Consider the following 1,153,433-nt stretch of genomic DNA (forward strand, 5'->3'; position numbering starts at 1 on the left):
TTTACTTGACACAACGACGGGATCTAATAAATACAAAATAAAGTTCTACACTTTTATAAACGCAGTGCGCTTAGTGCGGCATCATTACTCGTTAAAAAGCAGAATTCTCGAAGTTTAAGAAATCTGTGTAACAGAAACAAAATGGTGTACTTATTAACTGCCATTTTGCTTTCACGTTTAATTCCAGGAACTGCAAAAATGGAGGTCCTTTGTTTAAAGTTGCACGAATTTCTATTATTTCGACGGAACCAACAAGGATAGCGAATAGCCATACAATAAGTGTGAGTGAGATAACATCATAAAATAAATACAATAGGAAGATTGGTATATGGGATGGGCTCGGCACCAAGAAATCCCCATTCAACCCTCTGCTGCCTTTTTAGATCAAGTTATTATTTCTGATGAAGAAGAAGATTGATTGTTGAAGAAGAAGACTGATATTCATTATCCTAATAGGTACGAGTTTGTATAAAAAAAGCTTATTTGTTATAAATATAATTCGAGGGTTAAAAGGCAAATAGGTTTAAGCGAAATTTTGGGCGAAATTGACTTATATAATATATTCGGAATCAGCGATTTTTTCTGCGTCGCCTGATCTTGGTTTCAGATCAATTGGAGCTACTTTTTGGTACCTCAACCAATTAGCACTTTGGGTACATTTTTAAAAACCCGTTGTTTAACCGACAAAAAATGCACAAAATTCTGGGCGGGTGGCATATCAGTCGTATTCCAGGGTATGAGTCGATCACTTAAGCTGTTATGCCTTATCATTTTCATGATTCGAAGTCTGTTAAAGCGTTTTCGCTGACAGTGTTTTGTTATAGATAAGTTTGGTTAAATCATTTGTCCTTAGACGAAACGAAAATAGATTTGGCGCTTGAATCTTTTTGCTTTAATCCAGATTTTATAAATATTGTCGCTTCGACCGTTTTGCCTTCGACAGTTTAAAAGTAAAATTGGCAATTAAACTGTTTTGCCTTTACCAAAAATATTCATAGAATTTGACTTCAGCTATTTATGCTGCATTTTTTTATGAATTTTGTCGTATAAGATAACTATCATTTTCTTTTGAAAGGACTTAAAACGTTTTTCAAGACAAAATAGAAATAATGTTAACATTTCAGTCAACGCAATTTTGTATGAAACCTGAGTTTGTATAACCAGTTATTAATGTGTAGGCATATTACATAGTTCAGATGGCATTTTTGATGTGTTGGTATTCGTCATCCTTCTTAGCGCGGTAAAAAGTTCTTCAAAGGTCGGGGGTGACGCCGTATCTTAAGCGGTTGGTATTTGGTAGACTCCAATGTACAACAAACAAGTCAGTGGTATTACTATTGGGATTCAAAACAAGCTTAAGGTCCCGTTGCATTGAAGGCACAATGGGGTGTGTTTATACGACCTAGGTATGTTCCATACACTACTGTAAAGTAAAGTAGTCCTAAAAGCGAATTTTCACACCCCACCTGCTTTCACTGTGATGAGACATTTACGCTGCCTTTCATTGAATAAACATAAAAACTCTAAAAATGTGAAATTGTTAGACAGTCATAGCAAATAACTTTGAGGCTGAGTACCACGAGAACAAGTCATGAGCTGTAACATCTCACGACTACTCGTTTCTGGATTTCTTTTAAGTTACACACAAAAGTAAGTTATAGATACTTATTTTATCTTTCTTTTTATTTATTTTTCAATAAAGTTAATATGTGGTATATTAAACACTAATATTCCATGCACAATCACTTAGTCACTATATTCCAATTGCATATAAAAGTAAAATCGATTTGTTCATACAACACTTTTCGGAACTTTCAAGCTAAATATCTTGAAAACGTGACGCTTTAGAGCATAGGTTCATTAAAGCTTTTTTGTGCAGAAAAGTGCTCCCTATCGATATGCACAGGTTTCACCGTGCGCCATAGTTTTAAAAAGTCCACCAGGTGGCGCCACCAGGTTATATCAGCCTCCATAGTGAAATGTTCGATGCCCTTTAAAGCTATCACTACCGCCATGCCGTGCCATATCATTACCATGGCAACCCCACAATTATTTTTGCGGATGGCAATATAATTTCATAATATGTCAAATCAAGTGTCAAACTCTAAATTCTGAGGCTTTTTTGTTTTGTATGAGAGACGTCCGTCTGATGCGACTAGCATCTCTACTTGGTCTGTGGTTTTGGGAACTCAGGGAACTTATTCTATTTATTTATTTTGTGAATATGTCGTGATCGTGATATACTAGTGATTTCTGTGTATTCATTCCGTAGAATTGCAATGGGCAGTGGAATAGATTATTCAATTGCCAATCTATTAGACGGTGAATAAATAAATAAATAAAAAATGATATAAAAACGAAAATGTGTAGTTCGTGGTATTAAACAAGTGTTTATGAAGAAATTAATTAAAACGTTCTGTGCTTTCTCTCAATACATTTAAAAGGAGTGCCTTCTGTATTAATATCATTACAATAGTGCTCGTTACACCCTCGCCTTGACCCGTTGAAGGGACCTCGGAGGTTCAGCCATGGAATTCGACCAAGAAACGTCTAAGAAAAAAGTAGACAAAAGTGACTCGCCCACAGAAGGTAAAAAGTCAGATAGGAAGAGCGACGGGGAAGATCCGAAGCCCCGCATAGTTTTAACATTTCGCTCTGAAAAACCTGGAGCTAAGAGCAGCAACATGAAAATAGTTCATACTGAAGAGAAGCACGAAGAGATATCGCCCCGCCGTTCGAACAGGACTCGCGCTGCTAAATGGGACTCTGATGATGATAATGAACTATTGATATCACCTAAAAAGGAGAAAACTCAACAACTGTCAGAGAATGATGATGCTTCTGATAGCTCACATACAACTGTGAAACGATCCACGCGTCGCCAAAGTAAAGAGTTTGATAATGTCATTGCCAATGCTATAGCTAGAAAAGAGAAGTCTTACAATGAGCCACCAGCTCCAACGAGGCCTTCACGTCGTATCAAGCCTACAGCAAAAGCCCTGGCTAATGAGGAGATGAGGATAGGTCTGGAGTCACAGAACAATGCTCGTTTAGGAGTGCAGACTGAGAAACAAGAAGAAGGAGTGAGAACTAGACGGTCTGCTCGTGCTAGCCGTTACCCTGTTCAGGAAGAAACACCTCCACAAGTTGGTAAAAAAGGGAGTAAGGCCAAGGAGATGTCAGGAGATGAGGATGAAGGGGAAAACCAGAACCAAGTGATGAAGCTGAAACACTTGTGTGAACTAGGATTGAAAGCTATCAACCCTGATGCTGAAGATTCAAAAGATGAAGATGGGTAAGTAATATTTTAAAGTAGAGGCAAGAATATAATAAAAGTCACTAATCACTTTGTGATCCCTAGTTAGGCTAGGACATTACAGGCTGATCACCTGATTGTCTAAAAGTAATATGATCCGTGCTTCAGAAGGCACTTTAAGCCGTTGGTCCCGGTTACTACTTAGTGATGTAAGTACATAGAATCATGTCGGAGGCTTTTGGTGGCTCACTAATAACCCTGACACCAGGGTTGCTGAGGTTGGTAATTCACTTCATAATCCACTCGATAGAAGAAGAAGAGATAAAAAGTCATTACTTAAAATGTTTCTGCCCTTACAGTGAAGCTGAAGGAGAAGAATCAGAGGCGATTGAAATTGACGATGAAGCTGAAGATGAAGAGATTGACGATGACACAGAAGTGATTAGCAAGTTGTTGGAGGCTGACGGGGAGTCCAGTGACAGTGACGGGTGTGATGAAGACTTTATATGTGAGGGAGGCCGTCAGGGCCGGCCACGACGCTCCACAAGGTTACGTTCTTATAGTGTTAATGATAGCGACACCTCCCCGACAATGAGTGATGACGTGGGGTGAGCAACAGTTGTTCATTCTTTCAGTTCCTTTAGATTGCAATGTTGTAGACCGTTATTTTGCAGTCTTTTGCTCCTTATTCTTAGTTCTTTTCTCCCTTTCTCCAATGTCTCATTTATAATGAGGCCCTAATTATCCTCTATCTTTCTCTATCTTTTAGATGTCAGGATGGCTGTTGACAATGCAATACTTGTCCCTACCCTGAAGTACGGTAGTGAATGTAAAATAAGAATGAAAGTAGTGATAAGAGAGAGATGTGGTGTAAAAGACGATATAGTGACTAAGATTGAGAAGGGAATGTTAAGTTGGTTTAGACACAGAGCAGATGAAGGATTACAAAAGCAGTATATAAAAGCCAAGGTCGGTGGTAGGGCTGGCAGGAACCTAGAAGGACAAATTGGAGATCCTTACAAAAGGTTCAGTACGATCTACTCTAAACCGGCGTACGTGTATGAAACGATTGATGAATGTGAAGGGAGCAAGAGAAGTGTGTCAGGCATTCTATAGTCTCTGCTTACCCCAGTGGGGAATAGGCGTGAGTTTGTATCTTTCAAAAGAACCTCTCTGTTTCCACCCCTAATCCCTTTCCTTTCGTCATCTTTATTTCGTTCTGTTGGATGTGTCGCTTTCGTAACTCTGCACGCATTTAGATTTTTTCTTTATGTCTATATATTATTGGAGTACTTCGCTATTTACCAGTGTTATTAAAACGTTTGTTTATTTTTATAGCGCTCCGCGACGATCGTCCAGAAAACGAAGACCTTACTCAGTCTATTCGGAAATACTTGAGTATGTATTTAAAGCTTCATTCTTTAATCACTAAGGAATAATTGATCCGTGATACTCGTCGTCGAAACATAGTAGATTTTCACTATTTTTTATTTTTATTTGTCGCTCATAATGGGATAGTTTCCAACAAGTCAGTCCAACATGCGACGTCATAGAAAAACGTGTAATGTCGCACTAATTATCACATTCTTCTTCATTTAAAAAAAAATGATAAATAAGTTAAACAGAAAAAGGAAATTGCTTTTTGACACCTTTAGATCTGTCTTTATTTAGTAATCAGAATTTCATAATTTATCTTTAATCTAGGAAACTACCCAATTACTTTGCTCATAATAAGTCTGCTCAAAGTATAAAATCTCAAACAAAGAAAACATTTGTCAAAAAAGATACATACCAACTCTGAAGTGTTGCAACACCATCTTCTGATACTTCTTAACGTCAAACTATAATGGCCAGGGGGATTAAAATAGCCACATCGAATTCATCTAAGAAAGCAATATTGATATTTGACATTTGTTTGCATTGCGCACTTACTTTTATATGCGCAAATGTCAAATTGCAATATTGCTTTCTTAGATGGATTGATTCGATGTGGCCATTTTAACCCCCCAGGTATTTTTATAAGATCTATATCGACGTGTTTGGCAAGACGTATCGCGGGATATTTGTCCCATAGTGAAAACGAGGCTCAAATTGTACAAGGTTTTGTTATAATATACAGTGGAATAACCTTTATAATGTATTTATGAATTATACAGGAGTTCGAGACCCCAGCATAAGATAAAGAAGACCCGTTCGACTGTCGTTCAAGAGGAGAACAATACGCCGTCGGAAGATGACGTGGGGGAGGAGATTGAGTAAGTCAAAGTTCCCCCCGCCACTCCTCCTCAGACACTCCATACAAAACTCTCATTCTTACCATGTGCCGCCTTACCGCATTAGTGCGAGGGAGATAGATAGTCCGCGCGCGCACCCTTTACTCCTTAGCGACTTAAGGCCATTTAGACTAAACCTAAAAACGACCAAACACTGAAGTAACTATTCGTAGTAGACTGGGGACTAAAGTAAGACCCAGAGGGCCACTTCATACAAAAAACCTCGTTTTACACAGACACTACACATTGACGTTATAGTACACGGGCATGTGTGTCTGACGTCTGACTCACTCACTAACACTCACTCACTCACTTCACTCACCAACACTCACTCGCTCACTCACTCAATCGCTTCACTCACTCACTTCACTCTCCAACACTCACTCACTCACTTCACTCACTCACTCACTTCACTTTCGGAAACTGCGAAATACTGGGCAAGATAATAAACCACTTGTGTGACAGGGAGCCGGCGGGTGGGGAGGAGGGCTCTGAGGCGGCGTGTCCCCCGGAGGAGTCCGCCATCATCGGCACCTGCTTTTGCGAGGCGCCCAGCAAGGTGTACGCCGCGCCCACAGAGCTTGTTGGTAAGTATAGCCATTATGTATTGTGTATTGTAACGACTTCCGTGGCGCCTGTTGAACAACTAGTGCCTAAGATCTGTGAGTAAACCACCTGTAGTTAGTGTGCGGTCTTCAATGCATACTATTACTAACTACTACTAAATATTACTAACGACTTCCGTGGTCCACTGGTTGAGCATTGGTCTCACGATCCGGAGGTCCCGGGTTCCTTCTAGGTCTTCCTCTGCCAGCCCTACCATCGACCTTCGCTTTATATACCGCTTTCGTTATCCTGTTCTTAACATTCCCTTCTCTTCTGTAATGTTGCATCTACTTCTTCTAATCCTTTTATCTCTTGTTAGGATGTAGGGCTCGAATAACAGATCTCCTCGCGATCTATTGCAGCCTCTGTAGCTTGCTCCCATGACATGCCGAGCGTTTTTAACTCTCGGTCAACCGAGCGTCGCTAGGTCTGTTTGGGTCGCCCCCTTTTGCGTTTTCCACGCGCACACCAGGTCAGAGCTCGTCGGGACGGATGCTCCACAGGTCTTCTAAGGACATGGTCACTCCACCCCATTTGCGTGTGCGGATGTCAGCCTCCACAGTATTCTGCCCAGTCAATCTCCATAGTTCTGTGTTTGTAATAGTTTTAGGCCAGAAGATCTTTAATATTTGCCGTAAGCATTTATTAACAAACACCTGCGGGCCTAGCACCGTAAGCACGCGACTCTTTCTCGCCGCGACAGAGATCATCTGTCTCTCTCTATGCAGTACCGTGAGAGAGTGACGGGTGACGTATGTCGAGGCGAGAAAGAGTCGAGGCGAGAAATGTATGTAAATAATGCGTATTCTTTTGTTGATTCACCAGAGCCGGTGTTCTGCCAAGCCATCGAGCTGGTGGACGGTGTGAGGGTAGGCTGTTCTCATGGCGCGGCCAAGCAGCCTGACGGGTCGTACGCGGCGCTCATACGCGCTGGGCCCCGCGCACCCTTCCTGTTGGCCTGCACGCTGCATACCAAGCAGCTGCGCAAGCACATGTGTTGTTGCACCTGCGGACTGTTCTGTACACAAGTGAGTCTTGTGAAGGCGATAACTGACCTCATCAACTCTGGTGTCATGGTTTGAATGAACCACACTTTGTAGCCCATATGCACTATACAGGGTGTTAGTGACATCGTAACGAATACTGAATTCAGGTTATGATTCTGAGTCACTATCAAGTGGAATTTTCCCTCGCAAAATTCATGTTTTTTTATTATTATCATTATCACTTCTATATTTTTGCACAGAATGATTGTCTGAATTATCCCCCTCCGTGTTACGTTGTCAAAGCGGTGAAGGAAACCATCGTGAAGAAACCCACATTCCCGAGAAATGTATTTAAACTCAGAGGTATGTGATGGGTTGGTTTTCCCTTTGCGAGTCGGAAGGTTAAACAGGCAGTCGCTTCTGTAAAAAACCGGACCTGTCAGATCTTCAGTTTAGATAAGTGGACCCTGGAGAAACGGGATAATGCTAGGGAAATGAATCGTCATAAAATCCCGGTGGGAAATAGGCGTGAGTTTATGTATGTATGTGTGGCGGTTACCGAGCACAGCGGCCATGAGCGGCACATTCGTCATTCATCAATCGTTTCTTACGCGCACGCCGGTTACATGTCTTAAGTTTGTGTAGGGCCCTGCGCAGACGACAGACTATCCGTGACGCACTTTTTAGTCTGTGAAAATATAACCTATGGAATTATATGCAGTAACGCACACGACGCGCAAAAAGTCCGGCGCGTTACTGCATAATTATAATTGCATAGGTTATATTTTCACAGACTAAAAAGTGCGTCACGGATAGTCTGTCGTCTGCGCAGGGCCTAGTTGAATAAAATAATCTGTCAATTTCTGTCCTGAGTTTGGAAGCCGTGGTAGCCCAGTTGGTAGAACGCTTGCCTCTCACTGAGGAACCATCAGGTTATGTTATGTGTTGTTCCCAGGGCATATTCTACCAGTGCTCGTCTGGGCACCTGTTCCACGTGGAGTGCGGCGTGCCCTGCAGCGAGGGGGCCGGGGCCGGGGCCCGCGGCTGCCCGCACTGCGGCGTGCGCTCGTACGGCTGGCAGCCCGCCAACACCGCCTGCAGCCGCGTGCGCCTGCGCATGCACTGCAGCAACAAGAGGATCTTCCTGCCCGACCAGAGGGAGCAGTGGTACGCACTCGTAACAAGCTCACACAAATAAACAAAGAACAGCGTGTTACTAACCCAGACAGTCGATATTTTTTTTTTTTTTTTTTCAAAATATCAATGAGGACGATTGGAGTACTCTAATCCCTTTGTGGAGGACGCATAGCGCCAGTTAAACGATGCTCACTGTCAAAAATTACTTTTATTGGATATTCTCTGTACGGAGTTCGACACAAGAATGGTACAACTCACACACACGTTTTCTTCTCTCACACACACACCAAGTATGTGTGGGGAAACCTATTGGGGCCCTTAAGGTGTTCTACGCCTCCCGTAGCTACGGAAAGGTCCTTAGGTGTTGGCCCCGTCTTCGCGGTCTAGCCCACCGGGTAAGACCCCGTTGGGGGAGGCCCAGCGTTTGAGCCGCCTGCGTTTAGGCGCGGGCTGGACTTCGATGTTGCGCTATCATCTATTTATTTTACAGCACTCAAGCTTACCTGAGCTTCTCGACCCTGGACCCGTCCAAACTGGACCAAGGCCCGATCATCCCGGCTGACCTGCTGCCCTCTCTGCCCGACCTGAAGATCCTCTGCGAGAAGCCCGACATAGAAGATGACCCCGTCGACGCCGCGCAGGCCCTCTACGATGCTATAGTTGCCAAGGCGCCTATTGAACAATTAGTGCCTAAGATCTGTGAGTAAACCACCTGTAGTTAGTGTGCGGTCTTCAATGCATACTATTTTTTTTATTATTTTTTTGACTTATTGTAGATTTGCCGCAGATGGCATTAACTACTTGGCCGGACAAATGGGAGCGTTGAAGGCTCTCACTCGGTACAACGTTTAAGACAACAGGCCTGAGGGTGCCCAGTTGGGCGCGAACCTCGGCTCATGGCGTCGTCCGAGAGGAAAAATATTTGAAAGAATTAATCGACCCTGGAGGGTCATACATACTACTACTAAATATTACTAACTACCTCCGTGGTCCAGTGGTATGAGCGTTGGGCACACGATCCGGCAGTCCCGGGTTCAAATCCCGGTAGGGACATATCACAAAAATCACTTTGTGGTCCCTAGTTTGGTTAGGACATTACAAGCTGATCACCTGATTGTCCGAAAGATGATCCGTGCTTCGGAAGGCACGTTAGGCCGTTGGTCCCGGTAACTACTTACTTACATCAGTAAGTAGCCACGAGCCATGTCAGGGGCCTTTGGCAGCTTAATAGTAACCCTGACACCAGGGTTGATAAGGTTACTCCACCTCACAACCCTCACGATAAAAGAAGAAGAATTCACACTACTTAATACCAAAAATGGGAAAGTGTCTGTCTGTTTGTTTGACTGTCTAAGACTGATATTAGGCAGCTAAACTACTCAATTGTATATCAATATTTTATGTTTATTTTTATTTTTTTAAAGAACGTCTAGGGCCCTGTGCCGAGGTTTTTCTTGCAGCTTCTTTTCCCCGGCTATACAGGTTTTTTAGGCGGATGAGACGTTCGTTATGTAAAAATTGACGATTCAAAGTGTAACTATGTTACCTACTGAATAAAGATATTTTTGAATTTGAATTTGTCCGTCTTACACGGTAAAACTTTATTTAGTAATCAGAATTTCCTAGTTTATCTTGAACCCAGTACACGAGCCAATTGTGTGCGATGCATAACGTTAGCTTCGCCCGTGCAGTGTCGTGCGCGAGCCTCAACACGGCGCTGGCGGGCGGCACGTGCGCGCTGGCGGCGGCCCGCGGCGGGCGCGCGGCCGCGCTGCACGTGCTGCGGGCGGCCGGCGCCGACCTGGACGCGCCCGCCGCCGGCAGGACGCCGCTCATGGCCGCCGTGCTCGGTAAGCGCCACGCACACGGTCACGAGCATTAATATCTATACACTTTGGTACCATGTCACATTAACTTTTTTGACAAATTGAACTGTAAGTTTCACTAAATGTCAAGTATGTTAGTGCGACAGAGTCCTTAAGTGGGTACATTATATTGCTCATGACTGTACATACATACATAAAACTCACGCCTATTTCCACCAGGATAAGCAGACTATCGAATTCCACTTGCTTCGTTGACACACTTCCCTTGCTCCCTCCACATTCCCCAGAAATCAGAATCATTTATTCAACGTAATCATCATGGATAAACTTGTTGAAGGTCAATGTAACATTTTTGAATCTACGTTATTTCGCAAGGTGTTATGGCTGAGGAGAAGAAATGACAAGAAACTGCAACAGTAACATCAATCGTTACATACACGCACGCCGGTTACATGTCCTGTTTGAAAGCTGTGGTAGCCCAGTTGGTAGAACGCTTGCCTCTCACTTCGAGGTCGCAGGTTTGAATCCCAGCACAGGCCTAAACCAATGATTGTCGAATTTGTTTTCGAATTCATGTTTGGATCATAAATGATAATCACGTGCTCAGCGGTGAATTAAAACATCGTGAGGAAACCCACATTCCCGAGAAATGCATTTTCGGAGGTATATGACCTAACCTGTATTGGGCTGGTTTTCCCTTCGCGGGTTGGAAGCTCAGACAGGCAGTCGCTTCTGTAAAAAACCGGACCTGTCAAATCTTCAGGTTAGGTAAGCGGACCCTGTAAAAACAGGATAATGATGGTGATGACAAGTCCTAAGTTTTTGTTTTTGTGTAATAAAGAATTATTGTTTGATTGATAGAACCTCCTTTCTTGAAGTCGGTAAATAAAGCTAACGATTTCATTACAGCATTACTAGACAAATCGGAAACGAAAAGTGTCAACAAATCGAAATGCAATGGCGAAAAAGAGACAGAGGATATGGAAGAAGACGAGAGTAAAGAAGACGCCACTGTTGACAAAGACGCCACAGTCGATAGAGAAGACAGGACTGGGAAGGAAGACGGAGTAGAAAAGGACGACAACAAGGAGGGAGATGAGAGCGAGCAGGACAGAGCTAGTGACGAGGATTTGTTGAAAGTTATTAGATACCTGGTGGCTGCTGGCTGTGACGTCAATATTCCTGTAAGAAATCCCTTTTTTCCATAGATTACTTGTTTTTTTTAAGACAACAGGCCTGAGGGTGCCCAGTTGGGCGCGAACCTCGGCTCAGGGCGTCGTCTGAGAGGAAAAATATTTGAAAGAATTAATCGACCCTGGTGGGTCGATAGCGATAAGCGCTGAATGAGGGAAATCGTCGCCCACGCCGGCGGGGTCGGTATCGGGGTCCTGAAGTGTTTGGTGTCGCGAGCTGATTGGCTGCCAGTGATTGGCTGCCAGTGATTGGCTGCCATAGATTACTTGATAACTTAGTCAAATGTATATTTTCTTGGCTGGATTCAGCAATGGGATTGGGCCGGATATGTTTGTCGCATGCACCCTGTGCGGTGGGCACGGATCGTCGGGTACAAGCGTCGTGGTAGACCTCGAAAGAGATGGCGTGACGACTTGGACGCTTGCCGGAGGGACTGGCCGGAGTACGCACGGGACCGCGAAAAATGGAAAGAGGAAGGGGAGGCCTTTGCCCAGCAGTGGGATCTTGTAGGCTAGATTAGATTTAGGATTCAACTTTGCTTGGCTGGCAAATAGTTATAGACACGCTCGCCGCTTGTTATTTTGTTATTGATAAGGCGGTTGTTTTCTTTACGTCGCGTCGTTGTGTGGTATGTTATGCCGTTCCGTTTGTACGGTCAGGGGCCAGACGGTATGACAGCTCTGCATATGGCGGCGCAGCATGGTGGCGCGGCCGTGTGTGGTATACTGCTGAGTAGTGGCTCAGCGCAGGTGGACCCGCGGGACCAGGGCGGGTGGACCCCTCTCGTGTGGGCCGCGGAGAACTCGCACCACGACACCGTCAGGTTGGTACGACTCTATATACTGGGTGTTAGTGACATAGGAACGAAAACTTTGACGGATGATGAGTTGAACAAGTGAAATTTTCCGTCGCAAAAGTATGGAACTGAAAATAATTAGAAATTCTAAAATGTTCATGAATTTGTCGACAGGAAATTCCACTTGATATCAACTCGGAATCATGGTGTGAATCATCCCCCTCAGTATTCGTTTGTATGGCTACCTGTACGTAATTGTATGGGGTGTAAGTGACATCTCTTTTAGACATAAGTCCACCTTTTGTACCTATTTTTGTGTCTTATTGTCATTGATTTTGTAGCGGACCCAACTAGTTGGCCACCTAGTTCCGCTCACATGCAACAGATGGCGCCACATTCAATAATGCAGTCTTCAAGCGGTCGTGAAACGCGGTATCGAAGTTTACACGGCAAGACGCACATATACAACTTCCAACACAACACTGTTGGATCGTCGATCCCTAGTCACACTACCAACTTGTGGCTAGCGGGGTACTATGCTCAGTTCGGTACCCCGAAAACATCCTTTGGCGGCAGCACACCCTCGCCGCCAAAATTTAATAATGTCAATAAAGAGTTTAATAAGAATTTGATTTTTACAATTTACAATACAATACAAATACACTTTATTACACTTTGTTTTGTGTATTCCTGTATTTCTTTTTATTCTTTTTAATTTTTTTTATTCCATTTCATCTCATTTTATCAGCTGTTTTTAATTAAGTATAAGTCTTATGTATTCGCTCTTATTATAATGTAAAATTTTATTTTTCATACTTTCTAATTGGCCAACAAGAATTTAAGCTATGTAATGATATAAATTATGTTAGCTGTAAAGTATGCAATAAAATAAAATAAAATTATTGCACGAAAATAAAAATAAATTATAAAAAGGTATAGGTTTAGGTTTTTTAAAAGGTATAGTTTTGTCTATAAGGCTATGAGGCGACTAAATTGTGTGGTACCGGCGCTAGGTTGCTGCTGGCCAACGGCGCGGACGCGGCGGCGTGCGACAGCGAGGGCAACAGCGTGCTGCACTGGTGCGCGCTGGCCGGCGCCGCGCGCTCGCTGCAGCTGCTGCTGGACGCCGCGCCCGCCGCGCTGCACGCGCTCAACGCGCACACCGACACGCCGCTGTACGTATGCCGCCCTCCGGCCTGGCCAACATCATCATCATCATCAGCCCATTAACGTCCCCACTGCTGGGGCACGGGCCTTCCCTATGGATGGATAGGGATATCGGGCCTTAAACCATCACGCGGGCCCAGTGCGGATTGATGGTTATTAACGACTGCTAATGCAGCCGGGACCAACGGCTTAACGTGCCTTCCGAAGCACGGAGGAGCTCGAGATGAAAACTTTTTTTTTTGTGGTCACCCATCCTATGACCGGCCTTTGGGAAAGTTGTTAACCGACGAACCGCTGCGCCACCGAGCTCCTCTGGCTGACCAACTATGTAGTAAGAAAGAAACAATTATTGGTCCCGGACACCACAGACGCAGACACACAGGTACTTAATATAAGTAAAATAAGTAGTAGGGAAATATATAGTAAGTAAGTATGTAGTAAGTATAAAGTAAGTAAATATGTAGTAAGAAGTATAAAGTAAGCAAGTATGTAGTAAGAAGTATAAAGTAAGCAAGTATGTAGTAAGAAGTATGAAGTAAGCAAGTATGTAGTAAGAAGTATGAAGTAAGCAAGTATGTAGTAAGAAGTATAAAGTAAGCAAGTATGTAGTAAGAAGTATGAAGTAAGCAAGTATGTAGTAAGAAGTATGAAGTAAGCAAGTATGTAGTAAGAAGTATAAAGTAAGCAAGTATGTAGTAAGAAGTATGAAGTAAGCAAGTATGTAGTAAGAAGTATGAAGTAAGCAAGTATGTAGTAAGTATAAAGTAAGTAAATATGTAGTAAGAAGTATAAAGTAAGCAAGTATGTAGTAAGAAGTATAAAGTAAGCAAGTATGTAGTAAGAAGTATGAAGTAAGCAAGTATGTAGTAAGAAGTATAAAGTAAGCAAGTATGTAGTAAGAAGTATGAAGTAAGCAAGTATGTAGTAAGTAAGTATGTAGTATGTAATTATGCTTAAGTAAATATGTAGTAAGCTTGTATGCAGTATGTAGTAAGCAAGGTTCGATCATTCAACTCACAACCGGTGATATGCAGTTCCCGGGAACGTTACCAAAGTGGGAATGTTTCCGTTGTAAAAACTATAGTAAGGACACTGCCTGTTTTGTTTCAAATTGTTCTTTATTGTACTCTGATCCTGTTTACTTAAAGGAAAAAATAAGAAAACATTACAGACAAACAATTATATTAGTACATAAGGCGGACTTATTGCTAAGGTAGAAATTTCTGTAAAAGCAGGACAGACGGACGGTGCAAAATTGCCTTACGCGTACAGTATAATAACGCGTTTAGGATGCTGTTGGGGCTGCCGAGATCATTAGAAAAAAAACTGCCTCTTCACTGCACCGGGTCCGGACTAGCTCCAACAGTCTCAAACGTGGTCGCGGACAGAATTGACTGTCCCATTGTGAGGCATTGGATTGACATCCATGTCTCACACTAGGCTTTGTGTCGAGTTCATTTAATATGTGCTTACTAACATAGTATAAGTCCCTTACTAACCAATATGGATGTACAAATGTCCGAAATAAAGTTTTTATTTTTATTATTATTAAAATAAATTGAATTAGATAAATAAATGTACTTACATAATACGTCCTTTTATTCATATCTTTTTGTTTACAGGCACGTGGCCGCTCGGCAGGGCCACTACGCGTGCGTCGTTATTCTACTGGCGAGAGGAGCTAAGGTAGGTGACGCCACGTTAATATATATAACTAGCTTTTTCGTGGCGTGTTATAAAAGAGAGATCTTTGTGTGCGTGGGAGTGCATATCAACTCGCGTTTAATATTTTTTATCTCATCAATTAGTGAAGGGAGTCCAGCGAGTTGCTCTTTAAGACCTCGGATTTCCATCAGTATCGTATCTAAGGAGGAAGAAGCGGTGCTAGTGGTCGGCGTAGGTGTCAGTGGCGGTCCCAGCGATGGTGATGGTGCCGGGGACGTAATTTTGCACTGGGGACATTTCCACTGGGATCTTCTATCCGATCCTAGTTTGCGGTAACCTGCCTCCGTAATTTGAGCACAGCCAAAATCGAGGTGCCTCTTACACGCACTACACTGCACACCATCATTAAAGGCTACCTTACAAGAAGCGCACTGCATAATTTCTTTTAATTTATATTTTCAAACAAAAAAGGTTGTTAACCACGGGGTATAGTGTGCACCACCGATATACGCGTGTTTCCGATGCAAGTGCTCATAGCGGACTGAAGCAGTGTTCTCCGATCTTTGATCTTCTTTTTAGATTATGTTGCTAAATGTTGTCAAATTGTGTTAGTAAATGTATATGTGTGTCGTTTGTCCGAAAATAAACTTATTTTTAATACAGGGTGTAAGTGACATCGTAAAAATACTGCGAGGGATAATTCTGAGTTAATATCAAGTGGAATTTCCATCGCAAAAGTGGAGAGTTGAAAATAATAAAAAAAAAATACAAGAATTTTGTGACGGAAAATTCCACTTGATATAAAATCGGAATCATGGCCTGAATCATCCCCCTCAGTATTCGTTACAATGTCACTAACACCCTATCTACTTGTACTTGTATAGGGTGTAAGTAACAACGTAACAATTACTGAGGGGGATGATTCAGCTCATTATTCTGAGTTAATATCAAGTGGAATTTTCCATCGCAAAAGTATAGAATAGACAGTAATAAAAAAATAACAAAAAAAAAACATGAATTTTGCTTGAGAAAATTCTACTTAATATCAACTCAGAATCATGGTCTGAATCATCCCCCTCAGTATTCGTTACGATGTCACTAACACCCTGTATTTGTATATCGTTTCCATATCTCGGGCCTATGGAGTCCTGGACTTTTGGAAGGCGTGTGTGGGGCCGTAGTCAACACGTGGAGGCCCCTTATAATCCAAGGAGTGCACCCAGAGACAATCCCCGGTCCGCGTGGGACTTGCATATTTATTATTGAGGATTTTTTGTTTTTTTTTTTTTTCAGACGGACGTAGAGAACTCAGCGGGGGAGTTGCCAGTGGACGTGTGCTCCGGCCAGTGCCGCGCCACCGTGTCGCTGCACATGCAGATGACGGCCGCGCTCGGGGACAAAGTGTCACATAAGCTGCTCTCTAGGTAACAATATCATCATCAGCCCATTAACGTCCCTACTGCTGGGGCACGGGCCTTCCCTATGGATGGATAGGGAGATCGGGCATTAACCACCACGCGGGCCCAGTGCGGATTGGTGGTTATTAACGACTGCTAATGCAGCCGGGACCAACGACTTAACGTGCCTTCCGAAGCACGGAGGAGCTCGAGATGTAAACTTTTTTTTTGTGGTCGCCCATCCTATGACCGGCCTTTGCGAAAGTTGCTTAACTTCAACAATCGCAGACCGTGCGCGTTTACCGCTGCGCCACTGAGCTCCTCTAAGGTAACAATATAATATTTTTTTTAAAATCATTTCATTTACTTACGCCCTGTAAACCTACCTGGGTCCTACCGGCTAAGAGGAAGCCGATGCAGATTGTAGCAAATCGAACATCGATTTGATTTTGTCGTACCGCATAAGCATCCAAGATGGCGATCCCCGATTCGTGACGTCACATGAAGTTCGGCAAGCCGATTGAACGAATGATTTCAGTACTTTTGACACTAAATCGGTACCGGCTCTGGTTAGAATGACAGAATGAGGTATGTAGACGCAAAATTCATGATAGTTTTTTTAATGATTTCCAATTTTATACGTTTCAAAAATACGTTGGAAAATTCCACTTGAAATTAACTTAGGATAATAAACTGAATCATCCCCTCAGTATTCGTTACGGTGTCACTTACACCCCGTACAAGTACATACAGGTAGCCATACAACTAGGTATGGGTGTTAATGACACCGTAACGAATACTGAAGGGGGTTGATTCAGACCATAATTCTGAGTTGATATCAAGTGGAATTTTCCGTTGCGAAATTCATGAATTAAAATTTTTAGTGTTTTTTTTATTTATTTTTTAATTTCCGTACCTTTGCGACGGAAAATTCCATTTGATATCAACCTTGAATCACGATCTGAATCATCCCTCAAAGTTTTCGTTACGATGTCACTAACACCCTGTATGTTTTATTCATCATCATCATCTCTCTAGTATTATCCCATTTTTCACATGGTCCGCTAACCTAACCTGAGGAATTGACAGGTCCGGTTTTGTACAGAAGCGACTGCCTGTCTTATCTTATACTAACAAATTGTGTTGCTCTATGTTGTGTTATTTTCGAGGTTCAATCTTTACCATTGGACTACAAAATTATATTTTAATGTTAAGTATTTTCTCTTGAACCTTGACGTTGCGTTGGCGGAATCATCGTTTCTGAACGATGCAACTACAAACAAGAAGATAGCCAGATAACCAGCCCGATACGTTGTACAGTCATGAGCAATATAATGTACCCACTTTAGGACTCTGTCGCACTAACATACTTGACATTTAGTGAGTCTTACAGTTCAATTTGTCAAAAAAGTTAATGTGACATGGTACCGAAGTGTATACATATTAATGCTCGTGACCGTATGTTTTATTCAACAGTGACATATCAAAAGGCCGCGAGGCCTACCCGATACCGTGCATCAACGAGGTGGACGACGCCCCTCTACCGGATAACTTCACATATGTCACGAGACACGTGCTGCCGGAACATATACAAGTCGACCATACCATACAGAGCCTGCAGGTCAGTATTCAAACTAACTTTTTGTTATCGTGTTTGTTGTGAGGTGCCCGGACTGTGACAACAAGAATAGGGTAGTTTCCAAGTAAATAGTCAAATCAGTTAATTTTATTAAACATCCAGTGATTTATTGTAGATTTGCCGCAGATGGCATTAACTACTTGGCCGGTCAAAAAGGGAGCGCTGAAGGCTCTCACCCGGTACAACGTTTAAGACAACAGGCCTGAGGGCGTCGTCTGAGAAGAAAAATATTTGAAATGAGAGGAAAAATATTTGAAATATTAAACGTCAAAACACGAAATTACTATGGAATTTGTATGAAAAAGCACACTGTAACGTCATAGAAAAAGTGACAAAATGTCACACTTATTAATACATTTTTCTTTATTCATAAGTAAGTTAAATAAAAAAATAAAACGTTGTTAGTCACCTTTAGATCTGTCTTTATTTAGTAATCAGAATTTTATAATTTATCTTTCACCTAGGTAACTACTCAATTCTCGCCTCCTTATCGTGTGGGTTGTTAGGTGGATTACCAACCTCATCAACCCTGGTGTCAGGGTTATTATCGAGCCGCCAAAGCCCCCTAACATGCCTCGTATAACGACTACGTACTTATATCAGTAAGTAATAAAGTTCTGAAGCACAGGTCATTTTACTTTCGGATATTTAAGTGATCAGCCTGTAATGTTCTAACCAAAGTAGGGATAACAAAGTGATTTTTGTGATATGTCCCCATGTCAAAGATAAATTATAAAATGCTCATCTAGAAACAAAAGCCAGTCTAAGATGATCAAAAAACAATCTCATTTTACTTTTCGACTTATTTTCGAATTATATTTATGAATTTATTTGACCGATTTTATTGGTGATGTCACAGGACAGTATTTCCATACAAATTTCAAAGAAAACTTTCGTTTTGAAGTTTCGTAAAAAGTATCTAATTTGACTAGGTTGTCAAGTACTATTAGCTTTGTATAGGACAAAGCGGTTTATTGCATAAGCAGAACATAATCTTTCATAATTCGTAATTCATTTATTTGCAAAAAAATGGTACAGCTTGCAGTTGGTCAGCATTTAACATTTGGCCTTTTCTCTCATTCTGATTGTGACTCCATGTATTTATTTTCTTCCAGGGCTGTTCATGCGACGATGAGGAGTGCGGGCTCTCATCCTGTTCGTGCAGCGTGCTGAGTGTTAAGAAGTGGTGGGCCCGCGGCCGGCTGATCCAGAGCTTCCCCTACCACGACCCGCCCATGCTGTTCGAGTGCAACCAGACATGCAGCTGCCATGCAGTAAGTATAAAATATACTGTACCATGCTGTGAGTATATCCTGTACCATGCTGTGAGTATATCCTGTACCATGCTGTGAGTATATCCTGTACCATGTTGAGAGTATATCCATAGCATAGCCTCAAGTGTCCAGAATACAACTTACAGTCCCATGACGAATACCTTATATAATTAGCTTTAAAAGGTGCTTTTCTTCTTTCTTATCTTTGATTTGCTATCACAGTGAAAGGACTTGCCAACCCGCATATGGTACCTTCAACACTTTAATAGTCACTTATTTGTTGCAGAAAAAATGCTCAAACAGCGTGATAACCCGCCTCACTGCGCAAGGCTCGGTGTTCACCCGGGCGGTGGTGTTCCGTGTGGGCGGCGCGCGCGGCTGGGGCGTGCGCGCGGCGGGCGGCGTGGCGCGCGGGGCGCCCGTGGCCGCCTACGTGGGGGAGCTGCTGGCCGTCGGCGCCGCCGACACGAGGCCCGCCGACCAGTACATGTTCGCGCTCGACGTCAAGCCCGACTTGCTCGAGGTTAGCATACGTACTGATAAACTGCTGGACCACAGTCCAGGTGATGCCGAGAACGTGGTACAGTGAAGTTTATACATATAAGAGCACGCTTATTTCCCGTTGGGTTAGGAGGAGCACAAAATTTCACTTATTACGATCCTGACACACGCACTTTGTGCACGTTTGATTAGGAGAATTGCCCATGCTTCCTTTTTATATTTATTTTTATATAATCTCAATGCATTTTGACGTTGAGTTGACTGTAACGTTTCTACCCCACAGCAATGCTCGGACAAGACCCAATTGTGCGTGGACGCGGCGATGTACGGCGGCGCGGCGCGGTTTATGAACCATAGCTGCCGGCCCAACCTGGCGCCCGTGCGCGTGTTCACACACACTAGGGACCTGCGCCTGCCCATCGTCACGCTGTTCGCGGCTAGAGACATCGCGGCCGGCGAGGAACTCACGTAAGTTAACATAAACTTTAACACCACAATCCATCCGACATGGATTTCTGCCAAAAAACCGATAAAGTAATGAATTTTTCTTTTTTTAACAGGTTTGACTACGGAGACAAGTTCTGGTCTGTGAAATCGAAGTGGATGCGGTGTGAGTGTGGGACGCTAGACTGCCGGTATCCCGCCAAAACGGACGAGACTGAAGCGTCATAATGTGATACATAACATTTTATCCTTCATTTTAATTAATTATAATCAATCATTTACTATTTAATCATACGCCATTTTAATATTATGTATCTATTGTAAAATAATAATGACAAGTGAAATGTAATTCGTAATCTCTACAATATACCTATTAAAATTTTATGACAATTGGGAGGTTATTTTATTTTCTTACTTTAAAAATAATTAAAAAATAAGAAATAATTTTCTTTTTCCAAAGGCAAGATAGAGAATATAAATTCTGCTTCTGCGATATGTATAGTATTCTGACAATATTCTGATTTGAGCCTAGATTAGAATGAGAAATCGGTATTTTTATCGATTCAGCTTTACCGGTAAAGGAACCTCTCTAATGTAACCTTCGTTTCATGGCTATATTGATCGAAGAAAAAAATGTCTGTCACAAATAAAATTATATTGGATTATTCAACATTTTACAGTGCTGATCTAAATATGTGATCATTTTATGTATGCATTTCATAAACTATAATATAACGGTGAAATATCGCAATCACATTTTGGATTAGGTGTTTGAAACGAACATGCACTTGTACGTCAACAAACCCTTGCAACTGTCAAATTTTCAAAAGCTTTTCAACGGATTTATGGGAATTGTGTCAAGGAAATATTGTTTTTGTGCACAAAAGTGTTATAATTATTCAAAAAATACTTCATATTTCAATAGTGTTAGTTAAGTAGATGTAAATAATACGTTACAAACATGAGTGGTAATACAGAATCGACGTCGAACAGCATAAAGTTCGCGCCGATGCCGATGTCGGCGTTACTTGCAAATTTGATGCCCTTGCAGACACAGCAGGACAGTCCTGACAACAGTGACGGCTCAGAAGATGAAAGCGACAATTCCACGGGCAAGACTGTTGCAAAGAAACCCTCTTCACCGGTGCTAATTAAAAAAGAATTCTCGACGCCTTCTCTCAAAATTTCACACCCTAAAGACATAAAGGCCTTCGCTTCTGAGAAGAAAATAACGAATCATGACAATAACAAAGAAAATTCCGACGATATCTGGTCTTCCAACCAGACTTACCCCAGTAAAGAGAATATTATTTCACAAAGTGCTCATAAAAATGTCGTGTCTAATCCTTATCCAAGTTCTGAAGTTAAAAAACGTAGCGTGCTCATGGCACACGATAACAACGCAAGATTATTGCAAAGTATCACAAATTCTACACATAAAAAGACGCCTGAAGCTGCTAAGCCACCAAGCAGTAGTATTAAAATGAAGACTGTTACACCAAAAATTAAGTCAGGGATCAGGAAGTTTACACCAGGGTCTGGACGGCAAAGTAGTAAGAAAACACCGATGAATAGTGTTATACAGAATAGGGATAAAGTGAGATGTGAGTTGTTCACTAAGAGTAAAAATGATGAGCCGGCTAGGAGCGAAGCTCTGGTGCCGGTGCCCGAGACTCCGATGAATAGGAAGCCACTGCCTGCCTCGTACGCAGCCACCCCTTCATACCCACAGGGTGTTGTCGGCGGGAACTCCAAGATTCTATTCAAAACTACAAGCATAAAGGACAAAAAGTACATGTTTATAAAGAAATTAGGAACTGGGGGCTCCAGTGAGGTATATAAGGTAAATTGATAGCATTTGTAATATATTTCTTGTTTATAAATCTGGTATTTAGAACAAGCTGTGAATATTTTTTTATCATCTTGTAAAATGGATTATTTACAGAAGTTTCATTATTAAAAAAAAAGATGTTTTTATATCATATGAAATGTACTTAAGACAATAGTCCCAGTAACCAGTTCCAATTATTTAAGGATTATTATTATTATTTTTAATCTAATTTTTTAGGCTTGAGCCAGTCTTGGTGGCCAGTCTCATAGTTTAGAGTGTTTAATGATGATCAAATAATCACTTTACAAAAGAACACCATTACAGCACTACACCATGCTGTTCAGGGATTGTTATTCCTAAGAGACATATTTTTATTATTTGATAAATTATCAATATGATAGGAGGCTAAATCATTATTAACGTAGGTGATTGAAGAGTGAAAATTTAGAGAGTTAATCTCTTACTTACATACCTAAACTCACGCCTATTTCCCACCATGGTAAGCAGAGACTAGAGAATTCTATTTGCTTCAATCCTAACACACTTCTCTTGCTTCCTCTACAGTCATCAATCGTTTCATACCTGCTAGCTAGTTCATAGTAGATTGTACTAAACCTTTTCTAAGGACAGCTCCAATTACGCAATGTACGCCCTTCTAGGTCTTCTAAAATCTTTTATTAACCTCTTATTCAGGTGCTAGAAGTGGGCACATCATGTGAGTATGCAGTGAAGTGTGTGTACCTGGCGACTGACCAGGAGTTGGCACAGGGCTACATCAATGAGGTGCGGCTGCTGAGAGAGCTGCAGAACTCCGACAGAGTCATCAGGTTATATGACTAGTAAGTACTCAGTTATACATACATAAATACATAAAATCATGTCTATTTCCCTGAGGTAAGCAGAGACTATAGTATTCCATGTGCTTCGATCCTCACACACTTCTCTTTGCTTGTTCCATATTCATCGATTGTTTCATACAATTCCATACTTTACGACAGAAAAATCTACTTGATATTAACTCAGAATCGTGAGCTGAATTATCTGCCTCAGTATTCAGTATGGTGTCACTCACCTGTATATCTCATATTCATAAGTGATAGGGCTATCACATCCAAAGAATGCGTGACTTACATGGTAACCTAACCTCGTATATCTCGTGCTCTTCCCGCCCACAGTGAGTACGACCGCGGTAACCAGTTTCTGCGCATGGTGCTGGAGGTGGGCGAGACGGACCTGTCCTCGTTCCTGAAGGCGCGCGGCGCGGGGCTGCCACCCGCGCTCGTGCTGCACTACTGGGAGGAGATGCTGCACGCCGTGCACTATATACATGAGAATGGTGCGTGTTTCAACTCATATTTCAACTTTTGGAAAATATAACTGATAAAAAAGCATCTACACTCACTCGCGGACTCTGCCTAAAGGTATAATTTACGCGATATAATTATCGCAATCTTACCAATGATTGGGAAATAAACTTTTCATTTTTATTAATAACATCAGTTGCAACAGTGTTGAAATATGGGGAGTCTCATATCTTTTGTTCAACGCAGTCATAGCCTGACATTTCATCGAGCACTTGTGCTATAAGATCTATACCACCTTTCAAAATTAACATTCATATAGCTTTTAAAAATTAACATTCAAAGTGAAGGTAACTACTGTCCTTAGTTTCAAGTTTTAGCATTAATAAAAATATATATTTTTGTGGTAGGTGTAATCCACGCGGATTTGAAGCCGGCGAACTTCCTGCTGGTGAGCGGGCGGCTGAAGCTGATCGACTTCGGCATCGCGTCCGCTATCAGTAGTGACGCGACCAGCGTGGTGCGCGCGCAGGCCACCGGCACATACTCCTACATCAGCCCCGAGGCGCTCATGGGCGGCGCCGGCGGCTACGGCGTCACGCACGGCGACGCGCCCATCAAGGTTAGGCTTTGAAGCACCTTGAGATTTGTTAACCTCCATCTACTCTGCAGTTTTCACTAACACAGCTCCCTCGACTACTATAGACGGCGATACGACTCACCAACATCACGTTGGTTTAACAGAAAGCTCGGTGAGGTGTAGGTACTTAGATTTAGTTTATCTTGCGAGGGATGTACCTTCTGACTACCTCAGTCGTGAGTTTATGTTTATGTATCCATGAACCGACGTGCGTGCAAGAAATTATTGATGAATGTGGACGAAGCAAGAGAAGTATGTGAGGATTGATGCGATCTGTTTTTATTTAGTAAATCAGAATTTCATAATTTACCTTGAACCTAGTACTCGACCGAATTCATACATCTGATTATCAGAGTATTGTAAGTAGGCTTATAGTCGTAAGACCGAATTGTGTCTGGAAATCTCGGCGTTAAGAGGTTATAAATAATGATAATCTGTATTTGTTGCAGATCTCTTTTCGGTCGGACGTGTGGTCGCTGGGCTGCATTCTGTACAGCATGGTGTACGGGCGCACGCCCTTCGGACACATCCCCAACTTGGCGAAACTGGCCGCCATCTTGGATCCCAACCACAGGATCGACTACCCGCCTGTTGAGCGTAAGTACTTTTAAATTAAGAACTACTTTTATTCAAAACTGCGTGTAAATAAATACTCAATTTAAAACACATAATAACGGGTTCTTACTGCGTTTTAAGGGATATGAGACTCCCTATATTTCGACACTGTTGCAAGTGTCATGATCACGGGATGACTGATGAGATTGGAGTGGAGTAAGTAGATCCATAATTTTCTACGGGCAAACATATCTGTCTACCCTCTTTCTTTGCCGCTTGTTTATGTATTTGATATCGGAATGTCCCTATCATATCCCTGCTTTAAACGCGGTAAGAACCCGTTATTAAAACAATCTATATCGTCATTTATCTTGATACATTCAATTATTCGTCCCTTTCCGTTTCGGCGGATAAGAAAATGACAGATATAAAAAATACAATTAGATGATACAGGAATCAGCACCATTATGTTTTTCCATCAGTCGGCAATGATACAAATGTGCTTACTTTTTATGCATTGTACCTTGTTTTTTTTTTGTGTTTACCGAAATTGTAAAATATGTAATATAAATAGTGATTTTGTAGCTTGCTGTTACTACAAAAATAAGTTGATCTGTCTATTGAACGTAAATTATATATAATATATATTTGAACGAAAACTGAAGACAAATAACATGACATAAAATAAGGTCACGACTATTCCAATCGGGGTAGTCAGAGGTGCAGCCATCGCAAGATGAACTAATTACCCACAGCTCACCGAGCTTTCTGTTAGACCAACGTGATAGGTGGCGAGTCGCATCGCCGTCTATAATGAAGAAGACAAATTAACGTGCTATTTCGTCCTGATAGACCTCCCTTCTTCACTGATCTCGGCGCTGAAGTGGTGCCTGACGTACAACGCGCGTGCGCGGCCCACGGTGAGAGAGCTGCTGTCCATCCCGTACCTGCAGCCGGGCGGGCCGCGGGCGCCGCTGCCGCAGCCGCTGCTCGACAAGCTGCAGGCGCACCTCACGCCGCAGGAGTACCGGCTGCTAATGCAGCGGCTACAGTGAACGGCTTGTATGGAACTGAAGGAATCAACTCTGGATCATTCGGTTCTGTAGATCGAGTGGTGAAGGTCGGCGATTGGTGTGACTAAACAACTTCAAAATAGAGGACTCTGACAACTGGAGTTAACGCCTGCACTGAAATTGATGAAAAAGTGGGAAATTTCTCTTTCCGTCCACGTAAAATCGTGTGGAATTACACGAAAATATTACGAGTGAGTGCGGGTGATGTGTCTGTCTCGTTCCCGCTCTTACATTTTGAATTGGGCCGTAGTCTGACAGAAATGTTCTCTGCCGTGGCTTACTAGCCAATAATGAATCTTCGCCAAAGTAATTATGTAAATAATTGCATACACATTCGTATGTTTTTAGTGACTTTCTAGAAATGTGTAACAAAGTATTTATGTTTAACATTAGTAAAAAATATGGAATAATCACTCCCTGAATAATATTATTTGAAATGTATATTACTTATAAATAATTATTTGGATTTATGCTGCCAATTTTTAAGACTAATTAATTAATGACCATTAGCAGTTTTAGTTTATAATGTAATTTAATTTGTATGTAAAATTTAAATAGTCTAATGTTAAAAATGTATATAGCAATGATCTTCAAATATAAACATGCAATATTTTCCGGTGTTTTAGTAAAACGAGCGAGATGAAATAAATGCGTTTATTGTTATATAGATTTAAAGGGATACAAAAAAATAAATAGAATCTTAGCATAGCAACTCTGATTTGTTAATTATATAATATAATTGAATAAAATACCAAACATACTTAACTTAGATAAAACACTTTTGCTTAACTAGCAAAACAATTAGCCGAATGGAGTCAGTAAGTAAAAAGTTCGAATAAGTTCGTACGATGAAAGCTGAAATGTGAGTTCGAAGAGGGAGCTCCGTATTTCTCTGCTACGGTCAGAGAAAAGGAATTCTTTCCCAAGCTGCGGTGTACATACCGACGGTACAGTACTACACTACCCAAGTAGCAGGACACTAGCAGCTATTGTTCGAAGACGTGTTACTTCACATAGAAGGTAGCACATCTTCCGAACTAAGACACGACGTCAGCTTCGCCCAAGCTACAGGCCAACTGCACTACGATCTAAACACGAATTTTGAAATGCAATATTTAGTCTAGGCATAATGGAATAGCAGACTCTCAAAGTGAGTTATATAAGCTTGGAGCTGCCCGGGCAGTACGCGCGTTACACGAAGGTGGGGAACTGAGTCTGTAGAATATTATCACAGTAATGTTTACCCTCTCTTTCAGTTCGATTATGTCCCCGGTACGTAGGCTGTATGGCTATGTTCCTTTGCCTGCCCGCTATCGGGGAAAATGTAACCAAAAACATAGTCTACGGTACTTAGACATGGGCAGAATCAGTTGTCATTCTTGACAGTTAATAAAGACTTCAACGAGGGTATTTTGTGACAAGATTCCACAGAAACTTAGAAAGTTTTCTTAGAAGTCACAGAATAAAAAGACGATATAAGCGAGTGTAGTTTATATTAGTGCGCGGATATTGCGCGGGCGGCGGCTGCGCGTGCGCTTAGTTCTGGAAGAGCGTGCGCGTGAAGTCGATGTAGTCGAGTGCGTTGGGGATGGGCCGCTCCGTCTTGGTGTCCGCGTATGGCTTCATGCGCGCCACGCAGTAATCCGCCATCTCCTTTGTTAGGTTCTGTCGACCAAAACACAAAGTTAGTAGTTGGACTTGAATTACTGACTAATGTATTCAATTACTATTACTTGTCACATATATAAAAATCATTAAAACTAAAAGTAAATATTTTACTAAAAGTAAATATAAAAACATTGGTTGTGGGTAAATTATTTTTTACAAAATGGCAACGCAGGTTAGGATAACGTCAACTGGGCTAACCTTGAAATGTCAGCTGTCACTTTTGAGCATACGAAGCAATTTATCTAAGAAAGCAATATTGCAATTAGACATTGCGCATATAAAAGTAAGTGCGCAATGCAAACAAATGTCAAATAGGAAAATTGCTTTCTTAGATGAATTGCTTTGATGTGGCCATTTTAACCTCCCTGGTCTTCTTATACCATGGCTGTGACCCTCAGCTGAAATGCCAGTCGTGCGGACGCTATTCGGTCGTATTGGACTTCAGCCATACATGACGTTGTCATAGAAACGCTATAACCCTGACACCAGGGTTGATGATCAAGATGGGAAGGCCTATGATGTTATAGTCGTGTATAGAGGTGCGTATACTAACGGCGTATAGCTCGTCCTTGGTGACGTAGGCGCGGTCCTGGTGCGCGGTGATGGCGCGGAAGGCGTTTTCGATCTCCTCGGACGAGTGCACGTTTTCCGTCTCCTTGCTGATCATGAACGCCATGTACTCCTGCAGGGAGACCTGCCCGTCGCGGTTCGGGTCCACCACGTCTGAGGAACGATTAGAACGTTAGTTCTTGATAACATTTTTGCTGAATTCTTGGTTAAAACAAAAATAAGTAACCAGAATGCAACTTGCAGCTAGTTTTGATACGAAATCCTAAGACGAATGGGACAAACTATGTGCTGGCAGCAGTGCCCGATTGTCCGAAAGTAAGATGATCCTTGCTTGGGAATACACGTTAAGCCGTTGGTCCCGGTAACTGCTTACTGATGTAAGTACGTAGTCGTTAAATGAGCCATGTCAGGCCTTTGGCGGCTCAATAATAACCCTGACACCAGAGTTGATGAGGCTGGTATTCCACCTCACAATCCACACGATAAGAAGGAATGCTTGAAAGCGGTCAAAGTTATGCTACCATTATTATACTATGTTACTATATTATTTATTCATTAGGGTAGTGGTATAGGTTATTATAAGGTTGGTGATAATTTAGAACTGTCTGCGAACTGATAACACATTTGTTTCCATCGCGCACTTGCTTTAAATGCGCAAATGTCAAATAACATTATTGCTTTTTTAGATAAATTGCTTCGATATGGCCTTTTTAACCCCTCTGGTCTTCTTATAAAATTCAAAATTCAAAAATATCTTTATTCAGTAGGTAACATAGTTACACTTTGAATCGTCAATTTTTACATAACGAACGTCTCATCCGCCTAAAACTACTGCAGCTTCTCACAACCTGTATTGCCGGGGAAAAGAAGCTGCAAGAAAAATCACGACACAGACGTTCTTTAAAAAAATAAAAATAAACATAAAATATTGGTATACGATTGAGTAATTTAGCTGCCTATCAGTTCCCAGACAGTTAATCCCATGCATTCATATCTTCTAGATAATCACTAACTTTATAATAACCTTTTTTGTAAAGTTTTTGTTTAACTACTGTCTTAAAACAGTTGAAAGGCAAATTCTGAATGTCAATGGGAATTTTATTGTAAAAACGTATACATTGCCCATTAAAAGATTTTGTAATCTTATATATACCATGGCTGTGACCCTATATTGCCGCTCTTGTATTGGACTTTTCAGCCAGCCAGGGGCAAGGAAACTTAAAAGTGGGCAAAGGTAGCTTTAGTAGTTGAACTGTCAAATTAAGTTGGTGTCTGTCAGAACCGGCACTTATAACTTACTGAGTATAGCCTCGAACTCTGGGTCGGGCTGTCCCTCCTCGACCATGGGCAGGTCGTAGCCGAGCGCGCGCAGGCACGACTTGAACTCGTGGTGGTTGAGCCGCCCGGAGCGGTCCTTGTCGAAGTGCTTGAACATCATCGAGAACTCCTTCAAAGCGTCCTCGCTTACACCTGCCGAGGGGAATTAATATTATATATTAGATTCTTTAAAAATACAAACCCCAATATTTTTTTTTTAGAAATGCTACTTAGGTTCTATAACGATTTTGTGACGTAGCGAGTAGGCGCCGCTACTTCAAAAGCGCACCCCTGATGCCGGGCAGCAGCGGTATCAGTACTGGTTGGAGGCCGAGAAAATGGATTCTGGTAGGGCTCTAGCTAGAACATCACCGATAGAAAAATAGGTCGGTGTACTGCGGAACGGAAGGCGATTGGGGCAACCACCGTTCTACACGCCCTATCTATGGAGTAATGGCGATTACTCCACCGACAAGAGCGCAGCTCTTACATAAGGAGAGAGAGATTAGATTCTTTATTGTACACATAATAAGGAAACATAAAAAAGAAAAAGTACAGCAAAACGTGGGATTATATCAAAACTGCATGGTGGGAAAGGTAATATGAATCAATGAGGACTGTCGTGCGAGGAATTGATGTGATTTTTTAAGTGGAGATAGTTCAAGGGATGGAGAGTGACATAGTCTCTATTTTGTCTCTTTCTAACCCTCCACTTCCCTAAAATGGGGGGTGGAAGTTTGAATGGTGCAACCCGCAATTTTCAAGATAGAATGCCAAAAATTGTTATGCGGACTATTTGTAAATAACGAAAAAATCGTGCATGTTTTTGTTTGGATATCTGTCCCCAACCCCTTCAAATAGAGGGTGAAATTTTATATGGGACTTTTCGTTTTTCAAGGTAGAAAGCTAAAAATTGGTACATTAAGAAAGGGGAAACTTGTTATCCAGAATTTAACGCGAGAGAAGCCGCGAGCAAAAGCTAGTTCTATTTGAACAAAAGTTATATGAAACTCGTTTGTCCAAAAGTAAGATGCTTCATACTTCTGAGGACACGCTAAACAGTCGGTCCTGCCTATTATTATTTAAATATGTCGTTACATGAGCAATGTCAGGGGCCTTTGGTGGCTTAATAGTAACCCTGACACCAGTATTGATGAGGTCGGTCATTCACTTCAACCTACAGGATAGAACAGATCATAAGAACTGTGACATTAAGCATAGTACTACTAGAAGTGCTAAGCTTAATATAACGAAATGGTTATTAAATCTTGACTATAATCTCACTGAGTCTGATCCGTCCTGACACTTAAGTTCTTCAATTATCTTTATCTCTCCCAACACTTATGTACATACGACACACAGACACACACACACTTACTCTCACACACATTCATAATCACTCTCACTTACGCACATAACTTACTTATTATTTATATTTTAAATTTCCTGTGTTTATTATTCATCATCATCAACCCATAAACGTCCCCACTGCTGGGGCACGGGCCTTCCCTATGGATGGATAGGGAGATCGGGCCTTAAACCATCACTCGGGCCCAGTGCGGATTGATGGTTATTAACGATTGCTAATGCAGCCGGGACCAACAGCTTAACGTGCCTTCCGAAGCACGGAGGAGCTCGAGATGAAAACTTTTTTTTTTGTGGTCACCCATCCTATGACCGGCCTTTGCGAAAGTTGCTTAACTTCAACAATCGCAGACCGAGCGCGTTTACCGCTGCGCCACCGAGCTAGTCCCAGGATACAAGCTCCACCTGGTTTGGGAACCTCTGTACATATTGTAAAACTTCATTTCAGGGGCCTTTGGCGGTTCAATAGTAACCCTGACACTAGGGTTGATGGAGTTAGTGATCCACCTCACAACCCACACTATAGAAGGGAAGAATTATTTTTATTATCAGAAAGCTCGACGAGGTGTGGATACTGAGTTCACCTTGCGGTGAATGTAGCTCTGACCTAATTGGGATATAATGAGTTTAATATTTGAAGGTCTGAAGGAAAATACGTAATTAACATGTCTCGACTGAATAATCGACTGATCGATAATTATTGTACCCTACCTCAAACATATACACCATCAACGAAACAAGATTTATTTTTATTTATTTTATTCGGATAGCTTACAGCCTCTTTTCTTTTAATGAGGAGCTCGGTGGCGCAGCGGTAAACGCGCTCGGTCTGCGATTGTTGAAGTTAAGCAACTTTCGCAAAGGCCGGTCATAGGATGGGTGACCACAAAAAAGTTTTCATCTCGAGCTCCTCCGTGCTTCGGAAGGCACGTTAAGCCGTTGGTCCCGGCTGCATTAGCAGTCGCTAATAACCACCAATCCGCACTGGGCCCGCGTGGTGGTTTATGGCCCGCTCTCCCTATCCATCCATAGGAAAGGCCCGTGCCCCAGCAGTGGGGACGTTAATGGGCTGATGATGAAATGAACAGCCTCTTTTACAAAGTAGATATTTATATGTGTAAACAAACGCCAATTACAAAGCTACCACAGGTGAACTTAAAACATTTTACATGTCAAACGGGCTCAGTTACCTAACCTAAAATTAAATAAGGTTCCTTGTTCAGCAAGGTTTTTAAACTTTGAGTACTACTGCAGAACAGGTCAAAGCGAGAATCAGTTTTGAGCTTATTAACTAATCTTACATAAGATACATAATAACAAGTCCGTGTACGTACCGGAGTGGTTCCTGGCCTGTATCTGCTGCTCGAGGTTGTGCTGCATGCGCATGGAGAGCTGGTCGAGCTGGTCCCACTGCTGCGCCAGCCCCACGGTGCTGTGCTCCGTGTACCGGTTGTCCAGGATCAGGTGCTCCTCTAGCGCGGCGCCTGGCCAACGGAAATATACAAGTTAGTTTTTTCAGGGCGTAATTTTCTATCAAATTCAAAAATATCTTTATTCAGTAGGTAACATAGTTACACTTTGAATCGTCAATTTTTACATAACGAACGTCTCATCCGCCTAAAACTACTGCAGCTTCTCACAACCTGTATAGCCGGGGAAAAGAAGCTGCAAGAAAAACCTCGGCACAGGGCCCTAGACGTTCTTTAAAAAAATAAAAATAAACATAAAATATTGATATACAATTGATTAATTTAGCTGCCTAATATCAGTTCTCAGACAGTTAATCCCATGCATTCATATCTTCTAAATAATCACTAACTTTATAATAACCTTTTTTGTAAAGTTTTTGTTTAACTAGTGTCTTAAAGCAGTTGAAAGGCAAATTCTGAATGTCAATGGGAATCTTATTGTAAAAACGTATACATTGCCCCTTAAAAGATTTTGTAATCTTATGTAATCGACTGACTTGTAAAGCAAGTTTATTTTTATTCCGGGTATTAACAATGTGCCGATCGCTATTTTTTGCAAATAATCCTATATGTTTTTTTACATATATTAAGTTTTCAAAGATATATTGTGATGCCAAAGTTAAAATATTAATTTCTTTAAATTTATTTCTAAGTGACATCTTGGGTCCCAATTTGTAAATCGCCCGAATGGCCCGCTTTTGCAGAACAAAAATGCTGTTCACATCTGCAGCATGACCCCACAGCAAGATGCCGTACGACATTAGACTGTGGAAGTAGGCAAAATAAACTAATCGCGCGGTTTCTACATCGGTTATTAAACGAATTTTTTTGACCGCGAATGCTGCTGAGCTGAGCCTATTTGGACAACTTATCAATATGGGGACTCCATTGCAGCTTAGCGTCCAAAGTAATTCCCAAAAATACAGCAGTATCCGTGAGGTCCAATTCCTTATTTTTTACAATAATAGAATCGAGGGGCCTACTAACATTCGATAACCTTCTCTGTCTCGAGCCATCTCCCTCCGAAAGAATATAGAAAAGTAGTATACATATTTAGATTAGGTTAGGTTTAAAGAATATTTATTTATCAACACAAGACTTACAATGTCACTTATATGAGAAAAAGTTATAACAATGACTTGTAGGTGAGTCAAATAAAAAAAAAAACTACATGTAAAAACATACATACATGTATGAATTTATTTATACTTATATAATAATGCACGCTACAAAAAATTACAGGTCATTCAAAATAAAGCTCTAAAAATTTCATTTAATACTCCTTTTCGAACCAACTTAAAATTATTACATATTGAGATAAATTTGCCTACACTAATAGATTTTATTCTAAAAATAACTCGTAAATTTTACTTTTATAATAACTCACATCACACCAATCAACTTATTAGCAAAATCGGAACCACACGAAATAACAATTTACCTTATATTGATACCTATAACAAGTATCGCTTACCACATCACTACATTCTCAGTCTTATGCCTGATGAATCATAGTTTGTACCGGCCGCTACTAATGTATTGGGTAGTGATTATATTTTCTTACCCTGTGCTTACGCCGTCTGACGCTAAATGTAATTACTTACCTACCCGACATATTGAGTTAAACTCAATGATATTTAAACGTATTTGATGCCAAAAATGTGCCTTTCCTAAAGTGTACATAAATTATATGAATAATTAGTTATCTGTATTATTGCTATGTTATTTTGAAATGTAAAACTAGTGTTATAAGTTTCCATAAGGTTCAACCGGCGAAACATTGTAAATTATACGTAAGTACTATGAACTTGACTGTGTCAGTTACTTAGTGATTTAATACTTATATCAAATAAAGAACATTGAAAAAAAAAAATGCACGCAGTTGTTAGCAGCCGATGTATCTCGCAAGGTGCAAGGCTGTTCACAATGCAGTACTCGTCCCTACGCTGAGGTACGGTAGTGAATGTTGGGTATGGCAGAAGAAGCATGAAAGTAGGAGAAATGAGGTTGTTGCGTAGGGCACTTATAGAACGATGCACACTATGCTTGTTGTACAGTCATGAGCAATATAATGTACCCACTTTAGGACTCTGTCGTACTAATTGACATTTAGTGAGACTTACAGTTAAATTTGTCAAAAAAGTTAATTTGACATGGTACCAAAGTGTATACATATTTAATACTCGTGACCGTACATATAGAGAGGTTTACAGAAAAGTGTTACACCGTTTTAATTAATATGTTTTAGTTGGTGTGCCAATAAACACCTCTTAGACGCAGAGAAGGTAGAATCAGGCCTAAGCGCAGAAGTATTTTTATTGAGTTTTTTGATTCTGGATGATAATAATTGATTAGGTCGTTGGTTAATTCGCAATTAGTTTATAGCAGAACTGATAATGTGTTAAAAGTCAATACACGTGAATTGAAATAAACAATTATTTGTTCGACATACCTAATTCTTCAAGGCGTCGCAGGTCAGCCCTCCTGGCGCGGACCTCCCCGGCGCGCTGACGCAGCGTCGCCAGCTGCTGTTCCAGCGAGCCCGTGCCTTCCATCATGGAAGTGCTGTAACGTACACATCTCATTATCACAGGGCATTTCTCTTCTTCTAATCCTTTCATCCCCTGTTGGGATGTAGGGCTCGAATAACAGATTTCCACTCCTCGCGATCACAGGGCATTCAGGTAATCTTAAAAAACCTGCCCGCCGGGCTTCGTCATCTGCGCAGGCTCTTATAGCGAGAAGTTACTAGTATTGAATGTGTTCCTCTAGTTATTAAATAACTTGTAATGTATTATACCCTCATTGATTTAAAAGATACAAATACAACAAATACACTTTATTGCACCAAAATAAAAGGAAAGATGTGTTCCTGTTGCAGTTACTTGTCATTTCTTCTCCTCAGTCACCTTGCGAAATGACGTAAATTCAAAAATGTTACATTGACCTTCAACAAGTTTATAAGTGATAATTACGTTGAATAAATGATTCTGATTTCTATCGCCTGTACAATTAATCTTCTCTCATGCGGTTTATGAGATCAATGATAGACCTCATCAACCCTGGTGCCAGGGTTACTATTGAACCGCCAAAGGCCCCTCTCATGGCACATAATGATAACAATGAATCCATCTCAGGACAATATTTTGTAACGTCAATTTTGTATAATTGTCTTACTAAAGACTGGTTAAAGATTAGACTGGTGATTGGTAGCAGTTTACAACTAACATTTTGCTTTATTTTCGCAGTGTTTTGAATTTAGTAAAACAGTGAATTAGTATTACAACACTCAGATTAAAAGTTAACTTGGTTTATTTACAGTTGATTTTATAGTAAAGTTTTAGATTGAAGCTGCGGAACATTGAAAACGTTTGGAGTGCATACAACAACCACGGCAGCTTGGCAGAACTTACCGATCTTTGAAACTATTACATTTCTCCGTTAGAAAACAAGGAATATGGTTTTAGAGGCACGAATATTGAGCACTGACCTTCACTTGCACATTATGATTGATTGATTTTAGGGCCAAGTTTTGCGTTTAGAAGACTTAGAAAAAGCGTCAGATCGTCTATTGATATTTCCACGTGTGTACACGCGATTGCACTAGATAATACTGTTTTTAAAATGTTTATGAAATAAATCGCGCCAGACAGAGTACTGCGGGGCGGAAGGCAAGAGGGAAACCACTGCCCTATTTTTCGCTAAAAAAGTAGCATGGAAAATGCTGCACCGTCAAGAGCGTGGCTCTTAAATTGATGATAATGAAATAAATAGCTGCGACCGAGAAGAGTATCGATAGAGCAATGGCCATTCCTCTCTTCTCTCCGCCAAATCCTTCACCTCCTGATACAACGCAACCTGCACCTTCGTGCAGAGAAAGAGAGGAGAGAGAATGAGAGAGAGAGGGTCATATGTAGAATATTAGTTACTCAATGTTTCTATCATCAGGTCACGTGTTACATGTTGAGCGTGGAATATTCCTGCTACTGCCACACAGTGCTCAATATCCGTACCCGCACCTTATTTATATGCATAATGGCCCCGTTTCCTGCAGACACCTCATAATTTTACTTTATTTATACCTGTCATTTTCTTATCCACCGAAAAGAAAAGGGACGGATGATTGACAGCTCTTAATTTTAGGAAGAATTAGTAAATAAATGGATAACCCGGGCGAATCAAAAAGGTATCTCGCTGGTATGCAAACCGTTTGACGTGTGTTGTCAACATAATTCTGTCGGGTTATTGGCCTGTGTAAAATTTTTAGACGGTTGTTTTAGATTTGTGCTTAAAATTGACGTGTGTTCCATAAATTTTATGCTTGTCGATTACCTGTCCCTTTCCTTTTCGGCGGATAAGAAAAATAACTTAAAATAAAATTAGATGGTGTTTACAGGAATTAGCACCAATGAAGACGAAATTGGGCTTGTGCACATGAAATTCACTGGCAAATAGAATCTTTATATTTAGTCGTATAGAACTTTTATTGCGTTTGCCGAGACAGAAGCGTTTACATGTTTAGTACAACACTCGACATTCGGATACGTTACCCGTCCCAGCCTAGCAGCCGGTACCTGTACATCAATGTTCGTGTCAAATAACACTAAACAAATAATTTGATTATATCGTAAAGCTGAGTATTTGTTCTTATCGCTCGAATTCAAATTCAAAAATATCTTTAATCTGTAGGTAACATAGTTACACTTTGAATCGTCAATTTTACAAAACGAACGTCTCATCCGCCTAAAACTACTGCAGCTTCTCACAACCTGTATAGCCGGGGAAAAGAAGCTGCGAGAAAAACCTCGGCACAGGGCCCTAGACGTTCTTTTAAAAAAATAAACATAAAATATTGTTATACAATTGAGTAATTTAGCTGACTAATATCAGTTCTCAGACAGTTAATCCCAACGACAAATGCCTGTCGACTGTGGCTGCTAAAATTGACTTTGAAACAAAACATCACGCCTGAAACCCCGAAGGGGTAGGCAGAGGTGTATAGTTTATACACCTACTCCTAGCCAGCTATGTTAACATTAATGTCACAATTTGTGTATAAAATCGTGAATGCGTCATATTGCTAGCAAACTACGACAAAATACAATATAGTTGTAATCCGGATAAAGCGTTTACCGGTTTGTGCTACCTAGTACAGTCATGAGCAATATCTTTAGAATCCTGTCGCACTATCATATTTGACATTTAATGAGACTTACGGTTTAATTTGTCAAAAAAGTTAATGTGACATGGTTTCAAAGTGTATACCATATTAGTACTCGTGACAGTACTTGTGTCCTTAGAACTTTTTGTGTTTTTTTTTTTACTAAATATTTTCATTTTAAGAATATTCCGTTTGATATTAACTTAGAATCTTAGCTGAATCATCCCCCTCAGTATTTGACACGGTGTCAATTGCACCTTGTATAACTAGTGTGTAGTTTGTACTGACCGTGTCTCGGTGAGCCACTGGTGGAACGCGTTGGCGTGTTTGGCGAACTCCTTGCGCAACTTGTCATTCTCCTCCTGCCGCTGCGCCTCCTTCGTCAGCTCAACGTCGCGCTCCGCTACACGCACACAAACATGCATTTTATGCATTAAGTTTACGCGGTTATTATCATAATTAAAACACATAATAACGGGTTTTTGTCGCGTTTAAAATAGCAAAGAGGATAGACAGATATGTCTGCCCGTAGAAAATTATGGATCTACCTACTCCAATCTCATCAGTCATCCCGTGATCATGACACTTGCAACAGTGTCGAAATATAGGGAGTCTCATATCCCTGCTTTAAACGCTGTAAGAACCCGTTATGATGTTTTAATTATGCATTTTATGATCATGGCACTTGCAACAGCGTTGAAATATCGTTGGTCTCATTACATCAGTAACGGTAGTTACATCAGTAAGTATTAACCATCTTAAAATAAAATTAAGATGGTGTGTACTGGATCAGCACCATTATCATAATCTTCTCTTCTATCGTGTGGGTTGATGAGGTTGGTAATCAACCTGGTGTCAGGGTTACTATTGAACCGCCAAAGGCCCCTGGCATGACCCATGTAACGACTACTTTCTTACAACAGTAAGTAGTAACCGGGACCAACGGCTTAACGTGCCTTCCGAAGCACGGATCATCTTACTTTCGGACAATCAGGTGATCAGCCTGTAATGTCCTAAGCAAACTAGGGATCACAAAGTATTTTTTTGTGATATTTCCCCACCGGGATTGGAACCCGGGACTTCAGGATAGTGAGCCTAACGCTCTACCACTGGACCACGGAGGCCTGTTGGTGTGAAAAGGGACAATAGTGAGCGCTTCTGATAACCATCCTGACTAATGACATAATGTAAAAAGTAATTCCAACGTACCGATGATCTTGCGCAAGTTGCGCCATGTCTCCTCGAGCGCTTCCATAGTGAACCAGGTGTAAGGGTTGGCGCCGACGTTGAAGCTCTTGATCTGCTCGTCCAACGCCGCCAGCGCCTCGAAGTCCGACTGCGCAGAGGACAGTGAGGCCTGGAACTGCGCATGCGCGTCGCGCAGCGCGCGGATCTCCTCGATGGAGTTGCAGCGCACCGGGTCGGTGAGGTCCTCCTCTGCGTTCTCGAACCACGAGTTGAAGGCGGACGCCTGGGGGAGAAGATGCGTGTTACGAAGGGTTTCTTTTTGTTGGTTATTTTTTTTTTGTTCCCGGACATTTCATACAAAAATCTCGATCTTACTCCGCACATGCGAAAAAGGAACATTTCGATAAAAGACATTACGAGAAAAGGCCATTTTGCAAAAACAGCTAAGCGCTGATACGCACGTATTGTTTATTCTGTGTCTATACCCATGAATTGCATGCCATATCACCCTGGCTCGTGTCAAATTTAAAAGATACCATCCGGGACAACAAACACTTCGGAAAGCCGATACCGACCCAGCCGGCGTGGTCAACCATTTCACTCATTCAGCGCTATCGGCATACTAGATCGATTAATTCTTTCAAATATAATCCTATCAGACGACCTGACCCGAGACTCGCGCTCAACTGGGCACCCTCAGACCTGTTGTTTTAATTTTTATACCGAGTGAGAGCCTTCAACGCTCCCCATTTCTCCAGTCATGTAAGTAATGTCATCTGATGATCTGAGGCAAAGCTTACAATAAACTAAAAAAAATCTTCTAGTTCAACATCCGTCCTACCTTCTTAGCGAAGGTGAGATACAGCTCCTCGATCTGGCGGAACTGGTCCTGCAGCTGCAGCAGGCGCTGCTTGCGCGCGGCCGAGTCGGCCAGCAGCCGCTGCCAGCGCGAGATGACGTCCGCGTGGCGCGCCACGATGGCGGCCGACTGCTCGTGGTTAGCCGCCACCAGCTGCTCCTTGAGGGCCGTGATGTTCTGAATGCCCTCGTGTTCGAACGCCGCGAGCCCTGACAACGGAAACACTTGTTACAATTTTGTCTGAACCTCAACGAGCAAATTCAAATTAAAAAATATCATTATTCAGTGTGTAACATTGTGTGACCTAGGATAACATTTATGAAACAAATAAAAGAGAAGGTGCAGGTCGTGTCGTATCGGGAGGTGAAGGTTTTGGCGGGAAGAAGAGAGGAATGGCGGTTACTCCACCGACAAGAGCGCAGCTCTTAAATAGAGAGAGAGAACATTATTACACTTTGAATCATTTTTACATAAGGCACGTCTCATCCGCCTAAAACTACTGCAGCTTTTCACAACCTGAATAGCCGGGGAAAAGAAGCTACAAGAAACAGAGAACAACAGTTACCATATCTTTCCTCGTTGATACACTATAGCTTGACTTAAAAATATTGAATAGAGATATTTTTGAATTTGAATTGCAAGCGTAAATTCCTGGCGCATTGTTAGGTACAGATGGCAACAAATGTTCTAAATAACTTTTAATTTGGACGCTAACTTCTTCACGGCTTAAATATTTATTTAAAGGTACACACCGGCGTCGAAGGTATCCTGCTTGGTGAGCAATGTCTGCACGGTGGAGAGATCTCGTCCGAACTCATCGGAGCGCACGTGCGTCTCCTTGTCGGCGATCCAGGACTCCACAACGTCGGCCTTCCACAGCAGCTGCAGGTACGCCGAGTTGTCCACCAGGGCTGCCTTGCGACGAGCTGCCAGCCCCGTCAGCTTCTCCAGTTTAGCCTGGGAAGAATTATCGTTGATTAAGATCGGGTTTCTTACAATATTTAACACGTAATTGCAAATGAAAAAAGGGGGGGTGGGTGTTAAAAAAGCAATATTGCTTTTATAGATGAACCGCTTCGATGTGTCCTTCTTAGACCCCTAGTACTGAACAGATTTTGCAATAATCTAAAGCAATAATTATAAAGTAGATTGGATTTTTAAGACATAGTAAATATCCTTCGAGTTTTGCTTTTACAACAAAATCTCTCCCGCCCTTGTACTCTCTCTGTATGTCGTTTTATTATTGATATAAAAACAATTTAACATAGAACCACGCCTGTATCCCAAAAGGGTATGCAGAAGTGTATATATTCACCCGCTCGCTATGTTTAAATTCCATGTAATAATAGGGGACGGGCCTATTCCCATTAACCAGGCACAAACCATGGAAAATATCAATATATGATATCAATTATCTATGAATTCAAACTCAAATCGAATTCCATGGTTTAGAGATCGAGCCAGGATTCGAAATTGTGACTGTGCAAGGGAACTTGACAAGCTTACCTGTAGAGCTCTAATGCGGTGGCTGAGCGCGTCGGCGTGCAGGTTCCCCTGCTGCAGCAGCTGCTCGCCCTCCTGCGACAGGTCCCGTACGCGGTCGGCGCGCGCCGCCAGCTCCGCCTCCAGGGCCTCGTGCTTCTTCAGCAGGCCCTGCACCGCGGCCATGCTGTCGCCGCACTCACCCACTACCACCAACTGCTGTTTCTCGCTGCGGAGGTTAATGTCAAAATTAGAAAGATAAAAATAAAAACGAAAAATATCTTTATTTTCTGAGAAATACAACAAAGCAAAACGTAAGGCACAATGAGTAAACAAATACAAAATGACATTAATTAGTAGAGGTTCCTAAACGTAATTACCATGGATAAACTAGTTGAAGGCTTTTTTGAATCTAACTGTTGCAATAAAAATAAACTTGAATTATTTTTAAGAATTGAATTAAATGAATTTGTGGGCACTCATTTGTCTTCACTTAAGCTTTAAAATTATGAAAAAAATAATTATGTTGTTACTATCTGTTGTCTAAAATAATCCTCATTTCAGCTTTGCCACAGTAATAGAAATAAAAAGTGCACACAAACCTGATCCAAGCCTCCTCCTCGTCGACCTTGGCCAGGAACTGCTGGTACGCCAGCGACTGCTGCAACTTGGTGCCCCGCTCCGCGGCCAGCGCCTGCAGCTCCGACCACGCAAGCGCCAGCGCTTTCAACCTGCATATTAAATGAAATATATTTATTCGTTCTAGAGTGAAACATACAGATCTAAATAAATATTCGTGCTAATTCCGGTAGACACCGTCTAATTGTATTTTAAGTTACACCTGTCATTTTCTAATCCGCCGAAAAGTATGTTTTCCTTCACCGCAGAGCATATGATAATCATATGACTTGTAAAATAGTTCCATAAAATTCCGTGGGAAACTTTGGTTGCACGGACCATATCTCGAACCTGGTATTATTAGTCTTCGTTATTTAATTTAATCCCTCTAATTTAGCCTAGAAGATCCCACTGTTGGCAAAGGCCTCCCCTCCCTCTTTCCATTTTCCGCGGTCCTGTGCGTACTCCGGCCAGTTCCGGCAGGCGTCCAAGTCGTCACCACATCTCTTTCTACGTTTGTAATAAGACGGCATATTACTGTGCTGCTGTCAACTGTATAATTATCATTACTTTTTGTAAAACTCAATATCACTTTTATTTTTTATTTTATTACTTATTATTTTAATTCCCAATTGGTGCTGTTTGTACAAATGTAAACAGTCTTCTAGTGGCGTGATGTTTGTTTGTGAGTCGTGTGTATAATTAGTTTAATTAACCTAATCTAAGCATATTATGTTTTTGTATGAATAATTATATCCTTGTGATGCTTATATTTTTAATAAATATGTGTAACGCGTATCCTATATATTAGATAATAAGGTTCTGTTTCGGGTACTATCCTGTATTATGTTTATATTATGCGGTCTACTGTTCCTCTTCTTATTAATATTAAGTACTACTACTCTAGGGAAACCTATAATTGGCCTATGTATAAGCACCATTACCACTGTTAAAATTTAATTGTAAGCTGTTGGTTTTCTCAATAAACAATAAAAATAAAAAAAATAAAAAAAAAATAATCCCCTGTTCCTGAGGCTGATCACTTGATTGTCTGAAGTATGATCCGTGGGTAGGAAGGCATGTTAAGCAGTTGGTCCCGGTTACTACATACTGATGTAAGTAGTCCTTATATGAGCCATGTGTCAGGAGCCTTTGGCGGCTCAATAATAACTCTGACACCAGGGTTAATGAGGTTGGTAATCCACCTCACAAACACGATAAGAAGACGTGTAATCCTATATTGAGAGAAGTGTACCTCTGTTCGATCTCGGGAACACCCAGGTTGGAGACGTCCATGAGTTTCTCCCCTGCTTCCTGCACGGCCTGTATGGCCGGTTCGTGGCTGCCCAGCTCGGCTTCCAAGCGCTTGTGCTTCTTCAGAAGGTTCTGGACCCCGGTGAGGTCGCGCCCGTAGTCGTCTGACGCGACAAGGAGTTTCTTCTCCCTGGAAGATAAAGGATTGGATGACATACATACATAAAATCCGCCTAAGCAATCAGAAGGCAACTTACAGCCACTGTGGACTGTGTGTGCGGGTGTGTGGATTTGATGAATTTGTTTGTTTATTTCAACTTCAATAGACTTATCATCATCTCTGTCGTTAAAAAGTTAAGTTCTCTATGACAGGAAAAACGCTAAGACGTAAAATGTTTACTATTGCATTGAATTAGGTTTCAAATAGAAGTAATATTACGTTTTCGTTACGATTACAATAGCATCTATAGTTTTGGTTAGTTGATTATGAATATCGTTTACAAAAACAAGCAGCCGATTGTGTTTGATTTGTTATTTTGTATTGTTTCTTGATATTATGTGTTTGTGTGTAGTGTGTAACCGTATAATCTTTTTTTTTACTCAATCCAAACTCACTTAATCCAGGACTCCTCATCAGCGATGTCGCGGAAGAACTGGTGCAGGGTGTTGGCCTCGTTCAGCCTCGCGCGGCGGTGGGCGGCGAGGTTGCGCACGCGCTCGAACCTCTCGTTGATGGCGGAGCGGCGCGAGCCGATGCCGGCGCTGTCGAACTGGCCGCTCGACACCAGGGCGTCAGCTTGGGCGTTCATGTCAGCTATGCGGTCCTCGTGAGCTTGGATGTCAGCTTCCACGAGCTGGTGCTTCTTCATCAAATTCTGGACTGATGCCAAGTCTTTGCCCGAGTCTTCCGAGGTTAGAAGGCTCTCAACCTGAAAGAATAGAAGTCGTTTATAAACGGTTCTCAGTTGAAATATTGGAGATAAAAAGAGTAGCATTAAAATAGCAAAAACAGTCGCGAGTGGGTGTTTATATTATACACCTCTGCCTAACCCCTTAGGGTTACAAGCGTGATGCTACGTTATGCATTAAAATAGTCAACAAGTCAAATATCAAAAGTTAAAAACAACATTTTAAAAAAAAAGAACTAAAACTTCTCAAATCCACATAAAATCTTGGACAGTAAGTCAGAGCTGATTTCTAGAAGTAGATTAATGTACCACATAACCTCTGATCTGCTCTACAGAGGGAGACCCGTGCCCATCAGTGGTACATAATACATTCAAACTCAAAAAACATCTTTATTCATTAGGTGACATAGTTACATTTTGACTCGTCATTTTTTTACGAAACGAACGCCTCATCCGCCTAAACTACTACAGCTTCTAAAGAAAAAGTATTTTATTAAACAAACTGTCACATCACTAATTTAAGAGCCACGCTCTTGTCGGTGTAGCATTCTCCATTCTTGTGGCACAAAGGACAATTCCTTCACTTCCTTATAAGACACGACGTTCGCCTTCTCTTTAATCTGTTCCATGTAAGCTCTACAACCAACCACCTACACAACCTATACAAACTGTATATGATGATGATGATGATGATGTGATCCAGCCGATTTCGGCTACGGCGACTGCTTCAACTCCAACGTTCATGTGCTCGCATGTGGCTTATATAGCCAATCTTATTGGAAAAGATCCTCGCACATAGTGGGCATGTGAGTACACCATTTAAATATGCATAATTGATCGCCGTAAGCGGTCGGGCTTTTAATTCATCGCGCTTGGCGTCAAGCTCTAAGCGCCGTCGATGTTCAAATTCATAAACTTTGGTGTGAACCAAAGCTCTCCATTCCGGGCGATTAGCGGCTAGATTTTCCCACTGACATGGCTCAATGCCGCACTTTTTCATGTGCCGCTTTAGCACGTCTTTGTACCTAAGGAGTTGTCCGCCATGCTTGCGCTTGCCTTCCTCAAGTTCACAATAAAAGACGCGCTTCGCCACTCGCTGCTCAGTCGTTCGTGACACGTGTCCGCACCAACGTAGCTGCCGCCTCATGAGATATAACTCAATGCCACCGACGTTATCTCTGCGCAACACTTCGGTATTCCGTACGCGATCAGACCATCGAATCCCTAGAATCCTCCGCAGACATTTGAGGTGGAAGCGATCTAGCATACGGATGTGCCGGCGGTACACGGTCCATGTTTCAGCTGAATATAGGATGTTAGGGAGCACAACCGCCAAATACACCGATATCTTGGTTGCCAGCCTCAAGTCATGTGAGCAGAAGACCCCGGAATTCAACTTACCGAACGCTGCGGCTGCAGCACCAATCCGGCTGTTGATCTCTGCATCAAGGTCGCACTTAGATGACAATGTGCTACCCAGATATCGGAACTTGTCGACCTGCTTCAGCTCGTCCTCGCCAAGTTTAATGGTCAGCGGCTCGTGACCGTCGATGTCCAGAGACATCACCTCCGTCTTCTTGACGCTGATCTTCAGGCCGAATTTACGGCAAGACTCGTCGAAATCGGACATTAGCTGTTGCAGGCCCTCTGGGGATTCCGCCACAAAACACAGATCATCTGCATACAAGATCTCAGATACCGTGGTTACAAACTGTATAGCTGGGGAAAAGAAGCTGCAAGAAAAACCTGGGAATAAAGGTCAGTATAGTGTTATATAATTATGTAGATAAACGTGTACCTCTCCGAGCCAGAAGTCGAGGTCCTTGACGGCAGCGATGTAGGTGCGCTGCTTGTTAGCCTCCTTCAGCTTGAGCGACTTCTCTGTTGTCTTCTGCGTCAGGAACTCCCACTGATCCGCGATCGATGCTAGGCGAGCCTGTTACAAATATTTCATTTTAGTATTAGAGATCAAATGTCGAATACGACACTGCGGTCTTGTGGTACATGAGCAATATTATGTACCCACTTTAGAACACTGTCGCACTATCATATTTGACATTTAATGAGACTTATGGTATCAAATGCCGAATAAAGGTCCGATTGCTTGAAGAAATTGTGAAGTAAACAAATAAATGATAATCACTGTCTTATTGACGTTGATAGTATTGGATTGCATCGAATGCGCAATTGGTGCAGTGCCTGCTCGGCAACGCGGACGGCGGGCGACTGGATCTTATCTATGCAACCATTGCAGACATAATAAATAATGCTTTGTCCCTGTCGATCTGCGGCCGACCGGTGCGGGACCACTGCCTAACACACACACACGTACACACTCCTACATCTTATTCGTTCAAACATTTGTTTTATTAACCTGCTCACGATTGTTTTTTACTTGTTTTTCTTTATGAGTTTGCACAATATATAATTAATACTATACTATACTTATTTACATCTATATTTTATTTTATTTGTAATTATATTATGATAATATCTAAGTAACCTATAATAGTATGTAAGTATATGTACATATGGTGGCGCGATGTCCGTACTTCACTCAGTACTCAGGCCTCACAGAATACCAGCGTCGCGGCTCACGCCGCGGCATAAGCTGAGTGAGGACCTTTTATACGGGACACCATCCACTACACATGGGTAAGCCGACATGACGTCACATTTTAATTTAGGTATAAGTTTCTGTGTTCGTTTTCCATGTTTCTATATAGAAAATATTTCGTGTGTGCGTTAACTTCTAATGTGATGTCATTATAATGTATATATATGTAATCCGTGTCTGTGGTGTCCTAAATAATAAATGTTTCTTTCTTTCTTTCTTTGCTTAGTTTTACTCATAACGCATCACCCTCGCGGGCATACGAAAGGCGAGGGAAGATTTTTATGTATTAAGTTTTCGGCCGAGAGTAGATGTATGTACTAACATCTCCGTGGTCTAGTGGTTAGAACGTTGGACTTAGGATCTTCCCGATGGACACATTATCGAAATTTCTGTGAGACTGTCCTGTGTTTGGTAAGAACATTGCAGGCTTGAATCACCTGTTTGTTTGAAAAAGTAAGACGAGTCCGTGCTTCGTAGAGCACGTTAAGCCGTTGGTTCCGGCTATTAGCCGTAAAACACCTCCACCAACCCGTGGAGTAGCGTGTTGGAGATGATACATGCCCCCTCCGATTGATAGAGGGGATGTCTGTGCCCAGCAGTGGAACGTATATAGCCTATTTATGTATGTTTCCGTGTACTAAGACAACTCGAAAGAGTCCTTTACGCATCAACGGGATCTTCCAGCGTAGATAGTGCCTCACCTGCACGGCGTCTTCGCTGCCGCTGCACTGCCCGCGCTGCACCAGGTTGCCGCCCATAGCGAGTACGGATTGGATGCGCTCGGCGTTAGCTGCCAGTTCCGCTTCAAACGCCTGAGGGAGGGGAAATATTTATAGTCATCAAATTGTCACACATTACATACAGAACGCCAGGAAATTAGGCTGGTTTCCCTTCGTGTTGGAAGACCTATTGTACTCTTTCTATTTCACTTTTGTTTTGTATTTTCCTGTTTGTGCAATAAAGTATTTGTTATGTTATGTCAGACAGGCAGTCGCTTCTGAAGACAGGACCTGGCAAATCTTCAAGTTAAGTAACCGGATCCCGTAAAAACGGGCGATTATGATGACTTTTATATATATACCATAGTATGTGTGGGCTATGTTCAGGGCCCCTGAACATATTGAAGCTATTCGAAGACCAAATAGTAAGTAAGTGCGCAATGCCAACAAGTGACAAAAAGCAATATTACTTCTTTATATGAATGGGCGACTTGACAACCTAGTCAAATGAGATACTTTTCACGAAACATTAAAACGAAAGTTTTCTTTGGAGTTTATATGGAAATACTCCTGTGACATCATCAATGTAAGCGGTCAAACGACGTTCTCATTGTCACTTAATTTATAAATAAGTCAAAAATTAAAATGAGACTGATTTTTGATCACCTTAGACTGGCTTCTATTTCTATATTAGCATTGTGACGGACCCAACTAGTTCCGCTCACATGTAACAGATGGCGCCACATTAAAAATGTAGTCGTGAAACGCGATATCGAAGTTTACACAGCGAGACGCATATACTCAACGTATATATATGTCGATCCCTAGTCACACTACCATCTTGTGACTAGCGGGGTATAGTTCCCGGCAAACTTCTTGAGCATCGACCTTGACTGCGCACAACCGAATTTTAGATCTCTTTGGTGGTGCGGTACGGGGCGCGGGGGCGGGTGAGTACCGCATCGACCGGCTATTGGTAGATCAGTCGATACTTCCCCCGCGCACTCTGTCTTCGTCCCTTTGACTCCCGAATACACTTGCGTGCAATGAAACTGTCACGTTTTTGTTATTGCTCTGTTGTTAGTTTTTTTTGTTATTGCTCATTTGTTTAAGTTTAAGAATTAGTTACTAGCACGAGGTCTATGTCTACAGATCCAACACATAGCACTAGCTATGGTTTTGCTGGTTTCAACCTCATGGAAGGAATATCATACTTACCTGACGATTAGTTTTTATTAAATATAATAATATAATATAAGTTGTAATGAACTATAATAATATAAGTTTAGTTTTATTTACATAATTAAATAATATAATAATTGTTTTTTTTAATGAAGTTAAGAAAATAATCAAAAGTTCATTTTTTTGCACGGAAGTGTACGTGCGCGAACTTTCCCCCACTACGACAGTCGATGCTCAAGAAGTTTGCCGGGAGTTATACTATGCTCTGTTCGGTACCCCGAAAACATCCTTTGGCTGCAGCACACCCTCACCGCCAAAGCATTTTATAATTCATCTTTGACTCAGTCAAATATGCTATTGCTTCGATGTGGCGTTCTTAATCCCCTTATTCTGTCCGTGCAATAAAGTATGTTTGATTGGAAGATATTGTACCTGGTGTTTCTGATGCTTGGACTGTATGTTGGCGGGGTCCTTGTAGCTCTCCTCGGTGGCCAGCTGCAGCTTCTCCGCGATCCAGTTCTCCATCTCGTCCGCGTCGCGGGAGAACTGCTGCAGGGTCTGTTCGTCACCCAGTCTGGGGGTAAATTTAAGTATTTTAGAGTCATGCGGATATGAGCAAAAACAAAACTAAAACTATGGTTTCTGGCTGGTTTATCATTGAAACAAATTAAATACGACACAAATAATCTGGGACATGACTTATTTTCAACTTCAAAAAAAGAAGGTTCTCAATTCGGTAGATTTTTTTTAAAATAATTTTGTTAAATAATGAAAAAATAAAAGAAAAACTAAAACCATGGTTTCACACTGGTTTATCATCGAAACAGAAATTAAATATCACACAAATAATCTGGGACATGATTTCTTTTCAATTGCAAACAAAAAGATTCTCAATTAGGTAGATTTTTTAAAATAAATTATTTTGTTGTGGCTTATCAAAAAACTTCTGACTTGATCTACGATATTGTTGAACAAAGAACCATCGACCTATGTCAATTCGTTGTTATTATATATTATTATCAGCATGTATGTACCTGGATCGCTTCTCGATGAGGGCCTCCTTCAGATGGCGCCAGCGGTCCAGCACCTGCTTGCGCTTCTTGTCAATAGGATCCGCGGCGTAGTGATCCGACGCGATCAGCTGATCCGCCAACGTCTGCAGCTGAGCAATCTTCTCCTCCTGTACAGTAGGAAGTGTAAACGTTATTCTTTGACTTGAGAATAAAATTCATAAAAATACGGTGCAAAGACAAAAGGCACTTTATTATTTACACAATGAGACGTTATTCAACCTGTCAATTTTGCCATTCGACATAAAACAGTGCATTATGGCTAAGCGGTCTTGGATTTAAACATTGAGAGCACTTAGGTGCACGTTCAGAACACTGTCTATGTTGCATGTGGTTTCGTACATGTATATGAAATTTACTACCAACATTTTAATGAGACCGATGTGAGACCGTTAACTGTAAGTTTTATGTTCTATAGTGGTGCTATAAAATATATTTGTATTAATAATTCCCCTCTTTTAATAACCATGCCTTACCTCCTCAATGATGAGGATTGGGGGGATGTCTGTGCTTGTGTCCAGCAGTGGGACGTCTATAGGCTATTTATGTTATAACTAGCTGGTCGAGGAAGGCGTTAAGCAGCACGTCTCGCGATGTATTCAAACACATGGCCATGTAGGAAACCGTTCACGCGGACGCGTTCCACACGTCAGCATGGAATAAAGAATAATATACTACGTATAGAATGCAATCCTTACATGAGCATTGATAGCCTTATCGAAGTCCTCGTGCTTCTTGATGAGCTGTTCGACGTTGTCGGTGGTGGGCTGGTCGGGCTGGTCCCCGGGCGGCGCCAGGAACGCCTCGCGTGCCCCCATCCAGCCCTCCGCCTGCTCACAGTCGCGGTAGAACAGCTGCAGCTCCAGGTTCTGATCCAGCTTCATGCGGCGCGCTACCCACGCCCTGTGACACACACATACACACTGAATACCCCATACAATAAATACGTCAACCTATTAATTATAGGAAATTAGACCTATTTACAACGCATTTTTTGTGCATTTTCTTTGATCATTAATTTAAGAACCACGCTCTTGTCGGTGTAGCATTCGCCATTCTTGTCTATCAAAGGCCAATTCTTACTTTTCGAGCTCCTGCCTGGCGTCGCCCATGTTGTTGAGTTTCTCCTGTATGTCGACGCTGGCGTAGTGGCCGCCTTGCAGTAGCTGCTGGCCGAACAGCTCCAGCGCCTGGAACGTGCCGGCGCGCGCGTCCATCTCCGTGCGATGCTCCTGTATATATCACGGACAGTTAACGTACTGGACTGAAAGTGGACGATAATGGTCACTTTTAAAGATTCACGCACTTTATCCATAGTCGACTATTTATAACGGGTTCCTGCAGACACCTCCTAATTTTAAGTTATACCCGTCATTTTCTTATCCGTCGAAAAGGAAAGAGACTGATGATTGACAACTGTTAATTTTAAAACGAATGAGTTAATTAATGAATAACCCGAGCGAATCAAATATATATCTCACTGGTATGCAACCCGTTTGACGTGTACTGTCAACTTAATTATGTCGGGTTATCCGCCAATATAAAAGTTAGGGAGGGTTTTAAAAATTCCTGGCTAAAATTAGGCGGTGTTTGCAGGAATCGTGCCAATATATGGATTACTGGAAAACGTGGATGACCCTCACAAAGAATTGAAGTATTACGAATTGTCATGGAGTAACTATTTAATGTGTTGTAAACATCAGAGCAAACGGTTACTTTTACATTTTTTCAAATATCCTGTCATCAAAATTGATGGAATATTGATTGCAAGTTCAAGTTCTTCACTCTCATTACGTGCTTCTATTTCCGAAATATAATAATATCAGATCTTGTTTTCCATACTTATTCTTCGATAAGTCAACATATATCACCCGAAAGATTATTCAAATATAGAAATATATTCTGTGGGATCTGCACAGCAACCGCACCGCGTGGGTCTCGATTTATATCAAGGGTTTCGACCAATAGCCGTACGACGGTTATCTACGTAGATAGCATTTGCTGCGTCTATTTGTCGAAGCCCGCGATATAATTCGCGGTTGCGCGGTTGCTTCAGACTCCGCAGATTCTTATAAAACGGTTAAAAATACACCGAAATTACACAAATAAAGTAAATAATTACATATAATAGAAAGAATAGAGAATTCACAAAACACACGAAAACCACATAAGACAGAAAAAAATACTTTTTTAATTATTAGAAAAAACACACATAGAAATTATCAGAAAGATGCGTTTAGAATCCAAAAAGGGACTTTCCAGGCTACGTTTAGCAAAAACAAATAGATGGCGAAGTACAGCTTTAACGTGATCACCTATTTTCTCATTCATCGGGTACATAATTATTCCAAAATACAATGTAAAGGCAGAAGCACATATAAAAATAATTGTTGCTTGATATTTGGATCAGATACGTATGTTGCTATAGGTCTCGGCAAACCTCTTGAGCATCGACCTTGACTGCGCACAACCGAATTTTAGATCTCTTTGGTGGTGCGGTACGGGGCGCGGGGGCGGGTGAGTCCGGCTATTGGTAGATCAGTCGAGACTTCCCCCGCGCAATCTGTCTTCGTCCCTTTGACTCCCGAATACACTTGCGTGCAGTGAAACTGTCACGTTTTTGTTATTGCTCTTTTGTTAGTGTTTTTCTTGTTATTGCTCATTTGTTTACGTTTAAGAATTAGTTACTAGCACGAGGTCTATGTCTACAGATCCAAAACCTAGCACTAGCTCTGATATTGCTGGTTTCAATCTCATGGAAGGAATATTATACTTACCTGACGATTAGTTTTTTATTAAATATAATAATATAAGTTTTAATAAACTATAATAATATAAGTTTAGTTTTATTTACATAATAATATAATAATTGATTTTTTTTAATGAAGTTAAGAAAATAATCAAAAGTTCATTTTTTTGCACGGAAGTGTACGTGCGCGAACTTTCCGACACTCGATGCTCAAGAAGTTTGCCGGGAATTATACTTATATTGCTTCTTTATCTTTTCTTTATTGGATGATGATGTAATTATGCCTGGGTGTAAAAAAGGGTCATCATTTATACCCAAAAACAAACATAAAAGATGCATATGTCTGTTATCTGTGACATTAGAAGGTTAAAAACGAAAAAATATGTACAGCGCCATCTATTGTTTTTGAGGAAAATAGCCCTCATTGAAATACATCGATTGCGAATAAAGGTGTTAGGAAATTTTGAAAAAGTGTTTCTGTTTACGATACTATATTATATTATACTATCTGAGAAGAGATGTTAAAAGTAAAATGTTATAAAGAGAAGTATACCCTAACTTATAATTTAAAACACCAAAATACTTCGTGATTGTATCCTCGTGTAAGGTTAGTCAAACTATGATTACTTGATCCGGATCTATGTACCTGACTAACCCACCAAACTAACATGTGTTAGTACACGTGATTTAGTTCTAAATAACGTAGGAAGTATCAAAACACATCGAGTGTAGTGTGAATAGATTTAGAATATGGACAATTTACAAGAGCGTAGTATTTGTTGGAAAGTATCCCTTTAATTATTTCTAGCATGGACGCATAACGATGCCGATTCCTGCAAATAATATGCTAGTTTCCAACTAGTCAATACAGTTACTTTTTAATAAACGTCAAAACACGAAATTACTATGGAATTTGTATGAAAAAACACACTGTGTCGTCATAGAAAAACGCGATAAAATGTAGGACTTATTGTTACGTTTTTCTTGATTAAAATTCATAAATCAGTTAAATAGAAAAAAGAAAATGTTTTTCGCTAGTTCTGTCTTTATTTAGTAATCAGATTTTCATAATTCATTTTGAACTTAGTACTCGACCCAATTCAGTTTGACGGTTCTAAAACTAGCTTTATGTCTATCTTGCACTCTTCGTAAGTGAAGGACGTACGTTTTTAAAGCTCAGGTTAAAAAGATATTTAAGTTTTGTCTGCCAGAATCGGTACCCATTATAAATTAGATAAATTCTTCAGAAGATATTAATAAAATAATAGTAAAAAGAACAGTAATAGAAAGAAAATAGATGGAAAACGGAGAAGTTGACGAAGGAAGATAAACTAGCTGGATAATATAAAAAAATAGATTGAAAACAGGGGCGTAGTCACGCTCTCTAGACTGGCTCAGAAAAAGGAAGACTTTGCGGTGGTGTTAACTGACGCCCGATAGGATATGCCAGTTTTAGATAAAGATTTATATAGTATAATTAAAAACAACATCGAATGCATCTTGTAAAATGTCCATAGTAAGTTATGCTCGGAGCACACATGCGTGCAATCTGACCTGCGGCATTATGCCGTACCGCGCGTCTATCTCCAGTCGCTGGGTCTAGAAATATCACGCCACATTACTATTTTGTACACCTCCAACACTTCTCCATCAATCCTCGGTGTTTGGTGATTGTCTTACTCACCACTAAGATATTAGGGACGTCACAAAATGATTACATGAATAAATGTTTTGGGGAAATTAATATGAACTGACATTTTATTGCTGGCTTTCGAAATGGATTATGCAAGATGAAAAAATGCAACATTAAAATATTGTAATATAACACAATTCTCCTTATTCTCGAAGGGGTTGGCAGAGCTGTATAGTATATAAACTTACGCCTTGCCAGATATGTTTAAGTAAGACTAATGCCATTAACAGGGCACAAATCCTGAAAACTACGTAATATCAATTATTTGTGATCTAAACATAAATATTTTGTAATATTTTGATACACTTTTAAAACTTGACTTTCGTCTTGAGAACAATGGATTGGCGAAAAATTCGACAATCTTTTAAAACTAGCACTTATTCACACACGTTTTTGTCTTCTTTCACCCATTTCAAAACCCAGCACAATACAACTGACCAAATCTAACTACTTTAAGACAAACATAACGTACTGTCTATGGACTAAATCGTACTGAAGATAACAGATCCGTACCTGGTGTCTTTCAAGAAGAGCTTCAGCGCCGGTGACGTCATTGGCGAGTTCGTCCGAGCTGACCAACGCCATCATGGAGTTGATCCACGCCATCAAGTCGCGGTAGTCCGAGAGGAACCTGGGCGAAGAGAGGAGAATCAGAATCATTTATTTATTCAACGTAATTATCATAAAGAACTTGTTGAAGGTCAAAATAACATTTTTGAATCTACGTCATTCCGCAAGGTGTTATGGCTGAGGAGAAGAAATGACAAGAAACTGCAATAGCAACACATCTTTTAAGTCAATGGTATACATAACAAGTTATTTAATAACTAGAGAAACTTAATTTATACCAGGCATTTTTTATCATTTAGGTAATCATTAATCTTATAATAAACTTTTTTACATAAAGTAAACTTCACATGAACTTTAAATTTGTTTTCTGACAGATTCAAAATACTGTCTGGTATTTTATTGTAAAAACGGTAGAGGTAATGGATGTTGTTTAACTGGCAATCAATACCTCGTATATATTACAGATAGGGCCAAATATGTATCGAGGCAGAGGCCCGAGCTCTCCCCATTTGTTGTAAGTAGTAAGTATCATCTGAGATAAACCCACAATAAGTAAAGTCCTAAAAAGACTGAACATGACTTTGTATCGGAATGAGAAAGCGGAATGTTGGCAAGAGCTAAGGTTTAGAGAAGTTTTGTGACTCCACTATACTCCACTACTATTAAGCCGTTGCCCAATTAATCAATACAAAGTATGAAATGTATACCTCTGCAGATCGTAGGAGTCAAGCAGCTTCTCCTTGCGCGCGTTGGCGCGTGCCTGCAGCTGGTGCCAGGCCTCGTTGATCTCCCGCTGCTTGCTGTAGGTGGCGTCGGCGGAGTCGCCGTGCGTCGACATCAGCCGGTTGGCAGTGTCGTCCAGCTGGCGGATCTTGTCGCCGAGCGCCGCCAAGTCGCGCTCCAGACCTTCGTGTTTCCCTGGGAGAAAGAGTTCGTTATATAAGTGTTTAATCACACCCGGTTTAAGTCACCTGTGTTCTTTTTTAAATGTACATACATAATTCAAATTCAAAAATATCTTTATTTAGGAGGGAACATAGTTACACTATGAATGGTCAATTTTTACATAACGAACGTCTCATCCGCCTAAAACTACTGCAGCTTCTCACAACCTGTATAGCCGGGGAAAAGAAGCTGCAAGAAAAACCAAAACTAAACATAAATTTTTAAAAAAATAAAACATAATCATACATCTATTTCCTATCGAGGTAAGCAGAGACTAAGGAATTCCGTTTACTTCGATCCTGACACATTTCTCTTGCTTGATATAACGTGGTATTCAGAATTTGCCCGGTTTATGGTAATAGGCTCGCACCTATTGGGACTTAAACATAGCTGGCGAGGAGTCGGTGTATTATATACACCTTCGTGATGCTATGTTATGTTACGTCTATTAAAAAATTAAGAATTATAAAATGAATATTCTATGTGTCTGATAGAGGTCAGTGAGGTACGAATACTTAGTTGATCTTGCGATGGATATACCTTTGACTATCCCAATTGGGATATAGTAGTAAGCCATGCTTATATTTTAGTATTTTCATGTCAATATACGTACTCTGTAGTGGAGATGGGCGGATGAGCAAAAAAAAAAATATGGACCCGGAGATTATTGGAGTGGCGCTCACGAGCATTCACAAGACCGAGAGGAAGACCACGAATGAGATGGAAGGACGACATCGTACGGCACGCAGGATATGGCTGGATGTCGATAGCCCAGGATCGTCGGAAGTGGAAAATCATGGAAGAGGCCTACGTCCAAAATTGGATATGAATTTAGGCTGATATAGATAGATAGATACGTACTCTGTAAGGTCTGCACGGAGCGCAGATCCTTGCCGAGGTCGTCGGTGGACAGCGCGGCCTCCTTCTCCGCGATCCAGTCCTTGGTCTCGTCCACGTCGCGGTGGAAGCGCTGTACCTCGTGCGCTGACCCTAGCTGAGCTGCTCGTTCCGCTGTCAGTTGCTGCAGCGATGTCCACTTCGAGTTCAGCTCCTGGAGAATAGTTGTTAGTGTTAGAAACATGATTGAGAATAGCCCTGTTCGGAGAGCGCGTGACTTATATTGTTGTAGCAGAGCGCAAACTCTGCACATATTGGCCTCTCCATTTTACCGTCAATCATTTTAAATTTCGAAATTCTCATGCCATTTCACTATTCCTTTTATTCTGCTCTGAGATTACATCCTCGACCTTGATAAGAGTAACATCTATATTGCTTAACTGTGGCCGTGTCCACTATCTTTAAATGTGATCAACGTGTATCTACTACTCCTGTCGTACTACTCTGCCGGCACGTCGGGACTCCGGGCCTCCTGGAATTCCAGCTGGTGTCAAGGTTATTATTGAGCCGCCAAAGGCTCCTGACATGGCTCATGTAATGACTACCTACTTACATCAGTAGTAACCGAGACCAACGGCTTAACGTGGCTTTCAAAGCACGGATTATCTTACTTTCTTTTCCTTTCATATGAAGTCTGCGACCTATATTAGGTCGTTTGTGTATGGAGTGAATGAAACTGACCTGCATCTGTGTCTTGATCTTCAAGGCGGCCTCGGTCTGTCCGACCGTCATGAGCTGCACGGCTATCTCGTTCATCTCGGCGAGGCGCACTTCGTTCGCTCGCAGGTCGTTCTGGAAGTCGTCGAACTTCTTCTGCATCACCTCCACTTGCTCCAGGTCCTCGCCCACGTCTTGCACTTGGGCGTGCATCTCCTAGAATGTGGGGATTTGTTAGATTTGATACTTTCTTTTGTTTACAATGTTTCTGGCGATAGTTCAGAAACGAAACCAATTTGAACAGGGTTTAAGAGCGGGTTTTGAATAGTACTGGATTTTCAACAATTTACAAAATCGGTACTGAAACACCCTTAGTTAGCACACTTCCATGCCTGAAACTTTTATGTATACAGGGTGTTAGTGACATCGTAAACTTTGAGGGATGATTCAGGCAGGCAATGATTCTAAGTTTACATCAAATGGAATTTTCCGCCGCAAAAGTGTGGAACGGAAAATAATTAAAAAAAAAAACACAAAAATGTTCATGAATTTTCCGGCAGGAAAATCTACTTGATATCAACTCAGAATCATGGTCTGAATCACCCCCTTCAATTTTGTTACGATGTCACTAACACTCATCTACATGTATGTACTTGTACATGGTGTATGTGACATCGTAACAAATACTGAGAGGGATGATTCAGCTTTTTATTCTGAATTAATATCAAGTGGAATTTTCCACTTTATATTAACTCAGAATCATGGCCTGAATCATCCCCCCATCCCCCTCAGTATTCGTTAACTGGCATGCCTGTATCTGGCAAGCAACTATACTGGACGTACAGTTTCCACGTTTAGCTTGAAAATGTGCATGTAATGTTACTGGTCCGTTTTACTGGCATATGTCTTCCAGTCTTATACTTGCCTTATCCTTGATCCAGGTGGCGAGTTCCGCGGCCTCCCGCACCAGCACGTACGCCTTGACCGTCTCATTGAGCTTGTTTTGACGTTCGCGCGCCAAGCCCAGCAGGTTGTCGTACTGAGCTTCGATCTGTTAGGAGACATTTGTTGTAATATTGCTGTTATACTTAAGGATCGGAGGATAATAATAAGAACACAGGGGGTCCAAAGACACCACATTGAAGGAAATCATCAATATCATCTCATCCCCCTAGCATTATCCGGTTCTTCACAGGGTCCGCTCACCTAACCTGAAGATTTGATAGGTCCGGTTTTTTACAAAAGCGACTGCCTGTCTGACCTTCCAACCCGCGAAGGGAAAACCAGCCCAATACAGGTTAGGTCACATACCTTCGAAAATACCTCACAATGTTTTCCGGTGTTTGATTGAAGGAAATTATCTTTAAAGCAATATTGCAATGTCACCCGCTATTGACCTGTTTTAATTTGTCAACTGGTTCATGTGAGAATGTAATATAATGACCTGGTTCTGCCTGGCGGCGATGGAGCTCGAGTCGGCGAGGTTCTGCTGCGAGGCCGTGAGTCCAGCCTCCAATTTTTTCACGTAGGCGGCTGGGACGAACCCTTGACGGTCGTTCACCTCCACCTTCCACCAGTCCTGATGGGAAATAATGCCTTAATACTAAACGTCACGGAGACAGAATTATTGCGAACTTACCCAGAGTACTGATATGAGGCATAAGCCAAGAGGGAAACCACTGCCCTAATCTTCCCTAAAAAAGTAGCATGGAGAATGCTACACCGACAAGAGCGCGGCTATTATATTACTACATAAGAGGAGAAGGAATTTATTAGCATTTCGTTATGTTGTAAATGTCCTCTAGGAAAATTTTGCGCTTTTTCGAGCTATTTACTTATGTATTTAACAGTTTAGTGTACACAGAACAGGATATAAAGATAATTCGACTAACATAAGTCAGACAAACACTGTATTCAAATATGACGCGCACTGTCTGGGAATACACTACGGGTGGTTAGCGAGTGTAAAAGGTAAAGTAACATAGTATGGGTGCGTTGTTAAACGTACGCTTTGAGTACTTATCATTTAAAAACCTGTTCATAACAACAGTTTCATCGCATATCCAGTACTTATACCGCAGAGAGGTATCACGTTTATATTTAGGTACTAAAGCTGGCCCTAATTCTACTAATTAAAGTTCGATATCCATTTTTAAGAAATTTGAAGAAGAAGAAGAAGAAGCTGGAGAGACTGGCCGGAATACGCACAGGACCGCGAAAAATGGAAAGAGGCCTTTGCCCAGCAGTGGGATTTTGTAAGCTAGATTAGATTATATCCATTTTTGGACTTATTTTTTGATTTACATAGAACATATACACTTCTCATCAAAAAAATCGAAACACCTTGCAAGTTTACGTTTTGTCAGGATTATCAGAAAAATGTGTACATTTAGGAATAAATGTTAAATGTCGTTTAATAGTGAGTAATATGAGCTTATCAAATCTTAATGTTAATGTTCTAAATTTAAATGAATTTTTCATAGGTTTCGTATTTTGTTAAATGAGTCATTTTTATTCCGTATGGAGTATAAAGGAAATGGATAAAACAACACACGTAAATGAAAAAAAAAGCTAAAAAACGTTTATTTAATAACTTGTATTCCCTCCCCGAGCTCTAATTACTGCTTCCATACGGTTCTTCATCGATCGGATGAGAGTCACGATCACATGCTGTGGTATATTGTCCCATTCCTCTTGGATTGCATCTTGCAGCTGGCTAAGTGTTTCTGGGGCAGGATCTCTTGCTCGAATTCGTCTCTTTAATTCATCCCACAGATGTTCAATGGGATTCATGTCCGGGCTTCTTGCTGGCCATTCCATAATAGAGATATCGACTTCGTTAAGATAATCTCGTACGACGCCCGCGGTGTGAGCCCTAGCATTGTCGTGCATGAATATGAAGCCGTTGCCAATAAAATGTGCATAGGGCATCACATGAGGCTCGAGACACTCTTCGACGTACCGATGACAGTTTAGTGCAGGCAGACGTGGCCCAGACACGAAAGCAAGCTCTGTCTTACCGTCGGCGCTGATTCCTCCCCAAACCGTCCACGAACCGCCACCATAGCTGACCTTTTCTTCAATGCAGCATTGTGCATAGCGTTCTCCGTCTCTTCTGTAGACCTTGTTCCTTCCGTCGTTACCATACAGCATAATTTTACACTCATCAGAAAAGAGAACTTTGCTCCACTGTAGGTATGACCAATTTAGGTGCTCACGTGCAAAGTTAAGGCGCGCTCTTCGATGGTCTGCAGTTAATTTCGGCCCATTTGCTGGCTTATGCGGTACCATTCCACGATCCTTCAACCTTCTTCTAATTGTAGAGTCACTTACAGCCACCCTTCGTACAACACGAAGCCGCTGCTGCAGTTGAAAAGCGTTAAGGCGTCGATTTCTTAAAGAAGTTGTTACAATAAATCGATCATCTCGCTCAGAAGTGACCCGATTCCTGCCAGATCCTGAACGGCGCGTGAACAAACCAGTCTCCCGATAACGTTTATAGACTCTATGAACAGATGACAGGCTTAGATGCAGTCTTGCAGCCACAACACGCTGACTAAGGCCAGAATCCAGCAATGCCACAACTTGGGCGGCTTCTGTGGGCGAAGTATCCATACGTTTTAGAAAAAAAACCTTTTTTCAGACGTCCCAAAGTCACAGTATTGAAATAAAAAACAAAAAGTTTAAGGATAGGCGCCAATTTTTAGTTTTTAAACGCTAAATGTACTCCAACCCTAAACACACATTTGTCTCAAAACAGTGATTCATTTCGTTTATAAGATAAACAAATGAAATTCTAATTTTGAATTTAGAATTTTCGCTTATTACTGTAATGGCCAAACTGCCAGCTATACATTTATGTTTTTTTTTTCATCGTATGAATTCTTTTTTGTGTTAAATTCGGACAGAAACAATGAAAACGGAAGCGTTTCGATTTTTTTGATGAGAAGTGTATTTGGATCTGTACTAAGAAAGTGTCCGTTTTACGTTTTAAATATGTTCATAAACATTCATAAATGGCTCACTTTTAAAAATAAATAGCGAAAGAAACTTACATAAAACAACAATTTTCTCTTGTCATTCCGTTTAGCAATAAACACGTTTTTCGCTAACAGCACACACAGCCAACTAAACACTATCATTTTGTATCACTAACTACTAGGTAAGTATCACTTTCTATCACAGATGATTACTTTACTACTAATTTATTTTGTATTTAATAAATACTACATTTTGTGGCGTTCGTTCGCGATGATCACTCGGTTCGACGTATGTCGTGTTAAGAGATCGTTACGTAAATAAGCGGCACGAAGCAGATACAATAAGGAGCGATGATTGTTAGGCCTCATTCATATCTGCGTCTACCAGATTGAATACAAGAGAAGACACATTTGTCTTTGCAATTTGCATGTATAATATCACGCAGTTTTGTGAAAACATTCGAGAATGTTACCGATTCATAGTTTCCATAACATACTATTTATTGAATTGCCAAAATAAATATCATCTTATTAAACATCCGGTAAAGTTTATATGCAGTACATTGAATAGCAAAAACAAAGGTGACGTCTCAAAATAAAATCATTCAATTTAGGCCGTCGACTGTGTGTGTAATACGTATGTATGTAGCCTCATGTAGAGTACATACTTTATCATTGACATTGAGTTTGGTCGCGCGTGAAATGGAGTAACCACGCCTGTTTATCTGTAAGGGGCCTGTAGCGGAACGCACTAAATTATTCAGGATGTTTTATGCAACATTTACCAACTTGAGCCGTATTTTATCGTATCTTGTTATTGGTGCTAATTCTTGCAGTCACCATCTAATTTTAAGTTATAGGTGTCATTTTCTTATCCGTTGAAAAAGAAAGGGACGGGTATACGATAGGCATAAAATGTATGGAATACACGACAATTTTAAGCAGAAATCTAAAACAACCGTCTAAAAATTTTACTTAGGCCAATAACCCGACAGAATTAAGTTGACAGCGCGTCTAACCGCGCGCATACCAGCGAGGTGCTATTTTACTCGCACGGGTTATTCAGTCATTTTAAAATTAACTTGTTGACAATCATCCGTCCCTGTCCTTTACGGCGGATAAGAAAATGACGGGTATAACTTAAAATAAAATTAGGGGGTGTCTGCAGGAATCGGAGCCATTGTGTGGTTTAAAATTCTTGCCAATTATTTCTCAACCTTACAGTTTACTAAAGAATCGCTTTAGATAAGAAACACGTGGTTCCTAAGTTATTATAACACAACATAATGTAGTGTATGTGACACAACAGGCGTATTACTACTGACAATGTAATTTTATTCGCAGATAAACGTTCAGTGATAAGATAATGATGAGTTACTAAATGTTAGTCGGTTTAAATTAATTGCTTATTTACGTATTTCTTTTGATACGTTCGTAATACTGAATGAATTATTGGCCATTACGTTAGCGATAACATCTACCACATAGTTTTGTGAAATTATAGTAATAGGTTAGACGATTTTGTTGAATGGATGGTTGATGGATTGGAGCTCGAGGACCCAGTGGTGTAATGATTATTACACTCATGGTACAAAACACCAGGTACGCTCAAAACTGACAGCTAACATTTCAAGATTAGCCTAGCTGACGTCATCCCGCCCTGCGTTGCCATTTCGTAAAAAATAAATTACCCACGTCCAATGTTTTTATATTTCCTTTCCAAGAAAAGAGTTACTTACAGTTTTAATGATTTTTATGTATGTGATAAGTAATTTCAATTAAATACATTAGTCGTTAATTCGATTAATTTTTAATAATAAAATTTACGTCCTTGGAATGTTGGAGATACCAATGTAATGGTAACACAGTGGTAACACATACGTCCAAAGGGCTAGCAATGGCGGCTTGTCATAGGATTGAGTATATCTGGTTTCCTTATACCATAATTACACTCGTCCCGGCTTTAAAATAGCTGCGGGTTCAAGTCCCTTGTATGTGTTGGAGTGCATCTCAAATTTCAAGCACCTAACTTATGCAGTTTAGATTTTTTCATACAACATTTTTCCCCGCTAACTCCCATTTCTCAAAATACAGCCATAACTAAATTTTATATTTACTAAGGTATGCATGCATGCTAGATTGAAAACATCTACTCGTATCTTACGCGGTTCAGATTTTTTCATACAAATGTTTTGTCCTGCTAACTCCCGTTCTCGTGGGAATTTTGCAATATCCTGTTGCAACTAAGCTTCAAGTTTACTAAGGTACCTGCGTGCCAAATTTCAAGCGTCTAACTTAAGTGGTTTAAATTTTACATACAAAAGGATTTTCCTGCTAATTCCCGTTCCTTTCTTAGTGCACCTCTACGGTACCTAAGCTACGTCCCTTCGAAATTTCAAGTGCCTACGTTTAGCCGTTTAGGCTATACGTTGATATGTCAGTCAGTGAGTCAGTCAGTTTCTCCTTTTATATATTTAGATGTGAAGCACCGACCTTGTTGTTAGAGTTCAGCAAGGTGAGCACGTCTCCCCGCTTCATGGACACCTCGCGCGGAGACTTCTCGGCGTAGTCGTACAGCGCCGCCACCACCTCCTTGCCCGACACGTCCACCGCCGGGGACTCTTGTTGCTGCGTACCAACATTTACTTATTGATAACTGATTGATTGCTTTTAAGATTAGAGATAAGTAAATGCTTAATGTGTACCATGTGGCAGTACTTTATATAAATAACTGTCTTTGGAACTACACACAACTCAACTGGCTGACAACTGTATTGTGTGCCATGTAACCGGCTCTTCAATTTGAGTTTCGCATGCTACATCGGGATCTTCTTCTATCGTGTGGGTTGTGACGCTTCTAAATTGGAGAGCAAAGCTTCGTGTTTCCTAAGCCTGCGTACTGGTCATGGGCTTCTCGGTCACGACTCCTCATTCTTCTTCTTTGCGAGTCGATGGCGATCGATACTAAATTTTTGCTGACCAATAATTGGCCACGCTTACGGCATTGTCAGTGGCTTCGTAAAGGTCTTTAATAGTGCGGAAATACTAATAAAAAAACAAAAGACCCTTGCACTGCCCTATTTTGCCTAAAAGTAGCATGGAGAATGCTACACCGACTAGAGCGTGGCTCTTAAATTAGTGATGTGATACAAAAGAGACTTACCCGGCAAGAGTCGGCCTGCTCACGCAGCGCCTTGATAGTGTTGCCAAAAGCTTCCAAGTCCGACAGCAGAGCTTCATGTTTCTTGAGCAGAGCTTCGGAGGAGTCCTCGTCCTTGCCATAGTCCTGGGTGTTGGCCATCGGCTCCTTCTCGCGCATCCACGACTCCGCTTCGTTGGCGTCCGCGAAGTACTGCTGCGCTTGCAACGAGTCCTCCAAGTCTTGCTTGCGCTATGATAAAAAAGTAATACAGTAAGAAAAACGCTTAAGAGTTTGCACGTGAACTGGACTTCAAAGATTCAAGTGTTACCCCATACCTGCAGAGCCTTCTCCTGCAGCTGCGTCCACTGCGTGTGCAGCTGCTGCAGCCGCGCCGCGATGTCGTCGGCGGCGAAGTGCCCCGCGTCCCGCAGCGCGGCGCCCGCGGCGCGCACCGCCTCCACGCGCGCCTCATGCTGCGACATCTCGCCCATCACCGCCTGGTGCTTCTTCATCAGGTTCTGCACGCCGATGAGGTCGCGACCTGAACGAACACGTTCATATATTATTTATATTAGACATTGCGGCTTTAAATACCGAATCTCCTTTTAATATCCAAACTATATTGTTTAACTATTGTGTTTGGAAATATCGGCCTTAGGAGGTTAAAGAAACAAATACAACTCCGGCAGGTTTTCTTGCTAGCTTTATATATTTTATTCTAACTAACTGTATCCCCGAAGGAGTAGATATACTATACACACACTCCTCGCCAGCGAGGTTTAACTCCCATATATGTTCGCCAATAGGGGGAGAGCCTATTGCCATTAACCGGACACAAATCCTGGAAACCGCGTAATATAAATTATCTATGATGCAAACTTGAATTCAAAATCTTTTTTTCAGTGGTTTAGATCCGGAATACGAACCTATGATCCAACGATTTAAGTCACCCGTTCTCCGAAGAGGGTTATCGCAGATTCCAAAGAAATAAATTGGTTATGTGCAAAGAAGCGCATTTGTGTAAAACCCGTATAATTTGTAAAGGAAACATACATAAACACTGTTTTCTCTGTATGATGTTCTATCTGTCCTATTGCGTACAACTAAATATATAATGAAACTGATACTATCGTATGCTATGATAAGTCAATGAACTTACCTCTGTTGGTAGAGGCGATGATGGGTTCCTTCTCGCGGATCCAAGCGGCTTCGTCGTCCAAATCACGGAACAGCTGCTGGGCTTGCAGCGAGTCTAACAGGCGACGCTTGCGGATCGCCATCGGCTTGTCTAGCGCGGCGTAACGCGCCACCAGGGCATCCTACAGAAGGAATAACAGTTAATACACATAATAACGGGGTTCTTACTGCGTTTAAAGCAGGGTTATGAGACTCCCGATATTTCGACACTGTCCGATGTTTCTATCTACTCCTGTCCAATCTCATCAACAGGCACTTGCAACAGTGTTGAAATATCGGGTGTCTCATATCCCTGCTTTAAACGCGGTAAGAACCCGTTATTATGTGTTTTAATTATGATAATAACCGCGTAAACTTAAAACAAGGAATAACAGTTTACCGCTATTGTAATACATACATTCACAAACTCACTCCTCTAATGGGGTGGGCGGAGCCACAAGGCGTCAAGGACTACTTCCAGCCACTGTTGAATACGAAGTCGAAGAAGATGAGCCTTATGGTGTCCAAATGGAAGTGGAATCCAAACTAATATTATAAACGGGAAAGTGCGTGTCTGTTTGTTTGTCCGTCTTTCACGGCAAAACGGAGCGACGAATTGACGTGATTTTTTAACCTTTCGCAACCCGATGGCTCCTGAAAGAGCCAGCGTCAAAAACAACTAACTCCCGCCGGCTCCCCAAAGAGCCAACCCTACTGCGCTCCGATTTCGCGCTTATTTCTTGGTTATTATAGCAGATATTGGCTTGTATTATATATATTTGACAAGGTAATGAAGTGAGCAACATAATGCTACCAAATACGAAGAACTTTTCAACTCTACTGCTAAAAAATTGGAATCGAAAAGTCGTGCTGCGCGTGGTGCACATTTTTGCATATCTTGTGAATAATATTGTGTTTTTTGGATTTCCTCGGGTAAAAAAGGTAAGTATTTATTATAATTATAGTTTATTTATCAAAAAAAACCTGAAATTTCAAAGGAATTACCAAAAAATAACTCAGTAAAATTGGCGATTGGGCATCGCGTTTTCGCAAAGTGATTATTGCGTATTTTCAATGAAATTCTTATAACATTCTAGCTTCTTTTTATCTAAAATTTATCCAGGAATCGAATTATGTAATTAGTTCATGAAAATATGTACGTATTAATTTTATTTTAGTTGATAAATCAACCACGGAATAACTGACGCCGCCATTTTGGTTTATACAGGCTGATATTTTTTAGAACTAATGTCAGAAAATCCGTCGGCTCCCCAGGGAGCCACGTACTAAATATATGTATGTATTTTTTACACGTGCGATGTTATCATTTTAGGGATTGAAATGAGTGATTCGGAAGAAGACCCGGTACAATCTCGGATAAATGCGGTACCATTATCCCTCGCCTACCCAGTATCGGTAACTCCCGGTGGGTCTGGCCCCATACCTTACCTTAGTTTGATTTTAGACTTTATTGTGAAAAGTAATTATGTGAAAACAGATAATCACTTCCAGACCTCAATCATACCTAGGTATGTCATCAATAACTAAATATGTTATTTGCCTTTTTAGACCTGGGTACCACCCACGACGCCAACAGTGGTTACGCCAAGGACAGCTTCCCCTGCCCCGAGAAGATATCCGATTGCGCTAAAATTTTGCCAAGATATGTACGTTAGATGACAATTCAATATTTTGGTGGCAGTGAGCTGATCTGATGAATGACGTAATCGGATTGGGTGATCACTGGAACTTGATGAAGGAACAACGTAAACTTATTGAATTTGGGTTCATCTGTTTGTCTTGACGAGCATTTTTATAAAAGCATGCTTTAAAAATATATTTTTTAATTATAAATAAAATAAATAAAAAAGTAAATATATGTTTACACACAGACACGTAATTTTACTACGTATTATATACCTACTTCCAATTATTTACATTACATAATAAAAATTGAAAAACAGCATATTGACAGTTATCTAATCAGAAGTAGTTATAAAATAAAAAATATTAAGATTTATTACTGAAAATAGTATAATGAATTGGATACAATAGGTGCATCTAGCTAATAAAATTATTATAATCGTCTGATTTTGTAAAAAAAGAATCAACCTGTACATGAAATCCTGAACTCCCCAGTGGCTCCCCAGGGAGCCACCTCGAAAGACGCGAAAAACGGCCGGGTTTTGACGGTTTCCGAGCCGCGACTCTCGGGTTGTGAAAGGTTAAGTGGAGATAGTTGATGGGATAGAGAGTGACTTAGGCTATATTTTGTCTCTTTCTAAACTCCTACTTTCCTTAAATGGGGGGTGGAAATTTGTATTGAGCAAAATTTTCAAGGTAGAAAGCTAAAAATTGGTATGTGAACTATTTGTGAATAACAACTAAAACGTGCGTATTTTTTTTTGGAATCTGCCCAAAACCCCTTCACAGAGGGGATAAAATTTTATATAGGGCGGTAAGAAGCTAAATTTTGATACTTTAGGCAAGGGGAACCGTGATACCCTGATTTTAACGCGAGTGAAGCCGTGGGTAAAAGCTGATACTTGTATATAAGCTGCCATACCCTCTTGGCCCGGATGTTGTCGGCGTCGAAGTGTCCGCGCTCGATGAACTGCTCGGCCTGCGCGCGGATGGCGTCGATGCGCTCCGCGTGCGAACTCACGTCCGCCTCCAGGAGCGCGTGCTTCTTCTGGAGGTTCTGCACGCTGGTCAGGTCCTGCGGAAGAACATGTGTTTATTTATTAACTAAGTATTAATTATTTTATATTATTTCAACTTTTGCTTTAAATGTTAAGGGCTATGAATGATATTTTTAAGTGGACATAAGCCAGTTTAATTTTTTTTGTTTATTGACATTTTAATGTTATTGTATTTGGGAAACATGCTTGTAATGAAAATAGTTTGGTCTGCGTAAGATGAAATAAATACCTAAATAAATGTTACTGAACCTTTTTTCGACGTTACTTATTTCAAGTTTGCTTCGGATGGCATCTACTTGGCCGGACAAATGATCTGCGTATGTGTGTGCAATAATTATTTAATTTAACAAATGGGGAGCGCGGAGGGCTCTCATCCGGTTACTATTTAGATTACTGATGTAAGTAAGTAGTCGTTACATGAGCCATGTCAGGGGCCTTTGGCGGCTCAATAGTAACCCTGACAAGGTTGTTGCGGTTGGTAATCCACCTCACAACCCATACGATAGAAGATTGTGATATAGACGTGAGCTTATGTTACCTTGCCATAGTCCTCGCTAAGCAGCTGTCCCTCCAGCTCGGACAGCCACAGCTCGATGTCCTCGACGCTGCGGTTGTACTGCTGCTGCTGCGCCGCTTCCTGCAGCTTGCTGCCCTTCAACTCGGAGGCGGCCACCAGGCGTTCCCATAGCCCCGCCAGTTCACCCAACCGGGACTCGATTTGCGCTGGGAAAAATGGAATTTATAAATGTCTGATGAATTCTTTTTTATAAATAATCGATAGAAAAAAAAAGATAAATAAATAAGTAACAGAGACCGCGCAGCATTAACTAGTATTCCGTTGCGAGAGGTGGAGAAGGTTAGTTTCCTAATAGTCAAGTAAATTACTTTTTACCAAACGTCAAAACACGAAGTTACTATGGAATTTGTATGAAAAAGCACACCGTGACGTAACAGAAAAATGCGATAAAATGCCGGACTTATTATTACTTTTTTTCTTGATTAAAATTCATAAATAAGTAAACTAGGGATCACAAAGTGATTTTTGTGATTAGTCCCTACCGAGATACGAACCAGGGAGTTCCGGATCGTGAGCGCGCAACCCTCCACCACTGGACGACGGAGGTCGTTAGAAAGGTATAATATTCGTACTTACGTTTAGCGAAATGCTCTTGCTCCAGCAACTGTGTCCCTAGCGCCGTGATCTCGTCAACCCTAGGCTTGTTGGCTTGCAGTTCTTGCTCGAAGTTCTGATGCTTCTGCACCTTGCCGTTCAAGTTGGTGGGGTCTAGGTAGGAGTCGTCTGTGGCGAACTTGAGCTTCTCATTGATCCAGCCTTTGGTCTCATCGCAGTCGCGTTCGAATTGTTGATATTTGTAAGCGTCTTCGAGAAGGGCGCGGCGTTGGTTCGACTTCTCGAGGAGAGCGGCGCGGCGTTCTAGCAGCTGTGGATGACGGAATTTATATTGTATTAAAAAAAAAGAACATCCAGACCTCTGTGCCGAGGTTTTTCTTGCAGTTTGCAGGTTGTGAGAACCTGCAGTAGTTTTAGGCGGATGAGATGTTCGTTATGTAAAAAAATACGATACAAAGTGTAGAGTAAGCCCACTGAATAAAGATATATTTGAACTCAATATTAGATTATGATTGGTTGGAGTCTGGGGAAGACAGTCGAAATTCGGTCTATATCCTATTTAGCATGATTAGAATGAAAGCAGGAAAGATGTATATACAGGCGGAGTTACCGGTCTCTACTTAGTATTATTCTTTCTTATATTGTAATGGTTACAGCGCTCAGAGATCCAGTATTTTATCTAGTTCAAGTCAGAATTTTTTCGACTTTTGTCTTGAGTTTTCCTTAAGTCATAGCACTTAAATAAAATGAAAAATAGCTTATATACATTGAGGCATCAGCTGAAATATTTCATAACTTGCCTCTTACTTATTTTGTAACTTGAAAAATGTTGTAAAATGGCTTTTTATGGAAATATTTTTAAGCTATTGCATAGCTTCTATCGCGGGCCTTGAGCGTGGAGACCGAATCCAGAAATTTCGTAACGAAAATAACCTAACACCCCTAACTCCGACCGGCACAGCGGTGATACTTTTTTATTATTACATCCCACCGCTGGGCACAGGCTTCCCTTTAATCAACCGGAGGGGGAATGGAGTACGCTCCACCACGCTGCTCCACTGCGGGTTGGTGGAAAATAAAATAATTAGACATACCATCTCCCTCCTCTGCGCGACGTCGTCAGCGGCGTAATGTTGGCCTTCGATGAGCTTGGACGCGAACTCGTCCAGAGCCTTGATCTTCTCCTCCTGTGCTGCCAGAGACTTCTCAAAGTCCTCGTGTTTCTTCAACAACGCTTCTACGGAGTCCAGGGAGTCGCCAACGTCCTCGTTAGCTAGGAACGCCTGGTGAAGAAAAAAATAACATAAAAGATGCTATTTATATTCTATAAATCCAATATCGAATTTTATGTAGGTCTCAAAACTAAAAGATTGTGTTAATTTGACAAGCAAAATTTCAAATTTAAATCTAGAATTCGAGAGACAGACAGTGTGGTTGACAGTATTCTAGAAAAGATGACAAGGAAATCAGGAGGACTGAAGACAACATACTCCAGAACACGGTGTGATAATATACTACCCTCGGAAGAAGCATGACTCGATTACAAGGGGTTAAAAACACCACATCGAAGCAATTCTTCTTATAAGGAATATTGCAATTTGACATTTGTGCAATGGCAACAAATGTCAAAAAGCTATATTGCTTTTTAGATGAATTGCTTCGTTGTGGCTTTTTTAATCCCTCTTACTCTAGTCATCGAGTCACGCTCCTTTTTTTGACGTGACTTATTGTAGATTTGCCGCAGATGGCATTAAGTACTTGGCCGGACAAATGGGGAGTGCTGAAGGCTCTCACCCGGTACAACATTTAAGACAACAGGCCTGAGGGTGGCCAGTTGGGCGCGAATCTCGGCTCAGGGCGTCGTCTGAGAGGAAAAATATTTGAAAGAATTAATTGACCCTAGCGGGTCGATAGCGATAAGCGCTGATTGAGGGAAATCGTCGATCGCGCCAGCGGGGTCAGTATCGGGGTCCTGAAGTGTTGTGTGTTCACGCTCCTTCAGAGGGTTGTATATTATCACACCATGTTCTGCAGTACTTTTTATACGATTAGTGGCACAAGGGCCTACGGTATAAACATACCTCCTGCTTGTGCATCCAGGCGTCGGCCTGCTCGGTGTCGCGGTAGAACAGCTGCAGGTCCATGCACTGCAGGTACAGCACGCGGCGCTGCTCCCACAGCGCGTGGAGGGCGTCACCCTCGCGCTGCAGAGCGTCCAAGGCGGTGGACACTTCGCCCGCAGCGCGGTGGCCGCCCTCTACCAGCGCCTGGCCCGCCGCCGCGCAGCCGCGGATCACATCTGACCTAGCGTCCATCTCGCCCTGGAAATATGGTATTACTTAACACACTGTTTATCTTACAGCTTTTCCCCAGCTACACAGGTTGTGAAAAGCTGCAGTAGTTTTAGGCGAATGAGACGTTCTACACAAAAATATATTTATGTAATTTACGATTCAAAGTCTAACTATAACTATGTTACCTAATGAATAACGATATTGAGTGTGAGTTTCAAAAGTTTCCAAGGAAATTGAAGCAAAATTACGTAACAAATACGGATGGATCTAACGTCTTTGACACTAAAACAGAAAAAACTGTGTTAAACTGTGTGTGTTTGTGTTAAAACAGAAGTAAACATTTTGATTTTGGAAGTACGAGAAACCTACTCCAGTACAGTTCCAGAAAAAACTGTACTTTTAATGATACCACGAAAATTGACCAATGAGTTTTTAAAACGGTTTAGAGTCTCTTTTCATAATTTATCTTTTATAGGATCACTTTTGTTTTAGTAAAAAAAGTATATATTCCATACCTTATGCTCCTGATGCCTCTCAAGCAGCGCCTCTGCCCCGGGCACGTCCTTGGCGAGGTCATCGGCAGCGATAAGCGCGCGGATGTCGCTCATCCACGACATGAGGTCGCGGTAGTCGGCCAGGAACCGGTGCAGCGCGTACGAAGACTCCAGCTCCGAACGACGCTCCTGGCAGGGTACGAGTGGTTAGTTCGTTGCGCACGTATAATGGCGCCGATTCGGGCAACAACCATCTTAGTTTTTACTTTTGACAGGACTAAAACTAGCTCTTTCTCTTTCTTACACTTTTTGTAAGTGAAGGACAGCACTAACATCAGAATTCAAACTAGATTCAGGCTAAGTTTGTGTCTCCTCGAACAGGAAGCAATGCCCTTCATAGACGGTGACATCAACTGTTCTCCCCGCTTCGCCATGGGCCCCATTGAGCGACCTAAAAACGGCCTCCATAGTCCAATGGTCGAGCCTTGGGCTCAGGATCCGGAGGTCCCGGGTTCAAATCCCGGTGGGGACATATAATAAAAATCACAGCTAGATGTTATAAGAAAGTACTAACAAGGCGTACCACAACTTCTTGGCCTGAAAACTCCTGGTAATGTCCAACGGATAGTTTTCTAGGAATACATACGACGTTTCCGAACAATGCTGTTATAAAATAAGGAGTTAGGTTACCTTGGCTTTCTGAACGAGCTTCTGCCAAGCCAGCGTGATTTCGTCGCGCTTGGCGTGTATGGCGGGCGCGTGGTCGGCGTGTATAGCGGCCAGCCGCGCCGCCTCGCCGTCCAGGGTCGACACCTTGTCTTCTAGGGCTGCTAGGTCGCGCTCCACGCCCTCGTGCTTGCGCTGGAATATATACCTTCATTACTACTGCTGAATTATGAGCTAGTTCCTCAGAAAAATATTTGAGTGAGAGGTAACACAAGTGTTAAAAAAGGGAAAGACGAAATGTTTAAGAACTCTTAGCATCACGCCTCTATCCCCGAAGGGGTAGGCAGAAGTGTATAGAATACGGTGTATAGACCAAAAGCACCTACAAAAACATAAATTTTACAATTATGACAACTAATGGTTCATAATTTCACCATTGTTTACAAATAATTCGCTTGGCTCAGTGACTCAGTTTAAAGTTAATTTATTACTTTGCAAGAAACTGATTGGACCTTTGCAGCTTATCGTACCTGCAAAGTCTGGACAGTAGCGAGATCGCGACCATAGTCGTCAGAACCAAGCACGACATCCTTCTCGGAGATCCAGGCGATGGTCTCGTCGGCGTCGCGGTTGAAGCGTTGTATCTCGTGAGCGCCGAACAAGCGCTCCTGACGCATCAGCGCCATCTGGCGGAGACGCTGCCATGCTTCGTTCAGCTCCTGTAGGGTAAAACTATCGTTAGCCACGGGTATATGTTTACTAGCGTCTATAACGACAAACTTCAAGATTGCCTGTGTAGATTTTTGAGACTATCTTCGTCCATAAAAAAGAAGGACGAGAAGAGTGGGGTGCAATAATTACGTAATAACAATATTTGTATTATCAGTATGGACATATTATGGACTAAAAATAAAGTTTTTTTTTATTTATTTATTTTATTAAATCTTAATACTAAAAATACAATTATCAATGCCCTGCAAAACTGTTTAAACAGTTTGTCTGCAGGAAAGAGTCTCTACTAATAATATGAACTTATATCTAATAGTCAATTAATAACATACAATTATAAGTTAGCTAGGACACGAGTCTAGATGTGTTACTCGATGTGTTTTTTTTAATTTTTAACGAGGCTTTAAACACCCCGAGTGATCATGTCAGCCTCATAGGTGCTTTCGTGTACCTATCCCTAAGGTCAACCAGATAATATATACTGAAAGCTTTACATGAAAGTGGCTCTGCCAACCATATCAGCATATTAGAATATGCAATAAAAAGTCTCCCCAAATGACGCATTACAAACATATCCGTTATGTCGCCAGTGGCGATACTTAACTAATGCTATCGACGCGAAGGGAGAAAAATCTACTTTCTATCAAGAGCGTGTAATAAGGTAGTTTCCAACTAATCAAATCAGTTATTTTTTACTAAACGTCAAAACATGAAATTACTATAGAATTTGTATGAAAAAGCAACCTGTGCCGTCTTAGAAAAACGTGACAAAATGTCGCACTTTTTATTACATTTTTCTTTATTAAAATTCATACGTAAGTTAAATAGAAAAAAGAAAAAGTTTTTAGTCACCTTTAGATCTGTCTTTATTTAGTAATCAGAATTTCATAATTTATCTTTGACCAAGGAAACTACCCAATTCGCGCCGAGTGCGGTATGGCTACCGTGCCGCGAAGGCTAGTAAATTACTTACATCCTTCCTCTTGACGATGGTCTCTCGCTCGGGATGGCCCTCCAGCACCAGTCGCTCGGCCAGCTGGTTGACCTCGGTCACACGGTACTCCTGCGCCGCCATATCCTTCTGGAACTCGTCGAACTTGCGCTGCAGCACCTCAACATGTTCCAAGTCCGAGCCGAACTCATCCGCACATACGAACGTTTCCTGAGGATGGAAAGCACAAGATGAATTAAGCAATATTTCACTAAATAAAAATACACTGTATAAAACATTTGGAAAAGATGTACGAAGCCTGGGGAGTTAAAAAGGCCACATCAAAGCAATTCATCTAAAAAAGCAATATTGCTAATTGACATTCGTTAGCATTGCGCACTTACTTTTATATGCGCAAATGTCAAATTGCAATATTGCTTTTTTAGATGAATTGCTTCGATGTGGCCATTTTAGCCCCCCTGATCATGAACTTTATAATATTTGTTAGTGACATCGTAACGAAAACTTTGAGGGATGATTCAGACCATGATTCTGAATTAATATTAAGTAGAATTTTTTTGAATTGCCATCATAAAAGTGTATTGAACATAATTGAAAAAAAAAAACATGAATTTACTACGGAAAATTCCACTTGATATTAACTCAGAATCATGGTCTGAAGCATCCCCCTTAGTATTCGTTACGATGTCACGAACACCCTGTATAATAAATAATAGCAGATATTACAAAGCTTACTATACAAGTAGGTAAGTAAACTAAAGTTGACGAGGTTTGATATGATGGCCTTTGTTACAATATTCTTAAGATACAATAAGTAATAAGATCAGCAAAGCAGATCGACCAGATCCGCTTAATGTTGAAATCAGAATACAAAGTAAGAGAGAAAAAGGCTCACCTTGTCATGGATCCAGAACATGACTTCATCGCAGTGCCTCAAGAACTGCACCAGCACGAGAGCTTGCTGCAGCTTCATGCCCTTCTCCGCTAGCCGGGAGAGCAGCAGCTCCCATAGGCGGTGCAGCTCATCGAGCCGCTTGCGGATGGTCTCCGAGGCGAAGTGCCCGCCGGTGATCATCTCAGTGCCGGTGTTGTCCAGCACCACGATCGCGTTGGAGTGAGCGGCCACCTCTGCTTCGAAGGCCTGGTGTTTCTGGATCTTAGCCTGTGGGGAGTGGAAGGAATTAGAATGTGTTTTACGAAAGTTTTACGACAAAATTGTCAATTTTATCTACTCTTTGATAACTTTATTGGTGGGTTAAATAACTGATTTTCACTTTCAGTCGTTTTTCAATTGTCTTTTACTGAAAGAGATTTGTTAAAATTTCGCCGTATCAAAGTTTACTTGTTTAAAGTTTAATCTCTAGAACCTTCGCTGTGATTATGAGGGTAAGTCAAACTTACAGAAAATGTATCAGAAATTATGTGCGTGTATGAAACGATTGAAGAATGTGGAGGAAGCAAGAGAAGTGTGTCAGGATCGAAGCAAATGGAATTCCATTGTCTCTGCTTACCTGTGGTGGGAAATCTATGTATGAACAAATATGTACAGACCTGGAGGTTGGTGGGATCCTTGTAGCTCTCATCGCTGGCCGCCTGCAGCTTCTCCTGGATCCAGGACTCGAGCTCGTCGGCGTCACGCTTGAAGTACTGGAAGCGGCGGGAGTCCTCCAGCTTCTCACGCTTGGCGCGCGCCTCCTGCTTGAAGTCTTCATAGCGGTTCAGCACCTGGTTGACACAAATTGGTTACATCCAGTATACATAAAATAAGCTATTCACTATATCCCAATCGAGTAAGATGGAACTAGGTACCCACAACTCATGGAGCTTTAAAACCAACATGATAGGTGGTGAGCCGTATCGCCGTCTATAATGATTCAGTATATATAATTTTACGTACATTTACGTACAACATTTAGCAATATCGCTATTTAAAAATCAAGATTATAACGTTCCCAATTAGTGTAGTCATAGGTACATCGATCGTAAGATGTACTGAGTACCAACGTGGGGGTCTAAAAGGCCGTGTTGAAGCAATTTATTTCAAAAGCAATATTGCTATTTGACATTTGTTGACTTTTATTTGTGCAAATGTCTCTTTCTGTTGCTTTTTGTTTTGAAACTTTTTCATTTTATACAGTTAATAGTTTCAGGATTTATGGCTCTGCCTGTTTGGCGGACCAGAAACTGCGCAAGTAACTCATTTAAAACAATGGTCAAATATTGTTTGCACGAACTATTAAAGTTCGCTGCCAATCCCAGTGTCAAATAATAATGATTTATTGAGACATTGGCCCCGATTCCTGCAGACACCTCCTTATTTTACTTTAAGTTATACCTGTCATTTTCTTACCCGCCGAAAAGGAAAGGGACGGATGATTCACAGCTCTTAATATTAGGAAAAATGAGTAAATTAATCAATCACCAGGGCGAATCAAAAAGTTATCTCGCTGGTATGCAAACCGTTCGACGTGTGCTGTCAACATAATTCTGTCGGGTTATTGGCCAATGTAATATTTTTAGACGGTTGTTTTAGATTTGACCTTAAAATCGACGTGTGTTCCATAAATTTTATGCTTGTCGATTACCCGTCCCTTTCTGTTTCAAGGGATAAGAAAAAGACAGGTATAACTTAAAATAAAATTAGATGGTGTTTACAGGAATTAGCACCATTGAAGGCTCTTGTATATTCTAAATCAACACGGGGGATTATTCTCCCTTCTATTACTACCCATTCCTTATTCCTTTATAAGGGGGGTGGGGGGGGGGGGGTAATTATTTCTTTTATAAGGGAGTCAAAGTATTGGCCTTGGAAAAGCCAGTTCTTGCGCGCCGCACCCCACATTCAATTCGGGCCGAGCCCTGATCCCTCTCGTCTATTTGAACAGAAAGTTACAATGTGTTACCTGTTCACGACGCTCTTGAATGTCCTCCGCTGTTTCGAGGATCTTCACCTCCTTCGGGGGTGGGATCTGCTCCATGATGGATGCGTCAAATCAACTGTCAACAATATTTTAATATTTAGAATTATGATTATTTGTTACTAAATAGGTACAATGATGAATGTGGAGGAAGCGAAGTGTGTCAGGATCACAGCTAATCGAATTCCATAGCCTCTGTTTACCTTGGTGGAAAATAGGCGTAAGTTTATGTATCTATCTATCACAGCAATATAGTTATAATTTAATACTAAACTTGATGAACACAATGAAGTAGAGCTATTTTCTCCATTAACATAGTTGTTAATAATAACGAAACTAGATGGGCGGGAGAAAAGCCAAAACGACCATCGTAGTGTGCTGTTATAATCCCTTTCTGATCAAAGTTTTTATTGCAATTAGTCATACATATAGGCATAGAGTATTCATCCAAGATCCAACATCTAAACACAGCATACCTGTTATACATACATACACTCATACATAAACTCACGCCCGTAATCCCTAATGGGGTGGGCAGAGCCACAAGTAATCAAAGACAACTTGCAGCCACTGTTGATACGAAGTCCAAAGATGGATATGATGAACCTTATGGTGATAAGGGATCAGCCTATCGCCCATAACATTAGTCCATCATGTTAGATGACACAATCCCTCTGTTATACTTAACGCATTTTTCTGTAATAACTCTTTCATTAACAAAGACATGCTAATTATACCCCCAAGCTTGCTATACTGAACATTCTTAGAGTGAATGCATCCGTTTTGCGCGCGGAAATAGGGCGATCAATCACGGATTGTTCTTGTAATAGTGAGCCACGCCCGCCTAGCATGCAGGCATGTGTAGGCGTGTGTGATTGGTACACACTAGTGATGTTCCGAATATCCGTATCCGTGTCCGTTACTTTTCACGCGGATCTTTTACGGATCTTTTTCGGGTGATTAAGTAGAATTATTAAATAAAAAACTATAAAATTCCATTCAGATTGTTTTTATTTCTTAAAATCAAATATTTGGCACCTTTATATTGCAAACATTTAGATAGATAGATGTTTATAATTAAAGCAAGATAAAATATCACTTTTATAACAATGAAATAACTAAAACTTTAATCTTTTTTTTATAATGTTAATGAGGTCAATATTAGCAATTTATAACATTTTTTTATGACAATGAAAAAACTAAAACTAAATCTTCTTTTTTCGCGCCCGCCGGCACCAATCGAATAATATCGAATAAGAAAATAAAGATCCGTATCCGTATCCGCGGATCTTTACACTAAATATCCGTATCCGCGGATATACATTTTTAACGATCCGGCACATCACTAGTACAAACTATGTCTGCCGTACGATTGTTACTAGCCGCCTAATGAGGTACATCCTCTTGTGTAAATGTTTATGAGAATTTCATTTTTGACAAACGCGATTGTTCGCGATTCTTGAGACTTCTTAAGCAAGGTTTACGCCGATGAACATTTCTCTTAGCGACCCCAATAGGAATGGTGATAAGGTTCATATCAATCACCAATAGGTTACCATTCATGACATAGAGTAGAATGGTGTATAGGCTAGTTTTCAACTAGTCAAATCAGTTACTTTTTAATAAACGTCAAAACACGAAATCACTATGAATGTATGATAAAGCAACCTGTGACGTCATAGAAAAACCTGACAAACTTTCGCACTTATTACATTTTCCTATATTAAAATTCATATACAGGGTGTTAGTGACATCGTAACGAATACCAAGGGGGATGATTCAGACCATGATTCTGAGTTCATATCAAGTGGAATTTTCCGTCGCAAAATTCATGGTTTTTTTTTAGTTTTTTTAAATTATTTTCAATTCTATACTTTTGCGATGAAAAATTCCACTTGATATTAACTCAGAATAATCAGCTGTTTCATCCCCCTCAGTATTTGTTACGATGTCACTTACACCCCGCACAAGTACATACTGTACCCATACAAGTAGGTATGGGTGTTAGTGACACCGTAACGAATACTGAGGGGGATGATTCAGACCATGATTCTGAGTTGATATCAAGTGGAATTTTCAGTCAGAAAATTCATGAAAATTTTTGTTTTTCTTTTTATTATTTTCTGTTCCATACTTTTGCGACGGAAAATTCCTCTTCATATCATCTCAGAATCATGGTCTCAATCATCCATCAAAGTTTTCGTTACGACGTCACTAACACCCTGTATAATTTAAATAGATAAAAGAAAACTTTTTTTGTTACCTTTAGATCTGTCTTTGTTTAGTAATTAGAATATCACAATCTTTGACATAGGAAACTACCCAATTATCATCATTGCCCACTATATAATAATAATAAAAAGTTTTTATTAAAGGTACTGCGTATGTGGACAGGCCTGCTTCTGTCAGGGAGCTCATAAAACACTGTTTCTGTGATAAAGTCACATAAACTCTTTATTTTTCACTTTCCTTCCACTGACTGTAATTGGAATACCATTGTATTTAAGTCTATAAATTATATAATACAAACTGGATTTAAAAAAAAAGAAAAGAAAGGAAAACATGAAACAGTAGGACTAGGGCCCTGTGCTGGGAGGTTTTCTGGCCACGTCTTTCCCTCAGCGTTACAGATTCCGATGTGGTAGTAGTATTACAGGTAGTTACATAATATGTAATTTAATTTTTTGACGTTCAAAAAGCGCTAACTTTGTAAGCCAATTTTGAAAAATATATTTTGTTAGCGCCGTACGCTAGGCAACACTGCTTCCGCCCCTCCCCCCCCGACCAGCGGATGTTCGCGCCCCGCGCTACAACGTTCTCTCCACCGCGCCACGCCCGACCGCAACGACGCTCTCGAAATACTACGCGATTTTAACCTAACAACGACCTTGTAATTGATATATATTCAAGCATTAAACGATTTCTATCTAAGTGAATAAATATTTTATTGAAAATTCATACATAAAGTACATGAACCGCCAACCAGCGCGTTCATGTTGGCGACCGTAAACTGCACGAGACCTGCACGAGTCACGCCAAGAGGGCAATCTTCGGAAGGCTACATATTACAAGCCACGAGCGTCAAGCAGTTGGTCGCGGGCAAGTCAAGATATCCAGCAATTCGAGTTTCACAAGTAAGCGGTGGAGAGCAGAAGCCACGTGGACGCACACATAGCGGCGCCACGTGTTACAAGAAGAGGACGCCACGCGAGAGCCACGCATCTGCAAGAAATTGTCTGCAGCTGCGCCAGAGGCACAATTAGATTCCACTTCAAGAAGAAAACCACGTGTCTAGACGCCTTCCCAGTCGGTCTACATACGTCTAGCATCAACCAGTACAAGATACCAGGTCCCAGGTCATCGGCAGCGGAGCGCCGCGTCGGTGGCAGGTCATCACATCCAGCTCGGCTCAGCACGTCGCGGCCTACACGGGCGTCGAGACAAGGAACAGCGAGCGAGCGAGCGAAGGCGAAGAACGTCGGGAGGAGGCGCCGTGGTACATAGTGGAATGCCAAGGAACGTGAGCCCATCCTTTTATTTCCTATCTTTCTATCCTAGTTTCCGTCTTTACTTGTGCGAACAGAATAGGCATTTCTAGTGTCCCTATCGTTCAAACTAATATCTCTAGTTTTCTATTTCTTTTCCTTCTATTAACAAGTCAAGTCTAGTATTCCCTATCAAAAGTTGTGCGTAATCATTTTATAATTGCAAGTCTAGTTTCGATTTCGCACGCTCATTGATTAGGGCCAATTATTATTGAATACCTACTGTCTAGTATGCAGCTCAGGTTCAATTGCCACTGTCTAGTCATGCAGGGCAATCCAGTGTTTTAGACCAAGTTTCGTTTATTACTGTCAAGCTATACAGTATAGACAAGATCAAGTATAGCCTACTGTCTAGTTATGCAGTAGGCACAAGCTAGTATTCCTAGTTCTAGTTAGGTTCTCTTATTATTGTCTAGTATGCAATACAAGTGACCAAATATTTCTAATTTTCAAGTCTAGTTTCTCTTGTTATTGTCGAGTATGCAATACAAGTGCTTATATGCCTATCTAGGTAATTACTAATTAATCACAAGTCTAGTTCTAGTGCATCCTTATTACAAGTCTAGTTAAGTACGTGATCCTAGGCAAGTCTAGTGAAATTAGGTGCGTACATACGCTTATCTGATAAGGATTGTCATACAAGTTCAAGTTTTACGTAAGTTTTTACGAGTTTAAACTACGTAGGGATTCCAAATAATCCAAATAACTATTTTCAAGATTCATACAAGTGTCATAAAACAATCGAGGTTTTAGTTTATAATTGAATAATTCAATTGACTTCCATTTTCAAGTCTAGCGAGCGAGTGAACGAACGAACAATCGAATGATATAGTAAGAGTGAGTGAAAGGAAGCTATAGCTAACTCCACGAGTGTGACGAGTCTAGATATACCGGCGTCCACGCCGGCGGCCATTTTGTCATTACCTTATTTTTTCTTCTAATTCTAGTAAACGATAGTTCGTTTCGTATTTTCGAGTGAAATATTATTGAAATTACAGTGATTTTCTACAGAGTTTTGTGCATAACGTGTAGTGAAGTTAAAAGGTGATATTTGTAGCTAGTTATTACAATTTTATAATCATGAGTGTCGAAGTAAACAAAGAGTTAAACGAGTTAACAGTGAAGCGTCGCTCTGTAAAGGGCAGAATTACGAAGTTTAGCAAGTATTTAAATTCTTTACCGGCTGGAGACCTATCAGTTCAGGATCGCAGCCAGTTATGCACGAAGCTCGAGAAGTTTACTGTGATGTTTGATAGTTTTGACGACTTACAATCACGTATTGAAGTCTATAACGAGGATAATTTGGATGACGAGTTGCAAGAACGTGAGGAAATAGAGGACAGTTTTCATAGCAACATAGCATTCGCTAAGGTCAAGTTAGGCACAATTTCCCTTGCCGAAACGAGTGGACAGGCAGAGCGTGAGAGTGCAACATACACTCCCAATGATTCACAATGCGCTCATAGCTGCGGAGGTCAGCAAGACCTTGGTTTCCGTCTTCCAGTCATTCAAATCTCAAACTTTGATGGTACGTATTTCAAATGGCTTGAATTTCGTGACACATTCGAGTCGTTAATTCATAACAATACGCGGATTAAGCCGATCAACAAGTTTCATTATTTATGCTCGTATCTGCAAGGGGAAGCTGCGCGTGTCATTTCAAATCTAGAAGTTTCTGATAAGAATTATAGTGAAGCATGGGACTTACTTTGCGAGCGATATAACAACAAACGCCAATTGACAACTAATCACTTAAATTCCTTGTTTAAAATTGATCCTATCTCACGCGAATCTGACAAGTCACTCAGGTTTCTAGTGGACCACGTAACTAAAAATTTACGTGCTTTAAATAACCTTGGGCAGCCCACAGATCAGTGGGACACATTAATCATCCATATTATGTCCTCTAAACTAGATAATATTACAAGTTTGAAATGGGAGGAGCATAGGTCAAGTTCTAGTAAGGAAATGCCGTCTCTTGATGATTTCTTCAAGTTCCTCAAGGGTCGAGCAGACGTTCTAGAGTCAGTACAAAGATCTAAACAAGATAAACAAGTCTCGAGTGGCAACAATAATACACATAACAAGTATCAAAGGGCTAACAAATCTGTGAATGTCATTTCAGCTAATCCAGTAAATTTCGAACAAGTCAATCGAGGTCTGCATTGTTTCGTCTGCAAGGGCAAGCATAGAATATACGACTGTCCAGCGTTCCTGTCCATGAGCATCGAGGAGCGGATACAAAAGGCTAGTTCACTGAAGCTCTGTCTGAACTGTCTGCGGAGCGGCCATATTGCAGGCGCTTGCAGGTTAAGTAGCTGTCGTATTTGCAATGCACGTCACAACACAATGCTTCATAAGCCACACACACAGACCATCACAGCCACTCCTAGTATTGACAATGTCATCCCTACAAGTACCACAAGTACAAGTACTCCCAATTCAGTCACAAGTGATGCAAGTACAAGTTCTATTTCTATGTCTGTCACTTCCACTAGCCAGGTTGTTCTTTCTACAGCACTAGTGGACATTGTCAATCCAGATAATAATCAAGTGGAAACAGTAAAGGTACTGTTAGACTGCGGAAGCATGTCTTCATTTATTACAAGTGATTTGAAGCAACGGCTTCAACTAGATACACAAGTGCTAGATGCCACTACTATAGTAGGTATTGGTAATTCTTCTCTTAATTTTGCTCCGGAGAGGGGCACTGTTACTGTCAAGTCTAGATGCAATCCATTTAGTGTCACATTGTCATGTCTCGTATTGCCTGAGATCACAGCCACATTACCTAGGCGCCCTATAAACATGAAACAATTTAGCTTCCCTAGTAACATCAGCTTAGCTGATCCCAGTTTCAATGTCCCAAGCAAGGTGGACATGCTTATAGGCGCGGATCTATTTTGGGATCTTATAGGCCCACGACAGCAGTCGTTGGGTGCTAATTTACCCACTCTGCGAGAGTCCAAGTTAGGCTGGTTCTTAGCAGGTCATATACGTGACAAACAAACAAGTAATTTACAAGTGGACAATTCTAACACAAGTATTCAATGTAATTTTTCAGCACTGGAGAGTCTGCACACCAAACTGAGCAGGTTCTGGGAGCTAGAGGAGCTTCCGACGTCGCAGAAGGCTTCGGAGGCGGGAGTCGATGCAGGGAACCCATGCGAGACACATTTCATGACACACACCACCCGTTTAGAAGATGGTAGGTTCTCTGTCCGATTACCACTAGTAACCACTCCCGACTGTCTCGGAGACTCTTACAGTGTCGCTAAGAAGCGATTTCTCAATCTAGAAAAGCGTTTTGAACGCCATGCCCAGTTAAAGTCTATGTATTCCGACTTTATGAAGGAATATGAAGACTTAGGACACATGTCCGAATCCAGTCTATTCAAGCCACCAGTTTCTTATTTTATTCCTCATCACGCGGTGATGCGAGAGAAATCCGAGTCCACCAAGCTGCGAGTTGTCTATGACGCCTCATGTCGTACGTCGTCAGGCTTTTCCATCAATGACCTTCAAATGATCGGTCCTAATATTCAAGATTCCCTTTTTAATATTCTAGTTCGATTCAGGGAATACAATTACGTCATGACGGGCGACATTGAAAAAATGTATAGACAGGTACAAGTAGATGATTGTGATCGCGACTTACAGTTGATACTGTGGAGAAGCGACCCTTCTAGTCCATTGAAAACATATAGGTTAAATACAGTAACCTATGGCTTCGCTAGTGCAAGTTACTTAAGTACAAGGTGCATATGGCAGTTGGGCGAAGAGAGTTATGATCCATTAATTAAAACTATTTTACAAAATGATTTCTATGTTGATGATTTGATTACAGGGGCTCAAACTGAACAAGAACTGCTCTACATACAAGATTCTGTGGTCCGAGCCCTGTCATCGGGTTGTTTTAACTTACGCAAGTTCAGATCGAATTCTAGGGGTGTGTTGCAAAATACGCTAGCTAGTTCTCATGACAATTTAACTCTCAGCCAGACATATGACACCTTGGGACTTAACTGGAACCCTGATACAGACACTCTACAATTTCCAATGTCTGTACAAGGTCGAGAATCCAATGTTACAACAAAACGCTCTATATTGTCTCAAACATTTCAAATTTTTGATCCTCTAGGTCTACTTAGTCTATGTACTATAAAACCAAAGATCTTAATGCAAAGACTTTGGGCTAGCAAGATTGAATGGGATTCAGTTGTTCCTTCCGACATACAAAGGTCATGGAAACGATTCATTGATAACCTATCATTTATTTCACACATTACTATTCCAAGAAATGTAATTAGAGACTTACCTGTTTCAGTCGAGCTTCACGCCTTCAGTGACGCTTCCCAGGCTGCCTACGGTGCTTGCATCTACGTCAAGTCTATCGATCAAGCAGGAAACACGAGCATTCTTCTCTACTGTGCTAAGGCACGCGTAGCACCGTCTAAGGCGGCTCTCACCATCCCGCGCCTGGAGCTGTGCGGCGCGCTACTCGCGGCCCGCCTGCTGTGCGCTGTAAAGAGCGCCCTCCGCCGGCAGATAAGCAAGTCTTACCTGTGGACGGACTCCAGCGTCGTGCTAGGGTGGATCGCCACCGAACCCTCGAGACTTAAAGTCTGGGTTTCCAATAGGGTTAGGCAGGTTCAAGAAATGACAAGTACTTCATCGTGGCGGTACGTCCCTACCGCTCACAACCCAGCCGATCTAGCATCCCGCGGCGTAGACCCACATCAAGTTCAAGACTCCACCTTATGGTGGCAAGGTCCATCATTTTTGTCTAGGCCTGAATCCGAGTGGCCTACTCTCTATTCTCACAAGTGTGACAACCTTCCAGAGTTAAAGGTACACACTACTCTAGTTACGGACTCTATCAAGGCTAGTATCGATATATCTAGGTATTCAAAATTGCAATTCTTACAACGAGTCATTGCTTACATTTATCGATTCATACATAATTGCAAGAACCCCCATGATAAGCACACTGGCTCGCTAACTGTCGATGAGTTAGAGGGTGCATTCACATGTCTAGTTAGAATGTCACAACAAGACTCTTTCCCTCACGAATTACAGACTTTACAAAGACAAGACAATCTCAAGCTCAAGTCTAGTATCGTATCATTAAACCCATTTCTAGATTCCCAGGGCTTGCTCAGAGTTGGTGGAAGACTGTGCAATTCACAGTACGAGTACGAGAAGAAGCACCCAGTTTTATTGCACGCGAAACACCACCTCACTAAGCTCTTATTTACACAAGAACACCACAGGCTGCTGCACGCGGGACCACAATTGTTGCTCGCGTCCATACGAGAACGCATCTGGCCGCTAGGTGGTAGAGAGTTGGCTCGTCGTACAGCGAGAAGCTGTATCAAGTGTCGGCGTATCAGCGCTCAACCTCTACACAACATTATGGGTAACTTACCGGCGCAGCGAATCACACCTGACTACCCTTTTAGTACAGTCGCCGTTGATTTCGCGGGTCCTTTTATGATTACAGACAGGAAGGGTCGAGGCTGTAAGATAACAAAGGCATATCTATGCCTATTTATATGTTTCAGGTCCAAGTGTGTCCATCTCGAGGCGGTGAGTGAATTGTCGAGAGACGCATTCATGTTAACACTGCGTAGGTTTATCGCTCGCAGGGGTAAGCCGAATGACATTTTTTGTGATAATGGGAGGAATTTTGTTGCTACTGCTAGGGAGCTAGGTACGTTTTTATCTAACAATTCTGACCTCATTGCGCATGACGCCAGCACTCATAACATAAATTTTCACTTCTCCCCTGCTTACGCACCTAATTTTAATGGACTTGCAGAGGCCGGAATAAAATCTGCTAAATTCCATTTAAAACGCATACTAGGCAATTCTCATCTAACGTTTGAAGAGATGTCTACTCTTTTTGCACAAGTCGAGTCAATCCTTAATAGCAGACCCCTGTGTCCCTTGTCATCATCCCCTAACGACTATACCCCCCTTACTCCGGGACACTTTCTGATAGGCAGACCACTAATGTCACTGCTATCGCCTTCTCTAGAAGACGAAAATGCATCCCGCCTGAACCGCTACCAGCGCATCGAGCAAGCTAGAGAACATTTTTGGCGCCGGTGGCAATCCGAATATATCTCCGAGCTGCAACAAAGGCTTAAATGGCGTATTCGTTGCAGAGATCTGAGACCTGGTGACTTGGTGCTCATCAAAGAAGACAACACGTCACCACTCCAGTGGCGCTTGGGTCGTGTACAACAACTCTTCCCGGGCGCAGACGGCATTCCGCGCGTCGCTGACGTGGCTACCGCCAGGGGCATCGTGCGACGAGCTCTATCGAAGATCTGCTTGTTGAAAGCGGACGCTTCCAACGGGGGCGACGATGTTAGCGCCGTACGCTAGGCAACACTGCTTCCGCCCCTCCCCCCCCGACCAGCGGATGTTCGCGCCCCGCGCTACAACGTTCTCTCCACCGCGCCACGCCCGACCGCAACGACGCTCTCGAAATACTACGCGATTTTAACCTAACAACGACCTTGTAATTGATATATATTCAAGCATTAAACGATTTCTATCTAAGTGAATAAATATTTTATTGAAAATTCATACATAAAGTACATGAACCGCCAACCAGCGCGTTCATATTTTTTTTTTTGTAAAAACCCAATAATTACAATGATTAATAATGATATTATTATAAATATAACTGTATAACATAATAATATAATACAAATTACTTAAAGATACAATAGTACCTACCGTCTAAAACACAAAAAAATAGAACAACACAAAATAAATGTGGTGCGATCTATAACTTTAAATTCAAATTCAAAGGCAATTTATTTATTTAATTATAATTTATTAATTGTAATGAATTGTATGGGCCTGGTTGCCTGAATAAAGAATTTGAATTATTATGAATTATTATTATTATTAAAGTGCTTTATTTGTAAGAATATAGGTACAAAATGATCTTATAAACGTGTAGAGGTAGGGGCCGACCCAAGAAAGTTTGGATGGATTGTGTGAAGAAGGAAGTATTTAAAAGGCGTAAGTTCTGAGGTGATGACTGTCCGAGATGAATACATGTTGTATTTACCCACTTAAAGTGGGTTAAAGGAAAGATATAATGATGACTATTAAGTATTGCCTTACTTTTCTAAATCATCATCTCCCTAACATTGTGGAATAAGCTCAATATGTGTGATGTGGTTGTACTTTTTTTAAATAAATAAATAAACATTATCCCGTTTTCCACAGGGTCCGCGATTTGACGGTTGAAGGCTTTTTACAGAAGCGACTGCCTGTCTGACCTTCTAACCCGCGAAGGCAAAACCATGTGACAGGTTAGGTCACATACCTCCGAAAATGCATTTCTCAGGAACGTGGGTTTCCTCACGATGTTTTCCTTCACCACTGAGCATGTGAGAATCATTTATGATCCAAATATGAATTTGAAACAAATTCGACAATCGTTACTTTTTTAAATATTAAATACAGTTTATAGGAGTTTTCCATTATATCATTTAGTACTATCGATTAATCTTTACATGAATAAATCTTATCTGAATTTAGCCCCATTATCTACATTAAGGAGGAGCTCGGTGGCGCAGCGGTAAACGCGCTCGGTCTGCGATTGTTGAAGTTAAGCAACTTTCGCAAAGGCCGGTCATAGGATGGGTGACCACAAAAAAAAAGTTTTCATCTCGAGCTCCTCCATGCTTCGGAAGGCACGTTAAGCCGTTGGTCCCGGCTGCATTAGCAGTCGTTAATAACCACCAATCCGCACTGGGCCCGCGTGGTGGTTTAAAGCCCGATCTCCCTATCCATCCATAGAGAAGGCCCGTGCCCCAGCAGTGGGGACGTCAATGGGCTGGTGATGATGATGATCTACATTAAAACAGTATTATATACTGCATTAGACTGAATTATAGACTGTATTAGTGGATATCGTCGCATATCCGAATGGGATTAGATTTTTCTTAACACAACCTCGCAATCTTCTCTCATGTAGGTTGAGAGGTGGATTGGATTACCAACCTCATCAACCCTGGTTACTATAGAGCCGCCAAAGGCCCCTGACGTGACTCATGTAACGACTACTTACTTACATCAGTAAATAGTAAACGGGACCAACGGCTTAACGTGCCTTCCGAAACACGTATCATCTCACTTTCGGACAATCAGATGATCAGCCTGTAATGTCCTAACCAAACTAGGGATCACAAAGTTTTTTTTTTATATTTCCCCACCGGGACTCGAACCCGGGACCCGCGGATCGTGAGCCCAACGCTCAACCACTGGACCACGCAAGGCCGTCAGGCCACGGAGGAATCTCGCAATAGACAAGCTAGTGTCAATCCAGGTAATAATTTGTAGTACATACATACATAAACTCACGCCCGTAATCCCTAATGGGGTGGGCAGAGCCACAAGTAATCAAAGACAACTTGCAGCCACTGTTGATACGATGTCGTAAGCTGGATATGATAAACCTAATTTGTAGTCTCAATTTATATCCGGATTAAAATTAATTGTAAGGTAAAATCGAGGTTTTGTTGATGAAAATCACATATGATTTTACAAAAAAACGCCTACGCCTCATACCGCGACGTTATGTGTCATAGACACAAAATACCAAATACACTTAAAAATCCATCTGTAGTGAATGCTAGACCTGTTGTGGTATGGAGGTCATCATTTGACTTCACACAATGATGTCACGCGACCTTCATGACTCACCACTTGTCTATTGTAAATAAGATAATCATGATTTGTGAGCCTTTACTAAGGCTCCTTCTGCTATTGTTATCACTGCATTGTATTATGTCATTGATACGAGTTATAAAAGTAAAATATGTGCTAAACAGTTTCAATTCTTACATCCTTAAAAAAAAACTTTTTTTAGGAAGATGAATCATTTTAAATTGATGTTTAATTGGTAGTTTTAATGAAATTGCTCATTATGTAGTATTATATATAGCGTATTTCACTTGCGGTCCAGAGAGGCAACGCTGCAAGAGTAATGGGTACGTTCGGGCGGGGCTCGCTTTAGGGAGGGCTTTTTGACGCCTGATATTGTTTTCTATATATTTGTGTGTTTTGGCGTATTTTTGTGTAGGTATTTAATTTGACTATGTTATATAATGTTAGTTAAATAATAATTAAATGAAATGAGTATTATAGATGATGATTCAATTATAATTCATTTATTGTGATAATTAACTCATATATTTAAAACCAAAACAGGTCATTGGAATGTTATCACAGTCAAATAAACAATTATAATTTATTACTTTGTTATTTATATAACAGTAAATATTTGAAGTCTTTTTATATTCATCACATCACTAATTTAAGAGCCACACTTTTGTTGGTGTAGCATTCTCCATGCTACTTTTTAGGGAAAAATAGGGCAGTGGTTTCCCTCTTGCCTTCTACCAAACTCCTTTTCATATTAGTAGACTAAGATGTACATAATTTTCTATTATAGAGATAGAATTCACTGTACATATTTAAACAGAAGTTGTCGCAAATAAAGAGTAATTAGGTAAATATATTTTGTTTGTCTCTCCTTAAACATAAACATAGATAACTTAAACAGGCTATATGTATAGGTCCCAGTGCTGGTCACACCCTCAATCAACTGCAGGGGTTATGGAGCATACTCCTTAAACATGTTTATTAATTTATCTCTTTCTGCAATACAATACAAAAACTCTTTACACACTGTATGTATTGTACTTTCTAGTCACATTTAAGACATATATTTTAAAACAAATAACAGAATAAAATATTTCCAAAATAGTTTAACAACAAATAATAAATGCTAAGGAGAGAGAGAGAGAGAGAGAGAGAGAGAGAGAGAGCTCTTTGTCCTATTATTATTTGGTGATATGTGCAATAAAGAGTTAGTGTTTGACTTTATATTTACAGATACATAGTTTCCAATTTAGTCTCTGTATTCTAGCATGGCAACAGTTACAGCTGAGTGCAGAGCACATGCAGACATCCTGCCTGTAACCAATACTGGCCACTGCAACATGATTTCATATACAATTGCAATCACTCTGTCACGCATGGGTGGGGCTGGCACCATTAGGTTTCTATTCTAACAGACTTTTATTGACTATTAGTTGATCAAGTTGAAGTATTTTTTTAAATAATGAGTACTGAGTTTGGAAGTTACAAAATAAGAAATATTGATTGAATGTTGCATAGTCTGCATTAGAAATATAAGTATTACATTGGTCTAAAAGCTTGGCTATGTGTGGGTACTTAGTTCATCTTGCAGTGGATGTACCTCTGACTAACCCAATTGGGAGTAGTTGAGCTCATGTAAAAGTAAAATAGTTACTACATTTAAGATATGATACTGTAAGCTTGCTTATCATTATACTGCAATAGTAGATATTATATTATGTAAAATTATAGATTGAAAAGAAATAAAAGTATAAATTATTTTGTTAAATTAAATCATAAGGCAAATTAAATTGTTTATGCATAATAATCACTTTATAATATTTGTATTGATCTATCTAATGAGTTATTGTTAATGTATTTTTCATTACTTTCATGCTTGTCAGTATATATATACAGTAATTTGTATTTAAAAGCTGTGAAGAAAAATTGAATAACTAAACAAATTAATTGAAGAAGAGCTCAGTACACTAGGTTACCATGAATTTACAATCAGGTGATCAATATTGCACAAACTACTGCAGTGCACTCACATATCAATATTCTGCAGGCATTCACTGTCTGATGTGAATCGTCAATTGTGGAAAGAGCAGTCGACTGCGACACGGTACTATGGACGCAGGGCGTCGCGACACTATCCGTCCGGTGCCACGGATTTCTACCACCGACGGTTACCTACCGCCGCCGGCTCTCCATACATACCTATCACTTCCCTCTTATACACAATGACGTAATGCTCCAAAATAAACCTAATAAGGATAACGGCAGCATACAAATTTAGACTTCCGCTGGAATGGCACGCACGCCAACGTCTGGAGAGACTAATTCCAACTCCCATTCCCATTCACAACGGCCTAATTTCTTTCGAGAAACCGAACAAAAAATTGGAATTCGCCGATACATGGGTGTGTCATAGATAAGAATAAACACTTATATGGGATATAATTTGCTATGAGAAGTAAGGCAATGAATGTGTTTTGAAATTATGATTAAGAACTGACCTGTAAAGCTGAAGATAGTATCGAAAAAATGCAACTTTCACCACTTATTTAATTAATTTTCATGAAAAATCGTTCGTTCGACATGCACTCGCGTCACTCCTAATTCACAACTGTGTTGCCTGAGTAAAATATAAATAAATTGACATTGACGTTTTGCCTTTTTTGCTTGCATCTTCTTTTCGAAATCTGATTTTCATAAAAAAATATATAAAATACTGCAGAGTACACGATAAATATTCACAATAAAAAATATAAAACAATATGAAAACTGCTCAGGAAAATCGTGATAAAGCTACCTCTATAAACGATTGCTTGTAATATATCTATCTTTATAAATGCTGCTCATTATATTTTCTCGTGTTACAACACAGCAATTTAGTTGTCAAAGAATTCTTGTTCTTGTTGGCTGGTCGTGTTTGTTGTATCAATTTGTATGTCAATTATCAATTAACCCTTGTTAATAATGGCCCGTTGATTATTAAAAAGCAGTGCTCAGTGCTGATACTATCGATGTGAACTGTGAAGTGCATGTAAATCATGGCGGCTGGTGGTGAGGAGCTGTGGCGCGAGTGCGTGTCCTGGCTGACGAGATGTGAATTGCTGCGTCCCGACCACAAAGCTAACTGGAAGACGAGCACGATCCACGACCTGGCGTACACCCTGCGCGATGGGGTGCTGCTGTGCAACCTGCTCAACGTGCTGCACCCCGGGTGCATCGACATGAAGGACGTCAACCAGAGGCCTCAGATGGCGCAGGTAATTGGGCTCTCATTCGCGACCTTCACTCTAATTACTACGAAATCATCGTATTCGCTCGTACGAACGACACGCATGTTAAATAGAACTAATTCCATGCCTACATCCTTTTCATTGTCAACACGTTTAAAACAATGTTTTTCTCATTTAGATACCGAAACATGTTCATAAATAGATGAAAAAAAAATGTTTCGATATTTAAAACGAAATAAAAAATCGTGAATGTTAACATTATTAACAGTTATGTTTTGTATTAAATATATGTGTATGATATTATGTATAAGTTAATTCATGAATTATGCATGCAGTAATGAATGGCACCACTGTAACATAGTACCAATATTTGAATACTATAAATATATTCCTGCCATTATCTGTATCATAAAGTTGTTGTGAATGAAAGGGTCCTCGGCGCTCTTTACTTATACATTCAGTTTGGTTTAATGATTGTTCAATTTTAATGGATTGCTCTGTGTGCTATTTGAATATTTTTAAGGAAAACAGGATATTATTATATAAACATATATTTGAGGAGCTCGCTGGCGCAGTGGTAAACGCGCTCGGTCTGCGATTGTTGAAGTTAAGCAACTTCCGCAAAGGCCGGTCATAGGATGGGTGACCACAAAAAAAAAGAGTTTTCATCTCGAGCTCCTCCGTGCTTCGGAAAGCACGTTAAGCCGTTGGTCCCAGCTGCATTAGCAGTCGTTAATAACCATCAATCCGCACTGGGCCCGCGTGATGGTTTAAGGCCCGTTCTCCCTATCCATCCATAGGGAAGGCCCGTGCCCCAGCAGTGGGGACGTTAATGGGCTGATGATGATGAAACATATATTTATTTATTTGAACATGTAAATTATGGATAAGTTTGAGCGTTGGTCCCGTTACATGAGCCATGTCAGGGGCCTTTGGCGGCTCAATAGTAACACTGACACCAGGGTTGATGTGGTTGGTAATCCACCTCACAACCCACATGATAGAAGAAGAAAATAATGACAAACATTTACTGTAACTTACTACACTTATCAAATAGCCTTAGGGTATGTGATTATGTGACGAATTGTATTATTATAATAAAATTTATATACTAACTTTAAAAAAAAAACAATATATAATATGAATAATAATAATTTTGCCTTAGGGTGGTATTAATAGACTAATCTCAGCTTTGAGACTGCCCTCAAGATCATGTCAATGTGACAGTTCTCATATAAAAACAGAGACTTGAACATGAACTTAAGGGCAGTCCCAGCTGAGATTAGTTTATTAATACCACTCTTAATTAACCTTATACTACGTTGGAATGAATATAACATCAAACCCATGTAATCCACAAACACATAAAAGGATAAATAACTCTTAAACTGACACCCACACCTATTTCAGCTCCGTCTAGTTCATAAACATAAAACGTAATGGCCATTTAAAAGCTGTAGCTTAATATACCGAAGCTTTTATTACATCTCCTGCAGGGCTAACATGCGCAATGTGATAACATTATCAATGGAGTCAATAAATTTTGTTTAAATCGACAAGTTTGTCAAGCCACAAGTTTCCCAAACATGCATATGACGGTCGATAAAATTACCGTCACGATAAACATTTATCACGTCAAGAAACCAAATAACCCATTTTGTAAAATAAAAAAAAAAAATTGCGACATGTACACTTTTCGTGTTAAATCCTTTGTCAAATCCACGTCAATTTAAGCTAAAAGGCTGTAATCTTTTTTATTATTATTATTTATTTATTTACTAAATTAAATATAATGCCCTGCAAAATTGTTCAAAACGGTTTGTCTAAAATATCTTTTTTCTCATTTAAAAGATAAAAAGTGACAGTATTACGTAGATGTGTCAAAAGTCCACAGAATCTGATAAAAATATGGCACCTTGTTAGGGTTCATTGACAATTTATCACATTGTGGTATTTTGTCAGAATGATGTTACATTTTGGTTTGCCATGTTAGCATCAATCGACAAAACGACATATCATCAGAATCAATTAAATGACCGTGTCAATTTTTTATCACATTGCGCATGTTAGCCCTGCTGAAATACTTCGTTCTTCATTCTTCTCTCGTGTGAGTTGTGAGATGAAGTACCAACCTCATCAACCCTGGTGTCAGGGTTACTATTGAGCCGCCAAAGGCCCCTGACATGACTCATGTAACGACTACTTACTTACATCAGTAAGTAGTAACTGTAACGTGCTTTCCGAAGCACGGATCATCTTACTTTCGGACAATCAGGTGATCAGCCTGTAATGTCCTAACCAAACTAGGGATAAAATAGTTTTTGTGATATTTCTCCACCGGGATTCGAACCTGGTACCTCTGGATCGTGAGCCTAACGCTCTAGCACTGGACCTCGGAGGCCGTTTTTCATTATTGAACACTGAGTTTATTACATAAATAAATGGTCATGTACATCCCACTGCTGAGCACAGGCCTGCCCTCAATCAACCGGAGGGGGTATGGAGCATACTCCACTATACTGCTCTGCAGTGGTGGAGGCACTTGGGCTAGTAGACAGTGGTCTCTGTCTGCTAGCCTCACACAGCTTAACATGACGAAGCATGCAATCAACTTACTTTTTAGGACAATTAGAATAGAATAGAATATAAATAGTTTATTATAAAAGGACGCCATATACAAAAAAATAAAAGACAACATCATCATATATCAAATTTCCACTAAAACAATTACAAAAAAAAAAGCAAGACGGATGTTTGTCGAAATGACCATAAGGTGGTGGTGGACGTCCTGAGATAAAAGGGCCTCACTCAGCACAAGTCGCGGCGTGAACCACGACGCTGATATTATGTGGACCCTGTTGGGTGACGCACGAACATCGTGTTCCATAGACATGTGTTAATAGTGTATATACATATTATAATATATACCAAATTATTTCAATAGAATTAGAGTGTACACAAACAAATATTATCGCAAAGATGTATACGTAAATACTTAAGGTTACAATTTAGTCAGGACAAAGCAATTTTTGACAGTATACCCATCGAAAATCGAACCTGTACTACCAGATCGGGAGCCCAATGCTCTAACCACTAGGCCTTGGACGCTGTTATTACTAGAAAACAAATATATCATCAAACATGACTTCATACATATATTAAACTCACGCCTATTTCCCACTGGGGTAAGCAGAGACTATGGAATTCCATTTGCTACAATCCTGACACACTTCTCTTGCCTTTACATTAATCAATCGTTTCATACACGCACGTCGGTTCAGATCAGATTTTTTTTTGAGGTGACTTGTTGTAGATTTGCCGCAGATGGCATTAACTACTTGGCCGGACAAATGGAGAGCGCTGAGGGCTCTCACCCGGTACAAAACTTAAGACAACAGGCCTAAGGGTGCCCAGTTAGGCGCGAACCTTGGCTCAGGGCGTCATCTGAGAATTCAGATCAGAGTAGATCGTACTAAACCTTTTCTAAGGACATCTCCAATTTGGTCAATAAAAATTACTCCATAATTCTTTATATTAGAATTTAAGAAGAACAATTAAGTAAATTAATGGAAGTGAAGCTGTGATGATGGACATTTAATTACATTCTCCATTATAAAGATATAAGATGTGGCACATTACCACATAATGATTTGACAATTTGAACAGCCTCCGTGGTCTAGTGGTTAGAGCGTTAGGCTCACGATCTGGAGGTCCGAGTTCGATTCCCGATGGGGACATTGTCGAAATCACTTTGTGAGACTGTCCTTTGTTTGGTAAGGACTTTTCAGGCTTGAATCACCTGATTGTCCGAAAAAGTAAGATGATTCCGTGCTTCGGAGGGCACGTTAAGCCGTTGGTCCCGGCTATTAGCCGTAAAAACACCTCCACCAACCCGCAGTGGAGCAGCGTGGTGGAGTATGCTCCATACAACCTCCGGTTGGTTGAGGGGAGGCCTGTGTCCAGCAGTGGGACGTATATAGGCAGTTTATGTTATGTTATGATTTGACAATTAATTGTCATTAACTGATTTTGTAATAAAGGAAGCGGTCACTCCCGCCACTTATCGAGGGACTGTGATAAGGGAAGCGCCACACTGACAAAGTTTTCTACTGTCGTGTTTAATGTACTTTGCAATACTTTGCCCCTTGGCATACTATCTACCTTTGACTAATACTGTCATATTTTTCGTAATCCCTTAATTCATATATTTTCTTCATAATTATATTTGCTTATTTTCTTATTTATTGTAAGTAAATCCCGACACTTTTTGTTGGCACGATAGTTCAAAGTATTTATAAGCGTAACTTAGGTACTGGCAGAATATCAGTGTTGCTAAGAGTGGTATTTCTACTATCCTTCGCAACAACATGCTGAGTCAGTCCCTTTTCCCTGGCAGTGTATTTTTGATTTGTATACTTATCTTTATCTTCTCTACTATTGTACTGCACTGTTTTGGGAATAAAGTTATTCTATTCTATTCTATTCAATAGAAAGGAAATAAAATAATTCTTAATGATATTGTCCTCCGTAGTTCAGAAGTCACGAAAAATTATTGCTCCTGGCTATTGACAAATGTACCCCTTACACACAGCCTCCGTGGTCTAGTGTTTAGAGCGTTGGGCTCACGATCTGGAGGTCCAGGTTCGATTCCCGATGGAGACATTGTCGAAATCACTTTGTGGGACTGTCCTTTGTTTGGTAGGGACATTGCCGGCTTGAATCACCTGATGGACCGGAAAAATAAGATGAGTTCGTGCTTCAAAGACACGATAAGTTGTTGGTCCCGGGCTATTAGCCCAAACATCTCCACCAACCCGTAGAGGAGTAGCCTGGTGGAGTATGCTCCATACCCTTATTGAGGGAACGCCTGTGCCCAGTACGTACACAAGCTGTTTTATGTTATGTTATGCTCTTACAACATAGCATGCATAGAATAATAGCAACATAGCAATAAGTTCATCGCCTAACACGAAAGAGACGAGAGATATGTCTCTTACGCACTTACGTTACATACAGCTTAGTACGAAAGGGACGAATGATATGTGATAAGTAACTCCAGTTAATTGCTAATGTTATAATAATAGGAAACAGTTGCAAACCACAGAGAAGGAATTTAAATGTGGTTCCAATAAGGTAAACACTATAATAATAATCCTCCCAAATATAAACCTGTCGTAATTCATGATTAAATATACTTTTGCGCGCAATTTCGTCTGCGTTGACTGCGGTTACTGCGCGCGGTATGTTTTTTTCCACCCGCATTTGCATCCCCTTAAGGGGTGATTACCGAGCCAAAAACTATCCTATGTTTTTCCTTTGTTCTTAAACTATCACCGTACCAAATTCCATCTAAATATCTCAAAAGGTAACCCCTTCAGGACAGACAGTTTACGGAAGTTGACAGCATCTGTAGTAATTATCTCGTCACGTAATTAATCTTCTTCTCTTCTTCTATCGTGTGGGTTGTGAGGTGGAGTACCGATCTTATCAACCCCGGTGTCAGGATTATTATTGAGCCGCCAAAGGCCCCTGACATGACTCATTTAACGACTACTTACTTACATCAGTAAGTAGTAGCCAGGATCAACGGCTTAACGTGCCTTCCGAAGCACGGATCATTTTACTTTTTGGACAATCAGGTGATCAGCCTGTAATTAATTATATTAGCCGCTGTTACAGAACAAGTCAGGCGTGCCACTAGCTTACCTCATTAAATTGATACATAATCTAAAAATAATTGTTTTTTTCTTAACAAGGTAATAGATAAGACATGAAAATTTTATTGTTTTAAATTTCAAACAAAGCCTATTGTCTTTTCTAGTCGTGGTTTCCGTAAGGTACGAGACAGACAGATGACATTTAAGACAAAAGCGCGTCGCGTTACACAATAAGCAGCCTAATTGCGCTGCAGCAATTTCTACCAGGCAACATATACAAATATACTTTATTGCACCAAAATAAAAATAAATAATAACAAAAAGACTCTTAACTAGGTACATGGCAAATGGCGCTTAAACTGATTTCTTCCAGACTACCAAAAGGTGAGGAAAAATTTAATAATTGAAAGATTGCGGGTACAAACTATAAGTACAACTTATCAATAAATACATACAAATATATATACCTAACCTATATAGCTATATACTATATATATATATACCTACTTATATAAATAGTAACCAGTGTAATGTTTTTTTAACCTTCTGTATGTTTTGCGTCGCGATACTTCTATCCGTTTTTCTATAAAAGTAGATACACTAACCTTTAGGCCTCAAACTGGATGACAGCGGCAGCGGCGTGGCGGCGGCGGCGGTGCGTTCAAATGCTAAGATTTATATTGAAGTGTTCTCGATGGCAGCGGCGCGGCGAGCAGGGTACGAGCGGTGCGCTCTAGTCGAGCGGTGTCTCTGCGTTTGAAACTCTCCTTTTTGTTTCCTTTGTTCATTATAGGGATTCAGATCTTCTTTTGCCCATAATAAATCATACGAAACAAAAGAACTACAATCGAAAATGCGTTGTCGCCGTTTCGACATCGCATTAATTTGAGACACAACTCTATACCGCCGCAACACCGCGCGATTTAGCCGCTGGCATCGAGAACGGAACAGCGGCCGCCGCGCCGCTCCCCGCGCCGCTATCGCCGCCGCGCCGCTGCCGCTCTCATCTAGTTTGAGCCCTTACGGACGTCAGTTTCGCACCGCGTCTTTGTCTTAAGTCTCATCGGCCTGTCTTGCATCTTAAGACTCTTAAGGCCCTTTCAAACAGCGCCTATACGATCCACTGATCCAATCATACCGTGCGGTGGAAATGTACCCACTTTGGGAACGTTCAGTAAAAAGGCGCAAAATGTATGTAAAAAGAGCTTTATTACCTAACCTTTAGGCCTGGTTTCCACTGACGCGAAGATAGGCGGAGAAGAGCGGAGATGTGCGGATTTGACCAATCACAGCGTTCGGGAGAGCGAAAAACGAAGACGCTCCGTCACTCTCTCCCTCACGGTGATTGGTCTATTCCTGCACATCTCCGCTCATCTCCGCACAGCTCCGCGTCAATGGAAACGCAGCCTTAGGCAGAAAAGACCAAAATACAAGAAAGAACAATTTGAAAAAGAAAAGGAACCAGTCTCCTATCGTGTGGATTGTGAGGTGAATTACCAACCCCATCAACCCTGGTGTCAGGGTTATTACTGAGCCGCCATAGGCCCCTAACATGACTCATGTAACGACTACGTACTTACATCAGTAAGTAATAACTGGTAAAAAAAAGTAAAAAGATCCGTGTTTCGGAAGGCACGTTAAGCCGTTGGTCCCGGTTATTACTTACTGATGTAAGTACGTAGTCGTTACATGAGTCAAGGAACCAGTGATGTTACTGTTAAAGAGTTTTTACAACGGGAACATTCTCGCTTAGGAAACATTCCCCGGGACGGCACATCGCTGATCACTTCACATTGCGTACGGTAGATCGCTGCGTACCAATGATCGCACGCCGATCGGTTCGTGATCTGTCGCCGGAGGCAGAGATCGCTGATCGCCGGCGCGTGTTAATCTCATCGACCTAGCGATTTTGTATGATATTTTATTGATAGGACAATAGGATCCCAAGCTCGGCGCAAACGAAATGTTGATATTGAATGAATAGTTTAATATATCGCGCTATCCGCCGATCTCCTCTCGTGTGGGTTGTGAGGTGGATTACCAATCCCATCAACCCTGGTGTCATGGTTACTATTGAGCCGCCAAAGGCCCCTGACATGACTCATGTAACGACTACTTACTTACATCAGTAAGTAGTAACCGGGACCAATGGCTTAACGTGCTTTCCGAAGCACGGATCATCTTACTTTCGGACAATCAGGTGATCAGCCTGTAATTTCCTAACCAAACTAGGGAACACAAAGTGATTTCACTGATTTGTCCCCACCGGGAATTGAACGTGGAACCTCCGGACCGTGAGCATCTTGCTCAACAACAGAACCACAGAGGCCGTCACCTCTTTGAAATTCCCCAATATCAGTTTCGACGTAGACCTTCCCTTCTATAGTCTGAGTGTCGTGTTTGTCCCCAGTTCCTATGCATGCGCAACATCAAAGTGTTCCTGCGCACGTGCCACGAAGTGTTCGAGCTCCGGGAGACGGACCTCTTCGACCCCTCCATGCTGTTCGACCTCTCCAACTTCCACCGCGTGCTATGCACACTCGCCAAACTGAGCCAGTGCCCGAAAGCTTTGGCTAAAAATATCAAGTGAGTGGTTTTCTTTTCACTTTTTTTTAAATTTATTATTTAAGTTTTTATACCAGAGTTTCTGAGTAACTACACACAGTGACAGTGAGTGTGTTTCTGTGTGTGTGTTTGAGTTACTGGTCAGCAAAAATTTAGTATCGATCGCCATCGACTCGCAAAGAAGAAGACCAGAGTTTCAAACAAATTGTGTAATACGATGAGTCATAAACCGCTGTATCCTATAAGCAGATAGAAGCAGAGTTCAAGAAAGAACAATTTGAAAAAAAAAACAGCCAACAACATGGACAATCCCACTTTCAGGACATTCCCGTGAATACGGCACATCGCTGTCTGGCACATAGATTTTTAGTAAAAGAAAACCCTTCTAAAGCAGTCGTGTACAAAAATATAGAGTCATCAGTAAAAATGTTTACGTCGCTCCGTAACACGTGTTATCTCGAGCTTATTGTATTTTATATTTAGAATAGATTTAAATTCAAAATAAGAATAAGTAGAGAAGGGCGAGATCGAGGACTCGTACGACGTACATACCCGTATCTCGCCAACTAGAGGATTCGATCCCGGGATCCCGGTCATATTTTAGTCCCGAAATTTTCGTGATTGAATTTAACGAATCCCGGGATTTTCGGTATTATTTATTTTTCAGATAAGTTAATAAAATGTGCGTGTAACGAAAGTGTAAACGTGTGTAAAATATCCGCGTCTCGTCGTGTAAGTATTGATAGATTTTTTCTTAAGAAAAATGACGATGAAAACCAAAGAGTGTTATTTTCTGTAGCATAGTCTTAAGCATAGACTTAAATGTTTTTAGCATATAGTCTTTTTATAGTATAATTAAACAAGTTTTAAGTAGATGACGTGTTTTAAGTTTATTGGAAAATATATAAAAAAAAACTAGGTAATTATCAAACTATTTCATAAATTATTTACATAAATAATTGATTTTGATATATTTCACTGTCTTTTTGTTACCATTTTCTATTACCAATACAATCCCGGGACTATCCCGGGATCCCGAGATTAACTTTAGATAATCCCGAAATCCCGGGAATAGAAATCACGACCGGGATCGAATCCTCTACTCGCAACAAACATTAACTTACCTAGTTAATATTATGTGGTAATAAAAGAATCAGGTGCGCATTTTCCTCCGCTCATCGGAAGATTACGTCGATTCTGAAATTATTCCGTTCATAGTATCAGTATCCGTTAGTATTTGTTTTCAATAACCTGCTTTGTTTACGTTTTACAAGTTGTTTATCTTGTAAAATTCCGTTCGAAATATATCCGGAGAGTTACGCAACGTTTACCTGCCGCCCGTTATTCTGTATTTTTGGAATGTTCAACGCCTTTTGATTATTTGCAGGCCATTTTCAGCGCACAGGACACAATCAGAAGAAGACATCTATAAAGACTTGCAGTCTGTGTAAGTATACATCATACAGTTCTATACATAGCTGTAATTATCCTTATGATACAAGTTCATAATTAAGTTTATTCCTTGGTGTATAGGGGAGCTTAAGTATATTGTCAAAGTTTCTTCATTAGGACAATGGATGTTAGGAAATAGATCACGTCTGATTATTAAGTTATTACATTCAAGATAATAGGGAATATGTTTAAAAGAGGAATTAGGAGTTTGAATATGAAATGTATTTTATTGTACACATACTGTTTTCTATTTCTAAATAGAATATAATAGAGCTTCACGGTTGATATCAAACATTTACGAATAAGCAGACATCCTTGCAGCACACGTTCTAAGTCCAATCATCACATAACTCATTTAAGAGCCACGCTCTTGTCGGTGTAGCATTCTCCATGCTACTTATTAGGGAAAAATAGGGCAGTGGTTTCCCTCTTGCCTTCCGCCCCGCAGTACTCTGTCTGGCGCGAGTGGGATGGCGCCCAGAGTGGCTAATTCCAATATCATTCTCAAAACAAAGACGTAAAAAATGTAAATACGAATCCCTGGACACGATTTCATCGTAACAACAAACACCAGCCCTTTACGACCAAGCAGCCAGTCCACCTAAGTCCAACGTCCGTTTAGTAGCGCGAGCGTATCTCTGGAGGCGCCATCATACGGGGAGGCGTTGAGCATGGCCGAGCCCCTGGAGCCCGAGGTGCCCGAAGTGCCTTGGGTGCAGTTCACCATCCCGAACGCCAACTGCGAGGAGCGCGTCGAGGCCATATACGAGGACCTCTGCTACGTCAAGCTACCTACCTCCGCCAATCCTGAGGTGGATACATCACCCTTGGTCCACAGTACTGTTCTTTGCTTACCATAAATGGATCAAGATGTGCCAGTCTTTCTAGACTCCTGCGAAATTTGAATAATGTGAGCCTCATATCCCTATTTTAAACGCGGTAAGAACCCGTTATTATGTGTTTTAATTGTGATAATAACCGCGTAAACTTAAAACAATGTATAATTCGAATAATGTATTATATAAGTGTTGAGTGTCAATCAAAAATGGAATAGAATAATCATTTCTTGCATAAAATGTGGTACGTAACTGGATAATGTAGTAAATAAATAATTATAGTTTCACACATTTCGCTAAAGTTAGCATACCAACATTTTTCGTAGTTATTGGTAAACTTAATGGGGATCAAATTCCGTTGTTGAATGTTTGGACGTACCAATGTTTATCGGCTGAATAATTCATGATTTATAATCGGAAAAACTTATTTAAATCTAAAATACACCTTTATCAGATCTATCTATATCTTATTTACCAATCCGTAGCATCGAAAAAAGTAAAATCAACATGCCTTCGTCGGATTCCGAAAACGAACGTGACCAATTTGTGAATTTTAAACGTTGCGTAAAATGTTTCGAAACGTATAGTTTTAAATACGAAACCGCAGCGCTTCAAAGGAGCAACTCAAAACGCATACAATGCCTCTCCTTTGAGTTTGAAATGACTCAATGCATTATCTTTAAGATGTAATTTACTTACGATACTGATAACCGTTTAATGTTTCGTGGAAGTTATATTGCGGCCTTCCCTTTATCTGGCAAAGAACAGTACTGGTCTGAGTGTACCAAGCTAGGTGATTAGGGGTTGACATGTTATAGAGAACGATGTTTATTGTTATCTTAGCCTGCCTAAACCGACATTCGTCACGTAGAGTTGCGCCTTTTAATAGTAATATTTACACAGCAGGGAAACGTGTCCAATTTACTTCCATACGATTCCAAAATATACCGCCATTTGACAAAGTTACGGTATATATTAAAAACTAGTTTTTAAAATACACTTCTCATTAAATAATTCGCAACATCGCGCAAGTTTATGTTTAGGAGTAACTTCCCGCTTACCTAACCTGATTTGACAGATCCGACGAATATTAGAGGAATAAAAAATAAATGGCCTTTTATTGTGGTTTTTTAATATTAATGTTCTGTAACAGAAGGCAGTTTAGTTCCACTATCCGACAACAGATGGCGCCACAGGGAAAATTAGAACGCGGTAACGATGTTGTCACCGCCAACATATAAGTATTTGAGAAAACCAATGCTTCTGTATGGATCGCTCTGTCCAGTCGGATGCGCACGGAAGCCGCTTAACTCGTCCAACTACAACCTGCTGCCTGACGAAAAGAAGCTGGGGGGGGTACTTTTATTTTAAAAGTACCCACCATATCCACGGTTCCAAAAGGTAACACCGTTATCGCTCCCATCCACCCCCGGCCTCCCACCAGCGGGTCTCACCGGGGAGGGAGTGATAGCGTGTGCGCTGCCTGGCGGACCGCTTGGCTTCGCGCAACTGGACGGTTACGTCACATCGCGCCCACATCAAAACGGGGTGAGCAGAGCAAGAATGGCTCCCCCAATCGCCGCCGGAGTGACGAAGCGCAGGGCGCGTATCTTCGTACGCACCCGCGCCGTAACGACGCCCATCGCCGCCCAAATGCCGCCGCCCCCGCCACGCCTTACCGGCCTAGGCACGAAGATGTCCCCCTTCCCGCTGCCCCTGCCCCAACTCCCGGGAGCAGGAGTTGCTGCAAGGACCCAAACGCCGCCCGAACATCAGCGACACCCACCGCAGCCCGCGGTGAGGACCACGCCGCCTGCCGCACTCTCCATGCCCTCACTGGACATGGAGACAACACCTCCGCGTTCATACGCGGCGGTGTTAAACACCAATCCAACATCGCCGCCGCACGTGCCCCCGCGCTCGATCTTTTCGACGACGCCGACCCCACCGAAGCCTGCACGCCCCCAGCCGCCGCTCGCCCCTGCGAGCAAGAAGCTGCCGCCGATAGTGGTAGACCAGCTACCCAATTGGCCGCACCATCTCCGCCAACTGCGGGAAATGCTGGGCCACGTCCCCAACGCGCGCCCGTACGGGAAGGGTATTCGCTTCCTGGCGAAGACCGAAGAGGAGTACCGGCTCTACCAGCGCTACCTTGCCAGCCTGGAGAGAGCGTCGGGACTCTCTTGGTTCGCCTACGCCCCCCCGGCGGAGCGCGCCTTGAAGCTGGCCATTAAGGGCCTGCCAGTAGACACCGACGTAGCCGCCCTAGAAGAGGAGCTGCGTAACCGCGGCTACGAGCCGACCTTCATCCGGCCCATCCAGGCTCGAGAGGGGAGACCGGGCTGCATCTTCTTCACGGAGATCCGTAGAACGCTGGGATTCCAGCGAGTCTACGAAATCTCCGAGCTCCTCTGCATGCCCGGCGTCAAAGTCGAGGCGTGGAGGGGAAGGAGAGGTGCAGCTCAGTGCCACCGCTGCCAGCAATTCAGGCATAGCAGCCACAATTGCCACCGTCCCGCTGTCTGCGTTCGCTGTGGCGAGAGCCACACGGCGAAAGAGTGTCCGCGCCCCCGGGACGACCCGGCAACATGCTGCAACTGCGGGGGACCACACCCAGCAAACAGCCCCTCCTGCCCGGTGAAGATGCGTGAGCTGCGCAACACCAGGGCGGGCACCGCTCCCACGACCGTGAGAAGACCGATGCCACCAGCAGTCTCCATCGTGGACCCCGGTAGTGAGCCGACTGCGCAGGGCTCACTCATGGCCGCGGCAAATGGCCCAGATGGGCCCAAGCCGAAACGCCCACGACACCGCAGGAGAGAGAGCGCGAACCCTGCTCCCACCGCTACCACCACTGCCGAGCTCATCGCCGTGGAACCAGTCCCCCAGCAGCCCTCTACATCAGAGACAGCAGCCGCCGCCCCTCCCAAGGGGAAGAAGGCGAGGCCCCGAGCGGAGGCTCCCCCAGCTCCCTCCAGTGAGAAGCTGGAAGTCCTGGAGGAGACCATGCAGTTGCTGCACAACATCTTGGCCGCCATCCGTACGCAGATCGACCCAGTGCCCATCATCGTGGGAGGCCTGGCATCGTTGCTAGGCCAACTCACCGGTGGGCACTGAACACCAACACCGGACTGGACCGGGGCTGCCCACATCCACTACTCCTCGCCGAGTAGTTAGGATCGTGGCCACCCCCCGGGGGATGAGTTGACGCTTCCAGTGGCAGTGGAAGCAGTCCTCTCCCCCCCTCCAGCCGACATGACACCAGCTGCCCCGGCGACGGAGCAGCTCACCGGACAAGACACCACCGCCAGCTGACGGGCGCTCACTGGGCCTCCCCCAACGGGGAACCACCCGGTGGGCTCGACCTCGCTGGCGGCACCACGGATGTAACATCGGGCTCACGGAGGGGCGTTCTCGCCCGCTGTGTCCCAACCCCGTGCCACGCCCGTTTCTGCGGGCGGCGACTGCCGCCACATTAGAGGGGCTACGCCCCGTGAATGTCTCCCCGTCGCAGGCTTCGCCCGCGACGAGAAGAAACCACACGGTGCTTCTGTATTCCGATTAGTGATAGCTGCAAGATCTAGCTTCCGCCTCTGTGGAACTAGATTTGAACGCTACCTATATCGCGCCTACTCCATACGGTTGGCATACGAAGTTGCGCTTCTTCTTGGGGCCTACTTTCGTTGAAAGACCGTAACGTGTAGACACGATCCTCTCTCCGCACTCTGTAATTCGTACGTTTGTACCGGAATAAACTCGTCCACGTCACTTGTCGTTTCCCTTCTCTGCCCGCTCAACCCCCACCTTACTACATTGGCGCCCAACGTGGGGCCAGTCAGTACGAAGCTACAGCTCCTGCAGACCTCACGCCGCGGCACTACGGGTTAATGAGTGACAAGGAAGACAACGACAAATTCGAAGGCGACGACAAATTCGAAGATACTATCGAATTACCGGGTTCCACGCGTAGGGTATCTCCTTCCCCTGCACCAGCTACGAGAGGCTCCTTCACGAACTGCACTTGTACTTATGACGGTCGTCCGAGTCCTGAGTTGGTCGAGGCCTTTTTAACAGCGGTCAACATTTTCAAGCGCAATGAGAACATGCCTGACACGATCGCCCTGGAAGAGCTGCCTTTGCTCCTTAAGGAAGAAGCTGGAATATGGTGGCAAGGTGTACACAAGCAAGTCCATACCTGGGATGACTTTCAAACTCTCCTGCGTGACAACTTTGCACCTAAAAGAGAGGAATGGTTAGTTTATATGGATATTACGCAGAAGAAGCAAGAATCCAGGGGGAGGGCGAACAGGAACAACCAGTTGAGTACGCAAGCAGTCTGCTCACTAAACCAGAAAGAATTTACTCAACCACAGTCCTGCCTTATTTGTCGGGTCGACGGCATAGGCAGAGGGGGAGAGTTGTAACAGAAGGCAGTTTAGTTCCACTATCCGACAACAGATGGCGCCACAGGGAAAATTAGAACGCGGTAACGATGTTGTCACCGCCAACATATAAGTATTTGAGAAAACCAATGCTTCTGTATTCCGATTAGGGGTAGCTGCAAGATCTAGCTTCCGCCTCTGTGGAACTAGATTTGAACGCTACCTATATCGCGCCTACTCCATACGGTTGGCATACGAAGTTGCGCTTCTTCTTGGGGCCTACTTTCGTTGAAAGACCGTAACGTGTAGACACGATCCTCCCTCCGCACTCTGTAATTCGTACGTTTGTACCGGAATAAACTCGTCCACGTCACTTGTCGTTTCCCTTCTCTGCCCGCTCAACCCCCACCTTACTACAGTTCCAAATTTAAAATTCAATGAGGGACTTTCCGGGCTACGTTTCCAATAAAATAGAGATGGCGCTGTCCTGATTTAACGTGATAAGTACCATTTTTTTCATTGCTCCGTGTATATGATCTTTCAAAAATGTAATGGCAGAATGTAATGGCAAAAATAATTGTTGCTTGATATTTGGATCAGATATGTATAGAATTATGTTGCTACCTATATTGCTTCTCTTTATTTTGATCAGAATAATAATGGCTGGAAGATTTTTTGTGCCTGATGTAATCAACAAGAGTCTTTATTTATATCCAAAAATAAAGATAAAAGATGCATATATTTGTATCCATGAAATTATAAGATCAAACGAAGGCAAATTTGTACAACTCCATCTATATATTTTTTGTGGAACGTAGAATGGAAAATCCCTCATTGAGCTCATGTTTTGTTGAACAAAAAATCTGAGGTGTTTCGATTTTTTTGATGAGATGTTTATTTCTGTGAAATCCACGGCACATAAATTTAATAGTTAAATAACTGTTAAATACACCCACTAGCCACTGACAATGCCGTAAGCGTGGCCAATTACTGGTCAGCAAAAATTTAATATCGATCGCCATCGACTCGCAAAGAAGAAGAGACTGTTAAATAAACGTTATTCCAATTTGTATTCTGTTATTTTTTTTTAAGTTCAGTCAAGATTAGGAGTTACTAAGAATTTCACATGACAATCTTACACATCTGATAACTTTTTAGATAAAAGGTATCCGTTCCTTGTGCACATATCTTGTTTCTATAGAAATACCAAATGTATTTGTTAATGTCGATACAACTGATAAATTGTATACTTTTTGATACTAATGCAAAATAAAAATACTTAATATAATACTAAATACTAAAACGTACTAAAGTATGACACGAAAAAAGAATAAAATCAACTATTTATTTTTCACCTAAATTGTATTTTACGATCTAAGTTCTAAACATTCCATGTTCTAGGGTTATTTATTTTTTACTTTTATTATATACTCAAAGTCAATAATATCTTTATTCATAAGGTAACATAGTTAAAACTTTGAATCGTCAATTTTTACATAAATATATTCTCATCTGCCTAAAAGTACTACAGCACACAAACAGACTATACTTTTATGTAACTCTATTACCAGTATTAAGTACTTATCCGTAAGCAGGCGGTACATTCACCTATAACTTGTCAACCTTTATTCAACTATTTGTTTGGCGTGTAGACAGCTTCTAGAACTGAGCGTGTTTTTATTTGCAGTGGTCATTTGATGTTTTTTATTCGACTTGTAGAGTTATATCATAGTGTGTAGCCTTCTTTACAGCTATTTAATACAACTTGCATAATTTCATTGGATTTATGATTTTATTTTTAGAAACTTAATATGCTTTTAATTAACCTTTCGGTTGTGTTTGATAGATTTTTCTTTACTTTAACATTGGCGGCGGAAAGGACGGTCTAGTCGACCGTAGACCACAAATCTCTACATTTTCAAATCGCTCATGTAACAACATTAGTTTTATCATTTTGGACTTTGGTTGTTCATTCATAATTATTGATGTTATTAATCATAACAGACGTCCTGAATCATTCCAATTACGAGTACCTTCTAGAAACATTTCTTGGCCGACTTTTAACGGCGTTTTTAATCCTGATACTTTCTGTGTATCGATTTCTTATAGTACGCGTTTGTTATATATCAATGACGCTTTACGATTATCGATAACTTTCAATTCAAGAGTAGTAGTGGGATTCATATCCCATAAGCTGCAACCCACATGGGTCATCATCCCCTAGTATTATCACGTTTTTCTCAGGGTCCGCTTACCTAACCTGAAGATTTGACAGGTCCGGTTTCAGGTTCGGTCCGGACCGGGCACCATCAGACAAATGCGCCTATTTTTATACCTATCTTACTTTTTAAGGGAGAGGTACATTCTCCTATAACTTGAGAAGCTCACCAGCGCTTACCACTCAAACAATAATTACCCTTCTAAGATGTCAATGCCATCGGTTATCCGGTCCAAAAAAGCCAAAGTACCTACCAACTAGTACCAGTATTACCACCCCAAAGCCTGAATGACCTGAATGGGGTTGTCCTTCCCGCCGCTAATAACGCTGGGTGGGTCGCAGCGGCGGCGGCGCGCCGGCGGCGGCCGAGGCGGAGTACGCTAGCTACTGCGCGCGCATCCACGACGAGGAGATCTACCACGACCTCTGCGCCGTCAAGAGCAGCGCGCGCGACCCTCGCCTGCCGCTACACCCTCCCGCTTTCAACACTGTACGCGGTTTTACTTTTTTTGAATTTGCTTTTTTTTAATTGGCTCGGAATCAGTTTTCGCATGTCGGGTTTTAATTTGTATACGGAAGCTGTATGAGATTTATTTGTGGGCGGTTGATTTTGAGAAAAATATATTTTATTTTCTAAAAGTACTCAGTTGACTCGATCATTGTACACAGCGATACGGCTCACTACCTATGCTCGGTGAAGTAGTTAGTTCGTCGTATTCGGCGATGGATATGCCTTTGACTACACCAATTGGGATATAGTCGTGACCTTACGAGTGATAAAAGTTTGATATTTGATTTTTTTTTGAGAAGCTCGGTGGCGTTGCGGTAAACGCGCTCGGGCTGCGATTGTTGAAGTTAAGCAACTTTCGCAAAGGCCGGTCATAGGATGGGTGACCACAAAAATAAAGTTTTCATCTCGAGCTCCTCCGTGGTTCAGAACGCACGTTAAGCCGTTAGTCCCGGCTGCATTAGCAGTCGTTAATAACCATCAATCCGCACTGGGCCCGTGATGGTTTAAGACCCGATCTCCCTATCCTTCCGTAGGGAAGGCCCGTGCCCCAGCAGTGGGGACGTTAATGGGCTGGTGATGATGATGATTTGATTTTTATCTTTATGTAGAAACTATCAAGAATTTAAACGTGCAACAAGTATACCTAATCACGCCTTTTTTGGCTCACAACCACAACTGGCTCGCGGTACTAGAAGGAAGAGCACGTTACTTCCCCCACTGCCGTGTCCGAGACAGATTTCACGCGCGGCTTCAACCCAAATTACGTTGTCTACAATAAAAAGTTTCATACAGCATTCCGAACACTTCCTGAATTATTCATTGACACGACATGCGTAGCTCGTTCCGAACCGAAATGTTTTCACCGCCAGTTTGCAGTTTTTATAGCATTTGACATGTTTTTGTAGAATTAGTTTATTTGGTCAATGTGGCTTGGGTTTCGTTGGTTAATTGAAAGGCGACTAGACGGGTTTCGGCTGTCGCGTCCGCGTCATGCTGCTAACGGTAAGGCTCATCACGTTATCAATTTCGCTCAGCTGTGCGAGCTCTGGACACGCTTACGTTCTACTTGCCGGCGATATTGCGGATTTCTTTTTTGTTTACGTCGTACGGTAGAACGCGTCGGCGTTCCTCTTCAAGTCTTGAAATACTCGTTCTGTCTTGTCCGAACGGAGTTAAGGGCTTGATTCAGTTCAGTACATGCTGGTAATCTAATAGACTATTCAGAAGTTATCCGGTACCATTTGGCGGATATGTTTTGGATAATCTATCAGACAATGAAACGCCTTTTTTAACGTCGCCCAGTTCCGCAGACTCTTCAACCTTAGCTTTCTTATTCTCAAGCTCCTTCGAACTCCAGCACATTTTAGCGAAATTGCTCTAAACGCGCTCCGTTATCGCCAGTCTGTCGTCACCCCCCCACTACAAGCCTTCATCCCCTCCTAAAATTGCAGCTAGCGACATCTTCGCACAGTCTCGAGAAGCGTGATTACGTCATCAGGGAGCTGGTGGACACTGAATGTAACTACGTGGACGTACTCAGCAAGATCATAAAATACTTCCTTCGACCCCTCACTCCGTACCTGAAGCCGCAGGACCTACAAGTCATCTTTTTTGGCATAAAGGTATGTTTGTAATTTTAATTTTACATTTCTTTGAAGTTAGCTATTAACACTTTCATTCCGATTTTCGATTTATTTCTACCTGATTTTAATAGTTTTATTTGTATGTATTTTTGTGAATATTAGGTAAATATATGACAGCAATAACATAGAATTGTTTTTAGGCTTTGTTCTATTATTTGGTACTTATTTTAAGAAATGTTTATGGCCGTAAGTCTTCCTTAAAATAAATTAGAAATAATTCCAAGATGCGGAAAGTGTAGCGTTTGTCAACTCCTTTCAAAAAAAAACTGTCAATATTAATAAAAGCATAATCTGACGCGGCATCTATTACTAAACTACCGTACCTTTCCGCTCCAAACTCTGCTTTAAATTAAAAAAAAAATACTATATCTATCTCTACATAATTTAATCAGCCTGCGTCGTCCCACTGTTGCGTATAAAATGGGTATAAAATCAACTTTCTAGACAAGAAAACAGCAAACTACAATCCTCAAATTCCCCCGTAGGAACTCCATGACATCCACACAGGCCTGCTTCGGCAGCTGAAACTAGCAACAGAGGCGTGCGTGCCCGGTAGCGGGGCTCCGCGCCTGGCAGACGTGTTCCTAGCGTGGCGGGAACGCCTGTTGCTCTACGGAGACTACTGCTCTAACCTCACACACGCTCAGGACACGCTCAAGACCCTCGACCAACGGGACAACACATTCAGCAAGCAGTTGGCGGTAAGTTTCATTTTGCTCACTAGATGGCGTTACTGAGATGGGAGGTCTTTATAGCTAAGATGAATTTTATTTTTAACGACTTCAAAAAAGGAGGAGGTTCTCAATTCGACCGTATATTTTTTTTTTAAACAAGACCTGTTAAATCTGCAGGTTAGGTAAGCGAATCTCGTGAAAACGGAATAACGGGAAACATTTACTCTTTTTTTTTTTCAATTCTGATGCGACATCCTTTACTATATTTTATCTGTTATTCATGTTAACTATAGCGTACATACCTATATTACGTATCATGTTCACTCATCAAATTCATAATAACGAATTGTTCTACCACAATTCCTTTAGATAGATGCGGTTTTTTACAGAAGCGACTACCTGTCAGACTACAATTTCGATGTTTTATTATTAATTTTGGTGTGGAGGTTTTAAACGAAGAATTAACACCGCGGGTTTTACTCCACCAAGACAAATAGGCGCCTTGGCAGAAAACAAATTGTTTGTCAAAATGTCTTAATTTCCTCTAGATGCTGATATGCTGATCTAACGACAGATAGCTACTTACTAATAAACAGAACGTCTAGTTTAGTGCAATTATTTCAATATAGCGTTTCAATACGCGGTACATGTTAGATCTGTCAAAGTGCAAAGCCAGTGTTGTGACGACCATTAGCATAATGATGTATCAGTCGAGATTAGGCCGTTCGATTCTGTTCTAACAACACCTATGTTGGTCGAGCAGTGGTCACAGAGTAGTGTAATTGCAGAAATGTCAGAAGGAGCACAGCGACGGGCGCATTCAGCTGCGAGACATCTTGTCGGTGCCGATGCAGCGCGTGCTCAAATATCACCTGCTGCTTGACAAGCTCGTGTCTGAGACACAGCCGGTTGGTATTTTTGTTATAATAAAAATAATATAAAAAAAATGTCACATATCACTAATTTCAGGCTGTGGTTCCATTGACGCGGAGGTGGGTGGAGAGGAGCAGAGATTTGCAGGAATCAACCAATCACCGTGAGGGAGAGAGTGAGAGAGCGTCTTCGTTTTTCGACTGTGATTGGTCAAATCCGCACATCTCCGCGTCAGTGGAAACCCGGCCTAAGAGCCACGCTCTTGTCGGTGTAGCATTCTCCATGCTAGTTTTTAGGGATAAATAGGGCAATGGTTTCCCTCTTGCCCTCCACCAAAAAAAAAATGTACTTATATAAAAAGAAACTTAACTTTTGATTCTTCCCTATTTTTTGTATGTATAGTTTTTCCAGGTTTTTGGTTTCCTTTTTCTTATGAAAATAGTATTGAAAAAATTTGCTATAATTTTTATTTAAAATACCTATATTTTATACATACATAAAATCATGCCTATTTCTCACGGGGATAAGCAGAGACTGTGGAATTTCATAAGAATTTCACAAAAAAAACATGTAATTTGTTTTTTTTTTTTAATTTACGTTAATAAAGAAAATGTACCTTCTTTATTATTTTCCATCATAAATATTTGACTGAAAGAGTTTTGTCTTATACTACTGTCGAAGGAACATCCCATAATAAAAAAAAATCAAGCTATTTAAAAATGCTTGTTTCATTGATCCATTTATTGCAGAATCACGAGGAATTCCGCGGTTTAGAGCGCGCGAAGGAAGCGATGGTGGACGTAGCGCAGTACATTAACGAAGTGAAGCGCGACAGCGAAGTACTGGCGTTACTTGCCAAAGTGCAGGTCAGTTCAATTATTACAGTGTGTTATTACAGGTACCAACTTGTAACGGCCTCTGTGGACCAGTGGTTGAGCGTTGGTCTCACGATCCGGAGACCCCGGGTTCGGACTCCAATGGGGACATATCACAAAAATCACTCTGTGATCCCTAGTTTGGATAGGACATTACAGGCTGATCACCTGATTGTCCGACAGTAAGATGATCCGTGCTTCGGAAGGCACGTTAAGCTGTTAGTCCCGGTTACATACTTACTAATGTAAGTATGTAGTCGTTACAAGAGCCATGTCAGGGGCCTTAGGCGGCTCAATAGTAACCCTGACACCAAGCTTGATGAGGTTGGTAATCCACGTCACAACCCACACGATAAGAAGAAGATTACGGGTGTCTTAGAGCTCCAAGTTTGATCCTAAATGTTCATTTTTGACCTCTCCAATATAAGGCAATATCAAAATTGACTTATTTAAAAAAAATAACTTGTTTTGTAAGGTGTTGGTTTTCCTTTTTTTTTCTAAAATTATCGGTACAGGTAAAGTCGTATTTGATATTGACCGTGAAAATATATTTACACGTTTTGAGTTAGGAACTGAGTATACTAACCATTATCTGAATCGCTGTTTGAAATCGCAGTGAATTAATAGTTTTCACTCGCGATATAGAACATAGCTTTAGGCTGCGTTACACTTACACAAGCGGAGCGGTAAGATTAATATGCAATCCTGCAAACAGCAATAGCTCGAAATTATGCTTTATTTTCCTTTTGAATAACTATCAATTTTCTTCTATTCCGTGGGTGATCCCATAATGAACTATCGCATTATACTGAAAATGATACGTTCCCCCTATCGGTTTTTATTAAGTTACGAGTTTTTCCCGTTCGTCCGATCGGTCGACCGATTAATCGGCCCAATGCGCAATGGCATTTATTGTCCCTTCTATCCGAGGATTGTTAGATAAGTATGAACGAGAAAGAAGAAAGAAGTCTCACTGGGTCGATTAATCGGTCGAACGGGAAACACCCTAAGTTACCTCTACCCTTATTCTTCTATCGTGTGTTGTGAGGTGGATTATCAACCTAATCAATTCTCGTGTCAGGGTTATTATTGAGCTGCCAAAGGCCCCTGACAATGACTGTGCTTACGTAGGACCCTTATTGATATTATTTGAATGGTCGCGTCAGGAGAGCATAATAGACTGGGAGGGCGGCGCGCTGGGCGCGGGCGGCGCGGGGCTGGCGGCGTACGGCCGCCTGCTGCTGGACGGGGAGCTGCGCGTGCGCGCGCACGAGGACCAGAAGCTGCGCTCGCGGTACGTGTTCGTCTTCGACAAGCTCATGCTGCTCTGCAAGCCGGTCAAGGTAAGTTACTATACAGTTTCTTTTGTCTTTTTTTTTTATAAGAGCTTGCTTTTATGTCAGGTATAATAATGGGTTAACCTGTGGCGGGGAGCTCACTAGTTGACTAGCTAGTTCCGTCCACATGCAACAGATGGCGCCACTATTCAATATGCAGTCCTGAAACGCGCTATCGAAGTTTACACACACAGCTTGACGCACGTACAACTTCCAACATAACACCGTTGGATCGTCGATCCCTAGTCCCACTACCACACACACTAACTTGTGTCTAGCGGGGTACTATGCCCTGTTCGTTACCCCGAAACGAAGCATCCTTTGGCGGCAGCACACCCCCGCCGAAAAAAGCTATAGGTATTACGTGTGTTTGGGTTTTTTCTTGGGGTAGTATAATAAAAGGTATTTGAATACTTACTGTAGCCCTGTTCGGAGAACGCATGACAAAATGACAAAGTGTAAAATTGGTCTCTAAACCACTGAAATCAACTATTTGTGCGTGAATTTATTTTTGGATCGTAGATAATTCATGTCTCGCTAGTCCACATTACTTACCATCATTGTGGTCAAACGCGAGCCTATACTATTTTTGTTTTTTAAAAGTTCTACAGCTGTCTTTGCTGTTTAAATACTTTGCCAGTGAATATATGTTGTCTTTTTAATTATATTGCCTTTTTAAGTTTGTGATGTACTATATTAAATATAAAAATGTACTTTTCAATTGTTTATAATAAATAAACAAAACCGACTTTAATTAAGTAAGTGGTTATTTTTTCTATTATCAGTTGATCAAGTCGGCTACAATTTAGATTCGATTCGAGATCTTACGAATTTATCAATAAATTTTCATCAAATCAATTTCTATGACGACCGATTCGCAGCTAGCGTGCGCACTCCCATAGTACTTACTTGGAAAACGCATCAAAGTGTGAGCGGCCTAAGGGAGAAGTTCGCGCGCGGGAAGGCTAATTTGACTAGAAGTAATAAAACCACATGGTGAGCGGGCTTTATCGGGGATTTCAATAAGTCAATCTCTTTTTAAGTCAGTCTTAAGGTAAATAAATAAAATAATATAAATCAAGGTTACTAGGCATACGCTGAACGGCGGTTGGCTGAACATTCATTTTAAGTGGGTTGTTTAATAGTGTTTGTGTGTTTTCATAGTGATTAATCAACATTTTCTTTTTCTGACTAAATCTGCAATTAGTATATTCTTTATTATACATGTAAGCGAGAAGAGCACCGCAGAAAGACAACAGAAAACGAAAAAAATATAAAAAGATAAAACAAAAATGTAATTTCATGACAGGCCGGAGACCAGCCAGTCGCTGCCCAACTAAAGAGTGCGACAATACATTAATCAACATACATACCAATTTTTTGTAGCCTAATTTGTATCCCACTGCTGAGCAAAGACCTCTCCCTTTACCAAGCGTCTCTAAAAACCGCCTTGCGATTTCATAATTTTCATTTCACATGTAATATTGTTAAATGTAAAATTTGCATACATAATACCACGCCTATTTCCCATTAGGGTAGGCGGTGACCACGGCATTCCACTTTTTTTTAATAATCCTAAGGTTGTCTAGTAAATATTGCTTTTTATATTTTATTTGGGTAACTTACAGCTTTTTTTTTTTTGACGTGACTTATTGTAGATTTGCCGCAAATGGCATTAACTACTTGGCCGAACAAAGTAACTTACAGCGAAAGTATACTTAAATAACAGAATTACTTAAAAATAGAACAGCCTTTACAAGTTACCACGTACTATAAATTGGTAGGTATCATTAACAATCTCAGTAATTAATTATATCATAAGTAAATTAGTTTAGTAAGAAGACCCATATCCCGCTTTGGGACGGTACTGAAAAGTATCGGCTTCCGAAGGACGTAATATACGATCCTGACGACCCGATTACTCTAGCCATAGAAGCAGCCAATCAGCTCGTGACACCAACCACTTCAGGACCCCGATACCGACCCAAGTGGTTGACGATTTCCCTCAATCAGCGCTTATCGCTATCGACCTACGAGGGTCGATTAATTCTTTCAAATATTTTTCCTCTCAGACGACGTCCTGAGCCGAGGTTCGCGCCCAACTGGGCACCCTCAGGCCTGTTGTATTAAACGTTGTACCGGGTGAGAGTCTTCAGCGCTCCCCATTTGTCCGGCCAAGTAGTTAATGCCATCTGCGGCAAATCTACAGTAAGTCACGTCAAAAAAAATATATTAAGAAGAGTATGTAAATGCAAGAAGAGGTGTGTGTGTGGAGTATGTTTGTGTACAGTCATGAGCAATATCATGTACCCACTTTAAAACCCTGTCGCAATATCATGTTTGATATTCAATGAGACTTACGGTTTAATTTGTCAAAAAAGTTAATGTGACATGGTTTCAAAGTGTATACATATTAGTACTCGTGACCGTACAAGTGTATGGATACAGGTGTGTGTGTGTTTTAGCAATAAGTCCTATTTGTGATGGTTATCTTTCTTGTCTTGTTGTGCAATAAAGACTTTTTATATTTGTAAAATTATTAATCACAGTAACACCTAAACTGTGCTATTCATCATCATCAGCCCATTAACGTCCCCACTGCAGGGGCACGGGCCTTCCCTATGGATGGATAGGGAGATCGGGCCTTAAACCACCACGCGGGCTCAGTGCGGATTGATGGTTATTAACGACTGCTAATGCAGCCAGGACCAACGGCTTAACGTGCCTTCCGAAGCACGGAGGAGCTAGAGATGAAAACTTTTTTTTTTTGTGTGGTCACCCATCCTATGACCGGCCTTTGCGAAAGTTGCTTAACTTCAACAATCGCAGCCCGAACGCGTTTACCGCTGCGCCACCGAGCTCCTCTATTCATAAATGTCTGATATGTACTATTCATAATTGATTTATTATGTTAATGCTACTCCATGCAAAGCGATTGAGACTGTCGTCAAACATAAATTTCCAATCCACGCCTCGCGCTGAAATCCCAGGAAATCAGAGTAGCGGCAGTGATTCGCTGTATTACCTAGACTGCACCGTGTGCGTCCTGCGCCCTACAGAAATCAATAACTGCGCTTCCCTAGATCCTATTTATAGCGGCAATGAAAGGTCACTCTGTATTTCTGATAGACACTCATTTATATGCAACATTTTACCAACTTTTCTGACGCGAAAAACAACTGCAATCCACAAAAATAGGCTCTAAATTACTATCTCAACTCAATTAGACATGATCGCAAAATAATAATTTATTTAGAACTTATCAAAAACACCTTATTTCAATGTCATAGAGATGTAAATCTGCGCACGTATCTCAATGTCGAATCTGCGGACGGTGCATCGCCATTTGCACCCTTACAGTTATTTACATAGAGGTGTTTATTGGGGAGTTTTCTAGATGTTTCTAGGCATAGGTAGGTACCCTATAGTATTGGATGTTGGGTGGTGCAAGGGATCAATAAAGCTAGGTTTTGCGTCGTAACGTTTGTCATTTATTGTAAACTAGCTAAATGTCGATCGGGCTTTTTCTACGCCGACTTCACCTGTTGCGTGTGGCTATTCCTTGTTTATCCAAAACAATGTGCTAACTTAGATGGTAACATACCAGGCATCACGCCTGTATCCCTGTAGGAGTAGGCTGAAGGTGCATTGTATTTATTGGATATGGGCCAAAAGAAAACATCTATTTAGTATAAAAGACGAATATGTTCTTATAATCCTACTAAATTAATATTCACAAGGAAGCCACAACGTCTGACTTCTAGTACAGAGTAAATCAAGAGTGAAGGTGGCGTCTCGATCGTACATTATTACTCGATTTCACTATAAAATTGATAACATACAGTTATTAAATCGATCACAACCCACAAGATAAGATGAAGAATTAATTTTAGAACTGACCGCACGTTATTATTGGCAATAATTATTGAGCGGGAAAAGTCAAAGCAGCCACCCGCTAGTTTAGTGACCCAAAAAGCCCCTCATTAACCGGAGGGATCTCTCTTTTCTATCGTGTGGGTTGAGAGGTGAATTACCAACCTCATCAACCCCGGTGTCAGGGTTATTATTGAGCCGCCAAGAGCCCCTGACATGGATCATGTAACGACTACTTACTTACATCAGTAAGTAGTAACCGGGACCAACGGATTAACTTGCCTTCCGAAGCACGGATCATCTTACTTTTTGGACGATCAGGTGATCAGCCTGTAACGTCCTAACCAAACTAGGGATCACAAAGTGATTTTCGTGATATGTCCCCACCGGGATTCGAACCCGGAACCTCCGGATCGTGAGCCCAACGCTCAACCACTGGACCACGGAGGTCGTTACCGGAGGATATAGATCATAAGTACTCTACAATGCCGTTCTTTTTGCTCGACAAACTGAAAAATTCTTACAGCATTCAGAATTTGAATTACATGTTCTATCAAACTTATCGCTTCGGCATTTACCTGACCTTTCCTTGAAACGTCAATAATGTAGTTTTGCATCGTTCCGTTACACTATTTCACTCCCACCCAGCTTCCAGTTCCGATCTCCACCGAGGCTATAAATAACACATCCTACGGCGCATTTTATTGATTTCCCTTGCACCGACTTGTTGAACACGCAGGACACGAGATACTGTGATGACTAAACAGATTGCGCATTTACATTACTATCTTAACGCTGGGAATACATTGTTTTAAGTTTACGCGATTATTATCATAATTAAAACACATAATAACGGGTTCTTACTGCGTTTAAAGCAGGGATATGAGACTCCCGATATTTCGACAGAGATTGGAGTGGAGTAGGTAGATCCATAATTTTCTATAGGCAGACATATCTGTCTACTCTCATCAGTCATCCCGTGATCATGGCACTTGCAACAATGTCGAAATATCGGGAGTCTCATATCCCTGCTTTAAACTCGGTAAGAACCAGTTATTATGTGTTTTAATTAACGCTGGGAAGTTCGGAACTTATAGGCAAGAACTTATTCTATACCGTAGCTGAAGACTGAAAACTGTTTTCATTTATCTTAAATTAGATAGATAATATAGTTTGGTATAATTATTTAAATATGAGTATTTTCGAAGTTCATAATTATTAGGCGACATTCGCACTAACAATTCCGTTGAATTTTGCAAGTTGTGTAGGTACATACTGCGACGCGATGCTTGGGGTCGTGCCGGTGCCCCGTATGTCGAGCGACGCTTTTTTTGTGGCCACACACGGGCGGTGTGTTCGTACGGGGTGCGAACTTACATCATCTCGCTGAATTGTTTTCGTATTTATCGTCACGTTGTTGAGCTTGGAGTACAGAAATAACTAGAATGCGTTCAGCTGTTTACCATGTACCTGTCTTCTCCATCACGATGAATTTCTTTCTCTATTCCTTACTCAGCCTCTTTTTCGCTCTCAATCTTTGTCAGATCCACCTTCATCCGCTATTTTGACGCGTTTTTTTGGCATTAACTACTTGACTGGACAAATGGAGAGCGCTGAGAGCTCTCATTTTATTTTCTCTCTTTGTCCATCCATAGTTATCCAAAACTCAAAGACGACAACTTTTGAAACAGACAGGAATTATTTTACCATTATCTTTATTATTTTTTTTCGGTTAATCCGCCCTCCAATTCCAAAGACAAAGATATTATCTATTTAAAATTCCTTAAATTGTTCCAGGAGAACCAATACTCGTATCGTGTAGGTGTGCGTTTGGCGGAGTACCGAGTTGAGGAGGGTTGTGGACGCCGCGCGCTACGCACTGATGCGCGCTGGGCGTCACACTTCTACCTCGTGAGGCGGACGAAAGATGCTACATTTACCTTGTACGCGCGCACAGATGACTGCAAGCGCAAGTGGGTGAAGGCTATCCGGGACGCTATGTGAGTTTTTCTTATTACGCATTTCATCATCTTTCTATCTCCCTTTAATTAAGAGCTGCGCTCTTGTCAGTCGAGTAATCGCCATTCCTCTCTTCTTCCCGCCAAATCCTTCACCTCCCGATACGACACGACCTGCACTTTCTCTTTTATTTGTTTCATAAATGTTCTCCCAGGTCTACCCCTTCCTCTCTTCCCTTAAATTTTTCCTTCTATGATGTTTATTATAAATGAATCGTGTAGTATCAGGTGGCCAATCATATTTCCTCTCCGGTTCTCTATAGTCTTCATTATGGTTCTCTTTTCGTCAACTCATTACACATAAAAATAAAAATAATACATTTTGCATTTCATTATACATAAAAATAATTCTTTTTATCAACACTTAATTTTGTAATACCAAATATATCTGCAAGTTTACTGATTCTTCTTGTCTTTCCTCTATATCTGTCCTAAATTATCTTTTATTCGATTTCTAAAATGAAGAAGGTTATTAATTAGTTTTCAGGTCATAATTGCTTCAAATTAATCCGTGTATTTGTGTCTTTTAGTGACAACCTGGAGCCGGCCGGCTGCCGCAGCACGAATCATAAGTTTGTTCTCCACACGTTTGACAAGCCCGCAACCTGCCATCACTGCTCCAAGTTCCTCAAGGGCAGGATATTCCAGGTAAAATATAGTTGTTAAGCATCAGTAGATGACGCTTTTAAGCTCTACAAATTTTGTTCTTAGTACGTAACATTCAATAATGTGCGTTAAGGTGCGTTAGGAATAGAAGTGGACCCAATATTGAGCCTTGGGGTACACTTATTTTTAGAAGCCTTCTTGCTCCGTTATTTAAAGTTATTGAGTTCTATTTACTTTAAGAGATTTCGTGTTATAGTGTAGCTATAGTGTAACTCCGTAGTAGTGTAGATACACTAACAACATTTCAATTGTGTTGATATTTACACAATCAAATGCTTTAGGGTAAATTTTCATCTTCTAGAAGTATGTGTACTCGTCCTACTGAGCACATAATAAGCAAGCATTTGGCCACAATCTGACCTGATGGTAAATGACGATGTGGCCGAGAATGACATGCTTACCTAGAAAATGCTTATTCACTCTTGCCTTGAAATGGCCCAGATTGTACTTATTGGAGAACGAGATTCGCGGGCAAAGAATTCCAAACCTTGGCTTTTTGTAATAGAGACGACGAAGCTAAACGCTTCTTACGAGTTGGTGCTTCATGCATGCAAGGCATGGAAAGTACTTAATGCTTCCCTACTTGTCGTGGCAGGGCTACCTGTGCACGGTGTGCAACGCGTGCGCGCACAAGGACTGCATCGCGCTGTCGGGCCGCTGCTGCGGCGGGCCCGCGCCCGCGCCGCCGCTGCCGCCGCACCACCACCAGCCCGACCAGGCGCTGCACTACTACATGTGGTACCTATACTAAATCATTTCATAAAACACAAACGCGTTGAATTAAGAACCTCCTCCTTTTTGAAGTCAGTTAAAGTAGTGTCTAATTTAGATGAACAGAAATTTTATGTTTAGATGGATCGAGTACTGGGTTGAAACATTGGGTGCTTTTTCAAGGACATATTTAATCAGCGAAATAACCAAATTCCACAAACGACTACAAATTGACTAATCATTTCAGGAATAGTGTCCGAGACGATTATTTTGACACTCAAGTAATTACCTAAAGTTGTAGCAGAGAGGATAATTGGGACACTCAAATGATTAAAGTCTACTTTGACTATTACGAGGTACGAGTGTACGTGACAGTGACAGATGGCGGCAACCTTTTTATTTCCCGACGCTGTAGTTGTAAGCGTGTGTGGTGCGCAGGTACGTGGGCGAGATGGGCCGCGAGACGGCCACGGCGCGGCTGGAGCGGCGGCTGGACGGCACGTTCCTGCTGCGCGTGCGGCCCGCGCATGCGCGCGCGCCCGCCGACTCAGACACGCACTACGCGCTCTCGCTCAAGTACGCAGCGCTGCTTTACATTACACAAAAGCTTGGCTTACCTAGTCAGCGGTTTCTTAACGTCAAAAATTAAATTACATATTATGTAACTAGCTGTAAAACTACTACCACTATATCCCAATTGCGGTGGTCGGGGACATCCACCGCAGGATGAACTAAGTGCCCACTCCTCACCGAGTTTTCTGTTAGACCAACGTGATAGGTGAGCCGTATCGCCGTCTATAATGGTCGAGCCAACTGTATTAGTGAAAAGTTTACAGTTACATGTAGAATTTTTTTATCGTAAAGATGACACCTTAGCTATTTTTTAATTTATTTATTTGCTTTTCGGAAAACCAACAGCTACTTTAAATATAATACATATAAAAATATATAGGATACAGAAGAGCCAATTATAGTTAGAATATTCCAGAAAAGTCCTCAATATTCATATTCATTTATTTCGTAATAGTTATATTACATGTCATATGGATAATATAATAATACAATACTAACTGGTACTTATACTAAGTGGTAAATTTTAAAGTTAAAAATTCTTCAAAGCTATTAAAGTTGTGTTTGAGTAGCCAGCATTTATGCCTACTTTTGAAACATTTCAATGATAGCGCGTCAACGATTGATTTAGGCAATCTGTTATACACGGTTGGCCCAGTCACATGTTATGTATAATAAACTCCTCTATGATAATAACCACCAGCAGCACTGACTGTCCTCCCGTGGTTGCAGGACGGAGAACACAGTGAAGCACATGCGCGTGTGCCGCAAGCCCATCGACCAGGTGCCGCACTACTACCTCTCCGAGTCGCGCTTCTTCCGCAGCATCGTCGAGCTCGTCTCCTACTACGAGAAGACCAGCCTCTCGGAGAACTTCGTCGGGTAAGTCTATATGTGACGTCATTATTTCAGAGAAGGGTATTTCACTGGATCAAAAAATCAAAAGCTGCAGTAGTTTTAGGCGGATGAGACGTTCGTTGTGTAAACGATTATATTTGTATTTTATTATATTGACGATTCAAAGTGTAACTATGTTACCTACTGAATAAATTAAAAAAATTATATAATAATTTTTGAATTGGAAAATAAATTAGAAAATGCTTATCCAGAAATAGAAGCCAATTTAATATAATCAAAAATCAATCTAATTTTATTTTTTTATTTATTTTCGAATTTTATTTATGAATTAAGGCCATCCATCACAGTCACAGGCCTAAACCAATGATTGTCGAATTGTGTTTTCGAATTCATGTTTGGATCATAAATGATTATCACGTGCTCAGTAAAGGAAAACATCGTGAGGAAACCCACATTCCTCAGAATTCCATTTTCGGAAGTATGAATATTGCTTTTTATGTGAATAGCTTCGATGTGGTCTTTTAAACCACCCCCTCCCCCCATTTATAATTCTAAACTGTATGTACATATTACAGCCTAAACTCAAACCTGCGCTGGCCATTCCGCCGCTTAGTAGCGACAGTGATCCACGACTTCAGGCCATTGGAGTCGTCACAGCTGGCGCTGAGGCCCGGAGCCAAGATCCTCATCCTCAGCAAGGAAGGAGACTCGCGCGGCTGGTGGAAGGGACGCACGCTCGACAAGGTAATGTCCTCTAATTCTTCTATCATATGGGTCACGAGGTGGATTACCAACGTCATCAACACTGGTGTCAGGGTTACTATTGAGCCGCCATAGGCCCCTGACATGACTCATGTAACGACTACGTACTTATATTAGTAAGTAGTAACCGAGACCAAGTTTTAACCTGCCTTTCCAAGCAGTGATCATCGTTCTTTCGGACAATCAGGTGATGTGCCCGCAATGTCTCAGGAACCAGGGCTCACAAAGTGATTTTTGTGTTATGCCCCGACCGGGTTTCGAACCAGGGACATAACATAACAAATACTTTATTGCACAAACGACGGCATTATTGCTAAGTAGCAATCTCCTCCAGGCAGCCTTTAAGTATAGGGGATATTTAATATTATACAATATAGCGACCTCCGGGTTGGACCACGGAGGCCGTTAGAGATTCCCTAATGACGGCTAATCATTCAGGTCATTATGGTCGTCGCAGCTGGCTACAAAAGTCTGAAACCCACGGTACAGTTCAGACATTCCATACAAAAATCTCATTCGTACCGTGTGCCGCCTTACTGCGTAAGTGCGAGCGAGATATATAACGCGTGTGCTCGTGTGAGGTAAATCAAACTCGTCGCCCGCTACGAATTCTGTAGTTCTCGCGGTTAGTTCAAAACTTGGGATTGAAGTTTTTTTTTTTATCAGGGCAACTATGTTGGCTCAACTATGCCTGATGATAAACATAGAGAAGCCCTAATTGCAGGAGCAACTGAAAAACAACGCAATAAGTCAGTTTCAAATCAGTTGCGACTACCATACTGGCCTACTAGGTGCTTCTTCACGCTTCGCTTAAAGGACTCCATGTTGTAAGAAGGAGGGAACATTTGAGCCGGCAACCCGTTCCATCTTTTAATGGTGCGGCAGAGATAGAAGTTTGGCTTTATCTTCGCTATTGATGTTTTAAACATAACGTAACTCAAAATCACCATGTGTTCTTCAGGGAGATTACCGCTCGGGCTACTTCCCCAAGGAATGCGTGCGGGAGGAGCCCGAGTGCATCGGCGCACTGGACTGATGTCAGCTATGTCTCGCCGAGCGCGGCCTGATCTTCGTGCCGCAGCCGCAGCCGCGGGACTTGCGGAACAGGCGGGACGACCGCGACGTCCCCCACGACCCCGCCGACCTCGTCTAGCTTGTTATGTAAGTCTGCGGGACTTCCTGCACTGGCGGGAGGACTTCAGATCTTGTCTAGGTCAATGACCCGTGAGTCTCAAGAGTGAAGCGTGAATTTCTGCACGTGTACGGCGAGAATTAGCAGGTTGTGTGGATTGTGGATTGGTTTTGTTTACATAGTAAAGGCATTTAATATCATAAAGAATAATAGGTATCCTTTGAAAATCGAATGTCCATTATTGATACTGCGAATAATCGCTAAGGCTTGAATTTCGTAACAAAAGAGTACCGTCTTTTATCGGCTGTACTAGTAGACATTCCATCATTTTTGCGAAAATATTCAAGTCGATGTCTTTACTATAAACAATATATCGAACTTGGTAAATGCCCTTGACAAAGTCTCATCTTCTAGGTAACATTGTCTTATAGAATATGCCAATATTATGGACTAAAGGAACTTTGCCAGGTCTACCAATCTGCCACCTATCAGTAGTAAGATTGTACATAGATATTTTCAAAAAGAAATGTGGATAACCCTCTCGCTGTTTTTATGAACTAAATGTGTAACCAGTGAATAAACTGAAGGCAGCGAGTAGTTGAAGAATAGGAGATTGTATATAAGGATAGTGTTATATTTTGCTAAACAGAGAGCTTTATACAAAGCCGAGTCAATCTAACGCGAATTAACGTTAGTGAGGTTGAAAGGTACGCGTTAAGTAGTCAAGAATTTGCTTAAGGTATTTTGGATAAGTGGAACCATGCTGGAACCATACTTTTAGGGCGTTTTCGCACTCAAATTCAAAAATATCTTTATTCAGTAGGTAACATAGTTACACTTGGAATCGTCATTTTTTACATAACGAACGTCTCATCCGTGTAAAACTACTGCAGCTTCTCACAACCTGTATAGCTGGGGAAAAGAAGCTGCAAGAAAAACCAAGACACAGGGCCTTAGACGTTCTTTTTTTTAAAAAAATCGCACTACTTCGTTTCTTATCCGTCAAATAACGGATCTAAAGCAGCCGTGGAAATATTTGTACGGTTGCCTGCGCTCTACATCCATCCGATATCTCATAACATGAGCTCACAACTATATCTCAGTAAAGTAGTTAGAGGTACATCCATCGCAAGATGAACTAAGTACCCCTCACCGAACGGTGATATGGTGAGCCGTATCGCCCTCTATAATGCTCGAGCCAACTGTATGTGATAATTATCTCATAGTAATTTTCTATGACTCAGAGTCGAACCATTCTCGGACTCGGTATGGATAAGAATCGGATGCAGTTCGGAAACGCCCTCTCTCGTTAAATAATGAGGATAAAAGCTGCCTATTTCTCCCAACAGGTGTCGCTACTGTTGAGTATCCATAAATTTTGACAGTTCCCCATACTATTTGAGTAAACAAACATATTGTTTTGGTTATATTTTTACACTATAACCTTTTGAGCAGCGTTTGACTGCAACATCATAGTGTTATATTTATACCATAAAGATCGGAAAGCTTAGAAAAACGTATTTTTTTCCAACTGATGGCTGCTTTTCTTCAGACGAGATACACTCCACTGCTCGTCACATTTTATAGCAACTTATTACGAATTTTAGCTGAACAGTATGGGAAACTGTCAAAATTTAGGTACACTCAACAGTGCTGCCAACATTTGAGCTTCTAGTTCTTATCCTCATTGAAAATAATATAAGATTTTTTCGTGTACCGGTCTTGTAACAGACATTCTCACATAAAGTATATTTGTCGGTTTACTCTCTACGGTCACGAGCATTAATACGTATACACATTGGTACCATGTCACATTAACTTTTTTGTCAAATTGAACTGAAGTCTCACTAAATGTCAAATATGTTAGTGCGACAGAGTCCTAAAGTGGGTACATTATATTACTCATGACTGTACATGTGTATACCCTATTTAACGCGTGATTCGAATGACAGCAGGACAGAGATATAGGACATTGCCTAGTGCGAAAGAGACCAGAGATATGTGATTCTATACGTGACACGTTAAATAGGGTATAATTCTGCACAAAGCAGCAATTCTCCTGTATTATCGTACTCTCAATGTTACAAATAATCCATTTTAAAATCCGATTCTCATTGTCTAGAATTGAAAAATATCCAAATTACATTAAATGATGAGAAAAGGAATTGATGTACGTAGAGTTAAGCGTATATTTGTTGTTGTAAGTAGAATATTTGGATTCCTCAATACATCTGTTGGCGTCAGATATGGCAACCGTTGCGTAGGTTTGTTGGCTATATGGCGCATAACAACGGGGTGTTAAGTAAGGCTTTTATATTATTATAATTTAATAATTAAAACACATAATAACGGGTTCTTACCGCGTTTAAAGCAGGGATATGAGACTCCCGATATTTCGACACTGTTGCAAGTGCCATGATCACGGGATGACTGATGAGATTGGAGTGGAGTAGGTAGGTTATTATAATTTTGTGTTCTTTTACTCTTTATTATACATTAATACTGAGTTGGTCATCTTTGATTTCGCTCGCTAATATCGGGCTCGAAGGACCACGAACATAAAAAACCTTACTTTAAACCCCGTTGCTATGCGCCATATAATCAACAAACCCAGATCGACGCCAACAACATCTGATACTTTGCGCAAGTTACTGAGTGTCAAACTATGCTCAAACGTGTGTGCCACATTTTAACGAAGCAAACAATAATATATAAATACATAATGTAAATGGGGTGTTTCATATGTGTTGTGTTTAAACTTGGAAAAATATTTAAAAATGCTAAGGGCAGATTTTTCATTAAACCTATAAATTATGTATCAACGCAAAGTTTTGTATGGAAAAATTCAAATTTGGAACACTTTATTTTACAAACAGACGCTATCTGGTTATTGAGAAATTGCCCCTAAAGCAATTGTTATAGTTCCTTTAGACTTACTATGCTTGTAGTGGTCCTGATTCCCGCAGATTGTACCCGTCATTTTCTTATCCGATGAAAAGGAAAGGGACAGATGATTCACAGATATTAATTTAAACATAAATGAACGAATCAAATAGGCATCTCGCTGGTATGTGTTTACATACATTTGACGTGTGCTGTCTACTTAATTTTGTCGAGTTATTGGCCACTGTACTTTTTAGAGGTTTGTTTAAGTTTCTGCCTAAAACTGGTTTTCGACTACCCGTCCCTTTCCCTTTCGGCGGATCAGAAAATGGCAGGTATAACTTAAAATCGTAAAAAAAATATAAGGAGCTCAGTGGTGCAGCGGTAAACGCGCTCGGTCTGCGATTGTTGAAGTTAAGCAACTTTCGCAAAGACCGGTCATAGGATGGGTGACCACAAAAAAAAGTTTTCATCTCGAGCTCCTCCGTGCTTCGGATGGCACGTTAAGCCGTTGGTCCCAGCTGCATTAGCAGTTGTTAATAACCACCAATCCGCACTGGGCCCGCGTGATGGTTTAAGGCCCGATCTCCCTATCCATCCATGGGGAAGGCCCGTGCTTCATCAGTGGGGAGGTTAATGGGCTGATGATGATGATGAACTTAAAATTAAATGAGATGGTGTGTATTGGAATCAGCACCATTGCATTCGAAGTAATTCTCCTAGTTTGTGTAAGTTACGCAATACGAAGTTTCCCGCGGTACAAATTGATGTTATAATATTTAAAGAATCATCCCAAATGTGTCACCAGACTCAAAGCAACGACATGTTATTAGTTAGGTAATTTATTGTCGACCTTATGCCCTGCCTGTGTGAGTTCAATTCACGGTTCAAGTGTTCTATGCTACGGTCTACACACGGTACAGTCATGAGCAATATCATGTACCCACTTTAGAACCCTGTCGCACTATCATATTTGACATTTAATGAGACTTACAGTTTAATTTGTCAAAGAAGTTAATGTGACATGGTTTCAAAGTGTAAACATATTAGTACTCGTGACCGTACTAGAGCACGTCATAAATCTACAATGCAATCTCAGTACGAGGCGTGTGTTTGTGTCAATGAATAAGGGCCAGTTTCTTGTAATGAATTTTGTATATGATTTTAATTTATAATACCATAATTATTAAATTTATACATATAACAGCACGGTCAAAAAAATTGACACAAAAAATAGTTATAAAAATAACACGATACATTCAAGGTTAAACTTAATGCATTGCATCGCACTTTCCTACACGTCTATACTTTTCTGTCATTCAGAACCGTTATTTGCTAGAGCGAGATAAAGAGTACGATGCTGAGTGACAGAAAAGGATAGACGCGTAGGAAAGAACGATGCGGTGCGGCCAGCCTTTCTAACATGCGCAACGTGATAAAATTATCGATCGAGTCGATAAGTTTTGTCAAAATCGATAAGTTTGTCATTTCCCCTAACATGCGTGTCGTGTAAAATTACTGTCACTATAAACGTTTATCACGTCGAGAAACAGATGTAGCCGTTTTGTAATTCGAAATTCAAATTCAAATCATTTATTGTGACACACAGGTACAGTGGATAGATGTTACAAAGATAATAATAAGACCGCTGTGATCTGCCGGTAGGCGTACAAATAAATTAAATTAATTTTATTTTAATGTCGTGTTGAATCCTTTGTCAAATTCATATCAATTTAAGCTAAAAGACAAAAAGATAAAAAGTGACAGTATGGACATATTACGTACATGTGACAAAAATCAAAAGTCCACAGAATCTGATAAAAATATGGTGCCATGTTAGGCTTCATCGACAATTTATCACGTTGTGGTATTTCGACAGAACGACATGACTTTTTTGGTTTGCCAACACATAATAACGGGTTCTTACGGCGTTTAAATCAGGGATATAAGACTCCCTATAAATCGACACTGTTGCAAGTGCCATGATCACCTGATGAGTGCCTGATTTAAACGCGGTAAGAACCCGTTATTATGTGTTTTAATTATGATAACAACCGCGTACACTTAAAACAACACATGACATATATCGTGAGAATCGATGAAATGACCGTGAAAAAATAATATCTCCTTGCGCATGTTAGCCTGATGTGGTTCAACCCTTAATCAAACCTATAAAATATGGCCCTTGTTAATTTTTTAGTAGTAAGAGTATAAATTATAAATGTTTGTCTACGGTCATACACAGACACCTTGTAGTATTACAGTAGTGTATATGTGTTAAGTACTAGTTAGATGTGCACGGTACGGTCACGAGCATTAATATGTATACACTTTGGTACCACGTCACATTAACTTTTTTTGACAAATTGAACTGTAAGTCTCACTAAATGTCAAATATGTTAGTGCGACAGAGTCCTAAAGTGGGTACATTATATTGCTCATGACTGTACGTGCTTTAAGTATTACTGTCGTTGTCTCTATCCGTTTCCTCGACACGGGATCCTAACGACATTCGTCTCTCTCCTTCTATCAGAATCTATTGTATTGGCACTCTAAAATATTTTTGATGGTGCGTAAAAATGCTTTAAAACTAGAATAAGTAGGTAAACATACGGTAAGCTTATGATGGATCGAAACCAAATCTTGGTTGGTAAGGAAGCAGTATCTAGTTTTATGTACGTGCGTAAGTATTGTATAGTCAAATTGTAGGTAGGATTTCTATGAAATTTCAACACTTCACGCCATGACGAATTGTTGTGCTCAATCGACTTCTATACAAAATGCACCTTTTGGAGTTACTTACTTTGATAATTAATTGTTTCACATCTACGTGTTCACTGAACTGTTGGTTCACATTTTTTCAACTTGTTCACGTTTTTGAAAGTTCTACAAGACTATGTACGGTGTTATGTGCCAAACACTTGATGTGTGCTAGACACTTTTCCTTTATAGATTCATACATGCATACTTTCCAATCGTAGTCATTAGTGAAATCATGGTACAACAAAACAAGCTATGCTCAATCCTATAAAAAGCCGCCATTGCTAGCCGTCTGATGACGTAAGTGTTACATGAGTGTTACCATTAAATTGGTATCTCCAACATTCCAAAGACTTAAATTTTATTATTGAAAATTAATCGAAGTACTGACTAATGTACTTAATGACTATCATTTGTCACATATTATATGAAAAAAAAAAGTTCAAAATTTCTTTGCAAAGTAAATTAAAAACACTAGTCTTGTATTTTTTATTTTTTTTTTACAAAATGGCAACGAAGGCTGAGATGACGTCAGCTGGGCTAACTTTGAAATGTTAGCTGTCACTTTTGAGCTTACCTGGTTATGTTGTACCATGAGCGAAATATCGTAACACTTATCATATCATTCAGCCAAATACCTCAACTTGCGTCTACATTCCAATTCACGGTGGTCGCTAAATATAATTAAACTTATACTAAGAGTACAAAACAGGCCTAAACAGTAGTTTAGTCTTACAAATAACGAGCTATATGTGACACAGGAGCGCCACCTATCACCACATATCATTCACGTAACACGTATGTATTATACATTATTATTGTGATTTTATAAGTGTTACAACAACGTTTCAAACTATAGACAAACTTGGGTACAAGTGTTGACAATACAGCAGGGAACTCCGTTACATACTGACAAATGTTTACGCAGTTCGATATGAAGAAGCATGGTTTAAAAAGTAAATTATACTGTGTGTTAGTGACACCGTAACGAACATTTTGGGGACGATTCGGAACATTCTGAGTGGATATCAAATGGAATTTCTTGTCGGAAAATTCATGGATTTTCTTTTAATTATTCTCAGTACTATATTGTGTTTTAAGCTGCATAGAACCCTTTAAAATAAAAAATATAAATGCCAAATTATTATAAACCATCAATGTATATGGGCGCGGCAAAAACAAATGTTAATGAGCTCCTTTCCAGACTACGCTTGAATCATGATGCTACTTATGTTGCTTCTCTTTACATTGATCAGAATAATAATGGGTGGAACGTGTAATTGTGGCTGGGTGTAATAAAAAAGCGTCATCATTTATACCCAAAAACACAGATAAAACATTGCATGTCTGTTATCCATGCAATTAGAAGGTTAAATGAAAGGACCCGAGCCCTGGTGCGTTCAAGGTCAAAGTGAACAGGCACCTTCTGGGCGAACTCCATCTTAGGCCTTGTCAATACCTTCTGGCAAGTCTGGGGCCAAGAGCAAACCCATAAAAAAAAAAGTGATTATCCATGAAAAAAGTTAAACGAAGGAAAATCTTTATAACGCCATCTACATTGTCTTTGAGGAACGGAGCCTCGAAATTCCCTTATTAAACATTTCCGACAAGAAAAACACCTACCCTCGGTTTATGAATATTCGGTTTATCAATTTTTACCGACTTCAAAAAAGGAGGAGGTTCTCAATTCGGCCGTATATTTCTTTTTTTTTTATTCGTTAGAGTGTCACTAATGCAGTGTATCTCTCTTCAATCTCTCTAGTTTGAGAAGCTCTCGTCTCTCTACTCTACCTGGTCGTCACCTGGGATCTGTCTGTGCATCTGTAAATACTGTTAACTTATTATCGTCGTAGGCTAAGCACGTGTTTCTAGTGGTAGTATAGCTAAGGCTCTCAATCTGCAGGGCTAACAAGCGCAACGTGGAAAAATTATCGATCGATTCAGTCAATTTTATCGAAATCCACAAGTTTGTTTTTTTCCCTAACATGCATGGCACGTGATTTTGTTCGTGTTTTGACAGAACGACATTACTTATTTGGGTTCACTTATTAGGACCAATCGACAAAACGACATAATCATATCGTCAAAATCGATAAACGTTGCACATGTTAGCCCCACAGGTCACCAATATTATCCTTCCATGTTGAATAGATTAATATACTTATGAATTTCTTGTCGGCGCGACCACCCGCCGATTTAATCGCGTAAACACATTGTAATTATATGAAGTGGCATATTATATATGCAGCGTAAATGTCTGCCACTTCATTTTCTAAAATGTCATAATAATATAAAAGATAAAAAGTATTTATAAACATATAATTAAATGTAATTATTTAAACTTTTAGTGCCACTTAAATGTAATTAAATAAATGTTAACATTACCACGTAAATAAATGTACACGTAATATTATCCACCGCTTATACTCGAGTTGTGAGAAGATAAAATGGAATATATTTAAATGGAGCAAATGCATTAATGAATGTTTAAAAAAATATAGTTTCTTGTCCGACGTGACAGGGTTTGTTGATATATTACGAAAAATATATTAATAATATAAATGCATATAGAAATAATATGGTTGTTGTAGAATACAGATGTATATTTTTTCTATTTAGTTGGTCAGTCGAGGGCGGTATGTGACGCTGAGGTCACAAGTTGGACGTTACATTGTTGGGTATCTAAACGGTGGAAATTTTTATACATTCACTTTGTTTGATTACACTTGAAAGCAGGTTGGTGCCAAACGGTTCTATGTACGCCTAGGATATACGCAGTTTCTATGATCTCTTGATTGTACTAACACTTACCCGTATACTAAGATGTTGACTCGTAACTTCCTCCACTCGACTCAGCCTCAGCTAAGAATTTTGGTAGTTTTCAGTTAACATTTGCGTCCTAAAGTCGCGACTTTACTCAATTGAGTCGACCATAACATACTACCAACAAAAAATACGAAAATTATATCCAAACGAAAATACGAAAATTTATACGAAAATTATTTGTGCCTCCACTCACCGTCACTGGAGCAAACTCGAGATAATGTTGAGGACACGTCTCAACTGAGGCTCAACTATCTATAGTAAAACAAAAAAAAACGATTTAAAACGTTTTAAACCACTGAAAACTCGCCTACAACAATAAAACACAGTTCGTGTTGTGTTTAAACTTATGGGCAATTTTTGGTCACTTCACGTCACGTTTCGTATTATTAGTTTATAGATAATCAATAAAAAGTACCTATAGAATTAAACACGTTAAGTATATTTTTATCAATAACAGTATGCTTACCTATTACACATTCAAAAATTCTTTACACAGTTTATAGGTACTCCGTTATATCCCTACCTCGGTAAAATCAAGAAAATGTAGTTATAATTAAGAAAAACATAGTTATCAACACCAGCCGTTTTAAACCGAAATAAATGGTTGATTTCGGTTTAAACGGGTTGGTTTAAATGGTTTTAAACCGGCCTTACATCTATAGGCTCAACTGCGGACAAAACGAGGACGCTTCGAGTTAACATCTTAGGTTAAAGTTAGACGTTTTGTGTTTTTTTAATAAATACCAGTTGTAATGTGCAGTGCACCGTGCACGTTTATCAGCCAATGCCGGCACTACTGTATGTTTTAAGAGCATCTGTGACTATTGAAGCACTTGATATGTATACAAATTGCTTACGTCACTTTAATTTTAGATTTCTTGTATGCAGGTCGATTGCCTCAATTTACAATGTGTTAACGATTAGGACAACACCAATTTTTAATAGTTTTTATTAATTATTGTATTTTTATGATCTAATTTATTACTTAGAAGGAAATTGACGCACATATTTTATTGCAATTATTATTAGATCATGTTAGCACGTCCGGGCTAAGTTGGTGCTAACATTATTTTGTGTTCATTACTTTTGTATTGTCGAAACAAAACGAATGGAGGACACTGGCACTGGAAACTAGGGGTATTCTACTTTTGAATGTTTGTTGTTCTATGTTCGAATTTATTTTTTTTACTTTTAGAGAAATAACATAATCGTTATAAAAAAATAACACGGGGTTCTTCGCTCAAAATCGGAAGTGCTATTACAATGACATTCAGTTAAGAATCAAATCTCCGGACTTTCAGCCTTCCGTCTGGATTTTGTCCGGCTTTTTAATTCATCCGGAGTTTTGACTTGTCTCCGCGTGCACTTCTTGTACTATTCCTATACAAAGTGCACACAGTGCGTGGGATTTGTTAGAAATTATACCAGACTTTTGTCAAAACTTTTTGGGTCCGGTTCCCTTCTTACTGTGAATTTTATGTTTAGCAATGTTTCCAGTCGACGTGTACCGCCCAAAGCAGATGTGTGTGTATTTTGATATTATTTATGTTGATGTTTGTAAATAAATTTTACAGAAATGGCATATCTCATTGTTCTGTAGCTAGGTAAGATCGGCTCCGCAATAAATACACGTTGGAGATTAACTTGTTTCATTTTTATATACTTAAAAACATCTTATAACAGTCTTGTCATCTTGTAAATACATCAAAAATAACGTTAAGGCCTCTTAAAAATATTGAACAACATTATGTACAAGTTTGATAAATATTTCGCTTTTATATGGTTAAGTACCTACAAAATGTTCACGCTTTGTTTCAAACTATTAGTCCGTTACAAATGCAACATTGGTGCCAGTTCCGGCACAAACTTAACGCTAATTTCAGTTTGACAGCTCTTAAACTAGTGCCGTCCTTGGCTTACAAAAAGTACAAGAAAGAGACAGACTAGTTTTAGTCCTGTAAAATTAAGTTGTTGCCCGAACCAGCACCTCTCTCGTACATCTAAACACCATACCATTTCTTTTTATTGAGCACTTTGTTCGTTCATTCGTAATCAGTTATTTCTTGTATCCCACGAAGAGACATAAATAAATTTGTTGCCTAACTGCCCACCCATCACAGACGTCTATGCTCAGCTGTGGCATTGTAGACTATTATGTTTTGTATATTTTGGACTTTTGGCCCCGACTCCAGCGGACACAACTAATTTTATTTTAAGTTATACCTGTCATTTACTTGTCCGCCGGAAAGGAAAAGGACAAATGATTTATAGCTGTTCATTTTAAAATAAATGAATAACCCGGGCGAATCAAATTGGCATCTCGCTGGTATGTAACCCGTTTCACGTGTGCTGTCAACCTAAGTCTCTCGGGTTACTGGCCAATGTAAAATTTTGAGGTTTGTTTTTCTGCCTAAAATTGACTTGCGATCATTTTTATGCCTGTCGATTACCCGTTCTTTTTCGGCGGATGAGAAAATTACAAGTACTTACTTTCCGGCGGACAAGTAAATGACAGATATAACTTAAAATTAGGAGGTGTATCCGCTGGAGTTGGGGCCAAAAGTCCAAAACACACATAAAAATAATAGTCTGTGATGGGTGGGCAGTTAGGCAACAAATTAATTTACGTATATCTCTTCGTGGGATACAAGAAAAAGTAAGTTATACTTATAACTTAAAATTAGAATGTGTGTACTGGGGCCTGTTTAATAAAACTTACAATTGTAAATTACAATGACAATTTGATGTACATTGCAGAGTGTGTGATCACGAATATTTTGCACTTTCATATTAGCTACGTAATGAACACCAAATTGTCGTTGTAATTTACAATTGTAAGTTTTATTAAACAGGCCCCTGGAATCAACACCATTGGCTCCAAATCTTCACAAGATACAAGAACAACTCCACAAACTCAAACAAATCCTATTCAGTCACTTCAAGTCCGGCGTGCTGCTTCCAAGGTAAGTCCTAAGGTCGGTGACTGTGGAGCGGATCAGCTTGGCCGGGATGGTGGGGCGGCTGAGGCGCTTGTACGCGGCGTAACGATGGCAACCGCCGAAGCTGTAGTAGTAATCCCCGCCTTCAGACCCCTTGATCCAGAGGATGTCTATCGGAGGAACGTAACCCGCTTCTTCTTCTTTCTAGAAAACAAGAAAATGCAGAATTAATGAATGTATGTAGGTTGGTTGAGAAACAGTGTGATAAGAGAGAGATGTGGTGTAAAAGACGATATAGTGACTACGGTTGAGAAGGAAATGTTAACTTGGTTTGAACACACAGAGCGGATGAAGGATAATAGTTTGGCGGCGAGGATGTGTGAGTGCGAAAGGATGTTTTTCGAGGTACCGAACAGAGCATAGTACCCCGCTAGCCACAAGTAGGTATTGTTACTAAGGATCGACGATCCAACGGTGTCATGTTGGAAGTTGTATAATATTGCGTCTCGCTGTGTAAACTTCGATAGCGCGTTTCACGACTGCGTCAAGACTGCATTATTGAATGTGGCGCCATCTGTTGCGTGTGGGCGGAACTAGCTGGCCAACTAGTTGGGTACGCCACAATAGGATTAGTATATAAAGCGAACGTTGGTGATAGGGCTGGCAGAGGAAAACCTAGGAGGACGTACTTACCGATACTGCGACACTTGGGCCGTGACACGGACTCTACTTTTAACTTCTATCAAAAGTAAATAAAGAAGTTTATTATCTAGTCGTAATATGGTTACCGAAAAGATGAAACTACCTACATACCTATTGTTTAAAAATGAATATTATGTAATTCATATCAATATTTATAAACACAAGTTGTAATGAGACCAAGGTCTTCACCTCGCTATCTGGTACCTACTGCATTTATTTTTAAATTTGGATGTCCGATAATTTTGTGAAAACATGTTTTCTCTGATACGCAAAAAAAAATATCAATGTAGGTAAGTTATCAATAATCATTTTGAACGGCATCAGTTATGAATAAGTTCTAGAACTTAGGGAGGTAAAAGTAAGAAGTAAAATAGCACAGAAAATTAGAAGCACAGAATACATATTTATTAGGTAGAGACCGCACCACGAAAGAAGTCCCGCGGCCACAGGTCGCAGTATCTGCATAGGATTATTATGACGTAAGTACCAATAATTCTATACATAATGTGATCCAAATATCAAGCAACAATTATTTTTATATAATGCTTCTCTTCTGTTCCATTACATTGTATTTTGGAATAATTATGTACCTGATTAATGAGCAAATAGGTAATTATCCCCGGCAATTAATGTCCCCGGGACTTTTTTCGTGACGCGTACTACAACTTATTAGGTAAGTATTTAAATGTACTATTAGGTAGGTGTATCTTTAAATGTATTCTGTAATAGACTCCAATAGGTAATCCAATAGATAATAAAATTCCTTTGTTGTTATGTTAAATAGAATACATACTTATGCAAAAAGTTGTTTATACTATTTTGCATAATGAGTATGTAACTTGATTAGATAGGTATGTATGAACTGTAGGTAAATACAGTCCGTAGTTCGTACCTACCCCCAGCGTAGGTAATCAATGATAATTACGATAGTAGCATACATACCTATCGTATGATATTATTGATTTACGCTTCAGTTCTATATTTCTACAATGAGGGACGTTTTAGACTACGTTCACCAAAAACTTAGGTAGATGGCGTTGTACAGATATACCGTGATTATTACCTATTTTCTCGTGTCTCGGGTACGTAATTATTCAAAAGTATATCGTAATGGCAGAGGCATATAAACAAAATAATTGTTGCTTGATATTTCGATCCGATATGGTACAGGTACGTTGTTGCTTTGCTTCTCTTTATTTTGATCAGAATAATAATGGGTGGAAAATGTATTTGCCTGGGTATAATAACTAGGGTAGTCGTTACATGAGCCATGTCAGGGGCCTTTGGCAGCTCAATAGTAACCCTGACAGCAGGGTTGATGATGTCGGTAATCCACCTCACAATCCACACGATAGAAGAAGAATAACAATATTTATACCCAAAGATAAAAGATGTCTGTTATCCATAAAATAGAAGGTTAAACGAAGGCAATTCTATACAGCGCCATCTATATTTTTAGGGTGTCATATTTTTACTACATGCAACACTGACAAGTAATGTCAACGTCAAATGACCTTCCTCTCTCTCTCTATTGTCAACTGCACTAGGCATGGCACATTAATTTCCTATTGTTTTTACAATCAAAATAAATCCGTGTAATCATGTGAAATTACGTTTCCATTATAACGCTCCCTCCCTGCGGCTTCACCGCGCTACACAATTACAACATAGGGGAACGTAGCGTGGAAAGTCCTTCATACCAAAAAAAAAACAAATTAGAACATTCCTCGGTTAAATGTACTTGAACGGCAGAGTAGATTATTATCGCCTAAATAGGCCAGCACTCAGCATAGACGTATAAGTAGGTACTCGAGTTATAATGGGTACGCGTTGTTATTTACCTACATTTTAAGATTTGCTATTGGTTTCGCTTTATATATTTCATATTTGGGACACCAACAACTCTTAAATACTATAGCAAAAAAATATACTTACTCAAAAACTAAGCTAATGACAGATATACACCTACTTATGTGCCACCTACATAATTCTATTGTATTTTTTTTAGTAATTAGGTAAGTACAGTTATAATTTAAAAGATACCTACAACCCAGCAGATTATGTCAGGGGGATGACCAGGTCGCCGACAGCCTCTCCGTAGAGAATTATATTATAAAATTGCAGTAGTCATACATGATCCGCCCTTAAGTAGGTATGACCTAAACATACCTACTTATATAAAATTGGAGTATCGTCACGGAATACATCATCGCCATCATCACTAGCCCATTAACGTCCCCACTGCTGGGGCACGGGCCTTCCCTATGGATGGATAGGGAGATCGGGCCTTAAACCACCACGCGGCGCGGGCCCAGTGCTGATTGGTGGTTATTAACGACTGCTAATGCAGCCGGGACCAACGGCTTAACGTGCCTTCCGAAGCACGGAGGAGCTCGAGATGATTTTTTTTGTGGTCACCCATCCTATGACCGGCCTTTGCGAAAGTTGTTTAACTTCAACAATCGCAGACCGAGCGCGTTTACCGCTGCGCCACCGAGCTCCTCCGGAATACGGAAAACATAACCAAGTCTAATCCATAAATGATAGATAAAACATAAATCTTGTCCGAGCCATATTTTATCATACGTTTTCTAATAAAAAATGCTAATTCGACAAACGCACCTAACTTTTAACATATTAAACACTTGTGCAAACAAATAACTTTTCTAAATCCGGCTCGAATACCTACAGATCACTAGAGTCGCTTAAAGAGTAGCAATGAGTAGATCTTCGAACACTGGTTCAATCTCATTAATGTTGGCGACATGCATCATCATCCCCCTAGCATTATCCCGACTTTCACAGGGTCCGCTTACCTAACCTAAAGATTTGACAGGTCCGGTTTTTTATAGAAGCGACTGCCTGTCTGACCTTCCAACCCGCGAAGGGAAAACCAGCCCAATACAGGTTAGGTCACATACCTCCGAAAATGCATTTCTCGGGAATGTGGGTTTCCTCACGATGTTTTCCTTCACCGAGCACGTGATAATCATTTATGATCCAAACATGAATTCGAAAACAAATTCGACAATCATTGTGCTGGATTCGAACCTGCGACCTCAAAGTGAGAGGCAAGCGTTCTACCAACAGGGCTACCACGGTTCTCGAATGTTGGCGACATGCATATAAGTTCTAAATGGATAGATTGGATATTTTAACGTTCACGGGCTTCCGTTGTTCTAAGAACTATACCTAAAGCTTTTCATAAACTGAATATTCTTACCTGAATAGTTTCCATGAGGGACTCGACTTTCTTCTCATCCAGTTCTGGTTTAAACGGCCTGATGATAACGGACATTGGCACTTGATGCACCTCCTCGTTATACGCGCTATGTATACTGGTCATCTTCGCCGCTGAAATCGATAATGCCACCAACAAACTCAAACAAAAACCAACAGACATTTTTCCCGTCTTCCTGTGCTAAAATTACTAATAATAATGTTTTGATCACATTACATTACGCTTTATCTACCGCTTGGTTAACTCATTACATCACTAATGACGCAACGGATGTAATACAAGTATTAATGAATGGGGAAACATTGAGCAAGACACTTTTATGATAAATTGATATTTAGTTACCTAATAGAGATGCTTTTAAAGATATAAGACACCTATCAAGGATTTCTACTTACAATGTCTTAGTGTTGACACTGAACTGGTTAATTTAGCGATTGATTTTAACATAAGTGAACGCTGGCGAGTCAGTCGAGTGACTTCATAGCACTGGCCTGAGTAGGTAATGAGACGTACCTGATTCACGCTACTCGCATGAAGGTCATCGCACCGCATTGATAAAAATAAACACAAACAATATGGACTCGCAATTATTTAATTCTTTTATCGTTATCTTATCACCTGACAAACAACGCAACTTAGGTATCGGACATTGTTTATGGGTTTATAAAGATTAAAATACCGTGGCAACTGGCAAGCGTAGAAATTACTGTTTTCAGTTTACTGCTAACAAAGTAGACGTAACGGCTTCCGTGCTCTAGTGGTTAGAGCGTGGGGCTTATAATCTGGAGTTCCAAGTTCGATTTCCGATGGGAACGTTGTCAAAATCACTTTGTGAGATTGTCCTTTGTTTGTTAAGGACATCACAGGCTTGAAACACCTCATGGCCCGGAAAAGTAACATGGTTTCGTGTTTCAAAGGTACGAAAAGCCGTTGGTCCCGCTCCAACCCGCAGTGGAGCAGCGTGATGGAGTATGTTCCATCCCCTCCGGATAATCGAGAGGCCTGTGCGCAATAGGCTTTTGTTTCGTATGTAGTAAAGTATGGCATCGGTACGGCAATGCAGGACGGAAGGGGCAAATCGGACTGTAACCTGGAACCTGACAGAGGGCAGCAGTAACTGTCAGGTACTATTCAGAGGCGAAGAACAGGAGTCCCAGTATGGCTTTGTAATAGACTACTCTGGGCGCCATCCCACTTGCGTCAGACAGAGTACTGCGGGGCGGAGGCAAGAGGGAAAGCACTGCTCTATTTTTCCCTAAAAATGTAGCATGGAGAATGCTGCACCGACAAGAGCGTGGTTCTTAAATTGATGATGATGTAGTAAAGTACACGTAAAAATGATGACCCCATAATCAACGTATCTAATGAAACTTAAGTTCTATACTTACTTACATGCAGTTTGTTATGTTCAGTCAGTTTACAAAGAACAGGTAGAGTTGGTCGATATCCAGTTATAATCCAATTTGAACTCTCTCTGCTACCTGGGCCACATTTTCCATCCCGATAAGACTCGTAAACACAAACCTGTTTCGTGGATAAATGTTGTGCAAGTACGTACTTACATACGGCGATCGACCTCTACCACACCTCCCGGAATATATTAACGTTACTTATATTTTATTTTGCGTCCTTGTTTACAAGTAGGTACGGCTTGATTGCATTAAAATGTAACAGAATATGCAAAAAGTTGCGGTGACGATTTTTTGTTTACATACCGTTTGATAACAAAGTCAAATTAGTGATTTAAATAACAGCAAAATGGTCACTTAAATACACTGGCGCGCAAAACTAAGCACTGCAATTAAAATTGCTTTTTTTTCTAAACTATAAAAGTTAGATTTTTTAAATTAAAAAAGTTTGGTAGACAATTTTATCAGCTTTCTTTGTAGTTACAAAGAACAACAATTAAACTATACTTTAGTAACATTTCGCGTACTTTTTATTTCGAAAGTTTATCTTGTGTACAAGTAGGTAGGTAAGTACTTCAAGTGAAGTTTTTAAAATTTTGAATATCTAGTGTACTAAGTTTTGGATGCCAATGTACTTGAATAAGGAGGTGATAAGCCTACAATAAAGAGGTACGTAATGGTTTGCCTAAAGATGGCAGTCTTGCACTGTACTTACTGGCGAAGGTCCGTGTTGCTCTATGACTGTATTGCGTCGTCAATCTGATAGTATTTAAAAAAAAAACGTGGGACGTTGGCGCCATCCCGCGGCTTTTTGCCGCGAAGGGTCATCACGGAGCTGTCATTATGGCGCGATGGAAAAATATTAAAATAATTATTACAAGGGAGCTCAAACTTCAAAGGAGACTATTGTGTTAACGAAAGTACTAGAGTGAATTAGGTAAAGTAATAAAGTATTTTATGGTATTAATAAAACAACAAACATTAACTACACAAAAATGTATTTTATTCAATCTGATGGTCGCAATAACATTGAACTCGTCGTCGTATACATGGTGTCCACGCCGCTGCTTCAGACTTATTACGTGCTTCGTATTATTTATTATTATAATTTATAAACTCTAAACAATCGGTATACTCTGTGTATCGTGAATGTGGCGCGGCGTTGCGACAGCGGCGCTTTACAATCTCAATGTTCCACAGCAATTTTAAACATTTTTCAATTTAATTTTCGTTTTTTCGTATACTGTTTCAGATATTTTGTTTTAGAACACATCAACTTAATGCTAGCAAAATTTTACATATTCAAACTATCACTAAGTGGAACTAATCATACGTTAGTTTTGATAATAGATAGATCTGCTAATTTCGGTCAAATCAGGACGACGTAAATAATAATAATATGTAAAATGATTAACATTAACTATACGAAGTATTAACTTATGACTAAATGAAAAAATAAATTTTTGTGCTACAAACAGTATAGCACCACAATAAAAATATAAATATTTTTGTTCTGATATTCACAACTCCTGTTCTAAAACGAAAATCGATTTGAAGACGTGATTATGTTTGTATGTAGGATTTTCGCATTGACATTAGTTCGGAATACTTAGTGTGCGCGGGACTAACACAACCGTTAAGAATAAAATATTAAAATTGCACACAAGAGGCGCGCCGGGCGGGCGCCGGCGCGGCGCAGCCGGGCCGCTACTGCTCATACTGCACAAACTCGGATATTCCATATAACTTTGACAAATATACAAAGGAGCTTCAAAGGATATGCAAGATTAAAGGAATGGAGTTATCTACATTGTACGAAGTGAGCAACTTTGATTTAAAAATTTGAGAATAAGAATATTTATAATAAATAAGTACATTTTATAACTAGACGTATACATGAAGTGCCACATCGCCGGGTCCCGCGCCCGCCCGGCCGCGCCCGTCTAGATACTAGTCAGCGCAAAATATCTGAATACTTACATTTAAATATTACACTAGATTAGCTTACAACTATCGTATATTTATTTATATCCACCGCAGGGTAAGACGAATAGGTAGTGAACGTTACAACGAGATCCTGCCAAACATGTGATGCTTTATCATTACTATAATACTGCCAAATTATACTTCCAAATTATAAAATTATCCAAATATCCACTGGTCAAAAATAATACTTTAAACAGCTGCCGCATTGACAATTTGATTCGATTAAAAACAAAAGTAAAATATTAAAAACAAATACTGGGTACAGTCAGTTCGGTAGTAATACGTGAAGAAATTATTTATCTCAATTACATGTTCTTCCAAAAATACGCTAAAATATGTTTAGTGTGTAGTATAGTATACATGTCCTATGTCCTAAGGCAAAGTCGGGCGCCCGCGGCCGCGTGACGTCACGATGATAGGAGTTCCTCAGCTACTTAAATATAGTATGTAATGTAAAATGGCAATTCAGTGGAAGCTGCACAATTATGTGTTGACCCGTCACCTGCAACCAACCAACACGCGCCCATTAGTGCGCCGCCGCGCCGTCAAACGCATTAGCCACGCGGCGATTGAACACGTCTAGCCGGTAACCACCAAATCAGGAGTTTTAAATTAAACCAGTCGGGTCTGCATGACAACCGCGCGGCGTGAATTATATTGAGCGCTTCGACTAATAAACGATACGAATGCTATCTACGTAGATGGACGTCAAACGGCTATTGGTCGAAGGCCTTGATATAATTCGCGCCACGCGCTGCGTGGTTACCGTGCAGAACCTACAGGTGGCCGAACAAGTATTAGGTATTAACTTGGAACCTTTTTGTGGCTTGCGATTGGAACGCTTAGTTTTTAAGATTTTCTTTTTTTGCATTGATTGCTGATTCCTGTAGACACCATCTAATTTTAAGTTATACCCGGGTAATCGACAGGCATAAAAATTATGAAACACTTAAATTTTAGGCATGAATTTTAAAAACCCTCCCAAATTTTTATATTGGCCAATAACCCGACAGAATTAAGTTGACAGCACACGTCAAACTGGTTGCATACCAGCGAGATGCCTATTTTATTCGCCCGGGTTATCTATTATTTTAAAATTAAGTTCTAAATCACCCGTCCCTTTCCTTTTCGGCGGATAAGAAAACTAACATAAAATAAAATTAGGAGGTGTCTGCAGGAATCAGGGCATTACGTATGACCTAATCTAATGTGAAGATCCTATAAATTACCTCAAGGCCGGGGTATCGGCGGAGCCTACGGCGAGAGGTCCTGGTGCATAGGATCGTAGCCCATGGAGCCGTCGTAGCCCGGCTGCGGCTGGTCGTAGGGCGGGGCGGGCAGCGAGTAGCCCATGGAGTCCTGCGTGGGCGCCGGGGACATCATGGGCGTGGCCGTGCCCGACGCGGCGCCCATCGAGTACGGGGACGCGCCTGCAGCTAAACGCACACAGCACGTTACTTCCATACAGTTTAATTACCTAAATTATTTGTAAAAAGAATTGTGAAAGCCTGGCTGGAATTATAAAAACTGCGATTTGCGTTTTGATATTGGAATTGTTTCTTGATAAAACTTGATCGCAGCGCCATGAGGCGTTTTCATATTTCTTAACAGGCTTTACAGTGCGTCTAGTATAAGTTGGCAAAGTGAAAAACCAGAATTATGTAGTAAAAGATAGACTGCCTCCATTTTTGACAGCTTATTTTAGATGCACTGTATGTATGAATTATAAATTGAATTCCATTAACTTCATTCAAACGCCTGTTAGATCTGGAGATCCAACCCTAGCTTTCTGAGAGCCTAATATAATTGAATTTAATATATTTATAGTGCCGATTCTGGCGGTCAAAACTAAATTTTATTTTAGTTTGACAACACTAAAATAGTGTCGTTCTTCACTTTCTTTGAGTGCTAGAAAGAGATAGAGCTACTAGAAGTACGATAGCACGGCCGTTATGAACTGAGTCATCTGTCTGATGATTTTTTGTACGGAGCATCCAGGGCGTGGCATTCCTCGTCTACGCACGCGAAGAGTCCAGGGCGGTTATAAAGCAACATTGCTATTTGACATTTGATTGCATGGCGCACTTTTATATGGGCCAATGTCAAATTGCAATATTGCTTTTTAGATGAATTGCTTCGATGTGGCCTTTTTAACTCACCAGAACGTATAGCGGCCCTAATAGTTATGTGCTTTTTTACGTGACTTATTGCCGCAGATGGCATTAACTACTTGGCCGGACAAATGGAGAGCGCTGAGGGCTCTCACTCGGTACGGTCACGAGCATTAATATGTATACACTTTGTTGGTAACTTTTTTGACAAATTGAACTGTAAGTCTCACTAAATGTCAAATATGTTAGTGAGACTTACAGAGTCCTAAAGTGGGTACATTATGACTGTACGACATTTAAAACAACAGGCCTGAGGATGCCCGGTTGGGAGCGAACCTAGGCTCAATAGTTACGTGCACAACTCAGTTCGGAAATGACGACCGCACTATAGTCACAGCGCCGTCAAACTAGAATAAAACAAAGTTATGTCCGCCAGAATCGGCAGTTGTATATTTGTTGTAACTATATAATATGTTTACTGTAATATGCCGAGGCTCTCGCTGGCGGGGAGCTAGCCTCGCGCCTGCACGCGCCAATCCATGGCAAGTCTGTGTACGGAAACGATATTGCAGTATTTGCAGGCCGCGGGAATATATTGTATTTTATTTAGAAGTCGACAACTAACGTCACTGAGTCTTATTAAATGAGAATCGTAAGGTGCATCTACATCGGAATTTCTTTATGAGCAATGCCTCTAAATTAAAGTGTGGTCGTACCTGTCACTTTAATGTTTCCAAATCATCTCTTCTCTCGTGTGGGTTGTGAGGTGGTTTACCAACCCCATCAACCAAATGAATGAATGAATGTTGTTTCCAAATGTTACTGAGTAACATCTGATCCGAAATAACTTATTGTTTCTATTTTTTAAATTGTTAATACATCAATGTTGCCAGTAAAAGTGAAATTAAAAAGCAACAATCAGTCGCCAAAGTTACTATACATTTTAGTTCACGTTTTACTCAAAGTTACTCAACAAAAAGTAACTCCGGTGTGGATGCACTAAAGGTCTCTCTACACACAGGCGGTACCGGCAGCGTCCCCGGGTATACAAACTAAAACAACACAAACTCACGACTATATCCCAAGTGGGGTAGTCAGAGGTGCATCCTTCGCAAGGTGAACTAAGTACCTTATTTTTTTTGACGTGACACAAGTGGCATTAACTTACTTGGCCGGACAAATGGGGAGCGCTGAGGGCTCTCACCCGGTAACAAAGTACCCATACCTATTTTAATACAATAAACGTTTAAAAAAATACATTTACAAACAATACCCTCATGAGAACGCTCCCGACATCGCCTTTGTGTGTGCAGACATATACAAAATGTAATGCGCTCAGTAAGACAGTGTTCCTTACCGGCTGCCTTCTTGGCGGCGTACAGGTTCGCCTCCTCTTGCGCCTTGCCGATGTTCTTCTTGTAGCGGATCCGCTTGTTACCGAACCAGTTAGACACCTGTGGACAAAGGTTGCGAATCAAAATCATTTATTCAACGTTAGCTAGTGTCCAACCAGTCAAATCAGCTACTAAAGACCTAAATAAAGATTTTATCTATCAATCTATCTACTTTTTACTAAACGCCTTCCTCTCTTTTGTTGTAGCTTCCCTTCTATGATGTGTTTAATAAATTTGTCGTGTCTTATTAAGTATCCAATCATCTTGCCTTTTCAATAACTCTCAATATTTGCCTCTTTTCCCATACTTCCTATCATAATTCCGTTTTTCATAGGGTCCGCTTACCTAACCTACCCAGGTAGCACACTGGCTGATTAAATGTCGAACCTGCCTCTTATTTAAGTGTAAAAGTGTTATATAAGATGTTTAATGGATTTTTTAGCTTCCATAGGCTGTTATGAAACTTTGAAATAAGTTAGTTAATCAATGGTTGGTAAAAGGTACATCTAAAATACGTAATTAAGCTGTGGACTGCATACGAGTTCATAGTTAGTGTTTTATAACGTTTTTTGCTGTTGAATGGCTGAAAAATATTCTTTTATAACGGCAGCTGATTAACGGTACGGCCCAGTGGTGTTCTAACGCTTAAAGCTGGTGAAGGCATCTTTTATCAAGCTTTTACACTACTTGTGGTCTATTTTGAAACCAATAAACAGACTTCTGGTTAAAGCTGTAAAATAAATACTTTAAACAGCCTGCAGCTGCTTAAAATACGTTAAAGTATAATTTAATTACTCCTGAAGCTGTAAAAGTGTATCGAGTCGTATATTTTAACAGCTTGGATTGCAAAGCTGTTTTGTGTAATTTTACGTGTCGTGTAGTGGCTTATAATTCTTGTAGAAACGTAGTGTCATTTATGCGTACTTTTATAAAGATCATCACATTCCGGCAAACCCTTATGGAACTTGTTGCTCTTGATGACTCCGGTTTGGGCTCTGATCCGCCATTCAGGACAAAGGATTTTATACATATATATATATATATATATATATATATATATATATATATATATATATATATATATATATATATATATATATATATATATATAGATATATATATATATATATATATATATATAGATAATACCGGTTTAACGGTTTTTATTATTTGCCAAAGGAGCCCTAATATGCTGCATAAAGTAGTTGCTGAAATACGATATACCTCATTAGTCATTAGAACTGCGTACCCCAAAACCTTGTAAAAACTAAAAGTGTAATTGAAAGTATCTTATGCAGAACATAAGCAGCCTGTGGCTGATTATTGGTATTCTTTTCAGCAAATAGAATCACAAGATATTTTTTCAACGACTTAAGCTGAAACCTTATGGACGCCATAACTAACCTCAAAAATACAGTTTTTATCAAATTTTAAATCCTAAATTCTTCAAAACTACACATTTATTTCACATAATAACTATGTTTAAACTTAAAGTACGTTCATAAAAGGGTATTATATATGATTACAAGTAAAATTGTACCAAAAGCTTTTTCACTCGAAACTTATCTACACATTTATTTCAATATAATTAAATAATTCTAAGGGCGCATCAATTATTAGTTATAAATTAGTATATACTACACGATAAAGTTGCACTCGCAATCTGAACTTATTATAATAATCACTTGTTCAAGTTACCATAACTCGAAGCAGTAATATTTTAATTAAAAATGGGTGCCATGTCGCTGTTGAATAGAAACTTATTCTTCTGTCGTTAAAAATTTAAAAATATTAAATATTTTTATATGGAAAGCTGAAAAAAACGTTTCAATTGGATACCGGGTACGTCAAAAGCTGCGCAAGCGCTGGATATGTTAATCTTAAACAGAATGAAACGTTTCGAAAGTGTTTATTGCAGCTTTAATTAAGCCTTTATTAACGTAAACCACAGCCTATTTTCAGCCATTATAATACCAAAGGCTGGTTAATTTGGGGCCCTTTTTGGCTGAAAAAGCGCTTTTTCAGCTTTAATACAGCCAATTTAAATACCGTCATACAGCATTGATATTCTTAACCAGCACTTGTTCAGCGCTTATGCAGCAATTTTGTGCTACCTGGGTAAAGATTTCACATGTCCGGTTTTTTGATCATTTATGATCCGAACATAAATTGGAAAACAAATTCGTCAATTATTGGTTTAGGCCTGTGCTGGGTTCGACCCTGCGACCTTAAAGTGAGAGGCAAGCATTCTACCAACTTGGCTACCATGGCTTCTCTTCTTTTCCCTTACTCTCGTGATAATTAGGTAGATAATTTCCAAATCAAAGATAAATTATAAAATTCTGATTACTAAATAAAGACAGATCTAATGGTGACAAAAACATTTTCTTTTTACGATTTAACCTATTTATGAATTTTAATAAAGAAATACGTAATAATAACTACGACATTTTGTCACGTCACAGATTGGTTTTTCATACAAATTCCATAGTGATTTCGTGTTTTGACGTTTAGTAAAAAGTAACTGTTTTGACTAGCTGGAAACTAGACTATTACACCAAACAAAGTGAATTAAAACACATTCTAAAAACAATAAAAAGCATCATTTACCATGGGAACGACCATGTGTCTAACCAGTAACCATTACACGACTAGTGTACCTGCGACACGCTAATGCCGCACTGAGCAGCCAATGCCGCCTTCACCTCTTCACTCGGATACGGGTTAGCGAGATGCGAGTAGAAATACTCATTGAGGAGCTCCAGAGCTTGCTTCGTGAAGTTACGTCGCTTACGGCGCGCGTCCAGGAAGCTGGAAATATTTTCGTAAAAGTGTTAAGGGGTAGGTTTACCTGCGAGACAGTAATGCCGCATTTACGGGCCAACTCCTCTTTCGCCTCTTCACTCGGGTACGGGTTCGACAGGTGCGAGTAGAAATACTCGTTGAGTATCTCCGAAGCCTGCTTGCTGAAGTTGCGACGCTTTCGGCGCGCGTCGAGGAAACTGCAAGCGGGAATTTCGTTTAGAAATTTTTGAATTTTGATTTTCGAACGGAGGCCAAAGTTGAGCTGGCGTTCGGAGAAAATTTGTACATATGGAATAAATGTTAAAAAACTTAGTCTCATAATTTCTAATATACATAAATATGGAATATTAAATTTATGCTTTGTTTTTATTGCTTTACGATTGCTTGTTATGACTTTTATATTGTTTTTGTGATAATATTCTTGGAAGTTGCATTGCTATAAACATTACGCATTTGCGATGAGAGTTTTTATAAAAAGGCTATGTTTTATGAAGTATTTTTAAAATTATAAAAATTACAGAATCCAAAGATTGGTAAGTACTTAGTAACTATAAAAAAAAAACATTTTTATAAAGACGTCAACGATAAAAGGAATATATTTTTAAGTACATGTATAATAATGGTTTTTCAATAGTTTGGTGATCATGTCCAGCAGTAGAGGTGCTTCGCGTAACCCTTAGACAGGAGTGATCAATGAGATGATATAAACTTTATTTGATAGTGTCTCTGCCAGGGCGCACAAAATCAAGTTCAAAAAATAGAAAAAAAAACCTTGGCGCGTGACTTACCGTGAGCGCAGGATCATGACGGCCTCGCAGGTGGACTGTTTCAGCTGCATTTGGATGGAGCTGAACTTCTTGTGGATTATCTGCACCATGCGCTCTATCTCCTGTGACAAACACATTTACAATTAAAGTATTTATAAAGATAATTATTTTCTCGAAAGGGAAATAGTGTTAGAAAAAAAAAAGAAAATATATTGATTATACTGTCGGTGTAGCATTCTCCATGCTACTTGTTTTAGGGACAAAAAAATTTTTCCTTCCGCCCTATGATCTATGGTATGATATGGATATGAAATCGCTTTAAGCGATAAGGCCGCCATTTGCCATGTACCTAGTTAAGTCTCGTTTGTAACTATTTTCTTTTATTTTGGTGCAATAAAGTACATTTGAATTGAATTGATTTTTAAATTTGTAATTGTCTGTTGTACTAAGACAATAGACAAGTGTTTTTTGTCGTAAATTGTATGTAAGTCAGATATAACACAAATATCTAATAATTATATTTTTTGTTGTTTACATGTTGGATTGAAGATATAAAAAATCTGTTATTTTTCCAGGCCTATATGGCTTTTGTCGGTGGTAAATACGCAAAGCGCGTCATGCCAAAACACAAAAAAAGTTCGTAAAAAAATAAAACTTCTGAATGAGACAAGTAACATGTACATATTCGGGACTGACCTTAGGTGTGATGGGCCTGGTGCGGCTCTGTTCGCGGAGCAGGTTCATGACGTGGGTGGTGAACTCGTTGCAGGCATTCTCGTACTTGTCCAACTCCTGGTGGTATATCTGCCGGATCTGCGCCAGCTTGGCGCGGTAGTCCGAGTGCTCGATCGCGTTATCTGCTTGAGCCACAGTGCCTTAAGTTGCAGCGAGGACAAAAATTTACACATGCAAACACCTTCCCAATTACTGTTACCACACCAGACAGCCATTTGCAATTTGTTTATTTTTTTGTGCAGATTTTATCCACAATTATTTTTTATTTATTAATATTTATTCAGAACAGTTTATTTTTAGGTGTTCATAGTTTCTTAGAACAACTTCTGTAATAGATAAAACTGCAAATGCCTTTATTTGTTAGTATTTAATATCTAGTTGAATCACACTACATGCTATATTATTTAATAATTCGGATTCAAATTTTGTAAAAAATTCTTCTTCTATTGCATACTACGAAATAATATGATAAGCATAATGTGTGACTTCTTATTTTTCTTCATTAATTGTTATAATTTGTACTTAATGAGAAAAAAGCGAATTAAGTATTGATAAGTTGTAAGTACACAGCTAATAGTACTTACAACATCTATAATATCTTACATAATCTATAAGTTGTTAGCTGGTAAACCCAAAAACATCTACCTACTAGCAAAAACTCACAGTATTTCTAACTAGTACATGTTCAATTTTGTACAATACAGATGGCATTGTCCAGATTTAATGTTAATCACCTATTTTCTCATTGCTTGAGTACAAAAATATAATGTAATGGCAGAGACATAAAATAATTGTTGCTTGATATTATTATCACATTATGTATAGAATTATGTTGTTACCTATATATTGCTTCTCCTTATTTTGATCAGAATAATAATGGGTGGAACATCTAATTGTGCCTGGATGTAATACTAATTACTAGGGTCATCATTTATATCAAAAAGCAAGGCTAAAAGATGCATATGTCTGTTATCCTTGAAATTAGAAGATTTAATTTAGGCAACTCTGTACAGCGCCATCTACATTTTTTAGGAGAAAATGCCAGGGTTGATGCGGTTGGTAATCCACCTCACAACCCACACGATAGAAGAAGAAGAAGGAGAAAATAGCCCCTCATTTAATTAAAGTGTCTTAACCTACCTACATTTTAGTTTTATTGTGATAGAGGGAAGTGTTCATATATTGTTAAAAATGAAAATTCAAGCAAATTGCATGCAAGCAAACAATCACCAATAAAATAAATTATTGTATATTTGTTGTGTAATACCAATTATGTATGTAGAGAGATAGGAAACAGGTAGAAACCCTTCAGAATGTAAATGTTTACCTATTATACACTATATTTTATTTATTACTGTCTCAATATTATGATATAATAAGTAATAATAACATGACATTATAAGCCAATATGCAGTGTAAGGTGCAAATATATCCATCAGCAACAATTTACCCCACTCGCCAGCCGCAGCGGAGGCCGAGGCTGCCGCACCCGCCCCACCGCCCTTCTCGGGGCCCGCGACTCCTTCCGCGATCAGCATGTTGTCCAGCCGCATCAGCTGCGGGTCTGGGGGCTCCTCCTCTTGCGTATTGCGCAGGGACAGAACTGACAATAACAATTCAATATAACATATATCCACGCATTAACACATACATAGAAATAATAATTACCGTAGGCGTCGAGCATACCTGTCTTCTCTTTAATTTCACACAACACTGAAAATAGGGCAGGCTTCATTCTATGACAATTGAGCGTATGTTTTCTAGCCTGCGCCTCGTCCAAACTCTGATCGGTGATGTTCATGATTTGTTGCAAGATCTCCCCGATGTCTTGCTTACGAGCTTCGCCCTCACCCGAGGCGGGCGCGGCTTCGCCACCGGCTAAGCCGTAGCCCTGCGGTCCCATCAGTCCGCCGCTATGCGCCATCATCCGATTTGGATCGTCCATTTCTTCTCAATCTCAACACATAAATCTCCCTAAACTTACACTAACAACGTATACAGATTTGTACGTAGTGAAAACTGTGATCTAGTAAAAATAAGTCGATAAAAATACAATAAAGCTTTGCTGGAGGAAAAGCCACAGCTTCTCCCTCCTCTCCAGCAAGCAAGTAATAAAATGGCTGCCTTCTTTGTGCTGTCAAAGCTGAGATATTCGAAAAAGAAAACAAATAATTAAAACTATTTCTATCACATTTCAACACATGTAATTCCAATAGCAGGTGAAAGCGATAGAGAATAAATGTTGCCATAGGAAAAGGAATGATTGATCGCCTTGTTATCTGTTTGCACTTGCGACTTTGTGACTATTTTGCGTCGCTTCGACAGCGCTGCAAGTTTTTCATTTAGCAAAGGCAGGCGCATGCTTGATGCGATAGAAAATAAGCCTAAATTTTTAAATAGAGTGATATATACTTCAAAAAGTTAACCAAATTAACAGAATACTAAATAAAATCAAGTAAACTATCAAAATTATGCATAAACTGAATGTTTCTGTAATCCATAGAGCACACGTCATCATTTTGACGCAAGAACTGTCACTTGACATTTTTAAAGATTTCTTCACCACGATTTTCAATTTCGTCAGCACCACGCGACCAATATTGCCGGCCAACAGATGTTTAAGTAAAGAGTGCAGTTTACTCATCTAGTTAAATGAGAAACTTTCTTACTTTAGTGTATAAATGTAGTGTATTTAGTAAACATCTGCCAGTTGCGTGTACACAGTTGAGACTTTCACACAGTGTCCCACAGTGGGGGAGTAATAAAGTTCATAGAAAGATCAAGATCCCCAATCCTCAACGAGAAATAATCATGGCTGATCCCAAGATCGAGGAAATCCTAGCGCCTCTGCGTGCTGCTGTCAAAGAGCAGGGTGATATGGTTAGAAAGCTAAAAGAAGAGAAGGCTCCCGAAATCGATATCAAGAAAGCAGTAGCAGAGTTGAAAACAAGGAAAAAGGTGCTAGAAGACAAAGAACTAAGTCTCGCACCAGCCGAAGAGCTCTTTGATCGCGCTAAAATGGAAGATTTAATTAAGCGGAGATTCTTTTATGACCAATCCTTTGCTATTTACGGAGGTATTACTGGACAATTCGACTTCGGTCCTATGGGGTGTGCTCTCAAGAGCAATATGATCCAGCTGTGGAGGAAATACTTTATCCTTCAAGAGCAAATGTTGGAGGTGGATTGCTCCATACTCACCCCTGAACCTGTACTGAAAGCATCTGGACATGTGGAAAGATTTGCTGACCTCATGACCAAGGATGTCAAGACTGGAGAGTGCTTCCGGCTAGACCACCTCATCAAGGCGCATTTAGAAAAAATAAAAAGTGAGAAAAACACCAAGGCAGAATTGAAAGCAGAGATTGAAGATATCATTGTTAAACTTGATGGCATGACTGCTGATGAGATGTCAGCTTTGATGACGAGATTCAACATGAAGTCACCAGTGAGTGGCAATGATCTGACACCACCTATTGAATTCAACCTTATGTTCAATACTCAAATTGGTCCCTCTGGTCTTGTTAAAGGTTTCCTTAGACCTGAAACTGCTCAGGGCATCTTTGTGAACTTCAAGCGGCTATTAGAATTCAACCAAGGTAGGCTGCCATTTGCAGCTGCACAAATTGGAAATTCTTTCAGGAATGAAATCTCACCCAGATCTGGACTGTTAAGAGTGAGAGAATTCACTATGTGTGAGATTGAACACTTCTGTGACTCGAAGGATCATCCTAAATTTGAATCAGTAAAGGACACCCAAATGCTGCTATACTCTGCTGACAACCAAGAACAAGGCAGACCTGCAGAAATCATGAGCATAGGAGATGCAGTGTCTAAGGGAATCGTGAATAATGAGACTTTGGGATACTTCATGGCAAGAATTCATTTGTACTTGTTAGCTGTTGGTATAGACTCCAAGAAGTTAAGATTTAGACAGCACATGGGTAATGAGATGGCTCACTATGCCTGTGACTGCTGGGATGCAGAGTGCCTCACCAGCTATGGTTGGGTAGAATGTGTGGGATGTGCTGATAGGTCAGCCTATGATTTGACTCAGCACACAAAGGCCACTGGCATCAGACTTGCAGCAGAAAAGAAACTCCCAGCTCCCAAGCAGATTGAAGTAGTGGAAGCTGTAGCTAACAAGGCTGCCATTGGCAAAGCATTTAAGAAAGATGCTAAAGTTATCAATGATGCCCTGGCAGCAATGGATACTGCAGCTCTAGAGGAATTACAGGGCAAGTTAGACAATGATGGAGAATTTGCTCTGTCCACTCCCAATGGTGAATTCAAACTCACTAAAGACCTTGTTAGTGTGAAAAAGAGTCAAAAGACTGTCCATGTGGAGGAAATTATTCCAAGTGTCATTGAACCCTCCTTTGGTATTGGTAGAATTCTTTACTCAGTGCTGGAACATAACTTCAAGATGAGAGAAGGTGATGAGCAGAGAACCTACTTCTCTTTGCCAGCTACTGTTGCTCCAATGAAGTGTGCTGTGCTGCCATTGAGCAGCAATGCTGAATTCCAGCCATTTGTGAGACAGCTCAACCAAGAATTAACAAATGTTGATGTATCCCATAAAGTCGACGACTCTTCTGGTTCTATTGGGCGCAGGTACGCCAGAACTGACGAACTGGGCGTTCCATATGCTATCACAGTGGACTTTGATACTCTCAAGGAGCCTCACACCGTAACATTGAGAGAAAGAGATAATATGGGACAAGTTCGACTAGAAATTGCAGATGTACCAGCTGTGGTCAGGGACCTCTCTAACAGCAAGATATCATGGGCTGATGTGGAAGTCAAGTATCCCAAGTTCGAACAACAAGAGAGCAAGGGCGCCGCGGCATAGATGACGCAAATAGGTTTATTTACACAGCTGCATTGATCTTGCATTATACTTCTATTTATTGTTAGCTGTAAGCTTCAATGTATAAAATCAATTTCTAGTTCCAACTAGTTTTGAGCAAATATTTTGCAATACACTATTGATTTTATGGCTCATCTTTTATTTTACTGTGCTTGAAAAATCATGTAACTACTTTGTAACTGGGTAAATGATATACAAAGTCTGTAAACATTAGTCATTATATTTTAAAGACAATTCTGAACAGTTTGCATTAGATAACATTAAATTAGCGTGTTATCTGTGGCGGCGGTCTCTGGATCGCGACCGCTGGCGGTGTCGGTCACGGGAGTGCTCCCGGTGACGATCGCGGCGGTCGCGTTCGCGGTCCCTGTCGCCCCCGCGGTCGCCTCTGTCACGCCGATCCCGATCTCTATCCCTTTCGCGCTCGCGGTCTCTGTCCCTATCGCGGTCTCTTTCTCTGTCATCCCGCTTGAATTTGTCTTTTGGGTACCTGAAAGTAGAATACATACATGAAATAAGAACAAAGACAGTTCGAACAAACGATTTTGAATTATCGAACTTAGAATGTATGTATTATATAATAAAAAAAGAAGAACGAGCATAGTTAGTTGTTTGTTGTCCCTCTCTCACCATACATTTATGTATGAATGAAAAACTGTCAAAACATACTTGTCCTCTCTGTCTCCATAGTCGCGGCGGTCACGGTCGTCGTGTTCCCGTCTGTCGGGCTCTGTGCGCGGGTTATAGCCCCCGCCGCCGCCACCTCCGCTGCCTGCGGTGCTGGCCCGCTGATAGTTGTTCGCCACTGGTTTCGTGGCCGCACTCTGCCTGCTATGCTCTGCTAGCCTAGTTCACAATAGAATTTATTAAACAAACATAACATTGACCATTTAACTCGGCAATCCTTGACAATGATGGAAAAACAAGACCAGTCAAAAGACAGCACATTTAATACATGATTTTATTAAGTACATGTACAATTAATTATAAATATCAATATACAGGGTGCTAGAGACATTGTAACGAAAACTGAACAATGATTCAGTGTTGATATCAAGAGGAATTTTCCGTCGCAAAAGTATCGAACAGAAAATAATTAAAAAATCAATACTTTCATGAATGAAATTTCCGACAGTAACTTGATATCAACTCAGAATCATGATCTGAATCATCCCCCTCAGTATTTGTTACAATGTACTAACACCATACAAATTTGTATGGCTACCTGTACAGATTTGTTTGGGGTGTAAATGACGTCGTAACGAATACTGAGGGGGATGATTCAGCTCATTATTCTTAGTTAAAAATTCCACTTGATATATAAACATTTTCCTCGGTATTCATTATGATATCACTAGTATCCTGTATTGAATACAATTTACATATATTCTATCTTTAGTTCTCAGCCCTTGGTAAAAATTGGGTATTTGGAAGTCTTGTGTAAACATAACAACATAGGTGTTGGCATGCACCACTGCCAGGAACAGGAAATACAATACCTGTTATCCTCTCCACCTCTGTGGGTAGGTGCTGCTAAAATATGGCTGAGGAAAGCAGCTGAAATGAGAACAAATAAACAAGTTTGGAGGCTGTAATACACAGCCTATTTAATTCCCACTGTTGCACACATGCCTTTAATAGAGGTGGTATTTAATTTTAATGACGAATCTTTGAAGATCCAAATATTGGAAAATTTTATGCAACAATCAAGAGGCACATAACATTTTGAATCTACACTTATGTTATGTGGCATAAAATACCATAAATAATTTAGGATTAATTTCCGTTAGTTCCGAGAAAAAGTCCCGTAGAAAACGTTACCTACTTCTGCTCAATCTGCTTCTGTATGGGGACGGGGATGCGGGGGAACAGTGTGCTGAACCAGTCGAGTTTCACCAGCATCTGCCGGACGAGGGTGCCCATAGTAGTGGGGCCGCCACCGCCGGCGCGGGGGTCCACTTCCTCCTCGTCGTCCAAATAGTCTGCATACCAGTCGAACAAGTCTGCCGGTGGTTGTGTGTACCGAATGTACATAAAGCCTGGGAAACCAATTACAGGGTCGTTAAGACTTGTATGATCAAATAAAGAAATGCAACAGCTATACTTTTGCTGTAAGCATCATCTAAAGTTGTTGCTGTATATGGAAAAAATTAATGTCTTGTCTGCAATATTTTATCTATGAAAATTACATCTCTATGTATATATTATTTTTTAAAGGTGATAGATAGGTAAGGTAACCCTAATGGCTCTAAAGATACCTGTAGACTTGCAAGAACTCTTCTTCAGTAGTTGTTGCAGAGGGTATTACTTGTAAGAAATAGCAGAAAGTTTAAATGTGAAGGGTATAGGGAATAGTTTAGGTAAGACTAAGGTCATATAGTTTCTATAATTTACCAAGAGCTCTTATATATGGAGAGTCAGTGTGCTGCAGGAGTCCGTTGACCTGTTTCCGAGTGAGACGCAGTGTGTACAGCTTGTAGAGCAGGCAGAATGCTGTGGACACAATGCCACCTGCACCCACTCCACGCACCTGTAAATAACACATGTGTGGCACTTTAATCCACATATTGAAGTGGAGTTTAAGAATAAGTTCTCAGGTCACATTTTATTTCCAACTTCAGTAGTAAAATGCTGAACAACATACTCACGCCGCCACACATGCCAGTCTGGCCGGCCGTCTTGCGGCTGCCGCGCTCCCATGGCTCCAGGTGCTTGACCTGGTAGTAGATCTCGTCCACCACCTCATGGTATGTCTTCAACTTGAACAGATGCACTGCAGACAACACAAATCACATTAACATCAATCCATCCCACTCCCCAACGCCAACCAACCAACAAAATAAAAAAATAAAATATACAAAAATACAAATCCAAACTCCTGTGCGTTGGTATGTTTGCTTACCTACCTTTGAAGTAGCTAGAACCTTGGATATTGGCTAATATGAGAGGGTTCAGATTCATAGTTTGTTCATTACCCCATATTGGTAATACATTATGCTGCTTGCTCGTTTTCCCAGGCTTTTGCTGGTTGAATTCTGCAAAATAAATAATGTTAAAAACGTATTCCTCAAGAGGCCGTCGCAAAAAACTGGAGCAACACTCACCTTCGGCTTCGGTCATATTACCGACTTATACTAATACCTATTGTATGATTGAGTTTAGAAATATTAGTAGCACCGTTTTCAATACAATTCTACAAGATTTTCTTTCACATTCATTTAAAATTCTAAAATGTGTAATGAAAATGAACGCTTGACAACAACGACAAATCACAAATATGGCGGCCGTTCTACCATAGACAATATAGATGCTTAACGGAAAAGCGAACGAATGAATGAATGATATATTTTTCTGTATAGGTAACACTATAGACATAAAATTTTATTTTTTTTATACAATTTTTATAGCAAAGGTTTTTGTAAAACAGGCTTATTTAAAAAAGTTTTTCCAAACAAGCTTTTTCCGGGAAAACATACCCATTACCCACTTTGCCAATAAAGTTTACTGTGTAGGCAGAAATCTACTGACAAGGAAAATAAAAGTACAAAATAACTTATCAATGGTCTTATAATGAAACGTAGAGTAATTAAAACTTATAAATTACAATAATTCTATACATTCTACTGGTAATAGAGTTCCAAGTTCATGCCGTCATGGATTTCATCTGAAGTAAAATTATATTAAGGAAATTAGTGACTAGAACAACTTATATTAAAAGAGCATGGGGATGACGGCTCTCCAATAAGCACTGTTTGTAGTGAAGGAAGATATATTTTTTAAAAGTTATGTTAGGCTTCCAAGAAATCATAAATTCAGTTAGAATTTCCCCCAATAATAAATAGCCTATATTACCTAGTACTTTCGTACATAACTAAGCCTGGGATAAAATGTTTAATTAAACCACTAGTTTTTAAAAAAAGGATACAATCAGACAGCTTGATGTGATCTTTGAAGACTGTGTACCACTTCTTGAGCACTATCTTGTCGTATCTTGTGCCTGTTTGCGCAGCAATCAGCTTCTTAAGATCTCCCACGGTATCGTCAGGGTTGCACTTCACACGGACCTTTTTACCAAGACGGTCGTTGCAAGTTACTTCTAACATTTTCTAGAAATACAATAAGAGGTTATTTTATAAACTGCTAACAAACACTAGTGTAATCTATTAAATAATAAACTTACGTTTCAATGAAATGTTTATTTGTGCTTTATGGAAGTGGAAAGTCTGGATATCTATATATTTTGCCAAGAAAAGCAATATTTGGTAGCAAAACAACAAGTCAACAAGGTAACTTCAACGGCGTGACGTTTGCGACGTTTTATATTTGCTATTGCGGCATACAATAAAAATGCATAAAGTGAAAATTAATAAATAGTTAAATAATCTTAAAAACTCTCATTTATGTAATATATTACCGTAAATATAAAACTAATAAAAAAAACACAGTTGTGAAATAATATACTTCAATATTAATAATACTAAGTATTTGCTTTACAGAACATCGAAACGTCATTTGACACTTGTATACTGTCATTTATAATCAGTATAAAAACATCCGGTCTGTTTTACAACTTTATAAGTACTATTGAATAGCTAATGAAATTATTTTTAATTGTTCTCATTAAAAACCATATTTTAATTATGTATGTCCTAATATTAACAATTTGTCTAAAAAATTTTCTTCACTAACAAAAAATTTTGTCGTTTGAACCGGAAGTAAACTCCAACTATCCACACGTCATTCGTTTGACTGCCGACGACAGACGTGACGAGTTCGACAAGTGAAATTATTTCGGTGATAGTGGTTGTGAATTGCCGAGAAAGATGCAAATTCCAAATGAATATGTGTCTACTGCCGAGGATATTGCAGACCAGGTAAGAAAGTAAACGTTTACTAGTTTATAATTACAGTAAGTTTCGTACCAAAATGATAAATGTTCATGCACTTTGGAATGGATTGTCACGTCACCGAACTTATTTTCTTCTTGGCGCTTACTGTTGAATGAATTTATGAGTGTAACTGCTGAATAGTAATACGTCTAATATGCGGCTGCATCGATGCCAACAAATCTATTCTGCCAGTCATCGTATGCATTGCATTTAACGGCGTCGTAGTGGTCATGTCCATCTTTACAGATGTTACATCCTTTAGCATGTTCATATCTCTCGATTTTCCTGTTACGATGTATAAAAATTACATATAAGTGCCTGTTTACTAAACTGACTAGTTATTGTGAATAAGAAATACAAATACTATTGTTTTTAACACAAAAAACAAAATAGTTAAATTTACATGTTTAACTTTTACTTCCATATCTAATTCATAAATGGAATTTAACTTCTTTAGGTATCTTATAATGATCTCCAATAATATTAGCTGATAAGGGCTTACTAGGAAGTAGAAAAATCAATATAATTATGTTAATAATTATCATAAATTATTTACATAGGTACCTGTAAATAAAAGTTTTTTGAATAACTAACTTTAACTTTGAATGCATACTTTAAAAAGTACATTTCATTATCTCCCATTACTAATAATAATATATAATATTTGTCAAACATCATTAGACTCGAGCATTTCTTTAATGAACTGTTTGATTATTTTATTTATACTAATGAGTATATGTCTAATTTACTAATTAAAAAATAGAGTTTATACATTGAGCGACTAAATAAAAAATATAAAAATGTACTTGAAGTAAGTGAGCATTCAATGGTGGAATAATCTATCTAAACATTTGTTTGATTTGCAAATGGGTAATTGAGTTTACTAAATCTGTTTAACATTGAAAGAGGTTTTATTTAATTTCCTAAGAAACCTTTATTCCAATGCAACTTGTTGCTTTCAAAATATCTATTATCTAGGGGAGTGTTGCTAAGTAAGTTCAATAGTTGTATGCTTAAAGAATACATACTTTAAAAGTACATTTCATTATCTCCCATTTATAATAATAATATATAATATTTGTCAAACATCATTAGACTAGCATTTCTCTAATTAACTGTTTGATTATTTTATTTATACTAATGAGTATATGTCTATTTATTAACCTTACCTTCACCACCTTCAACTTTGCACTGGGAAAATGTTCTTTTAAAATCCAAACTCCATTGTTTGACTATTGTGCCTGGAAATCTCAGTCTTAGAAGGTTCTGGAGCGGAAACTAATATTATAAAACTAAAGAAAGAAGAATATTTATTCAGCAAAAATAAATAAATACACATTGTTTTGTGATAGTAATTAACAATTGTATTAATAAATAATGCCGACGGCTGCAGTCAGGAAATGCCATAGCCTAGCTGTAATAAGAAAAAAAAAATACTTCCTTAAGAAACAAGGATGTCAAATAACACATAAGACATAACTAAGATTATTATTAGTTTTCACAAACTTAGAAATACATGGAAGTTAAAAACCTGTTGAATAGAAAACTTTACAACTTTCAGTCAAACATTTTCCAAATAATAATAGTGAGTCTAGAAAATTCTATCAGAAAGGATGTCTCAATTTGTAGTATGGACATTATTATGTCAACCTGGCAACCAAATGTAGTTGGTTTCACTGAGCCCCAAGTACTTTCACTTTTATGTTGCCATGCCTCTTGTGCTCTTACATAACTTAGGCTTTAGGCTGCTTTGTTACTATTCTTCTAATGTTAAATTAGTGGCTACATTTTTTTTAATAGAATTTTAGTTGTAATTCAATAATTATTCTTTTTAGTAAAATGAATGGGAATGTTATAAGAACATAAAATATTAAAAATACATTTCTAAATTACATGTATTAGTTTGTGGAGTAATTTTTATTATACTATTTATTTATATTGGGGAAGACAGTCATAAATAGTTATTAAGTAATTAACAGATGTTACTTAAAGGATAATTAGAAGTCTCCACCTAATAGTGAATAAGCTAAATTCAGTAACTTGTGTTATCAAAGACTGTTTTCGAGTATTTTAATGTTGGCTTCATAACATAACAAGCATCACGCCTGTAACCCCGAAGGGGTTGGTAGACATGTAACACGCCAGCTATGTTTTAGTGCCATGTAATAAGGGGCAAGCCCATGTTATTGGCTGCATGATTAAAAATATATGAAGAGAAATACTGTAATATTGTAAAATTCTTTTTAACACAACAACCACATTGGTCATTAATATATTTTAAAATAATTACATCATGAATTATGATTATCTGTCAGAGTAGTAGCAATTGATATCTCACTTGATATAGGTAATACTTTGACATTTTGTGTCTTATCATCAATATTCATTATGTGTGTACTTTATCATATAATTTTTAAAGTTACAACAAAGATAAGCGATATAAGCATGTGGCAAGCAAGAAATTACAGTTTTCCAATTACGTCAGGGTACATTTTACATGCACTTGTTTCTTTGGTAATGTAATTAATCATAGTACTGGACAAATAATCTAAATATATAAAAGGAGAAACTGAATGACTGACATATCAACGCACAGCCTAAACGGCTAAACGTAGGCACTTAAAATTTGGAAGAGACGTATCTTAGGTACCGTAGAGGTGCACTAAGAAAGGAATTCCCGGAATTCTCACGGGAACGGGAAATAGCGGGAAAATCGTTTTATATGAAAAATCTAAACTGCTTAAGATAGACGCTTGAAATTTGGCATGCAGGTACCTTAGTTAACTTAAAGCTTAGTTGCAACAGGATATTGAAAAATTACCACGGGAACGGGAGTTACCGCGAAAAAACATTTGTATGAAAAAATCGAAACCGCATAAGATAGATGTTTTTAATCTAGCATGCATGCATACCTTAGTAAATATAAAGTTTAGTTATGGCTGTATTTTGAAAAATGGGAGTTAGCGGGAAAAAAATGTTGTATGAAAAAATCTAAACTGCATAAGTTAGATGCTTGAAATTTGACATGCACTCCCACACACACAAAGATCTCTCTTTTATAACACGCTACGCGGACGAAGTCGCATACAATTTCCGGAACACGCGTCAATTTTCGGCAGAAATTTAAACAACCCTCTCGAAATTTTACTTTGCCCAATAACCCGACAGAATTAAGTTAACGGCATACGTCGAACGGGTTGTATATGAGTGAGATGCCTATTTGATTTGCCCTGGTAACTCATTCATTTTAAAATTAACAGGGGGGTTAAAATGGCCACATCAAAGCAATTCATCTAAGAAAGCAATGTTGCAATTTGACATTTGCGCATATAAAAGTAAGTGCGCAATGCAAACAAATGTCAAATAGCAATATTGCTTTCTTAGATGAATTGCTTTGATGTGGCCATTTTAACCCCCCAGTTGTCAACCATCCGTCCCTTTCCTTTTCGGCGGATAAGAAAATGACGGGTATAACTTAAAATAAAATTAGGAGGTGTCTGCAGGAATCGGGGCCATTGTGTTTGTACAGCTGTTTCAAAGGTTTATGACATTTTGAATATAAAGGACTGGCTTTCACTGCCATTTAATTTGAACATCTGTAACACAATTTTATGTAGCTTCTATAGTGATTACTAATAAAAATAATTAAATAAATGATGGAAGGCAAGAAGTAAACCACTGCCCTATTTTTCTAATTTTTTTTTCTCAACTTTGTACTTTGTTTCTTCCTGTTCATCTTTAGTCCAACCTCAAGGCTCGTTGTGCTTAGATCTTGGAGCATTTGTTGGAGCTATTATGTTTTAAACGGATAAATTATATTATGATATTATGATATTATGATATACAAATTATGTTGATAGTGTTACTTGCAAAAGAGCACGGTCATCTTAAAATTACTTGATAAAACGCTGTTATGTATTGCGTATTTAAGATTATAACTTATCACAATATAAAGCAAACTATATTAACTTCACAATCAATGTTTTAACAAAACTTACTCCAGTAGTAGTCACCATCGGATTTATCGAACAATTGTTGTAAAAATAAAACATAAGCAACTATAAAAATATTAAATCCAAATTCTAATAAAATATTATATATATTGGTCACGATAAGACTTAAGGGCTGTTGCACACTGGTCGCTAATGGCCATAAGCTGCTAAGAAAGGGGAGGAGACCGCGTGGACTGTCTCGCTCCCACTTAAGCGTTAGACTGTACAGTAAGAATTTGTTTTTTTGCAATGTTCGTGGTGTATCTTGTTGTGCGCCAGCCCTAAACCATAATCTCGTAAAAATCGCGCCGTACACAAAGTCGGGATGGGTTGCCTTGCATTTGTCGCCATTTATAGTTCTCTTTCCATAGATTAGACGGCATAATTTATTTTTGTGATTTTTCCTAAGCTTATTTCGGTGATAGAAGTGGTCGCAATAGGTCTTATAAAGGTGCTGAGGGTTATGAACCGTGATCGGATATTCGGGCGCTTTACCTAACCTTTACCTAAGGTTCGAAAAAAACAAAAGAAAGTAGCAAAAGTGTCAGCCATATTTTTTTTTTTTGAAAAATTCCCGTGGAGTCTAGGGCGATAAGAAACGGTTTAAATTAATAATTTGTTATAATAAAACCTATACAATTTTAAACCATTGTAACTTTCATTCGATCCCGGGTTTTTTATTATCTAATTAGTTTTAAAAAGCCGCTTCCATACTTTCATAGCTTTTGTTCTATTATATTTTTCGATTAGCCCGAAGTTTATTCCGAATATCCGATTACTGATTATGTGATTATGAATCTCTAACGGTATTATAATTTGTATCTATTTGATAAAATAATTTAAAAGTCCAATTAAAATATAACTCCGCGAAAGCCTGAAGATTATCAAATTACTATGTTCATAACTAGACGTGTGAAGGCTGTGAAAACGACGTTTGAAGATGTTGTTCTGGTAAATGTTCTCTTTAACCTCTAAGGTGATGTGCTGAAAGTTTATCACGTTTTTATTAAAATACGAAGCTCGTTAAGCCGTTGGTCCCGGTTACTACTTACTGATGTAAGTATGTAGTAGTTACATGAGCCATGTCAGGGGCCTTTGGCGGCTCAATAGTAACCCTGACATCAGGGTTGATGAGGTTGGTAATCAACCACTCAACCCACACGAGAGAAGAAGATTAAAATACGAATGCCAAAAAATGCAAAAGGTATTATATACGGCGACTAGCTTTTGCCCGCGACTTCGTCCACGTGGCGTGTTATAAAAGAGAACTATTTTTCATACAAAAGGATTTTCCCGCTAATTCCCGTTCCCGTGGGAATTTCGGGAATTCCTTTCTTAGTGCACCTCTACGGTACCTAAGCTACGTCCCATCCAAATTTCAAGTGCCTACGTTTAGCCGTTTAGGCTGTGCGTTGATATGTCAGTCAGTTTCTCCTTTTATATAATATATTTAGATACGGCTCACCACCTATCACGTTGGTCTAACAGAAAGCTCGGTGAGTTGTGGGTACTTAGTTCATCTTGCGATGGATGTTCCTCTGCCTACCCGAATTGGGATATAGTCGTAAGTTTATGTTATGTGTTCTGTTATGAATGCCAAATGCTCTTTTTTACGACATAGAAACCACACTAATGTTATAAATGCAAAACTAACGCCGTCTGTTACCTTTTCACGCTTAAACTGCTGAATCGATTTAGATGAAATTATGTATGGAGATAGTTTGAGACATAGGGATGAATATAGGATAGTTTTATTCCGGAAATCACCCCCTCAGGGGATGAAAAGGGGATGGTAAAAACGTGCCGCGCGTCTTACTGGTTTATTTATAAAAAGTTAGGAATAATAATACTTATCTCCTTTTCATTATAATTAATTTGAGTATTTCATTCGGTGCCAAGTCTGCGCAAATTCAAATCTGCGCAATTGTTCAGCATGACTTTCTGTTTTATAGCTCATATTTTTAATTCGTTGGAATAATTGCAAATGTTAATTAATTATCTGCTTCCTGTTGTTCAAAACATCTGAAGTGAGAGCATCTTTACTCATCATTCCGAGCAGGTGAAAGTATGTCCTCTCGTATTCTAGTTCATAGATCATTACACTCAAAAAGTTACTATACTCAAACTGAAACATATCTTTCTTCATTACGTAACATAGTTACGTGATTATTTGGCGTATTTTTTGTCGAACGTCTCATCCGCCTAAAACTACTGCAGCTTCTCACAACCTGAATAGCCGAGGAAAATAGCTGCAAGAAAAACCTCAGCATAGAGTTTGCTTGTATGCTGGACGGGGGTCTGAGACCGAATAAACTAAGAAAAAAAAAGTGTAAAGAAAAACAAAAAGTGAAATGAAAACAAAAGTTGGGATGCATTATCAGCTATAAGTTCGTATGCTTTCGTGACGTACCAGGACAGTTCTAACACAGGGTCTCTTCGCAGGTAATACGCAAAGGCAAGAATGTGCTGCCGACGGTGGCGCGGCTGTGCCTCATTTCAACCTTCCTGGAAGATGGTCTCCGGATGTGGTTCCAGTGGAACGAGCAGCGGGACTACATGGACATCTCGTGGGGCTGCGGCAAGTTCCTCGCTACCATGTTTGTGGTGAGTACTCACAGCTTTTGCAGTACTGAGACTTGAAACAACTAGGTGGTGGTGGTCTAAAAAATAAAAATGCTAGAGGACAAGATATTTAAAAGACGTCTGAAAAGTTGGCTAATAAGTAATTCATAAAAAAAAGTAATTCATTAAGCAAGGAATTTTACGACTTAAATGAGTATTTTAAAAACATTAATATATTAAATTGACTAATGTACCTATTCTTAATCTTATTCTTATTCATTGCGATTATTCTTCGCTTTCTTGTTAATACGGCACATTAATTATAAAGGGAGGTGTATTTGCAAAGTATGTAGAAAAGGTTCAATACGATCTACTCTGAACCGGCGTGCGTGTATGAAGCGATTGATGAATGTGGAGGAAGCAAGAGAAGTGTGTCAGGATCGAAGCAAATGCAATTCTATAGTCTCTGCTTACCCCGGTGGGAAATAGGCGTGAGTTTATGTATGTATGTATGTAGAAAACAACATTGTACTAGACGGAATAGAAGAAAGACGTTGGAAAGGCCCTATCGAGGATTTTGTATGACAACCGCTGTCGCCGGTTCAACCCCTCTTTTACTAGGTACTACTCCTGCAAACAGATAACTACGATAGCTCTACTGATTCTCAAATTCCATGGACATTTTACCAGCAATGTGTATTTTATCAAACCAAATCAAATATACAATGCGGTAGGCTGCAATTTTATCATTACTTTTCGTAAGATACTGCGTAATTGTTTGATAAGTAGCCGATCATACTAAGGTTTTTAGCTTTCCTGTGATAAGGAGGAATCTCCTTGCATGATAGTCGATATATATTTTTTTTATTTTATATCCTGTAAGTTATAATGCACAAGACGACCTTGTAATACACTATCGCGGAGTTGCGCGTCGTAAAGTTTGCGGAGGAGCATAGTTGAAGTATGAACTATTTGCTCATACTTGTATGGCGCACGTTTTCAATTATACATAGTGTCATGATAATTTGTTTCAAGTTATATTGAAGAGCAAAATAGAGGGCAAACGGTGTAGATGAAGGCCAAGAAGATACAAAAAAAACTAAATTTTCAGCTACATTTTATTATAAGATAGACACTCTGATATTACCATTGTCAATTCATTCAGGAATAATGTATTCTGATCTTCCCACGGCGATCGTGCGAGGGCTTCGTTTGAAAGATCTGTTGATAAGTCTATTATAGGGGTGAATTGTGTGAGAAAAATTGCTACATTGTACTCTTATAGAGATTTTATTGATCTAACTTTAGTCTCCGTAGGTACTTAATCGGAGTGATTGAATTGTACCTAATTACAACTTCTCGTGCTTTAACTTGATAAGACTGGAAGAAGCGAAAGTGGTGTGTGAGGATCGTAGTAAGGGGCCGTCCATTAATCATGTGATGTTTTTTTTTGGCATCAGTCGATATTAGGTCGATCGATTCTTTTCTATCTAACCTTAAGGAGAAGACGATGAGGGTACGTAGTTTTAATACAGTCGTTTTGTTTCAGATAATAAACTTATTAGGTCAGCTGGGCGGCTGTGTGATGGTGCTGGGCAGGCTGAAGGTGGAAATCGCGTGCGGGATGCTCTTCTTCATCGTCGTCTTACAGGTCAGCTCCTCATACCTGTATTCTACCATACAATACAAATCTTCTTCTATCATGTGGGTTGTGAGGTGGAGTACCAACCTCATCAACCCTTGTGTCAGGGTAACTATTGAGCCGCCAAAGGCATGACATGGCTCATGTAACGACTACTTACTTACATCAGTAAGTAGTAACCGGGACCAACGGCTTCACGTGCCTTCCCAAGGATGGATCATCTTTACTTTCGGACAATCTGGTGATCAGCCAGTAATGTCCTAACAAAACTAGGGACCACAAAATATTTTTTGTGATATGTCCCCATCGGGAATCGTACCCGGGACCTCCAGATCGTGAGCCCAACGATCAACCACTGGACCACGGAGGTCGTTACAATACAAATATACTTTATTGCACCAAAATAAAAGAAAATAATTACAAAAAACTCTTAACTAGGTACATGGCAAATGGCGGCCTTATCGCTTAAAGTAATAAGGAATACAATAAGGAATTACTACGTATAGAACGCCAACTCTCCGCTCCCCACCTGCGGCTGAGTCAGGTTTACCTCACCCCCTCGGTCTTTCTTTAGTCTTCAATCGGGCGTCACTCGTCACTAACACATATGCGCGGGTACGATAACGTCAATGTGTAGTGTCTGTAAAACGTTGCGTTTTGTGTGAAGTGAGGTGTTTTGGTGTGATTCTACTTAAAAACAACTTTTATTTAATAGTTTTTTAATAGCAACAGCCTTCATCATCATACATCCAGAAAGGGTAGGGAATACTAATATAGTATACCAACTCCTCGCGAGGTCCGTTTAAGTCCTTGTAATAGGGGGCGAGCCAATTCCCATTAACCGGGCACAAATTCTGGAAACCACGTGATATCAATTTATCTATGATTCAAACATGTACGTACATTGTACTTATTCCAACTCATAAAGTTGAATTCAGTGGTTTAGTTAGATTTCGCGCCGGGATTCCAACCTATGATACTACATTACGATATAACTCGCGCGCAATGAGTTAAGACTGTTTCTATACTTACTTTTATAGCACAATAAAGAAAGAAAGAAATTGTTATAAGTTCATGTACATAACCTACATGTGAATAGTATTTTTTTTTGTTTTTTGACGTGATTTATTGTATAATGTATACTTATTGTTTGTGTATTTATTGTTGTGTATGAATGTACGGTCACGAGCATTAATATGTATACACTTTGGTACCATGTCACTTTAACTTTTTTGACAAGTTGAACTGTAAGTCTCACTAAATGTCAAATATGTTAGTGCGACAGAGTCCTAAAGTGGGTACATTATATTGCTCATGACTGTATGTGTATTGTAGATTTTCTGCAGACGGCATTAACTATTTGGCCAGAATAGTTTTTCGATGTTCCCAAAGTTATACAGGGTTTGCAACATTGTGAACATTGATAGCCCGCATAATATTACGATCAGCATAAACAATTTAATAATTAGTCGTGCGTATGTAGTAAAATATAATTATCGTTGATAATAGTATAAATAAATTAATAGTCACTAAAAGGCGATAAGTTTTATGTATTATTATTTAAGTATTCGAACACGACTATACGACATTTAAAAATAAACTACTGTCTTCGTAACCTGTTCGATCTACATAATTTTATTTCATCACTAATTTAAGAGCCACGCTCTTTTAGGTGTAGCATAATTTGATTTACAACACGGAAAACTTATAGCTTTTCCGTGATTATTAATTTATTTATGGCCCCGATTCCTGCAGACACATCTTAATTTTATTTTAAGTTATACCTATCATTTTCTTATCCGCCGAAAAGGAAAGGGACGGGTAATCGACAGACATAAAATTTATGGAAAATAATACCGTTTACTACAATTCGACGGGTGAGAGCCCTTAGCGCTCCCCATTTGTCCGGCCAAGTAGTTAATGCCATTTGCGGCAAATCTACAATAAGTCACGTCAGAAAAAAACTACAACTCGGCTGAGTAAAACGAGCAACTATATAATTACGGACTACTTGAACGTCTATTCAATTGACGACAGAGTAGTACATCGTCCGATTCATTATTATTTGATTGCTGTGACTTCTGACACGCTCCGCAAAACAGATTATTCATACCACTGACATGACTGACAAATAGTAGTTTTACAGCTAGTTATATAAAGGCCCCGATTCCTGCAGACACCTCCTAATTTTACTTTAAGTTATACCTGTCATTTTCTTATCTACCGAAAAGGAAAGGGACTTCCTTTAGGGATTCCTTTTACAATGTCAGAACACAGATCTCCTTTAGATATTGTAAGAGTTAAAAGCGATTTTCTTATTATGCCAAAAAACCGATCTTCACATCACTACATAGTATAAAACAAAGTCGCTTTTTCGTCCCTATATCCCTATGTACGCTTAAATCTTTAAAACTACGCAACGGATTTTGATGCGGTTTTTTTAAATAGATAGGGTGATTCAAGAGGAAGGTTTATATGTATAATAACATCCATTAAATAGTGTAGAAATACTGTTTTTTATGTTTTTAATGTGATGTAGTAAATAATTTAATTTTTTCCTCAGCATTGCACCCGAGCGAAGCCGGGGCGGGTCGCTAGTTAATAATAAAAAAAAAACTAACCGAACCAATTATTATTTACAGACATTCGCATACAGCATATTATGGGACGTCCAGTTCCTTCTCCGCAACCTGGCGCTCATCGGAGCCCTATTGCTCGTCCTGGCGGAGTCGCGGGCGGAGGGGCGGAGCCTCTTCGCGGGCGTGCCCTCCCTCGGCGAGAACAAACCGAAGTCCTACCTGCAGCTGGCGGGGCGTATCCTATTGGCGTTCATGTTCATCACGCTACTTAGGTTCGAGGTGTCTTTCTTACAGGTAAGACGATGATGATTTAAATGGCTTTTAATGGAATGTTTATATGTGACTAAGTATTAGGTACTTACTTATTTCCTTGATGCTTAATAATGACATTATTTGTAATATTGTACGTCCGACATGGACATGCTGTTGAGACAATTTTATAATGTTTGACACCTGCATGTATGTACCTACACAGCTTCTCAATAAATGTTTCTTGTTTCTTGGCTTTTTACTGAAAGAGAAACTCTGCTTAATACAAAAATAATTTCCTAAACTGTCCCAACCGGGAATCAAACCCGTGGCCAAATATTGCCAAATGGAAACTTGACTTAATACAAAAATAATTTCCTAAATTGTCCCAATCGGGAATCAAACCCGTGACCAAATGTTGCCAAATGGAAACTTGACTTAATATTAAAATAATCTCTTAAATTGTCCCAACTGGACGAGATTTTTTTCAGATGTCACACCTAGATCAAATGCTAATTTTTCACGCTCATAAATGCTCGTTCTTATACTCATAAATGTAAGGTTTTGACGTGTGTCGACTTCTGTTATCGACAATGTACGATAATAGTGCTTCTTAATTACTAATCGTTTCACAAGTCATTCGCATTTATATTACTTCGTATTTTCATTCGTATCGCGCTATAAAACCTATACTTCTCTTAATATTAATGCTTGTTTACTGAACTGGGAGACTAAGTGATTATGTCCTGTCCATCATGGGGCCCCGATACCGACCCCGCCGGCGTGGTCGACGATTTCCCTCATTCAGCGCTTATCGCTATCGACCCACTAGGGTCGATTAATTCTTTCAAATATTTTTCCTCTCAGACGACGCCCTGAGCTGAGGTTCGCGCCCAACTGGGCACCCTCAGGCCTGTTGTCTTAAACGTTGTACCGGGTGAGAGCCTTCAGCGCTCCCCATTTGTCCGGCCAAGTAGTTAATGCCATCTGCGGCAAATTTACAATAAGTCACGTCAAAAAAAAAATGTCCATCATGGTGAAATGTCTAATAATGGATGGGCATCAGATAATGGTGCTGATTCCAATACACAATGCACCTCCTAATTTTACTTCAAGTTATACCTGTCATTTTCTTATCCACCGAAAAGGAAAGGGACGGATGATTCACAGCTCTTAATTTTAGGAAGAATGAGTAAATGAATGGATAACCCGGGCGAATCAAAAAGGTATCTCGCTGGTATGCAAACCGTTTGACGTGTGCTGTCAACATAATTCTGTCGGGTTATTAGCCAGTGTAAAATTTTTAGACGGTTGTTTTAGATTTGTGCTTAAAATTGACGTGTGTTCCATAAATTTTATGCTTGCCGATTACCCGTGACTGATATAACTTAAAATTAGACAACACCATCTAATTTTATTTTAAGTTATATCTGTCATTTTCCTATCCTCCGAAAAGGAAAGGTACATACAAATGTAGTAATTTCGTGATTTGTCGTTTATTAAAAAGTAACTGTTTTGACTAGTTGGAAACTAGCCTATTTCACATGGACAGGAGGAGGACTCGATGGTGTAATGGTATATTATCTTCTATCGTGTGAGTTGTGAGGTGGATTACCAACCTCATCAACCCTGGTGTCAGGGTTACTAATTTACTACTGAGCCGCCAAAGGCCCCTGACATGACTCATGTAACGACTACTAACTTACATCAGTAAGTAGTAATCGGGGCCAACGGCTTAACGTGCCTTCCGAAGCACGGATCATCTTTCTTTCGGACAATCAGGTGATCAGTCTGTAATGTCCTATAACCAAACTAGGGATCACAAAGTGATTTTCGTGATGTGTCCCCACCGGGATTTGAACCCGGGACCTCCGGATCGTGAGCCCAACGCTCAAACCACTGGACCACGGAGGCCGTCATGTCATGTTCTAAAATTGGTCGTCGCCGTTTATGCTTAAAATCACTTGTGTGGCTAAATTGTTAAGACGTTCGTATCTCGTCTACGAGACTTTCAAATGAGTTTACGATATTAATAATTCATTTTCCGATAATATTTGCATATGACGTAATGGCGGATTAGTTCCAGGTTTCGCTGAGACCTACTTACGTAAATAACATACACGGTATATGCATATAATGCTTCAATTATAGGAAGCAGATAGATTACTTATTATCGTTCATTGTTTGTGACTAAAGTTTATCATATATTATACCGGGTGTTAGTGACATCGTAACGAAATCTTTAAGGGATGATTCAAACCATGATTCCGAGTTGATATCAAGTAGAATTGTCCGTCGCAAAAGTATGAAACTAAAAAATATTTTCATGATTTTTCCGACAGGAAGTTCCATTTGATATCATCAGAACCATGGTATGAATCATCCCCCTCAGTATTCGTTACGGTGTCACTAAGACTCATACTTGCTTGTATGGCTACCTGTACAGTCATGAGCAATATAATGTACCCACTTTAGGACTCTGTCGCACTAACTTATTTGACATTTAGTGAGACTTACAGTTAAATTTGTCAAAAAAGTTAATGTGACATGGTACCAAAGTGTAAACATATTAATGCTCGTAACCGTACGTACTTGTACGGGGTGTTAGTGACATCGTAACGTATACTGAGGGGGATGATTCAGCTCGTTGTTCTGAGTTAAAATTCAAACGGAATTTTCCATCGCATCCATCGGCGTCTACCGGTTGTCGTCGCACCACTCCCATCTTCTATCTATCGGTTGTGAGGTGGATTACCAACCTCATCAACTCTGGTGACAGTTTTCAGTTACTATTGAGTCGCCAAAGGCCCCTGACATGACTCATGTAACGACTACGTACTTACATCAGTAAGTTGTAGCCGGGACCAACGGCTTAACGTGCCTTCCAAAGTACGGATCATCTTACTTTCGGACAATCAGGTGATCAGCCTGTTATGTCCTGACCAAACTAGGGATCACAAAGTGATTTTCGTGATGTGTCCCCACCGGGATTCGAACTCGGGACCTCCGGATCGTGAGCTCATCGCTCAACTCACGGAGGCCTTATCAAACTCCCATTATGAAATAGAAGCTTTTTTTAATGTTTTTATTTTCGTCCGCTTCCAGATCGTCCAGGACCTGCTGGGCAGTGTCCTCATGATCCTGGTGACGGTGGGCTACCGCACCAAGCTGTCGGCGCTGATGCTGGTCCTCGTATTGAGCGTGCTCAACCTGTACCACAACGCGTGGTGGGCCGTGCCCTCGTACAAGCCACTCCGCGACTTCCTCAAATACGATTTCTTCCAGGTGAATATCTTTGCTTTTATGTAGTCGTCTAACATCCGCATTCTGTTAACCCAAAACTTCCTGCACTCCACTCGGCCTCGAGTGAGCGTTTTGGTATGTTAAGCTGACATTTACGTCCCCTACTTGAGAACAAAAAAAAATGAAAGAAAAGGAAAAAAAGAAAGAAAGGGAAGAAGAAAAGGAGAAAGAGCTTACATAGAACAGATAAAAGGGAAGGCGAACGTAGTTTCCAGGATATATGTGCCGAATTAATGACAATTACCCCCCCCCCCCCCCCATTACATGTAACTTAAACATAGAGTACTATACAATATATACCTCTGCCTACGCCTTAGGGGATACAAGCGTGATGTTACGTTATGTAATAACAGTCAATAATAACATTTAACCATAACCGTCATAATTAAAGCACATAATAACGGGTTTTTACCGCGTTTAAATGGGGATATGAAACTCCCGATATTTCGACACTGTTGCAAGTGCCATGATCACGGGATGACTGATGAGATTGGAGTGAGATTGGAGTTATTATGTGCTTTAATTATGATAATAACCGCGTAAACTTAAAACAACATAACCGTCATGTTTATTTTTTCATCTGAACGCAGGAATTTCAGCAATATGTACATTATATGTAAAGAAATGTGGAGGGTATATAACGGCTTAAGTAAATGAGAACGAATCAAATTTTACTCTTTATCGACACGTCATATATCGCCGTGGTAGATAAACGTGTGCGCACAGTCAAAGGTTAAGAATATTTCTGTACGTGTTAATTTGAATGATTTACACAATTGAAGATCAATGAATTTTAGTAGATCACGACCTTGGTTTAATGAGCTCGTGTGATAATAATTATACTATGTATAGGTATGTGATATTGTTATGAAGTACGGAGGTGAGTACAGTCATGAGCAATATAATGTACCCACTTCTGTCGCACTAACATACTTATTTGACATTTAGTGAGACTTACAGTTCAATTTGTAAAAAAAGTTAATGTGACATGGTACCAAAGTGTATACATATTAATGCTCCTGACCGTACTGTGTAGATGGTTGAATAAATAATAGTGCTGCAAAGGACTTTAGGCTTTTAGTCCTTATTTTAAGACTAAGCTGTTAAATAAATAGCTTGGAAGGCTAAAAAGCCATTTAGTACTAGCGGCTAGGCTAGGGTTAAGCCTATTCAAGCCTTTTGGTTATAAGCCTAAATGCCTTAAAAAGGCCTAACCTATCCTCCGCCTCTGAACAGTACTGACAGTTACTGCTACCCTCTGTCAGGTTCCTGGTTACAGTCTCTGTGACTTGAGTCTTCCGAGCCGTACCGATGGCTCCAATCTCTCTCAATCTCTATCTCTGCAACAGTTCAGGCTAAAATGTATCTTAATAAAAAAATAATATATCTTATTACAGACATTATCAGTGATCGGCGGTCTGCTGATGATCGTGTACCTGGGCCCCGGCGGCGTCAGTATGGACGAACACAAGAAGAAGTGGTAGGAGTGACGGCGCGCGCGCAACCATATCGCGCATAGACTCTTGAAATTACTATAAGTTGTTACATGGTGCGAGATCGTTCCCATACAAGAATACATTCACCGGCGATATTTCATAACCAAGCTCATCACTGTTTTAACGCCCCATCACACTCGCCTCAAAAAGAGCTCAAAATGCGCCGTCCTAATGATGTTCGGTCACGAGCATTAATATGTACACACTTTGGTACCATGTCACATTAACTTTTTTGACAAATTGAACTGTAAGTCTCACTAAATGTCAAATATGTTAGTGCGACAGAGTCCTAAAGTGGGTACATTATATTGCTCATGACTGTTCACTTGTCGTTTTAAATATGGAACACAAAGTGGTGGGGCGTTAAAATAGTGACGTCATTTACTAGTCGCCGACGGAATGAGGATAAAAACTAGAAGCTCAAAAGGGGGCAGCACTGTTGAGTGTTCCTAAATTTTGACAGTTCTCCATACTGTCCAGATAAAATGTGGAGCAACGTGGAGCGTATTCCACCCATAATAATAATAATAAAGATCTTTTTATTTGTTCTCTACAATGTACATAAATGGGTTTCACAAAATAATGCACAATTGAAGGGTATGTACGAGTGGAAACTGGCGCCCGAGATAAGCCAGAGCCTGTGTTTCGGGATCACCAGTGCTCCAGATGTACTTCCCGGATGTCTTAACATTATAACCCATCTTAGGGATGAGTTAACGAAAAAAGAAATTCGTCAGTTAGAAAAAGGCAGTTTTTTTTTAATAAGTTTTTCGAAGTTTCCCTCTTCGATCTTTAGGGAATAAATATAACACTATGATTTTGCAGTCAAACGCTGCGCAGAGGGTTGTAGTGTAAAAATGTAACCAAAACAATATGTTTGTTTACTCAAATAGTAAGTATGGGGAACTGTCAAAATTTATGGACACTCACCAGTAGCGACACCTCGGGGGTTAAAAAAGCAATATTGCTATTTGACATTTGTTTGCATTGCGCACTTTTATATGCGCAAATGTCAAATTGCGATATTGCTTTTTTAGATGAATTGCTTCGATGTGGCCTTTTTAACCCCCCTGGTGGGAGAAATAGACAATTTTTATCCTCATTACAATCATTGGATGTTGTAATGCACTTTAATATTCGGTCTGTTGTGTTTGGAGTGAGGACAAGAATCGAGTGGTTTGGCGGACTAAATCCACAGCCTTATGCGAAACATTATTTTTTAGTTTTCACAGGCTGGATTTAGATCCTCGGGTTCATATTGAAGGGATCATGTTTTTATTACAACTTTATTATTCTATACCTATACTTATATAAGTAAACCACATGAGCCCTTATTATGAATCCAAGAAAATGAGGTTGAAAATTTTATCGACTAGCATTTGTAAAGTGTAAATTCGTGAGCTTTAGTGCTGTGATTACGTACAACATCGACGGATGGTCGGATTTGTTGATGAGTATTAGACGCACAGTTTTAAGTACGGTCACGAGTACTAATATGTATACACTTTGAAACCATGTCACATTAAATTTTTTGACAAATTAAACCGTTAAAGTTTCATTAAATGTCAAATATGATAGTGCGACAGGGTTCTAAAGTGGATACATGATATTGCTCATGACTGTACAGTCATAGAATAAAGAATAATACTACGTATAGAACGGTAACTCTTCGTCCCGCACCAATTTGTTCCTCGCGCCGAGCTGGATTTACCTCACCCCCTCTGGATGTTACTATAGTCTAAACAGGCTAGATTCCAACTAGTCAAATCAATTACTTTTTACTAAACGTCAAAACACGAAATTACTATGGAATTTGTATGAAAAAGCGCACTGTGACGTCATAGAAAAACGTGATAAAATGTCTGACTTATTGTTACGTTTTTCTTGATTGAAATTCATAAAGAAGTAAAATAAAAAAAGAGAATGATTTTCGTTAGTTTTAAATCTGTCTTTACTTAGTAATCAGAATTTTATAATTTATCTTGAACTAAATAAATACACGACCCAATTGGCCGTAAGTCGCTGAAGAGCAAGGGAACGCGTGAGGACTCTTATCTCGCTTGTTGAGTAGACGAGTGCGTGTTGATTATTAAATTAAACAAAGCTAAGTAAATTATAAAACTATATTTAAAAGTTACAGGGACTATTATTAAACGGATATAATAGTATGATGAATTAATTGACAAGCGCGCGTGCGGCGGCGGCGATGTCGATCGAGAAGTGGGGTGGGGTCCGCTTCTGTCATTCCTTTTTATTGTATCGCGCATGCGCGCGCGTGCTGGTGTTGCCAACATCGCTCGCACGTACATAAGGCGGCATAGGGTAAGAATGCGATTTTTGTAGTGTCCGGGGTGTTAGTTACAATATGTTGTTAGTTTTTTTCGGCGTGGTGATCGCCGTTGATGTTGTCGCCTTCACACAAACACTTAGGGCCTAGTTTCCTCCAGTCGCACAGATGTTATTCCTAGCTTAGCGGAATGTTATTTGCATGTAATGTAAGCGTATGTTCTCGGACTGACCTGAGCCGATTTCGTTTGTCTAGTGTGTTACATCTTCATTCCGAATTTTTTCTACCTGTTGTGATGTCAATGTAAATATATTATATCTATTTTGTACTTATTGACTGATAACCGACTCTGTGGGATCTTCAAAGAAGGTGTAAATTTTATGGCCGTGTGAGAAATCTTTGTATTAGAAATAAATATTCCAATAGCCATAAGTTTATAGGCTGATATTAAAATATTGTTTCCAAGATCAATTCTTTATTCTTCCAAAACAAATTTTCCTCTATCTGTATATTATTATAAAACTATTTAAAAGACAAATATTTTTATAGTACCTTTTTTTATTTTTTATTAAGCTACGGTTCGGCCATAGAAGTTAAAGGTGGATTCTAATTAAATCATTTTGTTCTAAATAAATTTTGACATAAATATTAAATGTTTTATTTTCGTTGGATTCTCCGTGACTGGGATAGCTGTGTGGTTTGCCATAATATTTTATGTTATTTGTAAGTGAGACGACGTCTTTTTTATATAACAGATTTATTTGTAAAATATTTAAAATAAAGAAGATTCAACAACTACGTGTAGATATTTTGTGCGCTCCTGTCTGTATAGATTATTTATGTCACGTGGTTGCCAGGATATGTGCCTTTTTATTGGCAATAGACTCGCCCTCTGATACATGGGACTTCAACATAGCTGGCGAGGAGCGGGTGTATACATAATAGTGTTGCCGAAAAATCGATAGTTTTACTATCGATAGTAAACGGCCAAAATCATCTACCCAACTGATAGGCCTATCGATAGTATCGATACTGTCGATAGTATTGATAAGCAACGATACTATCGATAGTTACAAGATGAAAAACTATCGATAGTGTCGATAGTTGAAAAACAAAACACTATCAATACTATCGATAGTATCGCTCTTCGATATCGAGTAAGCTATCGATAGTATTGATACCATCTATTAATTATCGATATTATCGTTTGTTGGTAAACTATCGATAGGGCGCTATCGAGCGGCAACACTAATATATAATATACTAAACAGCTCTGCCTGTATTTGGGGATACAGGTGTGAAACTAAACATAGCATAAACAATGTTTACTGTCCTTTGGCTTTGACCGTTTGGTTGTCCTTATCTGCTATGTACTTGAACACTTTGTTAGCAAGTTGCCGGTACTTCTCCGCGTGTATGCTGTCTGGGAGCGCGTATATCGCGGGCTTACCACTATTTATGCACTCCGACATACTCTGGTCCACTTCAAAGCTTTCAATAATTCGTAGGCCCATCTGTGCTGCAGTCTGCTTAGTTTCAGATCCGAACACGAAGTTTTTACTGCCGCATTGCTGGCAGACTGCATGCGACATGTTTTCCACCATGCCGATTATAGGAACTTTTAGTTTTTCAAACATGTTCACGCCTCGCTTCGTGACTTGTAGAGCTGCGGACTGGGGCGTCGTCACTACAAGTGCGCCTGAGAAACAATACAAACAATTACAACAAGAACAATTACAATTTATTATTCACAATATCACTTGTAAATGGACTAAGTAGTAGAAGTTAAAACGCTTTTCAAGTACTTTCTTTCATATTTGTTAGCCGGATTGACATGGGCTTCGACCAATACACTTTCTGAAGACTTGAAGTGCCTGTGCGCATGTATGGTCACGAGCATAATCCCACTAAATTCGACTTTATGAGTTTGAATTTGTGGTTGGATATCACTTGGAGTTCAGGGTTCGTGCCCGGTTAATAACATGTAATAGACTCGCCTATTACATGAAACTTAAACATGGCTAGAGAGTGTGTATAGTGTAATGCACACGAGCATTAATATGTATACACTTTGGTACCATGTCACATTAACTTTTTTGACAAATGAACTGTAAGTCTCACTAAATGTCAAATATGTTAGTGCGACAGAGTCCTAAAGTGGGTACATTATATTGCTCATGACTGTACATAGTATACGCATCGTTCATTGATGTAATAAGAATCCAATCAAAAAAACATAAATGTGAAATGAGAGCCAAGCTCAATATTATGATAAATGCCTTGGTTGTTGACTTCAACGATAAAAGAAGTGAGATCTAAATTGGTGCCAAGTTCAATGGTCAGTCCTGAACCTAACTAGAACACTTATGTATCTCGGAAGTCGTATTATATGAGCCTTTGATACGTTTATGTGAAATAGTTTTTGTTTTATGAGGGGGTCAAAAGTGGCTCCAAATGGTTCGTGTAATATTACACACGGTGCGGCTCGCCAGTTCTGTTTCTTGAACTTGGCTTGACACGCTGCCGCGTGTCTAGATAATATGAGCTGACACGCGACATTTGTACATTAGAATAAAAGTTCCATGCCATTAATAGACAGGTTTTGTGCAAGGGACAGATGCGTGTCGCCACATACATCCCATTGCTGGGAACAGGCCTCCCCTCGGAGGGGGTATGGAGCATACTCCACCACGCTGCTACACTGCAGGTTCGTGGAGGCGGATTAGTACCCCGGGATCAACGGTTTAACGTGCCTTCTTCCTTTCATCAATCAATTTACTAATTTTTTTTTTGGGGTTGGTGAAGTTGGTAATTCACCTCACAACCCACATGATAGAAGATTATTTTACTTTTTCGAACAATCAGGTGATTCAAGCCTGCAATGTCCTTACCAAACGAAGGACAGTCTCACGAAGTGATTTCGATAATGTCCCCAGAGGGAATCGAACGCGGAACTCGAAATCGTAAACACAGAAGCTCGCTCTCGTTATAACTGCTTGTAACAACCTCCGTTCTTGTAACGACCTCCGTGGTCCAGTGGTTGAGAGTTGGGCTCACGATTCCTGGTGGGGACATATCACAAAAATTACTTTGTGGTCCCTAGTTTGGTTAGGACATTACTGGCTGATCACCAGATTGTCCGAAAGTAAGATGATCCGTGCTCCGGAAGGCACGTTAAGCCGTTGGTCCCGGTTACTACTTACTGATGTAATTAAGTAGTCGTTATATGAGCCATGTCAGGGGCCTTTGGCGGCTCAATAGTAACCCTGACACCAGGGGTGATGAGGTTGGTACTCCACCTCATTACCCACACAATAGAAGAAGAAGACTGCTTGTATATATACACAACACAGAGGTCACTATTAGATATCTAAGTAATTGTTAATAGTTAGTTAGTTATGATGTTTCTTTTTTTACTTATCTTTAGCATTGTTAGTATTTATAAAGAAAAGGGATATAGATTGTTAGTATTATAGATATAGGTATTGTTTACATAATGTCGCAATAGGCATGTACCTGTAATGACTATGTGTATTGATACTTTAGTAAATAAATAATAAATAAACACATACCATCAATAGGCAGGTTCTGTGCGAGGGACAGATGCGTGTCGCCAGTGCCGGGCGGTGTGTCTACTATGAGGCAGTCGAGCGGCCCCCACGCCACGTGTCTCGTCAGCCGGTCTAACGCCTGCATCACCATCAGGCCGCGCCACACAACTGCGTTCTCACCTGACACCAGGAGACCCATTGACATGCTGCAACACGTTGATTATATTTTTAATAGTAATATATAGGCATACTCGGGTTGTGGCTACAACTTGTATTCTAACAATGGCAATTGGGTAGTTTCCTAGGCCAAAGATCATCATCTCCCTAGCATTATCCCGTTTTCACAGGGTCCGCTTACCTAACCTGAAGATTTGACAGGTCCGGTTTTTTACAGAAGCGACTGCCTGTCTGACCTTCCAACCCGTGAAAATCCAGCCCAATACAGGTTAGGTCACATACCTCCGAAAATACATTTCTCGGGAAAGATTTTCGAAGGTCAAAGAAAAATTATGAGTATTTATGAGGTTCTGATTACTAAATAAAGACAGATCTAAAGGTGACAAAAAACCTTTTCTTTTTTCTATTTAACTTATTTATGAATTTTAATAACGAAGAAAGTAATAATAAGTACGATATTTTGTTGTGACGTCACAGGTTGCTTTTTCTTACAAATTCCATAGTAATTTCGTGTTTTGATGTTTAGTAAAAAGTAACTGATTTAACTAATTGCAAACTAGCCTATTCTGGGGGTTTAAAAGGCCACGTCAAAGCAATACATCTAAACGCGTGCAATAACAAATATTGAATAGCAAAATAGCTTTCTTATATGAATTGCTTCAATGTGGCTCTTTTAAGCTCCTGCTCACCCAATAAGTGGCAAAGTACTCAAAGCACAGACATCATTGGAGACACAGAACTCATAAGACTGAAAAACCCAGCAAACCAAACATTCTTCATTAACTTGTCAATGTTCACTTTTCAAATACATTTTAGTAACAGTAAAAAGACATACCATTTAACTCCATAGTTGAGTAGTGGTTCTATCAAATGATCATCATTGAGCATAGGTTCACCACTTATATTCATCATGAGAGGCACTGAAGGTCCAAATACGTCTGCGTCTAGCAATCCTATCTGTTTGTCCGGCTCAATCACTTTCATTGCACATGCCAGATTTACTGAAAAATGGAAAACCCATAATTGTTATACCTATAAGCCTACACACCCCGTTTGGGATAAAATAATTAATTTTAATTTTTAATTTTTTTTGTTTAGTATCTCTCAATGCGTCTTATCGGGTCTTCGGGGGATGCTAGGGCTGGTAGTTATTTCTGTCTGAGAATTAGTCTGGCGATTCAGAGGTAATGCTGCCAGCCTGTTGGGCACCTTGCCTCGATGTGACGCATTGGAAGAGGTGTTTTATTTATAAGATGTGTTTGTTTTGTTTGTAATTGTTTGAATAAAATATTCGTATTACACATTTATATTCGAATCACACATTGCATGCTAATACAATTGAGAGGTGTTTTATTTATAAGATGTGTTTGTTTTGTTTGTAATTGTTTGAATAAAATATTCGTATTACACATTTATATTCGAATCACACATTGCATGCTAATACAATTTTAAATTTTAGTGATAATTTTAATTGGGTAGTTTCGTAGGTCAAAGATAAATTATCAAATTCTGATTACTAAATAAAGACAGAACTAAAGGTGACAAATAATATTTTCCTTTCTCTATTAAACTTATTTATGAATTTTAATAAGTGCAACATTTTGTCACATTTTTCTATGATATCATAGGTTGCTTTTTCAAACAAATTCCATAGTAATTTCGTGTTTTGATGTTTAGTAAAAAAAACATTGGATAAGGTAATCTGTTGTAATAAATGTATTTATTTATTTATACAATAACTCTCATGTTTGCTGGAAGGAATTTCTTTTAAAGACATAAACTGTAATCTTTGTTTTTTTTTTTGTTTACCTTGCCTGTAATAAATAAATATATCCTCCATGCATTTAACCCTCCAATAATAATTAGATGATTGTAAAATCAAATTTCATTACATCAGCAAATAACAAACCTGCTGTAGTAGTCTTCCCTACTCCACCTTTTCCAGATGCCACAAGGATTATCTTTTTAACCCCCCGCAGGGGTTTCTTCTCTGGCAACCCACGTCCCATGACTTTAGCCCGGTGTTCATTGACTTCCTCTTTACTATGTTTCAGGCGAACTTGTAAGCTGCATGATTGTGCGGCCTGAAAGCAAACAATGTTAATGTTTAAGCACTTTTAGTACAGAACAAAATAAGCACAGACTTTTCAAATAAACTGCTGTAATAAAAATTACAAAGTTATCAACTCGTGACATTCAATTAGCTAATTTAAAAAAATATATACATACCACACCAATGTTAGGCGCCAATAACTGGCTATAAACCCTATGTAACACTTTTTGAACTCTCATATTTGACGACTCAGAAAATATAAGACAATTTTTTATAAATACGTCGTTTAAAAATTATTTTTCGGTAATATTTAACATAAATAAGCGAAAACTCCTCTCCAAATCTTCTCAAACGTCAAACTGACGGCCGGGCCGGGCGGTGTAGGGCGAAGGGGTTTTTTTTTCGCGGCGAGGGTATTGGTTACTACACGTGCGGAAATTTTAAATTGACTTTTTTCACTGAAATTGGTTATTTCTCAAAGGAACTGTGTTGTTTTTGTGCTGTACTGTGCTGTTTTTGTGCTGTGCTGTGAGTATTTAGTGTTTTCTGTTGGTGATGGATGTGGAGGAGCCCCCAGATGGGGGCGGCGATTCTTCTGAGGAGGTGCGTAAGGGCATCAAACGTCCTAAGGATACATCAGGGGAGACTCCGCCTAAACGAGTTGGCGTACCTCCTGCGGCCTCAATCCAACATACTTTTACCCACCCAGATTTTGATCATGGGTCAAAATTAAAGTTCAGTGAACACGATGCTGCCCCATTTATAGTCCACGTATCTCGAGTTGAAGAGGATCCCTCAGCTGGTCTGACCATAAGGCTGCTTAAATTTGCGCAATTTCTATATAAAAAATCCGTTCAAGGAATTGCTAAGGATGGAATCAGGTCCGCCGGTCGCAACCGAGTCGTTGTTCAATTTGTTGATGCCAAATCCGCCAATGATTTTTTAGACAATTCATTGCTCTCCGAGAATAAGTATAAAGCAGTAATTCCGTCATACCACATTACCCGCATGGGTATAGTGAGGAACATTCCTATTGATTGGACCCTGGAAGAGCTTGTACTTGCCCTGGAATGCCCACCTGGTTGCCGGGTTGTTAAAGCGCGACGTTTGAATCGGAAGTCCGTGAAGGATGGACAAACAGAGTGGGTCCCGACCCAAACAGTTGTTCTAACATTCCTTTCGCAAACCCTCCCAGAGAGAGTATTTTGTTTCTACACCTCCCTGCCTGTAGGTATATATACTTTGCCTACTATCCAGTGCAACAATTGCTGCCGGTTTGGGCACATAAAGTCTCAGTGTCGATCAAAACCTAAATGCTTTAGGTGTACCCAGCCACACCCTGGAGAATCTTGCACAGTCCCAGACGAAAAAATTTCTTGTTTGTTTTGCTCTGGTTCTCATCTTGCTACATATGCAAATTGTCCCGAACACTTGCGACAGAAGTCTATAAAATTAGTTATGTCCGAGGAAAGTATTCCTTACTCAGAAGCCTCTCTTCGTTTCCGTCCGGTTCGTCGCACTTTTCGTGACACTGCTGCTGCAGAATCCACTCCTCCTCGCCCTCCTATGAGCCCCTTGTCTCCTACTTATCACGCCATTGAATCCCCTCCCTCCACTCCAAGATCAACTACATACAGGAAAACTGTGGTCCGCAACCGCTGGTCCCCGGCTCCTGTAATTAACGGGTATAATAAAGAATTTCATTCCCAAGCTACAGCCACCCCAAAAGTCCAGTCAGCCTAATGGCTGTGCACTTACCAACTCGAATCCAGAAGTTTCCTTCACTGACGACGACATTGAATTAATGTGTAAATCATTAATTCACATTCTTTCTAGAAAGGTCAATCATTTACCGAACAATATCGCAGTAATGTTGCAACACTTAAGAACTCTCTTACCTTCTATTTCTTCCACTCAAAATGGCCACTCTTCTGCAGTGGAACAGCAAGAGCATTAATCATAAGAAACATGAAATTATCAGTTTAATAAACTCTTTTAAGCCTTCAATTCTAGCCATCTCGGAGACATGGTTGAAGCCGGGTTCTCGTTTTAGACTTCCAGGCTACTCATGTCTCAGAGATGATTGTGACAATGGGAAGGATGGTTGTGCTCTCATTGTCAAATCTTGTGTCACGTATTCCCTTATTTCTCTTCCTCCTCATTCACCCTCTTTTAATATTGTTGCTGTAAGAGCTTTGAATGTTTCTTTTGTCTCTGTATATGTTCCCTATGCTAGATCTCCTATTTTCAAAGAAATTGATTCAATTCTTTCCAACTTGCCCCCTCCTCTGGTTGTGGTGGGAGACTTTAACTCTCATCATACAATGTGGGGTTCTAGATCCTGTGACTCATTAAGTTTTTCTCTTCTCGACGTGATGGACAATAATGACCTATGTCTTCTCAATGATGGGTCTCCGACTAGGAGAACTTCCCCTCTTCAGAACCCAAGTTGTGTTGACTTGTCCTTTGCATCACCTTCTCTTGTTCCTGGAACTTCTTGGAGAATCCTTTCTTGTTCTCATGGTAGCGATCATCTTCCAATCATTATTTCTTTCCCTCATTGTGTCTCTATATCTCCCTCTCCTGTGCCTCCTCTCCTAAAGTACCGCCTTTCGAAGGCAAATTGGCCAGAATTCTTGTCCTCTGTTAAACTTGGCACGGATTTGATGCCAGAAGTATCAGAACTAAATTATATCCAGCTCTATTTTGATTTTATTAATATATTACTTACTAGTGCTAATTCCTCAGTCCCTATTAAGAAAGCTCCAAAAGATTATCTCCCCTCTCCACCCTGGTGGGATTCAGATTGCACAGAACTTATCATAAAACGGGATGAATCTGAGGAGTTATTCTTAAATCAACCGTCTTACGAAAATTATATGTCTTTACAAAGAGCTAATGCTATAACTAAGAGAGAGTTCTCGCGAAAAAAACATGGGGGATGGAGAAGCTTTTGTGAAGGCTTATCTCCGCGATCTCCTCTTTCCTTGGTTTGGAGAAATATGAACAAATTCCGTGGTTCTTTTTCTAATCATTCTCCCTCCTCCAACGACTGCTCTTCTTGGTTGGATGACTTTTTAGACCATTTAGCTCCCTCATATGTACCTTCAGAAGACTCTTTTCCATGTTTTGCTTCTATCTCTTCTTCTGATCCCTTGGATAATCCTTTCTCTCTTTCTGAACTTTCTTCTGTATTAAAACACCTTTCTGATTCTACCCCTCGTGTGGATGGTATTCCATACTCTTTCATTATTAAAATATCTGACTCTTCTAAAAAAGTTCTTCTTTCAATTTTTAATAAAATTTTCGAGACAGGAATTATTCCTGATACTTGGAAGCAACAAATTATTGTGCCAATTTTAAAGCCTGGCAAGGATCCCAAGGTTGGATCATCATATAGACCTATCGCTCTGTCTTCCGTGCTCTCAAAGATCATGGAACATCTCATCAAAAACAGGTTAGAATGGATATTAGAAAATAGAGGTATTTTATCTAAAACACAATTCGGTTTCCGTAGGGGATCTGGAACTCTGGACAATCTGAGTATCTTTTCGACTGAGGTTCATTTAGCCTTTTCTAGAGGACAGCACCTAGTTGGTGTTTTTTTGGACATTTCATCAGCCTACGACAACGTTCTTCTCCCGCTACTCAGGCAAAAAATGCTCAATCTGAGTATTCCAGCGAGGATGGTGAACTTTATTTGCAATCTTTTCATGGCCCGTTCCATTTTTGTCCGCATCCAAGGTGAACTGTTACCCTCTAGAACTGTTTGGAAGGGTTTGCCTCAGGGTTCAGTCCTGAGCCCTATATTGTACAGTTTATATACATCTGACTTGGACAAATCACTGGACTGTTTTTGTAGCATACTTCAATATGCAGATGATATAGCCCTCTATTATGCTTCGGATAACATTTCGGAATGTTCGGTTCGCTTAAATGCTGCCATCCGCTATCTCAATGAATGGCTTTCATTACATGGCCTTACTCTTTCAGCATCTAAGAGCTCTGTTGTGGTGTTTTCAAGAAAGAGAGATATTCCTTTTATTGATATTGTTCTGGAGGAAGAAAGCATTCCTGTCTCAGATAATGTTAAATTTCTGGGCTTATATTTTGACTCCCGCCTTTCTGGTGTCGAACATCTAAATTATATTAAAAATAAATGCGAGAAAGGTGTAAATATTCTTCGGGCCCTTTCTGGAGTCTGGTGGGGGTCTCACCCATATACCCAGAAATTGTTATATAATGCTGTAATACGCAGTCACTTTGATTATAGTTCTTTCTTACTTGAACCTTGTAATAAGAAAGCCCTTGCTTGTTGGGATAAGATTCAAGCCAAGTGCCTACGAATTATTTCCGGAGCGATGAAATCCTCTCTTATCAATGCCCTTCAGGTAGAGTGTCTTGACCCTCCACTGCTTCTCCGTAGACAGTACTTATGTGACAGATTCTTCTTCAAAATTGCCCAAAATTCTTCCCATCCTCTAATTTCTTGTCTCACACAACTATCTAATCTTATTTGCTCTTCCAGGTATTGGTCTCATAAACAATCTCCATGTCTGTATAATAGTTTTAAAAAATTTAATGAAGGTCCAAAAATGTTCCAATCTTCCTCCAACCCCATGTTTGGTTTTGATTATGAGGCTTTAATCTTTCAACCTCAAATCATTCTGAACATTGGTATTGTCAAGGGAGACCCTGCTGCAAATGTACAGTTTAATAAAATTGTAGAGGATAAATGGAAAGGGTGGCTTACAATATTCACCGATGCTTCTAAGGAGTCTGAAGAAGAATGTGTAGGCTCAGCAGTATGGGTCCCTCAGTGGAAATCTTATTTAAGCATTAAATCCCCACCAAAAACTTCCGTATTCACCGGTGAAGCAATTGCGATTTATGAAGCAGTAGTCATGGTTAAATCTCATCAGCTCAATCGAACTGTTATCTTTTCCGATTCTCGTAGTTGCCTTGAGGACATTATGAAATTTCCATTCCGTTCAAAAGAATTACTTCCAATTAATTTGAAAACTCGTGAAGCATTATACAATTGTCATGTACTAGGTATTGAAGTGGTCCTTGTTTGGATACCTGGGCACTCTGGGATAAAAGGGAATGAACAGGCGGATTTATGTGCCAAGTGGGCCATTCGCTCCAGCGGTGAGTCGTACGATTTTTGTTATGCCCAAGATTTACGCTCCCGTGCCAAATCCGACCTCTCCGAGCAATGGAATGTCACATGGAATACTTCTCGACTTCGTAAGGGAAAATACTATGGCGAACTACAACCTGATATCCCAGTTAAACCTTGGTTTTTTAAGTTCCGCGAAGCAAGTAAACGCACTACTTCTACTATTATTCGTTTGCGACTTGGTCACAACTGTTCTCCATCTTTTTTGGCCAAGATAAGGGTGCGGGACCACTCATTGTGCGAATGTGGATATGAAGAGGGTACCATTGATCACATTTTTTTCAATTGTCATAAATACCCTCTCTCTCTGTATGATTTCTTGCCCAACTTTATCCCTCGCCCTACTAATATGTATAGTGTATTATCTTATGTAGATTCCCCTTTTATAGATATTTTAGTTAAATACATTGAAACTTTTAATATTAAACTTTAGTAATTGTTATTTATTTTATAATATGTAGTATAATAAGTACTATATCTACTAACTAATGTGTTTATGTCTGTTTGTTCCTAGGTTACACAACCGATCATTTGGCCTAAACTTCTGGAGCTCCTGTACACTGAAAATGTGTATTTCCCAACCCTGACGCTGGCAAAATTGTCCCTGTTGACAGAAGCCATTTAGGAGAAAAAAAAAAAAAAAATAGGGCGAAGGGAGGAACCATGAAATTTTCTTTAGTATTGCTATTTCTTAACTAAGTTTTCACCTTATCTTTTTGGTTGGCGTTAGCTTGAATTGGCAGAATAAAATAAATGCTGTTGCCGTAACAGATGTTCTAGAAATTAAAATATTAATCTGTCATGTGCGGTGCGATATGTCGGAATTTTCTGCGAGTCTATTTTCGAATATTTTCCGAATTCTTTGCTTAACGGAGTGAAATATAATCGATGTGAAAATGGCTATTTGTTTGCGTACATTTTCCCACAAGATTTTACCAATAAATGGAATCGTTTCCACCAAAAACCATTCCAACCGTTTATCGCGAAAGATCCCTATGCGTACGCAATTTCTGGAAGATGTGAGTATTTTCCCTATCTGTTACAAAACCGCTTTGGCTTTGCTTAGCTAACATGTTTCCGCATTTAAAACCTAAAATATCTATGCAAGTGCACGTTTTACTTACGAACACCGCATCTTTGACATTGAACCAATTAGAGTGTACGGAATATCTGACGATACACCTCACGTGTTCGTTGCATGTTTATTTACATAATAGGTATCACTATCACTATTAATATTTTTTTTTTACGTTTTCAGTTCTTAAACCGGCGTCGCATATCAAGTTGCCAGCCAGCACCTAAATGTACCACGGAGAGTAGCATTGACGACATATACCTCCACGAGTTCGCGGTCTCCAACAGTTTACAGTCTCAGGAACCCAAACGTCGACCAATAGAGAGTTTGGATGGTTTGAGAACGGATAGCGATAATTATCGTAATTATAATGGGGATGGAATAGGAATCCGAACACTTGGGTTGACGTCCGATGACTATATTGAACCAAGAACACCTCCTTACGCATTCAGTGATATAACCAGCAACAGTATCAATATAGATTTAACAAAGTTTAATAATGAGGTAAATCCGGTTATTATAATTACTAAAGATAACATAATTAGCCTGTTTATCAATATTTTACTGCAACACAAGAAAATCGAGATAAATATATTGGTGCAACTTTTTTATAAAATTGTGTAAAATAGAATGCAAATACTATTTCCATTTTCAGAATATAGAACCAACCTGCCTGTCTGATTTTGAGAGAAATGCCGTAGCATACTGTAGCAGTCCATCACCTGTGACACTGCAGAAGGAGATCCCCTCTCCATCCCCAGAGCCTTCGAAGGAAGGCAAACCCAGTGAGGAGCAGCTGATGAATGTGTATAATGTTCTCTCCACTACAGTATGTATTATTTATGTAATAAATAGATTCCAATTCCAGTCTTCCAAAGGATTAGCCACATCAATTTATAAGGCATAATTTATTTGCTATTTACAAAATAGTAGTTTATTTCTGTCCAAACAAAACCAATTAAGTCTTTTTTTTATAAGACAAATAACCGTTGCTTTTCTTTGGTTCTGAAAAATCTCTAAACAACTATGTATATTTACAATAGAATAATTTACTCAATATTCCTTGTCTTTCTTTATTTCAGATGCCAAATCTGTTCATAAAGCCACTGGATTACTCTATCTACCATCCAAACCTCGTTTTTGTCAACAACATTAGGGGAACTACCACTGTGTAAGTTGCATGATTTATATTCTTAAGAGCATAGTTTGATAATTGGTCGTGTACTAGGTTCCAGATAAATTATGAAATTCTGATGACTAAATAAAGACAGATCTAACGAAAAACATTTTAATCAAGAAAAACGTAATAATAAGTCACCAACATTTTATTACGTTTTTCTGTGATGTCACATTATGCTTTTTCATACAAATTCCATTGTCATTTCGTGTTTTGACGTGTAGTAAAAAAAAGTAACTGATTTGACTAGTTGGAAACTAGTCTGTTATTGTAATGCAAGTCAGATTTTGGTGAAGCTGGGAATGCCTAAATTTTCAAATTAACTGTACTTTAGTACCTTTGCCTTAAGTTCTTAAATAAATATCTTTTAATTTCAGAGGGTTGTTCCACTATGTGAAACAAATTGCACTTCTCCGGACAATTGGGCACATCAAGTTTGCGTACGTCAGGTTCGAAATCATGAAGATTACTGCCCACCCTGAGGACTCCACTGTCAAGTAAGACTTGATTAATGCCACGCTCACGCCTATTTCCCGTTGGGGTAGGCAGAAACCACGGAATTCCACTTACTACGATCCTGGCACATCACTTTCGCTCCTTCACATCACATCACTTGCGCTTCTTCGTTTCGCTTCTTCATGCATGCTCGCCGGTTTAGAGTACTCTTGACCTAAATTATACTTTTATTTTTATACTTTCATTTATATTCTGCGAAAACAACAACCCTCTAATGTGTCATACTTTTTTCTCTTCAATGGTAATTGTTGTCTCGCCATTACAGAATGCGCTGGCGCGTGCGAGGCATATCCGGGTTTAAAGTGTTCTTCATGTTCTGGAAGTACAAGCTGTGGAACATGAAACAGGTGTGGCATGACCAGGAACTGTGAGTTTATTTGAGTTCATAATTATTTTATTTATGGGGGGGGGGAGGGGTTAGAAAGACCACTTCTAGAAGTAATTAAAAAAAAACGTATATAGCCACATTTTGAATATTTAATTTTTTTTTTAATTATTATTTTTATATATTTAAGTAGAAAAAAATACATCTAATTAATTTTTATTTAATTTATGTTCACAGGTGGTACGATGGCTTCTCTACGTTCTATATTGGAAGTGACGGTCTCATTCACAAACACGTTTGTGACAAGGTATGTACATTCAGTCAAAACTTGGCTTCCCATGACACCTACTGAAAAGAGACTAGTATTTTTATAGCTGGGTGAACCACAATTGAGACATCCGTTATGCTTGTTTATAAAAGGGGGTGTCCCTAAACAATGTCTCAAGATTTCAAAACTAAATTCATATTTTTTTTTAGGTGATGCCAGACCAAGACACCATAATAGATGATGAAGAGAAGGCTCCGATAGCAGCTAAGTTAGCGCTCCTCATTGGCTTGCTCCCGCGCAACTACCTGTCAGATGTGTCGCCCTACTTCAGCTCCTCTGTCGGTACGCCCGACCCCACGACGCTACCCTTCAAAATCATAGAGTAGCAGTGTTGCCATATGAACAAATCTTATGCGCATAGAAAATGTTACTGTTTGGTGATCTCTCCGTAAAATAATCGAAAGTTTCCGTGATTTCACCAGTATTTATGAATGTTATCCAAAAAGATTTACATTGGATGCTCTTGGAAATTACATAGGCTTTAGCGTCACTTTAAATATTGTATCGAAATCATGTCGCTTTAGTCGAACATCTTAAAAGATACTCAAGACAAATATTGTTATGATTATGACTTATAAAAGGTTGGTGCAAAATATTATATCAAACACGACTTGCATGTTTTGATAATTGTTATTTATTTATAATTATAAATTCATTTTGCTTTCAATGAGATGTTATTTTTTTCACAGCTTCTAATTTGTATTTGTAGGCAATTTATTTGGCGTAGTGATATCTATAACTGTGAACGCCTTGTAGACTAATATGGAAAAACGTATTGTATCGTGGTACAATAAAGTTTTAATAACATTATTTGTGAGGTTTTTATTGTTCGGTATCATTCTTTTAAACCTGCAAGCTTTAAAAGCTAGCTACTCTCATTTGCTAGTCCTAAACAGTCCCAAGGCAATCCAAGAGCACCTCACTCAACAAGTTTTAACAATGGTTTGTGTGAAACATCACTTTGCACTTTAGTATTTTGTGCTCTATGTGGACGTTATGTTATTATATAAAAAAAAATCCACGGTGCTCTCTTTCCTAGATTGTTCCCATGCATAGAGCACGAACCTCCGCAAACGGTTCCCATGGGAGAAGGTTCAAGATGATAATAGCACAAGCATGTTAAATTTAGTTAAAAAATAAACATTCAAGTATTGCCCTATTAAATTGATATCCCCGTTATTTGGGAAATTAAACATAAGCTTCATTATTTAATGTTATATTCTAGGAAGTTAAAAAAACATTTTTGATTATATTTTTTCTTTTGAATTCATTCTAACGTCATCGTACGAAACCAAGTTTATAAATGAGTATAATATTGTTATTGATTAATTATTTTCGATTAGATATTTTTTTACTATAGCAACATTATTAATTTCTGCAAGCAAAATACTGTTGGACAGATTTTTGTTGTCAAATATTTCTGAAAAAATCCTAGATTTTGTCTCAATTTTACATTTATAATTCTGTCTCAATTAAGTTAAAGTATTTAGCTATCACATGACAGAAATATACTTTTCCTTTGTGTCAATTTTCTTTTGAAAACACGTTTCTCATATGACTGCTCATTGTTTGCGAAATATTTGTGAATAAAGAGGTCTAGGCCTCCGGAGACTGCTATTTGCTGCTTGTGATGTCATGACGGTGAGTATAATCACTTATCTCCCAACATAACGGGGAACTAATGAAATTGTAGCAAGCGGCACAGGTCATTGTTCGATGAATCTCGAATCGAGTGATCTCGGAACTGAGCAATTGGTTCTAATTGCTTGTCGTGCATCGTCGGCGGCGCACGTTCAAACGTATTTACAACATGGAATTCTGCCAAGTCGGACGTTTGTCGCTTTGCCATTGAGTACAATACCGTAGTATGTACCTATGTGAGACTGATTTTCAATGACTGCAAGTGTTGGACTGTGTAACTGTGGTTGCGCCGTTCATTGGAAGTGTTTGTTATTAAATTGGACTTGCATCGAATTGTGTCACAGGTTTGTGTTATGATCTAATCAATTCGGATTTTATGGAATTACTGAGGAATTTCTACAGTGGGCATACACTGTACCTATTGCAATGTGCATTCCTAAATAATGGATGTAGGTATATAGAACAATAGAAACTAACCTTTGATCATTTTGAGAATTCAAAAGCCAATTAAAACATCTTTTATGTGTACTTTGCTAAAATATTGGAATGTCCTGGCTTTTAATTTCTTATCAATTTTCTTTCTTATATATTCAAATGTCTGCAACAGCTGATAATTTTTTTTATAAAAAAGAACATTCAAATAAAGCACCTACCTATTATTATTTTTTTTTTTTTTGGTTTGGTTTTCCCCGAAGGGTAAGGCAAAGGGAACTATGCCCATACAGCCATGTCTGACGTATTTTTTTTCTTGATGATTAATGAAATGATGAAAGGTGATGATGATGAAACCTAAGCCCCCACCCTCGGAGTAGACTCCTACTCCGAACCCCAAACGAATTAACTCAAAAGTCCGCATAAACTTTTGAGTTATGAAGCGGCTTCCTGACACGAAGCGAAAATAGGCAGATACACTTTGTTTATTGAATACTCCAATATAATAACACTCGCGAATGTCTTCCGACTAACTTAATGCGATCATTAACCACAAAACACCACTTCGTATTAATTATTTAGATTATTCAATGAAGAAAGCAACTGTCCCGTTCCCGCCTCCCGCCAAAAAGCCCTACCTATTATTATTTTGCAACTTTTGCCCATTTTTGAATAAAGAACATACTAAAAAAACTTAAGAAATATGACTAATGCATTCTCACATTCTGCCATAAAACAGTTATACATCTTGTCTGTTGTAGTGGGCAGTAACTGTTAGAATATAAAGTAGGTTAGTGAGTAATTAACATGCTGTATCTTAGAGATGTGGGGCAGGTGCTGGTTTGGGTGGGTCTATGCTTGCTAATCTTGCTATAAAATACTTTTGGATCATTGAGACAGACAACATTTACTAGACTGTAATAGAGTCTATAATTCCTATCATGTATTATTTTTTATCAGTTATTTTCCTATTAGAACCTTTCCAAGTTCACTTCAGGGAACAGGATCAACCATGAGGTGGTGGCAGTCACTCATTCAACATACATGCTCACGACTATTGTAGAGTACACCTTTTGTATACTGCCATGATTTGGCTCGCCAACACACCATCACTCTGTACAGGCAGACCGTCCTGCATTGACTCACTGTTTGTCTTGCTCTGTATTCAGATGACGTATGCGCCCGAGACAAGGATAGCAATATCAATACACTACATCCCTTCCTTATTTTAATTTTATTTAATTATTCTTTAAAACAACAATATTTAAAACAAATGCTTTAATTTTGTTCTATTTTACAACAACAATATTCAAGACATTTGCTAGACCACAAAATATAAGTATTTTGAATATTTGACCCTTAGCCACTAACTATGCTTTCCTGATTTCCATCACCTTCTTTCTCTTCTCTCTGCTCACTTTCATTTTCATTACAAACCTTCCATTGCCCTTCTACTCTTTTCAAATGTACTATGTTTCTTCTACATATCTGTCCTGTTTCGTCATTTTCAACTAATATATCTCCCCCCATGACTTTTCCTTACAGTATGAGGTGTAGAATCATAATTGAGACTCAATTTATTATCCTTGCTCATCTGTTTGACATATACTTTATCACCAGCTTCTAAAGTACATCTTTCTGCTTTTCTCTTCCGGTCCGAATATATTTTACCTTTCTCTTTATTTACACGATCCCTGTCTCTCATTTCCAAGTCTCCTTCCTGTGGTTTTCCATGAATGTCATTAATCATGGGTAACTTATCTCTAAATCTTCGTTTAAAAAATAACTCCGACGGAGTTTTTCCGGTCACTGTATGTGGTGTGCTATTGTACATCATTAGGTAATCCAGTAATGATTCTCGCCAGTTTTTCTTTTCGACTTGGCTAATTTTGAGCCTTTTTAAAATGTCACGATTTTGGCGCTCAACTTCTCCATTTTGTTGGGGCCAGTAGGGTACGGTGTTGAAAAGGACTATATTTCTTTGGGTACAGAAAGACTTGAACTCCTCACTACAAAATTGCTTGCCGTTATCGGCAGTGATCGAGGCTGGATTCCCTAAACGACTGAAAATTTCTTTCAGGTGGGTTACCACTTCCACGGTGGTTATTTTCCGACATATTTTAATTTCTTTATAGCGACTGTAGTAGTCGACAATGACGAATAAATAATCACCACTAGGAAGTGGGCCCATCAGATCCACCGCTACATCCATCCATGGTTCTTCTGGCAATTCTCTTCGCTTTAAAGGATGCGGCGGATTTGGTCCTGATACTAAAGTGCAACCTTTGCATGATTTCACCATGGTTTCAGCATCTTTGTCACATTTTGGCCACCATACTTTTGTCCTTAGCCTAGCCTTCATTCCTACTATGCCAGGGTGTCCTTCGTGGGCTGCCTTTAACACTCGTTCACGAAGTGACTCCGGAACCACGATTCTCGTTCCTCGCAGTAAAATTCCCTCGTAAAAACAGAGTTCGTCTTGGAAGATTTTGAACAATTTGACATCCTCGTGCCAGTTACTATTATAAACACCATCTTTTACTTTTAAGATCTCCTGGTCCTCTGAGGAGCACCGCATGATTTCTGTGAGGGAAACTGCTACTGGTAAACTATTTTCCACGATTTGGTGAACGTAGTTGTCCCTTGTAGCAGTGTGCCCAGACTTTGGTTCATTACACAATCGTGAAAACGGATCGGCGATATTCGTTTTGCCCGGACGATAAACCACCTTATAATTATAAGATTGCAAGCGCAAAACCCATCTTTCAATTCTCGCACACGGTTTTGATCTGATTCCAAATATCACTTCTAGTGGCTTATGATCTGTGACCAATTCAAATTGTTTGCCATACAGAAATATATGAAAGTGTTCGATAGCCCATACGAGGGCCAAGGCTTCCTTTTCAGTCTGACAATAACGGCGTTCGCAATCTGTCAGAGTTTTATGGCCATAAGCAATGACTCGTGGGCCGTGTCCATCCACTTGAATCAGGACACTTCCAAGTCCTACTGAGCTGGCGTCCGCCACTACAATTGTGCGGTCTTTAACGTTATAATAGCCCAAAGTCGTCACGTTAGTGAGTGCAGACTTTAAAGCATTAAAGCTTTGTCGCTGGTTTTCCCCCCATCCATTCGTAATATCAAAATTATCACCGTGTTTATTTCTCAATAATTCTTTCAGGGGTTCGGTTAATGTCGCTACATTGGGTATCCATTTACTGACAAAATTTATAAGTCCCAGAAAGCTACGAATTTCTCCAACAGTTGTGGGGGGTCTAAATTGCTGAACAGTAGAAATATATTTTTCTAATGGCCTTATTCCATGCTCTGACAACTCATGTCCCAAAAAACTTACTTTCTTCAATCTATAACGACATTTATCTTTGTTCAACATCACATTATTTTCTTTCAATACCTTCATGACTTTTTCTAATCTTCTATCATGCTCGGCAAGATCTTTCCCGAATATTAAGATGTCGTCGATAAAGTTAATAACTCCATCGCAACCTACTAATATTCTTTCCAGTGTCTTTTGAAAGATTTCTGGAGCGCATGATATACCAAACATCAGACGTTTGTATTGGTATAGTCCTTTACTCGTGATGAATGTCGTTATATATCGAGAATGTGGATCAATCTCAATCTGGTGAAAAGCGTCTTTTATATCGAGTCTAGTGAAAAATTTTGCTTCTCGTACTTTTGGTAGTAATTTATCCATAGTAGGCAAAGGATGATTTTCACGCACAATTGCTTCATTTGCTCGCCGCATATCGATACATATACGTACATCCCCATTATCTTTTAAAATGGGTACTATTGGAGAGACCCATTTAGAAGAACCTCTAACCTCTTCAATAATATCTCTTCTAGCTAACTCGTCTATTTTCGCTGCAACTTTGTCTTCAATAGGTATCGGAATCCTCCTAAGATTAAAACAATAAAAATTAACAATACGTTTTTCTTTATTATACTTAAATCAAATTGAACAAAACCACCAAATTAACTAAACAATCTATCTTAGCATTTATTATTAATTATTATATTTATTGTTATTTTATTACAATTATTTTAGGTACCTGTATGGCTGAGAAATAGGTGTTACAGAATCATCAATTGGCAGTTCAATTAACACGTCCTTTAACTTAGGAAATGTCGAAATGTCTAGCTGATTGATTTCTTCTAAGTTTAATCCAATTTTGAGAATGCCCAAAGCCATTGCCGTCAACTTTCCTAGCAAATTCCGTGTTCCGTTCTTGATAACGTAAAACGTTGCTTTTTTCGTACTGCCTCCAACTTGTATGTTTGCTTCAAAAGAACCTTTGATTTCTAATGGTACATTGCTACCATATGCCATAAATTTCACATCAGGATTCGGAATCTGCTTATCCACTGTCACTTTCTTAGTTTTCATCTTATTCCAAGTTTCCTCCATAATAAGATTTTGTTTACAGCCGGAATCTACTAGCATAGTAACATTGACTCCTCCAATCATACATTCAAACTCATCGTCATCATCTATGTGGAAAACATAGTGAGGTGTCTCAGATTCTATATTTTTTGATATTTTCTCTAGTTCATCTACCTGGTTTATGTCATCTTGCTTATCATTCACTTTAGCCTTTTTTTTTCCTTCAGTATGTCGTTCCGCTTCAAGTTTCCTTTTCAATGGCTGTTTAGTTTTGCAGTACTGTCTAAAATGTCCCACAAGACCACATTTAAGACAGTCTTTATTTCTAGCAGGGCATAATGGACTGCTAGGTCCGTGGTTTCGATTACCGCATCTCCCACAATTCGTCTGTATTTTCAGCTTTGTTTTGTGCATAGTGCTGGTTCCATAGGTATTATTAGCTTTAGTGAAGATCTTATTGATACCTTGCATTGTCTTGTTTACTGAATCAAACCCTTCTAACTGCATGTTGACTGATTCTAGTGAATTAGCTTCTTTAATAATTCTTTCTAGAGTCACATCATCTCCCATTTGCAGGATTTTCTTTCGCAGTTCAATAGATGCACACTTCTCAACAATTTGATCAATTATATTGTCATTTCTGTCTTGAAACTGACATTTGTTGGCTTGCTGTCTCAATCTTACTAAAAACTTTTCAAATTTCTCATTGGGCTCTTGCTTGAGCAGCCGGAACAAATGCCTTTCATATACTTTATTTTGTTTTGGAGCAAAATAATCATCCAGTCTAGATATGGCAACTGCAAATACATCCGTACCCCCTCTAGTTGTCACATTGGCATCTGGTATGTTGTAGAATATTTCTTGTAAATCTAGCCCGCCAAAATGCAACAAGTTTGCTCTTTTTTTTTCAGTATCTGTGATATTAGCGGCTTCCAGGTAGATGTATAACGCTCTCTTCCACCGCTCCCATCTGGATACTACGGAGCTTGGTTCACCATCGCAATCAAATTTGTCCAAAGTCAAAGCCAAAGCCATTTTGATTGTGGACAATCTGAAATCAAATGCCATCTAATTACACATTTGAATATAAATACAAATGTTATGATGATGGTCACCAAAAGATTAATTATCTAAACCGAAACTTTGTCATAAACAATTTAATGTACACTTTTCTACTCCAATAGAGTACTCATATACACCCATAAAATATAAGGTCATAGTTCCGTTCATGTATATGCTATGCTAAAAGTCAATTTAATGAAACACCACAGCCTTTGCTGACAATCAATTTAATGATATTTACTCATACATGAGGTTACTTCCGTTTGTATTAAGTCTTTGCTAATAGTCAATTTAATGAAACACCTTAGTAAGTCTTTGTTGACAATCAATTTAATGATATGCACCCATTCATGAGGCTACTTCCGTTTGTATTAGTCTTTGCTAATAGTCAATTTAATGAAACACCTTAGTAAGTCTTTCTTGACAATCAATTTAATGATATGCACCCATACATGATGCTACTTCCGTTTGTATTAGTCTTTGCTAATAGTCAATTTAATGAAACAACCTTGTCTTTGTTGACAATCAATTTAATGATTATGTACCCATACATGAGGTTCCTTCCGTTAGTCTTTACTAACTAAGTTAATTCAATAAAACACATTTAAGTACTTGTCTACATGTATCAACCATTTTCAAGTCCGAAATCCGAATGTCTTCAGATCTAATTCAATTTAGGAGATAAATTTATACTGATCAATTCAATGATAGGTGCCCATACTAAAATAATTAGTAAGTATGTCTGGAAAATGTTTCCAATAGTTGATCTTGTTTATTTAATTTATACTTTGTAGTGAATTACTATTATAACATTAAACTTAAATTACATACCCTAAATTACTGCAAAATAGGGTACTTAATTAGGTAGGTACTTCAAATTATCTTTATTCAAAGTTTCACAATGAGAACTCCACAAAACCCGTTTCTCAGTTTTCATGTGGGATTACATTTTGTATAATATATTTGATACATATTAATTATTATCTTACCTGGAACACTCGTCGGAACAGGATTCTTCACAGAAAACACCAGTAGTAATCAGTTAGAAATATAATTAAAATTCATTCGCTAAGAACACATTTACATTCAATTTGAAGTATTTTGGAGGGAAAAGAAAACATGAAAAAGGAAAACCAAAGTTATTATTTTTTATTATATATTTCCCGCCCGAATGTAAAAAAAAAATACAAAATTAAATTAAATTAAAATCACGAGTTTTAATTCATCAACTGTCATGTGACACAGGTCAATTATAAATTAAAACACAAGTAGGTACTTATAATAATTTATTTATATACATGTCATTATTTTAAAATTGCGTAATCCAGTAACCGCCTAACCGGGTTATTTTTTCCACTATATCTTCCGCAACAGAATAGGCTGTATATACTCTAATCTCATGCCCTTCCATAATGGAATAAATTAAAGAGCAATAACCCTCATCTCTATAATGCAGAATCGTAAAGTTTTCACTGTTTCTGGACAAATATAGTAAATCCACATACCTTTCCCTCCTTTTTCAAGGTTTACTTACGGTCTTTATCCTCGTCGCCACATATGTAGAGTACACCTTTTGTATACTGCCATGATTTGGCTCGCCAACACACCATCACTCTGTACAGGCAGACCGTCCTGCATTGACTCACTGTTTGTCTTGCTCTGTATTCAGATGACGTATGCGCCCGAGACAAGGATAGCAATATCAATACACTACAACTATATCCCAATAGGGGTAGTCAGGGGTATTACAAGCTTCAAAAGTCCAATCAGTTTCTTGTAAAGTAATAAATTAACAGACTGTTTGCACTTAAGACTTTCTGATGACGTGTCATTTTTGTAATTCTGACCACAACCACCTACAAAATAATAATTTAAAATTATGACAAATAATAGTTTATAATTTCACCACTGATTACAAATAACTCCCTAGCTTAGTGACTGATCTTTTGCTCTTTGATTGTACATCCATTGCATAATGAACTAAGTACCCACACCTCACTGACCTTTTTTTTAGACAACATGATAGGTGGTGAAAAACCACATCCATATACTCGTAGATACTAGTGTATATAGTCATGTTGCTGGACACTTTATGTACACATACAGAGTGCTGTTTTAATAGTTATAAGATTAAACTTTTATTGTGGTAAAACCTTTTTAAAATGTACCCAAATGTAACAGAATATGAATACATTTGGCTTAATACTATCTCTCTTATTATACAGATTAGATAGTCCACCTAGTTGTTGAATACAAAACATATGTATGAACATGCGTTTAAGTTGTTGTTGTTTAAATTCGCCTTACATAATGCAGGCACATGGGTTTAAGTATTTGACAGCGAAACAAAGTTCAGTCGAATTGTATGTTAAGTGTATTCAATTTTGCTTGGCTGTCAAATACTTAAACCCACATTCATCCCTGGTTTATTTTTTTTATTTGTAAGGTGGATATTGTCAGAGTTCAAACAACACCTTGCAAGTTAGTTTTTTGTATGCCTTTCGTGGTTCTGTTTGCTCACCAATGATATATTTTTGATGGGTTGGTTATATTGTTTGTAATATCAATCTCAAGACTTTAATACCAAGTGTGATGGTGACTTATGACTCAATATTTACTCTAAAATATATAGCTGTATAGCTAAATCCTATTTATTAATATTGAGAGATGTGCCATTCTTGTGAAATGATTCATACTTTGTAACTCTTTGTGGCAGATAAAACTCTGTGTCATTGCTTTATCATCTAAATAAAAAAGTAAACAAAGCGGTTTTGGCGCCTAATATTGTACCAGTCGTGGTTCGTTCTATAATACACATTATTTTATGCTTTAGATACAAAAAGTGTTTTTTGGAGCAACAGGTTAGCATAGCAGGATGATTCAAGAAAATGTGGATGGATAGTGTAAAAAGGATATGTGTGTGAAAGGTGTGAGTACTGAGATGACGACTGACAGAAATGAATAGAAGAGGAATACATGTTGTGTCGACCCCACCTAGAGTGGGATAAGGGCAGGAGGATGTATGATGAGATATATAAAGAATGCTTTCGCGGCCAACGGGAAAACCGCTAATAAATATGGGGTATAATTACCGTAGTAGCATCTGAAATGCTGGATTGGACTGGACTGGATTGTACCGCTGTCCACTCAAATAGGAATGTTGGGTTAATTACCAACTGATGTAAGATATAAATGCGGCCAAACAGTTCGCGACGACAAACTGTCTAGGACTCCGATACCGACAACGCGTGGTCGACGATTTCCCTCATTCAGCGCTTATTGTTCGATAGCAAATAATAAGCCTGTTTCCAACTAGTCAAACCAGTTACTTTTTACTAAACGTCAAAACACGAAATTACTATGGAATTTGTATGAAAAGCACACTGTGACGTCATAGAAAAACATGATAAAATATCGGACTTATTATTACGTTTTTCTTGATTGAAATTCATAAATAAGTTAAATAGAAAAAGTAAATGTTTTTCGTTAGTTTTAGATCTGTCTGGTGTCCAATAAGGTCGATTAATTCTTGCAAATATAATCCCCTTAGACGAAGGCCTGAACCGAGTTTCGCGCCCAACTGGACACCCTCAGGCCTGTTGTCTTACATTATTATTGTACCTACTGAGTGAGAGCTCTCAGCGCTTCCCGTTTGTCCGATCAATTAGTAATGCCATCTGAGGGAAAACTATAATTAGTCATGTTAAAATAAAGAAAAAATAAATGACGTAAGTTGTAACTGAAAATGTGCTAGAACATAAATGATTCAAAAATATTTTTGCGATATTGACTTCCGGTACTCTGAAATTCTAATGGAGGAGCTCGGTGGCGCAGCGGTAAACGCGCTCGGTCTGCGATTGTTGAAGTTAAGCAACTTTCGCAAAGGCCGGTCATAGGATGGGTGACCACAAAAAAAAAAGTTTTCATCTCGAGCTCCTCCGTGCTTCGGAAAGCACGTTAAGCCGTTGGTCCCGGCTGCATTAGCAGTCGTTAATAACCACCAATCCGCACTGGGCCCGCGTGGTGGTTTAAGGCCCGATCTCCCTATCCATCCATAGGGAAGGCCCGTGCCCCAGCAGTGGGGACGTTAAAGGGCTGGTGATGATGATGATGACTCTGAAATTCACTCAGATTGGCGGGAGTTCTATGACTGGCGCATGGCTTCTCGTCTAGTCTTATAAAACCATCAAGGTTGGCAATGTAAACAAATGAAGCATTATTTGTGCGAAACAATGGAGTATTTACTTGTTGTTCAGTAGAAGTGTGCACGCAATTCACGCAACCGCTGTTAGAACAATGGACGCGGTATCACATGGAGACCTGGATTTAAAACAATGCGTTGGTTTTCCTTAAAACCTTCCCCAAATACACTATTCATTACTAACTGGAAAAGTGGAGGAAAATAATGCTAATAATAATAAAATGTCTAAATACATAAAGGCCTCTCGCTGATAACATAACATAAATCGTATAAGCTCACAAGTACTCACTTTCCAATCGACGTTCCCCAAACACACGATAGATGGCGTTGTTCACTTTTAACGTGATAATTACTTATTTACTCATTGCTGTGGTACATAATAATTCAAAATTATGAATCGCAGTGGGGAAATATCACAAAAAATACTTTGTGATCCCTAGTTTGGTTAGGACACTACATGCTGATCACCTGATTGTCGGAAAGTAAGATGATCCGTGCTCCGGAAGGCACGTTAAGCCGTTGGTCCCGGCTACTACTTACTGATGTAAGTAAGTAGTCGTTACATGAGTCATGTCATGCCTTTGGCGGCTCAAAAGTAACCCCGACACCAGGGTTGATGAGGTTGGTAATCCACCTCACAACCCACACGAGAGAAGTTGTTTTTGATTACTTATACTCTGCCCACCCCATTAGGGATTACGGGCGTGGCTATATTTATGTATGTGTTCATCAAAAGTAAATATTTTGTGCGAAATTAAAACACAATGACGCATTGATGATTGGGTCCTTCCTGTCCTAATTAGATAAATTACTAATTACATTGTAAATTAAAAACCGCATTTGTGATGCGTGTCATGGTGGATCTGCGACCTGGTAAATCAGGAATCAGAATCATTTATTCAACGTAATTATCATGGATAAACTTGTTGAAGGTCAATGTAACAAGGCTGAGGAGAAGAAATGACAAGAAACTGCAACAGCAACACATATTTTAAAAACCAATGAGGATATACATTACAAGTTATTTAATAACTTATTAAATCGTCTGGTAAATCTGACCTGATTCGTGTAACGACTACATACTTACATCAGTAAGTAGTAACCGAGACCAACGGCTTATGAGCTATGTTAGGTCACATGATAAAAAAGGGTGAAATTTCGAAAGTATTTTCGTAATTTCGCTGGCAAAAGTGTTTACTCTTCTTGGCATTTATTATTCCCGGTTTACAATAAGTATAAAATTGTTACAGGTACAAAACGACTGAAATCCAAAACAGGAGAGTGATATAAGAAAGACTGAGAAGGATGACATAATCGGACGCGATGTCTAAGGTGCTGAGTGCGCTGGGCGGGGCTTTGCCCGACGAGCGGCCCCTGCTCTCCCTGCAGATCGTCGAGAGCGTGGCGAAGTGCCCGGCGGGGTACTGGCCAGTCAGCAGGACGTATGATGAGGACTCGGATGCTGGTTTACTACGACAAAATGGACTCTTCGGCAAGAAGCCCAGCCATTATATTTGCTTGTCCAAGTCTGAAGGTGAGTTGCTAGCTTTACAAAAGTTTTATAAAAAATTGGTAGGTATATAATGGTGCTAATCCCTGCAGACGCCATCTAATTATATTTTAAGTTATACCTGTCATTTTCTTATCCGTTGAAAAAGAAAGGGACGGGTAATCGACAGGCATAAAATTTATGGAATACACGTCAATTTTAATCAGAAGTCTAAAACAACCGTCTAAAAAGTTTACATTGGCCAATAACCCGACAAACGGATTACATACCAGCGAGATGCCTATTTTATTCGCCCGGGTTATTCATTCGTTTTAAAATTAACTTGTTGACAATCATCCGTCTCTTTCCTTTTCGGTGGAAAAGAAAAGGACGGGTATAACTTAAAATAAAATTAGGTGTCTGCAGGAATCGGGGCCAATATTTATATACATACATAATAATATCCGGATCCTGACACACTTCTCTTGCTACCGCCACATTCATCAATCGCTTCATACACGCGCGTAGGTTCAGAGTAGATCGTATTAAACCTTTTCTAAGGACATCTCCAATTTGGTCATCGTAAGTCCTTCTCGGTCTTCCTCTGCCAGCCCTACTATCAACTTTCGCTTTATATACCGCTTTTGCAATTCTATTATCCTTCATCCGCTCTACGTGTCCAAACCAACCTAACATTCCCTTCTCAATTATAGTCACTATATCGTCTTTTACACCACATCTCTGTCTTATCACACTGTTTCTCACTCTTCACTGCAAATGCTACGCAAAGACCTCATTTCTACGGCATTAATCCTACTTTTGAGGAGCTCGGTGGCGCAGCGGTTAACGCGCTCGGTCTGCGATTGTTGAAGTAAAGCAACTTTCGCAAAGGCCGGTCATTGGATGGGTGACCACAAAAAAAAAGTTTTCATCTCGAGCTCCTCCGTGCTTCGGAAGGCACGTTAAGCCGTTGGTCCCGGCTGCATTAGCAGTTGTTAATAACCATCAATCCGCACTGGGCCCGCGTGATGGTTTAAGGCCCGATCTCCCTACCCATCCATAGGTAAGGCCCGTGCCCCAACAGTGGGGACGTTAATGGGCTGATGATGATGATGATGATGAATCCTACTTTCATGCTTCTTCTGCCATACCCAACATATTAGTATGCATACTTAACAGGTATGCATACTTATGTACCAGGAAAAGCCGATATGGATGAACTAAATAAATGTAGAGTTAATAGAGTAGGACCGTAGACGGATATCTAACGAGGTTATTAGATAGCTCAGTGAAATGTATATTGGCGCAACCACCCTCGTACCTTATTGCGTCTAACTATGTAACCAGTTAGAAAGTCACTGTCGTCGACCTGCAATTGTGCAGTGTCTGTGCCGAATTTAAACTCTACGTGCCTACTATTGGTTGTTTCTGAGGTCTGCAGCATCTGGTCGACGTGCCTCTTGCAGGTCTCACCATCATCCGTTCTCACCAGGGGCCTGTTTAAGAAAACTTACAATTGTAAATTACAACGACAATTTGGTGTTCATTACGTAGCTAATTTGAAACTGCAAAATATTTGTGATCACACACTCCGCAATGTACATCAAATTGGCATTGTAATTTACAATTGTAAGTTTTATTAAACAGGCCCCAGATAGTGCACCGGCCCCAGCACTCTCACAACCTCGCCAAATTTCCATCTCTGGGACTGGTCCGTCACGCTTTTTTTTGCATTTTTATCAATCATATTTTGACATGACAAAAAACCATAAGTTAAAACATAGATATACCACAGACTGCTTCTTTCATAGCGCTGGGTTCTGCCCGTACCAATATATTTCAATATTCTTTATTTGCATACTATGATGGTGTACAAGTTTGTAAGTTACATATAAGTTTCATATCACAGACCCTTTCGGGCACAACAAAATAGAAGTTTAAAAGAGAGAAGGAAGCTTTTCAAATAGTAACATCAGTATCATCAGTACCAACGTAATATATTCTGTAACATGAGTCTATGTACAGTTATGAGCAATATAATGTACCCACTTTAGGACTCTGTCGCACTAACATATTTGACATTTCGTGAGACTAACAGTTCAATTTGTCAAAAAAGTTAATGTGACATGGTACCAAAGTGTATACATATTAATGCTCGTGACCGTATATATTGATTGTTTATACCTTATCTACGTCCGTAAACAAACACGGCACAGTTTTTATCAACGCTATTATTGGAAATGTCAACACACATAGCGTTCAATAATGAACGTTTAGCGGTGCTTGTCAATAAATCAATAGACAGATAAGGCGGGTCACACATTGATAAACAACGGGAGAACGATTCTTTGTACCGTAAGCGTTCTTTTATTCAATTATCAGTTAGTTCCTGCTTCAAATGTACTTTGCTTTTGAACTGAGACATCCTATTTCGAAAGTTGTAAGGAACAATTGTTTGTAATCATCTTCCTGCCTTTTTCTTTGAAGCAGTTCGTCTTTCTTTCGTTATCTTTGCTTCAGATATTTCTATAACATTCATCTTTGTCGTCGCTAGACAACTGGGTCAAAGATGAATTATAAAATGCTAATCTGGAATTAGGTTTCCTAGATCAAAGATAAAATATTTAAATTCTAATTTACTAAATAAGGACAGGTCTAAAGGTGACACGTTTTCTTTTTATATTTAACTTATTTATGAATTTAATCAAGAAAATGTTTTCGACGATGTTTTCCTTCACTGTTGAGCACGTGATAATCATTTATGATCCAAACATGAATTCGAAAACACAATTCGACAATCATCGGTTTAGGCCTGGCGTTGAGGTCTAATCTAACTAGGCTAAAACCGTGGCCTAAGTAAAAAAAATCTGCTTTCACTTTCAATACATCAAGAGTCAAGGTCGCTAGATCATGACTCAATCATCGTAACAGTGAATGCTTTTTTTATATCGGTCATGGTTTGAAACCACAATGACCGGCATTTTAATGCATATTAGGAGTGAAAAAAAAAAACCGATTTGCACCAGTCGATCGAGTTTGCTATCAAGGCCGTTCTCTAGTATTGGTGAGGTTATAATCTTATTGGTTTCTTGGTTTTCATCCGATATTATGTTGAGTGACAAAAATAAAGCGGCAGGTGAAAAAGTGCGGCATTGAGTCATGTCAATGGGAAAAGCTAACCACTAAACACACGCACGCACAAACACACACACATACACCAATGCTTATATTTTTATATTCTTGTTGTAGATTTATCCATTTAGATTAGTTTGTAAAACCATAATGTGGTTAACTATAATTGGTTTCACAAAAATTGTACCCCCTTAACTATACATACCTATTATTACCTATAATAAGGAACTGTTGTTAACCCGAATATGAAAAATAAAATAAAAATAAACGTACAAGAGAGCTTTGGTTCACACCAAAGTTCATGACTTTGAACATCAACGGCGCTTAGACCTTGACGCCAAGCGCGATGAATTGAAAGCCCGAGCACTTACGGCGATGTGGGTTAAAATGGCCACATCGAAGCAATTCATCTAAGAAAGCAATGTTGTAATTTGACATTTGATTGCATTGCGCACTTACTTTTATATGCGCAAATGTCAAAATGCCCGCTATGTGCGAGTATCTTTTCCAATAAGATTGGCTATAAGGGGAAAAAAACACGTTACTTCGCTCCCTCCCCCCCCCCCCATCTCCTTGTGCTAGTACCGTAAACCTGTAAAGGCAATACCTGCACAGCTGTCATTCGATGCACGTTCTAAGAAAGTCAACAAAATTTCTAACTAGCAGTTAGTCATCTTTTACACTGCGTTATCTTAGAGAGATTTGATAATGAATGTTTGTAGAAATGAGTCATATTTACCCTCTTATCTATATTATGTGGTATTTTATTTACATTACGACATAATTATACATACATATGCACCGGTTAAGTATATACCTACGAGTGCATAATCTTGCATCCGTTGTGTTTGGTAGAAGAACGCCACGTTTAGATTCAGTTTTAGCTCCATCCTAAAGCCAGGGAGTGGAATTCTTTGCCGTCTTCTGTATTTCCGAATGCATATAACCCGGGTGCTTTCAAGGCCAGAGTGAACAGGCACCTTCTGGGCGAGCTCGCTCCATCTTAGGCCTCGTCAATGCCGCCGGGCAAGTCTGGGGCCAAGAGCAAACCCATCAAAGGTAAAAAAAATAATAAAAAGAACAGTTAGTACTTTTCAAGCATGCTTCTATGCTGTTCTGGGAGTTCAGCTGCTTCTCTTCCCGGGCATGTCGTAAAAACCGACAGAGGGATTGTGTCCTCTAACATGATAGACTAATGTTATGGGCGATAGGCTGATCCCTTATCACCATAAGGTTCATCATATCCATCTTTGGACTTCGAATCAACAGTGGCTGCAAGTTGTCTTTTATTACTTGTGGCTCTGCCCACCCCATTAGGGATTACGGGCGTGAGTTTATGTATGTATGTACTTTTCAAGCACGTTTTAGTACCTAACGTGTAGTGGCTGAGCAATGAGAAAGCAAATGAGAAAGAATATCCTCAGTAGCAATAAGGGCGCCATGTCGAAGAAGTTCCCTCCTCATTCTTGAGATTATAAGCAACCAAATCATCCTTCCAGGAGTCCCAGGATACGTGATGGACGGTGTCGTGGTAGTGGGGGAGAGAGAGGCCGCGCCGGCGGGGTTCAGTGTGGCTGGGCGACTGGGCAAGCGACGACTGTGTACGCGCGTGTCCCGCCGCGCTGCGCCTGTGGGGGCCACGCCGCCTGTTACTGACGTCATCGTGTGCTCGAAGATGAGGACTGCGCCGCAAGGGTTCATATTGGCTGGGTGAGTATCACAGTTATGACGGTCATTGAGGGTGGCCACTGCAATTTTATCTGATTCTCTACGGAGATAGGTTGTCTGTGACCTGGTGACAGAGATTCCTAGTTTCATTAGGAGATTACAAGCTGATCTTTCGATTGTTTGAAAGTAAGATGATCAGTACTTCGGAAGACTGTCCTAAACAAGTTTAAGAACACATCCGAAGTGCGACCGTCCTAAACAAGTTTAAGAACGCATCTAAAATGCGACCGTCCTAAAAAAGTTTAAGAACGCATCGGAATTGCGACCGTCCTAAACAAGTTTAAGAACACATCCGAAGTGCGACTTTCTTAAACAAGTTTTAAAGCATCCGAAGTGCTATCGCCCTAAACATGTTTAAGAACGTATCCGAAGTGCGATAGTCCTAAACAAGTTAAAGAACGCATCCGATGTGCGGCAATCCTAAACAAGTTTAAGAACGTGTCTAAAATGCGACCGTTCTAAACAAGTTTAAAACCGCAACCGAAGTGCCACCGTCCTAAACAAGTTTAAGAACACATCCGAAGTGCGACCGTCCTAAACAAGTTTGTAATGGACCTCCTTAATTCCAGCGAGATCAACGGCAAGATGGTGTGCTACAAGGTGAGCGGCGGCAGCACGGAGACGTCGCCGACGCACCGGCCCAACGAGTACGAGAACGTCGTCACCAACATCACGCCTGATGCTAATAGGAGGTGAGCAGCACCATTCTTGTTTTAAGATTTATTAGTCTCAAATACTCTTTAAATTGAGGAGCTCGGTGGCGCAGCGGTAACCGCGCTCGGTCTGCGATTGTTGAAGTAAAGCAACTTTCCCAAAGGCCGGTCATAGGATGGGTGACCACAAAAAAAAAAAAGTTTTCATCTCGAGCTCCTCCGTGCTTCGGAAGGCACGTTAAGCCGTTGGTCCCGGCCGCATTAGCAGTCATTAATAACCACCAATCCGCAGTGGGCCCGCGTGGTAGTTTAAGGCCCGATCTCCCTATCCATCCATAGGGAAGGCCCGTGCCCCAGCAGTGGGGATGTTAATGGGCTGGTGATGATGACTCTTTAAATCATCATTGTAGATTTGTTTCGGATGGCATTGGTGCCTATTCGGGAGGACGCAAACTTATCCTAATTTTAGTTTGACAGCTCTTAATTTAGTGCCGTCCTTCACTTACAATACTTGCAAGAAAGAGATGGTACTAGTTTTATTCCTGTCAAATTAAGTAGGTGGTTGCCCGAATAGGCATCACTGGCCTCTATTCCTGCAGACACATCCTAATTTTATTTTCAGTTATACTTGTCATTTTCTTATCCGCAGAAAAGGAAAGGGACGGATGATTGACAATTGTTAATTTTAAAATGAATGCATAATCCGGGCGAATAAAATAGACATCTCGTTTATACGCAACCTGTTTGACGTGTGCTGTCAACTTAATTCTGTCGGGTTATTGGCCTAATTAACATTTGGGAAGGGCTTTTTAAATTTCTGTCTAAAATTGACGTGTGTTCCATAAAATTTATAGCCCATGCCATGTGTACAGAGAGCTTCAGTTTTTTTTATAATTAAGTTTTTCTTTTGTATTCGTATTTTTTTTGCTTGCTGCTCTTTATCTTTAAATATATGTATTAGAATACACATTTATCAATCCTTTTAATAATGTAATTTATTTTCTTGTTGACAATTTAATTTTACAACATTTCAGTTCAATGGCAGTTCTGTACAAAGAGTTCAAATTGCGGTGGAATGGGTCTAGGTACCAAAAGTGAAGTGGTTTTAGCATGAGTTTACATCTAAAATGAGTTTTCTCACATTCTAATAGAGTTTTATTTGCCGTTTGCTTTCATTATCACATAATAGTAACTGAACAGTTTTTGTGTTATTCCATAGATTAAAAGAATCACTAGTCATCATCATACATTCAGTGCCATAGATCAGCGCCACAGTTAGTAATTATAATATTTGCCTTAAGACGCGTCTCTCACGGGGTTACCGGAGTATTCTAGTAACTACAATTACGTGTGCGAGTTCCGCAAAGGAAACCGGTTAGTAATTTGAGTTTAACGCCTCAGGAAACTAGAATACCCCCGTGTGAGACCGCGCGAACACTCTCATGAGACTTTTTCATAATAATTTGTAAAACACTCATTGCGTTTTGCTTAATTATGTTCCTATGTTATTTCTTATAATAGATATGTTTAATTTAGCCATGGGATAAAACAGACCATTGTACTATTATTAAAAGGGCAAAACGCGGGATACTTTGGAGCGCAACTGTGTTGCCAGGGAAAATATACGAATGTCATTCATTCATAGTTTGAACACGGTAGTAGATAGATAGATAAAATCTTTATTTAGGTTTAAGACGTTACATTAACTTCTTAGTAATCAAAGTTAATTATGTAGGCCATAATAATTTAAAAAATAATAAATATAGTTGATTTTATGTTTTCCTTATTTGATGTCGTTTTTGAGTTTCCTAACAACTATTACCAAGTTTACTTTCCCTGTGTACGGTCACGAGTACTACTCTGTAATGTTTTATACCATGTCACATTAACTTTTTTGACAAATTAAACCGTAAGTCTTATTAAATGTCAAATATGATAGTGCGACAGGGTTCTAAAGTGGGTACATGATATTGCTTATGATTGTATGTACGCCTCTGACTTTAAAACTTTGACGATTCAACAAAGTTGAACTAACTCAATAATTTTGTAATTTTTGAGAATGGCTACTAGAAACCACGTTTGCCCCATTTTTTAAATTTTCATACAAGCCACTTATGCCAATAATTGTTTGTAGAGTGCATTAGCTTTAAAACTCTAATACTATCTAGACAAACATTAACACATGCTAATTTCTTCAACAGATTACGACCCGTCCCGGAGCGACCGCCGAAACTCTCCCCACTGGTCAACGAACTCAACAATTTAAACTTGAAGCAGTCTCCTACAACATATCCTAAAATCGAGGAATTCCAAACTGACCAGGACTACGAGGTCTTAAGTCCTTCATATAATATTAAGCCCACTCGACCGGCGCCCAGGCCTCCGTCAGCGGTGTCTCCGATCCCTCACGGGAGTCCTAACCCAAGTTTGCAAGGTCCGACGTCGCCTGCAGCGCATGGTAAACTCAAACTCAAAAATATCTTTATTCAAACAGTTAGATTTTGAATCGTCAATTTTTACATATATTTTTTCTCGAACCGTCTAAAACTATTGCAGCTTGTCACAACCTGTACATATAAAGCCGGGGAAAAGCTGTAAGAAAAACCTAGGCACAGGGCCCTAGACGTTCTTAAAAATAACAAGAAATGTAAAATTTGATTTTAGTCATTTGGCTGTTTAATATTGGTTTCCAGGCAGTTATTCCCATACATTTCTAACTTCTAAATAGTCATTTCATTAACCTTATAATAGCCAGTAACCAAAATAATAAAGTTTTGTTTTATCACTGTTTTTGAACTGTTGAAAGGTAAATTCTAAATGTCAATGGGAATGTTATTGTAAAAACTGCCTCTGTGGTCCGGTACTTAAGCATTGGGCTCACGATCCGGAGGTCTCGGGTTCGAATCCCGGTGGGGACATATCACAAAAAACACCTGACTGTCTGAAAGTAAGATGATCCGTGCTTCAGAAGGCACGTTAAGCCGTTGGTCCCGGTTTCTAATTACTGATGTGAGTTAGTAGAGCCATGTCACCTTTGGTGGCTCAATATGTGACAACAGTGTTGATGAGGTTGGTAATCCACCTCACAACCCACACGATAGAAGATTGTAATAAGTAATAACGTATACATTGTAGGTAGGAAGAAGGGTCCCGCGCCGTTGCCAAGGAACACGATATACTCAACTCTTGGCGGCTACAATGGATTGGAAGGCGTCCCTTTCGTGCTGAACCCCAAACTGCGAGGGCTACCTAGCGACGCCCTGGTGAGTCACAAATCTAATCAAATAAATTTGTTTGCGAGAACCCATCGAATACAAAACAGTGGTAAAATTATTTTATATACAGCGCTGCTATGCATTCGGCCTGCATGATTATGTGATTTGTTTTTCTTTAAATACCCAATAGCAGGTATTATTCTTTGGTGAAAACTTGATTGGCTATTGTACTACATATATGTATTATAATTATAATGTTTTATAAAAGCTGTATGTTTTCCTTAAATAAATAAAATAAATGAAGGAATACAAATATTTAGAAGAAAGTAGACAAACAAACGTATTTTTTTATATTTAGTTAATTTTAATAAAGATAAACGTAATAATAAATTTGACATTTTATCACGTTTTTCTATGACGTCATACAAATTTCATTGTAAACGAAATTACAATGGAATTTGTTTTTCTAAAGTAAAAAGTAACTGACTTGACTAGTTGGAAACTACCGTATTGCGTCAATGTGGCTTTTTAGACCCCCGATCTGCCTAGTTGGTGTCTATTGTGTGACAGATCATACAACGCCTTCAGGACCAGATTGAGACTCTCGCGCATACGCCGTTTTATAATAATTGCTTCGTTCCAGACACAGTTCCCAGTGATAAAGCAGCGCACGCGCTTCGATTTGGATCGCGACTACTCGTACAACTTCACAGCTGAGCGACAGACGTGAGACTCGCCAACACTCTTACGTCCAACGCGGTAAGGTCGCGGATCCTACGTATGTTGTACGAATTTAAAGTTTATGACGAGGAATGAAATGAATGTTATCTAATGTCGGTTGTACACCCTCTGCGAGACGCCCGCGCGGCGAGTGCGAGAATGTAAATGGTAGTTCTCGCTTCACCTCGGCATGCCTCGTGGTGTCTCGTCCGCTCTCGGCGAGACTTGACGAGAGCGCTCGCTCGAGAGTGTACGCCGCCATAATTGTGTTGTAAATAATGAAATGTGACATATGGAGTAGTTTAACACGATTAATACAAAATGTTGCCATTTATAGATAAACAATAGATGTTAATACCTTATAACGTTATCAAGTTACAAACAGCTATGTACTACTACTAGTTAATAAAAAAATACAATAAAATTATGGTGTCGATTCTGGCGGTTTGACAGTACTAAAAGTAGCGCTGTCTCTTTCTTGCACTTGCTGTAGGTGAAGGATGGTACTATTTTCTGAACTGTCAAATAGATAAGGTTCCTACGCCAAAATCGACACACATTTTACTAACTTAACAAGAAAAATGCACTTGAAATATAAATACCTGAATGTAGTTACGGAATTGGCTCGAAGGAAAAAGAAAAACAAATATTCGTTTTTTTACATATAATGCTGCATAAAGCAGTTTATTCGTAATTTATGAATTACAATTGTAATCAATTAAAAATTAGTAATCAGTATTTGGTCGAGTTTCAATGTAATCGTAATCTTATTTAAACGGTTGTGTATTCACTCTATGTGGCAAAATTAATTAGATTTAAAATTCCTGTTTGAATGAATTGATTGCCCCCTATTGTGCGAAAGAAAATTTACATTTAACGTAATTATTGTGTCTACATATCCTTTTTGTAGATTGCGTGATAATTGGATCGTGAGGTTCAAGATAAATTATGAAATTTTGATTACAAAATAAACAGATCTAAAACTAACGAAAAACATTTTCTTTTTAACTTATTTATGAATTTTAATCTAGAAAAACGTAATAATAAGTCCGACATTCTATCACGTAACTATCAGTATATAAAAATCTGTATCAATTCTTTGAAGTCATAATAGGCTAGTTTGCAACTAGTGAAATCAGTTACTTTTTATTAAACGTCAAAACACGAAACTACTATGGAATTTGTATGAAAAAACGACCGATGACGTTATAGAAAAATGTGACATAATATCGCACTTATTATTACTGTTTTCTTGATTAAAATTCATAAATAAGTTAAATAGAAATCATTTTTGTCAGTTTAAGATCTGTCTTTATTTTATTTGACGAGGTCTAAATCATAATTACAAAAAGTCAAATAACCTAACTTAAAATTACTTAACCTAGAACCCACTCCGTGTCAAACCCGGCCCAAAAGTGCCCATGACACTAGCAGCGTTACGCGCTGGATTGCCACGGACAACCTCTGAGCCAAGTAAGACCCGGAGCGGGGCTCAAAGCCCTGCTCTCTAAGGCGACGGCCCACGTCCGTAACCAATTGCTTCGCCTCCTCCCCACCTCGTCTCTGTCTTTATTAGGTGATCGGAATTTCATAATTTATCTTTGACCTAGGAAACTGCCCAATTCTTGGAGTCTTTGTCCAATTTTTTAAGTATTTAAAAAGTATAAAAACCTTCGATGTAAAACAAAGAGTTGATGGTTTGGCGTTTGTAATGGTTGGATGATTACAAGGAGTAGCGTAGAGACACGGAGGCCTTGACCGAGTTAGACTGATTGTTGTCGAGTTATATGCGTGTTAGTAGACATGAAACTATTGTATATATTTCGTGACTATATATTAATTTATTCATCTTTGTTTAATCCGTGATAGCCCAGTTCGAAAAACGCGTGTTATACATCGCAGTGTCTCGGGTTTGAATCCCACTAAATTCAACTTTATGAGTTTGAATTCATGGTTGGATATCACGTGGGGTCCAGGGTTCGTGCCCGGTTAATGTCATGTAATAGACTCGCCTATTACATGAAACTTAAACATGGCTAGTGAGTGTGTATAGTGTACGGTCACGAGCATTAATATGTATACACTTTGCTACCATGTCACATTAAGTTTTTTGACAAATTGAATTTAAGTCTCACTAAATGTCAAATATGTTAGTGCGACAGAGTCCTAAAGTGGGTACATTATATTGCTCATGACTGTACACTATACACCTCTGCCTACCCCTCCGGGGATACAGGCGTGATGTTGTGTTATGTTTTTGAACTACCGATGTACAGTCATGAGCAATATAATGTAACCACTTTAGGACTGTCGCACTAATATATTTAACATTTAGTGAGACTTACAGTTCAATTTGTCAAAAACGTTAATGTGACATGGTACCAAAGTGTATACATATTAATGCTCGTGACCGTACCTATTCAAAATCTTCTTCTTAGTTTCGGAAGTAAGATTATCTGGTTTAGTAGACAAAGGACTGATTTGCAAATAGACCTGCCTTATTTGAATTCTAACGTATGTATTCAGGTCTCCTAACACGCACATATAGGTAGTTTGTATGAGAAGCAATACTATCATGTTCCACTGTTTTTATACCTTAGTTTCCTTTTCACGTATGTTGCGTAGTTTATTAATAAGATTTTTTACTAATTTGAAATGAAATACACAATTGTATAAGAATTATTTGGCAAGTTAATAGAGAATGTCGATAAAAATAGGGTATTTTTATCATTTATATTGACTGCATCGTTATAATTATTCATTGCTGTCGCAGGTTACCTTATTCAACTCTTAAGAAAACACAAAGGAAGACTTAATTGTATTGATTAGTTAATAATACTTACGTCCGTTATTTAAAAAGTCCAGACGTCGCCGCTGAGAGAGGGAAAAGAAGCTGCAAGAAAAACCTCGGCACGGTATGTTTTTTACTAATTTATTGTAGGAGTCTTATAGGTCGATGATACTGGCCCTGTGTGGCTTAGTTGTTGTGAGATAAAGATACCATAGACAAAATGTCAAAATGAACTAGGCTTATAGTACAGAAATAGACTAAACAAAATTTGTGATTGATTCTCTATTAACTGGTCAAATGAAGAACCCGCAGTGCCAATACTAGTACAAGGTATACAATTTGTTACCGGGCGCCATTCGCCAGCCAATTTACTAGTCAAGAGTATGTAAAATCTTGGTATTAAAACAAGTGATTATTCAAGATCTTCCTAATACCGACATGAAAGGCTTTGGAACTTTAAATCGTGAGATTTCCCTCGATTATTTACACAATTATTTAGCACAATTTATTTCTTAGGGTGAAAATTAACCGTAATTATTGGATTAGGATTTGTAAAAGTTGCTGATAGATATGTGTATAAAATAAGCTCGAATTGGATTCCTGTTCTGTCAAAAACAAAGACCGTTTTATACCAAAAGTGGCGAACTAACAATCATTCATTCGCATGCGAGTCTCGATTACACATAGTTCGCAAGTATTACAAATTCTATGAAAACAACGTAAAGATAATTTCTTTTCGGGTGCTAGTTATCGATATGATAGATGTTTATTGCAACATCTCCGTCGATAACCCCAACCCAATACGTTTGTCAATTCCTGTACATATCTAGCATATTATTTTACATTTTAATGTTCTTCGCGACTGTTATTTATTATATTGATTATTAACTTTAGTTAATCGACTCCTTCGTAGGTTTTACGAATAGCTATTTTATTTTTTTAAGACTTATCGAATATGAATGTTGAAGGGTAACGATATCGACAATAGACACTGAATTTGGTTTGGGTGGTTGGATTTTTAGCTTCTGGATTTTCTTTTTTTTATTTGTGTATTTTTTAATCTGTTGATATTTGTGCCCTGTACTGAAGCCCTTGTTCGGAAATAACTCATAGAAAAGCAGTCTCAAATTATGCTTCATAAAATATTTATTAGCAATATTTGTAAATAATTTCCTTTTGTATAATGCAAAATAGACTATTATTAGTACGCTTTTTTACACGTTAGACTCGTATTTCATAAACAATTTGTTTATAGATTAATGATGGAATAAATTTTAAATTATTGACTGACAATTGTATTTTATTTTGTGATCCACATTTTAATTCTTATTTCCATACTATAAATATATTCCCTTGGGGTAATGAACGACGATTGATCGGTGAAAGGGCCGGGTCTCGTCATAGTACGTCGAGAAACTTGCAGAAGGATCGACAAATTTGGAGGAAAGAGCTTCACAGACAAGAGCTTAAGTCTTGAATGAATGAATGGGGTAAATTTAAAACGATTATTCCATCTATTTCTACCAAAGTATTTCCTCCAGGGGAAATTGAATTCCATTAATTTCTACTACTCTAATCCTATGCTTTATGTAATGGTAATGGTGCTAATTCCTGCAGACACCATCTAATTTTAAGTTATACCTGTCATTGGCAGGCATAAAATTTATGGAATACACGTCAATTTTAAGCAGAATTCTTAAAACAACCGTCTAAAATTTTACATCAGCCAATAACCCGATAGAGTTAAGTAGACAGCACGTCAAACTGATTACAATACCAGCGATCTCGCCTATTTTATTCGCTGGCGTTATTCATTCGTTTTAAATTTATCTTGTTGACAATCATCCGTCCCTTTCTTTTTCGGCGGATAAGAAAATTACAGGTAAGTATATATAACTTAATATAAAATTTGGAGGTGTCTGCAGGAATCGGGGCCACTAACCGTAATAAATCAACAGACTTTATGTAAATAAATGTCGACATGACGGTACTTAACAAAATAGAATGTTCTAATGTAGTAGAATGAATGGAAATTTAGACCCCTGGGAGAAATAAAGTGAAATCATGGTATTATAAAACCAGGTATGCTCAATCCTATGAAAAGCCGCCATTGCTAGCCGTTTGATGACGTAAGTGTCACTATTAAAATGGCCAACATTCCAAGAACTTAAATTTTATTACTGAAAATGAAGCCAATTACTAACGTAATTATTGTCACCCTGAGTTGTCACCTGTCATATATATAAAAATCTTTATAGATGACGTCACCGCGGTTAACCTTGCAATGTCAGCTGTCACTTGAGCATACCTGGTTTGACGGGTGAAATAACCAGATTAAAACAACCAAATTATTTAACAAAAATAGCTTTATTACAAAATATTGTTTCACAATCGTTACTTCAATTTATTTTCACTTAAAATAAACAACAAAAACATGCTTATAATAAAGCTTTATTATTTTACTAGTAAATATCGCACTATACACTTCGTTCTCAAAAATATCATTCACTCATTCATTCACACACATTGACCTAAACCGTGGTACCGCTCTGCCTTTAGCATACCGGATACACACACAAGAATTAATTCATAAATTCGGATACATCATCATTTGTCAAAATTCTGCTTCTTGGACAATACAGGTATGATATGATTGATGAAAAGTTGACTTGAGCAAGTCCCGTACTTTCATTTCTTAGCAATAAACTGCAGTCTTATCCGCTTGGAGCAGTTAGCGCTCTGACAATCTAAATCACAGCCTTGACGCAATAAGTTTGATGGTATTTGAAAGTTATACTACATAGGGTGTTAGTGACATTGCAAAAGTTTGAGGAATGATTGAGCCCATGATTCTGAGTTGATATCAAGTACAATTATTTAAAAAAACACAATATCATGAATTTTCCCAGAGGAAAATTCCATTTGATATCAACTCAGAATCGTGGTCTGAATCAACCCCTTCAGTATTTGTTTCACTAACACCCATACATACGTACTTGTATTGCTACCTGTACGGGGTGTAAGTGACATCATAACGAAAACTAAGGGGATGATTCAGCTCATTATTCTGAGTTAATATTAAGTGGAATTTTCCATCACATAAATATAGAGTTTAAAATAATTTAAAAAACCAAGAAAAACATGAGTTTTGCGACGGAAATTTCCACTTGACATTAATCAGAATCATTTATTTATTTATTTGTACACAATAAAACAGACACAAGAAACATACAAAGAAAACAGATAGTACAGGCAAGCTTATCCATAAAAGAATCATGGTCTGAATCATCCTCAAAGTTATCGTTACGATGTCACTAACACTGTATAAAGCTTTAAAAACACTAAGTACATTTCATATATACATTTTAACTAATATAGACCGATATTTACTAGTGAAACAAACTGTTTAGTTTCATTAGTTAAAAATTCACATTTACGAACGTTACATTTTCAAATGAAGTGATACCGAGCTGTAGGATAGTGAGAATGCTATGTCAGGATAATGAATGGGAATTTGATTGTTTATGGTGTGAAAGGAGGATGGTTAATGAATGGGTAAGGCAGTTTTAAAAAGTAAGAGAGGAGAGTTTTTGGTGCGATGTCGGTCGGGTGAGAGGATTTTGTTTTAATATAAGATGGTGCAATGATTTTTGTAAAATATAAGGAGTAAAGACATTTAAAATATCCCGTGTTATTTCTATATCCCACAATTTTTAAATTACACGAATGCAGTTCATAGGAACCCATTGATTTGGAATATTTGTAATAATGCCGCTGACGTTTAGGAGACACATATATGCAGCACATATATTGCACTTAGTTTATTTTTTAACAACAGGTATACACGAATTTTTTTCACGGCCTTAAATACAAGTTAGAGTTTACGCTTATGCAAATCTTTTGGGGTCAAGTTACAATTTTATAAAGCACTTGTTAGGAGTCTTTGAGAGTGATATGGCAACATTGTCCAATGCCAAAAACAAAAGATCCGTTCTCTGCCTCAAATAAACGTAAAATTTTCAATATATCCACATCACGAGCCAGTTTCGCTTGAAACTGCGAAGATATCGCCGACAAGTACAAAATGCATCTAACGTCTGTAACCTGAGATTGTGTTATGTACTAGTATCGAGGACTATAAATCTGGAGGCGTACCATGAAGTCTTTGGACCCACTTTAGATTGTCAACGTGAATAACTAAGAACTTGTCTTACTAGTTCATGTAAAGCAGCAGTTGACAGTAATAGTCGATTAGTCGTCGGATTTGTCGAGCTGGTGTCCTGAGCAGAGCGATTCAAACTCTTCATTAGTTGATAAGGTAATGGTAGGCTTTGAGTTCGAGGTAATTGTCGATTAGCTCGCGGATTTGGTCGAGCTGGTCGCGGCGGGGGCGGCGCCCGGTCAGTGCGGCGGGGGCGCCGGCTTCATCTGCTTCTGCTGCTCCAGCAGGCGCTCCAGCGGGGACGGGCCCGGCCCCGACCACAGCGACTGCGACTGCTGGGGGAGAAAGCATAACATAAACATAAACAGCCTATATACGTCCCACTGCTGGGCACAGGCCTCCCCTCAATCAACCGGAGGAGGTATAGAGCATACTCCACCACGCTGCTCCACTGCGGGTTGGTGAAGGTGTTTTTACGGTTAATATCCGGGACCAACAGCTTGACGTGCCCTCCGAAGCACGGAATCATCCAACTTTTTCAGACAATCGGGTGATCGAAGCCTGAAAAGTCCTTACCAAACAAAGGACAGTCTCACAAAGTAATTTCGACCATGTCCCCATCGGGAATCGAACCCGGACCTCCAGTTCGTGAGCCTGACGCTCTAACCACTAGACCACGGAAGCGGTGGCTGTGTGAGGGAGAAAGCAGTAAATATAAAATGAAAGACACATTTTAGTGAAGGTATCTGGTGCCTATTCTCGCGCGCGCTTAACCCAATTTTAGTCGGACAGTTCAACTAGCGCCGTCCTTTACTTACAATAAGTGCAAGAAAGAGATAGAGCTAGTTTCAAACTTGACAAATTAAGTCGGCGGTTGCCAGAATAGGCACCATTGCGGGACTCAATATCGGAGTTCCTGCTTTGTAAATTTACAAAAGTAGTAGACGCAGGGGGTTTAAGAAATAAACAGATTTACATGTATAGCTTATACGTTACAATGCTAGCATAGAATAATGAATAATACTACTTATAGAACGGCAACTCTCCGCTCCCCACCAGCGGGTGAGCTAGATTTACCTCATCCCCCTCGAACCAATGTAGACCAAATGTTAAATGCTGACCAACTGCAAACTGTAATACCATTTTTATTGCAAATAAATGATTATGATTATGAACATACTTTAGCCTTCAACCGTATGGCGTCAGTCGTCACACACAAATGCGCATGTATGATAACGTCAATGTGTGGTGTCTGTGTAAAACGAGGTGTTTTGTATCAAGTGTCCGGGGTGTGTTACTGGGTGCGATCAAAAAACAATGGTTAGTGATGACGGGTGCTTTATGTGAAGTAGTGACTCAAAATTTAGGAAAGAACGCTCTTAATCCATCAGCCATAAGAATACTATATACGTCCCACTGTTGGGAACAGGCCTCCCCTCAATCAACCAGAGGGGGTATAGAGCATACTCCATCACGCTGCTCCACTGCTAATAGCCGGGATCAACGGCTTAATATGCCTTCCGAAACACGGAATAATCAGGCGATTCAAGCCTGTCTCACGAAGTGATTTCGACAATGTCCCATCGGGAATCGAACTCGGACCTTCAGATAGTCTAACGATCTACTAGACCACAGAGGCTGCCATAAGAACCCCGCCACATGACTGTAGTGGTTAGTTACCTGTTGCGGGTGCCTCTGCGCAGCGCCCCACGCGCCTGCGTCGGGCGCGCCGCTGAACAACGAGTACGTGTTACCGGAAGAGCCGCTCGGGGGGTCCACACCGCCCTGCTGGAAAATTCACATAATTATACATTTACTTAGGTGCCCCATACACCTACAATAATATTGCACAATATATCTGAATGCACAATATTATTGAACGTTTAGGGATAGTATTGAAACATTGCACAATGATTGAACAAAAGATATAGCGAGCTTTTTTATTATTTTTATTGGGCAATATTTTTTTTCTTGCACTGTGTAGGCTTAACATTGCGCAATATTTTTCATTTTAGTTTTGGGAGCGATCGCGATCGGTCAGTCACGGTATTATTTTTGCCGCCAAAACTTCGTCGTCAGACATGTTGCTCGCACGAAAGTATTGTTCAGACTGGTTTGTCAATTTTATTGAGAGAATTTATTGAACGTGGAATCAAAGGGGTTATTCAATATTATTGCATAATTAAAGGATTGTACAATATTATTGTAGGTGTATGGGGCGCCTTACACAATGGTGCTGATTCCCGTACATACATAATATAGACATAAACAGCCTCTATATACGTCCCACTGCTAGGCACAGACCTCTCAATCAACCGATATGAAGCATACACCACCACGCTGCTCCACTGCGGAAAAGGACGGAAAATCGACATGCTTAAATTTACGGAACACACGTCAATTTTAGGCAGGATTAAAAAAACCCTCCCAGTCTTATATTGGCCAACAACCCGATAGAGTTAAGTTGACACGTGAAACGGGTTACGCATATCAGCGAGATGCCTATATAATTCGCCTGGGTTATTCATTCATTTTAAATGCTCCGCATCGGAAAATGGGGTGATCAGCCTGTAATGTCCTAATCTTGAATGTTGTGGCTTATTGACATTGCACACTTACAATATTGCAATATTGCTTTTTAGGTGAATTGCTTCTATGCAGCCTTTTGAACCCCTCAGATTTCATACAAAATAGTACTAGAAGACTTTCATAAATGTATATATTCATAACAAGGTATTGAAGTTATCTTGTAGAATTCCACTTACCCCCATGTGATCCAAATTCTTAGCACCTCCCATTTCGCTGGCACCACTCATGGGGTCGTTGAAGGTCATGTTCAAGTTGCGCTGCTGCATGTCGAGCACGTTGTTGCCGAAGCCCAGCCCGCCCATGTCCATCAGCTCCTTGCTCTGGTAGCTCTGCGGCTTGTCCATCATCTTCATCTGCAACGGCTGGTACCCCAACTTGTTATTAAACTGAGGGTACATCGATGAGTCATATCCAACTGCAGGCGCATAAGACCCAAAATTGTTTAATGAAGAATTAAAATTCGGAGACGACACCAAATTCTGCAGCGTCTGCATCTGCGGCTGCCCGATCGCCGTCTGCATGTAGTTCGGCGGAGTGATCAGACTCTGTGCCTTATCCTGTCCTATGTTAGGGTTTGGCATCTGATTGAAAGATGACATGTTTGGGTAGGGAGTCGCCATGTTCGTGGCCAGGTGCGGCGAGTAGAAGTTGGGCTGGATGTTCATCGGGGCGGAGAAGCCCGCGTTGAAGTTCGGCGGCGGCTTCTCGGGCGTCCACCAGGGGTTCGGCTGCTGGTACGTCTCGGGCACTGGCGTGCTAGTCATCCAGCTGGGCCGCTGCTGCGCGTTGAACAAAGAGTTGTTACTTTGGAAGTTTTCATCTCTGAACTTGTTGTCATTGAACTGGTTGTCCTGAGCGGTCTGCCAGTACCGGTACTGGTTCGCGAACCGCGGCGGCAGGTCGTTGAGGAAATTCTTCTTGTCGCCCGAAACCTGGTACTTGTGGTTCCCGAACTTATGTCCGTCTTGGAACAACTCTTGTCGCGAGTTTTGCTTCTGTAAGGCGGCAGTTCTGACGTCGATTTCTTTAGGGTTGACGACGGGGAGCCTGATTCCCTGGTTGTTGATGGTCGTCGCTTGCGGGTAGTTTATGCCGGGATTGTACGTCAAGCTGGGGCTTTGTATGCCGTAGCTCTTGGGGAAGTTCATCCTCGGGCCTTCGACGTAGCCTTGCGCAACATTGGCGCCCCAGTTGGGCGACGGTTGGTCTGGTCGCTTCGGGTACGTCTGCTGCGAGTTCTGACTGGACCCTTGACTGGGTTTGACATCTTTCTTCTTTTCCTCCTCTTTCTTGGGCGGTTCGGGATCCGTGTTGACTAGATGCGGGTATCCAGCGGACTTGTCTTTAAGTGAAAGAATGCCGCCTGTCTTCCTACCTATAGGCAAGTTGGCGAGGGATTTGATAGCTTTGGGTTGGATCATTTTTGGCTTGTCCGTGTCTTTGTCAGCGGTTTCTGAAGTCGAGTCCGGTGTTGGTGGTGGCGTCACGAACTTCACCTAGTAACAAAACAATGATTAATAAGCATCAAAATTGCTTTCGTTAGCCCATTGTGTTGGGATTCCGGAATAGTTAAGGACTCTTTACTGAACGCGGTTTCTAAAGGTTTTTCAATTTCAAAAAATATTCGTCTATTGTCTGTATTTATTCTTAGTATTTGGCACATATGACGCGAAGATTGTCTACTTTTCGGGGTAAATAATTCGAATACTAACTTGTTTATTAGTCTCCTCTTGTTTCCTCATGATGGCAGCCATGGCGATGTTGACGCGCGGCTTACGGGCCTCTTTCTTGTCTTCGCCCTTCAACTCCTCGCTGGTGTCTCCATCCTGTAAAAGATGCAATTACTACAGAGGTTGGAGGCGAGGTGGTGTCCATCGGGTATCGAGAAGATTCGCGTGCCTCGACTTTTGTACCACGAAGGTCTTCACAGAATGTAGGGACGTTTGGTAGAGGCAGCACATGTCATGTGAAACGAGCGATGGTTGCGTAAGGAATGCATATTCTTTTTGATACTCTGTCATATTTGTAGAATTTTCGTACACTTCGTCGATTTCTTTTGAAGCAAAATCAGTACCGGCAGTTTTACTGAAGCTTACTCTCCTATAATACAAACCACCCCCCTAAACAACGGGGGTTTATAACTTACATATTTCAACAACTTACATCATCCTGAGTGTTGGCTAAGGCCCGTTCTTCTCGCGCCCGCTCCAAAGATCCTTGCGGTTTCAGGATACCGACGCGTTTCTCGCGAACTGTAGATTTTAAAACAATTATTATATCCATATGGAGACAAAGTGTTAGGAAATATAGACGTTATTAACTCTGTCTTCTAATTCAAAGCAAAAAAGTTGGGACCCAACATTGGGAGACCATGCGGTCTAATGGTTCACAATTGATTGACGCATTTCCCCAGAAGAATCTGAAGTTTAGTTCGCGGATCATTCGAACCGATGTCTACAGTCTTTCATTTGAATAGGCTTATACTGCTGCGTATACCCCTGAGGGTATGACAGTCTGACCTCTTATTTAGAGTGGAAAGGAACCACTGCTTAAGAACCTGCCGAAGTCATAACTTTTGCATCGAATAGGGAGACGAGAGTACAGACAGATAAAGACATCCAAACATACATGCGACATTTAGATAAATAGACACTGCTTCCATTTAACGGCATTCCAAGCAAATTAAAGGGAAGGGAAGGAAGTCGGTCTAAGTACTCCATCCAGAACAATCTAGAACAGCGAGGGACAGAGAGCATTGAAGTAAATATAACGGGGTGGCCACTTAACCTCATAAAGTCGACACTTCTAGGCACAATAGTTAAACAAATGAGTTTGGATTTAAAAAGGACATTCGGTCTTCCGACATTAAACCGAATCCAAAGTAACGGGCATAAAACAGGATATTTTTTTGCTTTTCCTCCCTTGCTTTGGAATGGATTATCCATAAATAATGCGGATACGTTGAACTTTGTCCTGCTTGATGCTACCGCTACTTATCGTGTCTAATTGAGAATCTAAACCATCCGTGCATAGATTTACTACTACCGTAGATTGAACATTAGCGCTCAAAAAGTGGGACGCAAAGTTACTGTTAATATAGCGACGTTGGCAGTACTTTACCTCAGTGCGCAATTAGACGCCGAACTGGCAACACGGGGAAGTGCGTGGTACAAACTCGCAAAAATAGAAGCTCAAAGCGAAAAGAGAAGGATGGAACATCATATTTCGAATAAGTAATGACATTGTGCATTTTATCATAGTATAAAAAGTTTAATTTTCGCAGTAAAACCCACCAACATTATTATTTTAGTTTAAAATACATTAAAACAAGTACTCCCGGTCAATCCGAGTTGCAGTATACGTATTAAACCGATGCGTACTTTCTTAATTTGACACGATTTTATTGAATGTATATACCGCTGTGTACGAATATATACCTAAACAAACGGCAAGTTTTCGCCGCATTTTTGTATCAAGCGCTGCTTCTACGGTAGTGGTAAATCTATGCATCCGTGGGCCCACTAAACGCACAGAATTTTGTTTACCAATATCCGTCGTGCGAATTTCGAGTGATTGGGAGATTTCTAGTGGCCACCCTGTCATAACTGTATCCGTGACATTCATTCCTTCCATAGACGAAGACAGACCTGTATCTTGGCGGTCCAATGTCCTCGAATCTGTCGAATCTGCCGAACCGAAGTAGCGGCATGAAAGGTAAAATTATGATGCATTACCGCATGTTAGACAGCATTTTGGATCGTTGTTCCCTAGTCACACTACCAACTCGTGACTAGCGGGGTACTATGCTTTGTTCGGTACCCCGAGAAACATCCTATGGCGGCAGCACATCCTCGCCGCAAATAAAATAAAGGTTGATGAGGTTGCCCTGATGCCGGGCAGCAGCGGTATCAGTACTGGTTGGAGGCCGAGGAAATGGATTCTGGTAGGGGTCTAGCTAGAACATCACCGATTGAGAAATTGGTCGGTGTACTGCGGAACGGAAGGCGATTGGGGCAATCACCGTTCTACACGCCCTATCTTTGGAGTAATGAAGGTGATTACTCCACCGACAAGAGCGCAGCTCTTAAATAAAAGAGAGAGAGAGAGACAGCATTTCAAGTACGCTGTTATCCCTTATCTTATATCTTCGACTTTTTCGAGGAAAATTCGATTACGTTGGTCTAACAGAAGGGTCGGTGAGTCGTGGGTACTAGTTCATCTTGCGATGGATGGACCTTATATTACGTTGAATTGGAATATTGTTTCTTTTTATCTCATGTGAGTTGCTGTCAAATACCCTTTTGAAGTTTTCAAGGCTAGAGTGAATAATTTGCTGGGAGAGCATGTTCCGCCTTAGGCCACCTGAGATTGTGGTCAAACGTGGTCAAAGGAGTTAGTGACACCGTAACAAAAACTTTGAATGACAATTCAGACCGTGACTCAGGGTTGATATCAAGTGGAATTTTCTGAAAATAATTTAAAAAATAACTATAATTGTCACGATTTTTCCGTCAAGAAATTCCCCTTGATATCAACCCGGAAAGTTTTCGTTACGATGTCACTAACACCTATACATATCTGTAGGTACTTGTACGGGGTATAAGTGATATCGGAACGAGTGCCGATGATGAGCTGAATCAAAGCTTTCGTTGCGGTGTCACTAAGACCCTGTATTTTAAAAAAGGGAAGAAACAAGTACCTTTCTCCCGGAAGTCAGCCTCTGAGATGACGATGGGCGGCGGCGGGTGCGCGGCGTCATCGTCGCTGTCACCCTCCGTGTCCCGCGGCGGGCTGCGCGCCTCCGCCCCCTCGGCCTCCGCTCCCGCGCCCGCCCCCGCCGCCTGCAGCTCCGCTAGCGCCAGGGACAGCTGCTCCCCGCCGATAGATGTCGCTGTGAAGGTGGTCTTGTTGTCTTCTTGACTGTGAGGAGATATTTATATATTTAACTTTGTGTTTGGAGTTTATGGTAAACTAATTTGTTTGTGTCCAGCAGCGTGGTGGAGTATGCGGTAGCCCAGTTGGAAGAACGCTTCACTCTCACTGTAATGTCGCAGGTTCGTTTCGACATCGTTTTTCGGATTTTTGTTTGGAACATCAGCGGTGAAGAAAAACATCGTGTGGAAACCCACATACACGAGAAATGCGTTTCGGAGGTATGTGACCTAACCTGTATTGGGGTGGTTTTCCCTTCCGTGTTGGAAGGTCAGACAGGCAGGCGCTTCTTTAGAAAATCGGACTTGTCAAATCTTCACTACCTAATCTTCTGCAGGTTAGGTAAGTATAATAGTATAACCCATTCATTGACTTCGCTTGTGTCAGGTAGTTGGTATATTAGGATGCCTCACGTGTAGGAGAGGTGGTCGGGGCACATGTCAGCCAGCTGGAGCCCCAGCTGGTGCAGGCGGCGCGCCCGCACGCGGGCCTCCAGCTCCGGCTCGTTGCTGAGGCACGTGGGGGACACCTCTATACACCTATGAACACAGTTTGAAAACTTATAATAGGCTACTCGTTCGCGCGCGTAATAAGTAATGCGCGGGCGGCGACAGGGGCGGCTGAGGCGCGGGAGGGCGGGACACATCACGTTCCACACAGCCTTCGTAGTCTAGTGGTTAGAGCGTTAGGCTCACGATCTGGAGGTCCGGGTTCGATTCCCTCTGGAAACATTCTCGAAATCACTTTGCGAGACTGTCCTTCGTTGGGTAAGAACTTTTCAGGATTGAATCACCTGTTTGTCCGAAAAAGTAAGATGATTCCGTGCTTCAGAGAGCACGTTAAGCCGTTGGTCCAGGCTATTAACCGTAAAAACACCTCCACCAACCCGCGTTGGAGCATCGTGAGGAGTGCTCCATACCCCCTCCGGTTAATTGAGGCGAGGCCTGTGCCCAGCAGTGGGACGTGTATATGCTGTTTATGTTTTACACATCACGTTCATAACCTTTCATTCCCATATGTATGTACAGTCATGAGAAATATCATGTACCCACTTTAGAACCCTGTCGCACTATCATATAAGACATTTAATGGGACTTACGGTTTAATTTGTCAAAAAAGTTAATGTGACATGGTTTCAAAGGTATACATATTAGTACTAGTGACCGTATGTACTCGAGGAGCTCGGTGGCACAGCGGTTAACGCGCTCGGTCTGCGATTGTTGAAGTTAAGCAACTTTCGCAAAGGCCGGTCATAGGATGGGTGACCACAAAAAAAAAGTTTTCATCTCGAGCTCCTCCGTGCTTCGGAAGGCACGTTAAGCCGTTGGTCCCGGCTGCATTAGCAGTCGTTAATAACCACCAATCCGCACTGGGCCCGCGTGGTGGTTTAAGGCCCGATCTTCCTATCCATCCATAGGGAAGGCACGTGCCCCAGCAGTGGGGACGTTAATGGGCTGGTGATGATGACCGTATGTACTCACTCTGTATCGTCCTTGTCCGAGTGTCGTGTGTCCCAGGCGGCGTGGTTGGGGAACCTCAGCACAGACAGCGCCGGCTCCAGCGGCAGGAAGCCGTGAAGCTCTTCGTCTTCCGGTAGAGGGACTGAGTCGTCTGTGACATATACAGGGTGTTAGTGACATCGTAACGAAAACTTTGACGGATGGTTCAGATCATGATTCTGAGTTGATATCAAGTGGAATTTTCCGCCTAAAAGTATGGAACTGAAAATAATTTAAAAAAAAAACATGTATTTTCCAGGAAAAACTCACAAAAATAAGTGACATCGTAACAAATACTGAGGGGGATGATTCAACTCATTATTGTGAGTTGATATCAAGTGGAATTTTCCATCGCAAAAGTGTAGAATTGAAAATAATTTAAAAAAAAAAAACATGAATGGCTGCCTTTTATGCTTTTCTGTATATGCTGTCCTTATATCTGTATTTTGTGTCCATTGTGCTCAATAAAGTATTTTATCTATCTATCTATGAATTTCACTTGATATTAACTCAGAATCATGGTCTGAATCATCTCCCTCAGTATTCTTTACGATGTCACTAACATTTACAACAACTTGTATTTCTTTTGTTAAAAAGGCTACCTCAAAGTAATTCACTTAAAAAACCAATATTGCACACATTTATTTGCATTGCGCACTTGTTTTTATATGCGCAAATGTCAAATTACAATATTGCTTTTTTAGATGAATTGCTTCGATGCGTCCTTTTTAACCTCCCTGGTCGTTCTGTGTATACGTAGCGACTCACACTTGTCCGTGACCCTGGCGGCCTCGTCGGCGAGGTGGTTGAGCGCGTGCGCCAGCGCCGGCCACAGCTGCGGCCGCGCGCGCCACGCGGCCCCGCCGGCCACCTCGCCCCGCGCCGTCACCCACTGCAGCCACACCTTCACTGCGGGGGACATACATTACTCTAGGAGGGGAAAAGTAACGCTGACAGAGCTGGCTAGTCGTAGTAGAAGAATCTTCAATTATCTATTACATAAACGATATACGTCACGCATTTTAGCATCGATTGGAGTATATTCTCTCAAAAAAAAAACCTGCAGCAGCAGTGAGTGTTCACAGTAGCCCATGTTAGACTCACAGACGGGCAACGTGTGAACGGCAGCAGCAGTGAGTGTTCACAGTAGCCCAAGTTATACTCACAGGCGGGCAGCGTATGAACGGTAACAGCAGTGAGTGTTCACAGTAGCCCATGTTATACTCACAGGCGGGCAGCGCCCGGGACGGCGGCGCCGGCAGCGTGTAGGCGGGCAGTAGCAACGCCAGCACGGCGCCGCACGCCAGGGACTCGGCTAGCGCGGCCGCCGTAGCCTCGCCCTCGGTCAGCGCCGCCGACTCCGCCGGGAGACCTTCGGTTGATGACTGCACCAGCCACATTATCACTACCGCCATCTGCCGGGGTGAAAAAATATGTTGACGTTACGTAGCTTCCGGTAGATTAAAAATCGTATATTTTCAATGACAACACTTATTAAAAGTGGAAAACAATGGACACTAATCCGTGTAACCCGCGTGTTTCTATTATAATCCATGTTCGAAGAAAGTGTGGCTTATTTATTTTTTGCATGTCACATGGTAAGAATTACAGGGGGGTTCAAATGGCCACATCGAAGCATTTCATCTAAGAAAGCAATATTGCTATTTGACATTTGTTTGCATTGCGCACTTACAAATTTGACAAATTTGACATGCGCAAATGTCAAATTGCAATATTGCTTTCTTAGATGAATTGCTTCGATGTGGCCACTTTAAGCCCGCCAGTTCTTATAAATAAATATGCACAAACATGAGACACCCGTACATCGTATGGTCACGGGTTCGAGCCCCGGTTCGGGCTTTCAGTTTCAACCAATTAATGCGACTGTAAGATTACTTTATGTAAAAAAGCTTATTATAAGATTAATGACTACCTAAATGATAAAAATGTCTGGTATTGAATGTGTTCCTCTAGTTATTAAATAACTTGTAATGTATATCCTCATTGGTTTTTAAAAGATGTGTTGCTGTTGCAGTTTCTTGTCATTTCTTCTCCTCAGCCTTAACACCTTGCAAAATGACGTAAATTCAAAAATGTTACATTGACCTTCAACAAGTTTATCCATGATAATTACGTTGAATAAATGATTCTGATTTCTGATTTGGAAATCATGTTTTGTTTTGATATCACGTGTCTTCCAGGATGTATGCCCGGTTAATGGCAACAGGCTCGACCTCTATTACATGGGACATAAACATAGTACAAGTGATACTGACGAGTAATACCTCTGCCTACCCTTCCTGGATACAGGCGTGACGTTGTTATGTTACGTAAATTAACACGATTTTGGATTAGTAATTTGTGATGTCGAAATCACTTTGTGTGGAATAGAATAGAAAAAGTTTATTATAAAAGGACGCCACACACAAAAAAAAAGACAACAACATCATTGTGAGATCATCTCTGTGAGACTGTCCTTTGTTTGGTAAGGACTTTTCAGGCTTGAATCACCTGATTGTCCGAAAAAGTAAGATGATTCCGCGCTTCGAAGGGCACGTTAAGCCGTTAGTCCCGGTTATTAGCCGTAAAAACACTTCCACTAATCCGCAGTGGAGCAGCGTGGTGGAATATGCTCCATACCCCCTCCGGTTGATTGAGGGGAGGCCTTTGCCCAGCAGTGGAACGTATATAGGCAGTTTATGTAATTTGTAAATCATGTTATATAAAACAAAGTAGGTCAAAGGTCAAGGCCAGAGTGAACAGGCACCTTCTGGGCGAACTTGCTCCATCTTAGGCTTCGTCAATGCCTTCGGGCAAGTCTGTGGCCAAGGGCAAACTCGTCAAAGTTAAAAAAAAAGTAGGTAAACGAAGCGACAGTGAGTTATTACAATGTGTAACATACCTTGATGAGCGTCATGGACTCGAAGCTGTCAGTGGCCACGAGCGCCGTCAGAGCAGAGTTAAGGGAATTCACTAAACTCGATGCCGTCTCCAGTCTAGAACATTACATACACCGATTTTACATCATTCGATCATTTGTCAATCATGACTTAGGATTCTAGCATCGACCTTATCATTAGTATACTGTGATCGTTATTTGTAAGATCGTATGCTGTTTGTCAAAATATTGTCGGAAGATTGACCACAAACCAAACAAATGTCAATTTTTTAGATGAATCCTTTCAATGTGGCCTTTTTAACCGCTCCAGTAGCTGTAATGGGCTAGTTTCCAACTAGACAAATCAGTGACTTTTACTAAACATCAAAACTCGAAATTACTGTGGAATTTGTATGAAAACCCAATCTGTGACGTCATGGAAAAACGTGACAAAATGTCGCACTTATTATTACGGATTTTTTTATTAAAATTCATAAATAAGTTAAATCGAAAAAAGAAAATATTTGTCGTTAGGTTGAGATCTGTCTTTCTTTAGTGATCAGAATTTTATAATTTATCTTGATCTTAGTATACGACTTAATTCTAATCAAAGTATAGGGACTTAGTCTTCTCTTCTTCTATCGTGTGGGTTGTGAGGTGAATGACCAGCCTCATCAATCCTGGTGTCAGGGTTACTATTGAGCCGCCAAAGGCCCCTGACATGGCTCATGTAACTACTTACTTACATTAGTAAGGAGTAACCGGGACTAACGGCTTAATGTGCCTTGCGAAGCACCGATCATCTTACTTTTTGGACAATCAGGTGATCAGCCTGTAATGTCCTAACCAAACACTTAGTGGGATTGGGAGGTATAAGTAGAATACTTGTTTAACTGTAACAGAATACTCACTGTTCGACGGTGTGTATGAGGTGCAGGGCCCGTATGAGCTCGGTGACGTAGGAGTGCGCGTCGAGCCGCGCGCAGGCCGCGGCCGCGGGCGCCGCGCGCTGCGGGCTCACCCCCGGCAGCACCGGCAGGTCCTTCGCCTCGCGGCTGCGGGCACACCACGCTATCTTCTATCGTGTGGGTTGTGAGGTGGAGTACCAACCACATCAACCCTGGTGTCAGGGTTACTATTGAGCCGCCATAGGGTGACATGGCTCATGTAACGACTATTTCCATCAGGATGTAGTAACCGGGACCAACGGCTTAACGTGCCTTCCGAAGCACAGATCATCTTACTTTCGGACAATCAGGTGATCAGCCTGTAATGTCCTCACCAAATTAGGGACCACAAAGCATTTTTTGTGATACGTCTCCACCGGGAAACGAACCCAGGACCTCCGGATCGTGAGCCCAACTCCCAACCACTGGACCACGGAGGTCGTTAACCACGCTATTATACTATTATATCATTATCAAAAATTATATTAAAACCTGTGAAAGCCCTGTTCGAGGCATGGTATAAGAAAACCAAGTATGCTCAAAGTGACAGCTAACATTTCAAGGTTAGCCCAGTGACGTCATCTCACCCTGTGTTGCCATTTCGTAAAAAATAAATTACCCACGACCATTGATTTTATATGAACTTTGCAAGGAAATTAAGAACTTTTAGCAAAAGAGTTTATACAGTTTTAATGGGTTTTTTTTTTAAATATATGAATATATGACAAGTAATAGTAATTAAATACATTAGTCAGTAATTCACTTAATTTTCAATAATAAAATTTACGTCCTTGGAATGTTAAAGACACCAATTTAATGGTAACACAGTGATAACACTAACGTCATCAACGCCCAACTGGGCACCCTCAGGCCTGTTGTCTTAAACGTTGTACCGGGTGAGAGCCTTCAGCGCTCCCCATTTGTCCGGCCAAGTAGTTAATGCCATCTGCGGCAAATCTACAATAAGTCACGTCAAAAAAAAAAAAAAAAAAAAACAGACTTATATCGTAGTATCGTGGGTTCGGGCAGCGTGCAAGCATCCTAGGAACTGGGGCCCTACTGGGTAAGACGAAGCCTATTCAGATTGGAGCAAATCGAACATTGATTTAGATAGATAGAAAAAATCTTGATTTGATTTTGTCGTACCGCGTAAGTAACCAAGATGGCGATCCCCGATTCGTGACGTCACATGAAGTTCGCTAAGCCGATGGAACGAATGATTTCAGTACTTTTGACACTTCATCGGTACCGGCTAAGAAATCGATGTTCGGCGCCCTGTTTAATATGTTTATACGCCAGTACGAAATCATATATCATCATATATGTGTTGTGTTAGATATTTAATGTATGATCCTTCGTACATACATAACTCACGTCTGTTTCCCAGTGAGATGTGGCGGACCCAGCTAGTTGATCAGCTAGTTACGCTCATAACCAACAGATGGCGCGCTATCATTCAATGCAGTCCTAAAACGCGCTAACGAAATTTGCATAGCACGACACATATATACAACTTTCGACATAACACCGTTGGATCGTCGAGCCCTAGTCTCAATAGCAAATTGTGGCTAGCGGGGTACTACGCTCTGTTCGGTACCAAAGGGCCCACGCAGCGATAGGGGTAAGCAGAGACTATATATATATATATATATATATATATATATCCTCGCTCCGGCGGATCTGGGCTGTCGGAGCCTAAAATGAACGGTTAATTATTGTGTTCAATAGAATTGTATATTCACCGCAACACCGTTTAGTTGTATATTTAGCGTGAATTTATTTGAAGAGAAGCGTTTACAAGATCTCGACGCAAATCCTATACTCAATTCGCTATATTGTGTGCCGTGTGACCGGACCTTCAAGTCCAAGTTCGGTTTCGCCAGCCACATCAGAGCCCACCACAACAACGACCCGAGATAGATATTTAGGAGTCGCCGTCGCTGGATACGGTTTGGACGACATGATGATGATATTCACCCGGCGCTGGCGGCTTGCAGCGTGCGCTGCAGGTTGGCGGGCGCGGGCGGGAAGGGCGCGCGCACGAGCAGCGAGCGCACGTGCCAGTACAGCGCGCCCAGCCGCCGGCCGCGGCGCCACGACACCAGCGCCAGCTGGTTGTACGGCTGCCCCGAGTGCGCCGACACCACCAGCGCGTGCCTGCGGGCGGGGCGCACTTGGTATCATTATTCCGCATGGCAAACAAAAATAAAATATCCTGAGTGGATCATATATCCAGCTTAAGCTCCCTTAACCAAGTTTCTGCCGCATCCGTCACACAATGCAGCCCGGCTATGCCATCTGGGAACCGGTGCAGAGGGCACTCGTTCACTATGTGAGGTAGGGTTTGATCCGGGTGACCACATTCACAGTATGGCGACTCCTTGGAGCCCCATTTATGTAAGTGATGGTTTGACTTTCCATGGTTGGTCCTACATCGGTTCGCAGGGCGCACTGCTTCATACGCACATAACATAACAATAGCGTACATAAGTCTCGTCGAGCATAGGTACTCCACCACGCAAGTGTTTTTACGGCTAATGGCCAAAACGGCTTAAAATGCTCTCAGAAAGACTAAATCATCTCAATTCTTCGGACACTCAGGTGATTCAAGCCTGCAATGTCCTTACCAAACAAAGGAGAGTCTCAGAAAGTGATTTCGATAATGTCGTCACCGGGAGTCAGATTGCGAGCTCAACGCTCTAATCACTAGACCACACAGGCGTCATACAAAATTATTCAAACTCAAACCCAAAAATATAATCATTCAATTGGTAACATACTCGAAGTTGAATTTTTGGCGAACGTCTCATCCGCCTCAGAGTCATACTTTAAATTCTGTTCTAAACAGACAACACCAAAAATACTGATCGATTAAATCGTTCGTAAGAAATAGGTACATTCATTCACATGCACATTTGAATACAAACTTACCTGTAGAAAGTATGCGCGACCCTCAGCTGCTGGCGATACCGCGCCAGGTCCCCGAGGTGCACGAGGCAGTGCTGGCAGATGTACCGCGCCGCCGCGGGAGCCCCGGGCGCCGCCCCCGCCGCCGCCGCGCCTGCGCTTGCGCTCCAGCCCTCCACCCAGCCCAGCAGAGACGCGCGACGTCTAATGATACAACAAAATGTTTGGACTAATCTATCTTTTTATGTTTGGACTAATCTCCAGAACCACATTACGAATTAGCATGAGGTTTTTACTAAAACTCGGTGAAAATGGGTATTTAGTTCAGCTATCAATGGATGTATTCTGACTACTATTCCAATAGGCTAGTTTCCATCTAGTCAAATCAGTTACTTTTTACTAAAGTCAAAACACGAAATTACAATGGAATTTGTATGAAAAAGCACTCTGTGACGTCATAGGGTAGCTTAGAGCTTGACGCCAAGCACGATTAATTGAAAGCCAGACCACCTGCGGTTAAAATTGCAACATTGCTTTCTTAGATGAATTGCTTGTATGTGGCCATTTTAACCCCCTGATCGCCGCAGGTGGTCGGGCTTTCAATTCATCGCGCTTGGCGTCAAGCTCTAAGAGCCATTGATGATCAAAGTCATGAACTTTGGTGTGCACGTGAGCACACCATTTAAATATGTATAATTGATCGCCGTAGGCCGATCGTCGTGGTAGGCCGTGGGGTGGGTAGAATACAAATAACACTTACCTAAAAGGCAAGTCTAGTTTGAATGTGGTGCAGATCTGATGCAGCAGACAGAGGTAGAAGCCGGCGGCCGCTTGAAGCACCCACGAGAGCATCGCCTGTCCCTCGCCGCGGAGAGGGTTCTGCACAACACACCATATTGCACATAATTTTATAATAGGCCACTTGACAACCTAGTCAAATGAGATACTGTTCACCAAATGTCAAATCGAATTTCTTTGAAGTTTGTATGGAAATACTGTCATGTGACGTCATCAATAAAAGCGGCCAAACATCGTACTCATAACTTAATTCATAAATAAAATTCGAAAATAAGTCGTAATTTAAAATCAGATTGGTTTTTGATCATCTTAGACTGGCTTCTATTTCCAGTATTATAATTTATTCTTGTCCCAGTCAAATAATAGGGATTATTCATCTTCAGAAGAAGAAGAAATAGGGATTATTAATTTTATGTATTTGTTTTTTCTTTCTCTTGATGTCATTGTATTGTTGCTGTGTGTAACATACTTTAATAATAAAATATTCTTATATCCAATTATGTAGCAACTCATAAATGGGTGCTTCGAGTTGTAATATAGATGAATAGAAAAGGAAAACATACACATATTGAAACTACTGTAAAATATTATCTTATTGAAATATAATCATTTATTGTTCTGAACTGGTTGTTCTATTTAATACATAATAAAATAAACCTTTATTGCTGTTACTTATGTTATTTACATTTTAATCTAATTACCAGTACATTATAAAATAAACTTAATCTGTTATTTAAATCAACTGTATCGGCGAACGGTTGATGATTTGCGTCAGCTTGTCTTTCGACAAAGGCCTCCTCTAAAGATTTCCATCTGGTTCTATCCCTTGCTATTCGGGTCCATAATGGTCCCGCCACTTTTTTGATATCGTCTTCCCAACTTGTCATCTGTTTACCTCTACTTCTTTTAGCATTTATTGGGTACCATTAATTTGGTCCATTTCTCTTTCTCATTTAATTTTTACATAATAAATTTAATACATAATATAACATAAACAGCCAATACACTCCCCACTGCTGGGCACAGGCCCACCTCCTCACGCTGCTTATTTATTAATAGATATATTTACGTAAATAGTAATTAAATCCTAGGATGATGAACCACAACTCGGTTCCTTGCTTTTGTCTCAGGATTTGTGCTGTGATGGGTATTTATAAACGTGAGTTGAATCTGCTTACCTTTCTGTCCTTGGATATGGCTTGCAGCGCCTCAATTTGCTGTTTAAAGCCGATGTTCCATAGGTCCTGCTCAACTTTCTTGTCCAAGGCATAGTCCAAGTCTAGCACAAGAACCTTTTGATAAACCTAAAAAAAAGTTTATGTGAAATGTAAGATACTTTGTGATTGTCAATATTGTAATGATATGCTGGAATATTGTAATGATTGTCAATATTGTAATGATATGATGAGCCTTTCCCAGGTATTCTCACCAAAGAAAAATCAAAAGATAATACATACACAGTCAATTAATATATAAATGATAAACTAAAATGAATAAATTTTAATAATATTTTATAAATTAAATCATAATAAACATATAAAACAATACTTAAAATATAAGTGCAATAATATTGTTAAAATATAGTAAGTATAATAAATACAAGTTGTATCGCTGACTAATAATTAAGTATGTTGTCCTCTCTACCAGTTGCAGTGCCCTTACCGGGTCCATGTTGATACTAAAATACTTACTTCTGTATTTTTATAACACCACAATTTGTACGAACATATGGTCGCAATAAAACATTTCTATTTCTACATAAACTCACGCCTATTTCCCACCAGGGTAAGCAGAGACTATAAAATTCCATTTGATTCAATCCTGACACACTTCTATTGCTACCTCCACATTCATCAATTATTCAGAAATTTCTTCTTCTAGGCTGCCTTTACCTGCCTTAGAATAAATTTTCCCTGTAAATGTCTTGTGAATGTGTGTGTAATAAAGTGTTTTAGTATTATTTAAGTTTTTAAATATTTACTTATTACATAAATGACTTCATAATGGTAATATTGAAACATGTATTTTTAGCATCCTTTTTTCTTTTGTCTGAGTATTAAACTGCTACCACACTATGTAGGAGTATTTTTTTTTGTCATGATTCCTGCATCTCTCCGATAATGGGTGAGGGATGAAAATCAGTGTTGCCTTATGGGCAAATAACTTTTATGAAACAAATAAAAGAGAAGGTGCAGGTCATAACATATAAGGAGGTGAGTTTGGCGGGAAAAAAATACTCTCTTCTTCCCGCCAAACTCACCTCCTGATATATTACGAGAGAGAGAGAGAGATGCACCTTTTGCAACTGTTGTTGTGTGGCCCAAAGACTGCGCTCTTGTAGCATTGAAGTTCCACTCTTGAATTTCAATATCTTCTGTTTCAACTCATCTGCCTCCCTGTAAGTAAAATTAATTTAGTTTTAATGAATACAGTGGATTTGAAAAAGATAACTATAGAAAAGATAAGATACACTACAGAAATGCAATTATACAAGTAGTTCCCAACAGGCAAAGGTATAGATTATTATTTATTTAATTTTTTTAGGTTATGGCAATGGGTCACTGGAGTATAGATTTTCTATAGTAAAAAAAAGTCCCGGATTGATGCAGAAACGCATTCAAGGATGTTATTGGACGTCATAAGTTTAATCAATATGCTATTGAACTTTGTCTAACAGGGACAAGAACCAGAGGTCAGAGATAGAGTCTTGACCTACTCCTAGTTACTGCAAGGAATATGGAATTACGACAACGTCAAGAATATGAATATTGTGCCAGTTTACATGCAGAATGACTAATAAAATAGTCACTATTTTAAAGGTTAAGAAAGTAAATATAAAAGACAACAATTTATTATACTAACCTTAACATTTGTACAGCGGCGTTTAAAACCATTTTGATAGAGGCTTAGAGCCTCAATATTTGTCATAGCATTAGGGAATAATTCAAAACAATATTACGGAATAATGGAAGAAGGAAAAATTCTAAAAACAATCGAGATCCATGCACTGCTGTCAAATAAACTGTCAAAGTTTTGACATAACAAAATCGTTGCCTTTTTCAAAAATTAGAATTACAAAATCATTCATTCATACTTCCGGTCTTATTTTTTGTTAGCTCGATAGTTGTAAAGCGCCCTTTTATTGACATTTATGCAATGATACCAACATAGTTAAATTTAAGTATTTGTGATTTTTTTTGATGTTTAGCTAGTTTATCTTGAATTCATGGAAATTGGAAAATAATTTACTTTTTTGTAATTAGAAGGATATAAAATATCTTTGGAAATTGTGAAGATGTCAGCCATGGACGAAGGAAATAAGGGTCAAGAAGCGATTTCGGTAAGAACTTCCTAAACTCTGCTATATCGTTTGTGTATGACTAATAATATTTAGAACTAGTTATTTTTATTATTGTGCAATACTACCATATGTTTGTCTATTTGTGCAGGATGGAGTTGTTTTCGGACATCGTGTTTGTCAAACAAAGGACGCGCAATGGCTTTGCCTTGATAACATGTACCAGAAGTTCTACAGAAACAATTTATATGATATTGGCGGTACATATATAGAGGATGTCTCAGACTTCTGGTTCCTATATAGAACTGAAACTGTTGGGGATATATTCCTGCTCCATCTGCTCGTGAGCAACCGGCACGAGACCTCTTTCAACATATCTGTGAGCTTTGGTAATGAAATGAATATAGACAAGAAGAATGGGATTGTGTACTTACCTAAAGATCTCAAGGAATTACAATTTTCCAAACAAAAAGAGATGTCTCAGAATTATATAACCACTTACAGCTTCACAGACCTGGATGTAGATGCGCTGATGGATAGGAAATTGTATATTGCCGTTTCATTTTCCGATATTGAAGATAAAGGCATCAAGCAGGAGGTTATTGATCATGTCAAAGTTAACCATGACTTCAGTATCTTAATGACAGACCCAATCTGTACAGATTTTGTCATAGAATCTGCAGATGGAGATAAATTTAGAGTACACAAAGTTTTACTGCTAGCTCATAGCGAAGTGTTCAAAGCTATGCTGAAAGAGGACACTGCTGAGAGCCAAAACAATTACGTGAAGCTGGTTGATGTCTGTACTGATGACCTTCGTGGTATACTGGAATTTGTGTACACTGGGACCATCAAAGATATTGACGCTGCAAACTTCTTCAATTTACTCATGTTAGCTGACCAGTACAACCTGAAGGGTCTCCGTGAGCTGGCTCAGTACACACTCTCCCAGCAGCTCTGCACTGACAATGCACTTGAAGTGCTAGTAGTAGCTGACATGTACAACTCAGATATCCTAAAACAAACTACCCTCAAGTTCATCAAGAAGAATGTTGCCTCTCTCAAGTCCAGCACATTCAAGGAAATAAAGAATGCCGATTTAATTCGAGAGCTATGTGAATACATTGTACCAAAAGATTAAATTATTATTTATATAGCATTTTCTTTATCTGTGATTAATATTTTTTATTAGCCTTGTAAGTTTCAATCAAATGTAAAACATTTTAATCATAATTGTAGTCTAATAAAAATTACCTTGATGTTTGAATATGTTCTTATTTTTGGGCTTAAACCAAATAAAAAACAAAATACAGAAAACGTAAAAATAAACTTTATTGAATTTAAAACATAACTGTTTGTTAAATAAGGAGTAAATTAATTGTTTAATAAATATTATCATTAGTTTAAGTTACAGCTGGTAGATACATGAAGCTTGCAAGCAAGCGTCGCCGTCACTCGGTCAGCTCGCTGTGGGAGTGCTGTGGAGGCGCACTCGGTGGCTATTTAATCATTTTGGAATGTTACTGGTAGTCTTCGTCTCTGCGGCAAACAAACATTTTATTTCATTAAAATGTTAGCTCTTTAAAATTTTGAAAAGCATTGCTGGCTGTGTTAGAGACTATTTCTGAGTTTACTGTCCCGAAGGCCTATTCACACCGTACTGTATGGCCAGCAAGCCGCGACCGGCGGCGGGACAAGCGGAGGCAGACGCAAGCCTGCGTGACAAGCCATTTAAGTCTCGTGCTCAATTTTTTCGTAACCTATGCTCACCTGGTGCTGTGAACGGCTTGGTTCGTTCTCATGACAATCTACAATACTGTGAGTGGTGTGAATAGCCCATGATGTATCAATGTACACTATTACAACATGATTGCGACTCTCGGCTAGCTAATGAACTTGTATCTCTTCTCTACTTCTACTAGTAGAGTTAGCAACTTAGTGAAGCTAATAATATCGCGAGATCCATACGTTACAGTCTACGTGTTATTTTGTCAGATGAACACTAATCAAATTTGAAAAATGCCGCTTAAAATCCATTTTAATTTCATTGCTCACAATAAAGGAAACACCTTGGTTAGCATGCAGGATAAGCAAGAAAAAAGGCCAATAATTGTCATAATATTTATTTATAATTACTGAAACCGATACAGAAACGAGTTAGGATACTCTTTCGAAACAAACGCGCAAAATCGTGAAATTACCTTGGATTAACGGATATAAAAATAAAAACTTATATGTCCCTATTCTTATTTTAAAATGTAATAATAAATGGGAACTACAATACATTGGCTATGTCGATCCTTACCTGTAAACGATTCCAAAGTAACTACTATACTATTTCAACAGACACCAGGTCTAGGACAATAAGAATACGTGGATCCGACCCATGGGTTCACTTTACTGTCTTGATTAAGTCTAACATGGTGAGGCAAACGATTGTGGGTGGACTGTTGCTGCCGCCGCAACCGATCTCGGCCCACTACACCCCTTAAAACGTAGCATGAAGAGTGACATCTCTTGTCTCTTTCGCACTACGCGATGTGCAATATGTCTGTCCTCCTCTCACTCTAACCATGCTACGTTTCAAGAGGTATATACTGTCTTGTCTTTCAACAGTTCAAAAATTCACGTCGGTTCTTAGGTGCAGGAGACAGCCACGTGTGGTGCGAGATCTGTCTTCCGTTACGTCGCGAACAGCATCAGTCCACGATGGTAAATGCTACGACTCAATTGTGCGTCCCGGCAGTGCTTGATACCACGACAGTCGCGACACTGACTCCTACCCCGCGTCGATACTCCATGATTCGTTATTTCGCATTAGACACAAACAAACTCGTCGAACCGAGAAGCTTATTACGATAAGCGAGAAAGTTAGATTTAGAAAAGTAGAAACAAAAATTCACGTTTCGCCGCAAACCAATTTTTACAAACATGCCAACAAAACAAACATTTAGAAACAAAAATTTCGAAATTCCGATAATGCTCGGCGGAGTCACGAACGACAGAGTCTGGGAAAATATATGGTCTGTCAGATGTGAGTCGTTGGATTTTGCCTTGTAATGGCGTTGCGTGGTGAGCGGCGGCGAGTGATCGCGGCGCGGTGTATCGAGCAGGCGGGTGAGGGCGCGGGGCGCGGGGCGCGGTCTAGCGTTTACCGTTGTTGTACGAGAAACTCCGCAGCGGCGCCTTGAAGTTGGCCGCCGCCTGCTGCTGGATCTGGTACGCCAGCGGGTGGATCTTGAACCCGTACAATCTGGACACAACACATTGATTTATTTGCCGTCGGCCTTCAGCTGTGTAAACGTATCTGTATATATGTCACACGGACATAATCGTCTAAACACAACCAAAGGCCGACTGCTTTCTTTCATACAGATAAAATTCATCAGTAGCAGAAACTATGCAAAATTTTACACTTTAGTCACGCCTAAGGTAACACGTATGTTTATAACTCCCTATTAATAATGCATTGTGAATTTACAGTTATGTGATAATTACATTTTAGATTTGCTTCAGACAATATTCTGCATAGTCTAACCAGACTTGGTTACTCAGAAAATGCTACAATTTCTGTATTTATTTTGCATCTTATTTATTCGATGCGACGTAAGCTGCGTTGGCGGCTCAATAGTAACCTGTCAGGATTGATGAGGTTGGTACTCCACCTCACAATTCACACGATAGAAGAAGATGCGACGTAATTATCACAGTTGTCGAAGGTTAATTTGATTGATGAACCACCCAACAACAACCCAATTTAAAAAGTATTATAAAGAAGTTTTTCTTTATACGTACATGCGTACATATACTGCTGGGCATATGCTTCCTATGAATCAACCAGAGGCGGCATAACGCATACTTCACCATAATGCTCCACTTTGGGTTGGTGGATGTGTTTTACGGCTAGTAGCTGAGCCTAAGGGCTTCAAGATACTTCAAGTGGCTTCCGATGCACAAACTTTTACGATCGGTTACCGAAAACATCCCATTTATTAAAAAAATCTTAAAATGTTGGGTTACCTGGGCACGAACTGCGAGGCGGGGCGTTTGGGGCGGGACTCTGGGTGCACCATAAACACCATGTGCGGGAAGCCAGTGCCGAAGTAGGCCCCGTCAGTGTGGTGGTGGCGCGACGACTTGGGCGTGTACACGTCCGTGCAGCGCGGGCAGTACAGCTTCACCATCGCCTCGCCCGGCACGTCCGACAGCCCTGGGGGCATGTCACGTAACATAAGCTCACGGCAATTGGGTACATTGTAAGAACTTTCATTTTATTATATTTTGACATCTTGTTAACCTACTACAATGGCAATAAATATATTCGACCTATATACGTCGTTATGAGATTCACGATAATAGGGGACTCACGACATAGCTGTGAGCAACATGTCCACAGTATTTATTTTATTTTGTTTTTAATTTATAGACAAACATCATTTATATACAAACATCAGGATAAGTATATTATTGTTACTAACAGAAATGAGTCTTCTTACTTCAATAATACATTTTATTATTTTTACTGTATTCCCAGTTAATCACATGATGAACTAGGAACCCACTCTGCATCCGCAAGACATTTTATATGTGCGTTATTATTATATAAAGTGTGACATATATATGTGGGACATGAAATTTTACACATGCGCACAGATCCCATGTGTGAGAAAATTAGCTCGACAGTAAAACTGCCCAATATAAATACCAATACCTATGTACTTACCAATTGGAAGCAAGCTTTGACATTCACAGTAGACACGCGGACAGTGTCCAAAGTCATTGGATTGAAATTTCTCTAACATTTGCCCGATACCACTGCAAAAAGAAATGAAAATAACCTCAAAGTTACACTATCTATTACATTCAAAATTGCAATTCATTGCAATGAAATAGTGCCAAATTACAAAATGAATTGATCATTAGATGACTTAACTACTATAATATAATTAAATATAGAAAGTAAATTGGAATAACTGCTCATTATTCACCAACTTATAGACCAGAATATATTTTATGACTCATACAAAATTATGCATAGCATAATAATTTTTGCAATAAATAGATATACCTATTAAAACACAGAAACTCATTTGTATTAATCAAATACCATTTTTGTATTTTGTCGTTATCTGATATGTGAACATTTGTTTAAACACAGATCTTTATTAGAACTACATAGAAAAAAAATATTCACTGCCTATTGTGCCTATTTCTGTTTAAGTATTAGCAAAAATGGTGAATCATTAATGTGAATTAGGAAATTGCCATGGGCAAACCACATTCCGATGTAATTTTTAAACAATTCAGCAATTTATTTAATTCGGGGTATAAATTGAGATGCAATTTTTTTTTTCTAGATTGAAACTGGCTTGTCTATTGAGAGGTTTTGTTAACAAAAATTACAAGCAAATGTTATTTTGGTGATTGTCACTATAAGGTGATGTAACGTATGTTTAGTTTTGGTATTGACGGACCTTATTGATGTTAAGAGCTAATCTGGACAAATAACATGTTTACGTAAATGCCTGTCCCACTTTGTAAAATGCTCCCCCAAAATGTATCGGATATTTTACACACATTTAGTATCTCTGCTCCCCCCATTTGAGATTCCAGATACGAGTCGTGTAATGTGTTAAATACTGACCGGTTAGTGAGTATGTAGCGGGCATGGATCAGTCCATATAGTATCTCGGAGGCCTGCTCCACCAGATCGGACTGGTTTGGGTTATCATCCAAGTCATCATCTGAAAGAACAGGTTAAGATATAAAACAAAGGTTTAATTCAATAGTAATAATGCTGAATACTTACACTCTTATCTTTACATCCAAATAACTTTGTATAAAGAAGTTTTTGTTGTGAAATGTCCTACTTACATTCATACGATTTTCTTTGACATGACTAAGTAAAAATAATGGACAGTGATATGATGTATACAATCAATTTTCATTGAAATTTGACTATTTGAATTCTGTTGATTGTTACAGCCTAGAACTTTCGTTATTGATCAATTATGTTTATTTACTAATGTTAGTGAACGTGACATTTTAGTGAAGCATTAAGACGCCATACTAGATGTGTTAGAACTCACCAGGCTCCAGGTCTAGGATCATGTCCAGAGCTTGTCTGTAGTGCGGCACCTGCTCATTGAGCCCCGTTAGGTTGAACTTGTCGTTTATATAATCCTCGTCCACCTGAAACCATACAAGTTGGATCAATATCATTCTTTAAAATGACACAAAATCACGTAAAACAGGCGTTACTCACTTCACAAAAAAATTCGTTTCCTCGAAGCCCGCAAAACCATGAAATCCATGATACCTCCTCCGAGCTGCTCATTTTCCTAAAACAAAAGACTTCTATCAATACAGACCGCTAATATTGTAGCTTTGATTGTAAAAAAGTCCAACGCCTTCAAAGCGCACACTGCTAAGGAAATTGTAATGCATTCCTATGTTTTCACCTGTTTTTTCAACTTCTTTTGATGATTTCACGCTAATTTGGACACAAATTACTAATTCTAACACAAATATAAACGAAATACTGAGCACAAACAGAATAAAAGCCGAAAAAGTTACGAGAAAGCTCACCTTTTGGTGCCTTGATTAGCCACGCTTGACGGGAAGGAAGGATCTACTTCCACAGAATTTTCTGTTCTCTGTGGCACTTGGGTGTGTCTTTTGTCTATGGTATAGAACTATTTGTTGCCATAAAATAATATTGAAATCATTCATTCATTCTTTCTCAAAAGATTTGAAAGTGAAAATTGCGGGGCGGTTCGGGACGAATAATAAAAATTCGAGAGTGTTAATTTAAGTGAAAATAACAAACATTGAAAATGTACAACGATATTTCACATTGTACTAGATAAGACATTATTATTCGATGTTTTGTTACGCATAAAATTAATGTAGGTATATGTTATTATAGTAACGATAGCTATAATATTGTTATAAATATTAAAATATGCGTTACATTCAAAGACCTTGTTACATTGCTGTCTGTGTCCGTACCTAAACGGTTCCATCTGACGATCGGATATCCAGTCACTTGACATCACTAGGCGGGAATTTCTTTTCATTACAAAAACTTTATTGTAATTTTAATAATAGAAAAAATAAATATGTAGCGACAAGATTCCATTTATTTATTACTGTATAATGCACTATAATGTTTAGAAAATAATAATTAGTACCACAACATTCAAAATTTTAATTACATAGTTTTACTTACAATAGCTTATCAAATACCATCTGTGTTGCAGGTATTACTATTACATATATTTGAAGTAGGTATTTAATTGATTTCTTTATAATTAATAGCATACGTACCTAAATAATATTTAAAATATCTACAATACGACAGCATATTAGCAGACATAAAATGTTTCATCCTATTATAAATATTATTTACTTGGCGCTATTATTTTTCATACCGTCTTTATCTTATATAATCATCACTTTACATAAATTGAATTTAATAATTTTGTTTTTATTATGTGTTTGTTCTTATTTTTTCTAATTCCTAACTTATGCTGTTAAGTAATAAAAGTAGTCGTCGTAAATACGCTACTGAGAATATTCTTAAGTTATATTTAAATATTATTGAAGCATGGAGCATATAAGTTGATGCTTTGCTTCTTTCACATATATGTGGTAGAAAGAAATATGTATATGAGGAGAGACAAGCAATAATGAGCGACTTTCAAATCGAAAAAATATAGTTGGAGGTTTAATGTGATAATTATTAATAACCTATTTTCTGATTGCTCGAGTACATAATTATTCAAAAGTTTACGTAATGACAGAGGAATATATAAAAATAAAATAATTGTTGGATATTCTACATGTAGAATGCTGTTGTTACCTATATTGCTTCTCTTTATTTTGATCAGAATCATAATGCGTGGAAGATGTGTTATGCCTGGATGTAAAAAGGTCATTATGTATACCCAAAAACAAAGATAAAAGATACATATTATGTATGTTATTCATGGAATGAGAAGGTTAAAAAAACAACAATTTTCGGGGAATATAGCCTGGAAAGTCCGTCATATGAATAAAGACTAGAAATGACGTTTATGAATAGTGATTATTATGAAGAAAAATGTATGGGCCACATGTTATAAACTCCAATAATACTTTAAAAAACATTATGTGAACAAAGAAGCACCCCTACTACACTACACATACTGCTATACAATCATCCTCATGTAATATTGCAATACATATTTTATAATATTTTAAGACTTCATCTCACATGATATCTAAAAAAATACAATCTAACTGGTGTTTATAGACTCAATAGTGCTGATAAAAGTACACACCTTTTTATTTTTTGATTTTAAGCTATACCTGTCATTTTATTATCGGCGAAAAGGGATGATGACAGGTATAATAAAATATAATTAGATGGTGTCTACAGGAATTAGCACTATTATTTGACATAATTATTTTAATTCGCCTTTGCACAACGGTTAACTATAATATTCAAATTGTTTTAGTGAGATGTGTTGAAGCTCAATACTCTTAAGAGCCACTTTACACTGCTCACAGACTCTAGTCAGTCTTTCTTAGTGTGCATGAACTGAAAGAGCTTCTTTGCCAAGTTCACATCATCCAGATCCCTCCAGCCATCAGTCTCCAATACCTTGGGATTATTCTTGATAAAGTTAAATACCATAGACTGTAGTTTATCCAGCTTATACTTCTCTGCCATGCAAGCTATATGTACAGCATTGTTTACATTGATCTGATTGACTAGAGCAAATTGTGTCAGGAAAAATAGATTGTGCAACTGAAATCTGTCTGCAATTTGCAACAGTGTAAGGCAGTCCTTTTTAAGAATGTCTTTGATGGTTCCAGTGTAAATGAATTCCAGAAGCAATTCCATGTCATTATCGGAAATATCTAAAAATGCCTGCTTATCTTCAGTTTGATTCTTTATTATGTCTCTCAACACTGAACTGTGAGCCGCTAGAAATATTCTGTGGACTGGAAACTGCCTCTTGCTTGCAGATATCAGTGTAAAATCTGCTTTTTCTGCTTTCGCAAGAATATCACTGAAGTCATGGTTGAGTTTTATTTGCTTTATAACATCATTGTTCAGAGTATTCATTGTGTCCATGTCTATCCGTATTGGTATAACAAGGGTGTTATTCTCCAAGTTTTTCAGGTCAGCTTCTGAGAAGCAATATGTTTTAATGTGGTAGTTCTCGTCAGGTTTCGAGGTTCTATATGAATGCCAAGTTAAAGTGTCAGGCATCCATGAGTGTCCGGGTCGGTCATTTGACTTTTTCTTATGAACCATTTCACCACTGTTGGCAATACCAATAGAGAAATTACCAGCTCTCCTGTGACAAACAAACAAGTTGAGTAGGTAGTTATGCCCTGGACAAGTAGTTGTAGAAAAGAAGAACCATAGATCTGGAACCAAGTGTGGCTTTGTATCCACATCTGTGTAAGTCCCTCCAACATCATAGATCTCATTGTGTTTCAGTTTAAATCCAACATCATATAAGTACAGTCTCTTAGCACGCTTGGTTGTTATTCTGTTTATAGCTGATATAGCACCGGGTCCAGAATGATCCTGAAAAAGATTGTAATTTTGACCCTAGAGGACATTTATAACTGACATTAATTTTAAATTATGCAATATCAAGTTGATAAAAGCTATTAGAGAGTATCTTACTTCAGATAGAGGCCTCTGATATTCTGGTGGCGGCGGCCGAACGTCCTCTTCAGGCATAGGCCCTGGATACTCTCCATCGCCTATCATCATCTTGCTAATTTGTCAAACAGCCTTCCCAACTTACAGACAACTGTAAAACATTAGAAAATAAACCAAAAAATAGTCAATCAATTATCCAAATGAGTCATCACAAAGATAAAAATAGGACTATTGAAAAAAATATATGACTCACATTCATATTGATTGCATCACAATTTAAAAAAAATATCAAATAATTGATAATTAAACTAGAAATTTAAGATTTTTGGATTTTAGTGAACTATTTGTAATATACAAAAAGGAATTTATTTATATTATTTTGTGTAGGTATAAGCGGAAAATATGAGAAAAAATAAAATGCAGTGATATATGCACTTACGTGTTTATTCTTCTACTTAACAATGCTTAAATGCCTGGTACATATCACAGAGTATTATTTTAAAAATAAGTCCACTATTTCTAATAATTTTTGGTGAGTATAACTAAGCTGAAGCAAATATTTTAATTATTCTTCGTGTTTTCGTGACATTGACAATTAACAGTAGGTAAATACACAAAAGAATGAACGATACAAATGTCGGGAACGAATGGAAAACGAATAAGGGACGTCGTACATTGATGATTGTGACTCGGCTTCGGACCAAGTTTCTACAACCACGTTGTCCAAGTTATTTTTGGTACTTTTATATTTATTCCATTTTATAAGTAGCACAAAATATTTGCAAAAAGGTTTTTTAGGAAAAACATATTAATTTAGCGTACCTGGGTCCTGTTAGAGCTCCTATATATCAATCTAAAAAATACTGCAAAAGTAAGTAGTAAAAATGCGCCAGAATGTGTCTTAGAACATTTCATTAATTAAGCAAGGGTAGTGCTTTTGCAGGTAAATGAATACCACGCATGCGTGGGCCCCGGTCCAGATTCACCGTATCGTCTGGACCATGCAAACATTATTAGGGATGCTCTTTTACATTATAAGATGAAGGCGATAATGTTATCAGCGTCATTCATGTATTATTTTAATGATAATTATATTTTTTACCATCAGATATAAATGTTACGAATTATTCAGAATTTATTATTTTACTATAAAAACATAAAATAATACGCCTGAACAAATATAAAAGCAATGACGTCCAATACCATTGACTTAAAATTTACACAGGCGCTTTACCAAAACTGCTGAGGGCATTGATAAATAATTTAATACTTGCTCTTTATCTCACACCAGCGCAGTCCTACACTACGCTGCAGCATTTTCAGGGTTACGTATCTCAGTGGGCTGCAAGCAGCCGGCGGGAGCGCACGATGTCCGCGCTATGACGACGCCACGGGACCGTCGAGTCGACGATACAGTTGAGCTTTTACCGTTGAAATCTGCCTTAGTGAACAACAATTACAGAGAAGATGAGGCGTATTATCCTTCGCCGCCGCCCATCATCAAGAATCCGTCGAGCTCCAATCTCTACGACTACACTCTGCTCTCGAAGAGGACACCGGCCTCTAAACGGTGAGTCTTTGTCTATTTGTTTTTGATGCTGCAAGGCCAAATGAGGGAAATCGTAAGGTCACCATAATTTCGACCTGGAAATTAATTTAAAAGGACAAAATAATTGTAAGTAGGTACCTATGCACTTACTAAAAGCTATTTTTAATATTTACACCAGTTTCCGATACCTACCTATTCGTGCTCATGCTACTTGAATTCTGTTGGTACATTTACATTTATTTGGATACTTATCGATAATAAGTTCTAGAAAACCTGCCTACTTCATTTTATGGTGGCAGTCATAATTGAGTGGTCATAATGTTCTATACTCCCTCTTTTTCTTTCTGATAGAGGGAAATCCTGCGTCCAGCAGTGAAACGTGCATAAGTAGGTTGTGAACTGGTTTTTTCATATATAAAATATATTTTTCGCAAAGGAACTCCGGTAAACCAATTAGGTAGGTGTACTCTTGTGAGCATTGAGAACTTATTTATTTTTTTAATACCTAAGTAAATAGGTATGTCATTAACTTTCTATTTAAATAGGTACTTATATAATAAATGGGTAGGCATTTCTTACTATGTCAATAATATAACTTAGGAAGATGTAATTATAACAACTTATCGTTCCTTTAGAAATTATTACCTAGGTATTTAATTTTTCTTTTCTTTTACCGTGTGAGTTGTGAGGTGAATGATCAACCTCATCAACCCTGGTGTCAGGGTTATTATTGCGTCGCCAAAGGCTCCTGACATTGTGGCTCATATAACGACTAAGTACTTAGTAGGTACTTCAGTAAGTACCTAACGTTTAAAAATTCCCAATAGGGGAAGGAAATTCCCAGTAGTTCAACTGGTAAGACTACTGGAAATAGGGGATCCTTACCAGCTTACTTTCTGACAATCAGGTAATCGCCCTGTAATGTCTTACCTAAATACCAGGGGATGACACCGGGAATCGATCCCGGGCCTTCTGGATCGTGAGCTCAACGTTGCCACTGACAGAGGCCTACTTACAGAGCTGACTTAAAATGTGGTTGTTTACGCAGGTTGCTGTCATCATCTCGTAACACGCAGCCTGCGCCGACGCCGCTGGTGACACTATGCGGGGCGCCACCGCCGTCCCGCAAGCGAGAGGAGCTGACGGCCCTCGCCAACCTTCGCAAGAAGGTGGCTCCGGCACTGCTCAACAATAACAAGTGAGTCATGCACGACCCACCATTACCTGCATCGTTTTTACCCCCTTTTCTAAATTCAAATTCAAATAATTCATTTCAGAAAATATAAATTCCATAGTTGTTATTTTTTTTTTTTTTTTTTTGACGTGACTTATTGTAGATTTGCCGCAGATGGCATTAACTACTTGGCCGGACAAATGGGGAGCGCTGAAGGCTCTCACCCGGTACAACGTTTAAGACAACAGGCCTGAGGGTGCCCAGTTGGGCGCGAACCTCGGCTCAGGGCGTCGTCTGAGAGGAAAAATATTTGATTTTTCCTATTTTTCCTGAAATTAATCGACCCTAGTGGGTCGATAGCGATAAGCGCTGAATAAGGGAAATCGTCGACCACGCCGGCGGGGTCGGTATCGGGGACCTGAAGTGTTTGGTGTCGCGAGCTGATTGGCTGCCTCTATGGCTAGAGTGATCGGGTCGTCGGGATCGTATATTACGTCCTTCGGACGCCGATACTTTTCAGTACCGTCCCTAAGCGGAATGTACTCGGAAGCCGCAACTACCAGGGGATTTGGGTGGTGCGGAGCAGAATCGAAAAAACGTTTGGAAGCTAATTTGAGATAGTTGTTAGTAATATAACTTATTCTATGTTAGTATCATAAACTTTGAGGAGCTCGGTGGCGCAGCGGTAAACGCGCTCGGTCTGCGATTCTTGAAGTTAAGCAACTTTCGCAAAGGATGGGTGACCACAAAAAAAAGTTTTCATCTCGAGCTCCTCCGTGCTTCGGAAGGCACGTTAAGCCGGTGGTCCGGCCCAACGGTTTAAGGTCCGATCTGCCTATCCATCCGTAGGGAAGGCTCGTGCCCCAGCAGTGGGGACGTGAATGGGCTGATGATGATGATGATCATTTACTTTTATGCGATTAGTAAAAATACAAAATGACACAAATAAATTAAAAAAATAATTATTTACATATTAATAACATTAACTAGCCTACATACCCCCGATCACCTGTCACTTGGACAAAAAAGAACTTAATCTAAAAAGCTAACTAAAACTAACTTAAACTTAAGTACTTAACTTAAACTTAAAAGAACTTCTAATTAATAAATGTTACTACAGCACTAGTGAATACCTTAATGATACTGATGTTACAATTTGAAAAGCTTCCTTCTCTCTTTTAAACTTCTATTTTGTTGTGCCAGAATGGGTCTATGATGTGAAACTCATATGTAACTTACAAACTTGTACACCATCATAGTATGCAAATTAAGAATATAGAATACAATAACAAATGAGTCTGTCATGCACAGTGATGACGCAAAATTTACGTAAAAAAATCTTACTAAATATTACTTAACCTTTAGGCAGATAAGACCAGAGTACAAGGAAGACCAATTTGAAAAAGAAAAGCAGTCAGTCTCCTTACAATTAAAGAGTTCTAACAACGGGAACTTCCCCACCTTGGTAACATTCCCAGGAGCGGGTCATCACTGGTCATGCACGACAGCACGACCCACTATTACCTACATGGTTTTTTTACCCGCTTTTACCTAACTATATTTATATTTTCTTACTCAATATTACCTCTATCTTTATTCTTTACTACGACTGAGAATTCCACTTGATATCAACTCAGAATCATGGTCTGAATCACCCCCCTTTGTATTCGTTACGATGTCACTAACACCCTGTATAGATTCTGAATAATATGGGTAGGTACCTATATTTGTATTCTGCAGACTATGAATATAAATTCCCAAGTTTATCAGTCGACTTCCTTGTGTCAGCCTTGAAGTCCGTCACGCACGGAACTCCGCAATATATTGTTGGGTGGAACGCTTACTCATTGGTACCGTAACCATGGGGTAACCATTTGTGATCCCTAGTTTGGTTAGGACATTGCAGGCTGAACACCTGATTGTCCAATAAATAAGATGATCCGTGCTTCAGAAGGCACGTTAAGCCGTTGGTCCCGGTTACAACTTACTGATGTAAGTAAGTAGTCGTTACATGAGCCATGTCAGGGGCCTTTGGCGGCTCAATAATAACCAGGGTTGATGAGGTTGGTAATTCACCTCACAACCCACACGATAGAAGAAGATGGCAGAAGCATATATAAAACTAATTGTTGCTTGATATTTGGATCTCATTATGTATAGAATGATGTTGCTACCTAAGTATACCTATTGCTTCTCTTTATTTTGATCAGAATAATAATGGAGAGAAGTTGTAATTGTACCTTGGTGATATAAAAAGGGTCATCATTTATACCCAAAAACAAAGATAAAAGATGCATAAAATCATCAAATTATCACCAAAAACATATATGTTTAAACGAAGAAAAATCTTAACAACGCCATCTATCGTGTTTTTGGGGAACGCCGATTGGAAAGTCCGTCATTTCATTAAAAAAAAACTCCGTTAAAATGTCGGCCGGGTGGAAACTTGGAAAGTGGGGGAAATAGAGGAAATGAAACTACAAACAGGAAGATTGATTAGCCCACGGTGACTGGTGTTTTGTAGATTACACTGGATTTGAACATTTTTCTTGCGTGACTCGAGATATCTACCGCCGGCGTGCTTTAACGCGAACAATGCAAAGCAATCTGTGGAAAATTCCATGTAGTTTGATGAAGATTGCCTTAAAACACCGAATTGCCATAACGTTAATAGACCATAATGATTAAATATGAAAACACAGTAGCAGGTATCGGTACTACTATTTGCAATAGGTTGTTATGACTTAATTATGTAAGTAACTAAATTATTTGATTTGATTATTATAATGATGAAAATGAAAGACAAATACTGAAAATTCTTGAGGACAGAAAAGGCAAGATGATTGGACACCTAATAAGACACGACGAATTTATTAAAAACATTTACTATGAATTACTGTGAAATTACTATGGAATTTGTATGAAAAAGCTGGCAACCTGCAACCTGGGACGTCATAGAAAAACGTGACAAAATGTTTGCATTCATAAAAAAGTTAAGTAAGTAAGTACTTAAATAGAAAAAGGAAAACGTTGTTAGTTTTAGATCTGTCTTTAATTAGTAATCGGAGTTTCATAATTTAACTTTGACCTAGGAGACTACCCAATTACGCTGAATAAATTAGGTACTGTATTTCTGTTTTGTAATTATCGGCGGCCGAAGGACATAATATACCATCCCGACGACGCGATTACTCTAGCCATAGAGGCGGTCAAGCAGCTCGCGACACCAAACACTTCAGGACTCCGATACCGACCCCACCGGCGTGTTCGATGATTTCCCTCAATCAGCGCTTATCGCTATCGACCCGATAGGGTCGATTAATACTTTCAAATGTTTTTCCTCTCAGACAACGCCCTGAGCCGAGGTTCGCGCCCAACTGGGCACCCTCAGGCCTGTTGTCTTAAACGTTGTACCGGGTGAGAGACTTCAGCGCTTCCCATTTGTCCGGCCAAGTAGTTAATGCCATCTGCGGCAAATCTATAATAAGTCACGTCAAAAACGTGTTTTGTAAAAGTAAAGAGATATTCTCTAAGGTAAAGTTTTGTTCACAGGAACTGTGCCAAGAACGACAACGATTCAAAAGACGACAACGAACCTGAACAACTCGACAACCGACCAAAACTTCTACAGAAGGTACGTTATTATCTCTTATTTTATTGATTTAATATAACGAAAACTTTGAGGAATGATTCAGGCCATGATTCTGAGATGATATCAAGTGGAATTTCCTGTCGGTACCCCGGTACAAAAGTATAGAATTGCAAATAAGTAATCAAAAAAATAGATAGAAAATACTTTATTGAGCACAATGGACACAAAATACAGAGATAAGGACAACATATACAGAAAAGCACAACAGGCGGCCTTATTGCTCATGCAGCAATTAAAAAAAAAATACATTAATTTTGCGACTTTTTTCGGGAAATATCAATCTAGGTACCTATTGGGTAACACTTGCCTTAGGAAAACTACATACTACCAACCTAACGAACATCCGCTCCTAAAAACAAAAATTGAATATAGAACGGAATACTGCGTAACAGCCAATCTTTATACCCACAGCTGCTGGCAATCGACTGTTCTGATACGAGAGAGAGTGTTACTAAACGTCAAAACACGAAATTACTATGGAAATTGTATGAAAAAGCAACCTATGACGTTATAGAAAAACGTGACAAGATGTCGCATTTATTATTACATTTTTCTTTATTAAAATTCGTAAATAAATAATCTAAATAGAAAAAAGAAAACGTTTTTTGTCACCTTTAGATCTGTCTTTATTTAGTAATCACAATTTCATAACTTACTTTGACCTAGGAAACTACCCAATTGTAAGGATACCTCAGGTACCCATAGTACCAACCTACAAAATATTATAAGTACCTAGTATTATTTTACTATTATAGTAGGATTAGCGTTAGGCTCACGATCTGGAGGTCCGGGTTCGATTCCCGATGGGGACATTGTCGAAATCACTTTGTGAGACTGTCCTTTGTTTGGTAAGGACTTTTCAGGCTTGAATCACCTGATTGTCCGAAAAACTAAGATGATTCCGTGCTTCGGAGGGCACGTTAAGCCGTTGGTCCCGGCTATTAGCCGTAAAAACACCTCCACCAACCCGCAGTGGAGCAGCGTGGTGGAGTATGCTCCATACCCCCTCCGGTTGATTGAGGGGAGGCCTGTGCCCAGCATTGGGACGTATATAGGCTGTTTATGTTTATGTTATAGTAGGATTAAGTAGGATTTGAGATTTAGCAGGGCAGCCGCAGCTTTGATGAGGGTTTCTAGTTTCTACCAGGCATCGAAGTGACAATTCTCACCACGTTACACAATAAGCTCCCTAAAACAGGTTTGAAGGTCGTGAAGATCACGTAACAGGTTCGCCAGCCTTCCGCTAATGTTGCCAAGGGCGGCAGAGGAGCGCCCTTGACCCGTGGCGCCCCATTTGTACGGAAATGCCTCTACATTGTCATTCGCGAGCCAATTTGGGCGACGTTGGAAAGTCTTATCTTTATGTCCTCAACAGACTAGGCGCTTTTGGGTAGTTTCCTAGGTCAAAGATAAATTATGAAATTCTGATTGCTAAATAAACAGTTATCTAAAGGTGACAATAACGTTACCTTTTTCTATTTAAGTAATTTATTTATGAATTTTAATCAAGAAAAATGTAATAATAAGTGCGACATTTTGTCACGTTTTTCCATGACGTCACAGTGTGCTTTTTCATAGATTCTATAGTCATTTTTTGTTTTGACATTTAGTAAAAAGTAACTGATTTGACTAGTCGGAAACTAGCCTATTGGTATTATACAGGGTGTTAGTGATATCGTAACGAATACAGAGGAGGATGATTCAGACCATAATTCTATTGGTCCCGCCATTATGATGCTAATAAAAACATGCCTGAAACTTTGTAACACAAAGGGCCTACTACGTTAGTACGTAGTAGATCTCACTCATTATTTAAATTTTTCTAAAATTCATAAATACGTTAAACCTAGTAAGTACACGACCCAATTGGGTAGATTCCTAGGTCAAAGAAAAATTATGAAATTGTGATTAAGTAATACTAAATAAACCCAGATCTAAAACTAATGAAAAACATTTTCTATTTAACTTATTTATGAATTTTAATAAAGAGAAACGTTATAATAAGTCCGACATTTTATCACGTTTTTCTATGACGTCACTGTGTGCTCTTTCATACAACATAAACACATGCATAAACAGCCTATACGTCCCACTGCTGGGCACAGGCCTCCCCTCAATCAACCGGAGGGGGTATAGAGCATACTCCACCACGCTGCTCCAATGCGGGTTGGTGGAGGCGTTTTTACGGCTAATAGCCGGGACCAATGGCTTTACGTGCCCTCCGAAGCACGGAATCATCTTACTTTTTCGGACAATCAGGTGATTCAAGCCTGAAAAGTCCTTACCAAACAAAGGAAAGTCTCACAAAGTGATTTCGACAATGTCCCCATCGGGAATCGAACCCGGACCTCCAGATCGTGAGCCTAACGCTCTAACCACTAGACCACGGAGGCTGTGTGGAGGCTGTTTCATACAAATTCAATAGTAATTCCGTGTTTTGACGTTTAGTAAAAAGTAACTGATTTGACTAGTCGGAAACTAGCCTATTGGTATTATACAGGGTGTTAGTGACATCGTAACGAATACTGAGGAGGATGATTCAGACCATGATTCTTAGTTAATAACAAGTGGAATTTTTCGTCTCGTTTATTTAAATTATTTTCAATTCTATACTTTTGTGATGGAAAATTCCAATTGATATAAACTCAGAATAATGAGCTGAATCACCCTCAAAGTTTTCGTTACGATGTCACAACACCCTGTATTGTTGAAATTACTTATTATTAGATGTAGTACCCATCCAGTACTATTTGGTACTTAAACTAAAAATTCTAGTACTTACCTTTCTCATTCAAACGTTAAACTGTGTTCCCGACTTTTGATTTTTGGCGTGTCGATTTCGTAAGTTGTCGTCACACGGAATTAATTGGCTGAGCTCTTGTAGCCGTCACAAAAAGCGACGTTTTTTACGACGGGAATAAATAGCCGTAAGGGATTGCTAGTTGTCCCATCGTTTTGTGTGAAACATTCCTGTTCTACACGTACACATACACGCACAATACAGACACACATATAGATAGCAGCTGTAATTTACAACGGCACTTGTAAATTGCACTTTTCTTTTTGACGTGACTTATTGTAGATTTGCCGCAGATGGCATTAACTACTTGGCCGGACAAATGGGGAGCGCTGAAGGCTCTCACCCGGTACAACGTTTAAGACAACAGGCCTGAGGGTGCCCAGTTGGGCGCGAACCTCGGCTCTGGGCGTCGTGCACTTGCAACACTTGCAAGTACAGTCATGAGCAATATAATGTACCCACTTTAGGACTCTGTCGCACTAACATATTTGACATTTAGTGAGACTTACAGTTCAATTTGTCAAAAAAGTTAATGTGACATGGTACCAAAATGTATACATATTAATGCCCGTACACAAGCTTTTTGCTTGCTTGCTTGTTTGCACTTGTTGTTTAATTGTTGTTGTTGCTGCTATCATAGCAGCTTCCGACCCCAAGACTGTCGTAGGGGTTACACACACACACCTATATACACATACACACCTAGTTCAGACGCTGGGAGCGGAGCGGCCATTCTATACGTAGTATTATTCCTTATTCTATGGTACAGGGTTACTTAGTCCAGCACAGGCGGCACAGATTCCCCGAATTATATCGAGGGCTTTGACTATATATACGCAGCGAACGCTCCTTCTATCGTGTGGGTGGGGAGGTGGAGTACCAACCTCATCAACCCTGGTGTCAGGGTTACCATTGAGCCGCCAAAGGCCCCTGACATGGCTCATGTAACGACTACTATACACAGAATTCACGTATAAACCAACAAATTCAACTCTCACTGTGACGTGAAGACCTTTAGAGATTTTTAAGAAAGTTTTTTAGATAGTTAAAAGTATATTGTAATTTGTCCCTAGGGATCCAATCTAAATGTAATTACCGTTTCCCTCGCTTTGAAGTTTCAAATTAAAAACCCCAACCCTCTCTCAAATTGCCAATTATACAAATTAAACACGGTAGCAACACATAGTCTAGGCATTGAACAAACAATAATGGGTTCTACCCACTACGAACCAGTGGTGTTAGTTGAATGGATCATTTATTTTTTATTTATTTAAGTAAGTACATATTTTTTTTGGACACGACTTATTGTAGTTTTGCCGCAGATGGCATTAACTACTTGGCCGGGCAGACGTTGAGGGCTCTCACCCGGTATAAAATTTAAGACGACAGACCTGAGGGTGCCCAGTTGGAAGCGACTTGTGCGCGAATTCTTAAACCTAAATAAAGGTTTTATCAAAATTTTCAATTTCTAATGAGGGACTTTTTTTTTAAAAGTATATTTGATTTGATTTGATTTGACTTTCCAGGCTACGTTTCCCAAAAACAATACAGATGGCGTTGTACAGATTTAACGTAATAATTATATTTTTTCTCATTTCTCAGGTACCTACATAATTATCCAAAAATATATTGTAATGGCAGAGGCATATAATATAAAAATATTTGTATCAGATACGTAGAATTATGTTGCTACCTATTGCTTCTCTTTATTTTGATTATAATAATAATGAGTGGAAGTTGTGACATGTCTGGGTGTAAGTAAGCAATTTTTTTTTGTTTTGGTTTTCCCCGAAGGGTAAGGCAAAGGGAACTATGGCCATACAGCCATGTCTTACGTATTTTTTTTCTTGATGATTGATGAAATGATGAAAGATGATGATGATGAAACCTAAGCCCCCACCGTCGGAGTAGACTCTTACTCCGAACCCCAAACGAATTAACTCAAAAGTCCGCATAAACTTTCGGGTTATGAAGCGGCTTCCTGGCACGAAGCCAAAATAGGCAGATACACTTTGTTCATTGAATACTCCTATATAATAACACTCGCGAATGTCTTCCGACTAACTTAATGCGATCATTAACCACAAATCCCGTCCCGTTGCCGTTTCCCGCCAAAAAGCTCGTAAGTAAGCAATAAAAATGGTCATCACTTATACCCAAAAACAAAGACAAAACATGCATTATATCTGTAATCCATGAGATTAGAAGATTAAAGGAAGGGAACTCTGTACAGCGCCATCTCTACTTCTTTGGGGAACGTAGTCTGGAAAGTACCTCATTCTTATTTCTCACCCCTGTTTGCAAAGCTCGAAGGCGAAAATATATTTCAATTTTACCTTCCTTAATCTAACACTACCTGCTGAAATGGAAGCCATCTATCAAACTGGAAGTACTGAGGTACGTTTATTCATTTATCATCCCTTTTATTCCTGTCAGAAGACCCTTTTGTTTCGTTGGCGGGGCGGAGTCGTCGTCCTTCACTCGCCTTTAACTTTTCACCCTGGGATTATTTATGAAGGACGCCGAAAAAGTATTTTGTCAACGTCCAGCCAGCTGTCATAATAGTAAATAAAAAATCCGCCGTAGGATTCCGTTACAAAGTTACTAACTGACTGAGCGATCGAAACGCAAATTTGCGTTTAGTGGAGTCAATGAATGGTGTCAGTTCACGTAACGTATTTATAAAGTAAGTACTTATTTGTTTTATATTAACTTTTCGTAATAAAACAATACCTATAAGTACCACATCGATATGATTCTTATAAACCATTGTAATGATTGTAGCAAGTCAGTTTAAAATACACTCCTTGACTGAGAACACGTCTTTTCGTATAAGCAATTCCCTGCATTCTCAAGTAAACCTTAGCGCCCTAACAAACTTACTTATTTAAAATTAGAAACATCTTTTAGTGACAAATATTTCGATCATAATTAAACTCTTTCAATTGGATACGAAACTTCGTTCAAAACATACATTACCTACCTTTTAAAAGTACGGTGTGAATTTGACCCTGTGAAAAACGGGATAATGCTAGAGAGATAATGATGAGATAGATTTTGAAGTCGTCTCTGGTTACGTTGGACGACATGATGATGATGAAGATGAAAATTAAGTACTTAGTAGGAAGCATATACATACATAAACTGCCTATATACGTCCCACTGCTGGGCACAGGCCTCCCCTCAATCAACCGGAGGGGGTATGGAGCATACTCCACCACGCTGCTCCACTGCGGGTTGGTGGAGGTGTTTTTACGGCTAATAGCCGGGACCAACGGCTTAACGTGCCCTCCGAAGCACGGAATCATCTTACTTTTTTTTTCGGACAATCGGGTGATTCAAGCCTGAAAAGTCCTTACCAAACAAAGGACAGTCTCACAAAGTGATTTCGGCAATGTCCCCATCGGGAATCGAACCCGGACCTCTAGACCGTGAGCCTAACGCTCTAACCACTAGACCACGGAGGAGTAGGAAGCATATGACCTGTTTTATCATCACAAAGAAGCTTAGTGAAAATAGAATGCACCGAGTTATATAAAGGCTCTATTTGTGAATGTAGTTATGTGCGGTGGTTGTGTGGAGCACTAAGCCTTGAGCGCCGGGCTAAAAATAGACCAGGCTATAAGTTGGATGCTTCACTGGTTCAGCGGTTCCACTTCGGGAAATACTTGTATCTAGAAAACAGAGGCGTATTTAGGAATACTTTTCAGATGCCGATTAAATGTTCACAGAGCTGGTTAGCTCGTCATCAGTGGCTGAGCGTTGGACTCACAATCCGGAAGCCCCGGGTTCGAATCTCGGTAGAAACATATCACAAAAATCACTTTGTGATCCCTAGTTTGGTTATCACATTACAGGCTGATCACCTGATTGTCCGAAAGTAGGATGATCCGTGCTTCGGAAGGCACGTTAAGACGTTGGTCCCGGTTAGTATTTACTGATGTAAGTGAGTAATCGTCACATGAGCCATGTCAGGGGCCTTCGGCGGCTCAATCATAACCCTGACGCCAGGGTTGATGAGGCTCACAACCCACACGGTAAGAAGAAGAAGAAGCAATATTATAAATTATAACATAAATTAACGACTGTATTCCCAATTGGGGTAATCAGCGTGGTACAACCATCTGAAGATGAATTAAGTAGGTACCCACTCTTCACCGAGCTTTCTGTTAGATCAACGTGGTAGGTGGTGAACCGTATCTTTGTCAGGCCAAGTAGTTAATGCCACCTGCGGCAAATCTACAATAAGTTACAATAAAAAAAAGGTGAGCCGTATGGTCGTCTATAATGGTCGAACCAACTACTTATTATAAATTATAACTACTTACCACTATATGATTCTAAGTTAATTTAAGAACATCCGTGCAAATTTATTATCTCATTCCCGAAGCCACGTCCCAGTGATGCTTGTGGAGGGGCTTTTTTAAGTACTTACTTAAGTAGGTGTTTTATAGGATGTCAGTGTTTACTAGTCATAAAAATGTAGTGTACTTACCTACATATACAGGGTGTAAGTGGCATCGTAACGAATACTCAGGGGGATGATTCAGACCATGATTCTGGGTTAATATCAAGTGGAATTTTCCGTCGCAAAATTCATGATTTATTTTTAGTTTTTTAAAATTATTTTCAATTCTACACTTTTGCGATGAAAAATTCCACTTGATATTAACTCAGAATAATCAGCTTAATCATCCCTCTCAGAATTCCTTACGATGTCACTTACACCCCGTACAAGTACATACGGTAGCCATTCAAGTAGGTATGGGTGTTAGTGACATCGTAACGAATACTGACGGGGATGTTTCAAAGCATGATTCTGAGTTGATATCAAGTGGAATTTCCTGTCGGAATATCATGAAAATTTTAGTGTTTTTTTTTAAATTATTTTCTGTTCCATACTTTTGCGACGGAAAATTCCACTTGATATCAACTCAGAATCATGGTCTGAATCATCCCTCAAAGTTTTCGTTACGATGTCATTAACAGCCTGTAGGTATGTATGAGGCAATTGACATTTCGAGAACCACGGTTTGAAGTACCGGATTAGCGACTATGGGCTACACTTCACTAGCCCTAGTTTGAGAACATCAAATGTTTGTACCTACCTTACTTAACCTGCTTTAACCTACTTTACTTAATTCTTGATTTTTATGATTGTAAAAGGGTAAATAACTTAGCCACTATTAGGTGGAGACTTGTAATTAGCCTTTAGTTATTGTCTGGTTATTATTTTAGAAAATGTATATGGCTGTAAGTCTTCCTCAAAATAAATAAATAAACAAGGCCGGAAGATCGAAGGAAGCGGAAGTTTCCTGTTTCTTTTTATTTTGGTGCAATAAAGTGTATTTGTATTGTATTGTATTATAAAATCCCGCGCTCCTGCCCATGTCACGCCCTTTTTTGTTGTACTCTCGTGTGTTGAAGTTGTGCACGTGTAAGGCTCTAGACAGACGGACCGCATTTCAACTGCAATCCAACCGCAAATTGCAGTTCAGGTGCAGTTTGAATGCACACGACTGCAATAGAACTGCAAACCAACTGTGCAGCACCACTGCACATCGACTGCAATTGAACTGCAATCGGACTGCCCGTTTGGTTTGCAGTTCTATTGCAGTCGTGTCAACTGCATCGGAACTGCAATTTGGCAGTCGGATTGCAATTGAAATGCGGTCCGTCTATCTAGAGCCTAAGGGAATAAGAAGTATTCCTTACTTTTAATTTCAGTAAAGTTCCACGAGTAGGGCGGAAGGAAAGAGGGAAACCACTGCCCTTTTTCCCTAAGAAAGTAGCTTGGAGAATGCTACACCGACAAAAGCGTGGTTCTTAAATTAGTGATGGTGAAAGTTCCACAGTCAATATCTCCGCTTTACGGCGCTGTCAACGTACAAATTCACGGTGTCGGCGACGTTTCAAAACAACAACGTGAATTTCGACCTTTTTACCTTTGATGGATTTGCTCTTGGCTCCAGAATCAGAATCAGAATCAGAAGCAATTTATTTCTCTAGTTATTATTAGTACATATCACTTAAGTAAAACTCATTTTACAGTGTGTCTATGGGTTACATTTTGTCCGCGGAGTGGGAACTTTTGAAACCTATCCTAGTCGTGTCCTCGTATTGTGTGTTTATAATATTATTGAGGATAACGATAAAGCAGTGGGGACTAACCCCAGCGGCTAGCCGCTTGTTACTTAATATGTGACTCTACAGTCAGAGCCTGCGCTGTCGGAAGGGGGCCAGTCGTTTGAAGAGTGGCTTTTCCCTCTCCTTTTTATTGATGTATTCAATGTCACCTACTCTGGTAGCGAATAGGAAGGGATTGTGTTGTCGATATTGCGTGTACACTGGTCCTTGTTCTCGTAGACCCTCGATCGACAAAGATTGGCTCTTTGGCTCCAGACCTACCTACCACCATACCTACCTTACGACGCCATGACGTCGATAGCGCCAAGGAGGGACTTCCCATGCTACGTTCTCCAGAAACAATATACATAGCTGGCGTTGTACAATTTTAACGTGATAATTACCAATTTTCTCACTGCAATATGAATGGCATTCTTCATAAATATATTTGCATGATTTAAAATTATTTATATTAGATCAAAAATATATTGAAGAACCTACCATCTGTAACTCTCATTGAGGGCATGCTTTCAGTTTTATCATTCGCGTGGTTTGTTCGTGTCACATAAAGTCATAAATGAACATCAATGCGTAAAAAAAATTTCTCATTACTCGGGTTTTAGGTTTTCTAATTACAGTAGAATTCATATATAACGACTTCGCTTATAACGACTAACCGATTTTAACGACGATAATGTTTACTCAAGTTTGGTTTCATAGTTAGGTGCTGAGAAAATATAACCGTTTAGTGCGACTCCGGTTTAAACGACCAACTGCTTATAGCGACCATAATTTATGATAATACGTCCGGTTAAAACGACGCGCAATGTTTTGTTTATACAACCTACGCACCAATACTTCGGCGCCCCAACTTCATCCCGCCCCGCGCACTTCACCTTTCCTTATTGGCGCGCGTAAATCACAGTTAGTGTTTGTCACTTGTTATGAAAAGTTCTTAACGCTCGATAAAATGAGTTGTATTCGTAAGTTTGGTACTTATGTACTTAAGAAATAATCCTGCCGTTTTGTACGTCGTCCGGTTAGTACGACATAGTATCGCCGGTCCCTTGAAGGTCGCTATATCCAGATTCTACTGTATTCCAAAATACAATGTAATAGCAAAAGCATATATAAAAATAATTGTTGCTTGATATTTGGATCACATTATGTATAGAATTATGTTGCTACATACATTGCTTCTCTTTATTTTGATCAGAATCATAATGGGTGCCTGCTGGGTGTAATAAAAAGGGTTATCATATATACCCAAAACAAAGATAAAAGATGCATATGTCTGTTATACATGAAATTAGAAGGTTAAAAACGAAAAAATATGTACAGCGCCATCTATATTGGTTTTGAGGAAAATAGCCTAAAGTCCCTCAGTAGGAAATAAGTGTAGGTACCAAACTTTTCGTCTAACATTGGAAACTAGACCGCGGTTGCCACTACCTAGGTATACTGGTAGGCATTTCGGAGGTATGCGACCTAACCTGTATTGGGCTGGTTTTCCCTTCGCGGGTTGGAAGGTCAGACAGGTAGCCGCTTCTGTAAAAAAACCGGACCTGGCAAATCTTCAGGTTAGATAAGCGGGTCCGGTGAAATACGGGATGTTCTTTACACGTACATAGATGATCTTTATCAACCTTTTTTTTTGACGTGATTGAACCTGTGTGGTGATGGGTGACCACAAAAAAAAGAAGTTTTCATTTCGAGCTCCTCCGTGCTTCGGAAGGCACGTTAAACCGTTGGTCCCGGCTGCATTAGCAGTCGTTAATAACCATCAATCCGCACTGGGCCCTCGTGATGGTTTAAGGCCCGATCTCCCTATCCATCCATAGGGAAGGCCCGTGCCCCAGCAGTGGGGACGTTAATGGGCTGGTGATGATGAACCTAGATTTTCCGGATATGGCATTGGCTACAGAGCCGGAGCTTTATCAACCGCCCTACATAGCTTTTCTGGTTGCACTAGCACTGTTTCAGCGGTTATGTAAGTGTTATAGGTAATACCTAGCTAGATATAGTTACGTTAGACTGCAAATTCCGTCGAAGTCTGTGCACATCTGTTACCCCTCATCTTTTATTCAACGTCGCAAAGACTGAAATACATTATTCGGACAAAAGATTATTTTCCCTCAGAATTCTAAAAGAAATGATACCTATTGACATTCAAAGGTCAAGTCGCGGCTTCAGTAGTCTGAAATAGTCTGAATTATAAAGCCGTAGAGTTAATATTGAAATAGGGTAATGAATAAGATTTTTTCTTTTAAGGATTTTTGAATGAAACGTCTTCAAGACCCCGACACCAACCCCGCTGGCGTGGAGGACGTTTTCCCTTTTTAAACGCTTATTGCTATCGGTCCACTAATAGGGTCGATTAATTCTTTCAAGAGGAGCTCGGTGGCGCAGCGGTTAACGCGCTCGGTCTGCGATTGTTGAAGTAAAGCAACTTACGCAAAGGCCGGTCATAGGATGGGTGACCACAAAAAAAAGTTTTCATCTCGAGCTCCTCCGTGCTTCGGAAGGCACGTTAAGCCGTTGGTCCCGGCTGCATTAGCAGTCGTTAATAACCATCAATCCGCACTGGGCCCGCGTGATGGTTTAAGGCCCGATTGCCCTATCCATCCATAGGGAAGGCCCGTGCCCCAGCAGTGGGGACGTTAATGGGCTGATGATGATGATGATGAATTCTTTCAAATATAATCCTCTTAGACGACGCCCTGAGCCGACGTTACGCCCAAATGGGCACCCTCAGGCCTGTTGCCAAAAATATATAAGTAAGTACCTACATAAACAGCCTATATACGTCCCACTGCTGGGCACAGGCCTCCCCTCAATCAAACGTAGGGGGTATGGAACATACTCCACCACGCTGCTCCAATGCAGGTTGGTGTACTAAGTATATAACCTACTAAGTATATAAAATATAAAGAGGGATATCTATAGGAGAAATAAAAGTTTTCTGTTAAAATTTCATGGACAGTAACCTACCGATCTAGTTTTTCACACTTCCATGCGCCATTTTTCAAGAAAGAAACGACCTAAGTTTTAAATTGTTAAACTTTGAGTTCGCTACATTTCAGGAGTGAAATATGGTTCCGTTCGGTCGGAAGCTTTTACGTAGGGTTTTTATAGGTACATACTACAGTACCTACCCGTTAAGTCCCTAGCTCATTTGCGAGTTTTTATTTCGCGTGACTTATTTGGACAGCCGTCGTTTGTTTTTGTTTCGCTCAAATAAGAGTATCAAACAGACTCAGCGAAAGCCCAGCGGGCTTTCAAAAAATGCTTAAAGTTTTGAGAGGAAAAATAAAATAAGTAAGTACGGCAGTTTTCACGGTCCCTTTTTTGTTAAGACTTATTGTTATCAATAAGTCATGACAAAAAAGTCATGGCAAATCATAAGATTATACATTGTTTGAACGCGGTAAGAACCCGTTATTATGTGTTTTAAATCATAAGATTTGCTTCGGATTCGGATAAACGAATTCACCTTCCTACTTGGTCGGGTTTTTCTCATGGTTCTGGTATTGAAAGTAAGTACCTACTATTTAATATACTTAGTAACGACCTCCGTGGTCCAGTGGTTGAGGTTCGATTCCCGGTGGGGACATATCACAAAAATTACTTTGTGGTGTGGTCACCAGATTGTCTGAAAGTAAGATGATCCGTGATTCGGAAGGCACGTTAAGCCGTTGGTCCCGGTTACTACTTACTGATGTAAGTAAGTATTTAGTCGTTACATGAGCCATGAGACACTAGGGTTGATGAGGTTAGTACTCCACCAAACCATGGCAAACCTCATTAACGCTGGTGTCAGGGTTTCTATTGAGTCACTAAAGTATATTAATACCTCATCTATGTTGATTTTCTTTACTATGTTTACCAGATTATTATGATTATGATGTTACTTGATTGTTTTACGTACGGTCACGAGTACTAACATGTATATACACTTTGAAACCATGTCACATTAACTTTTTTTACAAACTAAACCGTAAGCCTCATTAAATGTCAATATGATAGTGCGAGAGGGTTCTAAAGTGGGTACATATTATTGCTCATGACTGTACGTGCCGCTGAGCTTTAAGCAGTGGGTACGTACTTTGTAGAAACCCTAAAGCTTTATAAAAGTCAGGAAAATAGAAAATTATGCTACGTTTGACGTGACTCCAATGTATAATCTTCTTTTTTTATTCAAGTGCGGAGATTTTCAGACAAAAATGTTCTATAAAAGCTGATTTTTATTTTTTTAAGACGCAAATAAGTTTAAAGCGTCGTCAATGTCGTTAGTTAACCCTCACCTGCTTTTTTTTTATGACGTGACTTATTATAGATTTGCCGCAGGTGGTATTTAACTACTTGGTCGGAAACCCTAACCTGCAGGGACCTACCTAACTGAGAAGGGTTTAACAAGTTACTTAATTCAAAAGAGTTGATATTTATGCTTTAAGCCTGTTTTAAAGACTTTTTAAACTGGCTTTACAGCGGCGTTCGTCTAAAAAAGCAGTATTAGGTAATAATCGGTTAAGTACATACATACATTACATACATTTTGTTGACATTGCGCACTTACTTTTATATGCGCGAATCAGCAAATGTCAAATTGTAATATTGCTTTTTGAGGTGAATTACTTGAATGTGGCCCTTTTAGGCCCCCCTGTTCAAGATTAGGTACTTACTTACATATGATTTTTATGAGCGTGGAAAAAGCTAAATAGACATATGGGCTATTATTTTATTCTGGGTCCCATGGTTAACTTATTCGCCAAAAAAAAATTTTTTTATTTATGCTATTGTTTGTTAATATTTCTTACTATTATAACAATAATAATATTTAAATCACATTTTACAGGACTTTGCAGCGATGTTTAAAAATTATTTTTCACTTATTTTTATATTTATACTAGGGAGGATGCAGAAAAACAACAACTGTGTTACTTTGTTACATTATGTAGTTTTATTATTGGGAACGTTCACATTAAATTCAAACCTTTTTTTTTTTAAATTAAGATAAAAGATTTTTGAACTTATATTATTAAATAACGAAACATTTCAGTCTAATACATCTTTTTATGATTAGGTTTACCACTTCGTTACCTAATTTTGATTTTATGAGATAAACTTTTTTAATAAAATAGAAAGCAATAGCAGTTCAAGCATTTTATTTATGGAGGCCATTTATATATTAAAAATAATCAAAAAAAGTCAAAAATTTTAAAACATACTTACGTAGTTTTAGCTATAATTCTGAAAATGTCTCCATAAAAATGGGGGACAAAAAAGTAACGCAGTAGTTTAGTAAGTAACATAATGGTAAACTTTCCGCATCTATGGTGTTTAACTTACTGAAAACAATTAAAAACAGAATACAATTAAATTGAAACCATGACAAATTAAACAAAACTCTCTTAGAATAAAATAAAATCAAAACTTCTCTAAAAAACAGTATTAAACATACATTAGTTTCTGTCTGAGTCTCTATTCAGTCTTATTTTTCAAATATATTTAATGGGACATCAAATTCATTCAATACGTTTTCAGCAAATGGAATTCTATAGTCTCTGCTTACCCCGGTGGGAAATAGGCATGAGTTTATGTATGTATGTATGTCATCATCGTCATCAGCCTTACGACGCCCACTGCTGGGCATAGGCCTCCCCCAAGGATCTCCACGACGATCGGTCCTGCGCTGCCCGCATCCAGCGGCTTCCCGCGACCTTCACCAAATCGTTGGTCTACTTTGTAGCGGGCCTATACTGAGCGTCGTCCGACACGTGGTCGCCATTCTAGAACCTTTCCGCCCCAGCGGCCATCGGTTCTCCTCGCTATGTGTCCTGCCCACTGCCACTTCAGCTTTGCAATTCGCCGAGCTATGTCGGTGACTTTAGTTCTCCTGCGGATCTCCTCATTTCTGATTTGATCGAGCAGGGAAATACCGAGCATAGCTCTCTCCATTGCCCGCTGAGCGACACAGAGCCTCCTCACGGGATCCATAGTAAGCGGCCACGACTCACTGCCGTAGGTCATCACTGGCAACACGCAGTGGTCAAAGACTTTCCTCTTGAGACACTGAGGTATTTTGAACGAGAAGATATTCGCAGCTTCCCGAACGCTGCCCATCCGTGTTGGATCCGACGAGAGATCTCTTTCTCGAAGTTGGACTTACCTAACTGGATTATTTGTCCTAGGTAAATGTACTGGTCTACAACTTCGAGTGTAACGTTCCCAACCTGAACTGGAGTGGGTGCGACATGGTCGTTGGACACAAATGTTCGTGCTAAGACCCACTCGTTGGGATGCGTTACTGAGATGCTCGAGCATGGTGTTCTGGTCTTTCAGGGTCTCAGCCATTAGGACTATATCATCGGCAAATCGAAGGTGCGTCAGGTACTCCAATCTCAATCTCCCTCAGGATTTCGGGAGTCGACGAAATGACTCTGCCGTCCTCAGTTTTCAGTCTCGTTAGTTGACTTTGCCCAATAGACAGATCTTTTGCGAACACCTTGGAGTCCTTGTTCCGCTCTATAGCCACTTTAATACGTGTAGTATTAAATTGGCGAAGGTCGCTCGTCAAAGACTTCGAGATCTGTCTATTAAGTTGTCTATAATGTAAGACATCCGCTGAGTCCTGCAGCCTCATTTCGTGTCTCTTATCCATGAGTTCGAGTGTGTGTGCGAGAGTTTCTGCGTTTTGGTACGGCGGGTTCTAAAGTGTTTAGAACCTACCGTACGGACAGCATCCACCATCAGGTCGTTTATATCGTCCACTTCTGCGCAGTTATCAAGGTACTCGAACGGGTTTTGAAGCTCGAGCTGAAAGCGCTCGGGTTTTTGGATCTGGGCTGGCGCCGGTCGGAGCGTGGATTTTATCACTCGCGATCTTTCTAGCTTGATATTGATATTCAATGTGCCTCTTACCATGCGGTGATCACTTCCCGTCTTAACGGCATTGATCACAGAGACATCATTGAATATGTGCTTTTTTGTCGACATGATAAAATCGATCTCGTTTTTATAATTTCCACTGGGACTTATCCAGGTCCATTTGCGGGTGCGGGCTTTCTGAAGAAGGAGTTCATCATATAGAGGTTATCCTTCTCCATAAATTCCGCCAGCATCCGGCCTCTGGTGTTCCGGACCCCAAATCCAAATTGCCCCACTCTCAGCTCGTTACCGCAACGCTTCCCCAACTGTGCATTAAAGTCCCCTATCACAATCGTGTAGTGGCTTTTATGGCTATGCATGGCTTTAGAAATCTCCTCATACATAGTCTCCACTTCGTCATCGTGGTGTCCCGAGGTCGGAGCGTATGCCTGGATGACAGTCAGCGAATATCGAGATGATATTCTGAGTATCAGGCACGCTACCCTGCTCGAAACACTACCGATGGTCAACACGTTGTTGACTAGGGACTTGTGGACGATAAACTCGACACTCTGTAACGAAATAATTATAAATTAAATTATTAAAACCATTAAATTTGTAAATATTGAGCAAAAACTTTGAGTATTTCCACTGCGTTACGATTGCTACAACTGCGTTACATTTCGCAGTAACGCAGTGCATCGGTAACTCAGTTGTAGAAACCACGTGTATTCTAAAATAGCACTCATATGGTAATTCATTTTATAAAACAGATCGTGTACAATAAATATTTGCTCCTTTTTTTTAAGATATAACGTAAAAGATTATTCAATATTCAAAAAACTCACCTATCACAGCGGTCACTCAGCGGTCTCCCAATTAATACACGCACCTATCCCGCCGGCGTCCTCGCGACTGACTCGGCGAATTTCAAAGCCACGCACTCCCCCCGCGCCCCAATAATATTTGAATATGTTATACGACTTTTGGCGCAAATGCATACAAAATTCTAATTTTAAGACTCAGTTTCGTATGGTAACATAGTGTTCGTAATTTTTCGGTTTGCCGCGGGGACACAATAAATATTTTGGAATAATTAAAAACTGATAAAGGAAAATAATATTTATTATTGTTAAAATAAAGATTAAATTACGTGTTATTACCGCAAATATTACATTTTAATAGCGTCTTGAAGAGTTTTTAAGTAATGTATGTTTATATGGAGTAAATATATGAGAGGGACAGTGGAATTTTGTAGGGAAACAACTGCGTTACTCAAAAGTACAACTTAGTTACCGTGTTTTTGGTTAAATTCAAATAATTTTGATAAAAACGTGGAACATAAAAGCACGAGTATAACATCAGAAATGTACCAATAGTGTAATTATTTAAAAAATAATTGTTTGCTTTAATAAAAATCGTGTTTGAACGTGAGAGACAGGTTATGGGACCCAAAATAAAATAATAGCCCATATCACAAAAAATACTTTGTGGTCCCCTGTTTGGTTACGACGTTACTGGCTGATCATCTGATTGTCCGAAAGTAAGATGATCCGTGCCGTCGGGAGGCAAGTTAAGGAGACTGGCAGCTCAATAATAACTTTGGTTGGTAATCTACGTCACAACCCACACGATAAAAGAAGAAAGACTGGCTTGTAGAGAAATGCTTTTACAGCGTCAAAGAATATTTAGATTGTAAATTTTGATGTTTAATTTAGATTTAGATTTTTTGATTTTGGTGTTTTGTTATTTTATGAATATGGGTAGCTTAAGGTATTTTATTAATTGTTATTTATTATATAGGCAGTAGTTAACGTAATGTAACTTGAAAAAGTAGAATTTGGTGATACTTACCTACTATTTTTATGCACTGTAATTTGCAATGTACCTAACCTGAATTCATGCAATAAACGTTTATTATTATTAGAAGGATTGTAGAAACTGGAATTCCGTGGTCGCTGCCTACCCCAATAAGAAATAGGCGTGATCTTGTGTAACTATGTGTACGATCGGCGATAAGTCCCTCTTACCACATTTCAGAAGCGATCTGCATTAAGTTTCAACCGAGCGTTATTTCTTACGAAAACTCCGCCGGTTTATTTCTAAGAGAAGTGAGTCCTCAAGTGGAACTCTCCACTAATTGGGAGGCTGGGTCTGCTCGAGGAGAGGTCTCTGGATAGTTCCGCCCTCATTCTGTTGTCGCCGAACGAAGTATAAATACTCCTTTGACCAAAACTCTATAGTGAAATTCTGTAAAAAAGAAACATAATGCCGGTCATTTTTAAAAAGAAAACTACTTATAATAAAGAAGGTGGAAAAGATTGGTCATGGTTGAACACGTAAATTATTCCTTATTCTACGGTTGAACTATATAATTAGATATTTAATTTAGTATACTAGTTGTATAGAATAAATATAGGTAAGTAATTGATAGATAATCAAAACAAATGTAGGTACTTACTTAAATGTTGGATAGTATGGATCTTCTTCAGTAATTCTGCCTTTAAAATAATTGGAGAGGTTGCTTATAGCGTTGAGAGCAGTTTTAAAGAAAACTTTCAAACGTTTAATTTATCTAGTTCTTTCGATTTAAAATCTAGACAAACTTCTATATAGGAGTTGAAAATAAGAGTAAAAGTTCATCGTTGCACACAAACATTGATGTAAATAAGTAAGTCTAATAAATATGTTAGTAATTGGTCGGTAATTTATTTTGTATACTTAATGCGTTCTTTACAAATGGCATGGTCACATTATTATAAAATAAAATCTAGGTATTTAGATGAAGTTTTAAGTTGGGTAGTGGCATTCGCAACTTGGCCAGACAAACAGTGCAGTGTACCTATCTCTGTTAAAAATGGCCACATCGAAGCAATTCATCTAAGAGAGCAATATTGCAATTTGACATTTGTTTGTAATGCGCACTTACTTTTATATGCGCAAATGCCAAATTCAATATTGCATTCTTAGATGAGTTGCTTCGATGTGGCTATTTTAACCCCCCTGTTCAAACGCACTCTGGTTCTCTACAAAACGAGAGCTGAAATTAAGTTGTTCTCAAGAACCTCGTGCTACAAGCTTACACAACTTGTGTTCCCTGCACTGTATGCCATCCAAAGTTCCTCTACCAAGTTCTCCAATTAGTAGTTCCCCTGCTGAGGTACGGGGGGCTGTATAGGGCAGTGGTTCTTAACCTTTAATGTTCAGGGACCTCTTGAATGAATTGTCGATATGTCATGGATCACCAACTGAGCTATAAAACTAAGAATATATTGTACAGGTTGTGAGAAGCTGCAGTAGTTTTAGGCGGCTTTCAAATTCAAAAATATCGGAATAAAGATATTTTTGAATTTGAATTTTACTAAATGTCAGTAGTACCACGGGTAGAATTTTCTTTCCGTAGTATCTACCACCACGCACCGTAGTAGTACCAGGGGTAGAAAAATTTGCCCGTGATACTACTGGTACGGGCAAAAAACGCTTCCTACTTACTTATTTAATGGTAATAAACATTACTTTTCTTTAAAGCATTATTTATTAGCAAAGCGGACCCTGTAAACGTTATAACGCTGGGGAGATGATGAAACATTATTATTATTGGACTTCTGAGGAGTTAAAAAGGGCACATCGAAGCAATTCATAAAAAAAAGCAATATTGCTATTTGACATTTTTGTTTGCATTGCTTCCCAAATGTCAAATTGCAATGTTGTTTTTTTTAGATGAATTACTTCGATGTGATTTTTTAACCCCCCTGTTCTATGAATAAGACATGAAATTATTCATAATCAAAAATATTAACACTTTAACTGCTAGACCCATGTGACAAATACATTTGGAACCTCGAGGCGTGCGCTACGCACACGCGTACAGCTATCACGAAAGTTGTACCAACGAATATGCTGCCAACACGCCAACTATGTCTCACTGTCCACACGAATGTGCGCACCGGTAACGCGTAGTGCGTTCATACAATGCATCGAGACGGACCGGCCGACGCGCCACGCCGATCCTAACAATCTCGATACATTATGTTGCAAATTGGAAGCAACGATGGTGAATGTCGGTGTACGGACAAACCAAAGTTGGTTTTTGTTGCACCGTCAATTGTAAAAAAATGTATTAAGTATTTACTGTACTTATTTTTATTAATAAAATAATAATACGTAGGTACTGCGCGGCCGTCTCGCATAACATTATTAAGTACTTAATTGCGAAAATAATTGAAAATATATTTTTTAAATTGCTGCAATTTTTTCGTCACTCAATGTCACAAACAATATTAAAAATTCAAATTATCAAGATAATTTATGACTTCGCGGACCACTTTGGGAGGTTTCAGGGACCACCAGGGGTTCACGGACCACTAATTAAAAACCACTGATAGGGGAACTTGAACAATTTCCAACAGACAACTTCCTGAATCTAAAATGAATTCGCTTTCTCGTTACATACCTACCGCCTTGGCAGAGTTGCGAATTTATGCGAGGAGCTACAGACAGAACCCTTTGAGAATAAAATGAAATCAAAAAATGTTTTCATTTTTCAAAAGAATTCTCTAGGAACTGCGCCGTGGGGCGTAGGGAGCTTTTTCAAAGAAAACAAGTGTTCGCTTCGACGAGCGTGTCTAATTTATTCTGATAAAATAACTATAAGTAATTTTTTTTTTTTTTTTTTTTACGTGACTTATTGTAGATTTGCCGCAGATGGCATTAACTACTTGGCCGGACAAATGGGGAGCGCTGAAGGCTCTCACCCGGTACAACGTTTAAGACAACAGGCCTGAGGGTGCCCAGTTGGGCGCGAACCTCGGCTCAGGGCGTCGTCTGAGAGGAAAAATATTTGAAAGAATTAATCGACCCTAGTGGGTCGATAGCGATAAGCGCTGAATGAGGGAAATCGTCGACCACGCCGGCGGGGTCGGTATCGGGGTCCTGAAGTGTTTGGTGTCGCGAGCTGATTGGCTGCCTCTATGGCTAGAGTAATCGGGTCGTCGGGATCGTATATTACGTCCTTCGGGCGCCGATACTTTTCAGTACCGTCCCTAAGCGGAATGTACTCGGAAGCCGCAACTACCAGGGGATTTGGGTGGTGCGGAGCAGAATCGAAAAAACGTTTGGAAGCTAATTTGAGCCATTGGGCAATGGTTGGCAGACCTAGGTCAATGTGCAGATTTTCATTGCGAAGGAACCACGGAGCTCCCGTGGCTTTCCGCATGAAACGATTTTGTATTACCTGTAGACGGTGAATTTGAGAGGGACTCGCGTGAGCGAAAACTACCCCTGCATAGGTCATGATCGGACGGATGCAAGTCGTGTAGATTTTCACCTTATTCCTAAGGGACAATTTACTTCGCTTGTTAAGGAGACAATGAAGACGGCCCATTACAAACGCGGCGCGATCGCGCACACGTTTGATATGGGCCTTGAAAGTAAGACGTCTATCTAAGACTACGCCGAGATATTTGACTTGCTCCTCCCAAGGGATCGGCTTGCCAAACATCGTGATGACTTTAAGTTGACGGCGTGACCGTGGCGTGTTATAATAGCCCTTTGAAAAGTACACCGCTGCACTTTTCTCCGGGTTTACCTCGATCCTCCATTTGCGAAACCACTTGCCCAAGGCATTGGCCGCGCGTTGGAGGATTCCGGTCATCATAACTCGACCACGGCACGAAGAATAGATGGCTGTATCATCCGCAAATAAAGCTAATTCGGTATTAGGAGATTTGGGAATGTCACTAGTATATAATGAAAATAGTAAAGGGGAGAGGACGGAGCCTTGTGGGACTCCGGCATGTATCGGGTGCGGTGACGAGAGCGTCCCCTCCACGCGGTAGCGAAAGGTTCGATTTGAGAGGAAGTCTCGTATGATGTGCACGAGACGGTCTGGCACTCCCAGTGAATAAAGCTTGTAGATCAAGCCGTTGTGCCAGACTTTGTCGAACGCTTTCGCCACATCGAAGAAGAGCGCTCCCGTAGCGACAGGTTTTTTTAAGTTTAATCTACTAGAGATATGTTCAACAATACGGTGCACTTGTTGAACGCAGGAGTGTTTGGTTCTAAAACCAAACTGCTCTGGTGGAATAAGACTATTGGATTCGGCGTAGTCCCGTAATCTAGCAAATATGAGCCGCTCATAAACCTTCCCCATGGAATTGAGGAGACTTATGGGGCGGTAACTCGAAGGTTCGTTTTTAGGTTTCCCAGGCTTTGGTATACCAATTACAATTGCTTCTTTCCACTGCTGTGGAAAGACGCAGTTGCTCAAGGCGACGTTGAATATTGCCGTTAGTAAGCAGATGAGGGGAGCACCGAAGTTTTTAAGGACACGATTCGTGATACCGTCTGAGCCAGGGGCTTTTCGGGTATGAAATCTTTTGATAATACCTAGTACCTCTTCCTCAGTTACCTGTGGAAGAGGAGGATCGGCGGGAGGTACTGAAGCCCTACGCTGAACTTCAGAGTTCACCGTCGAGAGGTGCCTACGATCGATAGGGAGAGTGCTGGGCGAGCATTGGGCTTCGAGACTGTCGGCAAGGCATTCAGCTTTTTCGTCATCGTCGAAAGCGGGGGGTTGGCTAGGCCTATTGAGAGGGGGAGTAGGAACAACCGTATCCTTTTGAAGAGACCTAGACAGCTGCCAGATGGCCTGGTGGTGGGGCTCAATGCCGCTCAAAAGATTATCCCACCGATTCTGTCGCATGTCATTAATACGTTTTCTTACAGTATGCTGCAAGAGACGCAAATGACGGCGACATTCCTCGGTGCGATTGGAATCATATGCGCGGGTGGCTGCGTTTTTCTCCGTTAGCAGATCACGGATGTCGGTAGGCAGTTTCCAGCGATGGTCTTCCATCTCCGGAACCTGTTTTGAACTTTCGTTCAAAACCGACCTCACGTGATCCGTGAGGGAGTTAATAGCTGTCGAGGCCTCCTCTAAGGAGGTTATTTCTACTGGGATACTATCTAAGTACACTGAACTGGAAGACTGGAGGCCTTCGGCCACCTTTTCCCAGTCCAGCACTGTCTTAGGGGGTGCTGGATTATCAGGGGCGTCTAAACGGGAGCCTAGTTTTAATATAACAGGTCGGTGGTCGGATTGTAACTCGTGTAGTACTTCTATAGAACATAAACGTAAGTTTATGTTCTTTAGAAGCGCCAAGTCGAGTATTTCTGGTCTGTGATTCAAGTCAGGGGGATATCTAGTGGGCTGCAATGGTGTTATTATATCATAATAGAGGGGCTCGGCTAGAGTTTCTAATACCCTGCCTCTTGTGTTTGTTGTTAAGCAACTCCAAGAAAGATGTTTAGCGTTAAGATCACCTGCAATTATGACTGAATTACTGAGATTAAAGAGGGCTTCGAGGTCACTTCTAAGTAACCTCTTGGAGTTATTAGGAGATAGATAAGCCGACACTAATGTGATCGGCTGATGTCCTGTCATTCCTACTCGACAGATCGAAGCCTCAATGTCAGTGAGGTCAGGTGGGTCTATAGGGATACAGTGAAGTGACTTTCTATAATAAATGAGAGTGCCCCCTTTGGGCGCACAGATCCTGTCGTTTCGCACTAGATTATAATTTGCCATCTTGGGGTCGCGGTTAGAGGGTTTGAGGAAAGATTCCTGCACTAATAAAATATCTACCTGATGATGTTTTACAAACTCGTGAATCTCTGCACGTTGACCTAAGATGCCATCAGCATTGAAAAAACCTATTGTAAGGGAACGCGGTTTGACTCTACTTTTATTCGTACAATCCATTATTAGGTTTAAATTGGGACAGGGAGTCTAATAAACTGTCAAGTTGACTAAGGGCCGACTTAAAGAGAATACTAAATTCCCTAAACTGGTTGACAGGAAATGCAGAGGCCTGAGGGGCCATCGCAGGAACCGGACGAGGCGCGAGAGGGGCTGCAGGAATACCTAAATTGCTACTAGATTGGGCGCGGGGCGGATTTGTGGCTCGGACGATAGCCGGGGGACGAGTCCATGCGGATGGACGCTGCGGCGCGAGTTTGGTCTGCGTGAGTGGCAGAGCCGGGAAATCGCGAGTAGAGTGCGAGGAAGGGGCCATATGGGCTTTAGTGGGACCGGGTTGGGAAGCTGCAGCGCGGGCTGCCCTTCGTTGGGCTACCTTGTGGTGGGTGCGTGGAGCCTTGGTGCATCCGCGATAGTTCGCAGGATGACCTTGCTGACCACACAGCACACAGCTAGGGGGTTCTACCTCGTTTTTGCCTCTAAGGCAATCCGAGGTAGCGTGATCCCCTAGGCACTTTACGCACCTAGGCTTGGCATGGCAATGCCTACTAGAATGCCCGTAAAGTTGGCATCTATGACACTGCGTTGGGGGGCCTCCCTTATGGGGAGTTTCCACTTTAAGGCCAGATAGACCGCAACAAGTCTTCAGGTTGAAGATCTTCTTGCCCTCATCCGTCCTTTCTAATATGACTGTGACCATGTCATACGGGACCTGGCCACGACCGCGATGCATACGGTGCACCTCAAGCACCGGAAAACCGTTGTTAACAAGGTCCTCCTTAACAAGAGTGGTTTCCCACTCCTTAGGAATTCCCTTTATGATGATACGGAGGATACGTTCCTCCGGGAGGGCGTAGGTATGGAATTGTATTCCTCTACCTTTCAGAATTGTAGTGAGCTTTCTATGCTCAGAAGATGACGGGACTTGAATTTTGATCCCATCTTGGGTCGTGCGGGCGCTGGTGATTACGATGTTCTCCTCTTTCGCCCGAAGGGAGACTTCGTTCCACCTATTTTTGTCCCTCATATACAAGGGCGGAGGGGTGGGACCTTTTTGTACTTGAGTGCCGCTGATGGCACTTTTACAATTGAGAGCCTTAGAAGGGCTGGAAGGGGCCTTACGGGCCTCGGGGATGGAAGAGGGAATCGACGTTCCCGAGGACGTCTTCTGGACCTTAGCAGGCTCAGATTCGCGGTGACGGCGGGCTCGTTTTCCCTTACGGCCCTCCACGAGCGTGAATATGTCCTCCGAAGAGGACGACTCCACACACTCCGACGACGAATCGGACTCGGCAACGTCCATAAGAACATCGCACGATTCCTCATCGTCACCGGCGAGGAGGGTAGCAGGGGAAGGGGAAGACGCGCGCGATTGGGACAATGCAAGAGACGCGGCGGGGTGGGCAGACGCAATAGGCCGGGCAGTGCCGGGAAGCGACGCGAGAGAGGCGGCGGGGCCGGGGGTCGCGGGGAGACAAGGTGACGACGCGCGGTCGGCACGAGCACTATCGACGCGGGGCGCGGAAGGCAAGGTTAACGCCGCAACTTGCGGTACTAAGCGGCATATCTCAGCGTAAAGCGCGCTGCTTTTATCCGCTAGGATATGCGTCAAAATGATTTTACCGATTTCGGCCCACAGCTCGGAGCTGTCGGCCATTTTTAAGGGACGGCCAATCTGCTATATAATAATTACAACCGCTTCGCAAAAGCGTTCCTCAGAGAATAAGCGGCGCAAGAAACTCTGAGGCGATCGCTCGCTAACTTTCGCAACTCAAGTGGGATTGCTCGAGGGTGTGTAAGAGTGAGTTTTGCCTCTTTGCTTGGGGTTAACAAAGAAGATGTGTGCTTATGGTGTGCCCTAAGCTGGTATCCCTTTGCCGATCTTAATGTGCAAGAGGGTTCCTATGCTCTAAGTGCGGAGGGTTTTTACACCCCGAAACACGAAGAGAAAAATATAAGGGGTAGAGATTGGTCACTCTACCCCGGGTGACAGCTAGGGTCGACTAGGGTAGACCCCAAGGCCGGTGGTTCTAGCCCCGTCCGGGTAATATGCCTGCCTCAAAGTGAGGCAAGCGGACGCCCCAGGGCCACGTCCCACTCAGCTTAGTTAACACCGCAAGGTATCCACTGAGGACCACGAAACTGTGGTTTTAAAATTAAAATCGATGCAACTGTAAAATAACAGTCGTTATTTTATCCTTGAAACTTAGATAAGCCAGCAAGTTCTGAAAAGAACTATTGTTGACTCAATGAATGGCGGCAGGGTCACGCCAGCAGGTAGCCGGCAGACAATGGCGGCACGGGGCGCGGGGCGCGCGGCGGGGGGCTGCGAGGCGCAGCGCGGGGGGCTGCGGGGCGCAGCGCGGGGAGCTGCGGGGCGCAGCTCGGGACCTCTGAACAAACGACCGTTCGGGACGGCCGCTCGACGCAGAGTGAACTATAAGTAAGTACTAATTAAAAATGTATGGAAGGTGTACGGTCAGGAGTACTACATGTATACACTTTCATACCATGTCACATTAACTTTTTTGACAAATTAAACCGTAAGTCTCATTAAATGGCAAATATGATAGTGCGACAGGGTTCTAAAGTGGGTAAGTACATGATGTTATTCATAACTGTACACTACAGGGCTTCTGATAATTTAATAAGGAAAATTCCACTTCATATTAACTCAGAATCACGGTCTGAATCATCCCCCTTAGTATTCGTTACGATGTCACTAACACCCTGTATAATCTAATAATAATTAAGTACTTAAATAAGTTATAAAATAAAAATTACGAGCCGTAACAGAGCCTACCCAGTAAATATACAATGTAAAGTAAACCGTTGCATGTTTAAGATTCGCCACTTAAACCCTTTTAAGTGGGGGTGGTCTTTCCAGCCTTTACGTGACGTAGCAAGAGAAAGGCCGACCCAGGTTTATGCAAATCTTGACTCTGTTATTATGAAAATTTTATGGCTCGCAACTTTTAGCACGCGACGTTCACGGTTGCACTCAAAATATTACCTCGGTACCTTGTTTATGCTTAAAACCTTTCGTTTTTGAACGTAACACAAACTCACGACTGTATCCCAATTGGGGTAGTCAGAGGGACATCCATCGCAAGATGAACTAAGTAACCACGCCTCACCGAGCTTTCTGTTAGACCAACGTGATAGGTAGATATTTTGTTTTTAACGTGATTTAAATATGTAATAATCTATAATTTACCGCAGATAGCATTAACTACTTGGGCGGACAAGTGGGGTGCGGTGTGGGCTTTGCTAGTTCACCTGTTTGCTAGTTTGTTTTTTTAAATAATAAATAACCTCGGCCCCACACCACACACGCCTTCCAAAAGTCCGGGACTCCATTGGCCCGAGATATGGAAACGACATACGAATAATAATACTACACACACACACACATAAACAGCCTATAGGTATACGTCCCACTGCTGGGCACAGTGGAGGCCTCAATCATCCGAAGGGGGTAAATAATAACAAGTAATAATAAAGATGTATTATCAGACATTAACATTAACAGCCTCCGTGGTCTAGTGGTTAGAGCGTTAGGCTCACGATCTGGAGGTCCGGGTTCGATTCCCGATGGGGACATTGTCGAGATCACTTTGTGAGACTGTCCTTTGTTTGGTAAGGACTTTTCAGGCTTGAATCACCTGATTGTCCGAAAAAGTAAGATGATTCCGTGCTTCGGAGGGCACGTTAAGCCGTTGGTCCCGGCTATTAGCCGTAAAAACACCTCCACCAACCCGCGGTGGAGCAGCGTGGTGGAGTATGCTCCATACCCCCTCCGGTTGATTGAGGGGAGGCCTGTGCCCAGCAGTGGGACGTATATAGGCAGTTTATGTATCAGACATTACAATAGTAGTCGTTAATTGAGCCATGCCAGGGGCCTTTGGCTGTTCAATAGTAACCCTGACAACGGGCTAATGATATTATTGATCTCACAATGAGAGAAGAATTAGGTACTTACATAAAAAAAATGCTTTTCGCGTCTAAAATCTACGGAAGTATTTCAATAACATGCAATGAAATTCAGCCAGTTAAAAGTTAGATGTTAGTAGATCAAATAACGGATAGGAAAGTGCCAGTAAAACTATCGTAAAAACTTAGTACTTATCGAATCTCTGAACGCTGCGGCTAACGGAGGAAGTAATGTCGCGGCTTATTGCCTAAAAGCTAACTTCTGCTTTATGGTTTATCTTAACACGTTCATTGTGTAACTGAAAATTAGATATCAACCCCTTACGTGAAATGTTATTTTTCGATAATCATCATCATCATCAGCCCATTAGCACGGGCCTACCCTATGGATGGATAGGGAGATCGGGCCTTAAACCATCACGCGGGCCCAGTGCGGATTGACTGCTAATGCAGCCGGGACCAACGGCTTAACGTGCCTTCCGAAGCACGGAGGACCTCGAGATGAAAACTTTTTTTTTGTGGTCACCCATCCTATGACCGGCCTTTGCGAAAGTTGCTTAACTTCAACAATCGCAGACCGAGCGCGTTTACCGCTGCGCCACCGAGCTCCTCTAACCTAACAAACTATTATTACTACTATTATTACCTAACTAACAGCCTCCGTGGTCTAGTGGTTAGAGCGTTAGGCTCACGATCTGGAGGTCCGGTTCAATTCCCGATGGGGACATTGTCGAAATCACTTTGTGAGACTGTCCTTTGTTTGGTAAGGACTTTTCAGGCTTGAATCACCTGATTGTCCGAAAAAGTAAGATGATTCCGTGCTTCGGAGGGCACGTTAAGCCGTTGGTCCCGGCTATTAGCCGTAAAAACACCTCCACCAACCCGCATTGGAGCAGCGTGGTGGAGTATGCTCCATACCCCCTCCGGTTGATTGAGGGGAGGCCTGTGCCCAGCAGTGGGACGTATATAGGCAGTTTATGTTATGTTATGTTATTACCTAACTACTATTACGTAATTTACCTAACTATTTCAAATAACGAGGGTTCTACGCCATGTTCCCAAAAAATTATATAGATGGCGTTGTATAACGTTGCCCTCGTTTAACCTTTTAATTTCACGGATAACAGACGTGTGTATTTTTTATCTCTGTATTTAGTCATTTATACCCATGACTTGGGGCTTTGACTTCATAATGTAGATCTGGGGGCCGTGAGGGCGCGGTAGTGCCTCCGCCAAGACGAGCAAAGCGAAGCGCAAGGGCAGGGGCATTTTACCTACCTTTTCTTTTCTAGAAACGTCTCGTCGATTTTTTGAACCCAACTCTGGTTTGGATTATACCAGATAAACCAAATTCTTAGGACATGTTGTCAGCAGTGGACTTATTAAGTAACCATCACATCACATGAGCCGTAAGGTGATGGTAACAATCTTTTTATTGTCGTGTGGGTTGTGAAGTGGAATACCAACCTCATCAACCCTACTGTCAGGGTTATGATTGAGCCGCCAACGGCCCCTGACATGGCTCATGTAACGATTACTCACTTACATCAGTAAATAGTAACCGGATCCGAAACACGGATCATCTTATTTTTGGACAATTAGGTGATCAGCCACTAATGTCCTAACCAAACTAGGGATCACAATGTAATTTTAGTGATATTTCTCCACCCGAACCCGGGACCTCCGGATCGTGAGCCTACTATTATTTATTCTGGGGCCTAACACTCAACCATTGGACCAAGGGATTACAAAGTGACTTTTGTGATATCTTCCCACCGGGAATCGAACCCGGGATGGTAACAATAATAGATTGTCACTATGATAGCTGCTCTAACATACCTCATTACCATAAGTAACCGCCTGTACTTGCTTCAAGTAAAAAGTTCATCTATGACGAAGATTAGATAGCCTGGTAGTCTCACTTACAAGAAAACAAATATACAACTATCTAATCAAAGTAGTGCCACAGAAGATTGCTAATACTTAGTGACTATTCCACATTTGTATATAGTTCTTGTAGTAACGAAACGGCCAAGCCCCATATTTTGCCTAACGTGTAGAGTTTGTGAATTTAGTCCTGTAGAACCTTTTCTCAATTCTATATTTCTGATTTCTATATACTATCACGGCCATGTAGGTACGGATCGGCTTAAGCTATCGAGCCATATAATTTGGCTTCGCTCCAACTTCCCAAGCTAGATCGAAATCGAAGTGTGCGTTGGCATGCACAAAGTACATTACATTCGTTGGTAAATAAACAAATAGCTTTTAAGATCTTTTTGAATTAAACCAATACATTCTTTGCAGACGACGACGAGGTCAGACAGGCAGTCTTACATCCCCCCCCATATGACTTTGTCGCAAATGGCATTAACTAGACGTACTTGGTCGGACTAACTAATTGACCCTAGTGGGTCGAAAGCTTTAAGCGCTGAATGAGAGAAATCGTCCACCACGCCGGCGGGGTCGTTATCGAAAACTACGTACCCCTGCCATACAAAAAGCGCAAGGACTTAGGCTACATGCTTAATTCTCAATTCAATTCTCAATTATTTATTGCATTCCATGTAGTACAATGGGGTGTTACATAGGCATAGGAACTAAAACATGGACCCTGTAGGGCACAGCAACGTTAAAGGGAAGAGAGGAAGTAAAATTAAAACTAATAATTAAAAAATGCGGCTTAACATATCTCACAATAGAATTATGTTCTTTTTTGGGCCCTATGTTTCACACACTCATTCCAGTCCTGTTTTTACCATACATTTTCACATTTATACCTCTCGTACTTTTTTTTACACTAAGACACTTACCTGATGGTAAAACCTATTGAATTGAGTCAATAGACTCTTGCTATCGACCGACAGCGGAACGACCTGTCTGGAAATGGGGGAGATATCAATCTAGTCGGAATAGTTCCCATTCCTCTAGCTCTATTGAAATAGTTTTCAGATAGAATTTGTTTTTATCACTTGCCGCAGAACGCTGTGCAAAATTGGAAGCGCCGAGAGCTTTCGCTTGGTTCATTGGAAAACATTGGAAGAACCGAAAAGAGAGAGTTTGTACCTTTTTTTTGTTTTGGTTTGCCGCAGATGGCATTTACTACTTTGCCGGACAAATGGGGAGCGCTGAAGGCTCTCACTCGTTACAACGTTTAAGACAACACGCCTGAGGGTGCCCAGTTGGGCGCGAAACTCTGCTCAGGGCGTCGTCTGAGGGGAAAAATATTTGAAAGAATTAATCGACCCTAGCGGGTCGATAGCGATAAGCGCTGATTCAGGGAAGAGATTGTACCACACACCGGACACTTCATTCATAAAACCTCGTTTTACACGGACACTACACATTGACGTTATCGTATATGCGCAACTGTGTGTGTGACGTCTGACGCCCATACGAGCGTAGACTAAAGTAAGAAACTTAGTTCAGCCGCTGGTGGGGAGTGGAGAGAACATAAGCTTACGATTACTTGTCAAGAAGACAGGTATTTCCACAAGCACAAAGGTGAACATGCATAACCTAAAATGAGTTAATTGTACTGATCATAGATATACTGGGTGTAAGTGATATCGTAACGAATACTCAGGGAGATGATTCAGACCATGATTCTGGGTTAATATCAAGTGGAATTTTTCGTCGCAAAATTCATGATTTCTTTTTAGTATTTTTTAATTATTACTTATTTTCAATTCTATACTTTTGCGATGGAAAATTTCACTTGATATTAAATCATTCCTCTCAGTATTCGTTACGATGTCACTTACACCCGGTACAAGTACATACAGGTAGCCATACAAGTAGGTATGGGTGTTAGTGACAACGTAACGAATAGTGACGGAAAATTCCACTTGATAACAACTCAGAATCATGGTCTGAATCATCCCTCAAAGTTTTCGTTACGATGTCACTAACACCCTGTATGTTATCTATTACTAAAATAGTTAGGTAACCAGAACCTTTTCGACCCTTTCCAAATCGGTCGGTGGTTAATTTCGTAGCGACAACCACAACACTTTATCCGCACTATTAAAGCGATCTACTTGTGCCAACCCCACTTGGGTAGGTAAAACATATCCTGTTTGTGTAACTTAATGACTTTAATGTTGGTAACCCCCAATTAGTTGTCCGAATGACATACATAACGCATTTACAACTTTGCTGACGTGACTTAATTACGGTTGTTTTTAGAGTGTATCTAGGTAAGTATATAAGTATAAATTGTAAATATTTTACTAGTTTACATTTTTATATTATAATTGTAAATATTGAAATAATAATTTAAGTTTATATTAACTTATGTGTCTAAGTTACCGCCTTGGGCATATGCCTGTATGGTAATTACAACTTACCTAGATACACTCTAAAAACAACCGTAATTAAGTCACGTCAGCAAAGTTGTAAATGCGTTATGTATGTCATTCGGACAACTAATTGGGGCAACTTATAGTTGTAATTATTAGATAAATAAATAAATAAATAAACTGTTAGCCTATATATGCCGGTATAAATTACGGTACCGATTTCCTATTGGTTCGTAAAATCGGTAACGATTTTAGTGTTCGTAAAAACGGTACGGAAAGCGAGACAAGCGGACCACACGGGCATCTAAAAATACAATATTTCAACTTGAAATATCGGCATAAAAAAGTATTTTAGATGAATTGCTTTAATGTGGTCTTTTAAAATACCCAGAGCGCGGGATTTTCAACGAATCGCAATCAAAATCTTACGTCACAGCCCGTTTTCGTGGTTCTGTCTACACCAAGCCAAGCTTAAACTGTACATTTGGCTAGTGAAATGGATTTCTGACATCCGCCTGACACATCATCCGCCTAGCATTATCCCGTTTTCCACAGGGTCCGCTAACCTTACCTGAAGATCAGGTCCAGTTTTTTACAGAAGCGACTGCCTGTTGTCCTTCCAACCCGCGAAAGGAATACCAGCACAGGTTAGGTCACATACCTCCGAAAATGCATTTCTCGGGAGTGTGGGTTTCTTCACGATGTTTTCCTTAACCTCTGAGCACGTGATAATTATGATCCAAACATGAATTCGAAAACAAATTTGACAATCACAATCATTGGGTTAGGCCTGTGCAGGATTCGAACCTGCGAAGGAAGCGTTCTACCAATTGGGCTACCACGGCTCACATAACCGGCTAATTAAAGTCCTCCCACTCATGTTGTGCGGTGGAATACTAATACCTCAGAGTTCGTCAGTTTGCTAATCCTTGGCCTAATTGTGGACTTACAAGGACATACATTTGGAGATGTCCTTACGAAAGGTTCAGTACGATCTACTCTGAACGTCGGTTCAGGTGCATGTATGAAACGAGTATTGAATGTGGAGGAAGCAAGAGAAGTGTGTCAGGATCGAAGCAAATGGAATTCCATAGTCGCTGCTTACCCCGGTGGGACATAAGCATGAGTTTATGTATGTACTTATTTATGTGAAATAAAAATGGTAAGTACATTTAAAAAAAGGATGCACCGAATGGAGGTGTTAATAGAGATTAACAGTGGCTGCAAGTTGTCTTTGATTACTTGTGGCTCTGCCCACCCCATTAGGGATTACGGGCGTGAGTTTGTGTATGTATGTAATAAAGATTAATGGAAAGGTAGAATAGATTACGTATCTTCGAGTCCACATATCTTTTTCTTATCGTGTGGGTCGTGAGGTGGAATACCAGCCTCATCAACCCTGGTGTCAGGGTTACTATTCAGCCACCAAAGGCCCCTTACATGACTCATGTAACGACTACTTACTTACATCAGTAAGTAGTAACCGGGACCAACTTCGGTGTCTTCCGAAGCACAGATCATCTTACTTTCGGACAATCAGGTGATCAGCCTGTAATGTCCTAACCAAACTAGGGATCAATTTTTGTGATATTTCTCCACCGGTATTCGAACCCGGGATTGGGAGCCTACTTTATTTATTCTGTGGCCTAACGCTCAACCACTGGACCACGGAGGCCGTTAGGCTCTTCGTAATATGATGGTTTGTATCCTCAGGTTTCTTCTATGCTGTTCTGGGAGCAAATAAAAAACATAGAACACGTTCCGCTGCTTCTCTTTCCGGGCATGTCGTAAAAACCGACAGAGGGATTGTGTCCTCTAACATGATGGACTAATGTTATGGGCGATAGGCTGATCCCTTATCACCATAAGGTTCATCATATCCATCTTTGGACTTCGTATCAACAGTGGCTGCAAGTTGTCTTTGATTACTTGTGGCTTTGCCCACCCCATTAGGGATTGCGGGCGTGAGTTTATGTGTGTATGTTGTATCCTCAGGTGCTAAAAACGCGGCCAGTGAGTATGGTGGTGCAGTGGAGCGAGGTGCGCACGGCGTGGCAGGACAGCGAATTCATCACCGAGTGTTTGTGCTGGCACAACGTCTACAGGCAGCGTCACGGCGCGCCACAACTCTACATGGCACCCGAGGTAATCCATACTAATATGGTATGGCGGAGTATATACTCGCGGAGTATACATATGGCGGAGTATACCACGACACTACTATGTAGTAGTACCGTAGTACATTACGAGTATGGTGGTGCAGTGAAGCGAGACATTGCGCGCTGCAAGTCTATTAGTGTCCGCGGTTACATAAACAGCCTAAGTTGGTAGGTATATAGAATCCAAATAGAGTGGAATAACGGCAGGAGCATACATACATAAACACACGCCTATTTCCCATCGGGGTAAGCAGATTCTATAGAATGCCATTTGCTTCGACCCTGACACATTTCAAAGCAGGAGCATAGAATAAGGAATAATACTACGGATAGAACGGTTACTCTCCGCTCCCCACCAGCGTCTGAGCTAGGTTTACCTCACCCCCGTCGAACATAGTTTAGACTTGAATCGTATGGTGTCAGACGTCACACACACAGATGCGCGTGTACGATAATGTCAATGTCTATGTAAAACGAGGTTTTATGAACTGTCCGGGATGTGGCAAGAAGGGCAAGAGGATGATGATGTTAATACAAGTCAACGCTGTTTTTAACTCATGTGTAGAAGTCCTTAAAAAATATAAACACACCGCTATGAATTGTAAGTACGAAAAACATCAATGATCTAGTAACTTATCTACATGGCGACATTTATGACCGGAGCCGCTCGTAAATAATATTAAAGGTTACAAATTGCTATATATACATACATAGTGAGAAGGTCGATTTCATCTGTCAAGTTGAAATAGTTGGCAAGGAGCCCGGTATGAAGCCTTCAGCTGGTTTGGGGTATAATAAATCTCCCCTCCGTGGCTTGTGGAGGAATGTTTTCACGTTTGATTAAGTTCAGAAATCAGAATCATTTATTCAACGTAATTATCAATGGATAAACTTGTTGACGACGTCACACACATAGACGCGCGTGTACGATAACGTCAATGTGCAATGTCTGTGTAAAACGAGGTTGTTTGTATGAAGTGTCCGGGGTCTGGTGATAGTTTTAGATGTAAAGAAGCGCGTGAATAAAATGTTGTTCCAGCTGTGCGACTACGCACAAGCGTGGGCCAACCATCTGGCGCACACCAACAAATTCCACTACCGCAACGACAGAGACGTCGGGCAGAACCTCTACCTGCGGCCGGTCAGCGCCTTACAGCCTGATATTACAGGTAACTTAGCTTTAACAACAAAAAAATCCAAGATATAAAATTATCCAGCTCTTAGGAACAAATGAACACATACTAAACATCGGCCTCTGTGGTCCAGTGGTCGCATAAGGCCCCGATCCGGAGGCCCCAAGTTCAAATCCGTGGGGATATATCATAAGAATCACTTTGTGATTCCCAGTTTGGTTAGGATATTGTTGGCTGGTCACCCGATTGCCCGAAAGTAAGATGATCTGTGCTTCGGAGGGCACGTTAAGCAGGTGGTCCCGACTATTATTTGCCTAAGTGAGTATATAAGTAAGTATGTATGTTTATGAGTATATAAGAAGTCGTTACGCCCGGAAGCACGGAATCGTATTACATTTTAGTCAGGTGATTCAAACGTGCAAATTCCTCACCAAACATAGGACAGTCTCGTAAAGTGATTTCGACAATGTCCCCATCGGGAATCGAACCCGGACCGGTAGTTCGAGAGCCCAACGCTCTAACCACTATACCACGGAGGCTGTTGTGCGCGTGGATGCTGTTTTCTCCTTCTATCGTGTGGGTTGTGAGGTGGATTACTAACCTCATCAACTATCAACCTCATCGCTTATATACCTACTAAATTAATAAGTATCATTTTCAATAATTTTCTTTTCAATGTACTATTTCTTTATTATTATTATTTTATGTATATTTGTACGCATGCATGCAGGCCGAACACATCACATTGTTATTTACAATTACTTCCGCACAATATCTCAGGAAGAGGAAATGACTGAAAACCAGCGCTAGATGGCGCCATAACATGGCTCCATCGCAGCACAAGCTGAGCCATTTCCTTTTGCCCGTATTCGCAATATTCATAATTAAGTACTTAGTTTATATAGCAAATGTAAATTGTTACTGGCAATAAATTTATTTCATTCTTATTCTTATTATTTGAATTATTTTACCACCTTTTTTGTATTCTATGTGTTCTCGCAAATAAATTGATTTGATTTTCCTATACTCAACTCACCCAAGGCACTGGTTTCAGGTCAAGAAGTATCCTCCTACTGGTACGCAGCAGTGCGGCAGTACAATTTCTTCAAAGAGCCTGACGTCCTTCACGCCAATGTCAACGCAGGTTAGAATAGGCTAGTTTCCAACTAGTCAAATCAGTAACTTTTTACTAAACGTCAAACACGAAATTACTAAGGAAACTGTATGAAAAAGCACACTGTGACGTCATATAAAAACGTGATAAAATGTAGGACCGTGTACAATGTAATTATATTACTTTTTTTTTAAAATTAAAATTCATAAATTAAATAGAAAAAATATAAAGTTTTTCGTTAGTTTTAGATCTGTCTTTATTTGGTAATCAGAATTTCATCATCTATCTTGAACCTAATACACGACCCACTTGTTGGATTATAGTCTGATCTTAACCGCATAACAGCCTCCGTGGTCTAGTGGTTAGAGCGTTACGCTCACGATCTGGAGGTCCGGGTTCGATTCCCGATGGGGACATTGTCGAAATCACATTGTGAGACTGTCCTTTGTTTGGTAAGGACTTTTCAGGCTTGAATCACCTGACTGTCCGAAAAAGTAAGATGATTCCGTGCTTCGGAGGGCACGTTAAGCCGTTAGTCCCGGCTATTAGCCATAAAAATACCTCCACCAACCCGCACTGGAGGAGCGTGGTGGAGTATGCTCCATACCTCCTCCGGTTGATTAAGGGGAGGCCTGTGCCCAGCAGTGGGACGTATATAGGCTGTTTATGTATGTATGTGTAACCGCATAACCTAATTATAACACATACAGGGTGTCAGTGACATCGTAACGAAAACTTTGAGTGATGGATGATTCAGACCATCGCAAAAGTATAGAATTGAAAATAATTTTAAAAAACGTGAATTTTACGATGGAAAATTCCACTTGATATTAACTCAGAGTTATGGTCTGAATCATCCCCCTGAGTATTCGTTACGATGTCACTAACACCCTGTATTGTCGTAGTTACTACATTACAGGGTAGATCTTTGAAAACGGTGGTCAATATCAATTTTAGAATCTTTGAACATACATAAAAGTTCTAACTGGCTATATGCAAAAGACAAAAGATTCTAATAATATATATTTTTGTGTTCACGATAATGATATACGTTATAATGATATACGTTGTTGTGGTTTGCTTTGTAAACACAATATTAAAATACTAACGATGAATGTTTGCAGCATAAATCGCAATTTTGATGATTTCACTGTTGTTCTAAATAGGCTTGGCGTAAGAATTGATATAATTATACTGACGGAATGCTGGATACATGAGGCTTCTTTTATTAATCAACTAGACGGATATGTTGAATTTCATAGCTCGAAGTACGTAAACAAGTCAGGAGGTGTGGTAGCGTACGTCAGAGATACGCTGTTACCGCGTTTTTGCGAACCCGAACTTGAGGATGCACAATGTGTAGCGATAAAAATAAAAGGATTAATAAATATTCTCGGCATATATCGATCGCCTTCTTTTAAGAAACGGGGCAGGTTTATTAGGTCACTAAACGACGTAATAAAAAATCTGGATAAAGAAGCGCACTTCGTTTTATTGGGTGATATTAATATTAATATAAGCAGCACGACGGGTGACCCTGAAGAAATGTCGGAATACTTATGCTTAATGGCTGAACTTGGAATGCAGGCTGCGGTTGATAAGCACACCCGAAAAAACTCCTGTCTGGATCACATTTTCTTCAGAGGAAAAGCAACTATAGAGTCTGTCGTTTGTACTTCTTCAGTCACGGATCATGAAATAGTTATCGCTGGGATCTCAACCAAAAAACCTAAAACTGTGAAGCCGAACATAACTGGGATTAAATACAGCTATGACGATATTATAGCCGAGTTTAATAATGTAGACTGGACCAAACTGAATAACATTCAAAATGTTACAGAACAGACCAATATTTTTGTGACTATGGTATTAACCATAATGAATAATAATTCCAAAGTCATTAACGTTAGGCGTCGTCATACTATTCTCCAACCCTGGATGACTCGCGGTCTTATAAAATGTTCTCTAGTAAGAGACCTTTTGCACCAAAAAGCCAGAAATGTGCCAAAAGATGACATTAATTGGATTATTTATTCAAGGTACAGAAATTTCTACATCAGCTTACTACGAAACAACAAAAATGAATTCGATTGTAATCTTCTAAAAGTAAATCAAAGGGATTCCAAAAAACTCTGGCATACAATTAACAAGATAAGTAATAGAAAGAGCAACTCAAACCGAAGTACTAAAACAACAAACATAAGAGAATCTGTTCAGGAATCTGTAGAAACTTTCAATACCTTTTTTGCTACTGTGGGACAGACCCTCGCTGGTAAGATTTTGCAAGACCTTGCTGTTACCGAAACTTATTTGGCAAGCAAAGTAAATACCCTTGACTCCCCCGTTGACTCCTTCTACCTGGAACCGACAGATATATCGGAAGTCACGACAGTAATAAACAGTTTAAAAACTGATAGCGCACCGGGATTAGATGGAATATCAAATCGACTCTTAAAAAAAATAAAACAATGTTTCTTAGAACCTCTTACTACCATAATTAACCGAAGTTTGGAGACCGGTGTCGTTCCAGATGATTTTAAAATGGCAGTTGTCATTCCAATTCATAAGGGTGGTGACACTACGTCTCCTGGAAACTTTAGACCAATCTCTTTGCTCTCTGCGTTTTCCAAAATATTGGAAAAAATAGTTAACATAAGACTTATGCGGTACTTGGAGAGCAAAGGAATATTGGCAAATAACCAATATGGTTTTCGAAAGGTCAGATCAACCGAAGACGCTGTTAAGGCATTGATCGAGACTGTAGCTTATCATCTGGACAATGGTCAACGCTGTATCGGAGTTTTCCTAGATTTAGCTAAAGCTTTCGATACGGTATCGATTCCAATCCTTCTAAGGAAGCTTGAACGTATGGGTGTCAGGGGCGTAGCACTAAATTGGTTCGAAAGCTATTTAAGAAATCGGAAACAGCAAGTAAAGCTAGATGACTGGCTAAGTGAACCCAAAGAAATTGATTTTGGCGTGCCGCAAGGCAGTGTCTTGGGCCCTTCACTCTTTCTCATCTATGTCAACGATCTTGTTCTCCTTAAATTAGAAAATGCAAAAATGTTCTGCTACGCCGATGACACAGCCGTTGTTTTCAGCAGCAAGGACTCTTGGGAGAATTGCCTAGCAAATGCGGTACGTGGAATGTCCACTGTAAGTAAATGGCTTTCAGAAAACCTGCTAACACTTAACACTATAAAAACGAAATTTATGTGTTTTCATAAAACTGCTGCATCGGCACCCAAGACTCTAGTCAATGACCTGGTAATCCACACGTGTATATCCTACTTGAATATTAATTGTCGCTGTAACAAAATTTCACGTACGCAGTCCATAAAGTATCTAGGGGTCATTTTAGATGACCGACTTACCTTTGAACAACACATCAAAGCCGCATCCGTGAGGGTGAGAAGACTCATATATGTTGTAAAACCATTGAGATATGTTGCCCCCGCTGATCTTCTAAGATCAATCTATATTGCATTGTGCCAGCCCATACTCACCTACTGCATTGATGTGTGGGGGTCTGCTGCAAAAACGCATATGCTAGGCTTAGAAAGAGCTCAGCGGTCGCTTTTAAAAGTCATGTTGAGGAAGCCTTTTAAATATCCCACGGAGAGGCTGTATGGCGAGGCGGGTGTGCTTAGCGTTAGACGCCTATATATACTTAAAGCAATCGTGACTGCTCACAAACAAGTACTGAACTCGAATGATTTTCACACACTCAGTAAACGCAGAGTTTTTAGAGCACCGGTTGCATTGGTGAAAACCGCTTTCGCGAGGCGATTCTCTTCCTACATGTTTCCATTTCTCTATAATAAAATATTGAAAATAGAAGATTTTGGAAACAGATCGGTATCAGAGGTTAAAGCAAGAACAGGTGAAATTATAAAATGTCTGAGTTACGACGAGACGGAAAACATGTTTGCGCGGATTGAATAAATAATTGGCTGCTGTGCGCAAAACACCAATCACACACACACGCACACTCAAACACACACACACACACACACACACACAATTTTTTGTTCTAGTTTTGTGTCTACGATTTATTTAGTTTTTTTTATTTTTTTTTTGTTCTCTCTTGTTTATTCTTTTCGTTTATTTATTTGTATGTAGTTCTGTGACAGGTATAGTCCTAGTAAACAGTTTTTCTGAAGTGATACCCACGACACAGGCATGCCTAGTGTGGATATCGCAGTGTAATAAGCATTGTTATACCGTGTCTTTTTTTTTGAATAAATATTTTTTGTATTTGTATTTTTTTGTATTATTATTATTAGTACATAATTTTGAACCTAAGAAATTAATCGACTATTCGCATTTTTATTACACCACATAGCATGGACACCGCCTACGTACCCTAGCCACATATAAACTAATAAATATCTAATCTCCCCACAGGTCACTTTACCCAAATGGTATGGGTGTCGACGCGGTTTTTCGGCGTCGGGAAAGCGCGGTCGCGGGCGGGCAAGGTAATTGTCGTCGCCAACTACTCCCCGCCAGGGAACATCTCCGGACGATTCGAGACTAATGTGCTCCCCCCTCTGCCGGAAAACTTCCCCGACCTGCCCCCACCCCCGGAGCACTGACGACGAGTCTCCATTCGTGGCAGACGGCTTACCATCGACGCTACGTGTCGGAGGTAAGCCGTCCCGTTGGCGGCACTATAGAATGGTACAGGAATGTTCGAACAAAATGCTTGATACTGGTACGGTCACGAGCATTAATATGTATACACTTTGGTACCATGTCACATTAACTTTTTTGACAAATTGAACTGTAAGTCCCGCTAAATGTCAAACATGTTAGTGCGACAGAGTCCTAAAGTGGGTACATTATATTGCTCATGACTGTACAATACGATCGCGGGAATGGTACGACCGATTAGACCAGTCTTATTGGCATCAATTTCTTATAACATCGTAAATAACGACGAAAGTATAACAAATGGTACATTTAAAAAAGGATGCACCAAAAATGGAGGTGTTAATAGAGACTAAATAATGGAAAGGCAGAATAAATTACTTATCTTCGAGTTCACATATCTTCTTCTTATCGTGTGGCTTGTGAGGATACCAGCCTTATCAACCCTGGTGTCAGATGATTGAGCCGCCAAAGGCCCTGACATGGCTCATGAAACGATTACTCACTTACATCAGTAAATAGTAACCGGGATCAACGGGTTAACTGCCTTCCGAAGCACGGATCATTTTACTTTCAAAGATCACAAAGTGATTTTTGTGATATATCCCCACCGGGATTCGAATCCGGGGCCTCCGGATCGTGAGTCCAACGGTTAACCACTGGATCACAGAGGCCGTTAGGTCGTTAGTTCACATATGAAAAGACAATGATGCAATAAGTTTGGTTGATCTTTGTCGATCGAATGAGAAAACTACAAGATTCAAGTTCAAAGAGTAGGTTTAATGGAAACAGGAAGGTATGACGGAAAAGTACCTACAAATATGACACGTATTGGAAATAAAAATTTAAATATACATATTATTGGAAACCCCTAAAAAGAAAACTGTTAAATGGTAGAAAATTAACATTATGCGCCTAGGGAATATGACCCCGGTTAATAATTAGGCCTTTATAAACATTACCTCATACATGTAAGGTCATATTTATACAGTATTGTTAGTGAAAAGATCTTCCAAAAACGTACTTATCCTTAAAAGAATGAATCCGGTCCGTTAAACGTCGACATATGACGGTAGGTAGACTTAGGTTGAATTATGGTATAAGAATGTGAGAAGACCAGCCGGGTCTGCATGACAACAACCGCGCCGCGCGCGGCGCGAATTATATTGAGCGCTTCGACTAATAAACGATACGAATGCTACCTACGTAGATGGCAGTCAAACGGCTATTGGTCGAAAGCCTCGATATAATTAACGCCGCGCGCGGCGCGGTTACCGTGCAGAGCTTACAGGTATGCTCAATCGTATGACAAGCCGCCATTGCTAGCCCATTGATGACATAAGTGTTACCATTCGAGTGGTATCTCCACAAGGACGCGAATTTTATTATTGAAAATTACTGACTAATATATTTAATTACTAATATTTGTCACGTTTACAAAAATCATTAAAACTGTACGTAAATCTTTTATTAAAAGTACAAAATTTCCTTTCAAAGGTTGCTGCAAAGTAAATAAAAACGTTGGATGTGGGTAATTTATTTTTTACGAAATGGCAACGCAGGGGGGGATGACGACAGCTGAGCCAACCTTGAAATGCTAGCTGTCAATTTTGAACATACCAGCCGGGTCTGCATGACAACCGCGCCGCGCGCGACGCGAATTATATTGAGCGCTTCGACCAATAAACGACACGAATGCTATCTACGTAGATGGACGTCAAATGGCCATTGGTCGAAGGCCTCGATATAATTCGCGCCGCGCGCGGCGCGGTTACCGTGCAGAGCCTACTGGTCTTCTTATAGGTACCATGGGTTGAATGAGATTTTTTTCACGCTTGATGTGGATGTGTCGTGTTAGAATTTTGAATAGAAACGCCTGGCGTTGACTAGTATACGTTAGAGGTTAGAAAACAGAGTTTAAGTTAAGAGAAAAGATGCCACGGATGGACATAAATACGTAAAACAACAATTACAGTAATTAAAACCTTAAGGCTAACGCCTTAAAGACTTGAAGGTGATTTTCTAAAGGCTAAGTCGCGTAAAAGTAATTTAAACTTTGGTAACTCAAGAAGCAGTCCTCGCTCCAATAAATAATTTGGTTGACTTGGAAGAAAGATGGAATTTCCGCACCTATATTGTCGTTAGAAAATCACCTACAATAGGGTAGTTTCCAACTAGTCAAATCAGTTACTTTTTACTAAACGTCAAAACACTATGCAAATTCAAATTATATTATATTGAAAATCAAATTACTATGGAATTTGTATGAAAAAGCAACCTATGACGTCATAGAAAAACGTGAAATGTCCTACTAAATTTTTTATTTATTTTTTAAAATAAAATAGGCTCGCGTTTGACCGCAATCTCACCTAATGTTAAGTGACGAGTTTATTATTACAATTATCTTGATTAAAAGTCATTATAAAGTTAAATAGAACAAAGAAAACGTTTTTTGTCACCTTTAGATCTGTTTTTATTTAGTACTTAATCAGAATTTCATAATTTATCTTTGACCTAGGAAACTACCCAATTCTTAATAAAACCGTTATTAGACAAACGCCAATTAGAATGTTAAATGACCATTCGGTACAAGCTTTTGAGCCTATAGAATATTAATACCAATAAGTTTATAATCTTACATTGAAACACCAAACACTTTGTCCAAATTGCGTAGTGCTTATTTAAAGTTAGAATATTATATTAAAATGGTTGTTTTGCCTGAGCTTAAATTTGATAGCATTTATAGCATTATAACTATGATAAAAGGAATATATCCATACGCACAGACTACAGATAGATATAGAAATGCCTGCCATAGTAAATAGTCAAATAAATATAGCTTTCATTGGTGCTTAGGTCCATGGAATTGTAATAGATAGAATCCTTAGAGTAACTGAAACTAACGATACATCTACTCATGTGTGATACGACTTGAAAAGTTACCCTATAAAACGTAATATGATTAGACTGACGTATCTCTCGTCTCATTCGTACTAAGTTGTATACCGTTTGTGCAAAAGAGACGTATATCTTTTGTCACTTTCGAGTTAGGAGTTGTACGGTCACGACGAGTACTAATATGTATACACTTTGAAACCATGTCACATTAACTTTTTTGACAAATGAAACCGTAAGTCTCAATAAATGACAAATATGACAGTGCGACAGGGTTCTAAAGTGGGTACATGATATTGTTCATGTCTGTACTATCTGTTATGTTGTAATTCTAATCATGTTACCTTTCACAGGGTAGAAAATAATAAGTACTCATCAAATAAATATTCCTTGTACCTTGACTTTTATCTAACTTGGTTTATAGGATGTTGTAGCTTCACTTCAGCACTTAACTCACAAATAAATATATACAAACCTCTACCTTCTCTTACATCCATCGTATAAAAGCAGAACTTCACACAAATAGCTTTAAGTATTAGTCCAATATATAAGCACAAAAGTCTGTGTTAACTTGCCAAGATGTATATTTGTATATGTTAGTTGCAAAGGTTAGTTGAATACACTAATGCAATTTTGAATTGATGGTATTATGTGGTGTATGAAGTATTATGTAGTAGTATTAAGATATGGTTTCACTTTGGTTCTCCTAAATCCCGTCTTCCTAAAAGGTTGATGATATTATAATTATGTACACTTGTTATAGAAGTTTGTAATATAAGGTAAAACGGCTTAAGCTTTTTAAGAAGAAATTGTAATTTCAGTATTATAAACTAAGTATTTGGATAGGCAATGTGGTAAATTTACATCAAAACTACATGGTTCATTTTAAAAATGTTATAATCATTGCCAAATATTATGCAATTCCAATTCCAAACTTCTAGCTCAAATTAATAACCTCCTTCCTTTTTGAAGTTGGTTAATACAGTGAAGGGCAATCATTTAAAAATTCGAAAGAGAATATTGTTGGTCACCTTTATAATTGACTAAGTTTTTACAGTAATGGTTGAGTAATGGAGAAATGAACTATGGAGTTATGAAAGAGCTATTTTAGATGAAATTACAGTGTAAGCTTCTTTTAGACTTATCTACATTCTAGCACAAGCTTTTTAGAGCACAACTTTGATATTAGGAGTGTCTTTACTGTTTAGATATATTGTTACCTACTTGTAACTGCTTGATGTTGTGAATTTTTTGTTATAGTGTAGTTAAAAGTTGAGATCTGTAGTGACACTGAAACAGTGATTTTTAAAGGAATTTTGTCACCTTTTAAAATTTTATGAAAAATATGGCAGTCATATATAATTGACAACAACAAATTGAGAAGTGGTAACAGTGGGTGTGTTGCTGGCCATCATCACTGGGTACATATAATAAACATTAATGGTATTAATATCAACACACAGCTCAAAACATGATTTTTAATTTTGTGAACTGTTTTTCTTTGTTAAAAGATGTTTACTATATGGTTAAAGAAACACGGCTACCCCTTCTCGGCTATTTTAGCATCCCACCTGTATCCTGAAGGGGTAGCCAGAGTTATACACCCAATCCTTGCCATAGAGGGCGAGCCTATTGCTAACAAATATTAAAGAATTATAACATCCTTCTTTTTTGAAGTTGGTTAAAAATTAACTAGTTGCTGCTCCATGAAGATCATGATTATAAATGACTGCCGATATACTTCAATACGAAACTGAGACAAAATTCTGTTATAATAATTTTCCTTCATGTGTAAGCATTTAAACACAGTGCCAAATTAGAGTTACTAATAAAGAGCCTAATTATTTGCTTTTTTTTCAAATCATGTAGTGTATGCATTTTAGTTGAAGGTTGACTATGCATTTTAGTTTTATAGTTTATATTATTAGAATTAAATCATTTTATTAAATATGTAAGTTAATTGAAATTGAAGAAATAATGTTTATAAAACAAAAAAGCTGACGAGAAACATGACATTTCATAATGCATTACTTTCATAAAGTCTTTGTAACACTCATAATACCTAACTAATAACGAAAATGTAACAGAAAATTGAACATTTTTGGGGCATCATTGATGTTGTGTTGTAAATTTATATGAGTTTTATGTTACTTAATGTGTAATATAGTCTATATAGTCTTTGACCAGTGCGTGTTGCCAGTGATGACGTACGCCAATGAGACGTGGCCGCTTACTATTTGGGGGTCTCGTGAGGAGAGGAGGCTCGGTGTCGCTCAGCGGGCAATGGAGAGAGCTATGCTCGGTATTTCCCTGCTGGATCGAATCAGAAATGAGGAGATCCGCAGGAGAACTAAAGTCACCGACATAGCTCGGAGAATTGCAAAGCTGAAGTGGCAGTGGGCGGGACACATAGCGAGGAGAACCGATGGCTGCTGGGGCGGAAGGGTTCTGGAATGGCGACCACGTGTCGGACGACGCTCAGTGGGTAGGCCCGCTACAAGGTGGACCGACGATCTGGTAAAGGTCGCGGGAAGCCGTTGGATGCGGGTAGCGCGGGACCGATCGTCGTGGAGATCCTTGGGGGAGGCCTATGCCCAGCAGTGGGCGTCGTACGGCTGATGATGATGATGATGAATGTGTAATATGTCTCAGACATTTTGTAGTTGCAAAGAGATAATCCTCCGACTTGGACCTCCAACTTTGATGGGATTTGAACCCACAGCTGTAGTCAAGCTGCAACAAGTGTTTTAACCACTATGGTCTTCATAATGTCCATGCGAATTTTTTCGGTCTATATTGTCATGACATGATGATGATGATTAGAAATGGGGAGCTCAGTGGGCTGTTACCCCATACACATTTATATCTCCTGCAGCGTTATTAAATTAAAACATGAATACTTGTACATGAGACATAAAACTAACAAATTATGAATACCTTTTCCATAGAGTTGTACAAATAACAAATGTAACAGATGTCCTATGTTACAGTTCATAAAGACATAACATTTTTATTATTAATTGATCAATGGCTGTGAATTGTTAACTGTTATATTAGATTGAATATGGCTTGGCAATATTTTAGTTACCTAATAAAAGATAAAAGAAACAGTTTGTTTTATTAATACCAACTTTTTTACCCTAATGAGATTTAGATTAGTATTTTGAATCATAGATATTAACATCAACATAACACAAACAGCCTATACATGTCCCACTGCTGGGCACAGGCCTCCCCTCAATCAATCGGAAGGCATATGGAGCATACTCTACCACGCTGCTCCACTGTGGTTTGGTGGAGATAGATATTATTATAGAAAATTTAAAAATAAAGATTATTACGTGTAATGAATAATAAATTTGTGAATTTCTCTTTTCTATTTAGTCTCGTAAGGCAATGGAACCATGAATATTAAAATAAACAAGATAAATAATGTAGGTACTAAATAATCAGAGCCAGTATGAAATAATTATCTGATTTATTCTTAAAATTAACCTTACAGTAAATAATTGTAACATTCATTCAGTCCATCTGTGTTTGCAACTTGTACACACATAGTACAGTCTCATCTCCTCTTCAGCTCGCCGCGTCTGTCCCTGGAAGAATACCGCCTCTCGATGGTTGCACTTCGGGCACACGTGATCCTTCGTACGAGGCAAAGTCGGGTCACTCACAACATCAGGATTTATATGGGTCAATTCATCGACTTCGTGCATAATTTTGTTCACGTACACGCAGTTGGAATCCGCCAGTTGTTTGTAGTCACAATTTCTACAGGCATACAGCAGAACTTTGTTATTTTTATCTTCGCGCGGGTAAAGCATGTTATTGCACTCGGTGCAGAACTGAATGCCGACATAACCGGGACCCCCATCCTTTCTTGCAATATTCATAGTGGTTTAATGATTATGTTACAACTAACTGAGCGATAAAACGAATACAGTTTAGTTTATTATCACAGCAAAGTTGTAATATCTATAAAATCAGTATTTGCACACATAGCCAAGCCAAAGTTCAACAAACGCCAAAATGACATTGACAATATTGACATGCCACACATACCACAGACAATAAACTAATGAATGAATGATTTATGTCTATGGCTTTATGAGACCCCCATTCTCTGTGTTAATTCGTACCATATAAAACTTAACAATGGCAACATTAATTCGTTTTGTAACGTTGTCAGTATTGTAGAACCAAAGCCGATTGGCTGAATAGACCGCTGACAATTTCTTTTCCCATCCGTAGCCGATCGGTGTCGTGCTATCAAAATGGGTAAGAAATTGTTTTGTGCTTATTTTATTGCACAAATTTAATTATTTTTGTTTCCGTTTGTGTGATAAAGTGTTAGAAACGAAAATTGAATGTGGAAGTGATAATACACTAGTATTCTATACTGTAAAATCAAAATTGTGTTTGCACGCATAGGTGTCGGCCATGGCGCAGACATGTTTCTCTCGTGGTGTAAAATTGAATCGGTTTCCATCTCGTAGTCGCTACGTTCATTACGAGGTGCGATAAATGTTTTCCCATTCATGATGAGTTATCGAACGTGTAGTGTGTCAATTTTAGTGTCTGATGTAAACATTGGTGGTAACCGGCGACATCAATGTTTCAGGTAAACCCCGTGGTATACGCACAGCGCGTAAACACGTGAACCATCGCCGTGAGCAGCGATGGGCTGACAAGGAATTCAAGAAAGCCCACATGGGTACAAGGTGGAAGGCCAACCCCTTCGGTGGAGCTTCTCACGCCAAGGGCATCGTCCTGGAGAAAGTGTAAGTACGTTTCACTTTTCTATTAAATACCTAATAACGTAGTGCCACAGTGACTTTGTCAATATTGAGTGCAACTACAGAAAAGTCAAGAGTCAAGACATGAAGTGCTTCGAAGTTGTATTGCGGGAGGTGTACGTGACTGTCAATGGGCGTGGAATGATGACTTCCACGCGTGGTATTATGCCTGTGAATGTGTTCAGACTACAATCACAGGATAATACTGCGAGTGGCGGCGTCGTATCGACTTTACGAAGATATATGAGGAGGATATCGCTATTATGTAGCTCACGCACGCATGGGTCAATGAACTCTCAAGATTGAGGTTATGCTGAATGTGGTGTTTACATAGTATACAGAAAAACCGTTATTTACAATTTCCATAACTAAGAAGTTGTAGTATTGGCAGTTTTATGTTACTAAAGTTGATTGTGGTATGAGAAGTGTAGTCTATTATTGTTACCTAACATTCTAGTGTAATTATAACATTAATTGTTTAACTCTTGTTTTGTAGTACTATGCTTCCAATTTAAGTTATTAGCAAGTTCACCAATGCAACTACTGTTGAGAGTAGTTAGTATCTGTGTACATTATTAATATTTATGTTCCATTCCACAGAGGTGTAGAAGCCAAGCAGCCTAACTCTGCTATCCGCAAGTGTGTGCGTGTGCAGCTGATCAAGAACGGCAAGAAAGTGACAGCCTTCGTGCCCCGTGACGGTTGCCTCAACCACATTGAAGAGAACGACGAAGTGCTAGTTGCAGGATTCGGTCGTAAAGGTCACGCCGTCGGTGATATTCCTGGAGTCAGATTCAAGGTGAGCATGATTATATTAACCCAAAATGTGATGTGACATGCATGTGAAGATAAAAAAGATAATGGGATGTCAAAACAACATGCTGTATTACTTTCATAGACAAGAAATGATAAAAGTACAATTTACCTCCACTGGCAAATTTTTGTTGTAAGATTTTATTAGTATTAGCTATATATTTCTGGAGTATTTCCTACTCTGAAAACCACGTTGCAGTCAGAGCAACTGACTCCATTGATTCACTGGTTTTTGTTTGCATCATAGTAATGATAATCAATCATTTTTATTTGCTTGCAGGTCGTCAAAGTCGCCAACGTGTCCCTCCTAGCCCTGTACAAAGAAAAGAAGGAGCGGCCAAGATCATAAGCTTGACACTGTGATAAGGTAATTATTCATCATTTGGTTCAGCTACCTAAACTCACCTCATTAAAATAGAAGTTCCCCACTTAACCATACCTCTTAAATGATGTTATACATTTCAATGTATTTGCTACTCCCGATTGCCATGACGTCAAACCTTATTTCTGATTAACTTGAGGAAATATCCTCATTGTGCTGGTGTGTATACAAATCTAATGATAACAATTTCTTTGTTTCAGTGACCTGGTGTTGTTATAAGTGTACTAAAATGTAAAATCAAGTACATAATAAAGCTTGTGTACGCCATTTTGTTGTATCATTTCTAGCACCTCTAACTAGAATATTATGTTTTCAATCTTCTCATAAAAGAGATGGACAGTTAAAAATTAAACTTTATATTGGGTCAGAGTTCTGCACCCACTGTTAGTCTGGCCTTTAATAAAGCTGTCTAACGCTAGTTAGATAATGTACAAAAAACTACAAGACAGTAGTATCGATTGAGGTACATTCTGCTGGAATTCCATGAAGGGAAATTATAATTACGCTCGTAATAGGGATCGGCAGCGGTCTTCAACAAAAGCAATAACAAAAAAAATTGCTCATTGTACATTAGATCGATCGTCGCCATTTCAGACCGTATCGTAAAAGTAGTTGAAAGTTGTCTTCATATTGCTTGATACATCACCCCATTAGGGATAAAAGGCGTGGGTTTTTTTGCGACCAAGGAAATTTTGAGCCTCAAGGATTCTCAAAAAGACTCGATGCAAGATTTACTGAATACAATTTGTGTGTGCAACTGTATTATCTTTTTGAGAATTTCGATCCCGTCCTTATGTTAAATATAGTCCTCAATGTATCTGACAACGGCGACCTGTCTCTTCTCTCGTGCGCTCGAATGTGACTGGCAAAGCCAAACTTTGTTTTGAACACCCGGTCACATTGCAGGCAGAATAGCTGTCCATCCGAGTTGAAAGTAGCTATTTATGAGTTTGCGTGTTTGACGTTTTTCGTCGAGCTCTTAGACGATTTTGCTCGAAGTTGGCTACCCCTGTTTTGACACAGTGACGCCACTCAGGTCTTAAAACAGCAAGGTCCTCCCAGCGCTCAGTGGAGATATCGTAGGCGGCCAAGTTACGTTTCAAGACGTCATTGTACCGCAAATATTGTCCCCTTATGTGAAAACCGCGAAGGACTTACGATGTCCAAATTGGAGATGTCCTTAGAAAAGGTTTAATACGATCTACTCTGAACCGGCGTGCGTGTATGAACCGATTGATGAATGTGGAGGAAGCAAGAGAAGTGTGTCAGGATCGAAGCAAATGGAATTCTATAGTCTCTGCTTACCCCGGTGGGAAATAGGCGTGAGTTTATGTATGTTATGTGAAAAAAAAATATTTTGGAAGAGACCATTTAAAGAGCATTTACAAATGCCAAGCCCAAGAGCAACACGGGCCTCCGGTGAAACCCTGTCTTATACTATGAGACTGCGCCAATGAAACAAAAGTTGTAGACATGATTATTTATTGCTAAATACAATATTCATTGCTCCGATTACATTATATTTTACGTTACAATATAGTCTAGACTATGCCGGTTAAAATGTTCTATACTATAGTTACATTTTGCAGTCTAGTTCAAACAATACCTAGGCAAGACGAAGCTTACTACAATCCTGTTACACTGATTAAAATGCATACAATAAAAGACCACGGGAAAATCCTTCATGATGGTGACGTAAGTAAATCCATTGTGGGTTCAAGAACGCCTGATAACGAATATTTTTTGGCCTCTGTAAATACTACACTTTATATTTAGTGGTGTTATGTATTAGTGTCTTTTGAATAAGTGCGAAATAAACTGGTGCCACTTAATCTATTTTATTAACATTTTAGTTCTATTACAAAAACAAATATTTTCGTGAAATTGGAGCTGTGGGTTCACAGTTAAGACATAAAATTCAAATGTATTTAAACATACAAGTTTATTAGGTAAACTATTTGCTGCCTTGAGATTCCACGGCATAATAGTTTGATTTGTTTTTCATGTTAATACGTTTCTATAGCCGTTATAATAATACAATATTAAAATAAACGTTTTGTACACTTGAGTATATAGTATAAACAAGTGATTTTACATAGACACATTTTAGGTTTTTTTACACAAAATATGGCTCTATACGTGTGCCTTATCTTGGCACTGCTACCAAAACATACTACACAGAAAAAAACCTGAAAGAAGCCAAATTTTGGTGATGAAATTAGATCTACGCTAAGTGCTGTAACAAAAAAGTGTTGCTGGGGAAAAGCTTATTCTGGCATTGTCACCAAAAAATGCTTGTAACTTCTAAATTCTGGTATTTGGCGACAAATTAACACATTTTTTTCTGTGTAGTCAGTATCCCGATCCGTTATGACGGCAATGCCAAGATAAGGGACACGCTCTACACTGGCACTCACATGAATTTATGATTTATATAAGTCCTGTAAGTGATGAAGGAACGTTTTAACGCTTAATTTTTGCTACCATCGTTTCCTTATCCTAAATTCGTAACTGATTGTTAGCTTATAAAACTATATATTTTTTTCTTCAATAAATTACATCCACATTCGGCGACGATTCAATATCATTTACGTTAAATATCACACATTTTTGAAACGTTCTCAAAAATACACCTTTATAGCGAGTATTTCGTATCCAACTCTAAAATCACAGTCTAACGAGACGACACGAGGCGCCACCGGCGCGTGGACACAGAAATGATCAACATTCATTTACTAACTTTTCTTAATAATGTAGAACTAGACCCTTTAAAAGGTAGCATGATTAGAGTGAGAGAATTCTGTCTACTCTTTCATACTAAGTTGTATACCGTTTACTAACGAGACGTATCTATCTCTCGTGTTTTTCTCACTAGGCGACTATAATCTCTATCATGCTCCCATTCTAATCATGCTTTAAGCCGGGTATAGCTCGTACAATGGTGCCTATTTGGGAAACTTAATTTTAGTTTGACAGTTCTTAGATTAGTGGCCTCTTTAACTTACAATATGTGCAAGAAAGAGACGCAGCTAGTTCTAGTCCTGTCAAATTAGGTTGGTAGTTGCCCGAATCGACAACAACGCACCTACTCGATATATACCTTATGATGGTTACACCTCGCGTCGCATTCGTACCTTCGATTCGCCCCAGTAGTACAGTCAGGTGCAAAATCTTCCACACTTTAAGGAAGCCCTATACTAAAGCCTCCAGTTCCCCAACTGCCTTTAAGGTGTTCACACATCAGCGAAATGGACGTACAGAAAATTTTGAGTGTTTGAAACATGAAAATTTAAAATGCAATTTTATATCAATTATCTGTTACTTCATACTAATATTCGATACAAGAATAATATATCTGAAGAACTATGCCTATGCATATAATATACAAGAATAGTACACAGGTTTTTTGTAACATATCGCTATCTACATTAGAAAAATGCATAACAAGCCACTACTAAAATGTTCGATCATTTGAGAACTCGATATTTCTTATATTACTTGTGACTTGATATGCTAAATTAGGGTTATTTTTTACACAGTAAGTCCGATTTTGGTTAGTTAGCTATAAAACATTCTAAGATGATAACTCGAACCATCACTCGACTCAGCCTCAGTTGAACATTTTGGTACTTCAAGTTAACATTTGCGTCCTCTATTTGAGAACTTTACTCACTGGAGTCGAGCATATCATACTGCCAACATAATAAATCGAAACTAATGACGTCATGCCTCAATTCCGCCCCACTGGAGTAAACTCGAGATAAGGTTGAGAATACTGATTTTGAGGCGATTTCGAGGTATTGCTTAATAATATGTTCTTTAATTCAGACATCACAAGGTCCATATTTTGGCAGACAAAAAACAATGGTATAAAAAAACCAGGTATGCTCAAAACTGACAGCTAGCATTTCAAGGTTAGTCCAGCTGACGTCATCCAACACTACGTTGCCATTTTGGTAACAAATAAATTACCCACGACCAATGTTCTTATATTTACTTTGCCAGCAAATTTTTAACTTTTAGTAATAGATTTACTTAAAGTTTTAATGATTTTTATTTATATGACAAATAATAGAAATTAAATACATTCGTCAGTAATTCACTTAATTTTCAATAAAATTTACGTCCTTGTAATGTTGGAGATACCAATTTAATGGTGACACGTCATCAAAGGGCGAGGCCTAATTTTTGAACAAAACGTCAAACGATAAAAACTAAGTAATATGCTCAATTAATGACAGGTTGAAAAGGCTACTAGGCCAGAGCCGTTAAACCCTTTCAAAAAAAAAAACAAAGGGCGAGCAATGGCGGCTTGTCATAGGATTGAGCATACCTGGTTTTCTTATACCATGCAAAAAACATCAATGGCTGAAGTCGTCCGACCCTAAGGTCACCTCAACTGGGGACGGAGTACAGTAAGGTTCGAGTTAAGATCTTAGAATAAGGGTGTAAGTAATCGTATAAGCAGTGTGCAGTATTAACTAATCAGAATCGAGTTTAATGTATTTACGTATATGCGGCTTATGCGCTAAAGATATTAATTAGCAATGAATCCAAGCATGATGTGTTAGGCTGGGTTTCCACTGACGCGGAAATGTGCGGATTTGACCAATCACAGCGTTCGAGAGAGCGAAAAACGAAGACGCTCTGTCACTCTCTCCCTCACGGTGATTGGTCGATTCCTGCACATCTCCGCGTCAATGGACACGCAGCCTTAATATTAAGTTAAATATCGTATGAGATGACTATTTTCGTGTTTTCTAGGGCATGTTTACAGCGAGATACTAGTCGATATTGTGTAGAAGTAGGGTGGTGCTATACAGATGATTTGGTCGCTAGTGTGATTAGATAGTGTACCGCCGTTCGCGCCGCGGAGCGGGGTAACCGAATTTGGATTCGTTGACACGCGCTGATATCTGCGGAAGAAACACTCAATGTAAAATTTTATCTACATCTGAGGTGTTAAAATGGCCACATCGAAGCAATTCCTCTAAGAAAGTAATATTGCTATTTGACATTTGTTTGCATTGCGCACTTACTTTTATATGCGCAAATGTCAAAATGCAATATTGCTTTCTTAGATGAATTGCCAGACCACGGAGGCTGTGTGTTGTGGTTAGAGCGTTAGGCTCACGATCTGGAGGTCCGGGTTCGATCCTCGATGGGGACATTGTCGAAATCACTTTGTGAGACTGTCCTTTGTTTGGTAAGGGCTTTTCAGGCTTGAATCACTTGATTGTCCGACAAAGTAAGATGATTCCGTGCTTCGGAGGGCACGTTAAGCCGTTGGTCCCGGCTATTAGCCGTAAAAACACCTCCACCAACCCGCAGTAGAGCAGCGTGGTGGAGTATACTCCATACACCCTCCGGTTGATTGAGGGGAGGCCTGTGCCCAGCAGTGGGACGTATATAGGCTGTTTATGTACCTTATTGCACAACGACATTTACAAAGGACATAAACATACGAATAAAAACATAAGCACAATAGACGGCCTTATTGCTAAACAGCAATTTCTGCCAGATGATCATTCTTCTTCTTATCGTGTGGGTTGTGTGGTAGAATACCAACCTCATCAACCCTGGTGTCAGGGTTATGATTGAGCCGCCAAGGACCCCTGACATGGCTCATGTAACGTGATCATTATGTTTTTTCATTTTTAAATTATATTTTCAATTATTGTTCTTTTTATGGTGGAGTATGCTCCATACCCCCTCCGGTTGATTGAGGGAAGGCCTGTGCTCAGCAGTGGGACGTGTATAGGCTGTTTATGTATGTTTATGTTATGTAGATGAATTGCTTCGATGTGGCCATTTTAACCCCCCTGACTGTGCCGCATCGCATTTTCCTATACCTCTATCCATTTCTGTCACTCAGACCAGTCATTTCCTAGAGCGAGTGTGTGAACGCACTTCGACAGTTTCGTCAATTCTGGTGGGTGTGGTCGCATTATCTCACTCTAGCAAATGAAGGTTCTGAGCGACAGAAAAGGAGAGGAGCGCAATTGGTTGATACCAATCAACAAAGTTAGGAAATGTCGAACTGTGGCTCACTCGCAATGACGCTTGTATACAAGGTGTTTAACATCGTAACGAAAACTTTGAGGGATGATTGAGACCATGAGTCACGTGGAATTTTCCGTCGCAAAACTATGGAACTGAAAACAATATAAAAGAACACTTAATATTTTCATGAATTTTCCGACAGGAAATTCCACTTGATATCAACTCAGAATCATGGTGTGAATCATCCCCCTCAGTATTTGTTACGATGTCACTAACACCCTATCTACTTGTATGGCTACTTGTATGTACTTATACAGGGTGTAAGTGACATCGTAACGAATACTAAGAGGGATGATTCAGCTCGTTATTTTGAGTTAATATCAAGTCACAGTAATACTATCATACAGTATTGTAACTCGGCCGTGTCCTTGAAATAAATGCCTACACCCGCGCGGTACGTAAACATGTGATAGGGCTGCCCACCTACAGAATTTTAATTACATCTGCCTACTTTGAGTTTCTATCTAGTTTTGTGATTGTAAATTATGATTTTTTATTTAAACAAATAAAATACTTTGTAATTGGAATAGGAAGTGTTTAATAAAAGTACACAGAAGGTACCAAATAACTGCAATATATTTAGGCTGATCTGAGAAATACACCCGCGATCCTGATATACACTTTTTTTTATTCTTAGTTTTAATTTAAAAAATATTTGTTTGTCTTATAAATTTGCGACCGAAAAATATTTGCGCCTCGATTGAGACGTACGAAATGCCTTATTATTAAATTTTAAAGTAAGTAGCAACCAAATACAGCACAATATGTCCTACTCGTCATATTAAATATGCACTTGTACTTATTTTAACTTTAAGTTTAATGAAAAATCGCGCGGTTATCTTTTAAAATACAACACACCGTCCGTTCGTCACTGTGCGACATTCGCGACTGGTTGCATGCCGAGCGCATGCTGAGATCCGAGCACGTAGGTATAACTCGCGTTTCGCCCGTTTGTATGGAGTTGGAATACTGTATGATAGTATTACCGTGATCAAGTGAAGTATAGAATTGAAAATAATTTAAAAAAACCACTTGAAATCAACTCAGAATCATGTTGTGAATCATCCCTCAAAGTTTTCGTTATGATGTCACTAACACCCTGTATGGTATAGTTACCAGGCGTGTGTGCTCGGGCTAGGAGTCGGGGTGGTGGTAGTCCATGGTCTTGATGTAGGCGACGGCCGAGCAGAACTGCGTCCACCAGTAGAGCGCCTCGCCGGACAGCGCCGCGCCGCCCAGCGCGTTCACCAGCTCGATCGTCGACAGCAGCGACGGCGGGTTCACCTGCACAGTTATGTTCACTTCACTTATTGTACGGTCACGAGTACAAATATGTACAGTCATGAGCAATATAATGTACCCACTTTAGGACTCTGTCGCTACAAAATCGTTTCATGCGGAAAGCCACGGGAGCTCCGTGGTTCCTTCGCAATGAAAATCTGCACATTGACCTAGGTCTGCCAACCATTGCCCAATGGCTCAAATTAGCTTCCAAACGTTTTTTCGATTCTGCTCCACACCACCCAAATCCCCTGGTAGTTGCGGCTTCCGAGTATATTCCGCTTAGAGACGGTACTGAAAAGTATCGGCGTCCGAAGGACGTAATATACGTACGATCCCGACGACCCGATTACTCTAGCCATAGAGGCAGCCAATCAGCTCGCGACACCAAACACTTCAGAGCCCCGATATCGACCCCGCCGGCGTGGTCGACGATTTCTCTCATTCAGCGCTTATCGCTATCGACCCACTAGGGTCGATTAATTCTTTCAAATATTTTTCCTCTCAGACGACGCCCTGAGCCGAGGTTCGCGCCCTACTGGGCACCCTCAGGCCTGTTGTCTTAAACGTTGTACCGGGTGAGAGCCTTCAGCGCTCCTCATTTGTCCGGCCAAGTAGTTAATGCCATCTGCGGCAAATCTACAATAAGTCACGTCAAAAAAAAAAAAGGTCTCTGTCGCACTAACATATTTGACATTTAGTGAGACTTACAGTTCAATTTGTCAAAAAAGTTAATGTGACATGGTACCAAAGTGTATACATATTTATGCTCGAGACCGTATGCACTTTGATACCATGTCACATTAACTTTTTTGTCAAATTAAACCGTAAGTCTCATTAAATGTCAAATATGATAGTGCGACAGGGTTCCAAAGTGGGTACATGATATTACTTATGACTGTACATCTGTCGCAAATGAAACTGGAATGGAAGTGTCTGCCGTCGTCTGTTTTTCCAACTCGTTAATAATCTGGGAGTCTTCAAGGCTAGAGTGAATAGGCATTTGCTAAGTAAGCGTGATCCATCCTAGACCACATTGTCACTTACCATGAGGTGAGATTGTGGTCAAACGCGAGAGAGAGAAAATGTCAGAGACTATTTTATTTTAAAAAAAAAATAGCATTGACTACTTAGCCGGAAAAATGGGGAGCGCTGATGGCACCTGGATACAAAATTTAAGACAACAGGCCTGAGGAAACACAATGATTCGCCTGCACAGGTACTTCACGATATTACGAGTATTAGAAAAAATAACCCTCCTTTTAGCTTCGCCGATGTCGGATAAAAATATTGTACAGAGGGTATTATAAGGCTTAATTGTTAATATCTCTTATTCTATCGTGTGGGTTGTAAGGTGAATTACCAACCTCATCAACCCTGACTGGTGTCAGGGTGGTGTTATTGAGCCGCCAAAGGCCCGACTTGGCTCATATAACTACTACACTTCTCATCAAAAAAATCGAAACACTTCCGTTTTCATTGTTTCTGTCCGAATTTAACACAAAAAAGAATTCATACGATGAAAAAAAATACATAAATGTATAGCTGGCAGTTTGGCCATTACAGTAATAAGCGAAAATTCTAAATTCAAAATTAGAATTTCATTTGTTTATCTTATAAACGAAATGAATCACTGTTTTGAGACAAATGTGTGTTTAGGGTTGGAGTACATTTAGCGTTTAAAAACTAAAAATTGGCGCCTATCCTTAAACTTTTTGTTTTTTATTTCAATACTGTGACTTTGGGACGTCTGAAAAAAGGTTTTTTTTCTAAAACGTATGAATACTTCGCCCACAGAAGCCGCCCAAGTTGTGGCATTGCTGGATTCTGGCCTTAGTCAGCGTGTTGTGGCTGCAAGACTGCATCTAAGCCTGTCATTTGTTCATAGAGTCTATAAACGTTATCGGGAGACTGGTTTGTTCACGCGCCATTCAGGATCTGGCAGGAATCGGGTCACTTCTGAGCGAGATGATCGATTTATTGTAACAACTTCTTTAAGAAATCGACGCCTTAACGCTTTTCAACTGCAGCAGCGGCTTCGTGTTGTACGAAGGGTGGCTGTAAGTGACTCTACAATTAGAAGAAGGTTGAAAGATCGTGGACTGGTACCGCATAAGCCAGCAAATGGGCCGAAATTAACTGCAGACCATCGAAGAGCGCGCCTTAACTTTGCACGTGAGCACCTAAATTGGTCATACCTACAGTGGAGCAAAGTTCTCTTTTCTGATGAGTGTAAAATTATGCTGTATGGTAACGACGGAAGGAACAAGGTCTACAGAAGAGACGGAGAACGCTATGCACAATGCTGCATTGAAGAAAAGGTCAGCTATGGTGGCGGTTCTGTAGGTATGACCAATTTAGGTGCTCACGTGCAAAGTTAAGGCGCGCTCTTCGATGGTCTGCAGTTAATTTCGGCCCATTTGCTGGCTTATGCGGTACCAGTCCACGATCCTTCAACCTTCTTCTAATTGTAGAGTCACTTACAGCCACCCTTCGTACAACACGAAGCCGCTGCTGCAGTTGAAAAGCGTTAAGGCGTCGATTTCTTAAAGAAGTTGTTACAATAAATCGATCATCTCGCTCAGAAGTGACCCGATTCCTGCCAGATCCTGAACGGCGCGTGAACAAACCAGTCTCCCGATAACGTTTATAGACTCTATGAACAGATGACAGGCTTAGATGCAGTCTTGCAGCCACAACACGCTGACTAAGGCCAGAATCCAGCAATGCCACAACTTGGGCGGCTTCTGTGGGCGAAGTATCCATACGTTTTAGAAGAAAAAACCTTTTTTCAGACGTCCCAAAGTCACAGTATTGAAATAAAAAACAAAAAGTTTAAGGATAGGCGCCAATTTTTAGTTTTTAAACGCTAAATGTACTCCAACCCTAAACACACATTTGTCTCAAAACAGTGATACATTTCGTTTATAAGATAAACAAATGAAATTCTAATTTTGAATTTAGAATTTTCGCTTATTACTGTAATGGCCAAACTGCCAGCTATACATTTATGTATTTTTTTTCATCGTATGAATTCTTTTTTGTGTTAAATTCGGACAGAAACAATGAAAACGGAAGTGTTTCGATTTTTTTGATGAGAAGTGTATTTTCTAATATTAATGTTCCAAATGCAAATTTAAATTTTCTTCGACTACAGGTTTGTTTGAACAATTATTCAAAATTGAGAAGTTTGTTTACCTTGAGTATGACGTAGACGAGTACGGGCGTGAGGTCGTCCGCGGAGGGCGTGGCGCCCTCTGAGAGGCCCAGCACGGCCATGATGGAGCGCACGCACCGCATTATACACGACAACTGTTGACCAACGGAGCCGGTAAATAACTGGGTCGTGTACGGTCACGAGCATTAATATGTATACACTTTGGTACCATGTCACATTAGCTTTTTTGACAAATCGAACTGTAAGTCTCACTAAATGTCAAATATGTTAGTGCGACAGAGTTCTAAAGTGGGTACATTATATTGCTCATGACTGTACTAGATTCAAGATAAATTATGAAATTCCGATTACTAAATAAAGACAGATCTAAAACTAACGTAAAAACCTAATTTTTCCTATTTAACTTATTTATGAATTTTAATCAAGAAAAATGTAATAATAAGTCCGACATTTTATTACGTTTTTCTATGACGTCACAGTGTGCTATTCATACAAATTCCATAGTCACTTCGTGTTTTGACGGTTAGTAAAAGTAACTGATTTGACTAGAACTGATATGTATCCTAGTGTTGCCACACGTAATTTGAAATCTATTTCAGATTCCCCAAGCTCTTTTGTTAAGTAAATGTTATGAAAGATATGATTCATCAACACGTATTTTTCTCTAAAATTGCGAAGAGAAAACCTCCAATTTGACAACATTGTATATTTCTGAGAAAATTCAACTCTTTTTCTATTTATGGTTGCATCGTTCAGAAACGATGATTCTTCAACGTTCCGGAACAAAATACTACATATTAAATTACTTTTGATCGGTAAAATTAAAATAATCGTTGAATAGACCAATGGTGCAAATCGAACTTAAAAAGTAAAACGAATCTCTAATCTTAATTAAAAAAAAATAATCTTTGACATCTGCGCACAAAGGTCAAATAATTATTTTTTTCCGTCTGGATTTTTTTCTCGTCGCGGGCGAAGCCGAGACATTCTCAGGGCGTGGCCATTTAATGTGAGTGCTCACGCTGTCCGCAGAAACAGCTGAGCACGGGGGTGGGACACGGCGAGCGAAGGTCGCCCCTCCGTGTACATGTCAATCCGGTGGTGCCGCCGACGAGTCAGCGCACCAGGTGTAAGCAATCTCCTCGGAGTATAGTCTGCATGGTGTCACCGTACCTTGTCCCGGGGCGTGCGGTAGACGGGCAGGTGGCGCAGCACGGCCTGCGCCCGCGGGAAGGGCGCGGCCCACACGTGCGGCGCGGGCACGCCCGCCCGCAGCGCGCTCGTGCACGCAGCCAGGCGGCGGATGTGCTCGCTCAGCACCCTGCACGCACACGCATACGGCTCACTCGCGACCGACAGTCGACAAATACGGTATTCGACTGGGTCAAACATAGATTATAAAATCCTAATCAAGAAACAGAAACCAGTCTAAGATGGTCAAAAATCAATGTCAATTTACATTTCGACTTATTTTCGATTTTTATTTATAAATAAGATATTTGAATGGGTCGAAGAAATAGAAGCCAGTCTAATATAATCAAAAATCAATCTCATTTCATTGTGACTTTATTCGAATTTTAATTCTGAATTAAGTAACAAGAAATGCGACTTTTAACTGCTTTTATTGATGATGTCACAGACCAGTATTTCCATACAGGTTCCATAAAAAAAAACGTAGTGACTGACGTTTGACCAGGCTGTCAGTAGCCTATTATGTAGTTAAGGAAATAAAAAATTAATGCAAGATTATATAATATCGTTGCCTTATAGTTTTCTTCTTCTATCGTGTGGGTTGTGAAATGTATTACCAACCTCATCAATCCTGGTGTCAGGGTTCCTATTGAGCCGCCATAAACCCCCGATATGACTCATGTAACGACTACTTACTTACATCAGTAAGTATTAACCGGGACCAATGGCTTAACGTGCTTTCCGGAGCACGGATCATCTTACTTTTTGGACAATTAGGTGATCAGCCTGTAACGTCCTTATCAAAGTAGAGATCACAAAGTGATTCTTGCGATTTGTCCCCACCGGGAATCGAACCCGGGACCTCCGGACCGTGAGCACCTTGCTCAACAACTGGACCACAGAGGCCGTCACCTCTTTAAAATTCCCCAATATCAGTTTTGACGTAGATCTTCCCCTCTATAGTCTGAGTGTCGTGTTTGTCCCCAGTTTCTGTGCATGCGCAACATCAAAATGTTCCTGCGCACGTGCCACGAAGTGTTCGAGCTCCGGGAGACGGATCTCTTCGACCCCATAGCCAGGGGGTAGGGTAGGGTTATTATTGAGCCGCCACAGCCCCTGAGATACTCACTGGTCGCGCGCGATGTCCCCGTCGCCGTTGGGGAAAAGCACGTGGAGATACAGCCGCGCGAAGGCAGCCCGCTCCACCGTGATCTCCGCCATCTCCAACAAGTTGGCTGATGCACCTGTTACGTGTTCAACAGGAACTGTTGTTAACGACTCAAAAGTACATTATATCCTCATTATATAAAGGGTGTTAGTGACATCGTAACGAATACTGAGGGGATGATTCAGAACATGATTTCCATTGGATTTTACATACATACACATACATACATAAACTCACGCCCGTAGTCCCTAATGGGGTGGGCAGAGCCACAAGTAATCAAAGACAACTTGCAGCCACTATTCATACGATGTCGTAAGCTGGATATGATAAACCTTATGGTGATAAGGGATCAGCCTATCGCCCATAACATTAGTCCATCACGTTAGAGGACATAATCCCTCTGTGTCGGTTTTTACGACATGCCCGGGAAGACAAGCAGCTGAATGCGTTCTATGTTTTTTATTTGCTCCCAGAACAGCATAGAAGCTATCAATTGGATTTTCGTGTCGGAAATTCATGAAAATTTTAATATTTTTTTAAATTATTTTCAGTTCCATACTTTTGTGACGGAATAACAAGTGGGTCATGTACTAGGTTCAAGCGAAGCGTTGGAAGCGTTTGAGATGTGGTGTTGGCGAAGGATGGAGGGTATAAGCTGGACTGAAATGGTGTCAAATGAAAAAGTGCTGGAAAGAGTTGAAGAAAAGAGAACCATATTGAAGACTATAGAGAACCGGAGAGGAAATATGATTGGCCACCTGATACGACACGATTCATATATAACAAACATTATAGAAGGAAAAAATTAAGGGAAGAGAGGAAGGTGTAGACCTAGGATAACATTTATGAAACAAATAAAAGAGAAGGTGCAGGTCGTGTCGTATCGGGAGGTGAAGGTTTTGGCGGGAAGAAGAGAGGAATGGCGGTTACTCCACCGACAAGAGCGCAGCTCTTAAATAGAGAGGAGGAGGGACTAGGTTCAAGATAAATTATAAAATTGTGATTACTAAGTAAAGACTGATCTAAAACTAATGAAAAACATTATCTTTTTTCTATTTAACTTATTTACAAATTTTTGAATCAAGAAAAACGTAATATGTAAATGTTTTTCTATGACGTCACAGTGTGCTTTTCCTAAAAATTCCATAGTAATTCCGTGTTTTGACGATTATTAAAAAGTAACTGATTTGACTAGTTGGAAACAAGCCTATTGGCTTACCTTCCCACGAAGGGTCCGCTTTCACCTCGGCAGTAATGGCCTTTATGCTGGCCGTCAGTCTTGTAGCTTTCTCGTCCATTAGCTCGCTTCCTCCTGAAGACAATATAGCTATTTAGAAATTAGCTTCTAAAACAAAGCGTCTGCAAATTTGTCACTGTGAATAATTGAAATAGTGAAGATAGTAAGAGGAAAATTATTAAGATTATTTGTGTACCTATTAAATATTACATAAACATAAACAGTCTATATACGTCCCGCTGCTGGGCACAGGCCTCCCCTCAATCAACCGGAGGGGGTATGGAGCATACTCCACCACGCTGCTCCAATGCGGGTTGGTGGAGGTGTTTTTACGGCTAATAGCAGGGACCAACTGCTTAACGTGCCCTCCGAAGCACGGAATCATCTTACTTTTTCGGACAATCAGGTGATTCAAGCCTGAAAAGTCCTTACCAAACAAAGGACAGTCTCACAAAGTGATTTCGACAACGTCCCCATCGGGAATCGAACCCGGACCTCCAGATCGTGAGCCTAATGCTCTAACCACTAGACCACAGAGGCTGTTATTAAATATTATATGCCATATTTTATTTGAGAGTGCTGTTTTATATATTTTTTTGTTTCTGTCAACGATTATATTTATTACATGTATTCATAAACTGATTCTCTCTGATCTCTGATTTTGACTTTCTGTTTTGTTCTCAAAAGAGGGCGTTATGTAGTAAAATTCGAGTAGACCGCACCGCAATTTCGTAATAGTAAACTCACCTACAATCAACTAAAGTCGTCGGTGAAATGACCACTAATAATCTGAAAAACTGGCAACTCACCCACTGGGTGGTGAGTTTACAGTAGGTGAGTTACCACCTAAGCCTCCCACAGCTGTATGCAAGTTTCAATGAGGATAACAACTATAAGCTCAAATGTAGGCGGCAGTATTGTTGAGTGTCCCTAAATTTTGACAGGTTTTTTTCTTTTTTTTACCTTTGATGGGTTTGAGTTCTCCATACTGTCCAACTAAAATCCGTGATAAATTGTTGTAATTTGTGGAGTAACGTGGAGTGTACATGTACCACGTCTGAAGGATGAGTTACGAAAAAGAAAAGTGGACATCAGTTGGAGAAAGGCAGTTTTCTTCTTTTCGATCTTTAGTGAATAAATATAACACTATGATTTTGCAGTCAAACGCTGCGCAAAGGGTTGTAGTGTAAAAATATAACCAAAACAATATGTTTGTTTACTCAAATAGTATGGGGAACTATCAAAATTTAAGAACACTCACCAGTAGCGACACCTGGTGGGAGAAATAGGCAGTTTCAATTCGCCAGAGACCCCGGACATCACATGTAATGACTATATATTCACTTCAGTAAGTAGTAGTCTGAACCAATAATAATTTTGTAATATCCTAATATTACAAGCTGAATCACAATTATCTGATGAATAAGATGCAGCTTTTGGTGCCGATTACTATTTATTAAAAAACAGAAACTCTGTTTTCTTTTCTTTTTATTTCGACAATATCCCCGTCGGGAATCGAACCTGGAACTTCACCACTAGACTGTAGGGCGCGAACTGAAAATCCGAGCGAGCGCATCATGACGTGTAATAGTCTTTCACCTTATATCGAGGGTGTCGCCCAATAGCCGTACAAGGTTTATCTCCGTAGATAGATAACATTCGCCCTGTCGATAGGTGAGAGCGTTGGAGGTGATTCGCGCCGCGCCAACCTGCAAACCCTGCCGGATAAATGATGTCGCACGGCCTCTGTGGTCCAGTGGTTGAGTGTTGAGCTCACGATCCGGAGGTCCCGGGTTCGAATCCCGGTGAGGACATATCACAAAAATCATCTTTGTGATCCTCAGTTTGGTTAGGACATTACAGGCTGATCACCTGATTGTCCGAAAGTAAGATGATCCGTGCTTCGGAAGGCACGTTAAGTCGGTGGTCCCGGTTACTACTTACTGGTGTAAGTGAATAATCGTTACATGAGCCATGTCAGGGGCCTTCGGCGGCCTAGTAACCCTGATACCAGGGTTGATGGGGTTGGTAATCACCTCACAACTCACACGATAAAAGAAAAAAAAATGGTGTCTCGTACCGTTGTGCATGGCGTGGTTGTTGTGCGCGTGGTGGTGCTTGGCGAGCCTCCGCAGCGCGTTGCCGCGCTCCAGCTGCTGCAGCACGCGCGCCGCGGCCGCCGCGCGGGCGCACGCCTGCCACTCGCCGCTCACCACCGCGATCTGACTGCAATCACACGTCATCTACTACATACCATTCTTTAGCTTTCGTATACAGGATTACTGGACGTAATATTAATTATCTATCCAAACATTAATTTGAAAACAAACATGAATTCGTAAATGTAGTTTATATGCAGCACATTGAGCGCTGTCTTCTGGCTTGGACCTTAGAGTAGCGGTAATGAGTACTCACGTGTTGAGCGCATGCAGGGTATGCGTGAGCGCCGCCCGGCAGGAGGCGAGGTAGGCCGCGTAGGGCCTGCGGGCGGCCAGGTCGGCCCGCAGCGCCGCGGCCAGGCGGGCGGCGCCGCTGCCGCCGCTGCTGCCGCCGCCGCCGCCGGCGCCCGCCAGCGCCCGCGCCAGCTCGCCCGCGTGCGCCGCGCCCGCCTCCGAGCTGGCGCACGCGGCCGCCGCGCGGATCCACTCCACTAGCGACGAACTTGTGCAACGCTAGATGGACAAGTCGATGTTCACCAAGATTAAGCCGATCGGAGTGGAGGCGTTCGGAGAGGTGACGCTGGTGAGGAAGATCGATACTAGTCATCTATATGCCATGAAGACTCTCGAAAGGCGGACGTGCTCCAAAGAGTCTTCATGGCATATAGATGACTAGTATTGATCTTTCTCACCAGCGTCACCTGTTTGGAAACATTGCAAGAATTCAGTTTTGGTGTCTCAAAAATTAACATAGGCTCACGAGCATTATCCCAATTAATTGGGGTCGAAGATGAACCAAAACTCGAAAACTATAAAGATGTTATTTATTCATTTATTTTGTTGACTTTGGGGTTTAAAAAGGCCACATCAAAGCAACGCAATTGCAATTTGACATTTATGTGCATTGCGCAATTACTATTATATGCGCAAACGGCCAATTGCAATATTGCCTTTCAGATAAATTGTTTTGATGTGGCCTTTTTAGCCCCCTGGTCAATGATCAATGATAAAATGGGAATCTAGAAATGGAACTTAGAAAATCAATCTCACTTTTTTTTTATTAATCCACGAGTTTTATTTAAGTATTCTCTTCTATCGTGTGGGTTGTGAGGTGGATTACCATCAACCCTGGTGTCAGGGTTACTATTGAGCCGCCAAAGGCCCCTGACATGACTCTCTCTCTCTCTCTCTCTCTCCTTGGCATTTATTATTCCCATCTGATGGTGGGGTCTGCCTTCTTCGTACTACTTTTCCACTTCCAAGACTTAGTATTGTAATTCGTACTCACATTAGGCACGTATTCTACGCAGTGTAGATCCGAGTTGGACAACACCATGCGCAGTTTCCTCTTCATGCTGTTGAACACTTCAGGGTCGTTCAGGTCTAACACGCCTTCACATCTGCGAATATGTTATAGTTGGAGAAAGTTGCAGACTTAATGTGGATACATTCTTCTCATTTAAATAAGTACTCATGATTATTATATGTGGTGTGGTGTTTCCCCGGTGGGAAATAGGCGTGAGTTTATGTTTGTATGTGTATGTATGATTATATGTCGTTTCCAAATCTCAGGCCAATGGAGTTCCGGACTTTTGGCGTGTGTGGGGCTGAAGCTAACACGGAGAGGCACCTTAAGACAACTATTATGACTTCCCTTGACTATGTAACTGAGTCGCTGTTATATAGATCGTTATATTACTGTAATACTTACTGGAAAGACGTTCTACTCCTTTAAGTAGTAATTAGAGGATAGCTGTTATTGGCTATGGTTTAGTCAGTAACATTGTAAAACATTTAGATTAAGCTGTTGTTATCCCAAATAAGGAGGAGCTCGGTGGCGCAGCGGTAAACGCACTCGGTCTGCGATTGTTGAAGTTAAGCAACTTTCGCAAAGGCCGGTCATAGGACGGGTGACCACAAAAAAAAAGTTTTCATCTCGAGCTCCTCCGTGCTTCGGAAGGCACGTTAAACCGTTGGTTCCGGCTGCATTAGCAGTCGTTAATAACCACCAATCCGCACTGGGCCCGCGTGGTGGTTTAAGGCCCGATCTCCCTATCCATCCATCCATAGGGAAGGCCCGTGCCCCAGTAGTTAATGGGCTGGTGATGTGATCCCAAATAAACATCAATAAATAAATAAATACCTGTCCAGTTCAGCGTCGGGCAGGTCGGAGAGCCGTCGCTGCGCGCGGCGATGCTTGCTGGAGTCCGTGGAGGTCTTGCGGCGGTACTTGGCGAGGATGTCCTCCGAGCTCTCGGCGCTCGGCTCGCCGCGACCACCGTCGTCGCTGCGCGCCTCCTCTTCTGATACTTTTATATCTGAGTTTTTTTATAACCATTTGAATAACAAGGAAAAGCAAAGCGTATTTGAGACTCAAGTAACAACGATTTCGTCTAAGTAATGATGTTTTCACCAACCCGCATTGGAGCAGCGTGGTGGAGTATGCTCGATACCCACTCCGGTTGATTGAGGAGAGGCCTGTGCCCAGCAGTGGGACGTATATAGGCTGTTTATGTAATGATGTTTTATATTGGTTCAGATTCGGGCAACCACCAACTTAATACAATACAAATATACTTTATTGCACACAACATACTAAACAAGTTTTACACACATGGATGAAAGATACAGCACAATCTGGCGGCCTTATTGCTAAGAAGGAATTTCTTCCAGGTAACCGGCGGCAAGAAAACATTTATCACAATTTGGTGCGCCACGGTGCAACATCTTGTATAAAATAAATACTTACAAACAACTACCTACAAACATAAAATACACAAATAAAATTAATTTGACAGGACTAAAATTAGCTGTATCTTTTTCTTGCACATATCGTAAATGAAGGACGACAAACTAAAACTAAGTTAAGTTTTTGTCCGCCCGAATAAGCACCATTTTAGATATGTTTATGAGCCAGTGGCCGTCAGACCTTCATTTTGGAAAAGCCCAGTTTCTATGCGCATAATCCTCAAGCTCAACACATGTAGCAACGATCAGCAACTGCAAAGTTTGGATTGTCGTGGCTTTAGCAGATAACTTGTGTTTTTTTTATTTATTCAATATAAAAAAAAAACAATTAAATCCTTATAAATAAAATAAGACGCTCCTCTAAACAGAAAACCCGTACAGGTTTATGCGAGGAGTGAATGAATGCGCTGAACTCGCTATACTTAATTGGTAGGTAGGTACTACATAGTTTAACATGCGCCCAGATAATACTTCTTTAATTCTATTTTACATTGTTTAGTTCCTACACATGTGTGTAGGACATGACACCATGACACAGACATGTGTCTGTGTGTAGCCCACTAGGCAATTTGTTTAAAATATCTGGTAGTAAGTATTCCCACTTCCTCATGCCATACACTACACATTAATATATTTCGGTAGTTGGTACAACGGTAAATAAGATAGTTGACGCAAGCGACTTGATCTACTGGTCTTGGTTAGCATTTCAATGTTTTTAAACTTGTCAAGTATTATAGCCATATTAACTTTACTAAAAACCGGCATCACCTTAATATTTGAAACGTATGATTCCCTATGTACGTTTACACAATACTCACCGTTGTGGTGCGTATGCGAGCGTCCCTTTTGCCGGAACATCTTGATCTTATGCAGCAGGTTGCCGCCGGAACGTTTCACATTGTTCTTCAGTTCATCCAAGTTCCCTACCAACCCTTCATCGCCTACTATCCGCCTCCTATACGACAAAGAAAACGTAGCATGATTAGGACATATCTCTCGTCCCTTTTGTACAGTCATGAGCAATATAATGTACCCATTTTAGGACTCTGTCGCACTAACATATTTGACATTTAGTAAGACTTACAGTTGAATTTGTCAAAAAAGTTAATGTGACATGGTACCAAAGTGTATACATAATTAATGCTCGTGACCGTACTAAGCTGTATACCGTTAGTGCGTTTTCTTTCCGCCTGGAAAGGACCATTATTAGATGGAAAAGAATCGATCTGCCTAATCTCGACTCACCACTATGGTAATGAACGTCACAACACTGGCTTCTGTACTTTGATCTAACTCGTACCAGCATTGAAGCTACTGTCAAACATTATCTAACTTTATTATCGAACTAATTAACGGCCTCTGTGGTCCAGTGGTTGACCGTTGGACTCACGATACGAAGGCCCCAGGTTCGAATCGAGATATCACAAAAATCACTTTGTGATCCCTAGTTTGGTTAGGACATTACAGGTTGATCACCTGATTGTCCGAAAGTAAGATGATCTGTGCTTCGGAAGGCACGTTAAGCCGTTGGTCCCGGTTACTATTTACTGATGTAAGTGAGTAATCGTTATGTCAAGGGCCTTTGGCGGTCCAATAACCCTGACACCAGGGTCGATGAGGCTGGTATTCCACCTCACAACCCACACGATAAGAAGATTGAACTAGTCGTTCTGTTAATATTAACTTTACTAACCTCTGTGACTTCTCAGCCGTAGCATCGAAGCTGATGCTCTTGGGAATAGCTCCAGTGGAAGCAGTCTTTACCGGAGGCGGGCTCACTCGGCGCTCCGTCACATTCTCAGAGTTCACGTCCTGGCTGGAACTCTTGTCAGAAACCGACGTCTCCGCACTATTTACTGACAACGTACTCAGTGACATATTACTCGTCCCGTCCCGCTTCTTCTCAATCCTCGAAGAGCTTATACTGACTATACTCGTCCGAATCTCCGATTTGACTATTCGTTGCGTCAGGTTGTTGACTAAGTTAGCTGATGTGGAGATAGTCGCTGAGGACATACGAGTCATTAGGTCCGTTATTGTTGAGCGTGACTCTTCGGGGCGTTCGGTGTCTATTCCGGAATCGAATCTCCTGTCATATTGGGAGACAGACAGAGCGTTGAACGAGCTCTCGCTAGAGTTGAGGCTCCGGTCCATGTCGTTGTCGTCGTAAGGTTTGGAGGTGGAAGGGAGGTCGTATTTGGAGGGGTATGTGCGGTGGTGCGGCTCGTGGGAGTGGTGCGGTTGAGGGAAGCTGTCGTCCACCCACTGGCTGGTCGCATCTGACTGGCTGTTGTTGCCGCCGTCTAAGGTGGATTCTGTTGCCGCGCTGTTGCTGTTAGGATAAGTTTTACTGTAGTAGTTGAATTTACAAAGAGAAAATTTAAATCGAAAAAGTTTCTGACTCGGACGGTTCTTGAAGCAGCACTTCTTAACCTATCCATGCGAAATTCTTTCGATCTATGTATCGTCATTAAGCCAACGCCGTAATTGAACTTTCATTGTGGTTCAAACAAAGTTAATAAATACAGTAAAAGAACTGTGAAAATGGAAGAGAATTTGATAAAAAATAACAGTAACATAAACATACATTTCGATTTATTTCAACGCAGATAATTTGCATTGGATTGGTGACCGACACAATGAAGTTTTAATTGACCATGTGAACGAATGCCCTCTACGCCGGTGCCCAGGTGGCATAGCCGAGCTGCATTGTGTTACGGATGCGGCAGAGACTTGGTTAGGGGAGCTCAAGCTGGACATTTTATTTTTGTCTGCCATACGCAATAATAATAACTGTGAGATGAATGTAAATGACTTACCCATTTTGTGGCACGTAATCGAAGGCATCACTCGGTAACGGCACGGGCGCCGACGTACTCGGGCTGTCGGGCGCTGAGGTAGCATAACATGTCATTACCTGCAAGCGAAGTATTTATTGAGCAGGCCGACTCCAACACAAGTAAAATCCGTAAACCCTATTGCAGTGGGAAGATTTGCAAGTCCACAGGAGGCAAGTATCTGGTATCGACGTCCTGCCAGAAGGCGACTTGTATCTGGTATCGAAGTCTAATGGACATGAAGAACCGAAAGGCGACAGGTTACCAATCCAACGCCCATATTAGATTAGATAGTTCATCATTGTCGTAAGAGCCTGACCGGTATATTCAGGCATACTCTTTATTTTTTTAATTTATTGTGCGGGTTCTCGCGTTTCACCGATCGGCGTGAGTTGAAAATCAGTGTTGCCCTCTGGGTAAATTTTCACTGAAACCTGGCCTTTTTTGGTGAGCTGCGGCACCCATATACCTTTATGTTTTCCAACTATATATTAATGTGTGTATATTTTAATGTTGTAATCAGGGACTGTAACCTGGAACCTGACAGAGGGCAGCAGTAACTGTCAGTACTATTCAGAGGCAGAGGACAGGAGTCCTAGTATGGCTTTGTAATAGACTACTCTGGGCGCCATCCCACTCGCGTCAGACAGAGTACTGCGGGGCGGAAGGCAAGAGGGAAACCACTGCCCTATTTTTCCCTAAAAAAGTAGCATGGAGAGTATTTTACAGAAATGCTGCACCGACAAGAGCGTGGCTCTTAAATTCATGAATGAATGAATTTTAATGTTGTAAATGTATGTGTGTCGTAGGTTTTACCTAAATAAACTTTTTTATTATTATTAAGATGTGGAGATTGGGTTTTAAAAAGACATTGGCAGCCAAGAAGGTCTTTTACATGGTTTCTGCGACTTGCTCCGGGATGATAAGCAGCTGAATTTATTCTAACCTTTTTTTTACTCTTATTCTATATATTTTCTTACAAACATGACTGCTTTTACAAATTTACATACCGGGTACCCGTTGACAAGGATGCTCTTCCTGTTCTCCATGGCCAAGTGCTGCGGCCCCTGCGACGCGAGATCCAGCTCGCCGCCGCGAGACAGTGCTGCTGTCGCACTCAGGTAGCCTCCACCAGACCTAAAGCAAAGCAATATCATATTATCATCATTTTCATGGGTTCTCTTCACCACAGCTATAAAGATGGACAATCAGCTCGAGACAACAATGGCTTCAAAGTCAAAATTTTCCTGTACCCAAAGGTTGCGACGCGACTCATGTAACGACTACGTACTTAACGTGCCTTCATCATCTTACTTTTGGACAATCAGGTGGGCAGCCCAAAGTCAGCCCTGCACAAAGTGATTTTTGTGATTTCTCCCCACCGGGATTCGAACCAGGGACCTCCAGATCGTGAGCACAACGCTCAACCACTGGACCACGGAGGCCGTTAAAGGATATTTATATTTCAGATAAATATCCTAATATAAATAGATAAAACGTACCTGTTTGGTAAACTAGGGCGCGCCGTGTGCCGTGGGCTGTTAACGTCTGGTCTTTTGGCGTTACCATTCTGTGAAACAACAACAAATTAGTGTTTAGTAGTGGATCTTTCAATATTGGCCTCGATTCCTGCAGACACTTCCTAATTTAAACCGAATACCATCAAAAAGATAAGATTAAAAAAACTGTTAAGGGCTTATTACACCTACCTGTCGGGAAGGTTAGATGCGTCAAGGTCAGGAGTGGTTACCATGGTTACTCCCCACCAACTGCCGTTTCCCGACCAGATGGTGTAGCCTAACAGCAAATCGGCGGGGCGTAACCATGGTAACCACGATCTCGAGCGAGTTGGTGGGGAGTAACCATGGCAACCATCCGTGACCTTGACGCATCTAGCGTGTCAAACAGATAGGTGTAATAAGCTCTTTAGAAGGGAATTTTAAGTGTACTTTGTTTCATGGTTTTTTTTACCATAGACAAACTCTCTAACTTGGGTAAATGCTACCTGATGTGATGTTTTGACGGGCGTAGATTCTTCCTGGTTGGAGGGTCGTCGTGGCCAGGAGGTGTCTGAGCGAGCAGCTACCGACACGCAGTCGTCTGTATCCACCTAACAACGTAGAAAGTGTTATATTGGTTTTACTGATGTAATTAATGAGACGAATGAAAATGTTAGTCAGAAGAACGCGTGCATCTACATACAGTTCTGGATACAAAAATGCGGCGAAAACTTGGCGCTTGTTTAGGTATATATTCGTACACAGCGGTATATACATTCAATAAAATCGTGTCAAATTAAGAAAGTACGCATCGTTTTATTACGTATACAGGATGTTAGTGACATCGTACCGAAAACTTTGAGGGGTGATTGAGGCCATGATTCCGAGTTGATATCAAGTATTTTCCGTCGCAAAAGTATAGAACTGAAAATAATTAAAAAAAAAACACGATTTAGGTATATATTCGTACACAGCGGTATATACATTCAATAAAATCGTGTCAAATTAAGAAAGTACGCATCGTTTTATTACGTATACAGGATGTTAGTGACATCGTACCGAAAACTTTGAGGGGTGATTGAGGCCATGATTCCGAGTTGATATCAAGTATTTTCCGTCGCAAAAGTATAGAACTGAAAATAATTAAAAAAAAAACACGAAAAATTTCATGAATATTCAGACTGGAAATTCCAGTTGATATCAACTCAGAATCATGGTCTGAACCATCCCCCTCAGTATTCGTTACGGCGTCACTAACACCCATACCTACTTGTATGGCTACCGTATGTACTTGTGCGGGGTGTAAGTGACATCGTAACGAATACTGAGGGGGATGATTTAGCTGATTATTCTGAGTTAATATCCAGTGGAATTTTCCATCGCAAAAGTATAGAATTGAAAATAATTTAAAAAAACTAAAAAAAAATCATGAATATTGCGACGAAAAATTCTACTTGATATTAACTCAGAATCATGGTCTGAATCATCCCGCTGAGTATTCGTGACGATGTCACTAACATCCTGTATTAGCGCGTGGTGCTTCGTAACGCGTTGGCCGAATTGGCCGGGAGTACTTGTTTTAGTGTATTTTAAACTAAAATAATTATTATGGTGGGCGGCTGCCAAAATTAAAATGTTTATACTACGATAACATGAATCCTTCTGTTTTCGCTTTCCACGCACTCCCCGGTGTCAGTTGGGCGCCTAATCGCGCACTGAGGTAAAGTACTGTCAACGTCGCTATATTAACAGTAACTTTTCGCTTGGCGACCAGGGTGTTGATGCCGCCAAGGGATGTTTCGAGGTATTGTTACAGGTATCGACGGTCCAATCATGGTACAACAAAACCAGTTATGCTCAATCCTATGAAAAGCCGCCATTGCTAACCGTCGTCGTACGTATTTCTGACGTGACTCTCCTTTACGTATGAGAGCGCAGCTGTAACAGTTTACCTCTGTGTTGCGGTCGCTGTCCGAGGCGAGGACGTCCATGCTCCAGGCAGACTCGCTCGCCGTCTCCGACACATCAGGGGCGTTCGTGTTGTTGGCAGTGCCTGAGAAAATAATTCATAAACATAAACAGCTTAAGTTCTAATCTTCTATCGTGTGGGTTGTGTGGTGGAGTATCAACCTCATCAACCCTGGTCTCAGGGTTATTATTGATCCGCCAAAGGCACCTGACATGGCTCATATAAAGACTACTTACTTATGTAAGTAAGTAGTAACCGGGACCAACAGTTTATCGTGCCTTCCGAAACACGGATCATCTTACTTTCGGACAATCTGGTGATCAGCCAGTAATGTAACCAAACTAGGCACAACAAAGTCATTTTTGTGATATGTCCCCACCGGGAATCGAACCCGGGACCTCCGGATCGTGAGCCCAGCGCTCAACCACTGGACCACGGAGGTCGTTAAGTTCTAATTAGTAAGATGTACGTTCTCTAGTGTGGAACCCTGGTGTCAGTGTTACATTGTCATGACTCTTGTGACGACTACATACTAACTTAAGGAAATAGCAATTGGCCCCTTGACAGTTTTCGGATAAGTATTTTAAAAATTACAAACGGTTATTTCATAACTCATAACTCTAAAAATAATTTATATTCTCGGAATAGCTTTATATAATAGAAAAAAAAAGACATATTTTTCTTCATTCATTTCAAATTTCGCGCGAAAACGGTTGCTCACGTGACATTTTTTTAAGTGCGTCACATTTCAATAAACAAAGAATTTGTAAAACATAACTTGAAACCTGACAGATAGTTTTTGTTTATTTTGTGAAATGTGACGTCACACGAAGCTCAATCATGGCCGCCCGTGTTTTGGTCTCGTAACACAGATAAAAAAAATGCATTTTTATTTTGTAAAAATAAAATATTTAAAAATAATCTTAATAAAAAACCTATGGGATAATTATTGTTAAATTATAAACTACCATATCCGACATATTTCATATTTTATTGTTACAATTGTCAAGTACCCAATAGGCTAGTTTCCAACTAGTCAAATCAGTTACTTTTTATTACACGTCAAAATACGAAAATACGATGTTTCATTTGTGTTGGCTGTTACTTTTGATGCTGAAGGAAGGTGTGAAGGACTACTCTTGGCCTTCATGCACTCATCGCACACCTCGTTCTGTAAACAATGCTTTGGCAAACACTTTTTGTGAAAAAAAGCTTCACAAGTACCTTTACACTTCACTGTGTCATCTTTATTTGTCGAAATAAAAAGCTTGCACTTTCTACACTGTACCATCGTGATAACACGTTAAGATTTCTTTGGCGAGCAGAAATTAAATTACGGTTTGCACCGCCTGTACACACACGTCCGTACGCCAAGCGCTACGCGCGTGACTTGAAATCGCACACTGTGACGTCATAGAAAAACGTGATAAAGTGTCGGACTTATTTTTATGTTTTTCTTGTTTAAATTTCATAAATAAATTAAATAGATAAAAGAAAATGTTTTTCGTTAGTTTTAGATGTGTCTTTATTTAGTAATCACAATTTCATAATTTATCTTGAACCTAGTCCACGACCCAATTGTTACCTTGGTTGGCAGCAATCTGCGTGTGGTCGCAAGAGTCGCCGATGGTCTCGGAGTCGGAGGCCAGCACGTCCGTGCTCCACGTGTCCGACATTATGCTGATGGTCTCGTCGCCTTCCAGGAGTTTCTGGCAAATATAAGGAGTAGGGAATGCAATCCTGATCTCGCGGGATCCCGTCAAATTTTTCGGGATCAATCCCGAAGCATAATATAACGAGATCCCATTCGAAATTGACGGGATTGGGCGAATCTCCTTGAGTTATACTTTTTGGTTTGATTACGCTGATTTTCAGAGAAAACTTAATTATTTAGTTAGTAATATAGAAGAATACGACAATAAACTTGCTTTGTGAGAAGCTGCAGTAGTTTTAGGCGGAAGAGACGTTCGTTATGTAAAAATTGACGATTCAAAGTGTAACTATGTTACCTACAGAATAAAGATATTTTTGAATTTGAATAAAGGTTTTTGTTTTCTTTCAAAAAATATTTTGTTCTAATTAACCTCACTATCACAAACAAGGTTGTTTTGTATGGTTTAGCCATACTAACTTTACATTTTTTTATGAACTAGATGAGATCCCGAAAGTTTATTTCGTGGCTGACTTTGCTAACGAACGAGTATCTGTAATTTTTTGCTAAAGTGATTTGTGTCTTATTGACAATCGAAAAAGGTTCAAATCAGTTTTGGCAAACATCAGCGTCCATTTGTGTGACACACTTTTCATATTCAAGTCAAGCAACGGGCAACGGGCTTAGCACCGTAAGCGCGCGACTCTTTCTCGCCTCGACATACAATACAATACAAAAACCCTTTATTGCACATATAAATACAACACAAAAAATGTGACAAGAGCAGTACAATCGGCGGCTTTATAGATAGATAGCAATTTCTTCCAGGCAACCTTAGGGTGAATGAACTTGCTAAATATTGGAGTCGGGGACGGTGTAATACAGATATAAGAAAATAATGCAATATAACTAAAACGATCTACATAAAACATACATACATAGGCATACCACACCGACATACGTTACCCGTCACTCTCTCACAGTACTGCACAGAAAGAGACAGATGATCTCTGTCGTGGCGAGAGTCGCGTGCTTACGGTGCTAAGCCCGCAAATGGATGCGTGAACGAGGAACCTTAACTCGTCTGGCAAAGTCAACTCGCGCTTGGACATTCACTCGCTCTACTCGCGCCCTGAGCGTGCTAGGCCCGCAGATATATCTTTACCTTGATTTCAAATTTACAGAATTTGTCTTCGATTTCGTTTCTCGCCTGCTTCAGCAGTTTAGCTTGGGCGCTGCTGTTGGCTTGGCTCACAGGTGCGTTTTGTGGAAGACTGCAACAAATAATATCAAGTTAGCATTTTGGTCTTTTTCAAAGATCTCCGCTTTAAGAAGAAAAGTTTTAAGATAATATTTTTAGATACGTTGGCAGTGCCTTCGAAAATAATTCATAAACATAAACAGCCTAAGTTCTAATCTTCTATCGTGTGGGTTGTGAGGTGGAATACCAACTTCTTCAACTCTGGTGTCAGGGTTACTATTGAGCCGCCAAAGGCCCCTGACATCGCTGATATAATGACTACATACTTACATCAGTAAGTATTAACCGGGACCAACGACTTACCGTGCCTTCCGAAGCACGGATCATGTTACTTTCGGTAAATCAGGTGATCAGTCAAAGCTAATACCAATGAAAAGGTAGTTACCGTCTGGGCGGCGCGTCGCCAGCGGCGTCGCCGTCTGTGACCTGGGACGACGGGGTCTCCCTGCCGGAGATGTTGGGGCTGCCGCGACCGCTCACGTTGGCTGACACCTGAGGAATTCAAATTCCTTAATTAACAAGAAGAATCTTCCACCAAACAAGAGGTCCCGGGTTCGGTTCCCTTCTTCTCCCGTGTGATTGTGAGATCAATGTCAGACCTTAGCAACCTGGCAAATCCGCTAATAGTTGTTTCGGGATACCGGGCAGAACACCACGCTAGCGACATGTTGGGTATGTGCTGACGTTGGAATAATAATATTCATTTATTTCCTCATAAATCATTTTAAATCTTAAAACTACACAATGTTTAAATTTGTTAATAATTTAACTTATACGCACGTCGCGCTGTGACAACTACTGTTGACGACAGGTCGACATGGCAATCGGGGCATGAGGTGAGCCGCGGAGGCGGGGTCGCCCCGCACACCCGCACAGTCCCCGCGGCGTCTTAGTCTTAGTGTCGCACGAGTCCGTATCGACCGCGTTTATGGATTATAATCTCGCACACATAATTTATTACTATTGTGTTTTAAAAATGGCTACGGTCGCATCTTCGTCGCGTGTTCAAACAAAAAAACCAATAATTCACTCTCAAGCTCGAGAACTAGCTAGAAAAGTGTTAGAAAATTGTGACATTGAACGGAAAAATAATTGTTTTTGTAGCGATACGTTAGATGATTCAGATGAATAAATATTAACTTAAATGAAAACGTGGTATTATTTTATTCACATTTTGTTACATACATAATAAAAATATATCGATATTGAAAACGTCACGTCACTAGAGAATTGCCATGTCGACCTGTCGTCTACATTACGTTAGCGCGATTCAGGCCTCGATGAGCGCCATCTATGTAATATGTGCGGTACTACTTGTTCCCGAGGTGTACCGTACCATATCTGAGAGGTTGTCGTTCTGGTCCTCTGTCTCGAGCTCTAAACTGGAAGTGACGCTGTGGTTGGAAGCAGCCTCTGAGACAGCCTCCAAGTTGTCCGACGTGTTGCCCAGAGAAACCTCGTCGTGTGATACTGAGAACCTGTGGGAAGAGAAAAAAAAATACTATGTTCTTAATAGTACTATGTCATCTGGCGATTGATGTACAGTCATGAGCAATATAATGTACCCACTTTAGAACTCTGTCGCACTAACATATTTGACATTTAGTGAGACTTACAGTTCAATTTGTCAAAAAAATTAATGTGACATGGTACCAAAGTGTATACATATTAATGCTCGTGACCGTACCTCTGATTACCCCTGTTGGTATATAGTTGTAAGCTTGTTATATTATATGAGTTATACCCCTTAAAACGTAGCATGATTAAAATTATAGCAGGACAGATATTCAATTAAATTGATACAATTAAGTTTGCAACAACATTGTCTACAGGTAGAGTCCCAAGGCAAGGATATACATATATCGTTTAGCGCGAAAAAAACAGAGATATATCTCTTTCACACTGACGCTATTCAGCTTAGTACGAAGAGACGAGAGATATATCACTCTAATCATCATCATTATCGTACGCCTCATACGTCTGTTTCAGACGATTTATGACTATCATTGTTGCGAAGTGATGCACGTTTTTCTGTTCTGTTGGCTATGCTCATGTTATAAATGACATAGATCCATCATACCTTCGACTAGGTATATAAAAGCAATAAGATTAGTCGTATACCTGATCCACTTTACTTACTTGTTTTCGAATTCATGTTTGGTTCATAAATATTTTTTATCAGGTGGTCAACAGTGAAGGAAAACATTGTAGGAAAACCCACTTTCTCGAAAAAATGCGTTGCGATTTGCGAGGTATGGGACCTAACCTGTATTGGGCTGTGGGCCCGGATCAAACCATATCTCACATAGTGAACGAGTGCCCTCTGCACCGGTTCCCAGGTGGCATAGCTGGGTTGCATTGGGTGACGGATGCGGCAGACTTGGTTAGGGGAGCTTAAGTTGGATATATGATCCACGCAGGATATTTTATTTTTGTCTGCCATACGGAATAATGCTAGGGAGATGCTAAATTGATTTGATTTGATGATATACCTGGTCCTCTTTTGTACGGGTGCGCCAGGTCCGGCCACGGCGAGAGCCGACCCGGTGTCGTCCGCATCGCCGGCCTCTGAACCTCCATAGTAGCACTCCAGCACCTTCGACTCTGGCACTAGACCTGTATAACGATAAACACCAGTCATTGATTAGATGGAAACTGTTAACGTATTTAGCAACAAAGGTTGGTCCTTTAGGTGGTGGTGAGTTTTGAAGGAGGAAAATAGTCGAAGGTTGCCGTAGACACTTTGGTTTTACAGCGACCGGCTGGTCTTCGGACTCTCATTAAATGACATATTTAGAAGTACAATGACCAAATTGGAGATGTCCTTAGAAAATATTCAGTACGATCTACTCTGAACCGGTTGTATTATAGGATTGATGACTGTGGAGGAAGCAAGAGAAGTATGTCAGTATCGGCGGGAAATAGGCGTGAGTTTATGTATGTATGCATGCATGTATGAATTTCGACAATTTGGACTGAAACATAGAAACAAAGAAACTATGATAAAATACAGGAAGTTTCTTTCACGCGTCGATTGGCGAACGAAGCACGGCAAATTATAAAAAAAACAGCATTAATACGACGAAGAGGATTACGAAATTACTTACCAACATAATCATGTTCTTCCAAGCTGGCCAATTTAATGATGAGCACTTCTTCCTGCTCCGGTGTTATGTCGTCTTTATCGCTTCCGTTGACTGGCTTATCATCGCTCTGGGATGATGTGGAATTTGAGCTCCCGCTCCGAGGAAGCCGTGGCTTAGGCACTTTGGCTAGGATGCTCTTCTTAGGTGTGTGTCCGTTCTCTATGCTTTCTTTGGTTTCTGATGAGGGAGATGGTCTGGAAAGAAGATATACGTGAAATATGAACAAAGTTGAGTTTGATCTGAAATAAAGAGAAATAACATTCAAAACTCATAATTTCAAATTTACAATCTGGTTTTTCAGCGGTGAAGGAAACCATCGTGAGGAAACCCACATTCCTAAGAAGGTTTTTTTCGGAGGTATGTGCCTAACTGCATTGGACTGGTTTTACCTTTGCGGGTTGGAAGGTCGGACAGGCAGTCGCTTCTGTAAAAAACCGGACCTGTCAAATCTTCAGGTCAGGTAAGCGGACCCTGTGAGAAACAGGATAATGCTAGGGGATGATAATGAATCTGGTTTTACATTACCTCTTCAAGAAAATAATAATATTGTTTTTGACATTTGGTCAGACCAAAAGACCAGAGTCCTTGGATCTCATTTAGATAAATACATAAATATGTTACCTGTACTTGGTCATATCGGGCACCTTCCGCAGCAGGTCGTGCAGCCGGCTGCGGTAGTTGGGTTCCAGTGTCTGTAGCAGCGCCGCGAGACGCGCCGCGCACGCCTCCGATGCACCTTCGCTTGATGTGTCACTATTTAGAAAACATACATACATAAACATACATAAATAGCCTATATACGTCCCACTGCTGGGCACAGGCCTCCTCTCAATCAACTGGAGAGGGTATGGAGCATACTCCACCACGCTACACGCTACGCTATTTAGAAAACATTATTACAAAATAGGCTAGTTTCCAAAATAGGTTGAGGAGCTCGGTGGCGCAGCGGTAAACGCGCTCGGTCTGCGATTGTTGAAGTTAAGCAACTTCCGCAAAGGCCGGTCATAGGCTGGGTGACCACAAAAACGTTTTCATCTCGAGCTCCTCCGTGCTTCGGAAGGCACGTTAAGCCGTTGGTCCCAGCTGCATTAGCAGTCGTTAATAACCATCAATCCGCACTGGGCCCGCGTGGTGGTTTAAGGCCCGATCTCCCTATCCATCCATAGGGAAGGCCCGTGTCCCAGCAGTAGGGACGTTAATGGGCTGATGATGTAAGGCTAGTTTCCAACTAGTCAAATCAGTTACTTTTTACTAAACGTCAAAACACGAAGTTACTATGGAATTTGTATGAAACATTGTGACGTTATAGAAAAACGTGATAAAATGTCGGACTTATTATTACGTTTTTCTTGACTAAAATTCACAAATAAGTTAAATAGAAAAAAGAAAATGGTTTTCGTTAGTTTTAGATCTGTCTTTATTTAGTGATCAGAATTTCATAATTTATCTTGAACCTAGTATACGACCCAATTGTTTTGAAAACAGATTTTCTAGTGACTTTCCGCTCCAGTCGTAAGTGTACTATCAGACATCATGACTGACTTTTTTTTTGGCATGACGCGGTTTGCGTATTTGCCACCGACAAAACGAGGAAACATTTCATAAAAATAAAAGGAATTTAGTGAAACAGGAATTTAGGAAGAAGGATCAGAGGATGGGGATATATATTATAAGATAGGATTATAATTTTATATCATTAACACAGATAAATATGGATAAGAATTTATATATATCAAAGTTATTATATGAAAGAAGGATAGGGGTACTAGTAGGTAAAGGGATATTTATAGAAAGTAAATTACGATATAAAAAAATAGTGTGTCGCTAACACTGACATCCTATAAACAAATAGACTCACATTCACTAATGAGTTTTTCGAAAAAAGAATTCGGACCGTGTTGTAAATACATACACATTAAGTTATATAGACAGTATAAGTTCGTTCCCTCAAATTAAGATGGTATGGCTGTTCAAATAAAGTACATTATCGGTTGTACAGTGTCGTTACACGCCGTCGCTTGTGACAAGATGCACCGCCGACACATTCTATAAAGTTGTCTATTTGTTACACGAGATCTATGGTTGCTTGTGACGAATTTATTAAAAACATCATAGAAGGGAAGCTACAAGAAAAGAGAGGAAGGGGAAGACCAAGAAGAGCTTACATGGAACAGATTAAAGAGAAGGCGAACGTCGTGTCTTATAAGGTGAAAGAATTGGTCTTTGATAGACAAGGATGGAGAATACTACACCGACAAGAGCGTGGCTCTTAAATTAGTGTTGATGTAACCGATAGATTTAACTCGCCTGAGCAAAAGCGTGTGTACGGTCTCGAACCGCACAGAATTTACCTACGTCATGCACAACCTACTTTCAGGCTGCGTGACTATTTCACTTACTTAGTAATAATCTTTAGTGTAATAACTAATCTCAACGTAAGCGATACTCTACCTTAATTCTATCTTGTAACCTAAATAACTGAATAATTATCGTCTTATATTGCACTCGCATCTTTCATTAACTTACCTTATCAACTATATTAAGGGAAGTGGGTGTTCAGTCTTAAACTAAGAACGGGCTCCTACAGCGTGCATAGGTCATGATGATTTTCAGACAATCAGGTGGTATGTCACGTGATAGTTACTGCCTTCTGGGGTAAACCTACAAGTAACGTCTAAAATGTCTTATAAGGAGGTGAAGGAATTGGTCTTTGATAGACAAGAAAAGACCACACCGACAAGAGCGTGGCTCTTAAATTAGTGATGATGATGATGGGTTGTACAGTGACAAGATGCGGCGCGGACACATTCTACAGAGATTGGTTGACTATTTGTTATACGAGATCTATGGTTGCTAAACTCAAGTTACCGTTTTTTGTTAAAGAATCTTCTATCGTGTGTGTTGTGAGATTAATGACCAATCTCAACCCTGGTGTCAGGATTACTACTGAGCCAAAGTCCCCCCAGTCAAAAGCCCCTGTTCGGAGTTACCGTTCTATAATCAGTATAATTCTTTATTCTATGGTAACACTTTACCTATAAGCGCCTGCGCCCGCTTCGGTGAGGGGCCCCGAGCTGGAGCTCGACTGCTCCTCTGACGTCACACTCGGCGTGTTGTTGTTCAGCTTCGATGAGATTCGCTTCAGGAATGTTATCTGTGGACATACGGTACCATTAAATAAAACGGCCTCCGCGGGCCAGTGGTTGAGCGTTAAGCTCATGATCCGGAGGTGATCAGCTAACGACAAATGCTAAAAACAAAATAAAATGAATATTTAAGGGGGGCTCCCATACAACAAACGCGCATATTTAGGTAGGCAATATCATATTTATGTACCTACTGTTGTTTACCCAGTTAAAGGTACGAAACCCTTCGGTGTATTTGCAGGTATTTTTATGAGTAACTGACCAGCAAGGCGACGTCGGCGGGCGCGTAGAGCGCGCAGGTGGTGGCGCGGTCGGCGGGCGCGGGCAGCGGCTCGGGCCGCGCGGGCGGCGCGCCGGCGGCGGGCGGCGCCGGCGCCCACGCCTCGCCCGCCAGCGCCTCCGCCAGCGACCACACGCACGACCGCTCGAACTTGTTGTACACGTCGCGCACCTTGCTCTCCACCTGCCGAGCGCCCAGTACGGTCACGAGTATACACTTTGGTACCATGTCACATTAACTTTTTTGACAAATTGAACTGTAAGTCTCACTAAATATCAAATATGTTAGTGCGACAGTGTCCTAAAGTGGGTACATTATATTGCTCATGACTGTACCAACATATCGGTACAAAAAACAGAGCTGCCAACATTTTAAGAAATGTCATATTTGACATCCATCAATAAGGTTTTGCTTTATCTATCTTTATCCTGGTGAAAGAATCCTGGAGAAATGGAGAGGCCTTTGCCCAGCAGTGGGACACCTTAAGCCAGACAAGACAAGATTAAACGATCCCATATTTAAGGATGCAACAGGTTATAGAATCAGAATCATTTATTCATCGTGATTATCATAGATAAACTTGTTGAAGGTCAATATAAAATTTTTGAATCTACGTCATTTCGCAAGGTGTTATGGCTGAGGAGAAGAAATGATAAGAAACTGCAACAGCAACACATCTTTTAAATCATTGTAGGTATACTTACATTACTAGTTATTGAATACCTAGAGAATCACACTTAATACCAGACATTTTTATCATTTAGGTAATCATTAATATTACAATAAGCTTTTTTACTTAAAATAAGCTTTACATGAGCTTTAAAATTATTTTCTGACAAATTCAAAATACTGTCTCATTTCCCTAGAATTACCCCGTTTCTTACAGGGTCCGCTTACGTAATCTGAAGATTTGACAGATCCGGTTTTTTTTACAGAAGCGACTGCCGGTCTAATCTTCCAACCCGCGAAGGGAAAACTAGCCCAATACAGGTTACGTTACAAACCTCCGAAAAAACCTTCTCAGGAATGTGGGTTTCCTCACGATGTTTTCCTTCACCGCTGAGCACGTGATAATCATTTATGATCCAAACATGAATTCGAAAACAAATTCGACAATCATTGGTTTAGGCCTGTACTGAATTCGAGCCTGCGACCTCAAAGGAGAGGCAAACGTTCTACCAACTGGGCTACGACGATTCAAAAATACTGTCTGTTATTTTATTGACAGCCTCCGTGGTCTAATGGTAAGAGCGTTAGGCTCACGATCTGGAGATCCGGATTCGATTCCCGATGGGGACATTGTCGAAATCACTTTGAGAGACTGTCCTTTATTTGGTAAGGACTTTTCAGGCTTGAATCACCTGATTGTCCGAAAAAGTGAGATGATTCCGTGCTTCGGAGGGCACGTTAAGCCGTTGGTCCCGGCTATTAGCCGTAAAAACACCTCCACCAACCCGCATTGGAGCAGCGTGGTGGAGTATGCTCCATACCCCCTCCGGTTGATTGAGGGGAGGCCTGTGCCCAGCAGTGGGACGTATATAGGCTGTTTATGTTATGTATACGTATAACAATCCACTCACCTCCTGGTACCGAGCAAGGCAGAGCATCTGGATGATCTGCGCGATCTGTATGAGATTGAACCGCGCGATGTATGAGACGGGCACCTCCACCACGCCGTGGGCCTCCGGGTTCACAATCGCCGGGCAGATGAAGTGGTTGAACACCACATCTGTGCATATCGCGTGGAGATCACGATCTGTCGTCCTGTGGAGGAAATATCTTATAAGCACACCCCAAAGAAAGAAAAAATATTTATCCGACATACTTATTGTTTTCACATCATTACCACAGCCCATTAACGTCCCCACTGCTGGGGCACGGGCCTTCCCTATAGATGGATGGATAGGAAGATCGGGCTATAAACCACCACGCGGGCCCAGTGCGGATTGGTGGTTATTAACGACTGCTAATGCAGCCGGGTCCAACGGCTTAACGTGCCTTCCGAAGCACGGAGGAGCTCGAGATGAAAACTTTTTTTTGTGGTCACCCATCCTATGACCGGCCTTTGCGAAAGTTGCTTAACTTCAACAATCGCAGACCGAGCGCGTTTACCGCTGCTTGCTGATAATACAATTATGAATGTATGCCGAAACGGTTCCACCTCAGCATAATGCTATAGCCTACACTATGACGCTGATTTTCAGTTGGAACCGATAAGGTAATCAGGTAACACATCAAACAAAAAATGGACACGAAGTCTAAGCACATTTTGAATTTTCTAATTAAGTACATATTTTAAATAAACGTGCTGAAAAGTAAAATATATTTTTAATAAAAAAAACTAAATAAAATAAAAGGTATTCACTTACAAAAAAAAGTAAAGGTAAACACTTAAAGGTGGGTCCTGACTGTTGTTACGAGGCGTAATGTAATGTGTTACACAGCGAGCGTTCGTGCTGTCAGTACAGGGAAATAAGGTGCGAGCATCAACACTGATCTTAAGTTCATGACGTAACATATCATGCTCGCTGCGAATGGCACAATACGCCTCGTAACACCGGTCAGGACCCACCTTAACACCTCGTTTTACACAGACACTACACATTGACGTTATCGTACACGCGCATCTGTGAGACGGTGTGCGGTAAACCTAGCTCAGCCGCTGGTGGGGAGCGGAGAGTTGCCGTTCTATAAGTAGTATTCCTTATTCTATGTAGGCAGTAGACACAACCACACACAGAACACTCGATACAAAAATCTTATTGTTAACATATAAAATAGTAATCACTCCTGTAACCAGAAGGGGTAGGCAGAGATGTATAGTATATATGTACAGTCACGAGCAATATAATGTACCCACTTTAGGACTCTGTCGCACTAACATATTTGAAATTTAGTGAGACTTACAGTTCAATTTGTCAAAAAAGTTAATGTGACATGGTACCAAAGTGTATACATATTAATGCTCGTGACCGTACACCCACTCCTCGCAGGCTATGGTTAAGTCCCATGTAATAGGGGGCGAGCCTATTGCCATTAACCAGGTACAAAACCTGAAAAACATGAATTCAAACTAAAAAACGCGGCTAGTTTGATGGGCACCTTTGCGCCGGGAATGACGCGACATAGCTTATTTTAGACACGACGCATGTGCATATAGACAGTGTATTAATTCATTAATTTTGGATTCATTTAAAAATCATTTAATTATAATTAAATGTTATATCTATGTGTAATTAGACTATGTTTTTATTCGAACTCATAACTGTTGTTATCATAATCATGACTTTTGCGACGGAAAATTCCACTTGATATTCATTCAGAATCATGAGCTTATTATGAGTGAAATTCAATTACACCCCATTAAACATTTATTTTTGTTTTGGGGTCTTATTTTCTCGATCCATTGAATGTAATATTACTCACCTAGAATGCTGTTTGAGCAGATGCACCATCTGCTGTACAATCCAGGCAATAGTTGCGGGGAAGTTGGGCCAGTGTTCCCTTAGCGAGGCGATGAACTTGCTGGTTAGGTTGTACAGCGACTGCACGATCCACTTGCGGTAGCGCGCCACTTTCGCGTTGTACTCAGCAGAGTTCGCCTGCCCGAACTTCTTTAGACGATCTTGTGGGGAAAATCTGTTAGGAAGAACAAGAGGGTTAAACAGGGCATACTAAAGCAATTCATCAGAAAAGCAATATTGCTATTTGAATCTTCTTGACATTTTTTTTTATATGAGCAAATATCAAATGGCATTATTGCTTTTTAGATGGATTGCTTCGATGTAGTCATTGCGCGGTGGACAAAGTAAGTGCGTAACGCAAACAAATGTAAAATAGCAATATTGCTTTCTTAGATGAATTGCTCCGATGTAGCCATTTTAACCCCCGTTATGAAATGAGACATGGTTAAATGTGTGAATGAATCAATAACCCAGACGAATTAAATAGGAATCACCCTGGTATACAACCCGTTTAACGTATGATGTCAACGTAATTCTGTCGAGTTATACACCAACCTTAAAAATTTGAAAGGTTTAAGATTTCTGCCTAAAATACACGTGCTATCCATACATTTTCCGCCTGTCGACTGCCCATCTCTTTTCTTTGCGACGGATAAGATAATGACAGGTTATAACTAAAAAATAAAATTCGGAGGTGTATGCTAGAATCAGCACCATTGAATACGTATGTGATCGGGATCGAAAATGGAGTGTCACAATCAGGTCTTTGTTTCTGGATATATTTGAACTCACTACTGCATAGCCTTGTCAGGGTCGATGTCCAAGAAGAACACATCGTGAAGCTATTACATTCCCAGCGACGAAGAACCAGGGATGTTATGGATATGAAAGTTTGGATACGGATTTAAGAATGATTATCATACCGGATACGGTTACGGATACGTATAATAAATTATTTCGGATTATCCGTTAGTTTCGGATAATTTTGGTCACGGATATTATTTTTTTAAGGAATTTTAAAAGTAAAATACAAATAGGTAATAAAGTGGTTTTATTTATAACGACAAAAGTTACAACGACAAGTTATATAATGTTATGACGACAAAAGAAGAAAAAAAAAACAATGCGCGCGACTTGTGTGTCGGCACTGGCAGCGGCCGGCCAATCAAAACAACTTGTCATATAACGTGTATCAATTAGGCTCCGCCCCTATCCGATTTTATCCGAAACCTTTATTTCGGATTCGGTTACGGTTACGGAGATCCCTAACATCCCTGCGAGGAACTGTCGCGCCGGCGTGTGACGTCACTACCCACTATATACAGCGACGCTAGTGTACAGAGCCCTGTGTGGAATGTATACTCACCGCTCCATAGCCTTGTCAGGGTCGATGTCCAAGAAGAATTCGTCCTCGTGCAGCACGGCCATTACAGGCCCCTGCAGCGCCGCCACTAAGAACTGTCGCGCCGGCGTGTGCCCGTCACGAAACACCGCGTACAGGGATGCTAGTGCGCAACGCCCTGTGCGGAATAACCTGTTGACAATACAAATTGATTAGTTATTTTTTTTATTTATGTGGGATATAGAATTAAAAGGGATATTTTATTTATCTTCACTCCTATTCTCTCCTTTTTTACAAAAAACAAATGCACCTTTATACTCCGACCCCAAAATCAAATCAAATCAATCATAATAGAGAACCCATTTTATTTTTAAAACAAAAAAAAATCATTCCTTAACCATTCTAAATTCATACCAAAAACAACCAAATCCCCATTCATTATCCTTCCATAGTATTCTCTCTTACTTTATCAATCCTACGTTCTGTCATAGAATAAGGCATAATATACTAGGCATAGAACGGAAACTCTCCGATCTTCACCAGAGTTCAGACTCAGATGCGCGATATACGATAACGTCTATGTGTAGTGTCTGAGTAAAACGAGAGAGTTTGTATAAAGTGTCCGGGGTGTGCTCCAACGCTTCGACCAATAGACGAAGCGAATGCTATCTACGTAGATACGTAGATAAACCTTGTACGGCTATTGGGCGAAACCCTCGATATAAGGTGGCTTGCAAGAGAAGGCCGCTAACTGGATAACAGCAAAGCGGCGGCGGTAGCGACTATTAAACGCCATGATGCGCTCGCTCGGGTTTTCAGTTCGCGCCCTACTCACATTCCTACATTTATTTAATAATTTATTGTACATAGAATAACAGAAACACAATATGACAACATGAAGAAGAGGATTTCGGTTATCGCGCGCGGAACGTTTATTCCACTGCTACACAATATAAAATATATCCTATGTTCTTTCCTAACGTCTAATCTATGTACCAAATTTCACCACAATCGGCTTAGTAGTTTTGAAAAAAGTGTCACAGATAGACAGAGTAACTTTTGCATTTATAATATTAGAAAATGTTTTTCGTTAGTTTTAGATTTGTCTTTATTTAGTATTCAGAATTTCATAATTTATCTTGAACCTAGTAGACGACCCAGTTGGCTTACTTGCTACTTACTTTCTGGGATCGCTGCTGGGCGTCATCTGGTGCTTGATGAGCAGGCGTATGACAGCGAGCAGCCGCGTGCGGTCAGCCGCCGAGCGGCAGCTGCCGTACAGGCCGGCCACCAGCGCCGACGGCAGCGTCGCCGGCATATGCTCTTCTCCCAGCATGAGCGACAACGCCACCAGGTGCGGCGAGTCTCGTAGCCATCCCAGCAGCTCGCCTAAAGCTGTTGCTTCCTGTAAAAAAAGTTAACATTACAATAGCGTACTTCGGAAGGCACGTTAACCCGTTGGTCCCGGTTACTACTTACTGATGTAAGTAAGTAGTCGTTACATGAGCCATGTCAGGGGCCTTTGGCGGCTCAATAGTAACCCTGACACCAAGGTTGATGAGGTTGGTACTCCACCTCACAACCCACACGATCATGTACTTAGAAGACCTGTGGTACCGTCCCGACGGGCTCTGACCAGCAGGGCTAACATGCGCAACGTGATAAAATTATCGATCGATACAATAAATTTTGTCGAAACCGAGGTTTAGTAGACAAAGGACTTATTCGCAAAACGCCTTATCCCTAAAAAAAAGGACCTATTCGTACAATGCCGGATAACTTTCTTTTCCCTAACATGCGTGCCACGTGATTTTGTTCGTATTTTAACAGAACGACATGACCTATTTGGGTTCACATCTTTCTTTCTTTCTCTATATATATAGAGAGCTAAAAATTGTCGGTATGTCATGGGAGCAAGTTACAGAGGCTGCAAGAGATAGCGAGGAGTGGAAATCTGTTATTCGAGCTCTTCATCCCAACAAGGGATACAGGTTTAGAAGAAGAAGAGAAAAACTGCAGCCTACACATTGTGTTGCAATCTTAAAATGGATATGATGTAAAATATTAGTTGACATATTTCTTGTGTGCCTTGAAATATGTGTGTGCCATAAAGTATTGTTGATTTTGATTTGAAACATGTTCCATGACAGGTACGTACATTCAAATATATCTTTATTCAATAGGTAACATAGTTACACTTTGAATCGTCAATTTTACATAACGAACGTCTCATCCGCCTAAAACTACTGCAGCTTCTCACAACCTATATAGCCGGGGAAAAGAAGCTGCAAGAAAAACCTCGGCACAGGGCCCATTGAAATGAAACGCCTATTGCTGTTCTTACAATACTACATACCTACCTACCTATAGCTAAATACATGTTAACAATTCGTCAGTTGTAACACGAGCCTTGCAGCCACATAATGCACTAATCTCAGTCATTGTTTGTGTGCAGCCTCCATTGCCACTCCACAGTGATTATAATACAAAGGACATTAAATATGCCAGTTCATTCTCCATATTATAATAAGTTCTTTAAGTGATATATTTTCAAAGCCTAGTTTCGTTAGGACATTGTAGGCTGATCTCCTTATTGTCTGAAAGTAAGATGATCTGTGCTTCGGAAGGCACGTTAAGCCGTTGGTTATAACGGCCTCCGTGGCTCAGTGGTTGAGCGTTGGGCTCACGATCCGGAGGTCCCGGGTTCGAATCCCGGTGGGGACATATCACAAAAATTACTTTTTGATACCGAATGAAAGATCATCCGTGCTTCGGAAGGCACGTGAAGCCGGTGGTCCCAGCTACTATTTACCGATATAAGATGACTTTGTTGGCTAAATAATAACCCTGAGACCAGGGTTGATGGGGTTGGTAATTCACTTCACAACCCACTCGATAAAAGAAGAAAGCCTTTGGAAATGGCAATGTAAATTTATTATTCTTCGCCATTCCTCAAAAAGCAAAGAATATGACACCACCTCACACTGTGGTGTGTGTGGGGGGATAATCCTTGGTTCGAATCCTGGCTCAGGCTCTCAACCACTGAATTTGTCTTAATGAGTTTGAATTCATGTTCGGATCATAGATAGTTCATATCACGTGATTTCCAGGATTTGTGCCCGGTTAATGAATAGGCCCATCATCATCAGCCGTACGACGCCCACTGCTGGGCATAGGCCTCCCCCAAGGATCTCCACGGCGATCGGTCCTGCGCTGCCCGCATCCAGCGGCTTCCCGCGACCTTCACCAGATCGTCGGTCCACCTTGTAGCGGGCCTACCCAATGAGCGTCGTCCGACACCCAAGATAAGCCCAAGAGAAGGCAAAAGAAACCGAGGAAGACCATTCCGACGATGGGCGGACGAAATCGTCAGAGTGGCCGGCAGAACCTGGACTAGAACGGCTAAATGCAAAGAGGAGTGGAATAGATTGGGGGAGGCCTTTGCCAATGGGCACACAGATACGTACCTAAACGTTACCGCCGAATAATGGAATTTGTATAAAAATAAAAGAGATTGCTACTTAGCAATAAGGCCGCCTATTGTACTCTTTTGTTTTGTATTTTGTTTTTTCCTGTTTGTGCAATAAAGTATTTGTTATGTTATGCTATAAAAATATTGTATCTGAATTTATGGCTAATAAAATAAAAATAAAATAAATGGATAGGCTCGCCCCTTATTACATGGGACTTAGACATAGCTGGTGAGGAGTGGGTGTACTGTATACACCTCTGCCTACCCCTTTCGGGTTCGTAAAAAGAGTAATAATTTATGTTGAAAGAATACTGTTTTAAGACAGTAGTTAAACAAAAACTTTACAAAAAAGGTTATTATAAAGTTAGTGATTATTGAGAAGATACGAATGCATGGGATTAACTGTCTGAGAACTGATATTAGGCAGCAAATTTACTCAATTGTAAACCAATATTTTATGTTTATTTTTATTTCTTTAAAGAATGTCTAGGGCCCTGTGCAGAGGTTTTTCTTGCAGCTTCTTTTCCCCGGCTATACAGGTTGTGAGAAGCTGCAGTAGTTTTAGGCGGATGAGACGTTCGTTATGTAACAATTGACGATTCAAAGTGTAACTATGTTACCTACTGAATATAGATATTTTTAAATTTGAATTTTCACAGTTTTTTGGATGTTGGAAGCAAAACCATAAGCATTATTATGTAATTATAATAAACCTAATTAATGTAGCACATCTTATGCATTTTTCATGTATTACAAAAATGTTGATCTTATATGAACATGTTTTATAAACACCAGCATACCAAACTGTATGGTATTAATTGTAACAAAAGAGAACATTGGGAACTTATTGTAAACATATCTTATTGTACTTAATGTATTCACATTGGGTGATATTTTTTAACCATTCATTAACAAAAAAGACACATTTTACAACTATTTAGTTTAGTATACATATTCACTTTGGTTTTTTGCCTTCCTGTGATAAGTAGGGATCTCCTTGCATGATTGTCAATATTTGTTAACATACAAGTCAATCTTTTAATAAAACTCATTGGGGCCTTCCATTCTTCTATTCCATGGTCCATGTTTACTTTGGTTTCTTGTAAAACAGGCACATAATACATCCAGACTTCCTACTGGGGAAGGCATAGCCAGAATTAACTACACTGTTTTCAAGGTACAAAATGTGGTAGGTACCACAGAACAGAATTATACTAATTCTGTGTTTAACATATTCAACAAACCTAAAAGTGTTTTTAACTTCATTACATTTGTATTATTCAAATCAGTATTTTGAAGGAATGCTTTTTGTTAATATTGTTGTGTTTTCAAGTTGACTTCATCTTCACAGCATAAGCATAGACCTCTGAGACCCTTATTTGTTTCAAAGAGGTTTGTTTTTCCATAATCTCTGCATACCCTGGTGGGAAATAGGCATGAGTTTATGAGTGTGCAGTGTTGTTATTGACCACAATTCCAATTGGTAAGTGGGAATAATGCGGTCTTAAGGGGCAGCTTGCTTAATCTATTATATCCTTCTAAGGCCCAGTTTAATTATTATTATTATAGATATTTTTCTTTTCATTGTTAACTTGATATTATTTATTTCAAATTTTAAGTATTATTGTCTGAATAATACAATATTCATTGTCAGCACCCTCATTTTTGGCTTTTTGTATACAACTTTCGGTATCCTTAGCTCAGTTTTAAAACTTTTAGGGATAACAGCTGATTCAATAATTATGTTACAGCCTGTGACAACATACCTACTTATACATGTAAACAAATATTGTCATATATTTAAGGCTTTAATAGTACAAATAAAGATATTATTATATATATAATATATTTCGAGACATGATAGTGAAATAATGGGGTTTGGATTTTGGGCCTTAAGACCATATTATTATAATACATTCACATACTACATCTCAACTGGGGCTGGACAAAACTATATACCTAGCACTGGAAAACCAACTTTATGATAAATAAATTAAATGATGTACATTATATGTTTTGTTGTGTGTGATATGCAATAAATACTTTAAATTTTAATTTGACCTGTACAGTTTTAGGTCACTAGTTTACCAACAATAACAGTGTTATTTTGTCAATTTGTATATCTTCCTGAATACATAAATAGAATAAAATGCTTATGAATGGATCACATGTCACTAGTTTACACACAACCATTTTACAGACCTTCTGCATTTTACTAAATCAATGGTTGATACCTAATAATAGATAAGCCAGACACTTTTTTTATATCAATGATTGCACAAGAGATGCTAATAAAATAGTGAATTGATATCTATGGCACTGTGTTACTAAGTACCTTCATGAATGTATTCAAATCACATCATGCTATGATGTCACAGAGTGGTTTTACATTTCATCTTATATGCTCTTGTAGCTACCTACTACAAAGTATGCAAACACGTGACAGACAATGTTTACATTTTTTTATCATATTCTTTCTATTTTCTACAGAATTGACATGCTTTTTTTTTCAAAGGAAACTCATAAAGTAATTATTCAGCAAATTTAAATGAGGTCCATCGCTTTCTGAGAAAAATAGTGAGTAACCAATTATCTCACAAAAGTGGGCGGATATTTTGACCATGAAACATATTGCACTAATAGGTACCCACAGTTTTAATATTTTTTACTGTTTCTGAGGAAAATTCACGCTCATTTATTAATCATTAAACCTGAAACTGTTCCAACTCGTTATATCATAGCAGGTGCAAACTTTCACCCAATTTCATCGGTGAAACTGACTTTTTACTTGTAACCAGTAAAGTTATACAACTTTTAATGATTAGATAGAAGTGCAATTACCATTATTATAGGATTACCTTATACTTCAGAACCTTGTAGACGTCGACGAAGGTTGTGGCTTCGAGCAGGCTGGCTCGCTGGCAGGCGACTATCGACTCGGCCTCGCATCGCGTCGTTATCAGGTTGGTGAGGTTCTGCCGCTGCATGGAACATATCCACGCCGTCTGCAGCAGCTCCAAGGCGCTCTTCTCCACCTCTTCATTGAGATTCTGCAGCAGCTGTCGCTCAGAGTTGATAAATATCTTCTCCCGTCTGAGCTGATTCGCCAACTCGGCGATATTCATACACCCCTCAGATGTCGACTGCATCATGCTGGTAATATCAACAGTACATTTCTCCGTAATATAATGTCTACTGAAATACGTTTTCACGTCATTTCAATACGAGATACACAAGTTTTTGACACCATAATAACACACTTGATTACTGCCTGTTGTTGGAACTATCGAACAACCACTTTGAAACATTAAATTCGTATTATCACATTGATATTACGAATAACACTCAAAAATTGTAAGGAAAAATATATTTCCTGAATGAATATTCCACTTTTCACTTTTCGACTTCGCCTTCAATATGCCTTCCTTCAATTCAATCGGAAATATTCGGAAATCGGAAAGGAAAGGAAACGAAATAAGCGAGCCAGCAAGCGAAAAAAGAGCGAAAAGCATGATGAACGAATGATTCCGAGTAACTTCGTCCAGAAACAAAATTCGAGTTTAACAAAAAAAGGTTAGTCCGAAATTTTAAATGCACCTCGCATTGACCTTGCATTATGAAACGCAGATATTGGTCGGGACAATTGGTCTTTGGGTCGGGATGTGTAATAATCACTGGATACCTAGAAAAATAAAAACGTTATATACCTATATATTTTTTAAATACTTGCTTTCATATTCTTGAACGATAAATTTTACATTGGCAACTCTGTATGCTGTTATCTAATCAAATTTTAAAGTCCACGAATAAGGTGAAAGAAGAGCGCACAGTTATGTACGAGACAGAGATAGCAGCTGGCTTTCTTATTTGTTTACATAATATGACCGAACGAATGAATAATTTAGTCCCAAAGATTAAAAATGAATGAATGGAAATGGTTAGCGAGCAAAGAAACCCTTGGACTGCTGCTCCTCAATTTTAATTTTTGTGTAAATATATTTAGCTGCTTAGAAATAAATAATTAGTACTTAAATGTGATTAGCAGATATATTCAGTTGTTATCATGTCAAATAGTTCAATAGAAGGACGACTAAAAGGCTTGCAAGAGCGTTTCGAAAATGAAATGCGTATTCGGAGAGACAGTAACATCCACAATCAAGGTGGACTTCAAGCTTCCAGGCCGGGGAGCGGCAGGAGGCCTAAGCGTGAGTACCTCGATCATCGCATCCACCTATCTGACGTGTTATTAATTTCTAAATTGGTCATTTACAGTCTGGCTCTTTATCTCTGTTTGATTACAGTGTCACCTGTTTTTCGCAATTCTAATGGATTGGCTTTGTTTTTATCCTTTAGTTTTACTGTCCATCACGTTTTGTTTATAAATAAAACTTGATAATTATTGTGAGAAACGGGGAACTCTTTGTATATTTCTTCAACTGTGATGATTATGAATGTGTGAATGTTGAAGGCTAAATTCTTACTAATCGTTATGGTGTTGTTTATTAGTGGTCCTATCAAAATTTTCTATAGAAACATTGCAATTGCATGTGTTTTTAGTGTTAATGATCAAGTTATCTATCTAATTGTGCTAGCATTCACTGGTGCCTAAGCCAGGACATCATGGTTACTTAATATATGTATGACCACAATTTTGTCAGTAAGATATTCCAATTGGCAGCTTCTCTATAACATGCTTATTGTACAGAGAGTATTAGCATATGCTGACATTGGCGGGTGGGTGATATGCGGGACATTGTTTTTGTGTCCACTAGAACCTTGCATGTCTTGTGCATTGTCTGAACGTGTAGTTATATGGTGATGAAGTTACAGTTATCTATTAGGAGATAAATGAAATACACCTGTTATTGGTGTATTGCTTATCTGACAATACTATTTTATACATTTTATAAGTTGTAACAATATTTGAATTCTGTTGATAGCTGATAAGGAGGAACTTTTATGTAGCCTTTTCAAAGGCACATAAAGAGTATTTCTATGTTAATTATCTGTTATATATCAGATACATATTCTAGGAAAGAACCCAGAATAGAAGAAAGATTCTGCCATTCCTTGCCATGCATGGTAAATAGGACAAATTTTCCAATTATCGGAACTTAACATAGGAAATGGAATACCGTAATATCCGCCTACCCCAAAGGGAGATAGGTGTAATCTTACATAGTATAGGTGTGTTATCAGAACTATAATAATACTCCGTCAATATACTCTACTATGGAATTCTATAGTCTATGTTTACCCTGGTGGGAAATAGGCGTGAGTTTATGTATGTATGTATCAAAACTATAATTCCACTTGATATCAAAATCATGGTCTGAATCATCCCTCAAAGTTTTCGTTACAATGTCACTAACACCTTGTATATATACCTAAACTGGAGATTCAAAGAAGAACCTAGAACCTAAGAAGAACCTATTGTGTATTTTCCTCATTACATGATACTGGCAGATTTGTGATCACACAACAGCTATTAATCAATAATTGAATTGTATTTGAGTTACCAAAATACCATGTGCCATTTTGTACATAATTATTACTGGTTATAATTTGCATTTATAGGTGATATGATAAGTGATAAGGAAATTCACGAATGATGCGATTTGTATGAAAGACTTCTTCATACATACATAGTCTCACATCTGTTTGCCACTGGGATAAGCAAAATGCAAATGCAAATAGAATGAAAATATCTGCTTACCCCGGTGGGAAGAGTTCCTCATGTGTTCTTTATTAACACAAATGTGGTTCATTACATTACTCACTTCGCTGCAAACATTTTATGGGTTCTGAAGAAATAGACAATGGACATGCGTTTTGTTGATAAATTTATGATCAGTGACTTAACTCTGTGAGTCAATTTCCTGACAAAGAACTTATTGTTGATATGGTCTAGAATAAGATTATATACCTACATGTATAACCTGGTCTCATTCCTCTTATTGTGTGGGTTGTGAGGTGGAATACCAACCTCATCAACCCTTGTGTCAGGGTTTTTTAAAACAATTGTTATAAAAAAAAATATTTTTCTACAATTTCTTTTTGTGTGAGTTTATATTAATAAGCTCTCGATTATACCCCAATTGTGGTAGTCAGAGGTACATCTATCGCAAGATGACTTACTCACACCTCACCAAGCTTTCTGTTAGACCAATGTGAGGTTGTGGTGGATTTTTTTTACACATGATAGATCAAAATAATATAGGTGTTTTTTTTATGTCTCAGCCCTGTTCTCCAACCGAGAAATACCGGCGTATCCGCCGAGGTCACCACAGGCGACGGAGACGGAATCTAGAATGCGGGAGGTGTATAAGGTGATTAAGATTATATTATTATGTTTTAATATGTGTCCTATGCTGAGCGAGGTCCATTTATTAAGGACGTCCACATCGCCACATAATTGTTACGGCCAACATTTTGCTTATATTTTTCTGTTTTCTTTACGTTTCTGTTAATATGTAATTTCGTGTAAGTTTAATATTTTTCCTTACTGTTTTGGTTTTGTTACTGTGGCGTCCTCTAATACATATATATATATATTAAAAATAAGTACAGTACTTAATACATTTTTTAATAATAAATACTTTCTTTCTTTTTTCTTTCTTCTTTCTTTTTTCTTCTTTTTAATACTATTTGGTACGTGATCCAGGTGAGCGGCAAGCTGAACGTGGACGGCGTGGAGTACCGCTCGCACATCGACGAGCTGCAGCACTTGGGCGAGCTGGGCAGCGGCACGTGTGGCCACGTGGTCAAGATGCTGCACAAGCCCTCCGCCGCCGTCATCGCTGTCAAAGTCAGTTTATATATACAAACACGCTTCTCGGGTTCGAATCCCGGTGGAGACATATCACAAAAATCACTTCGTGATCGCCAGTTTGGGTAGGACATTCCAGGCTGATCACATGATTGTCCGAAAGTAAAATGATCCGTGCTTCGAAAGGCACGTTAATCCGTTGATCCCGGCTATTAACCGTAAAAACATCTCCACAAACCCGCAGTGGAGCAGCGTGGTGGAGTATGCTCCGTACCCCCTCCGGTTGATTGAGGGGAGGCCTGTGCCCAGCAGTGGGACGTATATAGACTGTTTACGTATGTTATCTCTCTCAAGTAACGCAACCTATTTCCAGCAAATGCGACGCTCCGGTAACTCGGAAGAGACCAAACGCATCCTAATGGATCTGGACGTGGTGGTGCGCTCCCACGACTGTCCGTACATCGTGCGGTGTCTCGGCTGCTTCGTCACCGACGCTGACGTGTGGATCTGTATGGAGCTGATGGCTTCCTGCTTTGATAAGCTGCTGAAGCGGCTCGGCGCGCCCATACCGGAGGAGATTCTTGGGAAAGTCACTGTCGCGGTGAGTTTGGAATTATAACTGGTGCTAATTCCTGCAGACGCCATCTAATTTTTTTTTGGGACGTATATAGGCTGTTTATGTATGTATGTATTTTTTTATTTTAGTTATACCTGTCATTTTCTTATCCTTAAAACCTTGCAATAACAAAGATCTTTTTTGATGACATCTTCCCATCTCGTCTTGAACATGATGGACAATTGTTATGGGCGACAGGCTGATCCCTTGTCATCACAAGGTTCATCATATCCATCCACTTCGCATCAACAGTGGCTGCAAGTTGTCTTTGATTACTTGTGGCTCTGCCTACCCCTTTAAGGATTACGGGCGTGAATTTATGTATGTTAAGTTTGAAGTTTATAATCTTCCTTCCAGACGGTGAACGCCCTATCCTACCTTAAAGACACGCATGGCGTGATCCACCGTGATGTTAAACCCAGCAATATACTGCTAGATGAGCGTGGGAATGTCAAGCTATGTGACTTCGGCATCAGCGGTCGCTTGGTGGACTCCAAGGCCAAAACGAGGAGTGCAGGCTGCGCGGCCTATATGGCGGTGAGTCGTTTATTTTTTTAATATAAGCACCACCAACCCGCAGTGGAGCAACGTGGAGTATGCTCCATACCCCCTCCGGTATACCGCGGGGAGGCCTGTGCCCAGCAGTGGGACTTATATAGGCAGTTTAAAAAAAAAAAAAACATGAGCTCTCGACTATATCCCAATTTGGGTAGTGAGAAGTAAAAAAAAAACAAACACATTTTAAAAACTCAATAAATAAATAAACGAGTAAATAAATGTGAAAGTTATGTTATGGTCTCGTCAGGAACCAGGTGATTCAGCCTGCAATATCCTAGCCAAACAAAGCACAGTCCCACGAAGTGATTATGTCAATGCCCCCATCGGAAATCGAACCCGGACATGCAGATCGTAGCACGCTCTATCCAATAGACCATGAAGGTTGTGAAATGGAATTCTATAGAATTTTATTTGGGATGAAAAACAGCAGTTCAAAAGAACAAAAGGATTATTGATTATGTTCAGGTCGCCGGCTGTCAATGACAGCTCTCTTAAACTTAGGGGTGTTTAGGTAACATATAATATCTAAATTAATAAAAAGACTATTATAAAGTCGTGCGACCCGGCGCAGGGGCACTCGTTTACCCGCGTTTGTGCGACAGTGACCCAACGCAAAGAACGGGTGGTTTCGTGCCGCTCGCCGCGTCGCACGTCTTGGTACGGAATAAGTTAACCTATTTGTGAGGTCAATACAGTCAATGTTGTTGTGACAAAGAGAAGGAGAAGAAGTAGTATATTTTATTAACTTTTAAAAAAATATCGGCAAAGTAAGCGGACCCTGTGAAAAACGGGATAATGCTATTTATTTACATTTCGCGACTTTACAGTGCAGAAGCGCCAATGCGCCGTGAAACTTTAAATATAAACAGTATAATAAAAAACATATGAAACTTAAGTTTAAACAATATAAAAAGATATTTAATTTTCACACATCATTTATCATCTCGCAGAACCTCAGACACTCGCGACACACATACGTCCACTCACTCACAAACAGATCACACTCTGGTGCTGATGCAACGAGTGCATTAAGCATGTGCACGGCACGGAGGAGTGGCGAGTGTGTGCGCGCCGCCGACATGGCCGGCAGCGGGTGGCTGCGCGGCCGCAGGTTGTGTGTGGGCACGTTGGGGACGTACAGTCTCACCAGCTGCGTCACCAACTCCGGGCAGTCCGAACCACCACGTAACGTGCTATGGAGATGATGATCTTTTATTAACTTTCTATTTTGTCAACAGCCTGAACGGATAGACCCGCCGGACCCGACGCGGCCGGACTACGACATCCGCGCGGACGTGTGGTCGCTGGGCATCTCGCTGGTCGAGCTGGCCACCGGCGTGTTCCCCTACAGAGACTGCCAGAACGACTTCGAGGTGCTCACCAGGGTCAGTATAATGTGGTCACAGCATGTCACTTGTAAGGAACCACCAGCTTTGCTTGAATTGCGACATCGGCGCGGACCTGTAGTCTCTAGGCATCTCGCTGGTCGAGCTGGCCACCGGCGTGTTCCCCTACAGAGACTGCCAGAACGACTTCGAGGTGCTCACCAGGGTCAGTATAATGTGGTCACAGCATGTCACTTGTAAGGAACCACCAGCTTTGCTTGAATTGCGACATCGGCGCGGACCTGTAGTCTCTAGGCATCTCGCTGGTCGAGCTGGCCACCGGCGTGTTCCCCTACAGAGACTGCCAGAACGACTTCGAGGTGCTCACCAGGGTCAGTATAATGTGGTCACAGCATGTCACTTGTAAGGAACCACCAGCTTTGCTTGAATTGCGACATCGGCGCGGACCTGTAGTCTCTAGGCATCTCGCTGGTCGAGCTGGCCACCGGCGATTTCCGGAATGGCGAATGTCTAGGTACACCTACGGTGTGTGGTAAAAATGTTATAAACTATGTCGGAGCTCAATTTGTTATGTTTTATTTCCATCCCACATGATTTATTTTGATCTTCTTTACAGGTTATAGCGGACGATCCTCCACAGTTACCAGACGATACCAATTTTACACCTGAATTTAAGTCATTCGTTTCACAGTGGTGAGTTACTATTTGTCTATTATGTTTTCCGACCTCTATAGTCCAGTGGTTGAGCGCTGGGCTCACGATCCGGAATCCCGGTGAGGACATACCACAAAAATTACTTTGTGATCCCTAGTTTGGCTAGGACATTACAGGCTGATCACCTGATTGTCCGAAAGTAAGATGATCCGTGCTTCGAAGGGCATGTTAAGCCGTTGGTCCCGGCTATTAGCCGTAAAAATACCTCCACCATCCCGCAGTGGAGCAGCGTGGTGGAGTATGCTCCATACCCCCTCCGATTGAAAGATGGATTCTGGTTGGATTGGATCCTGGGGGATGGAGGTCCGGACCTCCAGATCGTGAGCCTAACGCTCTAACCACTAGACCATCCGTGGTCTATGGTCCTCCGGGCCACAGAGGCTTTCTAAGGACATCTCAATTTATTACTCTTTATTAATTTCAGCCTAACAAAGAACTATAGACAGAGACCAAAATACGTGAAGCTTTTAGAGCACCCGTTCGTGGTGAAGTCAGCGAGGAGTTCCGTGTCAGTTGGCGCGTGGTACGCCTCGCTGCCCATCTCGGGGCAGAGCACCCCCAGCAAGGCCGCGGCCGCCAGCCCCGCGCCGCACGCCGCCGGCTCGCCCGACAGCCTGGAGGCGCCGCTCACGCCGCAGCCTGTGCGGAACTTCGTCACCAGCTCGCAGCACTGGACGCCCGACCAGGTCACTCCCACGCCCAGCAGGTACATAAAGCCATACTCACCGATCACCTCGTAGTTCAAGCAAAACTGGGAGGTAAAATAGGCCATTGAAACATTGCTGTCATTGCGCACTTACTTTTATATGCGCAAATGTCATTATCATTTCCCTTGCATTATCCCGATTTTCACCGGTCCATTTACCTAACCATTTTGGGTAGGTAAGCGGACCTCTGGATCCTGGTAAAGGCTGGTTTTCCTTATATGCGCAAATGTCACATTGCTTATTTGCATTGGTCTAGGTAGATGTATTTTTTGCATGATACCTCCCAGTAGCTCCTGTATTTCTGATTAGGGAGATGTCGCACTTCAACCAGAGCTGGTCTCGATGACGACCTCCGTGGTCCAGTGGTTGAGCGTTGCGCTTACGATCGGGAGGTTCCAGGTTCGAATCCTGGCGGAGACACAAAAATCACTATAGGACATTGCAGGCTGATCACCCGATTGTCCGAAAGTAAGATGATCCGTGCTCCGGAAGGCCTGTTGGTCCTGGTCACTACTTACTGATTTGTACTTACTGATAAGTAAGTAGTCGTTACATGAGTCATGTCAGGGGCCTTTGGCGGGTCAATAATAACCCTGACACCAGAGTTGATGAGGTTGGTAATCCACCGCACACCCCACACGATAGAAGAAGAATATAGATGGCACTTGTAGTAACTTCTGTACTTTACTTGAGCTGTAGGCCTGGATCAAGTACAGAATAACGTCTACTACAAAGATATACCATGACAAAACGCCCCACGCTTTCCCCAGGCTGTATGCTCTGGGTTCCGTATGGAGACGCATTGTCAATAACATCATTTATAGCGCGTTTAGGTACACAAAGATCAATAATGCCATAAAACTTGTAACCATGAGTTGACCGTAAGATAAGTATTCTACTCTTAATCTGCTTCGCTAATTCCAACCAAGGCCAGTGTCCACGCGCGTGGTATAACCTATGGTATAAGCCTAACGGTCGACAGACTGCTCCTGTGGTGTCCCTGTTGTTGCTATGCTGAGCAACAACATTTCCTTGACACCGGCGGATGCAGGGGCATAATGCCCCCACGGTGACCTCCTCCGACCCCTTAGTCACGCCCCTGTCTCCATCGAATCTTGACGACCGTTATCATTTTCCAACATGCATCCTTGGCTCCCTGGCTGGTAGCTCGAGTTACGCAACAGCCTACGCACTCCCCGCCACTTATCTTAGCCAGGGAGTCTCCTGCATATTCTACGTTGGTCTGTTTCCTTTAGCACGAGCTGACATGATTTATGGAAAGCGGCATTTCCTCATAGTTACATGTCTCATAGCTAAAATAGTCTACCAGGGGTTAAAACACTCACCCGATTCCAACGCTGAGGGTCTTACATTATAATTTCATCCACCGTGTAGTCGCCGTAAGCTGACTGTCGAAATAAGTCACTTACCGCTACGCGGCATTTTCCGTCATTAACTACCCGCCACTTAAAAGTGCACACACAGCCAAAAATCTGTCAAGTCCATGTCAAAGTCATATTGTCAAGTCAATTCTAGAGTTGCCACAGAACAATATCAGTAGTGTGCACTTACCATATGGCTAATGTCCTCGCATTTCGCGACACTCCCACGAGAGAAGAAGTGACATCATTGCAGCACAGTAAGTAGGTGACGCGTCATCTCTCGGATCCGCTCCGAAGCTCGAATGGCCGCGCCTCTTCTACTCCTCAATGCACCATCCACTGCCGGTGGATCCACTACTTCATCTCTCGGAGCAAGGGTATCCTGCTCAGTGTCAACACTTTCATCATCTTGCTTTTCAGATATTTCAGTCGCATCAATATCTTGTTGATCCAGTGCATCAGATGAACCATTTGTGTCGCTTTGAGACGTTTCGCCAGTGATATCTGTTTGGTCTCGGGATTCAGAGCTTTCTAATCCTTCTTGAGATTCCTCACGCTCTTGCAAGTTTGTGGGAACTACGTCTGAACTCAAATTCGTTGGTTTAGGATCCATGCTTCCCTCCTCAACGTGACTATGACTATCACTGTCATCTGCTTCCAGCGGATATAGATGTCCAATAGAGCGTATGAGGACAGAATCCTTTTTTGACTTCAATGTTTCAACCTTCGTATGAAGAGCCTCTGTTGTAACACCTATAGCTATTTTCTCATCAAGTTCTTGCATAGTCCCTGCCATTCCAGACTTTTCCATAGCTGATACAACTAATTCTAGTGTTTCTCGTACCTGTGCCACAGTCGGTTCTTTTCCCACACGAAGGTTGACTTGATACATGACCTGATCCGGGAATTTCTCATTAATAGTCACTCTGAGGTGGTTTCCTTCTATATTTTCACCAAGAGTCTTCAACACCCTCAGGTGGGTTTCGATAGCATCTAGCTGGTATCGGCACTCTTGGAAATTATACTTGGCTGGAGGTAATGTTGACAAGAACTTATAATGTGCATCTATCACTCGAGACTTAGCTCCAAATCTTTCCTTAAGTATTCTTACCGCAACTGAGTAGTTATCATTAGTAATGGTAAGCCCTGCTATAGCTTTCAAGGCCTCTCCTTCAAGACATCCATACAGATATGAAAATTTATCTGCCTCGGGCAAGGGCTTGAGGTCTATGTTTGCCTCAAATTTGTCCCAGAACTCAAACCATTTTGTCATATTCCCATCGAACTTTGAGAGTTCAAGCTTAGGCAATTTAGTGCTGCAGTAAGAGGTGGTTGGTGTATTTTGCAAAGTCAATATGGTATCCTCACATCTAAGCTGCACATCCATACAGTCTTTGATTACATCTTCATCTATGGATTTTGATGTAGTTAAATAGAACTTGCTTTCTGTATCCAGTTTATCTGCGAGGTCCTTCAATTCGGATGCGTACTGTTTAATCCTAGATTCTAGTATGCCAGTTGTACATTCAGATTCTATGGCGTCCAACCTCGTCGCTAGGCGGTCGCGACGTTCTTTCAAACGGTGCCTAAGTGAATTTTCCATCGTGCTACACACGTTTGGCTTCGACGATTCGTTTAAAGGTATATATACCTTGGATCCCTTGAAGCCCCAGAACTTTCCTATTGCCACCGATGAATCTCTAACGTCGTTGACGCGGTTTTCGACGGTTACCATAAAATATTATACTATCTCTAAATAGAAACTCGCCCTTCACGTTCGTCAACACTTAATCAGAGCAAAATTCACAAAATTATTCACTTTTTCACAATTGTAGAAAACAACTAGCCGGAAAATTTTCACAAGTGACAAGAAAAAGCGCGCGGCGTTCGTTACTTTTTTATAGTGTTGTCAATTTATCGACATTTTTAAATTTATAATTACGGGTTTTCAAATGTCATCGTTAAAACCAACCATCATGCAGACATATTATTATGCCTTACTTTTGAGTATAGAAACAAAAACTGTAACGGACAAACGTTGCGAATTCGGAACAATGGAAATTATTCATCGCGACTTATGAGAACTATATGCCTTTAGATACTATGCGATTAAACAACGCAACAACTCGGATTTAGTTTTAATTTCTAAATTCTGTTACCTATATTATAATAAGTATTTCCACTTAAATAAATCAAAAATAACATAATACTATTATGTATCAACATTAATCATTCGAGCACAGAAATAAAAAAAACCGTAATCCGATCGAATTATATCGACAGAAAAAAAAAATAAACGGAAGTGTGTTCGGCACTATTTTCCATAGACAACAAAACCACTTCTGCCAACACAACCACCCAACGAAAAAATAAAGGTGGCTATACACCATCCAACTAAATTACAAAACCGGTAAAAAATAAAACGAACAGAAAATATTCGTATAAAATTCGGATACAAAATAAAACAAAACAAAACAGATTTATTTCAAAATAATTTAGTATATAACAACTTTATATTTATTAAATAAAAACACAATTTGATAATTGCGTTGTAATCTAAAGCCTGAAAAAATAAAAACAAGCATCCATTTTTTCCGCAGCATCTCCACCATTTTTGTAGTAACTTCTGTACTTTACTTGAGCTGTAGGCCTGGATCAAGTACAGAATAACGTCTACTACAAAGATATACCATGACAAAACGCCCCACGCTTTCCCCAGGCTGTATGCTCTGGGTTCCGTATGGAGACGCATTGTCAATAACATCATTTATAGCGCGTTTAGGTACACATAGATCAATAATGCCATAAAACTTGTAACCATGAGTTGACCGTAAGATAAGTATTCTACTCTTAATCTGCTTCGCTAATTCCAACCAAGGCCAGTGTCCACGCGCGTGGTATAACCTATGGTATAAGCCTAACGGTCGACAGACTGCTCCTGTGGTGTCCCTGTTGTTGCTATGCTGAGCAACAACATTTCCTTGACACCGGCGGACGCAGGGGCATAATGCCCCCACGGTGACCTCCTCCGACCCCTTAGTCACGCCCCTGTCTCCATCGAATCTTGACGACCGTTATCATTTTTACCGACTTCAAAAAAGGAGGAGGTTCTCAATTCGACCGTATATTTTTTTTTTTTTTTTTTTTTTTTTTTTTTTTTATGTTTGTTCGGGCATATCTTCGTCGTATATGAACCGATTTTGATAATTCTTTTTTTGTTTGAAAGGAGATATACCCAAGGGGGTCCCATGTCAAGGAAGTCAGGATCTGATGATGGAAGACCAGAGAAATCGAGGGGAATTTTCAAAAATCGTAGGAGCGACTAGTGCGTTTGTAAAGTCATATTGATCGGATCGATCTTTAGGCTTCGGGAAAACTTCCCGGCCTTCGAAAACTGGTCAGCATCAGGGAGATACCCTATGGCCTGGCAAAACTATACAACCTGGAGCAATTTTTCTTTCACGAAACGTATTTAAATCTTGATCAAATCCAATCGCCGTTGCAAAAAAACAAAATGGCGGAAAAAAAAGATGGCCGCCATACAAAATTTTGTCGATTTTGGAAGAAGCCCGTTTGGGTAAAAATAATGTATGGGGCGCTTACTCAAAACGTCATGTAGAGTACGGAAATACTTTCTGATCACCAAAAACTGCTCCGCATCAGAGAGATACTCTACGGCCTGGCAAAACTATCGCACGTGAACCAATATTTCTTTCAGAGCACTTATTTAAATCTTGGTCAAATTCCATAGCGCGTAAAAAAAAAACAAAATGGCGGAAAAACAAGATGGCCGCCAATTTTGTTTTTTCAGAAAATGTCTCGGGATATAAAATATATATCGGGGTTGTGGTCGGATCGTCATGTTAAGTATGGAAATACTTCCCGATTTTCGAAAACTGCTCCGCATCAGGGTGACACCCTACGGCCTGGCGAAACTATCACACCTGAACCAATTTTTCTTTCACGAAACCTATTTAAATCTTGGTCGAATTTAATGGCCGGTGAAAAAAATACAAAATGGCGAAAAAACAAGATGGCCGCCATACAAAATTTTGTTTTTCCAGAAAATGTCTTGGGGGTAAAAATTATATTATTATATATGAATATAAATCAGAAAATCTGTCTGTCTGCATCCTTGCTCGGTCTAACCATCACTTAAAATCGTAAAATAAAATAAAATTTTTAACAAAAAAAAAACCGACTTCAATCGCAAAACTAAAAAGCAATAAATAAATTTACTTCGCACAAAGTAATTAGTACGTATTTTCAATTAGTTAATTATTTTATAATTCTGAAGTCGGTGCCAAGTAAATGCTACAACAACCCTACTACAATATCAAATTACTATGTACACACAATATTGTTTAATACCTATATCAAAGCAATTACAAAACAATGTCAAACAAAAAATTACAAAACAATCAGTATTGAAAAATATATGAATCGGTACTTCGTTGTAGCATTTCCTTGGCACCGGCTTCAGAATTATAAAATAATTAACTAATTGAAAATACGTACTAATTACTTTGTGCGAAGTAAATTTATTTATTGCTTTTTAGTTTTGCGATTGAAGTCGGTTTTTTTTTTGTTAATCCAACATGCATCCTTGGCTCCCTGGCTGGTAGCTCGAGTTACGCAACAGCCTACGCACTCCCCGCCACTTATCTTAGCCAGGGAGTCTCCTGCATATTCTACGTTGGTCTGTTTCCTTTAGCACGAGCTGACATGATTTATGGAAAGCGGCATTTCCTCATAGTTACATGTCTCATAGCTAAAATAGTCTACCAGGGGTTAAAACACTCACCCGATTCCAACGCTGAGGGTCTTACATTATAATTTCATCCACCGTGTAGTCGCCGTAAGCTGACTGTCGAAATAAGTCACTTACCGCTACGCGGCATTTTCCGTCATTAACTACCCGCCACTTAAAAGTGCACACACAGCCAAAAATCTGTCAAGTCCATGTCAAAGTCATATTGTCAAGTCAATTCTAGAGTTGCCACAGAACAATATCAGTAGTGTGCACTTACCATATGGCTAATGTCCTCGCATTTCGCGACAGCACTGTACAGTTGGTGTTTCCTTCGTTTGACCTTCTAATTTCATGGATAACAGACATATGGATCATTTATCTTTGTTTTTGGGTATCATTGATGACCCTTGTTATTACACCCATGCACAATTACATCTTCCACCCATTATTATTCTGATCAAAATAAAGAGAAGCAATATAGGTAGCAACATAATTCTATACATATGCAAATGTCACGCAACAATTATCTTTATATATTCGTCTGCCATTTATATTGTATTTTTGAATAATTATGAACGCGAACAATGAGAAAATAGGTAATTTAAAAAAGAGATGATGACGTCGGTAAACCATCTCACAATCCACACGATAGAAGAAAAAGAAGAATTGGCATATAGTCATGAGCTTGTGTGTTGTCAGGACGTCTAGAAGTCCGACCTTCGGGCAGAGTTCGCCGCAGCCTGTACGGAACTTCGTTACCAGCTCACAACACTGGACGCCCGACCAGGTCACGCCCACGCCTAGCAGGTATGTGATAAACTCACGCTGATAGGGCCCTATTGCGGGCATATTAGACAATAAAAGTAGTCAGAAGATATGTATGTAGCTGTAAAAACGTCCCTGCCCATCCTGTACGGCAGGGGGACGAGAAAAAAAAAACTCACGCTGATCCCTTACTCCCCCCTTCACCCCCCCTTCACCCCCCCTTCACCCCCCCCCCCCCTCCACCCTCCCCTCGTACCTTTACTCCTACCTAATTAGGGTGTGTAGATCTACGGCTTGTCAGAAAAGAAGTTTCGGTTTCCGCGCTCTAATACAGAAATATGATGAGTTAGCTCATTTCTGTTCTTAGCTTAAATGTTATTCCATAACTCAGCAATGATTACCCCGTTTCTTCACCTTCTACCGGTTGCGTTTGTGGCAGGCTATAAATAAGTCTGCAAAGTTAGAAAACCTGAAACTTTAGTCCGATTTCACGTTTAGAAGCCCGAACTTCGGGCAGAGGACGCCGCAACCTGTTCGGAACTTCGTTACCACATCGCACTATTGGACGCCAGAGCAATCGACCCCAACGCCGACAAGGTGCTGAATCAGTTCATATAATTGTGACTCGTGTGGTTTTGAGCTTTTTTTTTGACGCGACTTATTGTCTCTCGGGCATTAACTACTTGTCCGGACAAATGTGGAGCGCTGAAATTTTGCAAGTGATTGTAGTTCGCATGACAATGCAATCATTTGGTAGCATGGCATTGATAGTCTAAGACACTCCGTGATTTTGGGTGTCATTTTTTCTCCATTGCTGACAATACGTGGTATGTTCCTAGGAATTCTAGAAGCCCGAACTTCGGGCAGAGGACGCCGCAACCTGTACGGAACTTCGTTACCACGTCACACTATTGGACGCCGGAGCAAGTCACTCCCACGCCGACAAGGTTCATTCATTTTGGAAGCATTTCGTTCTGTTTTTTGTCTTGTTGTTTGGATTTGAGCCGTCTGTTTTACTCGCATGCTTATAAATACTCACTCCCGTAATTCTCATTGCGGTGAGTCGAGTCACGAGTAGTTAGATGTAAAGCGTTTATCAGGAGGTAACTCTCAAAAGACGGTCTGACAGTAGCGCAGGTCACTGAAAAATTGAGAGCAACAGGTTAGCGTGGTATGGGCATGTAATGAGGAGGGATGAAAGGCATATTACGAGGAAAGTTATGAGTATGAATGTGGATGGATAGAGAGGACGATCCAAGAAATCCCAACGACCCAATTTGGGTGGATTGTGTGAAGAAAGAGCAGCGTATTTCACTTGCGGTCCAGAGAGGCAACGCTGCAAGCATAATGGGTACGTTCGGGCGGGGTTCGCTTTCCGGAGGGCTTTTTGACGCCTGATATATATGTGTGTGTGTGTATTTTGACGTATTGTAGAAAGATATGAATGTGCAAAGTGTGATGACAGAGATGGAATGGAACGGGGGAGTTAAAAAGGCCACATCAAAGCAAAATGCTATTTGACATTTGTTTACATTGCACACTTTTATATGCGCAAATGTCAAATTGCAATATTGTGTGAAATACATGTTGTGCCGACCCCACTTGGAGTGGGATAAAAACAGGAGGTTGTATTAATTATCTAAGTAGACAATATTGTCCTACTGGTGGGGATAGGAAATATACCCGGCACTTTGGGAAAATTGCCAATTAAATTAAACGGATAATTATATGGGTAAAATGGGAATTTACCTAAAATACCGCGTATAATGCCCTTCTATAACCACTGTTGCGCCTCGTAGATATGTAATAGCATATAATAAGTGGGTGTGTAATTTTTGAAACAATAACAGATGTCCAAATTTTGATTTCACCAACACACATGTGACATAATTTTCATTTGACCTAAAATCACTTAATCTATTTTCATTTCATATAACATTTGTTTAACATAATAATTATTTGATCTAAAAACATTTATTCTAACATTTGCAGATCAAATAATCATTATGTTGTCGTGTTATTGTGTCCTTTTTTGAAGTCTGTAAAAAACATTTATTCTAACATTTATGTGATATAAAGTTCTCGTGATGCAATGGTCGTGTTTTTTGGAAATTATTATATTATATTTAAGAGTAAGAGTACACAAAACAAATACGAAAACTGTCAAGTAGCCATTAGAAATTTCTGTAACAAATGACTGTTAGGGTAACTAAGTATTAGTTTTAACGAAAACTAGAGGAAATGTTCATTGTGTAATGAAATTAGGTCAAATGAAGTTATGTCAAAAAACATTATGTCATTTGATCCGTTATGTTAAACGAAATTATATATAATTAAATTAGGTTTTGTAAATCTTAGTACATCTGTTATTGTGTCAAAAATTACACACCCATAATAAGTATGTAATTATATTAACACGTTTTGATTGGATTTGTAATGTAGGCACGTTTGAATTTGCGTAATTTGTAAGTAACTTAAGTAGGTAACTAATATAATAAACAAACATCTAGAAATTATAACTCGCTTGTGATTGTTCTGTTGTTTTGATATTTGCAAAGTGTGCGTAATTCGCATGATAGTAATCGATTAAAATCTAATAATAGTTAGATATAATTGATTATATCAATTGTAAAATAATTACAATACTATATTGCAATAATCGATTATACCGACGTAAAGCTGTCAACCAATACGTCGATATAATCGATTATTGCAATAGAATCGATTTGATTATTCAATGTGACAACAACACTAATGTGACGAATTATTCCTGGCTTAAAATTGTTTGTAACCAGGAAAAAAAGGCTACAAAAAAGTAATTATTCCAGAGCGTGGTGGGCGTCGAGCAACGCGAGCGCCGGCGGCAGCAGCTCGCAGCCCACCAGCCTGGAGCTGGAGCTGGGCGCGGCGTCCCCGTTCGGGCGGCGCCGCACGCTGGACGTGGGCGCCTCGCCGCCGCCGCCGCCCGCCCGCCGCGTGTCCGCCGACAGCCGCTGGAGGGCCTCGCCCAACGTACGTACGCTACTGTATGGACCATTGTAGAACAACACCGTTCAGCTGCCTTCGCCTCCCATTGCAACGGGTCTACGTCACATTGTTTCATGTGACGCTTAAGCACATCTTTGTACCGCACAATTTTGCCGCCTTGTTTTTGCGCCTTGCTGAACGGCCGTTATGGAGGCGTACAGTGAACACTAAGGTGGTTGACTTCGAGAAGGAGAGACTTCAGAAGCTCCATACAAAACGAGACGAGCTCAAGGCGCGACCACCTGCTGCCATAAATTATAATTATTTAGGAGGAGTGCTGACGTGGATTGAATACGGTCGTACATTAAATGCTAAGATCGGATATGTCAGTCACTTGAGAGAACGACGCTCTCATTAGTTGTCGAGTCGCTGTGGCCGAATACGGTCAGGAAAGATTGATTGATAACAACACCAGCCGGGTCTGCATAACAACTTCGCCGCGGTGCGAATTATGTTGAGCGCTTCGACCAATAAACGGTACGAATGCTATCTACGTAGATGGACGTCAAATGGCTATTAGTCGAAGGCCTCGATATAATTCGCGCAGCGCACGCGGTTACCGTGCAGAGCCTACTGGCATGCTCGAAAGTGACAGCTAACATTTCAAGGTTAGCCCAGCTGACGTCATCCCGCACTGCGTTGCCATTTCGTGGTGTCTCAGGATCGAAGCAAATGGAATTCCGGCTTGCCCCGGTGGGAAATAGACGTGAATTTATGTATATAGTTCTGAAGAAAAAACATTTTTATCACAGTAATTCACCCTTGATTTTGTTTCCAGAGTTCCGGCAACACGAGTCCTATAGTCCTTCAAAGGTTCCAGCACCAAAGTAATCAGAGGCGGTCGCGAGTAGACCTGCACTCTACGCCTAGACATAGAAGGTATACTTGATAAATCTATTTTTCCCTTTCTTTCTTATAGGTTAGCAATCTGCTTTCTCTTTCTTATATTATATACTAGCGACCCGCCCCGGCTTCACTCGGGTGCAATGCTGAGGAAAAAATGTAATTTGTTGTTTACGACATCACATTAATAACCTCAAAAATAACAGTATTTCTCCACTATTTAATGGATGTTATTATACATATAAACCTTCCTCTTGAATCACTCTATGTATTAAAAAAACCGCATCAAAATCCGTTGCGGAGTTTTAAAGATTTAAGCGTACATAGGGATATAGGGACAGAAAAAGCGACTTTGTTTTATACTATGTAGTGATATGTGTGGGAGGGACCGAGAAAATAAACACTGAACTGTCTTCATAACCCACTATATTATCTTAAAATGTTTTTACAACACAGAATATAATATTCAAATTAGAGAAAATGAAAAAAGCCTTCAGCGACACGCACCACGTCGTCCTCCATTCCTCTTCTGTCTCTTTCATTCTCATACCTCTCTAGCTGGATAAGGTACTTAGTTCATCTTGCGATGTATGTACCTCTGCCTACCCCAATTGGGATATAGTCGTGAGCTTATGTTATGTTATAAAAACCTTTATTTCGGGCAAACCACGTGATACTAATTAATACACACTAATTTCCTTTCTATGTCTAGCTAATTGGGTAGTTTCCTAGGCCAAACATACATAAACATACATACATAAACTCACGCCCGTTATCCCTAATGGGGTGGGCAAAGCCACAAGTAATCAAAGACAACTTGCAGCCACTGTCACTGTCTGTATGTTTGTCCTAGGTCAAAGATAAATTATAATAATAATAATAAAATTCTTTATTACTCAAACAAGGTACAATTTAAACAGTTAACCCTGCTCTGCACTAGGGATCACCCTATATCGCAGTGGCTCAATGAGATACAATTTTCGCTTAATATTAATAAAATTATACATCAAGTCCGGTGTAAACTTAACTTACTAGTAGAATAATACAGTTCAAAATTATATTAAGAAAGATAGGACATAACAAATCTTAGAATCTAAAACATTTAGAACAATCTTAAACCTGATATAAAATGATATTGAGATCAAGATGAAAATACAACAAAAATTATAAAATGCTGATTTTACTAAATAAAGACACATCTAAGGGTGACAAAAAACGTTTTCCTTTTTCTATTGAACTTATTTATGAATTTTAACAAAGAAAAATGTAATAATAACTGCGACGTTTTGTCACGTTTATCTAAGACATCACAGTGTGCTATTTCATACAAATCTGGGTACAAATTCCATGTTTTGATGTTTCGTAAAAAGTAGCTGATATGACTAGTTGGAAACAAGCCTATTCTCCCAGACGGCGCCCTGAACCGATGAATTTTAATAAAGAAAAATTTAATAATAAGTGCGACGTTTTCTTACGTTTTTCTATGACGTCACAGTGTGCTTTTCCATACAGATTCCATAGTAATTTCGTGTTATGACGTTAAGTAAAAAGTAACTGATTTGACTAGTTGAAAACTAGCCTATTGAAGGTGTGTGCATTTATTTACAGTTTAAGTAAAGAACACAGTACGGGCCGGTCGCCTGAGCCACCTCCGCGGATGAGTAGACAACACCATATGTTGGGCCATGAAGGTAACTATCAGCTTTTATTGTCGATAGATCGTTAGATTATTTCGCATAGAATCAATTTTGTAAAGTAGGTGAGGAACGGAAACGTTGATCACTCAAGCATAATAGAGCGTGTTTGGACCACGAACAAAGGGTAAACATGTCTATGGTTTTGGTTACTATAAAAAAGGTATTGTCATAGTCAAAAATAGACACTTTCTTCTTAGCATCAAAAATGGACGCATACTGAATATCTTCCTGTGTTATTTCCTCAATTCTCAATTAAATTCTCAATTATTTATTGCATTCCATGTAGTACAATGGGGTGTTACATAAGCATAGGAACTACTATAACATGGACCCTGTAGGGCACAGCAAAGTTGAAGGGAAGAGAGGAAGTGTGTATTGAAATTAAAACTTATCATTTAAAAATTCGTCTACAGTATAATAGCTCTTTTTAATTAGCATTGTTTTTAGATTTTTTATAAATAAATTAGTTTTAGTTTCATCTCATAAGTACTTTGGGAGCCCGTCCCCCTGTCGCTATTCATTATAATTACCAAAACGGTGTGCTCACGTGCCCTCACTGTGCGCGGGAGTTCACTGTGAAGATAACCTATCACCGTCGTGCGAATTAGGAGTCAAAGTGGTCGCCATGGCCGAAATCGGTCGGAGAGATCATCATCATCTCTTTGGGAGCTTATTATATATTCCTTAGGCTAGAATGAGGTTTTTGTATGGACTGTCCGGGGTGTGACTATGTGTCCATAGAAAAGTGTTAAGAAGGGAAATTTTCCGGTTTTTTAGTAAAAAATAATTTGTTTCAGCGAATGGCAGTATCGGCAGTATGGAGTTGGAACCCCCGGCGTTACATGAAAGATTACACCCACCGTCACCCTTATTACTCCACGATAGGTAATATATTTAATGAACTTTATACTTACATACATACATACATAAACTCACGCCCGTAATCCCTAATGGAGTGGGCAGAGCCACAAGTAATCAAAGACAACTTGCAGCCACTGTTGATACGATGTCGTAAGCTGGATATGATAAACCTTATGGTGATAAGGGGATAACTTCATACTTAGAAAAATAAATAAATAAACACTGAGGTCTTGAGTGCTACCGGCTGTGTCCCAAACGGGGAGCGCCAGTTTCACCCCTGAACTGAGCTATTTAAGTGCAATTTTCACTAACACAGTTGGCTCGACCATTAGAATAGAATAGAAAAAGTTTATTATAAAAGGACGCCACACACAAAAAAAGTCAACAACATCATATCAAATTTCCACTAAAACAATTACAAAAAAGCAAGACGGATGTTTGTCGAAATGACCATAAGGTGGTGGTGGACGTCCTGAGATAAAAGGGCCTCACTCAGCACAAGTCGCGGCGTGAACCACGACGCTGGTATTATGTGGACCCATTATAGACGGCGATACGGCTTGCCACCTATCACGTTGGTCTAACAGAAAGACTTTTGCAGTTTAGCGCTGCGCAAAGGGTTATAGTGTCAAAATGTAACTAAAACAATATGTTTGTTTACTTGGAGTATGGGGAACTTCTTCTTGACGCTAAGCGCGATGAATTGAAAGCCCGACCGCCTATGGTGTACTCACATGCCCGCTATGTGCGAGGATCTTTTCCAATAAGATTGGCTATATAAGTCACATGCGAGCACATGAACGTCGGAGTTGAAGCAGTCGCCGTAGCCGAAATCGGCTGGATCGCATCATCATCATCATCATCATCAGGTTGTAAGGTGGATCACCAACCCCATCAACCCTGGTGGCAGGGTTATTATTGAGCTGCCATAGGCCCCTGACATGACTCGTGTAACGACTACGTACTTACATCAGTAAGTAGTAACCGGGACCAACGGCTTAACGTGCCTTCCGAAGCACGGATCACCTTACTTTTTGGACAATCAGGTGATCAGTCTGTAATGTCCTACCTAAACTAGGGATCACATAGTGATTTGTATGGGGAACTCTCAAAATTTAAGAACAATCAACAGTAACGACACCTGGTGACAGTAACGACACCTGGTGAGATGGGTAGTTTTTTATCCTCATTGTTTGACTAGTAGAAAACTAGCCTATTGGAAATATAGCCGTGTGCTTATGTTATGTTAATATTTATTAGGTTACAAGAAGGACGTAGTCAGAGTCTGACGCGCGCGGAGCTGCGGAACGGCTTCAGAACCGAAGTAGCTGCGCCCGCGCCGCCACACAAACACCACCACGATGACCAGGGTAAGTCATGTACGAAGGTGAAGTTTGGACGGTATTTAAACAAAGTTATAGGAATAACAACTTTAGAGAAAATGCCTTTGATAGGTACTTTATTAGGAAAAATAAATAAAATAGTCGGTTGAAATTACATTACGGTAAAGATTCTTGTGAAGGTACCACTATTAAATCTTACAGTGTAATGGTGTGTCCTTTCATGTGATTTGTTAAAAGAGGATCGAACGACAGAATAAACCGTCGTGTGAACGAGACAAAAAATAAGTTGAGAACACATTTTTTATGTCGCGTTTACACCTCGGCTTTTATACTTATCAATCTATTATAGAATCATAGCAAAAAGGCCCTAAAGTTTTCTTAAAAAAATTGTGTTATGGTGTCTAATTACAGATTTTATTTAAATTTCGAATGATCTCCGTTCAGTTTACTTACTTAAAGTGCAAACGAGACATTTAAAAAAAGGGTTCTCAGCTTGTTATACTTATCTATTAGTGGTGATTCCAGTAAACACCACCTAACTTTATTTTAAGTTATATCTGTCATTTTCTTATCCGCCGAAAAGGAAAGGGACAGGTAATCGACTGGCATGCAATTTATAGAACACGCGTCAATTTTAGGTAGAAAAACAGCCCTCTTAAAATTTTACATTGCCCAATAACCCGACAGAATTAAGTTAACAGCACGTCAAACGGTTGCATATGAGTGAGATGCCTATTTGATTCGCCTTGGTTAATCATTCATTCACTCGTTCATTTTGAAATTAACAGCTGTCATCTGTACATTCCTTTCCTTTTTGGCGAATAAGAAAATGACAGGTATAACTTAAAATAAAATTAGGCGGTGTCTGCACGAATCGGGGCCATTGTAGAATATAAGTTCAGGTCCCGAAATGTTCTTAAAAAATAATAGTAATTGATTTAAATTTCGAATCTTTGAAGTTTAAATTACCAACTGGATAAAAATATAACGCAAAATTAATGAATAATGATGATGTTGTGTTGTATTGTATTGATGACAGAGGGCAGCCAGCCTGTTAAAGTCATAGAGAAAACTTCTATAAAAGCTGCACTTGCCACTCTTTGCCTTTCATGGTTTTCTAATTCGTGAAACCACTGTCGCTATACATTTTGTTTGTAATGGTCTACTGTGCGTTCACGTCCAACTATGCACCCTCAGGCCTGTTGTCTTAAATTTTGTACCGGGTGAGAGCCCTCAGCGCTCCCCATTTGTCCGGCCAAGTAGTTAATGCCATCCGCGGCACATCTACAATAAGTCACGTCAAAAAAATAAAAGGTCTGTAATAAGGCTGTGTATTGCACTACGCAGAAAATGCCTGTCTCACCACTTGCTGATAAGTGTCTGATAACCTATCTGGAACTTATCTAGCGTATAGCATACTGTTTAATTATGCCTGTTTGTCAGAGCTAGGGGGTTAAAAAGGCTACTTTGAAGCAATTCTGTTGACACTGCGCACTCACTTTTACTTGCGCAAATGTCAAATTGCAATATTGCATTTTAGACGAGTTGCATCTTTTTTTTTTTGCCGTGACTTATTGTAGATGTGCCGTAGATGGCATTAACTACTTGGCCGGACAAATGGGGAGCGCTGAAGGCTCTCACCTGGTAACCAGTTGCATAAATGTGGCCTGGCCCTCTCGTCATGCACCTGGTCTTGCCACGCATAAATAAAATAAAGTAATGTCGTGGTGATTATATACCACCTTACCAATATAAAAATAAACAAGCGGTGAAAGTGCTGTATAAGTAATTGACAGCCAAGCAAAGTTCAGTCGAATAAATCTGATAGTTGGGTTCAATTTTGCTTGGCTGTTGAATACTACAGTCGAACAGGTGGTTAGGCTACAGTGCATCAACGAAAATGATGTTAAATTAAATACGACAAAAAGTACACAAGCATATAAAAAAGGATCAAACGAATTCAATATGCATACATTTTCACTTTTTGTTTTGGTTTCAAAAAGAGACAACTATTTTTGATCTGTTAGAATTGTATCTACGGTAGACGCGACAAATACCTCAAGTCCGTTTAAAGACGCAGCGTATTTGTCTACGTAGATAGTGAAGACCTACATAAAAAAAAAAAAACTGTTACCAATTTATTTGTGTAAAAAATGGTACATTTGGGTAGTTTCCTAGGTCAAAGATAAATTATGAAGTTCTGATTACTAAATAAATACAGATCTAAAGGTGACAAAAAGCTTTTTTTTTTTCATTTAACTTATTTATGAATTTTAATAAGTGCGACGTTTTGTCACGACACAGGTTGTTCTTCCGTACAAATTCCATAGTAATTTAGTGTTTTGACGTTTAGTAATCAGGACCCCGATACCGACCCCGCCGGCGTGGTCGACGATTTCCCTCATTCAGCGCTTATCGCTATCGACCCACTAGGGTCGATTAATTCTTTCAAATATTTTTCCTCTCAGACGACGCGCCCAACTGGGCACCCTCAGGCCTGTTGTCTTAAACGTTGTACCGGATGAGAGCCTTCAGCGCTCCCCATTTGTCCGGCCAAGTAGTTAATGCCATCTGCGGCAAATCTACAATAAGTCACGTCAAAAAAAAAAGACGTTTAGTAAAAAGTAACTGATTTAACTCGTTGGAAACTACCCTAATTTCGCAGATGGTAAGCAATTGAGAATAGGTGTACGTTCATACAAAATGTATAGTTGCAATCGTTTCACATTTCATCCGACATCATTCCATGTGTTGTACCTGTCCTTTCATTGTGTAAATATTAGAATAGAACCACTACAGAACGATGGGAACGCTTTGACGCAACTGTCGCTTGCCAGTACCTACTGTGCTTCCGCCAGAGTACTTCATATGACGAGAGCTTCAAAGAGAGATCACGTTCACTGTGCAACTGAAAATTACATATCGTCACTGGAAAGGCAAAATTACATAAGCGCCAAAATATCCTAAAATAGTAGTCCATCTTATGACGTCTATTGCTAGACATAGAAATTGAAAAAACATTGGTGCTAATTCCTGTAAATACCATCTAATTTTATTTTAAGTTATATCTTTCATTTTCTTATCCGGCGAAAAAGAAAGGGATGGGTAATCGACAAGCATAAAATTTATGGAACACACGTCAATTTTAAGCACAAATCTAAACCAACCGTCTAAAAATTTTACATCAGTCAATAACCCGACACAGTTAAGTAGACAGCACGTCAAACGGATTGCATACCAGCGACGTACCTTTTTGATTTGCACGGGTTATTCATTCATTTACTCATTCTTCCTAAAATTAAGAGCTGTGAATCATCAGTCCCTTTCCTTTTCGACGGATATGAAAATGACGGCTATAACTTAAAATAAAATTAGGCGGTGTCGGCAGGAATCGGGGCCATTGTAAACTTACGTTGACGTCATCAAAATTGGATAAATGGGTAAAAAGTTATGATAAAAAACGAATAAAATACTTTAAACGGATTTTCTTGAAATGGCATTTTGGCGCTTACGTAATTTTGCCTTTTCAGTGACGATATCAACCCGTCACGTGCAATGTCATTTTTCGATAAACACGTGGAAAGAAAAAATGTGCCCCACATATTTTATGATACATCCGCGTATGAGTTTCTATTGCCTCATGTGTGGTTTATACACAGTGAACGTGTTAACATCGACTTCGCACGGTATGTCTTTGACTTCTTCAAAAAATCACTGAAGTTTTGAATACACAAATCTATTCTGTCACTTTGAGCTAGTGCCTCCTACATTATTTGGTCGGTAAAGTTGTATTGAATTAGTGATTGTACATAAGAGAAAATTCATTTAAGGAATAAATTATCAACATGTCCCTACTGTTATCCGTTTCTTACCTAACCTTAATATATGATAGGTTACGGTTTTAAGGACTCCATTGGCTACTTGACAGTTGTAACAATAACATATGAAATATGTCGGATCCAATACACATACACACACATAAACAGCCTATATACGTCCCACTGCTGGGCACAGGCCTCCCCTCAATCAACCGGAGGGGGTATGGAGCATACTCCACTACGCTGCTCCAATGTGGGTTGGTGGAGGTGTTTTTACGGCTAATAGCCGGGACCAACGGCTTCACGTGCCCTCCGAAGCACGGAATCATCTTACTTTTTCGGACAATCAGGTGATTCAAGACTGAAAAGTCCTTACCAAACAAAGGACAGTCTCACAAAGCGATTTCGACATGTCCCCATCGGGAATCGAACCCGGACCTCCAGATCGTGAGCCTAACGCTTTAACCACTAGACCACGGAGGCTGTTAATTATCCATTAGTTTTTTTTTTTAATAAGATCATTTTTATTTATTTTTTTTACAAAATAAGAATGCGATTTTTTTATCTGTGTATTACAAGACTCGAAACATGAGCGGCCATGATTGAGCTTCGTGTGACGCCACGAAATTTGAAATTAATGAAGAAAAATATTATTTTTCTCTATTATATAAAGCTTTTTCGAGAAAATAAAATATATTAAGAGGTATAAAATAAGCGTTTGTAATTTTTTTTAAAACTGTCAAGTGGCCAATTACGGTGAATAAAATTGTTGGCGTCATGTCTACCGTAAAAGTGTGCAGTTTGCGCTAGCTCATGGTAAATGTGTCGAAAACAACGTCATTTATTTTACCTTTTTTGCGAATTCGATGTTGTCTGAAATCCAAATACTTATACCTGGGAAAGGTAAATAGTTAATATAACAAAGGTAGGGTACAGTCATGAGCAATATAATGTACCCACTTTAGGGCTCTGTCGCACTAACATATTTGACATTTAGTGAGACTTACAGTTCAATTTGTCAAAAAAGTTAATGTGACATGGTACCAAAGTGTATACATATTAATGCTCGTGACCGTACGTAAAGCTTGTATGTTATCATGTATTTCCGTCATTGAGTAATAAACAGAAACCCTTGCTTAAATGGCGGAATTTATTTTTTCGGGTTGTTCTAGATTACAACTAAGATGTTTTAGGATATCTCAGACTGCTTGGTTATACCACAAACAGTTTCACAGTACGATTTTGCAAGCTAAACTAATTTCGACCTATTTGAATATCATATTTTGTTAGTAACAATTTATCTTAATAATAGTAATTAAACACATTAGTCAGTACAAACACTGCAGGTCAGTCTAAAATACCGCCCCCTCTCGTACCTGGTTCAAAGGTGCCCATCAAAATCATCATCATTTGAAAATTGAATTTAGTTTTTCTTGTCTGTCATTCTTAAAACCGTCTAAATGTCAAACTGCACTTGCGCGACGCCGTAAAAGGTAGACTATTTCTTATGAATTAAAATGTGCTTAGTCCGACGCGGCGCGACAGTGTTGTCTAGAGGGCATAGAATAAAGACAACTACATATAGAACGGTAACTCCGCCCGCACAAAATCGTTTCGGGTGCCAATCTCACCCCCTCTGTCTGTCTCGCTATCACTTACGTGTTTAGTTGTACATGGTAAAAAGGAGGTGTTCGGAAAAACCATAAATGTAGTGACCGGCCCCTAGAGAATATTTCGTCGCGCCGCGCAAGTGTGGTTTGAACTTCAATGCTAAAACCGTTATGTGGTAGAGCCGCTTTTGTTAAGCAGTTATTTCAGGATGTACGTTGTTAGTACAGTATTCTAAGCGAAGTCAGTCGTGGATGTAGTGTAGCTGGAAGCTCCACTAACTTACCAATGCTTTCGGAAAATCTTGTCAAAATTGTTTGTTGTCTTACAGAGTTGTTTCGTCGACATATAAATGTGTGCGCTGGTAGAATGTATTGATCAGAGAGTTATATTTAAATAGGCTATTTGACTTACAGCTGTTTAAATAATGTGCGGTTTTCGCGAACTAAAGTATCTTTTGGACCCGAAGGTGCAGACAGAGGTGTACAGTCATGAGCAATATAATGTACCCACTTTAGGACTCTGTCGCACTATCATATTTGAGATTTAGTGAGACTTACAGTTCAATTTTGTCAAAAAAGTTAATGTGACATGGTACCAAAGTGTATACATATTAATGCTCGTGACCGTACAGTGTAGACACCCAATCCTCGCCAGCAATGTTTAAGTCCCATGTAATAAAGGACGACGTTATTACCATTAATCGGGCACAAATCGTGGAAACCACGTGACATCAATTATTTATGATCCAAATATGAATTCAAACCCATAAAAAGTCGAATTTTGTCGTTAAATTATTTTAACGAAGTAATTGATCAATATGTTCTAGCAGTAGTTTACCTGTGCTTTGCCGCTGTCCCACGCCCCACACATCGCCTGCCCTTCGCTGTCACATGCCTCGCCACACTAAACACGACCTTAACACCTCGCTAGTAAAGGGGTATTGCTTTGCCAGGGTATTATTGGTCACACTGCATATCGTCGTCTTAGTGAAAGGGTAAGCGCATTTTTGGTAAATCACATTCAGGGTGGTTAAAAAGGCCACATCGAAGCACTTCATCTAATAAAGCAATATTTGCAATTTGACAGTTGCGCATATAAATGTCAAATAGCAATATTGCTTTTTAGATGAATTGCTTTGATATGGCTTTTTTAACCCCCCTGATGTGTTTCTTCTGGTTTCAATCCAAGTAAAAAACCCGGAATTAATTCAAAGAAATTACATCAGAATGTATATTTTCAAAGAGGCGCTTAAGTTTTCACTATAATATAAAGCGACAATATCATAATTGTTATCATAAAATCAAAATTATTACTTCTTTTTAATTATTCATTTGGATTTGGTAAAATTCATGTCAGTTACAATCAAGATAAATTAGGAAATACTCCAATGTTCGAATTTCAAATTAATTTGAAAATGTTCCAATTCCAACTTTCCAAATTTAAAATTGATTAATATTACCACCATTTTTTTCTTATTATTGAAAAACTAATAAACATTTGAACTAATTATTTGTACATTGATAATAAAATTCAACTTTTACACTTGAAAGTAAAATTTAAAATGCAGAACGCAGTCGTATTAAAATATTGACGTCATAAAATTTAACAGCTGCGTTAGAATAGCAAGGTGTTGGGTCATCTGATATACTTACGTTCGCCATCAACTGTCATCATCACATCATCATGGCTTGTACTTCGCTCTTGTAACATAACACCAGCTAGGCATATGGCAAACTGGCTCTTTGGTTGAATCTAGAGTAATATGCTATTCACCGCAGTATCAGTGTGTTATCTTGAATAATTGCGTTCCGGAGTTATAAACATTTGTTGTTGTTGTTGTCTCGGGTCGGGTTTAAAAAGTTAAACAATTCTCATCAAAAAAAAAAAAAAAAATCAAAACGCCACGCGAGTTTACGTTTCGTAAGGATGTTCAGAAAAATACTCCACCTCACAACCCACACGATAGAAGAAGAATTGTAAAATTCAACATTTACTTTTATATAGCATAATATGTATCGCACAAGTAGATTTGTCTGGCCACGTAGTGGCAGTCATACGAGGCAAATAAATAAATAAAAAACCCAAATAGACTTTCAATAGTCTTGTTGTTAGTTATTAGCGAGTATAAAATGTTTGCTACTTCACTATTCATTCATCATTTATTAATTATCCCTGTCTACTCTGAACGTGACATAACATCACGCCTGTGTCCTAGAAGGGGTAGACAGAGGTATAGTTTCACTCCTCCATTGTGATATAATAATAAAATTTCCTGATGCAATAAGTGATTTGATTTTGATTCATTGATTGATACATGTACTTATGTTTTTTTTATTTAGTATCATTTAAACAGATATGTATTTTAACATTAAGAATACTATAAATATTCATATTTGATATTATTATACTATTTTTTTATTATTATTGTGTGTACTTATATTCTTCTTGTCGTCATTTCAAACAATATTTTTTCATCAAAAGTGCAAATCTAGCTGTCAGCTACCACAGATTACGTAAATTCTCAATTCAAACTTCTCTTGAAGTTTATATTCTGCAAAATGAGGATATTATGTAATTCAAAACTAATACACTTCTGTGTTAACTTTTATTCTTTAACTTAAGACGAACATACTTGTAGGATTTACCATTTTCATATTTTTTTTACAAGAATTCTCTCTATTAAAGAGCTGCGCTCTTGTAGGTGGAGTAATCGCCATTCCTCTCTTCTTCCCGCCAAATCCTTCACCTCCAGATACGACACGACCTGCACCTTCTCTTTTATTTGTTTCATAAATGTTCTCCCACGTCTACCCCTTCCTTTCTTCCCTTATTCTTTTCCTTCTATGATGTACAAGAATTACTTAAGGTATATTTGACATAAACTTAACCAAAGCCTAAAATTTAAGAACCGACTATGTAAAAAACCTTCGCGAACGATATAGTTTTTTTACTCAAAAACCATTTTAAATTCGACCAAAGCCACTAACGACAGACTGCGTAAATCAGCAAGCAAAAGCTTTTTTAATTCTAAAAATTCAACCAAAGACCTATGATAGAGTGGGCAGAGCGTTTACCTATAGACGGTGTATGTGGGGGGTAGGTTGGGTAGTGGACACACTGTGTTCTGTAGGCTGGCTGCACTCTCTGGCCGGGCTGGTGAAGCGCCGGCTGAGCGGCTACGTCAAGTGGCACCACGTTGCAGCGCGCGACCGCCCCGCGGCGCATGCGCAGCACGGCGCTGCGCTGCACCACCCGCACCACGCCAGGCACAGGTGAGTTACTGCATCTACTGGCCCAAACGTCTCCAACAGGCAATGTCAGCGGGATGGAGTACGCTTCAACCTCTGGTTGAATCAGGGCCAATGTCCAGCTGTGGGACGTATATAGACTGTTTATGTGAATGAAATCGGCTCACGTAACATAACACAGCATCACGCCTGTATCCCCGAGGGGGTAGGCAGAGGTGTATAGCGTACACAATCACTCCCCGCCAGGTATGTTTAAGTCCCATGTAATAGGGGCGCGCCATCTTTTCCGTGGCCTTCCCCGACGTCTGACAGCACTTGCAGGAACCCACTCTGTAGCTTTTTTGGCCCAGAGGTCATCGGGCATTCGGGCAACATGTCCAGCCCAGTCCCATTTCAAGCAGGCAGCCTTTCTCGCTACGTCTGCACCTGCAACATGAATTTAAAATAATAATAATAATAAAGTTTATTTAGGTAACACCTCAAAACACACACATACATTTACAACATTAAAATAGTATAGTTACACACATTAATATTTAGTTGTAAAATATAAAGTTATATGGGTGCCACAGCTCACCAAAAAAGGCCAGGGTTCAGTGAAAATTTACCCAGAGGGCAACACTGATTCCACCGATCGAACCAAACGGATCGGATCTAATTCAAACTCAAATGTCTAAATCAGTGGTTCAGAACCCGAGCCGGGATTTGTACCTGTACTAAGATGTATACGCTCGCGTTTGGCCCTTTTCGCCTGATGATAAGTAGCGATGAGGTTTAACGTGGAACTCGCTTGCTAAAATCACGCCTATTCACTCTTTATTTTATTAAATGGTCACACAGTGTAAATTTACCTGTCAGGTGGAACACCAGCGAGAGCTGGAGCGTGCCGGCGTCGCCGCTGCCGCCGCGGGCGCCGCCTCCGCGCCCCGCCGACTAGCGCTCCGCCCCCGCGGACCGCGCGCCCGCCGCGCTGCCCGCGTGACCAGCCTACTACACCACCACCTCAAATCTTACTTAAGTTTTCTTCAAGAAGATCCGTAAATAAAAGCGGAGACAACGCCCAATAGAAAGAGTTAAGTTTCCTGATTTTTCCTAAAAAAAACTCATAAATAAAACTGAAGGCGGTACTCGGAATCCCTGCGAATAGAATAACGGTCTATAACGCTAAGTAGTGCGGCACGATGGGTGGTGATGGAGACCCGACGAGCCGGCAGAGTAGTAGCAGGAGAGTGGGATGAGTAGTAAAAACGACGAAAATAGTAACACCAACAGTTTATTAATTAGCACTTCACAAACAAGAACTTGACGAAATTATAACGAAGCATTATGATCACAATCAAAATTAGAGGGCACGGCCAGAGCTAAGCAGTATATGTGTTGTCTTAACAAGGTCCGGGATGCAATGCGCCAGCGTAAAATGAAAGCAATTGCCGAATGAAATGAGAATTTCGAAATTTTAAATGAAGAAGAAAAGGCCAGTATGTGTAGAGTTTATACTCTGCTACAATAGTAAGCGTGGTGTCTCGCTCGCTCTTACGTGTTAGGCGACGGTAAGAAAGAAAGAGATTTTTCTATGCAGTGACCGGTGCGGGCCTTTAGTTTTATTTACAATTAACTATCCAACTGCCGGTGACGGCTGGTTTCAAATTGTAGCTCAAATATATTCAGTGAGAGACTTACAGTGCCTGAACAAATCGAACTCTTAAGCAGCAACGACCCTGCCTTATTCTGCCATTAAATTTTGTCAGCGAATAAAAACATAGCTCAAGAATTGTACAGGGTTATATTTTATTCACCCCTGATGTAATGATTTACCACCTTACAAATAAAAAATAAACCAGGATTGAACGTGGGTTTTTGACAGCCAAGCAAAGTTCAGTCGGATTGTATGATAATTGGATTCAATTTTACTTTGCTGTCAAATACTTAAACCCACGTTCATCCCTGGTTTAAATTTTTATTTGTAAGGTGGTTAGGGTTTAACGAACAATATGAAAACCAACAAATAGAAAAAAAAGACCTAAATAGATATCTTTAAAGAGTTTCCTTGATTTGTTCCTTGGGAATACTTGTACAAAATATTTGGCATGTTAATCCTTGAAAAAAAAAATTATTTAAATTTAAAAAAACAAAACAAACACATTTCAAAGAAGTCTGGCGATTCAGATGGGCAATGCTGCCAGCCTGTTGGGCACCTTGCCTCGATGTGACGCATTGGTGGTATTTTATTCACAAGATATGTGATTGTTTTGTTTTGTAATAAAAAAAAGTGATTAAAAAAATAACCCTGTATAAATGACTTGTAAGGAAAAGGGACTCCCAAGCTACGTAGACGCGACAAGCAACGCGGATCGACCAATAGACGCAGCGTATAGTTACTGCGTAGATAAACATCGTAAGGCTATTGGTCGAGCGCGCGATACTTGCCGTGGGAAGGGTTACACCTGTAGTACTATGTACGTACAAACATATTTTTATAGATATATTCTGTCATTGATAGAGATTTCAATTTAATAGTACCAGATAATAACCATATAAAGGATGCAGTGGGTCTAACATAATTTAAAAGAAAAACTAGCCCTACCTCTTTCTTGCACTTATTGTAAGTGAAAGACGACACCAGTTTAAGAGCTGCCAAACTTAAGTTTGTGTTGCCAGAATTAGCACCAGTATACTGTGGGGTTAAATGGCCACATCGAAGCAATTCATCTAAGAAAGCAATATTGCAATTTGACATTTGCGCATATAAAAGTGCGCAATGCAATCAAATGTCAAATCGCAATATTGCTTTCTTAGATGAATTGCTTCGATATGGTCATTTGAACCCCTCTGTTTTCTGCTTGCCTCATGCTTCCAAACGAAAAAAAAAACTTGTACTCTTCGTAAAGACATAACGGAACCAATTTGTAATGGCTTATTTTTGGTAGAACATAGATTTCTATATAATATATATAAAATCAAATGTAACTTATGAATTGACGACTGCTTAATGTAAATAGATATTGATAATGCCTTGCAGTATTATAAAGGTAAAGCGTACACTGTAGCACTTTTTGATGAAATTAAAGTTCACTAGTGACATACGGTCTTACCACAAAATCAAAAGTGTTTAAGATTATTGAATAAGTGTTCAAGAATTGACACAAAATTGTCTATTCAAATTCATTTAAATTGTCTATTCATTCATTTTTAACACTTTGAATTTGATTGCCAAGTAAAATTTAATTTAAAAGTCAAATCATTTAAGAGTTAAGAATACTTAACTCTGTCCTAAAATACACGTGGTTATGGTGATCTGTGGGCAGAGAGCGTCGATCATCATAAAAGGCTATTCACACACGTGGACTACTTTCGCCCAATAACAATTACGATTTTTCGACGTCAGGAAAAGCGATATGTTGCACTCTTCACTTTGGTCACAAGAGCTATCCATCTAAAAATTGAGAACTGTGTATTTTAGGACAGAGTTAAATATTCTTAACTCTTAAATTATTTGATCATTAAATTAAATTTTACTTGGCTCTCAAATTCAAATTTTCAAAAAAATGTGCAAAGTTACCTACTTTAATTTTGTGGTAAGACTTTAAAATTCTGTATATTTAAAATAGAAAATTTTTGACATAGGAAACGTGTAGTTAGATAGATCTTTTCGCGTGTTACAATTTATATATTTATCAAGAGTTTAAGCAAACTGTGAATTAGTCTTGAAATGAACGAACGCACTGAATTTTATATGGACAAAAGCTTGTGAAGACATCTGTATGAAAAATGTGTGAATCTAGTAAAGCAATAAAATATCTATTGTTAAATTATTAAGAAAAAAACATATTTTTATAGACACATTAATTGTTACATGAAGGTAGTATAAAATATGGCTGTTCTCAAATTACAGAAGGTTAAAAACTAAAAAATACCGGCAATAAAAATCTAGTAATCAGATTTGTTTTGGTCTTAAAGCTATTGACACCTAGGGTCTAAAAAGGACATATTGAAGCAATTTATCTAAAAAGCAATACTAAAATTTGATATTTGCGCATATACAAATAGCAATATTGGATTTTTAGACGAATTGCTTCAATTTTAACTCCGTGTATTGTTAAATTCAAATTTGAATTGAATCTCTCTTCTCTTTTTCTAGTTCTGCGATTTCGAGACGGTAAGAGAAGTAAAAGCCAAGTGTCTAATCAAACAACTACGTAAAATAAGCTGCAAAAGTCCAATCAGTTTCATGCAAAGTAATAAATTAACTGGTTGCTTTTAAGACCTCCTGGTTACATGTCGTTTCTATAATAGACCAAAACACCTAAAAACCATAAATTTTATAATTATGACAACTAATGGTTCATAATTTCACCACTGTTTACAAATTATTCGCTGGGTTCAGTGACTGAACTTCTGCTCTTATGCCCTACGAAATTACTCAGTTTTCAGTCTCAATTTTATACTAGCTTCGTGAAAGTACTCTACGTAACGTGATCTCAAATATAGTCGCAATTTAAAGAAAATTCAATAAAGCACAAAAAAATACAATAATGTATTCACGATGTATTAAAATATAAAATATATGTGTAAAATTGTATTGTAACATGTAATCTGCGGTGTGGTGTACGGCTTTTGATAAGTATCTGTAATGAAATGGATGGGCAGCATTGCTAATTGTCATTGAGTATTTGGACATAGGCGTAGCAAGGAGGTTGTGGTTCGCTGAAAATAACAACTGAAAATGAGAGATTTTCCAGGCTACGTTACTCAAAAACAATATAAACCATGCAAAGCCGAAATGAAAACATAATGTATATGTCGTGTCATCATCACCAGCCCATTAACGTCCCCACTGCTGGGGCACGGGCCTTCCCTATGGATGGATAGGGAGATCGGGCCTTAAACCACCACGCGGGCCCAGTGCGGATTGGTGGTTATTAACGACTGCTAATGCAGCCGGGACCAACGGCTTAACGTGCCTTCCGAAGCACGGAGGAGCTCGAGATGAAAACTTTTTTTGTGGTCACCCATCCTATGACCGGCCTTTGCGAAAGTTGCTTAACTTCAACAATCGCAGACCGAGCGCGTTTACCGCGGCGCCACCGAGCTCCTCATATGTCGTGTATTACACACATAATATAAAATATATAATATGTAATGGTCATCATGTTGGTCCCGGTACTACTTTCTGATGTAGTCGTTACATGAGCCATGCCAGGGGCCTTTGGCGGCTCAATAATAACCCTGACACCAGGGTTGATGAAGTTGGTAATCCACCTCACACCCCACACGATAGAAGAAGAATATAGATGGCACTGTACAGTTGGTGTTTCCTTCGTTTAACCTTCTAATTTCATGGATAACAGACATACATAAACAGCCTATTTACGTACGACTGCCGGGCACAGGCCTCCCCTCAATCAACCGGAGGGGGTAACAGGGGGGTGTCTGTCATAACAGACATATGGATCATTTATCTTTGTTTTTGGGTATCAGTGATGACCCTTGTTATTACACCCATGCATAATTACATCCCACCCATTATTATTCTGATCAAAGTAAAGAGAAGCAATATAGGTAGCAACATAATTCTATACATAATCTAATGCAAATGGCACGCAACAATTATCTTTATATATTCTTCTGCCATTTATATTGTATTTTTGAATAATTATGAATACGAACAATGAGAAAATAGGTAATTTCACATATTCTTCTCTTCTTCTTCTATCGTGTGGGTAGTGAGGTGAATTACCAACCTCATCAACCCTGGTGTCAGGGTTATTTTCATATTAAAACTGTACGTCATATTGTTTTGGGGGACGTGGCGTAGAAAGTTGCTCATTGTTGAAATTTTAGCCAACAGAAAGCCACTATTGATATTACGATAGATGTTGAAGTTAGACAACGGTGTCGATTCAGGCAAAAATTAGTGCTAATTCCTGTACAGACCGTCTTAATTTTATTTTAAGTTATACCTGTCAGTTTCTTATCCACTGAAAAAGTATGGGACAGGTATGCTACAGGCATAAAATTTAGGCCCAAATCTAAAACAACCCTCTAATAATTTTACAACAGCCAATAACCCAACAGAATTAAGTTGACAGTACACGTCAAACGGGTTGCATACCAGCGTGATACCTATTCGATTCGCCCGGGTTATACATTCATTCGATCATTCATTTTAAAATTAACAGCCGTCCGATCATCCGTCCCTTTCTTTTTATGCGGATAAAAAAATGACAGGTATAACTTAAAATAAAATTAGGTGACTGCAGGAATTGGGGTTATTTTAAATTTAATCTCTTGTTATATATCTATCTCATTTTGGCACTTAAGAATGGCTCGATTTTTACAGCTGTCAAATTGAAATTGTTGTTTGGCTTCAAAATTAAATAAATCTTAGCTACGTCTATGTCGTAAGTCTCAACTTACGAGAATATTGCTTCACCAAGCTCGATAGTGAAGGGAGCCTGATTGTAGATCGGACAGATTGTAATGGTATTGCAACTTTATGCTTTTTTCATTCTCAATTTTGATATTATAGTTCTTGTAAGTCATGAAGGTAGGCTTTTGGTTATGGTTAGGTATCTATTTACGTATTAATATACATATAGTCATACCCTGCTTGTACGGTCACGAGTACTAGTATACACTTTGAAACCATGTCACATTAACTTTTTTGACAAATTAAACCGTAAGTCTCATTAAATGTCAAATATGTTAGTTAAATATGATATTGCTCATGACTGTATACTTGCCTAAAAAAAATAAAAAAAAACATTTATTTGCAGACAAAAAGTCCATAGATGGTTAGTACAAAAGAAAATCTTACACACTATACACATCTAACCACAGCTAATGACCCTCATGAGTTGCAAGAACTACTACCTAGTATACAGGGTGTTAGCGACATCGTAACGAAAACTTTGAGGTTTGATGCAGACCATGATTCTAAGTTGATATCAAGTGGAAATTTCCGTTACAAAAGTATAGAATTGAAAATAATTTTGCGACGGAAAATTCCACTAGATATTAACTCAGAATCATGGTCTGAATCATCCCTCTCAGTATTCGTAAAGATGTCACTAACACCCTGTATACTTACCGTTAGCTTTTTTTCTTTCACAATTATCAAACATTGGAAGTAAATTCTGAATTTAAAGTTTATTTAAAAGTAGGTGTTATTCAAGCTACACGCACAATAAAATAAACTAGAACTTTCTTTTTAATTCATTCTACTGTGGGTAGTTTTTGTTTACATTATTAAGACGATTATATTGATTTCGTATTACGAGTAAATAGAAGGGAAATCCTTGTGATAACTGTTATTTTTGCATCAAAGGTTGTGCAGCGCTGATTAAAATCATTATTATAGGAATAATTTATATAAACTAATATTATTTATTGCACCACGTTAAATAAAGTTCGATTGGAACAGATGTCATGTGCATCGTGATAAAATTTTGTCACGGTCATTTTATCGATTCTTGACGATATATTGTGAACCCAAATGAGTCATGTCGTTCTGTCAAAATACGAACAGAATCCCATGGCACGCATGTTAGGAGAGAAAATAAACTTATCGATATCGAAAAAAAAAAATGTATCGATCGATAATTTTATCGCGTTGCGCATGTTAGCTCTGCAGGACAGAGATATACAATTTTACCAATAGGAAATAAACGTTGAACGTTTCGAAATATTTTTTTTTGTTGCAAAGAAATTCATGAACATAATACCTTAAACGCTAAGAAGCATTGTTAAACCCGACATGGGTTTGTCTCAACGCAAAATATAATCTAAACATCAGTTAGCAGTTGATAATTAGATTCAAATTTGATTGGCTATCAAATACTTATGGGTGAATCTCAAAATGTGTCAAGTTTGGTGGCGACTGTCATATAATTTTTTCGTGAAAAATTGGGGAAATTGGGAATTTAAAAATTCCTTTTTCATGTCGGAACCGAGGATCCTTTTCATGTCGGAACCCAATTTTTCACGAAAAAATAATATGAAATTTCGCCACCAAACTTGAAATTTTGAGATTCACCCTTATATACTCATTCCCCGCTTGTTTATTTTTTATTCGCAAGGCGATAAGTATATAGCCTAGTGAAAAAGAGATATCTACCGTCTCTTTCTTGTAAACTATATTTATCTCCTACTGTCGTTTTAATCAAGCTCTATTTAAATGAAATATAGAGTTTTATATCCAATGAAGTCGATACGCTTCCTTGTAAGCGTTCAGTTATAATTTTTAATACAATAATTTACAAACCTTATTATATAATTTGCTGACATTTTCACTTTACTATGGGTGTCGATACTCTGTTGATTAAAGATTTAGTGGTGATAGTGCAAACGGATTGTAAATAACGTGTAAAAATAATTGTAAGCTACAATAATGCAATAGTCAAAGCGAGACAGTTGTAGATGGAGTTAGATTTTACTTTTGTATCAAGAATTGGAAGAGGTTTGATGTGGCTACGTACAGTCATAAGGAATATTATGTACCCACTGTAGAACCCTGTCGCACTATCATATTTGACATTTAATGAGACTTACGGTTTCATTTCTCAAAAAAGTTAATGTGACATGGTTTCAAAGTGTATACATATTAATGCTCGTGACCGTACTGGCCGTGTCGACTGTTGATTATAGTTGACATAAAATAACGTTATTGGAAAAAATATGCAATGTGGCAACACTGACTAAATTTAAAATTTGGTTCTTAATTTGAAATAGTCGCGGTATCTTAAAGTTGTGTAGTGTTCAAAATCAGTCTGAAAATGTTTATTTTTTTTAAACTCCTGGGTTTGCTCTTGGCATCATTCAGCCTCTTAGAGAGGTATATTTTGGATATACCGCTTATTTTGTCTGTAAATGTTTTTAACTATTGCATATTTTTTCCCATAACGGCATGTAGATATTATACTTACCGCTTATGTTTTTAATTGTAGAGTGATTTGTACATTATTTGTTTTAGCTCGTTCGACCAAATGTATAGACAAAGGATTTTTTTTTGCTTTGAGTGCGATCACGTTTTTACCGCGTGGCTTTCGACTCGATAGTTTGGAAGTATGTAACTGAATAGTATTTTTTTTTAATTTTACATCTTTATTTTTCAATTTTGTGTACGAGATGTACCTTTATATTCACAAGGTCACACTTTTAACCACAGGTTTCTCCGCGTCGATTGGAGGTATTGAAAATGATTTGTCGTTTGGTACATTTTTTTAAATTTATTGATGACCTTAAATTTTCTATGTAGCCTTTTGAAACAACCGAAGTTTATCAAATATTTGTATTTTTATGTTTTTCCTATTCTGATAAATACTTTTAAACTATCCAAAGGAAACCACGCGGTTGTGATTTGAAGCATCGCGTGCCCCACTCTGGGCGCCAGGTGTTAGCGGCCTATTTTTTGTCTCACTCACACAATAAATTGGTTTTTTGTCCGAACCACTTTTTCTCAGCTTATTTATAAAACGATTGTGGGCATTTTGTCAAAGTTCGTCCGACCAAAGGATTAATCATGTAACTTTAGTATCTATCAGAATCGAAATACCCTAAGTTTTTGATTGGTTGAAAATTATAACTCTCGTCAGTTTATTTAAATTATACCCAATCACAGGGCAGGATTTCTCCCTTTCGAGATAGAAACTAAGTTACAACACTCGCCTCCAGGATTTCAAAATTGAAAAACTATAGATAAAATGCTCCTGTTAAAAGGCCGCTGACCCCTCGTACAGCGCCCTCTAGTCCGCACGCAGTTACGTGCAAAAGCCTTAGACTAAGACTATATTTAAACAAATCTATTTAATGAACAACGATTAACTTGTTTTACGTCATTATCCTCATCATTATTATTTTAATGTGTATTGTAATAAATGCGGATCAAATTTTATTTAACTGACTTTTATTTTTTGTTTGTACAGAATGTTAGCGACCCCGTACCGAATACTAAGGGGGATGATTTAGCTCATTATTCTGAGTGGAATTTCCTGTCAATTCCTGAAAATTTTAATGTTTTTTTTAATGTTTAGTCCCATATTGTATTTTAACTTGCATATAGCCCAAACTTAACATAAAAAAGACAAATTATTAAAATCCATCAATGTAAATCGAACAACGCCAATAGACGCGTTCGTAAAATTCGAAATCTTTCTAAACATTTCCGATACAAAAACGCCTACCAATGTTTATTGTAATCAAGTACGTTCCAATTGTTTTTTGTTACGGTGTCACTAACACTCTGTATACACACACCTCTCGCCTGCAATCCTGACTAGCGCCTGGTCTGAAAAAAAGTATCTAGAAAATAACATCCACACTGACACCACAGTCACATACACACACACACTTGCCATAGAGTAATATTGAATAAGGACAACAATTATCTATGGTACTATTCAAGAAATCACATGAAGAAAAATTTCATTTGACCAGGCTGTATGGCTATGTTCCTTTGCCAAATTTAACAAAAAAAAAAACTTTTTATGGTAAGATGTACATAATAATACAAGATACATACATAAACTCACGCCTATTCCCCACCGGGGTAAGCAGACTATGGAAATCCATTTGCTTCGATCTTGACACTTATCTTGCTTCCTCCACATTCATCAAAAAAAATAAATAATACAAAATATTAAAATAAAATAGCTTTATTGTTTAAAAATAATATTCTTTGTACAATATTTCGTGTTGCTACACAGAAAATATATCCATTATATTAGCGGTGAACGATTACAATACTTTATAACAACAAAATCTATACTACAAAATAAATTATGGAAAGTATTTACAACGTCGGCTATTCATTAGTTGTATTTAAGTCTATACCCCTTATAGCACAGCAATGATTAGGATTACCACAGGATAGAGATACGTCTCTTTCCCACTAACGATGTACAGGTTAGAACGACAAAGACGAGAAATATATCCTCCTAATCATGCTATGTTATAAGGGTTATAAATTATAATTAGTAACCGTAGTATGCTGCACGTATGTCGCGCGCGTCGCGATAAATAAGCTTAGTCGCGTAGTCAAAAGCGTTGCAGCATGCTATGGTATAGGTATACAGGGTGTTAGTGACATCGTAACGAATACTGAGGGGGATGATTCAGACCATGATTCTGAGTTAATATCAAGTGGAATTTTCCGTCGCAAAATTCGTTTATTTGTGTTTTTTCATTTTATTATTTTCAGTACTATACTTTTGCCACGGAAAATTCCACTTGATATCAACTCAGAATCACGGTCTGAATCATCCCTCAAAGTTTTCGTTACGATGCTGCTAACAACATGTATAAAAAAAAACTGTAATATTTAAAACAACCTTTTCAATTTTTTTATACACAGGGTGTTAGTGAAGTAAGAAATCTTTAAAGAAAGCTTTGGGGGATAATTCGATAGAATAATACCGACCATCGTTTTCAGTACAATCACATAGATGTACCTACTTACTAATTTTTTTTTCGTTATATCACTAACAACCTGTGTCTGGCTAAGCTTACAATTTATAAAAATAAATAATTAGTTGCAATTTGAGTATCTAATATGATAAAACGTTAAAAACAAATTGGTACACATAAATAAGGCAATAAATGGTATAATTAACTACCCTTTTTTTACAATAATGCATTCTTTGGCAATTTAGAAGACTAATTTTCATAATTTCTAATCATTTCATATAACGCTACCGATTAAAAATGTGAAATAATCACTCACAAAACAACAAACATCAAAATCGAACTAAGTGGTGTAAACATGAATTTTCTATCTTCCAAAAAAATGTATGAGGAACAGCGCCGCCAAGCGGTTGCAAATGGAACTAGTTAATCTCCCATACAATTTTACTCTGTATTAATTGTATGATAGCAAATTCGTGCTAAAACCACAAAAAAGTAAATAAATAACTCCAATATAAATAACATAACGGCAAACTTGTAAGAGAATTTACTAACCTTTGGTATAACGAAGGTAAAATTACGTTAACTGTAATGTAATCACTATAAATATTGCTAGAGTTATCAGCTAACAAGTAAATTAGCTGTGTCTCGTCTGGCTAAGTTTTTTTAAAAATAAACAACCATTTTATAGCCGTTTTTTCTCCTAGCATAGCATAGTTCAGTTTTATTTTATTGAACGGAGAACCGGCATTTGTTTTTACAGCAATTAGCAGCCTTATCGCTGAGAATTGTCTCCGCCATCTTACCGTTTTCACAGTGAAATAGCTAATGTAATAAACAATATAATATTCGTTCCCATAATGATCTCACTCTCTGACAGATAGTTCGCCAATTGGGCACCCTCAGGCCTATTGTCTTAAAATTTTTGTACCGGAGCCCCCAACGATGCCCATTTGTCCGGCCAAGTGCTTAAAGCTATCTGAGGCAAATTAATTTACAATAAATCACGTCAAAAAAGTCTGACTGATGACACAGTTGAAAAAGTACAATGCTGTGTGTGCTTATGTGCATAGGCTTATAGAGATAAGGTACATTAATTTGGGAAATAAACGAATTACTTTAATAAATAAGGTAAGTCAAACAGTGTGCGCGAAATATATTAATTTTAAAATTATTATAAGCAGACCCAAATATATCTCCTATAAAATACAGGAAGAACCTTAAAGACACTTCATTCTTATTTTGACTAGTATAATTACAATATGAATTTAAAACAATTTTGAATATTAACCGTATAATAATGGGTCTGGTAAGCGAACCTCTTTAAAAACCATTTGTAAAAGGATTAATACAAAGAGAAAATTAAATTGAAAAATTCTGACTCGGGCGGGATTTGAAGCCGTGGCTCTAGTCAAGTCGCGACGAGCGTGTTAACCATTGCACCACCGCGGCGGCTATTAGCCGTAAAAATACCTCCATCAACCCGCAGTGGAGCAGCGTGGTGGAGTATGCTCCATACCCCCTCCGGTTGATTGAGGGGAGATTTATAGGCTATTTATGTTTATGTTATGTATATGTTTATCGTCATTATGCCAACAAAAGGCTCGAGAATTGATGCTACATTTTTTAATTAATATTTTAAATAAATACCAGGAGAAATTTGCCCCATTCCTAGTATTCTGAATAATAATTTCAAGGAACATTTATAGTATTAGCAGGAACATTCTGTGTTAAGTTTTATTTAAAAATAAGTACTTGCGCCATTCAGTTAACAATATAACCAACGCATTTTACATTGACTAGTTTCGTCATAAAGTTTAAAATGTTATTTTCTACCGATAGATATGTTGTAGTGAGATTATTTTTAATTCTAATTTTCTCATGTACATATTGTTAAAAGTGGGAAATAGCAGGTGTTAGGCCGGGTTTCCATTGACGCGGAGATGGGCGGAGAAGAGCGGAGATGTGCGGATTTGACCAATCACAGCGTTCGTGAGAGCGAAAAACGAAGACGCTCTGTCACTCTCTCCCTCACGGTGATTGGTCGATTTCTGTACATCTCCGGTCCTTTCCGCACAGCTCCGCGTCAATGGAAATGCAGCTTTAGGCAATATTCGTTAATTTTACACAATACATAAAAAGCACATTCTAAATACTCTAATAGTGTATGGTAGTGGGCTCTATTATCCGCATTTAGACACGTAGATGGCCCATTATGTGTGTTACTCTAATAGTGTACTGTACATGTGACATTAAGTTAAATAATTTTCCTATTAACGTCGTCGAATTGCCTTTAGTTAGAGTCGAATGCAAAAATCTTTAAATATAGACATTAGTGTCAATTCGGACACCCACCAACTTAATTTGGCAGGACCTATCGTGAGTGAAAGATGGCATAGTGTAAGAGCTGTCAAACTAATATTAGGTTAAGTTTGTGTTCGGCCGAATAGGCACTATTGAGTATTGATGCACTCTAAAGGCAAACGATAACCATTTAAATTTGTGAATCATGTCGTGGCTAGATCTTAGAATTGATCATCTCATGATGTGTTTGACCATTTTATGAAATGGTCATATTTCATGAAATATCCAATTTAAGTTGACCATACCGTTGAAACGTCAACGTTTAATGATACTTCAATCAACGTTTGGCCATCTTATTGTAGGCGGTGTCCATGGTATGTGGTGTAATAAAAATGCGAATAGTCGATTAATTTCTTAGATTCAAAATTATTTACCTAATCAATATTATCGATATGGAAAATTGTACAATTACATTGATTCATCGATTATAATATCAATCAAGTTTTAAACATGTTACTAATTTTACGATATGATTGCCAACGTTTGGCCATATCATGAAGTAACCATGTATTTAGGTGCTCATGTCGTTAAACGTTTTGTATTCATTGATCTGGCCAAACTACATCCAGATGTGGCCAACGTGTGATATTCTATTTCATGAAATGATCGAGCACATCATGAAGTGATCAATTCTACGATCTGGCCACGACATAGATAAAGACACGAATCTGAGTATGAGAGCTTGTCTATATTAATCGACAACCTAGATCGATTCGATCGGCGATCTAAAGTCGACTCTTAGAGCCAACTGGCTAACACCTAGCGCACATTACGAACTTGAAAGAAGCCGAATGGCCCCAATCTATCGACATTTCGGCCAACCAAACCTTATAATGTGCACTAGTTCACAATAACATCACAACGCTAAACAGTCGCCTATTGAAAATACAAAATTAACTTCAACAGACGACTTTCTTTCTACTACAAAAAATATGAAAGATCTTTTTACCTTGCTGTGTGTGTCGTATGTCGACCCCTATAAATTGTCTACTACGCAATTGACTTGTAGGCACAAATATTGAGCTAATGTGGTCTGCCACTCTTGCCAGTGCGCTGTGGACTCCCAGGTACTGAGGTTTGTGTGGGGCGGAGTCCTGGGTACTCGTATGGTAGGGATTTGTCGGTCGGCTGCTTTAGGTAGTCCGATATATGCTGTACTATAAGGTCGATAGCCACTGGAAAAAAAAGATACATAGCTGTCAGAAGTGTTAGTGGTATGCAGCATGTCTGCATACAGATGAAGTGGTCAGCAATAATTGAGGTGGGAACTAGTGTTGCCTATCCATACTATTGATAGGCTACCGATAGTCTTAAAACTATCGTTAGTTCTTGCAATAGTCAGAAGCAATATTCAAATTCAAATATATCTTTATTCAGTAGGTAACATAGTTTTGAATCGTCCATTTTTACATAACGAACGTCTCATCCGCCTAAAACTACTGCAGCTTCTCACAACTTAGACACACTACAATACGATAGTATTGATCTAAATGAGCTATGGAAAGTACTATCGAACTATCGATAGTGTCCCACTCGCGTCAGAGTACTGCGTGGCGGAAGGCAAGAGGGAAACCACTGCCCTATTTTTCCCTAAAAAGTAGCATGAAGAATGCTACACCGATAAGTGCGTGGCTCTTTAAGTGATCTATAGAATAGATGATTTGCAAGGCCGCTTGTTATGCTCTTTCTATTTCTCTTTTATTTTGTAGTTCCCATGTGTGCAATAGTTATGAGCATTTGTTATGTTATTTTTAATGTCAATTATCGTTCGTCAAACTATCGATAGTTCGGCAACAGTAGTGGGAACCAGGTGAGAAGTAAGTTTAGGAAAAGCGTCTTAAAAAGATGAACTCTTCAAGGCTAGAGTTAATACGCATATGCTAGGTAAGCCTGATCCACCCTAGACCATATCGCCACTTACCATCAGGTGAAATTGTGGTCAAACTCGAGCCTATTTGACGATTAGGTCTTGTACTAACAGTACAAATGTATTGCAGACTGATAAGGGACATATCCAAGCATAGAAGCAGGAACGTGTAACAGTAAAACAACAATTTGAGGGCAAACACTTTATTTAATCAATAATCACGGGTCAAACAAGTTTACAAATACAAAGTGAATTAAAATTTAATACAAATAATTGTATTTTGTGCTGAAAATGATAACAAACATAATACAAATCATAATATTATGACGAAACGAAAAACTGGAATTTTTGAACAGAAATATCACATTTTATAGGAACAAAATACACACGTATTTGAGAGAATTACTTTTTACAACTTAGCAGCGAGCAATTTTTTTAGACATCAAATCAGAAATGAAAGGTCTAGAGTACGCGCCACGAAACAAGTCCCGCGGATTTTAATGGAACAAATTGAGAAGTCACAATTTTTCTATGCAGATTTGGCAGATACTGCAACGCCGCCGGCCGTGGGACTTCGTGGCGCGGACTCTACTGCTACCGTTTAAAAGAGTCTCGTCTGGAGACACATTGTAGAACTGTGTCGCGGTAACATATTTTACAATTAGTGAGATTTTAGATGTCATTTTCACTTTTCAGATAAGTTTAACGCGACATGGTACTGAAGTGTTTGAAATTTTAAGCAAACTTACATGCTTAAAATTTCTGTTTACTTCAATATTTTGCAGACAGTCGCTGCTAACTTGTAGCTTACCATAAAGAATCAATGCATGCAAATTCAGATACATGCATGAAGAAAAAAATACTAGAACAATTGTCACTTGAATTAGTAAGATAATAATAAGTCCATAATTTGTAAATTATAAGAATTATAAATGCCATAAAATGCGGAAGCACTATATGTTATGATATTTTTTCATAATATTTCGATATACACCAGCCGATTAGCCTATTGATGTAGAATTTTAATTCCCACATTCCTGTATAATCCAATATATCTATAATTATACACATATAATATCAATTTTAAACTTGACCAGACGACAAAATATTACCTTCTGAGTGAGAAAATAAACTTTTTTTGCTTGAGTAGGGGAATATGATGTTAACAAACTTTACCACAATATAGTGCGTCCATTGTAAAACGGCCTCTGTGGTCCAGTGGATGAGCGTTGGGCCTCCAGAGGTCCCGGGTTCGAATCACAGTGGAGACATATAATAAAAATCACTTTGTGAATCCTAGTTTGATTAAGACATTGCGGGCCGATCACCCGATTGTCCGAAAGTAAGATGACCCGTGCTTCGGGCACGTTAAGCCGTTGGTCCCGGTTACTACTTACTGATGTAAGTAGTGGGTACTTCAGTCATGTCAGGGGCCTTTGGCGGCTCACTAAAAAACCATGACACCAGGGTTGATGAGGTCGGTCATCCACCTCACAACCCACACGTTAGAAGAATTATAAGTTGACCTGAGAAATAGGTGTACTAACTAAACAATTTAAGAACACGAATTTGAATCCAAGGTTCATAATAATATGTGTCTGGTCAAGATACACGACGCATCAAATTTTAGCACATATTTTTTATTAACTTTTTTTTATAAACTTACATTATCACATTCAATTATAGGTGCAATCGCATTTTGCATTTATGGGGCATTCTGGCGTGAGGTACGTAGTTCTAATAAATAGTCTAAGTAGGTTTAAAACATCCTAAAACTTCTCTGTTACATCGTATAGCACCTATATAACATGGACCGTTCTAACTTGTAAGTCGATTGCACCTTTTTTATTTTTGGTATTTTTTTTTTAATTGCTTCTATACATTGACTACATTACATAAAGCAGAATAAAGGATGACAAACATACAGTTTAGTTGCAACGCACCGAAAATCGATTATGAACAATTTTTTTTTCAAGGAATTGTAAAAATTGTTTGTTGACTTGTAAAAAAAAAACAAAATATATCAATACCATTGGTTGGCGAGTCTGATTTCTAAAATCGTCAGTCTGATTGATAACATGGTATAAGAAAACCAGCGGGCTTAGCACCGTAAGCACACGACTCTTTCTCGCCGCGACAGAGATCATCTGTCTCTTTCTGGGCAGTACTGTGAGAGAGTGACGGGTGACGTATGTCGAGGCGAGAAAGAGTCGCGCGCTTCCGGTGCTAAGCCCGCTGGTATGCTCAAAAGTGACAGCTAACATTTTAAGGTTAGCCCAGCTGACGTCATCCCACCCTGTGTAACCCTGCATCCTGCACTTTTAGTAAAAGTTTTCTTTACAGTTTTAATGTTTTTTATATATGTGACAAGTCATCATCACCAGCCCATTAACGTCCCCACTGCTGGGGCACGGGCCTTCCCTATGGATGGATAGGGAGATCGGGCCTTAAACCACCACGCGGGCCCAGTGCGGATTGGTGGTTATTAACGACTGCTAATGCAGCCGGGACCAACGGCTTAACGTGCCTTCCGAAGCACGGAGGAGCTCGAGATGAAAACTTTTTTTTTGTGGTCACCCATCCTATGACCGGCCTTTGCGAAAGTTGCTTAACTTCAACAATCGCAGGCCGAGCGCGTTAACCGTTGCGCCACCGAGCTCCTCATGACAAGTAATAGTAATTAAATACATTAGTCAAGAAACAAGAAACATTTATTGAGAAGCTGTGTAGGTACATACATGCAGGTCATGCAGCCAGTAATTAATTAAATTTTTAATAATAAAATTTACGTCCTTGGAATGTTAGATACCAATTGAATGGTAACACAGTGGTAACACTTACGTCATCAAAGGGCTAGCAATGGCGGCTTGTAATAGGATTGAGCATACCTGGTTTTCATATACCATGATTGATAAGACGCTGAATCTACATATTACTGACCGTTAAGGGCGTTTAGGGCGTTGTCTCACTATCCCATTCTTATCCGATCTAAGTGACCATAGAACAATTTATGGTAGCTTGTGGTCGTGGTAATTACACAGTTATTCAAAAATATAATGTAACGCACAGACATATATAAAAATAATTGCTGCTTGATATTTGGATCAGATATGGATAGGATTATGTTGCTACCTATATTGCTTCTCATTATTTTGATCAGAATACTAATGGATGGAAGATGTACTGTGCCTGGGTGTAATAAAAAGGGTCAATCTATACCCAAAAATAAAGATACATAAACTGCCTATATACGTCCCACTGCTGGGCACAGGCCTCCCCTCAATCAACTGGAGGGGGTAGGTAAAGTAAAAATAAAGATAAAAGATGCATTATGTCTGTTATCCATGAAATTAGACGGTTAAACGAAGGATTTTTAAGTCATCTATTTTTTTACGTAGCCTAGAAAGTCCCTAATAGTCTATTACCGTCATTCTTGGCTTCGGATCGGATGAGAATCAGGTTTACTGCTCAGATGCCCTTAGCGGAGGTACTAACAAATGTCATCCAAGGCAGTTCTTGTTGAGTGCAATGTGCTATCCTAAAAGTGTTTGGGGCACGGAATTTTCGTCACTAGTCTTTTCAATTGCGTTCAGTCTGTTTGGAAACGAAATACGGTCTACTAAAAGGTCATAGCAAATGTGTAAATTGAAAGGACAATGAGTCAAAACGTCAAGAGATTCCAGACATATCTCATTCGAAGCGTCTTAGCGAGTCGATATTTTTGTTTTTGAATTTTGTTCTATGGCGACTTTTTCGAAAAGCGTGGTTTAGCCGGAATTCGGGGTTTTAAGTATGATTTTGGGTATTTTAAGTATGATCTTTTTTTAATTATATTTCTAAACCCCATGGATTTTGAAGCTAACACTAATTGTTAGTTTTTTATAGACACTAATGAAACTACTTACACGTATAAAGTATGTGTTGGAAGGGGGGACAGGTTTCATACAGTTACGGTCATTGTCCTTTGACGCTTGCAACGTTGAGGTGAATGGATTGTAACATTTTAATAATTTTTAACAGCCTCCGTGGTCTAACAGCCTCCGTGGTCTAGTGGTTAGAGCGTTAGGCTCACGATCTGGAGGTCCGGGTTCGATTCCCGATGGGGACATTGTCGAAATCACTTTGTGAGACTGTCCTTTGTTTGGTAAGGACTTTTCAGGCTTGAATCACCTGATTGTCCGAAAAAGTAAGATGATTCCGTGCTTCGAAGGGCACGTTAAGCCGTTGGTCCCGGCTATTAGCCTCCACCAACTCGCATTGGAGCAGCGTGGTGGAGTATGCTCCATACCCCCAAGATCGAGACTTAAACCATCACGCGGGCCCAGTGCAGATTGATGGTTATTAACGACTGCTAATGCAGCCGGGACCAACGGCTTAACGTGCCTTCCGAAGCACGGAGGAGCTCGAGATGAAAACTTTTTTTTTATGGTCACCCATCCTATGACCGGCCTATGCGAAAGTTGCTTAACTTCAACAATCGCAGACCGAGCGCGTTTACCGCTGCGCCACCGAGCTCCTCCTCACTTAAGTAGTAATATCAGCTTATCTCCGGGATTAGCTGACAATTTAAAATGAAAAAAAAATAAAAAAAAAATTAGGCTTTATAGATAAACATTTATAACGTAACATTTCGAAAAACTGTGCCCACCCATCATATTTATTTAAGGAAACTGCTTAATTTACTAATTTAATTATATTTTTTATTTTGCGAGATTTAGAAATGAAAAAAAAAAGTCAACAAATATACACTAAGCTATTGATAGATCATTGTCATACATACATTGTCAGTCATATATATTTTATTTAGAATTGTTTCTCTATTGTCTATTATCCATTTATCATAATGTATAATGTTCTAATAGAAACACAAAATTGTGCGTGAAAATGAATCCTATCCTATGAGGTCAATTCTGAATTCTTAAGCCAATCGCTGTTTTGAACGAGCGAGCGCTGTTTCAGTAAAGCGTGCGGCGAGTTGAGCGGACGCTGTTTTAAATGAGCGAGCGCTGTTTCGATAGAGCGCGCAGAGAGTCGAGTGGACGCTGTTTTTAATGAGCGAGCGCTGTTTCGATAGAGCGTGGAGCAAGTCGAGCGGACGCTGTTGTTTGAATGGAGCGAGCGCTGTTCCGGTTGCCGGGGCCGGTTGAATCACGTGGGCACTTGTAGCGGAAGTAAAATAGTACAAAAGTCAAATAGTGGCTAGTCTGATAGGGAGTGTAATACTATTGATATGCAATATATACTAAACAAATACTATACTATATGTTACATACTACTTAGGATCGGTTTGTAATAAGTATACAATTATATAAACCCTGTGCTACTGATGGCAGTGGCGTAACTAAACCCCTTACAGCAGGACATCTCTGTCTGTCAAGCCTGTCTATGTGCATTAACGTCTCTTTCGCACTAACGGTATACAGCTTAGTATGAAAGAGACGAGACATATATCACTCTAACAGTTTTACTATTTACTTACTGTTAAAATTAAACAGGCTCTTAAAAAAAGTTTTAAGATATTCCAACTTTTGTTGTTCAATACGTTAAGATTTATAACATTCATATTTTGATATTTATCTCCCAAGCAGTTAACGGTGTAAGGATTTTTTTTTACAATACTGTATGGTTACGCCACTGAACAATGAACAGAAAAATATAGGAAGTTAACAACAAATGACGTTCCTATACTTTGCTTTGGCGGTTGTACTCCGTTAAATACAACTATATTTGTTTGACAGCAGCGCTGTCTATTGTGAAACATAAAAAAAAAACGTACCATTCTGACAGCTGTCAAATTCATAAAGATATATTTGAAGGAGTAACTGATTCTAGTTTTAAAAAAAAGCATGTCCGTCAAAGCAAAATATTTTTTTAGAACGTCACGTTGGGAAAATACATTTTTAAAGACTAAATTAATACTTTGTTTGAATTGTCCAAATCTTCGAACGACGATTGGTCAATACCACGACGCGATTGGTTGGCGTCGCAACTCACTGCATACTCCGCCTTTCAGACATAGAAAGAGAAAAAAAGACGCATTGGCAACGATAACTGTAGTATGGAGCCCGGATATCTATCATATCGCGCGCGACGCGACATTTGAACCTAAAAATTGGCTTATTTATCGCGTAGCCTGGTAATAGTACTGGTTTCTATATTGCATCGCGCGCGTTATGCGGGCTCCATGCTGCGGCTACAGTTCTATATTTCTCTGTTCATTGAGGACTTTTGGTCGAATCTAATTTTATATGATATTGTACAGAAAGCTTGATAGCAGATGTAAGGAAAGGTGAATTTCGCTTGCAATTGCAACCTAACACTATGTAATGTTGTAATAACATTGTTTTATGTACATTTTGTACAAGAATGGCTTTTATGGCGTCTAGTTACTTTTTATCTGAGCATTTTTGGAATTGGTAGAAATAGATTTTAAATCAAAATGGCTGAAAATCTGTGATTAAAATTGAGATCTCTTTATACTATTTGCAAAAATCACTTCATATCATGATTTGGCAGTTAGTAATTTTGCTTTTTAAATGTCATTTAAACCATCATTCTCAAGTAAAAGACAGCAAAATGCTTAGAGTTGTCAAACTATAATAAATTTTGTCGTGTCTGTTAGAATCGACATAAATGTAAATGCTGGTAACAACTTGAGATTTTTTTTAAACCTATCGACCATCTGTCTGTCAGTATTTATATATAAAATATATATCAAAGTTTTACTTTAAAATGCTCTGCACTTTATAATACGTTGTCTAGTAAGACATACATATATAAATGTATTATATAAGACATTACACTGAGTTCCTCCGACGAAATCGTTATTAGTCTAAACAAAAAACCCTTATCTTAACCTATGCTTTGTAAAAGCGTCTCAGCCTTATACATAACAGTTTAACGTAGTTTTGAACTTAACTAAACATAATACGTAAAGTACAACACATGGGTATAAGACGGTCTGAAGATTAGAAGGCAATGGCCCCAATTCCTGCAAACACCTCCTAATTTTACTTTAAGTTATACCTGTCATTTTCTTATCCACCGAAAAGGAAAGGGGCGGATGATTGATAGCTCTTAATTTTAGAAAGAATGAGTAAATGAATGGATAACCCGGGCGAATCAAAAAGGTATCTCGCTGGTATGGAAACCGTTTGACGTGTGCTGTTAACTTAATTCTGTCGGGTTATTAGCCAATGCAAATTTTTAGACGGTTGATTTAGATTTGTGCTTAAAATTGACTTGTGTTCCATAAATTTTATGCTTGCCGATTACCCGTCCCTTTCCTTTTCGGCGGATAAGAAAATGACAGATATAACTTAAAATAAAATTAGATGGTGTTTACAGGAATTAGCACCATTGGCACGGTAATTAAGCACTGTTTTTCATAGAACGGTAACTCTTCGCCCCGCACCAAATAGTATCGGGCGCCGAGCTAGATTTACCTCACCCCCTCTGGGTTTTACTTTAGTCGAGGGAGAAAGAGAGCGCGAGGACTATCTGTCTCGCACGCACTTAGCGTTACACGGCACACTGTAAGAATGAGTTTTTTGTATCGTCGTTGCTAATTTAAAATCTATTATGTGCAATCGGGACAATTTTACAGAAATTAAAAAAAAAAAAACTTTTTTTTTTATTCTTATTTTTAACGAGGCTTTGAACACCCTGAGTGATCATTCCAGCCTCGTAGGTGCTTTCGTGTACCTATCCCTTAGGCAAAGGATTGGTCAACCAGATAGTATAAACTAAACGCCTTACATGACAGTGGCTCTGCCGACCAGCAATTGACTTCTCCGTTGCCAAGGGAAATCAGACTGGGTGTTAAAAATATTAAAAGATAATTGATATTTACGTACATAAGTGTTTGTACTGAATGTTTTAGGAGCAAAATACTATTAAATTGAGAGCTTTTAAATTGGCAATGACGGTATGAAGTGTCTTGGGTGCCACTGTTTCTCAGCGCTCAATATGCACGCGCTAGCCTACTTTATATTAATGAGAAAAGGTTTACTTCACGCATATCGACAAGCAATAACTGCATTAATATTTAATACGGTTTTTCTAAAACCAATACAAAGAACCTTCGATCATACAGGTGTTAGTGACATCGTAACGAATACTTTTGAGGGATGATTGAGACCATGATTCTGAGATGATATCAAGTGGAATTTTCCGTCGTAAAAGTATGGAACAGAAAATAATTAAAAAACAAAAAAAACATGAATTTTCTGACTGAAAATTCCACTTGATATCAACTCAGAATCATGGTCTGAATCATCCCCCTGAGTATTCGTTGCGATGTCACTAACACTCTGTATAAATATACTGGTAGATGCACTGTTGTCGCCTAAACAATGACAGCGTCAAAGGCGTCAAATCGAGGCGGTTACCGTATAACAGCGGTGCGCCTCGTTTCGTTGTTATTCACGCGACGTTTTTTTTTTATCACAGAGCCTGAATATGCCCAGCAGTGGGATCATATAGGCTAGATTAGATGAATTTCTTCATCAATTTAACGCCCATAGCATACGGCGAATTTTAAACGCGCAGAAGACGCGCGTCTTCGGCGCTGTAGTGCAATGCCGTATTTCTTTCAGCCTGCGGAGTTACGGGGGACCCGTTTTATAGTTTTTTTTGTGTGGTATTGGACGCAGCGCCATCTCGGATTGTTCAATATAAGGTCCGGGACCATCGACTCGCTATCGTTAGGCCTCGTTGTCAGCGACTTTACACCAAGAACCGGAAGATGGCTTTATACTGGATTTATACTTATTTTACTTCTGTATTACCTATTGGTTTTATTTCATTGTTATTCCATTTACTTAACATCTTCTTTATTAAAAAACATTACAGTAGACACTGATTGTTGCGTTTGCATTGATGATATATGCGCGCAGTTGTAGCGCGTTTCCGTGTGCATAGGTTACAAAGTTGCGGTCGAATCGCGTATACGCGCGTAATCTGCGCGTTTGAAATACGCCGTGTGCTATGCTATGGGCCCAAGAGCCACGCTCTTGTAGGTGTAGAATTCTCAATTCTTGTCTATCAAGGGACAATTCTTTGACTTTCTTATAAGACACGACGTTGGCCTTCTCTTTAATTTGTTCCATGTAAGCTTGCATAGATGGATTTATAACAGATTCTATTTATACAATATTAAATTGTTAAGTATATACTTAACTAATTGCAATTAATTACGAGTTATGTCACAGGACATGCGTGAAGTTATGGTAACGTAATTACATTTACATTACAAAATACACATACTGTTTATAAGACGTTGCGACTTATACCCATGTTGATTCGAGAACAAACCTGTGACTTCCAGGTCAAAGGGGATCTTTGGCAACTACCGAGCTATAAGTATGCGATGGCATTCAAATTCCAAGGGATGTAGTATGCTATTAACCGGAACATGCACTATATTACCCCAGCTATTAACTGCCTATTAGCGAGGCTAAACACCTCCTCAATTTTTTTTTTGATATGGTTTAACAGCTCTGGCCTTAGTAGCCTTTTTAACCTGTCATTAATTTCCTCAATCAACTATGGTTAGTGTTGCCAGATAATGGACTGATAATTGATTAGTTTTCAAGCCACTAAATAAAATCTATCGATATATCTATCGATATTGGAAATTCTACAATTATATCGATTAATCGATTATTGCAATGTAGTCGACTTAATCGATAGTATTTTTCAATATCTAGAAGATAGACTGTTATTTAGATTATTTAGGGGTAAATAATTGATTAATCGATAGTCGATTATTCGACAACACTATGGCCCTGATTCCAGCATACATCTCCCCATTTATATTAAGATATACCCGTCGATATCCGATCCGGTTAGTGAAGCGGACTTTTCTAAATTGACTTTCGATACATTGAAAATATTGGTTTGGCAAAGGAACAATACTTTTGAGGAGTGTCTGGAACTTATATTCTGTCTACTAGTGCCCCTGCGCATCCTATTGTCAGATTACGGGCATCGAGTGCGTTTATCAGAAATATAGCTTTGGTTTCCCCTTATCCCTTGAAGTCACAGATTTACCACAGGGGCTGTATACCGATATATTTATTCTGTATGACTTATTCTGCGTCCTTTTAATTTGGGGCAACATAATTTACTACAGATAGTAAACAGCAGGGTATAAGAAGACCAGGGAGGTTAAAATGGCCACATCGTAGCAATCCATATAAGAAAACAATATTGCTATTTGACATTTGTTTGCATTGCGCACTTACTTCTGTATGCGCAAATGTCAAATTGCAATATTGCTTTCTTAGATGAATTGCTTCAATGTGGCCATTTTAACCCCCCAGGTATGCTCAAAACTGACAGCTAGCATTTCAAGGTTAGCCCAGCTGACGTCATCCGAATCTGCGTTGCCATTTCGTAAAAAATAAATTACCCACGCCCAATGTTTTTAATTTACTTTGCAAAGATATTTTGTACTTTTAGTAAAAGATTTACGTACAGTTTTAATGATTCTTGTATATGTGACAAATAATCGGTTTACTGTATTTGTCCCGGATTTACTTTTATTTTATAACATATTAAAATAACTTTAGGAATGGGAAATATCAGTACCTAAGTACGTCCAGTATAGAATTTTTGTACTCATATTTTTACGGCCCGGATTTCCAGACGCCGTATTTAAAAAAATAAGGTTTGGATTTCAAAAGGACTCTAGTCACTGGTTTTAACCACGAGGTTGGATTTTCAAAGGACTTTGGACTTTATTACCATACAGATAGTTTACACCGATATACAGCCCCTGTTTTACCAGATACACCACCAGCACTATCGGCTGAGCGTATCCTCCGAGCTGCCAGACATCCTCCTACCGTTGGTCTCCTCGTCGTGTCCGTTGCAGCTCCCGTTGCACGCCGGCGGGGCCCGCTTCTTATACATTATGTCCCAAATGTGGTGAACGATTAGGTCAATAGCCACTGCAACAACGGAGAAACGTGTCAGAACGGCAGCTGCGGTGGACATAGCCGCTGCAAGAAGTGTTTGGTTGCAGTTCAATTAGGTAAACAACTCGACTTCAACTGACACCAGTTTCTGATAAACTATCTGGCTGGGTCTGCACGGCAACCCTGCCGCGGGCGGTGCGAATTATGTCAAGAGCTTCGACTAGTAGACGCAGCGAATGCTATCTACAGTAGACTTCGCAGGGCTACCGGTCAAAGCCATCGATATAATTCGCGCCGCGCGGCACGGTTGCCATGTCGCGAGGGTTGAATAGACTGTCAGATAGTATCAGAATATGGAGAAGCAAGCCCCTAGTATTTCTGATGGGAACATTTAAGACCCGCTGAACGTAGAGACGTTTAGTCCGTGAAAAATAGACCATATCACTGACTTATTCGTTGCAGAATAAAATAAGGGATTTAGTCTATGGCCAGGCAAAAAAACCGTATCTTATAATCGTGATGATACCTTGGACTTGAATATTCTTGGTCCCAGAACGATATCATTGTTCATCACTTCAAACTAACCAAATCTTTCTGTCCGATTACGGCGAAGCAAAAAGTACAGTTAAAATATATTATGGTACAGTTATTTTCAGCCATAGACTATAAGACTATTTTTCACGGAGTAAAATATCCACCACGTGTGCATTAAGCCAAATGCGAGACACTATTCGATATTTTTTAAGTGAAACAACGAATTTCGGCAATGGCGCCGAATCGGGCAACCACTAACTTAATTTGCTCTCTTTCTTGCGCGAGGTGCCAAAGAAAAAAATAGGTTAAGTTTGTGTCCGCCCGAATCGGTACTAATCAATATTTCCATCAGAGACTATACTAACAGCAGCCGGGTCTGCATGACAACCGCGCCGCGCGCGGCGCGAATTATATTGAACACTTCGACCAATAAACGATACGAATGCTATCTACGTAGATGGACGTCAAACGGCTATTGGTCGAAGGCCTCGATATAATTCGCGCAGCTCGCGGCGTGGTTGTCGTGCAGAGCCTACAGGATAGATGCAAGGATTAGGATGTAAGGAGTGAGAAGGAATACAGGTGCAAGGAGTAACGACGCGAAGTGAGTTGTTTACCTATAACTATATACCTTGTTGCAGTGGCTATGACCTTTGTAATGCTTACCTTATAGCTTATTCATGAAGGATTATTTTACAAACACTTTAAAATAAACCGTAATCGCGTGAATATAATATAAAATATTCAAATCTCGCGAATGTTTGGATAACGGTAATCGCTGCGGACGTGTAGAACAGTGGTGTTGTTTCTGGCAGACAGGATGAAAACTAGTGTCATCCTTTACTTACTATAAGTAACAGAAAGAGACAGCTAGTTTTAAAACTGTCAGATAAGTTAGAATTAAGTTCGCGTCTGTCAGAATCGGCAGTAGTTCCCAATTAGTGTACTCAAGGGTACGTAAGGTTGCTTCAAGAATCATCACTAACTTAAGAGCCACGCTCTTGTCGGTGTCGCATTCTCCATGATACTTTTTTAGGGATTATAGGGCGGTGGTTTCCCTCTTGCCTTCCGCCCCGCAGTACCCAGTCTGACGCGAGTGCCGCCCAGAGCCGTCTATTTCAAAGCCGTACTAGGACTCCTGTCCTCCGCTTCAAGAATAAAGAGTAATAAATACTACATATAGAACGGTAACAGGGTAGTTTCCACCTAGTCAAATCAGTTACTTTTTAATAAACGACAAAACACGAAATTACTATGGAAAACAACCTGTGACGTCATAGAAAAACGTGACAAAATGTCGCACTTACTATTAATTTTTTCTTTATTAAAATGAATACATAAGTTTAACAGAAAAAAAAACAACTTTATTGTCACTTTTAGATCTGTCTTTATTTAGTAAAAATCAGAATTTCATAATTTATCTTTGACCTGGGAAACTACTGAATTCTTCGCCCCGCACCAACTCGTATTGGGCGCTTAGCTAGATTTACCTCACCCCCTTTAGGTGTTACTTTAAGAAGGAGCGCGGTATGTCTGTCTCGCTTGCAGTTACGTGGTAAGGAGGCACAGGGTAAGAAAGAGATAAAAAACTTCTAGGGCCCTGTGCCGAGTTTTTCTTGCAGCTTCTTTTCCCCGGCTATACAGGTTGTGAGAAGCAGCAGTTTTAGGCGGATGAGACGTTCGTTATGTAAAAATTGACGATTCAAAGTGTAACTATGTTACCTACTGAATACATTACATACATTTTTGAATTTGAATTTGAGATATTTGTATGTACTGTTCGGGGTGTGCTTGAAAGGGGTGCATATATCTCTCTCAGCCGAACCAACGTCTCCTCTTCACCTTATTAGGCTTTTATCATTAAACAGTTTTTTCAACTCTTTTTTTAAGTGTAAGCAGGATAAACGAATTGGGAACCACTAGTATAGTATGATTGAATGTAAAAATAAAAACACGCAGGTGGAAACACTCATTAAAAAAACTCGTACACCCAGACGATATACGAAACGTGAACAAAAATCCTACAGATAATAAAACATACTGTGTAACACTCAGAGCGCTGTCAAAAGTTACCAATAGGGTAGTTTCCAACTAGTCAAGTCAGTTCTTTTTTTTTTTGATTATTTTCAATTCAATACTTTAACATTCACATTAACATTCTTTTTTTGTACCTATTTTTAGTGTTGTAATCCCAACCTGTTTTGTGAGCCAAATAAATAAATAAATAAATACTTTTGAAATGGAAAATTCCACTTGATATTAACTCAGAATAATGAGCTGAATCATCCCTCTCAGTATTCGTTACGATGTCACTTACACCCCGTACAAGTACATACGGTAGCCATACAAGTAGGTATGGGTGTTACTGACATCGTAACGAATACTGAAGGACACTTATACCTACCATTTTTAAGGTGAATAAATGAATTATGAGTTATGACGAATTCAGACCATGATTCTGAGTTGATATCAAGTGGAATTTCTTGTAGGAAAATTCATAAAAATTTTGGTGTTTCTTAAATTGTTTTTAGTTCCATACTTCCATGTGATGTCAACTCAGAATCATGGTCTGAATCATTCCTCACAGTTTTCGTTACGATGTCATTAACACCCTGTATATGCTTCTGCCATTACATTGTATTTTTGAATTGTGTACCCGAGTAATGAGAAAATAGATAATTAACACGTTATATCTCGACAGCGCCCTCTATATTATTTTTGGCCAACATAGCCTGGAAAGTCACAGTTTTATGATCTGTAGGTTTATGTTTAAAACCGAACCCGTTGCATATGGTTACGTTTTAATAATCACATATAATCACGTAGTCATGAGCAATATAATGTACCCACTTTAGTACTCTGTCGCACTAACACATTTGACATTTAGTGAGAGTTACAGTTCAATTTGTCAAAAAAGTTAATGCGACATGGTACCAAAGTGTATACATATTAATGCTCGTGACCGTAAAATGTAAATAGAAACTATTAAACTTACCCAGATTATCGGCTCCTCTGGGTATGATGACGTCAGCAAACTTCTTTGTCTGAAATGAACAAGTTAAACTTGTTTGGAACTGATTTTGGAAAGTCGCAGATAGGTAGTGTAAAGGATGTCTGATTCTGATGTTTTTTTTTTTTGTGTGTTGGACCATCTTATGTGTATGTTACACATTAATTGCAAAATGTAAAATAAGAAAAAACAAATATGTCAAAGAAAAAGATGAAGGAAAGGAAGAGTTCTAACCACTTGCGCTGTCCCTATACCTGACAATAGCGCAGCAAGAAAAAAGGGAAACACTCTAGTTTACCTTTTAATTTTATATTTGTAATTTTTCATGTTATTTATAGTGTTATTTTTCTTCTTTTTTCATTCATTATTTATTTTGTATATTAGTTTATATATTGTTATCTCGTCATTCAGTGCATTAGGTTACACTGTAATGTTGTATATACCTTAGTAAATAAATAAAAAAACAATAATTGCCCTATTTGGAGGCACTGGAATGCTATTCACATGGCCTTTTAAATTTTCTTGCGATGTCCTTCTACGTGTCTGTGTGTAATGTTTTTATGGGCATCTCCTGAAATAAATTATTTTTATTTTTATTTTAAAAAAGTAAGGAGTTTGAATCTTCTCGATATTCTCGCTACTTGACTCGACCTTGCCAAACTCCGTAGTAAATGTTGGGAACCCTTTTGTAGTGTATGCGTAACTGTGTTGGCCATTGATTTACCACTACCGTAGTAGATACAGCGTTCGATACAAAAATGCGGCGAAAAGTTGGCGCTTGTTTAGCTATACAAAGCGATATATACATACATTCAATAAAATCGTGTCAAATTAAAAAAATATTATTACTTATTACGTATATTAGCGCGTGGTGCTTCGTAACGCGGTCGGGTTATATTGCGACTCGGATTAACCGGGAGTACCTACTTGTTTTAGTGTATTTTTAACAATTTCGGTGGGTTTTACCGCGAAAATTAAATTGTTTATACTATGATAACATGCACAATGTCATTACTTATTATGATGTTCCATCCTTCTTTTTTCGCTTTGAGCTTCTATTTTTGCAAGTTTTTACCACGCATTTCCTCGTGTTGCCAGTTCGGCGCCTAATCGCGCACTGAGGTAAAGTACTGTCAACTATAAATATTAACAGTAACTTTGCGTCCCACTTTTTGAGCGCTGATGTACAATCTACGTTAGTAGTAAATCTATGGTGTTGGCCAATAAATGTATGTTGAGTAAGTGGTGGGGGTAGCGCTGTCTGCTCAGTACTAACTTACCGCCTGTGAAGGACGGACGTGCTGTGGTAGGTGGGTGGAAACATTTTATATACCTCTGCCTACCCGTTTCGGCGATACAGGCGTAATGCTATGTTATGTATATTGTCGCTTAATAGAAAACCACGGAGCACTTTTTTGGTAAATCATTAAAAATCTTCATTTCATTCAATATAATTCATTCTCTTCCCTCGTGTGGGTTGTGAGGTGGATTACCAACCTCATCAACCCTGGTGTCAGGGTTACTATTGAGCCGCCAAAGGCCCCGCTTCATTGATAACATAAGTAACTTTACAAGGAAGCGCTTACGTGGTTTTCCTTGTAAAGCGACGATATGATGCTATGCATACTCACAGGTAGGCAGAACTCTTCGAAGGCTGGTTTGACGAAGGTCATGTACTGGTTGAGCACCTGCTCCAGGTCGCGCCCGCGCTCCATGATGTCGCGAGGTACTGGATACATCAGATACATAAGTCATATTTAAAAAGAAAGAAAAAAGATTTACTGATATCTAAGCTACAGTAATTGTAGCTTAAAAATATTGTTTACAAGTTAGTATAGAATCCAACAACACATATTCTTTTGTAAACAGATATTTTCTATATTATCACAGATTTATTTTTAAAAAAAGTCGCCCGCGCGCCCGTAGCAACACAGCAGGGGTCACAAGTTAGTATTTAGTTTTAGTACTGTCAAAGTAAAATATCAGAATAGGCTCTATCAAGAAAGTAAACATACATACATACGTAAACTCACGCCTATTTTCCACTGGGGTAAGCCAGAGACTATGGAATTCCATTTGCTTCGATCCTGACACATCTGTCTTGCTTCCTCCACACTCATCAATCGTTTCATACACGCACGCCGGTTCAGAGTAGATCATACTGAACCGTTTCTAAGGACATCTCCAATTTGGTCAATATACATCCTTCTAGGTCTTCCTCTGACAGCCCTACTACCAACCTTCGCTTTATATAGCGCTTTTGCAATCTTATTATGCTTCGACCGCTCTACGTGTCCAAACCAACTTAACATTTCCTGCTCAATCTTAGTCACTATATCGCTTTTGCACCACATCTCTCTCTTATCATACTGTTTCTCACTCTATCACTCAATTTAATAACGCAGATGTTACGCAACAACCTCATTTCTACGGCATTAATCCTACAAAGTAAACATACAAATATATACATACCTCTCCTAGCTAGGCTGGTGTCAGAGTCAGTGTCCACGAACAGCTTCATGTGGAAGAGTTCCCTCACCTCCGGAAAATAGAACACAAGGATCCCTTCGATAAGCACCACATCTGCTGGGTAGATTGTGTGTGACCGGTGTGGGCTGGTGGGGAGACATGACATTATAATTTAATTGATTTAATAAAAACATACGAGTTGAAGATATCGAGTGTATTTAATTTTCTGTCGTAAAAGTATGAAACTGAAAAAAAGTTTTCATAAATTCTTCAATAGAAAATTCCATCAATTTTTACCTATTTTAATGGTCTGCAAGGAAAATGAGCTATGTAATTAAAATTATTAATTATTTGGTCAGCATAATTGTTCCAGTCAGCCATAAAAACAAACAAAATACATTTTGGGAACTGATCATATCACTGTTATTTTTAGTTGCTTAGTTGGCTTTTGTTGGCTGTGTCTAGACACATCTTATTTTATTTTTTGTATGCATTATAGGTAAGATTTTGACCACAATCTCATCTCTCAGATGGTAAGTGAAGATGGGGTTAATTTGCTGACAAAATACATATATTTATTAGCTGACTAAAATGCAGCCCAGCCAGTAGTTATTATAAAATAAAATATTAGAATGTTGGGTTTATTATAGCATATTTTGTTTGTCTCATAGTGATTTCCTGTTATTGTAACCTTAATAATTATTTACCACTCATAGCATTTACGCGTCCATCCATCACTCACTAAGATAATTTTAATTTACGGTATTTTGTATTTCTCTAGTTAAGTGAATTGTATTCTTTTGGAGAAATAAATTTCTTAAACCATAAACTGTACAACCACTTATTCTGCTGACCGTTTAAATGATAGCCATAAAATTCACTTACTGAATAGCATTACTGATGTAATCGTATTCTGGAACTTCCACCTTCTTCCCAGCAAGGATATCTTTTAACACAGCTAACAGTTTCTTGTCATCAAACGCATCAGGGTGGTCGAAGTTGAACTGTCCTCTCTCCGCACGGAGCCTCTCAGCAGGAGTCAGTGACCGGTAGAACGAGTCTTGGCTGATGCACACCACCCGCCTTTCTGTCTGCTCCTTGTGTTGCTGACCGAGCTTCTCCATAATACGTTGGCATACTGTTGACTGGAAATTTTGGTGGCACATTAAAAACCAGAGACAAAACATAGTTACGAAAAACATAACCCTTTTTAGTTATGTACATAAACATTTGAAAGAAAGAGACAGAACATGTAAAAGTAAATAGTGATATACATATGGTAGTGAAAAATATTACATATATTAGGTATTAGCAATTTTTAATAATTGGGGTAGGGGTATGGTTCTATAAAAGGAATTCTGGTAAACAAGTTTCATTTCATTGCTGGTTCTCCAACAGTGTGCATTATGCTCGACGAGTCCAGTGCGGTATTGTTATGTTTTTGTTATAGTTATTTACCTGTTATTCTGTTACTAGTCAATTGTTTCATTGTGTTATTGGAAAAGTAAATTAAATTATCCATTTTTGGAGCTAATAATATTATGATGATTATTCTATTTGATCTGTAATTTTATGTTTAATCTACATTTAGGAGTAACATTATTCATATTTACTGGTGATAACAACCTCTATCTGTGTATTTCTTTCAAATTCACATGAAGTATCTACTTTTGGGCTACCTATTATAAGTTTCTATTGTTATTAAAAGGTAATAATATCATAAGGTTACATTTCACTCCTGATACCCATGTGGTATGCTGTAATCGGATTGTTATCGTATCGACACCTCAGAGACGAATTTATATATCAACTTCATATTGTTCTCGTGTGCAATGCGGAAGTTTTGACTTTCACGGGCATTTACGAAAACAACACCTAGTTTATTGATAGTTAAGAGGTTATCATATTACATTGCAAAAAACAGACTTTGAAATACCTGTTTCAGCTATTTATATGCAATGTGACACTAAATTTAGGCACTTTCATGTCTTTTTAGTTATATAATTAGAAATTCAGGGGAGAAAATCGATAAATTTGCGACGAATCACAAGGTTACCTTGCCACTTGCTGTGCCGCCCGCCACGCCGATCAGAAACGGAGTTTTACTCTCAAATCCATTTGTGCCTGTATGGTCTGCTGGTTTATCAGTCATTTTGTGAGTAAATTTACACCTATAAGATATTCTTAACGCTAAAACACCACAATACGCAGAAACCCCAGTCCTCCGCAAAAACGTTGACACTGACATTTGTGACGATGTTGCCAAATGAAAAAAATATTAATATTCCGTTTTACACATACTGTTCTTATGATAAGAATTTAATAAATAACGTGTATTTTACGTCTTTGCCCTAGTGAAGCTGACCGAAGAAGAGTCAATCCCGTAGCAATCCATAATTATATAACATTTTCATGTAGTACTATCATGGAAAAAAAAATATCGCCACAATATGGATAGGGTTTCAAAGTTTATGTGGATAAATAAAATAATAGGTCTAAAATACAAAACACAGTTTTATTTAACGGAATGTACAGCTAAAATGTAATGGTGCATTGGCACTGTAAAGTCGAGATTGCGTATAGCACATAATACAATAACAACATAAAAGCTTAACTCTTAATACTTATAATTATAAAAAAATAAAGCATTCAAAAAGAGTTTCTAGAATTTCAGGTTTCTGAGCTTCTGGTCGGCTTTTCTGAGTGAGGCGGCCATTTCTAGTTGCTTGACGCGGAGGCGGGCCCAGACGAGGTAGTCCTGCAGACCGATGATTTGTGCAGCCATTAGGGCGGCGCTGTCCGGGTAGATCACGGTGGCGCAACCAAGCCCGGATGGCACGGATAGTGACGACCAGATGTCCTGTAAAACAGTTAATATTAAATATAAACAGCCGTCTTCTGTATTTCCGTATGCATATAACCCGGGTGCTTTCAAGGCCAGAATGAACAGGCACCTTCTGGACGAGCTCGCTCCATCATAGGCCTCGTCAATGCCTTCGGGCAAGTCTGAGGCCAAGAGCAAAGCCATCCAAGGTAAAAAAAAAATAAAAAAAAAAACAGTCTGCTATAAGTTGGCAACGATATTAATACTCCTAACAACTGGCTATTATATGATTGGTTACAGGAAGACCCAGAAGGACGTACATTGACCAAATTGGAGATGTCCTTAGAAAAGGTTCAGTATGATCTACTCTGAACCGGCGTGCGTGTATGAAACGATTGATGAACGTGGAGGAAGCCAGAAAAGTATATCAGGATCGAAGGAAATGAAATTCCATAGGCACTGCTTACTCCGGTGGGAAATAGGCGTGAGTTTATGTATGTATGTATGTGATTGGTTAAAGTTTACATAGCATTTGTAGTCAACTAAAAATCAGGCGTGAAATTAAAAAAAATATTTAAAGTTTTCGATCTTTGTGAAATTAATTAAAATTAATTTTCGATCTTTGTGAAGTGAATTATTATTATTTTATTTTATCTTCGGAGCGCTAATAGCTTCATTTACAAATGAAAACAAAGGTACAAAGTAGAAAACCGAGCATGTACACCGTATACATAGAATCCACACTACAGCATAATACATATTCTCATTTGCCTTATGGTCGTATCGCCGACAGTCCCTTTAAAATCCAAACTCCATTGTTTTACTATTATGTCTGGAAACCTTGGTTTTACGAGGTTAAAAGCCTGTTTTGTAAGATTCATTATTCTTTTTTTCAAATATGTACATATTGAAAAAGAAACTTTCTTATTAAAAATGTGTTGCTGAGTGCATACCTGGACAAGTTTATCGGAAGGCGGTGGGCAGTTGATGACGGGGTAGGAAGTGTTGCCAGACAGCACAGGCCCGAGGCCGTTGGAGCGGCCCGCGACGGCGATGAACACCAGCGCTCCGTGAGTGTCTTCGTACTGTTGCATGATACGTAGTGTCTCTTCGGTTGCTTTGTGAGCTGACGTCACGCGGAGGTCCACGTCCAGGCCAAGGTCGCTGGCAGCTGCAATGAAAAGAGATGTTATATGATCAATCAATAATACCTTATTCCGTGTCTAGTGGTTAGAGCGTAAGGCTCACGATCTGGAGGTCCGGGTTCGATTTCCGATGGGGACATTGTCGAAATCACTTTGTGAGACTGTCCTTTGTTTGGTAAGGACTTTTCAGGCTTGAATCACCTGATTGTCCGAAAAAGTAAGATGATTCCGTGCTTCGGAGGGCACGTTAAGCCGTTGGTCCCGGCCATTAGCCGTAAAAACACCTCCACCAACCCGCAGTGGAGCAGCGTGGTGGAGTATGCTCCATACACCCTCCGGTTGATTGAGGGGAGGCCTGTGCCCAGCAGTGGGACGTATATAGGCTGTTTATGTACCTTATTGCACAACGACATTTACAAAGGACATAGACATACGAATAAAAACGTAAGCAGAACAGACGGCCTTATTGCTAAATAGCAATTTCTGCCAGATGATCATTCTTCTTCTTCTCGTGTGGGTTGTGTGGTAGAATACTAACATCATCAACCCTGGTGTCAGGGTTATGATTGAGCCGCCAAGGACCCCTGACATGGCTCATGTAACGTGATCATTATGTTTTTTCATTTTTAAATTATATTTTCAATTATTGTTCTTTTTAAGCTAACTTTAGTTTAGGTATACTTTTTATTATCAGTGTTGTGTGCGTCTATAATTGGCAGGCATACCGGAACTTTTCCTATGTGTATTTTATATTGTGTGTTTGTGTATGTACTGCTGTTGATGTACCATAATAAATAAATAAATAAATAAATCATTGACATAACATAAGCTGACGACTACATTCGTTATAATCTGGGAGTCTTCAAGGCTAGAGTGAATAGGCATTTGTTAGGTAAGCGTGATCCAGCCTAGACCACACCGTCACTTACCATCAGGTGAAATTGTGGTTAAATGCGAGACTAAATTATTAAAAACTTATAACGGGTTCGAATCCCGGTGGGGACATATCACAAAAATCGCTTTGTGATCCCTAGTTTGGTCAGGACATTACAGGCTGATCACCTGATTGTCCCACAGTAAGATGATCCGTGCTTCGGAAGGCACGTTAAGCCGTTGGTCCCGGTTACTACTTACTGATGTAAGTAACTAGTCGTTACATGAGCCATGTCAAGGGCCTTTGGCGGCACAATAATAACCCTGACACCAGGGTTGATGAGGTTTGGTAATCCACCTCACAACCCATACGATAGAAGAAAAAAAAATGTGGCCCTTTTAGCCCTCAGCTCTGGAACGTATATATTTTATAGGCTGTAAAATTACCTTTAGCGATCTTCTGGCAATGCTCCTGATCGGCAGGCGAGCCCATGAAGACGACAACCTTGTGGTGCACGGTGGGCTTCAGATGGTCCAGTTGGTCCTTCACCCAGGAGAAGTTGCGCTTCACAGTGTCCAGGTCCGCCGCAGTTACGTTCGCTAGGTTTCTGTATACCTGGGGGAACGGTAAAGGTTGTTTCAAGAGATCTAGACTGGTGATGCTGTTATAATAAACTACCTATAACTTGTTATTCAAATTCTAAAAATATCTTTATTCAGTAGGTAACATAGTTACACTTTGAATCGTCAATTTTTACATAACGAACGTCTCATCCGCCTAAAACTACTGCAGCTTCTCACAACCTGTATAGCCGGGGAAAAGAAGCTGCAAGAAAAACCTCGGCACAGGGACCTAGACGTTCTTTAAAAAAAAAAACAAAATATTACCTTGCATTATACCGCGTTGCTGATTTTATTAAATAAATACAGGGTGTTAGTGACATCGTAACGAATACTGAGGGGGATGATTCAGACCATGATTCTGAGTTAATATCAAGTAGATTTTCCTGTCGGAAAATTCATGAAAATTTTAGTGTTTTTTTTTTAATTATTTTCCGTTCCATACTTTTGCGACGGAAAATTCCACTTGATATCAATTCAGAATCATGGCCTGAAGAATTTGGGACCCTTTTCGAAAGTAAAGAAAGCGAATTGGAATATAAAAGAAAAACACTTACATTTTTTACTAAGTACCTATGAACCCATTTATAGGTAATCAAATACAGCATAGGTTTTTTGTTTTTTGGAAGTGTCGCAGTTATCGATAATATAATGGCGTAGTATATGATATGCCTTGCAAATCTAACCTTCTGATAAGATTCCTGATTTGTGAAAAAAAGTGTAATGTGCCCGACGAAAATGTTTTGAGAATAAATGTGTACAAATACAAAATGATTTATTTGTGAAACACAGGTAGAGAAAAATTGGTGTGAGAGAAATTGTGGACCCTTCGGGTCCCCCCGAGAATGGGGGCCTTGGGCACGAGCCCCGTGCGCCCTTATGGTGAAGACGGTACTGGCTTTGAGTGGTTCAAGCCTTCTTGAACTGAATTGGGCCATCAAACAATGTTAATGTTAATATTTTTCTGCCATTTCGTATCCATTTTTATTCGGGCTAGGAATGCGTACACATTTGATAATCGGACTAAGATACTACGCTAGAGATCTCGCGGCGTACATGCCTGTGCAAGGTTGGAGTTATCTGTGACCTGTGACCGCCGTATCTTGCTATAAATGATGTAACAGGTCGCTGATTGGCAACAGGCTAAACATATGGTTTTTGATCTTTCATCATTTCACTTTAATTTGTTGTATTCTTACTACATGACACGATGACCTTCGTATCAGCCTTTTCCATATTTTCTCATCGTTTAACCGTCCGATCTGGAGGTCCGGGTTCGATTCCCGATGGGGACATTGTCGAAATCACTTTGTGAGACTGTCCTTTGTTTGGTAAGGACTTTTCAGGCTTGAATCACCTGATTGTCCGAAAAAGTAAGTTGATTCCGTGCTTCGGAGGGCACGTTAAGCCGTTGGTCCCGGCTATTAGCCGTAAAAACACCTCCACCAACCCGCAGTGGAGCAGCGTGGTGGAGTATGCTCCATACCCTCTCCGGTTGATTGAGAGGAGGCCTGTGCCCAGCAGTGGGACGTATATAGGCTATTTATGTTTATGTTATGTTAACCGTTAATGTTTGTCATAATCATAACAGACATTTCAAAACCATATTCAGCTAAATCGTCCCAGCTGTTCTCGAGTTCTCGAGCTCTTTAGCGAGACTAACGGATTCAATTCATATGTACAGTCATGAGCAATATAATGTACCCACTTTAGATAGGACTCTTCATGATAGTCGAAATATTGTAGTCTCTATCGAGGTGGGTCTAACAAAACCACTGAAGTATTGAGCACTGGACTCATGATCCGGAGGTCCCGGGTTCGAATCCCCGTGGGAACATATCAAAAAATCACCCGATTATCCGAAAGTAAGACGACCCGTGCTTTGGAAGGCACGTTAAGTTGCCTTTGTTAGTCCTGGTTACGTAGTCGTTACACGAGCTATGTCAGGGTCCCTTGGCGGCTCATTAATAACCTTGACACCAGGTTTACAGAAGTTGATCCACCTCACAACTCATATAGGAGACGAAAATAAAGGGTACTGGTGGGCTCGTACTATGTCAAAATTAAATTCGCTTTTTACCTGCTTGTCCACCATAAGACGCTTGTCTCCCGAGGGCCACAGTCGCCAGGAGTCGGAGTCAATGACGTCAGCCAAGAGTATGTTACCTGGAAGAAGAAATTGTTTCAGTGTCCTTGTCAGACTGACCCTGGTTTGGAAAGTTTTTTGTTTTTTGACGTGACTTATGTAGATTTGCCGCAGGTGGCATTAACTACTTGGCCGGACAAATAGGGAGCGCTGAAGGCTCTCACCCGGTACAACGTTTAAGACAACAGGCCTGAGGGTGCCCAATTGGGCGCGAACCTCGACTCAGGGCGTCGTCTGAGAGGAAAAAATATTTGAAAGAATTAATCGACCTTAGTGGGTCGATCGATAGCGATAAGCGCTGATTGACGGAAGTCGTCGACTGCTTTCGTCGTTGCTTGATATTTGGACCACAATATGTATAGAATGATGTTGCTACCTATATTGCTTCTGTTTATTCTGATCAGAATAATAATGGGTGGAAGGTGTAATTGTACTTTGGTGTAATAAAAAGGGTTCATCATTTATACCGAAAAACAAAGATAAAAGATAAATTAGAAGTTTAAACAAAGAAAAAACTGAACAACGCCATTTATCGTGTTTTTGGATGACGTAAATTAAAATGTCTCAGACCAATATTTTACTTTTAAGTCGTAATAAAGTGGTTACCCTCAGTATCAACTCCAAACTCGATCTTCATGTCTATAAGCGCGCAGTCGCGGAGCGCCCATGCCTTCTCAAGGATCTCGAAGACCAGGATCGTGGATCGCCTCATGTAGTCCACCTCGTCCTGACCTGTACAATTGTCACGTTGGGTAAGTAAATGGTGTATACAGGGTGTTAGTGACATCGTAACGAAAACTTTGAGGGATGATTCAGGCCATGATTCTGAGTTGATATCAAGTGGAATTTTCCGTCGCAAAAGTATGGAACGGAAAATAATTAAAATAAGCTCTAAAATTTTCGTGACTTCTCCGACAGGAAATTCCACTTGATATCGACTCAGAATCATGGTCTGAATCATCCCCTTCAGTATTCGTTACAGTGTCACTAACACCCATACCTACTTCTATGGCTACTGTATGTACTTGTATGGGGTGTAAGTGACATCGTAACGAATACTGAGAGGGATGATTCAGCTGATTATTCTGAGTTAATATCAAGTGGAATTTTCCATCGCAAAAGTATAGAATTGAAAATAATTTAAAAAAACTAAAAAAATAACATGAATTTTGCGACGGAAAATTCCACTTGATATTAACTCAGAATCATGGTCTGAATCATCCCTCTGAGTATTCGTTACGATGTCACTAACACCCGTATATCGGGGTACTTTTATCAAAAACTAGCGACCCGCCCCGGCTTCGCTCGGGTGCAATGCTGAGTAAAAAATGAAATTATTTACGACATCACATTAAAAACCTCAAAAATAACAGTATTTCGCCACTATTTAATGGATGTTATTACACATATAAACCTTCGTCTTGAATCACTCTATCTATTAAAAGAAACCGCATCAAAATCCGTTGCGTAGTTTTAAAGATTTAAGCGTACATAGGAATATAGGGACAGAAAAAGCGACTTTGTTTTATACTATGCAAGTGATGAACTACTCGTATGTACTCACCGATTTCAAGCCCGTTGATCTTGAACTTGGCAGAAACGATCTGCTCCTCAGACCACTGAGGGTCATGGTTGGCATCGTCCTTGAAGAAGGTCTCCTGCTTGGGCGGTGTGAAGCGGAATCCTTCTGGCACGCCAGGGTTGCGCTTGAGGAAGGAGCCAGTGGCCAAGCGACGAGTCACCCATTCAATTGGGATCATGTCGCATTTCTTCGAGAGGAAGGCAGTCGGGGATGCCATCTTGACGAAAGCAGTTTTGAGGCCTGAGGAGAAGATTTATTTTATTAAATACTTTAAATTATTCATCACTTCTTCTTCTATCGTGTGGGTTGTGAGGTGGATTACCAACCTCATCAACCCTGGTGTCAGGGTTATTATCGAGCTGCCATAGGCCCCTGACATGACTCATGTAACGACTACGTAATTACATCAATAAGTAATGACCGGGACCAATGGCTTAACGTGCCTTCCGAAGCACGGATCATCTTACTTTCAGACAATCAGGTGATCAGCCTGTAATGTCCTAACCAAACTAGGGATGAAAAAGTGATTTGTCCCCACCGGGATTCGAATCCGAGACTTCCGCGCCGTGAGCACAACGCTCAACCACTGGACCATGGAGGCCATTTATGGGAGTGACTTAGATAGAAGTTGAGGATAGATTACTGCCAGGTAAACACCTATTCAAATACAAACGTATAAACTATTGCTAGGCTGATAATTCAGCCAATCGAGTTGCGGGGAAATACATTTCGAATTGACTATGGTATTATTACAAATGTTAGGAAAGCGGACCCTGTACTCAAACGTTTTTTCGATTCTGCTCCGCACCACCCAAATCCCCTGGTAGTTGCAGCTTCCGAATACATTCCGCTTAGGGACGGTACTGAAAAGTATCAGCGTCTGAAGGACGTAATAATACGATCCCGACGACCCGATTTGATAACGCTAGAGAAAAAGTTAAGAGATTTTTTGGAAAGGTTAGATGTGCAACGGACTTGGTATTTCCAAATAGGCATATCTAACCCGATGAAGTTAGTTTGCGGCCAGGGTGGAGCAGTCTTGGTTTATTTTGCCCCCCAATTATAATTACATCTCGCACCGCCCTAGGGCCGCCACTGATTATACAGGATGTTAGTGATATAGTTACTATAAGTATAGAACTGAAAATAATTTAAGAAAACTAAAAAAGAAAACATGAAATTTGCGACGGAAAATTCGACTTGATATCATCTCAGAATCATGGTCTGAATCCGCCCTCAAAGTTTTCGTTACGATGTCACTAACACCCTGTATAATATGCCAAATCGAGTTGCAACAAAACAATCAGTGTCATCACTCGTTGATTATGATTAAAACCAACAAAACAACTTGTTATTTTCAAAAGCAACATGACCTTGCGAAGCTATTTCATAATATGTTGCTCATTATCTACAGATTGATAGTCAGGTCAGGTTGGATCAGCAAAATAGTTTCGGTAAACAGTGAACAATAAGCTAAAAACAAGTTGGAGAATCCACCTTTAAAAGGATAGGTGGATGAATGAATGCTTTTTCGAAGAGTTTGGTACACACACAGTAGGGTTAAGTCATCATTGGCCACAACATTATGACAGATGATGGTAACAGTGTCAGTGGTGCTAATTCCTGTAAACACCATCTAATTTTATTTTAAGTTATATCTGTCATTTTCTTATCCGTCGAAAAGGAAAGGGACGGGTAATCGACAAGCATGAAATTTATGGAACACACGTCAATTTTAAGCACAAATCAAATACAACCCTATAAAAATTTTGCATTGACTAATAACCCCACAGAATTCAGCACACAGAAACAGCACACGTCAAACGGTTTGCATAGCAGCGAGACACCTTTTTGATTCGCCCGCGTTATTCATTCATTTACTCATTCTTCCTAAAATTAAAGGCTGTCAATCATCCGTCACTTTCTTTTTCGGTCGATAAGAAAATGACGGGTATAACTTAAAGTAAAATTAGGAGGTGTCTGCAGGAATCGGGGCCAGTGTAGCTGTTACGTTTTGCTGCAGGATCCCTTGTGACTTACCAAGCCAATAGCAGCACGGCACCTAACACACCTAGGGTTAACCTAGGGTTTTTTTTGACGTGACTTATTGTAGATTTGCCGCAGATGGCATTAACTACTTGGCCGGACGAATGGGGAGCGCTGAAGGCTCTCACCCGGTACAACGTTTAAGACAACAGGCCTAAGGGTGCCCAGTTGGGCGCGAACCTCGGCTCAGGGCGACGTCTGAGAGGAAAATATTTGAAAGAATTAATCGACCCTAGAGGGTCTGAAAAAAAAAAAACAAAAAAAAAGACGTTTAGTAAAAAAGTAACTGATTTGACTACTTTTTCAACTACCGTATTGAGTGTTAATCTCTGAATTGAGTGCGAGAAAGTTTATAAAGTAGGCAAGTACGAAATAGTCGAGAGGTTTGCTATAGCAAACCGACGGTACGAATTGATTTAGTTAAAGGTTATCATCAGATGTTTGACCTCATTAGTTTTTAATTTGATATATCAGTTGTATGACGAAAGAGATAAAACTTTTAAGAAACTAATAGACTGTTTGACGTTATGGAAAAGGGAACAGTAAAATAGAGGACCTAAACATGATTATGTGCGCTTATCTTAATGATAGAGCATAAAATGTGCTGTTTTGTGTACAGTTGGAACCTCGTAATGTCTTGTTTTTCTGTTGAATGTATTTAAGCCTGCTGAATGTATTGAAAGCGATGGAGATACGACCTGGATGCGTTTCAGACGGATTGGAGAGAGATCGTTCAGGACAGGCAGAAATGGAAGCTCAGAATGGAGGCCTTTGCCCAGCAGTGGGACAATCCAGGCTAACTAAAAAAAAGTATTTAAGCCAGTCCAAGGACGGATTCGGGGGGGTGTCACGAGGGTCAAGGGTCATGGGTGCATACATACATAAACTCACGCCTATTTCCCATCGGGGTAAGCAGAGACTATAGAATTCCATTTGCTTCGATCCTGACACACTTCTTTTGCTTCCTCCTCATTCATCAATCGCTTCATACACGCACGCCGGTTCATGGTTGGGTCATGGGTGGCCACTGCAATTTTATCTAATGAGAATAGGCTGTCTGCTACCTGGTAACCTCCCCCCCCCCCCCACCTTACATAAAAACTGGACCCGCCCTTGAGCCAGTCTACACAAATTACTTCTTTGTTTGATTGATTGGAAGTGAGGAAAAGTCATAAACTGCCTATATACGTCCCACTGCTGGGCACAGGCCTCCCCTCAATCAACCGGAGGGGGTATGGAGCATACTCCACCACGCTGCTCCACTGCGGGTTGGTGGAGGTGTTTTTTACGGCTAATAGCCGGGACCAACGGCTTAACGTGCCCTCCGAAGCACGGAATCATCTTACTTTTTCGGACAATCAGGTGATTCAAGCCTGAAAAGTCCTTACCAAACAAAGGACAGTCTCACAAAGTGATTTCGACAATGTCCCCATCGGGAATCGAACCCGGACCTCCAGATCGTGAGCGTAACGCTCTAACCACTAGACCACGGAGGCTGTTAAGTTGAGGAAAAGTTATCCAACGTGAATTGTTACCAGTCATGTCGTGAAGTCGTTACATGAGTCATGTCAGGGGCCTATGGCGGCTCAGTATTAACCATGGGGGGTTGATGGGGTTGGTAATCCACCTCACAATCCACACGATAGGAAAGAGAAGAAACACTTACCAGCAGCCTTGAGGATTTCGAAGACTTTAGCATTGGTCTGGTTGGAGATGGCGGCCTTGCCCTCCATGTCGTGGGCCTTGACACCATCGCCGGCGGTGATGCGGTCCTTGTTGAGCAACAGGCAGTGTCCAGGCTGCTCTGGAAGGTCGAAGACTTGCTTCGTCTTACCCTCGATGATGAGCTTACCCAGCTTGTAGCTGCCGACTGGAAATACAAGCAAATAATGTAGTTATAGGAGGAAATTGCTGTAGAGCAATAAGGCCGCCTAATGAGCTGAATTTTGTACATACATATATAAGATCCTGCCTATTTTCCGTTGTGGTAGATTGACCACGGAGTTTTTGTATTTATAAACTTAACTTTTGCTCGGAAGGACTATCGCGATAGGTAGATTTTAGATACCTACTCTAAAGTAAGTAAGTAGGTACTGTTTTGGTAAATACCTAACGACTAAAGTGTAGCTTTCAATTTCGATGTATTTATGAATTAAGTTTATGTAAATTTTCATCCAAAACGGTCAGAGCTAAGTCTTTAAGTCTAGAGTGAGCCAAAAAGTTCGGCAAATCGGTTGGTTGGTTCGGTTCGGTTCGGTAGTTCGGTTTGATGCCTACAGCACAGGCTTAATTCTATTTTAGGCATCAGCTGTAAAGTTTATTTAATAACATGCTTATTACTTATTTTGTAACATCAAAGCTTTTTGTGGAAATATTTGTTGTATACGTCACTATTAGTTACGCACATCACTACAGCTGTCGCTATTGTTTATGTCATTCTTTTTGGTCGTCTCATTGTACTTACCTTGTGTTGTTTATATTAATAAAAGATATTAATTACATTGAAGTCGTCGTATGATTTTATAACTAAAAGGACCGGCCAACACGCTACAATACATGGTGTCAGAAGTGTAAGTGAACTGGATTCACATCGTCGTGAAATAAGTAATGTCAACAAGTCGCCGCCTCGCCGCTAACAAACATGTCGGAAGATCAAAAACCCAAGAAATTATCGGGAATGTCATGTCCGCAGCCCATGTTGATGACTGGTAATTTAGCACAACAATGGAAGAAATGGGTGCAATCCTTCAAATTTTACATGCGCGCGTCCGGCATGGATGAAGAAAGCGATGGCAGAAAGGTAGCTTTATTTTTACATGTCATTGGGGAAAAAGGTGTGGATGTATTTAACACGTTCGGAAAAGACGAAGACAAAGTTAAATACGACGAGCTCATCGAGTTGTTTCAAAATCATTTTGCCCCAAAAGCTAACCTAACTTATGAATGTCACAATTTTTTCACATATAAACAAAGTGAAAACGAGTCGCTGGATGATTTTGCATGTGCACTAAAACTAAGGTCTCAAAACTGCGAGCTAGGAAAACTGCAGGAACGTCTTGTCAAAATAATGTTCATATGCAACATGCATCAAAAGTACAACTATATCCGAGAAAGACTTTTGCTTGAAGACAAGCTAGATCTTGACAAGGCCTTAGAAGTGGCAAAAGCCATGCTAGCTTCAAGACATCAGACAGATGCATTGACAGCAGAACAAAGTTCAGTCATGTATAATAAAACTCAGTCAAGGTCTAAGTCAAATACAAGAAATAAAAGTCAACAACAACAGTCAAAAAAGGAAGTCTGTACAAAATGTAATCAAGTCCATCGTCACAAGTGTCCAGCATTGTCTCAAGTCTGCAGAAATTGCAATAAAGTCGGTCATTTTGCAGTATGTTGTCGGTCCAAGTCGAAGTCAGTCAAGTATGTCGAGTCAGATAACAACACCCATCAGGTACAGTCAGAAAAACAAGATTTATTCATTGGTCATATACAGTCGTCATCGTCAAGTGAGTGGACAATAAATATAAACATAAATAAGTCACAAGTGAATTGTATTATTGATACAGGCAGTGATGTCAACATAATGTCAAAAAACGTCTATGATTCACTTAATATCAAAAAGGTATTGTCTAAAACTGATATTAAAATTAAGTCATACACTGGTAATAGTCTAGAAGTACTAGGTCAACAAAATTTACAATGTAAATTACAATTGAATGGCACCTACATGACAAAACAAATTAATTTTGTTATTGCAAATGTGAATTCTCCAACTGTGTTAGGTAAAATTACTTGCTCAGAAATTGGATTAATAAAAAGAGTTTTTTGTGTCGAGTCTACAAATAGTCACATGTCAGAAAATAATGATAGTCAATTGTCATTTGAAACAAATCAAAACGAGTCAAAGTCATGTCATGTAATTTGTCCTGAAGCCATGAAAAGTCAGTCAGTACAGTCAAGTCAGTCACAGTCAAGTCAGTCACAGTCAAGTCAGTCACAAGATATAAATTTGTCTAAACTAATTGAATATAATAATTCTGTTTTTACCGGTCTTGGATGTCTTCCTGGTGAGTGTGTCATAAGTACAAATCCTGATGTCAAGCCAAAAGTCGATGCACCAAGGAAGGTACCATTCGCTCTACATCAAAGGCTTCAAGAAGAATTGGAGAAAATGGAAAACATGGATGTCATTGTCAAGGTCACAGAGCCAACTGAGTGGGTGAGTTCTTTGATTTTAGTCGAAAAGAAGAATGGTCAATTACGGGTATGTCTAGACCCCCGTAATCTAAATCAGGCGATTAACAGAACTCATTATCCTATTCCGTCCGTAGACATGGTTCGCGCCAAGGTCGCTGGTGCAAAATTCTACTCAACTTTAGATGCCAGTAGTGGATTTTGGATGTGTAAATTGAGTGAGAAGAGTTCTTACCTCACAACATTTAATACGCCATTTGGTCGTTATCGCTTCAAACGTCTTCCATATGGAGTCAACTGTGCCCCTGAGTACTTTCATAGAATAATGACAGAAATATTTGGTGACATACCAGGAGTGGCAGTATACAGCGATGATATTTTAGTCAGTGGACAAACACTACAAGAGCATAATGAACGCCTTAATATGGTATTCAACAGAGCCAAGGAATACAATGTCAAATTTAATAAAGAAAAATGTTCATTTGCCAAGGAGAGTATTAAATACCTGGGTCATATATTTTCAGCAGTCGGAATCACAGTCGATCCGGATAAAGTCAGAGCAATCCAAGAGATGCCGTCTCCTACTTGTCTAAAAGATTTACAAAGATTTCTAGGCATGCTTAATTACTTAAGTCCTTTTATTAAAAATATGGCATGTGAGACAGAAATTCTACGTCAGTTACTAAAGAAGTCTACTGATTGGCAGTGGAATGCTAATCATGAAGCAACATTTTGTCGTCTAAAACAATTAATATGTCAGGTCCCAGTCTTGTCACATTTTAATGTCAATGATCCTATTGTCATACAAAGTGATGCTAGTAGCTGTGCTGTCGGAGCAGTGTTGTTACAAAATCAACATCCTGTCTATTATGCGTCAAAAACCTTAACGGAGTCACAGCAAAGAATGGCTCAAATAGAGAAGGAACTATATGCAATAGTCTTTGCCTGCGTCAAGTTCCACCAATTTATATATGGACAAACTGTAATGGTCGAAACAGATCATGCTCCATTAATAACATTATTTAAAAAGCCTTTAGTCGAAGTCCCAACACGTCTACAGAGGATGATGTTGAAAATACAGTCATATAGTCTAAATGTAGTCTACAAGAAAGGCAGTCACATGTATATTGCTGATACATTGTCTAGAGCACCACTGTCAGAAACAAGCACAGATGAATTAGATGATGATGTGGTCGTGCATGTCAATTTACTTATTAAGTCATTACCTGTCTCTCCAGAACGTCTACAATGGCTAATCAAAGGCACTAATGAAGATGAAAGTCTACAGATTTTGAAAAAATACTGTAAAGAAGGATGGCCGTCGAGTAAAGCTCAAGTTCACAAAGATGTACAGGAATATTGGCAATATAGATTTGATCTACATACAGAAAATGATCTAATCTTCAGAAGTAACAGTATAGTCATACCTAAAAAATTAAGGCCAGATATCTTGAAAATAATACACAGTGGTCATCTAGGAATTGAAAGGTCTAAAGCGTTTGTCAGAGGTCATGTATTTTGGCCATTCATGTCAACAGATATAAAAAATCTTGTCGAGTCATGTCATACTTGCTTATCACATAGAAGCTCAAATGCTCCTGAACCGCTTCTTCCACATGATGTCTCATTGCTTCCATGGGAAAAAGTTGGTGTTGATTTCATGGATTATAAGTCTAAAAAATTCATAGTCGTCCAAGATTATTACTCGAATTATATTGAATTGATGTCAGTGGCAAGTACTAACGCCAAAACAGTAATTGTCTGTCTTAAAAGTATCTTCAGTCGACATGGGATACCAGTAGAGTTATTCTCAGACAATGGTCCACCATTTAACTCTGCAGAATTTAAGAATTTTATTTTTGAATGGGGAATACACCATAACACGTCAAGTCCATACATACCAAGGTCAAATGGATTGGTAGAGTCAGCAGTCAAGATATGTAAACGTTTTCTTACTAAGTCAGACGAATCAGGAACAGACCCATATCTTGCTTTACTTCAATTCAGGAATACACCTAGAGGAAATCTACCATCTCCAGCACAACTGTTAATGTCACGTTCGCTGAGAACACAATTGCCTACAGTCACAAATAACTTAAAACCTAAAACAATCAAATTTCAAGATTATGTCAAGACAAAGGAAGAAAATAAGAAGAAAATGAAAGATTATTACGACAGAAAGACTAAAGTATTGCCAGAACTTAAAGAAGGAGATAAAGTCTATTTTAAGAAAATGCCAGATTCGCTATGGACTACAGGCACCGTCAAGTTTAAATGCGATCAGCCTAGGTCCTATACAATTGAAGGGTCTGATGGATTTATAGGAAGAAGAAATAGACAGCATATTTTGAAGCCACCACAGATACCACAAATGGAATTTTCTGAAGGGTCACAAAAGAGTCCAAATGTCAGAACGTCTCCTGTGTCACATACAGTAGCTCCGTCCATTGAAGAGCATACTACCCCGGTTCAAATGCGCACTCGGAGTGGAAGAGTCATAAGACCACCAAGACAGTTAGATTTATAAAAAATATACATATATATATTTGTTATGACTGTGAAGGACTGTCTGTAAATTTAGCTGTCTAGTATTAGTAGTAGTATAGACTAAGTTAAACATATTGTGTCTTAATTGTAATTACAAATTGTCTGTCTTAGCTGGTCAATAAGCTACTGTTAAACTATAGTGTTAAGTCAAGTCAAGCTGTAAAATTGTAATCATTTTACTTCTTTCTGATAAGGGGGATGTTGTATACGTCACTATTAGTTACGCACATCACTACAGCTGTCGCTATTGTTTATGTCATTCTTTTTGGTCGTCTCATTGTACTTACCTTGTGTTGTTTATATTAATAAAAGATATTAATTACATTGAAGTCGTCGTATGATTTTATAACTAAAAGGACCGGCCAACACGCTACAATACAATATTTTTTTATTATTTATTTTATTATAATTTATTTAAATACCAATATGCTGTTAAACACATATTTGGGTCGTTCTTCTTTTTTATCGACAACAAAAAGACATTTTCTCAATTTATCGGATTTAACATCTTTAAAATTATAACGGGAATAAATATTTTAAAACATCATATAAAGATGTGTCTGTAGAGGACTATTTTGTGGTTCTCTTTATCATGGTAACATACTTTTCTTTGCAGGCGCATTCAAAAAGATATTGTGACAGAGTGGCCCTTTTCATTGGAGACAGCATTTCAATTTACCACTCTGTCACAGAATTTTGTAAAAACAATCAAGCTACGTTAATCACTAATTGAGGAACCGATTAGTATTTTGCTAGTATTTTGAGTATAATAAGATTAGTATATTTTTGGACAATGGAAACATTAAATAAAATTCTAAAACATGTACCTAACTTATCAGATCGAAGGACAGATCATTGTCGATAAAAAAGAAGAACGACCCATTTACACATTGCACATATTTACAAAACGTAAAGCTCTTAGCATGCAATTCCGCAACCTATATTGGCTAATGGGCCGAAAATCTCAACTTTCAATGGAAAATAAATTAATATTATACAAATGTATTTTGAAACCCATTTGGGCGTATGGAATACAACTCTGGGGAACAGCCGCACACTCCAATATAGAGATCCTACAGAGATTCCAAAATAAGACCCTCCGCATTATCACAAATGCTCCATGGTACATTACCAATAGCAGATTACACAAAGAGTTGGGAATCCCAACAGTAAGTGAAGAGTTAAAAAATGTAAGCTGCTCCTACAAAAACAGAATAACAGCCCATTCTAATATACTGGCCAGGCCGCTCATGGATGAGCACACACAACTAAGACTAAGAAGGAGGCTGCCGCAGGATCTAGCCAACTAAGGCCCAAAATAGGAAGCGACACTGGTCGCTTACCTAAAATGATACCTATACACCACAAGAAGAAGAAGTGCTTATTATCCAAGGGTGATAGATTGCGCGCAAAGGGGGGGTTAAAAAAAAAAAAAAAAAAATACCGATATGCTGTTAAATAAGTACTTCCAGTATCATTTAACATTTCGACGCTACTCTTTAGGTAATTAGGTATATTTTATACCACTACATAGGTACAATAATATTATCCGCCACACTACACTATTATCGCTACAATAGCGCGCTACAAGTTAGGTAGGTAGGTATGGAGGTAATTAAGAGTTTGATTGGGGCTTGTAAATCTACAAGTTATGTAATAGCTCTGTGTAGGTAATTTGTGCCTTACAACGTACCTACCTACCTAATTTAAAATTAAATTAAAAACAACATAAAAAGTACGTACTAATATAATAATTATTTTGAAATTATCAAATATTTACAATGAATTGACCAAATAAGTACCTAAGTATATTTTTTAACTTTAGGTACTACCCCCATTTCATTGAGGTGTAAAGTCTGAGTTAACTTATTTCAATGCTTCTTGTCTAACCTTGAGAATGGCATAACTTCAAGACAAACCACCATAAATAAAAGCAATAAATTCATAAATCAAATAATGCTAACAAAGAACACAAATAATCGATAGCCAAGGCCGTATGTGTAAATTCCTGTTGCGTTTACAACTGGCGCGCAAAAAAGCCGGGTATAATGCGACTATGAAGAAAGTACGCAATGTTGCAAAGTGACATAAACCATGTAACGCGATTTTACTTAGTCGGTTTATAAAGGCATAATGAAGTGAAAAAAACTTTACCTTCTTTTGGGTGAGCCATTTTTTTTGAGTGAGAGGCGGAGACCGACAATGGAGCGAGTTTGCAGGACAGAGGGGATCGCGCGACAGGTCTGCAGCACAGGAATGGCCTTTTATAAAGTTTTCACAACCAGCATCAGAAGAGACCAACCACGTGTTTTCCTACGCACTCGACTGGTTGACTTTTGATAACAAGTTGCTGCGGTATATGTGGACTTTGTGATTTTGGTACTGAGAATATTTATCTGATATCTGAAACGAGTCTCAAGTGATAAAATACTTGCGATTATATGCGTTGGAAACTGCGGTTTATTACCTATTTATTTCCTATTTATTTATAAAAAAATATTTATTAATTGAAAAAAAAAAATGGATAGTAAAGTTATACAAAATTAAATAAATTGATATTTTCTATAACGACCGGTTGCCATACAACCATAAAGTTGAAGTTGAAATTGATATTTATGGATAAGGCCGCCGGCAATGATACTACCACGTTCTTTTGTCTTATTAATTTGTAAATTGAACTATTATACCTAAGTGGTCACATAAATACTTGTTTTATCAATAACAAACAATTTAAAATACACTTTTAACTTTTATTTTAACGAGATCCATAATTAATAATAGAGATTTATGTTAATTTAAAATGCAATAATCTCATATAATTACTTTTTTATATACTTTAAGTTTTTATATACTTTACTCATGAAAGTATCAAAATCAGTCGCGCAGGGTATATTATCACTATTTCACTCGCACACGTCAGTTATCTCTTTCTTACTGTTTAACTTCAATCAAATTCAAATACGGCCATTCAATTATTTCTTGATACTTTACGTTCGGTGTCGCTTCGGCGGTGGACACGAAGCGGGAATTATCAGCTAATTCAATCGAAATTCCAATATACGGGTCACCATTTGTCATATCAACACATTTTCAACTCAGGTGAGTGTTTTAAAAATGTAAATAATTCGTGTACAAAGTCAGCTGTTACCTGTTCCGAATTCAAGATGTAAAACACTTGTTAACACGGAAGAATTTCATAGCTGCATGTTTCTGCGCAAGTACAGGAAGAATCAGGAAGTTTAAATTTTACTTGGTTATAATAATTCGTATAACTTTGCCCCACATGGCATAAGTTTATTTTAGGTTGTTCTTTACTTTTGGTTTCTCTTTCATCTGACTTTTGTTTACATTTCATAATTATTTACATAAAAGTTTGAATTACAAATTATTCTAATATAGAAACTTCTGTAAATTAATTGTATAAAGATAGTTCTTACATCATAGTTCAAACAGTATCCCTTGTATTCGTTGAATTGTAATGACATATATTGATAAATGAAACATAGGTGGTTACTTACTAGTGAATATAGTACCATTATGTATAATGTAATATGCTTACTATAATAGAATTTAATTGAATGTTTTAAACTGCCTTGTTCAACCAAGAAGAAGACTCATCGGAATACATACCATAAAATCTATTTTTTTTAATTTATCGTTTGAGCTATACCTCCTTACAATACTACCTAATTTCATACATAAATAGTACCATTTCATACCTACAGACATTGATTGGTAGGTTTAATATAAAAAATAATATATTCAATTTAATTTTTATTATTAATTCTATATTATGATTGATGTATAAATGTTACTTTGAACATAAATTCTAATTTAATTTAATTTTTTGGACAGATAAATCTATGGGTATAGGTATCTGAGTAATTTATGGGTTTTCTTACCTAAAAAGTTTTTTTTTTTCATATTTATTTTTAATATAATTCCCATCTGAATGTAGCTTTTGGCACAGGCCTTGCTTGCGTCATATAAATGGAGTATAATTATATATACTGCTCCAGTGTGGAATATACCTAGCATTCTCACAAATATCACTGTTATTAATTTGATAAAAAACAACTTGCTAAATACTACATAAGTACTATGCAACATAATAGCAAAACAAGTAACTGCTGTCATCGATAAATAAATCACTTTTTATTACAATAATAACTATTATTATAATAAGAGGTTTATAATAATAATGCGTAAGCAATACAGTTCTGTTATTCAGTATAGGTCAGTACAATTAGTTATCTAGCCATATCTAGCCCACGGTTAATGGCTGGTATGTTATTGGCCCAATCGCTTGTCCTTACCCCGCAGTCAATAGGTCTAGATATTGCAGAAAATAACTAGATTTATCACCTGAACTCTGCATTCTAATATTAGACTTGTAGATAATTTTACAGCACCATAGTGATATGAATATTTAGACTAGCTTTTATGGTTAATAGAAAGCTTGGTAAAGCAAGGATGTACCTCTGGCTAGCCCAATAGGGAATTTAGTTGTGAGCTTAAGTTATATTATTCTGTAGCTATTATTTTAATAAGGCTACAATGGTGCTAATTCCTGTAAATACCATCTAATTTTATTTTAAGTTATATCTGTCATTTTCTTATCCGCCGAAAAGGAAAGGGACGGGTAATCGACAAGCATAAAATTTATGGAACACACGTCAATTTTAAGCACAAATCTAAACCAACCGTCTAAAAATTTTACAACCGCCAATAACCCGACACAGTTAAGTAGACAGCACGTCAAACGGATTGCATACCAGCGACGTACCTTTTGATTCGCCCGGGTTATTCATTAATTTACTCATTCTTCCTAAAATTAAGAGCTGTGAATCATCCGTCCCTTTCCTTTTCGACGGATATGAAAATGACGGATATAACTTAAAATAAAATTAGGCGGTGTCTGCAGGAATCGGGGCTAATGTCTAAGTACTTCTTCTATCGTGCGGATTGTGAGGTGGATTACCAACCTCAGCAATCCTGGTGTCAGGTTTATTATTGAGCCGCCAAAGGCCCCTGACATGGCTCATGTAACAATTACCCACTTCCATCAGTAAGTAGTACTCGGAACCAACGGCTTAACGTGCCTTTTGAAGCACGGATTATCTTATATTCGGACAATTAGGTGATAAGCCTGTAATGTCCTAACCAAACTAAGGATCACAAAGTGATTTGTCCCCACCGGGATTCGAACCCGGGATCTCCGGATCGTGAGTGAACGCTCAACCACTGGACCACACGGGCCGTTGTGTCTACTAATACGGACACATGTTTTTTGTATCATTTAACCAAATCAGATGGAACAAACCAAATAGTAACATAATATTATACATCAATGGTTCAAACCACTTTGACTTTTGACTTTGAAGTTGATGGCAGATTAAAAATGGAAATAAAAAATAAATAAATGACAGAAACATTTTAACTCAAAGATGTTTTGACTAGTCTTTGTAAAGTTGTCAAAATATTCAAAGTTCAAAATGTACTAAGTAATGCGATTAATAAACACACTAGCTATGTTATTACTTCCCGTTAGTACTTTGCAATAATAAAAAAAAAATAAAGACGCCTATTAAAAACACAAGTCATAAAAGCTTATAGGTTCTACGAAATCGAAGGCCTGTGTTGCTGTATTGTGCGAAATAGTCAAGTGCCAAATAAGCGAATTCCTTAACTATTTATGGCACCTAATGGTAGTTATTAAACAGCGATACGGCTCACCACCTATCACGTTGGTCTAAGGCTGCCCCCACATTGGGCGTTGGCCGAGCGTACGCGTTTCCTGAGCGTGCTGCCGGCGTCGGCGCGGCGCGGGCGTCGCGTCAGCGCGCCGTCTGTGGGGCGCGGGCGTCGCGCCATCGAACGCCATGCAAGCGCTGCGCAAGCGCCGCGCCGACGTCGCGTCTTAAGCCCTCGGCCGAACGCGCCGTGCCCCTCGCACTCATTGCCCCCGTCGTCGCCCGCTAGGGTCAGTCTGTCCGCCTGCACAACACTGTCCGCCTTGTGACTGACTGAGATGCTAGCGGGCGCGGGGGGGAATGTGTGCGGGGGGCACGGGCGGCCGAACGCCCGTGGAACGCGACGTAAGCGCGGCGTCTGCGCGGCGTTCACGCAGCGCTTGTGCGGCGCTGGACAAGGCGAAGCCCGCGCCCCGCAGACGGTGCGCTGACGCGACGTCCGCGCCGCGCCGACGCCGGCAGCACGCTCAGGAAACGCGTACGCTCGGCCAACGCCCAATGTGGGGGCAGCCTAACAGAAAGCTCGGTGAGGTGTCGGTACTTAACTCATCTTGCGATCTGACTACACCAATTGGGATATAATCGTAAGCTTATGTTGTTTTTTAAGTAATTAAACTTCATATACGGTCCATACCAATATGAACTTTAATAAGTTACTTTCTATTCCGCCCTGCATGACGCAATTTGCACGCACATCGTTTGAAATAAACACTCATAGATTACGCAACATAGATCTGCCACTCAGTGCGTAGTGTAACATGATATTTTGATCTGTGACACGCAAGAAAGTAGGCTGCGTCGGTTAAGCCTCGTATCTACTAGGCAACAATTAGCGCGCAACACACAACATGTATGGCAACGTTGCACAACAGCGCGCGACGTTGCCAGCTGAAGAAGTATTATTTATTTATTTAAAACAATTTACTCTTTCTCGCCTCGACATACGTCACCCGTCACTCTCTCACAGTACTGCACAGAAAAAGACAGATGATCTCTGTCGCGGCGAGAAAGAGTCGCGTGCTTACGGTGCTAAGCCTGCTGGTATGCTCAATCCTATGACTAGCCGCCATTGCTAGCCCATTGATGACGTAAGTGCTGCCATTCAATTGGTATCTCCAACATTTCAAGGACGTAAATTTTAATATTGAAAATTAAGAGAATTACTATTATTTGTCACACATATAAAAATCATTACAACTGTACGTAAATCTTTTACTAAAAGGGCTAACCATGAAATGCTAGCTGTCAGTTTTGAGCATACCTGGTTTTATACCATGAGTTGAGCATCAATTGTTGTCGGATGGAGACGTGACACGCAACAACACTAATTCCTCTGGCGACATTTTGCCGATTACTGACGTGTGTTAGATGCGTAAACAGACAACGTTGTTGAACATGTTGAAATGAAATGAAATGAAATTTATTGCAGTAAATGTGGTCATACATAGTGATGGAAGTAAATGTTATGGTTCAGCACATTCAGTCATATTCTGACATACAATAGGTAATTATTATATTATTAACCTAATCTTACTCTAAATTAACTACTTATATTTACATCAAATTTACATAACATTATTAGGGTGCAATAACTCGTTCAAAGAATAAAAGACCTCTCTTAGCCACAGCTTTAGCTTTATACGGAAATGTTTTAAAGGAAGTTCTCTTAAATGGCTGGGGAGGGCATTGTACGTCCTCACACATACTGAGTAACAATTTTTATAAAACACAGCTGTTCTAGGCACATGTTGAGCCTAGAACAGCTGTGTTTGACAGGTTGAGCAAAATGTCGCACGAAATGTTGCAAAGTGGAAACGCGGTTTTATTGATACATTCCCACTATCTGTGCATACTTCGCACTTCCTTTAGGAGTAGATCAGCAAAATACAAGTTGCCGCTTTCACACCTTACCTAGCCCATTGTTGGTCAAAAGACTCCATTCCTTCCACGACTCTGTATCCTATGTTTCTTCTGGGCATTGACATTAATGGTCTGGCTTTCTGGCATATGAGCTGCTGACAGGTCATTCATACTCCTTTTTTCTTATGGAAAATTGATGGTGAGATAGCTTACCGAGAAAGTGCCTATTCACTCTTGCCTTGAAGAGTCCCAGATTGTACTTATCAGGATACAGATTCGTGGGCATGGTTTTCCAGACCTAAGCCGTTGGTAACAGAAACGAGGAAGCGAAACGCTTTGTCCTTCTGTCCGTGTTTACGACATGCCCCAGGAAGATAAGCATCCGAATACGTTATATTCGCGCCCAGCTCTTTCCTTCCCAGCATTGGAACATGTTACCTAACCTACTTCTGAGGAACGTAGTTGCGATTAGGTATAGCGGAACCTGATCCCCCGATACCGAACTCGCCGGCGTGGTCTCATTCAGCGCTTATCGCTATCGACCCGCTAAGGTCAATTAATTCTTTAAAATATTCTTCCTCTCAGACGACGCCCTGAGCCGAGGTTCGCGCCCAACTGGGCATCCTCAGGCCTGTTGTCTTAAATTTTGTACCGGATGAAAAAGTAGTTACTACAATAAGTCACGTTAAAAAAAGAACCCGATAAAGATATAAGTACCCATGAAAGTAGGTTTAGAAGCCGTAGTAACGCGTAGTAGTATGCCATAGAAAGTTTCCATACTACGAAACTCATTAGTGTTGTCATAGGACTTTTCCGATGTCCGAAGTGTGATGTGAAATACATCTATTTTGGTCTCCAGCCAAGTGAGATCTGAGGCAAATCTGCAATAATAAGCCAAGTAAAAAATACGTACTTACCTATTTTAGTGTTTAGAGAACCACATTATTCTCGGCCAGATTGAGGGTAAGCGTGCCAGAGTTAGAGGATAAGCACCGATTAAGGTGGGTGGACCAGGTCAAGCAAGGGGCCATACAAAGAGCTGTACATATGGCACAGGACCGAACCCAGTGGAGGAAGATTACATATAAGTACGATCCTCATACAGTGTAAACACAATCAAAGGGTATGGCTTACCGGAAGGGTCTGCCCGGAGTACGCATAGTACCGCTAAAAATGGAAAGAGGAAGGGGAGGCCTTTACCCAGCAGTGGGATCTTCTAGGCTACATTCGATGAGAAAGGTATGCGTATGGCCACACCTCTGACACTTCATACAAACAACCTTGTTTTACACAGACACTATACATTGACATTATCGTACACGCGCATATGTGTGTGACGTCTGACACCATAGGATTCAAGTCTAAACTATGTCCGAGAGGGATGAGGTAAAACCTAGCTCAGACTTTGGTGGGGAGCGGAGAATTGCCGTTCTATACGTAGTATTATTCCTTATGGTCATCATCTTAGGCCTTTACATCTTTATCAGATGATTCAAACAGCGTTTCTGTGGCAGCTTTAAAAATGGCTGTAGTTGAGGGTTATTAGATGGTAATGATGATGGTAATGATGAATGGTGATGATGAATGAATGATGATGATGGTAATGGTGGTGCCATGGTGATGGTAGTGGTGATGGTGGTGTGGTGTCCTTCTATGGTATGTCCAAAATAAAAGTACTCTATAGTTTGGTCTATGAAAACCGCTGATACCGCAATAGATTTCCACAAGTCACAAACCAGCTAACCCCAGCAAAATGATGTAAATAATCTCGTGTCACCCATTACAATAATTATTAGTCGTTAAGTTATTATTGTCTGTCAATTTCCATTCCGTTATCGTGTGTTTATAACGCCGATTCTCGTGGAAATGTACTCCAGCGCAGATAACCCCCTCGGGAGCTGAATTTATGACGACATAGTGGTCCAAGTTGCGCGTGTTTACGTCTTACTATCTGCTATCATCAACTGACAGGTCGAAAACACTATTGTTATTTCACTTTTTCGCGAGAGTCTTGCGTCAGATTTGCTTATAAACGAGCTGATATAAGTTATATTGAGCACTGGTCATTTACTCACAACATAAATTGTTTAATACGTCTCATTTCTGTGTACTTCCTTTATCGAACTTTAATTCCGGCCAAAAAGTTAATGACCGAGAAGGACTTACGATGACCAAATTGGAGATGTCCTTAGAAAAGGTTCAATACGATCTACTCTGAACCGGCGTGCGTGTATGAAGCGATTGATGAATGTGGAGGAAGCAAGAGAAGTGTGTCAGGATCGAAGCAAATGGAATTCTATAGTCTCTGCTTACCCCGGTGGGAAATAGGCGTGAGTTTATGTATGTATGTATGTATGTAAAAAGTTAATGGCACATAAATCTACAATAAGTCAAGTAAAAAAAATACTTTAGGGAGTGAGGAGTGTATTTCACCACCCTGATCTATGGACAAATGCCGAGATTGGTAACATATTTTGGTTTAGTGGTCCAGAGATCTAGCCATTACTCATTAAGACTTGAATATGAAAAGGTATGAAAATACCATTTCATTTACTAATAATATTAGTAATGCCCTAACCAAACTAGGGATCACAAAGTATTTTTTGTGGTACGTCCTCGCCGGGATTCGAACCCGGCACCTCCGGATCGTGAGTCCAACGCTCAACCACTGGACCGCGGAGGTCGTTAGTGGGGAGCAATCAGACGCTGGTGGGGAGCGGAGAGTTGCCGTTCTATACATACGTATAGTATTGTGCCTTATTCTATGACTGTGTTTAAAAATGCTACGTAGTAGCGGGTTTGTTTATGCCATTTTTTGCCTACACTATTATTTATAGACCGGTTCAAGACCTACGGCCTCGCTACATGTTATTGTAAATCTGATTTAGATGATTAAATGGCCTAAGTAGATATAAATATAGGTACCTATAAAGTTTACTACGTCGCTGTCGCAAGATATCCAAATTAAGCATATGACTAGTTAACAAAGAATGTTCTGAAATTGTCATCAAAACATGTACTAATAGCTTGTTTCATAGACTAGTTTAGTATATTATGAGTGTGAAGTTGGGTTAGGTCATAATTTATATACAGGGTGTTAGTGACATCGTAACGATAATTTTGAGAGATGATTCAGACCATGATTCTGATTTGATATCAAGTTGTTGAACTGTAAGTAAATCTTTTATTAAGAGTTCAAAATTTCCTTGCAAAGTAAATATAAAAACATTGGTCGTGGGTAATTTATTTTATACGAAATGGCAACGCAGGGTGGGATGACGTCAGCTGGGCTAACCTTGAAATGTGAACTGTTACTTTTGAGCATACCATGGAAGCAATTTATCTAAGAAAACAATAGTAATATTTGACATTTGTTTGCATTGCGGACTTACTTTTATATGCGCAAATGTCAAATTACAATATTGCTTTCTTAGATGAATTGCTTCTTATACCATGCACTTAACTAAACGAGGTTTTATGTTTGTTTACTGCATTTACAGTCACGTGCTAGATTTGAGATACTTAGCTACCTATCACAACGACGTCCTTCGTGAGCCGATAGCAACAGCAATACAATTTCGCTATGTTATCGTGACCCCTGCGCTCTCGTTCACTCCGTGACGTCAGAGGCCCCCAAATAGCCCCTTTATCGACTACACTTCGCCCATAATGTTTTCTATTCCCTTACGTCATCAAAATTATAATCGTTTTAGAAATAAGGTCAATAATTTTGTTATTCGGAAGAATTCAGGCTATCGAAACTGCCATCAAAATATGAGATAGTAAGGCGATATAACCGAGAGGCCGAGGGATTTCTGTTTAGTTGCTTACCAACTTTTATGTGATAAACTTCGGTCATTTGAGAGCTCCTCAGTTTGGTTATCGGACTTCGGAAGTAATTTAAAACAGCTGTTGAGTGCACTGCGCGTGTTGGTAAACAAAACTAACTCTCTATTGCTACCTGGAATAACTCATCTTTCTTGTTTTAATTATTTTGGATTTACACAATTTATGTACAGTCATGAGCAATATAATGTACCCACTTTAGGACTCTGTCGCACTAACATATTTGACATTTAGTGAGACTTACAGTTCCATTTGTCAAAAAAGTTAATGTGACATGGTACCAAAGTGCTCGTGACCGTAGGTATAGTATGGTGTATTTTGGTTTTATTTAAGGACTTTTTGGAGAACGTAGCCTGGAACGTTCTAAAAAAATAATATAGATGGCGCTGTTGGGACTTTACGTGATAACGAGGGGCTTTCTATGCTACGTTCTTCAAAAACAATATGTGTATAGATGGCGCAAGGGTCACCATTTATACCCAAAAACAAAGATAAAAGATGCATATGTCCGTTATCCATTAAATTACAAGGTTAAACGAAGAAAAATCTACAACGCCATCTATGTTGATATTAAAGAACGTACCCTGGAGAGTACGGTCACGAGCATTAACTTTGGTACCATGTCACATTAACTTTTTTGACAAATTGAACTGTAAGTCTCACTAAATGTCAAATATGTTAGTGCGACAGAGTCCTAAAGTGGGTACATTATATTGCTCATGACTGTACCTCCCTATTATACATTTGCCTTTTTAATTGTTCACTTTGTGATATGAGCTTGATTCTTAAATAAAAGTTAATAATTTTATATATTTTTTAATAAGTGACATTATGTAAAAAAATATCGATTTTGAATAAAAGGAAGGGGTATGGAACATACTCCACCACGCTGCTCCAGTTCGGGTGGGTGGAGGTATAATAAAATAATTAAATTGATATTTGAACATTGAATTGCAGATCAAAGATGGAGGGTCCACCAGGACCGTCATGCGACAGGCTGGGAGAAGGCTGTCAGTGCGAGCCAGAAGTCAAGGTCAAGAGCAAGCGGTATGGCAGGGGAGCCGTTGAATCAGGTACCACATCCAGGATGACGTGAGAGGCACTTTCTTCTGCCTTCAGACAGCCTCGACAAAATGGGCTGTCTGTAAGGCCTATGGAGAATAGATGTCTGTTGAGTGGGCTGTAACCAATCCGCACTGGGCCCGCGTGGTGGTTTAAGGCCCGATCTCCCTATCCATTCATAGGGAAGGCCCGTGCCCCAGCAGTGGGGACGTTAATGGGCTGGTGATGATGAGTGGGCCGTGGCCAGCGATGGTGCCCACTATTCGGAGGTCTTTACAGTTCAAGCTGAGCAGTTTTCTTGTGAAAGGCTTGAACGATATTTTTCAGAAACCAGAATCATTTATTCAACGTAATTATCACGGATAAACTTGTTACATTGACCAATGTAACATTTTTGAGTTTACGTCATTTCGCAAGGTGTTATGGCTGAGGAGAAGAAATGACAAGAAACTGCAACAGCAAAACTCATCTTTTAAATCAATGAGGGTATACATTACAAGTTATTTAAGTAATAACTAGAGGAACACATTTAATACCAGACATGTTTATCATTTAGGTAATCATTAATTTTATAATAAGCTTTTTTACATAAAGTAAGCTTCACATGAGCTTTAAATTTATTTTCTGACAAATTTAAAATATTATCTGGTAAAAACGTATACATAACCCCAAAAACGATGAATCTAATTTACTTAATCTAGAATTTTGAATAGCAAGTTTATTTTTATTTCTTGTATTGTAAGTATGCCTTTCACAGTTTCTCGGAAGGAGAGATATATTATCAAGTAGTTCAAATCAAAGCAATTAGCCCACATTTAATCACAGGTCTTTTTTAAACATTCAGTTAGCTACAAAAATGATTAGGCACACAGTTTACATAATATAAACTGGCAATTTAACGTAACTCATAAAAAAAATGTTGATATTAGTTGATAACAGGGACTCGGCCCTGACATACACATTATGGTCTTTTAATACGCAACTTGCCAATATCTGTCTGACAACGTAAAGTATTATCAGGATCTGATAACATAACACAGAGGTCAGCGGTGGAAGAAATGAATATAAATTCTTGTATTTAGGGTTCTATATTGTTAATATGCTTTAAGACGATAGATGGCGCTGATAGAAAACGTTTGTGATATATGGATTTTGAGAAAAGACATGTACTTCGATGCGTTCAGCGTCTTACCCGCGTAATCGCGATAAAATTCTAAGTATTCTAATATTTACTGCCTGTGTGCGTGCAGCAATAAAGTTCATCATATCCATATGTAAGAATAATTGCTCGAATGGTATCTCCGCCCCGCACTAATTCGGATCGGGCGCCGACCTAACCTTCTTTAATTTTTAATATTTATAAACAAAATTATATACATTGTACACTTTAATACTATCGCCAAACTGCAACAGTAGTTTGTTAGCGTGGCGCTCATTCCCTAATTTTGTTTACCAGCATTTCCAAACATTACACTACCCTTAAACCACTAAAATACTAAAAATCTAACTTATACAACACACAATAAACTCCTCTTAAGCGCGCATAAGTCTGTCTCGCTCACACTTACGTGTTAAGCGAGTTTTATTGTATGGAGTCTCCTGGGTGTGCTGTCGCTAAGGACTAAGGGGGAGCGCGCATAAGTCTGTCTCGCTCACACTTACGTGTTAAGCGAGTTTTTTGTATGGAGTCTTCGGGGTGTGCAGTGGTTACAAAAAACTTGGTTAACGTAAGTGTGAGCCAGACAGACTTATGCACGCTCCCCCTTGCTCCTTAGCGGCTTACGGCCATTTGAGACAAGTAAGACCCAGAGGAGGTGGAGTCTCCGGGGTGTGCTGTGACTCTACTAAAGTTCGGAGTAACGTGCTGTGCGCAAGGTGTGTTCACGAACCTTTTGACTATAGATCTCTAAAACAATGATATCTGCTCTCCATTTCTGGAAAAGAGTTCAACGGAGTTATCTAAATAATTAGTTTGGTTAATTCGTACACGATGGGTTAATAATAATATTTTCACACGTGTTGGATAATGACACGTTCCGCTATCTCGTGCTGGCTGAACACGCGACGAGATATGACCAATTTAAACGACCAATTAAAAAGGCCACATCGGAGCACTTCATCTAAAAAAGTAATATTACATATAAAAGTAAGTCAAAGTCAAAGTATTTATTGCACACCATATGGTAAACAGTCATATGGACCCGGGAGGGTGTAGCAAAAATAACAAGAAACTAAATTAGGCCAGAAATACAAAAAAAAAATAATAATAAGTACTTAACATTAAACAAAATTAATCAAAAAATAACTAATCTTAAAAACTATAACAAAATCTACAACACTTACAGTCTATTTATCATGTAAGAAAAACTCTTGCAGTGTGTAAAAACTTTTCTCAAATAGGAATTTTCTTAAGTTAATTTTAAACTTTTTTATGTTTAAATCTTCCTGTAGCACCTTTGGAATCCTATTGTAAGTCCGCAATGTCAACAAATGAATGAATTCATTGCTTTTATGTGGCCGTTTTAACACCGACCTCGTCATGTGGTCTTTTAGCCTTGTCTATTCTATTCTGTCAACATCGCGTTCACCTCCGCAGGTCTGACTCACGAGTGCGGCGTGTTCGGCGCTATCGGCGCTGGGGACTGGCCCACCCAGGTGGACGTTGCACAGGTCATATGTCTCGGTCTCGTGGCTCTACAACACAGGTAACAACTCATAGAACCCAGAAATAATCACCCTACCACCATTGTGTACCGCGATAGACCATACAGACGGCGATACGGCTCCACCACCTATCACGTTGGTCTAACAGAGAGCTCGGTGACGCGTGGGTCCTTAGTTCATCTTGCGATGGATGTACAGAGAGAAAATGAATGAATGATGGATGTGTTTTTAAAGAGCAAAAGTGCAGTCACTGAGCCCAGCGAATTATTTGTAAACAGTTGTCATAATTATAAAATGTATGTTTTTGTAACTAGGAGGTCTTAAGGGCAACCAGTTAATTTATTACGCAAGAAACTGATTGCACTTTTGCACCTTATCGTACCTCTGACTACCCCAATTGGGATATAGTCGTGAGCTTATGTTGTGTGGACATTGCAGGCTAAAAACCTCCATCAATCCGCAGTGTATTCAGCTCATTATTATGAGTTGATATCAAGTGGAATTTTCTATCGCAAAAGTATAGAATTGAAAATAATTTAAAAAGATAAATACATGAATCATGGTCTGAATCATCCCCCTCAGTATTCGTTACGATGTCACTAATACCCTGCGACGATGTCATTAACGTTTCTTTCTTTATTTCTATAACGGTGACCTTGCTCAACAGAGGGCAGGAGTCAGCTGGCATCACGACGTCTGAAGGCAAGAGCGCGTTCAACACTCACAAGGGCATGGGGCTTATCAACAACATATTCAATGACGAGGCAATGAGGAAACTCAAGGGAAACCTCGGCATTGGACACACCAGGTATACTTTTCATATCACTCACATTTTCTAAAGCTACAACAAACAGACTTTAGGACGGTCAAAAAGGCAACATCGGAGCAAAAAAATAGCTTCATCTAAAAAGCAATATTGCTATTTGAGAGGTGTGTGCGCACTTACTTTTGCCGTTAAATTGATTTTTAGTCCGTAAAAAAAATAAAAAAATCGTAAATAAAATATAACAAAGCTAAAGAAATAATAATCGATTCCTTCATGCCATATCTCACAATTAGATATTCTACGTCTGCGGCGTCTGAGGAGGTGAATTGCCAGCCGTTCGTGGTACACACGGCGCACGGTGCGCTAGCTGTCGCGCACAACGGGGAACTGGTCAACTGCAGCAGTCTGCGCAAAATGGTAACTTAACATAACAAATACTTTATTGCACAAACAGGAAAAACAAAATACAAAACAAAAGAGAAATAGAATGAGTACAATAACTCCTTCTTCTATCGTGTGGGTTGTAAGGTGAATTACCAACCTCATCAACCCTAGTGTCAGGGTTATTATTGAGCCGCCAAAGGCCCTTAACATGATGTGACCATGTGGTGACTCATGTAACGACTACTTACTTAAATCAGTAAGTAGTAACCGGGACCAACGGCTTAACGTGCCTTCCGAAGCACGGATCATGTTACTTTTTGGACAATCAGGTGATCAGCCTGTAATGTCCTAACCAAACTTGGGATCACAGTGATTTTTGTGATATGTCCCCACCGGGATTCGAACCCGGGACCTCCGGATCGTGAGCCCAACGCTCAACCACTGGACCACGGAGGCCTGGTATGGGATGGTTACTCAAATTCAAAAATAGATTTATTCTGTAGGTAAGATTTCGTAAATTTTGCTTCAGGTGCTAGCACGTGGAGTTGGTCTATCCACGCATTCGGACTCCGAGCTGATCACGCAGGCGCTGTGCCTCAACCCACCGGAGGGGGAGACCAATGGCCCTGACTGGCCCGCCAGGATCAACCACCTCATGCAGTGAGTCTTCTCTTCTATCGTGTACCTTGTGACTTAGATGACCAACCTTATCAACCCTGGTGTTGGGGTTATTATTAAGCTCATTGACATGGCTTATGTAACGACTACCTACACAAATTCAAAAATATCTTTATTCAGTAGGTAACATTACACTTAGTAGGTAGGTTACACTTTGAATCGTCAATTTTTACATAACGAACGTCTCATCCGCCTAAAACTACTGCAGCTTCTCACAACCTGTATAGCCGCGGAAAAGAAGCTGCAAGAAAAACCTCGGCACGGGGCCATAGACATTCATTAAAAAAAAAACATTAAATATTATTATACAATTGAGTAATTTTACTAAACTTACTTTAGAAAGTAACCAGGATCAATGGTTTATGGTGCCTTCCGAAGCACGGATCATCTTAATTTCAGACAATCAGGTGATGTAGGCAACATCGATATTTTCTCACATTCTTTTACAACTTGTAAGTTAGAAGGTAATGAGTCATACATGCATAATACATTATATGAAAAAAAAAAGAATAAAAAAGTAAGCAATAAATGCTGAGAATTGTATCGATAAAATCTAAATGCACATACATACACTCACGCCTATTTCCCACCGGGGTAAGCAGATACTATGGAATTCCATTTGCTACAAATTCATTCGAAATATTATTTATTTCAGATTAATATCCATAATTATAAGTACTTACATTAGATTATTTGCTACGACCCTGACACACTTCTTTCTTTTTTTTTTGTCATTTTTGAATGTCTAAATACACAATAAATAGAATAAAAAGTTAAAATTCCTTACACCTATGGACTAACTAAGCGTTACTTTAGTATTTATTGGTAAGGAACTCTTGCGTCATTCAATCTTTCATTAACCAGTGACCATCTCCAGGTTGGCTCCCCTGAGTTACTCGCTAGTGATAATGCTGAAGGACAAGATATACGCCGTGCGGGACCCGTACGGCAACCGCCCGCTCTGCATCGGCAAGATACTGCCGCTCGGCTCCTCGTGTGAGTACTATATGACTGCACTTTTCATCCTTGCTGCTATTACCCACTTTAGAACCCTGTCACGCTAAAGGGCTTATTACACCTGCCTGTCCTGTCGGACACGTCAGAGCGCCTGGACCGGCTGGACGCGTCAGAGCGCGAGTCACGTTGCTATGGTTACTCCCCCATGGCAACCACCGTGACCTTGACATGTGTAACTAAATTAAGTCAGAAAACCAAAAAATAAAATAGAATAATAAGTAGTTAATATCAAACACAAATAACAAAAAAAAAAACAAAATTTAAATAACAAAAAAACAAGAATAAATAATATAAGAACCTAAATTAAGCCAGAAATACAAAAAATAATAAGAATAATTAGTTAACATCAAACAAATTATCAAAGTTGTTGTGATAGAGATAATTATTTTAGAATCACTCATATCCTACCATGAATCGTATTGCATGATTTGTAAGTAAATGGTTAAACTAATTGCAGCTAAGTTATGTCACATAATCCATACGCACGATGGATGCATCATTATAAATCATATCCAAGGATGCATGCCACTATGGACACACCACGGACACTTCATACAAGCAACCGCGTTTTACACAGACACTACACATTGACATTATCGTACGCGCGCATCTGTGTGTGTGACGTTTCAAGGAAGCCGTCATTCAAATCAAATCAATTTATTTGCGAGAACACATTAAAATACAAAACGGTGGTAAAATAATGTAAAAAACAGTGTTGTGATGTGTTCGGCCTGCATGCAGACGTACAAATATAAAAAAAATGGTACATTGAAAATAAGTTACTTCTTCTTCTTGAAAATTATACAAAATTATACTTATTACAAAATTTATCAATTTTTGTATTTAAAATACTAATGAAATTATAGTAACACAGTATACATAAGCCATTTCTTTAGGTTAATTTTGAACTTGTTTCCACTCAAATTTTTAAATCATTTGGCAAATTATTATATATTATAATTCAATGTACATATTTGATGAATTTCTTCTATGCATGTTATTACTTAGGTAGGTACTACTTACGAAAGAAGCTTTTATAATCATCAGTTAAGTTTCCTTTGGCAAACTATGCGCCAATATCCCATGTACCCTTTTTTACGGTTTCTCAAGATACAGGCTCCGCTTAGTTTGGGAACCTCTGTTCATTTGGATATATTTTTAGTACCCATTCTACTTTATGTGCCTCATTGTATTGTTTTCTGGTAATAAAAACATTTTTCATTTTTTATAATGTACTTTTCAGATGTCTACAAACAGTCTTCGGCACAGCATGCATCGGGTAACGCATGAGACATTTTCATTTCTTAATTACATTCTCATACTAACATAGTGTTAAGTGAACAGGGGGGGTTAAAAATGCCACATCTAAGAAAGCAATATTGCTATTTGACATTTGTTTGCATTGCGCACTTTTATATGCGCAAATGTCAAATAGCAATATTGCTTTCTTAGATGAATTGCTTCGATGTGGCCATTTTAACCTCCCAGCATTCAGTACGGTACATACATAAACTCACACATTCATAAAGTTCCGATTGCAATCCCTTATGACGTAGTCAGCCCATGGCAAATGGAGGTACATACATACAGGGTGTTAGTGACATCGTAACGAAAACTTTGAGGGGCGATTCAGAGCATGTTGCCTTGTGCAATAAAGAATTATTGTTTGATTGATTGCTTGATTGAATACTAAATAGGTACTATATTTTTTTCGTGCTCTCATTCTAATCATGCTATGTTTTAAGTGGTATAGATTGTATCCAGCATATCAAACAATCCTTAAATTTAATCAAACAAACTATGATGTACTCAAGTAACGCAACATAAAAAAAATAAATAAAAGTATTCTTTATTTCACTTTAGTTACATGGTGCCGAGACTTCCCATTAAGTAATCCTAGGATACTTGTGGCGGGAATGTCTCGCAATTCCCAAGGGGTAGGTACAGTTTGTGAGTTAAGAAAAGTAATAACAAATATGACTTCTATAAAGAAAACTCATAATTAAGTAGGTGTAATCTAAAGATTTTCAAAGTAAAATAAAACTAAATATCTAATTTTGCCCAAAGCACTATGAATGTGTATATATATGTGTTGTGTGTTACATATAGTCCAAATTCTTTTACAGTCCTGATGAACGGATGTTCAAAGAATGGCTTAGAAGACAAGGCGGAGGGGTGGGTGGTGTCTTCAGAGTCCTGCGGGTTCCTGTCGATCGGTGCCCGGTATGTGCGCGAGGTGAGTCTCACAGCTTTAACACTTATTTATTTATTTATTTAGATAGGTATACCAACAGGGGGCTTAAAATGGCCACATCGAAGCAATTCATCTAAGAAAGCAATATTACAATTTGACATTTGCCCATATAAATACAATTTCTGTTGAAGTTTTATACATATTTACATACATACATAAACTCACGCCCGTAATCCCTAATGGGGTGGGCAGAGCCACAAGTAATCAAGACAACTTGCAGCCACTGTTGATACGATGTCGTAAGCTGGATATGATGAACCTTATGGTGATAAGGGATCAGTCTATCGCCCATAACATTAGTCCATCATGTTAGAGGACACAATCCCTCTGTCGGTTTTTACGACATGCCCGGGAAGACAAGCAGCTGAACGTTTTCTATGTTTTTTATTTGCTCCCAGAACAGCATAGAAGCAGTTTATTTATATATAATTATATACACCTAGATATATACGTTTTGTTGTTGTAATTGTGAATGCAGTGTGTACCTGTAATGGGGGCGCATATACAAAAACTAACATAAGACTTGCATTTTATAACTTTACAATGTGTACTGGGGAAAAATGGCCACGTCGAAGCAATTCATCTAAGAAAGCAATATTGCTATATGACATTTGTTTGCATTGCGCACTTATTTTTTTATATGCGCAAATGTCAAATTGCAATATTGCTTTCTTAGATGAATTGCATCGATGTGGCCTTTTTAACCCCCTAGTTTAAATGACCAATTAGAACAGGGGGGTTAAAAAAACCACATCGAAGCAATTCATCTAAAAAAGCAATATTTCGCATTTAAAAGTAAGTAGAGGAGCTCGGTGGCGCAGCGGTAAACGCGGTCGGTCTGCGATTGTTGAAGTTAAGCAACTTTCGCAAAGCCCGGTCATAGGATGGGTGACCACAAAAAAAAAAGTTTTCATCTCGAGCTCCTCGGTGATTCGGAAGGCACGCTAAGCCGTTGGTCCCGGCTGCATTAGCAGTCGTTAATAACCATCAATCCGCACTGGGCCCGTGTGGTGGTTTAAGGCCCGATCTCCCTATCCATCCATAGGGAAGGCCCGTGCCCCAGCAGTGGGGACGTTAATGGGCTGATGATGATGAAAAGTAAGTGCGCAATGCATGTGCGTGTGTCGTTGTGGTCTTTACTGTGGGAAATATGCGTGAATTTATGTATACAGGTCCTTGGAATGTTGGAGATACCAATTTAATTACAGCAGTAGTTTTAGGCGGATGAGACGTTCGTTACATAAAAATTGACGATTCAAAGTGTAACTATGTTACCTATTGAATAAAGATATTTTTGAATTTGATTTTTTGAATGGTAACACTCATGTAACACTTACGTCATCAAACGCCTAGCAATGGCGGTATAGGATTGAACATACCTTGTTTTATTATACCATGATATTTGATGGTTGCGATGAGTGCGAGTGTGGAGTATCACCACAAACTATGGCTCACCTTTTATGCTGTCCTAAGTGCCCTGACACCTGCACTATTAAAGAACTTCACGAAGCCACTGACAATGCTGTAAGCGTGGCCAATAGGCTAGTTTCCAACTAGTCAAATCAGTAACTTTTTACTAAAAGTCAAAACACGAAATTACCATAGAATTTGTATAAAAAAGCACACTATGACGTCATAGAAAAATGTGATAAAATGCCGGACTTATTATTACGTTTTTCTTGATTAAAATTCATAAATAAGTTAAATAGATAAAAGATAATGTTTTTCATTAGTTTTAGAGCTGTCTTTATTTAGTAAACACAATTTCATAATTTATCGTGAACCTAGTACACGATCCAATTACTGGTCAGCAAAAATTTAATATCGGTCGCCATCGACTCGCAAAGAAGAAGAAGATTATACCATGGATGTAAAGAAACGGTTTTCCTTCTAGGTGTTGCCAGGTGAGATAGTGGAGATGTCTCGGCATGGTATCCGCACGGTGGACGTGGTGGAGCGCCCCGCTGGCAAACAGCAAGCCTTCTGCATCTTCGAGTATGTCTACTTCGCTAGGGCTGACAGCATGTTCGAGGGTAAGTACTTTTTGGGAAAATAGGCCAGAGTGAACAGGCACCTTCTGGGCGAGCTCCATCTTAGGCCTCGTCAATACCTTCGGGCAATCCGGGGCCAAGAGCAAACCCATCAAATAAAAAAAAAATAGATGAATTTAAAAACATAAACGTTAAAAACATAAACAGCCTATATAAGTCCCACTGCTGGGCACAGGCTTCCCTTCAATCAACCGGATATGGAGCATACTCCACCACGCTGCTCCACTGCGGGTTGCTGGAGGTGTTTTAACGGATAATAGCCGGGATCAACGGCTTAGCAAAAAAAAAAAAACATTAGTAAAATTTTACATGCGCAAATCTTTATTGAGCTTCCACAATAATTCCTTAATAAAATAATGGTCCCGATTCCTGCAGACACCTCCTAATTTTATTTTAAGTTATACCCGTCATTTTCTTATCCGCCGAAAAGGAAAGGGACAGATGATTGTCAACAAGTTAATTTTAAAACGAATGAATAACCCGGGCGAATAAAATAGGCATCTCGCTGGTATGCAATCCGTTTGACGTGCTGGCTACTTAACCCTGTCGGGTTATTGGCCGATGTAACATTTAGACAGTTGTTTTAGATTACTGCTTAAAATTGACGTGTGTTGCATAAATTTTATGCCTGTCGATTACCTGTCCCTTTCTTTTTCAGCGGATAAGAAAAAGACAGGTATAACTTAAAATAAAATTACATGGCATCTGCAGGAATTAGCACCAATACTTTATTCAAATGTTTGTGTCTCCCCCCCCCAGGTCAGATGGTGTACTCGGCGCGCATGCAGTGCGGGCGCATGTTGGCCCGCGAGTCCCCCGTGGACGCGGATATCGTGTCCTCCGTACCTGAGTCCGGCACCGCAGCCGCGCACGGCTACGCCAGGCAGGTAACGTTACACCACCATTTTTTTTTTGTTTTTTTTTTTTTTTAATTATTTATTTGTACACAATAGAACCGACAAAAGAAACATACAAAGAAAATAAACGGACAGTATTGTTTGGGAAAATATAGTTTTTTTTTTTATGGAAGAAGGGAATGTTAAGTTGGTGTGGAAACATAGAGCGGATGAAGGATAATAGGATTACGAAAGCGGCATATAAAGCGAAGGTTGGTGGTAGGGCTGGCAGAGGAATATCAAGAAGGACGTACATTGACCAAATTGGAGATGTCCTTAGAAAATATTTAGTACGATCTACTCTGAACCGGCGTGCGTGTATGAAACGATTGATGGATGTGGAGGAAACGAGAAGTGAATTGGGCACAGGTATATAGTACACCTGAGGAGCTCGGTGGCGCAGAGGTAAACGCGCTCGGTCTGCGATTGTTGAAGTTAAGCAACTTTCGCAAAGGCTGGTCATAGGATGGGTGACCACAAAAAAAAGTTTTCATCTCGAGCTCCTCCGTGCTTCGGAAGGCACGTTAAGCCGTTGGTCCCGGCTGCATTAGCAGTCGTTAATAACCATCAATCCGCACTGGGCCCGCGTGATGGTTTAAGGCCCGATCTCCCTTATCCATCCATAGGGAAGGCCCGTGCCCCAGCAGTGGGGACGTTAATGGGCTGATGATGATGATATAGTACACCAACTCCTCGCCAGCAATATTTAAGTCCCATGGAGCGAACCTATTGCTATTAACCGGGCATAAATTCTGGAAACTATGTTATCCAAACATGAATTCAAACTCATAAAATTCAGTGGTTTAGAGCCCGAGTAACAATAATAATAAAACACTTTATTACACACAAATTCACAAAACATTTACAGGATAAACTTATTCTAAGGTGGGCAAAGGCGGCCTTATCGCTAAGAGCGATCTCTTCCAGACAACCTTCGGCAGAGGATATAGTACACTTGTACAGCTGCAGTGTAGCGCACAAAAAATAAAATAAAATAAGAGAAAAAATAAATAAATAAAAAAAATTATAACAATATTAGTGATTTGTGCCAATTTTAATAAAATTTTACCATCCACAGTCCGGTATCCCGTTCATGGAAGTCCTCTGCAAGAACAGATATGTGGGCCGTACGTTCATCCAGCCGTCTACACGCCTGCGACAGTTGGGGGTGGCGAAGAAGTTCGGAGCGCTCTCTGAGAACGTACGCGGCAAAAGGATTATACTGATTGATGATTCTATCGTGAGAGGGAACACTATTGGACCGATCATTAAGCTGTTGAGGGACGCCGGCGCGGCTGAGGTAAGGAATCTTTTTGTGTTATTCATTTTTTTTTTAGACAATTGACAACATTTCATTTTTACTAAGGTGCCTTAAATCGAAAACCATTTCGAGATATTTCTATGATTTACACAAAACACATTTTTTCAGATTTTTTAATTCAGTAATAATAGAAATATATTGAAAACGAGGTCAGAAGAGGAAGGCATAATAAGTTCAGACCTTTACATAAAAATTATAAAAAATGTAAATGTCATACATAACATGACACTTTGTTTGCGACTTGTTTTAAATACGCATGCAAAGGTACATTACATTATACTGCCTTCATTCTATCAATGGCAGAATCCAATTTTCAAAAAATATTTTTTGTAACTTCTAGTGGAAAAATCTTGAAAAGGTAAAATACGTGTCTTCTATTTAAATAAGTACTTTCGAAATAGCACAAAAAAACCACGGCTTAAAAATTTTAAATGTTGTCAATTCTGAAACCAGTATGGACCTACGGCGTTGAGCTGTGGGGTACTGCAAGTAACTCCAATGTGGAAATACTGCAAAGATACGAAAACAGTGTTCTAAAACGAATAGCCAAATCACCTTTGTTTACCAGAATGTTAGAACTTCACGAGTACTTGGGAATTCCAACCATAATGGAGGAAATAAAGAACCATGAAGTCAAATACCGAGCGAGACTAGAGAACCAAAAAAAAAACTCCTACATGTTGGTAACAACAGCAGCAGAATCAAGCGAAAGAACATTCTTTTAACATAAGAGGACAGAAACGGGGGCCATGTAATCACAGGATTATAAACGCCCACATATCCATACCTTAAAACACCTGCTTATGGTCGAACGACCGATCGCAAGTAGAACGAAATTGAAAAAAAAATCTTTTTTTTGCTTAGACTGACCAATGGACGTCACACGAAGCTCAATCATGGCCGCCCGTGTTGTTGTCTTGTAATACGCAAAAAAAATCTTTTGTAAAAAATAATTATATAAAAATTAACTTAATAAAAAAAGGTCCTCAAGGCAACATCGTTTTGTTTCGCTCCGTTATTATTTTTTTTAATAAATAAATAAAACCTATTGGATACTTCGAATCAGAAATGAGGAGATCCGCAGGAGAACTAAAGTCACATCATCTTACTTCCGGCCAATCTGGTGATCAGCCAGTAATGTCCTAACCAAACTAGGGACCACAAAGTAATTTTTGTGATGTGTCCCCACCGGGATTTGAACCCGGGGCCTCCGGATCGTGAGCCCAACGCTCAACTACTGGACCACGGAGGTCGTTCGGGGCTAATGACCTTTTTTACAAAGTTTCTGTTTTATTTAGTTAGCGGCCTGCGCCCAGGGTCCATTTTTTGAGTACTGGACAAAGGCTCATATATTGCCTAAACCCAGCTTTTATAAGTAAATTATTATGATAACATTAGCTATTAAGTTTCCTTTCATACTAACCCCGATGTGTTAATGTCTGAAATAAATATATTTGAATTAATTGATGGTTTCCAGGTCCACATCAGGATAGCATCCCCCCCGCTCAAGTACCCGTGCTACATGGGTATCAACATCCCCACCACGGAGGAGCTGATCGCCAACAAGCTCGACGCGTACAAACTCGCCGAGCATGTCGGTAAGTACCTACACATTGGTGCTAATTTCTGCAGACGCCATTTAATTTTATTTTAAGTTATACCTGTCATTTTCTTATCCGTTAAAAAGAAAGGGACGGGTAATCGACAGGCATAAAAATTATGGAATACACGTCGATTTTAAGCAGAAATCTAAAACAACCGTCTAAAAATTTTACATCGGCAAATAACCTGACAGAATTAAGTAGACAACACGTCAATCAGATTGCATACCAGCGAGATGACTGTTTTATTCGCACAGGTTATTCATTCATTTTATAATTAACTTGTTGACAATCATCCGTTCTTTTCCTTTTCGGTGGATAAGAAAATGACGGCTATAACTTAAAATAAAATTAGGAGGTGTCTGCAGGAGTCGGTGCGAAAAATTCTAAACCCATGATAATTACGCGCGAAAAATTCTTAGTCTTTTTTTTCTTTTTCTTGAATGGATTGGCCTTCGCATTTAGCCAATCATCAAAAGTCTAGGATAAATTACACGCGAAAAATTCTTAGTGATAATTACGCGCGAAAAATTCTTAGTCTATGATAATTATAGGATGTCTTTCTCTTCCCAGGCGCGGACAGTTTAGAATACCTAAGTGTGGAAGGTCTAGTAAGCGCGATCCACTACAACATGAAGATGGCTCCGAGCGACGGAGTCGGCGGGCACTGCACGGCCTGCCTCACCGGGGAATACCCCGGGGGCCTGCCCGACGACGTGGACTGGTGATCACACAGGAGTTAAAATAATATTGTGCTTATAAAATCAACGTCTTATCAAAAGGTTGTGGTTCGCGCTGGTTTCAAAGCCCGTCTCACACGGAGTTACTCAAAAATCACCAAGTTAATAATTACGATTAAAAATTACAGACGATGCTACTTTAATTGCAAGGTTTCTTCCTATATTTAACGTTAGCTCGTTCATTTTTACTAGAATAAAGTAGTTTCGTTTTGTCCGGCCAAGTAGTGGATGTAATCTGCACGTATGTCACGTCAAAAATAAAAAAAATAGTTTGTAACTATTAGGTGACGATATGTCGCGTCACTCATAACCAGTTAGTAACTATCGTGTGCGGATATTCTATGCGCAGGTTCTATGAGAATTTGTTAACGGTGAGAATTAAGCAGCTCGTTAGCAATTTTAAGCTTGTAACTAGTTCCTTTTGAGTATCTCCGTGTGAGACGGGGCTTGCACTGTAACTTTGGGCTCGAATAGAATAAAAAGTAAAAACGTACAATAGATAGTAATGTTTATAAACTCATCTACAACTAAACGAGGCTGCCAATAAAAATCTCGTAACAATAACCACGAATAATATTGTAAATTAAATTGTTATATTTTCCATTTTTATCTTTTTTGTATACCTACGTCGTCGTAATATTGATTTACACTTTTGAATCATTCCTAATTATTGATGCTCGAATGTAATGAATCATGATGTATTGAAGACAGTTCGAATGTTAATAATTAAGTTATAACCTGTAAGTGCCTTAGTTGTAATTATACCCTAGTTGTAAGAAAAATGTATTTTTACATTATTTTTAAGTAAACTTAGAAGTCGTGCTGGTTTCGACTAATGAAATAAATATTTTTTATTCCTATAGTTATTAATTATAATTTATAGAAATATAAATCTTATTAATGGTCTTAGGGGAATATAAAATGGCTCTGTATCCTTGAAAGGATCGATTTTGTACATATTATTTGATTAACAAGTAAATCGAGGCATCTTAATGACAATACATAGATCGAAAGAATTTCGCATGGCCAGGAGGACCCGGTGGTGTAATGGTTAAAGCACATAATAACGGGTTCTTACCGCGTTTAAATGGGAATATGAGACTCCCGATATTTCGACACTGTTGCAAGTGCCATGATCACGGGATGACTGATGAGATTGGAGTGGAGTAGGTAGATCCATAATTTTCTACGGGCAGATATATCTGTCTACCCTTTCTTTGCCGCTTATTTATGTTTTTGATATCGGAATGTTCTGAACCATCTGAACTCGCACGAAACTCACTACGACAAACCGCGACGAACCCGTTATTATGTGCTTTAATTATGATAATAACCGCGTAAATCAGAATGAAATGTTGAAGTTTTATATTGATTCTAGATAATTCTAGATTTCGCATCGATTCCACAGACCATAATAAAATTTGAAAATTAGTTATTTCTCGAATATTTAAGATCTGAGAAGTTTCTGTACAATTTAGTAGGTATATTTTTTGATACTTTACACGTACATTCCGATGTCTTCTTGTGATTGAAATGTGCCTTCCTAGAGTATCCTTGTCTCTTTTACTCTTGTGGGTAATGTGTGAGCACGAAAGAGACGTACTGTTGTATCCAGCGTACATACTGACTGTAGAATAGATGTATGTTGTTAATTTGTACCTCTTAGTACAATGTGGCAAGTGAAGAAAATATATCAAGTATATTTTTATTTACATCTGTATTTTTATTTTTAACCTCAGTTTTTCACGCCTAAGTAGGGTAGGCAGAGCCACAACTCCATCTTGGACATTTTATACAATTAAATCTCTCGCTCGGTGAGGAGCTCGGTGGCGCAGCGGTAAACGCGCTCGGTCTGCGATTGTTGAAATTAATCAACTTTCGCAAAGGCCGGTCATAGGATGGGTGACCACAAAAAAAAAAAGTTTTCATCTCGAGCTCCTCCGTGCTTCGGAAGGCACGTTAACCCCTTAAATGCCGGAACGCGGATCTCGACCAGACACAATGTAAAATCTATTGTGTCTGGTATCTCGGCATATGAGAGGTTAAGCCGTTGGTCCCGGCTGCGTTAGCAGTCTTTAATAACCATCAATCCGCACTGGGCCCGCATTCTTAGTTTTTGGGTATGAATGATGAATTGATGACCCTATTTATTACACCCAGGCACAATTACATCTTCCACTCATTATTCTGATTAAAATAAAGAGAAGCAATATAGGTAGCAACATAATTATAAATAATGTGATCCAAATATCAAGCAACAATTATTTTTATATATATGCTTCTGTCATTATATTGTATTTTGGATTAATTATGTACCCGAGTAATGAGAAAATAGGTAATTATCACTTTTAAACTGAACAACGCCATCTTTATTGTTTTTGGTGAACGTAGCCTGGAAAGTCACTCATTCTTTCACTTCCCGTTCGCCTTCTCTTTAATCTGTTCCATGTAAGCTCTTCTTGGTCTTCCCCTTCCTCTTTTTTTCTTGTAGCTTCCCTTCTATGATGTTTTAATAAATTCGTCATAAACCGTTCTATAAAAGCATCAGCTTTATGTAAATAAATGTCACTTTTATTTGTAGTCCTATTATCTTTTTGAAATATATTTACAATGGCCCCGATTCCTGCAGACACCATCTGATTTTACTTTAAGTTATACCTGTCATTTTCTTATCCGCCGAAAAGGAATTCCTTTTCCTCTTAATTTTAGGAAGAAAGCACGATCAAATGAATGAATAACCCGGGCGAATCAAAAAGGTATACCGCTGGTATGCAAACCGTTTGACGTGTGCTGTCAACTTAATTCTGTCGGGTTATTGGCCAATATAAAATTTTAGACGGTTGTTTTAGATTTGTGCTTAAAATTGACGTGTGTTCCATAAATTTTATGCTTGTCGATTACCCGTCCCTTTCCTTTTCGGCGGATAAGAAAATTACAGATATAACTTAAAATAAAATTAGATGGTGCACCATTATGTAAATCAAACTGCATTAAGTTTATAACAAAGAGTCACTTTTATTTGTAGACCTATTATCTATTTGAAATATTTATATTTACAATGTCGGAATTAAATGTTAATTAAGTACTTTTGTACAACAACAGATACCAGAAACTAATATTACCAAATAAATATTAATATAACTCAAAAATAATTTAAATAAATATAACTGCGGTACTAAAATTCGTTGAAATATTTGTGCTAAATTAACAGTCTTACATCTAATCTCACTTATGATGGGCATATTACAGAGTTGAATTATGTAAAATGAAGTCTGAATGTTTTCAATTTATATTCAGTCTTCTGTAGAATCTTCACTTCCACACAGGGTTGTATTTTCCTTGTAAAACATTTGCTAGGATATTTTTTTGGTCAAATGCAATTTTGTTATAAATTTCGTACTCGGACTTTCCACTTTTAAATTGCATTTGTTTTTTTTTATTAAACATTATAGAAGGAAAAATTGAAGGGAAGAGAGGAAGGGGTAGACCTAGGATAACATTTATGAAACAAATAAAAGAGAAGGTGCAGGTCGTGTCGTATCGGGAGGTGAAGGTTTTGGCGGGAAGAAGAGAGGAATGGCGGTTACTCTACCGACAAGAGCGCAGCTCTTAAATAGAGAGAGAGAGAGAGAGGCGGTATACATGGCGAGGCATGTGCCACGCTCACCACAAACATGAACACACATATTGCGAGACGTGTGCGTGCCTCGTAATGTCAGTATCCGCCTCAATATTCGTAAAGTCATGAACAATATCATGTACCCACTTTAGAACCTTGTCGCACTATCATGTTTGACATATAATGAGACTTACGGTTTGATTTGTCAAAAAAGTTAATGTGACATAGTTTCAAAGTGGATACATATTAGTACTCGTGACCGAACTTCGTAGTAATTGTTAAAGGTTTAATACTTGCGCTGAACCAAGTAACACTTAAAATTCTGATTTTTTCACTATAATACGCCCATAGGTACGGTCTTCTATCCATCATTAAATTGAGACTACAATTCACTAGGAACAATTTAAGTTTTATGCACTGAAATTCTCAACTGTCAATGGGTTCTCAATCTCAAAAGCTGGGGTACTCAACTGTTAATGGGTTGACAATCTCAAAAGATGGGGTACTCAACTGTCAATGGGTTGACAATCTCAAAAGCTGGGGTACTCAACTGTCAATGGGTTGACAATCTCAAAAGCTGGGGTACTCAACTGTTAATGGGTTCTCATGTCAAAAGTTGGGGTACTCAACTATCAATGGGTTCTCATGTCCAAAGCTGGGGTACTCAACTGCCAATGTGTCAATGTCAGAAAGTCTGGTATTCTCTGGCCTATCTAAAGATGGTGCCTGCCGACAATAGCCTCGATGTCGTCGACCTCCTTGACGCAGGACTCGGTGAGCACGAGCGGCGTGTTGTCTGTGATGAGCACGTCGTCTTCCACTCTGATGCCGATGCCGCGGAACTCTTCCGGGACTGACTTGTCGTTCGGGGAGATGTATAAGCCTGTTGGAGTTGATTAGAATTAGTTAATAAATTTTGGGACTTTTTTTTCACGTTGACAGTCCAGTCGTCCATATACGGATCGTGACGGACTAGCTCCATACATCGGTGACCCATATATGGGTCATTAAGAAACGACCAGTTCTCCTAGGTCTACCCCTTCTTCTCTTCCGTTCAATTTTTCCTTCTATGATGTTTGTTAGAAATGAATCGTGTCGTATCAGGCGGCCAATCATATTTCCTCTCCGGTTCTCTATAGTCTTCATTATTGTTCTCTTCTTCAACTCATAACCTATAATTTTAGTTTGACAGTTCTTAAGTTGTACCGTCATTCACTTACACTAGGTACAAGAAAGAGATGGAGCGAGTTTTAGTCCTGACAAGTTAAGTAGGTGGTTGCCCGGATCGGCACGATGGTTTGCTTACCAGGTTCGACAGTAACGACCATGTTGGTCTGCACGGGGATGCTCCGGCGCACGAGCGGCGCATCGTGCACGTCCAGCCCCAGGTAGTGTGACACGTGGTGCGGACACAGGCGGTAAGCTTTCTGTTAGGGAAATACATAGAATTTTTAATTTGAACATAAAGACCAGTAACCACGACAAACTAGATAGTAATTGCAAACAATTTCATTTTAAATAAAACTCGTTTCATTCGTAAATCAAATCGGTCATTGGTCCCGATTCGGACCTGTCAAATCTTCAGGTTAGGTAAGCGGACCCTGTTCAAAATCGGGATAATGCGAGGGATATCTAAGTAAAGCCAACCCAAAGCACGTGATAATCATTTATGATCCAAACATAAATTCGGAAATTGGTTACGGCCTGTATTGGGCTGGTTTTCCCTTCGCGGGTTGGAAGGTCAGACAGGCAGTCGCTTGTGTTAAAAACCGGACCTGTCAAAACTTCAGGTTAGGTTAAGTTAGGTTATCCTGAAAAATCGGGATAATGAGAGGGATATAAGTAAAGCCAAATAACTCACTGCAGCAAGTTCATTTCCATCGATGTTCTTAGGCAGGATCCCCTCTTGCTGGAGATGCGTGCCGAGCAGCCGGCACATCTGGTCGAACAGCTGGTCTAGAGGCTGCCGGTGCTCGCCCAGCAGGTGGATGAGGCGCTTCTACGGGACAAATTATCATTATTATTCAAATTCAAAAATATCTTTATTCAGTAGGTAACATAGTTACACTTTGAATCGTCAATTTTTACATAACGAACGTCTCATCCGCCTAAAACTACTGCAGCTTCTCACAACCTGTATAGCCGGGGAAAAGAAGCTGTAAGAAAAACCTCGGCACAGGGCCCTAGACATTCTTTAAAAAAATAAAAATAAACATAAAATATTGGTATACAATTGAGTAATTTAGCTGCCTAATATCGATTATCTATTAACTCAGGCAGGCAGTTTTTCATTGATAAGTGCCTGTATTAGACTATTCAGTAGTTGTGTTTTCCTTTCTCTGTTTTATGGTAATTGTCCAATTTGTTTCTGAAGGTGTTGACGCTAGAAGCGGAGACCACGTCCAAATGCGCGATTGGTGTTCCGTGAAACAGAAGAACTGGAGTACGAGACGCCTACGATGAATAAATAAATAAAATAAATAAATAAAAGAAGTAAATAATAAATAATAGAAGATAATTAATAAATAATAGAAGAATTGCGTCAGAGGGATTGCGTCCTCTAACATGATGGACTAATGTTATGGGCGTTAGGCTGATCCCTTATCACCATAAGGTTCATCATATCCATCTTAGGACTTCGTATCAACAGTGGCTGCAAGTTGTCTTTGATTACTTGTGGCTCTGCCCACTTCATTTGGGATTACGTGCGTGAGTATGTATATGTATGTATGTATGTAATAGAAGAATCTATACGTGGTATTATTCTTTATTCTGTGTCTACACGAAAGACACTGATTCATGTCGTCCATATTTTAGACAATATAAATTACTAACTTTGTCAAGTCTTTACATTTTAGATGTCTGTATTTGCGGGTTAGAAACTCAGACAGGCAGTCGCTTCTGTAAAAAACCGGACCTGTCAAGTCTTCAGGTTAGGTAAGCGGACCCTATGAAAACGGGATAGCGCTAGGGGGATGACCATACTCGAATCAACTTACTTGTACTGACAGCACTAGTTCGTACAGGATCCTGTGGTAGGTGCTGAACCGTCCTGACACCGGCCACGTCCGGGAGATGTCCGAGTTGTACAGCCAACGTTGACTGCCTACAACAACACAAGCTCACGACTGTATTTGAGGTAGGCAGAGGTAATTTTATTCTTTTTTTTTATGTGACTTATTGTAGATTTGCCGCAGATGGCATTAACTACTTGGCCGGACAAATGCGGAGCGCTGAAAGCTCTCACCCGGTACAACGTTTAAGACAACAGGCCTGAGGGTGCCCAGTTGGGCGCGAACCACGGCTCAGGGCGTCGTCTGAGGGGGAAAATAAATGAATCGACCCTAGTGGGGCGAAAGCGATAAGCGCTGATTGAAATCGTCGACCACGCCAGCGGGGTCGGTATCGGGGTCCTGAAGTGTTTGGTGTCGCGAGCTGATTGGCTGCCTCTATGGCTAGAGTAATCGGGTCGTCGGGATCGTATATTAAGTCCTTCGGACACCGATACTTTTCAGTAGCGTCTATCTAAAAAAATACTTACCAGTATCGACAAGCAGCAGGTCGTTAGCGGTGAGCATCTGATTGTTGTTGATGTAGTGTATGTGTGTGGCCCGCGGGCCGCCCGCCACCACCGGCGGGAATGACAGGTGCTCCGCCCCAGCCTGACGGGAGGTGAACTCTAGGACCGCGTTCACCGTGTGTTCCGTTATACCTGACATTATTATCAACTATTAACATCGCAAAAAAAAAAAACAAAAAGCTCGCAAAAAACTTCGGTGACTCGTGGATACTTACTTTAATTACTACTTATTTTACTTACTTTCTCTTTATATATGTCACCGTAAAATTTTAAAAAACGTTAGATTATAATCTATCGATTTGAATCTCGAAAAGATTGTGAACTGTCGAATAATTATGAATCGTATCATATTGCTTACAATTTAACGTATTATTTTTCGGTAGATTATAATTTATCGAAGTGAAACCGTCAAATTGTGATACGAAACGCACCTCGCGTGCTATACCATAGAGTTACAAAACTATTAGAGTGAGCATAATGTTAATTTGGGATTCTCTTAAAATGCATAAATGTTTTTGTCATAATTTTAATTATCATAATCCTTTTTGCATAACGTTTTTTAGCATAATAGTTTTACTTTCCCATAATAACATCTAGGAATACTGGTTTGTTAGGTATAACTTATTTTTGGGATTAATAAATAGATATCCATAATTCTTTTTTAGAATAATAGTGTTTTGTCATAATTTTTACAAGGCATAACAGTAGGTTAGGGTGCGGCGGGGGTGGCCCTTGGGCCACCCCTATGCCGCCAGCATGTTTATCTTACACTCGAAAAGTATACTGAATGATACGTTTCAGATTTTTTAATTTTGATACATTTTTTCTTACCATGTGATGTCAGAATTATTGATTACTTACTAAATAATTAATAAATACGTACTTGATTTCACAATCTTGAAGAGCATTTATTTTATTTGACTGACACCTGTGTTTTATTCCTAACTCTATGGACACAGAACGGTCTACTGTAAGGCCGACCAATCAGGGACAGCCGTCGGACAGTTGACAATTTGACAATTGTAAGATTGTGATTTAACAGTTTTACTTCGATAGATTATAATCTGACGAATAATAATACGTTAAATTGTAAGCAGTATATTACGTTTCACAATTTTTCGACAGTTCACAATCTCGCGAGATAGATTATAATCTATTTACAATTTTACGGTGACATATACATATACAGGGTGTTAGTAACATCGTAACGAAAACTTTGACGGTTGGTTCAGACCAGAATTCTCAGTTGATATCAAGTGGAATTTTCCGTCGCAAAAGTATGGAAATAAAAATAATTAAAAAAAAAACATGAATTTTCCGACAGTGCATTGCAGTGCAAAACATGAAATTCCACTTGATATCAATTCAGAATCATGGTCTGAATCATCCCCCTCAGTAAACGTTACGGTGTCACTAACACCCATACCTACTTGTATGGCTACCTGTATGTACTTGGACGGGGTGTAAGTGACATCGTACCGAATACTGAGAGGGATGATTCAGCTTATTATTCTGAGTTAATATCATGTGGAATTTTCCATCGCGAAAGTATAGAATTGAAAATATTAAAAAAAAAACAAAAAAATCATGAATTTTGCGACGGAAAATTCCACTTGATATTATCTCAGAATTATGGTCTGAATCATCCCTCAAAGTTTCCGTTACGATGTCACTAACACCCTGTATATTTATATTTTAATATTGTCCATCTCACCAGGTTTAGTGCAAGCCATGGCCATATTAACGGACTGGGAGCCGATGTAGCAGGTTTCCTTCATCAGCTCCACTTCGGCCGCAGACTTGATGACCCTCATCGAGTGGATAGCGCGCTGCGGGTCCGCCCAGCCTGTTACAACGTATTTACAATCAATCAATCATTTATTCGCGCAGGACTCCAAGTTTTGTCAAACAGTTGGTAGGTTTTATGTTATAATAATCACATTGAGGAGCTCGGTGGCGCAGCGGTAAACGCGCTCGGTCTGCGATTGTTGAAGTTAAGCAACTTTTCCAAAGGCCGGTCATAGGATGGGTGACCACAAAAAAAAGTTTTCATCTCGAGCTCCTCCGTGCTTCGGAAGGCACGTTAAACCGTTGGTCCCGGCTGCATTAGCAGTCGTTAATAACCATCAATCCGCACTGGGCCTGCGTGATTGTTTAAGGCCCGATCTCCCTATCCATCCATAGGGAAGGCCCGTGCCCCAGCAGTGGGGACGTTAATGGGCTGATGATGATGATGATGAATCACATGATATGTAGCGGATATCATCATCATCATTAATTTAAGAGCCACGCTCTTGTCGGTGTGGCTTTCCAAGAAATGTAACAGAGTAATTTCTATACATGGTGTAAATAGTTATAGATGTCGTGGCCAGATCGTAGAATTGATCATTTCATGATGAGATCAACCATTTCATGAAATGGTCATATTTCATGAAATAGCCAACTTAAGTTGACCATATCGTTACTGTAGGCAGTGTCTATGCTATGTGGTGTAATAAAAATGCGAGTAGTAATTTCTTAGGTTCAAAATTATATACGTATTCAATATGGAAAATTGTAAAATGACATTGATTCATCGATTATAACATCACTCAAGTTTTTAATATAATCGACACCAGCGCCACTACCGGTGGATAATGTTATAAATTTTACGATATGATCGCCAACGTTTGGCCATATCATGAAGTAATCATGCATTTAGTTGCTTATGTCGTTAAACGTTTTGTGTTCATTGATTTGGCCAACGAGTCATATTTTCTACTTCATGTAATATGATCATTTTATGAAATAATCGAACACATCATGAAATAATCAATTCTAAGATCTGGCCATGACATAATATCATGTGGTTTCCACGCTTTGTGCCCGGTTTATGGCAATACTCTTGTGGCGGACCCAACTAGTTGGCCACCTAGTTCCGCCCACATGCAACAGATGGCGCCACATTCATTAATGCAGTCTTCAAGCAGTCGTGAAACGCGCTATCGAAGTTTACACAGCAAGACGCATATATACAACCACGCCGCCAAACACTCTTAAACATAGCTGGCGAGGAATGGGTGTACCTATAAAGGGTGTTAGTGACATCGTAACGAATAGTGAGGGGGATGATTCAGACCATGATTCTGAGTTGATATCAAGTGGAATTTCCTGTCGGATATTTTTTATTCTTTTTTGTTTTTTAAATTATTTTCCGTTCCATACTTTTGCGACGCAAAATTTCACTAGATATCAACAAAGAATCATGGTCTGAATCATCCCTCAAAGTTTTCGTTACGATGTCACTAACACCCTGTATACTAATACACGTCTGCCTACCCCTTCGGGGATACAGGAGTGGTGATGTTATGTACCGATATTGGTGTTCTGGTGGAGCAACCCGCGGATGGTGGGGTTCAGCTCTGGGTTGGCGGGGGTCTCCGTGTGGTACCACAGCACTGTGGGCTTGGGTGTCGCCGTTCTATAATCAACAATGACAATTATATTCAAATAAATAATAATTTCTTGGGCCAGTGGTTGAGCAGATTCCGGTGGGGACATATCACAAAAACACTTTATGAACCCTAGTTTGGTTAGGACACTACAGGCTGATCACCAGATTGTCCGAAAGTAAGATGATCCGTGCTTCGGAAGGCACGTTAGGCCGTTGGTCCCGGTTACTACTTACTGATGTATGTAGTCGCTTAGTAATAACTCTGACACTAGGGTTGATAGGTCTGGTAATCCACCTCACAATCCACACGATAGAGAAGATTAAAACTTATACAAAATGACAGTTAAAAAAGAAGAAAGTAGCTGGACTCACTTGGCAAGGAACTGTGGTAAGGTCTCGACGGGGCGTGACTCGTTGACGGCAAAGAGTTTGGTGGCTGCAGAGCAGCCTGTCCGCGGGCCCTCCCACAGCTCAGCGTGACTGTCTTTGTCATTGACAAATAATATTGCCTGAGAAACAATAAGTGTAATCAGTGGAGGTAATCTGGCCTAAACCAATAATTTTAATAACGGCCTCCCTGGTCCAGTGAGCGTTGGGCTCACGATCCAGAGGCCCCGGGTTCGAATCTCGGTGGGGACATATCACAAAAATCACTTTGTGATCACTAGTTTGGTTAGGACTTTTCAGGCCTGTTAGTTAATGCCATCTGCGGCAAATCTACAATAAGTCACGTCAAAAAAAAAGTTAGGACTTTACAGGCTGATCATCAAACTTTTCGAATTCATGCTTGAATCATAAATATGATTATTATGTATTCAGCAGAACCTACATACCTGAGCAATAAAATAAGTCCATTACTTATGTTTAAAATTACATTACAGTCACAAAAATAAACTTACATTATAAGTACTTTGTTGAGCAGGTTTAACCATCACAAGCACCGCACATGGCTCTAAGCATCCGGTCAAGTAGAAGAAGTCTGAGTTCTGACGGAACGTATACGGGATCTTGTCGGACATGAACTGTTTCGCTGCTGCTGGGATCACTATCTGCAATTGTCATGAAAATTATATTATTTAAGTGTTACATGCATGTCTTTCATTACTTTTATGTTGTGGGATAGCATGTAGCAATCTAGGCAGGCATACTGCTTAGCAAAAACCTGCTTATGGTTGGAAGACCGATCGCAAGTTAGAGGAAAATAGAAACAAAAAAACTTATATTGTTGTTTGTTGTGTTGTGTTTGAAGGCAAGAGGGAAACCGTTCCTCTTTTTTGCCCTAAAAAGTAACATGGAGAGGAATGCTACACCGACAAGAGCATAGCACCCATGGCCTACTGGTTAGAGCTTTGGGCTCACAATTTGGAAGTTTAGGTTCTATTCCTTACAGTGAAAAGACACTTTGTAAGACTGTTTTTTGTTTGGCTAGGACACTGCAGACTGAATCACCTAATTGTTTGAAAAAGTAAGAGCCATTGGTCATGGAGTACTAGTCTAAACACCTCCAGCAACCCACAGTGAAACAGATTGGTGAAGTATGCTCCATATCTCCTCTGGTTAGTGAGGGGGGCCTATTCCCAGCAGTGGGCTGCATTTAGGTATATTTTTGTTATTTACATTTTTCATCATGATTGTAAAATTTATATGTATCAGGAGAAAAAAAACATGTTTTTATAAATAAGTAAATGAATGAGGAAATGTTTCTGCAGGAGTGGGGCAACTAAATAACAGGCGAGGAAAACAAGTAAATTAAATTTAAAAAAAAAATACAAAAGAAAATCCTCTATTGGTACATTCTCAGTGTGAACTGAATTGAGGTAGATATAAGGAAGACAACGTTGTGACCGAATTTAAACACCTGCTTTTATCAATATTTATAAATATGCTGCCTTGCCAACTTCTTCCATACATAATACAACACTATGCTAAGAACAGTCAAGGCCACCAAACTAAAAATACTTATATTAGGTATAATAAAGTACAAAACCGTTTAAAGCTCACTTACTAAGTGGTTTGTGTTCTCATTCTCAATTTCCTGTGTTAATTTGGTAACCAACATGTCTCGTCTGTCTACGTACTCCGCCTGTGTGATGCCACAAGTGAGGTAGCCTTCCTGCACCATATGGGGGTGGGTGTAACACGTAGGCTGGCCCATTACTCCTTTAGGAATAGCAAACTGAGGCTGTTTAAGACGCTGAACTTCGCCTGGCGGGGGCTCCATAGTACTCAAACATCGCGAATTCCCGCTCAGAAGCTTCAACACTTGCCTCCTTGAACGTCTCGAGACTGAAAAAGTAAAAAAGTTTTGTAACTTTCCATCATACAAACCAAACAAAATACATACGAAAAACAACCTAAAAATTTACCAGTGTGCATAAGAACTTTTCGCAGCTGATACATTTTATAGGCCAATTAATACAGTGAAAAGGTTATGGCTATTGAATTTAGCGGAAATAAAGGGAAATCGGATTCTATTTTTTAGGTCAAAGTAAGAAGAAAACTGTAATTTTGATGATGTTTTGATGTTTATTTCTTCTAATTTGACATTGACATGTTCTATTTAGATTGCTATATTTTTTATAAATGTCCTCAGTGTTTATTTTTTAAAACATCTACCGATTTTTAAAAGTCGTTTTAAATATACTAAAAATCGATTTGGAGTTTATTTCTTACAATATAGTTTCATATTTAGATCTTAAGTATTTACTCTTCCTCCTTGAAGTTGTATTTTCGTCTTTAACTTTTACGTTATTTATGGGAAAGTTTAAAATATGGCAATATTTTATATCTTACATTCCGTTACACGCAAATATTTTTTTGTCAATAATAAAAAAACAAGAGCCGCTTTATTTAAAAACATGTAAAAACTTTTTGAAGATAATTAGTTGTAAAGATCACAGACATTAAATGAAATGTAAAAATTTGAAATTATTGGAATTTCTTGCAATTTAGCTTGGCGGTAATATTAATGTGCCTACAGATTTTAGCTGTTTCTGTTAAATAATATAATATTTTAAATGTTATGATAATAGTACGGAAATTAGTTTAGGTACATTATATTATTACTATTAGGTATAAATATAAAATACGACTCTTTGTATTTATGTATATTGGTAATTGACAGCTTGAACTTTTGATCCTTCGAGCCGGATAGATCGAACAACTTAGGAAAGGGTATCTCCTTTTAAATTTCCTGCAAGGCCAGACTTTTCGGGGCAAGTCTCTAAAAGGAAAAGAGGCTCTGCCTGGCTCCGTGGGCAGGAAGGTCATGCGACGTTCACCAGCTCGGCAGTCAGCGCGGAACGATCGGCGCGCGCGCACGCCGCTTCCCCCACCACCGTACGCGATCGCGACAAACTTCACCCATACGTGCCCGTTACCAAATAGTGTTTCATAACAGTTCAGTGTTTGTTTACTTTTTAATTTCAACCAGCAATTGGACGCACGCAGCCAACGACTCTGCAAAGAGGTTTGTTTCTCAAATTTTTCAATAGTTATAGTGCGCCGTCTCTGTCTTCTATATTGTGGTCTAGTCGATAGTTTACTTCGGCCACTTGCAGGTTCATTTGCATCGTTTGTAAGCCATTCATTAATGTTACGGTCGGTTGCAAGGATTACTTAATGTGTGACCTCGTGATACTAAAGTTGATATTTTTTCAATGTTTTCATAGCAAATGTTATAGTACCTAGTCGTCACCGTTGTGTGGGCCAAGGAAACGAATAACGGACTGCTTCAGTGAATGATTTAATGTCTATTTTGTTGCTTTTTGTCGTGTTTTGTCTCCATCACAAAGTAATAAAACACGCTAACTCAAACTATGTGGAAAGATTTTCATACTTTAAGTTAGTTTTACCAAGTTAAGCGCTTTTTATTTGTTCATAGCAATATTTATGTTATAAAAATAGTTACTTATCTACTACATAGGACCTACATACAAGTCTGCTTATACTTATTAGCTTCAGCGTAAGTTTGGGAATCTATTTATAGCTACTAGCATTTATTTCCTATATTTTTATGACTATTAAAGTGCTCTTTACGAAATGAAAATATTTATAAAACCGATTTTATTAAAGAATACTTACTGACTTACTCATCTAATGTAGGTACCTAACCTACCCAATAATCCAAGAAAACTGTAGTTTGCTGTGTAAATGTCTAACTCCACAACATCCTACCGAATTACGAGTAACTTTTTAGGTAGGTATTTGACGAAATAAATTCTATCTTTTTTGTCCGTATAACATTATTACGCTTGTAACTTTATTGCCGTATAATAAACTATTAAATACTCGTAAATAAACATGGTAAGTAGCATATGAGCTACAACATAAGACGATCCAGGAGGTTCCTGAACTTAAACCACAGTCTATTTTCTAACGTTCTCAGCTAGTTGGTAGACTTAGCGAAGTTTAGACACGGCAACATAAAATGAGTATTGGGCAAAATAGTTACATTTCGAATCGTAATCTTTTACAATTTTTTTTTGTCGTACGTCTCATTCGCTTAAAACTACTCCGGCTTCTCACAACCTGTATAGTCGGGAAAAGTAGCTGCAAGAAAAACCCCGGTTTAAATTATAGGTAGTTAGTATTTTAAGGAAAATAATTTGGCTACTAACCTCTCTCTCTAACTATATGGCAAAGTGGTAAAATTATCGATAAAATATAGTGCGATGCGAAGCGATATCGCACGTCAAAATTAAATATCGTAAAGGTACTAAGGGGCGACACGATTATGTCGCAGGTACATCCTCATATCTCTTTATTTTAACATTTTATCTTCTATTAATATCATTCATGAATTTCTGACAATCTCTCAAGAAACGTATCAAGAAACTCGCAACACAACATCTTTATTTTCTTTCTTTACAAAAAGCGTAGAGAAACCGCGTGTATTCGATATCTTAATTTATTTTACCACAACTTAATGATGTCTGCATTCATGCAGTCAGGTCTGTGCATCGTTTAATAGCAGCAGAGAATAAGATATACAATTACGCATAGAAAAATATATAAATTCAATGTATTCACGTTGCTTTAGATTGGGGTTGGGGTTTATCACGTGGTTTCGCAACGTGATGAAATTATCGATCGATTCAATCAATTTTGTCTAAATCGATAAGTTTGTTTTTTCCCCTAACATGATTCGATAACTAATATTGTTCATCCCGACGACCCGATTACTCTAGCCATAGAGGCAGCCAATCAGCTCGCGACACCAAACACTTCAGGTCCCCGATACCGACCCCGCCGGCGTGGTCGACGATTTCCCTCATTCAGCGCTTATCGCTATCGACCCACTAGGGTCGATTAATTCTTTCAAATATTTTTCCTTTCAGACGACGCCCTGAGCCGAGGTTCGCGCCCAACTGGGCACCCTGTTGTCTTAAACGTTGTACCGGGTGAGAGCCTTCAGCGCTCCCCATTTGTCCGGCCAAGTAGTTAATGCCATCTGCGGCAAATCTACAATAAGTCACGTCAAATTAAAAAAAAAATAATAATAATATTGTTCGTATTTTGACAGAACGACATGACTTATTTGGGTTCATAATTAGCACCAAGCGACAAAAGACATAATTATACATAATTCAGAATAGATTCAAAAGACCTAGACAAAAGATTATCACGTTGTGCATCTTAGCTCTATAGTGGCCCGGATTTCTGCAGACACCTCCTAATTTTACTTTATACCTGTCATTTTCTTATCCGCCAAAAAGGAAAGGGATGGATGATTGACAGCTCTTAATTTTAGGAAGCATGAGTAAATGAATGAATATCCCGGGCGAATCAAAAAGGTATCTCGCTGGTATGCAAACCGTTTGACGTGTGCTGTCAACTTATTTCTGTCGGGTTATTGGCCAATGTAAAATTTTTAGACGGTTGTTTTAGATTTGTGCTTAAAATTGATGTGCGTTCCATAAATTTTATGCTTGTCGATTACCCGTCCCTTTCCTTTTCGGCGGATAAGAAAATGACAGATATAACTTAAAATGAAATTAGATGGTATTTACAGGAATTAGCACCATATCCCTGTTACTTGGGACCTACATAGCTGGCCAAATGGGTGTATATACAAACTATACTATACACCTCTACCTCCTTTTTTCTAACACATCACGCTCAGTGACATGCCGGTCCCGGGAATTTTCCCAAAGTGGGAATGTTAATAGTAAGGACTGGCTGCTTTTCTTTTTTAAATTGTTCTCACTTGTACTTGTCTTATAATAATAAAGATTTTTTTTCTTTTTTTTAATAATAAAGATCTTTTTATTTGTTCTCCACAATGTACATAGGTGGTTTACATAAAATAATGCACAATTGAAGGGTATGTACGAGTGTAAACTGGCGCCCGAGATAAGGCAGAGCCTGTGTTTCTTATCTGCCTAAAGGTTAGGTAAAAAGCGCTTTTTTACTTCAGGGCATATTCCCAATGTGGAATCATTATCGGGAACGCACATCACTGATCACGCCTGTATCCCCGAAGGGACAGGCATTAGGCGGAGGTACAATAGTCTAGACACTCACTCCTCGGAAGTTTTTTTTTTCATTTAGTTACGCTCGCTAGCTATTTAGTTTTTTTTAATAAGTAGGCATTTTTTTGTTTTTTTTTTTATGTCACTTACCTGTGTTTTGCTGTATGGTGGTTGGCAGTAAATAAACTAATTACATCTCGTTACATGTAATTTATTTATTTATTTTATTCGGGACAACAACAGGTCGTTTTTTGTTTGTTCCCAATAAATAAATTAGGTACATCTGTATGCAATTTACTTATCTATAATACTTATTGTAAGTAAGTAGTTACATCGTAAGTTAGATACAGTGCCGGTGACAAAACACTGCTTACCCCTTAAGAGGTATATCGACTTATGTACTTAAATAAAAAAAGAAATAGAGTAAATACTGATTGTCCGAAAAAGTAAGATGACTCCGTGCTTCGGAGGGCACGTTAAGCGGTTGGTCCCGGCTATTAGCCGTAAAAACACCTCCACCAACCCGCATTGGAGCAGCGTGGTGGAGTATGCTCCATACCCCCTCCGGTTGATTGAGGGGAGGCCTGTGCCCAGCAGTGGAAAGTACCTTATAGGCTATTTATGTATATGTTGTAAAGTAAATAAAGATACGTGTGCTTTTATCACCGGCACTTTAGCTGGTAAGATATATTATAATATGGCTTCGAAAACCATTAGGCACAGAGTTCCCCGCCGCGTAATGAACGACAATGCACAAAGAAAGTGCCTACATACGTAATAATACCTTTATTAGGTATGTTTTAAATTTTCTATATTTTTTTTTATTTTATTGGAATCTGGGTGCATGGCCATTTGAGCGAGTGTGAGATTGTATTTTTTGATTTTATCTACTTATACTGATTTTATTGATGAAAAGTAACCAGGCCAAAAATTCCACTAATTGGCTTGGCAGTAATTGGCTTTCTGTTGCTATTTTTAAGTCAATTTTTTTTAAGCTGTTGGTTACTTTAATTTATACATTCTAAAAATAAAAATAAAGTCTTACTTTAATACATTCAAAATGCAAATCTACATTCATCTCAATCATGTTACTCAGATCTTTAAAACATCTACTTAAATAAAGTTTATTTGTTTCAAGTTACATAAGATCATTTCCGTGATTCTTTTCGATGAGATCTAGCGATCTACGACCATTCTATAGAGGTTCACAGGCTGCGGTGGAATGCGCGGGCGCCATTACTCGAGTTCCGCCTCTCGGTGCGTCTGCGCAGCGACGGTAGAATGGCGGGAATCTTCTAATGCAGTCGCGGGATAGCGTGTCATTAGAGAAAATATGCATACTTTATGGTGCTTGAGTTCACTTTAAAACATTTAATAATTCTAATAAATCTTAAATGTTAAGTTTGATATTGACATAGCAATACGCTTGTATTACATAAGGGTTAGGCAGAGGTGTATGGGTATACAATTACTCCTCGTCAGCTAGCCTACTTATAGCCATTCATTTCATTAATTTTGATTGTCTCAAATTTCATGAAGATTAATAAATAAGTGATGGTACGTATTTTAAAATACTTAGGTACTTAAGTACCTATTCTATTTTTGAATGAGGGACTATCCAGGCTACGTTCCTAAAAAAACATAATTATAGATGGCGCTGTACAGAGTTGCCTTCGTTTAACCTTCTAATTTCATGGATAACAGACATATGCATCTTTTATCTTTGTTTTTGGGAATAAATGATGAACCTTGTTATTACACCCAGGCACAACACGCCTTCCACTTACCCTTATTACTTATAAACTGCCTATATACGTCCCACTGCTGGGCACAGGCCTCCCCTCAATCAACCGGAGGGGGGTATGGAGCATACTCCACCACGCTGCTCCACTGCGGGTTGGTGGAGGTGTTTTTACGGCTAATAGCCGGGACCAACGGCTTAACGTGCCCTCCGAAGCACGGAATCATCTTACTTTTTCGGATAATCAGGTGATTCAAGCCTGAAAAGTCCTTACCAAACAAAGGACAGTCTCACAAAGTGATTTCGACCATGTCCCCATCGGGAATCGAACCCGGACCTCCAGATCGTGAGCCTAACGCTCTAACCACTAGACCACGGAGGCTGTTACTAGACCACGGAGGCTGTTACTTATTGCCCTTATTACTTAAGGAATGTAGGTAGCAACGTAATTCTATACCATATCTGATACAAATATCAAGCAAAAATTATTTTGACATATGCCTCTGCCATTACATTATATTTTTGAATTATTATGTACCCGAGCAATGAGAAAATAGGTAATTATCACGATAATTAAATCTGTACAGCGCTATCTATATATTTTTTGAAAAGTCGCTCGCTCATTGTTTTTCCCGTAGATTTGAAACAGCATGCGCATGACCATTGTAAACAAGCCGGTGAAAACTTAAGTGCCTATAGTATGCTATTTGCGTTTGAGTAAAAATCAATTAAGTTCTTAATCATTTCTCCATTTATTTATATCTACATAAACCTCAGGAGCAGGATGTAGATCATTCAAAGATCGTTACAACAAACTTCATTTAGTTTTAATCGAATCAATTATTTGTACATTTTGTACCATCGAATGGTGCCGTAAAACGGAACGTGATAGGCCCCGCATTGCCTACACCCGACTTTAAGGCCTATAAAAACTCAGTCCCTTATTATTGACGAAACTAATTTCGAACAGTCACTTGTTAACGCAGGATTGAAAGGGTACTTTTTCCTGTGTCAAATGACTCATTAAGCCCCTTGTTTTATGAGCCATCTTTGGTTTATCGTTCGCCGGCCGGAATGACACAACTTATGTAGGTAGGTACTGACTTTACATTTAAAAATCCAATCACAACTTCGATTATCGCCGTAAGTAATTATATTATCCTCACGAACAAGTTAAAAGTAACAAAAGCAAATAATAAGGGTCCATAAAAACATCTTTATTATCCTGCGTATAAGTAAGTATGATAATGATAACCGAACACACGCTGGGACCAATCGATATTTTTGCTTCAATATTTTTTATTCGCGCGTCACTGTCCGATTCTGCGGCAAAACATGTATTATGCCACGTCTAAGTCTTAAAGCGAAAACCAGTAAATTATCATAACGTTCGTATTTTTTTTAATATACTAAATTCGGCTGCACGGTCGAGTGCCCACCCCACTATTAAGTTCGTTATTAAAAAGTACAAACTGTGGATTTGAAAACTGCATGGTAATTCTCTTCCTGAAGCTATGCGTATTTTATGGTGATTTGCCCGTAGGAGATTAGACCACATTTGTGTTTGTTGCCGACCATTTTGCCTCGAGGTGTCTCGCCGCAGCGAGGCCAGACAAAGGTTTTCGTAACCTACGGCTATTCTTTCTAACTTATTATCCTGGATAAGGCCACTTAGGCAAATAACACGATGGTCGGTAATGGATGCTGATGCCTTTGGTGATTTGTGGAGCATAGGCACTTTTAAAGATACAGGCAAACTGGAACAGTTCTTTGTTCGCCGGCCAGATTAGGCAATATACCATTATGTTAGCAACACTTGTTTAAACAGCGAAACACGTCCGACTCCGAACTTGTCTTTCCCGTAAGCGTCTGGTCGGCGTAATATAAAAATTTTACGAAAGCATAGAGAGAGCGATGACCGGCGATTAGCTGCGCCTTTTTTATGGGCAGGCGCAACTCAGGATGTTTGGGCTCCGACGTGACTTATTTATTAGATTCAGCTCTTTCGCGATTTGATATACGACGACAAAAAGTTAATGGTCCCCTTTGAGTGCAAAACGCGATAAAAATGGCACTAAAAGAGCCGTTCATTCGTCTTTTTAATCATATTGTTCGGTGTCAGTTATTAGCTCATAGGTACAAAATGTAACGTAACAGTTGCATTAGCACAGTTGCTGTTTTGACGCGAAGCAGTATCGGTGCGTGGGCGCTCCCACTTCGCGCCCCGCTCGAGCTCCAATTTATTAACCTATTGGCGGGAATTGTCCCGTTCCGTTTTACGGTCATCGTAAGGTGTAACTCTAAGGGTTTATTTTCTTTTGTCATTCTCAAATGGAGGCTTGTCCACACTCATAAAAAGTTGCTAGTACCTAATTTAAAACTTGAACTTTTTGCTCTTAAAATGTTATTGCAGCAGAAATGACTATTCAAATCAATTTTCCACTTCTAAGATTAAATGACAAAAAAAACTACAAAGAGTTAGAGACCTTGCGTTAAGTAAATAATCACGTATTCTTGGAGTGACTAAAATGTCGATCTCACGATTTCAAATGTTTTACCATAGTAATATAAATGCGAAAGTAATTTTGTCCGTCTGTTACCAATGGACTGACACATAGGTAGATAGATTCGAACTTAGGGTTGGTACTTTTCAAGAACAGAGTTAGGGTTTTGACATTGAGTTTTTTTCCCAGAGACGTACTTGAGAGTACTAACTTTCAAAAGACGAAATTGACTTGTCGCGTCGCGCTATAAATATTGCACGCACACGAAGTCGCGGTAGGAAAACATACAAGTAGATTTTATATAAGTCGTCGCCGGCGCCGGAACCAGCTTGTCACAAGGCCTTGTCCAGTCGGTTGGCATTTGCATCATGACGTCATTGCGTTGTGACTTAAGAACAGCCACATACAGCCTACATAAAATAGCTTGTTTAAAAATTAAAACTTGCGGCCCAAGTTGTTTATTCTGTTCCCAAAGTTCGACTTCAAGTTGTTTACTTTATTTAGAAAGAGAAAAAGAAGGAAGAAAATCGTTTATTTTAGATATTTAAACTTATCTAAAAATGGAGACACTCAACAAAATGTTGTGACATTCACGACCTTGTTAGCGCTTGGAATTTTGTTTGTACTTACCTGTAATAATATTCGTGATTTTATGAGAGGTTTAAATTCTGAAAAAAATATATGGTCCACCTTAATTTATGTTTGTGACATGCAATAAATGAATATGAAGCTTATTAAACTCGTTTTTGTGTATCAAGATTTGTCTTAAGTAGTTGTAACTGTGATGTTTTATTTAGTGGCACTTATTTCGATCTCATGTTTCTTTGGAAAGCAGTCTTCGATTAGAGGATAGCCTGTACTCCACCACACTGGTTCATGTTGTATCCAGATCTGCCTTCGCGGCACTGAAATGTCGATATAATTCGCGCCGCGCGCGACGCGGTTGCCGTGCAGATCGTACTGAAGCAATTTAGAAAATTTGGTCTTTTCTGGGACCGAGCAAACCGGAATTTGAACCAGGTATTTTTGTTGATTTTTCTTGTCTTGTTCGTAATCAAAGCGCCACCTAGGCCATCTAACGCCATCTAACTGTTTATGTAAGTAAACCTAAATAAATCCTCTCAAAATCCCAAAAATAGGTTAGGTAAAAATAGGTATTTTGATGGAATTTTGTGAGCCTTTGAGTAGGTTTATAGATGGTTTAGGTTTAAAATTAGACCCGGTAGGTGGCACTGCGGTCGGACAGGACATCGTCTGTCTGGTCCACTAGTTACCATTTTAAAAACAAACCCATTCAGTTAACGACTGTAGACATTTGATACCTGAACACGCGATGGTATCAGCTTCGTTTACAATAGTTTTACTATCTGAGATCAGCTTTAATTACCCCCAAGGATCTGATAAGTAATTTTAAACAGCTCAAAATGACATTGCATAATTTCTTATAATAGATCGTGCTTTGCCTGGAGGCAGTGGATATTAAGGTGGCTTTAGACCGGGAGTATTTGCGTGTTATTTTGACAGTTAACGCAAATATAATAGAATATTCATTTATACGTAGCGTTAAACCCGGTACATAAGGTTCATCACCAGAAAAGTGTACAAAATGAATATTATAAAAATATTAATTTATATATATATACGTATATTTGTGTATTTTGAAGTATTTTAGTGTAGGTTTTTAATTTGACTATGTTATATATTTTATTAACATTGTATTTAGTAATAATAATTTGGGATTTAAATAATTAAAATAATAATAAATTATTAATAATAGTTAAGCAAAAGCATATAAGGAAAATAAGAGCCAATACTTACGTTCTTAAGCAGTTGAAGTAGCTCATCTCTTCCAGATGTTGGAAAAGATGATAAATTCTTCTTCTTTCGTGTCGATGACAAGTCGAACAACGTGATTATCAGCCCAATATGCTGACATGGCAATAGCACGGAGCGCTCATCAAGTCCTTCTGCGTGCAGGTATCAACCTGAAATGAAATAAAAAAATAAATAAAAAAAATATTAAAAAAGCTACAAACTACTACTGTGTTGTAAATGTAATGTGTGTGTGTATGTAATGTATGTGTGTATGTGTTGTATGTGTGTGTGTGTGTGTAATGTTGTAAATTTATCAAAATTTAAAATTCGCATTATTAAAAAAAATATATATTAAGTGTGTTGACGGATTGCGTTGCGTATTGGATGATGTGCGTATAAACTGTATAACGGTAGCTAGTGCTATTACTATAGCTATAGTATGCTATAGCAAGAAGAATTAGCAAAACGCCCTCACCAGCACCCCCTACCTATGTAGGCAGAGCCACAAGTAAGTCAAAACTGCTTCTGATTTGTTATATGATAGAATATTTTTTACTATTTATTTCCAAATCTAACAGTTGCTCTGTAACCTGTCTCCCATTAGACGGTCAATACACTCGCATGTGATTCGTAGATAGTGTCAGAGTTGGCACACTTCAGGTTGATACCCCCATTCCGTTACATCCTGTAGATTAGATACCTAGTCCTTCATGTTGAGGAGCAGGTAATCCTTGATTTGTTTAGACAAACACACGCACAGCACAGCACAGCACAGTCCTCCCTTCAATCAACCGAGTATAAGTTGTATGCTATAGGTACATATACCTCCTGGAGTACCACTATGCTTAATTGATGGACCTTATGTACCGGGTTTTACGTTGTAAATGAATATTTGTGTTAACTCAGATGACATACAAATGCTCCCGGTGTGAACCCACCTTAATATGATAAAATCTGTGGTAGCGCGATCTTAGCATAGCGACTAGTGACAGTCGCCCGGATCGTACAAAGGCGGACCGCTAATAGGTTTTTTATTTATTTTCCCATCAAAGGGCTTATTATGAGTCGACTTGGTCATTTATATTACAATCAAATCAATTTGTTTTGTAAAAAGTGTGGTGGGTTGATACAATCGATGAGATGGTGACATAGAATCTGCGAATAGTCAGATATACCTACTTCATACTAGTCACGTTCGTACCTATTCCCTATAGGAGTATGGAACTCTACTACTCGCAAAAGTATGGAACTGAAAATGATTAAAAAAGCCATGAGCCATGTCAGGGGCCTTTGGCCGCTCAATAATAACCCTGACACCAGGGTTGATTTGGTTGGTAATTCAACTCAAAACCCACACGATAGAAGAAGAATGATTAAAAAAACAACTTTTTCATGAATTTTCCGACAGGAAATTCCACTTGATATCTCAGAATCATGGTCTGAATAATTAACCTCAGTATTCGTTACGGTGTCACTGCCACCCTGTATGTTTTATCCCCTAGAGTTAAACATCCACGCTAAATAAAAAATAAATAAAAACTAGCCGGCTAATAATAAGCAAGTCGTAAATATAACAAACACAGTTGTCTCACGGACGATCATTTAAATATGCGTGGATAAGAGCTTAAAAATAAAATTTACACTTTAAAACAACTGTGACAGCGCAAAAAGAGAACGTTTAAATTCCTCGCGCCGCTGGGCGTAGGGCAGTACTATTGTATTATTACGATAAGGCAAGTAAAGAAAATAATAAAAGTTCTGCGTGGAGCGGAACGCGTACGGAATATGCAGAGGCTACGATACGGGAACGCAACGTATTTTACCGCGCAAACTTATTATGAAACGAGTAGGAATATTTTTCTTGCCGCGTCCTAGTCTATAGTTTAGTTTTTAAAAATGTATCTTTAAGTAAGTACCAATCTAAATAGAATGTCAGAAAATCATTTTGCCAAAAGTCTAGAAACGTTTTGTGACCATATACCTACCTAATAATAACTATAATTTGTAAATACTTAAGTAGTTGTGTAATTTTACCAAAGTTCACCTAAAACTTTTTATTTCTTCATCACATTTTTTTTATCGGTGTAGCATTCTCCATGCTACTTTTAAGGGAAAAATAAGGCAGTCGTTTCCTTCTTGTCTTCTGGTTTTCCTCTTGTTTTTTATTTCTTACGCAATGAATGTAAGTAAGTAATACCTTCTGTACCTAGGTACGTATCGGCGACTCTGAAGTGAAGGTTGAATCAGATATCGTCATTTAAATAGCACAAAATTAAAAATGGTTTATTGTGTTTTGTTAGTGAACGGTGAGTTGTTTTGTCTTTACGTTGAACGCATTGATAAGTTCACACGTACAATCAAAGAGAAAAAGTCCGGTCACTGAGAACAGTGGTGAAATTATGAACCATTAGTTGTCATAATATAAGTACTTATACAATTTTTGTAGGTGTTTTTGGTCTATTATAGAAACCACATGTAACCAGGTCTTAAGTGCAACCAGTTAATTTATTACTTTGCAAGAAACTGATTGGACTTTTGCACCTTATCGTACTTACCTACGCAGTATAAGTACCTAGGTAGGTATATTATTATTTTCTAGTCGCACGGTTGTAAATAACGCTCTATTTCATCATTGAATTCATTAAATAGGTCCCTTGGTAAGTACATATTTTGTGAAGGTTAGGGGTTTCTGTTTTTTCCTGTTTTATTATTTTATATTTACTAAATCTTAAGTTAACTATTTGGGAAAGAACTTCGTATCAAAAGCTGCTAGTTGTCTCTGCCCACCCCATTAAGGATACAGGTGTGAGTTTGTGTTCTTTATTGTTGCCATAGCAACTAACTAGACTCTTCACATCATTCCTTGCAATACCGAAACTCTACTCTTTGTTTAAACGCGGTGAAAGTAGGAAGTTGCGCAAGAGTGTATCATTGCTTGGGTTATTATGCGAGTGTTGTTGATGGCTGAGATTCTTTAGTAGGTAACTCCGTAGTGTTATCCCGTTTGCGCAGGGTCCGCTTACATTACCTAATCATAATCATCATCATCAGCCCATTAACGTCCCGACTGCTGGGGCACGGGCCTTCCCTATGGATGGATAGGGAGATCGGGCCTTAAACCATCACGCGGGCCCAGTGCGGATTTATGTTATTAACGACTGCTAAATGCAGCCGGGACCAACGGCTTAACGTGCCTTCCGAAGCACGGAGGAGCTCGAGATGAAAACTTTTTCTTTTTTGTGGTCACCTATGACCGGCCTTTGCGAAAGTTGCTTCAACAATCGCAGACCGAGCGCGTTTACCGCTGCGCCACCGAGCTCCTAATCATAATCAATTTAGTGTAATAAGTTTGAAATCGCAAAAACCTTTTTTATCGTAGCATGGAATAACAAATTAAACGATTTTCGATTTTTCTTTTACTTGTTTCTCTTTTATGGTACTGAACCTCAAAAGGAAAAACGGAGCCCCTATACGATCAGTATTGTCAGTCTGTCTGTTTATCACGACGGTTTTTAAGTAGGTACATACCTATGTAATGTTGCATGCCCGATTGGGTTAAATTATGCCTAAGAACTGTATTTTTTCTTTTCATAATGTAACTATGACATCCTTTTTTGTACTGTACAATTGAAATAAAACTCTTTTGATTTTTCTCGGAAACGCGTGAAGGTATCAAATTGAACTTCTAATACTTATGTCTTTGGTCCCTTGAAGCTATAAAAAATCAAGCATCTAAACCAACCATTCATCCTATCCTATATATCCCTATCCTCTGATCCTATGATCTGTCTTCCTAAATTCCTGATTCACTAAATTCCTTTTATTTTCATGAAATGTTTCCTCGTTTTGTCGGTGGCAAATACGCAAACCGCGTCATGCCAAAAAAAAAGATACGTCCATTTTTAGACTTATTTTCGTACATTTCGTAGAGGAACCAAAACCTACCTCGGGTAACTTCCCATAGACCTAAAATCTTGAATCTTTCAGTGTACAGACGAACGGACAATAGTGATCGTATAATGATTCCGTTTTCCCTTTTGAGGTTTCGAACCAGAAAAAAGAATAGGTCACCTTCATCCTGAGGTACAGTCATGAGCAATATAATGTACCCACTTTAGGACTCTGTCGCTTTTTTTTTTGTTTTTTTTTTGTGACTTATTGTAGATTTGCCGCAGACGGCATTAACTACTTGGCCGGACGAATGGGGAGCGCTGAAGGCTCTCACCCGGTACAACGTTTAAGACAACAGGCCTGAGGGTGCCCAGTTGGGCGCGAACCTCGGCTCAGGGCGTCGTCTGAGAGGAAAAATATTTGAAAGAATTAATCGACCCTAGTGGGTCGATAGCGATAAGCGCTGAATGAGGGAAATCGTCGACCACGCCGGCGGGGTCGGTATCGGGGGCTCTGTCGCACTAACATATTTGACATTTAGTGAGACTTACAGTTCAATTTGTCAAAAAAGTTAATGTGACATGGTACCAATGTGTATACATATTAATGCTCGTGACGTACGCCTGACATCGATGCATCAATCGGAAATCGACAGATCGGGATATCTTATTGAGATCTTTGTATGCGCCCTTGATTACAGAATCGATCGCGAATACAAGACAAAATAAATGATGTGTCTTCTTGTGTGCTATTGTTATTTATCTAACTCACAATCGCGGTGTTATTGATGAAAATCAGTCGTATTTTTAATCAATCTCGACATAAATTCCTCCCCTTGATTTTGGATTATATAATGTATAAAAAATATTTATTAACTAGAAAAAATAAAATTTAAATTGCTTAAATAGCGGCCCCTGCATTGTTTTAGACTTCAATGATATAATTTATCTTCATAAGCTCACGAGTATATTCCAATTGGGGTAGTCAGAGGTACATTTATCGCAATGAAATACTTAATACCTATAATATGATTTTCGAAATTCCTGCCGATGAGGTCAACGGATTTGATTTTCAACCTACAGTCGCTTAGCGCATTGTATTGTGGGTGTTACGTGTAGGAAGTCGTTGCCTTTTAAAGAATTTTGAATTATATTGGAAAGGACACCGATTCAAGTGTTAGGCAAACTCGAGGCCGATAAAAAAAAACAAAATACGGTATCAGTAAAAAGAATTTGCTTGAAGTTATTTTAAGTCATGTAAAACTTAGATGTTATTTTCTAATATATGGACGTATGACGTAAATTCTTTGCCTGTTATAATGACGGGTCGAAAAAACAGAATAACAGCTGTTCGATAGAAACGTCAAATCGCGAGGCGAGTGAGAAATGTACACGTCAGTTTAATAGCATATTTATTACAAGAAAACCACAGGAAATCCTTTAATTAGTGTTTAAATAGTTAATGCTAGTGAAGTGACTTAAGTTAAACGAGTTTTGGGTGTTTTTATATGTTCCTGTAGACGGTCCTGATCGTTCGCATGTTTGGTACATTTTTATTCATGTTCCGTATATTTACGAGTAGTTTTAAAAGAAAAAGATATATTTAAGATTCTATCTTTTATTTGCAGGGTTGTGACAAAATGAGAAGTGATAAGAATGTGGTTTTTGAATGTCTGGCGGTGATTTTATTGCTGCCTCTCGGCATGTGTACCGTACAGCCGCCGATACTTAACCCTGGCCTTTTGACGCCGTCTAGGAGCCTTGGCGATTGTCAGGCGTGTAAGTTGTTCGTGGAGTCATTTAAGGCAGGTCTAGATCGTACTGCCAGAGGGAAATATGAAGGTGGCGACGCGGCATGGGAGGAGGAGAAGCTGAAAAAGTCGTACAAACGAAGCGAGATGCGGCTTATTGACATCCAAGATGGTATTTGCAGGGAGAGCAAGCACTCTGTCCAGTGTCACAGCATGGCGGAAAAATCCGAGGAGTTTATAGAAGCCTGGTGGGCACAGAACCCAGATGAATCCGAGGATCTGTACACTTATATTTGCATAGATAAGTTGGAAGTTTGTTGCCCCACACATCATTATGGTAAAGATTGCAGACCATGTCCCGGTGACCATACTAACCTTTGTAGTGGGAACGGGAAATGCCGTGGTGATGGTACAAGGAAGGGTAATGGTACCTGCCTGTGTGATGGAGGGTACACTGGAGAGAAATGTGACCAATGTATAACTGGATTCTACCTATCACACAAAGATGACAAGATGTTGTGTTCTCCGTGTCACAAATCATGTATGGGTGGATGTCGAGGAGGCTCTCAGAAGGACTGCGTGGCTTGCAGGCCAGGTTTTATATTTGATTCTGACGAAGGTTGTCTAGATATAGACGAATGTAATGATAAAAATAGATGCTCAAGAAACCAATTCTGCCTTAATTCCCTCGGGTCATATGCCTGTGTTGCCTGTGATAAATCTTGCGATGGCTGTCACGGTGATGGTCCAGATTTGTGTAGAAAATGTGCTAAAGGATATTCCAAGAAAGGCGAATTCTGTATTTCTCTCAGAGAAGACGAAGACTCATCAGATCAACTGACAACGACCAGGTAATAAATTGTCATTTGTGTTACTTTTTAAAATATTTGGTTTTTTTTTGTTAAATATGTAACTTTTTTACAGAGAGGAGCTGTAATATAAAAGTGTGGCTGTTAGGAATAAATAATGAGATGTTTAGGTAAAACATTTTTTTTAGTTTTGGTTATGGGACTATCAAGCTTTAATTATTTATTTATGTATGACAATTTGGGATCATAATAATGTTTATATATATTACTTTTTCTTGATTTTATATTGGTGTAGGTGTCAGATTAGAATATTCTTATCAATTTATGTTTATTCTATTATAATAATATGCACTTACAATATAATTATGCACATTAAGTTATTTATAGCCTTCATACTTATGTAGTATTATAAAATATTGTAGCATATGCTAGTAGTGCTGTTATTTACGATATAGGTACATATTTAATAAGAAATATTATTATTTATACAGATTGGATAATCACAGATAATATTTGTTAACTGGAGCAACACTATTTCAATTTAATTACACTAGCAACTTTGGCATATATTATGAGTAATAGTGGCACCACTGGCATATGCTGCATGTTTACTTATCTGTGGGTTTTATGGCCTTATTAACTTGAATTAAAAAATAAAATTATTTCCAAAGGTACATGACCTATGTGGGGTTACTCATTGCAACTGGCATTCTGCTTCCCAAGTCGACGTCTTTGGGCAGTTTCGTTGGAGCCCTGGTGTTGTCCTACATAGTTGGCGCGGAGTACTACTGCATGATAAATGGACACCAAGGCCTTGTCAACCTTAAAGAATTTGACTTAACACAGCTGTTTCACACATAATATTCTCGAGAAAATGTCTGCATAAATAAACCTGTTTTACTTTTTATTATCTTTTGTTTTTAAATGAAATAGGCTTGTTCTTATTTTAAATTGAATTATTTTTATTAAATATTTGGATTGTTATTATCCTTTCTTTAAAGCGGATGTTATTTTTTTAAACCTTTATTTTTCTTATCTGTTTTGCACATCGTGACATTGAAATTATTTAAATTAAGTTATATTTTTTTAATTTAATTTATTTTATGGATACACAGTGTATTAGTTTTAAAATCAAATTGGACGGCCTCTACTAATTATAAGAGATTCTATACAATGATAATGTTTTACCGAACCACTTTGGAAAACTTATTATTGTATATTTGGTAGTAAAAGTGGAGTGACAGGATAATAGTTTTTCTTCCTTTATATTTCGTATTGATTAAGAATTACATTTGTCTATGTCAGCGGGCTTAGCACCGTAAGCGTGCGACTCTTTCTCGCCTCGACATACGTCACCCGTCACTCTCTCACAGTACTGCACAGAAAGAGACAGACGATCCCTGTCACGGCGAGAAAGAGTCGCATGCTTACGGTGCTAGGCCCGCAGTATTGAATCATATATTGTATGTAATGCCCAGTCTGTGGTTTATGTATAGGTATGTGTGTATTAGACTGTTACACCCATATTCTAAGATATTAACTTTATCCTCAAGGTCTCCCTCGAGCTCGGCTCAAAATCGGTATTCTTAGACACTTCAACCTTATTTCGAGTTTACTTCAGTAAGGCATGACGTCATTATTTTCGAATTATTATGTTGGCAGTATATGCTCGAGTCCAGTGTGTAAAGTCCTCAGCAGTAAAAAAGCCCAAAACTTATGTATAAAGAGCTTTATTAACTAATCTTTAAGCAGATAAGACCAAAGCACATGAAGAACAATTTGAAAAAGAAGCAGCCAGTGTCCTCATTATTAAAGAGTTTTAGAGTTTTTTTACTATTAAAGAGACGGTAATAATCTGTGGTATAGCACATCACTGGTCCTTAGTGAGGCCGAGTCGAGTGGAGGAAGAGTCGAGAGAACATCTTAGAATACGTGGTTTAGTGTCATGACTGTATTTTTTTTATTTATAGCACTTTGACTTTGGTCGAAACACTGCCAGGCAAAAGCCTCCTACTTAACTAGGTATACCTTACCAACTGTTAACTGAGTTTATTTTCTATTCATTATTATGTGTTTGTTTCGATATTTTTATACCGATTAAAATTTAAAAAGAATTACATAAGTAAAGCAATAAAAAATACGTTTAATAAATCTAAAAAATTGTCAAATTAAATGCATTTATTGTATAAATTATCAACTGTTAACTAAGTTTTTTCTATTAATTATTAATTTTGTGTCGATATTTTTATGCCAAATAGGATTCAAAAAAATAATTTGACATAAATAAAGCAATAAAAAATTTATAAATCTAAAAAACAGTCGTACTGTATTGACAGATCAAATCAAATGCATGTATTGTATAACTATAGGTTACCAAAAAGTAGGCCGTAGGTATGCATACATCCTCTTTAGTAGATACCTATTACACGTATTTTTATTACGTTATTTATCTATAATGTTTTTTAGTTTTACTTTATTTTATTTTTAGTTTTTATTAACTACGTTATTCTGCGTGCTATAAATAAATAAACATACTTACATATTTTATAACGTTAACGATGGCGATGTGTTGAAAAGGAAAGTTAAAGTGGAAATGCGTGAATACCCATGGGTGTTGATTGTATTAAAATGACTTCCAATTTTTTATATCAGCGTTCAAATTACAGTGATATAGAACATAGATCTACCTAGCAGTAACACCAGTGTCTTAGTAATATCAGGGAGTGTAAAAAGGTGACATTAAAGCAAATCATCTAAAAAGCAATATTGCAGTTTGACATTTACGCATACATAAACTGCCTATATACGTCCCACTGCTGGGCACAGGCCTCCCCTCAATCAACCGGAGGGGGTATGGAGCATACTCCACCACGCTGCTCCACTGCGGGTTGGTGGAAGTGTTTTTACGGCTAATAGCCGGGACCAACGGCTTAACGTGCCCTCCGAAGCACGGAATCATCTTACTTTTTCGGACAATCAGGTGATTCAAGCCTGAAAAGTCCTTACCAAACAAAGGACAGTCTCACAAAGTGATTTCGACAATGTCCCCATCGGAAATCGAACCCGGACTTCCAGATCGTGAGCCTAACGCTCTAACCACTAGACCACGGAGGCTGTTACGCATATAAAAGTAAAATAGCAATATTGCTGTTTTAGATGAATTGCTTCAATGTGGCCTTTTTAACCCACCAGAAATAGGTTCATTCGTAGGTAATAAAAATAAAGATTTGACGATAGTGCTACTCTAACATAGAATTAAAAATAAGACATAACGATCACAGAATCACACGTAAATGTACATTATTTATTAAGATAGATTTAGTCAGTGATGTGCTATGCAGGGGAATGTTCCCAAAGTGGGAAAAACCTCGTTTTAATAGTACAAACTTTTTTAATAGTAGAGACTAGTTTTGGGCCGGTACTTTCTCAGACGACGCCCTGAGCCGAGGTTCGTGCCCAACTGGGCACCCTCAGGCCTGTTGTCTCAAACGTTGTATCGGGTGAGAGCCTTCAGCGCTCCCCATTTGTCCGGCCAAGTAGTTAATGCCATCTGCGGCAAATCTACAATAAGTCACGTCAAAAAAAAAGGCCGGTACTATTTAGTTTGCCATCGACACGATAAGACACTGGCTGCTTTTTTCTTTTTATTTATTTTTCTTGTACTCTGATCGTATCTGCCTATAGCTTAGGTGATAAAGTTCTTTTTACATAAGTTTTACGTATTTTTACTGCCCATTTGTCCGGCCAAGTAGTTAATGCTATCTGCGGCAAATCTACAATAAGTCACGTCAAAAAAATAATGAAAAAAAAACCTGCCGGCACGTCACTGCATTTAGTAGTTACTGTGCATAAGTTTTGAGTTTTCATTCTCTTGATGGTATCGTCACAAGATTTAATTGTTGCTCGTTTTAATTGTAACAGTACCTTATACTTATATTAAATCATGAATTTCTTGTCATTAATAAGCTTGTCTTTTTCTCTTCCTCTCCTGTTTACTTTTTCTTCCACTATCTCTTTCTGTAATTATCTTGCTTTGCTTTGCAACCAGTTTTCGTCAGTAAAAAGGCGTAACACTTATGTAAAAAAAACAGCTTTATTTTATTACCAAACCTTTAGGCAGAAAAGACCAGAGTACAAGAAAGAATAATATGAAAAAGAAAACCAGCCAGTGTCCTTAAAATTAAAGAGTTTTTACAACGGGGATATTCCCGTTTTGGGAATATTCTCGGGCATCATGTGATATTGATAAATTACAGAATCATTAGTCTTATGAGTAGACAAAATAAATAAGTACATGTAGTAATAATGGTTGTTTGTTTTTTTATAAGATGTTGCCTATCATCTGCCCACCCCGTTAGCTACTATGAGCGTGAGTTACCCATCCCTGTCTTTTTCGGCGGATAAGAAAGTTACAGGTATAACTTACACGGCAGTCATCATCATCATCATCAGCCCATTAACGTCCCCACTGCTGGGGCACGGGCCTTCCCTATGGATGGATAGGGAGATCGGGCCTTAAACCATCACGCGTGCCCAGTGCGGATTGATGGTTGTTAGCGACTGCCAATACAGCCGGGACCAACGGCTTAACGTGCCTTCCGAAGCACGGAGGAGCTCGAGATGAAAACTTTTTTTTGTGGTCACCCATCCTATGACCGGCCTTTGCGAAAGTTGTTTAACTTCAACAATCGCAGACCGAGCGCGTTTACCGCTGCGCCACCGAGCTCCTCCAGGGCAGTACGTTTACTTATACACAATTGTTCCGAAGATAAATCATAAGCTTGAAGCTTATGTTGCTGGCGTTTTATCTGTCTGTCTGTTTGCTGTAATCAAAAGTTGTGTCCCTAATGGCGAACATACTATTTGTACATTGTTTTAAGTTTACGCGGTTATTGGTGCTAATTCCTGTAAATACCATCTAATTTTATTTTAAGTTATATCTGTCATTTTCTTATCCGCCGAAAAGGAAAGGGACGGGTAATTGACAAGCATAAAATTTATGGAACACACGTCAATTTTAAGCACAAATCTAAACCAACCGTCTAAAAATTTTACATCAGTCAATAACCCGACACATTCATTTACTCATTCTTCCTAAAATTAAGAGCTGTGAATCATCCGTCCCTTTCCTTTTCGACGGATATGAAAATGACGGATATAACTTAAAATAAAATTAGGCGGTGTTTGCAGGAATCGGGGCCACTATCATAATTAAAGCACATAAAAAGCTTGAAACGGCCTAATGTGGTGACAAAACGTGAGGACACAGTGAGTGCGGTTTGTCGTAGTGAGTTTGGTGCGAGTTCAGATGGTTCTGAACATTCCGATATCAAAAACATAAACAAGCGGCAAAGAAAGAGGGTAGACAGATATGTCTGCCCGTAGAAAATTATGGATCTACCTACTCCACTCCAATCTCATCAGTCATCCCGTGATCATGGCACTTGCAACAGTGTCGAAATATCAGGAGTCTCATATCCCCATTTAAACGCGGTAAGAATCCGTTAATGGTGCTAATTCCTGTAAATACCATCTAATTTTAATTTAAGTTATATCTGTCATTTTCTTATCCGCCGAAAAGGAAAAGGACGGGTAATCGACAAGCATAAAATTTATGGAACACACGTCAATTTTAAGCACAAATCTAAACCAACCGTCTAAAATTTTTACATCCGTCAATAACCCGACAAAGTTAAGTAGACAGCACGTCAAACGGATTGCATACCAGCGACGTACCTTTTGATTCGCCCGGGTTATTCATTCATTTACTCATTCTTCCTAAAATTAAGAGCTGTGAATCATCCGTCCCTTTCCTTTTCGACGGATATGAAAATGACGGATATATAACTTAAAATAAAATTAGGCGGTGTCTGCAGGAATCGGGGCCATTATGTGCTTTAATTGTACTATTTGTAATTGATCCAGTGATCTCTCTACTGATCAAGTTGCTAAACAATTCATTCGTCAAATTCCCCTTTTTCAAGGCTCTTGATGTTTTCCATCAGTAGATTTAGTTGTTCAGCCAGATCGCCGACTGTCTTACACATTTGCTGCATCCCCTCCGCTGGTGGACACGCAGCGGCGTGGTTAGCAGCAGTCACAGGACCATACGGAGGCGGTGGAGGGATCTGCTCCACCGGCGGCGATAGAACTTAAAATTAGATGGTGTGAATCAGCATCATAAAATAGGCACCTAGCGCTGTAAATAGTGAATCTAGTCCAAACATAGCGACATCTTGCCTCGCGTGCATCACGCACTTATCAACTGGATAGTTGCATAGAGCAACGATAACAGTAGGTACGGTCACGAGCATTAATATGTATACACTTTGGTACCATGTCACATTAACTTTTTTGACAAATTGAACTGTAAGTCTCACTAAATGTCAAATATGTTAGTGCGACAGAGTCCTAAAGTGGGTACATTATATTGTTCATGACTGTACACTGTAAAAAGTGCCTGATGCTCATAAAAGATGGTTTCTTCAGTAGCTGATGTATGACATAAAAACAGAACAAACGTCTTAATCTACGTCTGCGAATAAACCTCCCTTAATCCACACCCTGGACACTTCATACAAAACTCCTTTTATACAGACACTACACATATGTGGGTGTGACGTCTGACGCCATACGATTGAAGACTAAAGTAAGATTGAGGGGTGAGGTAAACCTTGCTCAGCCGTTAGTGGGGGGTGGAGAATTTCCGTTGTATATGTAGTATTAAGTATTCCTTACTCTATGCCTCATCGATAGGCGAGGTTGGGTAGAAATAGGCATCTCCACCACGCTGCTCTATTGAGAATTCGGTTTGGCTTAGATACCAACATTTTAGTTTAAAAAATAACAGGGCTAACATTCCATTTTTTTCACTGCCCTTTCTGTATCTGCTGAAGAAATGTATAGCTTAGGTACTTTATGTAGATTGTCGTATTGTCATAGCACGCAGTGTGAACCCGAAAGTAGGTAGCGTATGGAGTAATTCTTTCGTGTGAGTAAGATCCATCAACCTTAGTGTCAGGGTTATTATTATGCCGCCAAAAGCCTGTGATATGGCTCATTTGGCGACTACATAACTTACTTGTTTAAGTAAATAGTAGCATGGATCTCTCTTCTTTTCAAAGAAAAGAAGAAGAAGAATAGGAAAGTAATCCACCAGGATTACCAATCTCATTAACCCAGGTCAGGGTTATTATTGAGCCGCCATAGGCCATAGCATGGATTATTTGTATGGAGTGTATCTTCTGTTATCTTTTGGCTATGACAGTAGCTTGCCAAGCAAGTAACTGACCATTTCCGCTACTACTTGCGAGTTCTTATTATTGACTTAACATACTAGTTAATGATAGGTTTGGTCCTAAACCAAGGTTATTGGCTCCAACATAAACTTACGGTATGGTCAACTTTAGTCGGGTTGCTCAGTTACGTTTGTGGGAATGATAAATTTAAATTGCGGAAATAACAAAATGCTAATTGATTTTTTTTGTCATTGGTGTTAATTTGTTTGATGTCAGTGGTTGAAATTGTTTCTATTTTGTGTGATTTTGAATACAATTATAAACCTAAGCTGAGGTGAGGTGGGGTGAGGTAAACCTAGCTCAGCCGCTGGTGCGGAGCGGAGAGTTGCTGTTCTATACGTAGTATTATTCCTTATTCTATGCCTTTATGTAAGAAGATACGACCATATGGTAAATGAAATAGATGTAAGAAAATCACATAGTCATGAGCAATATAATGTACCCACTTTAGGACTCTGTCGCACTAACATATTTGACATTTAGTGAGACTTACAGTTCAATTTGTCAAAAAAGTTAATGTGACATGGTACCATATTAATGCTCGTGACCGTACATAATATATCTTCGTATAAAGATAGTCTTCAGAAGTTCAGACACGTATAACTAATCTTCCTTGGGTTGAATGACCACCCATGCAGCAAGTGTCTGTAACAGCGTCAGAACAAGCCCTTCCTTATACGGCCTGTACAAAAAGTGTTCTATATACAGCTAGAGATGGCACTTTACCACGCTCCGGTTAGACGGTAACCCTAGGCTTAGAAGTAAACTAGTCCTAACTAGTTCGACTAGTCGCCTTCCGCGTAGGGTTGCGCTGACAAAATAGATTGAATGAGTCTCTTTTACTGATAAATGTAGAAGATTAGACCGTTAACCAATCACTGATTGACATATCAATCGCAGAACTATGGTATAGGTATGAAAACCAGTTACTACGTAAGCTCAAAACTGACAGCTAACATTTCAAGGTTAGTCCTTGCAGCATGCATTCAACACAGCAGGCTCGAATTCAGCACAGGCCTAAACCAATGATTGTCGAATTTGTTTGGGATGGAACGTCAGTCAGGCAGTAGCTTCTGTAATAACCGGATCTGTCAAATGCCCACTTCTGGGCACAGGCCTCCCCTCAATCAAAAGGAGGGTGCATGGAGCATACTCCACCACGGTGCTCCACACCAACAACATACGCTTCAACATATACGCTTCAACATATCTGACGGCAAGGAAGTAGACTGGCTTCCTGCCAACACCGGCTCACGTAGTAGACACGGACCTGAAACCAACAAAAACCAATCCAATGTGTACAACGCCATCTATATTGTTTTAGGGAAACGTAGCCTGGAAAAACCTTTCTCACATACAGAACGTGCCATCCCTACACGCATGCGCACCATGAGTGCATCTTAACTGAATCTTTACTATTGTTAATGACGGGTTGGGGCTGAAGAGCGATGCGCAGTGATTTACTAAGTCGATTGTCTTCTACCGTGTTGATACGGATCAGATATCTTCCGCGATCGGCTTCGAGTATGGCTAGGATAATTTCTTCCGGGGTACATTGGTAATAGGCTACTTGACAACCTAATCAAATGAGGTACTTTTTACGAAAACAAACAAACTGCAAACTGTAATACCATTTTTAGTCTGAGAACTGATATTAGGCAGCTAAATTACTCAATTGTATACCAATATTTTATGTTTATTTTTATTTTTTTAAAGAACGTCTAGGGCCCTGTGCCGAGGTTTTTCTTGCAGCTTCTTTTCCCCGGCTATACAGGTTGTGAGAAGCTGCAGTAGTTTTAGGCGGATGAGACGTTCGTTATGTAAAAATTGACGATTCAAAGTGTAACTATGTTACCTACTGAATAAAGATATTTTTGAATTTGAATTTGAATTGCGAATAAATGATTATGAATTATAAAACGTAAAAACGAAAGTTTTCTTTGAATTTAGTATGGAAATACTGTCCTGATTGTTACTTAATTCATAAATAAAAATTAACAAGGAAAACATCGCGAGGAAACCCACATTCCAGAGAAATGCATTTTCGGAGGTATGTGACCTAAGCCTAACCTGTATTGGGCTGGTTTTCCCTTCGCGGGTTGGAAGGTCAGACAGGCTTCAGGTTAGGTATGCGGACCCTGTGAAAAACGGGATAATGCTAGGGAGATGATAACTTAGCTATATGTATTACAATGATATGTTCGAGAGTCATCTCTTTTTTTAACATCCTCAGCGACAAGTTTATAGTGATTACTGATTACTTTTTTTTTTAACGTTGGGAAATGCGTTATACCCACTAAAACCCAACGGTGTTCCTCCTTGCCGCCCTGTGGCGGGGATACGGGAACGCAATTGCACACAACCGCGTCCCCGCCGGCGGATGCCCTTTAGGGCCCAGCGCCCATGGGAGCGCGTCAAGCGCCTCCCCCTCCACCGAAAGCTGCCCGGAACACTTGGGGAGCCCTATTGATTACTGATTACTCTCTTAACCAACCGTAGGTACTCAGCACACGGCAGCCTTTGGCGGCTCAATAGTAACCCTGACACCAGGGTTGATGAGGTTGGTAATTCACCTCACAACCCACACGATAAGATGAAGAAGCACACGAAATACATGCATAAGTAAGTAAGTAAGTAAAATGTTTACTTTTCACAAAAAATACAGAAAATTTTGTTACAATAAAAACCCCACAAAACCAATTCCTCGGTTTGTCTGTGGGAGTGGAGTTCGCTTAGTTTTTATGTTTTAAAATACTTACAGTTAACTTATAGCTAAGAGATCTTTTGCAGAAGATGTTTAAATAAAGATTTACTAAACGCACGCTTAGCCTCTATTGGGGCGGGCAGAGCCAAGCAAACGGAAAACTCGCAGCCCAAATATGCACTATTCAACATTAAAAAAAAGTTTTTATTTTTTTGTCTTTTTTTTTGTTTTTAATCATACCTATTTCCCGTTGAGGTAGATAGAGACCATGGAATTCCACTAACTACGATCCTCATCCACCACTTTCGTTTCTTCCACTCTCATCAAATTTTAGTTTAGAGAACTCTTGTTCTGGGCTTTCTTCAAAAAACACCCTGGCTCTGATCGCTGACACTTTCATAAATACGAATATACTTTATTGCAACAAAATAAAAAGAAATCATTACAAAAGACTCTTAACTAGGTACATGGCAAATGGGGGCCTTATCGCTTGAAGCGATTTCTGCCAGACAACCATAAGGTGAGGAAAAACCTGTATCCTAAATCTTTTTCGACTTTCAATCACTATGTAGACATATTCACCAATCACCAGCAGCTATACACGGCCTCCGTCGGCCTCAATAACTATAGCCCTGCGCATGCGCATAGATCGTAATCGGAAGGTTCGGATCGGCAGTCATTGTAGTAGCTGTACCGTTGATGTGGTACAGTTAGACAATTTGTCTTGACACTGAATAGTTGTCGGGTTTTGCACCTAAGTAGGTATTTATGGGGTTATTTAAGAGGTTTAGTTGGAATATTCGATATTGCGAATTTGAAAAAATATATAGATAATATCTAACTTTGTTTTTTTCTAGTTAACTTTTTTATTAAGCTTTACATAAAACCATAGAATAAGGAATTATATTACGTATAGAACGGCAATTCTCCGCTCCCCACCAGGGGCTGAGCTAGGTTTACCTCACCCCCCGTCAAACAAAGTTTAGACTTGAATCGTATGGCGTCCGACGTCACACACACAGATGCGCGTGTACGATAACGTCTATGTGTGGTGTCTTTGTAAAACATGGTTGTTTGTATGAAGTGTTCGGGGTGTGATACAGGATTACTTAGGTACTTACCTACCTACTTAACGACTGATCTATCTAATATTAATGTTTAAAAAATACGTAATTTAAAAAAAATCTTACCTATTCGCCACTCAAAAGAAATAATTAAGTATATTGGCCAAAGAAAAAAATGAAAGTAAAATTATGACTTCTGTTCCATAAAAAAAGTTCCCATGCAAAATTGACAATGCAAGCGATATGGATCTTGTATTAAATTACTTTCTACAGACGGATTCAGTCTCTCATATACACTTTTTATTAGTTTTGTGCGCTTTATTATAACCATCATCGACTTTCTATGTGAACAGTATTCAATATTCCCGTGTCTTATGATAATAAAAGTGGTTCATAAAAAAGTGTGAAGCTATGTATGTTTGTTCCGCCATTGCCGCCATATTTGTTTTCACCATTGTCAGTCGCTTTGGCGGGAAAAGTGCATCTGCGAAGAAGAAAAAATGGTGCGCGTGGAACGGATGTGTGCAGCCACTAAAGAAATATAAAATAGAAGTTATGTAAGAAATAGTATTTTAAAATTAGAAAAGAAACACAGAAAAGTCTATCAGAAATCTCCGTGAGATGGGTCTTGAGCTTACGTTATGCTGTTATGTATTTTATACAATTTTGTAAATTGGACAACTACATTCCTTGATGTACTTACGTATAATATGTTACTATAGCCTATACTAGAAAAGAAACCGTTTATCCATTAATTATATACAGCGAAGGTTGGTGGTAGGGCTGGCAGAGGAATCCCTAGAAGGACGTACATTGACCAAATTGGAGATGTCCTTAGAAAAGGTTCAGTACAATCTACTCTGAACCGGCGTGCGTGTATGAAACGATAAGAGAATGTGGAGGAAGCAAGAGAAGTGTGTCAGGACCGAAGTAAATAGAGTTCCTTAGTTTCTTCTTATCCCGGTGGGAAATAGGCGTGAGTTTATGTATGTGTATATACAGCAAAAAGCTTTCCTAACGATATTCCTTTAAGGTGTTGTGACTAATACATTTAGCAATCAAAGAAAATAAGTTATGGAGTCCATAGATGGTAGCCAGCCTGTCGAGATGCCATTAAGGAGGCGACACACAGCAGGTTTTTCATAATGTTTCTGAGGACCCGACGGATAGTTTGCTGACTGAGAAGTGACGTGTAGGTACACCTTAGAATAGTTATATTACTAAGTACATATGCACTTAACTGTAATGTCTAATTGTCTATCTTAGAGGACATGGGGAATCAAATAGTTTGTTGTGAGATAAGATTTGCTTTTTTAAAAAGATTGCTGGGGCGTTAAAAAGGTCACTATTGCAATTTGACATTTGCGCATATAAAAGTAAGTGCGCAATGCAAACAAATGTCAAATAGCAATATTGCTTTTTTAGATACAAATACAAAAATACAACCTTTACAAATACGGCCTTTTTACTAAACCCTCCTGTTTAGTAATAAGATTTTACCTATGAACTTATTTGTCTTCAAACTTTCTGTGTACCTAACTTTAACCTTTGATACTTATATTTTAATTTAAGTACAAATAATTCTTAGTGTGGCAGGAGTTACTTTAGTGTGCGAGGATGGAACAACTAGAATTCTATAGTCTCTGCTTACCCCGGTGGGAAATAGGTGTGAGTTTATGTATGTATGTAAGAAATACACACATACATAAACCAATCCACTACATATGAGTAAGCCGACATAACATCATATTTAATTTAGGTAGTTATAAGGTTTTCTGTTCGTTTGCTAACTTGTTTTAATGTTTATATATTATACGTATATATAGCAAGTATTTCGTGTGTGTATATTTTTGTCTTTTGATGTGATGTTATTGTAATATACATATCAGAAATAAGAAATCAGAATGATTTATTCAACGTAATTATCATGGATAAACTTGTTGAAGGTCATTTTTGAGTTTACGTCATTTAGCAATTTGTTATTGCTGAGGAGAAGAAATGACAAGAAACTGCAACAGCAACACATCTTTTAAATCACTGAGGGTACATTACAAGTTATTTAATAACTAGAGGAACACATTCAATAGCAGACATTTTTATCATTTAGGTATTAATAATTAATCTTATAATGAGCTTTTTTACATAAAGTATTTATTAAAGCTTTTTTATACATATATGTAAGCTGTGTCTGTGGTGTCCTAAAATATATATTTTTTCTTTTTTCTTTCAAATAATAAAACAAAACTCGAAAATCATATAAGAGCAAGATGTGACACGAAAATATTTTAAAATAAAATGACATCATTTCGTGTCGTCATTTAGTGCGAAGATTTAATTAAATAGCTCGCATGCCCATTGCAAAGGTTATAAATATACAAGCTTTTCCATCGTTGTTGGTATATTGCTTACCTTTATCCATTGCTCAGAGCGTGGGCGCAGACGTACGACTTGTGAGAAGAACGCGGAAACCAACCGGTCATTTTTCCATAAGATTCAACGAATGATAAACTCTTTGACACAAGTCAGAAAACGACTTTATATCCTTGGTATTTATTATGATAAAAAAATTGGCTTTTTGGCGGGAAACGGGAACGGGACAGTTGCTTTCTTCATTGAATAATCTAAATAATTAATACGAAGTGGTGTTTTGTGATTGGTGATCGCATTAAGTTAGTCGGAAGACATTCGCGAGTGTTATTATATTGGAGTATTCAATAAACAAAGTGTATCTGCCTATTTTCGCTTCGTGTCAAGAAGCCGCTTCATAACTCGAAAGTTTATGCGGACTTTCGAGTTAATTCGTTTGGGGTTCGGAGTAGGAGTCTACTCCGAGGGTGGGGGCTTAGGTTTCATCATCAGCACCTTTCATCATTTCATTAATCATCAAGAAAAACAAATACGTAAGACATGGCTGTATGGGCATAGTTCCCTTTGCCTTACCCTTCGGGGAAAACCAAAAAAAAAAGATAAAAAAATTTGCAGGACCGATATTGTCCAAACTAGCGCTATCTACGGTTTTTGATTCGGACTGGCACTTTAGGGACTGTTTTATCGACAGAGACGTAAGGCGCTAGTTATTCAAATTTAGAAGTTATTGGCACTGGATGGTCTTTTAGCCCAGACGGTCTTCCCCACATTGACCTTACTTAGAATAATATACTTATTTTTTACTGTTTACATACAATCAGCTTCAGACATAGTATCCGTAGGTACATACAGGGTATTAGTGACATCGTAACGAAAACTTTGAAGGATGTTTCAGACCATGATTCTGAGTTGATATCAAGTGGAATTTTCCGTCGCAAAAGTATGGAACCTTTGTCTTTATTCAGTAGGTAACATAGTTACACTTTGAATCGTCAATTTTTACATAACGAACGTCTCATCCGCCTAAAACTACTGCAGCTTCTCACAACCTGGATAGCCGGGGAAAAGAAGCTGCAAGAAAAACCTCGGCACAGGGCCCGAGACGTTCTTTTTAAAAAAAAAAAAAACCATCGTCCTATCGTAACAGTAACATAATAAACTATAAACGGCAGAAGTGTAAAATTATGATGTCATCGTCATAAAATTGTCGGAGTCGTAGGTGGTTTGCCTTGGTGCTGGAAAGTAGACGCCGAATGACGTCATAAGGTGACAACAACCTTCCGAAAACGTAGTCGCCTGAGTGAGTTTAGTTTTAACATTGCATAAACTTGCGCTATATCCCAATCGGGGTAGTCAGAGGTACATCCGTCGCATGATGAACTAAGTACCCACACCTCATCGAGGTTTCTGTTAGACCAACGTGATAGGTGTCGTATCGCCGTCTATAATGGTCAAGCCAACTATGTTAGTGAAAAATGCACTTAACATTACTTAATTAAAAACTCATGAAAGCATAAGTAAGTATACTTAATACTAAGTTTTGAGTCTAAGTTGGATTCCTATCATACATGCGATGGTAAAGCTCAGTTTGAAAATAGAAAGAAAATGAACTGAAATACCTAATAAACAAATTTTGGATTTATTTTGTTTGGACTGAATAATTTAGATTTTATTTTACCACGAATTAAGTAAAAAATGCGGGATTTATTTTTTACTATGTAAATTAACAAATTGCGATGAATAATTTTAAGTATTTTATTTAGTCTGAGAAGTAGGTAAGTATGTGTTATTCTTACTGATTATTCTAAACGTTTTATTGAGTGAGGGATTCATTGATGTAAAAAAAAACTCAACAAAACCGCAGATTATAAACACCAAAATCAACATTTTAATAAGTGCTATAAACATATCGATCGTTAAAAAATAAAGTCTGAGAGGTTTTTATAATGCCCATCGAAGTTAAAATTTATAACCTAAAAAACATCGAAAAAGCTTCAAAAGCGTACCCTTTTTAAATTTCTCTACCATTTCTCAGGAATCTCAGGCAAAATCTCAAGGTTCGGCAATAACCTTTCCTCAGACAAGGTCCTGCCAATGTGACTTCTTTGACATTAGCAGTGCCGGTTTGAATCCCGAAATATCAGCACCCATATACGGGCGAATTTCGCCTTTATAATTGGAGCTTTTAGGTCGGTTGAAAGAAAAAGTAAGTTAAAACTGCGATAATGTAGTGATGTGCTTGGCAGTCGATCGTTCATTTCTTATTTACGAGTATTGTATGTAAGTATTGATATAAAGATAGCTGGGTAGAAAAAAAAAGGCCACATCTAAAAAAGCAATATTGCTATTTGACATTTGTGTGCATTGCGCACTTACTTTTATGTGCGCAAATGTCAAATTTCAATATTGATTTTTTAGATGAATTGCTTCAATATGGCCTTTTTAACTCTCCTGACCTGTCAAATGTTCAGGTTAGGTAAGCGGACCCTGTGAAAATGGGATAACGCTAGAGAGATGATGAAATATTGATATTAAGATACTGAACACATGATAATAATTGATGATCCAAACATGAAATTAAAAACAAGTTTGAATATCGTTGGTTATAAATTATAAGAAAGAAAGAAAGAAACATTTATTATTTAGGACACCACAGACACGGATTACATATATATACATTATAATGACATCACATCAGAAGTCAACGCACACACGAAATATTTTCTATATAGAAACATGGAAAACGAACACAGAAACTTATACCTAAATTAAAATGTGACGTCATGTCATGTATAACATGCTAATATAGAAATAGAAGCTAGTCTAAGATGATCAAAAATCAATCTCATTTTACTTTTCGACTTATTTTCGAATTTTATTTATGAATTCAGTAACAACGAGTACGACGTTTGACAGCTTTTAATGATGACGTCACAGGACAGTATTTCCATACAAACTCCAAAGAAAACTTTCGTTTTGACGTTTCGTAAAAACTATCTCATTTGACTAGGTTGTCAAGTAGCCTATTTTATGAATATAGTAAATAGTAGTAAGTAAATAAACTTTATTACCTCCACAAAACTTACATTGGTGCTTAAAATATAACAATGTTGTTACACAATACAGGTATTGTAGAGGCTGGAGCCTAAACTAGGATAACCTGTATTTTAGGACTCCAGGTCTCCACCTCCGGAAAACAATAATGACAAGTAACATTATTAAAGATTCCCAAGTATTTGCAGAAGGTATACAAAATTAAAAAAAATGGGAAATAACAATAAAAACAGCTGCAACTGAAGTGTGTGTGTGTGTGTGTGTGTGTGTGTGTGTGTGTGAATGTGTATGTGAGTGTACGTGTGTGTGTGCGACTAAGTGCAAATTCGGTGGGAACCAGAGATTATAGATATTCGCAATAACTTTAGCACGCGTTCTTTTATAAGCAAATGTTCATCCCATCACTAGCAGGCATATCGATATGTGAGCGAAATGGAAAGTGAGGCAGAGTCGAATGAAAGTCTTTGTTTTTTTTACAATAACTTGTTGTATAGTATTATGAAATAACTTTGTCACGCTTACAAAATATGTATTTAGTTCGAGGTCACGGAATAAATTATAAAGCTTAGCATTGTCTAGTATTTCGACTAGATAATAAAGTTATAGATGACATGTAGTTTAGTCAACATCTCCCTAGCATTATTCCGTTTTTCACAGGGTCCGCTTACCCAAACTGAAGACTTGACAGGTCCGGTTTTTTACAGAAGCGACTGCCTGTCTGACCATCCAACCCGCGAAGGGAATACCAGCCCAATACAGGTTAGGTCACATAGCTCCGAAAATACATTTTTCGGGAATGTGGGTTTCCTCACGACGTTTTCCTTCACCGCTGAGCACGTGATAATCATTTATGATCTAAACATGAATTCGAAAACAAATTCGACAATCATTGGTTTAGGCTTGCGCTGGATTCGAACCTGCGACCTGAAAGTGAGAGGCAAGCGTACTACCAACTGGGCTACCACGGCTCTTCATCATCATGAGATATAGTTTAGATTTGAACTTGTATTTGTTGCTAACATAGTTGGTTCAACCATTACAAGGGGAATACGGCTTACCACCTATTAAGTTGGCCTAACAGAAAGCTCGGTGAGGCGTGGTTACTTAGTTCATCTTGCGATGGATGCAACTGTGACTCTTCTTCTTATCGTGTGGGTTGTGAGGTGGATTACCAACCTCATTAACCCTGGTGTCAGGGTTTATAGAGCCGCCAGAGGCCCCTGACATGGCTCATGTAACGACTACATACTTACATCAGTAAGTAGTAACCGGGACCAACGGCTTAACGTGCGCGTAAGTACGAAGTACTTACGGATGATCTTACTTTCGGACGATCAGGTGATCAGCTAGCCTGTGACTACCTCAATGGGGATATTGTCATGAACTTAAGTTACGTAATATACTTATTGCTAACAATACACGTTCTTGTTTCAGATATCGACGATTGTCTTCGATGCCGCCCTTAGAAAGGGTCCGTAGCTGAGAAGACGTCGCATAAACGAGGTAATTATCTAAACATACATAATTATCTAAGTAAGATAAAAACTTCAACGGAACCCGCGATATTTGTCGCGTCGGCGTAGATAGCGTGCACCGAGCCGCCGTGACTCCTGTACTTGTAACAAATAGCGAATAAATTAAATATTATGTATTATTAAAGCGCAAGGAAGTGCCTACAACCTACAGTATTTTCTTATCGATTACGATAACCGGGGTTAAGTGGGGTCAGCTAATGCTTTTAAATTATTATTTGCACTATGGAATGTGCAACGGCTAAGCTTCAGTTAAAATAGGAGTAGAAAATGTTTATCTACCTCATTGCTACACTATTAAAACTTATAGTAAGTAACACCTAATTAAGAACTTTATAAGTATTTACTTACGTTAAGTGCCCCGCGAAACTGTTTAAAACTCTGTCCATAAGAAATAATTAACCCTTTCACGGGCAGAAACCATTGATGGTTCATAATAGGTAATAATGACACCTTGGAAACGGAACGTCATTAGACGTTCTGTCCTTGAAAGTGTTAATTAAGTATATCTCTATAATAATATTAAATAGTCGATAATAGGCTATTTGACAAAGTAGTCAAATTAGATACTTTTTATGAAACGTCAAAACGAAAGTTTTCTTCGGAGTTTACTAAATTCGTAAATAAGTCGAAAAGTAAAATGTGATTAATTTTTGGTCATCAAAGACTGGTCTCTATTTCTAGATTAGCATTTTGTAATTTATCTTTGATCCAGTCAAATACAGTATTAAAATAACCTCGTAATGCTTATTTTTTTTAATAACTAAATCCTTCTTTAAATTCTACGTTTTATTTTTCAACGACTCTTCACATACACGTTTCTCATTAGAGCTATAATTCTAGTAGGTTTTTGCAGAGAATACAATAAATAAAAAACGGCTGCGTATTATGATTTATACGAATTGTCAATTAAAAACAAATAAACTTACTATCTCAACGCATAATTTTAGCATAACATAGCATGCGTTGACCAATAAAACGGCAGGGGATCACAGGTAGATTGTCATCGACAAACAAATATAAACTCGCAACCAACTCACTACAAAATGGCCCTTAGAACACGGATTATAAAAGTTCAAAATAAGAACAGGAGTAAACAGCAATTTTGTTTAAAAAAACAAAAACACATATGCCCGAGAGACAATATAGAACGAGCGGCCATGTTCCTTGTCTATGCCCAGAGATTTATGTGCCAGTGCTCAACTATAATTTTGCAATCTTTTTTTTTTAAACCTACCGTTTTTGTACTAAGTTTTTATTCTTAAAATACATAATTTTCTTGATTTACGAGCCGAGATAATAAGGTTACAAAAAGTGAAGACTTCTTGAAACTATCTTGAAAAACGATGTAAATCCTTTTTGCATTAATGCATTTTATTGCGTATATTATTAGTTTTTATCTGTTTATTTTGGTTAATTCCGCTATATATTATTTAAAAACGTACTATATTGATTATATTATTCATCCATTTGCAGACACCTACGTAGAAATTTGAAAAGTTTAGTCAAGTTGAACTCTAACTCATAGTAAATAGAACTTACGATTTAATTTCAGGTTAAAGTATTTAAAAATACGACACACAGATTTTTTTTATATTATATTTTCTTTCGACGGTCTTAAGTAGGCTGCAGACATATCTACTGCTGTGAATAATTAAAAAATAATAAAACTTATCATTCGTCTCGCTTTATACATTTCTACTTTTGCATCTAATAGTCACAGAGTTCTTTGCATAGCATAATGTAGAAACATGACACCCTCATATTTTATAGCTATTTCGCGTACTTAAAAAATATTTTTATTTCGCGCTAATGTCTTGCGCGCATGCGCGTGCAGACTCGCGCGTAAAAACGCGTAATGGCGCGCAATTTGTCTGCTTCCCCGACGCATGCGAAATGTGGATTCTTTCTATTTGTTTTTCTTTTTTTAGCCCGCCATAAATACTGGCATTGTGCCTTAGAAAAAAAAATACATAAAAAATAAAATTAAAGAGCTTAGAATCTCATTTACGAGTATTGAAAAGAAGCTGCCTGCTATAGCTATGGCTAATTTTAATAAGAACGAATTAAATTGTAAAATAGATTTTGAAAATAATAGTAAACAACACAAAGTCGATGATAAAAGCTGTCCATTTCTACCATAAGGTATCGCTACTGTTGAGTGTTCTCAAATCTTGACTGTTGCCCATACTATTTCAGTAAAAAAACATTTGTTTTGGTTATATTTTTACACTATAACCCTTTGCGCAGCGTTTAACTGCAAAATCAATGTGTTGTGTTGTTCCCTAAAAAACTTATTTCCAATTAAAACTGCCTTTTCCCAACTGGCTGCTTTTTTTCGTAACTAATCCTTCAGACGGGATACATTCCACGTTGGTCCACATTTTATAGCAATATATCATGAATTTTAGCTGGACAGTATGAAGAACTGACTTTAGGAACACTCAACAGCGCTGCCGCTAACATTTGAGCCACGCTCTTGACGGTATAGCATTCTCTATGCTACTTTTTAGGGAAAAATAGGGCAGTGGTTTCCCTCTTGCCTTCCGCCCATTCATCTAATGTTTATCCTTAATAATATGTTTAACCTTTAAAATGGTACATTCTTTTGAATTCCACCAGTTATACATCTTTTTATTTCTAGTATTAGTATTCGTATTCTATAATTAGGTAGACTTAAATTACCGATTCCATCTTTCTGCGAAATTACATCTTTTAAGTAGGCACCAACCACCTTCGTTGTATGCCCTTTGAATGTACGATAATTTGACATAACCGTGTGCAGGGCAGGTAATACGTTGTAATACTGTGTAATTCCTTGTAATTCGTGTAATAACACGCTGTATGTAATCCTGTAATAGTACCTTCGAATGCATGTGAGTGCTGCGCGTCGTTTGTTTTTGACAGTAATTGTACAAATTTCATTTGTTAAGATAATTATGTTTGGTGCTCACGATTTTCGGTCCCTCAGAGCGTTGTATTTATGTGTCAAGTCGACGAGACTGTTTTCTTGTTAAAGTTTCTTGATTGATGTTAAATATAGGTAGGTACATAATATAAACATACATAAACGTATGCGCGCGAGCCGTTTGTAGCCACTTTTGACATGAAATCCTAAAATGAAAATTATAAAAAATTGGTGTAAAGTACCAACGTAACTGCTAATGAAATAATACTTTACCTACCTTGAGTCTTTTGTGCTCAATAACGTGCCTATTTATCTTTTTGTGAAAAAAGGTTTTGAAAAAAGATGATTTAACATGTAACATAGTATTTTATTTTTTTACAGAAGTGATTTCTAATCTGTCTGGTGCCATTATCTCCCTAGCATTATTTCGTTTTTCACAAGGTCCGCTTATCTAACCTGAAGAATTGACAGATGCAGTATTTATAGAAGCGACTGCCTGTCTGACCTTCCAACCCGTGAAGGGAAAACCAGCCAATACAGGTTAGGTTACATACCTCCGAAAATCCATTTCTCGAGAATATGGGTTTCCTCACGTTGTTTTCCGTCACCGCTCCAAACATAAATTCGAAAACCAATTAGACAATCATTGGTTTAGGCTTGTGCTGGATTCGAAACTGCGACCTCAAAGTGAGAGGCAAGCGTTCTACCAACTGGGCTACCACGGTTGTCTGGTGCATTGATGTATAAAAGTTACTATAGTTGGGGTTAAAATGGCCACATCGAAGCAATTCATCTAAGAAAGCAATATTGCAATTTGACAACTGTCAAACAGCGATATTGCTTTCTTAGATGAATTGCTTCGATGTGGCCATTTTGACCCATCTGGTGTATAAAGTGACTTTTTACCAAAACCTTTAGAGTATACCGGCTACTTACGAGGCGCGTTGTATCTTCCACTTTCCTCTCTAACAGTTTCGTAACTGTTCTTGACTTCAATGCTAACACAATTACACATAGCGTGCTAATCTCTAAGCACACTATCCGTTGCTTGTTTTGATCATCGTTGTTTGCTCGCGGCCGTGGAAAATCGGAGATGTGTATCGTTGTGTGCTGATCAAGGAGATTGCCTTCTGGGTTATAGTGAAGTTGGGTTATGTTACGGTGGCGTTGCTTTCGTAAAGTGTTTCAAATTGCTTTAAGGTACTGTATGATTGTGCTGGCGTTTTCTTGTTAGTTAGACGTCTCATTCGGAGAACATTTATGAAGCAAATAAAAGAGAAGGAGTAGGTCGTCAGGAGGCGAAGGATTCGGGAAGAAGATAGGAACGGCGATTACTCCACCGACAAGAGCGCAGCTCTTTAATAAAGAGAGAGACGTCTCATTAGGGATTTGACCTCAGGCTTTGGCAGGCAAAAGTAAAGTATAAAATAAGGGACTATAGTAATTACCATAGCAACACGACACTGCAAAGACATTGATGTACTTATAATAGTCATTTAATTTCCAAATATGGATTCGAAAAAAATCGAAAAATTGGTTTATATTTGTTCTAGGATTCGAACCTGCGACTTTACAGTTAGAGTCAAGGGTTCTTACAACTTACTTGCGAAGGCGGCGTCCTGTAAACAATTTCTAATTAATACATAACATAAAGAGCCTATAGAAAGCCTAGAAAAGTGTGTCAGGATCGAAGCAAATGAAATTCCATACTCTCTGCTTACCACGGTGGGAAATAAGGAAATAGGCGTGAGTTTATTTATGTAAACAGCCTATATACGTCCCACTGCAGGCACAGGCCTCCCCTCAATCACCCGGAGGGGGTATGAAGTACCACCACGTTGCTCTACTGCTTTTTAACTTACATCATAAACTACCTGTATACGTCCCACTGCTGGGCACAGGCCTCCCCTCAATCAACCGGAGGGGGTATGGAGCATACTCCACCACGCTGCTCCACTGCGGGTTGGTGGAGGTGTTTTTACGGCTAATAGCCGGGACCAACGGCTTAACGTGCCCTCCGAAGCACGGAATCATCTTACTTTTTCGGACAATCAGGTGATTCAAGCCTGAAAAGTCCTTACCAAACAAAGGACAGTCTCACAAAGTGATTTCGACAATGTCCCCATCGGGAATCGAACCCGGACCTCCAGATCGTGAGCCTAACGCTCTAACCACTAGACCACGGAGGCTGTTGCTTTTTAACTTAGAGAAGGAAAATTCTGAATGAACTCTGAAGTAGGGATGTACTTAACTTTGTACTGAGTTCTAAGAATGCACTGAGGTGGACGTTACTAACGGTACTGTTTTATGGTAAAGTCGGCAATACGTACTGCGCGGTACCTTCCGTAGTGTACGCTTGTGGTTTTGTCTGACACGTTATTTAGTATGGGGGTACGGGTATCAGATATTGGATAGATTGGTGCCAATTCCTGTAGACACCATCTAATTTATAACGGCTTCTGTGATCCAGTGGTTGGCCCCGGGGTTCGAAACCCGATGGGAACATGTCACAAAAATCATTTTGAGATCCATAGTTTGCGTGCTTCAAAGGCACGTTAAGCTGTTGGTTGCGGGTACTACTTACTGATGTAAGTATGTAGTCATATGAGCCATGTCAGGGGCCTTTGGCGGCTCATAATAACCCTGACACCAGCGATTTTTTAGGTTGGTAATCCACCACATAACCCACACGATAAGTACAGGAAAGGAACGGGTAATTGACAGGCATACAATTTATGGAACACACGTAAATTTTAGGGAGAAATTTAAAACAACTCTGAGTGACTTGGAGTAGAAGATTGAGGAATATTTCTACACAGATTGTTGGATGAATGGAGGCGGGAGGTAATATTATCATGCCACACCATAATGAAACAAAATAATAAACAAACGACAGAACATAGCAATTATACAAGTCATCTTAAACCAAAACCAATCAATTCGTTCTGCAATCTGTTTTATAATATAACATTATATGATCACACAATATTATGTATGTATGTATGTATAATGTAATATGTATGGGTGTGGTTTGAGACATAAGAGAAGAACTTAAAATAGTTTTTATCATTCATATCGCGCGCGATAACCAGAGTCTAGGCAGATGGAGTCGCAACGTCGCAACCGAACATTTTAGTTTTTAACAACTTTATGTCATCACACATTTTATAACATTAAAAGAAAGAAAGAAACATTTGTCACTCCCGGATACCACTGACACAGACAGACAGGTACATTACATTTAACACAGGACAGAAATCACACGGAAATCAATACACAGAAAAAGAAGACCATGTTCAAAAATCCATAACAACAACATACAACAACAACACAACACAACACAACACAACACAACAACACAACACAACACTACACATAACATAGTATCACGTCTATATGTCGTCGGCTAGGCAAGAGGTGTATAGTTTATACATTCCTCGCTAGTTATATTTAAGTCTTATGTAATTAAGGAGCGAGCCTATTGCTATTAACCGGGCACAAGTACTGGAAACCACTTGATAGAGGGGAGGCCTGTGCCCAGCGGTGGGACGTGTATAGGCCGTTTATGTTTTATGTTTATGATGTGATCCAGCCGATTTTGGGCTACGGTGACTGCTTGAACTCCGACGTTTCCAGTGCAACATGCTTCGTTCTTGTACAAACATAACAAAACAACGTAATATGAGCCGTAGTAGCCCAGTTGGTAGAACGCTTGCCTCTCACTTTGAGGCCGCAGGTTCGAATCCAGCACAGGCCTAAACCAATGATTGTCGGATTTGTTTTCGAATTCATGTTTGGATCGTTAATACATGCTAGGGAATGATGATGACATATATAACGTAATATGTATGAGTGTGTGTGTGTGTGTGTGTGTGTGTGTGTGTGTGTGTGTGTGTGTGTGTGAGTGTGTGTGTTTTAAAGGTGTGGCGGTGACTAACCTTGTATAGCCTATGTTTACATAACTGAGGTAATGCGAGCGAGCACCTATGTTGTATGCGTGGGCGCCGACGCAGAGGTTAAAGCGACGTACTGTAAAAAAATATAGTATTGTTACATGAATTGTAGTACTAAATACTACTTCATTCAATGTATTCAAGGCTAGAATGAATAGCCAATTGCTAGGTAAGCGAGTTCCACCTTAATCATCACTAACAGGTGGGATTGTGGTTGATCATCATCATTTAACTCCGTAGTTTTTTTTTGACGTGACTTAGGTTTGTCTTAGGTGGCATTAACTACTTGGCCGGACAAATGGGGAGCTAGGATAGTATAATGAAAACGACTCTTAAATTAGTGACGGCTTACTTACAATGCCCTGTTTATCAAAACTTATTTCAAGCCCTTTATAGTCATGAGCAATATAATGTACCCACTTTAGGACTCTGTCGCACTAACATATTTGACATTTAGTGAGACTGACAGTTGAATATGTCAAAAAAGTTAATGTGACATGGTACCAAAGTGTATACATATTAATGCTAGTGACCGTACATGTCGTAAAATGCGACAAGGGACCAGCGTCCTGTCGAACATGATGGATCATCTGTAAGAGCGATAGGCTGATCCCCTATCATCATACGGTTTATCATTATCCACCTTAGGATTATTGTGTCAAGAGTGGCTGCAAATAGTTTCTTGATTATTTGTAGTTCTGCCCACCCGTTCGGGGATTACGGGCGCGAGTTTATGTATATGTCACGGTAAGAGTGAATAATTGAAGTTTATTAATTATTATCTATTATTATTAATAATTACCGAAAGTCGAGGTTAAAGTGATAAATTAATCACAATGTCGGTTTTTATTAATAATTTAACCCTAGTAGTGATAAATGTAATAAGTGGCCAAGGGTTGCGGGGCGGGGCATTGTAAATAAATACCTGCTGGTCTAAATAACATTGGGTTTTTATTTGTTATTTATTTTATAACTTTTACCAATATGTGTCGTGAATTATTAATAATTACTACTAAAAGTAATAAATTTCGATCGTTTATTCACATTTACCAAAACATGTGGTTATTATTAATAATTTTGTAAAAATATTAATAATTTTCAATTAATCAGATTTACCGTAACATATGTAGTATTTACACGTACATGTTAGTAACTTGTAGTTTATGAACTTGTAACTTTTAAGTTTTGATAAACACGGCACAGATCTTCAAGAGTCCCCAAGTGTGGTCGTAAATTATCTTGAGTCGATTTGTGGTGGTCACCCACCCTGATAGGGATTGCTGGCGTGGTCGCGTCTGTGTTTTTGCTTAACAAGTTTTTTGTCATATTGCCCATATTGACTAAACCCAAGCACTCAAGTTCACAGAATTCTTATCGGAATCGTGTTAAGCAAACAAAACCATTAGCAAATGGCTAAGCAAAGTTCGGTACACTTACGATTGAAGCTATTGATAGCTTATTGTTTAGAATTCAACGACATTTTGAAATAGATATTATTAGCTATGGATTTTGAATAAAAAAATTGTTATAGTCTGTTACTGGTTAATTCCTGCAGACGCCATCTAATTTTATTTTAACTTATACCTGTCATTTTCTTAAAAAGAAAGGGGCGGGTAATCGACAGGCATAAAATTTATGGAACACATGTCAATATGAAGCAGAAATCTAAAACAACCGTCTAAAAATTTAATAACCTAATAACCCGACAGAATTAAGTAGACAGCACGTCAAACGGACTGCATACCAGCGAGATGCCCATTTTATTCGGCCGGGTTATTCTTTCTTTTAAAATTAACTTGTTGACAATCATCCGTCCCTTTTCTTTTCAGCGGATAAGAAAATGACGGGTATAACTTAAAATAAGGAATCGGGGCCATTGTCACTTAAAGTTATAAAAAAGTTCTGTGGCCAAGTTATCTCGTTGATGTCTTTTCTATGAGCAAAGTACGCAAGAAAGTTTTAATATCAGGTAATCAGGGGTTATCGGTTTTTTAGTTTTTCCGTGTTTCGGAAGGCACGTTAAGCCGTTGGTCCCGGTTATTACTTACTGATTTAAGTACGTAGTCGTTACATGAGTCATGTGAGGGGCCTATGGCGGCTCAGTAATAACCCTGACACCAGGGTTGATGGGGTTGGTAATTCACCTCACAATCCACACGATAGAAAAAGAAGAAGTTTTAATATTACTATTGCGCTATTTTGCAGTTAAATAAATGGGACAAATAAAAACAAAATATTTTTTTTATTTATATAACTATTATATTTATATAACTGTTATAAATTTAACCTTACTACGTTTTTCCCAAACGATGTGCAATCCACTGAGTCCAAAATTACATAAAAATAAACTTATTTACTTTTATATATCTATTTGATAATTAAAAACATCCTTACAAAAACCAACGGAAACGAATAATTAGGTATAATAATAAAAAACGTACATATTTTCGCGTTAGAAGAGTGCAGCGCGCACTTGACCCGAAGGTCGCGCGCGCAAGGCTGTGCGCGTCGTTGTGCGCATGCGTGAATTAATTGCACCCACTCATTAGTATGATGCATGATAGATGAGATGTGATTTCATTACACCGCAGCATGCCGGAGGTGAAGTTATGCGATGACATGGAATAAGGAATAACACTACGTATAGAACGGCAACTCTCCGCTCTCCACCAGCGGCTGAGCCAGGTTTACCAAATACAAATACAAAATACAATAAATGGTGAAACGACTTAGAGAACTTTGTTTGGTCCAGAAACATTACCTTTTGCTATATTTCACAGATTTTATTATTTTACTTATTTTAACAGCCTCCGTGGTCTAGTGGTTAGAGCGTTAGGCTCACGATCTGGAGGTCCGGGTTCGATTCCCGATGGGGACATTGTCGAAATCACTTTGTGAGACTGTCCTTTGTTTGGTAAGGACTTTTCAGGCTTGAATCACCTGATTGTCCGAAAAAGTAAGATGATTCCGTGCTTCGGAGGGCACGTTAAGCCGTTGGTCCCGGCTATTAGCCGTAAAAACACCTCCACCAACCCGCAGTGGAGCAGCGTGGTGGAGTATGCTCCATACCCCCTCCGGTTGATTGAGGGGAGGCCTGTGCCCAGCAGTGGGACGTGTATAGGCTGTTTATGTTATGTTATGTACTTATTTTATATGAAAAGTATGTACAAGTGTTAGTGACATTGTACCGAATACTGAGGGGGATGATCCAGACCACCATTCTGAATCAATATCAAGAATTTTCCGTCGCAATTTTTTTTTAAATTCCACTTGATATTAACTCAGAATAATGAGCTGGATCAGTCACTAACAGGCTGTACTTGAAACAAAAAATATTTGCACATTTTTGGAGGTTTACGCATTATCATAATTCATCATCATCAGCCCATTAACGTCCCCACTGCTGGGGCACGGGCCTTCCCTATGGATGGATAGGGAGATCGGGCCTTAAACCATCACACGGGCCCAGTGCGGATTGATGGTTATTAACGACTGCTAATGCAACCGGGACTAACGGCTTAACGTGCCTTCCGAAGCACGGAGGAGCTCGAGATGAAACCTTTTTTTTGTGGTCACCCATCCTATGACCGGTCTTTGCGAAAGTTGCTTAACTTCAACAATCGCAGACCGAGCGCGTTTACCGCTGCGCCACCGAGCTCCTCTCTTAACATAATTAAAACACATAATATCGAGAGTCTCATATCCCTGGTTTTAACGCAGTAAGAAATAATCCGGTATTATGTATTATAATTACTCTTTCTTACTCTTTACTATTGGGGGTCCGACAGTTTGGCCTATGTGACCAATAAAGTTATGCGATATATCGTTAGAAAGGTTTTTTTATTTTCTACAACTTCCATTATGGCGGTTAGTTTCGAATCGCTGTGAGAAAAAAGTTATCCCAGCGTAAACACCACGAGTTTCGTAGATAAGCGGCGCGGGAGCAACGGGAGCGGGGAGGGGAGGGGGACGATAGGAATCTCCGTGCGAGACACTGGCTGTCGTCCGCAGTCGTTATTTGATGTTATGGATATCATTATGGACAATCATCATCATCAGCCGTATGACGCCCACTGCTGGGCATAGGCCTCCCCCAAGGATCTCCACGACGATCAGTCCTGCGCTGCCCGCATCCAGCGGCTTCCCGCGACCTTCACCAGATCGTCGGTCCACCTTGTAGCGGGCCTACCCACTGAGCGTCGTCGGACGCGTGGTCGCCATTCCAGAACCTTTCCGCCCCATCGGCCATCGGTTCTCCTCGCTATGTGTCCTGCCCACTGCCACTTCAGCTTTGCAATTCTCCGAGCTATGTCGGTGACTTTAGTTTTCCTGCGGATCTCCTCATTTCTGATTCGATCGAGCAGGGAAATACCGAGCATAGCTCTCTCCATTGCCCGCTGAGCGACACCGAGCCTCCTCACGAGACCCATAGTAAGCGGCCACGTCTCACTGCCATAGGTCATCACTGGCAACACGCACTGGTCAAAGACCAGTTGAGACACTGAGGTATTTTGGACGAGAAGATATTCCGCAGCTTCCCGAACGCTGCCCATCCGAGTTGGATCCGACGAGAGATCTCTTTCTCGAAGTTGGACTTACCTAACTGGATTATTTGTCCTAGGTATATGTACTGGTCTACAACTTCGAGTGTAACGTTCCCAACCTGAACTGGAGTGGGTGCGACATGGTCGTTGGACATAATTTTTGTCTTTGCCATGTTCATGCTAAGACCCACTCGTTGGGATGCGTTACTGAGATGCTCGAGCGTGGTGTTCAGGTCTTCCAGGGTCTCAGCCATTAGGACTATATCATCGGCAAATCGAAGGTGCGTCAGGTACTCGCCGTTGATGTTGATGCCAAATCCTTTCCAGTCCAGAAGCTTAAAAATATCCTCCAATGCAGCAGTGAACAGTTTCGGAGAGATGACATCTCCCTGTCTCACTCCTCGCTGCAGTTGGATCGGATTAGAGCTCTGGTTCTGTACTCGAACTGACATAGTGGCGTTTTGGTAGAGGTCCCTTAGCACTTCGATGTACCTATGGTCCACTTGGCACCTCTGAAGAGACTGTAACACCGCCCAGGTCTCGATCGAATCAAAGGCTTTCTCATAGTCCACAAACGCCAAGCAAAGTGGCAGATTATATTCTTCAGTCTTCTGTATAACCTGCCGCAGCGTATGGATGTGGTCTATGGTGCTAAAGCCTTTTCGGAAACCGGCTTGTTCGGGAGGCTGGAAGTCGTCAAACCTGCAAGCGAGACGATTCGTAATGACCCTCGAAAACAACTTGTAGACATGGCTCAGAAGCGAGATAGGTCTGGCTTGGGCTCCGAAAGGTGTCATTTAGAGCCCCTTACACCCCCACTAATTGAATTATGAATATGAATTATGGACAATACTATGCATTAATATATAAATAACACGTTTAAAATCCTTTATAACAACTTATTATAATCAATAAAAGCTGTAAAGATATTGAGATGAAGTTTCATTTTATTTGCTCATAACGTTTTTCCCACAGCGATTCGAGACTTGCCGCCATAGTAAAAGTTGTAGAAAATAAAAAAACCTTTCCAACAACATATCGCTTAACGTTATTGGTCCATAGGCCAGGGTCCATGTAATTTTGCCGGTCCTCCTTTGCTCTGATAAGGTAACTTAAAAAAAGGAAAGGACTATGAATTTTTTTTATTGCTTTGAAGTAAACAATTTTTGTTTCAAATACTTACATATTTTTCACGTTCACGCTTTGTGTTGTGTTATTTATAACAAGGTGTTAGTATTAGAATTCACAGAATTGTTTTAGTTTTTTTCCTCGTTAAAAGTCAACACGGCAACAGGAAAAAGGTCACTTGACGAGATGGCAAAAAACAAATCTTTAGTTACTTAAATAAAAGAACAAAACCTGTCAAGAAAGAAGCTTATAGGCTGTTCCGTGAGCGAATAAAAATATATTTTAATTATATATCTCAAGTGCAGTTTTCACTCACACAATTTACTCGACCATTATAGACGGCGATACTAGTCTAGCAGAAAGCTTGGCGAGGTGTGGTTACTTTTGTTTGTAAAAACAATCAAAAGCAGCAAATTACTTATTATCAAAAAACAAAGTCTAACACCCATCCATCACACATCAAGTTAAACATAATTAGTTGTCATAATCAATTACTTCTGTCCATTGTAATTCATTACAAACTTACGATAAAAACAGCGCACGCACGTTTGGCTCAAAATTAATCTTGATTACTTTTACATTGATTGAAGATGAAAATTATAATTGAGAATGCTCCAAGCATGCTTAAAAACGAAAATATATCATAATACTTACTTATAAAAAGACCGATATATTATTAGAATTATTGTAGATTATTGCATTAACGCATTTTCGAAGGTATGTGACCTAACCTGTACTGGGCTGGTTTCCCCTTCGCGGGTTGGAAGGTCAGACAGGCAGTCGCTTCTATAAAAAACCGGATCTGTCAAAATCTTCAGGTTAGGTAGGCGGACCCTGGGAAAAACGGGATAATGCTAGGGACATGATGATGATGATTGTATTAAGATAAAACATATTTACTTACAGTGTTACTCTCTTCTATCGTGTGGGTTGTGAGGTGGATTACTAACCCCATCAACCCTGGTGTCATGGTTACTATTGAGCCATCAAAGGCCCCTGACATGGCTCACGTAACGACTACTTACTTACATCAGTAAGTAGTAACCGGGACCAGCGGCTTAACGTGCACGGATAGCACGGATCATCTTACTTTCGGACAATCAGGTGACCAGCCTGGAATGTCCTAACCAAACTAGGGATCACAAAGTAATTTTTGTGTTATGTCCCCAGTTCCCCACCTGGATTCGAATCCGGGGCCTCCGGATCGTAAGTCCAACGCTCAACCACTGCCAACGGCTGGACCAACGGCTTAACGTGCCCTCCGAATCACGGAATCATCTTACTTTTAACAGACACCAACTATTTTTCTGAGAACATTCTGAGTAACATGAGTAAACAGAAACACCGACGTCCGTTCTATTTTTTGCCACGTCTGACTGCGATGACGTCATTACGTCACAAGTGAGTAATGTCCGGTGGATCTTAATATGGAATTAATTATGACCTTCGTTCAAGAGGTTTTTGAGGTTAGATTTTGTTCAGATTACTAGGTTTTTATTTGCATCTTCTATTGTTACTAATTGTAGTTATTTTTGTTGGCTACAAGGAAAGAGGATGGCATAAAAAGATGGATGGATTGTATGAAAGATAAAACAGGGTGTTATTGACATCGTAACGAAAACTTTGAGGGATGATTCAGACCATGATCTTTAGTTAATATCAAGTGAAATTTTTAAATTTTAAATTTAAAGGTTTACCATCGTTTGATCATACCATTCTGGTAAGTGTAACGAAAAAGAAAAAAAGTTGATGGCGCTTTCCCTCTGCAGCGCAAAGCAAGAAAATATGTGAGCGTGAATAATTGATTACTAAAAGAATTGGGTCGTGTACTAGGTATAAATTATGAAATTCTGATTTAACGAAAAACATTTTCTTTTTTCTATATAACTTATTTATGAATTTTAATCAAGAAAAACGTGATAATAAGTCCGACGTTTTATCACGTTTTTCTATGACGTCACAATGTACTTTTTCATACAAATTCCATAGTAATTTCGTGTTTTGACGTTTAGTAAAAAGTAACTGATTTGACTAGTTGGAAACTAGCCTATTGTCTGCGATATCAGCATTTTTATATCTGGAATTATACACTTATTCACTAATAATTGTTACTTTCTTCGGGATTAAAATCCGAAAATAAGTTTTTGATCATCGCAGGGTGGTATTAATAAACTAATCTCAGCTTCGAGACTGCCCTCAAGATCATGTCAATGTGACAGTTCACATATAATAAAACAGAGACTTGAGCATGATCTTGAGGGCAGTCTCAGCTAAGATTCGTTTATTAGACTGGCTTCTATTTCTAGATGAGTTTCGTTTTATATGATTTATCTTTGATCCAATCTAATTTCTATTCCGAAACAACCTATAGGCACAAATTAGATACTTACTTAATAAGTAGTACTCCCTGTAAGCAACCGGACACGAAAACGGGAACAAAAAATCTATGGAATCAATAATGAAATTTAAATATTCTTCCCACTGTTTTGTAGCAATAAATAACAAAAACATTGCGAGTGTTCTCCGCGGTTGATGAGATCAATTGAAGACCCTATTAGTTTTTAATGGACCTTAATTTATAAGGGAGAAGATACCCTGGCACCGAAGAAAACGTAAATGAACCAAATGGAATAAAAATCCATATCCATACTTCCATACTAATATAAATGCAAGAGTAACTCTGTCTGTCTGTTCCTCATACACGCTTTAACTACTGAACCGATTTAGATAAAATTTTCTATGGAGTTAGTTTGAGAATTAAGAAAAAAATATAGGTTAGTTTTTATTCCAAAATCATCCCCTAAGGGGATGAAAAGGGGGTGGGAAAGAAAGGGCTGCACCGATTTATATTAAATTTTGGATGGAATTAGTTTGAGACTTTATTCCAAAAATCATTATCCCCTAAGGGGATGAAAAATGGGATGGAAAAAAGCTTGTTAACCGAAGTCAATGCGAACGAGGCGTCGCGTCGCGGGCAGAGAGCTAGTCTATACAATAAACTAGTTATAATGAAAGGACTGTGCAATCTTATGACTGTTTAAATTGCACAGTGTTGCCAGTTTCTTCGTTAATCTATTAATCTATTTAGCAGTAAAGGGGAACAACTGTGTAATTCGATTAATGTAATGTTCAGTAATTTTATGCTTTGTAATTTTGTATTCGTAAGTGGTAATTCATTTATTGATTGTGTTGGTCATTTTCCATCGTGAATTGAAGTGGATCGGTTAGTAGCATGAGGTCCTATTAGTTCAACTTATAATTCAATATTTATATATAAAGTTTATAGTTCAATGAGGGATTTTTGAGGGAGGAGCTCGGTGGCGCAGCGGTTAATGCGCTCGGTCTGCGATTGTTGAAGTTAAGCAACTTTCGCAAAGGCCGGTCATAGGATGGGTGACCACAAAGAAAAAAAAAGTTTTCATCTCGAGCTCCTCCGTGATTCGGAAGACACGTTAAGCCGTTGGTCCCGGCTGCATTAGCGGTCGTTAATAACCATCAATCCGCACTGGGCCTGCGTGATGGTTTAAGGCCCGGTCTCCCTATCCATCCATAGGGAAGGCCCGTGCCCCAGCAGTGGAGACGTTAATGGGCTGATGATGATGATGAGAGACTTTCTATGTTACGTTCTTACATACATACATACATACATAAACTCACGCCTATTTCCCACCGGGGTAAGCAGAGACTATAGAATGCCATTTGCTTCGATCCTGACACACTTCTCTTGCTTCCTCCACATTCATCAATCGCTTCATACACGCACGTTCTTCAAAAATAATATACGAGATAGCGCATTATATCAGCGTCGTGGTTCACGCCGCGACTTGTGCTGAGTGAGGCCCTTTTATCTCAGGACATCCACCACCACCTTATGATCATTTCCACAAACATCCGTCTTGCTTTTGTTGTAATTGTTTAGTGGAAATTTGATATGATGTTATTGTCTTTTTTTTGTGTGTGACGCCCTTTTATAATAAACTATTTCTATTCTATTCCATTCCATTCCATTCCATTCAATTCCATTCCATTCCATTCCATTCCATTCCATTCCATTCCATTCCATTCCATTCCATCCCATTCCATTGCATTCCATTGCATTCCATTCCATTCCATTCCATTCCATTCCATTCCATTCCATTCCATTCCATTCCATTCCATTCCATTGCATTGCATTCCATTCCATTTCATTCTATAATAAATGATTCTCATTTCTGTTGTATACAAGCTGTTCCACCTGGCATGTTATCCAGTGTGGTATTTTTGAGACGTTATCTGTATCAATTTATAGGAAGGCTATTTAAAGTAGGGTACAGACAGAGTATTTTATAGCGAAAAGATTTCGTCCTTATGATAACGTTCGATAATATGCGGCTTGGCGGAGTATCAATGTGTACAGGGTGTTAGTGACAACGTAACGAATACTGAAATCCAATCCTATGAGGAAGTTCTACTTATCGTATGGATTGTGAAGTAGAATACCAGCCTCATTAACCCTGGTGTCAGGGTTACGATTGAGCCGCCAAAGGCATGTCAGGGGACATGGCTCATACAGCGATAACCCACTTACATCAGTAAATAGTAACCGGAACCAACGGCTTGACGTGCCTTCCGAAGCACGGATCATCTTACTTTCGGACAATCAGGTGATCAGCCTGTAATGTCCTAACTAAACTAGGGATCACAAAGTGATTTTTGTGATATGTCCCTACCGGGATTCGAACCCGGGGCGTCGGGATCGTGAGTCCAATGCTCAGCCACTGGACCACAGAGGCCGTTCATATTTAGTACAATCAAGTCAAAGAGCAAAAGCCCGTGTTGCTCTATGAATCACGTCGAAGTTTTTTTTTTTCCATCCTGGTGTCACTAACACCCTGTACCATGTGGTATTTAATATATTGACGTATGCTTTTAAATATCATTGCCAAGAAATGTACCTACTGCAATTTAGATTCAGAATGATACGCGTTCTTGTAAATAGTTTGTCATGTTCAAAAGGACATTAACAGTGTTGTACAAAACGAATACTTACTAAAAAGTTTAAAATTACTTAACTTAAAAAAAAATCCTAATTGAGAAAAGTTTTTATACACTGCAAGAGTTTTTCTTACATGATAAATAGACTGTAAGTGATGTAGATTCTGTTGTTATTAATAGTTTTTAAGATTTTCATAGTTATTTTTAGATTAAGTTTGTTTAATGTTAAGTACTTATTATTGTTGGAAATTTCAAAAAAGGAACGTTACGTCACTTTTTAAGAGAAAAACGTTTTGGCGGGTGTTCCGTCTGCGACTACGAGGAAAAAAAAACAAGTGAGGACGAGGATTGTCGAGAGAAGCGAAAACTGAAAGACTAGTTGCTGTATTCTTTTGTATTATATAATTTGTAGTAATAATATTTGGTTTCCGTAATAAGAGTGATATTTATGGTACTTAACATTTACTGATTAAAACTGGGTACTTATGTTACTAATATTTACGTTTTATTGTAGAGTTTGCTAACAATATTATATTTTTGTTTGTTTTTGCTATACCCTCCCGGGTCCATATGTGGTACTATAATATTTATAACAACTGTTTACCATAATGGTGTGCAATAAATACTTTGACTTTGACTTTTAAAAGAAAACTGGGTTTAAAAAATAGTCCGCGTCACGAAAGAAATCCCGAGGCTACTGTCACAAATTCTGCATAGAATTATTATGGCTTTCTGTTAGACCAAAATGACTGCGTTAGTGAAAATTGCTTTTAAGAGAAATTAATAACTCATTAGTGCGAGTCCGGTACTGGTACGGAGTAGAATTAAGAGGGTGGAAATGCTTTTTTTTTTTGACGTGACTTATTGTAGATTTGCCGCAGATGGCATCAACTACTTGGCCGGACAAATGGGGAGCGCTGAAGGCTCTCACCCGGTACAACGTTTATGACAACAGGCCTGAGGGTGCCCAGTTGGGCACGAACCTCGGCTCAGGGCGTCGTCTGAGAGGAAAAATATTTGAAAGAATTAATCGACCTTATGGGTCGATAGCGATAAGCGCTGAATGAGGGAAAAGTATCGGGGTCCTGAAGTGTTTGTGTCGCGAGCTGATTGGCTGCCTCTATAGCTAGAGTAATCGGGTCGTCGGGATCGTATATTACGTCTCTCGGACGCCGATAATTTTCAGTACCGGGTGGAAAGGCCCTAACGCACATTTTGTATGACCACCGCTGTCGCCAGTTCAACCCTACGTAGATGGTTCTGTAAAACCGGACCTGTCAAACCTTCAGTTTAGGTAAGCGGACCCTGTAAAAAACGGAATAACGCTAGGAAGATGATGATGATGTTTCGTATTCACAAATTGAGAAAAATATGTTATTTTTAAAAAAATAGCGTTATTCATCGAATCGAATGATTAGTCACCAATAAAAATACCGATACGGCGGCGCGAGCGACGACGTGACGTGCGTTAGAGTCGAGGACACGGCTGCGTGCGCGCATGTCAATTGTATGGAGACAAAGAAAAGGTGCTGTGGGTGTTAGCTGGAGGATTTGACCTTAGTACTAGTGCCAAATATTATTAGGCTCTTTCGACATACATATATGGTTACATTTAAGAGTTAATTTTTATAGTCTATTTTAGAGTATATTTTTTTTGCCCATTAGTGGGACGTATATAGGCTATTTATGTTATGTTTGTTTTTTTATTTATTTAAACAACGGCCTCTGTGGTTCAGTGGTTGAGCGTTGGACTCACGATCCCAAGGCTCCGGGTGCGAATCCCGGTGGGGACATATCACAAAAATCAATTATGATCCCTAGTTTGGTTAGGACATTACAGGCTGATCACCTGATTGACCAAAAATAAGACGATCCGTGCTTCGTTACATGAGCTATGTCAGGGGCCTTTGGCGGCTCAATAATAACCCTAACACCAGGGTTGCTGAGGTTGGTAATCCACCTCACAACCCACACGTTCGAAGAAGAATCTTTTTAGATACAAAACTTTTTAATGTGTACAAAGATTATCAGAATACTTATACGTATCTAATATCATATCATCCGAAACTATAACACGAGTTATTAATAAAAAAACCGGTTTTGTGACACTATTTTATCAATTCCTCTTTTTCTACAACATTATCGATTAGTCACTAACTAATAACAATGAAATAAAAACTTGCCCCGGCTATGAAGACTTCAATTAGCAAAACAAATGTAATAAGTAATAAACCTGAATTGTTTGCTGAGTGGATGCGCCCGCGCCGCCCCTTCTCTAACGAGAGACGCTTCGCGCATGCCAATTGGCGCATATTGACAATTAGTGTTGTCAATAGCAGTGGGCAACCTATCGGTCCCCTATATCGATACTCAAGCTAAAGAGAATACATACATACATAAACTTACGCCTATTTTTCACCGGGGTGAGCAGAAACTGGCATGGTTGTAATGTGCTAATTTTCATCCAAATCGATTTAGCGATTTGGACGTGAAGTGCTTACAGAGGGTTTAAAAAGGCCACATCAAAGCAATTTGACATTTGCGCATATAAAAGTAAGTGCGCAAGTATCTTATCAAATATATCATATTGTTTTGTAAGTAAATAAGACAGAAAAGGTCAGGCAGTCGCTTCTGTAAAAAACCGGACCTGTCAAATCTTCAGGTTAGGTAAGCGGTCCCTGTGAAAAACGGGATAATGCTGGAGATGATGATGAAGTGAATAAGGAAATATCCAGGATGCGATCCCAAAAAAAAAATATATATGACGCTGTACAGATTTGCTTTCGTTCAACCTTCTAATTCAAATTCAAAAATATCTTTATTCAGTAGGTAACACAGTTACACTTTGAATCGTCAATTTTACATAACGAACGTCTCATCCGGCTAAAACTACTGCAGCTTCTCACAACCTGTATAGCCGGGAAAAGAAGCTGCAAGAAAAATCTCAGCACAGGGCCCTAGACGTTCTTTAAAAAAAAAAAGTAAACATAAAATATTTTTAAACAATTGAGTAATTTAGCTGCCTAATATCAGTTCTCAGACAGTTAATCCCATGCATTCATGTCTTCTAAATAATCACTAACTTTATAATAACCTTTTTTGTAAAGTTTCTGTTTAATTACTGTCTTAAAACAGTTGAAAGGCAAATTCTGAATGTGAATGTCGTAATACATTGCCCCTTAAAAGATTTAGTGATCTTATGTAATCGACTGACTAAATCGACCGACTACTACTTTCATGGATAACAGACATATTATGCATTTTTTATTCTTGTTTTTGGGTATAAATGATGACCCTTTTTATTATACCCAGGCATGATTTCATTCCTTCCTTCCACCCATTATTATTAGGTAGCAACATAATTCTGTACGTATCTGATCCAAATATCAAGCAACAATTATTTTTATATATGCCTCTGCAATTAGATTATATAATCTATTGCGGCTATTGACCTGTGCGTAGCTGAAGTTGTAGGTACGTTATTATTTATTGTGGTTATTACATTGATATTTTTTAATAATTACTCACTTTTATTTATTTATTTTAAATTTGGGTTCTATGCAGCATAAAACACAATTTGGGAATAAAAAAATCTAAAACAAATACTAAAATTTTCATGAATTTTGCGACAGGAAATTCCACTTGATATGAACTCAGAATCATGGTGTGAATCATCCCTCAAAGTTTTCGTTACGATGTCACTAACACCCTGTATTTTTGAATAATTATGTAACCCGAGCAATGAGAAGATAAGCAATTATCATTAAATCTGAGTAGCGCCATCTATTTTTTTTTTTGCGGAACGTAGCATGGAAAGTCCCTCATATTTTCAATGTGGCATTTTTATCCCCCGAGATAAACCACCACGAATCAATAACAATAATAGGTACCACAACATTTACGTCTACCTATATCATAGGTACAAGTCCCTCGACCGTCGGTCATCGTCCGTGCGCGCGCGCGCATGTCACCGCACGTGACGACACGCGGTAAGGCAACTTGCGACCAGTACCAATTGGAATGTATTTTAGAACTTAAGCCTGAGAATATTTCTTAATTCTCTGATTTTCGAGTCACTGAAAAACTTTTTCTTTCCTCTGGGCTTTTTCACTGGAGTCATTTGACTTGTGTTATTAGCTTTAGCTTTAATGGTGCTAATTCCTGTAAATACCATCTAATTTTATTTTAAGTTATATCTGTCATTTTCTTATCCGCCGAAAAGGAAAGGGACGGATAATCGACAAGCATAAAATTTATGGAACACACGTCAATTTTAAGCACAAATCTAAACCAACCGTCTAAAAATTTTACATCCGTCAATAACCCGACACAGTTAAGTAGACAGCACGTCAAACGGATTGCATACCAGGGACGTACCTTTTGATTCGCCCGGGTTATTCATTCATTCACTCATTCTTCCTAAAATTAAGAGCTGTGAATCATCCGTCCCTTTCCTTTTCGACGGATATGAAAATGACGGATATAACTTAAAATAAAATTAGGCGGTGTCTGCAGGAATCGGGGCCAACTTCTTAATTTTTGTAAGGGAATTTTTATTTATTTGTGTAGCCGCAATAACAAGCTTAGCCACTTGAGAGGTAGACTTAAAATAAGTTTTAGAACTTGAAATTCTTATAAGTGAAGCAATACTTTCATAAGTACTGAAACTATTGCATGCGTTTGAGGCATGCTCAAACGCATGCATGTGACCTAACCTGTGTTAGGCTAGTTTACCCTTCGCGGGTTGGAAGGTTAGACAAGCAGTTGCTTCTGTAAAAAATCGGACCTACTTAAATCTTCAGGTTAGGTAAGCGGACGACGATGACTACCTATTGCATTGTTCTTTCTACCTGCACAGCAAATAGGTTTAAAAATAGTCCATTCATTGAACTTTTTACGTTTCCAGACATAAAATGCTTTAGTAGTCTAGTTTAATTCAAGATCACGTATGAAAAGAAGCTACAAGAAACTCTGTTGCATAGAGCTCGGAACTAAATAACTCTCGCCCTCCATTAGAGGCGAATTTGTAAAATCAGTAAAAAAATTGCTGTTCTGTACCGGCCAACTTACCGCACAGACGATGTCAAGCAGCCGCTGTCTTTTTCACTGTTTTCTTTTTCAGGAAATGATAAGACTTTTAAGACAATATGAGATGATCATTCTTTTGTGTGAACCTCTGTATCGGACTTGCACCAATGTTTATCAACCACTGGACCACAGAGGCCGATCCGGAGGCCCCGGGTTCGAATCCCGGTGGGGACATATCACAAAAATCACTTTGTGACTACGAATAAACCCTAGTATGGTTAGGACATTACAGGCTGATCACCTAATTGTCCGAAAGTAAGATGATCCGTGCTTCGAAAGGCACGTTAAGCAGTTGGTCCCTGTTACTACTTACTAATGTAAGTAAGTAGTCGTTACATCAGCCATGTCAGGGGCCTTTGACTTTGAGGCTGGTATTAGGTACTCTACCTCACAACCTTCACGATAAGAAGACCAATGTTTATTACACAGTTGGCTCGACCATTATATACGGCGATACGGCTCATCACCTGTCATGTAGGAATAGATTAAGGATTAATAGACGTAGGTCTAAAAGAAAGTACGGCGAAGCGTGGGTACTTAGTTCATCTTGCGATAGATATACAGAAGTATATCTATAGTATAGTATAATTGTGCTAGTCAGAAGACTAGCACAATTTGGAGTATAGTCGTAAGTTTTGTTTACTTTTATACTGTGTGTATTAAGCATCTTGTAATACATATTACATATTTTGCTACGTTCCTGGAACGCGTGTCTACGGAATGAATCCGCTTCTAAAAGCGTCCGAGCGAAAGTTTCCGTGCTCTGTGGTTAAATGGGGACTCGGAGGATATTAGCATAAAAGACCACCTGAGAGGAACAAGGGTTTCTATTGTATTGTCAGTTGAAGATTCTTTTATTTTAGTAGAACACGATGCATATTATAGTATGCGAATTTAACCTTGGTTCTATTGATTTTTTCTATTTTTTATCTGTTTTCGCTTATAGCTTCGAATAAAAGTAAACTTAAAAAAAAAGAGAAACTTATTAGAGGGCGTATTTTGAAATGCGCTACCCGGGCATCCTTAGGCTTATTGATTTAAATTTTGCACCGGGTGAGAGCACTCAGCGCTCCCGGGCATGTGCCCGTTTTTTTTTCTTTTTTTTCGTGACTTATCGTAGATTTGCCGCATATGGCATTAACTACTTGGCTGGACAAATGGGGCCAGCTGAGGGCTCTCACTACTGGACTAGACACTCCATACAAAAAAGACACTTTTACCGTGTGCCGCCTAACTCGTAAGTGCGAGCGCTTAACTCGCAAGTGTGAGCGCCTAACTCATAAGTGCGAGCGCCTAACGCGTAAATGCGAGCGCCTAACTCGTAAGTGCGAGCGCCTAACTCGTAAGTGCGAGCACCTAACTCGTAAGTGCGAGCACCTAACTCGTAAGTGCGAGCACCTAACGCGTAAGTGTAAGCGCCTTATTCGTAAGTGCGAGCGCCTAACTCGTAACTGCGACCGCCTTACTCGTAACTGCGACCGCCTTACTCGAAAGTGCGAGCGCCTAACTCGTGAGTGCGAGCGCCTAACTCGTAAGTGCGAGCGCTCTACCTACCCGATTAGGATTTAGACGTGAGTTTATGTAGGTGTGTTGTATCTAAGTACTCTATCATGCGCCATGTGTCGTGTAGTACCAATAACATAGTTATAGTCTTTCTCATACTAAAAATAACATCATAATAAATATTCAAGCTTCATGCTTGTACATTTCCTGCAATTCTACATAATTGTCATTCGGTGTATTCTCGTAAATCATGAATAGCTATGCGACGATGGACGCCCGATGACTGTCGATGACAACTCACTGAGTGACGTTATGAGACGTTACTCGTCGGTATGAGAACATTGTCGGAAGTTCTAAGAAACAGGGGTATTTCGGCATATTCTGTAACCAGGCAACTAATTAAATCATTTTTTTATTATAAGGTATAAAATATAACTTAACTAAATAATAATTTAAATAAAAATAAATATAAAATAAATATAATTTAACTTTTTTTGTACTTATAACTAGATTAAATCAAATCAAAATCAAATCGATTTATTCGTGAGGACACATAGGTACCTAGAATACGGCGACGCGACGCCAGTGCTGGCCGGCTGCCGAAGGCTGGCACGACGACGACGCTTGAGAGGCGCTAGTGTGGGGGTCTCTGCAATATATATTTACTAAAAAAAACTAACAGCCTCCGTGGTCTAGTAGTTAGAGCGTTAGGCTCACGATCTGGAGGTCCGGGTTCGATTCCCGATGGGGACATTATCGAAATCACTTTGTGAGACTGTCCTTTGTTTGGTAAGGACTTTTCAGGCTTGAATCACCTGATTGTCCGAAAAAGTAAGATGATTCCGTGCTTCGGAGGGCATGTTAACCCGTTGGTCCCGGCTATTAGCCGTAAAAAAACACCTCCACCAACCCGCATTGGAGCAGCGTGGTGGAGTATGCTCCATACCCCCTCCGGTTGATTGAGGGGAGGCCTGTGCCCAGCAGTGGGAAGTATATAGGCAGTTAAAAAAAAATAAGGAAACGTGTACTTAAAGCTGAAGTTGTAAGATATAATTACTTACTACAAGTTGCCTCACTGTATGTAATAGTCATCACGGCACTCACAATGATTCGAGCGGAGAGTCTCCAGAATGACAATATGAATGTGAATCACGGGTCGAGTCATTTCTCATGGCGACGAGATATTATTACCTACTTATGCTCGTGTCAAAATAATTATAAATAACAAATTGTTTCCTATATTTATGTGGTTGTAGTATATTCAATTCGCCTTAATGTTTACTGTCTATTTATTTATACTCTCTTGTGTAAGTTGTTATTATTATGTGTTTTGATTGTAAAATGTTTTCCGTGGTCCAGTGGTTGAGCGTTGGGCTCACGATCCGGAGGTCTTGGGTTCGATTCCCGGTGGGGACATATCACAAAAAAAATACTTTGTGGCCCCTAGTCTGGTTAGGACATAACAGGCTGATCACCTGATTGTCCGAAAGTAAGACGATCCGCGCTTCGGAAGGCACGTTAAGCCGTTGGTCCCGGTTACTACTTACTGATGTAAGTACGTAGTCGTTATATGAGTCATGTCAAGGGCCTTTGGCGGCTCAATAGTAACCCTGACACCAGGGTTGATGAGGTTGGTACTCCACCTCACAACCCACACGATAGAAGAAGAAGTACCTATAGTACTAAGGCATAGAATAATAGAATAGAATAGAATAACTTTATTCCCAAAACAGTGAAGGTTACAAAAGCATTGACTAGTAGCTAACACTGCCCAGGGAAATGGGACTGACTCAGCATATTGTTGCTAAGAGTATGGTACGAGTGCCCACTCTCACCAACACTTATATTCTGCCAGTACCCATATTACGCTTATAATTAGTAATAAATGAATTGCCTTTATTGCATATGCCTTTTACTTTTGTTTCCATCTGACATAAGCTCACGACTATAACTACTAATCCAATTGGGGTAGTCAGAGGCTCATCCATCGCAAGAAGACCTAAGTACCCACACCACACCGAGCTTTTTGTTAGACCAACGTGATAGGTGGTGAGCCGTATGACCGTATCACCGCCTGTCATGGGTTAGTTTCCAACTAGTCAAATCAGTTACTCTTTACTAAACGTCAAAACACGAAATTAGTATAGAATTTGTATGAAAAAGCACAGTATGAGTCATAGTAAAACGTGATAAAATGTCGGACTTATTATTACGTTATTCTTGATTAAAATTCATAAATAGGTTACTTAAATAGAAAAAAGAAAATGTTTTTCGGTAGTTTTTGACCTGTCTTTATTTAGTAAACAGAATTTCATCATTTTTATTGAACCTAGTACATGACCCAATTGTCGAGTCAACTGTGTTAATGAAAAATAAAAAAAAATAAAAACCCCCGACCAAAAAAACTCAATTATTATGACAAAAGGTTAAAAATGCTAACCCCTATAAAAAGCAAAACATAACTTATCCCACATATGCTTGCAAGCAAACTGAGCGTGTAACATTCTCATCACACTTAACAAACGACCTGATGACCTTGAAGACCTGAACCGATTTCCACCAAACATAGCTAAGAACACTCTCGACTGATATACCTTCCAAACAAAAAAAGCCGCATTAAAATCGGATCATCCGTTTGGGAGCTACGATGCCACAGACAGACACACATTTACGTCAAACTTATAACACCCGTCGTTTTTGCGTCGGGGGTTAAAAACTAACAAAACACTAATTACCATAATAACCTACCTATTACTATATTATTGTCATATTGTGATCAACTGATTCCGATCCTGTTAACATCTGCATACAAAGGGCTACCGTTAGTCGTCATCTCAGTTGTCATTCTAGTAAGTTAATAACTGCATCTGTAACGGAGTGTAGTTTTTATAACGTATATCTTAGAAATGCGTATCGATTCGTTTTTGTTGTCTGAGCAATACAAAGTGGCTATTGAATGCATATATGTGGTAACTATACATAGTATACATTCTTCTTCTATGGTGTGGGTTGTGAGGTGGAGTACCAACCTCATCAACCCAGCTTTCAGGATTACTATTGAGCATTTGAGCCGCTAAAGGCCCCTGACATGACTCATGTAACGACTAAGTACGTCAGTAAGTAGTAACCGGGACCAACGGCTTAACGTGCCCACCGAAGCGTCTTGCTTTCGGACAACCAGGTGATCAGCCTGTAATGTTCTGACCAAACTATACATTGTTTATTGGTAAAAAGAAGCAGTTGTACATTCTATTCTTATCTATATAATATCACGCCTGTATCTCCAAAGGGGTAGGTAGAGGTGTCGCCATCTATCTAGAAATTGAGTACTAATATAGTATTATTGAGTACTTTATTTTCTCTTTGGTTGATGGTAGGGCTGGCAGAGGAAAACCTAGAAGGACGTACATCGACCAAATTGGAGATGTCCTTAGAAAAGGTTCAGTGCGATGTACTCTGAACCGGCGTGCGTGTATGAAACGATTGATGAATGTGGAGTAAGCAAGAGAAGTGTGTCAGGATGAAGCAAATGGAATTCCATAGTCTCTGCTTACCCCGGTGGGAAATAGGCGTGAGTTTATGTATGTATATATGTATGTTATTTTCTATTTGTAAGGAAATGTCTATCTATAACGCTTCTCTTCTGTCGGCAAACGTGTACAAGACCCGTTTTGGTGTTGGCTGCACGACTTAGCTGTTGGTTGTTTGCACTGGGGTCTTTAGAAGACTCGATGAGCTGCAGATGTTATAATGTTACGTATTCTTGTTACAGTAACGAGCTGACCATGCGACGTGGCTGGACACCATCCAGATAGACAAGTGTATACAAGTGAGTTTCTACATTATATTTTATTTTATTATATATATGACATACCATATTTTATGACATTAGGGTAATCAGAGATACATACGTCGCAAGATGCACTAAGTACCCACACTTTACCGAGCTTTCTGTTAGACCAACGTGGTGAGCCGTATCGCCGTCTATAATGGTGGTAAACTTAATATACAGGGTGTTAGTGACATCGTAACGAAAACTTTGAGGGATGATTCAGACCATGATACTGAGTTGATATCAAGTGGAATTTTCCGTCGCAAAAGTATGGATAGGAAAAAAATTAAAAAAAAAACAAAAAAAATCATGAATTTTTTGAAAGGAAATTCCACTTGATATCAACTCAGAATCATGGTCTGAATCATCCCCCTCAATATTCGTTAACGGTGTCACTAACACCCATACGTACTTGTATGGCAACCTGTATGTACTTCTACCGGGTGTAAGTGACTTCGTAACGTATACTGAGAGGGATGACTCAGCTGATTATTCTGAGTTAATATCAAGTGGAATTTTCCATCGCAAAAGTATAGAATTGAAAATAATTTTAAAAAATTAAAAAAATACATAATTTTTGCGACGGAAAAATACACTTGATATCAACTCAGTATCATGGTCTGATTCATCCCTCAAAGTTTTCGTTACGATGTCACTAACACCCTGTATAACATTAAGTCCGTGAGAGCCGTGGTAGCCCAGTTGGCAGTAAGATCGAAAGTCACTGTGAAGTCGTAGGTTCGCATTCGGCAATGATTTTCGAATTCAGGTTTGCATCGTAAATTATTATCACGTGCTCAACGGTGAAGGAAAAACATCGTCAGGAAACCCACATTCTCGAGAAATGCATTTTCGGAGGTATGTGACCTAACCTGTATTGGGCTGGTTTTCCCTTCAGGTCTTCGGACCTGTCAAATCTTCAGGTTAGGTAAGCGGACCCTGTGAAAAACGGGATAATGCTAGGGAGATGATGATGTAGTCAGAGGTACATCCATTGTTTTTTTTAATTATTTTGTCTTTTTGTTGTTTTTATTTTCTTCTTTCTTTCTTTATTTACATGAAATGATGTGAACCTACCTGTAATTATTTAAAACCAATCATAGGAACTAAATGCGCCCTCTAAGGCCTTATTATTGCCATATAAATTGTAAAACAGTCACCATTTGCACTTAGTTCGTATCGCCATTATACTAGCTTCAAACCATTTACTAACAGCAAAGGAATGTGGTCTCCAAGTGATTTCCTTTAATTATGTTGTAATGTCATTGAAATCTTACGGCAATTACAGACTCCTGTGTTCTGTTAGGTCGCTTATCCACGACGTTGCGAGTCGCAGCGACTTACGATTGTTTGTGCGACTTATGGAAGTGTGCGTTTGACAGGCTTTGAACCACGGCCTCCGTGGTCCAGTGGTTGAGCGTTGGGCTCACGATCCGGGTGTCCCGGGTTCGAATCCCGGTGGGGACATATCACAAAATTCACTTTGTGATTGTGATTGGTGGTTATTAACGACTGCTAATGTTGACCAACGGCTTTACGTGCCTTCTGAAGCACGGAGGAGCTTGAGATGAAATCTTTTTTTTTGTGGTCACCCATCCTATCACCGGCCTTTGCGAAAGTTGCTTAACTTCAACAATCGCAGACCGAGCGCGTTTACTGCTGCGCCACCGAGCTCCTCAATAAGAGCTGTCGATAATAATATATATTGAAGATAAAATAATTCTGACGCGTATCGCTTCGACACGCGTCACCGTGAGTGCATCGCCTTACGCCTGCTTTTCCCAAGGATAAATTAACTAAGGATTTATGTGAAGGATACCAGTCGCCATTAATCGCGGTTAAGAAGTCTCTGTAATGGGTTTCAGTTTATTTAATTACTATTTGATTGGTTGTCGCAACTGTGGATTTGATTTTGCGTGGGAACCACGAAAGCACCTATCTGAAATAGATGGTTTTGGTCATTTTGTTCAATGCAGGATCGTATGTTTTTTTAAAATTGTTGTCTGGCAAACAGCTGTCAATGTGCTATTGTCATTGTGTAATTAAGAATTCTTGTTTTAAATAGACTATAAAATTAAATGCATTTTATTGCTCGTCGAAAAACACTCAAGCATAAACATAACATAAATAGTTTGTATACGTCCCACTGCTAGGCACCTTTCCTCAATCAACCAGAGGGGGTATGGAGCATACTCCACCACGATGTCCACTGCGAGTAGGTGGAGGTTTTGGACTATTAGTCCGACCAACGGCTTAACCTGCTTTCCGAACCACGGAATCATCTTACTTTTCAAGCCTACAATTATACGTACAGTCTCACAAAGTGATTTCAACAATATCCTCATCGGGAAACGAACATGGACCTCTAGATCGAGGGCCCGTTGATTTAACCACTAGACCACTGAGGCTGTCTAGAATAGAATACTAATAAAATACGCCGGTGTTTGTTCTTATTGGACAAAGTAACAATATAAACGTGTTATTGTTGGCAACATTGTCTTGTCCGCAGCTGTCTTCCCTTATAAAATTTATTGTCACAGCCTAACGCTAACTATCTAAAAAAATACTAGAATCTTCCTTTTCAAGCTATCGTCTTAACGCTTTTATTAAGAGTGTGGTTCTCACTGCCGTCTCACTCGAATGTATCGATTTATTCGAATATATTTATTTTTACTCGATTGTCCCAATAAGAGAAGCCATGATAAAAAAATCAAATCAGATGAACTCATGTTATGGTGAGCCATGTCAGGGGCCTTTGGCGGCTCAGTCATAACTCTGACACCAGGTTGATGAGGTTGGTACTCCACCTCACAACCCACACGATAATAAGAAGAGAATTAGGTATTGTGTCAATTTATTAATAGGAACGTCAACAAGAATCTATTTTCTGTTCGAAAATTACTTCTATACGTAAGTACTTAGATTCTACCAATGAATCTCTTTCTTAGAGATAAGCTTACATGTACTGTCTGTTTTCTTTGTATGTTTCTTTCTGTGTTTTATTGTGTACAAATAAATAAATAAATCAAAAATAAATCCCAAATACTGAGATGACTAGAAATTTAAATTAGCCTATAAAAGTTGTTACATGAGCCATGTCAGGGACCTTTGGAGGTTCAATTATTATTGATAATCCTGACAACTGAAAGGGTTTTGAGGTTGGTCATCCGCCTCACAACCCACACGATAGAAGAAGATGTTGTCTTATCTATTATGGTTAGTGACTCTGGCAGCCCCGAGGTGAATTTAGACTCTGTCAGTTCTAAAATCCCTTCGAAATCCAATAGTATAGAGCGTTCCAAACCCCTTGTACCGGCTACACTGTGTAGTCCGCTAACAAGCGCGCGCGCAGTATCAGGGATCTACTCGTTACTGCGACACTTCAATGGGCCGGCTGTTACTATGTACGGGGTTAAACGGCTGAGGAGGGATTTAGCCGGATTATACCATAGAACAAGTAATAATACTACGTGTAGAACGGCAACTCCCCTCCAGCGGCTGAGCTAGATTTACCTCACCCCCTCTCGGTTCTACTTTAGTCTTTGTTCGTATTGGCATCAGACGTCACACACACAGATGCGCGTGTACGATAACGTCAATGTGTAGTGTCTGTGTGAAACGAGGTGTTTTGTATGAAGTGTCCGGGGTGCGGTTAAACTTACAAATATTTAAAATAATTAACTTTCTTAGCTTATAATTGTAGAGCAGCAGTCGTTTGCATGTTGTAAACTCCGCCAGAGTGATTGTGTCCTTTTTAACTTAATGGATCATTAACATCATTATAAGTGAGTAAGTAAGTCGTTGCATGAGCTATATCAGGGGCCTTTGGCGGCTCAGTAACCTTGACACCGGGGTTGATAAGGTCGGTTATTGGTCTCACCACCCATACGAGCACGCATTGGAGCAGCATGGTGGAGTATGCTCCATACCCCCTCCGGTTGATTGAGGGGAGGCCTGTGCCCAGCAGTGGGATGTATATAGGCTGTCTACTTACTTACTTACTTATTTATAAAAAAAGAATTAAAAGGTGTAAAATGTAAAAGATTTCCATTTACCTCTTCGTAACAAGATTAATTTTGGACCTTAATTATGAACCGTTTTAACGAAATTATGATTTACATGTAATGTGAATAAAATTAACTTTAAGTAGATGATTTTTGTTGTATCGGCTCGGGAGGTCTGCTAAAAGTATTATGAAAATAAACAAAGTCTTAACAAATTGAGCCGCTTATATATTTGTGTGATTCTGTAATAGTTACTTTATCATCCAAACACGAATTCAAAAATATGTTTATTCAGTTGAATCGCCAGTTTTTATATAAGTATATATAAATATAGGTAAACTTTATTTTCTCGAAGGTCTGCCTGCCTCTTTTACCCACTAGGGTCGTTTAATTCTTTCAAATATTTTTCCTGTCAGACGACGCCCTGAGCCGAGGTTCGCGCCCAACTGGGCACCCTCAAGCCTGCTGTCTTAAACGTTATACCGGGTGAGAGCCTTCAGCGCTCCCCATTTGTCCGGCCAAGTAGTTAATGCCATCTGCGGCAAATCTACAATAAGTCACGTCAAAAGTCACCAGCGAGTGATTCGGTGTCGGCCACAAAGCGGTGATGGCGCGATGGTGGTGACGCCCCAAAATGTCCTATTGTGAGATAGGACTTTTTAACATTGTTTGTTACTAACACAATATGGATGTAATTATTCCGGAATAAATATATTTGAATTGAATTGTATCGTTGACAGCGACTCTCCGAACGGCGACCCTCGCTACGGCGAGTCTCTTTACGGCGAGTGGCCTTATTTTCAGTGGGAAAAAAATATTGTATGTAGCGTGATTAAAATTGTGTTTTGAACTGAACATGTAAATGACAGATGTGATGTCAAGCAGTCGCCGTTCGGGGAGTCGCTGTCAACGCTACAATTTTTTGAATTAGAATTTAACCTTCATTCGCGTAAATTTATGTCGTAGAGTTGAAAATAAGTTAACACAACATTCACATCCGTTGATTGATAGTCTGTTTCTGTAACATTGTTGATCGTTTCCAATCGGCAGTCGCAAGAACGTATCGCTATGTTCCAACGCCGTAAAGGATCTTGGTGTTGCCAGTTTTTGTAATTGTTTCCTTTTTTGCAAAAAAAACCGTAAAGCTAACTACAATTACTGATCTCATTTCATTCGAGAAATGTTAAGAAAAACTTGACACTTAATAGGACAGTGGCAGATCTAGGTCTTTTGCTTGGGCAGGACCCTATTTTTTTTCTTATTTATTTATTAAATTTAATAAATTATAATATGGTAGTCTTCTTATCGTTTTGATGGCATTTTTCCATCCGAACAGCATTTTCTGCAGCATGACGTATTGAGTGACGGGGTATGGTGGTAATGGCATGGCGTTGGTATGGTACATAATATGGTATGGTAAGGTGATGTATGGTATGGTATGGTGGTATATGGTATGGTACGGCGGTGTATGGTATGGTATGGTGGTATATGGTATGGTAAGGCGATGTATGGTATGGTATGGTGGTATATGGTATGGTACGGCAGTGTATGGTATGGTATGGTGGTATATGGTATAGTAAAGTGATGTATGGTATGGTATGGTGTCGTATGGTATGGTAGAGAGAGTTTCTATGTAGCATAAGAATGATGCAGATGGAGAACCGGAAAGGATTCACAACAAGACATAACGTGAATACTTCTTCTATCGTGTGATCAGCCAGTAATGTCCTAACCAAACTAGGGACCACAAAGTATTTTTTGTGATATTTCCCTACCGGGAATCGAACCCGGGATCTCCAAATCGCGAGCCCAATTCTCAACCACTGGACTACGGAGGTCGTTTTGAATAATACTCATAATATAGAAATCTAGCAGACAAAAACTTAACTTAAAAAAACTAGTTCTTTCTCTTTTTCACATTCATCGTAAGTAAAGAAAGGCATTAATTTGCCAAGGGACCTTTGGGGGTGTTGAACCCTCTAGCAACCTCCGAGATTCGCTACTGAAACAGAGGCAGTAGGCGAGTTATTTTCGTTCCATACATCAAAGGCGTACATTGGCGTACAATTTGGGTCGGCGCGGGCGCAACGTAATTGATATTTTTTGCGCTCGCGCACCACCTCCATAAATATGGTTTTTGTGGGGTGCATTTAGCGAGTCGTGATAAATCGTAACGAGATGGTTAGGGTGGACGCAGACTTAGCGACTTCGGTTTGAGACCTGCGGTCTGTGTATACCATGTTAAAAATAAAGATATGAGAAGCAAGGGTACCGAGACCTCGCAAAGTGTTATTTTTGTTGGACGTGTCCTCACCGGGAGTCGAACTCAGAACCTGCAGAGCCAGTCGTTCTTTTAACCCTTTCTCGGACAGAGACCATGGGTCATTGATGGTTCATAATAGGTAGTATGAGAGTATGACAACTTGGAATCGGAACGTCATTAGACGTTATGTCCTTGAAAGTGTTAAATAATGTCACGAATCGTGACTGTAGCTTGCGTAAAGCCTTATTTTACTAAATAATTTATGAATATTTAGGCGTATCGGCGTAACTCGATAATAATGGGCGATTGGTTGACGTCGGCCGTTGCAGTAATAAGCATTTTGTGCTGTCTTGACCACCCGTGGCCCAGCCTCTTTTAGCCCAACTGATGAGGCGTAAGGATTGAGTTTTTGTTCCTCGGAACTGTTGATAATGAAGAATAAGTTTTCTGCCCTCCTATCTTCCCTCTCTTAGTTTATAGTTTATCTCTTTCCCGGTCTGCTGGAAGAGATTTCTTCTAGAAATAAGCTGAATAATTGAGTAATAATTGGGTGGTTTACAAGATAAATTAAGAAATTCTAATTACTAAATAAAGACGGATCAAAAACTAACGACAAAATTTTCTTTATTCTATTTAACTTATTTATGATTTTTTTTATCAAGAATAACGTAATAATAAGTCCGACATTTTATCACGTTTCTCGGGTGATCAGTCTGTAATATCCTAACCAAACTAGGAATCACATAGTGATTTTTGTGGTACCTCCGGATCGTGAGCCCAACGCTCAACCACTGGACCACAGAGATCGTATATGAAAACCCCAATATAATTCAAATCAAAAAGAAATTGTCTGGTATCATGAATCTGTACGATATTTTCTCTTCATAAAAAAATAAATAAAATAAAACATAACAAATTATTAATTAGCTTTCTGACAGTACAATATGCAGAAATAAAAATAATATTTATTTGACAGAGGCACTGCCTTCTTGAGAATAATTATAACATTCCATATAAAGACGCCGAATTGGCAGTATCGATCTTGATTCGAATGGGCGTGGCAAGGAAAGGGGTTTGTACAATTATATTTTTTTTTTTTAATATTATTAGTAACTCCAAATAAATGAGGGACATTTTTTTTAATTTTTTTATACTACCTGCTGGATAGATGGCGCTGAACTTGGTAGGTTACTGCAAGGAGTTTTTAATTCTAAAAAAGAAAAGTCTCTAATGTACGTACATATTTCATCGCTGAATAATTTGTAAACCTGAACATTTTTTTTTTATTGTTTTTTTATTATTTTATGATTAATTTGTATACCTGAATTATAAGGTCGAATATGGCGGACATCCTAGCTATAAGATCATTTTGTACCTGTATTCTTACAAATAAAGAACTTTGAACTTTTTATTTATTTATATTTTTTATTTTATTCATAAGATATCCAACAGCAGTTTTACAGGTAAAGTTAAAGTATCTAAATTACATAGTGTGTCATAGCCAATAACAGGATATCATAGATTGCGTTAACTATTGAACCGAAATTAAAAGAAAACTATAACAAAACTTAAATGAACAATACGCTAGAGTACAGTCATGAGCAATATAATGTACCCACTTTAGGACTCTGTCGCACTAACACATTTGACATTTAGTGAGACTTGCAGTTCAATTTGTCAAAAAAGTTAATGTGACATGGTACCAAAGTGTATACATATTACCGTACAAACGAGTTACATACAATACTTTCGTCGAAAATCGTCGACCACGCCGGCAGGGGCCGATGTCGGGGTACCGACATCGCTGCTGGCGCTCGCCGCGCCAGAACGGTAGGCTTTTCATGACGTAGCAGTGCAATTTCTATACAGGGTGTTATTGACACAGTACCGAATACTGAGGGAGATTATTCGGCTCATGAATCTGTGTTATTTTACGGTTACGACACGCTGAAAGGCGGAATTTAACGCCACGATGCTCGCCATACACGTTCTTCTGGAGCGAAACGGTAGTGAAATATGAATGCGAAAGTAAATAGACGTAGATAAGTATTTTTCGGGTTCAAATCCCGGTGGGGAAATATCATAAAAATTTCGGTTAGGACAGGCTGATTACCTGATTGTCCGAAAGTAAGATGATCCGTGTTTTGTAAGGCACGTTAAGGCGTTGGTCCCGGTTACTACTTACTGATTTAAGGAAGTAGTCGTTACATGAACCATGTCAGGGGCCTTTGGCGATTCTGTAATAACCCTGACACCAGGGTTGATGAGGTTGATACTCCACCTCACAACCCACACGATAGAAGAAGTATTCACGTTATGTCTTGTTGTGAATCCTTTCCGGTTCTCCATCTGCATCATTCTTATGCCACATAGCAACTTTCTCTACCATACCATACCGGGCCTTTGGCGGCTCAATAATGTCCTGGCGCCAGGGTTAATGAGGTTGGTATTTCACCTCACAACCTTACACCAGGTAGAGGTGTGTATATAGTAAGTGCACCGCACCGCCGAACAAGGCAGGGTTATTATGAATTTAGCAAATCAAAAGTATATTAAGCAAGTATGTTTAATGTTATTAATGGATAAATTATACTTTCTGATGGATAAATGACTTCGATTGCGAATTAATTTACGAACCGAACAAGTTAGACCGGTCGTGTGAGTCAGCTAGTTCAGAATGTCTCGTTGTGCTTGGCTAAATGGATTGTAAGGACAATAATAAGGTATTTGAATAACTTACACAAATTCAAATTCAAAAATATCTTTATTCAGTAGGTAACATAGTTACACTTTGAATCGCCAATTTTTTCATAACAAACGTCTCATCCGCCTAAAACTACTGCAGCTACTCACAACCTGTATAGCCGGGGAAAAGAAGCTACAAGAAAAACCTCGGTACAGGGCCCTAGACGTTCTTTAAAAAAATAAACATAACACAAGTATCCTTCTTCTTCATAGGGGTTACCTATGAGGTTGTACCAACTTCAGCAACCCTCGTCATAGAGTAAAGAATACTACGCAACTCTCCGCTCCCCACCAGCGGCTGAGCTAGGTTTACCTCACCCCCTCGATCTTACTTTAGTCTTCAATCGTATCGGCGCCAGACGTCACACACACAGATGCGCGTGTACGATAACGTCAATGTGTAGTGTCTGTGTAAAACGAGGTGTTTTATTTATGAAGTGTCCAGTGTGTGATATAAATTAAAATAAAGGAGCTGTCTGCTGGAATCAAGAGCAGTATCATCCAAATCTGGTTGGTTATCTAACAAACCCATCTGCAAACAGCCCGTTTATATAAGCAGCATCGATTATAAAAACTTGTAGGTATGTGACCGCTTGCGTAATAATAGCATAGATTAAGGAATAACACTACATATAGAACGGCAACTCTCCGCTCCCCACCAGCGTCTGAGCTAGGTTTACCTCACCCCCTTCGAACATTGTTTTAGACTAGAATTTGACTAGTAGTCATGTACGATGACGTCAATGTGTAGTGTCTGTGTAAATCGAGGTGTTTTGTATGAAGTGTCCGGTGTGTGGTTGTGTTATTTTAGGTGTCTATATCTGTCTAACAACCGACCTAGGTGTTCAAATCAAATTCAATACGCTTCTGATTTCGACACCGACGCATTGAAAGATAAAGATTCGCACTCATGCGCAACAACCGGTCAAGATAGTATCCGATACATTATGTCGATAAATTACCATAACAGGGTAGTTACCTAGGTCAAAGATAAATTATGAAATTCTCATTTACTAAATAAAGACACATCTAAAAGTGACAAAAAACGTTTTCTTTTCTCTTTATTTTAATTTTATTTATGAATTTTAATAAAGAAAAATATATTTAATAGTTTACTTAAGGTGCAATATGCTGAAAATTAGACAGAAATCCGGATTATAATCACTATTACTGAACAGATCAGATATTTTTTTCCAAAATAAACATAACAAATCTTATATTGTGTGGGTTGTGACGTAGATCACCAACCTCATCAACCCAGGCGTCAAGGTTACTATTGAGCCGCCAAAGGCCCTTAACAGGGCTCATGTTATGACTACGGGACCGACTACCTAACGTGGCCTCCGAAGCACGGATCTACTTCCCTTTTTTGAAAATTTAAATTTTTGTAATATGTCCCCACCGGGTTTCGAACCCGTGACTTCCGGATCGTGAGCCCAACGCTTAACCACAGAGGCATAGCAAATTATTTACGTTATTGTATTCGCTAATGTTTGACCACAGACAAGAATCACAATTGAATCAATAGCCAATATTACCATTCGGAGAATTACAAAATTAATTTCTTAAAATAGTTGACCATTCTAATAGAGTAGAGGCGAACGGATATCCCTGCGCTATTGTAGCGATTGTCCGAATGTAGGGCACGGCGGCGCGCGCAAGGACGCCATATTGGTTGCGTATGCGCAGACGGTAGTACAGCTGGACTACCAGTAGTAGGTAAATTACATACTTATATTGGTGCTAATTCCTGTAAACACCATCTAATTTTATTTTAAGTTATATTTGTCATTTTCTTTTCCGCCGAAAAGGAAAAGGTACCCGTCCCTTTCCTTTTCCGCAGCCGTTCCTACCTCTTTCTTCTATTCCGTGGGTAAAGGGGTTCAAACAGGCGCTCCCAGTTTGAGAAGCAAGCCGGTGAACCACACGACTACAGTGACGACTAACGTTTACTAAAGTTTTTAATTGTGTACGGTCACGAGCATTAATATGTATACACTTTGGTATCATGTCACATTAACTTTTTTGACAAATTGAACTGTAAGTCTCACTAAATGTCAAAAATGTTAGTGCGACAGAGTCCTAAAGTGGGTACATGATAATTGCTCATGACCGTAAGCTTTCAAGTGTTTCACTTTCAAAAAAGATTGAAATTTACTTTTTTTAAGCATTCGTTAAACGTTTACATATTTTGCAATTTGTCAATTTCGTGCACAAAATTTGAACCAAATATTTAAGTTGCAGTTCTGAATTCTCAACGTATTTCTCACGATATTTCTCTTTCATAAAATACGGCACTTTAACCGCCTTACCAATAAAACAATAAACAAACGGTGCGGTGTACAGTCATGAGCAATATCATGTACCCACTTTAGAACCCTGTCGCACTATCATATTTTGACATTTAATGAGACTTACGGTTTAATTTGTCAAAAAAGTTAATGCCAGCCCTACCACCAACCTTTGCTTTATACTGCTTACGTAATCCTGTTATCCTTCATCCGCTCTACTTGTCCAAACCAACTGAACATTCCCTTCTCAATCTTATTGTATGTTATTTTTTTGTCTGTTCTATTGTGTAATCAACAAGTATAAAATTCAAAATTAAATAAAATATCTTTAATCAATAGGTAACATAGTTACACTTTGAACCGTCAATTTTTATATATCGGGTGAGCTTCAGCGCTCCCCATTTTTCCGGCCAAGTAGTTAATGCCGTCTGCGGCAAGTCTACAATAAGTCACGTCAAAAAAAAAGTTTTTACATAACGAATGTCTCATCCGCCTAAAACTACTGCAGCTTTTCACAACCTGTATAGCCGGGGAAAAGAAGCTGCAAGAAAAATCTCCTCACATGTGTCTCTCTCTCTATTTAAGAGCTGCGCTCTTGTCGGTGGAGTAACCGCCATTCCTCTCTTCTTCCCGCCAAAACCTTCACCTCCCGATACGACACGACCTGCACCTTCTCTTTTATTTGTTTCATAAATGTTATCCTAGGTCTACCCCTTCCTCTCTTCCCTTCAATTTTTCCTTCTATAATGTTTGTTATAAATGAATCGTGTCGTATCAGGTGGCCAATCATATTTCCTCTCCGGTTCTCTATAGTCTTCAATATGGTTCTCTTTTCTTCAACTCTTTCCAGCACTTTTTCATTTGACACCATTTCAGTCCAGCTTATACCCTCCATCCTTCGCCAACACCACATCTCAAACGCTTCCAATCTCTCTCTGTCTCTCTGTGTCATAGTCCACGTTTCACTTCCATAGAGTGCAATGCTCCAAATATATGATTTAATAAACCGTTTCCTTATTTTTAATGATATCACACACACATCACCTCACATGTGTGTAAACCTATAATGTGTGTGTGACGCAACATTGAATATAAAGGTACACCTTACATTCCCATACAAATGTATGTACGTATGGTTATGTATAGATTGGCATCTCGCACTCGCAAAAAGTGAAAGTTGTACTTCCAAAAAAGAATTACGGAGGTCGACCGGGTTTACGTCATCACAACCTAACAAGCTTAACTCTTCACCTACCCTAGCCTTTAGTCAATGAGCTTTAGGCTTCATTTCTGCACATTTAGAGTTTAAGTAACGTTGTAAACCGATGTTGTATTGGTTTTTGCAAGTAAGTATGCAGGTTTTGTATGTCAGGCTACTGTGTTATGGTGGTAAAGTTGATTGATGGCTCTAATTTGGTTTTTTGCACGTGATTTTTGACATTGACCAATCGTTTACATTTTGACAGCTATTAGAATTGAAGTCGGATTATGTTGTTAGATCATGTGCTTTTTTCGCCTATTACGTTAAGACGGGTTTACATTTTTTTCTACACATAACATAAACGGCCTATACATACATACATCATAACAATCAATTGGAGGGGGTATGGAGCATAACATATGCTCTACTTTACTATTCCAAACATTCGGTAAAGAAAAAAAAAGAAAAGAAAGAAGCCAAAGTAAACTTAATGCTCGCGAAATAGGGTCTGGAATTGAATGTAGATAGGCACAATTATCCCTTTTATGGAATAAATTTGGAGGAGTATAATTATTTATTATGATAACAATGTAAGCATTACTATTTTGGATATCTTTACGGAGGTCCCGGGTTCGAATTCCGGTGGTGACATATCACAAAAATCACTTTGTGATCCCTAGTTTGATTAGGACATTACAGGCTGATTGTCCAAAAGGTAACATGATCCGTGCTTCGGAAGGCACGTTAAGCCGTTAGTCCCGGTTACTACTTACTGATGTAAGTAAGTAGTCGTTACATGAGCCACGTCAGGGGCCTTTGGCAGCACATCCCACATAGAAGAAGAATTTAAGCATAATAAAATGCTTTTCAACATTTTTCCCAAACATCCGATTTCATACTTGAATATTTTTTACTATAATACCTAACCAATTTGTACGTATAGTATGGTCTTGATCAAGGAAAACTTGGCAACTTGGCAGTGGGAGTAGGTTGCATAATGGATGCATAAAGTCTACGACACCAAAGGTATCCGTTTAAAAGGTCAGTCGACAAACAAGTCTTCATTTAAGATTTTATGTAACAATACCTAATACTGTTTATGAGTCATTATAGTATACTCCACCACGCTGCTCCACTGCGGGTTGGTGAAGGTGTTTTTTATTTTATTTGAGATGAAAAACAGCAGTACACAATCATTACATTATAGTATTAGCACTAAACAATTTAGGTTTATGTACAGCCAACAACAACATCCACATATTACTATACAGAATTCTGTGAAGAAGACATTATCATCAAGTTTCACATTAGATAGAACTTAGCAGAGTTCAAAACAGCTCTCTTAAAACGCGTCTCGCGTGTTTGGGCTAGCGCTTAACGGCGTGCTTCGGAAGGCACGTTAAGCCGTTGGTCCCGGTTACTACTTACTGATGTAGGTAAGTAATCGTTACATGAGCCATGTCAGGGGCCTTTGGCGGCTGATAACCCTGACACCAGGGTTGATGAGGCTGGTATTCCATCTCACAACCTAAACGATAAGAAGACTAATACCATGTATGAATAGATATATTCTGGCTGGGTAGTCATGTAGCCAGGAAGTGACTTCACTCACTGCACTCCAGAGCAATCAGATGCATTCCGTTACATTTCCCAAAAAGGACAAAGCCATGGGGCATAACATGGTTAGTTTGATAACCTTGCCGCCTTAAACGGAGTGCTCAGAATCCCGTTTGGAACTAGTTGTAGGGACTTGATTTATGCCTTGAAAGCCTCTATAGAAAACAGTATATTAGGATTTAGACGGTTTGGTTATACAACGGATATGCACGGTTTTGCTCTGTATTATGAAGTGCTAAGAAAGACGTTTTTTTAAACATAAATAAATAAGTCATTGGGAATAAATTTGTACATATAAATATAAGCAAACACCTATTGTAAATGCTAAAATAAATAAATGTAATTTGTATGAAAAAGCACACTATAGTGACGTCATAGAAAAACGTCATAAAATGTCGGACTTATTACGTACCTATTACGATTTTCTTGATTAAAATTCATAAATAAATTATTAAATAAAAAAAAAACAAAATGTTTTCAGTTAGTTTTAGATCTGTCTTTATTTAGTAAACATAATTTCATAATTTATCTTGAACCTAGGACACGACCCAATTAAGAAAAGACTTAAGTCAGATATTCGTAGATTAGAATAAAGTCTTCCAAGTTTGAATTCTTCATACAAAAATTTGCTGTTCCATTTTCAAATATTTTTCCGTTTATTGCAACCATTGATGTCTTATATTATGTTATTATTAGAACTAAGTAATTAGTGGGTACTTAAAGGTGTTCAGTTCAACGATAAAAACCTTATTTCTCTTTCTTCCTCTTGAATAAAAGAGTATGGCTTCAATCTCAGGCGGACATAAATGCTTTAGAATATTATTCAAACGGCTGAGAATTCCGGTCTCAAGTGGCGACAGAACCTGATTTATGTCGGCACGGGAATCTCACGGGACCGTTAATTTGATATTTAATCCCTACTCGGTACCAACCTATCGGAATAGCCTATTTCATAATTTATAGGCGGCTTATAAAATGTTGAGGGAGTATAGTGGGTACATAAGGATTACAATCGCTTGTAATACTTGCTGGGCAGTAAGCAGAGCTACAATACAGCCAGTTTTTATTTTCGACATAAAACACAGATATCTGTGTTTTATCTCTGTGTGTTTTTAATTATCTGTGTTTTTTTAAGAGGTCCTACCAGTAAGTCTATTGGGAAGGAAATTCCCAGTAGTTCAACTGGTAAGACTACTCGGTAAGACTACTAGGAATAGGGGGAATATTCTTCTTCTCTTGTGTGGGTAGTAAGATTAATGACCGACTTAAAAGATGAAGAAGAAAGAAGCTATTCAAAATTCTAGATTAAGTAAATTAAATTCATCTTATTTGGGGTTGTGCGAAAACCGTATACATTACGTTTTTACAATAAAATACCAGATAATATTTTGAATTTGACAGAAAAAAAATTTAAAGCTCTCTTTATGTAAAAAAGCTTATTATAATATTAATGATTACCTAAATTATAAAAATGTCTGGTATTAAATATGTTCCTCTAGTTTATAACTTGTAATGTATACCTACATTGATTTAAAAGATGTGTTGCTGTTGCAGTTTCTTGTTATTTCTTCTCCTCAGCCATAACGCCTTGCGAAATGACGTAAATTCAAAAATGTTACATTGACCTTCAACTAGTTTATCCATGATAATTACGTTGAATAAATGATTGTGATTTCTGATTCTGATTTCTAAGACATAAGAGGATATTAGCCGGGAATGCTTAACATGCTAACATGCTAACACAACTACATTTAGAACCTCAGTACTAAATAAAATTGGTGCTATGAGCGGCAGCAGTTTAACCGGCCAATCGCATAATCAGTAGGTACTTAAGATTTCTGTTAGGTTAAAGAAAAAAACCGGACTGTAGGGATGGCGCATTGTTACAGTGATTTGTTTCAGTTTATCAATTCGACACACCCAAGAATAAAACCTATAATTACATAAATAACGTTGAGTCTACTAACACTGGCGCCATCCACCTGGGAAATTTATTTCAATATTTCAATATTATATACTTAAATAGAAACTGTACCTATTTTCATATGCCTACATTTACGTATAGTTATACATAACTGCGTATAGTTTGCGTAAATGTGGGTACAGTTGTCAGCACGCATCTTAACGAGATCCTAAAAATGTAAACTGTATACATAAGCTGTGGATAATGTAGTTGGTTGCATGTTAAGATAAATTTTGTTTTAAGCTATTACAATTTGTAACATTATAATATGTAACTGTTTGTTATCCCAAATAAATAAAAAAAAAAAAAACATGCCATCCAGGACCATACATCCAATCAGGGGGTTAAAATGGCCACATCGAAGCAATTCATCTAAGAAAGCAATTGCTATTTGACATTTGTATGCATTGCGCACTTACTTTTCATATGCGCAAATGTCAAATTGCAATATTGCTTTCTTAGATGAATTTAGATGATTCAGCGTCCACATACTTTATCCGTCACCGTATTATTACGGTCATGAGATAAACTTTCAGTATCTCAAAGTTATCAGGTGTTAAGTACCTGCTACTTTTCGCATTCATATGAAAATGCACTAACCACCCAAGAAGGTCTTTTTTCTTTTGAGCCTACAGAAAATATTTAAAAAGAAAAAGCCGTCATTAATAATATTAAAAGAATTGAAATGGAATAGGGTATTTCACTGAGTCAAACATAAATTATAAAATGCCAATCTAGAAATATAAATCAGTCTCATTTTACTTTTCGACTTATTTTCGAATTTTATTTATGAATTAAGTAACAATGAGTACGATGTTTGACCGCTTTTTATTATGGATGATGTCACAGGACAGTATTTCTATACAAACTCTAAAGAAAACTTTCGTTTTGACGTTTCGTAAAAAGGATCTCTTTTGATTTAGTTTAAGTAACCTATTTTAACAGCCTCCGTGGTCTAGTGGTTAGAGCGTTAGGCTAACGATCTGGAGGTCCGGGTTCCGTGCTTCAAGTTAAGCTAAGCAAGTTAAGCCGTTGGTCCCGGCTATTAGCCGCAAAAAAATACCTCCACCAACCCGCATTGGAGCAGCGTGGTGGAGTATGCTCCATACACCCTCCGGTTGATTGAGGGGAGACCTGTGCCCAGCAGCAGGGACGTATATAGGCTGTTTATGTAACTCAAATTCAAATTCAAATTCAAAAATATCTTTATTCAGTAGGTAACATAGTTACACTTTGAATCGTCAATTTTTACATAACGAACGTCTCAATTGCCTAAAACTACTGCAGCTTCTCACAACCTGTATAGCCGGGGAAAAGAAGCTGCAAGAAAAACCTCGGCACAGGGCCCTAGACGTTCTTTAAAAAAATAAAAATAAACATAAAATATTGATATACAATTGAGTAATTTAGCTGCCTAATATCAGTTCTCAGACAGTTAATCCCATGCATTCATATCTTCTAAATAATCACTAACTTTATAATAACCTTTTTTGGAAAGTTTTTGTTTAACTACTGTCTTAAAGCAGTTGAAAGGCAAATTCTGAATGTCAATGGGAATCTTATTGTAAAAACGTATACATTGCCCCTTAAAAGATTTAGTAATTTTATGTAATCGACTGACTTGTAAAGCAAGTTTATTTTTATTCCGGGTACAATGTGCCGATCGATGAACCTATTCGAAAATCAGAATTCGAAATTCAAAAATCACTATTACGCATCTATAGTATGTCGAGCAGTGATGTGCCGCATTACACCCAAAAACAAAGATAAAAGTTGAATATGTCTGACGAAGGCAACTTTGTACAGCGCCATCTATATTTTTATTGGGGAACGTAGCCTGGAGAGTCCCTCATTATGTTTTCAAAAGGTGTTCCAATTGGGTCTTTTACTAGGATTACAATCCAATAATAACATATTATAAGACATCAATGGTTGCAATAAACAGTTGCAAATAAAAATATTTGAAAATAGAACAGCAAATTTTTCGTATGAAAAATTCAAACTTGGAAGACTTTATTCTACGAATATCTGACTTAAGTCTTTTCTTAATTGGGTCTTGTACTAGGTTCAAGATAAATTATGAAATTCTGATTAAGTACTAAATAAAGACAAATGTAAAACTAACAGAAAACATTATCTTTTTTCAATTTAACTTACTTATTTATGAATTTTATTCAAAAAAAACGTAATAATAATAAGTGCGACATTTTATTACATTTTTCTATGACGTCACAGTGTACTTTTTCACACAAATCCATAGTGATTTCGTGTTTTGACGTTTAGTAAAATGTAACTGATTTGACTAGTTGGAAATAGCCTATTACAAATGTCAATGTCTGTACAGATTATAACAACCTGTACGTAGGCGAAAAATTATGATTATTGACAGCAAATTACCAAGTGTAGGTACTTGCCATTGTCCTAGCAATGATCAAGTGGCCAATGAATTATGAATGAATATTTAGCATTGGTTTTACATTGGTATTTACATTGGCACAATGACGCGTAGGAGCTAGTCGGCGCCCACCCGGTATGCCAATAACTGTCGTTATAGAGTACAGTGTCAGGTGTCTATTAGCAACGACCTCGATCCGGAGGTCTTGGGTTCGATTCCTGGTGGTGACATTTCACAAAAATTACTTTATGGTCCATAGTTTGGTTAGGACATTACAGGCTGATCACCTGATTGTTCGAAAGTAAGATGATCCGCGCTTAAGGCACGTTAAGCCGTTGGTCCCGGTTACTACTTACTGATGTAAGTAAGTAGTCGTTACATGAGCCATGTCACGGGCCTTTAGCGGCTCAATAGTAACCCTGACACCAGGGTTGATGAGGTTGGCAATCCACTTCACAACCCACAAGATAGAAGAAGATTGGTGATAGCAGAATACAGATTTTCAATTTTGTATGCAATTATTCAATACAACACAAAACACTAAACTTACTTCACTACACTTTATTGCACATAAGGGCAAAACAATAAAAGATAACAAAAAGGAACTCAATTCAAATTCTTTTAAAAGACGTCCAACATAAATTGGATACCAAATCAGGGTAGTATTCCATTATCTGTGGCAAAGGCATGTTCAATTGACTTTTCAGAAAGTTACTTGGATGGTAAAATTCTAATTGAATTTTGAACTAACCTAACCAAATTATATTGAAGTAGCCAAATTATTTTGAAGTCGTCAAATTATTTTGAAGTTGTCAAATTATTTTGAAGTCGTCAAATTCTTTTGAAGTTGCTAGATTTTCGTAGCTGTAATCATGTTATTTGGTTTATTTTTATTTAACACGACAACACGCCTATGCAATGAGGGACTTTTTACTTATATTTTTTTTGAGGAACGTATTCTGGAAAGTCTAATGCATAATGATTTTCTAAAATCGATTTGTGCCTACGTGTTTCATGAACTACTCACGCTCCATACTCTTTTCTTTTATGGATTTTTAATGGAAGTTATTCTAAAGCAACTGTACCTTATGCAATAATGCGTGAGAAGTGGTAGGACTGGTAGATACCATATTTGCCCACACATGGCTTATGGATATGTTAATCAAATCATTCGGACCTACTCGCTGGTTTGAATGCAATGTTCTAATAGCTATAATAGTATGAATAACATTTATAAACAGTGTTATACGCACAAACCTTCTCTCATTAAGACTCTCTCACATAGAGGATATTGCTTTCATTCACTGTTATTTCTCTCATTTAGCGATTATCGCTATCGACTCACTAGGGTCGATTCATTCTTTCAAATATAATCCTTTCAAGAGCACTCTCAGGCCTGTTGCCTTAAATTTCTGTTTCAAGTTTGGCAAGGCAAAGAGAACTATGCCCATACAGCCATGTCTTACGTCATTTCTTTCTTGATGATGAATAATGAAATGATGAAAGGTAATGACGATGAATGATGAAACCTAAGCCCCCACCCTCGGAGCAGACTCCTACTCCGAAGCCCAAACGAATTAACTCAAAAGTCATCATAAACGCGAGTTACAAAGCGGCTTCTTGGCACGAAGCGAAAATAGATAGGTACACTTTGTTTATTGAATATTCCGTTATAAAAGTAAAGTAAAGTTTAGTTTATTATAGTAATAACACTATCGCGTATGTTTTCCCACTAACTTAACCACAAAACACTACTTCGTAATAATTATTTAGATTATTCAATGAAGAAAGCAACCATGTTGTTCACGGTCCCGCCAAAAAGCCATAACCATAGATATCCCACAGTATGCATAAAACTTCTTACAGGAAATGATCCTTCAGTAGACACGATATGCCCGGGAGAATAAACAGCATAAGGTTTTTATTTTCGCCGCGTTGTAATGAAAAGTATTTCAAAAATCCTTATTAAAAGCTCCTATCGAGTTCCAACTTAATTTAAAATTCTTTTTAAAAACACCAATTTTGGTTCAATGTCCTCCCAGCGACCAAATCCGGTGTTATGTGTCGATAAATTTGGAATTTAATGCATTTGTGAGTTGTCATTTAAGGATTTAAATCTGATACCTGTTTTAGTGGACTCCGTTGGGAGATAAGTGTCTCCATTTGTTACAGTCAACGAATTCGGTGGGTAGGTGAGTAATTATTGAACGCAAACACAGCCATGTAATGATAAATATGTATATTAAGTTTGATTATTTATTAAGTGTGGACTAAGTAACTTTATACGCATAACACCTAAACTGGACTAAGAAATATAAGTCATCATCAGCCCATTAACGTCCCCACTGCTGGGGCACGGGCCTTCCCTATGGATGGATAGGGAGATCGGGCCTTAAACCACCACGCGGGCCCAGTGCGGATTGGTGGTTATTAACGACTGCTAATGCAGCCGGGACCAACGGCTTAACGTGCCTTCCGAAGCACGGAGGAGCTCGAGATGAAAACTTTTTTTTTGTGGTCACCCATCCTATGACTGGTCTTTGCGAAAGTTGCTTAACTGCAACAATCGCAGACCGAGCGCGTTCACCGCTGCGCCACCGAGCTCCTCGTATATACGTACTTAGATTAAAATGTATTCAACAAAAGTACATCCAAGACAATTACAGGAAATTAAGGTAAAAAAAAATGCAATTTGTCAAACAATCATTAACATACGTAACTTCGTCACACCCAGTGCTCTGAGTCTGACCGGGGTTAAAAAACCACATCAAAGCAATTCATCAAAAAAAAAAACAATATTGCTATTTGACATTTGTTTGCATTGCGCACTTACTTTTATATGGCTTTTCGGCGGGAAACGGGAACGGGACAGTTGCTTTCTTCATTGAGTAATCTAAATAATTAATACGAAGTGGTGTTTTGTGGTTAATGATCGCATTAAGTTAGTCGGAAGACATTCGCGAGTGTTATTATATTGGAGTATTCAATGAACAAAGTGTATCTGCCTATTTTCGCTTCGTGCCGGGAAGCCGCTTCATAACTCAAAAGTTTATGCGGACTTTTGAGTTAATTCGTTTGGGGTTTGGAGTAGGAGTCTACTCCGAGGGTGGGGGCTTAGGTTTCATCATCATCACCTTTCATCATTTCATTAATCATCAGGAAAAAAAATACGTCAGACATGGCTGTATGGGCATAGTTCCCTTTGCCTTACCCTTCGGGGAAAACCAAAACAAAAAAAAATACTTTTATATATACATACATACATACATAAACTCACGCCCGTAATCCCTAATACACCTGTACTTTTATTTATACATATATATATGCGCAATATTGCTTTTTAGATGAATTCCTTTGATGTGGCCTTTTTAAGTCCCCTAGTCCAAACGAACCCATCACTAACGGCATTGCCGCGTTGTACAGCCACTGATAGGCTTTGGACTAGGTAAGACCCACACCTAGGGTTGCCTCCTCTGACTTTGAGCCTCGAGCCGATTTCCCTGATGAATTTATTTAGGGGCCGATTTATTTAATGCATAAATTATTTATAAATGGAATAGCAATATTTTATATAAAAAAAAAAATCAAATTTGAAACAATTTATGTATTCGTCGACTGGATACTTATTGTGTATTGAGAGAAATCGGCCCTAAACCATTACGTTCCTTATTTAAATAAGCTCTGTGGCAGTCTGTGGCCTATCCTAGTTCGAAATTGTGTTACAGGTTTCATTTCCCTACTTTTTACTTAGTTAAGTACCTACATGGTAACAAAAGCCTCTGTTACCTCCTGATCTTTTACGAAAGTCATTTTATTTTAGTTTGATAGTTTCAAAATAAGCTTTTTTACATTAAAGTTAGTTCCTAGATAGTGTAATTAAGGTTCTTCTTCAGAGAATCGGTCTTTACGGATTTTATTTAAGCTTTTCACACGTTGATGAACTGAAATATCAGCTGGTATTTATAATACCTAATTGGGCCAAAAATAAATAAAACCTAAGTATAATAATTATAATTTTCTTTACATTTCTTACGGTGCATTTTAAACGAAAATATTTGTATGGAGTGTATGGAATTTTATAATTGTCTCTAATAGTAGAAAAGAAGTTATTTTAATTGGCATATAAAAGCACTTTGACAGTTATAAATGAAGTCCACTAACTGAGTGCTATGCGGTGTATGTTTGTTTTTTATTTTTTTATTATAATTCTTTATACAATGTAGTTAAGACTCCGTAAATACATATATATCCGTAGTCGTTACATGAGTCATGTCAGGGGCCTATGGCGGCTCAGTAATAACCCTGACACCAGGGTTGATGGGGTTGGTAATCCACCTCACAATCCACACGATAGAAGAAGAAGACTCCGTAAATGGGGGGATATTTTCTTTAAAGGGGATACTTAGTAGATACAACAACATGGCAACGAAGAAAATGTATTTTGAGTTCTAGAAATAATTGTCTCGCCTTTTGTTACGATATAGAGTTGAAAATTAAGAAAAATAAAATTAATATTAAGGACATAGACAATAGATGTCATAAAAAGAAAATTAAAAATAATTGAACATTTTTCTATGCAAATCTCTTTTTAAAATGGAATTAAGAATTGATTGTGGGATTGTGGTCATTGACATTTTTTTAAGTTTGATTGTTTTAACTGGAGATAATTATATAATCAGGAAGGGTCTATTAAATACACATGTTTGCACTTAAAATTAAAACCACCAATCCCACACAAACCTTTTTCCCTCCACTAACGAGTAAACACGCCATCTACTTCGTCAAAATAGAGCAAAAACCTCAGTGTCGCGTAGTCCATTACAAATTGACAGCACCGCACCGCGCAGGCGCGGTGAAAGGTTACTTGCCAAGCAGATATCCTTGTGCAAATTCCAGTTTTAAACGAGACACATAAGGATTTTAATAAATCGTCCCGTCTCGCCCGCTAGACGTTCTATAATTACGCCATTTTTTATTGAAATAAATTGCCACTTGTCCAAATTAGTTGTGTTTTATTGAATTTTAAAAGTACTTGTTGATATGAAATCCTAAGATGGATATGATGATCTTAATGGTGACAAGGGATCCGAAAATGCCCGAAAAAAATGTCCATTGTCCACCATGTTGGAAAGGACACAATTCCTCTGTCAGATTTTACGACAGGACATGTTCTATGTTTTATATTCGCTCCTCATCATCATCATCTACCTATACATATCGGCCTCCGTGGTCCAGTGGTTTGAGCGTCGGGCTCACGATCCGGAGGTCCTGGGTTCAAATCCCGGTGGAGACATATCACAAAAATCACATAGTGATCCCTAGTTTGGTTAGGACATTACAGGCTGATCACCTGATTGAAAGTAAGATGATCCGTGCTTCGGAAGGCACGTTAAGCTGTTGGTCCCGGTTACTACTTACTGATGTAAGTAAGTAGTAGTTACATAAGCCAAGTCAGGGGCCTATGGCGGCTCAATAGTAGCCCTGACACCAGGGTTGATGGGGTTGGTAATCCACCTCACAACCCAGACGATAGTAGAGAAGAGGAGAATATTTTAATTCTTTCTTTCAAACTAATCTTCTCAAAGAAGGAAAGTAATATCTAAGTATCGTATTATGTATAATGCAACTCGTTTGCACCATAAATAGACCAGGTACGATACTAAAGTTTCACTGAGCCAATAGAAATTAGAAATCAAGTAAAAAACCCGGCGCTTTTCCATCGAGACTTCAACCGTGAGATATATGTGACTTTCCCATAATACATGATTTATGCTTTATAGTTATACATACATACGTAAAGGTCACATCAAAGCAATTCACCTAAAAAGCAATATATTCCTATTTTCATATTTGTTTGCATTGCGCACTTACTTTTACATGCGCAAATGTCAAATTGCAATATTGCTTTTTAACCCCCTGTTCTTGTCCGATTTTTTGAAGTTGTCAAAAAATCAATAAAATCAAAGATATAGAATCAAAGTAAACAATCTAATATAATAATGACGTTGTTGTTTGTTTCAGAATAAAGATGGCGCTGATATGGGTGGTGGTGGCGTGTGCGCTGGGCGCGGCGCAGGCGCAGTCCAACTACGGCTCGCAGGCCAACAACATCGAGTACCAGGGTGGCTTACCCGAACAAACTGTGTTGGATGGGAAGGTAATTATTATAACCAATATAACATAATATTTTATATATTAAAAGAGGGTCGGTAGCCAAAATATCGATAGTACTTTTAGATCAATATTATCGTCACCTAACAATACTCCGATAGCTCTTGTAATAGTCAGAAGCAATACTATGAATAGTATTTTTGACGTGACTTATTGTAGATTTGCCGCAGATGGCATTAACTACTTGGCTGGACAAAGGTATGAATAGTATATAAGTACTATATAATCTGTGGCGGTAGAAGTGTTCCCCCACCCCTTTTATCGCTCCATCGGAAAGCCTCCCGCCTGGAAGCAATCTAGCGTGGCCGACATGGAAGTCCTTAAATAGGCTCCGGACACAGGTTGGCCGCTGCAAGCATAATCTCTGCAGGTGGGGATACCTGGTTGATGCTTGCGATGAGTGCGAGTGTGGAGTATCACCACAAACTATGGCTCTCCTTTTGTGCTGTCCTAAGTGCCCTAACACCTGCACTATTAAAGACCTTCACGAAGCCACTGACAATGTCGTAAGCGTGGCCAACTATTGGTCAGCAAAAATATAGCATCGATCGCCATCGACTTGCAAAGAGGAAGATATAAAATACTATTTTATCTTTGACAACCTCCTATTACTGAATTTTCAAGAAAACACTGTAATTGCATGACTTAATCGACTATTTATTCATTTCCATCGTAACTCTTTCAACAACAAACGTCTCCTAGAAAAGTCGGGGAACCAATCCAACCCCGTTCGTCATTTGTTTCATTCGCCGCGTAATTTATTAATTATTTATTTATTCTCACTTCCGTTCCCGCCTTTTCTGTTTACTTACTTTTTAAATTAATTAAATAGTAGTATAACATTTACAATTATAAATAATTTATATTATTTAATTTATAAAATTATTTGAATTTTTGAATTTGAATTTAATTCTATTTAAAAGTATTTTATAGCTGTCAATATGCATTCGATTTGTAGGATATTTAACTTTACGCTAATTAAGATAAGTACTTACATTGGTTTTTATATCATTTTTACTATAGATGATCTATGATTATAAATTGCAAAAAATTGATCTGTGATGTAATATCAGTAAAGACCACAGTGTATGCTAATGTATAATATCAAAAAAGTCAGCAAGTACTTCTTCGCTAATTAGATTGTTGCTTATAACGGTCAAGGTAAATTGAACTTTTTTTCCTAATTATAATTGTGAACAAAAAAATAATACAATAGATTGCGTAATTAGTACGCTAAATAGATATGTCAAGACATTGAATAGTTCTGACAGGTATTCTAATCAAACTATTTTTGACGGGGTTTATAGCTAATGAATATAGTTGACCTAATAATTTTCAAATTGTAAATTCACAATATGACAATAAATTTATTATAACTACGATAATAATACGGGAATAGGGTATTTGACTGGGTGAAAGATAAATTATAAAATGCTAATCTTGAAATAGAAGCCAGTCTAAGATGATCAAAAAATCTATTTTTTTTACTATTCCATTTATTTTCGAATTTAATTTATGAATTAAGTAACAATGAGTACGACGTTTGATCGCTTCTATTGATGTCGTTACAGGACAGTATTTCCATACAAACTCCAAAGAAGAGAGAGAGAGAGTAGGAGAGAAAAAATGTTTATTCAACAAATTGTGACCCATTACATAAAAAAAGTTACAAACAGAGTAAAAAAGAAAACTTTTGTTTTGACGTTTCGTAAAAAGTATCTCATTTGACTAGGTTGTTTTGTACTTTTGTAATGTTTTTTTTTTAATGAGTAATGTGTTTTATAATACGTAAGTTATATAATATTATGCTCGTTTTGGGTCGTAGGTTTTGGCCATATTTCGGTCGCTCCGACTATGCTCCCGCGGCATCTTTCTAAACTGTGGCACAGCTTTTAAAAATAGAGCTACTTAGTACCACCACAAACCACTTGAACTTTATAAATAAAAGTGAATCTTAAGACAAATAAAAGAACGTATACCCATTACGTTAACCTACAATGGATATAAAAAAATAGTTATGTTGTGACCGCAATGGTACCGTTCAGTGTTCATTACTGGCGACTGCATTGTATGCCCGTGCTTCCATAATACTTTGTATACGGTTTTTTTTATTTAATGTAGAGAAAAAAGTATAGAGGAGCGTCCTCTATACTTTTTTTTCTTCTTTTTTATTTCTTTTATTTTTCTACAGCGTATAGAATGGCTCTATTAAGTGGCAGTGGGTAAAAAAGTTTAGTGGGTATAAACATAATGCTTTGTATAAAGCAAATATGTTAGGATTATGCTTTTATTTAGAAAACTCTTAGTCGATCCGTTGGAAGTCCGTGTTGCCATATGGGAAAACTATTTGTTTTTGACTAGACTTTTTAGTGTATTTGTCGCATATAACAAAGATAAAAAATTATATATTTATTAGTGATGTTCCGGATACCCGTATCCGCCAATATCCGAGGGTTATGAACAATTTGTATCCTTTATTTTTCACGCGGATCTTTTACCTTTTTAATAATTTTTAACTCATCATCTAAGTACATAGCATTGAAGGATTGGAATTCTTTGCCGTCTTTTGTATTTCCGAAAGCATATAACCCGGGTGCTGTCAAGGCTAGAGTGAACAGGCACCTTTTGGGAGGCACCATCAAAGGTAAAAAAAAATATCCCGTTTTACACAGGGACCGCTTACCTTGCCTGAATATTTGACAGGTCCGATTTGTTACAGAAGCGACTAATAACTTTTAATTAATAGAATGGATCTTCTTCTATCGTGTGGGTTGTGAGGTGGATTACCAACCCCATCAACCCTGGTGTCAGGGCGTATAGTGCCTTACGAAGCACGGATCATCTTACTTTCGGACAATCAGGTGATCAGCCTGCAATGTCCTAAACAAACTAGGGATCACGATGTGATTTTTGTGATACGGGATTTACTTGCTCGGACAAATGGGGAGCGCTGGGGACTCTCACCCGGTACAACATTTAAGACAGCAGGCCTAAGAGTGCCCAGTTTTGCGGAACCTAGGATCAGGGCGTCAATAAGTACCCAGTCCATAAAAACGGGAGTTCTATACCCCAGTTTATTATGTCATTAAACGACAAATAAAACTTTAAAAACAAGATAGCCGATAGCACAAGCGGCTCCCATGGCTTTCATGCAATAAATTTCATAACATAGGTACGAAGATTGCCTTAATAATCGCCGTCCCTAGCCATGTTAGACATTATTAAACACACGATCAAAAAGTCAACACACAACTTGATAATGTGATCATATAACATTGCAACTTAACTTTACAGGTTATTATAAAGTTAGTGATTATTTAAAAGATATGAATGCATGGGATTAACTGTCTGAGAACTGATATTAGGCAGCTAAATTACTCAATTGTATAAAAATATTTTATGTTTATTTTATTTTTTTAAAGAACGTCTAGGGCCCTGTGCCGAGGTTTTTCTTGCAGCTTCTTTTCCCCGGCTATACAGGTTGTGAGAAGCTGCAGTAGTTTTAGGCGGATGAGACGTTCGTTATGTGAAAATTGACGATTCAAAGTGTAACTATGTTACCTACTGAATAAAGATATTTTTGAATTTGAATTTGAATTTGTAGCTTTATTGGACTAAGGGATTATATGCGTGAATTTTGTATTCACTTTCATCACTAATTTAAGAGCCACTCTTTTGTCGGTGTCGCATTCTCCATGTTACTTTTTAGGGAAAAATAGGGCAGTGGTTTCCCTCTTGCTTTCCGCCTCGCAGTACTCTGTCTGACGCGAGTGGGATGGCGCCCAGAGTAGTTTATTTCAAAGCCGTACTAGGCTCCTGTCCTTCGTCTCTGAATAGTACTGACAGTTACTGCTGCTTTCTGTCAGGTTCCAGGTTACAGTCCCAAAAAAAATATGTTTTTACATAAAAAAAGTAAGCATGGCAGAGTTACAATACCCCATAATACGCCATATTATTGTTGTTCTGAGCTGGTCCCAGTGATGGATATTGCTATTTATATAATGTACCCTATGGAGCTTTGGATCTGTGTCCATGGGCACAGACGACACGTCAACTTTTTAAATAAATTTCAGAATCATGTCGCCTTGAATAAATGAATCGTCGTATTTGACAATTTGAAACAAAGTCTCAGTGAATGTCAAACATTGTCATGGCACAAGATGTACAAGCTGTTGTAATTTCGTGCGAACGTTCTTGAAGAATGTTGACGTGTCGTCCTGTATAATGTACCGGTGCACTCAGATAGTCGCAGCCTGAAGGCAATAATTAGCCTTATAGATTTACGATGACGGCCGCCATGCAGCCAAACTGAATTATGAATTTTAAATTATATTTTTGACCTCGGGCCCTCATGCTTGTTCTTTACAATAACAATATTTTTACTTTTATTACTAGTTTCAAATTGAATATGGAATTTGTGTAGTCGATTCTTGGTAGGTACGATAAGGTGCAAAAGTCCAATCAGTTTCTTGCAAAGTAATAAATTAACTGGTTGCACTTAAGACCTCCTGGTTACATGTCTTCTGTAATGTAAACAAAAACACCTACAAAAACATTAATTTTATAATTATGACAACTTTTCAGTTATTAATTTATATTATTATTGAAATATTGTTTTTTTTTTGTTCCAGGTTACAAAACTAGATGATCTCAGTCCAGTCATTTTCTTGAACCGAACGAAGGCCGCTCTAAACTGCGCTGCTGGTTCCATGCAGGTAATTACTTACCAATAATAACCTAACCATGATTATAAACTAATATGTTATTATTCTTTACTTAAATAACCAATTGAAATTGCCTTCTGAATGTATTAAAAATCGTTGTATGTTCGTAAAAACAATGAGGGAATTTCCAGACTACGTTCATCAAAAACAAAATAGATTTCATTAAAAAATAACAGCGCAACTTTTTTGTTACAATCTTTTTACAGGCCGAAATTAAAAAATAAACAAAATCATATTTTTTTTGGCTCTTCCAGCCAGTATTATAGTAGAATAAGGAGATTATGCATCTATATCATATTTTTTAAGTAATGGTGACTTTGCATTAGGCACTTTTTATTCCGTTAAAAAGTATTTAAATAAAAAAATATTTTGTTATTTTTAAACAGCGTTCGGAAACAAATGACAATAGAATGAATGCTATTGGAAGCCAAAATGGCGGGAATAGTTTTGTCGTCAAAACAAGTTTTAAATTATAAGTTTGATTAAAGTTCGATTCTTACGGTCTAACTGCTAATTAACGGTTAAGTAGTTAACCCAAGTTAACTGTAATAGTTACTGTGGAATGTTGAGTGTACTTGATAGTTGGCGATGCGGATGAGATAGACAGATGATTTGAATGTTGTTGTAAGGGGATATGGGAGGTAATTGCCATGGTATAAGAAAACCAGGTATGCTTAAAAGTGACATCTAACATTTCAAGGTTAGCCCAGCTGACGTCATCCCACCCTGCGTTGCCATTTTCAAAAAAATAAATAACCCACGACCAATGTTTTTATATTTACTTTAATAGATTTACTAGACAAGTAATGATAATTAAATACATCATCATCATCATCAGCCCATTAACGTCCCCACTGCTGGGGCACGGGCCTTCCCTATGGATGGATAGGGAGATCGGGCCTGAAACCACCACGCAGGCCCAGTGCGGATTGATGGTTATTAACGACTGCTAATGCAGCCGGGACCCACGGCTTAACGTGCCTTCCGAAGCACGGAGGAAGTCGAGTAGAAAACTTTTTTTTTGTGGTCACCCATCCTATGACCGGCCTTTGCGGAAGTTGCTTAACTTCAACAATCGTTTTTTAACCAGGAAAATTAAATACATTAGTCAGTAATTCACTTAATTTTCAATAATAAAATTTACGTCCTTGGAATGTTGGAGTTACCAATGGCGGCTTGTTATAGGATTGAGCATACCTGGTCTTCTTATACCATGGTGATTGCACCGTTTTTGACGAAGCGTGAAGTGTCACTGACTTACCCTACATATTTATTATATCTAAATATAGAAATCAGTTATTGTGTAAGATTGTTGTTTGGTAAGTACTATAATGCTTGTGGATTTATAAGTATGTATATACTTTAGTATATTTTTTTTTGACAAATGAAATCTATTAAAACTTAATGCGATAGGGTTCTAAAGTGTGTACTTATTGCTTATGAATGTAGGTACCTATGTTTTCAAACAGAAAGTTTTGACAGGATTTATGTAAACTTGTTGTAATATTGGTAGAAATTATCCATATCCTTTGGGGCCTTTGGCGGCTCAATAGTAACACTGACACCAGGGTTGATGGGGTTGGTAATCCACCTCACAACCCACACGATAGAAGAAGTACCCTGACTGTACTGTAAAGTCTAAAAAAAAATACAGATAAGGAAATGCTGTAATATAAACCAAGTGGCAGTACTTTAATACATAAACAGCCTATAGTATATTATACGTCCCACTGCTGGGCACAGGCCTCCCCTCAATCAACCGGTGGGGGTATGGAGCATACTCCACCACGCTGCTCCACTGTGGGTTGGCGGTGTATTATAACTAATAACCGGGACCAAGGGCTTTACGTGCCCTCCGAAGCACGGAGTCATGTTTCTGGACAATCAGGAAATATTTTTTTTTTATTTCTAGATTGAAATGAAATTTAACGAGAAATTCTACGGCATCGCGTACGCAGACTTCGATCGTCACTCTGCATGTCAGGTGGTCGGCAAGGGCGCCTTGTCCTACAAGCTGGAGCTGCCTTTGAAGGGATGTGGCACCAAACAGGTAAATACATTAGTAAATCTCACTGGCCTGCAAAATTAAATCGAATTTAGAACGTTTTATAAAACGTTTCTTTATTTAAAAATTCGAATTTCAAAAAAAAAAAACGACTGAAAAAGGAAAATTTAAAAGTGTAGTATTTAGTTTTAGGGACAGTGTTTTTTTAACGGGTCTATACGTGATTAACTGTTGGTAAAGAACAATTACATTATTAATTTTGTTTTCCAGGCGTAAGGATATTATTTGACCACTTTATTAAGGTTTTTATGTTCTTTTTGTTATTGTCTTTGTGACAGCGAACTCTTTTAATCATGAGAAAAATGTTCATGAATACTGAAATTTACCGTCTGCCAAATGGAAATAAAAACTACATATTTCCATAGGTAATTTTCCTAAGTGAAATAGTCTTAATTCAATTAAATTCAAAGATGTCCATACTAAATAAAAATAGAATTAATTCAATTATTATTTAACACATTCATGCTAACAACGTAGGTATACGTCGAAAATCAATCTAAGTGATGTAGCACATCGTTTTATCACGCCGAAATAAAAACATGAGTAAAGCGTAGAACGTACAAGAACGTTGGATATCCGTATAAAAATCATAAAACTACGTACTAGCGCCATACCATATCTAAATCTCGGACTTCTAGCGCCACTGGAAATGTGTTTTATTTCATAATGATTCCCAGTCACTCACACAGTTACAAGTACCCACACCACAAACGCACAACGTCATCACACGGTGACCTTTGTACGCGCCGCCATACTGTCAGTGAGGCTGTTGCGCTCGCAGCGGGAACACGACGCAAACCAATTACGCGCGAAATCACCGTCGTAAGTAAACATTAATTTTCTCGACGTTTTTGTGTATTGTAAGTTATATTTCGGTAATAATTTTGATCTACTATCATTTAATTTTCATTAATTTTATTGTTTTAGATGGAAAGTAAGAGGAAATCTAAAAAAAGACGACCCAAAGGAAAAGACAAAAATGAGACCTGCAATAGAAAAAATACGACGAAATCTATTGAAATGGACACGGTAAGTTATTTTTTATTTATAAGAACTAGGCAGGTAACTATCTAAATATACAATTTTGTGATAAACAATTTAGGTGTCAGTTATTGGGTTCTTGTGAGCTGATAAATCCTACTAATATTATAAATCTGAAAATTTGTTTGCTACGTTTTTACGCCTAAACCGCTGGTGCAAAATTTCATGGAATTCCATGAAATTTTGCACATAGATAGACCATATCCCTAAAAAAACATAGGATACTTTTTATCCCGGGAAACAATAAGGTTCTCGCGGGATTCCGATGTGAGCGAATGTAGTCGCGGGGCAGAAGCTATAGTTTTAAATAATTTTACTGTCTGCAGGAGGAGAAACGACCACAACGGACGAACAAGGCTTCAATGAAAATGTTTGAAGATAATGTCTCGTCACGGCAAAGTACACCAGACCCATGTAGCGACGATGGAGAGTATGGCTCCGATGAAGAATATGATCCTGCCTCTGACGATTCAGACAGCAGTGTTGTTAGTGATTTGGAATTTTGTTGCAGACGCACTAAACCATCGTTGGGGAGCAGGTCTGAGTCTGAAGTTGGTACAGATAATGACGATGATAACGAAACCGATTCGTTTTCGGAAGCTTCAAGTAATAGCAGTATTTTTGACTCTCATCGCCGCCACCGTTTAGCTCTTAAACGTTCCCATTCAACCACTTCAAACAATGGCACAAACAAACCTAAAACAAAACAGGCGAAAGTTGAACATGCTGATGACAGTGCAGACACAATTTCTTTGCATTCAGAAACTTTAAGGAACAACTTGGGTGATATAAATGTTTTAGAAATCTCATCTTTGCTTCCTGACCCGACAGAAATAGAAAATATGTCAATTTGTACGAGAAATCAGTCACCTCTGGCATCGCCGCCGCCACCGGATCCGGTTGAAGCTGAAAGAAATGACTCACCTGCGTCGCCGCCGCCACCGGATCCGGTTGAAGCTGACAGAAATGACTCACCTGCGTCGCCGCCGCCACCGGATCGGGTTGAAGCTGAAAGAAATGACTCACCTGCTTCGCCTCCGCCACCGGATTCGGTTGAAGCTGAAAGAAATGACTCACCTGCGTCGCTGCCGCCACCGGATCCGGTTGAAGCTGAAAGAAATGACTCACCTGGTTCGCCGCCGCCACCGGATCCTGTTGAAGCTGAAAGAAATAACTCGCCCCGTGCGTCACTAATGCCATCAAGATCTGAAGATGCCCAAAGAAATAATCCGACCGGAATCCCGGAAGAGGGTAATGTTAGACAGTCTGGTAACGACATTGAAGCTCCAAATGACTGGGAAACTACAAAAGCGTTGTTTGAATTTGATGCCCTTTCTGCGGGTGCTCAATTTAATGTCGGCCCAGGTACGACGGTCATAGATGTTTTTCATAAAACGTATATAAACGTAAATTACTTAAAATGCAAATTATGCACAAAAAAGAAAATTAGAAAAGAAACTGGTCTAAGATGCAAAGGCTGTGACGATAAGCCAGCATTATGTTCTCTTTGTTTCGAAGAATGGCATAGCCAGGTATAATTTGTAGCTGTCTTGTCAGTTGTATCTTAGATACCAGGGTTTAATCAGTGGTCAATTGTTAAATTTAATTCTAAGTACAAAAAATATATGTGTGATCTCATGGGCCAAGATATAATCAAAGATGCTTTTAGATTTAAGTGCAATTGCTAATCAAGAAATATTATTGTTATATCAAGACTGATTAGTACGAATTTAAATATTAGCTTTTCAGGATATTGTTAATTAAAAACGTACAATTATAATATTATTAGATACCTATAAATAGGTTAATTATTCTAGTATGAAGCTATATCCTAAATTGTGAGACTGATTAAGAAAAAATAATAAAAACAAACATAACCTTTAGTGTTTTATTGACTGAATAATACCTAAAAACTACATAACAATGCTTAAGTACTGAAAAATAACGAAACGTATATTATGTACGTCCTTGTTCATTAAAAAAATAAACTTGATGCAATGTTTTGTAGCACTACATGAATAACCGTCAACGTACATAAGCGTCCCTTTGTATTAAAAACGTGTATTAGCAATTTCTTACAGCAGAACGTAAACATACGTTAACGTACACGTGCGTTTCGGTATTACTAGCTAATATGAAAACTATGCTCTGAAACACAGCGTACACCAACGTTACCGTGATAAAACGTTGTTACATAAGCACAAAATTTAAAAAACTTTTTGTGACACAACGGTTATAAACGTTAACGTTTATACACGTTCTAGTATTTCTGGCGAGTGTATTAACTAAACTAGAAAGCACAACGTATATTCACGGTACCGTGATAACACGTGGCTACTTATTCAATAGATAAAATACATGTTTAGTGGCACAACGCCTATAAACGTTGACGTGTTATGACGTTAGGTCTTTAATAGACAAGCAAAATGTTTATGAACTATGCCGGAACGTATATATACGTTGACGTATAATTACGTTCTTTTTGTAATTCAGGGTGCAATCTTTATTTTGTGTGACGAAACGTATGTATACGTTGACGTTATACAACGTTAGTGTGAAGATGTATGTATGATAATTATTTTATATTTCTCGGGACGTGTATGAACGTCGTTTAATTTTGTATGGAAAGACCATGCGCAACGCCTCATCTGACGGACTTAGTGGGATGCTTGCATGAACGTGTTAAGTAATAATAATTTATTGCAAACAATATAACATACAGGACAGTTACAAACGGACAGAAGAAGCACAATCGGCAGCCTTATTGATAAATAGCAATTTCTTCCAAACAACATTTGGGTGAAAGAATTTTCAATTAAGTACAGTTAATATATACCTGGACTTTAAATAAAAGATAAATTTGTCCATGTCATTCTATATATTTTTTTTCATTTCAGGACCCACTCCGAGTGTTCACGAACAATATCGTAGTTCGCTTCCACCCAGGTCTTGAAATGGATGGAGACGAGGTCATCACGGTCGTGTGCCGGTATCCTCCGCCCATCGTGCCTGCTCCAGTGTTCAATCCTCTCATCCTTCCGTGAGTCCCTTGTATCATGTTATTGGTGGCTTTACATCCAGGACCTGGATTCCAGGTATAACGAGGGAATAAAAAAAACATTGCAACAAAACAAGTGAAAATCACACCATCATTTATAGTGTATAGATAAGTGACAAGAGTAATAGTGTACACGTCAAATTTGAGGGTTCATTCCCAGTTAGGTTATAGAAGTTTTTTTTTGACGTGACTTATTGTAGATATGCCGTAGATGGCATTAACTACTTGGCCGGACAAATGGGGAGCGCTGAAGGCTCTCACCCGGTAGGTTATAGAAGACTAGTATTCTGTAATTATTTATATTTTTGGGTTTCTCCGCCAATGCGCAATGGGACAGAGATATTAATGAGAAAGGATTATTTGCTGAAATCACCGGCGCAATTAAAACTATTTATTTATTTATTTATTGAGGATATCCAACAGCTTATTAATTAACTAAGAATAATTACAGTAAGTACAATGTTTGTTCGCCAATCACAGGATACCACAAATAAAACAAATTGTAGAACTTGATGAGAACAGAGGGGTCAAAATGGGACTATAAAACTATTTCCCTGCCGTAGTTCCCGAAATAAGTCTTCAAATCTCCATTTTCACCCACAAAAACATATAGCCTGTAAACGTCCTGCTACTGGTTATAGTCCTCGCAATCAACCTGAAGACATATAGAGTATACTCCACCACGCCGCTCCATTTTCGCCCCAAAATGACTATATTTTTATTGGCGATTGGGTAATTTCCTAGGTCAAATATAAATTACTTATGAAATTTTGGCTACTAAATAAAGACAGATCACAAAAAACGTTTTATTTTATCTATTTAACTTATTTATTAATTTTTATTATTATATAATATTTATTATTTATTAAAAATGTAATAATAAGTGCGACATTTTGTCAAGTTTTTTCTATGACGTCACAGGTTTCTTTTTCATACAAATTCCATAGTTATTTCGTGTTTTGACGTTTAGTAACAAGTAACTGATTTGACTAGTTGGAAACTACCGTATTGGCTCATCTCGATTACATGGGAAATATATGTAAATAATATAATATATACTTGATGAGACTTAGACATAGCTGGCGAGGATTGGTTGTACCTAGACGCTATACACCTTTGCTTACCACTTCGGGCATAAAGGCGAGATGCTATGTTATGACTGTATTTGTGTGTAACTCTGTGTTTTATATTTGTTATTTGTTTTGTATTTGTTACTGTGGTGTCCCTTTATAATAAACATTTCTTTCTTTCTTTCTTATTTTACCCACTTACAGAGCCGACAAGGGCCCTCTACCGGCGAAAGCGCCTCTAGCAGGCACGCACATCCTGATGATAATCTGCGCGATCCTGTTCCTGACGCTGCTGCTCTTGGGGCTCGGAGTCTCGTACTTGTGTCTGAGGAGGCGTGCACTGCCCGCGCCCAGGAGGCTCATTGACGACTCCACGGCTTCCATCGTCAGCAGGGAGAGCATCCAGGGTAAGAGATGATGATGGGCGAATCGTAACGAATACTGAGGGGATGACTCGTATTCTGAGTTAATACTGAAGTGGAATTTTCCATATTTAAAAAAACACAAAAATATCGTGAATTCGGAAAATTTCACTTGATATTAACTCAGAATAATGAGCTGAATCATCCCACTCAGTATTCGTTATGATGTCACTAACACCCCGTACGTGTACATCAATCTAATTCATCAATCTAATTACTGAATACGAAAAAAACAGACCAGTCTTCCCAAATCTTTGAACACCTATGTACTGTGTACTAATTAAGCATTCCTTTTCCCCAACAGAAGTGAAGATCCCGCGTGCTCACCCAGTCTATCCTGTGACAGCAGAGAGCGCGAGCGTGGCGTCTGACACTATACCATCAGACTACCCATCAGAGACGCCCAGTGAGGCTGAACAAGTCCATACTAATCAGGCCTTCATTATGGAGGAGTCCTATCATAGCGAAGGTATGTGGGGTTTTCCAACTTAGCTGGCTGCTCGAATCGCCATGCGGCAAATAGATGGCGACCAATTTGAGTATTATTTGTAAAATCTCTGGCGAATGGGTTGAATTATATTATATAAATATAATAATAAAAATATTGTACATTAAGTCACAAAAAAGAAAAAAAAACCAGTGTAGTATTCAACTTATCGCCAGAGATTTTACAAATAATACTTAAATTGGTCCCCACCCTGCACTGGCGCGTCGTGGTGGAGTATACAGAGTGTTAGTGACATCGTAAGGAATACTGAGGGGGATGAATCAGACCATGGTTCTGAGTTAATATCAAGTGGAATTTTTCGTCGCAAAATTTATGTATTTTTTTGTGTTTTGTTTAATTATTTTAAATTCTATACTTTTGAGATAGAAAACAAAATAATGGTCTGAATCATCCCACAAAGTTTTCGTTACGATGTCACAAACACCCTGTATAAATACTCCATTCTCCTTGGAAGGCCTGTAGGTACCCAGCAGTGGGACATAATGTATAAAACTTGTACCAGTTTTATGTAAATATTTACAAGTTAACGTGTATAAATAATATGAATGAAATAAAAAACATGAAAAACATTATTATAAGCAAATTAAAATACCTAATAAATTTACTTATAGAATATAGTTCAAAGACTAAATATTTACTTAATAATGACAATAATTAATATAATATATAATTTTATTATAATAATAAAACGAACATCATAATACTATATGTATAAAATCCAACTCCTAATCGTAGAATAAAACGACTTTCAAGTAAAATTTAATTTATTAAAATTTTATTAATTAAAATAAAAACAATTTATTAAACAACAATTAATTGATTATTAATTAATTTATTAATTAACTTTTTAAACAATTTATTTATTTATTTTTATTATTTCGGTGCAATAAAGTGTATTAATACACTTTTGCATTGTATAAAAACAAATTAAACCAACTAAGCTAGAAAGTTCTCACACTTGTACCATAAACCCACACTAAATTCTCACCTTCTAACACTAACCCCCACTAACAGGTTACGGCGAGGCGCACGAGACTAGCGCATCTAACGCGCGCTTGCCCGCAGGCGTGGTGGTGGCGCCACCGGCGTTCGACGTGCGCGTGCGCGTACAACGCCCGCCCATGCCGCCTTCCCCGCCGTCGACCATCACTGCTACTGAGACTGATGCTGGTAGTATGAGGTGAGATAACTACAGGGTTTAATGACTAAAATGTGTTAATATCCTTAATATATTATAATGGCCCCGATTCCTGCAGACACCTCCTAATTTTATTTTAAGTTATATCTGTCATTTTCTTATCCGCCGTAAAGGAATGGGACGGGATACCGGCCTATTTGTAGATTTGTCTCGAACACCACCATTTCAAGGACCACAATTTTACAAAATAGTTTTTTCTGAGGAATCTTGTCATTTTCCAGACAAATGACGTTGATCGAGGAACACGAGCGTCAAGAATCAGTGCGCACAGTGTCGCCTGTTGCCCTGCCGATACCAGCGCGGGGTACTCAGCTGCTGCCTCCTGCTAGACCTCCAAAGGCGGTGAGAAACACTAAAAATTCTTGGGTTTACATTTGTGTGTGTTAACATGTCCACCAACGTTCCCCCAAAAAAATAATAGACGGCGCTGTATAACTCCAACGTGATAATTACCTATTTTCAGATAAATAATATCAATAATAAAAAATCCACGAAAAGACATTTTACAACATTTTTGAGAAGTTATTTAGCTCTATACAGTGTGATTTTATTAGCACAGTCTATGTTAACTTGCCAAAGTCTCATATATAGGGTGTTAGTGACATTGTAACGAATACTGAGGATGATTCCAACCATGATTTTGAGTTGATATGCAGTGAAATTTCCTGTCAGAAAATTAATAAAAATAAAATAAAAAAAAATAAAATAAAATACATTTATTTCAAGCAACATAAGGCTCATATTAATGAAAATTTTAGTGTATTTTTAAATTATTTTCAGTTCCATACTTTTGCGACAGAAAATTCCAATTGTTAACTACTCAGTGTAATGGTCTAAATCATCCCTTAAAGTTTTCGTTACGATGTCACTTACAACCTGTATAGGGGGTTTAAAAAGCCACATTTTTTTATTTATAGCGAAAAAGTGATATTTAAATTTGACATTATATTATATATAATAAAAAATATTTAATAAATATTTCATTTAAAATATATTTTTAGATGATTTTTTACATTCAATGTGGCCTTTTCAACCCCCTCTAATTTTCTAAACTTCATATTGAAACATTTTTAATATCATTCACCAGAGTTTTGCACTTTTCACTGTGTGACTACTAATTTGGACTCATTTGGCCATTATTAATAATGATTCTAAATTTTAAAACAACATAATATCACTTCATTCTCTGACTTTTATTGTGTCATTTACACTGCAATCGGTGAACAGAATTAAACATAGAAGCATTCTTTTGGCTCTAAAATGACGCAACGAAAATCATACCTCGGGGTTTCAAAATCATACCGGCATAGATATCTGGCCTTAATTGCTGTGTCATAAAGGTACAAATCGGTGCGCGCCTTTTGTCACTTAGGTACCGGTATGCCCAACTCCCGATACTGACCCCGCCGGCGTGGTCGACGATTTCCCTCATTCAGCGCTTATCGCTATCTACCCACTAGGATCGATTAATACTTTCGAATATTCTACCTATCAGACGACGCCCTGAGCCGAGGTCGCGCCCAACTGGGCACCCTCAATCCTGTTGTCTTAATTTTGTACCGGGTGAGAGTCCTCAGCGCTCCCCATTTGTCCGGCCAAGTAGTTTATGCCATCTGCGGCAAATCTACATTAAGTCAGGTCAAAAAAAAAGTATGTCCAACTTATTTACGAAACGGCGTAAGTGGCGAAGCACAATCAAATAGCGACATAATATCCATAGCATTAACGTGTTTTTTAAATTTTAAAGTACGTAGATTTTGCTACAGTGAGTTTGTTTTGTTTTGAAAACATCGTTTTCCTTTACCGCTGAGCCTTACCACATTCCCGAAAAATGCATTTCGAAGGTATGTGACGTAACCTGTATTGGGCTGGTTTTCCCTTTGCGGGTTGGAAGGTCAGACAGGCTATCGCTTCTGTAAAAAACCCTGTCAAATCTTCAGGTTAGGTAAGCGGACCCTGTGAAAAATAGGACAATGCTAGGTGATGATGAGTTAGTTTTGATTTGTGTGAGTTTTGGCGTCAATAATCATCTGCAGCGAGTATGAAGACACTGCTTCCATGTTTATTTCCGTTCACCGACCACTTTAATGAATCACGTGTCACTAATGACTAATGGTCACCCATAATGACTAACTAGGAGTGGTCGCGGCGGCCGCGGTCCATAGTGTCCCTCAATACGGAGATGACGGACACCCACTCCGTCACTGAGGTCACTGACAACTCCCATGCCAGGATGTTCAAGCTCAAGGTAATATATCCCATCATACCACATATGGAAATACTAGTTCTTTTAATTATTTGTTTTGTTAGAATGCACTAACCCTCTATTATTATACTTGTACAGTCATGAACAATATAATGTACACACTTTAGGACTCTGTCGCACTAACATATTTGACATTTAGTGAGACTTACAGTTCAATTTGTCAAAAAAGTTAATGTGACATGGTACCAAAGTGTATACATATTAATGCTCGTGACCGTACAAAATGTTCCTGTACCCAAAGGTTGCCTGGAAGAAATTGCTGCATGAGCAATAAGGCCGCCTGTTGTGCTTTTCTGTACATGTTGTCCTTATCTCTGTATTTTGTGTCCATTGTGCTCAATAAAGTATTTTATCTATCTATCTAAAGGTCATCTACTCAGGGTTAAATCCAGTTAACTGACATGTTTCACTAGATTGTGGAAACCGTAACCGCAAATCGCCTTCCACCAACAGAAACCGCCTCCTCCGCCGCCGGTGCTGATGACGGAGCGCCTGCAGACTGATGAACAAGAGATGTTGCTGGAGAGTCTGGAGCCTATACCGGAGACGCCTATCATGCCTGCAAGGTTTGTTAAACTTTTATTTACCAGATTTTTTTGTACCCGTGGTAGACCAGCTGGGAGACAGACCATGGTCTAGTGGTTGAGTATTGGGGTCGGTTCAAATCCGGGTAAGTAGGTAGTCGTTACATCAGCTATGTCAGCGTCCTTTGGCGACTGAATAATAACGTTTGACACCAGGGTTGATAAGGTCGGTAATCCACATCACAATCCATACGATAGAACATTTACCAGATTTTTTTGAAGCTGACTGCGCTGTTGGAAGAACGCGTGTTCAAATACATCAAACCGTAAATCGAAATTATGAATTTATTTCAGATACATGTGAGATATAGAAATAAAACGGGATATTTTAAATATCTTTACTCCTTCTATTTTAATTAATTTTAACAAAAAAAAAACTTCTTCCCTTATAATCCTCTAACCCTGACCGACATCCCACCATAGACTCCCTTTCTTACTTTTAAAAACTGCCTTACGACCCATTCATTAACCATCCTCCATTCATACCATAAACAATCAGATTCCCATTCATTATCCTTCTATAGTATTCTCACTTTCCTGCATTCATATCTGGAACATTTGTAAAGCTTCTTAAACGTCAATGACGATGTTTAACTTCCAGGAAACCGGAAATAACGTCGCACATGGTAGACGACGTGATCCTGCGCACGATTACGGAGAAGAAGACGATCGAGGACATCGAGCGACACAAGCGACTTGTCACTGAGTACAAGCAGGTGCCGCCGCCGCCGCCGCAGTTCGACGTCACTATCAGGTAAACTGGACTAAACTGAATAACGATTATGAAGGGCATAGATATGGTGCTGAAGAGAGTAAGGCAAAATCCAGACAGTCAATGCTTTTGGTAGACTCACCCCAGAATAAATACGGAGTAAACAAACAAAAAAAAACATTCTTAAAAAAACATATAAGTAACGGAATAATCCATAGGCATTTATTATTTTTAAGTATCTAATGTTGCTGATTCCAGTACGCGCCATCTAATTTTATTTTAAGCTATACTTACCTGTCATTTTCTTATCCGCCGGAAACGAAAGGGACGGGTAATCGACAGGCAAAAAAATTATGGAGCACACGTCAATTTTAGGCACAAATTTAATAAACCCCAAAACTGTATATTGTCCAATAACTCGACAGAATTAAGTTGACAACACACGTCAATCGGATTGCATATGAGCGAGATGCCTAAAAAAATAAAATAGCCCGGGTTATCCGTCCCTTTCCTTTACGGCGGATAATAAAATTACCGGTATAACTTAAAATAAAATTCGGAGGTGTCTGCAGGAATCGAATAGGAGTTAATGATGATGACAAGATTATTTATTACTTTTCGGAAAACCAACAGCTACTTTAAACATTACAGTACATATAAAAATATATAGGATACAGAAGAGCCAACTATAGGTTTCCACAAATAGACGTAGTATAAGTCGGTGTGACAGCAATAATTTTACTATACTATATATACTAAAAACAAATAAGGTAAACAAGAGATTATAACGACTTCATTATTTTTCTTTAGGAACCACACGATGCCAGAATCTCAATGGGAGAACTTCTCAGACATCAGCAGCGCGTCAGGCATGACGCTGACTCCTAAGATGGAGAGAGTCCCGCTGTCGCTGCCGCCGCAGAAGTATATAGGTAAGTGGAATCTCTATTCCAGGGTTACCAAGTTATTTAAATGTGAGAAAACTTTTGCTCACTTGCATAAAATCGCGAAGCTGAAAGAGAGGACTAAGAACTTACAATTACCATTCGGTAAATTGCATTGAAAGAGTCCAATGCAGTATTGTCAATCTTTAGATTTTAATTCTTTGTGATTTCTTATTTGAAGATTTGATTTGAAGAAGAGCAAATACACAGTAGGTATTTCTATGACGTCAAATTCTAGTCTATTTTCTGTTCAAAATAGAAAGTTTCACTCATCAAGACGTTATTTCAAAATCTAACCATCAAATAAACCTATTCCCAGGCAAAGGCGGCCCCGATCTGTTCTCCCCCGAGCTGATCAAACAGACCGGCCACTCATACCACCCGGGTTCCCCCCACGAGCTGCCGCTACTCCCAGAGCTGCCCCCCGCCCGCAACCCGCTGTACCGGGAGGAAGATGACGAGGATGTCCCCGAACCCACTCCAGCACCCCCCGTGCCCACCAACTGGAGTGTGCTCACCCGAGTGCTGAAGACAGAAGCTCAGGATGAGGTAAGAATCTACATTCTTACCTTCCAACCCAGCAACTTAGTTTAATTGGCAGCAGCAGTTGATAGCAACTTTATAGTCTAAGCTAACCTGTATTGGGCTGGTTTTCCCTCCGCAGGTTGGAAGGTTCGAATCCAGCACAGGCCTAAACCAATGATTGTCAAATTTGTTTTCGAATTCATGTTTGGATCATAAATGATTATCACATGCTCAGTGGTGAAAACAGTGTGAGGAAACCCACATTCCCGAGAAATGCATTTTCGGAGATATGTGACCTAACCTGTATTGGGCTGGTTTTCCCTTCGCGGGTTGGAAAGTCAGACAGGCAGTCGCTTTTGCAAAAACCGGACCTGTCAAATCTTCAGGTTAGGTAAGTGGAACCTGTGAGAAACGGGATAATTCTAGGAAGATGATGTTCAACCCTAGTGTCAGGGTCATTATTGAGCTGCCAAACGTCCCTGACATGGCTCATGTAACGATTACTCACTTACATCAGTAAGTAGCAACTGGAACCAACGGCTTAACGTGTTGACGCACGGATCATTTTACTTTCGGAGAATCCGGTGATCAGCCTGTAATCTCCTAACCAAGTTAGGGATTACAAAGTGATTTTTGTGACTGAAATAGGCGTGATCTTATGCATGAACACATATAATTTCTAATAACTGTCCTTTTCAGGTGCTACAAGAAACCGAGCGGTCTTTCCGACTGACTCGCGAGGAACGTCTCCGCTGGCGTGAGTTGATCACTCACGAGAGCACACTGCGGCGTGAGCTGGCTCGCTCCTCCACTCGCGAGGAGTTCTACAGAGTGGCTCACGACCACCGCTTTGCTCCACTGTACCCTCCTCACAAGTGGGAGGTCATTATCCGGATCCTCGCGCCGCCTCCCGATAAACCGAAGGTCAGTTTTTTTGACATTCTTCTCTTCTATCGTGTGGGTTGTGAGGTGAATTACCAACATCATCAACCCTGGTGTCAGGGTTATTATTGAGCTGCCAAAGGTCCCTGATATGGCTCATGTAACGATTACTCACTTACATCAGTAAGTAGCAACTGGGACCAACGGCTTAACGAACCTTCCGACACAGGGATCATCTTACTTTCGGGTAATCAGGTGATCAGCCTGTAATGTCCTAACCAAACTAGGGATCACGAAGTGATTTTTGTGATATGTCCCCACCTTGATTCGAATCCAGGACCTCCGGATCGTGAGTCCAACGCTTAACCACCGGACCACAGAGGCCGTGTTTGACATTAAGACAGCCGTTAGCTTTAATTGCGAATCAGGGCTGTTAAAATGGCCACATGGAAGCAATTCACCTAAGAAAGCAATATTGCTATTTGACATTTGTTTGCATTGCGCACTTACTTTATATGCGCAAATGTCAAATTACAATATTGATTTCTTAGATGAATTGCTTCGATGTGGCCATTTTAACCGCCCTGATAGACTGTGGGTCAGATTCACTCAACAAGCTTCAGCGCTGCTCTTCAGCTCGAATCTAAATAATTAACCTTCTTTTTATTCATTTTATTTCAGAACCGTTATCGCAAGAAGACGGAGTGGGACTCCCGATCTCGACGCAGCTCTCTGCCCACCCTGTATGAGTACGACAGTGACGCGACCTCGCTGCGAGACCCGCAGCGCTCGCGCCGGTCCTCTTACCGCAGCGACCATGTTGATATGAGGTCAGTTGCTATGGTTCCTGTAGTCAGAAGACATAAGAAGATGCTTAAGGGTCTTACCCAGTGAAACCAAGTGCCAGCGTGGGATAGTTACAAGTTGGTCTTCTTCTATCGACACCTCACCGAGGTTTATGTTAGACCAACGTGTTAGGTGGACAAAATTTATGACCTAAGAAAAGGTGTCACATACAACTAAATTGAAGCGTTCTCCACCACTCTGAAATTCAAAGAAGAATAAGTATAATAAAGTACACGCCTACGATCCGAAATCGAACCAGAGTCCTTTGGTTTGATGTTCAGTTTACACAGTCTATTATAAATATTAAAATTATCCTCTACTATCGTGTGGGCTGTGAGATGAATTACCAACCTCGTCAACCCTGGTCTCAGGGTTATTATTGAGCGGCCAAAAGCCCCTGACATGGCTACTACGACTACTTACTTACTTACATAAGTAATTGTAACGAGGACCAACGGCTTAAAGTGCCTTCCGAAGCATGGATCTACATGTTGGTGACTCTGCTGTTATAAACAGCGGGGGTGAGGTGAGGAAGCTCAGATGGGCGCGGGACGCGGAGTGTCGGTTCTAGACGTGAAAACAAAATACATATCATTTGAAAACTTTCTAAAAACATCTGTTTCAGGTCGATGTCAGAGATGATGGTAGACTATGCGCGGGAGCAGGCGGACACGCACTCTGAAGTATCTGGCGGCACGCAGCTGGGTAGATACTATGACGATGACAGCGACAACGAACATCCCTTCCATCAGAACCCGTGAGTTTATTTTTATTTTTTTTTACCTTTGCTGGATTTGCTCTTAACCCAAGACATGCCCGAAGGCATACAGGGATTGATTGTACGTCGGATCAATGATTATCATGTACTCAACGGTGAAAGAAATCCTCTTGAAGAAACCAGCATTACCGGGAAATGCGTTTCGGAGGTATGTGACCTAACCTGTATTGGGCTGGTTTTCCCTTCGCGGGTTGGAAGGCCAGACAGGCAGTCGCCTCTGTAACAAACCGGACCAGTCTAATCTTAAGGTTAGGTATGCGGACCCTGTGAAAACGGGATAATGCTAGGGAGATGATTAGCAGTGTTCTTGTATAGATTTATTTATAGAAAAGCAAAAACTGGGTGATTGTGTCTTCTATGGAGCATCAATCGGTATAGGCGGATCAATCAATTCAATTTCAATTATATAAAGTAAGCGAACCCTGTGAAAACGGGATAAAGGGATAAAACTTCGTTAGCGTGATTCAGGCCTCGATAAGCGCCATCTGTGTGATATGTGCGGAACTAGTTGGTTAGGCACAGTTGTACAGACATAAGCAATATAATGTACCCACTTTAGGACTCTGTCGCACTAACATTTTTGACATTTAGTGAGACTTACAGTTCAATTTGTCAAAAAAGTTAATGTGACATGGTATCAAAGTGTATACATATTAATGTTCGTGACCGTACCTAATGCTAATGGCCTTTTTTATCCAGATCGTGGTCCAGGCATTCTCTCCACCGCTCAGTGAGCCAACCATCTTTGGCCCGCTCCGCCACCGAAGTAGTGGAGCAGTGGACCGCCCCAGAAGGAGACGTTACTCCCACTCCTGGTAGACGTATTAGAGGTAAGGCTGCAAATTTTTTTATACCTGCAAAGCCAGCCGGGTTTGCACGGTTACGTTATCGCGCGCGGCGCGAAGTATATCGCGGACTTCGATGGCATTCGCTGCTTCCATTGGTCGAAATACCGCTGGTATTTATTTGGTATTGGTATTTTCGCCATTTTCCGTAAGTCGACGTCTGAGCGCCTATTTTACGTGATACCTGAAACGGCTGGATCACTCCAGATAGCCTAATTCCCCAAGGAAATCTAACAGTCCTTTGACGTTGCTGACCACCTCGGGGAGGCACCCCGTCAGGCCAAGGTGCCTGGCCCGGTAGTTGCCGACTCCTCCACACTCCAGTAGAACATAAGCCGCTGTCTCCTCCACCTCCATGCAGACTCTGCACAGGGAGCTGTCTGTGACGCCTGGTGTGAACAGATGTTTGTTGAAGGCACCGTGACCCCGCTGGTATATGAAAGTGCCTCATTGACAGTGATATACCTACACAGTGCATACTATACAGGGTGTTAGTGACATCGTAACGAAAACTTTGAGGGATGAAAGAGACCATGATTCTGAGATGATATCAAGTGGAATTTTCCGTCGCAAAAGTATGGAACATAAAATAACTTAAAAAAAACAAAAATTTTCATGAATTTTCCGACTGAAAATTCCACTTGATATCAACTCAGAATCATAGTCTGAATCATCCCCCTCAGTATTCGTTACGGTGTCACTAACACCCATACCTACTTGTATGGCTACAGTATGTACTTGTGCGGGGTGTAAGTGACATCGTAACGAATACTGAGGGGGATGATTCAGCTGATTATTCTGAGTTAATATCAAGTGGATTTTTTCATCGCAAAAGTATAGAATTGAAAATAATTAAAAAAAACTAAAAAGAAATCATGAATTTTGCGACGGAAAATTCCACTTGATATGAACTCAGAATCATGGTCTGAATCATCCCCCTCAGTATTCGTTACGATGTCACTAACACCTTGTATGTTTGAATTCATTTTTGGATCGGAAACTGTTGATATTGCATGGTTTCTAGTATTTGTATCCGGATAATGGCAATTGGCTCGCGTATTAACCTACATGGGACTTAAACGTAGCTACTGAGCAGTGTATATTATTTAAACTCCTTCGTGGATACAGGCGTGAACATCAACATCTTTATTTATATTTCCAGGGCCTCAAGGTTTGTCTACCTTCTCGTCATCTGAAGTCCGCACCTTCCAAGCTTCTAGGGAGTGGCGTGAATAGAACCAACAAGTTATTACACTGTAAGTTATCTTATAGTACACAGTTCAAATAATTATGTTGGCAAACCTGACAAATAATTTTAAAAAAGTACTGTTGTAAATTTTACACTCATAATTATTAAAAGGTTTACGTGACTCGATTTTAAATATTTCGTGATTATTTCCACTACAACGCGGAAAAAATGGCAAGGAATAAAATTTAATCATTTATTTATTTTTTTGGTTTGACGACACGCTGACCTTTTATTAATTTTGAATGTGTAGAAAGAAAGAAAAATATGTATTCAAAATGGAGTCAATTTTGAATTCTGAACGAATTTTTATACTAGCTCAAAGTTTACTCATTCCAAGTGATACTGTTCACTGCCTTTGATGTTTGATGTACTTAGGTCGTACAATCCATTTGTTCCGTCCATTGTAACTAATATACCTGTTTAAGTGACATAATAATATAAGATAATATTATAATAATAATATAAATATTTTGTACCTTTATTTTTTTTGTTGATGACGTTTTACTTATAAACTACACGAAAGTAGTACCTATTAAGAAAAAATATTATAAAGTTAACAGCCGTTTACCAGTCGCTTAAAAGCCTTTTAAATATTTAAAAGTAATTTATAAGCGCGTAATCTGGACACTGGTGAAGTTCGAGATATTTTTTCTTTTAAAAAGTTTTTAATGTTGATTTTGCCAGCCAGCCCAAGTGTGACGTCATCACACATGATTTACCATTACAAAAGGTGAATAGTGTATTTTAATTAAGATAAATATAATGCAATTTTATAATATCTAGTTTAATTTGAACTAACGTGCCAAAATAAAAAAATTAATGAAATGCATTGTAACACACTTTTTAATATTGTACTTTACGTACTTTGCTTGTACATTCGTTATTCTAAGTACCTATCGATATTTTTTTTTATAAAACTTTTATAATAGATTTATGTCTTAAAATCCAGTGGTTCAAAACCTTTATTTTTCTTTTATGATTTTAGCAGTACTTAATAGAAAATTCTGATTTTAGTGTAAATAATGATTTTATTCTAAGTCTTTGGGATGTTATACTAAAAACCTAGCAGATGAGGCAAGACGGGCTCAATATATCAAAATAAAAGAAAAAAACTCTAGATTTTAGCTATCACAGAAATATATATGTCGAAATAATGAAGTATTTTAAATCTAGCTATCCAAGATTCCTGTATCTAACGTTTATTTGTAGTAAGTCCCGTCAAATAAATTTGAACTAAGTATATTGAGTCAAAAATAAAAATATTTTTCTTGCCTCGTTTGCTATGTCAGTGAGTTTGGGTAAAGGGAGATGGGATTGTGCGAAAGTGCTCAATAATGGTTGTAAGGTGTTTTATCGGAGACAGTACCTGCTAAAATATTGTATAACTTTTTTACTGACTTGTCACTACAGTCTCCTTTAAAAATACCTTTCTTATTTTAGGTTTTTTTGATGAGAATAATCAAGTGGTGCTAAGCGAAATAATATTTTTGTAAACAAATAAAGTTTACTGTAGATTTGTATTTACAAACTGATCCATATTGTGTATTTTGATATTTTTAATCAATATACGTACCTACCTTAACAAATACTGAGGTATTTTAATTTTTCAAACTTTCCTAATCTGGCCTCCACGTCATTTATTTAATGAATACTACAACTTCGTCAATAATAAAATAACAGATAAATCAGTGTCTTCAATTTGAGAATTTTTATTTCAATCTTTAAAATGGGAGACATATAAATAAAATTGTGATAAAATTAATAAATTCGACAATTTCATACAATTTTACTTTTTTCTACAAAATTCGTAAATTTACAGTAATTTAATAGTTCTTACAAGGAAAAAATAAGCAATTTACATGTTTGTCGATAATTTGAATAAAATCTAAGTAAGTAAGTATATGACTTTTCTATAAAATGCAAACTTTTCAAGGAAAACTTCATAAGATTCGCAGTTCTACATTTTATGTAATTTTATGCTAATCGCACACATTTTTTTTCTTTAATAATATTTTAAAACTTAGTAGGAATAAAGTAATATTTCGTTCGAGGTAATGATGATTTTAAAAATCTCTGGCAATCTTAAAAAATATAAAATACGTAAGCACCTAAGTTCTTTGTTCTCGAGAAGGTTTTTAAAATGTTAAAATGTACAAGTACATTTAAGTCTCTATTTACCTTGCCAGAGCAAAAATAATTCATAATATTAATTGGAGGTTTTCTACACCATCTTTATCCAATTCATTGATTAATATACCTATTAGTTTCTCAAATTTATGCGTTAAAATTCCAAAGACTAAAAATGGACGCAAATACATACAATATTTATTAATATTGATGAGAAAAATTCTTATGTTACAACAGTGAACATGTAAAACAATTAATTTTAACATATATTATACATTTTAACAGTAGTACAAGACAGAAGCTCAAACAAATATTATATACGAGATATATGTATAGATGTACATTTTCAAATAACTACTTAAGTTTTTTTTACTTAATTACGTAGGTATGCTAGTCAGCTTCGAAAATCCAACATTCTGTACAAAATTTTAATTTAAAATTAGACACAGATTCACACAGTATACTTAAATTTTTATAGGCACTAATCTACTTATAGAAAGAGCCGTGAAATAGAACACAGCTTATTTTTTTCTCTACAGTAACTTTCGATGCTGACTGTATTAAAAACTACTTTTGAGAAACTTCCACCGCTCTTTGATAATTATGTACAATTACGCCTATTTTGCACTTAGAATGCCTTAATCAAGATACTAAGTACACTAACAATTATTTTCTGATACTCGAGTGTTCAATAAGCTACAAGTTTTTTTACAAGTCACACAATTTTGAGTATCATTATATTGATTTCTCTATCTACATTTAAGATATGAGTAAATTTGACAGGTCCCTTTCGTCAATTTTGGCATATTTTAACGTCATTCTGGTAAGTATATAATCTAAGCATTCTGGCAACTTTTGGCATTATACTCGATTCTCAATAATATGTCGAATTTAGTAAAAATAAGTAAGTATGTACCTCTTTTTCTTGTAACTGGGGTCTCACCCATATTTCTTGTTTTAAAACTGTGACTAGTTAGTAGATTAAAGATTATACTTGAAGTTACAGTTTTACGCAAGAAATGAGTGCAATAAAACGTACAATTCTGTGTGCCGGCGACACTGCCACGTAATACATACAGTTCATGTTTTATTTGTCCCCACGCACATGCTTTTTAGTTTTTCAGAAAAAGGAAAAATTGTATCTAAAAGTGGTAAATATCGGGCTAAGTTGATAAGTGGCGTCAAACTTTTTCATGGTCCATCATGGCGTCAATAAAATTATCTACATTTATTATTTATAACTAAGTTCTATCTACAACGTAGGTACTACTAAACAGACATGAACACTTTCAGCAAACCAACTTTTAGGTCCAAAGTCAAGTCTTTGGTCCAAAGAAGTCTCTTTGGGTCCAATGTTATGTCCGTATGGGTCCAATATATTGTTCATTAAATCTGACTGATGGATCCAAGGGATTGACGTCTTCTAGTAACTTGTTTCCAGAATCGTTTCTCGAATTGTTTTTCCTGGAAATACATTACATTACTTGCATGTTTATTAAAAGCTACATAATATATACTGCATATATATGCAAGTATGAGAATATTATTTAATATTAACTATTATAGAGCAAGAACTCTAGCGAATTGAGCGACGACAGGCACTTTTCGTCAGACGTGGTTTTTATAAATAAGTATAATATAATTATTTATGACGTAATAATTGCAAAAGTGTAGCAAAAAGATTTAAGTATACTTAGATTTATATATAAAGGTACGTCAGACAAAAAGTTTCTTTGTACTTACAGCCGAAAGCTTTTTGTTGCTACTGCGAAATGCTTTATTGTTCTTTTTTATGTCAGTTACTTAAATGAATTGTATCATTATTGTAAAAACGTACAGAAATGATTTTTATAATGCCATTTTTTAAGCTACTTATTTGTACCTAAGAAAACAAATACTATTTAACTAATTACTTAATTCTAAAAATATTTTTTATTTTCTCTAAAGACGCAAAAGTTTGCATAATTAGGTAATAAAAATTATGACGTCACAATAGCCCGAACATTAGCTTGCACGTACTATTATATAAGTCTAGTGCAATAAGCAGGATTAGTTCATACAAGTGTTAATCCATACAAACTTTTATATTGGCTGCATGTAAAAAATAAATATGAATTATTTACACTGCTCTAAAAAAATCTGAAAAAGAAAAATAAAAACATAAAATCGTGAACTCTATCTAATTTGTCTACTTTAGCCAAAGTAATGCTTTAGAAACTAAAATTCCGCGCGGTCGTGCGACTAATCTGGATTTTTTGTAAAAACTGTAAAAAAATAATAATTTTAGAGTTAGCACATTTACAAAGTAGGTAACTACTTAGCGGTTAAAGGACTTAATTTGATATAATCTAAAACTTTTATATATATTTATATATAACTATTGCACTAAAAATTACAATTGACCAAAAAATAAAAGTGCTTGTTATTTTTAATCTGATTAGCATTAAAAAATAAGAAAAACAAAATAAGTCAATTAACTAAAAAAATATTTAGGAGAGAGTAGGTACTTAACTTTTTGATAGATTTTCGGGCACTTTGTAGATGTGTGCTAACCCTATTATTAATTAGTAGCTTGAAAAATGTTTTTTTTGCAATTATAAAACCTTCTCATCTTTATTGCAATACGTGAACTTAGGCGTAGCAAGGGCTTTTTTTAAAACACTTAAAAAAGTGAATTTTAGCGAATGTAAAAGTATTCCATACTTGTTTTATAATATTAATAATTCTAGCTGCCCGTCCACGTTATATCGAGAGCTTGACCAACAGACGCAGGAAATGTTATCTACGTAGACAAACTTCGTACGGCTATTGGTCGAAGCCCTCAATAAATTCGCGCGGTAAGCGGCTCGATACCCGATACTTATGCGAGTGAATTATCACAGGGAATAGTGACAAAATGTAACACAAGGTAGGATCTAGCGAAAGCTGCAGGTGGAAGAATGAAAAGCGCAATGGATTTCATTAAAAATATATTTCTTGACACTCGTTCGATAAAATGGACAATTCAACAAAACAAGTTCAGCAAAAACCCGAAAGCTGGATTTAAACTTCAATAGATACTAAGTGGTAAGCGAATTGACGTGCTTCAGTGCCAACAGAATCACAAGGTAAATAACAATGTTAATTTAATATCGTCACCTCAAAGTAAAAATCACGCAAAGCGCCTTATTGAAAAATTACATTTGGATGTGATTTTTTGCTAACAAAACCTTGTACTTAATAGACACGCTGAAAAAATTGTGGTCTAAATTTTTACTTGAATGAAATTAATTGATTTAAGATGTAATTAAGTGTTGTATCTTTCATTTGTAATTAATAAAATTGATTGTAGGCTAAAAAAAAAATCGAGGTTTTGTGGAAGAAAAACACATCTGAATGTGATTTTTCAAAAAGGCGCTTACCTCGTATTCTCTATAAGGTGACGATATGCAAGTTACTTGGGATATAATCCTCGTTTAAACATGTTTCTTGTACTAAAAATGTTTATAAGTAATCGTAAGTATTATTTAACAATATTAATTCCTAAAGATTTAAAATTCAAAAAGGCAATTTTATTGGCCAACCTTTAACTAAGTTTCAGATACGTCTCACTAGGTAACTATGCTTCAGATTCACACGCTTAGTAAGTACTCACCTAAAACGTCATCACGCCATTTTGAAACTATCCTTAACCTTTAAATCTCATTTAAGAGCATTATTTTATTTTTTTTATCCATAAATTGGAGGGAAAAATTAATTGCTTTATCTAAAAGTTCTTAAAAGACATTAAAAATAATAAACATCTAAAAATTCGGAGCTGAAATTATGGCAGTATTATTCTAATATCTACAAGTTTTTAAAGGTTTTATATAAATTCAATTAATTAAGTAAAACGTTCTAAATGTTATGTTTTATGGTACTCGTAAATACCTATAATTAATTTAAAACAGTAAGTATATTAATACCTAAATGAGTAAAACAATCGAAATATTAAATTTTATAAAATTGATTGACTTTTAAATTTAAAATGCATTATTGTTTGTTGACGTTGCGTTTTTATTAAATATATAAATACCTACATTTTTATGGTAAAAGTATTATGGTCAGTATACGAGAATTTGACGAAGTATATTAATTAGTCACTTGCTAACTATTTTTAAACGTTGGGCGTTCTTATAATTCGGCTAGTCATAACGATTAAAGGTAAGAGTGAGTTCCACCAAACCGAAGAGAACGGGAGACATGCAAAATCGGCCATACCGAACCTCTCACTCGCTCTCTTCGCTGTAGCAGTACCAACTCGAAGCTCTTGCATATTTGACCAAAAAGTTTTCACAGAAGGTATCTTTTGCAGTTACCAAACTATTTGTATGTGACAGTACTCCCCAGACCAAAAATGGCGCAACTATCTAGATATCGTGCCTGTCGAGTGCCAACATTCTTTTGCAAGACTTCGAACGTCACCCAGAACCCTACCTAGCCGTATCCAACTCGTACACCGACCAAACGCGTTTAAATCCAGCTGATTGGCATTGGCACAGAGAAGCGTGCTCACACATAGCCATTAACAAAGCAAATCTTGTAATATCCATTGTTGCTCACGGTGGTCCGACGGGGAGAGAACGGGCGGGTGCTGGCGAGAGTACCGCCGAGTAGCAGCGGCTCGCGACGAGGGCTATCGGACGATGCGCGACGTCGAAGGAAACCCAGTCTAGAAAAAACAATATTTAACAATACATACACAAATAACAGCCTTCGTGGCCTAGTGGTTAGAACGTTAGGCTCACGATCTGGAGGTCCGGGTTCGATTCCCGATGGGGACATTGTCGAAATCACTTTGTGAGACTGTCCTTTGTTTGGTAAGGACTTTTCAGGCTTGAATCACGTGATTGTCCGAAAAAGTAAGATGATTCCGTGCTTCGGGGGCACGTTAAGCCGTTGGTTCCGGCTATTAGCCGAAAAAAAACATACACAAATAGCCTATATACGTCCCACTGCTAGGCGCAGACCTTCCTTCAATCAACAGCAGGGGGTATGGAGTATGCTCCAGCGTTTATGCTAGCAGCCGAGGACACACTACACGTAATCGGGTCGTCAGAATCTTATATTGCGTTCTTCGGGCGCCGATACTTTACAGAACAGTCCCTAAGCGGGTTGTGTTTGGAAGCCGCAAATATCAGGGGGTTTAGACGGTGCGGAGCAGAATCGAAAAAACGTTTAGAAGTTAATTTGAGCCATTGGGTGTACAGGATGAATGTACTCACATCTTCCCGTTCTGGCATTGAGACCGCGTCCGCGAACGCATCGTCTGAACTTCCGCTCGCGCCAGCTGCTCCATCTGCATAAGTTTCTCCTCGTTTTCTGGAACTAATCGCAAAATTCACTGATTTACAATACACCACACAAAAACTCCTGTATATGCCTTAGGCACGAAAAAAAAGATCTTTCACACTATGCCTAAGACTCTAGGAAAAGAGGACTCTTGATAGACTCCGGCAGAGTTCCAATGCTGTACCTACATCTCCTTAACTATATACTTACCTATTTTTTACCTTAGAACATGAACGAATAAGTATAAAAATTGGACGAGTGAAAAGGGATATCAAGAAAAAGTGGTACTATATGGTACGATTTAGGAGAGTGCAGTGATAGGAGAACCCAATTTAAAGATTTAGAGTAGAGTACTTTCCAGAGGGAGAGTTATGAGTACAAATGTGGATGAATATAGGGGTAAGGGACGACTCAAGAAAGTGTGGATGGATTATGTGAAGGATATGTGTGTGAGATGACGACTGACAGAAATAAGGACAGGAGGATGATGAAGTACTTACTTTTCAGAAGCGGAATTTGACTATGTACTTACCGCGATCGCCAACGCTCACGCAGACGAAGATGCGGTCAGAAAGTAAGTTACAAATAAGGAAGACAACAGAAACTCACGCTTCCAAGCATATACAGAATTGCGCGAAGTAGTATGCGGCGCGGTGCGGCGCGTTGTTGCGCGGCACAGAGTCACCGCGTCCGCGCTCGCGACCCGGCGCAGGAGTGACTTCTGGCAAGCCGCGCGAAACGACCAGGGGTCGGACCCGCCACCCTAACACGTGTAACAAGTTGTTTGTAGGCATAGATCTTGTAAACTAAAGAAGGCAGGCATTTGATTATACCAGGTGGAAAAGTATTCTATAAAATCACCAATTTTCAAATCTCCTGGTAAACAGTTAAGGTACTTAATTACTTAACCCACTTTCAGATCTTCAAATTACTAGGCAAATAGATTTGCTTAGCTGGTTATAAACTTCTTTAATTATGTCGTAACTCTTAGCCATTATCTCCGTAGCGTTATCTGGTATTTCACAGGGTCCGCTTACCTAACCTAAAGACTCAAAGTTCTGCGACCTTATTTTTTTAAAGGTTGGCCATGACATTTATATTCTATACAGTTCTTACCCAGGACACCTCCTGGTCTGCCAGCATGTCCTTGCCCAGGTCGAGGGCCAGTCTCATCTCCGCTCGAGGACTGAGTCGTTCCTCCGGTGTCGGTGGTCTCGGTTCCTCGGGTCGGGATAAATCCTCGACCGCTGGTGGTGGCTCTGAAGATGCGAGGAGGATGTTAGATTTGTAAGGAATTGTGTTCGGGAAATTGTGGGGTATCTTCTTAAAACCACTGCCGATAACAAAAGCAAGAGTTTCATTCTGACTGTCTAAAGGTTATGTGAGGAAATTATCGAGTCCTGCTTCTTTGGTTGGTATTCTATCTTGGTAGGGAAGGGATAACATCTTTTTCTTTGTGGAAAGAATCTTTTTCTTCGTTTCAGCACATGCTAAATCTTCTTATGGTACCATTTTAACAAAGCTAGCATTCCTTTAGACACCGCATCTTGGTTACCTGGTGAAACCTTGGACGGAAAATCACCAGTCCTGATATTTCCTAAGGATTTTTCATTTGATCAACAAATACAGGGTGTTACAGACTTTGCAACGAAAACTTTGATTCAGATCATGATTCTGGGTCAATAACAAAATTCCGTTACAAAAGTATGGAACTGAAAATAATTAAAACAAAACACAAAATGAATTAAAATTGGAATTCCGCTTGATATCAACTCAGAATCATGGTCTGAATCATCCTAAGGATTTTCATCTGATCAACAAATATAAGATGTGGAACACTTTACCCGGTGAAAGTGGATGCGGTGTAGGGTTGTGTATGGCGGTACGCTCGAGAGTGGAAGGAGTGCTCGCCGAGCTGGCTGAGCCCCGCCGGCCGCCCGCACCAGCAGCGACACGCGCCTCCGCACATTCTCTTGAAACTAGACATCGGAGACCAACAATGAATAGACATTCACGCGCGTAACCCCGATCGTGAGCAGAGACATTAGTCATCAAAGTCAAAAAAATATTACTTTTGGGTGGTAATTAAACTTCTTGTTAGATGGCGTTAGCGATTTTAACTGACATCAGAAGTATCACAAGACATGCAACCACATTTAATGGTGGATAAAGCCACATGTCATGAGAAGCCAATTTGCGGTCATAATCGATAGTGGACTCAGAAGATATTTAATTATCCATCTTCTTCTATCGTGTGGGTTGTTAGGTGGATGATCAACCTCATCGACCCTGGTGTCAGGGTTAATATTGAGCCGCCAAAGGCCCCTGACGTGGCTCATGTAACGACTACTTACTTACATCAGTAAGTAGTAACCGGGACCAACGGTTTGAGGTGCCTTCCGATGCACAGATCATCTTACTTCTGGCCAATCAGGTGATCAGCCTGCAATGTCCTAACCAAACTAGGGATCACAAAGTGATTTGTCCCCGCCGTGATTCGAACCCGGGACTTCCGGATCGAGAGCAGAACGCTCAACCACTGGACCACGGAGGCCGTCCATCCATCTATCCATTCATTATAATGGAGAGTAATAGGTTACCATCAGCTCATCGCCCTTTAGCAAATACAGATTCAAAAATGTATACCACCTATGTAAAACTGTGACTTGCAATAAATGATTATGATTATGAAATGTACCTGTCGTACCATATTGTAAGGGCATCGAAGGCGCCTCGTTGGTGGGCGTCCGCTCGGGGCTCACCTCGCCCGCGGCGCCACCACTGCGCCCGCGCAACGCTGCGCCGCCCGCACCCCCGCCCCCTGCTTCTGCGGAAACCAACACTATTGCACTTCACAAGCACATACCTTGCTTTTCGTCATCTTTAGTTATCGTGTTGTCACTTCAGGGTACAAAATGTGTTTCACTGTTTAAGAATCATCTTCCTGATTCTCGTGTTTTTAAAAGGTTCTATTGTATTTTTCAAATGAATAAAGTCTTCAAGTGTTACAGCTAAAACAAAGTGGAGTGCCAACTCTACATAAAGTCATGCATGGAACCGATAATAATTGAAGGGAGTATTAAGTAAATAATGTACTATTTCTAACATCTTGTGTTCTTCCTTCAATATGGTCACATGCATCGTGCTTTGCGTATATATAAATATTGTTGTGTTAGACAGTGTTTTGATCCGTCTCACCTCAATTCCATTATGCTGTTAACATGTATTTCTGTTAGTATGTGCTTGGTTATCAAATTAGTGTGTGTCCGTGTTGAGTTTCGTGTTTTCAGTACAGGAGCTGTTAAATTCAGTTTAAGAATTGTCTAAAGCATTGTTGTGTTTGGTATTTTTTGATACTATACGTTATACTCAAGAATTTTAACATTATGATGAGTTAAGACTATCGGAGCCTAGCAATCAGATAAAACTTTACCTACTTCATGTTTGGAATTTTATTTTTGTTTTGTTTTTGAAAATAAATGCATTTGAATTTTCAAAAAAATACTTGTGTTTAGGCTTTTATTCTTCGTCCTCTTATAGATCATTATTGGAAATATTTGTTCTTGCTACTATGGCATCCAATTCAACCAGAAGAGTTAAATTTGTCAGACGTTGAAACAGCTATTAATGAAATCTCAACCGTCAATAACATTGTCAACAAATAAGTGTTCGTGGCGTGTCCAGAGCATGTAAATATTCAGACTCACCTGGTTCGGAAGCAGAGGGCGGCAGGTGCGGCGCGTCGCAACAGTCGTCAGCATCGGCGCCATGCCTGCTGCCCTGCGCCAAGCGCCGCACCAGCGGACCAGTCACAATGTGAGATTCAACCTAGCTACGGTCTACCGCGACACAAGACTGCCAATATCACGATAGCGACCCAATTTTGAATTTCGATTTTTGATGTGAGCCTAGCTTTCTATAGTTTTAATACTTTTACTGATGATGTTAGGTAATAAGAAGAAGAATTATCGGTCGATGGTCACACAAGACACAGCCGATTGTACGATAGTGAACCCAATTTTGAATTTTGATCTTGCCAAAAATGTGAGTCTAGTTTGCAGTTGTAATGCTATTGTTAAATATGACACTAGCTATGGAGTCTACCGCATTTCAAAGTTTACATGGGAAACTAATTCATTTTGGAATTTCACGATAGAATCTACTGACTACCAATATCAATCTAACTGAAGACAGTGAGTTAAATCCGAATCAAAACTTTGGACTGCCGAATATGAGTTTTCATCAAATGTTAAGCACAAAACAGTTAATTTGTCAGTTTGTCAATTATTTTTATACTTATGAAAAAATCTATGAATGTATTCGGCGTCTGAAATTAAAAAACCTAATAATTACTGGTAATCTGAAGTGCGGAGGATAATAGCGTTTTTTCTATTGCTTTAGCAGACAATAATTTATAAGAGATTTCTTCCCTTTTTAGCTATCTTTTGTAGGCTTTCTCATTGTTCTTTTAGATTTTTATTTAGGAGCTTGTCCCCAAAAAGTACATCAATACGCTTGTACTTACTATTGTTAATATGTTTGACCTAATCAATATAGTTAGTTATATTATGGGTCAAAGTGTTGATAGATATAAATACCCAAACGATGGCGATATCTAGATACTTAGTAAATACGATAATGTTAACATTTAATTATTCGGTTCATGCAACAAGCATGCTTCTCTGTACATTCTCACGAGTTGTATGGTCATTGGCATGCTATGGTTATATTGACATTGATACATTCAGCTATACATATAGCTATATTATGTCATCTATCAAAAGTGTGAGCTTCTGTACCACCTGTATCAATAGAATGTAAAATGTAAGTACTCTTACTTCATCAGTTCATCATAATATCATTACTCAGTATCTTTTGTATTGATTTACGTGACTCTTTTGATAGATGTGTGTTACGAAGCTTTAACGTCAGTAATCCCTTCTAAAGGCGATTTAATCAATATAATATCGTCAAAATTACTTCCAATATACTCGTTGACTTATAAATCTCAATTGATACAGGTATTTTTATCATCTGTTATATTCACCTGGTCGTCAGAGTTGGTGGGGGTAGGCTTGTTGTCTTCACTGCCACTGTCGGAGCACTCCTCTTCAAGTAGGGGTTCTAGTCTTCTCCTGAAAACATCCCTACGTTACAATTTTTAGGTTAGTTTTTGTTTTTTTTTGCATCACCAATTCATTTTTCTACAGCTACAATTTGCTCAATAACGGCATTTATATGCCTAAACGTTCTTTGATGGTAATTTTGATCATATCATCAAAGGGATAATAAATATCAGATTTTCCATTTACCTTGGCAAGAGAGGTCTCAGCGTGGTAGGTCCAGTTATCGTAGGAGCCATCAAGAGCTCATCCATCATCAACTCCGTATCATCATCACCAGCGTATGATGATGATGACTTCGTGGGCGACTGCAACGATAGTTAACCGTTCATTAAAGAGAAAAATGCATTAGAAGCAAGCAAAATGTAAAAGCCTTAATACTCGTCACATACAGTGAAGATACAAATGTAACAGAATTATGATGCCTTCCCACTATCCCTTTCACACTTGAGCTACGGTAAAATGATAGCTATGATCACAATTCAAAGATACTTATTGCAGATAGAGAGGTTATACATACATAACCGAACAAAACGTCACACACAAAAACAATTGTATTGAAATAAATAAAGGCATTCTGCCCTTGCGGCATGGTAACCGCGTCGCGCGCGAAGCGAATCATATCGGGGGCTTTGACCAATAGCCGTGCAACGTTTATCCACGTAGATAGCATTCGCTACGTCTATTGGTCGAAGCTCTAGATATGATTCGCGACGTGCGCGGCTCCATAGCCATGCAAAGTCTGCTTTATACGGTTGCAATATCTTTTGTCAAAAGTATGTTAAAATCAAAACTAATTTGGGTGGGTACCGAAAGAGTCCCATGTTCCGAGTCGGGCAGGTTGTCAGAAAGATCCCCTGATGACGGAGTACCCCAAGCTTCTTCCCCACTCGCTCCACTCCCCTCTCCCGTCTCAACTGTCCCATCTTCAGTTGCCAGGGTAGATTTCCAATCACTTACTCCCAAGCACCTGTTCGTATCAATATTATTAGTCAATTGTTTAGGTCTAGGTACAAAATTGTATGAGAAATATAAAATGCTAATATTAGATAGTCGAAACTAGAAATGTGTAAAATTGTGTCCAGAACTATTAAAGAGACTATATGAACTAGTTATAATCTGAATCAAATCATAGAAGAAGTCTAGCTTTATCTAATTGCAGATTTACCAAAGTATACACCGGATAAATCTAAGTTTATTATATTTTTGAACATATTGTGTATAATTTTGTGTATTCTAAAATACTACGGCTATAATGTAAAACAAGTTTACTAACCAGACTATTCTATGTTAACATAGTAAGCTACTTTTGTACAAACCTTAAAAAGTGAATAACTACAAAATAGTATTGACTTTATTTTACTGATTAGCTTAATTCTAAATTAGACCTTTGTACACGACACGTTACAGTTAACCTAGAAATAATTTAGCATTACAGCCTAAGTTGTCAAAAACGTTTAAGACAATGGTATTAATAAAGACATCAAAATAGTCTAAAATATTAACTCTAATGTTCAACCCACTCATACTCATCGTGTTTTCATTGTCTCCCAAGGATCTGAAGATGATTTCCACCTAATAGGTGACAGGGAAATTTTAGGATCATTATACAAGAGAAATTATGCAGACAGTGTAAGATAGAGTGTTAAGAAGATAGACAGAGTCACTCCAGATAAGAAAGCTAAGTATACTGACCTTTCTAAGAACGAAGGCTGCTTATGTGCAACCGACGTGTTAGGTACACTCTCAGTATAACTAAAAATGTTCATCTTTTCAACAACAAAAGAGCCCGCTCTTGCTGTCCATCCCATTATTCCACCAGCAGCGCCAGTGACTGAAAAAAGGGAATAAAATTTGATTACGAAAAGGACTGTTAATTTAGTGACATGGTTTTGCTAAAACATATAGCCGTGTCAATCTTGTAGGCATATTAATCCAAATTAAAAATCAACCATTACAAAAAGAAAACGTTTTGACGAGGGAGAGAATTGATTTTAAAAATATTATGCGGTACTTTTATGGGAATATTTTTACCTGGATTATAAGGTTTCACCGCCGTTTCAGGTTCAGTAAGTCTTACATTGCCATCATCAGTCTCATCGGATGGAAACCGTTCGAGACTTGACATGGTTCCGTATCTGGAAGAAAAAATAGTTTTACAGTCTGTTCCTCGGCTAACGAAAAGAACACTGATGGGTGCACGTACCTCTTTAAAGATACGTACGGTAGGTCTTCTGGTGCATCGGGGGACTCGGGAGAATCATCTACAAGGTCATCCTGGAACATCAATTATTCATAATGAGATACTATTAAGAACTAGAGTTTGTGCAACAATATACAACCCGTGCAAATTAAAGAGGTACCTCGCTGGAATGAATGGCTCTCTTCTCGCTTGCGTTCATGTTGTGAATAAAACCCCGACGTTTTTTTTTGACGTGACTTATTGTAGATTTGCCGCAGACGGCATTCACTAGTTGGGCGAACAAATGTGAAGCGCTGAGGGCTCTCACTCGGTAAAATACTGACGCACACACCGACTTTGAACATAAACATTAAGTCTTTTGCTCGAGGTGTCTAGTTATTTTGCACGAGGCTGTATAACATATTTACTTACAGTCTTATGAGTAGAGTTATAATCAGGCGTTGGAGGCACTACGGCTATATTTGGGACAGGAGACTCCGATTGAGCTGAACCAAGACTTCCTGGTCTCGAATTTACATTATTTAAATTAGACCCCGAAGTTCTCTTAAATGGTTCCACTCTCATAAGGTGTGCTGCTGGATTGATAGCAGACAGTCCCATTAACATTAAAGGTCCTAATTCTAAATCATCATCAGAACCGTCATTGTTCATATTCACGTTCACATTTGCGTTCACATCTTCCGTTCGTTCAGTCTTTTTACTAATATCTCCATTCATTTTTGTAACTGCCGATATACCCATTCTAGGAGACCTTCGCATTCCTCTTTCAATCCTAAAATCAATTTCTTCTTCGTGTATAGAATCATCATCTAAGAAAACTGATGACGTTTTCAACGCCGTACCCACATTTTCTCTTTTAGTGATAATGTTCATACCCAAAACTTTATTAAGTACATTCTCAGCTTTTTGTCTTGTTATTTGATCTTTTCTTGCTGTTCCTGGCGACGGATAGTTCGTTGTTGATGTCTTGGTTTTAGACAGTGTAATACTTTCGACACATTTTACCTCGTTTATGTATTTTTCTTGCGCAATGACGCACTGGACCTGATTAGCAATGTTTGAATTGGACATTCTCAAGTCATTAGAACTAGAATTAAATACCATAGAACTACACGTTGTATGACTAGTAGATAATGGACTGGCGTTTCTACTGCTAGAAGAGGGACTTGGGGATCTAATAGAGGTTTCTTTTCGCAATTCCAATTGGCTTTTAGAACTTCTCGGACTTCTCGCATGGACGCTTCTATTTAGGATTGGCGAGTCCGTTTTCAGTTCGTAGGACGTCGATTTGAGCATTTTCTGGCTTTGTTCGATTGAGTCTATGACCTTTGCGGCTGCAATAGGGGCATCTTCTGGACGTAACCTCATAGCACCTTTACGTTGCAAGTGACTGAAGTTCTTTGGCTTACGGTTACCACAATTAGCACTACACGAACTCGCCGCACTTTTGTTAGAGTTCGAATTCTGAGGCGATGCTTCTACTTTTGGCTTTGCTGGTATTACTGGGGGTTCTTTTTGGGATATTAAGGGGCTGTTTGGTTTTGACAAACACTTTTTATGGCACTGTCTGCATACTGGGATAGTGTCTACAACTACAGGACTCGTTCGCACTGTAATCTGAAAAGGAAAGTTCCAGTTTAATTTTAATCTACTTACTTTAGTTTTTCTCCTGTGATTTATGAAATGAAGATAGATTCTGCTTACTTGACTTCCGGAGTTACTGCTTTTGGATGGGCTGTGATCTGCTTCCTTTTTCTCTGCAGATGACGAACCTTTATTTTCAGCATGGTTGGAAATAAGGTCTGCCACCTCGAGAAGGTTCAGTTCCTTCGATCTCTTCCTTAACTCCTCCACGCTCCACATCTGCGTGAAGAACTTATTTTCTATAAGAACCAGCTTTAAACTAACGAAAGCATCAGATAACCATACGTCACTTTAGGGGCCGTCCATAAGACTCCGTAAGACGATTTTTGTTCATTTGGTGAGGTTCGGCTCGGCAAAAACGCCTCATGTAAGTTGTGCGTTATAATTATACACTGTGAATGTGTTCTATGTATCTGTCATGATTTAAATAGTACCTCCATATCTGGATCGGGTGGGTCCATTTCTTCGGCTTCAGGAAGTTGTGTCATCCATCTCTGGAGGTGCAGAGTGGATCCTCGACTTTTGGAACTTCTCGCCCCCTCAGTCGCGCTTCCCCCCGCGCCCGTCTGGGTCTCTTGTGAGCTTCGACGCGTCTAGAACGTTCCAGAAAGTTCCTTTAAGAACTTTTGTTTGAATTGAAACAAATTAAAAAAATACGTTAGGGGCTCTGTTAAATTTTGCAAGATTATGTGGATATCTCAGATTAAAGGAAATTTTGTACTCACCAAAATGGTTGTTTAAAAAATCACTGAATTTGTAAATTTAGTATATTTTTATAATGCACAGTACAAATGTAAATACATTATCAGAGGGGATTTTGCATTTATGCGACGTAACAATTTACCCGGATTTATTTTAGGTTAGTAACAATATCTATTGAGTTACAAAAAGTGCATTACAAAGAAAAATGGTAGGTCTTTCATATTTGATAAGTTGAAAAACAAATCGTTAGCGTCGCAAAATAGTGTTCCTAATCATTTAGAAATAAAATAAAAAGTATTTCACCACTGAAATCACTTTATTTACGGATTATTAGAAATATACTGTTCCGATCTAAACATAAACATCCAAATTTTTATATTAATTTTTAGTCCATTATAATTTCACAAAGAACCAAGAACTACAAGTAAAACGGTTTCTCAAAATTATCAATTTTCATCGTACTCTATTACACTATATTATTAAAATGTACACACAGCCAAAGACATCGAAAATTATTCATTCTAACTACTTTTTTGAAGGTCATATACATACGAAACCCGGAGAAAATAGGTTATGTGAACATTTTGCGATGCTAGCGATAAAATATATAGATACAGTTATTTACACTATTTATTTGCATAATAGTAACTTTATTTATTATACTAACGAAAACAGAAAGCGGTGGCTACATAATTAACATTGTCTACCATTTTTCTTGTACCGCATGTTATTTCTAATGGCGATGAGTGTAAGAAGCGTTGTAAATCAAAATGCTTTACTGTAACTATGATGGATCTAGGTGAATTCGCGGAGTTGATCGCCAAATATCCACATGACCTGTACAAAATGATTGCAAATGTATCAGATTTAACGTGTAAGTCTGTACAAGTAACTTTAATGTTAACATTAATATCAGGAAAATAGGATTCACCAGTAATAGTGCTTGTTCCAATACATATTCAAAATATTTAAAGGAGTCTAAACCAAATCTGAATGAAGCAAATTAAGTCTAAGTATATTAGGAATTCATAAGAAAAGGACGGAAGACTTATGAAGCAAAATTGGAATTGAGGTCACAAAATATTTCTAAGTTTGGTACCCTATGGTTACATTTTTGACACTGATTCTTATACTTGTTAAAATTGTAAATTGTTGGCATGCAAGTTTGGTTCTATTTACCCTATTTCATGTAAATTCTCGATTCTATTAAATGTTTAAACTTTCAGATCAACTATAATTTTGTAATATTCAGTTCTAAAACACTCTGTTACATCATAAGTGGGTATCAGACTTATATCAAATTTCTAGTCATCAAAATATCGAGATTTGTCCAATACTGGCTAATGTTCGAAAATATGTCTCTCAAAATTTTTACCACAACCTTAATCTCAACTATAAGCAATAACAATCCAACAAATGCTCGCGTTTCACGTGGCCGGTCTACACGTCGAAAGCTTTGGCTCCATTCGGGACCTCGCCTAAACACCAGCTATAACCACAGGACTACTAGAACACACCTTTAGGGCCATTGAACCTATCTCCGGGAGTAACAGGACTCTGTTATCTCCGGGTCGGACTCCGCGGATCAAAGTTCCAAGTACCCCGGCGGAGTCGGTTTTTCCGGCAGCATTACTCGGGGAAAGAATAATGCGTCTTCCGGTAAAAATATACGTTCTTCTACAGCGTGCTTGTAAGAGGGGTCAACGTCTAAATCAGCAAGAGCTAGATCTGCTTCAAAAGATTCCCATCTACAAGGAGAAGACTCTGAATAGGCCGCCTCACCTCCGTCAGGAGTGAGCTGAGCACTGGGCGATGTAGGGGGCTCGTCGTTCCTCTCGATACTCGAGGACGATACAAAGTGGGAGGAGAAGGTTTGGGAGTCAGCTGGGGACAGATTCGCCGACGGCGTTTCTGGAGTCGGCGCTGTTTTCCAGACCGAGCTTAATGGGCCCCTGCAGGGCTGCGGGATGGGGGAACTAGAATTAGGCCGAACATCAAAGCTGACTCTGACTTCCTTTTCGTGACGTTCTTCCACGAGCATGTTTAAGTGCGAGCGGTAGGAGCTGGCTGGTAGGAGGGCCAGACTTGAGTGCCGCTGGATGCTGGACGCGGATACCTGGCGTTGCTGCGAGTCCAGGGTCGCCAAGGAGAACGTCAGCTGAGGGTCTGGAGAGTCTAACGGCGAACCGAGGGGCGTGCCCGACATCGTATGCGCTCGGTATCTGGAACCAAAGTAAACATTAATCAATGTTGATCAAATGTAAACTCTAGAAAACTCACTTTAAGGAATTCCTACTGTGAGTCCTATCAGAAAGAAAGTGGTCACACGTTTCTTTCCACCTTGCTACGTTAGCCTGCTAAGTTTGCAATGCTGCATTTCATAGGCTTACCTACACATCATTGGTCTATCAGGACACACGAAAGCTGAAGCACGCTTGACTGCTTTCTGTCTAATAGGACCCTTATTGGTCAACAAAGATCTTGTAGTGCTTTGATGACATTGGTATATAGTACCATCACCCCCCGATACCGACCCTGACGGCGGGGTCGACGATTTCCCTACTTCAGCGTTTATCGCTACCGACCCTCTTACATTTTGTACCGGGTGAGAGCCTTCAGTGCTCCCCATTTGTCCGGCCAAGTATTTAATGCCATTTGCGGCAATTCTACAATAAATCACGTCAAAAAAAAGTATCCCATCCCATCACCATACATTCTCCATCTATGAAAAATATCAAAGTAGACGATTTTCATAGAATGCGATGTGTCAGTTGAAAATTGAAGACAAAGCTTAAGCCTGTTTTGAACGTGAACTTCGAAGCATAAATTACTAAAGTCAAGGCTGTATGGTACTAAGATCTTTGCCTGCCTCAGACAAGGTAAATTTAAACAACGATTATGACCACGCACCAATGACGCACTCATTTCGTAATTCAAATTGTTAAGGTGACTACTTACATCTGTCGTTGCAGCAAGCTTTGCCATACAGCCTTCAAGTCTATCGACGGTGCTCGCAGGACGACGGTTCGTGCTCGACTCGGGGTTCGAGGTGCGCAGGAGACCAGTGGACTTTCTCCGCCAGTTCTTCCCAGGATCAGCCTGAATTCAGTTGCTGGAAAAATATAGTCGAGTACAAAAGTAACCTACAAGTATAAGCAACATAACGTAAGCTATATCGTAATTGGGGGTGACCGTCAGAATGGTCGGCTCATAAATATTACCGTATCTTGGCCTCTATAGCCATAAACACGCAGAGTGACCGGCGATTCTGACGTCAGAACCACCGGTCACCTATTGTTATTTTATTTCTAAAACACGTTAAAAATAACTGTCTGTGATTTGTTTAGGTAGTTTCCCTGGTCAAAGATAAATTATAATGATGAGGTTAGTGAGGGTCTTGATGTAAGTATGTAGTCGTTACATAAGCCATGTCAGGGGCCTTTGGCTGTTCAATAATAACCCTGACACCAGGGCAATCCACCTCATAACTCACACGAAGAAGACATTAAGTAAATGTAAGTATATCTCCCTATCCATCCATAGGGAAGGCCCGTGCCCCAGCAGTGGGGACGTTAATGGGCTGATGATGATGAAGTAAATTACCTTTTTTCCTAACATTAAACTGCGCTTCGGAAATAGTGCCAAGAGAGACGGGTTCCTCCGTGACGAAGAGCACTCTGTCCCTGGATACGGTGGCAAACAGCAGCAGATCACTGAACAGGAGTGCCCAGTACGGTCTCACTGCGCGACCCTCCACTCGGGACAGCTCGCCACCGAAGATCCATTGCCGGCCTGCCGTACTTAGTACGAACGGCTGGAAGATTGAAAAAAATAATTCAGTCAGTTCACTAGACGATTGTTGTTTTTAATTGCAGGACGGGAAACAAAAATAAAAATGCATGTGAATATCAAAATATGTGTCAAGTTTGGTGGCGTCTGTCATATAATTTTTTCGTGAAAAATTGGGGAAATTGGGAATTGAAAAATTCCTTTTTCATGTCGGAACCGAGGATCCTTTTGGATCTTTTTCATGTCGGAACCCAATTTATCACGAAAAAATTATATGAAATTTCGCCACCAAACTTGAAATTTTGAGATTCACCCATTATCTTGCCGGGTTCTAAACCACTGAATTCGACTTTAGAATTCATGTTTGGATCATAGATAATATCACGTGGTTCCCAGGATTCGTGCCCGGTTAATAGGCTCGCTCCCTATTACATGGGACTTAAACATAGCTGGCGAGGAGTGGATGTATATACTATATACACATCTATCTATGAAGATGTATCTATGACCTAGAAAGACGTACATTGACCAAATTGGAGATGTCCTTAGAAAAGATTTAGTACGATCTACTCTGAACCGGCGTGCGTGTATGAAACGATTGATAAATGTGGAGGAAGCAAAAGAAGTGTGTCAGGTTCGAAGCAAATAGAATTCCATGGTTTCTGCTTACAATACGATTGTATAAAATAATTTCTCTCTTTTGTTTTCTTCCTTCAATTTTCGCTGTCACCAAGATCGGTCGTTGTTTTAAGTTATTTTATTTTTGCTTTTCTTTTATGTATTTTCTTTTTCCTTGTAAGTATATATTTTTTAGTCAAGTGATATTCGTTTAGTTTATCTTTTATTTCTGCGCATTCGCTGCCGACCTTTTACAAGTTGGTAAAATACAAAAACGCTTTTTATTGAAGGAAGAAAGCAAGAAAAAAATATTTATTCGACGTACGCACACACAAACACAACACTAAAACAATTACAAAAGTGACAAGAGAAGCACAATCAGCACCCCCGACTGCTTATCCCGTTGGGAAATAGGCGTGAGTTTACAAATGTTTAGCTATATTGTTATTACTTACTTTACATCTAGTGAACACGAGTCGACTTTCTAAATCAGCAACAGACAACAGTGGTTTGCCATCACCTGCAAGCCCCATTAGGCCGGATCCAGCCGTCACATCTTGGTATCCAATCTGTAAAACAGAATACAAGAAACGATTTAGAAAGAAAGAAAGTATTTCTTCTATCGTGTGTATCACGGTTATTACTGAGCCGCTAAAGGCCCCTGACATGGCTCATGTAACCCCTACATACCTACATCAGTAAGTAAGTTGTATCCGGGACCAACGGCTTACCGTGCCTTCCGAAGCACGGATCATCTTACTTTCGAAAATCAGGTGATCAACCTGTAATGTCCCGGGGCCTCCGGATCGTGAGCCCAACGCTCAACCACCGGACCACGGAGACGGGACCACAAAACAAATAGAAAATAGAATGTTAGTCGCAAAAAAGATACATAAAAAAAGCAATTCATTTAAAAAGCAATATTGCTATAAGTATGACATTTGTTTGCTTTTGTATGCTCAAATGGCAAAATGCAATATTGCTTTTAAGATGAATTACTCGATGGGGCCTTTTTAATCCCCCGGTCGTTCCTGTGGGTGCTAGAGGAACAGCATCGGTTAGATGGGTGAACCAGGTCAAGCAGGTGGCAGGGGGCCCCTATGCTAAGAGCTGTACATATGGCACAGGACAGTCACGATCCTCAGCAATGAGGGTACGACAAGAAAGAAAGAAGGCCGTACCTGTAACTGCTCGACGATGACTTGCAGCTGCTTCTTCTCGAGCTGGTCGTAGGGCCCGGCGCCGCTGGCCGCCGCCGCCGCCCTCATCATCCTCAGCAGCTCCCGGAACTGCTCCAGCGGCTTGTGTACCAATGAAGTGATGTCTGGTCTTCTCCTTGGGATGGGGGGACTCGTGCAGAACCGCGAGAACGCGCCGCTCGGGTCTTTCGATTTTTTTACCTGGCGAGACAGAAGATCCGTTTGTAACTGTCCAATATGTTATATAAAGAAGGCAATCCTATATGTTAAAGAATTATTTATTGTTTGAAGGATATATTTGTTTATTAAAGTGCTTTTCACAAACTTCGGTTGACTCGACCATTATAGACGGCGATACGGATCACCACCTATCACGTCGATGTAACAAAAAAGGTGTGGGTACTTAGTTCATCTTACGATGGATGTATCTCTACCCTAATTAAGATATAATCATGAGTTTATATTATGTTTTGTGTTGAAGGATATTAAAATTTGAATATTAAAGTAATATCTTTTAATATCTACTAATGACTAACTGACCGACTAATGAATTTCTATTTAGTTTTAATCTACTTACTAGATAATTTCATTTATTAAGTAGATTCTGTCTGCGAGAGTGGAAGGACACTCTTCTACGATGTGAATCCACCTTTTTACTCGTGGCAAGTGAATTTTTTTTTTATCAAATCCGCCATAAAAATATTTAAAACATTGTGAGCACTTTGTGTTCCTCTAGTTATTAATTAACTTGTAATGAACCCTCATTTGATGAAAAAGATGTGTTGCTGTTGCAGTTTCTTGTCATTTCTTCGCCTAAGCCATAATACCTTGCGAAATGACGTAAATTCAAAAATGTTACATTGACCTTCAACAAGTTTATCCATGATAATTACGTTGGATAAATGTTTCTGATTTCTGATTAAGTACTTCAATTTTATAATCTGTTCCAACCGGTGGTTCTGAAGTAGTCATCATCATCAGCCCATTAACGTCCCCACTGCTGGGGCACGGGCCTTCCCTATGGATGGATAGGGAGATCGGGCCTTAAACCATCACGCGGGCCCAGTGCGGATTGATGGTTATTAACGACTTCTAATGCAGCCGGGACCAACGGCTTAACGTGCCTTTCGAAGCACGGAGGAGCTCGAGATGAAAACTTTTTTTTTGTGGTCACGCATCCTATGACCGGCCTTTGCGAAAGTTGCTTAACTTCAACAATCGGAGACCGAGCGCGTTTACCGCTGCGCCACCGAGCTCCTCAAGTAGTAAACCATTGTTTTGTTAGTTAAAGAAGTTACTTACCAAAACACAATCAGCTCTTTTCAGTCCTAAGCAATACTTCTTATAAAGACTAAGGAACACAGGGGTCTTTTGCAGGTACACCGCCACAACCGTCGACGTCTGAATCTCTCCATCGTCCTGAACCACTTGGTCTAAGATGTCTTCTGACAGCCTGAAGATCTGACGACAAAAATATAACTATGTAAGTTCTCACTGTCTTTTTTCACAGTTTTTGAAAAGTACCCACGGTCGGCTTCGCGTTGACATAGATCGAAGAATTTCGCATGGACAGTAGGTGAACCCGGTGGTGTAATGGTTAACACGCTCGTCCCGGCTTCACAAGAGCTGCGGGTTCAAGTCCCGTTCGAGTCAGATTTTTTTCGATTTAATTTCCTCTTTGTGAGTACCTACAGTGCTTCTATTCCGAATAAAAACGAATGGTACTTTTATATTTATCGTGTATCAGAATTTGAATTCAAAATAGAACCGTAAAATTGTTTTATTACGGTACAGTATGAATAGTCAACAAGCAAATAGTTAAACTTCTTCACCTAGTACAAAACGAATAGTTATAAATATTTTTTTATATTAAACTTACGTGCGAACGCTGCCGCACACAAAGAAGGAATGAGGCGGTACACTGTACAGTGAGTGCGGCGGCGGTAGGGTGGGGATGACAGATAGGAAGTCAGGTGGTGTAAAACTAAATCGTTTTCATTCTTTAAATGTGCTAATATTGCCTGCGGATAATACTTAACGGGTACTAATACTGTTTTTTTAATATTTTATTTAAGGGGGTACTGGTACCTTAAATATAAGAGTAAGTAAGTATAATTTAGAAGAGTAAGCGAAGAAATATATTTTTATAATATATTATAAACAATAATTTATTGTTGTTATTATTATTGGTGGAGATGTTTAATGGTTATATAATAGCCAGGACCAACGGCTTAACGCGCCCTCCGAAGCAGGGAATCAGCTTTTTAAAAAAAGCTTGAATAAAAACAAAGTTACCAAGGACAGTCTCTCAAAGTGATTTCGACAATGTCCCAATCGGGAATCGAACCCGGATCTCCCGATCATGAGCGCCACGCTCTGGGCTACGAAAGCTGTTGTTATTGTTGTTGTGTGCGGGCCGCAGCGGAGCAGCATGGTGGAGTATAGTCCATACCTTCTCCCGGTTGATTCAGGAGAGGCCTGTGTCCAGAAGTGGGACGTACATAGGCTGTTTATGTTATACATTGTTTTAAGTTTACGCGGTTATTATCATAATTAAAACACATAATAACGGGTTCTTACTGCGTTTAAGATAGGGAGTCTCATATCCCTATTTTAGACGCGGTAAGAACCCGTTATTATATTATGTTTTAATTATGTTTATGTTATAATATTATAATTTAATTTTAGATTTATAAAATGAGTTCTTGTCTACCTCAGCAACTTACCTCTTCAAGATTTTGGAACAGCAGTTGGTGGTCATTGGGCGCAATCAGGTCGGCTCGTTCAGCCAAAGGTGAGACGAACCGGACGAGCCCGAACTGTAGGCATGTGGCATAGTGCTGTTCCCGGGCTACCACTGCTAGTAGCGCCCTCTTTCGGCCGTCTGACGACAACCCTGGCGTCTGCACTGGTGTTACGCACAAATTATAGTCATCATCATCATCATCAGCCCATTAACGTCCCCACTGCTGGGGCACGGGCCTTCCCTATGGATGGATAGGGAGATCGGGCCTTAAACCATCACGCGGGCCCAGTGCGGATTGATGGTTATTAACGACTGCTAACTCAGCCGGGACCAACGGCTTAACGTGCCTTCCGAAGCACGGAGGAGCTCGAGATGAATTTTTTTTTTTTTCTGTGGTCACCCATCCTATGACCGGCCTTTGCGAAAGTTGCTTAACTTCAACAATCGCAGACCGAGCGTGTTTACCGCTGCGCCACCGAGCTCCTCGAAATTATAGTAAGTATATATTAAAAAAAAAATAGTTAAGTACCTACCTATATTGCATTAGTACGGCCGACTTTATTCTGTAACTGCTACACTTGTAATCTACCTCACAACCCACACGATAGAAGAACTTGTAGTTTCATATATTTGCCACACGTAGGAGTTATAAATCCGCAAGACAGGAAAACTTCTTCTATCGTGTGGGCTGTGAGGCAGAACAACCCCATCAACCCTGGTGTCAGGGTTACCATTGAGCCGCTAAAGGCCCCTGACATGACTCATCTAACGACTGCTTACTTACGAATACATCAGTAAGTAGTAACCGCGACCAACGGCTTAACGTGCCTTCCGAAGCACGGATCATCTTTCTATCAGATAATCAGGTGATCAGCCTGTAATGTCCTAACCAAACTAGGGACCACAAAGTAATTTTTGTGACATGTCCCCTCTGGGAATCGAACCCAGGACCTCCGGATCGTGAGCCCAATGCTCAACCACTGGACCACGGAGGTCGTTACAGGTGTGACTGAAAAGCAGCAGCAATACTGAGGCTCCTCCTCAGTATTGCTGCTGCTTCAGTTCAAGATAGATTAGGTATGTAATTCTGCTTACTAAATAAAGACAGATCTAAAACTAACGAAAAATATTATCTTTTTTCTATTTAACTTCATGAATTTTAATCAAGAAAAACGTAATAATAAGTGCGACATTTTATCACGTTTTTCTATGACGTCACAGTGTGCTTTTTCATACAAATTCTATAGTAATTTCGTGTTTTGACGTTTAGTAAAAAGTAACTGATTTGCCTAGTTGGAAATTAGCCTACTGATAATTGCATGTAACTACTTTAAGCGACGTTGTAAAAGTACTTGTGGTTGATTAAAGTACTTTTTATTTATATATAAGAATATCCTTTTACCACACGCCAGCAGGGTCTGCACGGTAACCGCGCGCGGCGCGAATTACTCAAGGCCTTCGAACAATAGCCGTTTGACGTCCATCTACGTAGATAGCATTCGTATCGTTTATTTGTCGAAGCGCTCAACTAAATTCGCGCCGCGCGCGGCGCGGTTGTCATGCAGACCCTGTCCTGAGTATCTTTGGGTTCATGATGTGATCCTCATTGCACTGTCTAGAGAACCACATTATTCTGGACCAGTTTGAAGGTAAGCGTGCTAGAGGAACAGCAGTAGATGGGTTAACATGTGCAACGTGATAAATTTTTCTCACGGTCATTTTATCGATTCTGACGATATAATTATGTCGTTTTGTCAATTGGTGCTAATATGCGAACCCAAATTAGTCATGTTGTTCTGTCAAATTACGAACAAAGCCACGTGGCACGCATGTTAGGGAAAAAACAATCTTATCGATTTCGACATAATGAATTGAATCAATCGATAATTTTATCACGCTGCGCATGTTAGTGACGTGACTTATTGTAGATTTTCCGCAGATGGCATTAACTACTTGGCCAGACAAACGGTCGGAAACCTGTTGTCTTAAATTTTGTATCGGGTGAGAGCCCTCAGCTTTTCCCATTTGTCCGGCCAAGTAGTTAACGCCATTTGCGGCACACCTACAATAAGTCACGTCATACAAAAAAAAGGATGATTGAGATGACTGATCTTGCAGTTTTAAGAACTAGTGATCATGGTGTACTGTTAAGGAAAATAAATAAATAAAAAGAACCGAAAATAAATTAAAAGCAATAAATTTATTTTGCACTTAATATTAAGGAACATAAATTAGAAAACGAAATAAAAATAACAGGAACCAAAAATTTCTATCGGATACAAGAAATAAATTAAAAGTAAAATACAAATTAAAATTGTATTCATGATAAAAGAAAATTACAATTAAAATACAAGATGAATACAAAAGCTCAGAATTGATTCTGAAAAAAATAACACACGATCGTCTATGACAGAGAAAATAAATAAAAACATTAACAAAATAAATATTAACAAAAACAGTAAGCTTAAACGTAACGATTCCCCTTTGAAAGAATATCTTAAACCAGTAGCTGATTTTAAGACAAATATTTCTTCTATACAGAAAGTGCACAAAAAAGACCTTAAGAATATGTGAATTGTAAGGACTATAAAATAATGGAATGTATACGAAGTTGTGTAACCTACAGTGTTACAATTAATCTACAAAAATAAATAACAAACTTAAAAGTATGCAAATCCAATGACTGTACACAAACAGTGATTTATTAAAAAAGAAAACACACTCATAATTAGAACGCCTAATTTAAAAGATAAGAAGTCATCTACGCTAGCACCACTTTCCCTAAATTTTGATAGTTTACCAATATTTATACATGATTTTTTTCTACGAATGATCACGACTTGGGAAAACGATGCTTTATGATCTGAAGATAACGTCCGAAATGGTTGAAAAGGAATTTAACCGGTATCCTTGCGCAAAAATAAGAATCCTACGCATGCGCAAGAACAAGAAGAAGAAGCTCAGCGGAATACTCTTTCCAATCTTGGATGCTTAATCTTTCTAGAACACAATACGTGATTTTGCGCAAAAACTTCTGAACTTCCAAACCACAAAACCTGTTTTCCTCAAGCCCTACAGATGACTAGTACAAACGATTTTTCTTCCTAATTCCAAACTCTATCAAACTATGATTCCGTTACCGACCTCTTTGGAGAACGTCACTTGTGGCAGATGCAGCTTGCGCCTGTCCAAAGATTGACTGGTCGACGAACAGGCTGTTGGCGGTCGGGCCTGTGTTGCTGGTGACGCCAGAGCAGCAGCCCTGGGTGATCGAGGGGGAGGAGGAGGGGTTGACTCAGGAGCCGGTATGGACACCTGAGCTCTAGGCCTGACTCCGACGCCGTTTGGAGGCACTCTCCTGAAGGTCTCAATTGTAAGGCTTTGGCCTGCTGACCTAGAAAGAAAAATGAGAATGTTAAATCATTTATGGAAAATTTTTGCTCATTTTGTTCACTCTTCTAAAACAGCAATGTTATATGCCCCTAATTATTTTTGAAAACAACAAAAAAAAACTCACTTTACAAGCGTCCGGACTTCCTCCTCGCTAGAAGTGACGACGTTCTTATTGCCCACAAACACGATGTAGTCTCCAGCTCTCAGCCCAGCCCTCTCGGCGGATCCTCCTGCAGCCACTCTCTCGACCCTCGGAGGCCTGGTCCAGACGACAGTGAAGCCAAACCCGCCGGCCGTGCCACGGACTAGTCTGAAAGAGAAATAGATGATGTTAAAATTTGCCTTAATTTTACTATCTTACTGGAAATCATGTATGCAGTTGTATGAAGGTTATCTCATCCAGTTGCTCAACTAATTTGTAGCGGCAACCGAATCCCGAATGATTTCGCACTGGTGGTGCAATCATGGTGCCCTGGCGAGATATGGCCCTAAGTCGGTTCTTTAAGAAAGCCTAACAAAGCCAAATATAACTTACTTCCTAGTGGTAGTAAATGGTGTTCTGCCATTCCTTTGCGCTCGGCGGGGCGCGGCGGGGTCTTCGGGCGGGTCCAGCTCAAGGTACCTCAGGAACAGGTGCTCGTCAGCCTCCCGCTGCAGGGCTGCGGCTACCGCCGCCGCTTGCACCGCTGACCCGTTTGTTGTTGCTCCTGGAAATTTGAGAGATAATTTTAAGAATGGGTTTTTATTATCAGGTCTCGTAATTTCTTTTGATTGTAGAGCGCTTGTGTTTTATTTTGTAGCTTCAAGTAAGCGTATTAATTTTGATGTAATTTTATAGAGACTGCCATTCTTTCACTTTTTTAAATTTAACTTACACTTTTTCGTTATCTCTCTCTCGATTTTTCATTATCTTACACTTTAATTCCAATCCTATTTCCCGGGGTAGCAGAGACTACACACGACTTCGCGGTGATTAAAATTGGATTTAATATTTTTTAAATTTCATCTTACAATTCATCTGTGTCATATTTGTCAAGCTCACCTTTCTCAGTATGGTTTTCTTTAGTTCCATCGTTGGTGCTAGTCTCAATGTTATCAGTGGCCATCTTTCTCTTGTCTTCCGTCACAGCCTCCCTACCGCATCTGTCCTGAGCGGGCTGTCTACCCTGCTGCAAAAAGTAGGTGCCTCCCACGTCGCTCTTAATTGCATCTTTTAGTGGGAACGAGACGCATCCTAGGAACTCGCTCCGCCTGTAAAAGAAAGAGATGGGTAGATTAGACTTGTTACCGATTCTAAATGCTTCATAAAACGCCAATAATGACTAATTTTTTTAACCCTTTTGAACACTTTCTCATTGATCATCTCAGTTTTGCAACTTTGTTATTATTCATAGTCAACAATTTTTAACGCATCGTTGCGTGATTAAATGTTAAATCATTAATAAGGTAAAAACAATTTTGACATTATTTATTGCTGATAAAATTGTTATATCTGGAAGATTCAGGTAATACAGAATGTACACAGGAATTATACATTTGGATACACAGATACCTACTAGGAGAGATAATAATAGGTTATTAGCTAGGCAATTTCGAATTTTATTCTAGCACGTAATATACTATACCAAATAATATATATTACATTAAGGTGCTGATAGATAACTTAGAGCATTCACTTGTAATGAGTGTTTGTGCGAATGTTAGAATACGAGAAAAATATGAGAACATTTTAGCGAGCATTCTATCGAGCGTTCTTGCTCATGAAAACGTTCATAGCGATGTTTGGCTCTATGCTTGGCTTGGTTCGGCGAATGCTCGATGTTCTGTTACAATTTACAAATGAATGCTCAAGTCTATCTATAAGCACCTGTAAAGAAAACGTTATAAGTACCTATTTAAAAATATAACATATACAATCTTCTGAAGAACGTAACACATGATCCGATCCCTTATGAACAGAGCATGAGTCACCAAGTTTCTTTTGACCTTAATGTATATCATGACTAGGGGCTAAAGTGACCTACTATCTTATCTCGTATGTATTCCAAGCATATTCTACAACATAAATCGTTCGAATTCAGCACAGGCCTAAACCAATGATTGTCGAATTTGTTTTCGAATTCATCTTTGGATCATAAATGATTATCACGTGCTCAGTGGTGAAGGAAACCCACATTCCCGAGAAATGCATTTTCGGAGGTATGTGACCTAGTCTGTATTGGGCTGGTTGTCATTCGCGTTGGAAGGTCAGACAGGCAGCCGCTTCTGTAAAAACTGGACCTGTCAAATTTTCAGGTTAGCTAAGCGGACTCTGTGAAAAACAGGATAATGCAAGGGTCATGATGGTATTCTACAACAGAAAACACAGACTTTGTCAAAACTTCTTTCCACACGTTTCTGTCTTTGAAGCCACTATCTTTTATGTTTGTCTAATCTGTCAAACTGTATGTTCTGACTTTCGCATTTCGGAATAAAGTCGTGAGCTAATATCAGTATTATTTTATTTTTTTCAAATATGATGTCGTAACAATACTGTGGATTTCTTTATGTATTTGGCAATGTGTCAAGATCTAAATTGCGTTGTCATTTAGTTTAAAGTTGATGCGATTCGATAGCATAACAATATTTTGGCAGGAATTCTGAAATGGAAGGAAAAATAAATATTCTTGTTTTTTTTTTTGACTAATTGAATAAAGTTATTTGTTTTTGTAATAATGGATTTGTATCCCATTAATGGCAATAGGATCGCCCCTTATTAGATGGGTCTTAAACATAGCTGGCAAGGAGGGGAGGTTTATAAATGCTACACCGTTGTCTACCCCTTCGGGCATACAAGCGTGATTGTATTATAGTCATGTCCATTGGTCCATTGGTCCGGAGGTAACGGGTTCGAATCCCAGTGGGTACATATCACAGAAATCACTTTGTGATCCGTAGTTTGATTAGGACATTACAGGCTGATCACTTGATTGACAGTAAGATGTCCGTGCTTCGGAAGGCACGTAAAGCCTTACTGATGTAAGTGAGTAATCGTTACATGAGCCATGTCACACACCAGGGTTGATGAGGTTGGTAATCTACCTCACAACCCACGCGATAGAAGAAGAATATTTTTATCACGCGGGTAGGATTGTAAAGAGCCTCCTTATCTTTATAAAAATCTGTCCTGGCGGGAATCTGCGAGGTCTTGCTCAATAGCAATGCATATAACACGACACAGAACAGCCGCTTTTTGTGGTGGTTTTAGTTACCGAGCCAACAAATGTTGGAACGATATATCACCGCCTCTACGCAGAGTTACCTCAAAACCCACTTTTAAGAAAAAAATTAGAGAATATCGTCTTAATATTCAAAAAAGTATGGGGTGACTGAACTCTGGACATATACATACATACACCTATCAATTTACATACCAATATAATAATCTATTCTATTTGCTTATATATTTTTATTTATACTATCAATTATGATTTAACCCCTTAGTTACCGAGTGGGCACTCGTACCATACTCTTAGCAACAATATGCTGAGTCAGTCCCATTTCCCTGGGCAGTGTTAGCTACTAGTCACAAATTGTTATACTTAATTTATGTAAATGCTTTTGTAACCTTCACTGTTTTGGGAATAAAGGTATTCTATTCTATTCTAAATCGCGTGTATTAATAAAAGATATAGATATCAGATAGTAGTGTATTTATACACAGAGAATTAGAGTTATATCTAACTCTCTGTGTATTTATACATGCAACTCTACCACGCTCACTTTCACTTTTATAACCCCTATAAAACCGTTAAATGAAATGAAAAGTCCCTCAAGGGCGGGGAAAGTGTTTAAAAGTTCAAGTGTGCGATAGAAAGTGCAGTAATTATGCTAATTGCAAGTTTACATAATAATAATAGGGTAGCGTGTGCTGCCACGGGGAAAGTTAGCCTTGTCAACTGGATTACCACGTTGCTTTCCTACATACAAACGTAACATAAAAAAAATCATAACCTGAAATCAAAATCATTCAGCGCAAGTCGCGGCGTGAGCCACGACGCTGGTATTATGTGGACCCTTCTGGGTGAGGCACGAACATCGTGTTCCATAAAATACTATTCTTTAATAAAAAAAAAATAATAATAATAAAAAAGTGTACATAGATTATATAATACCTACCAAATTAATTAAATATAAACTAATATCATTATAAAAAATTATACAGAAATACAACATACATACATATAATATAAACGCCTATTTACCAGAGACTATAGAATTCCATTTGCTTCGATCCTGACACACTTCTCTTGCTTCCTCCACTTCATCAATCGCTTCATACACGCACGCCGGTTCAGATTAGATCGTACTAAACCTTTTCTAAGGAAATCTCCAATTTGGTCAATGTAAGGTTTTCCTCTGCCAGCCCTACCTAAATAATAAATTTTCGTTTTATATACCGCTTTAGCAATTATATTATCATTCATCCGCTCTACGTGTCCAAACCAACCTAACATTCCCTTCTCAATCTTAGTCGCTATATCGTCTTTTACACCACATCTCTCTCTTACCACACTGTTTCTCACTCTATCACTCAACACCGCAGATGCTACGCAAAGTACAAATGTTAGAATAATAAGGGTTATTAACGGCGTCCGTGGTCCAGTGGTTGACCGTTGTGCTCACGATCCGGAGGTCCCGGGTTCGAATCCCGGTGGGGACAAATCACAAAAATCACTTTGTGATCCCTTGTTTGCTTAGGACAGTACAGGCTGACCAAAAAGTAAAAAGATCCATGCTTCGGAAGGCACGTTAAGCCGTTGGTCCCGGTTATTACTTACTGATGTAAGTACGTAGTCTTTACATGAGTCATGTCAGTGGCCTATGACGGCTTAGTAATAACCCTGACACCAGGGTTGATGGGGTTGGTAATTCACCTCACAATCCAGACGATAGAAGAAGAATGGACTTTTCGTTGTCGAGGAGTGGGTATGTTGCTACTGTACACTTCTGCCTACCCATTTGGGGATACAACTTAACCTGATCATTCTGAAGACACGGATAAAGTGTGTTCTAAGACAATTTATAGGCTCTAAAGCCAGCATGTTAAAAGGTTATTTTTAGCAAGGTGTTTCGTGATAGGGCATATTTTTACACGAGGTTAGGGTGACTTGGGGAAATGAGGTGTATCGGAGCATTTATAACGTTAGTGTTCCTATGTAGAAAATTATTTAGGGTGTGAATTCTGAAGACGGCTAGACCATATTTTGCCGATATTTTAACTAGTAATTTGTACAGGGCAGTGACATCGTAACAAATACTGATGGGGAAGATTCAGACCATGATTCTGAGTGAATATCAAGTGGAATTTTATGTTCATCAAAGTTAAAAAATAAACGTTTTTATTGCGGAAATGTGCTCTAAGTTTTCAAACCACTTGCAAAATGTGTCAATTGCAGAATACCCGCCATAAATGTACTTATGTCATAACTAGTTTTCCAGCTTTACTCTTGTTTAATAGATGTAATGAGTGTTTGGCCTGTTACATATCGTGGCTGACTTTCCAAACGGACGTGTCAGGAATATTCTGCTAAAATAATATCTGTCTTATTGACAATAGCAAAAGATGTCTGATTGCAACTTTTGCTATTGTCAATAAGATAGAAATTATTTTAGCTTTTGCTATTAGAAAAAGTTGTCTGATTGCACTTTTTGCTATTGTAAATAAGACAAATTAAAGCATGCATTAGTTATGATTAATGCATTGCAAATCAATGCTACCTTAAAAACCGCTTCACCGCCGACCGCTTTGGTGCTCGGTGTCGTATGATCACCTTATCCATAAACTAGGATTACCTAACGTAGTAACTTTTCTGCATCCTTAGCTACTATGTCCGATTCAAGAAGCATTAAAACTGTTCCTGAAGTAGAAAAATCCACGCGGTAAACAAACATGAGAAAAAGAAACGAACAAACATGAAAAATATAGAATTGAGGTCAGATTATTGAGAATACAAAAATTAGAGGACGAAGTATTGGGTCAATGAAAGGGGAATAGAGGATACAAGTGAATGACTACTTGACTTGGTTTCGATTGAGGGTCCCGAGTCACAAAAGAGGACTGAAGGAGGGTTAAAAATAGCTCATAATATAAAGAAGCATGCTATTGATTTTATTGACAGAAGTAGTATCGCTAAGGAATGTTAAAAATAGAATACTAATTATGTAGATGTTATGGATTTTACGTGGCCACTTCATCTGTTTGCTTTCAATATAAATATAAAAAAGATTATTAATTCAATTATCCTGATATTGTAGAATTACAACATAAAAAAGTCTTTGCCACATTGTGTTTCGGATTTGTACATTTTTTTACAACATATATACTTAGTAAAACAGTGAAAATAAAGAATATAATGACGATATGCTTAGATCGAACAATTCGCATGGACAGGATGAGGATCTATGGTGTAAAGGTTAACGCTCCTCTTCCAGGGTTCAAATCCTGTCAGAGTCAGAATTTTTCGAACATAGTTTTAAAAATAACAATAGAATAAAAAGTAAGCCATGCCTTCGACATTGGTTGTCCAGTAGCTTATAAATTTTCATGTGAAGTCACGATAAGAGAAGAAACATTTTGAAAAGAACGTAAAGGGATAATTTGTAAGTCGATGGTAATTTGGAATCAATTATCTGAAAAATTCCTGTTATTTCCGACCGGGTCACCGCTCAGTATTTTCACTTTGAAATTATCCTTGCTTCTATTGATTTTCATAGTTGTTGGCGTGCGGTAGATCTAGCAAATTTTTGATCAGATGCAGTCAAACGAGAGTACTTCGCAGACACTGTTTGTATCGCCTTTGGTAAATTTTATAGGCCTGATGATGATGGTAGCGGTCCTTGAAAAATGACGAATTTATCAATGCGCAATTAAACATCGTAGTCCAATACGTTCCCTTTCTCTCGATAAATCGAAGTTTGTTATTAGTAAGACGTATAAAGGCTGTCCAAATTCATGAAATTACATTTAATTTCAGTTTCAAGCATTCAGTCCTTTCAATCTAGTTGATAGACATCATTGTTTAATAACTCATCGTGGTCAACATCCACCTTCTGTCTTGAACGTCTGATTTGATCACTTAAAGTTAATTGACCTCCAAATTGTAATTTCCCTCCTCAGATTGGCTGAGTCTGGCTTAATTTTAGACTGCCTGGCGTTAAATTCTGATGGAAATTAATTGGATCATTCGTCTTGATTTCACTGATTACGGTTGGATAAGTTGACTAGATTGCTTGCCCTGATTCGAGGAATGTTTCATTTGGTCGGCGAGGTGTTGTAGAAACCATTTATCTTTCGGATTCCTGCTTTTGCTTGTTCCTTGAGTAGGTTTCTTTCGTTTGGCTGTATCACTTGTAAATATAGGTACCTTTGGGTGTAATTTTGGTATAAGCGGGGATATACACAGAGGGTAACATTTATTATACATTTAGGGATGTTTTTTGACCCAGCAATTATTCTCTTCTTTCTCTCTTCTTAAACCTATTTCCACTCAATGTTGAGCGAAGGTCTGTTCCCATTCTTCATTCCATCTTCCGTCTTGCACTTATAATATATCTTATTATACATTCTGTCTTATAATTAACATCATACAGACACACATCTAGGGGTTCGTGCAGGGTCCCTCGGGTCCACATAAGCTCTAAGCATGCAAGGGCCTGTCCCACAAAGCCTGTCCAGTGCGTCCATGCTCTAGAGTGACGGGGGACACCAATAGGAACCACTTACGGCGACTGCTGTCACTCTTCCTCCAAAATTGGGGGCGTTTTGGGGGCCTCCATGGTAACTCTTTCGAGGATCTCGGCTGGTAGGCTGTTCTTCCGTGCTCGTGGCTCGGGGGGATCCCATTCGGGGAGGCTGTTTTTTCTGTTAAGGGTGTGCCGTTGGGTGTGCTGGTGTGAGCAGTGCTGCCGGGGTGGGGGGTCCTCCCGCCGGGCCTGGCTCAGTCCGGCCACCGTTTGGGACACGAATGACATCTTTTGGTTTAGTGCGCTTTGGGACGACTGGAAATTTTAATTGCGTGTTAGGAACAAGAATGTGCGAGCGTGATTGCTTATACTTACTAACTATTTGTTTGAAATATGTGTAAATATACCTACTTATTGTGGAGTTAATCGATTTTTGAGATTTTGATCATGATCTAATGTATCAGTAGGTATTCAATCTACATTAATAACGACATTCGCGATCGAGTGGTTCATCGTTGGGATCGCGATCCCGAGGTCCCAGCCTCGAAGCCCGGTGGGAACATATTACAAAACTCACTGACCAGAAAGTGATTTTTGTTTAAGACAGTTTGGGTAAGTAAGATGATCAAGCAAGACACGTTAAGCCGATGGTCACTGTTGCTACTTACTGGTGTAAGTAGGTATTCGTTACACGAGCCGTGTCAGCAGCCTTTGGCGGCTCGATGATAACCCTAACGCCAGGGTTGATGAGGTTGGTAATCCACCTTACAACCCACACGATAGAAGAAGAATTTACATTAATCAAGGTAGCCTATCAAAACACTGGTTTATACGAAAGCCGCGTATTTTGAATATTAAATTAAATTTTGTCGCTAGGCACTTGAATCGTTTTCCCCAAGTACATATTTCAGTAACGAACAAAATACAAACAGCCTGTCAACCACGGCGTTATATTGTTATATACAGTTCTCAACTTCCCACGACAACAGTACTCCAGTCAGAATTGTGCCAATTTGTACGAAACTTTGAGAATAAACGGAATTCAAACCATTAAACATGGGGAGAATGTCCCTGCAAAAGGTGACAACACATTGACGCGTTGCGGCGCCGCAACACAGTTTTATCTTGGGTTTATTTATTTAAATAAAGCCGTTTAAAAAACCAATCATCACATACAACGTGAACTTGACACACTTTAAGGGTTTCAGTGTAGTAATGTATGAATGTAATTGTATATTTGGATTTTAAATAAATAAATAAATAATCGTTAAAGATGAAGGAAGGCTAGAGTACTTCTTCTGCTTCTAATATTCACACATACATAAACTCAGGCCTATTTCCCAAAGGGGGTAAGCAGAGACTGTAGAATTCCATTTGCTTCGATCCTGACATTCTTCTCTTGCTTCCTCCACGTTCATCAATCGCTTCATACACGCACGCTGGTTCAGAGTAGATCGTACTAAACATTTTCTAAGGACATCTCCAATATGTTCAATGGACGACCTCCTGATCTTCCTCTGCCACGATATTACTTCTATATAACAGTTTTAAGACAGTAATTTAACAGAAACTTTGTAAAAAAGGTTTTTATAAGGTTAGTGATTATTTAGAAGATACGAATGCGCGGGATTAACTGCCTGGGAACTGATATTAATCAGCCAAATTACTAAATTGTGTACTTAACGATATTTTATGTATACACAATTTAGTAATTTGGCTATACAGCAGTGTCAACTTTTGCGTTACGACGCCGCACTTCATAGGTGTGTCGCACCCTAAACAGTATAACTTCATCGTATCGCGTACAAAACAACTGATGGTGCGAATGTTAAGGGAAAATGTCCTTGGGTATTTGCACATAGAGTGCTTTTTTATTTCTCGTGCACTAATTGGGTTAAAGAACCTGTTTTCTCTTTTTTTTTACGTATTATAATTTAGTTTTTTTTTAAATAACAATCGTTTTTAATTTTGCTTCCTAAGAAAGATTATGATTCTATTGACTGTTCTGTAGGTAGAAATTGTTACAGGTAAGGTATTAGCTATTACATTAAATAATAACTTATTAACACGTATTAATTATATGAATTGATGATGAATTCCAGTGGCAAATTATTTTGATGGAAATATTTTAAAATATAAATGAGATTTAGTCACTTATCACGGAGGTTTAACAGAAGTAGCAGGGACCTTCATCTTGCGATGGGCGTACTCTTGACTGCCCCAATTGGGATGTAGTCGTGAGCTTATGTTCTTGTGCACTAATATGACTCATATTTACCAAAAACAAATCTATGAACGGATTTTTCTCTCTCTCTGCGTGGAAAACGGACCCTTAAAATGTGCGAGTTACAAATTGTGTACCAGCACGCAATCGGCCCACAGGAATGGATAGGCAATTTAAATAAATTACTCCATGTCTTGCTAACTTGTAACATTTAGAACAACGTCAGGGTAAAGAGAAAATTAATAGCCGAGTGGAAATTGAAAATTAAAATGTAGAGGAATAATTTGCGAAAGGAGTTTTTATTAAAAAAGTAGAACATTTAGTTGTTTTTTTAAATTTGAATTTAGAAATTTAAAAATGGAAAAGTAACATTAAGTACTTATTACTTTTTAAAATACTTACCTATGTTTGACATTTTGAAATAAATAGAATTGGAAATAGTTCTTATGTACCATCCATAACAATCAGAATTATGTACTTACTATTAAAAATTACTGGCCAGTGTGCCACGAAAAAATATTGGTACTGACATTTATTAAGAAAAACATTGGTGCTAATTCCTGTAAATACCATCTAATTTTATTTTAAGTTATATCTGTCATTTTCTTATCCGCCGAAAAGGAAAGGGACGGGTAATCGACAAGCATAAAATTTATGGAACACACGTCAATTTTAAGCACAAATCTAAACCAACCGTCTAAAAATTTTACGTCAGTCAATAACCCGACACATTAATTTACTCATTCTTCCTAAAATTAAGAGCTGTGAATCATCCGTCCCTTTCCTTTTCGACGGATATGAAAATGACGGATATAACTTAAAATAAAATTAGGCGGTGTCTGCAGGAATCGGGGCCATTACCTGCTATTTATTTTTCATAAGAACACTACTATTTTTATTTTTAAATTTAAAAATATTTTTAAAATTGCAGTATCATCGGCCAGGCTTTTATAAAACGTTGTATTCACTTTGAAAATAGAAATGATATTTTTCTGAATAAGTACTTAATTATAGAAATTATTTTATTTGCTCACATAAAATTATCGGCTCCCTAAAATTTTGATTTTAATTTTTAAACGTTTCTAAACTAATTTATTGCTAGGATTACCCACAATATTTTCAGGGAGTGAATGTTAGCTGTATTGATTCGTTTTCGCTGCAGGTCACCGAACTAGGTGACTGGCGTATGAAAAAAAAAAAACATTTGGAACATTGCCAGAGTCCTTTGTAACGTAAACACCCTTTCACTCTCTACCCGAATATATTATGTTTACTAGTTCTTCTTTGGGCTTCAGGAGTGAATTAAAATCAGAATCATTTTTATTCAACGTAATTATCATGGATATTTTAAGTAGAGATAGTTGAAGTGATGGAGAGTGAGATAGGCTATTTATTTTTTGTCTCTTTCTAATCCCCCATTTCCCTAAAATGCGGGGTGGATGTTTGTATGGAGCATTCTGCAATTTTCAAGGTAGAATGTTAACAATTGGTATGCGGATTATTTGTGACTAAAAAACGTCGTCGATATATTTTTTTTAAAATCTGCCCCAAACCCTTTCAAAGAGGAGGTGAAGGTAGGAAACTAAAAATTGCTACATTAGGAAAGGGGTGTTACACCGACTTTAACGCGAGCGCAGCCGCGGAAAAAAGCTAATTGTAAAAGTAATTAGTGGTTATGGCACTAATGGCAGAATGGGGATGACCTTTGCCGCATTACCGAAAAGCGCGGGGTGTGACGTTGCCCCAACCCTTTTCTACGGTTACCTAATATGAAATGTCATTCAAGAAAAAAAAAATGTGGAGAGATTTTACTTAAGCTTAGTTTTGTCTAAGTGTACATTTAATTGTTATATTTATTTTATTAAAGCTTCATTGAAATAGATTCTTTGATTGAAACTTAAAATGGTTATAACTAAGAACCCAGCCTTAGTCCGAATATGCCAATCGACAGTGACCGTAATAAAAAATATATATGGATTTTTATGACGTGACTGATTTTAGTTTTGCCGCATATGGCGTTCACTACTTGGCCGGACAAATGGGGAGCGCTGAGGCCTATCCCACGGAACAATATTGTTGGTTTACCAACAGTTCTAATAAATTGAGCGCAAAAAAGAAAAAACTATTTCTACAAATAATATTTTTCTTAAATTAAATAAGATTTTGTCTCCGCTCTACCACTCTTTACATTTTATGTAAGTACCTACCTACAACACAAAAAAAAACAGAAAATCAAGATAAAGAAAATTAAAAATTTAAAAATCTCCCGGCCAAAAAAGTACTTACTCAATTATTATGAAAAAAGGTTTAAAATGCTAAACCCTATAAAAACCAAAAAATAACTTATCCCACATATGCTTGCAAGCAAACTGAGCGTGTAACATTCCTATCATACTTAACAAACGACCTGATGACCTTGAAGACCTGAACCGATTTCCACCAAACATAGCTAAGAACACTCTCGACTGATATACCTTTCAAACAAAAAAAAACAGCATTAAAATATTTATTTTTTTTTATTTTTTTTTATTTAAAAGAAAAAAATAACAAAAATCGTATCATCCGTTTGGGAGCTACGATGCCACAGACAAACATACACATTTACACAGACACGTCAAACTTATAACACCCCGTCGTTTTTGCGTCGGGGGTTAAAAAAATAACTTAAAAAAAATTGAAATCTGGTAAAAAGTTAATGAATAAATAAACTCTTACATCTATTAATAACCTTTTAGCTCTTAAAGAGGTAGGTCATATCTTGCTTGAACATTTCAAAGGCCCTTCTCTTGTAGTACAAAGCTTTTGAAAGACTTTGAAAGCTTTCAAGGAAACTCGGGTCAAAGTTGCGCTAAGTTCGCTTTCACACTAAAGTTGTTAGTAATAATAATATAGCATCACGCCTGTTTCCCTGAAGGGGTAGGCAGAGGTGTAAAGGTAGTCTATACACCCACTCCTCGCTTTAATATAACTTCCTTCTTCCTATCGTGTGGGTTGTGAGGTGGAATACCAGCCTCATCAACCCTGGTGTCAGGGTTATACGATTGAGCCACCAAAAAAAAATTGTAATTTTTAATAATTTAAGTATAACTTTCAATAATTTTCTTTTCAATGTACCATTTCTTTATTTATTTATTTTTTATTTGTACGCCTGCAGGCCGAACACATCACAACATTGTTATTTGAATTACATATTTTACCACCATTTTTGTATTCTATGTGTTCTCGCAAATAAATTGATTTGATTTGATTTGCCCAAAGTCCCCTTGGCTCGTGTAACGGTTACTCACTTACATCAGTAAACAGTAACCGAGACTTAGCGTGTCTTCCGAAGCAAGGATAATAATAATATAATTTCCTACGACAAATGAAACCCACAAAAGCCCTTAACGCAAATATTTACGAACTCAAGATTTTTTTATTTTTTTTATTAACCGACTTAGGAAAAGAAAATTTAGTTAAAGAAGTATATTCAAAGGCGAGTGAGGTAGACCGAGAGGCTTGGAGAACTTTAGCACTAAATTGCCAGGTCCTCGAGGGACCTCCCTATTTTGGGACCCTCTTATTTGTTGCCAACCCGCATTTGAGGCGAGCGGGGAAATAAGCATAACAACACACGGCATCACGCCTGTAACCCCAAAGGGGTAGCAGAGGCGTATTGAAATAATAGGTACATCCACTATGTACCAGTCCCAGGTAATAAGGGGTAAGCATATTGCCAGTAATCGCGCACAAATCCTGAAAAGAAGGTGATATCAATTCTCTATAATCTAAACATGAAGTAAAACTTACAACGTCGAATTCAGTGTTTTAGAGCCTGCCAGGATTCAAATCCTTACCACTACGGTGTAAGTACAGAGCCATGACGGATCTTAACATGATCAGCGGGCTTAGCACCGTAAGCGCGCGACTCTTTCTCGCCTCGACATACGTCACCCAAAACTCTCTCACAGTACTGCACAGAAAGAGACAGACGATCTCTCAGACAGACGTCGCGGCGAGACAAAGTCGCGTGCTTATGCTAGGCCCGCAGAGGGGTTAAAAATGCCACATCGAAGCAATTCATCTAAAGAAAACATAATTGCAATTTGACATTTGCGCATACAAAAGTAAGTGCGCAATACAAACAAATGTCAAATAGCAATATTGCTTTCTTAGTTTGTTTTTTTGACGTGACTTATTGTCGATTTGCCGCAGATGGCATTAACTACTTGGCCGGACTAACGGGGAGCGCTGAAGGCTCTCACCCGGTAGGTTTCTTAGATGTATTGCTTCGGTGTGGCCTTTTTAACCCCGCAGTAATAACCTCAAAATATTCTTTCACGTTTATTGGCTACATAAATATCATAAACATCACGAACATTTTCTTCAACAAACAGAGACCATAAAAAATGTTTGAAAGGGAAAATGCCAAACCTCCCTGTCCCACTTGCATAGGGCTGGCACTGTTTCAAATTACACCCATATCACAGGGAAAACGGCCTCTGTGGTCCAGTGGTTGAGCGTTGGACTCACGATCCGGAGGCCCCGGGTTCGAATCTCGGTGGGGACATATATCACAAAATTCACTTTGTGATCCCTAGTTTGGTTAGGACATTACAGGCTGATCACCTGATTGTCCGAAAGTAAGATGATCCGTGCTTCGGAAGGCACGTTAAGCCGTTGGTCCCGGTTACTACTTACTGATGTAAGTAAGTAGTCGTTACATGAGCCATGTCAGGGGCCTTTGGCGGCTCAATAGTAACCCTGACACCAGGGTTGATGAGGCTAGTATTCCACCTTACAACCCACACGATAAGAAGAAGAAGACAGGGAAAACTGTACTTAAGATACTTTCAACACATTGTTGCAAGTCCGATAGCGGGGTTCGAACTAGCACTCCCCGGGTGAGAGCCTTCAGCGCTCCCCGTTTGTCCGGCCAAGTAGTTAATGCCATCTGCGGCAAATCTACAATAAGTCACGTCAAAAAAAACCCCAGCACTTCGCGACTGAGAAGCAAGCAGGCGAATCACAGGACTACAATGACTATTCCAACGGGTACAGTCATGAGCAATATCATGTACCCACTTTAGGACTCTGTCGCACTAACATATTTGACATTTAGTGAGACTTACAGTTCAATATGTCAAAAAAGTTAATGTGACATGGTACCAAAGTGTATACATATTAATGCTCGTGACCGTACCTATCCATCTTTTAAAATAAGAAGATTGAAATGAGCACTTGCCTATTTTAGGCCATGTCCAACATAAGGTGACAAATGACAATGTCAATTCCATACCTAATACTTTAATCACTTTTACTGGCGATTAAAGCACATTTCATTTGCAATAGTTGCTATATCATCAGTTCTTTAGCATTATCCCGTTTTTTCACAGGGTCCGCTTACCTAACCTTAAGATTTGACAGGTCCGGTTTTTTACAGAAGCAACTGCCTGTCTGACCTTCCATTCCGCGAAGGAAAAACCAGCCCAATACAGGTTAGGGCGCATTCCTTCGAAAACGCATTTCTCGGAAATACGCTTTTGATTTGCTTTTACTGTTAAACTACAATTTGCTATTTATCATATACATGTTTCTGCGGTTAGTGGGTTTAATACCCACCTCTAAAGGGATATAGGCGTGAAGCTATGTACTTTGTCGAGGAAATAAAGTTTCACTTAAAAACAGCAGAAAGTCTTCAACACAGTAACTAGAAAATTATTTGAAAAGGAAAATGGTTTCAAATAGCCTTCCCCGCTATAGGGTTGCCAGAGCAAAAATTACAAAGTATTAGGATCAAATATCTATTGTGGTAGGAATTTTGTTGGGTCTACTGAGTTGGTAATCAGTTCAGCCGATTTTCTGGTTGGAGTCACAAGTGTACTGTATGACTTTAAGCGGAAAATGAAAAGATTTCCATCTGAATGGCGCATAAAAGGTTGTGAAAGGTTTATTATAAACTTAGGAGTAAAATATGGTATTAATATTATCTACTATTTTAACTAAACGATTGAAATTGTTAGACTTTGAACTCTTTGTTAATCTCTAACACAGTTGACTCGACCATCATATAGACGGCGTTACGGCTCGCCACTTACGTTGATCTAACAGAAAGCTTAGTGAGCTCCACACCTCCATCACGAGATGAACTAAGTACGTGGATACTTAGTTCATCTCGTGATGGATACCTCTGACTACCCAAATTCTAGTCGTCAGCTTATGTTATGTTATATCTTCGATAATATTGTGAACACATTATTTGACAGTGTAATTATTATGCAACTATATAGACTTTGTAAATGTTCCCACAATGTCTTAATAACAAATTACTGTATTATAAACTAGCCTTATGTTCACTGTAAAATGTTGGTGTCAAGTTAATTATGAAAGATAATGTCTATTTCAGTCAACAAATAAAATTAAATTAAAAAATAATCACCCGCAATCGTGAACACTTTTTAATGAAATATTTAAATAACATTATAAAAAGGAAGAATTATAGTAGACAGCCCTGTTTAAAGGGCGGTTGAGGCTAACAGGCAAACAGTTAGGGGACCAGAGCAAACATTAGTTAAAACCCTCCGACTGTGAATGAGTTACGACATGACAGGCTTTCTGCCACTGGATTAATATTAACTCTCCTTCTAAAAATTGTGTTTGACTTAGTGATTCTTAGAGAAACCATTTTTATAATAATTAAAACACATAATAACGGGTTCTTACCGCGTTTAAATCAGGGATATGAGACTCCTGATATTTTGACACTGTTGCATGTGCCATGATCACGGGGTGACTGACTGACTTGCAACAGTATCGAAATATCGGGAGTCTCATATCCCTGATTTAAACACGGTAAGAACCCGTTATTATGTGTTTTAATTATGATAATAACCGCGTAAACTTAAAACATTTTTATAATACCTGCCTATCCCAATAATCTCAGATAAGTGAGAGTTCAAGTCGCGACCGAGTGAGACGTTCTGCATTTAATTTTCTCTTTGTGAATTTCTCCAAGCACAGGTGAGTGTTATAAAAACAAAAATCCTTTTTTATATTACTTTTTTCAATTTTTCAAACACTCCCATGAGTTTCATCAAGGTCGCTTAAGGAAAGCGGTGAGTTTTCCTCTTTATATTGATTTTGTGACGCTTACATTACAGAAATACTAACAAGTTGGTTTTATAAAGTTATGCCATGTGTACTAGTACTTATTGTGCACATTTTAAAAATAGCTGTAAGTATTCATTTTCCTATATTATAGACATATGTCAGTATATACCTGTTCTGTTTTTATTTATTTTGTCTCGAACGGCATTCACTACCGTCCGACTAAAAAGTTTACACTATAATTATAGTTTTAGTGAAGAGAAATTTGTATAAAAGGAGACTTCCTACTTCCTAAAACTTACACCCAAAACCGTATGAAGCTCTCTAAGTCGTAGGTTCTAGTATTCATTGAAAATGTAGCTGTTTCAGCAGATAATCGTATAAACACAAGCGCAGTACAACACTACCCTTTAAAGGCCAAGCACCCGATTTTACGACCACCAACCGTTCATGGGTTTACCCACGCCTTGCGAGGGCGAACACAACTACTGATTGTTGTTATGTTGGGGTTTATAGTAATCTTTACCATGAAATAATGGTCTGATAGCATGCAAGTTATTTGTTTAGTAATTGAATTTGAAACTGATTTTACGAAGGCGTATGATACAGTGCATTACTGTATGAATATGTTATTTATTATTAGACAACACAATTTTGAAATAATAATGTTATTGACGTTGGTACGAGGTGTTAGAAATATGAAATGGAATGTAAAAAATAACGTAGACATTAAGTTTTAAATGCTTTGCCAATAGTTCCACAAGGTTTTAATTTTAGCCCCTTTCTTTAAAAATTTGTTTAAATGAAAAAAGAAAATCGTTGCCTATTTTACTGATTGAACTGTCTACATACCACTTGTCTGCAAGTGGGGAAATAAGCTTTTAGTCTCCTATTTAGTTCACTGCACTCGGTTGCTAAATCGCTATTTAGCACAGCTGCGGAATGACCTACCAACCCTGGGAAAGAAGGGCTGTTTAGACGTCAGGTTAACGAGTAACACTGCCACTTAACCACGTACATAAACAACCGTGTACGCCCCAAAAAACGGAGGTACTGAAAATATAAGCTTGCAGGCTATTTAGGTCGTTTTCAGTCAGCAAATTTATTTGCGACAAAGAGTTTATTTGAGTTAGGTTTTACACAGAGCAAAAAGGTTGCTACAAAATATTCAACAACATTCAAAATGTTATAAAATTATATTTTTTTCGGTGATTCCAATGATTTTTGATCAGACTGAAATTCTAGACAAAATATTTATTGGTCAATGTCTACACAAGAAGAGTCTTAACTAAATAAAACGAGAAATTTTGAAAAACTTTCAGAAGTAAATTCTACTAAAGAACCTCTTAAAGACTTACGAAGCTCCAGAGCGACTGTTCTAACGAATTCAAGAGCTTTTACAACCTATTGGAAACAATTACGAGTAGCACTAAGCCCTCAATTCTAGAAGTGGGGCAACGCAAATACGCGTAACCATCCCAATGTTTGGGCAAACGTCTATTGACACGGTGGAGCGACATAGAGAAACGACTGTTTGGCGACCATTTCGATTATGCTGCGTTCAGGTTTGGCCAATTTATGGGCTGGTTGGTAAGTAACTTGCTTTGCCTAATAACATAGGCGGTTACTAGTTCTCGTACTCTTTGTGTACACTTTAATAATAGGTATACTTACGTACTTATTTATGTATTTTTAATATTGTCTTGAATGGAAACTGATTTATTTTTGACGTGACTTATTGTAGGTTGGCCTCGGATGGCATTAACTACTTGACCAGGCAAATAAAGATCGATCAGGGTTCTCGCAGTATTAACAGTCCTACAATAGAAATAACTGTTACATAGACATATATCACATTCATAACAGTTAATTAGGGCGAAAATTGTCATAAGTCACCAAAAGATAATTTTAAAAAGTCATATTGAAGCAATTTATCTAAAACAGGAAAAAGATTCCTAATCCTTTCAAATGCGCCATATTTGTTATTATGATAAGTTAAACTAATATTGGGCTAAAAATATAGGATAAATTTTAAATGAGTTATTACCGTCTCCAAAGAAGAAGTAAAAATAATAGATTATAAGCACTACGCGTTACTTACTTAACCAATAATCCCCAAATTGACCAGCGAACTAAACAGCCAAATATAAACGAGGCACTTATCACATATAATTGATTTCCCGAGGGGACATAAAGAGATTAATGTATTAGCGACGTCTCGTGTTGTCGTGTCCGAGATATTGGTAGCAATAGTACCAATTTAGATAGACAAAGTCGATATAGTTTTAGTGCGATAAAATTGTGAGAAATGTGATGAAAAAGACAGGGCGACGTCTTGATAGACAAGAATGTAGAATGCTACGCCGACAAGAGTGTGGATCTTAAATTAGTGATGATGATGATAAAAATTCCATCCTTATTTCAAGATTTTACCAAGAATAGTTAAACCTGGTATAACAAGATAATAAGGAGATAATTTAAAAAACCCAAGAAAAAACCATCACATCACCAAAAAATCACATCTGTCAATGTCAGTCTGTTTTAGGTTATTCCGAACTTAAACTAGGGTAAGGGTTGGATTAGCGATAGTTTGAGACGTTACATCAAGGAAGTATAAGTTATTCCGAGTTTATTTGTAGATTGTGCTTATTGATTGTGATAACGGCCTCTGTGGTCCAGTGGTTGAGCGTTGGACTCACGATCCGGAGGCCCCGGGTTCGAATCCCGGTGGGGACATATCACAAAAATCACTTTGTGATCCCTAGTTTGGTTAGGACATTACAGGCTGATCACCTGATTGTCCGAAAGTAAGATGATCCGTGCTTCGGAAGGCACGTTAAGCCGCTGGTCCCGGTTACTACTTACTGATGTAAGTAAGTAGTCGTTACATGAGTCATGTCAGGGGCCTTTGGCGGCTCAATAGTAACCCTGACACCAGGGTTGATGAGGTTGGTACGTCACCTCACAACCCACACGATAAGAAGAAGAAGATTGTGATTGTGCTTAGGTCATGATCGGTATAAAAAGTTACATCAGGTTCATTTGTAAGACGAATCCGGGAACAGGTCGCTAGTGGAACTGTACTTGCTTAAATATTCCAGGCCACTTTGTATATTCTATCTACAATTTCCTTGGCAAGTTTTAATCTAACTTGAATAGAACAAATGATTCTCCCTTTAATAACTTTATTCTATGCAATTACAGTTCCCATTAAGTCGGAATTGGCTTCTTTGTCGTACAAAGCCAATGGACAAAATCTAGTTTTTACTTTTTCATCTTCAAGTCTTCGCTCGTGTGGGTTGTGTGATAAATTACCGACCTCATTAACTCTGGAGTCTTGGTTAAAATTGAGCCGCCTGACAGCTCATGTAACGACTACATACATACATAAACTCACGCATATTTCCCACCGGAGGTAAGCAGACTATGGAATTCCATTTGCTTCGATCCTGACACACTTCACTTGCTTCCTCCACATTCATCAATCGTTTCATACACGCACGCCGCTTCAGAGTACCTGAACCTTTTCTAAGGACATCTCCAATTTGGTCAATGTACGTCCTTCTGGGTCTTCCTCTGCCAGCCCTACCACCTTCGCTTTATATACTTCTTTCGTAATCCTATTATCCTTCATCCGCTCTATGTGGCCAAACCAACGTGACTACATACTTAAAGGAAATAGTAGCTGGGGCTTTATAACATAAGCTCCTGACGATATTCCCCATTCTTCTTCTATCGTATGGGTTGTGAGATGATTACCAACCCCATCAACCCTGGTGTCAGGGTTATTATTGAGCCGCCATAGGCCCCTGACATGACTCATGTAACGACTATGTACTTACATCAGTAAAAAGTAACCCGGACCGTTAACGTGCCTTCCGAAGTTCGGATCATCTTACTTTTTGGACAATCAGGTGATCAGCCTGTAATGTCCCAACTAAACTAGGGATCACAAAGTGATTTTTGTGATTTGTCCCCACCGGGAATCGAACCCGAGGCCTCCGGGATCGTGAGCACATCGCTCAACCACTGGACCACAGAGGCCGTCTGTATATTCCCCATTGAGCTAGTCAGAGGTACATCCATCGCAGGATGAACTAAGTACCCACACCTCACCGAGCTTTCTGTTACACCAACGTGATAGGTGAGCCGTATCGCCGTCTATTGTTATCAAGCCAAGTGCCAAGTTAATTCAACATCAAAATATTCAGACTACGTTGTCTGTCTGGCCTATCCGAACTATTTCAACTTCGAAATTAACTCGAAACAATTTCCATTGTTAAGTCCAGAATTATTAACAGAACTTTGACTTGGTATCTTCTGTCTGATTACTGAAGCGAATCTCACTTAGATCATTCGTCCTACTAAGTTTTGTAATGTCTAGAGAGATGGAAAGAGTAATGATGCTTAGTGTATCTCTCAGAGGGAGGAAAAGTTTTAAGTTTTAATGATTAATAACAATCTATAGTGAAGAATAATCAATCTTATAATATTATACAGAATGTTAGTGACATCGTAACAAAAGCTTTGAAAGAAAATTCGAACCATGATTATGAGTTGATATCAAGTGTAATTTTCGCAAAAGTATGGAACTGAAAATAATTTAAAAAAACTAAAATTTTTATGAATTTTCCGTCAGGAAATTCCACTTGATATTAACTCAGAATTATGGTTTGAATCATCCCCCTCAGTATTCGTTACGATGTCACAGCCTGTATATTTTGATCACTGTCATTGTCGAATGTAAAAATTTGCAACTTAGCTAAGCCTCCTGATATCCATCATAAAATCTCGTCCGCTCATACATGAACTCACGCCCGTAGTTCCTAATGGAATTTAGAGCCTCAAGAATTTAGAAGACGACTTACAACCAATTTAAAATTATAATATATAACATAACATACGTTACGCCGTTGGTCCCGGCTATTAGCCGTAAAAACACCTCCACCAACCCGCAGTGGAGCAGCGTGGTGAAGTATGCTCCATACACTCTTCGGTTGATTGAGGGGAAGCCTGTGCCCAGCAGTGGGACGTATATAGGCTGTTTATGTATGTTATGTTACGTAACATAACATAAGCTTACGACTATATACCAATTGGGGTAGTCAGTACATCCATCACAAGATGATACCGACAAGATGATACATATATACGTAAGTACCCACACCTCACCGAACTTTCTGTTAGACCAACGTGATAGATGGTGAGTCGTATCGCCGTCTATAATACGAGACAACCGTGTTAGTGAAAACTGGAGTTAAGATAAATTAATAACTCATTGGTGCAAGTCCGTTACCGGGGTTCGAACCGGCGTTCCCAGTTAGGTAAGCAAACCGGTGAACCGAAGGACCACAATGACTTATAATATAACAAACATAAACAGCCTATATTTGTCCCACTGCTGGGCACAGGCCTCCCCTCAACCGGAGGGGGTATGGAGCGTACTCAATCACGCTGCTCCACTGCGGGTTGGTAGAGGTGTTTTCACGGCTAACAGCCAGGACCAACGGCTTAACGTGCTCTTGGAAGCACTGAATCATTTTATTTTTTTCGGACGATCTTGTTATTCAAGCCTGCAAAGTTCTTACCAAACAAAGGACAGTCTCACAGAGTGACACTCCACAACGCTGGCCTACTGCGGTTTGAAAAATAGTTATGTTCCTATTTTTTTTATAATTTTCCCAACTGGGTATCAAATCCGGACCTCCGCTCGGGACTTCTTCTATCGTGTGGGTTGTGAGATGGAGTACCAACCACATCAACCCTGGTATCAGGGTTACCATTGAGCCACCAAAGGCCCCTGACATGGCTCTTGTAACGACTACTTACTAACATCAGTAAGTAGTAACCGGGACTAACGGCTTAACGTGCCTTCCGAAGCACGGATCATCTTACTTTCGAACAATCAGGTGATCAGCCTGTAATGTCCTAACCGATTGGTTAGGAGGGACCACAAAGCAATTTTTGTGATATGTCCCCATCGGGAATGGAACCCGGACCTCCAAATCGTGAGCCTAACGCTCTAACCACTAGACCACGGAGGCTGTTACAAAATGACAATGTCTTATACAAAATAAAATAACATACGTAACAAAAGTTAAAACACGCCCAAGCAATCATTTATAACTTTACTTTCCCCTTGTGAAAAGAAATTATCAGAAAATACTGCAGGCCTGCGAAATATGAGTGCAATTTGACAGTCCTCTGGCTTCAAGCCAATATATGAAAAGTCCTTGATAACTATTGACTTGGTATTTATATAGACTAGTGTTGCCGAAAAATCGATAGTTTTACTATCGATAGTAAACAGCCAAAATCATCTACCCAACCGATAGGCCTATCGATAGTATCGATACTATCGTTGCTTATCAATAGTATCGCCAAAAAAGAGCTATCGATACTATCGATAGTATCGATACTATCGATTAATTATCGATACTAAAGTTTTTTGGTAAACTATCGATAGTTCGATCGAAAACTATCGATAGGGCACTATCGAGCGGCAACACTAATATAGACACGTGATTCTTTTGCCTAAGAGGTTATTAAGGCACCACGTTTTTAGTAAAAGGCGTTATATCACGTTCGGGTTTATTAACGAGTCCAAGAGTCAACGGTGCTGACTTCTGTAGACACCATTTAATTTAATTTTAATTTATACCTGTCATTTTCTTATCCGCCGAAAAAGAAAGAGACGGGTAATCGACAGGCATAAAATTTATGACATATGCGACAATTTTAGGTCCAAAACAACCCTCTAAAAATTTTACATTGGGCAGTAATACGACAGAATTAACACGTCAGACGGGTTGCGTACCAGCGAGATACCGATTCGATTTACCCGGGTTATTAATTCACTTATTTAAAATTAACAGCTGTCAATCGTCAGCCGCTTTCCTTTTCGGCGGATAAGAAAATGACAGGTATAATTTAAAATAAAGTTAGATGGTATCTACAGGAATTGGCACCAATATATTATTATACAGCTTGTTGTTGTCAATATATTATTAACAGCCTCCGTGGTCTAGTGGTTAGAGCGTTAGGCTCACGATCTGGAGGTCCGGGTTCGATTCCCGATGGGGACATTGTCGAAATCACTTTGTGAGACTGTCCTTTGTTTGGTAAGGACTTTTCAGGCTTGAATCACCTGATTGTCCGAAAAAGTAAGATGATTCCGTGCTTCGGAGGGCACGTTAAGCCGTTGGTCCCGGCTATTAGCCGTAAAAACACCTCCACCAACCCGCATTGGAGCAGCGTGGTGGAGTATGCTCCATACCCCCTCCGGTTGATTGAGGGGAGGCCTGTGCCCAGCAGTGGGACGTATATAGGCTGTCTATGTCTATTTTATGTATATTATTATAAATTAACCGGTTAGCTAGGCGGTAGAAGCCATGGTAACCCAGTTGGGTTGGTTGGGAATGATAATGGGTGGAATATGTATTTATGCCTGGGTTGTAACAAAAAAGGTCATCATATATGTTATCCATGAAATAGAAGGTTAAACGAAGGAAAATCTTTACAGCGCCATCTGTGTTGCTTTTGAGGAATGTAGCCTGGGAAGTCCCTTATGGTACAGTTCTTAGGTCCCCAAGCGTACCTAGGTTACATTTTTATCCTAGATCTAACGACGAAAACCAGGTCACGACAATCTACTTCTAAAATCTATTTCTAGAACTGTTAAGAAATATTTTATTAAAGTTCACGTGTTCATGAGTAGTAGAGCGCTTAGTTACCTATATGTATATATATATATAGATATTATATACATATATGATTCGTTTTGGGGGCGGAAGGCAAGAGGGAAACCACTGCCCTATTTTTCCCTAAAAAGTAGCATGGAGAATGCTACGCCGACAAGAGCGTGGCTCTTAAATTTGTGATGATGATGATTCGTTTTATAATTAGATATTATTTTATAAATATTTTATAATTAGATATTAGATAGCAATTATTGGGAGCCGTAGTAGTCCAGTTGGTAGAACGCTTAATTGCGTCTCCCTTTGAGGTCGCAGGTTCGAATCCAGCACAATGATTGTCAAATTTATTTTCGAATTCATGTTTGGATCATAAATGATTGTCACGTGCACAGCGGTGAAGGAAAACATCGCGAGGAAACCCACATTCCCGAGAAATGCATTTTCGGAGGTACGTGACCTAACCTGTATTGGGCTGGTTTTTCCTCTGGAAGGTCCTGTCAAATCTTCATGTTAGGTAAGGCGACCCTGTGAAAGAACGGGATATAGCAACTATTGAAAAAGAAAAGTGCTTTAATCGTCAGTAAAAGTGATAAAAGTATTATGGAATTGACATTGTCCTTTGTCACCTTATGTTGGACATGGCCTAATGAGAAGTTGCCATAATGAGAAGTAGTCCATTTGCGAGTTGGTTGCCATAATGAGAATTAGCCGTAATACGCCTAATTCAAATAGGCGATAGGTACGGTCACGAGTACTAATATGTATGTATACACTTAGCAACCATGTCACATTAACTTTTTTGACAATTTAAACCGTAAGCCTCATTAAATGTCAAATATGATAGTGCGACAGGGTTCTAAAGTGGGTAAGTACATGATATTGCTCGTGACTGTACCCGTAGGAATAGTCATTGTAGTCCTGTGGTTCACCGGCTTGTTTCTCAGTCGCGGAGCGCCGGTTCGAACCCAGTTTTCACTAACACAGTTGGCTCGACCATTATAGACGGCGATATGGCTCAGCGCCCATCACGTTGGTCTAACAGATAGCTAAATGAGGTGTGGGTACCTAGTTCATCTTGCGATGGATGTACCTCTGATTACCCCAATTGGGTTTTAGTCGTGTGTTCATGTGGGTAGGTCCAAGCCTTCCCCCATCGCTTATTAGGAGGTACAGATATTACTCCTTGTACGTCTGCGGGTTGGTTGAGGTGTATTAAAGAAGAAATATTTGAATATTACATCAACCGACCACATGTTTCCTTCGCCTTCATAATTGCCATAATTCCACAGATTAAAATTTAAATACTGATAAGAAATTCATGCGTTCGAATGAGGGTTGTATAGAGGACCGTAATTACGCAAGTTTAGAGTCTACCTTGTTAAATACCAGACATATTGTACAGGAATGTATTGACCACGAATATAATATGTATGCTGGTATCATCATATCATCCCTATCAAGTATTTAAGCTTTTATAACGGCGATAATAGACATAGATTCCATTACTAATTGACTTGGAAAATAAGAGTCAAATAAATTATTTCAAACTCTTTGAAGGGAAAATTCGTTCGCTTGGAGAGGCTCGCTTGTAAAGGAGGCATTCAAAAGCGTTTTGCTTTTTGTAGGAATTTCAATCTGTCAAAGTCATTCGGCCTAGCTTTGCCGTTTGATTGTTCTTAGATATATACGTATACATTTCATTCTACGATCTTTGCATTGCTAATTTTATTTAAATTGATAGTTTAATAAGCTAAAGCGAGTTAGGACAGAATAAAATTTGCAGAGTTGAAAAAAAAAAACCAACTGAAACCATTACATAAAACGTTGTCGGAAGCGTCACCGAAATCCTTACCTATCGAAAACTAAGCCTTGTGGCAGCACTTAATCCGTTATAAGAAAGCTCACACCCTCACTAGGCACCTGTACACTTTCAATGCGTATTTTTTTTAAGAACGCGACTTAACCGTACGCGTACCCAACAGGGCTCGTGCGCGACTGTCCGGGTTCGCGTCGTCTCGCAATCGATGGAAGTGCGCATGACCATTCGCGGCCCGCGCCACTTCCACACCCCCTATATCTTATGTATGAAGCTCTAGAGAAAAAAAAGTAAGAATTCTGTCCTTTAACGATGATATGTAACTAGTGTTTCCTTCTGAAAGTCTGATGAGCAAATACTTTATTGATTGTCTAAGTTTCTCTGGGTAATTAATAGTCTGTGTTGGTACTATTTGTGTTAGGTTTGAGAAGCTTTTTCCACCTCCGAGTTTCTTTATTGGATGAATGAGGTCATACTGTCTCATGCATGGCTCAAGTCTTATCTTCGCTAATTATGTAATCGTGATCTTTCTCAATTTCCCTTTGTTCTGCAGGGAGTCTGCGGTTTGTTTTGTTAAGTTAATAATACTTACCTTTGTTTCTAACACTTATTAACACTTACTTTGGGATGATGTCCACATTTCTTTTGTCGTCATTAATTTTCCTTAAATAAGTACTACAAATTGATGACAATTCATAACTTTCTATAACTTACCGTTAAAAATATAGCAAAATAATCTCCGCAAAAATCACATCAAAAATCTAATTTAGTTCAACCAGCATTACAGTTTTTTTTTATTTATATGACGTACCATCTATTGCTATACTTATATCCAAATCTTTCAAACGATATAGTGTCTCGTCTATTGTTTGCAGGATGTTTCCATAAACTTTTGCCGGTTCTCCTATATCAAAAATCATAAACCTACTTACCGATATTTCTTATCCCGATGCCAGACAGAGATGTGGAGCATCTGATGGTCGTATATCGCCGTCGGGAGGGGCAGCCGCAAGTGCCTCTGGAACTCCGGCTCTCTCCTCCCGTAGAGGACCGAAGTTCTCTGGAATATCGACCTCTGGGACGGCAGGGATTGACTCTCTGTCACACCGCTGATCACGACCTATAAAACATCCGTCAAGGTAAGGTGGACCGCAAATAGCAGCTCCCAGCATAGTATTGTTTGGTCTCTCTTTTATTATGTCCTGTTGTCAAATTCTACAATTAAAATCAATCTAAATGGTCTACTCAGCATTTAAACAGTTAATCATCCTAAAGGCTTTCGTGAGTAATAAAAGAGAGCATCTTAATAAGAACCACTTAAATGCTTATTCAGTTCAAGTCTAGCTTACATTATGTGTGAAAGTTTCAGGTCCATACAAACTCCAAAGTGTATAATGAATGGAATCCGAATTACTTGCGTCATTGGTTATTTGGCACAGAGCATAATATTAAGTGCTTTGTCGTCGTCAGCTCTTCAAAATACTATTAAAAACTGTATTACTCACCTTCGCGTAAGCATTTATGTCATCCGTTTTTCCTGAAGGCCTCTGAAGATCTTTGCAGCGGATTACTGCAACAGAAAACTTGTTATCAATTTCTAAATCTTATTCAATACAATAATAAAAAAGGGTAATGAAAAGCCGATAGTACCACTCACCGTGAACGTCTATTACGTCATTTCTGGTAACAATTTCCAAGTCTATAGTCCCTTTGAGAGATTGGAAACGGTCTGAACTTCTTTCAAGTCTATTACTAGCGACACTCCTTCGTTTCTCTTCGCTACTATTGATTGATTCTTCAGGAGAATAAGTAAGACATCTTCTAGAAGACTTGTGTTCGATTACAGGAGTAAACGCATCAGTTGGTATCAGATCTTCATCTAATTTACTCGTCTTATGAGCTCGTTCTTCGCTTAGAACATTGCTTGGTCTTTTCAGATTAGGTACTGGTGTTATTGGGCTTGGAATACCGTTTTCTAAAGTAAGACCAAATAGTTCACGAGATCTTTTATTCTGAGCGTAAGGTTCTGTGGGCGCAAGACTACTGTGGGATACATTATGATTTTCTTCGTAAACTTCGTGAGTACGAGCTGAATAAGGTGAGCCAGGCATGTCACCTAGTGATACATTTAGTAGTTCTGTACTTGGACTAGGCATACCCATTTCTAAAGTAAGTATCGACGCAGTTTCAGATCTGGGTTTTTGTCTGAATAGACTTTCATTGCTCACTGTAGATTTCTTTCTCCGAATACATCTTTGTCTTCTTAATCTAAGATTTGCTTCTCTTGCCGCTGAAAATATATCTGGTGTTGACCCTGATGATGCGTATTCCAAGTTGCCTTTTTCAACTGATTCCTTCATTGAATGTGATCTATTTAAGGACCTATTTACTCGTTTGTTAGAGATTATTCTTGGTTTATCTTCAACAAAACTGTCTGGTGTTCTAACTTCTCTTTCATTATAGCCGTCACCGTCATCTAATATAAAACACCCTATGGGAAGATTTTTGAGTAGTCTATCATTGACCCTAATTATAGGCATCATCTTCTTGGTTGGCGAACTTTTTGGTGATATAGAATTTTCTCTAGATAGATTCACATATTTAGCTTCTTTTATTAAATTAGCTTTGTTCTCAGCTTGTGGGTTGACGAAAAGGTCTTTTACAGTTTCAAGAGGAGGTACTTCATCTTCAACTAGAGGTTGGTGATTTTTTTCTTTTAGAATCCTTCTTTTGGACTTAACTATCTTTGTACTTTTAATAATATCTTCAATCATCCTCTCTAAAGTCACATCTCCCATTTGTGTAGTTGAAACTGTTGAATTCGTTACGTTTGTTATAGAATCTTTACACAAGATGAACTTATTTTCCATTTCAGTAGATGATTCCTCGTCTTTCAGAGGAATAGTAAAAGGATTTTCTACCTTTGGAAAATATTCACTGACATCGTTTGCGAAAGCTGTTCTTTGGGATTTGCTATGAGTGCTCATGGTACTAAATCGTAAAGCTGCCAATTTGGTAGACAAGGGTGTTATAGAAACAGGAGAGCATGCGTCTCTTACTAGTGCATGAGTGTCTTTCTTATCTACAGAAGGAGATTTGAACGAACTCTCGAATTCATTCGATTTCTTTCTTGTGCGTTTCAGAGGCCTAATACACGTGACCCCTTCATTTTTGTTAAAATACAAAGGATTATCCATAAAAATGTGATGTCCGAATATAGGCAGCGTACTTTTTTCAACGTTTTTGTTAACTTTTATAGGTTTCTCTACGCAATTGATGACTACATCTTCATCGTATTCTATTTCTACGAGCCCTTCGCTAGTTGTTTTGGTAGTACTAATAGGAAAATTACTGTTTTTAGCTAAAGCGATAGAATGTCTACTACGAGTGCTGCTAGTAGTTGCACTAAGTCTATCCGAAAGTTCATTCAAAGATGGCTCAGATGAACTATGAATTAGTCTTGGTGGACTAAACAGACTTCTATCGATGGGCTTAATTCGCCTCTCAGACTTGTAGGCGCAACTGTCTCTTCTAAAAACATCACTATTAGGACTTGTGCTACTCATCTCTAGCTTTCTCTTCTTCGCTTCTCTTACTCTTCTGCTATACGTAGGAGGAGTTGGAGGTAGATCTGGAGGAATATCATCTTTAGAACCATTTAGGTAATATTTTCTTCTGTCAAACTTCTTTACTGGTGTCCCAGAAGTGGGTGTCAAGTTGCTAACGTCTTTCAGGGCTAATGCTTCAGGTTTTTTAACGAAGCCTTCTTTGTAATAATTTGGAGTATTTCCTATGTAGTTGATGTTCTCTTTATCGACGGCTTTGACATTTTTTCTCGCAGCAGAACCGAGAGATCGTCTTTGGTATCTGCTTGGTTTTTTGCTTCTCTTGACTGTCTGAGCGTCTAAAGACCTTCTTGATTTGTTGGTGTAAGGTCCATTGGTGTAAGGCTCTCGGTCTCCAGCCTCGATTTCGGTGGATGGCCTGACATCCTGATTCTTTTTACCGTATACTGCCCACTTCAGCATTTTTGATCTGTAACAAGAAAGACAGAGTGTTGAAGCAACTTTGTAACAGTTGTAACATATTTTTGAAAATTGGTAATTTAAAAACTGACAGAGAATGTACCTTAGTGCACAGGTAGAAAAAAAACTAGTTAAATAGATTTGTAATAAAGGGACATTGGCCCCGATTCCTGCAGACACCGCCTAATTTTATTTTAAGTTATATCCGTCATTTTCATATCCGTCGAAAAGGAAAGGGACGGATGATTCAAAGCTCTTAATTTTAGGAAGAATGAGTAAATGAATGAATAACCCGGGCGAATCAAAAGGTACGTCGCTGGTATGCAAACCGTTTGACGTGCTGTCTACTTAACTGTGTCGGGTTATTGACGGATGTAAAATTTTTAGACGGTTGGTTTAGATTTGTGCCTTAAATTGACGTGTGTTCCATAAATTTTATGCTTGTCGATTACCCGTCCCGTTCCTTTTCGGCGGATAAGAAAATGACAGATATAACTTAAAATCAAATTAGATAGTATTTACAGGAATTAGCACCAATGTCCTCCCATTATAAGAAATTTAGTGTGTAAGTTAAGTATATGGAAACTATAATCTATACATACAAATACACTCTATCTATAAGACAACAATATCAAGCCGTATGTTATCTTCCGGTATCTTGAGGTATCATAGCTTATGTCTGTTCTCTCGATTGTCCGCTATCCAATCTCCAATTCTACTATGTCTATGATCACGTTATGACCGTAAATTTGTCACGTGTTATCATCCGGCGTGCCGTTATGCGAACCGTGTCATGTTTGGACAGATTCGCATCCATGACTAATTGGATAGCATGCACGATCGCGGTATTGTCAATTAATAAATGATAAATGTATTAATATTGTGAGGAGCTCGGTGGTGCAGTGGTAAACGCGCTCGGTCTGCGATTGTTGCTTTTGCGGCTGCATTAGCAGTCGTTAATAACCACCAATCCGCACTGGGCCCGCGTGGTGGTTTAAAGCCCGATCTCCCTATCCATCCATAGGGAAGGCCCGTGCCCCAGCAGTGGTAACACAACACAACTATGGAAAATAGTTCGTGCGGCATGCCAATAGATGGCGTTAGTAGTCTATTAGAAAGCGGTATCGACATTCTTGTTAGATTCTAATAAGACCTTTACACACATGTGTATCGTTGTACTCAGAACCCAGGCTTCTGGATAGCTTGCCTACCTCTAGGTGACTACTATAGGACCGATCTAGGAACTATAAGCACCGCTTCCGACTATGACGCTTGCAAGGGGCCTCCAAACACAGGCTATGTCGCTTAAATGGAGACCCCAAACCACCAGTAGTTAAGGCTTTATTGCAAAATATTTTTTTTAAGATTTTTTTTATTCTAGTGAACTATTGTATTGGGATAGTCTTGTAAAGATAGTTCTAGAACATTAATAAATATATAAAATCAAGTCGAGCTTCTTCCATTCCGTTCTCAACAAGTTTTTTTAACAAACCACATTCTCACATAAATCACACAAGAGATTCATTATCTAAATAGCTTATTTCTTCACAACATTAACTTCATTTTCGGTCATTTGCGTTTTAAAGCTCGGTACACACTGAATTATTGAGGCCATTCCGCGAACGGCAATAATCATTTTTATGTAAAATAAAAAGAAAAAAAAGGTTACATTTATTTCCATATGAGAAGCCACTTCAACAAACTTAAATGTAAATAACAAAATGACAATAATATAATAAAGCTACTTACTACTATATTTATAAGTATGCGTTGTCAAATGCAAATGGATATAATAGAAATCTCTGGTGGAATAAAAACAAAAGCGTGTTGCTCTGAAATAGAGGTATTTTTATTAGGATGACATTTACACTTGAGCTTATTTAAATAATAGATAAAAACACAATATTTACCTGAAATAGAGAAAACAACATTTAAAAGATCTTATTCCGCCTTTCTATACGATTTAAACACAATAATAACACAATTATTCAGAAACTAAACTATGAAACTAAAATAAGAAACTGTCCTGCCTGTCATCTTCTGACAGGACCAAAAACAATACTCTCGTAAAGAGTAAATTATAATTTAAAGAGATTGACAATGCCAGCTGGTATTGCGATTTCTTTACATGGATACGTTATAAAATTATGTACCTACTTACATAGTTTTATAAGTTGCTACTAGTTACTAGTTAGTTAGAGTTAGTGCTAGTTAAGTTTGTGTTACTGTTAGTTTGTTGGTTGGTGTTAGTTTTTAGTAGTTAGTTAATTAGGTGTTAGTTTCTTTACTATAGTAACATACATATATGTTACACACTAATGCTTTTTACTTAGTCACTATTATTAGTGTTTATGCTTTACGGTACTATGTTTTCACACGGCGAAGAATTTGGAATGTAGGGTAGTAGGTTCGAGTCCGCGTCGGTAAAATCAGTCAAGCTATTGTTGTTTATATTGCTTGAGATTTTGTGGTCTACTCGGCGAGTATCTGATAATGAGAAATTTCACTTAGTTTACCCTTCTAATTTCATAGATAACAGACATTATGTATCTTTTATATTTGTTTTTTGGTATAGATGATGAGCCTTTTTATTATACCTAGGCACAACACATCTTCCAGCCATTATTATTGTGATCAAAATAAAGAGAAGAAATATAAGAAATATAGAAATATAATGAGCAAGGCTTTGAGCCCCGCTCCGGGTCTTCTTGGCTCAGAGGTTGTCCGTGGCAATCCAGCGCGGTAACGCTGCTAGTGTCATGGGCACTTTTGGGCCAGGTTTGACACGGAGTGGGTTCTAGGTTAAGTAATTTAGGTTAGGTTATTTGACGACTTTTTTGTAATACTTGTGAAACCAATCTTAAAATAGTATTTAGTACTAACTTTCTCATATAAGTAGCATCGTAATTCCATACATATCTGATCCAAATATCAAGCAACAATTATTTTTATATATGCCTCTGCCATTACATTATATTTTTGAATAATTATGTACCTACCCGAGCAATGATAAAATAAGTAATTAAGGTGGGGGGGGGGGGGGGGGGGGGGTTAGGTAGTAATTATCACGTTAAATCTGTACAACGCCATCTATGTTGTTTCTGGAGAACGTGGCCTGGAAAGTTCCCCATTACAGTAAAAACCTCGTGCAAATGAATTCAAGAAGCTTTTGCTTTTCTTGTTCAATATTATAGTACATTACTAATCACCATTTTAAGAGCCACGCTCTTGTCAGTGTCCTATTTTTTTCGTAAAAAGTAACATGGAAAATTCAATATATAGTTAAAGATCTAAAATTGTTGAAAAATTAGCAATGAATAAGCAAACAGATGCTAATATGGAACCTCCCATAGAGACGATTGCATAACAAACATATAAATTAAAAAGGAAACGCCCTTCACGCAACTCAATTCTTATTATGCGCCAATCACCTCCTAATCACATTTAAAATATAATCAAAAACACAATTCTTATGCAAAAATATTTCCGAAATTTGCTATCAATAAAGACCTTTTGTGAACACATTAAAAATGGCCGATTTCATCTTGGTTATGGGCTATAACTCATATTGCCCGCTGCACCAAATTGACTGTGTAATTAGAAGCTCTACCTATTCAGCAACGACTTGCTTGCCAAGACACATGCTGAGTTTCAAAACGAGACATAGTGGAACTTACAAATTAGCTTTCCATCCGCTTTGATAATTCCATCGCACAACTAAGCAAATTAAAAGAGATTTGATTCAGCGGCTGGAAGGTACAACAAACAGCCACACATTTGTCGCGTACCTCACAAAGCGACCCTGAATTTCGCGAACGAAATACTCATACAACACCGCAAAAACAGGGCGTACGACCCGGTCCATTATCCTCTCCCTTGCTATTCAATACCAAATTACTATTGAATTTAAGATTTCTCGAGCATTTTTTAATATCGAATACACGTCGCGGCTCGCGAAACGTGGGGTCGTGAACAAAAAAGTCTCAGGACGACATAGGTTACTTTACAGCTTGGTTTTAGTAATCATCCTTCCGATTTCTCCTGTAGGAAAGGAATAAGGTTTGGAATTGTGAGGTATTTATTTTCGAGAATGTGTGGTAACTTTATAACGTCAACGACTTTGAACGCTGGCTGAAAGGACAGGAACACGTTCTGACGGAATTCAAATTTGAATTTTTGGAACGTCCGAAAGCATCAAATGTTTTGATGGCAATTTGCTCAAGTGGCCATTGGAAATTGGACTCTATAGTGCTTAGTAACAATGAGATAAATTAAAACGATCATAAATCTTATAATGGAGCATTCAAGTGTCCAACTGCTTCACAATCACATTTCCTTCAATTTGCAACAAACAAACTGGTTTAGGAAGATGTGTTATAATCATTATTATTCTTAGTAAAATAATACGAAGCATGTGAATTTACTTTTTTTGATAAAATCAAAAAAATAAAGAAAGTAAGTGCCTACTTAAAAACAATAGAAAAGCATCTAATTTCAGTCACAATTCGTGTCAGAAACGTATAGCGTGCATTAAGATTTGAATCTGACATTTAAAAAAGTGGTTTTTGTTTATATCGCTTGATATCGTTCTTTTAATTATAAAGCTCAATTCATATAGAAATAAGCATGGTAAGTATAAGTAAGAAGTCTATTTAGTTAAGCATACAAGCATAAATGCTTTTAATCTTTTCAAAAAGATGTGTTATAAAAGATGTCTGTGTTATTATATCGGAATATTAAATAAAAAAGTGTACCTATCTATTTTCGCTTCGTGCCAACAAGCCACTTCATAACTCAAAAGTTTATGAGGACTTTTGAGTTAATTCGTTTAAGGTTCGGAGTAGGAGTCTGCTTCGAGGGTGGGGGCTTAGGTTTCATCGTTCATCGTCATTACCTTTCATCATTTCATTATTCATCATCAATAAAAAAATAAGACGTAAGACATGGCTGTATGGGCATAGTTGCCCTTCGGGGAAAACCAAAATAAAATATATATATTATATATATGACTTTTATATCAATCATATTTATGCTCAATGTAAATTTTTTATAAGTACTTTGTATAAGTAATAAACATGACACTTTCTTTCTTTCTTTCTGTCATGACTTCTTTTTTTTTCGAAGCAAATGGAATTCTATAGTCTCTGCTTACCCCGGTGGGAAATAAGCGTGAGTTTATGTATGTATGTATGACACTTTGTTAATATTATTTTTTCCCTCGGGCTTGGGATAAATTGCGTTTCAGATTGATCTAAGATTGATAAATACCTACGCACTTTTTTCAATTTCCGTCCAATTGGAATTCCATATTGCGTCCTAATAATTTATTTTAACATAAGCTCACGTCCTCGCTTCTGTGAAAAACTGGACCTGTCAAATCTTCAGGTTAGGTAAGCGGACCCTGTGACAAACGGGATAATGTTAGGGAGACGATGATGGACCCCTTGGGGCCAATCTTTCGGTCAATCGTTTGACGTGTGCTGTCAACTTCATTCTGTCGGGTTATTAGCCAATGTATTTTTTTATAGGGTTGTTTTAGATTTGTGCTTAAAATTTACGCGTGTTCCATAAATTTTATGCTTGTCGATTACCCGTCCCTTTCCTTTTCGACGGATAAGAAAATGACAGGTATAACTTAAAATAAAATTAGATGGTGTTTTCAGGAATTAGCACCATTGTGCGTTCAGCAATAAAATATTTAGAACTATGACAGTGCTGCCAACAAATGTTCGGTCGGTTGGCCGGCAGGTGGTGCTGTTCATGAATTATTCAACTCGGTTTCGGCGGTGCGTGTTGCCACCCTCTCAAACGCCAAAATAGGTGTTAGGATACGGCCTCTAAGTTTGCGAGAAGCGGGTAGAGTAAGTATAATGCCTATTAGAGGTTTCAAAATATACAGGATAGTTCATGTTTAGCCTCTAGCCCAATGGTTCCTAACCCTTTTAATGTCACTATCCCTGTGAACAAGTATGAAAAATGAGTTTAGCCCTAATCTAATCTAATCTAGCCTACAAGATCCCACTGCTGGGCAAAGGCCTCCCCTTCCTCTTTCCATTTTTCGCGGTCCTGTGCGTATTCCGGCCGGTCCCTCCGGCAAGCGTCCAAGTCGTCACGCCATCTCTTTCGAGGTCTACCACGATGCTTGTACCCGTCATGAGGCACCCAATGCGTGACGATCCATGCCTACCGCTCAGGGTGCATGCGACAAATATGTCCGGTCCAATCCCATTTGAGTTTGGCGGCTTTTCGTCCCACATCAGCGATTCCCGTTTTTGAACGCAGTGTTGAACGCAGAGTTTACCCCTAATTTAAAATAATTAAAACCACATAAATTCGAACGAATATTATGTTTATTATGTAAGTAAGAAAATGCACGTTTAGGTAACTAGTAAAGTAGTATATAAATACCGGAATTAACTAGTGTGAACGTTGAAATTGCTTTGCATTCACTATTATTTTGTTTATTTCTATTTTAATACTATTTTGTGCCATCCCGTGTTACCCGCCTAGAATCTCCGTTTTACCCCTGAATTACCCCCAGGTTAGAAACCACTGCTCTAGCCTTTATAGATTGTTCGTGTGTTATTGTTCATGTGTCTGTATTCATGTGTTAAGTCTGATTGTTGAAATTTTAGTTCTGTGCAATAAAGTATATTTGATTTGATTTGATTTGATTGTTAAGCCAGTCCTAAGGCGACTTTCACATGACATCGTGCACCAACATTAGCTCACGACTATATTCCGATAAGGGTCAGAGGTAGATGTGGCCATTTTAACCCCCCAGATAAATTTTATCGCGTCCGCTTAAGCTTCTTTTCTATTAACCGATTTCCGAGCCACAACTGTGAACGAATAAACATTTCGGGGACATTTTTAAACATTAAAGGAGTAAACAAGATAGTTTATTACGGGAAACACGAAAATGTGGTGTGTGTGGTTTTCTATTTGATGTACGATAAGGTCATCATCATCAATTTAAGAGCCACGCTCTTGTCGGTGTAACATTTTCCATTCCAATCTATCAAAGGCCAATTCCACAACGATACGACAAGGTGCAAAAGTCCAATCAGCTTCTTGCAAAGTTATAAATTAACTGGTTGCACTTAAGGCCTCCTGGTTACATGTCGTTTCTGTAATAGACCAAAAACACGTAAGTACAAAAACATACATTTTATAATTATGACAACTAATGGTTCATAATTTCACCACTGTTTACAAATAATTCGCAGGGCTCTGTGACTGCACTTTTGCTTTTTGATTGTACATTTGTCATTTTTACATATCTATTTTATTAAGTATAGAGATGCCTAATCATTTATATGCTTCTGTTGCATTTGGAACAATGAAAAAATTAAAATATTATGATGAAAATGACCTAAGTAATAAGTAATTCATATATTTTAAATAAGTACAATATTATTTTCAAGGTTCATTTTTAATTATCACCCTACCAGGTTACGGTTAAAAAGGCCACACAGTAGCAATTCATCTAAAAAACTATATTGCCATTCGACATCTTGCTTATATAAAAGTAGGTAACAGCGTAATGAGAATGAATGTCAAATAGCAATATTGCTTTTCAGGTGATTTGACCCCCACCCCCCATTTCGAAAATTTAAAAAATCCGAAAAAAATAATGATTATGTCATTACTCATTATGCAACGGAAGATATAGAAGAAAGAAAAGTTATGCCAAAGGAAGCTCAATGAAGGATAGAAATATGACTGACCTTCTGTTACAGAATGCCCTGTTCGTTACCTGTTGCTAGTGGAGCGTGAAGAACATGACAACTTCAAAGAAAAAACGATTTCCATGTCTTATTAAGTACACTCTTTTGCAGACTTGGTTAAACATGGCTGTTAGTAAAGTTGCAAACGATCACATGATCGTCAGGTTTTTTTTTTAATTTTTTGACCTGACTCATTATAGATTTGCCACAAACGGCATTATCCATTTGGCCGGAAATGATCGACAGTGACAGTGGACACAGTCCCTAAAACAATATAGATGGCGCTGTACAGAGTTGCCTTCGTTTAACCTTCTCATTTCATGGATAACAGACTATGCTGTGAATGTGGAATTAGCATAAGGTAACTTATTCTATCGTGCGGGTTGTGAGGTGGATTACCAACCCCATCAACCCTGGTGTCAGGGTTACTATTGAGCCGCCAAATGCACATTAAGTCATGTTACCCAGCAATCATCATCCCTATTAAGTATCATAGCAACCCAGTATTTAAAGGCAGTTGCCAATAGCGTTCAGCTTACATGTAATTAAGTGTTATTTCACATCGAACTGTTTGCGGCGATTACTTGTCAATGCATCTGCTTATAACGCGTGCGCAGTGACAGATGTGAGTATAATCTTTATAACAGGTGATCAAACATCATAAGCGTTTTCATGGTTCCGTACGGAAAGTTATTTTGTCCATACATAGATACAATCACGTCGGTTTTCCCTAATGGGATGGGCAGAGCCATAAGTAATCAAAGCCAACTTGCAGCCACTGTTGATACGAAGTCCTAAGATGGATATGATGAACCTTATGGTGATAAAGAATCAGCATATCGCCCATAACAATTATCCCTAAAGCCTTAAACCTAAAAATTGGCACATTTTTCATTCGAGTCAATCCACACTGGCGTTTTCGATCGATCTGCCAGCGTAGCGTAGATTAACTTGTGTGCCAGAAAGCCCAGGTTTGGCTATTTGATCAATTTGTGAGGTGAGTGAGTGAGTGAGCTGGATGGTTGCCAAACGAGTTGGTTCACTCAATATTCGGCTTTGTTGGAATGCTGGTTGAGCTTTATTAATTGGTTCATAATACGGTATTCACTGGGTCAAAGTTAATTTATCACAGTTTTATAACTAAACGAAGACTAGAAGAATTTGAATATGGAACTTCACATTTTGTTTTTATTTGAACAAAGTGAGTAGATAGGCAAAGACTCTTCGTTAAAAGGATTAGAATTTTTTTTTTTTAATTATATTATAAAAATTACAACGTTTTAGGAAACGAAACATGTCGTGGTAGGTTTATCTATGTGCAGACCAAGCTTTTGTAAATATTAGAAGTAAATGAAAAAAATCTGCATGTCTCATAATATCGATTTACTATTTATATCGAATACCTTACTTCAAACAAAGACAACCAAACCAGAACAAAAGTCATTACAAACTCAAGGAAAGTCAATTATTTAAAACGAACATTAACAAATGAGATTGACCGCAGTCCGACTCCCGCGCACCCTACAGTCAGTGTTTGCGCACACGCAGCTGTCTCACGCAGGCGCCTCGATAAGTGCTACTAATTATTACAATTTCCACTATTGTCGTCCATTTTACTAATTTGAATAGGTTTCCACTTTTCGTTTTTATTTCTCCTGGGTCAATTTGTAATTATGAGGTTGTAAATGATCTTAGATAATAAAATTATGTCATTATTTACCTAACACTTCTCATCAAAGAAATTCAAACACCTCGCAAGTTATATTTCGTAAGGATTCTCGGTAAAATATTGAATACGTATTCTAGGTTCTTAATTCTTAATGTTAATGTTCCAAATTCAAATTTAAATAAACTCGTGTTTTATTGAATAAACATTTCGAAGTGTTTCGATTTTTTGATGAGAAGTAGTATTTTGGTACTTACCCATTTGTTTTTGGGTATAATTTATAAAATCAGTTACTTAAAATTTTGTTCAACTTTATAAACTTTTTTAATCTATCTATTTTTGTATTTGTAAAAGCTTTATTTATTCCTTTTTATAAATTTGTTTCTTACTTAATTCAAATTTCGAACTTTGAGGTCAACGTACAGGACCTAGTTAACGTCGCAACAATATGTTACGGCATACTTATCTATTCAATTTTGTTATCTATCATCTTCGCCATATGGTCGAGTAAACACGTGTCGTGGTACGTAAGGTAGCTATAGGAGGTAGCGATTTCATTCTGAATGATTAAAAAAAAAGATATTTTGAAGCTAGGTTTTTACTACTAGGTCAAAAAGTGGTACTTAATTCATTGAACGAGCCAATAATGTGTCTTCATTCATGAAAAAAAAAAAGTTTTAAAGCTGTAACAGGCATTTGAATTTTTTTAATTGAATTGGCCAAAACAGCGCATTTAACACTTGCATTGTATTATTTACAGATAAAATAAAGTAAGAATTTCCTGTATGTTTCAATATTCTTTAGGTAACTATTTATATTTTCTTTAAAAAAAAAAGAGTATTGGATGTTACTTAAAAAGTCATAAGTTTACTTTATGCAAACCTATCTCCACTAATACTGTGTGTATCACATTTATAATTCCTCATTTCTTCATAATAATAATTAGCACAATTAAAAACTACCCTAAACTTTAAAACTACGAGGCATAACACTTAATAGCTTTAATTAATCTAGTAAACCATAACTTTATTAAAGTGAAGACGAAATGTCGTGGGAATTAAAGAAATTATAGTTTTAATAAAGTAGGCATTGGAAGATTTTTATTCTGCCACTGAAGATGTGGATTTAATGTTTCTAGACAAAAGTTAAAGTTAACATTTTTAAACAATGAAAAATTAAAGTTTAAGCTTAGTTTTTTTTTATTAATATCGTTGTTAAAAAATTGCTTATTTCACTATTTCATTCGGCTACATTTTGTAGTATGAAGTAATCAACATAAACAGCCTATATACATCCCACTTTTGGGCGCCAGCCTCCCCTCAAACAACCGGAGGGGGTAATAGATAATAATTAGGAAAAAAAATCTTATTTGATGTGAATTAAAATATATACCTACCTAATTCAATTTTAAAGGAACTTAAAAAAAAACTTTAGTTAAAAAGGCAAGTTTAAAATAATAAAACCTACTTTCGGAACCCGAAAAAACGCGGCAGATGTCGTGTTGTCAAAGAAACGAACCCTTGGCTTACCAAATTGAAACTATTGTTAACTTACAATCATTCTTCCTTAGGTATATCGTATACCTTCAGATAATAATACTGATTGTCATACAATCTGGAGCAGAGCTGGAGCAAACGATTGTTATTCTTCTTATTGTTATAAGGAAGTGTGCAAAATTTCATGACAATAAAGATGCGTTTCGGTTCAAAAGGTCAGAGAATCCACCAACTTTAATTTGCGGTCGAAAAAATACCCCCAAGAACAAATCTTTCGAGCGCTACAGTTTTTCGACAGCAAATACATGTTTGTCCAAGAACTCCCGATTCGATGTTCCGATCTAGTTTTTTTTTTCGGGGCGACGTCTGCGCATGTAAATGGTATGATTTATTTTTGACAACAATTGCTTTAAGGCGGCTTGTGGGAAATTTACGATGCACTTTCGAGGGGCTTGGTTTCAATAAGCATTTGATTTTGTATTGGGGAAGATAAATAAGTTATATCTACTTATTTATGTATTTAGAGTTCAAGTTCAGGAAATATAATTTATGGTGAGTATTGTAAGTAGTAAGTATGTACGGTCACGAGTACTAATATATGTACACTTTGAAACCATGTCACATTAGCTTTTTTGACAAATTAAACCGTAAGGTCTCATTAAATGCCAAATATGATAGTGCGACAGGGTTCTAAAGTGGGTACATGAATTTTCTCATGACTAAACCTAAGTATGTTATGTATTTTAAAGTGAATAAAATAACTATTGAGTGAAGGTGTCTACCCTGTTATGCGTATAGTACGTTCTGTGGAGATACCCGAAAGTAAGTAAAAAATTCCATAGTTCTAGATTTTGTTAAATTTTAATCCCAAAAGACGAATATTTCACACAGTTTTACCCGACATTGCTAAGATAAGGAAGGGTAATGATCATAAAGTAACACTAATTTATCAGCCTAGATTCCCTAGAGAAAATTGAACCTATGGGAAAGTAATAAAGAAGCGTACTTAAAGGTCAATTTCTTTTACCTTATGCGGACGGGAAAATTGATTTTGATTCTGAGAAAATGGTAGAGGAATGCGTTGAAAAAGAAAGGAATTACTAAGAAAGTATGGGAAGGGAAATGTTTTATGATTCTTTGGAAATTTAACTGATAGCATTCCTACGTAGCAAGTGAAGTCTGCTTACCCCGACTTAATGAATGTATGTACCAATTTTATGTATGTATAAAAATATTTTAAAATATTGTTTAAAAAATTAACGACGACATTTTAACAATTTTTTATTGGCATCCTACATAAACACGCGCCTCTAAAGTCGAATACAAACATGCGAGACATATGCCCCGCACGTCATTCGCCACACACCTTCAACTTCATATATTCGTGGCGACGCATGTGCTACGCATGTATAACACATAAATACGCAGCGTAAGGCATGCGACGCACATGCAGAATTATTTACTGTAACGTAACCCGCTTTTGGAATAACGATAATATCCATAAAACACTTGACATATAGGATGAAGTGAATAAACAAATTAACCCAAAAATATGCTCGCTATAAACCGTTAAATGTATCATAAAAACTAGCCATTAATTTCTCGTTGGTAGCTTAATAATGAACAGTGTTTACGACTTGTTCACTTATAAAACATAAAACAAACCTACTGGCCGTTTTGCCACAGATAATAATTGCAACTTCATAATACAGACGTAAAATTTTTATTACCTCTTCTAACGACAGTAAAATCTTTACGATAATAATATAGGATATCTTTAGGGCAATGCTTTATTTATTTTTTTGCAGCACCAAACTTGAGAACTTACTCCCCTTCGAATCGATATTTCATTGTTAACGAAACTTGGCTGTATGCCCTTGTTCCTTAGTCATTTATTATTTCGCAAAAAAAAAATAGTTCGAACTTCGAACCTATTGTTGCCTCTAGTTCAAATGTTTTTAAAACGGGAACACGTTTGGCGCGTAGATTTTCAAAATGGCGGTTTGTTTTCTTTTTCTGGAAAAGGGTAAACCAGTTCCATTTTTAACGGTTGACTAATCTTGATCGATTGGCTGAGTGTGCATTGTATTTTTTAAAATAGACTAGCACAGGTGCTATGAGAAAGTACAGTTTGAAGTCGTCTCAAAATGACAATGCAGATATGACATAGTGATATGTTTTGCAAAATGACGATTATTTCTTTGTTGCTTTAATATTCATGGATTTAAGTGGATCACACGTTTAACTGTTTCTGATACTAACAATACCTACCTTTAAGGAGTCTTGCAGATAGCGATCGTTTCGCATTTTCGTGCGATTTTTTATTGCAATAGAGGTCGCTTGGAAAGGAAAGGTAACATGTTGTTATTTTTACAGATAAAAAGAAACATTAGCAAATAAGATTATCACATGCATATCTTAGAATTCTATGAAACTCATCAACCCTGCTGTCAGGGTTACTATTGAGCCGCCAAAAAGGCTCCCGAGTATGCTTACTTCTTCTTCTATCGTGTGGGTTGTGCGATGGAGTACCAACCTCATCAACCCTGGTGTCCTGGTGCTTAATTAATAAATTATTATAAATATTCGAATGGACCAACTGCCTTCTGAAGCACGGAATAACCTTCTTTTTCGGACAATCAAGTGATTTCAGCCTTCTGTCTTAACCAAACTACTCACAAAGTATTTTTTTGTTAAAATTTGGCGGGTAATGTCAATTACTGCACATTAGGTTACATCCGAATTTTTAAAAATAACAAATCAAAAATCAGCCATCTCCATTATGTGATAGTAATTATAATCCTGTACAAAACTAAAAATACTGTTTTGAGCATTACAACAATTTCACATACAAACAAAGAGCAACTCGGGCCTCATACAAAATGTCAATCTTAAACCTTAATACGACGTAATCCACACATGACAGTAATAAGACGTTGGTTCGATGTAAGCTGTTGGGAATAAGACCCCCAAATCCTGAGAGGTCACAGGGCAAACAGGGTGATTTATTGATGGTACCACCTGGGGGGACTTGACCAATCAGAAGACCTCGCCAACGACATTTTATTTATCTGTATTTAACTTTGTTACATAACGTTCACGACAAGAGCGTGGCTCTTAAATTGATGATGATGATATCACGTTCATATATTTGAATCCAGCACAGGCCTAAAACAATGATTGTCGAATTTATCTTCGAATTCAAGTTTGGATCATAAATGATTATCACGTGATCATCGGTGAAGGAAAACATCGTGACAACCCACATTACTGAGAAATGCATTTTTGGAAGTATGTGACCTAATCTATATTGGGCTGGTTTTCCTTTCGCAGGTTAGACAGGCAGTCGCGTCTGTAAAAAACCGGACCTGTCAAATCTTCAGGTTAGGTAAGCGGGTCTTGTGATAAAACGGGATAATGCTAGGGAGATGACATAAGGTTTTATATATTTTATACATAATATTTAGTCATTATAATCACTTTGTGATCCCTAATTGGGACTTAACACCTGACTAATCACCTGATTCTCCGAAAGTAAGATGATCCGTGCTTCAGAAGTCACGTTAAGCCGTTGGTTCCGGTTCTACTGCTAAATACGTAGTGGGGGTTTTCGGCGGCTCCATAATAAACCCTGACACCATGGTTGCTGAGGCTGGTCATCCATCTCACAACCCAAACGATAGAAGAAGATTACAATCAGGTTGATGCGTGATATATAATTACTAATACGGTATAAATATCCTAATTTTAAGTACTAACTGTCATTTTTTTATCCGCCGAAAAGGAAAGGGACGATTGATTAGGTACAACTGTTATTTTTAAAATGAATGAATAACCCGGGCGAATAAAATAGGCTCGCTCATTATGTAATCCGTTTGACATGTGCTGTCAAGTTAATTTTGTCGGGTTATTGCCGAATATAAAATTTTTAAATTGTTGCCTAATATTGACGTGTTTTCCATACATTTTATGCTTGTCGAAAATTAGTTTGATGCCAGCGAACGATGAATACATAAAGATTAATTACAGGTAGTTTTATCCAAAACAGCTTTCCTTATAGGTAAAAAAATAAAGTAGTTCAAATCTCTTTTTTACCTTGCGCTTCGTAGTATTTTTTAGCAAGGAGCTAGCTACCCCACTTGATCATATCGCTTAATTCAGTTCCTGGGTGCGCAAGCGCATCACCCCTTCGCGTCGTTGTTACAATTTTTATTTATTGTCATTTATTTATTTTTTTACTTGCTTTTTCCCGGGGTTCGTTCCTTGTACGTGAGAACTTATGAACTGATGCAAAAGTTATGCTTACCTGAATCTAAAAAATATTTTATAAGTAAGTAAACCAAAGACGCGAAACTTCTGAGAAAGGTTGTGCTTTTTTCTTATGAATATTTCGTTCAAATTGTAGGTTTTTTTTTTAATTTGCTTAGGATAGGTAGCTTGTTTGGGACATACAAGTTTGGGTACAAGTCAAGATTGGTTTTGTATTGTGCCTTTGCTATGTGTGTGTGTGTGTGTGTGTGTGAATTTAGTGTGATGTACTCACTCACCAAGTTTCGTATTAATTCATAATGACTTTCCTTTCCAGACTACGTTGTCTAAAAATATAGACATGTATAAAAAATGTTTCTTTCAGATATGGTATAAAATTATGTTGCTACCTATATTGCTTTATTTTGATGAGAACAATAATGTGTGGAAGATGTGTTGTGAATGGGTATAATTAGAAGGATATTTATTTATACCCAAAAACAAAGGTAATAGATTTGTAATCCATGAAATTAGAAGGTTAAACGAAGGAAGTCTTCATAGTACCACCTATATTTTTTTTTTGTAGAACGTAGCCTGCAAATTCCCTCATTAAAGAAGCAAATAGTTACACTTTATTAAATTCAAAAATTTTCGTATTAATTTATATTATACTTACTCATTTTACAATAGAATGTAATCATCTAAAAATACTTAAGTCCACCTTGACACCGCAATAGTTCGAAACAGTTCAAAAATTAACGATTTCCAAAGCTATTCCCTTTGACCTTACAACTTTTATTACTCGAACGACAAGACAAAATCCCCTCCCTTCTCATAATTAAAAGCGCACTCCACATAATAACACAAAACAAATAAATTACAATAACAATGACACTTTTATGGTTTGGTTAACGCTAAGGAAGTAACAGGCAAAGACAGGCGCCCAAATTGTATTGCCAGATTAAAAAATAAAGCTATTGTCTACTAACGATTTGTTTTATAATTTTTATGAATAGACCTCCAACTTTGAGACGTTATCTGTTTTTTTTTTAATTTCTAGCTGAATAGGCAAGGGTTGGTATGAATATGTAAATCGGTTACAAAATATATTTGTTTGCCTGTGTGACTTTTCGTTGATTGAATATTGTTTTATAGTGGTTTGGCTGCATATTATTATTAATGCAAAGTTAATTAGATAAGGCTGTATGATTTTTTCTCATAAACCGCGGCAAACCTACAATAAGTCACGTCAGAAAAAATCGTAGAACGCGAAAGCTCCTGTCATTTAAAAACTAGTTAGGTAAAGTAAAGAAATGTAAAAGTTACGACTTTTTATTAACTTTGTATTATAGCATCATAAAGATTTGTTAGGGGTTGCAAGTGACATTAAGCTGTTAAATTACCCTCTAATTTCGCAGCAATAAACTGTTTGCACTTCCCTTTTACTAAAATTAAAAATCATACTAATTAAACACAAAAATTAAAAACTTAACGAAGGCATATCCACTAGACTGTAAAAGCTGAGTTCTCATGACTTTAGAAAAAAAAAGTAAGCGATTCGCGCGCAAAAAATCCGCGCACGGTCCGATGCACTGCAAGGGTGCTTTATTATAATCTATTTACTTTACCATCTCTTTCTTTCTCGTGTCAAATATGTATGGCTGTCCCTTTCTAGCATTAATTAAGGGCATATCCGAGTAGAGTTGACCCTTGTAAGTGAATCGATATATTTTTAAAGTGCGTGAGAAGTGGTTGTTATGATCCTTTGTCTTATTGTGGTCTCGTTAAGAGCGTGTATAAGGGCCCTTGAAGGGTTTTTCATCGGTTGAATTTCATTGACTTTTTATAAAGTTTGCATTCGCGATTTTATTCGAGCTAGGGTTAGTATTTATGTGGATGTTCCTAGGTTGGTTATGCTTAATATTTTCTTTATTAACGTTATTAATATTCGTGTTAAAGTTACTTAATATTGCAAAATTAATTATTAAATAGATTCAAATTACTATTTAAACAACTTAGTTATAATTATGAGTTAAACTCGACTTTGCATTTTATTCTACTGTATTGTTTTTTTTTTTGTTATTTGTATACTGAAAAATAATATTTTTATTTTTTTCAATATTCTATTCCAGTAGAGATGAGATGAGGTTTAATCTTCTAACTACGGGATCTCTACCCATTCAGGCATGTTTGAAAAGTCATAATTTATGTAAGTACAGTTTATTCCAAAAACACTTTCTACTGACTTTATCAAACATATTTACCATAAAATTCCATTTCCACGAAAGCCTTATTAGCTCTAATGACGAAACTATGTGTTAAGTATGTGAATATCGGGAGCGAGACGCGCAGGCGACAAGCAAACTCACGGGCTAGTTGCACACTGTTTTATTAGACAAAGGGAACTACCGTCGCAGCGGCGTTAAGATATAACTTATAGACTACCCACATATATACCACTATGTAAACTTGTAATTGTATTACTATTATTCATTATGAGTTCGAAGTTTCGAACCCACGACCTCACGACTATAGATTGACGTTTTACTTGCATTTTCGAGATTGTATTTAATTCATACCAACGTAGGTCGGTCACGTTAAGATTTTGCAAGCTAATATGCGTGAAGTAAGTTCTTTTTTTTGTTCTCTTTGTAATTCCGATGGTCCTGTTTGGTAAGCAATTATTTTTGTTAAAATAAAAACTTGACGCTCCACTTTCGCTGCTTCAATCTCATTAAAATCAGGTTTTGAGGTCTTTTTACTTGGCCCATCTTTAAAACATCCCGAATTTGATCAAGATATGGTCGCCAATCTATCTCTCGTAGTCTGTCTCTTCTGACTTTAACATTTATATTCGCTTTTTAAATCTGCTACGTTATTACATGTCCGAATAAACGCGTATCTTCCTACTAAGTAGTATTTTTTTTACATCATAATGCTTTCTTATCGTGATCATCATCATTTATAATCATTTATCGCGACAAATAGTACCTACCTTAGATTAAGTGAGATTCTGTGGCCTGCCTTAGACATACAATGTCATATTCTTTAAAAAAAAAACTATTTAATTATAAATAAAAAAATAATTTCCTATTATACTTATCATCCAAGGATTTATTGTAGTTGCCGTAGGTAGATATTTTTTGTCTAATGTGTTTTAGTAAATACTAAATACTAACAAAAGTTACAAAAAGGACGAGGAAGGAAAAGGTTGACTAACCTAAATCCTAGATTATCTTACTCCTAAATTGCTTCAGGCCGGTAAATTCAAAAATGTTACATTGACCTGCTTCAACAAGTTTATCCATGATAATTACGTTGAATAAATGATTCTAATTTCTGCCTAAATTGTCTTAAACTTATAGTAGATTTGCCGCATATGGCATTATCTACTTGACCGGACAGATGGGACCCGTTGTGTGGTAATAATAATAATGCAACACTTTATTGCACACAAAACAAGACATTTACAGGATAAACTTATTCTAAAGTGGGCAAAGGCCACCTTATCAGCGGCGGGGTTGTGTGCTCTTTCTTACCCGGGAAGCTTTATTCTTAAATTCATAAAATATTTTCATTTCTAATAAAAACGCTAAACGAAAATATCCATTTCCTCATCATTCAATAAACCCAACACGGTACAAAACAGCTCAAATATAATTTTAATAAGTAAGTAAATAAAAATATAAAGATATGTCGCCCAAAATAACATCATGCATAAATGTTACCCTTTCCTAATTTCAACATTACCACAACGAATTACCATGGATTTTACCATCGGCTAGTAATTTATGGTGGCTTTTACCATTCAGCTGGAATTTTTAATGGCCAATGCACATATATTTAGCATAATAACGAGTTACTAATCAATATTTATGTGAATATGTTTCACATTTGGTAAAGTATCGTGTCGTAGTATTTCTAGGTATGCGTTATTGGGAACGAGTTGGAAACATGCATTTATACATGAAATTTTAACGGCCCCCATGAACCAGTGGTTGAGCGTTGGGCTCACGATCCGGAGGTCCCGGGTTCGAATCCCGGTGGGGACATATCACAAAAATCACTTTGTGATCCCTAGTTTGGTAAGGACATTTCAGGCTGATCACCTGACTGTCCAAAAAGTAAGATGATCCGTGCTTCGTAAGGCACGTTAAGCCGTTGGTCCCGGTTATTACTTACTGATGTAAGTAAGTAGTCGTTATATGAGCCATATCAGGGGCATTTGGCGACTCTTTGAGGGGGATGAGGCTGGTAATTCACCTCACAACCCAAACGATAGAAGAAGAATACATGATATTAAAAGTTGGTATAGACACGTAGAGCGGATGAAGGATAAAAGGATTGCGGAAGCAGTAGGTATATAAAGCGAAGATTGGTGGTAGGCCTGGCAGAGGAAGACCTAGAAGGATGTACATTGACCAAATTGGAGATGTCCTTAGAACAGGTTCAGTACGATCTACTCAGAACCGGCGTGCGTGTATGAAACGATTTATGAATGTGGAGGAAGCAAGAGAAGTGTGTCAGGATCGAAGCAAATGAAATTCCATAGTCTTTGCTTACCCCGGTGGAAAATAGACGTGAGTTTATTAAGCCTATAAATCCGTTATAGGATCTACAGTCATAAGCATAAATCGTTATCTCAACAAAAATAAGAGTAAGTGAGTAGTTCTTCGAACATCGGTAGTTAATATCGTTATCGAACACTCAAAAATATGTAGTTCAAACTTAAATGTAATGTAATATATAATTTGGCGATTTTCAAAGCAAGAGTGAGCACTATTTGAGTTTGCATGCCCCTCTTTAGACCAAATCACTGCTTCAGATCAGGCTGGATCGTAGTCAAACGCACTGAAATCTTTTAATAAAAAAAATGTCGGCGACTTACATAAGTGTAAGTAACTATAATTTAGCAAAAAGACAAAAGATTCTAAAGTAATAAAATGATTTTGATTATTATTATGCGAAGATCCACCCAAGTACGTTAGGGTTATAGGTACATAATATTAAACTTTCTTAAGTACGTTGTTAATTTATCGCAAATGTCTACTGTATACGGCCTACGTATCATAAAATAAGAATTTGAAAAGTCAATAAGTAGTTACATAGCAAGTATGTAAATATAACTACAAAGAGTTTACTGAGATTCTTCGAGTAAAAAGTTCGCGCTATGAAAAGACATCAACGCGAGCAGCAGAGCAACTTTACGCGAAAAAAAAAACAAAGTCACAAAAAAGTAATTTGCGAAGTAGGTGAATAAGTATCTACCTACTCATTTTCAAATTATAAAAAAAATAATATTTTTACTTTAGAAATATCTAACGAGCTATCATAATTTCGTTTTACGCATATCCAATGTTTTTTTAATTAAAAAAATATCTTATTTTTTTGCTTTTAGAGGCAGAATGATACTTTACAAGTAGAATAAATATCACCAAAATAAGCTTTTGAAATGTAACAAAAAATCGTCGGTTACATTATGAAAGGACTCACCGTTGCTGTTGTCCCGTCTTAAGAAATCCCTATATTGCACAATGAGACGATCCGATCCCTGTCTCACATCCAAACACACTGCGAGTCCACATCTCAACACGTGGTCAAAAATTGTACAATAAAAAACCTTTTCCACAATCAAATTAAAAAGTTCGAATTTCCTTTTAAAAAGTCACTGGTTGGTTCAAAGTCACACGTTCGAAAATTAAAAGTTTTAAAAATATAAAACTGCGTGAACGTGCTTTCCCGCGTAAAGCCGGCGTTCGAATAAATTGAACCATGCACTCACCTGGGGTCCGTGTGACATTTGCCATATGATTCTTTGTCCCTTTCTCTCGTGTACTTAAACAGCTTGTTGGAAAGAGAGAGATGTTTATGCATTGTGAAGGCGGAACGGTCGCTACAAGGATGCTTTAAGGGGCTAGTTTTTTTCTATCCCATACATTGTTTTGGCGGGTTATCATACGCTATCTTTCCCTGTGGTTCCGTACTGATAAGAGTCATTGATAAAAAGCCACTAAAAGCTTTTGAATGACTTGTCTTTTATATTTTTTTATGAGCTTTTATGGTTCAGTGGAGGTAATTTTTATTAGTTGTCGTATTTTTTAATTTTATAGTATAGAACAGACCGACCATTTCAGTACAGTTAGTGATTATATTTCAATAAGATAACATTTTACAATCGTCTCAATGCGCGGAAAGAATTAGATCTGACACAGTAAGAAAGCTAGTGTTGTGACGTTCATTAGCATAGTGATGGTATCAGTCGATAAACAAGAAACAAGAAACATTTATTGAGAAGCTGTGTAGGTACATACATGCAGGTGTCAAACATTATGAAATTGTCTCAACAGCATGTCCATGTCGGACGTACAATATTAGAAATAATGTCAGTATTAAGCATCAAGGAATTAAGTAAGTACTTACCTAATAATTAGTCACATTATAAACATTTGTCAATTTTAAATATCATTGTTGTTGAAAATATTCATTCAAGTCATAAAATTCCATATCAACTAGCCAATTTTTTAGACGTTTTTTAAATGTCTTACCCTCTAACAATTTTATTTCGGTGGGTAAGTGATTGAAAATTCGAACGGCTGATACAAATACACTTTTATATAATACTGATATTGGGTCGATCGATTCTTTTCTATGTAACAATAGTTAGTTACTTACATTTTTTTGATTATATTTTAATAGTATAGGTACTTGATAGAAATCCGGGATAGCCCTGTTCGGGGAACGCGTGACTTACATCACAGTGTTACAGGTTCGAATCCTGACTTAGGCTCTAAACCACTAAAGTCGACTTTATGACTTTGAATTCATGTTAGGATCGTAAATATTAAATCACGTAGTTTCCAGGATTTGTGCCCGGTTAATGGCCACCCTATTCACGTCTTCATATACCTACAGACCTCAACCTACCCCTTCGGGGATGCAGGCATGATGCTATGTATGTATTTTGTATTGGAGACGCCCTGGTCTTTTACCGTGTGGATTGTGAGGATTACCAACCCCATCAACCCTGATTGTCCAAAAAATAAGATGATTCGTGCTTCGGAAGGCACTTTAAGCCTTTAGTCCCGGTTATTATTTACTTTTCTCCAGCCAAGTAGTTAATGTCATCTGCGGCAAATCTACAATAAGCCACGTGAAAAAAAAAAAGGTTATTACTTACTGATGTAAGTACATAGTCGTCACATGAGTCATGTCAGGGGCCTATGGCGGGTCAGTAATACCTGACGCTCTGGTTGTAGTGCAGTTTTAGAGGCTTAAGTATTTGGTAACGAATATACTAAACGGTCTACTATATATATATATGTATATATCTATATAGTAGTATATAGTATATATATATATATATATACAATATACTATACGAGTATTCTGTCCAGTACCTATTTCATTCACAAATCCACTGGTAGTTGTGGCTTCCGAATACATTCCGCTTAGGGACGGTACGGACCCGATTACTCTAGCAATAGAAGCGGCCAATCAGCTCGCGACACCAAACACTTCAGGACTCCGATACCGACCCCGCCGGCGTGGTCGATGATTTCCCTCAATCAGCGCTTTTCGCTATCGACGCTCTAGGGTCGATTAATTCTTTCAAATATTTTTCCTCTCAGAGGGCACCCTCAGGCCTGTTGTCTTAAACGTTGTACCGGGTGAGAGCCTTCAGCGCTCCCCATGTATCCGGCCAAGTAGTTAATGCCATCTGCGGCAAATCTACAATAAGTCACGTCAAAAAATATATATATCTATTTCATTCAGCAACAAATGATCAACGGTAACTTATCGGCATTTTTTGTCGGATATAAATCGGTGAGCGAATTAAAACGGTATTGCTCTGTAGTTTTTTTCTGTCCATGATATTGAGTACATGGCCGAAATCGTCTACAATATCGTCGCTTTACTGTGAAACCATGTACTTTTTTGAAAAATCTAATTCTGATGTGAACGCTTGCCTCTCACTTTAAGGTCGCAGGTTTGAATCCAGCACAGGCCTAAACCAATGACTGTCAAATTTATTTTCGAATTCATGTTTGGATCACAAATGATTATTACGTGCTCAGCGGCGAAGGAAAACTTTGAGAGGAAATCCACATTCCTGAGAAATGCATTTTCGGAGGTATGACTTAACCTGTATTGGGCTGGTTTTCCCTTCGCGGATTGGAAGGGCAGATAGGCAGTCGTTTCTGTAAAAAACCAGACCGGTCAAACCTTCAGGTTAGGTAAGCGGACCCTGTGAAGACCCCAGGGAGATGATGATGATGACATTCTGATGTGATCATCTTCTACAAACCCTCGATATTTTGCAATTAATCTCATCCCGGGTATAAATTGAGACTACAAAATGTGTACCTGCATTGGAAGTAGATTGTCAGTTGTCGATTGCGATGTTTTGGGAACAAAAATCACACCAAAATGTGTCTTCAAAAAAGCGCTTACATGGTAATTATGTGCTCTTCATTTCTTTGACATACTTGGAACACTTTCTCTTTGCAATGAAACAGCAGATTTTTTGTCATGCTTGACATATCCAGTACACCTGCTGAATACCTATTGAGAGTGCGGCTACGAGCATAGCGGATAGCGGCGCCACAGTGGATCGAGAGCGGATAGCGATTAAGTAACAAATGTTAAGGTCCATCTCGTCGTCGAGAACGAACATGGGGGACTATGCTCCTACCGTGGTCCAGTGGTTGAGCGTTGGGCTAACGATCCGGAGGTCCTGAGTTCGATTCCCGGTGGGAACATATATCACAAAAATTACTTTATGGTCCCTAAGTTTGGTTAGAACAATACAGGCTGATCACCTCATTGTCCGAAAGTAAGATGATCCGTGATTTGGAAGGCACGTTAAGCCGTTGGTCCCGGTTACTACTTACTGATGAAGTCGTTACATGAGCCATGTCAGGGGCCTTTGGCGGCTCAATCATAACCCTGACACCAGGGTTGATGAGTTTGGTACTCCACCTCACAACCCACACCATAGAAGAAAAAGACAGGGTGTTAGTGACATCGTGACGAATACTGAGGGGGATGATTCAGACCATGAGTCTGAGTCGATATCAAGTGGAATTTCCTGTCGGAAAAGTCTTGAAAATTTTTGTATTTTTTTTAAATTATTTTCAGTTTTATACTTCTGCGACGGAAGATTCCACTTGATATACGCAGAATCATGGCCTGGATCATTCCTTAAAGTTTTCGTTACGATGTCACTAACATTCTGTGGTTTTATGAGCTTTTATGCCTCTACTGAAGTAGAGGTTTTTTTTTATTAGTTGACGTATTTCTTAATTTCATAAATACAATACAACAGTTCAAAATTCTCTGCTATCCGCTATGCCTAGAGGCCTCAACTATAAGAAGCCAATTCACAAGAGCTTGGAATTCACGCAGTCATCTTATACCCGTTAGGTGTATATTGAGCGAGTAGCGGTCACTCGATACAAGGTCAGTGAATTCGATCCCGGTAATTAAACAATGCTACGGCTCGTTATAATAAATTAAACCAGGGTTCATGTTATAGATCGATTAATGTGAAATTGCGAAATTGTTTTCTTCACGATTTTGGTATGGTTTCAATATGCAATGACTTATACTTACGTGTAACTTTTATCATAGCACTTACTTACTTCTTGTGTCCTCTAAAGCTTAACGCGATAAATTTTAAAACAGAAAACTTTGACTAGCGTATCCACAAGTCGATATATGTTATGTCGAAATTCTATAAAACTAGCTAAAAATGTTCAAATTATTGCCCTGAACGAATTCAATATGTTTTTGAAGAGCCGTGACGCGATTTAGTTAAAAAAAAACAGTTGGTTTTTTGGAAAGTAACCATAAATAAAAAAGAGACAAAAGTTATGAAAAATGTGAGAACTAACGGACTGTCAAACGAAAACTCCAGGGTTCGATTCCCGGTAGGGATACATTTTAGTGACATAACATAAATAACACCCCTGATGCCGGGCAGCAGCGGTATCAGTACTGGTTAGAGGCCGAGGAAATGGATTCTGGTAGGGCTGTAGCTAGAACATCACCGATTGAGAAATTGGTCGGTGTACTGCAGAACGGAAGGCGATTGGGGCAACCACTGGATGAATGGAGAATGCAAAACCGACAAGAGTATCTTAAATTAGTGATGACGTAACCGATGGATTTAACTCGCCTGAGCAAAAGCGTGCATAGGACATAATTTTCGGACAATCAGGTGATATGTCAGATGATAGTTACTGCCTTCTGGGGCAAACCTACAAGTAACGTATAACAATCTACATGTCAATATATTGTCAGAGTGTAAAAGCACGATATAGTAGGAAACGAATTAGTAAACATGTGAAGGATGCGTTTAACGTCGAGATCCCACTCGTGCGCATGTTACGCACCTGCCGTTAATAACAAATGTGGTGTTCAAAGTTTCGATCAAGTATATTTCTATTTATAATGTCTTTCTGCGCATACCTACTAAGTATTAATTTATTTTTGTCTTTAAACAGGGAAATACATACATACATAAACTCACGCCTATTTCCCACTGGGGTAAGCAGAGACTATGGAATTCCATTTGCTTCCTCCATATTCATCAATCGTTTCATAAACGCACGCCGGTTCAGAGTAGATCTTACTGAACCTTTTCTAAAGACATCTCCAATTTGGTCAATGTACGTCCTTCTAGGTCTTCCTCTGCCAGCCCGACCACCAACCTTCGCTTTATATATTGCATCAGGGAAATGCTTTATAAAAATACTTAGTCACAATTTACTAAACTTGTTAGAAGAAAAAAAGTAAGTAGTGACCACTTTTGGTACCTAATGTCCAAAAATGGGTGAAGACCCATTCAGAGCCCTGATTCCTGCAGACCTAATTTAATTTAAAGGTCTTCTTCTTTGCGAGTCGATGGCGATCGAAGCTAAATTTTTGCTGACCAATAATTGGCCACGCTTACGGCATTGTCAGTGGCTTCGTAAAGGTCTTCAATAGTGCAGGTGTTAGGGCACTTAGGACAGCACAAAAGGTGAGCCATAGTTTGTGGTGATACTCCACACTCGCAATCATCGCAACCATCAACCAGGTATCCCCACCTGCAGAGATTATCCTTGCAGCGGCCAACCTGTGTCCGGAGCCTATTTAAAGACTTCCATGTGGGCCACGGTAGATTACTTCCAGGCGGAAGACCCTCCGATGGCGCGATAAAAGGGGTGGGAGAACACTTCCGCCGCCAAAGATTTAAGCGGGCTTGGCTAGGTTCGGAATCCAATGGAGCCACCTCTTTCCTCATTTAAAGGTAAACCTGACATTCTCTTATCCTCTGACTACCCCAATTGGGATATAGTCGTGAACTTATGTTAATTCTTAAAGAACAGGGGGGTTAAAATGGCCACATCGAAGCAATTCATTTTAGACATATGTTTGCATTGCGCACTAACTTTTATATGCGCAAATGTCAAATTGCAATATTGCTTTCTTAGACGAATTGCTTCGATGTGGCCATTTTAACTCCCCAGTTTGTGAACCACAACGCCCACTATAATTTCACTAATGTTTGTATTGTGTTACGAAATACTAAGAATTCTTAATTACACCCAAGACAGGTGTACTTCCTTAATGTCCCGCCACCACCACGGACTTTTGGCTGAAAGCAATCTCTACCCTCGCACAATGGGAGTTGTAATTATAAAATTAAAAATTGTATGTACTCTAATAGCGAAGTTTCAAAGATCAAAAATAAATTATGACATTCTGATAACTAAATAAAGACAGATCTAAAAATACAAAAAAAAAAAACTTTTCCTATTTAACTTGTTTTTGAATTTTAATCAAGAAAAACGTAATAATAAGCGCGACATTTTGTCACGTTTTTCTATGACGTCACAGTGTGCTTTTTCAAACAAATTTTATAGTAATTTCGTGTTTTGACGTTTAGTCAAAAGTAACTGATTTGACTAGTTCGAAACTACCCTATTGTAATTATGATGGAGGGAAGGAATAGGGTTGCGGGTCGGTATGAGTATGGTGGGTATAGGGGGGGATGGTATTGTGATATCGTAGGGGGTTCTGGTACGGTTTGGGAGGGCTTTTTAATAAAAAGTAATTTTTTAAGTTCCTTTAATATTGAGTTAGGTAAGTATTTTAATTTAATTATATTTTTTTTCAATACACTTGATATTAACTTACAATCATCCCCCTCAGTATTCGACATGGCGTCACTACCACCCTGTATATGCATACCCATCTTTCTCCCAAGTGACAATAGGTGCACCCTGACAATGTAACTAGCCCGCGTGGTAAAACGTTCCGGTGCGCAAGCGCAGGTGGCGTTCTAATTAAAAGTGCCGACGTGAGAAAACGACCAATTTACAGGGTTTGTCCAAATTATGGTTGGTGCATTAATTGTTGCATAGGACGTGTGACATGAGAAATATGGGGATAGGGAAGTGAAAATAGATATATTTTTATTTTTTACGTGACTTATTGTAGATTTGCTGCACTATTTGGCCGGTCAAATGGGGAGCGCTGAAGGCTCTTATCCGGTACAACATTTAAGACAACAGGCCTGAGGGTGCCCAGTTGGGCGCGAACCTCGGCTCAGGGCGTCGTCTGAGAGGAAAAATATTTGAAAGAATTAATCGACCCTAGTGGATCGATAGCGATAAGCGCTGAATGAGGGAAATCGTCGACCACGCTGGCGGGGTCGGTATCAGGGTCCTGAAGTGGAAAATCGATATAGATAATATATTTCCTGAAGTGGAAAATCGATATGGACAATCAACCGTGGCTGCAAGTTGTCCTTGATTACTTGTGTCTCTGCTCATCCCATTAGGTATTACGAGCGTGCGTTTATGTGTCTATGTTATGCATAAAATTCAAATTCAAAAATATCTTTTTTCAGTAGTAACATAGTTACACTTTGAATCGTCAATTTTTACATAACGAACGTTTCATCCGCCAAACAATTGTATAACAAAGACTATTATTTTAAATATATCTAGTATCCGTCTTGCAAGTTGTTTTCCGATCAATTAGGTCTCTGCCTACCCCATCAGGCAATACGGGCGTGAGTTTGTGTATGATTATACCTCTATGCGTGTTAACAGAATTTAACACCGTTACGCAGCGTGTCCCAAGCGATATCCAAATTTAATTAAAGATAAAATCTCTATTAGACACCTGTTAGACAATATGGTCGTTAGAAGCGGTTAATTCTAAACTTGTTATAAAGTTACTGTTTCTGGCATATTAATTTAGAAAAATACAAGTTTAAAAACTAGTTGACTACGGAAAAATTGCGCTCGGAAAAGTATGAAACAAGAAAAAAAATCTCTAACATTCTTCCGAATAGTGATGTTGAGGTGACAGCCGTGGTAAGAAAACTTTTAGGACAGATCTACTTAATAGTATCATAGAACATAGAATATCAAATAAAATAAAATAAAAATATCAAAAATAAAATAAATACAAAATGAATATCATAGAATATTTATATAGCTATGATTTTATCTACTTATATGTAAATAAAATACATTATTATATGTTAGTAGGAAATTGTTTCCTTTTTGTATTTATTTTATACAAGATGTTGCACCATCCCGCACCAAATTGTGATAAATGTTTTCTTGGCACAGGTTGCCTTGAAGAAATTGCTGCTTAGCAATAAGGACGCCAGATTGCACTGTATCTTTCGTCCATGTGTGTAAAACTTGTTTTGTATGTTATGTGCAATAATTTGTATTGTATTATAATATAATACTTAGAAATAGTTTATTATAAAAGGACGCCACACAGTAAAACTAGACAATAACATCATTTAAAATTTTCCCAAAACAATTACAAATATAGCAAACGGATGTTCATCGAAATTATCATAAGGTGGTGATGGACGTCCTGAGATAAAAGGGCCTCACTCAGCACAAGTCGCGGCGTACCACAACGCTGATATTGTGTCATCATCATCAATCATTATAGTTTTTTTTTATATTGATCATTGTATCTGTAGAAGGGTATCTCATTGTCGTAAAAACGTGTCAAACAGACCTATCGACTCTATTACAACCAATGATTGGGCACTTTCGCAAACCACTTTAGGTTTGTAGTTGCAAAACTACATTTTATCAAGACTTTGTTGGAAAATTTCAGTTTCGTGTCGGCAGAGTTAAGTTTGTATTTCAATTGTGTTGTTATGAGATGAAAGTAGCCTCCAGAGATGGTATTATTATGTGATAAATTGTAAAATTTTAAATGTATTGTATTATGTTTGAATAATAGACCTAGAAGGACTTACATATACCAAATTGGAGATGTCCTTAGAAAAGGTTTAATACGATCTACTCTGAACCGGCGTGCGTGTATGAAGCGATTGATGAATGTGGAGGAAGCAAGAGAAGTGTGTCGGGATCGAAGCAAATGGAATTCTATAGTCTCTGCTTACCTCGGTGGGAAATAGGCGTGAGTTTATGTATGTATGTATGTAAAAACAATAGATTTAAAAGAAATCTAATCTAAATATGTATGGTCAATCAAAATTATAAATATAGCAAGTATATGTAAAATATTATTGAAAACTAAGAATAATATTTTAGAAATAAAATTAACGTTAGATGATTCAGATGAATAAATTCATCTGAATCGAAACGTTAAATATTATGAATTTACGTTTTAATTTACTTAAGTTAACTTAAGTAAATGAAAACGTGGTATTATTTTATTCACATTTTGTTACATACATGTAATAAAAATATATCGATATTGAAAACGTCACGTCACTAGAGAATTGCCATGTCGACCTGTCGTCTACATTAAGTATGTTTGCGCGGTGTTGCCTGTGCGCGATATGCGTCTGCTCAGCAGACGATATTTGTAATAATTGTAAATAAATAAATAATTGTAAAAATAAATTGTAAAACAACCTTTTTTAAAAATAAATTGTTGTAAGGGTTGGAAGGTCAGACAGGCAGTTGCTTGTAGCCTGTAGTTAGGTTAATTAAGCGGACCCTATGAAAAACGGGATGATGCTAAGGAGATGATGATGATTTAAAAATAAATTGTAAATACGATATAGTTGTTTACATTTAATTAATTTTTTTTTTTTATTAAAGAATTGCGTTTTACTACAATCTTACCTGGGGGATTAAAAAGGCCACGTCAAAGGAATTCATCTAAAAAAGAAATACCTATTGCTATTTGACATTTCTTGACATTGAGCACTTACTTTCATATGAGCAAATGTCAAATTGCAATATTGCTTTTTATTGGATGAATAGAAGCATATATGTGGTCTTTTTAACCCACTTGATAGTCATTTAAACAAATTATGCACGGAAATTAAAACTTAAACAAACTCATCCTTAGTTAAAACAAACAAATTAATTTATAGTTAGTAGTGGTCTTTTGAAGTTTTTTTTTTTAAATAATTCGTCTATAGTAATGTTCAATCGACCAATCGATGACTTTTTTATAACTGACTGTTTTTTTTTACAACTGACTGTTTTTTTTAATATACGGTTACACCTAGTCACGGTAACTGTTATAGAATACAAAATTATTAATTCACTTCACGCCCTTCCCGTTATGGAGCAAATAGTAAAAAGTTCACACTACAATGCTATCATCCTATGAAAATGCCTAATATCCATTCAACCGTACCCTTCAACACGTAGGTAATAAACTTAAAAAGTAATTTTACGACCAACTCTTTAAAAAACCCATAAAATTATCATTAATAACTCTCATAAGTCATAAAATTGACATTCAATTAATGAGGGTCCTTCCAGGCTATGTTCTTCAAACACAATATAGATGGCACTGTATATATTTTCCTTCGTTTAAACTCTTGATTTCATGGATAACAGACATACGGATCTTTTATCGTTGTTTATGGGTATAAATGTTGACCTTTGTTATACAGTGTGTAGTTTTTCGGACCCGACAAACTTTAAGGGCGGATTCTACTAGTAATTTAATCGAGAAAATACCCCCATATGAGGGGTCATATCTCAATATTCTAGAAATGGCGGCCATTTTAAAATTTTAGATTTTCTTCTTCTTCATAAAAATTCATATCTGGAGATTTAAGGAACATGAAATAAAATGTTTTTATCTGCAAAAAGTCGTCTCTATCGAATAAAAATATCCACAACTGCTAAAAAGGTACAATAATTAGTTAAAAGCACCTAATTTTTTTGTAAAAAAAAACAGCAGACATCTTATTGAGATTTCATCCCACATATGGGGGTGTTTTCTCGATGAAATTACTCGTAGAATCCACCCTTAAAGTTTGTCGGGTACGAAGAACTACACACTGTATACTTAGGCACAATAACATTTTCCACCCATTATTATTCTGATCAAAATGAAGCAACGTAGGTAGCAACATAAATCTACGTATATACATAATGTGATCCAAATATCAAGCAACAATGACTTTTGAATTTCGTGAAAAATAAAATAGGTGCATCACATTTTCACGCTCATGCGCTCACAGTGGGACGTTTACTTCAAACTACAGCAAAAACAAAGGTCATACGTAACGTTTCGCGACCTTTGCGCAAGCGCACCTTCCATAGTAACCGGTGATAGCATGTTGTAGGCTATTAATGAGTAGATGAGGGCTATTATGGAGATGCATGTGTGTGGCATGAAATGTGTTTGGGATAATGATGTTGAAAAAAAAGTAGTTACCTACTTACTTATCGTTTTTTTTTTGAGTACTCTAAACTGGTGAGCATCCGTGAGGTCTTTGATGAGAGTGGAAGAAGCGAAAGTGGTGTGTCAGTCTTCTTCTATCGTGTGGGTTGTGAGGTGGATTACCAACCCCATCAACCTTGGTGTCAGGGTTACTATTGAACCGCCTAAAGCCCCTGACAAAGCTCATGTAACGACCACTATGAACACTTGATATGAACACTTTGAATCAATGTAGATGCATATATGCGAGACGTTTTGATTAGTACGCGATACATATAACCTTGAGGAGCTCAGTGGCGCAGCAGTAAACGCGCTCGGTCTGCGATTGTTGAAGTTAAGCAACTTTCGCAAAGGCCGGTCATAGGATGGGTAACCACAAAAAAAAGTTTTCATCTCTAACTCCTCCGTGCTTCGGAAGGCACGTTAAGCCGTTGGTCCCGGCTGCATTAGCAGTCGTTAATAACCATCAATCCGCACTGGGCCCCGTGATGGTTTAAGGCCCGATCTCCCTATCCATCCATAGGGAAGGCCCGTGCCCAGCAGTGGGGACGTTAATGGGCTGGTGATGATGATGATAACCTTGAAATTGAAATCGAAACGCCTTGCAAGTTGTCTAAACCCCGGTTGTAAATAGATTAACGTACTTGTGGCGTACCGTATGTAAAACATGCATCACTGTGCGCGGGAGTGGATCATTAATCTGCGAAGTGTTAATGAACACATCTACTAACTTCTATTCAATTTAACCCTTTGCCAACGGGGGCGGTGCTGTCCCACTGTGCACAGCTTGTGGGCGAACTATTGTCCTTATGTCCTGCACAGTGGGCCGAAAGGGGTCAAAAGAATTGACGTGTAATGAGCATTGTGAAGCACAATGCAATTATTTTTGTTAGATTTTGGACGCGTGTTGAAAGTGGAAAGGTGTTGTTTCGCCTGAGGCGTCAACATTCGCCGCTGGACGCGATTTGTAAGCAGATACAGAGGTTATTGAACGGTTTTGTTGAAGATTGTTGAATTCAGATATCCATATTGAGTGTAAAGATTGAAATGTAGAGTTTACAATTTAATGGTCACAGTCACAGTGGATGTACCTAGTCAAGTTGTATTTTTTTAATTTATTCAAAGACCAAGGAAGTCAGTCATGTTGGAAATGACAACGTCAGGAAAATTCTATTTATGAAACTCATTAAAAGTACTTACTTCAAATCAACCTTTACTTAGTTAACGGCCTCTGTGGTCCAGTGGTTGAGCGTTAGGCTCGCGATCCGGAGGTCCCGGGTTCGTATCCCAGTGGGGCCATATCACAAAAATCACTTCATGATCCCTAGTTTGGTTAGGACCTTACAGGCTGATCACCTGATTGTCCAAAAGTAAGATTATCAGTGTTTCGGAAGGCACGTTAAGCCGTTGGTCCCGGTTACTACTTACTGATGTAGGTAAGTAGTCGTTACATGAGGCATGTCAGGTTTAATGAGGTTGGTCATCCACCTCACAAACCGATAGAACCTTAAAATGTACCCAATAGTTTTGTTTGAAATAAACAGTTTTAAATTTTATTTTATTAATTTTTTTTAGAAGAAGACTTAGTTCAGCACTACATTTCTGATATTTTAAAATTAACATAGAATTATACAACCTCAAAATATCACAGCCCTATACCTCGCCCTATATAATATTACAAATAAATACATATTCCTTACGAATATTTTCATATTACAATGGTGCTAATTCCTGTAAATACCATCTAATTTTATTTTAAGTTATATCTGTCATTTTCTTATCCGCCGAAAAGGAAAGGGACGGGTAATCGACAAGCATAAAATTTATGGAACACACGTCAATTTTAAGCACAAACCTAAAACAACCGTCTAAAAATTTTACTTCAGTCAATAACCCGACACAGTTAAGTAGACAGCCCGTCAAACGGATTTCATACCAGCGTCATACCTTTTTGATTCGCCCGGGTTATTCATTCATTTACTCATTCTTCCTAAAATTAAGAGCTGTGAAACATTCGTCCCTTTCCTTTTCGACGGATATGAAAATGACGGATATAACTTAAAATAAAATTAGACGGTGTCTGCAGGAATCGGGGCCATTATGCGATTAATTAAATCCGATATTTTGCTCTACAATCGATTAACGGTTTGTACCATTTAACCAATTATTATTATCACATTATTATGCATACTGCTTTCAATCAAATGCTTAAAATTATCATCTTTTTTTGTCAAGCAGAAATTCCTTTTAATCTTACCAAACTATGTTTACCAATCACTATGCGGTAAAGGGTTATAAAGGTATTAAAATAAGGTCGAAATTACACTTAAATTTATTTTATAGTAGCAAGAAGAAAGTTGGTAATTCAATAATGCTTTTATTAAGTTTATTGCAAGGGCGTTTTCTAAGATCACGATACAATAGATAAAGGAGTTTTGCTCCAAAAAGATATATCTGTCAAATTAATTCTTTAGAGTAAAAAATGGTGTATCACCCCTCTAACTGCACCCTAAGGTAATGTGATTTTTTTATTCTTTTGCGAATAAAAACGTGGGTAAGATGCAAAAGTGTAAGGAATAGAAAAAAATGCATAAAAAAATTGCATTTTGGGTATTAGATATGGTTCGTTTGTAGAATGATTTAGTTTCGCAGTGGAAAGTAGTATTCCCGAGAGAGTAGCTATTACATACCTATTACATAACTCACGCCTATTCCCCACCAGGGTGAGCAGAGACTATAGATTTCCTTTAACTTCATATTAAACCTAGCTAAGCCGCTGGTGGGAAGTGGATAGTTGCCATTCTAACACGTACACGTTTTTATACGTACGGTCACGAGCATTAATATGTATACACTTTGGTACCATGTCACATTAACTTTTCTGACAAATTGTACTGTAAGCCTCACTAAATGTCAAATATGTTAGTGCGACAGAGTCCTAAAGTGGGTACATTATATTGCTCATGACTGTATAAGTATTCCTATGCTGCACTATCCTTCTATATTACATAATATTAAATATCTCCAATACTTAAAGGTTGCCTGGAAGAGATTGCTACTTAGCAACAAGGCCGCCTATTGTACTCATTCTATTTCTCTTTTGTTTTGTATTTTGTTTTTTCCTGTTGGTGCAATAAAGTTTGTTATTGCTTTAGAATACAAGAAAATTTACATATAATTTATCGTTAGATAAAGCATAGGCGAGCTTATCCCTAATTGGGATTTCTTCCAGCTAACCTAAAGTGTTTGTTGTGTTAGGTTATACGTAGTATTATTCCATATTCTGTGCCAATAGAGTGACCACAACAGATTTAAAAGCTAGCAAAGCTTTTATGGCCTGATACTGTGGCCATAACACAACTGTCTAACATCTGTTCGGTATTTAATCTAATTTGTACAAATTGACAGACTATAAAAATAAATACATTTTAGTCTACCCCCAAAATTATAGACGAAGTTAATCGGCAACAGTTGCTGTTGATATAATAATTTGGGTTGATGAAAAAACTATTCTGGGTGCCATCCCACTCGCGTCAGACAGAGTACTGCGGAAGGCAAAAAAAGTAGCATGGAGAATGCTATTCCTTATTCTATGATATGACCATACGTCCATTAAGACATTCTTACAAAAATATGTTATAGGTCATCTTTTATCGTGTGGGTCGTGAAGTGAATTACCAACCTTATCAACCCTAGTGTCAGGGTTACTATTGAGCCGCCAAAGGCCCCTGACATGGCTCATGTAACGACTACTTACTTACATCAATCAGTGAGTAGTAACCGGGACCAACGGCTTAACGTGCCTTCTGAAGCACAAATCATCTTACTTTCGGACAATCTGGTGATCAGCCAGTAATGTCCTCCAAACTAGGGATCATAAAGTAAGTTTTGTGATCGAACCCGGGACCTCCGGATCGTGAGCCCAATGCTCAACCACTGGACCACGGAGGTCGTTGATATAGGTAAGAATTATCAAATGCATATTTTATAAAAAAAAAAAGAATGCGTGTACCAAGCAATATGTAAATAATTATTAAAACAAGATTAGTTATCGCTATAAGTCGACTTACGAACCAGCTACAAAGAATGCTGCTTCATTATTAAGACCAAAACCGTTTAACGAAAGCCCATATCTACAGTTTATTTGCGAACTAAAAACATGTCTGACATTTCTAAAGGTCACCTAGGCACGTGCCTTAGCGTGCATCTGCCAACGGCTACAAATAAGTACTATTTTAGTACCTAGGTTTAATGCCTAGGACATCTAGGAAAATAATTATTGCCAGTAGCACGTGCCGGCATAACGGCTGGAATTTATTTATGTACCGATGGCCTTTACAAAAAAAAACAAGAATATGTATTTTTCTTTTATAATTTAGCAGGTAAAAAGTTGTTTCATTGTGGCCAGTTACAAAAAAGGATGTTAATAACTAGATGCAGTTCAAAATTCAAAAATATTTATTTTCAAAATTGGCTTACAAAGTTATCGCTTTTTGAACGTCAAAAAAAGAACATTAAATAACATATTATGTAACTAGCTCTAAAACTACTACCACATCGGAATTTGTAACGCTGAGGGAAAGACGTGACCAGAAAACCTCCCAGCACAGGGCCCTAGTCCTACTGTTTCATGTTTTCCTTGCTTTTCTTTTTTTTTCTAAATCCAGTTTGTATTACATAATTTATAAAATTAAATACAATGGTATTCCAATTACAGTCGGTGGAAGGAAAGTGAAAAATAAAGAGTTTATGTGAGAAAGAAAGTTAGGAGAGAGATCATAACGTTTTAATAACCACCATACATAACATCACGCCTATTTCCCGTTGGGGTAGGCAGAGATCACGGAATTCCACTTACTGCGATCTTAAAACTACTTTCGCTTTTCCCCTCATCATCATCTCATCAAAGTCTTCATGCATACTCGCCAGTTTGGAGTTTTTTTTTTTCACTTAACTTTTTGTAGATTTGCCGCAGACGGCATTAACTACTTGGCCGGACAAATGGGGAGCGCTGAAAGCTCACACCCGGTACAACATTTAAGACAACAGGCCTGAGGGTGCCTAGGCGCGAACCTCGGCTCAGGGCGTCGTCGTTCGACAATCATTGTATTACGTCTATATGCTGGATTCGAACTTACGACCTCAAAGTGTGAGGCAATCGTTCTACCAACTGGGTTACCACGGCTCTTCACGCCACAAGATCACTGGTCATCATCACTAATTGAAGAGCCACGTTTTTCTTGTCCATTCCAATCTCCATGCTACTTTTTCAGGGAAAATAGGGTTGTGGTTTCCCTCTTGCCTTCCGCCCCGCAGTACTCTGTCTGACGCGAGTGTGATGGCGCCCAGAGTAGTCTATATCAAAATCGTACTAGGACTCCCGTCTAACAACACTACCTACCCTAATTTAAACTGACAAAAGAAAGCAGATGTCCAAAAACTTCACATAATTCTTCAGAAAATTGGACCAAAGACGCTGGCGCGGTGGAAAATTGTATTACCGTTGTGTCTTCAAAAATGCATTGGGATCGCGGCGCGCAATCTTGGATCAGCTGCCTTTGACAAAAGCTGCTCTGGTTTGGACCACCCCATTGTTACCCAACCCATTGTCACCCTATTGTTACCCAGAAATGCAGCTTATTTTGAAATTCGAATGCAGACAACACTTCCGTATGCGAAAACGCGCGCACAAAGACGCCCTTCTTAATTTTTTTCACGGAACTAGTTTTTTTTTTCATGTAAATGTTGATTTATTTTCGTCAACAATGCCTCCTGGGAATCGAGTGGAAGACTTGGTTCGTTACCAAGGGGTTTGCTGCTCAACCCGTATATAAGTGTTAGCTTAGATAATAGTATGACAATGAGAAGCAATGAAGTGGAGAATTAGCCAAAACCTGATTTAATATTCGGCAGTACATTGTTCGTTGCAAATATTTTGCCTTTAAGTTCAAGGGTCATAAAATCTTTGACGGAAGGTGTCTAGTTTATAGTTGTTCGGACAGGTGTTGCAAGTAATAAAAATAAAAAATGAAATGGCAGAAAAATAACGATTCCTTGAATATACAACAAAATGTAAAACTTTGTCTTGACGGAATTTAATACACCATAAAGTGAAACTTAAGACGGTTTAAAATTGTGCAAGAAACAGTTACGTATTTTTTTTTAATTACTTAAGTACATAATACAAATCAAGTTAGGCGTTTGAGTCTTATTAATGGACTAAACTTTTATTCATAGACTACATAAATTATTATTTATTTATTTATTCAAAACACCTTACACCTACCATTACAGTTAATAGTATACCTACCAATTCGATAGAGTAGGAACATAACTAGCCTAACTATGATTAACTAATTATATACGTATAAACAGCCTATATACGTCCCACTGGCTTCCCCTCAACCGGAGGGGGTATGGAGCATACTCCACCACGCTGCTCCACTGCGGGTTGGTGGAGGTATTTTACGTCTAATAGCCGGGACCAACGGCTTAACGTCCCTCCGAAGCACGGAATCAACTTATTTTTTTCAGACAATCAGGTGATTCAAGCCTGTAAAGTCCTTACCAAACAAAGGACAGTCTCACAAAGTGATTTCGACAATGTCCCCATCGGGAACCGAACCCGGACCTCCAGATCGTGAGCCTTACGCTCTAACCACTAGACCACGGAGGCTGTTATATTACTTCTCTTTATTTTGATCAGAGTAATAATGGGTGGAAGTTGTAATTGTACCTTGGTGTAATAAAAAGGGACATCATTTATACCCAAAAACAAAGATAAAAGATGCATATGTCTGTTATCCATGAAATTAGAAGTATAAACGAAGAAAAAACTTAACAACCCCATCTGCATCTGTGTTTTTGGGGAACGCCGATTGGAAAGTTTCTCATTGGCTTTGCACAAACAGTGAAGTTGTATTATAATAAGTTTTAGGTTTACGCGGTTACTATCATAATTAAAACACATATTAACGGGTTCTTACCGCGTTTCAATCAGGGATATGAGACTCCCGATATTTCGACACCCCGTGATCATGGCACTTGCAACAGTGTCGAAATATCGGGAGTCTCATATCCCTGATTTAAACTCGGTAAGAACCCGCTATTATGTGTTTTAATTATTATCATAAGTACCTACGTACCTTCTCTATGCGTGCATCCTTGAGACCTGTAATAACCTGAATGATAAAAAAACTAGTCAAACTAGTATCAAATTACGATATCATTGTTACTAAAAAAAGCAAATTATTTATTGTCTGTCAAACTCATTCAAAGTATCTTCGATAACATGGTCAGTGAGCTTAAGTTAAAGAAATAAGTGTCATCCATTGGTCGTTAGCGTGTGAGCCTTAGGGTCTAATCCCCATAACCAACCGGGCAGAGGTCAAAATACAGTTGATTTATTTGTGAATACGGACCCTATACTATGTATAATATTTAATTCTGGTTTATTTCGAATAGGAAACGAGTTTCGATCGCAATTTGTGGGTACACCGTTTATGTTCCGAACTGCTGTTGCTGTGAGAGTTCATATAATGTAGAGGTATAAGTTGTGGCCAGATCGTAGAATTAATCATTTCATGATGAGTTCGACCATTTCTCTTCAGGACCCCGATACCGACCTCGCCGGCGTGGTCGACGACTTCCCTCAATCAGCGCTTATCGCTATCGATTAATTCTTTCAAATATTTTTCCTCTCAGACGACGCCCTCAGCCGAGGTTCGCGCCCAACTGGGCACCCTCATGCCTGTTGTTTTAAACGTTATACCGGGTGAGAGCCTTCAGCGCTCTCCATTTGTCCGGCAAAGTAGTTAATGCCATCTGCGGCAAATCAACAATAAGTCACGTCAAAAAAAAAAAAAAATAGACCAATTCATGAAATGGTCATATTTCATAAAATAGCCAACTTAAGTTGACCATATCGTTGAAACGTCAACGTTTAATGATATTTCAATCAACGTTTGGCCATATCGTTAATGTAGGCGGTGTCCATGCTATGTGTTGTAATAAAAATGCGAATAGTCGCTTAATTTCTTAGCTTCAAAATTATTTACCTATTCGATATGGAAAATTGTACAATTACTAAGATTCATTGATTATAATATCAATCAAGTTTTAAATATAATCGACACCAGCGCCACTACCGGTGGATAGTGTTACTAATTTTACGATATGATTGCCAACGTTTGGCCATATCATGAAGTAATTATGCATTTAGTTGTTCATATCGTTAAAAGTTTTGTGTTCATTGATCCTGTTATCCTTCATCCGCTCTATGGACCAAACCAACTTAACATTCCCTTCTCAATCTTAGTCGATATATCGTCTCATACACGGCTTTTAAACGGCTATTCTCCTCTCTATATTTCAAAGTGTGGTGTCATAATTTCCATGCCATAGAATTGGCCAGGTGTTAGGAACCGCTATGGAGTGGGAGGGTGGGGTTCACCACGCAACTTTGATTGACACAAATTAACATTTCAACCCCGCTCTATGCTAATTATTGAAATGGCTTTTCGGTTTATTAGAATGAGCTTATAACCATTTAAATGTAGTTCCTTATCTGACGGGACCATTGGGTTGTGTACTGGGTTCAATAGAAATGATGAAATTCTGATTACTAAATAAAGACAGATCTAAAATTAACGAAAAACATTTTCTTTTTTTATAAAATTTATTTATGAATTTTAATCAAGAAAAACGTCCGACATTTTATCACGTTTTTCTATGACGTCGTCGTGTGCTTCATACAAATTCTATTGTAATTTCGTGTTTTGACGTTTAGTAAAAAGTAACTGATTTGACTAGTTGGAAACTATTACATCCTGACATTTGCTTCGATCCTGACATACTTCTAAATTATTGCTTCCTCCACATTCATCAATCGTTTCATACACGCACGCTGGTTCAAAGTAGATCGTACTGAACCTTTTCTAGAGACATCTCCAATTTACTGTTACTGTTTTGTTTATGGTGTAAATACATATGTTTTGCCATGATGTTTTATTAACAGCGTTGTCACTTCCTAGCGGGTTCGGCGTACCAGTTATTGGCGCCCGGCGGTGCCAGCAGGTGACTTCAATTCTCATGTTTAATTCATATTCCATAGCAGTTCCGCTTGTAATGTTCAATGTCGTTTGAATGAATTTTCTATGTGGACTCTCTAAGAGAGCTAATATTATTATTTTTGAGTTTTTGAGTAGAGCTATAAGGACACACTTTGGTCATTGGCTAAAGTATCGATATTTCTATTTTATTTTTTTATTTTTATGTTTATTGAGAAAACCAACAGCATTATAAAACATATTTAACAACACTTATTATCTTAACTTAAGCTATTTATAGGTTTCCCTAGAGTTCTGGAACATCGTTACATATTTTTAAAAGCGAAGCTAAACGAAAGAGGCCAGAAAATTATTTTTTGAAAAGGAAAGTATCTGTAAAAATAAAAATATGAAACATCTTAGCATGGTTTAAGGCTAGTACCCAAAAATAATAATATTGGGAGTAGTGTGTGTCCGAGTGTAAGTGTGTGTGTGTGTGTGTGTGTGTGTATGTGTGATTTTAATGAGTTTTGTTTTTATTGTGTGTTTAGGGAAACTCACAAAGAGAAATTTAAATCGAAAAAAATCTGAATCGGGCGGAATTTGACGACACATAGATCGAAAGAATTTCGCATGAACAGGAGGAGGACCCGGTGGTGTAATGGTTAACACGGTTGACAGAGCTGCGGGTTCAAATCCCGGCCGAGTTAGATTTTATTGGATTTCAATTATCGATAATTTCGTTAATTTGATAGTTACCATTGTGACGTATATTGCTATTAGGTTAGATAATAAGTGGGTACAGTCATGAGCAATATAATGTACCCACTTTAGGACTCTGTCGCACTAACATATTTGACATTTAGTGAGACTTACAGTTCAATTTGTCAAAAAACTTAATGTGACATGGTACCAAAGTGTATACATATTAATGCTCGTGACCGTACTACAACGTAGCGTCACGACTGTCTCCCCGAAATTCATATTTGGATCATAAACGATTATCACGTGCTCAGCGGTGAAGAACATCGTGAAGGAATTCCCGAGAAATGCATTTTCGGAGGTATGTGACCTAACCTGTATTGGGCTGCTTTTCCCTTCGCGGGCCCTGTGCTGGAAGGTTTTCTGGCCACGTTTTTCCCTCAGCGTTACAGATTCCGATGTGGTAGTAGTTTTACAGCTAGTTACATAATATGTTATTTAATTTTTGAAGTTCAAAAAGCGCTGACTATGTAAGCCAATTTTGAAAAATATATATTTTTTTCTTTTTAAATTTTTGCGGGTTGGAAGGTGAGACAAGCAGTCGCTTCTGTAAAAACCGGACCTGTCAAATCTTCAGGTTAGGTAAGCGAGCCCTGTGAAAAAACGGAATAAGGCTAGGAAGATGATGAAGTTCATTCTGCCTATTCAGCAGTTGTTAAAGACTTTCAGAAAGCTCGAGGTCGCCTGGCTACGAGCCAAAACTTCTTGCCAATGCATCTGGATTAAGTACACAATTATAGAACTCCGCTGATTACTAAACAATTTGAGACTCGTTAGCGACATTGTTTCAAAAACATGAATGGTTAATGTTTACTCTCTCTTCTATCGTGTACCAACCTCATCAAATCGACAGACTATAAAAATAAATACATTTTAGTCTACCCTCAAAACTATAGAAGTAAGTTCCTTTTGGTTTTCCTCGAAGGGTAAGGCAAAGGGAACTATGCCCATACAGCCATGTCTGACGTATTTTTTTCTTGATGATTAATGAAATGATGAAAGGTGATGATGATGAAACCTAAGCCCCCACCCTCGGAGTAGACTCCTACTCCGAACCCCAAACGAATTAACTCAAAAGTCCGCATAAACTTTTGAGTTATGAAGCGGCTTCCCGGCACGAAGCGAAAATAGGCAGATACACTTTGTTTATTGAATACTCCAATATAATAACACTCGCGAATGTCTTCCGACTAACTTAATGCGATCATTAACCACAAAACACCACTTCGTATTAATTATTTAGATTACTCAATGAAGAAAGCAACTGTCCCGTTCCCGTTTCCCGCCGAAAAAGCCTATAGAAGTAAGGTTAATCGGCAACAGTTGCCGTTTATTATAATAATTTGGGTTGATGAAAAGAAATACTCTGAGCGCCATCCCACTCGCGTCAGACAGAGTACTGCGGAAGGCAAAACAGTAGCATGGAGAATGATATTCCTTCTTCTATGACCATACGTCCATTAAGACATTCTTACAAAAATATGTTTATAGGTCTTCTTCTATCGTGTGGGTTGTGAGGTGGAGTACCAACCTCATCAACCCTGGTTTCAGGGTTACTATTGAGCCGCCAAAGGCCCCTCACATGACTCATGTAACGACTACTTACTTACATCAGCAAGTAGTAACCGGGACCAACGGCTTAACGTGCCTTCCGAAGCACGGATCATCTTACTTTCGGATCAGCCTGTAATATCCTAATCAAACCAGGGACAAAGTAATTGTTGTGATATGTCCCCACCGGGAATCGAACCCAGGACCTCCGGAATGTTTACTTAAAGAAAACTAGTTAATCGCCATACAGAGTACGCTGTTTTGTTTGCCACAGCGTGACGTCATTAGGGCTAACAATATGCGCAACGTGATAAAATGTTGTCACGGTCATTTTGTCGATTCTGACGATAAAATTATGTCGTTTTGTCGATTGGTGCTAATACCCAAATAACTCATATTGATCTGTCAAAATACGAATAAAATCACGTGTCACGCATGTTATGGAAAAAACAAACTTATCGATTTGGACAAAATTTATTTAATCGATCGATAATTTTATCACGTTGCGCATGACAGTCTTGAGTATTTTTGCAGTAGGGTCACCATGTCACATTAACTTTTTTTGACAAATTGAACTGTAAGTCTCACTAAATGTCAAATATGTTAGTGCGACAGAGTCCTAAAGTGGGTACATTATATTGCTCATGACTGTACATTTAAGCAGACAGTCCGCGCGCTGGTCGTACAGTCATGAGCAATATAATGTACCCACTTTAGGACCCTGTCGCACTATCATATTTGATATTTAATGAGACTTACGGTTTAGTTTGTCAAAAAAGTTAATATGACATGGTTTCAAAGTGTATACATAGTACTCGTGACCGTACTCCTTAGCGGCTTACGGCCTTTTAAAACTAAAGTAAGTCCCAGAGGGGGTGAGGTAGGCGCCCGATACGAATTAGTGCGGGGCGGAGAATTACCGTTCTATACGTAATATTAGACCGGGTTTCTACTGACGCGGAGATGGGCGGAGAAGAGCGGAGATGTGCCGCTTTGACGAATAACAACGTTCAGCGAAAAACGAAGATGCTCTGTTACTCTTTCCTCATCATTGGTCGATTCCTGCACATATCTGCTCATCTCCGCACAGCTCCGCGTCAATGGAAGCTCAGCCTTATTCTTTATTCTATGCCCTAAGTAACCAGAGATGCTATTTTAATATCTACTGTCACAGTTGACTAAACCATTATAGACGGCGATACTGCTAACAGAAAACTTGGTCAGGTGTGGGTACTCAGTTCATCTTGCGATGGATGTACGATATGCTGCAAAAGTCCAATCAGTTTCTTGCAATGTACTTAATAAATTAACTGCACTGAAGACCTCCTGGTTACATGTCGTTTCTGTAATAGACCAAAAACACCTACAAAAACATAAATCTTATAATATATGACTAGCTTTTGCCCGCGACTTCGTCCGCGTGGCGTGTTATTAAAGAGAGATCTTTGTGTGTGTGGGAGTGCATATCAAATTTCAAGCATCTAACTTATGCAGTTTAGATTTCTTCATACAAATTATTTTCCCGCTAACTCCCATTTTTCAAAATACAGCCATAACTAAACTTTATATTTACTAAGGCATGCATGCATGCTAGATTGAAAACATTTATAATCTTACGCGGTTTCGATTTTTTCATACAAATGTTTCTTCCCGCTAACTCCCGTTTCCGTGGGAATTTTGCAATATCCTAAAAGCTTTAAGTTAACTAAGGTACCTGCATGCCAAATTTCAAGCGTCTAACTTGAGCGGTTTAGATTTTTCATACAAAAGGATTTTCCCGCTAATTCCCGTTCCCGTGAGAATTCGGGGAATTCCTTTCTTAGTGCACCTCTACAGTACCTAAGCTACGTCCCTTCCAAATTTCAAGTGCCTACGTTTAGCCGTTTAGGCTGTGCGTTGATATGTCAGTCAGTCAGTTTTTCCTTTTATATATTTAGAGACAACTAATGGTTCATAATTTTACCACTGCTTATAAATAATTCGCTGGGCTCAGTGACTGAACTTTTGCTCTTTGACTGTACTTACCTCTGACTACATCAATTAGGATATTGTTATGTAGTTGTTACCTACCGTCGTTGTATCGTATATGCCAAGGATACTAATAACACACCTAAAGAAGTTAACCTCTAGTCAAAAAATAATAGCACGGTGTGAAAACTGACAAGATTCTAACGTAAACAGACATTAGATGTCATAGTTAGGACAACTTTACTATATTTCGCGAGGTTTTGTCGAAAATAGCACTTTTAAAGTCATGTACGCAAGTCCGAGTAAACAAAACTTACTAAAATAATTTACTAGTGTGTTAATACTAATGCTATCAGTTTGGGAGGTACTCGATGTAATCAAACTTCAGCAATTATCTTGAATAATCTTATATTTTAAAGTAATATTTAACTAGCCAACTATTCGTCACAGAATCCCGCAACCGACTAAAATTGGCGCCACATTTTACCCCGACCTTAAAAAGGCGGGAAAAACATTCCCGTTCGAAAAGAAGAAATCAAAAGTAAAAACAAAAGAAATCAACTGCCAGTGTCAAAATACAAATAATAAACTAGTGACATACATTCAGGACTTTATTCCAGCTATTACTAATTATTTAATATAATAATAAAAAATAAACATAAAGGACCCTAAAACTAGAATACTAACTTGTCCTGTTGTACCTATTTTGATTTCTCAAAAGGTTTATTTTTTCTGATCAGACAATAAAAAAGTTTAGAAAACGATAATATCCAATTAGAGTAAATTTTAAGAAAAACGTACTTAAGTACTTAATATAATAAATCTCTTCAATTACCACTACTCTTTGTTTTTACAATAATAACTATTATTAGTATTTACTTAAGTACAATTAGTATGTAAGCCTAATTTAAGAGCCACGTTCATATCGGTGTAGTATTCTCCATTCTTGTCAATCAAAGGCCAATTCTTTCACTTCCTTATAAGACACCACGTTCGCCTTCTCTCTCTTCTTGGTCTTCCCCTTCCTCTCTTTCCGTGTAGCTTTCTTTCTATGACGTTTTAATAAATTCGTCTTGTCTTATTAAGTGTCCAGTCATCCTCTTCTGTCCTCAATAACTCTTAATATTTATATGTAAGTACCTAGTTTTATTTTACTAACTAGTAACGCTGTTATAACCCGGTATAATCGAAATTCACACTAACTAAAAGCTGTCAAAAAACTTTTATCATAAAAAAATCTTTGCGAAAACAAAACAAACGTCGACACGGTAAAGGCGTGGACACACTTTCGCCGGTTGTCAACTGTCTCCTAAACTGTCACCAACATGACACCGACGTCACAAAACCACGTCGTGACGTCATCCATGACCGCGCATGCGCAAATCGAATAAAAACGTTTACTCGACCGTGTACACACAGTTTATGAAAGTCATAATTTGTAAAAAGTATTTTATGGGTGACATTTTCGGACGGTTAATATCAATTGTGAACTTAAACTGTGCATGGGTAGATGACATTTAAAATACTTGGTAAAAAAGTTTATTTAAAGTTTTTATCTTTTTTAATATTTGAGGGGAGAACAGTGTGGTTTATTAAAACTGAATTTCTTGAATTAAATATCGAATCGTATTCAAATACAAATCATACAATCGCGACTATATCCCAATTGGGGTCGTCAGAAGTACATCCATCGCAAGATGAACTAAGTACCCACACCTCACTGAGCTTTCTGTTAGACCAACGTGATATGTGAGTTGTATCGCCGTCTATAATAGTCTAGCCAACTGTGTTAGTGAAAACTGCACTTAAGATAAATTAATAACTCATTGGTGCAAGTCTGGTTCGAACTGGCTCTCCTTTGAAAAGCAAGGATGAACGGTAAACGACAGGATGACATTGACTAATGCATCTACTTCGTCACTAATTTAATAGCCACCCTCTTGTCTGTGTAGCATTATCCATGCTACTTTTCTAGGGAAAAATAGAGCAGTAGTTTCCCTCTTGCCATCCGCCCCACAGTACTCTGTCTGACGTGAGTGGGATGACGCCCAGAGTAGTCTATTTCAAAGCCGTACTAGGACTCCTGTCCTCCGCCTGTGTACTGACAGTTACTGCTGCCCTCTGTCAGGTTCCAGGTTACAGTCCCTGTGACTTGCCCCTTCAATCCTGCATTGCCTCTGGTCTAACTGTATCTACTAATGCAGCCTAAAATTCTCTGAATACAGCAATGATTGCATAATTATCATTTTCATGACATGCCGACGACATGATTCTTTACCTAATAATTTTATTCTTCACATTTTTACAACCTAGTCAAATGACTACTTTTTACGAAACGTCAAAACCAAAATTAATATCTATTGAATTTCTATGACGTCATAAAAACTATTGTACTCATTGTTACTTTATTTGTGAATAATTAAAATGATAAAATCAATCAAAAAGAAAATTAGAATTATTTTTGATCATCTTATACTGGCTTCTATTGTAAGATTAACGTTTTATAATTTAACTTTGACCCTTTATAAGTATACCTACTTACTTACTTCAAAACTCTTTATCCTTTCATTCTAAAAAAAAATGACCTAAAAAGTCCTTTTTAATTAAATGAACTCAATATCTATACACTACTTATACAGAAAACTTAACCCATTATTGACACCACTAATTAAACGTCAAAATTAGCTGTCAAAGCTAGAACACTTCCTCCCACTTTTATTTATATTTTTTTTCATACAAACACAAGGATATTTACACTATTTTTAATTCCACAAAAGCGCCGCCTTCAAAGGTTAACCCTTAAGTAATTTGAGCTCAATTCCTTTAGAATAAAGTTAAGTAATTTGAGTACTAATTCTGAATTAAAGAGGTCTTAAGACTAGTGCCGCGATATTTTTATCCTTCTGAAAAACAACCCTATTACTTATAATGATTGAAATAAAGTTTATTGTTAAATAAATGTAAGTTTAAGGGGTGAATAAAATTGTTTGGTTATTGAAGGACAAAAAACTAAAATCAGCTGCCGCGGGCTTTTTGTTTGACTCGGAATAAAAATATACGTCTTGAAGTCAAAAGAATTCGCAAGACGAAATGCGGTTGAATGGATGTTAGAAATGGATTAGTGATGTCCTGAGTATCTCTAATCTACTTATCGATACTTTAAAATTATCGATATAATTTATTTATTTATTTTATTGTTTAAAATAAATAAATTAAAAAAAGCAAACCAAAAGTCATTAAGTCTGTTATGTATTTAAAAAAATATATATATATTCTTTATTTCACAAATTTTAGTTACATCGTGGCCGAGACCTCCCATTAAGTAATCCTAGGATACTTGTGGCGGGAATGTCTCGCAATTCCCAAGGGGTAGGTACAGTTTGTGAGTTAAGATAAGTAATAACAAATATGACTTCTATAAAGAAAACACATAATTAAGTAGGTGTAATCTAAAGATTACACAATCAACAAGATTATTATTACAAGATTACATTTATTTTTTATTACAAGATTATCTAGAGATTTATATCGTCTTTTCACATATATTTACATAACATAATAACGGTCTCTGTGGTCCAATGGTTGAGCGTTAGGCTCACGATCCCAAGGACCCGGGTTGGAATCCCGGTTGGGACATATTCATATCACAAAAATCACTTTGTGATCTCTAGTTTGGTTAGGACATTACAGGCTGATCACCTGATTGTCTGAAAGTAAGATCATCCCTGCTTCGGAAGGCACATTAAGCCGTTAGTAACGGTTACTACTTACTGATGTAAGGTTGTCTGGAAGAGATCGCTGTTAGCGATAAGGCAGCCTTTTCCCACCTTAGAATAAGTTTATTCTGTAAATGTTTTGTAAAGTGTGCAATAAAGTGTTTTACTATTATTATTAAGTAGACGTTTCATGACAGGGCCTTTGACGGCTTAATATGAGACCAGGTCGATGAGGTTGGCAATCCACCTCACAACCCACACGATAGAATATGATATAGCATAAGCTCATAGCTTTCAGTTCGAGCTTTTTTTCACATTTAAAAATATAATAAAGTATTTTTGGCCATTTTTCTTTTACGTTTCTTAGATAGATAATAAATAGCTTAGAGGAACCATTTAAGTCATATTGCATAAGATTACCTTCAACTAGAATAAGCATAGATAAGAACAGTTTTTTTTGACGGAATCATAGAATAAACAGTATTACCATGTACAGAAGGGACACTCCGAATCGTATCAATTTACTTCACTTCAAAATACAAATAAAATAATCGAAGTATATAGCTATAAGAAATACTTACATATTATCGATAAAGAGTACATCCCTAGTCGCCAGGTGGCACGTGCTGTCGGACATATCGAGTCTTTGTCGGAACCGCTGTTGAAAATAAAAAGAAATAAAATGCTGAGATGACAGAACTAGACTTTATTTTTTTTCTATTTTCAAACGTCGAATAGGTTTTCATGAAAAAATATTTCGACGAATATACATTCTTTTTGTTGTATTGTCGTAGGTAGACAGACATAGGTAACTTATTACAGACTTATTGTAGATACTGCTACTTGGCCGGACAAATGGGGTGCGCCTGTTAACCTAGTAATTCTGGTTCTGTATTTTCCAGTTCCACTAAGTTGGTTGTTTAAGTCAATGATCTTTCAAAAAGCTTTTAAACGAAAGCAACACACATCCGAAACTATCTAGAAAAAAAAAACCCTATAAGTTATTGACCCTATCGGGGATCAAACCTGGGGCCTCTGGGTTTTTTATTTAAGTACTTATATTATAATAAGGCTTGCGTTTGACCACAATCTCACTTGATGGTAAGTGAAAATTAGCATAAAGCAAATGGAATTCCATAGTTGTCTGGTTACCCCGGTAGGAAGTAGGCGTGAATTTATGTATGTACTTCTTACTTTCATATTTTAAATTATTTATTTATTTATTATTTTATTTGTAATTGTTTTTAGTGTTGACTTTGTAATAATAAATCAAATTTTCCATTTTAAATTAAAATTCAAAAATATTTTTATTCAATATTAAATGTAATATGTTTGGATTATCATTTTTTTAAGGAAAAATTGAAGGGAAGAGAGGAAGGGGTAGACCTAGGATAACATTTATGAAACAAATAAAAGAGACGTTGCAGGTCGTGGTGTAACGGGAGGTGAAGGTTTTGGCGGGAAGAAGAGAGCGATTACTCCACCGACAAGAGCGCAGCTCTTAAATAGAGAGAGAGATCATTTTTTTACATAACGAAACGGGTGAGATCCCGCCTAAAACTACTGCAACTTCTCACAACCTGTATAGCCGGGAAAAAAGGTGCAAGAAAGACAAAAACGTACCTATCATCATCCTTCTGCCCTTATCTCCCTCTAGGTACTCTTAAATGTACCTACATGAACAGCTTTTAAAATTCAGACCAGCTGTTTCAAAAGCCAATACAATTTGTCATAGTTTTTGCACTATTGAATATCGAACTACAAATCTGACGACAAATACTCTTATTATACTTCAAAATGTACTAAATGTCACTATTAATCTTGAGACATACATTTTACACTAAACCAGTGCATTTTTACCGTGAAATAAGGCTATTTAGCACCTTATTTCAAAGCTTTAAAGAGTACTCCAGCTGAATAAAATACGATTTCTGCGAGCAAATATATCTTTTCTAACAAGTAAATTTATAAAGATTCTTATTTGAAAGACTTTAAAGTTAAATTCAAACGCGAATGCCGGTAATGTATACGTTTGTAAGTGTGCAAAATGTCAGAGGTTCTTAAGACGCCATGTTTAATTTGACAAAAAAAAATGCGCGGGAGTCGATTCCTTAGCCACAATAAAATAAAATTACAATAGAAATTGGAGCGGATCTTGGCGCGTGGCACAGCTGCCATTTTTTATGCGATGTTCTTACATTTGTAATATAAAAAACATAAGTAAGTAAGTAGTTAATTATTTTTGCATCTTAATACACTTAACATAACATAAGCTTACGGATACCAGAGACTAAAATAATAGGTTCTGTGAAAAAACTACAAACAGTCAAAGTAGGTTGATTAACTTTGTTCAAAGTTGTGTAGAGCTAAATATTCCCCTCTAGATAGATAGATAAATACATAAAATTCTTTATTGAGCGCAATAGACACAAGATACAGAAATAAGTACAAAAGGCGGTCTTATTGCTCATGCAGAAATTTCTTCCAGGTAACGTTTGAACTCAAGAAAATTTTATAGAAACATAATAGTAGTAGCTAGTAGCTAGACTATAGGTAAGTGTGTAGACTTTAAAGTAGCTTTTTCTCAAAACAATTTTTTGAATGAGGGATTTTCCAGGCTACGTTCACCAAAAACAATATTAATAATTTAAGAGCTGCGCTCTTGTCGGTGGGGTAATCGCCATTCCTCTCTTCTTCCCGCCAAAACCTTCACCTCCCGACACACCACGACCTGCAACTTCTCTTTTATTTGTTTCATAAAAGTTATCCTAGGTCTACCCCTTCCTCTCTTCCCTTCAATTTTTCCTTAAAAAAAATGATATTCAAACATATTAAGTACATTGAATATTGAATAAAAATATTTTTGAATTTTAATTTAAAATTGAAAATATGATTTATTATTATATTATATTATAGCTAGACTATAGGTAAGTGACTTTAAAGTAGCTTTTTCTCAAAACAATTTTCTGAATGAGGGATTTTCCAGGCTACGTTCACCAAAAACAATATAGATGGCGTTGTACAGATTAAAAAGAAAATGTAAACATTTCTCATTACAATATTCCGGCCAAGTAGTTAATGCCATCTGCGGCAAATCTACAATAAATCACGTCATATATATATAAAAAATCATTACAATGTAAATGGCAGAAGCATACCTTATAAAAATAATTGTTGCTTGATATTCGGATCAGATTATAGAATTCTATACATATGTGATCCAAATATCAAGCAACAATTATCTTTATATATGCTTCTACCATTACATTGTATTTTTGAATAATTATGTACCCGAGTAATGAGAGGCCTGTGCCCAGCAGTGGGACGTATATAGGCTGTTTATGTTATTATAAAGATTCCAACTAAGCCAATACATACATAAACTCACGCCTATTTCCCACCGGGGTAAGCAGAGACTATAGAACTCCATTTGCTTCGATCCTGACACACTTCTCTTGCTTCCTCCACATTCATCAATCGCTTCATACACGCACGCCGGTTCAGAGTAGATCGTATTGAACCTTTTCTAAGGACATCTCCAATTTGGTCATCGTAAGTCCTTCTCGGTCTTCCTCTGCCAGCCCTACCATCAACTTTCGCTTTATATACCGCTTTTGCAATTCTATTATCCTTCATCCGCTTTACGTGTCCAAACCAACATAACATGCCCCGATTCCTGCAGACACCTTCTAATTTTATTTTAAGTTATACCTGTCGAAGATGTAGGTATACGAATCGCTAGGCTTAAGTGGAGATGGACAGGACACTTGGCAGGACGGGAAGACAACAGATGGACTAAGGCTGTTACTGAATGGTGGCCAAGGGATGGTATGCGATATCGAGGCAGACTACCAGCCCGGCGGGCGGATGACATTGTGAGGTATGCCGGAAAGCAAAGGATGAGACTTGCACAGGACCGGAAAGGATGGCGTAAAACAGAGGAGGCCTATACCCAGCAGTGGGTGGATACAGGCTGAGTAGATAGATACATAAATATACCTGTCATTTTCTTATCCGCCGAAAAGGAAAGGGACGGATGATTGACATTTCATAATTTGAGGAAGAATGAGTAAATGAATGAATAACATAAAAGTAAGGATAGTGTAGTGTAGAGTTATATCTGTAAACGCTCTCGAAAGCATAGGTATATTTGTAGGTAAGTAAATGTACGAATACTACCTACTAACTAACGGTCAAAGTGCCTTTAGCAATAGAGGCGGCCAATCAGCTCACGACACCAAACACTTCAGAACCCCGATACCGAACTCGCCTGCGTGGTCGACGATTTCCCTCATTCAGCGACCCACTAGGATCGATTAATTCTTTCAAATATTATTCCTCTCAGACGACGCCCTGAGCCGAGGTTCGCGCCCAACTGGGCATCCTCAAGCCTGTGGTCTTAAATTTTGTACCGGGTGAGAGCCAGCGGTCCCCATTTGTCCGGCGAAGTAGTTAATGCCTTCTGCGGCAAATCTACAATAATCAAGTTTAGATAAATTGGTGTCGTAGTAAAATAACTGAGCTAAAGACACAAGACTCCTCTGTACATAATAAATGTGTTTGGTTTCCTAAAAGGACATAATAAGTGCACCTTTTAATGTTAGGCGATTCTCATACGACGCAGCTTTTGCAGAGGTGCATCGCGCGACGAGATCAGCGGATTATAATACAAGACTATGCCACACCCCGAACACTTCATACAAAGAACTTCGTTTTACACAGACACCAACCAGACATTGACGCTATCTTACACGCGCATGTGTGTGTGTGACCTCTGACGCCATACGATTGATGTCTAAACTATGTTCGAGGGGCGGGGGGGGGGGGGGGATAGATCTGACGCTGGTGGGGAGCGGAGAGTTTCCGTTCTATACTTAGTATTGTTCCTTATTCTATGTCTATGCCGCCAACTTGGCAACCGCTTCTCGCGACAACAAACACTTTTTAGGACCCCGATACCGACCTCGCCAGGGTGGTCGATGATTTCCCTCATTCAGCGCGTAACACTAGAGTCGATTAACTGTTTCTATTATAAACTCTCTCACACAACGCCACACCCCGGCCGGACACTTAATACAAATAACCTCGTTTTGCACAGACACCACACATTGACGTTATCGTACACGCGCATCTGTGTGTGTGACATCTGACGCCATGCGATTCTAGCTAGCTCACTTTTCACAGGGTCCGCTTACCTAACCTGAAGATTTGAAAGGTCCGATTTTTTACAGAAGCGACTGCCTGTCTGACCTTCCAACCTGCGAAGGGACCATTCCAATACAGGTTAGGTCACATACCTTAACGAAAATGCATTTCTCGGGAATATGGCTTTCCGCATGATATTTTCCCTTACCGCTGAGCACGTGATAATCATTTATGATCCAAACATGAATTCGAAAAAAATACGATAATCATTGGTTTAGGTGCTGGATACGAACCTGCGACCTCAAAGTGAGAGGCAAGCGTTCTACCAACTAAGCCACGGCTCACTGTAGTGTAGATTTGTAGATATTTTTTTGTAGATAAATCTACAATAAGGTACGTGAAAAAAAATGGCGATCGCTTCACTGCCAACTGCGTCAGTGCGCGGCGTGTGCGCCTCGTCTAAGGGTAAAATTCTAGATTTTCAACTAAGTATCTAATAAATCTCTCAAATCGTATATCTTATATTGAGGCCAAAACTAATTGCCGTAGCTGTGCCTCTAACAACCGTTTCCACATTTTTCCTTTAAAAAAATATGTGTACAGGGATGCACAAGATAGTAATAGATATATTATAGTAGCAGTAACTGTTACTTAGGTACCCCTATTTCTTACAATACTAAGAGTCTTCTTCTTCTTATCGTGTGGGTTGTGAGGTAGAATACCAACCTCATCAGTGTCAGGGTTATAATTGAGCCGCCAAAGGCCCTTGACATAAGGCTCATGTAACGATTACTCACTTACATCAAATCAAATCAAATCAAATATACTTTATTGCACACAACATACAGAACAGATTCACACAGATGAAGATAGATACAGTACATCAGTAAATAGTAACCGGGACCAACGGCTTAACGTGCCTTCCGAAGCGCGGATCATCTTATTTTCGGACAACCAAGTGATCAGCCTGTAACCAAACCAAAAAAAAAAGAAGTATTTCCAATTAGTATTTCACTGTGAAAGATGTCACATCACTAAGTTGTCCTAAGCCAGTAAAATTAAAGTTTTTATAGCACTCGATCGCAATCCTACGTGTTAACAGTTTACGGACTTCAAACGTTGTTCGGGTAACATGACAGGTGCTTTAGGGATCCGTAGGAAAACGATAAATCCATCGTATTGAAAATTATAACACGAGAGTGCCTTCGAATAAAACAGACGTTTGTGAATTTTAATTGATTCATTGGCCCCGATTCCTGCAAAAACCTCCTAATTATATTTTAAGTTATACCCGTAATTTTTTTAATCAACGAAAAGAAAGGGATGGATGATTGATAACTGTTAATTTTAAAATGAATAAATAACCCGGGTGAATTAAGTTACTCATGTGCAATCCGTTTGACGTGTGCTGTCTACTTAATAAAATTCTGTCGTGTTATTGGCCAATATAAAATTTTGGAAGGGATTTTTTTTAAATTTCTGCCTAAAATTGATGTGTGTTTTATAAATTTTATGCCTGTCGATTACCACAGGTATAAGTTAAAGTAAACTTAGATGGTGTGTACAGGAATCAGCACCGTTTTGTGTAAGTATCTTCTTTCAATGTGGTAATGGGAAAACGTGCTATTAAAGTGACTTATGCCGAAAAAAGAAGGCATCAAGACAAACTTGTTTAGATTAAGCGTTTTTTGAAAACCAACGTATGTGTAATTTATGTAATAAATAAAAAAAAAACATAATTCATGTTTGGATAATAAATTAAATGATTATCACGTGTTCAGCGGTGAAGGAAAACATCGAGTATGAAAGAGTACGACCCTGGACCATGTGTCATTTGTGTTATCTTTACAAATTGCACAGATGTGTATCGTTTTAATGTTACATAAAAAAAATCTAATTTGAATTAGAAATTATAGGAAATTCACCGTGAGTGCATGTTTCATACGGAACCATATATCATTTTACAAGACCTAACTTGACTATATTTTTTTCTTTTTTATCGTTAATAGCGACATCTGCTCAAGTGGAAACGGTCTGTCAATGAGAATTAAAATTATGCGTTTGAATTTTATGGGTTTTTTTTCTAACACTGTTATATTGCGTTTGTATTAGCATTAGATTAAAATGTTCCTATTTCCACCTTGCTTTTAGTATGTTATAATTAATTGTTTATCCGATAAAGATTTATAAGCTTTTGGTGTTTAATTTGTTGCTTACAAGTAAGTTATTTGTATTGCTATAAATAGGAATTGTTTTAAAATTCAAATAAGCACGGTGTTAGTGACATCGTAACGAAAACCTTGAGGAATAAATCAGCTCATTTTTTTAAATGAATATCGAGTGGAATTTTCCGTCGCAAAATTCTTGTTTTGTTTTTGTGTTTTATTAATTATTTTAAATTCTATAAATTAAGTACTTTTGCGATGAAAAATTCCACTTGATATTAACTCAGAATAATGAGCTGAATTATCCCCCTCAGTATTCGTTACGATGTCTAATTGCTTGATAGTTGGATCACATTTATGTATAGAACTAGCTTTTGCCCGCGACTTCGTCCGCGTGGCGTGTTATAAAAGAGAGATCTTTGTGTGTGTAGGAGTGCATATCTTTCAAGCATCTAAATTACGCAGTTTAGATTTTTTCATACAAATGTTTCTTCCCGCTAACTCCCGTTTCCGTGGGAATTTTGCAATATCCTGTTGCAACTAAGCTTTAAGTTAACTAAAGTATCTGCATGCCAAATTTCAAGCGTCTAACTTGAGCGGTTTAGATTTTTCATACAAAAGGATTTTCCCGCTAATTCCCGTTCCCGTGGAAATTCCGGGAATTCCTTTTTTAGCGCACCTCTACGGTACCTAAGCTACGTCCCTTCCAAATTTCAAGTGCCTACGTTTAGCCGTTTAGGCTGTGCGTTGATATGTCAGTCAGTCAGTTTCTCCTTATAGTATATATTTAGAAGATTATGTTGCTACCTATATTGCTTCTCTTTATTTTGATCAAATGTGTGGGAGATGTAATTGTGGCTAGGTTAGGCTAAAAGGGTCATCATTTATACCGAAAAACAAAGACAAAAGATGCATTTGTCTGTTATCCATGAAATTAGAAGGTTCAACGAAGGAAAAATCTTTACCATGTTTTGCATGGGATTAACTGTCTGAGAACACATATTTCAATCAATCAATAATACTTTATTGCACAACAACATATACAAAGGACATAAACATACGAATAAAACATAAGCACAATAGGCGGCCTTATTGCTAAACAGCAATTTCTGCCAGGCAACCAATTAATATAAATAGGCATAATATATATATAGGCATATTTCAATATTTTATGTTCATTTTTTCAAAGAACGTCTAGGGCCCCGTGGCGAGGTTTTTCTTGCAGCTTCTTTTCCCCGGCTATGCAGGTTGTGAGAAGCTGCAGTAGTTTTAGCTATATATTTTTTTTGACGTGACTTATTGTAGATTTGCCGCAGATGGCATTAACTACTTGGCCGGACAAAACCGGGTGGTACTTATACTTATTAAATAAACTAAGTATACTCGTATGTTAATCAAATGCAGGTGCTCTACCGTACTACGAAAGAATCATCATCATCATCAGCCCATTAACGTCCCCACTGCTGGGGCACGGGCCTTCCCTATGATCGGGAGATCGGGCCTTAAACCACCACGCGGGCCCAGTGCGGATTCGTGGTTATTAACGACTGCTAATGCAGCCGGGACCAACGGCTTAACGTGCCTTCCGAAGTACGGAGGAGCTCGAGATGAAAACTTTTTTTTTGTGGTCACCCATCCTATGACCGGCCTCTGCGAAAGTTGCTTTACTTCAACAATCGCAGACCGAGCGCGTTTACCGCTGCGCCACCGAGCTCCTCGAAACGAAAGAATAACATCTTATAAGTATTTCATTCATAACAGCTATCGGAGTGTTATCAAAAAGCAAAGAATTTTTTGTAGGTATCTATAGGTACCCTAACTTCGCACGTGCTACATTTTAGCTTTAGCGCGCTAACTTTACTATCTATGACAGAATTGAGTCAAGTTCAATGTCAAATACTCAGCTGCATAAACAGTCTGGATTTGAAAAGTGTTAAAAATAGACTTTTTTTATATACAGGACAACTGTACTACTGTACTACCTTCAGCGCTCCCCATTTGTCCGGCCAATTCATCATCAGCCGTATGACGCCCACTGCCGGGCATAGGCCTCCCCCAAGGATCTCCACGACGATCAGTCCTGCGCTGCCCGCATCCAGCGGCTTCCCGCGACCTTCACCAGATCGTCGGTCCACGTGGTCGCCACTCCAGAACCTTTCCACCCCATCGGCCATCGGTTCTCCTCGCTATGTGTCCTGCCCACTGCCACTTCAGCTTTGCAATTCTCCGAGCTATGTCGGTGACTTTAGTTCTCCTGCGGATCTCCTCATTTCTGATTCGATCGAGCAGGGAAATACCGAGCATAGCTCTCTCCATTGCCCGCTGAGCGACACCGAGCCTCCTCACGAGACCCATAGTAAGCGGCCACGTCTCACTGCCGTAGGTCATCACTGGTAACACGCACTGGTCAAAGACATTCGTCTTGAGACACTGAGGTATTTTGGACGAGAAGATATTCCGCAGCTTCCCGAACGCTGCCCATCCGAGTTGGATCCGACGAGAGATCTCTTTCTCGAAGTTGGACTTACCTAACTGGATTATTTGTCCTAGGTAAATGTACTGGTCTACAACTTCGAGTGTTACGTTCCCAGCCTGAACTGGAGTGGGTGCGACATGGTCGTTGGACATAATTTTTGTCTTTGCCATGTTCATGCTAAGACCCACTCGTTGGGATGCGTTACTGAGATGCTCGAGCATGGTGTTCAGGTCTTCCAGATAGATAGATAGATAGATAAAATACTTTATTGAGCACAATGGACACAAAATACAGAGATAAGGACAACATATACAGAAAAGCACAACAGGCGGCCTTATTGCTCATGCAGCAATTAGGACTATATCATCGGCAAATCGAAGGTGCGTCCGACCAATTAGTTAATGCCATCTGCGGCAAATCTACAATAAGTCACGTCAAAAAAAGAAATAAACAAAAATAGCTAAAACTACTGCAGCTTCCGACAAACTGTATAACGGGGAAAATAAGCTGCAAGAAAAACCTCGGCACGGGGCCCTAAACCGGCATGCGTGTATGAAACTCACGCCTACTTCCCACCGGGGTAAGCAGAGACTACGGAATTGCATTTGCTTCGATCCTAACACACTTCTCTTGCTTCCTCCACATTCATCAATCGTTTCATACACGCAAGCGAAGAGTAGATCGTACTGAACCTTTTTTTGTACTAACGTATTTTTTTCGCCTAAAAACACTGACACCACAGAAATGAACCATTAGAATGGTCATAGCGTATGAGGGTAACAAACAATAAACAGTTTACAAACAAAATAATTGCGATACATCTGCCGCCCCTATCTTTTCCATAATTATGTACCACACGTCAATAATAATGAAATAAACGCAATTTTATTTGAAACGTGCAATGGGGGCTGGTGTAACGCGTAAGTAAGTTTATTATAACACATAAGTACATAACATAAGTTCACGACTATATCCCAATTGGGGTAGGCAGAGGTACATCCATCGTAAGGTGAACTAAGGGTGGTATTAATAAACTAATCTCACCTTTGAGACTGCTCTCAAGATCATGTCTATGTGAGTCTAGTTCAATGTCAAATACTCAGCTGTATAAACGGTCTGGATTTGAAAAGTGTTAAAAATAGACTTTTTTTATTTACAGGAGAACTGTACTACCGGGTGAGAGCCTCCAGCGCTCCCCATTTGTCCGGCCAAGTAGTTAATGCCATCTGCGGCAAATCTACAATAAGACTGTTCTTAAAGTGGTATTAATAAACGAATCTCAGCTGAGACTGCCCTCAATATCCTGCTCAAGTCTCTGTTTTTATATGAGAACTGTCACATTGACATGATCTTGAGAGCAGTCTCGAAGCTGAGATTAGTTTATTAATATAAAAACATAGACTTAAGCATGATCTTGATCTTGAGGTAAATCTCAGCTGTGATTATTTCTTTAATACCACCCTAAGTATAATCACACCGAGATTTCTGTTAGACCAACCGTATCGCCGCCTGTAATGGTCAAGCCAACTGTGTTAGTGTGTGAAAAAAGTGTTTTGACTAGTGTTAAAAGTATCTAGAAATCTAGAGACCCTACTACGTTCTTGCCTGACACATTATCTCACCTTCGCTTATCAAATTAAAAAAACGAGTTTATAAAAAAAATTGAAAAAAAAGGAAAAAAAATATGTTAATAAGATAATTAAATTATTATGTTTGGATATCACGGAATCCAAGGCAAGACATGGAAGACATGGTCCTTTGTCCAGCAGTGGGATCCAGTGGGCTTGTAATAATAATACCATGTAACCAGTAAAACTTGAAAAGAAAAGAAAAAAAAGAAAAAATATATATTAATAAGATAAATTATCGTGCTTGGATATCACGGAATCCAAGGCAAGAAGACATGGTCTTTTGTCCAGCAGTGAAATAATAATACCATGGAATCCAGTTGGATTGCAACAACAGAACCACACCATGACGTCCACAATAAAACCTAAAATTGATCGAAAATCGATACTTTTATTCAATTATTAATAATATATGTACAAAACAAAGGGACCCAACCTAAACACCTGCTAGGATCAATAAATTATGCTATTATTCATACGAAAGGGTTACAAAATAAGCATTTCCGTAAGTATATTTTTTATAATTTGATTTTATTGTTAGAGCCACTAAGTCTGGTATCGTCATAGATTAAAGAATAATACTATGTACAGAACGGACACTCCCCTCAACGCACCAATGAGGTTAAAAACTGCCTAATTATCCTATTAGTAGGCCTAGCACGTTATGTAAACATGACGCAAGATAAAGTAAGGTCCTTGGTACACGCGACTACCGAGATACCCGCGATTTTTTTTAAGATGTCGCACTCCAAAGGAAATATCTTTTATTGTTTATTGCCTAAGGCAGAACCATGAAAAAGGCAATACAGATACCTATTTTCATAAGAAATGAGAAAATTGATAGTTTTTAACATCATTTTTGTGACACACTTAAGTATCATATTCAAGTCGCGAGCAAGTCTGTCAAATATGACAACTCGCGCTTTGACATTTACTCGCCGTACTCGCGCCGGTAGGCTGTACGGGCTAAGTTCCCTTTGCCTGACTGAATAGGCAAAAAAAAAACCTCGCGCCGGTAGCGTGCTAGGCTCAGGTGCTAGGCCTGCAGGTGTCGCTACTGTTGAGTGTTCTTAAATTTTGACAGTGCCCCATACTATTTGAGTAAACAAACTTATTGTTTTGGTTATAATTTTACACTATAACCCAATTAAGTTAGCGACAGCCGAAGGACGCAAAAAAATACAAAATTAAATTCAAACTAAATTTAATTAACTTCCACAAAGTAAATGAAATTACAATAATTTCTTAAATCTAGCTAAAGAATGCGATTCGACCGATGGGTTGAGTCAGAATACTCGAGTTTCCGGTGGTCGCGTTGCGGCAGGCCGGCGCCGCGTGCACGTTCCGCAGCTTCAGCGGTTTACTTAAATGTTGCAATTGGTGTCAATGAGTGCCGTGTGCAAAGGCGCATCCCTCGTCAGCATTCCTCGTAGGGGGTGTGTATGTAACACCTCCCCCCTCAGTGGAGCAACTATTTCAGGAGCTCGAATGGAAGAGTTGCGGCCGCCCTCTTAGGTTTTTCAGGCTTCTTCGGTGTGTCGTAAAGGTGAGTCTCCTGATTTGCTGTAGGCTTCCGTCGTAGCGCGTAGTAGCGGCGTGCTACGAACCATATACTGAGTGCGAGTGCACTTAACAGAGCGACGTAGAATGGTACAGTTGTGTGGTACAGTACTTTTATTGACGAGGAATCGATGTCCAGTGCTTCTTGCGTCATTGCCTTATGTTGGATATCATGTAGTTCTTGAAGATTAATGGTGTTCATCTTCACGTGGGGGATAACAGCTTCCTGGTTCATAAGATCGTAGGATATGTTCATGATCTTCAGGGGTTGGCCTTGTAGTTTGTCATTAGTGTTCGTGATTGTCAAGCTGGGAGTGTACAGGAAACAGTTCTGAGGTACAGTTGCCAGGTAGCTTCCATGTAGGGTGACGTAATCTTCCCGTTCACATCTTGTATGTATTCTCATTGGCTTAGGGAATGAGAGGGTGTAATGTTTTTCATCGAGCTGTTCCATCGCTTCTTGGGGTAGAGTGACGTTGACCATTTATAATTATAAAAATTATAAAAAATTGTGACGCATTTATAAACATAACACTGTAATTTTGCAAGAGCAAAATAATAATTATGTTTATTCCCTAGAAATAGGAAAGCAGAAAACTTAGAAAAACTTATTTTCAATCAAAACTGCCTTTTTCGAACTGATGGCTTTTGTTTTTCGTAACTCAGCGAGGAATGTGGATATAAATATTATTAAGCTCTATCGTTTGGGTTGTGAGGTGGATTACCGACCCCATCAACACTGGTGTCAGGGTTACTGAGCCGCCAAAGGACGACGACTATATACTTACATCACTAAGTAGTAACCGGGACCAACGGATTAACGTGCCTTCCGAAGCACGGGTCATCTTACTTTCGAACAATCAGATGATCGACCTGTAATGCCCTAACCAAACTAGGGATCACAAAGTGATTTTTGTGATATGTCCCCACCTTGATTCGAACCCGGCACCTGCGGATCGTGCAGATCATGCACAAGATGACTTTTTTAATTATACTATCGCGGTGCTCCGTAGGTCATAAAGTTTGCGGACGAGTGAAGTGCAAAGTTGAAGTATGAATTATTGTTTGCTCATATTTGTATGGCGCGCGCGTTTTGCGCTCACTTGGCTCCTCCAACCCTTTTTTTTATTCCGTGGTCCGGATACGGAAATGACAGCTAAGTCGAAATAATGAAATTATGTGCTTACTTCTATAATTGGATCCGCTTATTAGACGCCTGCCCAGAACACTTAACGTTATTGACGGCTAAAGTGAAATCATACACATATACATACATACATACATAATACGTATACCCACGCCTAATTCCCACCCGGGTAAGCAGAGACTACGGAATTCCATTTGGGAAGTGACGTAACGCGTTGGGTAGGACAGTTTTGAGTTTTTTTTTTTTATGACGAGACGTTTTGCAGTGTACACTTGTGACTAGTTGTGACTTAGGTAAAGGGGCTGTTTATCTTTAAGCCGTGGTAGCCCAGTTGGTACGCTTGCCTCTCACTTTGAGGTCGCAGGTTCGAATCCAGCACAGGCCTAAACCAATGATTGTCGAATTTGTTTTTCCAATTCATGTTTGGATCACAAATGGTTATCACGTGCTCAGCGGTGAAGGAAAACATCGTGAGGAAACCCACGTTCCCGCGAAATGAATTTTGAAAGGTATGTGACCTAACCTGCTGGTTTTCCCTTCGCAGGTTGGAAGGTCAGACAGGCAGTCGCTTCTGTAAAAAACCGGACCTGTCAAATCTTCTTACCTAGTAAGAGGACCCTGTGATAATGTTAGGGATGATCTACTCAAAGCAACGAAGGACTCTGATCAATTTATATTTTAGTGTCATCCGTGTCAAATCTACAAAATCACGTTTAAAGGAACATTTTAATAATATAACCTCTACGTATTTGCGCGCTTTGTTACCATAGCAACGTCGAGGCTCATATCTCCAAATCTGTATAATTACAATGGCATAGTCAATTCGCAAAGCGTGCGAGATCCACTGATAAAACCATACTACACATAATTTGCCGTTTTTGTTAACAATTGGACATTAATTTTTATCACACATTCACATCTTGCGCAAAATTATTAGCAAAGCGTTCAAACACGTCAACACGGCACGGTTTATATTTTTCAGTTCGTTTTGGTTCGGGTAGATACCGTGAAGAACAAAAAGCGAGCGAGAGTCCCTGTCCAATTCCGCTCTCCGGGCATTGTCTGAGGGGATTGGCATTTCTTCTTGTGGATTATTAAGGTGGATTACCAACCAGTGGCGGCCCCAGGGCGGTGCGAGCGGTGCGACCGTACCGGGCGCCGAAAAAAAAGGGGGGGTGTTATCAACCAAGACTGGTCCACCGTGGCCGCAAACTAACTTCATCGGGTTAGATTGCGACCATATTAATCTTACACCGGGTAGCCATAAACAACATTTTTAAAAGATTTAAACAGGTAAATTTCGGTGGCCATAAACTAATCGAAAAAAAAATGAATTTTATTGGGTTGAGGGGCTCGTCAATCCAGGTTTCAGGAGTATTATTGAGGCGCCTAAGGCTCTTGACATGGCTCATGTAACGATTACTTACTTAGATCTGTAAAGTAATAACCGGGACCATGACCTATCGTACCTTCCGACAATTTGGTACTAGGCTTAAGATAAATTATGAAATTCTGATTACTAAATAAAAACATATCCAAAACTAACGAAAAACATTTTATTTTTTCAATTTAACTTATTGATGAATTTTAATCAAAAAAAACGTAATAATAAGTCCGACATTTTATCACGTTTTTTTATGACGTCACAGTGTGCTTTTTCATACAAATTCCATAGTAATTTCATGTTTTGACGTTTAGTAAAAAGTAGCTGATTTGACTAGTCGGAAACTAGCCTATTAGATCATCATGTTTTATCAAAACTACTGATTATAAAATGATTTTTGTGACATTTCCACCGAGATTCGAACCCGGGACCTGCGGATCGTGAGCCCGTTGCTCAATCAATGGACAGAGGCCATTCCTGAGCTGGTAGATCCGCGTTTATACTGCCAGGAACGTTCTCAAAGCGGGAACATCTCCCAGAACGGCACATAACGGCACAGGACGACAGTGACCTTTAGAATTTTCGAGATCTTTATCAAAAAACCCCAATACAAACAACGCCATATGCGACGCAACAAATTGGACATAAACAATTAAAATGCATCCACAAATACAATTGCACAGACCAATTACAATTAAGCCTGCGTTTAAAATGTCATCAAAAGTGTGCCCGTCGTTATTGACAATAAAATTGTCCACACGGTCATTAAGATGACTAGTGTTGTCCAATATTTAGTAGAATATCGATAGTTCGTTTCTACTTACTTAGATTTTTTAATAGAATATAATAGAAATGCAATAGATGCGACTTGCACAGGACCGGAAAGGATGGCTTGAAGGAGAGGAGGTCTATACCCAGCAGTCAGGCTGAGTCATCATCATCAGCCCATTAGCGTCCCCACTGCTGGGGCACGGGCCTTCCTTACGCGGGCCCAGTGCGGTTTGATGGTTATTAACGACTGCTAATGCAGCCGGGACCAACGGCTTAACGTGCCTTCCGAAGCACGGAGGAGCTCGAGATGAAAACTTTTTTTTTGTGGTCACCCATCCTATTACTATTACATCATCATCGTCATCGTCTATTATAATTATCATTTATTACATTTTTTTTAGAGGAGCTCGGTGGCGCAGCGGTAAACGCGCTCGGTCTGCGATTGTTGAAGATAAGCAACTTTCGCAAAGGCCGGTCATAGGATGGGTGACCACAAAGACCTCCGTGCTTCGGAAGGCACGTTAAGCCGTTGATCCCGGCTGCATTAGCAGTCGTTAATAACCATCAATCCGCACTGGGCCCGCGTGATGGTTTAAGGCCCGATCTCCCTATCCATCCATAGGGAAGGCCCGTGCCCCAGCAGTGGGGACGTTAATGGGCTGGTGATGATGATGATGATGATGATGACATTTTTTTTACCATCCTCTACACACCAGGCAGAGCACAACAACATCTGTGTGCGACATTTATCGATACTATTATGACAACACTAAATAATAAGGGATAACAAAACAATCCATAGAGCACAAAAATGACACACGGGTGGCAGAAATGATAAAATTGAACACATGTCGCTGTCGCGTGCTTTACTGGAGAATGAAGTGTGGCTTCAAATTGATGTGGTTAATGACAATTTGTTTGTTGTATTCTCTCTCTCTCTATTTAAGAGCTGCGCTCTTGTCGGTGGAGTAACCGCCATTCCTCTCTTCTTCCCGCCAAAACCTTCACCTCCCGATACGACACGACCTGCACCTTCTCTTTTATTTGTTTCATAAATGTTATCCTAGGTCTACCCCTTCCTCTCTTCCCTTCAATTTTTCCTTCTTCTTTTTTTTCTTTTTTTTCTTCTTCTTTTTTTTTTGTTGTATTATGGGGACCAAAAAATAACATAAGCTCACAACTTGGCCAATTGGGGATAATTCAAAAATAAAATGTAATGGCAGAAGCATGTATAAAAAAAACAAAAAGTAAAAAAATAAATGGACTGTGCTGCTCTCGTAAGTTTAATAGAGTACAATGTGCCTCGGAAAAGGACCCGACACACGAAAATGATCTGCGCACCAGGCCACCACACTAATTATGCCCGAAATTCCGCCATATCAACATTATGCCGAACATCTGAGAAGTTTTGCGATATTGATCCATTTTGTAACTCAAAAAATGCTTTTAAAAATAAGATCCGGGATAAATTAATAAGTAACTAGCTAGTTTATGTACAGACACACGCACACACACACACACACACACACACACACACCCTCTCTCTCACACACACACACACACTTGTACACAAACATACTCCACACAGACACCATATCATGATATATGGCGTGTGGTTTCTTCATGTTATATTATTTCCTTCTTGCACTTATATACCCTTCTTACTACACTACTTACTTATGATATACTTAATTACTGATATTGTTAACGATACCTACCAATTTATAGTACGTGGTAACTTGTAAATGCTGTTGTATTTTTAAATAATTCTGTTATTTAAGTGTACTATCGCTGTAAGTTAGCCATATAAAATAAAATTGATGCTTGATATTTGGATCACATTACATTTAGAATAATGTTGCTTTAGTACCTATATTGCTTCTCTTTATTTTGATCAGAAGATGTCTTTGTGATGGCTGATGCCTAGGTGTAAAAAGGGTCATCATTTATACCAAAAAAAAAACGAAGAAAAATCTTAACAGCGCCATCTATGTTATGTTTGAGGAACGTAACCTGAAAAGTAGCTCATTGAATTAAATTGTACAAATTGTACTATTATGTTCTACTAGGGCTGAAACGAGTTTTTGCAAAAAAAATAATAAAGTGAAACCGGACCTACAATGGAATGAATTAAATAGAAATTAATTCTATGGACTCAATTCATGACACATTGAAATGTGCAAAAACTAGAAAAAGCTATCTTGATGAGTACTCTTCATTTGACGTTTGATGTGTTAAAAAATAAATGTTTCAAATTATCTTTTTCATGACACAGACAATAAATTAACCACTGCATTATAAAATTTTGTGTATAATAGGTTATTATAGGTTACAAACACCAAATTTGAGATGTCCTTAGAAAAGATTTAGTACGATCTACTCTGAACCGGCGTGCGTGTATGAAGCGATTGATGAATGTGGAGGAAGAAAGAGAAGTGTGTCAGGATCGAAGCAAATGGAATTCCATAGTCTCTGCTTACCCTGGTGGGAAGTAGGCATGATTTTAAGTATGTATGTGTTATTTTTACTTATATTGTTTCGTGTTACTGAAACGCGAGTATCTCCAAGAAACCTATCTACTTAGTTCTTCATGCGACTACCTCTGATTACCCCAATTTGGAATGCAGTCATGAGTTTACATAGTTATTGTTTTAGTAAACTAAACATAAAGGAAAAATTGAAGGGAAGAGAGGAAGGGGTAGACCTAGGATAACATTTATGAAACAAATAAAAGAGAAGGTGCAGGTCGTGGCGTATCGGGAGGTGAAGGTTTTGGCGGGAAGAAGAGAGGAATGGCGATTACTCCACCGACAAGAGCGCAGCTCTTAAATAGAGAGAGAGAAACATAACTGAAAGCTCAGTGATGTGTGGATACTTAGTTCATCTTGTGATGAATGTACCTCTGACTTCATTATTGGGATAATAAGTCGTCAGCTTATGTCATGTTGTGATATTAACCATAACTGGCGAGTTAATTGGCGAGTCAGGACTGAGTGCGTATACTATTATGCCTACCCCTTTGAGGATATAGGCGATGCTATTATGGATCTTTCGATGGCATTTATATATTATAAGCTCCTCCCGTTTGCAGCTCACCTCCCCCCCCCCCCTAATTTAAGAGCCACGCTCTTGTCGGTCTAGCATTCACCATTCTTGTCTATCAAAGGCCAATTCTTTCACTTCCTTATTCGCCGTTCGCCTTCTCAGGAAAAAAAACCGTTGAAAACTCCAAAAAATCTCCAAAACACATCTGTCGCCCGCATCGTACTCCAACTTCACTGACACAACACTCTATAAAATAATAATAAACTTTCGATACACCCAATAAATACATTCTAATGAATAGATACGTAAACAAGGGTACGACTTTGTAAATATGGACGATGTACATTGATGGGTGTGTTTGCTTCATAGCTGCGAGGCAAGGGTCATCACATCATCATTAATTTAAGAGCCACGCTCTTGGCCTTTTCTTTTTTTGAGATGACTTATTGTAGATTTGCCGCAGATGGCATTAACTACTTGGCCGGACAAATGGGGAGCGCTGAAGGCTCTTGTATTATTTTTTAGGGAAAAAGTTCCATAATTTTCTAAGGGGATTTTATGATAAACCTCTAACAATGTATAACGTCAAGCAAAACCTTAAAACCGTAGTGAACATCCTCCGACGTCTAACTGGTATAAGGGGGGCTTCTGTGTCTGCTCTAGTCCTGGTATCCTGGTACTGGTATACTCGACCGCTGAGTACTGCGCGCCCGTGTCAGCTACACGAAGCAATGCGCCTCTACAGTATCTATTATGGTACTTTTTTCTTCAACTCTCTGCAGCACTTTATTATTATATTTTTTTAATATTTAATTTTCGTTTGGTATATACTTATCTAGATGATGTAGTTTTTATCCCTTAGTAAAAAAACAATAAAGCATAAAATCAACTTTTATAAACATAATGGTGCTAATTCCTGTAAACACCATCTAATTTTATTTTAAGTTATACCTGTCATTTTCTTATCCGCCGAAAAGGAAAGGGACGGGTAATCGACAAGCATAAAATTTATGGAACACACGTCAATTTTAAGCACAAATCTAAAACAACCGTCTAAAAATTTTACATTGGCCAATAACCCGACAGAGTTAAGTTGACAGCACACGTCAAACGGTTTGCATACCCGCGAGATACCTTTTTGATTCGCCCGGGTTTTCCATTTAATTACTCATACTTTCTATAATTAAGAGCTGTCAATCATCCGTCCCTTTCCTTTTCGGTGGATAAGAAAATGACAGGTATAACTAAAAATAAAATTAGATGGCGTCTGCAGGAATTAGCACCATTATATATTTTTCCAAACAAGCAATGTAAATCATCCACATCTAAACATCCCTCTGTCGCACACTGTGTGCGCACACGCACTCGTCACGGCATAACATCATTACTGTCATCCCGACTGATCGAAATGTGGGGTGCGCAAGAGTGCATTGTTACTGTACCACTGGTCACTAAGCTATAATTTGTTTATTAAATTAGTATTGTTATATTTAGCAGTAATTGTGACTGAATTTTATAAAGGTTCGCATTTTAAGTAAGTAGGTAATTATGCTTAGTAAATTTATGGGTTTGTATTGTTATAATTAGGTGCATAAAATGATAAATATTACAGAGTGGTTGGGTGAACTTAAAAAACATACATACATCATACATAAACTCACGCCTATTTCCCACTGGGGTAAGCAGAGACTACAGAATTTCATTTGCTTCGATCCTGACACACTTCTCTTGCTTCCTCCATATTCATCAATCGCTTCATACACGGACGCGAAGAGTAGATCGTACTGAACCTTTTCTAAGGACATCTCCAATTAGGTCATCGTATGTCCTTCTAGGTCTTTCTCTGCCAGCCCTACCATCTACTTAAAAAAGGTTTTTTTAATATTTCATATTACTAAGATTAGTTAAGGCCCGTGATGGTTTAAGGCCCGATCTCCCTATACATCCATAGGGAAGGCCCGTGCCCCAGCGTGCAGACGTTAATGGGGTGATGATGATAATGAAGATTAGTTAATTTAGAAACGCTTGACTCTCATTGTAAGGTCTCAGGTTCCAATCCTAGCGCGGGCCAATGACTTTCGATTGAATTTGTTTTCGAATTCATGTTTGGATCATAAATGATTATCACGTGCTCAGCGTGAAAGAAAACATCGTGAGGAAACCCGCATTCCCGAGAAATCAGTTTCGAGTGGCCTAACCTGTAGTGGGCTGGTTTTTCGTTTTTCTCTTCGCGGGTTGGAAGGTCAGACAGGCAGTCGCTTCTGTAAAATAACCGAACCTGTCAAATCTTCAGGTTAGGTAAGCGGACCCTGTGAAAATGGACTAATGGGGATATTCAGAAACCTTTAAGGTTGATTGATAAATGTGGAAGAAGCAATTCGGCTTACTATGTTTTGCTTACTTCTCTGCTTAGCCCGGGTGGGAACAAGCGTGGGTTTATGTATGTATGTACAAATGTACCTTATCCTTTGCCGCGAAGGTTGTCTGGAAGAGATCGCTCTTAGCGATAAAGCCGCCTCTGCCCACCTTAGAATAAGTTTATCCTGTAAATGTTTTGTAAATTTGTGTGCAATAAAGTGTTTTATTATTATTATTATTGCATGTCATTTCCATATCTCGGGCCTATGAAGTCCCGGACTTTTGGAAGGCGTGTGTGGGGCCTTATTATGTGTAAGGTCAGTTGTGCTGGCACGCTATTTAGTGTCACGTAGCCTTATAGAAGGTTAAGAAAACCACCAAAAACGTTTAAACTACGAATATCCTATTCTCAAATAGAAAAGTGTATATTTAAGAAATTACCCCTGTCATTAAAAAACGTACAAACCACAGTTTCACTTGAGAAAACACTATCAAACCGTCACGTGCTTTTTTTAAATATCAAATCGTGGGAAAGACAACGATCAACTTTAATTGTCTGTCCCAAAAGGAACTCAAGGATGGACACAGTACATTAATTTGTGTAGGGTGACGTCTTAATAGGTTCAAGATCGGAAATAGGTACGATTTCTTTTTGAATTCTTCTTCTTATCGTGTAGGTTGTGAGGTGCAATAACAAATTCATAAACCCTGGTGTCAGGGTTATGATTGAGCCGCCAAAGGCCCCTGACATGGCTCTTGTAACGATTACTCACTTACATCAGTAAATAGTAACCGGGACCAACGGCTTAACGTGCCTTCCGAAGCACGGATCATCTTACTTTCGAACAATCAGGTGATCAGCCTGTAATGTCCTAACCAAACTAGGGATCACAAAGTGATTTTTGTGATATGTCCCCACCGGTATTCGAACCCGGGGCCACCGGATCGTGAGTCCAACGCTCAACTACTGGACCACAGAGGCCGTTCTTTTTGACAAACAGAACATACTGCTACAAATGGCCGAGAAGAGTTTTGAAATCTATTTTTTTTTAATATGTCTTTATCTAAGTTTGTCTCCGATTCAAATAACAACTTAATGAGTCACGCTGAGGGTTATTACCTGGATTTATTCGACGTGACTTTTTCTAGGGTTGTCTCAGACGCGTTTAACTTGGCCGGACAAATGAGGAGTGCTGAGGGCTCTCACCCTGTACAATATTAAAGGCAACAGGCCTGAGCGCGGACGCGTACATCTCAGGGCGTCGTCTGAGAGAATTTTATTTGAAAGAATCAATCGACCCTAGTGGGTGCGATAAACGCAGAAAATGAGAAAGCGTCGACCACGCCGGCGAGGTCGGTATCAGTGTCCTGAAGAAATACCTAAAATAGATATATGATGTTAACAACTACATCTCTGATCTCAAAGCATTCGTCTGAGAGAAATTTATTTGAAAGAATCAATCAATTCTAGTGGGTGCGATAAACGCAGAAAATGGGAAAGCGTCGACCACACCGGCGAGGTCGGTATCAGTGTCCTGAAGAAATACCCTAATATAGATATATGATGTTAACAACTACATCTCTGATCTCAAAGCATCGTCTGGAGAGGATTTTATTTGAAAAAAAAAAACGCAGAAGAAGGGAAAGCGTCGACCACGCCGGCGAAGTCGGAGGTTTGTATCAGTATCCTGAAGAAATCCCTATAATCGATATAATGTTAACAACTACATCATGGTCACAGGGTTTTAGTTCGAGGAACAGGATTAATGTTAAAATGCCATCATAGCGTGTCAAAAGTTTCGATAGGTCATTAGATTAAATGTTTAAAGATGACCTTCGGTTTGGCTACAAATACTTTTAATCGATAGAATTCTATTTCTTGCGTAGTTTGTCGTGTGTGATATGCTTGATATCCGTTTGATATAGAATCATAGATAAAATACTTTATTGAGCACAATTGACACAAGATATAGAAATAATAATAAAATATAGTTTTACTAACTATTGAAGCTATTATTATGCTTTACCTATATTGAAATATAGTCACTACTAAACTCGACGCTGCGTTTAATACTACCAAACCAACATACAAACAGAAACAAAAAAGCAATAAAGCTAAAACAATCTATTTCCTCAAACACCAACAACGTGAACAAAGGAGTCTAGCAGAAAAATCCCAAAACAATGTTAAGCAAGGAACATTATGATGGCTATACGAGTGAAGAACAGAGAGGGCCCAGAGAGGGAATATCTCCTTTAGGACACGGCTTCAACCGTAACTGGACGGGATAGCGGGATTATTTATTTTATTTATTATTATTAAAGCCTTAAATAACACTGGTATAAATGCAATGTCCTGCAAAATTGCATAAGCAATTTGACTGCAGGATCAGCACTAAGACATGGTTAAATTACAAAAATTAAGAAATGGGTAAGTACCTGCTAAATTAAATCTAATAATTTTTTTTTAACTTATTTTTAAACATTTTTGGCTCATTTTTAATGTTCTCAGGCAAACTATTTTAAGATAAGGTATTCACTTACTTAGCGTCCTATCCCCATAATTGGTGAGTTTAGTATGTAAATTAATTTAAAAAATACTGCATTGTTTTTTTTTAATAACATCGCGCCTGTGGAAGTTTTTCTTGCCGCTATTCAGGTTGTGAGATGCTGCAGTAGTTTTATGAGACGTTCGAAAAAAAATACTTACTTAAAAAAGAAATTGACGATATAAGTTGTAACTATGTTACGTACCTACTGAATATTTATTGAGTTTGAGCGTCTGTAGAACTGTATAATTCCTAGGACAGTACTGAAATTCAATTTGCACACACAAATACAGAAACGCCGCGCACGTATTGGTCGAAGCCGTCGATATGATTCGCGTCGCACGCGACATGATTGTTGTGCCGCGGGGGCAAATCTCTGCGTAAATGCTCATAGACGTCGCTACGCCCCGCTATCCGCTTTGCTCGAGACCTCAGCCCTATATCTTTTATCTCTTTACCACAAACGCTGCGGATAAATAATTCATGATATTCCTACTGTTTCGGTATGTTGAGGTACCTTTAGGAGATTGATTAAAATAGTTTAATATTTAGGTGTTTATTGTGCTGAAGATGATGGTGGGTTGAACATTACTGTCCTGTGGTTCACCGGCTGTTTCTCGATCGGGAAGCGCCGGTTCATATCCCGGTACCGGACATGCACCAATGAGTTATTAATTTATCTTAAGTGCAGTTTTAACTAACAGTTGGCTCAACCATTATAGACCGACTCACCTACCACGTTGGTCTAACAGAAAGCACGGTCAAGTGTTTGTGCTTAGTCCCCGCCGGCGTGGTCGACGCTTATCGCTATCGATTATCGATTCTTTTTTTCAAATATTTTTCCTCTCAGACGACGCCCTGAGCCGAGGTTCGCGCCCAACTGGGCACCCTCAGGCCTGTTGTCTTAAACGTTTGTGCCGGGTAAGAGCCTTCAGCTCTCCCCATTTGTCCGCCCAAGTAATTAAATGGCATCTGCGGCAAATCTCCATAAGTTACGTCAAAAAAATGTGATTAGTTCAGTTAGTTTATCTTGCAATGGATGTAACTCTGACAATTGAAAAACGTGATTTTTAGGACTTATTATTACGTTTTTCTTGGTTAAAATTCATAAATAAGTTAAATAGAAAAAAAGAAAATGTTTTCATAAGTTTTAGATCTGTCTTTATTTAGAAATCAGAATTTCATAATTTATCTTGAACGTAATACACGATTCAATTTACTGTTATCAACGCAGCTTCACGTTGCGTCTTTCATACAACAATGGCCAACCCTTCCATGTTGCATTGACCATAGACACCACAGACTATAATTACGCCATAAAATTCTATCCCACCGACCGCATTGTCCAAAATTGCATAATATATCATTATTTTAACAAAATAATTAGGTTGCCATAGTAGTCTTTGATGCGAATATGGTCAAACGATTTGGAAACAATGCGATAAAGGACAATGGGCACGTGGAACAAGCTTAGAGGGTGTACGAAACATCTGCTTTTTAAATGTTTTAGAAAGGTAACTGTCCTTTTTATGGTTCTGTACTCAAAGGGTACGCTCAAAGGTAAAGCTAAAAGAAAAGAGAGGAAGGGGAAGACCAACAAGAGCTTACATGGAACAGATTAAAAAAGGTTAACGTCGTGTCAGAAGTCAAGTAATTGGCCGTTGATAGACTGGAATGGAAAATGCTACACCGACAAGAGCGTGGCTCTTAAATTGATGATGATGACTCAAAGGGTACGGCAAAGCAGGACAGAAGAGGCGAGTCACAGGGACTGTAACCTGGAAACAGAGGGCAGCAGTAACTGTCAGTACTATTCAAAGGTGGAGGAGTCCTAGTACGGCTTTGAAATAGACTACTCTGGGCGCCATACCACTCGCGTCAGACAGATTACTACGGGGCGGAAGGCAAGAGAGAAACCACTGCTCTATTTTTCACTAAAAAGTAGCATGGAAACACTCTGACTCACTGGGTAATATCCGGACCCTATTACTAAGCTTCACTGTCTGTCTGTCCGTACGTCCGTCTGTCACCAGGCTGTATCTCGAGAACGGCCATAGCTAGACAGTTGAAATAACAGCAAACGCTAAAAGCAAAATAAAAAAAAAAAATAAATATTTAAGGGGGCTCCCATACAACAAACATTATTTTTTTTGCACTTTTTTACTCGATGTCAATAATAACAACCGGTAGGCAATATGAAATTTGATTTTTTTTTTTTTATTTTTTTTTTTTTTTTTTATGCTAGTATTTTATAATTTTATACGAGGTGTTGCACTGTCCCGCACCAAATTGTAATAAATGTTTCCTTTCCACTAGTTGCCTGGAAGAAATTGCTGCTTCGCAATAAGGCCGCCAGATTGTACTGTATCTATCATCCATTTGTGTAAATTTGTTCTGTATGTTGTGTGCAATAAAGTATATTTGATTTGATTTCATTTGATTTGAAATTTGGATACCTACTGTTGTTTACCTAGTCAAAGGTACGGAACCCTTCGTGCGCGAGTCCAAGTCGCACTTGGCAGGTTTTTAAATGTTTTGTTGTGTGGATGTCAAGTGACAAGCATAAGTATGTCACAGATGATAATGGAAGTATTTAAATGACCACTGATTTAATTAGAACAAGCTTAGCTCACTTGAATGAAGGGCTTTACCACGTTGCCCAAAAAACATACATGGCGCTGTCGCTGAAAATATGGGTTATTTAAAAAAATATATAAAAAAGTTCATCATCATCATAAGCCCATTAACGTCCCCACTGCTGGGGCACGGGCTTTCCCTATGGATAGGGAGATCGGGCCTTTAAACCACCACGCGGGCCCAGTGCGGATTGATGGTTATTAACGACTGCTAATGCAGCCGGGACCAACGGCTTAACGTGCCTTCCGAAGCACGGAGAAGCTCGAGATGAAAACTTTTTTTTTGTGGTCACCCATCCTATGACCGGCCTTTGCGAAAGCTGCTTAACTTCAACAATCGCAGACCGAGCGCGTTTACCGCTGCGCCACCGAGTTCCTCAACTCACAATCACCTTCATACCTATCCTAAATACTTCCTAAATCAATAAACCGTTTACTTGGAAACCCAAACACACCACAAAACCAATATAGTTCGTTACAACATTTGAATACGACAGACATGGTACAAAACGATAATTTTGTATGCTAATAAGGAATATCTTAAGTGGGATCTAAACATACCACGCGTAAGTTCTCTTTTTGTACACGTGGGGACAGAAGTGTTTATTTATTTATCTAACAGTTTATTGTTCACAGAACAGAATAAAAAAAACATTAGAATAACGCAAGACAGAAGACAAAACACTTCAGCTTATTTCTAGAAAGAATCTCTTCCAGCAGACCGGGAAAGAGATAAAGTAAGTTTAGTAAGGAAGACCACAGAATATGATATTTACATATTCTGTGTCCCGATTGTAATTATTTAGCACTTTATGGGTAACACGAACAATAATACAAGACACAAAATTGTTAGGACGTCACGTCATAGATTATGACACAAAGAGACACAGAGAGATTGGAAGTATTTGAGACGTGATATTGGCTAAGGATGGAGAGCCACGAGCTGGACTGAAATGGTTTTTAATTAAAAAGTACTACTGTACTGGACTATGTGGTCCAGTGGTTGAGCGTTTGGCTCACAATCCGGAGATCCTGGGTACGATTCCCGGTGGGGACATATCACAAACATTAGTTTGTGGTCCCTAGTTTGGTTAGGACAGATTGTCCGAAAGTAAGATGATCGTGCTTCGGAAGGCACGTTAAGCCGTTGGTCCCGGTTACTACTTACTGATGTAAGTAGTCGTTCAAAATTAAAAAAATAAATAATTGATGAGCCGATCGTGGTCACTATAATGATCACCACCTAAGGATTTTGTAACAAAAGTGAACGTAAAGTCTTCTCACTATCCACCCCATAAGGGTAGACGGGCGTGAGTTTATGAATGTATTTTATTTAATCGATCGACGTAAATGTTGTGCCCTTGGTAATACGTTTATGAACAGATGCCAGTAGGTCTAATTTGAATGAAGCAAAGGGTAACATGTGTTATATGAAGCGATCTGTGTTCCGTACTGTACAGTTCGTCACATACATACATAAACTCACGCCCATTTCCCACTGGGGTAAGCAGACACTATGGAATTCCATTTGCTTCGGTCATGGCCACAAAACTCCTTCTTTCTCTTTTTGGCTTCTTCTTGATATTGCCGCATGAGCAATAACGCAGCCTGTAGTACTTTCTCCACAGTGATCAATCGATTCATACATCCACGCCGGTTCAGAGCAGTGGTTGTTATATTTTATAAATAATTTCACGAATGACCAGTAACGGGAAACAAATCAAAGTATTTACGGTTTTGCCATCCCACTCGCGTCAGAGAAGAACCTGAACTAGACAGAGGGCAGCAGTAACTGTCAGTACACAGGCGGAGGACGGGAGTCCTAGTACGGCTTTGAAATATACTACTCTGGGCGCCATCCCACTTGCGTTAGACAGAGTACTGCGAGGCGGAAGGCAACAGGGAAACCACTACCTTATTCTTCCCTAAAAAAGTAGCATAGAGAATGCTTCACAGACAAGAGCGTGGCTCTTAAATGAGTGATGTGTGTGACGGTTTTACCACAAAACTTCCGAAGCAAAGATTCATCTTATGTTTCAGACAAATTGACTTCACTTCCGTAAGATTCGTTCTGTTCGTGGCCAGATCTTAGAACTGGGGGGTTAAAAAGGCCAAATCAAAGCAATTCATCTAAGAAAGCAATATTGCTATTTGATATTTGTTTGCATTGCGCACTTAATTTTATTGCAATATTGCTTTCTTAGATTAATTGCTTTGATGTGGCCATTTTAACCCCCCTAATCATTTCATGATGTGCTCGATCAAATAGGAACTATAAGGTACGTAACCTACTTAAGTAGGAACTGTGTTAAAGTTTTGGAAAATAGAAATAGTTTTCTATCAAAACAAAATGTGGATTTAAACGGAGACCCCACAGATTCCAAATTCAAACCCCGAATTTTGACAGAAAAGCGTAAAATTCGCAAAATCCTCTTCACGCGTATTACTAGCCAGTTGAATAGGAATGTTTTTTTTTTAAATACTTACCAATGCAATGGTAATATGGGCACATTCATCCATGACCAACAGATGTGGAGGGTATATGACCAATGAGGCGTAATATGCTCATTCGTGTCATCAAATGAACTTGGTATTAAATAGGGGTGTTAAAGTGGTTTGTATGATGGGTTATTGATTTCCAATGTACTTATGGGCATAACGGTTGTAGGGGTAAACATAGTTACACTTTGAATCGTAATTTTTACATAACGAACGTCTCATCCGCCAAAAACTACTGCAGCTTCTCACAACCTGTATACCGGGGAAAAGAAGCTGCAAGAAAAACCTCGGCACATGGCCCTAGACGTTCTTTAAGATAATAAAAATAAATAAACAAATTTGGTTTTTCGTAGGCCAAAATATCTTCTTCTATCGAGTGGGCTGTGAGGTGGATTACCAACCCCATCAACCCTGGTGTCAGGGTTACTATTGAGCCGCCAAAGGCCCCTGACATTGCTCATGTAACGACTAAAACTTGCATCAGTAAGTAGTACCGGGACCAACGGGTTAACGTGTCTTCCGAAGCACGGATCATCTTACTTTCAGACAATCTGGTGATCAGCCTGTAATGTCCCAACCAAACTAGATCACAAAGCGATTTTCGTGATATGTCCCCACCGGGATTTGAACCCGGGACCTCCGGATCGTGAGCCGAACGCTCAAACCACTGGACCATGTAAAGCCGTTGGTCCCGATTACTACTTACTGATGTAAGGCCTTTGGCGGCTGAATAAAAACCCTGACACCAGGGTTGATGAGGTTGGTATTCACCTCACAACCCACACGATAAGAAGAAGACCGGACCTTTGCCATATACTCAAGGGTTAATAATGACCCCATCTGTTTTGACCTTAAGACATTAGGGTGATCATAGAACCCTAAAATGTGAGTAATTATGTCTAAGACCCGAAATTGTCCTTTAAATTGAAACAGACCAGCCCACCTGTCTACTGTGACCTCTACCTTACTTCTTTTATTTTTTATAACCCACAACACAACTCTAATGACTCTATCTTATCTATGGCCATCTAACTTAATTAATAATTGATATCGCACCATATGTTCTTTGATATTAGTAGTGTTTGAAGGAGTTGCTTTATTTTAAATATAGAACACAAATTTAACCATAGACCTTATGGTCGTGGAGTCTATAGTCTTTGCTTACCCCGGCGCGGGCGGGAAATAGGCGCGAGTTTAAATACTTACAATACTAATTTAAGAGCCACGCTCTTGTCGGTGTAGCATAATTGCTACTTTTTTAGGGAAAAATAAGGCAGTGGTTTCATTCTTGCCTTACGCCCCGCAGTTCTCTGTCTGACGCGAGTGGGATGGCGCCCAGAGTAAATAGATTAACATAACATAACATAAATAGCCTACGTATATACGTCCCACTGCTGGGCACAGGCCTCCTCTCAATCAAGCGGAGAGGGTATGGAGCATACTCCACCACGCTGCTCCACTGCGAGTTGGTGGAGGTGTTTTTACGGCGTATAGCCGGGACCAACGGCTTAACGTGCCCTCCGAAGCACGGAATCAACTTACTTTTTCGGACAATCGGGTGATTCAAGCCTGAAAAGTCCTTACCTTAAACAAAGGACAGTCTCACAAAGTGATAGAAATAGATTAATCAAACAAAATAAAGGATGGAGGAAAAAGACTAAAAATTCAACAGATTGGTCTTTGAGTATCAGAAACACATGAATGCAAGTAAGAGCCATTTCTATTAAGAATAAAAAACAACATCTTCGAACAGTGGGTATTAAAAAGTTTTTAATTTTTAATTCCAAAATTAAATTTAATATGTAATAAAACACGTGTTTTGTTGAATATCAATTCGGAAATGCAAAATGATTATAACGTGCTTAGCGGTGAAAGAAAACATCGTGAGGAAACCCACGCATAGGAAATTAATTTTGGAGGTACGTGATCTGACGTGTATTGGGCTGGTCAACCCTGGTGTCAGGGTTACTATTGAACCGCCAAAGGCTCCTCACATGGCTCATGTAACGACTACTTACTTACAGTAAGTAGTAACCGGGACCAACGGCTTAACGTGGCTTCCGAAGCACGGATCATCTTACTTTCGAACAATCAGGTGATCAGCCTGTAATGTCCTAAACAAACTAGGGACCACAAAGTAATTTTTGTGATATGTCCCCGAATCGAACCCAGGACCTCCGGATCGTGAGCCCAACGCTCAACCACTGGATATCTCGTTTCAAAAACACACCAGTATCCATGACCATTTCACAACGAATAAGATGAAATATTTTCACAAAATCACTTTTAAGTGACCCTCCAGTACGTGCCAGAAAATAATACCTGCCCATCCAGTCTTCCTTGTCTCCTTCATGGTAAAGAAGTGATGGGAGCTGTCGATATTTCATCTATCGATGTTCCTTTTGCATTGACGTTAATGAAAATTCATTGAATTGGTCCAACATTCCAAGGAAGTAAATTTTGACGTGAGTTGGAAGTGAATTACTGACTAATATATATTTAATAATGAGGAGCTCGGTGGCGCAGCGGTAAACGCGCTCGGTCTGCGATTGTTGAAGTTAAGCAACTTTCGCAAAGGCCGGTTATAGGATGGGTGACCACAAGAAAAAAAAGTTTTCATCTCGAGCTCCTCCGTGCTTTGGAAGGCACGTTAAACTGTTGGTCCCGGCTGCATTAGTAGTCGTTAATAACCATCAATCCGCACTGGGCCCGCGTGATGGTTTAAGGCCCGATCTCCCTATCCATCCATAGGGAAGGCCCGTGCCCCAGCAGTGGGGAGGTTAATGGGCTGATGATGATGATGCTGATATTTAATTACTATTACTTGTCACATATATAAAAATCATTAAAACTGTAAGGAAATCTTAAAAGTTCCAAATTTCCTTGCAAAGTAAATATAAAAACATTGGTCGTGGGTAATTTATTTTTTATGAAATGGCAACGCAGGATCGGATGGCGTCAGCTGGGCTAACCTTGAAATGTTAGCTATCATTTTTGAGCATACCTGGTTTTCTTATACCTGGGTTTATCGACACTTAGAGTATCGATAAACAACACTATAGCAAAATTTCAATTAGTCTGGGCAACCGCTGTATAAGTACTGTTCGTTCTTGCGACACCCCTTAAGAAACCCACACCCCTGTGATATCATATTAAAGGGGCTAATAGAGTTTAATATCGGAAACATAAAAGGAGTAACGTAGCGGAAACTGTGTGTGTTCCCAATGGATTTTTGGATGACCACATTCAATATGGAATAATAATTTTGGTGGTCATGAATATGAGGGACTTTCCAGGCTATGTACAGTCATGAGTAATATCATGTACCCACTTTAGAACCTTGTCGCACTATCGTATTTGACATTTAATGAGACTTATGGTTTAATTTGTCAAAAAGTTAATGTGACATGGTATCAAAGTGTATACATATTATAGTACGCATGACCGTACACCAAAAATAATATAAATAGCGCGGTCGAGATTTAACGTGATACTACTCTATCGTGATCTATTTACTCGTTACACTGGTACGTAATTATACCAAAATACAAGGTAATAACAGTATTTGGGTGAATATCAAAATCTAAAACAACCGTCTAAACATTTTACATCGGCCAATAACCCGACAGAATTAAGTTGACAGCGCACGTCAAATGGTTTGAATACCCGCGAGATACCTTTTTGGTTCGCCCGGGTTATTCATTAATTTACTCTTTCTTCTTAAAATTTACGACTGACAATCATCCGTCTCATTCCTTTTCGGCGAATTAGAAAATATATACAAAAATACAAATACAAAAATATTTATTCGTAAATGTTGCGTGTTACAAGATATTACAGGGTTACAGAAAATGACAGTTATAACTTAAAATCGAAAGAATCGGGGCCCATATTAAAAGTAACTGCCGCCTTTCTATTATTCAAACCTCGCGCTCCACCGATTCTAACTGCACTCAAAAAACTATGGTCACTAATATCCCAAAACAAACATGTATTGTTTACCCTACTTTAAAATATGTTATGGTACCCTAATACCACTATTTATAGGGATTTATACAACAATGGGTTATGCTGCTAATGCTCCAGGCGATATTTTAATCCCACCCTTTGGCTATGAGATTGCACTTTTTGAAAAAGAAATATGGAAGCATCATGCTGCTGTAATTTATAAGTAAAAAAGATAGATTAATGGTGAATAAATAATATTTTAGAGTTTCACAAATCAACTGCTTCTGGGTTCTTTGTGAGTTTGCGTCAATTATGCATTTATTTATTTATTTAGGTTGGTACAGTCAGAAAAAAAAATAAAAAAATAATAATAAAATTAGGGACTTTGTGATCCCTAGTTTAGTTAGGACATTACAGGCTGATCACCTGATTGTCTGAAAGTAAGATGATCCGTGCTCCGGAAGGCACGTTAAGCCGTTGGTCCCGGTTACTACTTACTGATGTAAGTACGTAGTCGTTACATGAGCCATGTCAGGGGCCTTTGGCGGCTCAATAATACCCTGACATCAAGTATGATAAGGTTGGTAATCCATCTCACAACCCACACGATAGGAGAAGAATAAAATCTTAGCTAGGTATACCTATTATTTTACTTGCTTTTTTTTTATTTTATATTCTTACGTATATATTGATTCATATCCTACGTATTCGTTCCATTCAACGAATATTCCCATCGAATATGGAAATGCTGAACCCTTAGGAATGTCCAATAAGAAACGGAAATTCCATCACGCTCCGCTCATATCTATGGGCGATATACGAAAATACTTGTAACTTTGCCCTTGTATATTGTTATACATAACAATAAGAATTCATTACATAATTATTATGTATATTATATATTATGTATGTTTTATGTGTAGAATTCTGTTGAACTATTTGAACTTGCATTAAAATACAGGTTCAACAATTTAGGCAAACATACATACAGTAAGCAGAGATTTTGGAATTCCATTTCGACGGGGAAGAAGCAAATACTCCTATCTTACACAGACCTAACTTTACAGGAGGAGGAAAAAACTGAATAACTTTTTTGTTAATAATTATAGCGCGACGTCATGTTCTGAAGGTAGTTTTGTTATTTCAAGAGACATTTTTTTAAACTAATATTAATTTTGTATATATAGAGGAATTAAAGTTAATGTAAGTTAGAGCCTATTGGTTTCTGTGTTGGGTCGAAAGTTTTGACGTTAGACGGTTTTTCCACTTGCAATTAATCCTTCAAATTCCTATTGTTTGACTTATTTCTCTTTGTAAACTATTCACTGTAGCTTCAAAAACCTATTAATAATTAAAAAAAACAATAACTATAAAACTAACGTAAATTATACATGATTTTGTAAGATAGGATGTATTGCTTTGAATGAATTTCAAATTATGTTCAAATTAGGAGATATTATAAAGCAATGCCGCAACAAATAACTAGTAAATATTTAACTGTAAACTATTATAAAGCATGCAATATAATAACAAATAATCGTATTTTTTTAAAAAATACTGAAACGACAGCTTTTTTAAAGAAAGTGCTACGCTTAGCATTTTTAATGAAAATAAACTTTGATCTTAAACAAGGTTTAACAAATTATTTATTGATCATGATAAAGTAGGCACCTTCGGTTTTTAATTGGCATTTAAAAAAATATAATATAATAATAATAAAAGGGTAGAAAAAATTACAATAAAAGACAATTATATATTTATTAGTCAATAATCAACTGAGATCAACAAGTAGGTACTTATTAAAATCATTATCAATAGCCCGGTCAATAAAGGGGTTGTAGAGTATGTGGGAGGAAACCTATGATTTTTCTTCAGGAATGTGTTCCGGAACACATTTCTGAATGTGTCCTTATTTATGGAGTTAACATAGTAAAAAGTCCCATGTTTACATGGTGTCATTTCCGTAACTTAATGTTTACCAAACCATACAAAAATATAAATATCGATATTTTTGTATGGTATTGGTCGTTCGATTTACTTCTCACTTTTTATTCTAAATTCCTCTCCAAAATTAAAACTGTGGGAATTTTTTGACAAAAAGATAATTATAAAATAAATAACCCAGTTATCCAATATCAAATAATTAACTTGTCAAACAATTTTTATTAATAACTTAGTCTTTAAAAAAATGTTTTGTGTTGCAGAATGGGTGTAGGTCAGAGATACCAATTTTGAGTTTTTCGCTGATATCTCAAAAACGATGCGTCCTAGAGAAAATAACTTTATAAATTTAAAGAACATTAAATTGTCTACAAATTAGTTAATATAATATTTTTTTGATATTTCGCCCGTTTTCGAGCTACACGCTTAGGAAAAAAATAATTTAATATTGAAAAGTGTCAGTGATCGAATCACCCCAAAAAGTAGATCTTGGGTCCATCATCTCTTATTTTTGAAACAAAGACACATTTCGTGCCATGCCCATCATCATCCATCGACCTCCATCATGTTCCATTAAACAAAAAGACTCATGCTTGATTCTGTAGATAGGAGCTATTATCGATTAAAACATGAGATAGGAGTTATTTACTTCTGTAGAAAGGAGATATTTTTATAAAAAAATTGCAACATATAAAATCTTTATTTTAAGAGCTATTTCTATTCATCGAAAATCACCCTAAAAGTAGGAAATACAACGGAGATCTTGCCAGCCAACGTAAAATTAAATTTCGCAACGAACTACATCAAAAAGTCGATTTGCCTAAAAATGTAAGATAGGAGTATTTGCTTCTTCCCCGTCGATTTGCTTGGATCCTGAAACACTTCTCTTGCTTCCTCCACATTTATCAATCGTTTCATACACGCACACCGATTCAGAGTAGATTGTACTGAACTTTTTCTAAAGACATCTCCTCCTAGGTCTTCTTCTGCCAGCACTTTGTATGTACTTAGGGGACTACAAAATTGTCATATTAAGCCTATATATATTCCACTGCTGGGCACAGGCCTCCCCTCGATCAACCGGAAGGGAGTATGGAGCATACTTCACCACGCTGCTCCATTACGGGTTGTAAGAGGTGTTTTTATGGCTAATAGCTGACACCAACGGCTTAACGTGTCCTCCGAACCACAGACTTATTACTTTTTCGGACAATCTGATGGTTCAAGCCTTTAACAAACAAAGGACAGTCTCACAAAAAAAAACTTGTCTAAAACGAAGCAATATCGCGTAGCAAATGTTTTGACGGTCATCTATGTTCTATTCTAACGCATCATTATCCTCATCAATCACATTGTATGAATATCATACGAGCTCCCTCATGCCCTGCCTTACCGGCAACGACATGGCTTCATTGTTCCGTAGATAATCGCCATATTGGCCCCGTTTTTGGATTCTGGCCCCCTGTATGCGTCGTCACGCATTTATGTACAGCATGTGTCTTTTTGACTTCAGATACAGTGGAGTTAAATAAATTAAAAACTAAAACCCGATTACGGAAAAATCACGCTCTAAAAAGTATGAAACAAGAAAATAGGTATATTTCTCTGAAATTCTTCCGAATAGTGATGTTTAGAAAGCCTTGCCGCGGTGAACAGACTCGTAGAACAGGGGGGTTAAAATTCCCACATCGAAGCAATTCATCTAAGAAAGCAATATTGCTGTTTGACATTTGTTTGCATTGCGCACTTACTTTTATATGCGGAAATGTCAGATTGTAATATTGCTTTTTAAGATGAATTGCTTCGATATGGCCATTTTAACCCCTATGTTGGAATTAAGCCTAATGGAATTTTTCGGGATCAATCCCAAAGCATAAACGAGATCCCATTCGAGATTGACGGGATTAGGCGAATCTCCTTGAGAATACATACATAAATAATATACATACATATATAACATACATGTATGTACACATATATAATGTTCCAACACATAACCCTCCTCTTTGCTTCGCCGCAGTCGGGTAAAAATATACTCATAAGTCTTTAACAAAAATCCATCAATTTTAGAACACCTTTTAATTTAATAACTGCCTAGTAAGCGAAATTCGTTCATTATCTGTTTATAATGGCAAAAATTGTCAATGATACTTTTGTATCTAAAATGCCCAATAAACAAAGATTAGTTTTTTCTATTCTTTTTTATTTTTTTATTATAAATAGCTTCCACAGACAAGGGTCCGATATTGATAAGTGCGGATTACTACTATGCCGAAACGGTGGTAAAGTTGGACGTTTAGCGAATATTAGAAGATTATAAAGGGTTGCCATTGGTAATAAATATGTAGCTTAAAAATCAATTTTAAACGCTACATTTTATTACAGTAATTTAAAGTTGAAAGGGTTTTATCTAAATTTGTTTGTCGATTGGAATCGATTAGCAAAGTCAAACAACGTTGGTAAGGCAACGTAGGTTAGTTGTTGGTTGATAGGTATTTTAGTTGTTTTCAAATGTGTCTGCGCACCCCCTACGCGATAGCGAGCGTAAATTTAGATTCCCGCAGACACATCATAATTTTATTTAAAGTTATACCTGTAATTTTTTTATCCGCCGAAAAGGAAAGGGAGGAATGATTGACAGCAGTTAATTTTAAAATGAATGAATAACCCGGGCGAATAAAATAGGCAACTCGCTCATATGCAACCCGTTTGACGAGTGCGGTCAACTTAATTCTGCCAGGTTATTGGCCAATATGAAATTTTGGAAGGGTTTTTAAATTTCTGCCTAAAATTTTATTGACGTGTTCCATAAATTGTATGCCCATCGATTACCCACCCCTTTCTTTTTCAGTGGACAAGAAAATGACAGCTATAACTTAAAATATAATTAGATGGTGTTTACAGGAATCAGTACCATTATGGTACCTACGTATACGAAAGCATCGTCTTAAAAATCTAAATAGGTAAATCTAATTTAATATCAAAAGCGACATCTATCGGTTCTAACTTGAACTAACATTACTTTGACCGAGTTTATTCACTAGCGTACCACTTTAGTAAGCGCTGGAAGTGATTCCAAAGTCTTTCAGTAGATGGCGCTGTCGGTAAGTATTTTTTAGTTTTAGAAACACAATGTAGATGGCGCTGAAATGTTACTAAATTATTTATTTTGTTACACAATGCGTGTGGTCTCCAATGGGGTCGGTAGAGCCAGAAGAACCTACCACAGGCAAATTTGCTCTCAAGTTAGTAGGTATCATAAGGCAAAAGGCGCTTACCAATAGATTTACCCATGATGTAGGCAGAACCTGTGAAATTAGAAACATAGATTAGCATGCGAATATTGTGCAATTCCAACAATTACACACTATAGGTCAAATTAAAAACGTCCTTCATTTTTGAAATCAGTTAATGCCATTTGTTTTTTTTTTGACGTGACTTATTATTGTAGACTAGCTTTTGCCCGCGACTTCGTCTGCGTGGCGTGTTATAAAAGAGAGATCTTTGTGTGTGTGGGAGTGCATATCAAATTTCAAGCATCTAACTTATGCAGTTTAGATTTTTTCATACAATTGTTTTTTCCCGCTAACTCCCATTTTTCAAAATACAGCCATAACTAAACTTTATATTACTAAGGTATGCATGCATGCTAGATTGAAAACATCTATCTTACGCGGTTTCGATTTTTTCATACAAATGTTTTTTCCCGCTAACTCCCGTCTCCGTGGGAATTTTGCAATATCCTGTTGCAATTAAGCTTTAAGTTAACTAAGGTAAACTGCATGTCAAATTTCAAGCGTCTAACTTAAGCGGTTTAGATTTTTCATACAAAAGTATTTTCCCGCTTATTCCCGTTCCCGTGGTAATTCCGGGAATTCCTTTCTTAGTGCACCTCTACGGTACCTAAGCTACGTCTCTTCCAAATTTCAAGTGCCTACGTGTAGCTGTTTAGGCTGTGCGTTGATATGTCAGTCAGTCAGTTTCTCTTTTTTTTTTCTTTTATTTGTTTTTTTTTAGATTTTTTAGTTTTTGGTTTTTTTTTTTGTTTTTTTTAGATCTGCCGCAAATGACATTAACTACTTGGCCGGACAAATGCGGGAGCCCAGTTAGGCACAAACCTCGGCTCACGGCGTCGTCTGAGAGCATTATATTTGAAAGATTTAATCGACCCTAGTGGGTCTTTTTTTTTGACGTGACTTATTGTAGATTTGCCGCAGATGGCATTAACTACTTGGCCGGATAGACCCTAGTGGGTCGATAGCGAATGCGCTGAATGAAAAAAAAAGGAAATTTAGATGACTTTAATTTTCGACAGATTTTGAAGTCGGTTCATTTTTTAAATTACCTACTTTTTTACATTCATTAAAGCAAAGAAGTTGGCCTTTACTAAGTACTTACAGTAACTACTAAGAAATCCAAATTATACACTGCTCTTGAGTACAAACATTTCTTTTTTTTATAATAACAGTGTCCGACCCGACACTAATGTCAAACCACTAACTACCCTTTTTCTTGTTAGTAGGTAATTTTAAAAATGTTATAATTGCTCTCATAATTACACACGGGTATGGCGCAGTTTGTAACCTGTCCGGCTGTCGTTTGTACAGATCATGGGATCAGTGTCATTAAAATACCAAGAATAAAAGTAGTAGGTTCATAGGTTTACATTAACGGCCTCTGTGGTTTCGGGTTTGAATCCCGGTGAGGACACTGCCACTAAGTGGTGTATCTAATAGTTTGTTTAGGACATTGCAGGTTGATCACCCGATTGTCTGAAAGTTAGACCTGTGCTTCGGAAGGCACGTTAAGCAGTCGGTCCCCGCTACGTAATAACTCTCCCTGGATCTTCGTGGATATTAGATATATTATGCATCTTTTATCTTTGTTTTTGGGTATACATTTTTATTACACCCAGGCGCAATTAAAACATCTTCCACCCATTATTGTTCTGATGAAAATAAAGAAAAGCAATATGTATACCTATAAGTATATAACAGCGTATCTATATATGCATAGGTACAGTCATGAGCTATATAATGTACCCACTTTAGGACTCTGTCGCACTAACATATTTGACATTTAGTAAGACTTACAGTTCAATTTGTCAAAAAAGTTAATGTGACATGGTACCAAAGTGTATACATATTAATGCTCGTGACCGAATGTCATTAGATTATGTTTGAATAATTACGTACACTGAGCAATGAGTAAATAGGTAATTATCACGTGAAATCTAATCAGCGCCATCTGTATATTTTTACAGGAACGTAGCCTGGATAGCCTCTTATTACCTGGTCACCGCAGTCGACAGACGTCATACAGTCGTAGGATGCGTCCGCGCAGATAATAATCGCGACATAGCGCACGTCGTGGGAACCCGCGAGATGATATGCCGACGCACGACTGACGACTGGTTGAGGGAAAAAATTGTCCAATAGATGACTTCCTCATAGGAGAGATTCCTTGCATAGTTTCGAAGTTTTTGCAAGGGTGACGAAATGATCACTTGTCAATGGTTCATCATCGATTTGTTTACACGTAAGGTGAATAGTCAACATGTTTTAGTGGTAAGAGTTTTGTTCTCTGGATTGAGATGTCGGAGGTCCTGTGTTCGATTCCTAGTGAGGTCTTCTTGTACTTATCGTGTGGGTTGTGAGGGTTATTATTGAGCCGCCAAAGGCTCCTGACATGGCTCATCTAATGACTACATACTTACATCAGTAAGTAGTAACCGGGACCAACGGCTTAACGTGCCTTCCGAAGCACGGATCGTCGTACTTTCGTACGGGTTTTTTTTGTTTAGAAGGGCGTCTTATTTATTAAGAATTGAATTGTTTCTTTGTTATTGAATAAATAAACTAAAAAGAAACTAGAACAAAACAAAGAAACTGTAGAAAGGCCTCCAATCGTGTTTGGAAATAAATCATTAAGCCATTCCACACATACCGGGATAATACAAAAGAAATTACCTTAATCTGGAGCAATCTTTCTAATGGCCACTGAAGATCATAGCTAGGACTACGGACTTGAAAATTGAGGCACACACACGGTGGGGCAAAGAGAAATACAACGTAGACGCGACTTTTTATATTCCGGTGTTAAAATACGTTCTTTTTGTGCAATGAAGAATTGGGTAGTTTCCTAGCTGAAAGATAAATTATGAAATTCTGGGGGGCAACGTAACCTATGACGTCATAGAAAAAGTGACAAAATGTCGCACTTATTATTACATTTCTTTATTAAAATACATTAATAAGTTAAATAGAAAAAAAGAAAACACTTTTTGTCACCTTTAGATCTGTCTTTATTTAGTAATCAGGGGGGTTAAAATGGCCACATCGGAACAATTCATCTAAAAAAGCAATATTGCAATTTGACATTTGTGTGCATTGCTCACTTACTTTTATATGCGCAAATGTCAAATTGAAATATTGCTTTGTTAGATGAATTGCTTCTATGTGGCCATTTTAACTTTACCACAGGAAATTAAATAGAACTATATTTGTTTTTGAGGTTGCTCTGTAGATGTGCTTCGAGTAGTCACTAATTGTCCGGACAATTGTAGAGCGCTGAGATGCTAAGGGTTCTTAATTCTTATCTGGTCAGAGACTTGTCTCCTCTACAAATACATATTCTTTGCCTCGATCTACCATGTTTGCCTCGGAGGTCATAACAGCATTTCCTAATGTTTTTTCTCATAATTAAATGATAGAGCATTAAATTGATTTTCTGAATCGCTTAGATGCTTCATGGGAGTTTTGTTGGGTAGGTAGGTATAGGAGTAAAGTGTGTTAATCGACCGTCCTTTTCGTTTTTGGCGGATAAGAAAAATACAGATATAACTTAAAATGAAATAAAAAGTGTCTGTAATCAGTCATTATTTTACTATATTAAATGTAAATGTATTGTAGATTTGCCACAGATGGCATTAACTACTTGGCCGGACAAATGGGGAGCGCTGAAGGCTCTCACCCGGTACAATTTAAGACAACAGGCCTGTGCCCAGTTGGGCGCGAACCTCGGCTCAGGGCGTCGTCTGAGAGTAAAAATATTTGAAAGAATTAATCGACCCTATCGGGTCGATAGTGATAAGCGCTGATTGAGGGAAATCGTCGACCACCGGCGGGGTCAGTATCGGGGTCCTGAAGTGTTTGGTGTCGCGAGCAGATTGGCTGCCTTTATGGCTAAAGTAATCGGGTCGTCGGGATTGTAAATTACGTCCTTCGGACGCCGATACTTTTCAGTACCGTCCCTAAGCGGGATGTATTCGGAAGCCGCAACTACCAGGGGATGTGGGTGGTGCAGAGCAGAATCGAAAAAACGTTTTGAAACTAATTTGAGCCATTGGGCAATGGTTGGCAGACCTAGGTCAATGTGCAGATTTTCATTGCGAAGGAACCACGGAGCTCCCGTGGCTTTCCGCATGAAACGAGACCGTCTCTTTCGTTTTCGGCGGATAAGAAAAGGACAGATATAACTTCAAATGAAATAAAAAGTGTCTGTAGGAATCAGATCAGATTTTACTACAAGATCACTGTGGTTCTGTGGTTCACCGGCTGGCTTCTCAAACGAGGAGGGCCGGTTCGTATCCCGATACCGGACTGGCACCAATAAGTTGTTCTTCTTCTTCTTCTAGTGCCTGTCCATTACTGGACGTTGGCCGTCAGCTTTAATAAGTTGTTACGATATTATTATATGTAAAGTTGTCATGCGCTTCGCAAACTTGTAAGTTAAAACTATTTGGTGAAGTGAAGTCACCGTGGTAATGTGAATCACCGGCCTTTTTTTTAATGTGGAGCCTTGGTTTGAACCCCGGTACCGGACTTTTCCAAGTTATTAGTTTTCTAACACAGTTGTCTCGAATTATTTATAGACGACTATACGGTTCACCACCTATCACGTTGGTCTAACAGAAAGCTTGATGCGTGGGTACGGTCACGAGCATTAATATGTGTACACTTTTGGTACCATGTCACACTAACTTTTTTGACAAATTGAACTGTAAGTCTCACTAAATGTCAAATATGTTGGTGCGACAGAGTCCTAAAGTGGGTACATTATATTGCTCATGACTGTTCATGGTGCGATGGATGTCTCTGATTATACCAATTAGTATATAGCCATGGACTTATGTTATTTCACTACGAAATTCTTATTTCAAAATCTTCCCAAACCACTAACCGTTAAAGTCCCACAACATTCGTCACTCCGAAACCTTCCAACCATGGAATCAATAAGCCCATACAATCAGCTGCTTAAAATGCGTTAAAATTGTTTCACTTAACTATGCTCGAAGACGATTCACACCAATTATATCTTTTTTATCTTTATTTAATTTGGGAGGTTTTGTCCTACAGAACATGGCAACTTTAAAATATTACTTTTTACACTGCTTAAATATTATAGTGGTTATTGCTTCTCAGCAATAAACATATATTATGTAAGTTTCGCGGCGTCCGAATTTGGTATCTACAGAATACTTTGGAATATTCCGACATTCACCTGTGATAATTAAACTTTCCCAGCAACAACCTTCTTTCCGCACTCCATCCGTTCTTTACACACTCCATCAGTAGATGATATACGTCATCCAACGACCAATTACCAATTATTCCTGATCTTCATTCACTATCGCCACATCGCATAATAAACTACAATTTGTTCTTTTGTACTCAACAAAAACTGATCATACACGGCCATCACATGAAAGACCAAAGGTCAAAGCGCGAGAGATATTAGGAGTATTGCTCACGCGATTCAGAACCGCAGCGGTGAATACTCTGACTTGCAAAAATAAGTGCTAAGTAGAAGATAGAAGTTAGAGATTTCATCGTCTTCCAACCATTATCTCGTTTTTCTCAGGGTCCGCTTACCTAACCTGAAGATTTGACAGGACCGGTTTTTTACAGAAGCAACTGCCTGTCTGACCCTCTAACCCGCGAAGGGAAAACCGGCCAATACAGGTTAGGTCACATACCTCCGAAATGGAATTTCACGGGAATGTGGGTTTCCTCACGATGTTTTCCTTCACCGCTGAGCACGTGATAATCATTTATGATCCAAACATGAATTCGAAAACAAATTCTCCAATCATTGGTTTAGGCCTGTGCGGGATTCCAAAGCGACCTGCGAACTCAAAGTGAGAGGCAAGCGTTCTGCCAACTGGGCTAGAGTTAGAGTTTTAAAATAAAAAAAACCTTGTGTGTTTGCGTATCTACTGCTATTGACACACCATAATAAATAAGTCACGTCAGAAAAAAAGATAGGACTTGGAATTGGAGCCCGGAAAAGATCTTAACGTGGGCGTTTGAACGCTGCGTTTATTTCTCACGTGTAAAATTACGGAGTTCAAGCCGATTAGAAGCCGCGGCTACGGTTTCCCAATCCACCTCACATCTCAGTGAATCGAACGCCTAACGTTAAGTTTTGCTTCAGGGCTGCCATCTTCTTCTATCGTGTGGGTTGTCAGGTGAATTACCAACCTCATCAACCCTGGTGTCAGGGTTATTATTGAGCCGCCAAAGGCCCCTGATATGGCTCATGTAACGATTACTCACTTACATCAAGTAGTAACCGGGACCACTGACTTAACGCCTGCTATGGGTGAGTACTTTTTGGTGTGCATATTGCGTAGGTACTTTTGGCGTATTTGTTCTTTTTTTATCATGACTTATTGTAGATTACTCGCATATGGCATTAACTACTATGCGTCCCTGGTGTTAAATACAGGGTGTTAGTGACATCGTAACGAATACTGAAAGGGATCATTCAGACCATGATTCTGAGTTAATATCTAGTGGACTTTTCTGTCGTAATATTCATGATTTATTTAGTTTTTAAAAATTATTTCAATTTCTATACTTTTGCGATGGAAAATTCTACTTGATATTACCTCAGGATAATGAGTTAAATCATCCCCTGCATATTTGTTACGATGTCACTTACACCCATACAAGTGGGTGAATATCAAAATGTGTCAAGTTTGGTGTCATATAATATTTTCGTGAAAAATTGGGGAAATTGGGAAAATTGGGAATTGAAAAATTCCTTTTTCATGTCGGAACCGAGGATCCTTTTGGATCTTTTTAATGTCGGAACCCAATTTTTCACGACAAAATAATATGTAATTTCGCCACCAAACTTGAAATTTTGAGATTGATCCAAGTACGTATGGTTATTTATTAGTGACACCGTAACGAATACTGAGGGGGATGATTCATACCATGATTCTCAGTTGTCAATCAAGTGGAATTTCCTGTCGGAAAATTCATGAAATATTTTTTTTATTATTTTCATTATTTTCCATACTTTTGCGACGGAAAATCCCACCTGATATCAACGCAAAATCATGGTCGGAATCATCCCTTAAAGTTTTCGTTACGATGTCACTAAGACCCTGTATGTTTTTAACAAACAAGTATTTTAATTGGCAGCCCTATTCTATACTTACGCCTCTTGGAAACGCATAAACATTAACGCGGCCATAGAAACGGCTCGGGGTAGGGTTCAGATCTAATCTAGGTCTTTATATAGCTATAATTGTGGCGGTTCGGTAGCGGGCTAGAGTGCGGGGTCGCGAGTTCAATCCAGACGCGTAACAATGAGTCTCTATGTATTTTAAACTGGATTTCAACCCAGAAGTGTGTTTGGTCTCTAATTTTGTTTTCTTTTGCATTCAACTTATATACGAATTTTAACAAAGAAAAATGCAATAATAAATGCGACATTTTGTCACGTTTTCCTATGACGTCACAGTGTCCTTTTTCATAGTAATTTCGTGTTATGACGTTTAGTAAATGTTCTCTAGCTATAGAGGCAGCCAATCAGCTCGCGACACCAAACACTTCAGGACCCCGATACCGACCCCGCCGGCGTGGTCGACGATTTTCCTCATTCAGTGCTTATCGCTATCGACCCACTAGGGTCGATTAATTCTTTCAAATATTTTTCCTCTCAGACGACGCCCTGAGCCGAGGTTCGCGCGCAACTGCGCACCCTCAGGCCTGTTGTCTTAAACGTTGTACCGGGTGAGAGCCTTCAGCGGTCCCCATTTGTCCGGCCAAGTAGTTAATGCCATCTGCGGCAAATCTACAATAAGTCACGTAAAAAAAACGTTTAGTAAAGAAGTAACTGATTTGACTAATTGGAAACTAGCCTATTGTACCTATATATTATTTCGACTGTGCCTTATAATTAATCACCCTTTTCAATGTCTAGGCCTAAAAAAACTACTGCAGACTCTTTTCATTCTAACAAAGTTAATATGAATGTATGTTTGTATGTTGTTACCGCGCCGACAAAGAAAATCAAGGCGGCACCATTAGTCTTCAGATTAGACTCATGCGCAAGAATATTAATAGTTACAATGAATGTATCACGCGCATGTTTAATAGAATAACGCCGCCTATATTTTAAATACGTAATCTCGAAGGTAAAAAAATTCGAACACGGGTGGTCGAAGGTCGGAGTTCGGAGTCGAAGAACTACCCAATACTGCTATTTAACATTTATTTTAAGTTATACTTGTCATTTTCTTATCTGACGTTTCTTGTTTGACGTGTACTCGACAGGAACATTTATGGAACACACTTCAATTTTAGGTAGAAATTTAAAAAGCCCTTCCAAAATTTTATATTGGCTAATAACCCGACAGAATTAAGTTCCAAGCACACACGTGAAACGGGTTGCATATCAGCGAGACTGCGAGATGCCTATTTATTCGCCGGGGTTATTCATTCATTTTTAAATTAACAATTGTCAATCATCCTTTCTCTTCCTTTTGGGCGGATAAGAAAATGACGGGTATAACTTAAAATAAAATTAGAGTCTGCAGGAATCGGGGCCATTGCGCGTTTATTTTTATATGCGCAAATTGTCAAATAGCAATTTTTCTTTTCAGATTTGCAGGGCTAACATGCGTGATAAAATTATCGATTTTTTTTTGACGTGACTTATTGTAGATTTGCCGCAGATGGCATTAACTACTTGGCCGGAGAAATGGGGAGCGCTGAAGGCTCTCACCCGGTACAACGTTTAAGACAACAGGCCTGAGGGTGCCCAGTAGGGCGCGAACCTCGGCTCAGGGCGTCGTCTGGGAGGAAAAATATTTGAAAGAATTAATCGACCCTAGTGGGTCGATAGCGATAAGCGCTGAATGAGGGGAATCGTCGACCACGCCGGCGGGGTCGGTATCGGGGTCCTGAAGTGTTTGGTGTCGCGAGCTGATTGGCTGCCTCTATGGCTAGAGTAAAATTATCGATCTATTCAAGAAATTTTGCCCAAATCGATAAGTTTGTTTTTTTTTTCCTAACCAACGTGGTACGTGATTTGGTTTGTATTTTGACAGAAGGACATGACTTATTTGGGTTCACATATTAGCACCAATCGACATAATTATGTCATCAGAATCGATAAAATGGCCGTCACAATTTTTTATCACGTTGCGGATGTTACTACTGGAAGGGTCTAAGGTAAGTATTAGATGAATTGCTTCAATGTGGCTTTTGTACTAGCTTTAATGCTAACATAAGCTCCTTGCCGTCACTCAATCATTCTTCAGTCGGAGAACTCTTTAATACCGCTTCATCATAACTAAGTACCCCGTGAGAACACTGCACGATCGTAATACCTCTCATCTATCCTTGTCTAACTCCTACAAGTCCAAATACATCCATCTCGTTCACCCAAAATTCGTGACCATACGATTTCGCCTGGGAAACAGTAATTTTTACTCGTTGTTTTTGGTTGAATTTTAATGAAGATATTGATGGGTAAGACTCTATGGGTCGTAGGCCAACGGTTTCCTGTCGGAAGATCTTAGGAGGCCAATTATTTTAGGAAAGTCAGTTTTTTTTTTAAGTTTTGTAGCGAGAAAGAGCGTTGACCGTTTGAGCGTTGTTAACCTTTGAACGAGGAGCTCGGTGGCGCAGCGGTAAACGCGCTCGGTCTGCGATTGTTGAAGTTAAGCAACTTTGGCAAAGGCCGGTCATAGGATGGGTGACCACAAAAAAAAAGAAATCCTCTCGAGCTCCTCCGTGCTTCGGAAGGCACGTTAAGCCGTTGGTCCCGGCTGCATTAACATTCGTTAATAACCACCAATCCGCACTGGGCTGGGTGGTTTAAGGCCCGATCTCCCTATCCATCCATAGGGAAGGCCCGTGCCCCAGCAGTGGGGACGTTAATGGGCTGGTGATGATGATGATGAACCTTTGAACGACTAGATTATTAAACTCTTTATTGTACACATGAATACATAAATAAAATCACAAAAAAATAGGTCTTCTATCGTGTGGGATGTGAGGTGGAATACCAACCTCATCAACCCTGGTGTTAGGGTTATCATTGAGCCGCCAAAAGTCCCTGAGATGGCTCATGTAACGATTACATACTTACATCAGTAAGTTGTAACCCGGACCAACGGCTTAACGTACCTTCCGAAGCACGAAACATCTTACTTTCGGACAATCAGATGATCAGTCTGTAAAATCCTAACCAGACTAGGGATCACAAAGTGATTTTGGTGGACTCTATGAAGCAGCTGTGAAGTCAGCCAAATTTCATGAAAAACGGTTGGTAGGAAATAGCACACATTCAAAATAAAATAAGTAGTTTACAAAAACAACATAAAAAAATATATATTTAAATAAATAATAAATAAAAAAAATATATTATTATTTTTTGAAATATATTATTGTATTATTATTATTTTTTTTTATTTTATAGTTTACAAAAATCAACAGCCAACTTCATACTAACCTAACAGTAACAGATAGCTATGTAAATCCTCAAACTAGGTCGTTTTGAGCCTTGAATGAATGCTTGTCACAATATGAATGAACAAAATGTCGTGCGTACGCGCATATAAAACTAGTTCCGAGATGTTATGGTTGTTTTGGGTGTTGTGGGCAGTGGGAGAATTTAGGACGTCTGTGTAAGGTCTGGATATTTTAAAATAAGAATCATAGATATTTAAATAAGTATCGGAATTTGTTTGAGATAGGGCCATGATATAAAAAAATGAAATGGAATTTATGCTCTATGATGAAGACTTGATGACTTTTGTGCTCAGCGGTGAAAGAAATACGGTATGTTATTATTTTATCGGAATGACGGATTTTCTTTTTCATAATCATATCATGCAAAAAAATGTGAAAGTTGGTAACATAATTATGTATTTTTTTTTCTAGCTGCTCGTGGCGCTGAACTTAGTAATTTACAACAAGGAACGAAACGTTAATTATTTCTATTTGTCTTCGATATTTGAAAACATAAAATAAAACGTACATGTCACAATAATTATGTTCTGAAAAAAAAAAACAACAAGGAAAAAATAAATCAATCTCTTATTATTTATATTTTTTTAATTCTAAAAAAGAAAATCTTACATTCAATCTTCGTGTACTGTTTTAAAATCTTGTCATTAAAATTAGGTTTAATACTCTTACAAGGCGCAGAGAACAGCCATTTTGGATCAACTTACGTGCCTAGGTACCGGTAATTATTATAACGAAATCTTATTAATCTTGTTAATCTTATTCTTACTATTATTTTTTTCATATTCTTAAAAAATAATAATTGAAAACAAAAATGGTTTTGCGGCCACAATCTAAAAGGAACCTCTATTAATGTAATTGATACAAACTCCCAAATTCCTCACTTTGACCACTACATTCCTATAAACACAACTGCCTCCCATGCGTAGGCGCCGACAAACTTACCACTGCGCTTAAAAGTATCGCTACTGTCCTTGTATTTCGTAATATTTCTTCACAATTTTTGTAGTTCCAATTTTCGCCATGCGCAAAATTAACTTTGTGTTTAGTTTACTTATGGTGTTGGTTGGTCTACCGTAATAAAAAGCGTAATATAATGGCATTATGAGCTCGTAACATGTGTGTAGTGATATTTGAAAGAGTTCTAAAACATGTCGATGCGGGATTTCGTTAATAGGTTCTTTGTTATGAATTTGAATTTATAACTACTAAAATTCGAAGGTCTTTTAACAGAGGATAAGGTTTTGGCTTCGCGCGGCTTGCGCATTTGCTATGCCACAGACAAAGATAGCAACTCAGCCTGTGTTCAGATCATTTTAAATACAAACACGAAATATCTCATTATTTTTTTTCTTTTTTTTTTGACGAGACTTATTGTAGATTTGCCGCAGATGGCATTAACTACTTGGCCGGATAAATGGGGAGCGCTGAAGGCTCTCACCCGGTACAACGTTTAAGACAACAGGCCTGAGGGTGCCCAGTTGGGCGCGAACCTCGGCTCAGGGCGTCGTCTGAGAGGAAAAATATTTGAAAGAATTAATCGACCCTAGTGGGTCGATAGCGATAAGCGCTGAATGAGGGGAATCGTCGACCACGCCGGCGGGGTCGGTATCGGGAGAGTTGTGAGGTAGAGTACCAACCTCATCAACCCTGGTGTCAGGGTTGGACTGACTCATGTAACGACTACTTACTTACATCAGTAAGTACAATCTGGTGATCAGCCAGTAATGTCCTAACCAAACTAGGAACCACAAAGTAATTTTTGTGATATGTCCCCACCGGGAATCGAACCAGGACCTCCGGATCGTGAGCCCAGCGCTCAACCACTGGACCACGGAGGTCGTTATTTGCTTATAATTTCTATCAATAAAATAATTTTCGGAATAAAACACATTGATTTTTTTAAGAAATTAAAACGTATTACAATATTTTCCTAAACAGACTGATGAAATAGGGGGTGTACGTCTGTATGGAAAGTATAAACTCATGCGAAGCCGGGGTGTGTCTCTAGTCACTACATAGTATAAAACAAAGTCGCTTTTTCTGTCCCTATATCCCTATGTACGCTTAAAACTTTAAAAGTACGCAACGGATTTTGATGCGGTTTTTTTAATAGATAGAGTGATTCAAGAGGAAGGTTTATATTATAATAATATCCATGAAATAGTCGAGAAATACTGTTATTTTTGAAGTTTTTAATGTGATGTCGTAAATAATTTCATTTTTTCCTCAGCATTGCACTCGAGCGAAGCCGGGACGGGTCGCTAGTATATTATAAAAGTCTACCTATACATACATATAATGGGACCCGGTTCTACCTCACACCGAAGTGCTATCACTACATTATCCATCTCTCATTGTTTACGATCGGACCAGGGATGCGGCTGTAGGGTGACCATGCATTCGATACAACTCGGGACTTTTCTTTTGTCCGATTATTACTGTTTTCTAACCGATGATTAGACATAATCTAAAAGCGAGATTGTGTAGGATATCGTAACCCCCGATCTCCCGGTTTTCATGATGTCCGCTTACCAAACCTGAAGATTTGACGGAATCTCTGACCTTCCAACCCGTGAAGATAGAAGATAACACCAGCCCAATACAGGGTAGGTCACATATATACCTCCGAAACACATTTCTCGGGAACGTGGCTCACGATTTTTCGTTCACCGCTGAGCAGGTGATAATAATTGATAATCCAAACATCAATTCGAAAACAAATCCGAAAATCATTGGTGTCAGCCCGTGCTGGAATTCTAATTTGCGAGAGTAAAGCGTTCTTCCAACTTCCAACAAGAGACTTTTCTGGACTGGAATGGTATGATTAGATTAGGTTAGGTTAGTGAATATTTTGATTATTATATCGACACTTAGGTTGCTTGAGGAATTTGTGCCCGGTTGTGCCACCAAGTACCTAACACAGGTCAAAAAATTCAGCTGAAAAAATTACATTTCTTTTTTTTTTATACTGTCATACGTATCGCATTTACGCGATGTCATGTAAGAAGGCCAATTTTTGACAGTTCATCAGTCAACTCTATGTACCAACCTACCTACTTAGAGAGAAAGAGAGAGAGAAATACTTACGATAAACGGCAAACGGGTACTTAAATATCACATTTCAATAAGTCCCATATTTACAGTGAAAGGTGGTGACAGTACATTGGACACCTACTGCTCGAAGTATGGCCGAAACGTTAGCCGGTTCCTATTGACAGCTAGAAAAATACCACATCGATACTCTTACTTATTTAAGTACTTATAAAATAGATAGAAGTATTGTCATCGTCAGTTTTTTTTTTATATTGATGTTCCAGGTTAGAATCCCGGCGGGGACATATCACAAAATAGGGTAGTTTCCAGCTAGTCAAATCCGTTACTCTTTACTAAACGTTAAAACACGAATTACTATGGAATTTGTATGAGAAAGCAACCTGTGACGTCATAGAAAAACTTGACAAAATGTACATTATTATTACATTTTTCTTTATTAAAATTCATAGAGTTAAATAGAAAAAAGAAAACGTTTTTTGTCACCTTCAGATCTGTCTTTATTTAGTAATCAGAATTTTATAATTTATCATTGACCTAGGTTTGTGTTGTTTCACTGCAACCTAAATCACTGTTGAATCTTCAAACTTATGCAAGATTAGTTCGCTTTAAAGATACGTTTATTTTCATTACCAAGCGGCGTCTAAAGATTACGTTCTGTTTACAAAAAGACATCAGCGTGTTAATCTCTAGCTCGCTTTCTAGAAAGAACAAGTTAGAACACTTTTTCCGGATCAAACCTCGGAAGGAACGCGAGCGATGCGCGCCATAGTTTTATTTCACCAACAAAACTGCCGCCAAAACCGGCAGTTGAAGCGCGCCAGGGCCGCAGTGCGCATGCGTTGCCCGCCATCTTGCGGTTGCTATGGTGACGTGAGTTGTAATCAAATAAACTACCAATAAAAATAAAATTGTTTATGAAAACGAATTGTTAGTGTGTGGGAATTTTTTGTTTTATCTTTGGATTTTTTTTTAATGATGGTAAGGTTTTTGTTGTATTTTTTGCTACGAAGAGATTAAGTTTTTTACGTCTGAACGTAATAACTACTGATAGGCCAATTGCGTTACGAATTCAGTTCTAGCATGAAAAATTCTTAAGGAATGATTATTATTCGTAAAGTCTATAACTAGATTAAAGTTTACAGTAATATAATTATAATTTACAGTTGGCTGAAAGTTATATTTTCGACTAACTTTTTTATGCTTACAAGGATACTTAGTTCTTTTAATTTATTTTAAGTTACAACATTTGTGATATAAGATTCTAATAAGAAATCTAAATCATTTATTCAATGTAATTACCTATCATAGATAACTTCAACAAATAAGTTCAATTTAACATTTTTGAGTCTACGGGTGGTATTGTGTTAAACTGATCTCAGCTGAGACTGCCCTCAAGATCATGCTCAAGTCTCTGTTTTTAAGAACTGTCACATTGACATGATCATGAGGGCAGTCTCGAAGCTGAGTTCCTTCAGAATTTAGGAAAAACTCTCCTGGCGTCCAGGCATTGGATTAAGTTTATTTTTTCTTTAGGCTGGGAGCGCTGAGGACTTCCAACCGCGGTAGTCTTTTGAATACACCCATCAAGTTAGACAGCACGATAGAACGAATCTCTAATCGACTTCTGTTTAAGATGGAAGGATGGAATTTTTAATGTGTTTTTCTTCATAGACCAATCAAGCAATGAACTTACTTGAAAAGGTACCTAAGTACTTAATATGTAGGTATGTAAAACACATTAACGCTTGACTTTGTCTACTTACTTCGTTGTGTGTGATTGTCTAATGTCTAACCACAGGTTGCCAAATGTGGAGCGGAGGAAGGTTGACATTGTAATAGCGCAAGGTTATCTCATATTATACTCATTGTGGTCATGTGGTAGGTACTCCAGCTTGCTTCTCTATCTATCAGGGAGCGTCGGTAACACAGTTGGCTCGACCATTATAGACGGCGATGCGGCTCACCACCTATCACGTTGACCTAACTAAAAGCGTGGTGGGGTGTGGGTACTTAGTTCATCTTGCGATGGATATACCTCCGACCCCAAATAGGATATAGCCGTGAGCTTCTTCTTCTTCTATCGTGTGGGTTGTGAGGTGGAATACCAGCCTCATCAACCCTGGTGTCAGGGTTACTATTGAGCCGCCAAAGGCCCCTGACATAACTCATGTAACGACTACTTACTTACATCAGTAAGTTATAACCGGGACCAACGGCTGAACGTGCCTTCCGAAGCACGGATCATCTTACTTTTTGGACAAAAAATAATTTAGAATTTTATTATGATTTGAAATAAGAATTAAAACAAAATCAAAATTTGATTTGAATTTCGAATGTCACCAGAGGAAGGTGTCAACTAATGAGGTTGACACCGTTACAAACTTACAACCCTACTTAAGTCGGTCGAGATGTGGTCAAAGCATTTTATATTCGATTTTCGAATTAGTTATCTTTGAATAAATGATAATATACTTACCTATATTTATTATTTGTGAATAACTAAAACGTTTATTTATTCGTTATTTGAATATTTTTTGCCAATAACCGGACTTTTGAAAGGCTACTTATACTATTGAAACCAAAAAGTACTTAATCAAAGTTGAATATCACGATTCAAATAATTTATTTATTATTTGTGAATAATGAAAACGTTTATTTATTCGTTATTTGAATATTTTTTGGCAAACCCGTCTTTGGTAAGGCTGCTTATGCTATTGAAACATTCAATAATGAGACTCGTTCTAACAAATAGCTTAAATTTTCTGATCGTTTTCAATGCACAAACAGAAGTAGGTTACGAAGTCATACGTGAGTACTGTTCATAAATAAAGTGAAAGTGAACACATTTAGTGTGAAGCAACTAATTGTCTGCCGCAACGTATAGATGCTAACCAATTATCTGATAAAGAACGCTTCATACTTCGAACATTGCAATCTGCGGTACTTAGTATTAATTCTTTTTTTAAATATACATGAGAGCGATTTGAAGCCATGGCAGCCCAGTTGGTAGAACGCAGCCTCTTACTTTGAGGTCGCAGGTTCGAATCCAGCACAGGCCTAAACCAATGATTATCGAGTTTGTTTTAGAATTCTTGGAATTCATGTTTGGATCATAAATGAACTAACACACATTACTACTGCATAAGGTTGAGCGACCAAATGTGGAGCGGAGGCCTCCGTGGTCCAGTGGTTGAGCGTTGGTCTCACGATTCGGAGGCCCCGGGTTCGAATCCCGGTGGGGACATATCACAGAAATCACTTTGTGATCCCTAGTTCGGTTAGGACATTACAGGCTGATCACCTGATTATTGACATTATATTGCTTATGACTGTACTAGGCTTCCCTAAAATAAACCAATGTATGCCCTTCATCTATTTTAGGATAAGCACGTACAAACAAACCTACAAGATCTTTTTCTACAATACATACAATATTGATGTGACTTTTTTTAGATTTTAGCTACGGATGGCATTCACTACATGGCCGGCCTATAAGCGTTGAGAACTGTTAGAGTCACAATTTCACGGGATAAGTAAACAAAATAATCGAAACAACATCTACGGCCCCGTGCCGAGGTTTTCTTACAGCAAAGAAAGTGAAAAAAAGTAAAAAAAGAAGTGTATTTGTATTTGTACAGCTACTTTTCCTCGGCTTTACCTGTCTACAGGTTGAGAGAAGCAGTAGTTTTAAGCGGATGAGACGATCGACAAAATATATTATCTAAAAATTGACGACTCGAAGTGTAACTATGTTACTTAATGAATAGAAATAGTGTCTCTAAATATGGAGTCTTGAGTTTGAGTAAAACCCCGGCCTCCATGGTCCAGTGGTTGAGCGTTCAGCTCACGATCCGAAGGTCCCGGGTTCGAATCCTGGTGGAGACAAATCACTTTGTGATCCCTAGTTTGGTTAGGACATTGCAGGCTGATCACCTGATTGTCCAGAAGTAAGATGATCCGTTCGGAAGGCACATTAAGATCATAAATGAACTAACACACATTACTACTGCATAAGGTTGAGCGACCAAATGTGGAGCGGAGGCCTCCGTGGTCCAGTGGTTGAGCGTTGGTCTCACGATTCGGAGGCCCCGGGTTCGAATCCCGGTGGGGACATATCACAGAAATCACTTTGTGATCCCTAGTTCGGTTAGGACATTACAGGCTGATCACCTGATTGTCCGAAAGTAAGGTGAGGAATTGGTCCCGGTTACTGATGTGAGTAATCGTTATATGAGTCATGTCAGGGGCCTTTGGCGGCTCAATAACCCTGACACCAGGGTTGCTGAGGTTGTCCACTCACAACCCACACGATAGAGGAAGAGAACGGCTAATAGCCGGGACCAACCACCTATCTGGGACGGTCACCTATCACGTGTTTAACAGAAATCTCGGTCATGATTAGTCCAATTTGACATATAGTCGTGAGTAAGAAATGCATTCCCGATCTCGCGAGATCTTGTGTAATTTTTCAGGATCATTCCCGAAGCATAATATGACTAGATCCCATTCGAGATTGACGGGATTGGGCGAATATCCTTGAGTTATCCTTTTTGGTTTGATTATACTGATTTCCAAAGAATTATAATTATTTTTAATTAATTTAATTACTTATTTTTTTTAGTAATATTGAAGAATAAAGGATTTTGTTTTCTTTCAAAAAATATTTTATTTTAATTTACCTCACTGTCATAAACAAGCAGTTTTCATCGTTTTCAGCCATCCTAACTTTACATTTTTTTATGAACTTGACGACGATGTTTTCCGAAGATTTCGAGATCTCTCGAATTTACGATCTCAAGTCGGTATGCGTTCCCTAGTCGTAAGGTTATAAATATGCCAAGAAAAAAAAAGTTTCACATTAAAATAACTAGGTACGTACTTACTTACATAATTAATTAAGAGAAAATTTAATAGTCTTGAGAACTCTATTATGACACATTTCTTACATTCTATCTTCCATTCAAAAGAAACAAAAAAATAAATATAGACTCCCCTTGAACTTGTTACGATTTTTCCCACTGGTCACACAATCAGACGGTTACCTTGGCTATCATTGTCCGGGAAAGTAGTGAATGACATTTGAGGAAAACCTACAATAAGTTTCCATAGATTACGAATCAACAGAAGAGCTTTTAAAATAGAATAGTTATTTTCTTTTTCTTTTTATGTTTCTCCTTTAAGTACCTACATCTTTTTCTAAATATTTTTCTTATTCTTACCCATAACATCATATCATTGGCCTTATACGTCTGTTTCAGACGATTTATGACGTCATTGCCTCGAAGAAATGCACTTTCTTTCATGGCTGTGCAAGCCAATCCTAGAGCGGCAAACTCTACCGCACACCCATAACATAAAGGCCTCCCCTCAATCAATAACACCCACCAGCAGTGGAGCAGCGTAGTGGAATGCATACGAGACGCCTATTTGATTCGCCCGAGTCATTGTTTCTTGCACTCATTCATTTTAAAATTAACAGCTGGCAATCGTCAGTCCCTTTCCTTTTTGGTGGATGAGAAAAGGACAGGTAGCTTTCGTATTAAAATAAATTTCCTAATTTATTCAATGAATGAAATCAGCACCATTGGCCCCGATTGCTGCAGACACCTCCTTTATTACCTAAAATTGTCGTGTGTTCCTTAAATTTTATGCCCCTCGATTACTCGTCCTTTTCCTTTTCGGCGGATAAGAAAACGACAGGTACTAGACCACGGAGGCTGTCAATTGATGGTGTGTACTTGTACATCATCACAATAATGTTATTAGGATTTGGTCTACTTAATACCTGATTGAGGCGGCTAGGTATCACATGACGCGATCGACCCTGCGCCCGCGCGTTGAGGCGTTGTTCGTGCACTGTACAACAAGTCAATACTACCTTGCTGACCGCTTCACCGGGTGAGAGCCCTCAGCGCTCCTCATTTGTCCGGCCAAGTAAAGTCATTTGCGGCAAATCTTCAAAAAGTCTCTTAAAATACTACTAGGTACGGTCACGAGTACTAATAATGTATTTGTATACACATTGAAACCATGTCACATTAACTTTTTTGACAAATTAAACCGTAAGTCTCATTAACTGTCAAATATGATAGTGCGACAGGGTTCTAAAGCGTGTACATGATAGGTATTGCTCATGACTGTATATATTCCTCTAGAAATAAGATCGCTTTCTCTCTTAACAACTGTCAACACAAATGTTACGACCATTATACAATAACATAACAATGCCATAAAACAATTTTCTTTCACCTAGTTCCCAGGCACACTTGTATAAACATACCTTTATAAATATACCATTGTTCGTGTGTGTGCCTCACGCGATTTATAGAACGTGTACTGTAATTTCGCCGCGTCTTACATAGTCCCTGTGGCGCAGAGGATAGCGCGTTGGACTTCTAATCCAAAGGTCGTGGGTTCGATCCCCACCAGGGATGCTGACACTTTTTGGTGTTTTATTTGTATTTTGTGTCAAATAATGTTAATGTAAATTATAAATTTTATTTTTATTTTCTTGGAAACGCGCCATTGTTGTCTTATTATTTTATAAAATATGAGTTTTTCAAAATTACAAAAAAAAGCAATTTTTTTTTTTATTTTTTTTTTTACAAAATGTGAATTTGTTTATTATTAATATAAGTAAGTACCTACTTACTATAGGTAGGTAACAAGACAGATTAGAACGTGATAATACCTAAGTAGGTAAATCGTATTTTAAAACTAATTAACTGCAAACACTTTCCATAAATTAATCAATATTTATACATTTGCGGACTTGAAAAATGTACGCCAATAAAACTGAATTTATTTATTTGCATTATTAACCTACTTACCAACTTTCGCGAGCGAATTCTTTTACATTTCGGGGTTCCGTAAGTCAATAAAAATATTTAGCTCTTCATTTTTTTTATTTCTTTTTAAATTTTTTTGCAAAGAGGAAGAGGACCCCTTCATTGTCATGGAGTAACTAATATAGGTAATTGTTTTAACAACGCCATCTAGTGGCCTATATTTGAACTTTCACATACTAACTATTTACGGTCACGAGCATTAATATGTATACACTTTGGTACCATGTCACATTAACTTTTTTGACAAATCGAACTGTAATTCTCACTAAATGTCAAATATGTTAGTGCGACAGAGTCCTAAAGTGGGTACATTATATTGCTCATGACTGTACTAGGCTTCCCTAAAATAAACCAATGAATGCCCTTCATCTATTTTAGGATAAGCACGTACAAACAAACCTACAAGATTTTTTTCTACAATACATACAATATTGATGTGACTTTTTTTAGATTTTAGCCACGGATGGCATTCACTACATGGCCGGCCTACAAGCGTTGAGAACTGTTAGAGTCACAATTTCACGGGATAAGTAAACAAAATAATCGAAACAACATCTACGGCCCCGTGCCGAGGTTTTTTTACAGCAAAGAAAGTAAAAAAAAGTAAAACAAAAGTAAAAAAAGAAGTGTATTTGTATTTGTACAGCTACTTTTTCTCGGCTTTACCTGTCTACAGGTTGAGAGAAGCAGTAGTTTTAAGCGGATGCGACGTTCGACAAAATAAGTATATATTTATGTAAAAAATTACCATTCGAAGTGTAACTATGTTACATAATGAATAGAGATATTTTTGAGTCTGTGTTTGAGTAAAACCCCGGCCTCCATGGTCCAGTGGTTGAGCGTTCTGCTCACGATCCGGATGTACCGGGTTCGAATCCTGGTGGAGACAAATCACTTTGTGATCCCTAGTTTGGTTAGGACATTGCAGGCTGATCACCTGATTGTCCAGAAGTAAGATGATCCGTTCGGAAGGCACATTAAGCCGTTGGTCCCGGTTACTACTTATTGATGTAACTTAGTTGTTACTTGAGCCACGTCAGGGGCCTTTGGCGGCTCAATAATAACCTTGACACCAGTATAGAAGAGTAAAACCCCGGTTTTATCTTTGACCTACATACTCGGCCACGGAACCACACCCCATACGCAACACGCACTGCACTTGACTTCTTTTTTTAATACAGGTTTTCCAAGCCGGCCGTTTATATCCGTCTGTCGGTCAGTCGGTCGATCGATGCGCTGATTAAAATGTCGGTAAATAATCTGGTTCGCTGTTTTCGGTACTCGTATTAATTAAGGCAGGATTTACACATGTTGTTTTCTCTATTTTTTTGTGATTCGTACTGTCTGTTTAGAATGAAGTCTAGTTAGACAGAAATAAGCAAACTATAACAACAGTGGCAGCCCTAGGGCGGTGCGAGCGGTGCGACTTTTTTTTTTCTTTTTTGACGTGACTTATTGTAGATTTACCGCAGATGGCATGAACTACTTGGCCGGAGATCGGTGAGACCGCACCAGACGCCTTAATGGGGGGGGAATCAACCAAAACAGGTTCACCCTGGCCGCAAACCAACTTCATTGGGTTAGATTGCAGCCACATAAGACTCAGACCGGGTGGCCGTAAAAAATATTTTTAAAAGATTTAAACAGGGAAATTTCAGTGGTCTACTGATCGAAAAATTTTGTATTTTAAAGGGCTGAGGGGTGCCTCTTTGAGGTCTCGCACCACCTAAATATTTTGCTAGGGCTGCCACTGTACAACAAGCTAGTCTATTTAAAAAGAGACTCTGACGGAATAAGCGACTTTCCAGGCCGATACCGAGAAAACTGTTTACTTCTGGGTGAATTCTGGCGGGAAAATTTCTAAAGAAAGTGCAGACAGGGTATCCTGCCTATACTGTTAGGTGTTTATAATTACTTACCAGTTTCTATCTAGGTAAAATACTTAAGACCTAACCTAGCACTACACCTCAGAAACTCTGAAGAAAAATCTCATGTTTATCATGTGCCACTTAACGCGTAAGTGTCAGCGAGATAACGTTCGCGTGTTCGCTCCCTCACACCTTAGCGGTTCACGGCCATCACGAGACTAAAGTAAGACCCAGAGGGGGTGAGATCGGCGCCTGATACGAATTGGTGGGTTAGCTAGCTTTTTTTTGACGTGACTTATTGTTGATTTGCCGCAGACGGCATTAACTACTTGGCCGGACAAAAGGAGAGCGCTGAAGGCTCTCACCCGGTACAACGTTTAAGACAACAGGCCTGAGGGTGCCCAGTTGACCGCGAACCTCGGCTCAGGGCGTCGTCTGAGAGGAAAAATATTTGAAGGAATTAATCTACCCTTGTGGGTCGATAGCTATAAGTGCTGATTGAGGGAAATCGTCGACCACGCCGGCGGGGTCGGTATCGGGGCTTCTAAGCTAGCACACATAGCTGATTTCCTTGTCTATGTATTTATGCTAGTTAGTTCCCACGGTTTTGTTTGTAATTATATGTATATATCTTTAGATTAAATGACTTTTCCAAGTTTTACGATTTTGCTGTATTACGTATTATGATGTAATGAACAATGAATGATATAATATAGAAAGTAACTTACGTCTTTGTTGTTGAGTGAAGACTCCTTCGACGAGCCACGAAGACTCCTGCGTGCCAGTAAGCAGCGAACTGACAACCTGCGCGAAGAAGTCAAGTTTGAATGGAATATAGAAGAAAAGTCGATGCGTGCGCAGCGATAACAGGCATTAACTTAAGAGCCACGCTCTTGTCACCCATTAACTTCCCCACTGCAGGGGTACGCCTTCCCTATGGATGGATAGGGCGATCGTGCCTTAAACCACCACGCGGGCCCAGTGCGGATTGGTGGTTATTAACGACTGCTAATGCAACCGGGACCAACGGCTTAACGTGCCTTCCGAAGCACGGAGGAGCTCGAGATGAACAATTTTTTTTTGTGGTCACCCATCCTATGATCGGCCTTTGCGAAAGTTGTTTAACTTCACAATCGCAGACCGAGCGCGTTTACCGCTGCGCCACCGAGCTTCTCAAGAGTACCTAGTAAATAAAAAAATAAATAAGTGTTTTTTTAATTTTTTGAAAATTTTTGAAGTTGTTTGAAATATCAATGCGGTACTAGGAGTCCTGTCGTCTAGTGCCTAGTCAATAGAATATAGAATCCGTGTCTGAATAGTACTGACAGTCATTGCTGCCCTCTGTCAGGTTCCAGGTTACCTGTGACTTGCATCTTCTGTCCTGCATTGCCGTACCGTTGAAGGCTCTCACCCGGTACAAAATTAATGTTGAGTTATGTAGGTATATAATCTCCCTAGCATTATCGCGATTGTCACAGGGTCCGCTTACCTAATCTGAAGATTTGATAGGTCCGGTATTTTTACAAAAGTGACTGCCGGTCCGACCTTCCAACCCGCGACGGGAAAACCAGCCCAATTCATATCTCCGAAAATGCATTTCGCGGGAATGCGGGTTTCCTCACGATGTTTTTCTTCACCGCTGAGCACGTGATACTTAGTAATTTATGATCCAAACATGAATTCGAAAATAAATTCGACAATCATTGGTTTAGGCCTGTGTTGGATTCGAACCTACGACCCCAAAGTGAGAGGCAAGCGTTCTACCAACTGGGCTACCACGCTTTATGTAGTTATGTTATAATAGGAGAATTAAACTTGCAAATCAGTTTTTATTTGAGTCATAATCGTACATAATACCTACTGGCTGGCTATTTAAGTTGAATCACAGTTCAAGGTAACTAGTACAAAGCTAGTAAACAATAATAGACTACATAATCACATTTAACCTTCATTCAAACTGATTTTTGTTTTTATAACACTAACCTGTACTTATACGTGTTTGTGCTTTGTGCTACTCTGGGCGCCATCCCACTTGCGTCAGACAGAGTACTGCGGGGCGGAAGGTAAGAGGAAAACCACTGCCCTATTTTTGCCTAAAAAAGTAGCATGGAAAATGCTGCACCGACAAGAGCGTGGCTCTTAAATTGATGATGATGAACCTGTGCTTAGAGAAACTCACAAAGAGAAAATTTAAATTCTCTTGTCAAGTCGGGAGTCTTCTGCGAAATTCTTTCAATTATGTTTATAAAAGTACTCAAAAAAAAGCCAAATGGGCCTGTTGGGAGAACGCGTGATTTACATCGTAGTCACAGGTTCAAATCCTGGCTCCGGCTCTAAACCAATGAAATCGACTTTATGAGTATGACATGTTTGGATCATAGATATATATGACGATATGACGAGACGATGAAATATGACAGGTTTTAGGTTTACGCGGTTATTATCATAATTAAAACACAGCGTTTAAATCAGGGATATAAGACTCCCGATATTTCGACACTGTTGCAAGTGCCATGATCACGGGATGACCGATGAGATTGGAGTGGAGTAGGTAGATCCATAATTTTCTACGGGCAGACATATCAGATTAGATTTGTACATTAGATTTAGATAAAAGGTTTTAATTATGATATGGTTTCGATAATTCCACCCGGTTATTGACAGTAGGCTCGCCCCCTATTACAGTGGGACTTTATTTATTTTATTTATTTATTTATTTAGGTACACATACAGCAACACATTATGAAACTTTTATAGACTGCATTATAAATAGAAAGACTTGATATAATGCTTGCCAATTACATGCGTACAGCGTACACAGCATTCACCGTAAATGAAAACAAACAAACTATATGAATGCTAAACTATATAAATTATAAACTATAAATATATCATCATCAGCCGTACGACGCCCACTGCTGGGCATAGGCCTCCCCCAATGTTTTAACATTGTTTTATATTATTGGAATTGTTTTATGTTTGTTTCTAGAATTAGTGAAAAAAATCACAGTTTTACGTTCTATTTTATTTAGTAATAACATTGTCCACATTGTTAGTAAAGTCTATATTGTTCTTTATATTATTTATGAAGGTCATTATCTTTCCTACCATTTGTAAGAATTACACACTACAAGTAAATTGCGGTTGTATTATTTTTTCATTTTTTATGAACAATTTTAACAAAATATAAATGTAAGTACTGTTTAACACTTATAACGACAACCAAAGTGATTTAGCACTTTATTTTTGTGGCATAGAGGAGAATCGTTAAAAATATCGATGTCTGTCTGTTTAAAAAAGGACTTAAAACATAGCTGGCGATGGGTGTGTGTAATACAATAGACCTCTGCCTACCCCATTGGGGATACAGGCGTGATGCTATGTTATGTAAAAAAACTACCTCACAAGTACAAACAAAAATGGAACTTACGCCATTCTACGTTGCCATGTGCGTCGTATCTTAAGGTCTATTGGTTTGACCTTCGCAGTGGGTCAGTTAAACTGTTGCAACCAATTTGTACGTCAAATCGCCAATTCGCTAGCAAGGGGCTTCTTTAAGCACTTCAATTGGATTTAAATAACTCTCAACATTTTTGTTACAGCATTGTTATACTGAATTTTGTCCACACAGTTTTCTATAATCTCTTTGTATCGCATAAGCTCCGAAACTGCTCAATGGATTTTATTCTTCTATCGTGTTGATTGTGAGGTGGAAGACCAACCTCATCAACCCTGGTGTCAAGGTTATTATTGAGCCGCCAAAGGCCCCTGACGTGACTCAAGTAACGACTACGTACTTACATCAGTAAGTAACCGGGACCAACTTCTTAACGTGCCTTCCAAAGCAGATCATCTTACTTCTGGACAGTCAGATGATCAGCCTGCAATGTCCTAACCAAACTGGGGATCACAAAGTAATTTGTCCCCACCGTGGTCAGACAACCTGACGTCAGAATGTCTGGCCACTTTCTTTACATGTTTTTTCACTGTTTGTTGAGGTACTACCTGGATAATTTAATGTAGGTTAAGCCGTTGGTCCTGCTTACTACTTACTGATGTAAGTACAGGGGCCTTTGGCGGCTCAATAGTAACACTGACACCAGGGTTGATGATCTTGGTACTTCACTACACAACCCACACGATAGAAGAAGAAGATTTCATGTGGGTACCAAATAGTATCAAAAAGGTATTGAACTTTGATAGTTTCCATACATAAAATTTTGCACTTGGTTCAACTTATAAGTATTGAAATAGCTTCGTTGCCAAAGCATCGCCAAGTGAGTTAATCTGCCATACATTTCAATATGAATTGTTTGGCGACAGTCGCCGGCGACGTTGCCTTGGCCTAGGGTTACCATCTCTGTTCCGGGCGCAAGAATAGGGCTACGGTACCCCCTGCCTGTCGTAAAAGGCGACTTAAAGGGGACACTGGAGACCGTGAGTGGTAAGGGCGGGGGCCTGAGCCGCTCTTCATACGGTCTCCGGGATGGACGGCAATGCGATATGGCCTCGCATCGCCGTAAAACTGGGATGGCGTAGGGGTGGGGATCTACCCCGGGACGCGCTTTAGTGAAAGCAAGTGCGAGGGGAGCACCGGTGCGTTCGACAGAGATCCCGGAGCTCCCCGACATGCACCGCAGAGGGCCATCGGAGGGGTTTTAGTCGGTAGGAGTCCGACATAAGCTCGTCGCTCCCCCGGGTGGCGAGGTATCCATGAGGATTTCCCCTTCGTTACAAAAAAAAAGGGTTACCATCTCTAAAATTTGGAAAACAGGACAAGACGCGTGAAAATCCCGGATTTTAGAGTCCGAAAGCCGGACATTTCAACAAGATCTTTTAAACATATTCAATGTAATAAAAAACAGTTGAAAATGTCATAAATCACCTTTTTTATTCATTCATTATTTTAACAAAACAAACCATATTACAATTTGTTACAAATTGTTTATATAAATCAGCTTTTTTAATTCTTGAAATAAGAAAACAAAACCTTATTTTTAAATAAGGTTTAGTTTAAACAAAAACATATAAATATACTTGGTTGTGAATATACTTGGTTCGTCGGTTGATCGTGGTGTGCGTGCGAGCATAGTGCGTGTCTCGGGGGCGATTTTTTAAAACCCGGTCTGCAAATGAAACCTTCCCCGGACACTCCCCGGATGCCCTCTTAATTAGGAAAAATCCGGGGAAACCCGGACGGATGGCAACCCTACCTTGGCCATGAGTTTTGGAAAACATCTTAACAATAAGCTGGCTCTATTATTTTTCTCAAAAGGAAAATATCATAATGACGCAATACGATAACTATTTGCACAACAAGGAAAATATGACGTCAAGGCTAAAGTATTGTTTGTCATTCTGATTTGTTTTTCCGATAGATACCTTGGTATACTCTTGAGATCCATATCCAATGAGTTTTGGACATGATGAAGGATTTTTCATTGAGTTTTCCTTTATCCTTTGTAATTGCAGATTGAAGGCTCTATGTGCCGGTGGGAATATATCACAAAAATAGTCTATAGTTATGTCTACATGTCTCCTTATCACGTAGGTCAGCTGGAAGAAATCTCTTTCTTAGAGATAAGCTTACCTGTACTGTCTGTTTTCTTTGTGTGTTTCTTTCTGTGTTCTATTGTGTACAAATAATAAAAAATCACTTTGTGATCCCTAGTTTGGTTTGGACATAACAGGCTGATCACCTGATTGTCCGAAAGTAAGATGACCCGTGCTTCGGAAGGTACGTTAAGCCGTTGGTCCCGGTTACTACTTGCTGATGTAAGTGAGTAATAGTTAGTGGGCCATGTTAGGGGGCTTTGGTGGCTCAATAATAACCCTGACTCCAGTTTCCTTTTCGGCGGATAAGAAAATGACAGGTATAACTTAAAATAAAAGATACTATTATATGGTGAGTACTGGAATCAGCACCATCGGTGCAAGTCCAGTTCCGGTGCTCGTCATTTGAGAAGCAAGCTGGTGAATCAAGATCACAGCATCTTCCCTTCACTTCAAACTTCGGAAAGGAGCTCGGTGGCGCAGCGGTTAACGCGCTCGGTCTGCGATTGTTGAACTTAAGCAACTTTCGCAAAGGCCGGTCATAGGATGGGTGACCACAAAATAAAATATTTCATCTCGAGCTCCTCCGTGCGTCGGAAGGCACGGTAAGCCGTTGGTCCCGGCTGCATTAGCAGTCGTTAATAACCATCAATCCGCACTGGTGGTTCAAGCACCGATCTCCCTATCCATCCATAGGGAAGGCCCGTGCCCCAGCAGTGGGGACGTTAATGGGCTGATGATGATGTACTGTAATCAGCACCATTGGTGCAAGTCCGGTACCTGTGCTCCTCATTTGTGAATCACAAGACCACAGCGAATTCCCTTCGCTTCAACCTTCACGAAATAGTTTTAACTTGCGAGTTCGTCCCAAGCGCATAACAACTTATATAATATCTTAACCTTGTAACTCACATAGTTATAAATAACAAACAGTTCTAAGTTGCTCGTAGATTGGACGGTCCAAGGTTGAGCGTTCCGCCGAGAGCGCACACGCATCCTGCTTTCAAATGTACCAGTATCAATACATAGGCTTCTAAATGTACATACATACATAAACTCACGCGTATTTCGCATCGTGGTGAGCTATAGAGCAGTGGTTCCGAACCTGGGGGTAATTAACCTGATGCTAGAGATTCTAGGGGGGTAACATGGGATGGCACGAAATAGTATTATAACTCTTGTTACATTAAAAACAAAAGCCAGAAACCCTAAATGTAATCATTTAAAAAATCGGTTTTTTTTTACCGTGGAAACCGAAATCCACGCGGACGAAGTCGCGGGCGGTCGCTAGTTTATAACAAATGCGTAACCTCGTTATAAACACAAGCAACTAGTCTTCTTCTTCTATCGTGTGGGTTGTGAGGTGGAGTACCTCACCAACCCTGGTGTCAGAGTTACTATTGAACCGCCAAAGGCCCCTGACATGGCTCACGTAACGACTACTTACTTAAATCAGTAAGTACTAACCGGGACCAACGGCTTAACGTAAACAACAAGCAACTAGTAATATACGTACACAAATAACTGGACAAGTTTAACGATGGGACAGATGACATTCTAAGATCACCGGAAACCACCGGACCGGATGACCGGACGAGAAAACCCAAGGCTAGCTAAGGTTGCAAGAAATGGAGACCGGTGAAGGAAACCATTACTCACAGACGGTTAGGGCCTTATTTCACTTGTACACTAACAAAGAAACCATCATTCATTCAAAGGAACTATCATGTTTCATTGTGTACAAATAAATAAATAAATAAATAAATAAAGAATAAGGAATAATACTACGTATAGAACGGCAACTCTCCGCTCCCCACCAGCGGCTGAGATAGGATTACCTCACCCTCCCCCCTCCCCCTCGGTCTTTAGTCTTCAATCGTATGACGTCAGACGTCACACACACAGATGCGCGTGTACGATAGCGTTAATGTGTGGTGTCTGTGTAAAACGAGGTGTTTTGTATGAAGTGTCCGGGGTGTGTGGTGTGTGGGTGTGATTGTATAAACGCTACCACACCTGGGGCCCTAGCCAAGTAACAATGGCCTGTCACGTAACATGACATAATATGACGTGTGCTGTCAACTTAATTCTGTCAGGTTATTGGCCAGTATAATATAAACAGCCTATATACGTCCCACTACTGGGCACAGGCCTTTTCTCAATCAACCGGAGGAGGTATGGAGCATACTCGACCACGCTGCTCCAGTGCGGGTTGTTGGAGGTGTTTTTACGGATAATAGCCGGGACCAACGGCTTAACGTGCCCTCCGAAGCACGGAATCATCTTACTTTTTCGGACAATCAGGTGATTCAAGTCTGAGAAGTCCTTACCAAACAAAGGACAGTCTCACAAAGTGATTTCGACAATGTCCCCATCGGGAATCGAACCCGGACCTCCAGATCGTGCGCCTAACGCTCTAACCAACGCGGCTGTTAAAACGATTGTTATTTTCCGCCTAAAATTGACGTGTGTTCCATAAAAATGCCTCTCCTGTCCCTTTCCTTTTCCGCAGGTAAGAAAATGGCAGGTTTATAAAACTAAAAAATAATTTATCTAGTGTGTACTGGAATCAGCACCAAAGTTACTAATATCTTATCGTGTGGGTTGTGAGGTGGAGTACCAACCTCATCAACCCTGGTGTCAGGGTTACTATTGAGCCGCCAAAGGCCCCTGACATGGCTCATGTAACGACTACTTAATTACATTATCTTACTCATCATGCCCTGAGGAGCTCGGTGGCGCAGCGGTAAACGCGCTCGGTCTGCGATTGTTGCAGTTAAGCAACTTTCGCAAAGGCCGGTCATAGGATGGGTGACCACAAAAAAAAAGTTTTCATCTCGAGCTCCTCCGTGCTTCGGAAAGCACGTTAAGCCGTTGGTCCCGGCTGCATTAGCAGTCGTTAATAACCATCAATCCGCACTAGGCCCGCGTGATGGTTTAAAGCCCGATCTCCCTATCCGTCGATAGGGAAGGCCCGTGCCCCAGCAGTGGGGACGTTAATGGGTTGATGATGATGACTCATCATGCTACCAATAATATTCATGTGCAATGAGGCATACTCATATCTGGGAAGCTCCAAAACCTTCTTCACCGCAAGATATGGCCCTTAGAGACAGGTTAGAGAAAAAATATATAAGTAAGTACATACCTAAAGTCACGCCTGTAATCCTTATCGGAATGAGCAGCTACAAGTTATCAGCAAGATAACCCGCAACCACTCCTGTAGAAAAGAAAAAAAATGAATGAAATATATGATAACAACTTCTGCGTAAATCTGAGTCAATTAATTAATTCAGGAATTTCATTCTGGTCTAGAGTTTTAAGCATTCTAATTTTATAATTTTATTTTAAGTTATTCCTGGCATTTTCTTATCCGCTGAAAAAGAAAGGGACGTAATCGACAGGCAGAAATATTATTCAAACACACGTCAATATTAGGCAGAAATTTAAAAAACCCTTCCAAAATTTTATATTGGCCAATAACCCGATATGTTTAAGTTGACAGCACACGTCAAACGGGTTGCATAATGAGCATGTGCCTACAGATAGTCTAGCTGGAGAAATGCAGATTATACATAACCTATTTCCCACCGGGGTAAGCAGAGACTATAGAATTCCATTTGCTACGATCCTGACACACTTCTAAATGCAGATTACAACAAAAACCATACGCAAAAATAATGCCACATTATCATCTCCTTATCACGTTATCCCGTTTTCACAGGGTCCGCTTACCTAACCTGAAAATTTCACAGGTCCAATATTTTACAGAAGCCTGTCTGACCTTAAAACCCGCGAAGGGAAAACCAGCCCAATACAGGTTAGGTTAGACATGCATTTTTTGAGTAAGTATATGGGTTTCCTCACGAAGTTTTTCTTCCCCGCTGAGCACGTGATAATCATTTATGACCATGCTGGATTCGAACCTGTGACCTTACAGTGTGAGTCAAGCGTTCTTTCCACTAGGCTAACCACGGCTCTTCGTAAACCTAACGTACATTAGTCAAACATAATAGGCTATCTCACTACCTACTATCTCACTGGCTACCGGCAACCAAGTGATATCATTCTAATCGCGAATAGGTTATCTATATCGCGAATTAAACGTATTTACATTTACAACAAATAGGTAGATATAATCCACACGTCATTTCCACAACCGGAAAGCTATCGACAGCATACTCCACTCATTCAGTTCAGTGCAGTATTGACTGCCGCCGTGACCAGTCGTGCCAAATGTTTGGATAACCTGCGACCAAATGTGACTTGACGTGACGAGAAGGCACCAGTCACATTATGACTGTGACTAAAGTTGTGATAGCGATGTGATAGTGATAAAAGTGATACGTGTATAAAATTTTGTGATATTATTTTATGTTTATTAAGTTTGTGGTGAGTTTATGTTTTGTACGTTTTAAACTGTTATTATATATGATAGAAAACCTGGTATAAAGACAGATACCTATAGATAGATATACTTAAAATACATACAGAAACTCAAGTCCGTAGTTCCTAATGGGATGGGCAGCGCCACAATAAGTCTCAAGGCAAGCATGCACCTTGTTGTTGTTAAGATTACTATACTAGATCTTATCTAGTACGGGTAACATGTATATAATTATGTATTCTTCTATCGTGTGGGTTGTGAGGTGGATTACTAACCCCATCAACCTTGGTAGGGTTACTATTGAACCGCCAAAGGCCCCTGAAATTGCATATAACGACTAACACATATCAGTAAGTAGCAACCTTTACCGCCGCCTTTGACGGCTCAATAATAACCCTGACCCCATGGTTGCTGAGGTTGGTAATCCACCCCACAACCCACACAATAGAAGAAGTAAGTAGCAACCGGGACCAACCGCCTATCGTGCCTTTCTAAGCACGGATCATCTTACTTTCGGACAATAAGATGATCAGCCTATGATGTCCTAACCAAATTAGGTCACAAAGTGATTTTTGTAATATGTGCCCACCGGGATTCGAACCCGGGACCTCCGGATCGTGAGCCGAACGCTTAAAAACTAAACCGCGGAGGCCATTATCTTTATTATTATGTTGTATTTAGGTACAATAAGCAACAGGCAAAAATACAATCATGTAACGTGAGTTGTTTTTTTATGGAAAGATATGTAGGTACCTATAGTGTGCGATGACTCATCAAAATATTGACTTGAGTAGGTATAACTACACTTAAGTATTGATATTTTTAGGTACACTATGATAAGTATAAGACATGTTTTTATATCGCGGTTTTCTTCGCCGCAATTTTATAAACAAATTGAAGAGGCCAGGGAGTATCCAATTGTAAATAATCCGTTTATTTTTTATTTTATTTTTATGTTTATTGAGAAAACCAACAGCATTATAAAAACATATTTAACAACACTTATTATCTAAACTTAAGCTATTTATAGGTTTCCCTAGAGTTCTGGAACATCGTTATACATTTTTAAAAGCGAAGCTAAACGAAAGAGGCCAGAAAATTATTTTTTGAAAAGAAAGTATCAGTAAAAATAAAAGTATCAGTAAAAATAAAAATATGAAACATCTTAGCATGGTTTAAGGCTAGTACCCAAAAATGATAATAATAAGATTGGGAGTAGTGTGTGTCCGAGTGTAAGTGTGTGTATGTCTGTGTGTGTGTGTGTGTGTGTGTGTGTGTGTGTGTGTGCGTGTGTGTGTGTGTGTGTGTGTGTGTGTGTGTGTGTGTGTGTGTGTGCGTGCGTGTGTGTGTGTGTGTGTGTGTGTGTGTGTGTGCGTGTGTGTGTGTGTGTGTGAGTGTGTGAGTGTGTGTGTATGTGTGTGCGTTTGCATGTGTGTGTGAAGAAGTGTATGTGTGAATGTGGTGTTTATATATTTATTGTATTACACAATTACATAATTAATGTGATTCCCCCTAGCAGTAGCAGCATTTTAGCCGTTAATATAACAATTAATAAAGCAAAAGAAAAACGCGTACGAAGTCACGGGCAGCAGCTAGTTGAAAGTTTTAAGGATATGTGCTTTTTGTAAACGGGCTTAGAGAGAGAAAAAATGTCAAGGTCAGAAAACAAGTGGTTGTAATCATTGCAGATGCGGCGAACAGGGTTGTTTTTAGCATAGTTACTACCGTACCTCCTACATGCAAAGAGACTCTCCCTGGTGTGCCTAGTCCGACGTTTGGGGGTGCTTATTTGTATCAAAAATTTTAAGTTTAAATAGAAAGGTAAAATCACTCCATAGTATTAAAACAAAGTCGCTTTTTCTCTCTCTATATCCCTATGTACGCTTAAATCTTTAAAACTACGCAACGGATTTTGATGCGGTTTTTTTAATAGATAGAGTGATTCAAGAGGAAGGTTTTTATGTATAATAACATCCATTAAATAGTGGAGAAATACTGTTATTTTTGAGGGTTTTAATGTGGTGTCGTAAATAATTTCATTTTTTCCTCAGCATTGCACCCGAGCGAAACCGGAGCAGGTCGATGGTGTATAACAAAAATGCAAACTTTTTAATCTATTTTAATTATAATGAGGAACTTTTCAGGCAACGTTCTCCGAAATAAAATATAGATGGCGCTGTACAGATTTAACAAGATAATTACATATTTTCTCATTACTCGGGTAGGTAAATAGTTATTATTAATGTATAAAAATCATTGGTGCTTGATATTTGGATCAGATTATGTATAGAATTATGCTGCTACCTCTGGAGTCTGCTCCGAGGGTGGGGACTTAGGTTTCATCATTCATCGTCATCACCTTTTATCATTTCATTAACATCATCAAGAAAAAAATACAAAGACATGGCTGTATGGGCATAGGTCCCTTTGCCTTGCCCTTCGGGGAAAACCAAAACAAAAAAACAGTCGGCGGACCCTAAGAATATTTAGGCCCAATAAGATAGATATACCTAAATAACATTTTGTTAATGTTTTATTTCATTAATTAAGTTTGTAAAGTTTATGGTTCTAATAAACATGATGGGGGTAAGTAATCCACATTATTATCGAAGTTATTTCATTAAGTTTGTTAACCGTACACTCGAAGGACACCTGATGACTTTTTTTTTAATTTTTTGGCCTGGTCTAGAGATGAGTAGTGATGACCAGAGTTTACATAAAAATTTATAAAAATAGAGAAATACAACTAATTAAGACGAAATATCGAAATGGTTTTAGAATTAGCGTAACTTTTTTTCCCTTACATACAGAATTATAAAAGGTGGGAACTAAAGTTTTCAAATTTAGAACAAGATTTATTTTTATATTTTCTACATTCGTGTCGACCTTAGTTATCATGGCAAGTACATCAATTACCTACCTAATTATGTCCTTGAAAAGCACAGGAATAAGTACTTTAAAAGTATGTACTCCTGAGCTATACGTGATTAAGTATACCTTTGCGAGATTTCATTCCGTTGGGCAGCATAATATGAATAGCATTTGACAAATACACTTTTGCAATATAATAATATAATTATTATTTATTCACTGTTCGTGAAAGACCTGCTTTCTTCGAGCGATAGTATATATAATATATTATAAGTGCTAAATTAAATCCACTTTTGAACTGCGTTCAATAAAATCGACATTTGTCACGCAAATATCATATTTCATACCCAATGTAGCGCGAGTTTAGAAAGTCAACTTATTTTTAAGAAACTTGCAAATCGCGTATCAGATTCCGTAGCGAATATTCTGGAATATTTCTAGGGTTCCGTGTATGAAATATTCGTTGGATTTTCATGTAGTACATAATAGCATAACATTGTAACATAACAGCGGTGAAGGAAAACATTTTAAAAACATCTAAAATATTTATTCTTCAAAATTGGCTTACATATTTAGCGCTTTTTGAATATCCAAAATTAAATTACGTATTATGTAACTGGCTGTAAAACTATTATCACATCGGAAGCTGTATCGCTGAAGAAAAGACGTGGCACGAAAACCTCCCAGCACAGGGCCCTACTCCTACTGTTTCATGTGTTCCTTTATTTTTTTAAGTCCAGTTTGTATTACATATAAACTGTATTCCAATTGAAGACGGGGGAAGGAAAGTGAAAAATAAACAGAGTCTATGTGACTTTATCACAGAAACAGTGTTTTATGAGCTCCCCTGGCAGAAGCAGGCCTGTCCACATACGCAGCACTCGATCACGAGTTGACGCGAAAGCCAGCCATCGCTCCTTTGCACATCGCGAGGAAACCCACATTCCCGAGAAATGCATTTTCGATATGTGACCTAATCTGTATTGGGCTGGTTTTCCCTTCCCGGGTTGGAAGGTCAGACAGGCGGTCGCTTCTGTAAAAAACCGGTCCTGTCAAAAACTGGATTGAAAGAGGATACCTAAAAGAGAGCTGCTGACTGCATGCTCGATACCGACCCCGCCGGCGTGGTCGACGATTTCCCTCAATATTCAATATTATTTGCTCATTCAGCGCTTATCGCTATCGACCCGCTAGGGTCGATTAATTCTTTTAAATATTCTTCCTCTCAGACGGCGCCCTGAGCCGAGGTTCGCGCCCAACTGGGCACCCTCAGGCCTGTTGTCTTGAATTTTGTACCGGGTGTGAGACCTCAGCGCTCCCCATTTGTCCGGCCAAGTACTTAATTAATGCCATCCGCAGCAAATCTACAATAAGTCACGTCAAAAAAAAAGCTGACTGCATTACGTCATTACTAATTTAAGAGCCACGCTCTTGTCGGTGTAGCATTCTTCATTCTTGTCTATCAAAGACCAATTCCTTCAATTCCTTATAAGACACGTTCGCCTGCATTACGTACGGATCTCTAAACGGTTAGTTGATCTCAGACTTGACGAATCGATGTAAATATACTTACTTAGTTGTTAAACTTAGATCTGCGTGAAAACGATTTTATGATAAAAAAATATTATTTTGCTCGATTCTTAGATTTTGAGGGCACTGTTTCATAAACCAATTTCTAGGTTAAACATCTTGAACTGTAACGAATCAAGCTGCTACTGTAAGTGGTTTAGCTTGAAAAGATTCTTACTCAACTAGATAAAGTATCCGTTATTCAATCCGCACTGGGCCCGCCCGATGGTTTAAGGCTCGATCTCCCTAACCATCCATAGGAAAGGCCCATGCCCAAGCAGTGGGGACGTTAATGGGCTGATGATGATGACATTAAGTAACTAAGTTTAACTTACTTGGCCGTAAACATGGGGAGCGCTGAGGTCTCTCACCCTGTACAAAATTTTTGATAACAGGCATAGAAGAATGGATACTACTACATATAGAACGGCAACTCTTTGGCAGCCAGCGGCTGAGCTAGGTTTACGTGAAGGGTCTTACTTTAGTCTTCAATAGTATGGCGTCAGACGTCACACACACAGATGCGCGTGTACGATAACGTCAATGTGTAGTTTCCTGTGTAAAACGAGGCCTTTTGTATGAAGTATCCAGGGTGTGCAACAGGTGAGAATGTGGTCAAATATCCTTGCTTATAATATCCTTGCCTATAAAAATCCTTGCTTAGGTACACAATGGCCCTGATTCCTGTAAACACCTCCTAATTTTATTTTAAGTTATACCCGTCATTTTCTTATCCGCCGAAAACGATAGAGATAGATGATTGACAGCTGTTAATTTTAGGAAGAAAGAGTAAATGATTGAATAACTCGGGCGAAAAAAATAGGCATATTGCTGGTATGCAACACGTTTGACGTGTGCTGCCAACTTAACTCTGTTGGGTTATTGACAAATGTAAATTGTTAGAGGATTGTTTTAGATTTCTGCTTCAAATTGACGGGTGTTCCATAAATTTTACACCTATTATGATTGACAACTGTTAATTTTAAAGTGAATGAATAACCCTGGCGAATAAAATAAGCATGTCGCTGGTGTGAAACCTGTTTAACGTGTGCTGTCAACCTAATTCTGTCGGGATATTGGCCAATATACAAAACTTGACGTGTGTTCCATACATTTTCTTTCCTTTCCGGTGGATAAGAAAATGACAGGTTTAAGGTAAAATACAATTAGATGGTGTTTACAGGATCAAGATCTGCACCATAGGACCAGCACCATTGTTTAAAAATAAAAAAACCCTATTGCAATCTCCGTCTAGTTCGCGCCATATAACACCGGATCGCGAACAAAGGGTCAGCGCACACCCGCGGTAAGGGTCGCTGCTCACTAGCGGGAACCAGATAGCACTAACCAACAATGCCATTGTCGGTATTTAGCTAGCGGAACATGTGATTAGGTTACCGTATTGGTGAAAAGAACAATATAGGTACTAACCAGATTGTATCAAAAACATTTTTTTTTTTTGTGGCGAAAAACTTGTTATAGTCATCGTTTGGAACGAAACAAGCTCAGAATGATGACAGTGCTTGTCACCAGAATCCGTGTGCTATGTCATCATCATCATCATCATCAGCCCATTAACGTCCCCACTGCTGGGGCACGGGCCTTCCCTATGGATGGATAGGGAGATCGGGCCTTAAACCATCACGCGGGCCCAGTGCGGATTGATGGTTATTAACGACTGCTAATGCAGTCGGGACCAACGGCTTAAACGGCGTGCTATGTAAAGCTCGATAAACCCTTGGTTGCTTGGCCTACTATTTACTCAAATTCCAAAAATATCCTTATCAAGTTAGTAATAGATACATTTCCATTTACTTCCTACATTCAATATACAAAACATAAACAGATGACTCACATGCGTAATATAATACCCGCAGAATAATACCACGTATAGAACGGCACCTATCCGCCCCCCACCAGCAACTGAGCTATGTTTACCTCACCTCCTCGATCTTACTTCTGAAAGAAAAAGCCTCTTTGCCAGTTATCCTGCGACGCGGCTATATGTGCGTTTACCTTTATAGTACACACAGGTGAGAACTTTTTACCTACACTACCACACCTATTAAGCAATAACAGAACAAAACCAGAAAATTCGATTACGCAAGTAACAAATCCATAAACAGTTCAAACAATTCTTACGCAAAGGCTTGGAAGCGACAAAAAAACTGTATCACGATAGTTCGTGATTATTGCGTGCGCGCCGATACCGAGCCTACACGAGCTACGACAAAAAACAATAAATTCCTCACCTTATCCCCTACAAAATAAAGTTCAAATTGCCAATGAATATTTTTGATGTTGCGTCTAACCGAGGGGACAAAAAAAGTGATGTTATTGTCGGAAAGTAATTATTGTCACGTGTTTTGTATAAAAAATGTCAGGGCAAATTAACCGGAAAAGGTTAAACTGGTTAGTTTAGGTACCTACGGTATTTTTGGGAATATCAAACTTGTTTATAAAAACCTTTGTAATGTACATCCGTCCGACTATCGCTCGGCTTTCGTAAGTCGTAACTCTCTCTTCTTCTTATCGTGTGGATTGTGAGTTGGAATACCAGCCTCATCAACCCTGGTGTCAGGATTACTATTGAGTCGCCAAAGGCCCCTGACATGACTCATGTAACTACTACTTACTTAGGGCCTGTCCACATCACCACGGCACGACGTCGTCGCCGTGGAACGGTGCGGTGCCGTGGCGCGGCACGTTGCCGTAACGTGGGATTTTACGTTGCCGTACCGTAAAAATGTACCTCACGACACCGCAAAGTTACACGTTGCCGTGCCTTGTAAACTTTCGGTACATTCTTCACCAAATAAATAACAGTCTCGTTGTAGATATGGACCGCACAAAACGTATTCTGCTTCTGTTGTGTGTGTAACTTTGCGGTGTCGTGAGGTACATTTTTACGGTACGGCAACGTAAATTCCCACGTTACGGCAACGTGCCGCGCCACGGCACCGCACCGTTCCACGGCGACGACGTCGTGCCGTGGTGATGTGGACAGGCCCTTACATCAGGAAGTAGTAATCGGGACCAACGGCTTAACGTGCCTTCTGAAGCACGGATCATCTTACTTTCGGACAATCAGGTAATCAGATAATGTCTTAACCAAAATAGGGATTACAAAGTAATGTTTGTGACATTTCCCCACCGGGATTCGAACCTAGGACTTCCGGATCGTGAGCCTAACGCTCAACCACTGGACCACGGCGGCCGTTACGTTCATACTCATAATTTCCTCGTTATTTTAAGTCCCCTCTGTGGAAAGAAAACAATGAAGAATTATTATCCCAAAGACCCTAAAAAGGGGGCGTTAAGTCAAACATGTAATGGCTCCACTTATTCATGCCCAGTTTAACCTAAATCACATCGTGTAAACGCAACTTAAATACGTTTTTTAAAATAATATCATATTTGAAGTATTTGAAGATATTGTAGGAGGTATTTTAAAGATGGATATGATGAACCGCAAAAACAAAAACATCATAGAAGGAAAGCTACAAGGAAAGAGAGGAAGGGGAAGACCAAGAAGAGCTTACATGGAACAGATTAAAGAAAAGGTTAACGTCGTGTCTTATAGGGAAGCCAAGGAATTGGCCTTTGATAGACTGGAATAGAAAATGCTACACCGACAAGAGCGTGGCTCTTAAATTGATGATGATTATGATGAACCGTATGTCCGCGGTGACAGGTTACCGGTAGATGTCAGTAGGCCATCATGTTGGAAAGGAAATAACCTCAGTGAGGGGCGGGTGCCATAATCAACCAAGACTGGTCCACCCTGGCCGCAAACTAACTTCATCATTACTTGAGACTTAAACGAAAGAGGTCTTCGGGCATATAGGCGTGTAGGTTACTTTTGATATTAAATCTTTTTACAACCTTTTTTGCATAAAATCTTTTTATCAAAATATTTTTACTTTTTTTACACAATATTGTTTTTTCTATCTGTCACTGTTCTTCTGGTCCTTGGCTTTTTGGCGGGAATGGGACGGTTGCTTCATTGAATAATGTACTTATATAATTAATACGAAGTGGTGCTTTGAGGTTAATGATCGCATTAAGTTAGTCAAAAAACATTCGCGATAGTGTTATTATATCGGAATATTCAATAAATAAAGTGTATCTATCTATTTTCGCTTCGTGCCAACAAGCCGCTTCATAACTCGAAAGTTTATGCAGACTTTTGAGCTAATTCGTTTGGGGTTCGGAGTAGGAGTCTGCTCCGAGGGTGGGGGCTTAGGTTTCATAATTCATCATCATCACCTTTCACCATTTTATCATCATCAATCAAGAAAAATAATACGTAAGACATGGCTGTATGGGCATAGTTCCCTTTGCCTTGCCCTTCGGTAAAAACCAAAACGCAATGATGTTATGTATAATCAAAAAGCGTGAATGTCCCATCAATTATTAGACGTCAGAATAAATATTCTCTCACAATCATCTTGACAGACAAACCCGCGGCCAGTTACTAGTACTCTCGTGCCGGTACATTGCAGGCCGTGTGAAAGACACACAGACAGATCCATCGGAGCGAAACATTAGAGTAAACTCACCTACTATCGCTATTACACCGCAGTGCAATGGGAAATACTATTTTATTTGTAACGAGTAGTTTCTATAAGCGGTTGTAAATTACAGTTTGAGGTTTTTAAAATAGGTTTTTTGTTCTTGTGTGTTATGTTTTATGTAACAGTCTGTATTATCTAATACGTAAAACAAAAAAAAAAACGGCATCCGTAGTCCAGTGGTTGAGCGTTGTGCTCACGATCCGGAGGCCCCGGGTTCGAATCCCGGTGGGGACAAATCACAAAAATTACTTCGTAATCCCTAGTTTGATTAGGACATTACAGGTTGATCACCTGATTGTCCAAAAGTAAGATGATCCGTGAAAGCACGTTAAGCCGTTGGTCCCGGTTACTACTTACTGATAAGTGAATAATCGTTACATGAGTCATGTCAGGGGCCTCTGGCGGCTCAATAATAACCCTGACACCATAAGCTTAAGAATACTCGTATCCCAATTCAAGATGAACTAAGTACCAACACTTCACTGAGCTTTCTGTTAGGCAGACTTCCGTATCGCCGTCTATAATTGATAGGTAGGTACGTCAAAATAAAAGTCCAAAATGTATTACAAACACCCTTTACGCAAAAATATAATCAGTCTCGTAAAAAATAAATCATCATCATCATCAGCCCATTAACGTCCCCACTGCAGGGGCACGGGCCTTCCCTATGGATGGATACGCGTAGGGAGAACGGGCCTTAAACTATCACGCGGGCCCAGTGCGGATTGATGGTTATTAACGACTGCTAATGCAGCCGGGACCAACGGCTTAACGTGCCTTCCGAAGCACGGAGGAGCTCGAGATGAAAACTTTATTTTTGTGGTCACCATCCTATGACCGGCCTTGAAAGTTGCTTAACTTCAACGATCGCAGACCGAGCGCGTTTACCGCTGCGCCACCGAGCTCCTAAAAAATAAATACCGGAACATTTAAAAAAGTTTCTCCTTCGTCGTGTGGGTTGTAAGGTGGAATACCAACCTCATCAACCCTCGTTTCAGGGTTATTACTGAGCCGCCGAAGGCCCCTGACATGGCTCATGTAACGACTACATACTTACATCAGTAAGTATTAACCGGGACTACCAACTTAACGTGCACGCACGGACCATCTTGCTTTCGGACAATCAGGTGATCAGCCTGTAATGTCCTAATCAAACTAGGGATCACAAAGTGACTTTTGTGATATGTCCCCATCGGGATTCGAACCCGGGGTCTCCAGATCGTGAGCCCAACGCTCAACCACTGGGCCACGGAGGCCGAAATATGTGATAATGAAAATTATTTTACGGAAGGAAAAGAATATCTCTGTGGTGAAAGGTCACGCGTTGGTCTACGCTTCTCCTCGTCATGACACTTGAAGGGCTTGAGACCTAATGCAAAATCGATTTGAGTGGAGTAGTCCTCTACCCATACATACATTAACTCACGCCTATTTCCCACCGGGGTAAGCAGAGACTATAGAATTCCATTTGCTTCGATCCTGACACACTTCTCTTGCTTCCTCCACATTCATCCACTTTATACACGCACGCCGATTCAGAGTAGATCGTATCAAACCTTTCCCCTTCCACCTTCCTTTCGTCTTTTTCTTCCTTTTGTGCACAAAGTGTCTTATTAGAATCTAACAACAATGTCGATACCGTGTTCTAATAGATTACTAACGCCATCTAGTAGCGTGCCACATGAACTATTTTACATAGGTTAACACAATTTCAACCAGCAAATTACCTTCAAACCTCAAAACCCACCAGATCTATCACCCCCACCAGTCCCTTCATCTCGTGACTGTATTTTTCCTTAATTAATCATAGGAGATAACGTTATCTTATCTACCTTGCTGTACTATGTGATTGAGCGTAGCTTGTCTCTCCGCAGACGTGAGGGTATGCGCGCGTGACCAGGCAGAGAGGAACACATTGTGACGTCATGGGAAATTGGGAGCTCATCCTGCTGGCCATCCTTGGACTGGCCGTAGCACAGGGGCCGGAGAAACGTGAGTACTGCTTTTTTACTTTTATTCTTCTGGCCGAGTTGGATTACCGATCTCATCAACCCTGGTGCCAGGGTTATTATTGAGCCACCAAAGACCCCTGACGACTATATACATCAGTAATTACCAACCGGGACCAAAGGCTCAACGTGTCTTAGGAAGCGTACATCATCTTACCCTCGGACAATCAGGTGATCAGCCTGTAATGTCCTAACCAGAGATCAGAAAGTGATTTTTGTGATGTGTTCTCCCGGGATTGGAACCCGGGACCTCCGGATCGTGAGCCCAACATAACCGCTGGACCATAGCGGCCGTTACAGGTTAGGTAAGCGGACCCTGTGATAACAGGATAACGCTAGGACGATGATGACTCGTATCATTTTATGCGATCCTGATATATGTGTTCTAATCTAATCTAGCCTACAAGAACCCACTGCTGGGCAATGGCCTCCCCTTCCTCTTTCCATTTTTCGCGGTCCCGTGTACTCCGGCCAGTCGCTCCGGCAAGCGTCCAAGTCGTCACGCCATCTCTTTCGAGGTCTACCACGACGCCTGTACCAGTCATGACGCACCCAATGTGTGACGATCCGTGCCCACCACTCAGGGTACATGCGACAAACATGTCCGGCCCAATCCCATTTGAGTTTGGCGGGTTTTCGTCCAACATCAGCGATTCCCGTTTTTGAACGCAGTCTTGTGTTTCGGACTCGATCAATTCGGTATTTCGGTATATATGTTACAAAAATAAAATTATTCTAAGCCGTTTCCATATTATCATAGTATTAGACAACATATAAATAATATAAGAGAATGGTGCAAATTACACCGAAATCTTCAAGCATTGAAGAACCTGTCAATCTCTATCAAGTCAATAAAAACTAACACCAAAAACTATCGTTGAGCAATTGATTATATCCAATGACTCTTCATTTCAGAGCTAACTTTCTGATGAACAACAAAATGCAACGAAAATGATACAGTAATAGCTTTTGTAATAAAAAAAACTGTAACAAAAGACGGTCTGTCACGAACATTCATCATTATTTTGATGTTCAAGCGCTGGTGCGTCTGTAAGCGATATGGCGTGTAGTTTCGTAAATTGGTTAGTACGAGTATCATAAGTCAAAGACAAAATTATGAAATTCTGATTACTAACATTACTACACACATACACACACACACACACACACACACACACACGGACTCAAACACACACGTATTATGTTTAATTTACCTAAGTTTTACTTTAAGACAAAATTGTGTACTTAAATCAAATTGTACTGGTTGCGTTGGAAGAGCGAGGCATTCCCATCACATGCGTCATCTGACTACTTTTAGGGAAGCCCCTGTAACTTGTTTGTTATAGATTTACAGAAATAAAACCTTTTTTTTGTTTTTTTTTTTTTTAATAAAGATATGTCTAAAATGGACGATAAACTTTTTCGTTTTTCCATTTGACTTATTTGACTTATTTCGTGTGGGTGCTTAGTTCATCTTGCGATGGATGTACCTCTGACTACCCCAGATGGGATAGAGTCGTGAGCTTATGTGTTATTTGACTTATTCCACCATCACCATCATCAGCCCATTAACGTCCCCACTGCTGGGGCACGGGCCTTCCCTATGGATGGATAGGGAGATCGGGCCTTAAACCATCACGCTGGCCCAGTGTGGATTGATGGTTAGTAACGACTGCTAATGCAGCCGGGACCAACGGCTTAACGTGCTTTCCGAAGCACGGAGGAGCTCGAGATGAAAACTTTTTTTTTGTGGTCACCCATCCTATGACCGGCCTTAGCGAAAGTTGCTTTACTTCAACAATCGCAGACCGAGCGCGTTTACCGCTGCGCCACCGAGCTCCTCAACTTTGACTTATTCATTGATAATTAATTAAGAAAAACGTAACAATAAATCCGACGTTTTATCACGTTTTTCTATGACGTCACATTCTGCTATGATCTCGTGTTTTGTGGTTTAGTAAAAAGTAACTGATTTGACTAGTTGGAAACTATTTTAAAACTTTACTTCTAGCTCTGCCCATCCCATTAAGGGACGTATGTTTATGTATGTATATATGTTACTATTACAAAGGAATAACAAACGACCTGTCTCTTACGAACGTAAGCGACTAAAGTAAGACTCATAGGGGGTGAGGTCCGGCGCCCGATACGTATTGGTGGGGGGCGGAGACGTATCGTTTTTACGTATCTTTATTCTATGATAATGGCTAAACTCGTATATCGTATTACTATGAAGCGATGGGCTGGTAATCTTCCATACTACCACATTTTTTATTTTCAATAAAACGCTACTCGCTGCCAATCGACCACATTCCATAACTCATCTATGTAGGCTACTCTATGTTCCCACGCGTCTCTGTTAAACATTACTCTGTACAAAATTACATCGCCTTCCCATTTCCGTAGACTTTATTGTTTCTATCATCAATTAAACGATGAAAGGTTAGATTTATGACATGTCTTTGTCTAGTAGCTTTCTATGTCCATGGTGAAATGCAATTGATGTAGAGCCTTAAACATTCCAATTTGATTTCTAAATTTAAAATTATATAATCTGGTTCATGGACATAATGATGATATATCAACGTAATCTCAATTTTCTTTCATTTCCATCCGGGCAAAAAAATAATATTTGGAAGCTTGTCTATTGCGAGGTTTTGTTACCAAATAATGCGACGATAATTTACGTGTAATACAATTCAAATTCAAAATTCGATGATATCTACATTCACTAACATAATTAAAGCACGTAACATAGTAACATAGTTACTTAGTTACATTTTGAATCGTCATTTTTTAAATAACGAACGTCTCATCCGCCTAAAACTACTTTGTTTTTTCAATGAATAAAGTCTTTTTGGTGTGTTTTCCTTGGGTAGCTAGGCTTATTAACCGAAATATTGAAGATAGAGCAACTAAAGCATCAGCTTCTGACAACCTGCACGATTTGGTCGTACAGTTACCGGAAACCAATCCAAATTGAGGTCACACCTTGTGTGCTGGTGAGTTATTCAATAAAACCTCTTTACACAAACAATACAAACCTGTTAAGTTAATTGGATTACAACGGAGAAAGTGGTGCGAGGAACTGGGTTTAAAAATGAGTTTAATATTTGTACCTATCGTTGTAGGTATGTTTTTTTTTTTTTTGACGTGACTTATTGTAATTTTGACAAAATTGTAGGTATGTACATCAGTTTATTAACATAGGAAACATTCTACAAACATACGAGGTTTTACACGACAGCTTTTTGGATAGGAAAGAAATCGAAAAAGAAAGTTAACCAGCAAGAGGGTGCATCATCATCATCATCAGCCCATTAACGTCCTCACTGCTGGGGCACGGGCCTTCCCTATGGATGGATAGGGAGATCGGGCCTTAAACCATCACGCGGGCCCAGTGCGGATTGATGGTTGTTAACAACTGCTAATGCAGCCGGGACCAACGGCTTAACGTGCCTTCCGAAGCACGGAGGAGCTCGAGATGAAAACTTTTTTTTGTGGTCACTCATCCTATGACCGGCCTTTGCGAAAGTTGCTTAACTTTAACAATCGCAGACCGAGCGCGTTTACCGCTGCGCCACCGAGCTCCTGCCAAGAGGTGCATCTCTCTCTCTCAATTTAAGAGCTGCGCTCTTGTCGGTGGAGTAACCGCCATTCCTCTCTTCTTCCCGCCAAAACCTTCACCTCCCGATACGACACGACCTACACCTTCTCTTTTATTTGTTTCATAAATGTTACCCTAGGTCTACCCCTTCCTCTCTTCCTTTCAATTTTTCCTTCTATAATGTTTGTTATAAATGAATCGTGTCGTATCAGGTGGCCAATCATATTTCCTCTCCGGTTCTCTATAGTCTTCAATATGGTTCTCTTTTCTTCAACTCTTTTCAGCACTTTTTCATTTGACACCATTTCCAGCTTACAGCAAGCAAGAGGTGCATATGGCTCTAAAAATGTTTAACACAATAAGAAAGACAAATGAACTGAATCTTCCGAACAATGACACGTAATAATCAAATGCTATCAGCCAGTATAGAGCACTCCAATTTGTAAGCATTGTTCCCGGTGAGCCTATAATGCCAAGTCATACTGTTGCATCACATAGTTCGTGCGCGGAAGGCATATTAAGCCGTTGGTCCCGGTTACTACTTACTTAACAGGGTTGATGAGGTTGGTAATCCACTTAACAACCCACACGATAGAAAATGATGTAAGTCTTTCTTAAATTAGCTTTACTTAATAACATCATCGCGCAAAAATGCAAAACGAATCGCCTAATATTTTAAGAGAATCGCTCGTTTATTTCACCGACAACCACTTCAGTGTACAATGATGTAAATGGACGCGCATTATTTCCAGCATTATAAGTAAGGCGGCAATGAATGGTAAATGTACCTTTTCGCCACAACAATGGAAACTGAAAACTCAATAATAGAAGAACAATACAAGTTAATGATGTAATTCACGGGCGTATCAAGTGATTGTTTCGTAGAAAACCAGATAAATGTACACGATTTGTTTATAACCACTTTTCTCGAACGTTCACAATTTTTATGGCACGGCAGTGCACTGTGTTACGGCGAAGTTAGTTTTTTGGACTACATCGTTCAAGGTTATAACAAATTATGCGCTTGAAAACCTTGGGGGTTAAAATGGCCACAGCAATTCATCTAAGAAAGCAATATTGCAATTTGACAATTGCGCATATAAAAGTAAATGCGCAATGCAACTGTCAAACAGCAATATTGCTTTCTTAGATGAATTGCTTCGATGTGGCCATTTTAACCCCGCTTATGTTATTATTAAAATATATGATATTTATTTTTATATTATAATCACTATAAGTGAAATATTTATTTATTTAAGTACATCTTAAAAAACAAAATAATATACAATCTATCTATCTAATCTAAATAATAAATGGAATTGTTATATTTACTATACGGGTAAACTTTCAACTTTAAAATAACTCAGTTTAGTTTTTTGTATTACAAATTGTATAATTCCATAGAGGTTGCATGAATTATCTGTGGAAACTCTTTTGTTGTTAAGCTACTTATATGTTCTTATTTAAATCTGTTATAAAATACAACTGTTTGTTTCCCAAATAAACTTCTCTTCTTCTTATCGTGTGGGTTGTGAGGTGGAATACCAACCTCATCAACCCAACCCAAATAAACTAAAATAATAAAAAAAAACCCACGATTTAACGGCGCCTGTGGTCCAGTGGTTGAGCGTTAGGCTCACAATCCGGGGACATATCACAAAAATCACTTCGTGATCCCTAGTTTGGTTCATCATCATCAGCCGTATGACGCCCACTGCTGGGCATAGGCCTCCCCCAAGGATCTCCACGACGATCGGTTAACAGTCTATATTATCTAATACGTAAAATAAAACAAACAGCATCCGTAGTCCAGTGGTTGAGCGTTGTGCTCACGATCCGGAGGCCCCGGGTTCGAATCCCGGTGGGGACAAATCACAAAAATTACTTCGTAATCCCTAGTTTGAATAGGACATTACAGGCTGATCACCCGATTGTCCAAAAAGTAACATGATCCGTGCTTCGGAAGGCACTTTAAGCCGTTGGTCCCGGTAACTACTTACTAATGTAAGTAGTCGTTAATATCGATCACCAGCCACTCGCAAAGAAGAAGAAGAAGAGTAGTCGTTACAGGAGTCATGTCAGGGGCTTTGGTGGCTCAATTGTAACCCTGACAGCAGGGTTAATGGGGTTGGTAATTCACCTCACAACCCACACGATAGAAGAATAATAAAATTTCAATTTTCAAGTTTATTTATAGACTGCCTGTACATGTAGAATGTAAATTAAAAGTTTTAAACACAATAAGCTCACGACTCCAACCCGCAGTGGAGCAGCGTGGTGGAGTATGCTCCATGGCTCCTCCGGTTGATTGAGGGGAGGCCCTTGCCCAGCAGTGGGACGTATATAGGTTATTTATGATATGATGAAGCTCACGACTACATCCTAATTGCGATAGACAAAAGTACATCCATCGCAAGGTGAACTAAGTACCCATACCTCACTGAGCTTTCTGTTAGAACAACGTCATAGAATAAACAAAGGTTGAGTAGAGGTTGTTTGTATAACAAACATAGAATAAGGAATAATACTACGTATAGAACGGCAACTCTCCGCTCCCCACCAGCGGCTGAGCTAGGTTTACCGCACCCCCCCTCGAACATAGTTTAGACTTGAATCTTATGGCGTCAGACGTCACACACACAGATGCGCGTGTACGATAACGTCAATGTGTGGTGTCTGTGTAAAACGAGGTTGTTTGTATGAAGTGTCCGGGGTGTGCTACCGCGGTAGATGACCGCCATCTGTAGTGTTTTTAGTGAACGTAGCCTGCAAATTTCCTCAAAAGCACTGCTCCAAGTCTATAACAAAATAACCGGCCTTCACAAAGTTCACGATTCGCTACAGCGCGCCGAATCGATTCAGTTCCGTGATCGATTGCTTCGAACCAGTTGTGGTCCAATCCGGATCGTATCGGATAACGGTCCAGATCATTACGTTTTGAACATAACGTCATAGACGCGGAAACACCGCGCGAAACGTAAACGTAACGCGACCGTATAATTTTTCTTAGCGACTTAACACATTCACTATTTTTAACCGAAAATTAGATATCGACCCCTCACGTGTAAAGTTACTTTTCGGTAAACACATTGGAATTTATGTATGTATGTTTTTTCTTGCCATAGTATGTCTAACAATTGACTTTTCCCAGAAATTTAGGGCTACCAAATCCTAAAAGATTTCACTTGATCTTCTCAATTTCATCAACCCTGGTGCCAGGGTTATTATTGAGCCACCAAAGGCCCCTGATGTGACTCATGTAGCGACTACGTACTTACATCTGTAAGTATTAACCGACACCAACGGCAACGTGCCTTCCGAAGCACGGAACATCTTAATTTCGGACAAACGGGTAATCATCCCGCAATGTCTTAACCAAACTAGGGCCCTCAAAGTGATTTTTGTGACCACCGAGATTTGAACCCGTGACCTCCGGATCGTGAATTCAACACTCAACCACTGGACCGTGGAGGTTGTAGATCTAATTATGAGGCAGCGTATAAATACGTGACCGTTAAATACTTGGAAATAATTGGTGTCTTTTTTGCTTTCACAATAAAATTTACGCTACGTTAAGACGCATTTCTGTACCTATAAAAAAAAATATAGCAGTTTAAATCATATCATAGGTAATCCACCCCACTAAGTATTACGACCTTGATCTTATGTTTGAAGTTCATCTCCCTAGCATTATCCCGTTTTCCACAGGGTCCGCTTAGCGAACCTGAACATTTGACAGGTCCGGTTTTTTACAGAAGCGACTGCTTGTCTGATCTTCCAACCCGCGAAGGGAAAACCAGCCCAATACAAGTTAGGTCACATACCTCCGAAATGCCTTTCTCGGGAATGTGGGTCTCCTCACGATGTTTTCCTTCACCTCTGACCACGTGATAATAATTTATGATACAAACATGAATTCGAAAACAAATTCGACAATCATTGGTTTAGGCTGGATTCGAACCGGCGTCCTTAAAGTGAGAGGCAGCGTTCTACCAACTGGGCTCTACGGCTGTTTAATCTTCTCACTAAATATGTGTGGTTGTTACAATGAAACCCATCGATTTGTTCCAGGGCGCACGGGCAACATCTGCCATGTGGATATGGATTGCCCGGACAACGCGTTCTGTAGGCAGAGCAGCTACTGCGTCTGCAAGGATGGCTTCGTCTACGCTACTGTCAACAGCACGCACAAGGGCTGTTTGAAAGGTAACTATCACAGAGCTTAATTATTTCAAATATTCTTCCTCTCAGACGACGCCCTGAGCCGAGGTTCGCGCCCAACTGGGCACCCTCAGGCCTGTTGTCTTAAATATTGTACCGGGTGAGAGCCCTCAGCGCTCCCCGTTTGTCCGGCCAAGTAGTTAATGCCATCTGCGGCAAATCTACAATAAGTCACGTCACAAAAGAAAACCGTATATGTTATGTATCAAACATCCAATTTATTGTAGTTACTTAAGATCCCTTTACGCACTTGGCAATGGAAAATTGCCTCCCGCGAAACGGAATCCAGGTGAAGACATATCACAAAAATCACTATGTGATCCCTATGATAAGATCTACACGCATATAGTTTATACACAAACGTGCGTCATAGTAACAAGGAACACTTTTATTACAATAATATTGATATAAAGATTAACAGACACGATCTTGCAATATTTTCACGCAGGTTGTTTTCCATTCTTCTTCTATCGTGTGGGTTGTCGGGTGAATTACCAACCTCATCAACCTTAGTGTCAGGGTTATTATTGATCCGCCAAAGGCCCCTGACATGGCTCATGTAACGACTACTTACTTACATATACGTCAGTAAGTAGTAACCGGGACCAACGGCTTGACGTGCCTTTCGAAGCACGGGTCATCTTACTTTTTGAACAATCAGGTGATCAACCTGTAATGTCCTAACCAAACTAGGGATCACAAAGTGAATTTTGTGATTTGTCCCCACCGGGATTCGAACCCAGGACCTCCAGATCGTGAGCCCAACGTTAGGAAGTCTTAACTTAGCGCATAATAAGTACCTACATCCTCCTACACTTTCCTCATTATTGTGAACAAAACTTTATCATTTATTGTAAAGTGACTAGCATCGTCTTATAGTTTAATATTTTAACATTCCAGAGGCTAAGATTGGCGAGGAGTGCGTGCAGCACATCCAGTGTCACTCAACTATGGGTGTGCACTCCGAGTGCGCGGGCGGCATCTGCGCATGTACCGCCACTGCGCACTTGGAGGATGACCGCTGTTATGAAACTGCTGGTAAGTGAGTAACCGGTGTATCAATTTATTTATTTATTTATTTATTTATTTATTTATCAATTACATCATCCTAAAGCACACCCATATTGTCTATGTAACGAAAGATTGACCATATACAGAATGTTGTAACGGATACTGAGAGGAATGATTCAGACCACAGATATTAGAAAATATCAACTCAACAACAAACTACTAACAACAACAACTCAGAATCATGGTCTGAATCTCCGGAGATATTCTTAGAAAAGGATTAGTATGATCTACTCTAAACCAGCGGGCGTGTATGAAACGATTGCTGAATGTGGAGGGAGCAAGAGAAGTGTGTCAGGATCGAAGCGAATGGAATTCAATAGTCTCTGTTTACCCTGGTGGGAAATAGGCGTGAGTTTATGTATGTATGTATATAATAGTTAGAATCTAATTATCCTCTCCCCCTCCGGATTCTGAGCAGTTCAGACGTGTAAAAAGTTGGCTCCTTGTTATTTAAAATTACAATTTTCTTTTTGTTATTTTCTCTTGACCATGACTTTCTGGTGGCGGAGGCCTGGAGTCCTAAAACACAGGGTATCCTAGTTTAGGCTCCAGCCTCTACAAATTTTGTAGAGGAAATAAAGATTTTACTTACTTATTTACTTACGTAAATAGTTCTTCCATGAATAAACTTTTAAGACAAAAAAACTCTGATATGCAAAACGGTGGCTAGAACTTGTGCTCTTTAGGAAAACATAAATACTTATAAAAGAAAAAGAAATGTATACATTACATCATCTTGAGTCTTATCCGTCATGGTGACGATAGCGAGGCTCATGTTGACTCTGAATATCACTGACATCGTCACGAATACTGAGGGGGATGATTCAGATCATAATTCTGAGTTGATATCAAGTGGAAATTCCTGTCGGAAAATTCATGTAAGTAAGTGATTTTGATATAATATTACGGAAAATTTCCCCTCAGAATCATGGTCTGAATCTCCCCTTAAAGTTTTCGTTACGATGTCACTAACACCCTGTATAAGCAATTATCTTACGTATTGCCACAGAGCAGAACGTGTCTGTGATAACACATCTCAAAGCACAACAGATAAGATAAGAAACTGTGTGATTATCATAAATTTATTTTATCATTATCAATGTTAACATGTTAATGTCTTCTTTACACATGCCCTTAGTAGTTTCGCAATACTTAGTAGGTTTTTACAATAAAATACTAGATAATATTTTGAATTTGACAGAAAATAGAGTACTTATAGAGTATTTATTATATTACCTTTAGTTTTAATTTTAGGTATTTATTTCTTTATTGCACCATCCCGCGCCCAAGTTTGTTTGTAAATGTTTGTTTCCTTTTGGTGGTTGCCTGGAAGAAATTGCTCTAGATCAATAAGGCCGCCCAAATTGTACTGTATTCATGTGTTATGTCTGATTGTTGTAATTTAGTTCTGTGTAATAAAGTATATTTGATTTGATTTGAAAATAAATGTAAAGCCCACGTGAAGCTTACCAATGAAACCAAACAGACAAAAACTCCGAGGTTTTTTAAACAGAGTACTCCACAATATGTACTCAACTAACACCATGCTATGCAATATTGACATAACATACTTGCTAAGGTAACTCCCGATTATTGTGACACTTACGTCAATGCGTCATCTGATCAAATATGGAGTGTAAACACCTCCATAAACGGATTCTGTCTGCAATGAGGCCTTGCTAGCAGCCTGATTCGTGAAACAAGCTCCTACATAAAACGTGGCTGATTTTTCTAACTGACGTATCAATAATTTTTTGCTAATGCCGTTTGGTTGTGTCTTATTGACAATCGTCATCATCATCATCAGCCCATTAACGTCCCCACTGCTGGGGCACGGGCCTTCCCTATGGATGGATAGGGAGATCGGGCCTTAAACCATCACGCGGGCCCAGTGCGGATTGATGGTTATTAACGACTGCTAATGCATCCGGGACCAACGGCTTAACGTGCCTTCCGAAGCACGGAGGAGCTCGAGATGAAAACTTTTTTTTTTGTGGTCACCCATCCTATGACCGGCCTTTGCGAAAGTTTCTTGATTGACAATAGTAAAAGATGCAAATCAGTTTCGTGACATCAGCGACAAATGTGATACACACATAATAGTAGGTAGCTCAAAAAAAAATATCGAAAATTAAAAAAAAAATATTATGACAAAAGGTTATAAATGATAAACCCTATATAAAGCAAAAAATAAGTTATCCCACATACCTATGCTTGCAAGCAAACTGAGCGTGTAACATTTCTATCACACTTAACAAACGACCTGATGACCTTGAAGACCTGAACCGATTTCCACCAAACATAGCTAAGAACACTCTCGACTGATATAAGTACCTTTCAAACAAAAAAAAAACCGCATTAAAATCGGATCATCCGTTTGGAAGCTACGATGCCACAGACAGACACATACACATTTACACACACTCAGACACGTCAAAGTTATAACACCCCGTCGTTTTTGCGTCGGGGGTTAAAAAGGTAGCAAGGGATCGCGACTTGTGGAAAAACATAGGGAGGCCTTTGCCCACTAGTGAGATCAAGTGGGCTGGTAATGATAATAAGCTATTCTAGAAAATATTAAACGTAGTTTTCAGATATCGATATATTTTTCATAAGGAAACTGTTAGGTAATAATCTGAATTAACACTTTCAAGAAAATTTTAAGATAATTTACTAACATAGTTCTTAAGTTTGTTACTAAACAAATGGATCTAGTTGTTCGATATTAAAATTTTTTTTTTTCAAGGACAGAACGTCTAATGAAGTTTCGATCCCAACATACATACATACATAAACTCACGCCCGTAATCCCTAATGGGGTGGGCAGAGCCACAAGTAATCAAAGACAACTTGCAGCTACTGTTGATACGAACTCCAAAGATGGATATGATGAACCTTATGGTGATAAGGGATCAGCCTATCGCCCATAACATTAGTCCATCATGTTAGAGGACACAATCCCTCTGTCGGTTTCGGTTTTCGATCCCAAGGTGTCATATTACCTATTATGAACCATCAATGATTCATGATCTCTGTCCGTGAAAGGGTTAAAACGTTCACTGTGTATGATCCACATTATGAGGCACTAAATTTGTAACTCATACGGACATTACAGGCTGATCACCTGATTGTCCAAAAATTAAGATGACCCGTGCTTCGGAAGGCACGTTAAGCCGTTGGTCCCGGTTACTACTTACTGATGTAAGTAAGTAGTCGTTACATGAGCCATGTCAGAAGCCTTTGGCGGCTCAATAGTAACCCTGATATCAGGGTTGATGAGGTTGGTAATTCACTTTACAACCCACACGATAGAAGAAGAAGATAGAACTAACGTAAATAATAAAATATAAGCACTTACTGCCTTCCTTGGTGGAGATACGAGCGAAAGACACTTGTTTTGGAAATTTCTACACTCACTCACTATCACTTCACGATACATACAGGATCACACATATAGGATCTTTGCCTGGTATTAATCTTCTACGGTAAAATTGAATTATTTACTTTCCCGACGTTTCGGTCACCCTACATCGACCGTGGTCACGGAATGACTGGGAAGGCGAACAATTATTACTATAAAAATGTTGTGTAAACTACCCTCATTTCACTCTTATGATAATAATAGGGTAGTTTCCAATTAGTCACATCAATTACTTTTTATTAAACGACAAAACACGAAAATACTATGTAGTATGAAAAGCAACATTTACATAGGTATCTACTTAAAGCAATTCAACTAAAAAAGCCGCATTTAAATTTTACATTTGCGCATAAAAAAATAAGTGCGCAACGTCGTCAAATGTCAAATAGCAGTAAGTATTGCTTTTATAGACGAATATGGTAGTTTCCAACTACTCAAATCAGTTACTTTTTACTAAACGTCAAAACACGAATTTACTATGGAATCTGTATGAAAAATCAACCTGTGACGTCATAGAAAAACGTGACAAAATGTCGCAGTTATTATTACATTTTTCTTTATTAAAATTCATTAAATAAGTTAAATAGAAAAAAATAAAACGTTATTGTCAACTTTAGATCTCTCTTTATTTATTAGTAATTTGAATTTCATAATTTATTGTTCATAATCACTTTGTATGATTGTCTTTTGTTTGGTAAGGACTTTCAGGCTTGAATCACCTGATAGTCCGAAAAAGTAAGATGATTCCGTGCTTTGGAGTGCACGTTAAGCCGTTGGTCATGGCTATTAGCCGTAAAAACACCTCCACCAACCCGCATTGGAGCAGCGTAGTGGAGTATGCTCCATACCCCCTCCGGTTGATTGAGGGGAGGCCTGTGCTCAACAGTGGGTTACTGATGTAAGTAAGTAGTCGTTACATGAGCCATGTCAGGGGCCTTTGGCGGTTCAATAATAACCCTAACACCAGGCTTGATGAGCTTGGTAATTTACCTCTCAACCCACACGATAGAAGAAGAACAGTGGGACGTATATAGGCTGTTTATGTTATGTGTCAATCAATTTCTTTTTTCCAGTGATCGGCGAGAGATGCGTGGTGGATCAGAACTGCTACCTTGGAGAACAGACCTCGGAGAGACAAGCCTTCTGCGTCAGGGGATATTGTACCTGCCAGCTACAGTTCAGTCCTAGGGACAATGGGACCAGGTAAGATGCCTTGATCATATTTGAACTCACATAGTTATCCGATTTGTCAGCCTGCAATTCCTCGTTGCATTGATTTAACTTATCGTAATTTTTGACATTTGAAGCGAGAGAATAACCTACTAGTTATAAAACATACACATACATAGGTAAGCTCACGCCTATAACCGTTGGGGTAGGGAAGACAATGTCACTTACCACGATCCTGACAAACTTTTGCTTTTTCCACTCTCGTCAAAGATTTCATGCATTCTCGCCGGTCTAGAGTACTCTTGACATGGGTGGATCCAAGGGGGGGAGGGGAGAGGTGGGGGGGGGTATAATAATATTTATTTTCAGACATTACAATGGTGCCAATTCCTGTAAATACCATCTAATTTTATTTTAAGTTATAGCTGTCATTTTCTTATCCGCCGAAAAGGAAAGGGACGGGCAATCGACAAGCACACAATTTATGGAACACATGTCAATTTTAAGCACAAATCTAAAACAACCGTCTAAAAATTTTACATTGGCCAATAACCCGACAGAATTATGTTGACAGCACACGTCAAACGGTATGCATACCAGCGAGATACCTTTTTAATTCGCCCGGGTTATTCATTCATTTACTCATTCTTCCTAAAATTAAGAGCTGTGAATCATCCGTCCCTTTCCTTTTCGACGGATATGAAAATGACGGATATACTGCAGGAATCGGGGCCATTATTATTCTATTTTTAAAATTATGACCAACCCCCCCCCCCCCCCGGCCCCTCGCCTCTCCCTCCTGAGCGATAAGTTGGTCGTGTGTGGCTACTGCACTTTTATCTAATTCTCTACGGACATAGGTTTTTTTGCGTCCTGGTAACCCCCCCGTAATGACGTAAAAGCTGGATCCGGACTCTTGACCTGATGTTTCTTTAAAACATATCTGATCTGATCATGACAAAACATTACCTAAATATATCCGTAAACTGGAGACCATGATCAATGAATCTGTTCAACTTCGTGCTAAATGAAGCGCAATGAACCAAAATCAATTTACGATAAAAAAACTGCCGTTAGTTATCTTTAAAAAAAAAAGAATAAAACGAGTTTTCGATTTAGAAATTGCAAAGGTATTAACAGAATGATGATGATGATGATGTCCTCCCAGACGTATCCGTCGACGGCGACACCCTTAGCTAGTGTTAGCCTGGGCTCTTGCATGGGCACGGGCGTGACTAGCAAAACCAAATTTAGTTTTGAAAGTCCTGTTGCAAGAAGCACAATAGAGAGTCCCATTTGAGTTATAAGTGTAGTGGTAGGAGGGCTTGGGTCGAGTTTTTCGGATCTGGCGTTTGGCGTCAAGATCTTCAAGACGGGTAACAGAATACAGAGTGGCCCAAAGGCACATCCTGGACAATCCATAAAAAATCTCGTTCTTACCAAGTGCTGCCCAACGTGTATGTAAGGCCTCAAACTGGAACAACCACAAGGATTTTACGAGACGCATTGTGTCCTTTTTGGAAGATTTTCTTTCTTAATCATTCTTTTAACAATTCCAGGTGTGTTCGTGACGCGACTCTGGGTGAGGCTTGCGAAGACCAGTTACAATGCGCGGGACCCGGGCTCGAGTGCCGAGGCACCTGCCACTGCAGGGACAACTGGGTGGCGCACAACGAGAGCAACGCTTGTGTTGAATGTGAGTTGGATACGTCCCACTGCTGGGACCAGAGTCCCACAGAGAGAGAGTCTAAGAAAAAGGGACACGGGGGGTGAGGGGGTGAGAGGGGGGGGGGGGGGGGTAGAGAGTGTGAGTCTATTTATAAATATTCAAATTTAATACAGGTTTCCTTCTCTATCCACAGCTGTAAAAGCCTTAGGCGACCCGTGTGAGTACGACGTGCAATGCGATGCGTTTGCCGGCTCGTCCGATGCCCGGGCCCCAGGGATGTCTCTATGCCTCGCTGGAGTATGCACCTGTGCTTACAACGCCAGAGCTGCTGGCAACCCTCAGAGGTGCTGGCCTCGCAAGCGACCTGGTGAACTGTGCTCTAGAGATGAGGTCAGTGTAACATAACAAAACAGCCTATATACGCTACACTGCTGGGCACAGGCCTCCCCTCAATCAACCGGAGAGGGTATGGAGCATACTCCACCACGCTGCTTCAGTGCGGGTTGGTGGAAGTGTTTTTACGGCTAATAGCCGGGAGCAACGGCTTAACGTGCCCTGCGAAGCATGGAATCATCTTACTTTTTCGGACAATCAGGTGATTCAAGCCTGAAAAGTCCTTACCAAACAAACGACAGTCTCACAAAAAAAAGTGATAGTGATAGTGGTTAAAGCGTTAAGCTCACGATCTGGAGGTCCGGGTTCGATTCCCGATAGGGACATTGTCGAAATCACTTTGTGATCAGTGTAAAGGGAATGAAAAATCTGATTCTCCTGTTGAAACGGGACGAGCGCATTAAACATGGCACCATCAGATCTTCGGGGCCGTTGGTCCCAGTTACTACTTCCTGATGGAAGTACGTAGGCCTTTAGCGGCTCAATAATAACCCTGACACCAAGGTTGATGAGGTTGGTAATCTACCTCATAACCGACACGATAGAAGATCGAGTCTTCATTCTATGAACACTTTTTTGATTTGTGAGATCTGTGTGTATATTGTTCTTTTTCAATTTGTTTACGCTTCTTTTTTTCTCTTCACTATACACACTGGGCACCCCAATCAGAACACTACACGAAAATTACATTCTTACCTTTTTTTTTGGTGTGACTTATTGTAGGTTTGCTACTTATAACATTAACTACTTGGCCGGACTAAGCATTCTTACCGTAGACAGCCACTCGTTAGAGACACTGCAGTCTGCAAGGCCCAAAGGGGCTGAGGTCGCTCGCCTGATACGTGCAGAGACCTAGTTACCGTTCCATACGCACTTAATTATTATTTATTCTATGCTCATCATCAATTTAAGAGCCACGCTCTTGTCGGTGCAGCAATTTCCATGCCACTTCTATGCTACGATACCCCAAATAAAAAAGTGGAATATTTGAATACAATAATATTTTCTTTTACATATTTACAACATTATTTTATATCTAAAATATCCTGTCATACAAAATCTATTTAATACTTACACTGAATCTTATTTTAGCAAAACTTTGGTTGTTGTTCGCGAAACACAGTACTTAACTACATAACTTTTTATTACTAAGTATGTACCTAACATAACAGTTTCATAACTAAGTAATAAAAAGTTATGTACTCTGTTTTGTGAACAATAACCAAAGTTTTACTAAATATTTTTTTATTTCAATTCAACTACTTAAACCTAACCTAAACTAACATCCATATAAAGTCATCTTAACATTAAATATTTAAATCATTACACATTATCCTACAATGTACTTACTGACTATATAATATCACATTTTATTTCTGTCCTCAGGAATGTGTCTCGGAAGAAGATGAGCCCGGTTACTGCCTGAATGGACGTTGCACTTGTAAAACGTGTTCACCAGACGCGAGAGACTTTGGTGGAGCAAGCACACTTTCCCGCCCTCCAGTGATCGTTGCCGCCATTTTGTCTGCAGTCGCCATTTTGAGACATTAACCATCGCTATTTCAAACACCTAAGAGAGAGGCCTTACGGGCGTTGCCGCTCCGTTGCGTCATCGCAACGCTATAATTTCGGGATTTAAGTATTTATATAGAACGACGACGCGTCACTGCTAAGTCGTCGTAACGGACCCACAACGCATCGTGTGGCCTCACTCTAAGGCCCCATTCACAACGAACCTGCGCCCGCGCTTTGATATGAGTGGGCCATTATAACGCCTTAAATCGGAGCGGGTGCGATTTTCTGCGCGTTTCTCTTCCCGCCATTTTGTGGTTGCCGCCATTTCGACTTGTAAACCACCATTACCTGGAAAAATATAGAAAAGGTTAATTTTAACACGTTCACTGTGTAACTGAAAATTACATATCCACCTGCAATGCAATGTTATTTTTCCACAAAAATACACTATAACAAGAAAAACAATTTGGAAAGCCTCCCGTCGGATTTTCCCATTTTTCCTAGTGCCCCACATATGGGACGTGCACGTATGAGTTTCAAATGTATTGTCTCATATGTGGTTCATACACAGTGAACGTGTATGAAAATCATCTAGAAAAAAACACATGAGAAATTTCAAAATAATAATTTTGTAGTTCTAGAACCGAATATTTCGAGACGAGTTCAAGCTGGATATAAATAGGCGAAAATATGCAAAAATCTCTATAAAATACCTGTTTGTTAGATGAAAATGATGCTTAATGAATAATGAGTGATTTGAGCTTCAGATTTTAAAATGTGTTCACTTTTATGATGCGAACAAGATGCCTTTGTATATCAAAGAGTCGAAAGCCCATAAATTATATTAACTTATTTTTTTACAAACATAGCTTAGGCTGGAGCAAAAGCTAACTTTTAACCTCATAACGCCGAGATTTCCTGACACAAGAGGTGAACAATTCAGTTTGGTTTTTAAAAGAACATATATCTTAAAAAATAATAAGAAAGTTCATATTCTTTGTAGAAATTATTATAGCTATCATATTCAGCCTAAGCTAGGTATGTAAAAGTACCTAGTCCTACAATACGGTACACTGAATAATAAAACAAAAATAATAAATAATAGTAATTCAACAAAAAAATAATAATTTATATAGTTTATTGCACAAATTTAGTCTTAGGTTGTTGTTACGTCGTTGATAGTTTATTTCAAAGTTTATTGTAAGTTGTAAATAATAAAAATAATATTGTTGTCTGTTGTTATGAATTGAAAATAAGCGTAAATAATAATAATAAAATAATAATAATTTTCCACTACTTAGAAACAGTATTCCAAGTGCAATTTTTATATATTTCGAAATCATAATGGGTAGATTTTATGCCAAAGAAGTGTACGCAAGCATATTTGATTGTGTGTAAATAAATATTATTTATTTTCAATAGCTATTTGTTTTTATTTTATATTAATTATACCTACTTTTTGAATTTTATTTAAATTGCCTATTTTATTCGTTCATTTTAAAACTGACAGCTGTCAATCATCGGGCTCTTTCCTTTTCGGCGGATTAGAAAATGACAGATATACTTAATTTAAATTTAAATTAGGACGTGTCTTCAAGAATCAGAAACAATGTAGAACATAACCACATATAACTTGAAGTTACCTCTAAATTGAATTTTGATTTCCAATAAGAATTTTCTTTGATAATCCTGCATGGAAATACATGATTTTTGATTTTGATTTCACTACACCTTAAACTTGTAGAATAATGTCATGTATTCGCTTAGGATTCAAGTTACAAAATAATGGCTATTGACATTGTCTGTTCATAACCATCCAAGCTGGAGGACCTGGGTTCGAGTCCTGGTCGGGTAATGAGGCGACAAAAACAATAGGGTGGTAAATTATATAAAAAAAGAACAAATCTGTCATACTAATAATTTAAATACTAACCTGGTAGAATCATTATTAGGTCGTTGGACATTAGACACATAGACGAATCAGTCCACTGACCGCGAGTGAGTCAAGGGTAGGGAAGCGGATAAGGCTCGGCGCACACTGGGCGATCCCGCCGCGTACACTAGCGGATTTAACGCAGAGTTGGCGTAACCCAACCACGAGCACCATTGCCAAGTGGAGTCCAAGACGCAATCACACAGGGAATCTGGAATCAGATTTATATTTAACAAAACTTTGATCATAGTTTACAGAACAGAGATTTGCCGCAGATCGCATTAACTACTTGGCCGGACAAATGGGGAGCGCTGAGGGCTCTCACCCGGTAAACAAAACAGAGTGACTTCATAACTTTGTATTATTAAGAAACATGACTTCTTAGTGACAAATAATATTTATAATATTTCAAAACAGTTACAGTCACTATAGATTGGTTAGGGTATAACAGGCTGATCACCTGATTATCCAAAAAGTAAGATGATCTGTGCTTCGGAAGGCACGTTAAGCCGTTAGTCCCGGTTACCATTTCCTGATGTAAGTAAGTAGTCGTTACATGAACCATGTCAGGGGCCTTTGGTGGCTCAATAGTAACTCTGACATCAGGGTTAATGGGGTTTGTAATTCACCTCACAACCCACACGATAGAAGAAGTTATAGTCAAGCACGTATCGGTGAAGAGCGGAAAGTGTCCCTTTTAGATATACATACTAACAAAACATAGCATCACGTCACGCCTGCATCTCCAGAGGGGTAGGCAGTGTTGTATTTAGGTACTTATAGTACAGTATACTTCTCGTCAGCTATGTTAAATCATCATCAGCCCATTAACGACCCCACATTAACGGGCCTTCCCTATGGATGGATAGGGAGATCGGCCCTTAAACCATCACGCGGGCCCAGTGCGGATTGATGGTTATTAACGACTGCTAATGCAGCTGGGACCAACAGCTTAACGTGCCTTCCGAAGCACGGAGGAGCTCGAGATGATTTTTTTTTGTGGTCACCCATCCTATGACCGGCCTTTGCGAAAGTTGCTTAACTTCAACAATCGCCGACCGAGCGCGTTTACCGATGCGCCACCGAGCTCATCGTTATATACATAGTAATTATTGTTTATTGCTGTCTGGATATGATGTGTGAATCACTCGTAGTCTGTCGGCGCATTTTAAGTTGAACATCAGGATCGCCGATCACCTTTATATATTATTTTATTCCCAAAATACTTTGGATGCAAATGTCTAGTGATATGCACTAGGTAATATTAAGTGAGCAGCCATTTTTGAAGAGCATTTAAAATAAAATACAAAGTACCAGTGTGCAATTGTTATTTATACCCATTAAAAAAGCCTGCTGTTTAAAGTAGCTGATAATGCATCCAAATTTTTGTTTTCATTTCACTTTTTGTATTTCTTTTCACTTTATTTTATTTTTAAGTTTAAGTATTTTATATTGTAACCTTCGGAAGCAGCGTGGTCGCTCCCGACACGAGCATAATCAAATTGCTTACTGGGAGGTCCACAAATTTTGATATTGTAAAATAGTGGAGAAATATATTTTTTTATTTTTATTTTATTTTTTATTACAATGGTACGAGCACATACTTAAAAAAATAAGTACTTAATTGGTAACACAACTTACCTATGGGCAGCATAATGAAGAATGGCGTCCAGCAAACCAGAATTAATGACATCAACATTACTATAGTTTGAGTGGCCCGTCGCTGACGAGGGACCATACTGCTTCTGAAATTATCAATCAATCAATCAATTATACTTAAAAAAAATCATAATACGACCCGGAATAGATATTTATTAGTCGCCGTCGCCGGATACGGTTTGGACGACATGCTCTAAAAGTATTCCTGCGCAGATGACTCCTTCCGAAGTAATTATTTTCTGACGTGACTTATTGTAGATTTGCCGCAGATGTCATTAACTACTTGGCCGGACATATGGGGAGCGCTGAAGGCTCTCACCCGGTACCTTCCAAAGATAGGACTCACCACGGCTCCAACCAACGACCCAACTTGTGGTCGTATTTACTATAAATAAGAGGATGCGTGAGCTATCCAGCAGAGGAGAGAAGATAATAATCCAATGACAATAACATAAACTCACAATGTTCCTAAAGTCTTCAGTGGTGACGATGCTTGGAGAGGAGATGGCACCATTGGAGTAGGCAGGCCCAAATGTAAGCGTTTAGGTGTCAGGAATCTGGGAATCCGACGTATTGATGAGTTAAGTAGGTATAATAATAATAATAAACGTTTATTAAATAAATTCAGGTTAGGTACATTGCAGATAACAGTGCATAAAAATAGTAGGTATCACCAAATTCTACTTTTTCAAGCATACACAATGAAAGAGCGGACGGTACAAGTTACAACGTTAACTACTGCCTATATATTAAATAATAACTACTAATAAAATACCTTAAGCTACCAATATTCATAAAATATTAAAACTAAAATAACAAAACACCAAAATCAAAAAATCTAAATCTAAATTAAGCATCAAAATTTACAGTTTAAATATTCTTTGACGCTGTAAAAGCATTTCTCCACAAGCCAGTCTTTATTGTATTTGGGAAACATGCTTGTAATGAAAATAGTTTGGTCTGCGTAAGATGAAATAAATACCTAAATAAATGTTACTTATTGAATCTTTTTTCGACGTTACTTATTTTGGTACGTTACTTAGTTTGTAAAAACTTTAAATTTTTTCGTTCAGCTGCTTGTCTTCCCGGGCATGTCGTAAAAACCGACAGAGGGATTGTGTCATCTAACATGATGGACTAATGTTATGGGCGATAGGCTGATCCCTTATCACCATAAGGTTCATCATATCCAGCTTACGACATCGTACCAACAGTGGCTGCAAGTTGTCTTTGATTACTTGTGGCTCTGCCCACCCCATTAGGGATTACGGGCGTGAGTTTATGTATGTTTATGTATGTTAAATTTTAAACTTTTTAAATGTTCTGGTGTAGATTCCCATTGACATTCAGAATTTACCTTCGAAACAGTTTTAAGACAGTAATTAAACAGAAGCTTTGTAAAAAGGTTATAAGATTAGTGATTATCTAGAAGATATGAATGCATGGGATGAGCTGTCTGGGACCTTATATTAGGCAGCCAAATTACTAAATTGTACTAGATTGTTTCGATAAACACATTGGAATTTATGTAATTTATGTATGTAAGTATGTTTTTTTTGCCATTATTGTGTCTAACAACTTGGCAAGAAAAAAAAACAATTTGAAAAGTCTCCCGTCGTAATTTCCCTAGTGACCCACACATGGGACATGCACGTACGAATTTTAAATTTAGTGTCCCATATGTGGTTCATACACAGTGAACGTGTTAACCCTTTCATGGACATCATGGGTCATTGATGGTTCATAATAAATAGTATGAGAGTGTGACAACTTGGAATCGGAACGTCATTAGACGTTCTGTCCAAGAAAGTGTTAAGGGTAAGTGTTTGCTTTTTTTTTGTAGACTTGCCTCAGAACTACAGTTCTCTCCGGTACGAAAAAAAAAACAATAGGCCTGAGGGGTCCCAGGCGGGTTCCTCAGCTCAGAGCGTAGTCAAAGAGTATTATATTTGAAAGAATTAATCGAACCTAGTGCGTGGATAGCGCAACAGCTAAGGCTATAGGAACAGGCCTTACATAATAAGATAAATGTTTCAATCGATACTTACACACATTTTTGTACGGGTTTTCCTTCTGGGATTGGTGTAAGGCACTTGTCCTTTAATTTTGGAGAATTTCCCGCCTGAAAAAGTATTTAAATAGATACAAAAATGCATCGAGGTACTTTTCAGGCTATGTTCCTCAAAAACAATATAGATGACACATTATTAATTTTTTCTACTCCTCTACTTTAATCTGGCATTTAAATAACCAAAAAGTCTAATATAAGTACATACATAATTAAACTCTTTGAAAAAGTGTACGCTCTATGGCCTATAAAAGCATTGTTTACAAAGTGTAACTGTACTATAATGTCGCCAAAAAAGCATTGTTGTTGTTTTTTTTTTGGACCTGGAAACTGGCACCTTTACTTTGTTTGGTGCCATAGATATACTATAAAAAAAAGTATACATTTGCCGCCATTTTCCCGCGCGTTGGAAAATAAATTGGAAAATTTTTGTGTTTCGTTTAAAATTACGTCGTCGTAGAAAAAGTATTGTATGCAACGTTGTATAACTAGGTCAAAAAATGCTCGTGGCGTCTCTTATTGCGATGTTCGCCAAGGCTCACATCGCAACTCACGCCACTCGCATTTTTTGACCCTTCTTATACAACTGTTGCATAAAATACTATTTTCTACTCCTCTACTTTAATCTGGCATTTAAATAACCAAAAAGTCTAATATAAGTACATACTTACATAATTAAACTCTTTGAAAAAGTGTACGCTCTATGGCCTATAAAAGCATTGTTTACAAAGTGTAACTGTACTATAATGTCGCCAAAAAAGCATTGTTGTTGTTTTTTTTTTGACCTGGAAAGGTGCCAGCACCTTTACTTTGTTTGGTGCCATAGATATACTATATAAAAAAAGTATACATTTGCCGCCATTTTCCCGCGCGTTGGAAAATAAATTGGAAAATTTTTGTGTTTCGTTTCAAAACACTAAAAAGTATAAAATAAAAAGGAAAAATGGATGAAGAACTATTGATTACCATATCACACAATACCATTCAAAATTTACATCTTCATTTTTATAAATAAAATTTTTCTTTGTATAATTTTTGTTTCATTTAAAATTACGTCGTCGTAGAAAAAGTATTGTATGCAACGTTGTATAACTAGGTCAAAAAATGCTCGTGGCGTCTCTTATTGCGATGTTCGCCAAGGCTCACATCGCAACTCACGCCACTCGCATTTTTTGACCCTTCTTATACAACTGTTGCATAAAATACTATAATTTACATTATTAATTTGGAATAACAACAGCGCCTTAAAAGGTTACATTAATGTGTGTTATCCACAATTGTAAAGTTGATAATAGACGTGTAAAGAAAAACTCTTTATGAAATTATAGGTAATTATATACAGAGTTAATATTAGTTGTTGATGTTAATATTTTTCTTCGTTTAATCTTCTAATCTCATGGATAACAGACACATGCATCTTTTATCTTTGTTTTTGGATATAAATGATGACCCTTTTTCTATACATAAAGTGAAAGTAGAAGTGATAAAGTGATATGTTTATGACTTATTAATATAGTGTCTCTTTTAAATGGCTTTATAAAAAACCACTGTTCTTTGGTTTGCCGTTAAAACTTCCTACCTTCTGTGCTGCGTGTACGCAAGGTGATCTACCGCGGTGCGCGCGCAGTGGCGGCGACGACGCCAGCGACCTCAGTATCATTGCGTAGAAAAACACCATCACAGAAGTCGGAATGTAGAATGAGAAGGATATACTTGAAAAGACGTAGCTGTAAAAGAAATAAAAATAGATTGAGACGCCATTTTGTGAAATTTTTATTTCTACAGTCATGAGCAATATAATGTACCCACTTTAGGACTCTGTCGCACTAACATATTTGACATTTAGTGAGACTTACAGTTCAATTTGTCAAAAAAGTTAATGTAACATGGTACCAAAGTGTATACATATTAATGCTCGTGACCGTACACACACATCGGAACTTACTCACGCCCGCAAGTACCTACCTAATCTCAAAATCTATGTATTTTTATGTGACTTATTGTAGATTTGTTGCAAATAGCATTAACTACTTGGCCGGACAAATGGGAAAAGAACCGTTACCAATATGCATAATGGACTTCTAAATAACAAACATTTTATCAAACCGTTGGCTCGGTCAGTTGGTGTGTCGACCCACCAGTGGGCCGAGACCTATTTGGGAAACCCTGTTCTAAATGTTTGCCGTATCTCTGGAACTAAATAAGATAAAAATAAACCAATCAGATGGGTCGACGCAGTTATAACGCAGTACGATGGTATCTAAATCACACCCCGGTCACTTCATACAAACAACCTCGTTTTACACAGACCCGACACATTGACATTATCATACACGCGCATCTGTGTGTGATATCTGACGCCATACGATTGAAGACTAAACTATGGGGGTTGAGGTAAACCTAGCTCAGACGCTGGTGGGGAGCGGAGAGTTGCCGTTCTATACGTAGTATTATTCCTTATTCTATGTCTAAATGTAAATGTCACTTACGGCCTTTGGGAGGGCAGCATTGTGGGTTCACTCAGATGGCATTAACTACTTGGCCTGACATGTACAGTTGCATACTCACACAATATTAGTATTAACTTCGCAGGCTTTGGGCACCTCCCCAGCCAGGTAATGCTTTTGCGAGGGGATGAACCCGGTGGGCAGAGCGATGATGACCGAGAGGGGCCACAGGATTGCCACCAGCACACGAACACGTTTTGCCCTGAGACACCAGATATATAGTCAACCTTTTTCTATCGTGTGGGTTGTTAGGTGGATGACCAAACGAATTGGTGGTTTTAATTGTACTTAAATAAACGAATTTTGTTTCTTTATGAAAGATAAACATTGGCTCCGTTTCCTGCAGACACCTCCTAATTTTATTTTAAGTTATACCAGTCATTTTCTTATTTGCCGAAAAGGAAAGAGTGGATGATTGTCAACAAGTTAATGTTAAAATGAATGAAATAGGCTGGTATGCAATCCGTTTGACGTGCTGTCTACTTAATTCTGTCGGGTTTTGGCCTATGTAAAAAATTGAGACGGTTGTTTTAGATTTCTGCTTAAAATTGACGTGTATTCCATAAATTTTATGTCTGTCGATTACCCGTCCCTTTCTTTTTCAACGGATAAGAAAACGACAGGTATAACTTAAAATAAAATAAGATGGCATCTGCAGGAATTAGCACCATTAAGTACTTACTTACATTGAAGCCATTCATTTAAAAAAGCACTATTGCAATTTGACATTTACGCAAAGAAAAATAAGTGCGCAACGTCGACAAATGTCAAATAGTAGAAAGTATTGCTTTTATAGACGAATAGGGTAGTTAGTTTCCAACTAGTCAAAACAGTTACTTTTTACTAAACGTCAAAGCACGAAATTGCTATGGAATTTGTATGAAAAAGCAACCTGTGACGTCATAGAAAAACGTGACAAAATGTCGCACATATTATTACATATTTGTCTTTATTAAAATTCATAAATAAGTTAAATACTTAAATAGAAAAAAGAAAACGTTTTTTGTCACCCTAAGATTTGTCTGTATTTAGTAAACAGAATTTCACAATTTATCTTTAAGAAACTACCCAATTGTGCTAATGAGAGGAATATCAATCTCAAGGTGAACCAAGTAACCACGCTTCACCGAGCTATCTGTTAGATCAACGGTATAGCCGAAATCGCCTTCTACTAGTTGATTCTTCTTCTTATCGTGTGGGTTGTGAGGTGGAATACCAACCTCATCAACACTGGTGTCAGGGTTATTACTGAGCCGCCAAAGGCCCCTGACATGGCTCGTGTAACGACTACATACTTACATCGGTAAGTAGTAACCGGGACCAACGGCTTAACGTGCCTTCCGAAGCACGGATCATCTTACTTTTTGGACAATCAGATGATTAGCCTGTAATGTTCTAACCAAACTAGGGATCACAAAGTGATTTTTGTGATATGTCCCTACCGGGATTCGAACCCGGGACCTCCGGATCGTGAGCCCAACGCTCAACCACTGGACCACGGAGGCCGTTACTAGTTGATGAAAATAAGGGAGTTTCCAGGCCATGTTCCCAAAAAAAATTATAGACCTACCTGCGGGACGCAGCCAATGGGGCAGTGATTCCCCACCATCGCTCCCAGCCCAACGCGCACAGAGATAGAATAGACGCCGTACAGCATAAAACGTCCAATGTACTCCAAAGCGCACATAACACCCAAGCTGTACGTGAAACAAAAACAATTAGGGACATACATAAACTGCCTATATACGTCCCACTGCTGGGCACAGGCCTCCCCTCAATCAACCGGAGGGGGTATGGAGCATACTCCACCACGCTGCTCCAATGCGGGTTGGTGGAGGTGTTTTTTTACGGCTAATAGCCGGGACCAACGGCTTAACATGCCCTTCGAAGCACGGAATCATATTACTTTTTCGGACAATCAGGTGATTCAAACCTGAAAAGTCCTTACCAAACAATTTAAAGGACAGTCTCATAAAGTGATTTCGACAATGTCCCCATCGGGAATCGAACCCGGACCTCCAGATCGTGAGCCTAACGCTGATTAGGGACCCTGCCTAATTAGGGACATATTAGGGAGTAACTTCTCAGCGGCTAAAATCTAACAGTAATATTATTCTGATAAAAAAAGAGAAGCAATATATGTACTTAGCAACATTATTCTTTACATAATCTGATCCAAGAAAGAAAAAAAGAAGAAAAAAAAAGAAAGAAAGAAGAAAGTGCATTTCTTCGAGGCAATGACGTCATAAATCGTCTGAAACAGACGTATAAGGCCAATGATGATGATGATGAATCTGATCCAAATATCAAGCAACAATTATTTTATACATGCCTCTGGCATGACATTATACATATTTTTGAATAATTATTTACCCGAGCTCCATACCCCCTCCGGTTGAATGAGGGGAGGCCTGTGCCCAGTAGTGGGACGTATAATAGGCTGTTTATGTTATGTTATTTACCCGAGCAATGAGAAAATAGGTAAGTATTACGTAGAATCCGTACAGCGCCATCTATTTTTTTTAATAGCCTGGAAGGTCCCTCTGTTGTGAATTAGTTGTAGTGGCAACACTAGCATTTATAAAAAAAAAAAAAATATAGATTGTCAGACTGACGGATGACAATTGTCTTTTTTTTTTTGAGACCGGGCTGCTCCGAACCCCGCAAACACGATAAGATTTCTGTAATATTATATTAAATAGTAAATACCAAATAAATGATAATACAAGTGAAAGTAAACGAGTTTAATTGCCGAAACACATAATCGACAACAATTGGCGACCGAAGGAATTTTCTAATCTGCAAATTACAATATGGATTCCAAGGTAGATTCCAAGACAAAGGAACGTGATCAAATGAGAAGACAATTCACAAGGACATCGAAAAAACTCGAAGACTATATCAAAAACACGGAAATATCATCGGCGATTATAGAATACGAATATTTGAAAGAATGTACAGAAAAAATAAAAATGTTAGACAACGTGATTGCGGAAAAAATGATAGATGGCGACGAACACGTTTATAACGAAGAGTGTGACCAAGCAGCAAACTTTAGGAAAATCTACCTAACACTTAAGTATAAAATGGATAAATTAATCCAATCGAAATTCACTAAGGAAACAACTACGTCAAATTTAAATTTACCAAAAATTGAATTATTAAAATTTGATGATGACCCACGCAAGTGGATTGCGTTCTGGGGTCAATTTAAGAAGATACATGAATCGAACACATTGCAACCTGAAGACAAATTCCAATACCTGCTACAAGGGCTGAAGGAGGGCTCTAAGGCAAAAATGTTAGTCAGCAGCTTTCCATCATCGGCAGCCAACTACATAAAAGCAATTGAAGAATTGAAGGATAGGTTTGCAAAAGAAGAGGTACTGATACAAGTTTACATTAGGGAACTTTTAAATTTAATATCAAGTTCGAAAACCTTTAAATTTGACTTGTTAACGTTATATGACAAATTGTCTACTTATATATTGGCCTTAGATTCTTTAAATGTAACCAAAGATAAATATGAGGTAATTTTATATCCAATTGTGGAATCCATAATACCAGAAAACATTTTGATTGCATATAATAGGTCAAATTTATCTACAAAACGACTGGCACATCTTCTAGATTTTCTTAAACGTGAGGTTGAATCCGAGGAAAATATCCGTATGGCAAGGGCTAATTACACTTTTACAGATATGACAACATCTCAACAGAACACGAACCAAGAATTAATTCCAACGGCGGCGTGCATTGTCTCCAATGTAAGCAAAGAAAGGCATACACAAGGTAAAGATATTATATTGTGTTGCTTATGTGGCAAAAATAATCATGTTATCTTTCAGTGTACAAAGGCAAACAGCATGACGTTGGAGGAGAAAATGAACAGCATCAAAAAATCTGGTTTTTGTTTTATCTGTCTCAAGAAGGGTCATTTAGCAAATAAATGCAAAACATTTACAAAATGTTTGTCTTGCCATAAGAGACATAATGTAATCCTGTGTCCCAACGTACATAAAACAGAAAGTACCCTGTTTACTAAACATAATGAAACTTTTTTACAGACATTGATAGTAACAGTCAGCTATAACGGGAGAAACATGAAAGTTAGAGCGTTGTTGGACAGCGGTTCGCAAAGGTCGTACGTCAAGAGTTCGGTAGCAAAAGAATTGAAGCTAGAGAAGGTAGGAACAGAAAACATTAAACACACATTGTTCGGAGGTACCACGGGACCCGCTCGAGTCTACAATCAGAGAAAGTTAAACGTAAGTAATATAGATAACTCATTCTCTTTTCAGATGTTAGTACTGGAGCAACCAAACTTGTGTGGGAGCCTACCTAGTATAAAGGATGATGCAACTTTGTTGCAAGAATTAAAAAGCCATAATATTCAGATCAATGACAAGAACATTGAAATAGGGCTTTTGATAGGTTCAGATTACTTTGGGTCCATAATGACAAATAATTTGTTTTCCATTAATAAAAGCTTGCTAGCAGTGGAGACAAAATTAGGATGGACAATACAAGGACCTACACAAATGAATGATTCCACCGTGAACAATGTCAGTGTGTCATACGTGTCACAATCAGATATTTGTAATTTATGGAATATTGAGCTGTTAGGCATTAGAGACCCCTATGAAAAACAGGAAAAAGAAGTGATCAAAGCAGAAATATTAAAATGTTTTAATAATAATATTTCAGTAAATGAAGATGGCCGCTATGAAGTATCTCTGTTATGGAAGGAAGGGTGTCCAGAGCCTGACGCAAACTACGACGTAGCGCAAAAACGACTGCAGAGCACTACGAGAAAACTTATAAAAACAGGTAACCTTCAATCATATTCTGATGTTTTTAAAACATGGCAGAGAGAAGGTATCATTGAAGAAGTGATAGTGGACAATAAGAATGAAGGCCACTACATTCCTCACCACACTGTCATAAAGCCGTCTAGCACGACCACGATGTTACGACCCGTGTTCGATGCGTCGGCTAAAGACTGTAAAGGTTTGTCTCTGAATGACTGCATAGATAAAGGCATTAACCTTATTGAACTCATACCTAAGCTGTTAATTTTATTTAGAAGAGGAGCTTATGGAGCGATTGCAGACATAGCTAAGGCTTTCTTACAAATCTCAGTCTCGAAGAATGACAGAAAGTATTTAAAATTCTTGTGGTGGAAGGATTTTGAAATGCAGCAAGAAGTAGTTACTTATCAACATAATAGAGTTATGTTTGGGGTGAACTGTAGTCCCTTTCTTTTGGCTGCCACAATTAATTTCCATTTAGATAACTGTGGTAACAAGTATAGAGAAACAGTTCAAAAGTTAAAAGAGTCCTTTTATGTGGACAACTGTACAGCCAGTTTTGATACAATAACACAACGTGATAACTTCATTTCACAGTCGAGAGAAATAATGGCGATGGCGAAATTCGACCTACGTGGCTGGGTTACTGCTCCTGAAAGAATGGAAGGAGCTGTGAAAGACACCCACGTGCTGGGATTAACGTGGAATACCGAAGAGGACACTTTATGCTGTAACATCAATTCTAATGAAAACTATAAAGGAAAAATCACAAAGAGATATTTACTGTCCGTGACACAGCAAATTTTCGACCCTCTAGGAATCGTCTGCCCGGCGACAGTTGTACCTAAGCGCCTACTCCAAAAAGTATGGAAAAGAAAATTCGACTGGGATGAAGAAATATGTCCAGAGCTAGCACGTGAATTCAAGATATGGCAAAGTACAATACATCTACTAAAGAAATGCAAAATACCTAGACGGTTAACAGCAGCACCAATTAAGAAGTGTAATAATAGCATCCACACTTTTTCAGATGCAAGTGAAGACGCATATGCGGCCTGTGTATACCTGCGGACTGAACAGGAAGGCAAGGTGCATGTACAACTCATAATAGCTAAAAGCAGAATCGCCCCAGCGAATAAGAAGATGTCTTTGCCACGGTTGGAGTTGATGGGGGCTGTGATAGCCTCGCGACTGTACAGAGAGGTCATTGACAGTGGACTCATGACACCAGAAACAAATTATAATTCTTATTTTTGGACAGATTCGACCGTAGTGCTTGCATGGGTAAAACAACAGCGTCAATGGAAACCATTTGTAAGCAATAGAGTAAAAGAGATATCAAGAAACTCAGATATAGACTCATGGAATCATATATCGGGGGATTGTAATCCTGCGGACCTGCCTTCTCGCGGTTGCAATGCAAATGCGCTGCTCGAGAAGCGTTGGTGGGAAGGACCGACGTGGTTGCGTAACAGGCAGGATTGCTGGCCCATATCAAGTTCAATACAGGCTAAACCAAATGAAGAAATTGTAAGAAAAGAAGAAAAATCACAGTCTCACGTAAACATGTCTGTTACTGAACCTCTGTTTAGTAAGAGGTTGTTGTATTTTTCAAAATACAACAAAATAATCAGATTGGTAGCATGGTTACTTCGTTGGAATCCTAAGGTAAGGAGACAATTTGCCGTAGCTAGCGACTTGTCTAACGACGAGTGTGTGTATGCGGAAAAAACATTATTTAAATTGTTACAGAAGGAGGATTTCGCCGGGGGACATTTACCAAACAACTTCAAGACACGACAAGGCAGCGACGGTGTACTTAGAGTCAAGACAAGACTGGAACTAAGTCACGAACACAAAGATTTCGTAAACCCGATACTGTTATCTGGAAAAAACGAAATCGTGAGACGGTTCGTACGACAGCGACACGAGATTCTACAACACGCAGGGACACAGACTTTAATGTCTAGCATCAGAAATGAATTCTGGGTTTTAGGCATAAGACGTCTCGCAAAAAGAGTTGTTTCAGAATGTGTCATCTGCAAGAAGTACAAATGTAAACATTACGAAGTTCCAGAGGCACCCCTGCCCACAGACAGAGTGGAAAGTGTGACGGCCTTCCAGACTACAGGCATAGATTTTGCGGGACCGTTGGTTCTACGAAATCAGACGAAATGTTGGATCGCTCTATTCACGTGTGCGACATATAGAGCAGTACACCTCGAACTAGTGGAGTCATTGTCAACAAACAGCTTCATAATGGCACTACGAAGATTCATTGCTCGAAGAGGACGAATACAAGTCATATACACGGACAATGGAACAAATTTTCAAGGTACTGCTAACTTGTTAAATAATGTGGATTGGAAGGAAGTCGAAGTTACCACAGCCGTACTACCACAGCCGATAAAATGGAAGTTCATCCCGCCCGCTTCTCCTTGGTGGGGAGGATGGTGGGAACGTCTGGTGCGCGTCATGAAGGAAATGCTACGTCGGATATTGGGAAAAGCGTCATTATCATGGATAGAGCTGACCACCCTGCTATGTGAATGTGAGTCGGTTATGAATAACCGTCCCTTGACGTATATAGCTACAGACGACGACACGCCACGCCCCTTGACACCCGCTTTATTTTTACAGGGACTATCCACGGCAGAGACACCTGATTTAGACGTAATCGATGCTCACAATATGAACATCAGATTGCGCTACCTGCAGACCCTGCGGACGGAGTTTCGACAGAGATTTAGAAATGAATATATTTCGTTACTTATTAGCAAGAACAAAGGTAAGTCGAAATTCCCGTCGGTAGGCGACGTTGTCTTGATACAGACTGATGCAGGTCGTCTCTATTGGCCTCTTGGCATAATAAAAGAATTGGTTACAGGTAACGACGGCATAACAAGAGTCGCGAAAGTACAGACTGCGATGGGAGAGAAGATAAGAAGTTGTCAACGCCTCTACCCATTAGAATTGTCGGCAGTCACTGACGAGTGGCATACACCTACTGTCCCTAAGCAAGGTGAGCCCGACAGTGCTGACTTGCGGGCTGGATCTAGCTGTGTTCTAGACCCAACTGCAAACTCTCACATTGACGAGACACCCGCGATAACAGTGGGTGATGAGTCACACCCCTCGTCTACCACTACAAGACACGGTAGAGTCGTTAAGCTCCCACGCAGATTTTTGGACTGAATATGTGGTATGTAGATCCCTTTCTAATGTGTAATAAGCATATTGACTTGCCTATAAATTTGGTAAATAACAAATTTGGTGAATTTGGACTGTGCCAGTGGTTTTTGTTCTTGAATTGTCTACGTGACGAGTGAATTTGGAGAATCTGACATTTATATTATGTGTATGATCTTTAATTTCGAATGGTTAGCCTATTGGGAAAATTTATGACATGTTTACAAACGAATAATGACCTAATGACTTAATAATGAATAATTTGAATGCTATAGATTTGTAATTCAGTACAAACACATTGTGAGATTTGTTTATTTTAACAATTGTGACGTAGAATAGTGTAATATGTAAAGTTCTATTTCAGCATAGGAAGACATGTTGCACTAGCTTTTCTTTTGTATGACGTAACCTCTTAGGATGGTTGATTTGTTTACCTTTACTTAACATGTTACAATGTACTTGTAGCTATTGTTTTGATAACTTTGTACTGATGTATTACAATTTGTAATTTAATATATTTTTGACAATTTCAATTTTGTATTGTAATCTAGACTTGAATTGTTAATTGTAAAATGGGTCTTATTTCGTCATATTCTGCAGTGGTTTTTTTTATTGTTTGTTATTGACAATGGTTCGGAGTTGCCTACTTATTCCTTTCTTATTTCGTGGTTTAGAGGATGTTGTGAATTAGTTGTAGTGGCAACACTAGCATTTATAAAAAAAAAAAAAATATAGATTGTCAGACTGACGGATGACAATTGTCTTTTTTTTTTTGAGACCGGGCTGCTCCGAACCCCGCAAACACGATAAGATTTCTGTAATATTATATTAAATAGTAAATACCAAATAAATGATAATACAAGTGAAAGTAAACGAGTTTAATTGCCGAAACACATAATCGACAACACCCTCAATGAATAAGGCAGTAAAATAAACGTATTTCTTATTTGCCAGGGACAAGTCACATTTTTATATCTGTTTTTTTTTAGGTGAATTTCGTATATTAAGTACTCAAAGTCAGAAGCATTTTAAGAGGTGCACTTAATATGTCCCTAACATACAGGGTGTTAGTGACATCGTAACGAAAACTTTGAGGGTTGATTCAGGCCATGATTCTGAGTAGATATCAAGTGGAATTTTCCGTCGCAAAATCATGTAACGGAAAATAATCCACTTGATATCAACTCAGAATCATGGTCTGAATCATCCCCCTCAGTATTCGTTACGGTGTCACTAACACCCATACCTACTTGTATGGCTACCAATTATGTACTTGTACAGGGTGTAAGTGACATCGTAACGAATACTGAGGAGGCTGATTCAGCTCATTATTCTGAGTTAATATCAAGTGGAATTTTGGGTCTGTAAATATTTCGTTCACACATAAAAAAGGAAGTTGTTTTTATTTACTAGTGGGTCTACCAATCTTATTAGGGATTACATGAAAAAAAAAACACTTACGTAAATGGAACACGAACAGTTCCCTAGCAGCTGCGAGCGGTAGCACGCAGACTCCCACCAGCAAATCGGCTGTTAGAAGGCTAGTAAGCGCGTAGTGCGCAGGCGCACGCTTCGCACGCCGCACCGCTGCCAGCATGAGCGCGTTGCCGACGATGGTACAGATGGTCACCAGCGACATCGCCACCAACATCGCCACCCAGCCGACGGTCACATCTCCTCGGACTGACATTGCTGTTGATATTAAGATCCTATTACCACCGGACACTTCATACTAACAACCCCGTTTTACACAGACTACACATTGACGTTATGGTAAACGCGCGTCTGTGTGTGTGACGTCTGACGTCATACGATTTAAGTCTCAACTATGTTCGAGGGGGGTGAGGTAAACCTAGTTCAGGCGCTGGTGGGGAGCGGAGAGTTGCCATTCTATACGTAGTATTATTCCTTATTTTATGCTATTACACTACCCAACCCGTCGAGTCTGATGCGTCACGGAGGCGTGGCTGAGAGGGACTTTTCAGGTATCAAGGTTATTTTTGAGCCGCCGTAGGCCCCTGACATGACTTATGTAACGACTACGTTCTTATATTAGTAAGTATATAGTAACCGGGCCCAACACCTTTACGAGCCTCCCGAAGAACTCCCGAAGAACGGATCAACTTACTTTTGGACAATCAGGGGAAAATGTAGATGGCGCTGTATAAAATTGCCTTTGTTTAACCTTCTAATTGTGAGCGTCAGAATTACCGGTCACTCGCCTCATATCAAGTAGAAATTACGCCTAAGCATTGGTGCCCTATTAGTGTCACTTAGTGCCTATTACTATAGAGTTGGTGCCGCGGTATTCTTGCCAAATTATAACATTTAAGGGTGCCCGGTCAATCTGACGTTTGGATGGCCGGTTACAATTCTGTAGTGTCGAAACTACTTGTAGAAACTAAATTATTATTGCGCCAACAGTTGGTGCCAATTGGTGTCTTTAAACTTTATAAACGTTTAATTTGTAAGTATCACGGTAAAAAAGATATCGAAAGGAGATCATCGGATTTCGGCCCAGTAGTCAAAGTGCCGGCCAAAAAATAATTTTGCTATATTCCGTTAGACCTTATCCGTCTGAGTATTTATTACTATGACACCAAAGCTGTAGGGTCAATATCTTCGGTTTTATTCGAATTAAAAGAACTGTATGTTTCATACATTTTTGGTGAAAATGTAAAGTGCCGGCCAAGTAACAATAATGGTATATATCCTTAGAACTTATCCATCTGAGCATTTATTACTATGGCACCAAAGCCGTAGCGTCAATATTTCTGTTTTTATTCGAATTAAAAAATAAACTTGTATTTTTCATACATTTTGGTGAAAATGTGAAGTGCCGGCCAAGAAACAATATTGGTATATCCCGTTAAAACTTATCCCTTTGACCATTTATTATTATGGCACCAAACGTCTATGACCATTATTTTGGCTTTTATTGGACTTTACGTTTTAGTTTCTAAGTGAAAAGTGCCGGTCAGCAAAAACACATATCAAAACTATCGAGAAGATACCTGTAAACATTATTCAGTATGACAATAAACGTGTATGACCATTAGTTTGGCTGTTGTTGGATTTTTAAAATCTCGATTCTTGATTTATTTTGTTATAAAATAAAATATGACAGGCGCGTTATTTAAAGGATCGTCAGAATGTTTATTACTATGACATTAAACGTCTATGACCACTATTTTGAACTCAATTAGATTTCTCAAAAATCTGGAGTTTTCATAGATACCTACACTTTGGCGAAAAACGTTTTATCTGGCGATAATGCAGGTAAAGGCGTAATATCGTGGTCGTCTTTGGACACATTTTTATTAATCAAAAATAGGTTTTCGTTTGACCACTATCTCACCTGATGGTGATACACGCTTTAGAAGCTTATTTTTTTTTTAAAGAAAAGTGAGTTACGATGCTATGTCGGCCGAGTAGCACCAGGACATTGTGATCGGCATACATGCAAAGTACAACTGCCCGACTCCTGTCTTCCCTAACAGCTACTTCAGACGTCATGCCAAAATACGTCACTAGATGGCAAGCTTATCTTTGGAGGGTGGTAACCATCTACGGTCAAGATGAATCAATACCATAATTCGACCTAAACTTAGGCCGTAACCTTGAGTCGAATGCAAAAACTACAGCCAACGTCATATCTAAAATCAGATAGTATTAATATAGAAGTTCACCTAACAACACACAAAACAAAAACACAAAGTATTTATCTGACTAATAACTAGTCATAGGGAAAGCTCTGCTTATTGTCATTGTTAAAATGTATATAAAAAAAAGATTTTTTTAAAAAGTCTAATAAAAGCCAAAGTCGATATTTGGTAATATAGTAAAAAAATACGTTTCAAGTCGTTTACCAAAAGATTTGACTTATTTTGTTTCGCTGGCTGACATTTTCCCATTTGAACCAAAACGGAAAGAGAGACGAATAAAAGTCAAAATAATGGTCAAAAATGTTTTGCGCTAGATTATTAAATGTTCTAAAGGTCCTTTGTAATCCGCCGTACCGCAAGTTTTGCCTAAAGCACTTTATTTTTAAACAAAACAAAAAAGAAATCAAGATTTTTAAAATACAATAAAATGCAAACTAATGGTCATACACGTTTGGCGCTATAGAAAAAAATGTTAACAGGCATCTACTCGATACTCTCAACATGGTATTTTTGGTGGTCGGCACTTTTCACATTTGAACTAAAACGTAAATTCCAATAAAAGTCAAAATAATGGTCATAGATATTTGGTGTCATATTAAAAAATATTGAGAAGCAACTATTAAGTAGACAGATTTGACGTATTTAATTCGATGGCCGGCATTTTAACATATTAACCAAAACGGAAAGTCCAATAAACGTCAAAATAATGGTCATAGAAGTTTGGCGCCATACTAATAAATGTTCTAACGGTCCTTTGTAATACGCCTGTATCCCTTTTATTCCCAACGGACATAATATTTTTTTTTACAAAATGTATGAAAAATCGAGATTTTTAAAATCCAATTACAGCCAAACTAATGGTCATACACGTTTGGTGTCATAGTAAAAAATGTTCACAGCAATGTACTCGAAAGGTTCGACACATTTTTTTTCTCTGGCCGGCACTTTCGAATTTGGGCCGGCCAAAGTATGGAGAGCCGATGATCTCCTTTAAATATAAAGCGCCTGATGGTGTTGGAAGAGCAAATACGCATATGATTAAAGTTAATATTTTTATTAGTGAATGAGGCTAGATTAATGTTGACTGTTATAAATTGTGTTAGAGTAGTAGTCCTTTTTCGGAAACAGGGCTAGGTAAAGCATTTTTATTACTGTAAACACAGGGTTTTGACGTTTAGTAAAAATTAACTGATTTGACTAGTTGGAAAGTACGCTATTGAGAATATAGGTATATAGTAAGCTTCGGTCATGCGTTTTGAAAATGTTTCGATTGAACTTACCACTGTTAGTATTAGATCCTCCCCAATTTGTAGCTGCGTTCACATTTGCCATACACATCACCTTCACAAATTAGCATCTGCGCCAGGAGCAGTTGCAGCGTTAAGATTTGTCATTTTTCCTGAAGATTTGAAAAGTCCGGTTTTTTACTGCACGTCTGACCTTCCAACCCGCGAAGGGAAAGCCGACCCAATACGAGTACAGGCTAAACCAAACCACAATCACAACACAACATATTTAATTATCTTATTATTATTTTTTATTATTACGGAGTGTCTTGTCCAGTAGACATTCAACATGCAACTATTTGATTATCTAAAGACTAGAAGGTGTATGCAGTTTAGAAGATAAAAGAGGGTAGACGAAAATACATTGTTAACAGTGAAAGAAGGTAGGTTATAATGTTATTCATAAATTGAAAATAATCGGGGGGTGTAAACGTGACGAAATCCACTCAAGAGGATCTTTCAACATCGTACATATACCATAATCATAAAGAATAATATTACGTAATGTTAGATAGAAAAGAATCGATCGATCCAACAATGACTGATACATTACTATGCCCATAAACGTCAAACACTAACTTACGTACCTTGACACTTCTAATTGTGTAGTTTCCTAGGTCAAAGATAAATTATGAAACTCTGATTACTAAATAAAGACAGATATACAGGTGACACGAAAAAACGCTTTCTTTTTTTTATTTAACGTATTTATGAAATCTAATAATAAGTTCGACATTGTCACGTTTTTCTATGACGTCACAAGTTGCTTTTCCGTACGAATTCCATAGGTAGTAATTTCGTATTTTGACGTTCAGGGCTATGGTAGGCATTCGTAAAAGTAAACCATTTAAATTCTTTTAGACAAAAATTAATTAAGAGCTTAAAAAACCTGAAAAGAACTTTCTATCACTTTAGATACTAAGGTTTCTAAAAGGAAACAAGTGTTATTTTATTTATTCCTTTATTTTATTGTCAGTTAAGGGGAAAAATATTTAAAATTTAATTCTCCTCAAAACTTTAAAATCTTACAGAGAAATGCATTTCATTATTAAAATAATGATAAGATGTATTTACAGGCGTCTTATTGCTAGAGTTGATCTTCTGAATTAAATTTAAAGTTTACTTTTAAATTACATGTTCCCTAATCTTAAGCTACGTTCGGAAGGCACGAAAGATTGAAGATCCTTGATTTTTTAATTTAAGTGCCCATTTTTACATTTATAAAAGTGCCGAAATTGATTCCTGAATTTTTTGATTGATTTTAAATTCGTGTCTAATACGGTACGGCATGACTTATAAAACGCAAGAACGTTAAAAGTTTTGTAAATTTTTAACTAATATATAAAATTCTCTAGTCTGCGTTTGGTGTCCCTTTCCTTTTCGGCAGATAAGAAAATGACAGGTATAACTTAAAATAAAATTAAGTGGTCTGCAGGAATCCGGGCCATCTTAGTTTTCATTTTCTAAAGTAAACATTTAAAACAAACATGTATTGTATTAGACACGCTGCAATAAAAATTGGAATGACACAAGTCAACCCCTATTTACAAGTATTTTGTACTTGAATACAAAATTATATCTCCAAACAGCACATTTATAGTCAGTTTATTTATATTAGAATGCATTCTAAGGAAGCACAGGTTTCTTACATGTACCCTACTTATTCTAAAGCTAGTAATACACAAATTATCACTAAACTTCCTATCTGTTGACAATTTTGAAAGGGTACGATTCAATTTCAGAAAATAAAATTATTAATCGATTCTGCGCGTTGGCACTCTTTAATGACACAATCTTATGGAACTCAAAACTAAAACCTAAATGCTACGAAGATCATTTTCATTTAATTAAATATTAAAAAAGGAGATAAAAATAATATTTACAAAATAATATAGGCGTAGTGTGACGACATCGGCAGAAGTTTTTAAAACTTAGTATTACAAAATAGTTATGTTAAAAATATATTACACTTAGGTAAAACATGCAAGTTCATTTAACAAATTGAGCATGAAAGATTGCGTAACGATTTAACGATGAAAACGTAATTTAAAGCGACAAATGGAATGGTGAGATCTTACCGTACGCTCTCGTACTTATTGGAAAACTAATTTTGAGAGATGGCATAAATACCTACAATATATTCCTTTAGAACCCATAAATTACAAATTGAGCTCAATATCAGATAATTAAATGGATTCTAAAACAATAAAAATCATTAATATTATGATTTATGACAAGCTATGTTATAACTTCATAAGGTATCTAATCTCCTTGAGTGGAATGAGAGGCCAATTCCCAGGAGTACTCTGAATAACATATTGAAATTAAATGGTCAAAAGTTTTTGTAAATTCTATTTAACTCAGTGACGTTTTAAAGCGACCGTGCCATCTCCCAATCTATTGGAAGCAATCATGGAATGACTTCGAAAAGCGGAAGATATGCAAAACTTCTAAAATGTCTTTTAACTTCAAAACTGAGATTGGTGCCTGCTGAATAGCAACGAATCAGATAAAAAATCTAATTTAAATATTCAAATAAAATGGATAGGAATTTCTGACTGTAAAAGAACAGGCATCAATCTTAGTTCTATATTTTAAACCTTAAAAATGTTCCAATTCTTTGACGCCATTTTGTTTTAACTGTCAAAAGTTTCCGCCATTTTTCTCGTACATTAGGCAAGACGACTTAGTCAAATGGGATACTTTTTACGAAACTTTAAAAACCATAATTTCTATAGAATGTGTTTAGAAGTACAAATGTATAACGTCGCCAATAAACGTGTTCAAACGTCGTACTCTTTGTTATGTAATTGTTATTTAAAATTCGTAAATTACTCAATAAGAATAATGAGATTGATTTTTATCTTAGCCAGTTTTCTATGTCTAGATTAGCATTTTATAATTTACCCAGTCATCTTGCCTTTTCAAATAAGAAAAACAGTCAGCAAATTACATTCATTTTTCAAAATGGCGCCTAGAGTTGGTCGCACTTTGTCTTAAAACAAAAAATCTACATACACTAAAGTACATCTAGGTGCTAAAAGAATCACACATATAAATAATTTTCGTTTACGTTCGTACGCAAAACAATCTCATAAGCGAAATACATAATCCCATTTTATAATAATGATTCAAAACATAGCGTGAAATAAACAAGTAAATTATAAAAACATTTAACAACACAACAATACAGTTTATGATACGTGTCAGAGGTGTAATGATTCGGTGTATTTTATAAAAAAAATATATTTCGCAAAACTCAAACCTACAGTACAATAAAATATTTAAAAACTAACAAACTTTAAGGTTGCAAAAAATAAAAATAAAAACTGTTCGAAACTTTATTAACAAAAGTCTACCTCACAAAAGGCAAAAAAAATGTTTCCAATTCGAAATTCGAATCGAATATTATTATTTTTTTACAATATTCCAATGTTGTGGTTAATTTAAAAAAAAATCCTTTCTTAAAAAATCTTCTTGCAATATTACAAAAAAATGTAGGACAAAAATACACCGAAAAGTTAGTCGTAATCGCGAGATTGCAAGTTCGTGCATTCATGCTCTATACTATGTTTACATTACGAGTCATGGCTGTACAAATCAGTCTATATCTACGGCACTCTAGCACCTTGAGATTTATAAATATTCGAGAACGTATAGCTCATTGTTAATCGACTTTAAAAGTATAAAAAGGAGAGCTCAAAAAGATTCGGAAAGATCATTCGATTCGGTCTTTCATTTTACAAACTTTTGTAACATTTTTGTGCCAAGGTGCTTTTTATAATATCATTTTAATATCTTTTTATTAATTTTCTTGACTCTTTGAGCCGTTCAGTCGTTTTGTCTCGTAAGAGAAATCGCTTTGCCGTTTGTGTGTCGTAGCTTTGTTGCTTAAATGTCCTTTTGATGTTTGAATGGTATGTTAAGCCAATGTCTACTTTTGTTGACACTTCATACAAAAAACCTCGTTTTACACAGACACTACACATTGACGTTATCGTGCACGCGCATCTATGTGTGTGACGTCTGATCTCCATACGATTGAAGACTAAAGTAAGACCGAGGGGGGTGAGGTAAACTTGTTCAGCCGCTGGTGGGGAGCGGAGAGTTGCCTTTCCACGTATTATTATTCTTTATTCTATAGTAATAGTTAAACTTTGAGAAATCCAAATTAGGTTTTAATAACTGCGTTTGTGCCAACCACTGCCATCTAGTGATAGAAAACGGAACTGACGGTTCGTAGTAGCGGCATTATTTTTTCAAGGACATAAAAATTGCTGTAAATATAGGACCATCACCGCAACAAAGCGACAAGCTACGGTAAATCCTCAACACGATCAAATCTAACGTTACAATTGGCGAAAATTTACAGTCAATGTAATCTTAAAACTTAACAATGTTGTCTAAATATAGATGGCTTCCGTGGCCCCTTTGTTGGTCTGTTGTATGTCGTTTGGGGAAAGGGCGGCGCGGTCGGACCAGTCCGAGTGGGGCGACTGCGTGAGTGGTGTTTGGGGGGATGGGGTGGACCAGTGGTCCGGAGACTCGGGGGAGGGGGTCGGAAATGTGTCACCGATGCCCCAACTGCCGTACAGACCTGTGAAGAAAAAGTGTGGTTGTTGAATTTGCAAATATTCTCAGTCTGTGAAAGACAGCCGACTTCCGTAACTCGCACACATTTGCCACTGGTGCTTCTTCTATCGTGTGGGTTGTGAGGTGGAGTACCACCCTCATCACCTCTGGTGTCAGGGTTACTATTGAGCCGCCAAAGGCCCCTGACATGGCTCATGACAACGACTACTTATTTACATCAGTAAGTAGTAACCGCGACCAACGGCTTAACGTGTCCATCTTGCTTTCGGACAATCTGGTGATCAGCCAGTAATGTCCCAACCAAACTAGGGACCACAAACTAATTTTTGTGATATTTCCCCACCGGGAATCGAACCCTGATCGAACTGGTGCTGATTCCAGTACACACCATCTAATTTTATTTTAAGTTATACCTGTCATTTTCTTATCCGCCGAAAAAAGGGACGGGTAATCGACAAGCATAACATTTATGGAACACACTTAAATTTTAGGCAGGAATTTAAACCCCTCGCAAATTTTTTATATTGGCCAATAACCCGACAGAATTGGGTTGACAGCATACGTCAAATGGGTTGCATGCCAGCGAAGTTATTCATTCATTTTAAAATTAACAGTTGTCAATTATCCGTCCCTTTCCTTTTCAGCGGATAAGAAAATGATGGGTATAACTTAAAATAAAATTAGGAGGTGTCTGCAGGAATCGGGGCCATTATGTCTTATCGCCTTTGTATTCGGATCTTGTAGCGTCTGCACTCGGGACAAACTATGTCAATTTTAAATCGATATGTTCATAGGTGGAGCCGTGTAGCTCGATTGCCTCTCACTTTGAGGTCACAGGTTCGAATCCAGTACAGGCATAAACCAATGATTTGTCGAATTTGTTTTAGAATTCATGTTTGGATTATAAATTATTATCACGTGCTCAGAGGTGAAGGTAAACATCGTGAGGAAACCCGCTTTAACGAGAAATGCACTCGAAGGTATGTGACCTAACGTGTATTGGGCTGGTTTTCCCTTCGCTTCTGTAAAAAACCGGACCTGTCAAATCTTCAGGTTAGGTAAGCGGACCCTGTGAAGAACGGGATAATGCTAGGGATATGATGATCTTCATAGGTTACACAACAAGGGATCTCCTACAGTCATGGGTTAGGTCGGTCTTCTATAAGACATCTAAAGTGATTTTAAATACATACCAGACATAAGGTTGGTGATGGCGGGGTGCTGCGCGCCCTGCACCTGCCCAAGCGCAGCCGCGTGCGTCATCACCGCTTGGAGTTGCGTATTGTGCTGGCCGTTAGCACCTGAAAAATAAAATAGCAATTAAAATTGGTTTGTTTTGTTCGTGTACAGGGGGGGGGGGGTTTGTGGTCACGGGGAGTTCGAACCGGACCACATAGGCCTGCACCAATGAGTTATTAAATTGGCTTAAGTGCAGTTGTCACAAATACATTTGGCTCGACCATTATAAACGGCGATACGGCTCACCATATACCACGTTGGTCTAACAGAAAGCTCGGTGAGGTGTGGGTACTTAGTTCTTTTTGGACATCCAAGTGCGATATAGTCGTGAACTTTTGTTGAGTTGCGTTGAAACAAAATCTAAAATGCAATATTGCAATTTGTCATTTATTGCGCATATTATAAACGTAGGTACGTAAGTTCGCAGTGTCAACAAATGTCAAATGGCAATATTGCTTTTATAGATGAATCGCTTCAATATGGCCTTTTTACTTGTAACCCTAGACAGTATTATAATTGCTACTTAATTTTGTAACATAAAACTGAAAAACATAATTACAATAAAAATAAAACTCAAAAATACGGTACTCACTAAGATGCGCGAGCGCCGAGTATGCGGCGGCGTCGAGCTGGTGTTGGTGCGAGTGGCGTAGCGCCGCCATGTGCGCCGGCGACGTCGGCAGCGACGGCCGCGACTTGCCCGGCGACGGAGATCCTGTGATACAAGTATTATGTAAATAACTATTGCCGAATTATCTATAGTTTTTTATGGTGAAAGAATTTTCGAGTAGTTATTCCGAGGGCAGCAGTAACTGTCAGTACTATTCAGAGGCGGAGGACAGGAGTCTTAGCACGGCTTTGAAATAGTCTACTCCGGGCGCCATCCCACAGAGTACTGCGGGGCGGAACGCAAGAGGGTAAAAAGTAGCATGGATAATGCTACACCGACAAGAGCGTGGCTCTTAAATTACCAACGAAGTTTTCAATAGCGACACCACGAAATACAAGGAATCTTCCTCCAAGAAGCTTTTTACATACAACTAATCAAATAAATGCTTATTTTCACATCATCTTCTTCTATCGTGTGGGTTGTGAGGTGAATTACCAACCTCATCAACCCTGGTGTCAGGGTTACTATTGAGCCGGCATGTCATGACTCATATAACGACTACGTACTTACATCAGTAAGTAGTAACCGGGACCAGGCTTAACGTGCCTTCCGAAGCACGGATCGTCTTACTTTCGGACAATCAGGTGATCAGCCTGTAATGTCCTAACCAAACTAGGGACCACAAAGTATTTTTTGTGATTTGTCCCCACTGGGAATCGAACCCAGGACCTCCGGATCGTGAGCCCACCGCTCAACCACTGGACCACGGAGGCCGTTTTATGAGATTTCAGATCAGAATTTTCAGATTACTCAGTTTTTATAAAAATACGGATCTTTCCTCTTACCTATATACGCGTGTGGCGAAGTCGTGTGGTTACTGTGTGTGGGAGAGTGGTTGGAATAGGGCGGCGAAAGCGACGCCCCGAGCGCGCCGCCGCCGTACGACTGATGGAGCGCCTGACCCGTCTGGAAACATAACCAAACATTAAAAATACTATAATGACAATGTCGTACATTCCTGTATCTTTTATGGAACAAGTCAAAATATTGAAAGGTTGGCCGACTTTTTCTTCTGGGGGATTAAAAAGGCCACATACGTAGGGCAAATCGACAAACGCGTTGTCGATTACTGGCTGTATAATACTGTATAATAATACTTATAATAAAGTTCACGAGTTGTTTCTCAGTAACTAGCGAACGGTCTGTAGTAAGTGGTAAGTTGTTTACCTTAACGCAGTCTTCATAGCTGGGCGGCTGTTTGTGCTGCATGAGTTGCTCTATACCGGCGAATTGCGCTATCGCATTCGAGTACAGAGACGTCGCGTCGTACGGCGACGGCAAGTCCTGAAACACATATATAATCAGCCATTTTGTTACACTAACACAGTTAGCTCGACAGATTACAGATGGCGACAGGCTCACCACCTATCACGTTGGTCTAACAAAAAGTCGCACAGTTATTGTATGAGAATGGCCTCCACCAGTGGTTGACCGTTAGGCTCACGATCCGGAGGTCCCTGGTTCGAATCCCGGTGGGGACATATCACAAAAATCACTTTGTGATCCCTAGTTTGGTTAGGACATTACAGGCTGATCAACCTGATTGTCCAAAAAGTAAAATGATCCGTGATTCGGAAGGCACTTTAAGCCGTAGGTCCCGGTTACTACTTACAGATGTAAGTAACTAGTCATTACATGAGCCATATCAGGGGCCTTTGGCGGGGCTCATGGTAACGACTACTAACTTATCAGATGGCACCTTTACCACAACCACACCCCGGACACTTCAGACTTCGTTTTCACAAATATAATACATTGACGTAATCGTACACGCGTATCTGTGTGTGTGACACCATATATGTTTGAAGACTAAACTATGTTCGAGGGGAGGGGGAGGTAAACCTAGCTCAACCGCTGGTGGCGAAGAGTTTTGCCGTTCTATACATGTTGTGCCGACCCCTCTTAGAGTGGGATAAGGGCAGGAGAATGATGATAATGCTACAATTTTTTTACCAAATTCACGCGATAATACAAAGGCAAGACAATGTTGTACGTTACCTGTAAATTTTGGAGCGGTGATTCAACTGGACTGAGACTGGAGCCGAGGCTCTCAACGCTCTGTGGCACCTCCTGCGCCACTTTCTTGTTGTTCTTTTTTACACTCGGTTTCCTGTTACAAACAAAATACTTTGTTATTATATTGTACCAGCTTTCAGGAACTAGCAGGCGGGTTAGTTATCCATAGCATTCAACTCTTTACCAGGCGAAAGACCTCGGAACAAGGTCGATAATCAGTGACTTAGCCCCGTGCTGCGACCTCACAGTAAGTCCAACTGGGTTACCTCGGCTACATTATATACGTACTTAAGTGTAAAATTATTGTTATAAAACACAAGAGGCGTAAGAGGGCTTGGGATGAGTCTTCCGTATGTGACGCTTCTTATCCAGGGCTACAAAGCACAAAACAGATATAACAGACATGATAAGGGGCATAGTATACTGAATCACAAGAGTACAAACCGTCTGATGGCAGTGTGCTGCATATTGTTGTTGTCGTACCCCTGGTCGGGGCTGTCGGGGCCTGCCTTGGCGCGAGGCTTCTTGGGCTTCCCCTTGGCCCCGGACGCGCTGATCACCGTAGGCTGGCTGATCAGCTGCGGGTGAGGGTTTGGTGACGCTGCGGAAGAAGTGACAAGAAATCAGTATAATATCACGTCTCAATCTACATCATTTCGCAAGGTTATGGCTGAGGAGAAGAAATGACAAGAAACTGCAACAGCAAGGCAACATCTTTTAAATCAAGTTGTTTTCGATGAGGGTCACGAGTTCAGAAAACTTGCTGCGCAAGAATTAAAAAGGTTGGAAAATTCAACTCACGCATAAGATGATGGTGTTGAGGCGGTGGCCGCGGGCAGTGCTCGTCTAGTAGCCTTACAATATCATCGTGCATCCGTTCTTGAGCCACGTCTCGCGGAAGACGGTCCATGTGGTCCGTAATCTCTCTGTTAGCCATAGCGTCGAGGAGGGCTCGGCACGCGCCATATGAGCCTTCTCGCGCGCCTAGGAAGAGAGGCGTTTCGTCCTGTAGGGAAGAGAAGAGTTATAGCGCGTTTTTGGTAACGAAGACCAGATATAGATGTCTGATTTCCCAGTTTTTATCCGAAAAATAGTAGTACTGCTATCAGATACTTATCCGACAGATAGAGTATCAAAGTGTATAGTTTATCAGCTTATAATGACGCTGGAATATTCCCTGAAATTACCGTAAGATTAACACAAGACAATTTAAATAACTAAATTCTGAAAACGTGAATCATCTATCGGATAACGCCAGTAGTTATGAGTTACTTATATAACAAATACCGTAAATTGGCAAACATGAAATGTCTTTACAACCTCTTAACTGTAAAGTAATGTTCTTTCCATCGTATTGATGTCAACTAGAAACACTACTACATACACTAGAGTTTACATAACTAGTAAAAAACTACCAACCTTATCATCCTGCGCGTCTCTGTTAGCGCCATGCATTAGTAGTACATTGACGGCATCGACATTATTGACAGCTGCTGCCCAGTGCAGCGCTGTCTTGCCGCTATTATCTGACGCGTTAATATCCGCGTCTGCGTTGATCAGATCCTCTACCATGCCTTCTATCGCCAGCCTGAGGAGAAAAGAACGGTAAGATGTTTGATAAAAGTTTAGATTTAAGTACTTTTTTTTTTTCATTCAAAGCTCTCAAGCTCGTAGGAGGTTAACCAGTTTGAACAGCTCTGCTTGAAAGGATAACAGATACAAACTTTCTTTTGGTCACAGTAAGAGTTCATGGTAGACCGTCAGATTACAATTAGTATCCTTCTGAATAGCGACATATTTATTATACATACACACATGTCATCACCGCTGTATCCCCGAAGGAATAGTTTAGTATTTTTCAAATTTTACCAACCCAATGGTTCAAATTAAATTTTCGAATCAAAACTTAGCTTCTTCTATCGTGTGGATTGTGAGGTGAATTACCAACCCCATCAACCCTGGTATCAAGGTTATTACTGAGTCGCCATAGGCCCCCGACATGACTCATGTAACGACTACGTACTTACATCAGTAAGTAATAACCGGGACCAACGGTTTAACGTGCCTTCTGAAACACGGATCATCTTACTTTTGGACAATCAGGTGATCGGCCTGTAATGTCCTAACCAAACTAGGGATCACAAAGTGATTTTTGTGATTTGTCTTCACTGGGGTTCGAACCCGGGTCCTCTGGATCGTGAGCACAACGCTCAACCACTGGACCACGTGCTTAACTGTAGCGATGATTTTTCTCTCCTTACCTAGCAGCCAAGATAAGCGGGGTGGTGCCATCATGCATTCTAGCGTTCAGATTGGTAGCTCTGTTCCTCAGCAGGATCTGGAAGACACCCATGGCATCGGCAGCTACCGCGGCGTGCAGTGGAGTCCTGCCTGTGTTGTCTTGTGAGTTCGCGTCTGCGCCGGCGTCGAGCAGGCGTTTTGCTGCGTCTGCTCTTGCATATCTGTTGAGGAAGTTAAGGGTTTAAGTCGAGAATTATTTTTAACATTGTTTGATCAGACAAATAGAAAAGCTAAAGGCTCTCAAGCGATATGTTACTGCTGTGATATTTTTTTCTTAAAAACATTAGCATACAACTATATTCCTAATTGGAGTAGTCAGAGGGAAATCCATCGCAAGATGAACTTATTGGCCCGCTTCACCGAGTTTTGTATTTTTCTTTTTTGTTTTATATTCTAGAGCCAATAAGAATATTCAAAATAGTCAACGAAATTTCAGTCTTCGTCTTGTTGGTGACATCTCCTTCGATATTTAAATTGTCATAATTTTGAAATAATATTTTCTGAGATCGCCCAGAAAGCATCGAGGGACAAGAGTAATAAGAAACCGTATTTACCTAGCAGCAAGATGCAGACTAGTTTCTCCAGTCTTGTCCATAGCGGCGTTTAGTTGCGCGCCTTGTGCCACCAGCTCAGATATGATGTGTGCCGTCTGTTCGTCTTCAGCATCAGAGCCAGTGTCCAACCCTCCTCCTCGCACGGCTGCTACCATGAGAGGAGTCATGCCGAGAGGACCTCTAGAGTCTACGTCAACGTGGCCATCGTGCTGTGGAGAAAAAAGCATTCATTATAATTTGTTGTACGTAGATAGGTATTTGGAAATGCGTGCTAAGGCTTCATTGTATTTTTTTTTATTAAATTGTGGTATCACTATTGAAAACTTATCCTATATTCGTACCAAAAAGATAACATAAGATAATTGATTATGATTGATGGATGAGCTCTTGTAAACATGTACTCGTATGAAAGTGAAATTGTGTTTTGTACTACTGTCAATGGATTCATAGTCGTTCGATTTTTTTTAATCAGAAGATATAAAATAGATATAATAATACTTACGATTGCAGGTGGTGTCATCATGCTCGGTGGAACTCTGATATCGGCGGCATCCAAATGCTGTTGGGTCCATACTCTGGAGTCGTGTCCAGCTTCTTCGTAATCTGTAATCGCTGTATGGTCTGAGGCATAACCTCCCGGTGCTCCGTTCGCATCTCCTGGACCTCTCGCCCTCTTGGCCCGAGGAGGAGCCGACCCATCGTCGTCATCATCAGACCAATGTGGCGGACCCATATGACCCCCATTGATATCAACATCGATACATCCCATGGAGCCTTTGTTCAGATTCCTCATTTCCTGACCATCGGGACCACGGCGTCTCGATCTCCGTCTTGTTGAAGAGTTATTACGAATAAACCCTTCCGGGAACCATGTTATTCCTGCCGCTCGTTTCCTTTGAGCAGTCACTAAGACTCCTATTAGTAAACCGGCTAGTAAGACTAATATGACCCCAATAAAGACGTATTTAGAATTTGGCGGCGTGTCTTCCGTGTCTGGAGCTAGAACGCCTTTGACTTGGAATATGGGGAAGTCTGGTGACAAGGAGTGTTTCGACGCTGTTGCTGCTAAGAACTCCGCAGCTTCACGCGCCGAAAAGAAACATTCAGAACCTGACATGGTCGTGCACTTTCTATTATCAATTTCCAAATACACTTGCACTCCAGATTGGGCTTTCTCCGTGAAGAATATGTGGTGTTTCTTGCCGAACTCAGTATCTTGCAGACCAACATCTGTAGTTCCTTTCCATGGGTAAACCATATCATTCCCTAGATGGTCTTTCTTTATAACCACTGTGGTTCGTAGTTGGTGGCCCAAATCTCTAAGGAAAGCTATGGAGTTTTCTTTGAAAGTTCTCATGTCCATTAGTAAGATAATTGACATTACACCTTCGGCTAGATCGGGCGGTTCATTCTCACAATCAAGACCGTCCCAGTTACATTCAGCGTTGTTACAGCCGTAGTCGCAGTGTCCGTTGGCGTAATGTTTCTGGCAGTAAGCGTCATAGATTGGGTTGCAGCGCTGTAACGATTTCTCACAATCCCTTCCATCGAACAGACATGCTTGAGTGTTACAAACTTCATTACATTCGCCGTTCATAAAGACTTCCCAACATTTTATCGGTGCGGTGCAATTTGCCCATGGATTTATGCCCAATGAACAATCGTTTCCGTCGAATTCGCAGGCATATGTGTTACATTCTTCATCGCAATGGTGGTCGGCTTGTTTTTCTTTGCAGCCCATTTTGACGCATTGTTCCCTTTGGAAAGCCAAGTCTAGTTCTTGAAGAGTTAGTGTGTTCTTGACAGGGCTCCCATAGCCTCCTCGGGAGTGAGGATCATGGATATCGCAGTTCTTTCCAGTCCATTGTCTTGGGCAATAACAAAGATAATCACCAGGTTTGTCAATGCATCTTGCTTCTGGATGTTTACAGGGGTTGCTGAGGCATTCGTTTTTGAAGTCAATTTCGCAGTTCACACCTGATAGTCCGGATGGACAATCGCAGACGTAACCTCCTATGTCTGATGTTCTACAGTAGCCTCCATTTTGACATGGATTAGAATCGCAAGCGTAGCCTGAGTACTCGCAGTTTTTACCATAGAATCCATCGTTGCATAGACATTCGTGACCACCCTGGATAGCAGTGCAAATACCTCCATTTTGACAAGGTGAGTTTGCGCAGAAGTTGACTTTGGCATCACAATGTCTTCCCATGTATCCGGGTTTACAGTTGCAGTGGTAATCATTGATCAGTTGAACACAGTCTTGAGTTCCAGGTGAAGCGCACGGATTAGAAAGACATTCGTTGATGTCTCCTTCACATCTTGGCCCTACAAAACCTGGAGGGCACTTACATTCGAAACCACCAACTTTATCTATGCATGTACCGTTATTGTGACAAGCGTCTTGCTTACAATCGTTGACGTTGATCTCGCAAATCTTCCCTAGAGTACCAAAAGGACACGAGCAGGAGAAGTTGTTGATCAGATCATGGCAAGTTCCTCCGTTTTGGCAAGGATTTGGTAGACAATCGTTAACGTTCAACTCGCAGTTTTGACCTTGAAATCCCTTGGCACATTGGCACTGGTAAGTTCCAACGAGGTCCTTGCATATGGCTCCGTTTTGGCAAGGGGCTGAGTCGCATTCGTTAATTTCCTTTTGGCAGTAGGATCCAGTGTAGCCATCGAGACAGTGGCAGCGGTGTGAGTTGCCAATATCTTCGCAAGATCCGTTGTTGCAAAGTTGCTTGAGTTTTACTCCTGCAGAGACAAAAAAAAATTATTTAATTTTAGTCCTTCCAAAGCCTTGTTACTCAATAGATGAAAACAAGCTGCTACTAAAATAAATTGAGATGCTCTTTACCTTTTGAGGTTGGAAAATACAGACCATTTCTATTAACATTAACTGGAAGAGTCTAGTAAAAACAATCGTTGGAAGAAAGTAACACACTTACCTTTCCTTATAGAGGCGTCTTTACAAGATACCATTTCCACGTCGCAAAGCTTGCCAGACCAGCCAGGGGCACAGGTGCAGGTGTATTGAGGTCCCTTCTGAGAGCATGTCGCGCCATTCTCGCAAGGATTGTTTTCGCACCTGCATACAAGTAGTTAAGGTGAAATTACAGTAATATTTTACTAAATATTAACCGTTTCCAGTCGGTAAGCCACATGCCTTGGTTTGTTATTTAGAAAACCTGCTACTACTTGTTAAGAATATCTTTCATTCCTCGTTCTCAAACATCTAACCTTCATTCTAGAGAAAATGATATAAGATTTCAACAATGCCTTCATATGTACTTAACCCTACACGCAGTGTCTATTGTACGAAGGCCGCGATATATATATCACGAGTGATATGTATCCCGTACCTCAAGAGCAGGGAAGTGACAAAATACTCAGTCGGTAAGATGTTTCATAAGCACGAGCAAAAAGCGAAGAAGTCCATAGTATAATTATGAAAAGCGATGAAGTGAAGTAAGACTCACCAATCAACGAAACCCTCGCAATGCTTCCCGGTGTATCCGTAGGGACAGTGGCAGGTGTAGTGTGTCACGTGGTCGTGGCATGTCGCGCCGTTGTCGCAGGGCGAGCTGTCGCACATGTTGATACGGAACTGGCAGTTGGAACCCGTGTAGCTGGGGAAGAAGACATAGAATAAATTATGATTACAACAACATAACAATCAACAGGATCAAGCCTGTATCCCCCGTGGGCAGTGACATCGTAACGAATACTAAAGGGAATGATTCAGACTTGATTGTAAGTTAATATCAAGTGGATTTTTCGGTTGCAAAGTTCATGATTTATTTTAGTTTTTTAAATTTCAATTCTATACTTATGCGATGGAAAATTCCACTGGATATTATCTCAGAATCATGATCTGAATCATCTCTCAAAGTTTTCGTTACGATGTCACTAACACCCTGTATACATCCGCTCCTCGCCAGCTATGTTTAAATTTCTTAAGACCGAATACCCTTTTAAAATTCAAACCCTTTTAAAACTATTGTGAACCTCAGGGGCGAACCTATTGCTATTACCAGACACAAAACCTGGAAACCACGTAATATCAATTATCTATGATTTAAATTCAGAACAACTTTCTCATATCTGTGGATCTAAACATGAATTAAATGTCATAAAATCGAATTTAGTGTTTTAGAGCTGAAGCCAGGATTCTAGTTTGTGACATTACAATATAAGTGGACGCCGTTGCATTTTTAAATACTTGTTATATTTTTTTATGATTTTTAATGTAATGTACCTGTTTGTCTGTATCTGTGGTGTCTGAACGCTTCTCCGAACAGAACTACCACGGACAAACAAAATGTATATTCAAATGAATGATCCAGTGACATAACTTCGCAAGAGTTGCAGTCGAAAGCACTTGCATTAGGTAATTTAATATTTTTACGGAATTTGAAGCTGGTTAGCGGTTGATGCCAAGGGGACAATTATCAAGAATATCTTACCCAGGCGGACAGGAGCAGTTGTAAGAGTTGATGCCGTCGATGCAGCTGCCGCCGTTCATGCAGCTGGACTCGGTGCAATCCTCGTCGTTGGTCTGACAGTTGATGCCAGAGAAGCCCAGTGGACATGTGCACGTGTACGATGCCACATACTGAAAGAGAGAGAGAATTCGTTAGATTAAGAATAAAAATGAGGGTTTTTTTGACGCGAGTTGTTGTAAATTTGCCGGCCGGAAAAATGGGTAGGGTACATTTAAGACAACAGGCCTGAAGGCGCGGAGTTGGACGCAAACTCTCTGCGAAAATTATATTTGAAAGAATTATTCGACAATACAACTTATTTAATTACCTGGTTGCAAGTAGCGCCGTTCATGCAAGGATGAGACTGACACTCGTCGATGTCAACCTCACAGTGCTTGCCGGCGAACCCACTTGCGCACACGCAGTTGTAGTCGCCGATGCTGTCAAGACACGTCGCTCCGTTTTGACAGGGGACTGAAAATAATAGCATGAATATTAATGTTGCTTCAGTGTCCGTAAATGTTTTCTTTTTGTTTTGTTGAGTTATTTATCAGCTCAACTCTTGGTCCTTATTTTTATGCATGCGAAATTGCTCTCTTCTCGACCTTAAGAATGGAATCGAAAAATATAAACATAGTTTATTTCCAAACTAAACAATAACAGGAAGAAGCTTATCTCAGTAGTTCTACTATCCGTTTAAAGTTTAACTACTGTTAAACGTAAACATTAATTTTAACGACATCATCAAATGCTTTAGCTACATCACTAGATTAAAAAAAAACTATACTTACACGAAGCGCAATCATCAGTGTTAATCGCACAATCCTTTCCTTCGTACCCTCTTGCGCAAAGGCATGCGTAGGATCCTTCGGTGTTGATGCAAGTAGCTTCGTTATGACAGGGAGCTGTCACTGCGCATTCGTCGACGTCTCGCTCGCAGAGCGCGCCTGTCCACCCCACAGGGCATTGGCACGTGAACTCTGCGTACGAGGCTTCTGCGATGCATCGGCCACCGTGGCGACATCTGTTAAGGAAACGTCAATGTTACAATTTGATTTTAAAGTAAGTTTAAAGAGAGAGTGAGAAACTGTGTGATAAGAGAGAGATGTGGCGTAAAAGATGATATAGTGACTAAGATTGAGAACGGAATGTTAAGTTGGTTGTTAAGGATAATAGGATTACGAAAGCAGTATATAAAGCGATGGTTCGTAGTAGAGCTGGCAGAGGAAGACCTAGAAGGACGTACATTGACCAGATTAGAGATGTCCTTAGATAAGGTTCAGTACGATGTACTCTGAACTGGCGAGCGTGTATGAAACGATTGATGAATGTGGAGAAAGCAAGAGAAATGACATTATATGCATAATTTTTTGACTTTATCATTATCGGGTAAACATTGGCAACATACAGTCACGAGCAATAACATATACCCGCTTTAGAACCCTGTCGCACTATCATATTTGACATTTAATGAGGCTTAAGGTTTAATTTGTCAAAAAAGTCAATGTGACATGGTTTCAAAGTGTATACATATTAGTGCTCGTGACCGTACATAGTTCAATGCACAGACTCCACTTATTAGCATTACTATAGCTAACCCGTCGTATATCGGAACGCAGATATCAACCAGACCCATTCAATCCATTACTCCTAAAATTAAAACTGGATATATAAACGTACTGGTTAGGAGAGCAAGGATCGAGCGTGTTCTCGCAGTTGCGGCCGGAGTGGGGCGGTGCGCACACGCAGCGGTACCCGTTGACGAGGTCGATGCACGAGCCGCCATGCAGGCACGGGTTGCCGGCGCAGTCGTCGATGTTCGTCTCGCAGTTCACACCTGGGAATTAAGGGGTTGTTTAGTAAGTCCAAAAAGTAGAAAAAATAGGGAAGAATAGCGGTTTTGAACAAGACATCTTCGATGTGTTTTCAGGTACTGTTTAAGCTAAGTAGTATCCTACAAAAGTCGCATTTTAGATAAAAATACTAATTAAAACACTTAAGTATTCATCAGTCATTTATCAGTCATCCCGTGATCATGGCACTTGCAACAGTGTCGAAATATCGGGAGTCTCATATCCCTACTTTAAACGCGGTAAGAACCCGTTATTATGTGTTTTAATTATAATAACGACCGCGTAAACTTAAAACAATGTAAAAATACTAATGCTGAAACAATATTCTCGTGCGATTGTGTTATTCTAAACATAAATTATAGACGCGACTACATTAGACAACATCTCCAAAGTTCTTAGTAATCAAACTTGGGTGTTTATGGAGACTCTCACACGACGCTAATTTTGCGCGGAGCGTCGTGTGAGTGACGAGTTCGCATTGATTTGTATGCACGGCATTACATACAAATCAATGCGAACTCGTCGTGTAAGAATCGCCTATGTACCACTTTACCTCTCTTCACGTACCATCTGAGTGAGAAATATAAACCTGATGCTGCTTACCAGTAAATCCCAGAACACAGTCGCATTTGTAAGCGTTGAGCCTATCGTGACAGGTTCCACCGTGTTGGCAAGGATTGGAGCTGCATTCGTCTATATCGCGTTCACAGCGTTGACCTAAAAGCACAACAATCCAGGTAAGTTTCTTTTTTAAGGTGACTTATTGTGGTTTGCCACATATGGCATTCACTACTCCTTCCTTTACCACATATGGCAGTCACGTCAATTTTATGCAAAAATTTAAAAAACTCTCCCAAAATTTTATATTGGCCAATAACCTTACAGAGTTATTCATGATTGCATATCAGCGAGATACCTATTTTACTCATTTATTTCAAAATTAACAGTTGTCAATCATCCGTCCTTTTCGTTTTCGGCGCAAAAGATAATGATAGGTATAACTTGAAACTAAAATTAGGAGGTGTCTGCAGGAATCACATTACTTTATAAATATTACGTACCTCCGTATCCTGGTAAGCAATGACAGATGAACTGATTGACACCATCCTCGCAAGTTCCTCCGTTGATGCAGGGATTCGAAGCACACTCGTTCACATCGGATAAACATCTGAAAACACGTTTAAGTTTTATTGACAATGTTTCCATTCATGGCTCGCTAGATGGCGACACTGAGACGTGAGGTCCCACTGTCAATCTACTAACAAACTAAGGCAGAAGGGCATAACCAAACTGACAGGACTAAAGCAATAGTACTTCGAAATCGTCAAAATGCTAAATATAAAATAAAAGGCAAACAAAAAAACTGACTACGTTATTTAAAGACAAAGTCAAACTACTTAAACATGTATTGACATAACCCTCCTTTTTGTTTCGCCGCAGTCGGGTAAAAATAGTAACCAATTTTCTTCTTTCTTTTTCTATTTGACACAATGGAATGTCATCGAGAATACGACCCTTTTAACCCGCAAAAAAGATATCACAAGTAGGTAAAAAACTTACCTAGCATCATAATACCCTCTGGGGCATTCGCACTGGAAGCCATTGATTCGGTCGATGCATTTGCCACCGTTGGCGCAAGGGTTGGACAAACATTCGTTGATGTTGGTCTCGCAATGTTGGCCCGTGAATCCAGGTATGCATTCGCAGGTGTATCTAATGAAGAAGTGGTTTTAATTAGATTTTGGAATTTAAACAAAAATTTAGACGTTTCTTGAAGGTTGTCATACGAAAATTGAAAGATCGTTCGCCAATATTCAGCGTACCTTAAAAACAAGCAGCGAGCAAGTCCATGCAAGTACATAATTTAGAAAACGATGCAAAAAGTCGGAAAAATACATCATAAACTGCCTATATACGTCCCACTGCTGGGCACAGGCCTCCCCTTATTCAACCGGAGGGGGGAAAAATACAATAAAACATTATTTTAAAACGACGTACTTGAAAGATGCATAACAAAAACTAGCTACATGCACTAACAAAAATGAAAACAAAACAATCGTGAAAAACCAAACATGGACTTACTCAAAATAGTTATTGCTGCGTGAAATGAAAGTGAAGAAAGAGTTGAATAGACAGAAATAAATAAAGATGATGAAGCAGTAAGGTGATTTAAGAGTGACATAACAATAGAAGAAAGTATAACTCCTGCGAATAAACTATACCAGGAATGGTATGAACCCCCTTGACACGAGGTGACTGGTTAATTCGCACGGGTTATTATAAGGTACAAGAAAGAGAACAGTGACGCAGCAGAAGATTATGCGTGATGCGATTAATTTGATTTTTATCTGTGATAAATTTAATATGAACCAAATAACAAAGACAATTACAATTAAGTAGATATCAGATACAAACCTGTTGATTCCATCGATGCAAGTGGCCCCGTTTCTGCAAGGGTTGGAGTAGCATTCGTTCACGTTGATTTCACAGTTTCGGCCTGAGGTACCGGGCTTGCAACGACACTGGTAGCCATCTATGAGGTCCTCGCAATGTCCTACGAGCAAATATATAACATGGAGTAACTACTGATAATGCACCTGACCTGACAGATGAATTCAAATGACAATAAAAGTTATAGCATTGGTGAAAAGGCGAAAGAGACAGCTAAATAAAAAAAAAACCAATGACAAGCGCTTTTGTCCTTAGAACATGATTAATGAATAGACAATAACGTTTGTGTACAAATCACTAGATGCGGCACTAAGCGCATTTGATAAAATTTTACAAAATATTACAAAGAGCGATATGCATCGTTTTTCTTTTGATGCTAACATAGCTGAAGTTAAATGATTACCACGTGCTCAGTGGTGAAAGAAAACATCGTGAGGAAACTTACAATCCCGATAAATGCGCTTCGGAGGTATGTGACCTGACTTTTAGACTGGAAAGTTAGACAGGCAGTCGCTTATGTAAAAACACCGGAGGTGTCTACTTGTCAGGTTAGGTAAGCGAACCCCATGAAAAACGGGATAACGCTCAAGACCTGATGATGATGTTAACATAGTTGAAATATTCCGCCTGTCCTAGAAGCGAACTTGAATACCAATTCTTACCTCCAAACTGGCAAGGGTTGGACTCGCACTCGTTGATCTGGGTCTGACATACCCGGCCAGTGTACCCTGGGTGACAGTTGCAGGTGAAGCTGTTGTCACCATCTATACACTCCCCGCGGTGACATGGAGCTGATAGGCAGTCGTTGATGTTCGTTTCGCAAGACATTCCTGGAATGGATTAAGAAGTTTATTAATTGTTGTGTGTGTTCTAGCCATAGATTTGGAGATTGGATCTGTTGGGATCATCAGTATTCCTTTGCCCTTATCTCACTTCAAGTGGAGTCGGCACAACAAATATTCCTCTTCCATCCATCTTTCAGTCCTCATCTGAGTACTCACACTTTTCACACACATATCCTTCTTCACTCAATCTATCTACAGTTTTTTTGGGTCGTTCCTTACCTCTATATCCATCCACATTTATGCTCATCACTTTCTTCGTAATATGCTTTTCATCCCTCCCCATAACATGCCTATGCACGTTGGATAGATTGGGGCGTCGAGTCAAAAATGAATAAAAATACTATTCCACATCGAAGCAATTCATCTAAGAAAGCAATATTGCAATTTGACATTTGCGCATATAAAAATAAGTGAGTAATGCAAACAAATGACAAATAGCAATATTGCTTTCTTTTATAAATAAAACCACTTACCAGTATACCCAGGAGGACATTCGCAGGTGTACCCAGCGATGGAGTCGTGACACGTGCCTCCGTTGCGACACGGACTCGACGCGCAATCATCGATGTTCACCTGACAACGAGCCCCCGTGAACCTGTACACAGAGATTTTTTAGAATTGTTGAGGTATAAAGGAGACAGGAGAACTTCTTTGCGTTGTATCATGGAAATGTTCAAAAAACGAGTTAACAGCGCTCTCAAATATCAGCAAAGTTACCAACATGCAGCGCCCTTGGTATCGCCAATGTATAATCAACTTGTTATTTAAAATGCAGGGTTTTCTTTTTAGAGATATAACCCAGGTACTTTCAATCAATAATTGATAATTGTACAAGGTGTTAGTGACATCGTAACGAATACTGAGGTGGATGATTAAGACCATGATTCGGAGTTAATATCAAATTCCACTTGATATCAACTCTGAATCATAGCCTGAATCACCCCTCAAAGTTTTCGTTACGATGTCACTAACGCCAATTTGCTGTATAAGCATGGCTCAGTCTTAGTTCCTCAACAATAGGGACAATATAACAGTATTGACTTCAGATTCAGATTCTTTTAGTTTTGAGCCAAACCATAAGGACAAAGGGTACTTACCCAATAACACAAGTGCATCGAAAAGCGTTGATCATGTCATGGCAGACTCCGCCATTCAGGCAGGGGTTGTTGGCGCACTCGTCTATTTCCACTTCGCATTGCGTTCCCGTGAATCCTGTAAAGAAAAAAAGTTCTTATTAGATATGGCATTTAAACAAGTACTTAGGGGTTGTACTTATATAGTCACTGTGGTCATGTCCTACACTAGCTTGCTTTTCAAACGGGGAGCGGCAGTTCGAACCCCGATACTAGACTTGTACCTATGAGTTTTTAATTTATCTTAAGTGCAGTACAAAATAAGGCTGTACCAAGTCCAAAATAATTAAAAAATCTACCGAGTAAAAAGTTAAGTGCATTATTACATCATAAAACAATTTTAAGCAAAAGCGAGCAAAGAACTTTTATGAAAAAGAAAATGAACTAAAAAAGAACATGGTGGCAGAGATTTGCGATGGTGCATATTCATAGCCTCAAACAGACTTAAGAGTTTGTTAGCTCAGCTGTCAATAAAACCAAATGTTTTGCAATTACAGTAAGTAACTAAAGCACACCCTAAATTATCCCTTATGTCTTGAACAGGAACGCATAAACTCCAGACTTAGTTACAGACATTTAACTTGTAAAGTATGAAAATAATGAACAGCTACAAAATATCTCGAAGCAAGCAGTAAAATTCGATGAGCTAATAACATTGTCAAAGGTGACCTATAGGAAGATATTGGACAAGTCGCATGGTAACTACATGGTGATTAATTTAATGGACAGGCAAATGTTGGAGACATGTTCGAAAATAAAGACTTTGGAGATAAACGTTGAAATGTTGGTCCTTGTAGAAAGCTGCACAAGTCGCGAATGTTGTGTCTTATAAAGAAGTCAAAAAATTGGCCTTTAATAGACAAGAATAGAGAATGCTCCACGAACAAGAGCGTGGATCTTCTATTAATAATGATAATAACATTACAAGACCAAGCACGAGATTTATTTGATCTTTTTAAAAAGTATGAATGCGCAAACATAAAGAACATTACAACTTAAACGGTAATCACGAAACAATTTCAAATAGGTACAAGTTCCAAAAAGTTTAATGCACTTTAAACGTACAATTACAATAAAGCAAAGATAACTCAAGCGTTATGCTATGTCGAGATTCCCATCAACCGGCATGACAAATAGACAAACAGACAAAAACCATGTTTACCCAGCAAGACGAGCCTGCAAGAATGCTAATTGGACGATCTAGACGGATCAAAACCATTGCACCCGACCCATTCAATCCAAACCATTCCCTATAACTCAACTCACAAGACTCAAAGTTGCCATACCTTTCAACGATAAATTCGTACCCAGACCTCAATTGCTCGAAGAGGTCCCAGCTTACAAATCCAACTTTAACGTTATCAGATTACAGTTCAATTCAGATTGAACAACAAGAAATGCCGGAGGCAGGACAATCTTGCCCAGACCAGTGTCCGACAGTGCCCTTATAAAGTTACCAACTCATCTACAGTTATTTTAACGCTTAAATCAGAGAGATAAGAATCTTTTTTATTTGTAATATTTGAATTATCAAATGAATGCCGCCAAAGTAGAATGTCGAGGTGCATTCGTTCATAGAAAATCGTCATCAAAATTGCGCTTTCAGCAACATATCTTCTTCACGCTATGTCTCTTTTGAAAAAGAGTTTGGGGATACCATAGGAGCTTTGATGGATACATTTTTGCACTGCTTAATGTAGGTAGGTACTGTTAGATAGAACAGAATCGATTGGCCTAATCTCATTATCATCATTTTGCTAATGAACGTCACAGCACTGGCTTCACAGTAGTTTGACAGATCTAAGTCGTATCGCGCATTGAAGCTATTGTAAAATTTTATCTTTGCCCTCTTGCGGCTAAGATTTCCAGATACAATGGGGTTTGGGTTTTAAAAGGACATGCCTTACGACTATATTGAACTGATCTGGACGTTCCGTTCATTTGTTCCTATCTAAACTTGCGTCTGAAGTCTCGTAAAATTTTGCATGTTCATTTATTTTTGCGAAACAAATTCCCCACGACGTTCGACTGTCAATTTATCAGTTCGAACTGAGTTCAAACCCACGACCCCTAGAATTGGAACAGTATTTGCTTCCAGCTCAACAACTTGACTCCTTCGGACAGTTGTATCGGTAAACCGCATTTGAAGACCATAACAGTTGGACATTATTGCAACTTGTATGGAGTTGAATTAATTAATGTATTTCACTGCATGTAGGGAGTTAGCCATCCTCTCTTTTATGGTAATAATTGGTTAGACGACAGTCTTGTTGAGCTATCTACTGTTCGATTTGTTTTTACGTATTGTTATTACTGAGCCTCCATTTTAGTTTGACGGCGAATGCTACGGTACCACGTGAGAAAATTCAAAATCCTCGGAAAGTAAGATGATCCGTGCTTCGAACATCACGTTAAGCCGTTGGTCCCGGTTACTAGTTACTGATGTAAGTATGTAGTCGTTACATGAGCCATGTCAGGGGCCTTTGGCGGCTCAGTAATAACCCTGACACCAGGGTTGATTAGGTTGGTATTCCATCTCACAACCCACATGATAACAAGAGTCGTATAATATGAACGGACACACGGCCTTCGTGGTGCAGAGGTTGGAATCTTGAGTTCAATTCCCAATGGAGACACGCCAATCAAAACATCACTTAAAGAGACTCTCCCTGGTCAGGATATCTAAGCTGAAATCACCTGATTGTCCGAAAAATAAAATGATTCTAAAAATAAAATGATAAAATGAGGACACGTCGGTTCTGGTTACTATTCAATTAAATATATTGTCTTTACTTCAGCTATGTCAGGGACTTTTGGCAGCTTAATTGTAAGCCAGACATGAAGAGGTCAGCTTTTTTTTTTCAATTTGTGTCGCAACTTCAACAAACAATCACAAGAAGCAGAAATATATTTCGGTCACAAATAAACTTAAATTCAATCTCAAAATGGCGAGACCATGAACAGTTTTATCGTTGGAAACAATTTGGCCAGAAATGTTAAGCATTAAATGCGCTTACGCAAGTTTATTCTATAACCGACATGGCCTATTGAACGTTTATCGTACCAAAATGTAGGGGGGATTGCCCCGCCCTGCGCGCTTGTCTGGCCACTCACTTGGTGCAGACGACAAGTGATAGCGACAACATTAAAAAAAAAAAACATTTTTTTTAGTATTTCTGACAGGTCGGGCTTTTTACCTTTCTTGCCTTTTTTTTGCCTTTCAACTGTTTTAAGACAGTAGTTAAACAAAAACTTTACAAAAAAGGTTATTATAAAGTTAGTGATTATTTAGAAGATATGAATGCATGGGATTAACTGTCTGAGAACTGATATTAGGCAGCTAAATTACTCAATTGTATACCAATATTTTATGTTTATTTATTTTTTCAAAGAACGTCTAGGGCCCTGTGCCGAGGTTTTTCTTGCAGCTTCTTTTCCCCGGCTATACAGGTTGTGAGAAGCTGCAGTAGTTTTAGGCGGATGAGACGTTCGTTATGTAAAATTGACGCTTCAAAGTGTAACTATGTTACCTATTGAATAAAGATATTTTTGAATTTGAATTTGAATTACAGCGACTGCCAAACTGATCTTCCAACTCGAAAGGAAACCCAGCCCAATACAGGTTAGGTCACATATCTCCAAAACGCGTTTCTTCGGAATGTGGATTTCCTCACGGTGTTTTTCTTCATCGCTGAGCACAAACATTTTGTAGTTTAAGTAGCAACATTTGGTAGTGAAACGTGGGCAGTAACGCAGCGCCAAGTCCAGACCATTCAAGTCGCTGAGATGAAAATGCTTAGGTGGATGTGCGGAGTGACGATGCTCGACAAAATCCGTAACGAATACGTGCGCGGCAGTCTCGGCGTACGCGACATCTCCGAAAAGCTACAAGAGAGCAGGCTCCGTTGGTTTGGGCACGTAAAAAGAAGACCTCCAGATTATGTGGGTAACGTTACAGCCAATCTAAACATACCAGGGCTTAGACCAAGAGGACGGCCAAAAACAAGATGGGCGGATGTGGTCAAAAAGGACCTGTGTATGTGCAATGTCTCCGAGAACGACACGTCCGATAGAGCGAAGTGGAAGAGAAGTACGAAGAAGGCAGACCCCACCATCAGATGGGAATAATAAATGCCAAGGAGAGAGAGAGCTGAGCACAAACATGATCATGATCCAAGCATGAATTGGAAAATAAATTCAAAAATAGGTTAGGTGTAGGTCCGTGCTGGATTTGGACCAGCTATCACATTGGTCTAACAGAAAGCTCGGTGAGGTCTGGGTACTTAGTTCATCTTGGGATGGATGTACTTCTGACTACCCCATTGGGTTATAGTCGTGAGCGTGAACCTGCGACCGCACAGTGAGAGTCAAGCGTTCTCCAACTAGGCTATCACGAAGAGCCGCAAGGATTTGTTTTTATTGCAGACGCAATTATTATTGAAGTCCAAAGAAGTATGAAGAACCTTTTGGTGACACGACAGGTTACCAGCTCATCGCCCTTAATCTAAAGAGAATGATGGAGACGACATGATTGCGCCACCATATTGAATTGTCAGAAAAAAACTGGTCTTATTGCTGAGTCCCTATTGTCTTACTATAGGACAAAGGTCTAAATAAAATATGAACCGATAAACATCTCAAGATATTCAAATCCACGCTGGTGCCCATATCTTGTTCAGCTGGCCAATCGTCACGATTTCGGATCACAAGCCACAATAGGCATGTCCCGTGCATGCTAATATCGGCTTTATGTGCATATTTTAATGTCTAATGCGTACCCTTTATACACAAATGATTTAGAGGAATACATTCAGGCGAGTTATGAGGACAATGTGTGGACTTTAATCTTGCGAATGGTTACTGAGAATCATGCGCATAATCTTCATGTTACAATATTAGCATCTTGCATACTTATCGGACGCTGCAACCGAGAATGGGTTACAAAATATGGCGGCTTCAGAACACCAAATGTGGCAGTAACACGCGCCAGAAGTGGCTGTGGTTTGTCTCCTGTTTGCGCCGAGTCTAAGTTTAAATAACTATTCCATGAATATCAATGCCAATCTCATACATCTTCAACAAAGCCAACGGACTAGGCAACTAACAAACCATTCCAAAAACCAATTAAAACGACAGCTGTAAGAAAGCTTTATAGGCAAACTAATTTTCAAACGCCTGCGTCTGCGCATAATTAATGCTATGCCTTTGGGTCAGAAGCCTATTATTACGTCAGAAGACAAGTTCAAAACTGGTATGACTGTTGAGAAAAAAGAAATAATGGTAAATTAAAAACAGCAAACCGACGGCATTCTTAAGTTATTTCTTAAGAATGTTGCAATGAAGCTTCTGTACTCACAGTGGCGAAAAAGAAAAAGAAGAAAATCTAAAAGGAGTCTAGAAAATAAGATGACGTTAAACAAACATTGCAATTATGTCCGACTACTTGACACTATGTAATTACTTAAGCAGAGCTTATTATTAATATTAAAACACAGGGTTAAGATTTTACTGAGACAGCACCTGGGTGGGTACCTAGGTACTAAAAAAATAAATTTTAGGTAATATTATAGTTATATATCTACGTTTAACAACTAAAAACCTAAAGACATCTTTCGCTAAATATTATTTGAAAAGATCATGATCAAACTATAAAAGATGTTAACGCAACGATAGAGTTGACAAAAAGTTCACTACGAGATTACTCGTATAAACACAAATTGATCTAGCGAACACCTGTCGCCACAATCAATATTAAAACTTCGTAGGAACATAAACCGACTTTAACAATATCCACTCTGAAACCAACGGTCTTTATAAAAATTAATAAAAAGATCCAAGTGCAAGAACCTCCACGACAATTTTATTCCATAAAAAAATTTAATGTCGTCATACTCAGTACCTTGCATGCCCTTATTCGAGTACCCGCCAGACAGGTACGTGTTCACTCATGCATGCGCATACGCGACCAGGTTGAAAACACGTCTCCTCAAACGAACGTCCACATTACCACCCACATCTACAACTTGGAAAGGTTATAGTAATACCTCAACTTGTGTTTCATGCAACTAAATTGCATTGACAGGAGTGAGCGGCCGAGTGTATGATGGAAAGGAATATCCACTTTGGTCGTTTTACATGGGGGGAGGTTCCAAAGAGTGGTTTTGTCCGGATCATTGCTTCGATGACATCTTTTGTGTACTTGACAATGTGGTCGGTATTATTTATCGTGGACATTGCTCAAGCAAGCGAATTAATATATGTACGCATGCCTTTAAGTAGATTATGAGTAATTTCTTAATGTTTTATTAAGAACAGGATCGAAACTTGTTATAAGTACCGCGTTTTATTTAAAGCAATTACTTTCTGCCTCATTTAATACAATTTCATCTTCTTCATCTAATTTCGGGAAAACATTGTAGACTTTGCTAAATGAAATAAATAAAATCTTGCGAAAACACATTCAATGCTTTTTTTGACGTGACTTATTGTAGATTTTCCGCAAATGGCATTAACTCCTTGGCCGGACAAATGGAGAGCGCTGAGGGCTTTCACCCGGTACAAAATTTAACACAACAGGCCTGAGGGTGCCCAGTTGGGCGCAAACCTCGGTTCAGAGCGACCTTCAATGCAAATCCAGTACCGTAGAATTAAGGGTTAACCTCTTATCTTTAAAGACACAAGACCGAATGTAATTTTAGAACTTAAACCCCATTGTTTAACTATAGTATCTGGAAATCTCGACCCCACGAGCTTATACAGTTCTCTATAAACCAATCAAGCGCCAAGTAGTAACAAATACCTTTCCAACAAGACATAACAACACACTAAAAAAATAGTAAAATAGTTCAAACGATTACATAAATGTAATAAACATATTCATTCAAAGGCGTCCTGATATCAGCGAAGAACTGCGATCGTTGTGAAGTTGTTACCGTTTCCGCATGAAGACAATGCGCGGGCGCAACTCTCTCGCCATGGGAATCGGGTCTCAGGGCTGGCAGGCCACAGTTTGACAAGTTTAGATTCTAATACAAGATTCTGAACTTGTTAGTCCTTATCGATTAACTGGAGACGAAATTGCGGAATAGTTGACCGAAGAAACTGACTCAGGTGATTTTGAATCTTACAATACAGTGTCATTTGAAAACTCAGCATCACATTACAGTCTTTAACAAACATGACACACATTTGTCTATCAGGATACAACTATGCTTTTAGAATGGAATTTTTGTAAGATGCAACAAAATTACCAGCATTGCTGTGTAAATCTTTAAATAGTCAACTAAACGCTCTTACACCAAACAAAATTGCTCCAAGCGCGCAATTATCCACACTAATATAATTTATTATAAATGCGAAACTAATTCTGTGTGTCCGTTATCTACGCTTAAACCGTTGAACCCATTTAGATGAAATTTGGTATACTCAAAGGTAGTTTTAGGGAAAACATATGACTGCAAAAGGATGAAAAAGGGATGAAAAATAACGTGCCGAGCGTGATAACTGAATTCAGCGCGGACAAAGTCGTGGGTGTAAATCTAGTCCAACAAATTGTAGCGAAAACAGTAACCATCATTATAGGCAACCCTACTGTCGCCTATCCCACCACTACTGGTGCTAATGATAATCATCAGGTAGTCGCTGGAAGCAAATTGTATCTTCGCCGCGTCAACCAGGGAGGTCTTGACTCTTGCGTCATTTACCGTTTCGCCCGCCAACCAGTACTTAGCTCAATTGAAACTACTTATGTATGTATGCTCTCTTGTAGTATGTTATTGTTTAAAGCTCGAAGGAAAGGCTGCGATTATCTAGTCGGGAGGACTATTTGGAATTTTCTTGATCTTGAGGGACAGTGTTGTGTGTGGTGTCTAGTGATGTGCCGGATCGTTAAAAATGTATATCCGCGGATACGGATCTGAATACGGATATTTAGTGTAAAGATCCGCGGATACGGATCTTTATTTTCTTAAAAGAAAAAGATTAAAGTTTTAGTTATTTCATTGTTATAAAAGTGATATTTTATCTTGCTTTCATTATAAAGATCTATCTATCTAAATGTTTGCAATATTAAGGTGCCAAATATTTGATTTTAAGAAATAAAAACAATCTGAATGGAATTTTATAGTTTTTTATTTAATAATTCTACTTATTCACCTGAAAAAGATCCGTAAAAGATCCGCGTGAAAAGTAACGGACACGGATACGGATTTTTCTTTTATCTCGGATATCCGCGGATACGGATACGGATATTCGGAACATCACTAGTGGTGTCTAGAATCTTATGTTATTGTGGAATGTAATTAACAGGATGCATATAACAAAAATGCAAAAAAGTAAATGATTTAGCCCGAAGTAATTCAAATGCAACAAATTAACGCATGGTCAGGACGTATTCTTCTTCTTCTATCGTGTGGGTTGTTAGGTCTTTTACCGTCCTCAGCAAACCTTGTGATGACCCTCGTGATGAGCACACATTAAATCCCATAATTTTATACGTATCATCATCTCCCTAGCGTTATCCCGATTTTCATAGGGTCCGCTTAATTAAAGAATATTTAGTATGTTCGTCCAAGTTTATTCGTATGACACCCTAAATAGAAATTCTAAACCTCGTATAACAAAATTTGCAGCGCCTCAGTTATCCCCTCAACCTTTAACAAAAAGAAAGAAAAAAACAACTTACCAGGCATGCAGACACATCGGAAGGTGCCAGGGTCGTCAAGGCAGGAGCCGTCGTTCCTGCAGGGGTGGCTCTCGCATTCGTTGACGTTGGTCTCACAGCGAGGACCGGTGAAGCCGACGGAGCAGTTGCAGGCGAAAGACCCGGGGGTGTTAACGCAGATGCCATCGTGTTCACAGGGTGAGCCTGGGAAAGGTAAATAATTAGTGTCTAAAATGAAAGAAACCTAAGAAAATTTAAGAGTCAATTGAAGGAAAAGAGACAGGCGAAACAAAATGTTTATTGTGCTGTTAAATTACATGACAACACAAACAGCCTACTATTATAATCCACTACTAGACGCATGTCCCTTTCGTCAAAGAGGGAGTTAAGAAATAATCCAATATGCTACTCCAAGTTTCTCCCGAAAGATTAAAAATAATAATATAATAATTATGATCAAACAATTATTTCAAAAAAAACTCCACAAATAAATCCAACCTACCTTGTTCACACTCGTTGATATCTTCAGAACAGTCAAGGCCCTTGTATCCGGATGCGCACGAGCAAGTATAGGAGCCGTTGATGGGGCTGGTGTCGCATATGGCGTCCGCGTGGCAAGGGTTGGAGGTGCACGCGTCGTCGAGATGGCAGAGAAGCCCTGAGAAGACATTGGCCATTAATAACAAGAACTTAACATCATGATTGGCGATTGGCGATTGTGTGCCGACCCTACCTAGAGTGGAATAAAGACAGGAGGATGATGAGGTAGGAGATCATTGTATTAACATTGCCGTGTTTGCATTGGTAAAGACGGATATTGTAATATCGGTGTATTTAATCTTTTTTTTTGACGTGGCTTATTGTAGATTTGCCGCAGATGGCATTAACTACTTGGCCGGAAGTATTTAAGCAACACTAACCTGTTTGTATGTCATTTAGTATAATTATTCACGTCAACATGTCTCTCCTTCACAATATCTGGATTATGCAAACTAAAGTCAACTAAATATCATAAACTTGTCTCTGTTGGCTTACAGCATCGATATCCTGCACACGAACCACTTGTAGCAGTGATCAATAAACCATAAAATCAATCACCATCAAATCAAATACAAGCACTTTCACCTATTTACTCCAATCTAAAATTCATGGAGGGCACCTAACCATATTTTAGCAATGTTGCTGTCACAACACTTGGAACGTTGTAAACTTAACAAACTGAAATTGCTTGCACCGAGTCTGAATACTAATGAATATACAGAGTACACAGTCAAAGTAAAGCAACCATTTCATAAATTTTACTACAGTATTACGGAATTTCTTGCTGGTATGAGTAAAAGGGGAGAGATATTAGAAGGAACTAACTACAAAGTTAATGAAAGGTTCAAGAAACCTGCTAACAAATTCATGTTTACTTCAAGTAAGTATAATTTAGATATTTTCATGTATTGATGTGTAAAACGTACAGTGTTCCAAAAGATAATATGGTCAGTCAATACTAGTCAGTCAATTTTAGTCAGTTAAGGTATACCAAAATTCTTACCAGTTTTTCCAGGAGTACATTTGCAGTAGAAAGCGCCAACTCTATCAATACAGGTAGCGCCATTGAAGCAAGCAGCTCCAGCGCAGTCGTCGATGTTGATTGAGCACTCAGGACCAGTCCACCCGTTGACGCAAATGCACGAGAAACCACCGACAGTATTGGTGCATGTCGCTCCGTTCTGGCACACGAGAGGCCTAAGGGAGAAAAAGAGACAATTATATTTCTCAATGTTTAAATAAATAGGATATAAAAAGAGTAATTCGAAAAGTCGTTACTTTCATTATGGGAAATTATAATACCCAGTGGTCGCAGTCTTAATTTAAAATGTTAGCTGCCCAGTTTATTGTCAAGGGAGCAGGTAAAATAAATCGACGCAAAACTTTAATAACAGTTCTCAAATGTAAATCAGACTCGAATATGTGATCAAAATGAAGACGCGAATAAAATTGACTCGACGACGATCCTAAAAGTAATCACGCTTCTCGTAAAACTTGAAGGATTGAATGTGGCTGTAACAGAAACGAAGCAAAACGAAAACGCCGCAAAACGGTATGAAATACAAAAAAAATGTTACGCAAACAGGAGTCTCGGAATAAAGTGTAATTTAATATTTTCTCTCCTAAATTATCAAAAAGCACCGCCTGTCACATGTTGGACTGGTTCCTTTTTAAATATCAGTTATTAGCGCGTTCGCGGATTTTTTGTGAGAGCATAATTTCGGGTGAGGCATTTTATAAACTGCGACATTTTGACTGTCTCCTTTGAAAACGCTTAGCATATTTTCCTTAACATTACTGTGGGACTTTTTTAATTGCCTAATTTCACATTTATTTATATCCGTACTTTCATCAACCTCTGAGATACTTTTTAACGACCCATTAATGTTGCTTTACTGATTCGCAGTAACATGATCATCAAATAATGTTTTTACGTTTTTTAATAAGATGTCCTCCCTTACTTACTGCTTGCGTTTCAATCATCGATTTTAGTTCTGCAATAAAATTTTAATGTTGTTTGTTTGATCCTTAAATTTTTTAAGGCTTAAAGATAATGCAATCAACACTGAAATATTCTGGTCGTTCACAACCGTGATTTTTGTTGACACGTTTTTATTATGCCAAACGTCAGGCAATTTATGTATATTTAACATTGATTTAAGGTGGGAATGGTGGGATACAAAAGCTTACGAAAGTTATTTTGGGTGGTTAAACCAAGTGTGTGAACTCGTTGGGAGTTTAAAAGGCCACACTAAATCACTCATTTTTATATGCGCAAATGTTAAATTGCAGATTTCATTAAAACAAACTTTTAACTAAGTATACCGTTTTGTTATAAATGTACAATACCTAGCCACAATAGGTATCTACAGATTTATAAGGTAACCCCGTACGGGCAAAGATCGAGAACAGGCGCGGCACGAGCGCGTGCGCCCGCGCATATCAGATCAAATTGCGACCAATATTACAACCAAACCCAATTCCAGACGAAGAAAATTATTGGAAATATAAATAACTTCACGTAGTCCAATTTTGGAGCCTTTGAACTGTAGTTCTCAAGACACTTAATATGATGTTTCATTAAGATGCATAACTAACTACTAACATAACTAGTAGGATGATTAGCAGGAGACAGGCAAAACCAAAACCAATAAATTAATAACTTAAAAATATCCGCCCTTGATGCAAAGACCTAAGATAACTGACGAAACGTGTAGAGACATGTGATCAACCCATCACCAGTATAGTCGGTTCATCAAGTTAGGTATAACACAAACCCTCTTTCAGTTTTTACGACTTGCCTGGAAAGATAAGGTAGCCTCGTTAAAAGATAAAAAACTAGAATTACTGAACTTCAATAGTTTACCAAGAAAATATACATTAACGTATAGAAAGCGTACGTAAATGAACACTGCAGCCTGTTTTCAGAAAAATACCTTTAATACAAACGTTACTGAACAATGTCAAAGCAACAATAAATCAACATCGGATTTTAACACCACCATTATTGAAGTTTGCTAGGAAAGTCAAAGACTCCTAGCGATTGGCACTTGTATAATACATACCTAATATACAAGTTTTAAACGAAAGTAAACCTTTTTAACAGAATCGTGAAAGCCAATACAGAGGTGCGTTTCAAATGTTTTATTATCAACTGTAATAACATATTTGATGTCATCTCAATGTTCAATCCTAACAATCAAGCACCATAATTCTTGAATTTGAATACATGTCTAACCCAAAGAAGAATTACTAAATAAGAAGTACGCTTTACCTCAAGACTTGCACCAACGCAATATTAATATTCAGAATAAGCTTTCTGATCGTAAATCTAAGTCGAGATGTAATAAACTATCGACTTTTAACTCACATTGACAACTCTGTGTGAAATGTTAAGTTATAAAATACCCCCATAATCAGATCCGTGGAACTAAATTATGCATTAATTTTGTTAAGGCCATTTACTAGACTATAGTTCGGTTTCGGTCAGTAACACTTAAACCCGAACTATAATCCGTATAATTTAATCGATGTTCGATGCGACAAAAACCGGTAAGCCACCGACCAAAGTCCCTCATCATTTTCGTACCTAATTAGATAATTCTGGTCTAAAGTAACAGTTTTATATCGCGCTTCTTTAAAGAGCTTTGCCGCTAAATAAAAAAAATATCAACAGATGCAACAAAGTAATAAAATACAAAACAAATTAGGTATCTTTCAATATAATAAAGCCACCGCTATCGGTTTCTCATAGTGTTTAATAAACAACTTTGAAACACAGGGGACCGAGTACATTGCCTTGAGATACACCATCATTTAGAAAAAGTACAAAAGCAAAATGGATGATCCCAAAGACACGATTGCGAAACTCACACTGATAAATTGTTATTTATTATGTCTAACCTGATTTCAACAGTATCATGTCAACGCGAATGTTTGTAAAATATGATTCTTTTGTGTCCTATGCTTTCGCAATGACTGTTTACATTCAATAGTCCAAGTTATGAAATTGAGATGGTGGGACGATAGTGGCTATTTGAATTCGAATGTCCAGAAGTGGTGCAGCTGTATAATTTATTGCCTTTTAGTTAAATTGGAATGGCCACTTACTGGAAATATGCATAATCTTTAAGCAAGCTGTTATCTAAACGACAAGAATCAATTTGTTTTTGGGTCGCTTTGTAATGGATGCTTATAGAGATTGTAGAATCAACGTCTCAGATGGAGAGCGATACGCAGGATTGACGAGTAACGGCTTTGAATATATTTATGAAGGTATAATCAGACCCTTAATTAAGCAGACACACCTAACACTTAACTCAGTGGAGATAAAATCTATATTAGTATGTATATAGGCCTTCATAATAACAAGCTTACGATATTGGCACAGTTGTGGAGCAGGAATTACAAACATTCATCACGACGAATAAAGATAACTACAATAGCCCGCAAAATATAAAGAAGAAAGTTTGGGATCCGAAAATTACCAGTAAATGGCACTTAGTGAAAGCATTGGATGGATCATCAAAGCCCAGTGGCAATGACCCTGGATGCGGAAGGCGTTCGACGACGAGGTGATTGCAACGCCATCATCATCATTAATCACGTCTTAGGGCTGTCGATAATGCAACTGCGGACTTTTATTACGCAGAGACAAACGAATAGACGAGTTAAGTTTTTTTTTTATATTGTTAGTGCTACTGAAGAATCGATGACTTTATGAGACATTCCTTTGTTTGGTAAGGACATTGCAGGCTTGAATCACCTGATTGTCTGAAAAAGTAAGATGATTCCGTATTTCGGAGGGCACGTTAAACCGTTGATCCCGGTTATTAGCCGGAATACACCTCCATCAATCCGCAGCGGAGTAGCGTGGTAGAGTATGCTCCATACCCCAGTTGATTGAGGGGAAGTGTAACACAAGTGTAATAGGATGATTCTTAAGATAATCTATTTAAATAATGAATGACTGTGTACTCAATACTGTTTTTAGGGTTAGCCACAATAGAAAGCCCGGTGTTCATAAAGACAAAATCCTTTCAGTAGCTCTGAGAACGCGATCTAGCTCGGACATTATTAATCCTGTTAATCGATTAAAATTACGTTCCTGTCCCGTCTTTCTTTTCCGCAGTTCTCAACACAGTGAAAGTCAAAGAGGGTGTTATTTAACATGGCATATCATTACATAGACTATATCCTCTGATTTCTCTTGGAGTTATAATCAATTAAATACCTAATCACCTAAGAAAGTAAGACGCCTAGAACTTTGCTGGCTGGAATCGACCAATCCCTTCATAAATTCAAGTCTGCTTCTAGGCATCGGCAGAGTCACAAATCATTAATAAAATAATCTGCAGCCGTCACTCTTGATTTTCGACCAATGTGTTATTTTTAGTTGTTAAACTTTTGACTTTCTTAAGCAGAGACTATAGAATTACATTTGCTTCGATCCTGACACACTTCTCATGCTTCCTTCAGATTCATCAATCGTTTCATACACGCATGCCAGTTCATAGACTCTGTTCAGTTTGATTCGGTTCGGTTTTGACTTTCTTACTTCTTGTATAGTAATCTCTTTAATCTCTTTATGTGTCTTAGGTTATTTTCTATTAATGACGGCTTATAGATCATCTTACAAACTTGTAGTACCTATTTAACATATAAAATGTTTCATAAATTACATCCCAACATGATCGGAACAAGCACCAACGATACGGTAGCTTAATGCAATGAACGCAGTTAGCTTTTAGGCTGCTATAACACGAGGTGAATTCTGTTAAATTTGTATGCTGGGGTTAGTAAGAAAACACCACGATGATGATGGTGTTCTGCTAGATGTATCGATGTCGATGTCGACACCCTTAGCTAGTGTTAACCTGGGCTTAAAATCTGGGTATGTGACCTAACCTATATTGGGCTAGTTTTCCCTTCGCGGGTTGGAAGGACAGGCAGTTGCTTCTTAAAAAACCGGACCTTTCAAATCTTTAGGTTAGGTAAGCTGACCATGTGACACCGGGATAACGCTAGGGAGATGATGATAATGTTGAACTCCAAATCTCACGAAATATCAAATATGTTAGTGAGACAGGGTTCTGAAGTGGGTACATGATATTCCACATGACTCTACATCATTGTGCTACTAGTAGTGAAGTCACACCATAATTGTCAAAAGTCGTCTCGTGTAAATCCACCCTTACCAGCGCCCGCGCAGCCTCATGCAAAATTATTATCGACGACTTCCGCGTACTGCCTACACTCCTCACTTTTAACGTTTATTTACGACCGAACTTTAATAAAAGGCGTGTAATTGTCGAATGGTATTACTGTGTCGAATATGTTGATGGGTTTCTTAAGTGTCGTCAAGGAATAAGGTTCTGATTTTTTTAATGCCAAAGAAGACAGCCGGTTTCTGTTTATTATTTTTATTAAAATGTTATTTTGCAATAAATAATTTATACCACATGGTTCCCTGTGCCCGATTAATGGCAATAGACTTAAACATAGCTTGCAATTATAATATCTTATATATTTGACCAAATCGGGTGCTTTAAATAAGAAAAATAAGCTGCAGTGAGAAATAAGCTGCAGTTTATGTATGTAGTAATACAATACGAAAACTTTTTATTGCAAAAGAAACACATTACATAAACTATGACAGACAAATAATTGGTACAAAAGGCAGCCTCAGAGCTAAAGTAGCAATTTCTTCCAGGCAACCTTTACGCGTACATCAGGTGGCTGCACTACCATTTGAACCGGAACTAGGGAGTTAAAAAAAGCCACATCGAAGCAATTCATCTAAAAAAGCAATATTGCTATTTGATATTTGATTACATTGCGCACTTACTTTTATATGCGCAAATGTCAAATTGCACTTTTGCTTTTTTAGAATTGCTTCGATGTGGCCTTTTTAACCCCCTAGTTCAAACGGTATCCCCTGATCGCCAGACAGATAATATCGCACCGTACCAAATCTAACCTCATTTAGCTGAACAAACAACGATTTGCATTTAAAACCGATACCAAGATAGTCATACAAATAATCAAAGTCTTCATTACCAGTATCAAGATTTCCAAAGAATCATTAGTAACTGACAGAGGCGGTCGATGCGCTATAGATACTGATGATCATCCAAAAGACATTAATCATCGTGGACTAATAATCTTGACAGTAGAAGTTGTATTAGCGGAAATGTATAGAATGCTCCGTAGCGGAGGTAAATTTAATAAGGAAAGAATTAAGGTCGATGACCTGGGTATGAATGGGGATAATATTGACTTTTTGATGAGAGGTAATAAACTATTTTATCGTTATTAATAGATTTATAATAATAGTTTTCAATAACATAACAATAGTTGACATTAAAGCTAATTCCAGTAAATATTCTGAAACTTAAAAAAAGATACGTATAAATAGTTAAAACTAAACACATAAAACTATAGGTACGTAACCATAGTAACATTTTTATCGTTTAAATAAAGAAGGCTAAAAGCCATCTACAATTCCTGAGCCAAAAATCTTACTATAAAAATAACGCAGATTTCAACATAATGCTGAGCGTAATTATCGACTTAGTCACTTTACTATAGGTGGATCGTTAAATAATATTGCCTATACGATCAACAAAATAAAATCTTGATCACTTCTTCCACATAACTTGGACAAGGATGATCAAGAATGATGATGTTGGATGATGTCTAAGTTATCAAATAAGCACGCATATCTATACCGCAGAAAAAGATTGACTTCCCGCTCAGTGTGTCTCTGAACGCGGCCTTAAGCTCCCATAGAAAGAAGAAAAAAATTGTCAAGTCATCAAGTCAAGACCGCAACAAAAATAGTTCCTTACAAACCTAACTGAACTTCCGCGAAGGGCAAACGCAAGAAAATAGAGAAAACGGCGACTGTTGGACAATTTTCTAGTCGCCGCTAACCACTGGGACTCGCGGCCTAAGGGTTTCTACACACTTCTCGCTTGACGAAAACTGCTGTTTCGAATCCCGTCCCTTTTAGATTTTTGTGATCTTCTCTCATTGTAAGGTTTTCCTAAGCACAGGTGCCAGGCCTAATATCACTTTTATTTCCCAGTCTATCTTGTGCTACATTAAGAATGAAATAAATGATTTCTTGTTTCCAGCCAGCTTTATAACTGCAGATTATTATATAGTTTTTATGACGCACAACTTCATCAAATCAGCAAACCATCTGCGCAGTACGCTCGGATTCAACATATACTTCTAACGACAGCATACTATCTGCAGGCTAGCTGCACGGTTGCAGTTTCGATACTGTTAGACATGCTCAAAAACTGCACCAAAACTGCAATTTTCCAGCTGGCTAGCAGTTCAAATGCAGTCCGTCTACAATAGCCCTAAGCATTCAGAGAGAATTGTCTCTACGTATAAAAAATAAATTGCACAATTAACAGCTTTTGAGGGCAAAAAAATGTCCTCACTCTTTGAATTGCAGGGACTGACTGGCAACTATAAACTTCACACTTTTTATGTTGAAAAAGAAAAAAGTAAATACTTACCGTTTTGTTTAAGACTTAAAATAATACCAGCTTTAAAATATATAGTTCGCGCTACGAAATACGCTATTATCGCAGATTCTCTGCGTAAATTGATTCTGCACCATGCTGCTCCCAAGGCATACGTCTTAAAACTCCTTTTTGAGTCTTTCTAATATTGCCCGTGCCATTAGGGAATCACGGCATGAATTCATGTATACAGGGTGTTAGTGACATCTTTGGGACTAAAAAAATACTAAAGTTTTCATGAATTTTGCTACAGGGAATTCCACTTGATATCAACTCAGAATCATGGTCTGAATCATCCCTCAAAGTTTTCGTTACGATATCACCTACACCCGGTATATGTATCACTACATAGTATAAAACAAAGTCGCTTTTTCTGTCCCTATATCCCTATGTACGCTTAAATCTTTAAAACTGCAAAACGGATTTTGATGCAGTTTTTTTAAATAGATAGAGTGATTCCAGAGGAAGGTTTATATGTATAATAACATCCATTAAATAGTGGAGAAATACTGTTATTTTTGAGGTTTTTAATGTTATGTCGTAAATAATTTAATTTTTTCCTCAGCATTGCACCCGAGCGAAGTCGGGTCGCTAGTTTAAGTGAATAAAATAGACAAACAAACAGCCTCCTTGCACCCAGCCATTGTCCACAGAAATGTTAGCGCTAATAACTATGTAGAAAAACACTAAATTTTCTTACGTTTTTTCATGACACTTAAATCTCTATTGCTCCCTCAGACCTTCGCTTAAAAGGTAATAACTTATAAGTTATGCTCTTTAACATAGATCAAAGAAACAAGGTAGATATGCCTTCAGCACTAAATTACACGAGTCTGTATGTCGCCTGTTAACTCACGTCGTCGGCGTATGAATCGCCCGCACTAAGACATTCCTGGCTGGACCGCTACATCGATTTACCCACCGTTCATTGCCTACTAAAACAAGCGCTAGTTGTAGTTGCGTGGAACTAAAGAAGCAATGAATGTTGTGTAAGCTTTATAATACGATCGTCGCCTCGTACAATATGATAACATAACATAAGCTCACGACTATATCCCAATTGGGGTAGTCAGAGGAACATCCATTGCACTATGAACTATGTACCCACACGTCACCGAGCTTTCTGTTAGACTAACAAGATACGTGGTAAGTCGTATCGCCGTCTATAATGGTGGAGCCAATTGTGTTAGTGAATGAATGCACTTAAGATAAATTAATAATACATTAGTGCAAGTCCGGTACCGGTGTGTAATATGATCGTTTTGTGCATATTTCAGTCCCACCGGCTATGCTCCCGCGGCATCTTTCTATAATCTGTGATTTTTAAGCACACTATGGGCGCTCAGGTTCATATTAAATTTCCTAACTAACTATACCTTACATTTTATGTTAGTTAAACACTTAACTAAGAAAAGCACGTAATTAATAAATGGCTTAGCTACCGATGGGTACCGTAGTTATAAGAAAAAGCGAAATTGTTTTTTTGGATTTGTTGGTCTAGTAAGTTTGCTTCAGATGACATTCACTACTTGAACCATACATAAACTTACGCCATAATCCCTAATCGGGTGGGCAGAGTATTGTACCAAAACAAATCGAGTCGCTAAACAATCACTCTTCATCATCTCCATAGCATTATCCCGTTTTCACAGGGTCGCTTACCTAACCTGAAGATTTTACAGGTTCTTTTTTTACATCAGCGACTGACCTTCCAACCTGCGAAGGGAAACTAAGCCCAATACTGTTTAGGTCACATACATCCCAAACACATATCTCTGGAATGTGGGTTTCCTCACGATGTTTCATTCACCGCTGAGCACGTGATAATCATTTATGATCCAAACATGAATTCGAAAATCATTGGTTTAGGCCTATGCAGCGATTCGAACCTGCGGCCTCAAATTGAGAGTCGAGCGTTCTACCAACTGGGCTACCACGGTTCTTGGTCACTATAATATTGTTTTTTTTTTCAACTGTCGATAGTCGTGGTAGCTTAGTTAAAGGACTGCAGGTTCGAATCCAGCGCGGGCCTAAACCTGATTTTCGAAATCGTTAATCCAATTTAATGTCATATTGTTGCAAATGTTTTCCTTCATCGCTGAAAACGTGGTATTTATGAAACTAAGTATCTTGTTTTTGCCAAACAATCACTATAAAATTCAATATCTAAAACTATCCAAATCTCAAAATAGTGTTGTAACAACGGATGTCTAAGAAATACCGATTACACAATGAATATTTTAACATAGATAATGCATAAAATGTGGTTCAAAGGCGCCCGAACTGGTTATGTTTGTCTCATTGCATCTCTATGGCAAGTGAGGTGAGAAAACATGTCTCTGTCTAATCAAATGGAAAAGAATGAGATGGAAATCAATAGACAGGGGGGTTCTTCTTATCGTGTGGGTTGTGAGTTGGATTACCAACGTCATCAACCCTGGTGTCAGGGTTATTATTGAGCCGCCAAAGGCCCCTGACGTGACTCATGTAACGACTACATATTTAAGTACATCAGTAAGTAGTAACCTGGACCAACGGCTTAACGTGCCCTCCGAAGCACGGATCATCTTACATTTATAAACATAACATAAGGTCACAATAGGAATACTAAACATTATTTAATCAATTTGTGATCCCTAGTTTGGTTAGGACATTACAAGCCGATCACCTGATTGTCCGAAAGAAAGAAGACCCGTGCTTCGGAAGGCACGTTAACCCGTTGGTCCCGGTTACTACTTACTGATGTAAGTAAGTAGTCGTTACATGAGCCATGTCAGGGGCCTTTGGCGGCTCAAAAGTAACCCTGACACCAGGGTTGATGGGGTTGGTAATCCACCTCATAACCCACACGATAGAAGAAGAAGGAATAATCAGAGGTAAAACCATCACAAGATGAACTGAGCACCTACTAACCCCTTCACTAACCCTTCTTTTGCTTCGCTGTAACCGGGTAATAACATCATAAAGGATATTATTACTTAACACGATATCTACCGATTATTTCGAATCCAATGCACTTACTCATCTAATATGATTAAAAAAAAAACTTGAAAAAAGCAACCTGATATCAAGTTATCTGTTGCATTTTATAAGCAGGATCCTATGACACCGTCCCATGAAATCCCACAATGATAAACTGAACTACACTCATTGGAATAGGGTAGAAATTTGTATAAAAATACCAGGCATTTAGAAGACATTACATGCAAGACAGGAGACGGGAAACAACGCCACGGGATTTACCAAGTAAAAAAAAGTTGTTGCTATGTCAAAATCTAAAGGATTATAAGCTATAAGACTTTGGAAATAAAGGGTTTGATATTAAGAATGATAGGCAAGTTTAATGTGGTGATGTGACCAGTTTTTGAAAGACTTCAGCGGGCGGTCTACGGGGCCGCTTTACGTTAATGTGTCGAACCACACAGAGCCGGGAAACCGGGACCAACGAGCAGAGTGCGGGATTTGAGCGGTTTCATATAAAATAAAAAATAAAGAAATAAGAAACTGCCGAAAAGCAATAAACCCGCCATTTGTAGGTCATATATGTATTTTTTTTGCTTAGAGTAGTTTCTATGATAAATTAATAATTTATAATAACATTTTATAAATTAAATCATAATAAACATAAATATAAAACAATAGGTACTTAAAATATAAGTGCAATAATATTGTTACAATATAGTATGATATATAAATTGTATCACTGACTAATCATTAAGTATGTTTTCCTCTCTACCAGTTGCAGTGCCCTTACCGGGTCCATGTTGGTACTATAATACTTACTTCTGTATTTTTATAACACCACAATTTTTACGACCACATGGTCACAAAAAAAAATCTATTTCTAATAGTTAGTGCTATTTTATGCTATATTAATGTCCAAATTAATGCAAATTTCCATGTTCATCAATTATTAGAATTATCTTGTATCAGAATTTGAATTCAGAAGTACCTAAGTACCTACTTTAAGAATAAGAATAAAATAAATTTATTGTTCTTTAGTTCACGCGGGAGTCAAAACAAAAGAACATTTAAGTTTTTACTTCTAAATTCAAATTCTGATATACAATGAATCGAATAATTGATGAATTGATGAACAAATATTTGTATTTTGTTAGCGCTTTCATACCTATTCGGAACGCACATACCGCTTTTTCGACTGTGTGTACAGCAAGCTTTAGTTCAAATAATAATAGTATATGTATAACGATTAATATTTGAACCGGGAGCCGAATAAAATATCAATTTTAGTGTCGTGTCGTGATAAAATAAATATTGGAAGAACAGGTCGGGTTTATGTTTGTTTTTTAAACGAATGTGTGGTTATGGCGCCAAGACATAAGAATGTAATTTAGTAGTAAATGGTGTTGACTGGCGGAACGAATAGAAAATATTTTTGAATTTATTTTGTTAGTTTAATTTCGATTCGTTGTTTTAGATCGTTTGTAAGTATTATGATCAGCTTTTAAAACGTGTTTTTGCAGTATTTTGTGCTGTTCATAAAAAATCGAAACCTTTCAAGTCACTTTTACATGGAATATCAGTAACGTATCGGATTAAACCTCCTAAATTATTTTCGCATGAACTTTAGCTGGCTTCATATGATCTTCTACTTCCTTCGAAACGTAGTCGGTTTATAACAGTCGAAAACTTAAGCCACCTTATAACAAAATTAAAACTGAAGATAATTTTGCCTATTCGGACGGACACAGTAATTTTAGTTTGATAGCCATCCTTCACTTAAAATAAGGCCTCTTCAACGGCCTACGTGGTCCAGTGGTTGAGCGTTGTGCTCACGATCCGGAGGCCCCGAGTGCAAATCCGAGTGGAGACATCCCTAGTTTGGTTAGGACATTACAGCCTGATCACCTGATTGTCCAAAAGTAAGATGATCCGTGCTTGGAAGGCACGTTTAGCCGTTAGTCCCGATTACAACTTACTGATGTAAGTACGTAGTCGTTACATGAGTGTCAGGGGCCTTTGGCGGCTGAATAATAACCCTGACAACAGGGTTGCTGAGGTTGGTAATCCACTTCACAACCCACACGATAGAAGAAGAAGAGTTCAAGAAAGAGTAAGAGCTAGTTTTAGTCTGTCACTAGTGACCTCACAAAGTGATTTTCGTAGTACCCAAGTCCCACTGGGATTCAAACCCGAGACCTCCAGATCGCGAGCCCAACGCTCAACCACTAGACCATATCCGTTTGACACAGAGGATGTTCAAACTGGGACCTGGGACCAGACAAACACAAAAGCTCTAACAGCCAATTTCACAGTTCAATTCTTCACAAGAAACGTGCAAAAAAACTGTATGTTAATCAGTATTTCTTAGATACTATTACTATGACCGTGTGAGCGAAGTTCGTTGTTTTTTTTTTTCACTCATTAGTCTACAATTAATGGATGCCGGCGCATACACAAGAGTGACAGAGATGGCTGTATTATGGTGTAAAATGGAAAAGGATAGCGGTTGCGTGTGGTGTCATGGGTTATGAGTTTATAGTGCCTTTTGTAAGTTTATTTAATAAGATTTTTTGGAGGGTGAGAGTCTGAAGAAAACATATTACGGAGTTCAAAGATTAAAAACAGAAGTCCAAATTCTGAAGGCACAGGATTCTAGTCCCTATCGACCTGAATAGTGTGAGACCTGAATAGGTAGAGATTTGTAATTAGCATATAGATACTAGTGCTTTTATTTACTGTACTATTCAGCTGTTAATCATCCTAAAAGTAAATAAATAAATAAAATAAATAAATATGCCAAAAAGTACAAAATTTAAGTGCAATTTCTTATCAAATATAGTTGAGAAACATCAAAATGACATTTTGTTAGGTAACTATTTGCTGCGACAGAGTTTGTGTATATAATAAGCTAGTTTCCAACTAGTCAAATCAGTTACTTTTTACTAAACGTCAAAACACGATTGTGTGAAAAAGCAACCTGAGACGTCATAGAAAAACGTGATGAAATGTTGGAATTATTATTACGTTTGTTTTGATTAAAATTCATAAATAAGTTGATCGAGATGATTTTTTTTGTGGTCACCCATCCTATGACCGGCCATTGCGAAAGTTGCTTAACTTCAACAATCGCAGACCGAGCGCGTTTACCGCTGCGCCACCGAGCTCCTCCAAAGATAAATTATAAAAGATATATTATAAAATGCTAATCTACAAATAGAAGCCAGTCTAACCATGATCAATAATCAATGTCATTTTGCTTTACGACTTATTTTCGAATTTTATTTATGAATGGAGTAACAATGCATTCGACGTTTGATCGCTTTTAATGATGACGTCCCAGGACAGTATTCCCATACAAACTCCAAAGAAAATTTTCGTTTTGACGTTTCGTAAAAAGTATCTAATTTCACTTGGTTGTAAAGTAGTCTATTATACAGGGTGTTAGTGACATCGTAACGAATACTGAGGGGGATGATTCAGACCGTAATTCTGAGTTAATATAAACTGGAATTTTTCGTCACAAAATTCATGTTTTTTTTTTTTTTTTCAATTATTTTCAAGTCTATACTTTTGCGATGGAAAATTCCTTGATATCTTGGATTATGGTCTATATCATCCCTCAAGGTTTTCGTTACGATGTCACTTAAGGTGGGTACGGACTGTTGTTACGAGGCATAATGTAATGTGTTACACGGCGAGCATTCGTGCTATCAGTACGGTGACGAGCATTAATATACTGTATACACTTTGGTACCATGTCACATTAACTTTTCTGACAGATTGTACTGTAAATCTCACTAAATATCAAATATGTTAGTGCGACAGAGTCCTAAAGTGGGTACATTATATTGCTCATGACTGTACAGGGAAATAAGGCGCTCGTAGCGAGCATCAACACTGATTTTAAGCACAATGACGTAACATATCATGCTCGCTGCGAATGGTACAATACGCCTCGTAACACCGGTCAGGGGGTTTAAAATGGCCACACCGAAGCAATTCATCTAAGAAAGCAATATTGCTATTTGACATTTGTTTGCATTGCGCACTTACTTTTATATGCGCAAATGTCAAATTGTAATATTGATTTCTTAGATGAATTGCTTCGATGTGGCCATTTTAACCCCCCAGAACCCACCTTTACACCCTGTATTCCTAACCGTCTATTACTTGGCCCAAAAAGGTTAATGACACGGTCATTTTGTAATTAACACCCGACACAAGCCGACTGTATAGCAATACAAAAAAACATATCAATACCTAACTTAAGATATCATTACCCTGTCCCGAATTTGATTAGGCGCTTCTCTTTCATTATCTTGTCTGTTTTTTGTCAAATCTTACGTTGAAAAAGTTGTTATTGTCTTTTGTCATAGAATAAAGAATAACAGAAGGTACATATAAAACGCTCGAGGAGCTCGGTGGCGCAGTGATAAATGCGCTCGGTCTGCGATAGTTGAAGTTAAGCAACTTTCGTAAAGGCTAGTCATAGAATGGGTGACCACAAAAAAAAGTTTTCATCTCGAGCTCCTCCGTGCTTCGGAAGGCACGTTAAGCCGTTGGTCCCGGCTGCATTAGCAGTCGTTAATAACCACCAATCCGCACTGGGCCCGCGTGGTGGTTTAAGGCCCGATCTCCCTATCCATCCATAGGGAAGGCCCGTGCCCCAGCAGTGGGGACGTTAATGGGCTGGTGATGAAATATAAAACGACAACTTTCCAACATAACAGCATCACGCCTGCATCCCTGAAGGGGTAGGCAGAGGTGTCTAGTGCACCCACTGTTCGCCAGCTATGTTTAAGCCCCGTGCAAGCCTATTGCTAACCCAGCACTAATCCTGGAAACCATGTGACATCAATTATCTATGGTCCAAAACTAAATAATTTCGTATTATTGGCAGTATGTTATTGTCGACTCCAGTGAGTGAAGTTATCAAGTCGAGGACGTAAACGGGTGAATATCAAAATGTGTCAAGTTTGGTGGCGACTGTCATATAATTTTTTCGTGAAAAATTGGGAAAATTGGGAATTGAAAAATTCCTTTTTCATGTCGGAACCGAGGATCCTTTTGGATCTTTTTCATGTCGGAACCCAATTTTTCACGAAAAAATAATATTAAATTTCGCCACCAAACTTGAAATTTTGAGATTCACCCAAATGTCAGGTTAAAATACCAACATAACAAAACTGAACTGAGGCCGAGTCGATTGGAGGACGAGTCGAGTGGAGGACGAGTAGAGAGGAGGACGAGTCGAGTGGAGGACGAGTCGAGTGGAGAACGAGTCGAGTGGAGGACGAGTCTAGTGGAGGACGACTCCAGTGGAGGACGAATCTAGTGGAGGACGAGTCGACTGGAGGACGAGTCCAGTGGAGGACGAGTCTAGTGGAAGAAGAGTCGAGTTATCATATTAGAATACTGATGTTAGTCTTCTCAGTACCTACACAATTTCTTTCCCAATTACAGGGCGTATCAATATAGCATATTTATCAAAAATACAGAATTACATCGATTGGCGTCATCCAAGCCAATTTCCATCCCATTTGTGGCAAAACCGGTTTTTTTTCCTGTATCATAATACCGATTCGTTCCAGAGTTCATTTCTGCGTGCCTTCTTAATTGGGCCGAAACCTCAAACGTATAACTTTGGGCAAAAACGGTGCTAACAGAAACTAAACCCTTACATTCCCAAACAAAGCTCAGAATCGAATGGAGAGATGGGATTGACAAAGCTAATTGCAGTTCAATAAAAGAACGTGATGGAAGAAAAAGACAATTGGAATCCTGCAACGGTTGTTATAATACGCTTATTTTATAATTTCGCGACGAGATATTTTATAAAATCTTTTATAAATATCAATATACAATTTATACATCTTTTCCAAAAGTTCTACAATTTTCCTCCAGTCACACAGTTCGTCAAGTCCTTCTTAGGACTTTGGACAGCAAGTTTTTTCATCTCGAGTCTCTAAGGGCTTGAGTTATCTATTTAAGTAAGTTAAGTATGTTAAACAGCCTCCGTGGTGATAGTGGTTAGTGCGTTAGGCTCACGATCTGGAGGTCCGGGTTCGATTCCCGATGGGGACATTGTCGAAATCACTTTGTGAGACAGTCCTTTGTTTGGTAAGGACTTTTCAGGCTTGAATCACCTGATTGTCTGAAAAAGTGAGATGATTCCGTGCTTCGGAGGGCACGTTAAGCCGTTGGTCCCGGCTATTAGCCGTAAAATCACCTCTACCAACCCGCAGTGGAGCAGCGTGGTGGAGTATGCTCCATACCCCCTCCGGTTGAATGAGGGGAGGCCTGTGCCCTCAGTGGGACGTATATAGGCTGATTATGTATGTTATGTAAGTATGTTATCTATCTATCTATCTATGTTTAAATTCACACAGAAATCTTCGTCCAAACTATATTCTTTCTTCCTGATGCAAATTTTTAATTCTTTGACCATTTCATAGATGGTTTCTGCTACAACCTTGCTTTCTATAACCCTATTCTTGTACGCTGTAACAATTTATTTTATAATGTAGCCAGTATCCTTAGCAGCCTGCAGGCTAACACTTCCTGCAAACCAAGCCACTTTATCTCACATGAACGGTACTTGCACTGCAGAAATTTGCATGAAAATGTTATAAAATGATACCAGGCGTCGATGTTCAAGAGAGAGTATCGATAAGATAGGATCCTACAGCAAAGTGCTATTTAATCTCGAACAAAACTTTAGAACAACCTTTGATACAGACGAAGTTGGTAACCAGTTAGTGGTTGCTAGGTTTTGTGCCCGGCCAATGTCAAAGCCTCGTAGTCCAGTGGTTGAGCGTTGGGCTCACGATCCGGAGGTCCCGGGTTCGAATCCCGGTGGGGACATATCACAAAAATCACTTTGTGATCCCTAGTTTGGTAAGGACATTACAGGCTGATCACCTGATTGTCCAAAAATTAAGATGATCCGTGCTTCGGAAGGCACGTTAAGCCGTTGGTCCCGGTTACTACTTACTGATGTAAGTAAGTAGTCGTTACATGAGGCATGTCAGGGGCCTTTGGCGGCTCAATAGTAACCCTGACACCAGGGTTGATGAGGTTGGTACTCCACCTCACAACCCACACGATAGAAGGAGAATGTCAAGGCTCTCTATTACATGGTATTAAAACATGGCTGGCGAAGAGTGGGTGTATATAATAATATATACACCTTTGCATATTCCTTCGGGGATACAAGTGTAATCCTATATTATGTTTGTTCTTAAGTTGGTAACGCAGTTTTAAATTTTGGGATATTCTTTACTGTTTACAAACGTGAGGAAAATAAAATTCTGCTGCCTAGAGGCATAATAGTTAAACGATGGGGTTTGAATTTTACAAGGCATATGTACCACGACCTTAAATTGCCTATAAATAAACAACTAACAGCCTATAAAACCTTGACAAACAAAATAAAAGAATTACATTGTGAGATTACAAAAAAGGGCATGCCTAAGGAACTTTGAACTTTTGAATTGACGAATTGTTATGCTAACTATTAAACAGAGAGCTTATATACTTACAACCGTTAGAAGGGGGTTTAAAAAGGCCATATTAAAACAATTCATCTGAAAAGCAATATTGCAATTTGACATTTACGCATGTAAAAGTAAGTGCGCAATGTCAACAAAATGTCATATTATAGCAATATTAGTTTCTTAGATTTAATTGCCTCGATGTGGTTTTTTTAACCCCCACGATAAAACTCTAAACATGAATAAAGAAAACAACTTACCTCAAGGCACACTCGTCGACGTCAGTTTCGCACAGTCGACCAGTGAAGGTGGGGGGACACTCGCAGTTGTAAGTGTTGAGTGCGTCGACGCATGTGCCACCGTTCTGACAGAGGTGGCCGGGGCAGTCATCGATGTCGATCTCACAGTTCTGCCCGCGGTAGCCTGGGGAGAAACCACAGATAAGAAAAAGGAAGAAATGCAAATTCTTGGAGCATAAAAAAAAACATATAGTTTAACTAAGGAGGTTTATTAAAAATTACGATACCTGAGTTTATGCCAAGAGAGAACAGACGTACTTAAAACTAAAATGATGCAGAAGTGTAATCCTACTTCCTGAATAAGGGAAACCTGTATCACAGGAACTCGTGTTCATGTTTATTTTGTAGTGAACTATTATAATAAAATACATATTATATAGACGAACGAATGAATGTCCTGGGGGGGGGGGGGGTTAAAAAGGCCACATCGAAGTAATTCACCTAAAAAAGCAATATTGCTATTTGACATTTGTTTGCATTGTCAAATTGCAATATTGCTATTTTAACCCCCCTGGTAGCATTATAAGTAACTACGAAAGTAACATTATCGCATACAGATACTAAAAGAACTGCAAAGACAGTTGCTTAAAATTACGATACGATGATTTTAATTGTTATCTTCCAATTTAATTCTGTTGCTTATACCTTTATAAGTAATGTAGAAAAAATAATGGTGATTTTTATTTTCGACCTTGTTCAATACTCAAATTGATATTGATGCTGCATATGCAAAAGAAAAAGAAACAACAGAAGTCATTTTTTTACTTTCAACAAGCACTTAATTACTAAGAAAATGGCCATGAATGCTTGAAACTATACACACAGGTCAAAATGGAAATATAAATCAATAAATCTATATTTTAAAGCTTTTTAAGACAGAGACACTTAATATCCTACATCTGGTTTCAGTTACAAAATGTCTTGGCTGATAAAAAACCGCCCACACGGTCCCAGACGACGATATCACGTGACAACATTTTAATATTCCATTAATCATTTCATGGGAAGAATATTATAATAGATTCATTTAATAACTTAAATGAAGAATGACTAACATCCGACGCCGTAGCCGCTCATGACAGAATATAATAATTAATGGTTCTGTACATAATTTCTAAACTATTACCAGTAGCCGCAACTAGTTCCCGATCGAATAAAAATAATTAAAATCCTACTCCTAATTTGGTATTGCATTTCCTTTAATAGTCTACTGGGAGTAAACTGAAAAGATGAAATTGACACCTTCAAATGTAATCGAATCAAATACATAGACACACAATAAAATAAATAATGAAATACATAGAATATATATTAATAATAAATACACTAAGAATAATAACCACAGTGAGATTCCTAACCAATTCGCAGTAGATAGAATGTAATGGCAATATTACATCAAAATCACTCTGAAGCTATAAAGAAATCAATTGATCTTATTACTGTTTGCATTCTTAGCAACATTTAAGTAGATGCTGATTCTTATCACAATCAGGACACTTTAAAAAACATTTCTTTCAACCTAAACAATCCTCACAATAAACATCCTATGACTCAGAACAATGCGTCGTTTACAAGTGGGAAGGAATTATCCCAAAGAATTCCAATACAGTTCTAAACCCTCGGGGGACGATTCGATCCGTCAGAGAAATGGCCCACCAACGGATCCACTTAAAATATACTTCCCAACGTGACGTCACAGCACAGCCAAGTGTGGGAACGGTAATAAGTCGTACTTCATTAACACTTGGTGTTTGTTCTTCTATTGGTTAATTGACTCCCCATGTTCGGGCTTAAGTCTATACTTAAGTATGGACTTGTGGTTATCATTCATTGATGTTAAGACCATTTTTGGGTTAAGAATTTACATCGGTGTTGGTTTTGGAAATTTGATATTGCAACATCTGGATATCATAACATTCAGTAGCTCAAAGAACGCAATAGGGTTATGATTCTCTTAATCGAATATTACAGTTTCATTAATTTTTATTGTAGATTTTCTTGTTTTCTTGATAATTGGCTTAAATATTGCTAGCGAAGAGTGGGTGTATATACGTATATTATGTTAGTTTTGAGATGACTAAATTTTGTTATTTCTAAAGACAGAAAAATTGATCAAATTCTCTTTAACAGCTTGTTTAACACAAAAAATCCAGTAATTTCCTCCGTCAGTTGACATTTTAATGTTCAGAAATCTATTAAGATATCCCTCACCATCTTCAAAGTACCCTAATAGTAACTAATCAACTTGCCACATGTTTGTAACATTAAAAATATCACTCGTCACATGTGTATTGGAAGTAATAGCAATAGCAGCTTCCTAATGTCCACCGTTATGGGAAACAAAAAGATGTACACTCTCACACTATACTATGTTAATTGTATTGTGAGTTTATGTCAATTTCGATTCTTATGGTTTACGTAATGCGCGCTCAGGGTAGAGGAATGTTCTGTGTTTGCCCCCATGAATAATGTAAGCTCGATCGCGTCCCGCTACGATTCATAGTTTGAATATTTTGTTCCGAGTGATGTCATTGTCTATGCAGACATTTGGTGCTATAACTTATTTATAAACTCGTATCTTTTATATTTCTTGCGAATCGAGATGAAAGGTTCCATCAATGATTGCGAGTTTTACAAAAACGTGACCATGATTATTCAGTCTTACAGTTTTTTTTTTCTTAAATTCTATGGTATCCATGCAAACCATCGTTTTATTAGATTGATAACTTATTGTTATAATAGACTAGGCGCCTACAGAAATTAAACTACTGTTATGAAGTTACAATTTTATAGTGCCAGCTAATATTTCATCCTTTTTTATTATTTTGCTAAAGAGGTAGTCATTCGGCGATTTTGTATTTTAATCAGGCATGTGGCTTTAATTAAATTGTCCTGCTACGTGTCAGAATTAACGTTTATAATCAAGTTTGGGACTACTAATGCGAAAAGTTCGGTAGCTATAAAATCTCACAATACGAAGGTTGACAATTTTATAGTTTTATTTTTATGTAAATGGCCTTTCGGTGCTTTAATAGGGAAATTAAGCTTTTCTGTTGCTATGTTATTCATATTACTTATTTTTGCCTTCCTTGATACAACCTAACTTATTCATACCTACTAATTCCCTATTCTCGTGTAGTAGGAAGTATGTTCTGAACTTCCATAATTATCAACTTTACCATTTTCTTTGTTATTCTTATTGCTACAAACGCACAAGCCCTCCCGAGCAGACTTAACAAAAATATTTACCCGAACATTTGCAAGCAAAAAGTTGTCGACACATTTATACCAGGCGCCCGTTACATTTTTATAGTAAACAGTAACACATGGGCTCGTGGGAACGAATTTACAGTAGGTAAGTAACAAGTCGCTAATCAGTGGTGTATAGGCCGTTGTTCGAGGCAACTGATGTGCGATGGTAGCTGACACGTAATTAGTGCCAGTGGATTAATTCGATAACGCTGTTTGACTTGCATTGGCGCCTTCGGAGAAGTTGGTAAGCAAATATCGTGTGGATGTGTTTGATTATGTTTCCCAGTGAGTTGTGTTTGTATATTTGATCATGTTTAAAAGAAGTACTGTTTTTGTTCTTATAGGTACTATAGGATTTGTTGCATGGAAAATGCTGCACCGACAAGAGCGTGGCTCTTAAATTGATGATGATGAGGATTTGTTGAAGTTGGTACTTGGTTAACTTTGCCGAAATTTAAAATATACGTACTTATGTAAGTTATCCTGTGTGATGATGATTATGCTAAAGTTTTAAAACTGTTTTTTTTTTATCATTTTTCGTCTGATTTAGAAATATGCCTGTGTCAGATAGAATCATCAAAATTAATGTCTTCCATCAATACATTTATCACTTTTATTCCCACATTCCTGTCGTACACGCATAACGTTAGAGACATTTCGCATATTAATGCGCGATGTGATGATCATTACGATAATGTGTATTATATAAACAGGAAGCCACAAGTCAAGCTTGTCATAATGGTTGTTGATGACTGCGCAGGCGCTTCGCAATTGGACCCCGCTGCGGAGAACGTTAAGACTCAGCGGTTGCCAAATTTGTCGAATTAGGTAACCGGTATAATGCTGTTCGAACGATTTATTGATAAAATTACATGTTTTGATGATAAAACTGAAGGTTTCAGTAACAAAGGTGTCGATATTTATGAGTTTTTTTAAATTATCTGTTTTATTTTCTAAACATGGATATTTTTTCTCATCTATTACGTGGGAAAGAGACATCAGTACGGAGTTTCTCATATAAGCTATTCTCACAATAAAATCAATATTTATATTATTTTGAATACACTACTATTAAAAAGTGGAACGGGTTGCCGGTTCAGGTGTTCCTTCCCTCTTACAACATGGGGTTCTTTAAGCGAAGCGAGAAGAACCACTTAGTAGGCCAGTATGGTAGTCGCAACTGATTCTTTGTGTTGCTTATCGGTTGCTACTGCAATTAGGGCTTCTCTATGCTTACCATCAGGCATAGTCGAGCCAACATGCTTGGCCGTTTTAAGAAAAAAAAATAGAATGTGGAGATCATCAAAGAAGGCTAATGTACTCAATATTTAGTTCTGTGCTACAATCTTATAATCTACTTCCACTTCAGAACGTGTTAATAATAATAATATATAGTATAGCATGCACAAAGTACTAACATGCCATAACAAGTATCAATGTGATCATAAATACATACAAAAACTGCTTCTGTGCAACAAAATTAGACCGCAGTGATTCATATGAAATAAAGCGAAACCGCAATTAGAAGGAACTTGATAGAAACTCAAAAATGTATCATTCGTAATAACAATCTTCATGTTGCAAACACTCAGTCGTTTTGCAAGAGTAATGAAGCTAATGAACGCGAGATGCGCAGAGGCAGCCGAGAACTATATAAAATTGTGACGTAACACATTTCGACATGCGGACATCATCGTGACATTAGGGTTACTTTTGCGAATTATTCTCCAAATGGAGATACTCTGATTGTTAATGAACTGTGCAAGAAATGTAGAAATGTTCCTTTTATGGTTGAATTATTTTAGTTTCAGTTTCTTTGTTTTGTTCGAAATTTTTAAAATATTCATAGTCCCTCGTTTCATTATTCCTTGTTTACTTACTTATATTCTAATTGTGTGTAATATTTTCATTTGATTTGAATTAAAGAAAACCTCCATAATTAGAATCTTAGTGTCTATTGCCTTTTAAATTGCCTGCCATAAATCTATATTTTTAAATCACCATTTTTTTAATGTACTAACAGTCTTTTTGACAATATTCATTAATAACAAAAGTATAAAACCGCAAATAATCATGCGTATGATTGCCCTCGCGAACCATGGAGATCGAATAAAATAAAACCAGCTCCAATCCGTTTATCTACGTATACAAACATTATTTACAACGTAGCTATAGTTATGCTAAGTGTTGCTTTCGAAGTGGTCAAGTCGTGGTCGCCGCGGGCTACGGACGACTTTCAGCCCTAGACTAAAGATATAAATGAGTCAGACATGCAACTCCACTGCTAGTACCTAATTGATACGTTATAAGTCGACCAACACGCTCGCCGCTAACGATACGAGACGCCTGAGGCTATGAATAATTACGACTCCACAAGTGGTGGTACCGAAATAAACAAGGAATTATGATGGCACACGGTCATGCGATGATTATGGTAAGTACTTGTAGGTAAATTGCAACGACTGTGTCGGAGTTAAGATTGTAATTTAAAGCTCTACTAAGATGACCTTTCTACTATTCTTAATCTAGGGTCGATATATATGCGTAAACCGTGTTTAAATGTTGCATTCGAATAATGATACACTAAAGCAAATACGTTCTGTAGCTCTGCCTTAGATTTTACACCAATTTTCTATTGTGTAAGTTGTAATTTTCTACAACTATCGCCCGAGGCTTGGAATCCGCAGCAAAGAATAAATAACTGGGTAGTAACTGAGCAGTTGTTTTAAGTACAAATTATCGGTTGTACAAGATGTTATCAGGCAATGTAAAGGGCACCGTCTAATACGGTCGTAGTTCAAGCAAATCGATGACAGATATAGAAATAATTGGACGTGTACATTGATAACCTTCTAGGAACTCGTAAACATTTTATAAAATATATTTTATCATGTTACGGTGTCACGAAATCGAGTCTACAAAACGGGGTCCAATATTACTCCCTGCGGAAGTATATAACAGTTTATTACCTTTATAACTATAAATAGCATCAACTTAGGTGAGTTACTAATGTATATTATTTTTAATACTCTCTATTAGTTATGACTATAACTTTCTTAAGCAGAAACTATCAAGAAAGCCACATCTTTGCCTATCAAGCTTGTCAATAGCCGCACTAAAATATATAAGTAGCAACTCCTAACACATCCTAAAGTAAATTAACGACCAATTATAAAACCGTAACACGCAGATGGCTATTGCTCAAACATCCGTAGTCTAGTAAGCAATCGTAAAGGAATATATTAAGGCCAATAAAGTAAGTTTATGGTCGTACATGAATCGTTGCGACAAACTCAGAGTCGGTAAACCAATGTATATGCAAGATGACCAAGTAAGGAGAACAGTTCGGTTCTAAATGGTTGCCGACACCGTTTTCACTTTTCTGTAATTACATACCGATGAATATTGAGAAATGTACGCAAAATACAGTAATAAACGCTCAAGACATATTAATAAGTAGACTAGAAAAAAATATGTAATGGTAACCTAATCGATAATCACAAGGAATCTTTACAACCCTCAATAACACAAATGATGTATTGATGTAAGGATGTAATATTAATAATGTACTTATTCTATATTGCACAGATAACAAGGAAAAACAAGAAAACATAACAAAATGTGGGTTTATCTCTAAAATAAATCTCTCAGAAACTGTTCTCTTGCTCGATGGCACTAAACTTAACTTCAACTATCTAATAGGTGTAGCTTACACTATTCATCATCACCAGCCCATTAACGTCCCCACTGCTGGGCACGGGCCTTCCCTATGGATGGATGGGAGATCAGAGCGGATTAACGACTGCTAATGCAGCTGGGATCAACGGCTTAACGTGCCTTCCGAAGCACGGAGGAGCTCGATGAAAAACTTTTTTTTTCCTATGACCGGCCTTTGCGAAAGTTGCTTAACTTCAACAATCGAGGACCGAGCGCGTTTAATGCTGCGCCACCGAGCTCCTCAAGCTTACACTATTTTTAGCTAGTAATTATCCCACTGCAGCAGTGGAGCAGCGTGGTCCACCACACTCCATAATATGCTCCATACAGTGGGACGTACATATATAGGCTGGTTATGCTATGTAACCCAATTCTGAAGAAAGACCTATACTTCGTCTTGCCACTCACCACGCAAACTGTGAAGTAGCTTACTCTAAGTTTAAAAAAAAAAAAACAAAAAACTCACCAGTAGGGCAATCACACTCGTACCGCAGCTGGTCTAACGGCGTGCACCTTCCACCGTGAAGACATGGAGACGGTTCACAGGGCACGTACTCCGCATCACAGTCCCGTCCCGTGTACCCTGGTTCACAGACACAGGTGTACGACCCGTGGGTGTTGAAGCATCTCCCGTGGTGGCAGGGTCCTGAGCCACTAGAACATTCCACGACGTCTTCGGTGCATCGCGGGCCGGTGAAACCTGGTGGGCATGCGCAGGAGTAGCCAGCGTTCGTCGTGTTGTCTGGTACGCAACGACCGCCGTTTCGGCAGGGCTGTGACGCGCAGTGGTCTTCGTGGGAGCATTCGTCGCCTGTGGAAAAAATAATTCATTTGTTATTTTGGAAATCGTCATTTATCATAAACCCTGTTGCCATTCCGGCCACAAATCCTGGAAACCACGTGACATCAATTACCTATGATCGAAACTTGAATTCACACTCATAAAGTCGGATTCAGTAGTTTGGAGCCCGAGCTAGGATTCGAACCCTTGACACTACGAAGTCACGCTTTTCCCTATCTGAAAAGGGCTATCACGGATTTCCCGGGGTTAAAAACCACATCGAAGCCATTCATCTAAAAAAGCAATTTTGCTTTTTGACATTTCTTAGCATTGCGCATCTACTTTTATATGCGCAAATGTCAAATTGCAATATTGCTTGATGAATGGCTGCGATGTGGCATTTTAAAAAACAAATAATCACATTAATTTCATATAAAGTACATCAAGATCAAATAAAGAGTTCAAAACCCTGTAAAAAAAGGTGTTCTCATGGTTCACACGTTTAGAATTCTGAATTTTAATTAGCACACATGTGTGAAATGTTTTTGAATATATTAAACAAGTAATTTATTGTAATATGTGACAATTCTACATCTTATTCATGTGAGTATAATCAAGTTTAAATAATTAAACCGATATCTATATTTAATTTTCAGTTAATGTTTGTGGAAAAGTTATGGTCATTTAATATTATTATCTTGTTATCATTACATAGTATAAAACAAAGTCGCTTTTTCTGTCCCTACATCCCCTATGTACGCTTAAATCTTTAAAACTACGCAACAGATTTTGATGCGGTTTTTTTTTAAATAGATAGAGTGATTCCAGAGGAAGGTTTATATATATAATAACATCCATTAAATAGTGGAGAAATACTATTATTTTTGAGGTTTTCAATGATCATCAGCCCATTAACGTCCCCACTACTGGGGCACGGGCCTTCCCTATGGATGGATAGGGAGATCGGGCCTTAAACTACCATGCGGGCCCAGTGCGGATTGGTGGTTATTGACGACTGCTAATGCAGCCGGGACCAACGGCTTAACGTGCCTTCCGAAGCACGGAGGAGCTCGAGATGAACTTTTTTTTTGTGGTCACCCATCCTATAACCGGCCTTTGCGAAAGTTGCTTAACTTCAACAATCGCAGACCGAGCGCGTTTACCGCTGCGCCACCAAGCTCCTCAGGTTTCAATGGTTTCCGAGGTTTTCAATGTGATGTCGTAAATAATTTATTTTTTTCCTCAGCACCCGAGCGAAGCCGGGGCGGGTCGCTAGTATATAATAAATTCGTATAAACGTTCCGCATTATATCCAAGCAAATGTGACAATATGAAAAAGCTGGAAAAGGAAAAAAAATCTTAACTTATTATAATAGTTAGTATGAAAAAAAATATTAAAATCAGTCTCCAAAATATCTTCACAATCTTTAATAAAATATGCGTCTTTAAATAAACACTTCATGTTTCCGCAATAAGTAGCTAAAAAAAAATATGCAAATTTTTTTTTTTTATATTCGGAAATTGCGTCCCCAATGCTGCTTCCATTAAGCTTTCAGTCGTGTTTATTTGATTCAATTATGTACTTGTAAAAGTAGTCTTTAGACATCCTACCACTGGCCGGGACAGGACGTTCCGTTCCGTCTGAGCGTTCCCTCGCCCAATAATTTCGAATGGAGCATTAAGTACACTTAAATATTAAAGATACAGAAGGAAATCTGTATTGCACCCTCTATTCATCTATTGTATAGACCAACGTAGTTTGAGTCTTCTATAAGCCCTGTCAGACCTATAACGAGTCAATAATAAGTCTGACTCCATGGTTAAGGAGGTCATCGACCTTACAGCCCATAGACTGTTTTCTAGCCTTGATAAAAACACATATTTATTACAACACACTATAAATGGAAACACACTTCAAAAAAAAAAACAAATAAAACCGTTTACTTTACGTATTAAATTCACAATACCATTAATAAGCCACAGATAAATTCCTTAAAAGGCGTATTTACTCCATTAATAACAAACAGAACCCATTAGGACCTAAAACTTGATCTATATGACGCTATCGATACAGAGATCGCGATCAATGCGCGCGCGCACCGAATTCGTCATCAATTCAATAGGAATGTTTAGTGACTAATCGACTTGAGCTAAAAGGCAACAATCCTCTGATTGGCCGAACAAGCTCAATTGGAATTAAGAACAGCATTTTGATCTTTAGTATTTTAGCAGCGACATCTATTGGTCGTAATATTTTACATCAGATATGGTTGGCATTTAGGGTTTAAAGTTACTAGGGGTTTAAAAAGGCCACATAGATGCAATTCATCTAAAAAGCAAAATTGCAATTTAACATTTTCACATATAACAGTAAGTGCCCAATGTCAAGAAATATCAAAAAGCAATATTGCTTTTTTTAGGTGAATGCTTAATGTGGCCCTTTTAACCTTCCAGTTCATAAGTGATGGAATAATTCTGGTTTTAAGTAAGAGTATTCATTCGACGAATATCAATGAATATTCAGTACATATCACTTACTAAACACATCATACCTAAATTACTCATAACGCTAAGAATAATGATGATTTAATAGGATAATCACGCGTTGATAATCCGCCTAATCCAGGAAACGCAAATTGCCCAAGCTTTCTATACTTTCACTGAATGTACCGGTTCTAATATTGTGATTCTTCTCAATACTCCTAAGTATCTATGCATCAATAAATTATTTTATGTCCCTAAACGGGCTTTAAGTACTATTTAAAGTTATTCACCTCAATACACACAGTTGTATCGGAAACTTTCCGAGTCGGTTTTTTTTACCTTCACACAGAAATTAATAACGTTGAAGATGAGCAAATTAAAATAATTAAAGACAAACTATAGAGTCGTAGTAAACTAGTTGGAAGAATGCTTGACTCACATTCCGGTGTCGCAGGTTCAAATCCTGACCGGGCATAAACCATTGATATTAGAATTTGTTATGGAATTCATTTTTGTATTTTAAAAGATGTGCTCAGCGGCAAATGAAAACATCGCGAGGAAATCTACATATCCCAGAAATGTGTTTTCGGAGGTATGTGATCTAACCTGTAATTGTGCTGGATTTCCTTTCGAATTGGAACATCAGACAGTCGCTTCTAAAAAAAACCGGAGCTGTCAAACTTTCAGGTTAGGTAAGCGGATTCTGTCAAAACGGGATAACGCTAGGAAGAAACTTGTGTAACAGCCTTTATTACTCGATGGTCCATCCACTAAGTGTATCCAGAATCTCATAAAATTAAACCTAACATATATTACACTTAACCTGCAGGTGAAAGAAACTAAATGAAAACTATCATTATCTTCTATTATTAAAGAAAAGCAAGCTAAACAATTTTATAATCTCTAAGTGTGGTTACCTGCTACTGCAGTAGCTTCAGAAAGAAAAAAATGTAATATCCTGGACGCGCCATAATTACGCCATATAAAGATGGCGTCCGCACAGGCGCAGTGCTTTTTTATATAAATTGCCTACTTAAAATGGTGACTAGTTGAAATAAACAAGCAGAGGTGCCACAAGAAAGCGGAACAAGCGATTTTAAGGTTCCTAAAGGCATTGTAAAACCCAACTAGAATATAGACAAAGTGCATGACTTTACAACACAATATTTGAATATAATAGCAACTGCCGCTGCTGCCCCCGATGCCGGGCAGCAGCGGTATCAGTACTGGTTGGAGGCCGAGGAAATGGATTCTGGTAGGGCTCTAGCTAGAACATCACCGATTGAGAAATTGGTCGGTGTACTGCGGAACGGAAGGCGATTGGGGCAACCACCGTTCTACACGCCCTATCTATGGAGTAATGAAGGTGATTACTCCACCGACAAGAGCGCAGCTCTTAAATAAAGAGAGAGTGAGAATAGCAACTAAAAATTAATAGCTGGACCCAAAAAAGGCTAGCGCAGATTTACTTGTGAACTAAACCAAACAATAATTGAATAGAATAGGAGCCCACATAAGATACAATTGACATATCACTTTCTATCAAATTGATTTGTCAAGACGTATCATGGCTAAGCGATGACTGGTCAAGAGCTAAGACAACCTCTTATTGTGGTAGATGTACTAGCCTTTGAGGACTTAGTAAACAGAAAGCTCTCGAAATATGCAGTCAAATAAGCATGGGTTCTTGTATTTTCAAACAAATATGTTGTGAAGATATAAGACAAACAAGTCTAAGGGCCTGTTGCACTATTTACGGATAACGGTGTGCCTGGCTATCCAGAACTTATCGGGCACATAGTGGTGCTATCAGATATTTATCTAGTAAATCTGTGTGTTTATTAGCGTGCTTTATCGAATAAGCTTTATGACATAATATAGCATAACTGATGGGCACAGGCCTCCCCTCAATCAACCGGAGGGGGCATGGAGCATACTCCACCAAGCTGCTTCTCTGCGGTTTTACGGCTAAGAGCCGGCACCAACGGCTTAACGTGCCCTCCGTAGCACGGAATCATCTTACTTATTTCAGACAATCAGGTGATTCAAGCCTTAAACAAAGGACAGTCTCATAAAGTGATTTTGACAATGTCCCCATCGGGAATCGAACCCGGACCTCCAGATCGTGAGCCTGACGCTCTAACCACTAGACCACAGAGGCTGTTAATCTATGTTATTAAGAGGCTTTATGAATGAAAACATAGAGGTATTTAAAGACCGAAAGTCCTTTTACAATCCAAAAGAATTGTGTTTGGAAGTCTCAAGACTCTGAAAGACGAATAAAAAAATTGTTCACGAAACGCGATCGAAGACGCCTAGTTTCCATTTTACCTTAACCAAACAACAGAAAGTAGCTGTCCATAAAAGCATTACGATAAACACTTCAGCACCAAGTAAGAACGTTACTTACAACGCTACCTCATTCATAACTTAGACCAAAGGTCTGAAGGAGTGTTCAACACCTGCCGCTTGGAATGATGCAACGTCAATTATCTGACTAGATTTATATATCTCTTGAACTTCACATGATTGGAGCTAGGCACCTAGTTGGCTTTATAACGGTCTTGATGTGTAATTGATTTAATTTAATGCCAATCTATAATGCAATAGTGCACTGTAAGGCACGAAGCTTCCTTGTGTTCCTTGCTTTATAAGATGTGACGGGAATGAGATTATGTATTGAACTTTTCTTCCGAGTATCTTTTAATTTTTTTTTTTCTATTATAGTGAAAATTACAATGGTCTTGCATTTATTTGACTTTCGACAACTAGCCCCATAAGACAATGAATATGTTTAAGTGTCTCAGACAAATATGTATTTCAAACAAATGAGGTCTTAATTGTAGAACAGAAAGCAAAAAATTACTAAACGCCGGAAAGAAATTGAAAGTTAATTTAATTACAAACAACATCCAAGAAAAAACCAGTCGAACAAATTATATTTGACAACGTAATTGAACATAAAAATAGATACGTGACAAACGTATTCGGTTGTTAAAGATGTGAACCTAAAGAGCTTAGCAATGAGAACCAAGATCGTATGAAAGCAAAAGCAATGTCGAATTGAAAGGAAGCCATTAGAGTTGAAACAACTTTCCCAAAATTTATCACTTCAGCTTTGCCTATCTTTGACGTATTTAATTTATTTGCTACAGTTGCAAATTTCAATTTAATAACAATTCACCGGCTAGTTATAGCTTTGAATTTACTAGTCTCTCTCTCATGACCTTCTTTTAATTTAGTTTGGCCATAAACAAACTGCGATAAAAGCGTTTGGGTCTAAGAAACTGTTTAAGATAAGTCAGTAATTGCAAAATGTAATTCTCTATTTGGCTGCATTCAACATTATTGCTTCTACCTATTAGAGGTATAGAATAGACATTATTTATGACCAAATATTCGCAACTTTATAGTTCAATTTGCATATTTCGATACAAGACTTACTGATAATATTATTATAATTTTTAATTTATCGGTGTAAATTAGCTTTATTTATGTTTATTTATATCGCATAAAATATGGTAATGAAATAATTGGTCTCATCGTTAATAACGAATTTCTTGGAACTAATTTAGTTGAAGATTTTATGGGACTCCTATATGGACACCAAGCCGACATTCTGAAGGCTTCTCCTGCAGAGCGTGCGGTAGCATATGTCGCTCCAGAATTGGCTTCCACAGCCATGAAAAAAAATGCATGACTTTGCGACAATGATAGTCATGAGTTTTCTGTTAGACCAACGTAGTGAGCCGTATCGCCGTCTATAATAGTCGAGCCAACTGTGTTAGTGAAAACTGCACTTGCAATTAATAACTTATTGGTGTAAGACCGGTTGGAACCGGCGCTTTTTTTTTGACGTGACTTATTTGTAGATTTGCCGCAGATGGCATTAAACAAATTAAGGCTGAAGGCTCTCACCCGGTACAACGTTTAAGACAACAGGCCTGAGGATGCCCAGTTGGGCGCGAACCTCGGCTCAGGGCGTCATCTGAGAGGAAAAATATTTGGAAGAATTAATCGACCCTAGTGGGTCGATAGCGATAAGCGCTGATTGAGGGAATTAACCGGCGCTCTCCGTTTAAGAAACAAGCCAGTGACCACCGGACCACAGTGCGTTCTAAATCCACAGCACTCAAGTAATTAATGATGTTTTATTAATAAAGTAATACGGCATGACGTTTACAACCACAGCACGTAATATCATTACCTTTACTCACGATGACGTAAACAAATATGACTACACGGCAATTACAATTTTTATACCAAACAAAGCGATAAATATTCCCATTCAAGTCCTAGTAGGTATCTTTTACAATAATTAAATCTATGAAACACCTGCAGTTATTACTCATCCACAGAATGTATGCCTCAAAAGGTATTATTTAATAAGATATCGTCAATCAAACATAATTTACTGCGGGGTTCGTGTTGTATTACCTGAACAATCGATGTTATTTTAAAGATACCTTTATTACGACATGTATCGATAATATTAATGTGTTTTATGTTTTTTTCTTAGGCGATCCTGTGTTTATTCTAATGTTTTATAGCTGTTAAAGCAGATATTTCAGATAATTATACTTAATAACTCATTCAAAGAATGCTATATTTTCTAGCGTTTTATCAACCTTTATGAATTTTCAAATAAAATAGCCTGCCTAGATTTTCGTGGCTTCAGGTTTAAGAATCTGTTATATGTACGATAAGGTGCAAAAGTCAAGTCAGTTTCTTGCAAAGTAATAAAAAAAAAAATAAAAAAAAAAATAAAAATAGTTTTATTTCACATAATTGTAACGAAGTTTGTTGTCGAGACTTCCCAGTAAGTAACTAGAGTACTTGTGTTGGGAATGACTCGCAACTCCCCTTTGGTATACATAAGATTTTAAAACATGGCAAATATATAGGTATATAAACACATTAAAAAGAAAAAAGATTGAATTAAAAGAAAAAGTGTGTGAGAGCAAATGATCTGCGTGGGTGAGTGTGCGTGTGTGAGTGCGTGTGTATATGTGTGTGTGTGTGTGTGAGTGTGTGTGTGTGTGTGTGTGTGTGTGTGAGTGTGTGTGTGTGTGTGTGTGTTTCCCAACAAAATGATTAATAAATAAATAAATAAATGATCTATTATGTAGTCCTAAGTAGGAGATTTTCTACTTCATCGTAGGTTAACGTGTGAAGCCAGTCCGAAACAAGTTTTTTACAAGTATGAAATTGTAGCGGATATATTTGTATTTTGTAGCGGATATATTTGTATTATTAATTAATTAACAAATTAACTAGTTACACGTAAGACCTCCTGATTACATGTCGTTTCTGTAATAGATCAAAAACATAAAACTAATAGTTCATAATTTCATCACTCTTTACAAATAATTCGTTTGGCTCACTGACTGCACTTTTGCTCCTTGATTGTGCATATCGCTTCTCCGCTAATCATTTCCGATGTTTCCTTACTTCTTTGCTTTCTGCTTGCTTGTTTTGCAAGCTTATGCTTTAGTAGTTGGTAAATTCCTTCCTCAAAACACAAATAATCCTAATAATTACCTCTATAAAATTAATATTGAAAATGGGAATAACTTACCCGTATACCCCGGTGGGCAATCACACTCGTACGACTCCAGAGACGTCAGACGGCAAGTAGCCCCGTTCAAACATGGCGCGGAGTCGCAAGCAGCTGGCACTCTGATCTCACACAAGGAGGCACTGAAGCCGAGAGGACAGTCGCAGGCGAAGGAGGGAGGTCCTCCACCGGCCCCAGGCCTCACTCTGCAGCTACCCCCGTTCTGGCATCGAGGACTGGACTCACTGTGGCAAGGGTTCAGGTGTTGGCAAAACTCGCCGGCGTATCGGGAGGTGCAACTGGAACAAATAAAAAGATAATGTTAGGTAAAGTTGATGTTGTAGAGCTGTAGTAGACCAGTTGGAAGAATGCTTGACTTGTGAGTTCAGAAGTTCGAATCCTAGCACGGGCCTAAAACGATGATTTTCGAATTCATGTTTGGATCATAAATTAATAAGTATCACATACGGTGAAGGGAAACATCTAGAGGAAACCCACATTCCCGAGAAATGCGTTTCGGAGACATGTGACCTAACCTGTATCGGGCTGGTTTGAGTACTCTTCGGGTTTGAAGGTAAAAAACCAGGCCTGTCAAATCTTCAGGTTAGGCAAGCGGACCCTGTGAAAACGGGATAACGCTGGGGGGATGATGAGGTAAAGATGATGTAGGATAAAATGATAGTGATGTGTCACTTCAGGTAGATATTGCAAGAGTTATAATGAAGGATAAAGGTCGATAATTTGATAGTAGAAAATATACAACCAATCACTGTGCGCTAAACAATACTAAAACAAATCATGATAATGAAGACAAGTACGATAAAACTAAAGGAGGGGTATACGTTCTACACACACGAGATTACATCTCAAATAAATATAAAGTAAATGTAGACAAAATCCTTAAGCAAATTGCCTACATTTAAACATCGTCAAGTAAGTAAAAGCATGCAGATTACGCGAATAATGTTAGCAAGATAGTTTAATGAGTAACCCAAGCTAAACGGTACAAGTTACCGTAAATAGTAAACTTAAGTGAATTCCCAGCTACTAAAACGAGAATTTCTTGAATACTTAAAAACGTAGCAAATAGAAATCTCAGATTCTTTAGATAACCAACAACATGTTCTACGATTAATATAAAGCTTGTCAACGATAATTCCTCCTAATTCAGCAAAGATGAAGAAAATGTTACGAGAGGTTTTCTGGCCACGTCTTTCCCTCAGCGTTACAGATTCCGATGTGGTAGTAGTTTTACAGCTTGGTACATAATGGCCCCGATTCCTGCAGACATCTCTTAATTTTACTTTAAGTTATACCTGTCATTTTCTTATCCGCCGAAAAGGAAAGGGACGGATGATTGACAGCTCTTAATTTTAGGAAGAATGAGTAAATAAATGAATAACCCGGGCGAATTTTTAGACGGTTGTTTTAGATTTGTGCTTAAAATTGACGTGTGTTCCATAAATTTTATGCTTGTCGATTACCCGTCCCTTTCCTTTTCGGCGGATAAGAAAATGACAGATATAACTTAAAATAAAATTAGATGGTATTTACAGGAATTAGCACCATTATGTAATTAAATTTTTGACGTTCAAAAAGCGCTAACTTTGTAAGCCAATTTTGAGAAGTAAATATTTTTGAATTTTGATTTTTTTTTTTGACGTGACGATTTGATTTTTGTTAAAACCGGTCGTGTGGTTCACCAGCATGCTTCTCAAACGGGGAACGCAGGTTTGAACCCCAGTACCGGACTTGTACCAATGAGTTATTAATTCATTTTAAGGGCAGTTTTCACTAACACAGTTGGTTTGACCATTAGTAGACGGCGATACGGATTACGTTGATCTAACAGAAAGCTCGGTGAGATGTGGGTACTTAGTTCACCTTGCGATGGATGTACCTCTGACTACCCCAATTCAGATATACTCGTGAGCTTATATTTTTTTTAAATATATGAATGACGTTTTGACTTTTCTTTAGAGGTCAAGCAGAAAATTTAAGAAATAAGTAAATGTATAAGGTGTAACCACGTACGATTTGCTCTTTACAACCATAAGTACTAGATTTACGAGTAAAGTAATTTATTAATCTTTTTTTTTTTTTTTTACGTGACTTATTGTAGATTTGCCGCAGATGGCATTAACTACTTGGCCGGACAAATGGGGAGCGCTGAAGGCTCTCACCCGGTACAACGTTTAAGACAACAGGCCTGAGGGTGCCCAGTTGGGCGCGAACCTCGGCTCAGGGCGTCGTCTGAGAGGAAAAATATTTGAAAGAATTAATCGACCCTAGTGGGTCGATAGCGATAAGCGCTGAATGAGGGAAATCGTCGACCACGCCGGCGGGGTCGGTATCGGGGACAATTTATTAATCGATTACAAATTATTACTAGTACTTTTTTAGTCCCAGTAGCAAGCAATCAAGAGCTTCTACTTTATTGCCGTGAAGCTATAACATACCAACGAGATGTCAAACTCGTTCAGTATATTTATTCACAAGTTTGCACGCAACGTAACTAGCAGGCACATATCTTCACACAGGGACACGTCGTAAAGATTGGTTACATGCTATCACGAACTTATGTTGCTTACTGTTTCGTTGAGCTTAAAAGGTATGCGTATTTTCAACAAATAGAAGGTGGTCATTCGATATATAATTTACAATGTATTTAGTTTAGGTTGACCGCTGCAGGGATAATCTCTGCAGGTGGGTATACCTGGTTGATGGTTGCGAAGAGTGCAAGTGTGGAGTATCACCACAAACTATGGCTCACCTTTTATACTGTCCTAAATTCCCTAACACCAGCACTATTAAAGACCTTCACGAAGCCACTGACAATGCCGTAAGCGTGGCCAATTACTGGTCAGCAAAAACTTAATATCGATCGCCATCGACTCGCAAAGAAGAATATATTTAGTATGTCCTGGATATCCACACACACGAGGTTTTGTAACGCAACGCAAAAGAAAAGCTAGCCTAACTACGCATACGAATACAAGCAAATATAACCACCTAACAGATTATAATATAATACCTAATATGTTAAAATTATAAAATAAGTTTAATTAAAATATCACGTAGAACAGATGAAGGATAATAGGATTACGAAAGCAGTAGATAAGAAACGAAAGATAACGAAAGCGAAGGTTGGAGTAAGGTTGGCAGACGAAGACTTAGAAGAACGTACATTGACCAAATTGGAGATGTCCTTAGAAAAGGTTCAGTACGAACTACTCTGAACTGGCGTACGTGTATTAGACGATTGATGAATGTGGAGGAAGCTAGAGAAGTGTGTCAGGATCGAAGCAAATAGAATTCCATAGTTTCTGCTTACCCCGGACATAAGCATGAGTTTATGTATGTAATTAAAATATTACTTCCGCCAAAAAAAAAAAAAAAGCAAGATGATCTGAGCGTGGGTACTTAGTTCGGTCACGAGCAATAATATGTATGTACACTTTAGTACCATATCACATTAACTTTTTTACAAATTGAACTGTAAGTTTCACTTACTTAATGTCAAATAAGTTAGTGCGACAGAGTCCTAAAGTGGGTACATTATATTGCTCATGACTGTTCATCTTGCGATTGATGTAGCTCTGACTAGCCCACTTTGTAATGTAATCGTGAGCTTAAGTTTTCATAATTCTTCTTCTATCGTGTGGGTTGTGAGGTGGATTACCAACCTCAGCAACCCTGGTGTCAGGGTTATTGTTGAGCCGCCAACGGCCCCTGACATGGCTCATGTAACGATTACTCACTTTCATCAATAAGTAGTAACCGGGACCAACGGCTTAACGTGCCTTCCGAAGCACGGATCATCTTACGTTCGGACAATCAGGTGATTAGCCTGTAATGTCCTAACCAAACTAGGGATCACAAAGTGATTTTTGTGATATGTCCCCACCGGGATACGAACCCGGGACCTCCGAAATGTGAGTCCAACGCTCAACCACAGGACCACAGAGGCCGTTGCGTTTTCCACAATGTTTGTCATTTCTTCTACGAAATGCTTTTATTTCCAACCAATCTAAGACATACTTCAATACTCTCAAACATCACATAAGAGAAACGTATAAATATTTACCAGAAAATTATCATTTTTACCATAACAAGAACGTTCCAGAACCGCCTACGTCTCGAGGTGCACTCCCTAGGCGGTCTAGCAGACAATAGCTAACTGACCACATCGTATGAATTACCGAACAATACACGCATGCGCGGAACATTATAGCCAGACATACACAGACATACCTATAAGTAAAGAATATAAACATGACTAATATCATGGGACTGTAAAAGACATGATAGCTTGATGATAAAACGAACATACTTAATGAATTGTTTTGGACAATCCTTTACTATTTAAGTAAGTCAATTTCTTTAGTATTTACATACATTATTTGAATTATTGATCAAATTGAAATACAAACATTATCAAGAAGACGTAGAAACAATCTCGTTGGAAATATTTTGAGTGTAGTAAACATATCTAACCCCACAAGCAAAAGGTCCATTAAATTCAAAACTTACGAACCTAACCTCAACAGTGTAAGTGTACACAAATATTTAGACGAAGGCAAAAAGAAGCACACCCGAGGCTACCTACACACGAGTCCAATAAGCGTGCTCAGTAGAAACACAATCGCGCAGCGCCAGCCGTCGCCAATAAATAACGCAGATACGTCGCGAACACGTGACATGCGCCCGCGCACCCAACTACAGCAACTTGGAGGTTTTTAACATACAATTTCCAGGACATAAATCGTGAAACCGCAATATGTGGAAACTAAGTTAAGGTTTGCTTAGGATGCAAAAAATTCTGTGGCAGATTGTTTAGGAAATTATTACAAATAATAACTTTTGCATGTAAATATTCATAACGAACTTCTGATGAATAATTTCAAAAAACAACCTACGAAATGATTAAGGAAATTATGCGATAGAATTTCAAGATTAATGTTGCAGATAAGAATGATCGGAAAGGGATTAGATGGCTAATTAGTCCCAAATATTGATGTTTGCGAACTTTTTTGTATTATCTGATCAGATGAGAATGAGACTAATGAGATGACATGGTACATTAAAGTCAATGAAGAAGTTTGTCTTTTTACAAATTATGAAGCAGAAAGTAAACGGGTTTTAAATTGAAGTCAATTTTAAGTCAATATTTAAAAACAAATGACTCTAAAGCACCTATAGAAGTGCTTCTAAAAGATATACAAGCCAATAATACTGGTAATGACACCGCCTTTGACCATTATCGTCACAATATAAATCAAACTGACACTTATGAAGGAAACGCACTGAATATTCATATTGTAAATAACAAATTCAAGACAAGACACGATTTAAACAAAAACATCACTGGTAGATAAATAGCGTAGGCACTTCTAAGGCAAATACAACCTAATCATTACGCCTAAGCTCTGTCTACTTGCTGCTATTCCCGAACCGACCCACCCACGTGTTTATTAATATTCCAGCATTAATGAAGTCAATCTCATTTATTATCACGTCTGATAGGAAGGTGTTTGTGGGAAATAACTAACGCAATATCCGTAAAACTCATTCAAAGAGAATAAAATTTGGGATCGGATAAAAGTAATTTCGTTTTGTGATCACTTATGGGTCATTGAGAAAGATTTGTTTACAGATGGTTTGAATTTAGATTATTTCGTGTTGACTTTAGTTATGACGTCGATAAAATGAAGGAAGTAGAATATTTCAAGGAATGGTCTTCAAAGCTCCGTAATATGACTGAAGCGTACAATACGAAAGAAAACAATATACCGCCGCACAAAGAACTTAAAACGGTATTCTTGGAATCACAAAACAACTTTATCGCCTTAAAGCAACAAATTGATTCTCCACACATTTTTCATGGACTTTAAGCGCGCATTCTGTCAAATGCCATTGGAAGTTGTTTGTCGTGCAATTGAATCTTTCCAGCATTAAACTTGAGGCGTGCATGTTGAGGCGTGGGCGGCCACAAGCCTGTTCCCTGTTCAGCCCACACATTGACCTCCGAAGGTAGGGGTTCTCGCTCCGAACCTTGAATGCTTTGAATATATGGATGATGTTATTGCAAATACATTAGGGAACCCACGCAGCGCAGATGATAGGCCAGGATGAAGTGAAACTGATACGAAAATGACGTCCCAGACACTTTTATTACACAACCGTGAAACATTACGATCCATAAAACGAACTTGAACTAAACAAATGGTTTTAAAACACATGTAATGGCGTCAAAGTTTAAAAGTAAACGAACCTTCAACAGGTTGATGTGGTATTAAACCGGCTACCGAGTTGTTAATTACTACAACAAAACAATGCACCTGCAAAAAGATGACGTCGCCGCGGCGGCTACCTGCGCTTATCTTTGAAAATTATAACCCATCGCCGCTTGTACAAGAAATTATTTGCAACTTTTCCAGAAGCTAAATCTTCATTATAGGGTATCCTATAAATTATTGGACGTATCGCCGATCTCATTACGGTGATGTTGGAGGCAGGTATTGAGAGAAACAATGTTAGTTAGTAGAGTACATAGGCTAAGAAAGCAAAGGCTGGGCGAGGCAATAATTTATATAACGACAACGGATCCCATGTCGCGGCAAGCGGCGCGTCTGGTAAATAAAGTATTGCGTGCGACTATAGGTCGACAACACTCGCTCTTGTCGGTTATCCGATATGCTGTAACGCTTGTGAACTTTTAACGGGAAATTTGTGTTTTAAGGTGTCACGCATAAGACAGGTACAAGTTCGGGTCGTGAACAATACTGAGATAACAAGATTTAGTACTTTCTCTAGATAATGTATACTTAAAGATATATTCAGAGAGAATTTGAAGCCTATAAAAGATAATAATTATAATGATACGTTGAGGTAAAGGCGTCGTTGAGCGAAGACCGCGACTTGTTTTTAGCGGAGTGATGACCTGTGAGGTACAATGACCAAACATTGGAAGAGGCTTCTTTCCAACATTGATTTTGTATTTAATATCGCTTAAAGTAATATTGGCGCATATGGCATTAAACTACTTGGCCGGATGACAGATTTGATTTCTGAAGTATTCATCTCAAGAATTGTCTCTACGCCTAATTTTATGATAAATTAAAAACTTCATTGCTGTTCTTCAGAAATCACAAAACTAACACAATCTTCTAAGACTCTCAAACTAAAATCTGCATACTAACTTCTAATCTTGTCTATGCAAATAGCCGTCGAAGCATCACGTGACAAATATTCCTCGCGTCTTGTTCCTGGAAGCGCGCGCGCACCATGTCGCGTTATCTGATGCGCGACGCGCGCTGACGGGCTGCGTGTGCGCGTAGCCATGCGCATGCGACGACGCGACGATGCGATCGCGCGCTGTAGCATCTTGACTCGACGTGCCACAACCATTTATGGGACTAGCTATGATTCTGATTTGACGAAGCTATTTCTTACCAAGATGTCTGTTTGTTTGTTCAGTAATCGTGATTTCATGTTTTTGTTATGAATTATTTAAGGATTGATTATGTGCAATGGAAATCGTGGTCATTTACAGTTGTAAGATGTTGATGGTAGATGGGAGTCAGGTTAATACCAGAACAAATGTACCTATTCGAGCGGATACAAACTTAAACTAATTTTTAGTTTGACAGTTCTTATTCTAGTGCCGTTCTTCACTTACAGTAAGTGCAAGAAGAGGATAGAGTTAGTTTACTGCTGCCAAAGTTAAGTACCTTAAAACTTGAGTTCCTTCAAAATTTGTACGAATACGCAAGCTTTTGGGAATACCCGTTACATCGTCGACTCTCTTTTAACCCCTTTAAAAGGGGCATTTAAATAAAAAAAGTTAAAATTAAATTAGTGGTCGAATGAATTGACCCATTATACATATTCTTGCTGCAAGCTGCAAGCTGAAGTGGCAGTGGGCAGGACACATAGCGAGGAGAACCGATGGCCGATGGGGCGGAAAGGTTCTGGAGTGGCGACCACGTGTCGGACGACGCTCAGTGGGTAGGCCCGCTACAAGGTGGACCGACGATCTGGTGAAGGTCGCGGGAAGCCGCTGGATGCGGGCAGCGCAGGACCGATCGTCGTGGAGATCCTTGGGGGAGGCCTATGCCCAGCAGTGGGCGTCTTACGGCTGATGATGACATATTCTTGCAAGTTAATAAGCACATTATTCGTAAAACTAAACTCATGTACAGTTTTCAAGTCCGTAAAGCTTTATAGGACAGCTCAGAAAACGTTGAACGCATGGGAAAAACAACCTAACAAAAAAAAAGCTAGCGGATCAATATTTTTTCTCACCAAGCCGGAGACATCGTAATGTCACCCGAACCAGTTCAGTTCCTGTCGTCATTAGGTGCGCGAGCGCAACTATGGACGCGAGCAGTTACACGACCCATAATGGGAGGAAAACAGGAAAAACCAATGCACTCATTTGTGCGACATCTTTCATAGCAAGATTGCTTAGCGCTTTGATGTTATGGCAACACTAATTGGCTAGTAACAGAATTATACAAGTGACACAAATTGTAGACAGAAATTTTCCCCGTTGAACGATGTGACAGTTTAAACATGTGAAAAGCCATTGATTGATAGCGAATGAATTATTGCCAATTATGTGCGTGTTAATGTATTGCACGCAAACAGAACATACAAACATTTATTAAACAAATAACAACAGGCGGCCTTACTGCAAAACAAAAATCAGTTGATTATAACAGTTTTTTACTTATACAAGGACAACATGAAGCTTAAAAAATAAAAGCGGTCCTTTCAATTAAACGAGGTAATGCCACAAAGTAAGACCGCGTTACAAGTAAGTAGATAAAATAAAAGATCCGGCTCGAAGGACCGTGAGCAAGCCCGGTAGCATGGGGTCAACTCGGAGAAGCCAAGCTATAGATCACAGACTGTCTAGTCGGTAGGTTCAAACTCAGCTTGTAATATATAACATGTTATAATGTATTTTCAACATAACAATGTTTCGTTTTATTGTTAAAACTTTGGAGCTTAAAGGTTTCAGACTTTCAATCCTTCAAGAAATTATCTTAGCTAAAATTACGATTTATTCCTCGTTCGTCCTGAAGTTTTGTCCCACATTCCAAAAAATTCTTAGTTTGTCCCATATCACTATTGATGTCTTGCTTCGTCCCAAATTAAAAGTAGGTACTTCAAAGGTATAGTCAACAAAAAGAATACTAACTTAATACTTATTTTTTTTAAGTTAAGTACATACTTACTAATAAAAAAAGTTTATTCTTTAAATATAAATAAAAGTATTATTCAGTATCACAATCAAAATCACAGAAATGGTAATTAGGTATACAGGGTGTTAGTGACATCGTAACGAAAACTTTGAAGGATGATTTAGGCCATGATTCTGAGTTGATATCAAGTGGAATTTTCCGTCGCAAAAGTTTGGAATGGAAAATAATTTAAGAAAACACAAAAATTTTCATGAATTTTCCGACAGGAAATTCCACTTAATATCAACTCAGAATCATGGTCTGAATCGTCCCCCTCAGTATTCGTTACGGTGTCACTAACACCCATACCTACTTGTATGGCTACCTGTATGTACTGGTACGGGGTGTAATTGACATCGTAACGAATACTGAGGGGACTGATTTAGCTCATTATTCTGAGTTAATATCAAGTGGAATTTTTGATCGCAAAAGTATAGAATTGAAAATAATTAAAAAAATAATTAAAAAAATCATGAATTTTGCGACGGAAAATTCCACTTGATTTTAACTTAGAATCATGGTCTGAATCATCCCCCTCAGTATTCGTTACGATGTCACTAACACCCAGTATGTAATAACAATTTTAAATATATACAGAACAGTCAGATCTATAAGAAACAATAATAAGGCAAAATTTACAATTAAAAAGTAAAAAACAATAGTTTTTTTTTAATGAACAAATCAGTTTTAAACACAATCATAATAATAACTTTTTAAATCATCAATAAGTAACTACTAACAAAAAGTCGATTACTTTTCCAGAAAATGTTCTAAATAATCTGCTTTATTTTTACCTGAATTTTCTTTAAATATATTCCGGAAACGTCACCTCACAACTTTCTCACTAAGAGCGGTTAATGAGTTTTATTATAACAAAATAATATGAGTAATATTTAATAATAATATTTAAAATAATAGGTAATCCTTTTTTGCTGATTCTACAATATAGTAAGTTTGGCATATAAAAAAACATGGGCTGTAGAAGGAATACAAAATGGGACGAAGTAGGAATAAAATATTTAAAATTATATTTTGGGACGAAGGAAGCATATTGTTTGGGACGACATAGGATTTTTTTATGTGGGACAAAACTCAGTGGGACAAACGAAGAATAAACCAAAATTACCTATTCATGAGACAAGGTAGTAAATAGCCAAAAATTCAATCCAATAATTGTTCAAGAATAATTGTTGATTGTTGTGTTTGTTGTTAATTGTGTTGTAGGTTGATTGAGGGGAGGCCTGTGCCCAGCATTGGGACGTATATGGGCTGTTTATGTTATGTTTTATGTAATTGTTCAAGAACACTTAACTTGCTAAAAACCTACTTTCAAATTCTTTAATTAGCCATTAGAATTAGAGATAAAAGCACAATGGCTTCGGATTGTATCGCAGCCTTCGAGCCGGACTTCCTACTGTAAATCTTGCAGATAGCGCTTTCGACACTGCCAGATAACACGCAATTGACGTAATAAGAAAATATAAGGACTCGCACGATTTACGAGAAAATAAAGTGTAAAAATAAAAGATAAAGTCGCCATCCGTGGCACGGCCATAGACAATAATGAAGAAGATCCGATCGAGGTATCTGATACTGCAAATGATGGTTTTCTGGTCGCTTTACCTGACAAAGGATATAAAGTTACCTGTTGATTTCATATCATTTTTGTCCAGTTCAGTGAAAACAGTGAAGAATTTACTACTTTGCCACAATTAGAAGAGACTTAACTCAAAATAGTCAATTTTCTGACTGAAGAGCAGAAATGAAAAAGAAGACTGAGCTAATGAAGTAATAACGAAACCATTGCATACTAAACACTGGGGCAGCTTTAAATGGATGCTGCTTTAACAGGATTTTATACTCACGCCTTATATTCAACAGTACAAGCAAGTAGGTCAAGGAACCATTCTAATATAAAATATGAGGAAGAAATAACATAAAATCGAAGTCAAATTCGTGGGAGGTGGTACCGTCATTTTAAGGTAAAGTATTGTCAGTGAATTGAAAATAAAGTTGTTTGTTGAATATTGGATTACCTACGCAGCGCCCAGTTATACTAAAATCTTGTTTAAGACGACATAAAATGTCGAAAATACAAACGAAAACAAATTCTTTGAGGCTTTGTATGTATATTTTTGTACCTATTTTAACAATTCTGAAATATGTATAAGAAAGTTGATATGATGCTGTAAATTTCTGTACAAAAATGACAACGCTTAATAGAGTTAATCTTCTTTTAAAAAAATATGAGGTAAATTCGTGTATAAGTTAAAGAGATTCGAATTAATTGGGAAAATCGAATACTCGATACCAAGACAAGACACAAAGTCCAAACAATCACAAATAGATCCGCAACGATCAATAAGAGGTGGCGGTCTAGATCGGTTAAATTCGTCCGCGATTGGGCGAGGGAGCGGCGCTCGCGCAGAGCCGTCGCAATTCGCCGGGGGCGTGGCCTACACGGTAGCGGAGGGGACGGCCAAAGAAGCTTTGTGATAGCTGTTTACTATGAACCACGGTGTAAGTGCTTCTATATTGTCGTAATCTTCGTAAACTTGTTGCTAAAAAAAAGTTGCTGCGATGATAAAATTGGTTCGAAGAATTTAAGAGACTGCTACCTTAGCAATAAGGCAGCCTGATACCACCTAATTCAGTGTAATTGTTTATTTTAATATTTATTTTGAACACAGTGAAGAGTTTTGTGTTAAGAAATATACTAAATCATTAGCGTGCAGTTTCTGAAACAATGCAAGGATTAACATCAGTTCCATAGTTTGTACATTTGAATTTAATAACAGGATATTATAGAAACGCATTATGCAATAACAATCAGAACATGTTGTTCACAAACACGAAATACGATGATAATACCTAACAGAAGGTAACAAATGATACGTGGAATAAGAAAGTACTATTACCTAATAAGTACTCCTTAGATAATGTAGCAATTGAACGAAACGACGAAGCCGAAACAAAAGACAATAGTTACAAGATCCGCAATTCTAGCGCGATAATTCTCGCGTCTGTAACAAAAGGCAATTAGTAATAAACAACCGATACAAAGGCACACACGTCCGAAGCAATAAAATGAAGATGGCCCTTTTAGGCGTAGGCTCGGGCTTTATAGCTCGGCAGAATACCCTGAGGACAAACAATAAACGAGAGACCAGAACGCGCGCTTGCACGTGAGATTCACAAGCAAAAAGACAACTCGGAATTAATACCATTGCAAACATTTAATAGCAGCTATAACTGAGATTGACTCTAGAAAGAAAGAAAAAACAGAGTCAATATTTGCTATTAGTCATCAAACACATGTTTTTGAAGATTTTACATAAAAAGAACGTGACTCTAAACTGTCCAGAAGAATATAAATAAGTAAAAACAAAACATAAAAAATAAACAACATTAGATTGATTTGAATTGAAAAAAACAAGATAAAAGCTGGGAGGGTCAACTTTTTAGCCACATCATGATTTATTGAATTTTTAAGAACATCAGGTGGTCTTAAGACCCAAACCAAACACCTGCTCAAATAGATATAATTTCGTTTTAAAAAATAACATTTTAAATGAGACTCATAATAATGAAGACCTCGGAACGTGCAAACCTTTATCGTGGTTTGATCAAGGCAAAGATCATGTCATTTAAATTTACCAGAACGGACAGCTCCCAAAAATGCACCAGGCGGTATTAGATAATGAAATAAAAAGCGTTGATCGAACGCGCAAGTCACTTATCGATACGATCGGTAAAGGCAGAGAGAGACAAGGTGGAAGGTAAAAAACGTCGATTTGTTAAATAATGCACAATACGCGCATGTCACAGCGGCGCACGCGTCCGCCGCGCCCGTTCCCACGCGCACGCACACACGCGCCACACGCACGCGCACAACCACGTGTCTGTGTGCGTCGTGCGCGCGCGACTCGCACTCGCGCGTTTTCATAGAGTAGTTCGCCGGTTTAATGGTGCGTTTACGTTTATTGAGCTTTAAAATTTGACCGTTGCTCTGATTGATTGTGTTGATGTTTTCTACTGCGTACGTTTTCAAAAGTGTTTCAAGCTTTATGGATGCAATGAATTTGTACAATTAAATTATACCTTGGAATATTTTTGGATTGAAATGTACTTGTTTAGAAAGTTTTTCTTAATATTTATTGTTTTTTATCGAACATTTAACACATAATAACGGTAAATAAAAGCCTTACAAGTACCAAATATCATATAGTCATGCACTGGTTACATCAGTTTTTTTATTCACTATCTTCAGAATAATAATGCATATCAACAGCAACAGTGACACAAAATAGTTTGACCTACGTATAGCAACACTCTTCATCGCTGCGCCCGCGCGCCCATCAACATCCGCCGATCCATTGAACACATGTCCGATGCCCTGATGCTGTCACGAACGTGCGCCGAATGCGATCCAAGGTGAAACCTTGTGACACGGGCATTATGCGAGCAAATCGCTCTATTCAAACCTGAACCGAAAGGTGAAATCTGTGGGTTATGGGGAGTTATTAATGACTCGTTTAGAAATGAAAGTACGTGTTTTATTCGGCAAGTCGTGGACGAGGTACAATGGGCGAGATCATTAAGGATCATTTTGCTAGTACATGGCACCATTGCAACATGTTTTGCTATCTATTTGATATCAATACCGTTAGAGAATGTAACATAAATCATTTATAATAGACTGATAAATGTTGAGAATCTTAAATATAATATACTTAGATAAGAGTTTTCTTATCTATATTATATTTAGTTGTTTAGTCAGTAAAGCATATATATAAGCAGAAGGAACCTTCACTACAAAACAATAGAGAATATTAGGGTAACTCAAAATCAAAAGAACTGAATAATAATTCAAATATAAAGGATGGCATAAGAGAAGACAAACACGCCTTCAAAGTTGGGAATTAATTGCGTATCGAACGATCCATCTTGGCAGACAAAATCCATTCATTCGACAACCCTCACCACTATTGTATGAGGATCGGGCCCCGACAATATGAAATTATTATCTACACGCTTGGATCGGGTTACCACACACACGTGCATCACTCGCACCCCTGGATTGTGTGGGTTGAGGTACAATACGACAACTTTGAAGAGAAAGCTGGCTTCAAACCCTCTGATATTGACAAATGACAACTCAAATGAGACCAAAGGTTATTTAGATATTACAGACGAGGAAACTAAAGTACGAAATAAAAGAAAATGTTTTAAAAAAGAGTAAAAATTGTTACTAAAATCAAAATTACAGAGTCACCAAAGTCATCTTCACCCAAACCAACAATAGTCAAAGTAAAGAGAAATTGGTTTAAACCTCTTATTATGATCACCACCTTCACCTTCAGGGTCACCTTTAGAGTTTACATGAAAGTAGAGTCACGGGTTGTAAGTTACCGTCCGCTTCAAAGTTGCCGTGTAATGTAATGCGCAGACGCGGACCATGCATCCTGCAGGGTCGCTTTTTGCCGAAGTGCAATTTTGTCACGGTCTTGGGTTCAAGACAAAATATTTTTATTACGTAACAAGTCGATGTATTACGAAACGACAGGATCACTCCATCAACTGTCAATAACAATTTAAAACAAATGAACTCTTCGACATTTCAGTTCGACAGAAGTCATTACGCGAACGTCAGCAAATTAGCTGCGAATGTAATTTGAGATGCGAGCTGTAAATTAATTGTTGATGGAGAAACAAGACCAGACGGAATTGATTAATTAAATCTAAACAAAGCACCAATTCAATTAGCGAGAAATTAAGTCAACGATCTTAGGCAGTAGATATAACAACATAAAGTTGATACAAATGACGCTAGTACAAAACGGGTTGGTCCAAAAACGTTGTTTGTGTATATAGATGGAGTGTTCCACATAAATGAAGCAGTGAGTGAGATTAATAAGCCACTTAGTGGGTTGCAAGCACCGCGCGGTGGCCAGATCGCCGTAAGATCGGAGATAACATCGCAACTACAGCTGTTAATTGAATATTTTTCAACTCCGTCTCCACGTTTATAGATACGAATTGGAAGGGAGCTTTATAGAAGGGTTTACACAATAAATACTGTAGCGCAGCTGCTATTAGTTTTATTAATGCAAAAGTATAAATAACGACTTCCCAGTAAATACTTTATTAAAATATGTCTGTCTTTGCAATTATACCATTGGTTTATTATAAAAAACGAGGAGTACAAATATCATCAAGATTATAATCTGTAAGTAGATAAACAAAAGACTTTTAATCTGGATTATTATCGCTAACACTTTCATTGAATCACGGTTTGCTCGAGCGTAATTTACAAATAGAATATTGATTCCGATCGTTATCAAAATGTAATCGAACTTCGATACCAATACACGTAGAGAAACAAGAACATAACCAAGCTGATGATATCGGGCCCTCGATCAACATAAATATTGAGATGGGCGTGACGCTGTCATGTTGCACTTAAACGATGAATACATAATCGTACTCTCTTTTGTTTTTAATTACACCACTTGGCGCCAGAACCCCACCAGATTTAATTTTAGGACCGTATATGGTACTGAGCACATGTTAGCAATTACAGTGAACTTGGTATAGGCTTTCGATTCGAAGTCGATCGTGATAATGGTGTGACAAACGTATGGAGCGCGCGTCGGCGCGGCGGCTCTCTCGGTCGCCGCGGCTATAAATCTAAAAGCCGGCCGAAAGGACGAGCACAACCCTTTATTATACCGAGACATGATTGGCCCCGGGCGCTCGAACAAAACGAACGCACGCTTAGTAACGAGCGACCGGCTCGTATCTCTGCGACTTCACTTTCCGAGTGGTCGAGTTTTTTGCCTTTTTCGGTCGCTATCATGATTAATGCCTCAGGCTAAACCATAAGGGTCAACGATACAAGCAAGGTCGTAGTTAAATCAAAGCTAACGGTCGCGTTAACCGAGTGAATACAGTAGCAGTTTATCAACGTAATTGTTCCCTCAAGGTGGAGATATGTGACACCCGGACTGTAAACAAGCGGTGTGCGCGCGACGCTGACCGGCATACTGATTCGCGGGGAAACACGCGTCCTGACGCTTGTCACACTTTTTTGCAAATTGTACATTCAGTTTTTTGTCGAAGCCTTCCATGCTTATCTATTTATAACCGGTTGGTGGCTGTGAACACGATCGTCGAATAGTTTTTGATTACGTCGCACCACCGTCAATCAGAGTCGCCGCGAGCGGCTCGATGCACGATCGGCATTATGCGGCAACAAGAGAACAAAATGTAAATCGAACATGACATCCGGGTGCGGGTTCAAGCGAGCATCTCACTGCGGATTCAAAATGGAAACATTCACGGACGTCGCTTAATCTCATATCGAATCAATGAGATTGTTCGGGGCGAGCACGCTCGAGGTCAGGTCACCGTGCTAAACGGCGCAACAACTCTGATACCGGCGGCTCATACAGAATCTCAAGAATACGTGATGCGCCCGCGCCACGTACGGCTTGTTCCTGTCATACCCGATCTCAACCGATTATGAACCCTATGCCTTGTCTCGAACACGACGACTACAAGTTTCCTACTGCCACAATTGTCTTGCCTGCGATCGTGACTCATACGATGCGAGCTTTATTTTTGATGAGGTTAAAGTCAATAAACTTCGACTTTTTTTGCGTGCCATGCTACCTTGGTAGTGTTTACAAATGATAGACAAATAGAGCAATCCTTTAATCTATTGAGTTAAAATATTGACAAAAAACTTGAGGAGGTGGTTCTTAGCTGGTCTTCAATCACCTTAAGCCGATGGAAAGGCGAAGCTGGGATTGAAACATACCAATCTGCTATGATACATGAACGGTCCCCGGTCACACGACGCGTTGATCTCTGCTCCAGATCTCGCGTCGTGGCCGCGCCGCTCAAGCATTATATGCAAATACAAAACCATTCTCTAAACGAACAAGACACAGACGCTAGCGATAGCGTCCTACGTTTGGGCATTGACTAAGCTTATGACCAAAATGGCAAGCTTAGTGTAATCGTAGTAAATTCAGAACTGAGCCTTAAAATGGGAATCGTAAATGCTATCAACGATATTTATTAAGCGTAAAGGACTGAAGATTTTGTAACTCAGCACACTTAAGCCCACAGTGGATGTGGGATAGGAGGATTAAATCGAGCGTTAAAAATAAAACAAATTTAGCTTTTGGCCGTTGAATTGGAAGATCTGTCGAAGTTTCAATTTTATAGAACAGGTTCCTGATGGTAAAAATGGATGAATAAAACAAACATCTGACTTAAGCCAGCACCCAAACACATCTCTGCTAAATAAATAAAGATTGAGCAACACGTGTCACCCCATTGTGACGAGACGGCGTGCTTAAGACGTTAAACTGGGGAAATTAGACGCCTCTTGAATTTGTCCAGATTATGAATACATATCGTTGGGCAATCTCGTTTCGTATGTGAGATACAGAAGGAGAAAGGGCCCGCAAATTTATCGCAGTCGCAATAGAAACTAGAATTCAAGGCGATAAACATTCATACCGTATGTGTATTACGGAAAATCTTTAGTAAACAGTTGCAAATTGTGGAGCAGGATTGCAGTACTGCATTTGAAATGATATCATATGGAAATTCGAACAGATGTTGAAATTAAAGATACTACAAGCAATAATCTTCTTCTGTCGTGTGGATTGTGATGTAAATTACCTGGTGTCAGAGTTATTATTGAGCCGCCAAAGGCCCCTGACATGGCTCATGTAACGACTACTAACTTAATCAGTAAGTAGTAACCGAGACCAACGGCTCAACGTGCCTTCTTAGGCACGGATCATCTTACTTTTAGACAATCAGGTGATCAGCCTGTAATGTCCTAACCAAACCAGGGATCCCAAAATGATTTTTGTGATATGTTCCCGCCGGGATTTGAACCCGGGACCTCCGGATCGTGAGCCCAACGCTCAAACCACTGGACCACGGAGACCGTTGAGCAATAATAATATAATAAGAGTTATGTAAACGTCCCATAGAAAGCTCTTCAAAATACTCTAATGGAGTAGTTACTCGTATATTTTGATCTACTACAGACTCTGTACATATAAATAGCTACGCAAAGTTCAAGTGAGACCTTGCGTATACGAACTCAGCGTAGTCCTGCCGTTCACCAGAAGGCTGTACTGCCACCAAAATACAGGCTTGTAACAAAGCAGTTAGTTGTGGGAAAGAGCCAGGCCTCGCATGGGAGCCCCTGAGGCCTGCATTCCCTCTGCGATTGGCTGCGCCTGCGCCGCCCCAGGCTACCATTCCGACCTTACCGTACTTACCATAACCATCGGTTCGGACTCGAAGGCTTAAGGTTGTCGGTTTCACGGAAGTTTCAACCGTTTTATTGATTTGTTCTTGGTCTGTTACTGTCTTATAATGTATTAGAAAATCAACTGTAAGTACATCTATTGCCGAAGAGCGTACATTATAAGAACAGTAATTATAGTTCGAATGTTTAAGTGCAGGTTTGATATGAACAGAAGTTGCTTTAATAGCCACTTCATCAATCATTACGATTGTATCATTTATCAGTTTAACTTCTAATTTGAAATTGGAATAACCCTTTTTATTTCTAACATACATTTCAACATAGAGGTTGATTTTGAATGACCAATAGTGGGTGAGGTATTTCTGAAGATGATTTATTTCCTTTTTAATATTTAGCTAGATTTAGGCCAGGTACGGTAGTAGGGGTTGTAATGGCGAACCGCGATAGACAATTGCATGGGCGTGCTGAGCCACTTTTCACTTTGATTTGCGTAGACACAACAGTAAACTAACGGCTAGTTAGTGGGGCTATCGTTAATCATAGTATTCTCTCAGCTAAACGCAAAGTTCCTTTGAGAAAACGAATGGTTAGAACTAGAGAAAGGTGCTACAACGCCGATCAAGATTGGACTGAAAGGCGTGTTATTGACAGGAGTTGAAGAAAATAAGATCGTGGAGCAAAAATAGATCGCAATAGCGTGAACAGGTTGGGAACTACCTTTGATAGCAGGGGATAGTATAGTAAAGGATAATATAATCAAACCGAAACAAACAGACACACTATGTTGGAAAGCAGGGATAGACGCTTCTAGGCTAGTAGCAGTAGCCAACCCTAATCTCCTGAGATTTTAGGCCGGCCTAAAGCGTAACTATGGACGTGGGTTAATTGGAATCGATAGTTTTAACTCTTATTGAAACATTCTGGACTTTCAAGTAGAGCTTCATCGAATGACATACAGATAATATAAAAAATATCTAGCGTTAATACTCAAAAATAACATCGCTCTCAAAGATAGATGGAGATTTAGATGTTAACAAAGAATAGTTTCTAAATTTATATAACAGTGTAATTCCAGTAGCCAATAATTCAGAAACACAATCTACTCAATAAGGTAACACAAGATCAATTTATAATACTCTTGTCTTGATTCTACATCTAGATGGGATTACGATAGGCGATGGCACCTATATAACGCATGATCGAGGCGGTATAGCGTTCGCGCATAGCACGCAAATGAGTTTTTTGTCGCTAGATCATCTTTGTGTTTCTTTACAAGACCGGTTGAAGAATGGTAATCCTAAGAAGAAAGGGGACTGTGTAACCTTCAGTGAGATAAGACTGTAATCTAAATTTAACCACAAAGGAACTGTAAAACAGCCGTTGTTGATTACGGGAAGATTACTTTGAGGCACCTTCATAAATGATTCCGAGATGCGTTGAAATTAAACTTAGGAAACGTCTCTAAAAATATAGGTACCTGCTTTATTTAAAATTGTTATTATTTACGTATAAGAACAACGAACTATATCAACAAAGCGATTAGAATATCAAATAGCAATAAACGCACCAATTTAATACCATAGTTGTTCTGAAAAAGCTTTCTAAAGCACGCGTCGCGTCGGCGCGGCGTGATGTGTTGCGCCTGCGCCGAGGTCGTGGGCGGCTACATGTTAGATGCTATCGGAGATAATGGTTTAATATGACGCGGAATCGTCGTTTTAGGTGCAACACGATGGAGTTATCGATTTTGATGGCCACGATTTTCTATAAAGCACCATAGAGAAATTTCGTTATTGAAAGACACGAAGGAAGATTATAGATACTAAACTGATCCTACCTTTATATAAATAGAGTACAGATAACAGCAAAAATGAGCAAGAAATTAAAAACTCAATAATAGAATTGATGACTGTATCCGAATCAGTAGCGATTGACGGCGTATCGACATTGACCTCCGCACGTTACGAATCGATTCCGCCGAGCCAATAGGGCCGCGTCGCGACTGATGCTGCGCAAACACAGAGGTCGACGACCCTGCGTCCGCGCACACAATTTGCATACCTAGTTGTTGCATCACTAGTGACCATAACTCGTTCGATGATGTGATTTGTTCGTATGATGCTACAATGGGTAACTTATTGGATATTGGAAGCTATGAATAGCAATATCAGAGTCGTAATCATGGATGCTGTGTGATCAAGCAAAAACGAGTTCCTGCGATGCAAATTAATGTAGATGGCTCGCTCCGAAGGAAACAACAATGTCGGGCTATAATATAGTATCAAAGGGAACAAGGATACGAATAAATAGAACATGCATTGAAGTTTCTCCTTCTAACAATAACGGAGACCAATCAAGAAGCAATTCTGCAAGATGAGTCGCCAAAACATCAGCAGAACTAAACGTATGCTAAACAGACACAATACTTATCAAGTGTCATTCAAATTCTTACATCAACATATCAGTGTAGTATTATGTTAAATTCTTAAGTATGATTGCTTTATGATTCACTAATACCGATACTGTGCATTAAGGTGCGCGGGCGCAACCGGTCGACCCAGTCGTCAACCTGTCATAATTAGAATGGATCGGAGCTTTTTGTTCGTAATTAGCGTCTTTCGGGGCTTTGATGCCGTCAAAGATTCTTTGCCTCTGATCCCGTGACCTTATGCGGATTATGCACATTAAATGTCGGATGATAACACTTATTATATGCTGTGGTTAAGCTTCATCTAATAGACGTTACTGGTTTTAGTCTTTGAGGTCGTTTTCTAATTTGGTGTTTTGTATGAGACAGGTGTCACTGTATAAACGGCTGTGATTTGGAACTGTGTCTTGAAAATGTTCTTTATAAAACCCAATTATAAGATTATACGCTTCAATATCAAATTCTTCTTTCAGTCCGCATTATATTTCTCAATAAATAGTATTTAAAACACCATTACCTTTAATATCACTAACGATGTCAGATCTTAGTTATTATCATTCGTAATTTTTTTATCAGAACAAAAATAAAGTCATCATCTAAAATAAAATATGACAGATTTCCATTAATATGGAACTTATGAAAAATTTTTATAATTATAAACTTCTATAACACAATTAATTTAATACGCTAATACGATAATTAGAAAATATCATACAAACTAAAAGTTATGAAGTAATCCCGCTATAAAGTTCAATCTCAATAAAGCTCACAGCTTCATTTATCTGAAGACCAATTTGTGCACCGAATGAGTTTTTTTCATCACCAATAAAATCTGTTAATGGATCGACATTAATAAAAGCGGTACAAAAAGCCACAGCAGTATTGGATCTTTATTGCCTAGCCGAGATAAGGCATTGTAAGGACCTGAATATTTTAACAGCAATACGTGAAATTCGACTTTTATAGTGGTTGATGTCACAAAAACGGATTGGTGGTTGATTTACTGGTTTGAAGATGTGATCTCTCGTTGGGTTTTATTAAACTTTAAGAACCTGTGTCTGAGTAAAGTTTCAGATAATGATTCGATTGTCATAAAAGCGAAAAAAATCAAAAATAAAGAAAAAAGCAGATAAAAATTCTTCGGAAAACTTCTGATGACATCATCAGAAGAATTCGACGCGTAATGACATGGCATTCGAATTTTCCCAATAAACAAAATAAAAATTGACCTTCTCTTTCCTGTGAAAGTAATTTTAATTCCGTATAAAACTGAAAATTCTGTACGATGCGGAAGAATTTAGTCTTACTGACACTTTAAGAATGAACCTAACATTTTTTTTTTTCTACAACGTTATTTTATCCAAACATAGCAGATGTTTCTCTCAATATTCTGACTTTAAGACGGCGGCATCTATCTATACATTACTTTTACTGTTGAAAACGGGTATTAATTTAAAACAAATTCATGTGTCCCGGATATACAAATAGCAACATTCAAAATAGTAGTTGTAAATAAACCCACTCATTTCCATTCTTACTCTGGAATACCAATGAAGAGATGTTTATCTGCAAACCCAATAACCCTAGAAATGACCATCACAATCTTAAAGACAAATAAATTTGTCACAACTGTACTACAAGATTCAAAGATACTCGAGATTCGGATCAATAATTAGGTACGGTTACTACTTAACTGAAGCCTAAAGAAGACACAAGTCATCGAAGAAAGTGTCTACTTGTTAGAAATTGATAAAAATATAATGAATGTATCAAATATAAGTAGATTTAAAGCAGTGTTTATTTAATTTATTTTTTTAATTCATGCAATTGCGGGGGCTTATGTTAATGAGCCGGTAATCGGGCATTGGCACTGAATTAACGCATTTTATTGCCTTCGTTTGGTCCAAGTTAGGAGATCGTCAACATCATAATGTTCTATGTCAGTAACTTCACGTCATCCACTAAATAGGCAGAGATTCTTTATTCCTTTTATGTTATGTCTTTGAAATATTTGTTCGTTGTGATTTATTACTTTGATTTTCTTTATTGTTAAGTTTCATCTATGCCGATTCCAATAACTAGATTAAAATCTATTTATAAAAGTAAACCTATATTATTTTGTTTACTAAATCTTCATCAAATTTCATCAGCGTCTATTACACTGCTTACATCTTCTAACTTAAGCCTTTCATTGAATTTCTGTTAGTTTACCGAAACTCATTTTAATTTTATTAACATTCGACCCGAGCACTTGCTTTAAGGCCTACCGATATCAGAAAGCGTTATTACTAATGGACTTTTTCAAATTAGACGGTCTTGTTTCAATATGCGCCTTATCACCTTATTAATAAATTTACTTCTGTGAAGGAATGTGTTAGTGATTCGAAATTAAGTAGCAAGTCATAAATCGAACGTTTACGACCTTGTCACTTCATTATTATGTTATCGAACATTTTACATTCTTACGAAATTTTTACTTACTGATCTGATAGGTTTTATATAGCATTTTTAAATAAATCGCAAACATCAACGATATTACTGATACAAAAATAAACTTATACCTCGATGATTTGTGATAAAAGGTCACTAATGAATCATGCAACAGTCAAGATGATAAACATACACAAGTCATTGTAAATCATCATGTATATTTATACAATAAATAACAATATTAGTGTAAGAGTTGAAGCAAGAAATTCAGGCCCTCGACATAATACTTGATGTCAACGGCGATCCGTCGAGATCTCGAGACGGTCCGATCAATGGACTCAGTTGAACTTGGCACAAAAAGCATGAAGAATCTTTTAAAATAAACATCACCGGATCGATTCGAGACCTCATCTTCAAGTGTTTACTTAGTAACAGTCCGTTTTGAATAAATCGATTTATAATGGACCGCGGCAATCAAGCAAAAATGCACTTTGGACCTTCTACCCATAAACTTTGGAATAGATTTTCTTATTTCGGTTTTCGATCGCTGTGAACTATTTGTTTTGGAGAATGGACCAAACCACTTCGAAATGAAGGTATAGGATTGTTTGAATATAAGTTCAGTCGCCTTGGTGATATCGGTTGGGTGACCAGCCGGAGCCGCTGCAATAAGGAAGATTACAGCGCAGACGCAGACGGACTGCCTAAAGGAAGTCGTGACATAATTTTAATTCCCAGTGATAATAATCCTGCGGCTTGAGAAAGTACTTTTAATGTCGTGCTTAATCTCTTCCATAAATATACATTAACCGAAATTGCATTTGCAACCGTTATTATAAGATTTTGTAAATGTTACGTTTGTGTTTAATTTGCATTTAGGGTTCATAAACGTAATTACTCCTTGGCTTTTAACTTCGTTTAAGAGCTTAAGATATTTTTCTTCAGTGATTTTGTTGGTAAATCGTTCCATAATTTCTTCGGTAACGACTGGTGTTCTCAAAATAGCATGCATCTGACTTGGATTTTTTTCTAATTTTAAACATGAATTTTTATTTGAATGCTTCACTTTATTTATTATATTGAGAACATTGACCCCTATACTTGGTTTCATCTGTGCCATCGATCAACACTAGGGCGTGTCGGCGAGTTCATACTATGGCATGGTAATAACAGGTTCAGACATCGAAAGAACAATATGTTATGAGACTAACACTGTAATTGTTCTTAAACGTCTTTTAATCCTAAAATTAGAAAACGTCTTAAGTCGTCATCGTGTCCCTATCCTAAGTTTACAGTATACGATAAAAATAATAGTCATTATAATTATGCTTATGAAATTACAAGCGCCATAAAATCAATTTAGGAACGTAATTTAACTTATTAGAAACTGTAAACTGGTTGAAACAAGTAAGTACGTATTGCCGAAAGCACAAGAGATTTGTTATCAAAATTTTACTTTAGCATTTGTGACCTTTTACAAACAAGAATTAAAATGTTCAACACATTTGACGGATCCATTACTTTCTCGACCCATTTCACAACTTTCCTGCATCAACTCTAATTAAGTACAGTTAACAGCTGGCCCGCGTTTCGGCTGATGCGTCTATTTAACGGCCACTAACTCTAAACACTACTAAATGTCACTCCATATATTTGTTAGTGCCTCTTACAGTGGTCCCTTTGATGCACTTGTCCGTTCCCTTACCACTCCATGTTAATTGGCGTCACTTATCACAGTTTCGTTAATTTCCACTCTTCGTCTTCCCTATTACACGGCTTTTACATCTCGATCAAATTGCTTGTCATTTGTATTAAGAAGTAATTATATTTGCCTCTTCTAGGTGTAAAGTACATTTATCTTCTTCAACATTAAATGTTAACAAAATTTCTCTAAAGCATACCTCATTTTTAATCGTCAACAGTACGTTTGCCATGTTTCTACACCAAACGTGACTCGTAAATGATAATTATAATTCTGTGCAATATCGTTTGCGCATTTTCATCTTTATTTATTTTATTTATTCATTCATTACAAAAGATATTATAAAATTCTTACATTACGACACTGAAACCCATAATGGGTTTAAGATGTGTCAAATTCACGTCAGGCAGTACAGGTATAAATTAACCCTTAACACAATAAATTTAAGGTTGAAAAAGTAATATAGGTACAATACGAATGTATCCGCGGGTAGTAACTCGGTAATCAATTAACAAAATATAGTTGGACGGTCGGACCGGTATATTGGTAGGCACAGGCGAGTGCAAGTGAGTTTTACATTCGCCTGTCCTTTACATAGTGCTTTGGTGATGATAAGACATACAGGAGGCTCCTTCTTTGAGAAAAGATTTTATTTTATTATTAAATTTTGCAGTACCGAATTGTGTTCTTATATTATGAGGTAGTTTATTTAGCAATTTAGGTAAGATAATTTTGGCAGTCCTTGTTCCGTAGTAGTTGGTGCAGGTAGGAACAATGTATTTTTGTGCAGTCATAGCGCGGGTGGTTATCCTATGGGATATTTTATTCAGATGAACGTTACTGGCAGAGTTGTTATTATATTGTTTTAACAGTGTTAATTCAAATTGTTCCGTTATTGGTAAAGTGTTGAAATGATGAAAAAGTTTATCGGGATTATTTTTATATTTATTTAAAAGACTCAACGGTGAAATAGTTTTAAGTATGCGCAACTGAATTTTGTAAATGTCGTTTAAATAGGTCGGGAATGTTCTGCCGTATGTGCTAAGTCCATATGTTACCACCGAGTCAACCATTGATTTATACATGAGTATCAGCGTAGAGGTAGGCATGCGGTGTTTCAGGATTCTAAACTTGGAGTAAAGTGACCTTAACCTAGTACATACTACGTCAACGTGTTTTCTCCAATTAAATTTATGGTCCACTACCACACCTACATATTTACAATCTGATACTAATGCTATGGGAGGACAGCTACAATTGGATATGGGGTTATGTAGACACAAATGTGAATGAGCAACTATCTTAGGTTTAACTTGGGATTTGTTATGTGCAGAATGGATATGTAGCAAGTTAGTTTTGCCTGAATTCAGTATTAGGCCCATATCATGGGACCACTTGCTCACATTATCAAAGTCCTGTTGCAGGCATCGTTGAGCTTCCTTTATATCTACATGAGCAGAAACAATGGCAGTGTCGTCTGCAAATTGGTACATAGTGCAACTTTTAATCATTTTGGCCATGTTGTTTACGTAGATTATGTACTCAATCGGCCCCAAAACAGAACCCTGTGCTGTCCCATATTTCACATCCATTCTAGTACTCTCAGCGTCACCTATTTTAACGAAAGTCTGCCTATTCCTATGGTAGTCCTGTAACAAGTTTAGTAGAGGTCCCCTGATTCCACATTGCTGCATTTGACTGTAAAGTGTTTGGTGCAAAAGCGTATCGAACGCTTTGCTATAATCAATAAAGCTTACCAAAACGTGTTTTTTGTTATTTAGATGCTCATTGATCTCATCGCTAAATAAATCCAGCATTTGGGTGGTACTTTTATTTGTTTGAAATCCAAATTGATGGGAAGTTATAATGCTGTTCTTTCTTAGATATTGCTGAATTTGATCTCCAATGAATTTTTCTACTAACTTATTTAGGCAGGGAAGTATGGTAATAGGCCGGTAGTTGGAGTATTTGGCGTGTTCACCCTTTTTATAGATCGGTCGAATCATACCCAATTTTAGGTCGTTTGGATATATTCCCGAAGTTATACTCGCATTAATTAAAGTTTTTATTGCTGGTACTATCTCAGTTGCGATGGCTTTAATATCTTTGCTTCGTATTGAATCGGCTCCTGGAGCTTTATTGGTATTTAATTTCATTATGAGTTTCTCAACATCTTTGTTAGTAGCTGGTTTTAGCCTCATGCTTCTGTCGGGAACATTGGTATAACTATGAGACTTGATTAGAGGTATTGAACAATCTGTTTTAATTTTATCAACACAACCACTAAATTCTTCAGCAAAACGGGTAGTTGCTTCATTAAGTGTTATATCGGACATATATTTTAGTACATTATCCTCTATAGTGGAACGTCCTTTGCCGGTCATCTCATTAATAAGATTCCATAGTTTACGTATATCGCCATTACAGTTTATAATCTTTTCCCTAATATTTTTGCGTTTTGATTTATAAATAGCCTTACTTGTTTTATTTCGCAATTTATTGTAGGTGAGCCTCAGTGTCGAGTTAGAGGGGTCATGTTTCCATTTAAGAAATGCTTCATCCCTTTTTTTTGCTAGGCCATTAATATATGAATTATAAATATTGGGAGGTAACTGCGTATTTTTTTTAATACTTTTTTTGGCATAGTTATAGCATTCATGAAAGGAGTCAGATATAAAATTTAATATATTATTGGGATTAGGCATAGAAAAGACATGAGACCAATCTATATTTGAAAGTTTTTTATAAAGTTGTTTATTATCATAAACTGTTACGCGTTTCGGAGCATCCTGTATGCGACAATCGCTAACGAGCGCAAGCGCAGTCATACAGTGGTCAGCCAGTGCTGTACATAACACGGCCGAATGCGGATCATACTCATAGCTTTTAACAAATATGTGATCAATACACGTTTTTGTTATGCCTTTTTTGGTCTTTGCGATTCGTGTGTAATTTGAAATAGCTTGACACAATCCGCACTCGATTAGCATGTTTACGTACTTATTACGATTAGAGGAATTACTCTTTAAATCGATGTTCATATCTCCGATTAGGAATACGTTGCTACCCGATAAATGTTGTGAAGTTAGAAGTGATCTTAGTTCTTTAGTGAATAACCATTTACTAGTGTCTGGTGGTTTGTATACGCAGCATATCTGAATGATATTTTTTGAGGGTGTCATGAGACTACCTGCTATACATTCAAATGTATAAGTCTTAGTTTTTAACGGTTTAAAAGTGAAGGATTTTTTTACGAATAGTAAGATACCTCCACCTTTTCTGCCGTTACGCAATTCATAATGTTTCGCATACCCACTTAGATTAAATAGGGAGACTATTCCGTCGGAGATATTTACCTCGCTAAGCACAATAATGTCGATGGATGATTTACAGCTTTGGATTAATTGTTCCAGGTTATAGAATTGTTTGATAAGTGACCGTATATTAACGTGGATGCACAATATATTGTGTTTATTAGTGGGGAGTAGCTTAGTGAAACTAGTTATGTTAGTTACATTAGTATATTCCGTGACGTTTGATGATAAGTCTTTTTTATTAGTATCCATTTATGATGGAGTAACGTGTAGGTAGTTACCAGTTGCGTGATTTGAGAATGGGCTAGTTACATTATTGGTTATCCAGGAGTCTGTCGATGTCCGCAAGATTACGAATTTCGCGAACTTTGGCTTTTTCGCTCTTACGAACAAGTATCCTGCCGTCTTTGCACCAGACATATGCGTAGGTACCCTTTAATTTCTGTCTTGCTTGCCAGAGGAGCTTTTTCAGTGGGGTAGTCAGGGCTTCACGGATGTGAATAATTTCTTCCTTCAAAGAGGGATCCACCATCGTGCTTGTTGGTTTAGCCTCTCGCCCCGCATTTATCCAGGTAATTTTCTTGTCTTCATTCTTCATAGTGAGCAAGATGGTTGATTTATCCATTCCACCCTCTTTTCCACTACCTGCTGGTGCTGCCAATAACTTTTTAACTCGCTTAATTGAAGACACGTCATCCATAGATGTATTGATTTTCTCAGATAAAGTTTTAATTATGCCAGTGACATTTTCGTCGGGCTTCATTGGTATTCCCGCTATTTCTACCATAGCGCTGAGCTTTTCCTGCTCCATCGAGGTGGCTCTTTGTTCTAGTGCTTGATATTTGAGCTCAAGATTATGATAGTTGTTGTTAGCGTTAGTGAGTTTATTTTGTAGCCTTTTTATAATCTCCTCGGTAGCGGCTAGTTTTTCTTCATACTCGTCTATTTTATCGCTGCTAAACTGCATAGCCGCTTTTAGTTCACCAAGTTCAGCTTTCAATATCTTCGTTACCTCAGCCTTGATCATGGTTGCGATTTGATGCTTACCCAAAGCCTCTTCTGTAGTCGGTGTACCGGGACTTTCTTCGATATCGGGCATAATTAGCGATAGCCTTTTCGGGTTCTTATTGCATTTACGACATACCCAATCAATACACTCCGTGTCAGCCAGGAGCGCGAACTTTTCATTGGATATACCGGCACATTCCGCATGACGCCACTTACGACACTTGCTACATTCAATGCCTGGCATTTTTTTGGTTACCGATTTGTTACACTCAATACATTTAATTACCGGTGGCATTTTGCAAACAAAGTTTTTAATATTTTAAATGTAGGTAGATCTGTTAATCACAGGGAGAAGTGTTAGGGACACGACTATTTTCGATTAGCGCCTGACGCGAAGTGCATCTACATAAGTCACACTCAAAATGGATATTACAAAGCCTTTGCAATCTTAGGAGCGCAATTTAAATAAATTTCTCTAAGCAGCGAAGGCGTATTTATACGTGCAATAATCTAATCCTACTGGATCTCAACACTCTGACGCAATCAACGTCGACCGCCGGAAGATATGCGTCCACCATTAAAAAGGACTTTATAGGGGCTATGCAAACTCCTCAAAGGTGGACCGGGGACCGAAGACTCCATAAAGAGCGACTAAACCCGCTTATTTTGACAACAATGTTGTTTATACCGCACTAAATCGCTTGCTTTGTGTGTCGCTGACTCCCTTGCTATTGTCCAGCATTGACGTACAATCGTAAGGGACCTAACGTCGACCAGCTAATTGGAAATTATAGTTGTTCAGTCGCTGCGATTGGTATTGTAAATTATTAGTGAATCGCTTCGTTAAATCAGACTGATTAATCGCCGGTGAAGGCTAAAACGCGGACGCGATGCGTGCTTGCAGAATTTTAATTGAAGCCTTTAATTTCGCATCGGTTGACGTTGATCGAACATCAATTTCTTTGTGTCGTGCAACAGGCGATTTTTTGTTGCCTGCAATTTATTGTACCGTATCCTCTTGTTCATCATTCACTCACGTTTGTGTGCCTTCAGCTACAATTTATTTACTGTCAAGTAAATTTTTGTAAGTAGAGTCAATAAGCGTTGGTCTTAATCATGGTAAGTTACTTGTAATATCATGTTTCGTCTGGTGCCAGTAGGGACAATGGCCACGGCTCTCAACAATTCGTGCATGGATAACCGGGTACGCTGAGCAAACAGTGTAAGGCCTTTGGTCACGGCTGCGCTGTAATCTAAATCCTAAATTAGTTTGTTTTTTGTCGCGCGCTGAGCGTCGGGAATCCGGGTCGGTCACGTCTCCTTTTGTTCAGATACAACAACCATAAAATAGAAATTGAGAGATACACAAAGTTAATAAGACACACTGAGCTTCATCATACTCCGAATTCAACGTAAATAACAAAATATTTACCAAAACTAAAGTGGCATCTAGATAATCAAGACATCATTCTTAAAATAGCTACCTGTCTCTAAAGAATTACAATAAAAAAAAAACATCATCTTAACTGCCGCAAAAGCCAACAAAAACCTACATGAACTTTGCTAGACGAACCAACTTATCCAAACTAACGAATGACATAAAGATCAGACTCAGTTCACCGACCTCTGAACTTCAAGCTTTAAGCAAAGAACACGTCATGTTATGATCAAATAACTGACAAATAACGAAATATGGGAGGTATCGGTTCCACCAGGGTCAGAGTTGAGCCATTGAATATTGTCAACGCTTTCCGTTGACAGTTAACATTATGTGAACATGAAAGATGGTACTGTGAGTCACGATGATGCTTATTGTGTTGCATTCGACATGGTCGTTGAAAATAAAATATCAGAGGCTTTATAAGGAGATCATCAAATATCATGAAAACAAATAATTGTATAAACAAAACAAAATATGAAAGAATAACAACAAGCGGCCAACGTCGTAACAAAATAATATTCTTTAGTAAATAAATGCCCATAAATCACTGATCATTGCCACGATATCAAATACCCTTTATTGAATACTGAAGAATTAAGGTACTTAATAATATAGTATGGATGTATTACGTAAACTTTAAACAATAGTAACCACACGCTATTAAAATAAAGTAACAACAATAAACATTGAATGAAAAGAAAAGAACTAGTGCCACAATAAAAGTTATGCAATTTTCCGTTTCGCAAACAATCGTATAAAACTGAAAGCGTTCCATGTGACCCACGAATCAGAAACAAACACAATCGTGAACAAGTTTACCAGTTTAAAAAGTATCTACTTAAAGAATGTAAGCAAAGAGAATATTATTGAATTATAAGTATAAGTTTTCTATCATTTATAATGAATATCGTAACAAGATCCAAGTTTTGATCTATCAAATTTCTTTTTTTCTTTGATTCTTGAGCATTTAGTTTCAGTTTATTATTTATTCGTAGGTTTAGACTGAGATTGTGATTGTAAATAATGTTGCAATCAGCTTTAATGAAAAAGTCTTATAGTAAGCAACACTGTTGATTTTCAAACTTTAATGTGAATGTTATGTTAAGAATTTTCATACGTTACACTACCAATTTCCCAGCATCATTCACTTCACACTTTACATTCTTCAAACAGACACAACAGAATCATCTGAAACGTTCAATTAGAACCCCATAATTCAAATTCAACAATGCATGTTTCTGATTCACCAACATTTGCGAAACCTAACAACTTTTGAATGCCCTTAAACACGTTGCGTGTTGCGTGCTAACTACAGGGAAAGTCGGTAAATAGTCGAATAGGAACTTTAAACAACAATAGAAGCCTCATAGAGCATGCGCAAGATTCTGTTGTGTCTCTCCAGCTATTATCGCAACTTCACAACTCTTTTGTTTCGGGAGTCCATTCATAAAATTTTAATTAATGGGTTTGGACGTCATTAGATAAAGTAACAATTGCTTTAGAAGATTAATGTTGATCGTACAAAATAGCTACTTACGTGAAATTTCCGTTGTGGTTTCTGTATTTCGTAACACGATCCATATTACATTATGAGGAAGCTTTCGTCAATGAAGTAAATTTCAAATTATGATTAAAATTATAGACGACAAACAGGTAGAAACAAACTTGGTCGTGATAGTTCTACTCGTATAAAATCCTCTAACCCAATAACAAGTATCTATACACCTAGGATATTTGCAACAGAAAATCACCGCAATTTCTTACGAGCTAATAAAATATTATCTATGTACATCAATAGCTCACTCTCAATCAACAATATCCGTAATTCAAATATAAATTTTCTTCAATATTGAATCCAACACCGCTATCTATAGTTATATCTATAGTATCTTTACCACAAACCTACCGCAAGCCTCCTAAATCACCAATCACGGTTTTGCCTTTCAACACATCATCATAAGCAAGGTTTTATTCAATCAGCTAATCCAGATCGTATCTTGTAGCTAGGCTGTCATATACTTCGTGATGTGGTCCGCTGACTATTATTTCATTAGAAGCATAATTGATAGTTAACATTTCAGATGTTGTAACGTGTAGATTGATAGCTTGTGTTACGCGTCAGAGTTCCGTTAGTGATGGGGTACGATGGTCTTTATTAGTAGTTACTTGAGGAGTATTGTATTCTGTTTTGGGTTTTTCTTTGGTCTTTTTTTTTGATGATCTTTGGATACATTTTGGCTGTTAATCTTGAGAATCAGCAGTGTTTGTGGATAGCGTTTCCAGGCGTCTGAATAAAGCCGGACATAGGCTTTTCGAATGCGTATTTGGACAATTTAAACAGTGTCCTTACGAAGAGGAAAATAAATCATTTTTTTTCTGACTCGGACGGGACTTGAACCCGCAGCTCTTGTCAAGCCCGGACGAGCGCGATAACCATTACACCACCGGATCCTGTCCATGCGAAATTCTTCCGAACTATCTATCGTCATTCAGCCGCCAGCGCCATCTACCTAGGTCGGTGGACTTGGCAACACTATTTGTGGATTTTTTTTGCAGCTTTGCTCGCCACAAAACAATCTTCATACCACGGTAACCTAGTACATATCAGGCGATACGTCTTCCAAAATGCACCATATCAAATGGTTCCCAACACTAACCTAATCAGAACACGACCGTACTTAGCACACATGTATTAGAAAGAACACCAATTTACCAATACCACCTAATGCCTTGTTCCGAATGAGTGATTAAATGTAACGATTCATCATTTTCCTAATAACAATACATTGTTAAGTTTGTCCATACCCCCTTCGGTTGATTGAGGTGGGGGGGAGCGGGGAAGTGCCCATCAGTGGGACGTATATAGGCTGTTTATGGTTTATGTTAGGTTTCTAACTATTAAGGTCAATGTATGAACAGTACAGATGCGGTACCGGAGCGGACTTTTTTGGACTCGTTGCACATAGCTTGCGAGGAGTGGGTATATTATTATGCCTCTGGCATGTTTGCAGATGCGGGCATAGACGACTTCTATGCTATTATGCGCAAGAAGTCTGCATCTGTAATACGGCGACTGCGGGGGAGTACCAACAAAGTTCTGAGGATGATAGCGGAGAGGTTCGACTCGCCTGTTCTCGGTCGGTTCACAGAACTGCACGTAGCACGTGTGAGGAAGTGAATCGAGTTGGGAGCGGCTTATCTTTTATTGTACTTATTTATATTGTTTCGCTGTACTAACATAGGATTCTTAAGCATTTACTAACAATCTATGGATTTGTAATTATCTGAAAATAAACAATTTTTATTTTATTTTATTTATTATTATGTGGAAAAGTGAGTAGAACGTACCATACCACAAGATAAGAAAGAAAGAGATATTCGATTCTCACGATACAATTATGTCGTTTTGTCGATTGGTGCTAATATGTGTGTGGGATATAGAAATAACACGGGATATTTTAAATATCTTTATTCCTTATTAAATATCTTTACACCTTATATTTTAACACAATCCTGTCACCCAACCGACATCGCACCAAAGACTCCCCTTTCTTACTTTTTAAAACTGCCTTACGTCCCATTCATTAACCATCCTCCTTTTTCCCATTCATTATCCTTCCATAGTATTCTCACTTGCCTACGTGTGAACCCAAATAAGTCATGTCGTTCTGTCAAAATACGAACAACTTATCGATTTCGACAAAATTTATTGAATCGATCGATAATTTTATAACGTTGCGCATGTTAGCCCTGCTGGACATTAAGCCATATTGTGACATACAATGATAAACCTCTGCTTCTGGTACTATAAACCTCTGCTGACCTCTTCTTCTTATGTTTTACTCGTTACATAAAAATCTGGGAGAAGCAGCATGTGTTGAATCTTTTACAGTCGACGCTGGCAAAACACATCAGGCTAATAAGAGAGAGGATCGTGGGCTAATTTCAGTACACATCTAAATTCCACTTCCTCACGTTTGTGGGACAAAACGTGCTGATTAATGAGCGAGTCACAACTCTTGCACATGAAGCATATTGAGGTTTCGAACAATTTCATAGATTCTACATTTGATAGATTCTTCGTTTGACAGATTCTTCGTTTGACAGATTCTACGTTTGATAGATTCTTCGTTTGATAGATTCTACATTTGATAGATTCTACATTTTATAGATTCTACATTGGATAGATTCTACGTTTGATAGATTCTACATTTTATAGATTCTACATTTAATAGATTCTACATTTTATAGATTCTACATTTGATAGATTTTTCGTTTGACAGATTCTACATTTGATAGATTTTTCGTTTGACAGATTCTTCGTTTGATAGATTCTACATTATGATGTCAAAAGTAGAATCTGCCAAAAGTCGACTAAGCTGGCAAAAATACCATTAATTATCAAAATGGCCACATTCTTCGCTCCAAACTCACATCCTGTATGACTAAAGCCCATCAACAAACATCCACATGTGGTCTACTTCTGTGGTCTTACAGTTACGGCCATTAAGGCATGATACTGAGACAACGAGACGTGCTCCACGGTATCGAGATATGCGCCGGCACAGGTGAATTTCCACGTATGAAGAATTGTGCTAGGGATGGGGTATTCGAAACACTAATACTTGCGGAGTTTTTTTTTTCTAATTTTTAACAAGTTTTTTATAGTAATAAGGACCAAAGTCTTAAAATGTAAGAAAATAGTAAAACCCATTATGTTTGGGAATTATCTTTAGAAAAGGTTCAGTAGGTACGATCTACTCTGAACCGGCGTGAGTGTATGCAACGATTGATGAATGTGGAGGAAGCAAGAGAAATGTGTCAGGATCGAAGCAAATGGAATTCCATAGTCTCTGCTTACCCCGGTGCGAAATAGGCGTGAGTTTATGTGAGAAAATAAATTAAAAAAAGATATGTAATTAATTCGTAAGTTTCGTACTTTCCATTGTTTCACATCACTAGCTGACATCTTCATATGGAAACGGGTGTTTCTACAAATGAGAACCTTACTCCACGGACATAAGGTAACAATTTCTACTAGCGAGAAGATTTATTTTTATGAATATTTCCTTTATCATATTACTTACATGTATACTTGTAAGTTCAAGTACTTTATTACTTGATGTCATCAAGATTTGGAGACATTCTTCTAAAAAACAATGTAGAATGGCAGTGGCTTCACGGTTTGGTTTTTTTTTCTAGTTTTTTTATGAGCTTGGAACATGTATTTGCTCCTACAGCTTTCCTAGAAAACGTTACCATGAATATTTCTGTTCTTTTTAGGGTTCCGAACCTTTTAACGAAAAACCGAATCCTTATAGAATCTTCTTCTTCTATCGTGTGGGTTGTGAGGTGGAGTAACAACCTCATCACCCCTGGTGTCAGGGTTACTATTGAGCCGCCAAAGGCTCTGACATGGCTCATGCTAACGACTACTTATTTACATCAGTAAGTAGTAACCGGGACCAACGGCTTAACGTGCCTTACGAAGCACGGATCATCTTACTTTCGGACGATCTGGTGATCAGCCATTAATGTCCTAACCAAACTAGGGACCACAAAGTAATTTTTGTAATATGTCCCCACCGGGAATCGAACCCGGGACCTCCGGATCGTGAGCCCAACGCTCAACCACTGGACCACTGAGGTCGTCCTTATAGAATGACATAACACAACAAATATTTTATTATTATTACAATTGAGCCGCCAAAGGCCCATAATATGACTTTTTTTATGTAACGACTACGTACATCTAAAATAGAAACCGGGACGAACGGCTTAACGTGCCTTCTGAAGCACGGAATCGTGTTATTATTCCGACAGTCAGGTGATTTCAGAATGCTACGTCTTGGCCAAACTAGGGACAGTCACACGAAGTGATATTTTTTAAGACGTGTCCCCACCAAGAATCGAACCGAGGACCTATTTACCTCAATAATGTCATATTATCACTACATAGTATAAAACAAAGTCGCTTTTTCTGTCCCTATATCCCTATGTACGCTTAAATCATTAAAACTACGCAACGGATTTTCATGCGGTTTTTTTAATAGATAGAATGATTCAAGAGGAAGGTTTTTGTTTCTAATAACATCCATTAAATAGTGGAGATATACTGTTATTTTTGAGGTTTTTAATGTGATGTCGTAAATAATTTCATTTTTTCCTCAGCATTGCACCCGAGCGAAGCCGGGGCGGGTCGCTAGTTACTAATAAAAAAGCTATGTGTAACCGACAGAGACAGCGACAGAGTTTATGTATGTATGACTGTATGTATGTATGTATGACTGTATGTATGTAAATCCAATGTATGAAATGAGGAGCTCGGTGGCGCAGCGGTAAACGCGCTCGGTCTGCGATTGTTGAAGTTAAGCAATTTTCGCAAAGGCCGGTCATAGCATGGGTGACCACAAAAAAAATCATCTCCAGCTCCTCCGTGCTTAGGAAGGCACGTTAAGCCGTTGGTCCCGGCTGCATTAGCAGTCGTTAATAACCATCAATCCGCACTGGGCCCGCGTGATGGTTTAAGGCCCGATCTCCCTATCCATCCATAGAGAAGGCCCGTGCCTCAGCAGTGGGGACGTTAATGGGCTGATGATGATGATCCTTTATAATATTATTACGCTAAATGTAATTACTTACCTACCCGACATATTGAGTTAAACTCAATGATATTTAATATTTAAACGTATTTGATGCCAAAAATGTGCCTTTCCTAAAGTGTACATAAATTATATAAATAATTAGTTATCTGTATTATTGCTATGTTATTTTGAAATGTAAAACTAGTGTTATAAGTTTCCATAAGGTTCAACCGGCGAAACATTGTAAATTATATGTAAGTACTATGAACTTGACTACACAGTCACAGTCAAGTGTAACTGACACCAGTTACTTAGTGATTTAATACTTATATCAAATAAAGAACTTTGAAAAACAAACAATATTATTATAACTCGACTTCGGCGAAGCAAAAGAAGGGTTAGTGAAGGGGTTAGAAGGTGCTCAGTTTATCTTATGATGGTTTTACCTCTGACTATTTCTTCTTCTTCTATCGTGTGGGTTGTGAGGTGGATTACCAACCCCATCCAATGGGCCGATGATAATGATGTATGAAATGTTTCATTCACGTAATCAACTATCAAATTGACAGTTCCGATAGAATTCCAAGTGCACATATCATTTGGAATCCACATTAAAATGTATCGAGTTGGGTAGCTGGCATCGTTACGGACAATGCGATATAGATATCTTAAAGCGATTGTAACGAACGACAGAATTCCTTATAAGGACCGGATGGAGCTAGTTATATCGACTTTTTTACCTTTTAAACTGGAATTGTTAGGTTTTAGAGACAATTAGAAGACCTAACAATGTCCTTTTATAGAGTTGAAAATACATAAAATAACGTACCTACATAAATAACCTATATACGCCCCACTGCTAGGCACAGGCCTCCCGTCAATCAACCGGAGAGGTTATGGAGCATACTCCATCACGCTGCTCCACTGCGGGTTGGTGGAGGTGTTTTTACGGCTAATAGCCGGGACCAACGGGTTAACGTGCCCTCCGAAGCACGGAATCAACTTAGTTTTTCAGATCATCAGGTGATTCAAGCAAACAAGGGACATACTCACAAAGTGGTGTCGACAATGTCCCCATCGGGAATCGAACCCGGACCTCCAGATCGTGAGCCTAACGCTCTAACCACTAGTCCACAGTGGCTGTTAAGAATAGTTGTTGTTGGCTGTTAGTTGAAAATACAATACAATATATTATACAATTATAATATAATATAATACAATATACTTTATTGCACACAACATACAAAACAAATTTTACACACATGGACGAAAGATACAGTACAATCTGGCGGCCTTATTGCTAAGCAGCAACTTCTTCCAGGCAACCAGCGGCAAGCAAACATTCATCACAACTAAATACGCGTCCTTATAGTAAGTATCTAGTAAGTAGATTATGTCTATATTTCTGCATTTTGAAGACTTGAAAGTCGTAAGAGAGACGTGGTGGAATATGCTTCATATCCCTTCGGGTTGAAGAAGGGGAGGCGTGTGCCGAAAAAAAAACTCTTATCGGTGTAGCATTCTCCATGCTACTTTTTAGGGAAAAAATAGGGTAATAGGTTCCCTCTTGCCTACCGCCCAAAAAAAACTGTAAAACGCTTTGTCATTTTCAATTTAGCCGTAATATGTTGGACGCTGTTTGTTCAAATGTTCATAACAATATGCGCAAAATACATAGTAACCATATCTACTATACGAAACTGGAGCGGTGTAAGTAGGTACATCCAATTAACTCCTCTAATGAATACACTCTGTGGGTTAGCGGCGCTTGCGCAAAACAGTACTAGCTTGATTTATCTTCACTTCTCTTTTTGGTTGAAGACTTGTGTAGCTCTTTTAGAGCTGGTAGCTTATACACTCTCGCGCCCATACTCTCTAATGGGGTGCGCAGAGCCACACGTAATCAGAAGCTTTTTCCACGAAATCAAAAGATGGAAATGATGAAGCAAATAGAATAGTCTAGTTTCCAACTAGTCAAATCAGATATTTTTTACTAAACGTCAAAACACGAAATTACTATGAAAAAGCACACTTTGAAATTATAGAAAAACGCGATAAAATCTCGGACTTATGATTACGTTTTTCTTGATTCAAATTCATAAATAAGTTAAATAGAAAAAAGAAATGATTTTTCATTAATTTCTGGAAACACTGGGTTATGAATGACTCACGTGTTACCTATACGCCGTGTGGTAATTTGATTTAATTAATGTCATTTAATTTAATATACTAACATAGTTCGTAAGTCTTTATTGTTTTACTAACATAATAGGGATGCAGAAGCTGAAATAATAGTTTTATTATTATTATTAATTTTAGATCTGTCTTTATTTACTTATCACAATTTCATAATTTATCTTGTACCTAGTACACGACCCAATTCCAGTCTCCCCGGTGGGAAATAGGCGCGAGTTCATATATGTAATTATATCTTCTTATTTATGTATTCTGTCTTATTTATGCAAAATTGATTGAAAAAATTGCTTCTTCCGATTAACATCGGATTTTGATATCGCTATATCAAATTTTAAACCATTAAATGCAGCTCACCTAGGTATTATAGACATAAATCAAGCTTAGAGCTAAATTTAGTCTTTGTGACAAGTTAGTGTGAAAGGGATATAACGAAGTAGAATCCGATGTTGACCTAAATCTAACTTGAGTTTCTCTTAGCAACCATTTTAGATACATAAACACAAATAAACCTCTTTATACTTACATGAACACACGTTAATATTCCCTAACAGGGTCTTTGTAAAAGGAACTTAAATGCAAAATTCTATCTTCTCTTCTTATCGTGTGGGTTAGGTGAAATACCAGCCTCATCAACCCTGGTGTCAGGGTTATTATTGAGGATCAGGATTACTCACTTACATCAGTAAATAGTAACCGGGACCAACGGCTTAACGTGCCCTCCGTAGCACGGATCACTTTCGGACAATCAGGAGATCAGCCTGTAATATCCTAACCAAACTAGGGATCGCAAAGTGATTTTTGTGATAGGTTAGGCCACCGGGATTCGAACCCGGGGCATCCGGATCGTGAGTCCAACACTCAACTACAGAGGCCGTTATCCTATGATTAATAATGAATGTTATGAAAACAGATAATAATCTACTTTAAACTAAAAACGTTCTCTAATTCGATTTAAATTCAAATGATAATTTTAGCTCATTTTTTTAATGAATATTGTTATAAATAAAATGTTTTATTTAAATTAAATTCGAAGAAAATCGAAATTCAATTTGAAATTATTCCAAATATGAATTTTAAAACAGTTTTAAATTAATGCAAATTATGTGATAAATGGTAATAAAATTATGTCACCGAGTTATAAATCGAACCACAGATAAAATCGCATTTTCAAATGTGGAAAACTTTTTAAAACGTTATAGACTCCTCAATTTCGTATAAGCGTCAACTTTAAAAAGTTTTACATATAAAGCACTTTAAAGGCAATGGTCTGCATAAGTAAAATGCCAACGCAGTGGGTCTATTTGAATTATAGTGGGAATTCCATCAAATTTAAATATCTGAAGCTATCAATACCCACAAGGTATCAATTTCAAAGCACTTGTAGTGAAATATTAACATTAGCTGATTATATTATTATTTGAAACATTAGTTTTAGCCATTTGCATCTCATCATTGGGTGGGTCTTTTGGTCTTTTCCCTTAGGGAGCGTTCGGGGTGGGGGTCTTTAAAGTACCACGCATGGTCTCAGATCCGTCTAGCAAGGGGTTAGCCAAGTAGCAAAGGATTATGGCAATCAACAGTGACAGTAATAAAAATGACTGGGATTGACATAAAGTGACATGTCAATCCTGTATATTTTTATCACTGTCACTGTAGATTATCATAGTAGAGCCATGGTAGCCCGCTTTAAGGTCGCAGGTTCGAATCCAGCACAGGCCTAAACTATTGATTGTTAAATTTGTTTTCAAATTCATGTTTGGATCATAAATGATTATCACTGTGAAGGAAAACGTCGTGAGGAAATCCACATTCCCGAGAAATGCATTTTCGGAGGTATGTGACCTAACCTGTATTGGGCTGGTTTCCCTTCGCGGGTTGGAATGTCAGACAGGCTTCTGTAAAAAAAACCGGACCTGGAAAATCTTCAGGTTAGGTAAGCGGACCCTGTGAAAACGGGATAATGCTGGGAGATTGCAACTTGACTAAGACACCTGGATGATAAAGCTCTCCTAGACCAGCGGAGGAAAGATATATTTTTAGAAACTTAATGGAATTTCTCTTGCAGCAATCCTAACACACCACTTTCGCTTCATTCACTATCATCATAATATATCATCCGGCCGGTAGACTCTGCCTACCCCAAAGGGAAATATGCGTGATCTAAGAAAGAAAACAAAATCGCTGTAATAAAATCAATCTAAGTAGTACATAAAAGAAACTCGATAACTTGAAATCTTGATACTTGAACGAACCTATAAAATAACATAATCGTAAATTAGCACCGTACAAACATTTAACTTAGTGCAGCTTAAGTAATCCATAAAAGTCGGGGAGAATTTAATGTTGTTAGTGAGTATATTTTATAAGAACTTTGTCACGGAGTTGAATGAGAGTATAAAACAGCTGTGATCTATTACAGTTTGGACTCATTCAATCAAGAATTTATACGCGAATCAATCATGAATGTTGCTCCACATCGGTAGAGAGACACTTTACTTAGGTTGGCATTAATAAACTAATCTCACCTGAGACTGCCCTCAAGATCATGCTCAAGTCTCTGTTTTTATATGAGAACTGTCACATTGACATGATCTTAAGGGCATTGTCGAAGCTGAGATTAGTTTATTAATACCACGCTAAGACCTAGATGCAACTAATAATAAAATATAACTAAATATTAGAAAAGAAACCTTCTATCATCACCTATCGACACATCTAACTTCTGTTCCATTATTCCTTATAAGTCGCGAGCTAGAATTTTTTTAACTTAAAACTCGATTTTCTCAAAACTTGAATTTTGGAATTGTATTACTTTTCACCGACGGTACAGAATTAGAAGAGAAATAAAGACATAACCATCACATCATAGCATCACGCGACGAGCATAGAATAAGGAATAATACTACTACGTATAGAACGGCAACTCTCCGCTCCCCACCAGAGGCTGAGCTAGGTTTACCTCACCCCTCGATTTTACATTAGTCTCTTTAGTGTTTTGTGTGAAGTGTCCGGGGTGTGCCAGGATCAAGGAAATGTATATAGTATACACCCACTTCTCGCCAAGTATGTTTAAGTCCTATATAATAGAAGGCCTAATGCTATCAACCGGGTACAAATCCGATCCAAACGTGAAATCAAAGTCATAAAGTCGTTTTTTTTATTATTATTAGGTTACCAACAGTTACAATATTGTTGTGTTATTCTAAATGCGTAACCAATTAAAGGTAAACACAGCTAACAATTTTTATAAACTTAACAAGCGTGTGTGTGTGTGTGTGTGATTGAAATGGTGCAAATTACACTGCGATGTAAACCACGCGTTCTGAACAGGGCTATCACAGATTTTGTAGAAAGTGATATTTATAACTAAACGTTACATTAGGTTAAGTTAAGGTTCAAAACCTATACCTACATATTGAAATAACAAGAGAGACGTTTAACATTCTCTCTCTCTCTCTCTCTGGTTTCGAATAAAAAGACCCTCAGCAACAAATGATTTCCATGACATAACTGGGATCTGAACCGGGAATAGAACCCGGGACCTTTCACCAAAATATCTAGCCAGGGGTCGTCGCGGTCGACCAGAGAAGGAAGTTATCCACGTTGACAATATTAAAGAGCACACCATTGTGTAGTGGAATAAAATGACGTATGAGCCCGGAACAGCGTGGCGACGGCGCGGGCGCATCGACCATTGTCTCAAATTCGCCAAACAAACCGGTTCCGAAGATAATAGCATAAAATGATCGTCCACGCACGGTCAGAGAGATTCCAGACAAAAGTTTTGTTTTAGAAATACCCATTTTGTCTGTAGATAAAAATGGCGCGTGGTACGTGGAATTTGAAGGTGAAGGTGGTTAAAAGGTTAAAGAGAAAGCTTACGTAGATATTATAGAACCTAACAATATCACCATCGATGATTAGATGAATCTTATAATACAGAATCTAAGTACTTAGGTTGGTATTAATAAACTAATCTCAGATGAGACTGCCCTTAACCTCTCATATGCCGAGATACCAGACACAATAGATTTTACATTGTGTCTGGTCGAGATCCGCGTTCCGGCGTTCGAGTTATTAAGAGCGTGCTCAAGTCCCTGTTTTTATACAAAAACTGTCACATTGACGTGATCTTGAGGGCAGTCTCAAAGCTGAGATTAGTTTATTAATACCACCCTTAAACTTAAAATATAGCTCAACTCTAGCTTAAAGAACGAGTTATTATATTCAACGTTTCTATCTTCTTCTTCTATCGTGTGGGTTGTGAGGTGGATTGCCAACCCCATCAACCCTGGTGTCAGGATTACTATTGAGCCGCCAAAGGCCCGTGACATGGCTCATGTAACGACTACTTACTTACATCAGTAAGTAGTAACCGGGACCAACAGCTTAACGTGCCTTCCGAAGCACGGACTATCTTACTTTCGGACAATCAGGTAATAAGTCTGTAATGTCCTAACCACACTAGAGATCACAAAGTGATTTTTGTGATATGTCCCCACCGGGATTTGACCTCCGGATCATGAGCTCAAACCACCGGCCCACGGAGCGATTCTATAAAAGCCTACAAATAATAATAAATAAAACCCTAATAAATATTTCATTTCTTACTTGGAATGACCAAGAATCCAAAAACATCTTAAAAAATAAAAAAATATTTTACAAATCGAAGCCATAAATATTGAATTTCACAATTTTACAATACAAAACCAATACAGATAGCCAATTCCCGCTACCGAATATTAAATTTTTAAAGCAAAACCCAACAAATAAATCTTTAAACTACTTAAATAATAAGAAATTTGCATATTTTTAGCGATATGGGCAACTTATCGCGGTTGGTGGTAAACGCACAGTTTTAGTAGCAAATGATTTAAATTACACCAATTTGGTAGTCGAACACAAACAGCAAAATAGTTTTAAGGGAATACATAAATTAATAAAACAAAATCTAATTACTTCGGGTATTACCTTTAGAGAGTTAGTAACAATGAATTTATCTATGTTAGAAAAAATAAAAGTAATAATAATTTAAACAATAATATTTAAAAAAAATACATGTTACATATTTTACGTAACACCGAGAATTGATGTAATGAAATTTTTACGAATCTTGCAAGAACATTTTTTTATTATAAACAAAACAAGAAAAGCAAAACTAACAATCCAACAATAAAATTAATAAGAATTAAATTAATTATAAAATGTAAAGACGCTCAAACAGACAGTCAAAGTCGCAATTATAAAGTCCAACATGAGGCTAAGGAGACGCCCAAAATTGCACGCTTTTTTGGCTTAATCCCGTCGTGAACACAGCTTAAAACTCTTGCGCACGCCTCGAGACAACCGAGGTACAAAAAAAGCTTAATCTTTTTGCTGCGACTACCGACACGTAAATTGTTGAGGGCTCAGGACGTGGCGAGAATACCAAGGAGAGATTTTGGGACCTATGTTTATGGTAATTTGGTGCATAATGGAGATACACTCGGAATCAATTTCAGCTCATGTTAACCCGATGTGTTGCCTCGGTTACCATTTATCGTCCTCTATAGTTCCGCTCAATTTTTTCACCATAAAGATTGTTATGGGCATATTATGAGCGAAATTGCTCAAAATGGTAACGGGAAAAATTACCACAACCTGATTTAATATCTTGAAATTCTGTCTTTATAATTTTGAAAATATTTCGGTAATACGTGCAACATCTGAAGAATACTAACAGTAGCTAAATATTTCTTCGAAAGTTAAGGGGAACAAGAACAATTTATATCCTTCTGCTCCGTCTCGCGGTGAAGCTGTCTCATCTGAGCGTGTAATTATGAAAGAATCCAAAGACATTATTGAACACAATAAAGGTGCAACGTATACAACGTTTCAAAGAACAGCTTACCTACGCCAAACACCGTCTGATTCCAAGAAAATTTATGCCAGATGACAAAAAACGCGACCTGCTGTGATAGCCAGCCGTGTGATTTATATAAGGAAAAAATATCAAGCGGGAAAGAGACGCAGTCTGTATAATCAATGATAAAGAAAAGGATAGCTTAGATATAATCGCTGGAGATTGTCTTACAAAGCTCGCCGAAGAAAGGGCTCAAACTATGAGAAAAACAAAGTCTATTGCATTGAATAGAGCGTTGGTGTGTTTGTTTTTGTCAATTTTCCTTAAGTGACTTTTGAATCGACATGCTCATAGCTAAGGACCTTTAAGAAATACTACTGATAACGAAGTGGTTTCAAAACATAAAGTAAAATGAACCTCTGCTTAGTGTGAAATACGATTCAATGCGTTTAGCAATTGGGCAATCAACAAAAATTACTTAATTATTATTATTATTATTATAATTACTATAATTACTTAAAACAATGTAAAAATTACTTACTTCATAAAACCTATTCCGAATTGGATCTATTAAGTATAATTTCAGAAATTGTCTACCAGTAGGTAGCAATCATTGTTTCCGAAAATACAAATAGATATGAGTGTAAGAAGATGAAAAAAACACCTGTACGTGAGGAGGTGTAGTATGACGCCCAATTTCATGAGCCGATTAAAATCAAATATGATGCAATAGTCAGTGTAAGTGTTACCACTGAGAACAATTCCAAAACTATCATAGAGTTCTCACGCTCGAAGCCGAGTCATCTCGAAACGAATTTGAGGAAGTGACCGCTATTATCTTTTTCGAACTAAGTCAAACAAACCAAGAAAAAGTCGGACTTTTTTCTTTAGTTACAGTTAGAGTTGCGCTTGATATGATTCTGTGTGAGCCTTCTCTCGACAATGAGTCGTAAATCAAATATAAATGAGACACTTAATTTCTGAATTTAGAAGCAAAGTATTTATTAGTTGTCAACAATTTTAAAGGAAGAAATTCACCACAACTTAAGGAACAATACAAAATGTAGCGTGATTAAAATTGTGTTTTGAACTGTACATGTAAATGACAGATGTAATGTCAAGCAGTCGCCGTGCGGGGAGTCGCTGTCCACAATTCACATATCAATTTATCTAAAACAACGTAAAGTACTATAAACAGTCATCATTGATTTAGCTAAAATAAATGATGAAGATAACAAACCCAATCATACGAATTATGAAAAACCAACGTATAACAACTCACTAGAGTCAACAGTTACTGCTCCCAGCACTATATACCTAGCTCTAGCGTAACGAGGTAGTCAGGTATGAGAGGCTGCGATTAAACTAATGCACTTCTTACGGACTCCTTTATTATAAACGCATTACTCTTTAATGGACCCGCGGCGTCTAATACTTACTAGAAGATCGATTTTGAACTTAAAGGTGATTCTGATGACATAACACTTTCTAAAAATGTAGCATTTTCTTAAGTCATCTCACGCTGCGTCTCCTATGTTTGCTAGAGTGTACACATATACTAGATTATTACTTAATTTTTACACAATATTACTTTTAACTAGGTTCACATTGCCTTAAAGCTCGCGCTTTGCACGAGTTTTTTTTTTACTCTGAACTTGTATTACATTAAATTTTGCAATTGTGACACTGCAATGTCTTAAAATCACACAAATGAATTCGGACAAAAGAACGTCTTAAAGCGCAAAACGTGAAATGGTAATGTCACTTAAAATTCACGACCATTGTGCAACAGTCCTAACCTCACCTTGCTACACATTTGGACACCATCGACTTTCATTTACGCAAGCATCGTGTGAAGTTACCAAAAGAACTAAAGCAACCGCAATTTTAATGTCCTTTACTTCTTTTTTATAGATATTACGTTCCGTGCATACTATTACTATTATATGGTCATCTAACATTTAGTAATACAGCCTCATAAAGCTTTATGGTTCAATGTGAGAGAATTTGTATGCATTATGCATGCATGGAACTTGCTTTAAAGTACTACTTCTGCCTACTTCAAAGGCCTTGTTATATGCTCTATGACGCTTACTAACATCGCTTCCACTCGTTAAGAACTTGTGAAAAAGGGTTTTATGATAAGGGCATCAAAATCACTAATTAAATAATCCAAAGAAGCATCACTAGCGAGTTTATCTTTCTTGCAATTCAATAGTCACGGAATCTGCTTTAGATTTGCCATCCCTGCTCAATCAGCATCAAGATGGGTGGCCTATTCATCTGCTCTTCTTCCGTAATGACTTATCTGTTCTGAGCTCTGCAGCTAATGTTGGAGGCAATTCAATAGAACATGCAACATGTAGATTAGTCATAAGTAACGCGAGTACCATGTTTCATCACAATCATTGTACAAATAACGTTTTCGTGAGTGTAGCGACGTGTGCGCCGGCTGAGGGTCGCGGGTTCATTCCCGTCAACATTATTCTCGGAAACCAAAACAGTTTCGGCACTTGTTATGGGCCACAGTTCTCGTGTTTTTGATGTAATTTTTGTTTCTCTCAAAGTTAAATGTTCACTAGTATGTATAATATAGGTTGAAGACAAAAAAGACACAGTCAAAGTGTCAAAGTAGTTACTAACAACGCTTGAAATTCACATAATAAAACAAGTTCTGGGAAAGATCTAAGGGTTATACGAAATACGATCGGATAGGTCATCAATCTAAATAGTGAAGTGGATTAGATACCTTTAAGGGGAAACTCGAATGTTTTACAACGGGCCCTGCACTCTAAATCTGTAGGCAATATACAAGATCATTCGGATCGGCGATCATAAACCTCAAGCCACAACGTAACAATGGTCGAATACCGTAAACCGAATCAAGGAAGCAGCAATGATTGTACAATACACCTATAACCTATCTAGAGAAACTCATTACCTTATAATAAGTACAATGAGAACGTTGAAAATGTTTCTTGTTTTACTAACCAGCGTTCCTTGGCCGATATTATTGCTTCAACGTGAGTAAGTATAACCTAATCTAGTAAAAGTTAACATTCATTATTAAACAAGAAAAAATAATTCTTTCTAACAGACACTTTTATAACAATTGATACAATTATAATAGTGATTCTACCAAAGAACATGGGGGTTAAAAAGGCCATATCGAAGCAATTCCTCTACAAAAGCAATATTGCTATTTGACATTTGTTTGCATTGCGCACTTACTTTTATATGCGCAAATGTCAAATTGCAGTATTGCTTTTTAGATGAATTGCTTCGATATGGCCTTTTTAATCCCCTAGAATTATAGCACTTGAAGTCAAAAAGGATGCATTATTACCTTCCTTTAAAACCTTCAAAGCTTTTATGCTACTAATGGCTGTAGGCGGAGTTCTATACGATTGTCTGATCGAATCGAAATTGATTTTGTAAAGACAAAGTGCTGGCTGGATATTACGAATAATTTGAAGGATAGCCACGAAATATATGAAGCGTAATGATATTGAATAGGATCGTCGATAAACGTTGTACCTTTAATCCCATTGCGTTCCGGACAACAGAACTTATATAGATAATTCCAGGGACACGTGCAGGGGCCATGGGGCACAAATTGTTATTTTTATTTAAGCGATGCGCTCTCTCACCCCTTGTATTAAGGACCTTAATAATAATAGCATCTGTTGACAAGTTGTGAGAATAACAAAAATGGGAATTTTATCTTTAATACTTAAATGAAATCCCATACCATTTATTATTACCATCACTATCATGTATTTGTTACCCTACACACTTTAAAGGATCATAAACCAATGATTTTCGAAATGTTTCCGAATTCATTGGATTTTAACTGACCCTCAAATGCTCAGCGGTAAATGAAAATATCATGAGGCAAAACAACATTCTCAAGAAATGTAATCTACTTAACCTGTGTTGGGCTGGTTTTCCCTGCTTGGAAGATTAGACAAAAAACCCGGAGTTGTTGAATCTTCAGGTTTGGTAAGCGGACTCTATGCACCAGAGCGATGAAGATGAAAATGATCAAATTGAAAGGATGGCGCTGTACTGCTTCTAGTGTTTTCTTCTACTACAACATCTTCCGACATTGCTGTAGAGTAAATATGACCTCTGGCAAGTTCATTATCATCATCCTATCAGCCTTTAACAGTTCATCAGCTTATAGCCTCCACTTTCAATCTTAATGTTTAAACATTAGGATAACTTTTCCCCATTCTTGACTTTTGAATGTTTTTTTTTCATCAATCTCAATGAAAAAAACGAAGATGCACAGAAATACTTTGCCGTTTATTGGTACTTAGGATGCGTACACGCATGACATCAGCGGAATCTGGGCCGAACGCCCACTTCCATTAGCAGTTCACCGACTCCGTCTAGACGAACAGGTAGTGGACATACGAAACTGAGGTTCAAGACTACTTGGACATCAATATAAAGAATATCATCGACTATTTTATATCGACCTCAAGATGAAACTTGGACAAGGGTCAAAATTATTTGGACTTTAATACCAAGAATACAGTCAGCAATTTTAATTTGACCTCGGGCTGGAGTTCTATAGACTTGATGGCATATAGATAAAGGAATGACATTGCAGATATTATGGGTATTGTCTCATGATGCCTACTAGATGGTTTGGCGATAACAAAGTGACATTGTATATATAGTAATGAATAAAAATAAAAGGTCGAAGGAACGACCGCCTGTGACTATCACTTTGTATTTATTTAAGACAAATGTTATTACGGACACGCAAAGTCGGACAATCTTTCCAGTATCTTAGTAGACCTAGTCATTGTATTATTCTTTGAATATTGAATATACAATATCTCATTCCAATATCTCGTGTCATTCTTTTTAACCTACGTTGTATGGTCACGAGCATTAATAATGTATACACTATGGTACCATGTCACATTAACTTTTATGACAAATTGAACTGTAAGTCTCACTAAATGTCAAATATGTTAGTGCGACAGAGTCCTAAAGTGGGTACATTATATTGCTCATGACTGTACAGAGTTTTGCAGTTATATATAATATATCTGTTTACCTTTGTTTGCATTACCATGTTCTAGAATATCATTATTATTTAATTTTATCACTAGCTGTTGCCTGCGGCTTCGCTCGCGTTAAATTCGGGGTACTACGGTTCAAAAAATAAGGCAGGTAGATTTCGTTGGTAACAAAGACCAAGAGCTTCCTACCATGAAAACTGTAAAAAGTCCCCCCCCCCCTTTGAAGGGGTTGGGGGCAGATTTAAAAAAAAAATTATCAAGATTTTTTTGTTAGTCACAAATAGTTCGCGCACCAATTTTTAGCTTTCTACCTTGAAAATTGCGGAATGCTCCGTACAAACTTCCACCTTCCATTTTAGGAAAGTGAGGATTTAGAAAGAGACAAAAGGTAGCCTATGTCACTCTCCATCTCTTCAACTATCTCCATTTAAAAAATCACGTCAATCCGTCGCTCCGTTTTGCCGTGAAAGACGGACAAACAAACAGGTGCACATTCTTTCGCATTTATAATATTAGTATGGATAGCCTTGGTATCCTACTTTATTAATGTACCACCATCAATTCAGATGACATGTTGGCGAAGGAGTAACAATAAATAAGTAACTTAAGGTCAACATCCGTATATTGCGCCAACTAAGTATTTGAATTAGTCTAAATATATAAAAGGAGAAACTGACTGACTGACATATCAACGCACAGCCTAAACGGCTAAACGTAGGCACTTGAAATTTGGAAGGGATGTAGCTTAGGTACCGTAGAAGTTCACTAAGAAAGGAATTCCTGAAATTCCCACGGGAACGGGAATTAGCGGGAAAATCCTTTTGTATGCAAAATAGTTCTCTTTTATAACACGCCACGCGGACGAAGTCGCGGGCAAAAGCTAGTCTATTATATGACTCAGCTCACTACGTTGCTAGTGCCTCGCATATGTTTTAATTGACCGCTGACTGAACTTTGCAATCACAGATTACAAATTCTGTTCCTGTCCATGTAATTTAAATTATCGTTTATATTATAAGTGTTATTATGTATATTATTATTAACAATATAAGTATCATTATGTATACCACTACTGCCCTATTTTTCTCAAAAAAGTAGCATGGAGAATGCTGCACTCATCGGTGCAGCATGCTCTTAAATTAGTGTTGATTATTTATATCAGAAATTCGATGCTTATTCATTATACTTAGGACCAGCCACCAGGACACCATGTTAGCGCAACCACGGTCGCGTCACCAGCAAAATGTATGTCATTATAAAAACGCTACCCTGGTGGCGCCACCATGATGTCCTAGAGATTTTTACTCAAGATCAGTCAAATATAAAAATAACAACAAAACGCATAGGAATTTTGAAATGATTAACACATGAAATAAACATGCAATCCTACAAAATGACGGTTTCGATCACAACAAACCTAACACTAAACTAACCATCAACACTCAGCATATTTTAGATGCCACCACCACACAATTAGATAAGGCAAATGCTTGTTTGCTCCATAGCAATTTCCTCGGTCCAACGACGGTCTTCGCGCCTTCCTATCTTGGCACTGGTATACCATAAGAGGCCAGGGATTTTAATGAGGTCCACAAATGAGGAGAACAAAGGATCCGCGACGTACGCCACACGCTTGGAGTTACTAAGGTATTGTTTGGAGTGAGCGAGAATTTTGTGAGAATCGGAAAAATGTGAGACGTGATGAAGGATAATTTACAAAGCATCGAATTCGTGTTGTAGAAGGTTGCCAACTTATAACATGAACGTCTCATTGCTAGTCATAGACCTCCGTTAATCTCTCAGTAAGTCCCGCTGCGGATTTATCGAGCAATGTCTTTTAAAATTAGATATTTATTTAGAGCACATTTATAAAATTAGAATGGCGCAAGGGACTATAAAGCGCACCATGTTATGGATGCCTAACATGGTAGATCGTATACTAAACTTCAGAATTCGACAACGCTTTAAAATAGAAGATGTAGTAGGTATACGAATCGCTAGGCTTAAGTGGAGATGGGCAGGACACTCGGTGGTCATCCCGTGACCATGGTACTTGCAACAGTGTTGAAATATATCCCTGATTCTCATATCCCTGATTCTGACGCGGTAAAAACCCGGTATTACGTGTTTTAATTATAAAAATCTCAAACAAGTTAAGCTTTTTAAAATTTTGGAAATCATAGAACATACATACATACATAAACTCACGCCCGTAATCCCTAATGGGGTGGGCAGAGCGACAAGTAATCAAAGACAACTAGCAGCCACTGTTGGTACGAAAAAAGTCGTAAATAAGTAAATAATCGAAATCATAGTACAAACAGAAGAAACCATACAAGATGGAGACTGCCTAAAAGCAAACATTTAATTTTATCAGACATAACAGAAAATGCTAGTGTAAAGTCTTAGTACGGGCTTAAAGTTAGTGTGAACTCGATTCTTCCCTTAACATATAAGGCTATCTGATAAGAGCTCACTGCACTTTATTAAAACAATATTAAAAACCGGTTCCATACACACATAAAACAAAGAGGAAGTTATTAAAATAAGTTGTAAGTATTACATACAATAAATGTAAACCATTGTGAGTTGCAAATTTAAGTGACTTTGCAACTTAAATTTGCAACTGGATTAGGATTGCAAATAACTTACAAGTAAAGTTGTAAAAAAGTTGATCTATTTCCTTATTGAGTTAAACTGGTTGTAAGTAGCTTTTTTATCGCTTCACGTTAATTCAAACATTATAGAGAAAACATTATAGATAAAACCTACAGTGCCCCTATTTTCTTAATGACCTTAAGCAATCATCGCATTTAGAAAGAAAGAACGTTCAAACGTAAATTTCCGTACAAACGAATGCTAATTTCCATGTTCTTAATAATTAGATTTGTCATGTATCAGAATTCGAATTCAGAACTACAATAAAGTACTTTGTTTAGTTTAGTTATAAATAAAACGTTTTTTTTGTTAAATTCTTAATTATTCCAACACAGAATTTGAATTTAGAACTAAGTACTTTATTGTAGTTCTGAATTCAAATTTTGACACGATAAATCTAATAAATAATGAACTTGGAAATTAGCATTCGTCAAATCTACAATATGTCATGAGTAATTTCATTTTAATCGCATTGCCTCTTTAACTGCACAAGTGTCTCCCTCAAAAAGCATCAGCAAATTAAAAATTGTAACCAAGCCTGAATAAATTAACTACCTAAACCAACGTCACAAGTGAAATTCATTATTGTAACATACAATAGCACTTTTAACGGACGCACGCCATAAGTGTGTGCTGTTTAGGGTACCGTAACATGAACCTACTGCTAAGCTTTTATTGTTGATAATAAACGCCTCTATCGCGCGGGTTTTCCCTTCGCAGGTTGGAAGATTAAATAAGCAGTCGCTTCTGTAAGAAACCGGACCTGTCAAATCTTCACGTTAGGTAAGCGGACCCTGTGAAAAACGGGGCAAGCAACGCTAGAGAGATGAATAAAAATAATAAAAGATAAAATAATCAGGGATCTTCAAACAAGGAACCTGTTTTTAGTTATTTTGCACTATGTTGAATTTTAACGGCCTCCGTGGTGCAGTGGTTGAGCGTTGGGCTCACGATCCGGAGGTCCTGGGTTCGAATCCCGGTGGGGACATATCACAAAAATCGCTTTGTGATCTCTTGTTTGGTTAGGACATTACAGGCTGATCACCTGATTGTCCAAAAAGTAAGATGATCTGTGCTTCAGAAGGCACGTTAAGCAGTTGGTCGCGGTTACTACTTACTGATGTAAGTATGTAGTCGTTACATGAGCCGTGTCAGGGGCCTTTGGCGGCTCAATAATAACCCTGACACCAGGGTTAATGAGGTTGGTAATTCACCTCACAAACCCACACGATTTTGAAAAAAGGTAAATTCAATTACAAATACCAAATACTTATACAGATTCATGCTTAGTTTAAATCGTACTTGTACTAAGAATACCAAAGTGAATATAAAAAATATGTACGATACGGAACCGTCAACCCACGAGTACAACTCGTATTTGGCGAGCTTTTTTTGTCCTTTTCCCCTTTTGATCGCAATTAAGAAGGGTCCGCACATCTGTTCGATGCGCTATGCACTCCTGCGCATATTGTCATGCGGCCGTGTGGGTGATATGAATTTTATAAGATGCACCTTTTTCATTCATGTTGTTTTTTTTCTTAAGATATTTACTGACGTAGTTGGTGTTACTTTATGAAATTATGAGATGGGTGTTATTGTAACAACTTAGATTTGTAGGTACCATAAGGTGCAAAAGTCCAATCAGTTTCTTGCGAAGTAATAAATTAACTGGTTGCACTTAAGACCTCCTGGTTACATGTCGTTTCTGTAATAGACCAGAAACACCTACAAAAACATAAATTTTATAATTATGATACCGAATGGTTCATGATTTCACCACTGTTTACAAATAATTCGTTGGGCTCAGTGACTGCACATTTGTACATGTCAGTGAAACGGATAGGTTAGATTCCAAGGGCTTTATTAGCAAAGTTGCAAATTATTATAAAAACGACAGTGTAGTCGAATAAAATAGAGGCCTGAACCCAGGATGCTTAAAATGCGGTATTAACTAAAAAAACAAAACACAAAAAAACAGACAAAAGAGATGAAAATATCATCCAAATTATCGATATCGTAACCTAGTCTATTTACACAGCCGTGGTAGCCCCGTTGGAAGAACGCTTAACTCTCATTGTAAGGTGGCAGGTTCGAATCCAGCACGGACCTAAACCTATTTTCGAATTCATGTTTGGATCATAAATGATTATCACGTGCTCAACGGTGAAAAACATCGTAAAGAAACCCGCACACGCGAGAAATGCATATCGGAGGTATGTTACCTAACCTAACCTATATTGGGCTGGGTTTTCCTTCGCGGGTATGAAGGTCAGACAGGCAGTCGCTTCTGTAAAAAACCGGACCTGTCAAATCTTCAGGTTAGGTAAACGGACCCTGTGAAAACGGGATAACGCTAGGGAGATGATAATAACCTAATGTATTAACCCACATAATTACAGGAACAATTAAATATCGAACAGGAAGGTAGCAAGGCCGATATTGCCTTGCCCAGAAGGGGGCGCTAACGTATGTTTTGTAACGGTTTTTGTGGTGAATTCATAGGACAGTAAGGGTACTATAATTTGTTACTGGGAGTGCTATTGATCAGTCAAATGAAATAGATAAAAAACCGGACCTGTCAAATGTTCAGGTTAGGTAAGCAGACCCTGTGAAAAACGGGTTAATGTTAGAGATGATGAGTCAAATGAAATAGATGAAGGTGAAAATAATATAGAAATTGCAGATGCAGGAAATGTATATAATGAATTCTACTCAAAATTTGTTTACGCTATGAAACTGAGGAAAGCGATCAATAAAATATCAAATATTCTGAAGGTTGATAATCGCATCACAACACACAAAGTAAATGATGTACTCAATATAAAGCAGCCTCGGTGTTGTAGTGATTACAGCGTTAGCCTTTGGAGGTCCGGGTTCGATTCCCGATAGGGACGTTGTCGAAATCTTTGTGAGACAATTTTTTGTTTGGTAAGGACATTGCAGGCTTGAATCACGTGACTGCCATAAAAAGTAAGATGATTCCGTGGTTTCGAGGGCACGTCAAGCCGTTGGTGCCGGCTATTAGCCGTAAAATCACCTCCACCAACCCGCAGTGGAGTAGCGTCGTGGATTATGCTCTATACCCCTCCGGTTGATTGAGGGGAAGCCCAGCATTGGGACGTATATGTATAGGGTGTTTATGTTATGTTATGTATAAATTCTTACTTAATTCTTAAAAGTTCATAATAAATTACAAGTAGCATGTATTTAGAAGTAACTGATCGAATCAAGTATATATTTCTTCCTGTGACAAGTGGTCATTTATAAAACCGTAAAGATATTTGGCGAATATGCAAATCACCTGCAACAGTACATGCGCATGCGGCGACTTTGAATGCAGTCTTTGGCGCTGACAGATCACATGGCTCCAAATTAGCAAGTCGCTACTTAATCTTATTTTTACAAGAATTCGTTTAAAACAAATTGTGAAGCAGTGAATAAGGAGTCACAAATAACGAAGACGAAATCCCAAATCTATTATTTGAAATGAAATACAAAAAAGTACAAATTGTTAAAAGTATTTTATTTTGTCAAAGGCAAGGAATTTTAGTTCTTATGATTGAATTAAATAAATAATAACAATAATGAAAATATAGTTGATTTTACATGTACTAATGTAGACATTTGCTAGGTAAGCGTGATCCACCCTAGACCACATCGTCATTTACCATCAGGTGATATTGTGGTCGAACGCGGGCCTATAATAATAAAAATATCCTACACCTATTAAATCAAATCATAGATACACACATACACAAAATCGTAATGCTGTAGCGAAGAAACGCTTTACCGTAAACGCACTCAAAAAAGCTTGCCTGCTGAAAAAGGACTACACTACAGAAACTATCATATCTGTTCAGAAGATAATAAATCTACTTACTTGCAAAAATATTCCCCACGCGGTGACGAGAGGCAGGTCCCGCCATTTTTGCATGGTGACGGTGAGCACGATACGAAACCTGTGAAAAAAAAAAACATAAAATGTCAGCAAAATGTGCAAAAAAGTGCGCAGGATTGATGGGGGCACTTTAGGTAATGTCGTGATGACGTATTGAGAATGAGTGAGATTTAATCTTTAGGAGACGGTGGAAGAGAGGTGAGTGTTGAAGTTGTCCAACTAAGAAGTTAACGGCTGTTTTTTCTGTTTCGTTAGAGGGAGTCATACTACTTTATAAGTTGAAACAACTAACATGTAACTTAATGCCAAAGAGCGTTAGCAAATTCAACAATACAAATTACAACAAAAGACACGGAATGCACGTTAAGCCGTTGGTCCCGTTTACTACTTACTGATGGAAGTATGTAGTTGTTACATAAGCCATGTCAGGGGCCTTTGGCGGCTCAATAATAACCCTGACACCAAGGTTGATGAGGTTAGTATTCCGCCTCATAACCCACACGATAAGAAGAAGAGATATAAAACACATACCTAATATGTAATGTTAGAATTGAGATATCATTTTGATAATTGGGACTTTTGCGGCTAAAAGTATACGTCCCACTTTGCATGTTAATTTTCTTCTCAATGAATGAACAAAACTACATTATAAGACATACGCACGCATATTTTCCGTTACAGTAGACAGAAGCCACAGATACAATGATTATGTCAATATTTTTAAACATAAAGAATCAAACGGAAACAGCAAAACAGCACCCGAAACAAAACTCAACAATACAAACAAATATACCGTGAGACCCTTTGTAAGTCTACGAATGAAGCAACTAATTGGACCGACAAAACATAAGAATATTAACATTCAAATTAAGGTAATGAGGTCAGAATGAATGTTTGTAGTATGTCAAAAGAGCCTCTATGTCAGAGACAAGGATTTGAATAAATTATGCTAAAACTTGATGAGCTATTAGATACTAGTGGTAAAAAACTGGAACTAAAGATGAGAAGTAGATGTTTAAAAGTGCTAGAATGTCGGAGTAGATTATGATTATGTTTTAGAACTCTAAATTTCGAACATGATACCTACTAATTTCGATACTTCACTACATTAGATGCAGCCAATTTATCTTAAACTTCTTTTTTTAACCTTACTGCTAATTTTATACAAGGAAGGTTAGAATCGAAACTAAAAAAATACATTATGATAATAGAAGCAGTTGACACGACTTTTATCCCGCATTTTTGGGATGTAGCACCGTTGCCTTCAAAATTAAATTTTCGTAAATGTGTCTTAAGCACGATTCTTTCACAGCATCCAAAAGCTGCGATGTGTATCTTCTCGAGGTAGATTGCAATCAAATTTTTTGTCCATAAGATTTTTGCGGCAGATCCGAAGATAACAGGACACTGGCCCCTCCATTAGCAGATAAGCAATAAAATGTTTTTGTCGGTGCCAGACTGATTTGCATAGAAATACAGTTTTGTTGATAGCAGGACAATACTCTGAAACGTTTTGATAATTGTGTGCAGTTTTATTTGATGTTTGTTATGAATATGAAAGTAAGTATATGAATCTTGGAATATGAATCAAACATGAAGTTGACAAGTCTTTTTTTAATGATACTACGACGAAAAAAAAAGACTTTAAGAAATGAAATAGATCACCAACACATTACAATAGTCCAAAATAATACAATAGAATTAGACTTCGAAGAAAATATAATAAAAAATCTGGATACCAAATTGGAGACGTCCCTAGAAAATGTTCAGTACGATATATCCTGAACCGGAGTGCGTGTATGAAACGATTGATGAATGTTGAGGAAGCAAGAGAAGTGTGTCAGGATCGAAGCACATGGAATTCCATAGTCTCTGCTTACTTGAAATAGGCGTGAGTTTATGTATGTGTTTAAATTACATAGCAAAACCTCACTACTATATCACAATTGGGGTAGTCAAAGTTACATCGCAAGACGAACTAAGCACCCACACCTCACCGAGCTTTCTGTTAGACGAAACGTCCGTCGTGTACGTCCGTCGTGTACGTCGTGTTTATGTCCTTTGTATATGTCGTTGTGCAATAAAGTATTATTGATTGATTGATTGATTGATTGAAACGTAACAGGTGGTGGTATTGGCGTCTATAATGAATAATGACTAGCCAACTGTGTTAGTGAATGAAATAAAAAACAATGAAATGTTAATAGCACAACCGTACATTAAACAACAAAAACATGTTCGCAATTTATTGAATCCTTACAAGATAATTTTTTAAACAAAAATAACACAGTAAACGATGGAAAGGAAGTGTCGTTCAGTAAGTTAATTATTATACAGGACATCAACACTGGTAAGATGAGACACAATCAGAGATCAATCAGTATCTGGACCACCCAGGAACATGAGATAAATATCACAGCGAAATTATTCAATAATACGAACAAAATCCGCCGGATACACTCAATGACACCGAACAGTTGTTTTCGCCGCTTTGTTATAAATGCTTTAAAGGTGTTATTATGAGCAAAACGAGACAAGATAATTGTAAAATCTCAATGCCTGTTTAATAGTTGCTAATAATTAACAGTCTGCTAGATCTTATCTGGCAGATGTAGCCAAAACATTATATTATATTAGTATATGTATGTATGTGTAAAACCGCGCATTAGACAAGCTAGGTGCAAAAATTTTTGGTCTCAATCGTTCTATCTGCTCAGCCTATATCCACCCACTGCTAGGTATAGGCTTCCTCTCTTGCACGCCATCCTTTCCGGTCCTCAATTTTTACCCGAAATTAAATTAAATCGATGTTTTGTTGAAGAAAATCTCATTGAAGAAGTTTTCACTTTTTGGCGACGCTGACATAGACCAGTCTATCATAGATACCCTTGTAGCGTTTATACATTTTCACCACAACATCAACGCGAAGAGCGAGGTCAAGTTGTCTTCAGACTACCATCCCTAAGTGTGGTAGGTATGTTAAAACACGTTCTGGTAGACAAGCAATCTTTCTTCTCACGGGTTATGTAAAGGTACAACTCTATTAATGCTATTTTACTCAAAACAACTCATGTTATATAACACATTTTTCACATGTTTATCTATACCAAGAACTAGTTGGCCAATTTTTTAATGTTCATAAATCAGTCATTCAAGTTTGGCAATCGTGTAATCTTGTTATCTTTATCATTAAATACATATTTATGGGAAATTTTAACGACCACATTTGGACATTTCACGATAGTTTCTTTAACACTTATGTCAATATGATTATCAAATTGTAGTACTTTTTCGGCGTTTCGCTAAAGCATTGTAAATATAAGGTTATTCCTGTTGTTACCATATTACATAGTTTGTTTTCCGATACCATTATCAAGTTTTAGTACTTTGTTACAAAAATTCGTCGTTATTAAATTTCGTTTGCATGTATTTATTTGTAATTAATTGTACGATATTCTAATTTGCACCCGCAATCTTTGAACTTTTACTTTCCTCACCTTACGATTGTCTGGAAGAAATCGCTTTAAACGATAAGTCCGCTATTTGCCATGTACCTAGTTACATACATACATAAACTCACGCCCGTAATCCCAAATGGGGTGGGCAGAGCCACAAGTAATCAAAGACAACTTGCAGCCACTGTTGATACGAAGTCCTAAGATGGATATGATGAACCTTATGGTGATAAGGGATCAGCCTATCGCCCATAACATTAGTCCATCATGTTAGAGGACGCAATCCCTCTGTCGGACTGTACCTAGTTATGTCTCTTTTATAACTATTTTCTTTTATTTTAGTGCAATAAAGTATATTTTAATTCGAATTCATCTGCCTATTGGTTCACCAAAAATCAAAAAGTTGTTGCTTATCGGTATCAAGCAAATTTGCTTACAATATCTACTTATTCTAATTTTTATTTTCACTATCTCAATAAGTCCCACATTAAGAAATATTTATATTAGAAATAAACTGAAACGTCTGTCTGTTATTGTTAATCAACTTGTATTCACGTCTTTGTGTGTGTTTTATATAAATTATTAAATTAAGAATTATTTTAAAGTTTGACTTATCGTTAAAGATTCGTCATTAAGTTGTTACACAACAAATTACTCCGAATCTTCATTTACAAGATATTAACTTGTTAGTTTAGTTATCTAAGTTATTACCTAAGTAGCAAATAACATATATCTTTGAGGAAACGGGCATCCGTGGTCCAGTGGTTGAGCATTGGGCTCACGATCCCGAGGTCCTGGGTTCAAATCCAGGTGGGGGCATATCACAAAAATCACTTTGTGATCCCTAGTTTGGTTAGGACATTACATTTCTGACCTGATTGTCCGAAAGTAAGACGATCCGTGCTTCAGAACGTTAAGCCGTTGGTCCCGGTTACTACTTACTGATGTAAGTACCTAGTCGTTACATAAGACACGTCAGGGGCCTTAGGCGGCTCAATAGGAACCCTGACACCAGGGTTGATGAGGTTGGTAATGCACCTCACAACGCACACGATAGAAGAAGATGACGAAACGGGAATGATCCGTTACGAAATAATTTCACTCCCGATAACTTATCAATAATTTGACTAAAAGCAAACACAAATATTGTTGCTCTCATCAAATCTGACGTGCGTGGGAAGCCAAACTTTGACAAGTGTAAACATAACTGATAGCGTAAGTTTCCTTTATTTGTTATTTTAATAATATGGCCGTTAAGGAATGTACTTTTTAACACGTTGACGGTCCCCATACAAAATGTTATGATTTCGTTGTAAGTCCCGCTTATTACTTAATTTTATATATGTCCTGTTAAAACGGAAATAATCATTATTCTAATTCTAAACACTTCACAATACCTATTGAGTGCAATAGAAAGTAAACCATATCTCTTACTATCATGAAAAATTAGAACTTTCAAAGGCCGCACTCATGGCACTGAACAAGTATGGGTCACGGACGTATGGAGCTAGTCCGTCATGACCCATATATGGATCATTGGACTGTTAAAGTGTTAATATACTTTATTTTTTATTTGTCTAAAATCCGTATTCTACGGTGTTCATTCGACTGTTCCTTGACTCCGTTCTCAGTTGAGGCGACCTTAATCTTTCTCGACCTCGACTCAGGATCGGTATTCTTAGATGGCGCCACAACCTTAACTGAAGTTTACTCCAGTAAGGCATAACATAAATAGCCTATATACGTCCCACTGCTGGGCACAGGCCTCCCCTCAATCAACCGGAGGGGATATGGAGCATACTGCACCACGCTACTCCACTGCGGATTAATGGACCTTTTACGGCCAATAGCCGGGACCAACGGCTTAACGTTCCCTTCGAAGCACAGAATCATCTTACTTTTTCGGAAAAACAGGTGATACAGCCTGCAATGTTTTTAACAAATATGGGACAGTTTCTCCAAAGTGATTATCGACAGATCGCGAACCCATGGTTCTAACCTCTACACCACTGAGGCTGTTAGAAAATAATATGAGTAACTTAAACAATACTTAATATCTAACAGTTCTACATAACGGAAATGTGATAACAAACCGTGGGAACTATTCTCCATACGACTGATAACATTACAGAATTATATTTATAAAAAAAAAAACTACAAAATTTATTTCCGCGAACTCGTGAGACTGGGCTATTTGCATTTGATAACGTAATCTTTGATTTGTCATAACTTGCTCAGTTTCGGTAAAGGAGGCGACATAAGTATACAGGATGTTAGTGGTACTAACACCCAACATCATCTTACTTTCGCACAATCAGGTGATCAGCCTGTAATGTCCTAACCAAAATAGGGATCTCGAAGTGATTTTTATGATATGTCCCAATCGGGATTCGAACCCGGGGCCTCCGGGTCGTGAGCCCATCGCTCAACCACTGGACCACGGAGGTCGTTCGTTGTATATATTATTGTTTAAAAAGAAAAAATCTCTCAGGACAACCATACTACTCTTCCTTTTCTTTCTTCATATTATTCTTCCTTATTAATTTTAATCCATAACCGACTAGTTTTTTGCTACGGGCTTGAATTTGATGAACGTAAGTCGGAAATCTTATTTTCCTGATTTTACGAGAACCGGTACAATGGTACGCGCAGACCGAGAGTCCTTGTCGCGTAAAGGTCACCTCATACCTTGCGATTGGAACTCGTTAAAGATTTAAACTGACTGATTTAAAGGACTGTCCGCCGTCTGTTTTTCCAACTCGTTATAATCTGGGAGTCTTCAAGGCTAGAGTGAATAGGCATTTGCTAAGCGTGATACCCCTTAGACCACGTCACTCACCATCAGCTGAGATTGTGGTCAAAAGCGGGCCTACATTATTATAAAAAAAAAAAAAATTTGGTACATGATAGGTGGACAACAGTTGTCACGGAGTAGACACCTCTTGGACGCAGAGGCAGAGGGTCGTCGCACTGTGTCGGCGACGTCGTCGTTCGTGTGTACGCGCCCTTATCAGTCGTAATATAAAAACAAAAGAAGCGACCTTATAAGGTGATACTACCCGCGCTGCAGGTTTTTAGTAGAACCCGCTTCGTGAAATTGGGGGTTCGCTAAAAAACCAAGCATTCTTGAATTTATTTATCTCATTTCTGCCGATACGATGTACGAGAATCGCCGATTTAAAGACTTCTGTGGTGCATTATTTTTGTACAATTCTCTTTTTAATATGAGAATTGGGAGAATTATTGCTTTTAGTTGGATATGTGTTACAGAAATGGTCGTGTAACGGTTGGTTGAAAAAGGTTGGAGAACTTGTGTGGTATCGTAGAGAATATTGTTATATAGTGGATGAAACATCTTGAGCCTGATAATAATGAAGACACTAAACATAACATCACGCCCTCTCTTTGTAACAACCTCCCCCCCCCCCTCCCCGCCCCCTCAACTCCCAAAAATGGGGGGTGGAGGTTTGTATGGAGCATTCCGCAATTTTCAGACAGACTATATTTATTTGACTGCGTGCAGTCGTACCCATTGGGCCAGCAACCATGAGTCCCAACGATCCGCCAGCGCGCGCAAGATGGTGTAATACCATCGGCAAATCTTAAGCCACGGCAAAAAAGAAATAGGATGTAAATAACATAAATGGAGATCGCTACCGATACACCGGTTGACTCCAATAAAACCTAGTGCATCTAAGTACAGGCCTAAGACATGAATTAGTAGCGGCGGTTCATTCCCATGACTAAAGCAACTATACCGTGTAAATGGAAGTTCAATAAGAAAATATTCTAAAGGCAAATATGGAATATTTCATAACGGAAATAACGGCCTGGGTCCAGTGGTTGAGCTTTGGGCTCAAGATCCGGAGGTCCCGGGGGGATATATCACTCAAGATCCTAGTTTGGCTAAGACATTACAGGCTGATCACCTGATTGGCTTCGCAAAGCACGCTAAACCGTTGGTCCCGTTTACTACTTATTGATGTAAGTTAGTAGTCATTACATGCGCTACGTCACGGGCCTTTGGCGGCTCAATAGTAATCCTGACACCAGGGTTGATGGGGTTGGTAATCTACCTCACAACCTGTACGATTGAAAAAGAAGAAGAATGCAAATAAGATGATGACAGTCATGTTTCTGTAAGGTAGGTAAGTACGTCTGCGGGGTGGAAGGCAAGAGGGAAACCACTGCCCTATTTTTCCCTAAAAAAATGTGAAATGCTGCACCGACAAGAGCGTGGCTCTTAAATTGATGATGATGAAGTACGTCTTTGCTGAAGTGTTCTATTTTAATGAAGAAAGCTTTAGTTTAGTAAAGCTAGACTTTTTAACGACATTATAACATTTATAGACGGCGACAATGCTCACAACCTATTACGTTGGTCTTAATGAGCTCGGTCTCTTCTTATCGTGTGGGTCGTCAGGTGGAATACCAGCCTCATCAACCCTGGTGTCAGGGTTGGTTGAGCCGCCAAAAGGCCCATGACATGGTTCACGTAACGATTACTCACATCAGTAAATAGTAACCGGGACCAACGGCTCCCAAGCTCGGTGAGGTGTGGGTACTTAGTTCATTTTACTATTGATGTACCTTTGACTACATAGGAATATGGTCGTAAGCTTATATTATGTTATAACACTTATCAGTCCATTTGTGTATATTAAAATGATTAAAGTGCCCATTCATTAATTGATAATTAGTTAACAATTTACTTATTCATACTATCAATAATAAACAAGAAATATATGAACTTTGTGTTTATCAACCTAAAGGTCACACGTTCGATAATATTACACCGCAAGTGGGTGAGGTAATTAAATTAAAGAGATAATTACACAGTCATTACATTTGCTGTAAATTAATGTTTCGTAATTTGTTTGTAAACTCTTTATTGCTTATTAGGCAGGTTTGAATCCCAGTTTAAGATCTAAATCACTGAATTCAACTTTATGAGTTCGAATTCGTATTAGAATAGAAACATAAACAGCCTATATACGTCCCACTGCTGGGCACAGGCCTCCCCTCAATCAACCGGAGGGGGTATGGAGCATACTCCACCACGCTGCTCCACTGCTGGTTGGTGAAGGTGTTTTAACGGCTAATAGCTGGGACCAACGGCTTAACGTGCCCTCCGAAGCACGGAATCATCTTATGTTTTCAGACAATCAGGTGATTCAAGCCTGTAAAGTCCTTACCAAACAAAGAACAGTCTCACAAAGTGATTTCAACAATGTCCCCATCGGGAATCGAACCCGGACCTCCAGATCGGGAGCTTAACAGGCAGGCCAGGCATGACGTCATTATTTTCGTATTATTATGTTGGCAGTATGATTTGCTCGAGTCCAGTGAGTCAATGGTATTTTTTTTGTCGTAGATATGTCGCAGATGGCATCCAGATCGTAAGCCCAACGCTCTAACCACTAGACCACAGAGGCTGTCAGAATAGAATCATAGATAAATGGTATCACGTGGTTTCCAAGATTTGTGTCTGGTTAATGGCAGTAGGCTGGCGAGGAGTGGGTGTGTATACTTTACAACTCTGCCTACCCCTTGGGGTGACAGGCGTGATGTTATGTTATTTTTATAAAGATTAGTATCAAATGACCAACAAAAAAATACTTTCCATTCCAGACCGTTATTGTGTTTTATTATTATCGACGAGAACTACTGTTACTAAAAAGTGCGTGGGCGCAAGCTACCGTGCGACAAAGTTATGACTTGTATCAGACTGAAGATGGACTAATATGCATGCATAACAATTAATGGGTTTTGAAAATGTGTCTACTGGTTCGTGTTTTAGTAATTTTCGAGGTTAATATTTAGGCTGATGATTTTAAATATAATGATGATGATGATGCAACAAAACATGCAAACAAACAGTAAGTACCTAAAGATAAATAAGGCATCCATACTGAAATCTTAATAAGACACGACGAATTTATTAAAAACATCATAGAAGGGAAGCTACAAGGAAAGAGAGGAACGGGAAGACCAAGAAGAGCTTACATGGAACAGATTAAAGAGAAGGCGAACGTCGTGTCTTATAAGGAAGTGAAGGAATTGATCTTTGATAGACAAGAATAGAAAATGCTACACTAACAAGAGCGTGGCTCTTAAGTTAGTGACGATGTCTGAAATCTTTAAATGTGATAGTAACTTTACTCATACCTAAACCGTAAGTAATGACCAATTGGCTAAAGCTTAACACACTAGATCCAAAACTTTATACATAATATTACACTCATTCATTTTTAAATAACAGCTATCAATCATCCGTCCCTTTCCGTTTCGGCGGATAAGAAAATGACAGGTATTACTTAAAATAAAATTAGGAGGTGTCTGCAGGAACCAGGGACACTAACTTTGTTATTTTAGAAAATGCTGCCTGTGATTTCGAGTGTAGCTTATAACGCTAATATAAAAATGATAATAATAACAATAGAAATTCATTTAAACCGAGGTAAATATAAAAAGGGAAAGCAGTAATCGCAAAACACATACTAGATGGCGTTAAAAGTTCACAATCATTTAGAGGTCAAACGCTACAAACTATGGACAAAAACTATAATGTTATCGATCGCGATTATTATTACTATCATGTCTGACAGTGCGCAGACCGAAGGGTCGTGTTCACCCTCTGTGGCGGCGCGCGCATAAGGTGGAACTTTCGCGACTTACGGCCCTTAGGGACTTTAAATACTACACAATATACAACAAAAATACAATCACAGTGGTAGAGACTACAAAATTTAATTTGTATCGAGTGATGATTTAAACACTGTTGGTAACTGATTTTATGATTACAGTAATTCTATTGATTATTTATTTATTAAAATGTAAATGTAAGTAAGTAGTCGTTACATGAGCCATGTCAGGGGCCTTTGGCGGCTCAATAGTAACCCTGACACCAGGGTTGATGAGGTTGGTAATTCACCTCACAACCCACACGATAGAAGACGAAGTGACTAACAAAATAAAACACAAACTCATGTCTATAGAAAGTAATACTTCCCTTCTACCTTTTCAAAGTCAAAATTTCTTTCCAATCATAAACGTTTCAATAAACATAACTATCCTATTTATTAAACCTACCATCATCGGAAATTGTAACACAGAGCTAAAGGCTAAAACATGATCATCGGAAACTATAAAATACCCAGCAGTACCAACAACACACTGCACTAACCTAGATACCTAAACCAAACCCTAGAATATCATAAAGTATTATTTAGATCACTAGATGAAAGGCAACGGATGCGACAATATAGCGCGAGGGACGGCATCCGCCGACGCCGGCGCATGATTGGCCAATGCCGACCTTCATGCCAACATCACAAATGTCAAAATGCTGCACTGATCTCTGATTGTCTCTGAGCACTGCTTTATCGAACTGCTAGATCAAAAGCATTTGAAATATTTGAGAAAGACGTTTGAGTAACCTCTGCTAAGTACTTATGCGCAGCTCGCGCTTTAACATTAGAGATAGCAGTAACGACAAGTTCACATAAGAAAAATTAAAACTAATATTGACTAATATTCAAGTTCTGGAAGATCTCCTTATACCAACCAGTTATATAGAAAGTACATCATGATGGAGAGACTTTGTAGATATACTGTGTGCAGGTCAAACCTGACCACGAACTTCAAAGCGAACCAATTAAAAAATAATAACTAAATCCGAAAGATCGCACCGACAAACTTAATTGATTATGCACAATTATACACAGACACAATTAAAAAGGTCATCATTAGAGAAAAATAAAAGTCGACAACCTTTGTCGGGTTAATAAATCGCTAGTCATAAAACAGGGATCATTAGCTTCAAAGGCTATAATTACTCGATAGACAATATAATTGTTAACGCCAATATTGCCGATGGTAATTAAGTAGCAGATGGCACAGATGCTGCGAGATGGTAATAAGATAAAGAAGTCACGTTATAACTGCGGTTTACTACTTTGATTGTACAGTGAAGTTATAATTGCAAAAGGTGATAAAAAATTTGAAACCTTACTGCTAAGAGTAATTACTTTCAACTATATCAGAAAGCGTAACAAAGAATATAATAGACTAATGAAATTGTAATCAAGCAAAATGTTGGGGACTATAATAAAAAAGATTGATGAGTCAAAGCTAATGATATTTTTGGTTTAAGCAACATGATCTGATCAAGTTCAACGACCGTAAAAAATACATAAAAAGACTATTGATACCTAACAAAAATATACCTACGTAACATAAGACGACAAACACACAGCTACTTCTGACGTAGATATTCTCTCAATGACTAAAAAGCATATAGGAATAAAATTATCAGACGCGTATCCCTAGGCGACGTTCAAAGTTCACAACGACTATCGTGCAGCACAACAAAAAGCGAATGATCAACAAAAACCAACTCCCATTATAATGTCTGACCTGATACACTTGGCCGTTACAATGTATATTATGGCAAAGTATAGCACCGTTAGTTCTGTGAACAAATACAAGAGCTGCATGGCTTGATAGATGCCCCGAGTTTTCATGTATAGGATCTTGTACGCGAAGGTAATTTGACTATAACAAATTGCGTACATGCCAAATTGTTGCTGGTTCCTGAAAGCAACGTGGTTTCGCATGTTATAATGTTACAGGAGGGGTAAAAGGCCACATTGATGCAATTCATTTTAAAAATCAATATTTTTTTATATGGTCTAGTGTCAACAGCCTCCGTGGTCTAGTGGTTAGAGCGTTAGGCTCACGATCTGGAGGTCCGGGTTCGATTCCCGATGGGGACATTGTCGAAATCACTTTGTGAGACTGTCCTTTGTTTGGTAAGGACTTTTCAGGCTTGAATCACCTGATTGTCCGAAAAAGTAAAATGATTCCGTGCTTCGGAGGGCACGTTAAGCCGTTGGTCCCGGCTATTAGCCGTAAAAACACCTCCACCAATCCGCATTGGAGCAGCGTGGTGGAGTATGCTCCATACCCCCTCCGGTTGATTGAGGGGAGGCCTGTGCCCAGCAGTGGGACGTATATATAGGCTGTTGATGATTGATGATGAGTGTCAAATTGCAATATTGATTTTTGGGTGAATTGCTTCAATATCGCCTTCAATTTAGACCGCTATCTCAATCTTACGCTGTGCAACAAGCCATCAAAAGTTATTGGATTGGTGACAGGTCATCAGCCCGTTGTCCATCATGTAGAAGAGAAAATAACTTAGATTAGATTATCCAGCACGGAAGGCACGTTAAGCCGTTGGTCTCGGCTGCATTAACAGTCGTTAATAACCATCAATCCGCACTGGGCCCGCGTGATGGTTTAAGGCCCGATCTCCCTATCCATCCATAGGGAAGGCCCGTGCCCCAGCAGTGGGGACGTTAATGGGCTGATGATGATGATGATGAGATTATCCAGCAATATTTAATTATAACTTAGCAAAGCAGATTAAGTAATAAATCTTTTAGCGATAATAATTGTGGTCATAATCATAATTGATTTACTTAAAATTTTGGTGTCTATTTTCCTTAAGTTTGATAACATTATGTCGTCATTTTGTATACCTAAAGATAGAGGAGTCAGCAAACTATTCACGTACGGCAAATCACAGAAAGTTTGTATACTACAGGTCACCAGACGACATCATTAGCTTCACATTCAAATACCTAACTTCACACATTCTCATGACAATTTGTCAAAGCCTTTTGAATCTTACCGGCTTTTTCTTTTTCTTTGGTCCATCAATCTACAACATGGACTTTGTTAACTTAATTGCAGTTCGGTTCACGTGTGACAAAGGCCTCTCGCACGCCATTGTTTGGTGATGAATCGATGTACAATTCATTAATATCAGCGGTGGGCACATACCGCAGCTGATCTATCGTGGATCGTGACATTTGCGTCATCTATATCGTTTATTATATTTTCATGTCTAAATACAATACCTATTATAATATAAAATGGACGCTTACAATTCAGGTTTAGCATATTAAGTGCGCCGTTGTGAAATAAGCAAAGCCCTGCGTAACCAGAAGTAGGAAAATTAGACTACATTTAAATTTAACATTTTCAAAAGTTTTAATAGAATTTTTAAAATTGGAGATGAAAATTCAGAAACTGAAAGAGCCGTAAGACAATTAGAAGCTGTAAGAAGTACAGGTAATGTCCATGTCAAGGTTCATGTTAGACTAGTCATCTCGACAATGGATGTCGAAATCTCCGACATGTATGGAAGGCTTTAGAAGCCGACAGCCCGCTGCCGAACAGTCATTAATAAAAATTGTGATCGAAGCTTTCTCTTGGAGTACTATAAGCAAATTTATTTTTGATGACAAGGTTTGCAATGTTTTAAATTACTTTAAATATTTCGATACTTTCAATTTGTAAAAAGTTAAAGATGAAATACGTTTTGGTACACTCTCTCTCTTTATTAAAGAACTACGCCCTTGTCGGTAGAGCAAACGCTATTCCTCTCTTCTTTTTGCCAAATCCTTCACCACCTGATACGATACGACCTGTGATTAAACCTACAGAAGATAAAATAATGCTAATATTGTACCTTAAAGAAAATGATAAAGATAGTAAACTGTTGAAAGGTACAAAACCAGAAAAATCTACTTGGATTCAATCCTGCCTGTGCTGCTTGTAATAACCCTGACACCAGGGTTGATGAGGTTGGTAATTCACATCACAACCCACACGATAGAAGATCCTGTCTCGGGTGTTATTACTCTAGAGCTACTTCAATAGCTTGTGCAGTTTCAGAATCTTAACAATAATGCACAACACTAATTATTTTCTGAAATGTAAAGTATATTAACACTCGGAAGTGCCAAATACAATCCTATCCCATAAAGGCATACGCCGGTTAGGGCATATGAGCCTGCATCGGGACTGTTATCCCACAACAATGGTAGTCCGTGCGTTGCTCCCGCCTTATAGAGTGGCCATAATTGTCCTATATACCCTGGGGATATAGCTAAAGTTGATACTATATTGGAACCAGTCGGGTCAGTATGTGAGAAATGTTTCGCAAAGAGTCTGTTCGTTTTAAAGGCCTTTAATATTTTGTTAACGACCTCCGTGGTCCAGTGGTTGAGCGCTGGGCTCACGATACGGAGGTCCCGGGTTCGATTCCCGGTGGGGACATATCACAAAAATCACTTTGTGATCCCTAGTTAGGCTGATCACCTGATTGTCCGTGCTTCGGAAGGCACGTTAAGTCGTTCGTCCCGGTTACTACTTACTGATGTAAGTAAGTAGTCGTTCATGAGCCATGTCAGGGGCCTCTGGCGGTACAATAGTAACCCTGACACCAGGATTGATGAGGTTGGTACTCCACCTCACAACCCACACGTTAGAAAAAGAAGAAGAATATTTTGTTTACTTCTTTCGGCTCATCCGTATTATTAATATTAAGTGAATAGTTCGTAATTTCGTTATTCGATTTAAATCTATATGATGAAAACCAAAGGTCACTCACTCACTGACTCACTCATCGCGAAATTCTAGAAACTACTAATGCTACAATTCTGAAATCCTGCACGGGGTTTCTTTTAGGATAAACCAAGCGCACACTAAGATTTTTGTATTTTTTTACGCCAAGGGGTTAAAAAAGAGGGATTGAAAGATTGTATGAAACTTCTATTGTTGGGTTTCAATCGCGCGTAACAGCTAGTGATCAATAAAATTAAGCAGTTTTTTCTGGGGCCTTTGGCGGCTTAATAATAACCCTGACACACTGGTGGTGATCCACCTTACAATCCACAAGATAAGAAGAAGCAGTTTTTTTTCAGATATCCAAATAACTAATTAGTAGAGATGAGAGATGTTTAATGGCGTGTATCATGGTATTGATTCACACAGACCTATCTAAAGGGCTATTATGCAAGTAGCCGACGGTATTAGGGAAGCTTTTGGGTAAGTTTGAATAAACTTAATAAGACCATACCGTCAAAAACGCGTCAAATATCAATAACTATATACAGTGTAGTTATTTTTCACATTATAATTGTCTTCAGAAATATCACCCAACATAAAGTAACTCGATATTCTCGCAAATTCATTCAGATGTTATCACAAACTATTACCGGCAGAAATATAGGCGACTTGTCTCATCACATTCTTTCCCACGATTCAACCAAGTGACATAATAAGTGCAATACGTAATCCTAATTAAAAACTTAGCATAAAACTGAAAAAGTATCGCACCAGATACGCAAAAGGAATAATTAAAAATTTACGTCGATAATAAATTCTAAAATTATTGCCAAGGAAAGTGCTATTTTTTTAAAATACTGGTCAACGCACTGCATTTCTAATTAAGAAGTCAGGAGACAGTCGTAAAGAGATTTTATTTATTTAAAAAAGTACACGTATCGGTTTTTGAAATGGCCAGTTGTTGATAACCAGTCGGGCCGATTTTAATTTTAATTGCCGAGTGAAATCGCCAGCCAGTTCTCCGCAGATATATTTTAAAACCCTATAAGGATGGTATCCAGCAATTACATTGATATGAGGAAAGTTCGCGCTGCTTTAGGATACTTGATATTGATGCTTTATCTGTAACAGGTTGGGTTGGAAATCTTGAGAGCGAATGTTGAAGCGCTTGAGTTCTGCGTACTCATGCGCGTGTGTACATGGCACATCTCTATCGTCTCGTCGTCATGGCAATAAAAAAAACAATGACAAACAATTGACCGTAAATAATTGTTAAATAACTACTAGAAAATTAAAAAATAAACAGCCGAATATGTTGCTTAACTTAGTCCGGTTCTCAAGACTGATAAAGCTATAAAAGTGAAAAAAAAAAACTTTGAATCCAGGTGCTTGATTGTTCGCAACATGACTGGACAAGATGAAACGTGTACGGTCACGAGCATTAATATGTATACACTTTGGTACCATATCACATTAACTTTTTTGACAAATTGAACTGTAAGTCTCACTAAATGTCAAATATGTTAGTGCGACAGAGTCCTAAAGTGGGTACATTATATTGCTCATGACTGTACGATAAGCAGGTGTGGTCATAGCCACAGTACTTTTCTTGTCAATTCAAAGCGATCCTTCCATAACCTACTTGACATTAACATCTCAAGCTTCGTTTGCGGCGAATTCAAACATACGGCGATATATAAGAGCGTTCACGCAGAAACGCAGAAAAAAGAAGTCTTCTTCTTCTCTCGTGTGGTTTGTGAGGTAACAACCTCATCAACCCTGGTGCCAGGGTTACTATTGAGCCGCCAAAACCCCTCACATGACTCATGTAACGACTACTTACTTACATCAGTAAGTAGTAACCGGGACCAACGGCTTAATGTGCCTTGCGAAGCACGGATCATCTTACTTTCGGACAATCAGGTGATCAGCCTGTAATGTCCTAACCAAACTAGGGATCACAAAGTGATTTTTGTGATATGTCCCTACCGGGATTCGAAGCCGGGGCCTCCGGATCGTGAGTCCAACGCTCAACCACTGGACCACAGAGGCCAGTAGAGGTCTAGAAATAGACAAAATATATTGTTAAACATTTATAATATTGCACAGTATTGTATCCCCAAGACAAAGACTTTCAAAGTCGTGCTGCATGGACTGCGTATTGCCTATGAGTTAGTTTAATGTCGTATCTTTATAAGGGCCTATTCACGTTCTGACATAGGTGCGGGAGCGGGAAATCGGACTCTTCACTCTCTCTTTTCGTGTATTGAGCTGGTATTCCACCTCACAACCCACACGATAAGAAGAAGAGTGTATTGATATAACTATCCTTGACTCGGGCGCATACGTCACCTGAATACAGAGCAAGAGAAACAGTCACTCGAAGCAGGACGGTCTGCCTGTACAGAGTGATGGTGTGTTGGCGAGCCAAATCATGCCAGTAGGTACATAAAAGGTGTACACTACAATGTCCCCACCGGGATTCGAACCGAGAGCCCAAAGACAACAACTTCACCTCACTTCGTTATACTTATCTTACTGCTATCCAACACGACATTTATATCTACTTAATGGCAACAAAAAACCAATCAACCACCGCATTCAAATCACAATCCCTACCCAGCATATGTATAGCCACCTAAACTCCACGCGTGGGCTCGTATAAATGGACCACGCAATTTACAGCATCTCGACTGAGTAATGGAGTTCTAATGAAGCGACGACACTTACAAACGGGGAGCGCTGATACGCCGTAATGGCGCAGCGATGGTAATAGATAATATTTAGTAGATAGAGGGGATTAGAGTAAAGTAGGCGGGTTACAGTTGGTGCTCCGTGGTCCAGTGGTTGAGCGTTGTGCTCCGGAGGTCCCAAGTTCGAATCCCGGTGGGGACAAATCACAAAAATCACTTTGTGATCCCCAGTTTGGTTAGGAAATTACAAGCTGATCGCCTGATTGTCCAAAAAGTAAAAAGATCCGTGCTTCGGAAGGCACGTTAAGCCGTTGGTTCCGGTTATTACTTACTGATGTAAGTACGTAGTCGTTACATGAGTCATGTCAGGGGCCTATGGCGGCTCAGTAATAACCGCGTTAACGTGTCGCGTCCAAGCTAAAAACCTTACAAAGCCTAGTATCCCAAGTCTCCGAATATAGGGGCAATTTATCGACAGCACAGCGATACGAGTGACAAATAGTTATGGCAACGGGTGGTTCTAACATAAACCATTGGCCGATAGCTCCCGGGGCGAAACACGACGTGCCGATTATAGCTACAGCGACCCTACGATCTTGGAGATAGGAGCCTTTGTGGTATTCTGTCATAAACTGCTTTGGGTTAGAGGTTGTGCTTTTTTCAATATGAGATTAAGGGGAGCCTAAGGTATCACCGAGTGAGAACTTTTGTCCAGCCAAGATATTAATGCCACTTCGAAAAATAAAATAGTGACACTATTTCCTTTTTCTGCGCAAAAGGCATCGCCTGCTGTAAAAAACAATTCGTTCGATTTCCAAAAACAAAATAAGTACATATTATGTCAATTGATCGAATTGAAATCGTTCTCTCAATTCGGAATTTGAAAAAAAAATATAACGGAAAATATAATGGCTTATGAGTTATAATCAATTTCGTATTCTAAAAAACACGGTCGGATAAGAGGATTTCCTAGATCAATATATCACTAGCGTACGCTGGAATACATTTCTGTCAGAAATAATCTGACCTTCGACTGTTCTGTGTATATTGTCATGGTGTATCCTTGCCCAAAGATACGGGTGAAGACCAACCTCGGTACAACAATGCAGGACGAAAGGAACAAGTCACAAGTACTGTAACCTGGAACCTGACAGAGGGCAGCAGTAACTGTCAGTACTATTCAGAGGCGGAGGACAAAAGTCCTAGTACGGCTTTGAAATAGACAACTCAGGACGCCATCAAACTCGCGTCAGACAGAGTACTGCGGAGCGGAAGGCAAGAGTGAAACCACTGCCCTATTTTTCCCTAAAAAAGCAACATGGAGAATGGTACACTGACAAGAGCTTGGCTCTTAAGTTAGTAATGATGATGGTCATAAATGAATTATATTCATATGTGTATCGAGAATATACCCAAAATCTTAATTCGAAACAGTAGGTAACTACGTCAAAATATACTGACGCATAAAATTGAAAACAATTTATAGAGAAAACGGACTGGCAAACGATAAAATCTAGGCGCAGCCCATTACTTATACTGGATCGTAGAGGAATATATCAATGTGATACTGCGCATAGGCTGACGCGTGTGATACAGTACAACCTGGTACAGTCGGACAAGTAAGCTGTCTCCATAGTACGGTTAGTGATTATTTAGATGATATGAATGCATAGGATTAACTGTCTGAGAACTGATATTAGGCAGCGAAATTACTCAATTGTATAATTATTATTTTTTTCTAAAAGAAATATTAGGGCCCTATGCCGAGGTTTTTCTTGCAGCTTCTTTTCCCCGGCTATACAGGTTGTGAGAAGCTGCAGTAGTTTTAGGCGGATGAGACGTTCGTTATGTAAAATTGACGAATCAACGTGTAGTTATGTTACCTACTGAATAAACATATTTTTGAATAAGAATTTTAATACGAGTACGGGCGTAGATTGTACTGAACTCATGAGCACTATATTCACATTAAAAATAAACTTTGATTTTAAAGGCTTTTTAAGGACGTCTAAGGCGCTGTGCCGAGGTTTTTCTTGCAGCTACTTTTCCCCGGCTATACAGGTTGTGAGAAGCTGCAGTAGTTTCAAGCAGATGAGAGACGTTCGACAAAAAAAAATATAATTACTTATGTAAAAATTGACGATTCGCATTGAGTTTGATTTTTCCGAAGTTCCCCGGAGTACGCATAAGACCGCCAAAAATGGAAAGAGGAGGGGAAGGTGTTATTATCAGTCATATTTTTTGCCAAATTGGACCAATTTTAAATGTCCTTAGAATAGGTTTAGTACGATCTACTCTGAACCGGCGTGCGTGTATGAATCGATAAATAATGTGGAGTATGCAAGTGAAGTGTGTCAGGATCGAAGCAAATGGAAATCCATAGGCTCTGCTTACGGTGGGAAATAGACGTGAGTTTATGTATGTATGTACGAGAAATCCTGTCAAATTTTCAGGTTAGGTTAGCGGACCCTATGGAATCTGGGGAAAGGATGTAGAAATGTATCTATTATCCAAATACTTACTGCGTACCAAGTAATCAATAGGGAATGCAATCCCGATCTCGCGAGATCTCGTCAAATTTTTCGGGATCAATCCCGAAGCATAATATGACGACATCCCATTCGAGATTGACGGGATTGGGCTGGATTATGCTGATTTCCAAAGAAAACTTAATTATTTAGTTAGTAATAATCAAGAATAAAGAAAGGGTTCTGTTTTCTTTCTTATCTTATCTAGCCTAAAGTGTCCCACTGCTGGGCAAAGGCCTCCCTCCATTTCTTCCAGGACTCTCTCTCCAGTGCTTCCTCCGGCCAGCCTTCCAGGAAAGCATCCAAGTCGTCAGGATTTCTGTTTTCTTTCAAAAAAATATTTTGTTTTAATTAACCTCACTATCACAAACATGCAGTTTTCGTTTTACATTTTTTATGAACTAGATGAGATCTCGAAAATTGATATTTGCTATCCCGCGGGATCTCGAATTTTCCATCTCGATTCGGGATTGCATTTCTTAGTAACAAACAAGACATAGGTACTACTACCAACTTACCCAACCTAATATTAGTTGAACAACTGATACTACGCGTCTACATTACTCAACCCTTAAGATTAATCGCCCTATTCTCCCGAGATCGATTTATGCGTCAATTTAATACCTCCTATTAAGCTCTATTATAGACTAGTGTAACTTAGACGCGACAGCCCTTTGCATTCATATGTCTAGAACGCCGTTTGATATTTCCCTAGACCAATTTTAATTGAATATTACTTTGACCCCATTAATCAATCGTATTGTATCTTTTAAGTTGTTTAAATTTATGAGGGTCTTTCCAGGTTGTCTGTACAACGCTTGTACAAAGCTTTAACGTGATAAATACCTATTTTTTCATTGCCCGGGTGCTTACATAATTATTCCAAAATACAATGTAACGCACAAGCATATATAAACGTGATAATTACCTATTTTTACCGACTTCAAAAAAGGAAGAGGTTCTCAATTCGACCGTATATATTTTTTATTTTTATGTTTTTTCATTGCTCGCGTACATAGTTATACCAACATACAATGTAATGGCAGAAGCATATACAATGGCCCCGATTCCGGCAGACACCGCCTAATTTTATTTTAAGTTATATCCGTCATTTTCATATCCATCGAAAAGGAAAGGGACGGATGATTCACAGCTCTTAATTTTAGGAAGAATGAGTAAATCGGGCGAATCAAAAAGGTACGTCGCTGGTATGCAATCCGTTTGACGTGCTGTCTACTTAACTGTGTCGGGTTATTGACTGATGTAAAATTTTTAGACGGTTGGTTTAGATTTGTGCTTAAAATTGACGTGTGTTCCATAAATTTTATGCTTGTCGATTACCCGTCCCTTTCCTTTTCGGCGGATAAGAAAATGAGAGATATAACTTAAAATAAAATTAGATGGTAATTACAGGAATTAGCACCAATGTATGTATAAAAATAATTGTTGCTTGATATTTGGATCACATTATGTATAGAATTATATTGCTACCTACATTGCTACTCTTTATTTTGATCAGAATAATAATGGATGGAAGATGTAATTGTGCCTGGGTGTAATAAAAAGGATCATCATTTATACCCAAAAAAAATATATATTTGACAGTTGCTTTATCATGATGATGATGATGATGATGTAATAAAAAGGATCATCATTTATACAAAAAAAAATTGACAGTTGCTTTATCATGACGATGATGATGATGATGTAATAAAAAGGATCATCATTTATATCCAAAAAAATATTAATTTGACAGTTGCTTTATCATTATGATGATGATGTAATAAAAAGGATCATCATTTATACCCAAAAAAATAATAATTTGACAGTTGCTTTATCATGATGATGATGATGTAATAAAAAGGATCATCATTTATACCCAAAAAAAATAATAATTTGACAGTTGCTTTATCATGATGATGATGATGTAATAAAAAGGATCATCATTTATACCCAAAAAAAATTGACATTTGCTTTATCATGATGATGATGATGATGTAAAAAGGATCATCATTTATACCCAAAAACGAAAAAAAAGAGGCATAGGTATGTCCGTTAGTAATAATTTAAAATAAGTTAAAAGTTATCCATGAAATTAGAAGGTTAAACGAAGGAAAATCTGTACAGCGCCATCTATATTGTTTTGAGGAACTTAGCCTGGAAAGTTCTTCATTGAATTGAATGGTCAATGAGCAATTAAGGTCTTGTCTTGGTAACCTTCCGGCTGTCCGATTGTTCGGTTCGGAGAGAGATTCAAACAAGACCGCCTCAAAATGGGTGTTTAACTCAGGCATAATTAATTAGTCTGGGTAGTAGGTAGTACGATCCCTTGATAGGATCACTGGCAAAGGCAAATTCAAATTCAATTCAAATTCAAAAATATCTTTATTCAGTAGGTAACATAGTTACACTTTGAATCGTCAATTTTTACATAACGAACGTCTCATCCGCCTAAAACTACTGCAGCTTCTCACAACCTGTATAGTCGGGAAAAGAAGCTGCAAGAAAAACCTCGGCACAGGGCCCTAGACGTTCTTTTTAAAAAAAATAAAAATAAACATAAAATATTGATATACAATTGAGTAATTTAGCTGCCTAATAACAGTTCTCAGACAGTTAATCCCATGCATTCATATCTTCTAAATAATCACTAACTTTATAATAACCTTTTTTGTAAAGTTTTTGTTTAGCTACTTTCTTAAAGCAGTTGAAAGGCAAATTCTGAATGTCAATGGGAATCTTATTGCAAAACTTAATGCCACGCTGCTAATCATCCAGGGGCCTGTTTCATAAAACTTACAATTGTAAATTACAACGACAATTTGGTGTTCATTACGTGGCTAATATGAAACTGCAAAATATTTGTGATCACTAACTCCGCAATGTACATCAAATTGTCATTGTAATTTACAATTGTAAGTTTTATTAAACAGACCCCTGAGCGTAATGTAAATAATGGTGTGAATTCTTGCAAACACCCCGACCCGATACCCGACTTAAAAAGAAGGGGGTTATTACATAGATATATAGATAACTACACAAATTCATACTTGTAATCTATAACTTGTACTTGTACCCCTTCTTTTTAATGTCGGTTAAAAATGGTATCCAAATTACAGATTAGAGGTATGAATTTATAAAAAGAATGTTATTATTACCACTCGCTTCAGACTGCTCGTCGAAATTATTTGAGTGTTGCCATATTATGGTTTTGTCGGTCTTACCTGTAAAAGAAAAAAAAAAGATGTTTTAGAAAAGTGACAATAACTGAGTAATATTACTTTGTGTACAGTTGGCTCGACCTTTGTGGACGGCGATACGGCTCACCTATCACGTTGGTCTAACAGAAAGCTCGGTGAGCTGTGGGTGCTTAGTTCATCTTGCGATGGATGTACTGAATACCCCTATTAGGTAAGTCATATATAGTAAAAGTCATATAAAGTAACTTGAAACATGACAGATATTTTTTTTTTGTGATATGTGACGTCACACGAAGCTCAATCATGGCCGCCCGTGTTTATGGGTCTTGTAATGCGCAGATAAAAAATCGCATTCTTATCTTGTAAAAGTCATCGTCTCCTGAAGATTTGACAGATCCGGTTGTTTACAGAAGCGCCTGCCTGTCTGACCTGAACCCGCGAAGCTTTTCTTGTAAAAGTAAAATATTTAAAAATGATCGTAATCAAAAACACTATTGGATAATTAACGTTAAATGATATACCACCATATCCGACTGGCGAACTGTCAAGTAGCGAAGTAGCAAATGCCATCTGCGGCAAATCTACAATAAGTCACGTCAAAAAAAAAACAATTACGACCAACTACCGTAATCATCATAATTAACTTGTAAGATTTTACAAGTGAACTCTATCAATTAATACAGATCGGTAAGCAGACATCAAAGTGCCGCGTCGAATTTTTTAATCTGTACCAAACATCAATTACGTACATTCGATACACCAAATAATGTTTTAAGATTTTTATATTTTATGTTCTGTTACCGTTACTGAACAGAATGGAAGCTTTGGGAATGTATCTAATTGTTCCAGTTTCTACGACCACCGGGTATGGTTAACACTTTCAAGGACAGAACGTCTAATGACGTTCCGATTCCAAGGTGTCATATTACCTATTATGAACCATCAATGACCCATGATCTCTGTCCGTGAAAGGGTTAAGGATATTTTAACACGTTCACTGTGCATGAACCACATATGAGGCACTAAAATTTGAAACTCATACGTGGCCCATATGTGGGCCACGAGGGAAAATGGGAAAATTCGCCGGGAAGATTTTGAGATGGTTTTTTTCTTGCCATAGTGAGTATATGTACGATAAGGTGCAAAAGTCCAATCAGTTTCTTGCAAAGTAATAAATTAACTGATTGCACTTAAAACCACCAGGGCCCTGTTTTATAAAGCTGACAATCCGACAAGTCGACATATGTCAAAAAGTGACAATCCTAAAATTTTTCTGTTTAATAAAACTGACAGGCGACAAATTTGTCACGGTGGAAAATTTACAAATATGCCGAATTGTCGCGACAATTCGACATATTTCTGTTTAATAAAACTTTTTGGGCGACAGGTGACAGGTGACAATTTGTCGTGAAAAACTTGTCAAATCAGCTTTATTAAACAGAAAATTGTCACGACACATTGACATATTTGTAGAATTGTCCGACAATTCTGACAGGAGAGTTACCCTCTGTCGCGAAACTATATTTTGAATTTTAAAGGAGTAAGAAAGTGTTTATAAAACACGCATTACAAAAAATGGTACTATCATCGAGCAGTGAAAGTCAATTGGGCACTAAACTTCCCAAACAGTATGTTTCTATTTTCATAGATAATCCCCAAAATACTTAGTTTCTTGTGCATTTCCATCACAGGCGATCAAAACAAACAATCGAAGTTGCACTAGTGATTGATTCTTTCTTTTACTTTGTTAATATTTTTTCTATTCTACCCTCATTTAGCTTCATAAAACATTATTATTTACAAATATGTCAAAATTCGTCATAATTGTCACGACAATCCCACAATTGTGGTGACGTAATAATTTGACTGTGGTTTTTTGACATATGTCGAGTTTTATTAAACGCTTTTTTAAATGACAAATATGTCACGTTTTCACGGTCGATTTTTGACATAATTGTTACCTTTATAAAACAGCCTAAGCGCGACAATTCTACAATTTTGTCATTTTTTGACAGATATGTCGAATTGTCAGCTTTATAAAACAGGGCCCTGATTATAATAATAATAATATGTCGTTTCTGTAAGTCGGTACGGGAATTACCGTTCTCATGTAGCATTATTTTTCATTGTACAATACGAGCGTATGTTGTATGTATCTGTCTGTCTGTTTATCTAAAATGTATTATTCAGAGTGCCTTTGCATAATATTTGTCTCAAATGGATATAATTTGCGTATGACGAATGATTAAGTTCGCTGCTATTAATCTTTCAAGCAACAAGGCCGCCACTTCTGACATTTTGGTGCGTAAAAAATGTTCTCAGAACAGAATGTAAAACAAACAAGAATGAGTAATTGTATTGTCATTATAAGTACCCTAGTTTTTTTTTTGTAATGTAGTTATTTCGATAGACACCTTGGCCGCAAAAGTAGAGGCCTAAGGTTTTCTGGGGCCTTAGGCAGGTTGCAAAAGATTACGAAGATTTATAGTGTAATCTCTCTCTCTCTCTCTCTCTCTCTCTCTCTCTCGGGTCGGTCCCTCATATCTGAGGATCGTGGTTAGCATCAGGGTTGCATCTGAAGTGGACGATTGTGTAGAGCTTGGATGACGACGAGTCTTTCGATAATCGAATCGTGTAATCGAATAAAATGTAACTATTTCTCTCCTAGGTGATTTCGGCTACAGCGACTACTATTATTTATGGTAATTGGCAGTACTAATAAAAAATGTAACTCATTCTAGGCAACAATTAACGCGCAACAGATAAAGCTCAACATGTACGGCAACGTTGCACAACAGCGCGCGACGTTGCCAGCTGAAGCGCAACATGTACAGCAACATTGCACAACAGCGCGCGACGTTGCCAGCTGAAGCGCAACATGTACAGTAACATTGCACAACAGCGCGCGACGTTGCCAGCTGAAGCGCAACATGTTGCGCGGCTTGTTTGTTTAGAGAGCATCGTTAAGGTACGAGTTGGCAGCGGACGACATGAGGCAGCAGCGGACGACGTGTCGCAGCGACACAACTGGTTTCTATGTATTTCTCTATACTGGTTTCTATGTATTTGTCGCTATCGGCGACATGGCGTTGGCAATGAAAGATATTTCATAGAAATACATAGAAACCAGTTGTGTCATCCGCTGCTGTTGCATCAATTGTTGTCGAGCGTAACAACACTAGTTTCTCTGGCGACATGTAATCGACGACAGACGTGTAGTAGATGCGTAGACAGACAACATTGTTAAACAAAAGTTCCGCGCTAATTTCTAATATGTTGGGCAACATGTTGCGCACCAAATGTTGCCAAGTGGAAACGCAGCATCATGATCGTCTCTTTATTTATTTATTTGTACACAATGAAACAGACACAAGAAACATACAAAGAAAACAGATAGTACAGGCAAGCTTATCTCTAAACAAAGAGATTTCTTCCAGCTGACCTACGTGACAAGAGAGACTTTCAACGTATAATATTATATAGATAGACATACATACGCGTACAAATTATTTAGAAATTACTTATACTAATATAAGACACAATATTAACCTAAACCTACAAACCACATTTAAATAAATTATAATATAATATACATTTCATAAATATATAAACATATCGTATATATGTCACCGTAAAATTGTTAATAACGTTAGATTATAATCTATCGATTTGAATCTCGCGAGATTGTGAACTGTCGAATAATTATGAATCGTATCATATTGCTTACAATTTAACGTATTATTTTTCGGTAGATTATAATTTATCGAAGTGAAACCGTCAAATTGTGATACGAAACGCACCTCGCGTGCTATACCATAGAGTTACAAAACTATTAGAGTGAGCATAATGTTAATTTGGGATTCTCTTAAAATGCATAAATGTTTTTGTCATAATTTTAATTATCATAATCCTTTTTGCATAACGTTTTTTAGCATAATAGTTTTACTTTCCCATAATAACATCTAGGAATACTGGTTTGTTAGGTATAACTTATTTTTGGGATTAATAAATAGATATCCATAATTCTTTTTTAGAATAATAGTGTTTTGTCATAATTTTTACAAGGCATAACAGTAGGTTAGGGTGCGGCGGGGGTGGCCCTTGGGCCACCCCTATGCCGCCAGCATGTTTATCTTACACACGAAAAGTATACTGAATGATACGTTTCAGATTTTTTTAATTTTGATACAGTTTTTCTTACCATGTGATGTCAGAATTATTGATTACTTACTAAATAATTAATAAATACGTACTTGATTTCACAATCTTGAAGAGCATTTATTTTATTTAACTGACACCTGTGTTTTATTCCTAACTCTATGGACACAGAACGGTCTACTGTAAGGCCGACCAATCAGGGACAGCCGTCGGACAGTTGACAATTTGACAATTGTAAGATTGTGATTTAACAGTTTTACTTCGATAGATTATAATCTGACGAATAATAATACGTTAAATTGTAAGCAGTATATTACGTTTCACAATTTTTCGACAGTTCACAATCTCGCGAGATAGATTATAATCTAACGTTATTTACAATTTTACGGTGACATATATAAACGTCTCTTCATCATGATTGTAAAATGCCATTAACCTTATGTCACATTGTTTCACTCCTATAGATTTTATTCGATTACACTGTTCCTTATTGATCTCACAATTAGAACCGAGAGAAGTAGAAATGCATAAAATGTTTTTCGTCAGATACAACATCAATTCTTCTTCTATCGTGTGTGTTGTGAGGTGGACTACCAACCTCAGAAACCCTGGTTCAAATTATTATAAAGCCACATAATTACTACGTACTTACATCATCATTAAGTACTAACTGGGACCAACGCCCGTAATGCCCTAATCAAACAAGGGATTGCAAAGTGGTTTTTGTTATATTATTATACTGCCAGATGGATTCGAATCCAGGACCTCCGGATCGTGAGTCCAACGCTCAACCAGTGGACCACGGATGCCGTACTGGGCTATTAAACGCGAGAGACCAATTTCAAACCACAGTCCATGGTCTATATGACAGTCATTATACCACCAAGGTCACCAACATTAGTAATTATAGTTAAAATGACCACAGGTTATATAAATCAGCAGTTTGATCCATTTATGCTACTCGGAGTATTATATAGTCTGTGATTCCAACACGTAACTATATACCTTGTTTAAATTGCAAGGTTTGACTCATTTACTTCATAATTATTGGTATCCGGTTAAGTTGAAAATTGTAGGTACGAAGCCTATGTTAAAAGTAGAATTCCAATGGCGTCTGTGTGAATTGCCGCCGTGTCTTTCATGGGAATAATTTCGGTATAATGTACTGGTTTTCTGCTTAATGAGAACATCATTAAGCAACGCTAAAGGTCCGGTTAATCTATACAGGGTGTTAGTGACGTAACTAATACTGAGGCTATAATTCTGAGTTAATATCTAGTTGATTTTTCCGTCGCAAAATTGGTGAAAATTTTAGTGTCTTTTTAATCATTTTCAATTCTTTATACTTTTGCGACGGAAAATTCCACTTGATATAACTCAGAATCATGGGCTGAGTTATCCCTCAAATTTTTGTTACGATGTCACTTAGACCCTGTATATGTCGTGGCCAGATCAATGAACACAAAACGTTTAACGATATGAACAACTAAATGCATAATTACTTCATGATATGGCCAAACATTGGCAATGATAACGTAAAATAAGTAACATTATCCACCGGTAGTGGTGCTGGTATCGATTATATATATTTAAAACTTGATTGATATTATAATCGATGAAACAATGTAATTGTACCATTTTCCATATCGATTAGATAAATAATTTTGAACCTAAGAAATTAATCGACTATTCGCATTTTTATTATACTTACCACATAACATGGACACCACATACATTAACGATTGAAATATCATTAAACGTTGACATTTCAACTCCCGGTTACTACTTACTGATGTATGTACGTAGTCGTTACATGAGTCATGGCTTTGGCGGCTCAATAGTAACCCTGACACCACGCTATAGAAGAAGAAGAAGACATTTCAAAGATATGGTCAACTTAAGTTGGCTATTTCATGAAATGGTTTTAACACATCATGAAATGATCAAGTGTAAGATCTGGCTACGACGTATAATATTATTAATACTATACTGCCTACCCCTTCGATGATTCAGGCGTGATGAAATACAGATAGTTTACTGTGAGTAATTATAACAAATATTAACAAAACCTACAGTTGGATTATGTTTAGTGGCTGCCTATTTGGGTAGTCGTTACAGACGACGCCCTGAACCGAGGTTCGCGCCCAACTGGGCACCCTCAGGCCTGTTGTCTTAAACGTTGCACCGGGTGAGAGCCTTCAGCGCTCCCCATTTGTCCGGCCAACTAGTTAATGCCATCTGCGGCAAATCTACAATAAGTCACGTCGAAAAAAGGTAGTTGGTAGTATACCGATACGATATGTAAATAATAAGTAGGTAATCATCCAAAATTCAACATAACACAAATGTTTATCTACAGAAAACCAAGTAGCCATATCTGTTTGTTTATTAATATTCATTTTGGTTGTGAGAATATTTCAGTGTACATTCCGAACGGTCATTCGACACTACATATACATTCATACATAAAACATACAAACATAGGCACGTTTCACATCGGACGAACGGAACGGAGGAGCTCGGTGGCGCAGCGGTAAACGCGCTCGGTCTGCGATTGTTAAAGTTAAGCTACTTTCGCAAAGGCCGGTCATAGGATGGGTGACCACAAAAAAAAAAGTTTTCATCTCGAGCTCCTCCGTGCTTCGGAAGGCACGTTAAGCCGTTGGTCCCGGCAGCATTAGCAGTCGTTAATAACCACCAATCCGCACTGGGCCCGCGTGGTGGTTTAAGGCCCGATCTCCCTATCCATCCATAGGGAAGGCCCGTGCCCCAACAGTGGGGACGTTAATGGGCTGGTGATGATGAACGGAACGGACATCATACGCAGCGGCACTAATATATTGATAAAGCAACTGTCAAATTATATATATTTTTTGACATGACTTATTGTAGATTTGCCGCAGATAGCATTAACTACTTGGCCGGACAAATGCGGAGCCCTGAAGGCTCTCACCCGGTACAGCGTTTAAGACAACAGGCCTGAGGGTGCCCAGTTGCGCGCGAACCTCGGCTCAGGCCGTCTCGTCTGAGAGGAAAAATATTTGAATGAATTAATCGACCCCAGTGGATTAGCGATAAGCGCTGATTGAGGGAAATTGTCGAGCACGCCGGCGGGATCGGTATCGGGGTCCTGAAGTGTTTGGTGTCGCGAGCTGATTGGCTGTCTCTATGGCTATCAAATTAATTAATCTATATTAAACAGAGTATAAAAATATAATTAAACGATTAAGTAAAGTCAATCCGTACTATGTACGTACAGTCCAAATGCGTTAATAAAAGCTAACTGCCTGGAATTCGATGAACATTTCGGGAAGCAATTATTGGTACAGTCGTCGCAGGTAAAGTATTGAAATTACTGTTTTTTATAGGTTTTATGTGGCCTGTAAACGATACTTTTTAAGCCCATATAAAGACAAACATGAGCTGTAAATGTAAGAAATAACTGCACGGTCGTATCCTCTATCAGGTTGGACAGAGCTACAAGTCATCAATAAGCCAACAAAAGCAGAACAGAGAAGAAAAAACCGAGTAGTGGAGTCTTTAGACTTCGTATCAACAGTGGCTGCATGTTGTCCTTGGTTACTTGTGGTTCTGCCCATCCCATTAGGGATTACGGGCGTGAGATTATATATGGTATACGTATATATGTATGTACATTATTTATAAACAGACTTCTCACTTGCCGGAGGGACTGGCCGGAGTACGCACAGGACCGCGAAAAATGGAAAGAGGAAGGGGAGGCTTTGCCCAGCAGTGGGATCTTGTAGGCTAGATTAGATTAGACTTCTACTGTTATCAATGATACTCCCAGGGTAAGGAGCGAACTCCACTGTACAGTCATGAGCAATATAATGTACCCACTTTAGGACTCTGTCGCACTTACATATTTGACATTTAGTGAGACTTACAGTTCAATTTGTCAAAACAGTTAATGTGACATGGTACCAAAGTGTATACATATGAATGCTCGTGACCGTACGCTACCAGTACCTCTTAACCACTCAGAAAAAAAATACCCCCTTATTATCAAACCTAGGACCTCGGTTCTGTAAACCAAGGCATCTAGCCACAGAGCTCATCCCAAGAGAAAGCTGCGGGAATTTCATGCGATTGTGTAAAACAGGACCGCTCACTGCGCGCGCGCAGCACACATTGACTAATATCGCCCGCCGAACCACCGGCCATTAAATAAACTCAGTTAAATTAATTCCCAACTCTTAATTCCTTGCTGTAGCGTTCATTAGTATGTTATTCTTGATGTCGCCGTGAGAATTTATGCTCTTCATAAACTCTTGAGGAATTACTTCGGCAGGTTCAAGTCAAGTTTTTGAACGAACTTTTTGAGTAAGTACCTACAAACTGTTTCAAGTTAAGTTTTTGAATGAACTTTTTGAGTACAAACTTGTCCCCTTAGCTAAGTTGCAAACGATTATGACCACAGTCAACATCATCTCCCTAGCATTATCCCGATTTTCATAGGGTCTGCTTACCTAACCTGAAGATGTGACAGTACCAGTGATAACGCCACCTAATGTTAAACCCATCATATATCATTGTCACTGAGAATTGTCATAATCGTTTGCAATTCGGCTAAGGCCCTTGAAATCCAAGCTGCGACAATTGTGCCCAGTCAAATACCCTTTTGTCAATGGTTTCAAGTTTTGTCTCGGCATATACACACATATATAAACTCACGCCTGTAATCCCTCACGGGGTAGGCAGATTCACAAGTAATCAGAGACGACTTGCAGCCACTCTTGATACGAAGTCCTAAGATGAATATGATGAACCTTATAGCGACAAGGGATCACCCTACCGCCCATAACAATTGGGTCGTGTACAGTCATGAGTAATATCATATACGGTCCACTTTAGGACTCTGTCGCACTAACATATTTGACATTTAGTGAGACTTACGGTTTAATTTGTCAAAAAAGTTAATGTGACATGGTACCAAAGTGTATACATATTAATGCTCGTGACCGTACTAGGTGCAAGATAAATTATGAAATTCTGATTGCTAAATAAAGACAGATCTAAAACTAACAAAGAACATTTTCTTTTTTCTATTTAACTTATTCATGAATTTTAATCTAGAAAAACGTAATAATAAGTCCCACATTTTATCACGTTTTTCTATGACGTCACATTGTGCTTTTTCATACAAATTCCATATAATCTGCCTCGATATCTCCATTCAGTATCTCTTGGCCACCATTCAATAACAGCCTTAGTCCATCATCATCAGGACCACAAAATATTTACATAAATATATACTGTACACGCTGAAGCAACCTACTCCACGAAGAGCAATAACAATTACAGATTTTGGAGTTTAGTGTGGACATTACGGATGTAAATTAATGTTATTAAAGTTTTTATTATCTAGGTGTTACGCTGCAGGTTATATTCGAGGATACTATTAAAAAAAAGAACATGAAAGAACGAAATAAATTGGACATTGTTTAACTTAATAAGTTCCTACTTATTATTTTTACAAGAATTTAACAAACTTTGTAAACGTAAAGATGCCAAAATTAAAAGCATAATTTTGAAAGAATGTAAAGATATGGATTATGAAAAAAGGTTTCCGTTTTAATTATTTTGTAAGTTCATTAACCAACTGGTACAGACATAACAAGTTGTACAGTCATGAGCAATATAATGTACCCACTTTAGGACTCTGTCGCACTAACATATTTGACATTTACTGAGACTTACAGTTCAATTTGTCAAAATTTGTACCAAAGTGTATACATATTTAATGCTCGTGACCGTACCACAAAATTTCCTACAGCATGTTATTAAATTCAATATTGGTGCTGATTCCTGTACACACCATCTAATTTTATTTTAAGTTATACCTGTCATTTTCTTATTCGCTGAAAAGGAAAGGTACGGGTGATCGACAGGCATAAAATTTATGGAACACACGTCAATTTAGGCAGAAATTTAAAGACCCTGCTAAATAAATAAATAAATAAATACTGCAATGGCGTCATCCCCCCAATCAGCCTGACGATTTGGCACAGTAGCACAGATTAGCCAAAGTCAGGTTTTGGGTCGGAAAAATATATTATATTGGCCAATAACCCGACATAACCCATGTACACTTTGTTGGGTCATCCCCTACAAATACAATATACTTTATTGCACCAAAATAAAAAGAAATAATTACAAAACACTCTTAACTAGGTACATGGCAAATGGCGGCCTTATAGTTTAAAGCGCTTTCTTCCCGACAGCCATAAGGTGAGTGGAAAATGTAAAAATTGAAATTGAAAGATTGTGGGTATAAACTATAAGCCTATCCCTATAGCCATCCACATTAACACTCATAACTTTCCTCGTTTAAATCCTAAGTCGGAATTCTCAAAACCAATTCAATACTCGTGTTGCTGACGTTACTATCTCCACTGCACATGCAAGTCCAGGGTTCGACACATGTGCGCCCAGATGGTACGCACTTGAGAGGAAGGGTGGTACGGTGGGAACGCTGTTATGCTGCGCACGCGGCGACGCGCGCTAAATTGTCGAGATATCGTTATGATAGGAGATCTGGTTTTATTTAGAGGATTTTTCAAGTGGATTGTTTCGTTTAGGGTATCTTAATTTGTTAGGGTCGTTAATTGCTAACCGATTGTTTATTCTATGCTGTTCACTTTGGTGATAACAAATCATCATCTTCATAAGATGATCCATCCTTCGGAAGGTACGTTAAGCCGTTGGTCCCGGTTACTACTTACTGACGTAAGTAAGTAGTCGTTACATGTGTCATGTCAGGGGCCCATGGCGGCTCAATAGTAACCTTGACACCAGGGTTGATGACGTTGGTAATCCACCTCAGAACCCACAAGATAGAAGATCTTGTCACTGTGACGGCGTGTCGCAATGGGTGTAGTAACGACACTGTACAGTCATGAGCAATATCATGTACCCACATTAGAACCCTGTCGCACTATCATATTTGACATTTAATGAGACTTACGGTTTCATTTCTCAAAAACGTTAATATGACATGGTTTCAAAGTGTATACATATTAGTACTCGTGACCGTACAACCGATATTGTGCTTTACTTTAACAACCAGAAGATCTTAATTTGAGGTAACGAACTTATACTAACTATATAATTTAATGCCCCGATTCCTGGAGACACGGCCTAATTTTATTTTAAGTTATATCCGTCATTTTCATATCCGTCGAAAAGGAAAGGGACGGATGATTCACAGCTCTTAATTTTAGGAAGAATGAGTAAATTAATGTGTCGGGTTATTGACTGATGTAAAATTTTTAGACGGTTGGTTTAGATTTGTGCTTAAAATTGACGTGTGTTCCATAAATTTTATGCTTGTCGATTACCCGTCCCTTTCCTTTTCGGCGGATAAGAAAATGACAGATATAACTTAAAATAAAATTAGATGGTATTTACAGGAATTAGCACCAATATATACGTATTTACAACACGGTTCGGTGGATTTTTTTGGAAAATATCCTTAGCGATTGTGAGTCTATTTCTTTATAGTATGTCAATGGGTTCCAGCGATATTTGAATTATTTCACCTTAAAAATACAAAGATGATTTTACAGTATGTATTCAAAAGATACATTCCGAAGTGGTCATTTTATAGCCTCCTATTTGTGTTTGCGTCTGTGACGCTATGAATCTAATGTGAGTATGCGGTTAAGACCATTATGGGTTCAATCTTAACTATGGGTGATCGTAAATTCTTACTGTTTACAATACAGGTATTTGAACATATAGTTGTGGCTTGTAAAATAGGAGATTGTGGTTGTAATTTTGTTTTTCTCACATACATTATACGGTTATATGCATCTACTTCGAACGTTAATATTGAGTCGCATCCAGTGGTTATTCTGGTAGTGATTGCCTGAAGACATTGCTCTAGAGCAATAAGGCATGTATATAAGTCTGCACAATAAAGTATATATTTGACTTGATTTAAAAATCTGCCGCGATAATTCCCAACTTTATCACACTTTGTAAAGAATTAATTGCAAATTCAAATTCAAATTCATTTATTCGTCAACATAGGTAAAAGAGTTGTTACAATATAATATATGTCGCACTATGTCGCACCTTTCGGTATACGAATTTAAAACATAACAGATTATTAAATTACAAATAAAATTATTAAATAAATTACAATAGCATTCAATATAATCAAAATAGAAAATTAACAAATATATTGTAATGAAATGTCTTTTCAATATAAACATTAGAAAATTGTATGTCAAATAGGTAACATTAAGGTAAAAAAATAAAATAAAAATAAAAATACAAATGCTAATAACTTAAAAAAACTTGCACAATGGTGTACTTAAATCTAATTCCACTTTCCATCAAAAAATTCCCTAATATTATAAAATATATTATTAATCAGAAATGCTTGTAATTTAAATTTAAATGAATTCAGGTCACTTATGGCACGTAAACGTTTTGGCAGATGATTGTATATACGTGGCGCCATAACAAAAACACTTTTGCTAAATAATGCTGTTCGGGCATCGCATATATATTCAAAAAGCTTACTTACATCTGTACTTCAATGAAAAACCATCTCCTACGACTATACAAACCAACATGGAGGCCCCATATCAAAAGCTCAAACTTTCAAGTGTCCAAGCCAGTTTTTTACAGAAAAGAAATCATGAACATGCTCGCTTTTACAACATTATCACTTTGATACCCTTCCGGCAACAATCCATCAATCGTACAACAATCCGTTGATCTTCAACAAATTACCTCACACTCGGTGAAGTTGGCATTACCTCATTTATTACTTGAAGGACAAGCCGGCGCAGGGCAAGGAACGATCATCACCTGTGCCATCAATGCTACCAACGTAACGGGCGCGGGAACCAAACGCAATCTATAAGTAATGACTTTTTAATGGCGACGGGCAAATATACAAATAAATTAATGAAGAATGAAAAGTAACTGTAGATTTTCTTCCGTGAGAGCATTGTTGTTAAAGAGGACTAAGTTTCTATATCCACAACAAACATTTAACATTTATATTTATTTTTCCGTGCTTCGGAAGGCACGTTAAGCCGTTCGTCCCGGTTACTACTTACTGATGTAAGTAAATAGTCGTTACATGAGCCATGTTAGAGATCTTTGGCGACTCAATAATAACCCTGACACCAGGGTTGATGAGGTTGATAATTCACCTCACAACCCACACGATAGAAGAAGATTTAACTAAATCTCTATTCCCTCATAAGCTGCAAAATGTCAGACAACAAAAAAAAACTGTAAAAAAAAGCTATAGGCAAAATAATAACAAACTGAACATCAAAAACATGGTAGCGCGCATATTAGTGTAACAATTAAAAAAAAAAAACAATCCTGCTGTCTACAACCAAATCATACCTACTCGTCATAATGTTAATCCTCTTTTTATAGACCTTAGTGTTGCATTTCATATATGCCATCGAGAAAAAAACACACAAAGCTACAGATAAAAAAAAACCTTAAGAAAAAAATATGAGAGAAAAAAAAGAAATAGAACACGTGGCCTGAGGTTCAAGATTCGAATGTAAAATGTTTGTGTTGTGGGAGTTTATAGCCGGTAGTAAAACTTTTGAGAAAATCTATAATCTTTGTGTAATTTTGGATAATTAGGAAGATGTTCGTTACGACTGTAATAAAGTAGACATAAAAATAAACTACATGATGATGATTATAAATTTAACGATTTAAGAAGCGGAGACACGTATACAAATTGAGTTGCAAAAAGAAATATATCCAACAGTAAAACAAATGCCAAATAACCAACTACTAACAGAGCGAATGAATAAACCATAAATACACCAAGCATTCATATCAAGAGCAACACAAACAATTTTATAGAATTAAACCCCCAACTATTCAATAACCAATCAAACGGTAAAATTGAATCCAAAACGAACTCCCAAATCGATATAGACCCAGCAATAAGCTGACCGGATGACAGATATGCATTGCCGTGCAAGGGAGATAGAAGGTGACTATGGCACGTGTCAGAAAGAGATGCACGATAGAGTACGTTAGTTGCAGCTGCCGTGTGACGTCACGAGGGTTCTAGGGGATAATGGAACCAGCCATGCGCAAGAGTGTAAAAACTGTTTTGTTACAACACTTGGACTGTCTTTCTATATTTCGCTCGATGGAGATATAGGAGATTTTTGTATTAAGAAAACTATAATATGGTTAAGATTAATCCTTAGATTGAAAACATTAGGATAGTTAGAAATCTAGCAGACCAGATAACACATGATCACATCAAAACTATTTTTGTATTTTAAAAACATTAACAGAATAAGAAAACAATTTGAAAAGCCTAATACAATTTTAACATACCCCGTTTATTTCGAACCAATTAAAACAACTCTCAAAATGACCAACCTTATCCGCAAAACACTCCTATTGTTTTACTGCACAAGATTTCCGTGGTCCAAACAATACTCCTCCCACGTGGTGATACCGGCCGGTTACCTGCGCAAGCGCAACAATTACCCGCTTCGTGCTACAACCGAAGATAAGAGCAAATAAATAAGCTCTAATTGACCGTCTTGTTTGCTAAGAATCAGTTTTCATTTCTAATTAGGTTTGGATGAAATCTTAGGAGCATTGTTCAAAGTATCGGATGGGTTGAGATTAAAATGTTGATGTGAAGTACCATTGGATTGGTAGCGGTGAATTCTGTACTGCTGATTGGCATTAGGGTTGGGGTTACGCCAATAATTGCAATGGTTGACCATTGACAAGTAAATGAGGTAGAAGAAGAACGTATTCATCATTTGAAATATCAGATACCTATAGATTTAGTAACATGTTACGAACTCATCGCCCATACCAGGACACCAAGAAGGTTAGAAGGTTAGTCATCCACCTCACAACCCAACGAGAGAAGATGAAGAATTCACAAAAATCGCAAATCTTCAAAATAATTAAGTCATTACTTGGGTGAATATCAAAATGTGCAAAGTTTGGTGGCGAACTGTCATAAAAAAACTGACATGAAAAATTTCAAAAAGGATCCTTTTGGAATAATAATGAAATTTCGCCACCAAACTTGAAATTTTGATATTCACCCACTTATTATTTTGTTATGTTCATTTTGTTATTTAGTTTTATGTTAATTTTATGAGTGTCTATGTAATGTTTGTTTTGTAAGTGTTTATGTGATGCCCTGAAATAAAAAAAGCTTCTTCCTTTTTCGTTCTTTCAAATGTTTGGTCAGCTAAACCTTCTACCATGACCTTTCCACTAAATTGGTTCTCATAATATTCATCGGCTTTCTTAATTTGTCGTTGCTTTTGCACGACGACATTTTCATGCTAAACCACAATGTTTAAATTGAGTCTAGCTGATCGAAGCGCACCACACTCCAATATTATTATGTTGCGAAGATCATTACTTACTTCACAATAGGTTCGATCATCTCGACAGACTTGTAGAAAGCCGTTATGGAAATATTACGGCGCAAGCCTGTAGCTGAGGCGAGGTGCATTTGAAAATACTAACATTCATTCGAAATTAAATTATCTAGCATTATACGTACTGCTCTGACAACATAATTTAACAGACGTGTATAGTATATTTACATATACACCCAGCTATGCGTAAGAGCCCTGTAATAGGGGGTGAGGGAGGTGGGGGAAGCCTATTGCCATGAACCGGGCACAAATCCTGGAAACCATTGTGATACCAATTATCTATGGGGGGTTAGAATGCCCACATCTAAGCAATTCATTTAAAAAAGCAATATTGCTATTTGAAATTTCTTGTTTGTACAAATGTCAAATTGCAATATTGCTTTCTATAGATGAATTGCTTCGATGCGGCCTTTTTAACCCTAATGATCCGCACTCATAAAGTCGAATTCAGTGGAACTCTGTTTACTAAAAAAGAAAGAATATAAATGTTGCAAGATATACATATTTTCGTATCCTGGCGTATAGTGGAAACCGAGTTGGTATTATAATTGAAGAGGGTTAGATAGAGTTACAAGCCATAGAAAAAGCAAAATAATAAATATATAGAAAAGCAAAAATACCATATCGAATCAAATTAAGAAACAATTATACAAATATGCCGTCCAATGAATTAGATGAACACGTAACAAAATTACAAATACAACAGCAATTAAAATTGCTAAAATTGCATTGCATTTTATTTCCAACTTGGCCCAAACATGGCAAGGCTCTGAGAAAATCATCTCACCAAAGAATAGTCATTTCGATTCGTCATGACGCTAATAGTCGTCGGAATCGGAATTGGCTTATAATTGCCGATTGGCCCGGCCAATACTCCATCTCCAGCAAATATTCCATCAGAATGTTCAAACGATGAGAAGCATGCTATTGTATACGATTCTCATCAATTTTGTTATTGTGATGGCTTTTTTCCTCTGTGGTTAATAAAATGTCATAGAGTTCATTCGTACTGTCTTCGTCCACCTTAGAAGCTGCACTTAGAATTGCTTTGCCTTGATACCGGTTAGAGCCCTCCGCGATCCCCATTTGTCCGGTCAAGTAATTAATGTCATATGCGGCAAATCTACAATAACTCCTGTAAATACAATTGCCTTGATAACATTTTTTGGGGGACAAATGAGGAGCGCTGAGGACTTTCAACCGGTACAAAATTTAAGACAACAAACATGAGGGTGCTCAGTCGGGGACGATCACGCCGGCGGGGTGGGTATCCTTAATAACAATAATATGATAAATCTAATAGTGGATAAGTTTACGAGGGTAATCGATGAGACTGATGTTACTAAAAAACTTTATAACCTGTAGATACCATAATGTTAGCCAAATAATGGATCAATCTAACAAAGTAATAGTCATCAATACTGAATCACGTCAAACAAAACGCTAAATTAATAAATTGACGTCAATAATCGTAGGACCCGTCGGAATTCCAGTCCTCTTGACAAATTACACCTCTAAAGAGGTACATGTTACGCCACCGTCATATTTATCGACCACCAAGACCACTAATCCGATTTAGGCCTCCATTTCGGGTTTACTGATTAATCGACCGCCCGACCAACGTTACCTATCGAATCAGATTTATGGATTGAATACAGGAGATGTGGTTAAACGATATATTACGTGAAGTGTTCGCCGCTTTCATAGTTTCTAATACGGGTCATTCCTCTTTTGGAGTCTTATCGTGCTTTATTATAGGAAGTCTGAAGACAGGTTGATATTGATGACGGAGGTTGGAAAAAATTTAGTTAACATAAGTTGATTTTTCATAAAATTGATTGCTGGTTTTACGATCGCGGCAAATAAGGAATGCACAGGTATTTCAAGTTGTATCATAATTTGAACTGAACTATATCTATGTTGTAAATAGATACAGCTAAATATAGAACGTAGCGAATGGTTGTCAGCGCATTAAATGACCTTGATTCAAAAGGATTGTAATCAAGCAATGATATCATAGTAACTATTTGTACTAATAGTTAATAACCCATAACCATTCATTCCTAAGTCCTAGATTATAATTATTATAGCTATAATACAGAGAATAGGTACACATGTACAAATTAATTTCACTTTATAAAAGAAAGATTTATAGCAATAAAGAATCACATAACATAACAAATACTTTATGGCACACACAGAAAATACAAAATTCAAAACAAAAGAGAAATAGAAAGAATACAGTAAGGCAACCACTTAACAAGAATTGACTTAGTTACAATATATCAGTCAAACATCCAATAAGACAATGGATATCTAGAACTTAAGAACCAGCTAACTAAGATCTACGCTAAACGATGGATCTGCGCACACCGATAGCGACTACAGACGTGAGTTGTCTGTCTCGGTAAGAGGTAAGACCTAGATTCGTCATACTAGTCCAAGTAATGGCATCAAAGTTATGCTCGCCGTGACCCACTGTTGACTACGACCGTTTAAAAGCAATAAATCGAACCAAGACACATTTGCTACATAAACAAATTGCTGAAATGTATCGTTATGCAAATAGTCTTGACTTCAAAGCATGATGTTTATCTGAACGGTATCCTAGTTACTTAAATAGGCACTAAGAATTTAATTGTATTAACTCATCATTATTAATTTAAAGGACACGTTCTTGATGGTGTAGCATTCTCCATTCTTGTCTACCAAAGGCCAATTCTCAATGTCCTTTGCACTGAACTATCACGTTAGAATTTGCCAGTTCAACAAATGCAAAATTTTAAGTCTAGTTGGCAACAATATTAATACAATGTGAACTTTAATGAATTCGATTTCACATACGTAAGTAGTGTAAGATCAAAATGATGAAGGTGCCCCAGTAAATACATGTTTGAATCTAACAGACTCCTTAATATGCAATTTCGAAGCACGAACTAAAAGTACGAATCAAACAACTCTACTAAGAAACTCCATTTTTGGATAAAATTACTTCCATTCACGGCATAAAGTCCCGTTTGTGATGGCATAAACAAAGGCATCATCTAATTAGATTCAATACTGTCCAATTTTCTGCTAAAGTTCACGAAGTCAACTCGAAGGTTAGGAGTTAAACCCTGAAGGGATCGGTTTAAGGCTTAAATACCCCATATACGTCTGGCTCACAATAAGCCGGGTTTCACGTTTTACTGTAATGCACGCAATTTAAATCGCCGACGGGCACAACGGTACCTCATTCCCCTTAAATCAGCAGCCGAACAGATATCCAACAATATGAAAATGTTTAACGACCCCATATCTAACCCTAACCATTTTAAGAAGAAAATGCTTGAAGAAAATCACCTAGCAATCATTTAGCTATTACATTTAATAACTTAGACGTTGCGTGACTTATCCCAGTGAAAGCTGCCCTAATCGATGAACTTAAACGCTTTAAAGAAGATTAAGGTACTGTAAACGAGGAGTATGCCGGAGAGCCGAATATTAAAACTCATGTTGCAACAAAATTTATTTAGACACATAAAACATTCGGGTTTGACCGCAAACAATAATCTGTGGATAAATCATAGAGTACAGCAGACTCACACGCGAGGTGAATCACTGTTCCAAGAAAGCGGAAACGACCGAATTCTCCGTTCTTTTTTATGGTATAAACCGGCTGGATTAAAGATGACACGGTTGCTATGGCTCCCGAACGAAGTTTTGTTGTTTTTATGAATTAGACGGTTAGGCGGGCCGTCGTGCGCCGAGCACCTGCGCCAGCGCACCCGGCGCAAATCTCGGAGGGTGCGACGCCTGGCCCGCTCCGGGGCGAAGGGATCGCAGGTAAACCGTCCCCATGAAGGCCGAACAAAAAAGCAACGCATTTTCATGTAAATAAAACCGGTTTGTCAAAATCCGAATCTTTGCAACATTTTCGTCTTGGCGTCCAAATTTTGAAACGCGTCAGTCGATTATGTTTAATAAAAATAATGATCGTAATTGCAGGGCACCGAATAAAGATCCGTCTAAGATCTCACCTATTGCGCAAGAGCATCGCATGCGCGGGAGTGCGTGTTGCTTACAGTAGGTACGTCGAAAGTTCTCAGCACAAATCATCGCCGAGTCGAACAAAAAACGAGTCATGGAACAGGTGAGGTATTAATTACGATTGAAGACACGATAGCCGAATATTATGCAAGTTGTAAGCGGCACTCTCTGTGTACAAAACTTGAGTAGCTTTAAATAATATTAAACACTCATCAAGTACGGTAGCTCGAACCAAAATAATCCGTGTAACTAACACCATTTTACTTCAAATTAAAAATCAATGTTGCTGATTATTATTGAGAGGTTCCGAACATCAATCCGATATGAAAGACACATTTTCTGTGAACATAGCATACTTGATGCTTTATCACCCCTACCTTTGAAATGTTAAATGAATTAGGTTCAACTCCATAGTCCTTTCGTAGACAACGTCGCAAGATACCCAACTTTATTCCCAAGTTCCAATTGACAACGGAAAATTAGCTCTTTCACAAGAAAGTTTTGTGTACATATTTCTACCTCCTTTAACGTTAAAAACATTCGTCTCAAATAAATCTCCAAAATAAATCTCAAGACCAAAAAAATTATAGACACCCGACCTCAAGTCTTATTTATTAGTAATTATTAGTCACCCACCAACGGTGGTGTCGGTACTACGCAGCCATTTTATTCATTAACTTGTCATATAACTGATGTATTTTAGTTTCCCAAACGTACTTACGCTTAATACCGAGATGTTAATGAAATCTACATATAAAATTATGAAACGCATTAAAATTGTATTCGATGACATGAGCACCGGAAATTACTGGTATTTTAAATTGCATCTGATCACGACAATCCAAAAGCTTTATACGGCGAGTAATGTGAAGATTTAAGTAGGAAAGAATCAGGCTCGGTTTAAATGCTCTCACGCACTTTAGCCGTCAGTTTAATAAGTCTGGCCTTCTGGATTCAGTAGCCTTATAATAATACTCAAGTAATTGTGCAGGCGCGGCCGCAGTCCAGATGTCGGCGATCCCATACCGTTATTAGCACGACACTCGAAGGATAATCCGTATAATTAAGAACCATTGCTTCATCAGGATCGTATAGACCGATTCATTTAAATGCACGTTTGTTTTATTGCTGTTTAATGCGGGCACAATCAGATTTATCTCGATTCGCTTGGACAATGATGCAATTAACTACACCGATCGAAAAGATATTGATATACATACCAATACAGACGCGTGGTGGTAATTATTCTACAACTTTAGTACCAACAAGCGGTAAATCCACTTACAATTTAGTATCTACTAATGCATGCTCGTAAATCTCTTCATTAAGACTGAAAACCACATCTAAGTTTTATGTTTATCCGTTTAGTAATTGAGTATCAAGCTTTCCGTAATCAAATTGAACATTGTTATAAAACTTAATTGCTGTGCTATCAAGTTTGTCGATTGCTTGAAGCAAGGTTTTCTGAAGGCTTCGAAAATCACCATAAACACTAAGTACTTTAACTGGTTTTAAAAACCAATGTGCTTTTAGCCCACTTTTTCGAGTCCTGAAAAATCGAGTACGTATCTTTTAGACAAATTATTACTTTCTCAAAAATCAACATGGTTCAACGCTTACTTTTACTGTCCCAAAAGACAATATTCCAAGCAGGTAGATAATTGTTTAAACTTCTACCGTCATTGCCTTTAGTAAATTCAATAGTATCCAGTCCACTGTTTTAAAGACTCAGCATCTACTACTTTAGATGTAAAAAATATTGTCCGAACAAGTGCAGCAACAAGTGAAGTCAAGTTTTATGACGTTGCCTTTTGTTTATGCGCGCACGCAGCCGATGAATCGTAGGAAGTCCACCTGATGCACCGGATACAATACGCGGTTCCGTCACTTCAAAACTGTAGTGTTCGTTTTTGCTTTTTTTTCTCTTTGGTCACATCCTTTTGTTTTATTGAGGGTTTGAGCTTCACAGACAATGATAATAGGCTGAAGTGCCGTTAGGTTGTGCTCTATGCTTTATTAGCTTAGAACAAGTGCGCTTTTGTAGAGTTGCTTGGTTTTATTTGGTAAAACAACTTCAGTGACTTTAGGGAGAATATCTATCGGTTTAATAAAGGTTTACAAGCGCTGTGGTGTGTTGTTTAAGGGATGCTTTAAGCACTACACTTCTACGTTATACTCATCACGGTCATTATTTTTTAAGGAGATCAAGCGATTATGTTAGTTCCCTCTATCGCAACAATGTTTCTTTTCAATTGTACATTTTATCGCCTATTTTGGTTTTAAGAACGACGCTCAATTAAGTCCTCGCTTTTTTTATTTTACATGGAATTATAATCACTATCTTCATCATCAATTCCGAAATATTTTGATGACGTCATCAGCTTTTTCCAAACTAACAATATAAAAATCGAACTTACCTGTTTTGGGACAGCGATCAATTCATGAAAAACTGAAAGTTCTGACATTGCGTACGATTTATAAGAATCTATATAGTATATCTTGCATATGCGGCCTAATGTGATCAGGGGGATTAAAAAGGCCACGTTGAAATAATCATCTAAAAACGTAAGTGCGTAATGACAACAAATGTCAAATAGCAATATTGCTTTCTTAAATGTGTCCTTTATAACCCCCCAGTTGAGTAGGTACCCCATTTAAACTAAACACTGTATCAACAATTAAAACAACTACATTTCAAATGCACATTCCTATAAAGTCAAAACCGGAATCCGCTGACAAAAAAATCGTACTTTAGCCATGACGTTTATCCCCCCGTCTCATTACGAGAGATAAAGCGTTTAACATTTTGCCGCTCAAAAACAAGCCAACTGTAATCGCAATTAAAAACACAAACACAGTTTGTGAAAGCAAACAATGTTGCTGATTCCAGCAGATAGTTCCTAATTTTATTTTAAGTTATAGCTGTCATTTTCTAACCCGCCGAAGAGGAAAGGGAAGGGCAATCAACAGGCTAGGACAATCACACACGTGAATTTTAGACAGAAATCTTAAAAAAAACCCTTTCACAATTTTACTTTTAGGAAAGTTGGCGTATAACCCGACAGAATGCACTGCCCATTCCATGCACGAATACTAGTAGTGGTGTCCACGAAACGCTGAGTAGTTTCAATTGAGTGAGTAATTGAGTGTTTACTCAAAAAAAGGTATAATTATCAATTACTATACTTCTTCCAAATCGCTTGTCGCCAGTAGTGAGTCAACTAGTTCACAGCCGAATCTGTGGAGGTCAGTGCAACAATGGGTGCGCAGGCGCCGATAGCGGCTGTTCACACGCTCCGATAGCAGAGCCCTTCCTGTGGTGTTGCCAGATTTTTGGACAATTTATTTTTGGTCATTTCGAGGATTTTTGACTAGGATGTCCAAAAAGTAACATTTAATCTGAATCAATCTGAATCGAATCCGTTGTATGAAAAAAATAACATTCTATTGTTATTATTATATTACTAAAATTAATATTTCAGGGGTTGAAAAGGCCACATCGAAGCAATTCATCTAAAAAAGCAATATTGCAATTTGACATTTGCGCATACAATACAAAAGTAACTGCGCATGCAAGCAAACAAATGTGAAATAGCAACATTGCTTGTGTTAGGTGAATTGCTTTGAGGTGGCCTTTTTAACCCCCCAGTTCCCTAATATCAAAGCTTACTAACGATATCATAATTACATTTCGAATTAGATTTATGATAATCAACTCAAAAACTTATCAATGGGTTACGCCTAAATAGACTACAATAACATTTGATTGAATCCGAAATAATGTTCTTTCAAACTGTTGGCAACCCAAACACCCTTCCTGTATCGCAAACTTGTCAGGACCTGAACGGTCGTATCGCGGCCACTTCCTCCGGATACCGCAAGCTGACAAACGGATCGCGTCTCAGGCTTGTTTTGATTGATAAAGTCCACCAATGATGAACATCCATCCAGAGATACAAAAATACCAACGGAGTCTGCACGGGTCCCGCTGTCGCACGCGGAGTGATAAATGCTAATACAGCAGCATTAGTATTTCTACCACAGCACCTGTTCAATTGAAAATCAACGGCTAAGTATGCCTATTAATCCACCCGCGATATATTATACCGCGACGCGCGCGACGTAACCCGTGTAGACTACAGCACTGGGTTAATGAGAAGGCGTAATTTACGGCCGCGATTTTTGACAAGACTTCGATTGGACTTGTCCTGTCAAATAATGACGAATATCCAGAATGGGACAGTAGCAGCAATATGAATGTCCAGTCTTTAGGATGTTGGTTGATTTGTTGCAACCAGGGAAATAAAGGCACCATTGACAGTAGAGTAGCTGCCACCGGCTTGTCAGTGTGTCATGGTCCTTTGCTGGATATAAGCTTCCTTAAGTTGTCTCCACAGAGTTCTTATTATAAATGCCGCAATATGCACAAAACGATCATATTATTGAGGCAACGATCGTATTTTAAAACTTTACAGATCGTTCGTTGCTTCTTTGGTATCGCGCAAGCACAACTAGCGCTTGTGTTACTACGCAATGAACGGCGGGTAAATCGATGTAGCGGTCCCGCCAGGAATGTCTTAGTGCGGCCGCTTCATTCGACGCGAAGTGAGTTAACAGGCGACATGCGAACTCGTGTAATTTAGTGCTGAAAGCATATCTCCCTTGTTTCTTTGATCTGTGGTGCTGTCAATCCCTAGATCAGAAATATTCTGTATCGTTTTGAGTTTTCGTTGTGTTTTGAAAGGCTTTTAATAAATATGTTATGACAAGACACAATTCAAAATAAGAAAGAATGTCTGACGTCGAGATGATATTTAAGTCTGGGTGGAGTATTTTAGACATTAAGGTACGTTTTATCATGTCTGAATTCTCTCTCTGAAATGAGTGACAAAGACATTGCGCTATGAAGCAATCCAAAGAGATTGTCTCTTTCTATTCCTGGGGGGTTAAAATGACCACATTGAAGCAATTCATCTAAAAAGTATTGACATTTACGCATATAAAAGTCAGTGCGCAATGCAAACAAATGTCAAATAGCAATATTGGTTTTTTAGAGCTATTGCTTCGATGAGGTCATTTTAACTCCCCTGTAAGCAAAGAGATATACTTTTCTACAAGCAAAACCCACGCGTGTAATCGCCAAACGCGAATAGAGCCACAAGTAATTATAAAACAACTGCTTTCTTCATTAAAAATAGGTTTTCGTTGACCACAATCTCACCTGATGTTAAGTGTTGATTTAGCCTAACTTGGTAAGTACATGCTATACGTACGGTCACTAGTATTAATATGTATACACTTTGAAACCATGTCACATTAACTTTTTGACAAATTAAACTGTAAGTCTCATTAAATTTCAAACATGTGCGACAGGGTTCTAAAGTGGGTACATGATATTGCTCATGACTGTACAGCCATTTCTGATGAACTCAACGCTCAACCACTGGCCCACAGAAGCCATTCGCCTTTGCCTTTCAATATATTTCTATCAATAAGCACTTGTGCAGGAATTGCTCGCGCAAATCGAACTATTGATAAATAAAATTACATTTCTCAGTAGAAGCATCATTTCAAATCAATGAATTATATTGAGCAATAAACTATATTATAATATATATTTTAACTTCAATCCTTGATCATTAAAATGCTTTTTGAATTGAAACTATAAACTTTTCTATTGGACTGGGAAAAGGACGAACGTCTTTTTTATCAAATTAATAACGTAAGTTCACGACTGTATTCCAATTGTGGTAGTCAGTGGTAGTATCCATTGCAAGATGAACGAAGTACCCACGCCTCACAGAGCTTTCTGTTAGACCAACGTGATAGGCATGAGCCGCATCGCCGTCTATAATAGTCGAGAAAACAACACTTAAGATAAATTATTAACTTATTGGTTATTGGTAAATTAATAATCTTATATAATAAAAGCTAGGTGGTTTTATCCTCGCTATATTATTATTGCAATTAATATTCTTAAGATTATACATAGATTCTGATACTGTTATTAATAATAGGTATTTATAACTGTATTAATCAGGATCTTTAGTATAGCAAAGATCAATAAACTACAACTATAAAATAGTATCATGATAATTATACGACCTCCGTGGTCCAGTGGTTGAGCGTTGGGCTCACGATACAGACGTCCTGGGTTCGATTCCCGGTGGGGACATATAACAAAAGTTACTTGCTACTTACGTGATTTGAACTTGCACATAGATCAGATATTAAATTAATAATAAAAGAAAAAACACTTAATTGCACACAAAACAAGATATTTGCAAGAAAAACTAAATATTTTGAAAGTTACGTATGTATTATTATTATGTAGGTCAAATGACACAAAAATCATAATAAACACATCCGAATTTTTGATCAACAAAACACGAGTTTGATTAGATTTTCAATTTGAATTTGGAACATTAACATTCAGATTCAAAAACCTTAATATTATAATACCTACCTGCTGTAAAATAATATTTTATTTTTTATTCTTAATATCTGATTTTTTTTTGATAATTATTACGAAACATAAACTTGCGAAGTGTTTCGATTTATTTTATGAGAAGGGTATTACTGATGTGTTTGTAATCTACTACTAGAGTCATCTGGACTTCAATAGCAAGTATGATTCTAAAGTTGTCTACTATCGACTTGAGGCTCTGCCCACTCCGAAAGAGATAACAGGCGTCATTTGTCTGTCTAATATATCTTCAACAATGATTACCTATTTATTATGCTTCTTTTAGTTGATGGTAGAGCTGGCAAAGGAATACCTAGAAGGACTGACATTGACCAAATTGGAGATGTCATTAGAAAATGTTTAGTTCGATCTACTCTGAACCGGCACGCGTGTGAAGCGATTGATGAATGTGAAGGAAGCAAGAGAAGTGTGTCAGGATCGAAGCAAATGGAATTCTATAGTCTCTACTTACTCTCGTTTATGTATGTATTATGCTTCTTGCGATGGATGTACCTCTGACTACCCCAATTGGGATGTAGCCGTGAGCTTATGTTATGCAGCCAAATACAACGGCTGTATTTTCACAACCATAGCTACTTCCACTAGTAAACTAGTAAATACTAGTTCCCCTTAACGTCATATTGCGGTAATCGGCGGAAGAGGGACAATACATTCCCACACACTACTTTCTGTACTGTATCATGCGTAAGCGCCGGTCCCATTATAGCTGCGCAAGAAACTATGTAATCACTGACAGCTGGCGGAGAAGTGTGACGAAATAAAAGAAAAGAAAAAAGAAAAATAAGAGAGAAAAGCGGAGAGGAGAGGGTGAATTATTAGTATGTACGTACAGTCATGAGCAATATAATGTACCCACTTTAGGACTCTGTCGCACTAACATATTTGACATTTAGTGAGACTTACAGTTCAATTTGTCAAAAAAGTTAATGTGACATGGTACCAAAGTGTTTACATATTGATGCTCGTGACCGTACACCTCTGCCTACCCCTTCGGGGATACAGGCGTGTACCTATGTTAATTAGCATGTATGTGTAAATTACTAGTCTTTTTAAAACTTAGTATCGAATGATCACATTTTTTTTCCCCTTTGATGGGTTTGTTCTTGGCCCCAGACTTGCTCGAAGGCATTGACGAGGTCTAAGATGGTTCGGGCTCGCTCAGAAGGTGCCTGTTCACTCTGGCCTTGAAAGCACCCGGGTTATCTGCATTCGGAAATACAGAAGACGACAAAGAATTCCACTCCCTAGCAGTGCGCATGGTACCTTCATTTGAACAATGGGTGATCTAAAAAAAACTATATCTTCTGATAAAAGTATCAGTCCAGTTTGGACCAGTCGCAAAAATGATGTTTCTTTTTTGTGGTGATGACGTCAAAACCAGGCTACACGACAAGCCGACATCAACCACATACCAAACCGAAAATGAACCCATTACAGCAACGCGATCATAATCACGCCAACCAATCTAAAATAAAAAACTTGGACGTGATATGGTCAGCGACTCGGCGTGGACTAGACACCAGACATCACGCCCCGATGGCATTAGATGTCGTAATCCAATTATTGGCTTACACTCCGACACTCTAGTGCACTCTGGTGCTAATTCCAGTGCACACCATCCAATTTTATTTTAAGTTATACCTGTCATTTTCTTATCCGCCGAAAAGGAAAGGGACGGGTAATTGTCAGGGATATAATTTATGGAACACTTCACTCCTTCTTTTAAAAATTAACAGATGTCAATCATCCGTCTCTTTCCATCTCGCAGGATAAGAAAATGAGAGGTATAACTTAAAATAGCAAAGTAAATAGCATAGATCCGAATTGTTACTCGTAAAATGCTTTGCAATAAAAAACTGTATAAAATGATGTTTCATTTTGTTTTAACAGTTCGGTGAAGCATGGTAACTTAGTTCACCATGTCATATACCTCTGAGTACCTCAACTGCGATATAGTCATAATCTTATGTTATGTTAACTGACAATTTGCCAGCACTGAGTTAGTAAATCTTATAATATAATAATATTCGCTAATGTTCAATAGCCGCGCTTGCACCAATGAGTTATTAATTTATCTTAAGTGCAGTTTTCACTAACACAGTTGGCTCGACCATTATAGACGGCGATACGGCTCACCATCTATCACTGGTCTAACAGAAAGCTCGTTGAGGTGTGGGTATTTAGTTCATCCTGCGAAAGAATGTACCTCTGACTACCCCAATGGGATATAGTCCTGAGGAAGAAAGGAAAACATGAAACAGTAGGACTATGGCCCTGTGCTGGGAGGTTTTCTGGCCACGTCTTTCCCTCAGCGTTACAGATTCCGATGTGGTAGTAGTTTTACAGCTAGTTACATAATGGCCCCGATTCCTGCAGACACCGCCTAATTTTATTTTAAGTTATTTCCGTCTTTTTCATATCCGTCGAAAAGGAAAGGGACGGATGATTCACAGCTCTTAATTTTAGGAAGAATGAGTAAATGAATGAATAACCCGGGCGAATCAAAAAGGTATGTCGCTGGTATGCAATCCGTTTGACGTGTTGTCTACTTACCTGTGTCGGGTTATTGACTGATGTAAAATTTTTAGACGGTTGGTTTAGATTTGTGCTTAAAATTGACGTGTGTTCCATAAATTTTATGATTGTCGATTACCCGTCCCTTTCCTTTTCGGCGGATAAGAAAATGACAGATATGACTTAAAATAAAATTAGATGGTATTTACAGGAATTAGCACCAATATGTTATTTAATTTTTTTGACGTTCAAAAAGCGCTAACTTTCTAAACCAATTTTGAAAAATAAATATTTTTGAATTTTGATTGTTTGAGCTTATGTTGTATGTTTAATAATGTTCAGAAATATTTTATAATAACTGTGTAACAGTACCATGACTGTTCAGTATTAAAGCGGTGTCAGGTAAATTACTCATGGTCTGTGGACTGACAACTTGGTCGGATTTGCATTGCCGTCAGTGTTTTAATAAGGCAGTAAGTAATAGATTATTTTATAGTATAAAGCTGTGTAAGTATAAGTCAGTGCGTCGAAAAACCACAGGTAATCAGGGACAAATTGCAGCCACTGTTGATACAAAGTCCGAAGATGGGTATGATGAACCTTATGGTGACAAGGGATCAGCCTATTACCCATGACAATTGTGCACCATGTAAAAAAGGAATTATTCCCTGCAATGGCATTAACGTTAAAAAAATTTAGGCGACTAAGTATTAAAAGTCCTTTTTCCTGTGAGGTAAAAAAAAATATTAAAAAACTGAAATGTTTTTGATTAAAAACCTGTTTCTTTTTTTGAATTATTACTACTATCTATGTGAAAGGCATGCAAGTAATCATTTAAAGTTTGTTTGTTTAAACAAACAACCTCGTTTTACTGACACTACACATTGACGTTATCGTACACGCGCATCCGTGTGTGTGACATCTGACACCCGTACGATTGAAGACTAAAGTAAGACCGAGGGGAGGTGAGGTGAATCTTACTCAGCCGCTGGTGGGGAGCGAAGAGTTGCCGTTCTATACATAGTATTATTCCTTATTCTATGCTAGTACTTACACACACTGCGTCAATATGCAATCTTAAATGTGAATAATAATAGGAATGAAAGTTTTACTTTAAACAGATGTCCAGCCAGACGAAGTCGCGTGCGATTTTAAGTTTCTAGGCAATGTTAAAATGTGTGTGGATTGATTATTTCACCACTCGCAAACTGTATTAAAGGAAACGCTGATTGTTTTGCCACTTCGTATATAATTCGGTTTAAGTAGATAATTACAAACGTTACAAACACGTCCGACAATAAGAGAAGTTCGATGAATACAAAATTAATTTAAAAATAGTAAAGAATGAATATTTTTTATAACCTTTTTTTTAAAAGGTATTTTTATGTTGCAATTGTCAACAGGCAACATCAAGTAAGAGTTGACTGTGATCGATTATGGTAGGCTTGTAACTTGTAACCTAGTATCTAGTAGTAATACTATATCAATTTTAATATAATCAATCTAAGTTGTTGGTCGCGTAGTAATTATGGCAACACTATATCCGTTAATGACAGCAGAGGTAGACTGTGAGAAACCATAATCTAGCAGTGTATTTAGTTGGTGGAATGTAATCCTAAAATGACAGATTTCATTTGGTTACAAAAGTATGTAAATGAAAATCATTTAAAAATCACTAAAAAAATCATGAATTTTCCGAAAGGAAATTCGTACCCGTACCATGTCACATTAACTTTTTTGACAAATTGAACTGTAAGTCTCACTAAATGTCAAATATGTTAGTGCGACAGTGTCCTAAAGTGGGTATATTATATTGCTCATGACTGTACAAGTACGTTGGGTGTTAGTGACACCGTAACGGAAACTTTGGAGGAAGATTCAGACAAAAAAAATCAATACAAAAAAAGCATATAAAAGTAAGTGCGCAATGCAAATATATGTCAAATAGCTTTTTAGATTAATCGCTTTGGTGTGGCCTTTTTAAGCCCCCAGTAGTAAGTTTTATCAACAATTAATTTACAACCAATAAGATAAGAAGATTAATCAATCGGTAGGCCAATGAAGTGACATTTAAGTACAGTTACCAGCCTCCAGATTCTGTGACCCAATCAAGACAATGCTTGAGTTAATCCATCACGAATCACAAACAATGGCTGGCCAAGATTGTTATCTGTGCTTAATCCAAACAATTGAATTACTAGTTTTAAATTATATTATAACATGCCACAGGTTAAAAATAAAAAGATGAGAAGTTTTAGCGTGTTGTAGCCCAGTTGGTAGAACGCTTGCCACAGTCCGAAACCAATGAGTGTCGAATTCGTTTTCGAATTCATGTTTGGATCATAAATGATTATCACGTGCTCAGCGGTGAAGGAACACCCACATTACCGAAAAATTAATTTTTCGGAGTTATGTGACCTAACCTGTATTGGGCTGGTTTTCCATTTGCGGGTTGGAGGGTCAGACAGGCAAGGATAATGTTAGGGAGATAATGAAAAGTTTATAATTGTGTGCTCTTTCCAACATGATGGACTCTCTGTAAAGGGTCATGGGGATGGAATCTGTCATAACCACACACCAAGAGTAGCTCAATGTTGTCACTATCCATCCAAGATAACAAACGTAAGTGGAGTGTTCCGCAATTTCAAGGTAGAACGCTAAAAATTATATGCGGACTATTTGTGACTAACAAAAAAATCGAGCATCATTTTTTTTTGAGGAAATCTTCAAAGAGGGACTTTCAAGTTAGAAAGCTAAATTTTAGTACATTAAGGCAAGCGAAGCTGCGGGCATAAGCTAGTACACCTTAAAACACAAAATGCAGGTACCGCACTCAGACTTACAAACGTACGTAACTCAGACTTACAAATGTATAACTCAGAGTTAGACTACCAAACCTGACCCAGAATATTGCGACGATAAATCTTAAACTAATAATAACACAGCTTTCACATTTGAGCCTTTAGTGTAATTAAAAGTCTAGACCGGTAGGTATTAGCAATTTACAATTTGACAGTTTAAAAAATAACTTTACAAAAGAAATGGGGGCAGACTGGCAGACGGTGAACGTCTTAAAGCAAATTGATGGCATTTGTAAATGTTACAAACAGGATCTTAAATTGAAATTGATATTAGTAATTAACAAAACGGTGGTAACAAGTATCGCGATTTTATAAGACCTCCTTGGTCTAGTGGTTAGAGCGTTGGTGTCTTAATCTAGAGGACCCGGGTTCGATTTCCAGTGGAGATATACAATATTCAACCCTAGTTTCAGATGATCGGTAATTATGTCAGCCTTTTAACAGAATTTAGTGTTACTAGAAATTCCATTTAACCTTTGCCTTCCACTAGAATACTTACCTATCACGCGATTGTTATTACAAATAAAAACATACATACATAGCGGTCAAACATATAACCCTTGTTTTTGCTTCGCCGCAGTCTGATAAAAAGTATGCCTCAAGGTTTAGTATTGAGCCCGATGTTATAATTAATATGCACCAAATAAACCAAATCAAATCAGCGGCACCTTCAGAAGACTAAACAAAGACAGAACAAAGGGATTAATTAAATCAACAATGCAGGTAACGTACAATCAATAATCGAACTAATAGTTGACCGTTTTGTTATCAATTTCGATTCAGTAAGGATCTAAGTCGTAGACGCAGAATAGAAATCCACTCACTAACAAACTTCAATCTTCACTTCCGAAACGGATTTAAGCTCCTTATGAACTTCTAAATAAGACCCACATTAAACTGAAGACAAAATTGTTAGCGATATAATGAGTTGGTCAGCTGGATAGTTCGTTAATGTGGGAGAGGACGTGGACACTTGATACGCAGGAACCGAATCCGTGACCCTTCAGTTTAAAAGCCGGGGAGAAGGTTAAACAAGCGTATAGTGATCTATTTACAAAAGGAACAATTACCTTTTAAAATTGTGAAGTTAAGGAATCTTTAGGGATCAATTTCACGGATGATTCTCACGTGGATACCTTAACACATAAGCATCAGCTAGTACCAGTAGCCAGAAGTACATCCATTGCAAGATGAATTATGTGCCCACACCTCATAGAGCTTCTTAATAGACCACCGTGATAGGTGGTGAGCCGCATCGCCATCTATAATGGTCGAGCTAACTGTGTTAGTGGAAACGGCACTTAAGATAAATTAATTAATAACTCATTGGTACCACAGAACAGTGGATATCTTTAATATATTCCTATTTGAAAAATAAGTAAGTTCATTATTTGTTTATCCTGCCGAGGGAAATGACACATTTGATTTAATCAGCAACAGCATATGGGATCAAGAACCTTTTCAGTTTTAGTACCAAGCATTTTTTTCAAGAACATTTACCGTAAAGGCAAGAATTGCGAAGGAAGGTAATAAATCGCTTTAACACTGCCCTTGTAAAGTAAATTCCTATTTTGTAAAGTGAATGTCGTACGTTGTGAGGCATAACATCGGCTATCACTTTACTTTTACAAACTTTTAGTACAGAGAAGGCTTTGTAAAACGAACAAGACGGCTGGGTGTTAAACGTTGGCTACAACTAGGTGTGACTTTACGTGACTTGGCCTAAGCAATACATGTTTTACTGGACATCTGAGTTTGTCAAACACAGCTCACGCCCGGCATTGGAAGCAAGACCCACAAGTTGCCAGACGAAATCTTGAAGCCCAGTCCTGCAGAGTAGGAATTTAATGTGCTTTTGGAACAAATATTTGCCAAATTGGACACCAACCTTTTGCCACAGCAGCCTTCCTCAAACACATCTCCCTAGTATTATGCTGCTTTTCACAGGGTCCGCTTACCCTAACTGAAGATTTGATAGGCCCGGTATTTAAGGTGAAGACCCGCGAAGGGAAAACCAGGAATACAGGTTAGGTCACACACCTCCGAAAATGCATTTCTTGGGTATGTGGGTTTCCTCGCGATGTTTTCCTTCATCGCTGAGCACGTGATAATCATGTACGATCCAAACATGAATTCGAAAACAAATTCGACAGTCATTGGTTTAGGCCTTTGCTGGAGCCTGGGGCCTCAAAGCGAGAGACAACCGTTCTACCAACTGAGCTACCACGGCTCCTAGCAGCCTAACTCAGTAAACAAACTAATTGCCCCGAATAATATTCAATACTTTATACATTCGCGAGAAAAGGTTGCAATATTTAAATAACAATAATGGTCACACAAAACAATTGCAACAAAACAAAATCAACATCCATTGTTTCCTAAAAGCAGATTCCCATTCATTTTAATGCATAACTTTAAAAGGTATTCTTCGGGCGAGCCATATATTAAACACTTTTTTCGTTTTTGAAACTTCGCCCGAAGCGATGTTTGGTGTTCGTGACACCGTCGCGGGCGCAGCTCGGCTTATTATTAAAGCAAACGACGGACGGACAGACCGATAACCACTTGCGCATGCACACGATACTAAGTAAACATGGACCAGTACTTTTGGATTTGAAAAGGGTTTGGGTAGGTTTCTAGATCTCTTGGCGTTAAAAGTTAGAATCATCTTTAGGGTAACATTTAAACAGAAAAATACTTGTAATTTGATCAATATGTCTAAAGGAATTTCAAATTTAATTACAGTGCAAAATCAACCATTTTTTATATTTCCTGAAGACTGAATGTGGTTTTTTACTAACTCGTACCGATTGTGGGATAAAAATGGTCGTAGAAATGATTAATTCTTCACCTCAATTCGTTAATGGTTAGATCATCGTTTTGTCCTAGTTCAGAGAATCTGAGTAAGACATTTTCAACCGCCATTTGGTATGTAATATTGTCGAGTCCAGTTATTGACACATACTGTCCGACAATCGCATCTTCTTCTATCGTGTGGGTTTTGAGGTGGATTACCAACCCCCCGCTGCTGTCAGGGTTATTATTGAGCCGCCAAAGGCCCCTGACATGGCTCATGTAACGACTACTTACATCGGTAAATAGTAGCCGGGAGCAACGGTTTAACGTGCCTTTCGAAGCACGGATCATCTTACTTTCGGACAATCAGGTGATCAGCCTGATGTTTGTGATATGTCTCTACCGGGATTTGAACCCGGGCCCCCGGATCGTGAGCCTAACGCTCAAACCACCGGACCACGGAGACCGTTGACAATCGCATGATTCATTTCGACATCAAAAGGCCCGACAGCAAGTAACTCACGATTGGCAGTGTCAAGTCCTATTCAGCTAAGAACTAGGTTTGAAGATCTATTTGAGCACCCATTCAGTACCCGCATATCCGCTCAGTCAATTCCTTCGAGTATCGCCAAATTGCTTCCAACTGGGAACAGATCTGGAAGGCGTTATACTCTCACAATACAATACAAATATACTTTATTGCATACAACATACAAAATAAGTTATACACACATGGACGAAAGATACAGTACAATCTGGCGGCGTTATTGCTAAGCAACAATTTCTTCCAGGCAACCAGTGGCAAGAAAACATTTACCACAATTTGGTGCGGGACGGTGCAACATATTGTATTAAATTAATACTTACAAAAAGGAAACAACTACCTACTGACATAAAATACATAAATAAAATACTATATTAAAATAGATATACAGAAATATTATGTATTTATCATCACCAGCCCTTTAACGTCCCCACTGCTGGGGCACGGGCCTTCCCTGTGGATGGATAGGGAGATCGGGCCTTAAACCACCACGCGGGCCCAGCGCGGATTGATTTATATTAACGACTGCTAATGCAGCCGGGACCAACTTTTTTTTTTGTGGTCACCCATCCTATGACCGGCCTTTGCGAAAGTTGCTTAACTTCAACAATCGCAGACCGAGCGCGTTTACCGCTGCGCCACCGAGCTCCTCATGTTTGTATAGTAGGTCACATTATGTATTTATAGTAGGTCACATTGTCGCAGTGTGGATATTAATATAATGTATTTAATGCTTTTTTTATGTGTAAGTGCTATTATCCCTCCCCGAATCATGCATTCTGTTTATAAAAGACAACTTTAGGTCGATTCCGTTCGTTCTAATCTAATATTTATTATTAATATTATCATTACACCAACATAAGCTGATAATTAAATTATATTCCCAATTAGGGTCTTTGGTACATTCATCACAATAAACTTCTCTTCAAACACAACGCCTTGCGAAATGACTTAGATTCAAAAATGTTAAATTGACCTTCAACAAGTTTATCCATGATAATTAAAAAAACTGTATAATCCACGCTGAGTAATAGAGTATTTATCGTCATTTTAATCCCAATAATTACTCCTGTACAACTCCATCTACAACAAAATGCACGAGTTTTTCAGTTACTTCGAAAACGTGGTTCGTTACATCACTTGTAAGCGTTGCAGTTATCTCGAAGCGACGTGGAGTTGTTTGCTCAGTAAACAGGGCATACCCTGTCCAAACATAGACCCCACGGATGTCAGACAGGTTCCAGCGATAGGGACTCACCTCGTTGGGTTGGTTAGAAGTTGGTTTTGTAACGTATGAGCTCGAATGCCAAGAGGGGACGAGCGATTCAGTGGCAATTTTGGCAGCTAGGGGTGCTTGCTATGAGACTAATGCCATAGGCAAAGGGTTGATGTTTCTTAGCAGGTTTCTATCGTGATTTCTGGTAAGGATTTCTTCGTTTATTTTGCTTTGTCATCCGTCATATTTTCCGTTAAAAAATAATCTTTGCAGCATGACAAAAGAATAAGGAAAAATCACTAAAATCTAGTGTTCATTGCTGATGGCGATATCGTGTAAAGTTTAACCTTAAGGGTCATATCTCACTTGGACACAACTTTGACGCCACCACAGTCGCATCACCAACAAAATGTATGCAGCTGTCACTGCGTCTTGTTGATTGTGCAAACAATAAGACACCAGATAATAGCGTTTATACAACTGCATTGCATTAAGTTGGTGGCGTGACCATCCTAGATGATGCGCGCTGCAAACTAAGACATAAGCTCACGGCTATATCTCAATTGGGGTAGTCAGAGGTACATGCAAGTCAAGGCTCATTTCCTTACCTCTATTGCCTCTTCATCTTCATAATCTATCTGCTCCTTTTCTTCCATAGTATATGTAGTAGTTTAAGTAGTGATATTCATTTATTATAACAATTATAATTATGTGTATTATTATTATGTAGTTTATGTTTATGTTTATGTAGTTTGTGTGTGTGTTTGTGTATGTGTGTATTGTGTGTGGGATTGTGTCCTCTAACATGATGGACTAATGTTATGGGCGATAGGCTGATCCCTTATCACCATAAGGTTCATCATATCCATCTTTGGAATTCGTATCAACAGTGGCTGCAAGTTGTCTTTGATTACTTGTGGCTCTGCCCACCCCATTAGGGATTACGGGCGTGAGTTTATGTATGTATGTATGTATGTAGTCAAAAGTGTATTTATTTTTATATGCACAAGTATTCCCATGCTGCACTATCCCGCTATATTACCTAATATTCAATATCTCCTATACTTAAAGGTTGCCTGGAAGAGATTGCTACTTAGCAATAAGGCCGCCTATTGTACTAATTCTATTTCTCTTTTGTTTTGTATTTTGTTTTTTCCTGTTTGTGCAATAAAGTATTTGTTATGTTATGTTATGTTATCCATCGTAAGATGTACTAAGTATACCCACACTTCACCGAGCTTTCTGTCAGAGGAATGTGATAGGTGGTGAGGTGACTCGTATCGCCGTCTATAATGATCAAGCCAACTGTGTCAGTGAAAACTGTATTGGTGCAAGACCAGTACAAGGGTTCGTACAGGCGCTACCCGTCTGAGAAGTAAACCGATGTAGCACAGGGCAGTGACAATATTCTCAGCGATTGATATAACAAATAGACAAGTTAGGTACATCTAACTATATGATCAGCACAATCACGCAAGCAGGCAATCAACAAACCGTCAATACCATCCATTGTATCCCTTCTTATTCTCTTCAAATTGCAATAACGACTTACCTAATAAACAAAAACACAATAGATAAACTTTCGCATGTGAACCTAAAGTTTCCCAGACAATACTGTGGCGAATGTGTAATAAAATGCGCGTCTCTGTCGGTGGTGTTGTAAAAAAACTCAAAACAATACTTTTACATAATGTTCCCGCATACAATGATAGAGTTTCTTATTAGGATCAACGCAGGGAAGCCGGTAAGTAGTGTGGTGATGTAGAAACCACGAACTCAACACAAGACGACATAATAAGAACGCTTTAAGTGCAAAAAGTGTCCACCTTAAGAGTAAAAATCGTGGGACCAAATGGCACTGCAACGAAATATTGTAAAGGCAATATAATATAAATAAGGACTTTTGAGGACTACAGAGCCTCTTATTACAGATACTTATTTTTTAGTAAAAATAGTAAGTATGTAATATAATCGACCAATATTATATATTTGTATTTCGGGGGTAAGTGACCTAACCCGTATTGGGCTGGTTTTCCCTTCACGGGTTGGAAGGCCATACAGGCAGTCGCTTCAAATTTTCAGGTTAGACAAGCGAACCCTGTGAAAAACGGGATGAGGATGTTGAAACTGATAAATTAGGGAACCTTCAAAACATATTTAAGTCTAGAAAAATTAAGCAATTTAATAAATAGAAACATCCCAAGATTACAATGCGATCTCATAAAATGAATACATATTACTGTCTAAAAAATACATCGTGACAAAAAGCTATTATTGTTACTCGTATGTCCCAGTCTTATGATGAAGAGATTATGAGAGCAGTAATTGTTTTTACAAAAGCAACTCATATAAACAATTTTCACATAGAACTGAGAATAATACTAAACTAACATTGTAACCCTATTTCAAGTAAAATCTATTTCGTTTCGACAAAGCAAACAAAAGAAGCTCGACATAAGAGGAAGCCAGTTAACTCATTTTACGATTTGAAGCATTACAGGTTTCAGACAAGTAAATAACTGAAGAGGTAAGTAACCATAACATTAGCTGTCTACGGTTCGCTACATAAAAGTAAACAACAGGTAGCTTTTGAAGCTTTTGAGAAGGATAATGACGTAATTTCACATACTCTTTGCAAAATGGTGAAACACAATCATTATGTTTGTTCAAAACAAAGCGCTAACAAGATAGTCATAACGGATATTGAAGCAGTTAAGTCTTAAATCTTGCCTCGGAATTTTGAGTGCATTGAGCTATTCCGCATAAAGAGAAGTTTATTATTCAATTAAGTTTCACCATAAAAATCGCTGAGTTTTAGTTGTAAAACAATATAAACGAGAAGAATGTTGATTTTTTTAATAACAAGATTGTTGAGTATTTTTGCATCTACGTATATTTTTAACCCTAATAAAGTTCTTACTCGTTGTATCATCAACCAATCTTGTGTATTTTAGCCTTAATAAAGTTACCTTGCTTGTCGTGGTGCAACTATGTAAACATGGTCTGTAAATTAGGAACCATTAATAGATTTTTTTAATTTTGAACCATTGATTTCTTTTCTTAAAAATATAAAATCAATATCATCATTTTCTTAATTTTATCCTAATTTTCACGGGGTCCGCTTACCTAACCTATTTGACAGGTCCGATTGAAATGCTGTCTGACCTTCAAACCCGAAGGGAAAAACAAAAAATATAAATGTAAAATTCATATTTTGAAAGCCCTTTTGAGTGAGCAATAAAAATAAAGGCATTAAATACACAAACTTAAGGTCCCATTGATTGAAATACTAAACAAAAATAAAAGTAGGTAAATGTCCATAAAAGATTATTTAGTCCATGGACGTCATGCAGACAGAAATGGTCAAATGTTTAGCAAAACATTTTCGATAGCTGCGTGCTGTGTGGCCAGTATATTCCTATATGGAAGTTTAGTGTCTCGATTAATTCCCCTCTATTTGGTATTGATCAGATTTGATAAATTACTATTTCAAAAGGCAAAGGTAGGTGTAATTGAGTGATAGATAACGTAAACGCTCCCGTAAAGGCAAGTACTTAATTTATTCATCTTTGCGGGTATCAGTAATGCCGGAACTTCGTTGAAACTGACAATTTTACCTGTTGTTCCCTAACAAATCTCGTAATATACCCTTTACTACTTGCTTTGATGCATATTACGAGACTAAACAACGAACAGGTTAGAGAATAGGTAGACGATGATAATATTAATAATCATAATTATCATGGTGAAAGCACATACTTATTTTTAGTGCCACAAAATTCAATCAATCAATAATACTTTATTGCACAACAACATATACAAAGGACATAAACATACGAATAAAACATAAGCACAATAGGCGTCCTTATTGCTAAACAGCAATAAATTGCAGCTAAATTGTATAGTGTAGTAGATAATTTTTACATCACCACAGACGTCTTAAACAGATCTCCCACGAGAATTATACAAACTAGCTTAACACGTGCAGCCATATATTATATTGATAACTGCAAGATCCATAAAGGTTATCAAATCCACATTCAACATTTCTCAGAGATTCAACGTTGCAAATGAATGTGACCAGTTCTAAGAACAATTTCTTGTTGTGTTCTCGATTGAATGAAAGCAAAACAAGGATTATATTGCCATTGTGTTATGCAAATTGGCTCCTTGTCTCGTTGTGATACGGTTGAAGAACTCTTGATGACGCAGATGTAGATTTAAGTGCGAAATTGCCAATTGTAAGTAGTGCTTTAGTTGAGATTTATATGGCTGGGCGGTGACCTCCGAAGACGGATTCAGTAGATTGGGGCAAATAAGAGGAGACAGAGTAAGCATCGAACTTATTTCACATAATGCTTTGGAAAGAAAGAGAAGGAGAATGTCGTAATTTATAAAGAAGTTCAAGAATTGGCGCTTGATAGAGAAAATGCGGCAGTATAACTTTATGTGAAAGAAACATAAGAGTTACTAAAACGCAAGAGATATGTTAAAATTTTCGTTCAAATTGAGTCTTAAACTCCTAGCCGACGATACGATTTACGCAAACATGCATAAGAACGGATATGTTACTTAGCGCTTGAGAGTTCACAAGACATTAGTATTAAGTCGTATAAGAATAAGAGAAAAAAAATACTTGAAAGGTCAGACTAAAGTAAGGATTATGAACATGAAACTCTTAGAAAATATCTCCAGACCTCTGTAATGCATAATGTGGTAAATATTGCACGACGAGATTTTCCACTGCGATAAAAAGCTAAAAAGTTTACTACGCTACAAGAGTTGCTAGTCTTTTAATATCAAGTTTTACTAGCGCACACTCGCTGAGCTGTGTCGGTGACATTTAGAAGTGTGGACGCCACTTGCCGGACAACAGACAATTGGTCTTTAATTGCGATTGTTTATAAAACTGGACTATCAGACGTGTTTGCACAACACTGCATCTGCATTTCCACTGCTGGACACAATTGGACATCTTTCAGCCAGTTATAACTTCATTGGGCAGGTTCGTAAATTGGTCGCCATATGGTACTTTACACAATTCTTGTTCAGGTAGCCACATTTTTATTAAACGCGATAATTGAATAGCGGTCTAGATTAAAAATGGTACAGAGAAAGATGAAGATGGTTATTGTTTATGAGAAAATATAGCTGTAGTCGGTAATTAAAAACATTTATGAAGATCAGACTGGCTAGAAAGTATTCAAATATGATTAAAGTTAAGACATTTCCTCCCCTAGCGTTATCCTGTGCTTGCCTAACCTGAATATTTGGCAAGTGTGTGTTTTTTACAGAACTGCCTGTCTGACCTTCCAACATTCAAAATTCTTCTTCTTCTTCTAATCCTTTTATCCCCTGTTGAGATGTACCCTGATGATGCTCGAATAACAGATATCCACATTAGCTTAATAAAAAATCAAAATTAGCACAATAAAAACTTACGAAGAAACGTCTACAAATCAAATACACAAGTATGCAGAATTCTTTAAACACGACAATGAATGCAAAGATCACATTACACTTACTTGAAACTTATAAAAATTGCTTAATGACTTTGAACAAAGATTCAAATGACAATATAAGTTTCTTGGAAGACAACTAAGCACGGTTCTAAGTAACACAATCTTATCTTAAGTAATGCTTGAAAACAAAGACAGACTTGAGGAGTATGTTGATGAAAACGGAAACCGCTTACGGTTTCATACAATATTTGAGCTTTAGAGCAAATAGCAATGTTGTAAAGTGGACTGGTCAGTTTAGTTTTAAGAACTTCAAACTTACTAATTGATAAGATGATAAGGTGTCATTTAAGAAAAGGGACAGCTAATATCACGCCCGCAATCCCTGGTGGAGTGGAACTGGTGGAAGAGGCACGAGTAACCAAACGACAATTGACAATTCGCAGCCACCTTTAACACAAAGCTTCAAGATAGATAGGTATAAAGTAAGTACGTGATAAACTGTATAAGATGAACTATTTGTAGCACCTAACGTCAAATTTGATAAAAAAAATCGAGGTCTGAAAATAATCAGACCTAAAAATAAGACATTGGACGACCTAACATAACTTTCTTGATAAATAACTAGTATACAAAACAGTCGATGAGAAAAACCCGCTATCTAAAGTCGACACAGGTGCGCAATGGCAATAAAATTTGAAAAATTTACGTATTACCATCGAGAGGATCACGTGTAACATATTAAAGACGACAATTCCAACGTTAGACTCGCTTTGAATACGGCTTACAACCTCTGGCACTACTTTCCCTTAGTCGGGATTTGTGTTTCTCTAAAACGGCACAAAATGGGCGAAGTTGATCAATATGCTAAAGGCTCCGTCATAGTCCCGAGCACAGAAATCGTGTGTTGATGCATCGAATGTTAACTACCCAATGTCTGTTTGGTATTCACCTAGCTGGATTCAACTGAACACATCGTGAGGGCTACGTATGGAATTAAACTATGCTCCTTATCTTTTGATCTAGCGTTTCTGTCTCCATTCTAAATTGAAATGTTAAGGCTGCTCGACTTAAACGTGTTTATTTTTGTAACTTTATTTATTGAGGAGAGAAATAGCACTGACAAGAGGAACTATGAATTACTTCCTTGATGTTTTAGCTTCGGGTATGTAGCCAGCTTTCTGTAAAACCAACGTGATATATGGTGAGCCGTATCGCCGTCTATAACGCTCGAGCCAACAGTGAAACTCATTGGTGCAAATCTGGTACCTGCTGGAGTTTTAGCTTTTGACACCTGAATTCAAAAGTCTATGAAACTAAACAACATCTAAATGAAGTATTAAAAGTATCTCACGAAGCCGTTTTGTTATAGCAAATTAGCGAAAGATTATAACTGACATAAAAGAAGATAATGACTGACGGATGGCGCTAATTGCTGGCCATTTCTACGACGAATGAAGCTAAGAAATTAGCTTTTTCTGGTAAAGACTACAATTAGACTAGATTATCTACGGCTCTACAGGTTATGAGAAGTTGCAGTAGTTTTAGGCGGATGAGACGTTCGTTATGTAAAAAATGACGATTCAAAGTGTAACTACATATTACCTACTTAATTCATAATCTACAGTCATGTCTAATTAAATCAATGTACCTATATAAAAAAGATAGGAACTATCTTTCCAATTACAAGGCGAAAGTAATACAAAATAGTTAGGTAGGTACCTATATTGGGATTGAAAAAACCAGAATGATAGCTGAAGGACTAAGTTAGCAGATTTGTATGAATACCTACATATTCACCAGGAAGCATAAATAACATACAAGAATATGGCTATTTTAAAACTAGTTTTTACGTAAGCTAAATTATGTTATAGACTAATGTATCGTAGTACAGCGATTGGCAATGTGGTGTCACAGCCAAATGGTCTCGGGTTCTACGCGCGGGCCAGTGCGAACATCAACAAACGCGACACAATTAAAAAACATTGAAAAATGCGATGCGTTGACTTCACTCCAGTTTTTAAAACGACTCGTTTCACAAGGTATAAACTGTGAGAACCAAGGTGCTAACCGACCGGTTGCGCTGGCACACCGGTAAACGCAAAGCTCCGTAGCTTATACAACCACCTTTACTTGGTCGCATCGCCGTGCAGACCGCGCTTTCATATAAGCTCGACGATTCCTCATAACTACAGGAAACTAAAAAAACTATCACTCACCATCGACACCATGGATCCTGGCTGCCAGGGTCGCGATCACGAGATAACAGGACAGCAACTTAATCCCATAATCCGGTATAAAGTTTCTCGACCACATTTTGAAGCACTACATTCACACATGAATCACACACATTTGTTTTACTTCTGCGATGTCGTTTAACCACTCAAATATCAACACTCACGGAACTAAATGTAAGAACTGACACTTCATTTTGTTTTTGAACTGTTGTTACGTCGAATTTTGGGTTGAAATATGCATTTTAGCGGTAAAACACGTTCGAAATAAACGTTAAGCCCGGTAGGATCATGCGCAGCCGCGGTCCGCTCGCATCTGACGGCTTTGTTCATAAATACACAGCGTACGGTAAATCAAAATGGCCGCCGCTGTCGATGTGTGCGTGCGCGCAGCTTGTAACCACCCCTATTTTGTAATCTAAGAGTATTTATTTCATAATTTGTTGATATTTCTTCCTAATATTAATACTTTTATAATATTTCAGTCATGAATTTGTGAATTTATGGTATTATCACGTGGGAAGCCAGTCACTCACACATGTAAGGGCACGCGGAGGAATGTTTGATTCAATGGAGAAATCAAGCGATTCAACATCGCTGAGGGCGCGCTGAGCCAATAGCGAGCTTTCAAGCTTAGTCGTTCGCGGAGATTCCGTCAGATGGCGTTGTAACATACACTCCAGTATAAGGGTGCATTTGAATTTGATAGGGGTGGTTTTTATTATAACAGAAAAAGTACAATGCTGGATGATTTGAACAAACTGGGTGTTTTATTGTCCACACACATGGTTCGTAGCGAATATTTTCGTACGGTAAAAAACCCAATTGTGTTTGAAAAAGTACAAATACTTAGATGGGAGTGTGTTTAATCAATAAATGCGTTGCTATGATAATAATTCTTACTTTGTCACGTTACAGTTTCAGTATTTTGTTTAACAATTATTTATAAAGAATGGCGATGTGTTACCAAAAACATCCTTTCGAAATCGAGTCCGAAGACAAACTGACGAGCATAAACACGAAAATATTTGAAATCAAAAAGAAAATACAACTTTCAGGTTTGTATGTGTTTGACCTTAGCATATTCTATCACATTCCAGATCTCTCTGAAACTGTCCCATAAAACTCACGCCCTAGCGAGGTAGGCAGAGAACTCAACCCAGTGTAAATAGACCATTTTCGCCAAAATTAATTGAAGCGATACCAAAAGCAAGTAACCAGTAAGTAGACCACAGAACAGGTCCATGCCGAAGCACAAAATCATCTTACTTTTCAGACAGTATCCCCACTGCGACAGTACTTATCCCTACAGCTGGCATTGGAACCCACGGAACCAGCAGCCGTGCTAATTCCGCCAACAACTTCTAATTTTCTACTCAGTCATTAGCCTGTATACCACTAGTGATGTGCCGGATCGTTAAAAATGTATATCCGCGGATACGGATCTGAATACGGATATTTAGTGTAGGTAAAGATCCGAATACGGATACGGATCTTTATTTTCTTATTCGATATCATTCGATTGGTGTCAATAAAAAGATTAAAGTTTTAGTTATTTCATTGTTATAAAAGTGATATTTTATCTTGCTTTCATTATAAAGATCTATCTATCTAAATGTTTGCAATATAAAGGTGCCAAATATTTGATTTTAAGAAATAATAACAATCTGAATGGAATTTTATAGTTTTAATAATTCTACTTAATCACCTGAATCTGAATCTACTTAATCCGTAAAAGATCCGCGTGAAAAGTAACGGATACGGATTTTTCTTTTATCTCGGATATCCGCGGATACGGATACGGATATTCGGAACATCACTAATACCTACGTATCTGATCCAAATATCAAGCAACAATTATTTTTACATGTGCCTCTGCCATTACATTATATTTTTGAATAATTATTTACCCGAGCAATGAGAAAATAGGTAATTATCACGTTAAATCTGAACAACGCCATCTACTGCCTCCGTGGTCCAGTGGTTGAGCGTTGTGCTCACGATCCGGAGGTTCGAGGCGAATCCCGGTGGGGACAAATCACAAAAACCACTTTGTGATCCCTAGTTTGGTTAGGACATTAGAGGCTGATCACCTGATTGTCCAAAAGTAAGATGATCCGTCCTTCGGAAGGCACGTTAAGCCGTTGGTCCCGGTTACTTCTTACTGATGTAAGTACGTAGTCGTTACATGAGTCATGTCAGGGGCCTATGGCGGCTCAATAGTAACCCTGACACCAGGGTTGATGGGGTTGGTAATCCACCTCACAACCCATACGATAGAAGAAGAAGCGCCATATATATTCTTTTCGGGGAACGTAGCCTGCGAAATCCCTGAAGTTGTGAGCTTATGTTACGTTATGCATTTTCAGAGGGCCAAAGAAAATCCCATTACGAAGAATACGAACAAGAAAAGAGGCAAAACAATGACTTGATAGACACACTCAAGAAGGAAATAAAGTTGCGGGTCAATGAACTGACGCAGGCCAAAGCTGTCATCGGTGAAGAAGAAGAACAGGTCAAGAAGTACCTCAACAGCGTCTGTCCTATTGGCAAGAAGACTTCTGAAGAGGTATGTTAAATATAACACACTTTTTTTGACGTAACTTATTGTAGATATGTCGCAAATGGCATCAACTACTTGGCCGGACAAATGGGGATCGCTGAAGGCTCTCACCCGAACATAAGACACACAGATACCTTTGTGTGTATGTTACACATAACATAATCTCACGACTAATTATAGGCCAATTGGGGTAGTTAGAGAGACATCCATCGCAAGATGAACTAAGTACCCACACCTAACCAAGCTTTCTGTTAGACTAATGGTGATAGGTGGCGAGCCATATTGCCGTCTATAATGGTCAAGACGACTGTTTAATACATAACATAAAGTATTATACATTCTAACCTGAAGACATGGTATTTATTATTGTTTCGGTTTTCCCCGAAGGGTAAGGCAAAGGGAACTATGCCCATACAGCCATGTCTTACGTATTTTTTTTCTTGATGACTAATGAAATGGTGAAAGGTGATGACGATGAAACCTAAGCCCCCACCCTCGGAGTAGACTCCTACTCCGAACCCCAAAGGAATTAACTCAAGTCCGCATAAACTTTTGAGTTATGAAGCGGCTTGTTGGCACGAAGCGAAAATAGATAGATACACTTTGTTTATTGAATATTCCAATATAAGTAATAACACTGTCGCGAATGTTTTCCGACTAACTTAATGCTATCATTAACCACAAAACACCACTTTGTATTAATTATTTAGATTATTCAATGAAGAAAGCAACTCTCCCGTTCCCGCCAAAAAGTCCCGAAGACATGGTATTAAGAACAAGAACAGGCAAAGGGGACGTAGTCCAAACAGCCATGTCTTATTTTTGTTGTCTTGTTTAAGACCGAAGTCAGGCGTTGTTTAAAATCCCTACCAAGTAATATTCTAAGTTTTTATATTATTTAGGGGTAGAATAAATATCAACTATAATTAAGTATGTTGTCCTCTCTACCAGTTGCAGTGCCTTTACCGGGTCCATGTTGATACTATAATACTTACTTCTGTATTTTTATAGCACACAATTTGTACGAACACATGGTCGCAATAAAACATAGCTATTTCTTTTTCTATTGCTTAGGTGGGATACATAGAAATAAACGCTTGTAACTATAAATTACAGATAATCCACAATCTAGACCTGAAAGTAATAGAACAGCGGAAGCTACTGGACCTGTTGAAGTATGACAGTAGAAAGAAGAAGCACCGACTGAAAGTTCTAGAGACAGAATATGAACACTTACTCATAGAGAGCACCAAGGGGGAACTTGTCAAATCCAAGATACATAGTGCTGCTAGAAAGGTAACCAATGGTCATTGGCTTCGATTCGGGCAACCAGCAACTTAACTTCAACAAGTTCACTGTGTATAACGACCTACATGGTCCAGCGGTTTGAGCGTTCGACGATCCGGAGGTCCTGGGTTCAAATCCCGATGAGGACATATCATGAAAATCACTTTGTGATCCCTAGATTGATTAGGACATTACAGGCTGATCACCTGACTGTCCGAAAGTAAGATGATCCGTGCTTCGGAAGCACGTTAAGCCGTTGGTCCCGGTTACTATTTACTGATGCAAGTTAGTAGTCGTTGTATGAGCCATGTCAGGCGTCTTTGGCGGTTCAATAGTAACCCTGACACCAGGGTTAATGGGGTTGGTAATCCACCTGATAACCCACACGATAGAAGAAGACTGTGTATGAACCACATATGAGGCATTAAGATACGTGCATGTCCCATATGTGGGCCACGAGGGAAAATGGGTGAATCCGACCGGAGGCTTTTTGTATTGTTTCTATTCTTGCGTTTGTGCATGTGTCTACTGTGTATATGTACATAAATTCCAGTGTGTTTACCGAAAAATAACAATGCACGTGAGGGGTCGATACACAGTGAACGTGTTAACTAAGTTCACGATTATATCCCAAATGGGGTAGTCAGAGGTACGTCCATCACAAGATGAACCACTACCCATACCTCACCGAGCTTTCTCGACCTTCCTAACCTTTTCTGTTACAGAATATATCACATTTAGAAAATGAGATACACAAAGTTCTTATTCAGTGGACTGAAGCGGAATTGGTGAAGAAAAAATACATGTCTATTAGGTAAATACACCACCATACCACCATGATACCATGGTGTTTATCTGCGTTACCGTACTCTTCAAGTAAATCCTGTAACAGTAGTTAAACAGGACGCCAATAATACATAACTGGCTGAAAAATGTGTTTTGGTGATTAGTTGCCTTTGGGAAGAGACCTAATAGGGATGTGAATTTATTATTTTATTTACTAGTTCTTTTTTATTCTAACCTTAAGTATTTGGTTCGATTCCCGATGGGGACATTGTCGAAATCACTTTGTGAGACTGTCCTTTGTTTGGTAAGGACTTTTTAGGCTTGAATCAACTGATTGTCCGAAATAGTAAGATGATTCCGTGCTTCGGAGGGCACGTTAAGCCGTTGGTCCCGGCTATTAGCCGTAAAAACACCTCCACCATCCCGCAGTGGAGCAGCGTGGTGGAGTATGCTCCATACCCCCTCCGGTTGATTGAGGGGAGGCCTGTGCCCAGCAGTGGGACGTATATAGGCTGTTTATGTTTTATGTAAGTATTTACGTATACATCTTTGCGATAATATTTGTTTATGTACACTCTAATTGTATTAAAGTAATTTGATATTTGTATTATAATTTATGTACACCATTAACACATGCTTATGGAACACGATGTTAGTGCGTCACCCAACAGGGTCCACATAATATCAGCGTCGTAGTTTACGCCGCAACTTGTGCTGAGTGAGGCCCTTTTATCTCAGGACGTCCACCACCACCTTATGATCATTTCGACAAACATCCGTCTTGCTTTTTTTGTAATTGTTTAGTGGAAATTTGATATGATGTTATTGTCTTTTATTGTGTGGTGCGCCCTTTTATAATAAACTATATTTCTATTCTATTCTATTTATGAATTTTATGACTAAACCCTTAACTTTCCATCCGTGAATTTGGTTCCATCCCCTTAGGGGGGGATTTCCGAGTTAAAAGCTATCATCAATGTTCTTCCCTAGTTCTCAATGAATATCTCTTCCAAATTTCATATCAATCGGTTCACGGTATAAAAAAGCGTGAAAAGGTAACAGACAGACAGAGTTACTTTCGCTTTATTATTATTAGTATGGATAGCTAACTTTGCTTTTATTTACAGACAGGCGCTGATAGACGATGCGGTGAAGTTCGAAAGCTCTCTCGGCCGCATCGAAGATATATTAAAGAAACAAAGGGAAGAAATAAAGAAACTTGAGGTAAAATAACTTACTGATTATTTTCCTATGATGTTCCCATATTGCGATTTTAAGGGCTCTCGCCCACTGCGATTTTTTGCATCGATGTAATCGCGTGTTTCGTAAACGCGCAGTAGTGGCTACTGACGCGCTTTAGTCGCATTTGCAACGCGCTACAGAAGCGATCTTCTTCTATCGTGTGGGTTGTGAGGTGGATTAGCAACCTCAACAACCCTGGTGTCAGGGTTACTACTGAGCCGCCAAAGGCCCCTGACATGGCTCATGTAACGACTACTAACTTACATCAGTAAGTAATAATCGGGACCAACGGCTTAACGTGCCCTCCGAAGCACAGATCATCTTTCTTTCGGACAATCAGGTGATCATCACCCTGTAATGTCCTGTAACTAAACTAGAGATCACAAAGTGATTTTCGTGATCCCCACCGGGACTTGAACCTGGGACCTCCGGATCGTGAGCCCAACGCTCAACCCACTAACAGAAGCGATACTAACACGCTACAGCATCGCGACTATGTCGATGCAAACGCGCGACCGTGTTGGACGACATCGGGGAAAGAATGGAGGGAGGGTGTTGCATGAGTGGAGAACCGCGTTTGCATCGCAACAGCATCGCAATTGAATCGTAATTTTGTGAGCGAGGCCACCGGCCACACAGCTAGCGACATCATGGCAACTGTATCGATGCGAACATGCAACTGCATCTAAGTCCCTAAGTCAAAGAATTAACTGACTAGTAGTTCAAATGTCTCTACAGTTATATTAATATTACGTTATATTACGTACTTATATCCCACCAGTTCGTGCGCGAGGAGGCAGCAGAGATGCGCATACGAGCGACAGCAGCCACAGCCGCGGAGGCTGCGCGGGCGCACGACGCCGAGCATGCGCGGGCCGCCGAGCGAGCATACTTCGCGCAACGCTTCGAGGAGAGGAAGCGGGAGTTAGAAAAATTGGAAAAGAGGATATTCCCACCGCCTGGTATGTTAAAATCCTCTTATAAACCATACCGAGTTAGGCAAAATTGGATAGGCACATTACGAGTAAGTACGGTATTTTCCTGGATCAAAGAATTACGGTATTGCGTGGTGAAACTTTTGTACAAACCACGTCCAATCGATAAGAGAAGGCCTGTGGGTATATAGCTGTTTATTTTATATTCATCTTAAAAATAATCTAGGTGAAGAATCATAGCTTCTGCGAATTAGAGTATCTAACGTACCAAACTCAGCACCTAAATGAAAGACATAAGTAATGCTGTTAGGCCCAGCTCTTGTGGCATGGCAACCACGCCGCACGCTGCACGTTATATATCGAGGGCTTCGACTAATAACCGTACGACGTCTATCTACGTAGATAGCATTGGCTGCGTCTATTGGTTGATGTAGTCGATATAAATCGTAACGCGCGCGGCGGCGCAGTTGCAGTGTCGCGGGGGCAAATGTGTTTTCCTTAGGTACTTACCCACTTAGTCATCATCAGGTGAGACCCAAAATAGTTAGTAAGTATCACAGATATTAGGTAAGTACTCAATTACTATCAGGTGAGATCTGGATTAATTGCTATCTCATATTCATCAGGCCACATACATCTTTTCCAGACGATTTATGCTTTTTCATGACTATAAAAGCCAGTGTAAAAGCTGCAAGGTCTACCACACGCTCTGCACATGTAGTCAGTGACATTATACGGGACAAAACATGTGTTCACAGCGCGGCCCTTACGCACGGAGTCCAACCGTTCTACTGAAGGAGACGCCACTACGGAGGAAGCCACGGCACAACAGCAGATGGAAGAAATCTTCCAGAGGTTGATGAAACTTACAGGTCAGTTAAGAACTTTCAATTACTTCCGTGCTCGCCTCGCAGTATGTGTAAGAAATTAATTACATTTGCGGTAAATCTTCATTACGTCAGCTCCAAGTTGGGCGCGAACCTCTACTAGGGGCATCGTTTAAAAGGATTATATTTGAAAAAATAATCGACACTAGTGAGATAGCGATAAGCGCTGAATGAGGGAAATCGTCGACTACGCCGGCGGGGTCGGCAAGTAAGTGTAGAATAGCCAGAAGCTTACCACTAAAACCCGTACTTCCAGGAGTGACAGACGCGGAGGAAGTCTTCGATCGGTTCCGCGGTCAGCGCGAAACGTCCAAGCGGCTGGCTTATCTGCAACAGACCACGGAGGAGGAGAAGCTTGAGTTGGAACACACGCAGACCTCGCTCATGGCTGAGCTGGAGGCGTTCAAGTTTGCTTCTGTTAAGGACAAGGATGAGTACGTCCTGTAATCTTTGACATCTCTGACTGGTTTTCACCACAGTTTGTTTAGGATATTACAGGCTAATCACCTAATTGTCCAAAAGTAAGATGATCCGTGCTTCGGAATGCACGTTAAGCCGTCGTTTCCAGTTACTACTAACTGATGTAAGTAAGTAGTCATGAGCCATATTAGTAGCCTTTGGCAGCTCAATAAAATCCCTGAAAACGGTTGATGCGTTTGGTCATCCACCTCACAACCCTCACGATAGAAGAAGACCGAAGCCGAAAGGACGAAAATCGATAAGATAACCTTAGAAAAGGTTTAGTGCGATCTATTCTGAACCGGCGCAGTTAGTTTGTATCCCGGTGAATTCTTATATCTATCTATATCGTTTCATGCACCGATAAATAAATGTGGAGTATGCAAGAGAAGTGTGTCAGGATCGAAGCAAATAGAATTCCATAGTCTGCTTATCCTGGAAATAGGCGTGAGTTTATATAGGTATGTCTTGAAAACGGATGATTCAAAGAATTCACCGGGATACAAACTAACTGCACATTACATTGCACTTTCAGAGGACAAGACCAGATAAACGCGCTGAAAGAAGAAATAAAGCAAGAAGAAGCGGTTTATGCTGAGCTGGAGAAAAAGCTTGATGAGTTGGAGACGTTTCTTCTGGAGATCAAGAGGCTTCTCTATGAGCTTTGCAAGCTGTTAGACGTAAGACTTCCTCTCAAGTATCTTAGATCAGCCTTTGCCCTGGGCCTTTGGCAAGGCTCCACCGGCAACTCGTACATGTAGCATACTCCCTCAAGCTCCATTGCGGATTGGTGGAAATGTTTGGACAAGTAACCAACCCATTTGTCAAAGTTATAAAGCTGCCCGTACATAAACTCACGCCTATTTCCCACCGGGGTAAGCAGAGACTATATAATTCCATTTGCTTCGATCCTGACACACTTCTCTTGCTTCCTCCACATTCATCAATCGCTTCATACACGCACGCCGGTTCAGAGTGGATCGTGTGTGTGTTTAAGTATGTATGTATGTATGTATGTATGTATGTATCAAGCTGCCCGTAGGGCTACGCTTTGCGGCATTGCTTCAACAACTATGGACAATAAGGGATTTTTGTTTTTATACCGGTATAATCACTAAGAGGTATTTTTTGGCGTACTTAGGTATATTGACGACATAGATCGATAAAATCAACGAGGGTGAGAATTAAAGACCACCCTCATTCCGACTTGACGAGAGCTGCAGGTTCAAGTCCTGTCCGAGTCAATGTTTTTCAATAGGGCAATGGAGGAATCTGAAATTCAAGCCAATCAACATTTTATACATCATAGCTATCATTTACCCAAACAATTCCTGACCGCTGACATTCCTGTATACATATATGCTGTAAGCACCTATATTGCGTAAGTATATGTCTGGGTTACACACTCCTGTGTGTAAATACCCCGTTCCTCCAGGTGATACCAGATCCCCCGATGCCGGAATGGACGGCCGAGGCGCGCGATGTGCAAGAGTTGGTGGACGTACTGACTGCCAGGTTCGCCAAGGGCCGCACCAGGGCTGACGAGATCCGGGAGAAATTGCCTGACTCCACTGCCATCGTTATACCTTCTAACGTGAGTAAAGTCTACTGAATGACCACAATGAGTAGCAGCGACTGTGAAACACGTGTGACTCCCCAGCTGGGCCTAAATGACTGTAAGCCGTTGAGAAGTAAAGGAGCGCGCGTGGACTGGTTCTGAAGTACGAGATTTTTGTAAAGATTGTCCGTGGTGTCGCTGAGTTGTCTTCAATTTGTGTTTCAGCCAACAAGCGGATCTCCGTCAGTGGCTGGGCTCAGTATGCATAGTCATAGCACGCAGAAGGAGGTAGAGAAGAATGTGCCCACTTACAAGGAGTTACTACAGAAGGAGCCAGTCAGATCTCCACGTAAGACTCATTGTGCCACACCCCGGACGCTTCATACAAACAACCTTGTTTTACACAGACACTACACGTTGACGTTATTGTACACGCGCGTCAGCGTGTGTGACGACAGACGCCGTACGATTCAAGTCTAAACTGTGTTCGAGGGGGGTGAGGTAAAACTAGCTCTGAAGCTGGTGGGGAGCGGAGTCGCCATTCTATACGTAGTTATATTCCTTATTCTATGATTGTACCTAATACGATAGAACAAAGAATAATACTACGTACAGAACAGCGATTCTCCGCCCCGCACCGATTGAAATCGGGCGCAGTCCTCACCCCCTCTGGGTCTTATTAGAATTGAAATTGTTTATTATAAAAGGACGCCACACAAAAAAAAAGCAAGACAATAACATCACTTAAAATTTTCACAGAACAATTACTTAAAAAAACATAGAGGATGTTCATTAGAATGATCATAAGGTAGTGGTGGACGTCCTAAGATAAAAGGGCCTCACTCAGCATAAGTCGCGGCGTACCACGACGCTGGTATTAAGTGGATCCTGCTGGATGAGGCAGTGAAGCACGAACGTCGTGTTTCATAAATATGCGTTAATAGTGTACTCGTATATAGATTATAATATATTAACAAATTAGGTATCTAAACTAACCTGTATTGGGCTGGTTTTCCTTTCGCGGGTTGGAAGGTCAGACAGGCAGTCGCTTCTGTAAAAAACCGAGCCTGTCAAAACTTGAGATTAGGTAAGCGGACCCCGAGTAAAATAGGATAATGCTAATATATAATATGTAGAAATATATTATAAATACAATTTCAATAAAAAGGCGTTAGATAAGTGCAGTGTGAACACACCGTAAGCGAGACGGCCGCGCAGTACCTATTGTATCGAGATTGTATGGACCGGCGTGGCGCGTCGGCCGGTCCGTCGATGCGTTTGTATGAACACACTACGCGTTACCGGTGCGCACATTCGTGTGGACAGCGAGACACAGCTGGCGTGTCGGTAGCACATTCGTTGGTACAACTTTCGTGATAGCTACGCGTGTGCGTAGAGCACGCCTCGAGGTTCCATATGCGCATATTTGTCACATGGGTCTAGCAGCTGAAGTGTTAAAATAGCTTAGTCTTGGACACAGGTATAAATAGGTAGGTACCATAGCTGACTAAGTATATAAATACTTGTATTACAGCCTATGATGCCTCTCTCCTGGATATTTATGTTACTTAAGCTAGCTAGTTTACGCACTTATGTTACCAAAACAAAGAAATACAAAAGTTTTTAATGACTGGCTTAACAAAATAAAAAGACAAAAAAAAAAACAGAAAGAAAGAAAGAAAGATCCTCTCTTTGTGTGGAATGTAGTTGTACGTGAGTGTGTGTGAGAGGGTTGGAGAGGAGATGCTAGGAGATAAATACGCCCTTTCGCTTCTTCCACTATCATCAATCTCACTAATTCACCATTTTTTGTTATATTATAAGTGTTAAAACTTATAACGAGAGACATTCTACAATTCTACCTACCTACCTATTTTTTTTCGAACAGCTTCCGATGATGAAGAGGATATTCCTTCTCGGTGCTACCTGAAGCGGCAAGCGCAGGTCATAGTAGACACCAAGTGCAGGAGAAAAGGATTCCGACCGCCTTACCCTAAGAAATAAAGTCATCATCAGCCTATTAACGTCCCCACTGCTGGGGCACGGGCCTTCCCTATGGATGGATAGGAAGATCGGACCTTAAACCATCACGCGGGCCCAGTGCGGATTGATTGTTATTAACGACTGGTAATGCAGCCGGGACCAACGGCTACACACAGGAACGCGGCGTCGGCAAAGAAATAAAGTACCTTACATAATCTAGGATGAAGGTATAGCGACCAAAATCAAATAAATAACTTTAAAAAAAACGTTGTTTCATTATCCAAAAAGTTACCAATAATTCTAGCTCCAAATTCAAAAACTGACAACGCATTTGAAACGTCAAATAAATAAATAAATATGAATTAGTCTTCCACAGTGATCATAAATCAATATTGTTTATCTCAAATAATTTGTTTGTTTTTTCTGATTTTAAATAGAAACACAATCATGTTTTGTCCCCATAAAAATTCGTATTTACAACTTGTGTGTGCTATGAACCCTAGGACAATCAACAAGGCGGTTGACCGGGCTATGAGGAAGACGCATATTGATTCTCACACCGGTAAGTCCGTCATCATCAGCCCATTGCAGTCCAGTACTGACATAGGTCTCTCCCAAGGCGCGGCACAATGCCCTATCCTCAGCCTTACGTATCAAATTCAAATTCAAAAATATCTTTATTCAGTATGTTTAACATAGTTACACTTTGAATCGTCAATTTTTACATAACGAACGTCTCATCCGCCTAAAACTACTGCAGCTTCTCACAACCTGTATAGCCGGGGAAAAGAAGCTACAAGAAAAACCTCGGCAGGCGCTAAGTCGTCCTAAGTTCATTAATCATCCGTTCTCCAACAAAAATATTGATGGCGCTGTAAACATTTTCCTTCGTTTAACCTTCTAATTATGCATCTTTTATCTTTGTTTTTGGATGTAAATGATTACCCTTTTTATTACACCCAGACACAATATAACTACCACCCATTATTATTCTAAACCAAAATAAAGAGAAGCAATGTAGGTAGCAACATAATTCTATACAGACCTAATCTCATCCAAATATCAAGCAACAATTATTTTTATATATTATGCCTCTGCCAACATTTTATTTTTGAATAATTATGTAATTGTCGTGGCCAGATCATAGAATTGATCATTTCATGATGTGGTCGATCATTTCATGAAATGGTCATATTTCACGAATGATATTCTATTTCATGAAATGGTCATATTTCATGAAATAGAATATCATTCGTTGGCCACATCATGATGTAGTTTGCCAGATCAATGAACACAAAACGTTTAACGTTATGAGCAACTAAATGCATGATTACATCATGATATGGCCAAACGTTGGCAATCATATCGTAAAATTAGTAACATTGTCCACCGATAGTGGCTCTGGTGTCGATTATATTTAAAACTTAATTGATATTATAGTCGATGAATCAATGTTGATGTTGATTTGTGACTGGTTATTAGCTATAGGCTCGCCTTCTATTGCATGGAACATAAACAAAGCAGCGAAGAGTGTGTGTTTAACACTATACACTTCTGCCAACCCTTTTGCGAATACAGGCGTAATGCTATGATATGTACTTAATTCAAAAGGGAGTTGAACACTTCGTAAATTCATTCATAATTAATTCAGTAGACACAGAAAAAACCTATATACGTCCCAATTATGGGCCCAGGCCTACCCTCAATCTAACGGAGACCTCAACTTACGAAATATATTGAGCACAATGGACACATACTGAAATAATAAAATAGATACAGAAAGGCACAACAGCCTTATTGCCCATGTAATCTTCCAGGAAACTTACTATTTATTCTACGCCACTCCCGACTTATGTAAGTAACGCGAACGCGACCGAAGAATCATAATCTTCTTCTCTGGTATCAGGGTTACTATTGAGCCGCCAAAGGCCCCATACACAATCATAATATTGAGCACATACCTTAAGCTTCCAAGTCCTTCGCCCCCAGAGGACCCAGCAGCCCAGCGCCTGGACTCGATGCAGCCATCGCTGTACGCCCCTCACGTGGACATCACCAGAGCCAGGCTCGGCTTCGGTCGAGTAGGGCTGCGCTTGATCAACCGAGACTTGCACTCGCCGGATCATCTCAAACAGCTGCAAGCGCTGCACAGCATTCTTGATCAGGTTGGAAGATTTCGGTTTTTTTTTTAATTTAATTTGTTGGTTGCCAAGTTGAAAGCTAAGGTTGGTACGTAGTTCATCTTGCGATGGGTGTACCTCTGTCTACCCCAATCGGGATATAGTCATGAGCTTATGAAGAAGAAGTTACGTTGGAAGAATTTACTTACGGATAATAAAATGTGTCCAGGAATCGAGGCCAATAACACGTTCCTTTAATTCACTCGCAACTACCCACACAAAAATATTCTCACACATATTTAGATTATGCTTCATACATACCCCCTCCAGAGATGAGTGAGAGGAGGCTTGTTACCAGCAGCAGAACTTCTTATCGTGTGGGTTGTGAGGTGGAATACCAGCCTCATCAACCCTGGTGTCAGGGTTACGATTGAGCCGTCAAAGGCCCCTGAAATGGCTCATATAACGATTACTCACTCACATCAGTAAATAGTAACCGAGAGTCCTGGTCCGGGACAAACGGCTTTTTTAACGTGCCTTCCGAAGGGATCCGTCCTTCTCATCATCTTCTTCTTCATCATCATCTTACTTTCTGACAAACAGGTGATCAGCCTGTAATGTCCTAACCAAACTAGGGATCACAGTGATTTTTGTGATATGTCCCCATCGGGATTCGAACCCGGGGCCTCCGGATCGTGATTCCAACGCTCAAACACTGGACCACAGCCCAGGTAGCACACTGGCTGATTAAATGTCGAACCTGCCTCTTATTTAAGTGTAAAAGTGTTATATAAGATGTTTAATGGATTTTTTAGCTTCCATAGGCTGTTATGAAACTTTGAAATAAGTTAGTTAATCAATGGTTGGTAAAAGGTACATCTAAAATACGTAATTAAGCTGTGGACTGCATACGAGTTCATAGTTAGTGTCTTATAACGTTTTTTGCTGTTGAATGGCTGAAAAATATTCTTTTATAACGGCAGCTGGTTAACGGTACGGCCCAGTGGTGTTCTAACGCTTAAAGCTGGTGAAGGCATCTTTTATCAAGCTTTTACACTTCTTGTGGTCTATTTTGAAACCAATAAACAGACTTCGGGTTAAAGCTGTAAAATAAATACTTTAAACAGCCTGCAGCTGCTTAAAATACGTCAAAGTATAATTTAATTACTCCTGAAGCTGTAAAAGTGTATCGAGTCGTATATTTTAACAGCTTGGATTGCAAAGCTGTTTTGTGTAATTTTACAAGTGGCTTATAATTCTTATAGAAACGTAGTGTCATTTAAGCGTACTTTTATAAAGATTATCACATCCCGGCAAACCCTTATGGAACTTGTTGCTCTTGATGACGCCATTCAGGACAAAGGATTGTATAATATATATAGATAGATAATACCGGTTTAACGGTTTTTATTATTTGCCAAAGGAGCCCTAATATGCTGCATAAAGTAGTTGCTGAAATACGATATACCTCATTAGTCATTAGAACTGCGTACCCCAAAACCTTGTAAAAACTAAAAGTGTAATTGAAAGTATCTTATGCAGAACATAAGCAGCCTGTGGCTGATTATTGGTATTCTTTTCAGCAAATAGAATCACAAGATATTTTTTCAACGACTTAAGCTGAAACCTTATGGACGCCATAACTAACCTCAAAAATACAGTTTGTATCAAATTTTAAATCCTAAATTCTTAAAAACTACACATTTATTTCACATAATAACTATGTTTCAAGTTAAAGTACGTTCATAAAAGGGTATTATATATGATTACAAGTAAAATTTTACCAAAAGCTTTTTCACTCGAAACTTATCTACACATTTCTTTCAATATAATTAAATAATTCTAAGGGCGCATCAATTATTAGTTATAAATTAGTATATACTACACGATAAAGTTGCACTCGCAATCTGAACTTATTATAATAATCACTGGTTCAAGTTACCGTAACTCGAAGCAGTAATATTTTAATTCAAAATGGGTGCCCTGTCGCTGTTGAATAGAAACTTATTCTTCTGTCGTTAAAAATTTAAAAAGATTAAATATTTTTATATGGAAAGCTGAAAAAAACGTTTCAATTGGATACCGGGTACGTCAAAAGCTGCGCAAGCGCTGCATATGGTAATCTTAAACAGAATGAAACGTTTCGAAAGTGTTTATTGCAGCTTTAATTAAGCCTTTATTAACGTAAATCACAGCCTATTTTCAGCCATTATAATACCAAAGGCTGGTTAATTTGGGGCCCTTTTTGGCTGAGAAAGCGCTTTTTCAGCTTTAATACAGCCAATTTAAATACCGTCATACAGCATTGATATTCTTAACCAGCACTTGTTCAGCGCTTATGCAGCAATTTTGTGCTACCTGGGAGAGGCGGTAGCAGCAGAACTTATAGCTATTTACGTACTGATAATCAATTATTTTTTGTTCCACAGGTGCAAATATCTGAAAACGCGATGTTCTTGATAAATCTCCAAGTTGTATACCGGCTCATAGACCTGATGCATAATCGGAATCCCATCATCAGGGAAAAAGTCTGTCTGACCCTCACACATCTGGCCACCTACTACCAGGGTAGACAGCGCATTATGAGCCGCATAACGATAGTTAGAAATCTGATGCTGCTTATCATGAGGGATAGGAAGGAGATCCGTTACGCCGCTGCGTACACTCTCAGAACCCTGGCGAGAGACAGATGCGCTTGCGAGTTCATTCTAAAAGACCCGGAAGTTGTTGAAAATTTGCTGAAAATGATCAAGCATGACCACGTTGGCATCGTTCTTCTGCACCTGAGAACGTTCGAGAACCTCACAGAGTGGGACCCAGTGAGACCGTTAAAGGCGAATGCTTTCCAAGTCATGCTGACGCTGTTCAACGATGCGGATCCCAGGATTGTTTCACACGCGATGAACTGCATGGCTCAACTGTGCAAGCACGAAGTTGGTAGGACCTTAGCTGACGAGTACGACCTCAACTTCGTCCTGAGGCGGTTTCTGACACACGTCAGTACAGAAGTCATCATCAGCGCTGTTAACCTCATGGCCTTTACCACAATCACGACTCGGTCAAAATGGCGAGTCAAGGAATGGACTGTAGACATGACGAAGCGTCTGCTTTTGTTATGCCACACGCATAACAAGCCGCTGCTGCAACTCAAATGCTTCCAAGTTCTGCTGAACTTATGCGATGCTCCCGACGTCAGAAACCATTTGAAGAAATATTGGGAGAAGAACATAGAACAGATACACATAAGGACCCATGAAGAATGGGACGGGACTACGGAAACAACGAGCTATGGATTGGAAACTGGACATAATTATAGGACCATGTGCATCGAGGATGTTGAAACTATTAAGAATGATTATGGGGACAATCCATACGTGGTCAATGTCCATAGTTATTTGAGAAGAGTACAAGAGAAGAAGAGACAACTCTTGCGGGCGATTAACTGGAAACCTTACAAGTAGTTTTTCTTTTTTATGCTTATTGCATATAAATAATTCATTATAAATAAAACATTGTTTACCTTTGTAAGCATGTTTATTGAATTTAAATACAAGAAATACACAAGTCATTGTAATTATTCGTATTATACTAATTGAGCTACATTTTGGTATAATTCTAGATTAAAATACGCGACATTTTGTGCCTCGATTGGCGGACTTAAAGTTAGTGTCAGTCGTTCATTATATTACATTCATACATAGTAGTTGGGTAGTACATAACAGTTTGAGATATCAGCCAATCAGAATGGGTTATTATCACGTCATAGACCAGATTGACCAATCATAGCACTCAATTCGCGCACCATTCTCATCCCAACTACATACATGTCTAATTTAGTGCCTAAGAGAAAATTACCAATTAATCGATACATTTGGCCTAGTATTTCTACATTGTCTGTGCAGTCTCAAATTTTCTAAGTGAAATCTTTGTGTTTACATTTTATTGCCTATATACGTCCCCCTGTGGGGCTCAGGCCTCCCCTCAATCAAGCGAAGGGGCTAAATTACTAGTTTTTAAAAACAGCATTCGTCTAGATTGATCTTTGTGGCTATTGCTGCCTTGGAAATTAAAATTACACAGATCTTATACGATGATAAAGATCCAAAGAATAAACTAAACCTGGTTGTATAAATCCTACAATATGATAGTTTGTTAATTTATTTCGTACGGAGTATTTCTCATTGCATTGTATGGCACTTAAATTATTCGTACCACTACATATAACATATATTTCATAAATATATAATGTGATAATTTCGTTAGCCTAAGTGCAAATTTACCATCGCATAGAATATTTAAAATGTATGGAAGACATCTACACAGTCATAAATTATACTAAAACTCTCATACATTTTTATTCGAACTCGATGCGCTGGCGATTCTCCAGTAAGTTAGGCTTAGGCTACTGAAATATTTTCACGATTTAAAAGAAAAGCGAGGTATTATAATTATTATACAAATAAAGCAAAGAAGTAGGTCCTATTTCCACTGGGTAAGGTAAAAGAATCGCGGCCTTGGATCTTGGCTATGTTGCAAACCATTATGACAATTTACAGTGACAGTAATAAAAATTTATGGGATTGACATGTATTGTCGCTTTATGTCATTCATATACATTTTATCACTGTCACTGTACTGTCACCTTATGTCAATCCCATACATTTTATCACTGTCACTGTACTGTCACCTTATGTCAATCTCATACATTTTATCACTATCACTGTCTGTCAAAATCGTTTGCAACTTGGCTATGGCGCCTAATGGAGTTTCCTTAGTAAATGCCTATTCATTCTAGCTTTTTGTTTACAAATTCTTATTGAAATTCAATAGCAAGTATATTGTTTAAAATGACGTATTGACGACGATAATGGGGACTCATTATTTTAGACTCATTAGACTCGTTTAGACTCATTATTTTTTAAATCTTTATAGAGCTTAGCCACCACTGACTATATCGCTCTGTAATGTATGAGAATAAATATAAATATGAGAATGAATATTTTTTTAGTTATGTTGGTATCATTATAATTATGTTTATTGCACCATCCCGCGCTCCAATGCATAAACTTCTTTCACCCTAAGGTTGCCTGGCAGAAATTTCTGTTTAGCAATAAGGCCGCCTATTGTGCTTATGTTTATGTCCTTTGTATATGTCGTTGTGCAATAAAGTATTATTGATTGATTAAAACTTTGGAGTTGAAAGTTGACATGAGAGCGAATTACGTACATAAGATTTTTTCTTATAATTTTTCCAACAAACATTTTACAGAGGAGCGCTGGTTGGAAGAACGCTCGACTCTCACTGTGAGGTCGCAACTTCGAAACCCAGCACCGGCCTAAGCAAATGATTTTCGAATTTGTTTTCGAAACCATGTTAGGATCATAAATGATTATCACGAGCTCAATGATTAAGGAAAACATCGTGAGGAAAGTCACATTCCCGAGAGATACGAGTACGTCTCAGAGGTATGTGACATGTGACCTAAACTGTATTGAGCTGGTTTTCCCTTCGCGGGTTGGAAGGTCAGTCAGGCGTTCACACCTGTAAAAACCAGACCTTTCAAATCATCAGGTTAGGTAAGAGGACCCCGTGTAAACGGGATAACGCTATGGAGACGATGATGATTTAAATTATTTCACAGCTTATCCAACTAACTTATATTTGACTGATTTGTACAAAGAAACCAAAATAGCATTGAGGTAGCACCAATTTACACGCTGGTAATTTTAAATCAACTTAAATAATGTAACATAAATATTATAATCACAGCATACTTTGGAATTTTAAACTATCTTCTGGTTTTTTCATGTTTATGACATTCGCCTTTTTAGCTTTAACAAACTATACTTAAACTCAGTTTTAACACACAATCCCACCTGTTTGTGTGGAGATGTGGTCTAAGGTGGTACACAATTACCTAGTAAATGCCTATTCACTCTAGTTTTGAAGAAGAGTGAATAGGTGGGGAGAAAGTAGTAGGGCAAGGTGCTATGGAGTCGGCACAGCAGTGCGTACACCAGGGCACTGTGAACGGCTCATTCATGGTACAAATGGCCGGACTTCCCCTGGGTAAGCAGAGACTACAAAAATTTAATTTGCTCCCTCCCCATTACAAAATTTATTTATATAGTTCAGGGGGGTTAAAAACCCCACATCGAAGCAATTCATCTAAAAAAGCAATATTGCTATTTGACATATGTTTGCATTGCACACTTACTTTAATATGCGCAAATATCAAATTGCAATATGGCTGTTTTAGATGATGATTTAAGCATGCGGGGCTTTTAGACACCTCCTCTAATGAATACGGCTTATATTAACCAAAATATCTTCCCAATTGTATAATTGGCTACCAATTCACTGGTCGCTAGCCAGTTCCTTCCCAGCCTGCGCGTATTGAAATAGAGCTTTGCACAAATCGTGCAACAGCGGGTCTCACCTACCCCCTCTCTTGTTAAGGGGGTCGTACACTTCGGCTTCAGAGTCGATCTCGTCTTCTGAGAGCGAGAGGGACCCCCCGACGCGTCGAGTGCGAAGACCTTCCTGGAATGTTAATTAGAAATAAGTGAGGGAGTATGCTTGATGGGGTTTGAGGAAGTCACAATTCTCGAAGGCTATCGGTTGAGACTCTAAAACGGCTGCATTGAAGCAACTCATCTAAAAACCAATATTACAAATTGACATTTGCGCATATATAAGTAAGTGCGCAATGTCAACAGATATCAGCGTATTGCTTTTTTAGATGAATTGCTTCAAACTCGCCTTCTTATACAGTTTTCGGCTGAATTAGGGGGTTAAAAGTCCACATCGTAGTAATTCATGTAAAAAAGCAATATTGCTATTTGACATTTATGTGCATTACGCACTTACTTTTATATGCCCAAATGTCAAATTGCAATATTGCTTCTTAGATGAATTGCTTCGATGTGGCCTTGTTAAACCCCTAAAAGCTTATGAAGATGCTCGAAAATTGGATTTTTTGATGAATTTGTAATGCCATGGAAAAATTGTGACTTCAGATAAAAACGAACATATGTTTTTTTTTAAGTTGACAACATCGATTAAGCGTAATATTATCATTTTCTGCATAACGCAATTGGCCTAGTCCTTTTAAGAAATAATATATTCCAAACCGCTAACATTTTTTTCTCAAATTGACTAGCCTTTGGTGAGTTCTAGCCAATTAAAACTACTCCGTTACTCCGTTAGTGATGTTAACTGCTGCAGTACATCAAATCAAATTTACTTTGTTGCACATAACTTAACAGTACATTTAATAAATATAGAATGTAAATAGCTTTGTACAATAAAATTTAAATAGTGACCAGTTTGGTTACGTGCGAGATGTCTGAAAAGTTAGGGATAGTTATAAACGGCCACATTAAAACAATACATCAAAAAAGCAATATTACAATAAGGTACTTTCCAGACTTCGTTCCCTATAAAAAATAGATATGGCGCTGTACAGAGTTGCATTCGTTTAACCTTCTACATACATACATACATAAACTCACGCCCGTAATCTCTAATGGGGTGGGCAGAGCCACAAGTAATCAAAGACAACTTGCAGCCACTGTTGATACGATGTCGTAAGCTGGATATGATGAACCTTATTGTGATAAGGGATCAGCCTATCGCCCATAACATTAGTCCATCATGTTAGGACACAATCCCTCTGTCGGTTTTTACGACATGCCCGGGAAGACAAGCAGCTGAACGTTTTCTATGTTTTAACCTTCTAATTTCATGGATAAAGGACATATTCATCTTTTATCTTTGTTTTTGGGTATAAATGAAGACCCTTGTTATTACACCAAGGCACAACACATCATCCAGCCATTATTATGTGAACAACATAGGTAGCAAATAATTCTATATAATTAATGTGATCCAAATATCAAGCAACAATTATTTTTACATATGCATCTGCCATTACATTATATTTTTAAATAATAATGTTTTTTTTTTTGGAAACGTAGCCTGGAAAGTCGCTCATTTGACATTTGCGCAAATAACAGTGCGCAAATTTAACAAATGACAAATAGCAATAAAGCTTTATTAGGTGAATCGCTTCAATGTGGCCTTCTTAACCTCCCAGGACAAAGTAGTGTGAAAGAGAGAAGAGATATGTCATTCTAATCTTACGTTTAACAGGGATTCAGAGATTCAGAAAACGAAAGAAGATTATTAGAAGAATTTAAATGTTGCGTAGAATGTAACGTGCAGTTTAAGGGTTACCATCAAGACAATCTGGTTTTGTAATTAGTCTAAAATTTTGTTGTTTTCAGAACAGTTTTCTTTGAAATGGTAACCCTATCAGTACATAGTTACAATCCGCTTGCACTATATTCTTAAAGCCAATGTATAGTAAAAAAAAGCTTGTGATTAGACGACAGTTTGGTATCCTTTGCCGATTGAAAAAATATAGCTACATAATCAAATTACGCTAATAAATCTTGGCTCATAACAATGAAACCATCGACTAATCAAAAGTTTATAAGTAAACCCATCACCATATTAAAAAAAATCTATATCAAAAGCCCTTCTGCTTCATTCCTTGTTTCCTATATCAAACCGCCCAATTAAAAGGTTTAGTGCAAGCGAACATACAAAGTTAGTCGCCAACCCTATTAGAAAAAAAAAACAAAAACATTGAGAAAACCAAGCCCCTGTGACGTCATACCCAACAGTGCGCCCGTTACAAAGAAAAAGATTAAAGAAAAAATCTAAACCCTTTAAAACTATCGTGCAGGTCAATAGGTGCCATATGTTCCATAAGTGCCCACCAATTCAGTGTCACTGATCCAAGCCGCCGCCTCCTCTAAACTTGAAGACATCTGCAGGGTAGACAGGAAAATTTTGACTAGCCAATAAGGTTGAATTTTGAATTGGTAACAGAAGCAACATCATGACTCTATCTTCGATTGTTTTTTACTTGTTTAGGTTCGCGTTGGGCTCCGACCTCACTACGTGTACCTATCAAATGCCTATTCACTGTAACCTTGTTTTTTTGACGTGACTTATTTTAGATTTGCCGCAGATGGCATAAACTACTTGGCCGGACAAATGGGGAGCGCTGAGGGCTCTCACCCGATACAATATTTAAGACAGCAGGCCTGAGGGTGCCCAGTTGGGCGCGAACCACGGCTCAAGGCGTCGTCTAAGAGGATTATATTTGATATAATTAATCGACCATAGTGGGTCGATAGCGATAAGCGCTGATCAAGGGAAAACGTCGACCACGCCGTGGTCGGTATCAGGGTCCTGAAATGTTTGTTATCGCGACCTGATTGCCCGCCTCTATGGCTAGAGTAATCAGGTCAGGATCATACCTTCCTGTAACTTTGTCCTTCATTGTAACCTTGGAAACTCAAAGATTACAATGTTTTGGAAACACAAATTAGACTAGTCATAAAGAGTAGAGGAGCTGCAAGGACTTAAGATTCAATTTCCGGTGATTACAGAACTAGTATATTTTAAACTGGTTAACTTCTCAGATAAATTATAGATGGCAGTTGCCAAGTTCCCTCTGCCGAATTACATGAACAATAGGTTCGTGTTTTGTTATTATTGTGACGGTTATGTTATGTTCTGCGTTTATAGAAACGTTGATTGTTTTTTATCAGTTTGCGGCAGTAAGTAGACGTGTGCTTTACGTGTATACCTCACCTTCTCCAAAAAGTGGCAGAAAAAATTTAATAAAAGCCAGCCCAAAGCCAACTCCGGTCTATAACTTATCTGGGGATCAACTCGTGCGTAGAGTCATACGTGCCCACAGCAATTATGGTTGTGGGCGTGACTCATGTAAGTAATCCAAGGATCAATTCTAGTTGAAGGAATATGGTCTTAAATGCTCAACTCCAATAATATTAAAATGGATGAATAATCGAATACGCTTTGAAATAGAATAGAAAAACCACACATATTCATTTTAGTCACGATATGAATAATAAATATTTACAATGAAACATCAGCCCAGCAAATTCGACACAAAATCTGTACATTTTCTTCTTTAAAAAAACAGGATAAATCACTGTAATTTTTTTTTCCAGGTAAATCAAGTTCGCTCCAAGCTCGTATCGGTGCAGCATTTTATATTCTATGTCAGCTATCTTCTTTACTCCTTTTTATTCGACATTTATTGCACATAAGATTCCTTTGGCTGTCAATATGCACTTGTAGGATCAAGCACTATCTACTAGGAGCGGGACATATCTATACTATAAGGGTCAAACTATATTGGTCAGCACCTCTTCCCACTTTCCTACGCTTCTATCTTCTGTTATTATAAAACCGTCATTTGCTAGAATGAGAGAGCGAACCCAGGTGGCGCGATAGCGGGTAGATACTGTAAATGGATAGAAGCATAGGAAAATGCTATGAAATGCTGACAGATCTGGTTCAACCCTAAAACATCATTGGGACCCAACAACTCAGTTCATAACAGGTACTATAGGGCAAACTTAAATATGCTGCTAGAACATACCTCTAGAATCCCAGCGCTGGGCTCGGAGGCGTAACCTTCGAAGTGTCTCTGGTCTTCCTCGTAGTCTGAAGATGAGGAGGAGTCATGGTCCACGTCGCGCGCCGTACGCACCGAACACACCATTTGTGCTAGGTCGGTGAAGGTGTAGCTGTTAACAAAATTATATGTTAACCTTTTAACATAAACATAAACAGCCTATATACTTCCCAGTGCTGGACACAGGCCTCCCCTCATACAACTGGAAGAAGAATGGAGCATACTCCACCACGCAGCTCCACTGCGGGTTTGGTTAAACCAAGTTCTTTGGAGAACGTAAAGAAACCTCATCATCCAATCCACCCATTGTCTTCTAGCTTTTCGACGTACCTTTAATAATATCGGATAATCCTACACTAAAAGGCAGACAGGTAGACCAAAGGTAGCTTCTACTGAGGTACACTAGCGGTCCACCACTTCACGGATCTCTTTCACGGTTTTTAAGAGGAACTTCGACCAAAATGAACCAGGAAAGGTTCATTATTCATTATGAACTAATGAAGGAACTTAGGTACCCTCAAAGTCTGCTGTTCTCATATTTTTGTGTTTCATGAACAAAACTGAAGAGTCATAGAATGCTGAAGCAGAACTTACTCAGTAAGTGAAGGCTGCACATCAGCCTTCTTTCCTTCGGTAGCAGCCCCGCTGACTCCGCCACCGCCCCCGCGCCTCTGCCCCTCGAAGTAGGCCGCGCCGTGACGGTACCCCACTTCACGGATCTCATCAAAAGACCCAAACTGCAGGGTTTTGTACGCGTCGATTGGCGGGCGAATGTACTCGCAGTAATCGGACTTCTTCACTTCCTGAAATGTTGATTTTGATTTGAATTTTGATTAATAAACATGACATAAGATCAAGACCATATCCCACTTGCGGTAGTCAAAGGTACATCCATCGTAAGATGAACTAAGTACCCACGCCTCATCGAGCTTTCTTTTAGATCAACGTGATAGGTGGTGAGTCATATCGCCGCCTATAATGGTCGAGCCAACTGTGTTAGTGAAAACTGCACTTAATATAAATTAATAACTTGGTTAAAGTCCGGTACTGGGATTCGAACCGGCGCATTTGAGAGGCAAGCTAGCACAGGCAGAGTAATTTACTTCTGATTGATGTAAAATTTAATATTGGATGTGAAAATTGTTTAAAATTGGAGCACAGCTGAAAATCAGCGTTGTGGCACTCCCTCAATGTCGGAGTGTCACAACATATTGCTGAGCTGACGTCCCTTTTTAGAAATAATTTTGTAATTACTATGTTCACTCCTACTGTACCAATACTTATATCTAAAATAAATGATTTCTATTCTATTCTAAAATGTGTCTTCATTAAAAGGACAAAGAAAATCAGATTTTTAAAGACTTACCTCTAATTGTCGATTGCACGAGACGTAAGCAAGCCTGCTCTGAATATCGGGCAGATTAGGAACTTTCACTGGAGTTGTGAACGGATTCCATCTAAAATCAAAGACAAAGATTCAAGTAAGTTTTTTAATACTTTAAAAAACTCTAGCGCAACTTACATACATAAATTGATCCGAAGTCCCAAGATGTATATGACTATGCAACTTCATTAGGTATATTTTAGATATATATATATGAATATTTATGTAACCTGGTTTAGTCAACCGTGATACTTCCTTTTTTATGTTATGTGTTAGATTTTTATTTTTTGTACAGTAAGGTAGAATTGAATTGAATTAATCGCTCTCGGTTTATTTTACAGAATTATTGAGCATACTCCACCGCGCTGTTCCATTGCGGGTTGGGAGCATAGAATAAAATAATAATTACCCTGGAAAAATTGAAGAATCTGACTCGGGGCGAGTGTGTTAACAGTGGTTAATGGTTGGCGTTGTTATAACAACAGCGGATCTCATCCTGTCCAAGCGAAATTTTCGATCAAACCCAAGAGTTGCACCCAAGAGTTGCGGGTGCAAGTCCCGTGCAAGTCAGATTTAATTTTCCCTTAGTGAGTTTCCCTAACAGCCTCCGTAGTCTAGTGGTTAAAGGCTCACGATCTGGAGGTCCGAGTTCCCGATGGGGACATTGTCGAAATCACTTTGTGAGACTGTTCTTTGTTTGGTAAGGACTTTTCAGGCTTGGATCCCCTGATTATCCGTAAAAGTAACGGCACCGTTAAGCCGTTGGTCCCGACTATTAGCCATAAAAACACGTGCACCAACCCGCATTGGAGCAGCGTGGTGGATCATGTTTCATAACCCCCTCCGGTTGATTGAGGGGAGGCCTGTGCCTAGCAGTGGGACGTATATAGGCTGTTTATGTGTATGTGTGAGTTTTCCTAAGCACGGGCTAAGTGCTATAAAACAAAAATCTTTTCATAATTACCGTTTCCACAACAGCCACCAGCCAGACAGATCATCTCCGTAGTTGGTGAGGTCAGTGTCATCTTGTGAGCCTACATCAATGGCCAGGATGTGCTTCGCTCCGAGCGAGCGCATCACGTCAGCTGAAAATGTCCATATTAGGTTTTAAATTCCAGGAACGTGTACAGATGTCACCTAATTGTAACTGAAGATGTGGCCAATCTAAGGGCTGCATCTAAATTCTTTACTATCACAACAATTCTTAAATGGCGGATGGTAACTAACAGTAATATAAAATAAATGCAAAGTTCGCACATTACAGTTCGATTTTATGAATTAGAATTCATGTTTGGATCATTGAAAACTGATAGCACGTGGTTTCCAGGATATGTGCCCAGTTAATGGCAATAGGCTCGGCCCCTACCATATGGGACTTAAACATAGTTGGCAAGGAGACGGTGTCTTTACTATACATCTCGACGTGACGCTATGTTATTATTAAATTCCATGTATAGCGTTCTTGAAGATAGAATGGTGTAAAATATATTTATATTATACCTAAATGGTTACAAATCTAAACAAATGAAATGAAAAGGGGCAAAACTATATTTTTTTTTTTTTCAGAATTTAACCCTCAATTCCAATTCAATTTGAACAGACCTTTACTCATTAAGAAAAATAAAAAATATTACTTATCCAAATTTATAATCTAATAATATATAAAAAAGCAAAAATCAAACCCAAACCTGGCACATTATTGGTGTAGCAGCCATCCAACAAGAGGTGACCATCAGTCGGGTCGCAGATAGGCGGGAATATCCCAGCGATGCTCATGGACGCACGACAGTATCTCCACAGCACGCCTAGTAAGTCACCGGGGTCAGATGGTCACCCTGACCTCTGCTTTCGGGGTTGCCATCACTTACCTCCTCATGGCTGAGTGTAATTGTTTCTTTGCCAATTCTAATAAAGACTTTTTAAGTACTGACCGATTTGTAGGGTGGAAAAAGAAATGGACTTTAGCAAATGTTCCACAATTTTGAAATGAGAACTGAAGACTGTTCTATTCGCACTATGTTTGTTTTTGTTTGTTTGTTACTTATTACAACGGACAGTAATTTATGAAGATGAAACTCTTTTAGAAGACTAACAGAATACTAAAACCACCGACACCCACTACAGTAAAACTAAACCATATTTACAAACAGGTTAAGTCACAATTTAGGTTCCGTAGCAGAGCGGACAGCCGACACTAAACTTCAGATAACTAATGTTTCTATATGTTAAAAACATCCCTAAGAGATGCAAGTGTCTTGTGTAGAGTAAGTTTGTTAGAATAGAATTGCTCATAAGACAAACAAGTGTAAAGAAATTGAAAGCGAGAATTCGGAAGTTCAGTGAAAGTTAGTATTGTGTCTACGATTTTTCCCAATCCTGCTCTAAATGTTCTAAATCTAAATCAACATTTACACTCAGCCTATCCCAACGTTCGGTGCGTGAGAAAGCCAATTACGTCGCGTACGCAACGCACACGAGTGTCCGTGCGTTGTGATTGGTTTACCTGGGAGGTTGTTGACGTAACCGCCGTCCAATAGGAGGTGGCCGTCTACAGGGTCGCACAGCGGAGGCATGTAGCCGCTAAGCGACATCGAAGCGCGAATGTACCGCCAGAGGGAACCTGTGGCGCGCGATACGTGTTAAACTTCGAATCGGAATATGAAATTTTGATTTTTTTCTTAAACGGCTTTTGGATATCGCCAAAGCAGCCTGTATTCTAAAAGGTTACTTTCCAATGTCAGAAATAATGTTCGAAAAGTGTGGAGTTCGGTTAAAAGAATCGGTGATTGTACAAATTCAGTGTATGTTACACTATACAACACAATCCATGGAAAGGAAAACGATGATGGAAGCCATCCCATGAATCCCATACCACAGATTACAGAAGTGCCTTAAAACTATCACACCATTAGTGACTGCTAACCACGTTAGTTTTACCAACCCAAACCTTGTGTATTTTTAAATTATTTGCTAAAGAGTTCCTGTGTAAAAGAGGTCATGATGATATTGTAAATTATGATGGAAAACATTCGTTGCTACAGTATTCTGCACATGCTTTACATGCGTTACGATGATTACAACTAATGACGCAATACGACACACGAATCAGAAACACTGCCGCTGATGACCAGCTTCCATCAACCAATGAGAAAAGCGCAACATCACGCGATTTGACCAAAGACGCTCAAACGCTCGACTCTCATTGGTCGGCTATCTCGTGATATTACAGTGGACTCATCTGATTGGCGACGAACATGCTGTGAGTCTCCGCAGTGTTTCTTTTAAGACATTTAATTACAACGATAACTACAAATGGAAATGGTAAACAGAAAGGAATTTACAAAGTAAAATGACAAACTAAAACCACACTCATGCATATACATGAAGATGACACGGTACGATGAAGGAACGATGAGACATAAATACAACATCTTATTAATAACGTCCAACCCGACATTGTAAATACGCAGCGAATTTTAATACTTATTTATTTTCAAAATTGAATCTCCCAAACTGTAAGCGTTATTCGGTAAACCAATCACAAGCGCTGATATTATCTTTTACTATTTTTTTAAGGTAAATGGCAACACCCCAAAGCAAATGTCGGATTCGTAATCGGGTTAAAAATAAATTTTGTTTTTAGTACAATTTTCAAAATGGTTTATAAAACAGTGAATGAGGGACAATAGACAATACATACATATGATAGTATATTGGCATATTGTTGACACATAAACAAACACTCGGTACAGTTTATATACGGACACATATAAATGCAAGTGAGTGTGGTTGTAAGGACAAAAAAAAACAAAAAACACTGTAGCGGACGAAACGCAATATGGAGAAATAATGGCCCCGATTCCTGCAAACACCTCCTAATTTTATTTTAAGTTATACCAGTCATTTTCTTATCCGCCGAAAAGGAAAGGGACGGATGATTGACAACTGTTAATTTTAATATGAATGAATAACCCGGGCGAATAAAATAGGCATCTCGTTGATATGCAACCCGTTTGACGAGTGCTGACAACTGAATTCTGTCGGGTTATTGGCCAATGTAAAATTTTTCAAGAGCCTTTTAAATTTCTGCCTAAAATTAACTTGTGTTCCATAAATTTTATGCCTGTCGAATATCCGTCCCTTTTCTTTTTTGTGGATAAGAAAATGACAGGTATAACTTAAAATAAAATTAGGGGGTGTGTACTGGAATCAGCACCAATAGCTAGATAAACTTTGTTACGTCAAATAACAAATGGGCATGTTCTGGGTACAAATTATAAAATTGGCACGAAATTTAACCATGCACTTCTCTCCTATTGGTTATGAGGGCAATGACAGACGTCATCAACCCTGGATTTATTATATCATGATAAGACTATAATGTCTTGTCAGAAGCCTTCGAAAACTAAACCTTAAAAGCCAACAGCTGATATTAAATACTACTTATATAACGGTCACCCCGCCCCGTGCCAATTCGTATGTCTGCGTGCTTAGCACCGTAAGCGTGCGACTCTTTCTCGCCTCGACATATATCGCCCGTCACTCTCTCAAAGTAGTGCACAGTAAGAGACAGATGATCTCTGTCGCGGCGAGAAATAAGCGCGTGCTTACGGTGCTAAGCCCGCTGGGGCTCACTTTAAATGGGCGTAAGCCATTACGGAGCTGCCTGCCAAGCTCACATTATTCTGCCTATCCACCGGAACGGAGAAATTAATTTGTGCAACTCGTGATCGGGTGCTGCGTATGTGGACAGCCTGCTTCCTGCTTCTGTCCGGGAGCTCATAAAACACTGTTTCTGTGAATAAGTCACATAAACTCTCTTTATTTTTCACATTCGTTCCACCGTCTGCAATTGGAATACCATTGTATTTATGTTTATATGTAATACAAACTGGACTTAAAGGAACACATGAAACAGTAGGAGTAGGGCTGGGAGATTTTCTAGCCACGTCTTTCCCTCAGCGATACAGCTTCCGATGTGGTAATAGTTCTACAGCCAGTTACATAATACGTAATTTAATTTTTAACGTTCTAAAAGCGCTAACTATGTAAGCCAATTTTGCAGAATATATATTTTTGTAATTTTTTTTGCTATCCTTTTAGTCAATATTTCTCGGTTTCTCCGCTCCGCTGTCTTGCTCGGTGAAAAAACAAACTTACGCGATAAGGACGACGTTTTAGTATACCAATGACCGCGTTGACCGCGGTGTGATTATTACAATCAAAAAGCAAAACAGTGCTAAATAACCTGAACAGCCCATATAGTTAAAAGACATGACACATATCTGCACCACCGTAGATATCGCAAATCATACGGTGGTTTAGACAATCCGCAAAAATACCAAAACATCACAAGAGCTTCAACGTAATTTGCAAGTGAAGCCGTGTGACATGACGTGTATATTGACATAAAAATGTGTTACATCGAATGCTCTATCTGGTCAGCAGACAGGAGCATATATCAACATGTTCTACAGTTTCAATTTACCATGCAACTCCATTTAAACAGATATTAAGGGTCGTATTAATAAACTAATCTCAGCTGAGACTGCCCTCAAGATCATGCTCAAGTCCCTGTTTTTATATAAGAACAGTCACATTGACATGATCTTGAGGGCAGTCTTAAAGCTGAGATTAGTGTATTAATACCACCCTTAAAATAACATTATTTTGATTCAAAATTATAAAGCAAACACATTTTTTTTTCTTTTTGGGTTAGTAAAAGTGCAAAGGAAGCATCAAATTATCACCAAAAAATTATAAGAACACAAATAATTCCTGTCCATGAATGTGTTGTGTTAAATATGGATATTTCTAAACTTTATGACAACTATGTACTCGAGTTATCGAATGTACTTTAAAATGCCAATTTAGAATTTTTGCACGAAAAATTGTGCAAAATGGTCTCCGTGCAAATTTTATGGCGCAAGTTACAGAAAACCTAGAGGATGCATTACTGTGATTTATCTTACAAGTGCAGTGAAATCTTATAATACAGTAATTTTTGTTTCCCTTGAATATAATTATTTTTCTCGGAATAACAAAACATAACTTAAGTCACTTTTTAATTATGTTAAATTGAGACAATTAAAATTTATTTTGTTTCTTCTTCCGACGCTGGCAAAAAAAATAAATTTTAATATGTCAAGTTCCAAAGACTAGTTTTCAAACTTTTTTAAATATATTTTCCACACATTTCCTCGTAATGCTTACATTAGTGCTTATTTATTGCAGTTTTTTTTTAATCCCATCAGATTCCACATCCAGAAATTAAGGAACGAAAAATTTACATGTTTCTTAAATTTTGAGAAATTCTTCGTTGAGACAACATCTGAAGTGTGTTAAAGTTGTTAATATAAATATGAAACTCTCTAGAACTACAAAATTACTGACATTATAAAATAATTTGCACAATGTAAGATGAAATAATAAAAAAATACATCATAATTATAAATACATCAGAGGCAATATATTTTTTACATCTCAGAAATGCATCCTCAGGAACCCCCAACATCCCGTAGTAAATTAAACGGACTTACCATGCCTATGTACCCTCATGCAACTCGCGCTAATATCCGTTGTGACCGTGAAGTATGGAAGCCACAGGTCTTCGATATGGACCTCTCCAAAGGTCGTCTTAATGGTCGTATTGAACTGGCGACCAGAGAACATTGATGTTGCTGGGTAGGTCAGGTCCATTAGCTGCTTTCCCCATTGGGTCATTTTCTGGAGATCAAAGGTTAAGTTGTTATACTCTTCTAAGGCTGTTTCCAGTAAAAGAGCAGGTGATTTTAAATCAAAAATCCTATATATAAGAAGTGTTGGTTTTGTATCTTGACAATATAGCCACAATCTGTATGAACAGGGTGTTAGTGACATCGTAACGAATACTGAGCGGAATGGTTCAGACCATGATTCTGAGTTGATATGAAGTGGAATTTCCTGTCGGAAAATTCATGAAATTTTTTGTGCCTTTTTTAAATTATTTTCTGTTCCATACTTTTGCGACGGAAAATTCTACTTGATATCAACTTAGAATCGTGGTCTGAATCATCCGTCAAAGTTTTCGTTACGATGTCACTAACACCCTGTATAAGCTGTTGGTGTACCTTTTTATAAATAAATAAATATAATAATACCAACCTGTGACCAGTCTCTAGCCTTCTGCGTGACAGTGGTGATATTTCGCTCCATGCACCACAACGCGCCCATGAACGCGCCTATGCTCACTCCTCCTACCATGTCAATGGGGATACCAGCCTCCTGTAATACACAAGTAAAGTGGACCTTAGAAATATGTAAGCATAAGGATGAAATTAGTTCAATACGTGTAAATCAGAATCATTTATTCAACGTAATTAACATGGATAAACGTGTTAAAGGCCAATTGGGTCGTGTACTAGGTTCAAGATAAATGATGAAATTCTGATTACTAAATAAAGACACATCTAAAACTAACGAAAAACATTTTCTTTTTTCTATTAAACTTATTTATGAATTTTAATCAAGAAAAACGTAATAATAAGTCCGACATTTTGTCACGTTTTTCTATGACGTCACAGAGTGCTTTTTCATACAAATTCCATAGTAATTTCGTGTTTTGACGTTTAGTAAAAAGTAACTGATTTGACTAGTTGGAAACTAGCCTATTACTTTTTTAATCCACGTTCTCAAGGTCTAATATGGCTGAGAAGAAGAATTGGCCACTTGACAGATTTCGGATAAGTATTTTAAAAAATACTTTATATTATAGAAAAAAATCTTATTTTGAAAACGGTTGGTCACGTGACATTTTGCCCAGACGTCACATTTCAATAAACGACGAAACTGTCAAACAGTGTAACTTGCACCTGACAGATAGTTTTTGTTCATTTTGTAAAATGTGACGATTCGTGTGACATCAATCTCAATCATGGCTGCCTGTGTTTCGGATATTCTAATACGCATTCTTATTTTCTAAAAATAAAATCAAAATTACCGTAATAAAAAAAAACTATTGGATAATTATCGTTAAATGATAAACTACCATGTCCGACATATTTCATATTTTATTGTCACAACTGTCAAGTATCCTTGTCAAGAAACTGCAACAGCAATACGTGTTTTAAATCAATGTAGGTGTACATTACAAGTCAAATTCAAAAATATCTTTATTCAGTAGGTAACATAGTTACACTTTGAATCGTCAATTTTTACATAACGAACGTCTCATCCGCCTAAAACTACTGCAGCTTCTCACAACCTGTCTAGCCGGGGAAAAGAAGCTGCAAGAATAACCTCGGCACAGGGCCCTAGACGTTCTTTTTTTTAAATAAACATATAATATTTTTATACAACTGAGTAATTTAGCTGCCTAAGTCAGTTCTGAGACAGTTAATCCCATGCATTCATATCTTCTAAATTATCACTAACTTTATAATAGCCTTTTTTGTAAGGTTTCTGTTTAACTACTGTCTTAAAACACTTAAAAGGCAAATTCTGAATGTCAATGGGATACTTATTGTAAAAACGTATACATTGCCCCTTAAAAGATTTAGTGATCTTCACTAACTGCAGCCCCACACACCTGTATGGCCCGTATCATGCCGACGTGCGCGGCGCCGCGCGCGCCGCCGCCGCCCAGCACGAGCCCCACCGACGTGCCCGTCAGCCAGCGCGCCAGGCGGGAGAAGTCCGAGTGCACGTTCGCTTCCGACATCAGCACTTTGCTGTACAACTCGCTCTGGAATTTTTAAAGCCATCTCAAGAATGTTGACGTCTGCATCCTTGAAGGGGTAGACGAAGGGGTAAGCATATATGTTTTTTGTATGAATAATTATTAATTAATTATCTTTTTTAGTGACGACGTTTATTGTTTTCATTATTCTTTATATATTTTTGTTCTGTAAAATCACCGTATTATGTTTGTATTATGCGGTCTACTGTCCCTCTTCTTATTAATATTAAGCACTACTACTCTAGGGAAACCTATAATTGGCCTATGTATAAGCATCATTACCACTGTTAAAATTTAATTGTAAGCTGTTGGTTTTCTCAGTAAACAATAAAATAAATAAATAAGTTGTGAGATGGATTACCAACCTCATCAGCCAGGGTTATTGAGCAATCAAAGGCCACGGATCACCTTTCGAACAATTTGGTGATCTGCCTGCAATATCCTAACCAAACCAGGGCTCACACAGTGTTTTTTTATGATATGTCCACTGGGATTCGAATCTAGGATCTCCGAAACGTGAGCTCAACACTCAACAGCTGGACCACGGAGGCCGTTATTGTAATTGGTGAAAGTCTTCTTGGGTCTGATAAACTTAAACGTAACTTTATTAGCATTCGATCCCCGATTTTGTCCCCACCGGGATTAATCGTGAGCTGAACCTGGATTACAGAAGCTGTCAAGGATATGACGATGTAAAGTATGCACTTACGATCCTGTACTGACTCTTGCGCGTGAACATGCGGTGCGGGCAGCGCACGTGGTGGTGCTGGCTGACCCACGTGCGCATGTTGAGCCAGTGCACCGTGCCGCTAGGGTTGGCACCACCCTCACGGTGGAGCAGCACTAGCTCTTTCTGCGTGCGGATCGCTAGGCGCTCGATTTCTTTCTCGATCTGGGCGCGAAAAAAAGCGAAAGGGATGATACACTATTATTAACAGAACAAGAAAAAGAAAAGTATTTACGATGCAGGTTTAAGTTTATAAATGATATCACATAGTTTCCAGGATTTGTGCCCCGTTAAGGGCAATGGTTCATCCTCCCGTCACATGGGACTTATAGCTGGAGAGATTGGTGAATGTAGTACACTTCGGAGATACAGATGTAATGTTATATTATGTGTAAGTGGTAGACTCGAAAGAGGAAGATGTAGGCGTACAACATCATCCCAAAGAGAAATAGGGAATATACAACAGTCGCTATCCACGTAGATTGAAAAATCGTTTCAATGCGATGGTAAAACAAACTCCAAAGGGCATATGACATGCCATCACCTCATTTTTTTTGACCAGAATTGACTTGATTTATCGTAGATTTATCTCAGATAGCAGTTGATGGCAATCAACTCATTTTTTTGAATTCATCAACTTCCTATCTTTATCCCGCTTTTTCACGGGGTCCGCTTACCTAACCTGAAGATTTGTCAGGTCCGGTTTTTTACAGAAACGACTGCCTGTCTAACCTTCCAACCCGCGAATGGAAAACCAGCCCAATACAGATTAATTCGAAAACAAATTCAATTTTTTTGACCTGAATTGACGTGACTTATTCTAGATCTGTCTCTGATAGCACTAAACTAACTACCTATCGGGCGTATGAAGAACTCACCTTGCCAATACTGGGTTGCTTGTCACCCAAAGCCACGATGAGGATGCAGTCCGCCTGACGGATGCAACGTTGAGTCCACTGCGTTAGACTTGGATCGCATTGGTACAGCGCCACCTGAAGAGAACACAGAATGCAAACTCAACTCAAACTCTAAAATAATTGTATTCAATAGTCAATTCAATAAGTATTTTTTTATATAAATATTTCTTGTCAAAGGTCTCATCTGCCTAAAAGTTCTGCAGCTTCTCAACCTGTATAGCCGAAGAAACGTAGCTGCAAGAACAACACAGAGCACCAGAAGTTGTCAAAAACGTTGTAATACAATTTCAGTACTTTGATTAGTCCAACCATGAATTCGAAAATTTGGGAAACATTCGGATCAATGGTTTAGAGCCCAGGGAGGTTTAGCGACAGGGGTCTTCAATCACCCGTCTTACCAACAGGGTGATAAGACCACACAGTGATGGTCTAATGGTCAGGGTTTCCTGATTTCTGCAGAAAACTTCTTTTACTGGATATTAATTATTCCTTCATTATGAAAACCGGACACTCCAGTCAAAGATGTCACTCTTACCGTATGCTGCCTAGCGCGTAAGTGTGAGCGAGAAAGACAATCCACGCACTCTCCCTTACTGCTGACGGCCATTTAAGACTAAAGTAAGACCCAGAGGAGTTGAGTTCGGCCCTGGATTCGAATTGGTTCGGGGCGGAGAGTTACCGCTCTATACATAGAATTATTCTTTATTCTATGATATGATGTTGAGGAGCTCGGTAGCGCAGCGGTAAACGCGCTCGATCTGCGATTGTTGAAGTTAAGCAACTTTCGCAAAGGCCAGTCATAGGATGGGTGACCACAAAAAAAGTTTTCATCTCGAACTCCTCCGTGCTTCATTAGCAGTCGTTAATAATCATCAATCCGCACTGGGCCCGCGTGATGGTTTAAGGCCCGATCTGCCTATCCATCCATAGGGACGGCCCGTGCCCCAGCAGTGGGGACGTAAATGAGCTGATGATGACAATATGATATGAGTCTTACCTTATGCTTGTCTTCTTGCTGGGCGAGCCAGGAACTAAGTCTGTACTCGTTGTTTGGGTCCATTATGGTCAACCCCAGAAGCTTTCTTATGACATCTGATGTTAGCCGCACTGTCGGACCTAAAGACAGGGAAACATAGCCTTTATCATTATTCATTCACCAGTATTCTAAGATGTTATTTCTAACCTTCCTCGGCTAACTACTCAGTTGAGGCGAAATCAAGGGCCTTCCTCGAACTCAAAATCGGTGAGACGACGCTTTAACCTTTACTCGAATTTCCTCTAGTATGTAATGACGGCATTATTTTCGACTGTATGATATGGTCGACTCCAGTGAGTTAGGTCCTCAAGTCGAAGACGTAAATGTCAAAATACCCAGTAAGATGATCCGTGCTTCGGAAGACACGTTAATCCGTTGGTCCCGGTTACTACTTACTAATGTAAGTAAGTTGTCGTTACATGAGCCATGTCAGAGGCCCTTGGCGGCTCAATAGTAACCCCTGACACCAGGGTTGATGAGGCTGGTATTCCACTTTACAACCCACACGATAGAAGAAGAAGAAGAAGAACAAACCTATAGCACACAAGGAGTGGTAGAGCTCGTAAGTAAACGCGGTCAAAGGCACATCATCACTGACTGGCACCACGGCGACTGTGGAGAAATTGTGCTGCAGTGGTCGAGGTTCCAAGGTCGCCGCGCCGCCCAGGCCCGCTGTTGGCTTCTGCCAGGACCCTAGAGGAAAAGAGAAAGATATAGGTTGAGTAGAACGGCGAATACTAAGGGTTTAAGGAGCATCGTAAGACGCAGATGCAAGGAATTTAACTAAACGAAATCCGTTTAGCAAAAGTACAAATGGACGGCTATGTTGCTGTGAAGCAATTTCCTCCAGGCAACCATTACCAGGAATCAGCCATAAAAAACTTGGATGCGGGACGGATTAAATTGGATTTTCTTTATAACAATGACATATCATATTCTTGGATATACTTGAAATCGTGGTGACGTTTATGTACTGCACTATCCTAGATAATTTTCGAATAAATACATAAATAGTCATCTAGCTCTGTTGAAAATGTGTTACTTACCCAAAATCCTGTGGCCAAGCAAGTTGATAAGTCGCGTGACCACAACAGGGAATCGAAGCTTGATCGCGTTGAAGAGTCCTTCCGGCAGTTTGGCCAGTTCGGAGTCGCGCACCGCCATCACTGTCGTACTGCGACGCGTTTGGGTTACCATCTCCACCTGGAACGTGATAACATTTTGACACTGCGTTCAATTTCTTAGGTAGAGAAGCAAGTAGAAAGATCTTCTATCGTGTGGGTTTGTGAGGTGAATTACCAACCTCATCAACCCTGGTGTCAGGGTTATTATTGAGCCGCCAAAGGACCCTGACACGGCTCATGTAACGACTACTTACTTACATCAGTAAGTAGTAACCGGGACCAACGGCTTAACGTGCCTTCCGAAGCACGGATCATCTTACTTTTTGGACAATCAGGTGATCAGCCTGTAATGTCCTAACCAAACCAGGGATCACAAAGTGATTTTTGTGATATATCCCCACCGGGATTCGAACCCAGGACCTCCGGATCGTGAGCCCAACGCTCAACCACGGAGGCTATTTGACCGGATCAAATATAAATCATAAAATGCTAATCTAAAAATAGAAGTCAGTCGACTAGACGTCGGCAGGCATTTCATCCTTATGTTGTGGATATACCACCAATCTGCACTAAACGTTTTGCCTCTTCCTCTTTGATGCGAACAGCAAAGGACTGGAACTGTCTGCCGTCGTCTGTTTTTCTAACTCGTTATAATCTGAGAGCCTACAAGGCTAGAGTGAACAGGTATTTGCTAGGTAAGCGTGATCCACCTTAGGCTACATCGTCACTTACCATCAGGTGACATTGTGGTCAAAAGCTAACCTATAGAGGGTGTTAGTGACATCGTCACGAAAACTTTGAGGGATGATTCAGACCATGATTCTGAGATGATATCAAGTGGAATTTGCCGTCGCAAAATTCAAGATTTTTTAGTTTTTTTTTTTAAATTATTTTCAATTCTATTAATTTTTAAATTATTTTTTGCGAAATGAAAAAATAAAGTCTTACATGATCAAAAATTGTAATCCTACTTACAATGCCAACCAGATCTCCCTTCCCGTACTCGCCGACCAGTTCCTTCTTGCCGTTGGGATGTGTGATCACAGACCGCAAGCGACCACTCAGCACTATGAAGGTAGACCCTGATTCCTCGTCTTGACGGTATACTGCGCGTCCGGATTCTAGAAATACCTGAAGATGGAAACCATTAACATCACGCATGTAACGGTTATTACACTCGCCAATCCACACAGTCCAATACGTCAAGGTCTGGAGCATCGAGATCGAGAATTTGGACGCTATTGGACTCGCCGGAACCGTCGTTAAGCGCACCAATTTGCTATTAGACAATACGATTCAGACGCAGACCTTGACGCATCAGACACGGTGGTTTAGATAGCATAATAACCGTTTATCTCGCGTTTGGATAGGCCGCAATTCACAGGGTCCACTCACCTAACCTGAAGATTTGAGGTCCAGCTTTCTTACAGAAGCAACTGCTTATCTGACCTTCCAACCCGAAGAAACCAGCCCATACACTTATTTCTCAGGAATATAGGTTTCCTCACGATGTTTTCCTTCACCACTTCCTCGGAAATCGCCACCTCTATGATAGTAAAAACAAAAATGGTTTCACTCACCCAATCCAATGCAAAATCGACTTGTCTGACGAAGGGCGACAACCTCCTGACAACAGTGCTAGCGATATGCAGCACGACAGATGGTCTTTCCCTCATGATGCTGTACACTGTGGTCTTTGACAACAGTCCTATTCGGGAGAAGTGCTTCGCGCGGATCGAGAAGAAGCTGGGTTCGCCTGTTAGTACTGCCAGACCGCCCTCTACTTCACCTGTTAAGGAAATAATATGAATTAAGGAGATGAACGAATGGATGGATGAATGGACGGTTGCATGTGCTGCCAGCCTGTTGGGCACCTTGCCTTCGATGTGGCGCATTAGATGAGGTGCTTTTTTAGGAGATGGATAACTATTACATTCAATGTCAAATAGTCGTAAGACGTAAAATAAGATGATCCGTGCCTCGGAAGGCACGTTTAAGCCGTTAGTCCCTGTTCTACTTACTGATGTAAGTTAGTAGTCGTTACATGAGCCATGCCAGGGGCCTTTGGCGGCTCAGTAATATCCCTGACACCAGGCTTCCTGAGGTTGGTAATCCACCTCACAACCCACACGATAAAAGATTGTCAGTAGCCGTTACATGAGCCATGTCAGGGGTCTTTGGCGGCTCAATAATAACCCTGACACCAGGGTTCCTGAATTGTATAACAATATGTTATGTTTATTTATTTTTTTAAAGAACGTCTAGGGCCCTGTGCCGAGGATTTTCTTGCAGCTTCTTTTCCCCGGCTATACAAGTTGTGAGAAGCTGCAGTAGTTTTAGGCGGATGAGACGTTCAGTATGTAAAAACTGACGATTCAAAGTGTAACTATGTTACCTACTGAATAAACGTTTTTTTGAATTAGAAGTTGAGGTTGGTAATTCACCTCCCGATCCACACGATAGAAGAAGATCATCAGGGAGGTTACTACATACCTGGATAAGCGGTGAACATGTGAACTTCCCCGTCGCTATCCGCCACTCTCTGTGACACCAACAAGGCTCCAGATAGCAGGTACACCAGCGCCACATCCTACACAGGAAGTAAAATCATTGAAATAATTGCTCTATGGATGATCTCTCTCTCTCTCTCTCTCTTTATTTAAGAGCTGCGCTCTTGTCGGTGGAGTAATCGCCGTTACTCCATAGATAGGGCGTGTAGAACGGTGGTTGCCACAATGCCTTCCATTCCGCAGTACACCGACCAATTTCTCAATCGGTGGCGCTCTATCTAGAGCCCTACCAGAATCCATTTCCTCGGCCTCCAACCAGTACAAACAAAACACAGATGATGAACAAACAAAATATCCACACACCGAATATTGCCGCCTTTTAGTGAGAAGAAGGGGAAGACCACTACCAGAAACCAAACATTCACCAAACTTGGATGCGGACTCGGATGATACGGTTCTTATTTATTTATTATTTACACAATAAAACACACACAAGGAACATACAAAGAAAACAAATAGTACAGGTAAGCTTATCTCTAAACAAAGAGATTTCTTCCAGCTGACCTACGTGACAAGAGGGACGTGAATGAATTGATTTATAAACTTGGCACATGCATCGAAAGGAGAACCAGGGATTGAAAGACGAGATTGGGGGTGACACCACCGGATAAGGACCGGGAGGAAATCGTTCCGGGGAGACATTCCGTTTTTCAAATCATTCATAACATTGCTCATGAAATCCAGTGTGGTTAAAAAGGCCATGGGCCATATGCGCAAATGTCAAATTGCTTTTATAAATGAATTGCTTCGATGTCGCCTTTTTAGGTACGGTCACGAGTACTAATATGTATACACTTTGAAACCATGTCACATTAACTTTTTGACAAATTAAACTGTAAGTCTCATTAAATGTCAAACATGATAGTGCGACAGGGTTCTAAAGTGGGTAGATGATATTGCTCATGACTGTACATCCATCGCTCGCAAAATGAACTAAGTACTTTTAAACAGGACGACCAGTTCCACACCTCACCGAGCAACTCACACAGCAATATGTAACACACTAAAACATTTTATTACTAACAAATACCTGCTTTATTTCGGGCTCTGGGTAGTACGGGTTATACTCATAATACATCTTGAAAGAAAACCACAAAATGTAAGTCATAAACAGCGTATATGCGTCCCACTGCCGGGTACAGGCCTCCCCTCAAGCAACCGGAAGGGAAATGCAGCATACTCCATCACGCTACTCCACTGCGGAGGTGTGTTTACGGCTAATAGCCGGGACCGGGTTGAATGTTGAAGCACGGAATCATCTTACTTTTTCAGACAATCAGGTGATTCAAGCCTGAAAAATCCTTAACAAACAAAGGACTGTCTCACGAAGTGATTTCGACAATGTCCCCATCGGGAATCGAACCTGAACCTCCAGATTGTGAGCCTAACGCTCTAACCACTAGACCACGGAAGCTGTTAGGTTTAAAATTTAGGTACGTTTGTTTAATTATATAAATTCAAAAGATGTTTTTCCTAATTACTCTTTTACATAAACTTCTAGGTCTACACGTAAACTCACGCACATTTTCCACCTGGGTAAGCAGAGACTATCGAATTCCAGTTGCTTCGATCCTGACACACTTCTCTTGCACTTATACCTTGTAGGTACATATGGTATTATAATCTTTAGACACAAAGTCCTTTTAAAATACAAACCTAGCTCAGACGCTGGTGGGGAGCGGACAGTTGCCGTTCTATACGTAGTATTATTGCTTATTCTATGCTATAGGCATAGAGGTTCAAAAATCTCAATAAAAGACGTGAACGTACCTTATGGCTCTCTTCCTTCATGATGTAAGTGCCAGCGGGCAAGTCTCGAACCTGCACGTTGCCGCGCAAAAGATGATCGCTGTCCAAACCCAGCTCCTTGACGAACGCGTCAGTCGCTATTTGGATGAGGGTCTGAAAATAAAAACATTTACATATTATTAATTACTTTAAATGTACAATCAAAGAGCAAAAGTGCAGTCATTGAGCCGAGCGAATTATTTGTAAACAGCGGTGAAATTATGAACCATTAGTTGTCATAATTATAAAATTTATGTTTTTGTAGGTGTTTTTGGTCTGTTACAGAAACGACATGTAACCAGGAGGTCTTAAGTGCAACAAATTAATTTATTACTTTGCAATCAACATACACATACATACATACATAAACTCACGCCCGTAATCCCTAGTGGGGTGGGCAGAGCCACAAGTAATCAAAGACAACTTGCAGCCACTGTTGATACGATGTCGATGTTGATGTACTTTGCAATCAATCAATCAATTAATCAATCATAGTGGAGTCATTCATAATACAGAGTTGTTTAGAGTTTAAATATCTCGAGTTTGTTAGAGATCATTATATTGAGTTTGTTACAGCTTATTACTTTTTTACTTGTTAGAGTTTTTTTAAGGCCTGACGTCCTTTGGGGGGCGGTATGTTCAAGTAGAAAACCAGGCCAAAATATTTTAAAAAAATAATAAGTTTGTTGTCTATGGTTTTTTGTATACACTATGAATGGACAATAAAAAAGTTTGGTTTTCCCGCGATACTCGAGTTTTCTTCCACAAACACACCTCAAGAAACTGATTGGATTTTTACACCTTATCGTACTACGCTGCTTGTAACCTTAGAGCGTTGTTACACTTTTCAATCATTCGTCAATATAAAATGCACCTGTTCATCTAAGTTTTCATTGTCATTGCGTTTCTTGAAGGACGATCCCTCTTTAGCCCTCTGGAGGGACGGTGTTGGTTGAACATCTGGCTGTTGCTGAAATAAGAAATAAACTATAAGTAAATATACTTCTCCTTTCTTGTTGAACACGAAATATTCTTGTTATCGTGTGGGTTTTGAGGTGGAATACCAACACGAAATATTTAAAAGTTTTGTTTTTTTTTAAGTTGACATTTTGTCAGCCTAATATGTTGCTTTGGTCATGATGTTTCAGGGCACATATGACATAGTCTCATGGTATATTTCAATGCCTTTATGATATATCATAAAATGGCCCTGATTCCCGTAGACACCTAATAGGCTAGTCTCCAACTAGTTAAATCAGTTACTTTTTAATAAACGTCAAACACAAAATTACTATGGAAGTTGTATGAAAAAGCACACTGTGACGTCATAGAAAATCGTCATAAAATGTCGGACTTATTGTTACGTTTTTCTTGATTAAAATTCATAAATAAGTTAAATAGAAATAAGAAAAGGATTTTCGATAAATTAGATCCGTCTTTATTTAGTAATCAGAATTTCATAATTATTCTGTAAGTTACTTTTTACTAAACGTCAAACGTTTGGTAAAAAGTAACTGATTTGACTAGTTGGAAACTAACCTATTCTTCTTAGATTTTCCATAGACAAAAGTGTTGTGTCAAACAAATGGATGATTCCATTTAGGTTTACGCGGTTATTATCATAATTAAAACACATATTAACGGACTCTTACCGCGTTTAAATCAGGGATACGAGACTCCCGATATTTCGACACTGTTGCAAGTGCCATGATCACGGGATGACTGATAAGATAAACTATTTAAACGCGGTAAGAAGCCGTTATTATGTGTTTTAAATGGATGGATCTTCCAATAAAAAAAAATCGCAGATAAAATCGCAGGCGATTTTAGATGAAAGCCATTGAACCCATAGGTCGTCTGTAAAAAAAAAGCAGCAATTCCCACCTGAGGCGTGTTAGACGAGGTGATATCAGGCACCATGTCAGGTCGCGGCCGCCTACCCTGGATGTGAATGGGCGATGACACGGAGTGGCCTTCCTGCTGCATGCGACAAACAACCTTATTAGTAATGAGGGGAGGGTTATACATTCAAAGGGGATGACTTTCTACGTTCCACTACGAATTTTAAGCGGTGAACGGAGATAAAAATGGAACAGACTCTTCATACTCGCTGCAGTTGACTATTGACGCCAAAAACTCACAAAAAAACGCACACAGTATCAAAATAATCGTACAAGAATTTTTTTTTACACCGTTTCGTAAATAAGTGAACATACCGGTTAGTAATAAAAGGCGGGCGCCGATTTATGTACCACAGCAATAAAGGCCGTCATTTTTGAAAAACGCATGAAAATTTTGGAGTTAAAAAATAATAAACGAAAGAAATAATAGGACAAAAGTCGTTGATGTATACAGCCACTTCTGATGAAAGTCACATCCACAGATCAAAGAAACAAGAGAGATATGTCACCAGCACTAAATTACATTAGTCTGCATGTCGCCTGTTGTCTCACGTCCAAGACATTTCTGGCTGGACCGCTGTATCGATTTACCCGCCGTTCATTGCGTTGTAACACAAGCACTAGTTGTGGTTCCGCGATACCAAAGAAGCAATGAATGATGTGTAAAGTTTGATAATAACGTTGCCTCATATAATATTCCATGTTCCTACATATTTGGGCATATCTCCCTTGTTTTTAAGATCTGTGGGTAATATTAAAAGTATTTGAATTTAGTTTTAAGATTGGTAATAAATAAACACTATTGATTAGTTAGTTGAAGTGTTAAGAGACGATTTTATACATTAATGGACCAGTATCAATAGCCATTACTAATTAGTAGAATAAAATAATGTCACAACAAAAAAATGCGAACAAAAACCATGATGACAGACTTTCTAAAACTAACTCACATCAGTTTGTGACTGAGTCAGTGACTCGACTCACTCACTGACTGACTTGGCTCAGTCACTGTCTAACTGAATTCGTTCACAGACAGCCTTGACTCATTCACTCACTGACTGACTCACTCACTCACTGAATGACTCACTCACTGACTGACTGACTCACCCACTGACTGGACTAACTTGACTCACCAGATGTTCATTGCCAGGTCTCTCCGTATGATGAGGAGAGTGCATAGTGGTGCTATTGTCGACTACCATCTTCGCTGTCTTCCCTGGTGAAGACGCCACTGTGGTTGGACGTCTTTTGTCGCGACCCTGTTGATAGCAGAATTCTATTTAAAAAAAACTATATTTTTTTATATAAAAGGTTTGCGTTAGCCTTACCTAGTCAATCTCACCTAGTGGTAAGTAAAGATGCGGCATCAGGTGGTACACGCTTACCTAGTAATTTCCTCTTTAGACTGACTGAATATAATAGTAAACCCTCTAACCATTGCCACCACTGACACTTCATACAAAACACCTCGTTTGTCACAGACACTACACATTGACGTGATCTTACACGCGCATCTGTGTGTGTGACGTCTGACGCCATACGATTGAAGACTAAAGTAATACCGAGGGGGTGAGGTAAACCTAGCTCACATGCTGGTGGGGGGCGGAGAGTTGCCGTTCTATACGTAGTATTACTCCTTATTCTATGCCTGCGGCTTGTGTGACAGTTTTTGTACGCTAGTCGATGTATAGTGAAACGAATTTTAATCGACGGTCTCAAAACATATAACATAACATAATATGCTCATGACTATAACCCAATTCTTCGAGGCAATGACGTCATAAATCGTCTGAAACAGACGTATAAGGCCAATGAATTAATAACCCAATTGGAGTAGTCAGAGATGATTCATCACAAGATGAACCATCGGCGGTCATACTGCTATCTATGACTATACATATTGCTTGGCTAAGCAAGAATACTTTTTGATTTATTCAAATTTGTAATGAGCAACTTTGGAATTGGAATGTTTTGAGTAAATAAATTTTTGAACTTTTTTTTCGGATTTCTTTTTTTGAACTCTTACTTGTAATGGGCGCCTTCTAAAAGAGGTGGAAGAAAGGGAGAGGAGTCTTTGCCCTGCAGTTGGATGATGTAGGCTAAATAATAATAAGTTGTACTGTATCTCTTCCACACTTACGGGGTTGACCAGCTCAGCACTCAATCCAAGATATTGATGGAGAGCCGTAAACGTCACTCGCTGAAGACGCACCATAATAATCTGTGGACAATTTATGAAGGTCAAATAATTATACAATTCTTGCTAATATAAGAAAAATCGACTGACATCCCGAAGTGATTTTAGAATTAGCGTAACTTTTTTCAACAAACATAACATAAACAGCTTATATACGTAAACTTATATCCCACTGCTGGGCACAGGCCTCCCCTCAATCAACCGGAGGGGGTATGGAGCGACTCCACCACACTGCTCCACCACGGGTTGGTGTAGGTGTTTTTACGGCTAATAGCCGGGGCCTACTGCTTAACGTGCCCTCGAAGCACGGAGTCATCTTACTTTTTCGGACAATCAGGTGATTCAAACCTGCAATGTCCATACAAAGAACAGTCTCACAAAGTGATTTCGAAAAAGTCGCCATCGGGAATCGAACCTGGACCTCCAGGTCGTGAGCCTAACGCTCTAACCACTAGACCATGGAGGTTGTTGTTGTTTTTGTTTTTCCTTACATACCGAGTCAAATTAAAAACATTGAATGCGGTCAGCTGCTTATAAGCTTGGACAGGCCGTTAAAGTGATTGAGGGATTAAAACATAAATAGCCAATATACGTCCCACTGCTGGACACAGGCCTCGCCTCAATCAACCGGAGGGGCACACTGCTCCCTGCGGTTTTAGAAGTATCAATAAATTATAAAATATAAATTGAACCTTACCTGTATAACTCTAACAAAGATATCTGGGTACTCCTTGAACACCTCTTGAAAAGCTCTCATGGGTAACTTGATCACTTGTGAGTCTTCTAGAGCCTTCGCATTGACAGTCTTGTACGGTTGAGAATGACCCTGAAATAAAAACATGATCACCAAAATGTTCCCACATAAACAGCCTATATACGTCCCACTGCTGGGCATAGGCCTCCCCTCTATCAACCGAAGGGGGTATGGAGCATACTCCACTACGCTGCTCCAATGCGGGTTAGTGCACGTGTTTTTACGGCTAATAGCCGGGACCAACGGCTTAACGTGCCCACCGAAGCACGGAATCATCTTACTTTTTCGGACAATCAGGTGATTCAAGCCTGAAAAGTCCTTACCAAACAAAGGACAGTCTCACAAAGTGATTTCGACAATGTCCCCATCGGGAATCGAACCCGGACCTCCAGATCGTGAGCCTAACGCTCTAACAACTAGGCCACGGAGGCTGTTTTTACTCAGTATCATGAGCTGAACCATGCCCCTCTGGCCACGGTGTTACTAACACCATGTATCTACTTACCGTAAGAACATCAGTGAAGCTGAGCAGCGAGGTGACGCTCTCACCAGCGCGCACCACCTTCAGCGACAGACTGCTGCCGTCCTGGTTCGTGATGTACACGTTCACACGTCCTGTCTGCACCACGTACACGTTTTCGTCTGTGTCGCCTGAAAAAACAGTCAGAGAGTCAATCAGAGAATGGCTGGATATGCTCAGTTCGATTTATAAATTTTTGCGGTTGGTAACTATTGATGACGTCTCGGTTTCGTATTCTCATCACCAGATTATAAACACCAGATTAATAACCAATATTATGCTGTCCTTTCCTATGTCTTGGATTAATTCTTGGAATAGTCCTTGGAATAGTTCTTGGAATAGTGCTTGGAATAGTCCTTGGAATAGTCCTTGGAATAGTCCTTGGAATAGTCCTCGGAATAGTCCTTGGAATAGTCCTTGGAATATTCCTTGGAATAGTCCTTGGAATAGTCCTTGGAATAGTCCTTGGAATAGTCCTTGGAATAGTCCTTGGAATAGTCCTTGGAATAGTCCTTGGAATAGTCCTTGGAATAGTCCTTGGAATAGTCCTTGGAATAGTCCTTGGAATAGTCCTTGGAATAGTTCTTGGAGATGGTACACCCAGGGCAACCTTTACAAAAACCTCATTCTTACCATTTAAGACTGAAGTAAGATCCAGAGGAGGTAAGATCCGCGGCCGATATAATTTGGTATGGAATTTGTTTATTTAGAAAATACAACTGGTATGTAATATCGGCGGAGATGCCAGGGCAGGGTGCCTCTAATTGCCCCGAGGGGACGGCCTGATGGGCCATTGATCGCTATAAATATATATTATATTAGACAACAGAAAACAGGCTCAGTGGTTAGAGCGTTAGGCTCAGGATTTGGAGGTCCGGGTTCGATTCCCGATGAAGACATTGTCGAAATCACTTTAGTGAGACTGTCCTTTGTTTGGTAAGGACTTTGCAGGCTTGAATCACCTGTTTGTCCGAAAAATTAAGATGATTCCGTGCTTTGAAGGGCACGTTAAGCCGTTGGTCCCGGCTATTAGCCGTAAAAACACGTGCACCAACCCGTAGTGCAGCAGCGTGGTGGAATATGCTCCATACCACCTCGGGTTGATTGAGGGGAGGCCTGTGCCCAGCAGTGGGACGTATATAGGCGGTTTATGTATTAGACAACAACTGAACTCACCAACTTTAAACAAGAAAGTTCCAGCGGGCAGGTTCAATATCTCGGTATGCTTGCACAGCATAAGGAACACCGGCTTCTCGAAGTGTCCGAACACCCTGATGCTGTGCAGCATGTACAGGGCGTCTGGGGGCACCCGGTCGTCGCTCGTCAAGTCCTCCTCCAGGTATTCAGCTGGAGGTTCCAACACCTGGGGATGACAATTCCTATTATTATTATTAAAACCCATAATACCGGGTTGTTTCTGCGTTAAAATCAGGGATATCCTTCCAGGGATATCAGGAGTCTCATATGAGACACCGTTCCAAGTGCCATGATCATGGGATGAATGATGAAATTGGAGTGGATTGGAGCAGATACATAATTTTCTAGGGACAAACATATCTGTCCACCACCCTTCAAAATAAGAACCCGGTATTAAGTGTTTTAATTATGATAATAACCGCGGAAACCTCAATGGAGAAAAGAACATCCTGGGTGGATCATGTCCACCTGAGCTCGCTCAACCAAATCTTTGCGTAATAAACAATGCTGGCAATACATACACACATAGAAGCCCTTAGCTACTTCCTCAGCCACGTCAATTCCGCATTCGAATTAAATCCAATCCAAAAATCCGACTGAATCCAATTGTTATATTAATTGAATCCAATTCTAATTCAATATCATTTGATGACGAGCATAATACCACACCAAGCTCACCTTAAGCTGTTCAGGAGCGGACTCCTTCTTGAGCTGCAACAATTTCCTCGCGAAGCGCATGACGGCGCGGCGCTTGCGCCCCTGTCCAGAATTGGATATGGACTTGACTTTCCTCAGCATGCGTCTCCCGTAGAACAGCATTTTGTCTCTCTTTCGGAACCTCTTCGCTGGTTCCCCCGCCGCGCCGCTTACACCTATGCCTCCTGCTATTTCTGAAGCAAAAAAGAAAATATATATTTTCTTAGCTGTAAGGTATTCATTAGAGTGACAAGTCATCAGAAGTCAAAATACAGTCAAATGTGGTACTTAGTCTGGACATGATAAGGTTACCAGCCATAAAATCAACATTATTGAAGATAAAAAGAAACTTCTTTAAAAAAAGTCATGATGACCATTTCCTACATCATCATCTCCTAAGTGTTATTCCGTTTTCACAGGATCCGCTTCCCTAATCTGAAGATTTGACAGGTCCAGCTTTCTACAGAAAGCCTGTCGGAGCTTCTAACCAGCGAAGAGAAAACCATCCCAATAGAGGTCAATTCACATATTCCCACCTCCCAAACGCATTTCTCGGGAATATCGGTTCAGAGTAAATCTTATTGAACCTTTTCTAAGGACATCTCCAATTTAGGCAAAGTACGTCCTTATACTTAGGCTATTTATGTTATGTTATTTCTACCGATTGTAAAGTAAATCAACTGTCGGCATCGACTGGCCTTTTAAAGCACGAAGGGCCTTCAAAGTTCACGTATTATAGCCTCTGTTACTATAGACATTAAAAGGTCGCTTAAATGGCAAATTGTCACATCAAACTTTTCCACCAAAGCGGAAAAGGTAAAGACGAAAGCATCCGTTAGCTCCTACTGTGAATAATAAACAGTTCTGTACAAGCGTTCTTCCTTGCCCTTGCGGACTTTAGCAATGGAAACAGACGGAAGTTCGGTTTAGGCAACTCCATACAAAAATCTTGTTCTTACCCTGTGCCTTACTCTGGGCGTGCGAGTGAGACAGTTAGTCCACACGCGCCCCCTTACTCTTTAACGGCTTACGGCTTAGGGCTTATTACACCTACCTGTCCGTCAGGCTAGATACGTCAAGGTCGCGGGAGGTTATCATGGTTACTCCTGTTTGCCGATCAGGTCGGGTAGTCTTAATAGCTGGGCGAGGCGTAACCATGGTTACCACGATCTCGAGTTGGCGGGGAGTAACCATGGTAACCACCCCTGACCTTGACGCATCTAGCCCGACGACGGACAGGTAGGTGTGATAACCGCTTTAAGTAGACTAAGGTCCAGATCGGAGGGGTAATCCTCTCTCTTTCGCTCGCTCGCTTTAAGGTCATATTGGTGCGTGGCGGAGTGTAACTTCTAAACGCCTACGGTATGCCTTAGATAAGATAAGAATCACAAATATACAGGGTGTTAGTGACATCGTAACGAATACCGAGGGGAATGATTCAGAATTATAGGAAATTAATATTATTAAAAACACAAATAAAAATTTTGAATCATCCCACTCAAAATTCGTTACGATGTCACTAACATCCTGTATTATGATGTAAGATAAGACGAAGCAACCTTAACTTATCTGTTCTGTGTGTAATGCCATACTTTGTAACATGTGTCAAGTGGTTATACCGAGTGCACTGTCTCGCGGGTTTACTCGGCTCGTGTGAACGAGGCACGAATGTTTTTTTATGTTAAAGAAGACTTACCTATCGGTTTGGATCAAAATTATACCTTCATACAGAGCTACATATTTAACTGCACTATGAAGCATTGAGTCACGCGATCGCGACCTACATAAACAATGCAATTTCAGACAACATGACGCCACAATATGACATACAAGCATAGACATATAGAGATAACGAATGTGAGGCTATTTGCTTATAGGGTGTCAGTGCATACAAGCAAATAGGTCGTGTACTGCGTTTAAGATAAATTATGAAATTGTGATTAATAAATAAAGTCAGATCGAAAACAAACGAAAAATATTTTCTTTTTTCTACCTAATAACATACATACATGTCAATAACAACCTGTATAGCTTATATTAAACTCCAAACATCAACTAACATGAAATATAGTATAAACGTACTAGGAGTACCATTCTATGCCAGGACTACACAGGATATCCGTCTTAGCTACGTACACAAAAGACTTACTATCCACGCAATCTTAGAGTTATGGGCTCACATCGTAAGTGAACGAAACGAATTTCAATATACATCGACTGGCGAACAAAGACTGTCACACAAGCCGCAGGTATCAATGCATCGATGAATCGATCCTCGAAACTTTACGTCAACGACAAAGAATTGGAATTTAAACAAAGATTCAAAGAGGTTATTGTCCAAACGAACTCTTCCGGACAAAGAAATGAATGTTATTTTTTGATAACAATATGCAGATTGTAAGTATTATGTTTTAGTGACCCCGAAACAAAGGCACGAATACATTCAGATACAAATCACGCTTGCAATGCCTATCGGGGTAGGCAAAGTCCTAACTTCTACTCCCGCAAAGAGTAATCAGTTTAATGAAGATGATTCTGGGGAACAAAACGTAATTTTAAATTAGGTTGACCGTTTTAAAAAGAGTACTGTCCTTTACCTACAATAAGTATAAGAAAGAGATAGAGTGAATTTTTAAACTTATATATATTTTTTTAGTACACACCTTTCGCCCGCCATCTTCTGTAGTAATAGAAAAATACCACTAGTAAGGACACCAGTAAACACCCACAAAAGGACCACAGCACCTGAAAAAAAAACGAAATATTTAAAAAAAGAACAAATTAAGAAAATAAAAGCACTCATATTTTCTTAATGTCTCTAAGCAATCATCGAATTTCCGAATAATACAAATGAATGCTAATATTCATGTTCATCAATTATTAGATTTATTGTGTATCAGAATTTGAATTTAGAACTGTTGTTTTTTGCATGAAGTAGGTACTTACTTAGTTCTAAATTCAAATTTTGATGATACATTATAAAAACATTTATTTTTAAAAATAAATTTATTTCATTTCAGAGATACCTAGGCAGAGAAAATCAATGCCAGAAACAAAATCGGTCCATAAATTATCAAGTTATAAGATAGATAGCGTATAAATAAACATAGATTTATCACCACTACATGCTCGACAAACTACGAGGAATGTCTTTTTTTTTCATAATAGGTACATAATGCTGTTTACTTGCAGTTTCACACTATACTATAGATCTATGCTTGGTCAGCCAACGAAAAGTTAGATAGAAAGATATTGCTTATGATCTCGGGGCGGCTGAGAGACCTCAGCGCTCACCATTTGTCCGGCCAAGAAGTTAATGTAATCTGATCTGAGGCAAACCTACAATAATTCTGGTGAAAAAAAATGTAAAAAAGCTGTCCCGTGGATGGCATTAATGACGAAAAGAACCCTATCGAAATTCGAAATTCTGACGCTTCGAGTTAGGTGTACATTTAAATATGTAGGTTAGTTTCCAACTAGTCAAATCAGTTACTTTTTACTTAACGTCAAAACACGAAGTTACTGTGGAATTTGAATGAAAAAACTGTGACGTCATAGAAAAACGTGATAAAATATCGGACTTATTATTACGTTATTCTTGATTAAAATTCGTAAATAAGTCAAATAGAAAAAAGAAAATGTTATTCTTTAGTTTTAGATCTGTCTTTATTTAGTATTCAGGTTTTCATAATTTATCTTGAACCTAGTACACGACCCGATTGTCCGAAAGATGATTCGTGCTTCGGAGTGCCGTTAAGCAGCCGATCCCGTCTACTATTTACCTCAATAGGTATGTAGGGTTACATGAGTCATTTCAAAGGCCTATGGCGGCTATTAACTACCTATTGAGGTATACTGACACCAGGGTTGATGAGGTCGGTCATCGATCTCACAGCCCTCACGAAAGAAGAATAGCCCTAAGTCATCAATAAGTTAAGCCGCTTCTTTGGCTCAGCAGCTTGATTGTCTTTACATTTCTAGCTCTGCCTACCCAATAATAGTTACAAGCGTGAGTAAGTATTGTATACGTATTGTAAGGGATTCTCTTAAAATGCATAAATGTTTTTGTCATAATTTTAATTATCATAATCCTTTTTGCGTAACGTTTTTCAGCATATGCCCAGCAGTGGGCGTCGTACGGCTGATGATGATGATGATGAGTACTTTCCCATTAATAAATCTAGGAATACTGGTTTGTTAGGTATAACTTATTTTTGGACTAATATTTGTTGGTATAAATTTGATTCGCATATAAATAGTTATCCATAATTCTTTTTTTAGAATAATAGTGTTTTGTCATAATTTTTACAAGGCATAACAGTAGGTTAGGGTGCGGCGGGGGTGGCCCTTGGGCCACCCCTACGCCGCCAGCATGTTTATCTTACACACGAAAAGTATCCTGAATGATGACCAACAGCATGAAATAGTGTCAAAAATATAAAAAAGTCCCAATCATGAACCAAACGCAGTCAAGGAAAAAGTAAGTTTCGAAAATGTTCAAAGTTGTGCCAAAACTTTTCTTATCCGGAGTATAGTTTTTATGCTTATAATAATTATGCTTATATATCATTATTGTCATTAACTATTATGCTTATAGTAGTTATGAGTTTCAAAATTATGCTTAATAAGTTATGACAAATTAATACTATGCGAAAACTAATAATAGGACGAGTAACAGTATGCCATGGTAAATTATTACAAAAAAAAATATGAGTAAAAATAGGGAACCGTATTGTAATTGTAACATTCACACTGTCTTATAATACGTGCTTCAAAACATAAACATGCCTATTACCAAATATTTCAATGTTACTTTATGTTTTACCTACCTAAATGTTGTAATGTAAGGTACCCATACTAATAATTTATTACCAAATAATTCTTTGTATCATAACGAATTAAAAACGCATTATAGTTATCGCACTATTATCGTTTTAAGTTTATGTTTTTTTATTAGTACCAATTAATTACGATTTATTAAAAAAAAACGAATGTTTTCCCACTTAAAACACATCAGGTTCAGCAGCGTCACACGGCATCGAAACCATCCAATTCGAATTTCAAAAAAAGAACTTAAAACACCATCCATAAACAATTTTATAGATTACGATTTTATTTTTTTGATATAAAAACATACCACAAAGGCAAGCATTGTTTGCGGCCTGACGCGGACAAAATAACGTCTGTACGAAAACATAGCGCGAGTGTTACTGTCTGTCAATCGGTTGAATCGGTACGTATTCGTGATTCGTGTTCATCGTAAGTCCTTGCGACGCGACTTTTCATTTCGCTGTCGCAAGCGCTAGCGCAGCGCGAAACTGGAAAATTGCGTAAAAATCTAAACCACCTTTACACCATTACCATTATACATTTGATACACCTATGCACACTAATATTATTAATGAAGGGCTTTCTAGACTACGTTCACCAAAAACAATATAGATGGCGTTGTACAGCTTTAACGTACCCTATTTTCTCGTCAATCGGGTACATACTTATTCCAAAATTATACAATGTAGTGGCAGAAACATAAATATGGATCACATTATGTATAGAATGATATTTCTAATAACAAAACAAGGGTCATAATTTATACCCAAAAACAAAGATATGACTGTCTGTTATCCATAAATTAGAAGGTTAAACGAAGGAAAATGTGTACAGCGCCATCTATATTGCTTTTGAGGAACGTCGCCTGGAAAGTCCGTCGTTAATATTATTACTTTTATGCTGATGTTATGTTTGTCTATGTAATGGCCCCAATTCCTGCAGACACCTCTTAGGCCCTGCGCAGACGACAGACTATCCGTGACGCACTTTTTAGTCTGTGAAAATATAACCTATGCAATTATATGCAGTAACGCACACGACGCGCAAAAAGTCCGGCGAGTTACTGCATGATATAATTGCATAGGTTATATTTTCACAGACTAAAAAGTGCGTCACGGATACTCTGTCGTCTGCGCAGGGCCTTAATGTTATTTTAAGTTATACCCGTCATTTTCTTATCCGCCGAAAAGGAAAGGGACAAATGATTGTCAACAAGTTAATTTTAAAACGAATGAATAACCCGGGCGGATAAAATAGGCATCTAGAAAGAAAGAAAGAAAGAAAGAAACGTTTATTATAAATCTCATCTCTCATCTCGCTGGTATGCAATCCGTTTGACGTGCTGTCTACTTAACCCTGTCCGGTTATTGGCCGAAGTAAAATTTTTAGACGGTTTGTTTGTTTGTTTGTATACTCTTTATTGCTTTAGAATACAAAGAAAATTTACATATAATTTATCGTTAGATAAAGCATAGGCGAGCTTATCCCTAATTGGGATTTCTTCCAGCTAACCTTGGACAGCCTGAAAGAAACTCAGTGGGCCGGTGTTATCACGCAATAAATGTATACTTATTACTAATATTACTAAATACGTATATAGACTACTTATTGATAATTACATAAATAAGTAAATTACAAGAAAGTATATACATATATAAAACAGATATAATAATAATATATAGTATAGTTTAGCTCAAAGTCAATGTTCCAGAAAATACTTCTTCAATAGAGCTTTAAAGGCAGTAATTGAGGGAGCCTGCCGCACAGTGTCAGGCAGCAAATTCCAGCTACGAGCAGCCATGACCGCGAACGATTTGTCATACGACCTGGAGCTACGTGATGGAACGTGCAGATCCAGCTCATTTCGTGGCCGGTGCCGAGCATCAGCCACCACACGAAATCTGAACAACTCCCGGAGGTATCCAGGGGATGTCGGATTATACAGACAATTCCAGAGAAGACATAGGATGTGGCATTCTCTTCGCTGACGGATCGACAACCAGTTCAACCTTCTCCTATACTCAGACACGTGGTCAAATTTCGGTTGTTTTAGATTATTGCTTAAAATTGACGTGTGTTACATAAATTTTATGCCTGTCGATTACCTGTCCCTTTCTTTTACAGCGGATAAGAAAATGACAGGTATAACTTAAATAGTTAAGATGGTTTCTCTAGGAATTAGCAGCAATGTTTGTATTGTCCTGTCTATTTGACGTCCTGAAATAATAAATGCAGTTTTCTTTCTTTCAAAGTAACTCTGTCTGTATATCTGACACATTTTACTGAACCGATTAAGATGAAATTGGGTACGGAGATAGTTAAAGACATACAAAAGAACGTAGTAGTAAACACCCCAAGCATATTTGCTATTCGTTTCACTGCGAAATGAATCTAGTCAAATGCCATAAACTCCAAACTCAAATAGGTATTTATACATATTTATTCACTAAGTAACATTAGTTAAACTTTGAATCGTAAATTTTACATAAATATATTTTTGTCGCCTAAAACTGCAGCTTCTCACAGCGTGTTGGCCACGCCAAATTTCATCTAAATCCGTTCAGTGGTTTAAGCGTGAAATGTAACATAAATTAATAACGTACAGACAACAATTACTTTGGCATTTGATATTTGTTCCTTATCTCTAAGCAAATAAGTTGTTGAATAAAACCTTTTAGTAATAATATTGATGTAATTTTAAGTAAATATGCTTGTTATGTTTACTACAAGTCAAACAAAATAGTATTGAGTGACGGTAATTGTGTATTTATGTACGTCATGAGACGACCGCGACGTAGTGGTATGACGCGTTTAGTACTCTGTTCATTATGTTGGTACTTAAATAACTCACGCTTGTAATCCCTAATGAAGTGGGCAGCAGTATAAGTAAACCTTGCAGCCATTTTCGTGGATACTGTTAATCAAGTACATCGAATAATTATGTTACTACTTTAGTACTTTGATCCGTGCTTCAGAAGGCACGTTAACTACTTACTGATGTAAGTGAGTAGTCGTTACATGAGCCATGTCAGGGGCCTTTGGCGGCTCAATAGTAACCCTGACACCAGGGTCGATGGGGTTGGTAATCCACCTCACAACCCACACAGAAGAAGACTACTTTGGTCAAGTTAAACACTTACTAGCCAAGTACTAGAAACCTGAGCGTTATACAGTTACACACGGTACAATTTGCTAAAACACAAACTTCTCGCTGAATCGCATTACAAATTGAACCGTGTTATGGTCAACGATGGTTGAATATTAAACAACACGAAATCAGAGCGGTTGTCGTTCGAACGACCTTAACATTCACACATTGCATAATTATGTGTAAGAATGTTGTTTAATGTTGTTTATTTACTATAACTATTTACATGCGCGGTAGGTTGGAGCCGATGTTGCCGTGGTGACGTAGTTGGAAGACTTGTACCCCCGTTCACCTAAATAAACTCCGAATCCGGGACTCTCTTAGACCATTTGTGGTTCTTTATTACCCACTATCGTTTATATAATGCTTGCAGAACTAGAAGCATTTGAAACTAATATTCTTAAAAAACTAAAATTCAAATAATATTAACTTCTGTTGACTAGTGACATTACCATTATGGATCATCATTTAGCTATTATTATAGTATTTTATGCAACAGTTGTATAAGAAGGATCAAAAAATGGCGAACATCGCAATAAGAGACGCCACGAGCATTTTTTGACCTAGTTATACAACGTTGCATACAATACTTTTTCTACGACGACGTAATTTTAAACGAAACACAAAAATTTTCCAATTTATTTTCCAACGCGCGGGAAAATGGCGGCAAATGTATACTTTTTTTTTATAGTATATCTATGGCACCAAACAAAGTAAAGGTGCCAGTTTCCAGGTCAAAAAAAAAACAACAACAATGCTTTTTTGGCGACATTATAGTACAGTTACACTTTGTAAACAATGCTTTTATAGGCCATAGAGCGTACACTTTTTCAAAGAGTTTAATTATGTATGTACTTATATTAGACTTTTTGGTTATTTAAATGCCAGATTAAAGTAGAGGAGTAGAAAAAGTATTTATCACAATGTTTTTTATTATGAACACAGCATAAAATAGGTAATAGGTACATAGTTCATAGGTACACATGTTGTAACCTTTATACCTAATTTTTTTGATAAAGGAATCTTTCTGGGGTTTCTCTCGGTGGAGTAATCGCCATTCCTCTCTTCTTCCCGCCAAATCCTTCACCTCCTAATACGACACGACCTGCACCTTCTCTTTTATTTGTTTCATAAATGTTCTCCTAGGTCTACCCCTTCCTCTCTTTACTTCAATTTTTCCTTCTATGTTTTTTATAAACCAATCGTGACTTCCCGGGCTACTGTCCCCAAAAAGTGGTGCTGTATAGAATTGCCTTCATTTAACCATCTAATTACATGGATAACAGCCACATGCATCTTTTATCTTTGTTTTTGGGTATAAATAATGATACCTTGTTACTACACCCACGCACAACATAATATATCTTCCACCTATTATTATTCTGCATAATAAAGAGAAACAATATAGGTAACAATATAATTATATACTATATCTGATCCAAATACATATGAAGCAACAATTACTTCTGATCCAAATACATATGAAGCAACAATTACTTTTTATATTACTCTGCCATTATATTATATTTTAAAATAATGTATTTTTATGTAAGTATATGTTATTGTATTTGTAAATAATTTACCAGAGCAATGAGAAAATAGGTAATTATCATGTTAAAATTAAATCTGTACAGCGCCATCTATATTGTAGCCTGGGAAAGCCTCATTGTTATAATTTCATATAAAGTATCGGAACTGCTAACTAATAACTACTGATAACTAATAAGTTATCAGTAAATTAGATAATGATTAACAGGATATAAGATTTAATTCAAAGCACTATAGACAGTCATAAAAGATAATATTAGTCTTATTCAGAGATTCAAACAAAGGATTTCTTTTTTATGATAATGTTGCAAGTCAAAATAGTGAAGACTTTTGGAATTTAATATTATTTTATTACCCATTAATATATTTAAAACTAAACTGCGTATTTCAGTTCTTTTTAAATAATCTCAATACTTATGTGACTTAACGGGGTTAACAGCCACAAGTAATCAGGGTTATCAGGAAACTCAGTTCACTTACAGAAAATCAGGAAACTAAGTTCTATAGCTTCTATCTTCTTAGATAGAATCCTATAATATGATTGGCTAAAATATCAATGAATTTACACAAGTTGTCAAATTCAACCAATCACAGGTAAGGATTTCTATATGTCGATATAGAAACTGATTATATTTTGTTATATGATTAATCGGTACTCTGAAGGAATTTGTCAAAGTCCACCAAATGTGAATGAAATTAATGAGTATGCAAAAAATCTGTATGTTGAATTGAGTCACAAAATTCCATCATCTATTATGTCACTCAGAGAATGATAACGAGACATCCGATTCAGTTAACAACAAAATGCTATTTTTAGATCATTGTAAATAAAAACATGACATGTTTTACTTTTTTTCGATCACCTTCATTTTAAAAACTTAATACACAGAAGCCAAAAAGGATAAATTAAAAAAATAATAAGAGTTAAAATTTAATCTACCTAGGTAGGTAGTCTATTTGAAAAAAATATTAAAACAACAAAGATATCAAACGCTAAACGAAATCCCGATGAAATCCTGTTCATTATAGAAACAGAATACACAATAATTTGCCGATATGATATTTAATTAAAATATCCCATCGGCAAATTACGTGAATAATTATCGACATTACTTAAAGATACTAATCAAAACTGTATTGCCAGTAACATTGATTTCAAGGATATTCGATTTCTATTATTATTACAACGTGTTACCTAATAAATAACAGTGACATGTAGAATAACAGATCGTTGTCATTCATTTACAAAGGCAAAAATCTAAAGAACTTAGAAACACAAAGAGTTAAGGTCCGAAAAATCAATACTTACTTGATTCTCCTGAAAATTGTTCGACCACTCAGATGTCCATGTCTTCACAGCAAACATGTCCGATTTGTCGTTTATATTACTCAATAGACCTACCACGTCCATTTCAGACAATTATTTTATACAATTTCAAAATAAAATCAACACTACTACTGAAAACGCATTTTATTTCACACTCAGCTGTTTGACATTTGAAGATGAATGAATGATTTTATGATTCAGCCGAACGAATGAAAGTAAAAGGCTCGAATTAAGGCCCTACCACACAGAAACACAACACTAATTCGTAGAGACTAGAGACAGAAAGTGTACTCTTTCTACACTATTTTTATACTTAAGTCTACGCTACCAGTTTAGCATGTACATAAAAATACCAGCTTTTTTATTATTTCATTGCCTGTTTGCATGAAAACAAAACCAAAAAGTAATGGTTCATTTTATTTTCGTGCAACCAGTATTTTTTTACGTGCATGAGAACTATAATAAATAGGGACGCGTAATAGCCACTACTCAAATGAAATGAGAGATATGAATCTATTTGATCATTAATTAAATTAATAATCGTCCGTCATCAGACAAACTCGGATCAAAGAATCTCAGTAGTGAAAAAATGCCCACAAAGTCTATCTTAAGATTTATTTCTGCAGCATCTATTTGTAAAAAGAGCTTAAAGTGGGAGACTTTCATTAATTATTAGCTTATAGCTTGTAGTTAGATAGATACAGGTATTTACTATAATACCTTTACCATAAAGGAAGGCCTGTATGGGGCCAGCCAAGATTATTATTATTTGTATGTCATTTCCTGAGGCCATTTCAGTATCTCGAGCTTATGAATTCCTGGACATTGTTATTATGCTTATAGTTAAGAATTAAAATATTTAAACTTTATGTATGCACACATTTTATTTCCAATACCATTCTGAGTCCATGCCTACAAACCTTTTGTTGGAAAATATTCTTTGAAACACTTTACTGAAAACACCGCCCCCATCGCCAAACACTTTTTTGACGCTCCATGACGGCGTAGTTGACGCCACCGACGGCAAGTCGCCACGTACCGCTATAACTAAACAATAAACATACTAAACTTTAGTTTCAAGAAGTAGGTAAGTTTAGTTTGTAATACAATATGACCACGTCTCTCTGATGAATACAGCCCTGTCCTCTATCAGCCGGATGGGTTATGGAGCATAAGTGTTCAGGCTGATCGAACGCCATAACGTGTACTCTGTGAGTTCATAATAAACATCCTGTAAACTGTCCAACATGATAAAAAGCCAAAAACAAACCTTTGGGCATCAATACACCATCAAAAACAGTTAATTCTGTAGTTACTACTGAAATATTTTTTTGTTCAACAATCCCATCATCTTGTTTACCAATAATTTGTTTAACAATATTATGTACGCAATCAGCGGTTACAATAAACTGAAAAAAATTAAGACCAGGATCAATTTTCTGCATCTCCACACAAATTACATAAAATACATAATTGTGTTGTTACACTTACTGATAGCAAAAGACCAAAGATTACGGAATAACATCTATGTGGCATTATAAACAATTTGTTACATTCCTCAAATATCTAAAATAATATTACTAGTTCGTTTTTGCTGCATCTATTGATTTAGGCCATTAGGCGAACAAAGCGCGCGACATTTTAAACAAATATTTTTATAATCTAAAACTTGTCTAAAACCAATCTATACCACAGACAAAAATGTGAGCAAAAATGTTAGGTATGTGTTTTTTAGGCGAAGTTGCCAATGAAAAATTGTTTTCGTTAGGGCCTTGATAGGGCCGATGGTTGGGTAGTTGGGTAGTGTGATAAGGCCAGATGACTGATATCGTTCGATTCGTTTCGTTCATAGTCAAACAAATCATTCGTTTCAATCATTTCATTCGGTGTGTAACTCGTGGTGAAAGCGGTCGCTAGTGGCGCGGAAAAAGCTTATTATATTTTAATACCACATATTGTTAAATATACTGTGATTTGACGGTTTGCATAATTACTGCAGTTCTCTAAAAGGTAAATTTCTTGTACCTATATTCTAGAGATTTGAACTTTAATTTTATGTTACCAATATGGCGTCTTGTACATTGCGTTACACGTATTCATTGTTTTTCTAGATGTCTCGCTATCGGGAATGGGATCTTTCCTGCAAAGTGTACGTGGGAAACCTCGGCACTAACGCTTCAAAGTACGAAATTGAAAAAGTATTTTCTAAATACGGAAATATAAGAAACGTGTGGGTGGCAAGGAATCCTCCCGGATTTGCTTTTGTCGAGTTCGAAGATCCACGTGATGCAGAAGATGCGGTGCGAGGACTAGATGGAACGTGAGTAAACCTTGATCATAATTGGCTTTCCTTTTTTATGCGCTGTGCCGTTGGGTATTGATTTTTGGTGAAAGTTAATGCGGGCGCCATATTTCCCTCCGCCATTTTGATTTCAATTTGACCTGCATAATTCACGGTGTGCGTTACCCCAACAAGAAAGTATCTCCTAGAGTTATATGAGTAGAACGTATAGTTGGTGCCTTATCTGCTGTAAATGTGCGCCCACATAAAAAATGTGTGCCCCCTGTCGTTTCGAAAAAAAATCGAAAAAACGATTCTTGCTGGGGTAACGTTTTTCTAGCAGGAAAATTCTAAACGAATGATCGGAGAGAGAAAAACTGTGCATGGCCAGATAGCTTATATGTGTGCCAAAATGTGCCCCCAAAAATAAAATCTGTGCCCCTTCAGATTTTCGAGATATTGCATTTCCTGCTGGAGTAACGTTTTGATGAATAGTATATCTCTAAAACCATTGCATGTGCCCCTGTAGAATAAACATACGCGAGTAGCTCTTAATGTGTGCCCCTTTGTGCCCCAATTAGATTTTAGAAAATATTTATAGTTTTCAAGTTATCGCGGTTTTATGAAAACCCGAAAAAACATCGCAGCGCCTAAATGAGACAAGGCATAACTTCGCTGAAAACTGTATTCGGTCTTTCTTGACGCTAATAATAACCATACAAAGTTTCAAAAATGTTCATGCATGCGTTTTTGAATAATCTTGCTAAAAGTAAAAACGATGGTGTCATAACTTTGACGGCAAAATACAAGGAACTGGCACAATCCCAGATGTGTAGGTGTAAACCAAAATCTTGTGCCTTTAGTCAAAAATATATGGTGAAAATATTGAGCTTCAAATGTTACGCATTAAGTAAATATAAACAAAAAACCAAAATATGTAAACAACGGCTGGTTATCCGACCAAATCTGAATGACTACTAAAAAGCGACGGATTCATACTTAACGAGGACCTTCTTTATTGGACGTATTATACCTAAGCTGTTGTCCTTACAGTCGCGTTCAAAAGTTTTGAGGGCTAATTAAAAAATATATTAAATGCACCTTGTGACTATATAAATGAAACAGCTTGTTGATGTGGAAATTATTATTTACATTAGTATAAAAATACAGGTATGTCACAAAACAGTTTGGTCACGATTTTGAGCATGTTAGTCACATGTACATTTTATTTGAAAATGGCTCTTATAAATGTACTTAATCATGTGTAAGGTCATAGAAACAGCTATTAAAATATAATCCAATAACAACTTTATTTTATTAGTTATTACTTTTCTACTTCAGTGTACTCAGGCACAACACGTGTGAACCGGTTAGTGAGTAAAGTAAAGAAGGTCATCGATATGTATGAATCCGTCGCTTTTTAGTAGTCATTCAAATTTGGTCGGATAACCAGCCGTTGTTTACATATTTTGGTTTTTTGTTTATATTTACTTAATGCGTAACATTTGAAGCTCAATATTTTCACCATATATTTTTGACTAAAGGCACAAGATTTTGGTTTACACCTACACATCTGGGATTGTGCCAGTTCCTTGTATTTTGCCGTCAAAGTTATGACACCATCGTTTTTACTTTTAGCAAGATTATTCAAAAACGCATGCATGAACATTTTTGAAACTTTGTATGGTTATTATTAGCGTCAAGAAAGACCGAATACAGTTTTCAGCGAAGTTATGCCTTGTCTCATTTAGGCGCTGCGATGTTTTTTCGGGTTTTCATAAAACCGCGATAACTTGAAAACTATAAATATTTTCTAAAATCTAATTGGGGCACAAAGGGGCACACATTAAGAGCTACTCGCGTATGTTTATTCTACAGGGGCACATGCAATGGTTTTAGAGATATACTATTCATCAAAACGTTACTCCAGCAGGAAATGCAATATCTCGAAAATCTGAAGGGGCACAGATTTTATTTTTGGGGGCACATTTTGGCACACATATAAGCTATCTGGCCATGCACAGTGTTTCTCTCTCCGATCATTCGTTTAGAATTTTCCTGCTAGAAAAACGTTACCCCAGCAAGAATCGTTTTTTCGATTTTTTTTCGAAACGACAGGGGGCACACATTTTTTATGTGGGCGCACATTTACAGCAGATAAGGCACCAACTATACGTTCTACTCATATAACTCTAGGAGATACTTTCTTGTTGGGGTAACGCACACTAATTCACGAGGTATTTCTAGGGCTTCCCAATCCGTCTTATTTTATTCGGAGATAACGAAGCTTCAAATCATTACTGACTATTAATTAAATTTGTTATTACTTCCCAGAACAGATTTGTATTTGGGTTAAGATAATTAGCTAATTTCATTCAGTCTTTCCTCATAGATTATCTACCTACCTATAACTAATTAGGTATTTTAATGATATCGCACACTCCTTAGATCCGTTTCATTCTTAATGTGAAACGCTTGAGTCATAAGTGTGCTACAGCACAGTACCTCCACTCTAAGGCTGAAATGTGAGTATCTCATATAGATTTTCACTTGTCTTGGAGTGGGGAACAACTTATTTTATAATACTTAGTAATTTAATTACCATGTTAATTCTACCCTCTCTGCTTGATAGGACGTGTTCTTTGCAGTGGAATGTGTACAAATCTACCTAAATAGTTTTTACTGCCATCCTCATATACATTGATATAATAACTAAATAACTAACTTCATACCTTTTTCCATAGACGCTGTTGTGGAACACGCATTCGCGTTGAAATGTCGAATGGCCGTACAAGAAGAGATCGTCGCTATTCTAGGTATGCTTCTTTGATGTTTAGTGATTTAATTTGTAGTTTGTTATTGAGTTTACACATTGAAACTAATAACATTCTGAATAAAACAAGAAAAGACTATTTGTTCATTGTTTTATATTAAATTTTATAGATCAGTGTGTAAAGTCTGAATGTTACATTTTAATGAAGTAAAGATTAGCTGCACTATATTTTATGAGATTTGTATTGAGGCTATAATTTTAATTTGAAATAATTAGTAGGTACTTGATAAGGAAATACTAAATGTGGTGGGTGTTGGAACGTTTGCAGGTCCATTTTATCAACCAACCACCAACACACCAACGACCTCACCACATCTCTTCACCACAACTACGGCTCGTTTGCCAATAAGACATCCGCGAACGCCGCTCGCAACATCCCGCTCAACTTCTACGATCGGCTCTCCAAACTTCTACGCGCAACCGAAGTCTTCGTCTGCGTCCCTATAACTATCCTCTTAACAGCCATCACCTAATCCCATATGTCCTTTATACCTGGACCTGAAATTATAAAATGTTGACGAGAGCCACACAAGTATAGGAACCTTCCTGAAATGACCTCATCCTGAATCCTGATGCTTCACCGACTGCACACACAACGTCACCGAGGCACCGTGCTAGAAATACCACCCCGGCGATCAGCTCTCCCGTGTCACCACAATTTGTTGTTGAAACTTCCGATTAAAGTCATCGCAACGGAAGATAACATTGAAAACTACCCTTCGCCTCGGTATTCAAGTAAAATCCCTTCGGCCTCACAGCAGCCCTACAACGGTCAACTTTCTTCGCAGGCTCACCAAGTCTCGGTACATTTTAAATCCTATACTTAGCACTACCTTACCTTAACCTGTATTTAGCACTAGTGAAGTTTGTGTGGGCGTATAGGACATAGGGCTTCACATGAGTAAATGTAGAAAGTAATAATTGTGAAGCTCACAGACTACAAGTTTAAATGTGATCAGGAACCCAAAAGAACAAACAATAAGAAAACCAGTAAATGTTGCGAGACTGGTTCAAGATACTTATGACAATTACATTCGTTCTTGTGTGGATGGATTTAAATATTACTTTTCAAGTTGCTAAGTGGGGTTGTTGTTGGTCCTAATGTTACGTGTGTTGCCAGGTCCCGCAGCCGCAGTCCGAGACGTCGTTCATACTCGCGCGGAAGATCGGTATCGCCGCGCCGTTCGCCCTCTGTGCGTCGCCGCTCGCCATCAGTGCGCCGCTCACGTTCTCGTGACCGACGAAGCCGCTCTGACAGCAAGAGCAGGTAACTATTCAGGTAAAATTTATAGAATGTTCTACACTACCTTTTTTCGGTGCTGTTTAGTCCCGGGAAAAAGTAAACATGATGAGAGTTAACTACATGGTTGTCCGTCAAATTGTATAACTTGATAACGCTAATGAGGCATTTACGATAAAGTTCGTCCGTTTATATAGGTGGTAATCATCTGTGTTATCACAAATTTTGTAATTTCGTTTTATGGGTTCTACTGTATGTACTTTTAGTGTACTTACAATAAAACATTTTTGGAGCCAAATATTTACACATGATATATCCGTTTAAAGTTCTTATGTAGACTCCAATCCACAAATTTCTGATGCTGATTTCTCCAAAAACTACTTGACACCTTCACATGGCATACACAGTTTTGTAGTAATGTGATAAATGTATGTAATGCGTAATTTTTTCTTTCCAGGTTTTAAATCTTCATGAATACTAAGTTGAGAAGTGTTTTCATGTACAATGGGACAATCTGTAATATAGTGATGAAATGAAAGTGGATAGAGTGTTTGTGTAATAAATAAGTATGATAATTAAATAAATTAGGTTGCAAATTTTTCTTCTGTGGACAAAGTTAGTTAGAAGTAGCGCATTGTTTTATACTTTCACTTGATTCGAGAATTATTACTGTACACTGCAAATGTTGTATAATTTAGAAATTCCGAACTAAATACATGTACGTATTTTATATTAAACTTTAGGATAATTAGTTTAAGGCGACCTAAATAAATATGTATTGTATGGGGAAAATACTATCTTTTATTTATTTTTCAATATCTCTTCATATAAAACAGTAAACAGTTATATAAAAAAACATTCTTAAGTAAAAACGAAGTAGGTATCTACCATAATATAAATTCGACTGTTCCAACAATATTCCAAAGTTTGCAGATCACAACCTTATTCTTGGTGAGCATCAGAATGACTGCCCAAAATGACTGATCAGCTTTAAAATATTACTAACATCCAATACCTTTTAGCTACTATTTAATACCTTTGTATAGATATTTTCTATAGGAACATATTAATCTTTTATTGCATTTGTTCCTTTTTTATAATTTGTATTATGTGCATAATTGAGTTGTAAACAATAAACAATTAACATTTTCGATAAAACTTTTTTTGCTCATATTTTTTTATTTCTTGTTCTAAAAATCTAAAAAAAATATTTGTTTAGGTAGGTACTCAATAGGTACTAAATTTGTGTATAGGCGAAATTACATTTCGGAGCCTTTTTGTGGAGATTCTAAATGTGGGTGGCCATTCAGACATCAGAATGACTGGCCATTTTTTAAATAAATTTTCTTATTTATTAATTAGGTAGAAAATATCTATACAAAGGTATTAAATAGTAGCTAAAAGGTATTGGATGTTAGTAATATTTTAAAGCTGATCTGTCATTTTGGCCAGTCATTCTGATGCTCACTTATTCTTGCTCATTTATGTCCAGTTATAGACATTAAAAGGATTTGTCTTTCATGCTGACTGGCTGTTGTCTTCTCTGAGCAAAGAAATCAAAGTACACATAGGTGCCGACCCCAACAAAGACCGTTCCTATCACATGCAAAACAGTGAGATTATTCTTAAAAACAAAAGAAGAGATCAATAATGAAACAAATTTTCTTAAAGTCAAAATAAATGTAACAGTCACTGAAGGCTCCTTAGTAGCTAATTCATGGACAGAATGTGTACAATAGAATTGAGATACAATGCTTAAAGCAATGATGAACCACATGTCCATAGTGGAATTTGTAATTCTCTCTTGTAATTGTGGATAGATGCCCAAAAACAAAGGCAAAGGTAAAGCATATGTGTAGAACAGCATCTAAAAGAAATTAAAAAAATTAAACCTTCATTCACTTACACTTTTAAACAATAACTGTGAACTTACGATTAGGTCTCTAATCCTTACCTCCTCTGGATGTTTTCCATATTTGGCAAACAAAATTTCTTGCTGCAATCCAGTCAGAGCACCAAGAAACAGAGTGGACAATAATATGACAACTCCGATGCACCAGTACATGAACTCTCCCTCGTTCTGTTCAGCAATGGTTGCTCCACCATACATGGCTAAAGCTACTCCCATAGATATTAGAGCTGACCCAATACATTTGGTTATTTTTGGTGCTTGTTTCTTTGCTATCCATGATACTATCATGCTTGCAGGAGATGATGCGGATCTGAAAACTTTATAGTTAGTAAACAAACTTATTTAAAAACTGTGACAATGTATTCATGGGAGATAAGAAATCATGAACAAGATAGTGAAGTGTGTAACTTACTTATGCTAGTAATGTAATATAATTGTGCTAATGCAATAGTAAATATATGACATACACAGGTACCAAGATAAGATCATGCCTATATCCCGTAATACTGGGATTTACCTTATTATCATATGTAGTGTGGAAGGCACATGCAGGACATACACATAGTTATTCGACACACTTGTTACAAAAAACAAGGCCACTAGAAGAGTGTAATGCCGTAGAGGTATTTTTGGCCTTATCTGAAAATGTTATTATGGTTTGTTAGTACAGTGAAACAGCATAATATGTATGTACTTTAGTAATTGTTTTAAAATAGGCAGATATTCACTGCCGCACGCATACCAGTTTATTAATGATAATTATTATTCTACAATAGCATAACAACTTACCGTGCCAAATTTAGACGTAAAAATAAAACCTTGAAGAGCTATAAAGAAAAATTGCAGGAAAGTCACAAGGTTAGCGTTATTTGGAGCTTGTGCCATTAAAATTTCCATGAGAAAAGCACTCGCACAACATCCTACAAAGACTTTTACAATCGTTCTACTAATATACATTTTGTAGAAAATCTCTAAAATCAAACACTATTCAAGACACAGATACGTGGAAGAGTAAAACACGAAGTAAATATTCTATATTACACTAACATATTAATTTATTCTATGAATAATATTGTAAAATATTTAAAAATAAAGTTTCATTAAAGTTTTGGCGCTGACTGGCCTAAGTAGTCATAAATTTAATATTGCCACTTGTCACGTAGCTGTCAAAAATATGCGTTTTTTATTTTTATTTAGGGCGATGGTGCGTGTGGTAAACTTCGTATAATCTGTGTGCTAAGAAAACGCACCATATCCGGATACACGCCACACGCCTATTTGCCAGCCTGGCGGCCGCCATAGTGAGTTTTTGTCGTGAATTTTAGGCAGATGGATTTACCAAGCTTTTTATTGCTATAGCTGTAGTTTGCACGGTTTAGGTAGATAGCGCCGTGAGATAATCTAGAAATATAGATTTAAATGAAGAAACAGTGATGTTCCTGTTATTTCTTGTACGTCTATAACGCTACCTACGTCGTTCACAGTCCAGACTATTGGCACCACAATAATTAATTATGCACACTAGTCTAAGTTGAATAAGCCGCGTATGAACCGTGATTGTACCCACCCACAGAATATATCTATCAAAATAATGAAGTAATAAAGTAGATACCTATCTAAAACAGCACAATGACAGCGTGACTGAATGTCCTATTCACTGCGTAGATATAGGCATAAGAGTCCTGTGCTTTAAGCAGGCAGGACAGATGAAGTCGATACGCCTAAAAGCAGGTTTACCTACATTGAGTTGCTGGTGTAATTCTCTGCCTTAATACGACACTTATGTACGTCTCGCTGTTTGCTGGTGATGGTCACAAACTTAAAGTAGCGGGACACCACATCCACATCTAGCTGATATAACAGAAAAGTTAGTTTTCTAATTTGAATCAACTAGAAATCGACCCCTTACTAAGCGTAGTTAACAAAAAGTGTAATAAGTATAAAGCTCCTGAGATTGAAATAAACAGTTTAGATAGAGTATAAAAAAGAAAGTATAAAAAAATAAAATTAGGTCGTAGGTATCGGTAAAACTATTTTTACTGATATCAGAGAGAACACAGGTTTTTTATTTTTCAATGAGATTCTTGTTAGAAAACTTTTATAAAAGTTAGGTTACGGTTTCCAATGTACGCAAAAAGTTTTTATTTATAGGCTTGGGTAGGCGCATAATGATCACGATAAGCGTAGGTTTGAATCGGTTTACCGGTCTAAATGCCAATACTTGACATTCATATTTGTTTATCTACTACCAACCCGGAAAGACTCAGAGAGAGCGTGCAGTCGACCACATTGAATGGAGTTATATAGGATTACCGCCCAGTCTTAAGTGAGCCTCGAAAATGAGTAATTAGACGATAGAGAGAGGTCGTTGGAAGGTGGAAAAGGTGGGACAAGAGGCATACGGTATACTGCCGCGTCGCAACAGCCGTCACTTCGCTAATGGCAATAGCAAACGCCCAAACAGCGTCTCGAGCGCGTCGCGTCGTGGCCGCCATAACGCCATTCAACTCAAGTCCGCTTTGCCGCGCCGAGCCGATCGCACGTTGCGATCTCGCGCCAAAATGTTCCTTGTAAAAAACGTCGGGAGAACAGTGATTTAAAAAATAAAACTTCGACATTCACATGTTATTTTTATAAAATAAATGACAGCTTTTCTTTCTGTGATTTTGTGTCCTAACCTTTTGTGGTGGTTGTATTAAACTAGTTATTTTTTTATCGACTACACGATGCAAACGATTGTGAATTTTAAGTCCTTGTTTAGTGTGTACGAATTAGTACTGTTGGAAAAATGTTGACAGGATACATAGTGATTTCTCTTCTAGTTTTCAACACATTCCCTTCGGGTAAGTTCTATTTACAGTACCTATCAATATAACTTTTTACTTTGTTATTCTATAAACGGAGTAGCTACCTACATAACTTCGCATTATTCATTGTCAAAGCTTTTCCGAGTTTAATAGCTGACTGAACCTAAACAAAATACCTACCAAAATAGGTAGGTAGGTACTTGTTTTTGACGTGACTTAGGTAGGTATATGGGTAAGCCTCAGATGGCATTGACTAGGTAGGTAGGTATCTAATTTACCAACTTGGTCGAAATTAACTACTTGGCCGAAGATAAATAGGTGGGTACTTACTTAATACTGAATTCCCTTGATTTGACTGAAAAACTATTGTTTTTGAAAGATGGTAACATTTTAACAGGATCCATTAAATTCATTGTTCGATTTCTTTAGCCGTTTCTTATCTATTCAAATGATTTAATAAATGCATCAATGCACTGGCATTTGAGTGAGAACAAAGTAGAACTATGTTTACGATGATGATGATGATGTTTATGAATAGAAACTTCCTAATATATTATTTCAGATTTCAGAAGAGTACCTACCACCTACCTACTCGGTACTTGATGGGACTTAGGTATTCGTCTTGAAAACGATTACGATAAACAACAAACCTACATTAGGTACCTACCTAGGTATATCAAAATGAAGACATACTTATGTGGTATGATGTTATGTAGGCATTTTCTGCGTAAGCTCGATCCACCGTCGATCTCTTCTCCTCGTGGGAGAATGAAGTCAAGAGCAAACCCATCTTAATTAAAAAATAATGATCCTATAGGGTTCCGTTTTTCCTTTTGAGGTTCGGAACCCTAAAAAGACCATAATCTCACCGTGCAGATTCCCCTCCCACAGTTCGTTACCTTCCCTAATTTTTAACGATATTAATAATCAAATTATTCTTCCTACCAAAGTCCACAGACCACAGTAATCATTGAAATAGGTACCTACTTCATACGAACCGGACACAAACAAAATATAGCTATGTATAATAAAACAATTATACCTAATCTCAATTTCGGCATCAAACATGGCATTGCGAATTGGTCTAAATTACAACTATGTAGAAAAAATGTAAAGTAATATGATGGATGGATGACAAAGCGACAAACAATTCAATTAGAGTAGATATAGGTAGGTTTTTGTTTAGTGGTGTTGTCAAGGAAAATATTGTGTGCTTTTTATTTAATAAGTAAATACCTGTATTATCTACCTACATGCAAATTAGGTACCTACCTACGTGTCTTTAAAAAGTTGCCAAAATAAATAAAGTTATGGTCTTCCTAGTGTAACATTTGTAAACTTTCTTAGGGTTCTAACTGTAGTGTTTACATAAGTACATAAACACATCTTATTGTAATACACGTAGGTATAATTAAATATATAAATAAATATGTAATTATTATTAGTAACACCCAGTGTCCCACTGCAGGCATATGTAATATATTATAAAATACTTGAATCGATATAATCGATTCACATATATATTCTGTCGTCTCGGGCAATGCACTACGCGGTGGCCACAATTAAAAAGTAAACTGTACGGGTATGTACGGGGGTGGAGTGAAGACGTAGTGTGTGGCAACGAGCCGATATTTATTTATATAATTATATTGAGACGAATACACTACATATTTTGGCGACGAGGAGGTGAGTATCTGTTTTGTTTAAAAGGAAAGGGAATAACATTAAGAACTGCAACTGTAGGTATGTATTAGAAAATTGTTCAGCGGCGGGATGTTTGAACGCGAGCAGGAACGGACAGACTATCATCCTTCTGATAAGTAAAAAGTCCAGAAGAATCAATTATGATGTAATTAAATAGTTTTCTTATCATTTGTAGTAATGTAAATAAATAATCCTCATAAGGATTATCGCGAAGGAATATCGTGAGAACCCGCCAAGTTATTATTTTTAATTTATTGGTAACTAGTGTTGTCAATGCGATATTCAAATAATCGAAAAAATATATTTTTGGCCTGGTTTCAGAGTCGATGGCTAAATATTTAAATTATTTGATGAAGTTATTTTTAAACATTTTTGTTTTCTTTTTTAAATTGTTAAATGGCTGTGACTTTATTATACGAACGTTTTAAATTTAATTTATTATTAAATCCTTTTAAAACTAGATACTTACCTTAAAAAAAAAAGGATTGTTTTTTTTTATTAGTTGGCATTTAAATATAATAGAATAGAAATAGTTTATTGTTTCTTTTATATATTTTGTCGTTTACAATTAACAAAATATATAAAAGAAATTCTGCAAAACAAATTGTGATCTAATGGTGGTCTTTGACCATGCCTTAAATGGCGACTTGGTGGTCTTTGACCATGCCTTAAATGGCGACTTGGTGGTCTTTGACCATGCCTTAAATGGCGATATGGTGGTCTTTGACCATGCCTTAAATGGCGACTTGGTGGTCTTTGACCATGCCTTAAATGGCGATATGGTGGTCTTTGACCATGCCTTAAATGGCGACTTGGTGGTCTTTGACCATGCCTTAAATGGCGATATGGTGGTCTTTGACCATGCCTTAAATGGCGATATGGTGGTCTTTGACCATGCCTTAAATGGCGATATGGTGGTCTTTGACCATGCCTTAAATGGCGACTTGGTGGTGTTTGGCCATGCCTTAAATGGCGATACGGTGGTCTTTGACCATGCCTTAAATGGCGATTTGGTGGTCTTTGGCCATGCCTTAAATGGCGACTTGATAGTTTTGGATCATGCCTTAAATGGCAATATGGTGGTGATCGACCATGCCTTACATAACGAAATCAGTTGTCGTTGGTCGTGCGAGTTGGGTGGTCCATTTCAATGGTCCATGCATCCAAATGAATAGAACAGAACAAAAAATTACTACAAGGGGGCGACACGCCTAGGAGCAGGACATTGATGTCACTTGGAGTTTTTACAAAATAGTAATAAAAGGGCATAAAAGGATGTTCATTGAAATAACAGGGTCTAAATCAGCATAGGTCGCGGCGTGAACCACGACCCTGGTATTATGTGGACGCTGCTGAGTGAGGCATGAATATTGTGTGCGATTTCAAGAGAAATGATTGCTTACAGCATGGAAATCTAAACGATAGAAAAAAAAAATACACTGTGACATGGTCCTGTGGTACAACGTGTAGCTTCTCAATCGGGGAGCGAAGGTCTGACCCTCGGTGCCGGACTTGCACTAGTGGGTAATTGATTTGTCTTGAGTGTGGTTTTCGCTGGTACGGTTAGCTCGACCGTTGTGTGCGGCGGTATAGCTCACTTATCACGTTGGTCTGACTGAGGGCTTGGTGAGGTGTGGATGCTTGGTTCGTCTTGCGATGGGTGTGTCTTCGACTGCTCCGGTTGAGATGTGGTCGTGAGCTTATGTTATAAAAATATATATATTGTAAAGGTGAAGGTGATGGTTGTTTGGTGATTGGTTTGTTGCTGTTAGATAATAGCGATGGAAGAAGGATTTGAATATTTTATTGAAGCAGCTGGCGTTGATACAACAGTTAAAAAGAGACATTGCTTGTTGCATTTTAGAGGACATGAACTACAATATATATTCTATAATATTCCGGGAGCTTATGTCGCTGCTTACGGGGAAGACGTTTTGAATATTTCTATAAAACGGTGGATGAATATTTTGCTCTAAAGCAAAGTCTACGAAGTTCATAATATTTTAAGACTCCTCGCAAACGGGAATCATAAGGTAGCAAGAGTGTATTCACAAACATGGAAAAAAAAGGTGCTTCAGATGAGTTATGGAAGAAAACCTTAGGTGAGGAAATAAGTTAACACAAGGTTGTACTTGCAGCGAACACGAAAAATAAATAAATTTGAAAGCTGTTGAACGACAGATAGTAGATTTCAAAAATACAGACACAGGGTGTCAATAAGACACTTAACTTCAAATAAAGCACAGTCAAATCTGACAATAATTGGAAACAAGAGTGTGAAATATGTGGAAGCAAAAGACATATTGCTCGAGACAACACGTCCCGCGACAGGAACAATCTGCTTAAAATGTGGGATACTTACTTGGACACTTCCGCAACTAATGTAAGACGAGAACAACACGAAAAATAGGAAAATTGACGCAGATGAAGAATCTAAAAAGAGGGAAAATTTGAGAAACAAGTAATAATGAAGGAACATACATACATACATACATAAACTCACGCCCGTAATCCCTAATGGGGTGGGCAGAGCCACAAGTAATCAAGACAACTTGCAGCCACTGTTGATACGATGTCGTAAGCTGGATATGATGAACCTTATGGTGATAAGGAACATCCAACATGAAATCTAGTTGCAAACAAATTGATAATAATAAACTATTTATTTAAGGCTAGAAAGATCCATATAATAAATACCTTAACCATGAGACACGAGGCCTCGAATAAAAGCTCTTCAATGAAGCTTGATTTGTTATTTGAACCCTCTCTAACTAAATATAATAAACTATTGTAAACTCATAAAACTTGGACCTTCCTAACAGCTCTTGAAAGATGGTGGATGAGAGGTTCTGATAGGGTGGATATGGCTTGAGGTGCACCTACCCCATATGGGTTGATGATTAAATATCCTGAGGTCGGTAAACGGACAAACATAAATATGCACTTGTACAGTTAACTGGAACAGAACTCGCATGCCGATAGCTTTGGCATATCAACAAATGATCCAAAACAACGGGAGGTGTTAAGGAAGTGACGGGGAAACACCAAATTCGAAGGGTATGGAAATTTTGAAAGTGTGTTATCAGCGAGGCATCTAGCCAGGACATGAAGTTGGTGCCATTAATCAGAAAGGTTGATATCGTTACAACCTAAGTATGAAATATAAAAAAAAATACTTTAAAAAAGAACAGAAAACTTGTGGTGCTATTGGGAAAGAAAAATATTCGGCCTGAAAAGTGAAACTTCTTGGACATGAGCTCTTTGAAGAAGAAAAAAAACTTTAGAAGAATACACAATACAATATAAATCTTTTTATTGCACTTAAAACAAACATATTAAACAAATATAAATAACAAATGTACCTATGTTTTCTATCAAAGATTCTCTACTACTCAAAGCAGAAAATTGATGAAATGAATTGATGATTGAATTTATCGATTTCATGCCATAATACGTAAGAGAGTGGTCTCTCTCTCTCTCTCTCTCTCTCTCTCTCTCTCTCTCTGTATTTAATTTAATTTGTTTATAGTTTTTTTTAATTTCTTATTGTAAATTAAAGCTTAATTTTGACAATGTTTTTTTTGGTAAATATGTCGAAATATGGACCCTGTGATGTCTGAATTAAAGAACATAATTATTATTAAAGCGACTGTAGAAAAGCAAAGTTTCTTAATGTTGGTAAATTTTATTGGCAAATGGATAAGTACCAACCCAATTTAACAACAATAACGGAACCTTTAAAGGCAATACCGCGACAAAAATCTGGAAGGAACAAAAATATCATAGAAAGAAGGCACTAATTGGGAGAAACTTAATTGAAAAGCGTCCCTAAATTATTATTTAACTATTTATAACACACCGAACACCGTTACCGACAAAACACCTGCAGAGATAAATGTGACGCGTAATAACCCCAAAGACCTGAAAAAAAAAAAAAAACAACAAAGAACATAAAGAGAAAGAGAAAGACTATGCCGACAAAAGACGACATGCGATGATGCGACACAAAACCAAAATAGGTAGATGTCGAAGATAGGAGTTGCTTGAATTAGATACGAGCCAATTATCCTGCTGAAAAATGGAAACCTTGAACTACTGAACAATGAAACAGGGCAGCAAATAAAATGTAACATTGTCCAGTTCAAGAAAGTTTAAGGGCAGTGGCAAGTAATGGACAAGATGCTAAAAAATGTTATTTCATAATTAAACTTCTAACGATTTAGTTAAAAGATTTATTGAGGAGACTTTTATTATATTATGGCTAGATATTAATACAAACTAGGAATGAATAAAATTTGATTAAAATAAAGGTTTGTCAAAACAAGGAAGGGATGTAGTGTTTACATAAGTACATAAACACATCTTATTGTAATACACGTAGGTATAATTAAATATATAAATAAATATGTAATTATTATTAGTAACACCCAGTGTCCCACTGCAGGCATATGTAATATATTATAAAATACTTGAATCGATATAATCGATTCACATATATATTCTGTCGTCTCGGGCAATGCACTACGCGGTGGCCACAATTAAAAAGTAAACTGTACGGGTATGTACGGGGGTGGAGTGAAGACGTAGTGTGTGGCAACGAGCCGATATTTATTTATATAATTATATTGAGACGAATACACTACACTAACCACTGACAAAATAAAAAAAAAATATTTATCGAAAATAGAATTTGTACGTACCTACTAGTAAGTGTATGGTATAGCTTGTACTTTAGGCTTAAAATGGTCCCGATTCCTGCAGACATCTCCTAATTTTATTTTAAATTATACCTGTCATATTCTTATCCGCCGAAAAGGACATACGATTGAAGACTAAAGTAAGACCGGGGGGTGAGGTAAACCTAGCTCAGACGCTGGTCGGGAACGGCCGTTCTACATATACGTAGTTACTCCTTATTCTATGCGTTAGGATAAAAGAATCGCGAATGCCTATGAGATGGGTCGAAAAATTTAAATGAACACCAAACGTCAATCACGCGTGCACTTTACGAACCGACCGACATTTTATCCATGAATGAGCTCACAAAATCATTGAATTAATGAATGGAAAGATACAATACTTGGTTGTTGCATTATTTCAAACGAAAAGGCAGTTTACGAAAAAACTAGTCTGTGGCCAATTAGACGATATTTTTTTCAACAATCCAGTTTTGTGTGTGCTCACTGGCTAGGAACCAAAATGGCGGGCAAACTGGGAGCTATTAAGGTCTAATTCTAATTACTGTTATACAACAGATGGTTCAGTTAAGTACCGTTGAATGTTTTCCTTTAAAATTCAATGCACTTATATTCGTTTCCCCTCCGGTTGATTGAGGGGAGGCCTGTGCCCAGCAGTGGGACGTACCTATACTATAGGCAGTTTAGTAGTATATTCGTTTCGGACAAGAAGCGTTTCGGGGGCAAATTATTTTTAATAAGTACTCAGTGGAAGCTGTGAACGGCCTCCGCGGGCTCTCGATCCGGAGGTCCCGGGTTCGAATCCCGGTGGGGATTAATCACAAAAATCACTTTGAGATCCCTAGTTTGGTTAGGACATTACAGGCTGATTATCCGACTGTCCAACAGTAAAATAATGAATAGAATAATTAATAGAATGGCGTGTTGGCGAGCCGAACCATGGCAGCAGGTACACTGCCTACTTCGGTAGGGATTTCAGGCGTGATCAATGTTTGCTGCTTCCTACTTATCTTTTGGTCTAGTACACTAAAATACATATTATATAGTATGTTATGTTATGATCTATTTAAGTGTGCTACTTAAACGTGCAGTGGGACATACATAAACACCCTGTATACGTCCAGCGATGCATTGCTTCCGGGAATATTCCCATTTTGGGATTCCCGGCACTTATGTAACAAAACTTATGTAAATAGAGCTGTATTACCTAACCTTTAAGCAGATAAGACCAGAGTACAAGAAAGAACGATTTTTTGGACGATTTGAAAAAGAAAAGCAGCCACCTTAAAGAGGTTTTACAGCGGGAACATTCCCGGATGTTCTTTAGGAATTTTCCCGGGTACGGCACATTACTGTATACGTCCCACTTAGTGTTGGGTTCTTACCCGGAAAATTCCCGCGTTTTGGGAATTTTCCCAATTCTGAGGGAAAAAACCCGAAAAATTCCCATTTCAAGGGAAAATATTTTTTATCGCATATATTTGTATTAAAAGTAAGGATTTCCAACAAAGACCATTTAAATATAATGTATGCCTACTTATGCCCAATTTATTTTCTGTCGTAGTGTCGTATGAACTCTTAAAAAACTAATCTAAAGGAGATCATCGGATTTCGGCCCAGAAGTCAAAGTGCCGGCCAAAAAATAATTTTGCTATATTCCGTTAGATCTTATCCGTATGAGCATTTATTACTATGGCACCAAAGCTGTAGGGTCAATATCTTCGGTTTTATTCGATTTTAAAAAACTGTATTTTTCATACATTTTTGGTGAAAATGTAAAGTGCCGGCCAAGTAACAATAATGGTATTATTCTTAGAACTTATCTGTCTGAGCATTTATTACTATGGCACCAAAGCTGTAGGGTCAATATTTTCGGTTTTATTCGAATTAAAAAAAACTGAATTTTCATACATTTTTGGTGAAAATGTGAAGTGCCGGCCATGAAACAATATTTGTATATCCCGTTAGAACTTATCCATTTGACCATTTATTATTAGGGCACCAAACGTCTATGACCATTATTTTGACTTTTGTTGGACTTTACGTTATAGTTTCTATGTGAAAAGTGCCGGTCAGCAAAAAACACATGTCAAAGCTATCGAGACATTATTAACTATGACAAAAACGTGTATGACCATTAATTAGTTTGGCTTTTGTGGGATTTAAAAAAAACTTGATTTTTGATTCATTTTGTATAAAAATAAAATACAACAGGCGCGTTATTTAAAGGATCGTCAGAATGTTTATTACTATGGCATTAAACGACTATGACCAATATTTTGAACTTAATTCGATTTTTCAAAAATAAAAAAAAAGTTTTATCTAGTGATAATGGAACTATCTTGCTAAAGGCGTAATATGGTGGTCGTCTTTTGAAAAATAGGTTTACGTTTGACCACTACCTTACCTGATGGTGATACACGCTTAAGAAGCTACTTTTTTAAAGAAAAGTGTATACAAGGAATAAACAGCGGGGTGATAGAGGTAAGTACTATGTTATCGGCCGAGTAGCACCAGGACATTGTGATAGGTACATACTTGCAAAGTAGAATAGAATAGAAAAAGTTTATTATAAGTACAACTACCCGACTCCTGTTTTCCCTAACAGATACTTCAGGCGTCATGCCAAAATACGAGTTTCGTCACTAGATGGCAAGCTTATCTTTGGAGGGTGGTAACCATTTACGGTCAAGGTGAATCAATACCATAATTCAACCTAAACTTAGGCCGTAACGTTGAGTCGAATGCAAAAACTACAGTCAACGTCATATCTAAAATCAGATAGTATTAATATAGAAGTTCACCTAACAACACACAAAACAAAAACACAAAGTATTTATCTGACTAATAACTAGTCATTGGGAAAGCTCTGCTTGTTGTCATTGTTAAAATGTATAAAACAAGTTTTTTTTAAAGTCAAATAAAAGCCAAAGTCGACATTTGGTAGTATCGTAAAAATACGTTTCAAGTCGTTTACCAAAAGATTTGACTTATTTGTTTCGCTGGCTGACATTTTCCCATTTGAACCAAAACGGAAAGAGAGATGAATAAAAAGTCAACATAACGGTCAAAAATGTTTTGCGCCGGATTATTAAATGTTCTAAAGGTCCTTTGTAATCCGCCGTACCGCATTTTTTACCCAAAGCACTTTATTTTCATACAAAATAAATAAGAAATCAAGATTTTTAAAATACACTAAAAGCCAAACTAATGGTCATACAAGTTTGGCGCTATAGAAAAAAAATATAACAGGCATCTACTCGATACTCTCAACATGATATTTTTGCTGGTCAGCATTTTTCACATTCGAACTAAAACGTAAATTCCAATAAAAGTCAAAATAATGGTCATAGATGTTTGGTGTTATTAAAAAATATTGAGAAGCAACTATTAGACAGATTCGACATATTTTTTTCGATGGCCGGTATTTTAACATATTAACCAAAACTGAAAGTCCAATAATGGTCATAGAAGTTTGGCGCCATACTAATAAATGTTCTAACGGTCCTTTGTAATACGCTTGTATACCTCTTTTTCCCAACGGACATAATATTATTTTTTACAAAATGTATGAAAAATCGAGATTTTTAAAATCCAATTAAAGCCAAATTAATGGTCATACACCTCTGGTGTCATAGTAAAAAATGTTCAGATAATAACGATAACACATAATCTAAAGTGGGACGAACACATTATTGGAATCACTAATAAGGATAACTCCCTCTTATACATAATTAGAAAAGCTTTTTATCATATAGATACGGAATTGTTTCTTAGGCTTTACAAAACTTACTTACGTCAGACCGCTGTTAGAACATGGGTTTCAAATATGGAGACTTTACTATCGGAAGGACTCTACTAGAGAGAGATCTCTCTTTACTCGAGAGAGTCCAAAGAAGAGCAACAAAGATGGTGACAGTACTGGCTGGCCGGAGTGGACCTTAGCGGGGGCCGCAGGACTCTCACCTCTGGCTTGCCTTCATTGGCCAGCCAGAGTGGGGCGTTAGAGCTATACGCTCGCAGGGTGGAAGTGAAAGATGCATAAGTCGCGAGTTGGTAAGGCGGGTAAACCGCCTCGCAGAAAGCGGTGTACACCTCTTGACATCCTGAGATGCTCACAACCATGTTGTTGCCTTGCCGTCCAGTCGCGTCGGCTAGATAGGTGACCCAACCAGTTAGTGACGAGTCACCGCCTGCCCAATGTGTCTCTGTTATTAAAATTGGTCGAGCAGGCGCCATAGTCCCCCATAGCCCCAGTATCCCGGTTCACTAACCCCCAACCCAATAGCCCCGTTCCTTTTGTTCCCATAATCTGCAATAGTCCTACACGAAGCAGGGATTGTCTTTGGGTGCACTCCCATAGTGCATACAGGGATAAACGCCGGTTGATGTCACAACACATTTAGAGTAAATTGTCTTAAGGGGACTCCACGTGTTGGCTTCGGCCCCACGCACGCCTTCCAAAAGTCCGGGACTCCATGACAGACCCGACCCGAGACATGGAAACGACATACAAATAATAATAAGATTAAAAATAATTAAATAAAAAATATTTTCCCATGATTCGGGAATTTTTCGGGTGTTTATTTTATTTTCCCATATTTTCCCGATATTTTTTCTTTCCCACCCAATTTTTTCTTTCCCTGCCCATCACTAGTCCCACTGCTGGTCAAGGCCTCCCCTCAATCAACCGGAGAGATTAATTAGATCATTGCGGGATTTTACCGTTGGCCTGCAGATGTCCCATCATAATAGATAAGGTAACGTGAATTATATTAGGTACATACATCACTGAGCGACTAGGAAATACCCGATAAAGTACCTACTAATATTTATTTTATATTATATCATCATTAATTTAAGAGCCACGCTCTTATCGGTGTAGCATTCTCCATGCTACTATTTTAGGGAAAAATAGGGCAGTGGTTTCCCTTTTGTCTTCCACCCCGCAGTACCTACTCAGACACGAGTGGGATGGCGCATGGCGCCCAAAGTAGTCTATTTCAAAGCCGTACTAGGACTCCTCCGCCTCTGAATAGCACTGACAGTTACTGCTGCCCTCTGTTAGGTTGCCATAATATTAATTACCTATTAATTTTCACCATACTTTTGCGACCCTACAATACGTACATAATACCTGTGAGGCACACGTGTTTAGAACAATTCATTCGTCAAATTTACAATGAATTTTAATCCGGGTAAAAATTGAGACTACAATTTTTTATCTGGATCAAATATAGTTTGTGTACTCCGAGGTTTTATTAAAAAAAATCGCATCAGAAGTCTCAATCATCAAACAATAACGCGAACATTATCTGTTCACGTACTGTGTCCAGTCATAAATCATAAACAATTGAAATTATTACTATTACTAAACAAAAGGGTATATATTATTATTATTAAGTATAAATAATAAAACATTTTCAATAACAACAAGGAATTAATTACTGCTAGTAATTATTGCATTACTCATGAATAGTCATATTTCTTGATAATTGTGTCTGACGTCTTTGAGTACATGTGTCACCTGTTTTGATAAAGGGCAGACGAACAAAATTCACGCCCGTCCTACCTATCGACGTGGGTAGAAGCACAAAAAAGTCACATTGAAGGAATTCAGAAAAATCAATATTGCAATTTGACATTAGCGCATATAAAACAAATGGATAATTTCATTTCAGTTTGAGTGTATTTACGAATATGCATAATATAAGTATTATATCCTGGCTGAATTTGCTAACTGACGTACTTATCTGCAATTTTTTGCTAAAGCGATTTGTTAAAACACATAATAACGGGTTCTTACCGCGTTTAAAGTAGGGAGGGATAGCTATGAGACTCTTAAAACGCGGTAAGAACCCGTTATTATGTGTTTTAATTATGATAATAACCGCGTAAACTTAAAACAATGTATAAAAGCGATTTGTGTCTTATTGACAATTGTAAAAGGGGTAAATCAGTTTCTACAAAAAATGCAGATGATACGTCACTTCGCGACATCAGCGGCGATATTAAATATTAACACTAACAACACACACAGTTTTCACTAACACAGTACGGTTCACCACCTATCACATTGGTTTAACAGAAAGCTAACTAGGTACTTAGTTCATCTGACTACCCCAATTGGGATATAGCCGTGAGTTTATGTGATGTTATAAAACAGAACCTAAAATCAATGGGCATATCCGATGCATGCAATGTACACGCTCCTTCAATTAGTATCACCGTGCGCACACGCACTGAATTGGTCAACAGCTTTATTGAAAGGAGAACATTGAGAATCACGATATGTACACGTGGCCAGTATCTTACGATTACGAGGTATAAAACATTACTGTATCCAAGTATTTAATTTATAGGTAATAAGACTAAAATGAGGAGCTCGGTGGCGCAGCGGTTAATGCGCTCGGTCTGCGTTTGTTGAAGTTAAGCAATTTTCGCAAAGGCCGGTCATAGGATGGGTGACCACAAAAAAAAGTTTTCATCTCGAGCTCCTCCGTGCTTCGGAAGGCACGTTAAGCCGTTGGTCCCGGCTGCATTAGCGGTCGTTAATAACCATCAATCCGCACTGGGTCCGCGTGATGGTTTAAGGCCCGATCTCCCTATCCATCCATAGGGAAGGCCCGTGCCCCAGCAGTGGGGACGGGCGACATATAATATAAAACACGGAGTAACACACAACTTACAATCAAACAAAACAATCAAACAAAACACATAATAAAAACAACATACACGAGAAATACAAATAATTGAGTGTATGGACTGGTCAACGATGGTGGTGGTGTCCTTTATAAAAGGGCCTCACTCAGCATAAGCCGCGGTGCGAGCCACGACAATTACATCTTCCACCCATTTTTATTCTGCTCAAAATTGAAGATTGCTTCTGTATATACCCGTTTCTTCGGCTTTTACTACATGCCCGGGACGGGAAGAATATCAGCTGCTTTATCTCCATAAGAGACCACTGCTATCATTGTACAGCTAAATCTATACTAATCTGACCCATATTCTATTTATAATTGTATTATCAAAATGTAAATAATAATCTTGTTTTATGTACAGTCATAGAACTAACTCCATTGTGCTTTTTATCTCTTCAGTTTATTGTCATGTTACATTCAACTTAGTTCCAGTTCTCTTCTCGGGTTGTACGGTCAATGACCGAGCTTACCAATCCTGGTATCAAGAGATATTTAGCTGCCTAATATACGTCCCACTGCTTAGCAGACTCCTCCCCTCAATCAATCGGATGGGATGTGGATAGCATGATTCTCCACGCTGCTCCACTGCGGGTTGGTGAACGAATATAATCTCTCTCTTCTTAGCATTTATTATTCCTAACTGATGATGGGGTCTCCCTTCTTCGTCTTTCTCTTCCACTTCGCTCTATCAGACGTTTCGTTCTCGGAGACATTGCACGAGCACAGATCCTTTTTGACCACATCCGCCCATCTTGTTTTTGGTCGCCCTCTTGGTCTAAGCCCTGGTGGACGATTATAATATTGTTTAAAAACGGTAGTATATCTACCGTATAAAATTCTTAGAGAAATGCAGATCGTAGTAGTAAAAACAACGTGCAAATCAGCCTGAGCATAAATAGGTCTTATTTAGTATATATGCTCAGTGAATCTGTTCCCCGAAAAATATAACCTTGGCCTTGAAGACAAAGCATGAGAAGATAGGCACTTACTAGGTGCATGAGCATGTCCTTGGTCATATCGTCATTTATCATCAGATGAGATAGGCTGTTTTTGTTATGTATTATGGCTGAATATGAGAAACGGCGCAAGAAACTGATTTAATACTAATTACTGGACAAATCTTCAACCTCTAAAAACTTCGGTGTAGTGTGAGATGTAAACAAGAGTTCGCGTCGGCATCCAAACAAACATCACGGCTTAAAAATAGCTCACAACACCAACAATCAAGATACGCTCGCTTCGTAGGGAAAACAAACTTTATTTTCACCTAGTAACCTATCTCAAGTGTTAGCGTGTACCTCTATTTCCTTTTTTTATTCTTCTTCTTCTTCTACCGTGTGGGTTGTGAGATGGATTACCAACCCATCAACCCTGGTGTCAGGGTTATTATTGCGCCGCCACAGGCCCCTGACATATGACTCATGTAACGACCACGTACTTACATCAGTAAGTAGTAACCGGGACCAACGGCTTAACGTGCCTTGCCTTGCCGAAGCACGGATCATCTTACTTTTGGACAATCAGGTGATCAGCCTGTAATATCCTAACCTAACTAGGGATCACAAAGTGATTTTTGTGAATTATCCCCACCGAGATTCGAACCCGGAACCTCCGGTTCGTGAGCACAACGTTCAACCACTTGACCACGGAGGCTACTTTTTATTTAATTTCTTCTATCTCGGGAGTTGTCACGTGGATTACCAGCCTCATCAAATCTAGTGTCGCGGTTATGAAATTCATGGAAAATTTACACGATGAGCCAAGGAGACTTGTGGTCAACTACTTCATAAGGATGGAATACCTGCCGACGTCTCGTTGTTCATAAATCGAATAACATAAACTGCCTATATACGTCCCACTGCTGGGCACAGGCCTGCCCTCAATCAACCGAAAGGGGTAAAATGGAATAGAGTGAGTGGAATTAACTCGTGAAGTTCCTGAGCGCACTCACCGAAGTGTATCCTATAAAAAACCGACAGACAAGCGCCCTTCGTCTGTTTCTAGACTTTTGATTTTACGATGAGAATGATAATGATGATATTGATGATTAGATTATAGGTTTTTAAAAGCTTATAAGCGATTGGACGTACCTATATCATGATAGAAATTCTTACTAATGCAAAATATTTATTATTATCAAAACTTTATGTTGTCTTGCCAATACTACTCGTAATTAGTGAAATCACCTTTACGCTCTGGACTCACGGCTAATTATAAATAACCACTCAAGTATTATTATTGTAAAATAAAAATAAAACATGGGAGAAAAAACGTAGAGACATCAGAATATTTTGTCAAAAGTTGAGTACCCTGAAAACGACTTACGTCAAATGTTATTTATTTTCGGTAGCTCCACATTTCAGAGATGGGACTACCACAGTTCATTGCCTATTAAAATCACCTACATTTCAAAAATGCCATTCATAAATTTTAAAGAAGAGGTGATAGTATTTTTATCTATTACGGCGTACAAGCATTTGGCATAGAGTGTGTTGGCAACAGCTATTTCTGTGATGCATGAATATTATTTAACAACCGAACTTGAAGCGGTTCCTGCCAAGAAAGTCTAGGCATACGTCACTTAGGCTGCCTATACGAGGTGCGACTGAAGCGGTTAGTACATTTGCCAATCTATACGGCCGGATGCTTCAAGGTCACGGGCGACCAATAGTAAATTGGCGTAACCATGGTAACCACGATCTCGAGCTAGTCTAATAGAGTCCATTTTCCCGATCTTAAAGATGACCTAGACGCATCGGTCTGGGTGAATTGGGAAGTGTAATTACCTCTTTACATACGTTTTTTATAACAATGTCACTTGCAAAATGTGAACAGTTCGTTTCATGCATGACACAGATCACAAACAAGGGAACAAGGGAAACAAGGGAGATATACCCTCGGCACAAAATTATTTTTTACACGAGTTCTCATGTCGCCTGTAAACACACGACACGACTGCTACATCGATTTACCCGCTGTTCATTGCGTAGTAACAAAGGCGCTAGTTATGGTTGCTCGATACCAAAGAAGCAATGAGTGACGTCTAAAGTTTATAATAAGATCGTTGCCTCACAAAAACGTTTCGTTTTGTGCATATTTCCGTAAAGTGCGGTTCCGTGCAGCCAGATGTGGGTAGATTGTTAAAAATAACAAATTGCTCTTCTAGAAAATTCTGCAAGTCGTTCGTGTATCGAAAGCCAGTAGTTTATAACACGTATAGACAGTCAGTCTGGTTCGAACTCAGTTTGTTGATCGAGTTGAGTAGGACTCAGCTTTCTAATGCCAAACACTGGGGATATTTTAGAACTCGTATATTCAGGTGCTTCCGAGTTATTATTTTCATATTTGATATTCTTCTTCTAACGAGTTCGGTGGTCCCGTGATTGCGCATTGGGCTCACGATCTGGAGGTTCTTATTTCGAATCTCGATCACACATCACAATAAATCACTTTGGACATGATTCGTGCTTCGGAGGTTTAATAGGTTTATACGTTTTCATCAATTAATTTAATACTACCAACTAACTAGAGTAACTGTTATCTAGAATTCAAAACTTTTTGCAAATCAAATAAAACGATAAGTAACATCTTACAGAGAAACACATCCCAAATATAGGTGTTAGTGACATAACGAAAACTTTAATGATTCAGAACTTCATACCATGATTCTGAGTTGATATGAAGTCGATTTACCGTAGCAAAAGTATGAAACTGAAAATAATAAAAAAAAACTAACATTTTCATGAAATTTCGGATTTACGGTAAATTCCACTTGATATTAACTCAGAATCATGGTCTGAATCATTCCCCTCAGTATTCGTTACGATATCACTAACATCCTGTATACAGTTTAGCTGAGACATCAGTAACCACATGAACTTAATTATTATTTATCGCCCTTGATAAAACTTATGCAGACGCGATATCTGCAGTATTTTGGGATCTATTTGCATCACAAATGAGGTTTTTCGTCGATGAGCTCATACGCTTGCGCATGAGTATGAAGTTTAAGTACATTTGACGATAATGCTTTAAAAAAAACTCTTGTAACCTACCTAGTTACTGATTGATCTGTAAGTTTTATCTGTAAACATATTTACTTACTGGGTTATCCACACACACAGCCTTCGTGGTCTAGTAGAGCGTTGGGTTCACAGCCTGGAGGTTCAGGTTCGATTCTCGATGGCATAGTCGAAATCACTTTGAGTCTGTCCTTTGTTTGATTAGGACATAGCAGGCTTGAATCATCTGATTGTCCGAAGTAATAATATGAATCTCTACGGTTCCGTAGACGATTAACTCTTAGTCTGTCTCTCACACAAAAAACATTATGATTTTTATAAAAAAAAGTCGGGGAAAACATTGTTAATGAATATATTCTATCTATAAAATATTATACGTTGAATATCTCTCTCGTCACGTAGGTCAGCTGGAAGAAATCTCTTTGTTTAGAGATAAGCTTACCTGTACTGTCCGTTTTCTTTGCATGTTCGGTCACGAGCATTAATATGTATACACTTTGGTACCATGTCACATCAACTTTTTTGACAAATTGAACTGTAAGTCTCACTAAATGTCAAATATGTTAGTGCGACAGAGTCCTAAAGTGGGTACATTATATTGCTCATGACTGTTCCTTGTGTGTGTTATCTGCTATTGTATACAAATAAATACATACATACATACGTTAGGAAGTCCATGAGACCAACAAAACATTATTTTCGTTTGCAAAGATGAGGTAATCACTGTTCAAGTCTCAGGTAACACCTTTTTAACTTTATTGACCTATTCAATAAAGTCGTGTTTTCGCGCGACAATTTTTGGCAATTGACACCATATTGACTCCACTTCGGGTCAATTATGAGAATCGAGATTTTAACGATAAATCATCACGAATAGAGTGCGAAGGTCGACAAACAGGCTAGACGTAATCAGATACATAACATATGCAATTGTTATCAGCTGGACTTGTACGCTCCAAGTAACATTCTTTATGGTGCTGGTGGAGTTTTGCGCTCACGATTTCACGACTGGTTTCGTTATGACATTGCAGGCTGATCTCCCGATTGTCTGAAAGTAAGATGATGTGTGCTTGGGAGGACTAAGAAGTGGGTGAAGAAGCCTGTAGGCTTTACAATAACCCTGACACCGGAGTTGATGAGGTCGGTCATTGGTCTTACACCCTGCAGAAAAGAAGAAGACCACATTAAAGAACGATATAAATTCAATGTTAAGACTGTGGAAATGCTTCTCGAAATTTTGAAAGGTCAAGTTGTTATTCTTTCGTTCATGACGACAACATCTTTTATGTCTGATGTTTGATGCTGTGGAAGAATTGGGTTTTATATTTACGTCAGTGTTGTGCTCTGAAAGTCTAGAATATTCGCAGCTTGTTTACGTTTGGTAATGTAAAATTAGTTTGGCAAATAGTATGGCTTAGCTACGGTATAGAAATGGCATGCTAAATTTGAAGCGCGAATGGACGTTTTCTTGTGTATGTATTGTGTATTTATAAATATTTGTCCGTACTGTTTGCTCTAGGTATTGTAAGGCATATTCGCCAGATACCTATCTGAACTATATTTCGAAAATCACATAGGAACCTTTTTGAACACAAATAAAAGAAAACGATAAAAGATTGTGGTCTCAAGTTTTAAGTAGGTACCTGGAATGAACTTATTTGCATTAAATAGAGGTTTAGTTGAAGAAAATCAGATTAGAATGTGATTTTTCAAAATGGCACTTATGTAGTACGTTTACCGTACTTTTTATTATACAAATCAAGAACTCATGCATCTAAAGAGAAACACTCTCAATCTGAACATTTCGCAATGATACTAAAGTAACGATCGTAAAAACGCCATTTCTCGAAACATTTCTAGATGTATGTTATTTTCCCATTATTTTACCATTAAGGTAACCATGTCCCATAGAGCATAAGCCCATAGAGTGTTCCGGCTAGTGAGTAAGTGTGCCATTGCGTTCTCATGTGTCGATTCTCAAGATGTGAACACAGGTAGGTTAGGATTCCGTTTGCCGGCATACTTGCCTGAGTTAGGTTAGGTTTCTGGGGTCGCATTTCTAGACGTTCTAGGAATATTGTAGGTACTTTATTCTATATAAATTGTCCATCTATTTCGAATCAAATCAATTCAAAATTCAAATTAATCAAAGCGTTCGATTTATGTTTTACTTATGCAACATTGTAATTAATTAGTATATATATTTGACTTATAACAGCCGAATATTCAAAATTCAAAAATATCTTTATTCAGTAGGTAACATAGTTACACTTTGAATCGTAATTTTTACATAACGAACGTCATCCGCCTATATTCGTAGCCTAAAACTGCTGCAGCTTCTCACAACCTGTATAGCCGGAGAAAAGAAGCTGTAAGAAAAACCTCGGCACAGGGCCCTAGACGTCCTTTTTTAAAAAAATATGCATAAAATATTATTATACAATTGAGTAATTTATCTGCCTAATATTGCCTAATATATAATATTATTGTATGGAGACAAACCTACTAAGGTTTAGCAATGCGATATAATACGTAGTTATACTTATTGTATAACACGTTTTCGACAAGAAAAAAACTCTGAGCTTAACCCAAAGGTAAACAATGCAGATTTTCAGTAAAGGCATTGTTCCATAGAAGTTATAAACTCTACTTCAGTGCGTGTAACCGGCACGTAATGCCCAATTTCATAAGACTTAATGGAGTTTTGGATTACGTTGTAAGAAACGTGACATGAAAGGAGAGTTACTTAAATGCTATTGATTACGGCATGGCATGCTGCAAAATTCCAATAGACTTCCATCTTCAAAATCACAATACAAATATACTTCATTGAACACAACATACAAACGGGTGAATAGGCATTTTCTGGGTAAGCTCGTTCCAACGTCGATCTCTCCTTCTTGTGGAAGAACGAAGTCAAGAGCACACCCATCTTAATTTAAAAAAAAAAAAACAAGTTTTACACACAAGGACGAAAGATACAGTACAATCTGGCGGCGTTATTGCTAAGCAACAATTTCTTCCAGGCAACCAGTGGCAAGAAAACATTTATCACAATTTGGTGGTGTTATTTCTTAACCACATTATAGTCGTAGACAGTGAAGAGCCTTTCCAACGCGAATGTTCCCTCTTTGGTTATGTTTCCAGCAGTAAAAATGGCGCTACACTTATGTAAAAAGAGCTTTATTCGTTCACCTTTAGGTGGATAAAATTTGAGTACAAGAAAGAACGATTGGATATACTAGGTTCAAGATAAATTATTAAATTATGATTAAGTACCTACTAAATAAAAACTTTTTTTTTTGACGTGACTTATTGTAGATTTGCCGCAGATGACATTAACTACTTGGCCGGACAAATGGGGAGCGCTGAAGGCTCTCACCCGGACTAAATAAAAACAGATCTAAAACTAACGAAAAACATTTTGTTTTTTCTATTTTACTTATTTATGAATTTTAATCAAGAAAAACGTAATAATAAGTCCGATATTTTATCACGTTTTTCTATGGAGTCACAGTGTGCTTTTTCATACTAATTCCATAGTAATATCGTGTGTGGTCGACGATGTCCCTCAATCCGCGTTTATCGCTATCGACCCGCTAGGGTCGATTAATTCTTTCAAATATTTTTCCTCTCAGACGACGCACTGAGCCGAGGTTCGCGCCCAACTGGGCACCCTCAGGCCTGTTGTCTTAAAGGTTGTACCGGGGGAGAGACTTCATCGCTCCCTATTTGTCCGGCCAAGTAGTCAATGCAATCTGCGGAAAATCTAAAATAAGTCACGGCCAAAAAAAAGACGTTTAGTAAACAGTAACTGATTTGACTAGTCAGAAACTAGCGTATTTGAAAGAGAAAATCAGCCAGTGTCCTTACTATAAAAGTTTTTACAACAAGAACATTTCCACTTTGGTAACATTTCCGGGAATAGCACCATAGTTATGCTTCACTTACGAACTCCATTTTAATTATCACACAACACTAGATAACGTATCTAATGCATTACTGTATACTATTTAATGACAGAAAATTACATAAACCATTAAATCAACTTGAGAGGTAACACTAACACGGAACTTTGATAATTATACCTACTCGTGTTTTAATTATCAAAATTTACTCTAGTTGTCCTTCTACTTAAAAGCAATTAATTATACAAAGTGTATAGTTCTAGTTATTAAAGCATATAACTTTAAGTAATTACTTAAATTAACTCGTAAAAGACAAGGCAATCTTCTTTTGGCGCGCGAAAAATGACAACATCCAGTGGTTCTCAAACTAATATCAAATGCCGGCCCGGGCTTCAATAACAAATAATGAGGAAATTTCCAGGCTACGTACTCCAAAAACAATATAGGTGGCGTTGTACAGCTTTAACGTGATAATTACCTATTTTCTCATTACTCGGGTACATAATTATTCCAAAATAAAGCATATATAACATAACATAAATAACCTATATACGTCCCACTGCTGGGCACAGGCCTCCTCTCAATCAACCGGAGAGGGTATGGAGCATACTCCACCACGCTGCTCCACTGCGGGTTGGTGGAGGTGTTTTTACGGCTAATAGCCGGGACCAACGGCTTAACGTGCCCTCCGAAGCACGGAATCAACTTACTTTTTCAGACAATCAGGTGATTCAAGCCTGAAAAGTCCTTGCCAAACAAAGGACAGTCTCACAAAGTGATTTCGACAATGTCGGGAATCGAACCCGGACCTCCAATAAATAAAGCATACATAAAAATAATTGATGCTTGATATTTGGTCCACATTATGTGTAGAATTATGTTGCTACTTACCTATATTGCTTCTGTTTATTTTGATGAGAATAATAATGGGTGAAGGTGTAATTGTGCGTGGGTGTAATAAAAAGGGTTATCATTTATACCCAAAAACAAAGTTAAAAGATGCATGTGTCTGACGCATATAATGATGAAAGTAGAAAGTTAAAGGATGGAAAATCTGTACAGCGCCATCTATGTTTGTTTTTCAGGAATGTAGCCTGGAAAGACCATCATTGACATTAGTCGGAGAACCACTGAATGTTGACATTTTTCGCGCGTCAAAATAAGTTTTCTTAATCTAGCTAAACTTTAAATGCTATGTGTCAGTTTCAAGCATACATACCTGGTTTTTTTATACCGTGATAGTAGCTACGGACATCCATACTCTACATAATATATGTTAAAAAGAGAAAAAATAAACGTATATTTTGTATAGAGGTTGCTAAAACGAAGCATGTAATATAAATATTTAGACAACTGGCAACGGGTAGGCAATACAAACATTTGACGTCACAAACTAAACATTATTGTAGATAGGTAAGTATAATAGCTTTTGTGTCGTAGACATAAGTTTGCATGTGTCGTAGACAGAACTGACCAATTGTTTTATTTATTTTTCATTTTCTCGAACTTTCTTTAAAAATCGAACTGTTTTCAAAAGAAACCCAACACACGTGAGTCACGAAAGTATTTCCACACAAGCAAGCAAAAACTAAACGCGACAGAATTAGCAACAAGTCTCCCATTTAAATACCGACCCTGCTCGTACCAAGCACGGTAAACAAACGTGTGTTTAGTATTAACTATGCAGATGTCAACGAGCCTGCAATAGCAAACGGCTCAGCGCATGCGCCTTACGCAAGCCGCGCTAAAAATAGCCGAGTCTGCGCAAGGGAGGCTTCGGCGCAAAGGCAATGCCCTCGTTAGGAATTATACTCTATGCCTCCTTAACATGCTATATCTACTGAATACCTATTGATAACGTAAGTATGTCGCTTCCTATTTGAATGAGCTGTTGACGCGATACATATCGATGAAGTCATTATTATTTTTTTATTAATTAAGATGGGTTTGCTCTTGACTTCATTCTTTCACAAGGAGAAGAAGAGATCGACGGTGGAATGAGCTTACCCAGAAAGGCATTGTCACTCTCACATACGCGACGGAACGCAGCAAGCTACTTAGCGCCGGACTTTAGTGAGAGGGTGGTCGCAAGCCACGCGGTCCCTTACGGGCCCTACACTCTGCAGGGATCAGGGATGTTTCCGAGGTCTGAGGGCAATAGGGAAAATTTTCTTTTTCTTTTTTGACTTTATATATTGCACATGCACGTGATCTACATCACATTGTCACGGCTTCAAATCCTGGGTTGGGCTCTAAATGGAAACCGCTATTTTTTTTTTGGATCATAGATAATTGCTAATACTTATATTTTTCAACATTTTATTATTATTATTATTGTATGTCTTTTTCATATCTCGGGCCTATGGAGGCCCGGACTTATGGAAGGCGTGCGTGGGGCCGAAGCCAACACGTAGAGGCCCCTTAAGACAGTTTAATCTAAATGTGGTGTGACACCAACCGGCGATTATCCCTGTATGTACTATGGGAGTGCACCCAAAGACAATCCCCGGTTCGTGTAGGACTATTGCAGATTATGGGAACATTATTATTATAATTATGTGTATGGCTTTTTCATAATTATAATAATAATAAAATGTTGAAAAATATAAGTATTAGCAATATTATTATTTTTTTTTTGCACTGTCTATCCCGCTACATGTTTTCATTAAATTTATATCCTATACCTAAAGGTTGCCTGGAAGAGATTGCTACCTTAGCAATAAGGCCGCCTGTTGTACTACCAATTTAATTATAATACTAATGTATTTATAATGTGATTCAAGTGCAATAAATAGTTTTTGTATTGTATTGTAATGTATTGATATCTCGTGGTTTCCAGGATGTGTGCCCGGCTAATGTTAATAGGCTGGCCTCCTATTACATGGTACTTAAACATAGCGAAGAGTGGGTGTACTTATCGTATCAGTAGTATATACAATTCGATCAACTTATGAGAAAATGTCAACTAACGCCATCAGCATGTCGTCAAGACTATGAATAGATAAGATACTCCTGCGGTTGCAATATTGTTTTCCAACTAGTCAAATCAGTTACTTTTTGCTTAACGTCAAAACACGAATTTATATTATTAAAAAGCAGACTGTGACGTCATAGAAAAACGTGACAAAATCTCGCGCTTAATTATTACATTTTTCTTTATATAGTCGTAACGTCGACAGTCCTTTTAAAATCCAAACTCCATTGTTTTACTCATGTGTCTGGAAACCTCGGCTTTACGAGAATATAATTCATAAATAAGTTAAATAGAAAACGTTTTTTGTTACCCTTAGATATGTCTTTATTTAATAATCGAAATTTCATAATTTATCTTTGATCTAGGAAACCAACTACCTAAATTAGTACGCTATCTTCTTCTTCTATCGTGTGGGTTGTGAGGTGGATTACCAACCCCATCAACCCTGGTGGTACGCTATGATATGAACAATACTTATATGATTTATATGACTTAAAACATAGCGGCGAGGAGTCGGTGTAATATATTATAAAGAAAGAAAGAAAGAAACATTTATTATTTTCGGACATCACAGACACAGACAGACAGGTACATTACATTTAACACAGGAAAGAAACCACACGGAAATCAAAGTACACAGACAAAAAAAAAACATTAAAAAAAAAAAATACCAAAACAAAAAGAAAAACAAACCAAATTCATAAAAATAATAATAATAAAACAAAGCATTCTAAATGTAACGCACTGACGGCCCGATCATCTGCGGTGGAGTCCGGAATAAAAGGACCTCGCTCAGCATAAGTCGCGGCGTGAGCCACGACGCTGGTATTCTGCGGGCCCTGCCGAGTGAGGCCACGGACATCGCGGTATATATATGTACATAGATACATACTACTTAAACTTACTTACTTACTTACATATAATTATTTAGTATTACAAAATTATAACAATTACAATAAATACACATTAATACGATTTACCATAAACATAAAAATATCATAAAATAATACGAACAAATAGATATGGGTCATCAGTAAATAAATAGGTGTGTGTATGTGAGTGTGTTCGTGCGTTGCACCGGTCGGCCGCAGGAGACAGACAGAGTACTTAATCATGTTGTTATCCTAACAATATTTACAAAAAAAAAATATGGCTAGACGATATCATATCTATCGCAATGTCGAAACGGTACCAGGGGGGTTAACCCCCCTATTTGACATTTGTTTGCATTGCGCACTTACTTTTATATGCGCAAATGTCAAATTGCAACATTGCTCTCTTAGATGAATTGCTTCGATGTGGCCATTTTAACCCACCGGATCTTATGTGGAGACATGTTCTATACGCTCTAACTATACAAACCCTAAGTTCCCATACTCTACAAATTAGGCAAAATATGCTGTTTGGCTGTTTTGCTACCATAAGCATAAGGTGATAAAACTATTCAATATGGCGGGTGCTTCGTGACTTCTCTAGAACTGTAACTATAACAATTATCGTTTTCTCTTCTTTACGTAACGCGTTGTAATTATTATTCTCGTAATTCACAAAATTACAGCAATTAACGAACATAACAAACAAATAAGGAAGGATGCATTCTGGCTTAAAATAATTCACATTGTTAAGTAAGTACCAATTTGTTGTAAAAGAACTTGTAAACAGTCTTCAAGTAACTTTTAGAAAATGCTAAAAGTGTCCTTTTGTTTTTGCAATGCATTTTAAAGGTTGTTAAATGTTAAAATTCCTAAATTTAAAAATAACATAACATAAACTCACGACTACATGTCAATTGGGGTAGTCAGAGGTACATCCATCGCAAGATGAACTAAGTACCTACACCTCACCAAGCTTTCTGTTAGGCTATATCTCAATGTCAACAACTTCCGTGGTTCAATGGTTGAGCGTTAAGTTCATTGTGATCCCTAGTTTGGTAAGGACATTACATGCTGATCACCTGATTGTCCAAAAAGTGAAAAGATCCGTGCTTCGGAAGGCACGTTAAGCCGTTGGTCCCGGTTACTACTTACTGATGTAAGTAAGTAGTCGTTACATGAGCCATGTCAGGGGCCTTTGGCGACTCAATAATAACCCTGACACCAGGGTTGATGAGGTTGGTAATTCAGTTCACAACCCACACGATAGAAGAAGAAGAATGTCAATCCGTGTGAAAATAAATGTTGACGTTAGGAATAACAATGCCTGGTCGCCCATGGACCATTAACGTAGAAAAAACATTTTCACCTTAGGCCACACCATTGCCGCCATTTGTAAACAGATGACGATTGTGGCCAAACCTGAATAAGCATCTAAATGTAATATAAAAATGTGTCTGAGAAATATTTAAAAACGATACATTTGTATCAAATTTACGCCCAATCCAACCTTTAAACTGCGACCTTGGAGTCAATGTCAATGTTAAACCGACAGATATGACAAAAAACAATGCGTTTTGTTTGGGTTTCGCGTCGTTCTCTGTCTGGGTCTGAAAATGTACAATGAAAGAGCAAAAGTGCAACCTAGCTAATTATTTGTAAACAGTGGTGAAATTATGAACCATTAGTTTTTGTAGGGGTTTTTGGTCTATTACAGAAACGACATGTAACCAAAAGGTGCTTAAGTGCAACCAAAAAAATTATTACTTTGCAAGGAACTTCGAATCCCGGTGGGGACATATCACAAAAATCGCTTTGTGATCCCTAGTTTGGTTAGGACATTGCAGGCTAGAATCACCTGATTGTCCGAAAAATTAAGATGATTCCGTGCTTCGGAAGGCACGATAAGCCGTTGGTCCCGGGCTACTAGCCCAAACACCTCCACTAACCCGCAGCGAAGCAGCGTGGTGGAGTATGCTACATACCCCTCCGGTTGATTGAGGGGAGGCCTGTGTCCAGCAGTGGGAAGTATATAGGCTGTTTATGTTATGTTTGTAAAGTATATTTGTGATTTTTCCACTCGCCACATTTTTCTGCTCTACGTAATGGATGGTTAACAGGTTTACATGAGAAATAGCGTCAGTCACGACTTTTTCAACAATTTCCGAGAGGATATCTTGAGGTTAGCACGAAATACGTCATACGTGGTGATTACCTGACACGTTTACACGTCACTTCAAATATTAGCATTACTTCTTTAAAACTGGTTTTCATTTATTGGCACAGTCACGAACATTATTCCACTTTAGAACCCTTAACATAACATATTTGACATTTAGTGAGACTTACAGTTCAACTTGTCAAAATAGTTAATGTGACATGGTACTAGACCTGTCCTTAGAATTGATCATTTCATGATGTGTTCGACCATTTCATATAATATAGTTCATGCTATCTTAACTTCATCATATCGTAGAAACGTCAACGTTTAATGATATTTCAATTAAAATATTTTTTACCAAATATTTTTTCTATTTAGTTTTCATATAACCAAATATAATATGTGTGACGAAATGTACAATTGAGTAGTAGAGACCGGACTAGGTATTATATCAAAAGTTTTAATCACAATTGGTTCAGTGGCGAATGGATTGCTTAGGTACTACAACATATGGGCTCTTTGCAGATAACTATATCGATTTATACATAACATACATAAGTTTTTACCCCAATTGGGGCACTCAGAGGTAAATCCATCGCAAGATGAACTAAGTACCCACACTTCACCGAGCTGTCGGTACTTACACCACCACCGTGATAGGTGGTGAGCCGTATCGCCGTCTATAATAGTCGTGCCAACTGTGTTTTAGAAAAAAAAAATAACTCATTCTCAAGCATTCCCACATGCATTCGAACTGACTTAGGGATTTGTTTTCCTTTTCCTTGTTAGCTATTATCTTTATGTATCATTCTAGCCACTTTTCTTATCTTATTTTAATTTCTCTCCTACCTTTCCATTTATTGGCGGGAACTTGTTATTAGCATTGTCTCATGTAGGTATATTTAGTTCATTTAATGTATAATTAGTCTGTAAGTTCTCCAAATTATATAAAAATAAATAAAAATAAAAATAAAGTCCGGTACCGGGCTTCGAACCGGCGCGGCGCGGCGCTGTCTACACTGCCACAGGAACTCGACGACAATTTATACATCTTCCCTACTTTAACCTATTTCTCTTTCTCCAGGGTCCTGCTCTAGTCTCCTATGCGGGCGCACCAAAGAGGTGGAGGTGGGCAGCGCGGCCGGCGCAAGCGCAGCGCTGGCGCTCGCGCTGGTCCGCCCCCCCGCCGCACCGCAGTCGCCTTGCCAGCTGCGTCTGGCCGCGCCTGAAGCCGCCGCCTTCACTGTCCGGCTTATTGATGTTAAGGTTTGTGGACACGTTTTATTTAGTAAAATACTTTACATAAACAGCCTATATACGTCCCACGTCTACACCGAGAAGAACGTGGCATTTAAACTAGTGATGTGATGATTTAAAAAACAAAAAGGAAAGGACACGTAACACTACAAGTTTTTTAAGGTCCTGTTTCTGTTGACATGGTGGACTGAGCATATGGTTACATCTCTCTTAAAAGAACTGTTTCTTTTTTCTCAGCACTATGTTTAGGTATATATTGTAGATAGATACCTATCTCGTGGTATGTTTAGATACCTACTTAGTAGTCAAATGTCATCGTACCAGCAACTCCTGCGGTTTTCCTCGAAATGTTGACGATCGTGGGAAACTGTTAGGTATAATCCGGATTTTGACCTCTGAAGTCTATTTTAATATTTTTCCTCAAGCCGTCAGTGTTCGCATATTATTTCTATTTTTAGATTTTGTGCTTTTGCCAACACGAATAATAATAAAAAAAACATTGTTGCGAAATAAAAATATTTTTCTAATTCCAAGCTTCCATTCCAAACTGGCTTGGTTTGTGGTTTTCATATTTGGTCTTTTTAATTTCAAGTTTAGACCAAAAAGGCTTTGTTAATCACTCTAACAATTATACCTGCTTTGGGATGATTTCAACCTTAATTTTGTGCCACACTGATAGGTACATTCAGCATAAGATGTTTTCGCGTGGTTTGTTGCTCTGCGAACTCTGATATTATGTGCTTGAGTAACTTTATGTGTACAAGATAGTGATATAGGCATTTCCGATGTAGCGACTAGTATTTTCCAGGGTCCATTTACCTAACCTGAAGATTTGACAGGTCCGGTGTTTTAGAGAAGCGACTACCTGTCTGTCCTTCCAACCCGCGAAGGGAAAACCAGCCCAATAAGGTTAGGTCACATACATCCGAAAATGCATTTCTCGGGAATGTGGGTTTCCTCACGATGTTTTCCTTCACCGCTGATGTATGATCCAAACATGAATTCGAAAACAAATTCGATAATCATTGGTTTAGGCCTGTGCTGGATTAGAAACTGCGACCTCAAAGTCAGAGGCAAGGGTTATACCAACTGGGTTACCACGGCTTCCTAAATGCTTGGAATAGATTTGATTAACAGGCCTGCTATTAAAATAAGCTGCTTATCTACGTTGGAGCTGTCTTTGCAGACGAAATAAGATCAGGTTTAGTTACGCTTTTGGGTTTCCCCATCGCCTACGTCTTTAGCGAGAATTGTTGATAACCTATTAAACAAACATCCTTACGTACCGCTTCTCAGTATACACGTTCAGGAGCCTTGACATGGCAATTTCATACACTTTTATCACTGTCGTCGTTTTTCGAAATCGTTTGCAACTTGTATAACCTCCCAGGGTTGTCACCACTAATTTAAGAGCCACGCTCTTGTCGGTGGAGCACTCTCTATGCTACTTTTTAGGGAAAATTTGAGCAGTGGTTTCCCTCTTGCCATCCGCACCGCAGTACTCTGTCTGACGCAAGTGCGATGGCGCCCAGAGTAGTCTATTGCAAAGCCGTACTAGGAATCCTGACCTCCGCCTTTGAATAGTACTGACAGTTACTGTTGCCCTCTGTCAGGTCCCAGGTTACATTCCCTGTGACTCGCCTGTTCCGTCCTGCATTGCCCTACCGATGGCTCCCAACTCTGCCTGTGCAACCTTTGAGGTCTTCACCCTGGGTAAGGGTTCTACGTTATACCCCGAGGGTCTGGGTCTGGGTCTCAGGGTTGTATGTGACTACAAAAAGAAAAAAAAGTGCTCAAAAAATCTTATTCACTCATTCGTTTTTTCCGATTTGATGGTGCTTTTTGTATGATCTGAAATCTCAAAAACAAAGTTTATGATCAATTTTGAACATTTTATTATTTCATGACCGCATAATAATTGTCGCTTATTATTAGATAAATTATAACCCTGTAAATGTCTATGGTACTTATTTCTCGACGTTACTTATTATAGATTTGCCACATAATGGCGTTAACTATTTCGCCGGACAAAAAGAACATAGATCTTGGTCATTGTCTTGGTCTTGATCATGGTCGTGGTCTTCGTTGGTAGGCTTCGAACCGTAGGGTCCAAAAATCTACCGTTGGGCTAACAAGCCATTTATGGTACCAACCGATTACCTCACCGCTAACACATCCAATCAGCTCGCGACACCAAACACTTCAGGACCCCAATACCGACCCCGCCGGCGTGGTCGACGATTTCCCTAATTCAGCGCTTATCGCTATCGACCCACTAGGGTCGATTAATTCTTTCAATTTTTTTTCCTCTCAGACGACGCCCTGAGCCGAGGTTCGCGCCCAACTGGGCACCCTCAGGCCTGTTGTCTTAAACGTTGTACCGGGTGAGAGCCTTCAGCGCTCCCCATTTGTCCGGCCAAGTAGTTAAAGCCATCTGCGGCAAATCTACAATAAGTCACGTCAAAAAAAAAAACCGCTAACACATATACTAAGGCTACCTGATTCTTGTTTAACGTCACAAGAACGTCGTGACTTCGATATGACGTTACTAAGAAAAATAAACACCATGAATAATGTAACTTATAAGTATTCGGATTTATGCAAAACAGCAGGTACCTACCTGTCTAACTCGCATGACGACGTTGTAAAGAAAACTAAACTCTACTTAGGTGATATATTAGAGTATTGTTTGTTAACGATGATTAATATTTGATTCTTCTTCTTCTTTGCGAGTCGATGGCGATCGATACTAAATTTGATTTATAGAGTTAGGACAGAAGCATAGAATAGTACTCTATTAAGAAGCTATCCAAAGGACAAAGGCTAATAAATATTGTAGGTAAGTACTTACCTTATTTTCGAGTTAGGTGGCGTGGAATTCACTCCCTTAATGTTTGGCCTGCGCGCGAGTTTATCTCGACTAGCATTTTTTTTATTTGTTTTTCAAATATATTTAGATTTGCACTCTGAGCGGTGGACACTACATACTTACATCAGTAAGTAGTAACCGGGACCGGGCTTAACGTGCCTTCCGAAGCACGGATCATCTTACTTTCGGATAATCAGGTGATCAGCCTGTAATGTCCTAAGCGAACTAGGGATCACAAAGTGATTTTTGTGATATGTCCGTATCGGGATTCGAACCCGGGGCCTACGGATCGTGAGCCCAACGCTCAACCACTGGACCACGGAGTCCCTCCTTGATATGACATCTTAATGTCACCTAATGTCAAATCCATACATTTGATGTATGATGCATCAAATGACTATCATAATTGTTTGCAACTTGGCTAAGGCCCCAAGTGAGAAATCATTTACACAATTGTATTCGATTTGTTGTGTGTGTATGGTGTCCTTGTATGGTTGTATTATATGTATGTATGTAATGTATGAATGAATACAATAACAAAATACGCGGCAGGCATTAAGGAAGCCTTAAGTGCTCGAGTAAAAACAACTTTATTTATATTTACTGAAATTCTTTGCAAGTTGTAAAGGTCATCGGTAAAGGTTGCGTGCTGGAGTTTTTTTTTTTAAATCAGAGTTAAGTCTTCTATCGTGAGGGTTATGAAGTGGATTACCAACGTCATCAAATGGTGTCAGGGTTATTATTGAGCCACCAAAGGCCCCTGACAAGACTCATGTAACGACTACATACATCAGTAAGTAGTCACCGGGACCAACGGCTTAACGTGCCTTCCGAAGCACGGGTCATCTTACTTTCGGAGTATCAAATGATGTTGGTTTGAGGTCAAATTACTTAGTTTTATGCCCGTATTAAGGGTACTTTTTTGGATGTTTCTAAAAGCATATTAAATGGAGCAGTTTTTAGAAATACTTTCAGGGTCCATGACAATCTCATGTGTTTATTATTCTTCGGCGAAGTTTTAACAACTGTAACAGTTTTGGTCGAATTCTCACATTGACTTCCGATAACTTTTTTTTTATACTTGATTTGACTTTGATTTATCTTTGATTGAGCGGTACACAGCCTTAGACATAGTTGTGAAGTAAAATAAAATAATTATTAAGAAAGGGATAGCGACAAAATGATTATTTCTGAAGTAAGGTAGTAAATCTAGAAAAAGGTACAAAATGGGTCATATCTCCTAAACCGTAAATAATTGCTGAACATACATGGGGGTGTTTCTGGTAGCTAATGAGTCCCTCTATCTAATTTTTCATTTTGAACCTGAACTTCTGGGCCACCCTGTATATTAGTCACAATAATTGTTGCTTGATTTACGTTGCTAGCTATATTGCTTCTCTTTATTTTAATCGGAATAATAATGGGTGTAAAATGTTTTGTCCGGCCATAAGTAGTTAATGCCATCTGCGGCAAATCTACAATAAGTCACGTCAAAAAAAAAGTGGAAGATGTAATTGTGTAATAGAAAGGGTCATCATTGATAACCAAAAACAAAGATAAAAGATACATACGTCTGTTATCCATGCAATTAGAAGGTTGAACGAAGAATAATATGTACAGTCATGAGCAATATAATGTACCCACTTTAGGACTCTGTCGCACTAACATATTTGACATTTAGTGAGACTTACAGTTCAATTTGTCAAAGAAGTTAATGTGACATGGTACCAAAGTGTATACATATTAATGCTCGTGACTGTACAGGGCCATCTATATTGTTTTTCAGGAACGTAGCCTGGAAAGTACCTCATTATGCTATCTATAACCCTCCTTTCTGTTTCATCGCAGTCGAATCAAAGCTGCTAGTGATTTTCCGACTTAGCGCTGTCTACCCTAATAAGGATTGTAGCCGTGGGTGATGTATATTTTATTAATAGAAATGACGACGATAAACATTAATAGATTTAATAGTTGATAGTCCTTGCTCCTTGTTAGCAAGAAGTCCTATCAAAATAGTAGTGATTATGTAATAGGCTCGCTCCCTATTACATGTGACGTAACCATAGCTGGCGAGGAGTAGGAGTATACAGGATTTTAATGACATCCCATTACTCCCGACGACCCGATTACTCTAGCCATAGAGGCAGCCAATCAGCTCGCGACACCAAACCCCAGGACCCCGATACCGACCCCGCCGGCGTGGTCGACGATTTCCCTCAATCAGCGCTTATCGCTATCAACCCACTAGGGACGATTAATTCTTTCAACTATTTTTCCTCTCAGACGACGCCCTGAGCCGAGTTTCGCGCCCAACTGGCACCCCTGTTGTCTTAAACGTTGTACCGGGTGAGAGCCTTCAGCGCTCCCCATTTGTCCAGCGAAGTAGTTAATGCCATCTGTGGCAAATCTACAATAAGTCACATAAAAAAGTGACATCGTAACGAATACTGAGGGGGATGATTCAGACCATGTTTCCGAGTCGATATCAAGTGGAATTTTCCCTCGCAAATTCATGGAACTATACTTACGCGATGGATATTAACTCAGAACCATCCTTGAAAGTTTTCGTTGCGATGTCACTAACACCCTGTATACTATACCTACACTACTGCCTACCCCTTCGGGGCTACAGGCGTGCTACGTTTTGTTATGTAATAAAGTTATATCAATTTCATGCATTTTCAAATCGTATTATTTAACAACAGGTATTTTAATCACATCGTAATAATTGTTAGTGTAATTATGTTGTATTGCGACTGTTCACAAATCGTTTTTTTTTTCTAAATGCCTTATGCACGTGCTGGCAGTTTACTACTGGCATTTCGAACACTTCCTACAAAAATACCTCGTCTTAGACACTACACATTGACGTTATCGTACACGCGCGTCGGTGTGTGTGACGTCTGACGCCCTTACGATTGAAGACTAAAGTAAGACCGAGGGTGAGGTAAACCTAGCTCAGTCACTGGTGGGGAGGGGAGAGTTGCCGTTCTTTACTTAGTATTAATCCGTGTTGTATGCTTTTAGGCTGCTTTTCTGAGAGATGTGTTTGCTAAGAACCTATAAGCCGCTTCCTTATCCTAACCTCCCTCAGCGTAGCTCTTTTGAATCGACTCTATTGGTTAACTAATATATCTGTCTATACGTAACATTATACCTTATTCTGAAAAAATGAAAATGAAAAATGTTTTTATTACCAGAAAACAATACAAATTGGCACATAAAATAGGATGAGTACTTATATTAAAAATATATCCAAATGAACAGAGGTTCCCAAACTAGGCGGAGCCTGTCTGGACAGAAACCATATACAGGTCGTTAGTTACACAGTAACGAAAACTTTGTTGTCAAGTGGAACTTTGCTGTCGGAAAATTCATGAAAATTTTAGTGTTTTTTCTAGAAACTAACTTTAAAATAAAAATGACAAATTATGAAGAACTATAAACATTTACTTTGCGGCGAGGCAAAAATTCAAAATGTTGATTAGGTAAACATTTCTGTCAAGGAAAGCACCACCAAGAACACTTTCTTTTTTCGACGTTACTTTTTGTACGTTTGCCGCAAATGGCATTAACTTCTTGGCCGGACAAATGGGGAGCGCTAAGGGCTCTCACTTGAACCTGAACGGTTCCAGTACCTCCTCTTTGTTTATTAAGTTTATTTCAATTTGCCTTAGTCATGGCTCGAAAATAAACTCTTATCATAAAGATTAATTTCAACATTTTCACCCATTTCAAATCGATTTGGACGCATTGGACTACTCGGCGGATGATTCATACTTGCAAAGGCGAATAAGATCGATTATAGCCGTGAATTTTTAAATTAAAACAGATGTTTGGAAGAAAATATTATTGTCAAAGGGACTCGTGCGTAGATTGAAAACATTACAACTTAAATTATAAATAGGTACCTATTAATATACTCAAGCTTATGTCATAATTATAATTATTGTTTGTTTTAAGTGCGATAAAGAGTTTTGTATTGTATTGTAATTACAATAGGTGTATTGTATTGCTCATAAACTTCTGTCAAAGCGTGAAAAACATTTATTTATGCACAACATATAAAATAAATATTAACAATTATTTAAATACATAAGTACTTACTTTTTGTCTTACTGTAATAGGAAAATAATAAAGATTTTATAAATAAATGTATAACATTCCTTATTATATTTTGCTTACTTACACGAAATATAACATTGGAAATGAAATACTTACACAACACAATTTTAAACAACGGAAATTGTAAAAAGAATGCAGAAAAGAAAAAAAATACAGAAAAATAATTGGCGCGTGTGGAGAAAAATAACAAAAGACGGTTGCCAATATTTCAAAAATGGTTTCAAACTAAAGAACGCAATAAAAACATTGGTAAATGAAGGCATCGTACTCAAGAAATGACGGAATTCATCCTTCATTCATCCAGTTGAAGAGAGAGGGTGGAAGAGTGTGTCAGGATCGAAGCAAATGGAATTCTATAGTCCCTGGTTACCCCGGTGGGAAATAGGCGTGAGTTTATGAATGTTTGTCGTTGCAACCCGTCGCTTGTGACAAGATGCGATGCGGATACTTTTTAAAGAGATTATCTATTTATTATAAAAAAATACAAATAAATAAATAGAATATATTTATGTTATAAAAGCCGTGGTAGCCCAGTTGGTAGAACGCTTTCCTCTCACTTTGAGGTCGCAGGTTCGAATCCAGCACAGGCCTAAACCAATGATTGTCGAATTTGTTTTCGAATTCATATCTGGATCATGAAGGAAAACATCGTGAAGAAACCCACATTCCCGAGAAATTCATTTTCGAAGGTATGTGACCCCACCTGTATTGGGGTGGTTTTTCCTTCGCGGGTTGGAAGGTCAGACAGGCAGTCGCTTCTGTAAAAAACCGGACCTGTCGAATCTTCAAGCGGACCCTGTGAAGAACGGGATAATGCTAGGAGACTGGTTGTCTATTTGTTATACTTGGAAAATTGAATGATCATCATGTGACAGTGTAGTCATCTGTCACGCTACCTCCCACATGGTGACGTATAGTCTGATGATTGAAGACTCACATGGTAACATCTCTCACCACAACAACGTCACTTAACTATCATATTCTGGAAAGAGAATTAGTTTTTCCATTAACACCTATCAATCTCACCTGGGAGCTTAGCCAAGTTGCAACGGCTTCCGTGGTAGGTACAGTGGTTAGCGTGCTCACGATCCGAAAGTCCCGGGTTCGAATCGCGGTGGGGACAAATCACTTTGTGATCCAGAAGTGTCCAGAAGTAAGATGATCCGTGCTTCGGAAGGCCCGTTAAGCCGTTGGTTCCGTTTACTACTTACTGATGTAAGTAAGGTATATAACGACATAAGTCATGTCAGGGACCTTTGCCGGCTCAGTAATAACCCTGACACCTGGGTTGATGAGGTTAGTGATCCACCTCACAACCAACACGATAGAAGAAGAGCCAAGTTGCAAACGATTATCACAATTGGTGACAAGTCAATCCCATTCGATAGGTTATGATGGTCGTTTCGTAATGTTGTCGTTAGTCTTAGGATCACAAAGTCTCTTTTTTTTAATAATACAGGATGTTAGTGACATCGTAACAAACACTTTAAGGTATGATTCAGGCCATGATTCTGAGTTGATATCAAATGGAATTTTCTGTCGCAAAAGTATGGAACGGAAAATAATTTATAAAAGCACTAAAATTTTCATGAATTTTCCGACAGGAAAATCCACTTGATATCAACTCAGAATCATAGTCTGAATCATCCCCCTCAGTATTCGTTACGATGTCATTAACACCCATACCTACTTGTATGGCTACCTGTATGTACTCGTATGGGGTGTAAGTGACATCGTAACGATTACTGAGAAGGATGATTCAGCTCATTATTCTGAGTTAATTAATATCAAGTGGAATTTTCCATCGCAAAAGTATAGAATTGAATATAATTAAAAATAAAAACTAAAAAGTCCACTTGATATTAACTTAGACTCATGGTCTGAATCATCCCCTTTAGTATTCGTTACGATGTCACTAACACCCTGTATAGGCTCGCGTTTGAATCTCACACTTGTGGTCGGTGTGGATCACGCTTACCTAGCCAAGGCCTATTCATTCTAGCCTTGAAGACAGATTATAACGAGTCGGAATAACAGACGACAGCAGACAGTTCCAGTCCTTTGCTGTTCGCATCAAAAAGGAAAAGACGTTTGTTGCGGAATAGTGGTAGTTCCACAACATAAGGATGGAAACTTAGGATTACAAAATGATTTTTGTGATGTCCCCACCGGGATTCAAACCCGGGAACTCCGGAACACGAGTCCAACACTCAACCACTGGACCACGGAGACCGTCAATAGTACAGTGTGATCGATAAGTCATAACCATATAATAATATGCAATCATCGATAAGTAGGTAATAAACTTTCGCAAAATTAACAAGACCGCAATTCTATTTATTTCCTATAAATCTTATATTTCTCATATCATTGCGTATCTAACCACATAATTTTACTATTGGAACCGCAGGATTATATTTTATTAGGTACCTTTTTTATTCTTAATCTTGACCACATGCTAATGACGTTCGTTCTTCTTCTCTAGTGTGGGTTGTGAGGTGGATTACCAACGTCATTAACCCTGGTGTCAGGGTTACTATTGAGCCGCCAAAGGCCCTTGACATGGCTCATGTAACGATTACATACATCAGTAAGCCAGGTTACATTCTCGAAACAAATAGATGGCGAAGTCCAGTTGCCTTCGTTTAACCGTCTAGTTTAGTGAATAATAATAGAATAGAATAGAATAGAAAAAGTTTATTATAAAAGGACGCCACACACAAAAAAAAAGTCAACAACATCATATCAAATTTCCACTAAAACAATTACAAAAAAGCAAGACGGATGTTTGTCGAAATGACCATAAGGTGGGGGTGGACGTCCTGAGATAAAAGGGCCTCACTCAGCACAAGTCGCGGCGTGAACCACGACGCTGGTATTATGTGGACCCTTTTGGTGACGCACGAACATCGTATTCCATAAACATGTGTTAATGGTGTGTATATTCAAATTCAATTCAAAAATATACATTATAATATATACCAAATTATTTTAATAGAATTAGAGTGTACATAGACAAATATTATCGCAAAGATGTATACGTAAATACTTAAGGTTAGAATAAAAAAGAAAGTTATTAATATAGGTAAAACTAGTAAACAAATGTAATAATATAAACAAATACGAATTCCATGAATGTGTATTGTGTAGTCTGTCTTAGTACCTATCTATCGCATCTTTTTCATTGTTTTTGGGTATAAATGATGACCCTTGTTGTTACATCCAAGCACAACACATCTTCGGAGCACGGATCGTCTTACTTTCGGACAATCAGGTGATCAGCCTGTAATGTCCTTATCAAAATAGGGACCACAAAGTAATTTTTGTGATATGTCCCCACCGGGAATCGAACCCAGGACACAGGACCGAATCGCGGGCCCAACGCTCAACCACTGGACCACGGAGGCCGTTATTCAGTAGGTAATATAGTTACACTTTGAATCGTCAATTTTTACATAACGAACTTCTCATCCGCCTAAAACTACTGCAGCTTCTCACAACCTGTATAGCCGGGGAAAAGAAGCTGCAAGAAAAACCGCGGCACAGGGCCTTAGACGTTCTTTAAAAAAAATTAAACATAAAATATTGTTATACAATTAAGTAATTTAGCTGCCTAATATCAGTTCTCAGACAGTTAATCCCATGCATTCATATCTTCTAATTATTACTGGGTACTTCAATAAACCTTCACACGAGTCAGCGTTATATTTTATCGTTTATAGGTAGGTAACGAAGGCGATTTGCACGACCATTGTCTTGCAGAATGGCTTGATTTTAATAGTCTTAATTATTATTATCCTTATTATTGTCTGCAGCCACGACAAATTATTCTAGCCGCGTCTCGTTTAGTTATAATAGGTAATCCCATCAAAAACATAAATGTGAAACGAGAGCCAAGTTCAATATTATGATATACCTATGCATTGGTTGATTGGTTGTTGACTTTAACGACAAAAGAAGTGAGATCAATTGGGTGCCAAGTTCAATGGTCATTCCCGAAATTTGTTTATAAGAACATAAAATATAATTTCTTCTTGTATTTTAATATAATATGTTGTAGCCTAAGGTCCGACTTGGCTAGTTTTTTATATGTATAGTACCAATCCAAATGGTTCGTGTAATATTACACACGGTGCTGCTCGCCAGTTCTTTTTTTTTAACGTGACTTATTGTAGATTTGCCGCAGATGGCATTAACTACTTGGCCAGACCAGTTCTGTTATTTGAACTTGGCTTGACACGCTACCGTGTGTCTAGATAGGTGCTGATCTTCTATCATGTCGGTTGTGCCAGGGTTACTTTTGAGTCGCCAAAGGCCCCTGACTTGACTCATTTAACGACTAAGTACTTACTTAAATCAGTAAGTAGTAACCGGGACCAACGGCTTAACGTGCCTACCGAAGCACGGGTCATCTTACTTTCGGACAATTAGGTGATCAGCCTGTAATGTCCTAACCAAACTAGGGATCACAAAGTGATAGGTTCTAACGGTTTCGTAATCTTTTTTGCAGGGTTTTTAACCGACTTGAAAAAAAGAAGGAGGTTATTAATTTGACCCGTATGTAACTTTGTTGTAATTGCATAGAACTCGTATAACATATAGACAACCAATCCCTGTAAAAAGTGACCGCGTGATAAGAAACTGACAGGTATAACTTAAAATAAAATTTGATGGTGTGCACGGCACCAATATTTACCTATCTATTTGATCATGTAGTTTGATAATAATGGTATAGGAAATCTACTGCTCAATAACATTAACACTAGGAAGCCCTATAACTTTACGGGTTTATTCTACGGCTTCTAGACCAACTTGCGAATCAGATCACGATAGTTTCACATGATTCCACTCTTTATGAATAATAAATGAATGTTTTTTTCTTTCTTTATATAAAATAAATACCTATAAAGAACAAAATTGACATTTGAAATAATGATTAAGTAAGTGATTTTCATTTTATTTCACAATAATAATATCAGCAAAAACTAAAAAAAATATTAATAATAATTTGAATTATTTTTACATATTATTTGTTTACACACGAACGAACAGGAATAATAATGATTAAATAAGAATATTTTTTATTACAAAAAAGGAATAAAACGCAACTCAACGCTTTTTGCAATACAACTCAATATAATGTACTAAAAGTAATTTTATTTTATTAATTGAGAATATTAAATTGTATTTCATAAAATTTTAATATTATAAAAATATCGTACAAATGCAAGGCCTATTTGATTTCAGACGGAGCGCAGTGCAGAGGTTTTCGTGAAGGTAATAAATAGTTCGTTTTTTTTTGGTAGCGGTGATCATTCGGGATTCGGTGTTGTCATTCTCAACTAATTTTCAGATTACATTGATCAGTAATAACTGGATAGGGCACTGAATGGTGGCAGATGAAAAGGTTTTAGTGATTGTCATTTATTTACGTAAGTATGAAGAAGTAACGCAAAAAGTTTTTCCGATATTTTGTTTCAGTCGTTAAGATACATTTATAACTCATTGGTGCAAGTCCCGTACCGGGGTTCGACTCGGCTTGGCTTTAAGAATTTAGGGCTCAGTTTCTCATGGTGCACATTTACCTATATATAATATGAACTAAACGTTATAAGTCTAGTTTGTTACGGCCGTACAGAATTACACACGCTATAAACACGTGGTGAACCATGTGATGCGGGTTGCGCACGATTATGCACAGTTGATTGCTATAGGAGATCTAAATAGGTTAATTATTGCGATATGACGATTGCAGGTACCTGATTAAAGTGATTATTCCTTTTTTTGAATAAGTTGTAGCCAAGTTAATAACATTCTACAGCGGGCTTCTTCTTATCGTTTGGGTTGAGAGGTGGATGACCAACCTCATCAACCCTGGTGTCAGGATTATTATTGAGCCGCCAAAGGCCCCTGACTGAATCAATCAGGAGCTAGTAATAGTCAGGATCGATGTCAGAGGAATTCTATGGTATCTGCCTACCTCGGTGAGAATTAGGCGTGATGTATGTAAGAAAGAAAGCTCGTGACGACTCTTTTGCGTGAACGCTCTTATGAATCGCCATATGTTTGAAATCACCGCGTCTCTGACGGCGGCAAACTTTGCCAAAGTTTCTAATAAAAATGCTCAAGGTGTATTTTCCTTATTTCAATTTTTATTTATTTATTTATTCAATCTTAATACAATATACAATTTAGAAATGGTCTGCAAATTTGTATACAATATACTTATATCTAATAATAATATATATTTATTAAAGAAACTCTGTGTTACTCTCTGTACTTGTCCTTTTTTTGGGATAAGCCACTAGGCTTATCCAGGAAAACACAGTGATATGCTCTGGCTCTCAAACTAGGAATTAACCTGTATCTTCCTCTGCTTTGCGAGTCCGACCAGTAATTGGCCACGCTTACGGCATTGTCAGTGGCTTTGTGAAGGTCTTTAATAGTGCAGGTGTTAGGGCATTTAAGACAGCATAAAAGGTGAGCCATAGTTTGTGGTGTTACTCAACCAGGTATCCCCACCTGCAGAGATTATCCTTGCAGCGGCCAACCTGTCTCCGGAACCTGTATCTTCGGAGACAGTATAAATGTTATCCACTAGAATTGTCTCTAAGCGGGATCCCAATATAGTGTATCACAATAGTTAACGAAATTAACAATTAATAATTAATTATAACATAAATAAAGTAAAAATATTAGAAAGTGAAGTTAATAAGGCTAACATACAAAAAGGTTCTGGGCCGGATAATTTACCTCCTTTGTTAATTAAACGCTGTGGACCTGCAATAACACTCCCCTTGACGATTATATTTAACAGTTCCCTTAGCAGTGGTATCTTTCCAGAAGAATGGAAAAAAGCAAGAATAGTGCCGGTGTATAAGAAAGGTGATTTATCAGACGTTAAAAATTACCGACCCATTTCAATTTTATCATGTCTTTCTAAATTATTTGAAACCCTCATATATCCGCACCTATATATACAAGTTAGAAGTGAGTTATCAATGTACCAACATGGCTTTATAAAGGGCCGTTCAGTTGACACAAATCTGGTCTCGCTAATATCTACACTGTCACACGAAGTAGATAAAGGTCACCAGGTTGACACAATATATACCGACCTCAGTAGTGCATTTGATAGAGTGAGTCACTCAGCTTTACTGATTAAACTCAAAAGATTTGGAATCAATGGTTCACTACTAGACTGGTTTGGCTCATATCTGTCAGACAGGCCACAGGTAGTTGCAGTTGCTGGCTATGAATCACGAACCTACTTAGCTCAATCTGGAGTGCCACAGGGTTCTCATCTGGGACCTGTTCTCTTTTTAATTTTTATAAATGACATAATTAACGTAATACACCATAGCAAAGTCTCTCTGTTTGCCGACGACCTCAAAATTTATAAAACGATAAATAATTTAGATGATATTCAACTTTTACAATCTGACCTGAATAATATCAAAGTCTGGTGCGATACTAATGGTATGAGACTAAACGCGCAAAAATGTTTTCATATAAGTTTCACCAAGAAATACTTGCCTATTAGATCTAGCTACTTATTGAATGGCACCGTGCTAACCGAAGTGAATGAAATGAAAGACCTGGGAGTTACTTTGGATAGGAAACTTAAATTTACCAATCATATTGATACGATAGTCAAAAAAGCCGCACGTATGTTAGGTTTTATAAAACGGAATTCACGTGGGTTCAGAAAATTTCAAACGCGGTTGATTTTATATAATAGTTTAGTGCGCTGTCAGCTAGAATTTGCCTCTGTAGCTTGGAATCCCGTTTACAGTGATCCATCTCAAAGAATTGAGACAATCCAGCGTGCTTTTACAAGACATTTAGCCTACGTATCGCCTAACATACCAAATAATCTAACATATTATCAAAGACTAAATTTATTTAAAATCACCACCTTAAAAAATCGCCGCACAATTGCAGACCTTATATTTTTACACAAAATTTTAAATAATAAATTAAAATGTACTGAACTTGTTAACGCTATCAACATAACTGTCCCCTATAGATATCCCCGACATCCCGTTACAAAAACGTTCACATTACCACGATGTAGAACTAACTTAGGATTACATCAACCCTTATCCAGAGCATGTGCATCCTATAACGATTTGAACGCGAAATCTCTTCAACTAGATATATTTTCTGATTCACAGCGAGCTCTGAAGAGCAAACTGACAAGACACTATCTCCATCAAAAATTTGTTAAATTAGTATAGTTTATTTGTTTTTTGTACCATCTAGTGCAATAATATCATATATTAGTGTTATTAATAGTGAGATTTTAGCTGTTGAGAAGTTAGTCTCAACAGACTACATGTTGTTTTCTTTTTATGGTGAATGTTGTGTTCACTTGTAATAGGCTTACACATAAGTACTGTTTTACTTTGTTTAATTATGTTCTAACTAAATGTTATAATGTGCATAGCTGTAAGTGATCCATAAATAAATAAATAAATAAATAATAGCAAGATTAGCCAGGACACGAATCTAAAAGGTATCGTTTTTTTTTTAATTTACATTTGTTTGGTTCGAGACGGAAAAAAAGGTACAAAATAAATGTTTTTTTTTCTCTGTCTCTCTAATTACCGAAGCGCAACCAAGCTTCAACAACTTCAGGTTACTAGAGTAGGATTAAAAAGCGGAAAAATTATCAATACAGTTACGTAACTTAATTGAAATTTCTCTTCCAAAAACAAGAAATAATAAAACGTACGGTCACGAGTAAAGAAAGAAGAAAGAAAGAAAGTATTTATTATTAGAGGGCGCGGACGAGAGGAAGAAAAACTTACACAAAATCACAATTGTCTAAAAATTGTACTTACTTTGAAACCATGTCATATTCCCATGTTATATTGGGTCTCCCGCCTGGAAGTAATCTAGCGTGGCCCACATGGAAATCTTTAAATAGGCTCCGGACACAGGTTGGCCGCTGCAAGGATAATCTCTGCAGGTGGGGATACCTGGCTGATGGTTGCGATGATTGTGAATGTGGAGTATCACCACAAACTATGACTCACCTTTTGTGCTGTCCTAAGTGCCCTAACACCTGTACTATTAAATACCTTTACGAAGCCACTAACAATGCCGTAAGCGTGGCCAATTATTGGTCAGCAAAAATTTAGTTTCGATCGCCATCGACTCGCAAAGAAGAAGACCATGTCATATTAGCTTTTTTGACAAATGAAACCGAAGTCTCATTAAATGCCTAATATGGTAGTGCGACAGGGTTCTAAACTGGGTACATGATATTGCTCATAACTGTACATTTTAAACGGCTTGTATTTACACAGAATGCTGTTTTAAGCACTGTAATAGTATCACGGTGTTTGGATACACAAGTGGGATGTTAAGGGGCTTTCACTTAAATGTTGTATTCATTGACGTGAAGTTCCCGGGAATATTTTTGTAAAATATCTTTAATAGTAAAGACAATGGTGCTAATTCCTGTAAATACCATCTAATTTTATTTTAAGTTATATCTGTCATTTTCTTATCCGCCGAAAAGGAAAGGGACGGGTAATTGACAAGCATAAAATTTATGGACACCACGTCAATTTTAAGCACAAATCTAAACTAACTGTCTAAAAATTTTACATTGGCCAATAACCCGACAGAATTGTTGACAGCATACGTCAAATAGTTTGCATACCAGCGAGATACCTTTTTTGATTCGCCCAGGTTATTTATTCATTTACTCATTCTTCCTAAAATTAAGAGCTGTCAATCATCCGTCCCTTTCCTTTTCGGCGGATAAGAAAATGACAGGTAGAACTTAAATTAAAATTAGGAGGTGTCTGCAGGAATCGGGGCCATTATAATATTATTATAATAAGACACCTAGTGTCGCCTCTTTTATATTGCCGTGCCCTGGCAGGGCGTCACATGTAACTTTTTAATGTGTTCCACCTTAATTTATGTTTGTGACATGCAATGTAAGGTTGCAATTCATATTCATTTATTGCAATAAATGAATATGAATTGCTACCTATTAATTTTTGTTTTACCTAATTGTGGCTGATTTAAGGCATCTAATTATCATTACCAGTCTTCAATTATCATGTGAAAATGGCTTACACACATCGAAGTCAAACAACATTTTTGTATAATTTTAGCACTTTGATATAAATATTAATGAGAAAGCCGGTTGACATGTTTGTTATGTGATTGTATTACATCATTGAGAAGACATACCGCTTTAATTCATGCATTCATTAATATAATTTACAGTGGTGATGTTCGCCTTCTCTTTAATATGTTCCATGTAAGCTCTTCTTGGTCTTCGCCTTCCTCTCTTTTCTTGTAATTTTCCCTTCATTGAAGTGATATTTGGTATCCAAGACGTCTAGTCACTACTAAACTGAAATTAATTGAAAGACTTCGCGGTTTTATTACTATTTTTGAGTCCCACATTATTTTTTGCCCACCTATTTCCCACCGGGGTAAGCAGAGACTATAGAATTCCATTTGCTTCGATCCTGACACACTTCTCTTGCTTCCTCCACATTCATCAATCGCTTCATACACGCACGCCGGTTCAGAGTAGATCGTATTAAACCTTTTCTAAGGACATCTCCAATTTGGTCATCGTAAGTCCTTCTCGGTCTTCCTCTGCCAGCCCTACCATCAACTTTCGCTTTATATACCGCTTTTGCAATTCTATTATTCTATTATTATTATTAGTAAGAGTACTTAATAAAAACAGAAATACTTTTGCTCTTTAATGACTCCTCGTTCTAGAGGTCACTAAATCAATGATTGGATTAGTGTATGCGTGTACACAGGGTGTTAGTCACATCGCGCATCGTAACAAAAACTAAGGGGGATGATTCAGACTATGATTCTGAGTTGATATCAAGTGGAATTTTCCGTCGCAAAAGTATGGAACTGAAAATAATTAAAAAAAAACACTAAAATATTCATTTTACGACAGGAAAATCCACTTGATATTAACTGAGAATCATGGTCTGAATCATCCCCTCAGTATTTGTTACGATCTCATTAACACCCTATCTACTTGTATGTACTTGTACGGGGTGTAAGTGACATCGTAACGAATACTGAGAGGGAATTTTCAATCGTAAAAGTATAGAATTGAAAATAATTTTAAAAATCATAAAGCGACGGAAAATTCCACTTTCTATTAACTGAGATTCATGGTCTGAATCATCCCCCTTAGTATTCGTTACGATGTCACTAACACCCTGTATACCCAGTTAGGCATTTTTAGAACGTCAATAGGCACCGTAACAAAAGCCTTTACGTGACGTAAACGTTCCAGTTGAATATTTCGCTTTGTTTGGCCCCGTAACCATGGTAACGTTAGTTAAATTAACCACGGCGAAGAACGACGGTTTTCCGGATTACGAATAGGACAAAACAGCGCCGTCCGATCTGATTAACACAGTCCAGTGGTTCCAGCTGAAGTGAATAATTTGGTAAACATAATTAAGGATAGATTTACATACTTAAAATTCACGCGTATGTCCCCCGTAAACTTTGTTTTTGACATGACTTATTGTAGATTTGCCGCAGATGGCATTAACTACTTGGCCGGACAAATGGGGAGCGCTGAAGGCTCTCACCCGGTATAACGTTTAAGACAACAGGCCTGAGGGTGCCCAGTTGGGCGCAAACCTCAGGGCGTCGTCTGAGAGGAAAAATATTTGAAAGAATTAATCGACCCTAGTGGGTCAATAGCGATAAGCGCTGATTGAGAGAACCCGGGTAAGTAAAGACTATGGAATTCCATTTGCTTCGATCCTGACGCACACACATTCATCAATCGTTTCATACACGCTCGCCGGTTCAGAGTAGATCGTACTGAACCTTTTCTAAGGACATCTCCAATTTGGTCAATGTACGTCCTTCTAGGTCGTCCTCTGCGAGCCGTACCACCAACCTTCGCTTTATACTCGACTTTCGTAATCCTATTATCCTTCATCCGCTCTACGTGTCGAAACCAACTTAACATTCCTTCTCAATCTTGGTACGATATAGTGATATCGTCTTTTACACCACATCTCTCTCTTACCGCACTGTTTCTCACTCTTTACTCTATTTGACACCGCAGATGCTACGCAATGACCTCATTTCTACTTTATTAATCCTACTTTCATGCTTGTTCTGTCATACTCAACATTCACTACTGTACTTCAGCGTAGGTATTCTTCTATCGTCTGTCGTGTGGGTTGTGAGGTAGATTACCAGCCTCAGCAACCCTGGTTTCAGGGTTATTATTGAGCAGCCAAAAGCCCTTGACAAGACTCATGTAACGATTACTCACTTACGTCAGTAAGTAGTAACCAGGACCAACGACTTAACGTGCCTTCCGAAGCACGGATCATCTTACTTTCGTACAATCAGGTGATCAGCCTGTAATGTCCTAACAAAACTAGGGATCACAATGTGATTTTTGTGATATGTCCCCACCGGGTGTCGAACCCGGGACCTCCGTATCGTGAGCCCAACGCTCAGCCACTGGACCACAGAGGCCGTTAACACCTAGTAAAAATGGACCAAAGTGCGCTTGCAAAAATAGATTTATAAAACCTGGCAACAGCATAAAAACTAAAGCCTTATCAGAAGCAAATGAAAATAACTTACTCCCTTTTTAGGACACCACGAACATAAATTCCCCGAGTCATGTCAATGAAGTCTAAAATTGGAAGGCTCAGAGATTCGAGAAGGCAAGACTGGAGTAAACCAGTCGCGCAAGTTCTGAGGTCCAAAAATAGCAGCGTTAACGGTGACATGCGCCCGCGCAGACACGTACGCATTTCTCCTTTCACTGACAACGTAATTTGCACCTTACTTGTAGTCGATTGAAAGCAATTTCCGATTGCTAGTGATGCATGCTTTTGATAAAATGACATATATGGGTGGTGTATGTTGAGCATAATATGGTTTCTACCTGCTAGGATTTAGAAGTAGAAGAGTAGGCCATCTTAGATCAAAAGATAAACTTAAAGAGAGCACTGTCCCATCGTAAGTTTTGTAGCTAACACTGCAACAGCATAGTAGATATTTCTTTCTATTCTTCTTGAGTAACTTTAAATATTATTCTCGTGTGGGTTGTGAGATGGAGTACCAACCTCATCAACCCTGGTGTCAGGGTTTATAGAGCCGCCAAAGGCCTCTGATATGGCTCATGTAACGATTACTTATTTACATCACTAAGTAATAACCGGGACCAACGCACGGATCCTCTTACTTTCGGACAATCAGGTCATCAGACTTTAAATAGTGGTACAAATATTATTAATTTAAAGTAATTGAAAGGATTTGTCCCAACATCATACCCACAACACTTGTTAACGAAATTGTATTGCAATGTCACATACAACAAGAAGTCCCGTTCGATGTAGATCACTTGGTTTGTTAATGACACTTCTAAGATGGTGGAACAAAGGCAGCAATCTACACTGAACTACAACTATACGATTTCCATACACAATGGGGTTTAGATTTTAATGGGGCTGTTTTTTGGAATATAGTCCTGTGCTCCGCTATGTTGCGCTAGATTTTAAAAGGGCTTTCGGTCTTACGACTTTAAAGGAATTTCCTTTTCCTTAATCCTGTTAACAGTTTTCAAAATGTAGCGAAAACTCATAACCTCTACTATTACATCTTCACTTTGTTATCGATTTGATGATTTAATTTACATATTATCTTGCAAATTCATGAAGCAATACAATTCTTTTCATCGATTGCAATGAATCATTTACTTTTCGAAAACATCTCAATTCCGAAGAAACGTCGCGTCGTCAGGTTTTTGTTGATAAAACTTAATGATGAACTTCTGCGAAATAATATTGTGGAAGGTTGAATAAGGAGAACGATTACGTAGGTACAGCAAATTTTGTGATTTACAGTGCCATAATTATGTCTTATACCGTCCTTGTAATATAATTTCTTTTAAAGAACTAAATGCCAATATATTATTAAACAGAACGACCCATCATCATCATCATCAGCCCATTAACGTCCCCACTGCTGGGGCACGGGCCTCCCCTATGGATGGATAGGGAGATCGGGCCTTAAACCACCACGCGGGCCCAGTGCGGATTGGTGGTTATTAACGACTGCTAATGCAGCCGGGACCAACGGCTTAACGTGCCTTCCGAAGCACGGAGGAGCTCGAGATGAAAACTTTTTTTTTTGTGGTCACCCATCCTATGACCGGCCTCTGCGAAAGTTGCTTTACTTCAACAATCGCAGACCGAGCGCGTTTACCGCTGCGCCACCGAGCTCCTCAACGACCCAGTTCAGTACAATAAGTGATTATATTTCAATAAGATTTTACAATAGCCTCAATGCGCGGTAAGAATTATATCTTTCAAAGTACGTAAGCTAATGTTGTGACGTTCATTAACATAGTGATGCAGTTGAGATTAGGTCGATCGATTCTTTTCTATCTAACAGTATTATTCCACATTTGAAACGAAATTGTTTGCGTTTTACGTAAATCCATTGTTTCGTTTTGTATCCACTGCATGTCTTTTGTTTCTAGTTTTCTCATGTATATACTCGTATAGCCTTGTTTTCTGTAGTATTTGGAAATGGAACGTTTATGAAATATAGTAAACCTTCGAACGAGGAATATTGTTTCATGTGTGATTGTACTATATTGTATCGGTTATGGCTGATTTTACTGTAGGTTTAGTTATAATTATTTATAGGTTTGCAACATTATCTTATAACGCTGTTAAAACATCGGATATAATTCACGTACACATCGTAATATCTTTAATTCCTAAATGATTACATGAAAAAAAAAAATCCCATGCCACCCACCTTACTCACCCCATTACGGTCTACTTCCGTGAATTTATTGGCGTATTATGCTTTCAAGAAAATATTATACCCACGATCAAAATCGATTCCTCACACGAAGTCATCGCCCAAGTAACAGGCATCAAACACGAAAATAACCGTCGAATTTACAGTTATATCGTGCGAAATATTACGCTTAACTGTTACTGATAATTACCTTTTATTCATAAAATAATTAATAATTAAAAGATCACCGTGCCTATTAAGTAGATAAAATTTCCAGCCGTGGGAAGATTCCAAAAAGCTCTGCCATTTCGAAATGCGCTAACAAATGTATTGCACGCACTGCAAATTGGCCTGATTGTGCAGAATTTTAAGGATTCTTTCGAAACTGGACCTTGAATTTTTCAAGCAATGGGATCTTTCTTCGTAATTTTTGAATGGGATGTTGAAAGTGCAGATTTAAGATAGTATGATACTAATATAAACCGGCTGCAATCATGCTCAGTTTACTAAGACTATCTGCTTGTTGTCTGGGTTCAAACAGTCACACTTCATTGCATCAATGCTCTGCTTTTGTCTTTTTTTACTCTGTGGTCACGAATTTAACGACATGATGGTGCGTCTATTTCAATGTGACTTTTATGTCCTCTTAATCTATTAGACCTCTTCAGTCAGGAAATTATGTTCTAAACGGAAATGTGTTTTAGCTGGGTCTGTTTCTGTGCGATATTTCGGAGCAACCACTTCGTATCTTTTGTTCTGTTCATGGTCATCATTAATTTAAGAGCCACGCTCTTGTCGGTGTGGCACTCTCCACTCTTGTCTATCGAAGGCTAGTTCTTTGTCTTTGTTATAAAATATGACGTTGGCTTTTTTTTTGACGGTACTTATTGTAGATTTGCCGCAGATGGCATTAACTACTTGGCCGGACAAACGGGGAGTGCTGAGGGCTCTCATCCGGTACAAAATTCAAGACAACAGGCCTCGGCTCAGGGCGTCGTCTGAGAGGACGAATATTTGAAAGAATTTACCTTCTTATAAAACCCACTAGTGTCGATAGCGATAAGCACTGAATAAGGGAAATCGTTGACCACGCCGGCGGGGACGGTATCGGGGTTCTGAAGTGTTTGGTGTCACGAGCTGATTGGCCGCCTCTAAGGCCAGAGTCACGACGTTCGCCTTTTCTTTAATTTGTTCCATGTAAGCTCTGCTTGGTCTTCGCCTTCCTCTCTTTTCCTCTATCTTCCCTTCTATGACGTGTTTAATAAATTCGCCGTGTCTTATTAAGTGTTCTGTCATATATTACATTCTGTTTATAATATAGTGCCATAAAATAATCAATTATCTACATTGTTGTCGTTTTCTTACATAATATAGTATTCAGTGATTCATTGTTATCTGTAATGTATTGTTCAAATTACGCCAAAGTAAATTTGATGTTCACAACGTGCTTCATACATAAGTTTTTGACGTAAGTTGTAATAAAAAGTAGGGTTAATTTTTTGCGCCATGTGGTTTGCCACGTGACTTTAAGTTTGTAGTGGCGTATTGGTCATCCGCAGGCGGTAATCTCTACTAATGAATCACGTTTTCAAGCATGCTGGTCTTAACACGGCCACTATACCATGACTTTATTGAGTAGTAAACAAAAGAAGTAGCCCATTGTTTTGGAATGAAATGTGTGATGTATGTATGTATACCTGATATATATGTATATAAAAGCATCTGTCGTATGTCATCATCAGCCGTATGACGCCCACTGCTGGGCATAGGCCTCCCCCAAGGATCTCCACGACGATCGGTCCTGCGCTGCCCGCATCCAGCGGCTTCCCGCGACCTTCACCAGATCGTTGGTCCACCTTGTAGTGGGCCTACCCACTGAGCGTCGTCCGACACGTGGTCACCACTCCAGAACCTTTCCGCCCCATCGGCCATCGGTTCTCCTCGCTATGTGTCCTGCCCACTGCCACTTCAGCTTTGCAATTCTCCGAGCTATGTCGGTGACTTTAGTTCTCCTGCGGATCTCCTCATTTCTGATTCGATCGAGCAGGGAAATACCGAGCATAGCTCTCTCCATTGCCCGCTGAGCGACATCGAGCCTCCTCACGAGACCCATAGTAAGCGGCCACGTCTCACTGCCGTAGGTCATCACTGGCAACACGCACTGGTCAAAGACTTTCGTCTTGAGACACTGAGTGACTGACTTTCGTATGTAAAGACGGTCAAATTAGGTACTGTAATTGGCAGCCCCCAGACGTCAAACACAGTTGCGCGTGTTGATAATGTCAATGTGTAGTGCCTGTGTAAAATGAGGTTGTTTGTATGAAGTGTCCTGAGTGTAGTAAAACTAAACAATGTCACCTAGCAATACCAGACATATATTTCGTAACACGGAGCTGATTCTTCCCATTCCGATCATGTCTACCGTTTGAATATGTATTCGGGCCGTGTCCAAGCGCATTATATAACACAACACATAATGGCCCTCACGCATTATGTCATAGACATAAGACCTTCATACATAAAGATACAATACCGTCGTTGATGTCGCGAACTGACGTATCTGCAATTTTTGGGTGAACGTCAGGACAGCCTAAAATGAAAATAATTTTCATAATCTTAGCACATTTCAGCACAAATCAGTTTCCTAAATATATGCAGAAAGATTGTACACATTTTGTGCTGAAATGTACTGAGATTATGAAAATTATTATCACACAAAATGCGTACAATCTTTCTGCATATATTTTATTAAGATATGTGATACTACATAGGCGTCCTGACGTTCATAACTTTTGGCGAAACTGATTTGCACCTTTTACAATTGTCAATAAGACACAAATACTTTAGCAAAAAATTACAGATACGTTACGTCGGTTAGCAAAATCAGCCACGATATGATAATAACTAAAAAATTGTCGTACCGTCGTATATGGCTAGGTTAGTCTATTTCCTAGTGGCTATTGGAGCAGCGATTTCGCAATCATAATATTTAAGTGGTTTAACTTGTAATATGGTATTTAAGAACGCATGCGTTTGGTCTACTTTCAACATATTTATGGCTGTGGCAAGTGTATGACCTATTCAAGCTGTATGAATTAATTTAATCGTTGCTTTACTTAACAGGTTTTGTTGGGTAAAGCGACATGTTGCTTATTGTTTAATAATGTTAATTCATGAGTTATTTCTTCACGCCCTACCAGTTTGTTATTGAATATAGTATAGATCTGACATGAGGTATTAAAGTAATTGTTTATAATATACTTAACATAAATTACACAGGCCACAAAACTAAAATATATTATTAAGTAAGTACTTACAGAAGAAAAACGTTCGAAATAGTAATGACTCGAAATCTTACTAATGCATAGTTTAATAGTTACAAAGAAAGCTGTTATATTTATCTATAAAAGGATTTTTTAACTCTAACTTATTTGTTAGAAAAGGAAATAGAATTTTAAAAGTGTAGTACGTAGGCCAGTGAATATATCATATATATCGTATGACAGATTGTTAGAATCTCCACTATCATTAATAATGACTGTTGAATAGGACGAAAATAAACCGACCAAATAATAGGTAGGTCTGAGCAGCTGAGCTAGGTTTATCTCAGGTCTTACTTTAGTCTTCAATCGTATGGACACTCAGATGCGCGCGTACGATAACGTCTCTATGTAAAACGAGGTTTTTTGTATGAAGTGTCCGAGGTCTGGTATTACCACGACAGAGATAGATATCTGTCATTCCATGTCCCTGATCACGCTGTTATTGGACATACTTAATTTAGTAGCAATTATAATGAATGCATTGACAGACTACATAATGACATAATACCACAGTTGACAGACCTGAACATTGATGTGGTCACGAGAAGGCATTACTTTAATGGCATAGTTATGATTGGACATTATGGTACTTATGGTCGTGAGTTCATGACACAATTTTAGTATTTAGCGATAAGTGATCTGTTGGGTGACAAAATAGCTACTGCGTGTTGTGGTTATGATGCAAAAGGGGCATTTCTAAAAGATAAAGAAAGACACGCGACATGCAAATCCAAAATGATAAATTCTCAAGCGTTCAGATATTTGTAATTTTACTGCGGCCACAGAAAGATGAATTCTCAAGGTATTTATTTATTTATTTAGGTACACATACAGCAATACGTATTAAACTTTTACAGACAAGATTATAAATAGAAAGAAAGACTTGGTATATAAGCTTGCCAATTACATGCGTACACAGCATTCACCGTAAATGAAAACAAACTATATTAATACTAAACTATATAAATTATAAACTATATATATATTTATATTAACACATTTTTTATGAACTTTTTAACAAAATATAAATGTAAGTACTGTTTAACGCTTATAGCGACAACCAAAGTGATTTAGCACTTTACTTACAAAAATTTGTAATTTAGCTAGCACACTTAATCAGTTCCCCGCCTGTTGTAGCTAATGCCTTCACCTACTGATTTACAAAGTTTAAAATAAATCATCTCCCTTGCGTTATTCCGTTTTTCTCAAGGTCCGCTGACCTAACCTGAAATGTTTTCCTTCACCGTTGAGAACGTGATAATCATTTACGATCCAAATGTGAATTCGAAAACAAATTCGAAAAATCATTGGTTAAGGCTCGTGCCTGCCGAACCTGCGACTTCAAAGTGAGTCAAGCGTTTTTCCAACTGGGCAACCACGACTATGAAGTTAAAATAAATGGTACACATAAACTAATGAACTCGATAACGTAAGAAAACTATGTACATAAGAAGCAGTACTCCAGGAAAATGAAAATAGTAAAATAACTTATGAAAAGACTACTTCAGTCTACAAAGACGACGCAACGTTTCAAGGTGATAATGAGATAAGTAAACATCCAAAAATATGAGTAACTAGTTGTCAAGTAAAGTCCCTCCCAGCTCATCTCTTTTAAATATTTTAAATATTGCCTTCAGAAAAACAATAGTATCTTACGTACGTTATTGATAATTCTATGTACTGAAACAATGTTCATATTTGTTGAAGATAAAGCACACTTCATTGCAAATACCTGTTAGCTATATGTGTTTTGTGTTTCCCGTTAAGTATGTTCTAAACAAACGGCCTCTGTGGTCCAGCTTTAGGCTCACGATCCGGTGAGGAATAACACAAAAATCACATTGTGATCCCTGGTTTCGATAAGACATTACAGGCCGATGACATGATTGTGAAAGTTAGATGATCCGTGCTTCAGACTTGTTAAACCGTTAGTTATTACTTACTGATGTAAATGAGTAGTGATTACATGAACCTTGTCCGGGACTTTTGGCGGTTCAATAATAACCTTGACACCAGGTTTACCAGGATAGAAGAAGTATGTTGTAGTTTAATCTGACATGAACCTAAATTGACGTCTTTTTTAACAGTAACACTTTCCGTATGAACAAGCAAAATCGGTCATTCTATTTTTTATACCAATCGATGATAGAACGTAAGCGTTCTTTAACGAAAGGTATATATGGCACAAGGATTCAGATTTATATCAATTCTGATCCAACTTTAATTGAAACCACCAAATATGGGTGCTATTAATCTTTGTATGATATTTTTACTCTAGGGATGTAGGTGTACGCGTATGTATCATTGTACCCTTCTAACAATGCAGTTCAAACGGCAGAAGCCGCAATCATTTGTAATGCGCGAGAAAGTGGCGCCTGCGCAGCCCGCGGCGCATTTTGACGGTGAAATCGCGTGACGTATGAACACCGTTGGAGATAACCCGTTATTTTTTGCGCATACTATTCAAATTAAATGTGTATACAAATCTCTTGTGTGTTCCGGATACTTTACCTTGTCATTCGATAGTTATTAGCTTGTGAAATAAATAATACGAATTTTATAAGTCGTGTAAAGTCGATAGCACACAGACACAGTTGGCCTGACCTTATAGACGGCGATACGGCTCAGCACCTATCACGTTGGTCTAACAGAAAGCTCGGTGAGGTGTGGGTACTTAGTTCATCTTGCGATGGATGCTCCTCTAACTACCCCAATTGAGATATAGACGTGTGCTGATGTTTGTTTAAAATCGATGATCAATTAGGAAATAAGTAACATAGTCGTATTTTTTAAAAAGTTTTAATCTACTGACCGTGAATGAAATTCTGTTATTTTTTTCGTCATGATTGTGATAATTTTAAAGATGTCCTTTTGTACTGAATATTCTAAATAAGTTTCTCTTGTAAATATTTAATATTATTAATGTATGTCGTTTCCATATCTCGGGCTTTGGAGTCCCGGACCTTTGGAAGGCGTGCATTGGGCTAAAGCCAACTTAATATTATTATGTTTTTGTTACTTTTACAAAACTACGCGGCTTGAATTTTTTTTTAATTTAATATCAGTTCTCCCTCAGCCATTCATAAATATGTCGTTATCGGTACCATTTTATTACTTGTTTATCTTGCAAGCCGGTGATGCATGAAACCATTCTTGACCGAGTTACACACGCTTTGGAGGCTATATTTTATAGGTTATAGGCTCGGATAACATGGCTTCTGTGCGGGGCGATGCGCAAATTGAAATAGCCTTCAATAGTTGGTTTAAGAGTGAGTAATACCTCAGCTAGGCTTTATCCATAAAATGGCACATATAAACAGCATTTTTTCAACAATATTGAAATAACCATCATCAATAATTTCAGAACCACGCTCTTTTCGGTCTAGATCCCAATTGGGGTAGTCAGAGGTACATAAATCGGAAGATGAACTAAGTATCCGTATCTCATCGAGCTTTCTGTTAGACCTACGTGATAGATGATGAGCAGTACCTACCACAGGACCACATTGATCCAAAAGTATATTACTTTATTCAACTTTATTTTTTATCAAAAAAATGCAGTTGATCTTGGTGATCTAACTTCGAGTTTAATGTTTAATTTGAAAATGCCATTTCCGGCAGTAGCATCTATCTTTTTTTGTTTTACCGTTTCACTCATCGTATTCATGTTCGCAGTAAGACCAGTAAATAGTTGATCAACGTCCAAACCTTTTGTTTTTGCTACAAAAAATTATTGCTCATCAGTTCCAAAGTCGACTCTGCTTATAAGCAGATGCTTCTTTTGCTTTTGTACTTTGTATCGTATATTTAAGTAACTGTTTGACCATGAGGTTATACATCAATGTTTTCTAGCTACAATGTTATTATTACATATGTGTTGATTATTGAGAAATGTGTGGTTAAACATATATTACACATGTATATAGAAGCCCACATCGATTAATATAATACGAATATTATCCAATTCTAACAATATTACATACGGGTCAAATTTATAACCTCCTCCTTTTTTGAAGTCGGTAAAAAGTACTTTATCATCTAACAGTTAGTCTGTAAGTAACATTGAATTCATTACGTACGTTTTCACTATGGTTTATACGTCTTTGGCAATACATTTTTCACATAATATATATATCAAGTCCTTTTTCCTTCAATTCGCTATTATTTTTTCCTTTTCTAGATTTTTCTATCCCGTAACATCATAGGACATGGCAATATTAATTGTTTCCTTATCTTTTGCTTCAATTGCGATCATACCTCACGCGTTTGTACAACAGATGATAAATAATCGATCATTTATATTTGTTTGAACGTTTTCCTTGTGGTCCACAAGCCAAGTGTGAGGTTGTATTTGGTTTCTTAGAATTTCGGTTTGTAAGCACATCGTCTTTTTCGTTATTCCTTGAAGTCTTGGTAATATGAGAAGCAAACTCTTGCACATCCGGACACTTCATAAAAAACACCTCGTTTTACACAGACACTACACATTGACGTTATCATACACCCGCATCTGTGTGTGTGACATCTGGCACCCATACGCGATAGAAGACTAAAGTAAGACCGAGGGGGGTGAGATAAACCTAGCTCAACCACTGGTAGGAAGCGGAGATTTGCCGGTCTATTTACTATTCCTTACTCTATGACTCCTGTAAAGGTTGTTTAATTTTGTATGACGTCATTTATTGCAGATTTTCCTAACACGTCACTCATTCTTGGAAGATCAATGAGAACTGAAGGATCTGATGGTGGCTAGTGACATAATTTACTTATAGCCGCAATAATGCTTCTAGGTATATGGTCGAGGCAACTGTGTTAGTGAAAACTGAACTTTTTAATGCGCAAAACCCCGTCCGCCAACTGTGAGGAGTGTGGCGTTATCGAGGATGCTCACCACATCATGATGGAGTATGTACGGAACGAGGATCTGAGCATACAGCTGCTAGATAGTTACAGTAATATTTATCAGGTGGGGGGCTGTAACAGTGCTTTGTCTTTCCCATTGTCGGGAGAAGCAATGGCACTGTACACAACTGTAATGATGGGCTTGAAGAGAAGGGGATGAACAGTTTGTTTTAAACCTAAACATTATTGTATTAGTTTGAGTCGTTTTTAGTTTGTGTAAGTTGTAGAATCGAAGAAGTCACTACGGAGTGACATTATCTTTTTGTAAGATAAAACTCCTTAAATAAAGAAAAAAAGAACTGAACTTAAATTAATAACTCATTGGTGCAAGATTGAGATTGGTACAGATGTTCAAAAACTGTAAAATCAATAAAAATAATGTCACAAAAAGAAAAAGTAACGACGAAAATGTTTTTTGCATAATATGTAAAGAAGATTAGCAATCATTGACGTTTTTACAAGCGAATACGTGACTTTTGACGCCCGCCAAAATGGAGTCCGTTCCACTCTCTCGCACCAGGCGTCATTTCGACATTTAAACACATTTCAGACCGGTTTCCGATGAAATATCCACTCATTAGATGTTGCTAAGTGATTTTTAATTTACAATACATTTTGGTACCTTTCCAATTATAAGTGAATATTTTAGGTATTTACCATGATTGTACAAATTGATTGATTTTCATGATTGTGCTGTGATAGCCCAGTTGGTAGAACGCTTGCCTCTCACGTTGAGGTCGCAGGTTCGAATCCATCACAGGCATAAACCAATGATTGTCGAGTTTGTTTTTAAATTCGTGTTTGAATCATAAGTCAATATCACGTGCTCAGCGGTGAGGACACATACACAAAACATCGTAAGGAAACCCACATTCCCGAGAAATGCATTTTCGGAGGTATGTGACCTAACCTGGATTGGGCTGCTGTAAAAAACCGGCATTTTATCACAAGAGGCCGTGAGGGTCATTACTTTTCAAATAGCTGTAATATTTTGTTAAAGGCAAATAGAGGCGATAATCGTGATCGCAAATATGCAGATTTGTTCTCGACGCGTCTAGTCACGTAGGCAATATCCAGTTTCGAGACGATTAAAATTCAAACTACTTTTTAAATACAAACCTCCTGTGAACTTGCAAAGCCAAGGACGTAAAAACGGTAATAGGTAAAAATCTAAATATTTGACAAACAGAACTCAAGGCGTTGGCTTAATGACAATTCATAGATCAAAAGAATTTCGCATGGACAGGAGCCTCCTCCTGAATAAGATGAGCCGTGCATCGGGAGGCACGTTAAGCCGTTGGTGCCTGTTACTATTTATCGAAGTAAGTCATCATCATCTCCCTAGCATTATCCTGTTTATCACAGGGTCCGCTTACCTAACCTGAAGATTTGACAGGATTGGGAACGTTTTACTTAAGTAAGCATGTAGGTAGTCGTTACATGAATGAGTCATATCAGGGGCCAATGGCGGCTTCATAGTAAATAACCCTGACATCAGGGTTGATGAAATCGGTCAATGATCTCACAAATGACACGAGAGAAGAAGACACCTGGGGGTTAGTAGAGAGAGAAACTTCACTCGTGACTGTACAATAGTAGAGTCTATCTCGCAGTCACGAAGTGATATAACAGTCACAGCTGTTACATAGTTCAACGACTGTACCAACAAAACTCCAAAAAAACCAACAGTTCATGTCATTGTCATGTTACAAGTCATATTAGAAACCTTGATTTTAGTGACAATTGTCACAATAAGACGCCTTAAGTGAAACTTTTTTTTCTTTCATTCAACTTTCACTACCTATTGTTCGAGAAATGTGATTTGTCACCTTGTCAAACTGAATTAAAGCAATAATTCATGCCTTATCACGTTTTGCACTAAGTCTAATATTGATATCTTAAATTGACGCCAGAGTCTACAGGCGTTGGATTGGAGAGATCTTATGATACGCCTTAGTTCGAAATTTGAAAAGAATACAGGATAGTCCGTCAGAGTACCTACTGGAAAGAGCTTTGGTAGCTCAGTTGCAAGGACACTGGAAGTTGGAAGAACGAGGTTGCAGGTTCAAATCCCAACACGAGCCTAAACCAAATTTCGAATCCATGTCTGGATCATTTAATGATTATCACGTACTCAGCGGTGAAGGTAATCATCGTGAGGAAACACACATTCCCGAGAAATGCGTTTCGGAGGTATGTGACCTAACCTGTATTGGGCTGGTTTTCCCTTCGCGAGAAGGTGAGTCAGGCAGTCGCTCCAGATTAGGTAAGCGGACTCCGCGAAAACGGGGTAAGGCTAGGAGACGAACAGGATAGTTTGTCAGCCTTAGATACGTAGTTAACCTCGCAGATTTTTAGTAAAATCAAGTCACACATTCGCGATAAGAATATAAGTAACTATTCCAATGACAAACTAAGGAAAGCAAATCAACAGCAATTACACAACAACAAAACATTTAACATGGACAAACTAGGTATATCTCAAGCAACCTTAATAAATGCAAACCGTTCACAAACAAGAGTGGCGTGATCGAATACCAGATGATCCAACTTGCGGGAGAAGGGCGGATTGTCCGCCAGATCAATAAGATACAAACAGCCTCTAGAAATTGGTTGGATAGCGTATATTGACCGCCCAGCCAATGCGTAAGATTGCCGATTACGTACATATAGAAAACCAGTTCTAGCTGTTGACTCAATGGTGGTTTTGTACAAAAGAAGCGTTATAAATGTCGTCTACATTATCGTCTACTCAGTTTATCTTTACTTGTTAATTTGTAACACAAATGCTAAATTCTTCCTGCAGAATACAGGCTAGTTTCCAACATTACTACTCAAGTCAGATACTTTTTACTAAACATCAAAAGACGAAATTACTTACGTATTATGTTAAAAAGCAAACTGTGACGTCATATAAAAACATGATAAAACTTTTTATTACTCTTTTCTTGATTTAAATTCACAAATAAGTTAAATAGAACAAAAGAAAATGTCTTTCGTCAGTTTTCGTCTTTTTCAGTAATCAGCATTTCATAAAAAAAACTACCCAATTGCAACTTTAAAACTAGATTTTACTTTACTAAAAATGCTAGCGCAAGGTGCTATTTTAGGACCTCCCAGTTAATTTGGTGACGTGACTCCACCTCTTCCTGATGACAGTCACGATTGTTAACAAAAACATGTTTTGGCGACTACCAATCGACAATTAAATGACTTTACAATTACTGCTTAAGTTAATGACTGGCCTAAACGATGTTAAAAGTTTCCTCATCTTCCAAAGTAGTATGGTTTAAGATTATTGTTTTCAGGGTTCCGAACGGAACTCTTATATATTCATAAGTACACATTGTATTGCTAATTTTACTGATCAGAATATTGAATTAATTACTTCAAAGTTAAAGAATTTTATCAGGCTAAACTACCCCCATTTCGCAAAGCCAATCAATGTAATTCCAAATTGCTAATAATTCTGATAATTTAATCAGATAGATGCTTCAATGTCTTAATAGTTAACCTATATTGGTTGGTTCGATTAGTTAGTGTTGTTCCATTATGTCAGCAGCCTAGCGGGCTAGGTCACCTTCAAACGTGGGTGTGTTCATAGTTGTGCGCAGTACCTACGTATTTATGGTTATTTCATGTTAAACGCTTTGATCAAGTCATGGGTTTTGTAACTTATAATACGTCTTTGTATTGCCTATAAATTAAGTGCGTGGGTGCTTCATTTGTAATGGAAATAAGTTTTAGTAAGCTAGAGTTATTGATAAGGAAATATTACTTTGTCACATTAGTAGGTTACTAGTTTTTAGTTTAAACATATAAAAAACATTTCATAAAAACCTTTTTCCTCATTTGGTTTTTTATCTAGTTCATTCTAGAATATTCAATTATTGATATTGAATTTATTTTCTTCTTCATAACTTTTACCTTTGCATTTCCTATGGATAATTACATCATCACTAAGAGCCACGCTCTTATCGGTGTAGCATTCTTCATACTACTTTTTAGGGAAAAATAGAGCAATGGTTTCCCTCTTGCCTTTCGCCCCGCAGTACTCAGTCTGACACGAGTAGGATGGCGGTCAGAGTAGTCTAATTCAAAGTCGTACTAGGACTCCTGTCTTTCGCCTCTGAATAGTACTGACAGTTATTGCTGCCCTCTGGTCAGGTTCCAGGTTACAGTCCCTATGACTCGCCCCTTCCGTTCGTTCCGTCGTATGGGTAATTTACTCTGTATTTTTAATGTGTATACTAATCTTATTATGTATGGCGCTACACATTCTCTTACAAAGTTCAAGATCGTGACTACTGCCTATTATTTTCCTTGTATCGACTTCGCCATTAATCTGTACTATAACATAGTTAGTTGTTTTTATTTTTTCGTCCTCACGCTTCCCTTCTATTGTGTTGCAAATTGTTTAATTACCGTAATTTTCTTGTGGGAAATATTTTGATTGCTTGGCGGCCTTTATATAGTCAATGATATTGATTCCAGTACGCGTGTAAGTTATACCTGTCATTTTCTTATCCGCTGAAAAAGAAAGGGACGGATAATCGACAGGCATAAAATTTATGGAACACACGTCATTTTTAGGCAGAAATTTAAAACCCTTCCAAAATTTTGTATTGACCAATAACCAGACAGAATTAAGTTGACAGCACACGTCAAACGGGATGCATATGAGCGAGATGCCTATTTTATTTGCTCGAGTTATTCATTAATTTTAAAATTAACAGTTGTCAATCATCCGTCCCTTTGCTTTTTGGCGGACAGGTATAACTTAAAATTAGGTGTCTGCAGGAATCGGTGCTAATATGTATATGTTACGGCTAATACCCGAAGTTCGGCTAACGTGCCTTCCGAAGCACGGATCATTTTACTTTTTGAACAATCAAGTGATCAGCCTGTAATGTCCTAATCAAACTCGGGGTCACAAAGTGATTTTTGTGATGAGTCCCCACCGGGATTCGAACTCGGGACCTCCGGATCGTGAGCCCAACGCTCAACCACTGGACCACGGAGGCCGTTGCGTTACAATGCGAAATCTTCATCACTGTAATTTATTTGCTTTAAATTAGACAGTTGGACTAACAAAAGACTTTTTGTACTTGTGTTTTTGTATAATAATACAAATTAAGGCTGCCTGTCTGTAACTTAAAATAATAACGGCTATTGACAATGGATAACCTGTGTAAACCAAAAACGTAATAATTTGACAAATAGTCTTGTTTGTTTAAAAGTAAAAAACGTCTCAAAAGACGTAAATTTAAGTCGTAAGTGCGTAAGTTCGTATGAATAAAGAACTAACATACTTTTGTACAGCTTACTTACGTCATTGCAACACGATTCAATGCAAAAAGAGTTGCCGTTCTATACGAAGTATTATTCTTTATAATCATCATCATCATCACCAGCCCATTAACGTCCCCACTGCTGGGGCACGGGCCTTCCCTGTGGATGGATAGGGAGATCGGGCCTTAAACCATCACGCGGGCCCAGTGCGAATTGATGGTTATTAACGACTGCTAATGCAGCCGGGACCTTTTTTTTTTTTGACGTGACTTATTGTAGATTTGCCGCAGATGGCATTAACTACTTGGCCGGACAAATGGGGAGCGCTGAAGGCTCTCACCCGGTACAACGTTTAAGACAACAGGCCTGAGGGTGCCCAGTTGGGCGCGAACCTCGGCTCAGGGCGTCGTCTGAGAGGAAAAATATTTGAAAGAATTAATCGACCCTAGTGGGTCGATAGCGATAAGCGCTGAATGAGGGAAATCGTCGACCACGCCGGCGGGGTCGGTATCGGGGACCTGAACAGCCGGGACCAACGGCTTAACGTGCCTTCCGAAGCACGGAGGAGCTCGAGATGAAAACTTTTTTTTGTGGTCACCCATCCTATGACCGGCCTTTGCGAAAGTTGCTTAACTTCAACAATCGCAGCCCGAGCGCGTTTACCGCTGCGCCACCGAGCTCCTCCTAATATGCATTGATATTGATGATAATAATCATCATCACTAATTTAAGAGCCACGCTCTTGCTGGCGTATTTTAGAAATAATAAAGAAAAGGTGTGAAATAAAAATGGGCTTCAGTTTTTTTTTTGACGTCACTTATTGTAGATTTGCCGCAGATGGCATTAACTACTTGGCCGGACAAAATTGGGCTTCAGTAAGATCCAGCGGGGGTGAGGTAAATGTAGCTCGGGAATATGAATTGGTGCTGGGTAGAGTAATAACGGCAATATTTTGTCATGATCATTAATTTAAGAGTCACGCTCTTGTCGGTGTAGCATTCTCCATGGTACTTTTTAGGGAAAAATAGGGCAGTGGTTTCCCTCTTGCCTTCCGCCAGTACTCTGACGCGAGTGGGATGGCGCCCAGAGTAGTATATTTCAAAGCCGTACTAGCCGTATTGATGATAATAAATAGCATTTATACTATAAGTAAGTACATTAGGCTGCTGTCCTATATGGCTATACCGTTATACCTATACTGGGTGTTAGTGACATCGTACCTGAGGGGGATGATTCAGACCATGATTCTGAGTTAATATCAAGTCGAATTTTGCGTCGCAAGATTCGGGTTTTTTTTGAGTAAGTATTTTTTTATATTTACATTTCTATACTTTTGCGATGGAAAATTCCACTGGATATTAACTCAGAATCATGAGCCGAATCATCCTCATTATTCAACACCATGTACAATAAGTACCTATAGGTAGCCATAAAGGTACATATTGGTATTAGTGACACCGTAACGAAAACTTTGGGAGATGATTCAGACAATAATTCTGAGTTGATAGCGAGTGGAATTTCCTGTCGGAAAAGTCATGAAATTTGTGGTGTTTTTTTTAATTATTTTCAGTTCCATAATTTTGCGATGGACAATTCTACTTGATATCAACTCAGATTCACTGTCTGCATCATTCCTTAAAGTTACGATGTCACTAACACCCTGTATATTACAAATTCCAAAAAAGCAAATAAAATTTAACTTCATCTTACGATCACTCGAGCAGTTTTCTCTCTGTAGTTATAACATAACTTGTCAGGACGAGTTAAAAATAGCAATCTTGACTGACAGACAGGCGGTGATTGGCCCGTTTGAAATGACCATAACTGGTATAAGACCTAACTTGGGTTGGTTAAAGCTAAAAATATTTCACCGTTCGATACCTGCGTCGCTTCAAAAGGAATTAAGGTTATAGTTCTAGAAATTTTCGCGTAAATGCTTGTCTGACAGTTTAAAAGTTTTCTTGATGATAAAAGCGACCCATTGCCACAATAAAAATAAAGTATTTGGCTTGTCAATAAACAACTTAAGGTTAAAGTGCTTCTGTGCAAGAGGACATATCTAACTAACTATCGAATTTCCGACCAATTAGATTTTATTCCTGCCCTATTGTGTATTTTCTTCAAACGTGATACTGACAGAATTGTGATCACACGAAAGCCATTCATCAAGAGTTGAATTGAATTACGGTGCTTTTGTTTTTTTCTTAATGTCCTTCGGCATACATTATAAAACGAATGCTAATTTCCATGTCAATCAATTATTCGAATTATTATCTATCAAAATTTGAATTCAGAACTATTTATTTATTTATATTTTTTCATTTGCTTATTGTTGTTTTGTTTTGTCCCGCATGGTTTTTTTCTTTTTTTTTTGAAACAAGAAAGCATAAGCAATCGACCTTTTTGTTAGCACGGTTCGCACTTATGTATGTGCTATCATTTTAAATTCCTTATAAAACAGAAGATTCTGATAGCGCTTCTTAAATTGTTTACCGCTCCCCATTTATCCGGCCATGTAGTTAATGTAATTTGCGGCAAATCTACAGTGAGTCAAGTAAAAAAAAAAACAGTTTAGTGCATACGATTCGGGAGATTCCTGTTGTGTATAAAGCTGAAATTATACTGTAACGGTCACTCGAACGGCCACTGATCTCGGCTACTGAGTACGAGTAGAAGTTTTTATTCCATACAACCTTCGCACATGACCTGCTGATAAAAAAAAAAAACATTGCGCCAATATACTCGCTCACGTAACTGTGGTTAGAACGTTTTTTAGCAACAGACCAAATGGAGTAATGATACTTAAAAAGTGTGAAGTCACTATGGTCCTGTCGTTCACAGGCTGGCTTCTCCAACGGGGAGCGCCAGTTCGAACCCCGGGACTTGCACCAATGAGTGCAGTTTTCACTACAGTTGGCTTGACCATTATAGACGGCGATACGACTCACCAGCCATCTTTGCTCTAACAGACAGCTCGGTGAAGCGTGGGTATTCAGTTCATCTTGCGATGGATGTACCTCTAACAATGAATGAGGAATGAATACTACGTATAGAACGGCACTCTTCGCTCCCCACAAGCGGCTCAGGTTTACCTCACCCCCTCGGTCTTACTTTAGTCTTCAATCGTACGGGCGTCAAACGTCACACACAGACGCGCGCGTCAGATGATGTCAATGTGTAGTGTCTGTGTAAAACGAGTTTGTTTGTATGAAGTGTCGGGGTGTACGGTCACGAGCATTAATATGTATACACTTTGCTACCATGTCACATTAACTTTTTTGACAAATTGAACTGTAAGTCTCACTAAATGTCAAATATGTTAGTGCGACAGAGTCCTAAAGTGGGTACATTATATTGCTCATGACTGTACCTCTGACTACCCTGGGGATATAGTGGTGAGCTTATGTTAAATATTATTATACTGTTTCATGTCAAGATTTTTTTATAGCCTACCGCGTGTCTTCCAAAGCCATTAATCTCCCTAGCATTATCCCGTTCACAGGGTCCACTTACCTAACCTGAAGATTTGACAGGTCCGGTTTTTTACAGAAGCGAATGCCTATCTGACCTTCCAACCCGTGAAGGGAAAACCAGCCCAATACACGTTAGGTCACATAACTCCGAAAATGCATGTGGGTTTCCTCCTGTTGTTTTTCTTCACCGCTGTTTTGTCCGGCCAAGTAGTTAATACCATCTGCGGCAAATCTACAATAAGTCACGTCAAAAAAAAAATCTTCACCGCTGAGCACGTATATAATACGTATGATCCAAACAATCATAAGTTTAGGCCTGTGCTGGATTAGAACCTGCGACCGCAAAGTGAGAGGCAAGCGTTCCACCAACTGGGCTACCTCGGCTTGTCTTGTGTCTTCCAAGTCATTATCAGCGTATAATACGTAGTATAACCTTCCGTTCAATTATGTCTATACGTTTTTCCTTACCATTGAAGTGGACTAAGGTTATATTGGGTGATTATCGCCCATTCGTGACCAGGTAGGTAGCAGAGGATATTCATTGTGCCTTCCAGCCTATTCATTATTGTGGTCAAATAAACAGCGGTATGGCCAGTCAGGCAATAACATTAAATTAAACATTTTATAATACCCGACCAAAAAAAAGTACAGTCATGAGCAATATAATGTAACCACTTTTAGGACTCTGTCGCACTAACATATTTGACATTTAGTGAGACTTACAGTTCAATTTGTCAAAAAAGTTAGTGTGACATGGTACCAAAGTGTATACATATTATTGCTTGTGACCGTACTCAGTTATAATGACAAAAAGTTAAAAATGCTAAACCCTATGAAAAGCAAAACATAACTTATCCCACATATGCTTGCAAGCAAACTGAACGTGTAACATTCCTATCACTCTTAACAAACGACCTGATGACCTTGAAGACCTGAACCGATTTCTACCAAATATAGCTAAGAACACTCTCGACTGATATACCTTTCAACCAAAAAAGCCGCATTAAAAACCGATCATCTGTTTGGGAGCTACGATGCCACAGACAGACATATACACATTTACACAGACACGCCAAACTTATAATACCCCGTCGTTTTTGCGTCGGGGGTTAAAAATAAAAAAATACACATTCATTATCACCGTCTTTTTGTAATGAAAATACAGACAGAACAACTATCATGATCATCTCTCTAGTGTTATCTCGTTTTTCACGGGGTCTGCTTACCTAACCTGAACATTTGACAGGTCCAGTTTGTTACAGAAGCGACGGCCTGTCTAACCTTCCAACCCGCGAAGGGAAAACCAGCCCAATACAGGTTTGGTCACGCACCTCCGAAACGGATTTCTCGGGAGTATAGATGATAATCATTTATGATTATGATCCAAACGTGAATGCCAAAACTTTTGAAAGTCATTGCTATTTATTGGCTCGAGACAGGATTCGAACCTGCGACCTCACAGTAAAAAGCGTTCTTCCAACTGGGCTATGACGGCTTCTAATTTTAACAGTAGGTAAACTGTGAGGTATACAACACAGAATTATCAAGGTTTCTAAAGAAAATAGGTCTGTAAGCGTAGGTACACAGTTTATTCTGCAAGTTACTTCAGACCTTGCAGTTAACTCGCCTTGAATCTAGACTACTACAGACATAGTTAGTGTTAACTAAGTTGATTATGTGTATATAAATACAAGTATTCTGTGCAATGTGTTCGTAGAAAATTACGTAATGGGTTACAACCAAGGATATTTCGGTCGTTTTACAAAGATATTGATGGTTATTAACTCGCTTGTTGCAATGTCATTGAAATTACACGGTCCCTCGGTCCGTACGGCATTTTCGGGGAAGATAAATTCAAATTCTACTTCTCCACTACTACTCCTTTTTAAGCATACTACGCGGGGGGGGGGGGTGTTATATATGGGTCTCCCCGGGTGACGTCACTAATTTAAGAGCTACGCTCTTGTCGGTGTAGCATTTTAGAGACAAATACGGCAGTGATTTCCCTCTGGCTGTAGCCGAGCCTACACCAACTGCAAGGTAAAGCCTTTCTCCCTTTCTTACACTAGTCCCGATCTAGAACTCTTTTTAATTCATTTATTATTTTTAAAAAAGTATCTATTGTGTTAGTAACAGAGATTTTAACCAAACAACATCCTAAACGCGTTGTTGTCACACATGCCACACAGGTCACACATGTTCGTTTGTTTTCATTCGCTCTCATCATCACCTCCATAGCGCTATCCTGTTTTCACAGAGTCTGCTAACCTAACCTGAAGCTTTGACAGTTCCAGTCTTAGCAAATAAGTACCTGCGAAATACATTAGTCCAGCGTGGAAGTGTATAGTTAAAAGCAAGCATGACAAATGGCGAGGTCGGACGGAAGACAGGTCGCAACAATGCGCACACGCATGTTATGACATATGATAAATGTATCGATTAGGAAGGGGAAGGAAAGCTTAAGGTTGATGGAAGTTTCCTAGCTTTGCCGGATGTTGGTAGTTAGATTAGATATGTGAACTTACTGCGTGCCCTGTTGGGCGCGAACCTCGGCTCAGGGCGTCGTCTGAGAGGAAGAATATTTGAAAGGATTAATCGACCCGCCAGGAGGAGGATAGCGATAAGCGCTGAATGAGGGAGATCGTCGACCACGCCGGCGGGGTCGGTATCTGAATTTGAAAAAGTAATCCCTAACCATAATAAAATAATCCCTAGGAAGTTAAGAGATTTAATTACCACTACCAAGTGGTATACACCCAACTCACCCTCTAGTCACCACCATATCAGCACGAAGACTACATTGTAACATATCTAACAAAACAACCGGAATTACTAAAACAATGGCAGTATTTCCCATAGAACGGTAGCATATTGTGTGGTTATAACGTATCTGATGCAATTTTCCTTCACACCATACTGTTTCATTCACCTCGCAGTTGCAGACGGGCGGTCGAAAAGCCGCGAAAAATAAGCTTAACCTAAAACCCGAAAACGGAAAAATGGCGCTCTAAAAAGTATGAATCAGAAAATCTTCCGAATAGTGTTTTGGAGATAGGCCTGGTCGTATGCCGTAGTAAGCGAATTCTTAGGACTGATTGGCATTCTGGGAAAAATAATATATATTCCTTCGTCATTGTATGTACTCTTGAGGGCGCCACATTTGTTAAATTCTGACAAGTGGTTAAGAAGTTAAGACAGACCAGATATAGAGTACATACAGACTTGGCGGTCACACACATAACCCTTCTTTTTACGTCGCAGTAGTTGGGTAAAAAATAATTTACTTTTCTTCAAAGAAAAAATATATTTTTGAGTGTGAGTTTGTATTTGTAAGAAAATTCTTACAAACAGTACAATATACTTTCTTACCGCGGCTATTTACCCGCCCGTCTGCAACCCTATATGCCTATACATTATACAAAGTTATTTGAAGTAAGTAACAGTATCTGTTGCAACGCCCCTTCACATGTTTCGTTAACCTCACACTGGTTATAGCTAATTACTAATTAGTAACAACATTGTTGGTTTAACCTCAGTTGTAACCAATTCAATTGGAACAGTGGTAAGTATTTAAAATAAAAAACAAATTAGTAGCGCATGCGCAGGTGTTAATACTTACTTAAATGTAGTATTATTTAATACACTTGATGTTTAACTCAGAATAATGAGCTGAATCACTCCCCTCAGTGTTCGTTACTATGTCACTTACGCCCCGTACATTGGGGTTGATTCATACCATGATTCTGAGTTGATATCAAGTGGAATTTCCTGTCGGAAAATATTAGCGTTTTCAAAAAAATATCAGTTCCATTTGCGACGGAAAATTCCACTTGATATGTACTTAGAATAATGGTTGAATAGGCCTCAAAGTTTTCGTTACGATGTCACTAACACCCTGTATATAAACAGCAATAATAATATAATAACAATTATATAATTAATTAAAAATGTTATAGTGTTGCTATGAACTGACAATGGATGTACTTCGATCTTCGTGACTACACCTTTTTTATTCTTAGAACAAATCGTCTATGCAGATACATAACAGATAGGTACTTAGGCAAACGAGGAAAAACGTCGCAAATCATTGATCTTTACATACTCTATTAGGAATTTAATTCTCGCAACGAGGAGAGAATCCCCGATGGTGGTTAAGAAGTTAAGACAGAACAGATATAGAGTACATACAGACTTGGCGGTCACACACATAACCCTTCTTTTTACGTCGCAGTAGTTGGGTCACCAGAAATCAATATATTTACCGCGACGCTAAAATATCCTAGAATCGTATGTAAATAATTTAAAAAAAAATACTCATTAATTTTGAGACGGAAAATTCCACTTGGTATCATCAACTCAAAATCATGGCCTCAATATTCCCTCAAAGTTTTCGTTACGATGTCACTATCATCCTGTATAATTCTCTCAGAGCCGATGTTCGCGACCAGCCGTGCACTCTCAGGCCTGTTGTCTTAAATGTTGTACCGGGTAAGAGCCTTCAGCGCTCCCCATTTGTCCGACCAAGTAGTTAATGCCATACACGGCAAGCCTACAATAAGTCACGTCAAAAATACGTATGTCGCCATTTAACGTGCCCTTCGAAGCACGGAACATTTTATACGTTTTACTTATTTTACATTCAGTTCACATTACGAAACAATTTATTACATAACAACTTTTTAACAACAAAGAATGTTCAACCAGAATATTCAATTCAAGCAGTCACGAAATGTCGTTGAAAAACACGCTTAGAATTTATAATTAGTGCAAAATATTAAATTAACTTGCGGCCTTGTGTATGAAATAATATTCAATATATTCATACACATTACAATACCTAGGCCGGGTTTCCACTGACGTGCAGATGGGCAGAGAAGAGCGGAGATGAGCGGATTTGACCAATCACAGCGTTCGAGCGCGAAAAACGAAGACGCTCGGTCACTCTCTCCCTCACGGTGATTGGTCGATTCCTGCACATCTCCGCTCACATCCGCACAGCTCCGCGTCAATGGAAACGCAGCCTTTTTCTATAACGTTAGAAGGTAACCAGCTAATCACTCTGCATTCCGGACTTCATTAAATTGACAAATTTTCTGTTTTTCAAATCAAATTACAAATTGTGGAATCCCCAAACCATACTATTATGTCTAAAAATTATGTTGAAGGACTTTCCACGGTACGTTCCACAAAAAAATATATATGGCGCTATAAAAAAATATTTTTAACCGTCTTAATTATTATAACATGGATAAAAACATATGCCTCTTTTACCTTTGTTTTTGGGTATAAATGATGACCCTTGTTATTACAGCCAGGCACAAATAGATCTTCCACCCATTATTATACCTACCGATCAAAATAAAGAGAAGCAACATAATTCTATATACGTACATAATCAGATTCAAATAACAAGCAAGAATTATTTTTATACATGCTTCTGCCATGACATATTTAATAATTATGTACAGTCATGAGCAATATAATGTACCCACTTTAGGTCTCTGTCGCACTAACATATTTGACATTTAGTGAGACTTACAGTTCAATTTGTCAAAGAAGTTAATGTGACATGGTACCAAAGTGTATACATTAATGCTCTTGACCGTACCCGAGTAATGAGAAAATAGGTAATTATTACGTTAAATCTGGACGGCGCCAACTATATTATTTTTGGGTAACGAAGACTGGATAGGTATTCCCTCATTCTTACTATAGAAAGATAAAAAGCTTGGAAATTACAGGAAAACTTGTCCAGACCGAATAATAAACAATTTAAACTGCTGTAAAGCGCGTAATTCCTAATTCCTCGAGATTTAAAAAAAAATAACAATGAAGACTAGTTTATGTTTTCATCATCTATCGTGAGTTAAAAAGTCACGTATGTAATAATTTACAGCGATTAACAAATGAGTTCAGTACTCTTAGTACCGCATCGCAAAAACTACATGAATCAAAACAATAGTTTATTTTTTTAATAATGCAATTGGCGTATGTGCTTAGCACATACATAATTCAGATCCACACCTCACTCGAACATCGCCAAGTAATCTTGACGAGTAACTTTATATAGCTCGTCGTAAAAGGACTGAATCGATTAAGCATATCGATTCGAGATTTTAAATAAGTTTTGGACAAAGAATTCCGAGGCTTTTGTTCGAGTTTGACGCGTTTATTTACTTGTCAATATTTCCTGGTAAAAAAAATCATTCGTTTTATGTGGCTATTTTTGTTGTATTTGTGTATTGTATTGGTGACCTCTGCACTGCAATAGACACCTTGAACACAAGACAGGTGCTGAGGTCATTTCCCTGGCAAAAAAAAAAAATATTGAGCTTCTCGGCAATTTTTTTGTCTTTTATTTTTTAAAGAACGTCTAGTGCCCTGTGCCGAGGTTTTTCTTGCAGCTTCTTTTCCCTGGCTATACAGGTTGTGAGAAGCTGCAGTAGTTTTAGACGGATGAAACGTTCGTTATGTAAAAATTGACGATTCAAAGTGTAACTACGTTCTACTGAACAAATACATTTTTGAATTTGAATTTAATTTAGAGGCTCCTATACGCACTTTACGGCATAATAGATTGGTGCTAGTCCCAACAGCTCGAACTAATTATAGGAAAAAACAATTTAAAAAATTATGCGAAGTTAAATACGCGTATTGATTTATTCTGCGGCAGCTTTAACTATACAAAAATGTATCAAACCCACTGTGGCGTCAGTTTAAGGACGACACATAGATCGAAAAATTTAGCATGGATAGAAACCGGTGGTGTAAATCCATTAAAAAAAAAAGTCTAAGTAATTCCATTAAATTCCTTTAGTGGCGCGGGGTACATTTTAAACCTTTATCTTTCGTTTTGTAACACGGCGGTTTATTGTATACACTAGACATTTTCAGGAACAGCTTATTCTTCTTCTTCTATCGTGTGAGGTGGATTACCAACCCCATCAACTCTGGTATCAGGGTTACTATTGAACCGCCAAAGGCCCCTGACATGACTACTAACAACTTATTAAGCTTACTTGGGTGGTAAGCTTTTTTTTTTCGTGATTGTTTTCAGTTTTTTTTTTATAATACTTTCTGCCTACGACGTCGTTTGTATTCGTGGTTTGTTAAAGTCGTCATTTTTATAACGTAACTTTAAAACCACAGAGGCGTGACTGTCTATTATCGATCATTAAATTAATATTTTAAGTGATTATGTAGCAATTAGTGTTACAATATGTGGCTTGGTACGGATGTCACTGGAGATCAGTAGTTATTGGTGACACTAACGTCTACTCACCCTAATGGATTGTGTTTGGGTACAAGGACCCCGGCACCAACCCCGCCGGCGTGGTCGACGATTTCCCTCATTCGGCATTTATCGCTAAAAGCCC

At 38.7% G+C, this 1,153,433-nt stretch overlaps 42 protein-coding genes, 3 long non-coding RNA genes and 2 other non-coding genes across 108 annotated transcripts in view; 26 read left to right on the plus strand and 21 right to left on the minus strand.

Annotated features, from left to right (window-relative positions):
* Positions 1 to 2,170: 2,170 nt before the first annotated feature.
* Positions 2,171 to 20,554, plus strand: LOC126382205 (histone-lysine N-methyltransferase EHMT1). Of its 2 annotated transcripts, none has more exons than XM_050031974.1 (19): positions 2,171 to 3,295; positions 3,616 to 3,864; positions 4,595 to 4,654; positions 5,413 to 5,511; positions 5,995 to 6,116; positions 6,961 to 7,163; positions 8,077 to 8,288; positions 8,749 to 8,957; positions 9,950 to 10,108; positions 10,994 to 11,268; positions 11,938 to 12,101; positions 13,088 to 13,249; positions 14,864 to 14,927; positions 16,200 to 16,330; positions 17,780 to 17,924; positions 19,058 to 19,216; positions 19,503 to 19,739; positions 20,001 to 20,185; positions 20,278 to 20,554. In XM_050031974.1, the coding sequence occupies exons 1-19, from the start codon at positions 2,529 to 2,531 to the stop codon at positions 20,387 to 20,389; spliced, it is 3,714 nt and encodes a 1,237-aa protein (XP_049887931.1). In that variant the 5' UTR covers positions 2,171 to 2,528; the 3' UTR covers positions 20,390 to 20,554. The 2 variants fall into 2 exon arrangements, with proteins under 2 accessions (XP_049887931.1, XP_049887933.1); XM_050031976.1 differs by having other exon boundaries at positions 2,172 to 3,295; positions 3,616 to 3,804.
* A 444-nt stretch (positions 20,555 to 20,998) lies between these two features.
* LOC126380267 (dual specificity protein kinase TTK) lies at positions 20,999 to 26,163 on the plus strand. Its single transcript, XM_050029549.1, has 6 exons — positions 20,999 to 22,004; positions 22,686 to 22,831; positions 23,168 to 23,328; positions 23,704 to 23,915; positions 24,383 to 24,530; positions 25,341 to 26,163. Exons 1-6 carry the CDS (start codon positions 21,123 to 21,125, stop codon positions 25,541 to 25,543), a joined length of 1,752 nt encoding a protein of 583 aa, XP_049885506.1. The 5' UTR covers positions 20,999 to 21,122; the 3' UTR covers positions 25,544 to 26,163.
* A 38-nt stretch (positions 26,164 to 26,201) lies between these two features.
* LOC126379733 (spectrin alpha chain) lies at positions 26,202 to 91,556 on the minus strand. 5 transcript variants are annotated; one of them, XM_050028550.1, is made up of 44 exons: positions 91,442 to 91,556; positions 76,690 to 76,783; positions 75,338 to 75,511; positions 74,682 to 74,948; positions 73,808 to 73,996; positions 72,636 to 72,824; positions 72,130 to 72,300; positions 71,461 to 71,628; positions 70,733 to 70,972; positions 69,746 to 69,934; positions 68,673 to 68,961; positions 68,058 to 68,242; positions 67,384 to 67,536; positions 64,801 to 64,960; positions 63,977 to 64,182; positions 63,663 to 63,890; positions 62,993 to 63,127; positions 57,964 to 58,098; positions 57,445 to 57,570; positions 56,544 to 56,735; positions 55,827 to 56,016; positions 54,728 to 54,938; positions 53,964 to 54,081; positions 53,312 to 53,356; positions 50,092 to 50,240; positions 49,707 to 49,911; positions 48,973 to 49,118; positions 48,371 to 48,512; positions 46,739 to 46,849; positions 45,219 to 45,356; positions 43,128 to 43,441; positions 42,514 to 42,702; positions 41,243 to 41,371; positions 40,665 to 40,869; positions 39,911 to 40,115; positions 39,141 to 39,367; positions 38,321 to 38,582; positions 37,400 to 37,514; positions 36,501 to 36,524; positions 34,403 to 34,515; positions 31,816 to 31,965; positions 29,099 to 29,269; positions 27,783 to 27,952; positions 26,202 to 27,226 (listed from the first exon to the last, which is right to left on the minus strand). In XM_050028550.1, the coding sequence occupies exons 2-44, from the start codon at positions 76,762 to 76,764 to the stop codon at positions 27,098 to 27,100; spliced, it is 7,329 nt and encodes a 2,442-aa protein (XP_049884507.1). In that variant the 5' UTR covers positions 76,765 to 76,783; positions 91,442 to 91,556; the 3' UTR covers positions 26,202 to 27,097. The 5 variants fall into 5 exon arrangements, with proteins under 5 accessions (XP_049884507.1, XP_049884512.1, XP_049884526.1 ...); XM_050028555.1 differs by lacking the exon at positions 91,442 to 91,556 and adding an exon at positions 90,974 to 91,090; XM_050028569.1 differs by lacking the exon at positions 53,312 to 53,356 and having other exon boundaries at positions 91,442 to 91,544.
* Positions 65,582 to 66,710, plus strand: LOC126381101 (uncharacterized). The gene is made up of 2 exons (XR_007568678.1): positions 65,582 to 65,759; positions 66,387 to 66,710. It is a non-coding gene; the product is annotated as an uncharacterized LOC126381101 (long non-coding RNA).
* On the plus strand, positions 79,447 to 86,828 carry LOC126379881 (uncharacterized). 8 transcript variants are annotated; one of them, XM_050028904.1, is made up of 2 exons: positions 79,447 to 80,224; positions 82,375 to 86,828. In XM_050028904.1, the coding sequence occupies exon 2, from the start codon at positions 82,470 to 82,472 to the stop codon at positions 86,640 to 86,642; it is 4,173 nt and encodes a 1,390-aa protein (XP_049884861.1). In that variant the 5' UTR covers positions 79,447 to 80,224; positions 82,375 to 82,469; the 3' UTR covers positions 86,643 to 86,828. The 8 variants fall into 8 exon arrangements, with proteins under 8 accessions (XP_049884861.1, XP_049884843.1, XP_049884872.1 ...); XM_050028886.1 differs by lacking the exon at positions 79,447 to 80,224 and adding an exon at positions 80,231 to 80,760; XM_050028915.1 differs by lacking the exon at positions 79,447 to 80,224 and adding an exon at positions 80,792 to 80,904.
* A 279-nt stretch (positions 91,557 to 91,835) lies between the features above and the next one.
* LOC126380096 (protein vav) lies at positions 91,836 to 130,770 on the plus strand. Of its 3 annotated transcripts, none has more exons than XM_050029324.1 (16): positions 91,836 to 92,197; positions 100,238 to 100,413; positions 101,780 to 101,839; positions 102,467 to 102,656; positions 111,243 to 111,413; positions 111,920 to 112,135; positions 112,897 to 113,016; positions 113,731 to 113,847; positions 115,023 to 115,199; positions 120,864 to 121,066; positions 121,615 to 121,732; positions 122,346 to 122,488; positions 122,900 to 123,037; positions 123,764 to 123,913; positions 124,465 to 124,633; positions 125,613 to 130,770. In XM_050029324.1, the coding sequence occupies exons 1-16, from the start codon at positions 91,979 to 91,981 to the stop codon at positions 125,685 to 125,687; spliced, it is 2,442 nt and encodes an 813-aa protein (XP_049885281.1). In that variant the 5' UTR covers positions 91,836 to 91,978; the 3' UTR covers positions 125,688 to 130,770. The 3 variants fall into 3 exon arrangements, with proteins under 3 accessions (XP_049885281.1, XP_049885290.1, XP_049885298.1); XM_050029333.1 differs by having other exon boundaries at positions 102,470 to 102,656; XM_050029341.1 differs by lacking the exon at positions 102,467 to 102,656 and adding an exon at positions 109,623 to 109,770.
* Positions 130,771 to 135,468: 4,698 nt separating this feature from the next.
* Positions 135,469 to 141,660, minus strand: LOC126380991 (sulfiredoxin-1). Its single transcript, XM_050030562.1, has 3 exons — positions 141,530 to 141,660; positions 141,117 to 141,247; positions 135,469 to 137,395 (listed from the first exon to the last, which is right to left on the minus strand). Exons 1-3 carry the CDS (start codon positions 141,579 to 141,581, stop codon positions 137,186 to 137,188), a joined length of 393 nt encoding a protein of 130 aa, XP_049886519.1. The 5' UTR covers positions 141,582 to 141,660; the 3' UTR covers positions 135,469 to 137,185.
* Positions 141,661 to 143,524: 1,864 nt separating this feature from the next.
* On the minus strand, positions 143,525 to 154,471 carry LOC126380526 (homeobox protein extradenticle). Of its 6 annotated transcripts, none has more exons than XM_050029998.1 (9): positions 154,010 to 154,471; positions 153,792 to 153,944; positions 152,303 to 152,463; positions 151,628 to 151,728; positions 150,886 to 151,036; positions 147,998 to 148,094; positions 147,120 to 147,188; positions 145,759 to 145,965; positions 143,525 to 145,031 (listed from the first exon to the last, which is right to left on the minus strand). In XM_050029998.1, the coding sequence occupies exons 1-8, from the start codon at positions 154,284 to 154,286 to the stop codon at positions 145,784 to 145,786; spliced, it is 1,191 nt and encodes a 396-aa protein (XP_049885955.1). In that variant the 5' UTR covers positions 154,287 to 154,471; the 3' UTR covers positions 143,525 to 145,031; positions 145,759 to 145,783. The 6 variants fall into 6 exon arrangements, with proteins under 6 accessions (XP_049885955.1, XP_049885963.1, XP_049885972.1 ...); XM_050030006.1 differs by having other exon boundaries at positions 154,028 to 154,469; XM_050030015.1 differs by lacking the exon at positions 147,120 to 147,188 and having other exon boundaries at positions 145,759 to 145,959; positions 154,010 to 154,470.
* A 387-nt stretch (positions 154,472 to 154,858) lies between these two features.
* Positions 154,859 to 157,337, plus strand: LOC126380171 (glycine--tRNA ligase). The gene has a single exon (XM_050029444.1). It carries the CDS (start codon positions 154,994 to 154,996, stop codon positions 157,190 to 157,192), a length of 2,199 nt encoding a protein of 732 aa, XP_049885401.1. The 5' UTR covers positions 154,859 to 154,993; the 3' UTR covers positions 157,193 to 157,337.
* Positions 157,338 to 157,414: 77 nt separating this feature from the next.
* LOC126380576 (pre-mRNA-splicing factor 38B) lies at positions 157,415 to 160,510 on the minus strand. Of its 2 annotated transcripts, XM_050030106.1 has the most exons (7): positions 160,315 to 160,507; positions 160,117 to 160,245; positions 159,859 to 159,983; positions 159,605 to 159,740; positions 159,036 to 159,249; positions 157,880 to 158,056; positions 157,415 to 157,700 (listed from the first exon to the last, which is right to left on the minus strand). In XM_050030106.1, exons 1-7 carry the CDS (start codon positions 160,328 to 160,330, stop codon positions 157,484 to 157,486), a joined length of 1,014 nt encoding a protein of 337 aa, XP_049886063.1. In that variant the 5' UTR covers positions 160,331 to 160,507; the 3' UTR covers positions 157,415 to 157,483. The 2 variants fall into 2 exon arrangements, with proteins under 2 accessions (XP_049886063.1, XP_049886054.1); XM_050030097.1 differs by having other exon boundaries at positions 160,117 to 160,510.
* Positions 160,511 to 160,759: 249 nt separating this feature from the next.
* LOC126381057 (ubiquitin-like protein 5) lies at positions 160,760 to 163,950 on the minus strand. 3 transcript variants are annotated; one of them, XM_050030606.1, is made up of 4 exons: positions 163,269 to 163,943; positions 162,133 to 162,384; positions 161,136 to 161,316; positions 160,760 to 160,874 (listed from the first exon to the last, which is right to left on the minus strand). In XM_050030606.1, exons 3-4 carry the CDS (start codon positions 161,311 to 161,313, stop codon positions 160,831 to 160,833), a joined length of 222 nt encoding a protein of 73 aa, XP_049886563.1. In that variant the 5' UTR covers positions 161,314 to 161,316; positions 162,133 to 162,384; positions 163,269 to 163,943; the 3' UTR covers positions 160,760 to 160,830. The 3 variants fall into 3 exon arrangements, with proteins under 3 accessions (XP_049886563.1, XP_049886569.1, XP_049886561.1); XM_050030612.1 differs by lacking the exon at positions 162,133 to 162,384 and having other exon boundaries at positions 163,269 to 163,950; XM_050030604.1 differs by lacking the exons at positions 162,133 to 162,384; positions 163,269 to 163,943 and adding an exon at positions 161,391 to 161,562.
* On the plus strand, positions 161,934 to 180,674 carry LOC126380834 (surfeit locus protein 4 homolog). Of its 2 annotated transcripts, XM_050030429.1 has the most exons (7): positions 166,464 to 166,542; positions 166,938 to 167,042; positions 168,534 to 168,695; positions 170,203 to 170,304; positions 172,938 to 173,168; positions 176,229 to 176,408; positions 177,824 to 180,674. In XM_050030429.1, the coding sequence occupies exons 2-7, from the start codon at positions 166,986 to 166,988 to the stop codon at positions 177,908 to 177,910; spliced, it is 819 nt and encodes a 272-aa protein (XP_049886386.1). In that variant the 5' UTR covers positions 166,464 to 166,542; positions 166,938 to 166,985; the 3' UTR covers positions 177,911 to 180,674. The 2 variants fall into 2 exon arrangements, with proteins under 2 accessions (XP_049886390.1, XP_049886386.1); XM_050030433.1 differs by lacking the exons at positions 166,464 to 166,542; positions 166,938 to 167,042 and adding an exon at positions 161,934 to 162,084.
* LOC126380691 (iron-sulfur protein NUBPL) lies at positions 180,415 to 186,352 on the minus strand. The gene is made up of 5 exons (XM_050030273.1): positions 186,167 to 186,352; positions 185,847 to 186,021; positions 184,773 to 184,938; positions 183,782 to 183,966; positions 180,415 to 181,908 (listed from the first exon to the last, which is right to left on the minus strand). Exons 1-5 carry the CDS (start codon positions 186,227 to 186,229, stop codon positions 181,535 to 181,537), a joined length of 963 nt encoding a protein of 320 aa, XP_049886230.1. The 5' UTR covers positions 186,230 to 186,352; the 3' UTR covers positions 180,415 to 181,534.
* Positions 186,353 to 191,950: 5,598 nt separating this feature from the next.
* Positions 191,951 to 195,403, plus strand: LOC126380556 (uncharacterized). The gene is made up of 8 exons (XM_050030047.1): positions 191,951 to 192,191; positions 192,431 to 192,751; positions 192,903 to 193,076; positions 193,330 to 193,418; positions 193,802 to 193,921; positions 194,206 to 194,307; positions 194,503 to 194,572; positions 194,743 to 195,403. The coding sequence occupies exons 1-8, from the start codon at positions 192,069 to 192,071 to the stop codon at positions 194,917 to 194,919; spliced, it is 1,176 nt and encodes a 391-aa protein (XP_049886004.1). The 5' UTR covers positions 191,951 to 192,068; the 3' UTR covers positions 194,920 to 195,403.
* A 578-nt stretch (positions 195,404 to 195,981) lies between these two features.
* LOC126380587 (uncharacterized) lies at positions 195,982 to 217,663 on the plus strand. 3 transcript variants are annotated; one of them, XM_050030118.1, is made up of 8 exons: positions 195,982 to 196,234; positions 207,588 to 207,871; positions 212,458 to 212,668; positions 213,256 to 213,378; positions 214,374 to 214,424; positions 215,541 to 215,797; positions 216,475 to 216,602; positions 217,198 to 217,663. In XM_050030118.1, exons 2-8 carry the CDS (start codon positions 207,661 to 207,663, stop codon positions 217,282 to 217,284), a joined length of 1,068 nt encoding a protein of 355 aa, XP_049886075.1. In that variant the 5' UTR covers positions 195,982 to 196,234; positions 207,588 to 207,660; the 3' UTR covers positions 217,285 to 217,663. The 3 variants fall into 3 exon arrangements, with proteins under 3 accessions (XP_049886075.1, XP_049886090.1, XP_049886083.1); XM_050030126.1 differs by lacking the exon at positions 195,982 to 196,234 and adding an exon at positions 196,282 to 196,578; XM_050030133.1 differs by lacking the exon at positions 214,374 to 214,424.
* A 4,750-nt stretch (positions 217,664 to 222,413) lies between these two features.
* On the minus strand, positions 222,414 to 243,794 carry LOC126379971 (nonsense-mediated mRNA decay factor SMG7-like). 2 transcript variants are annotated; one of them, XM_050029027.1, is made up of 18 exons: positions 243,640 to 243,794; positions 243,074 to 243,173; positions 241,956 to 242,081; positions 240,740 to 240,858; positions 240,004 to 240,183; positions 239,050 to 239,229; positions 237,037 to 237,180; positions 236,150 to 236,243; positions 234,476 to 234,662; positions 234,016 to 234,156; positions 233,230 to 233,359; positions 232,162 to 232,287; positions 231,516 to 231,736; positions 228,980 to 229,068; positions 228,529 to 228,642; positions 226,993 to 228,312; positions 225,908 to 226,012; positions 222,414 to 224,562 (listed from the first exon to the last, which is right to left on the minus strand). In XM_050029027.1, exons 1-18 carry the CDS (start codon positions 243,669 to 243,671, stop codon positions 224,467 to 224,469), a joined length of 3,504 nt encoding a protein of 1,167 aa, XP_049884984.1. In that variant the 5' UTR covers positions 243,672 to 243,794; the 3' UTR covers positions 222,414 to 224,466. The 2 variants fall into 2 exon arrangements, with proteins under 2 accessions (XP_049884984.1, XP_049884976.1); XM_050029019.1 differs by having other exon boundaries at positions 225,908 to 226,015.
* A 145-nt stretch (positions 243,795 to 243,939) lies between these two features.
* LOC126380625 (BTB/POZ domain-containing protein 8-like) lies at positions 243,940 to 245,342 on the plus strand. The gene is made up of 2 exons (XM_050030166.1): positions 243,940 to 244,117; positions 244,227 to 245,342. The coding sequence occupies exons 1-2, from the start codon at positions 244,073 to 244,075 to the stop codon at positions 245,214 to 245,216; spliced, it is 1,035 nt and encodes a 344-aa protein (XP_049886123.1). The 5' UTR covers positions 243,940 to 244,072; the 3' UTR covers positions 245,217 to 245,342.
* Positions 245,343 to 245,383: 41 nt separating this feature from the next.
* Positions 245,384 to 250,741, minus strand: LOC126380897 (casein kinase II subunit beta). 2 transcript variants are annotated; one of them, XM_050030477.1, is made up of 8 exons: positions 250,664 to 250,741; positions 250,341 to 250,416; positions 250,165 to 250,267; positions 249,720 to 249,819; positions 248,799 to 248,890; positions 248,096 to 248,285; positions 247,231 to 247,328; positions 245,384 to 245,614 (listed from the first exon to the last, which is right to left on the minus strand). In XM_050030477.1, the coding sequence occupies exons 2-8, from the start codon at positions 250,410 to 250,412 to the stop codon at positions 245,583 to 245,585; spliced, it is 687 nt and encodes a 228-aa protein (XP_049886434.1). In that variant the 5' UTR covers positions 250,413 to 250,416; positions 250,664 to 250,741; the 3' UTR covers positions 245,384 to 245,582. The 2 variants fall into 2 exon arrangements, with proteins under 2 accessions (XP_049886434.1, XP_049886437.1); XM_050030480.1 differs by having other exon boundaries at positions 250,537 to 250,676.
* Positions 250,742 to 251,199: 458 nt separating this feature from the next.
* LOC126380569 (uncharacterized) lies at positions 251,200 to 254,362 on the minus strand. Of its 2 annotated transcripts, none has more exons than XM_050030074.1 (3): positions 254,182 to 254,362; positions 253,764 to 253,893; positions 251,200 to 253,685 (listed from the first exon to the last, which is right to left on the minus strand). In XM_050030074.1, exons 2-3 carry the CDS (start codon positions 253,851 to 253,853, stop codon positions 252,636 to 252,638), a joined length of 1,140 nt encoding a protein of 379 aa, XP_049886031.1. In that variant the 5' UTR covers positions 253,854 to 253,893; positions 254,182 to 254,362; the 3' UTR covers positions 251,200 to 252,635. The 2 variants fall into 2 exon arrangements, with proteins under 2 accessions (XP_049886031.1, XP_049886039.1); XM_050030082.1 differs by having other exon boundaries at positions 251,200 to 253,661; positions 254,182 to 254,361.
* Positions 254,363 to 255,113: 751 nt separating this feature from the next.
* Positions 255,114 to 301,326, plus strand: LOC126380654 (ectin-like). The gene is made up of 7 exons (XM_050030221.1): positions 255,114 to 255,312; positions 256,340 to 256,489; positions 260,018 to 260,099; positions 293,899 to 294,048; positions 295,102 to 295,231; positions 296,250 to 296,339; positions 300,717 to 301,326. Exons 1-7 carry the CDS (start codon positions 255,122 to 255,124, stop codon positions 300,905 to 300,907), a joined length of 984 nt encoding a protein of 327 aa, XP_049886178.1. The 5' UTR covers positions 255,114 to 255,121; the 3' UTR covers positions 300,908 to 301,326.
* A 5,992-nt stretch (positions 301,327 to 307,318) lies between these two features.
* LOC126381036 (DNA-directed RNA polymerase II subunit RPB9) lies at positions 307,319 to 307,899 on the minus strand. The gene has a single exon (XM_050030599.1). It carries the CDS (start codon positions 307,748 to 307,750, stop codon positions 307,376 to 307,378), a length of 375 nt encoding a protein of 124 aa, XP_049886556.1. The 5' UTR covers positions 307,751 to 307,899; the 3' UTR covers positions 307,319 to 307,375.
* Positions 307,900 to 308,000: 101 nt separating this feature from the next.
* On the plus strand, positions 308,001 to 310,115 carry LOC126381026 (40S ribosomal protein S23). The gene is made up of 5 exons (XM_050030584.1): positions 308,001 to 308,135; positions 308,479 to 308,638; positions 309,254 to 309,452; positions 309,747 to 309,833; positions 310,049 to 310,115. The coding sequence occupies exons 1-4, from the start codon at positions 308,132 to 308,134 to the stop codon at positions 309,813 to 309,815; spliced, it is 432 nt and encodes a 143-aa protein (XP_049886541.1). The 5' UTR covers positions 308,001 to 308,131; the 3' UTR covers positions 309,816 to 309,833; positions 310,049 to 310,115.
* A 1,198-nt stretch (positions 310,116 to 311,313) lies between these two features.
* Positions 311,314 to 356,408, minus strand: LOC126381081 (GTPase-activating protein and VPS9 domain-containing protein 1). Its single transcript, XM_050030623.1, has 31 exons — positions 355,799 to 356,408; positions 350,650 to 350,873; positions 349,493 to 349,660; positions 348,089 to 348,301; positions 346,243 to 346,426; positions 344,645 to 344,845; positions 344,272 to 344,390; positions 341,858 to 341,989; positions 341,198 to 341,430; positions 340,583 to 340,706; positions 339,427 to 339,568; positions 338,476 to 338,582; positions 337,995 to 338,103; positions 336,764 to 336,887; positions 335,162 to 335,262; positions 333,716 to 333,820; positions 333,213 to 333,280; positions 332,721 to 332,847; positions 331,693 to 331,790; positions 330,567 to 331,205; positions 329,692 to 329,828; positions 328,269 to 328,443; positions 327,414 to 327,525; positions 326,382 to 326,638; positions 326,047 to 326,192; positions 323,949 to 324,041; positions 322,691 to 322,805; positions 321,544 to 321,691; positions 320,391 to 320,504; positions 317,028 to 317,195; positions 311,314 to 314,764 (listed from the first exon to the last, which is right to left on the minus strand). The coding sequence occupies exons 1-30, from the start codon at positions 356,090 to 356,092 to the stop codon at positions 317,046 to 317,048; spliced, it is 4,959 nt and encodes a 1,652-aa protein (XP_049886580.1). The 5' UTR covers positions 356,093 to 356,408; the 3' UTR covers positions 311,314 to 314,764; positions 317,028 to 317,045.
* On the plus strand, positions 352,121 to 352,192 carry Trnav-cac (transfer RNA valine (anticodon CAC)). The gene has a single exon. It is a non-coding gene; the product is annotated as a tRNA-Val (tRNA).
* Positions 356,409 to 356,889: 481 nt separating the features above from the next.
* Positions 356,890 to 391,866, plus strand: LOC126380112 (dual specificity mitogen-activated protein kinase kinase 7-like). 5 transcript variants are annotated; one of them, XM_050029355.1, is made up of 18 exons: positions 356,890 to 357,145; positions 359,181 to 359,269; positions 359,605 to 359,748; positions 360,083 to 360,310; positions 360,683 to 360,862; positions 362,122 to 362,268; positions 362,846 to 362,922; positions 363,368 to 363,649; positions 370,485 to 370,592; positions 371,049 to 371,147; positions 371,390 to 371,497; positions 373,379 to 373,562; positions 374,356 to 374,456; positions 376,029 to 376,111; positions 376,915 to 377,002; positions 378,239 to 378,348; positions 386,881 to 387,022; positions 387,857 to 391,866. In XM_050029355.1, exons 1-18 carry the CDS (start codon positions 357,004 to 357,006, stop codon positions 387,933 to 387,935), a joined length of 2,391 nt encoding a protein of 796 aa, XP_049885312.1. In that variant the 5' UTR covers positions 356,890 to 357,003; the 3' UTR covers positions 387,936 to 391,866. The 5 variants fall into 5 exon arrangements, with proteins under 5 accessions (XP_049885312.1, XP_049885317.1, XP_049885325.1 ...); XM_050029360.1 differs by having other exon boundaries at positions 386,953 to 387,022; XM_050029368.1 differs by lacking the exon at positions 371,049 to 371,147.
* Positions 391,867 to 397,634: 5,768 nt separating this feature from the next.
* LOC126381125 (uncharacterized) lies at positions 397,635 to 522,041 on the minus strand. The gene is made up of 2 exons (XR_007568689.1): positions 521,954 to 522,041; positions 397,635 to 399,871 (listed from the first exon to the last, which is right to left on the minus strand). It is a non-coding gene; the product is annotated as an uncharacterized LOC126381125 (long non-coding RNA).
* On the minus strand, positions 400,039 to 421,812 carry LOC126380730 (uridine-cytidine kinase). 3 transcript variants are annotated; one of them, XM_050030338.1, is made up of 7 exons: positions 421,621 to 421,811; positions 420,450 to 420,709; positions 419,568 to 419,710; positions 418,727 to 418,824; positions 417,081 to 417,129; positions 413,480 to 413,584; positions 407,997 to 408,635 (listed from the first exon to the last, which is right to left on the minus strand). In XM_050030338.1, the coding sequence occupies exons 1-7, from the start codon at positions 421,714 to 421,716 to the stop codon at positions 408,586 to 408,588; spliced, it is 801 nt and encodes a 266-aa protein (XP_049886295.1). In that variant the 5' UTR covers positions 421,717 to 421,811; the 3' UTR covers positions 407,997 to 408,585. The 3 variants fall into 3 exon arrangements, with proteins under 3 accessions (XP_049886304.1, XP_049886295.1, XP_049886288.1); XM_050030347.1 differs by lacking the exons at positions 407,997 to 408,635; positions 413,480 to 413,584 and adding an exon at positions 400,039 to 401,937 and having other exon boundaries at positions 421,621 to 421,801; XM_050030331.1 differs by having other exon boundaries at positions 407,997 to 413,584; positions 421,621 to 421,812.
* LOC126380449 (bifunctional phosphoribosylaminoimidazole carboxylase/phosphoribosylaminoimidazole succinocarboxamide synthetase) lies at positions 422,061 to 439,878 on the minus strand. The gene is made up of 8 exons (XM_050029867.1): positions 439,697 to 439,878; positions 432,468 to 432,671; positions 428,738 to 428,995; positions 427,780 to 427,905; positions 427,108 to 427,193; positions 424,854 to 425,022; positions 423,342 to 423,559; positions 422,061 to 422,424 (listed from the first exon to the last, which is right to left on the minus strand). The coding sequence occupies exons 1-8, from the start codon at positions 439,713 to 439,715 to the stop codon at positions 422,227 to 422,229; spliced, it is 1,278 nt and encodes a 425-aa protein (XP_049885824.1). The 5' UTR covers positions 439,716 to 439,878; the 3' UTR covers positions 422,061 to 422,226.
* LOC126380308 (uncharacterized) lies at positions 433,219 to 437,871 on the plus strand. 2 transcript variants are annotated; one of them, XM_050029638.1, is made up of 2 exons: positions 433,219 to 435,020; positions 435,133 to 437,871. In XM_050029638.1, exons 1-2 carry the CDS (start codon positions 433,443 to 433,445, stop codon positions 435,178 to 435,180), a joined length of 1,626 nt encoding a protein of 541 aa, XP_049885595.1. In that variant the 5' UTR covers positions 433,219 to 433,442; the 3' UTR covers positions 435,181 to 437,871. The 2 variants fall into 2 exon arrangements, with proteins under 2 accessions (XP_049885595.1, XP_049885603.1); XM_050029646.1 differs by having other exon boundaries at positions 436,234 to 437,871.
* Positions 440,491 to 466,147, plus strand: LOC126380295 (amidophosphoribosyltransferase-like). 3 transcript variants are annotated; one of them, XM_050029611.1, is made up of 14 exons: positions 440,491 to 440,641; positions 449,959 to 450,074; positions 452,660 to 452,768; positions 453,395 to 453,535; positions 453,787 to 453,910; positions 454,407 to 454,537; positions 455,433 to 455,551; positions 456,816 to 456,851; positions 457,699 to 457,808; positions 459,721 to 459,859; positions 460,637 to 460,764; positions 461,852 to 462,073; positions 463,572 to 463,692; positions 464,269 to 466,147. In XM_050029611.1, the coding sequence occupies exons 2-14, from the start codon at positions 449,966 to 449,968 to the stop codon at positions 464,421 to 464,423; spliced, it is 1,644 nt and encodes a 547-aa protein (XP_049885568.1). In that variant the 5' UTR covers positions 440,491 to 440,641; positions 449,959 to 449,965; the 3' UTR covers positions 464,424 to 466,147. The 3 variants fall into 3 exon arrangements, with proteins under 3 accessions (XP_049885568.1, XP_049885583.1, XP_049885576.1); XM_050029619.1 differs by lacking the exon at positions 440,491 to 440,641 and adding an exon at positions 448,976 to 449,088; XM_050029626.1 differs by lacking the exon at positions 456,816 to 456,851.
* Positions 467,790 to 477,624, minus strand: LOC126380349 (xaa-Pro aminopeptidase 3-like). The gene is made up of 11 exons (XM_050029722.1): positions 477,434 to 477,624; positions 477,073 to 477,353; positions 475,967 to 476,116; positions 475,440 to 475,576; positions 474,988 to 475,094; positions 473,349 to 473,480; positions 471,596 to 471,766; positions 471,054 to 471,160; positions 469,916 to 470,053; positions 469,361 to 469,481; positions 467,790 to 468,937 (listed from the first exon to the last, which is right to left on the minus strand). Exons 1-11 carry the CDS (start codon positions 477,465 to 477,467, stop codon positions 468,768 to 468,770), a joined length of 1,548 nt encoding a protein of 515 aa, XP_049885679.1. The 5' UTR covers positions 477,468 to 477,624; the 3' UTR covers positions 467,790 to 468,767.
* Positions 478,346 to 589,954, plus strand: LOC126380076 (titin). 3 transcript variants are annotated; one of them, XM_050029280.1, is made up of 21 exons: positions 478,346 to 478,536; positions 511,972 to 512,040; positions 539,940 to 539,996; positions 564,500 to 564,635; positions 569,281 to 569,364; positions 571,286 to 571,423; positions 575,377 to 575,519; positions 576,812 to 577,014; positions 577,334 to 577,498; positions 578,552 to 578,717; positions 578,957 to 579,077; positions 580,873 to 580,983; positions 581,455 to 581,567; positions 582,187 to 582,339; positions 583,108 to 583,229; positions 583,561 to 583,790; positions 584,466 to 584,690; positions 585,330 to 585,478; positions 586,120 to 586,251; positions 586,972 to 587,102; positions 588,280 to 589,954. In XM_050029280.1, exons 4-21 carry the CDS (start codon positions 564,507 to 564,509, stop codon positions 588,351 to 588,353), a joined length of 2,589 nt encoding a protein of 862 aa, XP_049885237.1. In that variant the 5' UTR covers positions 478,346 to 478,536; positions 511,972 to 512,040; positions 539,940 to 539,996; positions 564,500 to 564,506; the 3' UTR covers positions 588,354 to 589,954. The 3 variants fall into 3 exon arrangements, with proteins under 3 accessions (XP_049885237.1, XP_049885246.1, XP_049885257.1); XM_050029289.1 differs by having other exon boundaries at positions 578,603 to 578,717; XM_050029300.1 differs by lacking the exon at positions 580,873 to 580,983 and having other exon boundaries at positions 478,347 to 478,536.
* On the plus strand, positions 492,854 to 494,859 carry LOC126380672 (cysteine-rich with EGF-like domain protein 2). Its single transcript, XM_050030237.1, has 4 exons — positions 492,854 to 493,035; positions 493,119 to 494,092; positions 494,166 to 494,220; positions 494,722 to 494,859. The coding sequence occupies exons 2-3, from the start codon at positions 493,131 to 493,133 to the stop codon at positions 494,176 to 494,178; spliced, it is 975 nt and encodes a 324-aa protein (XP_049886194.1). The 5' UTR covers positions 492,854 to 493,035; positions 493,119 to 493,130; the 3' UTR covers positions 494,179 to 494,220; positions 494,722 to 494,859.
* On the plus strand, positions 571,896 to 575,162 carry LOC126380395 (uncharacterized). Its single transcript, XM_050029791.1, has 3 exons — positions 571,896 to 572,260; positions 572,366 to 572,467; positions 572,806 to 575,162. Exons 1-3 carry the CDS (start codon positions 572,105 to 572,107, stop codon positions 574,015 to 574,017), a joined length of 1,470 nt encoding a protein of 489 aa, XP_049885748.1. The 5' UTR covers positions 571,896 to 572,104; the 3' UTR covers positions 574,018 to 575,162.
* A 1,392-nt stretch (positions 589,955 to 591,346) lies between the features above and the next one.
* LOC126379711 (uncharacterized) lies at positions 591,347 to 668,680 on the minus strand. The gene is made up of 32 exons (XM_050028535.1): positions 668,427 to 668,680; positions 645,426 to 647,803; positions 645,274 to 645,338; positions 644,701 to 644,888; positions 618,263 to 618,471; positions 617,756 to 617,927; positions 617,345 to 617,530; positions 616,972 to 617,221; positions 613,808 to 613,984; positions 612,384 to 612,542; positions 611,064 to 611,282; positions 610,338 to 610,451; positions 609,079 to 609,289; positions 608,434 to 608,587; positions 607,592 to 607,697; positions 605,208 to 605,366; positions 604,834 to 604,992; positions 603,541 to 604,746; positions 603,133 to 603,203; positions 602,961 to 603,064; positions 602,622 to 602,760; positions 601,737 to 601,896; positions 601,116 to 601,234; positions 600,851 to 600,938; positions 599,511 to 599,583; positions 598,511 to 598,630; positions 597,648 to 597,782; positions 596,920 to 597,062; positions 596,413 to 596,566; positions 595,737 to 595,839; positions 595,075 to 595,183; positions 591,347 to 591,957 (listed from the first exon to the last, which is right to left on the minus strand). The coding sequence occupies exons 2-32, from the start codon at positions 647,794 to 647,796 to the stop codon at positions 591,880 to 591,882; spliced, it is 7,701 nt and encodes a 2,566-aa protein (XP_049884492.1). The 5' UTR covers positions 647,797 to 647,803; positions 668,427 to 668,680; the 3' UTR covers positions 591,347 to 591,879.
* Positions 668,681 to 749,569: 80,889 nt separating this feature from the next.
* On the plus strand, positions 749,570 to 796,917 carry LOC126380682 (tenascin). 2 transcript variants are annotated; one of them, XM_050030258.1, is made up of 8 exons: positions 749,570 to 749,725; positions 778,295 to 778,412; positions 786,108 to 786,242; positions 787,158 to 787,295; positions 791,823 to 791,952; positions 793,479 to 793,615; positions 793,782 to 793,978; positions 795,368 to 796,917. In XM_050030258.1, the coding sequence occupies exons 2-8, from the start codon at positions 778,346 to 778,348 to the stop codon at positions 795,530 to 795,532; spliced, it is 969 nt and encodes a 322-aa protein (XP_049886215.1). In that variant the 5' UTR covers positions 749,570 to 749,725; positions 778,295 to 778,345; the 3' UTR covers positions 795,533 to 796,917. The 2 variants fall into 2 exon arrangements, with proteins under 2 accessions (XP_049886215.1, XP_049886205.1); XM_050030248.1 differs by lacking the exon at positions 749,570 to 749,725 and adding an exon at positions 767,208 to 767,408.
* Trnar-ucu (transfer RNA arginine (anticodon UCU)) lies at positions 755,109 to 755,181 on the plus strand. The gene has a single exon. It is a non-coding gene; the product is annotated as a tRNA-Arg (tRNA).
* On the minus strand, positions 794,966 to 816,926 carry LOC126380560 (tyramine/octopamine receptor-like). Its single transcript, XM_050030061.1, has 10 exons — positions 816,609 to 816,926; positions 813,125 to 813,355; positions 805,234 to 805,360; positions 803,725 to 803,865; positions 802,736 to 802,883; positions 801,137 to 801,210; positions 799,550 to 799,645; positions 799,071 to 799,174; positions 797,430 to 797,640; positions 794,966 to 795,844 (listed from the first exon to the last, which is right to left on the minus strand). Exons 1-9 carry the CDS (start codon positions 816,664 to 816,666, stop codon positions 797,477 to 797,479), a joined length of 1,143 nt encoding a protein of 380 aa, XP_049886018.1. The 5' UTR covers positions 816,667 to 816,926; the 3' UTR covers positions 794,966 to 795,844; positions 797,430 to 797,476.
* LOC126380035 (uncharacterized) lies at positions 806,294 to 812,565 on the plus strand. Of its 10 annotated transcripts, none has more exons than XM_050029154.1 (4): positions 806,294 to 807,455; positions 807,731 to 807,931; positions 808,371 to 808,493; positions 809,072 to 812,565. In XM_050029154.1, exon 4 carries the CDS (start codon positions 809,084 to 809,086, stop codon positions 811,667 to 811,669), a length of 2,586 nt encoding a protein of 861 aa, XP_049885111.1. In that variant the 5' UTR covers positions 806,294 to 807,455; positions 807,731 to 807,931; positions 808,371 to 808,493; positions 809,072 to 809,083; the 3' UTR covers positions 811,670 to 812,565. The 10 variants fall into 10 exon arrangements, 9 of the variants coding, with proteins under 9 accessions (XP_049885111.1, XP_049885137.1, XP_049885129.1 ...); XM_050029180.1 differs by having other exon boundaries at positions 807,731 to 807,850; XM_050029172.1 differs by having other exon boundaries at positions 806,294 to 807,046; positions 807,363 to 807,455; positions 807,731 to 808,493.
* A 632-nt stretch (positions 816,927 to 817,558) lies between the features above and the next one.
* Positions 817,559 to 1,007,479, minus strand: LOC126379723 (neurogenic locus Notch protein). Its single transcript, XM_050028541.1, has 33 exons — positions 1,007,162 to 1,007,479; positions 940,120 to 940,198; positions 883,067 to 883,344; positions 874,690 to 875,034; positions 867,216 to 867,378; positions 848,962 to 849,155; positions 847,921 to 848,076; positions 847,440 to 847,622; positions 838,721 to 838,835; positions 838,097 to 838,218; positions 837,441 to 837,608; positions 836,743 to 836,881; positions 835,888 to 836,040; positions 835,389 to 835,495; positions 834,931 to 835,044; positions 834,155 to 834,311; positions 833,266 to 833,498; positions 832,803 to 832,948; positions 832,457 to 832,605; positions 831,470 to 831,619; positions 830,939 to 831,078; positions 828,490 to 830,744; positions 827,988 to 828,196; positions 827,394 to 827,594; positions 826,552 to 826,720; positions 825,934 to 826,138; positions 825,577 to 825,733; positions 825,115 to 825,226; positions 824,284 to 824,400; positions 823,902 to 824,022; positions 823,039 to 823,161; positions 822,401 to 822,508; positions 817,559 to 821,211 (listed from the first exon to the last, which is right to left on the minus strand). The coding sequence occupies exons 1-33, from the start codon at positions 1,007,256 to 1,007,258 to the stop codon at positions 821,018 to 821,020; spliced, it is 7,359 nt and encodes a 2,452-aa protein (XP_049884498.1). The 5' UTR covers positions 1,007,259 to 1,007,479; the 3' UTR covers positions 817,559 to 821,017.
* Positions 1,007,480 to 1,008,094: 615 nt separating this feature from the next.
* LOC126380285 (centrosomal protein of 290 kDa) lies at positions 1,008,095 to 1,019,055 on the plus strand. Its single transcript, XM_050029582.1, has 12 exons — positions 1,008,095 to 1,008,234; positions 1,009,546 to 1,009,745; positions 1,010,856 to 1,011,035; positions 1,011,752 to 1,011,840; positions 1,012,940 to 1,013,036; positions 1,013,836 to 1,014,016; positions 1,014,748 to 1,014,861; positions 1,015,133 to 1,015,310; positions 1,015,871 to 1,016,015; positions 1,016,771 to 1,016,929; positions 1,017,119 to 1,017,242; positions 1,018,782 to 1,019,055. Exons 1-12 carry the CDS (start codon positions 1,008,129 to 1,008,131, stop codon positions 1,018,895 to 1,018,897), a joined length of 1,689 nt encoding a protein of 562 aa, XP_049885539.1. The 5' UTR covers positions 1,008,095 to 1,008,128; the 3' UTR covers positions 1,018,898 to 1,019,055.
* A 267-nt stretch (positions 1,019,056 to 1,019,322) lies between these two features.
* On the plus strand, positions 1,019,323 to 1,024,457 carry LOC126380443 (uncharacterized). Its single transcript, XM_050029855.1, has 3 exons — positions 1,019,323 to 1,019,438; positions 1,020,866 to 1,021,041; positions 1,023,426 to 1,024,457. The coding sequence occupies exons 1-3, from the start codon at positions 1,019,324 to 1,019,326 to the stop codon at positions 1,024,455 to 1,024,457; spliced, it is 1,323 nt and encodes a 440-aa protein (XP_049885812.1). The 5' UTR covers position 1,019,323.
* A 2,120-nt stretch (positions 1,024,458 to 1,026,577) lies between these two features.
* On the minus strand, positions 1,026,578 to 1,068,061 carry LOC126379918 (neuropathy target esterase sws). 8 transcript variants are annotated; one of them, XM_050028949.1, is made up of 30 exons: positions 1,067,882 to 1,068,061; positions 1,059,710 to 1,059,791; positions 1,057,029 to 1,057,240; positions 1,056,330 to 1,056,516; positions 1,055,139 to 1,055,284; positions 1,054,577 to 1,054,705; positions 1,053,823 to 1,053,903; positions 1,052,816 to 1,052,941; positions 1,051,666 to 1,051,758; positions 1,050,656 to 1,050,751; positions 1,049,764 to 1,049,895; positions 1,049,024 to 1,049,071; positions 1,047,917 to 1,048,013; positions 1,047,004 to 1,047,212; positions 1,046,399 to 1,046,554; positions 1,045,346 to 1,045,502; positions 1,044,834 to 1,044,992; positions 1,044,261 to 1,044,379; positions 1,043,225 to 1,043,338; positions 1,042,329 to 1,042,511; positions 1,041,470 to 1,041,625; positions 1,040,047 to 1,040,166; positions 1,039,443 to 1,039,629; positions 1,035,407 to 1,035,523; positions 1,033,868 to 1,033,988; positions 1,032,886 to 1,032,976; positions 1,032,114 to 1,032,322; positions 1,031,484 to 1,031,631; positions 1,029,784 to 1,029,834; positions 1,026,578 to 1,027,540 (listed from the first exon to the last, which is right to left on the minus strand). In XM_050028949.1, exons 1-30 carry the CDS (start codon positions 1,067,981 to 1,067,983, stop codon positions 1,027,433 to 1,027,435), a joined length of 3,936 nt encoding a protein of 1,311 aa, XP_049884906.1. In that variant the 5' UTR covers positions 1,067,984 to 1,068,061; the 3' UTR covers positions 1,026,578 to 1,027,432. The 8 variants fall into 8 exon arrangements, with proteins under 8 accessions (XP_049884906.1, XP_049884898.1, XP_049884889.1 ...); XM_050028941.1 differs by lacking the exon at positions 1,035,407 to 1,035,523 and adding an exon at positions 1,034,592 to 1,034,708 and having other exon boundaries at positions 1,051,666 to 1,051,761; XM_050028932.1 differs by having other exon boundaries at positions 1,051,666 to 1,051,761.
* Positions 1,068,062 to 1,068,785: 724 nt separating this feature from the next.
* Positions 1,068,786 to 1,069,543, minus strand: LOC126381110 (uncharacterized). The gene is made up of 3 exons (XR_007568681.1): positions 1,069,391 to 1,069,543; positions 1,069,170 to 1,069,308; positions 1,068,786 to 1,068,946 (listed from the first exon to the last, which is right to left on the minus strand). It is a non-coding gene; the product is annotated as an uncharacterized LOC126381110 (long non-coding RNA).
* A 205-nt stretch (positions 1,069,544 to 1,069,748) lies between these two features.
* LOC126381004 (RNA-binding protein 1) lies at positions 1,069,749 to 1,075,045 on the plus strand. 3 transcript variants are annotated; one of them, XM_050030572.1, is made up of 5 exons: positions 1,069,749 to 1,069,909; positions 1,070,011 to 1,070,219; positions 1,072,925 to 1,072,996; positions 1,074,134 to 1,074,292; positions 1,074,711 to 1,075,045. In XM_050030572.1, the coding sequence occupies exons 2-4, from the start codon at positions 1,070,011 to 1,070,013 to the stop codon at positions 1,074,282 to 1,074,284; spliced, it is 432 nt and encodes a 143-aa protein (XP_049886529.1). In that variant the 5' UTR covers positions 1,069,749 to 1,069,909; the 3' UTR covers positions 1,074,285 to 1,074,292; positions 1,074,711 to 1,075,045. The 3 variants fall into 3 exon arrangements, with proteins under 3 accessions (XP_049886529.1, XP_049886526.1, XP_049886520.1); XM_050030569.1 differs by having other exon boundaries at positions 1,074,134 to 1,074,280; XM_050030563.1 differs by lacking the exon at positions 1,074,711 to 1,075,045 and adding an exon at positions 1,073,282 to 1,073,816 and having other exon boundaries at positions 1,074,134 to 1,074,272.
* On the minus strand, positions 1,075,039 to 1,077,302 carry LOC126380712 (UDP-xylose and UDP-N-acetylglucosamine transporter-like). Its single transcript, XM_050030307.1, has 4 exons — positions 1,076,955 to 1,077,302; positions 1,076,683 to 1,076,804; positions 1,076,208 to 1,076,475; positions 1,075,039 to 1,076,120 (listed from the first exon to the last, which is right to left on the minus strand). Exons 1-4 carry the CDS (start codon positions 1,077,120 to 1,077,122, stop codon positions 1,075,755 to 1,075,757), a joined length of 924 nt encoding a protein of 307 aa, XP_049886264.1. The 5' UTR covers positions 1,077,123 to 1,077,302; the 3' UTR covers positions 1,075,039 to 1,075,754.
* Positions 1,077,303 to 1,078,546: 1,244 nt separating this feature from the next.
* The window catches only part of LOC126380461 (uncharacterized), an 83,998-nt gene continuing 9,111 nt past the window's right edge, over positions 1,078,547 to 1,153,433 (plus strand). The window contains exons 1-3 of one of the 4 annotated variants that reach the window (XM_050029892.1): positions 1,078,547 to 1,079,008; positions 1,107,099 to 1,107,280; positions 1,119,513 to 1,119,542. In XM_050029892.1, coding sequence (XP_049885849.1) covers positions 1,078,954 to 1,079,008; positions 1,107,099 to 1,107,280; positions 1,119,513 to 1,119,542 — 267 coding nt within the window. In that variant the 5' untranslated portion in view covers positions 1,078,547 to 1,078,953. The remainder of the gene's footprint in view (positions 1,079,009 to 1,107,098; positions 1,107,281 to 1,119,512; positions 1,119,543 to 1,153,433) is intronic. The other 3 variants (XM_050029901.1, XM_050029910.1, XM_050029919.1) reach the window with 3 other exon arrangements.

The sequence above is a fragment of the Pectinophora gossypiella genome, chromosome 3 (genome assembly GCF_024362695.1).
Source record: "Pectinophora gossypiella chromosome 3, ilPecGoss1.1, whole genome shotgun sequence".
Taxonomy (NCBI): domain Eukaryota; kingdom Metazoa; phylum Arthropoda; class Insecta; order Lepidoptera; family Gelechiidae; genus Pectinophora; species Pectinophora gossypiella.

What these genes read in the sequence shown, in the direction of transcription:
- LOC126382205 (XM_050031974.1), top strand. Translation starts at nt 2,529, where the DNA reads ATGGAATTCGACCAAGAAACGTCTAAGAAAAAAGTAGACAAAAGTGAC. An exon ending in GATTCAAAAGATGAAGATGG is followed by an intron (nt 3,296 to 3,615) that starts GTAAGTAATATT and finishes CTGCCCTTACAG; the next exon opens with TGAAGCTGAAGGAGAAGAAT. An exon ending in GCGGCCGGCGAGGAACTCAC is followed by an intron (nt 20,186 to 20,277) that starts GTAAGTTAACAT and finishes TTTTTTTAACAG; the next exon opens with GTTTGACTACGGAGACAAGT.
- LOC126380267 (XM_050029549.1), top strand. Translation starts at nt 21,123, where the DNA reads ATGAGTGGTAATACAGAATCGACGTCGAACAGCATAAAGTTCGCGCCG. An exon ending in GTCATCAGGTTATATGACTA is followed by an intron (nt 22,832 to 23,167) that starts GTAAGTACTCAG and finishes TCCCGCCCACAG; the next exon opens with TGAGTACGACCGCGGTAACC. An exon ending in GCACTATATACATGAGAATG is followed by an intron (nt 23,329 to 23,703) that starts GTGCGTGTTTCA and finishes TTTTTGTGGTAG; the next exon opens with GTGTAATCCACGCGGATTTG.
- LOC126379733 (XM_050028550.1), bottom strand. Translation starts at nt 76,764, where the DNA reads ATGGAGCAGATCCCACCCCCGAAGGAGGTGAAGATCCTCGAAACAGCG. An exon ending in GACTCCTACGATCTGCAGAG is followed by an intron (nt 54,082 to 54,727) that starts GTATACATTTCA and finishes CTCTTCGCCCAG; the next exon opens with GTTCCTCTCGGACTACCGCG. An exon ending in TCGACTTCTGGCTCGGAGAG is followed by an intron (nt 43,442 to 45,218) that starts GTACACGTTTAT and finishes CTATTCTTTCAG; the next exon opens with GTTGAGAGCCTTCTAACCTC.
- LOC126379881 (XM_050028863.1), top strand. Translation starts at nt 81,330, where the DNA reads ATGAGTGTCGAAGTAAACAAAGAGTTAAACGAGTTAACAGTGAAGCGT. An exon ending in TCAAATCTCAAACTTTGATG is followed by an intron (nt 81,778 to 82,374) that starts GTACGTATTTCA and finishes ATGTCATTTCAG; the next exon opens with CTAATCCAGTAAATTTCGAA.
- LOC126380096 (XM_050029324.1), top strand. Translation starts at nt 91,979, where the DNA reads ATGGCGGCTGGTGGTGAGGAGCTGTGGCGCGAGTGCGTGTCCTGGCTG. An exon ending in TATAAAGACTTGCAGTCTGT is followed by an intron (nt 101,840 to 102,466) that starts GTAAGTATACAT and finishes ACGTCCGTTTAG; the next exon opens with TAGCGCGAGCGTATCTCTGG. An exon ending in TCATCTTTTTTGGCATAAAG is followed by an intron (nt 111,414 to 111,919) that starts GTATGTTTGTAA and finishes ATTCCCCCGTAG; the next exon opens with GAACTCCATGACATCCACAC.
- LOC126380991 (XM_050030562.1), bottom strand. Translation starts at nt 141,581, where the DNA reads ATGTTAAAATCAATCGCTAAATTAACCAGTTCAGTGTCAACACTAAGA. An exon ending in AGTGTCAACACTAAGACATT is followed by an intron (nt 141,248 to 141,529) that starts GTAAGTAGAAAT and finishes TATCGATTTCAG; the next exon opens with CGGCGAAGATGACCAGTATA. An exon ending in CCCTCATGGAAACTATTCAG is followed by an intron (nt 137,396 to 141,116) that starts GTAAGAATATTC and finishes CTTGTTTTCTAG; the next exon opens with AAAGAAGAAGAAGCGGGTTA.
- LOC126380526 (XM_050029998.1), bottom strand. Translation starts at nt 154,286, where the DNA reads ATGGACGATCCAAATCGGATGATGGCGCATAGCGGCGGACTGATGGGA. An exon ending in AGGTATGCTCGACGCCTACG is followed by an intron (nt 153,945 to 154,009) that starts GTAATTATTATT and finishes TGTTATTGTCAG; the next exon opens with TTCTGTCCCTGCGCAATACG. An exon ending in CGCCGCCAAGAAGGCAGCCG is followed by an intron (nt 147,189 to 147,997) that starts GTAAGGAACACT and finishes TTCCGTACACAG; the next exon opens with ACTTGCCATGGATTGGCGCG.
- LOC126380171 (XM_050029444.1), top strand. Translation starts at nt 154,994, where the DNA reads ATGAGAAACTTTCTTACTTTAGTGTATAAATGTAGTGTATTTAGTAAA.
- LOC126380576 (XM_050030097.1), bottom strand. Translation starts at nt 160,330, where the DNA reads ATGACCGAAGCCGAAGGTGAGTGTTGCTCCAGTTTTTTGCGACGGCCT. An exon ending in AGGTTCTAGCTACTTCAAAG is followed by an intron (nt 159,984 to 160,116) that starts GTAGGTAAGCAA and finishes TGTTGTCTGCAG; the next exon opens with TGCATCTGTTCAAGTTGAAG. An exon ending in CAGAAGCAGATTGAGCAGAA is followed by an intron (nt 158,057 to 159,035) that starts GTAGGTAACGTT and finishes ATTGTGAACTAG; the next exon opens with GCTAGCAGAGCATAGCAGGC.
- LOC126381057 (XM_050030612.1), bottom strand. Translation starts at nt 161,313, where the DNA reads ATGTTAGAAGTAACTTGCAACGACCGTCTTGGTAAAAAGGTCCGTGTG. An exon ending in TCACATCAAGCTGTCTGATT is followed by an intron (nt 160,875 to 161,135) that starts GTATCCTTTTTT and finishes ATTTTACTTCAG; the next exon opens with ATGAAATCCATGACGGCATG.
- LOC126380834 (XM_050030429.1), top strand. Translation starts at nt 166,986, where the DNA reads ATGTTCATAACTAGACGTGTGAAGGCTGTGAAAACGACGTTTGAAGAT. An exon ending in CGTTTGAAGATGTTGTTCTG is followed by an intron (nt 167,043 to 168,533) that starts GTAAATGTTCTC and finishes GTCTCTTCGCAG; the next exon opens with GTAATACGCAAAGGCAAGAA. An exon ending in TCGAGGTGTCTTTCTTACAG is followed by an intron (nt 173,169 to 176,228) that starts GTAAGACGATGA and finishes GTCCGCTTCCAG; the next exon opens with ATCGTCCAGGACCTGCTGGG.
- LOC126380691 (XM_050030273.1), bottom strand. Translation starts at nt 186,229, where the DNA reads ATGAGAGTTCAAAAAGTGTTACATAGGGTTTATAGCCAGTTATTGGCG. An exon ending in TGGCGCCTAACATTGGTGTG is followed by an intron (nt 186,022 to 186,166) that starts GTATGTATATAT and finishes GTTTGCTTTCAG; the next exon opens with GCCGCACAATCATGCAGCTT. An exon ending in AGGGAAGACTACTACAGCAG is followed by an intron (nt 184,939 to 185,846) that starts GTTTGTTATTTG and finishes TCCATTTTTCAG; the next exon opens with TAAATCTGGCATGTGCAATG.
- LOC126380556 (XM_050030047.1), top strand. Translation starts at nt 192,069, where the DNA reads ATGGCTATTTGTTTGCGTACATTTTCCCACAAGATTTTACCAATAAAT. An exon ending in GTACGCAATTTCTGGAAGAT is followed by an intron (nt 192,192 to 192,430) that starts GTGAGTATTTTC and finishes TTACGTTTTCAG; the next exon opens with TTCTTAAACCGGCGTCGCAT. An exon ending in ACAAACACGTTTGTGACAAG is followed by an intron (nt 194,573 to 194,742) that starts GTATGTACATTC and finishes ATTTTTTTTTAG; the next exon opens with GTGATGCCAGACCAAGACAC.
- LOC126380587 (XM_050030118.1), top strand. Translation starts at nt 207,661, where the DNA reads ATGTCTAAGGTGCTGAGTGCGCTGGGCGGGGCTTTGCCCGACGAGCGG. An exon ending in TTGCTTGTCCAAGTCTGAAG is followed by an intron (nt 207,872 to 212,457) that starts GTGAGTTGCTAG and finishes TCATCCTTCCAG; the next exon opens with GAGTCCCAGGATACGTGATG. An exon ending in GGCTACCTAGCGACGCCCTG is followed by an intron (nt 216,603 to 217,197) that starts GTGAGTCACAAA and finishes GCTTCGTTCCAG; the next exon opens with ACACAGTTCCCAGTGATAAA.
- LOC126379971 (XM_050029019.1), bottom strand. Translation starts at nt 243,671, where the DNA reads ATGGTTTTAAACGCCGCTGTACAAATGTTAAG. An exon ending in CACAACAACAGTTGCAAAAG is followed by an intron (nt 242,082 to 243,073) that starts GTGCATCTCTCT and finishes ACTTTTTTTTAG; the next exon opens with GTTTATCAAAAGGTTCTTGT. An exon ending in CGCCAGGGTCACGGACAAGT is followed by an intron (nt 233,360 to 234,015) that starts GTGAGTCGCTAC and finishes TATATGTCACAG; the next exon opens with ACGACTCAGTCCCTCTACCG.
- LOC126380625 (XM_050030166.1), top strand. Translation starts at nt 244,073, where the DNA reads ATGTCAGCCATGGACGAAGGAAATAAGGGTCAAGAAGCGATTTCG. An exon ending in AGGGTCAAGAAGCGATTTCG is followed by an intron (nt 244,118 to 244,226) that starts GTAAGAACTTCC and finishes CTATTTGTGCAG; the next exon opens with GATGGAGTTGTTTTCGGACA.
- LOC126380897 (XM_050030477.1), bottom strand. Translation starts at nt 250,412, where the DNA reads ATGAGCAGCTCGGAGGAGGTATCATGGATTTCATGGTTTTGCGGGCTT. An exon ending in GAAACGAATTTTTTTGTGAA is followed by an intron (nt 250,268 to 250,340) that starts GTGAGTAACGCC and finishes GTATGGTTTCAG; the next exon opens with GTGGACGAGGATTATATAAA. An exon ending in GATCCTAGACCTGGAGCCTG is followed by an intron (nt 249,820 to 250,164) that starts GTGAGTTCTAAC and finishes CTGTTCTTTCAG; the next exon opens with ATGATGACTTGGATGATAAC.
- LOC126380569 (XM_050030074.1), bottom strand. Translation starts at nt 253,853, where the DNA reads ATGATGATAGGCGATGGAGAGTATCCAGGGCCTATGCCTGAAGAGGAC. An exon ending in ATCAGAGGCCTCTATCTGAA is followed by an intron (nt 253,686 to 253,763) that starts GTAAGATACTCT and finishes AATGTCCTCTAG; the next exon opens with GGTCAAAATTACAATCTTTT.
- LOC126380654 (XM_050030221.1), top strand. Translation starts at nt 255,122, where the DNA reads ATGACGACGCCACGGGACCGTCGAGTCGACGATACAGTTGAGCTTTTA. An exon ending in CTTACAGCCTGATATTACAG is followed by an intron (nt 295,232 to 296,249) that starts GTAACTTAGCTT and finishes CACTGGTTTCAG; the next exon opens with GTCAAGAAGTATCCTCCTAC. An exon ending in TCACGCCAATGTCAACGCAG is followed by an intron (nt 296,340 to 300,716) that starts GTTAGAATAGGC and finishes ATCTCCCCACAG; the next exon opens with GTCACTTTACCCAAATGGTA.
- LOC126381036 (XM_050030599.1), bottom strand. Translation starts at nt 307,750, where the DNA reads ATGAATATTGCAAGAAAGGATGGGGGTCCCGGTTATGTCGGCATTCAG.
- LOC126381026 (XM_050030584.1), top strand. An exon ending in GGCATCGTCCTGGAGAAAGT is followed by an intron (nt 308,639 to 309,253) that starts GTAAGTACGTTT and finishes TCCATTCCACAG; the next exon opens with AGGTGTAGAAGCCAAGCAGC. An exon ending in TTCCTGGAGTCAGATTCAAG is followed by an intron (nt 309,453 to 309,746) that starts GTGAGCATGATT and finishes ATTTGCTTGCAG; the next exon opens with GTCGTCAAAGTCGCCAACGT.
- LOC126381081 (XM_050030623.1), bottom strand. Translation starts at nt 356,092, where the DNA reads ATGATGCAGTCGACATCTGAGGGGTGTATGAATATCGCCGAGTTGGCG. An exon ending in GCAGATTGCTGCCAACCAAG is followed by an intron (nt 335,263 to 336,763) that starts GTAACAATTGGG and finishes TTATTTTCTCAG; the next exon opens with GCACTGCCAACAACACGAAC. An exon ending in TCGTCTACGTCATACTCAAG is followed by an intron (nt 317,196 to 320,390) that starts GTAAACAAACTT and finishes ATAACTGTGCAG; the next exon opens with GTGAACCCGCCGTCGCTGCT.
- LOC126380112 (XM_050029355.1), top strand. Translation starts at nt 357,004, where the DNA reads ATGTCAAATAGTTCAATAGAAGGACGACTAAAAGGCTTGCAAGAGCGT. An exon ending in GTCACGCCCACGCCTAGCAG is followed by an intron (nt 370,593 to 371,048) that starts GTATGTGATAAA and finishes TTTCACGTTTAG; the next exon opens with AAGCCCGAACTTCGGGCAGA. An exon ending in CCCTTATTACTCCACGATAG is followed by an intron (nt 377,003 to 378,238) that starts GTAATATATTTA and finishes AATATTTATTAG; the next exon opens with GTTACAAGAAGGACGTAGTC.
- LOC126380730 (XM_050030331.1), bottom strand. Translation starts at nt 421,812, where the DNA reads ATGTCAGTGTCAACGTTTTTGCGGAGGACTGGGGTTTCTGCGTATTGT. An exon ending in CACCAGCCTAGCTAGGAGAG is followed by an intron (nt 418,825 to 419,567) that starts GTATGTATATAT and finishes TGATGTATCCAG; the next exon opens with TACCTCGCGACATCATGGAG. An exon ending in CAGAGGAGCCGATAATCTGG is followed by an intron (nt 413,585 to 417,080) that starts GTAAGTTTAATA and finishes CCGTTGTTGCAG; the next exon opens with TGGCTATTGACCTAATCGTT.
- LOC126380308 (XM_050029638.1), top strand. Translation starts at nt 433,443, where the DNA reads ATGTCGGAAGATCAAAAACCCAAGAAATTATCGGGAATGTCATGTCCG. An exon ending in TCACAGAGCCAACTGAGTGG is followed by an intron (nt 435,021 to 435,132) that starts GTGAGTTCTTTG and finishes TTCCGTCCGTAG; the next exon opens with ACATGGTTCGCGCCAAGGTC.
- LOC126380449 (XM_050029867.1), bottom strand. An exon ending in CGAAATCCTCAAGGCTGCTG is followed by an intron (nt 428,996 to 432,467) that starts GTAAGTGTTTCT and finishes TCTTCTCCTCAG; the next exon opens with GCCTCAAAACTGCTTTCGTC. An exon ending in CTTCCGATAAACTTGTCCAG is followed by an intron (nt 422,425 to 423,341) that starts GTATGCACTCAG and finishes ACTGTTTTACAG; the next exon opens with GACATCTGGTCGTCACTATC.
- LOC126380295 (XM_050029611.1), top strand. Translation starts at nt 449,966, where the DNA reads ATGGAGGGTCCACCAGGACCGTCATGCGACAGGCTGGGAGAAGGCTGT. An exon ending in GCAGCAGTCTGCGCAAAATG is followed by an intron (nt 453,911 to 454,406) that starts GTAACTTAACAT and finishes ATTTTGCTTCAG; the next exon opens with GTGCTAGCACGTGGAGTTGG. An exon ending in GTGCCCGGTATGTGCGCGAG is followed by an intron (nt 457,809 to 459,720) that starts GTGAGTCTCACA and finishes TTTTCCTTCTAG; the next exon opens with GTGTTGCCAGGTGAGATAGT.
- LOC126380349 (XM_050029722.1), bottom strand. Translation starts at nt 477,467, where the DNA reads ATGTATCAGCTGCGAAAAGTTCTTATGCACACTG. An exon ending in AACTAGTGCTGTCAGTACAA is followed by an intron (nt 470,054 to 471,053) that starts GTAAGTTGATTC and finishes TTTGTCCCGTAG; the next exon opens with AAGCGCCTCATCCACCTGCT. An exon ending in GGTCGTTACTGTCGAACCTG is followed by an intron (nt 468,938 to 469,360) that starts GTAAGCAAACCA and finishes CAACTCCAACAG; the next exon opens with GCTTATACATCTCCCCGAAC.
- LOC126380672 (XM_050030237.1), top strand. Translation starts at nt 493,131, where the DNA reads ATGAGAAGTGATAAGAATGTGGTTTTTGAATGTCTGGCGGTGATTTTA.
- LOC126380076 (XM_050029280.1), top strand. Translation starts at nt 564,507, where the DNA reads ATGGCGCTGATATGGGTGGTGGTGGCGTGTGCGCTGGGCGCGGCGCAG. An exon ending in ACTGATGCTGGTAGTATGAG is followed by an intron (nt 578,718 to 578,956) that starts GTGAGATAACTA and finishes GTCATTTTCCAG; the next exon opens with ACAAATGACGTTGATCGAGG. An exon ending in GCCGCCGCAGAAGTATATAG is followed by an intron (nt 583,230 to 583,560) that starts GTAAGTGGAATC and finishes ACCTATTCCCAG; the next exon opens with GCAAAGGCGGCCCCGATCTG.
- LOC126380395 (XM_050029791.1), top strand. Translation starts at nt 572,105, where the DNA reads ATGATTCCCAGTCACTCACACAGTTACAAGTACCCACACCACAAACGC. An exon ending in TTACGCGCGAAATCACCGTC is followed by an intron (nt 572,261 to 572,365) that starts GTAAGTAAACAT and finishes TTATTGTTTTAG; the next exon opens with ATGGAAAGTAAGAGGAAATC. An exon ending in AATCTATTGAAATGGACACG is followed by an intron (nt 572,468 to 572,805) that starts GTAAGTTATTTT and finishes TACTGTCTGCAG; the next exon opens with GAGGAGAAACGACCACAACG.
- LOC126379711 (XM_050028535.1), bottom strand. Translation starts at nt 647,796, where the DNA reads ATGCTGAAGTGGGCAGTATACGGTAAAAAGAATCAGGATGTCAGGCCA. An exon ending in AGAAAACCATACTGAGAAAG is followed by an intron (nt 617,928 to 618,262) that starts GTGAGCTTGACA and finishes TCAAATTTCCAG; the next exon opens with GAGCAACAACAAACGGGTCA. An exon ending in ATAACTCTACTCATAAGACT is followed by an intron (nt 603,204 to 603,540) that starts GTAAGTAAATAT and finishes TTGATGTTCCAG; the next exon opens with GATGACCTTGTAGATGATTC.
- LOC126380682 (XM_050030258.1), top strand. Translation starts at nt 778,346, where the DNA reads ATGGGAAATTGGGAGCTCATCCTGCTGGCCATCCTTGGACTGGCCGTA. An exon ending in GCACAAGGGCTGTTTGAAAG is followed by an intron (nt 786,243 to 787,157) that starts GTAACTATCACA and finishes TTAACATTCCAG; the next exon opens with AGGCTAAGATTGGCGAGGAG. An exon ending in CCTAGGGACAATGGGACCAG is followed by an intron (nt 791,953 to 793,478) that starts GTAAGATGCCTT and finishes TAACAATTCCAG; the next exon opens with GTGTGTTCGTGACGCGACTC.
- LOC126380035 (XM_050029141.1), top strand. Translation starts at nt 808,631, where the DNA reads ATGTTACGACCCGTGTTCGATGCGTCGGCTAAAGACTGTAAAGGTTTG. An exon ending in TACTTCGTTGGAATCCTAAG is followed by an intron (nt 810,143 to 810,226) that starts GTAAGGAGACAA and finishes AAATTGTTACAG; the next exon opens with AAGGAGGATTTCGCCGGGGG.
- LOC126380560 (XM_050030061.1), bottom strand. Translation starts at nt 816,666, where the DNA reads ATGTGTATGGCAAATGTGAACGCAGCTACAAATTGGGGAGGATCTAAT. An exon ending in GAAGTTAATACTAATATTGT is followed by an intron (nt 802,884 to 803,724) that starts GTGAGTATGCAA and finishes TTTCTTTTACAG; the next exon opens with CTACGTCTTTTCAAGTATAT. An exon ending in GCGTACACGCAGCACAGAAG is followed by an intron (nt 801,211 to 802,735) that starts GTAGGAAGTTTT and finishes ATACTTTTTCAG; the next exon opens with GCGGGAAATTCTCCAAAATT.
- LOC126379723 (XM_050028541.1), bottom strand. Translation starts at nt 1,007,258, where the DNA reads ATGTGGTCGAGAAACTTTATACCGGATTATGGGATTAAGTTGCTGTCC. An exon ending in TATCAACGAGTGTGAACAAG is followed by an intron (nt 847,623 to 847,920) that starts GTAGGTTGGATT and finishes TACCTTTCCCAG; the next exon opens with GCTCACCCTGTGAACACGAT. An exon ending in CACCGCTCCAAAATTTACAG is followed by an intron (nt 824,401 to 825,114) that starts GTAACGTACAAC and finishes TATGTGTTTCAG; the next exon opens with GACTTGCCGTCGCCGTACGA.
- LOC126380285 (XM_050029582.1), top strand. Translation starts at nt 1,008,129, where the DNA reads ATGGCGATGTGTTACCAAAAACATCCTTTCGAAATCGAGTCCGAAGAC. An exon ending in AAAAAATACATGTCTATTAG is followed by an intron (nt 1,011,841 to 1,012,939) that starts GTAAATACACCA and finishes TTTTATTTACAG; the next exon opens with ACAGGCGCTGATAGACGATG. An exon ending in CCATCGTTATACCTTCTAAC is followed by an intron (nt 1,016,930 to 1,017,118) that starts GTGAGTAAAGTC and finishes TTTGTGTTTCAG; the next exon opens with CCAACAAGCGGATCTCCGTC.
- LOC126380443 (XM_050029855.1), top strand. Translation starts at nt 1,019,324, where the DNA reads ATGTTTTGTCCCCATAAAAATTCGTATTTACAACTTGTGTGTGCTATG. An exon ending in GCATATTGATTCTCACACCG is followed by an intron (nt 1,019,439 to 1,020,865) that starts GTAAGTCCGTCA and finishes CTTCGCCCCCAG; the next exon opens with AGGACCCAGCAGCCCAGCGC. An exon ending in TGCACAGCATTCTTGATCAG is followed by an intron (nt 1,021,042 to 1,023,425) that starts GTTGGAAGATTT and finishes TTTGTTCCACAG; the next exon opens with GTGCAAATATCTGAAAACGC.
- LOC126379918 (XM_050028941.1), bottom strand. Translation starts at nt 1,067,983, where the DNA reads ATGGACGTGGTAGGTCTATTGAGTAATATAAACGACAAATCGGACATG. An exon ending in ACAATTTTCAGGAGAATCAA is followed by an intron (nt 1,059,792 to 1,067,881) that starts GTAAGTATTGAT and finishes TTTTTTTTTCAG; the next exon opens with GTGCTGTGGTCCTTTTGTGG. An exon ending in CCACTCCTTGTGTGCTATAG is followed by an intron (nt 1,044,380 to 1,044,833) that starts GTTTGTTCTTCT and finishes CCCTGTCTTTAG; the next exon opens with GTCCGACAGTGCGGCTAACA.
- LOC126381004 (XM_050030563.1), top strand. Translation starts at nt 1,070,011, where the DNA reads ATGTCTCGCTATCGGGAATGGGATCTTTCCTGCAAAGTGTACGTGGGA. An exon ending in GTGCGAGGACTAGATGGAAC is followed by an intron (nt 1,070,220 to 1,072,924) that starts GTGAGTAAACCT and finishes CTTTTTCCATAG; the next exon opens with ACGCTGTTGTGGAACACGCA. An exon ending in AGAGATCGTCGCTATTCTAG is followed by an intron (nt 1,072,997 to 1,073,281) that starts GTATGCTTCTTT and finishes GAACGTTTGCAG; the next exon opens with GTCCATTTTATCAACCAACC.
- LOC126380712 (XM_050030307.1), bottom strand. Translation starts at nt 1,077,122, where the DNA reads ATGTATATTAGTAGAACGATTGTAAAAGTCTTTGTAGGATGTTGTGCG. An exon ending in ACACTACATATGATAATAAG is followed by an intron (nt 1,076,476 to 1,076,682) that starts GTAAATCCCAGT and finishes TAAAGTTTTCAG; the next exon opens with ATCCGCATCATCTCCTGCAA. An exon ending in ATGGAAAACATCCAGAGGAG is followed by an intron (nt 1,076,121 to 1,076,207) that starts GTAAGGATTAGA and finishes AATTTCTTTTAG; the next exon opens with ATGCTGTTCTACACATATGC.